Source organism: Melospiza georgiana, chromosome 3 (genome assembly GCF_028018845.1).
Source record: "Melospiza georgiana isolate bMelGeo1 chromosome 3, bMelGeo1.pri, whole genome shotgun sequence".
Lineage (NCBI taxonomy): Eukaryota > Metazoa > Chordata > Aves > Passeriformes > Passerellidae > Melospiza > Melospiza georgiana.
In genome coordinates, this window is record NC_080432.1 from 45,683,243 (window position 1) to 46,713,156 (window position 1,029,914).

The 1,029,914-nt window shown below is 40.1% G+C and overlaps 10 protein-coding genes across 19 annotated transcripts in view; 6 read left to right on the top strand and 4 right to left on the bottom strand.

The window, feature by feature from the left end:
* Positions 1 to 1,306: 1,306 nt before the first annotated feature.
* Positions 1,307 to 8,755, top strand: ZBTB18 (zinc finger and BTB domain containing 18). 5 transcript variants are annotated; one of them, XM_058020950.1, is made up of 3 exons: positions 1,310 to 1,408; positions 2,726 to 2,809; positions 4,918 to 8,755. In XM_058020950.1, exons 2-3 carry the CDS (start codon positions 2,797 to 2,799, stop codon positions 6,498 to 6,500), a joined length of 1,596 nt encoding a protein of 531 aa, XP_057876933.1. In that variant the 5' UTR covers positions 1,310 to 1,408; positions 2,726 to 2,796; the 3' UTR covers positions 6,501 to 8,755. The 5 variants fall into 5 exon arrangements, with proteins under 5 accessions (XP_057876934.1, XP_057876933.1, XP_057876935.1 ...); XM_058020951.1 differs by lacking the exon at positions 2,726 to 2,809 and having other exon boundaries at positions 1,307 to 1,408; XM_058020952.1 differs by lacking the exons at positions 1,310 to 1,408; positions 2,726 to 2,809 and adding an exon at positions 2,082 to 2,227.
* Positions 8,756 to 119,246: 110,491 nt separating this feature from the next.
* Positions 119,247 to 156,263, bottom strand: ADSS2 (adenylosuccinate synthase 2). Its single transcript, XM_058020632.1, has 13 exons — positions 156,060 to 156,263; positions 141,400 to 141,502; positions 139,022 to 139,090; positions 138,228 to 138,278; positions 135,900 to 135,966; positions 132,804 to 132,911; positions 132,445 to 132,526; positions 130,634 to 130,760; positions 127,745 to 127,899; positions 127,170 to 127,294; positions 126,102 to 126,199; positions 121,370 to 121,519; positions 119,247 to 120,556 (listed from the first exon to the last, which is right to left on the bottom strand). The coding sequence occupies exons 1-13, from the start codon at positions 156,219 to 156,221 to the stop codon at positions 120,504 to 120,506; spliced, it is 1,350 nt and encodes a 449-aa protein (XP_057876615.1). The 5' UTR covers positions 156,222 to 156,263; the 3' UTR covers positions 119,247 to 120,503.
* A 21,830-nt stretch (positions 156,264 to 178,093) lies between these two features.
* Positions 178,094 to 192,741, top strand: DESI2 (desumoylating isopeptidase 2). The gene is made up of 5 exons (XM_058020982.1): positions 178,094 to 178,148; positions 184,641 to 184,713; positions 186,571 to 186,664; positions 187,151 to 187,292; positions 189,129 to 192,741. The coding sequence occupies exons 1-5, from the start codon at positions 178,110 to 178,112 to the stop codon at positions 189,360 to 189,362; spliced, it is 582 nt and encodes a 193-aa protein (XP_057876965.1). The 5' UTR covers positions 178,094 to 178,109; the 3' UTR covers positions 189,363 to 192,741.
* Positions 192,742 to 210,010: 17,269 nt separating this feature from the next.
* On the top strand, positions 210,011 to 213,107 carry LOC131081360 (cytochrome c oxidase assembly protein COX20, mitochondrial). 2 transcript variants are annotated; one of them, XM_058020408.1, is made up of 4 exons: positions 210,011 to 210,086; positions 211,592 to 211,706; positions 211,848 to 211,911; positions 212,364 to 213,107. In XM_058020408.1, exons 1-4 carry the CDS (start codon positions 210,054 to 210,056, stop codon positions 212,503 to 212,505), a joined length of 354 nt encoding a protein of 117 aa, XP_057876391.1. In that variant the 5' UTR covers positions 210,011 to 210,053; the 3' UTR covers positions 212,506 to 213,107. The 2 variants fall into 2 exon arrangements, with proteins under 2 accessions (XP_057876391.1, XP_057876390.1); XM_058020407.1 differs by lacking the exon at positions 210,011 to 210,086 and adding an exon at positions 210,950 to 211,300.
* A 9,706-nt stretch (positions 213,108 to 222,813) lies between these two features.
* HNRNPU (heterogeneous nuclear ribonucleoprotein U) lies at positions 222,814 to 237,404 on the bottom strand. Its single transcript, XM_058019545.1, has 14 exons — positions 236,476 to 237,404; positions 235,527 to 235,638; positions 235,331 to 235,404; positions 232,891 to 233,030; positions 231,219 to 231,318; positions 230,040 to 230,152; positions 229,375 to 229,638; positions 228,996 to 229,115; positions 228,260 to 228,388; positions 227,723 to 227,891; positions 226,949 to 227,188; positions 226,495 to 226,697; positions 225,374 to 225,445; positions 222,814 to 224,953 (listed from the first exon to the last, which is right to left on the bottom strand). Exons 1-14 carry the CDS (start codon positions 237,203 to 237,205, stop codon positions 224,900 to 224,902), a joined length of 2,520 nt encoding a protein of 839 aa, XP_057875528.1. The 5' UTR covers positions 237,206 to 237,404; the 3' UTR covers positions 222,814 to 224,899.
* A 19,545-nt stretch (positions 237,405 to 256,949) lies between these two features.
* On the top strand, positions 256,950 to 285,590 carry EFCAB2 (EF-hand calcium binding domain 2). The gene is made up of 7 exons (XM_058020561.1): positions 256,950 to 257,094; positions 274,914 to 274,998; positions 278,361 to 278,433; positions 282,455 to 282,534; positions 284,123 to 284,165; positions 284,272 to 284,338; positions 285,332 to 285,590. The coding sequence occupies exons 1-7, from the start codon at positions 257,067 to 257,069 to the stop codon at positions 285,439 to 285,441; spliced, it is 486 nt and encodes a 161-aa protein (XP_057876544.1). The 5' UTR covers positions 256,950 to 257,066; the 3' UTR covers positions 285,442 to 285,590.
* Positions 285,591 to 324,316: 38,726 nt separating this feature from the next.
* Positions 324,317 to 577,881, top strand: KIF26B (kinesin family member 26B). Its single transcript, XM_058019915.1, has 14 exons — positions 324,317 to 324,385; positions 391,364 to 391,897; positions 416,399 to 416,565; positions 475,592 to 475,775; positions 515,120 to 515,326; positions 516,882 to 516,975; positions 519,033 to 519,295; positions 521,934 to 522,117; positions 525,866 to 526,025; positions 553,642 to 553,804; positions 554,929 to 558,361; positions 571,389 to 571,591; positions 572,589 to 572,739; positions 574,208 to 577,881. The coding sequence occupies exons 1-14, from the start codon at positions 324,317 to 324,319 to the stop codon at positions 574,354 to 574,356; spliced, it is 5,961 nt and encodes a 1,986-aa protein (XP_057875898.1). The 3' UTR covers positions 574,357 to 577,881.
* A 14,433-nt stretch (positions 577,882 to 592,314) lies between these two features.
* Positions 592,315 to 973,365, bottom strand: SMYD3 (SET and MYND domain containing 3). Of its 4 annotated transcripts, none has more exons than XM_058020608.1 (12): positions 973,196 to 973,365; positions 929,750 to 929,813; positions 922,793 to 922,900; positions 921,639 to 921,696; positions 917,206 to 917,342; positions 669,776 to 669,843; positions 667,221 to 667,323; positions 660,603 to 660,713; positions 640,927 to 641,014; positions 637,434 to 637,608; positions 598,676 to 598,784; positions 592,315 to 593,016 (listed from the first exon to the last, which is right to left on the bottom strand). In XM_058020608.1, the coding sequence occupies exons 1-12, from the start codon at positions 973,357 to 973,359 to the stop codon at positions 592,915 to 592,917; spliced, it is 1,287 nt and encodes a 428-aa protein (XP_057876591.1). In that variant the 5' UTR covers positions 973,360 to 973,365; the 3' UTR covers positions 592,315 to 592,914. The 4 variants fall into 4 exon arrangements, with proteins under 4 accessions (XP_057876591.1, XP_057876592.1, XP_057876594.1 ...); XM_058020609.1 differs by lacking the exon at positions 973,196 to 973,365 and adding an exon at positions 935,503 to 935,572; XM_058020610.1 differs by lacking the exon at positions 598,676 to 598,784 and having other exon boundaries at positions 592,902 to 593,016.
* Positions 973,366 to 979,080: 5,715 nt separating this feature from the next.
* Positions 979,081 to 989,668, bottom strand: TFB2M (transcription factor B2, mitochondrial). Its single transcript, XM_058021386.1, has 8 exons — positions 989,371 to 989,668; positions 988,488 to 988,576; positions 987,406 to 987,559; positions 986,822 to 986,970; positions 985,134 to 985,223; positions 982,851 to 982,913; positions 981,497 to 981,648; positions 979,081 to 980,188 (listed from the first exon to the last, which is right to left on the bottom strand). Exons 1-8 carry the CDS (start codon positions 989,666 to 989,668, stop codon positions 980,002 to 980,004), a joined length of 1,182 nt encoding a protein of 393 aa, XP_057877369.1. The 3' UTR covers positions 979,081 to 980,001.
* A 174-nt stretch (positions 989,669 to 989,842) lies between these two features.
* Positions 989,843 to 1,029,914, top strand: part of CNST (consortin, connexin sorting protein) — a 46,911-nt gene continuing 6,839 nt past the window's right edge. Inside the window, exons 1-11 of one of the 2 annotated variants that reach the window (XM_058021273.1) lie at positions 989,843 to 989,917; positions 991,596 to 991,692; positions 993,961 to 993,982; positions 1,003,581 to 1,004,018; positions 1,010,524 to 1,010,729; positions 1,013,612 to 1,013,642; positions 1,016,134 to 1,016,220; positions 1,016,675 to 1,016,789; positions 1,019,213 to 1,019,234; positions 1,019,407 to 1,019,503; positions 1,024,456 to 1,025,318. In XM_058021273.1, coding sequence (XP_057877256.1) covers positions 991,690 to 991,692; positions 993,961 to 993,982; positions 1,003,581 to 1,004,018; positions 1,010,524 to 1,010,729; positions 1,013,612 to 1,013,642; positions 1,016,134 to 1,016,220; positions 1,016,675 to 1,016,789; positions 1,019,213 to 1,019,234; positions 1,019,407 to 1,019,503; positions 1,024,456 to 1,025,318 — 1,884 coding nt within the window. In that variant the 5' untranslated portion in view covers positions 989,843 to 989,917; positions 991,596 to 991,689. The remainder of the gene's footprint in view (positions 989,918 to 991,595; positions 991,693 to 993,960; positions 993,983 to 1,003,580; positions 1,004,019 to 1,010,523; positions 1,010,730 to 1,013,611; positions 1,013,643 to 1,016,133; positions 1,016,221 to 1,016,674; positions 1,016,790 to 1,019,212; positions 1,019,235 to 1,019,406; positions 1,019,504 to 1,024,455; positions 1,025,319 to 1,029,914) is intronic. The other variant, XM_058021274.1, reaches the window with a different exon arrangement.

Consider the following 1,029,914-nt stretch of genomic DNA (forward strand, 5'->3'; position numbering starts at 1 on the left):
AGAGAGAAGGCAAAGCACCTGCACTCTTGCTGTGAATTCACAGCTGGCTGGTGCCAATCAAGGAGAGAGGCTAGGACACAAACCACAGAATTGCAAACATAAATATTTATTCTTGCATCTAAAGTGCCCCAGCCAAACTGGGCACACCCCTGAGATTTTGCTTAAGGAGTTTTACACAATGGTATGATATGAATCACCTAATTACCCACTGGTGCTTATTTCTAATTATCCAATCATAAATGTGGCAGGGCAAAGCTACTCTATTTTTGTACATCTCGCAGCAGCACCCATTAGCATCCTTGTGATTTATGCTAATCCAGATGTTCCTGCATTCAACTTCTGCAAAGTTACTGAGCATCAGCAACTTGAGTTTCTCTTAGATACGGATCCCTTGGTAAATTTTGGCAAAAAGTTTCCTTATCTTAGCCGACTGCGTGTTCTTAGTAGGAGTAGATGATGCCTCTTGGGTCTTGAGGTAACACTGCAATACGGACCATGTATACCTAGCACACATACATAACCATCCACAATACACCAGCAACGCTCCTGCCCTGATGGCTGCATGGTCTCAGCACTTTATGGCACTCCGCCCGGCCCCGAGGCAGCCCAGCAGCGCCCAGCCGGCCGGCCGGGGCTGCGGGAGCACTCGAGGGTCCGGTGGCAGTGGAGGAAGCGGAAGCACAGGAGAACCCCCCGGGAGCACTCAGGAAGCGGGAGCGCACCGGGCACAGGACGCGGCTCCGCTCCCGCCCGGGCCGCCCGCACCTGCCGCCGTCCCGCCATGCACCGCGCCGCCGCCGCCCCGCCCCGCCGGCCCCGCCCCGCGCCGCTCGCCCCGCCCCGGGCCCGCGCGGGCCCGCCCCCTTCCGCCTCGGCTCCCCGCCGGGTCACGCCCCCCGTGCCCGTCCGCGCGCCGCGATTGGCGGCGCCGCCGGCCTTCCCGGGCCGCCCCGCTCCAATCGGCGGCGGCCGCGGCCCGTCAGTCAGCGGCGGGGCGCCGCGGCGGTTGGCGGCGGCGGCGGCGCGGGCGGGCCGCGCTGTCAGTCAGGGAGCGGAGTCCGAAGTGGGGAGCGGGGAGGGAGGGGGCGAACATCTGTCTGCCGCAGCCGGGCCCGGCTGTGCCGCCGCCGCCGCCGCGCGAGCGCCCCGCGCCCCCGCCCGCCCCCGGCCCCCGCCCGCCCCCGCGCCCCGCCGGTGCCATGGGGAGCCGCTGAGCGCGGGGCCCGCTTCGCTCCGCCGGCTGCCCCGCTCGCTCCTCAGCCGCCGGCAGGGGGGAGCCCGGGGGGGGCGGCGGCCAGCGGGCGCGGGGGGCGGGCGGGGGGCGAGGCGCGATCCCGGAGCGGCAAGTGAGCGAAGAGGAGCCGGCGGGCGGCGGCGGGAGCGCGGGGACTTCGGGCCGCCGCGCAGTGTGAGTCCCGCTGCCCCCATCCCCACACACCCGCCGCGCCGGGGCCGGGGCCGCTGCGGCCCCGCGGGGCGGGCGGAGTTGGCGGCGGGTCCGGCCGGGGGTGGGCGGAGGGGCGGGGGCAGCGCTCCCCGGGCGGTGGGACCGGCCGCCCCGGCGACGCTCCCGGTTACTTTTCTTTTGTTGCCGCCGTGACCCGGGGGCGGCTTTTCCTGCGCGCCGGGCAGCTGCTTCCTTCCCCGCGGGGCGGCTGCCGGCGCGCCCGGCCACGGCCCGGCCGCGGGCGGAGGCGGCGTTGCCCGCGGGACCAGGGCCCCGGACGGGAGTGTCGGGCCGGGGGGGGACACACACGGCCCCGGCCAAAAGTTGCCGCCGCCCGGCGGGGCTGGCGGGGCCGGGCCCGCCGGGAACTTGCTGCGTGCCGCCGCCGCCTCCCCGCCCGTCCCGTCCCGTCCCGGGGGGCGGCGGGCTGTCCCCGCCCGGCGGCGGGCAGGTGACCCGCCCCGCCGGGTGCACGCGTGAGTGTCACCGGGGGGCCCGGCGCGGCTCGGGGCTCCCGCTCGGGCGGGGGGGCCGCTCGGAGCCCGCGGGGCCGGGGACCCGCGTCCTGGCGCCGCCGCGGTCACAGAGCCGGGCAGCCCCGGCCCCGGGGGAAGCGCCGTGCGGGAGCCGAGCCGAGCGCTCGCAGCAGTGCCCCGGCCAGGGGAGCCGCTCGGCGGCTCGAAAGGAGCCGGAGTTGGTGCTCGGTGTCACTTGCGCTGCCTTAAACGCTGGAACTGAAAGGACCGGCGGCGGAGCGGGGAGCAGTGAGGTGGTAAATAGGTCCGGTTAATTTCTGCTTTTAAATGAACCCCTGGGCTCAGTAAAACCCCGAGCCGGTGTGGCTTTCTGGGGTAACCCCGTGGCTGGGGTACTCTGTCAGCACGTAAAGCGGACCTCCAAGTTAAGGCAGAAGTGTTGCTATGCTGCACATACAGTAAAGCCCCATATGTTTAGGATTTTCTTTTTTTTTTTCCTCCCTGTTAGAAAGTTTGAAAAAAAGAGACTTTGAAGTATTTTGTTTATACTAACAGAAGAGAAAAGTTCTCCTAAGAAAAAGCTGGTGGCAGGAGTGTAGAGGAGTAGCATATGGCATTAAAAGGAGCACAGCTGGAGGTAGCATTTCCATCTGAACATGATGTCAGAGCAGCTGACAGCCTGCCATCCCTCAGCCTTTTATTCTAACACACAGACAGGGAGTTAGTGTGTGCAGATCTGTGTGTGGAGAAGGTATCTCATTCCTCTCTAACATCATCTCCACTTTGCATCTGTCTCTCCTAGTCTGCTTTTTTTCCACCGATCTAACAGACCTGGAGCCAGCAAGACTCAGAGGAAAGGACTTAATCAGGTTTATGTGTACTAAAGGTAGGAGTAGCAATAGATTAGATACAGCATATTTCTGTTTTGGTGTGTTGTTTATTGAATTTTAGAAAAAAAAATCACATTACTTTTCTAACCAAGTTTAGAGGTAATATATGAAATTGAGTATTAAATAGATAAGTGGACTTAGTCAAAAGGCTTGGACTACAGTTGGAGAGTATCAGTTCTTGGGCACATTGTTAGCATTAACTTTAATGCATATTGTGGGAATGTCTTGGTTTGGAGGAAGGAGAGAGCAAGTTCATCCTGAATTTCTGAGACCAAAACTGCAATGGATTTAGTGGCAAGCCTAAAGAGAGTTTTGCTTTATGTTCTTGTCTTGCATCTTTTAAATTACTTTACAGGGGTTTTAATGAAATATACAAGAGTGTGTGTTTTTACAAAAGGACCTTCCTGACTAAAACGTGTTTGTAGGGAAGTCTTTCGTTACATGGTTAAATATCCAGTAGCTCAGAAATGTAGTAGCATACAGCTGTAGTGCTTCTGAAAGATAGAAATCAGTTATGTGTTTAAAAACTTTTGTACCCGGGAGAATGGCTTGACTGGTTTCCTCTTTTCTTCCTTGCATGTAGCATTTGAAATCTTTTATTTAGCGTAACAATAATTATTTGAAGGAGTTTTTGTATTTGCGACTAATTTAGAACTTGTAGATTTGAGCTGCCTGAATTGGCCAGACAGCTGTAATCGCACTCCTCTATTCTTAATCTCTTTATCTGGGCAGCAGCTGCCATATGGCCACAGTCAGCTGGATCAGATGTTTATAAGCTTCCTTCTTCGTCCCTCTCTGTCCTTTCAGCCTCCTAATTTGATCACAGCTACCTTGTGAGCTGCCCTCCAATCTTTATTTTTAGCCCTCTTAAGGATTAGGATTGATGTTGGCTGTGGGGCACTTAAAGTGATTGTATTGTAAATCTTCATGCTTTACTCTAGCAATGGTATTTTACAGAATATAGTAGGGGTTGTGTTGTAAGTTTTAGTACATCTTGCTTTGCAAGGGATGAGGATTTTTCAATAATATCTGCCAGCCTGGAGAGTCACGATCTGCTCAGATGGTTTGGGAGACCATTGCTATCAATCACAGAAGAATAGATTAACATAGGTTTTTAAAAGATTTTACTTTCAATTTGATTTTTGGCTTCTTTACTTCTTTTTTAAGTTTATTTTGTCTTTATCATCAAGGAAGGCAAATAAAAATCACTTGGGTAAGAACAGTACTTGGGATACTCTTTCTAAACGTGGACACATGCTCACGTTGAATGGTTGAATGACTTTTTTTTTTTTTTAAAGCTTAGTACTGCAAACTCTGCCTGGTGTGGGAGGGGAGGGAAATTTCTGTCCTTCTGCACTGGGGAAGTGGTGCTCGTTGGCGTTTTGGTTGTTAGCTTTCTTTTGTATATTCTGCATGTTGGCAAAAAATGTTCATGTTCTATTGTACAGTGTGGAAAAGGTTTAAAACCTTAAAAAAACTGTACTTACTACAAGAAGAAAGCCACATGAACTAAATTTGTAAAAATGTCCGTTTTTGCTGTTGATATAAATTGATACACATAAATATTTTTTGTCTTTTATGAATGTTAGACTTAGGGTATTTAATATTTCTTCATGTGACAACCTCTCCTCTTACTACAATTTGACTTTAAAAAGAACATAGATGGTCTGGTACGTTTTTTCTGCTGCTTCTGTGATCTCTCAAACTTAATGTTTAAAAAAAATTTTTTTTTTTTTTTTTTTTTTTTTTGGACGGAGGGGGGTTTGCCCTCCTAGGGACTCAATCTGGAGGAAGTTCTCTAAAAAAAAAAAAAAAACCAAATTGTTGAACAGATTTTATGAAGAGCAGTGATACTTCGAAAAAAATTGCAGATGTACCTATGCGCTGACTAGACCGGCTTATTTATCAGAGAAAGGAAATCATAACTGTAGTGGTCAGTCGGGGAAAGAGTTGCCATCGTACATTTGTGTTAAATAAATTTGCGTGGTGTCAGTACCAGAATTTCGGCAATACAAACACCGGGTTTTTAGAGTGGAATTACTTGGATTTATAAGTTCTGTGATTCTGACCTACATTTAATTTTTAAAAATTTTGTTGCTTATAGGTTATGAAGACAGTATGGAGTTTCCTGACCACAGTAGACATTTGCTACAGTGTCTGAGTGAGCAGAGACATCAGGGTTTTCTTTGTGATTGCACTGTTCTGGTAGGAGATGCCCAGTTCCGAGCGCACAGAGCTGTACTGGCTTCATGCAGCATGTATTTCCACCTCTTTTACAAGGACCAGCTGGACAAAAGGGACATTGTTCATCTGAACAGCGACATTGTTACAGCCCCAGCTTTCGCTCTCCTGCTTGAATTCATGTACGAAGGAAAGCTCCAGTTCAAAGACTTGCCCATTGAAGACGTGCTAGCAGCTGCCAGTTATCTCCACATGTATGACATTGTCAAAGTCTGCAAAAAGAAGCTGAAAGAGAAAGCAACCACGGAGGCAGACAGTACAAAAAAGGAGGAAGACGCCTCAAGTTGTTCAGACAAAGTGGAGAGCCTCTCCGACGGCAGCAGCCACATGCCAGGAGACTTGCCCAGCGATGAAGATGACGGAGAAGATGAAAAATTGAACATCCTGCCTAGCAAAAGGGACTTGGCGGCTGAGCCTGGGAACATGTGGATGAGATTGCCCTCAGACTCAGCAGGCATTCCCCAGACTGGCGGAGAGGCAGAGACGCACACAGCAGCAGCTGGAAAAACAGTAGCCAGCCCCTGCAGCTCAACAGAGTCTTTGTCCCAGAGGTCTGTCACCTCCGTGAGGGATTCAGCAGATGTTGACTGCGTGCTGGACCTGTCTGTCAAGTCCAGCCTTTCAGGAGTTGAAAATTTGAACAGTTCTTATTTCTCTTCGCAGGACATGCTTAGAAACAGCCTGGTTCAGGTGAAGGTGGAAAAAGAGGCTTCCTGTGATGAGAGTGATGTTGGCACTAATGACTATGATATGGAACATAGCACTGTGAAAGAAAGTGTGAGCACTAATAACAGGGTACAGTACGAGCCGGCCCACCTGGCTCCGATGAGGGAAGATTCGGTCTTGAGGGAGCTAGATAGAGAGGACAAGGCAAGCGATGACGAAATGATAACTCCAGAGAATGAGAGAGTCCAGGTGGAAGGAAACATGGACAGCAGCTTGCTCCCTTACGTGTCAAACATACTTAGCCCTGCTGGCCAAATTTTCATGTGTCCTCTCTGCAACAAGGTCTTTCCTAGCCCCCACATCCTGCAAATTCATTTAAGCACGCACTTTCGAGAGCAGGACGGGATCCGCAGCAAGCCTGCTACCGATGTCAATGTCCCGACCTGCTCGTTGTGTGGTAAGACTTTTTCTTGCATGTACACCTTGAAACGTCATGAGAGGACTCATTCAGGTGAAAAGCCCTACACTTGCACCCAGTGTGGGAAGAGCTTCCAGTACTCCCACAACCTGAGCCGCCACGCAGTGGTTCACACGCGGGAGAAGCCTCATGCTTGTAAGTGGTGTGAACGCAGGTTCACACAGTCCGGAGACCTTTACAGACACATTCGGAAGTTTCACTGTGAGTTGGTGAACTCATTGTCTGTCAAAAGCGAAGCACTGAGCTTACCTACTGTCAGAGACTGGACCTTAGAAGATAGCTCACAAGAACTTTGGAAATAAAATTTTTATATATATAAATAATATATATATAAATCTATATAGTTGTGGTACAGTCTAAAAGCAATCTTGTTTCCTTGAACTGAAAGTTTGGCTATTAGCTTGTTTTTGCACTTTAAGGCAGCATGAATATTTCACTAATTTAGCACTCCAGTAAAAATGAATTGTAGAGGTAATCCGACAAAGTAACTAATTGCGGAGCGTATTTTCCCCCCTTTTCGGAATAGAAGCCAGCGGATGCTTTACTTCTAAGGAATCTCCAATTCAAAAAATTTGGACGTGGCTTTATTCTCCCCAAAACACTGCGTTCTTTTAAACTCTTGATCTTTTTCCCCTCTTTAAAATCTGAATGTAGAAATCCTCTCCCAATTTTGTCAGTTCCTTTACATTTCTATAATTGCATGAGTCCTTTCTAGCTGTTGGAAACCTGAATGCTTTTAGACCCAAATGGAAAATTTCTGAAATGCTGGATTATCTATTTTTAAACAAGCGGTTGACTTAAAACTTATTATGGCAACTTCTGGATTTCTGACAGTTCCCACTGGAAAAAAAAAAAAACCACAAAAAAAACCAACACAAAAACATAAAACAAAAACCCTGAGAGTACACTGGGATCACTGGGACTCTGTCTTACGTGAAGGTTTGCTTGGGATGAAAAAGGATATTGCAGCTTCAGCAGTGATGAACTGTGTGTTTAAAAAATGTGAATTACTGTTATTGTATACTGTAATTGATTACATGGGCCGGGGGGAGGTATCAAAGAACTTGGCAGGTTGTGTTGATGCTCTTAGTTGAGTCTTGAAAAGTAAATATTAACGCTACAGAAATGCATGATTTTCAGTATATTTTTGTCTTTGTTTGCATTGTATAACTTTAACGAGTGAGTTGAAAATTATTTAATTTCCTTAGGAAAAAAACCTGACACCGTTGAAAATGCCAGTGTTATAAAGACGAGAAATGCACTGTTTTTATTTTATCTAATTTAAATTTACTTTCCCACTGTCTTTAAGTTGAGAAGAACTTAAGCTACGAGTTGCCGATTTAGCTACGTTAACAAGGAGAAAAAAATTGAATGTTTACAACCAGGCTTCGAGATTTGCATGTGCGGTGTGCATTTACTAACCCCAGACCCCTTCTAATTGCACAGACCCCACGCCAGCTCCAACTGAGGTGCGTCCATTTCCCCAGATGAGCATTTGTAGGATTCCTGCTGCACCACTCCACCACAATAGGTCGTTCTTTTTTTTTTCCCCCCCGCTGAAAAGAGGCTGTGGACTGAAAAAAAAAGCAGAAAAAGCCCCGGGCTGAAAGGCCTGGGCAGGCCTGAGTGACAGGGGGGGCCGGGGGGGCCGGGGAAGGACTATGCGTATCCAAGCAGCAGAGACTGCAGCCTGACGTGTGGTTTTAATGACCAACACGCAGGTCAAAAGCATTTTGCACAGTGTTTGTTTTCCTGTCTTGCACTTACAAATAAGGTCTATGGGAGTAGCATGGAAAACGTTTGCTGTTTTTTCCTTTTTTTTTTTCCTTTTTTTTTTTCTCTGCTTTTGTTTAAAATTTGATCGCCTTAACTACTGTAAACATAGCCTATTTTTGTGCTTAAGATACTGAATGGAAAACTCCATTGTGTATTGCTGGACTGTTTTGGAAATATTTGGTCAAATGTGTGTTAATTTGGCTGTAATGGCATTTAAAACAAAAAAAAAGCTGTGAAAATGGCCTTGGAGCGTTATCTTTAGTTACTTGAATAGTTTCTAGGTTTAAAACTACATTCTTTTCTTAAGTTAGAAAAGACAATCAGTGTCTGAGGAAAATGGACTTTCTCTTGGATTTTTTTGTGGTCCTCGTGAGTGATTGCTTTTTTCCTTTCCTTAGTTTCACATTCTTCTTTTGTTCTAAAACTTAGACTGACATCTAGCTTTGACAATCATAGTATGTTTTATTTTCCTGAGGAGGGAATAACTTATAATGCTGTTTAGTTTTGTACTATTGGTGTGTTGGTGAATTTTTAAACTGTGTGCTAACTGCAATAAATTATATGAACTGAGAAATCAATTCCCTTGTCTTTTTTCCCTCTTTTAAATTATAGTTATGGAGTATTTTTTATATTGTGTAACTTTATTACTTTTGTACAGACTTCTATTGCTAACTGTGTATGGAATATGTTTTCAGTATGCTTTTGGGCACTTTGTTGCTACCATGCATATTTACATCTCACTTAACATTTAAAAAAATTAAATGCTTGTGTTTTGAAAGCATTTCTCTGTGTGCAGCTCTTGATCATTCTGTAGAGGTATTTTTTAATAATTATTATTTTTTACTTCCCCAAAGACTTTTGCAGAAGCAATCTATTGAATTCCAGAAATTTTGCTGCCATGCAAATATCTGTGCAGGCACACAATTCCCTTTGTAGGCTTAATTTCACTCCGAGGAGCTCTCTTGGGCTCACTCTCTTGATGTATCAGTCTCTATGAGAACAGTAGAGCAGAAGGCAACAACTTAATCTGAAGCATTGGCCGGGTGCTGACTGGCTGTCAGTGCTACAGTAGGCAGTCAAAATGTCCAAACTACTGGTAACGCATCAAAGCTGTCTGGACGACAGAGGAAAATTGAAATAATCCTAAATCTTTCAGGTATTTCTCTTACAGACTAAATGTTTCTCTAAAAATAAAAAAGTATAAGCTTAGCTAAACCTTTGGAAAAGACCCGGTTTAGATGCTTGTTGCAGGATATACCCAGAATTCTTGTTTTAAGCTGCTCTATCCTAGGAACGAGCCCAGCGCTGTGGAGCCCAATGGGAATACAAAAGTGGAGCTAAAATAGAAGGCTGGAACAGAGACAGCAGGGCCAATTTGATGGGGGGAAAAATACCTTAATTTAAACATTTCATTACACTTCTCATCTGCCTAGGTACAACTCAAGTTGTGCAGTGACCAAGTGAATCTCGGTGCCTAAACAATTCTGCTTATCTTCCTACATCGGCGGTAATTTGCACGTAGCCAAAATGATCTTTTTCACTGTTTTATTCTTTATAACAATTTACAGCCACCCTTTGCTGTGTTTGCCGTGTGGTTTTTTTTGTGTTATTAAGAAATATTTTGAAAATATTTTCTTCTGTCAATTAGCTCATAGCAGCATCTCTGTTTTCTAGCAGCAGACCTTTTCTGTAGGCTTTCAGAAGGTAGAATATTATGTGTAGTTAAGATGGGTTTAAGTATTGTCAAGACTGAAAGACTGCTAATATTGCAGTGCTGAAATCTGTGCAGCTGATGAGCTTTGGCTGTGGCTCCAGGCAGATTCACCATTTGTTCTCCAACATTAAGATTTTCAAGGATTGTAGATTCCCAAATAAAACTAGACTTGGAAGGAGTCTTTCTTCGGAAGGGAATGGAAAACCTAACTTAGGTGTTAGCGACAAAATAATTGAAAATATTTTTTATACTTTGGTTTATCTAGAGATGGGTTGTACGTGTGTAGCACACACTTGTGGCCGTCCAAGTGTTTCTTCAATGAAAAGATGAAACGTACTGCCGTGTGTTACTTCGCGCCACAGCGTTTAATGTACTGACTTACCTAAACAGCTGTAGCATTTTTCTTTCCCCTTCTTTTTTTTTAATACAGTCCCTAGGTCATGAAGCATGAATAAGCATTTTATTTGGCTTGAGGATATTGTGGTTACAAAATCCTCACCGTTCGTGTTGCCATGATGGTTTGAAAGCAAGGCGCGGGAATGGGAGCTACGCTCTAAACTTCACGGGTTCAGACAACTTTCTCTGACCATTGATAGTCATCACTTTTTAACTGTGAGTACTTCTAGACTGACTCACAGGGAAAATGCTAAGTATATAATTTGGCTATTTTTTTTTAAATCACTGCCAATAACAGCTTAATATTCTTTTAGTTATGAGTGTTTGCTCCAAACTGAAGCTTAGGGGTTTGGTGGGACAGAGACTTGAACCAGGCAGAGCAGAGCAGACCATCTACTTACTGAGATCTGTTTGTATTAGGTGCAATTTGAAAAACTTGGTAGGAGTTTAAAACAAAACTTTCTGGCCAAGAAAGGGAAGGGCTCCTCATTGTTTTTCCTGCTCTCCTGCCTTAGGGTAAAAATGAGCGCCAAACAATCGCATGTACTTCTGTTGACCCTAAATGAAGCCAGTATACTCCCTCAAAACTTGCATTGCCTTGTTGGAAGCCTCAGCAAAATTTTAAAATTAATTTACAAAGCTACAGATTCCCTTTTGCCCCGTGCTGGCTCACCTGCTTGGGCAGGGCACTGCTGTTCTCTCTCCCTGCGACAGCGTAACTCTGCTTTCCTTCTACAGATAATAGAGCAAGTGATTTGGCAATGGACTGAGTGCCTCCCACCTCCCACCTCCCCCGGCTGAATCTGCAATAATCAATTGCTCTAACTTTTTTATTGATTCCTAATAAGCATAAAAAACTTCAAAAAATACATTTTTCTAGCATACTCAAAAATGAAACTCTGAGCCCACTGTTTTATGATCAGTGAAGCTGCAGCAATTTGTAGCTGAGGCAAACTTGGAAGGGGAGAAAATTTCTACCTGCTCCTGCTCCCTCCTCTCACTTTGAAGCAATCCAAATTCCTTCAGAATGAAGGTAAAATATGTTTCAGTCCTGCAAAAAATAGCCTAAATTTAGAAAACTGGTGATAAAATGTCATATAATTCCCTGTAGCCAGATTCTCAAATTTATACATTATTAACACTCTTTGTCCATGTGATTTCCAAACTGAAATATATCCAGAGTATGGGCTTTTATTAAAGATATCTAACCAAAGCATTAAGGTTTTCTTACTGGCACAGTAAATGTGAATTTTAACAGATTTTTTTTATATTTTTAAAGGGAGGAAAAAACAATGCATAAATCTTTTGGGCTCTTCAAAAATATTCTACTTCAGGAGTCCTGTGAAAATTTTGTACCTCTTCATTCAGATTTTGATCGTGTCATTAAATGTAGTGATTTTGGTAGTAAGGAATATTTTCTAGATGGTAAGAGAGGAGTCGATCCTTTATTTGTATGAGTGTTTTTGAACTGAAGATGGAAAGGTTCCCTTTTGTTAGCAAATGTGGACAAACAGAAGAGTCCTGCTCCTTGAAATCTACAGTCAGCAGCTCCTGCTAGCATGATAAAATCCAGCTAAACCTGTAAATGGGTCTTACCAAAGAGAAATGGTCCTTTTTGGAAAGATTATCCATTTTGTTCTTGTAGGCTAAAAAGGAAGGGTTACTTTCAATCATTTGCAAAGTGAAATGCTCTTGGTGCAAATAATCGGCAGCTTACGCGGCGCTGCCGGAGCAGGAGAGGGGTGAGCCTTCTGCACAGCCAGGCAGCGGGAAAGCCAAAGGTGCTACAGGCTGAACTCTGGCAGGCATGGCAAATGCTGCAGAGGTTTCCAGTAACAGAAATGTTTGGGAAAAAAAAAAAAACCAAAAGCAAATATATTTCTTGTTTTCAAAAATAATCAATGTTTGAGCTGGAGTATTTCTCTTACATTGACCTTCTTGGGTTAGTCAATTTTTCTCGCCAACTGAACTCGTTTAAGTTGTCTGCTTATTATCCTCATGTTCATTTTGCTTTAATTCAGTTTCTTGCTTTCAGTCTTGTTTTCCTTAGAACACAGTTGTTCCACTAATACACCGGCCTCTTCATGCATAATGGACACAGTTTTCATTCTTGATAACTCCTTAACATCAACCATTTGTGGCAGGGGGACACAAGTCCTCAGTCCTGTGTAAAACTGTCCCTCACTGGGACAAACTTCATGCCTCTCCTGTACCGCAGCTGTTACCGGGGGGCCAAATTTTCTTTTCTTTTTGAGACATTACAGCCTGGGTTTAGCAAGGTTTTGCTTGGGGCTGCAAAGGAGAAGGAAGGTATGCAGTATAGCCTCGGAACTGAAAGTAATGTGTGATTGGGTACTTCAGGGACTGCAGGAAACAAGTAAATGTTTGAATGCAAAATACAGCTGGTGAATATTTTTTAGGACATTTTAATGTGCACTGTTCTTAAACTCACTGTTGTGCTTTAAAATGCATACTGGATATGAACATATGTGTGTGCATGTGAGGAAGTAGTTAAAAATATCTTGCTAATTTTTATCTAGGTGTGCATCAAAATCATAGCCTGAGTAATTCCTTAAAGATCTTTAGAAGTGTTTAGTGTTCATACGTAGCAGCCAACACAACGGGGTCTTGTGCAACCTTGCTTGTGATTCCTGCAGTTATCAGTGCTAATCTGAGCACCAAGAAGGATTTTTTTATGCCACATCCAGAACATGCCAGATAGGGATTTAGACAGCACATCCCCAGCCATAACAACCCAGTGCATGAAACCCAGCTTTAAATTAGTAAAATATTTAAAGAGCAAGTTAGATGCACATCATGACTTCCGAAAGGATTTAGCTGGTAAAGCAATATGTTACTGCCTCAGTACTACAGGAGTTATATTAAAAGGCTTAACTGTCTCAAAACAGCTCCACGGCATGGTATACACTGTATCTGGATGTAAATCTAGATAGGGATTTAAATATTTCTTTCACAACCTTCCCAAAATACAGTTTTGTTAAGTCTTATTTATATCTATTAAGAAAATAAAAGCTAGTCTCGATGCTTTTATGTGCTTTTGTCAAATAGTCTTCAATTTTAGCATTAAAGCTCCTTTTTTTAAACTTTTGGATGTGTTCCCAATATACATTTTACAAAGGTTTTTTTTGCCATTTTAAAAATGTACTTTATCTATAAATAAAACTCCTTGAAACTGATAGAGGTTTATCATACAAGATATGATTTATTTTCAACTACATTTGCCATGTATTCACACTTAGTGAGGATTCATGTTGAGATAATTTTGGAAATTCATACCAAGATAGAAAAATATAGTTAAAGTCTTAATGAAACATATTCTGTCTTCATAGGCTATAGCTACCAGGTCTTAATTTTCTGTAGCTTGTTCTCTCTTTTTTAAAGTAGTTTGACTGGCACCATATATCCAAAATATGATTTCTGTTCATAGATGATTTTCAGGATTAAAAACACGACAGCTTGAAAACACTATAAATACCAGTATTTCGTTATTTTCAAATGACTGAGTGACTTTTAAGAAAAATCTGTGGTTTAACAAGCTGAGACTAACTAGGCAATTCTTAATTTGTGGAGAAATGAAGAGTTGTTCATCTCTGTATTAATTATGAGGATATTATTTAATGAACACAGGAACACTGGGCTCCCTGTTGACAGAGAGACCAACATACCTCTGTAAGTGTTGGATAACTCATTGCAACTTACTTCCAAGGTTTTCTCAAGACTGCTACTAAATACTTAAAAGGAAAGGCTCCTGAAGCACAAGATGAACCTGAAGTTGTGTTTTGCCCAATTTACTGTGATAAACATAAATTATTTTACTTTTCGTTAATGATTGGAAAAGTCTCGCAAAAACAAAACTTAAAAAAAAAGTGAGGAAACAAATGGTATATAGCAGTATTTCACTCGGCAAATTTGTTATTCTTAGGCTAAATTTGGATCAAGAAACCCATGCATTTTAAAATCTTAGTGAAGAAACCTTTCATGTCCGTAGCCAGTAGTTAAAAATGAGACTAGATCAAGCTTTTTTCTTTTTCTTTATTTTTTTTCCTTAAGACTGCTAATTTTAATGTGCTCCCTTATTCCCTCTAATCTATAACATGAAGTTTGCAGCGTGAAAGCAAAGGTGGGATTCCTGCTGAGCAGAGGAAGCGCAGCAGAGCCGTGCTCACCTTGCAGCCTGAGGCTGTGGTGTCGGGGTGAGGGCATGAGGCAGACACTGGGGTCGTTTGTGGAGCCAAGCCAGACCATTCCCTGCTCCCACCAGCAGGATGGCCAGGGGTCAGCAGCTTGTGGCAAATGGCACCTTCATCCCAAACACCAGCAGGTTTGTGGGCACGCTTCTGCCAGAGGGATCGAAAATGCCTGAAGCGTTGCTTCTGGGAAGACGCTGGATAACGTGGATTCAAACAAGGCATTAAAGCAACTGTGCTCACGCTTTCTCAGCAGAGAATGGAGATGGCAGCGCTCCCTGCCTGCCCTGGGCCTGTGGATGTGCAATTCTCAGAAGTACTTGAGGGTATAATCTGATTTTAAAGGGTTGTACTCTGAACTGGGAATGCTGCTGGATGGTCTGGAGCTGGATACCTGGGTGCGGTACTGCAATGCTATTTAAAAAGAAGTGTGACAGATGTGAGGGTCTGGTCTCCCAACCCTTCTTCATGGAATGTGAGCCTGAGGGTGAGCGGAGGTGTTAAGATTTGGGACCTACCTGACTGTGAGCTACATATGAGTCACCTTCAAGACAGTGAGTAGATGACTAGCACTCGTCCTAATGTTAGCCTTCTATTTTAGGTTGGTGCTCTTCAGATTCAGGGCTCCCCCACATGAAAGCACGACCATTTAGTGTTTTAGGATTTTTTTTATCAAGAGCCTTTGATAGGTCCTACAGTTGTTCATAGCTGAGCCAGATCCTTTCAGCCCCAAACTGCCTGCATTAATGGCAGGCAAAATTTCACTTTTGGAAATACCCAGCTACTTTGGGTAGCTATTGTTACTTCCAGAACAGGGTAGGAAAATGTCTGGGGCAGGAAAAAATTATTTACAAAAACATCCGTTTACCATGTATTGCTAAAATTTAATATTGATGCTCACCTTTTGAAACAACCTCATCTCCTTTCATTTAGAAGAAGGAGGATGAGCCTGTGCTTTGGACTGTGGTGAGAAGAGAGGCAACATCTGTAAAGAATGGCTTTTTCTTTTTTTTTATAAGAGGGATAAGCACATTGTTAAAAGAATGAAGGAAATTACAGAAAAATGAGGTTTAAGGGAAAGCACATGTTGAAAGACAGAGCACATTAATCAGGCTATGGGAATGGGAGGTATAAAGACTGTTTTCTACACCACTTTGATTCTTATTAAGGACAAAAGCATTATGAGGGTTTTTTTCCTTTTTTTCTTATTCTGGCTCTTAGGAAGGAAGCAATATACCACGGCAAGGTTGGGAGCCTCACTCCTGGTGCAGTCCTGGAGGATAAAACATTTTTAATTCATCTCAAAGGCTTCTTCCTTTTTTTTTTTAACTTTGAACAAAGAAAGGCAAATCTCCTCCTCATAACTTTACAGATGTCAGAATCATGGTTTTGAAGCCCACACTTGAAGTCTCATTGTTGGGGCAGTGCAAGACCCCATCCCTGGAGCAGAGATCCCTGGCTTTCTCATGCTCTCCTACTGAATGAGGCATTGGGAGTGGGAAGTCTGTGGCCAGTGTTGCTTGGTAAAATGATGTGGCTAATTCAAAGCCACTGAACATATTGAAGAAGGATGAAAAGGAAAAAAAAAGAGAGAATGAAAGTCATCAGTGAAAGTCATGTTTTTCCTGAGGCTGGATGCAAGGTTTGATATTTCAGAGTGTTTTCATCACATCTTCTGTGCTACCTCTCCAGCCCCTTTGTGCACCATGTTTGATGCCTGATGTTAGGCTTGGCTCGGCGCCTTTCTGCTGTCGGCGGATCCGATTTGAACGCATTCTCCCAGAGTTATTTGTTGCTAAGAGAAAACAATTTTCAAGTCCTCTGGAGAACACCGGAGGAGTATGGTTAAATAGAAGTTCATCCCTGGGTTCTGGGCAGAAATTAAGTTAATTATGGAAGTGTTTGTTCCATCACAGATCCTTCTGAGGTACTTGCTGGTCTTCAGTGGGCGCTTGCTGCAACCCCTGTTTTCTGTCTACGCTATTTATTTAGAAAAATAAGGAAGGGCTGATGACTTCAGCTGTAGGATTTTTCCAGGTTATGTGCATACTCCTGCAACTGCTCCATTTCCTTTCCACCTCCCCAGCCTCATTTTCCCTGGGAGACCGTTTTGCCATCCCGGGCACATGCCGCGAAGGAGGCTTTCTCCCGTTGTGCCGTGTGGAAGCGGGCTGTGAATTTCGGCAGTCGGCAGCGTGGCTGTGAGCGCGCAGCCTGGTGCCTGTCAAGCATCTTGTTAGCACAGCATCCACAAGAAAACTACTCTGAGAAATACAGCTGGGGGGGTGGAAATCACTGCAAAATGCCCCCCCCCCCCCCCATTTTTAAGCACAGCTCTTGTGCACGACTGGTGGGGGGTGGTGAGGAGAAGGAGGGAACAGGGAGGGGAGTTTGCTCCTAAAATTGGGGTTTGCTTTCCATTGCAGTCCCTAGGAAAGTGCTGCTGCCTGAGCTTGCAGCAGCCACACAGGGCAGCGAGGTCAGCAATGACAGGCAGCTGGCAGGTTCATGGCTCTGTTGCTCTCCTCATGGGGAAGGAGAGGAATGCACTCCTGGCCCCATGGTGGGGCAGCAATGCTGGGAGGTCCCTTCATCACCCCCTCCCCAGCCTTTTGGTGAAGTGTGAGGATGCTGTGGCACCAGTGCAGGGTGGCCTGACCCCTCAGTGCAGCTGGGCTTTGCCATATCACACTGCACAGTGCGTTTCTCCAGGCCGTGTGCTGCTCCTGGATGAGAGCTCCCCATCCACAGCCAGCTCCAAACGACAGGTCCTACCCTACACTTTGGTCAGAGTGAGGGACACAGTGGCCTTCATCTTTTTGTTTACTTGGTTTTTGGGTCATACTCTAATATTTTGGAAACTCTTGCCTGATGATGGTCTCGGAGCTATTCCAGTCTCCAGCCGTCCATCCTCCAGGGGCCTCGGCTTGGGCACATTTGCAAGCCAACCAATGCCACAAAAACATCCGAGTGAGATCTATTTTTTCCTTCTCCTTTGTTGCTTAATGGATGACTCAACTTTCTTTTGTGACTGGATAGCTTTAATTTATAGTTTTTAGGCGAGCGATCATTCCTCTCATTATTTTGGGTTAAATATTCTTATTTGTTGATTATTTAATAGTTTGTTTGGATAAAGATGGAAAAAAAAAAAAGCAGCTTGGTGCCATAGACTGAGTCCAAAAGAAATTAACTGCTCTGCTGCACATATTGGAGCAGGGAGTTTGCGGAGAATGCAGCCCCGCTAATGGACTGGCAAACTGATAAAGGCTTTAAAGATTCCATATAACCCCACGCTGCCTCGTTTTATTAATTAACTCTCCTTGCTTTGTAGCGAGGTTGTCCTGGCTATGGAATAAATGAGTGAAAGGAATGGCCAGTATACATTAAACATCATTTTACGCTTAGCCTTGTGGAGAATTAGGGTTCGCGAGGGGTTTGGGGCGGGTTTTTTTGCTTTCCAAATATCCTTCCTCTGCTGGGGTTTTTCTCTGGGTTGTAGCGATGAATAAGGTGAGGGATTGCACCTGTGGCCTCTCGCTGGCACCGCACAATGATGGCAGAGGTGTGGCCTGGGGTCAGTGGGACGTCCGGGCTCCCACGCCCGGGGGTCTGCACAGCACCCACGGGCAGAGGGAACAGAGGGGCTGGGGTGCCAGGAGGTGCCTGCAGTTGTGCTCCTGACGGGAGGACAAGGAGCCACAACAACCGAGGCGCCGCTCGCAGCAGCGGTGAGCGATCGCTCGCGAACGCCGATTGACTTCCCAGCTCTGCGTCCTGGGGAACAGGCGCTGTTTTGATGGACTGCTTTATTTAATCACTGTTTATCTGCAGAACGGCTCCGCTAAGGCATTAAATATTTCCGTTAAATAAAGGTCATTGTGATTTAAGTTTTTTAATGACTCACTAAATATTAAAGCTGGTTTTTCTTCTGCTGCATTAATTTTCTAATATTCCCTCTGTGTGTTTTCTTTTACAGGACATTCAGATTATTGTAAAGCCTGTTAGCCAAAAAGGGGCAATAGATGAGACCAAAATTATTTATTTATTTATTCATTTAAACCACTGTGATTCATGGGACAAAGTTCATTGATGCATCACATCATCCACTCTCTCTCTGGACCAACGCTGGGGTTTTTTGTGTGGTTTTTTTGTGGTGTGTTTTTTTTTTTTTTTTTCTAAAACATTACTTCTTGGCAAACTAGATATGCAAATGCCAGAATACACTAAAACCACATTTAATTGGACCCACTTGCCAACTTCTTGAACACAGCTTGGATTATTTCACTGGAGGCTGCTTCTGTTAAAAGATGGGGGAGGAGGAAGTGGCATATTGACAGGGCTTCAGATAATTTTTTTTCCACTAGAAGTACAACGATGCCATGAACCAAGTTTGGAAGTATTTTACTATGTTTAATAATTATTATTATTAAAGGATATTGTAAACATATGCATTAAAGTGGAATGTAATGGGAATACAATCGTCATTGATTTAGCTTTGGATTAATTTTCAACTTTTTTTTTTGAGGGGTAGCTGACTCCTGCAGTAACTGGAACCCATGCAGTGCTGTGAAATGCTGGTTTAGAGAGAGGACATGTATCCTTCTCCCTTGCTAAATGAGCTGATTAACAATATTCATTCCTTTAGAAGATCTGTGAAATTTTCATCTCTCACTAGCAACCAATTAAATATAAACCATCTAACAGGATTAAAATGACAAGGTTTACAGAGTTCCCAGCAATTTCAAGTGTACATATGGATGCATATGTTATACTTAGGTATTTCAAAGAGAAACAGAAACCTTAATAAATTCCTGCCCCAATAACACCGATTCTCTGACAGCTGATAGCAGGGGGTTACCGTCTCTTTCCAGAGCCCTTTTTGAGCGCTGAGGGACACTTGCAAATGTGGGTGAGTTTTGGGGCACCAAAGAGCCGATTTGCTGGTGGCGGTGGCCGCCGGGAGCCTGGGCAGGGGCAGGCACAAACGCTGTCGGGGGCTGTGCCGTGTATTGCCCCGCGGAGACGGGAGCAGCCCCGGGGCGCTGCGGGCACCCTGCTCGCCGCGATTTGATGGGTGCCCTTTCGGCCCCGGCAACAATTCCGCCCGGTGCAGCCGGGCATGAAAGACGCTTTGTCTCCACCTTTCTCCGTACAGGAAGAAAAGCCTCGGCGCAGGCAGGCGGCTGCCCTGCCTCCCGCGGCGGCTGGGCAGGGATGCTGCCAGCCTCCCTTGCGCCGAGCTCCTCACGGGGACCGCAAAGCTCCCCGCTTTCCCAGCCCGTGACCCACGGCAGGAGCCGCGGCTGCTCCCCTCCGGCGGGGTGCCCTGTCCCACCGGGATGGGACATGTGGCCAGGCCCTGGCACCGCACCAGGGGCTGAATGAGCAGGCGGAGCGGGAGGCGAAGCAAACAAACAAATATTTCTTGGTGTGTGCAAGTTGTCGGAGATGTTGGTTTTCAGTGTCAGCCTCAGCTTTTTCTGCAACCGCCTCCCAGTCGAGGGTTTTGCACTTCTTTTTATTCCCATTTGTGATTTGGGGCAGCAGATTGGATGTGACGGGGTGAGGTGAGGACAGGAGCAGAGCGGTCCTCGCAGCACAGCACAGGCAGCCGTCGGGGGGGACCCACACCTGCCCCCATCTCCGTTAGCAAGCACTACCTCTCCAAGCAAGGCTCACTCCTGAGGCTAAAACGTGGTTTTACTGTCTACGAGGGCTTGAGGAAAAAAAAAATGAATCTCACATAATAGTGGCATTGCAATTAGGGAAGAGGCGTCACTTTAGATAATGAACATCTTTTTAAGGTACTTATGCAATCTGAAAAATCATAGCTGGGCTGCTTGTTCTTTAATCTTGCCATCTACCCAAAGCAAATTTGCAAAAGAGGGGGTTTATTGTCATTAGAGGAATTCTTTCAGCTATCAGAGGAGAGAACAATTTCTTTGTCATTAGCAAAATCCCTGGCTTTCTTTCAGCACATAAACAGTTTACACGATGCAGTTCTAAAATGTGCTTGTCTGTAAGCCTTCGCAGGAGCCTGAATTGTGAACATTTCGGCGTTTGGATGTAAAATCTGGGATCTCAATTTAGCCTTCTGTAAATGCAAGGATGAAGGGCAAAGCACAGATCTGGGCATGAATTTTTAAATTAAGGGTATTCAGTTTCACAGTTTTAGGATGGCACCTATATGCAGTCGACAACCAAGATGTCTGAGCAGCTCACAGTCTGGAGTTTATTCTTAAATAGTCTGTGAGGCCTGGATTGCCTATTGTCCCCCGTCCATAAGGTTCGGAGATGCATTGGCCCAGGCTACGCCAGCAAAACTTCTCTGTGCAAACCTGGCAAGCCACAGCAGTAGGAAAGGTTTGAAATAGTTTGCGTCCCTTGTCACAGTACCTCTGCTGATCGCAGCCTAATGGGGGCTGCATTTAGAGGGATATAACACTCCTGCCTTGGGTTAGATCACTACACTCGGGAAGCAGGGTGCTTTTTAAGGATGTCCGAGAAAAAGCCGCTGCCTGCTGCAGTGGGCTGTGACTGTGTTTGGGGGGTGGAACTGCGCTGGCGAGCCCTCGCTGGGGCACTCAGAGCCAAAGAGATCAAGTGATCATTCCAAGCCTTGTGGGAAGCCGGTGCCAGGAAAGAGATTGCAGCACAGTCCCTTGCGTTGCCTCTCGGTGTCCCAAGCACTGAACCGTCCTGTCTCTAGTCCTAGCTCTGTTGAAAAACAGTAAAGGGATGGTGCTGAACCAGAGCTTTGTGTTAGAGCTCAATGATCAGCCCCCCAGGAAAGGGATCAAAACCTTTCAATACCATACAAATCTGTTGTCTGAGCATGAAGATGAACCTAAGCCCATGACTGTGGCAAGCTGAAGCCAGTAAAAGTGAAAGCAACTTATTTCAGTTAATAGAGAATTCTTTTCTCTAAAAGAGCAACTATGTTTCTATGATGGAGGTGAAGAACTGCTGTGTGGGGAAGACTGAAATAATTTATATGAGTAGGATGTTGGGCCAAGGCAAGCAAATAAATCCATACATGTACGAAATGTAAAAAGAGCCAACAGGTAGAGGGTACCAAGGATGGAATGATCCATGGCACATTTTACATCAAAGCAGCATGGAAGTCAAGGTGGGTTGCACTGTAGAGTAGCTGGAAGACTAGCACATAGAAAAACTCCTAGGTTTGGATAGTTTTGGTCATATACAGATCTGAACACTGGGGTCACAGGGAACCAACAGAGGGTGATGAATGTGCAGGGACCTCAGGGCAGAGAAGGAACAACCCCTCACAGTTGATGTTACAAGCAAAGGTAGTTAGATGTAACATTTTGCAATGAATTGCAGGATGAAAAAGATGGGAGTGGCCTGTGAGTCAGTGCCCTCTACAACTCCAACACCCTGAATGAGATGGGGAAACAGTATCGTGAGCAGGAATGTGTCACTGAAATACCGCAGTGGCCCCAGTGCGATCAGTGTCTGACCATGGCACTGCATTATGTGTGCACGCAGGCAAAGCTACACTCAGAGCAGTCCAACTTGCTCACCTGTGTGCAACTCTGAAATGCATCAGGTTCAGCAAGAGCTGATTTTCAGCTGAGGATGTGACAGATGTGTTGTTTCCGGCCCAGATGTGCTGACCTGCAGGGAATCCCAGCTGGGGCAGAGCCTGAGCCCACAGCAGGACCCAGGCCACAGCTCTCCTCCCTGCAGGAACCTGTACTGCAGAGTATGCTGGCTCTGCAGCACCCATCGCTCTACAGTGCTGCTTGATGATTAAGCTGCTGTGACCAGCCAAGGAGGGGAGCCTGATGTGCTACCACAGTGTCAGAGATCACAGGAGGGTTGAAGTTGGAAGGGGCCTCTGGAATTCAGCTGGTCCAACCCCCTGCTCAAGCAGGGCTCCCTAGAGCAGTCTGTGCAGAACCAGATCCAGATGGCTTTGAGTATCTCCAGTTGCAAGCACCAAGCCGGCCAGATGCCATTTTGTATGGTCAGTTTTCCAGAGAGCCGAGTTTGTGCATGGGACCAGAAATGCCTTGCCTGCAGCTACACTGGAGTTAGTGGACCCAGCAGCAGCAGGGACACACAGCTGCCAACCTCAGCATCTCCCACACCACCCAGAGAGGGGCCAGCAAGAGCTCTTCTAACACCACAAGGCAACTACTTTGCACTGCAGAAGTGTGAGGTCTGTGAGGCTGAAGCATCTTTGGAAACATTTGAAGGCAAAGCAGCTCTAGAATATGAAGGTGGTATTTTGCAAGGGCAGTGGCCAGTTTGCCTGCTTTTAAGTGAGTTGTGATCAAGGGAAATGGCAAGACATTTCCAAGCTGCAAACACATCAGTGTTTATCTTCCTTTTAAAGAACTAAACAAAGTTACTGGTTTTAATAAACTTGAGTTTGAATCAAATGAGAAAGCTTGAGGTCAAATCTTACTTGAAAGCAATCCTAGCAATCTCTGATTAAGAGGTGGTCAGATAAAATTTGATAAGTCAAAATCTGATCCAGATTTTTTTTAAAATGCAGGCATATTTCAAAGACTGGGTCATTACAGAATGTGAGATTTCTGTGAATCAGCATGTTACATGGTCTGATGTATTGAGACTCAAACAAATGTTAGACATATGGAAAGACCTCTATATATAATGAAGGATGTAAAAAGCAGAATGACTGTTTAATTTAGAAATAGGATAAGGAAGAGGGCACATTAGAGGTATATAAGACAGTGAATAGCACAGCAGAGATAAGCCAGTGCTTCTGTCCACTCTCTGTGAGTCTGTAATTTCTACTCACTGACACATAAGCACTAGAAAATTTTTACCAAACACAGGTAGTATACCACTGTGCCACAAGGTCCCTATTCTTGGAAGAGCATATAAAGGTTACAGAATCTAGAAAAAATATGTATTTATATAGATAATAAGCTATAAATCATGCTTTAGTAAGTAAGCCAACTAAAGCTTGGGAAAAAATGTCCCCTGTGAGCCACATATTTCCCAAAAATGCCCCAAATGGAATTCTTGTACCTTGCTCTCAAGGACCCGTGGCTGCCAGCACAAGCAGCAGGTGAGACAGGTCATTGATCTGCCCTGTTATCTGAAAAAGTACTACTTTTTTTTTTTCAGCAGTAACTGCATCCCAGATGTCCCTCTGCACTTGGAAAGAGCCACTCTAAATGTGGCCCAAGAGAACTGGATAAGTGAATCCCAGGCCCCAGCAAACACTAAGTAATCAGTGGCTGGAATAACCCTCCTGCCCTGGAGGTCGCATTTGGTGTGGCTCGAGAAGGGAGCGGGGGCAGCCCGTGCCAAGCGTAGGCTGGCACTCAGATCAGTGGCCACTTGACTGCGCTTCCCATGTCTGGTTTGGCTGGGGACCCGAGTGACTGTGGCACGGTGGCAGTGGCTGAGGGGCCGGGCAGGAGGGGTGCAGCTCACCCACAAGCTATGCATTTCTGCGCGGTTTGGTCAATGTAACAGTAATTCTTTGCATCCTTCACCAGGCTGGTAGGGAATAGCACTCTCACTCACAACCGAGAATGCAATCAGCCTCCTCCTTTCTGGATGGGAGCCGTGTTGGGAGCCACCTCGCTCCATGAGACTGCTTTTCTGGGAGAAAAAGCAATGTGGCAAGAAATGTACATGCCCAGACCAAATGGCAGAAAACTTATGGTAAAGCCCCTGCATATAATCTATATTCTAATTAATACTCTGCATCATCTAATCAACAGAAATCTTCTGGCACACACGGTCCAGTTTGCAAACTATTCAGCAGAGAGGCTTTTCTAGCCTCTCCATAGATCAGAGTAATTAAGCAAAGCTGCTGGAGGGGCTTCCCCCCGTAGCTTCTTGAACACTGGGAAGGGGGAATGGCACTGAAAAAACCCAGGCAACCTCTGGCAACCTCCCTCAGCCCTGGAAGGCTCCCTGGAACAGAAAGAGGAAAAAAATTGCCTTCCTTTGCTGCTGCTGTTGAGCTGGTCTCGCTCCCGTTGTCGTGGTGCCAGTGCCGAAAGCCCATCCTGCCTCCCTCGCACGGAGCGTACTGTCCGTCCTAGAGCAGATGCAAAGGCGGCACTGGGACCGCTCAACTTCAGAGCCTCTCCAGCAGCCTCCCAAGTAGAAGAGCACAGCTCTCCTCACAATATGCTGTGGGGGAGGAGGAAGGAAGGACTTTGGCCCTGTTTGCTTGTGCTAATTGATGGCTTCTGTTGCAGCTATTCACACTTTTAAAAGATGGTAACAAGTCTACTGATTTAAAAGCAAAGGATAAAAACCCAACAGCCTCAGCAGTGCGTTGGGTGCAGACAAAGCTGCGTTGAAGAGCACTCAGCAGAGGCGCAGCAAGGGGCTGGGCAGAAGAAATGACCCACCTGCAAACGCTGAGCTCTGCGCAGATGCGCAACATTCCTAAAATACTCCACTTGCTGGGATATACTGGGACACTCTCCTCTGCAGCAGTGGGCTTGCAAGTCAGGACTCAGCCATGGCAGTGGCCTGCTCTGTGGTCAACCTCTGTGTGCCTCACCTTGTTCAGCTGTGGTGGCTTCTGCTTTCTTTATAAGACATGTTCTGTGCCTCTGACTTTAGTGCTCTCCAAGTGAGAAACCTCTTTCCTCATGTAGCCCCTGTCTGTGTACCAGGTCTCCTGTGCTGGTGCAGCCAGGTGCCCTGGAGCTGTTTGGAGAAGGGCTCTGCACCCTGGCTCTCCCACCCTCTTCCTTGCAGGCAGACATTGTCTTCTCCTGCTGGGAGAGCACTGTACCTTGCTTAGCAGTTTACATGGTAAATCTATATTGCAAGTTGGAGGTGTGATCACAACATGCCTGGGTGAAACCCTGCTTGCTTTAATTTAGCGAGTTGAGATATTAATTTCAGAGGAAGAGGCAGCAGTATGCACTTTGGAGTCTATGGTCTGGGTGGGCTTGCAGAGCCTGTGGTGTTTCAGCTTCCCTGGCATCGGTACCCAGGCAGCTAGACGGAGCGAGCTGGGATGTGTGAATAAGCAGCACAGCAAGAGACAACTGCGCTGAGCAGAGGGAGCTGGGCTCCAGCCACACGCCAGGGACGCCACGGGCTCAGCGGGGTGAAGCCTGGGCATTTAACAAAGCCCTGCTGCCTTCTACCTGCCTTCCTGGGGACCCACTCGATGCACCTCCCTACCCAGCAACTCAATAATTCTGCCTTAAGGAAGGCAGACCCGGTTAAATTCACAGGGAATTTATCTCTGCCAGAGAGACCCCTGGCAGCCGCCGAGGTGAGTCAGCTGCTGCTGGCTGCTCGTCGGGTGCCTGTGGAGCGGCCGCGGAGCGCAGCGGGGGGAGCTGTGTCCTCCCACCCTGCTTCCCTCCCTGCAGCCCTCAGCCGCATCTGCACACTGGCCTTTGCTTATTCCTGCAGCCCTCCACATACTCCTTGTGATTCACATCTGGGTGCATTCAGCCTGGTAATTTCTTATTCTGAGAAGGTCACCCGAAATATGTGTTTAACAGAAGTGCTCTCTATTTTTGACATAGAGAGACCTCATAAAAAGTCAGAGGACTAATGCAAAATAATAAACGAGATATTTAGTCATAGGTCTCCATCACATTCGCATTATAAACAGTTCAGAAATTATTTCCACTTGTGAGACAAGATTTAATTGTAAATCATGGGAAATTGTGAGATATGTATTGTCTGGAGCAGGGTGATAAACATTTCTCGGTCTGAAGGGAGAAAATAAAGCAAAATGTGTGTCACAGTCTGTGTGGACCCTGAGCACATTGAAACCAAGGTGCATGTCACCCAGGCAGCAGCTGCTGTTCTCTAGAGCAGGACCACCAGCTTTCTGCTGAAGGCTCTTTCATTTTAGCTACACTGAGGAATACCTTTCTGCTGTGATTTTGTGGTACCCAAGGCTTTGTTACTGCTTTCTTCCCATGAAGCTGCTTTTATTCCAACTTAAGCTGTTCCTTAAGCAGCACGAAACCAGCTCACAACTTAAATGGCAAATGCACGGCAGCAACTTTCCTAGCTGCAGAAGGTGATATAGACAAATCTGTTGCTGATACCAGCAAGTACTGAGCTGAGCCCCTGCTTCTCATTTGGAGTGCATTGCCATGCCTCCTCTGACATGTTTCTTCATAGCACTGAAAAAGAAGCACTTGGAGAAACAGCTTTTCTACTTGGAGAAAGCTTTGACTCCAGGGTTGTAACTCAAGTGCTGTAGTAGGTAATCAGCAGAAATCAAAGCACTTACAGTTTTTTCCAATGTAGAAAGAGGAAAAATCAATTTATTTTAAGTAGTGGAAGCTGATTTTTCAGTTGGTTAACCTGTTGGAAGAAAACTGTGTGGGGTGAACACTTGGATCTCTCATTTATTTGTGGGTTTCAACCATTCAGTCGAGTCGGTAGTGCTGGTGGAGCAGCCGCTGGTCCTCATGTGTGTGCCTGTGGACTGCCCACCCTGAGCCTGAGCCACCGTCCTTCAGCAAACAGTGCTGTGTCTGCGCCTCCTCTTCTGGCTGTGTGATTGCCAGAGACAGGGAACAGTCTGCTTCAGTTGGTGCCCTGCTTACCCAGGGAGTAAAACAAGGAGGAAACAGCAACAGCTTTGAGAGGGGGGCAGCCCCAGCCTGGGAGCAAAGCAGCTCTCCTGGTGCTGAAAACAAATAGAATGTGGAGAGGAGAAAGGAGCTGCTGGGTTGTACCTAGCCAGGGAGGCTCGAGTACCCGCCTGGTTGAAAGCTTGAAAGTTGATAAGAAATGGACACTTCTCGGACCTTTCACCCTGCTTCTCCAGGGTAGTTTGCTGGTCTCCACACACGAGTTCATGCTGCACTTTTCTTACAAGTTCATGTATATAATACTACACAACTGAAATACTGTATTGAAACCTAAAGCAATTTTATCCTTAATGTTTCCAATACAATACAGCTGGTTTCCAGCATTAGGGGAATTTTAAGACTAAAGTGGAGTGGGTCTAACCTTACCATGTCCACCTGAACACCCAAGTAGTAATGCTACAGAACTGTATCCCCCTTCACCACCCTCCTGCATCTCCTCTCCTGGGCTTACCCAGCTCCAGAAAACATTGCCTTGTGATGCACATAATTTTTTCACTAACTGGAAATAGGAATCTTGCTCTATCCATTAGTTAGTGTATATGCAGTTTGTATATATAATATTTATATTTTTCCCCAAAGTTGTGAAATATATAAAATATAATTCCTCTAGCTGAGAGCTCATCATTCCCATGACAAGGTGCAATCAATAAATTATGCACCACTTGTGGTTATTCTGCATGTCAACTCATATTTCCATGTCGCTGTCCTGACTGTTACTGAGTGTTTGTGTTGTTGTACCTTTCCACCTCCTCAGTGTTGATTTAGGAGTTATTATTCTGGGCTCATAGTAACTGCAAGAAAATCAAGTTCCAAATGTTTCTGCCAAAAGAAGGAAATGAAATGAGCAAGTCAACAGAAAATTCCACTTGTCAAACACCATTTGCTTACGACTACGGCTTTGTTAAGGGAACTTGCATTCGGACAAGTTACCCGAAGGAAACAATTCGCCTTTGCGGTGGGATAACCCTCGTGCCCGGCAAGGACTCCTGGTCGCGACAGCTGTGGTCCTCAAATGAGCGAACAGGAAAAAAAACCAAAGCCACTTCTGACACTTACAAATTATATCTCCTGAATAATGCATGACTCATCCAGATTGGCTACAGGAGGGGGGTACGGGGGGGATGCTTTTTCAATGGACAACCAGACGGATGAGGATTGTATTATAAGAAGAGTTTGACATACCAAGAAGGGAAAAAAAAAAAAAAAAAGCATAAAAAAGCCCAAGTACTCACACACACTTTGAGATTGACTGTCAAATCATTTCACATCTGTACCTAAAGCAAACAGACATAATGCTAACAGCTTGCTGGAGCTCAGAAATGCCACCCACTAATCAGTCCACCTGTGGAATTCTCAGTCCATCTTGCAAGTCGTGTACCCGATTGCCAAGACGCCTGACAAGAAAATGTATATTAAAATGTTGAGTAAGACTAGAAATACAATGTGGTGTAGTATAAACAGAATGCACTTACTGGGCAGGAAAACAGAGATGCCTTCTAATTCCTCTCGCCATGACCCGGTGCCGCTTGTTCCTGCCTTTGCCGGCACTGGATGGCAGAGACTGCTTGCTGCCCGAAAGGCACATTCACCTCCTGTGCATGATTGTGTCTCCCCCTGCTTTTGTGCAAAAATAATAAATAAATAACAAAATAACAACTCGCTCTGCAAAGCTCTCTATCCATCTTAATTACTTTTTTATTTTTTTGGTGCATGGATATCATTAACAATGCTTAAATATAGGCGTTGGCAAGATAATTCTCAGCAGAAAAATTAGTGAGAAATAATCTCTCCTGCATGATGAATGCACCCTTTGGGGTAAAACAATGAGGTAATTCAAAGGAATGGTTTGTTGAGACGGTGCGTTGCGGGAGCACAATTCTTCCGGGCTAAATTACATTGAGGATTACAGCACCGGATTGCCAGTCGCTGTTTAATGTGCTGGCAAAATGATCATTTTGCTCTTTTCATCTCCAAAAGGAATATAAAGGAATAAAAGGAGAAAGTTTACTGGGATTGTAAGAAAAGGCAAGAAGGGATGGGGAATGCCCCAGGGAGGATAATTATTCTGTGCAAGGCACCATCAGAGGGTTACAGGGTTTGTGGTGTAGCGGGAGGCGGCGTGGCACAATTAGATGCTTTAGCTTCTCTTTTCTACACGTCCTGAGCTTTTCCATTTGCACGGTAGCCGTTTTCTCTCTCTGAGTACAAAATGCTATTTTAACATCTGTTCTTTTAAGGCTATTTGCTCTGGGAAGGCAGTGTGTTTTGCCATAAATTTAGGTCATTAATTTGTATCTGTTCTTTGTTTATTTAAGAAACAGGACAAAAGGGCAGCTGCTGAAACATTTGGCTGTGCCGAGGGGTAGTGGGCTCGGCATGCTGGAGTTGTGTGCACGACCAGCTTGAGTTTGCATCCGCAGCTAGAGGACAGATCTTTATGGGAAACCTTTGCCAAGGCGTGTGGTGCTCCCCTCTCCAGCACAGCTCTGCCTTCCTCATTACCTGCCTGTGGAGGGGCTGCCATGCACAGGGACGGGGTGGTGGGGACACGAATGGGGGCCACATGCTGATGGCAAAGCAAAAACTAGAGAGTCATATGGGTACTCTGGTCTTGCTGTTGCTTCTGGGAGAGGTTTATAAAGGAATTGTTTTTCACTGTGCTGAGTCAGAAGTCTGCAACTGGCTACCAAAGGTAATGGGCTACGAGCAAGTCTGACCTATATAATTAGACATTTATAAACAGAAGCACAATAATACCCAGCAAATTGATTGTTCACAGCATTTAATGCTCTTAAATTGCTCATTAAGTGCAGAATGATTTCAGGGGTATTATTGATATTATGAAGCAATAAGAGAGGGTTTATTTAGTCTTGTAAGCCCAATGGACTGAAAGAAATTGAATGTGTTTGAAAAAGCCTTTTTTGCTTGTAACATATTCTAATACGTTTAATCAGATCAAACAGAAAAAATCACTCAGGCATCTTGAAGCATCTTTTGTTTCCACCTTCCCATTTGATATAGATAAATGGGTGTACCTCAGAGAGCCTGGCATTACCATCTAGGCAGGAGAAGCCCAAGTTTCCAGTTAGAGCCAAGAGCTGAACAAGTGCTGGTGAGCACACTGGCTGGCACACAGTGCCTGCAGCCCAGCTGCAATCCAACTCTCTGCTGCTCTGTGGGCATGAGGTTTCCCTTCTCCCCTGAGCCCATGGAAACCAGAGGAGATCTGTGTCAGGTAAGTCACTGCCATGTGTCACTGAGTAAGTTGTTTAGATCTGGTCTGGCTTCTGCTGAGGACAACAGTCTCATGGCAGCAGCATCAGACCCAGTTTGCAGAACTGGCCCCCAAACACAGACTCACTATATCCTTCTCTGACACTGATCTTTAGAGAAGAAAATTAAAGGCGGTACTGATGGTTCAAAGTACATCTCATTGCCATTTGTGTTTGGCAAAGAATTTCTCTGATCTTCACTGGGTCTTTATATGCCATAAATCTTAAAGTGCTCCAGGTGCCCAGACACACATGGCAGCTCTCAAGGGTAGATTTTTAAACCAATTTAGGCTTTTTACTTCCTTAATCAGTGGGAAGGAGCACCTAAATGTCTTTATAAACCTGGCTCTGAATCAGGCAATACTGAGGAGCGTACTATTCAGCAAAATCTCAGCGTAACTATTATAAAGGGGATGAAACCAAAGTGTTTTACAAATATATTTGGAGTTAATACAGCATTTGTTGCAGATCCACCACCTTAAATACTGGGAATGAGCACTATTAAAACCTTTATCTTGCCACAGTTTTGACTCTAGTACCTCTAGTATCGAGGTCCTTCTGATTGCCACCAGATTTGAGGTGAAGTTCATTCCTCTTTTCTGTCCCCCCTGACCCCACTACCACCCAGCCCTTGGAACATTTTTTCCCCACTTACCCATAAGGCAGGCCCCTTTAGCTGCTCCTTATTTCCAAAGCCCCAGCCATGTTCATCCCAGATGTGGACATGGCTCAAGACAGGTGGGCTGGGAGCCAGAAGGAAGCAGGGCTGACTGGGAGAAGGAGCCTGGAAAGCAAGAATGGGCAGCAGTGAATAAAAAGTGGTGGAGAACTGGGGTTAACAGGAGGCAATGGGGTTAGCAGCCCAGGTTGAAGCCCCTAGAAGCAAACACCTGACAGTGGAACAGGGTCAAGGGCTATAGTGGTCAGGCTCAGGGGAACTGAGACTTTACTTTGGTCCTCAGCAGACCTTGAGGTCCACCACAGACCTGAGTGTGCACCTCTGCTCTGCCCCAGCCTCCCCAAATGCGAGGGAAGTGAAGCTGGGCTGCTGTGAGCAGTAGATCATCCAGCACAGAAACCCGTAGCAATGCTTGCTTTACAATGTGATGAAGAAACAGTTAAAATTAAATTCCTCCAAGAGCATTTTTGGTGTGAAAGAGGAAGGAGTAAGGAGATGGGGGGGTCTGCCAGGGTTTCATGTTCTACAGCAAAGGCAGCCCATATGGGTAGTGGAGAGATTTTCCTTTATTGCTGTTTCCCAGACACTGCTGGCAAAGAATGTTTAAACTTATGTCTTAAAATTGGACTCCTTGGTGGACCACTGAGCAGATCAGTATAAAAGCTGGGGTGGGAGGGGATGCCACCTCTGCAGCCCTGGGATTTTGGAGGGCTTCTTGATATATGTGTGCTCCAGAACTGGCCCATCTACGTGGGACAGTTCCTTTTTACCTCTCCAGGTGATTTGATAAAAGAGAGCAAGAGGCAAAACAAATCAGAAAAAGAAGAGTAAATGAACAGTTCAGGGAATCAAGTTAAAATTGTCCAACCTTTGTGAAATAGGGACCTTCAGGAACATGCAATGTTTTGTGAAAGATGTGGATGATCGTCGACATATGTTTTAAATTTAATTTTCACTGAAAAATATTATCTGCCTGTTTCAAATAATACAACATATTGTGAGTGTAAACTATTTCATCTCTGTAACTCAAAGGCTAAAGCCTACAGCTCTTGCTCATTCCTTACTCAAATAACACTCCTACTTACTTATGGATAAAGAAGAGATTAAGAAAGGAATTAAATGCTGCATGGGTGAGAAGCAGGCCCAGATCTGGGAAATTAATGGTGTGTACTATGGGAGGTTAGGCTTGTTTTTTAAAGAATGGACTACTCTGTTTGAAAAATGTCAGAACTTTGTGGTTTTTGCTTGCTTCAGGTAGGGTGAAAACTAGCAGCTGGAATGGGAAGATGAAATGTTGGACCAAAATGGCTAATTCTCCATTCAAAAGCAACAGGTGGCTTGCTGAAGGTGACAGAGGCAGTTCCTCTGCTAGCTGGGAACTCATTTACTGGTTATTACATCCAAGAAAGCAATGTGCTTTGCACATGTAACATCCCTGCACTTTAACATCCCCATCTGTAACAGGAGAGCAGCTAAGCACAATACTCAACTTGCTGAAGCATTTTGGAGTCTTCAAATGAAAGCGTTGCATAGATACATCAGCATGTGTGTGTCTGTGTGTGCAGCAAAATATACACACATATATGTGCAAATACACAGATGAGGGGGATCTTTAAATTACATGTATTGAATATTTATATTAATATTTATACTTACATTTAATACAATTGTATTTATACTCAATTCCAGTTTCACTCATGTCACCTCCGTATAAATGCTCCTTTCAACCTATGTGTCACCATTTTTTCTAGATCATTTTAAAGGACTAAAATGTCTGAGTAGATTATTCATTTCATGCAAAAGTCATCTCTTTGAGTACAAAACTTAAAAATGTCTAGTTGAAAAATGTTTAAAGGAAGGAGAATTTTAATAGCAATAAGGACTAATTTCACTAAATTCTGTGTTGTTTTGATTACAGAAAAGGTACACTTTCAAACAGTATCATGTCCTTTGTTTTCTCTGCTAACACTTTGAACTTCCTTGCAGTAGCATCAGGAGATTATTCTGTAGGAGATATTTCATGTTTTCTTACTATTTTAAACCAATTTGATTGTATTTGAAGAAGTGTCCCCTACTCTATTTACATATGCAGCTGTCTCTGAAACATGAGTGAATTTGGCTAGCTGCTTTGGGAATAGGTCATGCTCCTACATAATTTTTTTTCTTCAAACTTGTGTATTTTTCATCAACGACACTTCACAACAGGGAAGAACGGGTGTCAGGTTTCAGTCTCATATGTTCTGTAATTTTACATTCTGTGGCAATGCCCACGGTGCTGGAATAATTTGAAACAGAACTACAATCTTTCCAAGTTTTGTAGAATAAATGTTTAGAATTGGTGAGAGTTTTGAAATGCAAATGTCAATTTTTTTTTTCAAACAGTATGTGATTAATTCTTACAGTACTAACAATGCTTGCCTATGCATGGAATCAGTGATGGGAATGGAGATAAGATAACTGCAGGTAAAAGAAATGTGGGTACAATTTTGGACAGTGAACCTGTAGTGCTCATTACTTAAAGGTTGAGACCCAGCCCCTGAGGAAGTGATGCCAAATTTGGCAATTAAAAAACATTCCCATACCCCTGAGCTCCCTGGAAAAATGCTCCCCAGGGCTGTTGCCATAAACCTAGCTCTGCCTAACCTCCATGAAGTAACTCCTGCAGACAGGGAGCTCACAGAAACCAGCCTGGAAAGAGCCTTCCCAAGAGGACACCCAAGGACAACCTCAACATTAAATTGCCAGTCATGTGGGGTCATTGGCACCAGAACCACTGTGGTTCCATCTTCAGTCAGGGCTGTGGAAGGACAGGGAGGCACAGGCAAGGTGAAGTCTTCTCTTATCAAGAACTTTGACTCATCCCATTGCACTTACAGTCTTGATCCACATGAAGAGTAGAGAGGCCAACAGGCTGCTCCCCTTCCTCAATTAGAGGGGCTACTTGTACCTGCAAGCTGCTCCAATCCTCTGGCAGCAATGGAATGGGCCAAGAGCATCCAGCACTGATGTCTTTCCTACCTGGTAATCTTGATGAGAATCACCTCATAGGTGGGGAGCTTGATAGCCCTGGCCCTACCTGCAAGAGCTGGGTTTCACTCCCCTGCACCACCTGGCTTTGCTTACCAAGACTCCAGGAAAAGGAGGAGCCTCCTGGCTCCAGCTGCCGTGTGGGTGGCCGGGGAATCAAGCTGTGCGTTAAGGACAGGTGATGCACAGGCTGCACACAGTAGAAAGACAGGAGATAAAACAGGAAGGGCAATAAGACTTCCTGGACATGAAGCATTGGAGTGGAGTCCCTGCTGTCCATGTGCTGTGACAGGTTCAACCACAAGACTGGGAGGGCCCAGTTCTAACACAGATGATGTCCAGAAAGTCCAGAGGATCACAAGAGGCTTGAAACACCTCTTTAGCTGGAATGCTGCCAGATCAGTCTTTATAGGGAACAAGGAGCCATGGACATGGCTTTCATGTCAGAACTCCTTTTAACTTTCCTTCCTTCTCCTGCTTCCTTCAACTGCAACAGAAGAAAGTGTCTCCCACTGTTGTTCAAATAATCCCACCATGGTTTTGGTAGCAGCTGCCACTCCAAAGAGCCCCCTGTTATATCTTATTGAGAGGAGTACTCAGCCTCCAAAAGCCATTAGCTCACACCATGTAAGCATCCTGAGTGCTTGTGCTCTCTGGAGACACTGCTGGGACACTTTTCTCTCCTGAGTGACTGCAGGCAGGAGGCTATTGCACAGAAAGAATGAGGAACGTACCAGTTCCTCCGCTGTCCCAAATCTTCCCATTCCTGTCCTCTTTCCCATCCCTCACATTTGGTGATCGTGCTTAAAACAGGGAAGTAAGTATGAAACTTGCCCCTGGCCCTCCCATTTGGGTTTGTCAGTTCAAAAAATGTGAGGGTGGGCATCAGAAATATATGGATTTCCACCAAATTTCTCAGATTTCAGAATCTGTTTTAATGCTAATTCTATTTTAGCCTGAGAGCTTCTCCATTTAATACTTACAATGGCTGTAAAAACAAAAAAGGGCTGTGTGGCAGGCAGAAATGTGACCTTTTAGGCTTTCTCCCATAATGTTTGAATAAAAATATTCAATCATATCTATGCAGACTGCAAGCCTGTGATGGGTCTTGGTGGGTCTGCTCCAAGTAGTGACTCCCAGAGGCCACAGCTGGAGTCCCTTCTTTGTAACTGAGCTGCTACACAGCAGTAAGCTTGGCTCTACCTTGGAGATGATGCGAGCTAACACAGCTTTCAAACACAGAGATCATCATCTGTAAATATAGCATTTCTCATCTAACGACATCAAAATCCCTTTTTTTTTCTTGTAAAGGATGTTCAGTGTAAGAATCAAGAGAGATACATTAAAGATAAGATGGTATTATTATCTACAAACATTAGTTTAAAAGAATAATCTTGTAAATTGCTAGCAGTTTACTTTATTGAAATCCACTGCAAATGTATCCCAAACCATGCTATCTATATGCAGAAGATTATAAATTGGGTTTTTTTCATATTTAAGTTGTAAACGGTAAATTTTGCATTTTAAAGTCCTTCAATGTGTTATTTGGAGATTTATCTTGATGATTTTCTTGATACTTGCAAGGAGTAAAGAATCTGTCTCTGCTTATAAAGAGAAAACAGCTCATGTGACATGAAGCTTTGTCAAATGCATGAAAAAGCTGCCTGGATTAATTACTCTACTTTTGCTAACACTGAATGCAAAATTAGTGATTTCAACTGTTTCTTTAAAATACAAAGAGGGTGAAAAAAAAAGGTTCAAATATAATACTGCTGTAAGTCTATATCTACATGACTACAGTGTCATAGAACAGGATTTAACTGAAAAAAGGAGGAGTTCTAAGTATAACTACAGACATTGAAATGTCTTCAATAAAGACATTGCAGCAGTATAGGTTATTTCAAACGATAATATAAGTGCAGGATAATTTAAATTAATATAAAAGATCCTTTGGGGGTTGTATTTTTTAATTGCAATTACACAATGAATATTCGATACCCATATTTGGTATATAATGAGGATTAAAGCTATATTCCCCAAACAGAGGTTTAATAACAATGTAAACTACTGAGAACTTCATTAGAGTGGCTAAGGCATTAGAAATTAGATTTAAAGGTGGCCGAGGGGAAAATCAGAAACTTCAAATACCTCTCGTAATATAAATTGCAATATCTAATACAGAACATGAAGAATTGATGTGAGCCTCGATCAAAGTGCTAAAAAGCTGCCTTTGAAACCAAGGCATCCCCGAATGAAAGCCCGCTAGCTGAGACCGTGCCCTCAGCCCGAGGATCAGCGCGAACGCCCAGCCCCGGCGGGAGCCCCGCACGGGATCCATCCCGCCGGCCCCGGCCGGGCTCCGCCGCAGCTCGGAGCGGCTCCGGGCGGCGCTGCCAAGGCCGGGGATTGCACCGCAGACCTTCTCAGCGTAAGCCCCCACGGCTTTCGCTAAAGAGCAAGTCTCCTGGGCTGGGAACAGGAGCAGACTCCCACTTTGCAGCGCAGCCGTAGAGCACGGTGTGCGATGCTCACTGACCTGTGGGTATATTATGTAGAGCATTTGCATTTGCTCCTTCTCCCCGAGTCAGCTGTGAGCCAAATACCTGCCCTGCCAACAGCAATGCCACTGGCCCAGAGCAGAAAGCTCAGCCACTGCTGCTCCCTCTCTGGGAGGGTCCTATGTACATTGTACTGTGCCGAGGAACCACACACTCTCTGAGGTGGCAAAGCACAATCCATCCTCTGCCTCATCCCATTTTACAGAGGCAGGTGCAATGTCTAAGGCACTGGTGCAGAGCTGAAGAGCTGTGAAGTCCTAGACTTTTTCCCTATGGTTTCAGTCATTCAAAATGAAGGGCCATCATTTTCAGAAAAGGACCTTCACAAAAGTCAGTTATTGGACTCTAGACAGGTATTAGAAAACACAAAATAATTAACAACACCCTTAAGGTTCAGTCGCCTTCCCAAACTCAGGCTACACGTTTTCATAAATATGCCTGCCTGCCAGCATCCAGTGTCAGGTGCCTTCCTCTGCCTGTCTCAGGTCAAACAGAGCAGCTCACCTCCTACCAACCAGAAAAGTCTTCCCCACCACACACTGGGGACTCCTGTGCATCACAGTGAGGCCATGGGGCACACATTCCCACCTGCCGGAATCCCGTCCTGAAGCAGGAGATCCTCCTCCAGGTATTTCATGGTGGGATCAGTCTTACAGTAAATAATTATTCCCAGATGCAAATGCATCCAAGGTGTCTCACAGATTGCTCCCCTCTGCTCTGGCAAAGGCTTTGAGGCAGCTCACATCCCTCCAACACATTTTCTACCACATAAATAAGTCTAAGTACACGCCTGTCTTTTCATGAGCAGACAGTGTTATTTCCAGCTGCAGCAGTCTGCGTCACTTGACTAAAAAGCTAAATATACTTATCTATACATCTATATGTATAAATGTGTGCACGCATGTGAGTATATACATGTGCTATATATGGATACATGCAGATCTACATGTATGCAATTGTGTGTGTTCATGCATATATTTATTTGTCTGCCTTGTTTATTTGTCTGCCTTCACCTGTATGCTGGCCAGGACAGGTGGTCCAGAGCACGCATCCTGCCCTACCCTAGCAAATGGCATCATCTGGGCCCTGCCTGTCATGTGTCACATCCAGGAATGAATTATATACCTGCAAAGTGCAAAGCAGCGCCTTCTCTCAGCTCCAGTTGCTTTTGTTTTTACTTCTTTATTAATCATCTTCCGCTTATATGTGGGAGAAGATTCTGATGATGAATATGTGTTAAATAATTTGCAAGCATTCATTTTTTTGTCCTGGTTTTCCGATGTACCAAACTGGCATAAATATTGGCAAAATTTCCTTTAATCCTCCAAGGGATCCATGCCTTGCTCTCCATCCTGAGTCCTAATCTCTCTAATATGTTGTTGGGTCAGTTATCCAAGATGGAGTGCGCATACCCTTTCCTGATTAATTTTCTTTCTCTTTCCTTTTTGCCAACATTGCCTTTGATGGGAGAATTGCCCCCTCCCTCTCCACTCATCAGACAAATCTGTGTCCCACCCTAGACAGAGGGGAGAATGGATGGTGTAGCTAGAATTTTTAGACATGAAGTTGTACCTTTGCGGATCTCTAATTCACCCTTCCAAGTCTCTTAATTGCCAACAGAGGTCTTTTTTCCTTCTCATAATGTACAAAATGATCTGCCCTTTTATGATTGCCTTGAGAATATCCCACAAAGCTGACGGTGAGGGAGCAGATGCCTCATTCAATTCCAAATAGAAGGAAATCTGTTGTCTCAAATAATCCCTAAATTCAGACACTTTCAGCCAGCTATTATCAAGAGACCACATTTTAAGAGCAGATGTGTTATTAAGGCTGAGAAATGTTATGAGTACTTCGTGATCTGACAAATGAATTCAGGCTATCCAGCATTCCAACATTTGATCTTTTAATAATTCAAAAAATGAAATGGAAACTGCTGAGCTGGGGGGGCGGGGGGGTGGGCAGGGGGGGCAGTCCCTTCCAGAAGACGCTGACCTGCAATTTTAGGGTTCACATTTTCCAGAGAACATTGCCAGTGGATATTTGGGGTGCCTGATGCCTACACCAACACATAATATCTTTCTTGTGATGGCTTGACCTCTGCCTTATGAGTCAATCTTGTGTGTTTGCCCCCCAGATTTGCTCTGCACACCCATCCAATCAAAGGGTTCATTTGGATACAGCAGCATTTAGAGGCTACTAAACAGGCGAGTCTGGTTCTCATCTCACTTCAGCGTGTGTGACTGTGCTGCCTGCTATAGCACTTCTGCTTCCCACATGTGTGAGAGAGCTTAGACATGGGGCCAGGGTCGTGCCCAAAGGGCGTGAACAGTCCATAAAAGTTTCCCTTGCCAACCTAACAGCTAACTTGCATTTCACCAGGCGGCACATAAAAATTGCTGAGACCGTCTTTAAGGAGTGTCTGGAGAAAGTGCTCATTTTCTCTCCTCATGTCGAGTTCCTCCCTCCAGCTGATGTTTGAGCTGGTGTCCTCAGGGGCACACGAAGCCTGGCTGCCTACATGGGCAGCAGGCAAGGAGTGAGCAGCACTGCAGTCCCGTGCAACGGGGAAGCCCACAAGCAAGTGTGTGCAAGAAGGGCAGGGAGGCAGAGGGTAGGAGGTGCCAGGGCAGTGCTGTCTAGACAGCAACCAAATGAGCAGTCTGGGTCTGTGGAGAAGCGTGCGTGGCTGTTTACCTGGCTGCAGTACTTCAGCTCATTCGTCGCTGGCACTGCCCCCAGAACAGCTTGCTGTGGGTTACTTGGCTCCAGGCTGGCACCAGGAATGTTTTGTCCTACTCACAGACACAAAAGTGAGGAAGTCTCTCCCTCACCACTTAGTTGCTGGGTTTGGTAGCATTGACTTCACAGGTTCCCCTTCCCCTTCTGAGTCATTTGAGCTTTCAGTACTCTATAGCTGCTATCTGGGGAGAAAAGCAAGCTGTGACAGACATACTGAGCCTTTTCAGCACCCACAAACTCTCTGCTCCTCTTTGTGCAGCTCCAAGATGATGAAAAAGTTTGCTGATTTTGGAACTTTCCCCAACTCCGCTGGGGTCCCTGTATAGAGGACGGCAAGTACATATCACCATTGTCAGTGTGCAGACAAAAAAACCATGGATCTGAGAAGGTGAGTGGTTTCTCCAAGAAAGAAGTACCAGAGTTGGAAATCAGAGACGCTCTTACATCACCCGGGTTGCACTGCCGCTCAACAAAATCACAAAATATGCAGAGGTCTTTCTGCTCACATGTCTTGGGCTACGCACTCTGCTAGATGTTTGCAGTGGGGAATCCTCAAGAGAGGAGGGCACACAAATACCTCAAAAAAAAAAGAAAAAAAAGAAAGAAAATTCATCTCACAACTGCATTGCCAGGGACCATCCCTTGATCAGGAAGGGTGCAGATAAAACTTTCAATAATGCCTAAGTGACACGGGTGCTCAGGGTGCTCAGACTAAAAACTCTTTTGTACACTTCTGGGATTCCTGCTCAGCATTCCCACAGAAAAGCTTTCAGATTTTCTTCAATTCCCCCTTTGGCATTTTCTATGAACTTTGACACTTGCAGATTTGAAGACTGAGAAAGGGACTGAAGGCGACAAATGAGGCAGAGGTGGAATGATCTTGGGAAACCTTTAGGAATGTCTTGCAGCACCCACATCTCTAGTAGACTGGATTTACCAGCAGCGAGAACATGCTGCATTAGTGCAGGAATCAAAGCCAAATGCTGCCCAGACATGCCATCTGCAAAAAATAATGATACCCTCCTCCACACCATTCTGGGATTTTCACTTCAGTTTGGTCACTCTGAGCTTTTCTGATCAATAGAGAAAGCCTTCTGCCTCTAAGCAGGTTTGTTCAAAAAGCATATTTTGACATCTTTTACTTCTGAGCTGGAAAAGAGGCAGTCTGCATAGAAACCTAGTTTTCTTCACTCAGATGTACCACATTTTAAATTCAGAAACAAAGAGATGCACATGGATAAGTGAAAGCACATCTTGCAGAGATCATCCAAGAGCTCCTGCATTTTTCAGACTACCACCAGAAGCACAACTTGCCGACCACCTCATCTGAAGGAGGAAATGAGAAATTATAAGGGTCACCAAGCACTCCATGTATCTCCACTGCTGCAGTTATTTAACGAGATGTTTATGGCAGTGACGACCCCAGGAGAAGGGACGTGCTCCGCCGTGGGCTCCACACGCTACACTGCCTGTGCACTGAGGTGGCTCGGCCACCACGGAGAGGACGAGTTAGCAAACCCCCCCAAACAGAGACTGTTTCCCAACAGCCAGGACTGGGGTGTTATCCTCATGTTTGTAATTCTTTTTCACAGGAAGATTGCAATGTGTGGGGTTTTTTTTCCTTTCTTTTTAAATGCACATTTAGTCTGAGCAGTAATGCAGGAGATCTGAGGTGCTAATATATGATGTGAGGAAGGACTGAAGTCTCCTGGGGGGTGGGGGGGGCGGTCTTTTTGGCAATGACTTGCCTCAGTGAGGGATTTGAATGAGGAATGCTACGTGCACCAAATATCACTTACAGGACACATGCACACAAAGGTGAAATCTTGGTTGGTGCACAGAGGGAGCTTCCCCTCTTCACAGTGCTCCACTCATGACCCCTTTTCCCCATCCTTGGGATGCTTGTCCCATCCTGGTTTCTCCATTTCTCTCTTCTCAGCAGCCACTCAATGCTTCCCCAGCAAATTCTTCTGCAGGTCGGAACTGCTGGTACACGTGGTGCTGCAGGGACAGGACTGGCACACATCCAGGTCATATCTCAAACAGACAGGATTTAATACGTGCACGAGGCTGGATTTGTGGGTGGGGGTTAGAAAAGCTACGATTTCCAAACTGGATTCCTTACTCCTCAGGACAAGCAATGATGCCAGGTTTTCTGCTGCAGACGTAGCCGTCATGCCGTTGGCACAAGCAGCCCCACCAGGTTGTACCAGTTCTAAATCAGTTACTAAAATAAATAGCAGTACTAGTTAAATTAGTTATTTCTGGTCAGAAAATGAAGACGAATTAGCAAAACCAAATCAAATACAGAAAAAAAAAAAAACATCCTGACATTTTAAATTAGGACTTTTTTTTCAAGTCAAGATTTGAAATGGAAAGTAAAGGTTTTAAAAAAGCAAGCGGTAGACATTTTTAAAAATGGATGAGCCTACACACACTAACTTTCCCCCTATATTCTACTATAATAAAAGACATCTCTGTGATCAAAGCTGATTCCATCAAGGGTGTTACGATAGGTGTCCTTGTAGCCTGCACACACGCTCTTCACAGTATGAAAGCCCAAAATCTTTTAAATTGCTTTGGAAGTTTACAGATGCTAGACTGCTTGGTCAGTACTTATTTAAAGGTTAAAACCAGGGCAATGCTTTGGTTGCAAGGTAGCATACTTGACAGACAAGTTGCTTTTGGTTGCCCAGATGTTTCTGGACAGACATGAGGAAGGAAAATGTGGAAAAGACACCTCTAGTCAGTAGGCTAGATTTCCTGCTTAACATGTTTTGTAGTATCACAGAATCACCATATGGGTGAGGTTGAAAGGACCTCTGGAGATCACCTTGTCCAATCCCCCTTTTCCAGCAGGATCATCTAGAGCTAGTTTCCCTGGACCATGTCCAGTTGGTTTTTGAGTATCTCCAAGGATGAAGATTCTACCACCTCTCTGGGGAACCTATGCCAGTGCTCAGCCAACTGCACAGTAAAGTGTTTCCTGATGTTCAGACAAAACCTCCTGTGTTCCAGTTTGTGCCCATTGCTCATGGTCTTGTAACTAGACACCACTGGAAATAGCCTGGCTCCATCTTCTTTACATCCTCCCATGACATATTTGTATATATCGATAAGAACTTCCTCTGGGCCTTCTCTTCTCTGGACTGAACTGTCACAGCTTTTCAGCCTTTTCTCCAGACCCTTAATCATCCTTATGGCCCTTGGCTACATCATCTTTGGTAACTCCATCTTTCTATTGCACTGGGGAGCACGGACCTGGACACACAACTCCAGCTGTGGTCTCACCAGCGCTGAGGAGAGGAAGGATCATTTCCCCCAGCCTCAGGGCAATTCTCCTCCCAGTGCAGCCCAGGATATTGCCATCCATCTCTGCCACAGGCACCTGCTACTGTTGAACTGGGAATCCATCAGGTGCCCCAGGTTCTTTCCTGCAAAGCTGCTGTCCAGCCAGTGGTCCGTGTTTGAAGCACATGGAATTTTAGCAACTCTAGGAGGCAGTTTGCTGTGCTTAGAAGGGTTTTCTCAGTCACAATGTGCTGTGACACCTTGACTAGGCAATGTCCTCAGCAGTAGATGTGCAGGGTATGCTGCTCTCTGTAGTGATACATAGGGACTCTGCCATCAGTAGTGGTCAGAATTAAGGTTCCCAGAGCTCTAAGACCAGATCTTTCAAGTATATTTTGAAATATCTTGAAAACTTTGTCTTAGTTTAGAATTTCCAAACTGAATATGAAATAGACTCAACATAGGAGACTATTTTTTTCCTTGTAGTACATATCTGCATTTACAGCCTAAGTGTGTTAATTAAGCTTTTGAAATACAATTTTTTAGGGATTCCTTTCGCTACATTTTCTTCAAAATGGTCTTGGGTAAATCTTGCTTGTGAAGGGAGATCATCTTTATTCTAAGCAAAAAAATAAGGGGGAAAAAGTCTGTTCTGCGAAAAGCTTATGTGCTCTGCAGGAGTTTATTTGTGGCAGTAACAATCACAGAAGGAGTTCTGGGTGATAAATATGTCCAAGCCTTCAGTGGCAGATCTTTATCAGTGCTGTAATGCTACACAGTAATAACGCTCTATTGTCAAAGCATCTGGATTTTCCCATGGGCGGTGTTTCTTCATCTGTGAACTCCAAATTACACAAACCCTGTGGCCACTTGTTTCAATATGCAATAAAATTTGGTGACTTTAAGGCATACTTAAGGTATACACCTCCCTGAAATTTAAAATTTCAATGTCACTACAGTACCAACCAAAAGTCAGAGTGCTAAGGCCACTATAAATAAGAACACTTCTAATTCTTAGGGCAAGAAAAACTTAGATAAGTATCAGGGGAAAAAAATCTTTACTTTTTAAACCTGACTGCTGTCAGGAAGACAGGTCTTTTCAACACATTTTTTAAAAATAAAGCAAAATACCTATCAAAAGAGCAAATCTATATATTCATAAACCTATGATTATTAAGGCCAGTCATTTAAGGTTAGATTATGCTAGGATGATAGAAATTGCCCTTTTTTCCAGCAATATAAGTACATTGTTATCTACAGAGACTTTACCAGCTCCTCATAATAATGTCCCATCTCTACAAGTACACTTATTCCTTAAAAACAATCAGTTGTAAATTTGAATATAACCAAATGCTGTAGGGAAACATTTTATCTATGCATATTTCCCAGGATTGCTTCCTTCCCTTTTTCTCTTTATTCCTGGTGATGGAAGACTTGGTGTAAAACCACACCAGGCAGCAGGACCTTTCTGCACTTTACCACAGACTCTGTATTGCACTGGCTTTGCACCTTTTTTGTGTGAAGAGAAGAACTTGCCTTCACAGCTTTGCATGCAGAAAGGCCTGTCTACAGCAAATCAAGTTACAATTTTGAGCCACATTCTGCTTTCCATGTTTGCATAAAACTCCCACTGACATGAATAAGAGTGCTGTGTATATCATGCTGTGTAATAAATAGCATTCAAAACAGAACCTATGCAAAGCTTTCTCACTGTTTTGGGCTACCAATTTATCCTTGTATTTACAGAATATTGATGTAAGCAGATGCCCAAACTGCCTGTCATTTTTAAAATATGCAGAGATGACTGGTGCAGTGGCTACTGACTACAAAAGCAGCACAAAGTTTCTGGGGCTGCAGTCTTGCTGGTCTCTCTCCTCTGCTCCCCCAGGACCTGGCAGAAGATGCCCTGGCCCTGACTCAGCCCCATGCACACACACACTCTCACGCATTTGGCAAATGATGCACAACTGAGCTCACCCTTGCCTTCCCTGGCACATCAATGTCCTCACAGCTCTGTTGTCTCTAAATTGGGGACGGGGGAGGAAAACGAAGCGCAACTCCTGTTCTACCCAGTTTTATGTGGAGGGGTTTAATACAGCCCTATCTGCCTATTGAAAGGAGCAGATCCTTGCTGCTCCCTCAGGCTGTGAACCCAAAGCAGAGCAGCAGTTTCCACAGTGATCAGACACAACAGAGCAGTTCTCTCTTCCCACAACATGTAGACCTCTGACTCTTCCATATTTGTAGCATCAGAGGGATGACTTTCCTTTCTCCCATCTACAAAGTTCTCTCAAAGTTTCTAGGTCTTAATAAGGCAATTGATGAATAGCATCAACACAGCATAAATCAAATGCTAAATATTTATGTGTCATATGAATCTCAGGAAGTGCTATCATCTTTTGTCTATCTGTTTTAGAGCTTCAGCATGCTCATTACTTGTGCTAAGGGGGACAGAGAGAAAATTAGTAACTAAGCTGGCTACAACAGCAACCTTCCTCATGAAGGTCTAATATGCTTAATGAGAGAGGCAAGCAGGGCACACAGATTTATGTATGGAGATTGTCATCAGTAAGCACTGTGCCTCGAAATGGAGGGATGCCTCTGCTAGGTATTATACCCAGTTTTCTGAATTTCTGTGAATATTATCCTTTGATTAAAGTTCTCCCCAACCAGTTTTGGCCTGGGGCATGAGTTCATGCCAGCTGCCACTCTCCCCTCCTGGAGGCCAGCACAACGTCCAGTGCACTGCTGGCACCTTCCTGTGCATTGTCCTCCACGGGGGATGCCGGCCCTGCCCATTCTTGCCCTGCTGGGGAGGGGCAGGGCAGGACTGCTCTTCCCAGTTGTGCTGCACCCCCAGAACAGAAAAACAGACAAACCCTATTCAGCCTGGCAGCAGGCAGCACTGACTAGTGTCCTCCAACACTTGACTTGTTCCCAGCCAGCAAAATAGAATAGCTTTGTGCCTGCAGTCCATGTGTGTGTGTGTTTGTGTGCACTTGCATGCCTGGGTGCATGCAAATAAGCTTTCCAAAAGCACCCTGTCCTCTCCGAGTGTGCTTTGGAGGTGTGCCACTCCACAAATATTGGAAAAGCCCTGTGGAGCTATTTATTTTATTTTTGAGCATTGCTAATATATGATGACATCGTTTCCACACTTTGCAATTTTCCACAGATGACTTCTACATTATTTCATGTTGCTTATAAAACCATTTAATAATGGATTTAGTAAGTTCCATTAATAAACGGAACTCAGAGGTCTTGTGAAGGGAAATAAGAGCTTCTGCTGTCTTGGGGAAACCAGAGGAGACAACTCCTAAAAGACATCTGAATCCACACTTTGTACTGAGGAAACAAGGTCACTGACACAAGAGCAAAAAAACTGCAGCTGGTAAATCAGAAATTAAAATTCAGTTCTCTGAAAAAGAAAAAGGCAGAAAAAGAAAAGGCAGAAAAAGGCACTTTCAAGTAAATGAAGTTTTGGCTAAACAATATCTGCAGCAAGGCACCAAGCAATAACATAGTGTATCATGAAAGGAAAGATACTGCCACAGAGTTGTAATGCTGTCATTGGTGATACTTCAAATTTTAGCAACTGGACACCTACATTGAGTGATAACGGGCCCTCAGTTGTCTGCACAAAACTGGTTCCCATAGAACTTTTTCATATTCAAATGTTTACAATTTTAGCCGGTGTGGATGCGGCAAATAATTTTTGAGCCAAAGAGACATACCCATGCACTTCCATGAAAATAAGTCACTTTTTGTGTGTTTACTCAGAACAGGATGAAAAATATTTAGTGATTTTCTACACCTCACTTATTGATTGCACAGCTAAGAAATCTGACATTTGTGAGGTGTGTTTGGGGAATAAAGACCAGCAAACTCCCAGTCCTATTTTTTGTTTTGTAATTTTGATTTTTGTTTTTGAAAGCAAAAGCACAGTTTCTAATTTTTTTTTTTTTTTTGCATATTTTAATGTGAAGTGTTGACCTTAAAAGATCTTTTAGGATGCATGAAAATCTGCTTTAACTTGTAAACAACAGGGGAAGACAGAAGCATACTAAAAATTAAAGAGGGGATAATAATGATTGCAAGTGGTTTTGGCCTGCTTTTTATTATAAAAACTGCTCACATCTTTGCATGACAAAATCATGGGTTTGGCATCTTACAGCTGTGCCAAACATTAATGATTTGAAGTTAAATTTGCCATACTGTTCAGGTTGATTGATTTATTTTTTTGGGAAAATTTCTGATCCGTCGGCTCTGGCTTTTCCAAGAACAAGGTTTGGGAAAATATGTTGTTTTGCCCAAATTTAAATGTTCTGGCAACTTTTTCTTGGAACCATTGCATCATTCCCATGCTTTGAAGCAGGGCTTGAAATCTGGCAGGGGTTTGGCCTTGACTTCAGGATATGCCTTGTATCACATTTCTGAAAAATCCACCTAATTTGGCCAACACATGCTTTTGAGAGAAAACCAAAAATCTCACTTCATAGCTGCTCAGCAGATACTCTCTAAATGTCAAACAGATAAAGACCCCAAGAATGCCACTGTCATGGTGCATGTTCCATCTCACCATTATCTCCAAGAGACAACAGAGGCTGAACATGTGCTTCTCCATGAAATAGCAGAGCATGTCTGAGGCCAGTGGTACAGGAGCAGAAGCCAGTTTTCTCCTCTAATAACTCTTCTAGGCTGAGTTAGAGCCAGCACTGAGAAGAGGGGCCATATCTGTAATGTACAGAACTTTATCCCTATAACAGCTTAAACTGGTGGACTAGCAAATATGTCCAACTTCTTGTAGGTGGATGGGTATTCATCAGGTTACCACTCGACTGGCTTCCAGAGGGGTGGGCAGAGGCTCTGCCAAGGTCTATGATGCAGTTAACTGAGGAACTGGGACTGTAAAGACAAAACCTTGAGCACTTTCTGCTCAGTTAACTTATTGCCTCAGTGACACTCCTAGTAGGTTTTGTTTAAGTAGGAGGCTTCAAATGCAGAGAAGAAAGCAACTGGAATGAAGATGGCAAAAGGGATGGAAAAACTGAAACAAGGGATCTGTTGACCTAGAGAGCCGGGAGAGCAAGAACAACTAGGGTTGGGATTAGCTGCACAAGTAGGCTGGGAACAGGAGCCAGGGGCAGGAAGAGAGCGAGCACTGGAGACAAACTGCGGACAGACAACGGGATCACCTGTGTTGCTGAGGCACAGGGAAGGCTGGATCTTAGGAAATGATGAGACTAGTGGAAGTGGAGAACACAGCCAGGGAAGGAAGATAAATTTGGTGAAGTGATTACAGAGGATGGTCTGGGAACAAGAACTAAAAGTGCCAAAGTGGAGCTGGATAGGAGCACCAGAACTAGACAGAATGCTCAGGAATGCTTAACTAGGCCTGTTGGCCAGTAGGAGAAAAAAGGTGTAGACCACAAAACACAGAGCAAGCTGTCAGGGAGAGACTGGATCTAGTGAGGTAAGGAGCTAAATAAACTTAAAGCCTAGAAGGCACAAATAGGGAGCAGAGAGGCTGGAGCATAAATCATTTCGAGGGCAGGAGCCCAAACAGGCCAAAGCATGAAGAGGAATGTGCAGACCAACCAACAAGCAGCAAAGGGCACTTCTTAGTGACTTTCTCACAACATCTGAAAAGAATTGTATTGTTATGGAGGATCCCAATGGATTCCATTTTGGAAGACTGTGTTCTCAGGAGAACACTGTCAACAAGGCTTTCTTGATATGAGAGACATGGTAGCCAGCATGAGGGAATTCCAGTTTGGATTTCCTTATGGTGTGTGCAGATTGATGGACAGGAAGTTGGCGGTTCCTTAGGGACGTTTTTCATTACCTGAATGCACTCACTACACTAGAGACAGTATCTCCAGTAGTACATGTACTTGACATTTGAGAAGGGCTAATACCTCAGGGTGATAAGAAACGTGAGGAAAGCTAGGAGTAAAAATTTGCAAAGACACCAAGAAGGGTGTGTAAGAATACAGAGGTCATTATATGGTCAAGTGGTCAAGCTTTCACAATTAAGAAAAAGAAGGCAGATTTGCCTGACAACTCACTCTGTTTGCAAGGCAGAGAGGAGTCACAGCTTGGGGGGGAAATGGAAGGGCAAGAGAGACCAAACAAGCAGCAGTATAACCTAACAAACTTAAAAAAAAAACAAAGTAGATTCAAAGAGCTGGAGAAACAGCAGACAGAGTTCAGGAGCATTTTATTTAATATAGTGGAAGCAAAAGAAATTTGCATCAGTCTGTTATTGGGGAAGAGAGGGAGATGCCAACCTTGTTAATAATGCAGAAACAATGAGTATTTTCATTCTACTTGGGAAAGAGTACAGCAACATATCAGCACCAAATGAAGATATGAAAGGTCTTTTCAATGTACAAATAACTGAAGGGTATACTAAATGACTCCTGAAGAGATCAATATTTTAAAATCAGCTGTTCTGGAAACTAGCATGCAAGAGTTGTAAAAAAATTGCTGAGAGAATCTCTTTGTCACTACTATTTTTGGCAAATATTTGTATACGAAGGAAATCCCAGAAAGCTCCAGAACATCCTACATTATATAAGGCAAATCTTTGAAAGCAAATTTTCCACAGTGAATAGATGATAAAAGTGCCTACTGCAGCCTTTTGTGTAGAAGTACCAAGCTTTCACATGCAGGTGGGAGCCTGCGTGTGAAGCACAGAAAGCCCAGGAACCCCACAGGGGTCACCCTGAAGAACTGGAACCTTCTAATGCCCCTGTATAATCCACCATCTATACATGGGACAAATTCCACCTTCTCGTCTCCAAAAGGTTGTTGAAATGTTATTGAAAGTTATTGAAATGAAGCCCACTGTTGCAGAATGAGCTACCTGATGGGGATGAGCTATTTGTCGGGTGCAGGGAAAACTCGGGGCTCAATATGAGTCATCAGCAAGTTCTGTTTATTGAAGAGAGCATCAGACATTTAATACAGCAAGTAATAAGCTCAGGAATATTTTGTAATTTACGCTGTCTATTAGCCACACCACAACATCAGCTCTTCCCCATTCCTCAAGAGTTACATCTCTCTTTTCTCATGTCTCCTTCACTACCTGTTATCATACTACAGCTAGGCCCAAGGACAAGCTATCTTGCAAGTGCAAGACTTAGAACTAGCCACAGCCTTGTGCTTTTCCAATTCTCTAGTCAGCTAAAATCCCAACAGCCCACTGACACAACACTGGTAAGTACACTAGAATCACAGAATGGTCTGGGTTGGAAAGGACCTTAAAGATCCTCAGTTCCAAGTGTCCAGGGACACCTTCCACTGCACCACGCTGCTCAAAGCCCTGTCCAACCTGGCCATTAACACTTCCAGGGTGGGGCATCCACAACCTCTTGGGGCAATTTGTTTCAGTGCCTCATCACCCTCAGAGTAAAGATTTTCTTCCTATTATCTGATTTAAACTTACTCTCCTTCAGTTCAAAGCCATTCTCCTCTGTCCTATCACTACATGCCCTGGTAAAATGTTCCTCTCCAACTTTCTTGTAGGTATTGGAAGGATGTTATTAGGTCTGCCAGACCTGCTCTTCTCCAGGCTGAGCAGACCCAGCTCTCTCAGCCTGTCTTCATAGGACAGCAGAGCCTTCAGGAAAGTGAATTGCTGCATCTCACTGGGGTCTGAGCAGTGTTCAGTGAACAAGGCATAGAGTCATGTACTGAGCACAGACCCAATATAAATAGCTGTTTGTTAATTGAGCACCGCCTGCTCCATGAGCTGGATGAGGCAGGGGTTCTGTGGGACAAACGGTGCTGGATCATGCTCATGTAATTGAAGACTGCTGCAACATGTGTAAGTACAGAGGGGCCAAACTGCACCTCCACAAGCCAGCTTGGTAGTGGCTTTTTCTAGTTTCTCGGTGTTGATTTTGTCACCCTAGTAATGATCTTTTGCTGTGGTTTTTATAATGTCATTACATAGTCTTTGGTAAAGGACTGAAGCTGATGTGGCATTGTGGCTCTCAGTGGAACTGCTTTTAATTGCTTCTGAGACATTACTGGAATGAAGAAAGACAGGGTGCTAGCAGGAGTAGACAAAAGGAATTGCAAGACCTCTAATACTCCAGAACACATTCAGTGAGAAGTGGGAAGGAAAAAAAAGAAAGAAGAAATGCCAAATGCAATGCTTGCATGTAAATGCAAACAAACCCTTTTTTGTCTCCCTAAGATCCCAAACTTTGGGGAATTTTGCCTTTTGATCACAGTTCTAGCTTTGTGACTCAAGCACCATTCTCCAGATCTGCAGTGTATCTTCCCATTTATCTCTAACTAAGACAATTTCTGAGTCCTATATGAGTCATAAGTGTGTTTTATATAGAAACCAAAGAAGGTTCTTCCAGTCTCTCAGTAAGATATGCCGTGCTGCCAGGGAAGCACTTTTGGTTGTTCTGACGAGCAATTGTGACTGCTCTGAATTGCCAGAAATACTGTCTGAAGAGCAAAAGGATCATTTGCCATCTAAATCCAAAAGGGTTTATAATGCAATCTTTGTGTTGCCCGAATGTGTTGATCCCACCTTGCAATCACTGATATTAGGCTTTGCAAACTGGCCAGATCCCAGCGGGTATAATTTTCAGGCTGGCTAACTCGCAGGGTTCGAGTGATGCCACTCAGGGGCTCAGAGCCAGCGGAGCAGAGGGGGGGGCATGCAACACACGGGAAGGGGTCTGAGTCAGGGCTCCTGAGAGCAAGGAGACCTGCCTCCTCTCACCTTCCTGCTTCTGGAAACCACTCCTCGCAAGCCGGGTCCGCTCACTGACAGCCACCTACCCTGCAGTTAGGTCCTGTCCTTTCTCAGCTGAGACAGGAGGGACAGGTGGCCCATGCCGGAAGCAGTGGCTGCGGCACAGGAGCAAGGGGGGGTTCCTGGTCCAGAGCCCAGAGCTGCCATGTGACAAACAGGAGGCCAGGTATTAACAGGTGGGTGAGAAGACAGGGGCTGGCTGCCTGCTCAGGGAAGCGGCCGTTTTAAAACCAAGGCAGCAAGGATCACAGGGAGAGCATGCACGGTGGGGAGGGCATATTTTGAAGAGGAGGAGGAAGGAGCTGTTTTGGAATTGGGTGTAAAGCCATTTGTTTGGAGGAATGCCAGGGTAACAGTAGGTGCCCAGAACAAACGCGCGCAGCCATCCCAGCACTCAGAGCCTGCATGCTCGTCCTTCGCAGTACCTAAGTAGGTCAGCCCGTTTCTTCAACCTTTCCTCTTCCCTTTCTCACTTGCTCTCTTTGTGGGAGGTGGTGGTGGCGGTAGCAGAGGGGCTACACCCGTTTTCACTGATTTCCAACACTGTCTACGTGTGAACAAGAGAAGCGGAGAGAAGCTAAAGCTGCTTTCTTATTAACAGCTGGTGACAGTCCCTTTACACAGTGCGTGTCGCATTTCTTAGCCGAGGTAGAAAGGAATGAAAGAGGAAGACAGTTATTTAAAGTTTAACATTACAGATGAATTGCAAGGATATTCTGAGGCTCACAGTCCCCCTCAGCAATCCTGCGAGCCCTAAGGCTGGCCCCGCCACACCTTTGCAAGTGCCTATTTTAAGCAAGTGTGCTCATCGGGTTCGGGAGGACAAGTGCTCCAAGTAATTCTGGGATGCAGGTTTCGCACCACAGGATGCCAGCGGGATCCAGTGAAGGTTATGGACTGTCTAGCCTGAACTCCATCTGTGCCCTGAAGTTTCCTCTTGGCTGGGCACCGCTGAAGGACCAGAAGCAGCCAGTAGGAAGCAGTAGGCACAGGGGCTCTTGGGGAATTTAAGCCATCTGAACGTGGCACTCAGTTTTTTAAGACAGCGTTTTTTTAAGCGCTGTGAACATATTGCACCCAATTATAATTGCATTATGTACTCTGTGCCGTGCTATGAGTGCATGCCTCCTCCTAGCTATGGAGGGGCAAATCTGACATACATACAACAAGTGCCCTGTTTTCTCCTATGTAGCTTCTCCCAGCGTGTGTATCACGATAGTATTTGCATGCCTCCCAGTAGGGCACTGAACTGTGTGGCTAACATCTGCCACGTGTTGTTTGTTCTGTCCTCCTCTCCCAAGGAAGGAGGTGAGTGTAGTGGAGCATCTTGTTTTTGCAGCACATTTGTCTGGCTTTTGCTTTCCCTGCATGCAGAGCTATGTACTTGCGTTAGTAGAAGTAAAGACACAGAAATGTGTCCCACAATTGAAAAATGCCTTTATTTCAGTAAGGGGAATTATGGCTAATTAAATCAAATTAAAAAGGGAAGGCAGACTTGATTTTCCTTATTCTCAGCATAGTCTGTTTGACAAATGGGTCTTAACCACAGATGACAGTATTAGCTTCAGCCTTTCAGACAAGAAAATCTTGGCTGCTATTCCCTCTGCCCATTTATCTATGATAAATTTAAAGACACATGTTCCCCCTTCCTGGACAAACACTTTTCAGCTGTTGGGGGGTTTTTTACTCTAACAGTAAAATCTCTTTACAGATGTCTTTTTCAGCTTCTTTGAAACGGGCAGCCTTCGATGTGATACCCCCCTGTGGATCTTGCCACACAGTAACACTGGCTCTGGACACAGCTCTATTCCATGGCACTTTGGGTGTGCACCTGGCTTAGTGGCAGGGGCACTTCTGAAGCCTAGGAGCCTGGTTTATATGTACTTCTATCTCTAGGGCTTTATTTTAAGTATTTTCACCTTTCCGTTATGCTGGAGTTTATTAATAATCCTTACCCAAGCAAATAATTAGTATTAGTCAAACAACTAATTCTAGGGGGCACTGAAACATAGGACAGACTGACTTTTTGAAAAGAGAGGGAAAATCTGTATTTTGCTAGAAACTGAAATACCGTCTTCAGCCCAGAGCTAAAGTCCTACATACTGTGTTGTGTGTATTCATGTTGCTGTTAACACTAAGCTGATTTACACATTTTCCTTGTGTACTTTAAGATTACCTTATTTTGAAGTGTCAGAGTACTAATTTCTTTCCTTTAAGTTCTTATAAAATGTTCAGTTTCTTATAATCCTTGCCACTGCCTTCCAGGGCGCTCTGTCTCATCCTGCACTTGCTAGCTTGGTGGTACGACAAAAGCAAATGCAGGTTCACGAAAGCATTACAGGAAGCAAATAGTGCCTTTAACCCTGGAGCTGTGCCAGCCCAGTAGTATCAAAGTTGAGCCTTCCCTGACCTCTGTTCCCGGGCTGTGAGGCGGTCAGGAGCCAGGCTGCAGTGACGGGCCTGGACTCGGAGTGCCTGGGGCACGGCTGCTGGCCGGGCCGTGCCACCTCCCGGGCACCCAGCATGGCATGTCGTGTTTCTCTGCATCCAGCGCCCATGAAAAGACTGAGTCCTGGGCTTTGCATGAACGTAAGGATGCCGTTTCCTCCCTGTGGCTGATATTTGAACGATAAAGTGATTTTCAGAGGAGGCAAAAGGAGTAACAGTGAATACACTGAGCACCAGGGCAGGGCAGTAGGAAGCTCACCCTGCAGTTTACCGGGGCTGGCAGAGGAGCGGGCGCTGAGGCCGCCCCGGGCACACTGCAGGGTGCGACACGGCCTCCTGCACCAGCCCTGTGCCTCTGGGCACCGCTCCGGGCACAGCTGGGCACGGCCCCGGCCCAAACACTGCCCAGGCTTTAGCTGGCTGCCCAGCCCAGCTCTGGCCGAGGGCAGGAACCAGCACCGCGTTCGGAAGGGCTGGATGGCGCCCGCTCCTCGCCGCCTCCCCCACAAACAGTTGTTTGTCTTAACTTGAGATTTTTTTTTTTTCCCTGGGGCTGCCACAGATTTTCCACCTCCGGGGCCAACCAACGGCCAGGGAGGGCGGCTCATTAGTGGCCATGAGGGCGGCCGTCCCTGCCCGTGCCAGGCCTGGCTGCTGAGGGAGGCGGGCGGCAGCTTCGCGTAAAATGCCAAACAACCGTCCTTGTTTTCCTTGGTTGCCAGGGTAGGAGTTGACATTGTCCCCAGCGGAGCACAAGGACTCCCCGTGACATGGCGGGGACAATGGGAAGGTATGTTTTCTTGACCCGCTGCAGGAAATCCTGTGCGTCTTGCCGGGGAACGCAGCATTTTCCTGCCCCGTCCGTGGCCGGGCTGTGGCGCCGGGGCTGCGCAGCCTGCTCCAACCTGCCGGGCTCGCAGCCTCTCCCGCACCCAGCAGGGCGGCCCAGCGCCCGGAGCCGGCTGGGCAGGACAGACCCTCCCTCTGGGGCTCCAAACAGCCTGAGCTTCGCGGCTCCTACCTGCGGCCGTCCCTAGGGGCCATGCTGTGCCTCCCGGCTGGAGCAGAGCCCACCGATCCCAGTCGGCAGCCCTGCTGCTGTTGATTAACTGATTTGGGTTGTTGTTTTTTCTTTAAAGAAACAATTCAGAAAGTGACGCATTACTTCTGCCTGTGGACAGAGGGAACAGCTGAAACGTGGGAGACCAGACTACAGCTGTGTGACTACAGCTTTGTTTTTTTTTTTTTTGCCTTTTTTTTTTTTTCTTTTTTCTTCTTTTAAGCGGCACATATTTTAGTGAATAAAAACTACTGATTCCCTCTGCTGGTGTTTTGGACCTTATTTACTTCCCAAGGTGGTGCTGGTAGTCACCAGACTGTGTGTGAAAGGAAGAGTGAGACAACGGGAGAAGCCATAACCTCTTCACTACTGGGGGGTGTTTAAACCACAGCAGTCACCTGCTTGGCTTGGCTTGGCTCCCTTGTCCCACTCCACTCCTGCATCCTTGTGTTCTCCTTTCCTTTCCTCTCAGTCATCACTTAGGGTCCTGTCCTGCAAAGCAGCCTGACTGCCACAGATGATTGCATCCATCGGGGGGATGGGGACATTTATAGGAAGTAAATATTCACATGGATAAATTAGCCTCAGAAGGGCTTCTGCAGCCCTTTGAAAAACCCTCCCACTCCAAGACCCATCAAATGTTTAGGGAATATGTGTGAAACAGGAAAAAAATAGAACAAAACATTTTTTTTCTATACTGTGACATGCACAGAGGCAATGCCATTAAGACTGAGTGACATCCATCACACAAACTGATTAGTCAAAACTTCAAATAACCCATTTGGTAGCAGGTACAGGGTAGCATTTTCACATGGTTCTCTTTTTTTCCCAAATTCCTTGCCAGGCAGCTATGAACAGGGGCATGCCCAAAAACCTGGTGTAACCTGTGTGCAAAACTGATGCGGTGAGAAGACTTCATTTGTTAAGAGAATTCACCTGCAAAAGCTAGTGGGACTGGCTGGAAGTCTCCCTCTACCTTTTCCTTTTTTTTTTTTTTTTTTCCCTTTGGAAGAGATGTGGGAAGAGCAACATCTCCTGGAGACATTTGTTCTGGAATCATGTGATTGCTTGCACTTCCAAAATAACCTCCATTACAGAAATGCCTGCAATGGGTACATGCAGTTGGAGCAAGAGGGACACCTCCTTGCCGACACGCTGTCTCCCGGCAGCAGTGCAACCTGGCAGCTACCACAAACATAATCTTACCATTAATCCATGGATCAGGGACACACACAGGCACAGGCTGCTCAAGATTGAGAGTGCATGTTAGCAGGACCTCGTGTAAACAGCTCCACAGAAATGATGTGCAATGTGCCAGTGGAACATGGGAACAAGGGGAGCTTTAATCATGCCTCAGGTGGGGCTGGCTTCTGGTCCCAGGGTCAGAGGACAAGGAAATCTGTGCTGCCTTTCTGGACATCAAGCTTTAAACCAAGCAGTGAGAGAGAACACAGGAGCTAGGACTTTCTCAAGCATTTCTACTGATGTGGTGTACCAGAGAACAGCTTTTGACATACCAGTGTCTAATCATCTACTTCTCCAGCTGTCCTGCCTACTAACTCTGCATCCATCCCTGTGCCCAGAAGATGAAGCACCTCTGGGAGGAGGTGTTTGCACAAGGATCATACACATACATTAGGGAAGAGTTGGAAATGCTGAGAGGTTTTATGTGGCTTTTTGTCCCCCATCTGGTGGTTCTTCCCTTCTCTGCACCTCCTCACTTGCTCTCATTCCTCATCTGTGCTTTGTCTCCCTCCTCACTGTGTGCCTTTGTTCATAACTCCCTGCCCTTGCCCTCTCATTCTCAGCTTTTCTGCCTACTTCTGTAGTCCTGTAGCCTCTTCCTATTGGAAAATGAATATAAAACTGCAATCTCGACAGGAAAAGAAAGCAAACAGTTGCAATAAGCAACTCTTCTTCTTGGGAGCAGTCTGACCAGTGAGTCATTCTCAGGGCTTTTTGAAATGACAACAGGCTTCTCCTGCTTTTGCTTTTGCTGTTGCTGCCGTTGTGTTCCTCACAGCAATGCTTACCAGCCAGTGGAGAATGGGGCCCCCTTATGCTTGGTGCTGCATAAATCATTTTCTTTAGCCTGGGGGAAAAAGAAAAAAAACCCAAAAACCTAAAGAAGATGAATGCATGATTCAAGGATTTACTGCTCAGATTGCTTTGGGGGTCTTTTATTCCTCAACCTTTCCTGTGTTTCTCTCCCAGGCTGCCTCTCCTGCTGGCTTAGCCCTTAACCTCATCCCATCACTCTCTCTTATGTCTGGCTGCCCCCATCTGATTTACCTTCCACTTCACTTTGTCCCCTCCTTTGTCCATGTGCATGCTTCTCCTGCTGTCACTTACTCTCTCTCCCTTGTGGCCAGATCCCCTGATTGCCTTCTCCATTCTGCAGTACTGGGTAGCTTTTCATCACCTTGCTGGTGGAATCAAGAGATGCAAAATATTCAGTGTGAGGTAGACACTGAATGGTTAAAACTTGGCAAAGTTATAGAAAACTGAAAACAGGCTCTCATAGCAGAAAGTGTCAGGTACCACCAGCTCCAGCTAAATTAAATTCTGTCCCTGTAGTGTATATGCACAGAGACATTTATATTCATATTTTTAACAGCCTTCTAAACTCTGCAGTTCACTGACAAACCCTTCATGAAGCTATCATTCCTTTTTTAACACCTGAACTTTAAAATGTCACATATAGCATTTAAAAGGACAGGCAAATAACCAAGGAAACATCCTAGCATGCATTTTGCTTTCCCTCCTTCTGGTTGATCTAAAGTCCATGGAAATCAATGGCAGTCTCTCCATCTAGTTCAGCAGAGTTCGCAGTCAGCAGGTTGTTTCCTCCCAAAATTTCAGACCAAAAAGACCCCACACAAATGTGGGGTTTTTGAGTTTCCTTTTACTCATGTATCTGGCAAGACTGATGTGCTGTCAAATGATCTTTTCAGTGCTAAATATACACCATTAACTACTAATAAAAAAACCCCAGGCTTTAAACATTCAGCTCCTTTTGGCATCTGTACAGAGCATTCCACTTGATCTCACAAGATGTATGGTTTGCACTAGGATTGCAGTCACAGTTTTCTTGTTAAAGCTGTCAACCGTTCCAGTGTCTATCTTTACAATGCAATTCAAACCTTAGTTAGGAAAATAGGCAGTTCTGCTTGAACTATGATATTAAGATCCTTTAGCAGTCCTTTTCTCTATCTATTTGCAGGATACAGCTCCTGTTAAAACTAGGTTGCAGTGTGAAAACAAGGGAGGCAAGAGGCTGATCCCTTCTGTTTGAGACACTCCTCTCAGTGGCAGAGATTCTGTGGACATTTAATGCTTCCTTAAACATGCTATTTTTTGGTAAAAAACCCATTTTGTTAGAACCACTTAAAAGGCAAAACTTCACTGTCTCATCTTGTTAAAGTTACAGAGGTAACTCCAGGACAGAACAATGCCTTTTGACTTTAGGAGAATTTCTCCTAAAATCAGTAGAGAAATTCTCTTGAACTTTAGATGATTTGCCATAGGATTGCATTGGTATCAAGCTGGACTCATTAGCAGATATTTTTTAGTGACATGGGAGAGGTGGAATTGAGCTGATAGTTGTTTTCTTGTGAAAACTGATCATCTTCTAAAGGTGAATGCCCAGAGCATTTCTGACAATCTAGTAAAAACCGTCAGCCAATATTGCATGAAGGAACTTAAATGTAATGACATACAGCAAAGAGAGAACACAGGTATGGGATAAACATATGTCTTCTAATGCTTAGGCTCCATGGGGAGCCCCCTTATCTGCTTCCATAAGGCGCCTTATTGTGCTTAAGTAATGGGTATTAGAAGCCAAGCAGTATGTTACATCTCCTCCACATGATACATTCCCATACTGCCTAGATACATATGAATCCTGCATGTCACATGTCATTACATTTTCTGAGACTGTATCTCCATCCATGCTAAAAATACACAGAGAAAGAGAGAGAGAACTTCAGTGTAAGCAACAGATACTTCTGCACAGACCCTTGGCAATTCCAAAGACCGAGACATTTACACATGTGTTTATTATTCATCATTGTTTGAGGAAGAGCTTTTGTGAAGACAACCAGCCCTAGGGGTTTTCATAGCAAGTCCCTGCAAGGGGCTGACACCCATCCTTTTCCAAGCTGGATACACTCAAGTGAAGCCCCCTTCACCTGCCTTTTCATCTACATGGTAGCCTGATTTTTTTTCTGAAGTGCTTAGTTACAGAGCCATTCCCATAAAAATAACTCCAGAGCTATCCATAAATACTCTCACTCAGAAATTCCAAGCAGTGAACAAATCTGTGAAACTCGTGACCTGCTGATGCTCTGCTCCTCTGCTAGCGACATACAGGGACCGCAGAGCCCTGAGCCTGCTGTGGAGATGAGCCACCTTCCAGCAGCCTCTGCACTGCCACCTCTCACCTCTCCTGTCACACAGAGAGGGTCCCCAGTGCTCAGCCACCCACCAGCAGCGTGCGGTGGCCTCCAGGAGCCCGCGTTGTGATAAGGATGTGAGGCAGACCTCTTGGACCAGACTCCGCTCCCCTCCCCCCAAAACCCAGGAAAATCATTAGTGGCCTAAAACCTCGCTCTAGCGGCTTCATTCCTGGCACTCTGGAGCTGGATTTGGTCTCCATATGAGAGACAGGGGAGGAGCAGTGGTCCCCTGGTGACATGTGTCAGGCAGGAACATGGCACATGCTCGGAGTACCCCCAGTGTCCCGGGCTTTTGCACTTGTGCGTGAACAGCCGAATGGGCAGACCCCTCCTGCTCGGCTGCAGCAGATGGAGTGGTGAGGCAGGCTGCGTGTCTGCAGGGCTGGGCAGCAGAGCTGTGCTCTCGAGCTCCAACTAATGAAGCTGATTTGATGAGCTGATTATTCTTGTGTATTAGTGCATCGCTGACATGGTGCTCCATGCTGTACCAGACACAGAAGGAAGGGTACAACATGGGCCCCCTACCAAGCTTTCCACCTAGGCAAATGGAGCAGCCGATCCAGAAAGACAGGGTTCTGGATGACGAGGAGGAGATGGAGCCCCTCTTTGTAACAGAGCACTGCAGCTCTCTGAGCTGGAATGTAGCAGCATTCCTAATTTAGATACTCCGGTTGAATTTTAAGTGGAAGTGAACAAAACATTTGAAAAGCTGTCCCTGTTCTCTCAGCAGGGAGATTTCGAGAATTTTCTGGGTTTGGAGGAGAAATACTGGCACAAAAGCTGCCAGTTTTCCCAGGTAGAGATGTGGTTCCTGGTAGCAAGCACAGGCTTTCTAGATGTGATAAATGTAAACAAAGAGGGGTTGGTTATCAGTAGGTGATTCATGATGGGAGGGATAATGATGAATAGGTGTTATGACAACAACTGCTCTGCAGCTGTAGCTCTCTCTTCTGCCACAAACTGCCAAAAACTCACCAGCTTTCTCCTGGGACCTTCTAATGGCAGTAAACAAGGCTTGACAGTGTCCAACACAGAGGGTACGTGACTGTTGACCTCCTCATGGCAGAGGAAAATTGGCTAAACAATATTAGGTCTCTGGGTTTTTGCAGACAGCAAAACATCTCCCAGAAAACATTCTTCCTTGTTTACATAAGCCATTAATTATGTTAATAATGTTTCTACCTGTGCAGTTTCTCTAATTTTAGCCCAATATTCCTTCCTCAAAATGCAAAAAAAAAATACCCTCTGGGAACACAAGGATGGCTTTTTATGTATTTTTGTTCATTTCTACTCCAAAATGAACAAGAACAAGCCCCAGCAGATTTTTTTTTTTTTCAGGCAGAGTGGCAGTTCTGCTCTTGCTGAATCATCTGTGACAATGATTAGGCAAGAACACAAGAATAAACATTTCTTGGCAGCCAGGCATCAATCTCCCCTACAAAGTACGAAACCCGCCATTTAAAAATCAGAGGCAGAATTTGAAAAATGCCGCTCTAGGTGACTTGGTTTGTGTTTGGCACAGTGAATAAGCTGGGCTGGACTTGGGGAAGCTCAACACAGTCCAGAGGAGGGACCAGCTATACACTTGTGACCAGGTGCTTCAACAGAGCAATTGTGTAGTCTCCACCACGGTATCTGAACACAGACAGAATAAACAGGAGAGATTTGCTACAGAGTCCAGTGTGAGGCTGAGTGCATACAGAGGTCTGCTGGAAAGCAAAACTGACATAATGGTAGTGTTACTTGTAGTATTTATGGTTTTGTATATATTTGAATATCTTTTCCAGATTCCTTTGCTTCAAGTGCTTTATTCATGTGAGTCCATGCTTCACCCAATCTGGGAAGTTTCTGCCTGTCAGGTCCCCATCTCTGTCATTCCTCATTACAACAGTCACCTATGAGAATAGGTAGAGAAACAAAAGGCCAGATGCACAGCTGCACAGATGAGTGAAGCACACTGCAACAAAGGAGAGCAACTCTCTTTGGACATAACTAACATGTGTGAACTTGCTTGACTGTTTGTAATCCCATTTCTTGTTGCCTGTTCTCACAGCTATGCTGAATTTAAAACATAGTGCTGTCCAACTAACTGTCCTCTTTGTCATAAGGCCTATTTAATCTCTGTGTTGAGGCATTAAGAATGGGGATTCAGGGAGAAGGGATGAAAAGGAAGGAGTGAGGGTTATGGCAGAGAACTTCAAGCTGACTTCCTTTCTCAGTTCCACCAGAAATGTTCCTGCTCAATGTTGGATATGCCACTTCACCAACATGTGCCTCAGTTGGGAAATCTGTCAAATTATGAAACCTGACAGCCCACACTACCAGGTCTTGGTGAGTGTCTTGATGCATATTTGAGAGTTTCTGAGATCCCACTTAGGCTAGCACCATAGACAAGCTTTTAACCAACCAGGCTGAAAAGGAAGCAGAGGCTGTGAGGTCTGGAAACATCAGTCTGAGGATTCATGCCTGGCAAAGAGTGCCAGTGCTACTGCCAAGCCTATCCTGCTGAACTCTCTGTAAGGTGACCCTTGTTTCTACACAACAGCAAACGTCCCATGAGGTGTGAAAGATGACTGCTATTTACCCGCACCAGATTTCCACTGCAAAGTACTCACAAACTAAAATTTTAGAGAAGTCATGTGATAATACAAGGAGTGAATTCAAGGGAAAATTCCAGTTTCCTGTACTATTCTCAATCACTCTAGCAGACATTGTAGATCCAGTGGCTTTATAGCTGGATAGTTATGTTGCACTGAAAGGCTGAGTTTCCTACCCAGCATCTATAAACTAGAATTTCATTCATGGCAGAGAATCACTGGGCACTACCTTCCTACCTTGTGCATTGGAAAGCTGAGATAACAATGAGGTGCCCAGACAGAAGATAAATATGCTGACCAGGAACCCCTCTGCTCCATAAATAGATGGGATTGGATTGGGCATGCAGTCAGTCTTTATAACTCCATGGTGGCCTTTCTGGCTATCTTACTTCTAGAAGCAGAAGTCTGGATTACACAGACAGTCCTCTGGCTCAAGAGCTCTGCTGCCAGTCCTGAGCTTTGGCCCAGCACAGGACCTGTGCAGACGAGTCACAGAGTCAGAGCACACCCCTCCTGCAGAGCCAGGGTCACCACCTGCCTATGATATGATCCAGGAGCTCTTGGCCCACTCAGCTCCTACTATGTATTTTGTGATTCCATCTTGTGGAGATTTTGATAGGAAGCTTTCTGAGCCAGGGAAGTTGGCTGTCTGCTCCATATCTGTGCTTTTGTGACAGTGATGGACCCCACTTTTCAAGCTGTACAGAAAGTGATAGATAGCTCCAGGAAACTCTCTTATCTGAGGCTTACTGAACTGTCTTATGAAATTTCTGCCCTCCAGTCCATCTGTCCATTGCCTTCGTGGGTTACCTAAGGTGTGTCTCAGGGAGGTGTCTCAGGCCTCCTCCCAAAGCTTTGGTAAGATAAAAGCAGACCTGAATATGCAATGCTCCCCACAATGGTTAATAAGCTGGGGATGCTGTGCCTTGTCTTCTTGCACCTCCAGTTATGTATTTCTGTATGCTGTGGATCACTCTTCCCCTCCTTCCTCTCTATCTCCTTTTCTTTTTATCCCTTCCTTGAGGGATGAATGCATAACTCCCCATTTTTAGGGGTTATACAACACAGAGAACAACACCCACACACACAGTGTTCTCCATTCCATGCTGGAGACCTCTCACTGCTCCTATAGTCCCTTAACTCTGACCATCCAGAGGCACCCACAGCTTGTTCTGAGTCAGCTTCCTCTACCATCATGCGCATGCAAATTAAACATTTTTTTCTGCACAGCCCATCGAGAATAACATGAGTGCTTATTTTCTGAGCCATGCTATAGCTGTCTTCTTGGTAAAGCACAGACAGTTAAAAAACCCAATCATGCTCACTTTAAATGACTACTGAAGGAATGCCTAATGGATAAATTGGGCATATCTTGGCTGTGAAGATGTCGCCTTTCAACAACATCCCATAATGAACGCTTTGGGAGTGATGACCTGATATGGTGGTAATGTGAACAGCTTCTCTCAGTTACACATTTTATGACAGGATCTGAAGAGTGACGGATTAAGAATATATTAGGTATCAAATGCTTTTTGGATGAGTTTCTTAATACAATAAAATTTGAAGGCAAGCTGGTAGAGTGCTGTGTAATCTACAGCTATTTATGAAACAGTGAACAAACCTAAAAGGCTGCATTTCTTGAATGCGATTTGGTATTTTTCTAGCAGAGTTACAAAACAGAAAAGATTTGCATTTGGATCATTGTTTTGAAGACTTGTTGCTTACCTAAATCTTGAGCCAAACAGTTTCTGGCATGGAAGTTGGGTGGGAGAAAATTCTCCTGCACCCTGTTTGCACCCCCTGTGCCCTGCGCTGGAGATGAGGTGTTGGTGAGAGTTGCCAAGAAAATGAGTGGCAGCATTTGGGGATAGAGAGGCAGAAACCTACGCCAGGACACCTGGGAGGTGCTCTGATCCAGCACATGCACCTCCCTGGCAGGGTGAACAAACATATCAGGAACAGACTCATGCCTTGTCTTTCCCTTGTCTTCTTCATTCCTCCAAAACCCAAGTTTTGTCTTATGTGCACAACCAAGCCCTAGAAAAGTTTGCTCTGATACCCTAATTCTGAATGTTGTTTTTTTCTCTAGGAAAGGAGGGCAAACACAATACAGCATGAAGGAGACTACAGCGTAAGTGGGGTAGAAGCTTGGGTAAGGAAGATTAATGCTGGAGAGCTGTCTAGGAAGGGGCCTGCATAAATCCTCAGAAAATTAAGCATATGCAAGGAGTAGCAGACAGTGACTATGGGAAAACCTGTCAGAACAAAGTAGCAGCCTTCCACTCTCTCCTACCTACAGACACAGCCAAACGCACAAGAATGGGGTTGGGGGTTGTTCATAAATAGTCTGGCTGCTGTTTGTCAGAGGCAACAGTTGAAATGTCTGTGCACAATTGCTACTTTAGCATGTGCTAAAAATGACAATGGCGTCCAGTGGCAATGGCCCCGCTGAGAACTGTCGTTCCAAGTCACAGTCATAAAACTACTGGTGGGTGGTCTTCATCTCCGTTTGTCCTCATTATCATTTCATTGTGTTTCTGTGGCCCACTGCACCATGGCACTCCCTGCATTTTAAAGCATTTCATTGACGGGGCAGTTTGACATTCATATTTATATGTCCTTGTTGTATTGCAGTGGTTTCTTCTATTCTTGGGGTCCAAGCCTTTTGTGAAATGGTGCGAGGAAGATGTGTATTCAAATCTTGGACCAATGAATTGGGTATTGTCAGGAAATAACAGAATATATTGAGGATTTAAACATCCTGGACCTTATCCTGCTTCTGAGGACCTAACAGAAAGGTTTTTCTTGCCAGGGACTGAAAGCAGGGTTGTGGAAGAGGTCAGATGGGCGGCACATACCTGGTTTGGGGTTCAAGAGCAAACTCCCTGGGTCACAATGTTAACAGGAGGCAGTCTGCCCTCCCTTCTCCTCTGCCAGAAGTGCAGAACAAAGCTCCTATTGACTCCAAAATCAGAAAGTCCAAACCCTAATAATATCTCTTTTATTTCCTAATTCTTGTTTAATATGCAAGACAAAAGCTAAGCAAAGCCTATATGCAGTTCTGTGACTGGGCAAAGCTTGAGCTGTAAAAGCAAAATGCTTGCCAAACCTGTGAAAAACAAAAACAAGAGACAGCTTACACAGTAGAAAAGGGGGAAAGAAAACAACAAAAAAACCCAAACAAACTAGTGAAACCTTAAGATTTACTTCAATTGTTTTACTTGTGCTCTTGGCTGGTGGCTCCTCTGCTTCAGGAACCGGGGCCAGAGCAGAGAATTTGTCCCCTGCCTCCCTCCCTCCCTTCCTCAGGCAGGATGGCCAGGGGCACAGCAGCGCCCTGACACATGCTGGGCTGCCTTGCCCTAGCTGGAGGGCAGAGTAAAGTGGGCAGGCGTAGAAGGCACGCAGGGCTTCTGCCATTTTGCAGGGCCAGTGTGTACATGGCTGTGCAGCACATACCCTCTTCTGCATACATCGGGCTGCACTACACAGCTCTCCCCACTTTCCAAGCTCTGCTTGTTCCAGGCACATAAAGGAGCAGCTGCTGCTCATGTGTGCATCTGTTGCTGCCCAGTGAGGAGTTGAGGATATTTCCTGTCAAATGGCAAGAGCCTTAAGTTTGCAGGTGAAATGCTATGGAAGGGAAATAATTAAGATAGGCTAAAAATGTAAGGAGGGCATTAAATGTTCTATAGATGTCTTCAAAGCATGGCAAAGCATGGCTTGCAAGCCAAACTAAAGAAAGAATAAAAAACCTGACATGGGTTTTCTGCAAATCTTCCCAAACAAAAAACTGTCTGTGGACAAGAAATCAAGGGGATAGACCAATTTTCTCCAGAAGTTCCTCTTCCTGGAATGTATTTTTTATACCTGGCCACTTTCTCACACCATTAGCAAGAATGCCAGAATGTTAGAGGAGTCCTCTTGGCCCTGCAGGATCACAATTTCCTGTGTTAGCTAGAGAATAGGAACATGCAAGAAAGAAGTGTGCAGGCATCTCACGTTGCTCTTCCAACATGGCTCAGTTCTGATCTGCAAGCTTTCAAAGCAGGATTCATCCCCTGTGCTCATTCAGCCCTTGGCCTCAGCTACTGGTGCCAAAAATGAAAGCAATGAGAGCCAAGTGGGATGACAGCTTTTGTACTGTGCTCTTTGGCCCACTAGAAACTGGACAGTGAGACAGCAATAAAGATGCCTTGCTCAAATGCTGTTCCTGGATCCACAGCAAGCCACCAGCAGCAATAACTGAATCCTCTACTTGTTTGCTTATATAGCAAAGAGCTGAGATGGGAAAGGTGGCTGTGGACACCCATCTCTGAGGAGCATCTCTAATATGCTCTAAACTCAGGGCAGGACGTGCCTGCCAGACCCTCCTCTGTGAGACAGAGGCCATGCCCAGCAGAGCTAGCAATAGTAATACTATTGTTGAAATATTATTCGCCATGGTTGTAGAACTTTTGTTGGTGGATGATTGATGGACAAGCTGGAACTGCATTGAGCATATTCATTAAGTTTTTGGTATATTTTTACTTTTGGCTGTCAATGGTTTAGACTCATGAGTTTCATGCTGTGCCTTATTTATGAGCTGTTTGGGTTGACAGTCTCCTATTTGCTACTCACCCCTCACTGAGCTGATCACCTAAAACACTCAGTACCTTGTCTCTGGGTAGGTGAAACTTGTCAAAGAGAACAGTAAACAAGGAAATACCACAAACTCATAAACATTTGTGGGTTTTATGTCAATAAGAACATTACAAAGAGCAACCAACCACTCTGACAATAGTCAACGCTCGCTTCCTTAAGGAAACAACCAGAAAACACAGCAAGAAATAAGAATTCAAATAGCATTTAAACAAATATTCACCAGTCCTGTTTTTCAGCACTTAACCTGCTCTGTTATTTGGACATTCTGTCTTTGGTCGTGTTGGAGTCTTTCTTGGAGATAATATTAGCTTGTATTTTTAATGCTTGTGGGTGATTTCCTTAAGAATTCTATTACTACTCATGCAGAAGAGGGGAGAGGTTCCCATTAAGGAGACTAACTGATTATTTGGTTATTATTTGATCTGTAATTTATGCTTTTAACAGCCTAAAACAGAAATTAACTTTACACAAGGGCAAGACCTACATGTCAGAATGAGACCTGACATTTGAAACTTATTAAGCACTTTAATTTAAAAGGCAAGTTATTTCATCAAATGCAGGTAGCTTCCTCCCATATTTGGAACTGCACAGATGCTTAAGCCTTTCACCAGACTGGGAGTATCACTCATTTTAAAGGTGAATTGCTTCCCTTCCTCAAATAACCTGCAAAAGAGAATCTGTAACAATTTTGTTGTGATTTAACTTTTTTACATTCTGCCTTGATCCATTTAAGAAAGGCTGCAAGAACATAAGACTGTTACAAAGGATTGTGAAAAGATGAATCCTGGAAGAGACTTCACAAGAAAGACTGCTGTAAATCATGTGCAGAGACTGTCTGTAGACTGCAGAGTAACATGGAAAGGCAACAATCCTTCTTCCTAAGTACAGAAAAGACAGGTTTAAAAATGGAAGCAAGGGAGACCAGAAACACTGCTGCTTTGAATCTTATGTTACGTTTAGCTGGATTTCGTGTAACACTATGTGTCACTGACATGACTCCTTCAGCATATATTCATAGGCATAAAATTTTGTGCACTGGTACTTTACATTGAGAATAGCAAAGAGAAAAATAGGAATACCCTTTTGAAAAAGTGTTGCTGGTTTTTTTACTTTAATTTTCTTTTGTCATTATCAGTACTGGAACTTCTGCCTGTGGATCCTGTTGTAATTAGGAGAGGTTTTGCTGTGCATTGTCCCCAGTGCCTGGCTGGCTGCTCAGAGCTTGCTTAGAAGCACTCAGCAGGGAAACAGGGTCATGTTGGGAATCAGCACAGACAGCTGTGACCCAGCATTGCCCAGTATCTGGCATCACTGAAAGGGCCCCGTTGTATGCGGGGAAATGCTCTGTTCCCCAGGCACTGTCACCTGTATCACCGTATGCACACTCTGATAGGGTGCCAACAAGCTCCCCTGCTCCCTCCAACCCCGTCCCACCCACTTCTCTGGGATACTGGTCCCTGCATAACCCCTCGCTCCATGGAATTGTGGCTTGCTGAGAGAATCAAGCTGCCCCAAATGCACTCATCCCAGGATGACTGAAAGCAGCAGGACCAGCTCTGCATGAGGAGGTACAGGCACTGAAGTCCGGGGTCCAGGAAGGTTCCTTCCAAAATGCTAAGAGTCACATCATGTTTTGAAGGCTTAATTTGGTAATTGGGCATACCCCCCTGGCCATCTGTGCTGAGCAGGATCTGCACTCCCTGGCTGGGCAGAGGCACTTGGCTCCCCCCTGACAACAGCCTTACACCTCCGATTAGGGAGCACAGCCTCCCCACACCCTGCTATCCCCCCATACTCTCCAGGGGAGGCAGCTCTTGCCAAGAGGGTGTTTGGGTGCGCAAATCCAGTCCAAAGGGTGGCCAGACGGGGTCACGGCAGGAGCTGATAGCAAATACAGGAGGCAGAAACATCACTTTCCTGCTGCACCCTCCCAGGCTTTGGGGATCTGTGGGTCAGCGAGGCAGGAGGGCTGTGTTCACAGCCAAAGCTCCCTCAGCATCCACCAAGTCTGATTTCAAGGCTTTTCTTTCAGGCCTAGCTACTGTTCTTGTACGTGGCTCCAAAACAGCATTGAACCTCAGCACCCAGAGACAACAAGAAGTTTGGTTTTTTTCCATACAGGGTTTTTTTGTCCATACAGAGGTTTTTGGACATATGCTTGATGTAAGACTGTTGTGTCTTCAAAATTATCCCTCTGGAAAGAAGGGGAAGTGAGTGTGGGAATGCCTAGATGGTCTGAAAAAACGTTCAGTGTTGTTTTGATACAAGTGGCCGCATTGCATTTCATTCTGGGAGGAATATTCATGGCTAAGCTCTAAGCCTCTGATTTATAATGGAAATACTGATAGATCCAGATCCATTTGCAGATGCTATTATAATGTTTCATCCTGGGGAGGGGAGGGGGAAGGGAAACGGCCTCCTTCCCTTTTCATTTTAAATATTGGTACACTCTGATATTGGTTTCATGAAGCATTTGGATGGGTCCTTATTCACAAATGAATAAAAATGAGTAAAGTCCTCAGAATCAAAGGTAAGCCAAAACTGGCACCCATAAGCACAAGGCAACCCAGAGAGCCCATCTGCAGCCAAACCATGCAGCAGACCCAGACACAGCTTAAAGGCTGGCAACAAGACCGCCTGCAGAATCTGCCAAGGAACCAGATGCTGTTGCTTCCCAAGCTTGGCATGAGGGTTCCTGATTGCCATCCAACAAAGAGGAAAAAGAGGAATGATATAATGTGGTGGGATAAAACACATCCCACCTCAACCTCTTTTATTGCTCATTGAAAAAAAATTGTGGAAGATACTACTGGAAATGTATCATTGTTTTCAGAAATACATACATTAGCCACAACAATGGCCTTGCCAAATGGGAAAAGTAGGAGCTATTTAAATGTATGTGCCATTTAAAAAAAAAATTAAATCTTCATATGCTGTTTTGGGTATGGATGTCTTTGTGTCTTTTGTTAACTGTTACAGTGATAACCACTAAAATGAATACAAGTGTGGCAAAAAGCTTCCAGTTTTTTACAGTAATATTCCAAAATCCCCTGTCTCGGCACAGCTGTCTAGATCAGATAGACCACAATGATGGCTACTGAATGTAAAGAAGCCAGGATTGTAAAACAAGGTGCAGAGAAATAATAAAGGAAACTGTAAATAAAGATATGTGCTGAGAAAGACATTATGAAAGAAAAGATATATCAAGGCACCAAAGTGATAAGGGCTCTGCTTTTTCTTTAGTTGCATAAGTCTGTTGATGTAACTTGATTCCATTGGCATCACACCTGAGGAAAAACTGGAGATTTGGCCCAGGCAATATAAAAAGAAGTCATGAGTTGTGTGCCTGTGCACCTGAGGACATATAGACCCATGAGGGCAAAAATTCCAGTGGAGAGGAGGAAACAAAATAAATAAGAAAATATATGTAAAAAATTATACTGAAGGCAGGTAAAGAAATAGGAAGCAGTATAAAAGTGATGTAAAAGAAGAAATAAAAAATACTCATAGTTACCTGAACAATAACAGCTGTTATCATTACTCTTATCATGATCATCAAATCATATTTTGGAAAATAGCAGGTGCTTCCACAAATTATGTTTCAGGGCATCTCAAACATATTTACAAATTCAAGTCATTTTTGCCAGAGACTTTCAGCTGAAAGAAATGCATCAGAACATGTTAGACAAACTAGTCCCGTAATTTTCATTGTTAGCTGGTTTAGCATAGTCAAAAGATTCAGGCACCTGTTAAAAAAATAGGAGGCTTCCTACAAAATCAAGGACAAGGGATCCCCTTTTGTTCAATAGCACAGTGGTTAGAGCTGTCACTGAGGACAAGGAGATTCAGTTTCAATGAAACCTGTAGGGTTTCACATTTCCCACATCAGGGTGTTGTCTGAGCAGGGCTGTGATGTGGCTTCGCATCTTTTCTGGGCATGGGAAAATATTGGATATTAAACATGAGTCCTCCACGTTAACAAAACTGTTCTGGCTGCTGTGATACTGGCTCGCTTCTCTCCCATTCTGTCTTCCCATCTTTTACATCCCTTACTATTAATTAATATTTTTATTGAAATCCTTTTATTGTAATTGTTTTAGCTTAGGAAGATGTGTCATTTTCTTTACCTCATTCATATCACTTTTATATTTTTTTTTTAATTCTTGTCTGTTTTGGTTCAGTCTAACTAATTTTAATTCTTTATCAAATCCAATTATTCATACTTTCAAAAAACACATTCAATAAAAACATTCAACAGATGCACAAACCTTCTTACACATTTTCAACAGGTTAAGTTAAAAACATGGTGAAATATGAGGTATGGAAATATGATTATTGTAAACAAAGAATTCAAGATAGTGAGAAATATATCGTAAAGTGTTACATACTAAACGATATAAGGTTATTCTTGGTGCATCTAAGTTCCAAATACATATTTATATTTACAGAGCATTATATGTGCTAAATTTATTTTATGTGTAGAATCCCAGCTGTTACAAATTTCACTGCCATCCATGTTTATACACTGGGAACTGAAGAAATGTGCTACCATGACAAGGTGCAGCTCAAATGGTTTCTCTCACCTTTGCACACCACTGGGAGATGTTTCCTTTTCTGGAGCGAGATAAATATTTAAGACTAGTAATAAGGAAGGCTTTGGTTTGAAAAGCTGCTGTGTGTTTTTATACCTGTGTATGTGGCCTAAAAACTCTTATGACACATTTGCTTCATGCTGAGTACAACTCTTTTCTTAGAGGACAGCACTGCCTACTGAAGCAGTGTCATAATCGTGGTATGATATTATAGAATGAATTACAGCATTACAGAAAACACAGGCACTAATGAGTACTGAAGACTGTAAGCAGCATTGCCCGAGATTTTCTATTCTAAAATCTTCCTTTGTTATATTCTGACTTGGCTGAACATTCACCATTTGAGGTAAAATTTTCCATGATGCTTGGCTGTCTCAGGCTGATAATTACAGCTCTTGTTTTGCTAAGTTTTACAAAAAAAAAAAAAAAAAAAAAAAAAAAAAAAAAAAAAAAAAAACCAACCAAACAAAAAAAAGCTCCTTTCTTAAATAGTGCCCTGTTCTCCTGTGAAATGAGTTCTTACATTAATTGACTGGCTTACGAATTCTTTGATGGAAGAAACAGGAAAAAATATCAGTTCTCTGAGATTTGATACCAGCATGGTGTGTCAGCCTTGAAGAAGCAATCAGGTTGCTCTTGTCCCGCAGAGATGGAGTGCCGAAGTCCCGAAATCCTGTGCACAGACCTCGCTCTGGGCTGGTGTCCCCAGCTCCCACTCCCTCACCTTTGGTTCCCCGGGGCCCTGCTGCTGCCTGCAACACCTGCCCTTCCAACCTGGAGAGCGGGAGTCAGCCCCCAGGCTTTCAGCACTACACTGAAACCATAGGGAACCATCTTCCTCTGGGTGCTACCGTCGAACGCGGCCTTCAGGACGAGCTCCCCTGCGCTCCTCCATCTGCCCGGACCGCGGCACGGACCTGTCGTGCCCGGGGCTCAGGGGACAACACCGTGCCTGGGGCTCAGGGAACAGCACCGTGCCCGGGACTCAGGGAACAACACCGTGCCTGGGGCTCAGGGGACAGCACCGTGCCCGGGACTCAGGGGACAACACCGTGCCCGAGACTCAGGGAACAGCACCGTGCCCGGGGCTCAGGGAACAACACCGTGCCCGGGGCTCAGGGGACAGCACCGTGCCCGGGGCTCAGGGGACAACACCGTGCCCGGGGCTCAGGGAACAACACCGTGCCCGAGCCTCAGGGAACACACCGTGCCCGGCTCCCGCGGCCGGGGGAAGTTGCGGGGCGGTGGTGCCGGCTGTGGAGCCGGTCCCCAGCCCTGCGTGAGGCAGTCTGCTGCTCGGGCACAGCGAGCGTGCCGGGTGCCGGCTCTGGTCCCTCCGCCGAGGCCTTCTTGGCCGTGGGGGTGTCTCCAGCCGGTGGAGCACCTGGAGAGCTGGCGGCCGGCGGCAGCAGCTGTGGCAGAGCGGGGCTGCCGAGCCAGCAGGCCGCGCAGCGAGCGGCGGGGGGCACCCGGGGGGCCCCGGCCCCGCGAGCAGAGGGGAGAGCAGGCTCCGAGTTATTAACAGCTTCCCTGGAAGCCGAGCCGGGGCCGCGGCCAGGGCAGGCAGCCAGCCAGCCCAGCATCCCGGGAGGCTTCCTCGGCTGTCTTCGCCCACCTCTTTTGCTCCATCCAGTGGTGACGAGCCATCTTGGAGCCTCCAGGCTTTGAGAGTGAAGCCGAGGGCCACAGGGTGCCCTGCCTGTGGGGGCTGCCTGAGTTTCCTGCAGCCCCCACAGCAGATGCCCCAGCTCTTGCCCGGGTACCTGAGAGCCGAGAGCGCACACAGCCCCACTGTGCAGCCGTCAGCCCCTCCAGAAACGGGGGGCTTGGAGCTCCAGCACCTCTCTGACTGCAGGACAGCATCGCTGCCTTACAGCCCCGGCTTTTTGTCTGACCAGCTGCCTGACCAAGCGCTCCCTGGGGTGACGAGCCGGTTTCTTTGTCGCTTCTGGGGTGAGAAGAGCGACAGGAGCCGAGGGCAGGAGGGGCCCCTTCAGTTCAGTCTGAGCCCAGCGGGGAGTGTTGGCTGCTGGAGTGATCCCAGGCCCCAGGTTTCCAGCTGTGTCCAAGGTGAAAGCAGCCTGCAGGGCCCCTCTGCTACAGCCAGAGCAGCTTGTCAGGTGCTTAAGGTGCTCATCACTAAGGGCAGCATTTGGCCTCCCGTCATCTGTTTGGAATTTTCTTTTCTTTTTTTTTTTTTTTTTTTCCTTCTTCTCTTCCTTTTTTTTTTTTTTTTTTTTTTGTTCCTTTGACATTCATGTCTATTTTACCAACCTGCAAACCTGTATTCTCACAGTAATCTACATGTTGCCTGAAAGAAATGCACATTGTCTCAGAGCAGGAACCCAGCAGTGAAGAGTAAGAACCTTCATCATCCCCCCTCCTCATTCTGTCCTCTGTTACCCAGGGGCGTTTTGATGCCACAGGATAAAAATAAATAAAAGCAAGTACTTCCACTTCCTCGGAGCAGAGCTGATATGGCAGTAGCTCACTGGATGAGAGCAGCTCAGACCTGAAACGCTTTCTTCTCTGTTGGGATCACAGCTTGAGCGTAGGCTTGTTGTGTCGGAATGGGCCTACTGTACCCAAACATCTGAGCTTTCTCCAGCTCCTAGAGGAACATTTTATACTCATTATACATGCAGCAGAATTTCAAAATATGTCCCTGGGACCAGAATGCAGGAGGAGGACATTAAAGGTTAGGAGGTAGTAGGGGAAAAGCAAAAGGAGTGAGTAATTTGGAGTTGTCTGATAACCCTTGGAGCCTTAGCCAGATTTAACCACATCGAGATGTTGTGAAAAGGGGAGATGCGTTACTTGACATATTGCTAACAAAGAGAGGGTTTCATTGCTTTAGGTAGCTTCTAGAAGTAAAAAGCAAAGGATCAGCTCCACATCCCAGGTTTCAAAATGTTATGATCTAAGCACAGGATTCATCACTGCCACCACTAAGAGATCATACATCCTGAAGTGTCATGAGCCATCCATGATTTGTGTCATTGCAGAGGATGATAAATCACTGCTAAAGACATAACAAGCAGCATCATCACTGCAACACAATACATCATGATGCATCAAGATCTTTGCTAGAATATTATTTACAGTTAGCAAGGGCTTGGAATGGCAAAGCAGAAGCTGATATTAATCTTCCCTGCATTGTGCCTTTGTGCACACTAAGGGCCCTCCCTGCCCTGGGAAAAATGGGATCTGTAACACTTGCTGATGCAATAGCCACTGATTGCATACAATGGGGTTGAGAGGGATTTTATATATAATCGTGTGTAAATATATATTTATGGAGAAAAGGAGCAACAGCAAGAGTAAGCTATGTCCATTCTTCAAAGCTTATGCTGTTCAGAACCCATTTGTAAATGCAGACGTGTTAAGGTCTCTGTTCCTTGCAATAACCTTGGGGAGAGAATTTAGTCATAAAGCTTGAGCAGACAAGCGACTTACTTGTTTTCAAAAAGCTCTAAAGGTCTGGAAAAGTCTTAGGAGTTCTTCCAGCTCTCACCCTATTCAGCACATGCAAAGACTTAAACAAATTAAGCTTTACTCCCCAAACTACTTTGGGAATCCCTTTAAGGGAGGTGCTAAAACACTGCTGGCACAATTAATGTTTGGGGGGGGTTTGCCTTAAAAATAAAATTATTCAAAAATCTCATATCCCCCAAAGACCCCACAAACCCCTCCAAACCCAGACAATTCAAACTTGTGAAAACTACTGCCAGCTATTTTTATAGGAGACTCTCTGGAAACAGACTCTCACTCTGTCAATCCAGTCAAGTGTTTCTGAGGCACTGAGGACTGTGAGTTATTTCTCTTTCTTATGCAGGACATTGCTGATTTAGGTCACATCAACAGTACTAACAGTTCCATTTAAAGAAATGCTGAGATGGATAGAAAGTTGGGCTTTAAAAAAAAATAATACTTCCTGCTTGAAGGAAATCTGCATTTCTGCTGTTGATGACCCATTAGACAACAACAAAAAATCTGTAGTGCTTTACAATAGTCTGCCCAACTCCAGCTTTACTCTGTCAGTGGAGGAATATTATCCCTCTTCTGCCACCCTAAAGACAAAAGACACAAGTAAAGTGCCTTTCAGTTTTATATCAGTTACTCATCCTGTGTTTGCTTCATGATGTGAAGCTGAACCCTCCCACAGACTTAATTGAGTTAAATCATTGCCAGAACCTTTTAGGCTCCCTCTTGCACACACTTCAATGTGTGCATCTCTGATGAGGCATGTGAGCAGAGACATGCTCCCAGGACATCTGGGCAGCAAGCCACCTACCTGTGGGCTCCAAATATTTCCATGAACTATATTTCACTTGAACATCTCTTTCCTGTTTAGACAATCATCAAAGTTGGGGAGGGGAATAAGGAGGAGCCATGAGCAATTTACTGGAATATATGCAGGCATTCCCCAGATTTCCCATCCTCCTCCTTAATTGGATATTATCCCTCATTAATGATTCTGTGAGAGCCTGTAGAGTACTAATTGTCTGCAGTTCCTCTCTCTGTCCCTCCCCTCTCTCCTCACAGAAATTAGTCTTTTGTTCAAGCTCATGAAGTTTAATTTCTTTTCCTCTCACTGAAATGGGGAGAACATCCAACCTTTGTTCCACCAGAGCCTTCAGAACCCGGTGTCACCTCCCTGGGATGTTGTCTCAGGGTAAGGGGAAAACCCAAAACCTCCTCCTGCTCCATTGTGAGTCTCCAAAGCCCAGCTATGGCAATGCCCTCACTGCAGCCCAGCCCAGCTGTGACCCGTTGCCACCTTGCGCACCCACCATGTTCCTGTTTCGCATCTTGGGCAGGCTGAAACCCAGAGGGAGAGTCAGAAGTTATCTAAGCCTTTCAAAAAAAAGCAAGGGCTGGGTGAACATTTGCAGCATGTCACCTCCATTTATCTTTTGAGGGCCTTGTGTTCTTTCAAAGTGAAACAGCTAATCCCAGAAGAAAAAACAAACAAACAAACAAAACTTAAGTGCCTATTAATCAAGGATTGATGTGAAAAACAAATGGTTTTGAATGGCTGAATTATTTTGCATTAGTGGCTGCCTCGGTAAGATTTTGGCTGGTTTTTGGCATTTTTCTGACTGGTATCCTGGTAGGATATTTTAGGTCCATATATCTAAAGGATGAAACCCAGTAAGCCTTCCCCTGGCACTAACAAATCCCCTGACATGATTTTGGGTGTGATAGCCTGTTTTGACTTACAGTCTACTTGGTGAGGGCCAGGGAGCGTTCCTGCCATTGTCCCCCTGGTTGCTCTGGAGATGCTGGTCCCTCAGGTTCGTCCTTGTTAGTCTGCAACGCTGCCGGGAGCCGTGGGGCTGTGACCCCAGAGCCTGGCAGAGCCCTGCCAGCTCCGGCCATTCCCGCAGCCCTGTCCCGGCATTGCAGGCATTCAGGGAAATGGGTGTCCTTTCTCTTAGACCTGATCTGGGATTTCTGCCATGCCTGTGAAGCACAGCCCTCCTGTCCCAGTTGCTTTTGTGACAGGAATACTGAAGCCAAAGCCTGGGCTGTGTAGGGACGCAGGGTGGTGGCACTTCTGCTGGTGTTTTCAGCAGAGTTAAAGTGGCACTGCCTGCTTTCTGCTATCCTGGGCACCTGCTAGCAGGAATCACAGGTACATGATTACATGTACCTGTGCTTACATTTTCCTCTCCTGTAACTCTCCTGCTGCTACAGCCAAACTTGCTGCTGCCGGCAGCCAGCACAGAGCGATACAGACCTTGGCAATACGCAGGGAACATGACTCTGTCTTTTAACCACTGCTACATAGGGAAGCCTCCCTTTCCAACAAGCATCAGATGACTTGAAGGCAATTCATCAGGAAGACCTTCTATAACAGGAAATCACATCTTGAAAAAACAGCAAACCTTTTAAAAAAAACAAAACCACATAATTGTTTGCTGCCTTTCTGCTCACAAAACCAAACAGGTGAAGGCGATGGTAAGCTGTTTGTCCCAGGAGCTACAGGCTCTCCAGACACTAAGTCAGCCTGAAGTGGTTCAGTGTCCAGGTCATCCCAGGACACTGACAAGGTGAAGGCAAATGATTTGGCTCCCATCCAGAGGCCTCATGTTTCAGGCTGGTCTGTCTGTCAGGGAGGTCCTGCCAGTGCCTCATGGCTATCCATCCGTTCCACCTCAGCCAAGGTCAGCCCTGCCCAGGCTGCAGGCACACCTGCCACTTGGTCCCTGGTTTCCAGCCCCAGCACGGCTCCTGCCCCAGCTGCCAGGTCTGTGCTCCATGCCCAGTGCTGAACAGGTCTCATGAGTCTTCCTCCTTTCCTTCCAGCCCCTGGCCACAGGGTAACGCCACAACCAGAGCACTTGCAGCTGCTTGGGCTTCATCCCATGCTTCCTGGGATCTGTCTGCTCCCCAAACTCTCATTCTTAGGGCAGCAACATCTAGGCTGACCATTCTGCTTTTGCCTGATTCAGATATGGAGAGAGTTTATTTTTCTGAAGATGACAGGCAGAATGGCAGACCTTCCTTTCACACATACCAGCACTGCCTCAGTTCCAGCGGTTTGGGACACCTGGAGCAGGAGCATTAGTGTTCCTCACTCTCATCCTGAGAAATATAGGACAACAGAGACTACACGGTGGTTAGAAACTCTGCTATAAGGTCTGACCCATTTTTGTCCTCCAAAAGCAATCTGACATCTGCTCTCAGTATTTCTGTGTGCCATTTCAGAAATATCTTTGGAAGAGCACTGCTAATTCATGCCCTGTCTACTTTCAAATAGTATTATTTCAGATTCTAGTTTATATATGCTTGGGGATGGATCTTTATATAAACTAAAACTTCCACTGGATATTATCTTGGGCATAAATTCAGTAGGAAAATGGACTTGCACCTGGCACTTAAGTCTCAGCTCAGTCCATCTGTCCTGCAGATCCTGCTGCAGCTAAGTAGGAAAAAATCTTAGTTGTTCTGTGCTGAGGCAGTTTTTTTGGAGGCAGTGAGGAGAAAGGGCTTGGAAAAATGTCTCCCATTGCTCCTCAACCAGTGTAGGTAGCAGGCAAGCCAGACCTGTGGGCTTGGTGGGGCAAGGGAAGAGAAGCAATGGAGATGCCAAACATTGCTTCAGTGTCAAGACCTGGAACTGATGAACAGAAATCCCTGTGGTTAACCACCAAGGGAGCCTCTTCAGCAGTGCACAGTCAAGAGGCAGAGGGCTTGACTGCATGTATCAGGGGCTTTCATGGCCTGGAAGAAGATAACAAAATCCTTGTAGATCCCTGTGCCATCATGAGGTCTGGGAGGCCTGATGGCTCTCAGAGGCCACTGCTAAAACTCTTCTCTTGTTTCTGAGTGAGAAGTTTTTGTTCTGCAGATATTATCTGCCAATAAATATTCCTCTAATTGGAGAGCCATCAAAAATGCTGGCTCTGCTTATTTTAGAGTCCATGTTTGACCTTTACTACTGTGAAATACTTCTACTGATATTCCACCAGAGGCTATAAAACATCTGGCCTGACTGTGCACCAAATAGCTGGAATTTTCTAGCCATTTCAGTCGGTGGCATTGACCCCAAGCAACAATTTATCTGTACCATTTATGAGTCCCCTGGAAGCCGTGGGGACTGAGATGCTGGGGGAAGCTTGATCCATGGAGCAAACCCAGTCCACGCCTGGGAGAATGGAGAAACTTGATTTTGAAGGAAGAACTCCAGTATTACATAGCATAATGCAGCAGCCTTCAAGGCAGGTCAGTGAGATTGAAGGATGTCTGCCCTTGCACACACCCTCCCCGCACCGGGTCCCTGCTGGGTGGCAAAGCAACGGGAAAAGGCAGGAAGGAAGTAGATGGCCAGGCAGGGTGACAGCAGTTCCCCCTCCGAGGCTGGGTGTCATGGCCACTGTGGCTGTGCCCCTGCCCCTCCAAACCTGGCAGGGGCCCTGAGCAGTACAGAAGGGAGCCAGGTGCAGGGGTTATTCGCTCAGACAAACAAAAGCCGTGACTCTGGGCAGGCCTGGGAGCAGCAGCGAGGGGAAGACACCTGCATGTCAGCAGGTGGGCTCAGCTGCTGCAGTGCTGTGCTTGCTGCAGCTGCAAAAGGCACATCACTGCCTTGGCTCAGAGTACCCCCAAAACAGGCAATCAGCAGATGGTGCTTTGCCCTACACCCTTGTTATCTGACTCTGGCCCTTCCCCTGTCTCTTCTCCACAGACCATGGGGCTACTGGCTGGTGAGGCTGGAGCAGACTGGCCATCATTTCGATGTAATTTTCTTGGAGAGCAAACAGCACTTGACCTCGTTCCTCTCTTGGTGGGCTGCCAGGAAGGTCAGCTGCCCAGCGACATTTTTGGTGGTGGCAACCATAGCGGTGAGGCATTGCAGTATCTTCAAACTCACATCTAATTCCCTGAGTATTCTGCTATAGATGAATAGACAAAAGACCTCCTGGGCAGACAGGGGGGCCCTGCTCCACCAGAGTTTGGATTTTTCACTGTCAGCCAAGCAGAGGATCCAAACTCCAACAATGAGCTCCCTGCTCCAGACGAAAAGCATTTATAACCTCTCCAAGCCAGGCTCTGGCAGGGCAATACAAACTGTGAGCTCCACAAGCTAATGACCTTGAAAGTATCCATTTATCTTGGCCTTTCCCCCCAGCTTGAGATGCCACAGAAAATGTGAGGCTTGCTTTCTTCTTTCCTTTATTTTTTTCTTTTCCTTTTTGAGCAAGAGGAATGAATATTCAGGGAATGCAGGCAATATGGAAATTGCTCAGTCTCACCTCTCTGGCTGGAGCTCAGCACTGAGACCACAGTGGAAATCAAGACTGAGGGGCAGTTGGTCCTCCTGCCCTAGAGGGGTAATTGGTGACAAAGGGACATCACTGCTTTGCCTCCATTACCTGATTGCACTGCACTGTCTCTTCCTTCATTAATCTTCATCAATAAACAATATTTACAACCAACAAAACCCAATCCTTTGAGCCCATTGTTCTTATTCACTAAAGGCATCTCATAACTTGGTGTGATGTGGCGGCCTGAACTGCATTAAAATCCAGACAACAGGTTAGAAACATCCCTGGAACAAATGGAGCTGGTGCACTGTAAACGTTATTTCCTCAGGGAGAGCAGTGACTCCCTGGAGTGTTTTACTTTTCAAAGTCGGTGTCTGTTTTCTATGCATTGCCACTGTATGGAAGCCACTGCCTGCCACAGCAGGGTGCTCCCTTTTTTATGGGATATACAACTTGGGTGTAAAATAATCCCACATCATTTCCTTTGGTGTTCGGTACAGACAGCTTAAAGTGAAAAGGGAAGTCACGCAAAGCAGCTGACAGCGGGCACAGGCAGAAGCTGCTACTAGGAAACATCCTTCTACTTACAGGGGAAAAAAATATTTGCCAAGATATTTTCTGATTGCTGAATGTTTTAATCCTCTTACAGATGTCGTGGGATACAACCACTTTATTTGCAGATATCCTGCAGCAGATCTGGCTGTTGCTCTGCAGCACCTGCAGGCTGGGGCCTGCCTCTCCTCACCTTTGTTCTCAGCCAGCAGAGCTGTCTGCTGGGACGAACATTTGGGCTCCAGAGAGAATCTGCTGGCTGCTGCCTTTGAAGCAAGCTCGTGTTTCCTTTTTAGGCATACATGTAATGTACATCTTTACTTACTGGGCACACTGCGATGCAATCCAGCCTCAGGAATTCTTGGCTTCCCTCTGGATTTTGATGACTTTATAAAAGGTGGTGTTGCACTGAGGAGGTCCATGGTAGTCATCTCCTGACTCACTGCCAGCAGGATGTCTTAAAGAATAGAAGTTTTATTCCAATAGACACACACCCAGAGCTGCCTGCCCAGTGCCATCACTGGACACGTGGGTGGAGGACCCAAGACTCAGTGGGACCCTGCATTGCAGGTAAAGGCTTCCCATGGCTCCATGGGCCTGATATGTGTTTTTTTGGCAGGCCAGTTGGTTAAGCCAACTCCTTGTACTTTGTCTGTCCCACCTCAAGTCCCTGGCTCTCCAGGTGCTGAGCAAACAACCTGGATCAATGGATAAGGCTCAGTTCAGCCAGATACTTCAGCATCAGCTTTAAGCAAGCAGTTAAAAGTTTGACAGTATTTAGGGAAGTACTTCAGAGGACTGGCACAACCAGATCATATTTAGCTTGAATACAACTATCAGAGTCAGGCTGCTTTAAAAGTACCTTTATGGTATGCAGGTTTCTTTAAACTTTAACTATTTCTTTAAAAATAAAAATCACATCACAGTAAAAGAAATGCCAAAGCCTTTTTGAAGCTCCTTAACACAGTGAATAAGAAATCAAGAGTTGATTTACATAACAGAGATATACATACGTATGTCTATGGGAGTGTACATTTGCATGAAAAGCATTTGCAGAGAATTCTAAAAATAGAAGACATTTCAGAGGTTTGTAGGCAAGCAAATCTTTTATGTTTTATTGCTTCCTTCCAATTAATAGTTGGAACAAACACCTACAAACACCTCTTTCTAATTCCTCCACTGAAGGAGCAACCAGGAACTCCCACTGCTAGCAAAATGAAGGTCAGTAAAGGAGAGATGCCTTTGTCTCTAGTCTTGCAGTTCTCCTAAAATGAAATTCACCCCTTAATTTTGAGGGCAATTTTCCTCCAAGGAAGGTAGGAAAATGATAATAGTTCCCTGTGAAACACTCGCTATTTTAAGATGAAAATGTTTGGACCTTTGAGGTATCCAGGCAGAAATGGGAGGAGGTTGGAAACCAACTCTTGTGAACTGTGTGCTCCAAATACTTGAAACGATGCTTAACCTCAAGCTTAGGCATAGCCTTACTGACTCAGGTGGAGTGGCTCTCCTGCTTCACGCTAAGCGTATGTTTAACTGCTCCTCTGGGTCAGGGCCCCAATTAGCACACCGAGATCTAATTTTATTCTCAGTTACAGCTGCATAAGACTATATTAAGCAAACCACTTTATACCAGTTAAAAAAATTAGATTAAGCTTTGGCTCAGGGTAGAAAGGGAGAGCATGACACAGAAAAAGGTATCTTCTTGGATGTTACTGTCTCTGTTATGTCCATAACCTGATAGCTCTTTGTCCTGTTAAAACACCTCTGCTCCAATCTTGTCTCTCTCAGACCAGTCTAAGTGCTTCCGCAAAACAGCCTCTCAGCAGAAAGTGTTTGCAAGCCAGTAAGAAAACACCGTGACCACGGATCCCCCAATTGCTAAAACAAAGCTTGTTAGTCAAAATCTACACAAATCCATTGGTAAAATGCTTGTCCTGTGCTTGTGTCCATGAGTAACCCCATTGGTGTCACTGTAATCTCTATTTCTTCATACGTCCCTTCTCCATCAAGCCCTTTAGATCTTGATCCCACTGCTTCAGACACTAGGTCATGATACTCAGAAGTGAAGCCCATTGACTTCAGTTTAGCTTGTGTTCTCACAGTCCCTGTTTAGCAAAGCACCCCTTTTCGATGAGCTACACTAAATTATCCAGAATTACACTAAATTATCCACTTATAGATAAATACATGCTTTGGTGTTTTCCTGAACAAAATGAACTTAAACATGAAATCAAGCTTATGACTGACAATCTTTCCCACCCAAGGTGAAAGCTCTTTGGAAAATCAGCCTTTAAATTTTGGGTACCCCAGTACAGGCAGCTGCCTTCTGCATGGCATCTTCCAAGTACCTCACACACTGCTGGATCTGCAAACATCAGCCAGTGATAAAGTATTTCATTTGCCTCTCATTTGCACCTGTAAAAGTCATGGGTAAATCCAGGAGAGACTGTTAAGGGGAAGTGAGATGCTGGCCAGTTCAGTGCTCCCAGCTTTCCTGCTTACTGGGAGCTGCAGCAGGACTGGGAGATCCCCTCAGCACAGCAAGGCCACCAGGTTTGGCCAAGGGCCCCAGAAGGCTCAGGGTTGGCTTGGCCACACATACCAGGAGCTGGTGCGTGTGATGCAGTGTCTAACAGGCCCCGGTGACTCCCACTGTGGCTGAGAGATGATGAATGCCCAAGTTAAAGCTGACATGTGGTTTACCCCAATCTGTAGCAGAAGCCACTCTGATTTTTAAAAATGTAATTTTGTCTTCATACAAGGAAAGTAGGGAAAAGCAGCATGAAGAGAGGCACCCTTTAGGATGAACAAAGCAGAGTTCCTGTTTGGAGCACTAGCAGGAGCCCAGCATTGCTCAGGCCTGACACTGGGGTCAGTCCTGTCTGGCTGTCCCTGCCAGGGAAGGACAAGGAGCTTTAAATTTTATTAAATATGGTGAATTTCTTTTTTCTCTTAATGGCTTACCTTTTCTTTTTTTAAATTTTTGCAACTGGCATTTGTGGTTGTGCTATGCAATATAAGCCAGAGGGTTTGTAGAATTACTGGTAGGACAGCGTTGATGTGGCAAGCCAAAAGTTTGAAGAAAAATTCATGCATGCAGGCTCCTAAATATGGATCTACATGGTTATTTTCAGCCAGAGTCTTGCACATCCATAGTTCTGGGTTAGAAAACATAAGCCCCAGGTGAAGTGCATTTGGAGGATCTCTGCCATCTGATGTGAATGAAGACCCCTGTCACAAAGTCATCTGTATGACCTACTTGCTTCTCGCCGCTAAGGAATTGTCCAGGACTCATGTAACAACTTCAAACTCAGGCACATTCCTCGAGCTGTGTGAGGAAGCTTGCACATTGCCTGACCACATTATATCTGCCTCTAGGCAGTGTTATCACTCCTTCCCTTCCATATGCTTAAGCAGAATTTTTACAAAAATAAATGAAATACATATGTACATTATGCAAAGAGTGTTCTTGAGCCGTGCTATATTTGGTTTTGCATGATACGTATCCAGCGTGTAGACCATTGGCACTCGTTTTTTAACTGTTAGAGATAAGCAGAGTCACAGTAAGCTATATAAGAGTGTAAAATATGCAGGGCCTGATTCTCCGGCTCGTGGAGGCCCCTTTACATCACGCTGGCACTGCACTGGAGTCTAAAAGCAAATGCACATGTGACTGGAATCCACTTTCAGGCCCTTTTATACTGCCAAGAGAGCTTAAAGTTGCCTGAATTCAAATGAGACTCAGATGCCTGTAGTACAAGCCAGTAGCCATCATTAAAATCTTCATTAATGCTGCCTCCCCTCTGCCCCCCAGCAGTAGGGTGAGCAGCAGCAGTCGACCCTGGGCATGAGGCAGTGCTGAAATATTGGGGAACACTATCCCTGTCACTATCCCTGGGGGTACAGGGGTGTTCCTATGACCAGACACAGGGAGATGGATGCAGTGGGTGCCACCACAGCCAGGGAGACGCAGGGACAGAAGAACAGGGTATGCGTGGGCAGCTGAACAGGGAGGTGTATGTGCGGCGGAGCACCCCACTTTTCCCCGATGGCTCCATGTCCAAACTGGGATCCATATCTCCCGAGTGTCCCTTTCCACGGCTGGTTTTCCTCCCGACAAAGAGCTGACACAGAACAAGCTGCATGTACAAGTGCAGGTACACCCGCCCTTAGTTTTAATCATTCAGCGCCAGCCAAAGTGGGAGGGACAGGAAGGCTCTGCCACCTTCCCGCTCTCCCTATGGCAGCCGCCTCCACCTCGGCCCAGGTTGGATCCAGCCACCCACCGTGCAGACTCTGGCTCCGGGCGCCTCGCCCCAGGGCCCAGACAGCCGCTTCTGCATCCAGGAGGGAAACCAGAGCTGCTGGCTCGTGACTGGCGCACAGATCACCAGTTCATGACTCTCTCCCGTGAAAAAAAAAAAAAAAAAAGTTGGTTTGCATTTAAAGTGTTAGGGGAAAGGATTTTTTTTCTTTCTTTCTTTTTTTTTTTTTTTCCTTTTCCAATCCCCAAAGTCACATGGCCAGACTATTTTAAACATTCCTGGCTATTCCCCCATGCACCAGCTCCCTTGGCTGGCACTGGGGTATTCTCGAAGCTCGGGTAGGAGAGTAAACTCTGCATGTATAATTTATCCATTGTAAAGGATGCAAAATCTACTGGGAACAGGAGGGGATAAGAAAGAGCGAAGACACTTGTGGATGCCAAGAATTCCAAGTGCCAGACCTTGCTAGCGCTCTTCCAAAATGGAGGGTCCTACACGGCTCCCGTTTAGCTAGAGCTGAGCCTAGCCTTGCCTGCTGTGTTGAGATTTGGCAGGCTGCAGCTCGCCATTGTTGCGAGCTCTCATCCAGGCGGCGGTGCCAAGCCTTCCCTCCGGCTGCAGCCCTTGCAGCGCGCACTAATCCCCCAGTATCTGCCTCTCCCAGATCCAGCAGGGACACCCCTCAGAGCTGGGGAGGGAGAGGGGAGAGTCCTCTCTGCAGAGAACCCTTTCCCAGCAAGTTTCATGAAGAAGCCCTATTTATTAACCCCAACAAATTGCCACTATCAACATAGCAGTGACATTACAAATAAGCAGGAAATCCACTTGTCCCTGGCTCCAGAGCTGGGCAGCTCAGTGCTCACTCTCTTACCAGGGAAAGCAAGGATGGCACAGTGAAGCCTAACTTCTCATGCCATCTTTAGTTTGCAGTTTCTCCCCTAATAGCCTGCCTACATGGTGAGAGCTCATAAGAGACACAGGTGTGCCCAGCCATCCCGTGGACAGTGTCAAAGTGGATGCAGCCAGTGAGGGTGTCATCCCAGCATTCCCAACAAGAGCACGTTAGAAGCTCTGCACTACCAGGTGGCCCCATGGCACTTGGACCCCTCTCCCCTTCATCACCTGCACCAGGCTCAAGCACAAGAAGCATCTGTCCCTTCCCTTTGGCAGAAGCACTCAGGGCCCATGAAAGCTCTCATTCAGGGCAGGAGTGAGGGAGGCCACAGCCCCCAGGCACCCACAGAGGGAGCAGCCTGCAGCCCTGCAGGCCACAGCTGAGGCCAGCCCTCCCTGGGGCTCAGCCTTCATAGCCATGGGGGCTCCAATACCATGGTTGTGCAATTGCTGTAATTGTGTAGGTTTTCATTTTTAACCCCATTCTACACTGGCATTGAACTGCATTTAGCAAAGTGTGAATTTTGTAAATGCAGTAACTAAGTTCTAGATGCTGTCCCTGCACCTTGGCTGCCATCCCAAGGAAATTCCTGAGGGAAGGGATGCAACAACCCCCCACTGCATCCCAAACTCATTCAAGAGCAAAACAGGTACAAGGCACTGGGCCCTCCTGCCGAGCCCTCTGCTTATTCCTGCAGAGTGGTCTGAGCCCTGTGCTTTGTGCAAGGACAACAGGGTCTGGCCTATGGAGTGGGAAAGCATGGGCTTTCTGGCACCCCAGCCAGGGAGGCAAAGGGCCTGCCATGGGTGCCACAGTGCTGTGGTAGCTCCAACCCTGCATGGGGACAACCCACATCTGGGCTACATCACAGCAGCTTCAGGAGCTGGGGAGGAGCCCCCACAGAAGTGACCCCATAGAAGCCCTTGACCCTGAGCAAGATGGAAACAGCCCATCAGAGGGAAGGACTCCCTGTGCAAAAGAGGTATTATCTCAGAGCAGGCTGTACCCACCTGCATGCACAGATGTTTAAAATTTTAAGATCAGGTGCTGCTGATCTGACCACAGGGGCTGGAGCTGGCTTGAGGCACATCCAAGGCATTGATGGCTTCCCTGCTGGAGGGGCAGGAGATCAGTTCAGCCTCCCTGTCCTAGCATGGGTAAAATCTGCCTTTTCCATCTGATGTGATCCTCACCTCCCCTCAGCAAAGCATCTGGTTTTTTCTAGCACCATCACCACGATTCCCCAGCTACATGTGAAATGGTGGCTTTGGCCACATCCATGCTCCATGGGCCTGCCTGTTAGCGTGGGTCCCAATGTTTTAGACAGTCCATGGGTGTCACAGGTGGAGTGGGAGCTTCAGACAAAGCTTAATTAAAGAAGCCCTGCTGCTGAATCACAAGGGGCCAAGAGGACCTCCTTGCTTTCTAAACTCCCTCTCAGAGAGAGGAGCCTAGGGACAGCTAGGTCTGATTTTAGCCTCAGACTGTCAATAGTTTATAACTTTGCCCCACAACTTTTAATGGTGGCAAATCAGATGTATTTATAAAAGATGAGTCATTGATTAAGACAAATGAACAGTTCAAAGATCTTAATTAGAGTTACTTACCACACAGCATAAAAGCTAGGCAACTGTGGTGTAACATAAACGGTATAGTGCAATTAAAGCAATTATATTAAATCTAGCAAGAAAAACATTAAGTTGAGGTTGATGTATCTCACCACACTTCTCTTTGTGGAGTACTTCTTCCTCTTTCTCTCAATCCCTGAGAAGGAACCACGAAGAGGTGTCCCAAAACCCATGGGAGAAACTCTACACTTCCCACTTCAAGAAAAGGATGTGGAAGAATCTAACTTGTATGAAAGTAGACTGGACTTGTATAGCCTAAAGAAGCTGGCTGCCAGTCATAGGCCTCCAGGTCAGTTTAGCAGCTTATCTGTGAAATCTCACTTCAAAGGGGCAGATGTGTGTTTGAAGCTGGTAAGCCAGGCTGGCCTTTTAGCATATTCAGCACCAAAAATACCACTATGGCACCACGGTAGCTCCCCATAGAGAGCTTGCATTGCCTTTTCTACTGACCAGATTCCAGGCCAAGCAGATCAGCTTTTTCAGGGCAAAGCATCCTGCTAAAATGGGAAGCTGTGCTGCAATGAAGCCATGTGCACCCCTTTACCCCTGCACACGTGGCCCAAGATTCACCTCAATGCCTGCCAAGGTGCTGGTGCAGCGTGCTGACTTTCACCCTGTCCCCAGACAGAGCAGAGAGAGCTCCCTTCCATGGGGTGCCAAAGACAGCGGGGGAACCCCTGCCCCAAACACCCCTGCAGGGCCTCCCTCCAGCCTTGCTGCTCTTACCGTGGCGCTGGGAAAGCCTTCCCACATGTTTCTGCCCAGTCACTTCAATGATCTCAGCTTAATGTCCTCAGGTTGCACTTACTGTGGGAATCAGTATTCCTGGACTACCCATGTCTGTCCTGTGCTTTCTGGGGAGGCCAGTCAAGGCAAGAAAATGATGCTTTATTGTCTTATTTCACTTTGATAATCAGCAGTAAATCTATGAACTAAACAGAACAGCACCTCTGAGGCTAAACTCTGTAGTAACTTGCCTTAGTCCAGCTTCCAGTGGGACAGAAAGGAAGGCTTAGCAATTAAAAAGAACTTGCTTCATAAAGAAAAACAAACAAAAGCAATTTGAATGAGTCACACAGCCCTTTTGAAGTAAGGCAGTCTGCATCCTTCAGGAAGGGCAAAGCACTATCACTACGTAGCCTGGCAGAACCCTTAATTGCAGGCTATCAGGTACCAAACATCTCCAAACTTTCTGAAGTGCAGGAGGTGGTGTGATGGGAATGGATAACACATGAACAGCACAGGCTGGGCAGAGTGATGGACAGACAATGTGTAAGTGCTTGGCTCAGAATCTTCCTGTGTATCCAGGCTGAAAGGCTGGATCCTTTATCCATCATCCAGTATGCAGGATGAGGATGTCAAGAGAGCATGGCTATCCTGCAGAAGTTGCAGGGGGTTCACAGATAAAGCAAGTTAATTTAATCTAATGGTTAGAAGCCAACTAACTAAACTTAAAATTTCCCTTAGAATTTCCATTAATGGCTTATGAGAAATCAAAAATCTTCAACAGCCTCTTTAAAAAGAGAAGGAGTAACCAAGAAAATTACAAATTAGATCAAAGAAAATTACAAATTAGACCAGTCCAGAAAAATATGCCTTTGCTTGCTGAGTCAGTGGAAACCAATTGAGCATCGTCTTGAGCAGAAAACAGATAATAATCATCTTGAGAGATTCCCCCAGATGTTGGTTAAAGTTGAGTCTGTAGCAGGAGCTATTGAAATCTCTGTTGTAACTGTTTATTGTAAAAGTTGCACTTCAGAAAAAACCCCTGCACTCTGAGTCCCATGAATACAATGACTCATGGTAAAAACAGCTCTCAAAGGGCAGCCTCTAAATGATGTCCAGCTCCAGGTTGGTGAGGGCAGCCTCACCATCTTTGGGGTCAGCTGGCCTGGGGAAATCTGTCCCATTGTGGAAGCTCTGGTGGGTCCTGTCCAGGCAAGAGTCAGAGGGGAGCAGGATGGACAGCCCTCCAAAGCACAGACCCTCTGCTGTCACCAGGAACCCCCTCCAGCAGGACTCTGCAAGCCTGGCCTGACAAAACACACGAAGCAGGATGGGGAGTGCACGTTTGTGGAAGGCCATCGCAGTGATCAGGCCTGGAGACTGTGTGATCACAGCAGCAGCTGCCAGGGAGGTCTTTGGCCAAAGCCTTCATCACCCTGTGGAACTCTGCAGCACCCTGGAGCCCTGCAGAGATGGAGCCAACATGGAGCTGGAAAATCAGACATCCTCATCATGGTCATCTTCTTGGGATGCAAATATCGCGTATGTTCATTCCCAAATGCACAAAAGAGAATATTTACTGGTTGCAAAGCCCTTTTTGTACAATGTTTGACTGACAGTTTATAATTCCTGTTGAATGATACAGTGTTATTCAGATTGCCTGAGCTACTAATATGCTTTTAAAACCCCCACATTAATTGTCTTTAACTATAACTTTGTATCATTTTGATCCATTATTTTTTATTTTACCAATTCTGTGCTGTTCCTTCCCTCTTGACAACATTCATTGCAACTCACTTCCCATTCTTCTGCTGATGTATGTAAGTCCATGTAACACAAACACCGACATTCCCAGACACATCATGATCAGTGTGGGAGTGATTAAAGTGGGAAGGAAACCATGCAACCCATCTCTCCTGTTGGCCATTCCTGAAGATCACTCATGCTGACATCCAGTGTCCAGGGAAGACTCCACAGCATCTTGCTCCTTATTAGTTGGTCCCCATCTTCACTTATGTGTGTGTGCAGACATTCATATGTAGGCACACTTCACACATAACCCTCACAAACATATTTCTTTAGAAATATGTACACATAACTTCAGTTTTGTTCCTTTTTAATTGGGTTGGGCATAACCTCTCAATCCTTTGAGCTTAGGGATTTGCACATTTAAGAAAATATCTTTCAGCAACAACAATTAACATATTTCTTGTTTTCTCTGCCAGGCTATTCAGCCCATAATCTCTATCAATGTAAGCACCAAATGTCCCTAATTAGTACTGGGTTTTAACTTTTCTTTTTGCACCAAAAAAAATGAGGTCACGATCATCTGGTACCTAACCAACTGCCAGCTTTTATTTCCATTATTCATTTCTCCATCTCTCAGGATGGCATCCAGTGCAGGACTCCTCTGGGAGCAGCAGGGCCACCTCATCTGACTTAGGAGATGGTCTCTTCCAGTGTCCAGACCGCCCATCTCCACCACAGGCATTCCAGGAGAGGACCTGCAGAGGCTTCCCTGCCCTCAGTCATGCTCAGCCGTGGCCACACCAGCTCAGCAGTGTCTGTGGGGCTGCCAGCACTCACCTGCTCTGCAAGGCAGCAGCCACCATGTCCAGCCCTTGGACTCTCCATGCCCTCCCTGGCAGAGCAACCTGGCCCTGAGGATCCTGGTGGGAAAGGTTTGCTGCCTTGCACCAACTCCCCCAGCAAGGCTGCTCTAAGTGAGGAGTGTGACTCCTCTCCGCTTTAATCCCTCGGCCACAAATATCTGGGGGCTGCTGGGCAGCTGGCAGGCACTGGACTGACACCTGGGTGCCAGATCTGTCCAGCTGTGCCCATGACACACCATCCATCTGCAGCACTTCTCACTGCTGCTGCCAGTTTCTTTCCCTGGGGCCAGCTGGGAGGGGAGACGGGGTCGGTGGGAGGGAGGGAGCAACAGTGAATATTTATAACAGTGCTTTGCATCCAAATTGATTTCCTCCTGTTGTCTCTTTGCACGGGGCAGGACTCACAGCTACTGTGACCCAAGGGTGCCGAGCCCAATGGGGCCAGGTGGTGCTGGCTGCTCGCTCCAGGGCCTGGGGCTGTGTCGTGGAACATTCCTGGTGGCTCCTTCCAGGTCAGCAAGGGTTTCCCATACAGATAATATGGATGAGATCCCTGATGCAGCTACCCAACACTTTGCATGGCTCAGGCACTCCAGGGATTTACCATGTGTTTTGTTTTCCCTGCCTTGCCCTGCTTTATTCCCAGGACAGTCAATGCCAGCAGCAAAACTTCCCCTGACTTTGCAAGGGACAGCTGTAGGCTCAGGGCTGTGGATGGGCAGCATGAGAGAAGTAGAGGATTGCTCTGAATTAATTTTGGAGTCTCACATTCACTGGAAACTGAGACCTACGTGATTTTTCCTCATCTTCAAAGACTCACAGGAAATGAAACAGTGCTCGAGCAGTGGTGTGCTCTTAGACATTTGATGGAAAAGATTTTTGTGACTGTATTGAGGATCTCTGACCCACCACCTGGCATGCACAAGGACTCTCTCTTGGCATGTCCCTCCCAGGGTGGTCACTCTCTGAATGTGCACCTCTCACTTGGGCACAGGCCCAGGCAACTACAAAGGGCCTAGCAGAGAAAGAGGATACTGCAGGAAAGTGCAAGATGTGGATAACTTGGTGCGAGCCAGGCAAGCAGTCACAGCGTGTACTGGCAGTGTCACCATGGCCTTGCTTAACCCCTCTCGGAGCCAGGCTGGATGGCAATTAAAGGGATGCTGGGTGCCAGTGAAGCTGGTGATGTTGCTGCTGATCTGCATCAGTTCAGTGGAAGATTTAACAAAGAAAACACCCTCACTGCATTTGCTGCAGCAGAGGGGTTCACCCCTCCCTGCCACGACCCCCCATCCCATCGCACACCCCACACTGGGGCACAGCCTAGCGTTTGAAGGCACAAGGTCCCTGAAATGGACAGGTGGGAGCAGCCAGAGCAGCACTTAAGAACCGGCTTCTCCCCTGACTGGAATCCTCAAGTCTCCAAGGCTTGTCCACAAACTCATCCACCACCCAAAAATTCTGCATCCTGCTCCTGCTTTTGCTTTGCAATCGAAAGGCAGGAAAATTTCTCCTCCTACCACCCCTGCCCTGAATGGAAAAGTTCCTTCCCCCATGTTCACTGCTGCACTTCCCAAATGTCTTTTGCTTTCTTGCTTTTCTTTAAATACTTGCCCCAGTTGTCTCGTGTGGGTCAGACATGAACTCACTGGTTCCTACGTCATCGTGTTCCCAGCTCAGCACATCCTTCTCCTCATTGTCATGCAGAGCATAATTTTCACCTGTATTGAAAATTCAATATTGGGAGCTTTTAATTCCAAAGATTTTGATTTTTCAATAAAAAAGTGAAAATGAATCTCGGCAGGATTGCAGCAGAAACGTTGCAAATGAGCTGGTCACGTCAGGCAGAGAGGGAAGAAAAACAAGGAGAAAGAGAAGGACAGAGTGAAGGAGAGGAATACACAGAGACTGCCCTTGCAGAAAAGAGCTTAAATAATTCAGGTGAAAAATATGACCAGCAGCAGTGATGAAAGTTTTTGGGCTGCTATACACAATCCAATGGAATACAGTGCTGCTTGTGCTGCTTGCTGCCCTGTGAGTTGGCTGGACCATATCCCATGGCCTCAGCATCCCTGATCGCCCTCCTTCCTTCACTGCTTGTGTGCCAACAGCTCAGTTTAGGCCTCTCTTGTATCAGGGCCCCTCAGATTTTGCAGTCATTCTATAGCATGTCTGTAAGTCTTTGTCAATATTATCCTTATTAAATAGGATGGGACTTTTCTAACAGGGTTAATTGGATTGGTTAAAACAACAGAAAAGTGGTATTTAAAAAAAATTCTAATAACCAAAGTTAAATATGGGCCTTCTCCCCCTATTATTTCTAATAAAATAACTTATATTAAGTATTATTATATTTCTTTTTGGTCTTTATAGCTGGATGAAAGGGAAGGTGTTAGTCCTTTGTTAGCCATGAATATATTTTTTCTGCTACTTCTAGTGCATTGCTGGAGACTTGTCTCCTACCCAGATGAAAATCTGAAGTCTCATCTTTATGTGGACAAGCAGAAATCAGCTTGCACACAGCAAGGGTAAAACACAGCTTCCCATCTTTTGCCTCACCCTTTTGCAGATGGATCCCTGATCCTGAGAGCTCTGCACAGCCCCATCCCTTCCCCCAGACACCCACCCACCCCTCCATGTCTCCCTCCATTCATGCTTCCATCCCTCACTCCCCACTGCCTCTCCAGAGTCACCTGGGCAGCGACTCCTGTGGGTGCCTCCCCCGGGCTCACATCCAAACTCTCTCTCTGCTGCTTGCAGATTCCTTCTGCATAACATCTCTGAGATATGGCCTTCCTTACCCATCTGTACAGCTAAAACTCTTGTCAAGACTCTCAGCATTTCACATCTCAATTACTGTAAAATCCTTCTCCTTGCTTGGCAAATGCAGCCTCATCCAGCGCTTCCTACTCCATCTCCCTGCCCAGCCACTACCATACCCGCCAACCACAGCTTAAAATCATTTATGCTCAAAAGGATCGCACACAAACACCTCCTGCAAGTTATTTTTCTTGCTGGCGATCACAAAACAACAGTGATGGCACATGCTCCCATCTGGATGCAATTTTACAGGTGCAGCCCTTGATGTTGGGAATGGTGAGCAGGAGCTGGCTCACACTTGTCGCGTCACACCGAGATCAAATAAAGCACCTGGGGCCAAACTCGGCCGTGAAGGATCCCTGCCTCCAGTTCCTGCTGGGAATGCTGTGAGGGCGCTGGCTGGGGCTCAGAAAGGCCCCATCCCACAGTGGCACGTGCCATCCCCAGCACTGACCCGTCCCCAGCCCTACACCCCCTGATGCCCTTTGCCAAGTGGGATTTGCTTCCCATGGATCAGCCCTTTCCCGTGCCTTGTGTTTCATACTTGCAAACCCTTTTGCTCTTGCTCTGTAGATTCTTATGTTTTCCTCCCTCATCCTCTCTTCCCTGAGCTGCTTTTCTTCTTCCTTCTCCTCCTGCTGCTTCTCTCTTCCCCTCCAGCTCCCCTCCACCTTGTGAGGAAGCCTGGAGCTGGCTCCCACATTTCACTCCTGTTTATTTTCACATCTGTGTGTCTTTTACTTGGTGTTCTCTATTATGAAGATGACAGCAAACTGAGAGCTTAAACAAATTTGGCTTTAGGTGCTTTAATGAAAAATTAACAGGTTTAATACTGGCTTCACCATCAAAAGAAGAACATTAATGTTTAATATTTAAACAATGCATCCTCACAATAATTCCATCACATTTCACATAGAGAACCCACAGTAAAGCCTGGGGTAAAGCAATAAAAATCCAAAACTGTAACACTTTTTACTATTTTAACCATATCTTTCACAGTTTATACGATACTCCTTTACAAAGAGAACAAAATCATTTTTTAATGACAACTCCCCCTGTCCTCTGCCATTGCAAAAGGTAAGAATATTAGATTTCAGATCACAGTCCTGGCTCCTTAAGCCTTTTTAAGACCAAGGATATGAAAATCTTATGCAAATGAGTTGCCCTTTAAATGTATCTTTAGGAAAAAAAAATGCAACAACACCTCACTGAAGAATGATTGAGTTGACATTTCCTCTACAGCACACGCTGTCCAGGTAGAGGTCTCAAAGAAAATCTTCAATTTATAAAGAGTGGCTCCAGCACCCAGAAATTTGTGACATCTCCCCAGAAGACTGTACTAAAGGGATTTCTTGCCTTAAAACTGAGCTCTGCCTTTTGCAGTGGTCAGAGCATCACCCCACGTGTGTCTGAAGTTGCCACAGCCAGGAGCACCTTTCCTGGAAAGGGCAAATCCATCGGGAGTGCCGGTACTTTGGGGCAGATGTTGATGGTGACACCTGGCCTCAGGAGGAGCTGTGGGTTTGCTCTCTCTCCATTTTCCCTTCAGCTGAGGGAAAGACTTCTGTGTGCTCATTATTTATGAATAACCTTTTGACTGCACAGGGATCTCTCCCTAATAAAGCATAAACAACTTGAGAAGAAAAAAACACCTCACAAAGGAGGAAACATCAATTACCTTGTATTGCCTGGACAGGCTTCAAGATACACCCTTTCCACGTAAAATGAGAATGATTTCTTAAACTGAGAGTATTTAATTGGAGAAAAGATTCTCACTTTAGTAAATCTTCATCTATAAAAAAGCATGATCCAGCTGCATAGGAAGAAAACAAATCACGTGCACTGTAATACAGAGGGAAAAATCTTCAATGCTTCCAGATGCATATTACAGGAAAATAATTAAATAGCAGCCCTGGTAGGAGACATCATGTTTGAAGTAGATAAAGAAGAAAGCTCTGTTGACGTGAACCCAGAAATAAAGCAGAGGAGGAAAGCACTTAAATATAAAAAGTAATTAAAGAAGTTACGTGTCTGCCTTGATCGTGCTTCCAGAAAGTTTCGGGGTCATCTGTCCATGCAGTTTTCCTGCTTCCAAATCTAAATTCTGTAGCATAACAACTATTAGACAGGAAGAGTTGGACAGTGAAACAGGATGCAGACAAGGCTTCTGAAGCCAAGACAAGAAACATCTCCTGACAATGCTGATTAAAATGTCTCAGTGCACTTTACCCGGCACACAGAAGAAGGTAAATGCATCATTAGAAAAAACACTGGAATGTGACTTGCTCATACACACTGCTGGGAGATCCCTGCTTGCACAAAACCCCTGCTATCCCATTCACCACGAGGCCATGTGTTAGGATGTTTTGATTCCCAGGTAAAAGATGTTAAGATCAAGAGTGTTCTTCTAAAAGCTGCCATGTCAAGACAGTCATAGAGTATGTGTGCTGAAGGTTAATGTTGTTTTTAGTGATCCGTTTTCCTGGAGCAGCTTGGAGAACTGTTTGTATGAAGCCTAATAGCTTCCAGGTGTCACCCCCCAAAGTCCTGATGTCCCAACACAGCCAGAGTCTTCTTGCTGATGGCGCCCACACACCCTCGGTCTGGGAGGCTGCAAGCAGTCAACACAGAGCCAACCCCTTCCACTCCTGTGATCTGCAGCATTACCCAGCTGCCTTTTTGGTTCTGCAGCTTTCTGCGATACCCTCCCGTTTTCCACAACCTGGGAGCGCTTCTTCCTGCTCGTCTCCCTGCAAACTGTGCCCTGCACTCCCAGCAGAGCGGGTTTCCCTCCCCCAGCAGGCTGATGGGCTCTGGCTGGGGGCCATTTTGGCGGGGTGGGAGGAAGCACCCTGCTCAGATCGCAATCAAGTGGAGAACATGCCGTCCTGTAATTATGCAGTTGTGCATGGCACAGCGCAGAGGGTCCTGCAATTCAGACTGCAGCTGCAATTCAAATCACAAGTAAAATGAGTGAATTTTTCAAGGGGAAACAGTGACACACAAGCCCTGGCTGCACGATGCCTAATTCCACTTTCCTTGGCTGCAGTTTATTCCCGCAGCAATTGCTGCCCCATCTGTGAGGTCTTCGGCAGGAGGAAGACCTCATGTTGAGGACCTCAGAAGGGCAATGTGGGGACACACTGACATGCTCAAGAAACTTGCCTCTGTGCTGAATGGCAGTTTTGTAACAGGCTCAGATTCTCGACGGTCTGTGTCGCATTCTGCAGCAGTGTTACATGTGCAAGATAAAGCCTTTTAACTCAGCTTTCTCACTTGTTTCCAGAAATTTTCACTTGTGGCAAGTACTATGAGAGGGAGATGCTGCTTCCCTGCAGGGGCAGGTGATACCTGCTAGTTTAGGACGGTTTCCATTAGCATACGAGGCCAGGAAAATGTCAAACTAGGAAGGAGAAGAGAAATGGCCTCAGATGCACTCGCTGCACTACTCTGGTAGGAAAAGCATTTACTTCATTCAGTTGCTTGTCACAGCTTTTTTGTGCTGGAGCCATACACAACCATGCATTTAGAGCCAATTTTTGCACGCTCTTGCAGGCCCTTCACCTTGGGGACAGGAACCTGGACTTGCTGTTGGTGCACAGCGCAAATAAACAGGGTTTTATCCAAGAACTTCTTACTGTTTTGTAAGTTTGCAAAGAGCTTCACATGAAAGCCTACATTGTTTTGAAGTGCTAGACATTTTCCTGCTCTAAAGTTTCTAACAGGGAACTTCTGCTTGGTTTTGGATTCAGGTCTTGTCGGTTCCTTGGCTGCCAAAATGACTTTTGTGAGGCAGATAAAACTTGGAATAGATCTGGTTCAACCTTTGCAGCCAGCTCCTACGCCTATGAAGTTTCTGAAACAAAACCCAGAGTCTTTGCGGGAAGGAAAAAAAAAAATCCACCTCCAGCACTTTCGATTGTGGTTCAGTTCTCAGTCGGGTTTTATAGTTTGGTCTCGTCGCAGCCCTAAAATCGCTCAGCGAAGCCCCCTTTTGATCTGGCCACGGCTTTAATTCTTTTTCCCTTGGGAGCTGCGAGCCCCTGGCAGCGCGGGCAGGGCGTGCGCGGCGCTAACAAAGGCCGAGCGCGGCCGGGCCCTTCGGGAGCCGGGGCAGCCCCGCGTCCCGGGACCGCCGCCGCCGTTCTGTGCCCGCTCGGCACGGCGCGCCGGCGGAACCACCGGCACGACACGGTGGGAAACAACAAGAAATAAAAATACGAAGGCTCGCTAATGCCCGGGGTGCTGACTTGCTTTGGGAGCCCCGTTCACCCCCGCTCCCTCCGCCCGGTGCCCGCTGCCCCGCTCCGGCGGAGGCTCCGAGCGGAGCGCTGGGCGCGGCGGCAGCGGGCGCTGCCCGGGGCCGGGGGAGCGGAGCCTCTGCCCCGGGGGCGGCGGGGAAGGGGAAGGCGGCGGCGGGGCCCCGGGGCTGCCGTGCCTCGGCCCCCGCCCGCTCCCGCCCGCCGCGGTCCCGCCGCCGCCGCCGCAACCGTGAGCGGCGAGGGACCCCTGGCGGCCGCGCCCGCTCCGCCCGCCCGCGCCGCGACCCCCGCCCGGCCCCGAGAGCGGGGAGAGCCCTCCCGTCCCTGGGATGGGCTGCGGGGACCCCCCTCGAGTTGGTCCCTGGCCTCGGACGGGAAAGGACAAATAAAGCAAACAATAGGTGTGGCCGGGTTCCCGTGTCAGCCCCCCGGGGATGTCCCGGCAGCACCCAGAGCTCCAGAGGGGTCTGGCACAGCAATCGGGAGCCCAGGGGTTCTCTTATTTTCTCCCAGAGCCCCCCTCGGGCAAGGGCAGCCCGCACCCAGCTCTTTCCCGGGGTGCGGAGGGCGCAGGGATGCCCGAGCTTGTGTCGGACCGTGCTTTTCTCTGCAGGGGCAGCCGGAGAGTTGGTGTTTGGGCAGCTACTGTTACTTTGCAAAACTTTATAACATTCAGCTCGTGTCCAAAAAACTACAAAACATACTTTTGTATGTGTATGTACAAATAAATATATATTATAGATAAATATTATACATAAATATAAAACATACTTTTGTATAGGGGCAGCTTTGGAGGCCTCTTGGCTTTTTCCCTCTGCAGTTCAATATCATTTCATGTGCTCATGGGCTTCCCTGGCCCCTTTGCCTGCCCCTGCCGCTGCTCCCTGCTGCATCCCCCTCCCTGCCTCATCCCATGCCCGCAGGGCTATGTGCAAAGCAGCAGAAGAGCAAAACCTGATGGGTTTCCCTCAAGGAAAACCCAAAAGTGGCCTTAAAGAGCAGAAAGAGTAAAGTGTAAAGAGTATAACTCTGCACACAAACTGCAGAGGTGATGTTGTGGGGACCATCCCATTCCCTCTCTCTGGCACATTCATCACCCCACCATGCAGGCACAAGCACCTCACTTTTCCAAAAACCCAGCCACAGCCAGCCTTGGCGTGATACCACTGATACTGAACTGATACTGAACTGATACCACCTCCCACAGAGCCTTCAGCAGCAAGCAGCCACCACTTGTCAGGAATGGTCAAGGCACTGCATTTCTTCGCTCTAGAAATGAGAAGACGGAGGGAGGACAAGGTAATGAAGAAAGACAGAGGCAGTTTTTCATGCTGGCTGGGAGCAGAGAGGGAAGTGGCACTCACAGACATCTGCAAGGGAGGGTGTCACCCAGAGAGGTGCTGCTTCTTGGTTCAGCAAGCAGCCATTTGCTGTGCTCACCCTTTTTCTGGGAAAGGGCTTTTAAACGAGACCTGGGGGGCAAATGTGCAGGTGCTCTCTGTGGAGGTTTTCCTGCCTTGCACAAGCAGTGTTTGGGCACCCACACATCCATGGATGGCTCCTGAACAAGCAAGCAAGGGGGTTTGGTGGTTGTCTTGAGGGACCTCAAGGTGTGTGCATCTTGAGATTTGGGGACCTGAGGAAAGCAGCAGCCTGGCAAGAGTCCCCAGCTGGTTCCACAAAACATCCAGCAGAGCTGCAGAACCAGCAGCAAATGCCAGAGCTGGTGCACAGGCAGATGTTCAGCATCCTGAGCCTCTGGGCTCTGCCACTCAGTGTCTCTGCCCCTTCCACTCTCCCATAGTCCAGACCCAGCCCCTGTTCCCTTTGCCCAAACTCTCTTTGCCCAAAATGATTGCCTCCTGAGCTCAGCCCACAGGCAGGCAATGTTTGCCCTCCAAGGAAGTTGTGCCCAAGCAGGCGTTGAGTGCACTGTGAAATCACCACACCTATTTCTGGGTGTTTATGAGCTCTTGTACCTCTTTTGTCCTTCCTCTGCTGAAACAGCCAGCACTACAATAAAGCTATTTCTGATTCCTGATCTGTGTCTCCTCTTGTTTGAGTCTACCAGGACTCAGATGCTGATGTACAAACACATAACAATGTTGTATTCCTTTTTTATGTGAAAGAGAACTGGGAAAATCACCTACAATACAAAGAGGGATCTGGTTTTCCACCATACAAGGTAATGTCTGCCTTGCCCTGCTTTTTTTCTTGGAAGCCTGAATGGATGACAGAGGAGCTTGTCAGATTGAGACAGAAGAGGAAAAAATCAGGTGAAAATTGATTTGCAGGCAAGTTCCTTAATCATATTTTTGTACTTTTCATTGTGCCTCAAGCTTTTGTTTATATCTGCATATTCTCATATATTTGGGAGATGCTAGAGATACATGGCAGTCCTGTTGATGCATCACTTAAGGACCACAGTGACAAGTGCCATGCTCTCTGAGGTGCCCAGTGAGCTTTCCAAGACAATAATCAATGTTCCTGGGAAATGAACCTCAAAAGGAAAACAAATGTTGTGACTGGGACACTGTTTTAAAATTTATCCAGAAAAATAAAAAATGCTTTGCCCTCATAACCATATATCATGAGCAATGAAGCAAAGGTGTCCCTTTATTTTTTTTCCACAAGAAAGCTGCCTCTAAAACAGGCAAAGAAGAAACTGAAAGACCCAAGTATGGAGGAGGAGAAGCAGAATTGTGCATGCCAATGCCATTGCACACCAATCAATCTTCCCACAGTTATACAGAACGATGCAGACACACACACACACACGTGGCTGCCTCTGTGCCAAGTGCATCCTGAGTTATGCACAGCCCTTGTGTCCTCCCTGCTGTGGAAGCTGTGCTGGTCCCAGTGTGCTCATGGCCTGAAAAGCATCATCCTAAACACAAGGCAGCAAGACACCTCCTGGGGCTGACGCTTGCTGGAGGCTCTCTGAGGACAGGGACCTGTCAGCCACCCTGAGGCAATGCCCACCAGCTCCTGCAGGGTGGCCCCTCAGGATCAGCAGGGGACAAGCAGAGAGACCACGAGCAGGGACAGACCTGTGGTGGAGCCTATGGACCATTCCCAAATCAGCAGTGCCAAAAACTGCCGGTCTGGGAGGATAGGCTCAGGCAAGGAGATGAGTGCAGGAATCCAGGAGAGGAGGAGATGGCTGAGGGTACCGCAGACCAGAGAATGCAACCAAGACATGATCTCCACACCAACACATGACCCAGAAAGTTTGCATGGGAGACTGGGTGAATTAGCAGAAAAAAAAATAAGTCACTGAAGGGCCAACCCGTGCAAAGTTACCAAGCGTGGCTCCATCCCTGAGCTGCCAAGCAGTGGGCACAGGGGAAGCATTGCAAGGTAGGTGCTTGGCACCTGTCTCCTGGTATTGGGGGGACAGCATGGAGAGCTGCATGGACCACTCTGCTCCAGCACAGCCTGCTCTGCCTGGGCAGCACAGCACCTCAGCATGGTCAGGGAGGAGCAGGGAAATGCCATCCCTGGAGATGAACAGAGGCAGCCTGCCGGGAGACAGCAGTGGGTGAGGCTCAGCCTGCGTCGTGAGGGAGTGCTGGGCTCCTTGTTAGCTCCACGTTTTCCTCTCCTCTCCCTGCTGGTGTGAGAAAACGCACGCTGCATTTGTCCGGCTGCCAGGAATATGGCAGCTCAAGCACCATCTTGTTAGCTTTGCTGTGTGTCTTTTCCCACAGCATTGCTTTAAATAATGAAGGGAGTCATGATCCACCAGCTGGATTAGACGTTATGAACTTATCTGGCTCAAATCCAATGGTGATATATTTGGCCTCATTATTTTATGCACAAATGCCACAAAACAGCGCAAGATTTTTTTTCCTAAATACTCTTTTTCTTTTAGCACTGACATTTTTCTTATTTGCATTAAGATTTGCAATGAACAGCCTGTGCCAGACCAAATTTATCAGATACTTCTGCTTATATGGATGGTTTGTTCCAGGAAATCAGGGTTGCAATTGTGTGCCCTGACCTCAGGGATAGGTCAGCGAGTACTCCCAGGATGGAGAACATCTCACTTTCAGGGACCTGCTGTGGGGTCTAACTGGTGACTGCATCATGGTGCCATGGCCAGGGACATCAGTTCAGGAAAACTGAAAACGAGGTCCTCATGTGCTGGGGCTTTTAGCAAGTACCTGAGCTGTAGAGGGAAGATAAAAACATTCAGCCTTCTTTATAAAGTACTCAGAGGCTTACAAGACATTTATTAAATGTAGGTCTAGATGGAAGAGGTGGGCAGTGCTGTTGCATGAACAACACCCATGCTGCTCCCCAGCACAGGGACCCAGCAATGCCCATGCAGGGTGACAGATGCACTGGGGCAGGGAAGCAGACACACAAGACTTTCTGTCCCCTGCTGTGGGATCAGCCCCATGTCACTGGGAGACAGGGAAGGTTCTGCAAGGGAGGACAACTGACTGCCTGCAAAAGCCAGAGGTACAAGAAGATCAGAGGTCAGAGATGGATGAGAAATGCTTTCAGCACACAAAGATGAGAGGGCAGAAGCCTTCATTGTGGATGCTTTGAGCTTGTAACAATACAGATCCTACAGAGTCTGGCCCTACCTGAGAAGCATGAAATTGCTCCAGACCAGGGTCTTGATATTCTAGCAAAGTAAAATAAAAAATTCACAAAGAGATACCTTTGCTATTCTAGCAAAGTAAAATAAAAAATTCACAAAGAGATGCCAGACACCTGGGATCTAAATGCCCATCAGCTTCAAAATGATGATTTCTTAGTGATAAAAGTTCAAGAAACGAGGGTGTTGTGTGGGATGCTTTACCTAGCCATCCTGGCAAGATCACGCTGTGTTACAATTCAATTCAGCCTTCAGGCAATGCTCTCCCGCTCTGCTTCCAGAACCAGTCAATGTCTGCTCTGAGTATTTCATCTGACAATCCAGAGAAAACAGGAGATTAGAGAAGCAGAAACCTACAGCATTTGGGGGGGGGGGGGGGAAGAGTCTTTTTTCCCCCCTTTTGTTTTGTGTTTCATATAGTATTAGTCCTGTGTGTACCATTGTGTTGAGTGTGCTGTTTGAAGTAGCTTCTCAGAAGTTAAGACCAAGTTGGTGAGAATCTGGAAAAATCATGAACACAATGAACCTGAAAAGCAAAATCAGGCTCTCCCTATTTTGTTGTTTCATTAAACAGAGAAAGGGAAGAGAGTGCTCCATGTATTCAGCCATTCAAGTGCCACGTACTCAGATACCGTCTGGGTGAGCCGAAGCATCGCTCTGCAAATATTGACAGTCTCTTCATTTAAGCAAGAGCTCTCAGAGTCTAATTTTAAGTGCTCGTTTTGTCTGTTCCTTGATAAAAGTCAGGCAATTAGGGGAAGAACAAGCCTGAGTGTGCTATCTCTTCCAGCCATTTCCACCCTGTACCACGAAGCACCTACTCATGACAGGGCTGCATCATTGCTGCTGTCAGAACCAAGCCTCCTCCCCCAGCAGCTCAGCTCCTACATGGATGTTTTAGTCTCTCATATTAATCAAATTATTTGAGGTGAAACCTAGAAGTGCATTAATTTATTTTTTTGGCTAATCTTTTGGTCTTTAGCATACATTTAGGACATTTTACAACCTCATTAAAATGCCTGCAGAACTAAAGATTTCTTCTCAAGGTGGTAAGCGCTGTTCCCAGGCACTTCACAAACCAGAATGACACATTTGGATCTTCTGAATTCACTGTGGAAAAATTCCCAGCTCTGGGACAACATGAAGAAATTGGTTGATTCCCTACAGTTTAATAACACTATTGGAAAACTCAGGGCAGGAAGGAGATAATACCTCTTTCTTGCAATGTAGTCAGGCGGTGGGATTTAGGAAGCTGGAGTGTATTTCCACCTGCACACACACACACACACACACACACACCCTGAATGTGCTCAGGATGTGGTTGTTAGTCCTGTAAAAAACACCACTGGATGTTTAGTGGCCACAGGTGGCCGGGATTCTGACTCCACATCATTTGCAGACAGTTCAATAAAAGAAAGGCCAGTGAGCTTTCTCTGCTGGGACAGTCCCTAATCCCAGGGCTCCTGACGTAAATCACAGGCCATCTGTGCATTAAGATGGCCCTCTCTCTTTCCCTGGGTTACAGAAATGAGATACAATAATTAGATCCTTTGAGCTGAAAGGACACAGGGCCGTGCCTGCTCCTTGATGCAGTGATATGAGGCGACAGGCAGAGGTTTCAGCAGCATTTTAAACCCACCAGATAATCAATACAGAGGCTGAGGAGCAACGGTGGGGTTTGCAGCTAAACAGACAAGGTGTCGCATCACGTTTGACCTATTTCACAGCATAAGCATCACTTCTGCCCCAGTTGTCTTTGAAAAGATATCAGAGGATACTGCTACCACTGCAGAATTAGAGGTAAACATCAGAGTCATCCAACAAGGTGTTAAATGGGCTCCCTCGAGGGTTAAATTACCATCCCCAGTGCAGTGTCTTTGTAACATTTCTTTAACACTGAAAACAAAAACAGTCCAGTGGTTCAGTGGTTCAGGACACACTGTCAGCACGTTTCTGCTTTCACATACCCACTGCTCCACCCAGTTACTATCAAGAGTATTTAGGTCCGTCCCAGGCAGCCTCATCCCTACGGAAGGATGGGGCATCATCTCCCATTCCCACCCTCCTGCAGTCACTACCGGCTGACTATTGCCAAATCCAGGCCCCTGCCAAGCTGCCAGACTGGAGCAGGCAGGCCCAGCAATGTAGCAGTGCAGTCATCCCAGTTCATCTTGTAAAATGAATCCTTGCTACTGCAAGAACAAAGCTGTGCTGATCAGCAGGAATTTGTGTGCCGGGGTCCTGCCCCAAAGAGGGGCCTTGGCTCACAAGCCTCCTGTCCCAGCACCTATGGAAGGTCAGTCCCAAATGCCATCACATGCCACAAGGAAGAAGTTGCTAGGTCTGGAGACTCCAGCCATTATCCTGCAAGTGTTGTGCTGGAGGTATTAGGCCACTAGGCCAGTAAAGGTGTAGGCAGTGAGGAACTGGTCCAGGTTCCTCATATATGGGGGAGAAGGTAAAAGCAGCCATAGGGGCATTTTTCCAGGTTGCCCCACTACCTGAATGGCTGACACTAAAACTGTCCCCCATGTTTCAATGTACAGAAATACACAGATGATAGATGGATCTTGTTCCCAATGAGGGCACAGATCTGCCTTGGGTGAAATCCAAAAGCATGCTAGAGAAGGACCATCCCTGACACAGCACAAAGTGCTTTTCACCACTGGGACTCCATGCACCAAGTAATTTCTTCCTTAGCAAGCTGATCTTACTCTGTGCTTCCAGGACCTCTTGCTGCAGGGCAAAGTCAAGGCCTGCACCAGGATATTTAGAAACAAAGGCAGCAATTTGTATCACTCCTTTAATGAACAAAGCCTTCGTGCTAGATTGAAACACAAATTACGTGGATCCTCATCAGGCATTTAATGAACTCTTCTCCCAGTGCTACTGGCCAGGAAACAAGATATTTTGGACATTTTGGGTACATGCTGTTTCACCTCTGTGTTTGATTCATAGCCAGTGGGACTGGAAGTGCCTGGAGAGGATTTTCTCTGAGCCCCTCACACATTTCCAGCCCCACTTCAGGTTTGCACACCTTTCCACCTGCTCTCCCATGCTGACTGGGCACTGCCATTCAGTGCAGTTCGGGACATGTCCTCATGGCCGCTAAACTCCATCCTGTCAATGTCAAAGTACACAGACGTGTTTCAGTCCCTGGTTGGAGAAACTGATGGGAATTTCAGATTCAGTTTGAAACTAGTTACAAACAAATGCTGCTGGGCAGATGAAATTCTGCAGGTTGGATCTGCAGCTTCATGTCCTGCTTCTGGGTTACCTTGTGTCTAATATGCTCCCTTTGGCAATTTCTCCATTCTGTGCTGCAGAAGGCAGATATCTGCTGCTTCAGTGCTTGTAAATCTCCTGTCCTTCATGGCACCTGCTAATGCTGCCTCTGAGGTCCTGCAGGTCTGGGTTTCTGTTTTCTTCTCAGGTACCCATTTGGACAAAGGAACTGAACTGCAGGGACTGAACATCTTTGAGAACATCGCCTTCCTCAAACTGGGCAGAAAGTTTGGGATTCCTCTGGAGGGAGCTAACAGGATTATTGTCTTGGCCTTGTTTCCACACGAAACAAGGTTAAATAAAAGCCCTGCAGATACAAATTTATGGAAGCCTCTTTCAGCCTTAGAAGAATCCTTTGCCTGCCATCCCAAATACAGCCAGCTGGTGCTCTCACCCTTCCTCTCCTCCTCACAGGACTGTGCCAGACACCAAGACTATGACCTGTGTCTCTCAGCACTAAAATAGCCTCAATGTTTAGACTTCCTTCCCAGCCACTGTGTGTCCCAGGGGACCATCATCTTATTTACAGTAACAGACTAGTTCGACCTGGTTTTCAAGTTTCTTCCAGTTCCTGGGTCCTTTCCCCTTGCTGCCACAGCCAGAAAGCCAGACAGGGTGCTCTGGGATGGGAGCTGACTTCTTACACCCTTCCTTTGCTCCTGCTTCTGCCTCACTGATGGAGCTACTATCCCAGCATCTTTCCATTCTGGGCTAAGGGCAGCATATGTCTGGATTGCATATCTGCATCAAAGATCCAAGCTGTATCTTCAGGAATAGCCAAGGAAAGAGCACTCCTGCTCCAGCCCGGGTGCTGCTTCTCCTCCCTGGTGCCAGAGTGTGTGATCTGAACGAGGCACCCACCTCACACCTCCCGAGGAGAGCTCTGCACCAAAGTCACGCTCGAGCACGAGAGCTGAGAGCCACACAGCGCTGCTCCTCTTCCTCTCTGGGAGGCTCAGAGCCAGGCTGGCACCCTCCTTCGCCCTCCCTGCAATAGTGGGGGAGCCAGAGCATCTCCAGGTGTGCCTGGGGGACTGTCCCACTGCAGAGCTCTGGCACGTTCTGCCTGAGTGAGCCTCGGAGAGCAGTTTTCCCAGAGCCACTGTTTATGTTAAACCACTTTGTTATCTTCCAGAGGGAAATTATTTTTTTTTTCCCAGATGAAGAACATTAATGCCATTAAAATAATAAGAGATTTGGAGCATCCCTCTGTTTATAGAGTGACATGCCACAGTGACAGGCACAATATAAATTGCTAAACACTGAGATAACCAAACACTTAGGCTGATGAAAAAACCCCAGCATTTTTCCCATTCCAAATTCTTTAGAGTAATCTGATTTGACCTCCAGCACAATGCATACCTTAATGATGCCTGAATAATGACTAGGCAAGGAATTAACTCCCACAGTGGGTTAATGCACTCACTTTCACCCAGAAGACTTAGGCTCAAATCCCAAATAAGTCAAATGGATTTGGTGATCTCATTCCAGCTCCTCACAGTCCTTTGTTCACACTCTGTGGTTTGATAGAGCCAGCAGCCCCTGCCTGCCTCCTGCAGAGAGGGACCAGCCTTTGGGGAGCAGAGATGGTGTGGGATGGGGCAGGTGCAGCAGCAAAAACCAGCAAGTCCCTCTGATCCAGGGATCTCAGCTACTGAGACAACAGGGACAGGGGTAGGGAGGGCTTTCACAGATGCACAGTGTTGCCACTTCCTGGGTGTGGGACATGCACTGTTGACAAACACCTTGATGCTAAAAAAAAGATTTTTAACTGCGTGACTGGTGCTCAAATATGAAGAGCCTAAGTGTGACCAAGCACAGGTTTGTCTCTCCAGGTTTACACATGGGAGAGTGAACATAATTCACTTAGCCTCTGGCAGGCTCGAGGGAAGCCTTCAGTAGGTGCCTGTGCTGACAGTTTTTATGCATCTAATGAAGGTGGTAGTGTTAGCAGGGTGGGATGAAACCATGCACCTATCAAATAGGGAACATAGAGAAAAGATTTTTCTGGTGTCTGGTTTTCTGCATTACTTTTGTGATCATTGCTAAGGTCACTTGGATGACAATGGAACCTTTGGGTGCCATTTCCAAATCCTGCTACCAAAAGCCAGACTGCTGGCACCCATACTGGAGCCCACAAAATACATCAGTGAAAGCTGAAGTTGTCCACAGCTGTGAAAATTACATCACTCCTGCCTGGGCACTCCACCTTTGTTAAAAAAAAAAAAAAATTGAAAGGCTGCTTTGTTTTCTCCTATTTTTTTTTAACTTCTCCTGCCAAGGCTGTACCCAAATCACAACCACAGACAAGTCCCAAGGAAGTAATTGAGTGAGAATATCCTTTTACCTTTCCAAAGGTGGGCAGCAAAACATGAAGGTTGATGAAACAAAAGTGGCGTATCCATGCAAATGTAACTGGTATTAAAAACACCATGTGTGTGCTCCATCCCATAGAAGACAGAAAGAGAAACATTAGTAGGTTTTCATGAAGTCTGATTCAGCATGGAAATCTAAAATGACTGAGGGCTTTTTAAGAGATTAACATGGACAAGTTTTAACAAGTTTAATTGTGTTTTTCTCCAAGTGCCATTGACTGCAACGCAGAGGCTCCCAGAGCGATGTGAAGAGAGTTTGTGACAGCTGAGTAGCACCAGCCAGTGAAATCCTGGTTACACCAGCAGCAGCCATGGAGGTTGTGCCTTCATTTAAACAGTGACAGGATGTCATCCCGTGTTTTCAAATTCTTGATGCGTGTATTAATAATCCAGTCTCTGTGATGATGGCCATTACTGAAACACTAAGGAAAGAGTCTAGGTTTCAGTTAGGAAAGCAGAGGGATGTTGCTAGCACCAGGCAGGATGTCCTTCCTGTGCTGACTTGACAGCACACAGAGAGAGGCTGTGTTTCACATGTGGAATATACAGGACAAATCAATGCAGCTGAGTTATGAAGCCCCAGTGATGTCTGCCAACTTGAGCAGGCGCAGCCCTCAGCCTTTGTCACATCAATCTGTTTATTAGCAGTGGCAGAGGGGGTGTGCAAGGAAGGCTCTTTTCAAGCTCCAGCTCAGCAATTAATGCTTCGGGGCTTAGCTCAGTATTTGTGAGCCATACCTGAGGCACAGATGCTCTGTGCTGACAGGAGTAAACTGAGGCATGGAGGGATACCATGGCCTCTCCTCCTGATGCCCAGGAGCAGTCACATCTGGGGAGCAGAGCTGGGAAGCAATCCCAGTAGGGCACCACCCTCTTCCGACCTCCTGAGCACCTGTGGCTCTTTCCTGGGAAGTGCAGGGAAATCCATGCTGCATCTCCACATATGGAAAACCACATCCAAAACCACATCCACTGTGTCGCAGCTCCCCACCCTAAGCCAGCACAGCCAGTCACCAAGCTCTGGTTACAGGCAGGAAGCAGGAGCCGGCAACCACTGAGGTGGGCTGGGAAGGTGGCAAAACCCAAGTAGTTTGTGAGACCCAAGTGAGCCCACAAACACCCTGACCTTCTGGGTACCTCAGCAGGGAGAACTCTGCCACACTGGGAAGTCCAGAGCAGCTCCCAGGAACTGACCCACGTATGCCACGGGAGGCTGCAGAGTAAAGGATGCAGAGGCCTTTAAAACACCTCAGACCTGCGGGAGCTGGATGGGGTCAGCCTGGCTGAGCAGCCGGAGGGGACAGAGGGGACACAGGCTGGCAGAGGGGCTCGGGCCGGCCCACAGCGATGAAGCCAGGAAGGTGCGCGGCGAGAGAGACCAAGAGAAACTCACCCAGCACAGGCAGCGGGGGCTGCTGCTCCCACAGGGGCCGGGAGTCAGGAGAGGCTCTTCAAAGCCTTCCTCAAAGCCTTCCCGAGGGTTTGCGGCGCCGGGCCCAGCCCTGCAGCTCGAGGTGCAAGCCTGGGTTTGCGGCAGGGTTGCCTGGAGCTCTCTGCCTCCCGAGGGATTTCCAGAGGCCTCCAGCGCCAGGCGGGCTGGCAGCCGGGGAACCTCGGCCTTCGCCCGTGCCCCGGGACAGGCACCGCGGCCCCGGGAGCCGCGCACGCCGCTCTGTTTGCGCTCCCGCTGTTTACACACACGAATTTAAAGCATCTCCCCCGGTTTCTCCGCAAATTGCTGCATTCAGATGAAGTGGCAGCTGCTGTAATTAAGACACAGTTAATTACATATCCCCTTAATTGCAATGATAGGATTTTGTCAATTTGGTAAATAAGAATTGTTAGGTTTCTTCCGGCAGGCGCAGGCTCGGCGGGGCTCAGATGCGGCTCCCTTTGTCCGCCGGCCCCGGTGCCAGCGGGGCCCAGCTCTGCCGGGGCTGCAGCCGCCCCCGAACTGCCCCTGCATGGGGCAGCGGGGAGGGAAATGCTGGGCCTGACATCCAGGGCAAGCGCCGTGCTGGGAAGCTTCAGGGGCAGGGCGGCTAAGTTGGCAGGATGGGCAAATTTTCTCAATTCTTTCTTTTTCTTTATTTAAGAAAGAACAAGATAATGGAAATGAGTTGGATTCCGGGAATCTCCCTCTCACCTCCTGCTGGGCACAGACCACGGCTGTCACAACCTTCTAAATTCCAGCTCTGCCCCCAAGAGTGACTACAAAAAACCCCTCTGCCTATTTCTTTATTTACTGTGTCTATTTTCCTTCCTTACTGACTGTGCTGAATTTGTGAATTGCTCTCCTAACTCACCAAGTCCAGGGCCAGCTCGAGCACATGCTCTCTGTCCCTGGCAGTTTCTGGCTGTCACATCCTGTGCAGCCCCACAGCTGGCACGCTGCTCTTGCAGGGACAAGACAAGACAGGATTACCACGTTGGTATGATTTTGTCTGAAAGGAGATATCAGGAGGACAGAAGGATTGCTAAATGCCAGGGCTGAATCTGCCCATCATCACCTGTTTCTGGATGAGAGCTGAACTGGGCTCCCGCAGGAATGGCCAGAGCCCGGAGCCAGTGTGAAGAGAGCCCTTTCCTTCCTGCTCTGGAGGCTGCTTGGTGCCCATGAGATGTATGTCCCTTTTGGAATTTCTGTTTAGTGATTCAGTACACAGAGCTGTCATCCATATTAATTAATGAAGTGTGGTTGACTGAACAAGTATGTTCAGAGTGCTTGCACACAAAAAGGAAAAAATAATCTAACTACAGCCAATTATCTAAAATCATCCTAGACTTAGTAGTTAGCTATGATTGGCTAGAAATTAATGAAAATATTGTTTATTTGCCTCCCAATTCTTCATCCAACAGGCAAGCCCAACCTTCCCCCTCATGGGAAGCAGCAAGCACCACCTTTAGATGAGCAAAGCAAACTGGTTTGGCACAAGGCTCAGCAGCCACAAAGCAAAGATTGGGATATTTTTTTGACAGCATTGGCAAAGCTGTTGGTATCAGCTCAAATGGTGACATATTCAGACTTGTAGGATGTTTTCATAAGCCAACAAAGGAATGTGGTTAGATGAAACTGCTTTGGAGTAGGTGCAGAGTTGGTCAGGGGACAAACAAACAAATCATACCTAGAAAGTGATTCACCTTCGGACAAGAAATTCATGGGTCCTGTTTTCATACAATTCACATTTTTTGTCAGTGAAGTCAGCAATGGTAAAAAGAGTGTCCTTAGTAAATGTGCAGGTGATGCAAAGCTGAAAGGAGCTAAAAGTACATTAGAAAACAGGGTAAGAGTTCCAAATGATTTTAACAAATCAGAGAAATGGTCTGAGAAAAATAAGCCTCAATGCACTAGGGCTGTGGGCAAGTTTCTATGTGTAAGCAAAAAAAAAAATCAATAAAGCAAATGCAAAATGGACTAGAATATGAATCAGCAAAGCTATGACATTGAAAAGCTGGAAAACATCATACCACAATCCATAATTAGATTTCCTGATACAAGATACTTGATGTCATCCATACCTTACACTCACATGCAAACATCACTGAACACACTGTGACCATTTTCAGATCCCAACTCCCCAGGGACAGAAAAAAATAAACCAAACATGCTGCCTTGGACATCTCTAAAAGTGACCTCCAAGCACAGCCTCAGAGAATTGATTAGGCTGAGGAAAAAACTGGGACATAGCAAATACTCAAAAGAGTCCTGCAGGGAAAAAAAGGCAATAACCTGTTCTCCCTATCCATAGCAAACAGCCCAGAGAACAGCAAAGCCTAAACTTGCTGAGGAGAGATCTAAATGGCTGGTAGGAGAAACCCTCCAAGGGTGAAACACTGGAGAAGATTAACACAGAGGCCTATGAGGTCTCAGGGTAAGAGGTTAGGTCTCTCACTAAAGGCAGAAATCCTCCTCCTATCCCAGAACCTCATGGTCACTTCTGGCTCCAGGACTCTCTGTCTCAGAAGAAAGCAAAGCTCTTCCTTCTTCCCTGCCCCATCTTGTGTTTCCTAAGGTCTCCTTATTCCAGTGCTGAGATGTAGGTCGTAGCTCGTATGACAGAAGGGTGCATAAAAAAATCCAGACTCAAATTACACCTATGCTTCTAATTCCAGAAAGGTTAAAGAAAGCTTTACTTTCTGTCTACAGCTAGTAAGATGTCCTGCAGAGTATGTCCAGTAAGACATCAGAAAAATATTTACCCTTTAAGACCCAACCCTAGGCTCTCTCCCATGTCAGATCTTTTTTTATTTTCTCACCCTTTGACTTTCTCTAAACTTCACCAGTTAGGAGATGTTCCTACACTCAGATCTATGAGTAACTTGAGGAGAATGCAACCTGAGGACCAGCAGGTTCAACAGTCTAATTTAGCAAAGTGCAGCAGCACTCAGGATGGTGGCTCAGGTGTGCAGGGGCACAAGTTTCCAAGTGGTTTGCTGACAGATCCTCTCCCCTGTCCAGCTCTTAGTCCCCCAAGACACCACTCCATTTTGTTGTGAATACAGTCAAGTGCAGCATTGTAGTAACCTGGCTCAAACAGCACCCCAAAATGCACTCACAAGGCTGACACCTGTGAGGCTGCTCCCCCTGCCCCTTGAAAAGCAGTAAGGAAAAGAGGAGCTATCACAAAGCCAGGCCTAGTCAGGCAGAGGGTCTCGCTCCCACCAGCTCAGCAAGGCAAAGGGAATCCAAGCTGACAGCACCCGTGCTTGTACCTGCAAGATTTGCCTTTCCTGATCTTCATTCTGTTATTTATCTAAGCCTGTAACCTCATTGCATGGACCAGGAAAGGTAAGCTCACCTTACTTGGTAAGCTGCAGCCCTAGTCTTTGCCCAGTGTGTAAGTAGAAATACCACCTACTGAAAAAACTTTACTGGTATGGCCTTCCCTGGTTCTCAAAAGCAGTAGAGACTTCATCCTGGAAAAAGAATTCCTATTCAGCATGTTAAGTTCTTTAAAGTTCAAAACCAAGATTGGGCTATTTTTTAGTGGTTTACTGTTATTAAGCACAGCAAACAGATTACAGATGGTCCTGTAATTTTAATTGTGTGGCTCTGGCATTTGGACCTACTGCTTGCCCTTGAGTGCACATGCTCCCTGCAGGTCCCTACACGAAGTATTTATCCTCTGCCTAAGGTTCCTCTCCTCCAGTGGGGCTGTCTGTTAACATTGGAGCCACTCTGGCTCACAGCATGATGAGGATTTTTAATACAGCCGGTTTGAAAAGCTCCTGAGACTTGTAACTAAAGTTCTATGTGCAAAGTTACAAGAGAAACATGTATCCCAAGCATTCTAATGGCAAATTTTAAAACTATTTCTGGATGTATATCCAGGGTGGAAGATAAATTCTGAGCCCTTGAATTGCACACCAGGAGACAGGCAAGCAACCCAAAGTTTGGAAGAAACCTTGTAGATTCTATAGTAGACACAGTCACTACTGGCATCCTCTCAGGTAGCTGGGCTGGCAACCTGAATACATGACTCCAGCTGGAGGAAGGAAGATGCAACCTCCCCCTCTTCCCAAAGATGAGGGATGAGGAATGCTTCCCGCTGAAGCCACGCCAGGGTAAAACTGGAGAAGAATCACCCCCGGGGACGAGCTGGGGAGAGGAGAGGAATCTCTGTTGGTGCTGCTGACTATGATGAGGACAACAGTTGTGCAGAACTGGCTGACAGGGATATGGAAATGTTGGTAAATATAACAGTGATTCTCAACAGCTCATATTGTGTGTGAGTGTTGGAGTTGTCACTTTTGTATGTTGTATAGCTACATTTTCCAAGATTGACTGAAATTATCTAAAGCATGAAAATACATTCTTTTGTAGATTGGATTGGATAAGGAGTTTTTACATCGTGCTCTGCAACTAAGTGGAAGATGCAGTGGTCTTAGTTTCAGAAAAAAAAAATGAACTGTGGATATGTTCAAGGAGTTTCTAAGATGGTTGTGTCATGATATTATTCAAAACAATACTCCTACTTAAGATCTCTGGTGAGAACCGATTTTAACATCAAACTCCTGGAGCTGCAATATTAATTCACACTCCAGTGAAGTAGTTGCCATGGAATAGCCAAAACATAATTCACTGACTTTGACGGGCAACAAAACACAGAAAACATCTACTTTGTTTTCCAAATACTGGTGAGTCAGTGTTTTACACACAGCAGCCAAATTTCACTCCTCAGGAGGTAGAATAAATTATTACTTAATTGTGACAAACAAGCAGACCATATCAGACCATGATATAATGAATCAGTCTGTGAAGAAATTCTGCCTTGAGTCACAGAACAGCACATTTTTGTCCTGAAATAAAACACTCCTTAAGTAAGTCAACTGGTTCCTGCAGTAGTTTCTACTCTAAGACCTGCCACTAATACCGTGCAACTCATTCTAGAAATTCCCATAGCTCTGCAAAATTTCTCCTTTTGTAGAATTTCTACTATTACATGCAAACACTGCTTTTCTTCCTGGGGGATTCCTAATAGGCATGCTATCCCACAGTGAATTTTACCATCAAAATGGAGATTATAACAATCAAGCCACATAAGCAAATTATTTTAGACTCAGCAGCAGCTCCCGAACAAAAGCACAAACAAACAAAACACCCAAATATTTTACACCAATGCTTGTCTTCCTCTCATTCTATCTATTTTTCTTATCCAAAAATAACATAGAAGTGAACAAGAAAAAGCCAGGTGAGTTAAGAAATAACTGATGAAAAAAGGGAGAAATTAATAATAATATTAATAACACGGGAGGGTAACTACAGATTTTTCAATCAGGACATCTGTTTTCAAAACATAACACAAACTTATTACATTTGGCATGTTACGCTCTGCAAAAGCTAAGGGAGTTTAGCAGATTCTGCCCCAATCTTGCCACCAGCCTCCTAAACCACAGAGCACACAGTATGTGCACAGGTCAGGCTGTCAGTTAGTTGCATAAAAAAATCCACTGAAGATTCTTAGTAGTTCAGAGCAGTACTTTTTTGAGAGGAAAAAAAAAAAAGTCTGCCCAGCTTTTATTTCTTATATGAAAAAAATGCATTCATCTGCATAAACTCACATTTTTTTCCACAGAGGCAAGATTTTGCCTTGTTATCAATGTCATCCCCTTATTAATTTTTAAATTCTGTACTGGGACAAAAATACTTCTTTTCCATGACTGTTATAAAAAAAAAAATCACCTTTCACCACAGCTTGGGTGGACTTCTTGCTCTCTAGTCGGCTGCTTGTACCTTCACTTCACTATCCTCTATTTGCTTGTTTCATCAGCTCAGCTGTTCATCCTGGAAAGGATGTCTGGTTTCTGTCACGGGCAGCTAGGATGGCTCCACAAGTCACATGCATCCAGAGGAGCTCCAGGGTAAGTTTGTGCATCAAAGTAAACCCATGAGACCCATGGAATAAGCCTTCCCCCTTTTATGCTTATTGTGGTCAATGTTGCAACAACTTCTAGGTTGTTTTTTTTTTTATTACTTTGATCTACAAAAGGAACAGGAGAACCCAGGCAGAGGAAGCCAAAGCTACATTCAAAAGTTTTTGGCTGTACCAGGAGTGCTGAATGGCCTGAATTTATCATATATTTGAGAATCCAGAATGGAAATTGCTGTAAAAAAATCTGGATTTTTCTTCTCCCCTATGAAAATTTGTTGTATTGCACATTGACTTCTAATTGTTAGATGAGAAAAAAAAAGTAAAATGTTGTAGGCCATTTATATTGGCTAGCCAAGGCTTTGAAAATTCTTTTGATGCTGAACTGATAATCCAGTCAGTTGCTTGACTGCAGAGGCACAACCCTTATCGGGGTAATTACAAGTCAGATGGAGCCAATTGAACAATACTGAATTATTAAGGTCTTACTGTACATTCTCAGGCTGTTAATATCTATTAGATTACAGCTGCATTATACTGAGTGCTCATTTCAGCAGGAGATTAGAAAGTACATTTATAATTCTGGCTACCCTTTGGGTGGATCATGGTATTTACATACCATATGTCAGCATGAGATTACAGAATGATTTATGCTTTTTCCCAGACCTTTTGGTAAACTGCAACTGGCTTTGTAGTAAACAACAAGGCTGAAACGCCCTTCCATCCTGACTCTGACAACTCAGCTCTCAGGAAAAGACCACCAGTGATTGGTACAATCACGCTTCATTCAAAGCAACAATTCACTCGCTCTTTTCTCAACACAACAGAGTGATCCATGCTGGTTTTCCTGTCAGAGCGACACAGATGAACTAGGGAGGTGTGCTTCACTATTAACAAGCTAGTCCTAAGTTGCATGCAGGGAAAAAAAAAGTGAATAGCCATTTCATGTTTTGGAAAAAAGAGCCAACTACCAACACTGAGGTACCCTAGTTCCTTCTGTAACAACCAGACAATAATTGTCAACCAGGGAACAAGATAAAGAAAACCATCTGTACTTGGGCAATTGTTATCCAAGAATAGTTACTCACACTATTGATAATTTCAGCAGTATTCATCAAAACAGCTAAAAAGTACCTGGATGCATGCACAAATAGATTAATCAGTGAAAAAATCTAGTGGAGTATAAGAAAATTGCTTTGATATTGTTGACTAGTGGTTCCAAAGTGGCAGGGAAGGACGCTGGGATTTAACACAGTGTTTTCTGTCGGAAGCTGAATAGAAGATATTTGAATGTGTACATTGCAAGGTATTTTAAAAATGTCAAATGAGTTGTTACACTCTGATCAACAAAAAATGGTGTAAAATTTTAAGTCAATAATCCATCATATGTATGTACACAGGCATGCATGGCAGTCTATACCTTACCTTAACAGTATGTAAAGTTGCCAAACACCAAAAGTAAGTGTGTTGATTACTGTACCACCAGTTTTTTTTAAGTTTCACTGTTTCAGAGACTACTAACAATATGGGCAGGAGAAAAAACTCACCTGATTGCATTGTCTTTCCTTCCCAGCTATTTTGCCCTTTACTTTTTCTAAACCAGTCACACCTTTGATTATGTTTCAGTAAGAGAGCTGGCTGTGACAGCAAAAGGAACTATAATCTTTTATCAGAAAGCAGATTTCCAGGGTGATGGTAGACAAAAGCACCATGACATCAACATCACATCTGCCCCTTCATCTGAAGCTTTTGTCCATTAGCTGCATGTCAAAACCCAATTACATGTGGAACGCAAATGGAAAGGCGAAGCAGCAGAAGTATCCCTCACTTTCCCTTAGTTAGTAAAGGAGGCTCACTAATCTGTAGGGACATAAGGGCTATTAATGCTGCAGTACAGCACAAGCCTGGGAGATTGAGCCTCATAAATATTTCAGGGGCGGCAAGAACAGAGTGAGATCAAAATACCTTGTCTGTCATCAGCCTTGTCTGGTCTAACAGGTATCTGTGCCTCCTGTAAACATCCCATTAGCAGGAGGGGACACTTGGAGGAGAATCAATTTCAACTACTATCCTATGCTGCCATCCCCTCCCCTTACATGGCAGCAAATGAAGAGCCTTCAGAGAGAAAGCACAGAGAAAGAGCCCCAGAAATAGATGCTTGTCAAAGTACGAAGGTTTTTCTTTTTACCACAGCTTACTACTAGCCTGTGACAGACAACAAAAAGCTTTTTACCAATGAGTGGGGCAATTCCTTTGAGAATTACTTCAATTCCTTTCTTGACTAATGAAATAGTGGGGAGGCAGAACACAGAATTTTATCTAGAGCTAAAAACCTATATATGTCTTCAAAGCCATTTACCTTTGCCCCTACTGGACAGAGAGCTGAAGGTAAAGTATTAGGCTGCTGTTCTCTTCTTCCTTCTTGTGAACATGAATTTTGAAAAAAAATCCCTGTAACTTACAGGGATTTTGTATTACAGGGAACATTTGTTCCCACCACACTCAGGTTGTGATAACATCCCATCTATTTCTCCACCTGTACAACTGAAATAAGGGGGAGAAAAGGTAGCACTGGAGGAGGGGAAAATTTGGTAGGGTATAACCATTCTTTGACACAAGGAAAGTGTGCACCAGTCTAAGAATTCAACCAGAAAAACTTAGGCAAAACTAGCATGGAGGGACAACATAAAATACTTTACAGATGCCAAGTTTAACCACCTGAAACTGAGAAATTCTGTGTTCCAGGTCATGGGAATAAATAGACACCAATAGATCCTAGACCAAATAAATCCTGGACCAGTACTGGTAGGAGAATGTTCACAGCTTTCCAGGCCTGCCCTTGAATGGAAGGCTCAAAGAAAAATCTCAGCTGAATTTAAAAGACTGCAAAAGAATAAAAATCAGTATTGCACCCAAGGCAATTCCATTTTGTTTCTTTCAAAATACTGCACAAATACTTTGCATCATTTTTGACTACTGCTGTATTGCTCAGAAATACTGCTGCATCTGGGAATATGAATTCCTCCACTGAAAAACAATGGTAGTTTGTACAGTGGGGTTACAACAGTGAAAAAAACTGAAACCTTGAAGGTCTCTGCTTGGCATAAGTGAAACACAGCTCCATTGATGTGTCTTATTTATTCACTGACTGAAGCAGGAAACATGCCTTCATTTATTTTTTTATTCACTTCTTGAACCAGCTAGGCCCACAGTCTTTGGCTGGTAGCTTCACTGACAGCACAAATCACCTTGGTGCCTCCTACAGCTATAAGGGAACAAGAATACTTAGTAATTATTACCTATTGTTCACATTGCAACATCAATTCCCTCTATTGCCTAGAAAAGAGTAACTTTTTTTCCTTCTAAATAAACACTGGAATTTACGTTTCACAGTTCTAGCCCTCCTTCTCTCCCTCTGGGAACTAGGAAAACATTTTCAATTCAAGATGTCCTTTAGCTAGGAAGGGATGGTATGGCTCTCTCCTCGACTGCAAGGCTGACAGCAAAACTAGAGCTTCATCTTCTCAAGGAAAAAAAAAGATTAAAAGCAAGATCAGCTTGCTTTTTAATGCTGATGAGAATGATCTTTACATGCAATGCTGATAACAAAGGTTTCTCACTGTATTTGCCAATTTTACAGCATTCTGTGATATCCACCTCTTTCCTCACATTATGCGAGTAAAATACAGACCTCAGTAACTGCTCTGTCACATGCAAGAAATTAAATAGAAAATGCCCCTTAAAAATCAGTAGTTTTATCCTTCAAACCTCCTGTCTCTCCTCTTACTACAAGCAATTTTATATTGTGTCAATTTAGAATATAAAAATTCTGCTAACCACCTCAGCAGCAGCACAGTCCAACAAATTATTCCATTTCAGGTAACATGTGGTAACTCAAGACAAACAAAAAGGCCTCGTATTTTTTATTTTGCATTAGAATTTCCTTATATTCAGTCACATATTCTTATATGCAGCCAAAATCTACTAAACTAAATCTAAAACTGCTGCCCCACCCTGATACAAACTTGGGTTTAGGAAACAAAGTAAGTTTTATTTGAAGTGAAAAAGAAGCACATGAAAACCACAGCACAGTGTGTAAAAACAGAGTCATTCTCAGTAATCTGCAAAGGGAAAATATATTACTGGGTTGTTGCAAAAAGAAATCAGATTCTTTGGAATAGATAATAATGGTTATAAATTTAAATATTTCTGGAACATTTCCACATTTCCCATCCAAAATATGTCAGATGTCTTGAGGTGAACACTTGTTATTTACCCCACACCCAAAGCAAATACATGGAATACATTAAATGTTATTTCTACAGCAACTTCAACTTATAAATACAGAAGTGTCTGCACTTTGGCAATCCTCCAGAGAAAGATCTTCAATTGACTCTGAAGAAAAGAATTTAAAAGGGCATCAAAATGTTAGACTTCTCACAAAATATAAATATAACCCCATATAATTAGGAGAAGAGTTTAAGATACGCGCCTTGGAAGCGGAGAAGCACAGAGTTTAAAATGCCAGGAAAAGAAAGAGTAACATTATAAAACATTTAACTCAAAATCAGAACGGTTCTTTAATAATTGCAAATGAACTTTTTTACAATATCAGTTTTCTGACTTTCTGGGCACACTTCCTGGTAAACACTTGAGTATCCTCTGTGAGTTACAAAGAGCAAGTTTCCTGTGTTATACAGCTAAAAAAACCTGGACATTCATAACAACTTGGCATCACATCTTCTTTTAAAAAAGAGATCACACAATAATTTAGACAGCATTTATAGCATTATAAAATCAGACTCCCCCTCTTTAATCACTCACAAGACCAGTCATTAAGAATACAACAGCTTTAGGAATACAAATAATGAGGATGTAAAACTATTTGTGCAAAACTGCATTATTTTTACTGTCTAAAATTTCAGGGAAGTAACACCGCCAAAAGCAGAGAGAGGATAACAAAGACAAACAGTCGTGAAAGCAATGCTACCTTAGACTTTCAAACAGGAATTACATTATGAAGTAAATAGTAGGTAAAGAAAAAAAATCTGATGGCACCTTGAACAACAATGAGAAGTGTCCTGGTAATTGCAGTTGAACAGGAATTGATACAGGTTCGTGTTAAGAGTCTCTTTCAGGAGTAGCAATTGATCTGGGGGTATCAACTCTAGCATTTCTTCCCATGCAAAAATCTATCTTTCCAACATCTTTGCTTTGCGGGCTACTAATGCATTTAAGAATGAGCAGTCTTTTGAGGAGTGTGCTTTCTTCCATGCATCTGAAATCTTTAAAACAGCTGGATCATTGATTCCCTGGATTTCCCTACTCCAATCCATTTAACTGCAGGAGAGAAAAAGCAAACTTCTGTTGTAAGTAATACAAAGCAAGAGTGTATCTTAAGATACAAACTCATCTTCTTAAGCACCACATTTTGAAGAAAAACACAGCATATACTATTCACACACTAAGAAATGATAACTTTGTCTGTTGTTCTCAAAGAATACACTGACAACTTCAAAAAGCAGGTATTCTTGAAACTGTCATAATAAATTAATCACTTTCACAGATTATAAGATAAAGGATAGTTACAAACTATCAGATAAGTAAAAATTTGCATATCTCCTAACTCCCAGCTTTGGATGAAACCACAGGATCACCTTTATTAGGGAGCATGGAGAAATTTATCAGTTCAGGAACATATATATACACTCTCATATATTATTGAATTCTCAATATATACTCTCATACATACTCATATATATTTATACATATATAAATACACTTTCATATATAATTCATCATACTAATTAATAACCCATAGTGCCACTGACTTTATGATCATAGCAAAACTGAACCCCAATTATAATCAGTCTAAAAGACACTTGAGCAAGTTATGAAAAAAAAACTTAACTGAACAACAACTATAGTGTAACCCAGAGAAGGAACGTATATTAAAGCTTCTGAAAATTGTGAGTTCAACAACTAAATAAAAAGTAGTAATACCATAATCACCAGTGGCACCAGGTACATCACAATAAGCAGTAAGAACCTAGTTTTCAGTATTTTGAGTCTTCATTAATACAAAATACCAAACAGGTTTCATGGAGCACGAATAACGCAGACAAGAAGAAGAAGAAAATCTGTTCTACTCACCAGGAACACCCAACTCCGTTTCTATAAAACGAACGTAGTTTTGTGCATTCACAGGCAGATCATCAAACGTCCTGGCATTTGATATGTCTGTAACCCATCCTGGGAGTGTCTTATACTGAACCTCTACTTTGTTTAAGACTTCGTGGCTGGCTGAGAAGCAAACAAAAACAAAAAATTTATGTCCATGGATATTCTCCACCATGAGACACTAATGAGGTGTTACCTCTTACACAAAGAGGTTTGCTCATAAGGTAATAATACAAGCACTGCAGCCACTAAAGTGTTGGGGGTTTTGTTAATATAAGCATAAGGGGAAAAAAGTCCAGTAAATATCAGGACTCAAGACTTTAAGGAATTCCAGTGCTCAGTCACATGCATATATTTTGCTGAAACCACAATATTTTCAGTTCAGAAAACAACTTTTCAGGGAAATAATTCCCCAAAATGTTCTTTTTTTTCCTGAACAAATACTGAGAACCAGATCCCTCTTCATAAGGGAATTGTGAAACCAGCTTGTAAGTATCAAGCAGCTAAAACATATTTTAAAATGGCATAGGAGTGTACCTTTTACTAAACACAGTCGTAAGATGTAGTTAAGAATTAACAGACCTCGGATACCCACAGACCCTTTGCCCCATACCTGCAATGAATTTATCAACCAGTGTGGAGTCCCACAGAATGTATGAACAGTAACTGTTCCCACTACTTCTCAGAAGAGAAGCACTATTTTGTCCTTCATTTAGTAACTTGCTGCAATGTTGTCCTTTAACTATGAATCCTGTGATGATTTTTAGTTCTGAAAAACATGCTAAGCATACTGTTCTGGAACTAAATCACTCCAGTAATTATCTGAACATTAAGTCTTGGAATGACACAGGACAGCAAAACAAAGGGCTTAAGTCTGAAAATGATAAAAATATATTGATTTAAAAATGGGAGGAGTCAGGCATTCCTTCTTGCCTTCTGGAGGATGAGGGCATAGTAATTAATTTATGTAGGCTCTGTGTCTCAGTTCAAGTCACTCCTGCCAGGACAGCTAGTCAGCCTAGGAAAGGGTTTGAGGTGCAAGAGGTACAGTGGAGGTGCAAATACAAAACCACACACTAATCCCCTCCAGCATGTGTGCAGCCAACAAACTCAAGCTCAGCACATTGAATGATTTGTCCTGATGCAGACAACAGTTTAACAGCAGCAGTGCTGTAAGGACAGCCTTAATGGACTAGGCATTTTGAGAAAGGCTGAAAGAAGACTGCTCTGCTGTCTTTAAAATCTATAATGGCAGAGAATTGTGCAAAGTTTTGGACACAGGTGTTCCCAGGTTAAAGGAATCCTGAACCAATACTCATGGCAATGAGAACAGACAGGCACATTAAGGATGTCTGGTAGCAGAAGCCAAGGATAAGCACTTTACTGTCAGAAGTAACAACTGAGGTGTTGTCTGCTGTGCAGGTATCTGTACAACAGAACAGAGGCACTCAAAGTGCACAACCACAAAGTGATCTCCAGGCAGTGCAGATAGTTCCAGCCTCCCTCTTTCTGAAGAGGCAGAGTGAATGAACACCTCATCTTGGATGTCCACAGGCCTTTGAAGCCTCTTTGCTGAGGTCAGAGGGAGACAGCTGAAAGCATTTGGTATTGAACAGTCTAATATTGACTACAATCTTCCATTAGCCTGTATTCCTTACCTCCCCCTAAGAGAGAAGAAAAAGAAGGAATGCATCACTTGATGTTTCAAATCATACTTTAATTTTGTCCCAGCAGGTGTGATCAAGATGATGTGTGGTAAAGACAAGCCACAAACTGAGCTCAGTGTAGTACCAGATCTAGTCACCATCTAGATTTCTCTCAGCTTTTCACTGAGCTTTCCCCTCAGTGGGTTTTAGGGTTTCCAGAATATTCCTTAACTGCTTAACTATACAATAGACAGAGTAAATACAATGATATCATAATTTGAAGAGTGCTGTGTGATGCTACTTCCAACTCAGAAAAAATATCTCGGATTTGGGACCTTGGAACCTTTGTAAGAGAAAGATCCTCCAGCAATTTCCAGAAACTGAACATCAAAACAGTCATGTAGATCAGACCAAAGGTATATCCAGAATAGTGTGCCAGCTCTTTAACCTACAGCAAATGGCCAGGGAAAATTGTAAGAGAAAAAAAAAAAAAAAAAAAAAAGAGCAAGCATGAAAGTAAAGCTTGTTTAAAGTAATCTCCCAATTTTCCTAAGCATCTGTGTTTTCAAACCTCCTAAGCTAGAAGTTATGTCCCTCTGTCCTGAAATCAATCTGATGTCTGAACTCGGACAGGAGGCATTAGAGAACCAGACAATAGCTCTCACATTCTTTTTTAACTGACTGGCTCAAAGCTAGAAGGAAGTTCTGTCTTCCATAAACTCCTACCACTGGCCAGCAAAAGACTACAGCCTCAGTAACACCAACTGAAGGCAGCCATAAATTCACAAGATATTTTAGGTTCCTGCTTAAGAGGCAATTATGAAATGCACAAAGCTAAGCTAAAAAACTCTGAGTGAGACTCGTATGATTCTCCAATCCAGGTGGAAAAAGGAACAAAATATGAAACATGGCATGCTTTTCCTGAGATGGTGGGTACTGTGTGTGATTCTAATTTAGAGACAGACATTTCACAAGAAGGGTAAATCATGAACATCTCCAAGACAGTGGGAGGGTAGGAAGGGGAGAGAGAAAGAAAAAGTCTGCCAGTGAGAGCTTCCCAGACTAGTTTTCTTCTAAATTAAATTTCAATGTCAGTGGCACGTTTGAAAAAAAAAAAAATATACAAGCACACAGCATGCAGAAATGCAGACATCAGAAACAGTCTAATGGTCTGCAAAACACAAAGTGGGAATAAAGTTACCTTTTGTTTTTTATGCCAGGGGCAGGGGTTAACTGCAGCATGTGTGCTGAAAATGCTGCCAAATGTTGAGGAGTATAGCAAAGAGAAGTGTGGAACACAGAGGCACTGTGAGAGACAGCATCTTCCCGCTTACCAGAAGCTCAGCTCAAACTCCTTCCTGACGCTTTAAGGAAGACAGCATGTCAACAGCTTCTACTGAAGTTCTACCAGAATTCTTAATTGTTCATACAGTAAAGAAAAATACAGGCATGAGAGCCACATTGTGCTCCTATGACCAAAGGTCAGCTGTTACCTAGGGGTATACAGGGAACAAAGTCTGCTCCCTCAAGAGTTGTATGTAAAAAGATTCTGGCCCTGAGACATACAATGAATGAAAAAAACCCCACAAATTACTGACATCTTAGTACTGTACAACATGGCCACCTGCTTATGTCATCTTTAAGGATGGACTGCCAGAAAAGATTTTCTTGGCTTGAGCACGACATCATATAACAGGCTACAGCAAAAGCATTTACTGAGTAGTTCCCAATTCAAACATGCAACCTCCATTATGTTCAAAGGCCATTTCAGGTAAACACAAATGTCCCTAATGTTTTGATATGAGTATCAATCAGGTAATATCTGAGTCTTAAAAGGGGAAAAGCATTCCCTGGTTTAATGCAAGACGAGTACTACATTTCCTGAATCGAAGTCATTCAGCATGCATTCAGACTGGAAGTGGCACTTTTGCTTGAAGATTCTGGACAGCAAATCAGTTAGAAAACTCCCACAAGCACACGGAGAAACAAAAGAATTTTTTTAATTCCTAATGAATTACTCTTAACAGATATGTGCTCTTTTCAAGGACTAGTGGCACATCATCATTTATTCCTTTACACATAATTACATCTTTGTACTACATAAATCCTGCTGTGCCTTGTATCCAATTATTATAGTTTATCTCCTCACCCACAAGAAGTTCTCTGATGATGATATCACATGAAAAATTGTAACCTGTGACCAGCCTCTAATGCTCAAGTACCAATTAGAATGAAAACAGAATGCACATTATGAAAATCAAAAAGCCCAATCTTTAGTACTGTTTTATGTTCTTCCTTTTTTTCTGCAGTATGCCTAACTATCACAAACTGAACCTGACACATTATCTACAAAAACACTGGCTTGTGATATTTGAATATTTTAAAATGTAGGTACACTCTTTAAGTAAAAACAATCACTGTCCTCCTCAGGAACTACAGCTTCTATTATGCTACACTAATGTACATTGGTCATGCATTAGAAAATACTCTTGCTTTTACCTAAACTAGTTGTCAGTTTCTTGCCCCACCCCTTGTCCCTCTTTTACACTGTGTAGCTTTTGTAGGTTTTTGGCTGTTCCATGAATCATTTAAAGGGAAGTGAACTGTTAGAAAGAAAGAAACTGTTAGAAGGAAAGAAAAACTTGGCTTTTCAACGGAACTTTTCTCTTATGGGGGTCATTGCATGCTTAAATGAAGAGCTGGCCTGCTAACAATGGGAATCAATACAGTAGTGGAACAAGATAACAGTTTAGAGTATGAAACAAGCTTCCAATTTAGTTTGAAGGTGATGCAGGCTGTATAAAATAAAAAGGACAAGTAGTAACATATACAGCTGTTTGAATCTTTCTAGTAGACAAAATTCAGTATTTGGTACAGGTATCTTTTAGGGGCAGGTACTGGTATGGTAAAAGATATGTCTGGTGCATCTGGAAGACATTAATAGCTTGATGCTGAAGTAAGATATTGCTCTTGTAAGTTTTACAAGTAAAGCCAAATGCATTCAAAAGTTCCACATTACATTTCACCAAAATCTAAAATTTTTAAATAAGCAGTCTTACCAGGAAAATGAGGTATGCTTTCACCATCTAGTTTGTATGCAACACCAACTTTGATTTCTGGAAATACATCCAAGATGTCCAATTTGGTAAGTGCCAATCTATAAAGAAACATTACTCTGGTTAAACAAGTTCAAAAACCCTTGAATCTTATCACATTGTTAAAAAAATCAAACAAAATTGACTCCTGCAACTACTTTTATTTCTTTAAGAAAATATCTCATATGGGACTAATCTGTTAGCTGGTCTGACTTAAAAAAGCCACCCCAAACCAAAAACAAACAATCTCTGAAACAAGACAATGGCAACAAAAAAGGATAAACACAGTTTTTCTTGCATCCTTCAATCTAGTACTACATGAAGATGCCCAAAAAAATCAAAGAACAAGCCTTCTCCAATTGAATGAATTTGTCTATGGCTTTAAGTGTTATAATTTTAATTGGTGAGGGTGCTGCCAAGATACCAAACCATCTAAGGTACAGCCATTTAAGATGACCATTTCATTGCATAACGCCTGTTGGTATCTGCTCCTGTCCTCTCCAAATGTTCCTGTCCTACAGCGAAGACAAAAAAATAATCTAACACTGTCTCTACAAATACCTGGCTACAACTTATTTAAAATAAAACCCACAAAGAACAAGAAAAACAGAAGTATTTAAATAAAATATGTATTTACACTATTTGATCTGCTAGAAATTCTATACCAGTTTGTTTCAGGCACCCATCTTTCATTTTGATTAACATCCCAAAGATATATCTGTGTTTTTAATACTTACACATACCACTAGAGATACTGATGGTTTCCCATCTATGTTATTTTGAAGACAAACTAACAGAAGAAATCTCCATAAAGAAAGGACAGAAAAATCTACATCTATAAAAATATCAAATGTAAAAATACTTCATGATAGGAAAAACAAGGAACAGCTAATTTATCAAAATATCAAAACTATCAACACAGCAATATTAACAGTGCAAATGTTACTAACTGGTATATGCACAGTTTACAGTAATCTACAGCATTTCATGATTTTCTGTCAAGCTGCCAGCAAAGCTCAGCAAACAACTCACGCAGTAAATCCATTAATCATATAGACGTATCGGAGTGAGACAAGGTCCAGCCAGCCACATCTTCTCTTCCTACCAGTGGTAACACCAAACTCTTTGCCTCTCTGTTGCAGCAATTCTCCAATTTCCTAACAAAGAGTAAGACGCATCAGCATGTGGGTTTCTTTGAGTTACAACATATGATGCAGATCTTTACTTAACATTTTACAATACACAAATTACAATTTACATTGTAAATTACCTTTAAAGTCATTCCCCCAGGTTTTTCACAATGCTGTCCACTTGGATGAAGACAGCAATAGAAATTGTTCTTTCTAATTCAAGAGAACAATTTTTAGGCAAACTTTGCAAAATTTGTTCCTGCTCTAACCTTCTATTCCACAGCAATATCTAAGAAAGTTGCAATCACGTTTGGCAGTCCTGTAAGCTCAGTCTAGAATCAGAAGATTGAGACATGCAAACACATTGTCACTTACATATCAGCACTTAACCATTGCTAACACTGACTTAATAAAATTCAGACAAGACACACCAAGTTATTTCACCCAGCAGGTCACACCTGAGGCCGCAATACTCACATTATCCTGTTCTGTAGGAAAGGCACCAATTCCAACCCTGGTTGTGTAGGCTTTCACCACTCCGTACACTTCCCCAACGTTCTGCGGCGGCATGCCCAGTCCTGTGCACACACCTCCAACTGTGCAGTTTGATGAAGTCACAAAAGGATATGTGCCTATTAAAAACCAAAACATTTGGTTTAGGAAATTATTAAAACACTGGGTTTAAGCCATTTTTTCAAAAAAGTCTAACCTAGCGAGAGACAGTACTTGCACTGCACTTACCTAGATTTTACAACACTCAAAATCATAACACACAACAAAGGTATGTTACAGTCAAGAACACATTAAGTAAGCTCTTAGTTTTGTAAGTATATTGTCTGATCCACCTTCATTTGAAAAGGTAGAAATCTTACTACTTCAACTGGTAAAAATGTACTACATAATTCTGAATGATGGTACAGGTAAAAAACTGGAGTAAGACACCAGAAAAACATGCCTTGCTTTCTTACACTAAATAAAATCACTAATTGAACAATGCAAAAATTTGAAGGGAGATTCTTAAGAAAACAGTATTAAAAGGTTAGAGAATGGAGATTTACTATTTTTAATTTTTAGAGGAAAAATAAAATGCAAACTCTACAAACCAATCAGCACACTATAAGGATAAGAAATTGCAATGAAATGCAGAGTTCTGGAAAGAACAACTTTATTTGCATAATCAAATGAAAAAAGATCATTAAAAAAAGAAGACAAATGGAATACAGACTAGTAGTACAGGTCTGTCTCTAGTTAGATATTCAGCTGTCATTGGACTGCAAAGAAGAGACCTGACTATCTCAAAATCCTTAGGTTTATACCTTTTTTTGTTAAGTATGGCAAATGAAACTGACCATGCCAGTCCCCAGCTGAATTGTGAACAAATACTTCAGCCTCACTATAACTGCACATAAGCAAGATGCTTCTACCTGTTGTGTCAGACTTTTTTGTATGTCTTTTCATATGAATCAGCAATAGGTAAGAGAGGAACAACCAAGACAAAAGGAACTAAAAGCGATACAGTTCTTTCAGCAATATAGACATCTGTACAAAGTCAAAAATCCTTCAGACTGATCAGTGAGATTTCACAGATTAGCTTCAGGTATCTCAAACCACTCCAGAGACAGACCCAGGCTTACAGGTGATACGTAAAAGCAGTTTTCAAGCATTAACCAGTTTTTAATCTTAGAACACAGTAGTAAAACTTTTCTTAGTACTGACAGGTGAATATAGCCAGTGGATGTCAAAACCAGAGTCAATAAACAGTTGTTACTCGCTTTCACCTCCCAGTCGGATATATTTACATTGCTTTGCCATTACTCTGTGCTTAAAAACACAGAAGACCACACATCCCCAAACCTGCCCCCCCATTCCCAGAAAATGCATACATAAGCTTCATTACAGGCTGCAGGAAAGTGGGATGGATTGCAAGCCTGGAGATTTACTATCCTCACAGCCAACAGACACACATTCACAAAACTCACTTCAATATTAAGATTTCTATGCAACAAAGCACAGACAACAGCCTCATTCAGAATGATTAATAATCAAACTGGCAGTGCCAAACCTTTTGACTAGGGCTTGTCTAGTGTTAACACAAGTGCCCAATCCACTGATGGTATCTACCTATGGAGAGCAGATTTTCTCGTGTGTTTGAGTCTCACAGCAGAGGCAGGAAAAAAATCAAACTAATTTGAACAACTCTGTATGTATTATAGATATACCTGATGTGTTAAAGACTGCCTGCACCTTCTATTTACATGAAATCCAAAATACTCATCATTTACAAGAAAACAACCCCCTTCATAGACTTTTTTGCAAATATCTCAGTTTTACATCAAAGATTTCCCTGTGAAAAGTATATCTGAAGACTTCTTTCCTCTTTTTTTGTCTTGTTAAAAAGAATGTGTCTTCCAATATTCAATTATGAGAGTTTGGTGCTTCCACTTACAGAGAGTAACCTAAGACACATCTTACTCTTAAAATAAGAGGCTTTCAGACTGAGTATGTTTGAAAATGCCCAATACCACAACTCATATTGGTTGAAAGCTGAGTGCATGCCAGTTTCATAATTGTTTTACAGCAGTCCTTATAGGCTTCCATTTCAGGTGTTAGCATCTTCCTAACAATAAAAATGATGCTGTTACAAGGCCAGCGAGACTGAAGAAAAATGTGACAAAATGCAGGAGCCAATCACACAGGCTCACAGAGTGGCAGATTATCTGTTGTTACAACGTAATAACCAAACAATCCTCCCATTAAAAAAGCTGCTTCTACTACCTAGAATCTTCTAATTTATTAGCAAACTTACAGAGTTTTAAGAAAAACTGCATAATTTTTAATATCAAATAGATTGGGGTAATCTTTTCAGTCTTTCCTCATTAGCAATCCAGATTACCAACACTTTTCCCAGCAATGTGAAACAATGGAAAACTGAGTGTTATCTAAAGACCGTCTTCAAAAAGCAAGCTGATTTTTCAAAAGTCAAGAAGTATTTTGCATATATGCTTTGCCTCTCAAAGCTCTCCATTTTTATTCTCAAGTGATTTCCACAGATGTAAAAAACAGTGAGCGATTTCATTTACAACTTAGAGATGCTGAAGCAATAGCTACACTCTAAGAGGAGCTACTTGATCTTTAATGCCATTCAAATTATTACTCTTGGGAGAATCTACAGCTTTTTGAAATCATTTAATTAACAACCCATTCACCCACCCCTGCATTATTTCCTAGTCATAGAGAGTGCTGTTCTTCCAAAACAAAAACAACTTCTGCCATGAGAACAGCTTATCACAGAAGAGTTTATATTTAATGTTCCTTTTTTACAATGCAAGTGTATATCAACATGTGTCTCAAAAAGACCATACCTACCAAAATCTATGTCCAGCAGTGCTGCATTTGCACCTTCAACTAAGATCTTCTTTGGTGGTCCATGTAAAGCCTCATACATGAAATAAACACCATCCCTTACCATTGGTTTTACTTTTTCCATGTAGCCCTGAATAACACAAAAGACTATTGTATAGTATAATTTCATTATGATAAAGGCAGCCAGAGTAGAATTGCTATTGTTCCCTCATAAAAATACTCATACTCCTTTTGAAGAAGAAAAGCAAACAAAGAAATGTTACATATGCCACAATGTGAACAAAGGGAGGAAGAATGTGAAATTCAGATTTACACAACAGATATGTACACTCTCCCTAAGATGAAGGAAAAAAAGGGGGAAGGATGAAGAGGAAAGAAAAATCCAAACTTCTGAAAGCTTTAGAAACACTCAAAGCATGAGTATTATCACTGTATTATATTCGGTCTTTCATTTCCAAGTGTTCAAAATGTCTCCCCCAAAACCTGCATGTAGGGAGTTCAGTTTCTGGCCATCTGCAGCTAACAAATGCACACACAACTGTGAGCTATAATTTTTAAGTAGAAGTGAAGTTTTTTATTGGAATTCAGCATCAAATGCCTGAATGCCATTGAGTAGCTGGATGCAAGAAGCCAATAATGTTCAGATTATCACTTGGTACACAGCCTTTCTCCATGAGAACACACAGAAGTTCTCAATTTAACAATTTACTCCATGCGAAATGTAACACTTTGCCTTTCAGAGTGGAATCAAGTGCATCAGCATAAGACAAGTAATTTTCTTCAAGCTACAAATGTGTGGTGTTTCCACCTTAACAAGGAGTTTCAGAGAGTCCATAATCCTGAATTGCTTTAAGTAAACTATACAGCATTATGCAGTAATCAACTGTAACTGGTTTCTAGACCTACAAACTAATCAAAATACAACAACATACGTACAACTGGCTTTACTTAAAGTAAAACAAACAGAAGTGCTAAGAACTCCCATATATTCTACTATAGAGCTGTAAAAATTAAAGGTAGAGAAAGGATGATTTCTTTGGCCTGATTTTCTTAAAGAACTATCATGTAATTGTGTGTGCCCTCCCTGTTCCCCACACACCTCAGTGGCTTTAAACAGTGTCATATTTGGTTGACATTTTAAGGGTTAAAAAAAATCTCACACAGGTTTCTACAAGAAGCATGAATAAAAAGGTTGGGTAGAACAGTAAGACACCTCACAAGATTTTCACATAACTTGGATGCTGTGCAAATAAAACCTAATGCCAGAGAGGAAACTCTCAACTGTCTCAACCTCAGGGAAAAGATCAAATCAGAATTCATTATTAACCATAAGACTAGTTCGCTGGCAATCAGGCTTCATTAGCTCTGCTGCTATTAATTTCCATTTTTCTATGTTGCTAGACAGTATTTAGTTTTACGAGTTATTACTCAGAAAAACTATTTACTTCAATTCTTAACTTTCTGAGACAAGGGCTTAACATTCTGCTTTACAATGAAACATACTTCCCCCAACTACAATCCTGGTTTTTCTCCTAGACTGTATGCTTGAGTAGAAGTAAGTCAAGAAGAAATAACCCCATACAACCCTTTTTCTTAAAATTCAAGTATCTCCCTTGAAAATAAGTTTTGAAACATAAAACAGGGCCAAGAGTGTCCTTAAGGATAGCAGCAGACTCTGCAGCACTGATACACATGGTTTCCCATGACACAGCCTAACTCCTCACACAAGCACAAGCATCAGTCACACCAAGGGATACACATATCAGTAACTGCACACAGTGATTAGATAACCAGAAAGACAGAAGCAGGCTTACCTTCAGCTTTTCCAATTCCCCTTCAATATCTATTTTTAAGGTAGGATATATTGCTTTGTACTGATTGGCTAACACTTTGAACCTGAAAGGCAAAAATGCTTGACTGAGATTTGTTTGTTTTCTTCCCACCAACCCTTGATTTTTACCGGTTACGTATCTGCAGTTATTTGGTAATTTAACCATTTCAAACAGTGAATTATTATAATAATCACGATTGTATAATTTAATACAATTATACATAATTTTTTATTTTAAAAGAAGTTTTAACTAAGAAAATTAACAGGAACCAGACATAATTGCTTACACAGGGTACTATCCAGAAACTGAAAACTACACTTACAACTGTGTACAGTAATTACCTCTCAGAAAAGTCATCAAAATCAGAAACAAGATCGCACATTCTGAGTCCACTTCGAGCTGCCTTTGAAGAATATACTGGACCAATTCCTTTTTTGGTAGTTCCCAGACTTTGAAAAGATAATAATAAAGAGTTATTGATATAAAGGTGTTTTTTCTCTAAAGCTATTCCATCCTTAGCATAAAAAGAAATGCCATTAATTGTGAGCATGTAACCTTGTTTCAAGCATTTAAAACAAAAGATATTTTTAGGATGCAATCTAGTGTCAGAATATCACTGCTTAAACAAGCAAATATGTTCATCTTCTACATACTTCTGTTTTTAAACCAATAGGTTTTTGTACTTTAGTGAATGCTTACATATTTATTTTTACACAATTTTAAAATTTATACTCAAGGAACCAAATGTCAAGAAAACATCCTTCAGTATTATGAACCGAAACTAAATATCTTCCTAAAACACTGTCCTGAAAACCTAAAGAAAGTCCTCCCTAAAGCAACAGCACAAAGAGTATGGATTTTATGTTTGTGTATAAGAAATATTTCATTTCATTCTAAATACCTCAGCTGGAGCCAGGAAAACAGAAGACACTGCCAAACATCCAAAAGTGACCAAGACACTCAAAATGCTCTCTATGTTGAGTTCAGACATGGGTTTTCCACTGTAGCTGATTCTGAAAAACTGAATTCTTTTTCTTACCCTTACCTGCCCACTCTCCCTGAAAAGCCTTTTCCAGCTTAAGTCCTGATGATATAATATAAAACTTGCTTGCACTGACTTGACTGTGAGAGAAGTACAGCTACTTCAGTCATGTTAAGTAGCTATCAAAATGGAGCCAAACTGTACTCATCACAGGCAGATCATCAAATACCTTCCCCATCATGCTCAATACATCAAGTAACTTTTTAAGGAGAAGTGAACAGGTCTGCAAAATTTTCAGAAGTGTGCTACATGTTGTTAAGCTTAATTGTGCACTTAGTTTTAAAGGGTTTAGGCTCTTACCCCCCTCAATCAGATACAGACTCTTCTTCAGTTATAAATTTTGCATATGCAGAGTGTCCCATAGTTCTTCAAACTGCCTTGAAGGCACCATACCATAACTCAGTTCAAGAGGGCCTCCAGGTAAAGTAGGAGGCACAGGTCATATCAAAACTTTATGTTATTGAGTATCACTTGATTTGTGAGTGAACAGAAATACAGTTCATACTAGTATATAACTCCGTAGCAGTTTGGATTAGATTCAAAAATACCTTGGAACAAAATTTGAATTCTTCCAATTAGACTCAATACCAAGTAATCTCAGGGAGTGATGTTTACCTCCAGTCCAGGAAAAAAAAAACAACATTATAATGAACTTTGCACCACACTGTATCCTTTAACCAGACCAGGACACTGTGGCATAAACAACAGACTCTAGCCTCCAGCATCCACCCCAATTCACACTCTTCACAGAGAAGGGTTGGTTTCCATTTATTTTGTTTCATTAAGACATACCAATCAATAAAAAAAATTGTCAGAAGACTGTCCTTACAGAAGCTACAACCACTGTATAAGCAGAATCCACTGTATTAGATTTTTAGACTAGATTGTATTAGGCTTTTCTATAACCTTTCTGCAAGGGAAGCTACATGATGAGCCTTACTGGTGAAGGTTTCTGAGCTACATTTGACCAGGCAAAAGCATTCAATTAAAAGAAAAAATAAACTTACCGTTTAGAATGGTAATTTTAATGGTAATAGTTCAAAGTCTTAGGCACAAAAGAATTTTAACACCAACCATGGCATGTAGTCAATCTGCAGTAAGACATGCTATTTCATAAATTCCTTGCCTCCAACAAACAAGAAACCATCTTTTGATAATCTATGACAGCCTGTTCTTAGCCAGCCTGTAGTACTACTCTCCCCATTACAGTTATTTAGCCTTAAAATTTAGGAGGAAATAGGGTAATTTTAACAAGCTTGAAAACTGTAAGTTCTAGATCAAGAACTCCACAGAAAGAAGAAATTCAGCATTTTCAAGAGTGATTTTAGTTATTTTGCTTTGAACATAAATATTTTCCTGAGTTTTTTAAAAGCAAATTATTTGGGTTTTCCCTAACAATCTTGTACCAATAGAGTGGTGCCTTCTCTCAAAGTAACTGATTTGAATGACAGTATTTTTAACTGTAAATATTGTCATATAGCAATTTTAGCTTATGCTCCATAAATATTGAAGAACAGCTGATACACAGTGATAATAGCTAATAATGGCTCATTAAAATAAGAATATTCTTCCATATTTATCTATATGTTCTGTTCGCTTTTTAAATCCTAAACCAGCAGGTAACAAGAGAGCTGGTACAGCTCAGACAAGTGTGAAAACGACTCCTTGTAAAAATCACTGACAAATTATCCCTCTATGGCAACCTCTGTGAAGATACACCCAAATCAGACACTCTCTTCAAGCTTATTATCATGGATCAAACATTTTTCAGATGAGTATGTCTCAATTACTTTTCATCCATGTAATCTCTCTTTTTGGAAGGTCTTCTAAGTTTACTGTTATCTGAGAAGCCCATAGCACTACAGTGCTTCCCAGCTTTAGACAGGTCACTGTTAATTCTGCCAGCTTTTTCCCCAGCCCCAAGAACTAGTGAGCTACTAGGAAAGCACAAGTTAAAAATAGCAAGATAGTTTCTAAAAGTTTTGAAAGCTTCAGAAAGTGAGTAGCATTCTGTAGAAGACAATGTCAACATCTACATGCACCTCTGACTTTCAGTTATTTGGAGATGTCAAAGGGGTTCTTCAATATTCATAAAGAGAAATATATTTATACAGAAACAAATACCTCCAGTAAACAAAACACTGGAAGCAGAAACTAGCAAATCAACAACTAGAAACCTTTTCATAAGGCAGACTATAAAGACAGACCCCTTTAATTAAGTATGTAATCTTTCACTGGAAGATAAAAGTGTAAGAAATAATCCCTGCATAGTCCACATTCAAGAGTCACATGGATATTTTTTTTTTTAACCCACTGACCAAGCAAAACAGAGATTCAATGAATTAAGTCCTGTTTGTACAAAGTCATCCATGTTTGACAAAATAAAACTACCTACTTCTTTCCTGCTTGTTCTTGCCTCTGTTGTTCTTGGATGCCATCAGCAGCTTGGTGAAAATCAAACACTAAGAAAATAAAATAACTTAAGTTGAAAATTTGTGTGAAACAAATTATAACAGCAATGATTTCTTCAGACCAACTCTGTTTACCAATGTGGAAAATAAATATACACCCTTAAGAAAGACAAATAAAACTAGAGGAGTTTTTTCTTCCCTTTCACATTTTTCACAGGAAAGAGTTCTAAGTTTTTTCAGAGACTTTTTAAAAAGTGTTTATTTTGTAGCATATTTGCAAAGTGAGTATGCATGTCCCACAGAATAACTAAGCCATTTTGGCTTTGTAGTGGCCCCAAAGAATGTATGGATAAATGAAGAAAAAATGTAGTTAGAAAAAAATCCTGGAAATAGAATACAGTAAAAAAAAAAGGTCATACTGCTAAAATTCAGGTGAGACCTGAAAGTTAACATTCTCACCTATTTTACATATTTCTTAAACAATTTCAGGCAACATCAATTAAAACACATTTGAAAATAGAAAAGCCCCTACCAATGTCTGCTATGTCAACAGAAGTCAACTTCATAAGCCCCAATTGTTTTTAAGCATTATATTGTTATTAATTATAAAGATTATGCAGAGTATCCCTTGTATCAATACTCTGTCTACCATAAAAGAAAGAAAAAACCAAAACAGAACAACAAAACTCAAAAGACACACAAACGTCCACGCCCCCACTCCCCCACATCCCAAAAATCTTACAAGACTCATGTCAAATACAAAGATTGGTGGGCTGGTGCACAGCTTATAGGCTAGCAGAATTAATTCAACTGGTTTTCTTAAGCACTATTTCCTGAAAGTTAAAAACACTGCACAGGAAAGAGCCATGTAATAAGTATGTTAATCTCTCCAGAACAAAGAGTGATTTTCCTGTTTGCCTTACCAATTTGGCTTCGTGTTTATTTCCAGGCATTCCACATTTTAAAGAATTACATCATGGCCAGCAGTGTGAACCTACCTTTAGCTGATCTGTTGTTAGAGACTATTCATATATCAATACTCATTTTAGAGAAGACATTTTTATCATGGTAAAAGACTTTCAAATTGTCATCAAAACTTTCTAAATAGAGGCATTATGAAAGCTCATTTCTGTGAGGAGGTTGAATGATTATGAGTGACAGCGACTGTCCTTTTTACTCACAATCTGTTTAATTATGAAAAATTCACAGCACTACCATTGCAATATAATCACCACAGAACAGTTTTTCTAGTAATTGAGCAATTTCCAAATAATTCACCTAGAGAATTACCAGAAAAGATACTGGTAACTTAAAAACAATTACTCAACTATTTCAATCTCATTAGTTACTCCAAACTAAAAACATATTTACTCTGAAATAAATGTCAATAAGTTCATTGACATTTATTTCAGAGTATTATATAACTCACTAAGCTATTCCAGATTGGTGTAAAAAACAAAACAAGCAAAACCAAAGAAAGCGAAACCAAAAGCAAAACTGTTTTTCCACTGTGTTACAAGCTTTTATAAAACTAAGTCCTAAACAGTTTGCATCTTCAGAAAATTACACCAGAGGCAGCAGTAATGTTATAATATCTAAAGAGCTAATCTAAAGGATGAATTTATGCCATAAAGATGTAGTAGGAGTGGTACAGGAAGAGTTTCTGAAGCTCTGTGTTGGTGGATTGGACTCAATATAATTTCACTTCAGGCTCTGAACTGCAGTGCTGTCTCAAGCATAGGCTAGATTCAGTGCAGAATAATGAGCTCCTCTCAAGGAGGGCAGCCATTCTCTTCATCCCTAGAGAGTCCTTCCCACAAAACCTCCTCTAGGAAGCAAGTGGCAAGGAGAGGGGTAGGGAGATCATGAGCTTCAAGTCACACGGGGTCACCTCTTTTCCCAGCAGAACCGTTACTGTGAGCAGCATCACTTTTACACCAAAAGGGGAATGAATCCTGAGTCAAGTCACTCTCAATGCTTTCTGACTGCTCTGTGCTTCTCATCTGACTTGGAAAGTGAACCTCTTTCCTGCCTAGGTGATGCTTATGGAATAGGATTAAAAATAAAAAAATCACTAGGACATAAACCTGAGAGGACTCTGAGTGAATTTTTTTTCTAGGACCTTCAATAAATCAAAGCAACCCAGGGAGACCTAATCCAAAGAAAAGTACCTATATAAGGAGATGGCTAAAAATTATCACACTTTTACTGCCACAAAAAGTCCATAAAAAGCAAAAATGCACAAAAACAAAAATCAAACAAAAAACCCACAAAAAAACTCCACCAAAAACAAACCACAAACAGGAACTTACCAATATGAGCCCTGTCAGAAATTATTAGTCTCTTTTCCCAGCCTTCTAGTCCTTTAAAGGCAAAATGAAATAGTTTAAATTATGTTTTGTATAGCATTTTTGTCTTCTGATGTATAAAGTATAAATACTTTTCATGCTTAGACCTCAGTCAATCTATTTTAAGACTGAGCAATCACATTACAGAGAAAAAAGAAGTAATTTCAGTAATTAAAACTTGGCATCAACCTATTAAGCTGAGAAAATCAGACTTATTCTGAAGAAGAATTCAAGCTACTAGCTCTTCAATTTTAGCAAACAATTAGTAGCTCTTTTGGTTCTGAATAATCTAGACCATTGTTTTTTTCCCATTTCTAGGAGCCTGCTGCCAAGCATAGCTACAGACATAACATGAAGTATCCAAAAACCGAGTTCTGAATCAAGAAGTGATTACCAGAGCACCTCTTTACATTAACATGGTCATAGCGTACACCAATATTCTAAGAGGTAAAATGACTTGGAACAGGTTAACACGCTTAAAAAGTCATTTCACTTCTTAAATTCATTTTTTAAAGCAAAGAAAAATGTCTGCAGACAATTCTGATTTAGATTATATTCTGAAACTGTACAGAGATTCCTTTTATCTGCCTTCCCATGAGGGCTCTGGCACTTACAGCAAGACTACTGTCAGAAAGCAACAGTTAAAAGGAGTTGTGGAAAAATACATTGTATGTAACCTATACAGAGGTATCCTCCATCTAAATAATTTGAGTAGTGTGCCACAAACTATTTTAAAAGTGCTATCTTCAAATTCTCACCTTTTCCTTTCTTTAAGTTTTTTTCAGCTTCTTCAAAGAGTCCTGGCAAATGAATTACAACACCATTTCCTGAAGAAAATCATTATATAAAATTTAATTAATTATGTTGAGCAAGGGAAAAAACATTTCAAACAGTTCAAAGACACTTCATATATTGTGTGCAAAGTATTTTAAGTTCTTTAACACACTGCAATTTTGATTCTTAGGAATTTGTCTAAGCCAGATTTGTTCCTAAAGCATGCCTTTCTACCTACATGCATTGAATCTTCCTAATAAATGCAACTTTCAATTTAGACCAGTACAAACAGGAACAGAATTGTAGAACAGTCTGAAATCCAACTTCCTCTTTCTCATGTCTAAAATTAACTTCCCTCTTTGTACTTCACTTTAATAAACTTACTGCTTTCTGAAAGCTTGGTACATTATAAACACTAGTATCCTTGCAGGCACTTTTTTGGTGTAAACAGACACAAAATATTTTGTACAAAGAGGTGGGACTGTTAAGAGACCAGCAAAAACAACAGAGGAAAAAGCCCTATCAAAAGCAAGCTCACCTTCCTACAGCTGTCACACTGCTCAGAAAAAGACTGCTAGTTGATACAATTAACCAGCATCACTGAGTGCCTAAGAAGGAGCATTCTCACAGCAAAACTGAACCATCTTAAGGTCATACCAAACTCAGTACATTCAAAGCCACCAGTAGAACATCTAGCTGAAGAAGGGATCTGCCATCCAAAACTATTTGCATATCACCTAATTTCACACAGATAAAAGCATTCTACACTAAGTATTTTAAGATTTTTTCACTATTACCTTCATGATGTAGTCCTAAACAATAGGAATACTCTACTTTAATACTCAATCACTTTGCCCTTACCCTTTCTTAAAAGAATCTAGAAAAAGCTTCAGAACAGGCAAGACCAAAAGACAGAAGATAGAGGCAAGAGGATTTGTAAAAGGTTCTGTCCCAACTACTATATTGTTAAAGGATGGGGGCCTTCCTATTCAACCAAGTCTGCCCAAGAACACAAGGCAAATGGGCATCCTTTTTTTACTGTTTTCAAGTGATAACCTTAAGAAACACAGTACAGTAACATCAAAAGAGAACAGAAGTAGTATCATCTGCCTCAGCCCTCAAAACTAGGAACAGTTAACATCCCAAACTTCCCATCATCAACAGGAATCTATTTCCATGCCCACTGGCTCCATTTCTGTAGAAGTATTAGGCAGGACAAGTTGATCCATAACTATCCCATTATCAAGTCACAATGTAACAGCTGAAAAGGGGCAATTAACCACCAAATCCCATGAAGTACAGATTTACTGCTGACAGAGTATACAGTCACTACCAGCTGGACTGTTTATGAATCAAGTAACTCGTGACAGAGGCTCTTCAGCTGCTCTTTAGCAAACTGTCAGTGACCACTTGCTCTTGGCATAGATACCAAACTGAAAGGCAAGACTGCAAAGCAATGAGATGCAGGAAGAAGTGACAGGAAAGGCAAGGCAACAGAATCCTGACCGGGGTATCAAAGGAGCAACATGGAAGTGTTGCTAAGTCATTGCCTTTAGTGACCAGAGACCCAACCTGTTTGGTGAAACAGCACTCAAGCACAAACATAGTATAATGGTGTGTACATATGTTTTATGTTTACCTTCATTTTTAGAAGGAAATTCTATGGGCTACACCACATTATTAAGTAGGTTGGCCATCCAAGCAACGCAAAGAAAAAAACACCAACCATGTAGGATTGGAAACAGGATTCCAAGGGAGAGTGGTACGGGGGTAAAAGTAGTTTTTCAGGGACAACAGACTAGATAGCCTAATCCCCTCTTCACAAAGCAAACAGATCACAGGTCCTGGTATCACCTAGTACTGCCAGTGCCCTAAACCTTCCCATGTACTCTCCTAAAAGGACTTCTTGGAAAGAACTCAAGAGTGTGGAAGTCTTTTGGAGTTAAGCATTCATTTCACAATCCAACGGAAAAGGGAGGGAAGAACTATGGTTCAAAAAGTAAATGGTAAGTACTTAACAGGGCTAAAGATCAAATAAGAGTGGGGTATTCTGAGAATAAGAGATATAAATGGTAGAAAAAATAAAAGAGAATGGGAAAATGAAGATACACTGGGCAGCTAGCTGCTAACATTGGTAGGATAGAAAAGAACAAAGGTGAACTATCCAAGACAAAAAAAATTCTGTTATCCCAACTTCACAAATGAGTAAGGGCAGTATCAAGAAGACAGTCAACAATCTAGGCCTATGAAAAACTGAAGAAAAAGACTCTTGATACTGTATGTTCTCAGATATATTTTGTTATTTTAATGTGTCACAAGTCTGTAACTACAGTCCTGTCTGTTTTTTAGATGTCCCACTTACCAATGAAGGCAGTGACTTTTGGATTGATGATCCCACTTGGCAGAAGATGAAAGTCATATTCCACAGCATCCACAACAACTGTATGCCCTGCATTGTTGCCTCCCTGAGTGGGGGGGGAGAGGGAGAAAAAAAGTGTTAACAGATTTTGACACTAAAGACAAATTAACACACAGTATAGAGATCAAGTAAATTGGTTACACAGTTTTCATTTCTGTTACTGACAAAAGAGCATTCAGAGACTTCCCAGGAAATCAGCCAAACTTGTTCTGTCAAACTGGACAATTTCAACATCAGTATTTTCTGCCATATAGACTTTGGACAGTGTTTTGGTTCATCAAAGGTACAAAATTGTGGAATGAGATTAAAATATTTCTAAAATCATCATATATAAATATTCTAGAACATGCAAACATTTCTAAAAGCCATCATCAATTTTATTAGTTTTCTGGCACAGTTATGGAAAGTAAAGTATTAAGAGTGGAATTGCAACCTTAGCAAAGTAAAAAAAAAAAACCAAATCCCCAGTTAAACTGGGAGTATAAAACCATACAGCTATTGGGATAGATAAGTGTCATCACAGGCTTGCTGTTCTGAATTTTGGGTTCAGACCTTTGAGTGCTTTTCTATGAATAGTAACCAGTGAAACTACCTAGTTCATTCTATTGCTTCCTGATAAGAGAAGTTATGTAAGAGTACAAGTCATTTATGTTAAATGCATGTTATGTTAAACATGCTTTTAAGGGGTGAATCTAAAAACAAGTGAAACAACTGCGTTTTCCTAAGTTACCAGAAACCCTTTACATCAAACTAACACTTTAAATGTTTCTAGCACTTTTCATTACAACAAAGAGAGCATTAAGAGATCCATTAAACTCTGAAATCCATCTAAAATACTAAAAGAAGCTTGTGACCAAATCTTAAAGACGGTCAAGAAAGGCTTATGAAACTAAAAAGATTACAAAACAGTTACCAAATATCCCCAGTTCTTGTTTGCTGTACTTTTGAAAATAAGCTTATATTCTCTTGTGACCCAGTCATTTGTGCAAGACAAGGTTACATACAAAACGGTTCTGTTTGTCATAACCACAGGAACATCCTTTAAAGGCTCCTCACACCCGAAGTTAAACAAACTGCTGCTTCACAGAAAGAAAACCTTAAACAAAGTCTTTTATGCCGACACACCTCTCAGCACAAGACAAACTGAAGAAAAGTATTATATGAAAATAAACTATAAACATTATTAATCCATGGAATTATAAATCTGAAACATTTCAGAAGATTGTATCACAAATGGACTTTTCTAAGCAAGGGACTCAACAGCTACTCACTACTTCTGTAACATTCATGAAGCATGAATCCAATACATAAAGCTGTATCTGACAATACAAATAAAGAGTAGTTGTAGATATCAAACATTTGTGCCAGTACACAGACACACATGCCACAGGAACAAGCCTAATCTCATTGAAGTTAGCAATGAAAATTTTGTAATTTTAGCATTATTTATTTGAGGACTTGTGACCACTTCACCTCCCCTGAAAAGAGAGAAAACTCAAAAACCTTCACCCAACAAAGGAAATATCTGAGTTTAATACAAGTTTAAATTTTAAAATAACATACTGCAGAATTTTTCCACGAACTGAACATTACCTTGAAGTAGCTGTAAAGATTTTTGGATGCAGATTTTCTTTGCAAGTGATCTGACTCAATCAGACAATGATAAATTTTCAATTCACAACAAATGAAACATATTGAACCGAGACATAAAGCAGGCTTTTCAAATTTACTCTTTTAAAAAAGTAATAAATGCTCAGGAATAAACTTCATGCTTGCATTCTTTCTACTCAACAGCTTTAAGGAAGGTTATTTAGCAGTCTATCACTCCACAATTGTGTCTCTGATTTAAAAGGATGTTAACTACATTAGCAGATAGATAATTTATAATTATTTTTGAAATGAAATGCTGATACTCCTGAGCTACTGCAAGTTACTCCAAAAGTAGACAATATTTTAAGAACTATTAAGTTATATACTTATATAAAATGCACTAGGTATTTTTTGCAATAAAAGACATTAGTTTTCTACTTAATATTTGAGAAGCTAAGCAAACCAGCACAGTTATGCACTAAAGTATGATTTATAGTCAAGTACTTGTGCTGAAAGTGGCAGTTACCTTCTTCCATATCAGATTCCTTCAAATTATTCATTTCTATCAGATTCACTGCTAGTATCAGTCTAGACTTTAACATGAGCACGGAGGCGCTTTAAATGGAAATTCAATAGACAGGTCTAAGAACAACACTGAAGTACTGAGGTATTAGTAATTTACAAATTGGAAGACAAGTCCAAAGTCTCCCACAGCAGCATAAATAAACTGGACTAACTCATAAATAACACTAGTATTAGTGAATGACTGTTCTCTACTAGCTGGACAAGTTAATTTCATGTTTTGCTTCTCAAATTATTTTAAAAAAATATAAAGGTTCTCTTATGTCATGAATATCAAAAAAAAAAAAAAAAAAAAAAAAAAAAAAAAAAAAAAAGAAAGAAAACCTGGCCACTCTAGAAATCAGATCATGATCAACAATAAATACAATAAATTCTTAGTGTCCTAAAGTCTGCCAAGTTACTGGTGCCATTCAGACATGGCAACCTAAAGTTCAGCAGTCACATGTGCCTGAACAAGGTGTACAGCACACAGCCTCTGACTCTGCTGGTCACAAGAGTGGAACTGCTGACTTCAGGCAGTGACAAGATTTCATCTTTGCACTGCTGAGTGACGCCAGGGGTGCTGGTTCCATGCTTACTGAAAAATACCCCATGGCTGACAGAATAAAAATGGCATTTTACTTTCTAAACCTTGACTGTTCATGCAACAGAGCTCATGCTTCACCTAGAAGCAAACTACCGGTATTTATTTTATTTCTGCATGTTTACTGTGAGCAGCTCCACTTTAAGGAATTTTGCCAGAGTAGAGACTAAAGTAGAAAACGTGTCACAATTCATTATCTTAAGCATATGAATACTTCAAGGTTTTCAAAAGAGTATTTTCAGATTAGACTCAAATTTGACTCTCCGAAATTACTGACTATAATATTATGATGCCCACAATGTAAAAAGATGCAATCCCAAAAGTGTTATTGATGGAAGCTGTGTGCTAGAATATTAAGTCAGTCCCCAAACTGCTCTTGATGTCATTTTGTCAAAATTAGTCATTTTGAAAAGTATTTTTAATTTCAAACCCTATTTTAAGAGAGCATTAAAGTAACAGCATGTCATGAATTCAATTTTCAAAATTCTTCTGCTTATTTACAGGTAAGCTCTACCCTAACTGCAGAAGTGCAAGCATGTGGTTACACAATATGAGTTGTAATATTTTAAAATAATGGTTTACACTGTACACTTTACAGTGAACTTGCAGTGAAGTGTACACATGTTGTGTGCTCAGACATTGCTCAACACAGGTTTGGTAAACAATTCTAATTACAGAAATCTGAACTCAGCGTTCTAGTGGTGGTGAGGTGAAGGGGAGGGTTGTTTTTAGGTTATGGGGTTTGAATTTGTTTTGGGTTGTTTTTTCCCTTCTCCAGATATTGATGTTAATGCAGGCAATTACTGCCTCTGAGCATAATTTAAGCTTTAAACTGATGAAGTCACTCCTGGCTTCTGTGCTTTCCATCTGGATTTCTCACTCCTCCTCCCTCTTCCAACTAAACCAAATGGGATAAGCTAGGTCATTCAAACTAACACTCCCTCTGATTCACATGTTTAAACATTAATAATGGAGAACTAACTGTGGAAATTATTTTCACTACTAGTTAAACAAAGTCCATGTTCAAATGATATTCAATACCTTACATAAAGCTTTTGCCAAAGGGAAATTAAGATATACAAGTCATTTCAGTCAAAATATACAGTCATTAAGGCTGGCAATACTCCCTAGCTAACTAAATAAAAAATCAGTTTACCACATCTCAGTAATCTTCTAAGTACCCAAACAGGACTTCTCTCCCATACATGTGAAAACAAACACGTGTGTGCCAACACAGGCAGTGGACAAATGTGCAGCAGGACCTCAGGATGCTCTTGCTCAGTCTGGAATACACCACACACACGTAGCACTGGCTTCCTTTGCCTTTCTCCCTACACAATATTTCCTTTGGCTGAGCCAACAAGTGTGCCATGGCCAAGATACTCAGCCCTGAGGGCAAGGCAACTCTGGATTTGCCTACAAACAGATCGAGTGCACAAAAGGACTGATGGGGCTGAAAGATCACTTCTCATACATGAAAGAGGTAAGACCCCAGCAGCACTCTGAACAAAGAACTCCTTCACTGGCATGCTTTCTTCCCATTCTGCAGAACAGCAGCAGAGGAAGCCTTTTTCATCACAGAAAAATGTGTATATACGAACAGAACAAAGAACATAAAACCAATTCTACAATTCTCTGGCAACAAAACAGCAACCCAAAACAAAGAGCAGTAAGAACCAGCAACAACCAGTAACACCATGCTCCTGTCAAGGGGCTCACTCAGGACTAAACCTGGAGTCCCAGGCATACTTCTCTTACATAACAGTGCCATTTACTTCGACATCTCTATCAAGACATAGCATTGCAGTCTAAGCAAACTTTAAGGTTTCTAAAATTGGATTTTCAGAAGTCAGCAACCTTCTTAGCACTAAATTAAGCTAAAAGCATTTGGTTTGTTTGTCTTCCTTCCTTCCATTATTTTTTCTCCTTGTACTTGGAACAGTTCTCTCTCTGCTCCCAAATGATTTTCAGCGACCAAAGAATCAGCACTTTCAGCAGCCCACAGCTTTATCAAATTACAATGTAAAATCCAGCTCAAAAGGGTGCCAGTTGGATTGGAATGAAAACATTTCCTTCCATTTATTGGGAGACACAGCATGAAAACCATCATGAATAACAAGCATGAACCTTTGCTGGGTGTCCCAACATGACATGAGCTGCTGAAGCGGGTTCAGAGGAGGGCCATGAAGAAGATGAGGGCTGGAGCATTTCTTCTGTGAAAACAGGTTGAGAGAGCTGGAATTGTTCAGCCTGGCAAAGAGAAGGCTCTGGTGCAACTTTACTGCAGCCTTCCAGTACCCAAGGGACCTATAAGAGGTTTGGAGAGGGACTTTTTACAAGAGTTTGCAGTGACAGGAAAAGGGGGAATGGCTTTTAACAGAGAGAAGGCAGGCTGAGATTAGTATATTAGGAAGAAATTCTTTACTCTGGGGGTGGTGAGACACTGCAACAGGTTGTCCAGAGAAGTGGTGGATACCCCATCCCTCCCTTAGAGTGCCTAAAGCAGGGCTGGATGGTGCTGTGAGCAACTCAGTCTAATGAAAGGTGTTCCCACCCATAGCAGAAGGGGGCTGGAGCTAAGGGATATTCGAAGCACCTTCCAACTAAAACCATTCCACAATTCTGTGATTTCAGTATGAGGATTTAGTCTAAGGACTTAGTTTGATGGATGAACAATTTACAATCCTATTAAGAGATAGTAGCTTTTTTCCTTCTTGCATAATCTTGACACTATTAAATTACAGGATTATTTTAAAGTATTTCAAGGGCAATAGGGAAAGTAAGATCAGGTACGTGATCATTACTTAATCTGTAATATTTAAACAAAACCTGTGTAGGATAACTGAACATATAAACTCTTACAAGGCATTATTCCAGTTTTACTATTGCAGTATGCTTAAATGACTTTCTTGAAAAAGCATATGATCCCTGACCCGTAGCTAGTAATTTTGAAATATCCAAGTTATTCAACATGTAGAAGAGCTACATTTACAGGAGACAGAAAGGTGCCCACTAATACACAAATTATCACACTACTACTGTTAAGACTGATAGCGATCCTTGTAACAAAGCCTCATACCTACCATCTACAAACATAGTTCCATAAAATATTCCCTACAAAACACTATTTTTTAATACTTTACACTGGCAAGCTGTGCAGACACATTTTCTTAAAGTAAACAAAAAAAAAAACCCACAGTTTTTTTCTTTACTACAGCTTGTTAAGGATTAATTAGTCCAAAAATCCTTCTCAGTGTAAGCACCACACCCAAGAATCTGCATATTCAATTCAGATAGGTTGGTCAGTACTAGACACAAAACAAGATACCATTCTAAAACATACCTATCCTGGCAAACAGGAACAGAATCAGTGACATGCACACAGAGGGGTCATAAGATAGCAAAGGCAGCTGCAAGCATTGCTCTTCTGGGAGCTGTTTGATAAACATTCTTTGAAAACACCCTTTTCACAAGTGTGTTGAGCACCTGAAAATACTAATTTGAAAGGAGAAAAGTCATTATCTGCTAGCTGACATTTTACTAGAAACAAGCTTGAAACATCAATAAATCAAACAAGTGACTTCTGCTAGCCAAAAGCCCCTATCAAAGCACCAGAAAGCAACACTCACCACAAACACTGCACTTGTGCACCTGACACAAACACAGCAGTTACACAACCCTGTGCCCTTGCCCAGACAGCATCACTGGAAAAACCACTGAAGACTAATGAACAGTATCAGAGGACACACTTTAAACACACTGATTGAACAGTGCTTCTAATAGGACATCTATGGTAATTTTAAGGGTAATCAGTTCAGCACTTCATCTGGCTATGCAAAATTACTTACTTTCTTTTGCTTTCTATAGCTTTTAAATACCATAATTGCCAACATTTTGAGTAAAGAACAGAACAAAACTAGTAAAAATATTAATGCAAGCACCTGACTGCAATTTTACAATTTTTTCCTTATAGCTCTGAAGACTGAAAAAATTTTTAGACGTATAACTACTACAGAGTCATACTTTGGACCCACACTGGTAAACTCCTAAGGATGAGCAACTTTAAGGATAAGTCGTCTCACTTTGAACCTTCCCAAAGCTCTTTAGATTGCTACATTCTGTCCATGCATAATAGCTTTCTAATCACATATACAGCAAGCATGGAGAAGCGGCATTGATAATAATACTTAACAGCAATTTTTTTCCAGAATTGCCTTGCTGTACAAGTGAAAAGCCCCCAAGGAAGGTTCATAATATTAAGCTGATTCACTGGACAAATAAGAACCAGGCTTTTTACTGGAGTTCTGTAGGAGTCTTGATAATTTAATAAAGTTAATTTGACAAAATAGTAATGACCTATGCTGGTCTTCAGAAAGGTGAACTGATGACTATTTAATCAATACTTTTGCAACATAATCTCAACTCCCAGGATTAAAGAGAGATGCTCTTTTTAAACCAAAAGATTATTTTTTAATGAATTAAAATAGCACAAGGAAATTTATCATCTAAGACTTCAAGTTTCCAGTGCATAACCAGCCATTACCAAAACTCAGTTTATCGAAGTGGATGTTACAAGCTCTGGTATATTTTATGTGGAATGCCTGTTAACTTCGGAGCTCATGTGAAGCTGAATGAAGCCAACAACTCGGGAAACATGGAATCTCACTTCCCAAAAAGACTGAAAATTATACAAAGCCCTACTCAAATGCTTACAGAAGCATCCTCCTGAACCAGAACACTTTTTCTCTGGTGAGTTTGATCAGAGAAGTTCCTTGCTCCTCAGTTTTGGCCAATCTCACTGGTTTGCTAAAAATGCATGCAAGGGACATCACTGCTTGTCCTTCCAGTTTAAGGGATAAGAATTTGCAGTTCTTCCATCATCTTCCTGGCACAGGGAACTCTTTCAGTGAATGATGGATATACTTAGTATATCCATCATTCACTGAAAGACAGTCCCTTTCAGTTTTAAATTCATTCTAGCTTAAAACTTTGGAGGTTTCCCTTCCTTTTTTTTTTGTTTGCAAAAAAAGTGACAACAATCTAATAGGAAACAAACATGAATGGATCAATTTAGATATTCAGCAAAACCAAAAAGGAAAGCAGAATTTTTGTACATAAGCTGAAAGCAAAAAATATGTCTCCTCATTATAAGCAGAAAAAAAACCCAGCAAAGCTTTTCTTGTTCTGGAAAACCTTTGTGTAGAGCACAAAGAGCAAGAATGAATGTGTGCCATGTGTGGTACCCAAATATTACATGTGCACATATGTAAATAGAAGATGCAAGTAAGAAATCACTGCAAGAACACAAACATAGTGCATGTAAAATTACGACAGAGGAACAACAGCATATCTTTCTCCATTTTAGACCTATGTATGTTGAAAATAGGTTTTTTTTTTCCCAGAGCCCATGTCTGTTAGTCAAGAGCAGACCAGATGTTAGCATAAACACCAGCACAGTTAAATCCCTTCTGAACACATAAAAACAGTTCAACTCCCCCTGCCTACAGCAGTCCCACCATAGCTGCTAAGACTGGTCTGCATTACTACAACTTTACTTAGCAGTGGAGGTGCTTAGGAGAAAAAAGACTGGAGGAAAGCAGATTGAAATTGCAATTAACAGCATATTGTGAAATGGCTCTCTAAACTGGTACTAAATACAAGAGTATTCAGAGCAGCTTTGAAATACTGACATGTGCATTTAAGAGAACCATCTACCCAAAAAGTCTATGATGACAATCACTGCCTTTTCTTACGACATGATCATGCCAAGTTGTCTATCTCAAAAATATGATGCCTCAGGGAAGAGCAAAGAAGTCTTTCAAGTTATTTCCTCTAGAATAAAAATTAGTTGTCTACTTTAAAGAGATGTTATCTCATGCAATGTTAAGGAAGAAGCCATACACTCCTTTCAACTCCCTCCATCAGATGTGTGTGTGCATAATTTTTTCTACAGTTTACTTTTATTGCTACCACATTCCAGCATTCATTTTTAGCTCAGGGCAACCACTGTTGTTTCTGAGCTAGCTATCCAAGTGACTGCCAAGTTGGGCAAGAAGCAAGTCAATGTTGCTTTGGCATCATATGCTTGTAAACATTTTCATTTAACTCTTAGATGAAAAGTAAAAAAATATACCAAGAAAGCTGGATACTACCATCACGTACAAGAAACATGTGAAAGGCTGCTTCTTGCTACAATCAGATTCTGGGAATGCTGAGCACACCTTTCAAAAATTCATCAGTCTAATGAGACACATCTGAACCCCATGATGCATCCCCAAGTAGGCACAGCTTTGCAACTGCTACGCTACTCACTTCTCATTTCAAGACATATTGTCAAAAATTTATTTTGACCTTAAGAATGCAAACCATCCCCCTTTAAAAATGCATAAACAATTTCAAAAGCCACAAGGTTTGGATATTAATTCATTTTCTCATATTCTCATCTATTTTGTGATTAGTTTCTCTCTCTCTCTCTCCATCCCCACTGAATAAACAGCTAACAAACCCTAGTGCATAACCTACCACTGAATCTCAGTATAAGCAGCAGCCAGCAGTTAGCCATTTTCTTCGTTTACAAATCCATTCATGTTTGCAAGATCTAAACCTAGTTCAAGGAGCCATCACATTACACACTTTATAAAGGTTTCCCAAACTTTGGCTAGACTTCAGAAATTTCTGAATGTGTAGTACAAGCGTTGTTGCGTTAAGAATGTAGTTTGAGGCAGAATGTAACAAAATAAGAACACTGTGTTTTACACATTCACCTGTTTTCTCCTAACAAATAAAACATTACCTTTTCTAAAGTCCATTAATCTTCTGGAACTCCATCCACTTCTCTATACTGACAGAATTAGCTCTGAGGACTACTACAGAAAGGAGTTATTCAGAAAGACTCTTTAGAGATGGTTCTGACTTTGTTTTACCCGACCTGCAAAATTTTATTGTGTGGCAATGCCTATATATGCCAGGCAGGAAACAGGAGTTATTATTGAAATCCAGAATAAAGACCAATCTATCTCTAAGAGATAAGAGATCAAGTGAGGCAGGCAGATAAGGAACAAGAAAAACATTCAAAGCACAGATATGTCCAGCACTGCATTGCTTCAATGCACAAAACCCCACCAACGTGTGCTACAGTCACAACAATATTCAAGAAAGGACATGAAAAACAAAAAGTTACTTTGGGAATACTTACAGAAACACGTTCCAAATGCATGAAGTAGCACAGTAGAAATAAAAAAATGCATTTGAAATCTTAATGAACTGCAGCAGAGTATTGCACCTCAGTCACCAAACACATACATTAAGCTTCTGTAGCAACAGGTAACAGTAAGATGGAAAGTGCACTAAGAAATCAGTAGATCAAGATATAATTTGCTCTTTAGTGCTTTTAAGGCCTTCTTTGTTAATAGTGCAAACTTTATGAGCTGGAAAAATCACATTTAAACTGTTCTTCTGTTTAAAATAACGTAGACATTGTGTGATTGTTTACAGTAATGAGAGATCACCAGCCGGTGATGCTTTAAAGCAGATCTGTACGCACAGGGCTCACTGATGGGGGATGCCAAAGACAGAACTTCAGTGACTCTTTCCTCACCAGAGCACACCACTGGCACGCTGCCAACCACCACAGGGTCCAGCAGTGCACCCAGCACCAAAAGAAAGTTCTACCTAGGCATCACTGCTGAACACCTGAGCAGCTAAAAAATGAGCACCAACAACTATACCTATTGATTCTGGTATTCCTAATTCTGCATGCCTTGCATAGGCTCTAGAGTCAAATATTTTTCAAATGAGAATATTCAGAAAAAAACAGTGGGCTTGGCAAATGGAAGATTTTTTTTTTTATTCCCATTTTTTTTTTTAAAAAGTAGCCATATAAAGATTAGTGAAGGTATCAGGCAGCATTAGTGTGAGGACTTCAGTCGGCAGCTGATCGATGGAAACCATTATCAACCGCTTATCAGCTGATTGATGGTGACTGCTTAATCCCAAGGATCTGGGCACTGAAAACTCCTCTAGATGTTGCACTACAGTTGCCACATCATCAAGCCATTAGCAGTGGCACTGCTGCACACACTGCTGTTGGCCAGAAGAGGAAAAGGGACTATGAAGCCTCCACACACTGCAATTCCCTTGCATTAGCAGCTCAGGAGTCGAATCCCACAGCAGGCACATCACACTGAAACCAGACGAGAAGATCTGGCAAGAAGCTGCAATTCTGCTTCAAAGTTGCAACAACTGTAGGACAGAACTAAAGAAGCAACAAAATGGGATTCTTTAGCATGAGGAATATGGGATAAAAAATAAGTGAAAGCTTAGAAATCTTCTTTCTGTGAATTAATTCTCTGACTAAATCAACCACCTCCAACAGTAAGAAAAGGAAGTGACCAAAACTTCCTGATGAAATGAGTGAAAGAGAACAGAATCATTGCAAATATTACATTTTTTGCTGTATGGTAACCACTGGTAGACTGGGTGGAGGAGTGCTGTTAATATAAGATATTCACAGCATCTTTTAGTACTGCATTTGTTTTGAAGAAAATATTATCTAAAATAACTTGCTTGCATTAATTTCCCATTTCCATCACTTCCACTAACAAATGAAGCTCTGATAATTCATTCTTTAACTTGACTGCACTCTGTAACGGTAGGAAGTCCTTAATCAGAACAAGAAATGTTTTCCTTTAACTTTACATTATCTGTGGAATTTACAAAACACAATGTAACCTAAAAATTGTCAGGTTTGCTGGCATCAAGGCTAACTGCTTACTAAGAGAAAATTATATCAATCAAATCATACGAAACCAAAGTTTTTCTGGCAATTAATCCTGAATCCCAAATCAACTCTTGCTCTATTTTACTGTCTGAACTATGATTTATGGGATAGCATGTGGACAGACTTTGTTCTTTAACACACTGAAGAAAAGATACAGGTTTCAGTGCAAAGTCTCATCAATATATTTGTTTTATCAACAGAACCATTTTACCAGAAATCCCCAAGAGGTAAATCAAGAACAATGAACAATTCTGATTTTACAGTGAAAGAACAACGACACACTTGACCTGTCATACAGACACATTTGTATTAATTGTACATGAACTCTGAGCAGTATCTTCACAAAACTATCATAGTTGCTACTGCAGTTTCAACTACATGCTTGCAGCCCCTGGACATATCTTAATTTTAGCTTAACTTCTTCTAACAGTTGTTTTTGAAACCATAATAAATTAAATTGTTAAATTCTGAAGCTGTCCTCTGAAAATACCATTCTCTTCCCATGAGCACAAGACTGCTTTTCACAACCTCTAAACCTACGATAAAATACTCTAGAGGGTGCTATTTAGAAGTAGAGTCATAATGCAACTCATTTCCTGACATACTCATTCAGCTAACTGCTGAATGAAACCCAAGTAAGCACCTGGTCCCAAATGCCACAGTTGGTCGATCAAACTGGAGTCATCGGCACACACGCTGCTTAGGAGACAAGAAGGCCACAGACTTCAGAGCACAACTTCTCACAGTGCCTCTACAGGCACTGTAAAACTGAGTGATAAGTCACTCTCACTTCTGGGACAGGACCATGTTCATGCTCTGCAGCTGCCCAGAACAAAGACCAGCGAGAAGAACCCTGGAGTGTCTCACTGCAAGTACCACACGAGTTTCCAAGACATCTCAGACCTGCTACATCAACTTTCCCAGGCTCCAACACTTGTAACTAATAAATTTTCCACAAGAGCACTCTGGAAATATTTGACGTCATCCACAGGCATTCTAGCAACTCTGTGGCATGATGAACAGAAGGAACCATCCTGGAATAAGTAAGAGTATAACGGTGAAATAAGGATCAGAAGCTCCAATTACAGAAAGCTGATATTAGCAAGCACCAGACCAGGGTGTGACTCTCTTTCTTGCTGGACTGGTACCATTACAAAGAGCAAAGGGTCAGACTGATTTACCAGCACTAACAAAAAGTTCACAAATATGCTTGTATACATAGAAAGAATACTCAATAATAATTAATTATTTTATTTTATCAGTGCCACTGAAGGAGAATATTCCTATTTTCTCCTCTCATTCTGAGAAATCATTCCTCGTGCTTACCCTGTTCTGGACCTCTCTTCTCACCAAGGTCCTTCGAACCAATAAAACCCAGTTTTATTTACTAGAACAGTAGAAAGCAAATCCAACAAATAGTTTCCTGCCACTCTGATGAATTAAATCAACTTAGGTGTTCAATTGCCAGAGCTAGTGCGTGGGTGGAGACTCGAGGGGCACAGCCATTTACAGGGAGGGAAGAAAGGAGGAAGAAAAACTTCCTTCGTCAGGAGCAACGAGCTGTTAAAAATGGCAGAAGTTCATGGCTTGCGATATGGCCACGAAATTCTAGCTTGAGATAACATCAGAATTTTTCCCTTTTCTTCATCCTTTACCCAGCTGAGTCAAAGCAAGTAACAAGCACATGAAAACATGTGCTCCCAGAAATTCACTGTTTGCCTCTCTTGTCTCTCCTCCAAAACTCAGTATTAAACACACACATTCACCTAGGCGCCCTTCAAGTTTCAAGAACAAAGTCGTAAAGGACGAAATGAGTCAGTCTGTTCTATGACCCACAAAGCCACGCAGTCATACCACAGCACCATCAGATTTTATTATTAAAAAAAAAAAAAGAAAATACCAAACCAAAAAACAGAGAAGTGGAAAAAATAATTCATTTGTGAAAACAGCCATTTAAGAATATCTTTGTTTACTTCAAAATTTAATTCCCTGAAGTTCAAGGTATTGACTTGTCAGCTTTGCAACTGACTTGTTTTTGAAAACACCAGTTTATGTGCACTTCTCATTGGACAACAACAGTTCAGCGTTTGGACTCTTTGGGGAATGGTACACACTTCCAAAATATGTTTATTTAAGAGCAAATTTGATTTGCGCAGTCAACAAAAGCACACAGATAACAACACTTACGTGAAACCTGCACATACTACAGGCATTTTATGCTGCTGTATCTCTCAATTTTAAGAAAAAACCGTGCGCAGCTTCAGTTCACTGTGCTGTGCTCTCCAGAATTACTATACTAGAGATGCTAAGAAAAACACCTGAGATCTGTGTTGTTTTAAATCAGGCATTAAGAGCATTTTGCTTGCAGGCTAGAGACGTTTTTGGGGTTTGGGGTTTTTTTTTGCTTTTTTGGCTGGAATAAGGCCTCCGTAGAGAGGGAAAAAAATCCATAAATATCTAAGTAGGTAAATGTGGGATCCCATTGACACAACACCGATCTCGGAGCGAGGGCAGGCGAATCATTTTCCAGCCAGTTTTAGCTGAGGACGCCCGAGTAGTGGCGGACTACGCGAATCCCCCACGTGCATCCTACAACTCGCGGGCGGTTTCGCGCCGCTGCCGCTGGGCCCGGGAGGGCTCCGGGCGGGATCCCGGCCCCGCGGCGATGCTGCCGGAGCCGCCGAGCGCGGCCCCTTCCCGGCGCCCCCCGGACACAAAGAGTGGGAGGCCTGAGGGGGAGGGAGGACGCGACCCCAGGCGCATTCCTGCTGCCGGGGGCCACCTCCGGGCGGCGAGGAGGGCGCCTTCCTCTTCCTCCTCTTCCCCCGGCGCCGGGACAAAGGAGGCGCGGGAGGGCTGCGGAGCCCGGCACGGGGCTCCCGCCAGGGAAGGCTCCGCTGCCCCGCAGCCCCCGCCGCCCCCGGCCCTGCCGTCCCCGGGCGCTCGGGGTACAACCGGCGCGGTTGGAAGCGCCCGGCGGGGCCGGTAGCGGGGCCGCCCGCCTCAAGGTGACACTCGCGGCCTCCCCCGCGCTCCGGCCGCCTCCCCCCTCCTCCTCCTCCTCCTTACCTGGCACCTGCAGACGATGTCGGCGTCCTGAGCTAGCAGATCCACCACCTTGCCTTTACCCTCGTCGCCCCACTGGGCGCCCAGCACGACGGTGACCCTGTTGCCGGGGCGGCGGGCGGCGCACTCGCCGTTGGGGATGCCGGGGCCGCCGTGCTCCGCCATGGCTCGCGCTGCCCGCTCCGGCGCCGCTCCAGGCACATGCGGCAGCGCGCGGCAGCCGCTCCGTTTCCCCCGCCTCCGCCTCCTCCTTCCCCTCCCCGCCAGGCGGGCGGGCGGTGCCGCCGCTGGCGCGTCCAGGTGCCGCCGCCTATCGGCCTGACCTGCCCAGCCAGTCCCCGCCAGCCCGACCCCTGCCCTCAGCCGGAGCTCGCCGCTCGTTCGCGTGGAAAACCGAAGCGGCCACCGCCGTTCCCGGCCTCTCTTTTCCCTGCGCTCCCCCACTACGCCTCCCAGTTCCGACTACGTTACCCAGCGCGCCGCGCGGCCCCCCCACGCGAGGCGCGGCGGGGAGCCGGGCGCGGAGCATGCTGGGGCGCGTAGTCCCCGCGGCCGCACCTGCGGCAGGACGGCGCCTCGGCGGTTGCCCCAGGCGGCCCCGCGGCGGCGGGAGGCCGAGGCACGGGGCGGGCCGGCCATGGCGGGGCCGGGATGGCGCCTGTGCCCGGCGGCCGTGGGGAGAGGGCGCCAGGGCGGCGATGGCGTGCCCGTGGCGCAGAGGTGGCTGCGGCTCCCTCTCCCTCTGGGTTGCAGCTGCCGCGGTAGCTGCGGCTCCTGCCGCGGGTGTCAGAGCTGCACGCGTGTGTGCAGTGTGTCGCAGCACTGCCTGCGCGCTTGGGCTCGCTGCATCAATGATCGCAGGGCTATAAATTAAAGTTTGGGGAACGAAGGCTCAATATTAGAGGCCATTGTCTCCAGAGACACCGGAACATAGCCCCAGGCTTATTCATGAGGAAATAAAACAATAATGGAAAAAACCATAGCAGAGAAACGCCTTCACCATGCACACTCAGAAGTGGAACTGATGTCTCAGTGGCTGTTTTCCTTCCTTCCTCCTTCATAGAACCAACAACCCCGAGGGAAGATTTTTTTTTCCCTTTTTTTTTTTTCCCTCTAAAGTGGCTATTAGAAAGGCATAAAAATGGGAACGATGTAATAATTATTGCCAAGACAGTTACTCAAAGACCTGAGTCACTGAGCAGTCACAGCAGCTGTCTGGGAGGCTGTAGTCTTTGATTTTAGTTGCTTCTCAGCTCTTTCAGATTTATTCCAGCCAAGAAGTTGAGGATCTATAAAGGCCACTGGAGAAAAGTTTAACTGTGTCTTGTAAAGCTAGAGAGGTATGTAGCACATAATTAAATACAATATTGACAGAGAGCCTTTTTTTTTTTTTGTCTGGAAATACATAAATCCCGAATGTCAGTGCTAACAGATGCTATGACAAAGTAGTCAATTTGGAATGAAGACACTGAGCAACTGCAAATGATGGGAGGTAATTGTGTGTATACAATTCAAGGAGCATAATTCCTTAAAGAAACCTTATAGCCCATATTTTGTCTCCTTTTGCTAATATATATATATATATATATATGTATGTATGTATATATATATATATATATATATATATATATGTATATATACACAGTCATGACTTCTGTATCCCTGCACAGAGCTTGTGGGAAGTCACTAAAAGGCATATAGAGCTGCTGAAGTGATTTTTCTCCAGTCTTCTTGACACAATGGCAAACTTTGCTCTAGTACAGTCACTTCTGAGGCCAGAGATCATCTCATGACTCTTCAAGCATTGGTAAAGATTGTTTCAGGATATGATTTTCCAGTATAGCTGAATCATATGAACACCTCATTGTTGCCAAAGCAAATATTACCTTGGATCTCAAAATATATTTGAGTTCATAGTGTCCTAGTAATGGGATGTAAGTGTAATGTCACTTTCCAAAGACTCTCAGACACAGGAATCTGTTGTTCTGCTATTTGTATTTGCAGGAGAGCTCTGAGATTATGTTTTGGTATGGTTTGTTGTTAGGGAGGAAAATGATAGACACTTCACTTCTGGAAAACCTGTAAATATTTAATAAAGATCAATTTAATCAATAGTGGCTGGTACTGCAAGGTTTAGAATTTTTATGTAATACATGGTATTTTGTGGGTATTATCATCTGTGCCCTCTTCTTTGCAAACTAAATGGAGGCTTTCATTCCAATACTAAAAGATACTAAATATTCCTTATTGGCATGATTCACTAACTGTATTTATAGTTCTAAAACCTGGTAACTTTTGACCAAAGCACAAACACAACTGGTGTGTAATGCCCTTTATCAAAAACAGGCACTGCATTTGTTGTGGCTCATCTGGTATAAGCAAGAAAACCAGCAACAGTATGAAATGCTACTGTGCTGGGTTTTTCCTCAAACACACATGGACTGTATTTGCTTTTTGCCTGCCTTGGTCAAGCTGAGCCTGCTCTGGGAGAGGTCAGGTGGGTATTTAGAGGTGTCACCAAACAGCAAGAGTTTATGTTAAAGGAGTGAAGGAATGTGACTGCCTTTTTTAGCATGAGCAAGATGGTATGTGGGATTGCCTTTGTAAAACTGAAGCCATGGGAAAAGTGTACTCTGGTAAAGCTGGGGTTGTATCAACTTCTGAATTGTTTACAGTGTTATTGACTGGATACAATGAACTGAGGCAGTTACATTTATCACAAATTTCACACTCTTTTGGGTACATTCAGGCTTTTCATCTGACTCCATCTCCTGCCTCCCAATAAATGCAAGAGACTCAGAAATTTTTGATAAACACTAAACAGAAGCAGTGTGAGATCTCCATTTCATTCAGATGTTTTAATGATATATGTGAAATTGTTACATCCCTGTATTTTCATTTATACTAATGAAGTATCCCACATATTCTGATTATGCATTTATAAAATGACATACCAAGTAGTTTAGAGGAGAATTTGGGTAAGAACTCCAGTAGTTCAGAAAATCAAGAGTGTACATGAATGAAGGGTAAGTGCTGTAACAAGGAAGAAGGCCAGCTGGACTTTTGGCTCATGGGTCAGAGTGTGCTACTTCTTTCTCCTTAATGATACTTCTTAATTGTGTTGAAGGACTCCTGAGTGATGTTAATACTTTTCTGATATGGTTTCTCCTACTGTAAGCAATTTCTGACTCTCAGGAAAGATACAGATGGAAGAAATGACCCTTGGCAATGAAAACATCAGTGCACATGGCCTATGGTAGGAGTTTTCTGTTAAAATTGGTTCTGCCTGTGACAATGATATAATACACAGATATTTTACAGGGAGGTCTTATCTACATTAAAACAGTGGTTGCAGAAAAGTATTCTGTGGGCCATGTGGGCCATGGTTAGCTAATCTGCATGTGTCATACACAACAGTGTTAAAGAATAAAATTTTGAAATTTTCCACTAATCTCATTAAAGCATCCAGTAAAAGATAAGTTAGTTTTACTTCCTGATTATTTACAGCATCTTGAGAGCATTTTCTTATTGTAAGTTGATGTTAAGATGTACAGTGGCTCACAAAAAATATTAGGTGTTGAAAACGTCAAAGTCAAAAAAAGCCTAAGAATCACTGTGCCAGAGAGAGTTGGCATCTGTAGTATTTCAGGCTCTTCAGGATGCTGTCAGGTCAGCTTAGGAGGAGAAGAAATCATTACACAGTCAGGACATACATAATTTTATTTGAACAGTGTGCTAATGTAATTGATCCCTGCTTGTTGCCTGTTATTACTATTTTAAAATTAGTTTTTCCATTTAAAATTTCCCTTAATTGTTTTTGTTGCATTCATTAATCTTTTTTCCTCATGATAAAAATGAGATAAAAAACATTACAAAGTCCTGCTTTTGTATGTTATCACAAATTATATATTTGGATGCACTAGCAAGTGTTCCTGTGTCTGTTTTTTTTTTAGAATAGTTCCCTTATCTTAGTCATTGCAAAAGTGTCAGCTCAAGGGAGGGGAACACGGTAGCCCGAGTTTACACAGGCTTAATCTGTTTGAGAACAGCACCCTGAGTTCACAATCTCTTGAAAGTGCAGCTAGGGCTGTGGGTAAGAGCTACTGCATCAACAGAAATTCAGTTTGGTTGTTAAATGCAGGTTAGAATAAAGTTTTGTCTTTGTTAACCTGAAGCCCATATACCCAAGACTTGAAAACCCTGAATTTCTTCTGCTACTAATCCTATCTGATGTTTTGGGCCGTGATAGTATGAGACTAAGCAGGGGAATAGGGCAAAGTGTGACCTTAGAGGCAGGTGATGAAGATGTGTCACCCATTCAGCATTCTCAGAGAGCTGGGGCTGGGAAATGTGCCCTGCCAGCTGCCTTCACTCAGGGACTTGTTTGTGGAGCTGTTGAGGCACAGTCATCTTGTAGGTCCCCAAAGTGTCACTGATACTGCACAGTAGCCAGGTTGTCTCACATACATGTAAGAAAAACTTGAGCCAAAAGCTTTATGAATATTTTACATGCTTTTATGCTCAAGTTTCTCTCTTTTTTTTTTTCTTTTTCTCTCTTTTTATTTTTTACATTTGGTCCAGTGTGCTTATAAATAATGCTATAATCCTTCAGTCTCAGAGGTGTAGATTATCTGTCATTGGACTGCTGAACTGTAGATGAATTCTCAGTTTAAAAGAAATGTGAGTTTTTTCTTAGAGGATCCTGAAATCTTAAGTTTTCAAGGTTTAATATAAATGCATTCTTAGTTGTCCTTAGCTCATGCTAATGAGGGTCAAACATTTGTGTGTTATTTTTTAAATAATTTTATTTCACCAAAACCAACTATTTGGTTGAATTGTCCATTTGATGGGACTTACAGAGTAAAACAAAAATAAAGTCTGTGTAAATAAATTTGTGATCTGATCATTGCATACTTGTGATACTTTGGATGCAGGTGTCTCTCACAGCGCCATAGTCTGTAGTGAAATGGAGCTCCAGAATTGGATGTGCTGTTTACAAAATAACCCATCTTTATTGCTAAAAGATTGTGGTGGAAAACTGCCAAGTAAGAACAGAGTTTCATTAGTGCAGAGATGGTTTGATGAATCAATGAATCTAAGATTTCTGATAGCCTTGTCTATTTTATATCCATATTAAATATTTTACATGCATCCCTTTAGCATCCAGCTACTCTGTTTGCTTTACAGACCTAGTGGCATCCCATACTTTCTCTGGGGACAAAAGGCAGCTGGTTCTCATGTGCAGCTGCAAAACCCCTCAGGTTTTGCAATGACCACTGAGTGGTTTTGTACCTCTTTCTGTATTCTGCAGTATGATTAAAGCTTAAAAAGAATGTTACCAAATTTTAATCTTACATTAAATAGTAAGATAAAAAATGGTAAGATAAAAAACCATCATGCAGACATTATTAAGTAACAATGAATACAAAATATGTAAGGAACATCTCTTAATTTAATATTTTCTCTTACCAGATGAGATTGCTGAAACTTAACTAATGAACATCAAAACTAATTGATGCCTGTTTGTGTTCACTAACTCTCTCTGAGTTTCCAAGCATGCCCATGTGTTTGTAAATAGTCTCAGGGAACACAACTGGACTATCCATGAATCAAAGCTTTTTCTACAAGTAATGATATAGATGTATATATTGATACAAGCAGATGTATATATTGTTACAAGCAAACCATAACGTAATAGGACTAGGAAGAACAGTGTATCAAAGCAAAATGTACTCCTGATCATTCTAATTTTTTCCTGTGGTAAGTGATGGCAGCTTCACAAACAGAAAGTTTAAGTATTTTTCTGTGTAAATATTTTTATAAACATGTAATAGTATCATTTTCTGTAGAAAATAACACATAGAATTTAATTATCTGATGTAAATAAAATAAAAATCTATCCATTTGGAATCTATGATTTTCAGATAATGTATATCTATATTCAGGTCAAATTGAGAACTCCTTTGTTTGCATTTTGAATTAAAATCCATTAAAAATTCTGTACTTCAAATATGTCTAAAAATGAAGGATATTAACATGTGAATTCAGATGTAGCACTGAACAAATCCACAGCTACCCATTGCCTGAGGTAAATCAGCATTTCAAGACAGAATTGCAGAAGGCAGCTCATAAGCAATAGATTACAAAGAGGAGACAAACTTGAGAGAATAAAGTTGCAGCTAAAAAACATCTGCTCAAAGTAGGAATTAAAAATAACTGAAGAGAGGATGCCACTGGTGTGGAGGGAGAGAGAATGATCTTGAGCTAGAGAAGCCAGGAAAAATGAGCAGTGAAACATAAAAGCACGTATTGTAGCATAGCAGGACCTGACAGGAGCCCTGGCAGTTATCAGTCTAGGAAGCCCTACCAGAGTTATGATCACCTTGTACTTGGAAGCATTAGGAAAAAGGAAAGGAAAAGTCTAATGGTTGTGAGACTACTGAAAAAAGCTCTGTAGACTTTCTAAATAGACCCATTAGCTTTTAGGTGAAAACAGGAACTTGTAGTCTGCTCCTATCATCCATGGGGTTTGCTAGTATCTGGCTTGCTTTGTTTAGTGAGGAGGAAAACATCTGTAATGCTAGTCAGGAGTATTTTAATTGAATTTGCTTACAAAATATGTATACAAAGTCCTGTTTCTCTAAACATAATAGAAATAAATAGCAGTACATTTATTTCTCAAGAGTTTTGAACCCTTGTGATAATTCCTGTGAATCTAAAGCATGATGTGCTTGCCCTCAAAGCCATGCAACTGCTGTTTATTTGTACAGTAGGATAGTAAGGTTTTTACTTGGATTTTTTTTCTGTCAACTCTAGGGTAATCTTTCATGCATTTGCTTATTCTTTCACTGTTTGATTAGTGTTAATATTTTCTGAGAATGTCTTCCTAAATTTCCCAGATACTACTGTAGAAATGAACACTTAATTGCTCTTTTAAATTTTGTTTTGCTGGAAGGAATCCACTGAGCATAGTTACCAAACTTTAACAAAATATGATTGACAAGAAGCCAAAACCAACCTTAATAGAAGCAATCTCTCATCCTAGAAGAAACAAAGATCAACTTCTTCTTCTTCCACTTCAGAAAAAGTAATTAAAATTACTTATGTGTTTGCTTGATAACTACAAATTTCGTTTTGTAGTCATAGAGTTTTTTTCAGCAAATTTGAAGATAATCTGTAGTTACAGGGTCACAGAATCCTTAGGGCTGGAAGGGACCTCTTGAGATCATCCATTCCAACCCTCCTGTCAAGTCAAGGTCACCAAGAGCAGGAACTTATCCAGGTGGGCTTTAAATGTTTCCAGAGAGGGAGACCCCACAACCTTCCTGAGCAGCCTGTTCCAATGCTCTGCTACCTTCAATGGAAAGAAGTTGTTCCTCATGTTGAGGTGGAACTTGTTGTGTTTTATTTTATGGCTCCTCCTGTCGCTGGGCACCACAGAGAAGAGTCTGGCATCATCCTCTTGGCACCCTCATTTGAGAGGTTCAAATGCATTAATGAGATCCCCTCTGAATCTTCTCCAGACTAAACAGGCCCAGCTCCTGCAGTCTCTCCTCACAGGAGATGCTCCAGACTCCTCATCCTCTTTGTGGCATCCACTGGACCCTCTCCAATATCTCCTTTTGTTTCTTGTGCTGAGGAGCCCAGAACTGGACACAGTATTCCAGAGGTGGCCTCACCAGGGCTGAATCATCTCCCTCAACCTGCTGGCCACTCTTCCTGATGCTTCCCAAAACACCATTGGCCCTCCTGGCCACAAGGGCACTGCTGGCTCATGGACAGCTTGTCATCCACAGGAACCCCAGGTCCTTCTCCACAGAGCTCTCTCCAGTAGGTCAGTCCCCAGTCTGTGCTGGCACTGGGGGTTCCTCCCCACCTGCAGGAGGGTTTGCCCTTGCTGTGCCCCTTGTGCTGCTCTCTGCCCAATTCTCCAGCCCATCCAGGTCTCACGGAATGGCAGCAGAGCCTTCAGGTGATCCATGACACTCCCCCAGTTCAGTGCCATCAGCAAACTGGCTGAGGGGGCCTCTATGCCACTGATAAACAAGCTGGATAAGAATGGGCCCACCAGTATTGATCCCTGGGGAATGCCAGAGACTCCACACCTCCAGCTGGATTCTACTCTGCTGATCACCCCTGAGCTCTGCCACGGTTGTCTAGCATTGTACTGGAGGGGTGATTAAAACATGCTTCCACATTTTAAACTCTGATTATTGTCTACAACCTCTTTTTTCCACTTTAACTGATGGATGAATTCTTGATCTCTTTTGAAGGCAGTGGATGATGTACCATTGACTTAATCAGATTAAACATTTTTTTAATGTAAATTCAATTTTATTTATTTAAATTAAATCTTAATTTCACATTTTGATTTCATGCAAACCTAATTCTATTGTATTTCTGATGTCCAAGATACAACAGTTTTCCCTGCCTTTCCCTCACCCTTGGACTTTGTTCATTCCAGCTGCAGTAAGGCTGCAGAAAACTTTGAGGCTCTAATTTTAATACAAGCAGCACTTTGCTCCATCATGTTACAGGATGTGTCTCCTCTGTTTGAGAAGTGAGTCTTTTCCTCATCCAGGACACAACACATGGTCTCCATTGTGCACTCTGATGCAACAGATAAACTTCCTTGAAAACTGATCTTTTTAATCTGATAACTTTAAATAAAGCAACATTTTCAGAAGTCATGTTTTCTTTAAATAGTACACATTTTTGGTAAGAGAGAAGCTATGTTAGAAAAAAACCTATGAAAAATGCCTAGAGTGTGTTTAAAAATTAGAAACATCAGCAAATAAGGGTCCCTCTTTAAGTATTAGAATATTTATGCAGTGAAAACAACCAAATCCAGTATGTTAAGAACATTATTTTAGACACTGTATATACATCTCATACAAGCAGACTGATTTAAATTGTGTAAAATACTCAACAGCAATCTTTTTAATGATAATTTAAAGTAATACAAAATTTACTATTTTTGTAGAACTGATCCACTCTCCATCAGTGAAAGCAAGGTAAATTTGAATTTGAATATATTCTTTGGCCTTATATCTTAATTTAGCTTTTCCATTTTTTTCCTCATTTTTATGGAAAACAATTTTGACACAAATTCAGGCTGATTATGGCAGACTTTGGCAGACCAACCCATTATTAATGCCTTTGAATTTCTGTACTTGTTTGAAATTTTTAAAATGTGTGTGGCATACAATGACTCTGATTAAACATTCTATTGGTACAGTAAATTAATATCATCTTATTTATAAAATTCCTTATTTCATGGCATCTGCCAAATTCAATATAAAGAGTTGATAACATACATTATTTCTTACCTCAACCCCTCTTTAAGAACTTGTGATCATGTGGGAAAATATGAAAGCCTTCAATAGTAAAAAAAAAAGTGTCCTTGCTAACAAATTGAATTCATAAGTAGTTTGCAGTCTGCTAAATTTATTGAACTTCACAGCTGTGGAGGCAAGCTTATATTCTTCCTGTGCAACTTCTCCTACTCAGCCACCTCTGAGCAAGCAGCTGTATGATTACTCAGCTTGCCCTATTCTAAGGATGGATTGCAAGACTCGGCATTTTGATTTGAGCAGATGAATAGGAAACTGCAGGATGCAAACTGTAGGATGTAAACTTGCAGCATGTCAGCTGTTTTATAAAAACTGCCTCTGTGCACATCCCTACTGCTAGACTTCGTGGGGAAGGTGGTGAGTCCGTCCCACTGAATGTTTATTCCTCTTGCATATACCATGGGATGGAAATACCAGGTGTTAGTCTTCATGACTGACACAGAAGTATGTCAGCAATGTGCCAGTCATGAAAACATATGTGATACACAGGGAAATAACAGCTCTGTAACATTGCCTTGACAAATTCAGCAGTGAGTAACTCCTCTTCCTTTGCTGCAGCAGAACAGGCTGTATATACCTGCACAGCACACAAGAACATGGAGAGACTGAGAAAGGGCTCCTGATAGAAGTGTGATGTCATGAGAGGACAAAAAACTCTTCTGCCTGAAGTTTTATCCTTTTCCCCTTTATTTCTGAGACAGGGGGTGCTGCTTCCCTCACAGAATCCCCAGAATGGGGCAGGTTGAAAGGAACCACAGTGGGTCATCTGGTCCAAGCTCTCTACTCAAGCAGGATCATCCTAGACCACAGGATTGCATCAGAGACTTCACAACCTCTCTGGACAATCTGTTCCAGTGCTCAGTCACCCACACAGTAAAGAAGCTCTTCCTCATGCTCAGGTGGAACTTGCTGTGCATCAGTTTCTGCCATTCTCCTGTCCCATTGCTCGGCACCACTGAGCAGAGCCTGGCTCCATCCTCTTAGCACCCCTCCTTCAGACACACAGACATCAATGATGTCCCCTCTCAGGGCCTCTTCTCCAGGCTGAACAGGCCCAGCCCCCTCAGCCTTTCCTCATTAGAGATGCCCCAGTCCTTACTCATCTCTCTTGTCCTGAGGAGCCCAGAACTGGACACAGTATTCCGAGTGCACCTCACCAGGGCTGGGCAGAGGGGCAGGATCAGCTCCCTTGACCTGCTGGCACTGCCCTCCTAATGCACCCCAGGATTCCATTGGCCTTCCTGGCCACAAGGGCTCACTGCTGGCTCATGGACACTTTGTTGTCCACCAGGATCCCCAGGTCCTTCTCCACAGAGCTGCTCCTCAGCACGTTGGCCCCCAGCCTGTGCTGGTGCCTGGGGTTATTCCTCCCCAGGTGCAGGACCCTGCATTTGCCCTTGCTGAATTTCAGACATTTCCCCTCTGCCCATCTCTCCAGCCTGTCCAGGTCCTTCTCAAGGGCTGTGCAGCCCTCTGGGGTATCAGCCACTCCTCCCAGCTTTGTGTTGCCAGTGAACCTGCTGAGGAGGCATCTGCTCCTTCATCCAAGTCCCTGATGAACTTGTGAAACAATACTGGGCTCAGTACTGAACCTTGGGGACACCACTGGTGACAGGCTTCCAACTAGATCCGGTGCCACTGATTACAGCCCTCTGGGATCTGCTCTTCAGCCAGGTCTCAATGCACCTCACTGTCCACCTTCCCAGTTCACAATTCCTGACTTTGTGAGGATATTCTGAGAGATCTTGTTGAAGGCCTCACTAAAAGGCAATCAGGTTAGTCAAACATGATCTGCCTCTAGTGAATCCATGCTGACTACTCCTGATCACCTTCTTGTCATCCATGTGAATAGAGATGACCTCCAAAATGAGGGCCTCCACGACCTTTCCAGGGATTGAGTTGATTGTTGTTGCCTGTGCAAATCAAAAAAGAAACAGAGTAAGAGATTAGCTACAGCACTTGCCTTATTTAAGTTAATATTGTTACATTATCTTGTGTGCTGTCACATGAAGAAATGCTATTGTGGTGATAAATTAATATCATGTTAAAAAACTATCAATGTGTCTCTCTTTTACTTATTACAAGTTATTTTTGTGGCTGTATGATCCTGAAAGTGCAGATCCTTCCAAATAGATCTCACTGCAATTATTCCATCACAAGCTGAAATTATGCTACTTAGAAAAAATTAAATGCATACCATGTGACAATTTACCACTTGAAAATGAAAATGTCTTATTGAAATATTCTGCTTGTATACATCTTTATTTATTTGCATTAACTGTGCTAGGAAAAATAAATTTGCAGGGGTTTCTTTCCTGACAATAGTGCAGGACTAACACAGGTATAATAAGAAAGGTGAAGCCTGTTATCTATTTCATAGAGACAAAATAATCAGTAAGTTTTAGTGATTCAGTGAATTTTCAGGTTTTGTGAAAACTTTATTCAGAAATTTTAACTGGCAGTAACATGACAGTCAAACCAAAGACTCATCTCAGAGTTCCTCATACACCTGGTTTGGCAAACTGTCAGAGAAAGGTTTAGGCGAAAGCACTGTGGAAGTCATGATATGTCAACAACAGGAATGCCAATTTACTTGTTTAATTTAGACATAAAATGTGACTACCTATTGTACAAGCTATTCTCTTCAGATTGATATCTGAACTGAATGGAGATTCATTTAAGAGATTATCTCACATGGATTAGTTGTAGGGATTAATATGTCTAATAAATTTTGTTAGGAATGGGTTTCTGACCTAAACAATTAGTGGAAAGTAATTAGTATTTAGCACACTATCTGGCACAAGATATGCATCCACGGCATCATAATTCATTTTGGTTTTTTCTTTTTTCTTAGGTTGCCATCATTATATCTTTTCTGTTTTGTTTAACATTTTTTAGTATCTTCAAAATTAAAATGAAAGAGAAAAAAAAGATAGCAATATTACTTGTATTGTGAAGATGTTTCTGCTGTTAGCAAACTAGATGTTAGGAAACTGCTTTTGTTTTCTGTCTGCTGCTATGGAAAGAATGTAGTGAAAACTGAGTGTTGTATATTCTGAAATTATTAGACTGAGTAAATATCATTTTAATGATATGCCATTGTTTGAAAATTTATTTTATAATACCATTTTCTAAGAATTTCAAAAACAAAATGATGTAATAAACAGCCTTATCCTAGGTGGACTAAAATGTAATTAATAATAAACTTTATTCTACTTAAACAGTGTTCTCAGAGACTGTGCAAACTTTTTTGGAATTTGAGACAGGTATCTATTGTTCATACCTATTTGAAAAACAGAAGTATTATTCTCAGAAGCAACCAAAATTAGGATACAGTATAATTTTGGTTTGTTTTTATTTGTTGAGCGCTACTTAAAATTGTTACACTTGCAACTCTACAAGCAGCCAATGATGAGTAGGACCCTGATGAAAGAAAGCTCTTGATGAAATGCCCATGTCTGGGTCTCTTTATTATACTTTGAGATAGCTTTGTGCTTAAATAATATTTTATTCAATTCAATAATTCAAAATTCAATAATTCAAAATCAATAATTTTTCTTTTTCTTTGAAGACAGGTTAAAGACAGTAGATGATGAGCTGTCATCTGCACATACAGCTGTCCTTTGTTTCATTCACCACAGTACCTAAACTTAAGTAAGCCTTTCTGTCAGTCCTAAAAAACTCACTGCATGTAATTGTTCTACTTTCTTTGAATAGAAGCTAATGGAGTAAGAAAAAAGCAAGATCAAACATTCACAGTTTTTACTTGATTAAGAGTTTATAAGAAAATAGAACAAAGCAGTAACGAACAGCAATGGGAACATACAAGGACTTACATGTAGCAAAAGTACTTGACAAAAGTTTTATGATCTGTAAAATTTTATACATCACAGGCCTTCCTAATCCAAAACTAATCCAAATCTATCAAATCTAATTTTTTCATGGGGTAGTGAGGATGATTCTGAATGTGTATTTTACAAGGGGCTCTCAACTGCAAATGTTTCCTGAAGCATATTCGCCATCTGACCCTTACCAGTTTTGTACACTCTCTTAATGCCAATTATAAAATATCCACGTCTATTTCTGTGGTTTTACCTTCTTTTTATTAACGATTTTACTCTCAGCATGTAATTATTGATATTTATTATACTGCAAGAAACGGGTATGATCTTTACTAGGATAAACAGCGCCGTTTATGTAGGTTTGGTTTCCCCTCCCTCGGCTGCCATCTCTTGTACCTTTCTATTTTATCACTAGATGGCAACATAGCACAACTCCAGATCAAAAGTCACGATAACCAGAAATGGGCTTTTCCTATCCCGTTTTTCACAGCAGGGCATCAATAATTCATCTCCCCCCTTGAAATGGGAACTTAGGCATTCTGGCAATTTCAGTAAATTGCTCCTTAACAGTGTGAGTTCTAGCATTACTTACTAACTGCTACTTTCCTTATGCAACTGAACTGCAGAATAATTAGGTCAGAGAAAATAAAACTGCTTTATTTAGAGTCTTTTTTCTCCTACCAAATCTATTGGAAGGAGGAGAATCCATTGATTCATCTGAATTATCTCACAAATATTTGGTTATTCTGTGGAAACACCTTAAATTGAAGCCAGTGGCACATATGTTCACATCTAGAAGAGCAGAATTTGCATAATTTTTGACTTTGCAAATATTTCATTTATTGAGATAAGTCTGCAAGTTAATATATGGCAGAAACACCTGAAGTAAGTTTGGGGTGAAGCAACTTGAATCCATTAATCATATGCAAGAGATGCCTTACCATTCCTCTTGAGAGCACTGAGCCCATAGATTAATTCAAGTTTTAGTCAGACTGGACAGGAAGATTATCACTAGATAAGGCATGAAAACTGGAATTTCAAGCTCAGTTCCTCTGGAGATACATTTTCCAGTGAAATGAGAGAAAAAGAGACAAGACCAATCTTAACTGAGCTACCAAGTGTTTCTGCTTTTGGAACCTTAAACAGACTCAGACTCAGTTTTGCTTAGTATTTATGTTAGTAACAGTTAGTTTTAGGCTTCTTAAGTCTTCTCTGAAACTCAGCTTCTCAGGAAACTCAAAATAGTTTGTTAGAGTAAGAATAGGTTCTGTCCTGCATCATGTTTATTCCTGAAGCCATAATTAGAAAGCTTAATACTGAGCTGAATTGTTTGACTTTTGAGTTTTTGTTAGCCCTGCTGCATTCTGATGTATTGAAACAGAATTGCTTGGGCCTTGATATTTGAACAAGCCATCTGCTTCAGAGATGATGGTATTTTGTAGCCAGATCCATTATTATCCCATGTATTTAATGAGTCGTATTCTGCCAACTGAAATTAAGGAAGCAATATTGGAAGGCTGTTAATTAACTTTCATTATCCACATTCTCTTTTTCTTTGGAATGTTTTCAAGGAAACCTCATAGGTTTCAAACTCACTCCAGACTTGATGTATTTGAGCTAGCAGAGCCATGTTCATATCCATATAGATCCAAATAAAGTGGCAGTATGCTTTGTACCTGTAACTGGGGGGATGGCACAAACCACTGATCTCTATAAGGAACCCATCAATGAATGCTTTAGTAGAATTCCTTAATAATGTAGAAAATACATCCAGCATGGCCAAGTGAAGCATATAAGGATACAGAATTACATAATGTGATTTGTTACTTTCATAGGATTCTCTAAGTTAGTTGTTTAGCAAGCATACTGACATTTTCTGCTTGCAGTGCATTAGGGATGCATGGGTAACTGTCAGTGTGATACACACACAGACAATGTGTAAGAAACTAAGAACTTTTCTTCTAAAGATTTAGAAACTCCTGTTTTCAAGTTTGCTAGCCCACATGATTTATAATAAGCCTATTCTTACACAGAGGTTGTCTCTTGTAAGTCCCATTTTCTTTTACTGCTTATCAACACAACTCTTGCAGAACTCTTGCATCACCTGCCTGGTGTATGCCTCAACATGGTTTGCTATTAGTTCTCCCTAAGATGCCTCCTTCTACACACTGCTAGTAGCTTGGAGGAGGCTGTGGGAAAGGCAGGGAGAAAGTGTCCTCAGTAATAGTGATAGCTGTATTATTCCATGGTGTTACAATCTTATTCAGCCAAGTCCCTCAGTCAGGTTTAGTTTTCAGACAGCACTGGAATATGGATATGCATGGTTTGGTAAGCTTAGCAGTTAAAGTCCAGGTGCAGGCAAATTTTGTTACTTTTCTCCTTGATTTTATTTCTTCATCTGTCTTATGGAATTATAACATAATTTGAAAATAGTTGTGTACCACTGAATGTGCAGTTCTTCCACGAATGTGACAGTAATCATGTAGCTGAATGTTTTTCAGTCAGTTCAATTAACTCAGGTTTCCAACTTTGCAGCTTCTTTGTTTATGTGCTGTTTGCTCAATTTCCAGATTATGAACACTCAATGGACCTGCAGTATCTGACGAAATGACAGCAAAAATGCATGGAAAGCAAACAGTACTTCAAGATTGTTTTATTGTAGATATTTCTTATATCATTCTAAGGTCCAAAAAATTATTCCCTAGCCATGAAAATTGTATCTCCCTCTGTTCCCCACAAAACAGTCTTTCCATTAAGCCATCTCTATGCTTCCCAACAACAGGGGTTTTTTAAATGTTGGAACTTCCTTATATAAAGGATGGATTCAGAACTTACACAGAAATAAAAGTACATTGTCAGGTGCTTTAACCCAAGGCCTAAATAAGAATGTAACTGATGTGACTTAACAGATAATTGAATCAAATTTTTAAGAAATGGTACTTGAGAAGTGAGAAGCTAAGGAGTAAAACACAAGCTTCCTGAAAGTGAAATAACTGGAATATGCTCATGATTCTGGTGTTGATCTGTCTATCCAGTGCAGGTAGGTTATCTAGCTCTCATTTGACATTAAAGATGTGGATGGTGTTCATTAAATGTCTGGATGAATCTATTTTAGATCTACTTTCCATTGATGTAATGCTGGTTTTGGAATTAAAAATGACCAGACAGCAACCAGTTTATTTAAAGAACATTTTGACATAAGGTCAGCACACTGTCTCTGGTTCTCATGCATGAGCTCATGCAGCCATATGAAATCATTTTTAGGGTCACAGCTTAAATTTGTAAATGCATTTCAGTGAAGCTCTTCCAATTATATTAGCTGAAAATGTATCCCAAACCATCTTGATTTCTTAACGTACATCCTTGATACAAACTTTAAGATATGTTACTATTTACCTAACAAATGTGTCATTTCTCCTACAGAGTGGAAAACAAGTACTTGGCAGCATGGACACCTTCTTGGATATAATGAAACATTTAACAAAATAGGAGATACAGCAAACTGAATGAAGTTCTCGAATTTCCAAAATGCTGCTTCTTTATCTAGAGAGCTTGTTACCTATGACTCAGTCCCATCTAAATTTATGTTATTGCTGATCTACAGTGGCTGCAGCTCCTCCATTTTTCTTTTTTTTTTTCCAGTTTATAATGAAAACAAATAATTTTGGGGGTTAAAAAATTTTAACTTGCCCGTGCCTTGCAGATCTGTTATGAGGATGACATGCATAAATGCAACATCTTTTGGGCTGCTGTGGGATGATGCATTTACTACACTTACAAAGCAGCACTCCTAATGCATATTGCCAAGTATTTGGATCAAAATCTTCTCTATCAGGAATTCTTCATGGGATCACTATTCTCACCAGATTACTCTCAGTTAAGTAAATAATATTTTAGAGTAGTTGTTTTTTGTTTTTTTTTTTAATTAAGTGGCAAAGTAATAGAAATTCCAGGTAGGAGATCACTGAAGAACATTTGATCTTTTAAAATGACAGCAGCAGAAATTTATATTAAATTTATAAAATAACAGAGCATTTTATTGCCCTGTTAAGACTGAAAATTTTTATTTTTAGATTAACAGATATACCATGAAAAGAGTTAGCAAACTAGAGCTATTTATTCTTCAGATATGGTAAGCCTGCATCCATATTATATGGATATCATATCCATATGATTCTAATAAGAAAATCCTGGTCTTCAGCCTTAGCACTTGTTACAAGAAGATAATTAGATTATTTCTGTCCTATTCTGTTTGACTAGAAGTTAAATGGCATAATAACTTTGATTTTTGCCAAGAGAAGGTGACTAAAATAGCATGATAACTTTTCAGTACACCAAAAAGAGACTATTTTGCAGTTTTCTGTCATTGTAAGGCACTGGCTTTTGGATTACTATCACAGCATCAGACCAAAGATACATGGAATTCCTAAGTGCAACACAACTCTTACTAAGAAAAGTCCTTTTATTCATTATTCTAGCCTAAGGAAACCTCCTAAGTCTTTTCCCACCAGAAAAGACTTAGGAACTACTTCCCAGAGGTAGTTGCTCCTCTTTACTTGGCTATTATAGGAAAATCAGCAGATGCCATTCCCTCAACAGGCAATGGTATGGGGTTTTTTTGGCTACTTGAGTCACCTGGTAACTGTACAAAAGACCAATCTCAGTCCATCTCTATGAAGTTCAGTGGACCACTTCTGGACATCACCACAGCCATGTCCACAGCCATGTCCCACAAAATTGTTCATGAAACTTGACAGATCTTACTCTACAATTTTGAGCTGCTGTGCTATTCAAAAACCTTTCAGACAGTGCAGGACCATATGGAAAAAATCTCTCAGACAAAACTAGCCAGTTCCAAGGCCACAATAACTATCCATTGGAACAAGGCTTGCAAGATGAAGCTATCAGGCTTACTGGGCACTCATTCTTATCTACTGATCCATTTCATGTGACACAGAGGTGGATCCCAGCAAGGCAGCCTGCTGATGGCTGTGCATGGAGCAGCAGCTGAGGACTGCAGACAAAGAACAAGAAGTAGTCAGGCAGAGTGGGGCAGAACTGCCAGCCCAACCAGTGCACACTGCAGGCAGCCAGACCAAGGGTATTGCCAAGAGTATTTTCATAAAAGGACTTGATAAATATTTCTGCTAATAACCTCTAGGTACCATAAAATGGCATACTGACAGTGCCATGAGAGGATGTCAAGGCACTGAAGTAATTTTCTTGTTGATCATTTTTAAACAGAAGTCAGGGCTCACAGAAGACTCCACCTGACTCTACCATTTCCATGTTGATTCAGCAAGAACCATGAGAAAGAAACCCATTAATCAATCTTCCAGTATTCTTTGTTAGGAGGGTTTCTGCCACAAGGCAACTGCAGCTTCCCTGGCTGACCCACAAAAGTCTTGTGTTACTACCCCTGGCATAGGCAAGAGAATTCTCTGTCCAAATGGGAAGACAAGCTGAGCCTTTGACCTTTTTTTCTTGTTAGACTGTAGGATGTTTAAAATAGAAGTGCACTTTAATATACTGTAGCTATAAACAGATCTGCATGACTCAAAATCAGGTCCAGCAACATACCTTACATGAGATAATGACTGAGCTCAAATGCAAAATCAAATTATTCAGGAGATGGAAGCAGGGCAAGCTAACAAGGGTATGTAGGGACAGAACTGGGAAAATCCAAGCTTGGTTGGAATTGAAACTACCAAGGAACATGAAGGGTAACAGAGGATGGGTTTGTGGGTTCATCAATAGCATAAGGAAGAAAATGGAAAAGGTGAACCGACTGCTAGGTCAGGCTGGAGATCTACTAACTAAGGGATAAAGAGAAGACTCAAATACTTTGTGCCTCCTTCCTTCCCTCAGTCTTCATTGATACATTCTGTTTTCAGTTTTTCCAGGTCTCCATTAACATTAAATTTTGTGGAGTTACTACTTACAGTATCAGTGGATCCAAAAGGGACTCCTTAGGTAAGCTGGACAGGCACAATTCACAGGATGAGACAGGATACCTTTGTGACTGCTGAGATCCCTGGCAGATGCCACTGCAAGGCCACTCTTCATTGTCCTTGAACAGCTGTGATGATCAAGGGGGGAAAGGCAATCAATAACAGATGATTTTAAATGCTCATGTATTCTTTGTGCCAGATTTCTACATTTTTATAATCTTTTAAGAAAATTTCCAGAAATTGCACCTCTCTGTGAATCTAAGGCACCTTGGGTTTCTCTAACTTCTCATTTATGGCTGAAAATTGGTGCTTTGCTAATCTTGACTATTTCTACACCTTTGAAAATTAAATAGAAAATAGCATTTGCCATAAAGACAAAGAAACTAGACTGCTCTTTGAGTGTATTGCTCCAATACAAGAATAGAAACATGTCACTGCATAAAGTAAATGCAGCAAAGATTGATGAACAATGAATTTGGTTTGTGTTCTTCTCTGAGATTTTCTGTATTTCAATTAAGGGCTCAAGCACCTTGTTTTTCAGTTTTACAGTGCAGAAGTCCCTGGGTTCACACACTGTGCTTCTTTTGTGGTGACAGTGCTCACAACTAATCTCTGCCCCTCAACCAAACAGCCAGACTGATCTCTGTGAGCATCCTGGAGTGTCCCCATACCATACTTTCACACTCTCCCAAATACTCCCATAAATGCAAACCCCTGCAACACACACCATACACGGCACAACTTTCTGCAGTATTCACTCATGCTTAACATTGCTTCTCACAACTACCAAATCAGTCTTTTGGCTTAAAAGAAGGATTTTCTTGCCTTTTGCAGATAACTGGAGGAAAAGATAAGCTGCATCACTGAGGAAGTCAGAGCTGTGATACTGTCTTATTCCTCTATCTATAAAGTCTAGTATTTAAATGGCAAAATTCAATTTTTAAGTCAAATAAATTACACTTGGGATTTACTCTTCACAGAAAATGAAATTTCTCTCTCCTGTCATTACAGGCTAGAAGTTATGCTTTCCTCTCCTTCTGCTTCACAATGCATCTTATAGACAGAAACCGAACAAGAGACAATGAAGACTAAGTGATTTGTTACAAGTCATTTGTTACAACTCTTTTTCTTCCAGTTAAGGCATACTGTTAGTTGGAAATGGAGCCTCTGCCTTTTCAGGTGAGGTTTTTGACCTCTGCAGATTTAAGAAACAATATTTTCCTCGGTATTCCTCAACATGGAAGCAACTATTTCCCACAAAAGTTTTCAGTTTAATAACCACAAGTTTCCTAGCTTTTAGCCAAAGGAGCAAAGAACATTACCCAATGGACATATGGATCTGTCCACATATTTTACTGGCAAAGTAAGGCATTACTTCCAACCTCAGGGTCACACACAGGTCCCTCAGGTGCCTGAATTATGTATTCTGACAATCAGGAGCCAGATGTGTTTTAAGTTTTTGCTACAGTACTCGCTTCCTCTAACCAAAGCTCACTCCTGAAACCAGGAATTGCTTTTTTAACTGCCCGCATCACCTATGCTGAGGTACTCGAGGGACAAAGCTGTTCTGCACACAAAATGGAGCTCAGCAACCAACTGGAATTTTAGCTAAGAGGGGCTAAACATCTAAATGTCTGCAGCCAGAAATTATAGTAGAATTCAGGATACCCCTGGGGTGGGAACATTCTCCCTCCTGCAGCACCTTTGTCCCACAGGCACATCCACAGCCTGCTGTGAGCAGCATCTTTTTTTAAACTGCTATGAAGGGCCATTGCTTGTTTTTATAAAATTGAGTCTGCTGGAAGAGAGAATTCAATTTTTTTTCTCCTGCTTCTCTCCAGCTTTTAACAAAAGGCTTTTCATTTTGCTGTCGCTTGACAAGACTGTAGAGGGAAGCGTACATGGCCAGGTTACTCTTGGAAGGTGAGCGCTGCCTTAGGAGCGGCCCTGCCTTCAGCAGCACCCACATGTGGGTTATCCGCAGGTCCGCACGGCTCGCACGTCCTTTCTGCCGAGCCACTTCAAATTCCCCTTCTTCCCTGAACTCAGACGTGAAATGGCGGTGCCGGGGGATGCTGTGAACCATCACACGGACAGGGAACTAACTAACAGTTGTGCGGCCACCACACGGACCGGGAACTAACTAATTCTCCTCTGGGAACCAACCACTTCAGGCGCACGAGTGGCAGGCACGGGACGGGGCAGGGCAGGCGGGCACAGCCGGGCAGCCGCGCCGGGTCGGGTCCCCGGAGGCCCGAGGGAGCCACAGCAGCGCTCTGCGGCCACCCGGAACAATTCCCCAGGACGGGAGGCGGCTGGGACGCGGCAGGACGAGCCGGCATGGCCCGGGCAGGGCCCCGCGCTCGGAGCGAGGCCGGGGGGCGGCGCCGGGCACGCCGGGAGCCGCATTCCCGCCCGCGTTCCCGCGCGGCGCGCCGGGAGCTGTAGTCGCGGCCGTGCCGCTCGGCTCGGGCGCTGGGGGCGGGCTGGAGCGGCTCCATTTTACGCCCGTCGGCGGGGCTGCCCGGCCGTCCCGCGGCCCGGCCTGGCGCCAGGCAGGGCGCGGCCCGCCCCGGCGCTTCTCCCTTCCCTCTTCCTCCCTTCACTCCTCCCCGCCCGCCACCGGCACCGCCGCCGCCACCGGGGTGGGGCCCGCGGCCGCTGCCCCCCGCGCCGCCCGGCCCCCGCTGCCGGCCGCGGGCTGAGCGCGTCTCCCGGGGGCGCGGCCCCGTCCCTCCGCGGCGGCGGCTCCATGGTGCCCGCCGCCCCCCGCCGCCCCGCAGCAACAGGCAGGACGAGGAGGAAGCGGCCGCCGGGGGTCCGCACCGCCCCGCCGCCGGCCTGAGCGGCGCCGCCGCCGCAGCGGGAGCGACCGAGCGGGCGGGGGGCGCCCGCGGGCCGCCGGCGATGGCGAACCAGCTGGTGATCCTGAACGTCTACGACATGGTGAGCCACCGGCACGGCTCTGGGCGGGGGTCTCGGGCCCTCCCGGCAGGGCGGCGGCGGGGAGTGGCCTGCCCTGCGGGGGCCAGCGCGGCTGCGAAACTTTGCCTGCCCTTGCCGTGGCCGTCCCCGCGGGAGCTGGAGCCGGGGGCGGCGGAGCGGGAGAAAGAACGAGCCCGGGCAGGGGAGGGGAGGGCGGGGGCGGTGATTTGGGAGGTCTGACGGATTCCTACAGCCCCTCTGCGACCTGCGACAAAAGTTTGCCGGGTCGGGTCTTCCAGTGACAGGTGGATCCGCTCCCTGTCGCGGGGGAAACTTTCCCTGCCGTGAGCGTCCCTGTGCTGTGCTGCTCCCTCCGCTACTGCCCCGAAGCTCAGCAGCAGGGAGGCCCTGCCTTTCTGCTCACGAAAACCAGTTTTCCAAGAGGATGGTAGTTCAGGATAACCTCTGTCGCTGTAAGGATAAGAGCTTTTTAGCCCAGTGTCAGTAAGGTGATTTTTTTGCTAGACCTTAATTTTGAATAGTTTTGTTGTGGCTGCGACCTGGTAGAAATAAGGGAGTCGCTCCAGCTTGATTTGCAGCCGTATGAGCTCACCTTCCCTCCCTCCTGGATAATCTTTATGTGGCACCTACAGCAGCTGTGGTATTGTCTTATGTTCAGCTGGAAGCTGCTCAAATGCCATGGTAACAAATGAGGTGTAAGTACCTGCATGGAACAGTAGGCTTGGATAAGTAATAAGAAAATATTATCCATTAATGCGTTTCAATCGCTGGAAATTAGAACGAGTGGCAGTATTTCTGTGACCAAGTTTTAAGTCTGCTGATAGAGGGACGGTAAGATGGAGAACTAGCTTCAGGTGACAGTGGTTGTGTTGCTTAGCTTATTTTGGATGGGCTTTTCTACCACCACCACCATTTTAAAGTGAACCTTCGCTGTTTTGAAGGGGTGAAGGTGTATAGTGTAGTGCCAGTGACTGCTGGAAGTGAGAAAATACAGCTTGTTTTGCTTGGGAACAGTCACATTCAAATCCTAAAATGTTTAATAGCAATCAGTAGGGATCTATCTGGCTTGAAATCAAATATATTTACAATATCATAGCAACTAGCCTGATTTTTGTCATTATTTTCTTTCACTCTAATACTTACCTCAGAAATCAATGTCCCTTTTTGGGGGATTTTTTGCCCATACCTGTGTTTTAGCTCTCTCTCTAGTGAATATAGCCTGTTACCTTGACTTTGGTTTCCTTCATTATAGACAGGGAGGGGAGACTGGAGACAGGAACAATCTGTTCACTGTGATTTTTCTCAGAGATGGTAGGAAAAAAGTGAGGGTCTTTGCTCACCTGGTTGAGCTCATATGTGATGCTAGTATGAGAAAAAGTCACAGTGTGCCTTATTTACACTAGACCTGAGGAGGGAAGGCTGCCCTGTCACATGCATATATATGACTTCTCTGGACTACAGTGCAAATATATATATTGGGGAGTATCTTTTAGCATAAAAAGATGGTTTTACATATATTAACTATAAATATTTGTACAGAGAAAGAAGTAGGACTTCAGCTTCGTGACTCTTACATAAGAATATCTTTGAAGTCAAGGCTTGACGCACTTCTGACTCACCAAAATGGAAGACCCACTGCTCTCATGAAGACTTGCTTAATTGTGCTGAGTGAGCCCAGTTCAGAGGCAGGCTGTGAAACCTTAACAGAGTGGACTGACTCCTGTGTAAATGCCTGCCATGGCCTCTAAGAAACTCCGTTCTCCCTCTGATGGTAGTACTGGTGGGGTGTGACTTCAGCATGCTGTCTCTTTTTCTCTTGTGATAGTCCACTCCTTCATTCCCATCATCCTTTCTTTTTCCTCCAGAGCTGAATTGCTGTGATCAGTTTTACTCCAGCCATCCTAGGAAGGCTGGCAGTTGACATGAGGGAAGTGAGGAAAAAAAGCAACAGGAAGGGTGTGCTCCTAAAAGCTCGTGTCATATTTTTCCTAAGGACATGTTGGGGGGCTGTTGGTTATCCTGTTGTTATTACTGGGATTCTGCCTCCATCGAGAATTCACAGAGTCTCTGAAGCCACCATCCATGGAAGGAACTTGCTCTCCAGAAGAAGCAGCCAAGCACATTTATTTGCAGGTGCTTGATTACATGTAGGGGTGACTTTAATGGTTGAAGCTGCACATCACCACAGATTATACATAAGGAGATTATACATACCACTAAGGAGAATATTTCTGTTTCCCTTTTCAGTCCTGTTTGTTGTTTTGTAGCAATATCTACTTTATTTGACCATTAGAGAAGCAGTTTTCCTTCAAACTGGTGAGAAAAACACAGGTTTGTGTGATGTCTGGAAAATACCACAGTATCAAACTGCTCTGCTAAACCACATCTCGGTCCATTTGAAACTTGTTTGGGACCAAAGCCTCACTTCCATGTTGCATAGCAGTTTTTACTGCTTGTACAACAGCCTGCTGAAGTCAATGGTACTGCTTTATTTGGGGACACTGGGAGTGGGTGGAAGAAGGGAGGAGTCCTCTGTAATAGCAGTTTTGAAGTTCTGTTTATTCACCAAACCATGCCAGCTGTGTACTTGAGACATTAGCAGGTTTGCTGTCTGCTTCTGACATTCCATATCACTTGGAAATGAGTTTGGGGCTGTTCTGTAGTTAAGGTTTGGGACTGGGTTTTTTTGTTTCTCTTTTGGAACAAAAGACCATTGTTATTCACCTGGTTGACAGAACCAATGTTACTGTAATGAGCAAACAGCTTTATTTTAACCTGAACACAAACTGTGGCTTCATTTCCCAGGCAGCTGCTTAGGTATGCAGGGGAGTGCTAAGTGACCTTGCTGCTGTTGGAACTCCTTACAGGAGTGAGTGGTTGCTTTTGGAGGGTATACCCTTCCAATGTCCTTAGTGCTTGAAAAAGCAAAAATCTTCGATACAACCAGAGTGTGAGGGGGATGTGTGTGTTGTAGAAGAAAGTCAACTTTCAAGGACTGGTAACTTTATGGAGGGAGAGAAGCTTAAGGGCGTATTTACGTGGTACAGTTCATGCCTTTGAACATCTTCTATGATCATTAAAAGGGTAGGGTGAAGGCTTTGATATATTGTGTTTTGAGAACTGGAGTACTTTATAGCTTCATTTTAACTAACTGCTATTTTTAGGAGTCTAGTTTTTTTGTGCCCAAGTAGTATCCTATTTCTTCCCTTGTCAAATAAGGCAATAACAAGCTAAAGTATTAATGTAAATGAAAACTCTGAAGGTATTTTGAAGCACTGGGATTAGTGTTTTTCTTTCATTGCAGTGACATGACTTTATTGTGCGCATAGAAAAATACTTCTCTAATATTTCCTTATGATAGATTAAACTTGAAATCCTGTTTTAGGAGACTGACATTTTGCAAAATATTGAGGATATGGGATTGCACCATACTACTATGGCAAAATCCATATCAAGACTAAAGGGAATCCAGTTTGTGTAATGGAAACAAGGATGTAGCATGTGGGATCAGTTTGGGCATGTTACTGATCCAGTGAGCTATAAGATGTAATTTAATTTACAGTCCTTATTTTGTAAGTTGTATATAATCTTTTCAGCTGCTGCCAAATTCAGCACTCTTTGTTGCATTTGTCCTGCATTTCTTCCTTCAGTGAGATAAGGCATTTTGTTCAGTGAGTAAATGGGACCAACCTTCCAATAGCTCATCCAGATTAAGTAATAATTAGATATAATTACTTTCCTAGGGGGAAAGTAATTCTGCCTCATTGAAATTCTTTTTTCTTCAATTAACCTATTCTGTTCTTACTGGAAGTATGAAGCAAAGTGCCAGCTTCCTTCAGGCACTTCTTCCAAAGCTGCTAACTTTGATTTTATCTGCCACCAGTGCTCGCTTTGTGCAGTGTAGCAAGCCCTGAGTGTTGAGGTGGCACCAGTAGGGAGGAGTGTGTGCTTGGATAGGGGCAGGCTGTGCTCAGTACCCTGTTGGATCAGCTTTCCATCCCCTTCATCCGCATCTCTGCGGATCAGTGACAAGGCTTGGTGACTCACTTTCTCTCTCCCCTATACTTTGTTTGGTTTCATGGAGTTGTGGCTGGGGAGTACTGTGAATACTTTTTCTCCTTGTTTATTTCTGTGAAATAACCAGCTAGGCTTTATTCTGTCCCACTGCATGTGGGGTATCTTGTGTAAGTTTTGTTCTGTTTTCAGAAAGCAGCCATAACCTTGCTTGGCATTCACAGATCCAATGGGTACATGATAGGTAGGTTGTTTGGAATTCAGCAGCCAGGTTCTGAGTTTTCTGGCCACAAAGTGCCCAGGAGAGGGACAGACTTAGAGCACCAGAGACCCTGTCTAGCTCAGTTCTAGATAAGGTTCATTTGGATACACCTTCCCATTAGGCCAACGTGCTTTATTCCAGTGATGACAAACTGTACCTTGACTGTGCCTACGGTTTTGACTATAAATATAAACCTGAAACTATTTTGAAATGGTGAGCTGGTAAACCGTGGGATAGGAAGGGCCTCAGAACCAGAACACATTTATGTTACAGTAGCTCTTCTGTTTTCATGGGGACTTTGATTTCACCTTGTAGGCAGAATCCTTTTTTTATGCTCACAAGCCCACTAAGATGAGTAGTCTTCGCATCCTTCTCCTTTCTTTCCCTCTTTGTATTCTCCCTGATATATGTCTTCCTATACAGAGTAAATTAATGCAGTGTATTTCTGGATGTAGCTTGTTCATAGAGACTTGCTCTCTGCTCTTTTCTGGGGGATGGAAGGAAAGAGCTGCTAAGCCCTTTAAATAGACTAAGGTGATGATTTAGTGTAGTCATCCATACCCCACTAGCTAACATAGCACTACACTGACAAAGCCAGAAATTAAAGCCAATGATAAAGTTTAATCTTAAGCAAAATTTATCCTTTGATCACAGTTGAGCTTTAAGTAAACATAAGGTGCAAAACCTGCCTTCTCTTAATTCATATTGACAAAATTTCCCACAGCTGGTTTGTCTGTTTGTAACTATTGGCAAGGTGTGCTCTTTTTGCCATTTAGCTTGTTTTCGTTTTTATTAATAGCCTGTCAACCTGAGGTTTAGTGTATCATTTTTATTGGGAGACAAAAAGCCTACACGCTGTAATGTTTGCAGTGGTGCTGTAAATTACACACTGACTCCAGCCAGCACATCTTCAAGTGTGACACCTGCAACCTTTTATGTTTTTATCACTGGTTGTGCTGCACAGTGGCTTTGCATCAGAAAACACTGATTATGTCAACAGGTTGTGTGAAGAAGATGGCTTGATGCTTTCTGCCTGCTTGCTAAACCAGTATTAATTTACTGGGGGTACTGCCTCAGCCTGAATCCTGCTGCCAGTTGACTTTTTGAAGTCTGCTTTGTAAAAGCTCACAGAGAAGCTCTGGGAAGAAAAAAATCCTGTTACTGGAGTAACTGACAAAATAGTGGTTTCCTTGTATTTTCCTGAGGATTTTCTTGCTAGCCAATTTCAGTTTTAAGGACAACTGAGGCTGTTTTTTTTAAAGCTTTGTTTCAGGTTCCTTCTCAAATTGTGTGTCACTTGAAATCTTTTAATGCTTGGAGACTGATACTTTGAGAGTGGTGATGCAGACAGGGGAAGAGTACTTTGAGGTTTTCCTTTATCAGAGTTCTGCATCTTTGAGGTCTTCAGGGTAACAGTTAGCTTCTGATAGACACTTGCTGCTGCTGCACTTTCATAAAAGAAAAGGGAAAGCATTAAGAGAAGTTTCCTTTCTTTACTATTTTTTCCATTTTCTAAAAAAAATTCACTTCTGATTCCTTTTGAAATGCATCTGTTTTCTGTTGGGTACAATACAAGTGATATATTGGTGTCAGACCTTTGCAAAGGACTTAAACCTCATGTTTAGAATCCCATGCATCAGCAGCCTGGAGAGAGCTTTGTCTCATGCATGGTGACCTCTAATTGAGTGTTCAAAGACAAAATATAAGAAGGTAATTTCGGTTCATCTCTGAGTATGTCTTGTGCTCATCTGTTCAAAAGCAGGTGTGGTCATTGCTATTTATGACAGTTGGTGTGTGTATCTCACAATCCCACATTCTGATGGACCTTGAAGAAAAAATGTGCTCCTTAAAATTACAGCAATTGATTCCAGAATGTGTTCCACCTAATGGCAAACTTAGCAGCCTGCAGCTTGTTGACAAATAGGAGGTTGATCTGGATTTCTCCCAGGTTCAGACTCCTTGGCTGACAAACTTTGACAGCACTAAAAAACTGGAATAGAACCTAATGGAATTAATTCACTACGTGCAGTTTGGGAATTTTAGGGACATTCTGTTCCTGTAAAATGGATTGTTTACACTTTGTGATAAGGTTTAATACTTTGTGATAGGGTTTAATGCTTTTGATGTGGGGGGACACATGTCTGCTCTGAAAAGATAAATCTGTACTGCAAACTAACTTAAGTTTTGCGTTTGGTTTTTTTCTTCTTTTCTTTTAGTATTGGATGAATGAATATACTTCTTCCCTTGGAATTGGAGTGTTTCATTCAGGTATAGAGGTGTATGGCCGAGGTATGTACAAGAAAAGCATAACTTACTTTTTCCTTCAGTAATACTGTTATTTAAAAAGCATTTTTCAGATAGTGAGGGGAGCCTAGCTCCTGAAACTTGTTCATCTCTTTTCTTATCTATTCTGCCTCTGGAAAAAAACCTTGGACATGAATAACCTGGTAGCCACTGTGCATTCTTTTGTATAAAGCTATACAACTTCTTCAGGCATAGAAATCTTTATTTTAGGTTTGGAAATACTTAAAGAAACCTATATAAAACAAATGTGTGCTTTGTATAAAGGATGGTTGAATCCATTCCTCAGTTTTCTGTCAGCACTTACTGCAAGGAGTTAATTTTTAACTACAGGAACAATAATCTGTTGCAGAGAGACACCTAAAAGTGCATGATGGTCAGGCAAAGGTCTATTCCATTTTAGTAGGTTGGTTTGTTTTAGAGACCATTTCTTTCAAAGGCATCGCATTCGTGCTCCTTGTGATAAATAACAGCAATGCTTTTCAGTTTTGCTAAATAGGTTGTGCTTGGGTGCTGCAGCCTCCTGGTCTGTTCAGGCCACTTTGAACCTGCATTGCAGCCAGAAGGTGTTTGTGCACACCATAGCATGGGCTCAGCTCTGAGGTGTTTCTGCCCAAAGCATAATGACACTCCGAGGTGATGGTGCTGCTGAAAGTAGTCCAGTTAAAGAAGGAAAATCTACTGCTGTGGTGGGTTGTTTTTGGAATATGTTGGGGGGTGAGGGGAAGGAGCAAAAGGCAGGGTATGGACTCCAAAGACCACACTGCCCAAAGTTATCTTAAACTATGTTTCAGCTACTGTAGTGGTCACATTGTATCTGATTTTGCAAGTGTTACCAGAGCAACAAATTGACAAAATACAATGCTTATTGTTAAAACTTTTTTGGGGATTTTTTTTTAATCTGACCCAGAAAGACCTGACTCTTAATAGTGCTGTGCCTGAAACCCAGTTTTTGAGCTGTGCCAAATACATGTGCCTCCCTTCCTGTTGGGATTATAGCAGCTTTCTCATACAGCAGATCATGCCCCTGCTAGAACAATGACTTGCATTTTTCCAGGCACATCAAACCTTTTATTCATTAACCTGTTGTAAAAAAGATTATCCACAAAACTGAGTGCTAGACATGGGTGATGTGTTATGGGTTTTGAGGAAAGGAAGTGTGAAGTCATGCTTAAAGCTTTTTATTACACTCTGGCTGTGGCGTGCTCTGTTATCTTACAGACACAGATGGAAGCTGCAGCACACCATGATGCTTTCATGTAGTGTGAGTGCTTAAGCCAGCAGGTGCTATGTGCTTGAGATGCATGCACTGGTTTACTTTCTTGCTCTAGTAGAGAACTTGTGAACCTGTAAAGAATTGAACTCTTGCAAATCAAGAAATTTAAAGAACCTATTAGGCCCCTACGCACTGCCACACTGAGGACTGTGGTGTATGCTGAATAGAAATGGCATCAGACCTCTGAGGATGCAGTACTTTGAATCCCCAAAGTACTATCCACTTTCATAGACATATGTAAGTGGAATTCTAAAGACAAGTATGTATAAAGATGTACAATTTAACTTGTAAATGCTCACTTATACAATGAGAACAGTATGTACTTTCTGCAAAGTTATTCAAGTTAAACCTGTGCACTGATGTAGGAAATTTCCTGTTAGTTTTTACTTAGGCTGAGTAGTAACTGACAAAAGTATTAATTTCCAGTTCATTTAATTTGCTCCCCATGTAAATAACATGTCTGGTTGCTAGCTTTAGATCCTTGTGAAGTCACCTTCCAGTCAGTAATCTCTGCTGTTTTTTACTGTCATCAGATGCTGCTTTTGTTAAATCTGAGCTTTCTCTTTCAGAATTTGCCTATGGTGGTCATCCATACCCTTTTTCTGGAATATTTGAGATTTCACCAGGAAATGCTTCTGAGCTAGGAGAAACATTTAAATTTAAGTAAGAAAGATTACCTATTTTCCTGCTCTTTGAAAAAGCATATGAAAAAGACAATTTGTTGCATTTATTTTTGAGGATAGATGTATTGAATTGTAAAGGATTTCTAGCTTTCTGAGAAATTCATGTGTTTGCATAGAAATGAAAAACAGAGGTGATGAGACAATGAAGTGTCTACAGCAAAGATTTTTTTTTAGCATACCATTAACTTCCTGAAATGCATACAAATTTTGTGGACTTGTAGCTAACTTTTATTGCTTACACAGCATAAGCAATGCAGTAACTTTTTCATAATCAGCAAGAAAACATCATCTCTCATGATAAAGATGAAAGTGGTGCCATAAAATGGAATAGAAAGAACCTTCATTATTCTTGGAGAACAGAAAGATCTTGCTACCCACAGTGGAGTGACTTTTGAGCAATGTGTGAACAGTATCCCACATGTATCTTGGGAGCCAAATCACCTTCTACTCTCTGTTTCTCTTCTAGAGAGGCTGTGGTTCTAGGCAGTACTGACTTTATGGAAGATGATATAGAAAAAATAGTAGAAGAGCTTGGAAAGGAATTCAAAGGAAATGCTTATCACCTAATGCACAAAAACTGCAATCACTTTTCTTCAGCTTTATCTGAGGTAAACAAACTTAAAGGTCTATAGAAAGGTGTTTCACAGGTGGTTACAGAGCATCATATCCTTCCAGTCCTTTGGAACGTTTGGCTTCATTTCTCACTTCCTATCTCTGTTGCCTTGGGCAAATATCATAATTTTTCAGGTTGCATTTGTGCTTATGTCCAAAGCACCAGATTTTGCTGCTAAATATTATTGTTGTACATAGTTTGTGTTAGAGCACAGGTGCATTCCTAAAGAGATACCTAGTAAATAAAGTATTAAGAAGATTTAGAAATAATTTTAGTTGTTTCAGGGATTGCTACTGAAGATAGAACTACTTGTTATTTTTCTCACATTATTTGTATTTCCCCACAGAATCATCACACTGTAAATAATTTACAAAGTTATGACCTAGTGTTAAAGAATAGCAAAGGCATTAAAGTTCCCCAGATAATGTTAATCTTCTGCTTGAGAGGCTTTTGTCAAGTTATTGCTCTGCCAGCACCTGTGATCTGGTCATCTAGATCCTTGATGGTCATGCAGAGTATCTGACCGAGGAGTGGAACAGGCTTTGCTTTTTCCCCTTCGGATTTGTTGTGTAACACGATCAGTTTGCCAATATGATTGAATGCCTGATCATTCACATGTGTATCCACACATGGGAAAGGGCCAGGAACAAGTAACCCAGGTCAAAGAGGGGAATGGAAACTTTGATTTTCATTGATAGTTGGCAATCTCTGCTTGACAAAATTTATTCCAGTGTTTCATTGAAACACTCCAAAACAAGGATGGCTGATTTTCCCATGTGAAGTTTCACAGAATTTATTTGGGTTTTTTTTCCAAAATAGTTAATGCATACTTGCTGTATAGCCTGTGTTTTATGTAGACTGATCTTCCAGTGGTAGTGGAAAATTTTATAGAGATTATGATTCATGTGCAATGCTGGTACAAGTAAGTAGGGTGAGACACTGACAAAGCTGCAGTTGGTGTGAAATCTGGCCTATATGGCCAGGGTTTTGCCATACTCTTCAGCTGTATGGTCATATTGTTTCTGTTTTAGGTCTTGTCCTATTTAGTGTTCAAATTGGCTATAAAAGTGGGTATAATTGCAAGTTAAATGCTGCTCAGTTACAGCAGAGTAGTGCCCATCTTCTCCAGATTTGCACTGTGATACCAGAAATTAATATGGAGGTGGTTAAATAAAGTAACTCACTCCTTGAATAGTGACAACAAAATTATTTAATGATTGATGTGAGGTAAAAATAAGTACTTAATGCAACTTTATACATTTTTGAGGAGTTGAACCCAGCTGTGCATTGTATAGTTGCAGTGAACCAAAGTGTGTGCTTGGCCTGCGTTGTAGGATAGTGATGTCTTGTGGAAGTTGTCAGAAGCCATCACAGTAAGGAGCCTCAGCTGTGTGTGTAACTCTATACAGTTACAGTACTGACACTGGCCACTTGATTTCAGGGTGCTTTTTTGTAACATTGGGGTTTCTCCTGCAGTTTCTGTTTCTGAGGAATTAGCACTGAATAGAAACCATAGCTTAACTAATTTCTGTGCCTTTTAGAAAAGTTATTTTAAAAGAGTGAGGTGCTTAGGCTTTTCAGGACTTCTAAGAAAATCATAGAACCAACCACGTGTCCAACTTTCACAATGGAATATAGGTGTCTCTTTGGGACTTAAAATGCTGCATTTATGGATGGAAAAGGTCATAGTGCAGCTAACTTGGGTGCTTCTTGACTGGCATTTGTAAACTGCAAGGCTGCTGCAGCTTTTGCTTCTTATTTACAGTACTGCAGTTTTGTTACTGCTGAATCCAGAAAACAAATTAACCCTTTGTTTTTCCTTCCCCCATAGATTCTCTGTGGAAAAGAGATTCCACGATGGGTGAATCGCCTTGCCTACTTCAGCTCTTGTATTCCCTTCCTCCAGAGCTGCCTGCCAAAGGAGTGGCTGACTCCTGCAGCCCTCCAGTCCAGTGTTAGCCAGGAGCTACACGATGAGCTGGAGGAAGCTGAGGATGCAGCAGCATCAGCTTCCTTGGCAAGCTCAGCATCTGGGTCTAGAACTGGACGCCACACCAAATTATAAGTCCTCCTCCAAAGTAGCAAATACTTCCGAAATACTTTTGAAATACTTCAGTTTGATCTCTGCAGCAATTGACTTCCTGACAGAACATGAGAGCCAACTCTAGAACATTGTTTTTATATGCAAAAATAAAGCTCTCATCAACCCCTGTTTCAGCTCAGGATTATTGACGTAGTGAAAGGAATTGCTGGGAGAAAAGGGAAGGATTTTGTGTGAAGCCACCCTTTTCATTTTCACGTGTTTGGTAGACCTGAGTTAACATCTTGCATAAAGCAGAACTTAAATTATTTGTTTACAGTATTGTGTACTGCTGTTTACAAGTCCTGTAAGGACTCCTGCTACCATGGAAGAAGAAAGAATTTGGGTTTGATTTAACTGTTGGTATAAATCAAAAGCAGTGGTATGATGCCCTGGATGAACTTTCCCCTTTGTTTTCAAGATTTAAGGCAGGAGAACACTAAATTGAGGAATGCCAGAAACTGCTGAATACTATATATGTGAACAGGGTACTGTGCTCTTAAAGTGGCTGATGTAAACAGGTAGATTCCAGGATGTAGGGAGACTGGTTTGGTCTAAAATCTGTTCCTAGAAGTATGACCTCTACATTAATGAAACTGTGGATTTTTGCACATATGAAGGGAAATTTCTATCTCATTGCAATGCACATCAATCCATTTATTTTTTTTTTTTCAGTTCAGCCATTTAGTTTTCATCCTGTCTTGTGTCTTTACTTGCAGTTTACTTCAGGATTTAAACGTGTCAATATCATCTGCTAGAAGCATCAACAAATTTTTCACTTCTTTGCTTTACTTGATTTCAAACTTATATATACAAGTTAGTACTTGTATTCCTTTTGTATTTGTTTCTTTCATATAGTTTGGAATCGTGTAAAACAAGCCATTTGTGGTTGGGGAATGGCCTTTGCTTCCTGCTGCTGATTTTGCTTCATTTGAGTTTGTAAACATTAATGTCCCTCTTTTTTTGAGCTATAAATTACTGCCCAGTTGTGCATATCCGCACAAATGATAGAGAAATCCTAATTTATTTTCCCACAGTCTCTATCTGTGGCATTAACTTTCTTATCAGATGTAATGAAGAAAAACCTGAAAATTGCTTATGCACCTGCGTGTTTACACAGCAGAACCCACTAATCTGCACACATAATTATATCTGAAGGTAAGAGATATTATTTTCTAAAATACAGAAGTATGTTTGCTGGTAGATTATAATTAGAGCTAAATTATAATTAGTGATCAGAATATATAATGGAATGCCTTATTCTTGTTCACTTACCAAGAGAATTAATTGTTCTTCCAATCATTAGTGTAAATTAGTGAGGTTCTATTGTGCACATAAGGCTACAGTAGCACAAACATGAGAGAGGTGAGCTTGAGTATTTTGTAAGACTTGCTGCCTTAAACTAACAAAAAACATACCATCCCTAAACAGGATCAGCTCACAAAGAAGTGTGCATTACTCAAAATACGGATGATTCTTACGAGCTTTATTTACAGTCTTTTGCTGGGTTTAGTTTTTCTGTTGAATGAAATACTGACTCTGCAGTTTCTGCTGTTTAAAAGCAAAAAAAAGTCCTCTTGGAAGGCAAAATGCTTCATGTTATGAATGCTCCTGTCTGTGGGTAGTGGTGCCATTGAATCCTATGGAAAGGTGCAGTAGCTGTATCATAGTAAGAATTCTTATGGTTGCCAGCTCCAACTTGTGTTAGAAACAAGTGGAAGTTTTCCTGCTGCCACCTGGGTTGAATCCTTCATCAGACAGACTTTAGCTTTTCACTTATCTTCTGTGATGCAGTGTAGTACAGAGAGAGATATGCTCAGTTCTGGGGGGGAAAATCAAGTGAGACTCTTTCTGGAAAGAGCGAGATAATAGTAAATGTCTCCATAACTGTATTTTGGTGCGTGTTTTAATAATCTCTTCTATCAAGTGGGAAATGCTTAAGGCTGGTGAGTCTGCCACTAACTTCATTCTCTGTTTGATCTCCAGAAGCTGGATATACTGACCCTCCCTGTTGAGTGCTTTCCACTCTGAATTTGAGTTCTCCCTTCCTTCTTTTCCCTGTAGTGAAAATGAATATGGTGGTCTCCAGTCAACTCTCAAGCATTACAGAACTGGATCTCGCACTACTCACAGCTCAGACAACAGGCTGCAGACAGGTTGTTTTGTCTCTGCTGTGCAGCTGTGGTAGTAATGTGACTAAGTCTCTTGGCCAGGGCAGGTCCTTTATTTCAGCTCAGGGTTGAGGCCACTGATCTAGCAACGTACTGTAGCTTTTCCTAGGCTTTAGGAAAAATAAATAGAATGAATTTTCATTGCTACCTTTTATGTACCAAAATCAGCTTTTTAGGCTTCTGATACATCCAGAGCGCTAGGTCACAAATCTCTACACCTTCATTAACACACACAATTACAGCATGTACAATGCAAGAACATGACAGATCACAGCACAGTTTTTATTTAGAAGTAAAACTAAGACTATTTTTTATAAAGCAGACTGGAAAGTTTGTAACAAAAACATTCATTTTATTGTTAGCTGTACAGATGAAAATACTGTCTTACGCTCCATAACAACTTTTTTCTGTTTGTTTTGAAACCATCCATTTGTAAATTCCGTAAGGAAACTGACACCTGAACCCTGAAGGTTGTTAGGTATTGAATCAAAGCAAGCAGTACTGTAATTCCAACCGTGTGCTGTCAGCTCAGCCTCTGCTGGATGCCTGCAAGTCACCCTGCCAGTGGTTACTCCCATTTGTTAGCAATAGAGCAAGTTACCTTTCACCAGCATTACTGCCAAGCAGGGATTACTTTAGCCTACTAATGACCACACTGTGCTAGGACTAGAACACTTCAGAATGCTGTGAGAAAGCTGGACACCTGTGGAATCTTTTCCATCAAAACGGGTAGAAAAATATCACCACTTCAGGGTTCTGCTCTGTCTACTTTCTCATTCTTGTTTAATTTTCTGTGAGATAGTACTTTTGATATGTATTACGTTGTTTATCTCAGTCATTTTATTTAAATGCCATTTTCTGTTCAGCAAGCCAAAAAAATCCAATGTACTGTCAGTGTGCACCAGTAACTTCGGAGTGGCTTGGTAAAAAAAAAAAACATAGTTGCATTACTTCTAAAATTTGCAATGCAATTCTGATCACTATTGATAGATGATAATTTTCACTGTTGGAAGTTGGTTACAAGCTGAATATTCACTGATGCATTTTTTGTAAACTTGTATTCAAGTTTACTACATAGTATTTGTATAAAATTCAAAGAATTTTGACTTTTGTTACCTGTACATGGCAACAAGTTGTCTAGCATCTTAAACTTAAATCCATCAGTTTATTAAAAATACTTTTATAAAAAAAAAGTTGGCTCTGTGTGTTACTCCCCTTGTACCTACAGCTTGTTTTGGCAGTGCCACCCAAGTTGATGTTTGGTTCTGAGTGATGGTTTTGAAGGACAGTGAGACTACCCAAGGGTTTCCTGTAGTTAAGCTTTAGGCTGACATGGGCATCAGGCACTGCAGTTTGGTTTGTGTGAGGCATCTGCCCCAAACATCCCCAGCTCTGGCACAGAGTTGCAGCAGCCCTTGAGGACATGCTTTGCCAGCACTGAAAGGTGTTGGCACTGGAATTTGCAAAGTCAGATGAGTCCATGTGTTTAAGAGCAGAGAGACTTCTCTGGAAGTTGAGGACACTGATGTGGGAGTGCTGTCCTGTGGCTGTCCAAGCCGGTTCTGTCCCTGCCCATCTCTCCCACAGCTGGGAAGGGGATGTGTTTTGCCATGTTGTGCATGCTGAGCAGGACGTGTCTGTGTGCACTGCTAATGAACATTGGCTAGGGCATGACCTGTCCAGACACAGATATGTTCCCTTTTCTGTGTTTCCCTAATCACCAGCAAACCTGCAAGAGAGTTTGAGCAACTTGCAGCCTACTGAAAGGAAACTTGACAATAGTTCATCAGTTAAAACAAATGTGAGTTCCAGAGGAGCTCACTTCTGGCATCCAATGGCCAGGAGTGCCCGTCAGCTTCTATGAAGCTGATCAGTACACAGGAGTCTTACTGCATTGTTTGCTAGTGGGTGAGTGGCTGCATTCAGTGGAGCCGCTCTTGAAGGAAAGATAAATGTTCCAAATGAAATTTTATTTTCTGAAAGTCTTCGGCCATGCAGAAGTATATGACAGATTTGTCATGAGAACAGCTTTGCCACAGGCAGAGGTTTTTTATGGCTATAGCAGCTTAGTCCTGTCAACCAGCAGAATAAATGCATTCTTTCTCAGTGCTTCATACATTGCAATGGAAATGGCTATTGGACAGTTCCTGACTTTCTCTGGAATCCTGTGCTTTCATCTAAATAAGGTCATAAAAAACCTTCAAACTTGTCAAGTAACAACTTGTCAGGGAAGCCATGACAGTTCTTTGGAAAAGTAGCTGTGCTCCACTGGCAGCTCTCATTCCTGCTGGGCTAGAGTAGGGATCCTGTATTTTTCACATGATTTGGTCCATTAAAATTAGCATATAATGGACTAAACCAGAATCTAGCCATAAAGAAATTCAAGATCTTTCACTGATGCTTTGGGCATGACAGAGGCTGTGTCTGGGTCTCCATAGAAAAGGACATTGCTCATACTAGAGTGGCTCTCCACCCCATCCATCTCTGAGCAGCAGCCTGGGACACATAGAACTAAGGGACCACCACTCCTTCTGCATGTTATAGATGGGTGGTCAGCAGTTCTCCTGGTCTTTTGAAAGTTGTTGGTCCTGGAATCCTCAAAGCAGCAAGCCTGCTGCACCTGCTGGTTACCTGCTGTGCTGCTTGCAGACCATGTGTTTGTGGGGAAAGAGAGAAATCACTGTTAATGTCTCCTGAATGAAGCAAAGGTGAAGGAGGGGCTTCATGTGTGCCTGAAGGAGCTGTTCTTCATGGGCTTTAACTCATGGTTTCTTTTTAGGGAGCTGTTTTTACTTCTCTATCCTATTTACACAGCCTGAAACAAGGCACCTAGATACAGAACTTCAGGAAGCTGGGGCTCACGACAGCTTGGGAGGAGAGATAGGAAGGGGTACAAGCCATTGTGGATGAGAGCAGCCTTTCCCACATCCATGATGCCAGCCCTGTCTGCTGCCCCAGGCAGCTGTGGGACAGAAGTGTGGGGATTTTCAAATGCACCCCTTGTGGGGTTCTGCTCTGGTCCCAGTGTGACTGATGTGGGTCCTCCTTTACAGGGACACAAATGATGTGAATCAGACACCTCCTGGCCAAACAGGACACAGACAGGTTTTGATCAGGATCCAGAGAAACCAAACTCCCTCACCAGGAAGGGATGGGGGCAGAGGAGACCCTCTGTTCCCAGTGAGTGCCTGAGTGATGTGGCAAATGCTCCCTCGTTTCCCAAGTTGGAATGGTCATTACTGTTAGCTCAAGCAGAGCCAAGGCTTTCCTCCCAGAATAAGTAGAAAGCCCTATTAAACCCACCTAATGACAACACAAATCATGTTGAACAGAAAATGTCTTGTGCTCCCTACTCAGGCTGCAGAGGCTTGTGGGTTTTGTCCTGGTTTTCCCATTCCTAATTTGCCTGTGGGAAACGCTGCCTTCCCCCAGCCCTCCCAGTGCCAGCACACAATAGCTGCTTGTTTTTTTGCCTGGAAGGAATTGCTGAGCCTTTAAATAGCTGGGATTTGGTTTATTTTTCTTCTGTACTTCAGCTCATTCATTACTCAGTTATAGCATCCTAAAAGTGAAGATTTCCAAAAGCATTGGCATTTACCTCCTTTGTTTTGTTTTGGGGTTTTTTACCACAAAAAAGATGCTCTACATCTTGAATTTCATGCACCAGCCCGATGTTAGTGTCACTAACTAATCTTGCAGCAAAGTGTCAGCTTCCAACAAATTAATTCACATGCCATTAAACAAACATGAACTGAGCAGTGAGGACTAGCTAGAGCTGATGGCAGCGTAGCTGGCTCAAATGCAACTGTAAAGGTCAATTATTTCTTATGTCAGAGAGACTTGGAAAGTTTAGTAGAAGCCCTGTGGAGGCTGTGCAGGCTTGCTCTTCCCTCCAGCACTCTGGAGTCGAGGGCAGAGAAACACCTCAGGAAGTGCCCAGCTTTTGTGGATGCTCTCATCTCTGCAATTACCTTCTTTAAGCTGCTTTGCCCTTCCAGGAGCCTCGTGGCTTCTGTGCATTTTAAGGGGTTTAAAGGAAGGAGAGACTCCATGGCCTAGAGCGCTGCCTCTGCCTGGGGCTCCCTGCACAAACGCTCCCCCAGTGAAATGCCACACCATGGCATGCACACCCAGGATTGCCATGCTCTGCCCATGCCTCTGGAGAGCAGGGATGAGCATGGCATGGGAACCTGCAATGCATCCTTCAGGCAGGCAGGCAGGCAGCCCCCAGCACCTCTCCAGCTGGCACTGAGCTTCAAAGGTGTATTGACTGGTGCTAATATTGCTGTGATTATTGCTGCTAATATTGCTGCCTCCAAATGAGACAAAAGAAAAAAAAAGGCTTTTTTACTAAATAAGCAGATATGTCATTATTTATTGATAATAAACTAATACTGCAGAATTAAACTAAGTGTAAAATGGAATTTGTTCACAGCTTGACTACACATCTTCCTGGTCCTGGCCTGTGGCATAACCTATCTGTGCAGCACTTCCAGAGCAGTCAGCTCCTGAGAATCAACTTTTTCTCCCTCAGTCTGTCCCTTGCAGATGTTCAGCTTCCTAATTGGTCTCTGAGGATTTGCTTTTTACCTGCAAACCAGGTAATCCTATTGGTCATAACACTCTTCCCTGACTGTGTCATGAGCTGATCTACAGTTCTTCCTTATCATCTGGGGAGGTTTACTGAGACTGCAGTTTGAAGAAATGCAACCAAAAGCTGCAGCTGAGCCCGGGTCAGACAAGTGCTCTCTCTCTCTGCCCAAACACACAGACAAAACTGCCAGTTCTTGAAGACTGTGCCATAGGTTTGTGTCTTCTCAAGGAGCACCACAGGGAAGAGGACCTTCACCTGGAGAGCAGATATTTCTGGTAGTAGTTAGGAAGAATTCCAAGAACATTTGTAAATTTAAGGCAATGCATATAGGGCTTTATTATAAATATGCATCTTCAACAAGTTGACCTCTAGTAGTATTCTGGCAGCAGTGGAATAAGGGAACAAAGTATGTGAAATAAGTGGGTTGGGGGGTCAAAAAGAAAGAGACACATGCACATTCAAAGAAAGAGACACATGCACAAGTCCTTCCATCACTCCTGAGGCCTGGTAGGATGATACAGAGGTGAGAAGGGGGGTGAAATCATCTACAGACCCTTCCTCCCCCTGCCCTTCTCCCCTGGGTGCAGGAGAAGCTGCCCTGAGAGGCAGGATGGGGTGGGATGAGGAGGATGTGCACTGCACAGGAGAGACACTGCACTCAGGCTGCTGCCAGTGAATGAGCTGAAGCCTCTGAGTCTGGGCGTGTCCATCTCACAGCAATGAGCAAAGGATGTGCATGTGCAGGCTGAGGGAAGCCCATCCACAGGGGCCAGGGAAGGACAATCAGGTCAGCTGTCTTCTTTCCTATGCATGCTGCCAGTCGTTTCTTGGTTTCCATGGAAACTGGCTGCTGCAGAAATGATGTTATGAAAATGACTTCTAAGATTTAAAGCTAACAGATTTGCTTTGCTCTAACAGGAGCAGAGAGACTCATCGCTGTGTTGCCCTGCCTGTGGTGTGAAAGCGGTTTTGGAGAAGTTGCAGGTACCCCAGGACAGCCTGCACCACCTGCCCTGTGCCACTGACAGCCTGTGCAGCCCCAAACCCCAGCCAGGAGAGGAGGAGGAGATGGAGGAGGAAGGAGCAGAAACTTCAGATCCCCTTAGCTCCTTACTGGTGGGTACAGCTCACACCAACACAAGAGGCAGCGCTGTTACCATATCTGGGGGCAGAAATTTATTGTTTGCCCTGCAAAGTCCAGGCCGGCATCGAGCCAGCAGATGCACCAGATCTGATCCATGTGTGGAGCATGTGGTGAGACATCCAAGAGGCTGCAAGGAGACTGTGCTGCAGCACCTTGAGTGCAAATAGTAAAGGCAGCAATGGTGGCTTAGAGACAAGTGCAGCACTGTGAGGCTGCCTGTCCCTCTTACCCAGATGCTGAGCAGGGCACTCTTTATTCAGGGTTTGCTTTCATACACTGAGTGGTCAAACATCAGACTTGTTGGACAGGCCTACTCTTACATAAGTTGCTCTCAGAAATACATGTATTATTTAATAAACCAAGGTCATGGCTCGCTGAGAAGCTCTGTAGCAACAAAGCGAGCCAGTCTTTGATGGAATAATTGGCACAAAAGCATGCAGAACTTAAAAAACTTAACTCTCCCTCCATATTATTAATTACTCAATTGAGTTTCATTTGGAAGGAGTCCATGAAAGTATAAAGAGGTATTTAATCTAACAAGAGAAACTCCACAGCCCAGGTGAGGCAGTGTGGTGGAGGCCTGTGGTCGATGATCAGCACCGGTGGTGTGAAGCTCAGCTGTGCCCACCACAGCAGTGACTCACATCTCCCTTGGAAGGAGGCAGGATAGATGTCTACAGCCTTGTGCCTGTTCAGCTTAGTGCAGTGCTTGCACCTGCAGGTAATACCTTCAGCAGAAAACAGCCTTGAATAATGATCAGGCAATCACAAAGGATATTTGGAAGCAGATGCCAGTAGGGTGGAATTAATTTCTAGCATGAATTTTGATGTTTCTAGAAGTTGATCCAACATTTTACAAAAATGTTGTCAATAACACAGAAATGCTGAAGGCAGCCAAATCAGACATCAAACTTTTTTTTTTTAAGTCCTACAAATGACAGTTGATCATAGCACCAAAAAACAAGTGTTTGTAGTTGAAAAGTTCATTGGTGCAGTGAGAGCTACACAATCCTGGTATCTTCCTGTGAATATTTTTCTTCATCTCTGCTGCAAAATCCACTCAAAATGACTACACCAGGTTACCCATGACCCAATTTATGGGGAGGCTCACTCAGCAAGGCTCCACAAAACTTGAGGATATAAAACTGGAAATCCTGGGAGCAATGCATATTCTGTTGTGGAGTGTTTCATCTCCTTATGCAATGTTAAAGTGCATCTACACAGGCCTGAGGAGTATAAACACTAATTACTGAAGTCATAAAGAACTTTACAGTACAACTAACAAGCAATTAGATACCTCTTAATTTAGAGGCAGAACTTGATGGTCTGTAATCCTTCAAAGGAGCAACAATGCTGCACAGAAGACAGATTGGTGTTTTATAGGAGAAGTGTGCAGCTCACGAATGCCAGTAACTGCAGTGTCAAAGACACACAGCATGAACAGACACATGATTTGCCAAAGATCTGCTTTTACTTATAAGTTTAGCTGATCAATAAAGTGCTTAAAAGAACATAGTGTCGCTCCATGGAAGAGGACAGCAAAAGAATAATGCATATATAATATATATATATATGGTAGAGATTAAATGTACAGAGAGGGGAGCTCTGCTTGGGCTCGCTGGACTCAAGCTGCTGGACAGGCAGGGCATGATTCAGTTACCTACACACTGGCATTGGCTGCCTCTTGATTTAGTACATAAGGTGCTTTCCCACCTGATTTAAATCTGTCATGGGGGTAACAAAACACTCATACCTGAAAGGAGCTTGTTTGGCATGGATGGAGTTTTCAGGATTGAGTAAGCTTGCCATCATGTAGCCTTTCCCAGGTTTGCTTCAGAACCTTCCTCCCAGCTCATGTCAGAAAAGGCTCAGATGTTCCTTGGAGCCTTGCCAGAGAGGGTAGAGGCTGATGTGAGGGAATCAGCTTTCCAGCCTAGTGCCTTTCTTCCTGGATGAGCAATTTGTCTCAAAGCACTCCACCTCCTCTGAACACCTCTCACCCAGGCGGGCAGCATTCCCTGACAGAACAGCTCAGTCGTTTTCTGATGAGTTTGCAAAGTGCTTGGCTTTGTGCTCCAGCTGGTCCAGCCATGGCTTAGCACTCAGGAGTTCTAGGAAAAGCACAGAGCCATGGTGCTGCCTAAGTGGTTGGGGCCAGAACAGAGCCAGGAGATGGGTCCCACAGGTCCCACAAAGCAACCAGAGGAGCCAGGTTCTGTATCTGACTCAGGCTAAGCTTGGTCAGAAGATAAGGAGATGTTCAGAAGACAAGGCAAGAGCCTGGACAGAAGAGAGGAATTCAAGGAACCTGTAGAAGAAAGACTGTATGCCTTGTAGGAACCCAGTGAGTAAAGGATAGATTTGTTTTCAAAATCTTTATTCTATCTTACAGTGTTATTTAGAGAGTTGTGTTGTCAGTGTTAACTCCTTTTCTGTTCTAACAAAACAGCCTTGGACAGCAGTGTGATAAAAGGTGGAGAACAGCAGCACACAGTCAGTTCAGCTCAGCACCCTGGGTGACTCACCCAGCCCAGCAGAGACAGCAACCCTGCCAGCTCAGGGATGCCAGTCCATCCCTCCCTCTGCTCTCAAAGCCTCAGGCTGCCCCTGAGACAGCCAAACTCTCCAATCAGGGGATGAGTGCTCACATCTGACTCCCAGATTGTTCAACTGGTCCCTTTTTATTCAGCAAACACATCAACTTTCAAATCAGTCTAGAATTTGCCTGACCCACAGTTGTGACAGCAGTGGAGTAAGTTTCAAAGTTGGTTCCCAGTGTCCCTTTCCCACAGCAGCACACAAAGTTTGGGAAAATCACCCAACAGCCCTGTGCAAATTGTTATCTAAGAATCTGACAAATGCAATTTGATCACACAGTGATAAGTGAACTCTATCTCAGATCACAACAGAGGGGCCTTTTGATAGTGTCACTGAATATTTCCTCTGTAGCTTTGTCTTGCAAACCAAGGAGTTCCTTCAGCTCCCTGCTGCTGTCCTGCCGCTGCTGTGCCCCAGCACTGAGACTCAGCATCCTCAGCACCAGGAGGAGAAACCAGGGCTGGCAGATACACACCCAGAACTGCTGCAGGTGAGTCCAGCAAATGCCATATATGAAATCTGTGTATCCTGATCAGTGCTAAAACAGCACAGGTTTTGGGTTGGTTTTTTTAACTGTCTCATGCATTTGGTTTCTCTGTCTGAGGGCAATATGTATGTGAGAACTTCACTTCCAGTAACTAGCAGAATTTTTCCCCAGATGGAAGTTCCTCGGTCAGTAACTGGGGCAGAGCCAGAAAGGTATTAACCATGCAGGAGCAGGAGGAAGTTTCCTTGCTGAGAAGGTTCCTTCAAACCCTTCAGCACAGAAGCCACCAGCTTCATCTCTGACCTCTCTAACCTTTATCAAATTTTCCATCTGTGGCTGTTGCCTACAGAGCCATTTTCAAGATTCTCTACGACTTGTTTTTTCCCCAAGAATTATACTAACAAACTTAATAAATCTGAAATTATCAGTAGGCTTAAAGACTTTGGGAGGTTAGTGTTTTGCTAAAATATCAGTGAATACGTGTTAAAGGGGATTCTGGAAACTTTTCAGAAACTTAGCTGGTTTAATTATGAAGAAATTACATTTAACCAACACTTACATAAATCTGCAGACTTTGGACTACTTGTATCTGACAGAGCTTTACAAATAAGCTACAATCAATTCACATGACATTTTTTGTAACTACAGTTTGAAATTGTCTAAGAATATGAAATTAACTGAAAAAGCAGCCTTTTGTGCATAATGCTAAAAAAAATTATCACTTTCCTCAGCTGAAGTCTGCATGATTTTGTCAATTATCTGTCTTAGCTCTGGATGTGAAATCAGTCACTTAAAAGCCCTGTGACAGGTGACAGATTGTTCTTAGCAGACACACCTCTGGTTACTAAGGAGCTGATGGTTTCTGAGGCTTAAATAAAAACAAGAGCTCAAATTCTGCTTCTCTGAATGCACAGCAGCTCTGCTTTTCTTATTTTTTTTTTTTTTTTTTTTTTTTGAGAAAGACCTAATAAATGAAATGGTGAGGGTTTGGGGATCATTCCTTGATTTAACTTAAAAATAAGAGCATAATGCCTGAGATTCTTCTTAGTGATTGGCCTTTTGCCACAACTTGTCTGAGCAGATAATTATGTCAGTTATAGATAAGATTTTAAAGAGATCTCTAACATGTTTAAAATCTGAGACTTGCTTGTAGTTAAGTTGGGGAAAAAATCCAGAACTTTGTACAACATCAGTTTTTTAGTATTCGTGATGAGCATTTGAGAAAGATGGGGAATTTAAGACAAACTGCTGTATTGCAATGATCATCTTGAGTGATGTGTTTAAAGGCAAACAAATGTAAAAAGGAAACCATAAAGTAGGGGAATGCACTTACTGCTCCCAAGCACAAGACTGAGATGAGAATCAGGAGGAAGCAACACCATTATTCAGAGTTATACTGCCAGAAGCCCATGTTAGTGCTCTGAAGGATCATTCATCACAATAAATTCACCTTTCTCTTCCTCACCTGAGAAGTGGCCCCTTCCTGAAGCACAGGATTCGGTGATGGTTGTTGAATATTCTGCCAACAGAGACTTTCCCAGGACTGGAAGAACAACTCACCAGCCACCTCTGGCTGCTGTTAGCCTAATTTAGCTTGAGCAGACAAGAAAAACCAATCTATCAGACATCAATTATCTAAGAATTTTAAACAGTTTGTGAGGCAATTAAGCACGTGTTTAGCTTCTGCTCTTGTTCCTGCAGAGGTACTGAGAAGGCACAAGTCAGACATGCTGGGAAAATAGAACTATCAGCAGGGGAAAATGTATGGGAAAATAAACCCAGCAGTATAAGGGAAAAACCCCTTGTGCGTAATTCAGTGGCTCCTGAACAGATGCCTGTGCTCAGGAGGTCTGAAGCTCAGTTTAGGGAGGAGGTATTTGTGTCACTGGTGAGGGCACAGCCCCAGGCCCTACCCTAGGGAGACTCTGGAAGGCTTCCCCAGCAGCACCGCCTGGCACATGGAGGGGAATGGCAACAGCTGAGAGCAGAGAGTGCACACACACCCCAGATCCCATGTCCATCTGGGAGCAATTTCCCCAGCAACTCAAAGAGCTCCAGTTGTCCCACTGCTTCCCAAAACCTCAGAGCTCAGCTTCTGCACTGCACATGCTGTCCCCTCTCCCACCAAATTCTGATGGCTGCCTTGCATCAGGTGCTCTCTAGAGTCAATAACTTCAGCCCAGCACCCGATGCTTTAGGCAGGAAACCAGGATCCTCCACAATCAAAACGTGACAGAAGGCTGTAGCCCTCGGTAGCCAGCCACCAACAGACTGACTCAGCCTTCAGCCAGGTCACAGTGAGGCATCAGGAAAAGAGCAAAATATTGGATCTGAAAACACCAAGCAACAAGATATGAGGTATTTTTAATCTCTGCTGTTTCCCAGAAAGCAGCAGAAACCACACCAGGTAGAGAAATATTTATATGCTAAATTAACACTCTCAGTGTGCAAGACATGAAGTCATTCCTGTCACGAACAAGAAAAACCTTGAATCCTTGCCAGGGAATCTGGACACCACAGCAGGACACCTAAGGTGCCTGAAAATCTGGAACAACTGTTTGGAAATAATACATTGTGTTTGACTTTGAACTCTCAAATCTCATCCTTGCAGACTGCCTGTTTCTTGTGAGATCCTTCTGAACCCACGTGCAATTTTTTTCCTTTACCCCTTGCCAAAGGTGTGTTATTTTGTGTGGGAGATCCTGCCCTAGCAGACTGAAACCAGCCTTTGTAGCATGATGAAACAACACACTGACTTCTCTGAATTCTCCATGTATTTTGGATGGCAGCTGCCTCAGGAATATACTGTAACTTCCAGTGGAACAAAACACCTTACATGTTGCAGGGTGCTAGCAGAGAGTCATGTCACCAGACAGTGTGGGGTGGGGATAAGCCAGTGAAATACACTTTAAACTTGATTACAAAACTAAAATAAAACTCACAAACTCCTTGCCCTCCCTAACTGCTAAAGAGCAAAAACAAAAGGGAAAAAATCTCAACAAGATATAACAAGATCTACCTGATACATCATAATTTTTTGAAATTGATACATGGCATGGCTTCTGAACATCCTCTCCAGTTGTCTGGTTTGAGTGTCTACTTTGAGATGCTCTGCTCCTTGAATGTGACTCCTCTCTCCCTGTACACTGCTAATTACACATCCACTTGAACAGCAGACTGCATGCAAAACACATCACCAAAGAGGCTCCTGGCACACCATCTCTTTCCTCTCATAGCCTTCAGTGATGTCACTGTCTATGTTGTATCACTTTCCCTTCTCTGGGCTTTAGTCTAATCTTGGCAGAAATGCAAGAGCACCAGTGAGTCATGCAAAAATTTAATTTATCTAGTATTGGATATATAGGGAAAAATGTAAGGACAGAAGAAGCACACCATGATAACTCCTCAGAATACCCTTACAGCTTCCAGTGACTTGTGCTGAGGGAATTCTTATGTCTGAGAGGGTGCCTGAGCATTTAATAAACTTCAATATATTTTTCCCCCTATGAATTTTCAAATTTTGTTGTGCTATTTAAACAGCTTATTTCTAAATAAATTTCATACTTGTGCAACTCTTTCCAGTTTGTTATGAATTCTCAGAAACCACGTCCCAAAAGGAACAATTACCATACAAATACCTTATTAGCTCTAGTCTTCAGTTTTCCCTCAGGAATTAATAAAGATTAAGCCTGACACATTGACATGACAGACGTGGAACACGAGGCACAGAGTTCATAATAACCACCCTCCACTCTCTTCATGATGGAAACCTCAGGGCAGCCACTGTGTTTTGAAAAATGAAGATGTGAAATGGAAGGGGAAGTTTTGAAGTAAGGTTAGATGAACGCCTTAGCAATGTAACAGGGCCAAAGGAAGGCAGCTCTGAGGCAAGAAAGGAGTCCCTTCCACAGTCTTGTGCCTATGACCCTGTGGTTACGAGGTCACCACTCAAATTTGTGTCAGAAGCAGTTTATATCTCCCAATATCTTCAGTTTCAAAAAAAAAAAAAAAAAAAAAACAAACCCAGCAAGTTCTACAACTTACCGAATTGCAGGTTAAGAAAAAAAGACCAAACATGCAGAAATAAATAGTATCATCATCTGCTTGAAGTGGATTACAGTGACATACAAGAAAACTTAAGTGTCTGTTAGTATTTACCAGTAATACATTAAAGACATGCTTTATAGATGAAGTAATTTACATTATATGAAAAAAAAAAGATTATTTAAGGAAAACTGCTCTATTTTTAGTCAGAAGCATCCTTTAGTCCAATTTATACTAGTGAGTCAGGAAATTTTAAATCTAGCTCTACATCTAACAGTATAGCTGCAATTATAACCCTTATGTTTTATATAAGCTGCCTTTTTAATATAAAACCCTCTTCTTTTTTGAATCAAGTGCCTAAATAACATAAAGACATTAAAAGATCTGGCAGAAAAAAATAAAGCTATTAGAAGCCTGCCCTTATTTCCTAGGCTTTCAGAGGAGTACACTGAATTAAAATCTCTTATGTGTTGCAGACGAAAAGATCATTTGTACCAGCAGGTAGGAATAAGTTAGGCAAAGTCAACCTCCAGAAACAATCAGCAAAGCTAACCCAGAATAAAACTGTCATGCAGTTGAAAGTTAATTTGCATTAACATTAATGCTTAGGGGGAAAAAAGGGTTTTTTAAAAATTCAATGGCACGAACGTGGTTGCTGACTGCCTTGGCAACAAGCAGCCTGCACACATTCCTCGTGCCTGCCCTGAGCCCACAAGGGTTACTCTGACATAACCTACAGCACAGTATCTCTGCAGCCATCATAATAACAATTTACCCCCAAAAACCATCATAGCATCCCAGAATCATAGGGTACCTTGGGTTGGAAGGATTACTAAAGATCATGTAATCCAACCCCCTTGCAATGAGCAGGAGCATTTTCAATTAGATCAGGTTGCTCAGAGCCCCATCCAGTCTGACCTTGAATGTTTTCAGGGATGGGGCATCCACCACCTCTCTGGGCAACTTGTTCCTGTGCCTCACCACTCTCATAGGGCATAATTTCTTCCTAATATCCAATCTAAATCTACCCTCATTCAGTCTAAAGTCATCACTCCTTGTCCTATCACAACAGGTCCTGCCAGAAGGTTCCCTCCCAGCTCTTTGGCAGGCTCCCTTTAGGTACTGGAAGGCTGCTATAAGATATGCCCAGAGCCTCCTCTTCTTCAGGCAGAAAACCCCATCTCCCACAGGGTGTCTCCACAGAGGTGCTCCACCCTTCTGAGTATCTTTGTGGGTCTCCTTTAGGCTCACTCCAACAGATCCATGCTTCTCCTGTGCTGAGGACCCCAGAGCTGGATGCAGCACTGCAGCTAGGGTGTCTGTCACAAGACCAGAGTAGATTAGAATTCAACCTACTGGCCACTCTTCTTTTGATACTCCAGGATGCAGTTGGCTTTCTGGGCTGCAAGTGCAGCTCAGAAATACGTAACCCCAGAACACATTATTCCTACACACTTGCATTCAGTAACATAATGTTCTTCTCTGGAAGGACAAATACACTCAAGGCAACTGAGGACATGAGTGGAATAATCATCCTCTTCATGACTTGTGGCAATTCTAAGTACCTCTTGATTTCATGGCTTACAAAATGGCACATGGTTACCACAAGCAAATGCTTCACTGCTATTTAAGTAGCTTCAGGATGACCGTGAAGACAAAGCACTGCTGGACATCTCCAGAATTTGCCTTAAGGCGTGATTCAGCTACTAGCCCAGGAACCCAATGGCCTGCTACCTTCCAAACATCTTCAACAGAGCAACTTCTTGAGGCCCTTGATATAAATCAGCACTGCTCTCAAAAAAGCAGCCTCATCCCGGCCAGGAAGCAGCTTTTGTGTAAGGCTAACTTTCAGCTGCATCAGGTGGCACAGCTGGTGACAGAGAGAAGGTAGGATTGCACAGCAAAGAGGAGGAAGGCCTGGGCCACCTCTGGTGTCAGAGAGCAGTTTAAGCTGGTATCTATGGATATGAACAGGCAGAAGAGCCTCTGCTTGCCAGTAACAACTTATGTTATGGACAGACCAGCAGAGCCTTTGCAAACACCCAGGGCAGAGCATGCAGCCCTTGGGAGATGCTGAATTCACCAGGAGGTTTAGTTATCTGTCCATGGTGGCCATCAGCCTAAAGGGGTTGTCACCCTCTAATAAATGTATTTCTATTTCTTAGGACAGGCTGTCACAGCTTTTGCAGGCAGTTGCTTTTCGACAAACCTACATAAACACCCCACAGTATAGGAACAACTTACATGGCCAAGAGGTGCTAAAGGTAGGAAATTCCACACTTGTATGATGGTTCCCTCCTCCTTCTAGGGAATACAGCCCAAAATTGTGTCTGAAGTGACACGTATGTAGGAATCAGACCCCTCAGTGAAGTCTTCTGATGAAGGAATAAGCACTGGAGAAGTCAGTGAGCCAGGTTCCTGTCTGCACTGTTGTGACGTGAGCACTGCCTGTCTGCTGCTTCATGTCCTGTACACAGTGGCCTCTTCCCTGCTCCTGGACTGACAAGAGTTTGCCTGGTCTAACCTTTAAACGCAGAGGTGAAGGGTGAGAGAACAAAGATGCTGTCAAAGACCAATCCAAACCATTGACCAGCTGTCAATTTCAGGTTGGAGAGGCATACAGCTAAGGATGCTACACTTTATTGATCAGTGCTAATAAAAGTAAGAACTGCATAAATATAGGAAAAGTTCAAACAGCTGAGAGCAAGTGGCAATCAGCACACCACGATGGATAGAACTGACCATGCACAGGCAGGTCTGCCAAGGGTCTCCAGCTCCAGTCAATGTCATTAAGGAAACAAGAACGTTTAGATGTCTCAGTTGTGTCCTTTAGGGTCAGAAATTCAAGGCAGCAGTTCCAAAGTTGCACATACAAGATGCCTGGCTTCCAGAAACAGCACAGTGTCCCTGCTAATGGAGAGAGGCATGCACACAGGGGCTTTTGCTGTACCACCTTCCCTGTATGCATACTGGCAGAACACAGTGGGAGATGCTCTGGGATGTGCCTCTGCTGGGCCAGGTGAACCAAGGGTTTAAATAAAAGTCGGTCCAGCTCTTGCAGCAAGTCACACTGGCAAGGCAGTGGGCATATTGCAGCAGCTCTCACATTCCCTGTGTGATCATCCTTACAAAGCACCACATGCCCACAGAGCCTCAACCTCCTGGATCAACTTACAGGCTAAAACCTGCATTTCAGTGAGCCAGAAGGAGCCAGCCTCATTTTTATTTGAGCCCAGGATGTGAAAAAGAAGACCCTAGTCCCAGAGCCTTCAGAGCACACGAGGGTAAAAGCAGCAGAAGTACGAGGCCCACACTTCAAGAACCCTGCCCCCCTCAAGTGCTGCAGGACATCACCCCGTGCCCTCTGCACACCCTGGCATCCCTAAGGGACACGAGGGAAAGACGGGTGCATGCTTCAGGCCATCCCAAGTGTCCCTCTTCCTTAAGCTAAGCAGGCTCCAGCTCCAGCATCTTCACTCACCTGAAGCACTGACAAGCAGCCCTGTGTACTTCTAACCCACAAAGTGTAACAGTGATTCATTTTGGGGCAGCTACTGAAGGACAAGAAGCAGAGCTGTGAGGTGCAGCAGTAAAGCAGAGTAAGGACCAAGGACCAAGGAGAGGGAGAAAAAAACCACACAATGGTATTGTTTATTGCAGTGCAATTTGTGTGATCTGGGTATTTGGGAAAAGGATAAATGACACATAGGGAAAACCATGTACTTCTCCTTAGCCTATTCTTGACTATCAGACAGAAGAGGTTCTATTTGTGTAGTTTGCTCTCCACCATCTTAATTCTTTCAAAGCAAAAAAGATCCATCCATTCTTTTCCTTCAAAATAGGAGCTGCTGCAGGCCAGGCCACCTCATTTCATTAGCAGTAAAAGCAGTGTCTCTTTTTTCACCACTGTGCCCTTCTTAATCTCAGACATGTCAGCATTCTCTTGGGATTTCTTGCTACATTCCTCAGTATTTGTCACTGCTTAATTTTTAAACCAACAAAAATAAAACTGGACATTACAAACTTTTCCAAGGACAGATGGTGTCAGTAATTTGGTTTTCACACCATCTAGCAAATGTCCTATGTTTGCATCTCTACATACATAATGTACATTAATTTAAAAAAGGCCAAACTACTCACAATGTGAGGGATTTCTACTGATCTTTCTCAAATGGATAGCAAATGTTGAATCAGTGTTCCATGAATTCAGAGCTCTGCCTGCAAGGTCTGCTTAGATGACAAAACAATGATGGATTGGGACTTGGGTAAGGATTGAGATTTGCTTCTAATCTCAATTTAAAAGAGCTCATGAAAATGTGCAGCAGCACTTTTCAGCTGGTGAAACATGAAAATTGGTTGTGTGAAAGTACTTTGTTTCCAAAATCCCACAAACACAGGAAAGACAAAAAGTAGTAAGAGAAAATCCACATGAACATAAATTTCAGTGCGTGAAAAAGACCATTTTATTCAGCACAGGATTAAAAAAAATGAAACACATAATAATATAATAATATTTAACAAGGTCTGAAGATATCTCACGCCTCATAAGTCAGGACACACTATTTTTTAGATCAAAGAGCAGTATTGCACATCTCTCATCCTTGTTATACTTCATTGCTAAGATAAAAAAGGTTCTAAATTGAATCTGCCCTGTAATTCGCTACTTAGAGCCATGTCTTCTTGCAGCAAAATATATCTTTACAGTATCCTGGAGAGCTGTACCTCTGTCCTAAGTCACCTAGCACTATTTACCTTTTCTCATCCTTACGGCAGGTACAGTAACACACTTAAGGGGTGATTCCCAGCATGTCCAAGTGATTTAGCTCAGGCTTATCCCGCCAAATCAGGCTGAACCCGCTGCGGTTGTGTCCGACGCCGCTCCGCACGGCCTCCTCACAGGAGGCCATTTTCCAGAGCACTTCGGAATCAATTCCTCCTCCATCTCCTAATTCTCGCTGCCACCCGGGGAATTTCGCCCATGTATACAAATCACCTTTTCCTCGGCCCTTTCCAGCACCCTGGCAGGCTCCCCCTGGCAATCAGCTCTCGGGATACAGATCCCCGCATCCACCAGGCTGGCCACGGTGCGCCAAGGATCCCGTAACCTCCTTCTCCCACTAGGCGCTACCCACTGAGCGCCTTTGCACCTCCCAGCCCCGTCCTTTCTCTTTTAGCTTTGAACAGCTGAGCTCAGCCCGACCGCGGCAGGGCCCCTATGGCGTCCGGTATGCCGGAGCGTGGCTCGGCCGCGTGTTCCCGCCGGGATCCGTGCGGATTCCCGAGATCCGTACGGATTCCCGGCGCCGCCCTCAGCCCCGTCCGGCCCGGGCGCGCGCCCGCGGCGGGGAGGGGGCGGGCGGCGCGAGGCGGGGGCGGGGCGGGGCGAGGGCCGGAGCCCCGCCCCCCGGCCGCGTGCCCGCGCGCGCGCCCCCCGCGCCGTGACCCATTTCGCCGAACAAAGGATTCGCGCTGGAATCTCGCTCGGCGCCGGGACCTAAAATGGCGGCGGCGCGCCCGCCCCCGCCCCTTCCGCGGGCGCCATAGAGACGGGGCGGGCGGAGCGGCCTCCCCTCGGCGCCGCTCTGTACGCGGGCGCAGCCCCGGCTCGCTGGTGCGGGCGGGACGGCGCTGCCGCGGCATGGCGGGCGAGGGCGACTCTGAGCCGGAGAAGGTAATGGAGGGCGGGGAGGCGGCGAGGGGCCAGGAGGGGAATGAGGATGATCACAAGGAGGAGGAGGAGGATGAGGAGGAGCTGGCCGCCGCAGCCCCGCGCTGGGGACACGGGAGGTCATTGCAGAGCAGCAGCGACCGTGCCCCCACCGCCCCGCCCCGCTGTTGCAGCGCCCGAGGAAATAGCTGGGGAACAATGCACGGAAACGCGCGGCACGGCTGGGGCTCTGCCGGGCCACGGGGCGGGCGGCGTTTGGGTGTGCGCTGGGTCCTCCGGGTCCCGGCGGGACTTTCTCGTGGCGGTGGGGCCGGAGGGTCCGTGAGGCCGCTGGTCTGCAGTGGTCAGAGACATAACAAATGATGCCCAGCCTGGCAGCAGGTGAGACGCTATTTTAAAAGGATGCATCACGCTGCATGGATGTATCACGGATACCTTCTTAGCCAACAACAGCGACATATCAAGTGACTTCGTCCATGAGAGCCCTTGAAATTACTCATTAGGAGGTGCGACCAACATAGACCACATCCTTTCTGTCTCGCCTGTACGCAGGGACAGCTGATGGCTGTCCCGAGGGAACATGGATAAAACTAACGCTGGGGATTTCCGTGCCTGCCATCCCCATTACCACAGTGACACAATGACTTCTCCCACAGAGTTGTCAGCTCTCCAGAAGCAGTTGAGCATTGTAGTACTCCATCTTCAAAATCTATTTTGACCAAGTGGAATACCTTCACAACAAAATAAAGCAATCACTTTTGATGAATTTTGCTACAATTGCACACATGATTCTTCATGCTCTAATGGTTTAAGCACAATAGACTGAAATGTGTTTTTACACCATCCCTGAGCACAATAGACTGAAATGTGTTTTTACACCATCCCTGACCAAAGGATTGGCAGCAGAAAAATGTTCAGGGGTTACTGAGGGGCAGCCACCTTGACCCTGACCCATGTGCCCAGCCCCTGCCTAGACATAGGGTTAAGTCATAAATTAGTTAGGTTTATAAATATGTTTATTCAGTACTAGGTTCTCTATTACATGCTCATTCTCCAGTAAGTTAACTTTTTCCAAGCACATTTGCTCGCTTCAGGTACTAAACTTACATGTCATGACTAACTGCATATTTGATTGTAGCCTTCCTTCTTTGTTGCAATGTAACAAAAATCCTGGATTCTTAAGAGTCTTCTCTCTTCTTTTTGGGGGGAATGTAAAGGTAAGAAATTAAGTAGCTAATTTGTAATATTCAGTGAAAAGGATGGATCAACAGTTTTGTGCAAAACTATATTATATAAATTAATAGTTAACTCTTCCAAAAACATCCCTGATGTATCTGTACCTGTTCACTTTTGGTCATATATAACCCTAGACACAGTAAGTTCTCAACTAGTTATGCTTGACTATTAAGATAACAAGTCAGTTTTACAGTTGAGTTGGCATCATAGACTTCTACAGAAGTGATTTTTTAAATTTATGGGTTTTTTTGTTTGTTTGTTTTGTCTTACAGTCCTTTAAACTCTTTGGATTTCTCGATGTTAAAAATATCCCATGTGCGCGAGAATCAGTGCTCTATGGCTCCTTGGGGGCTTTAGTTATGGGTCTTGGACATTTTTTAGCAACTAGTAAGTACTTACTCCTTTTGGGTTTTATATATTTATTTGCAAGAAAAAGATCTTCTATTTGTTGTTAGGTGTTATTAATAATGGGAAGTCATACAAGTTGTTTTCTCTAACTTTTCATAAGATTTTTTGTTTTTCTTTCAGGTAGAGTTAAAAGATCTTGTGATGTTGCAGTTGGTAGCTATATTTGCACAATGTTAGGATACTGGTATGTAAAATTCTTCTTCAATTTTGATAGGCCTATGTTGACTGAATGGTACAACATGATCCCTGTGTTTCAGTTTTCAGAAACAGTGTTTCATGGTGGTTTTGAAACCACATTTAAAAAACTGCCTAGCAAAGCATCCTCTTCCTTGTCCCCAAAATACTTATCTTCTTTAAAGGAAAACATTTCACTGTGTTTGAATGTTTATGTTTATATATATTTAAAATACTTCCTATTGTTTCTTGAATTCTAAGCTATCAATTCCCCCACTTATTTCCATTTTTCTTAATTATTTTTTCCTTTTCATACCCCATTCTTGTCCTAATTCCAAAGGCAGCATGCTTAATTTTACTAGCAATGTGGTTGCAACTTTTCAGCTGCCTGAATGACTCTGGTTTGATCCTTCCACTCATATAAAGCAGGGAATTGTGTTTCCTTTTCATCCCCTCCCCTAGGTTTTACTGCAGGTACAACTTGGCCCAGCAAAGGATCCGGCAAAGAATGCTTAAAGATGGAATGAAAAACAGGATTTTATTTGAAGGCAGTTATCTTGATCCAGAAAAGAAACAAAGTGGCAGTGAAAGAAGCGATTCATAGGTTGCTCCGGAAGGGTTGTGGTTTAATACATCTTTGGGAAAAGGTGGTCCAGAAAAAAGTCAGTCTACACTGTAAGCCTGTGAGGTGTCTAGAACTGGTAAATCATGGTTTTTCCAGCAAATCTGAGCAGGAAATTCATAGTGAATCTGTTAAGTCGGTACAAGCCTTGCTTTGTTTCATGTATGTATGTGTGTGACTGCAGACATTTGCAGTGACGTCCTGTCAAACATCTGGGAGCTGCTGTGTTCTCTTCAGCGTCTCAGAGGATGCAGGACAGTGATTTGGGACTGCTTTAACTTCCACAATAAACAGAGCCTGGTTTGTTTTAGCAAAGTTGTAATTACATCTCATTCAAATACAGGAAAACATTTCCATCACCTGTTGAGCCTTTGGTGCTATTATTAACAGTGCTGTTTGTGAAACAGGAGTGTTTGAACAGGAGGAGAAGGCTTTGCTTGTGCGAAGTGGGTGATAGTCAGCAGCCTTTGTAAGATTTCAGCTGCAGGATAACCAGATAACTTACATACATTGTGGAGCTGAAGGATTTCCATCTTTGTTCTGTTTGAAACCAGGAATGAAATCACACTTCAGAGCAGTCTAAACTTTGTAATTAAATAATTTTTTTACTTCATTAAAAATCTCACGACTTAAGACACTTCTCTACTGTTTGTGGAATCATAATGTACATTATTTGTAAGTAGCAATGCTTGTTTTTTCTTTCATTTTTTTCTTTAAAGGCATGTTCTACAGTGATTTTTCAGTTAAAAGAAATATCAGTACATAATGTCAAGGAAACCATCTCATTTGGAAATACAGTGTTAGGTCTAATAGCATATTGGTAAAAAGATGAGTGATGACATCACTTGCTTGCTTCTGCCTGCACGAGTGACACAATGTGTTTATTTTTACATATAATGATTTATGGTCTATTATGCTGTAAGCACTTTCTGGTCTAAAGGCATGTCACCAAGCAAAAACAGTCCTTTTCCCCCAGCCTCTGCTTAGTCTGAGAGAGTTTGTGATCTGTTGTTAACTCACACTGGTGCAGGGAGGTTTGAAAATCCAGATGCAAACAGCAGTATTGCTCCCCTTATTTATTTGGAAATATACTTTAGAGCACTAAGCAAACATGCTATTTACACTGAGAAAATTAAACTTTTACCCTCTGTGGATTAGCTTCTTATAAGAAGAAAACAAACCTATATACTCTAATTCCTTTATGCCCCTCTATTCCTCATGTTTGTTCTGAGAGAAACAAAGATAAATTTTATTGAGGTCATTGCCTTCAATATTTTATATAAAAAGTCTTTAGAAGAATTAATGCAATGAAACACTTTCTGTCCTCACTGCAAATGCCAAACTGAGAAGTTAATTGGTAGCTAACTCAGAAGAGAAAAATGTTTCCCCTGGTTCTGTGCTGGCTGGGGGGCCAAGGGGCTGTGGGAGGCTTCTCCTTGGGGTGGAAGCTGCTGCTTCCTAAAGCCCCTGGAGCAGCAGTGGGAAACTGAGCGAGCCATGAAGCTGGTCTTAACCAGCTCCTGTTTTAGTACGTGGCTGAGTTCTCTCCTGTCTGACCTAAGAAAAGAAAGTGCAGCCTAAGCAGGGGGTCTTTTGGCTGCGAGGTCATAGGTCAGCTGGGGGTTTGGGCAACAAAAGCACAGGGATGAAAATTTACTCTTTGGCAAAGAGCAGCTGTAGAGAGAAGTGAAGAGTGTTTTGTGCTAATGGAAAGAAGTTAGCATGTGCATAATGGCATCCTTCAAAACACACACACATACTGTGACTGGTGAGAAAGTTAAAGCAGCATTATGATACTGTGTAAGTAAAAAAAATCTGGGGAAAGTTGCAGCATTAAAACCTGTCTGGTGTTAATTGGTGTCATATAATTTACTGTATTTAAGGATATTAGCCCAATAGCAGCTTAACCACAGTTTCAGCAATAACTCTGAAATGCTAGATGTATCTGCATTGCATAGATAACTCATCTAATACTTTTGCTTCACTGTGCAGAGTGTCAAATGAGCGTGCCAGATGTTCACAGAAAAACTGGGGAAGATGCAATGTGCAGGCAGCCTGGCCAGCACACTGGAGCTTCAGTGTTTACTAAAACTAGAGGTGGAATTAACTGAAAGTCAAGGCCTTTTCCCAATAGGGCAGGGCAGGGATATAAGACAAGGAAGCAGTGAGCAGGACTCTGTTGGTGTGAAAGGGGGGCTGCAACAGCAGAGGGGAGAATGCTCATGGTCAAACATGCAGGGGAAAGTCTGGCATAATTCCTCGAAGTGCTGGCTGCAGCTGCTTCCGTGCCAGCTATGGAGAGTGAATTGAAAGTGACTGATGGGTTAGCCCAATTAAAGAGCGAGAGACAGGATAAAACAAAAAAATCTCAAAGCTGTTGGTTGTCATAAATTAGGATACATTGACAAGAAAACAAAAATTTCTGTTATTTAAGTAATTCTGACGTTTAAAAACAACAACATAACTATATTTTTTAAATTAGTGAGTTGTATCCCTATTTATCTGTTACTGCTAATTTCATAAATCCTAAGTCATTGGTGGAAATGTTTAGCACACCTCTGTATTTTATTATCAGACTTGAAATGTAAAACAATTGCAGCTAATGACAGATATGATAGTGTTTGCTTTGCTTTGCCTAAAGAAAAACTTAGCAGACAGTTACTAGGATGGAAAAGAAAAAAATAATTTCTAAGATGTTTGGTTTTCAGCCCCCTCAGAATAAACCATAAAAAGGGGGAGAATGAAGTATAGCAACTTGAAACCCTAAGTTGTTAAAACCCTGTTTATTTCACCGACAGTTATGTTACTTGGTCACTGAGCAGTGACTGACAAGCAGTGTTTATCCCTGAAGTTAGGGAAATCCTTCCTTAAAGCAACCTAAACCACCAGCGAAACAGGGAGCTGGGTTTATGGCCCCATTGCTCCTCCAGAGCTTTCTGTTCCTGTTCCCCGCAGTAGCGGAACTCTGGGAAAAGGCGTTTGCAGCCTCCTCCAGCAGGAGCGCACGCCTGGCACTGCAGCAGCGGCCACTTGTGCAAGGTGTGTCCTCCGGGTCCTTCGGGAAGGGCAGGCACTGTGGGAGGCACCTGGAGATCCAAGGTTCATTGCCAGCCCCATTCCCAGAGCTGTGTGTGATCAGGTGCCGTGGGTGCCTCTCGCAGGTGCAAATGTCCTTCAGCCACTGGCAGATGCAACAGGCTCAAAACCCAGGAACTTTTCTGAAGGTGACAGCACAGGCAATTACAGCTGCCATCCCAAACTTGTCCCTTTACCCCTTAACCCAAGCAGAGATTTTAGGGAGATGTTGGCCCTCTCTGCATTTTGCCGGCTTCCAGACTCTGTGTGTGTCACCGCCCACCCCACGTCCTTGAGTGCTGCAAAGTAAAGGTCATCTCTTGTCACTGAGCCTGGCTTTTGGTAGGGGTTTTTTATTTGGGTTTGGAGGAAGTACCTTTGTGTTTTCTGGTATAAGCAATCCAGGTAACAATGAAGTACTGTGTGAATTCAGCTCTAATGAGCTCCCAAGCAAAATATTTTCTCCAGCTTAGTAGACTAATTCCCATACTTCTCTTGTTCCTATCCAGACATTTAGCTCAAAAGCTCAGTGGTTACCAATGAAAGTTGTTTGCTTCCTCTGTTTAACTCTTGAAACAAATACATTGTTCTTGCCTTGGAAAACTCATCAAAACAAACTTTTACAGTATATTCAGATGCTCAAGAAGATGATTTTTGATTGTTCTTTTTCCCATAAGTGAAGAAGTAAGAACTAATTCCATATCAGAAGTGGAACTGAGTTTTAGTCAATGTTTAGACTGAAGGCCTTGGAACAGATAACTTTATTACATTTAAAATGAAAGTATTACATTAAGCACGTACAGCTGCTAAACCTTCAAAGGGTGGTGGAGGAGGAGGGTAATGAGAGGTAGAACCTTGGATGACAGTTTGAGGAATACTCAGACTTTTGTTCATGGCTAACAGCACCCTGACTAAGGATAGGTCCCCTCTTTTTCACACACTCCTTTGGTTTTTTCCTGCTTGAGTTCATAGTTTGCCTGAGAGCCATCCAGCAGGGGGTCGGTCTGCCTGTTCCTGCAGGAATAGGTCACGGCATCCTTATGTCTGCTTGTTTTCAAGATTAAGAGCAGTTTGTTCTGAGGCTATTTTAATCCTGCCAGCTTCTGTCATCTGTCATGGGCAAGAGTGCGTCAAAACCCTCAACTCTCCTGAACATGCCAGGGGCCCTCTGGCAGTACCTAAAATGTACCATGGATTATTCTCTTTGGACTGGCCAGAAATACCCAGATTGTATAGAGTGCTGATCCAGTGAACAGAAACAAAGATTTCCCCTTTTCCTGCTCTGGAGAGAAGAAAGCACATGCTTTGCATATTTTTTAAACTCCTTGTTTATTTTGTCAAATGCTGTAACAAAGAGCAGCAGGTGTGCTCTCAGCCAATGTGAGTTTTCTCCCTAGACAACAGATCCTCATCTCTCCTATTGATAGCAAATGGCTTGTGATAACTCTGGTGCTCACAGTCAGCTTTTATCCATGACACATCTTGGCCTTCAGTCCTGCATATACATGCATGGCAGGCCTTTGGAGTTCACTTACAAGCTTTACAGCTCTGGCTGACATTCATGCTTTCTGTCATCCAGGTCAAGAGTTCTTACCACCTTTACCTTTGCCAGGTGGCCACAGTGAGAGATCTTTCTCCACCATGTCATTGCTGTGACACTGCACAGATGCTGTGGAAACAGGATGGGAGATGCAGCCCACCTGCCATTCCTCTTTGTTGTGTTACTTAAGCAATTAAAGGGAAGCTAATACCCCTCCCTTTCAGGAAACGTTCAGGCTCTGGCTGAGATAGTGGCAATATCTCTGAAGATGAAAAGCCATTAACAGGTTTATTACTGGACTGATACATTTCCACAAATGCCTGTTGCAGGAGTCCTTCACAGAGCAAATACAGAGCAAAAAAAAAAAAAAAAAAAAATTGTAACAGCCTGTTCCCCAAAACACAGGGAAAAGTACCCTGTTCAGACCCCCCCAAAGAAATCTGGAGCTACCAGTGATTGTTACATGCCGTGCTGATAAAGCTTTCATCCAATATTTAAAGCCCTTGAGGGCTGTCCTGAGGCAGCACTGGGAGGCCATGACAGAACTTGTTTGACTCGGTTTCTTAGCTCTGATAGTATCCCAGTGTCACATTCTTCTTCGTGAGACCTAAACCTCACAAGGTCCCCCTGAAGCAGAACCACAGAGGGCTTCTTACACCCACTAACAAGAACAGCAGCCCTCTCCTTCCCAAAAGCCAGTCAGCATTAATTTCTACTCAGAAATTTCTCTGTCACCATTCATCCTTCTGCTGGGGACACCATCCCTCAGTCTGTACATCTCTGTCACCCAATGGGAGCCTTATCTAAGAGCACCTAAGTGGGTCACAGAGCGGCCCCCGAGCAGACGGCCGGGCAGCCGCTCCCTCGGAGCACCGCTGGTCCCAGCAGAGCCAGGGATGCCCCCGCACATGGCTCTGCGCACACACACGTGCAGCCACACGCCTCGGGAGGGCTCTGAGATGCCACAAACCACAGCTCGCTGTGAAGTCACACACTCCTGGTATGGCACCAAACCGGAAAAAATTCAGAGGGGTTTAGGTAATGATACAGCAGCAGCACGGTCCCTCTACTGACGGCCTCCTGTGGGATCCATGCTAATTGGAACACAGCCACCATCCCAGGAGGAGCCCATGCACTCCCTCCCTTCCCCCACCAGCCCTTCAGTTGCTTCCAGCACTGTAATCTTCCCTGGATTGTTCTGGAACTACAGAAGGATACTTGGACTTGGTAAATAATGGACCTTTCAAGGCAGTAAGTACCTATAAAAACAAGATCATTCCTGAAAACTTTCCTTCATTGTCTGCTGAGAATCTGCTGAAAGAAACGGTTGGAGTCTCTCATTTCGCTTCCGCGGGTGTTTCCTTAGAGGAAAAAAAATGAAAAGGGGCTGGCCGGCTGCCAGGCTGTGGAGGCACATAAATATCCTGGGGCTGTGCCAACGCAGCCGCCGAAGCAGCAGCAGCAGCAGCAGCCGCCGCCCCCCCCCCCCCCCCCCCCCCCCTCCTCCTCCTCCTCCTCCTCCTCCTCCTCCTCCTCCTCCCAGGAATGTCCGGGAGCCGCTGATTGTCAGGAAGTGTCTCCCGGCCTCCACCAGCTTCTCCACCGCCGAGCGGACTGTGGAGTTTCCTCAGTGCCGAGCGGGGCTGGGCTGGGCGTGCAGCCCTGCGGACTGGAGCACTGGATCCCAGTGATTGCTCCCCCCTCCTTTCCTTCGGAGGAAGCAGCTCCTCTTGCAGCCACTTACGGGAAGCAGGCAGTCATCTCGAGCTTTGGCAGCTGGTGATGCTCGGTGGGCTCTGCTCCGCACAGGAGATTCTTCTCCTTGTAACAACGGGGCAGGCAAGTTCATGCAAAAGGTGTGATTGATGGAATATCCTAGGTCTGGGATCCAAATGCCCAGATGGTGACATTTAAATGTTGTGTTCACTGATACTTAAGTATTGAAGCAATTCTTAGTGAACTGAACTATAGCAGCTGCTTTCTGCAAGGTCTCTCAGACTAAATAGGGCAAACACACAAGACATTTAATTTGCACAAGTAATTTACAACTAATGTTTCTTTTTGAGGTGCTTGTCTCACTATTTAACAATAGATTAGATTTTATTATTGTTGTTTTTTTATAGGGCAGCTGCTTGCCTGTTGGGGTGTCCACTAGAAGCTGGGAAGCAGTTAGCTGAATCACAGCCCTGCTGAACAGGATGGGACTTAGAGTGGCTGCCAAGTTGAATGTGGGCCAGGAGAGTGCTCTCTCTGCACATAAGTCAGCCTGCAGTCTGGGCTCCATCACAAAATATGTGGTCAGTGAACGCAGAGGCGCACTTATCCACCAGCACTGACACTGCTGAGCAGTGCACCTAATATTGCTGCCCAGCTTTGGGCTTCTTGCTCAACAAGGATGTCAAAAAAATGTGGAGACTCCAGTGATGGGCTCCTAAGATGTCCATGGAGCTCAAGGCCTGCCCTCTGGAAAGACAGTGGAAGGAGCTGGATTTAGTCTGTGGGGTGAACTAATAAGAGCCAAGTATTACCTGCAGGACAGTTACAAAGATGGAGCCAAACATCTCCTGGTAGCTGCAGGGATGGGGCAGGGGCAATGGCCAAAACTCCAGCCTGGAGTCTCCAGGCCAGGCAGGAGGACAGGCCTGGTTTGCTCTGAGGGCAGTGCATGGGGCAGCCCAGAGACGCCAGGTAATTTCAACCCTTTGCAGGTTTTCAGGCATCTCTAGACAAAGCCCCAGCTGACCTGAGCACAGATGCCAGTCCTGTCACAAGTGGGAGGATGGACTCCATGTCCAGAAGCAAATCTCTGTGATTCTGCAGCCTACAGAGACACAGAAAATCTGCAAAACCCAAGGCAGGAAAAGCCCAGTGCCATGCAGAGGACAGCCTTTTTGAAGAGCATCCCTTTTTGCCTTCAGGAATTGTTCTCTCCAATGCAGTGCTCCAAGGCTGGGTGGGAGGCCCCACAGCACTGCAGGTGCTGTGGCAGCAGCAGGGAGCACTTAGCAGAGAAGACAAAGTGTGCAGCGTGTGGAGGTGCCAGGCTTTGGGTACACAGCCCTGCTGTTCACAACCTGCACGTGATGCTGCATGTGGACTCACCTCTGGTAGCTCAACTTTCCTCACTCTTGTTTCTCAGCAAACCCCAAATGTGAGCAAACCCCAAGTGTCACTTCTTTCAGGAAAAGATATTACAAGTAAATACCTCCTTCAAGACTTACTCATTCTTTCCCCCATCTCTATGTCTTACCCACAGTTCTAGGACCAAAAGTACTCTGTAGATCAAAGATTGTCTACTAAACCAGAAGAGATAACAAAAACTTGTTCTAAAGTAACACTTGCATGTCAAGTCACCCACAAGTAATTATATTTCTAGGTTTTTTACACTTGCCTTTGTTTTTTGCTATTGATGTTGACAACATGTTAAACATTGAGCATCTCTTTTAAGCTACAGCTAAGTTTACATAGCAACCAACATAGCTGAATCCTCCTGCCACTCCCAGTACTGGCAGAAAGACAAACTAAGGCAAGAGTAACATCCAAAATAATGAATTGCTGGCCAAGTCCTGATTTCAGCCAGTTCCCTGTAAGGGCTGGCTCTGGAGAGGCCTTCTGTGCTGGAGGAGATGGCTAGTGCCTAGCAAAGCAGAAAAGCTGCGCAAAACTAACCACTGCTCTGTCATTGTTCAAAGAGAAGGCCTCCTCCCCTCTCCACCTGCATGGGGGCTTTGCCTGGGATGAGGATGTGCATGAGAGAGGCGCTGCTCTAACTTCACCACGGCCACGCTGTTACACATCTGAGTTACAAAGCTGCTCCTCTGGGTTTCACTTGCTCCTCAGCAGCTTTTCCTGACACCCTGGAGCTTTCCCCATCCACAGTGCTTTGGGCCAACTTGTCTCCAGCTGTACTTACTCCTCCCTTGCTAGTTCACAAATACAGTGTGTGCACGCTTCTCTGCTTGGGAAAGCCCAGCCCCTGGCAGCTAACATCTGCAGAAGTGTCAAAGTATTTCATGTCTCTGCAGCTCAGTTTGATTTCTTGTGGCTTTGCCTGAGGTTGCCCTGTTAGAAAGCACTGGCCTAGTTTTTCAAAAGGTCATGGACAAAGAAACTTCCTAATCTTAAAATATGACTTAATCACCTATTTCTATTAAAAGCAGTGCTTGGAGTGTTGCAAGGAAAAAGAAAATAGTGGCTTACATCATGAGTAAGAATTTTTCTTTCAATGCAAGTGGCTTGGACTGCAAGGACGTAGCCAGAAGACTGATTTAATTCATTCCACTATCACAAAAAGTGGGCACAGCGTCTAAAACTCTCCTCGCTGCTGGGCTGTCCTGCGGTAGGCACTGAAAGGAGCTCCCGTGCAGGTGCCACTCACACCGAGCACCGCACACAGGCGGCAGCACTGCCGGCTCCTCCCGGCGCAGCAGGGGAAGCAGCCCAGCGGCTGGAAAGGCCGGCTCCCGACAGCAGCGCGGGTGTGGGGACAGGGATCCCAAAAGCCACCCCAGAACCAAAGCCTGGCCCTGATGTCCCGCAGCTGTTTACAAAGTCCTCTCACGCAGGACACCGCCCTCGCCAAGAGCGTGGCGTGTCGGGGAAGCACCTCCAGGTACACAGCGTGTATCTTAGCGACTGTAACCAGCAGAGGCAGCAATACAGCCGGAGTTTGTTTGGTTGTTAAGCGGGCGCTTCCTCCCGGGACACGCAGCGCGGCCCTGCCTTGAGCCTGCAGCCCGGCCGCACGGCCCCCGCTGAAGGATGGCTGGGTGAGGTGGCAGCGGCTGCATCCCACAGGGCTGCAGGAGCCCCACCGGCACTGCTGCCAACAGCTGCACAGGCACCACGGGCCATGGTCCCGCTGGCAGAGCTAAGCTCGAAGCTATCCACGTTTGTACTCTTGCAAGGGAAAAACCCCATCTCAGGTAGAAAAAGCCAAAGCCAGTTTGCACTCCAAAAGGAAAAGCACCCCAAAACATGAACCCAAACCTCAGTGTTGCAGGCCACTGTCTGTGCCACCGCCACCAGCAGCACGGGCCGCTCTAATCCAAGTACTCTGCTGCATGTAAACAAACCCTTGTAAGCTGCAAGGAATCGCTGAATGTGACAGATGGCTCAGCCCTCTCCTTTTGGCCATGTACTGCCGTGCCCTCCTTACCCTTCTATAGCCACCAGCTAAGTTTCATATCGTCCCTTCTAAATGCAAACTGTGGGTATTTTAGTGTTAGTGACTCTTTAGGCAACTGCTTCTCTTTAAAAGCCATTTTCACATGGCAAAATAAATCCCTTCTCTAGGAATAGACAGAGCTACGTTGAGAGTGAGTGTGTGGGCGGACCCAGGCTGCATACACGGCTCCACTCAACTGTGACAAATCACGAGCAGGATGTACGTGGACTTTTCCACCCCCTCTCTGAGCTACACGTGTCCCAGGTAGAGCATGTGCTGAAGCTTTTCTGCATTCTGTTCCTCAGATAGTGCTGAACTAACCAAAACAGCTTTTGTTGGGGAGGAGTATTTTTAATAGAAACAGGATACTCCTTTTTGAGTGTGAGAGTTGAAGCATCTCACGTGTGGCTGTTTTGTTGGGGTTTTTTTTAAACACCATACAGCAAAGAAACTGAAAACAAAACATCCCAGACTTTTGAATTGAAATACAGGCTTTACAACCACATAGTAAGTGTAGGCTCTTATATTTTAGTTTAAGACTATATCATTTTATAGAGTACCAAAATAAGCAAAGGATCAGCACTCCATACAAAGTGTTAGTTCTTGTGAGGAGGGTAGAAGGGAAATGGATTTTAATTACACTAAACTTTCTTTTGCAAGTCTAAAGAAAACTCCATTTCAGCAAAACATGTTTGGGTTTCAATTCCCCAAATTTCATTAAATAATGTTTCTTTTAAGACAATTTACATTTTTCTCATTCAAAGTAAAGGGATGATTTAAAGCACTATTAACAAGGAGGTGGTGCTGTTAATGTTTAATGTCAATATGCAATGGCATCTGCTATAAAGGCTAGAAGAGCAACACAAGCTTATCTTTACTTCTGAAGACTACTAGAAATTGACTAACACTGGAGAAAGGTTTCAAGCACAGCACACGAGCTCTAGGCTGCTGCCAGGAAGCCTCTGCTTGTCCATACACTGCCACGGGGACTGCCAGCACCCTCCAGGGCCCTGATGGCAGCAGTGCCACGTGCTCTCACGTGTACCCCGTGTCCCTCTCACAATGGGTACATCTCTTCCCTGTCTTACGGCATTAGAACGCAAGTTAGCAGCTAACATTGCCACTACAATTTTACAGAAGCATAAAGCTGAACAAAATAACAGTTAAAACAAACTGAAGCTCTGTTAAACTCCATGACAATCCTTCCTCCCGTCCTACTCCCTGTCCAAATCCTCCTCCTGCTCCTTCCCTAATGGCTATTTTACAATAAAGAGGTTAAGTGGATTTACATGATGCAAGCGCAACTCAAAGACTTTTGCCCTATACACATAACCATGTTAAACTGTGAATTATACATGTGATAGATCTCTAACAGAGCAACCACCAGTTTTTTAAAGAAACACAAGTATTTCAGCATGTACAGTAATGAGTTTAAAACTGTCCAACATTGTTGCTTTCATACATTCTCTTCCTCTTTATAGCATTAACGGGATTTTAGACCTTGATGGCGACAATCCCAAACAAGAGTAAAATGAATTTATTTTATTGCAAACAAACGTCTAGAGTTAAACTTCTCCACCCACTTTCTTTAAAGAGAAAAGGAATCAGCAGGCTAAGGAGATACACCCATTTGAGAATTGACATGATTAAAAATTAAGATATAAAATGGGTGACTCACAGTTTCATTAGCTTACAAAATGGTGGAGGTAACTACTACAAGCACACTAGGTATACAGTATTTTGTGGGGAAAGAGTTATACAGACACACAGCTAACTTCATATAGATCCCATTAGACAACTGGATTTACAACAAGTTTTGTTTAATAAGAAATGGGCAAAGCCAGCTTCTTTTCAGAATCAAAATGCAGAACAAATGGAAAAAAAATTATGGTGTTGTACCTTCACAAGTTTGAGCCTCCACAAATAAAGCAACCGAGTTTTACAACTTTAAGAGCTTCTACATACACTCCACCATCACTATTTAGCCCCAGGTTTCCTCTTTGCCCCCAACATCTTATTGAGTTCCAAATGTTACAAAAAAGTCCTAGTTATTGCCAGAAACTTTTGCCTCCCCCTCCTCCCCTCCCCACCCAAGAGCTTCATAGAGAGGATGGAGTGTAATAGGGAGCTTTACATAATCTCATGGTATTGAGGGCTACTAAGATGCCTCCATACTAATCTGGTTGCTAACATTTCTATCATATTGTGACATGACTCACGACTGTTTCTTAGAAATTGGGGGATGGGGAAAAAGGAGAAAATTCTTTAATAAAAAGACACCAGGTACAAAGCAACGTTTTACTTTTGTTGTGGTAAAAAAAAAGTCACATTTTACAGATAAAATGTAGAACCCTGAAATACTGACACATTCTCTTTTCGTGCACAATGCTGAGGTTCTCTTACGAATCACTTTAAAACTGCAATTAAAAATGTACAAAAAAAGAAAAGAAAAAATCAACCCACAAAGCTTCTAAAAAAGGAACCCGCAGGCACTTCCTCTTGTGGAATGTTTAAAAAGTTAGCCTACTAAAGAAAACAGTCGACTTCTTGTGAAGGTTTTGGAGAAATATGTATCAGTTCATTTATTTGGGTATTCAATAATATCCTTGGTGATAATGCTGACTCCATGGCTTCTGACCCCAGAATTGCTGCAACAGATTAATAAATAGTTAGCTTTAACCTGCAATCACATAATGGTTAAGTTTCTTACTTTGGGGGGGAAAAAAGCATTTAGCAAATGTCTAGTTCCCCTGGAACTTGAGAAGATTAAAGTCCTCTCCAACAGCAGCAAGCTCCTGAACAACTGAAGGCAGTTAAAAGTTCACTTCACAGCAGTAATGTGAAGCCAAGTACTACATACCATTAAGAACATTAAGCCACAGCTGGTATTTGATATATCAAGACCATCAAGGCAGATTAAGTTTTGCACAGGAAGCTATTTATAGTGATATTACCTAGCATTAGAAGATTTTGCTATCCACTTTTGACTATGCATCTCTTTATTTTAGTCAGCATTTTACAACATTCAAGTTAACAATCAGTAAAAAGGTAAAGTTGGGACTACTTACACCCTGCTGCCACTGGTTGTAGCCCTGAGATTGGTTTTTGTAGCCACGATTATTTCCCCTTCCTCTGAAGTTCTGCAAGAGGAGAAGAGTTTTTAACTACTTTGTCTAGATGCATTTTTAGCAGTGTCCTAATACTGATCTTTATTACCACCAAAACATCGCACACCATATAGAAGTACCAGCCCCAGGTTAATAGAAAAACACACCACCAAAAACACTAGAATACCAAAAGCCTCCTTTCCTCCCCTCTAAGCAACTGCTTTTTAAGCACAGGGGCAAGAACCTTAGAATTAATAAACCAGCTCCAACTGTTGTTGCCTGGTCTGGAAAGCTGGCTAATCCAGTTTTGACTCACCCTATTTCCAGCTGCTAAATGCACCAGGACAACTAAAAATACAAGAGCTTGTCTATTTTTAGTTAGGAAAGGCTGTAGTTGCTACAAGGATATGTTATCTGATCAGACAAAAGGATATGGGTCACACAACTGAAAATAGACAAGCTAGCCCACAAAACTTCAACAGAACTTAAGGTACAACAAAGGGACACTGATACAAGTAGATAAAATTTTGCTTTTCCCCTGTTTGTCAGTATTAGGCAAACCTGAGCCATGTTTACTGGCTTGGGCTCCATCTGCTGGCTCTTCAGTAATCCCAATTTTGTTTTTCCAGTAATTCCACAGATATTCCATCAGGTAAGAGCTAGCTAGTGTGTCTTTATTAGTCACGTTTGACACCAGACACCAAAACAAAGACTCTGTGTGCAGAGCTATTTTCAGAAAGTTCTCTATGTGTTTGATTAAGATACACTATGACCCTCAGGCCAAACAACAGTTGGGGAAGGGGAAGAAACACACAAAAAACCAGAGACCAGCCTTCACACACATGTGGTAAAAATCTTCAATTGTAACAGGACAGAGGTACAGCCCTAACATGAGCCCTGTGCATCAGCAGTTGTTACACAACACTCAGAGCCCTGGGCACATGCATTAAACTAGAAAGGCCTTGCAGCATGCCATCAGTGTAGCACCACAACCAAGTCTGTGACTCCTCACAGGCACCAGAGCTGTCAACAACACCCGAAGTACTGCAGTTCAACTAGTCAGTCCCCCCTCAAAGCATCACCTGGTTGTAGTTTCCCCTGTTGGGCATTCCACCTCTGTTATAGTTTCCTCTGTTTGAGTAGCCACCTCTGCTTGGAAAGACAGGGCCGCGAGGATAGGGGTAGCCAATTGCTCCGCTGCTGCCACCGCCACCGCCGCCACCTCCACCGCCGCGCTGAGGCATGTTGCCTCCCCTCCTGTTGTATCCACCACGATTGCCAGGGACTGCAAGGGAGAGAGTTACTTCAATCAAGTAATTGCTAGGTCTTACAGATTTCCTACACCAAGATGAACAGTGCAATCCAAGGTCTGAAAAGCTTCTCATTTAGGATGGACCATTAACTTTGTACTAAAATGTTAAACTTAATGAAATTGAGATCAAGGCTCCCTCTACATAATAACTGCAATGCAAGTACTACAACCTTTTCCCCAGCAGCAGCAACCTCCAGAAGTCACAGATTTATTTCCAGGCTCACCTCCTCCTCTGAAGTTGCCCCTCATGTTGAATCCTCCACGTCCTCTCTGACCCCTATTAAACTGATTTTTATTGCTCTTCTTGTTCTTCTTTGAGCCAGTGTTCTGCTTCTTTTCTGGCGGAAGAGCTTTCTTACTTTCTTCTTTATACTGTTCCAAAAGCTTCTGAGCTTCTTCTTTTTGCAACTCTACATAGATTATTTCATCAAAACATTCTGCTACCTCTGGCAGTGTGAAGTTCCCTATAATTGCAAAAACACTGAGTATTCAGCATCTACATTCAGATAGAAGCAAAGCCGCAATTAAACCACCTATCCCCTATTCTTCCTCCCACCCGCTGCATCCCCCCAGCATAGGGACAAAATTACATAATCTGAGCATTTAGGAAATATAACAGTGACAAAGGAAATAAACAGGTCTTCATGGAGTTGCCAGTACTGTTCCAAACCTCGAAAACATTCTGCCTATCTTTTTTTTTTCTTTTATAAGCCTCCACTCAGAACACCAGTTTCTGCCAAATATATCACGTATATAGGGCACTTTATGCCAAGACAGCTTTGTGCATCTGCATGAAGCGTATCACCGTAACTGAGTAGTGTTAAGGACTGCAGCAGAGGGAACACAATATAGTGTTATCCTACCAAGTTACAATAGTCTTCCAGTTTTGTATAAGTACAACTGTTTAAGATAAAGTGGTTTTTTAGACTTCACGTTTACTTAATCCGTTAAACAGATACTCAGCATCCTAAAACACAGTATAGGATTATGTTCCATGCCTTTCATTTTGAGAACTGCATGCTCTGGAAGATCTTTTCCCTCCACCTCTGCCTTCTTTTGTGTTCTTTGCTTGTAGTCTTCATCTTTTGGGCAAACAACAACTGCTTTGCGCTGGAAGCCTGCAAACAGGCACATTTTTCTCCTCTGCGCAGCTGCAGACACATTTGTCTGAAAAAAATGCAGTAACTTACTACACGTAGCTGTCATTGTAAGAGTTAAGGAAGTCAACTTATGGTGTATAGACTTCACCTCTACAAGAGCTTGCAATGAAGTTTACAAATAACTGGACATAAAGATGCTGCATAATGCAAAGTTACGAGCTCGTATCAATGTGTTACAACACTTCCTCCCACATCCCATAAATCTAGAGAAGTTCAGACAAGCATTTGTAGTAATATCTCAACTTTGTGGCCCCTGAATGAGTAGTAAGTCAGTAACTGAAACAACTGCTATTACAATATAACTTTAATCCCAATTAATTACTACAAAACAGCCTATAGAAAATTTCCTTAACCGTTTTTCACTGAAGCTTCTACCTGATCCAAAATGAAATTCCGCTTCTTGCGAGCTGCGATCTCAATGAACTTTCCAAGACACTGTGGAGCTCTCTGCAGCAGTGTGTTAAGTTTTCCAGTGTCTGCCATCTGCCGCTTAAAACCTGCAACCTATGGAGAATTTCCCAGAGTTAGTCAGTGTAGTCCTGATACATACGGCTGACATTCTTTGCTAAATGCTTTCCACACACTTCAAGGGTTGTTCAATTTAAGGCCACAGCTGCTGCAAATTCATCACTGAAATTCTCAACTCTCCACAGAACATAAGAGATTTGTAAACAAAGACTCCACAAGAATCGGTACTGTTCAGTTCAAGGTATACTCCTCACAATACTAATTCCAGCTCTGAGAACAGTGATATATAGAGAAGTAGAAATACATTCAGTAGTCAACAACAGCTGACTATTTCTTACATTTGACCACAAAAAAGCTTCTGAATCCAGCCATGTGTGAATTCCCATCTCAGCAAGGTAATAAAATCTTTACCCAGAACCATTAGGTTGGGAAAGACCTTTGAGATCACCGAGTCCAACTAACACCACTCTTGTCAACCAGACCATGCACTAAGTGCCAAAGCCAGTCTTTTCTTCAATACCAATGCTCACTACCTAACTAATAGCCAGCTTCTTTGATACCAAAGAACCCTATGGCAGCCAAAGACCCTGCATTTACAGCAAGTTTTCAATATATCAAGAAATAAAAATGTCTTATCACTTACCATCATTTTGTCCATAATAGTATTTGTCCCAAGAATATTGTATTTTCCAGGATTTGCTGCTGCATGTTTGGTAACCCATGTAGTCTTGCCAGCTCCGGGCAAGCCAATCATCATCACCACCTATGACAAAATGTTCTGTATTTGAGATACTAGTTCAAAGATTTTCTTTAATATACAACTTAGCCCAGAAAGCCCAATGCATGCTGAGGGGAGATGAGTGGGTTGTGGGGGTGGGGAAGGTAGTGGTAGTGAATAGGTCACAAGACACTAAGTATTAAAGCAAACAAAAATGTCAGAGTGAGATGGAGCAGTCTCCTGAACTCTAACCATTTCCATCCATGTGCTTTAACAACTTTTGAGATCATCAGAAGAAACTTACTTCACAATCCTTCTTTTGCTCAGGTCCCTTTGGTCCTCGGACCCTATCCTCCAGGGGGACCTTCTGGATGAAGGTGTACTCCTCAGGGACTGGGAAGTAGGGTTCCTCCTTCTGACCAAAGTTAAACTCAACCGCACAGTTATGGCAGAGAACATGTGGAAAGAGTGGTCGCCCATCAAGAACTTCCTTGCTTATTTTGAATGCAACACCAAGCTCTTGTCCGTTCTTGGAATATGAGAGCTCTACTTCATCACCATCAAAATTCTGTTTTTCAGACAAAGCATTATTTTGGATAAAATTAGCTCACTTTATACAGTTAATTAATCACTTCACTCTACTGGCTATGTTCACTCAACTTCTGTAACACTGTTGTTTCATAAAGGAACTAAAACCAATTTTCTCTTCTAATGAGTCATTATCAATGATAATTTTGTTCAAGATCTGATTTTTTGTTAAAAGGCCTTAAAAGACATTTGTCCACAAATATGAAATTATGTTGCCAGCAGTCACTGTTAGTAATAGCTGCCGTTTCTACTGCCTGCCTATGTTAAACAACTTGTCTTGCTCCCATGATTTTATGTATTTGCTTTACTGCTTCTAACATCAAAGCAGTCTAAAAATTCAAGGATGTTTCCCCTCAAAAGAAAATATAAGTGAAAACTTACAGCAAAACATGCAATCACATCATTTTCATCAAACTTCTCACCAAAGTCTTCAGTCTCACAATTGCATGTCTTTATTCCTTTTAGAGAATAACCGTAAGAAAATTCTTCTTCACCTGAAGGAACAATTTAAACTAATTACAAAAAGGCTTTTCCTTTTAGACATAAATCACCTTACAACTACTCAAATAAGCTGCTGTTCAGAGTATTTTTATTAATGCCAAAACATCTATGACACCCCCCAATAGCTATACAAGCTCATTCTTCTATTCAATACTTTCACTTGAGATAGAACAGCAGCATTTCCTCATCCCTGTTCAAAAGCTTTACGCTGCTGGTTCCAGATTTATGCTCTCAATAAAAGCTGAACTGTCAGATAGAGACACGAACAAGTATTTTAAACTGTGAAGACCTGATTACGCACTGGTATACTTGCTGTAACGTAGTCAGAAAGGCTTTCTGAAGTTAGTCTCCAGGAGCACTTACCCCTCCCATTTTAAAGGGAGTTTAGCAGTCAGCCTATGCAACAGCTGAGGATGAAGCTGCAAGGAACAAGCTAACAGGAAGTGTCAAACACAAGGACTCAGGTGTGACTTAAGTAGAAAGCTGTTGCTGAGGTCAGAACACACCAACTCACCAATATTTCCCCCAAATATGTGTTTCAGCAACAAGTTATAAATATTATTATCATCATCATTTTTCATATATAATGAAGTTGTACTTCTTTCTTTCCAGCTATTTTCAGAAATAAGGATTTTCCCACCAAGCAAGAAAAAAGATAATGCAATTACCATGGGTTAAATTTTATACCATGCACTACCATTTAGAAGTGGAGGGAAGGGCAACTCCCCTTTTCTACTTTTGACACTACATGAAAAAGACAAATTTTTTATCTTGTCAAGTACTTAACAATATTCTCCATAACCCATACATAATCATTGGAAGAATTAATTCTTAAATTATGGTCCTAACCCTTACATGCCTGAATATTTAATGACTTTATTTGGTCCTAGTAATGAACTTTCTCATACCACATTCAGAGAATGACTCCAATTAAGATCACTTTTCACAACATACAGATTACAGTCACTAAGCTTGTTCCCCCTGCTTCAGGAAAAAACAATTTAAACTTCAGCCACATAAACACAAAAGCAATTAAACATTTAAGTATTTAAGTCTTACCAAGCAACATTCCACTTGTGTTCAGTGACCAGCCAACTCGCACTTCATGTATGTCAATGTCCTTTGTATACAGGTGTTTAACAGGAATCTTTTCTGTAACCTATTTTTAAATTATTCAGTAAAAGGTAAGCAGTATTTATTATACACTAACAAGATGGAAGAACAAAAGGTAACATTTTGAACCTTTACACTTTGGTTAAATCTCTGCAAAGTTTAAGTGATCACCTTCAGCAAAAACAAAACATGACCAAGAATATCAAACTGCAGGTAGTGACTAAACAGTTCTACCTCCTGACTTAGCAATGAAGATACCATAAATCTTCATCACTTTGTCACAGCAGTCCCTTGTCAGTGGTCAAAAGCCTTAAGTCCTATTGACATTGTATTAAAATCACAATCACTACAAATATTTATTAAAAAAACAGAGTTGCCATGAAGCTGGGACTAACACTATATTACTTAGCTAAGAAAATTTGCATTGTATTAAAAAACCTGCTTCTTAGAGGGAAAGTATTACACTATCCCTTTTCTCTGTGAGCAGACTTCCTGGGCAAGCTGCCAGCTTCCAAACAACATAACCAGATTTAAAAAAAAAGGCAACAAACAAAAACACCCCAGAAACCCCAGCAAACCACCTAAATGCACTGTAATGTACATGCAGCCAGCTGTTTTTTAACTGTCTTTAGAAACTTTACTAAAAGTAAAATGGAAAGCCCATCAGTATCCTATCAATCTCTGGAACTATTCCAGTCAGGTGACTGAGCTGAAACTCGTTTGAAAGCAAACAGGACAATAAACAGCGAATAAACTTCACTTCACTGGCCTTCCAAAGTTACAGGTATCAACAGACACAGAAATCACTGCATGCAAAAGGTAGCATAATGGGATCACTACCCAATTCTCATGGTAACAGCTACATTTGAGAGCACTACGGAAGAGAACAGATTAATATACACAGGCCCATCATATGCAAAGAAGCCTTTAACATTGCTAAGTCAAAAAGGAAGAAGAAAAATAAATTCAAGCCTTGTGGTTTTGCTCCTCTTCCATTAACAAGCTGGAGAAATCAGTTTATTAGAAGGCTGATTGTTCTTTGCCTTTCTTACTCTTCAGGAGAACTCTTGTTCTCAAAATTCAACTAAGTGCTAAATACTCACATTCAATGCATCATGTCAGAGTTAATGATGTTGAAAGGGACCTCTAGAGGTCATCCAGCACAAATCCATGCCTAGAGCAGATCAAACTAAAAGACTAAGCAGAACCAGAAAGGACCGTCTGGATAATTAATATTTCTTAAAAAAAATAAGTCAAGCTTTCAGTAATTTTCAGAAAGCACAAGCAAACTTCTGAGTAGAGAGTATAAAAATACTTCCAGTGTTGATGCATGAGATGACAAATAGAATTAATGACTAAAATATAAGACCAAAAGTCTCATATTCAGAACAAATGTAGTGTTTTGTGGGTTGTTTTAAAATTTCTGGTTTTTGTTTGTTTGTTAAATCAAAGTTATTATAAAAGAGAAAACAGTTTTGCAAACTGAGCCATCTTCTTTTAAGAGAAGGCCGTTCAAGAGTCCTGTTCACATCAGTTTGTTTCAACCAAGTCCAAAAATTGTGATAAGTATAAATATTACATTCAAGTATGCACAAGTCTCCTATAAACATTAACTCACCTTCATCTCAAAGCAGACTTTGCCTTTAGAAACTCCATAGGAGGCTCTCCCTCCAGCCCAAAGGAAAGCAAAGCTTTCCATGGTCAGAGAGGAAGCACTAAACCGGTCTCTTGAGATTTTAAAATGCAGGTCACAGTTATCTGTTAACATAAAAATTATTCTGTTTACTCTGATTACAAAATTAAGCACAGGTGTCCAATTTTATGCATTAAAGATAATGCCAGCTTTTAAGAGTGATTTTAAAGACAAACTGTCAGCAAGTACACAGGATCTTTCAGAGAAGCAACATGCCTAGATGGAACTGCAGACTGAAGATCAGCCAGAATCTTAGGAAAAGCTAGCTAACCCATCTTCACTTCTGTCACACAAATTCCCTCTATTTTTTCCATCTGCATCTGTTTGAACCCTCTGTCAGTTACCTCTCTCCACCACACCGAGCCATCGGCACTGTGCTCTCCAGTACCCTCTAGAGAGCAGACTCTGAAGCAGTCTCACTGCTCAAGCCCAAGAGCTGCTAAGAAGTAAATGTGGACACTAATGTTTTTATCTAAGTACTGAATGTAGTCTTTGGTTAATACAGTCAATTAGCAAGTCAAATTAGATTATGTCTATTAAAATAACGGCAGTTAAGTCAGATGCAGATATGCTAAGTACACAGAGTGTGCTAAGAGAACCTACTTCAGCCCAGAAACACGACCTACACGCTGAATTCACCTATCACCCCAAGAACCTAAGCAGAACCTTGGTTTTACAAGCATCTTCAGAGCTGCACACCATGAAATTGCAAATGAATCTCCCAGTAGGTTTCAGAAAAACAATGCCAAATGGTAACAAGAGGTGCAGCATGCAACACTTGAATTCCCCAGAGCAAGGAATCCACAGAAGCAGCTCCAAACCTACCTGATGGTTACAAGAAAGGAGCAAAATGAGCAAAACAGTTCTGGTATAAAATCTGCAGGATGCCAGAATACACTAAAATGCAGCCTGCTCTGTACTACTGGCAACTCTTCTGCACAAGATTTTGTTTTGTTTGCATACAGCCATCCCCAAATTCAAATATATTATTAGTGATCCAAGTGTCTTCTCATTAGCACTGCTAACTCTTATTTGTTGAAAAACAGATAAAATCATAGAGAAGAAACCCACCTTTGCAGGCTACCTTTAGAATGGGAGATGAGAAACAGAATTTGAAGTTACAGCTTCTTTGTAAGACACAGGCAATAAAAGGCACTTAAGAGTGGCTAAACCTCTTACATGTCTGGATCACTATCCAGAAGACAGTGCCAATTCATTACACAATTCAGCCTTACAGCTTTGTTTAAATCTTATCTCTAGAGAGTCTGCCAACACTTTAAATCAGAACTTGTCCAGTAACAAGATTTTCCGCTAGAAAATGCTATTATTACTAGAAACAGTAATAATGAAAAGCAGTTATTTACTCAGCTATTGGAAAAATCCAAAGCTCCCACAGGAGTGGCTACTCACCAGGTTAGCAGCTAGAAACTTGAGACTTAGTTAGCAAAATGTCAGGGATGGCATATCCAGTAATTTACGTGACTGTAAACTAATACCTCCTTCCATTTCAAACCATTTCTTGTGGAATAAAACCACCTGAAACTTCTAACAAATATACCAGACAATGCCAAAAGTTAAGCTTTCCTTCTATGGCACTGTAAGAATCCAACAAGTTCAAGCATTACTTCAAGTTTTCTAATATTGTGCTGAGTCCTTATACTTACCCCCAAGAATACATATGTTAACTCTGCCATAATGGAATGTTACAGTAATAATGATGTTTATAATCTGCCTCAAAAAAAACCCCCGTTTGCAGACACTTCTCAACTTCTATGCTCTGCTGACCAAGTCTCTTAGCCATCCCACTTGCACAAACCACCACCCAAAGCCCACACACCCACAGGTTACATGAATGGGTCATTTCTGAGGAGGCATTATTAGATTTTGTTAAATTTATTAAAAGATAGAAAGAGCACTCCACTAAATAGGGGTAGTTATGCAGGAAGCTCCCTTCCCCAAGTGTATTTTGTAAGCACTTATGCTGCTGTCTCTCAGAGCTTTCTGGGCAGTAGTGCTGGACAGCTGTCCCATCGAGCTGTCTGCAGGGTGTTCTATGTGCACTCTACACTTACCCACCTAAGCTTCCACACCAGATTAGGGTTTTGGTTAAGATTTCTTCACAGAACTGTCTATCACTACAGAATTCATAGGAAAAACAAGCTTATTACTGCTAACATACTCATAGCCTTCTGTTATTTTGTTTGCTAAAAATGGATGGAAATACAGTATTTTTCTTGGTTTTTTTTAAAGTTACCTGTAATGAAAATCAACAAATGTTATCCTCCCTGTCTCAGAAAGTGTGGCATTAAGATTAGAAGCCTTAACACCACACCTTTCCAGAGCAAAGGAAAGTGTGTTTACTCACAAGTATCAAGACAAACCACTGTGTCGTCAAAATGTTCATCTTCTTCTTCAACAGGTGGTTGAGGGGACTTGGCCCTGAAAAAACAAAACCAAACAAAACATAATAAGGCTACATGTATTTTCACGAAGTTAAAACAACACTTCTGTACTCTATTCCCCCTCATCACAAAATGCTGCCCAGCACCAATTCTGTTTACCTGCTATACTTGTTTTCCTCAATGTATTCAAAGTATCCTCGGCCATGGTCTTCACGTGGTCTCTTTACTCCCCTCTTCTTCTCACCAGGCTTTTGCTCCGTTTTACCATCTCCTGTAACAGAAGCAATGAATAATTTACATTACTGTAAGTTTTATTTTAATTGGAAATAAAATCGGTATAATGGTTTCGACTTTGCAAACTGCAGCAAGCTACAGCATGAGATAAGCGGTAACATCTTAGAAAGGAATTTTACTATGTTATTAAGGTAAAGCCCAGTATGTTGAATTTTCACGGGAGACTCAAAACTAGTCGCCAATCAGAAATGATTTAGCAAACGGAAGTCGCCAATACACCACGCAGCAGCCAATACGGCCCTCAATGTTATGAGCCCCACTTAAACCATCACAAAAAAAAAACAAAAAAGAAAAGAAAAAAAGAAAAAACTAAAACGATAAAAAAACCCTCCTGACCCGCCGCGCCTCCAAACCCGCAACACCATCACCACCCGCCCACCACGGAGGCAGCGGGACATAGCCAGCCGCTCGCAAGGGCACCGTGCGATGCGCACGACTGCGCCTCCTCCCGGCGGGCCGCGGGCGGGAGCCCCAGGGAAGGGATTCCTCCTCCTGCTCCCGCCTCCATTGTACCGCCAGGCCTTCCCAGCGCCATCCCGTGCGGCGGCGGCCCAGCCCGGAAGTGACGTCAGGCGCGCCCCGCGCGCACAATGCACAGCGCGCCCCAGCGGCCCCTCGGCCGCCCCTCCTCCCGCGCCCCTCCCCCTCCCCCCCGCCGGGCCAGCACGAGGCGCGGGGCCGCCAACGTCCTCCCGCGCGCGCCCCGGAAACCACCCCCACCCCCCCGCCCCCCCCGGCCGGGCAACCCCCGTCATGGCGGGGGGGCCGGGATTAATGGGCCCCCACCCCGGTTCCCGCCGCCACGCTCACTCACCCCCGGCGCCCTGCGCCCCGGGGCGGCCGCCTCCGCCGCCGCCTTCCGCTTTCTTCTGCTGCTGCTGCTGCTGCTTGGCGGGGCCCGCTGGGCCAGAAGCAGCGGCGGGCCCCGAGGCGCCCCCGGCGCTCTTGCCGGGAGCCTCCTTGGCGGCAGCGGCGCTGCGCGGCGGGAGGAGCGGAGGGGGCTGCTGCGGCTGCTGGGGCTGCGGCGGCTGCTGGTCACCGTGGCCGTTGGCGTCTCCGGCCGCGGCCTCCTCCTCGTCGGCCAATTCGTCCTCCCCCTCTTGGAAACCCTGGTCGTCGCCGTTCTCATCATCCTCCTCCTCCTCTTCCTCCTCCTCGCCGCCCGCCTCCTCCTCCATGGGGCCGCCCCCGGCCCGCTCGCCGTTCTCCTCGCCCAGCTCCATGGCGTCGCCATCGGCGGCCTCCAGCCCTTCCTCGTCGTCGTCCTCCATGGCGGAGGCCGCGGCCTGGCCGGGGCCTCCCCCCTGGCGGAGCTGCGCGGCGCCCCCGCCGCTCTCGGCCGCCTCCCCCTCCACGCTGCCGTTGCCGGGCTCGGCCGCGCCGCTGGCGGGGCCGCCCCCGCCGGCCTCCTCCTGGTCTAGCGCGGCCTGGAGCCGCTCCATGAGCTCAGCCTTGAGGCCCTTGTCGGAGAGGCGCCGCTTCTTCAGCTCCTCCTTCAGCTCCGACACCTTCAGCTTCTTCACGTTCACGGGCGAGCAGCTCATGGCGGCGGCGGCGGCACTGGCGGCTCGGTCCCTGGGCGGCGCGCGGGCGGCGGCGAGCAGGGACAGACGGGCGGCTCTGGCTGTGCGTGCGGTGTGTCAGTGCCCCGGCGGGCGGTGGGTGCGGGCGGGAGGCGCGGGGGGTTCGTGCGGCTGCGGGAGCTGCGGAGCCGGACCCGCCTGGCGCCAAATCCTTTCACCGCGAGCTCGCGAGGGAGACGCGCCTCGCGGGGCCGCGCACGCACCGGCGCCGCGCGCGCGCCGCCCCGCCCCCGCGCACGTAGGCCCTCCCGCGCTACCGTAACGCCCGCATTACCGTAAATACCCGCCCGAGCGCAGCGCTCCCCGCCGCCCCTGGCCCGCCGGCTTCCTCGGCGGCGGCCAAGCGGCCGATAGATACAGCGCTCCGGCACAATGAGCCCGCTGCCAGCCACCCCCGTGCCAGCTCCCGCCCGTCTGAGGCCACAGCCCCACCGACATGCCCCCCCTCCACCAGGGACGCGCATTCCTGCCACAGCCTCGCAGCACCCTGTCCTCATCCCCCTGGCTCCTCTGCGCCCACGTCGGGCCTGGCCCCGCACGGTTTGTTGCGTATGGGCTTAGAAAAGGGGCCTTGCTGCTCGGAGCGGGTCCCTGGCACAGCCCTGCTAACGCGGTTATGTAAGGGCAGGAGCGGGAGCGGGGCTGCCCCGTTCCGCAGCACCGGGAGGCAGGCACGGGGCTGAGCCTCAGCCGCAGCCGGCGATAACAAAGGTTCTCCAGAGCACGGACTCCTAATCTGGAGCTCGGCACGGGGCTAATCCCCTCACCGAAACTGCGCAGCTTTCCCTCTTCTTCCCCCTGCCTCTCCCTTCTGTACATGGGGCTGTCCCCAGCCACACGAGTTGCACAGGCATCGAATTTTGGATTTCTCCAATTCGGTCAAAAGTAAGGTGAAAACAGAGTGGAGAGGATTTCACGTGAGCAGAAAGGCAGCACAGATCTACAAGTTGGCTTCCTTAGGGAGCCCAGATAAAGAGCTAATTTTCAATTGCAGGAAAAGAAATGCAAGTCAAACCACCAGAGGATCAGTATGGAGCGCAACAGAAGGGAAGGTGGGTTTGCCACGAAGTTGCCTTGTGTTGGTACAGATTGTGTGGCCTCCTGAACCAGAACAAATTACATTTACCTGCCCCAGAGGAAGGGGAGAGAGACAAGAAAGTCATTCTGTTCTAAGTGTGCAAGGAAAAGTCTCTTTCACACATGTGCACGCACACTGCTACGTCCTCAGGCAGGCTACATCTACTTGGAGAAAACTCGACTTGGTTGGCAAGGTTAGCTGAACCCAGCACCACACAACAGCTTGTTGGAACCAATTCAGGAAGAGATGCAATATGTACAGATGAGAAAAAAGTTGCCAGAACCTTTCCCTTACTTTAAGGTCAAGCTAGAAAATTTTATTTCAGTCCAGTAAGTCAGAGTCACCTCAACAGCAGAAGAAAAGGGTAAGAGTACATCAACGCAAAGGAGAGGTCGGTGTGTGATTAAGCTGTACCACTTCAAATCATTGCCTTCATCCATTTCTTCATCAAAGAACAATCTTAGCTACTCTGCTGAGGGACTCCTGACATACACTGTTCTGCCAAAGTGACAACAAAATTAAGCTAGTTAATATTGCAAGATTACTGACTGAAACTTACAGATAATTCTGCATTCATTTAGATAGCATTTGCCTATCCAACCCTCATGGTTTTGGGGGGTTTTTTGTTTGTTTTTTGGGGTTTTTTTGGTGTGTAAACAAATTTAAACAGAAAATATATCAGTAACTCTGTATTATCTGAACCTCAGTCAGAGCCCTGTGTTTAGACCATGATCTTGCACAGGGTTTTTTACATGTTGAGTCATATTTCTGGAAGAGTTTAATCAACCCCAATGTCTGATAATCTACTTCTGCAAACTTTATGGATTGATAGATTCTTTTAGGCCATCTTTGTATCCCTAAGCCTTGCCTTAAACGAGCACATCTGCACATATTGACAGTGCCTCTGTGCTAGAACACACCCTCATTCAGAATCGCCTGAGAGCTGCATTCCTCACATGTAATGCCATTCCTAAAGGATGTCATGTCTCCCCACTTCAGTAACATGCTCATACTGCTTTGTACTCCTGTTACCATGGAGAAACAAAACAGCTAACAGCTTTGAGGCTCATGGAGAGATTCCTTACCCTAAAGGATCCAAGCCTGTATATAAAGGCACAAGTAGATGAAGTAAAAAACATTTCCCTTCCCCTCTCTCCCTTGAAATTTAGCACTATTAAATTGAGGCTTTTAAAGTTACTACAGCTGTCTATTTATTAAACCACTTAGAAGGATGAACTTATTATTTTTATAGGAGATTAACTCATACCATCACAATAAAGGTAATGCTTACTATCTAACCACACACATAATTACACTACCAAACAGGTGTAGCAAGACTTCTCAGACTACAGTTATGTTACCTGTTATTACAGAAGTGAGAAATCCCAGTTAATTTCCAGATGTCAGGTGATTCAATTGTAAATAATAAATAAATAGTTGTAAATAATCATAAAGCTAAGTAAATAAAACACACACATGACTGAAATAGATGTGTAACTTTAATGACTGCTGCTCAGTGTTAAAAAAGTTCTTTTTTATATGTAAGTTAAATACATATTTATTGCATATCTGTCCCTGGGAAAAGTCTCTCTTAAGATACTCCCCTGTCCTCTTTGAGTCCTTTTAAGAGTGCCTTTCCCTTATTCATACTTTGAAGGACAAAAATGGGTTAAGGATGTATGCTCTCCTCTTTGCCATACCCTCTCTTAGTTCAGATACTGAGTAAATCCTTCAACTCTGCTTTTCTTAGAACATGCAGATAGATAGATGCCAGCCATATACCAAATGAGTGTTTGGTAATGCAACCTCCTGAAACAGGATAACACTAAAGTAAAGCACTTTAAGCTTTAATGTGCAAAGGTGCTACTTGTATGATGATGGCCATATGAAAAACAAAACATGATTGCTAGTAGTCACAATACTCTATTAAAATTGCCTTTTTTGGTCTCAAAATATATTGAAACATAATCTTCCTTTCTATTTAAATGAGAATTGACATGCCCCCATATATAAAAGATACAATCCTATGCACTTTTTATCAGTCATATAGCATTTTTCTCCTACCTGTGTTACTTCCTAAGCTAAAACCAGTCTTCCCTCTCAAAAGTAATTTCGAAGTCCTCTGGAACTTGGCCCTTCAGCAGATCAGTTTCTGGTTTCCCTCATTTTTGTTTGTTCTCCCTTAGACTTCAATTAGTTGCTCTGCTCACTATAATGTTCTTTCCATTATTCACCCTTAGTTCTTCCAAATCTCTCTCCTCTTTCTGTTTACCAAGAGCAGTGACAAAGAGGTAACAAAAGGAAGAGGAAGCTTTTAGGAGGGCATTGAACAATCACAAGAGTCCAATCCCACCTGGGCTTTGAAACTTTCCACACATCTTCAGTGTTGCAGGAGAACACAGGCATTTGTGTTTTCCTGTTCTGCTCTCTTAGAGCCTTGTCTGCCCTATTCTGGCTCCTTTTGTTGTGCTTTACCCTACATCTGACCATCAAAGTATGTTCCTGGTGTCTTCTTCCTTAATCCATCTGCCCTCAATTAATATTGCCTCCAGATTCCCACATTCAACACACCATTACTTTAAAAGAGAATATCATTATTGAAATACTCTGCTGCCTTTTATGCTAGCAGGCAGTGTGTGGAGCGAGTCTTTTTCTTTCTCCCTTTTCATCACTGCTCATGAAATACTCATTAATCATTACTAGACTCAATGAGAGATTTTCAGGCATTTTTAAAATGCTGCTTTGTCCCAAGTGAGGTTGCACAACTAACAGGCAGTTCTGATGATTTCTTAGCCCCTATTTATCCATCTATCTATCTATCTATCTATCTATCTATCTATCTATCTATCTATCTATCTATCTATCTATCTCCATAGGTGGGTCTATCTTAGGATCTGTCTGCTAGGAGGCCAGGAGTTTGTTTTGGAGTAATAGCACTGTGCTCCTCATTCCCTGACACGCACTACTGCTCACCATCACAGTCAGGATGCTGAACTAGACTGACCTTGCCTTGTACTATCTATAATCTCTCCATGGTATTTTAATATCAAGGGAGTTCAGTCTCAGAAATGAGGTGGTCATATGCCAAAATAAAGCCTATTAATTCCATAGGAACCAGATTAGTTAGGTCTGACAGCATCGTCAGGACCTAAGGGGTAGTTAGTGTCTAATTACAAGTAGATCTGTCAAGGTTCAAGGGACTAAATTCAGGTTTCTGGCACTGGTTTGGTTAGCCAGTTCTCCTCAGAAGCATCTTTGTTTTATTACATTTTCTGCCAGCTTTAGGCCTGTAGGTGACTGTCACTTCAGAGTTGGTAAACAAGTAATTTTTAAGAGACTTATGCTCTTTTGCTTTTCCTCTGTGCTGGATGATGTAGCTGAGTAATCCCACCAAGCAGAAGGAAGCACTGGAAAGCTACACTGGGACATCACATGTCAGCCATGACCTGTGTTTGTCACCCTCACTACCCCATACCAAAAAGAATACCCCTTTTCCCATTTCCAAGGAGTAATGTGCTTAACAAAAAGAAATCCAAAACCCAAGCCCATGAGTTTCTGAGAAAGAGTTTCTTGGTTCAGAGCATTCAATGACTCACAGTTTCTAAGCCCGGCCTTGGGAAAAAAGGCTGCATTCTCCAACATTAAAACAGGATTCATTTTGGCTTTATTCAGAGCCATACAGAAGTTTATTCACTATACATGTCTCAAGTCCTATATGTGAACTAATTCATAAGAAGATACTTAGCTCCACAAATCAGACATCTGCAGTTCCTGGAGATTTTTTTGGTAACTTGCCACATATACACATTCACTAGAGTGGAGCTGTGAACTCTGGAAATTTAGATAGACTAAACCCCTCTGCACAGCAGTCAGTCTGTGGAAGAGGAGATAGCATTGTAAATCAGCTTCCAAAAATATGGTTCTCCTGTGAGAAAACAATGTGGAAGAACCATTTCAAGGGAGTATCAATTAATCTCTCTAAGGGTCTATTACAACAATCATAAGTAGGTTTTAAGGTTGACTGTCAGTTTCTGTGTACATTGCTGCTCACATATGAAGACACAAATGGTCAAGATATGTAACTAAACCCAATCATGGAGACAGGACAATTCACAACTGGCAGCCACAGACCAGCTCTTGCTTAATGCAACTTTTCTGTTCAACCTGACTTTGAAAATACAGCCCCCACTGATGTCCAGATAACCACCTTCTGGGGCTGGTTTTCTCTCCTGGTACTTAACGCTCTTTGTAGTACACACAATACATGCCTATCGTAATTTTACACTTAAAGGATTTTACTCTTTAAGCTTCTTCAATACATCTTTCTCCTTTCCCTCATAAACATCATATGATGCTCTTGCCAAAAAAGAAAAGTCACCACACACTTTTTGTGGCACACTTTTTGTGTGCTAGCTCTTAGACCATCTCCTCTGTCTACTCAGTACACAAAAAGTGGCTTCTACAGATTGGGAAGGCCATGCTAAAAAATCCATATAAACCTAGAATTTTAAAGAATATTTTATGGCAACTAAAGGTACTACCATGGCATGCCTTAAATCTGTGATAGGTAAAGCTGACTAAGTGAACTATTTTTAAATATTCATTAATACATGTTAGAATGCTTTCAAGATGGCCTCTTCTGTGTGACACACAGCTGGAGCCCAGATAGATAGACCCCGAGCAGCTTTCCCTGTTTAGGCACTACCCTGGCAATCCTACAAAGCAGCTGTTACAAAATCCTGAGGTCTGCTAAGCAGACTCCAAAGCACCAAAAAGTATCTTGGAGAGTACAGAACTGCCTTTCCTCACAGTCTTGGTTGCAGATCTCTTGGCTTTTACCTTTGGAAGCAGTATCCAAGTCCAGCTGCTTTTCTTTTAGCCCCAAATGAAGCCAGCTCAAAAATGAAAAGGAAAACTTAACTTTAAGATTGAACTCTATATAATTTTTAAAAGGAGGATAAAGAAATTAGGTCAGAGGTTTGGTCAGTTGATTCATTTTAGGAAACTGCATTAGTTGAGTTAACTTCACCGTAGAATGCTCTCTGGAAAGAAAGCCATTTTGTCATAAACTGCTCTTTAACCCACTCTGCTGGAGCAAATCTGCTCAGCCTTTTTTTTTTTTTTTTTTTTTTCAGGCTGAGGGAAACCAGCATAATTTCATATAAAAGACTTAGCAACAGAAACTCTTCTGACAACACACTAAAGCAACTGCTAGCAAATGACTACAGGTAATTTCCTAGGAAAGCATAAAAAACCTCAGTGAGTCTCCTACAAACTCTCTGAGAACAATTATTTGACAATAAACAGCAGAAGTAAAGCACTGACATGTAACCTTGCTGTTCCACATCCATAGGCTAAGAATATTTCTGGGAGTGCACCCTGGCCAGAAGGCAGGCAGCCCTTCCAGCATGTCTTGTGAATCACAACCAGGTATCCCATCAGGTCACGCTGTTCTGAAGGAACAGTGCCAGTAAAGTCAGGAAGGAGGAGGGTAAAAAATTTTCTAAGGGCTTTCTGCTGTAAAGTAGCTAATCCAAGAGTTAACAAGCTCCTAAACTATCCAACTAAGATTTTCTGATAGGAACATAAAGCTATCCTTTCAAATAACATCAGGCCAATGTGTTTTGAGCAGCATCCTTAATTGTCAGTATTTGCAGTCCAAGGCTTTCTCTCCTATAGCGTTCCCTGTGTCCCCAGACCATGTGACTGCTGAGTTCATTACGGGGTCAGGGCCTCAATTAGATTCTGGATTTTATGACTTCTTTTTCATACAAAAGAAAATAGAACTGCCTGGCAGTTCCTCTATGAGAAAAGGCATCTGCACATTTCTCCTGCTTCACATACTAGCAAAATAAGAGATCCTCAACAGCAAAAGTTAAGAAAGTAAGAAGCAAGGTGAACACAGCATGCCTGTCTTAACAAATAACTGTTTCAACAATCCTATTATCATAGGCAGGGCAGTGTTTCTGAAATAAGATCTGTGTGACAACAGTATGCTTGTCTATCATTTACATACTTGAAAAATTTACAACCAAAAGTATCATTATAAAGGAGTGAAAACAGACATGCACTTCAAGCACAAATCTCACACCTTCAAAACAGAGAAGAGGCAGATTGTCCACAATATCCAGAAAGATTTTTTTATCACCAGTAAGTTCCACATGGGAAAGTCTCAGATACTCTAGTTTAAAAACAACAACAACAACAATAACAAAATAACCACAAAACACTTGAAAAATAAGCAATTACATGAAGAAAAGCTCTTATAACTGATCAGAATTAAAGGAAATTAATGCAGAGCATTCAGATGGCAAATCTTTAAATTAATGCTTAAACCCAGCTTCTTTTCCTTTATCCTCTCTTTCTTCTCTGAAGCTGGTCTCATCACAAAAGCCAACATTTTTTTAAAACTCCATAGTAACTAACTCTATCCATCCCTGTTCAAGTTCTTAGGCTTAACAAGATGAGTTTCTACCTAATGCCATGGTTTTGCAAACAGCAATAAATCAGAAGAAAGTTTTAAGTCCATTGTATATTTGAAGCACGCTTATTATGAGGAAATATTTCTGGTAATATTTCCTTTTGTTCTTTTGTACTTCTCAATTGCTGATTTATAGCTTTCCCTATATTCTTCATCCATTTGTATGTATCTCAAATGCTTTCATGTACTTGAAATACTTTATCATAATGATGCAGAACTTTGCTGGAACATTGAGAAATCTGGCTTGAACCTGACCTGTGCTGGCAGCGGATTGCAGCTTGCAGCAGCCCACATGAAATGAGCTGAAAATCTGCTTGCAAGTGAACGAGGGCTGCTTTGGAGAACTCTACCCCAAATAACCCCCAAACTGGCAGCCTGGGAAGGAAGTGAATGAACATGGGTGCTGAGTCACTTTTCACTTTCTTTGCTGTGAACAGGTAACAAATCCAAAGAAACCCATTTGGATACTCAGCAGAAAAATTTGTGAAAATACCCGTCCTTCTCTGATGCCTTCCTCCTCCTCTCCCCAGCACGCAAACTGTTACTGGTGTGATGGGGGACCACAGTGGAGGCTTGCACTTTCAGACCCAGGGACAGAGCACTTCCCTTTGCAAGGCAGCCAAATGAAGCCCTGCAGGAGCCAAGAGCTGGGATGCATTCATCACCCACAGCCAGCAGCGCTTGGGGCCCATCTGCTCGGGAATAGGCACCTGGAGACCCAAGGTACCTCTGAGCCAAGGAACAAGTCTGCAGCCTGACAGGAGAAGGGGAAGAATTTGGTTGGGATGTGTACCATGGCTTTCCTGGGAGTCTGTGGCTTTCAGAGGGCAGGAGGGCAGAGAGTGAGGTGCAGGAGCTGGAGCAGCCCCCCCTATATGGGCTGCAGGAGGAGGGGGCTGGTGCAGCAGCAAGGAGCCTGCCTGCACACACACACACGGGCGGGCTTCAGCTGCCTCATGCTGACAGGGTTTATTCTTGGGTAGTATCCAGAAGAAGTTTGAATAAAGCAAAGTTTAAAAAAAACATTTAATAAATACCAGTGGTAAACACTGTGCTCTTCTAGAATGTGTTCTGGATTTGAAGCATTTTTGTTGAAAATTGAAATTTACTTTCCTTCTTTGGTCAAGTTTATTAAACTAACTTATTACTTTTCCCTTCTGAAATTACTTAAGAGATTCTGTTAATTCTAGAGAAGATGAAAACTGAGAAAACTCCTTAGAAGTAAGAAAAGAAAATTTAGGAAACAGTGTTCCAATTAGCAGTAAGGTTGCTTATTGCAGGGTACCAGGATCTCTTAAAACTCTTATCAGCCTCTTTTTCAAAATTAAAAAGTTTAAAGCTGGGTAACAGTATGTTGGCTTTTCCCCTTCTACCCTTTAGGTCTTTTTGGAACCACATTTGTAAGGATGAAGAAGTATTTTCTTTCAGTGCTTTTAACAGCCTGACTTGGAAATTGCATTTCATTCCTGTCTTCTTTTTTTTTCTCCCAGTCTTTACTGTGGCTGCATCTGCTGAAACTGGGGGTGTAAGAGAGGGAGAAGTGTGATTTACACTGGTGGAGCTTACTGCTGAACTCACTGGTGTTGTGTGAGGTAAAGCTAAGCATATATATTTGCCTTATGATTGGGATGGAGTATGAGTATGTGCCTCAAGACTGGGATTTTTCCATTAGCCATTCAGGTCTGCTGATATTTTGTATCAGTAGATCATCCTATATTCAAGTTTTGTTTTTTGGCTTGGATTTTTGTTTTGATCCCACCTCCCCCCTCGAACTTAAAGCTTCTTTATACATTACTGTGCCACATACAATTTTTCTACCTATCTATATGGAGTTTTTAGGTTTCATTCTAATTCTTCCAACAGTAATACCTCACAGATCTTTTTCTTCCCAGTGCATATTTCCATCAGTTTTTCTCAGCACATAGCACGTATGCTCTCTCCAGCTTCCAGAAATTAGCACTTTTATTCTTGATTTCCAAGTGACAATATAAGTGATTAATTCCGTGCAATTATTTGTGATCACAAAGTTGACTAAAAAAAGGGCTCTTACAAGCTAGATTGGTCTGTGAAACTTTATGCTTAATATAAACCCAACTCTTATCTGCTGCAATTCACCAGGCTATTGAAAGATGTGGGGAGGATGGAGAAAAGGATTTGGTAATGATTCTCTTCAAAACAAAAGATATCCTTCCAACCACTGAACTGCTGCTAATGGCACTGGCCCCTTCAAAACCAGCCACGCCTTATGCAGATAAGATGCCAGGCCAGGAGCTTTGTGTGATCTGTGATTGTGGAGATCCCCCCACCTCCAACTCCTTTCAGACTCTGATATTACTGAAGATTGCTCTTACTGAGAAAAAGACTTGGGTATTTATTTCTTTGGAAGTCTCAAATCAGACATTCTCCTCTGTGTTTCTCATTTCTCAAATCTATAGGGAAGCCAATAGCTCTAGGCTGATAACTTTATGCATTTATATTCTATGTCAATGAATATAGGTTGGAAAGTGATAAAAACAGAGATCTGAAAATCAGCTTCTTGCTTCTACTACCGAATGCAAGTAATTCACAAAGACTAAAAACCTCTTTTAGTCCTTTCTGGGATTGTGATGTATTTACTGAGGAGCTCTTCAGTCACTCTGGGAATGGGACTCCTGAAAATATACTAAAAAATTGGCTGCTAGAGTTGTTTAGGAGAACAAGAGGTTCTCAGACTTCTGAAATTTTAGATTAGAAGGATCATGTGTATCTCCATGGCTACCAGATCAGCTCATGAGCATCCTGGCAGATTTCTGGTAGCCATTTTGGAAGGTCTCATAGATAAACTGCTTAATGAAAATACTACTGTGGCCATGCAGGCTTGCTGGGGAGACTAAGAGAGGCTGGACCAAATGACCCCATCTGTGGTCCCTTCCAGCCTGTAAATATTTGACCAGGAGTTAGAAGGGAGAACATGTTACTGCACCCCTTGTTATTTGATCCTGCTAGACTTGCTGGTGTCAGGGCCAGAGATCAACAGTGTGGTCAGTTTAGTGTCTTGGGATCTGGTGATCCTGGGTCAGACTATAGTTCTGTGAAACCTCAACTTCTAGCATGCAGGTATTTCACCATGGGAGGAGGAAGAGTGGTGGTGCCACTGAAAGGAAAGCTTCAAGTATTGTGTCTGCTTTAGGTGTTTAAAGAGGCACACAGGACACAAAAGGAGAACCTCTTCAGAATTCTCCGCACTTGGGTACACCATCTGTACCTTCAACGCATCTTGGGTGCTCCACACTGCACATAAAAGACAAACTACTTGCAAAGGGGATGGAGAGAGAGAAACAGTATCTTAAAGGTATCCTAAAATACCCAACACTGATATTCAGTTTACAAGCAACAGAAATAGGATACAACACTTTTCAGGTGGGGCATCCTGAGCTCTTGGAGGCTGGTTCTTAATCTGGTGAACAACTACACATGAACATTCACTTACATGTCTTGGTCTTGGACAAATGGAAGTTGAAAAACTTATCCAGGCTCCCAGTTGATGTCTGGTAACAGAGAACCCACACTTATCAATTTCAATGGCAGATTGGCTCTAGTTTAGCTGCAGTGGTTTAAGATTTTACTGTCCCAGCAGATGCACTGTTTTGAGAAGTGACAAAATGGGATGTGTGATCACTCCCTGGGTCACAGCTATGTTTATCAATTTAAATTATTAAATATGCTGTGCTGTGTTGAACAGCCAAGGTGAGAGGAAGGGGGATGGAAGGAGACATACCAGGACATCCACACCCACTGTTAACGAGTTCTTCCATTACAGAGTGAGAGATGTGAGCTGGTAGTGGAAGGTAAGGTCACTAAGAGACATTATTGCCTCAAACCACTGCAGCAAGGTTTGGTCTTCAGGTTTCCAGAATTTGTGATTTAGTTAAAAAATGGACTCTGTCTGGTTGAGTTAATCTGAACTGAAAATAACTCCAGCTTTCAAGGTGTCACTGATATATACAGCAATGCCAATAAATACTGTTGTATCATGCAAGTATATATAAAACCAGATAAAAACTGTGCTCTGTTTTAATATATATTTCAATAAGCAATTAGAAAAAAGTCATTATCTTGCACTGCAAGTGGCACCACTTTTAGGTTTATTTTCATAGCCATCCTGCTCCTGAGGGCAAACCATGGTGCTAATGAAATAGAACTGGGAAGAATTTACCTATCTAGGGTTTACAGATCCAGAGTTTCAGATGGATTATTAAACTTGTATTTTCACTTTGGAAAGTTCAGTTAGCAGGTATGTATTTATGAAATAGTCCCTTTTTACTATCCTGTGTAGTCTTAGACATAACTTCCTTAAGTGAGGAGGTCATTGATCACAGCTTTCCTATGCTTTAAATCTTTATATGTTGGAATAATCTTACTCACTGACCTGTGTGTGATCAGAGTGCCTGACAAGCAACTGTCTCATCAGCAGCCACGGCTTAAGCAGTTGTTGCTCCCTGCATTACACTGTGCATGTCTTTAGGTGGCTATTCAGCAAATGAGAACTCATCTCACACAGTAATAACCCCTTAGTACTTTGTGGCCAAATTTGTATTTCCTGAGTTATTTTCCAGGTTGTTTGTCATTTCCCTGGTGTGGTTCATTGCACGGTTTCATAAATTCTTAAGTGATATAGCTCTGAATGTCCAAACCAAAGACAATTTAAATGGCTTTATCCGGATGCTTAAGTGCCTCTTCCTGTTAAGTTTCCTTTATTTGCAGCTATCTGCGGTGTCTGTTAGAATCAGTTTAGCACTTAGCACGTTGCAGTTTTCTCTGCTCCTTAGGGCTCTGCATGTGATAACTGCTTGTCTTTTAGTCCCCCAAGGCTAATGTCCTTACCATGTATTCCTTTGCAAACACTGCTTCCACCTTGCTGCTCCCACCTAGCCATTTCACTCCAACAATCCAAATGAGGTAACATAATAAAGCTATAGTTATTTGGAAATGATGACCAATGCACTCTGTTGAAGGGCTGCAGTTTCTTTTCAGAGCCGAAAAAGGGATTATATGTCCAAAACCACTGTGTTGTTGTTTTGGGATTTTTTTATCCTCTCAGCTCTGTCAGCTAGTCTAATAAATGATGATGTTTCTTTTTCCAAGCCCTGCTTTTGCTTCCTTGGTGCACCTTTATGTGAATAGAGCATGACTGGAAGATAGTTCAGCAGCCATCTGAGTTGGGAGAAGGCAAAGCCAGTGACAGAACACAGGCCCCTTCTTGGAGATTGCACTGAAAGTGTCAGGCTGCTCCTCAGTGGCAGGTCTGTGTTTGCTCTGCCCCTGACAGTTGTTCTTACACTCTTTTCTGCCACACTGGCCCAGCTCACAACCTGGTAACCACAACCACAAAACAAAAGTATTCTCTAGCTGAATCAGTTTTCTCCTCAGATCCTTTCATGGCTGTTCCTTGGGTCATGGTAGAGAAGGTGATACAAAAGGAGGTGCTGTCTCTGCTTCTCCTGACACAGTGACACAAAACTCACCAATCTCAAGCATTTGTTATTGCTCTTAGTTTGAGTTACTGTGTCTAAATGGTGCAGTAGACAAACACTACCTATTTCTAGATTTATGCCACATCTAAATAGTTGCACTGGCAAAATTTACAAGTGGAGGAGTGGTTTTGATAGCTTATTTTCTCAGCTCCCTAGAATGAAGAATATAGCAAAATGTCAACTCTTTCTGGTAAAACTGGCTGAACTTCAGCTTTTGACAGTCTAACAGGCTATTGTGGTATGAATATTTTACATTTATAGCCAACATGCAAAGTCTCTGAGCACAGATTAGATTTTCATTAATACAGCTATATATCTTCTTGCCACAGTGCATCAAAGTTCCCTATCCCTCATGAGGGAATCAAATAGGAGTTCAATTTCTTTCTTATTCTGAAGGTATAGAAAATATTTCTGGGATGTGTCTTAGTCCTGTTTCTTTTTCCCACTCTTAAAATAACAAAGTATTTTAAAGTATTTTATTTCAAAGCAACTTTCATTTTACAATAGTAAGTCTGTATTGGAAGTCTACAAAACATACTCTGTGCAGTATCTCTAGTTAGATCAGAGTTAACTGTTTAAATATGGAAATACATTTGATATCTGCAAAGTTAAAGCTTATATTTAAGTAATAAATGAAATTCATGAACCTGGAAAAAAAGCTAGCCATACAATTAGTCTTTTGAATAAAATACCACTGAGATGAATGAGAATTAAGATGGTGCTTATGCTATAACACTAGGCTTAATCCTGTGCCCTTTGTCTTAGTGGAGATGAATAAATTGTGAATTAAGATCAGTCCCCCAGACCTTAACTTTATTCCCACTGAAATTCTGAAGTTAACCTGAGCAGGTAGTGGGGTCAGACTTGTAAAGTAAAATCCTGAACATGGTAACGGGTCTTGTTATGGAAGATGATTTTCTCCCTTACTATCCGACTGAAAATTTAAAAGGATAGTGTTACATCAGTTATCCAAACATAATCTTCACAAGCAGATGGTCTAAATTTTTTTTTAATAAATGAAGATTTGCATTCTGAAGAAAGTAGAATGATCAGAAGTGCTTAGATTTTCTATACCCAGGTTCATTTTGTTTTTGATTATTACTAACTTAGTGAATACAGCAACATTTTCATGCCCAAATAATCTTGACAGGTGATAGAAAAGGAAGTAGTTGTGCTACTCATGAGCTAGGAAGATTTTTCTAAGTATTAAAAAGTACTATATCATGCCTCAACTGATTAAGGGTCCTATATGATCATTCAGATGTATAACCTATAGTTCCTTCTCTCATCCCAAGGTTAATTACTTCTGTGTCATGGTTGACATCTTTGTAAAATGCACTTTGGGCTTATTTATCTCTGCCATGGCCTTTATACTCTTAAATTGCATGTTACGATAACGCAAACAACAAAGTAAGAGCTATTTTTTAAAGGTTAGCTCCACAATATTGGTAACATGAATATAATTCCATTATTCAAGAGTCCCATTCAATTACAATTGTTGAAATGTCAGTTTGAAACCTTGAATTTGTTTTCCTCACAAATCTCTATTTTTAAATAGCTTCTAGATAACCACATTATGAGGGCGGCTCCCTTAAATATTAAATAATTATCAAATAATCTTTTGCTTTTTCTAAAATGAACCTTCTGGGACATGTCAAAACCTGTCTCTTTGAGTATCCTTTCTTCTAATGAGGTCTAAAGCATTCTCAGTGGAGAACCACACAAATGACTATCTTAAATACTGTCTCTGAGCCTCCTACAAATGGTTGGTGATTCAAAGATCTCCTGAGGTAGGGATGTTATAAAGTAATTCCGTGTCTTCAGTACCACTCACAGGTTTTTCTTCTTTTCTTTGTAAGTGTGAAAAGTCAATGATTTGATAGTATGCTATTGGGGATTTTTTTTGGCATGGTATTAAAACATGGAAAGAACTTTCTCAACAGAACAGAGAAGAAAAGAATGGAGTTTTAACAGCATTGATGTTCCCAACGTCATTGCTTTTTCTTCTTGTGAGAGCAATTCCACTGGAATTTTTTAGTACTCCAGAAATCCCTCATTTCCCAATTTCAGTCTGCTGGCTGACACATTCTAGGCTCCAGAGGATGGTCTTGGAGATGGAATGTCTTCTTCTGAGGAAGCAGACTCTCTTTGCCCTTTTTCAAGGGGCTCTTGAGCTTGGCTCAGCTTTCAGTGGTGAGCCCCTGCTGCCTGTGGAGCACGGGGAGAAGTACTCATGGCAACCCATGTTGCTAGGCAGATGGATGATTGTGTTTTGTTCCTGCTGCCGTGTTCTTGGGGATCCTGGCTTCACTTCCAGATATAATTAATGGTAATAAAGTCTGAAGGTTAAAATATATGGATCTCTAGGGCCATTTCTGTGCCTGGGTGGGATGGGGAGAAGTATCCTGGAACTTACACATAAAAGAAAGAGCTTTTTTCTGGTGCAGCTCTTTAGGCATAGTCCCAGAGGCTGAGCACTGCCAGCAGCTCCTTGACATTGAGGAATATTGCTGCAGTAAAGAAATGCTTCCTTTTCCCTAGCAATTCATTTTTAATGTATGTTCAGTTACTTTTCCTCAAATGCAGCTTTGTTGAAGCTGGACAGGAGGAGCTAAAGATCCATAAGATAGTAGCTGTACGCGAGCAGTAAGAGATATTTGCCAGGACAGTTCCAAAGCCATCCCATGGACTGAGAAGGGTTTGAGATGCTGCTATCATCATCAGCCTTCAAACTTGATTTTCCCCCTTTCTTCCTTCAGTCTTTTACTTATGGACTCAGACAGCCACTGAGCTTTTTCCATCCAAAAGAACATCTCACCCTTCCTCCCTTCCCCTCTACTTCTTTCTCTCTTCTAATTGCAGGGTCCAACTTCTTGGATGTGCTGATTGAGATGCTGTTTTGAGTTTCTTAATAGGGCCGAACACTATTCACTTTTTGATGGATTGTATTTTCCCTACCTCTGTGACTCATATTTGCTCTCAGTGAATGGCAGAGCCAGCACAAGGTGGAAGGAAGATATGCAGCCAGCAGGAGGGAAGGGAGGAAGGAGAAGACTTGGATCTTCTCCTTTCAGCACTGATGAACTCCATATGTGTGAAGGAATCATATGCTGACATTTTATTTAAGAGGTCATATTTTGGGCTTCTAGGTTTATTATTTATATTTAAAAATTAAGCCAATTTATGCACTTTTATGTATAATTTATGTACTTTTTGCTGTTTTGTAGGTGAGAACAGGAAGAATTATTTTTTTTAAAGAAAGCAAAATTATTACAGGTAAGGTTAATCCAAATATACTAGCAGCCTGGAAGAGGTCAGTGGTAGAGGAAATAATGGAGGGCATGCCTGTATGTCTGTCTCTGCCTACTCTGTTAGGCTTCTCTTCATCTACTCCAAGCACAGGATCAAAGCCTGCAGTTACAAAGAGAACAAGCCAGAGGAGAAGCTGTCTTCCCCTCCTACACATGAAGGAAAGAGGTAGCTGCTCTCAAGTGCAATTTACCTAAATTCTGTAGGGAAAGATACAGCATAGGCAAGGAACGACAGAGTCTTTTTCTCATTTTTATCTGGTTACTGTGTAACATTTGGTGAACAGCTAATATTTAGATAATACTCTGTTTTGAAGAGTCTGTTTCTGAGTCATTGAAATCAGCTGCTGATCCCAGAGGAAGAGTGGAATGAAGGTACACTTGGGTCATTCATGTCACAATGGTAAAAAAGGGTACAGTGACATGGAAACACCTGCTAAACAGCACAGCTGTACCCATTTCCCTGCAGAGGAGCTATAGCTAAGAGCCCTGTCACAAAATCATAGTTATCCACCTTCTTTCTCTGTGAAGGACAAATGAATAGGCTTCTTTGTGCCTTCAATTATATGGTCCCCAAGGACCCACAGAGGGAGTCCTATAGTGAAAGTCTTTGGCAAATGTTTGGAGCAAAGATGTGTTGAGATGCTTGCAGTCCTGAAGCCATGGGGGGACATAGCTTTGTAGGATGTTATTAAACCTCCTTGAACTTCTCTCTCTTACATCACTTCTCCCAGTTTAGACCTGTTTTTATTGCTGAATAACATTTCTGAACATATGCATGGAAAATATGCAAAATGTGTGATAGGACCCTGATAACTGAGAGGAATATATGTGATGAAATTAGGAGTGGAGGTAAGGGAACCTTATGTCTATGAGACTTCAGTGGATTCACGCTTTATATCAATGATGCTGGATTCTTTTATAATTTTCCTGAGATATCTTCTGACATTTTTAAAATGAAAAATCACAATTTTAAAAGGGTATGTTCTCTTCAGAGGAGCTCAGTAAAGATCTTGCATGCAGCAGCTGATATTTCAAGCTGTTGAATTAGTAGTTCTGGGTTTCCTTTTGTACTTGTCTGTGCCAAAATGTGATTAGTTGTTTCAGCCCACTCATACCCTTGGTTTGAGGTATCTGTGCATTAAGTTAAAAGGGAAACAGCTATATGGTTGAGGTCCATATATCAGGTATTTGATCTGCATTATAATTGTTAATATTTTTTTCCCCACACAGATTTTTCAAGATACATTGCCAGGAAATTTTAAAGCAGTGAGTTGTCATTTTGAAATGCTTTCTCTTTCAGTATTTTGTTCTGCTCCTGGAGACAGGCAAGACACCAAAGCCTGATGTGTTAGGAATTGGGAGAATAAGGATACTTGGCTGCATGCTGCTGGAAGCAAAAGGAAACTCTAGGCTAGAGTGGACAATGCAAATGAAGCACTTTGATTTACAGTAATTGTCCCGAGTGGAATCTCAACAGCACAGGCAGGACAGTGCAAAATGCTGTTTGCTGAAATTTGTATGAGCTCTGAGTCAGTGAAGATTCTGTAGCTAGGCTAAAGTTATCAAACTTGTTAAGTTTGATACGAACATCCAGGATTTGAGCAAGGCCTTTATATACTCACAACCACACTTTCCCCAAGGAGCTGTTCCAGCAGCTCACGAGGGCCAGAGCCAGCAGCTACCACAGCATGTAGATGTTGTGGTGTAAATGACATCTCATAGCTGTGGTACACTTCACAATTTCCCCTTCCTTCATCAGCATCAGCACACTGCTTTTTTTACCATCTCTCTTGGAGGACACAAAGATTAGTGCCTGTCAATGAGGAAAGCCAAGTGCAAGTCCTGGAGAAATTGCTGGGAAGATGTTAGAGGAGGATGCCCAAGTGGAGTTATTGTCTTACCACGTCACAGTTGCAGTGACTCACTTCCTTTCAAAATCTACTATGAACATGCAATAATCTCAATAAATATGCACAATATGCAATACTTGTATTTATTTTAAAACTAAGAGTTGTTAATATTTTGGGCATGGATTTGTCATGAAAACCCAAGTAACTAGAACAGGATTTTATTAAGGTTTTTTTAGGAATATGTAGTAAATACTTTGAATTAGTGTAGCATTTGTAGAAGAGTTATAAGTGTCCTATGATGTATGATGTGGAAAATTATATAAGAAATCTAATGCTGGGCACAGTATTTAAAAACATTAAATTCTACATTTGGGGTAGGGGAGAGAAGAGGTAAGAGAGGTGCATCCTTGCCAAAACAATGTATTTTGCACTTTTCTCCAGCTTCAAACACGTGACTGACCCACCACCATAGACCTCAAATCAGGAAAGACAGGTTTTCTATGTGGAGGGGTTAAGGGAATAAGAAATAGGACCCCTGTAAGACTGAAAGATAAAGGTTTTTTCTTCTGCTGCTGCATCCTCTAAATTCATCTGTCATGCTATTCTCACCAAAATTTCTGTTAGCAATTTGAGAGGAAACAAATCTGTACTCCTGTAGTCAAACATGCAGTTTGAAATATTTAGTTACTTTAATAAACTGCTCAAATCAGTAGATAACCTTTCAGATGGATCAGCTTTGTTAGAGAGCATAATCAGCTGTTTTCCCAACAGAGTAAAGACGTATTCTCTTGGGTATCTGTTATACCTTCTTTACTCTGAACCATGTTCAATAAAAAATGCAAAAATAAGTGGCTGAAAGGCAAATAGCAAATTTTAAAATGTTCTAAAAAAGTGACGTTTTTAGGGCCATAAGCAAAGAAGCTCTGTTTGTGCTCCATGTGTTTTTTAAATTTCAGGCTTTGCTTCCATGAATACTGAGAACATCATTAACTGTTTGAGAGATGGAATTGAGTGTGTGAGGAGTCATCCACGCGGGCTTTGCAAAACTGAACATCTGACAAACAGGCACCTGCTGCAGTGAGGACAAGGTTTTAGCTCTAGGAATTTCATAAATATTTATTTTCTAGGAATATATGGTTGCATCTTGCCAGAATATTAATATTTGTATTTTTTTCTACTTTCACAGTTGTTTTAGAGTCAGAAGACCCAGGCATCGCAAGCCTGTCTGCTAAAACTCACAGCTAAATTTAAACCGCACAGTTTTGTTTAATATCACTAAGACAGAATATTTTAGCTCTTCTGGCGTGATGGCATTTAGAATAAAATGTTCTTTCACTTTCTAAAGCTCACACACATGTAAATCTCTGCAATTGCTGGGGAAAGCTGCATTTTGAAGAGACACGGAGTCCTTTGCAGACGCAGGTTGAAGGGGTTCACTCCACGGCTGCCTGGAAGGGCGGAGGGGCGCAGTGGGGCCGTACCAGGGGCTCCGACACCCCGAGCCCGGCGGGGAGCGCCCGACCCCCGGCGCTGTGAGGACAGGGCCCGACAGGCCCGCGTCGCCATGGCGACAGCGCGGCGCTGCGGCCATGGCGGAGAGGGAGGAGAAGGGCGAGGGTAAGGCCGGGGCCGGGGCTCCCCTCAGCTCTGGCGCGGTGTGCGGACGGGCCGGGGGCCGGGCCGGGGGCCGGGCGCCACCGAGTGAGGCCCGCCCGCCTCAGGCCTCGGGCGGCGGGAGGGGCGGCGGCGGCGCGGGCAGCCTTGGCCGGGGCTGGTGCCGGGGCAGAGACGCACGGACACGCACCGGGGGACACAGACGCACATATATACATACTGAAGTGCATACATACATACATACATACATACACACATACATACATACATACATACATATACAGACACACACACACCACACACACGCGTTTGTGTGTGTGCGTGTGCGTGTGTGTGTGTGTATTGCAGCCTTTGACATCCTCCCGAGGGGAAGACGCTGGTATCGTTCCTCTGGTGCCCAGTGACAAGACCCGAGGGAAAGGCCTGAAGCTGTGCCAGGGAAGGTTTCGGTCATGTATCAGGAGCAGGTTCTTCGCCCAGAGGGTGGTTGGGCACTGGAACAGCTCCCCAGGGAAGGGGTCACAGCACAGCCTGGCAGAGCTCAGGAAGTGTTGGGACAGTGCTCTCAGGCCCTTGGCGTGATCCTGTGCAGGGCCGGGAGTTGGACTCAGTGATCCTTGTCATCCCTTCCTGCTCAGCTTGTTCTGTGGTTTTAGATATGTACGGGCACAAAGCTGTTCGTGCACATTGTGCATGGATGTGTGTATATGAAATATACACGCGTGCATATTTACACAAACAGAAATACACCCACGGACTGCCCATCCCCTTCACGGCAGCCACACCGCTGCCTCTCCGGCAGGGCAGGGGCTGCTCTGCAGCACTCCCTGCCACAGCGGGTGCCACCAGCCTCCTGTTGGTGCTGGCAGCCATACGGTGGTGCTGCCAGCACACAGGGTATGCCCAGGCTGGATGGTGACAAGGCTGACCCCCCCTGTCATGGCATGGGGTGGCTACCAGGGCAGCTGTTGTTGGCTCATTGTGGCCCCTCGCAGTCGTTTCTGGATGCATTGGGCTCTCTCTGCCAGAAAATAAGTAATCTGTGCTCCTGATAGCACCATGGCTTATTTTTAGAGGCCACTGTGCTCTACTTTATGGAGTGTTGCCAGAAATTCTATTTTATAGGCTAGAGGTAATTCCTTCTTCAAGGATATCTCAGTATCATTTCAAGGAAAACATATTTTCTGTAAAGGCCACAATATTGTGACTTCTGAAATCCATCCTTTCTGTAACTAAACTTGTGTGTGTTGCAATAGTTTGCAAAGTCTCAACACTGTAGTTGAGACAATATAATCAATGGATTATTTAATATTTTCTAGGAAACAATGTCTGCTGCAGAAAAGTCTTGTCTAAGTGGTTGCTGTGGATGGTGCTAAATGACTAATTTCATTTTTGTAGAAGTATTTCTAGCTGCACTTTGCAACATAGATATCTTGAAGAAACTAAACAGTAAGATGTAGCTTCCTTGAGGATTGCTCTTAAAGTGTTTTTTTTTTTAAATATTGGTTTTAATTTTTGTTTAGTCTTGTGAAAGCCTATGTTTTGCATCTTTCTAGTGGTGCAAATGAAGCTGAGGCACAGTAGCAGAGGTGGACAGAAATGATAGGATAATAGCCTAGAAGTCTGCCAAACCATCTGAGATGAGGGAAGTAGTATTGGGAAGCCTGGTTCCATATATTTTGGGTACCCATATGAATAATATTGAGATTTTGTGCTGTTTTGACAAGCCACAGCCAGAAACTCTTGGAGAAGGAAGGTCATGGGTTTTTGATTGCTTGATTAAAGACTTTTAAGGCCTTTCTTTTTGTAGTTTCAAAATGAGAATACTTTTAGAGAAGTTTAATTATTGTATTACTAAAGACAGACTCTCAGTTTTTTTATGCTTCATGGTTTTTAACATCCTATAAAACACTATTCCCAGTAGAGTTTTAGATGTCATCTTCTAGAGGAGAATTGTAGTGTCATCCTAAACGACCTTGATCCATAAACTCCATCTCTGGCCTGACCAGTGGATCATGGGAAGTGACATGCTGGACTTTAGTTTCTTATCTGTAGGATGAGGACGATAACTCGTGTCACTGGGACAGTAGCTTCTGTCCCTCAGGAGAATCCCAGCCTGCTATTAGGCAAACCAGTTGTTTATTGCCTTATAAAGGTGCCTCATTACTGAAAACATGGCTGAGGACAGCTAACACTCAGTGTCTCATTAACAGAGGCAATCCCTTAGGATTAAGTCATTTAGACCACTTCAGAGTTGCTATTAGCCTTCCTGCTGATAGCAGTTAGAGGGTTAATTAGGATTCCCTGATTCTGGATTCACACATCCATTGTTCTTCCCTCCAGCAAGTACTCCACATCTATGCAAGCTGCAGGTTTCACTTTATTATGTTTCAAAGTAATACCATTAGTTGTATTGTCAAATAATTAGTCCTTAGGGTATTCCTCTTGGTGCTTTGCAGAACTGTAATTCCACCAGCTTTCCTGGAAAGGTTTCCCTTAGGCCCTGTTATTTCCAAGTTCAGTCTTCTTCGAAGTTGAAATGCCTGCTTAAATGTTTTACAGATATACATGATGTACACAAGGAAAAACAGTGGGAGGCCAAATCCTGCTACCTCTTGTACGTGTTACTCACATGAGTATTCCCTCCAGCTTATGCAAATGTTGCAAATAGAATCTTGTATGTGCATAAGTGTTAATGGGACCATGCCCATACTGTATGTAGCTACATGTTTTATGTCTGAATTTATATCCCTACGTTTGTGCTTTCAACAATGTTTAATGTTTTTTCTTCACACCCATCTGATTACTCTAGAATATTTGTTTAATCTTTCACTTTTGTACATTTGTCTCTGTCTTCCCTCCTATAATTTGGTTTCTTTCCCCATTTCTGCTGCTTAATTCAATCTGTCTGTTCTTCCATTTGCTCTCAGATACTGTCTTTGTAATTTGACATAACATGTCAGATTTTCTAAGTTTTAATACCTCTGATCTCAGTACTGATGTTGCTAGAACCTGAAAGCAAAATGTCAGGCTGGTAGTGCCTCAAGTACAACTAGACTGAAGACAAATTATTCTCCATCTGGGATTTAAGAAATCACATGAAAGTACATAAAGGAGAAAACGCTTCAGTGTTCCTGTATCATTATGGAAATGTTATGTAATTGATCAGTATTAGAGTTTTTCAAAGACCACATTCTTTGTGCCAGATAGGGCATATTTAAAATGCCATTAATAAGTCATGAATTTTAATCCAAAGGGAAGTATATTGAGTAGTATCTGAGCTGCTACTTCACCCACTTACACCTGTATGGAACCAAATGCCTGGTTGTGGATAAGAGGTGTCCCCAGACAGTTGTTTGCCTCTGCTGTGAAGACCTATGGAGAGTAACAGTTCTGCAAGGATGTTTTTCTCTGATAAATGATTAGTAGTTGTTCTAGGTAGCAATTTGTAATCAGGCCTCACAAAACCTCTCCGTGCCACGGATGAAGACACACCGTCATGTGGATCTTGGGAAAGAGTTTTCACTCCTGTTTTAGTATGTAAATACAGTAACAGTGTGTTCAGTCATACATACATGTCTGCTCTTTGCCTGGCCCAGTGTGCTGCCTGGCATACTGGTGAAATCAGAGATACTGGAGGTGACATTTGGGGAGAACTAGTTATGCATTTAACCACTCCCCTCTTTCAAAGCAGCAGTTACACCTGTATGCCCTGCCCTGCTGAATCTCCTCGTGCCTGGAAGGAGGATCTAAACCTTCCTGTCCACATCACCTCACCTGGCTTTGCCTGCCTTTTGTATTGCTGGAGATACTGAAAATGTGCTATCACTGCTCATTCTGTTTTAATGCTTTGAGTCAAAGCTGAGAGAGCCTTGTAGCTGCTGTGAGCACTGTAGGCAGTCATGACCATTAATTCTGCTTGGAGCACTCTTAATTAACATGAAAGTTTCAAACCCAACACAGAAAAGCACTTAAGCTGTGCACGACTTAGGGGAATCCCACTGAAAGGGATGATGCACATGATGCTGAAGCATGTGAGTTCTTTAAGAACATCTAATACTGAGGATTTTAAAATGTATTTTTGAGAGTTTCACAAATGAGCACCAGCATTTCAAAGGTACAAAAGCTCTGAATTAAACACAATAAACCTTCAGGCTAAAGTAGTCCATCAGAAAAAATATCTCTAGTTTAAAAAGTGGCTGTGTTTAATTTATGAGAAAAAATACAAAATTAGTATGAGCTGTTAAAAATAACTAGCTTTCATAGGGCTCAAGCAAGAAGTATTTCAGCTTTAGAAGAAAATCTGAATATATAAGATTACTTAGGAAATCAGTGTGCAGTTTTATCACAGTGGAATTTATAGATGAACACTTTGAATATTTTTATATTCTCTTGTTGACATTGCTGTAAGAAATTACATGAGAAGAAAAGTTTATAGTCTTTATTAGACTGTAATGCACCTTGACATGCACCCTGACATCAATCTGATTCATGTTTTACTATTTGTACTTATTTGAGAATGAAACAAAAAAGAAACTATGTCAATCTCCCTTGACAAACACAGGTTGTAGATCTGAACGTGTTGGGTATACTCCCACAGCAGAAATTGATCTCAAATGGATGTAGAATAGGTAATTGCAGATTGACAGGTTTCTTGTTTCCATGGTGCATAAAATGGCAGAAATTTTTTAGTTTGGTTCTACTTCTAGCTGATTTAGTGCATAAAAAATTGGATGGTGTGCAAAGAAAGGCTTTAAACTTTTTTGTCTTTTTAACAATGCCAACCAGTGAGCTTGAGAACTCCCACAAATTATCTTTCCAACAATAGTTAACATGTTATTAAGAATTTCCATGTCTACATACTAATTACTCTGAGATCTGAGGGGTTGGGAGGTTTTTTTCAGCTTAGCAGTACCTGTATTTTGCGTGAACAGATAATGCTTTGTTGCTATTGGCAGTAAAATGTGTTGGGCAAAAGATTGTGGAAGGAAAATGGTTTTTTGGATAACAGAAATGTGACATGACCCTGTTGTCAGAGCCAGTGTTTAGCCCCCAGCTGGGAGGTGGCCATGCAGACAGGGGTGTTGGTAAAAGCTCTTGGCACAGGGAGGGGCTGGAGGTCCCACACCAACCTCAGGACTGTGTGCTACCTGATGGGTAAAAATACCTAAGGCCATTTTTATAAATGGCCTTGAATTGTCAATGCCCAACTTTAAGAAAATACAGACTCCCAACTTTTTGGAAATGTATAGTCTTTGCTGTTCAGTGTTGCTGTTCAATGCTGTTCAAAGTGTGGGTAGGATGTGACAGACTTATGAATGTGACATTGGAAGGGATATTCTTGAACCCAGCCTAGGGCTGTACAGAGGCATAACCTTCAAAAGCTCTCCAAGTACTGTCTTAAAAATGGTAAGGATCATTGTGTCACTGGTGTAAGCTCACAGGAGGTTCTGGTTCTGGATGGTCAGGAAAATTAGAAATGAGTTCTGAAGTTCATTTTTGAACGGCTTGTGCACTTCTTTTCCAAGTTTGCTAACTTTTTCCTTTAGCTTAGCCTGCCTGAAATGATGAATGCCAGAAGTGTCTTATTCCCTATTGATGTTAAATGTATATGTCAGTTGTCAGCTGAAATGCTGTTCAAATTCAGAATATTACTCTTAGGTAAACAGAAAGAAAATTGGAGGTTTGTATTCATTCATGGTATGTAAAGGAAGTGATTTAGCACTGTAAGCGATACTTTCAAGGCAGTGCCTTAAAAGCCGAGCAGCTGCAGCAGCAAACCCCTGTACTTCCTGCCATTTTGTTTCACTCTAACAGTCTTCCTTTGCTTGGGCAAAGACAGAGTACTGCAGATAGAATTGCAACCAGTCTAGAAACTAATTTTTTAAACTCATTTAAGACACCAAATTGAAGGGTTTCTGAGATATTACATAATAACAGCCTGTATTAAGTCATACTTAAACCCCTCATTCTACCATTATGTTGCAGATTCAAAAGAAGAACATTTACATACTGCTCTGTTCTAGTGCAATACTGTAGTACTGCCGTTAAACTTCATAATGTCTGATATTTAAAATAAATTACTTCTCAGATCCAGTTGATTCTGGTGCCTGGTTCTGGACCACTTGAGCAATCAGTGTACAGAGGCAGTTCAGGAGTAATATTCAATTTACGAGGTATTTGCTGCTGCCACACATACAATCAAGCGTGCATTGTCAGTGACAGGCGACAGGGTTCCCTGTTGGGACTGTCCCACAGGGACATCCTTGGCAGAGTGAGCTGCTTTAGTGGGTCCCACAGCAGCGTGTGCATCGCCACATTTTGGTGGAACTTGGTCTGGTGCATATGTGGGTGTCAGAATTGTTCTGTGCAGCTCTGCCATCTGCTTGTGGGGCCAGCACTGTGGAGAGTGCAGGAGAAATGGAGACAGATGACAGATGCCTTCTGTGACTGCACAGCACAGCAGCAGACCTGTGCTCTGCCAGTGTCACAGCCTGTGGAAGCTGCCCTTTTTCAGCTGCAGCTGCAGATACAGCAAGACTCAGCATCACCAGGAGAGCTATATATCCTCACAGGGTAGGTTGCTGTTGGGGATGAAAGAGGATGTAAGTATGGGCTAGACATAGCTCTTTCATTGCATCCCAGGTGTGCCTGAGATGAGGGATATAGAACAAATTGCAATGAGATTACTGTTTTTGCCAGCTCTGAGCTGCCACAAGAGTGCTGGCTGGTGCAACTGCCAGAGTTGCGATTTCAGGGATGTGTGAGACATTCCTAATGGAGATTTATGCTGAATTTATCTCTGCCTTGTGAAAAGGGACACTGCATGCAGCTGGTATTGACTTTAAAAAAGTATCACTGTTATTCTTTGCAGGCTAACTAATGTCAAGTACTGACATTTCTTTCACTTCACTGAAGGAAGGAGAACATCATGAAGTATAAGATAATCACTGCATATTACCCATGAATCACAGGTGTGCAGAAAGCAATCCAGATCTCTGCATAGAATGGACTTCCTTGCTTTCTTTGGATGATTCTCCAGTCATCACATCACATCATCTGCTTCACATCTGTTCAAGAGAAGATCTTTTGTATTAAAAGGATTTCCCCCATCATTCTGCAAGTTAGTGTGACAAAGCATGTTGTTTCACTGCCCTCAGTGTTGGCTGCATGCAATAGCAACTGTTTGGCAACTTGTCTGTGGACACCGGGGAGCAGGAGAGCTTTGCAGTTAGAGCTGGACCTGTGCAAATGACCCCACGTTTTGTCAAGTCAGACTTTGCCCCTAGCTGACTAGCTGCAAAATGAGGCTGTGCTTTGCTGGCTGAAATTCTGGTCATAATTGAGACCAATTAGGTCCAATTTGAATACGTGGTTCTTTTTAAGAGTCCTTATTGTTTGCTGCTTCCAAAGTAATAATCTGCAACAGTTGTGGGGCCTGTGAAACAAGTACTGTGGCTATGTCTGACTGCTTGGGAAGAGAAGACAGGCAGGGCCAGGTCCTGAGAGCTGCAGTGGAACATTTCATGCTATGCCTCTATTGTTGCTTTAAAAATGTTACAGCTACTTCTGGCATAAAATGTTTGACAGCTTATCAAATGAAAATATGTGTCTCTGTAATCCATGAGTCACCAGCTTTTTCTGTCCTGTAATACCACTGTAACTTTCCCATTCAAAGGTCTTAAGGCCTATGTCATCAAACTTTCTTCCAAAAAGTGCAAAAAGGCTAAATGGGCTTGAGGAAAAAAGAATCTGTTTCAACATTTGACCAAATACTAGGGTGAAAAAAGAAGAAACTGGCTTTTCTGCAAGGTCTCTGCAACAACAAATGCAGAAAGTGTGGGCAAGCAGGCTTGTGTGAAATCTGGGAAGAGAGAAATCCCCAGGGCAAGGGTAGGTGCTGCTGTATTATGAAAGATGCTCAGGAGGGCTGCCAAGTGCTTCTGCTGTAAGTAATGATGACTCCAGATTCATTCAAGCTCTAAGAGATTATCCCTAATTTTTATTTGAGGTTTGAGCTTACACAGAGCAGCCACTACACACATTCCTTCTATTTGCCAGTGTTATGTATTCTCCAGAGGGTATAGACAATAAGATGTATGTTACAATTCACAGCATGACCCTGCACTATTTACAATGGGAGTGAGGCGACAGTGGGTCAGGACACAAGGAATAAGGTGCTTAAGAAGATCAGGTCAGAGCATTAGCTCTCACTGTTGAGTATTTCAGAGCTCAGAAAGATTTTGTACTCATGGTGATAAAAGTCTTTAAGCTGTAGCTACAGGGAAAGGTGCAAGACTGAGCTATGAAGTGACACAGCAAGTGTTTGTCACTGGGCACGAGCTGTGGTACCCCCAGCAAGGGACCGTGGGGCATGGCAGGAGGACCTCAGGTCTGCAGCACCATGGAGCAGGAGCAGAGCAACAGTAAATTGCAGTAAATTGGAGCTGGAGAAGGGCTGGGTATTTGCTTGTGCGCTTCCTTGCTGCTTAAAGGAGGTAATCACAATAATCTCCCTGCCCAGTGCCATCCTGGCTGGTCAAAACAGAGAGCAGAAAACCTTCCTCTGCAGCTGCATATGTGGGAATCCAACTTGCATTGCATTTTCTGGTGGAAAGGTTTCTGGCCACTATCACCAGCAAGGTAGTAGATGATGACCTCCACTGGAACATTTTCCTTGTAGATGTAAAAGGAATACTCTAGAATGGCTTAAAAATTACTCATTAGAAAATGTGTCAAAATGTTTTGCAGTTTTAACTGCCAATGGGCCAACTTTTCTGATTTTTTTTTCCCTGGACATGCTGGTAGGTCCAGAACACTTAATCAGCAGGAGAATCTGGAGCTGTAGCCAAGTTCTGGCCCCAGCCTACAAATTTTCAAGACCTGGGCTAGCCCAACTCAGCTAGGTGCTGCTATGGGCCACTGCCTGGGCTTGTGGCAGCTAAGGAATCCCCACCAAAGTCTGTCTCATCTGAATTGCTTTGACCTGGAACATGATGCACGCTGCATCCCAAATGCATGGTCATACCAATGAGCCAGCCACTGCACCTCCATTTCTCCTCTTTGGCAGATGGGGATCAAATCACAAATTCATTCTGTGAAGTGCAAGTAGGGATGCCTTCTATATCATCCTACCAAACAAACATAACCAAAACCAAACCAAACCAAACCAAACCAAATCAAACAACCCTTAACAAAGAATACCCACCTGGAAAAGAAAAGAAAAGAAAAGAAAAGAAAAGAAAAGAAAAGAAAAGAAAAGAAAAGAAAAGAAAAGAAAAGAAAAGAAAAGAAAAGAAAAGAAAAGAAAAGAAAAGAGAAAAGAAAAGAAATCACTCATTCATCAAACCTCAGTGCTTCAGGTTTGAGAAGACTGAACTCCATCACAGTACAGGCAGGTAGTATTCCTTGATCATGTCCCAGGATTGCAGGCTTCTCTGCTGATGCTTCTGAAGAATGATGGCTCAGTATCTATAGATACATATGCAGATATAGCATATCTACACAGAAACACCAGGGCATATTTTGTACAGTGAAACACCAGGACGTATTTTGCTGAGCTTTTCCTGGGATACATGAATTGGTGCATGGATTGATACATACCTGTGGTGTATCACTCAGACTAGCTGCCTACAGGGGAATGATTTTTCCCAGTATTGTAGTTCCCAGGACTGTGTAGATTGAGCTTGCCCTCACCAACGAGGTGCTCAGGAACTCTTTGAGCAGCAGGAAGAAAGGATTTTCTTCCCATTGCCTGTAGGACAGGCACATGAAGAGAGCCAGAGATACAGAAAATTATGTTTTTTTGGTCCTCTCCAATATACAGACAATTTTGTTTTGGAGCAAGCATCTCTTGAGGAATTTGCAGAGCTAGCAAGGGTATCCCTCATATTTTGCCCTTTTCTATTCTCATAGGCAAACGCATTACCTGTAGAAAGCCCAGGCAGTGGTTGTAGTACCACTGGGGCTTCATGCTGACATACTTTGCCATCTGCATCTCCTGGTTTCAAGAAACACAGAATTGAGAAATGCAGACTGAGGACAGAGGAAACAAACAGGATCCTGGTCAGGACGTGGGAGTCAAGTTTAATGGAGCAGCTGTTGAAGGTGTTATATCATAATGACTCAGGGCAGACAGGTATCAATGATCAAGGGCTGAGGATGCAAAGTGATCTCTGTGAACTGCAATGGGCCCAGTCTGCCCAGCACAGACCAGGGAAAATAATGGCATCTTGCAGGAGCAGCCAGAAGTGACATCATTAAAGTGGACTTGATAACTAACAGGAACGTGTACCATGAGGGAGGGAAATGTTTTTCCTGCTGATGAACAGTCATGTCTGATTCAGAAGGGAGAGCAGTAACAGGATTGTCCATGACTCCAGCACCTTTGGGGAGAGATAACTGGGACAAGAACTTTGTCAATGGTGGATATTCCCTTTCCAATCAGTGACATTTTAGTATGATCTGTGTTCAGGGGTAGTGTGAACTATGAGTTTAAACACCTTTAGAAATTCTAGGTGATGGAAGATGCTGACTATGGCTTCTTTCCGTGCTTGATGTGACATTCTTCATGTCGTCTTTTGTTCTATATTACAGTGTCAAGTAGTTTAAGAATTTTTTGAGCAAGTAGAAGCTTGACTGCTTATCAAGGCAGCAATAGTTTCTACACTTTGTTTCTCAGCAGTTGAATGAGTTGTTAATTGCCCCATTAATTTTGTTCGTTTTGGTTCCCACTTGTATTGAAACATCTGAATCTGTGGTAGATTAGAATGCTGTGGCATTTAAAATGCTATCTAATGAACAGTGAAAACCCAGGGTAATATACAGAATATCTTTGTTTCATTAGGTAAAAAAGTTACTGACTAGCAACTTGTAACTTCAGTAGTGGCTGCCAGCTGACTAACACAAACTAGATATATTTTACAAATTGATGGATTATTACATTTTTAAATGTCAAGTTTGAAATGCGCAGCTGCTTTATAATGCTTTAATGAATTTGTATACTTCTAAAGGAAGTAAAGATATTTCCATTGAACTTGATCTGAACTCTTATTTTTTTTTTTTGCTATCAGAATTCTATAAAATAATTTCATTTTTGTAGCCAAAACTGCAGTCAAATAGTGCTTTCTTTTTACATCACTATTTTGCCCACGTTACAATTATCTTATGCAAAGGAAAAATTATCTTATGAAAGGAAAAATTGTGTTTAATGTTTTCTCTCAGAATATGAAGTAGCTTTTGCAGTTAACTTTTTCCACAGCCTTCATCAAACTGACAGCCTGTATTTTAATATCAGACATCAAATAATTTACCTGATTTTTTTGAAAGTCTATTTGCTGTTGGAGGTTTTTTTTATTGTAGTTCACACTAGTTGCCATGGGGCTGTGCAAAGATCATTCTGACTGCTCCATTCTGAAGGCTCTGTTCTATCAATTTTTAAATGTAGTCCCTTTATTGTTTTTCTCTGTTAGTTTTCCATAAGGCAGTTACTGTGGTGGAAACAAGCAGGTAACTTCAGCTCTCACTTGTTCTGCCATTAGGGGAAGAGGTGTGACAACAGTGTGAGGTGATGCTCTCCATCCAAGGTTGCTCGCATTCACAATGATGGGTGTGGGATTTTGGTTTTGTTGATTCACGCTGGTGATGGTCTTTGCTTCTCATCTGCCTACCTCATGGTGTGTGCTGTGACAAACATAAGCAATGGGGAGAAATGACCTGGCTAGTTCTCAACAGTTTTGAAAAACATGAAAGAAAAAGCTTTTGCTGTTCTTGAGGTTTCATTTCTGCTCCTTTGCATTTTTAGGAATGCTTCAAAGTGACCTCCGTGTAAACCAGTTAAGCCTTTTTTTTTTTTTTTTTTCACACAGACTAAAATTCAGATTGCCTGAGTATAATCTGTGATAACATGGGATGCTTCTTGTGTAGGAGAAAAGGAATTTCCCTGTCTTGAGTCTGCAGGCCATAGCTTGCATCCCTAAGCTGGAGTAGGTGATACAGGCAGTGAAGACACCAGCTTGGTCAATTCTTGGGAACTGATGTTTATGAAATTTCACAAAGCTGTGTATATTATCTCTTCACATAATCTGAATGTCTAAACTCAGGTGACACATTTCCCATTGGTGTCATCAATACTTTGCATCAATCTGTTTTCTTTAGATTGCCATTCAGGAATTGGTTTACCCTTTCTTTGGAGGAATCAAGCTCCATAAACAAACCTCTTGTTTTTCCTCAAAATCTTCTTAATTTGTCTTACTAGAATGCAGACTCTTCAATGATAATATTTCTTAATTATATATCACAAGACACAATGAAACAACATTGTGTATTCTGCAAGCTTGCAGCTTAATCCTATTGTTCCTTTCTTTTCTGATACCTAATATATTAAAATCATACATGCTACTGCAGGTACAGAGTAGAGAAGACAATATTTCTCTTACCTTGGTATTTTTAGAGCATGGCATACAATTGCTGGTTCAGCATATTAGGCTGACTGTACATTTAGCTTCCTCTGAGAAGGAATTGAGAAGGTCAGTAGGAAAAAACTTAATGCATGCCTTTTCCTTTCACAGACCAGAAGGATCTTGCCAATAAGTCAGATTCAAGTGGCCTTAGGATGGTTTTCTCCATGGTCCTGCTCCTCAGTGATTTCCTTAAAATAGGATTAGTTAAATGCTGTAAGGTTTTCTTCTTTGGGGTGGGTCAAGATTTCTGAGTTATTTTTATGTCAGCCAAGCTCCCCACACTTCCCATGAATTCAACCCAAATGTTTGTGGCAGAATGATGGTATTATCAATAATAATTCATGTTATGAGACCACTGGCTTTCCCTTTTTATTCTGGAGACACAATGCCTTGATAAAACTGACGAGCTTATTTGAGAGTGTTTGAGAATTCACCTGTACAGGTGATGTTGAGTATTGTGACAGCTTTTGAGTATCTTGACCGAGGTGATGGTCCAGTTAGAACTTGGTTAAAAGCCTGATTAGATCTCATAAGAGCTCATTGATAACCTCCCAGAGTTTGCATTGTGAAGTCTCTTAAGTCTCTTGCTGTTTTTATTCTTTATATTTGAGCAAACAGACATGGTACCTTTCTTCTCATTAGAACTACTGTTAGTTTTGGATGTGTTTGTTTGTTTGTTTTTGGTTTTGTTCCCACCATCCCTCCCTCCCCCCCTGCCCCCCACCCCCACCCTCCCCCCAATTCTTATGCCCCTATTTCCGTTTGTGGTTTTGGGAAGGATTCTGGGAGAGGTCATGTGAAACAGTGTCTGCAAACATCAAAGGCAAATCTGTTTTGGTTTTTAGTTCCTCTCTTCATCCTAAAAGCATGCTGAGAGTGGTCATAGGAGTCTTATGGAAGTGTTGGAGTAAAGAGAGTGGTTAAAAACAATAAGTTGTATCTGTGAGCAGAAATAGAATGCTGACAGAAGTTGAGTGCTGATTACAGTGGATTTAAAGGTGCGCATTTTTTTCATGTGGCTACCTGCACAATCACATCCTCTCCATTACCTTCTTCAAATGTTCCTTTTTCTTCATGGGCAGTCTTTGTATCTCTTTCTCAGTTCAGCTGACAGGACCAAGGTTGCTGTCTACTTTTTTGGTTGAAATAATGGCTAGTGGAAAAGAGAAGGAATGGTGCTGGGGTATAAAGCCACTGATAAGATTCTGTACTTTCAGCTGATAAGCCCTAGTTACTGAATGGGGAAATCTACCAAAGAGCTGTCGATAACAGCACTTTAAATAGCACTGGAATAACAACATGTAAATGACTCTGAAACTGTCACTGAGTTGGGGTTGCCTGGTTGTGTCCCTTGTCCCTTCAGACTGACAAGTTCCACAAGGCAGGCCCACATGAGACAGGGTTCCTGTTGGCAGAGACCTCAGGGGTTTCCTCACACCTGCCTGTAGCCACAGCATAGTACAATGGAAAGAGGATGGAGTAATTAATAATTGATAAGATAGCCACATGCATATGTGAGCTTAAATATAAAATTGACAATATTTATTAAAACACACCTAAATTAATGTTTGTAAAGACTAATGTTGCAGGTGTGTGTAGTAACATGAAGTAATAAAATCAAGTCCACCAGTACTTCTACAAATCAAGCCTTAATTTTACTCTTCTAAGTAACATAAAAAGAGTTTAAAAGTATTTCATAGTGTAAATAGTTCATCAGGATGCATTGGGACTATGCAACAGACACATGCTGCTCCTCAGCATTTTAGTAGGTGTTTAATGCTGGACTATCTCTTATGATAGCTCATTTTTTCTCTTTAGTGAAAGAAAGGGTTGGCTTTCTGAACCATCAAAGCAACTGGCCTCTAGGAAGGAAAGAAAGCAAGCTAATACATTAAGTGAATGGTAGAATCTAGCAAATTGTATCAACTAGAAATCCCTTTTTAAAATTCTCATTACTCAAGAGTCTGGCAGAGCCCGATCTAGCTAAGTGGTTTCTGTTTCCTACAAAGGCTGAAAGTGTGGTTTTGGAGAAGAAATGTCACAACTGAAGCAGGTATTCTGCTTAAGAGCTGGCTTCAAATGGGCTTCAGAGTGCTGGGGAACAGTCTGGACAAGCTGAAGAGGGACAGTTCATTCTGCAAGAACCATCAGAACTGACTTGGGAGTCCCAGCTCTCTGTCAGTCTTACTTAACTGGCAGTATCGAGAGGTTTATCTAGTTCACACTAAACAAAATGGGAAAGCAGCAAAGGATGGTATACGAAAGAAAACTTGATAGTGAATGCATTTTCAGTTAATGTATCTGAGAAATAGATTTTAAGACATTTTTTCTTCTTATTGCATATGTGGTAGGAAAATAAATTAGGATGGGACAACCTTGATAAGTATCTCAAGCATTTTAAGAGCATAAAAATGGAAATAATACATCATACCTGCAGGATTTCTTTGAGGGAATAAATAGATGTAGCCATTGGAATCCTTTTTGGCATGCTATATTTCAATGTTTCTTTATTTAAGCCATTACAGGAAGTGAGATAATTCCATCATTGACACTGCATATTGTTTTTCTAGTTAGTAGAATAAGTGAGTGAAATCTTTTTCTGTCAGAATGTAGGCATTTCTGTTCTGAAAAACTGCTAGAACATTGTCCATGAAACTTTCATTGATTTATCCATGGTGGAGAGTCTCCTTGTACAGAACGATTTCAGTACATTAAAGCACCACATCCAGTGAGTTAACTGTGTGTCTGATCTCTTGATGCCCCTCTTGAATAAATAATTTCAAAACTTTACCCATTTCTTGTCCTAGAGCTGGAATCTGTGTACTTTTCCCTCACAAAGAGAGGTTTAGAGTGAATTGTAGAATTTTTCAGATAAACAGCTTTACCAGCCTGAATTATGTTGAACATCTTTGGCTTTCATTCCTGGAGGGAAGACAACAAATTTAGCCAATAGCTTATTACATGTTTACTCATCTCACAGAGCGTCTTTGAGAGGACAACAGTATCTTCCAGGGATATGGCTCTTAGTCACAACTTCCTCTCAGTTCTTGGAAGAGATGTAGGTTATCTGGTACCTAGGTTAAATCGTGTTCATCTCATTTCAGGACTTTTCTTTATCAGGCCTCTTGAGAAGGTAAGATTAAAGTGTACTGTCTTCATGGAAAAGAGCTTGCAAAGGCTGGATGCCTACAGAGTACCCGCACTTAAAATCTCTCCCTGCCTTCTCTTGGCTAATTTTTATTTCTATGGAAGCCTCATACATCATGCCAAGAATATACAGCTATAAATATTCCTTCAATGTTTCTCTATTGCAAGTTGTAGTGTACAATTGAAGTGCCTGATGTCAAGAACTAAATTCGAGTCTACATGGGAGACATGATGCAAGACTCTTTGAAATAACCAGTGAACAAAACCCCATCAAATTTAGTACTTTGAGAGGCTTTAAGGACTTTTCCACAAGGAATCAGGTCCACTTAGATTTAACTATGGGGTTTGGTTTTTTTTTTTAGTAATTAAATGTGGATTTTACTGGCACATAGGCAGAGAAGAAGTAGGCATTATTGTCAGGCTGTGAAAAGTTTGTCCTGTGCCTGGGGACTGCACGGGGCTCCTCATCCTCAGTGAGCTCCAGTCTCCAATCCATCACACACATACCTGCCCATGCTTCCACCAGGGGCATAATGTCAGGGAGAGGAATATGGGATATGTTCCTAATTGTCTTCTCTTTGTGTATCCTCTGGGGACTTCAGTACCAAGTACAGATGGAAAGCAGCAGGCAGCTGTAGCTCTATGAGGGGATGCACCTCTCTTCTATTTGCAGAAGAGGTTCCTTTTATCTGGGTCAATCCACTGCTGTATTGAAGTGCTTGTAGCCTGCAATGGGCTGACCTTGGCCAGCTGCCAGGCACCCTGTGCAGCCTCTCTCTGCCCTCCTCAACTGCACAGGAGGAAAAAACACAATGAAAAAACTCATGGGTCAAGATAAAGAGAGGGAGATCACAAAGCCAGTGTATCATTCAGCTATGTTCAATTCTGATACCCTTTGTCAGCAAAATGATATTTCTGTCATGAGGGCAAGAAAGCAAATGAAAAAATGAATGCACACTACAGACCCAGGGGTTCCCAAACTATTGGCATTGTCGAAAACTAGGTATGAATTGTTATGCCCGTAGAAAACAGATCTGGTGGCTTAATGTTGGCCTGAGCTGCTCAACAGCACTTAACACCACATCAGCTAAAGAAGGAAATGTATTTTCTACTAGAGGAGAGCTTTGTTTTACTTATTCTATTGAAAATACGGAAGACAAGTATGAAAATGAGAAACCAAGTGTCCCTCATACCAATCTCAATTTGGCTGTCATTCAGGTTTTCCCTCTGGAATATCTGTGGAGGCTTGGGGGCTAGCTTAAGAAATGCTGCCTTCTGGGAGCTGGTTTGCAAAACAGAGTTTGGGGATGTATTTAGCCACAGGGACCAAGAAGTCAACTTCATGTCACTTTGCTTCCTATATTCTGTCATTTGGAGTCAAACTAATAAATGGACTACAGGTTCACTATTTTTTTACCCTGGCTTTCTTGCCAGGGAGATTTCCTTTTGAGATAGACCCATTCTCCTCCTTATATTTTTTTCTTCAGACTTATTTCCTGGTTCTTAGCTTGCCCCAAGAATGCAATTTCTGGCTTATGTGAGATATATCTGTGATAACTTGTGGTTCTGCTTTCCGCATTCTTTGAGATAGAGATATAAAAAGCAAATGCAGCAAATTACTCCTTCTCCTTTGCTGAGATTGTCCTCCCTTTCCAAACTCTTGCTATGAATTATTTACCATGAGCCATATTCACTATGCACAGACCTTATACATCTTATCTCCTTATCCCTGGTTCTCAGCTTTTCATACATTATGACTGATTGAGCAGACATGAGAGCACTTATGTTTTCCTGGATGCAGGAGCCTGGATGAAGTGACTCAGCCCAATCTCAGGGCAAGCATCGGCCAATGTTTGCTTTGCTCCTTCCTCTGGCCCAGTGGCAGCCAGGAAGGGCTCAGGCTTGTGGTCCAGAGTGAGCTGTGGCACACTCTGGGCAGGGTGCACACCTGAGCTGTGTGTTCCTGCAGCTGAGGCAAACCATTGCCTGCAGACTTGATGTAGCTGCAGAGCCATAGCAAGGCAATATTACTAATATAAATGACAGTTCCTGCATTTAGAGTGGAGGTTTTTCATAACTTCTGCTTTTTCAAAGTACCTTTCCTGTCTGCTCTTTATCAGTTTTGGTGTTTCTGCTGTCATAAGTCTCAAAATGGAAATATATTAGTTGTAACAGCTCAGTGAATCATTCTTTTTCTTATGTTTCTTTTTGCAGATGCCCTAGTAGCTGAAATTGAGAAAAAGATTACAGAAACTTTTGAGGTGTTTGACCGTGAATCCAATAAAACTGTGGATGTCAGGTTTGTACATATATTCACAAATATATTACAGAGTCTCAATAGAGATAAACAGCTCCTAAACTGGCATCTGCTTTACCAGAAAATGTAATAGAAACAGTTCTTTTGGCCCTGTTTGGACAAGTATGTTTGTCGTGGGTGGATGGATGCCTAAAAATTCCTGGATGTTTTTAATTCTGATATTTTTAAAGTTTGAATATTTGACAGCGCTACTTGAACTTAATTTTAATATAAACACTCATACTTGTATAACTTTTGTTATAAAATGCATAAACCACATGTTTATGTCTCAGGGAGCAGGTTCTGAGGTTATAAGCTGTTGTCATGAAAGTTTACTGGAGTAGTTTTTCATATTTACAATTATTATTTTCAAAAGAATATACTTTTAATTATAAATCAGTTATTGAGTATAAATGCTACAATGGAGCATTTCTCAGTGGGAACTGGTGAAATTGTTGTCATTAGACATTCTGTTTGAAGACAAATTGAGAAACATGTTTAAATGTTCCAAACAGCTTTTCTACATTACAGAGAGGAAAGGGAAGTGCAAAATATTTATGTGATGCTTGTAGCAATGCATGCTTACTAATGACTCTAACTTTAAGAAATTGCAGGTGTTTCATAGAAGTAATGGTTTTTCAGCTGTACCCGATGGGGAGAATATCAGGATGTCTCCACCCTCAGTAGAGTTGCTGTTCCCTTGTGTGTAGGGCTCTGTAGGGAGAGTGGTCTCTTAAATCTCCTGGTCGGTGCCCAGGGAGGAGCCTGCTGCCCGGGGCTGTCCCGGTGCCCCCTGGTGCCTGCTCCTGGCTGGGCTGTAGGATTGCCCTGGCTGCCCAGCCCGGGGCAGAGCTCCCATCAGTTCCACCCCCAGCCCTCCCTGCACCATGGCATGCTCACTGCTTGTTTGTTTGCCAGGTACATCTGCAGTCTTGGCTAAACAGCTCTAGAACTTTCTCCACTTCTCACTCCGTTATACATGGATATACAGCTTGGGAGCATGTTACAACAATTAAATTATACAAGTAGACTCTTAAAAATGTATTCATTCAGACAGGGGACACCCAAAAGTCTATTGAAAGTAATAAATGCACAATTTTGCATTAATTTTTTGTAGTACAGATACAGACAATGAACAAAAACTTATTGTCTAATAATTTCCAGGTTCATATTGCAGGGCTGTATCACAAATGGGATTATTAATGGCTGATTATCTTGTATCAGAAGGTGGCAGCACAGCACAATTCTTAACCACAATTGTAGCTGTATCAGTATTAATGCCTGAAATATCAGATATCCATGAAGAATGAAAAATTATACTGGTTTGACAGGCCAACATTGGTATTCCATGACTCCTAGTACAAATTAGTAGAAATTAGGCATGAGGAAGATGGTATTTTTTCATGCATATTTCATGTCCCTCAGTCAAGGACTTTTGTGATATTGCAAATCTTGTCATTGAAAGTGTTATATGCAAAGTGAAAACCATGACCCAAAATTTTCATTGCATATGTGTTACAAAACTTGTATGATCATAACCTTGATTTTAATGATAATTTTTGTATTCTAGTAACTGCACAGCAGAAACTGCAGCTGCTGAACTAAGTGAGAGGAAGGGACTTGGAACAAAATAGTTTCCTATCAGGTCCTTTAAACTCCATGTTATTACCAAATGGGTCCTGAGTTTTTTTAGCAGAAGCACTTCAAGCAGCATCCTCGTGCTGGCATGCAGGCAGAGTGCCAGACTGAGCATCCAGCAGTGCCAGATTTTGCAGACTCTTCTAGGGTCTGACTTACCTCAGTCACATCACAGTTCTGCTGGGTGTGAGTGAAGTGAGGCAGGAGGATGATGGCAGCATTCCCATCCCTGGCAGTCTGTGAGAGCAGAAATAGTGTGGGACAACAAGGAAGCAGGATTTGTGTTGAATGTGGCCCTGGTGGAGGCAGGGAATAGTTACAAGTAGCTGGAAAATATGAGGGAGTGCCGGAGTGAGAACAACAAATGCAATATTATACATACTAGAAGTAGGATGCATGGACAAGGATTATGTCTAAGTGAGTGACCTCCCTGAGGCCATTGGCCATTCACACCCACAGGGGCAGGGGCATTTGAGTAGTTGGTTTCATTTCAGAACACATGGATGTGTGGGATTGGGTTTTGCTCTGTAGCTAGTTTTGTGCAGCCAGCCTTTTTATCTCTTTTGTCTGTTGTAGTGCTTCTCACATGTTGTCAGTCAGAATGGGAACGCCTTGGGACCTGTCTGAGGAGGTCATAGATTATACAAATAATTTTGCATATGCTTGGTGTGCTGCATTCAGGACCTTACTGTTGTGAGAAGATTTTACAAAGATCATTCCTCCTTTGATCATTGCAAAAATCTGATTTTTGCATAAATTGGAAAAATTTACCACTGATCAAGAGGAAAGAACCACAGAGGTTTGGATCATGGGAACCACCAGTACTGTGAATAGATATTCAAATGTGCTTATATTTCTGTGTTGTTGAATTGAATTGTAAATCATAAACTATATTAATGCTTCTGTTATTTTGTTTTTAATCATACCATAATTAAAGCTTTATTACAGCCTTACAATAAATTTGTTTCTAGTCTGTAACATTGTTCATCTCAGACTTTTTTTCATCTTTGAGGCATTGCTAGTTTGGTCAGAATTTCATTTAGAGCCTCAGAACAGCTGCACCAGGTTCAGCAGTAAATGCAAGCTGTGAATATATTTACAGCATAAACAGAGTGGTGATAAGCCACTTTGTTGCGCTGTTTGACTCTCTGAGAGCACAGCGTGGACATAGCAGGGCTGCCTTCTTCCTCACCTTTTGTAATTGTTCTTTAATGCAGTTAGAATTTCTAGCTTTATAGCATTTAATGGAAGTATGTGTTTTGTTTGTTACTTTGCATTTCAGTAGATTTCCAAGTGATTTGTTAACTACATCTATATAGACTTTACTGAAAATAAGCATTACAGTTAGAGAGCAGCAATGGAAAAGTAACTTGCACCCAGTACAGTGCAACACAATAGTAAAGATTTTTTTTGGGAAATTGAAAGAACAATTTCAAGAAGCTTCAGAATATTTTATGTCTGAAAAAGTAGACATTGCTTATTGAGACATCATCTTAAAATTCCACATAGATTTTCTTGTGTGCTTTTATGTGCACACTCCTGTATACAATCTCTGAATTGGTATCTGTATTGTCAACAGTCTTGTGTTGCAGACTTATTAACAAAGATGTTTTTTCTCTTTCTTTCTTTCTTTCTTTCTTTCTTTCTTTCTTTCTTTCTTTCTTTCTTTCTTTCTTTCTTTCTTTCTTTCTTTCTTTCTTTCTTTCTTTCTTTCTCTTCTCCTTCAGGGAGATTGGTTGCATTGTCAGAGCACTGGGTTGCTTCCCAACTGAGGCAGAAGTACAGAAACTGCTTGAACAGGTAAATGTTCTGATCTGTTGTATTTTTTTCAGTCTTCAACTCACATAAGTTTGGCCCTTCTGCCTTGCTGAATGGGAAACCTAAACTCTTTTCCAAGATGTTGGAAGTGTCATGGAAATGTTTCCAGCAGATGGACAGTCTTGTAGGTTGCCCTGAAGCAAATCTTTAGGCTGATGAGGTAACAATGTTGATGGGTTAAAATGAGGAGTCTTGGACTCTTTTTTATCCAAAGGGGGACTGTGACACTGTGCCAAGGTGGAGGGACATTTACAGAAAATGGAGAAAAAACTGACTGATGAAAAAAAATGTCCTAAACCTCAGTCAGATATCCAAACTCTAATAATCTCACTCTTCTGGACACGCCATGGAAACACGTTGCAGGGTTAGGTAGTAAAAATGAGTTCTTGAGCAGGTGTTAAAATTATACATCACATTCCAAAAACACCCAGAGGGAAAGCCTGCCGCTTTTTGATCGAGGTCCTGTTATTGCTATCTTATAGCCAGACCTTTCAACATTCTGTCCTTCATGAGGTCTTTCTCAGCCTTGAGATTTCTGAGTTATAGGTGAGAATCTTTTCTTACTTGATTGCTTAAGCTTGTAAATCAGGCTTCAGGACATAAAACATCACAAGACCTAGTGGTCCTCTCATTCTCCCAGTAATAGGCAGTGGTAAGGTAAAGAAATTAAATACATTTCTCCACAGTCTTTTCCTACACTAATTTTTTGTCTCCTTACATCATGCTTGTAATAGTACAATGGTGTGCTGGTGCCTTGGCATGGTGTGATTAATAAATGGGACAAAGAAGTGGGAAAATACTTCACATTCTTTTTGCAAATGGGCATGCTGCTTTAAGGAGAGGACAGCGCTGAAGCTGAGAGGTGGGGCAAGGATTTTTCTCCTTTTCATGTGTAGGTCAGGATACTGGGAATTTATGTCTCCTACTGTTTTCTTCCTGCTCCAACAAAAATTTGGATAGTTGCAGTAGTAGTCTCCCCTCACTAGGCTTGTCTGGCCTCTTGTAGATCTGAATTTAGTGTGAGAAGTCTTGCACTAAGTCTTGTGAAAATGATGCAACTGCTTCAGTTGAGGAAGTGCAGAGAACCATTAGAAGAGAAAGCTGTTTTAACATGATTCTGCAATCTGTCTGCTCTGGTTCTGTACTCTCAGAACCAGAATGTCCCAGCTCCCCCTGACAAACAAGATAAAGTGGAAATTATGGTGCTTAATATAGATGATATTTTTATTGTCCCACAGTGACTTTTCTTAACAGCAAATGAACAGTGCAACTCCACACTGAAGATACAGATTTGAGAAATGGTGATGCTTTGACAACCCCGTTCAAGTCCAGGGTAACCAGGAGACTTTAAGGCTTGCCTCATCCTCTGGAGGAGATTTGGCTTACTTTTTCCCCCCCCAATTTTCAATATTACTCAAAAAATGTGAGATAAGTAATACATAAAAAGTACAGGGCAATGTAGCCATGATGTAGAAGATTCTTGAGATACAACAGTGTAACATGTATGAAAATGCTGATTGTAAGAATATTCAAGCACAAATACTGCAAGAAGAAAGAATACATTCAGAGTGATGGTTAACCTATAAGAACACTGCACTGGAAAATAAATAGTGAATAATGTTTCATGGGGCCTGTAAATGAAACTTCGGCATAGGTTTAGTACCAGAAGAATGCTGTCTTCTTGTGGAACCCTTCATATATTATGATAATCACAAACATAATTTATGTAAGATGCCACTATAATTGGCCATTTTATCTTAGTCTAGATAAGGTAAAAATTGTGTCTGTTAGCCAGTTTGTAACCAAGCCATTTCCCCAGTATTGTTGCCCATTGTGAACTGATTCATTTCTGTTTCTCACTGCTTTTGTCTCTGTCATCTCATCTTCCTATTAGCCTTGTTGCTAAACTAGCACATGCTCCCATCACATTATTCATATCTGCAAAACCAATATTCATATAATTATGTTATCTCTATAAATTATCATATAATGTTTCTTATATTGCCTTATACTCAATTCTGTACTTAATATCATATCTCTAGGCCTGCTCACAAAGACAAGATTAAATGCTAAATCTAGAGATAGTGGAAACTTACCTAAGGGTTACTACAATGCTTGGAGTTCAGTGCAGTGCTCTGCCTGGTAATTCTGGAAGATGTTTTTGTTTCTTTGTGTTTCAAGTACCTCAATGTTATGGCTGGGAGAAGAGATATACAAAACATTACAGGTGCTACAGTACAGTTGATATGGGAGCTGTGGATGTGCCCAAAGGAAAGAAATCAAGTGGAACTCAGAGAGTCTGAAATGCTGTTACTGTGAAAAGAGGAGGAAATACGGAAAAAGAAAACCATCAATGAGCAATGAGGTGTAGAAAAGGAGTGAGCATGAGGAAGAGTAAGAAGTGTTAGAAATAGGATTAATTTTAACTGTTCAAGATGCTACTAGATCTGTAGAGACTCTGAGATGGAAGCTGTTTGTTCCACATCAGAGGAAGCTGAGGTTGCTGATTACCTCCCAGGACAAGGTTTTGCCAGGTATTTTGTTAAATCTTTTCAATCAAGCAAGCAGCAAAACAAGTGATTCTGTGATGGTAAAAGTTTCCATTTGGTTTGGAATGAAGCATGCAATATCTTAATTTTCTTGCTGAAGATCCTTTCTGCTAGGCTCACCAAATAGAAGGGATAATGTGTTTTTTCAAGTCAGTTTCCACTCTAAAGCAGCAAGACGTGATGGCTGTCTTCTCTTAGCACCCAACCCCCTTCCCGAACACTGGAAAAGAGCATGCAGCAGCAGTTGCAGCTTTCCTTTTAAGCAACTGGATGTATCAGGAACTGCCCCAGCTCTGACCCAGCTCCCAGGAGGAAGATTCCTTACTAAGTTTTTCCTGGCTCAGTTAGAAGATTTCAAATCAGTGCCTGTTTGAGTTTTCTTTCAATCTCAGCTGTGTCTCAGGGGGCCTAGCAAGGTGTTGCTGCTGTCATGTAAGACCTCAAGGCATGCATCCAGTTTCAACACAGACAGGAATAGGCTAGCTCAATTAACAGGGCTCCTTTTGGGAGCAAAACTTAAAATTTTCAGGGAAGGGGTGCACTCCAATGACAGAGAGTGGTTTTTACCATGTTGCTTATCTCCTGTGGAAGTATAGGAATGCAGTGAGAATGCTGCTAGAAGTCCCCAGTGGTTTGGAACTAATTTGTTTGCTTTTTTGGGTAGCATTTTATGGGCTGCCTTATGGCTGTTTTGGTCCTGACTCTGTTTGCCTGCCTCTCTGGTCCTTCCCCTCACAACTCTCTTTAACTTTCTTTCATGAAACATGAAAGCAACAAATTCCATCATTGAGGTGCACTTGACTGGAGCTATATCCAAGCTAGCCAATTAAATATGCCCAGAAACATCCTTGGGTGTTGAAGCCAGCAGGCACAGAGCAGCTCATGCCCACCCTGGTAAATGCTTCATGCAGAAGGGCTGCACCAAGCATCCTGCTGGGGAAAAGTCCTTGAGGTCCAAGCCAGGATCTGCTGGGGGAAATGTTGGGTGGCACAGTTCAAAATCATGCCAAGGGAACGTGCTCATGGTTTGCTGTAATGAGTGTTCATGTTACTCTGCTTGGGAATGCTCCAGATCCTGATAGACTTTACTAGTATGGCTTCAGCCTGAATGTTTAAACCTCTGCTGAGTTATTGTGGCAGATAAGATCAGTTCCTCGGTGTCTGGTTCCTTTGCATGAATGGTTTTGAAGCACAAGAGGGCAATATTGAGTTGCTGCAAATGTCTAATAGCAGATCTGTATTTCCCTGGGATATTAGCTCTTCCTTGAATCTCTTTCTATTTGATCACAAGCCTTTCACTCAGATGTTATGGTGCCATATGATATTAAAGACCTGATTTAAATATTCAAAGTCTTATGCTGTAATTTTAATGCAAGGATCACCCCAATATTCTGTTTTTTGGGTTAGTTTGCTAATGAGTCATATATCCTGCCACACTTAAGTTTTATTTTTAGATAGAAGTAGAAGAACCGGGTGGATTTGTTCATCTGGAACATTTTCTTCCAGTGATGACAAAAGTTCTACTTGACAAAAGGTAATGGAAAGTGAATTTTATGTGTCTGTAGTTTATTCCAGATTGACAGGGTTGATTCTGAAAAGCATATCTACAGAAATTTTATGTAACTGGAAGGAGTGTATATCTTCATTGTCATTTAAACTCATTTTACATTAGCTATATAGATTTTGTTTCAAAATTAGTTCATCTACATTAAATTATGTTGTACTGATGATATAAATAATACCAGCTTATAATCATAATTGTGACAGTATGTAGCTTTTGTATTACTAATTGGAATCAGAATTGCTATTCAACACACTTTGTGTATCTCAGAAATATTTTGTATGCAAATTAAGGTCATAACTATTGCTTTCTCTGAACATATGAGTTACAGTTACTGAGAAGGTACAGCTGAATGTATACAATTAGCACTCTAAAAGACTGCTGACTTAAAAGTGGTCACAAAGGTGCATAGAAGTCTTTGCACATACATAGGTACTTGTGCTACTTCGACATTTTGCACTAAAGCAAGATCATTTACAAGGAATTTATCATTCATTTTAAACATGGTCATCAAGGCTTTTGAGAAACTCTGTCTTGTCCAATCCTGAGAAGTTATTTTGCACACAGAGGGCCTTTGGTAGGAGGGTGTTCTACACATGAAGTAGCTGTGGCTCTGCACTGGTGTTCACCCTTTCACAAAATGATGCCTTGCTGCTCTGTGCTCTCCTCCTCCTCCTCTACACTCCCTTCATGCAAACTCAAACACACACACACACACACACACACACACACACACACACACACACACACCCTGCACTCTTTCCCCAGGCTAGTGCAGGCTTGTCAAGACCCACTTCATCACTTCATCTTTTGGGGCACTCTGTCCATAGTTCACTTAAGCAAGGGTACATGAGATTTGGATCATAAAATCCAAGGTTTCTTCTTAGCACATTTGATTTTTAGATAGTGAAAGACTGAGGCGGGTCTGGACAAAACAGTCAAGCAGCTGGAACCTCCCTGGATTCAGCTGCTTCTCTTTAGTATTCTGGGAGTTTGGTGGGAGCCTGCTGGGACATGGAAAGTCTCCATTGCTGCACTGAGCTTGCTTTTCTGCTCTGAAATCAAGCATGCATATGCATGCACAAACGTGCTCAGTTCTCCCCTCTCTCTGAAATTGTTAGTGACAGACCTTTTATAGCTACCAGCCTCCTTTGCTCATCATCAGCTCATTAGGCTGCCCAAGTCCCACTAGGTGATCTGTTGCCTAGCTACCAGCCTACCTGGACAAAACTTTGTTTTCTTGGTTTGTCCATTTCTGTTCAGTGCATTGGCTTTGTAGAATGATTCATCTGTTGCTGATTCCTACTAACCCACCAAGCCAGCCCAGACATGCAGAAGACATTCATCTGGCTTCTGAGCACAAGGAAATTAAACAGTAGTACAACAAAAGATGTAAGAATTAAATATATGGACAGTCCCAAAAGGTCAGGCTGCAGTTAAATGTTTGGTATACAAAACTTAGTAAATTCTCATGAATATAAGCCTTCCTTTCCCTTAGTACTCATATTTAGTTTTTTCAGAACACTGGCAAACAGTAACTTTTCTGATTCTGTGGTTTCAGATTCCAACCTATTCCAGAAGATGTTATTCTACATGCATTTGAGGTCTGTATATCTGTAAATATTCAAGTACCTAATTGCTGGTAGAAGAAGTTGCTGCTTTTTGATACAATAAGCTTAAAACTACAAGATTTATTCTTTTTCTTTAAAGGCTTTGGATGAGAATAAGTGTGGATATATTACCAAAGACGACCTGGTCAAACATTTGACTCAAGGAGGTAACATGACTTGTGTAATATCAGTATTTAAGTAAAAAACATTACATATATATATGGCACCTTCAGGTCCTTACCCAGCAGGCCAAAACCTGCAGGAGTAGATACATTGTCTTCAAACAGTGCTGTGGCTGTGATGAGTGGCTGCAGACTAGGACATTTCACTGGTCAGTGATGCAGGGAAAGAGCATTTATCTGCCTGCTTGCAGACATTATAAAATAGAGATTTTTATTCGTATTCTTATTTGTAATTCAGTCATGTCTGGATATTTTGTGATTCTGTGCACACCTCTGTGCTCACTAAGTATGTGACTCTTTTGCTGTCCTGTAAAATTGCAGCTTAGATTTCCGGATGTTTCAGTGGTTTCAGTGCTCATTCATTCTTACGTTATCTTGATCTTACTTCTAGAGCCGCATGCAAACAAAGAGATTCAAAGACAAGATTTAAGTTGTACATTCTGTAATCCTCAATATCTCCTGAAGAGCCTGCTTTTCTTGTGTGGCTGACTCATGCCCACCTGCCTCATGTTCAAAAGGGTGTGCAGGTTTTGTGCAAGACCTAGCATCAGATGGTAACCTGGTTCTCTGAGGGATGAAGTAGGCCATCAACAGCTTTGAAGAGAAAAACCAGAATTCTTTCATGATTTGAATACAAGTGCAAGGATAGCCAAATGAGAGATAATAATTCTAATGTACACAGGAGAAAAATTGACAAAAATAGTTGTTTCAAAATCCATGGCAGAGAGGAACAGGCTGTTTTGGTGTCTGTGAACTAGAAGATCAGATAGATCCAGATCCTCTGTCTCCTTCCTTTTAGACTGGCTCACTTGGTGTGTAGGACTTATTTTGGCAAAAGGGAAGGAATAAGATACCTAGTTTTGTTCCTTTTCTCCTCTGTGTGAGAATCAAAAGGAGATCCTTTCAAGTGAAAGGCAGTGAAATTTGCCTTGAAAGGACACTTACCAAGATAAAATGTTATTCTGTGCTGTCTTTCAGGTGAGCCCTTTACTCAGGAGGAAATGGAGGACATGCTTGCTGTTGCTTTAGATCCAGAAACAGACATCCTTCACTACAGAGATTACCGTGTAAAGCTGGTAGTAGATTAAACCAAGACCTTCCCTTTCAATGGCTGAGATGCCTTTTGGTAACAGCACCATGGCTTGACAGATAGTTGAAATTTGTATTTTAAAGTATAACAAACCTCAGCTTGTGACTTGGTGCTTATAATTAAAATGAAATCTGTGTAGTTACGTTTCCTTGGGTTCTGTGTGTGTGTATATACATATAAAAATATATTCACACCTGGAAAAAGAGCTCTTGACAGAAATACTGTGTAAGCTCTGGACAAGAAATAATGGAATTTTGTTGGAAAATAGCAGGAAAAATAATGAAATAACTTTATGATTGCTAAAATCAAGAAATAACTTTATGATTGCTTTTGAAAAACTAAGAGAAAATGAGACCCATGAAAATGTAATAAACTGGTAAGTGAATGTGTTAAGGTGACTAATACTAGTAAGATGAAGCTTTTATATTTAACTGTAGTCCTTTTTTGTGTTTAACTAATAAGGAACCAGGTAGGTTACACCTTTTGAAATAATATAATAGATCAAATAAATTTTCTGTAATTTTTAGTGTTTTTCAAGTACTTGTGTTTTGTTTACCATAAGCAATTGAACTGGACCAATTAGTTCCAGTTTATATTACTAATCCATTGACATGGTATTTTGCTTTCATTTTAAATGTACAGGGAACACTCCAACCATTTCCATAGTCAACCTAATCCTTGAGAACATTTTGGTTACTATAGGCAAACCAGTAACCAGTTTGAAAGTCAGTAATTTCAACTTTCGTAACCAGTTTAAAAGTCAGTAATTTCAACTCTTTAAAACTTAAGATCACAGAATGAGAATTTGATTTTCATAAACTGATGAAGCACCATTTTTTGAAAGATATTAGTGTAGAATGGATATCCCAGTTTTACTTGCTAGCAGACCACCACAAACCTCACAGCTCTTCTTATTTCTACTTTGATAATTCTCTGTTACTGTACTGCTGTTCTTTAACTTGAGTTGAAGTTCTTTCCTTTTGAGTTCTTGTTGTACATAATCTTCTGACACATGACCAGCAGCTGATGAGGTCTCAGCTTGTAGGAGATTCTGTGTTTTGCTCCTCAAGAGTAGCATCTTGTAGTTTGTACTCCACCCCATTTTTGTTTTACTACTCTCTATCAAGTTTGCTTTCCTCCTGTACTATGTTCTACCTCTCCTTTGTTCCATCTGCATAATCCAGCTCTGTGTCATCCACAGCCTTCATCAGCTGATGAAATCCAGGGAAGACTGACACAGAGGGGCACTGAGTGCCTTGCTCCCTGACATGCCTTTCTAGTGGCAGCGCTGAGAACAGATCCTAGGACCCCTCCTCATATCAGGTCTTTTGTCCTACCCATTTGTTTCCTTTGGGCTGGAAGCTCAGACAAACTGTTTTCATGCACAGCTAAAAGTGACCAGCTGTGCTGCACAAAGAAGAGATTAGCATGATATAAATGGGGTGATGGAAGCAGTCTGAAAGAGACCACTTTTTGATTCACTTTTTACTTCTCTAACCCAAATTGTCTTTCACTGATACTTGCTTAAACAGCAAGACAATGAAGAATTAATGCAGGTAGACAACAATTGCGTAGTTCTAAGCTGCATCTGGGAAACATTGTTGCACTGCTCCTAAGACTCAGCAATGCACTCTGGTTAACACATTTACTGTATGTTCCAACTTCATTGCCAGTAAGAAGGAAAAACAAAGGCTATCATTAGTGTTACACTGGAGGAAGATACAAGTTTTTGAAGATTAACACAAGATCAACAAAAGCCTATTAAGAAAATACATTTTTATTAGTCTTCTTCAGTCTCTCTTTCAAACCTGAAATTATTTTCTCTAGATGAATCTTTCTTCCAGTTGATGTGGAAGTGTGTTATACTGGATTTCTGACGCAGGTGGTGTGAGTACAAGTTTCATTCATATGAAGTCTTGGAGTCCTTGTCAGTGTTATCTTGGATATCAGCAGGAAGATGCTTATTTCAGGATACCATTTCATAGCTCCCAGTGCTCCAGAGAGAGCACAATTTGTTTCTAGTGGTGTTTCCCCAGAGGCTGCCTCAGCTGTTGCTGTGTCAAATCAGGATGCCCGCATACAACACTGTTACCTTTCATAGTGCAGATAAGAGATTAACGTGCATTCTTTTATAATATATATAATTTTTTATTTTGCAGTCCTCAAATGCAAGGAAAGAGGGTATTCTGGCAATAAAAAAGTGGGATTGTGAATGTGTCCAAATTTATTGTACAGCAGATCTTCCAGTTCCATTTTCTTATACTCATCCTCAAGAAAGATATGTGCAAACAGGACAGACAAAAGCAAGATGCAGTCTTCTCTTTGGGCATAAGTAAGCAAATTTTATTGCCCAGAGAGTTTCCAAACTAGGGGTGAAAGAATTGTCAAGAACCAATCTCAGACTCTGTAGGATGCTAAAACCTGAGTGCACTCTGCCAGCTGGGCTCAAGCAGAGTGATCTGACAGGCTCGTGCAGCAGCTGCCCCGTGGGTCACCCCAGAGGAGGCTGAGCAGGGGCCACACAAGGCTGTTCCCTTGCTGTGCCCTTCATGACTTGCCAGCCCATGGCCACCCGTTTCCCCATGGTGGTGACTGAGTGCCTTGCTTCTCTGTGCTCCCTGGGGATGAGCAGGGACCCCTACCCTAGGGAAAGGGAGAGGAGACTGAGGGAACCATTTTGGTGAAAATAAAACCCCTCTTTGTTTCTAAATTTGAAGGGAAAATTTGTTACTTTGTCCTCTCCTTTGAGGTGAACAAATTGAACTGCTGAGTGGTCTTGAGCTGTCTCTTATCACATGCCTCTCCCTGCTGGCTGTTTTGCCTCTTCCCTCAAGATCAGGAACCAAGGTAAGGGACTGGAACAAAACCAGAAATCTCCAGGGAGGAACCAGTGTAGCACCTGGATTTCACACAGGGACATAGAGCCACGGCATTGAAGAAACTGGGCAAGTCAGAGGGTTTTTTTTACCTAACTGAAGGAAGGAGAGGGAAGGGAACTCATTATCCAGATGTAAAAAAGAAAACAAAATTAAGAGAAGAAATCAAAGAAGCAAACACTAGAAACCATCTACGTGTACAACTGAATCAGCAGGCTGTTTACATCACTGCTGTGAGTTGTAGGCTGGACAAGGCTTTACTTGTTTAAAATTTTAAGTAGGTTCAGCTGTGCCAGGGCATATCTGGTGTATAGTGGAGACCTCAGTCTTATTGATACTGTGGAGGAATTCTTCTAGCTGCTGAGCTTGTGCTTGGGAGTACAGTTGCTCTTACTCCAGGTAATACATTGCTTTTTGTATTTCCTTCATCATCTTTGAAGTTGCTTCTCCAAAACACTCTTCTGTCTGTTAGTGATAGTCCCATATGTATTCACACCTGAAGACTTCAGTGTTTTTCCACTGCAATGCATACCAACATGATATTTACAGCTACTTAAGACTCTCCACTGGCTGTGGGCAGAAACAGAGGTTGCAGGACTTCCTCCACCAAAATGCTAATGGGCCAGCATCAGAGCTGGGACTCCAGGGAAAGAACTGGGCTGTTCATCTGTGCACCTCCATCCATAATATCACACAGGTAAGAGGCTGTAAAATGTTCAGGCTCCTAGCTCTGTTTAGGAAATAAGAATTTGCTACCTTTTTCTCTTGTTTCAGTTGGTCTTTTCTCTTGGTTCTCTTACATGTAATTTTGTTAATACAGTTATGTGATATCTTATGAAGACTGAAAATTCAAGAGAGTTTTGCACTGCCCCACACTCCTGATGCACTGCTGCACTCTCTGACAGCTGCCTGTATCAGGGTGGGATTTATCACTTGTTACCACTGAAATCAGCATGGGCAAAGCCTTCATCACGGGCAACAGGAAGAGCCTGGGCCTTCAGTTTCGTGGGGGAAAGTGGCTGGGGATGCTGGAGTTCAGCCAAGGCTGGGATGGGCATGGGAAGTCAGGATGTTTTAGGTCCAGTAATACACTTACAATTGTGTGAAAGAGGGAGAGTAGTCTTGACAATGACAGGAGGTTGGCAGACAGGTTTCATTTTGGACTTTGTGAGAGGTGTTGGAAGGTCACACAGTCTCTTGCTACCTGACCTTTCCATGTACCAAGTCAGAGGAATTATAAAGAATAGGAGACAGAGAGTATCAGTCTTGCCTACTTGTGTTGCCAACTTTTTGTATCACTAATTCTGATGTTTGCATGGTGTTTTGTACTATGATGGTCTGATTGAAATCAGTGCCTGCAGACCTCCCTGTAACATAATTAAGAAAGTTCTCAGTCTTCGAGTCTTTTGTTCCAGACTGTATGTTCATCTCAACTTCTAAACAGGTCAGTCCACATCAAGTATGTTTGTTTTTTATTGCACGCAACTCTATTCCATGGTATCTCATGCCGTGATAGGTTTGACTATAAAACTGACTATTAAAACATCTGCTCTTATTGTTGGAGGGTGTTTTTGGCAGGTCAGTACTAGGCATGGGGACTATGCTGATTTAAAAGCTAAAGAAAGATGTAGGTTGAAGGAAAGCAGATTCTCTCATTTAACCTATTTTGAATCCCTGGGGCTACTGTTTGGCTTAGTGTAGTTCTGAAAGCCAAGAAAATGTTACTCACTATGCTCGAAAGATTGATCACAGCATTTGTGTCCTGAGGCCCAAATCCTAAAGCTCTTATTCAGAGAGAACTCCCATTGACTTCAAAGGGAATCCTGTCTACAGAAAAGCTTCAGAAATAGTGATGTGCTGGCTCACAAGGCACTATAAAAACTTTTTAGTCTCTTTAAAGAAGACTTATCTGTCAAAGATCCAACAGAGGTGTCCAACCAGCTGCAAGTCATGTCATTGAAATGACCAAAACTGTAAAACCGTGGGTGTAAGTAGTTAATTCTTGTCTACAGTAATGCAAGCAAGAGTTAGCAAGAGTCAGCAGTCAGAACTTTTCCATATTGTTCAGAGCACAAAAAGTGAAACTAGGCATGCTTCTGCATGGAGATGTAAAATTATCTTTTCCTGCTATTATCCTGGAGACATTGCAGCCTTAAAAACACACACATGTTGCTTCTGTGTTTTCATATACTAAACCAATTCCTTTTATTCTGGGCACTATTTTTCTGGAAGCCTTTTAGAAGAGGCTTCCTTGTTGCAAATATCTGCCTAAATGGTAGCATAAAAAATAGTTCAAAATAAAATGTTTCAAATGGAGGAAAGCCCTTGAATATTTGCTGTCAACAGCAGTCTCTTTCTTGCCAAGATAGCAGCATCCCCCAGTGCAGAACAGGTCCTAAGATTTGCCTTATGGTGTGCAGCCATGTCTGCCCCTGGACACCACCCTAGTGATTAAAATAATCAGAGAGGAGTTCTAAGGGTTTCTAGAGGTTTGGTTTTGAGCTGATAATGCAAGAATTTAAAGCTCACTGAGGTCTTCCACATCGATGAGTTATTCAAGTTTTATGCACTGCAATAGATTTTACAAATAAGGCTATATTTTGGTCTATTTGGAAACTGGTAGCAAAGACTGAAATTTCAATCCATAGCAACACAGCCAAGAAAAACTCAGTAGTGCAGCTTTAAGGACTTTGTTTCAACTTTGTTGGAACACCTATTTGCATGGTGAAGTTGCACTCAATATTGCAGGGACAAAACTAAACACACCCCACTATAGCCAGTTTTCATGTGGTCTTAAGCCTTGAGAAGCAATGCCATTCTTCAGAGCTCCCACAAACACAGAGGTGCACTGAAATTCAGCTCAGATTTAATGGAAAACTCAGAATCTGTCTCTAGTTCTTTGTGCTTTGTCCAAGTTGCAGAGATAGATTGTTTTGCTAAATATGATGGTTTACTGTCATTGAGATAATGAGGGGAGAACTTTCTGAGAAGTTGTATAACTAGGAGTGGGAAGAAGACCACTCTAAATACAGAGCCCTTGACTCAATCCATTCAAGACAAAAAGAAGGCAAGAAAGGAGGCAATAAGGAGAGGAAGGAGAGGAAGGAAGGAGAGGAAGGAGAGGAAGGAAGGAGAGGAAGGAAAGGAAGGAGAGGAAGGAAGGAAAGGAAGGAAAGGAAGGAAAGGAAGGAAAGGAAGGAAAGGAAGGAAAGGAAGGAAAGGAAGGAAAGGAAGGAAAGGAAGGAAAGGAAGGAAAGGAAGGAAAGGAAGGAAGGAAGGAAGGAAGGAAGGAAGGAAGGAAGGAAGGAAGGAAGGAAGGAAGGAAGGAAGGAAGGAAGGAAGGAAGGAAGGAAGGAAGGAAGGATACAAGAGCTCTCCCAGAGCCACAATTTGTTGATTTTCAGGAAATGTTATAAGACATGTCTGTTTGCTCAGGATAGCTATTATTCAGTGTACAGAGACTGGCTTAAGCCCCAGATTTAGCTGTTTGGATGCAGTTTGTTTCCATTGCTTGTCTCATCGGGAGGCATGATGCAATGCTGCTCTCATTGACCTTTTCATTACAGTAGCGCTCCGAGGCTCAAATGGGGAAAACCCCCAACAGTTTAGTCTAAGAGCATCTAGCACAAAAAGCAGGGGACACACAGAGTAAAGCCAGTTACTCTTTTCACAGCTATTTAATTACAGCTTTTTTACTATTTATATTAAAAAGCCATGAGTTTTCTCTGTTGCTCTTTTGCCAAGACGGGTTTCTTTTGATGTCACACCAGAATACATATCCTGGAAACATCTGTAAAAATGCACTGGAAACAGAGGTAAAAGAAACTGCTGAGAGAATGTATGCATTGGCTTTACTGCACCAATGTGAAGAAAGTGGTTTGTCCTTTCCCCTCATTTCCTATTGGCAGCGTGCATTGGGATTTCAGGAAAATGTTCTCACAAAACTCTTGTGGCTCTGATGGGGTAGAACTGAGTAGCCACAAAGAAAAGTGGCATGTTGAAATGTTTTGTTTGCATTTTATAATGTAAAAGACTGAAACTTCTTTTTCCATCTTTCAAACCACAAAGGGATGCAATATCTTTTGGCAAAGTAGTACAACATGAGATGCACTTGTTGGTGATATCTCTGATTTCCTCTTCAAAAATGTACCACCTCTCCAGCATAACTAGTGGATTAGTTGGAGTAGGGGATCTGCCACCAGAACTTAGTCTTCAAAACAGCTAAATGAACACTGGAGACAGTAGCAGATACTGCAGAGCTTACACCCCCCCTCTCCCCCCCAGACCAAGAGATAAATCTCTTTGTTTCTAATTGCCAAGGGTACATTCTTCTAGCAGAGATGATGTAGCAGTACCCAGTGAGAGGAAGAGTTCCAGTGACAACAGGGAATAATGATAACCCTTTCTTTTGGATGCGATGGCAGTATTTTAACAAGGGAATCCTCCAAGCTCCATAAACTGTCTGTGTAGCATCCTAATTTCAGACCCTGGACACTTGATGCTGAGGAGAAAGGACCATTTAAATTCTGACGAATTTTTATACACACAGACATTGTCCCTAGCTGTGGAAGAACACATTCCCTATGTAAGCCATGCTAGCTGGCCTGCTGTTGCCAGAAACTGTTGCTCCCATACGAGCCAATGTCAGCTGGAAGCTAAAAAATGAAGAAAAAGTCTGTTCTGTTTTCTCAGGATAACACAGAAGTTGAACTTCATTGCTCACACCTTGCCTGTTCTCAGAGGGGAAGCAAAGGCTTTACAGAGATCCAGATACAAGGGGAAATGCTGAACAGCAAAGTGCAGACATTTGGGACATAAAGTTAGAAACAGTGACCTACAGGTAGATGTGCTGAATCCTTACACCTTTTACATGCAATGTTCACCCCTGAGATAGATAATGTCAATCAAGTCCTGTGCTATTATATGCTTACAGAAAGGTGAGTGCAGGAAAAACATTTGAATTTAGAGAAAAAAAATACACAAATCAAGATGGGAAATAAAGCCCAATTTGGTGATGAGGGCTTGCTAGAATAAGTTCCTACAAAACAAGAAGCAGCAACACCTGCATTCAGAGAGTCAGAGTGAAAGAGTGGCTGCTTGGGCTAATATGAAATCTTCAGGAGCTCAATAACCATGGAAACCTCAGTGAAAGGAATGCATCTTCAATAAAATTCAGAAAGGAGAAGAAGAAATGGTAATTGGAGAACTGTCAGAGGCAAAAATACATGTACTTCCTTCCCCAGAGATGCTTGTAATACAAACAGGTTTTATTTTTAAACAAAAAATATTCTTACTGGCATCTATAGGAAACTATTTGGTGCAAAGGCTTTGTAATATCTTTTATACAGTTGTCACATATCTGCATTTATGAGGGCCTTGGTTTTAGAAACTTTTGGACAAATTAACTCTCAGTTTTCACTTATAAGTAATAAGAAATAATCTGTCTTCCTCACTTCTCTCAATAGCTTCAAAACCAATAAAAGCCATCTAAAATAAGTAGCTCTGGAAGACTACAGCATGCCTTTCTAACTTGTATTTGATATGTGTTGTACTGTCCCTTATTAGGAGCCAAGTTTGTATTAGTGCTGTTCAAATACAACTCTTATTTCTGTACTCAGTGAGGTCTGTGAGGGACATTGTCAGAAACTACAGGTAAATAATGGTAGGGAAAAGACCAGCTCTCTGCATCAGTTAATGAATAAAGCTCAGGGAGCAACAGAAGAAACAATGCATTCACCACTGCTAAAATTTAACTCTGTAACTTACCTTTCAATAAAAATTCATAACAAGGACAATAAAAATGGCAACAGAGGAACATTCTTCCCCTTTCTCTATTGTCATTACCTTCTGTTTGTTCAGCACTCATGTGTATCCAGCTGAGACCAGTATGTTCACTTTCCTTTTGTTATGATCTTAACCAGATATAAACTGTAAAGTAGAACTCTGCACTAAATTTTTGCTTTGTTGATGAAATCTTAAAACCTTACAATATTTGTTAAAGAACAACAGATAAGATTCTGTTTGCCAAGCATTTTTCAGGTAGTAGCTAGATTAAATAAATTTGTTCAGAAGTGGCTGTCTTCAGTCCCTGCTGATCAGTAAGTATTCCTCTGAACAGCTATTCCCCACCTAGGGAGGAAACCTTGCCCTGTCCCATTACTGCCCCAAATCAAAGAAGTTACATTAATGACAAGTCTGGTTGCTGAGAATCTGAGAATCACAACCTTCTTGTTTAGGGTTGTAAAAATAAACTCAACTCTCCACATTCATTGCTGCATTACTGCAATGGTGTTACCAATGAAAACATTAATCTCCCACAACACTCCATAAAGGTCCAGCTTTACCATCCACTAAGTGTTCATCTTACAGAGATGGTAAAAATTTCATCATCTTTGCCCTTCACACTGAGGGTATTTACTTTGTACAGATGTACAGAGATGCCTCTGGAGATGTCAGGAAGGGGTCCCAAAATTCCCATCTTCCAGGTCTTTGTCAAAGGGGCTCATAGTTAATGAGATAATAGCAAGCTCTGTGCCTTCTGTGTTCACATCATAGACTCTATTTTCACACAAATCTTTAGTCAACTGGTTATGTCCCCATAGGGTGGGGTCCCTGCAGGTTGAGAAGAAATCAGTGTCTTTGAAAGGTGTGTATAGCTAAGCTATGTGTGCTGAGTCTGGTTTGTACAATTAAGTATTTTCTGGCTCATTAATACCTGTACTGTTGAATGCAGACTAGGGCTGTTGCTAAAGGGACCTGTATATTTTGGAATAGAGGACAAGTGCCTATAGCATTTCAGTTGTTGTATGTCTAGCCAACATCAATGTGAAAAGTGTAAATTGCAGCAGCCACAAGGTCTAATCTAATGGGTTTTTGTAAAGTATGTGCCTCACTCAAACAGTTTACTGAAGGCAGCCCCAGGGAACATAGTTAACGTACACAGTTTCATGGTCCTGTGTAGATCTCTCATTGCTCTAAAACCTGCAGCCTGGAGGATTTTCTTTGAGTTCTCTTTGCCTGTCTTGATTCTTGGAATGTTCCAGACACGTGCCCCTAGGGAACCAACAGTGCCAAACTGCTTTCTCATCCTCTACCTGTCCTCACACCGATGCATCAGAAGAACATCAGTATTTCCTACATTGGAAGTCTGAGTAATGAGCTGTGCCTTATTCAACAGCACTTGGATGGATCAAAAGTTCACATGCAAGAGCATACTTTGGCTGCCATCCTCCTCCTCCTGGAGGGAATGCCTCATTCTGCAGGGACTCTAGTGGTGTCAATTGCATACTTTGGATACCTGCTTCTTACAGAACTCTGTAGATTGGCCACACACTGCTACATTCACAGATTATAAATGGTTTCCATTTTTGCAGAACAGGCATTCAATTACTCATTAATTTGGGCTCCATGACCCACTTTCCTGCATGGCCAATCTGGTCTGTGGTTAAAGGAAGCTGTTCCCTTGCAAGCAGAGCTTATTAGGACAAATTCTTCATATTTATTCCCCTTACTGACATCTTCAAGATGGTGAAGAGAAATTGAGCCTGAGAGGCCAGAGAGGTAGAGTGGGACCTTCCTTACAACAGATGTGATATCAAAGTGCACCAGCAAAAAAGTCCTATTAATGCCCCATCCTGGCATCTGCCGTGTGGCAGGTATTGTGAATAAGAGAATGAAGACCCTGTTTAAATTTAAGGACCTACTTGGAGAAGCCATACAGAAGAATTTTAGGACAAGTCTTGTGCTCCATGGAAGAAAAAGTTCTTGTGGTTGTGATGTATGGAAATTATCCTCATTTATTAAGACAAGAGCTGTAAGGTTTTTGTGTTTTAAGGATTGCTGTTATCAGTATCCCATGTGACTAAATCTTGGAAAGCAGTAATGGGTATGCAGGATGTTTGGTTTAGTTAGCAAACTAACTTAATTTATGTAATCCACTAAAAAAAATACCTCCTTGGCCTGTTTGCTCAAGGGACTGTGAATGTGAGCCCATTATTCAAGACTGAGGATCATTACTGTTAACACTTATGACATGTGTGAAATAAGTGTCTATAATGATTTCTTGCTTCACTTCTTAAAGTTTTAATAGCTCCTTAGTAAGTCTGAATACAGCTCTAATGCCTAATTAACCCTGGCTTTATGTCACTAGTATGCTATAAACAAAAAGAGCAACAAGTGTCAAGGCAGGTAGGCAGCCTTTATAGTAAACAGTTCAGCTTAGGAGGAGATGTGCATGTTTTTCTTTAAACACAGAAAATGGTAAACACAAAGCCACCCCAAACCCCACACCCAGCCACCCACTCACCCTTTGCCAGACTCCTGAATGTTGTCAGGACCTTGCCCTGAAGAAGCATACAAGATTGCAGCCTTCATTTTATTGCTATTTGCATGGCAATTACTAATCCTGAAGCTGCCATATGGCACTGGCTGCCCATTCTTTTTCCAGAAGGACTTGAATTATGGGCAGCAATTTTGTCTGCCTAGTTTCTCAGAGACTCATGCAACAAAGATTCTGCAACTCATGTGGACCCTCATTGATTAGTTAGCATCTGAGCACCTTCCAAAACACTTCCTTAAAAGATTCTAACCTTCCTTTTGAACTCCATGAAAATTTGCAGCAGTCAAGCATGTGGAAGAATGTGAGCAACTAGACAAGGCTGACATGCAGAAAAAGAGGTAAGTCAGTCATCTACACTTTTTAGAAAAATATGTTTGCTTTCCAGGTAAGTCTGAGAACCACCTTCATGAGACATCAACCTTTACAAGTGAAATCGAGGGTGACTGACAGGATAGGCTCTATCTCCACACAGGTTCTCCAAGTGCTGTGCAGCATCTAATAGGAGAATTTCAACAATTCTACAATTTCTAACAATTTGTTAGAAATTTGACAATACTCTTACTGGTCCCTCTGGAGCTTTCTCTGTACTTTTTAGCAACAAAAATGTTTTCTCTGTGATAAATACATCAGCTTGAAGCCCAAATAAAATGAAGATTCTTCAAATGATACAACCTTACACAAACTCCTCTCTAGCAAGTGATCCTTACATCAACTATCATCACTACCCTGAGGTAGAATGCAGCTTTTCCTAGGGAAAAATATCAGAGTCAATACACTGCTTTTTCTGTTTTAAGTAGACTTAGCATACTACAGAAACACTCCAATTCTCTTGAGATCTTCCACTCAATGGTACTGGTTCATTTATTTATTTGTACATAGATACAGAAGAACACATGTCCCAGGATTGCAGTATCTCTTCCACCTAGAAAAGATATGATCCTGGCACAGACTAAATGTAAATAACATGGGAGCAAACACCAGCCTCTCACTGCCAACAAGAACACAGATAACACAAAATCACCAATCCCAGGCTGCCTCCCCAGCTGCACTCTGTTCCCATTAGTGATCAATGAAGCCCTGGCTTCTCCCAGCAGTATGGAATGGCTCCTGAATGCATTCACAAACACAGAGATTTGCCACTTGCAGGGCAGAGATTCCAGCTCTTTTGGGCCAAAGGCATGCTTCAGTTTGTAGTCTCATTAGAGAAGGAACTGTGTGAACATATTGGCACTCAAGGCTTCTCAGTAAACATCAAAATTATCAACAAGTGCCTTCACTTAGCAATGTTTATCCCAGAATATTGGTTCATACTTTCAAATAGCACCAGCCTCAGCTGTCACTGCAGCCCACCACATTTTTCTATCACATACCTGACTGCTTCTCAAAACTCCTTGGTCATGGAATGTCGTTGTGGGTCTCCTACAGCACCAGCCACTTCCAGGCCCTCACCCAGCCCGTGCTAGGACATTTGGAACAAATGCATTACTGTAAATTGATGTTGCTGCATTATTACAGATCAAGCATCATGCAGTGGATATAGTGGTGAGGCTAGCAGTGGTTAAAATGCTCAATAATGCTTATTGCATTGGTGATCATTTCTTTAATATGGACAAGACTGAACAACCAAATTAAAATGTAGGTGATTATAAACACTCTTGAACCTTATCTATGCATAGAGACATCCTGATGGGTCTGGAAAAAGGCAGTGAGGAGCTGTGCAGGCAGGCAAAGAGGTTTTTTTCTTTTTTATTTTCCTTTTCATTACAATTTTGTATTATTGGTTTTTTTCCCAATTTTTAAACTGTTCTTATCTAAACGCGTGAGTTGTCTCACTTTTACCTTTCCAGCTCTCTTTCCCATCCTGTTGAGGGGGAATGAGTGAGTGGCTGTGGGGTGGTGGATTGTTGGCTGGAGTTAAACCATGACAGGCTGTTAGATTAAATTGGCTTTTTGAAACTGATGGAGCTTTACGTCTGAACCTACAGCTGGTGCTCTCCTGTTCAACTTGCACATGCTCACATGGGTACAAACTGAATGGGTGTAGCCAGTAAAAAGAGATTTAAATTCAAACAAACAACCATTAACGAGGTCATGCTGATTTCATTAAGGGAATCTGAACTTCCATTTATGTTAAACTGGTGAAACTTTCATGAGCAGAAAAGGTCTATCTAAAGAAGACAAGACCTAGTTCTGCTGGATTTGGTAACATGGGGTAATGCATTCCACTCTGCCAAAGCTTTCCAGCAGTAGGAAGAAATATCCATCAGTTTCTGCCAGTCCACCTCAGAAGCTGTGTTTGTTTGCTATCTGCGTAGGCATGGGATTGTTTTCCCTCTGTCATGGTGTCTGACAGAATAGTTATGGATCAGAAAAAAGCCACATTGCACAGCTGCCCCGTGCTGGTGTTGCTTCCAGGGAGCACAGCTTGGGACCACAGACAGAGAAGTCCATAAAGCTGTGAGTATTCCTGCCTGGAATCTGGGCAGGAATGCTTTACTCCAGCCTGCCTGGGCACACAGACAGGCTGTTGGAGTCAGCTCCAGCACACTGATGTCTGTATTCAGTGACAAATCTGCTCTTTTGTTTAAACCTGAAAGAAGTTCCTGTACACAGCAAACTGTGTTCACCTGGAGCACTGAATTCAAGGCTCCATGAACTCTGATGAACAGGGATGCTTTACTCATCACCTGCTCTCCACAGCTGTGCTGCCAAGTCTGAACATCCCTTGATGGGCAGACACAGAAACTGAAGTGATCTGGGTCCAGTCATGAATCCTCCTGGATTTCCCCACTGGGTTACTCCTGCAGTCAGAGCAGGAGAGCAGAATGCACTGGAGAAAAACTCATTGCATAGACAGGGAAGGGCAAACAGAGCAGCTCTGTACCTTTCTTAGCCCCTGATCTGCCGCTACAGGATATGTAAGGTCTAGCCATGGCTCTGCCTCCCCAGATGCACATGAGCTGATGAAGAGAGGGATACAGGGACCAAATTGTGTCCTTCAAGGCAGGTAATGAAGAGTTTTGAGGGAAATGGCAGGCAGATAAGCCAGTCATCAGCCCTCTGCAGTTGCTTCATAAAGAATATAATCAGTGTGGAATGATCTACTGCAAAGAGAAAAATGGAACAATAAAATTTTTGGAAATCTGCAAGCTAGAGGGCTCACTTTTAATCCTAAACTGTGGATAAAAGGAGTGTATGAAATGTTTGAAGAGGAGCTGAAAAAGAGTTTCAGATGAAACCGATGCTCTGAGATCTGGAGTGCCTCCTGTTATAAAAATCTCAGGAACATACTGCGGTGAGACCTCTGATGCAGCTTATCAGGAATGTAATTCTCTGTTGCTTGAGCACTGAGTTGAATTAGTTCACCTCACATGAGCTGAGGGGCAGGAAAGAAATTCCTGCTGCCTTCTATGTCATCTTTCATTTAAGGCATTTACACATACAAGACTATGATAGACTTGTGCCTGTGATGCCAGCTCTGTAGCTGATCTGCACTGCTATAAATTACTCCTGCAACAAGAAAGGATGCAGCATAAAAATGTGATGATATAAATGCTCTGCTGCTTGTTTCTCAGGGCTGCTTGATCACTTTGCTGTGCTGTGGCTGCTTACTCCCTTCCACACCATCTGCCCTGTGTCCTGGCTCCTAGGGTGAAGCAGGCACACACGCTGGTTTGGCACTTGTACCCTCCTTTGCCTGCTTTCTTATTTTGGCACGTGCTGGCCTATATTCCTCCTATTAATGCTGTTATTTGCTAATACCATTAATATTGCCTTCTCCCCTTTTCTGGCAAAGATATTTACTGAAAGCAATTCTTTTGGAAGACAAGTTTTTCCTTGGTAGCTAGAAGGGTTTTTGAAGAACATTTAAAAGAAATATTTCGCCCTTTAATATCTTCACCTATGTCTCTGTGCTCAGTGAGAATTGCTAGCAGTGTTCCAGAGCCAATTCCTGGCAATTCAAGAGTCAAGCAAGGTTTCTAGACAAGAAGCAGCCTGTATCTTTCTTCATTATAGACTCTGACTGGCTATTGTTACTCCAATGATTTTTTGCTCTGTTGCTGTTCTATGTAATATCTGCATTGCTGGGGCTTGGTGCTTTGCAATTTATAGATACTCCCAATTTTTCAGGCATGTCTTTAGTTCTGGAGTTGCAATGAATACTTATTGTGCCTGAGAAACAGAAAATGGAATTCTGTCAAATTTCAGTATTTGAATTTATGAACTTAACCAAAATTGGCTGCATGCCTGTCATTGCAATGCATCCCACTGCATAAAATGATTGCAAACTTCTCCATGCAACCCTGCTCCATATGTGCATGACACTGTAGCCTTTATTACTTATGAAAAACACATCAATATTTTATTAATAAGTAGACATTGATTTTTACTGAGAACATAAAGATTTATGGAAGAAGGCAGAGTTGTGTGGCAGAAACTATGACAGCAGTTTCTAAAAAAATCTATGGAATATTTTACATTTGAAATACAGAAAAAATATTCCATTCAAAGTGAATTCAAATAGACAGTCCTTTGTGGAAAATAGATTTCTCCTGGTATCAAGCACAGGTGAATTTTAAAGACAGCTGGTTTGAAACAGAATGAGACTCTGTCTGAATTTGAACACAAGTGGCTTCCTTTTATTTTATGGAGATATTCAAGGAGGCTTTCAGTGGAGTAAGGAGAGTAGAGGCCAACATCTGTGCAATGACCCTGAGACAAAAGGACTATACCAAGCAAACAGGGAGGTGTAGCCCTGTCAGGAGCACAGGAAGACCCTGCTGTTGTTTGCTGTAGGAAAAGGTTACCCAAAGTGGACTGATTTGGGGCTGCTGGTAACAGCAGGAAGCAGAAGCTGTAATAAGGACAACCTGGAGGGTTCCCTGTCTATGCTACACCACCTGGAACTAGGGATTCTAGCAGTGACTGGGAAGTACTTATTTTCCAGTGTCACTCTACTTTTACCCTGACACACAAGGCAAATCTTGGGACTGATTTAGAAATTGTGGGATAGCAAACACCCCAGCAGAGAGCTCATACTGAGGAAATGCCCAGCCTTCATTCTCCAAGACATCATGCTCAACAATTGTCAAGAGCAAGTAGGGAAACATCCTACAGACACATTGTATATTCCAGATACTATGGAAGAAGAACAAATTTGGTCCATCCAGCTGATTTCCTCCTGTACTGCATGTATTCATAAAGCTGGCAGAATACTCAGACTGTGGTGATGTGTGCTTTGCTCACTTGGGGGCTATACAAAAGGATAAAGGGACTTAATGTGTTTGAAGCACTTTGCTTTTTACTGAAAAGGTCCTATAGTTTGGCAAGGGGAAGAGAGCAAGAACTGGAATGATTTTAGAGATGAAATATGTCAAACTGAGAAAGTTCTGGTGATTTTATTCGTAGCTCTTAATAATTAGCTGTTTCTATCTTTACAATTAATTCTTTGTCAGCATTACTACAAATGCCTTCAATTTCCTCACTGTCCCCCAATGGACTCCAGCTCATTAATATGCAGCTTTAAGCAAGTATCAGAGCTGTCATGCATTTCAAATCTCCCCTAGGAAGCTTTTTATAATTGTGAGTAAGACCTGATACTGAGACTTATTAGTACCAAACCTGGAAACAAAGCTTCTGTGCAGGCAGCGATGACTCTTCAAGTTACAGTTGCTGTCACCTTTTTTATCCTGAAATTTTTAAAAAACGTGAATACCTCAAAGCACTTCTTTGATGCAGCCAACATTTCCAGCTCTTATAAACTGCTGTTTGTGGATAGAACTGGGCTTGTGCCAGCATCTCAGATTTGAGTGATGAAGCTGAACTTTGAGGTCAGATTTAATTGCACTCACACTGAGAAATACTCAGAAGAAATCTACTGAAGGCAGCAGAGAAATAGTACACCATGGCAAACACACTGCAGTATGGTAGAGAAACTGGAAGGTTTTATACTTGCTAAAAGACAGGTCATAACAGTCCACAGATGTGTCATACCTAGATTGAGATCAAAATCCAGCCACAATGCTTTGAGACCAGCTTTAGCTTGAACCTCTGACACTTAAACCTGCATCCAAGGGCTTTGGCTCTTGCCCATTTACTCATAAATGTCAGAACAGCCCCATGTTTTCATCACTGTCTCAAATTAAGAACAACAATCAGTCTAACTTCTGAACTGCTAGCACAAATGATTTACCAGGACTAAGGTTAAGGCAGATTACCGTGACTACTGGCTACAATGACAGAAGAAATGCATAAACTCGAGAGCTGTGGAGCTGCCTGCCATTGGCATGTTGGTGATCCTGCTAATCATCTTTCATTAGTGACATATGGAGCGTAAGGTTTTTGTAAGAGGAAACCAAACCAACTTCCACATTAGAGAGCCCAAAGAGAGTGAGAGAAAGCCATCCCTCAATGCTTCTCAGAGAGAAAATTGTTAGCCTAGAGAAAGGGTTCTTAGCAGAGCTTCTTGCTGGAGCGATACTATTGTGTCCCATATTTGGTTCAGCATGAAATAACAAGAATGGGAAAGATTTTAGCAGCAAAATATCTCAAACTAGAAAATTTGGAATATCTCTCATCTTCCAAAATTTTTCACAATTCAATAAAGTCTTTCATGAAAACCAGTGTCAGTAAATACTGACACCTCTCAGGAAGGAGAGTTGACGCAACAGCAACAGAGCTATTGACCAACAAAGTTACAAACCTGCAAGCTGTGAGAGGTGCTCTCTAAATGCACCTTCTTAACATTTCCCACAAACGTGAGACACGAAGAAATGCAAATTTGCTACTGAGACTCGTCAGGCTAAAAACTCAATTTCACCATGTTCTGAGGTCCTCATTTCCTGGCTGGAGGTGTTGTGCCTTCTCACCAGACACGACCTTACTTCTCCACCTCAAACCAAACTCAGCCATGAGCTACGGACCGACAAAGCCATCCTCCTCAAGATCCCGCCATGTGGAAGGCATCCCTTTCTGTCCTGCTGGGCCACTCCATCTGCTCCAGCATCCCTTCACCCGGTAGGTGTGAGTGTGAGCTACCGGAGCCGTGAGTGTGAGCCCATCTCGTTTGGGGCGATGTCGGAGCCCTCACCCAGCCGGGCTCTAAGAGTCCTGGGAGGAGTTTTTCCTGAGGAGAGGCGCAGCGCTTTGCCGCCGTGCCCGGAGGAGCCGCAGGCAGGGGTTCCCCGGAGGAGCCGCAGGCGGGGGTTCCCCGGAGCAGGGGCAGTGCCCGGTCCCGGTTCCGGTGCTCCCGCCGCTCCCTCCCGCGCGCTGCCGGCAGAGGGCGCGCGCCGCCCGCCGACGCCGCCTCAGCCCCGCGCCCGCCCCGGGCCGGGGGCTCCCAGCTCAGCGGGCGGCGCCGGTCCGAGCCCGGGTCCTGCCGCCGGGGCCGGGAGCAGCGCGGGCACTCAGCCCGCCTCGCCTCCCGCCGGACGGTGCCGCCCCCCGAGCTCCCCCCGCCCGCTGCCGGGGGCTGCGGAGCCGCCCCTGCCCCGCCAGCCGCTGCCGCCCCGGCCCTGGGTCCGTGCGGGGGCTGGCAGAGCTCGGCGTCCCGGTCCGGCCGGGCCCGGCGCGCCCCTGCCCGCGGCTGCTGCGCCCGGGACCACGGTCCCCGGCAGCGGACGTGGTTAGGGCAGTCAGAGCTCCGGAATTCAGGGTCTGCCGAAAAACGAAGGAAGTCTGCCAGCTCGGCCCCGGGACTGAGGCCGGAGAACGAGCAGTTCTACAGCGCAGTGTGGGCACTGTCCCCGGTGAGCACCGCGGGCCAGGGGAGGCTGTGCATCTCTGTGCCGCCGCGGGCTCGCACGGCGTTTCCCTGCCTCACCTTGTCATCCCTCTCACGTCTGCCTACGGAACAAACCACGGGATCTCCGCATGCGGATTTATGTGAAACCCATTCACATGCAACAGCAGCTGGGGTGCACCTCCTTTGTTTGCCCGTTCGTTCCGCTTTTTGGGGTCACCTATGTAAATGCACAAGGAACTAACCATGCAGCCTGGCTACCTTGGATGGCATCACTTGTGTCAGCTTTAGATTAAAGCTTTCCTAAACACATCACGAATGGCCGTTCCTCTCTCAGAGTGACAGCATAGCGAAGTGAAAACACAGCAGAGCATTTTACACATCTTTACTACTGGTAGAGTATCTGTAAAGACCTGCAAGCACTGGGAGATTCCTTGCTCAGCGATTCAGCAGGCTGGTTTTGTTTCCTCATGGCTGCTGTGGCCCAGGTACACTAGGGATGCTGGAAGGATGCATTTATATGGAAGTAACAATAGGAGGTTGGAAAGGTGGATGCAAGTCCCCTGTGTGTTCTGCCCTCTCAGTTGCATCAACCTATCCATGTTATGATCCTGTCAGGGGATCTGGCATTTAGCTTTTTATTGCCTCCATTTCTGAGAAAATTACCAACTCGTTTTGAGGGGGAAGATTTATTAGAGATGATTTTTCTATCTACAGGATTTGAAATAAAAAGGGATATGTAACAGATACACATGATCAGCAAATGGAAATCGTAATTAGAAAGGAAAGATTAACAGGGACACAAGTCTGTAGAATTTCATTGTTAAGAGATCAATTTATTATGCCCTTGACTGCAAGTTAAATTAATACACGTAATACTACAACATGGAAAAGAAATGCCAGTGTCTGTCATAAATACAGTTTGCTCTTCTTTCCTAGTTATTCAGGGAGGATTGGGAGCACTTGTGAAATCACGTTCATTAAAGCCTGAATAGAGGCAACTAACCAATAACTGCGGTGGAAGCAACAAGGTTCTCCCCCCTCCGCGCACCCACCCGCCCTTTTCAAGAACGGGGGGAAATCACAGACGTCAATCAAGAAATACTGCAAAATAAAATGGACCCTCCCGGCAGCCGAGGCATCGCGCAGAGCAGCGGCGAGGCTCTGGCACTCTGCTGGCAGCCTCGGGCGCCGCCAGCCCTGCAGCTCCGCCGCTGACCGGGGAGCGCACGGGGCTCCGCAGCCCGGCTCTTTCCTTCCCTCCCTTCCCAAACTGTCAGGCACAAATGGGCAGGAGGATATTGGCTGCAAGGGGCGCGGAGGCTCCTCCCAGAGCCTGGATCCCGATATTTTTGGAGGATTTCTTCTAACTCAGTTACAAACCTTGGAAAAGGGAGCAAGTTGCCGCTGTAGCGGAGGCAGAAAGCGCCTCTGCTTGAGGGGAGCGCGGCTCTCGCTCCTTCTTTCGCCTTCCCGAGGCTACCTTGGATGCTTCACCTCACTTGCGGATGAGAGCTGTGCTGCCTATCGGGGGGGACCGCTCCTGATTTGGATGTTGCTGTTTTTGTGAAAACAAGGGTTGTAAGGGAATGAAAGGGGAGACAATGAAGAAAAACCGACCGGGAGAGAACCCCAGCCCCAAGCGTTTTCCCGAGAACTGACGGGTGTTCTGGGGCTGAGCGATCCCGTCGGAGGCGGCCGAGGGAGCAAGCCTGCCCGCTCCGCGGGGGACTTCCCGGGACCGGCTATTCCCTTCGGATGCGGACTGGGAAACCTGTAGGAAATTCTCCCGCCGCCCAGAGAAGCCACCATGAATTCGGTGGCTGGAAATAAGGAGAGGATTGCGGTCACGGCGCGGAGCAGAAAATATGGGGTAAGTTGTCGGCGCCGGGGCGGCTCGGAGCGGGGGTCGCCACAGCGATGGGGCTCATTCCCTCCCTCCCTCCCGGCGGCTGCGGGCGATCGTGCCCCGGCCCCGCGCAACTTCCGCGGTGTGGTGGGGCGGGCGCGGCGCGGGGGCCACCGCGGGCGCGGAGCGTCCGAGCGAAACTTGCCGGGCCTCCCTGGCTGACCCGCTGCTCCTTCTCCCGCTCCAGGTGACCGAGCCCTGCTCCCCCACCAAGCCCGCCGCCCCCTTCTCCCCCGAGAGCTGGTACCGGAAGGCGTACGAGGAGTCCCGGGCGGGCGGGCGCCCGGCGCCGGAGGGAGCTGGCTCTGCCCTGGGCTCCTCCGGCACGCCGTCCCCCGGCTCCGGCACCTCCTCGCCGGGCTCCTTCACCGGCTCGCCGGGACCCGCCTCGCCCGGCATCGGCACCAGCTCCCCCGGCTCCCTGGGCGGCTCGCCGGGCTTCGGCACCGGCTCGCCGGGCTCCGGCAGCGGCGGCGGCTCCTCGCCGGGCTCGGACCGCGGCGTCTGGTGCGAGCACTGCAGCGCCCGCCTGGCGGAGCTGAAGAGGCAGGCGCTGAAGCTCCTCATCCCCGGGCCCGTCAGCAGCAAGGTGAGCGCGGCGCCGCGGGAGGCGGGGGACCCTGCGCCGGGTCTGTCCGCCACCTGGGCTCCCCTCTGCCCGTGTCACCGCCGAGCGCTTTGCCGTTTATTTGTGTTCTCCCCGTTCTTGGTCTTGTTCCCTTTTTCCATCCCCTCCTTCTGCTTCATGTGGAGCAGCGTGCCTCTGTCTCCGGAGGGCTGCCTGCCTTCAGGAGCATCTGTGATAGTCCCTCCAGCGTGCTTCTTTTTTCCTGTCTTTCATTGTATTGACAGTGATTCTGTGCTACTTCCTGAGCGCTGCTGCCTTTTTTTTTTTTTTTTTTTTTTTTTTTTTTTTTTTTTTTGGGTGGTGGGGGAAAGTAAGGCTGGGAATATTACATCGGAGTTACTGGTCCCTTGCCCTCTTGCTGTCTTTGATTTCTACAGTATGGATTTACAAATCGTCCCTAAACTTGGCAGCCAACTCAGTAGTGAGGTGTGTACGTATGGTCTGACGCCAGTGGATTCTGCTTCCATTGAGGGAGAAACCCTTCTGTAGCTCCGGGTTCACATGAGACACTGAAGTGCTGTGTGAGCCCAAAGGTCACTCAGTGAGGCTGTGGCAGACCATGGCATTGAACCCAGTTCTCCCAGGTGTCTCTAGGCAGAAGGATAACTTGGTGATGCTTCTCTTATAGGAAGCACCAGATTTTTTTTCTATTCCCAGTAACACTTGAAAATACTTGAAGCTGCTGGACTCTGAACGTTAGGTTGAATAATCCTGTGCTGAAAGAGGATGTAAGCATTGCTGACATTTTGTCTCACGTTTTAAGAGCTGACTCATCCTGAATACAGTTGGAAACCTGCTTTCTGCCTCTCTTGGGGTGTTTGGTACCTCCAAAAGCATACTCTGAAATTCCTTGGTTTTGTTTTGTTTGGCATTGGTTTTTTATTTTTCCTTTTTGTTGTGTATATGAGATTAAGGCTAACAGCTCTAAACGAGTGACCAGCAGCCCTTGGCTGACCTCATGCTACTAAAATAGTAAGCACTGGGTTCCTCCATAGCAACCCTGTGAGCGTTGTATTGTGAATGGTTCTGCAGCTCCTGGAATGTAGTACAATGCAATTTTGTTTGCCTTGTTGGGTCCAGGTACTATCAAATGATAATATTTACTCTTCCACTTCAAAGAGTTTTCATTAGTGGTTACAATAAAGAGGTATCATGGAAAAGAGCCGACTGCTGGGAGAGGGTCCCTGGTATTGCTGTTGTGTTGTACTCTCCATGATTTATTTATGTGCTCTTTGAGAGGGAGTTGGTGCTCTCATGAACAAAAGACTCGAGGGCTGGTTGTTACCTTGTCTCAAGAGCTGACTTTACTGAATTATTCATGAACAGGGAAAGGTGGATCCACCAAAATTAATAGTAAATTTAACCATTAATACATGGTTGATTCACTTTAAAGTGGCCCTGTACCAAAATCTTGTCAAATTTCAGGCTGTGAGATTTGACAGTAATTACCAGCTGTGGGTATAGGTGGGAAATTACTGATACAGGTATGGGAGCCATCAGAATAACTGAGATTGGGGGTGGAGGGGAGGATGAAATTAACATCAAGGCATGGTGTTAAATAGAAATTGACTGATTTTAGTAACATAAATGTTTCAGAGGGTTCCTTTACTGCAATAGTGATTGACATTCACCATCCTAGCCTTCCTGAGAGGTTACCATTGTGTTTCTACAGCTATTTGTTCTGCTGTTCACTTAGTTTAACTGATGGTGTTGTACAGGCCAGTCTTGAGGTCTTTCAGCCCCCTTACCTATGTTCTTTTTTGCTTCTTATGCCTCCTTTCCAAGCCTTCCACTTCTCTAGGAGTGCCACTGACAAAAGTGCTGTCCAATCTGTGCATTTAGGAGCAAGGAAGGAGGCACAAGTAAGGTGGCCTCCATGGGCTTGGGTGACCCTCTGCCCTATTTGCTGGGCTCGATAGTACTTGCAGGCTCAGTCTTGCTGAGCTGTGAGCTGGCACACAGCTCCTTTCTGTGGTGGGTGCTGCTGGCTGTGACTGTTTGCAGAAGCATCTCTTTCTCTCGTCCTTTCTGGCTTGTGACTGCTAAGAACTTTCTGGGCTTGTGACTTTTGCCTTCAGCAGGTGCTGTCCGGCAGAGTGGGCTGGATGATGTGGGACACAAACATCATGGCTGATGCCATTGACTTCTTTGGATTGGGTACATTGTAGTGGTCTTAAAAGTTTGTTTTTCCTGGTGTAATGGGGTAGCCTTATCAGTGTCTGTTTTAAGGGGTAGCCTTATCAGTGTCTGCTTTAAGAAGAGCAAGGTGCTGGCATGGGCTCTGCTGGTTCAGTCAGGGCCTGTGGGCTGCCTCTGTGTGCCACAGTAACACTCTGGGAGTCCCTTCTGACGGTGAGGTGTACAGGGTTTCTCAAAAACGTGGAAACCTGCTTGTATCTGGGGAAAACTGGCTTTAGTTTGGATTGAGACTGAAGTCTAACCACACTGTGTTAATGTAGCTGGCATTTTTTCAGGGTCCCGTGAGGTCTGCTCTTGGTTGCTGCTATGGAAATAGGGGCTTTTTGAGTGTGGAATGGATCCTGCCACTTGAATTAAGTGGAAGAAGGAGCAGATCATATTCCTGATTCTGGGTATTCCCTCTGAACTTGCAAAGCATCCTACAACTCAAGACTCTGGTGCCCATAGGACACAGCTAATTGGTGATATTCCTTTATTAGGACTATTAAATGAGGCATTTAAAATGTCTGTCATCTTTTAGTCAAGCAGATCTGACATTTTCTGTTGTTGCTGTTGAAGACAGCCTGGTATTATGAATTCTGTGGTATTATTAGTACAGTCTGTAGCACCTGTTTCCCATTTATGCTGTATTTAGAAATGCTCATCATCTGGGATAGTGTGTGTTGCAGAACAAGCAGAATATGAGAGTATCTGTGTTTTAATGTGTATCTATTAGCAGATATTGGAATCTGCAGTAATCTATCCAAATGTGAACCTACATTGGTATTTCTGACAGTGTGCAGTCATGTAAAGGTTTGTATATATCTGTCAAGTGTAATAGTGTGCTTAATTGCTTCATAAACAGACCTGGCTCTGTGCATGAAGCTATGTACTGAAGCTTTTCATTTGATTGAGAAAAAGCCACACTTAAGCTAGAGCAAACTGCTTCTGACTAGGCCATTGTTAATGCTGAGGTGTTTAGCTTTCCATTCTAAATAGAAACATTCTCTCCTAATACATCAACAGGATGGAAACTTTGTGGGTTTGTTTTTGTGAGGCACAAAGGTGAAAAATATATAATTATAGTCACATTAATTTATTTTAGCCATTTAAAATGCTAGGTTCCCTGCCAATAGCAAAAAGAATAGTGCTAAAAGCTTATTGTTTCTTTTTCCTCCTCTTGTGGTACAGATGTGACTTAATGATGTTCAGCAATTACATGCATAGAAGGGGTTATATTTTATGTGAATAAAATCTTATTGTAACCCCCAAGCGAAGCAGGCCTGTGGGAATTGACTAGCACAGGTGTTTGATATAGTTACCACTGCAGTTTGTGACTGAGGGCATCTTGGAGCTTTTGGTGCCTGTTGTTTGTGGGGTTTATGTTGCATGATGATAAAGATTATCTCCAATTACTAATACAGGCTGGTTTTATTTTTTATACTGAGCTTTTTCTTAGGCTATATTTTTAGAAGAGCATCAAACCAAGTTCTAGCATAGAAATTTATGTCATCATACTCCCAAATTTATCAAAATTTCTGTGAAATAAGTTTGCTTTGAATTCAAGCCTGTGATATCACCTGTCTTCAATGATCACCTCACAGGCATCTAACAGTTGAAGAGTTGCTATATTGATGTGTAACAAATTACAATGTGCGCTAATAATCCATGGAATGCTAATAAGAATGCTTACAAGGACAGTTATAAGTTTCTTAGTATGTGGTTCCAACAATCCTGAATACAGCCCTGAAACCGAGCTAATTTGAGTGTATAGACATGAATTGCTGCCTGGGCATATTGTGGTTGGGTCAGGAAGTAAGGGTCTACTATAAATGGTAAGGATATATAAATGGATGGTACTGATGTTAGGTGGGGTTTTTTTAGGATATTGTGGTCTTCCCCTTACCTAAAAAGTCTGTGCTTCTGAGAATAAGAATTGGGTAAATTCTGAGCAATCTTTTACAACCCTCTGAGCACAAGAGGGAAGGGAAGAACTGGCATTCAGGGTACAGTTTTGTTTTGATTTTTTTTTTTTAGCCCGTTTACTGACAGGATCAGATTTTTTTTGCTTACATATTGTTGAATTAGTCTTCTCATTCAGTGGTCAAAGACTTGACTTGTAATTATTAATAATGAAGAAAGCCCTGAAGCTGATAGAATGAAAAATGCGTTTCTGTTAGCTGGTAGCTACTTTAGAAACATTCCCAGTAGAGACAGGACAGTAATAAACTCTTCCTCAAAGCTTAGCAAGTGGCAGAATAATGGAATTTCATTTCTGTCCAGACCTTTAATTTGTGAACAAGCACGGCCAGGCCAGTCTGTATAGTGACTTAATTCACTGTGCAAAAAAATCTCAGGCACCTAATCATTTCATCCCAACTCATTGTAATGCAGATAGGATTATTGCATTAGAAATGTGATTTTAAATGGCCCGAGGCCGTAATTTGTCAGCATTTGGGAGGATTAACTCCATTAAAGTTTAGGCAACAACAACCATTCTTTTGTGTTGCATCACAGGTCACAATACCAAACATTTAGCATAACTCATCTGTGAATCTTCTTACAATTGTATGCTTCCTGGCAAGTTGGGAAGCTGAGCTACTTCACTTGCACTGGAATTACAGCTGCTTGCAGAGGTCTAGAGGAGGCAAATGGATATGCCTTTGCTGCTGATGAATTTGTGTAAGCCCTTTTCCAGGAGCAGCTGGAAGTCGTGCTGCTGCAATCCGCAGTGTCAACATGTGAAATAACATAACTATTTCTTTTGAGCTTGCAAATGTCTTTGAGGTAAGGGTGAAGATGCTGTGTGGTAAAGACTGCTCTTTAGGAAGCTGTCAAAGCCATTAGCTCTGCAGCTTTCTCTATGGGATGAAAAAGGCTTGTCATTACTAAGTGCATTGGAAATTAGAAACTGGCCTATGGTTATATTTCATGAATTGAAACTATAGTGTTTCCTATCAGAAGAGAAAACACTTTTAGACCACAGAGCTCTTGAGGGTGAAGAGGGAAGTATTGATGAAGTAAATCTCTAGGGAGGAGAATTTTTTCTTTATTTGTACAAAGACTTGGCTGTGCATCTGAAAACATTGGGTTCAGAAATACAGAGTCAATGCTGAGTCTTTATTGGCCTCTTCATGCTGGGTGATAAAATGTCTTCAAGGTATTTTTATGCATGCTATGAAGATACAAGGTGATTTTGGACTGATGTCCAAAATCACCTTGTATCTTCAGATAGTCTTACATTTCCTTAGAAGTAAATGTTGTGCCATCCACAGAAATCTTGCATAATAAGTGTAGGACTTTGTACAGTTTTGGAAGGGGAAAAGGAACAAAGATTGTCCATCTGAGTTCCCCAGACAGTGTTTGAAAAAATGTCACACATTACCAGCGTGGGCCATGGGCATGCAATGGGAGTCACGCCGGCATCAGCAGATTATTAGAACATTGCAGGGCTGAAAGACACGGTGGTTTTGCCACATCAGCAGCACATAGCCTTTGACACTGTGTAATTGGGGTGATTCCAAGCACTGAACCTGCAGCACCACAATAAACTTGACTGTCATGCTCTACATAATGATGTAGTCAGAACTGCAGCATTCTGTGACATGAGGTCTGTGTGTCAAAAGCACGAGAGATGTTCTAAGTTAAATTGCTAGATTACATCTTACTAGTGTCATCTGTGGCTTGAGAGGCATTGATGTTGTTAAAATGGAGGAAAACAGGCATACACCTTCCCCTCCTGCCCCTGAATAAATAATCCCTAGCCCACAGTGTCTGTTGTTGAAGCTGCAGTTCAAGAAATATCCCAATTGCAGAAAAGAAGATTGTGTGTTTAATTTGATAAGCAAGCTGTAATTTGTAACAATCCCCTGATAAACAAAGTAGTATCCTAAGAGCTGAAAGTTTAGAAGAGCCCAATAACTTGTGCTGCCCATTTTTATTTTCAATTACCTTCTTTGAGATCTTCCTACATTAAACCAGGTTTGGTTTTGTTCTTTTTTCTTTTTCATAACTATGAGCCTAGTGAAGCTGTTAAGAATTGTTTGCTCTCTGGCTTTGAAATCTGAGATATATAACCAGACTTGGTACAGACCAGATTTTTTTGTACAGTTATAATATCTTGTATAATCTACAACCAGGATATGAATCTGCTAATGCTTCTTTTCCCTCCCCTCTCCTGCTCAGAAAATTTTACGGTGTAGCTTAATATTTTGTTGAGTGTTTGAAGCTTCTTTAAGTAAAATTAGATCAACACAAGACACTTCATAGAGCAGGGGAGACTTGACTGGACTGTTTTGAGCTTGTCACAAAGGCTGAAACACTCTGCAAGACACACCAGAATCTGAGAATTCTTTCCCTACTATAACATGACTGTTTCTTCAGTCTGGATCTGAACCATGTCAGTCTAGTGACTTGCATTAAATTGACCTTAGGGAGGGCATTTGGACTTCAGGAAAAGCAGTAGGATTTAATTTAGGCTACAGTTCCATGTATGATATGGCTCTAACCAGGGAATACTTGTGTGCCTTCAAAGCAGCAGGCATGCTGCTCTGGCAGAGCAGGTCTAAGACATCCTGGCCCCTTGTGGGCTTCCCATGAGCCTTTCCTTTGTCCTCTCCATATGAAGGTCATAAGTTAGCATCACTGCAGGTCTCCTGTGTGAATACACGGTGATTGCTCCCTGCCTTAGTTCTTATAAAAATGATAGATAGTTCAAACACATTCAATAATGCCTCCTTCTAAACTCAGATCCTTTTGATCAAGGAGTGACTGGATGTGCTATTACAACAGCAGCTGCAAGGAGCCAGTGATCTCTGAGAAAGCTACTGATGAGAGCAGCACAATGCATCCAACTGTAGCCTCCATTTTAGCTGGAGTACAGAATTCAGGGATTACTTTACAAAAGAGACAGTCAAAGAAAATATGGTACCAGCTATACAAAAGAACCAGTTTTAAGGAATTGGTGTGTTCAATTGCAGCTTGGATTTATGGCTATGTTGTCAGAATTCAATTTATTTTACTTAAAATAATACTGCATAGTAAGGCTCTTAAAAACTACTTACGGCATTGGTATACTTCTTAAAAATTATTTGTCTTCAACTATGTTTATTTTTATTGTCTGTCATGGTTTAACCCCAGGCAGTTGCTTGCTGTCTCCCACACCAGCAGGATTGGGGAGAGAATGGGAAGGGTAAAAGCTGGAGAACTCATGGATTGAGATAAAGAGAGTTTAATAGGGAAAGCAAAAGCCAGGCACACAAGCAAAACAGAGCAAGGAATTAATTCCCCACTTCCTGTGGGCAGCCATCTCCAGGAGAGCAGGGCCCCATCACACCTAAGGGTGACTGAGGAAGACAAACACCATCACTCCACTTGTCTTCAGCACAAAATGCTGTCCAAAACACACCCCTGCACCAGCCACTGGGAAGAAAATTAACTCTACCCCAGTTGAAACCAGCACATTGTCATAAGGGTCTTCTGTTCAATCTGTATTATTAAATCACTCAGTATGTGGTTGTACTTGTATTTTTTATATAAGACATTTTCTGTTTTCTGGGAGAAAGGAGAAAAGACTAATTGGAAGAAACTTCAGACTGGTTTCCTCTTTACAGCTTTCGTCTGAAACTCTATTTGGTGGTAGTGTTTGTGGGTTTAAAAATAATAAATTGCCAGGGAAATTCTGCTCAGGAGACCTGAGCAAACCAATGGGATATTAAGCTGGATTTGGTTTGCAATTCACCATGAAAACAAAAGCCTTTCTTCAGAAGGAACTGGACACTTCTAGATAAAGCATTTGTTAGTATAAAATTTTTGTGTTGTGTGTTTTAATTTGCTATACCTTCCTATTAAACAAAGAAGGGCTGAGGCTTCTCACTTTATTGCTGTCCAAATAAGAGAAATTGACTTACAGGCCACATGATATCTGCTTTGTTAGTGTTTGGTCAATGCTCTTATTCAATAGATTTGGTGATTTAGGAAAAAAGCATCAAATGTCTTTGAAAATTACTTTATTCTAGTAAAAAGTATTCCAAACCCAACTGAGTGTGCATCTGGAAAACACTTTAAATTTCTTGCTGGTGGAATGTGTCAAAGGAACTGTGTATGCTGAATGTAGGATATCTGTACCCAGTGCAATATGACTGATGTAAAACATCCATCTAGCTCTAGGAAAGGTAGCTTCCTCTTCTGTAGGAAAATTTTAAATTGGGAACATAGTCTGTGTTTTGGCTTCCAAATTACCTTCAAGTGGAACTTGCTTTATATGCATTTGTTCCTTATAAATGTGTTTTGACCTGTGGATTTCTTATGATCTATTAATAGCAAGCCTCTGCTCTATTTCCCTATGCTCCCTAAATCATATATAGCTTGACATGATCATTTACTTGCACCTGAGTATTCACAACAGCTTCTCTATTCCATGGATTTGCACTGGAACAAAATTCTACTCACATGAATGTTTGGGGAAAAGCAAATGAAAGGAGACTTTGATATCTACCACAGTAAATATTTTCTTTTCCTGAAGAAAAAGTGAAATTTCACAGTGGTTTGGGGGTTTCAACTTTGTTCAGAACTGTCTGAGGAGACTGCCTCAGGATGGAGTTAATTTCCCCCAAGCTGTTCATGCTTCATTCCCTCTTTCTCTACCACCCTCAAAACTGACTGAAGATGAATGAAGATTCAGGAATACAAACCCTCAGTTTCTGTGGGCCTCTGTGTTGTCCTAGTGGGAATTTCCCATTCCTTTTATCACAGGTGTACTTGAAGATATGAGGGAGAGTCCTGCAGTGCTGAAGAGGGTGGTTGCTTGGAGCTCATTATTAAAACCAGGGCAGAACTGGCCTCAGCATCTTTCTGTCCTGGCTCCTGTAAGTCATCTGGGCAAACTCCCACCTTACCAAAGCCAATCTTAGACTTTATTATGCTGAAGTTATTCAGGAGAGCAGACTTCTGTCTGCTAATTGATTGTCTGGATGATTGCATGCTACTCTTTCAGTTGTAAAGTTTTATTTTCCTGTGCCTCCTGGCTAAATGAACCTCTGACCTGTTAAGTGCCAAATGCTGAAAGAATTACTCCTTTACTCCATCCACCTGATGGACTCCAGCAGAAAGCCTAGTGGGCAATAAGGCAGCCTTGGCTTTAAGCAGGTGCTGAACAGTGAGGATAGAAGTCATTACTCTTCATTTCTCTATTAGTTTCACTGCTCATCTAATAGTGATGGGCAAAGAAAAACATTAATATCCTATCCAGCCGCCAAATGCACCAAAGGGGGAGTGTGGCTCGTGTGTTTTCCTCTTTCCTAATGGTACCATTAAAATTTAACTAGTCCTCTAAATCATGTTAGTATTCCCAGGGTTAATATGCTGAGATTGCTGGCAGCATTCCCACAGGAAGAGTTAACAGTGGCTGAGGCTGTGTGGCTGGCATTTGTTGCTCAGAGGGAGGTGTTGGGACTGGAGAAGCCCTGGCACCAGAAAGGCACAATCAAGTCTTTGGCGACAGGGGCATTTACAATACACAAACATATTCTTTGCTATTTACCTCTCCCTTTCCACTCCCTCCTTGCTTTTCTCTCCTCATTAGCCCTAAAGCTGTCAGTTCATCTCATCTGCTGCTGGATTTCTAATGGAAATTCTTGACAATAAGCCTGCATAAGCCTGCATATGTGTGAACCTAGCAGGAAGGCATATTGTGTGTGCTGTATGATTTAAGAGATTGTTAGACCATAGATGGCTTTTACTGGAGGTCGAGGAGGCTAACCAAGTGGGAGATGCAATTAAAATGGTATTTGTTAGAAAGGAAGAGCTAGCTGTCTGGGCAGACTGAACATGGGGAAATGATGGGTAGCTGGAAGGCCATTAATGATGGCTTTGTAAGCAGCTCTGCAGCATGGGTGGTAAGCCTAAATCCAGAGCTGTACTTTTAGTATGGCTAATAAGACTTCCTTTTTATTTTTTTCCCTGTGTGTCAAATCCATTTCTGAATAGTGGATTTCACAAAAATTCTCTGGATTTTGGGTTAGATTTAGAGGTAGGTGAAAGAAGTTATGGTGGGTAAGAGAAGAAACTGGCTTGTGGGAGCCTTCTCCATCACCTTGAAAACAAAGCAAGATTTTACAGAGTTCATCTTTGTAAAGTCATGGATTTTATGACTTTGCTCTGGCAAAGAGGCTGTTTGAGAGATAAGAGATGGGGCAGGCACCTCATAGAAGTGCTTTTTTAAATGAACATTTGGGATCTGCTTCTTGTAAGCTCTTGACGAGAGCTTAATTGTTACAGGTATTTGATTACATCTCTCCTGTTATTTGTATTTTTCCCCCACTGTTGAACTGTTCAATGTTTGGCTTCACAATAATTGTTAACAATTTTCAAAGTTGCAAGGAGTGGGATAGGCCCTTAAGGCAGGTTGCCCAATACATTTTGGTGTCCTAAAAGACATGAGCAGCTGTGAGTATAGAAGGGGCTCAAGGAGAAATATGAGAGGAAGAATACAAGGTGTGGAGATGGAAATGAAGTTGGTCCAGGCAGCAAAGCAACGGTGCTTGCATGGGACAGGTGGCATGCTGGGGAAGCAAGGAGGAATGGGTAAAAAAAACAGTGGTCTGTTAAAGCCTGAACTCACTTTAAAGTGTCTTGCAGAAATAATGCATATGGAGGTTGTGTTCTGTTTTTCCTTAAAAAGCTATTGCTAATATTTATTGTCTCTCAGTTTTTCTCTTTCTTAAAATAGAAACTAGCAAGCAGCTAGAAGAGTAGAAAGCATTAACTCAAGGTTGTCTTTGGTTTAATGCACTTTGGTATTTTTCATTATGAAAGTTATTTTTTATCCAAAGGCTAAGGCGCTGGTGTATCCTGTGATCTAAAGATGTGAGTGGCTTTTCTTTCTTACATCTAATTGATTTGTTTCTCTTTTCACCAGTCACAAGGACATCTATGTTCCATAATGTCAATTTGAGGCTTGGTATGAAATAGGAATTCAGTTCATTGCACTAGCAATTTTACCCAGCATAACAAATAAATGATGTATGTTTTACTGCATCAGCAATAGGAATGAATTCAGTCTCGCTTTTCTTTTCCCTGTGCCTGCCTCTGAAGTGAAAAATGTTTGATTTCCAGATTAATTTGAATTCTTATCGTGTTAAGCCTACTAATTCTGTAGTATTATTGTACTGGACACTCTAAGGCATGATATTAAGTAGCAGTACTTGTTAATACTTTAAAAGCAGACTAGAATAGGCTTGAGGTGTGAGAGGACAGCAGAAGGTGAGGGGGGTATACATGAAGGCTGAATGCACTGGCACTGATGAAGCACTTTAGAGATTGAAGTGCTTTAAATTGCCATCCTTCTTTGTCAGTCCTAGTTACTTGGTTCTTCCTAGCCTGGTCTGCTACTGTCTTGCCTGTTTAATATTCCACTTAAGTATAACAAGAGATGAAACATCCAAGATGCCTGTATCCTCCAGGAGTCAGCACCACTGATGGGAATACTTGTGTTAGCTGTTTATAAGCAATGAGCTAAACAGGGCTATAAAGAGGAGAGGGAGCAGGAGGGAAACTGTTGTGACTCCTCTTAATTTGCTGTTCTTTTTATCAGCCAAGGAAATAAATTTCGTAGCTTTGCTACTCCAAACCCATGTGCTCTGGGTAATACAAATCGTTTCAATAAGCACACACTGTTAAGGCCTAGATAAGGGTTATTTCTGTGCCTGAAATATCAAGGACTAGAGTGTGCTGTGTGGAAAGCTGGTGTGGAATCAGGCTGCTGAGGAAGCTGTGTGTAGTAATGCACATGGGTGACACTGATAAATGGCTCCTCTAAGCAGGCATCTGCAGCAAATTGTCACGTTGAGACTTCCCAGCATACCCTAGACCTCTGCATGAATGAAATCTCTGTTGTGCCATTATTTACCCACCTCCATACGAAATGAGAGGATAGGATTCATTGCTTCAGTGCAGCTTTCATATGAGTTTTCTCTCTTTATGTACGTATGTGCTTATATATTTCTTTTCCTGCACTTTCTGCAGCAATGGCTGCAGAATTCCTGGTGTTCTCTCACTGTGATTAGACAGCTTTCTGAAATTGATAAAATGGCTTTCAGGGTAAAGGATGGGTCTTCTACATCTAAAAACCCAAAATGAAATGTGTTTTATTTATTCTGGTTTTTGACTAGACACGTGTATAATTAAAGGTAAATGATAAGCATGGTTTGGTGTTTGTTGATGTATTTTGTTTGTGGCTGTTTTAGTAGAGGTTGCGGTGGCTGGAAAAGGAAACAGCTTGGATTGTTTTCCTTTTTTGATGGGTCATAATTACTGTCTTCAAAAGGCAGTGAGATAGTTTTCAAATCTATTTTGCACTGAAGGAAAGCCTCATTTTTACCTTGTTTCCAGTTATCACTGGACATCACTGATTCATGACAAGAATCAGACTTGCATTTTGCCTTTCTTCAACACACTTGTTTTTTAATTTTTTCTGTCTTTGAGGTGATTTTCTAGGGTAACTTATCATGGAAACGGGTAATTTAAGCTTTGGTGGAAGGTCTCTTGAGATCAGGGTAGAATTTCTGAAAAACTAGAAAAAAAGACAATTTTTTTGTAGCTAGCATATATTCCCAGCACATAAAGATCCTGATAAGTTCCTCCCTCTTCTTTATTCCGGCCAATATGTCAAGCTTCAGGGCTCTAAGCTGCTGTGAATTTACCTGCAAGGATATAAAATGATAACCTCTGATGCAGCAGCAGCTGTGTCAGGCCTGAAGGACTAAGCACTTACCCAAAACTTAGCTACTGGATTACACTAACAAGCACCTTAGCCAAAGTTTCCTTCACGGTGAGGTGCAGAAATCTGGCAGGGAGTTTGGGTGCAGCTGAGGTGAGGATGGATGTCCTGTCCCACCACCCTGCTGTGGTGTTGATGGCTGTCTCCTGCTATCTGCTCCACCCTGCTGCTGGAGCTCTCTTGAATTGTTGCTTCATTATTGGAGCCCTTAGCTTCTTGCTGTTTTAGCCTTTGCCCTCGGGCTGTTTCTGTATGTCTTGCTGGCTTTCAGTAAAAATGTTGAATATTTGCTGGTGATGTGGAATGGGACTTTGCCCAGCTAATTTTCCATAGGTAAAGGCCTTTTTTAATCATTTGGTGAAAGAGGACAGATGTTCTTAGAGGTAGTTAGGGGATTTGTAACATGAAGATGCTCACAGAAGTCACAGAATTTCACACAACTACGAGTATTCACACCAACCATTACCAAAGAAAGTATATAGATCTCATCTGAGTGAAATGTTTGCCACTTCTGTTTGTACAGCTGAGAAGAGTTACAGAGCAATGTGGTGAAATTATTAGTTGCATAAAATGATGTCCGGTGTTCTTACCTGCTGATGTGACTAATAGACTTTTCCCTTTTTTGCTCATGTTGGTCATCCCATTCTCCAGCAGTTCTATTTGCTTTTCTGGACTTGTGGTATGCATTTCAAAGCTGTCAGCCTTAAAGGAATTGGAATATGGCAGTTGAATATATTGTAACTAATTACCCAGGTATAAGAAAAATTTATTTGGGAAGACCTTGACTTCTGATTCTTTGTCTGGTACCAGAAATTGGCTGCTAGTTTAACAACAACAACAACAAAGTTGCTAATGGGGTTAGGTGTGTTTTGTGTGATTCTTTTTCAAGAGTGTGTTTATTAATTCTTTCTTCCTACCTTGGACAGTTCATGTCTATGAATAATTTAATTGTCCTTGGCTGTTTGCTGGTGTGAATGGCATTAGGCATTTTGTATTCAGGTAGTGTTTGTTAATGTTTCTTTTGTATTCTGCCTGCCTCTCTGCCTTTCCAGAGATCAAATGGATGATGCAAGACTTGACAGCATATAAATGCTATTAAACTGCATCGGGAAGAACAGAAAAGGAGGCCTTTGTCATTTAATTAGTTAGAACATTAATTGGAATAGATTCTTCAGTGTTTTTCTTTTCAGTGGAGAAGTAAATGTTTGCATAAGTGTTTTTCTACTTTTTGTCAAGTTTGTCATGAGAACATGGATAGAATTTGCAAGTAGCAATTTGTATTGGTTTACATATCTCAAATGTGTTCCATCTCTTGTTTTCTTTCCCTAGACATTCTTTTATACTGTCATTAGTCACAAGTTTTAAACTGCAAAAATATTAGGCTTTGGGTTTTAATTCTCTGTCTTCATTGAGGATTGTATTGCTTTAACTGGTGTTGTCATGATACTCATTAAGCAAAAAAAAAGACATCTATACATTTTTTTTTTCCCGTCCTTTCTGATCCAAACATAAGCATCTTTATGACGTAATTATTAGATGCTGTTAGTAACCCCCATGCGCCTTGGGCTGAGACCCTGAGAATAGTAGGCAAAAAGCACACTCTGAAATACTGTTGTCTGTGGTTTTGCCAGGTGACTGGGAAACCAGGTTAATGCTTTATTGCAATTCTATGCAGTGATCTCACTGTCTCTTTCTGACAGTTTCATCTCTCAGAAAAAAAAACCATGCTAAGAAAAGAAATAAAAATATTTTCTATCACGGGTTATTTGTTTAATGACTTCTTTCCTCTGGCTGTTATGTTAATAGTAACTTTTTAGGGTAATACATTCCAACAGTCTTTAATCATGGATGATAAACTTCAGTATGTTGCTGCTCTAACAGCCTTCACTTTTGTAGCTGTTTTTCACAAGTTTTCCAGAGTTCCTTAAAACTGTCTTCATGCATTTCTTGTGGTGCCTACCAGAGTCCACTATGTGTTGCTGGGCTTTATAAAAATGTTGCATATCCCTTTAGGCAGCAGAGGGTCTTTTAAGGTGCTTCTGATGGTGGCTGCCTTGAATGCAGAGGAATAACATCCCCAAAGCCTTCCCCAGTGTTGGCTAGCACGTATGTGCTGGCTCTGCTTGGCCTTTAAAGTCCTGCCCCGCAGCTGTGGCTGGTGGGTGAGCTGGGTGTCAGTGCTGCAGTGTCCCCTGGGAGGGGTTTGGAGACACCGTGCTCGGTGTGGGCAGTGCTGATGTGCTGCCTCTTTGTCTGTGGAACGGCTTGTTAGGCTGCCTTTAATTTGAACCATCTGTGGCAACCTGCGTGCTCTGTTAGAATACTGTTTTATGTCAGACCTCCAGTGGCATGCTCTGAGAGAGCTGGAGACCAGCATGGGAATTAAGGGAGAAAATCCACGGGGAACACATTGCAGTGCACGTACAACTAACTGGAAAATAATTATGCTCATTGTTAACTCTACATCCCGCACCAGACCCCGTCAGTGTTTTTATTCTGTCAGCTGTAGTGACTCTGAAATGGCAGGGTGTAAAACAAGGGCGAAATGCATCTGTAGTTGTTCCAGTGTTTTAAAGGCCACCCTTCTATTGGGTAAAGCAGTATCGACCTTGGTGCTTCCCTTTCTCATTGTCCCTTGAAGGATCCATTCAGGCATTTTGTTACAGCACCCAAAACATAGAGTTGCTAATTGGCTTGCAGCTCTGTCCCTTCTTTACATACTGCTGTTTCTCTTCCTGTAACCAGGAAACATACTGTATACCTCTTCCCTTTTAAAAACTTCTATGCTTTTTTAACCTCTCTACCCCATTTTCTGTTCCCTTTTGATAATTTTATTTTCCCTAACTAATGGCTCACCTGGACAGGATTGCTGCTGGCTCTGTGATTATAGCAATTAACTCTAACCCTAAGGAAATGGCTTGCTGTGTTGCCTGGCAGCCAGGGTCTGCAGGAGCTGGTAAAAAAGAACAGATCACACTTCACTTTACTTTCATTTTAATCTCATTATTGATTTTTCAAGGAAAGCAGCTTACTGTGAAGTATCTTGTCTGTTTTCAGGTTGGCTAAGTTACTCCAAAATCTCTTGACTTGACTAGTTTTTCAGAGTTGCTGTGAATTTCTTACAACTTATAGCAAACCAGGGTGGGTTGATTGTTCTGTGAACAGGGCTACTTAACAGTGCTAAAGGAATTGAGAACTACTGTGGGCAGTACTGTCATAACAGTATTTTCTTCTGCATGTTAGACTTGCTTCTGCAGTGGTGTTTGGCAGAGCCTTAGTGTTGGCCTTCACTTGGTGGTATAGAGTAATGAAAATCCAGTTTTAAGTGAAGTTAGGGCCTTGGGAATACAGTGTTGTCTTTAGCAAGCTTGCTCACACATGAGTAACTAACACCAGATGTGTAAGCAAGGGCTTTGAATGTTGGAATTGAGCAGTGTGTGTGTAGGTATCTGAAAGCAGGCCTCACTCTGTGCACCAGGTGCTATCAAAGAGCACCTCTCAACTAACATCAGAGGCAATAATGTGAACAAGCTGTCTGAACTGGGGTGGCATGGCACAATTAAATCTTTGTAGGGCTAACCTCAGCCTGCTGAATTGGCTGCATGAGAGGTAGATCTGCCTACAAACAAACGCAGGGCTAATAAACCCACAACTTGTTTTTGTACCTCCACAGCCCCTATAATCATTCTTTTGCCCAGATGGAAAATTCAAACCAAGCTCACAGTTACTTAGTCCAGCCTCCACTTCAAAGCAGGGTGGACTTCCATGTTAATTCAACTTGTTCTGGGGCTCATGCAGTGAAATTATGAACATCTACAAGGCCAGATATTGTACAGCCTCTTGCACCCCTGATGCCCTTGCTTTTGCAATCCTGTGCACATGTGCACATTCTTGCCCTGTCTCATGCCAGCATTTACTTTTCTCATCCCTTGGTGACCTTTTTAAGGAGCTAACATGGCAAAATTAAATGCTTCCCTAAACTCATGGTACTGGCAAAAAGGGAGCTGAATGTATTGAATATTGCTTAATAAATCAGACCTTGTTTCACTTACAATCTCTTTGAGTCTGGAGGTATTTGTGTTTTTTAGAGCCAAATTTACACCCAGCTTACTGATCAAGACATGAACTGCCCATCTTATATCACTATGCATAAGCACTATGATTCTATTTAGAGCCACTGGCAAGCAATTTTTTTTTCCTTTTCCCCCACTGTATATGAGTGCACAATGAAAAAAATGCTTGTGTAACTAGAGGGGAAAACCTCAGCCTTTTCACAAACTGCAGTCTTAATTATTACACTTCTGTTAGCATTCCTCGTGGTATTTTCTTGGGTTACTATTTTTTTTTAAGGTGATAGAAAGACAATCAATTTAAATGACAATGCCTACCCTCAGAATTGGTGTGAAGGCAGTGAATTTGTACGGCAATGCAAGTAGATGGACAAGTGCAGTATGGACAGCAGCAGTTTAAATGTAGTGTTTCGTGCTCTACTGATGTATGGTTGTGGGTGACCATTTGCAGTGACAAACGGTGGATTATCTATCATCTAATCAAAGAAAGGCTAAAAGAAGGAAAAAGGTGCTTGAAATCCATAAATGGGTCTTACAGACACATCTGAGCTCCCTCTGCACTGGCTGAAAAGTTGGAGTTTAACCCTGCTGAGACCAAGGTGTTTGTGCTGGGCTGTACTGGTGTCCTTACCAGGCAGTCCAACACAGCAAGCTTCTTTCCTGCAGCTGTACAACATGCACATCTGCATGTTGTACATGTCTTTACCCTGATCTGCTTTTCCTGTGGCTAAACAGCCTCTGCCTGCCTTTGGGAGGGAGTGTGACAGCAGGTGCATGGGGCTTGTCCAGGTTCTCTGTTTCTGGTCAGCCCAGGCAGTGAGACATTTAGCTCCTCTAGAGCATGTCCCTATGCTGTTCAGGGCTTCAAGCCTGTGCTGTTGATTGTCTTTCTCATAATTCAGCTGTGGTGGGAAAAAGAACTAAGTGCAAGTCTCTTGGCTGTCACTACCAGTCATACTTTGGGGTTTAGTACAATACAAAGGTGCTTTTCCCCGTTAGAGGTATTTAATCAAGTTGGAGGAATCCTAGGAATAGAGTAAACATTGATTGAATTCCTTTGCACTTCCCTTTTGTTAGCATTTCTGTCCTACACACCCAGTAACTGTCTCAGCTTCCTGTCTTTTAAATTTTTTTTTTTTTCAAATTAGAGCTATTTTTAAAACTTACAAAAAGACCCAAAGTTTCTTGGAATAACTCTCCTGGTAAAAATAAAACCATACCTCTGATTGTCAAATTTTAAAGAGATAATTGGACTAACCTGGCTGCCAGACACTGAGCAAGTATCCTTTTAACTTCAAATGATTCTGAACTTGGTCTACCCTGATCTATTTCAAGGCACAAATACCAAAGCTCACTTACTGCAATTGTCTCTTGGGCCAAAAGAGTAACTAGGGAGTGGCAAGGTAGAAATGAGCCCTGACAGTGGCTTTCCCTCTCTGAGTGGGTATTGGTTCTCCCACCACTGCAGAAACACACATGTGAAGGAATATGGATGCTAGGTACCCACTTTTTACCCGGGCAAATCCTCTAGAGGCTGGTTGCCTGCATTTGCTGCCCAAATTGACTGGTGGTGTGTTGTGATTCCACAAGTGGCTAATGTCTTGCACTGAGACCTGGCAAGCATGGAGAAAGAAATGGCCAGAGAAGAAGGAGAAAAATCCACCCCACGTTTTAATTCATTGCTGTCAGTTTCTAATGTCTTTTGAGCTGCTTCCTTGTAGCAATGGAAATCATATTTAATAGGAACCTTTCCATGTTCAGACAGTTTAATTATTCAAAATGTATTAAGACTTTTAAAATATCAGGACAACTTCTAGTAATAAATACATTAGTTCAGTTTTCAAAGTGCACCCAGATAATTCACAAGTATTAATGAATTATCTTGCAGGCTTTTGTCTGCCCTGGGGGATACATGACTAGAGATCAAAGGCATGGAGGAGTGAAATGACTTGCCACAGTCACAGAGAGTGTGATAGTGTGATTCCCAGGACCTGTGTTTTAATGGCAAAAAGCAATGTGTCACAGTGAATAGTTCCTAAACTTCTGCATGGAAGATGAAAATCTTTTTACAGTAGCATAGAAAAAAATCTGATGGCCTTGAACAAACTATGTTACCTACAAGTTATTTTTGCCTTTGTTTGCCCTGACTCCTTTGTGACTACTAAGAATGTAAATTCTCATTGGGAAAAACCTCACTTGTACAGTGCATGGCATGAGGGATCTTCATGCTTTTTAGTTATTGCTTTTAGCTGTTGCCTCTAAATGCTACCAGAATGTGAAACATAAAATAAATGTAGAAAGATATTTTGTGTAATGTTATTTCAAGTTTTACTTTTCTTAATGTATTTTTTGCATTGCTGTTTAGCACTGTGGGTGTCTATAGTGCTTTAGACTGCCATAAAGCCTTATATTCTACATACTTGCACAGAATATTACTTTCTCTGGTCTAGTTGCTGCTGTTATAAAAAGTAAATGCTCAAACAGTGCTCTATTTCACCCTCTCTCACTTACCCACCTCTTATTCTGAATTATGAAAGAGCCAGGTAGATGTGAATTAGCTACTCTTGCTCTGTGGTGCGGGGTTTTGTGTTTTTTGTTTTTGTTTTTTTTTGTTTTGTTTTGATACACTGCATATAAATGTGCTGACAAATTTAAATTACCTCAACAGTAATTTACTGTTGGACCAGGATCCACTCTACTCTAGTGTATCCTGTAAAGAAAGAAGAACGTGTTAATGTCACAAACACTTCCTCTCTTTAAGGGCTCTGTAGTTTTAAGCAGCGTGGTTGCCTGTGTAATGCTTGCTGACACTCACAATTTTGTCTTCTAATTGTAGCAGGGGAAAATACAACCCCTGTCAGAGTCAGTGGTGGGTCAGCAGAGAACAAAGGCAGCAATCAATCCATGGCCTAATTAAAGGCAATGGTGCCAGGAAATTATAGGGAATTCAACATCCTGACACTCAAACATCCCTAATTGGACTGGTGTTCTTTATAAACTGCCCTGTGCCCCGCTCCATATTGCCCCAGCTATGATATCTCACTCTGTGCTGTTTTGCTTTGCTCTGGAGTTCAAGGCAGAGCTGGATAGAGGATTGATTAGCAGCGATTGCTGTCAGTTTATGCTCTTTCACTTCACTCTTTTTGGTGAAGGTTCAGTTTCTGAGTGATGGTTGTAAGCCAGTCAACATCCTACCATAGTTGTTAAGCTCACAAAAAGGGATGAGGTAGCTCAGAGAGGAATATTACAAGACTGCTGCTGTTCTCAGGCTCTTTAAATGAGAGGGCTAATAGGGGAAATTGTACTTTTGGATGTAGGAGGTGACTTTGGTTCATTAATGATTTCATTTGAAGTGTTGTAGTTTCTACTTGATGAGATTAAAGTCCCTCTCAAGAACTTGAGACCAGAAGAGCAGTTCAAATGGCCAATATTTGTGACCAAGGAACAAAATTGCTTTCTGCATCCATCTATGCATTTCATACATCTGATGAAGTGCAGCAGTTGCTGCAGGAATCTGAGGAAAAATCTTACAAAGCCTTTATGAGTTTTCCATACATGTAAAGCCAATAGATACATGTTGACATGAGTTGTGCAGTACGTTCTAGTTAAGTAATTTTAAACTAAAGTTAAAAAGCAGATGCTCCTGCAGAGCATCTTACATGCAGAAAAGAAATCCCAATGGAATCTTCAGTAGCTTTGCAGAGAAATATGTTTTGAGCACCAGACTAATTGTACTTCTGCAGAAATTTCTTCTCCAACACTTGTCTATTGGACTCTTCTGTACAACAGTGAGAAATAGTTAATTCTTTCCTTCACCTTGAGAAAAACTTGCTTGGGAATGTAGTGGAATTTAAGTCTGGAAAAAATAATCAAGATCTAGTGCTTTTTTCTGGTCATGAAGATCTACAGCTGGGACAGGGAGAAGATTGTGGGTGGTAAATTACAGCATGTCAGGGTTGCTATACAGTTGATAGTACTATGCTATATAGTTGATTTAATTCTGAATTTTTGCAGTTCTATCACTCCTGCACATCCCTCCTCAGCTGTATAATAATATGTCTTAGTACAAGATGGTCAACAGTAATTCCATAAACTTCAGTGGAATGTTGCACGTATAACATTGTTGTGATACAATTATTGAGAGATACCTTTGCCTGCATTAAGGTGCAAACAAGACCAAATGTTGAAGCCAATAGTAAAGATTTTATTTAACAGTGAATGTGGGGTAGAGAGAAACAAATATGGGGTGGGTGGGGAGAGGGAGAGGTGTCAATCAAGTGGAAGATGGTCGGCACCTGAGGATCCAGTGGCATCCTGTTGCTTCTCTTTCATCCTAGACCTCTTGGTGGTGGAGAGCCTGAGGTTGTGCAAAGTTTTTTGCTATTAATACATTTTAACAGAGGAATTTAATGCTCATTGGCTACACAGTTCTGTAATGCTAACTGGTCCACATGTTCAGCTTTTCTCTTCTTTTGGGTTGCTGGGTTTCTAGGGTCAGTGGGAGTGAGTTGATGGTTGTGATCTCCCCCTGACAGAATTACATTTTACGCAGTCAGAGCTGATTCAGCACAGTTGCTGAGTTGGCTTTCCTTGTGGCCCATAAATTCTGCATTTTTTCTGTCCATTATCAGTCATACATTCTTCTCCCCCAGCTTTGTTAGCCTCCCCTTAGGTCTGAGATAACACCTAGACAATAGTACTACCTTTAATCCCAAGTTCCTGCTGTGGGGCCTTATCTTACAGTCCAAGTTCCCTTCTGTGCTTATCTCATGGCAAAGTCCTTCTGTGGCCTTAACAGTGTTTGAGATGGGCAGCTGCACTCTCTGGGTCCCCATCCTCATGCCAGCATATTTCTGAAGGGCTGGGCTGCAGGTTAGGCTGTGGCACTGCTGTGCCCCTGGCAGGGCTGAGCCAGGAGCCTTCCCCTGGGCCAGCTGCCCGTCAGTCAGTGGAACATGTGCTTGTTCAGATTGCTCAGGAATGTGAATGCTGTGTTGGTTCCCTGGGATGGTTCCCTAGAAATGAAATGATTTGCGATATTTTTGTTTTCAGAGAAATTGCAGGAATTATAACCACATGTGTCTAGCTGCTCATTGAGCTACTTAAGTGAGCTAGCCCTGTAACTCTTATTTCCTGAGTGTTTTTTATCTGGGAGTTGGATGCCACTGGGTAAGAGATATTCTTCATTGTGAAGTGGAAAGACCATTATAAAACAGTGTTTAAAATACAGATAAATGCAAGCTACACTATTTGTGTTAGTAGTGTGGGTTTTTTTCACTCCAGGGCTCTGTAAAATTTCAGGAAAAATTTAACTTTATACATAGATGAAATAGATCTGAGGTAACTAGATAGTCTGTGGACACAAAAGAGGCCAGTCTCAGGTTTTTTTCCCCATGTCCACAGTAACTGACTGCAGAATAAAGTCTTCAGATGAAAAGGCATTGAAGGAAGCACTGAGTAACTTTTTTTCCTGTTTTCTGGTGAAAACTGGTGCTGATGACACTTCTAAACACCTTTAAATTATTCAAGTCTAAAAGCAACAAAGCAGTTTTTTTCTATACCAACAAATTTGAGTGGAGTTGTTTTCTAGGACCTAATCACAATAATGAAAGTTGATCCAAGTTTGAACTTCAAACCATTTGAAGAATAACTAATAAACATAACTAATGAGTGGGCTCTGTGTGTGTGTATTAGAAACAGAGTTTCTTTGTATGCTACTTAAAAAACTTGGAAATGTCTCAGCTGCCTGTTATAGGAGGTGTGGAAAACTCTCCACAGACTTGCCTGTCTCCTAAGCAGCCCAGCCTCCTGCAAATTATACACCTTGCAGGGAAGCGTTATTAATTCCAGTGGAATGGCCTGTGGCACTGAGCAAACCTGTTTATAATCCTTCAGCACTCTGATATTGCCTATACTGCTAACAGGAAGGATCCAGAGGCATGTAGAGGGCGAGAAATGGATCCACATTTCAGTGTGAGTAGTACTTTGAAAAAAGAATAGCAACTGTTCCTTGTTAAATATCTGCAGTTTAACTCTGTCTAGTGGAAGAGGAGTTTTATAATTTTTTGAAAATTAAAAAAAATAAACCCAAAAACTAATAATATATCTTCCCAACCAGCCAGTTGCCAAAGATGGGGGCAATTTTTTTTTAATCTACATGGTTTTCTGATAAACTAAGTCCTTCAGATCCATGAACCTCCTCTCAAAAAAAAAACAAAAAAAAAACAAAAAAAAGAACACCCAACAACAACAAAAAAACAACACCAAAAACAAACAAACAAACAAAAAAACCCACAAAAAACCCCCAAATTTAATGTGGGGAGGGAAGCCAAGATCAAACCATAATGAAATCATAATGTTGTATCCCAAGCTGTCAAAGGCTGGTATGTCATTATTTATCTTCTTAGGCTGATGAGTTTATTACTGTTTTTGTGTGCTGTAACAGATTGCCATGTACTGGGACCTAATAGATGCATATTATATATGTGTGTATCTATATTTTGTGTATTATGTATACATATAGCATATATATGTTATTTAGCAGCAGATCTAGCTGAGTAGCAAGTTTCTTTGAGCAGAAGGACCTGCTAAATTCTGAGCTCTTTCTAGTTGGCAGGTCAATAACACAGCTCTGCTTCTATCTGGCAAGATAAGTTTTCCCCAGCCTCATTCTGTTTTCCTTCTGTGCAGTGTGTAGGAGATGGGTTTGAATCACGAGACTGGCTGATGTATTGTATAGAATGTACCCCAAGATACAAACCTGTGTAAATTCTCCTAAACTTGGTGCAGAGTTGTGGTGGAGTAAAACAGGATGAGCAGGTTTTTGGGTAGACTTCAGAGGATTTGTCAACCTCAAATGGAGAATTTCCTCTAGCTTTTGAGCTGATAGAGTACTTTAGTTGCAACTGAGTTTTTTTGGTGCAGTAGTTCGAAGGCATCCAGATGACAGCTAGTCCTTGTTATTACTTGTAATCTTTATATGTTAATTAAGTCAGAAAGCCTTCTGATGAAGTGATGATTTTTCATCATCAATCTGCATATGAGTCACTGCACAATATTTGTTTGATACCTGCTATTGTTTTATGGCATTAGCAAGATTAATTCTTTCAAAGAGTCCCGCTGCTTTCTGCTGTTGCCAAGTCACCAGTTGCAGTTCAAATTGCACTTTGACTGTTCATATGAAAGTTGGGGTTGTAACTGAGTCTTCTGAGGGCTGGTGGCTGTTTACCCCCATTTTAGCCCTGAGTGGAAGTGGGCAAATGAGAAATTTTCAGTGGCAGAGTGTGTCAAGTATGGACCAAGGACTTTTCATGACAGTGCTTGACCTTGTGCCAGATGTACATGTTGGAATGATATTCAGACAGGGTTATTAACTTATGCCTACCTTCTTCTGAAATATTCTTTTTGAATTGGCATCACTGACAAAATTGGTATGTTCTTTCTCATGTGTATTCAGATTTCCACTGCCTGCCTCCTAACCTGTAGACATCCCTGAGCTTTTAACAACTCATCTGATTACAACGATGCTTTTCCTTTCAGTTGTTTTTGCCATTAAAAATCAGTATTTGCTGACACCTACACAACATTTAAAGCTGAAATTCATTGGTGTGAGCCATGAACACTTGATGTCTGTCAGATGCAGCAGGGCATTAATTACAGGAAAATGACAGACTCCTTAACAATGTTGTTGTATTTTGAAGGGTGAACTTAATGTTATCTAGTGTCTTACATGAGATTGTCCTGTTCATAATAGGGCAGGTTAGGGGAAGAAAAAATACAGCTCATTGAAATTGCTTATGAAAGTTTGTACACAGTGTCATGTTCTTGCTTGCTTCATTAGTATTGGTTGAGTTCTCTCCTGCTCTTTTTTACCTTTTCATGCCTCTTGGGCAGACTTCATCATGTTGGCTGTTGTATTTCATTATTTGCATCTTATGCTGAACTCTATCTGTGGGAAACAGAGTCCTGTAATGGTGTGCACTATGTACACAAAAGAAAGGACTGCTCCCTGCTCTGTGATGATAGCAGAGACACTTTAAACTAAGCAGACTGTCTGAGGGAGTTGCTCTGAGTATGTGTTCTCTTGCTTGTGACATGGGAGGGCTGTTTAATGATGTTACACTACCAATTATTCACCCAGGCAGTTTTGTCTTCTGAAAGATTTCTAACACTTCTAAATGCTGTGTAGCCCAGAAGAGGGGCTGCCAAGCTTAGAATTCAATGTCTCTGTATGTTTCCAGAGTGTGCAGGAAAACCTGTAGAAGATTTTAGGACTGAGGCAATGGGATGGAAATGAGTTTCACAGAATTCCCATGGAACTTTCTACAAATTCCAATGCCTGAGTTCCATTGCAAGTACCACAAGTAAAGAACCTATTCTAGAAGAGCCACAGGAAACTTAAGCTGGTGTAAGTTTTCAACAGAAATCTTCAGGTGAAAGTTGTAAAATTTTAATGTGTTGTGGTTAAACCGTATTATCACTCTCACTTATCACCACAATTGTAATAGCATAAATGGATTTGATGATTAAGTTAACATGAATGTTTTGACATGGTAATAAAAAATTAATTCAAAGCTGTAAACTGTAAATACAGCTGCTTCTTCTGTTTTTATTGTAGAAGCAAATGAGGGATAAAATGTTGTTATATGCATAAAAACTTCCCCAGGTCTCTGAACTTTCAATGAGTAAAGCATTGGACAGAAAGTAGAGATGTTTGAAGAAACATTTTCTTCTTTTTCTTTTCCTCCAGGCAGCAGTTTTCATGACTATAGGGAAGTTTTACCCTGCAAGGGTTATTTAACACCTGGATCATTATACCACTCTAACTTCTAGGATGTTTCTACCCAAAGGCAAGAGGAGGTAACTTTGGTAAATGGCATATAATTCTAGGTCTTGCATCTTTCACCCTACCCTGTGCTTAGTGCTTTCTTCTGTAGACACAGGTGGAGACAAGCTGTTGACTGAGAAATAAAACATCATGAAATGCTCTTACAGGTTATTACCTTGCTTTCAGATTAGCTAAAACTGTCAAAACAATCAAACTCTTCTGCTTGTGTGGTGACGGCCCATTTCTGGGGATCGTTTTTCATGGTCATTGTGTGTGGCTATAGCTCTGATCCTGCAAACAATTGAACTGGCAGGGTAATTCTGTGCCAGTGTGTCCGTGAAGGTTGGTAATGGGTTCCTGGGTGTAGGTAAGGATTCTTTTGCTGTCAGTGCAAGTGCCAACCTGGCCTGCTGGCAAGCACTTCTACCTGGCCTTCTTCCTTCCTTGCTGTGGTGCCTGAACGTGCACAGTCAGCATGGTGTGCTTCTCTTGTAGCATTGCACAGTTTTTGCCAGTTTTGCTGGCTGTGGGCTAGCTCTAACGTGTGGGTTTTCCAATAAGCACCAGGAGGCTGATCTGTGTTCAGGTATGTGTGTCAGCTTGGTGCCCTGTGTTCAGGGGCAGCACAGTGCCCTGGCATCTGTGTCATTGTTATGTCAGGAAGGAGCGTGGTGTATGTTACTCCTGTGATGCCAATGCACAAGCCCCCTCTCCTCCTTCTCACTTTGTGTGAACCAGAGCAGGGCACTTCAGCTAATTCTGTAGTCTGTGGCCATAGGAGCATGACTCTCTTCAGTCTTTTAAAATTCTTGGTAGGATGGCTGCGTGAGGAAATCCTTGATTTGTGAATAAGAACACTTTGTTGAGACTTGGGCACAGTTTGGTCCTTAATTCTCTGTGGTCACTTGGGCTAGAGCAAAATGAGTGTAAAAGGGTGGAAATGATTATTCTATATTTTGTTTGACACAGCCTAATCCTAGTGAAAATGTGATGTGCAAGGCAGCAGGGAGCACAAGGTGCTCTCAACTTGAGTAGATTGTCACCAGTGGTGTCATGTGATCACATCAGATTTTAATATTCAGATTTTCTGTTGTTTTCTTTCAAATGTCGTAAAATTGAGTCTTGTTCTTATGGTAGGTTTGTTTTTTTTTCTTTTCACCCCCTGAAGTCAGTGCTGAGCTGACCTTAACACCTAGTCTACTGCTCAAGTAGTGTGGAGAAATTCTGAATTCAGAGTAAGTTCTGTTTGGTTGAGGATATCAGCATTTAGTCCAGTGGCTATGGGTACAAAAGAAATACTTTGGCGAGGTCATGTGAGCTGGGGATGAGTTGCCTTTGCTTTTTTAAAGGTTATTTCACGTGCAATGCTTCATCTGTGTGTAAAACAGCATTAAGTGCTTTACTGCTGTTATGGTGTGAGCAGTAATAGAAGGGAATTACAGGAAGGGGTAAAAGGGAGTGTTTTGACTTGACTTGCTGTGAATCCCTAATCAGGTGTTGAGTGAGTGACTAAATATTAACACCTTTCAGGACACTGAGCACTTCTAAATTCTGCCTTAAATTCCTGTAGGGGTACTTGGCATGGAGAAGGCAGAAGCAATTTGTTATCAGGGTAGGCACGCATTTGAAAAGGGTTTGTTGATTGGAGAGGCAGTGCCTAATCAGGTGCAATGATGAGCTAAATTTCTAGTTCAAATGCAGCTGTATGTGGGTAAAACTGAACAAATGGTGTTTTCTGGATTTCAAATTGCAGGTGTAGCCCGCTTTCAATTTTCCCTTACCAGTAGAACTGCTACCCAGCAAGCCCCTCACTGGTGGGCTGATCCTAGCTGGAAGCCCCTCAGGAGGATGGTGATGAGAATTGAAGGGCAAAAGCAAGGAGGAAATGCTTGGGGGATGAGATAATGACAGTTTAAAAAGGAAAAAAAAATTAGATAAAGGATCTCCCCTCACTTCCACACTGAAAAGCAAGCCATACAAAATGTTGTAGTGGGTTCTTTTTGGGTAATGTTTTATATTCGAGGGTTCTTGTGGGAACAGACTGCAGATGCATGATTTATACAGAAAGTAAAGGTGGAAAGTGTATTGCCCATCACTTTATCTCCCCTTTAAATACTACGTTATGACTTAACCTTTTCTTTTTCCTTATTTTAAGTCTTGTAATTCAAGCAGCTCCCATCACGTTTCTAACCCTGCTGTTGGATGGCAACTGAAGAAATAGGTACAGCCAGGTATCTTCATCTGTCTATCTACTCAGGTAGCACAACTTGTGGAAAAAATAAGGCATGTGGACCTTATATTTCTGAACCTCTATATTTGGTGGCAGAATTTTATTTTTATAGCCAAAACAATGTGAACAAGCAGAAGTAAAGGAACAAGGCCAAAGTCCACACTAAGTTAGATTAGTTATCTGAAGGTGCTGAAAGCTTCTGTTTTGGATGAAGTTCTAGATCCACTCTCACTTTAGTCCTGACTTTGAAAAAATCTGAATAACAAAATTATAATTTCCATTCTTCCTCATGACAGAGCTAGCTGCAATTACACAGAAAATACTGAGAGTGCCTGTGGGCTTTCTCAGCATGCAAAATAATCCTGAACTGTGGCCTGCCTTTAAAAACATCAAATGCTATTACTGGAGAGCCTGTATTCTTCAGAATGAGCAAGAGGGCGTAGGAAAGGAAGAAAAGGGTCAAATTGCCTACGGCAAGTCGTGTGCTTTAAGTACTGATGGACTGGCAGGTTGTCAAAACACAGACGGATGTGTCTGTAATGTATGAACAACACGACATCAGAATGAATGAGTGGTGCTCTGCTTTCCAGCCTCCTTCCACCCCTGTCGAGTCATTAGCTGCATTGCATAATTTGTGTGTGTGAAACATTTTATAAAGTCACTGTGGTGCTTGTCAAGGTACCTGTCATTATCCCCCATGCAAGGCAGTTATTCTGTCTGCTCCTACTTTGGTGTGTCCCTCTTCCCTAGGGAGGTATAGCATGGCTGACTTGGATTTCAGTGCCTAAAGCTGTCCAAAATTGCCCCTTCTGAAAGGCATTGATTGACTTTTGGTGGGAGTATTTTTTTGTTAAATTTTTTTTATCTTCAACTTTTCTCAGTTCTCTTATAAAAGTGCTGTATACTTTTGCTTAAAAACATGTATATTTTATGCTTTTGGTAGTCTGAAGAAACCCTGTTGAATGTGTTGGGCTCTTAAAAAGTACTTTAATTCATAAAAACAAATTTTCATCACTGTTAAAATTTATAAGACCAGATTTTTATCTCAGAAAATTAGCAAGGAGGAAGTGGAAGAAGACTCCCTACATTCTTTTATGCATCAAGTTGTATCTGTGAGGAGGGAATGGGTGGCAAAAGCTGGGAAGTTTCACTGCTGATGAAAGCAGGAAATTCACACAGGAGGTGAATTTTCTGGTAATGTTTGCTGAGTGTTCTAGGACCTTGCTTACAGTTGTATTGTAAAGAATAAAAGATACAGCGAGACACGCAGACACAGAAATTGTAGGCAAATTTGGCTCCCAAATACATATCCCCCAAACTTTTCAGGCTTAGTTACCTCCATCTTTCCACTCTGGCAAGTTGCAGGTAGCCTACAGATGTCACAGGGACTTGAGAATAGCTCCTGTCAGTGATGTGGGCAAGCCCCTCTGTGTCCCATGTGTATGCAGGTGATGGTGAAGTAGCCAGCTGCTCTGATTTGGGTTTATGCTTATTTCTATTGTTGTTTCTATTTTTGCCTAAGTGGGCATAAGTCACTGCAAAAAAAAAAAAAAAAGGACTGGAATTCTGCTCCAACTGAGGAGATTGTGACATTGCAGTGTATTAAAATCAGAATTAACTGGGCTGTCACTAACTTTGTGCCTCTGATGTGTGCCAGTAACAGACAAGGACGAGGTAGGATGTGAAGGTGTGTGTAAGGTCAAGGGGAAGGATAAGCTGTGGGAATCTTCAGGGAGGATGAAGGGACTGGTGGAATTATGATGCGGGTGTCCTGGAAGCTTGAAGCATAGAAGTAGGATGTGTGGGAGAGACACTGGGTATGGATGTGGGGTATGGGGACAGGAAGAGGGGACATCCAGATGCTGTAGGGTGTTTTCAGCTACAGGTTCTGTGTTGGCCTCTGCCCAGACTGCTGTCCCCCAGACTGGGCTCTGGCTCTGTTTCCTGCAGGTAAAAGCAGACAAGCACAGCTTGTGGCATGGCCTCCGTGGTAATCAAGGAAATGGTAATTGTCTCTTGGGTGAGTAGCTGGGCAAGGCTGCAGGAGAGCTGTTTGTTGCTTATGTCCCTCCAAAAATGCCAGTACAGGGATGGAGTGGGGTGGGACTGCTTGTGCTGCTGCAGAACCAGTGTCTCACTTGTCTTCTGCAGAGCAGGTTCTTGAGGTAATTCACAAATGTGTGACATGGTTAATATTATAAATAACATCAGAAGATTAATCTTGAGAGTGAAAATTCAGCTACAAAAAACATCTCAATTCAAAACAAGGCCTGAAAGATGCGTGTCTAGAGCAACTAGAATTAGTTTAGGGAAGTGACCCATTGCTGTTTGAAAATGCTGTTCTTGGTCTCTTAAGGACATTTATTGGTCTTCACTAGCACACACCCTTCTCTGAAGTAGTATTTTCTTTTTCGAGTGTGTGACACTTCTGTGTTGGTGTGGTAGAGCTCCAGATCTCCCCTGCAGACAGAATGGTTTTCTTGGCAATCTGCAGTGCAATTATACGTTGAAGCGTGCAGTGAGAGACTACTTTTGGCCAGTGATAAAATTACAATGATTGCACATAATTGCCGAAAACAATTTTGAATTTTATTAATGAGATACTGCAAACAACATCTTGTAGCCTATTGTCTCAGTTAACAGCCAATTCGTAAGAGTTAAGTGTTGTGTAATTTACATTTATTTCCCCTATTTGTATTGCAATGACACTTGCTGTCCATAATTACCCATCCTCCAGATACAAGTTGTTGCTTTTCAGTTGCTGTTTCCCTAAAAAAAAGTGGAAATAAACACACAATTTAGAGTTGTATTGATTAGTCTCATCCAGGGTATAAGTAGGGTTTTTATTATGCATCTGTTTCTCTACATTTTGGGAAGGCTAGCTGCAGGCACCAAGAATAATTCTAATAAAAATTAAAATGCTAAGGCTGGTCACAGGGAAGGGGTTTATTTACCCGGCAAGTGGGAAGTTGTAGGAATCTTTCTGGTCCAGATTCAGCAAAGATTTTCATCTGTAACTTTCTATATCCTGCTTTCATTAGGACTATATAAAGAAAAATGAATAATGAATGTGCAGTAAAAAAAAGGAGGAAACAAAGCTTAGCAGAAAGAAATTCAAAATTGTCATGTCAATTTATGGTGTGGTTTGGCTCTGCTCCTGGGAGGAACAAGCAAGTAGGAGTGACAGGTACAATGAGCAAAGTCAAGGGCATGTAAATTCCACCCATCTGGTGAGAAATAAAATATATCCTTGTGTCTCCTGCATATAATGAACAACTTCTCCCCAGACTTTGATGTTACTGTTTACTTTCAGGGTCAGGTGATTCTTCACATGTCCTGATTTTGGGTAGTAGGGCTCATCTGCACTCCCCCCCCTCTTTCTTCCCTTCTCTCTTCCTTGCAGTGAAGTTATGCATGTACTGTCTTTGGTGAGCTTGGTCCAAATTACTATGAGAGTTCCTCACAGGTACTGAAATCAGCTCACCTGAGTCAATTCCTACCAGCTGGCTCTGTTCTGGGAAGGAAATGGGATCTGAGGTTTCTTGAGGTCCCTTTCAGTCTGAGGGATGCTGTGATTCTGTTCTGTGATTAATGCAGGCTTTACCCCCATGTTCCAGCCATGCTGACTCCAATCTGAGGAACAGGAATTACTGTGCTAGGTTATATGAAATGCTTATCTTCTTTTGTAGCATTCCTTTAGCAAGTTTGTTTTAGGTTGAAGCTCTAGTAGTCATCTGGGATCAAAACATTAGGAAAAGCAGTTCTCCAACAGAGCAACAGAGGAGGCTTTTATGTGCATCATTTCTTCCCATAAGTATTTTCAAATATTATAGGTTTGAGAAAATTAAAGTCTACTGCAGGAAAATGAGTTGAAAATGAACAATTCAACTCTTTCTTGCTTTGTTCATCAACGCTCTGTGTTTTGGGATAGAGGAAATGCTGAGGTAAACATAGGGTTTGGGGCTGACTTTCTCCCCAGCTGTGACAGGTTTTATAGAAATGCTTGTGATTGAGTGATTCCTAGTTTGGGTTGGTCTCCCTTCCATCAGTTCTGCCATACCTGGGGAGGTATTACTGCCAGTTCCCTTCAGGTGGTGTTAAGTGTTGTAGAATGTTTGGTCCCACTGCAGGAGACAAAGAAGAGGTGTTTCAATTAAACAATTAGTTATTCTATTGTGAATTCTAATGCTAACAAATGCCTACCTAGGGCTAGTGGAACTCCATCCACAGACTTGATATTGCCCTCTATGGTGAAGGAGCATGCAGGAAACTTCTGACAAGGATCTATCTTGATGCCTGAGTCTTCTTCAGATTTTTGTCTCTTGGTAACTAAAATTGTGTATATTTGTACAAAACATACATGTCTAAATATTACCATAAGGAGTAGTATATGAAGTAATTCAACTCTTTGCTTAATCAAATAAATGATTATATTAAAAGATATTTTTTCAGAGGAAATGCTCTGAAATTCATCTTCTTTTTTCTCACTTCCTTCCATGATGCACAAATAGTCACTGTGCAGCTCTTGTGAACAGCACAGTCTAGTTGACAACTGAATTTCTTGCTTATTTGATGAATTACAGGAATGTTTCCACAGATGCTACCTGGTGCAATTAAGAAGGGAAGGTATACTTTTCTCCCCCCTTTCTTTGCACTCTTCATTTGCTGCTGCTAGCTTTGCCTTTGTGCTGACTTGCTCAGGAGGAGCAGAAATATGGGATTCAGAAATGCACTGCTCAGAGTAAATGTTCAGTGTAGTTGTTGCATCTCTGAAGCTGATGGTAGAAGATTGGTTGTAAATTTTTTTTTTGCTTGTGAATGTATGTGAATAAATTTGTTGATGATTTTCTCATTAGGGAGGTCTCCCAATGGTGAGTTTAACAGCTCTTGTCCCTTACCTTCTTCTTTAAACAGGATCTCAAGAGCAAATAGATCTTAAATGAGAAAAAATGTTGGTCTGAACTGGTAGAAAGAATGGAGTGAAGCACAAAAAGCTTGCAAGTCTGATTATATGGATTAGTTAATCAAACACTGAACTTACTCATTTAATCATGGTTTTCTTCATCTTTTTCAGGAGGCTGCAGTAACCATAAAAATGAAGGATTTCTTTCAACTTTGCAGGTAGCAACCCTGGAAATACTTCAGCTGGTTCAGTCAGTTCTGAAGAAACAATGGTATTAAAGAGACCTGTAATCAAACAGGCCTGTAAATAGTAATCACTGGGTAAGAAATTATGGTCTCTTTCAGACACAGGGAATATCTAATTAATCCCTGAAGCTGTGGGTGGGCTAGAACCTGCTGTGATGTCTGGAAAATGGCATATTAGGTGTACATGGGCAAGAGAGCAGGGGGATTAATCCTTTATTAAAAATAAAAGCAAACCCCATAAAATTCAGAAGACCCTCCCCCCCAACAAAATACAAACCATAGTATTTTCTTTTCTCCCCAAGTTCACTGTATTATTCATATTCAGTTTCCTTTTGCAGAGGTCTGTCTTGATCAGTTTTTGAGAAGAGAATGAGAGCCAGATGCTGACATTCAGAGGATGGAATATCTGTCCATCAAGCAAGCCGTGGATTGTTTTTATTTGTAGCCATTAAAGGCTATTCATAGTAAGGATGCAGTTGTTGTACATGCTCTTGTGCACAAGGCGCCTCTGTGCTGTGATGCACTCACCTTAGTGTGAAGTGGGTTGAAGCTTTTCAAATTAGTTTTGACTCCTAAACAGAGATGTGTCTACTTGCCTTAAATGCCCTACTCTCACCCCCCTCCCCTCTTCTCAATTTTTCCCCCCAAAAATTTTAATTCTGAGTATTCTCAGGAGGTCTGTGGGGCCAGAATGGCTTGTCACATAGAAGTTAACTGTTTTTACACATAACTGATGTGTAAAACATAAGTCTATATGTTATAGAAAAGTTAATTTTTCTGTTTCCAAGCATAACATTTAGTCATAGTGTGTAATGTCTTGCCAAACTTGAAAAGTATTTCACTATTAAAGGTAAGAACATCTTATTTGTAAGACAGTTTCATCTGTGCATGTGGTTGGATGTGGACACAAGATGAATTACAAACAAGGGAGAATTACGTTCCATTTGGGTAGTTGTGTACTGCTCATTCTGTGGTACATGGGTTACTTTTTTTGTGTCTCTGGGTAGCATTTAAATCGGTTCCTCAGGGCCTCAGATTTGTAAATTAAGCCAGTCTGTGATGGTATTAGTTTGTAGTGAAGTAGGAAGGTAAATAAGGACATTGGGACTCAGGGGAATAAATTCTCCTTAGTCTTTGTACTGTCTCACACATACACTTCTTACAAATAAGATTTTCTGCCAGATAATCCTGCTGTACAATTTTGTTTGGGGGAAAAATTGATGGCTTTTTTACTGGTATTAGTGTGCTGATTGTACAGCCTTTAACTGTTGAAATACTAAAAAATTAAAAGTTTAAAAAGTTTGGCACTGAGGAGGAGATAGAGCATCTGCAGGCCATGGATGACATACTAGATGTCTTATCACTCATCCTGCAACTCCCTCATTTCTTGGGACCAGCCTGTTTTTGGAATGGCACATATTGATGGGGCCTCTATCCTGGGCTGGTTTTTGTTTTCAAATGCTCTATCTGAACAATATACAGGAGTTAAATTTCCAAAAGCTTGTGTCACACTTTTTTACTATATAGTCAATGCTTTTTTCATTATTTCATAAACTGTTGAGGTTTTGTGTGTGGTTTTGCTCAGTCTGGAGGTTCTGTGAAGGCTCGGGGTTACTACCACGAGGTAATGTGTCCCTTTTCTAAAATCTTCAATCACAAGTCTTTCAAGAGTCTAAATCTGTAGAGTGGAGTTGATAGTAAATTCATTCTCCCTTTCCTTATTGAAGCAGTGCTAACTGTTTTTCTGATGAGGTTATATGCAGAGTACATTTTTCCTGCCTGTTCCTCTGATTTGCTGCCCCAAGGGAGTCATGGGACCTTGGAAAAGGGATTTGATTACATGAGTGGAGGAGAGCCTGACCTTCAGATGGTTCACCCTCCACAACTGAGGGTGGGGAGATAAGACTTTGAGCATATACTTGAGGGGAGAAAGATGTGCAGATCTTGCTTAGGGAGGCAAAACTCTTATGCTTAATTATGTTTTATCTGAAGGAAGCTTGATGGTTTTGTCCCTGCTGTTTGATTCAGGAGCAGTAACTGATGTGGAGGACAGAGTAATAGGAAAGAAATCCTCATAAAAGCTTTGTACAAGCTGACATTTCATTTTGGGATTTTTTTTCTGGCAGCAGCTGGCATGCTAGCTTGCCATCCTGAGCTGTGGGTGTTACAACAACCATCTTCTTTCCAAAACTCCTCCTTTTATTCTACCTCATCTCCTCTAGCCAGTGATGTGTTTTGTGAGGTACAGGGGTGTTCACATTTGCTAATGACTGAGAAGTGAGACATTTCTGGGGTGCTAGGTGTTATCTAGACATAGATGATGCTTGAAATGAAATTTTGGGATGTTAAATCCAAGTGGTCATTAATCTCTGGGCAGTAATCCTCTTTGCCTCAGGTCACTATTGCTCATGTGAAAATGAGCACATGAAACATGGTTTTGCAGTGTGCTTTAATGTGCCCTTCAGAGGTGTTTTGATGCCAATTTAAACCACATCATGACACTTAATATCTAGGTGTCTCTGGAGACTTGAAACCCTCATGGTTTCAAAAATATGATGGAACTATTTATGTCTGAGTACTTCTGTTCTGCCTCATAGCAGCTCTCTCTCAACATATGTTTGGGCCTAGGCTGTCAATCTAGTTGTCAATACAAGGATCAGCTATTATTAACTTTGTGAAACTATGTAGTCAAGCTTTTATAATAAACTGTGACTCAGAACTTAAATCAGGTTATTGTTGCTGTTGCCTGGCAGAATGATTTCCCAGCCTGAGCCTATCAAACATTGTGCTTCTCAGACAGCAGCTTGAAGAACAACATCAAAACAGCAGGATGAGAGTGATAGAAAGTGTTGGTCTCTTTCTTCTTGAAGTGCTGCAAGACTACTGCTCAAACACTTGTAACTCTTCTTGAATCCGAGGGCTTTCTTTTTCCATTTACTGGATCAATCACTTTTCGTTGGTGAAATAATGAAATGTCTTTATTTGGAAGCAGAGAAATGGTGTTGCATGTTAGCTGTGGCCTTTAAGGTGCTTGTACTTTTCCTGGACTGATAAGTTCCACTAAATCTGCAAGTGAGGACAGTCTTTCTTTCATGCTATCATGTAGTACTGGACTGTGAGGAAAACCTTATTGTGCCATGCTTCATGCTTTCCTAGCTTGATAATGAGTTACCAAGAACTATTGATCAAAAACATGTTGTTTTTTTTTTTTTTTTTCATCCAGCTGTGTACTTCTTTAGCTGTAATTTGATATAAACCATACTTCAGTAGTCCACAAATGAAATATGTGGTATAACTCAATTATATTCAGGCAGTTAAGTTGTACATCTAATCTTTTTCTGCCATAATTTAAGTCATGTATTGGTTTAACAAAACCTTTCTGTTGACTGTTGTTATTCCCTACATGCTTTGGAGTTAAGCTTTCTTTCACTTCAGCGTTGCTATGGGTATCAAAGCTATACTGACCATCCCTTTTAATCTCTCCCTTTCTACTGCTAGTAATTCAGTTTGTCCTTTTGGAACTCTATCTATGAAATGCTACAAGGATAGATTTAAAATAATTCCATGAATGTATGAATTCTTAAAAATGACTTTATTATTTCAGTATTTTTTACACCACGCCAGCCTAAATATATAGTCTGTACCTACTTAAATTAATTGCTCTTTTTTTCTTTTTTCCCCCCCTATCTTAAAATCCTAGTTCTTAATTCTTATTAAAAATAGTGCAAAGCTCAAGGTAAAGACAATTGTCCGAGCTGTGCCATCAGGTATTTCTTCACATTCTCTTTTGGTTACTAGAAGACTTTCCTACAGTAATGGATTTGTCTATTCTCTATCTTTCTACTTCTATTTATTAATCTAACTTCCTTATTGTAACTTTTTATTTCCCTTGGTAGTTGTGACTCATGCTGTGCCTGGGCCTTAGCCTTTCTGACTTTTGCATCTCTCCTGCTTGTATGTGTCTCTTTATATTCACTCCTAATAGTGTTTCTTTGTACCGCTCCTGTTTGACTTCTACAGTCCTGAAAGGGCTCTTGATGAAGCCTTACTGAGCTGCTGTTATATATCTTGACTTTCATCCCCAGAAGAACATTTTGCTGTTGGATCTTTTAATGCTATTCTCCTATAGAAAAGAGCAGCTTTTCATTTTTCCCTGAGTTACTTCCTATGGGATCACAAACTCGCTCACCACGTCCTCCCCTCCCCATTCACACTCATTGTTGCAGAATCACTTCAATCTAAAATGCCTTTTATGCTTAGTCTGGCAACTAGGGGCATTTGTTGCAAAGGGGGTTACAAATGTGATCACTAATTTTGATATAATTGACAAACTAGGGTGACTAGAGTCTGAAGGAAACTTGAGACCAGAAGGGTTTATGTTACTCAAAATCAGATTAAATATCTAGAAATAGAGAAACTCTCATGCATCAGGGACAAATGAACCCCTAAATGAATTGGTGTAGAAGAGATGGATGGACTATTACTGTGATCAGATACAGCTATTTCTGTGCTTGGCTGATAACCGGAGAGGTGGCAGATTGGTGTATAGTCTGTCAGAAAGAGGGAAGAAAATTTCGTCTTCCACTGTGTGTCAACATGTGTGTAATTTGGGGATAAGGATTAAATAATCATAATAAACATCAGTGTTACAACTGGCCTTGATAGGGAATTATGTATTTATGTGAGCTGTGTATGGGATCAGATTCAGTATCTCTGAGGCTGGTGTCCATGGAGAGGAATTTATTCAAGGTTTGGGGAATTATTTTAAATCTACTCTTGTAACATTTCATATTGCTTATAAATGTAATACATCCACAGCAAATACATGTGTGTGGGGACAGATAACTGAAGATGCAGTAATTTTCATTTTCCAGTTGTTCTACCTTTGCCAGCAGGATTGGCTTCATGCTTATTGTCCATTGTATGACACTGTAGGTACCTGTAGACACTTGAGTAGAGAGAAACTAAGATTACTCAGTTGTTCCCATGTCTGTGTTTGTTAACTGTATGGCAAATAGGGATGGAAGCTTCAGCCATAAGGTTGCTCTGAAGTTCATTATTTTATCAAACTTTCTAATGCCAAGAAAAAGCACCAACTGTCTTTCAGCTGCTTATTGGTTTGTGTTTCTGTGGTGATTTCTTTGTTTTTTCTTTTGACTGTTTAAATCATATTGCCAAATTGCCTTTTCTGTATGTGGGTTTTCTGTGACTTGGTATAAAGTACATCACAGACTTTGGAAACTAGGGAATCATGTTCCAGAGAACCATTGTTTGTTTATTTTGGGATTTCTGTTTGATTTCATTATCAAAGCAAAATGCTTTCTGTGTGCTAAGCATGTTGCTGTGGATGTGAAGGGTGCTATGTGTTTCAAGCATGATCTAGTGTGAAGCAGACAGACCACCCATTTTCAAAACGTTCCAGAGAACAAAAGATATTCATACTGACAGATCACATGTTCTGTCATTGTAACACCAAACTATTAAGTAAAACCGTCCCTCAAGGCAAAACATTTCATTTATTATGCTTTGAATGGGTGTCTTGTTTATTAAGATGTACTAAGTAGCTAAATCCAGATTGTACTGCAGGCAAGCAAAATTGATTTATCACGGCTCTTTGTTATTGGGCGCTTTATATTTAGTGTAATTGTATTTAGTTTTAGACTAAGGACAATATGTTGAAATATCAGTCCTGCTCCAGAATATGCAGTTTGTTGTTTTGAAACTTCCTCTCTCCAGAAGTTGTGGTGATGACTGACAGCGCATGCTTGCAGGAGTGAGCAAGATGCATGAGCAGCATGTGCACACTTGTCTTTACTGGAGCTCTTATATTGAGTAGGGAAAAAACTTGAGGTTCTTAGGCACTGGATCTTCTTTTGAGGAATGAAAATAGGTGTGGTCATGCTGAATTCTGCTGATGTAGTCTCAGTAAGGGTCATCTGGTCAACATGGACTGTCATTGGAAGACATGACATGAGGTTTCTTGGTCTGACATTTGTTTCTTTAAATTGTCAGAAGAGATGGAGGGGGAGGCGGAGAAGGAGTAAACTAGAGAAGACAAAGAAAGGAGTTCTGTAAGGCATGGAAGTGTTTGAGAAATGATGTGCTTGTGAGTTATTGTGGAGGTGGGAGGCAAAAATGTTCTCCGTGTCAGCATTTATATCTATACACAGGATCTTGATCTGGCAGAAGGGGCTAAAGCTCAGGGAAACAGCGGGCACACCAGAATTAGTGGTAACAGTTAAGAATCAAAAGAAAGTAAAATCCCAGCTCCAGATGGTCTAACCTTGTGCAGTGCTACTCAGTCATCTTGTGGGGACACATGGTGCTGATTAAGCTTAAAACTGCAAATAATGGTATAAATTGACTGTCTGGTTGTAGGCTGTTTATGATCCTTAGTTTAGCAAGATTTTGTTACCTCATCTGAAAAACATCAACTCGGACAATCATGTCTAAGGCTTTTGGGAAAGGCTTTAAGGAAAGCCAGTGGTAACATTGCTAACAGTATCTCCTCCCCACTCCCAGATGCCTCCAATCTTCCCATTCTCTCTTTTTCTTGAGAGAGGAGAATTACTTACTGTTACATGTACTGTAGCTCTTGGCGTGCTGGAACTACTCGTGGGTTTTCATTCCATCTGTGGACTTGGTTTCTGTCCTCTAGATTCTTTGAATTTGTTTTGGGCATGGCTTTGTGATGAGCTATGCCACTGAGATTTAGTAGTAAAACCTTCTCTGACAGGCTGTTAAGCTGAGAAAGCTGCAGTGATGCTGAGCCTCATTTCCTCCATCTGTGAAAAACTAAAAAAAATGGTGGAATGAAATATTACCTGTCTTGTTTCACAGGAATTGCAAGCAGCCCAAGGAAGCTGTGATCTTTAGATGAGCACTTGAGCAAGTATGTAGCACACCTGCCTCTGGCTTTAACCGATTTGTCTAAACTGTGATACAACTGATGATGATGGTTTATGTCCCTTCGTCCTAGAATAGGAACTAGGATTTTCTATGGAGGGATTATACTTATAAGTCCCTGTTTTCTGACAGCTAGTACAGCCACCTTAAAGATTGTTGTAGGACCTTTCTGGGACTTGAGCCGAAGTTCACACTGTAGCTGTGCTGTGTTGGAGTTTGGGAATGCTGACTGGGATGTGCAGGGTGGGTGCCTTGCTGTGCAATCCCCCATGACACCTGAATCATCTGACTGACCAGGAATATGTCTACAGCAACTGTGTGGAAATCAGGAACACACTCATTAGAGAATACTAGCAGGCTATAGCTTCGCTCTTCATTCAAGATATTTCTCTGTAGCACATGTGTGTTTTATCTTTCTCATTTATTCCTTTTGGGAGGGAGGGAGAGGGGGAGAGCAATAAGCTACAGAGTCTTCTGAATCCAATTTATTTTTTCTCCTCCCCTTTTGAAAGTCTTATTTCCTCACTCAGTGCAGACACAGCCGTGTGGTCTAACTACAAAATAGATTGTAGTCAATTCTGCCATCTGCTGATGATATCTTCTGGCTGCTTGCCAGCATGCTTGTAATATGTAGCTAAATCCAAATTAGCTGAGGACATCAGTAGGATTCGGCCCATGCTATTGGTAAAGAGAGGCAAAATGTGGCCTGGCTTTTGATAAAACAATTATTTTTGTATTACTAGAATTATTCTTCATGTTCTAAATCAGCATTCACAGGCAAGAACTGAGTTTCTGTTTACAGCTTTGTTAACTATGTCATATTAATCTCTTAATTACTACTGATTGCAAAAAGTGGTAGCTAGCCAGTGTCTTGAATTTGAATGTTGTCAGTCGCTGGGAATATGGGATTTCACATGTTGTTGGGGAAGTTAAACCTTGCCTGTGTTTGTATTGGGACATAACAAGCTTCCTTCTACTGTAATGTAGAAACAGATAAAATTGCAGTGATGTATTAATTGTCTGCAGATGGTTTGGTAAGGGGGTTTCCAGCAATAGGGTATCTCACAGTGTTTGTGGTTTTGTGGGAAAAACTGGAAGGACAGAGTGGAACTGTACCCAGCTGTTGATTTGTGTTTGCATTCCTAGTACTTGCCTTGCCCTGGGTCCCCAGTGCCTTTTTGAATGTGTCCCAGACCCAAAGGCTCCCTCTTGGGCCGATCTCTTCCTAACCACTGAAACACAGAGGCAACAAAAATGAGAGCAAGCTTACAATGAGCTTGTAGCAGATAAGTTACAGAACATATAAAGATACAATACTGAAACAGTCTCTGAAGATATTCCTCCTTTATTTGCTTTAATATTAACTTTTCCTATGAAAGAAACTGTTACTGTGACAGGCAGGGTGAAGATGCTCTGAAATCAGCTATGTGATGTTGGTCCTCAATTTTTGGGACAGGCTGGTCACTGGAGGAAGGGGAAGGTGACTTCTGGTATATTGTACATCAGATTGAATTTGAAGTGTTTTGCATCTTCCTTGACATAATACAGTTAGTTGATTAGAGCAGAAGTTCCAGCTGGGCTGTGTTTCTGGTGTAATATTTTTTACATGGTACTTCTAATGCTGTGTTTTACCTCCTTTTTAGTGGCTGAATATGAAACAGTTAGCAAAGAAATGATCACTGAAATTTTAAAATCCTATGCATGCTGGGCAAATAGAGTGTGAGAAGGATTTCAAATAAATGGGGAGTATGTGATATTTTAATAATAAACTGTACCCAAAGAACATGCTTGTTAAGGAATCTGTCCATGAGAGCTGCTGAGGAAGTGATATCTTTTAGTCTTGAAATCCCATGTTTTGTCTGTCTGGCTGTCATGTTATTCTTTAAAGTATTGCTGATAACACCTGTCTTGGGACAGGTGAAGCAAAAACCAGAGATATTCCTTGTTGCTTTTCCTTTCTTTTTTTACACACTGCAGTCTCCAAGCAGAACATCTGGAAACTCAGTGACATACCTTTTGTATGGGGAAAAGTGGGAGCTTTTCTTTCCTCTGGGCTCCTCTGCAAGTTGTATTGTGGCTTGGCCTCCATTCCTACCAGGCATGCTATAGGTAAAGGTACCAAAGATTTGCGTAAATGCAGAAGGAAGGCTGTAGAAAGATCTGAGTCGGCCTCAGAAAATAACAAAATAATTTTGAAATTTTAGCTTTCAATCCTGCATGTACTTTAGTACCTACTTTGTTTTATGCACCATGACTAAGTGTACAAAAAGCAATGGGACTCCAAAGACCCTGATGCAGAGCAGAGGAGATGTTACACAGCTTCAATTTACAGTATGATTTTGGTCTGTTAGATGGCATTTACTTTGCAAACAGGCTTTCCATTTTGCATCACACTATGGTTTTTAACTGAAAGTCAGAGAATACCTGGTAGTTGAAGTACAAAGAAGGGCAAGTGTTTTTCACCAACTGTGGTTTTCTAAATACACTTTGTGCCTGCTGCTTTCTAGTTCTAGATACTCCCCCTGTTTCCCTTTCTTGACTGGAGTAGCAGGAAGTTATCCATTTTTTAACAACATTTCATATTCTCAGTCAAAAAGGCCGGCTGTAAGTTGTGATGAGGGAATGGGTATGAAGAGGTTCTTGGGCTCTGCAGTCACACAAGCTCTGGCTTGGATTGTTGCCAGCCACTGGGGGTTACAGTGCTGTGGGAGGGGAAAAGGGGTAGGTATAGAGATTTATTTAGGAGTTAATTCAAGTGGCTTGTAAGCTTTTGAATGGTGAGCAATCAGCCCAGTAGGGGAGCTCTTCCACTGTGTCTCGTGATGTGTGCTTGCTATTAAGTGTTTATAACAGAATGAAAGCATGTTGTGTTAAAACACCGGGTACTTAACAAGCAGCATGCCCCTTGGCTAATCCAGCAGACATCCTGTGTTTGGCTGGAGAAGTAGAAGAGGTCAGCATGGCCTTTCTTTTTTTAAATTATATTGTTTAAATTCTTGTTGACCTCCATCTTATGAAATAACTGAAAAGTCAAATCCACAAATTCAGCAGCTTTTCTTAAAACCTTAAGTGGTTTACTGGCACAGACGTTGAGGGAGAGGGCATCAGTGTCTCCTTGCTAAGGCAGTGTGCACAGGTTCTTGCCTGAGCAAGTGTTTAGAAGGAATAGATTACAATACACAAAAGGGATCAAGTGCACTGCCAGCAGGCTTGCAGATGATACCCAGCTGAGTGGTGTGGCTGACACTCCTGAAGGATGGAATGCCATCCAGAGGGATCTGGACGAGCTTGCCAAGTGGGCCCATGGGAATTTTGTGTGGTTTAACAGGACCAAGTGCAAGGTGCTGCCCCTGGGTCAAGGGAACTCCTGGTGTCAGCAGAGGCTGGGGGATGAACAGACAGAGAGAGCAGCCCTGGGGAGAAGGACTTGGGGTGCTGGGGGGTGAGAGGCTGGACACGACCCAGCACTCACAGGCCAGAAACCCAATTGTATCCTGAGCTGCATCAGAGAGGGACCAGCAGGGCAAGGAAGGGGATTCTGCCCCTCTGCTCCGCTCTGCTCTGGTGAGACCCCACCTGCTTCCAGATTATGCTTCCATATTTGCTTCCAGATTTGTATGCAGCTCTCCAACTGTCTCCAGCTGGGAGCATTGGGATTTTTCAGTCTAGAAAAGAGAAGGCTTAGGGGTCACCCCATTATGGGCTTCTAGTACCTGAAGGGCATCTACAAGAAAAATGGGAAGAGAGTCTTACTTAAAAGGGCAGATAGTAGCAGGACAAGGGGTATGGCTTTCAACTGGCAGTAAGTTAAATTAGACATTGGAGAAAAATAAAAATCTCTTTTTCAGGGGGTAGTAAGGCACTGCAGGTTGCCCAGGGAAGTTGTGGATGCCTCATCCTTGGAGTTGTTCAAAGCCAGGTTGGATGGGGCACTGAGCAAGCTGGTGTAGTAGAAGGTGTCCCTGTCCATGCAGGAGGATTGGAAAAGGATGATCTTTAAGGCCCCTTACAACCCAACCATTCTATGGTTCTATGATTTTTTTTTAAAGTGACTTTTAAGTAATTGGGATTTGTGCCTTTAATTTATTTCTGGTTTTAAGCACAAATTTTTTTTTGTCTTACTCTCTTCTCTGTCTGTACTCTTCATTTGTGTTGGGAATATTGAGTTTATGAGCTATCTTATCAAAGCCAAGCTTGAAATGTATGATCTAGGCTGGCAAGAGGATGCATTAACTGAAGGTATTAAATCTTAGCCAAAGATGTTTTATCTACAATTTTAATTGTATGGTTGTGTAAACTGAATGTAAATAAAATACTTATAAAATTGTCTGACCTAAACCATAATCTCTTCTTGGCTTTTGTCTGTGGCTGTCAGGATAGGTGGTGGATATGTTGGGGATGCTGGAGAGTTGTAATGTGCTTTATGATGCATTTTAGTGTCAAAGTGAGTGCATTGAATGCTGTGTGATTGTACATCCCCGAGGATGGTTGCTATGTGAGTTTAGAAAGACAGAGTAACAGGAGGAGTTCTCCACCTAAGAACTTAAAAGGTTCTTAGATGTGATTAAAGAGGTGGAAAATAGTGTGTGTATTTTTTCTGGTTTGTTTATTTTGTCTGGCTAAATCTTGTGAACTCCTTCCTGCTTATAAGCAAACTGTAAAAAGCAAAGAATAGTGGTGAACTCATCATGCATCTCCTGTGCTCAGATGGGGAGTCTAAAAATATTTTTCTAGGCTTTCCATCAGTTGGCTGTAGGCACAAAGCAATTCTTTAGATTTAACACTGGTGTTTAAGGACTGTGGAGAGGAAAGGGGCAGCATTCCTGGGGAAAAGGGAAGATGTGTTTCTGCAGAGGAGTGGCCCCAGTGCAAGCTGGTCTTACAGCTGCCAGAGGAGTGCATTGTGAGGAAGGAAATAGAGCCTGGTGTCCCCTGATTCAAGATGGCAATTTTCAGTTTTGCTGTGGAAACTGGATGGCAAGTGCTGAAAATGTGCAAGGCCTGCCCAGAGGGGCACCCTGATTTCTAAGACCATGACTGCACCAGAATCTGTTGTCTGGTGTGGGTAAGAACTGCATTTTTCCCAAATCTTTGGAAAGCACTATTTTGCTTCAGTGAATATCTGTGAAATCTGCTTTTGTTTAGATGCGATATATAAGAGAATAGTTTTCTTTTTCAGCCCTTCATTTTTTTCCTGATGCAACAAATGCTTTGTGCTTCTACTAAATGCCAATAGATAACAGACGGGTGTCAAGCCTTCCACCAGTTCCTGTACAATGTGAAGGTGTGTTCAAGGCTGCCACAGCAAGGTACCAACCATACAGTAAAATTCTTAACAACCTTCCAGTGTTTTTAAAAGAAGTATCTGTTTCCATCATATTGAATTGAATGTTTCATAAAATTAAATAAAAAGAATAAACCCAATCCAAACAATAGTTACCAAGCTCAGTCTACCTTTTTTAATCTGTGGTAGTCAAATACCTTCTAAAAGTAATTGGTACCAGTTGTGTCTTGACACTCTTTAGCCTCTGGAGAGGTTATTATTAAAAATATTTTCAGTAGATATGGCAGCAGCTGTTAAAGTTTGTTTTCCTTACAGGTAAATGAATTTTTAGCTGCAAGAAAGTCAGTCCAGCATTTCTGAGCCAGAAGAATCTTGAGTGTTAATAGCAAGAATTGTGAAATAGACCGCCAATCTCTGAAATAATTCCAGATCATGCCAAACATATTGAACATTGTATGTAAACAACAATATTTTTATTGGAGCTGGATCAAAGCTCTCTTTTCTTCTGTTTTAAATAGCTAAAGAACAAACAGGTTAGTGACTAAGGATTAACATTGATTTTAGTAATTCCAGGTCTGCTTGATTGGCAGCAGGCTTCTTTCTAGGCTTCACTTTTTTTCATGCTGGGCTAGCAAACTGCAGGATGTATAGGTTCTGCAACTGAGTTTTCAAAGTGGCAAGAGAAGTGTTCAGCAAATGTGGTTCTGGACATCCACTTGCAGGTAAATATACTTTAAAATAAGCTAACAGACCTCAAACCTTACAGCTGATCTTTTGCTGTACTGAATAATTGGTTCATTTTTTCTCTGTTGGTTCCTTGCTGATCCAAGATATTTTAATACTTAGTGATTTATTTTGTTTAGCAATCTTTACTAGAAAGCTTTTCTGACAGTGTTTTTTTAGAACTAGAAATAAACGAGGAATAATTAGCAATTCATTCACAATTTACATGGTGAAGAGCTTGAATAGATGCTAGTAGAGGCCTTGCATGGTCTGTACTGACTGGCATGTATGGCTTTCCTGTAATCTACGTTCTGCTATAGAACAAATGGCAATGGCACACCCTTGGGTCCAGGAAACCAGTGGAGAGTGTTTTCCTGTGTGAGTGGAGACCCCATGGCTGACACTGCCAGCAGGAGGCCTTCCCACGTTTGTTAGCTGTCCTCTCTCAGGTATCTGCAGGGCAGATGTGCAGTGCAGCCTCCACATGCTGAGGCTCAGGATGAGCCTGTTGGTAGAACAGATGCTGTGAAAGTCACACAATGGCTATGGCACTCCTAACATACACACAGAGAATATTCTGAATTGGTATATGTAGGGGGATAGAATATAAGGAAATAAAGACAGTGTAGAAGGTAATCTTACACCTAAGGAGTTGCAGCTGAGCCGATTATTGAAGATTGGGAACAGGCTTGACTTTACCAGGCCACAGTTGTGACCGGTGAGAAGAAGATTGCTACAAAAGAGTGGGGTGGCTGGGTGAGAAGGGACTGGAGTCAGTTGGCTGCTTTGTGAAGAAGAAAGAGTCAGTGCTCTGAGGAGGTGCCCATGAGAAACACCAAGAAGGTATGAAACTTTTGCAATAAGGAGACAACAGTATGGAACCTCTGCAATAAGTTACAACAGGTATGGATAGCACCATGCAGAGTCAGGATCAAAACTGGAACTAAATGCTGGTGTAATGTGTCACACCTGCAGTGGCCCCTCACATAAAAATAAGTTGTGCCTCAAATTCTGTTTAGTAAGGAATGGAAATAGCACATGCAGTAGGTTAAACTACACACAGTATCTTCATAGTAAAGTTCATTCCACGTTAAATATTTGATTTATCTGGACTTCTTAATTACCTAACTCATTGAGAGGTTGTTCTCCCAGCAGCACCACAGCACCAATTCACATATCGGGTGGTTTTTTTTTCTTCCTCTCTCCAACCTCCCCTGTCAGCTTTTCCTTTTTTAGGGAAAACCAAATGCCAAACAAATTAGCACAAACCACAGCTGGGTTTAGCCCTTTTTTCTGAAGCAAATCTGGCATGCCTTCTACCTTTCAGAAGCTTACAGGTTCCGCAGAAGTCTAGGTTATAGATTTATTTTCTTGTCAGCAATGTATACAGTGTATTGTGAACTATTTGTAGTATATCTAGATCTAAATTATCAGTTGTCTGTTGATAAAACAGGAAAAGATTTAGCTCCTCCTGTGTTAGGAACATTGGTATTGACTACTAAGCATGAATATTATTTTGATGTGATGATTTTATTAAAAAAAAAAACAAACAACAAAACAAACAAAACCCCAAACCAAACAGAAACCTCCAAAACAATACCCCAAACAAAAAAACCAACTGATCTTTATTCCTAAGTCATCCACTGTTACTAGATGTAGCACTGGGGAGCATCAGGAACTAGTTACTATCCCAGAATGCCTATTGGCATTTGAAAAAGCAAATCACTCTGGAGCAGTTATGTGTCTATTCCCTTTTTCTAGAGTAAATGAAGTGGTTTGGCTTTCATTATTAGATACAGGAAAAGGTCTTAATTGCAGTGATAGAGCTGGTTTTTAATGCATTTTCTTCCACCACTAAAGAATAGGAATGCTGTCAATTTTAAGTACTCTATACTTGGAACTTGGCCTGAAGATAAGTTTGACTTCCTGAAGGGAAGTGTTGGGATCTGAGATCCGATTCACTGAGCATCCATAAAATGAGTCTGTGTGGTTTAAATGTACTCACAGTTGTTCAGGGATATCTGTTAGATGGTGGCAGTGCCTTGTATGGAAAAGATCAAGCTAATTAAAAAAAAAAATGTGACTCATGGCAGTTCATAAGATACTCATATTTGCTTGGGAGAATTGCTGTTTGTAACCTCTTGAAGAGGAGTGTTGAGAATAAAGTAGAAGAAAATACAAAGGTCTGGGGTTTTGCCTGAGTTGAACCTGTGAGTTTTAGGTATATATTTTTTTAAATCAGCGAGCACTCTGACTGTATTGTCTTTACAGACAATTCAAATACCCTGCATGGAGCTTTCTGCTTCAAAATGAAGTACAGTTTTGTTCTTGTCAGTACCAACTGTTCTCAACATAACTACAGGCATGTGAGAAACAGAATAATAAAAAGCTGATTTGAAGTCAGTTATTTGAAATTATGTTGTTTTCCTTCTATGAGGTTCAAGAGTTCAGAACATTCTTGAGAAAAGTGTAACAGGCAAGAGATGTTGTACATAAGTGTGTTAAGAAATAGTAAACATGGAAAAAGTTGCTTAACTAGTATTTTCAGGGTTTCTTTTGCAGTTTTCTAATCATAGCTGGAAATGTTTATCAAGATTTGATTTCAGTCATTCCTGCTTTATTGGCTCAAAGCCTTTGACCCTACTTAGTATTTGTGTTTTCCTGTCCAAGGATGGTCCACAAATGACCATTTATTGCAGGCCTCCCAGCTTGTGTGTGTCTCCAGGTTGCTTTGACCCCTCCTTCCAAGCTCTGAATCCCTCTTTTGTGTGTACCAGACAAGTTCCAGTTTGAGTTTTTACTTGAATCTTTCTTTACTTTTCATTCAATATTCATGTGGGCAGCTTGACTGGGCATCAAAACTGATTTGTGGGAGTGGAAATACATTGAGCTGATGGGGATATGTCTGAACTGCCTTGGTTGGGATAGCAAGCTGGGGAGAGGGGATTGGTACCATGAGTCAAAATAATTCTCAGCAGAAGGTGCCTGTAGATGGGCTCTGTGTGTATGGTAGGAAAACTACTTAAACCTCAGTAAAGGATTCTACTGAGTTGCTATTTATAATGGCTTTGGTAGATTTAACCTTGAAATTTCGTGTCTGAGAATGTACAGCTAATTTGTAGGATTGAGAGAGACTTCGATGACCCCTATCTTAACTCAGCTGTCAGAAAGACAGATTAACCCCCTTCCAAGATCTTTCTTATCATTCATCACTTCTGTTTCAGTCTGAGAGCTCAACTACTCACTTTCAGTTGCCTACAAACACGCTGCTTGTGTATGATAAGGAGGCATTTGTTAAATCATTTTGGGAAATGAAAGCTTGGAGAGGTAAGCTAATTTTGGCAGCCTTTTGGTTAGTTTTCTTCCCTTATTCCCAAAATTACAAGTAATTTACAATATGCTGCCTTACTTCAAAAGTTACAGTAGTTCTTAGCATGGATGAAATATATGTCAAACTACATTGAATGTACTCTTTGGATATTGCATGCCCAATACATATTCCTTCAGAAACAAAGTTAATAATAGATCTAGGAGTTATTTCTACTCCTAGATCTATTATTAACTTTGTTTCTGAAGGATCAACAGCTAGTTAAATGTTGTGCACTGGTCACTACAGGCAGTGAAGTTGGCTGTAGGTTAGTTATTTGCATCTGAAGTAAGGAAAAATAATTTATTGTATGTAACTTTTCGTATTTCCTCTGTTTCTTCCTTGTTGGGAAAAGCTTGCATTCAAAAATAGTTCTTATTTTGGGGCTGAGTACTTCTTGGGCTTCACAAGGAACAGAAGTGGGTGGAGGTGGGTGTTTTGTTTTGTTGCTTTGATATTTTGGGAGTTTTTTTGAACGTTGACATTTTTAGTACTTTTTAGTACTGCAAAAATGCACTTTTTCAGACTAATTTCTAGCAGCATATTAGAGGCTAGTTTAGATCTCCCTGATACCGTGCACTGCTTCTTTGTACATTTTAAGTGTGTGTTAGGCACAGTTAAGGCACAGTTGAACACTTCTTGCTTCTCTGGTAAGGAGGCAAGCTGGGAGTTGCTTTGTTCTTCACTGTAGTATAAGGTTGATTCTGAGCTAACAGAGAGGGAAGCTGGAAGCTTGTGTAGAGTTTACCACATTTAAACCAGTGTAGGAAGAAAACAAATTCTTAGAAACTAATACCTGAGTATATTTGTTTCAAAGTTGAGTAGTGAGAGTATGGTTCGTGCAAATTACTTGCTATGATTATGTGTTGCTCTTTTGATGCATTGGAATAGAAGCTCAGAAAGACAGTTTTTAAGAAGAGTGAGGTTATTCAAGTTTAAAAGGAAAAATTCTGTCAAGAAAAATGACTCTAAGAGCAGTTCAAGGAAAAAAAAACAAAACATGAAGGATGAAATATTGCAGAATTATAATGCTGTAATTTTTAACCTATGGCACAAACTGCATTTCAATCACTGTGCATAAATTTTAGTCCAGCAGTCTGCATATCATTTATGTAGGCAGCTTTTCAGTCACCCGAGTCAATTTCATTATCATGGGATAACATTCTCTGTTCATTCCATTCACTTCCAAATATTCCATTTTAAGTTCCACTTAGCCTTACAGGTAAACTGCAAACTGTATGTGTCATGATATCTCCTGCATGCTTCATGCTTTACTGATTTCTGTGGATCTGCTTGCACAGATAAACACTTGGCTGCTTGGGGGCTGCTGTAGGGAAATGCAGAGCATTTGGTGTTTTGGGTTCAGACCTCAGCCTTCCTCTGATGGACTTACTGGGACGTGAGGTTTTGAAGTCAGTATTCATTCTGGGCATAGCTTAAAAAAGAAAAAGAGGGAATTCCTGCCTTTAAGTTTGAGAATATTTTAGAAAAAAAACTCTGAATCTTTCTATTTTAAAACGGGCATGATGTGTTCTAAGACACTATTGGCACAGTAAAGATGCAAAACTACTGTGTTGAAAGATCAACAGGCAAACATGTCTGTGAAAATTGACAATCTACAGAACTTGCATGGGACAAAACTTCTTCCCTGACTTTGTTATTGAAGGTCATAGCTTGTTGTTCAACCACTTTTGTGCAGTGTCCTCCCTTGTAACATGAATGAGAGAATAAATAATGTCAAGAGCTGTTGAACTGATGACTTATTTCCTTCTCCATAGTTCCAAGCAGTTGCTTTTGGTTTTTTTTTTAATTTTTCATTGTTTCCCTTCTTTAGTATTTGAATACATGAGGTTGTTCTGTTTATTAGCTCTTGAATCTGGAAAATATCCCATGTCATAGAGGCCCCAGCTTGTACCTGACACAAGTTTAAGAAGAAAGGAGAAATATTTTGGGCTATTATTGATGGAGACTTATCTCAGGAAACTGTTACTGGAAGCACTTTTAAAGTAGAAAAAAATCTTTCCACAACTTGATTGTTATAATGTCAAGTACAAGAGTTGCCAAGCCTTCAAAAAATCAAGAGGCTGACATGGTAAATACCAACTTCCATAATGTGACACTTTAATTTTACAGTGTACCTTGAAAATGTTTATCAGTGTCTGTGTGAGGAGGAGTAGTGGGATGGGTTGAGAATTTCTGGAAGTTTGGTACATTGTCTCTAAAATAACCTTTACCACCTCCTGGTAGTGCCACCATGTTGACCTCACACAAGCGCTAACAAATGCTGTTCTTGAGATCCTGCTGCCCTCTCAGAGCTTGCTGAGGTCTGGGGAAGGATGAGTAGCAGCTGGTGGCTTCTCTGGCAAATGACAGGGCAGAAGGGAATAATTTCCAGGTAATCTTCCCTGTTCTTTCCCCCCATACCTGCTCTGCTGGACAGAAAAGAGGAATTTTCTCCCCTTCTGCAAGAAGAGAAGAATGCACTTCCCAAAGCTTTGACAAACGGTCAGGTACCACCAGATCAAAGTTTCTCTACTGTCTTGTGTTTAATGTACTGTATTTTGGGGTGGTTTTTTGAGAGTGAAGTGAACAATGTGAGTGCTTGAATGAATAAAATAGCTTTAAAGCTCCTAGGACAACTTTGCCAAAGAAGTGTGACAGCAGGTGGAAACACTGATGTGTTTTGCAGTTACAGTAGAGACTGTTCCTTGTCAGTGGCTTGCTCTGGTTTCATGATTAGGAGGCTATTAAGTGATTGTATAGTGCTTTTTAAGGATTATCAGATCTTTGGTTTAACTTCCATTAGAAACCAAACTGAAACATACCCCCCAAAAACCCCCCAAAATAAACCCCAAAAAAACGCCACATCTACAAGTAATATTTTTGTTTCACAAAGAAACAATTCTGTTCTATAATTAAAATGGTTTAATTTAACTGCTACTTTAAAAAAATTTATTGTGGCTTTTTTTTCCCTCCCTCTCCTAGTTAAGAGCAAAGTAATGAATGTAGCCAAGACAGTTTGACTAGGTTTGCTGGAGCAGTGAGATGATTCATTAATGAATTGGTGAGCTAGAGAGTCAGAATACTATGAATTTGGTTTTGCCTCTTCCTCACTGGAGATGATGGTTAACCCAGTCTTAAAAGCACAGATCTAGGAGAGAAATGGTGTTTGTGTGAGTGTGGACACTTTGTTCTGTCTTGCTTGTGGAAGTCTCTGCATGCCCTCCCATATTGGGCTGCCCCCCATATTGCCCCATGTCTTCTTTAGTGCCTGAGCAAACCTGGTGCTTTAGAGCATCTCAAGATAATCAGGCATCAGTCTGCTCAGTGATTCCAGCCCACAAACACAATTTAAAGGATCAAGAGAAATCAAAATGGACACATTTCCCTTGAAATATAAATTCTGAGTCTGAATTTCCCATCAATGTGTGAGCATTGGTGTGCACACATGTAGGTACTGTGTGTGTGTCTTTGTGTTGTATGTGTGTTCACAAAATTATCAAATGGATAAGAACAACAATAATAATATATATATTTTGGGGTCTGAGCAGAATTACCCACAAATGGAAGATCTGGGGATTTTTTTCCCATTTGTTTGCCATTAGTGGGTATTTTCAAGAAAATACTGTGATCTAATGAAAACCTAGCAGTTGGTTTTTCATATGCATGAAACATAATCCACTCAAGCTATTCCCTATTCACCTCATCCAACTCAGTTCCCTCCTTCCATTTAGGAAATTCAGCATTCTCTAAAGCCCAGATAGGGGTTATCAATCATGTTCAATATTAGGTTACTTGCAGAAGAGAGTCATTACCTTTAATGTGTAATAACTGTGCCATGAAGATAATACAATAAAATCCAAGAAATGTAATTTACAAAGGCTTCCTGCTCAAGCTTAAAAAAAAAATGTTATAATCCCATCCTTAGGGTCACAGAAAATCTTGTTTATTTTATTCCTTCTACTTTGTTTGTGTCTTTTGGGGCTTCTTGCAGAGTCATGCGTCATCTGCCTAGGATGGTTCTCGGTATGGGTCTGCTGCATTCAGCCATTTCTATAGAAACACCCAAGAATATTGGTGGTGGTGGTGTACAGCTGCTGTGCAGCACAGAGAGCAACCAACCATTGTGTTGGATTGTCACTGTAATGGTCCTGCTGAAAAATCCTACCATTTGATGGGTTACAGGGAGTAGGACTATGCTGTACTTTTGACATAGGTGTGGATGGTGCCCAAATGGAGGCTCTGGAAACTTGGATTTTTTTTTTTTTTTTTTTTTTTTTGTGGTCAAATGTGCCCCCAGGGAAGCAAATGGTTGTTTTTTGGAGTGGCTTCAGTGGGAGGAAGGGTCAGGGTGTGGAGCTGCTGTTGCTGCTTTGTACCTTTTCCTTGGGCTTTGTTCTCCAGCACTGGCACACAACTGTGCCTGGCAGTCCCTCTGAAGGGAGCCAAGGTAGTGTCAGCTTTAGAAGGCACGAAAGTTATGAGGAAATAAATAGGACAGAGGACTTATGTCTTGGGAACAGCAGTGTAACCGGGGTATTTCAAGCAGCCTTTTGTGAGAGATTCCCTGCTCTGTCTGTATTTCTTGTAACCATTTAATGCAGTGGTTCAATTATTTATTAATTTTTAAAAAAATCTGTCAAGAGCACTGCAGTTTTAGACTTGAACAGTGTTTCTCCACTCCTAGAGATGATGTGGCTGGTAGATGAGGGGATAATTCCCTTTTTTTTCCCTCAGCACCTTGTAATAAAATTCTGACTCAGTTGCCAGAATTCCTTCTTCATTCACTTGATTGGTAAATGTTTACCATTTCAAAATATTTGGTGAACTGTTCATTTTAATTTTATTTTACTATTTTTTCCTCTATCGGGTACCTTCCCACAAGGCTAAGCGGTTTTCTACTTACTTTTACTTTTTATACTTACTATAATTCAAATTTCAGCAACTAACAATTTTTGCTAGTTTGATAAACTCAGGTTTCACTATTGGAGTTTTCAAGAGGGAGAGGGCTTCCATGAACTATTCTCTCTAGAGTTAAACCTGGTAGCATCCATTGTTTGTCTTTGCTGTGATATACTTTGCTGTTAAACTTTTAATGGGGTTCTTACTATTTTCTGTTGGAATATGCTTCCTCCTACTGTTGTCTCCATCTTGGAGAGCAAAGCAGCCTTGATGGGTAAAGATGGCCTTTGGATTTACTTGTCACTTCTTTTAGGTGCATATTTCTAAGTAAGGAAGAACCATGCAAAGTAAGGAAATTAGTCAACTTAAATCATGTCCCTTTTGATCTATAAAATTATCACTAAGCAGTTGGAGTTTACAGTACTGGTTCTCAGTTGTACTAGCAGAGGTAGTGACCAATGTTTGAGAGGGAAATTGAAACAAGAGCTAGAGGACTGCTGGGAAAATATCATTGAGGATTTTACCCCAGGGGAGGACGCTAGAAAGCATGGACGGCTATCCAAGCTCCTGAGCTACTCCTACCTGGAGGCTTTGGCGAGGTGGTGTGGTACCAAGGGGTCTGAGGTAGGTCTTGCTGGGCAGGAGTAGACTGTTAGCAAAGCTTCTAACAGAGTTTTTCCACTTCAGCTCACTTAATACTCAACTCAGAAATGTGATGTTTCAGTAGGCAATATTAGCAGTTCAGCTTCTTTAACAGTCTGACTTCAGTAGAGTGGTATGAGTTTATAGTTTCACTAGATAGTTCTATATGTAAATAGTTTGAAAAAAACCTGAAGGAATTTGGATTTTCTCTCAATTGGAAACAGCTCTTTTCACCAAAGCTCTGAAAAAAATAGCTATCAATTAAAAATAGAGGCAGCTGAATATACAGAAAGCTTTCCTCTTCCTTGTATTTCTTTCCACATATGCAATCAAAACTCAAAATTTCCATTGACTTAACTTGCTCTTAACAATTCTCATGATATTGATGTTTCTTTGTCTCTGGACACTGAAATAATCCAGTAAATGTGCTCTCTGCTTAAGTGCAACTTTAATTTGAAAATCGCATCCATAGCAGTTCTCGGAAATCCTATTTGGAATTACTAAGCATGATTGCTCATGCTGGAAGTGCTTTAAAAATTCAGTCCAGTCAGATACCAGAAACTATTTCAAGTGACTTTTCTAGCCAATCTTTGTTACACAGCATGGGTTAGAATTAGCCTCTGCACATCAAATATAGTCAACATGCTAATTATTCTGTGGAGCAGGAATCTTAACCAAACACTATGGAATAAATTCTAAAAGAGAATCATAGTTGATATATACTAAAGGAATGTGAAGTAGATTTGTCAGATTATATCTGTTGTGAATTGGTGTCTTGGCTTGAATTAATAGGAGAAAAGTATCTAGAGACTATTTTCTGGATCAAACATGTTGATGCAATGTCATATTTGATCTATTAAATACTGTTTTCTTAATACTGCACCTATTGCTAGTCAGCACTTGTTAGATGTTTTCTTACTTTTGTAGCCTTAAAAATTTCTGTGAAACTCCAAGGGTCAAACTTTGTTTCTCCCTATAATAAGATGTTGCACAAGTGAGAGAGTAAATCTTCATGTATGCCTGTGGTTGGCTATCAGATTTTGCTTAACTGGAAACCACATCTGAGTAATAAGCAGTTGCCTTTGGAAAGATGTCAGCATGTTGTGAATCCTGACCCCATACTGGAGGAGTGTGTGCGTATGGACAAATCAAGGGAACTATTTTGCAGTAAATTAAACAGGGTTTTGACTAAGGCTGCATTTCCTTTAAAGTTCTTACAAATTTTTTCTCAAATGCTTGGCTATATTCACTGCTCTTACTTCTCACAAAACCAAGGCATCATGGCCTTGGTCACACATCTCTTCAGTTTGTTCTGGGCATTGCCAGCATGCAGGTGGAGAAGATGCCTTCCAGCATATCCTGCAGCTGTTTGGACTTTGATTTGAAAGATAAACACCTTAAAAGCTGTCAACCATCTGAGGGAACTCACCTTTTTAGATTAAGTCTCTGCTGAACTGGTTGGAGATCCCAGTGGCTGGTACTCGGGCACTCAGCATTCCCATTTGCTTGAATGGGAAGCAAAAATCTGTCAGTGAGGCTTCAAGCTGGTTAGAGGTGGTGTGTAAAAGTCTAATTTGAGAGTAAATCATGCAGCCAATTATGCAACTTTCTGCACTGTGATTTCTGGCTCATAGCATCTTTCTGTGGAGGTTTTCTGTGAGCTGTGGGTTCTCCAGGAGTACTGAATGGAATCACAGCAAATTTATAGTAACACTGCCGTTTAGGAGTGATATCTCTCACTTCAGTACTCTTCTTTTGAGAGCGTTAAGCTCTAAAGTGAGAGACGCTGTTGGAATACTCTTAAAGTGTAGTGGCAACTGGTGATCTTTTCTCTATTGACACCAATTTTAACTCTGATTATAGTAAGGGCTAGAAAACAAGGTTGATGTTCCCAGTTTAGATCTTAAATCATTAATAAGAAGAATGATTTAAAATGTGCTTTGCTAAAGAATGCCAGTCTGGAGACTTACCATTTTATGTGTTGTTGGAGAATTTGCCCACTTTTATGTGAGAAGTTGTTTTCAGTGTTTTCAGGTTTTAATATAGAAATGACTTGTAACAAAAATATTTTTATGGAAAACCTTGTAAATAACTTTGCTTCAAGGGATGTCTCATTTTCTTCAGGTTGCTGCCTTTCACTATAAGAGTGCATAGCCGTGGATAGTGTGCCTTTATTTTTTGTGGGATTTCACTCATTGTGTATAAACCCACGTAACAAAACCAAGATTGGTGTAAAACTGTATAGCCCTTGTGTCCATCTATTTGTCTGTGGGGTTGTGTAGTTTCCCCTGAAATGAAAGGGACTGTAAAGTGTGTGCTCTACTCTTCTAACTTGGCAGCAGGGTGTCAGGCAGGAGAGCCTGTGAAACTGGGGAATAAATTTTTTCTCTGAAGGGAGGGGAGATCTAGGGCTCCGACTTCTTTGTTCTTTTAATGGCAGCCTGCTTTTGTTTTGCTTTAAGAAAATGATTCTGTGGTCTGTTTACTGTGGCCAGAATCTCAAGCAGGGAGAGATGGTAAAACCATCTGGTCTGGTGCTCCAAAACACAGTTTGTTTGGGTTTGTGATTAAAAAAAATCTGAAAATATGCTTACTTAAAGAGAATACCTTTTTCTTTGGACTCCTAATGGAACTGCAATGGCTTGAGCAAAGCTAATTTATTTCCATAATTTAACCTTGTGTCTGTCCCTTATGGTTTCTTTTAGCTTTGGTTTGTTGAGATAGTTTTGCACAATGATAGTTAAAATCTGAACTGGGAATAGAGGCATCAGTAGTGTCAGGAGATGTAGGCACAATGTAACTTATCATTTCTTTGACTACCTTAGACTGAACTGGTCACTTGATTTTTATGTTTGCTAGGTTTAAATTTGACAGTGGTTTCTGAGCTGTGGCTCGCAGCATACTGGTTAGTAGTTAGAGGGGAGCAGTAGGGTTCTGTGGCAATGACTGTCTCCAGCTGTCACTCACACTAGGAGAAAGGCACACATGTGATGCCCTTGCCTGGTGTAAATCTGAGGTTCCCATCATCTCTGGACTATCACAAAACAATGGCTTGGAGAGATGTACACTTTGTGCAATAGAAGGTAGCAGGGACTGTGTCTTCAAGTTCCTTCCAGTAGCCATGCACTGTCCTGTGAAAGCCTGTTGGAAACCTTGTACTGCTGCATTTTGCGTTTCTTAAAAAAATGATAATAAAAAAAATCCTGTGAGTTTCATCACAAGATTTATTTGTGCTGTTAACTGCTGTGATGAAGGTGATCCCTGAAGTCTTCAGCACAAGCTTGGTAACAGATGACTTTGTCAGAGCTGTATATTGGATCTGTTACAAGCAGATGATATATGACTTGGTCAGATGATGTTTATCTTGGATTTCTGTTCTCTAGTAGTGGAAATTTTGTTGCACAGTCCTTCACGTGATTATTTAATAGACAGATACACCAGAAGTATGTGAAACACATGCACTAGTGTGCAACAAACAGTAAAGGTCAAAATGTCTCAAATTTAGAATCAAGATTTTAATTTAAATCTCTTGATGAAGGAGTTCTTAACTGTCAGACAGGAAAATGCTTGCCGTGTATTTTAAGCTGTTTTTTGTAAAGCCCCACAATTCCTTTTAGGCTGATTGATCCATTTCTTCTGAAAAACAGGACATGGACTGATCCTGGGCTCCTTGCTTTCTGTTTCCCAGTAGTGTTGTTTTGCTCTGGACTTGGAAGGGGCACTGTTTTGGTTCTTAGTTACTTATAAAAATATAACGAAACAAGAATAAAATACTAATTTCATATTCAACTTGAAAAATTTTAGTTTTCTTTGTTTGTGTGGCTAGCCCAAGGGAAAACAGCAGGACAATGTTTGTGAGCCAGGCAAACTGGATTTGTTCTTTGAATTTGTGAAATAAATACTTAGGTATTGAAGAAAACCAGTTACAGTACCTAACCTGCTTATGGATTCACCAGGTTTTTTTTTGTACTTGATGAAGCAAAGCTTGGAGAAACAGATGGGAAATATCTTGGGAACTGGAATGAATATAGCTTTTGGTAGAAACCAAAATGTGATCTGATTTAGTAGCCTTTCTTTTTTATTATTTTAATTCTCAGTATTGCATTCAGGGAACAAAGTAAGTCTTCCTGTGGGTTATTCGTCACCTGTAATTTTCCATAAGTGTTTCTCAAAGTCTCCTGGAGTAACTGTATTTGTTTCACATATCAAAGGAAGTGAGATCAAATCCTGTTATGGTGTTCTTTTCCATCAAGTTAACTGAGTTTTCTCATTTTGGAATTAACTTATGGGGGGATGGGTAAAAAAAGAGTAATATCCTATCAGCAGTTTCTTGAATCTTGCGTATTCAAAATTGCATCTTGCAAAGACGAAACAAGAAAAACCTTAGAGAAGGTGAGACATGAGAGACTTCCCACAAATGTTATTTGAGTGTAAATGTGCTCCATGTGAACATTACAGTTAGTGGACTCAGGCAAAGAACCTTGCCTGTGCAGTAATGTGTAGTTCCTGACTTTAGTCCTCAAGCTGTCCATTATGGAAGAATTTCTAATATTTCTGTAGCCATTGGAGGGAAAACTGGCAATGCACAACCCCTCTGACCCATGACTACCTGGGAACTGCTGATTTCCTTTCCCCCTTCCCCATATAGTCAGAAATATGAAGTGATTTTTAGTTTGAATGAACTTTTTGTGGGATAGGGCCATTGTCAGAGGAAACTTGATGTGGTAAGTGCTTGCACAGCCTCCAGGAAAGTGTTTTCCTGGAGCCTGAGGTGGAACATGTGGAAAAATAGATTCTTGAGAAAAAAAAAGTGTTGTCAGAGTATTTGGTTGAGTGTATTTGTAACTCATAGGTTCAAATCTGCCTGAGTGAGGCAGAGCTGTCATCACAGGACTCAGGAGAAAGTTTGCCATTTTAGAACCATTTTGTATGAAGAGATTAAACTTCTCCCTGGGCAATTGAGTATATTGCTTGGTGGTTGAGACAGTGGTATTCTGCATAAGAGTTTGATGGTAGGAAACAGCCTATGCCTTACACAAACATCCAGAGTTTTGTGTGGTGAGGACACAGAAGATAGAAGCAAAATACTGAATTTCATAAGCATTTATAACAAGAATTAAAGTATTCTGACTCTTAAAATCTGGAGAGATAGTCTCATTCCATCTGATTAGCAGTGGCACAAAGACATTCTCTACAACAGCACACCAGATTTTGGTGTCTGAAATGCTAAATGCTGTAGTTTGGCAATGCATTTTCTGTGGAGCCCACTGCTCAGTAAATGGGGTTGCGAGTTCTGCTCCTCTGCATTTGTCCTCCAAACATTTGGGACAGGCTTTTTTGGTGGGTGCCTTATAGTTCCTGATTGCAGGATCTCTCTGCAGGAAGTTGTGGGAGAAGAGCTTTCAAGAAGGGTGACATCAGCAGATAAGTAAGGTGATTATTTCACTGTTAATCAAACTCTTTGGTTATTGGCGGCAGTGTGAATTTATCACTGACTTGGAATTGCTGTGTCCTCTTGGAAGTCCCATTTTTGGAAAGCACAGCAGCCTAGATTTGGCTCTGGCTCTGGTTACTCTTGTACTATTCTTGTGGTTATGAGAGAAGTCAAAGGGCTGGCACAGAACATGTAAAGCAGAAATGCAGATGCAGAATGGTGGTGGCAGGGTTGAAATTGCAGCTTCAATGTGGGAGTCTTGTTGAGTTTTCTCAGTGATTTGACAGCTGCCTGTTGCTGAAAAACTGGGGCAAGGCCCCCTGCCTCTGGAGGCTGAGGCATTTCTGCAGGTGGCTGGGCTGTGTTCTGCATGTGGTACCGAACAGATTCCATGTGCTGTCTCTCAGTGCTGCTTGTAGAGTACCTACTTGCCTCAAAGTTGCCTCTGTTTCTAAAAGTGAAAGTCTTTTGCTGATTAAATTTATGGGAAGAAACCTCAGAAACTAGCTTTTAGTTAGAAAAACCAAAAACCAACATCCTTTTACAGCTCATCTTTTTGTTTCACAGACGTGTTTTTGTACCCAGTTTTTTCCTGCAGTTGACAGACTATCAGTAGCTGCCAGATGCTAATGAAATTGTAAGGGATGGAGATGCTGGAATGGCATCCCTTTGGTACAACTAGTGTATTCCAGGGGCAGCCATAAATGCAATCTATCAGAAGCAGGGAGCCATTTCACTCTAGCACAGATGGCTAAATGCAGCTGGAAGAGAGGAGGGGAGAGGATAAACCCCACCTGAGGGCTGACTGGGGACTTGTGAGCATTGCAGCCTTGCAGCTGGGATATAGGATAGGGCAACTTCAGAGATGTGACCTGTCACAGATAATGCACCTGGGTGGGATTTACAGCTCTGTATTTGTCTGCCCTGGTATATGATGTTCAGTGTTCTCTGGCAAGGTGCCTGGTTGAAAGTATTTTTATTAGTTAATTTTAACCTTTTGTATTTAAGTGTGTGGGACAGTGTATCAAGTACTCAAGTAGCAGAGCTACCACTATGGCCAAAATCACCTAAATTGTTAAGCTAAGATCTTGAGGGTCCATTTGATGTCTGCTGAACTCCATCCTCTGGAGTGTGGTGGTATTTTTTGTTTTTTTCTTTCCCCTTTTTTTTTTTTTTTGGTTTTTGTGTTTTTTTTTTTTTTTTTTTTTTTTTTTTGGGTTTTTTTTTTTTTTTTTTTTTTGTTTTTTTCCTGTTGGGTTGATGAACTCTGTTGGAGAAGGGTCCAGGGCTGCAGGTATCATGATGCTCAATAATAGAAGCTCTGCAAGTAAGAATGGGGGGGGCTATGTGACCTTGGGTGCTGAGCTGGCAGTAAAAGCGTCCCTTAGGAAAGTGTTGCAGGTTGGTTCTTCCTGACTTGTGGTACCTCTTCTTTTCCCTTCTCAGCACCATTTAGGTTGCCGTGGTGCTATATTTAAAGAAATGGGGGAGATAACATTTGTAACTTCTGACTTTTTAAATTGTGCTCTCTGTTCATAAAGACCTGAAGATGAGTGCAATCTTTATTCCTAGTGTTGTTATGGGTTACCCTTCTACTCCTTAATTCCTGCTCTGACAGTATGGCAAAGATGATAGGCTTGGGTTGTAACATGTCTAAAAGTGTGGTGATCGTATCCCTGCAGCTAAATATGCCATTGCATATAGACAATTTCAGTTTTAATTCCTTCTCATCAGATATTCAGTGGTGACCCAATATTCAATAGCGTATGTGGGTGTTTTCCCTCCCAGTATACAGGATTCCCATGTTTTTTCCCATCTGAGTATTACCTAGACCGACTGTTTCTAAAATCAGTTTCTGTACTTTGTCCAGGATGTAGGCAGCACTGGGTTGTAGGCTGTGTATAAAGATGCTTATGAAATGTGGTTTTTTTTCCCCCCCTCTTTCAAAATGTATTCTACTCTGAAGCTGAATTGTTGAAGAGCTGCAAATAATCTGAGAAATTACACCTGAACTGTAGAAACAAAATGTGTAAGAGATGTAGGCCAAACTTCAGTTGTACAGCATGTGCCCAGGGGACCAAGGAGGCTGGTGGCATCCTGGTCTGTATCAGCAAAGGTGTGGCCAGCAGGACCAGGGCAGGGATTGTCCCCCTGTACTGGTGAGGCCACACCTCGAGTGCTGTGTCCAGTTCTGGGCCCTCCCTGCAGGAAGGACATTGAGGTGCTGGAGAGGGTCCAGAGAAGGGCAGTGGAGCTGATGAAGGGTCTGGAGCACAAGTCCTGTGAAGAGCAGTTGAGGATGTTTAGCCTGGAGAAATGGAGCTTCATGAGAGATCTCGTCAGCCTTTACGACTGCTGGAAAGGAAATTGGCAGTGATCTCTCTTTCCTAGTAAGAATTGACAGTACAGGAAGAAATAACCTCAATCTGTGCCAGTGGAGGTCTAGGCAGGATATTAGGAAAAGCTCATTCACAGTATTGGTTGACAGGTACTGGAACAGGCTCCTCAGGGAAGTAGTTGAGTTGGTGCCCCTGGAGCTGTTTAAAAGATGTGTAATAATGGTGCCGAAGGATGTGGTTCACTGGTGGACTTGGCAGTGCTGGGTTAATGGTTGGACTCCGTGGTCTTAAAGGTGTTTTCCAACCTAAATGATTCTGTGATTCTAAACTCTCTGCTAATCTGTATCAGCACTGTGGAAACACATTTTTGAGGGTCATTAGTGAATTTCAGATCAGAAATTCACAAGTCTTTCTTCTTTTTGTTGGTAGGTGCTGAAGTCCCAACAATTCTAAGGACCCATTCTATGAATGATGCTAAAGCCAGAGCAGTTTTATTTTACTGGAGAACCTTGATAAATTGTTAATCTGCTGCTCCTGAGAGCAGGAGTGAAAGAGATCCATTCAGGAAGATATATTGCTTTCAAGGATAAGCCCAAAGAAAATCAATCTCCAGCTAGCAGATAAGGCCACTTCCATGTTGGTTGGAACTGTCTTTATTGCAGAAGTTTTAGCCACACTGGTCTGGAAATTGCTGTAAATTTTCAATTTTACAGTAATTGTTTTGTTTGTTTTTATATACATTACTGTTGTTTGTGTTACTGTTTTTTGATTATTGTGAGGGTTTTTGTTCTCTGTGTGTATTCTTTGCATTTTCTTCTTTTATGCTCTTATATAACATCTGTATTGCTTGGTATTGTGCTTTCACATCCCAATGAGCCATCATCACTTCATAAAGCAGATTTGTGTGAGAGTATTGCTCATTTCAGAATTCAGAAATCTATATCTAATTTTAACATATTTATGGTTTTTGCTGTATTTCTTTCATAAATTAAATGGCTTTAGTGTGAATTAGGAAAATACAAAGAACGAACATTCAATTCCCTGATTGTTCAGTATTAGCAGAATAATCTTGAAAACATCATCCTAACCTAGCTGAAGACAATTGATACCTTTTACAGGATTTGGAATGTATGGATTTGGTTACTGACTCTGCAGAGGCTCTCAGTTTAACCTGGTTGTGTTCTCTGGATGCTTCTTGGGCACAAATACACCTGCCATAGCAGTGACAGATTCATCCTCTCATTAGAGTGATGTTGCTTTTTTCCTGTACCTGTCATTGCTTAGACCAGAGGGGCAGGAATGCCTGACTGTGCTTTAGTTACCAATATTTACCAAAGGGGAGCCCAAGGTTGATATTCAATCTGTGGGCTAATGGAGAAAAAAAATTACAAGTGTGGTGTTCTTCTGTCATCTCAGGGGTGCTGCTACACTTCTGTTATTCATGCTGGTTATTCCAAAACACTTTTAAAGGCATGTTTTTTGGAATAGCCTTCTGGTCATTTATGAGCTGCATGAGGCCAGTCCTAAATCACCCCATTACCCTTTGTTCTTTTGAGTAGTAAGTGGAATTATTCTTTAGTGCCTGAGCTGATTTAAAGGATGAGAGCTAGCAGAAATCAGATTTCTTTTGTACTAAGGTGAGAGTAAATTGCCTGTTTGTGATTTGTATTTGACTGTACTGTATAATTCTTCAGAACATAAACATGTGCTTTATGTGGTGATCCTAAGAGCCCCTTTATCTTGGTGATGTTTTTCAAAGTGAAGAAATGGTCTGAAAATTGTAAGGTAAGAGTCCAAACTCAAAGAAAGTGACATGATCTGTGGAGTTTATCTGGTTGTAGGCTGATTCATAAAGTTTAATCCATGCTCCTTTTCAAACTGCCTGTGGAAGTGAGAAGTGTAGTTCTTCTTTTATGTTGTATTATTTTGTGACATTTTCTCACAATTTGTGAATACTTTTCTTTTCCTTGTATTACCTGTGAACCTTCCCTCTGCGTAGATACTCTCTGGAGTGTTTATATGGAGTGTCCATACTTCTGGAAGAACGCAAGCAAAGCTGCTCAAAGCAAAATCTTTGCCCTTGTGTTTAGGGAATTTCAGGATGTTTGTACTAGGAATCCATGTAAATAAATCACCAGCAACAATTTTGCTTTTTCAGTGGAGAAAATGACTTGGATTGTATTTCAGTATTTTAGCCTTGCTAAACTACATGCAGTATAATGCTTAGTCAAACCACTTGATGTATTTAGGGTATTTTTATAGCCAGTGAAGGAAGGCACAGTCCTCAAAAGGTGACTTTACCAACTCAGACACTCTTAAAGGTGACCTGTTTTCCTCCTTTAACTGTAATGTGTACTTAGGCTCAAATGATGTCAGAGTATCCCATCTTTTTGTATGGCCTTATGATGCTGTCCAAATTCTGTTCAGATATGAGTTGAATTGAAATCTTTTGCATCATATTCTCTTTTCATGCCTTTGGGTATATTGCTGTGTCAGTGAGGAACTGTTAATACTCTTGGTTTTGTCTTTTTGAAGTATGTGTAATTGTCAGCTTTTCAGAATAGGTTGAAGTTGTGGTACAGAACTATGAAAGTCACAAAAAATTCAACTGCACTTGTAACTGTGTCTCAAAGTCTGCCAAGTGTGTGGACTCCTGTAGTTTAAATATCTGGTTCTCTGATTCCACATGGATTCCCAAGGCAAAAAGTGTGCTTGCACCAGCCAAAACCAGTTCCAGGTATTTGTCTTTTAGTAGCACTAATAAAATCTTATCTCTGAAGTAGCTGTACTTGTCATTGAGAGATCCCTAAATGAGGGATCCTGACCTTATCAGAGATTCCAGGTCAGGGAGGCTATGTTTTCTATGCTGAACTTTTTATGTGATGAATGAGCCTTTCCTTGGTCAATCAAGTTTCACTTTGCTGACTGTTTTGATTTTCTTTTCCATTTGTTTCAACTGCCTGCATAAATTCCATTTGCACTGGCTTCTCATCAGGTTGAGTTTTTGGTCTTGGGCTAACAGCCTGCTTTGTAAGATCTGCTAAATCTTATGTTGGATGGAGAAAAGTGGATGTCTCATCAGCTCACTAAAGGAGTCTTGGTAGGGGGGAAAAAGAATTAATATACTCCTGGTAGGGAAATTAATATACTCTTGGTAGGGAAAAAGAATTAATATACTCCTTCCACTCACACTAGTGCTAGTTGATCTGCCACCTGGGCAGATCTGGCTTTCAAGTGGGGTGTAACTGCTTCTAGTTTTGTGTTTGGTATCATCTCCCTCTGTTTCCTGTTGGCTGGGCTTTGGTCACTTGTCAAACACGGTGATGATCTGTATGGTAACAGACAGGAGAAGGACTTGCAGTGTACCCTTGCTTATCTGTGGGTTTGTCAGGTCAAAGCAGAGAACAAATTTATTTTTTCTTAATTATGAGTGCCAATCCAGTAGAGGAAGTAGCAGAATTTGAATGGTATCTGTTAGCTAGTCTGTTCTGCATGGAACGTAGCCTGGGGGGCATAAATCTGTACCTTGAGTTTTTGTGTATACCTTAAAGATTTAAATTAGGCTTAAAAGGTGAAATGGCTATGTGTGATGAAATGTGCAATGCACAGAGCCTTCTGTCTGATGCATTTCTGCTACTGCTCAAGCCTAGCTCCTTGGCAATGCAACCTGCTCTCCCCTCTGTGCAATGACTCCCAGTGAAACAGTGCCAAGCTTGGAGTGCTCGGTGAGTGGGCTTAGCATAACTGAACTATTAATTAAAATTCTGGAGTAGAAACTGAATATCCGAGGCTAGTCAGAGTGAAACTACAAAAGTGCATATTTTTGATTGAAATATAGCCCTTGTGCACCTAGCTTGATGGAGAGTCTCAGTGGAATTCATTGCAAATCTCCCTGTAGCCTGTTTCACATACAAAGTGATTTCTTTGATTTGGTTTTCTGTAGCTGAATATATTGTGATTTGTGTGGTCGACGACTGTTGGTCTAAGCACCTGGCATGTCAAAAGAAGTGTTCATACTCTATTTTATTTGCTTCTCCATCTGGAGAGAAGATGAAAACTAACAGTTTAATTTTAGAGCTGAAAGATGATTGCATACTGTAGTGGTGAGTGGAGTAGAATTCAGGCAGAGCAAAATGTCCAAATATCCACTTTCATAATGTCTGCTCACAAGTGTTTGTGTTTCACTTCAGTCAACACCCTCCATCTAATAATGTTTCTCCACCATACCTAAAAATATCTGTTAAATCTTCTTTACATGCACAGCTAAGCTGGCAGGATGTTGGTTAGTAAAAGTTAAAATCTTGAGCAGTAGCTCTTTCAAAGTTAGACCTTTCCAAATTATGCTTCAGTTGAGAGGTGATCTTCAAAGTAGCTAATGAATAAGTGGATACTGAAGAAAAAAACCAACTAACTCAATGGAATTAATTTGCTCAGCTATTTGGTCAAAGGTTGCTTATGGAAGGAAAACATGGTCAAAGACAATGTTCCAGAAACTTGCTTTTCTGTTTGCTCCTTTTAAAAGGGGAAAATAAAATGCTCCAATAACCCAATTTTTCTTTATTTAAGCTTCTGTAATTTTAAATGAGAACACTATTTTCACAGTTTTTCAGAGGCAGTGGAAAAGGGAGTTAATTCTCCGCACGCAGTGATCTTCTAGCATTTCCTTAATGGTAACTGCTGTGTGCTCTGTTTGCTGATAGTTGTTTGAAGTGCCACATACAAAGAAATCCTATGTTTTATGGAAGGACTTCTTTTTAATTAAAAAAAGACTGCAAAGAAAGTAAAGTTGTTGCATATCTCTGCAGTACTTACAGTAGAGCGAGGAGTAAAGGAAAACTTTGGGACTGTGTGTGGAGGGAAAATGGAAAGATGCAGTCCTGAAATTCAGTACTAATGGAATTAGTGTGAGCAAGACCAGGCCCTGGGTGTTTTAAAGGATATACAGCACTTTAAAGAACTAAAGACCTGCTCTTGTTTTCTGACTGCAGTAAATGTTGTTTATCATTAGAGGCAAAAAATTGGACTGCTTCTTGATCTTGCAAGATTTAGTTTCTTTTGGTTAGTATTTTACATTAAAAAATCTAATGTGTTTCAAATTAGGGTAATTTGAGGTTTTGGATAGGAGCTCTCTAATAAACATAATCAAGAAAAGATGTTCTATGGAGTAAGTTACATGATATCTGGGTTTGTAACTGTGTTTTACTTCCCCATCTGCCCCACCCAACCAATACCAGAAGAGTTTACATTTATTTTTAGCTTTACAGGGTTTCTATTTTATTTTTTCTACTCACATATCACAGTGGCATCTTGACTTCTGAAAAGATTCAGGCAGCTGGAAACCCTGGGTGGCTCAAAGGGGCAGGAGAGGGTTGGGGAGATGGCAGGGAAGGGAGAGGGGTCAGTTCAGCACCCACAGCTCTTCATCTGCATGGTGCCTCTGTGCTCTCCAAGGGCAGAATTGAGAGGGTGGTACTGCAAACATCTGAAAACTGAATCTTGTACTGGCATCAAAGCTCAGTGCTCCAAGTCAGGGAGCTCCTCAGCTGTGAGCAGGGTGTTGTGGGTCTGCAGCATACACCATGTTTGTTGGCCAAGCCTTTGTACAGCTCTGTGGTAGCTGTGACACACATTTCCCTCACATGGGATTTTTCTGCACATAGGAGTGCTGTGATACCAGTTAAAATTGTCATCTGGGCTGTTTCTTATACTATTTACTTCTGTTTTTAGGCTTGTTTTAAAATTAAATGAACTTTGTAGAAGGCAAAGGGACAAAATTTCTGTAAGTTACTGCAGACTCATAAAGCCATTATGGCTCAAATAAGTCCCTTTACAGCCTTGTTTGGCTACATGAAGCAATGGGTTGCACACTACTAACTTTTCCCTAAAAAATTCTTTTGTTTTAGACATTGCTGATAGTGACTTAGGCAACCTGTTTCATGGATTTATCTCGTGAGTGATGTACTAAAGCTGCAAATGAAATGTGACACAGGAATCACTTTCCTGAGACGAAACCTAAAGACATTTAATGCATTGCATCAAGAATAGGCTTAAGACTTAAGGCAGTGTCCCAAATCTGTCAGCAGGACCATAGTTGCTTCCCACCCAGGCAGAGCATATCCCAAGGCTGCAGGGCACTTTCTGCACGTTTGCTCCTGCTTTGCAGTGTGCCACAATGTATTTGACAGTAGATTTGATCATTCAAGTTCTGAGCCCAGTTTGTACATGTACAGTAGGTGATTTCTGCTCTGTCACTGTCAAGGAAGCCTGAGGATTCCCTCATCTAAGGAAGTAAGGGAGAAGGACTTTGAAAAGTGGTTGCTGTGATGTGTCATGTCTGTACAAAGATGGGGAATTTCTAGAAGTCATGTCCCAGACAGTGACTTGAACATCTGTTCTGCCAGGTACTGTAGCCCACTCAGATCTGAATTGCTCCAAAATAAATGAGGAAAAATGTCAGGGGCTTCCATCTGAACATCAGGAAATACTTTCACCATGCTGGTGACGAAACACTGACTCCAGTCAGTGCCCAAAGAGGTTGTGGAGCCCATTGGAGATGTTCAAAAGCTGTTTGGACCAGACCTGGTCCTTGCCAGTCTGTTTTAGGTGGTTCTACTTGAGCAGGGAGATCACCTCCAGGGGTCCCTTCCAAACTCAGCTGTTCTGTGATGCTGTTTCTTTGCTTCTCTTACTGAAGAGTCTACAGGTACTCTTGGATCAGCCAGAACTGGGGCCCTGGGCAAGTGATATGATATGAAGTGCATGGTTTTGCAATTTCTGTTTGGGACTGATTTTGCAAGAAGGGGTCAGAATTATTTATTCATTGTGTTGTGGATTGTGTCTTGAAGTTGAAAATGCTTTTAAATGTCACTGAGAGAAATAACTTGGGCTGTCTTCAAACCTTTGAGATTTCTTTTTGTATTGCCCTCTGAGAGCTGACTTTATATGCTATTAAATAGCAAAGGCACTTTTCTGTGTAGATTTTTTAAAAACACCAACGTGGGCATGAGGAAACTAGCCACAACAAAGTTCAGGACAGAGGCATTTGAGTGCTTATTTGTGTGGAGGAGGGCTGCAAACACCTTATGTGTCTGATATGTCTGGCATTGCTGCCAAGTATAAGTGTGAAACCAATTTTGTACAAAGCCTGGCTGGGAACAGGGGCAGAAGGTTGGGTGGGGAATGAGAGGTTCACATCTGTTGTGGAAGATGGAGTAGAATGTTCTAGCTGCGCAGGTATAATTCTCCCTGGAAATAAAATGAACTTAACAAGTGGTGTATTCAATGTTCATTTTTTAAAAAAGCCATAAAAACTCTGAATGTATACATACACGTGTCAGATTTCATTAGTTATATTTGCACTGGATACCAACTGATGTCTCTGTAATCCTTCCCTTTTCCGTGTCCCTTAAGTTTTGCATAATAAATTCAGAAAATGCTACAGAAGTGGATGCCAGAAAAGGTCTCTGGTGAAATTTTGTGAGCATGCCAGAAAACATTCTGTGGATGGTAACTTGGGAGAGTAAGTTAAATTATAATACTAAATTCAGGGTTTAGTTGAGAACATGAAAAGCATTTAAAATTAGGGGAGGGAGGGGGAGATGAACTTCCCAGTAACTCCAGACTGCCAGTCCCTTTGGTAATCAATGGTCCTCAATGGGGCCTCTGTAAACATTAATAAAACAAAAAGATCCCAGTCTTGTAGTATCACATCTGGAAAACCCTAGAAGACCTTATATGTAGCTTGTGTAGTGTCGATGATAAATAAGTTCAGAGAGATATTGTGAGCTGGAACCACAGTTCTGGTTATTAATATCAAACTGTACAAATGGCTGCAAAGATGGCTAAAATGTTTGTAATAAAAAATGTCTAAAAATTTGATTGTGCAATGCAACTATATATCCACCTGCAGAATTGAAGTATGGGTCACAAAACACCTACTCCACTGTACGATGTACTAGGTGGAGCCACTGCATGCTTCCAAAGTGGTCTGTTGGCATGTAGGGATCAGGTCCTTGTATGCAGCTTCCAGCTTGCAAATGCAGTTTGTTCTTTCTATGGGACACAGCTCGTGTTCCTGCTAGCTTGAGTACTGCAGTCTTCTAGGGCTCTTCTGCCTGTGTTACTTGCTCATAAGAAAAAGTAAATACAAGCTAAGAGTGAATTATTGCAGGGCAGTCTCTAACTTTTGCTCAGGTCCTGAGTAGAAGGGCTGACAACGGACAATCTGTTTAATTTTTGTATTTAAATTTTGTATTTTGTATTTAAATTACTTGGTGGCTGCTTTTTTTCTCTTTTTCTCTTCCCATCTGCTGCAGTTAGCTGGATTTTGGGGCCACAAGAGATGGCTGCTCAGCAGCACACCTCCTGCAAGAACCATAGAGATTGTGTCTTATCTTGCCGTGCATGAAGGTGGACAATGCAGTTTCTGAGGAGATGGAGATTTTAAACTCCAGAAGGCTTCTGTGCTGAGTGATGTGGCCTAAAAGGTGCAGCTCTGTGGAGAGAATGGCCCTGCTGCCTTGGCAGTCTGGGAGGATCTAATGAGCCTGGCAGAATAGCTCTGGAGCTTAGAACTGCAGTAAACAACCTCATGCTTGGCAGCTTTTCTTTGCAAGGTTGTTTGCTTCCCTGCTGGATGTCGCTGCTCAAGAGTCCCTGCTGCTCCTCATGGTTTATCTAAGGGCTGTAGGCACCAAGGTCTGGGGTGCAGACACTGCTGTGGGACCTGGCTGCAAATTCTTCACATGGCTTTGGGAATCTGGCCTAAAACCACAGTGACAACCTCTAATCACTGCTGACCTGCTCAGGCTCCTTCAGCCCCCTCTCAATCTTATCTCCATCTCAGTCCAGCTCTTCTGCTCCAGCACTAGGAATAGAAATAGTGGGATTTGATGCTAATTCAAATTATGCTCCTTAGCTAATTCATTATGCTCCTTAGCTTGTGCCTCATCTCCTTCAGAGAAGAATAATCTCTGATGGGAACTGTCTGGGTCTGCCTGGATCAGGAGGAGTGAAGTTCTCTATGAGAGATAAATAGAGACTAGTAGTAAAATGAGAACCAAGCTCTGGAAATGAAAATAAGGTAATGCAGTGGTAGGAGAGTTTTCTCAAAATCGTTTTCTTTCTGTAGCTTTCATCTATTCAGACAAAAATAAATTTAAGCCAGTAAAATAACTCCTTGTTTCCCCCTTCCCTGCACTGTTTTCCTTGAAGCATCTTTCTCAGATGATGTTAACACTATTGCCTTTGTTTGTTTAGTTGTTTTTTTAATCCAAATCCAGATGTCAGTTTGTCAATAAAAAAACAAAAATCAGATTTTTTTTCCAGGCTGCATGAATTATTCATGTATGTAGATTTTAAAATGTGTTTACTTAATCAGTGGTTGCTGCAATTCATAGAAAGTACTTTAAGAGGCTATTGGGTTACTCTGCTGATTGTAAATGATTTTTATTTAAGAAGATATATCTAGATTTTCTTTAATTGGGTTTTATTTCTGAATCTAAGACATGAATCAGTAGTGTGGAAACCTGGAGCTTGATTTAGAGAGTTACTCTGTAGATTAATTTGGGAGGTGCCCTTGGGGAGAGAGGAGAGCAGTGTCATAGTGGCAATGATTGTTTCTAGAACTATTAGCTTTGTTCATTCAGATATAATTCCCATTTCCCTATTGATTTTGCTGTGACTGGGTGCACAAGAAGTCCTGTATTAGTCTGAAGTCATGATCACTGTCTTTTAATCTTTACAAAAGTTGGAAATCCATACTGCTCCTCACTGGTTATAGAGCTTTTTATCTGAAACTGTAACTTGAGGTACATTGTATTTTTGTTTAAGGCTGGCTAATGTTACCAGCCTCAACTGGAAGTTTTTTCCCTCTCCTATTTTGTTTTTGTGTGTGGCTCGCTTGGGGACTGTTTGGAAAAAGATTTGTAATCTTAGCCTTCATCAGACCACACAAGTCAAGAGGCTGATCCCCTCTTGGGCTTGTCAGCAGTCAGCTTAATCAGGACAGAGCGTGAGCTGTGGTGGGAATGGGTTGGACATGTTTGCAGCCCACACTTGTAGATCAGTGTCATGGGGGGCCAGCAACACTGAGCTGTTTGGCAGTGAGGGCTCATTATGTGCCTGTCCCCTGTGGTCCCTCAGCAAGGGCTTGAGGCTTCTGTTCCCAGTGAATGGATGTGGGGAGGGGAGTGCTTGGCCTCCTTCAGCTGTGAATGCTTTCATTGAGACCTTGGTGAGAACTCTTTCCAGCTGAGTCCTGTTGCATCCTTCACCATTTGAATTTCTTGTGACTTTGTGAGAGTGCAGAGGATGGGGGATACAGGCTGTGGCAGCCTGGGGTTTCACAGTGTGAGTAAATTTGAACAAACCCAATAGTTCTGCACTGAAACAATGCCTTCTTTTTGAGTTTGTGTTGTTCTTTTTTTAACAGGTGACAACAACAGGAGGTTATTAGCTGTACTCTAAAGCTCTCCTAATCTGTCTGTAAAGATATATATTGAAATAGAGCACTTAACAGCCTGGAGAAGCACACTGGTAAATGTTGCTTGCTTCTGGCTGTGAGAGTTCAGAAACAGCAGTGGACTCAGGGGGCTGTCTGTGGCCCACAGGATCATATTTTACCCTATACCTACTTAGGTTGGCTTCAGATTCATAAAGGCTTCTTCTATACCCACCTCGCCAGAAGCCTGGCAGCCAAGATGGGCTCATCAGCCTCTGGACCCAAGCTGGTACCTTCCCTCAGGGCAGCCTTATATCACTCAGCTGTGTCAGCTTGGGTCAGTGCTAGTGCAATAGGTGCCTTCTGGATCACTTGGCACAGAAGCAGCCAAATGCAGGTTCTGCAAAAGCCCTAGTGAGTGGAGTTGGAGCTCTCTTCTTGTCATGTAAAGCCACACTCAGCAGCCCTACAGGTCCCATCCTGACCACAGCTTCTTGTCTTCCCCACACATCTTCCTGCACTCACCAGCCCCTCAAAGCCAGACTCTATCACCTCCTCTTGGCACAAAATGCCAAAACCCGTGCAATTCCTGCCTCAGCAGATGCAGGCAGAGTCTGCTGAACTGGAGCTGAAACATATGCTGAAGTATGAGTTTATAGTTTGGGTAGAAAGTCACACACTGACATAGTGTAATGAAATTTAGCAGGTATGTTTGCAGCAGACTTAAGAAAAACAGGCTGTGTGTCATAACACACTTTCTGCCATGTGTGTTGGCATGGCTGAACAGTGCAGCTACCCCAGGGCTGGAGAAAAGAGCTTTGCCTGGAGAAAAGGTGTCCTGGGCACGGCAGTTTGTCCCCATGCTGTTTGTAAGGGAGTCGTGACAGAGCTACTCAGTTTGCCCTGAGAGTAGCTCAGAGTTCTGTTACTTTTAGGAGTTTCTTCAGGATTTTTGGTTTTTTCTCTTTCTTCCCCTTGGCATATTACAAATATTTATACTGTGCTAATAAAATATAAGCTGATCTTGCAACTGGAGTGGAAATCTGAAAACAACTTAGCTCATGAAATTATTCCCAGCTGAAAAGCTGAGGTGTGCTCCTGCCTCTTGCCCTGTATCCTAAGTGGAATAAATATTCTTTCATGGCTGCTCTAATGCTTTTAGACTTGGCTGCATGGAAGTTAGTGGCACATAATGCCCTCAGAGGTAGATTTTAACTTTTCTGGTGCATTTCTGTTCATTTTCATATGTCTGTAATATTTCCTGCAAGCATAAAAATGGTATAAATATATCTAAACTGATGTATATGAGAAATCTGTAGAATATGATAAGATCAGAATTGATAAAAGAAGTGTACATGCATTTACAAATTTCACTTCCAAAGAGAAGGTTTTCATGTTACACCTCATTTTAGGTGTTCCAGGGATCACAGACAGTAGTTATAAGTGATTTCATGTGCACAAAAGAAATTAAGCAAAACCATAATTAGAGAATTTGATAACTAGATCATTAACAAGGTCTTAATATAACTGTGGTAGTGGAACAACTATAAACACAAGTCCATATCTGGTTACTGTTTGGTATTACATCAAAGCTGAGGAGCTTTCACAAGCAAACATAACTCACACTGAGGTATGTAAAACTGTTAGAATTAAATTTCACTGGGTTGCACTGGGATTTTTCTTTTCTCAGTTCACAGTATCAATAAAAACAAACTCAAGTGCTAATAAAAAATAAAAACAATATTATGCACACCCAAAGTGGTGTTGTGGTGTTGATTAACCTGAGCTGGGATTCATGTGCAGAGTGAGGTGGTGTCACAGCAGAGGGGCAGGAGAAGGGTTGGAGGGTACCTGGAGGGTTTGGGAGCTGTGCACCTGATAAGCCTGGTGAGCCCGAGGCTGGACTCCAAAAGGCTGTGCACGCCAGGAAGGGAGCATGGCCATTGTATTGCTGGCAGGAAAGGAACAAGAATGGTGGTGCCTTTCCCTCTCTGAGGTGAAAAGGGGATTTCCAACTGGCTGAGTCACTGGAACGTAGTTTGTTCTAGGGCATTATGAGAGTTTGCAGAGTCCTGATGCAGAAGGAAGCAGAACAGCTCTTCTGTGGGTGAATGGCTTGGGGTGAGAAGGAGGTGATAATCATACCAGGCCAAATGTTGCTGAAGGGGAAAGATTTGGCAGTGAGACTGTGAGAGCCTGCATGGCTAGACAGCTGGGGACTGTCAGTACCTGGTATGTGGCCACTAGTTAGAGCAGCAGCCCACTGCAGGCCTGGTATGTGTCAGACAGGTGGTATCAAACCTCAGTGTTGCTTACAGGATGCTCTCGTGCAACTTCTGTCCATCCAAAATACATAGCAAAATAGCATAAAGTCCTTTGGGAAAGCAGGATGGCATAGAACTCATTGATAGGAAAGTTGTGATCTTCCTTCTAGGTCAGCAATTGTTTATCCCATCAACAGACTTTCAAATTGCTTGTGTCAGGAATTACGAGAAAAAAATTCTTTCAAAGGTCATTGCCTCGATTTCTTCTCTCGCCCTCCTTTGTCCCCTTCCAGTCTCACCAGCAGCTTCAAGTGGGTATTTGGTCTTTTTCTTCTGTAGTCTAAAGGATTGTACAGTTCTCAGCATCTCAAGATCTCTTAACCTCCAGCTTTCTCTAGGCCTAGTTGCTTGATCCTAGGTGCATTCCCATGAAGGAACTAACTTCTAAAGAAGGCATGTAACAGCTCTGTGAGTACTGAGTTGCATGTTTAGTTCAGTTGAGATAAAAAGCTGATGGAAGTCTCCAGTCAACAATATTAGTGTGAGATGTGACTGCCACTGAGTGGTAGGAGCAGGTTTGTGTGCAGCTTGGAATGCTCTGCATGTATAAGGGTTTGAGAACCAGTTCAGAGAAGGGGCTCATTCCTATTTCCAAATTACATATTCTTAGCAGTGTTATCTATCTAATGCGAAGCTGAAACAGAAGAGCCAAATGTCAGTTTTTCATGTGCTTCTGACTGTGAATGTGCATGGGAGAGGTTTCATCATTATTGTGAACTTGTCTTTGTGATCTCCTTTCCCTTGGTCAGGAAAAATATTTGTTTTCTTGTTTCCTAGGTGGCATGCAGATAAACTCCATCTGATTTGAATAAAGTGGGCAGAAATTTACTTCTACTTGCTAAGATTAAGATTTCATGGGTTGTTTGGTGTTTTCATGATCAAGGACATGAATGAAGATCAGTTTAAAAGTGTGAATTTCAAATGGCCCTGTTAAACTGCGACTCTTCAGGTTTTAACTATCCATGACTAGTTCTGTACTAAGACTTGCAATGCTCTAATTCTAATCACTCCATATCTTTGACATTCCCAACTCCTCTCCAGTCAAGCTGAGATGGGCAGAAATTTGATAGCAGCAGAGAAGAAAGTGGAAAAGGGAACCTGAAAGAGTGTTGCTTGAGGAAAGCATATTCAAGATGAATGAAAGGTAGCTTTGCTGCATCTCATTGGAACCTCAGTGTGAAGTGGACAAAATGGCAATATTCTTTCCAGAAGTCAAGTGACTTAAACAGAAGAGCACAATAGCCCAAATTTAAAAGGAAATTCAAAGGCAAAGTTCTTTACCCCCACCAACAACTGTATCAATCTATGGACTTTTTTCCTTATTTCTATTATTTCTTCCCTTCCAAAACAGTGGTCTTGCATGCAATTTAAAAATAATAATGCTCCTCAGGGAGGAGAGAAAAGCATAAGAGTGAACTGCATAAATGGTTTAAAAAAGCAGGATACAAAAATTAGCTGAAGAGGATCAAAAGGTTTTGGTTCTCTGATGCCTCTCAATTGTAGATGTGCTGAAGCTGAATAGATTTGTTTACAAAATTTTACATATTGAATAGTTCTTTTGAGATTGCTAAATCATTGAATAAACCCCACAATAATCTTTCTAATGATTGTTTGCTTAAAATAAAAGATTTTCATGTTTGAAAAGAAGTTACAAGTGGCTTTAGCTTGCCACAAACCTCTTTTAAATCAGGGGTACAGTAAGCATACAGGTGTCACAAATACTCTCCTGACCTTCTCATTTAGTTATCCCACTTCAGGCATGACAGCTTTTCCAGAAGTCAGTGGTTACTGTGTCAATAGTGGCTCAGTGCTGTCATTTGTTAAATATCTCTAATGCTTTCCTCTCAGGAAAGGCACGCCAAACTTTGGAAATTTGGGTGTGTGTCAGAACAAGAATTACTACTGTAGTCTGGTTACTCAAAAAGGTTCAAGTGATGTGGTGATTAGATGCTCATCAAGGCTTCTAATAATAGAGAGTTTTGATAGGATCAAAAAAACCCTAATGTTATTCCAGTATTTTAGCATGTCTGGCCCATGTAATCATAGGTCAGTCATGCTTTATGCTTATCCCAGATGAGCTTGAAAGGGTGGGTAAAAGGATATCAACCACACAGAACAATGTTTTTTTGAATGGCATCGGAGCGATTTTATAAAGGTATAAAAAAGGTATAATATCTGCCACTGTAGTAAGGAGTGAGAGTAACATTTGGTTAGTAAGGCTAACAGTTTGTAAGCTCATGAAAGCATCTAGTCCTGACAATAGCTGGGTCAAATTTGTGGCTGGACCTCAGCTGTGTGAAGAGGTAACAATAGCCACTGATTTCTGAGAGGTGACTGGAAACCTGAGCAAAAATGCTTCTGAAATACATCTGGGCCCCATGCACAATACTAAATTGCTTATAACAATGATGCACAAAAGTACCAGGAGATCAAGGTGAACAATCAGTTGAACACAAGCTCATAGTGTGCTCTGGTGGCTAAGAAAGCAAATGCAATCTTTCCATATCCAATGCAAAGAAGGGAGACTAGAGCTGCTGCTTTTTCTAGCATAAGGGTTGAGGTTTCTGCAATTCTGAGTTTGTTTCTATTCTTTGTTCTATCAAAAGGGTGCTGACAAATACTGCCCTTTTAGCAACAGCTGAGTTTGCCACATAACTGTGGAAGAATCTTCTCTCCAGGAGACCCTATTATGGTGTGGCAAGAGATGTAGCAGAGCTCTAGACAACTGCATAGCAGAGCTCTTTGGTCAAGACTTGGATTTGTACCACTGAATGTGTATTTAGATTTTCCTGCTGCTGTTTCATCTCTTCTTCCCAACCCAATTAAAAATCTGGCTGCTGCCTGGCTTTTGAATGCTAACACAAACACCTGTGTGCCAGATGTGTACAGCTGTAAGTCCGTCAGTGCTGATCCATCAGCAGAGCCATGAGCCAGTCCATGGAGCAATTAGAAAACTCTTTTTTTCTTCTCTTTTTTCTGTCCCATTTTTAATCCTCCTATTTTCCCAGGGTTTTCTGTCTTCTGTTTCCTGCTGCTGTGAGTTTGTAAGGTGAGCCCTGCTCAGACTTTCTGTCTCTTTCAGATAAGAAAACTGCCTAAACCAAATGAACACATTTTTCTGGCTGCAGAGTGGCTGGTTAGTACTGACAAGTGTTAAATTATAGGAGTCCAAATGTCAGTTGTATGTGCCAGCTCAAGAAAAACACCTTGAAATGTTGTGAGGGTTACACCAGACAGGATTAAGACTTCATTTTTGAATTCCCCCTCTTTCTGAAAAGAACTGGTCTCCCAGATGTGTTTTGGAGATACTGACTGTAGGACAGGGTGTACTCTCATTGCCTTTTTGAAACGAAAGGCTCAAGTCAGCAGCAGAATGTTCAAGTTTGACAGACAAGAATGGCAGTAGTTAAAGAGGTGAGGCATAATAATGCTGCTGAGGTTTTACTGCAGTTGGTAAGAGAGTGCTTTTACAAGGGCTTTCTGGAAACAGGCTAATGTAAAAAGGCTTTTTCTTATTCTGCTATGCTTTCCTCATGACTACTCTCTCTACTGTCCTCAACATGGAGCAACAGTGGAGAGTGTTGCTGCTAGGGGAAGGAGAGAGTTTCAGGAGGAAGAGAGTGAAATGTTCTTTTCTAGCAGAGGAGCTGGTTTCATTTGCTCAGCTGGGAGTGATAGTGGATGGCTTATTTGAAGGTGCCATGCTGGGTGTGAGGGGGGACTTCTGTGGCAGGGAGGGTAGGGAGTGTGGTCTTGCCCAGAGAAGGTGTCAGTTGTTGTGTACAGAGCAAAGGATAAGGGAGGCCACCTTACTGCCCCCTTGGTCCGACCCATGTGCAACCTTGGCTTTTACTTACCAGACAACCACTTGTGCTAGCGGAGATCCCACCAACTGAAATAATTCAGATTATTCAATCTTTACTGAATGAAACAAACTGATTTTTATCCAAGAGCTCCCAGCTCAGTTTGATGGTGCAGTGCTGCTAATTTAGAGTCATAGTGTTTATCCTGTCATGCTTATTTGAAGGAAACCTCCCACTGACTTCAGTATATTTGGACTTACTTTTGCTTTAACAGAAATTGTGCCATTGTAATCATGAGGAGCTGTTTTTTCAACTGTTTGGGCTCTGGAGTGCTGCAAACAGGCAATCTCTCAAATGTAGCCTAGAAGATGGTAGGATATGTTTAAGTTAGGATGCAAAGTCACTTGGACAATAGCCTAAGTGCCTATGAAAAATAAATTATAAGTATAATCACTTTATTGAGCTGGAAAGTACACCCTCAAGAGAGAAAGGAGAATGCGGAAGATTTTTTCTTTTTTTTTTTTTTTTTATTTTCTCCTCCCTCCTCCTTTTTTCCTAAATAGAGAACAACTGTTGACTAACAGCATTGTGTTTAGAGCAGAGATGTTTGCACAGTCATGGAATTATATGAGGGGTTTTAATCAGGATAAAACTTCCCTTCTATGGAGCTTTCTCAATAAGTCCTTCTACACCTGGCCTGTGGAGTGGGAGAATCTGGAAAACTCCTTCCTGGGATGAACTTTGATCATTGCTTTTCTCTACCTCTCCCCTTACCTTGTGTGATGGATTACACACCAGCAGTCATTTCTGCATGGACCCCTCCAGAAACAAAAGAACTCCCTGAGTCTTCTGTGAGCATCTTTAAGCAGAAGCTGGCCTCTGTGATTTAGTTAGTATTGACTTCTTTGTCTTTCTGTGAAGAGCAATGAGTAATATTGGTGTTGAAGAACACAATTTGTTCAAGAAGGTCTTGAGATCCATTGTATATTTGATTTTTCTCTGAGGTAAAAATGTAAGGCTACCACGCCTGACTTGCATAGGCTGTCATTGACCAAATAAAATACAGTTATGTATGAAATCTTAGTGAGTGTAACCTATATTAGTATCTGCTTGCTATGTGCTTGCAGAAGAGTAGGATGTGTGTGAGGTGTTTGTATATAAATCTATGATCAACTAGTTTCTTTTTAACATGTAAAAGTGCAGGTTGTTCATTTTATTTCTTGTCTGTCTCTGTGTCCACCAGCTGAGCTTGTCCTGCTTTCATTGTGTCTCTTGTGAGCTTTGTGTAAATGTATGTGTGAAGCAGAGGGTGCTTCATGCTGGAAGTGGTTGTTTGCTTTCTCTCTTGAGGAAGATGGGCTCTAAGCTGGGTGGCAGGAAGGAAAGGATTTATTCTCTTTGTCATCTGCTTTCCTAGATGGAGTTAAAACACTGTGAACACTATACAGCAAGGTGCAGATTCATGAAGGGGTATGAAGGATGTGGAAGAATCTTCTGCATTACCTTGTCATACAATAATCATGCAGTTCCTTTTCCCCTGTGAAGTCAGGACTGCATTTACCCTGGTTGAGCTGTCTGTGTCCTTCAGTGTTTCTTAACTAGTGCCCATTCTCTGTATATGTTTTCACTGGGTAAAACAAGAATTCCTCAGTTCACCTATGATAGGTCTCTGACACACAAAATTTCCTTCCAGCTTCTTTCTTTCCCATGTGGGTTTTTAGTTCAGGAGCAAAGACGAGAGATTAGTCACTATCTTGGTGTTTACTTGACCTTGAGGGCTCAAAGGTAATGTGAAAAGGCTTCTTGCATAATAGCTCAGTGTGCACTCTCTTTAGTTTGCTTCTTGCCTCGTGCATTTATGCAATGCTCTGTGTTGTGGCTGATCTTCTGAAGCTTTCAGGCCTCTTACATGCCTCCATTTGTTTATTATAGGAATAGGAGTTTACAGTAATGCTGTTTATACTAAAGTTGGGTGAACCCAACATTGCAGCCAGAAGAGAAACCATCATGAACCTTTGCCCTGAACTCAAAGCAAACTCTCTTGTGATTTTTAAAGTTCTGTTTCAGTTTTCAGTGTCACTATGCTTTGTTCCATCAGGACTGGAAATGAGTGCCAAAATATAAATGGTGTTTTCAGTGTCAACCTCAGATTTCACGAGCAAATCTGCTCCTGTGCCAGGGAGTGTGGAGTTTCTTAGACCTCACATGTTTCACTGGAGACTGTAACCTTTTTCAGCTCCTGCTGCTCTGTGCAGCTGGTTCAAAGTGCTTATCCAGTGAGGGTTGCCCATCACTTTTGTATGGGAGCAGATATTGAACTGATAAGGATTCCTGGGGGAATGTGTGCAGATGAAATACTGAAACAGCAAGTGTAGTGTGTCTGCTCTCTGAGCAAGGGTATAGGGGTTGTTCAGCTGTGGCCTCTTCCCTGCTAGATATTTTGTAAGACTGTCAGCCACTTCTGTGAAATTATAGTAGAGCTGCCTAGTGCAGAATAAGGAAGTAAACTCTCTAGACTCTATCAGTTTTGTTTTGAGAACAAACTGTGACTAATGTCCTTCTGGAAGCTGAGTTTATCCAAATTCATTTGCTGTCCCATAGACTTTTCTGTTTCATATCCCGGATTTGGATCCAGTACTGAGCTATCCATCTAGTAGGTTGTGATAGATTAGTAGGGCTAATCTTGGGAGTAATCAATTCAGGTTGTGCCTGTTTCTTCTTTCTGCTCCTGAGGAGGAACAGTCTGCCTTCTTCTCTCCCTCCCTCTCTCCCTGTGTTTATTGTTGTATCACAGAACGATCTGATGTTTGTTTTAACACTGAGATGAAGCTGAATTCACTGCTGTCCAGCACTCTTTAAAGTTGGTGTGCTACTTGAATATTTATATCATGATGACATTTGCTTATGTTAGAGAAGGCTTTATTTCCTTGGAATATTTATCACAGTATCCAGAAATTTCCATGTTCCAACTGCTGCTGGATCTGAATGTTGTATTTAATTACCTGGGTCCAAGCCCAGTTGCTTTGGGGAAGTTAGCTTTCAAAGAACAGCAACCACCTCTGTGGCACTTGCTAACTGAAGGAAGAGCTGGCAAGGATTTTTCCTGCACTGATGTGGAGCAGCCTGAAAAGAGGACTCATACCTCACTTCAGCTGTATAGGCAGCTTTGTCTAGCTCATTATGGGGAAAATAGAGAATTATTTCCTGGCACACCTGGCATCATGGAGTGGATGCCTATATCTGATGTGATCTGTTGACCTAGTTATGGTCTGGAATGGAAAATGTGATTTGACATGTTTTGCATCCTGTTTTTTCCCCCTGATTTCCACTGGTCCCTTTCCTGAAGGTTAATGGGGAAGGGTTGGTGCAGAATCCAGTTCCTGCCTTCCTGACACGCGTTGATGCTCTGACCCTCTTTGTGTGTGGAATAGAAATGACCAGCTTGAGGCTTGATCAGACCTCAGCCTCCTGTTGTTTCCCATCAGCTTATATGACTCTCCTGGGCTTCTGTGGCTGGAACTGCTCTTTTGCTGCTGTGCATAAGGAGGCTCTGTGATTTATGAATCAATTAATCACTGCATGCTGAGGAGCTGTTCACGGTAGTTAAACAGTGAAAATAAAATGCTTGAGTCTATAATAAAGATGGATCATAATGAATATGACCCTCTACCAATGAATTCTCTCCCTCCTTATATTATACCCCCTATCCACTTTCTCAGCACAGCCAAACTATCAAGACATGAAATTTGTCTATCTCAATGCATGGGGTTCATCAAATTACTTAATTACTTGATAAGAGTGCTGACTATTGGTGGATTTTTTTTTCCTCACACAGACATGCACTCTCCGATTTTACTGCTAAAGCTGTTAAAGCCACAAAGATGAAGAGAAAAAGATTCTGATACTCTTGATTTAAAAACTTTTTGACTACTCATAAAAAAATCCACCAGTAAGTCTCTAAAAATTAGGGAGGGGCAGGTGAAGTCTGTCCTGCCTGATCTGTAAAACCACAGGAATGTGGTGTGAAAATTCCAAGAAATATTTCCATCAAATAACTGTCACTTTTTGCTCTGTGCACACATCATTGCTGTTTCTAAAACTGTGTGATACTGTAAGAACCAGGCCAATTTGGTGACAAGCCTGCTTTAAGATTGCTGTTTGGCTTCACTATTTGCACTTCAGTGATGGCACTCAGATCAGGGTGCATGTTGCCCTGTGCGCAGCACCACTGATGTTCAAATATCTACCCATGAGGTAAGGCTATGAGACAAGAGGCTTTAAACCTGGTTATGTGGTTTTGCATCAGAACTATGCTTTCAGACAAAAAAATAATTCTTTACAGATTATTAACTCTATACATGTTGTATTTTTAAAAGAAAATCTTTACTTTGATGTTATCAGCAGATACCCAAAATAGTGCTAGAATTTTCGTTAACATAGAGGTTTTTTTTTCTTTGGCTGGAAAGGGTGTTCTTGGTAAATGATTTGATCAGCTATCTATCTGTTTTGAATTCTGGAAAGGATTTTTGAGAGAGTGGTGGTACTTCTTTTTTTCCTGCTGTCTTTGAAGTGTTAAATTTTTGTTGCAAAGTATTTCCTGGGTATTCTGAATAGCAAAAGCTGAGGTTGATGAGTAGATGGATTTGTGAACCTTGCAACAAGTCCACTGGCTATAGTGGAGTTGCTCTTAATCTCACCTATGTAACTAAGAGCAGATTTCATTCAAGCCAGAAATTAGGTGCAGTGGTGTGAAGCAGGTTAATTCCTTTTCTCTGCCATGCATTGAAGCTTGCAGTGGATTTATATTTGCCACTTATCAGTAAAAGAATTTTTCCTTTCCAACACAATCCAGTTTCTCAATTTTGTTCAGCTCTGCTGCTGGCATATGTTGACTATATCTAATGGCCTTTGTTTGCATTCTAAGCTTATCTCATAAATTTGCTTTTGAAATGCAGTTATAATGTTTCACTGTGGTGACTGTGGTTAAACATTTCTCTCCTGTCCCCCCTTACCCTCCTCTGTTTGATTTTTAGGACCCAGGTTTCTCTTCGGTGATTCACGAGAAGCTCCAGGTTCCCAATACCATTCGGAAGGCGTGGAACGAGAAGGACAACAGATGTGATGTTTGTGCCACACACCTGAACCAGCTGAAGCAAGAGGCCATTCAGATGGTGCTGACTTTGGAGCAAGCTGCCAACTCAGAACACTACGATGCCTCGCCAGGCTCTCCCCCACCTCTGTCCAACGTGCCCACGCTGGTGAGCCCCCGGCACATGGGCAGCCTGCAGCCCAGGGACTGGGCCTACGTGCCTGCTTCTTACGCTCCATCCAACTACACAGGCTTTGTTGCCAACAAACACGGTGGAAAACCCAACAGTCTAGGAATTGGAAACGGGGTGGAGAAAAAAAATGGCTCTCCTGGACACCAAGCCAAGGTCAGCTTTCAAATGGCCACCAGCCCCAGCAATGGTAATGTTCTCAACTCGGTGGCCATCCAGGCCCACCAGTACCTTGATGGCACCTGGTCTTTGTCAAGAACGAATGGAGTCACTCTCTACCCCTACCAAGTAAGTCTTTTCAAGTAACAAAACATACTTGTTTCGTTCCACTGAGCTGGCAGGGGCATACTAACGCTGTTTGCTCCTGTGGGGGTAGGAGTTGAGCCACCTGTGTAAGTGAGCTCTAGGACAGGGAGTGCTGTAAATCACTGTCTCCCTGACAGGGGATTGAGCTGGGGGAGACACAGATCAAAAACAGTATTAATGAGAATACCTTCTATGAATTCAGCTTTTACTGACAGCAGAACCGAGCTCTTGTTTTTAATGGCAGAGACCTAATCATACAGTATTTTCAATTATTTGCTCACACAGTCCTCACTCACTTTCACTCAAGATACTCGAGCAACAGCTGAGAGCCAGCCACACTTGGTTACTCCCAAGAGGAAAATGACACTAGTGCACCAGTGATTTCTGAGCTGGTATTCAGGAAGGATCCGGATGATCTTTTATTCCATCCTCTGTGTGTGTGATCATTTGGGTACGTGGAGCAGACACTAACTTCTCTGACATGTTTTAAGTTGCCTACATTCTTGATGCCAGCAAGTTCAATGGGTCCAGTCATCTCCAGATTCTAGCAGTGCTGGGAGGTTTTCGTGTACTTTTCAGCATGTTCTTTTCTTCCTCTTTGTCTGTTTTCTAGTACACCACACCTGTAAGTGGCCGTAGAACCCATCCACACCAGAGGGCACAGAAGAAGGTTTTTGGTGTGACAGGAGGCGGGCTTCCTGACACACCTCACTGCAGCTGGTGGGATTTTCAGAGTACCCAAGCACTTGCAGATTGTGACATACGCCTGTTCTTCACACAAAATGTCTCACAAACGTTCTCACAAATGTCCCAGTTAGCTTCCTTAGGCACGTAAATAACTTTAGAGGTTGGTCTTTCTACTAAATTATGAACATATTGCAAGATAGAACCCTAAATTAATATTTAACTTCTATTAGTATAACTAACTGATATTATAGCCAGAAAAAAAGCTATGTTTTCATAAGCATTAAGATATTGTCATGTACCAAAGCAAACTGGGTAAAACCAGAAATGAAGTACAGTTATTTTATCTGGAAAATATGTGACTTTATGCTTTTGTGGATTTATGCTCTGCTTAACCTGAATAATTTTTGGGTAGGTCAGTATGTGATCATAGTTTTGATCTAAGAAAAAAAATGTGATCTATGCTTCAGCTAAGGAAAAAAAAAACCTAACCAAAGAATGCAGCTTAACAAATCTGAATAACCGTTATTTGTATTGGAAAATTAGTTCCCTTTTACTGAATTCACAATCTTTTAGGTTCATGTTCTGTGAAATTGTGGGGTTTGTTTACCTTTTATAATGTTTGAATTTCCTTGATGATTAATTTTATCTTAAAAATATTAACTAAGACAAATCTAATATTCACAATTGTCTAGACTGATTCTGTAGTTTGGGTCCAGTTAAATTCAGAACTCTTCCCTACCCTTGATTTTCAATAACCTTGAACTAGAAAAGATTACCTGCTCTCAAGACACCTCTCAGCCAAAAAAACCCCAAAGCCAACACAAAACCCAACCAAAAGCCCCAGCTAACAACAAAATAAACAAAAAAATTTGTTTATTACCAAAAAAAAAAAAAAAAAAATCCCAAAGAAGCCTAGCAAGGCTGGTCTGTGTTAGAATATGTTGATTGTGAGTTTCATAATTTCCTTTAAGATTCTATTCTCAAATGTTAAAATTCTCACTGTACTCAAGTTGCCACATTTAATTCTCCAGCTGAGAAATAATAATGATAGCTTTTTCCCTTAAGCACGCTAAACGGATGTTAATGTTTATTTACATAGTATCCGTGTTAAGAGTGGGAATTAGTTGCGTAAGAAAAAAAAACTTTGGAAAGTAATTTGTTTGTAATTCAAATATTAGTAAGATGCAAGATTTTTTCTGCTTTTGTGTGCAGTAACCAATTTTACTTGCTACATCATTTCAAAACATTTTAGATCTCTGTTCCACATAAATACATTTTTGTTATGCACTTATAGTTGCAAAACTCTGCTGGGGAAGGGGATGAGGAAGATGAATCTCTTATCTCATCTTAATTAGAACCCTTCTTGATTTGGAGGTGAATTTAAAAAAAAAGTGGTGCTAGCCTACTTACTTGTGAATGTCTATATATTAATTAAGTTTTCTTGTCTCCCCTTAAGAATAGTGATTAGAAAAACTTCATTGTGCGTTAGCTGAGAGGAGTAGAAAATAATTTCTTGGGATAAAAAGCCTTGCACTTCACACAGAGAAGAGCAGTACCCTTCCACATCATAATCTTGTTAAACAGATGTCCAGGGAGAAGTCAGTCTCATGGCTCTAGACTTAATGGCACCTGTGGTAGACATGTCCCATTGTAAATCAGATTTTGTTAGACAGTCTAGATAACTTGAAAGAAATGCTTGAGTACCTTGAAAACAGATTGTGATGTCTTCCTTAAAGTATAATAAAAAAAAAAGAGAAAACATTAGTTTGAAAGTGATGTTCTGTGGCTCAGAATTGACTCACTGCAATTTTAAGTACCAAAAAGTATTCCTACAGTTTTAAGTTGCAGGATGTTACTCCCTTTTTAGTGTCTTCTCTACCAGCCTGCCTAAAATTAAAACCTTGATATGGCAGTTAATTACTATTTTTGTTTTAATTTCAGTAGAAAAACAATAAAAATAAATGAATATAAAAGGGAGTGTCGTGATATTGTAAAGCTGAACTGCTGCAGTAGTTTAGCACAAATCTTAAATGCCACTATTCAATTAATTTTGCAGAAAGAGCACTTTCCAATGAGGAGTAAGTAAAACAAATCGGAATTTATGCATACAGCTTTAGTAATGTATTATATGTTTAAAATCTGAAAAAAAAATTTGGAAGTATACCAGATTTAACTGGCCATGCATGTCAGATCTAAAAATTTCTAGTAATTTCATGGATGTATTATTGGAACTAGTGAATGGAGTCTCCTAACATCAGAGGAATAGCTGCTAAGAATTTTTTAGGCAAAACTGATCCTACCTGGAGACTGGGAGATGGTGTAGATAACCCAATCAGTCTCCAATGTCCCTGCTTTATATGATTCCATATTTATGCACTCCCTGAAACAGAAACAAAAGTCTGGTTCTAAAGATCTGTGATGTCCCCTGGGCCTGATTCAAAGGAGGCTGAATCAAATTTTGATGGTAGGTACTTTTGCAAAACAGGGAATCGGAGGCAAGGAAATGGAATTGATTGGTCTTAAACAAAGAGTGTGGTCCATTACAACCCTTCTGTGGAAACAGGAATGCTGAAATGGTCAGGGTAAAACTGACCTCTTTCTGTTTAATAAATGTAGAAAAACATCAGCCAAAATTTGGCAGAATTTGATTCAGTCTGAAAATAGTTCTCTTTCTGTGCTGGTCAGCAGGTAGTGTTTCTTTGTATGTCTCATGGATCAGACTCTTTTGACCCTTGTAATGAGTTCTGTGGATCTCCCCACCATTCAGAGGGATTTCAGTCCTTCCCTGCTCAGAGAAAACTCTTTTAAATTGTTGAGGTTGTACCTGAGAAGGGCTGTAATTATTTGTGCAGCTGCTGGTGTGAATTACAGGATACCACAGTGTTAAGTATACTTTTGTTAGTTACCAGTGATTACTGAACACTTCCAAAGAGAAAAAAACCCTCTGGGCCTGGGGTGCTAATGTAGGAATGAAAAGTCCAAATTCCTTAATGAAATTATTGCTTCTTGTCATTTTCATAGAGAATGCAATATTAATTTTAATGCATAACACTTTGATTACTTTATTATCACAAGCTGATAAAATAGCTAAAACAAAAACACCACATTAAAGAATAAGATTTGAGTCTTTAGGAGTTCAGACCGATTCAGGGTTTGCTTTCAAAGGGAAAGGAGTTGATAATAGTGACTAGATTAAGCTGATTGCACTTTTTTCTAGAGTTAAAGTCCTCCAATTTTTACTAAAATGTTAAACTACCTGCTTGGCTCTCATGTTGGTGTGCCTTTAAACCAACAGCATGGTATTAGCTTCATCATGTTGGTAGCCCCAGAGCATAAAACAGTAGGCATTTCCTTGTCTTCTAGTTACCCTCCTGGATCTGCACATGAATCTTTCGTATCTTCAAGCAGATAATTTCAAAAGGCAAACAAAAGGAAATTTAGCACAGTGTGTTTGGTAGATTTGAGTGACAGGAAGGTCAGAATGAGATGAAGAACTGGAGAAAGTCAACAGTTCCAGGAACAATTCAGGCTATAAAGGGGAACAATGGGTAACAGAAAATGTGGAGGCTGAAGTGAGTGAGCACCTCCTGCTCCTGACCTGGAGACTGTGAATTTTCCTTTTCGTAAGCAACAAAACAGTGCATGTGAGGATTTGAGTAGGGGCATTGTGAACAGAACATATTCACAGAAAAAGTGTTCCTTTCTCCCCTGCACTTTAAAAGACTCTTTTGACCAAAAGTTTGGAAAATTAGATCTTAAACTACTGAGAGCCTCTTGGCTCCAGGCATAATGATCTCAAACCTATTCAAAATTATAAAAGGCTTTGTTTGTGTACAATTGATGAAAGCCTACAATATGTGCTTTCTGTTACCTCTTTATGTATAACGTGTGTTTAGAAGAGCAGTTCTCTGAGAATGTACCAGCTTGTTCTGCAGCATTGCTGTGATGAATGATTTGTTTGGAGTTTACTTAGGTCATGGCTGCCATATAACACATCAATTCATTCAGGCCCAGGCTTTTAAAAAGAAACTGGTAATGACTGGATTTGGGTGCAAGAAGGAGAACCAATGCCTGTGCGGGAGGTATTGCCATCCAGGATTTTGATTCCAAATTTTTTCCAAGCCTTTGCTGTATAATTTATTTATCTTCTGTTTGCTGCTGCTTCTATTCCTTCTTAGTGTTCACCAGAATGAAGATAAAATGTTAATGATTGCTAAATTGGTGCCAGGGTAATTCAAGTAGCTTCTGAAGGATATAATGTAAGGTACAGAAATCAAGTTACTTGTTCCATTTGCTGACTAACAGGTGTCTTCTGTAATTATTTCATGCTTCCTAGAGCCAGACCTATTTTACCAAAGCATCTTAGCAACAACAAAAAACCAGATTTGTATACTGACCTTTCTAGTATTGTGTTCTTCCGCAACCACACACAATTCACTGAGATACCAAATGCAGGAGGTATTTTGCCTTTGTGCAGTTAGGCTTTGGTACAGAATTTCTAGGATGGCTTATGTTTCAAAAGCAGTTCAGTCACCATGTGTATGAGATCCATGTTTGACTATGATGGCTCCCTGAATGTAGTAAAATTGTTCCTATTACTGTGAGCTCCTGAATGATGATGCTGAGCAGATGTGTGCAAATTTTGCACTGATTTTTTTTTCATTCTGTGACCTAGACTCTTAACAAAGTGACTCCATACTCAGACTATATACTGAAAGTGCAAGAATTTTATTTACAAAGATTGTTTGACTGGACTAAGAAACAGGTTGTCAAACAAATTCATTGGCACTGAAATTATATCCTTACTTGATTATCTCCGTTGCCCTCTTCCCCCATGCATTAGTTGTTATCTCTGAAGTAGCTTTCCTCTGGCTAAAAGCCTTTTTAAACCAAGTCACCAATAATTAGATATGACCCCACTAAAGTCAGTGTATGTCATCAGTTGACATTTTGCCATGATTGTTTGATCATCCAATTTGTATATTACTGGAGTTGGCTATTTGTATTTCATTCCTCCTGTCTACCCCTTCAACTAACAGCCCAGTTGTATACTGCTTTTCTAATATCATCAAGGGGGGAAACTGGAGTCTATGTGAACTGTAGGTGAGTTTTATTTTTTTGCATTACTCTGGCATGATTTGATCTCTTATGGCATTTTTATGCATGGCTTAATGACCTTAGAATCATTACTTTTCCCCTTCATGATGCTGTGGTGACCAAGGGAAGAAAGAGGTAAAGGGTATCCCATGGACTGAAAAGAGCTAAATAGGCTTATCCTGTGAATATGAAAACCCCGTGACTCAATTGTGATGTGAGGAAGAAATCTGGACTATTATAGGAGCAAGTTAATCCTGCAAATTAGCAAAAGCCAGAAGATCACAATTAGTGAGGATTTGTAGTCTTGGTTTCCTTCCCTGCTTGTAGCTTAAGGATTTTGTCCATGTGAGACTAGTTTCATTTCTTAAATAATAGCTGTGCTGATTGCTTGCATTAATTGAAAAAAATAGAAACTGAGAGGAGGTGTTTCAGCAGTGAGAAAACTGATGTAGAGATGGGATAGAGAAGGGCGAAGACAAACTGATACATTGAGGCAAAATTGTCCTTTTATTTCCTATGATGTAAACAAGGTGGCACAGAACTAGAGAGAAAAATGGTCAGCTCCTGCTTTATTTCATAGTTTGAGAACATAGAGAACATAGAGAGCTACTACAGCCAATTTGGAAGTAAAGGGAAATACACTTTTAATGCAATGTACAGTTTTTTGGAACTTATTAGAAAAAGTATTGAGGCCAAAAGCTTACGAAAATTCATAAAAGGATTATGGGCAATAAAAAGTTCCCTATTTTATGATATTAGGATTAAAAAAGTCAGATATAAATTGCTATACATAATAAGGTATTTGATATCTTAGGATCTGTGGAGAAGGCTTAAGTTTATACAATAGTAGGTAAGGACTAGAATTTCTGAATCTGTCACTGAATTTTGCTGGCACAGACATTACTGGGTTCTCTGGGAGAAGAATACTCAGTGCTTAGATGACCTCTTTGTTCCTCTCTTCTGAAAGTGGGTGAGAGGTGCTGTGTTTTGGAGAGAGGCCTGTGATAAACAGATCAGTGAAAAGTGCTTTTCCAAAGGTTTCCACAACATTTCCAGAGTTCCATGTAAGTGTTGTACATTTCAGAATGATTTTAACTTTTTTTTTCTTTTTTTTTTTTAATTCCTTACCAAAGTGTGTGAAGATTCTAAAAGTTCTCTTGGGTTGAATCATTCATCTGAGAAGCATTTTGGTCTTTACTTTCACATAAAGATTCAGTCCTGTGGGTGATACTCCTGTATTTTGTTAATTTTTCAGCATCTGTTGCAAAGAGAGGAAAAAGAAATGTACTAAACCAAAGGCAACTCATTCTAATTGAGATCAGAACGACATGACAAAGGAATTGGAAAGCAATTTTTAGGAGCTTCCCTTTAAATTCCAATGGGATATCACTCAAAAAAGCCACAAATCAATGTACTGTCTCATTGACTAAGATGTTTGCTTCTCACATTGCTTTACACAAATAGGACATAGAATTAAGATTAGATTTAGAAACACCATATTTTTGTGCCTTTTGTAGAATTCTGTTCTTTGAATTCTTAGAAAAGTATTTGAGACTTTAAACATGGAGAAGTATATTACTATGCACAAAATAATCTTTGATACAATTCTGTGCTTGTGGGAAGTAAGGGAAGTATGGCTGGAGACTCATGTAACTCTGAAATGTGATTCCACAGAGCTATCATGTAAAACCATTGTTTTCTTTTCTCTAAAGTGCTTCTGAAATGGCATCAGAGAGGGGCAGCAACTTCTCTGTTGGGCCAGTTCTCTGTAATTCAGTAGATTTGAGTTAAAGTGGTTGGTTCTCCACTTACATTCCAAGGCACTGAGAACTTGAGAGGTGGGTGTTGTCATATAGAATACATTTGGGACCAGACCCTCTTCTGTCTCACTCCAGGATAATGGCTTTGCAGCTGACATGGCTACATTGGTGTAATACAGATAAGACTGAGAGCAACATCAGCCCTGTAAGATCTGATCAGCCAGATTGTGACAACAGCTGTGGTGATGGGAGCAAATGTGGCATCTTGCACTCAGAGGGGCCTCCACTTCCCCTCTGGGTTGGTGAATGGGGAAGCTTTTTTCTCCATGCTCTTCTTGTGTCACCCTGCTCTGAAAAGCCTGCTGGAACTGCTTGTGACAAATGAGTGCAGAAACCTGATTGTCCAGATTCTTTTGAACTTTGAATGTGTCAAGATGTGTTTTATGAAGTAAAAGGAAGAATTGCATCTGTACAAGGGTGAGAAAAAGCCCCTCTCAGTTAAGGAAAACATCTTTTAAGAAATGAAACTGCACTTCACCTTTCACTTCCACATAACCTCTCAAGCAGAATTCAGAGCTGCTCCAAAGGCTAAGGGAATGGTAATGAGCTTTCATCTTCCAAGAAGTTGTTTGGTAGTCATTGTGGCTAATGTTGCTAGCAAACCTCAGCAGAAGGATCTGTAGCTCCTCCTTGCATGAGAGGACTGAAGTTACCATCACATCTGTCATTCAGGGGTCTGAGGACTTGAGTTCTGTACACCAGGAAAGTCTCAGGTGTGACTGGTAGATGTGAATGTCAGGTGACAGTTGTGCAACCAGTGCAAGGTCACAGCTGTGTGTGTTGGTGTGCAAATGAAATGTTTCTATTGTGAGAGCTCTTTGAACCAAATACATGCATCTGTCCAGCTTTACTTCAAATTGATGCTTTTTTAACTTGGGGAAGTGGCATGTGTAAGTGTATATTAAATATATGCATAAATTTAAGTAAAGGCTAGTGGGAAGGGCAGAAAAATAATTAAAAGTGGAAGCTCTGCTTGATGAAATCCCTTCTGCTTCCCTGACTTTGCTGTGGCTGCATGCTCAGTGTCACTGGATAATTATAAAACACCTGTAATGTGAATCCTGACAGTTCTTTACATCAAGACTATTAATAAAAGCACAGTTTAGGCCTGGTTTAAAAAAAAAAACAACAACACTTTTTTTAAGCATATAGTGATATACTCTTTCCTGTAAAAGATAGATGACAGATATGGTTTGTTATTGCTTTTTGTCCTGACAGGTTTCAGGCTGCTGGAGCTAGGCAATGTAGCTGGATTTAAACACAAATCATAAGCACAGTCATCTCTTTGTTTTATTCTTGTATATTTTCTCTGTTATTGCAGTGCCACGTAGAAAATGGAAAATTAATTCAAGTGCTATTAAAGAAATTATAGAGAGCGCATCACAAGAAAATGTAATGAGATACTATCAGTGCTTAATTGATCAGTCTCTGTGATCCCTGAAGACTTTGTGTGAAGTTTGTTGCCAGCGTGCAGGAGGTAGAAAAGGATGTGACATGATTTGTAATTGTGTGATTCCAATACATCATGGCAGTGATCAGAGACAGGACTGACAGGAAAATGCACTCAGGAAGCTTTGTCTGCATTTGGACCAGTTTCTACAGAAGTAATTTTGAAGAGTCTTGCAATGCTGGGTAGGTTTAACTGAGGCTTAGTTTGCACGCTTGTTGAGATTTCTAATGTTTTTGCTTTGAACTAATGTAAACCAAAAATATTATTGTTTGTCCTGTCCAGTAAATAATATAACAAGACACTATTCAAATGACTTAAGAGAACAATGCAGCAAAAGGTTCCTGGCCACCCCGCTTCTTTGATAAATTACAAGAGCAACACTTATATATATATATTTTTTTTTTTTAACTTTTAGATGTAAATGCTGAATGAGAGATCAAGTTGTTTTCATGCAGCTAAATGCTTTGGAGGGAAAAATCTAGTTCTCATGTTACTGGCTTTTCATTGTTTTTCATCCTTAGTCAGTTGTCACAAGGGTCTTTGCCTCTGTAATCCTAAATGCTGGGATATGCCATTTGCAGCCAGGATTTAGTAGTGATGCTTATGATCTCCTGACTGTTGTCTTGCACTTCAGAACCTTTGTAAAGCTCCTTTTAAACATTGCCACAGCCCAGCTTATCGAGATTTATTCCTATTTATGTAAAAGTAGATGAAATGCAGACACCTGACGTGCTTTAGTGCAAGGTTTCTGGAAAGGGGCTTGAGAGAGGGGTGTTATGTATGTGCAGATTATGAGATTTTTCCAATCTCAGCGATGTGGATTTCTCTGCTTCCTTTTCTCTTCACTGCTCAACCACCTTAATCATATATTAGGAATATTTGGTACTTCTCCCTGCCATCTCAGTGCTTTGTCTCTGAACCAGGGACAGTTGGCACCGGTGCAACGGGCCATTACTTCTGTGGCCTCTAGGCATTTTATGATTCAGTGAATATGAATAATAAAGCACCTTATTCCTCCTCTGTCCTCCAGGGAAGGTGATTTCAAGTGTGGCAGTGGAGGATTATTATGGCTTGATTTCCTTTTGAGCATGAGAGAGGGGGAAGGCACCTCTAAGTTGAAAACACATAACAGAAATACTGGAAAACAACTGTTTTATTCCTCAGTATCCCCTTCTACCTGCTGGAAAATTTTATATGATTAATGATTGATAAAAAAGTTCTTTGGTAGTGCTATTGCTGCTAGTATTCTTTTGCCCAATTTGAATACATTGAGTATAAATATTTCTTCATAATTTCTTGAAGAATCTTTAGATGCTACCAGAGAAAGCCAAAGGACCTATCAGTAGCCACAACTCTACTACACCAAGAGTTTGTGCTTAGGCCACTAGAGAATTTCCTCCCAAGATTTTTTCAATGTTGCATGGACATGGAGTGGGAAAAAGTGAAATTTTACTAGGAAACATGTAATGTAAACCCAGTTGAATTGGTAACTATAATATTTTGCAGACTTTTAAGTCCATATCTCTAAAAGGATAAATAATACTTGGAGGGAAGAAACAAATTTTATTGTGCTATGCTAGGTGTGTTAAGAAGTGGATGTACAGAAAGATTGAAGGCTATGCCTTAGGTGGCTGCTATGCAGCCTGTGAAGAGATGAGAGAATAACCTTTTCTGCTGTTACACTCAGGACAAAAAGGGCCATCTTGTCATTTTGTGTGTTGAGGGTAGTTTTTTCTGTGCCTGCCTGAAAGAATCAATATCAGAGTGGATTATGAAACAGAAATCATAAGGGCTCAGAACAATTTGAAAAAACATTGGTAACAGAAGGGACTGACTAAAAAGATCTTGCTAGTTGATTGTTTTTTTATCTTCAAATACAGCTTGAGCTGGAATTTTTATCAACTGTGCAGAGTTCATACACTCTGCCTTTTACAACAAGCTGCTACTGTGCTTTCTGAGAAGAAAAGAAACTTGCAAATAAGGACTTTGCTTTAGTGGGATTCACTTGAAAGCACGCCCTTGGGAAAGAAAAAGGCTGTAGAAGTTCTAAATTGACCTCTGAAGTTTTTAGCTTTTAGTATCTTTGAAACATATTTTTTCAAAAAGCTCCTGAGTCCAGGATATATCTTTCTTGTTTACTCTGCCTTGAGTTCTGACTTTATAAAAGTAATTCCAGGAAATATTAAAATCTTTTAATTCTCCTACAGTAGTTTGTTTTTTCCTAGGGAACCTTACAGTAATGCTTTTCTGCTGGAAAATGGAAAAAATGAGTTTGAAAAAGTAATATTTTTTTTGGTTGGGAGTTTTATAATCAGCTCTTCATGGTGGATAAGACTGAATCCTTTGTGAATGAACCCCATTGTTCATAGGGGACACTGCAGTGAGCGTCAGGAAGCATTAGCTCCAGAGGGCTTGGTTGTTATCCCACATATGTGGTACTGCTCTACCTTTTGGAGCTGGTTCATGCCCATCTTGTTTTCCATCTGTCCTAGAGTAACTGTCTGTGCAGGATGCCTTCTGAGGGGCCTATAGTAAACCTGGTGAAGAGACAGTGGGACCTTTTACTCCAGTTAAACAGATTACAGCACTATCCTTGCACTGACCTGTGGTCAGTGATCCTTCTTTTGACAAGTTACTATGGAGCAGCAAATCAGTCCATGATAATCTATTAAAAAAAAAGTAATTAAAATAGAATAAAGAGTTCCTTTCAAAAATTAATTTAAAAGTAGCTTCTGAAAATTTTACATTGCAAACTCACTAAATAAAATTGAGGGGAAACATTCAAAACAGTTCATGTGCAAAAAAAAATTCTCAGTGCAATAAGCCAAAATTAAAGCTGAAGATGACAATGAGATATATATTACAGTTCAGAATAGTTTACTAGAGTTCAGGCATCATTTCAGATGGTATGCTAGTTTGTTGCTATTATATTTGAATTTCATTAAATACATTTAATTAAATCTGTTGTAAATCTGTTTTATCCCCAAGGGGCCAGTTTGTATAATCCTTCTGTTTGCTTACAAAAATATCAACCAATTGTTCCTGCACTAATTTTAATCCTGTTTATTTTTAAACAATAGTGAAGTACAGTTTGTCTGTTTCGTTTCTTGTGCAAAGTCCTTGGGGCAATGAATTTTTGTTGTTGTTTGTGTCCTATGTAGAAGAAAGTTTGTATTCATTGTCAGACTGTTTAAAAAAAAGATAAAAAGAAGAAAAAGAAGTATGACTGTGCCATTTGAAGTTAGTTTAGGCTGACTTTAAAGAGAAAGAAATGAATGTAGTTGTAAGACTTGATAGTATACTTTCAGATAGTAATAAAATGAGCAAATTCTACTAGTAAAAATTAGGAAATAATAAGCCCACAAGGATGCAAATATTTAAATAATGACAAGAGTCTTAGACAATGTGCAAAGCACAAATCTATCTGACATTAGTGTAGTTCAAAGACAGGCCATAATTTATAACAAAAGCTGGAAGAGCATGCTGTGGTTAGGTACAGTGAACAAGTTTTGCTGTGAAAGTATAAACACAGTGTAGCTATGAGTAAAGAATTGGTAGTATTTACTGTGTGTGCTGCATTCCAGAGTTAAATGCATTGGGCAGCAAGATGCACAAGACCTTGCATATGACTGTCTTGTATTTCTCTTTTGCAGCAGTTTTCCTAGAGAGCAAATCATACACAGTCATTAAAGCTGTGTGGAGTCTACCCTTGGTTTGATCTGTGTTCTGTTTTAGAGGAAAATAATTCCTGATGAATCAGGCTGTTATTTTTCCACTCAAAATTGCCATGATAGGTTATACTGATGGAATTTGAAAGAATATCATCTCTTGAGGAGTGATTGCTATTTGTTAGTGCTGCATAGTGCTGAATGGATATTCAGTTGTTCTCTCTCCTGCATTTTCAGAAACAGCTGTAGAGCACACCCAGAACAAAGCCCATGTCCCTTCCTCTCTCTAATTAATTTTTCAGAATGGTGCAATTTTGAGAATATGCATGTCTGTAGTCTATATCTTCCAAATTGATCACTGATTTTTTAAAATCCCATCTGAGAATAGTAAAGGAGTAAAGGAGTTATGTCTCAGCATTTTCTAAAAAAGAGTAATTTAAAATCAGTGATGAGAGCCAAATATTGTTCTTCATCTGACCTTATTCAGCTGGTCAGTGGAGATGGGGATTGGTATTAATTACCCAGTCCGCAAGTGAATGTGCTCAAAATTAAAGCAGAGAATGGACAGTTAGCATGTTTAAAGTTCTTAGTGTACAAGGGCCCCAAGGGGACACGTGGGAATGTCATCTTTGTACTGTAAAGCTGTCATAGTGAAGATGGATTATGATGGTTCCTGCAAAGCAAAATGCAAATTGCATATACTGGGGACAGATCATTGTGTGCACTTGAATTAAATGCTAGGTCAGCTTTGGATAATGTAGTAGGGAGTTAGAACCTGGAAAATGGTGCTTAGCTTGGATCCCTTCAAGGCTTGCAAATCTAAGCTGAAACAAACAATTTGAATGGAAAGCATGGCAGAAGTTGCAGCAAATGAGAAGAGACAAAAAACACAATTAGCTTGGAAAATAGGAGTAGTATAGGAGCATATGTAAAAAGCTGAGCTGGTGCTGTGTGTGAAAGATCCATCCCATTCCAAGTGAAGTACCATACCAAGTGTGTGTGCTGATGGTCACAATTTGATCCATTTATGCCACTGAAAGGGAACCAGAACAGAGAAGCTCACTTACTAATGATTTACAGTGTGCACCAACTAAATTTTTATCTGATTAAGCCCAGTTGAGGATGTGCTTCTCTTTTTTTTTTTTTTTTTTTCTTCCATTAGCTGAGAGAGCAATAAATCTGGAGCAAAGAGAAGACAGCATAGCATAACTGAGCACCTTGTCAGCCTCTGGAATTCACCCCAGGAAGTGGCCTCCAAGTCAAATACTTACAGTTGGGTGATTTTTATGGCTGCTAATAACAGCTGTAGCTATGCAAACTAAGGTAATAGGGCAACCAAATGTACGGCTTAAGGCATTGACCTTCAGAGCAGGAAGCAACTGTTTATGTCCAGTTCCTGGTCTCATTGGAAGGCTCTTCTGGAACCTTTTGCATTCTTTTCATGTATTCCTGTAAAAGTTATAATTGTTGCTGTAATAAATTACTTTAAAAGTGTTAGGAGGATTTTTTTACTATTAATATGAAAGAAAGATGTGTTCATGTATTGTGACAGATTAGAAAGACCAACCTTGTTAAATTTATAGAGGTCATTCCTGCTGATGTGTAACTTCTGCAGAACAGTCAGGGTTTTTTTCTTTAGCAAAAAAAGCTGAAGACTCCTCTGGAAATGAGACACTTTCATGGCTGCTCCCATGAGCACTGGTAACTCAATATCAGCTGTTGTCCCATCTTCACATTGGTACAATGAAGGAAGGAGAATCTTCAAGGGACTGTTCACAGTAGGGGGACAGAAAAGAGCAATTTGGATTGTTGTGGTATCTGCCAGCACTAATATAATTAAATCTATGTCAGCAGTTTATATAAAAGCTGATAGTCATGTTTTATTTCTGATGGGGAAGCTGCTGGAATGGTACTAGTTTCCAAATAAAAACTTTCTAGATCCCTGGGTGTCAAACCCATGCCCCTTTCCATGAGCAGGCAGGTAAGAGACCCACCAGGTGTGTACTGATCTTAGCCCCCAAAAAAGGGGGGGCTAAGATCTTGCTCACCTAGAGGTGATTATGTGTGTGGACTGAATCTGCATTATGCCACATGCTTATGCAGTAATCATTGCAGGAATCTCTAAGCCTGTCAGATGATTTTCCCATACTCTAAATGAACTCTCTCCTTGTATTTTTTGTGGTAGAATTTAACCATATGTCTTTGCTTAAACAAAGACTAATGATTCCACCTATGTGTGGATAAACAAATTGTGGTTTTTATTCCTTATTCTCTTGCTAGCTACAGAAAGAGGTTCCTTTCTGGGTCAATAATGCCATTTAAGTTAAGCCCACATGCTGTCACACTCTGGTAGCTTCTAGAGCTGTTCTTGTCAACTGACAAGTGAAAGGTCAGTGTCTCACAGATTGTTGTTTGTGATAAGGAAACAGCTACAGTAAGATTTGAACTTCTTAGGATGTCTTGACATTGCTGGCAGTTGGTAACTGATCAGAGACATGAAAGCTTGTTTTCATAACAAATGCATTACTCCTGCATGCAGTGCAATAGAGCCTCAGAAATGCAGTCACTTCATTTTATTGCTGCCCCACGTGTGCAGACAGGAGTCAGACACACTCCTCTTTCGATTGCTGCACCAGTTATTTTAGCACAATTAGCCTGGCTGCTGAGGACTCAAAAGGTGGCTGATGCAACAAGGGATTACAGTGAGAGTGCTGAATCTGGATGTATGAAAGCAGCTTTGACTGAGTCACACAAAAGAAAGGCATTTTCTCCTGTAAAATGTTACTAATCTGATAGAGAATAAGACATAGTGCAAAAAGATAAGATTAATTTCCAGCTGCACACCTTTATAATGCAGCAAGATATACAGGTAGCTAAGAGAATTAACAACTTCATAAAAGTAGATTTAGAAAAAAGAAACTAAAAGCTATAGGCAGCCTCAGCTTTCCAACAGATTGATATGTTATTGCCATCTTCTTGACGAGAAAGGAAGCAGTTTTATTGTGTTGCTGCACAGTGCCTTTTTTTGCATTGCTAAAATGCTTAGAGACACAAAATTGAGAACAGAACCTGTCTTTGCTAGCTGATGTTCCTATTTTTCATTTTCAGAGTTGGTATGGGAATGTGCCAGCTAGGAAACCTTACATTGCTGTTCTGTCAGCAGAGGCTTGGCTGGTGGAACTTTGTGAATGAGAGGCGTAGGTGGGCCTGGCTGATGGTGCTTTACTTGAAAAGGATGCTCACAGCCCTACAGGAGTCTGCCTGTGGCAAGTCGGCTTCGCTGAGGGCCTCTGAGGCAAGGAGAGCCTGCATATTTATACCCCAGAATGGCTGTCCAGCCTCGGATAGCTTTTTCATAAAGTAGCTTCCTTGGAGAGGAATAGAAAAGGCTGGCATAGTCCTGAAGGGACATGAGAAAACTCTGAGGGTGTTGAAAAAGGCAGTTCTGATAGCTGTTGTGGTTTTGTAACAAGGTAGAGGCCTTACCTTTCAGAAAACAGTATGATAATTAATAAGCAGCTTATAAATAAAATTTGCATGCTGTGTCACTCTGACTAAAGGAGCACTGCAGACTTTAATCTACTTCTGTACAGGGATTGAGTTCATTGGAGGTAGATATTTGCCGTCCTGAATTCAAGGTGTGTTACCTTGTCATGAAAGGAAGTCTGGTTTGGCAAGCAGGACATCCCCTCACAGACCCATGCTGGCTGTGACCAATGACTGTGTTGTCCTTCAGGTATTTTGCAATAACTCCTACTATGATCTTCCTCATGACTTTACCAGGCACTGAAGTGAGACTGACGGACTTGTAGTCACCAGGGTCATTCCTTTTACCCTTCCTGAAAATTGGGAGAGTGTTTTGAAGCTTTTAGTCAATCAGGACCTCCCTGATTTCCAAGACTGTTCAGCAATCATCTCATGATGACTTCAGCCATCCACTTGAATAGTACTCTTGGATAAATCCCACCAGGCCTCTTAGAGGGATCCAACTGGAAAAAAACCCTGTTTTGTAAGGCAGAACTCTTAAGTGTGAGAATTTGGGGAAAATGTCTTATGGAAAAGGAATCCACCATTATTTGGATGCCTGATCAGTCTCTAAGTAGCTGATCTTGAGACATTCAGCAATTCAGGGCAAAATGTTTCCATTTAATGAGCTCTTGAGTGTGACATGGAACTAAATATAACTTAGCAGCTTTAATGGGAAGATGTGCCCATGCCTGCAAAAATTTGGATTTCATCTGTGCTGAAGAGTGCACTGGATCTGTGTTAATAATAGTGATAATGATGATAGTCATCATCATCATTATTATCTGCTTTCTAGAGGGACATGGGAGGTGGCTGCAATAGTCAAAAGTCATCTTTCTTTTGGACAGCAGGAAGCTGGAGGTTGCAATTAAACTCTACATGCTGTCATGGTAACTAATTTATGTTTAAATAAAAGTAGTTTAGACTAAATAATGACTCTGATTAAATACAAAGCATAATCAGCATTCTTACTATGCCAGTGATTCTCCCTTGGAAAAACCTCACTCTTTCTAAGTTGCCTTGTTTAATGTTTACCCACAATCTATGCTGTTACAGTAGCCCTTTCTGCTAGATCAGTATATCAGACTTTGTGTGCAACTTTGTGTAAAGTAGGAGCAAAGTGTGTGCAAAGATACTCTCTAGAGTTTCAGTGCTCACAATTAACAGTGCCTTGCCTTTGGTAAGCAGCTTCATGATGTCTAGTCGAAGAAAGAGTTTGAATACAGCTTGACATTATGTGTGTCCTTTGTCAGCCTCTTTCTCATAGAACACATTCTTTTGACAAGGAAAGGGCTATCAGGATCTGCTGTCTTGCTCTTGTTCAAACAGTCTGTATCAGTAGTTGCAGTGATCTCTGGTTATAGAGCTGCTCAGTATTTTACTGAGAAAGGTCATAATCAAATGGCACAATGCTGTAGGATTATGCCAGTGCCCTTAGCTACAGGAGCTTGCTTACTGATTCAAAATGTTTTTTTTTTCTAAAGGTGAACTTTGTCCTGAATAATTCTTTAAATGTGTCTTCTGTTGTAGTGAGTGATTTGTGAGAGATGCAGAGTATGTCCTTGGTACTCTGTGATGTATTAAAAGATGAATGACTTTGGAAATCACCACCACTTTCAAGTTGCTCTGATTGAATGGTGTAATTGTTCCTTTTTGCCCTGTGAAGGATGTGTTAATAATTTGATAGTTATGTGGGCAGCACAAGATTTCTCTTTTTCTCTACCCCTCTGCCCTTAAAATCCAACTTCAGTTTAATGGTAGTTCAATAAACACTCTACCAGCTTTAACTCAAAACATTTAAAGCTGTATTTAACAAGGGTATTTAAAACTGACCCATTATTATTTATCTTTCCTGTTTTTACATGCTAACGTCTCCCCACAACACGGTAAAATTATGAAAATGAAATCCAATAAATGTCAAATTATCCACATTTGTCTTTCTTTTTTATACTGAGTACAATGAATCCTAGCTGTTATCTTGTCCTTTGAATGCTACCAAACATAAATTTATGCTGCACTTTTTTTCTTACTGCACAGAACTTAATGCAGAATTTCCATGTTAGGCAAAAAGGATGAAGTCATTATTACCAGAAGGGCTCAGAGAAAATTGCTAACTTGTGGGAAGACGGCCTAGTACTTACTGATAAATTCCCTTGGTGAGAAATGCCTTTTGCAGGTGAGGTAGGATTCCAATATTTTCTTCATTAACGTCCCTTCTGAAGAGACTCAAGAAGTGTCAGCTCCTGCTCCATTTCTTTTCTGATGCTGCTTCCTATAGGCAAGTTACTGTAATTCCACTGACAGTTTTAGTGGCTGGGAAGCTGGTGGCTGACAGAAAACTTCAGGTTTTTAATCTCATTCTGCAATCTGCTGTACCAGCACATCAGACAGTGAACTCTTATGCACTAAAGGATGCAGAGAGATTATTTCAGTTTTCAAAATTAATTTGTAAATAAAATTCTTGCCTCAATGTTTAAGAATTAGTAGATCAAGCCCAGGAAAAACAGGGCTGCTCAGTTCTTGGGAAAGATTTGGTTTTTCATGCATGTGTCAGAAGAAGGATCCCGTGCAGGATGTACTGTGAGTTGCACCTCCTGCTGCTTGTTTCATCACTCCCATACATCAGAAACCAACCTCCTGGAGCCAAATGGAAAGAATATCATGTTATGACTGAGAAGAAACTGATGACCAAAAGGATTTGATTGGAAGGTAAAAATATTAATATTGTAGAACAGCCAGAGTACATGATTATGCTCAATGGAAAACTTGGTATTAAGTTGTTAAGCTTGTGTTATAAACAGGTTTATATTAATTTATGGTGTTTTTGGTATGCAGAGCTTTGAGAGATGTATCCTTTAGTGCTTCCCTCAACTCATCCTTAAAAGACAAGTCTTTCAGAAGAACTTTTTTCTGGTTTAATGTAGACATTTATTGTCTAAAATAACCCAGGAAGTCATTTAGTCAGTATTTATTTGGCAGAAAATTCAGTGCTGCTCTGAATAAAGAGTAGATTGCCAAAAAAGTCATTCATGAGTGTATGAAAGAGAGCTTTCTACCTTCAGTTTCTTCTTGCTGGGGAGCTTCTCTCCTGAGGTTAGGAATTCTGCACACTGAGAATTGCTTTATAGTGAATTTGAACACAGATTTATATTTTGAATTTATCTTCAGATATGGATATATTTCACACATTTCTGTGCATCCACTTCATTGGTCATTTACTGATGTTAGCTAGATTGTGGGGATGTTCCCGAATGCTTCACTACCTCCAGAGCAATGGATATTTCACATCTTTCAAAAATGCTAACTTTCATTTGTAAGGTATGCATAGGTAATTTCAGTTGGGAGTCCTCAGTTAGGAGTTTTAGAAACATTAATGAGCTTGGCTATAAAATGCCCTTATGTAAATATAATTAACCTCATACTGCACAATGACAAATCTTGTGCACAGAGAGACTCTGTAATTGGAACAGGAAGAGAATCTATCCCAGCTGACACCTGTGGTTTAACTGCAGAGCCATCTTTTTCCTATGAAGTACAGAATTTAAATCATGATTTATCTCCAGCTCTTGCTGTGTAGTGTCAGAAAGCAGAGAAAGAGGAGGTTAATGGTTGCCTTGCATTTATGAGACAGAAGAAAAAAATGGAGCCTTGGGAGGGATATCTGTCTTGTTCCATGTGCACTTAAAAGGTTTTTATTGAGGCATGAAAGGTTGCGTTGTTTCATGCTTTGTCTTTTTGTTGCTTATCCAGGCAGTGATGTACTGCCAAAAATTCTATAAAGGAATTTCTCAAAATATATCCTATTAACTGATCTTAAACCTCATGTATATACTATGTGGGTACTCACAAAAAAGAAAGAGAATTAAGTAATCAAGTCTTTTCCCCCTTAAGTACAGAAACAGCATCTACTAAGAGAGATGGTGACGGTAAAGGGGCAGATTTCCATGAACTGTGCTTGCCAGGCATATGTTAGTGTGGAAAAAGAAAAAGATTTAAAAAAAATCACCTGAGTTTTTTAATGCTCAAAGAGTAATTTTCAATTATGTTCTTTGAACTGGAATGAGGAAAAAAATTCTCCAAGAGCTTTGAAAATGTCTATTCTATGAGCATTTTTTCCTTAAATGCATGATATATCCTGGGTTATTTACTCAAGTTTGCATATGTGTGAACTTAGAAAGCACGGCCAGAAGAGAAAGAGCTAATTTGGTACTGTGACTGGAGCACAGAGTAAATGAGATGGTAAGGCTACCTTCAAATATCACTCTTCAGTTTGGCTTAATAGCTTGAATGATCTCCACACTCTTAATCTGTGAGACAAAAGAAAGAAACTGATAACTGACTTGAACTCAGTAGTTTTTGGATATGTGAATGTTCTGGGCTCCTTTCTACCCCCTGCTTTACGTATATGTATTGGATTCTGGGAACAAATGAAGATTTAACAGTCAAATATTGTGGGCACATATCTTGGTGTCTGGTGAGGTATCCAGCTTACAGATTGACCCACACGTACGAATTTGTGCAGTTGAAACAACACTCTGGAAAGGTTTATAAAAGGTTCACAGCCTGGCACAGAATTTGGCATGGCACCTCCTTTCCCTTTGTTTCCATTGGCTGTATGACCAAAGGGGTGTAAGGAAAAGAGAGCAACAGAGTGGCTTGAACTTGTGCAGACAAAACCTGTTAGAGGTTATGAGTGTTGCAGTATCACAAGATACTTCTGTGGCTCTTTTCCACAAAGTAGTGTTGCAGCCTTCTCAGATTAAGAATTAGAGAATGAAATTCAGGTTAATATTTCAGTTTTTGATGCTTCTAGAGACATTTCACTATTGAAAAAATCCCTCAATAGTAGAAAGTAAAAATTGCTAAAAGTGGAGAGAATTTCTAGTTTAGGAGATCCCGAACTATGACTAGGCCAGTTCTTATTTTATATTGGTTTTTCTGTGTCTTAGGTATGTTCCCATTTTGGTATCCCTGTAATATGGTCTTGACTAAGAAGTGTCCCTGCTGAGGAAAGGAGTAAATCAATGGAGCACAAGGATAGACATTATGTATATTTGGAATTTAGCTCTGAGCGAGTTCCTGCTAAGAAGCAGATTTTTTTTTGCCTAGGAAGTTTGCCAGCATCTGCAAGGAAACCAGGCGGTGTTGCTGGACCCTGAGGATCAAGGAGGTCCTTAACAAGCCCCGCACTGTTTTATGAGTGTCCATCCAGGGTGTCTGTAGGAGGGCACTCAGAGATGCTGCTTTTTGCAGGTGATATGTCAATGTGAACAATTTTTTGTTCACGTTGTTTTCTGCAGCAAAGCAAGTGGTGTGATTGAGCAGGAAGGAGAGCTGCTGCCTGTCCAGCAGGCACTGGTGGTCAGCACCAGAGAGATGTTTCAGAACCTGCAGTTTGAGCAGCTGACCATCCCTGGAGTTCTTGGACTGTTGTGTAGGACACATGATAAAACAGCATTTATATTATATTATTTATATTACTGAAAACCCTACAATTAGGGAACAACCCCAATCTGCATCTGCCCATAGTATCTGTAATTACAAAAGTAAGTATTATTTTTCTCACTTCTCTCTGTTCTATTTTTGGTACTGCACAAATACAGAATTTGTGAATATATTTGATTATTTCCACCTTCCTAATTTCCTTTGTAGTTTACAATAAGAAAATATAATCTAGACAACAGGCTTTATAAAATCTTCATCCCTATTTATTAAAAAGCATTAACATTTTATTTGCTGACTAATATATACTTTTCTTTGAGTGCATAAGTGAGGGGCAGTGGTTTATATCTTTCTAAAGGAATGTCATGTCTGTTTGTTAAGTGATTATTTTGGAGTGCTTGTGTTTAAGAACTACTTAGCCAAAAAACTCAGAAACCAAGCATCTAGACAATTTCTGGGAAGCTTGAGAGTGATACTTTCAAGCAGTGTGCACAGTCAGTTTGAGGCATTCTTTTCTTCTGAAGCTCATGTTAGACTTGTGGATGTGGACAAGGATCACCAGAAAGTCTTGACAATTGCAGAAACCATGTCACCAATGTGACATGGCTTTCATGTTGTTCTATACACCAAGACACACAAATACTTTCCTGTTTTGCAGTTGTCTGAAATGCCTCTCTCAAGCCTCACCATCTCACAAATTCAGGGGATGTGTTAATGCCAATAGAAATGTATTGCACTGGCTGTGGAAATTCTTATTTGGAGCTGCAAATCTTTATTTGGCAGTAGATGGGGAGATTATGATTGCAGCTGAGATAATTCAACTCACCAATTTTCTGCTTTCTGTTTGCCATGGGAGTAGCAGCTCCCAGTGACACTGCCAGCAATGGTAATTAATTAATGATGCACCATCCTGATGACATATATTTGCATTGGATGAGCTAAGACGAGGCTAGGTTTGTATCTGTACTCTTCTCTGAGGGGAGAGTTGTCTCTTTAGCAGTTGTCTGCTTAGTAGCTCCCATGGAAGGTGAGGAACTTGGTTTCAGGATAATTAAAGGGGACAGAGCAGAATCTTGTGTTAGTTCATTGCAAAGATAAATAGCTGGGTTATCAAGTATTATGTGATATTCAAGGAAATATTGTTTAGTGAATTCAAGTGTGCTGAGTGCTCCAGCTGGATATACATAGGGTAGCAGGGCACTGAAGAACTGTCTGCCTTCACCCTGGAAATGCAAGGAGCTATTCTGGCAGGCAGCCTAAATTCCTGCATTCTGCCAGTAGTATGAGATGATTTAAGTCCAGGTCTTCATTTATAGCCTTCTGAGAGCACTGCTCATTCTTTGTAGTGAATCCTGTAAACTGGAATGGCTCAGCATGGGATTAACATGATGGGGGCACTTTCAGCAATCTTCTGGTTCCTCATAAAAATAGACATGCTAGTTTAACATTCCTGTTCTTGAAGTATTATGGTTCATTGGTCTAAAAGTATGTAAAATAAGGATAAACACTCTGATTATTTTAGCTATAGCAAAATGGATAACAATTTTCTGTGAGAGAAACAGAGACTGCATGATAGTTGATCTAAAAAATGTTGCCATATCATGTCTTCTTTCCCTCACAAATAAAAATCAGTTCTTCAGCTTTGCTTTTAATTACTGAAATGTTTAACAGGTGAAATAATGCAAGCCTAAGTGGAAAAAGAACTTCAGGATGATTTCAAATATTTTTTGATGTACCTCACAAAGATGTTTTGTTGTTTTTGTGGTGTCAAGTAGAGGTATGAAATTGAACAGGTGAGGGACTACCTCTTGGAAACTTTTTGCAGGGGGAAGGAAGCTATGCCATGGATAGCAATAACCTGAGAGGGTTCTTTTTAGGCATGCATTGCAGTTTTGTGACGTGCATTGGTGAACAGAAGCTATTTGTTCTGGAAATGAGGGAAAGAGGAAATGGAATTTGTTAGGAATTGCATGAAGTATGGGAGATGACATTACAGCATTGTGAATTTGTGCAGAAGAAGTCAAGAAATTCAATTCAAACTATTGAGAAGTTGCCTCAGTAGAGCTTACCCAGCTTTCTCTGAAGTCAAAGATCTTTCAGTCGATTTGAGGAGAGCTGGGTCAAGTCTGATAGAACTCTGATTCTTTTCAGACAATAAAAGGCTGAGATGAGACTTCCTAATAAGAAAAAAATGTTAGATGGACTATCAGAAGAATGAAATCACATGATGCTTAAAACCTTTTAAAAAAGGCAATGAAAGTGAGTATTAAGGATCCAAATTATGCAGAGAGGTGATAAATTGCCTAAGATCCTGAGGGACTCTCTCCTATGTTGTTGAGTTTGCTGGAGAAAGGTCAATAAAAACGTTTAATACACTAGAGAGGTGTTCTTCTACAATATTGTCCTTTTAATTCCTCCCCCCTCCCCCTCCTCTGAAGTAAAATATACATATTTTGCACAAATCTAATCTTTCTTTTATCTTGAGGTAAGGCCAAGCAAGGATTATGATTTACTCTTTCTTTTCTGTATGGATGGAAAACCATATACATCATTGACATTTTTAGTGGTGGGATAAATTTATCCCGTTTGTTCCAATGCAGACATGGTTAGAGCAAAGCTGAGGTACTGTAGATTAGTGTGAAAGCAGCAATAAACTTGTTCACAGAGCAGCAAAGAGGCAGTGAATGAGGTGCCTCTCTCTTACTCCATCTGCAATCCAGAGGCATTGCTGGATTTGGAGAGGTCAGCCAGTGAGCTTCAGCTGGTGACACTTCTGCTATTTTTCTGTCTTCAGATATCTCAGCTTATGACAGAGGGTGGTCGAGAGGGCCTGACTGAAGCAGCCCTGAACCGCTACAATGCAGACAAGCCCTCCCTGTACAACTTCCCTGCTTCCCAGAGCACATCTGTTGCCAGTGAAGTATCCACAGGCACCTCGGTGGCAGCATCGTTTTTTGCCAGGTAAGAGAGATTTCTCTGATTTTCCTTTGCTAGACACATAATTTCTTTTAAAGGAGACAACTCCATAGTGAAGAAGGATATCAAAACATGGGTGTAGATATAGATCTATCACAAACTTGCAGGAATTACCATGAAAATGTTTAATCCAACTATATGCATTTGTTTGTAAAATGGGATGACACTTCTACCCTCTTCTGTAAAATATCTCTTCAGTGCTTGATTTGGGTTAAAATGTGATTGTGCTCCTGGAATAGCACTTGACTTTGTGACATGTTTAGAGGGGTGTATCCCTGAATGAGAAGGGCCCATCCAAGTAATTTCCTGAAACAAGCAATTAACTATAGAGCTAGCTGGAGGTGGCTAGTTCAGTTTGGTGGCAATATTCAGACTTCTTTTTGAATTTTACTTCCATCTAGGGAAATTATTAAGGTTTCACTTTCAGACTGAAAAGTTAAGGTTTCTGATTTTAGCTTCAGTTCCAGCTGTTCCACTAAACTGACCTGAGAGTCTAAATTCAGCCTTGGAACATGCTTTATGTTGAATATTCAGACATCAATAAAAGAAATCGATGACATAAGGTTTAATTAAAAAAACCCTTATGACTGTCTTAATTAATTTGTTAGTAAAATGTCTTGTGAAATGGGCATATCAGCTAATAAGTGAAATATCAATTATCACTAACAAAAATGGGTTTTTTGGTACAGAAATGTGCTCTTTACAGAACAGATTCTTTTTAGCCCAGTTGAACCTTTATGTAACAAAAGACATTGAAATAATCCTTGTATTTTAATGCTTTTTATTAATTAGAAGATTAACTTGGGAAGAGTAACAAAATAACAGGAGAATATGCCATTATTATAGCACTTCCAGTCCAATCCAGCGAGAGATCTTGATTTCAAAACATGGAGTGAACTTTGAGCTAGCGCCTCAAGCACTTTCCGATCAACTTCCTTCCCTTTAGAGAGCCAAACTGTTAGTAATTCCACATGCTTCTATTTTATTTTAAAGGTAAATGGAAAACTTATAAACTTGTTGGAGTCCATAAATTTGGAAAAAAAAATTTCCTCTTCTATTTTTCCTCATCAACATGGGGGCTGCATGCATTTGATTAGTGTCATACTGCAAGTGAGTCATGTAAAAGGATTAAGCATAGCATTTTAGAAGATCCAGTTGTTTGAGGCAACTCTTCCATTTTTTCTTTGCAGATGAGATGCTGCAATAGCAAATGTAAATGATGACAGTGGTCTTGGTTTGCTGCCCTTTTCTGTTTAACTGCAGGCAATTTAAATTAAAATTGCTGAATGTACACGCATGGTAATATCTAGCTGGAGTGCAGATTGGGATTAGCCCATATTTTAGCATGAATTGATTTATGAAGATGACTTAACTCATTTGTTCTTCATTGTTTCATTGTTTATGCTGAGAGAATTCATTTGCTCTTAATATACTCTGCTGAAATGTAGGAAACTAATTAAATTTACTCAAAATCCCTAGTGTAAATCATAGCATTTTAAGTAGAGCTCGGTTAGCTTCTAGCTGATGTTGTGAATTCTTGGGTGTGCTTGGTCCAGCAGAGATCTCATGTTTAGACTGTTTATTTTTAAACTGTACTTAGCAAGACAAAAGTGCCTGGTTTAGTTTGGGATATTGCACAATTAGATTAATATCACTTATGTAAGTCAGTTTTGTTCTGGATTTCAAATTACATCATATGCTGGCAATTAAGCAGCAAATTCAAGTCAGTTGTTCACTGCTTGACCTTTTAACAAGAAAATTGCCAAGTTGTTTTCCAAACCCAAATCACTAATTTTTGTTTTGCATCTTGTGTGTCAATTTGCATTTCTGTCAAGTTGTGGTAAGAAGGGTAGGGACCTACTTGTATGTGTATTCATAAAATGTGAAGTGGAAGGCAGTGGTTGTCTAACTGATTAAGATGGTGCACTCTTTACAATGTGAAACAGTCCTTTGTACCAGAACTATGAATTCTAAGCTTTTGTTTCTTATGGTTGTCAGTGGCACATGGAGTAGTGACTACCAGCTATATATGCTTTTTTTGAATGTGTGTCACAAACCATGTTTTCACAGTGAATAAGTAAGAAATTATTACAAAACCAGAGAAATTTGCCAATGTGAAGCTTAAGTTCAGAGGTGAAGAGTAGAACCTATTCTTTTGAAACTTGAATAATGACCCACAGTATTTCACTCTAACTTCCCTAACAAGCAAAGCAAACCTCAGATGAAGCTCAGATATAAGTCATCCATCATCAGGGAAAAAACCCAATTAACTAAAATACTGTAGTGCGGAGGAAATGTCAAGGCATCCATGGAACTTTTGGTTGTAATTACTTCAGAAATATCAGGCATGGATTACTGGGAGCTCATAACTTTTCTGTTCTCAGGCACTACTAGTTCAACAGTGACAGCCACTTGACTGGCCGATAGCTGGCATTTAGCCATGGAAAAGTATCCTGAGGCCACAGTGACTCTCAGTGTCTTTAAAAACCAGGAGACTTGTCAGATGTCTCAATAATTGACTGTTAGGTTTCATGATCTATAGCTGACAGATTTCCAAAACAGCTAAGAGGGCTGCAACTTCTGTGAATTGTCATTTGTTGGGATATTGCTGCAAGGGAACTTATGACACATCAGGATTCCCATGGGACAGTATGTGAATGCTTTAAAGGAACAGACATTGAAAACTGTCCAAAGTGTGCAGCTGGTAGGCTTATGAATATTAGATGATACAGGTATGAATAATGAATTTCTAATGGTGATTCAGACACACAAACTGAATTCAATCAATTGTGCCTTTAGTGACAAGCACTAAATTTGCCTTTTTGTTTAGGACTATCACTCATTTTTGTCTCAGATATGCTTCAATCATGCTAATTTAGCAATATTCTTGCTTCTAACCAGTACACATTCATGATGAGAATAATTCATTTAGTGAATGTGAAATAATGTTAAGATTCTTTACTCTTTACTTTAAATGATAATGAATCATTTAAAGTGCATTTTAGAAATTTTTTGCATGACTTAACTTCTGCCTCCAGTTTGGGGCTTTGTCCTTAGATGCACAGAATTTTTGGGCCATTGCAGCCTAAGGTGTGATGGCCTCTTGCCTTGTGTCCTCCCAGCAGGATGTAGGACTGTGCCACCCCAGCTAAGGGATTAGGAGATTCCTTGCTGATACTGCCAAAGAACTGAGGGAAGGGCCTTCTGTCACTTGTTTCCCTGGTGTCTCTGTGAAGCTTTATCAGGCCAAGGGGCATAGTAATTTTATTCCTATCTATGCTGATTTCTACATGGAGAAAACTTCTGTGACTCTGACTCCAGCTTTGACTCACTACTCTGTAAATGAACCTGCCTTTCTGAATAAAAACTCTCTCTTCTTACTGGGCTGTAGAGTTTCAGTAGTCTCTCTGAGGTGATAGCAAGATGCAGGAACCAGAAGTGAAAACTGGACCAGAGCCTTTATGTTGTCCATGGCAATACATTAAAGTTTTTGGGATCTTGGTGCTCTTCCTTGTTTTCCCCATCACAGTAAACTTGGTTTATTGGAGGGAAAGAACTTTTCATCCGAACAAAGGAGAGACATAAAAGCCCATTTCACTTGAGATGTAAAAAAAGGTTAAAAAACTTGACAAGGAGGAGATATTTTTGAATGCTAGTCTTTAAAGTTGTTTCCTATTGCTAGTCAGGAAGTGTAAGTGTATTTGGAACGAAAGCCTGCCTCAGTCTGAAATCAGATATAGTCAAATTTGGATTAATTGAGCCTAATGGGAATATAGATAATCTTGAAAGTTGCCTGTTCTAGGGATCATTTTCCATGACTTTTTGCAACTAAACACTAAAGAGGGCCACACAATGCTACTGTTGTAGATGGTGCAAGACATGTTTTTCAAACAGAATGTCCAATTTTTTTAGAGCTCTTACATTAAGACAAAATAAGAATGGAAAAACTTAGTTGCATGTATAATGCATATACAGCTACTAAGTGTGGGATAAGCTCAATTTACAGTTATCTTAATTCTTGGAAAAACTGCTGGTGACCCTTTCCCACTCATTCCCCATCCCTCTGTGGTATGGCAGCAAGGGGGGAGGACGTGAGGCCGTGCACTGTGGTCAAAGGGTACAGTGAATGTTGTGTTCAAAATGCTGCTGCATATGCCATGTTTTCCTTCCATTCCAGAGAATCCTTTTTGAATATTTTAAAAAATTCTCTTGCATGAACTACAAAGCTGATATGAAGACAGTATTTGTGGGGCCCTCTTGTTAAAGCTGCTGTGCTGTTTTGATTACTTAGCACTCCAGAAACCCTGGAATCTCATACCTCCCTGGTTTTTTTGCATAACTGTGGAAAACTTCATTTAATCACACAGCTTTTGATGTTTGCTGTTTTTCCTTATAATTAGTCTATACAATCTTTGTGTATATGTCTGTTTTAAAGCTCAAAGGAATCTGGAAAAACAAGGGCTTTCCCTTAAAGACTACTGTGTATTGCAGGCACACCACTTTAACATCTTGAGTTTTTGGAGGTCTGTGGCAAGTTTACAAAAATAAATTTTTCCTGGCATTGCAATGGAGAATTTGTCACATCATGCACAGGAAAAACAGGTAAGAAAAAGAGGCAGCAGCTAGTAGAGAAGGAAATGGATTGAAGAAGATATTCTTGCTGCACAGAGCCCAGCTTTGGCATGGGAAGATCCACAGGAGAAACACTGTGTTTGTGACTGTAACGGGTGTAGCTGAAGCTGCCCCTGGCAGATGTGAGAGCCAGGTCAGCAATCTGCTGATGATACTCCTGTGACAGGTGCAGGGTCATGTCAGGCTGTGCAGGCTCATCCAGGGCTTGGGAGCTGCAGAGGCCTCAGGGACCTCTCAGGAAAGAGCCTGTGGACATTGTCAGACAGTGAAAGCTGCCTGTCTGTGCCTTTCTAAAGAATGTTTTGGTCTGAGCAGCAGGTAACTCATAGGATGGTGTTTCTTCATGCTGAAGAGTGGTGGACCCAGTTGCTCTTTCAAGCCATGCAGTGGTTCCTAGTTTGGGTACTGCTTGGGAAGTTCTTGATATTGGATAGTTGTCACCTCAACATCCCTAAGAGAAAATTATTTTCTGAGACTTGGGTGAAAACATATTTTGGTTTCATAGCTGTCTAAGCTATGCAGATCTAACAGGATTTTCTTTCATTAGCTGAACAAATTAAATTTAACAGTTAAATTGTGGTCAGATTCTTGGACATTTTGAAAAACTATATATTAATATAACTCTAATCAGAATTTCTGACTCTTTTCCTTCATCCTTATCATATGCTGCATAAGAAACACATAAAAGAATGTTAAGATAAAAGATCCACAGACTATCTTTCAGGAGGAATGCTGGCAGCAAGTTTGGAAACATCTGTAAATCATTTCACAAATATTTCTACCTTCAAAGCCTGTCTTGGGCTAGCTCGTGGGGGAAATTTTAATCACAATGATCTCAGTCTTCCTGAAAGACCATGAAACGTTTAAAATTGGCACCTAGGTTTGAGTGCACAACTTCAGCGGCTGATTTTTCATACTTGCTCAACATTCCTCAGTAATGCAAGAGATCTATGTTCATAGTCCCTGCTTTTCTGAGAGCCCTGACTAACAGGCTGTTTCTGCTTTCTGTTATTGGTGTTATTTTGTGTATATAAATTAAATACTAGTCAAAAGGGAATTGTGACTCTCATGAAGCGAAAGAAATCTGGCAGCTGAGGCATAAGGAATATTCTATGTTCAGTGTAAACAAAATGAAAATATCTTGGTGAGAAAGACTATGTGAGTTACATGCAAGAGTAGTCAGTGTGTAGTAGTGGAGGCAGTGATCTGATATACAATGAAAAAATTAAGACTTCAGTGCCACATCTGGAAGAGGGAAAACAAAGGTATTTCAATTATCTCTAATTTTGCATGGTAGTTGTATCTTGGGTCCCAAACAATCTCTAGTGACTTTTTTTTTCTTCAAAGCTGACACATTTCCCATGACACTTTTGCTTAAATCAGTTAATGCCATTTGATTAAAAAAACTCCCAAATGCCTAACAGCAAGATTCCAGAGTAGGTTCATTTCTAACAAGAATTGTGTGGGGTACATGTCTGAAATAATGTGTCTGAATCTTTGCATATCGCATGCTGCCATTATTTAAACAAAAGTTTAAGAAAATGTACACATTCTTTAGGCCTAGGTTGGAAATCTGGTTGAGATATGTTTAAGTTGCCACTGGGCTGTGAACAAAAGTAATTTAAATCTTTATGCCGATTGCATCCAGTATATGTTGGTTGCAGATTGTTAGCTTGCATTCACATCTTAAAATACAGATAATAGACCTTGATTTTTAAGGTGGGTTTGGGGAGGGACCCATGGAGCTATAAAAAGAAATAAGCTAAAACTACCCTGGATTATTGTAGAATACTATACTTACAGGAGTGTGCCATCTGCTTAGCCTCAAAGCTGTAATTGATGAAAAGGATGTAAATCTTCCTCATGTTCTTGGTATCAAAGTAATCCACCTAAGGTAAACCACTCTGTATGTTTAAAGGTAGCAAATGTAGTTTTCTGGTCTAAGCATATTTTAAAAATGTATCTATTTAGAAGAATCTAAAGGAAAAGATTACTATCCAGGAACAAATTATTGACCTATATGTTTTTATTGAAATATGCTACACCTGCTTCTGTGTGCTGCATGAGTCGAGTGTTTTCTGACCTGCACTTGCCCCACATATGGTTTGTTTTGTATTGATGGCAATGGTAATCACTAAATAATGCTGTTATTGAAGTAGTCATCAAGATTTGCGGCTTCTTGTGTAACTAGCCTTTCACAGTTGTGAGAAAATTTGCCCCTTTCCTCCCTTTTTCTATGTAAAGTTTTGAGATATAGTGTTTCTCTGTAATGCAATGAATGCTGGCTCTGTAAAGCAAAGGACACATTCTGTGGAATTTTTTCTGTTTAAAAGATTATCTTAAAATGGATGTCTTGTCTCCTAAGTATAATTCATTATATTATTTTTTCCTGGTATATATTGCCTAAAACCCAGAATCCCAGATTTTTTCTGATTCCTGTAGGAATCAATGGTGTTTAGTTATAACCTTTTGTTTCTGTAAGCATATATTTTAATTTTTACTTAGATACACAAATTTGACCTTGTGTCTGGAATTCTTTTGCCTTATTAATTTTTATATAATCAGTTGTGTTCAATTTTTAAATTAAAAATTGCATCTTTGAATACAATGCATTTATGTATACTTTTCCCTCCTTTTTTTCTGACTGCTTATTTTCTCAAGTACAAATCCATGAAAATGCATTAACCTAGTAAGCAAACCCCTTCTGTCTCTCTGAGATCCTAGTCAACAGCTGATTATATTACAGTGAAAAGGGCCAGTAATGCAAACACTTACTTAATCTATTTCATGCAGTGTAAATGCTTTGTAGGAGCTCTAAGTGTTAGGTGGCCTCCATCAAGGCAGAAGGAGGTAACCAAGACACTTCCTGTCTTTCTTCAGTAATTAGCAATGGCCTTTGTCCCATGTTCTGAGATGTTCCCTTAGCTTAAGGTTTGCCTTGTCTATTTGTACCCCACTGATTGCTGCTATTACAGATAAGAGGCTTTAGACCTGTAAATGACTGTGCTGGCCCACTCTTGCTGCAGCTCTCATGTCTTAGATGCCATGTACCAATAAATGCTTTGCACACAGGGAAGAGAATGGGATAATCTGGCACTGAGGTCCTGATTATTTAGTGGTTTGTTGAAGAAGGAGGTAATTTTTCATGGATTTGTGTTCCTAATCCTTCTAGGTAATTTCAAGCATTAACTACAAAAGTACCTAGGTGTATGGAAGTTGAATTCCTGCTGCTCTCCTTACACCTTGCTAAAACAGAGGTAACTTCTTTTCCATTTTTTGTCACTTCTTGTGATTTCCTGCTGATTTCAACAGATTGAAAAAACGGGGGGCTAATTAAGCATAGATTTTGTCTTTTAATTTCTAACAGGGCTTCTTGAGTGCCAGAATGCTTGCTACTTGAACATCCATTCCCTGCATTGATTTAGAAAAACTTAAAAGGAACTAAGGCTATTTTCTTCTTCAAGATTGCCTTTCCCTGAAACCTGACATGTACATTGAGAAAAACTGCTAGCAGCCTATGCAGTAATCCCTCAGCACCTGTTACCAAAGACTCCTGGTGTTCAATCTTGCTTTTTACTCTTAGGACAGTGGAAAAGAAAATGGTCAGCATTAATCTTTTGACTTCTAGTATAGTTGTGACTGCCAACCATAGTATAGGAAACCTCATGTTGATTTACTGTTTTGCATATTTCTTGCTTCCCTTAAACCTTGACATAAGAGTTCTGATTTACAGTGTCTCTATCTTGATTTGTGGGGTGAGAAAGATGAATTGATGTAGTTACACTGTCTATAGTGGAAAATTATATGCACCACCAGTTGTTTTTTTTCTCTCTGTTTTTAAAAGCATCAAAATAACCTTTGCTCAAAGAGATCATAAATCCATAGTAATGAGGCTTTTTCCTAAACATCTGGAGGGGCAAACTCCTATTCTGATAATTTCTTTCCTGTTACAAGTACTCTTTTAGTGCTGCCCCAGCAGCCTTGAATTTCAGCTGTGCTTTACCTTGTCTGTAGCATTCTCCATCACATGTTCAGTCAGTGTTTTCTGAACCTTGAGAGCAATCTGTTCAACTGCTGAATGACTGGCTTTTCCTTAAAATTACCAAGGAATACAGGCCATTTTAGTTTTCCTTGCTTCTGGAATAAAAACCCAATAAGAGAATGTGCTGAAATGTTGAAGTATCTGTTTATTGCCACATAATCTAAAATTAGGTAGACAGCTGCCAGTTGTCTGGCATTCATCCCTGTGATGTGCTTATAAAATATAAGACCACAGTGCACCTGTATACCTGGTTAGGTGGCTCACAGCAAACAGAGATTTAGAACCTCTTTGCTCAGCTGTAAATTGAACATGATGCCCATATCATAGCTGCTGTCCATTGGCATATTTCGGTCAAATTCTTGGTCTCTTCTGAGGGACGTAAATTCAGGAATACATGAATGCGTTGCATGCAGGACAGGGACTCCAGAGCTTTCTGCCACAAGTCTTGATTTGATAGTACTGGTTGCCTTTCAGGAGACAGACCTGTTAAAGAATAAAACAAGACATGAATGTACACATTCATAATTAAATACAGGAACATTGCAACTAACAGTCACAATTTTCCCTGTAAATGCATTTCTTGAGATTTTGTGAGTTTGGAGCTTTAGAGATTTTTGTATGATTGGGGGATTCTAGAGGCCTTTCCTTCAAGTGTATTTTCTGTTGTTTAATAAAGACTTTTCAATGATATCTTCAATCAAAGTGTTTACAGGGTCTGTCTCTTCAGCTGTCTACTTTCAGGAAATCAGTAGAGACCTAATTTCTTTAATATCTCTGTTCTTCTGCACAAAATTGGGCAGTGGATTCAAATCTCCTCTTATGGTATAGTCAGAGATTTATGTAGGTTGTATATTAGGACATTTTTAAAAAAATAACCAGGCTAAAGAACCACTGCTGCTAACTAGTGATGTGATCTAGTGATTTGGTTTTATCAGCCCAACAGTCATGAGAGGAATGAACCAAGATTGTTCCTCTGTTTTGAGAATTACAGCAAGAATCTCTTTGAATCTAAGAAAGAATGCTGAGTAAGTTAAAGCTGTGGAAATCTAGGCAAAGACAGAAAATACAAAATTAGCAGAAATTACAGCTGGTTTTTTTTTTTCTGAATACCTCTTTGTACATCCTTTCCTACAGCAGCATCAGCCTTGTATTAAGACACAACTACTTTAATGAGCTATAATGTGTTGAGGAAATACCTGAGTTGTTGTGCTAGGTGAGAGATGCTTGAGTTATGTCCAACTACCTATTTCTAAAATCTGCAAGATAGCAATGTTCAGAGATTCCCAAGGGCCTCATGGCCTCTAGTTCAGATCACTTAATTAGCCTTAGACTTTCTGTTTGAAACTTGCTTATTCTGATTTATTTTGGTTCTCTCAATAGAGTTTGTGCTCCATTTCTATCAGCCTGAACTATTTGCTGTCATGAGTGAGATGCAAACTTTCAGAAGAAGAAAAAAAAATAATTCTTGAATCTCTGAGTTATGAGTCTTTAGATTATGTAGGGTAGACTTGCATAATGAAAGCTGAAAAAAGTATTCCTATGATTCCACAAGTTAAAGAGAAACTTTTTACATTACGGAAGTAATGAAACAATGTTGAGGGCTGATAGAAATAAGAATGCATGTATCTTTTCCATCAAGCAAGTAATGGTGATGGGACCAGAAGGAAGGAAAAATAAACTCTGAAGAGGAAATAGAAGTATTTCCCTAAATCATGAAATTCTGAGAACACCAGAGAGGTAACATGCCACTATTTAAGTCAATACTACCTTTATAACCTATTCAAGAGTTTTGTGGATCTGTCTAGGTCCCCATAAAACATACTGGACATTATGTTGATGCAGGGCAAAGAGGAAAAATTCCTATGATGGGATACAGCAAGAAAAATATATTGCCAATGAGTTCAGGAACATGGATAACACATATTGGTAATACTGGCTTGAAATGTTACTCCTGAGGTGATTGCATGTTCAGTTAATAAAGTACAACTGATCTAATACCATCTGGATATATCTCACTGAGCTGTTTGGTTTAACACCTTGTGAATTCTTGATTAATACAATACAGCAATATGAAACAAACTGGGAATGCATTAAATAGATGAAACTAGATGAAATTCTGTATCATGTTAAATGACTCTGCTCCTGCTGAGTCATTTAACATGAGCTGAGCACAAAATGGAAAAACATTGATAAACCTTTCAAGTGGTGTTGGGAAGATGGCTAGTAACAGTGGTCTGTGCCAGCCACAGGGATCAAATGTAATGTCATAAAACCAGCAATAAAGAATGTTAACCATACTGATGGAAAAGGGACCACTGGACTGAGAAGTGGTTATTGGAAAAAGATCTGTGTCATGATTTTAGTTGCATCTGAGCTTACAGTGGGGCACTGTGGCCAGGAGGGCTAATGCAACTCTCAAATATCTAAGAAGAACATATGAAGAGATGCTGTGAAGAATTAGCTCTGCATCAGAAGTAGATATGGCCACAGATAGAATACTCTGTTTAATTCTGCTGTCCACAGTCAAGAAAGATGTTGAAAAAATGGAGGAGGCTCTGTCTGGGGAGAGGCCCTCAGATGATTAACAGTTTAAAAACCAAGCCTTCAAACAGCTTGACTTTAGTTTATCAAACAGATTTACAGAGAGATGTGTTGACAGTGTGCAGGGAACCTCTGCAGGGAACAGAAACGTGATACTGAAGAACTTGAGTCTAGCAGACAAAAGCATGTCAGGATGTAATGGCAGGAAGTTGGATCCAGACAAATTCTGAATGGTAATGAAATATGCATGTTTAGGAAGTACATTTAGTAAAGGGCAATGACCTGCTGAAGTGAACAAGGGTAGCAAACAACAAATAGTTTTCTTTTGGAGTCCGTTTTTAAAACTGGAATTGATATTTGAAAAAAAAAAAAAAACAAAGCTGAAGGTAACCACACTTTGTGTGGGCTCTAAGAGTTTCATATAGGGAAGATCCATTGCTTTTGCTATGTTGGAAGTTGCATTAGAGAGTCGTAATTGTTGCACTTAACAATCTGGGAAGACATACTCACTAGTGTGTGAAGGTGCAGCAACAAGGAAAAGTATTTCTTCTGCTCTTTAGACAGCAACACTGTAAGAAAGCATGAGAAAAATTTGTCATGAAGAAAGGAGTAAATTATTTTTCTTAATTTGTATAGGAATTATTTAAAAGTATTTTAATTTTGTTTTTTATATATGAACTTCAGAGGGCTTTTCTTGCTTGTTTCTGTTAAACTGCCATTATCTGATTTTCATTTTTGTGCTTTTATGCAACAAGATGTGGAAATCTTTGTTTTTTCGTAGCTTCTCTGGGCACACATCTGCTGCAGTGGTGCATTGTTTTCCGTTCCTTTGAAATTCTATCCGTTTCTTGTCTGTTACAGAAAGCACCTCAGTGTATATATCATTAAGGGAAAAAAAAAGAAAAAGCCTTCTTAAAGTTATAAAGGTTTTGCTTCTTCCTTTTCCTCTTGGATTGAGTATGTCAGTCAAAAAAGGCGATGGTTGTTTCACTCCTGACACAAGTATATGCGTAAAAATCATGAGAGTGGGAAAAGAGCATCCTAATATTTTGACATATAAATGAAGAGTAGAGTTTAGCAGCGAAAGCTGAAATAAAAGCATATTGTATCTGAAGGCAAATGCTTCAGGGTGAATGTCTATGCTTGAAAATTACTGAATTGAAAAAAAAAAAGGCAAACAAAAAAACCCTACAAAAACAAATCCCAGCTGTTCCTCTTGATGGCTCATAAAATCTGAATAAAGTTCTTCAAGAGCTTTTTTTATAGGAGGATAGTACTTTTTGTATGCATAGTTATGGTAGCATCTGGTTCCCATCTTTGGGAATTCAGAGACTCCACAGGCACCAACACGCTGTCTGCTGCAGAGAAGCTCTACAACACAGATAAATGCTGCAGACAAGTGTGCAGTGTGTAATGTGATGTAATTGTCTGCAAGCTGGAGAGATGTTGGGGAAGAGGCAAAACCTGAATCAGTAAATTTTGATTGACATAAGACCTAGGAGCAGCCCTGGCATAAAATTTCCTTTGTTGACCTGTGAAGAGTGGACTGATAAGCTGGCAACACCTGAGTCAATAAGATTATTCAGTCAAAGAAGGTAAGCTAGGCATACCTAAGGTTAGAAGAGCTGGAGAGTTTTCACAGAGGCTGTGTCCTTCACAGAGGATTCAAACAGGAGGATCAGTAAACTAATTGTCCACAAAGATGAGCAGGAAATACAAAGGGCCTTTTATGAATAATCTTACTGAATTTAGTATCAATGAGAAAGGAAATCAGCATTTGTCTCAGGTATTTCTGGCTCGTCACGTTTGTCCTTCTAAAGCTGCCTTCTTTCTAAAAACAAAACCTGTTAGTAGTAATCACACTATTCACATTATGTGAAATTGTCAGATTAAGTAATTAAATAAGAGTTTATTACACATTGTTGACATCTAGTATCACAGAAAGCAAAATCTTCAGGTTATCTTGAACATGGGCACAGACACAGCACTGAGTTCTTTATTTATATTGTGCTCAGCATATTGCTTTCACTTAATGAATAGTAGGAATGTGAATATAGAGAGAACATGTAACAATTTTACTTCTCTTATGGCTGGTGATGGACTCAGCCTCAAGGAGAGTCAAACCCAGTATGCCTTTGAGTACAACTTGTGCTTGAATTAAGCTTAACTCCGTGATGGGACGCAGATTATACACACACACACACACACACACACACACACACACACACACACATACATGGAAAAAGTGGTAACATATGTATGTTGTGCCACAGGTAACCACACTATATTGTATGGATGTGCTGGAGCTGTATAGTGACCAAGAGATTTGTGCATTCATCAGGAAACTGAAGAACTGGGTTCTTGGCATCCCTGAACCTGAAAAGAGTGAAAAATGTCTGCGCTTGCAACTCAAAAGAATGTCTTTAAAAACTAATCGGGGTGGATTTCTCTCGTATTAACAATAATATCAGGTGAGAATGCTTCACTGGGGAGGGAGGAGTGCAGGATCCACAGGGCCACTGGCAGTGAGTGGGAGGAAACGAGCCCTTCCTTAGATGTGGAGAGCAGGGTTCAGCAGGTGCTGTAGCTTCAATTCTCTTCCTCCAGCAGCCACATCTAAAAGCAAAGAGAGGTGCTGGCCCTAATTGGTGACTTTGTGACTAAACCCAGAAAGAAATTTGTGGCTGTGACTCCGTTTTCCACACAGGTGCCTAGTTTTGAGCTACAAAAGAGCTGTGGTCTAGGAAAAAGACATAGTTTCAGAAATGTCTGTCTTCAATGCTCCGTGTGGGTCAGTTTATATGTTTGCAGCAGAGAAAGCTGGGGTGGCATTAAGCCAAGTGCCTTAATCTTCTCTCTGTATAGAAATCAGGTACCTAACTGTATCGGGACGAGACTACACCTAACTGAGGTTTTAACTTCCCCATTAATGGAGTTGCTAAGAAATTGCCATGCATAAGGATGGCAACTTCACCTAGGCTGAAGTTTACACCTGGATATGAAGAGTATGTACAGACTGAAAGTTTTAGTTTTAGCTTGCCCTAAAAATAACAAGTACCTTTTTAACAAAAACAATGTATTCCTAAAAAAAAGAATTCAGGATTGCTGAAGAGGTCAGGTTTCCAAGAGCAGTGAGATGAGAATAATTCAGAACCATTTTCAAAAACTATTGAAGTGCTTATGACTTAAGTTACAGTGACTACCACTGGCATCCAGACACCCGCAGACAAAAGTAACCTCTGAAATGGTACCTGTGAAGCAATCACAGCTTTTTCAATACTTTCAGAAGACAGCTCTTATAGACATGTTCTGACTCAGATTTATCTCTGGTTTTACCATAAAGCACTATTCCTGTATTTTGGAAATTATGTTTATATTTAATTCCAAACAAATCACTACTCTTAAACCCCAAACACATTATACATTATGTTAGCTCCAAGGGACAAAATCCTAAATGAAAACAGATCCTTTTCTTTTTCCTCATGCCAGCTCTTTGTTTAGCAGTATGGCAATTGCACATACATATTCCAGATGTTCATGGAAACAAAATTCCACTTTAATTTACAGCAGAATCTGGTTTTATCTCTTGCTGGCTTTATATTTGTCAAACAAACAAATGTTTAAAGCCTTATACGAAAATATCTATAGCAGTATTTTGCATGCTTCTTAGAAGGTTTGTAAAATCGCAGAAAAATTCTGATTGGAAGACATACCTGGAGGTCATCTTGTCCTCCCTGCTCAGAGCGGGTCCAATTTACATCAGGTTGCTCAGGGCTGTGTTTCATGGAGCTTTCTGTCTCTGGATGGACTTTCTAATATTCTGAGGCCAGGTTCCAGTGGTTGGCTCTGCTTGTGGAGGAAAAAGGTGCTCTTTATGTATAATTTGGTTTTCCCATGTTGCAATTTGTGTCTTTTGGCTCCCATTCTCTCCTTTTGCACCTCCAAGAGGGATTCTGGCCCTATCTTCTCTAAATCCTCTCCTCAGCTGTAGACAACACCAAGAGCTCCCCTTCACCTACTCAAGACTGAGTAAATCCTGTTGTTGTGACATCTCTTCCCATGTTGCATGCTCCAGCTCCTCACCATCCTGGATGTTCATCTTAGTAAACAGATCATTGTCTTGTTGGAGAGAATATCATAGAGGTGTGCCTTCAGCAAGGTACGGTTCTAGATATGTCAACTGCTTATATGGGAGCTCTGGCTGCTTTGCAGTTTAGCTTGTGCTGAGACTGGACCTTAAAATCATGCTCCAAATCTGAATTTTGAAATTTGGATTTTAATCTCTGACCCTGGCTTTATTTTCCATTGCTTTTACCTGAGCAATACATAGTTAGGAGAGACTGAATTTATTAAATATTTGGTAAAATGATGTGTGATTTCAGATGTAGCAATTTCTATAACTAGTGTTTTATTTGCTCTTTTAGCAGTGGATATGGGCAATACTGTGGAACACCCATGGCAGATCACTCATATTTGCTTTGCAAAGTCCTTGGCTCGAAGTCAAACAGCCCTGACAGCTGAGCCTCTGTTTCACATGCTCAGGAAGTATTAAATATTGGTGTTTCTTGGAAAAAGCCATCATTGCAGATTGAGCAGATTTGGGCACCACATGACAGTGTGTGTAGGCTGCAGAAGGATTTTTCCCTGGAGAGCTTTTCCAAGCAGGCTGCTGCTGTGGGCTGTGGGGGATGAAGGTTCGGACGATGCCAGGTCTTGTCAGGTGCTGCCAGGGGTGGGTGGCCAGGGCCAGTCCCAGAGCCCAGCAGGAGCAGCCCTGGGCCCATCCCTGGGCTCAGGCTGAGGCCAGGCAGGGCTGTGGGCTCGGCTCAGCGGGACCCACGGCAGGGCAGGGCTGTGGGAGCTGGAATTGCCATGGGTGTGGGGCTGGGAAGGGCTGCAGAACTCCAGTGCAGGCCGTGCAAAGGCTTCTCCCCTGTGAGCTGCCTCATGGGGCCTCGGCGCTGGCGGAGCTAAAGTTTAGCAAAGCCTAGGATTAGGATTAGAAGGTGTAAGCCTAGGGCTGCACCTGTCATGGGGCTGCAAAAGCGTGGAGCAGTCTGTGCAAAGATTTCTCCCTTGGTGATTTGTAGAGAAGTTTGGCTGAGGATCATGTTAATACAGGGGATGAGAGGAATTTCTGCATTGCCTGCAAAACTTGCTGTACTGTAAGCATCTACTAGGTTCTCCAAGCAATCTTGTGTCCTAGCTCCTGGGAAACACACTGGTACATAGGCCTGTGTGAACTGTAATTTTTTGCTGGATTGCTCAGTTTGTTCAGCACTCATTATTTTTATGCTGGAACTAGTATATTTTAAAATTGTTTTGACTCCTACTGTGGAGGGTCATCAGAGATGAATACAGGAGTGACACTCATCTCCCTGGATCTTATCATATTGACAACTAACTAACACTCCTTTGTTTTTCTTACTACTTCAGCTACTAGTGAAAGAAGGAATAGAAAAGAGAAATTCAGCCCAGGCACAATTCATTTTGCGTACAAACCACAGAAAAACAGCAGCAAGTGCTAAGTATATTTTTTGAGTTGAGCGCTAACTGTTTATGCGTCTGTTTGTAAACAGAATTTCCCTCACACTCATGTATTTGAAGACACATAGATGGTACTGGAACATGCAAAAACATATTTGCCTATAAATTATCTTCAGGATTTCCTCCTAAGTATGGGTACAGAATAGGAGTTTAACTTGCCTGATCAGTCTCTCTTGACTAGTTGGATCTGCTGAATTTTAGTCAACATCTGCCATGGTAAGCACAGGAAAGAAAGTAAGTTCAGAGGGGTACAGCGCTCACAGAATTTCCCTGTTCAGTCTCAGTTCTCTTCTTCCTCACTTCCTCAGGACAAATCGTGTTTGTGCTAACCTTTGCCTTGATGCAGGACATCTGCATCTCCCTCATATGCTGTGAGGCTTTACACTCTTGTTTTCCATCTTCTCCCCACCCTCTTCTGCAAGGAGCTCTCTGCTCTGCCAAGTGGGTCGGAGTTGCTGTGTCAGGACTGGACGGGGAGCTTAAAGGCAGATGGTGTTTGGTTTTGACCTGCAGCTTCTACAATTGAGTTCTTTACTGTGTTTTTCAAACTCCTCTACTATTTTGAAAGCACACTGTTGCTCATGGTGATCCAGTTATGCACTTGGCAAAACAGCAGCATATCAAAATTAATAAAGATTAATTAATAAAGAATTAAAAGAAGGCAATGTAATTAATGCCAATCAGCATGAACCTGTGGAAAATAACACTTGTCAAAATGACTTGTAATCTCATCAAAAAGAAATACCAAGTAGAGTTGATTAAATATAATTGCATTGATGAGAAATTGGTAGTTGATGACTTAAGTCTACTGGGTGTGTAAAGACAAGCAAAGGCTAGGGAATAAAGAAAGGCTGAGAGTTGAAATAAGGTCTTTACTCTGAAGACAGTTAACCATTACAGATTGAAGAGTGCTAAAAGCTAATTAATGGTGATTTCTATAAACATGCAATGCAGATCTGTAGCCTGTTATATAAGAGAGCAACTCTGGCGACCATTGCCCAAAAAAAAGAGAAAAAACCTACATAGCTATATATTTGCTTGCTGCCACTTTTTATTTGCATGATATAGTACCTTAATGCACCATTTAAATCTGTGGGAAGACATTGGTCTGAGTATGCCATGGTGTTCAAGCTTTGTCCCTTTGAGAACAGGTACAAGAGGTGTTTTGCCTTAGTTTAAACTTGAGTAAAACTGAGCTGGGAGAATCATGGATGTTCCTTTAGGACACAATTCCTTCCTTTCTATGCCCTTATTCTAAGATTTAGAATAAGGGCATAGGGTTCATAAGGGCATTCTAGGGTTCAAATTTTAGGGTTTGTAATTTCCTTCTGAATAGTTTCCTACATCATGTTTTAGTATCCCTTAATCATCTCAGTTGCACCAAAGGAAAAAGCTTTTGAAATTATCCCTTTCTTCCACCTTCTTATCCAGTCCTTGCCTACCTAGTGTGGTGCAAAAGGGTCAGTTCTGATGAATTGTTTTTTTAAACTTAAATCCCTTTCTCAACAGCAATAGTGTCCTGAACAGAATCTTGTCTTTGCATTAATGTGAAGCCAGTTAGAAGACCTGCCAAGAACAAACAGGATAATTGGTCTGCACAAATTGCAGACTGTCTTTGCTAGGCAAGAGGAATCTGAAACACAAGCTGTAATGTTTAAATATACCTAGTGATAAGCTTGCTTTGTTGTTTTGTTCTGTGTGATTGCCTTCTACTAAAGGCTTCTGAGCAAAAGGAATAAGCAAGGTATGCTCTTGGCTGTGCTTTCAGTCTTTTGGCAAGCTCAGCCCCTCAGTGCCACACCACTCAGCATGGCGGGTGTTAGTGTTTTCTTTCCCCCCACTGTGTTAATATGTATGCCTTCTACTTATCTGTAATATGAGCAACCTCATTCAAAAGTTCAGAGAGAAAAGATATTTGCCTGTCAAACATTTTGTCAGTTTTTGAAGCTAGAAATAATGCAAAGCCTTTCTTTATTTCTGGTTTTAATAAATCTGGCAGACTGAAGTCTCTCAGAAGTACTAAGCCTACCTTTAACAAGGCTCTTTTGCCCCTCTCACATTTCCACATGTTGTCCCCCACTTTGTCTCCCTCTGGTTCATACCTGCATTATCCAGTTGTCATGGATTATTTGTGACAATACATGGATAAATATTGGAGAGTGATCCACTTCCTGCTGACAATATAAGTGCTTAATATGATGGAGGCTGGGTCAGGTTTTTTGTAAGGCGTCTGATAACTGTTGGGTGATATTTATCACTGTTGAAGTGGCATCAACAGATACTGCACTTCTTTGGGAAAGATAACCTTAGCTCATGTCTTCATCTTTCTGGACTAAGTTTATTTGTGGAGAAAGAAGGCTTTAACTCTACAGAAACTTTTAAAAAGAGCACTCTGTGAGGCATAGTTGATAATTAACTTGATGCCAGACAAGGTAGTTTAGATAATAAAATAAGAAGAACTCATACTCATTAACTCTATATTCCTATTAAAATGAAATTTATTTTCTCCCTCTCTTTTTCTTTTTGGCATTTGGATTATAAATTCTACGCAATGTCATGGACCACTGGACAGTCATCTGAGTGCAGCTTGCTCTGAATAAATGATGCTGAACAGCATTAGGCAAGTGTTGTTCCTTTACAGAGATAATTTTTAATTTAAATTTTGTTTGAAATAAAAACCAGGAAAGGAACTAATTAAAATTATTAACAGGTATTTCAGTTGGCATAATCTGTCAGTTAGAAAGAGGAAAAAAATCTATCCGCCACAGAATGTTCTGGCACCATTTGTACTGAAAGCCTTTGTGCTATGATCTTGATTGACAACTGAAGGGGGAAGGAGTTACTTAATCAGTAGTATCAAATCAATACTTTTTGCACAATGGCATTCTGAATAGCATTAGGGAAGCTCTTTTCTCTGTTAAATAAATGTTAGCTCGGTGTTTTCTTAATGCGTGGTTTCCATCACATAAATTTAATGCTGTTGACACACTTCTCTTTGCTGTTCTGCTCCTCCTAAGTGTCCCTGAACCAGTGGCCATGGAAACTTACCTGCTGCACATTCGGGTACCTCCAGCACTGCCTTCCTAGGGCTGCTTGCTAATGAGCATCATTTGCTGCTTCATTTGTACAAGGTCATTCTTAATTTCCTTCTGGCTTCAATGCCAGCTCAGCATTGAGGAATCTCAGCATTAACATCCCTTGGGTGTTTTTTTTCTTTTGGTCTAGGAGAAAAAAATGGAATAAATACATATTTAAATATAAATAGTACTTTGTTTAGCATTTAGCTGATGTGACATCTTGCCAGTTTGTTATTTATTTATTCATCCTGTAATTATTGAAATATGAAATTTTACCAATTTGTGTCTCTGCACTACATGTCCGGGTCCTTCCTCTATACATTCTAGTTCTGCAGACAAGATTTTAAAAATACTATGGATTTATTGCTGTCTTTTTGTCTGTGGGCTGCTGTATGGTGCACAGCATTATTTGCATATGATTATATAGTTCTGCCCTCGTTGTTAATACATTAATTGTGTGTCATTGTTCTGCTGACTGAAATTCAGCCCAGGCTGAATTTCAGTCAGCAGAGCCCTATGTGGCTTCAGCTCTTTCTGAGGGCTGACTGGGCAGCCCTGTCTGTAGCAGCCTGCCTTTCACAGAGCCTCTCCTGCAGTGAAGGGACTGACTGAGCAGCAAGAAACCATGGCCAGAATTGCTGGATAGTTGAACCTGGTTTGCATTTCAGAAATGTGCTGTCTTGGAATTAAGACTGAAAATACTAAGTCCCATTTTAAGGCCCATTAGCATTATGGAACCTATAAAGCCACATGACAGAGAGGGTTTTTTGGCCCAAACATGCCAGTTTTTTTTCCCTCAGGAAACATAGAGCTGTGTGCACTCCTGTTGCACAAAAGCAGGGGGCACAAGGCTGCTCACCTACCCCAGAGCTCCCTTTGGCACTGAAAAATGAGTCACAAATGACACAGTTTTCTTTCAGCTTCAGCAGTGTAGGTTAGCAATGGGAGAATAATAATCTTCTGAATTTGAAAGCAGAGGTAATTTGCTCATGGTAAGTGGAGGATAGTTAAAAAGTTGCCTCTTTTACCAGCATTTCAGAGTGAAAACTGCTGGAGAGTTCCTTTGCATATCATTCCATCTGGATGATATGCAAAGGAATTAAATGGTGCTTACAACGCCTTGCTAACTTGCCCATTTGTTGTATAGGATATTTGTTTGAAGATTATTTACTGGGCTTCCTTCTCCAGTCATTTCAGTGCCAACTCAAAAATTACTTGTGGAGCAATTTAAGGGGAGTAAGAAACTGCTTTAGGAAATTCAGTTCCTAAACAATATTGCAAGTAGTTGAGTGAGACTTGCTGAATCATCTAGTTGTGACAGGATCATGGAACTAATTAGTAATTCTGTCACAAATGACACAACAGCTGGAGAAAGCAACACTGAGAAACTGGTTTTGGGTTAAATATTTCTTATCTCTAAACCTGAAGTTTTATGAGGTGATCAGGCTCAGTTGTCACTGCTTTGTGAGAAGTAGAAGTGATGTTTCTGAAGCAAAGAGAAAGGCAAATGAAGGGTAATATTAATACTTGTTTTCATTGGATCTGAAGGGAAAACTGCAATTATACCTTAAACCCCCAAAATTTTCAATTTAATTAATGGCAGAAACAGATTAATGCCTCTTGGCATGTCCCATGGTGGTGTGTATGCTGTGTGCATTCATTGTAATGTTCAGTCAGGGATGTTGCAATTTACAGCTAAACAAACTGTGTACAAGAGAGTGAGACTTGACTAGTTTGTGAAGTTACTGCAGAAAAGGGCCCAATGCCCTTGACAAAGAGAAGGTTTTGCATTTCAATGTATGCATAATGTCTGTTAAAAAAAGAAAACAAAACAAACAACCTATGAAAAACACATCATATTTGTAAGGATGGACAGTGTCTGGAATGGAATGTCTTAAGTATAATCTGAGTTTTAAAGAATAGGCATGAAATGGAAAAACACTCTAATGTGCTGCTACTTTTATCCTGTTTTCTGTCCATAGATGGTGATGGAATACTTCCACAATGTGCCAGTGCTGGCACACCACCCCATTCCAATCACCATCAAAATAATCAAAAGAAACACTTGACTCCTTGCCAAGTAATGTTTGGAAAAAATCTTCTTTCTATCCAGAGGGTGTCTAAAGATTTGTTTTAAATGCCTATAGGAAACCCACAAATATATGAAAGGCCAGGCCATAAATACTAAAAGCTGTGGGGTTTTTTCAGAGTAATGAGTCTTTCAAAGACAGAAAGCAATTGCAGAACAGTGGGTTGTAAGTACAAAGTACCATGTTTGTTTCTCTTTGTAATGGTTGCTGTCTTAGCACTGAGCCATGTTAGCAGAAAGTTGGTCAAGCACAAAGCCAGTGATAGAGAAGAGGAGGGAGTGCAATGCTAGAGTTAGGGGAAGGAAAAAAAAAGCTTAAAATCTGCAGGGGGAGGTGCTGAGGGCAATTTCTGTCATGAAATGCCCAGTGTCAGGTCAATTGCTATGGGTTAATTTTGCAAGGAAGGCTCCTTGGCTTGAGGCCCAGCTACTGCTGCCAGTCATAGCCACACCTTGGTTGCATTGGACATTGGAGAAGCATCTTCTCTCTGGGAACATGGGTTCACTGTGATCCAGAAGTAGCCATTAAGGATATTACTCATTCACTCAAAGACACATAGTAAGAAGGGAGATAAAACATTGAAAGGTCTCTAACTGTTCTTCCTGAGATCTTCTCCTTTCCTTGCAAATCTTTTGAAGTTAGCTGCTTATCCTCCTACTCATAAGACACAGTCCAAGCTGCTGCACTTGTTCACATAATGATATTAGGATCTTGCTTAGGCACCTACTGCCATTTGTTTCTAGCTCTCTCTGTAGATCAAAGTCTTTCATAGATTGACTTCCACTGCATCCTACATTCTGGATTTTCTGAAGGAAGGGACCTGCATCTGAGAAGACTGGCATTTCTTCAGTAGGTAGCTCTTTTTTTCCCCTTGTTTTATGAAAGAGCCTGATGTTCTTTCTAAAAGTACCTTATCTTTGGTGTTTTCTTCTCTGGCTTCTTGCACCTTATTCCTTTCCTTCCCCTGATTTAGTTATGTAGGGTCAGATTAGTTGCTGTCTTGATCTACCTCTAGTGTAAAGCTGATATGCATAAAAAGAACAGTGATCTGTCACCCTTCTTCTTTGCAGGACAACTATGGAGAGATTCCTGTATTAGTGCACTCTGTACAAATGAAAAACTGACTTTAAAGACTGAACAATAACTCAAGAAATCTTAATGTAGTTTTAAAAAATAAATGAAATATGCTGTATTACATATTTAGTACCTCTCTCAGTGACAGCTGTCAGCTTAAGGCAATTGAACAGTGACAACAAATCATTCTATCAGCCTGCTGCAAGGTGGTGCCATTAGATCTTTGTTGCTGGAATTGTACATGAGCTAAAGCACTTGAATTTCTATGTGAGCTCATGCCTTTAGTTCCCATTGAACAGTCAGGGACATGTATGCACTGCCTTTGTGTCTGTCATATCTTGTGGCTCTCAAATGTTGCACTGGAGAATCAGTATTCGTGGTGTTCCCACTCTTGATGTAGCATAAGCATATTTCAAAGGTAGAGGAATTAAATTATTTTACTTTTATTGTACCTGTTTTGTGACTGAGACTCTGCATGCATCAAGCACTACGTATTTCACATACCTCAGTCTACTGAAGCATGGACTTTAAATCAAGCACTTGTTGGAGTTTGTAGTTGGACTTTAAAATGTTGAACGTGTGCCTCAGTGATTTTTGGACCTGGATCTTTCAATATGAAAAGTGTTTACTTCGGGTAGGGAGAGGACCACCAAGTAAAAAAGTGCATCAAGCAATGGATTCACAAATACTCTTTTTTGTTTTGGTAAGCTTTTTTCAAGGCCACCCAAAACCAGGTGAAAAACAGCAGGTAGAAGGTGCATATCTTTGAAATTATGTCAAGCCATTCTGCCATTTCATGTTTGTTTAAGATATGTGAAGAGCTAATTTGGCTTTGTAGACTATTTTAATTAGATTGAGTATAATCTGTGCTCCCAGCATTCACAGAAATGCCAGCATGAACTCTCTAGATAGTGATTAAGCCAGGTTAAGCGAATTTCTTGTATGCTTTCCTCCCCATTAGAGCAAATTTTACTGCTGAGTAAAGGGGAAATATGCAGACAATGTAGAACCATGACTTTAACATTTGAAAATTAGAGAAAGAAGTAAATATGGAGGCTAAATTGCAAAGTACATCATAGAACAAAATAACTTGATGAGCTGACTCAAACTTTTGCATCGCTCACCTGTTCCCAGTCAGGACTGCAGACTGTCCTGGATGTACACAACCACAAGATAAATTGGATATCTACCAAAGCCTAGGCCCATAAGCTTGTTTGGCTTATTGTCATGGACTCTACAGTGGCACCACAGTAGGCAGCAAGAGGGATACAGTGGTAAAAGGATGCTTAATTCTTGTGGAATGAGGAAACATTTGTGAAGCTTTTCTAGGAAAAAAAAAAAACAAAAACAGGCTGATAAAACCAATACCATCTTGGGTATTTACTGACATTATGAACTTTCATGCCATTGTGTTTTTTCTTTGGTGTGTGTCATGGTCTGCTGCTGTCCCAGTAGGGGTATTTAACAAGTCCTAGAAAAAGAGACCTGTGTTTGTGGAAGCTGCTGTGCACGTTTGGTAGAATGTTAGGATGGAGAGGCAGAACAATCTTGTCGACACACAGCATTAGGCAAAAACAAAGTGAAGATAAATATATTTTTTCTTTTTGAAACAGTATGAATCTTTTTACTGGCAAGCTCAGCTGTAAATGCCTTTCCTTTTACTTCCAGGATGTCTGCTTTTGACCATGAAGGCTTCAGAACAATCTTTGTAGTACACTGTAAGACACAGTGTCTGCAAAGTCAGGGCTAAGAAATTGGTAATCCTCCGTGAATTGCAGTCCTACTGTGTTTGTGGTTAGCACAGCACCCTTGCTTTACATTTTTTTCCTTTGTAATATATGCTCCACTGGATTTTGAAAAAATGTTGCAAAAGCTTTGAAGATGGATAACACAATTTCTTTTCCACAACACCAGGAGCCTGCATTGTGGATGCAAGAGGCAGTGAAGTATTCCAGCAGGATGCATGTTTAGTGGATAAATGGACAGGAGATCTGTTCAAGTGTATTTCTAAGACTTGTCCAGAAGAAGGAGCTTGATAATGCCGTAGTTCTGAGACTGTATCAATAGCCTACAGGGCCCTCTACTTCTGGTTGTTTGTAGTGGTTGTTTCACTCAGAAACCTCATAATAGGACAATTGTTCTGGATAAGACTATGAGGAAGTGCTGCCACACAGGTTTTATGGTACTCAGCCTTGAGTGTTGAGCAGGGAGCCTGTGTGGGCTAGGCCAGAAACTCACAGGGAGGTTGCTGAAGGTCGGGTTGGTGGTTTCAATCACCAGAACCAAAACTGTCAGATGCAATTTCTTCCAATTACAAAGCTATATAGCAATTTTAGTCACAATTTATTTAAAATATAACTTAAAGACTGCAGTTTGATTTGTAAAGTCAGAAACTGAAATGAAAATGTTTGATCATTTTGTCAAATTACATGAACACATCAATTATTAATGTACATGGAATAGAGATGTAGACATAGAAAAATATACTTGTACACTAACTGAATTATTCCCTTCTGAGTTCTTTTTGGTGGGAAATTCTACAAGATGGAATGAAGTCTTGGAGTGGAAATCAAAGAATCAAAGAAATATCACCCTGTATGATTTGGTATAATGGCACTAAGGGAGCCTGAAGGTGTCTCAATTTATCATTTGCAAGACAAGCACCTTGCATTTGAAATGAAGCAGGAAAGCCTTCAGAAATGTTCTTTCAACAGCTCAATTTCAGCATTTTAAATTTTCATAGTGTACTTTAATTCCTTTAAAAATCCTTTTGTTGCATTGACTCTCAGCTGGTCAAACCTGTTTTTCCAGCTAAAAAATGAAACTGAAAATCCCCTTCCCTGTTCTCTTCAACTTTCTACCTAATAAAAACCACTGACCAAAAATTTTCATTCTTCCTTAGGAGCTTTCTCTGATTGAAACCCATAGAATAAGGGTCAGCATGAATACCTCTATATTCTTGCCTACTCAGTATTTTCTTATGCTAGTATACCTCATATCTCATTGTGCCCTCCCTTTCATTGATACTTTTCCATCCATAACATTTTAAATTCTTCATTCATTTAGTTTGTACTTCATCATTTCCTATCAGCTGCTAAAGTGGAGAGAGTGAGCCTTCAATCACAATCACAAGATTGGCTTTTCCCCCTGCTTCCCTCCTGACTTCACCAATGCTGCTCTTTATAAAAAACCAACTAAAATATGAAGCTTAAATGAGTTATTTTTCTGCAAACCTGCCACTGCTCTTGTGCACATTCTCATCTTAGATTGCTCCAGGGGAGATCTGGGGTATTTGTTTCATTCATTAAAAAGTCGTGAAAAATTTGATGGAGGGCTGTCTCCTATTCATAACTTTCTTAAAGTAGCTCATGGGATTTATTAGGGTAATGCCTCTCTGCTATAGAATTCAGTTACTTGCATAAATATTTTTTGAACTCTCCTATGACCCATATGATGTTTAGAATAATTTTTGTACAGTTTGTTTAATTTCTTTCAAACTTTATTGGTTTTACCCTTATTATATTTGATGGGAATTTCCCATGAGAAGAGGAAAAACCCAATGAAGTATGACTTGAAAAAATGCCCTCTTAGTTGTATACATTCTTTGTAGAAGAGATATAGAACTGTGTCCTTAATTGGTAACATAATAAACTGATGTATGTGCATGCATTCTCTTAGGACTTAGACTGTATTTGGGAAAAAAATGTAAAATTACAAATATTTTTCAAAATATAAAAAGTTTACTAAAAGATTGAGTAAAACCTTTTTCTTTAAAAACAAACATTCATTATTGTAACATTGAGATATCTACACCATTTTTCTCTGCTTTCTCTATTTTCTGAAATTCACATTTGCATGGTATTAAATATGCCATAGTATAAATAATATGTATTTTGTAAAATAAAACTTTAAATCAGAGTAAATGAAACACGAAACAACAATACAGACCATAGCACTGTATTATTGGTATGACTTACTCTTTTCTATACATTTCAACAATAATAGAAATGTAGAGAGTGCCTTTTCCAAAAGTGGTGAATTTTGTTTTCTGTTGCACTTTCTCCTAAAATTCTAAAAGTACAGCAACAATGTCCTATTGAGCTTGAAGCTATTACTAGCTTCTAAAATTTAATTAGTGCTTTGGATTGTGGACGGGAGCACAAAAGAAAAGTTTGTCATATGGTCCCTCCATCCCTTGATACAAATTTACTCTGTCTCCTGTACTGGTGGTTTTTATTGCACATCTGTTGTACATTCAAGTAATGTATGACCAAGCTATGGGTCTGGAGCTGTAAATACAGTGTTTTCTGTTAAAACATTTTTCATATATTTGTCCATTCCAGACAGAGGTATCTACAATGCCATAGTGCTTTTCATTGATCCAGGGTATGATAGTATTTTAGAAAGCACCAATATACAAATATAATTTGTTTGGCTTTGCTTTCATTTTAGGAGACCTAATCTAGGGTAGTTGTAACTTCCTTTGTGACTTGGCCATTGTGCAAAGCCAGCAATTGGACTGTGCATGTGAGCTGAAGAAGAGGTTTGAACTGTAAGAGCGACTTTCCCATATCAGGTTTAGAATTTGCAAGTCAAACCACAGTATCAATTCCTGTGATTCAAGATTCCTTAAAGTTTTCAGGGCATTCAACAATTTTAAGACCTTATAGAACATACCTAGTAGAGGAAAACACATAAACTTCTCCTGTCTATTTGTGTTTTCTGATTATGTCAAGACTCCAAACTTTGTGCTTCTCAACATAATTACGCTACACATAGGTGGTGTTTTCATGTTATTTACAGTCCCTTCAAGTAATAAAGTTTGACTTCATGGCCAATTAATTTGGAAGGGAAATGAGGGAATTTACAGAACACTTAACATCATAAAACTTTATGAAATCTATAGGTAGAGGAGAATATTTCGATTGAAGAACATAGAAGATACTAATGCAGTAAAAAAAGGGCAGTTTTGCACACATCCTGTGTGGAGCAGCCAGGCACAGAAAGATCAGCAGTTCAACTTGCACACCTTCTCTAATGGAAAAGGTGGCTTTTGAACAAAGAGAAATGCCATGACTGCAGGACTACCAATGTTTTAACATGGGTCAAATGGGAGACTGAAATGAAAGTATGCCTGTATCTCTGCTGGTTGAAGTTCTTTTGTCTTGGTCTCTTTCCACAGGGCTTTGTTTCTGCCCCCTGCATGCTAACCCTCAGTACTGCAGTACTACCAAGGATGTGTGCCATATTGCACTGCTTGCATTTTCAATCTCATTATTCTTGCATGATCGGAGAAGCCAGAAATTGAGTTGGAAACCTCAAGGGCCTCTGAAGTGAAAAGTCAGGCAGAGATGCTAAGGTTAACACTATTAGCTCTGTCTGCTTAATTTAAAGTTCAGTAGAAGATTATCTTTTACTTCAGCAGTGTCAAAACCTTCATTAGAAATGAAACTATTGGTGATGAACGTGTGGCAAACCGTCTGTGAACCTTACCTAAGGCCTGTTTATCTGGGGCAACCACTGAGAGAGTAAGAGAGAATTGCTTTGGCTGGCATTATGATGCATGAATGAATTTGAGTTGGTACTTCTGTGGAGCTGTTGAAATGAGGCTGTGAGGAGGTGGGCGTAAAGGGAAGGAAATGGTTTTAGAGAAATTACGCTTTTCAGTTGCTGACATTTCCTTTTTCCTAAAAACAAAGAATTTAAGCACGGGACAAAAGCAACAGGACTCTAATGCGGAAACAAGTGTCCCGATGCAAACTTTGGGATCAAAGTCAGTCATATTCTGTGACTCTAGATGAGTTTATGAGATTTTTCTCAATACAGGGATGCTATCTCTCTTTGGAGCCTGTGTTTTAAAAGCCAGCTCCCCAGCCCCCCAGTACCATATTTATAGCTGGCAGCTAGCAAGCTTCATCTTACCTGTTCAGGTATTTTATGGTCTTAAAAACAATCAAACAAGAAAACACTCCCAAAACCAGCTAACCAAAAACCAACAACATCCAAACCAGCCTGAACATTAATGGTGAGAATGAAGGAAAGCAATCTGTTGGGGCTTGACCTGATGGACCCTTCCAAGCCTTGGTGAGCGTGTCGTCCCACTGTGCATGCAGATGCTTGCAGACAGGCTGGCTCTGTCAGCTCTGATAGCCACAGCATTTGCTTTTCCAGCCTCAGCTGCTGATTTAGTCCAGTGCTTTTTCATCAGATAACTTATTTAAATAATGCTAACAGACAGGTGGGGAGCAGTCAGTAAGAAAGATCTAGTGGCTTAGATGGGCAAAGGGAGATTTTACTTAGAATCATTAACCACTGAATTCGTAGGAGGTGTAACTGCCAGACAATTTTCATCATGATTTTTCAGTGTCTCTTCTATCTGTGGTAGATCTCTGGTATGTATTAGCAACAGCAGGAGATCCCCATTTTCCCTTAGCACAGACTGTGCTAGTGAAGAAATTCTGAACAACAGGAAATGCTTTTTCAAAATAGTGAGTGGCAAGGGTTGAGTATGTGATTTGAATTTCAATTCTGCTCCTAATGCTAACACTGCTACTAGCTTAACAGTAGCATTTCAATATAGAAGTATATAGAGAAGAAATGGGGTTTCTTCTTCTGAATAGAGCAGTGGAGTTGGATGAAAGGCCTGTGGAAGTTTTCTGTGATTAGCTGTGTAATTGTTTTAGACACTGGGAGAAGTAATGGCCTCACTTATTGTCATTGCTGCTTGTTCTTAAAAATCAGTCTTTCACCCAAAAATGTGAATTATCCTTGGAGTTTCAGAGATCTAGACTTACTATTTTTTCTCCACTAACTGATATGAGCAAGAAAACATACTAGATTAATGAAGCCCTTCTCTGTATGCTTGTGTTCCTGGAGAAGGTTTGCCTACAAGCGTAGCAAGAATATTAACTGAAGCTTTGTAACTTGCAGAGACATTGTTTGTTCCTTAGCTTGTACCAGTGTGAAGCAGTCTGAGGAGATGACAACACACAAAGCAGTCAAATACCTGCATCCAAAAGCTTTATCACGTCTTGCTGCTGCCTAGATTGCGGCGATGCCCATTCTTCTTTGCACGTACCTGTGACTTGGTGGAGCGTCTCCTCTCATGTAAATGAACATTTTTCTATCCCAAGATCAGCCTGTAGATTTCACCCATCATTTCACAGTGCTGACATGTGTCTTGCTCATGTAATGAATGTGCATCAGGCCACGTGACAGGAAGGTACAAAAGAGCCCTTGGTGGGGAAGAGTGGACAGGAGTTGGCTGATGATGCCAGAACAATTGATCTTCTGCCCCTGGCTGAAGGCCCTGCAAGAAAACAAGGGTGGTAGGAAATCATCTACAGGCGGATGAAGTATCTTGACAACTTGGTCCTTGCCTGTAGTCTATAGAAATGGTACCTGCTGATACCCCAGAGATCATTCTTTGCTTAGGCTTTTTGAAGTTTCTGGATTGGTGGCAGTGGTGTGATGTTGATAGTGCTGATGATGAATAAACATTATTTTCTGCTGACCATCTAATACTGTCAAAGGTGAGCTCAACAGAAGTAATGTGAATGCATCTGATCTACTACCTGTTAACATATTGAATGCCTTGTGCATGTTGGCAGTGCTTTCGGTGTTACTGCCAGCAGCTTCATTATTGCCAACTGACTTTGTTTTAGAGCCCTCAGAAAAATACCAGGAGTACCTTGTGGCTCGTGTCATCCTCAAACTGCATCACAGCAGAGACAGGCTCCTGCCCAGCTCTGGGACAGTGCTGAATTAGAAAAGCTAAGTTGTTACATTATGAAGCATCTGTGAGCTCACGAAGGTGCAAAAAGATGCTGTAGCCCCAAGTGACAGAGTGGGTAATTGCTTCATGCTTTATAAGCATGGTGATTGAATGCCTAGGATGTTAGCTTTGCTGGCATACCACTTCCTTTATGTGTTTGTTTAATTATTAATTTTTTTTTGTTGCTGTATAATGTGCACGCAGCTGGGACTACTAGCCATTTTCCAGAAGTCTTAGCTGTGAAAGGAAACCCTTTAATGAAATTTGAAATTAAATTTTTCCCTTTCCATTGGCAAGTGTTTCAGGTTTTTCCATTTAATTAAAAAAGATGCCATGTGTAGAAAGGGAAACACTCTCCATACAAATGTGTTCAGTCTGTTTTGTTGTGGACCATATATAGAAGACTCAATGTTTTTTTGGACACAGATAATTTCTTTTTATAGTTATGAGGTTTTTATGAATAAAATATCTTAGGCAAATACTTGAGTATGTTTAAATAAGTGTATAGTGCATTTTATGGTTCAAGCCCACTAAAATTCAGTTTATGGTCATCTTTTGTTTTGCAGCAGACACTTGTGCTTGTTGGTAATGTCATCTTTGATTTGGTTTACATGCATATTAAAAAGCTACCTGGTAACATATGTGTCCCATCAATGCTCTAAGTAGATGCACAAAGCTTAAAAATGAGGCTTAGTGTTGTCAGCCTTAGAAGACTGGAAGGGACTTCTGCAGTGAATGAATTTCTTTTCTCTAATGTATTTAAACAACACACAGTATCTCAACAGAAGTGTGGGCTCATGGTGATACTTGCTGAGTGAGTTTATGTGCCTTCTGTTATGCAAGAGGTCAGAAAGAGGGGTAGGATGATGCTTTTGACTTTAATACAAAAAACTAGCCTCTTCAGAAGATTACTGAACTCTTCCCTTCTATTTTGCAGAATTTCACAAATTAGGCTTGTATTATTGCATCCCACTGTTTTCATACAAGCTTTAAAAAGACAGATTCAAGCACAGACTGTGCTTTGAAAAGAGTGTTTGTGTGCTTTTTATACATTTGGCAGTTGCCATGGTTAGTTAGTGTCAGCACAACACAGTTTACAATCTAATGAGCTATTTTTGAGGAAATTCATTAGCTACAGAGCACGAGTTTGTGCATATGAGCTTGTGCACATGCACGTGCACAGGCATATCCCAGCACACAGCCATTCACTCTGGTTACATGACCCAAACATCCAGTTTAGTGGCCCATCCTTCAGTGAACCAGCCTGTTACCTTGTGCATACCTGTTCTGGAGGGAATAACATTGTTTGCTGGTTTTGGAAACTATCTTACAGTAGGAGAGAGGTAGTATGTAGCTTCTACCTGCATTTGACATAATTCTGTGTTATAGTTGTTTCCCCATTAAACAAGATAAGAAGGGAAAGAAACAACCTGAAAAACCTGGAGAGTGCAGTACTGAGGGGAGATAACTGAGTGAAATCATTCACAAGTTGGATGGCTTTGTGCTAGAGCTACTAATCAAATGCTGACTTCTGCGGAGCAAAGAGGGAGGCCAGGGTTATTTGCTCTGCCGGAGTATCCATCTGTTCTGCTCTTCATTGTAGGTAAGACTGTTTCCCAGAACCTACAGATATAAGAAGCATTTCCTGAGTGGCTCATGTGTCAACTTGAGTCTGGCTTGTTAGCTCCAGGTGTCCTCCTGTGGCTGCTTCCAGCAGCAGCTGATAGCTGAGCTGTGGTTCAAGGCCACGTGTGGGTGATGGCAATGAGTTCACTGGAGCGCCAGGGCTTGTAACTTAGGCAGGCCTGGATTCAGGGCAGAAAGTCTCTATATCAGTGCTGCTGTTGATTTGTCATGGTTAAATTTTCCTGAAATACTTGGAGGATTGACTGAATTTACAGAATGGTGACTAAGCAGTAGAAGGTTTGGACTTAGAAAGCTTGTTTTGTTGCCTGAGGCTAAAGGAATTAGTCTATTAAATGTGGAGAAGAGGTAGATTTGAAATTGAGCCACTGGAAGGAGAGATGTGATCTTGTGCTTTAAAGCAAGTGTAGTACATAAAAGATTTCCCAATGGACTTTTTTGTAGCATACCTTTATTTCCAGAGCAACTGTGAACAGGACTTGTCTGAAAAGCAATGCACATAGATGTCTCTGATGAAAATTTAAACATTTTATTGCTGTTTAAAATTGATATTAGATAGTATATTTTGTAAAGTTTTTTTTACAGAAGTAGTAACATTTCCTACCTCCTCCTTAAAAAAAAGAAAGCAAAACACCCCAAAACCCCCAAACTTATAAAAAGAAAGATTTTCAACAACAAAAAAAATTGATGCTGGAAACCAGTTGGAATTTTGCCTCATCAGAATATTGATTTTTTTTCCTTAATCTTTTATGTGAGCTAAATTCTCAACCTGGTCTAGGCATTACTGATGGTAGAAAGCTGTGTGTGCTTTTCATGAAGGAAAAAATTCTGGTAGAAGTTCCCAAATACTTACATTTCTTTAAAGTAAAATTTTGTATTAGAAATTTCCCACAAGAATTCTTTTGACCAATCATGCTTACAAAGACATTAAAAGAAAAAAGGTCCTCCTAGGAAGAATTTCCTTGGCATTCCATGAAATGGAATTCCCAGGAAACTGAAGGCATTGTACCAAATAGTGCCCAATTTCTGTGAAGGGGTAAAGAGCCCTATTTTAAGTCTCTCTCAAACACTTGAAGAGAGCTTGTAGATGTTAAATCCTTGATACATTAGTTATTCCTGGCACACCCAGGCTGTTCTGGAGAACGTGTCCTTGGTGAGTGCTGGGGATCCTACCAGTATTGTTTCAAGGGTACAGATTGATCTGAAATGAAATTTCAAGGCATTTCTCCATAAGGATGTTATGGATTGTTCCACTGTATTGGCTAATTTGAGTCTAGTGGTGTAACTGGAATTCTGGACACATAAATTAGTGTCACCTTCAGAAAGAACCAGAGCTAAGTGACATATTTTATTGAGTATTCCTTTTAGATCTAATGTAATTTCAGATATTTGTAAGATTAAAACAGAGGCCTAACATGATAGATTGTGTAAGTGGCTAGATTGGGTGCTTGAGAACAATTAATATTGAGGAAAGTGTTTCTTGTTATTATTTTGGTCTGAGGGAGGAAAGGTCCTCTCAGATTTATGCTTAAAGATACCCCAGAATAGTGGTATTACTGTTTCACCAATCATTTAAACAAAAATCAAGCAGTATTTTAAAATTTTAAAAATTAAGAGTAATACAAGGACGTAAATAAATGTTGTGGTTTTTTTTCCACCCTTTCTTTTCTTATCATAGCTTGCTGTCTGTGAGCTCTCCATGTCCACTGGAGTAGATCCCCATGTAGTTAAGTAACAGAAGCTGTCAATTCTGCTTCGGATTTCATCTTAAATTAACCAAACAGATAATTATTTTATGAAAAATACATAAAAGAGAAGTGAGCCAGCAGATTATGATGTGCATCCCTCCAACCAGTTTCCCTAGTTCCTTTTCCACATTACATGGGTTTGTGCTGTACATCAGGCAGAATACAAGAAGAGAGAGGGGGGACCTGGGAGCAGGGCATGCAAAGGTGACTGAGAGCCAAGGACAGGGAAGTGAGTTTTGAATTTTCTTTGCGTGGTTTCTATCAAGCAGAATTCTGCTTAGTGCCCTGGCATGCTCCTGGCAGCTCCCAGCATTCTGCTCATTCTCATCACAAGTTGGTTTCTGCCGTTACAAATGCAAGAGGAAAAGTGAAGCTACTAATTGAATGTAAAGGGTTTGTGACTTGGCCAACAGCTTACTCCAGGGCTGCTCTCTGTCTACTTGCAGGCCATAAGCAGGAATGAGTTTTCTGTTTACAAACAGTGCATTTGGCTGTGCTGAGGCTCCCCATTTAGGGAAAAAAAAAAAAAAAGGCAAGCAACTGAAAAATGTAGTGTCATGATGTATTTGAAACATTCAATGGTATGTAATCCATCAAGGCAACTGAGGTTTTACCACAGTAGGTTATGCTGCAGTCTGAACTCACTGTGCTTCCTTGGCAGGCATATTGTCAATGGAAAAGATGCAGAGCTGTTTTTAATCTTTAAAGCAGCAATTGTTTTCTTCTTGTTAGATTTACTGTCTTGAAGCTCTGAAGAGTGCAGGTAATATTTTCAAAGTTAGAACAGTTCTTGTTGTTTTTTTACTTTGTTTATAAATTCCAAAAGATTGTCAGGGTCTTGCTCAAATGAAGGATAAGTGCACCACAGTCAGCTGTGGTTGGAAAACTTGAATATGTTACAGAAGATTGAAACTTTATGAGGCAGGTTTTCAGAATACAAAATAAATAAATAGGTTCTATCTGTCAAAACTGTTATTCGTGTAAAGAACTGACTGGAATATGAAGACATACTCTTGTGCTTAAGAATAACATTATTGCAGATTTTATTTGACTTTGAGTGGTTTTACACTTCGGCTGTCTACAAAGAATGACTTTGATGATGCAGATAATTGCAAATGGATTTTTTTGCAAACTTTTGGCAAATCTCTTCATTCACTGTGAGTGCATTTTGCTGCTGAAAGGCTTTTCCATGTGCAAAAGGAGTTCATGATGAAGGATTTCTGTGTGAAGGGGTTTCTGCAGAGGGGCTGCTCTGGTTTCCTGTTTTGGGAAAGTTCCGCAGAGAAAGTGTTTTCTGGCTATGGATGCAGTATTAATTATAACTTCAGCAGATAAATTGCTCTGGATCAGGCAGATAATGGCAGCTCTGGTGGGCAGCAGGGTGCTCAATGATGAATTACATTTTGACACTCTTTCAGTGCTCCTTCATGATTTCACTCTCAGTGAGTTGCTTCTGTTTCCCTCTATTGTGATTTATCATTCACATCACTACACATCTCACCCTTACTCTGTTGTTTTGTTTGTCTCCTTGCCTCTTGCATGTCCCCAGTGTGGGAGGCTCTGTGTCACTGCCATCCCAGATGCTACTGTGTTCCCCTCACCCTGCATTCCCTCTGAATACTCCCTGATCCCCATTCTAACATTGGCAGTCCAAACCTCAGAGGGACTGGACCAGACTGTGGAAAAGCATCCACAGCTAGTTCTGATGTTTGGAAAAGTTCCTTGGTTAGTTGTCAGTGGAAGTGGGAGTGGAAGAACTAGGATAAAAATCAGTGATTAGGTATGTTCCTATTCCTGCTGGGTGTGCTTATGAGTAAATATTTGGTTGTCTAATGAAAATTAAATATTTTACTTCTTGAGATGTGGACATACATTTGATTAAGGAGCCAATATGAAATAGTTTTTAGTCAGAAAATAAAAACAGGCTTTTTGGAAGACATGTTTTGGAAAAATGAAAAATTCTTTTTTATTTATCAAGGGCAGATACTTAGAGCTGCTTCTAAATCTGAAAATGTAGAGAAAACCTGCAGGTGCAACTAAGAACAGAAGTTACAGCCTTGTGATTTTCTGCAGGTCTCTGGAGGGGGCTTTATCAGTAGTAAGTAATTTGTATGTGTTGTGGTTTAGCCCCAGCCAGCAGCCAAGCCCCAGGCACCTGCTCACTCTGTCCCCCACCAGTGGGGGAGAAATGGGAGAGGTAAAAATGAGAAAACTAGCGAGATAAAGAAAACTAGAGATAAAGACAGTTTAGTAGGAAAAGCAAAAACTGTGCACGCAAGCAAAGCAAAACCAAGGAATTAATTCAGCACTTCCCATGGGCAGGCAGGTGTTCAGCAGAGCAGGGCCCCATCACAGATAACACTGACTTGGGAAGACAAACAGCATCACTCCAAACATCCTCCCCCTCCCTCCCCACTTTATATACTGAATGAGATGCCATATGGTCTGGGATATTCCTTTGGTCAGTTTGGGTCACCTGTCCCAGCTCTGTCCCCTCCCAGCCTCCTCATCAGTGTGGCTGTAGGACAAGCAGTAAAGGCCTTGGCTCTGTGTAAGCCCTGCTGAGCAGTAACAAAACCAGCTCTGTATTATCAGCCTTGTGTTCAGTTCAGCCCAAATCCAAAACACAGCCCTGTAATATCCACTGGGAAGAAAATGAAATCTACCCCAGCTGAAAACCAGCACAGTAATGAAGGATATTTTTACTAAACCAGCTACTGTAATTCTTGATCTATAAGGAAGCTGAACTCCTACCAGCATCAGCTTAAAATGTGAACCTAATAAAGATGCTCTGAATGTCTTTTAGAACAGTTTCTCTCTCTCCACAGACTATATAGAGGCTAGAGGTACTGTTTGGACAGGTTCATGTGATTCAGCACCTAATTGTTTTCTATGGACTTCCCCTCACTGGAGTTTACATAAATGTGAATTTCTGTGAGATGGGAAGACAAAAGAAAGTAACTGATTCAGCATTGGGCTAATTATTTGTTGCTGCTGTCAGAACTACCTTTCTAGAAGGAACCTAACTGTGACTTTTGCTCTTGGGCTTCTTTCTGGGTTAGAGCATGTCTGTGCTGCCTGCCTGAGGGGTGCTCAAGGGCCCTCCTCTAGCTACGCACAAAGTCCTTTCCCAAACAGCCCTTTTATCCTTTGAAACTCTGACAGTAGAGTGAATTGTGTAGGGCCAGTGAATTCACTAATAGATCAACCCACTGGGAAGCTAGAGTCAGTCTAGTCATACAGTATATCTGCTGTTTAAATGAAAGGCATCCTGGAAAGAAACTGGTATCATTTTTAATGAAAAACTCCTAAATAATGTTCTCCATAGACTGTAGTAAGAATAGTTGCCTCAAAACAGTGTTTCCACTGATTGTTACTACATTACTCATTGGAAGATTGCTTTCTTTTCCTATAATCCTTTCAGAATGTAAATGAATTTAAATTATTATAATTGTTTGCCTTAGATCCTTCCAGTTAAAAAAGAAGAAAGATGGAATAGAGGTATTGTTTTGCAAGTGACAGATATCTTGCACTGCCTTAGGTTGCATTTCTGTTTGTTTTCCTAATTTCCTATGAATACAGTTTATTTTTTTTTTTTTCACTTCTTTTATTTTCCATGGGGATTGTCAGCAGAAAATTTTAATCTAATTATTCAGGGATCATGTTCATGTCATGGAATGCCTTTCTTGCCACAAAGGCTTGTATAGGCTCCCCATGGTACTTCTGGCTGGCATCTTCCTAGCCCTGGAGTTTTGCGATTTGCATCCTGGTTATGTTGTGGAGCAGAAAGGCTAAAGCAGCCTCTTTCACTGAAAGGTCTTCAAGATCCATAGGTGTTGGCTTTTAAGTGGCTTGGCTGGTGGATGTGAGATGCTGTCCATACCCACACACAGTGCAAAATGTCTCAGGTCTGCTATGGAGCACGTCTGAGGAGCCCCATGGTGGTCACACTGTTACAGCTCTGCCCTGACTCACCAGATGTTGCTGTGGTCATGCTGCTGCATCACCACTGTGCTCGTGTGAAGCAAAAACAACTTCAGCTAAAGAAGCGAAGAACACATCCCTGCAGCATGCAGAGCCAAAGTAGGATCAAAAGGTCAAGAGTTTCTGCAAGACAGGATGTATGCTGGCATGTCATCGAGTGGCAGAGTTGGTGAGTTAAGCAGCAGTTGTTGCAGCACAGAAATAACTTCTGGATCAAGTTCATGCTTGTTTATTCCCCTGTCCTCTTAAAATTGAGCAGCTTGTAGCTTCTGAGGAAATGCAAGAAATTCTGTGGGAGCCAGGCGTAAACAGATCTTCTGACTTCTAGTACAGAGCTGTGTGGTTCATTTGGATCTGGTTCAATCCATACATCATCAGCTTGGCCAGTCACGTGGGGCACAGTGTGCTCCTGGCCAAGACCAGATGCACACTATTGGGAAATATTGTCATGCAAGTCCTCATCGGAGTTGGAATGGCATTTCTTCAGCAGTCTGGATTTAGTGCTGAGTTTAGTACCTCAGTACCAAAGTTTGCCATTATAGTACTTCAGCTGCAGAGAACGTGTTAAGCTGTAAACAGCATCAAACTAGATTTCTTCCTGTTTCTTAATATCTAGCCATCTTTATTTAATAATAGACTTCATGGTAGATTTTCAGCAAACAAATTGACCACAGTTTTGATAGGAGCAATGGGAAAAAAAGCTCTAAACTTTGGACAGTACAGAAATGTTAATTTTGGAAAAAGACAATTTGTTTTTATTAAAAACAAAGCCCAGAATCTTTTTTGAAAGGACTTTGCAATTTAGCCAACTTCAATAGAATAATTGCTGGATAAATCTGTTCTATATTACAGTTTGCCATATCATACTTAAAGACAACTCCAGTCAAATTGGATGTAAACTTTGTAGACATGGAAGGTAGGATCTAAAAAAGCCCAACGGGATTTTTTTAGAGGCAGACACTACTACAGGAAAGAGAAAATGTGACTTGAATCTGAAGGGAAGTCAGAGGTTAGTGATAGTTGAGCAGAGGCTCAGGATATGTCACTGACATTTGAACTTCGTAATATAAATGATCCAGACAGTCAGGTTCCTGCCACAGAGAGAATGTTATGCCAGCCAATGTTATTTTGTTGATCTTTTGACCCATTATTTAAATAGTGATGAGAACATTTAGAATGTCATTGGAAAACAGAACTCTGCAGTGATGTAATCAAATCTCCTCTGAGCTTTATCACCTTTCTGACATTTTTTGAAGTCATAGCACCTGGTAAAAGATATGTTGACCTGTCAGTTAAATTTGGATCTAGTAAATATATCTTTAGGTAGTGTTTCATCATTTCATCCTAGTCAGAGATTGTTATTTTAGTAGCTATGAACACCCGTGCACAAGATACAGTTCCTATACTCAGCCAAAGCTGCTCTCTAAGAGTGGGAGTTGTTTTTCTGATAAATGTTTTCTATTAGCCACAAGGGCTGCTCAGCAGATGAGTATTTATGTCACCATCTTTCATCTTGTCACGCTTGTAGTTTGCCTTCTCTTGCTGCTTATGTTGCAGAGGTCTCTGACTGAGCTGCATTTATGTAGGTGTGTGCTAAGGCTGTGGGAGAAATGGGGCAAATGCACCTTTGCCCTCAAAGGCAAAGCAAAGAGGTCAGTTCACATTCCCTGCCTCCTCTTTACCTCTCCAAAACATCCCATTCCCAATGGGTGGAGAAAGGGATAAGAATTTGTTCTTACTCTCTCAATGTATGCTGTAGCCATTGAGAAGGATTAATTCTGTGGGAGGTGAGATGTACCCTATACATATTTGCTGTACCTGCTGCCCAGTCCTTGCCTCTATACCTGTCTTTTGTGTCAGTGTGATTCAGTGTCATCTCCTTAGCATTTCAGAGCCTTTAGTGGTGTAGGCCAAAGCCACTGATCCCAGCAGTGAACTCACATTATTTTGGTGAGGCAGTGCCTCACTGAATACTCAGGATCAGTGTTTTAGTTAAATACCAGCCAATTATTAAGGGCATTAGTTGCATCAGGGTGCTGCTGATATTTTCTAAAAGTTAGGGTTTTTTTTGCAGCCAAAACTTACTGAAAAGCACCCATGGTGACAAAATCATTGAAATTCTAAAAATAATTAGGGCAGTAGTGAGAAATAATTGTACCTACGTTGTTATTGGAACTAAACTATGCAGCACTGAAAATACCATTCTTGGAAAGAAAATTCATTCCTAAATATCAGTCTCTGAATTCTCAAACATATTTGCGTGAGCACAATATGTTGTTAATAGTATTTAAGGCAGATTTTAGGTATTTAGATGCTTAACCTCCAGTAGCTTTAGATCCTACTGAAACGATGCAAAAAAACCTTTCAGAACTGGGCCTTTTTATTACTGCAACAGTGAACATTGTACTAAACCTTGAGAGAGCAATGAATTTTAAAGAAAAAATGTATTTAAGAGAAGTGAACACAGTTTGAGATGGAGGCGAAAGCCAACTCTTAATCCTGTTTGTGGGCTTTGCTCCAGCTGGGCTAGCTGTGTGTGTAAGGGAAGCCAGATTTGGCATTGGGAAGCAATAACACTAAAGAAGACATAGGGATGGAGAGATGCAGTATGCAAGAGCTAAACTGTATTCTGCATTTCTGGGAACACTGGGATGAAGAGAGCAGAATTCCTCTCTACAGTGTTATGATGCAGGAGCATGGGGAATAGTGGCTACAGTGTTGTGAGAGAGACTGGGAAACCAGGGAGTTCAGGGGAGGGGATTAAGAATAATTAACGAGTCCTAATAAAAGGACTAAATGAGTATAGTTTGGCTAAGTGGTGACTAATATGGCCTAAGGGATAGAACAGCCCACAAACATCTGAGGGATGGAACTCCTGCAAAGAGAGAGAAGAATTATTTAGCATAAAGGATGAGTTGTAGCTATAAGTAAATGGAGGAAATCAGACAAAGAAGAACCTAATCTCAATATTGGGAACAATTTCCTGAATAAGAGTTCAGTTATTACCCCCTGGAAAAATCATCCTCAAGAATTGTGGGAGTCTGACTTTTCCCTGTGTTAAACACTTGGCTGTAAAAATACCACACACAACTGAAGCAATCTTAATCTTAGTGTGAGGGAATAGAAAAGGTCTAGGTGTCCACCACCCCTGTGCTCTCTGAAGGAATAACACATCTGGGGACCTGTTTTTCTTCCCTGATGTTTGGGCATTTTTTTCTCTGAGGAATCAGTTTAAATTCCAAAGTATATTGGCAGATATACCTCAATAGGTGCAGCTGCCCTTGTGACATGGGAGGATGTCCCTGGCTGCCTGGGAGCAGCTGTGCCAGGGAAGACAGCTTTTATTTATTTTATTTGAATTTAAAAAAACCTAGTAGGAGCTTTCTGAACCACCAGCACCTTGGACACCTTATAGTATATATGCTGATACATTTATTTTTATTGTTGGTTAGGTCTTCACAATTTTGCTTTGAACAGAACCTCTTCTGTTGGGGCTGCACTGAAACACTGTTTTTACCTGGAAAAGAAGGGAGCCTCAGGGAAACTGTAAACAGCATGGAGTCCTTGAGACAGTTCTGCCTGTCTAAGGCCCAGCTGTGTCTGAGGAGCATGTGGCTTCCCCCTGTCCCTTAGTGACATATTCCTGACACTGCTTTCACTCACGTCCCCTTTGTGCTTGTGCTGCCTCTGGCAGTGCCTTTCTTTGGAGCAGACTGCAGTGTGCTTGCTGTGTGTGCTGTACAAACGTGGCACTACTGGGAGCTTCCACAAATGCCATTACTGGAGCTTCTTCCAGCTGTAGGGACATGGTGCAGTGTTGCTTGGGGTGTCTCTGCTTCCAGGAGGGCATGCTCCACTTGTTCTGACATTCTGCCTCTTGTGCAAACATTTATACTGAGGCCACCTGAGTTTATAATGGTTTAACATCTGAATTTTATGCAGGTGTAAACAAGTAATGAGTTTGCAAGATAATGAAAAATCAGGCCTGAGGTCCTCAGGAGCAGGCTCCATTGTTATTTGAATAAGTAGACATGCAACAGTGATTCTAAAATCTCAGGAGAGTTTTTGCAAACATGCTTAAATCAAACTGCAGTTAGAGAAATTAAATTGAAAGCCATGTTATGACAACAGCTGGAAGGAAGATCAAAGAAAGGGCCATGGTGGCACAGAAAAAGAGAGTGGCCTAGAGAATCACTCGTCTTCATGCTTCTGGCTACATCTTGATTTCATGCTGCAGTTTACTGACCTCCTTTCCCTTTCCTTCTGGGTGTTGTGCCAATGTAACTTTTTGTGGGTCAATGTTGTAAATTGGATCACTGGTAGGCTAAAAAGGCAGCCCTTCAGGGGTGTGCTTGCTCTCCCAACATGACAAACCATGGCCAGCAGGGCAGCAGAGAGAACTATGGTTCATCTTGGCTGCTACATGTGAGCCTTGGCTTTTGAACTGAAGTAACTGGACATGCCTTTCCCATCAGCTGTTCCAACAGCCAAGGTTTGCATCTATACAAGAAAGATATATGCTATGTAAATGATTATTGCTATGTAAACAATATTTAACTAATTGCATTACAGAGGTAAAAATTATATTCTGTGCATGTATGTGTAAAGAAATGGGTAAAGGCTTAACCTCTTCAGCCCTCTGCAGGGGAATTCTTGGGTTACTGGTTAAATGGAGTCCCAGCAGGTGTTTGCATCTCTCTCTGCCTCTCCCAGTTACACACACGCTGCATGTTTTGCTCTTTCATAGGCACTCCTGCACATTGGATAGCACATAAAGAAACAGATGCAGCTTCTTTCAGAAAGCTGCAGGGGGAAGTTTGTAATGTGTTATTCAAAACCTCCTATAAATGAGAAAAATATTGCTAGAGCAGATACCTTGTGTGGTGGGAAGTTACTGTGAAATTCAGTCGAGACCCCTCCTCGGATGAAGGCTCTTAGGCAGTAATGATGTTTGCCCAGGGAATTATAACTCCACCATTCCTTCTGGCTTTGTACCATCTCTGTGGATTTGGGGAACTTCATGCCCTCACCTACCTACTGCTGTACTTCTGTGAGGGACACTGCAGCTCTACCTAGGAACATCTGAGCAAAATATTTTGTTATCAGACAGAAAGAAAAGTTTCTGATTTTCTAACCATAGTGTAGTAATGATAACTATGGAATGCAAGGCAATATAATTAATAGGATTATAGTTATTTGGATGGAGAACTGGAGGAGTTTATTACCTTTGCTTCTTTTATAAGTTCAATATGCCCATTTAAAAAGTATAATCAAAACAATATGTTTCCTTGGTTTAGATATTAGTCACTATGAAAAGTTCCTAACACTGAACTATACAGATGCTTTTTCACGAGGGTGAGTTTAATATTACATGCACGAGATGTGCCTAAATGGGTCTTTCTCTTTTTGAGTCAGCCTACCAAGAACTAAATGGATAAAAACTGGTAAAGCATTACATCAACACATAGTAATATTCAGTTATTGCAAGTTTCAATATAATTTATATTTTTATTAGCTGACCTAACTTTCATCCTTTCATCTTTTCTTCTGCTATTTTAGCAGTCTTTTGTGGATTAGGAAGCTTTTAGTTTTGTATCTAATGGGGATAAAGAGTGGTGCAAATTTCAAACTGTCCATGAACCAGCTGCTGTGAAATCATACAGAAGTATTTGGAGCAAAACTAACTTAGATTTGCTGAAAATTTGCCCCAGATGTGTTATGCACAGTTACATCTTATTGCTTAAATTATGTTTTCTTTCCTTGAGGTTTGCAAAGTTTCTCTGTGGCATTGCCTTTTTGGATATGGGCTATTTCTGATCTGTACACCTGCACAGCCCTGGGAGAAGCAGATGGTGATTGGCTGGAGTAAAGCTCCATAAACCTGGATGGTGTCCATACAATTCCTCCTTTAATTCTTATCCTGCTAGTAGAGTAATGCTATATGAATCACTGTTTTTTTGCTTGGAATCAGAAATGAAACTATCAAAATTCTGGTCTGAATTAGACACAGCATTCTTTTCAACCAGTGACAATTTCATTTCTTTTTCCATCTATGCTAAAGCTTAAAAAAATATGCATATATGGTTTTAAGATACAGAAATGTTTCACGGGTCTTAAAGTTCTAGTACATCCTTTCATCCTAAACACCATCTGTGACCAAAGCTATTAGCCAAATTCTAACCCCTTAACTAGAAACCTGAGAAACTGAGGATTCCATCCTGCCCTGTGTTATGTGGCTGTTCTTTTAGAGAGAAAAGGTAGAGAAGGCGTGTTAGCTCTTGGCGGCAGTAGCTCTGGGTGCCACAGTAGCACCTGCAGGCTGGGCTGGGGTAGTGGCTGAGGAGCTAGCTGGTGTACCACAACCCTGAGGGACCCTTCTGGTGTCCCTGCTAAGTTGTACATGGACAGCTGATGTACCACAACCCCGAGGGACCCTTCTGGTGTCCCTGCTAAGTTGTACATGGACAGCTGATGCTTCACTCCGTAGCTTTCGGACAGAAAAGCTCTCCTTTGCCAAGCAGCCACCTGTCCCTTGCCTCCTTGAGAGTGTGTCTTCCTGCCCTGAAGAATTCAGCCCAGTGTTCGTGGTTAGTGCCTGTAAATACCACACACTGATCATCACCCTCTTGTCTGAGCTTGCCATTAGCAAAAGAATAAGAAAAGATCTATTTTCCCCTTAGCTTTGGAATGATTTAGATATTATGTAGGCTTAATCTCCATGGCACTTTCTTCCTCTAATTCAACCTGCAAGGATTTATATAACCAACATTATTACAGACTAATTAAAACTAACAATCTTCAAATGGTCTCACATACTTCTTTATACTTCCTTTGCTTGTGGCAGTGTGACAGACGGTGTTCAAGAATCCAGAATAACTGCGCTTGTTTCCTGTTATATAAGATGCCTCCTTAAAATAGACTGCTGAGAGACTTTTTGAGTTGGTGTGGTTTTTTTTTCTTCCCCCCAACCAGCTTCACAATATCACTGTGCTGTCAATGTGACTGCCTGTGTGCTTCTGCTATAATCTTATTTAGTCTTGGTAGAAAATAACTTGAAAACAAGCTTGGTTTTTGTCATTCCCTGCTTTCCTGTGGCATCAGATGGAGAAGGGGAAATGGCATGGTCACATGCCCTATATTTATTCTCCTTTAATTACTAAATGCCTTGCTCCTGGAAGTTCTCATATTGAGTTTATCTGCAGCAAAGGCAGCCAGCCTCTCTCTGCTTGTGAGCCAGTTTTACTCCCAGCCAGGTGTTCAAGGGCAGATGCAATTCAGTCATGCTTGAAAAAATTCTGTATCTTGCTTGGTAAGTAATGATAGTGTAATCATGTCTTGCCCTCCTAACACACATTGTGGCAACCCCAGTTTGGCTGGCTGCCCCTCCAGCCAACTTTCCTTGGGAGCCCCCTAAGAATCATATTGATGAGCTCCACACATGAGCTGGCTGCCTTGTATTCTAACTTTAGGGCTTTCTGTTGTCTCCTTCTTCAAGGGAATTAATATTTTGTGCTTCTTTTTCTTTCAGCAGCAATACAGGGAATGCATCATAGCATTGGGTTCAGTCCTCAGACAGGAATTACTTTTATAATTCGGAAAATGCCTGTTCCTGAAATTTGTCCAGCCCCTTAAGGTCCCATTAGTCTCAGTAGGAGCTAAAGGCATGCATCACATACCCCAAGAGATGCCTGGGTCCTTGCAAAATTGAACTTGCAGAGGAAATTTATTATGCATTCAGAAACAAGTGACCTAAGATTGGCCTCAGTGAGCTTTGGAGCACGATTGTATCTCCAGAGAGTCGTTGAAACTGCCCCTTACATTATTGATTTGAATTTAATGTGATCAGAGTGTGTCTCTTTGCAGTGTTAGATGTGTGAAATATAACCATGCAAAAAGGTCCCACAGATTCTCTGTTTCTCCTGGTACTAACTGTATCACATAGTCCATGGGGCTTCCTTCCATATCTTTGTTTTCAGAGACAGGTATCTAGAACAGAAAAGAAATCCAAAGGGGAGTATAAATTCTCTCTATCTGGGGTAATGGAATAGCAAATAAAAATCTAAGTTGGTGCAGTGGGCAGGAGCTAACCATAAAATAAAGACTGTAACAGCACCCCTGAGTGGGCATTGAACTGTTGGTGACGAGCTGAATGCTTTTCATCTGCCTGCTGTGCTTCTGATAGCACCTGTTTAAATGGATGGATGCAACCAGACAAAGAGAAAAACAGGTAACATAACAGATGGAAAATAGCTACAAGAGAACATAATAAAATGAAGGAAGTCAGTGATATTGATGACCAAAAGGGACTCAATGGCCAGTGGCTTTGTCTGGTGCAGGGTTGTGCTGTCCCAGCTCAGATGTGAAGCAGTGTGACGATTTTTGCTCATGCAAAAACAAGGCCCCAAGTGGGTTCCCTGTCCTGTGCTCCACAGGGCTTTTCTTCTTTGGTTTTTGCATGCAGGACTGGTGTGGGGGCTGATCTGTGCAGGGAAAGTGAACTTGGCTGTCTTGCATGTCTATGTTCATATATATACAAAGCAACAATTTTTGTTATGGGGAATATTTCTTCTTGCCAAAATAACTGTATCAGTAGAGTTGCTTTTGAGTAAATGCAAATTTATCATTTATCTTTGTATTTCCTTATTCCCCATGCTGTTTAGGAATAAACTGACCAGAATAAATACTTTCACACTAAGAAGGCCATTTGCTGTAACCATACTGTTGAAATTACAGTGGGATAACTTGTGTTTACACAGTGGTAAAAAAAAATGTGCATTTATGTGGCTTGTGTGTCTGTATCAGCCTTGCAGTGCTTTTGCATTGTAGGCACATATGCCTATGGCTTTCCCACTGAAGCATCGTATCAGGGAACAGAATAAAGTTTATATTTAGAAATCTATTATGTCTTGTGGTATAAAAAGGTTGTGTTATCAGCTACTTCAAGCTAAAGTACTTTAAACCTCTCTTGCTCCCTCCCCAATATTTGCCAGTCTTCTGAGTTGTAATATTCATTCTTGAATGACTGCTTGAATGAGGCTACTTCAGTGATGCCCACAGTTTATGGTGCTATTGCAAGTGGGTAAAACAGAAGATTTACTAAAAATAACCTAATTTTGGAGAGCATGACCTCTTGTGTGGCTATTTACAAAACTGTGCAGAGCCCCACTCTTTACTGTGAGTCTAATGGGTCCTGTTACAGACAAAGGACTGGGGTTAAACTCTGTGGCTTAGTGAGAGGGTACGGGGGAGAGATTTTTGGTTGTGAGAAATCAAAATGCTACAATACATTGGTATCTGCAAAAAGCCTTTTAGAGAGGGCTATTGCAAGCTGCATTTACTGGGTACTAGGTCACAAAAGAATCAGGGTGGGAGCATGAAGGAACGGTCTGCTTCAGGCTCAGAGAGTGCTGCACAGGTTTGTTATGAGCCCAGGAGGCCTAAACTGATAAAGCTAGGCAGCTTGGATAAGTCCCAAAGGGATCAATATCTTTCAGATTGAATTAAATTTTCATTTTGTTCTGAAGCTTCAACAGGAATATGTTTCACTGTGAAGGAGCTGGAGAATTCTGTAATTCAAAGAGGCAACCCCAGACATGCCAGATCAGTTGGTCAGCTTAATTTTAACTGCACTACCCAGTCAATAAGGCTTCCATCCTCTCTTGTTTAAATCAGCTAAAAGCATTTCAACTGAGAGCAGAATCTTGTGATGTTGGAAACAAAATTCTGAGTTTTATTTTCTGGCCAGTTTAGGTTATTTAAATTGCCCAATATGCCAAATGTGTGAGTGTGAGCAAATTTCCAGAATGGAAAATAATGACTTTTCTTTCTGCAAACGCAGGGTGAGGGAGCATTTGGCCTGCTTGTGCCTTGCTGCAGGTGGTTGTAGGGCAAAAAGAAGCAGATTAATCTCTCTGTTATCATCTGTTCTGGAAAGCAAAGTATATTCATTTTTTTCTGTATGTAGGAAGCGCTCTCTTCTTCTCCTGTCCTCTGTCTGGAATAAAGAAATACAGTGAGAAATACAGTTCGTATCTTATTCTTCGAGGGGCCCATGTACATTTTAAGAGTCAAAAGATTTTTCTGGGTAGTGTTACCCCTTGTATTTGTATTATCTACAATGGACCCAGGAGACTGAAGGACTGCACCACTTGTATTTGTATTATCTACCATGAACCCAGGAGACTGAGAGACTGCAGTCCCTTTGGTGTCATGGAAGCACAGACAAGATCCGTGCTAATTTCTCTGATATTCCTCCCCCCTGCATCCCTCACTCTCAGCTGAATTTCAGCAATATTGAACAGGAGTTACTGGCACTTGATTCAGGTGGAACAGAGCTGCAAATAATGGTGCTATCAACAATTCACAAAAAAAGATTAAGATCCAAGTAAAATCAAACAGCAATTGCGTTTCCCGGCCTTTTTATATGCGACCGGATGAGTTTAGAGAAACATTTTTGCATAAAAATGTTGAGCTGTTTTAAATAGCTTATTTTTCCACTTCTAGGGGTATTTTCAAAAATTTGCTTTTGCTGCGAAACCAATTTGTTCAGTGTACCAGTTTGTCCAACTATCTGAGAAGTGCCCTCAGAAATGAAAATTAATTGGCTTTCACTGAAATTTGAACAGGTAATAAGCAGAAAAGTGCACATTAAAGGCTTTACAAGTCATAAATTCTGCTTTTCTTTTTTTTCTGATGGTGCCTGTGCCACACATCTGCACAGTTCAATTCTTCCTGGCAATGCCTTACTACTCTGTGTGGTGTATTTAATTTAATGATTTTTTTTTGAATTTCACTTTACTGGAAATAAAAAAAAAAAAAAAAGAACAAAAGGTTTGTTTTAAAAATACCAGCAATTGCCAAGACTAATAGCGTTTTCCAGTTTCATAATTTTTCATAATCATTCTGCAGCATGATTAAAGTAGGTTAAATATTAAGGTCAGCTCCCAAAGGAGGTGGGGTCCAAGCCAGCAGAATGCTGAGCATTCCTGCAAGAGGCTGGGCACATGGGACTTCCCTGCAAGTGGTAGAATATGAGGACATTTAGTGTTGTGTAGAATTACTGCCTGAGTCTTCAGTTGGTAAAGAGAGAAAGTCTTATCACAAAACATTGAAGGTGATGTGGGTCAAACTTGTGTCATTTTTTTTTTCGCAGCAGGAAATGTGGATTTCATTCAAGCTTAATTCATCAGCTTCTGCTGATTAGCTAATGTGCTGCCAGAAAATCAAGAAGTTTTTGAATCTGTTTTGGTTACAGCCTTGCAAAAAAATAGCAGCTTTTACCTTTTTCAGTTTGGAATTGTAGTTTGACATTTGTCCATTTATATTTAGATTATATTCTAAAAATAAAATATTTATTTCTGAATTTCATAAATTTCTGAGACTGATGCCAAGTGATTCTCTTGACAATTTTCAGAGAAAGTATATTCTAAAAGAAAAAATACATATTTGCATTCACTTTTCTTTCATAACATCATTGGATCATGGAGTCTGGAGGGCACCTCAGGATGTTTCTACCAACTTCTGCCCAAAGCAGGCTCAGCTGTGAGGTCAGACACATTGCCCAAGCCTTTACGTATTTGGGTCTTAACTTCCCCAAGCACAAAAGCTTCACAGTCTTGCTTGGCTGCCCTCAGGATGGAAAAGCTTTTCCTTATACCATATCCAAACTCCTCTGACTTCAACATATGCCCACCAGCTCTTGTTCTCCTTCCATACCTTGGTATGGAGCACAAGTCCATCATCTAGGTACCCTCCTTGGAGATTCTGATGGGGATGCTGTTAGGCTCCTCTGAAACCACTGGAACGATTTGTGTCAATGTGCCGAGAAAATCTAGATTAATTTATTATTTCCTACCATTCAGGAATTTCTTTGTACTTCAGCCTAACTCTAGGAAGGTGGAATCATAATTTTTTTTCTTTTGTGTTGTCTACTTTGCTTATAAGCTGTTGGGACTGGACTGATTTTAGTGTGCTGAGAGGAAGACCTCAGACTTGGACCGTAGCATGTTATTTATAGTAACTGTTGTGGTCTCCAGTAGCTGAAAACCACTTGAATTATCACCATCTCATGGTGGGGGCTTAAATAAGTACAAGGCAAAACTAACAGGAACTCTTAGAGGAAATATTTTTTACTACGACAGGAGATGGCTTGTCAGAGCTGGGCTTAAGTGCATTGAGTTTCAATGCATCTGTGTTGTCAGAATAGTTTACCATTTGTATGCTGGTGTTATTTTAAATGTGCTGACCTCAAAAATATTGATGAGGCAAAACGCCCTGTAATACATACCTGCCTTTTAACCTTTTTATGGTTCTGCCAACCGGAAAGTTAAACAATGACAAAATGGACTGTGAATCTGTGTGCTGGCTGCTTTTTCTCCTGGTGTTATGAGAGGTTTTTGCTGAATGGGACAGATATGAAACAGAATAGCTTTCTGCACAGTATGTGGTCAGGCTTTAGCATTCAATGTAATAGAATAACTGTAATCGTATAAGCTCCATAAAACTTACAGCAGAAGGATTTTCTTTATGTGATTTTGAGGACTGTTATTAAATGGCCAGTGGTTTGTGGGCCCCACATTGCAAAGTTTCTGTTAGTTGTGTTTTTGAGCTGCCATGACTGCTCATGAGGAGAGCCAGCTAGGGGCTGACTAACCAGGAATCCAGTCCAATGGTTTGGCATTTCTTGTGTTAGCTTCAACGTAGGGAAAATCTGCCAGCTATTACTTTGGGAGCTTTCATGAGAAGGCAGCGTATCTGTACATCTATACCTTTGATATTTTACAGTTAACAGCTGTAAGGTCTGTGCATATTTCTTGTTGTACACAATAACACTACAAGGATAAAACAGTGCACGTCTCCTTCCTTAGTACTTGGTGGCAATGCTGGCACCTTGCAAAATAAATTATCAGTATAAATAGACAATACTTCTTAGCACTCAAAGGCTGAGCTGGATGGAGCCTGTTTCTGACCCTTCCTTGGAAGACAGTAGAGCCCTTGCCCTCACCTCTGTGTGACTGAAATAAAGGCTACTCTGGTCTCAAAATGGGTTGTCAAGTAACCATGGTGGTAAGTGATAAAGATATTTGAATTAATTTGAGCTATAATAAATATATCTGGTTTTGTAAACTAGTGCTAAATATCTTACTTTATTTTATCCAAGTATAATGAGTCCATTTGCTTCATGCCTTAAGCATGCAGTGACACATATCTAATTGATCCTCAGAGCTTTCCAGGAAAAGGATAATGTGAGCACTGCATTTAACTACCATTTTTTTAATAAAACCTTTTTTCATTGGGAGAAATAAGCTAGATTAATAGTAGAAACAACCGTTACCCACTCTTAAAAAAATGACTAGTTATTTCTCTTTGTTGTTTGATTGCTGAGCATTTTGTCATATGGCTGGGTTCTTCTGCTGGTTACCAAAATCATTCTTTTTTCTGTAAAAATGAAGGCTGTTTATGTGTGTTTGCAGTCAATAGCACAGCAAAAGAGGTGAATCTGGTCATTTTTATCATGTATGTGATCACTACCTTGGTTTGTAATGCCTGAAATTTAGGAACCAGACTAAAGAGATAAGAGAATGAGGTGAGAAAGAAACCAAAGTAATTAGAAATTATCTTTCTCTAAATGTATCAAGATATTGAGTCAAGACATAGTTTTCTTGATAGGTACTCTTGAAGGACAAGGGCTTGAGCTCTTGTAGAAATTCCAAATGTGAAGGTTCATGTGAGTTGCTACGCTCTTTGCCAACATTACCTTTCTGCATGAATGCTAATGAATGGTCCTGTTGCCAAAGGCAGAAACACATCTGTCACCAAACCAGAGTTTTCCAGGAACCTGTGGGTTAGATAAAAAGATCTCTGCTGGAATAAGTGCTACCTGGTAAACAGAATGCTGTGAATCAAACAGGAATGACATGAAAAGGGGTTTGTTTCAGATCTTGTCGTATCCTTCTCTGAAATGGGGAGTTTCCCCTCAAATAACAGCTGTGCAGGATATGTGTCCTCTGTCCCACAGTAGAGTTGTGTAGAACTTTGAGTTTCTCATTAAGGTATTGGCCTGCAAGCATATTCCTCATCTTTGTTTTGGTGCAATCCTGGAGCAACTCTGTTACCAGTGAATTTACTCAGCTTTGAAACTGATATAAGAACATGTCTGTGCTGTTAATTTCACCGTTTGCCTGTGTGCCTCAGCTTTTATAAGACCTATCCTGAGCAAAGTTTGAAGTCCTATTTTGACTCTTTTAGAATTAAATAAGTTTAAAATAATGAGTTTCTTGGCAGTTACAGTACAGTTCCTGGGGAGAGTGCAGTCACTAAGGCACTGTGGCCAAAGTATCTGAACTGCCACCCAAGATGTGAAAGATTACAGCCTGGGACAGCTTTATTGTTGCTATGAAATTGAATGCATGCATAAAATAAAGAGAACAATAAGGGGCAAGTGTTTACTGGGCATTAGAGACATGTTTATTATACCTTCTACAGAATAAGCAGAAAGCTCAAATTATCTCCAGATTTTAAAGGCATTGTAAAATAATTAAACACAAATACAAAGATTCTTACTGGAACTACAAATCCTGAAAATGTTCCTCTGAGGATTTTTATTTCATTCCTCACATATCTTACTAGGCTGCAACACCACAGCCCTGGGTTTGGCCACCCTGAGAATTAAAGTGAAATAAAGTTGTTCTGATTCTTGTTTATAGCTTGTAGCTTCCTGTTGGAAGGCAGGGAAGGAGGGCTAAGAAGGGACGTGGCAAGCCAGCTGCAAGATTTATCACTCTGTCTTTTTGCTCTCACTCTGGGTGAGAAAAGCTGTTCCATGCAGAGATGTGAGGAGAAGCTCCTGGAGGCTGTTCCTGCTTCTTGAACAAGCTTCCCAGGTGGTACCCCAGCATGGCAGCAGACGGTGGAGGGGTGGCAGAGCAAGCTGTTAGCTTGTGGGCTAAACATCCTCTAAAGCATCTTTCAGCTCCTTCCTTTGGGAGGTGCAGGGTAAGGCAGGGCACAGAGGAAGCCACGGCTCACGGCCAATTCATTGCCCTCCAGATAGAAACACGAGATTTATATGAAACCACATTTCATACCACATGCCTCAGATTTTAAGGCTAGGAAAGACCTTGCCATAGTAATTCAGGCATATTAGCCATGTCAAATAAGTATGATTTAAAGCACCCTTGGCACAAGCCCATTTAGGAGGTTAAAGCAGTAGCAGCCAAGCCAAAATAAATGTGAGGAAAGAAGCAAGAGAGGGGAAGGAAGTATGCAGACAGGGATGTGAACATCCCATTTAGTGCACTCTGTCCAGTTTGTATGGGCAGCATATAGGTGATATAATTCAGTAATGAAAGATCCTGGATGAAATACTGTTTAGTGACCCTGTGTGGCTGAAAATCAAGACTGACTTTTCTCACAGAAAAGGAATCTGCATGGTTTTAAGTTTTCTGAATCCCATTGGTTTTCACCTTTCAGCTACATGAGGACTTTTATATGATATGATGTGATATTTAATATAAACATATTTACCCAAAGCAGAAAACACACTTGGAAACCATGTTGGCAAACATTTGAGTTGGAAGTAATCAAAACTAATGGCAGGATTCCAGGATATCTTTGTTTGACATTCTATCAGTGTTGTGGTTTAACCCCAGCCAGCAGCCAAGCCCCAAGCAGCCACTTGTTCTCTCCCCCACCAGTGGGACTGGGAAGAGAATGGGAAGGGTAAAAGTGAAAAGATTTTTCTTGATCTTTGAAATAAAGACAGTTTAATAGGGAAATCAAAAGCCACACACACAGGCAAACCAAAACAAGTAGTTGATTCAGTGGTTCCCTTGGGCAGGCAGGTGTTCAGCCATCTCCAGGAGAGCAGGGCCCCATCACACGTAATGGTCATTTGGGAAGACAAACACCAGCGTTCTGAACATTCCACCCCTTCCTCCTTCTTCCCCCCACTTTATATCCTGAGCATGATGCCATATGGTCTGGGATATCCCTTTGGTCATTTGGGGTCACCTGTCCCGGCTGTTCCCCCTGCCAGCCTCCCATGCACCCCCAGCCTCCTCATCAGTGTGGCTGAAGGACAAGCAGCAAAGGCCTTGGCTCTGTGCAAGCCCTGCTCAGCAATAACAAAAACATCTCTAAGTTATCTTCACTGTGTTCAGTACAAACCCAAAACACAGCCCCACACCAGCCACTGGGAAGAAATTTAACTCTACCCCAGCTGAAGCCAGCACAGGCAGGCAACTGAAATACTACACAGATTACATTTTACTTTGTAGGTGACAGTCAAAACTTCTGCTTTCTTCTACAGGAGGAATTACGTCTTGGGTTAAAAAAAAAGGAAAAAAAAGATAATATCAATAAACAGTTGTTTTGAGGGTGTGGCTGGTTAAAGGTGTCTTTCACTTATAGGGGCTCAACCTGAGACCATAGCATACGAATGTTACAGGTCTATTTTATAACTGGTGATATAGATGCACAAATATGCTTAGGGAGTTTGCTCAAAGACTGATTTCCAAACAAAACTTCCATCTCTTTTTCAACATACAGTAAGATACGTCAGGCAATGCACTTTTGGGTAAGTAAAAGTAGTGTTTTAATTGCTAGGGAAGGTCATTAACCTGCTTGGGGCTTGACAAATCAAGTCTCAAATCAAGGTTCTGGTAAACCATCCCTTGCATAGATAAAGTTCATACCTTACTCCTTGAATGGTGTACCCAGCCAAAAATATTTTTATTATAAAATGGAATATATATCTCCAAATAAGGAAGAAAAATAGATTTTTAGTTCAAATTAGAGTTGTAAATATTTACAATAAATTAATACATGGCTGTTTAACATCCACAGCTTGTGAGTAATTTCCTCTGTGGAAAATAGGATATGGAAATGAAATTTCACTCCCTATTTTGACAGAGAAATTGATAAGCCAGCTCAGTAGCCTCTATGATGGAATTTTGTTTCCAAGGGTAATAAGTACTGGATGCATTTTAGTGTAGTATGAACATAGTTTAGTAAGGAATAATTATACAGAGATACACACCTAAGGAAATCTTTTCAGTTATCATTGATGATGGAGTGTCTCAGTCAGTGTTACTTATCAATGATCTTTGCTGGCACAAGTGTGAACAATATTTTATGTATCCACCTAATGTTCGACCTCCTTCTGAATCTAATGAACATAGTGGGCCTACTGACCTCTACTTTGACACTCCTAAAATTTTAACTTGGATTGAATGATGTGTTGCTGAAAAAAAATCTCTTTAATCAAGCTAAACAAGCATCCCTTGAATTTTATTAGCATTAATTTAGAAGCCTGGGTTTGAAAATCCCAGCCTGCTTGTAAAGTTATAAGGGTAAAAAAAAAAATCACCATTTCTGCATAGGTGGGGTATGAAAACAATTCTGACTGCCCAAAGATATACATAATTAAAGTTTTATTTTAAAAAACAAAAAGCAGAGAATATCCTTTCTAGAAATTATCTCAGTCTTTGCTATGGATCAGGTGGACTTTCAAAGCAGTTCCCCTTTCCTGCCAGGGCAATGTGTTAGTTTTATTTGGATTGAACTTTAATCGGCTTTCTAATGTCCCCCCTGCAATTTCAACTCTTGATCTTGTGATTATTTCCTCTGCCAGAAATCTTGTAAGCCTTCAAAAACTCTCCAGCTGCTTGTTTGCATCAGGACTCTCAGGAAAGAAATAGTCCAAATTATCTGAAGGCGTTAATCCAAAGTATATTAGCTAAACTGGATTAAATATGCATTCATTTGGAAGGTAATTCAGTAAAATGACATTAAAGACAGTTCTGCTGTGAATGAGTATGCTCACACAGTGGTCTAATGCAGTTTAAATTATGCCCTTCGAAAATTGAATTTGGATCAAGTTCCTTGTGTGTCTCTGTGGACACAATCCCTACCACAGCCACACCACACACAGTGGGAAAGTGGTTTGCAAGGCACTGGAGCCCCCTGCACACCCCTGCATATTCCACAGCTGATATCACTTGGCTCAAGGGGGAGCTAATACAACCTGGAGCATGATCAGCTTATTGTCAGTGCATAAAGCCATGCTGCCATCACTGCCATCACCATTGCCGCAGCGCTGTGCAGAGTCTCAAGTGGAAATCAGAGCCCTATTATACCAGATATTAAATGAAAGAAATAAAATAGCTGGCTGCTGTACAAAGAGCAGAGCCTAAAGAGCTGCTGGTGGAGCTGTGCAGGCTGTGAGCTGCTCTGCCCTCCGGTCTCCCAGGTCCAGCCTGGTGCTTTCCCTGAGGAGCCTGGTGATCCAGAGAGTCTGCATGAGAGAGCCAGGCCTCTGGCTTGCCTGGAAAGGTAAAATACATGATTTTCTGACCTCCTGTGCTAGATCACAGGGCCAAATCAGTATTAGCTGGTATGACCAGCTGTGTTTGGAGCAATGCTAGCCACTCAGGCTGAAGGATTTTGCTCACTCAAATGTACTCACAAGAAAGCCACGCTTTACGTATTTGTGTCATATTGCAGCCTACATGTGGTTATACTATCCCTCTCTTCCCAATTAAATGCTCTGGGAATTACCTGATGCTTACTGCCTTTTTCATCCCCTTCAAAATTCCATCCAGTCTGATAGGGCTTGTAAATGATTCTCTTGCCTGACATGCATTGATTTCTTCTACTGGGGAAAAATGGAGAAGAAGAAAACATGAACTTCTGAGAAATAGTTCATTGTTTTTCATACCTTTTGCCAGTCACAGGCCAAAATATAAGGAAAATGCAGGTTATTCCTTTCTGCATGGAAAAAAATGTGTGCAATCTCAAATGTTATAACTGTCAAACTATTATATATAATTCCAAGATTTTGAAAAGGCCAGGTACCTCCAACAATGTGCTTTCTTTAAGAAACTGTTGGCTGTGTGCTTGGTTGGGTCAAGAAGTGGTTTGTATTACACTGTCAGCTTTGTAAAAAGAACAGCAAATTCTGGAGGAGCATTTAGTGGCAAGAGGATAATGGCTCTGTCAGTCAGTTCAGGAAACAGCTTTTAGGAAATACATTTACACCGGGGCATGAGTCAGAGAGGCCAGATAGATGACCATGGTGGATGGAGCCACTTCCTGTGTTTCAGACTTGCCTAATGAGCTTTTACACAGGGGTAAAGCTTTCAGTATATGTTTGACCAACACTTATATTTTCAGTTGTTGAACATAGAGTACAAGATTTCTCTCAAAATAATTTTATAGTGAAACTAAGATGTACAGAAGATCTTGATTCAGCATGGACAACTTCATAAAAGTGTTAGTGATGGACAGAGTGGTAGCTGACATTATTGAATCCTCTCAAACCATGGAAATTTTGCAAGGAAAGGGAACAATGATTTTGACCAACACATTTTGAGTATTTTTTCTATGGAAAAGAAAGTGCATGCTTACATGAGAGGGACAGGTTATGAACTGCAGTCTTTAGGTCAGAGTAAAGACAAAGGACAAGGAGGTGGTACAGAAGCTTCTGAGTTCTAATTCTGTGTCAGGTTAGTTAAAATCTCCTAGTGTTTTTCTTTTATTGGAAATGAATTTATCGGAAGTGCTTTGCACTTGTCATGGGCTAAAAGAATACACCCTGATGGTGCACACAGTGTACCTGCTGCCATATGGCAATGTCAGACCAAGCAGTAATTTGTCCATGTGTCTGAGACACCTGATACAAACAGGTTACTTGCATATTGAAATGTATGCATATGCACATGTGTGTGTATATTCAGTCCTTCTTCCCTGACTCCTTTGGGTAAAATGATGTCATTACTTTTTTAAGTTTTGAGTTGGATAATATAAACTGATACCAGTACAGCTAAAGCTTCTTAAAACTTAGGATTTAAAATTATTGGTCTTGAGTGTCACACTTCAGCCAAGCAAGGGCAGCCACTGTCATCAGATTGCTTTATACATATATTAAGTCCCAATTTGTCTGCCAAAGCAAACAAAATTGTTCTATGCATCTGTCCTTTGAGTTGGTACTCCTGCTGACCTGCTCTGTTTAAAGTGTTCTGTTTTGCAAAAGGGAAACCATGGGACAGCATGATTAATATTGATGTTATCCCTGGGCAGTGCAGGATGCAAAAGTCTTGGAACAAACCAGCTGTTACAAAGATTTGAATATTGCATTATCTCTCAAAATAAAACACTTTGCAAAACAAAAGTACTGAATGTTTCTGTTTTGGAAAAGTGTAGCTTTTTCATCAAACGCTATACAAAATTCAGCATTCTTATCTGAGAATTCTGTACTAATAAAAAGAGTCTTCACTCCTTCCCTTGCTTAGTGGTTAATGCAGCTGGAGTTTGTGTGATTGTCTCTAGCTCATCACAGACAGCAGTATTTTCACTGGTCAGCATTTGTTCAGCTTTTAGACTGGCTTAAGTTTTAAGAGGTGATAAAAGTTTTGAACAGCTGGTGCAAGGCTTCTTACACCTCAGCAGAGTCACCTGAGCATTTATCACCAATTAACTCCAAGGACAAGTATTTATTTTCTAATCAGTGACCTATGCATGAGACACAATTCTGTGTGAATCTTTCATAATTTTAAGACAGAAATTGCTGTTTGGTTTGGATTTGGAGCTGTCTTGCAGGCTGAATTGTTTCAGCAGATCAAATAGTGAAAGAGGCCTGATTGTGACCCTGCTTAATGAAAACTCTAAATTTGGAGCAACTTTGTGGTCGATGACATTAAAGTAGCACTAAGGAATGAAGAACAAGAATTATAAAACTCTCTGGATCAATGAGGTCAAAACTGAAAGCCTACATAAATAGTAACCTGATAAATATTTCTATTTGTTCTTGTTGGTGAGTTTGAGGTTATTTCAGCTTACTATTTTTGTTTCTCCCACAGAGCTGCTCAGAAATTGAACCTGTCTTCCAAAAAGAAGAAGCACAGGCCTTCTGCATCATCTGTTCCTGAATCTCCTCTCTTCTCTACCTGCTTCAGCAGTATCCTTCAGACTTCCCCACCCCCTGCACCACCATGTTTGTTGAGGGCAGTCAGCAAAGTGAAAGACACTCCTGGTTTGGGCAAGGTAGGCCTTGCAAATATCACTAAAATACTGATTTTCTTTGGGAGAAGATTTTATCCTTGTGCAAAACATCAAGGGAATTGGAAAACCATGACCTTTCTCAGTTGGTTTTCCTGTATCTGGTCCCTAAACATGTGTAAAAAGGCCTAAAAACTTGAGTTAACTAATGCACGTGAATTTCTAATAATGTTGAGTTAACACAGAGACATAGCTGTGCAGCAGTTACACACTTCAAAGGCCAGCTACATTAATCCACCTACACTGGGACCACAGTGCTACTAGGTGGAGTTAATGTCCATCCTGCCAGGAAGTCGTATTCCGGGTTTTGGGAGTAGTTGTCTCTGTGGCTGTGTATAAACTGCATAGTGATTGCTTGCTGTGTTATATTTTGTGGTCCTGATCCCTTTGCTTTCCAGACTGGTGTCTTGCCTGAACACACTGTAATTTGCTTCTGGCTTATGTCTGCTGGCTTTCTTCCAGCACATTTACCTGAACAAAACTATGCTTTAATGATAAATTGCTCCTTTTTTCTTCTGTCATGTTATTTCCTCCCATTCTGCATAATCATTCCCTCCTAAAATGCTGTTTAGGTGCACACTTATGTTGAGGTGATGGAGGAGGTGGGTAAATAGTTTGCTGTTGCTTTGTAGTTTCTCTGAGTGGCCCTTCCCTTTTTCCCTGTTACAAGTGGAGAGCCTGGCATATTACATCTGGGAATATGAGCATGCACTTGCTGAGAGAAGCAGTTTGCTTTAATCAAGGTGTTTTTTTATGCAAGCATCTGTGTGTGTGGCTTTTCCATATTCCTTGAATACTAAGCAGCGACAATTAATTTGGTGAAAGTTTTTGTTTAGAAGAGAAATTGTAATGTATGACCTAGGACTGCTGAGCATAGGGTGGGCCTCAGAACTTTCACTGCTGATTTTGGATACTCGCTTTCCTATATTGTGCAGTTCCAGGGTTTCCTTTCAAAGGACAATGGTATTACTTTCATGGTTGGTTTAGTGCCTGTTTGAAAAGAGATTCCCTACACATGGGGCTCCCTTCCTTTTCTCTGGCCTGGTAAGTGGGAAGAAATGTAGAAATCTGTCATGATCTTATAAAACTTGAATAGGGATATGTGTTCTGACTTCAGTGTGCGAAAGAGGAGTAAACTTGAACTTGTTCATTGTTATAAGAAGTTGCTACAGAATAGATTAACAATAGAAGCCATCCTCTCAGGAAGTAAAATTCCATTGAGGAATAATCAAGGGTGTGTTCTTGGAAACAGGGGCCCATCTCCCATCTTGGACTGCATCAGCACTTTTCCTGATCATTATTTTCACGTGTCCCAAGGAAAGGATCTACACACTGAGACACAAACATAGCTCTGTCTAAACATTCCAAGCTGGTTTGAGCCTTTCTTGTTCCTCTCACTACTGGTTTCCAGTGGAAGGGGCTTGGGAAGCAGTTTTGCAATATTTCCAAAATGACCTGTGATTTGCTTCTGCAAAACCATATACAAGAACAGGCTCCAGGCTTTCCGGCTATGTAAGTAAAACTGAAATTTTGCAGCTCACATGATGAAGGAGGAATTTATTTCCATTTCAGACTTACTGTTCCAAACTATTAGAGTATATAAATAGCTAAGAGGTTTTAACACATTGACACACATGCTTCTTCAAAGCAGTAAATCAAATTAGGCTATTTCATATAATCATACTAGAGAAATTAAATTTTTCTGCATTTCCATTAGCAAAAATATGTCTAACCTGCAGTTTCTGGAAGCCAGTTTCATTTTTCACCTTTTTGGTTTCTTTTAGGAGTCACCTTATAATTATGACCTGAAGCTTGTATACTTTCATCAGTTTCCCATCAGTTTGCCGCTGTGGCACAGTTTTCATTTTAATATGTCAGATATAGGTGCAAGGCACAATAAGTAAATTACTTCAGGATAACAGAGTAATTTATCTGTCAGACTGGGAAAACTTTAGATGAGGTAATGGAATTTCCAGCTTATTTGCTCTTAATTTTCCTTGTTTATGTGTTCTGTTTAGTTAGATTGGGATGTATTTTGATGAGAATATGTTAAAATCAGTTACTTTTCTCTGTATTTTTTCTCATATAGTGTTTTCTGTAAGGGTATAAATTTATAAAATGTGAACCCATGAGGAAGAAGTGGATTCAGGGAAGCAAAATGTTGTTTTCAATAATTTAGGGTTTTTCCTGGTTTGTATTTAAATAGAATTTTATGAGCAATCTCAGTGTGATAAAACTCTATTTCACTTTGGGTTTGAGTGGGCTGGGCAATTTCTAATGTGACAATTTGTTACTGGAAATTCTGGTTCACCAGAATTGGAGGGATGGCCATTGCCAGGGATTGTGGATTCCTGAAACTCCAGGGGACAGCTGCACTCAGGCTGCCTGGAAGGGAGGCTCACTGTGAGCCCTGGCACACACGCTGGGTGTTACTGGCTTGGTGTCAGCTTGGGATCTGTCAGTTTTCCAGGGGACGTGGGTATCCAAGACGTGAAGGATAGGAAGTTGGGTACATCAAAGCTTAGACTCTCAGGGTAAGTTTAATTTCACAGTTTTCTAAAACGAAATTGCAAGCAAACAGTTGCTATTTTTTATTTTTGCTTCTACTAGAAATTTCAAAGATTCTACTTCTCATTGCAAGATTAATGACAATGATTTATTTAGAATTATAGAATTTATCTTTCGTGTTTAGGCATATAATTTTTTTTAAAGTTAAAAGAGGAAGACCTGCCCATCACCAATATATTTAAAAATTAGTAAGCAGGTCATTTAGGATGGATATGGGTACAACCCCATACTGAAGCATCTAAACTGATGAAAAGGTATATATTCAGTATAAAAAAAAGTATATATTCAGGTTGCATGCTTCATGCCTTTTCTTACAAAATGCCTTGCAAAGCAAAACTGTACCAGCCTGGACTTTGAAAGAAGTATTATTTGAAAACTGAAGTTCAGCTTCACAGAAGCAGGAAGATGATATTAATAATGGAATGGTAGGACTGCATAATCAGCCTTTTACTTTGATGTTAGATACACCACTGAGCCTAGCAGAAGTACCACACTGTCAAAGAAACAAGTAAAACATCAGATTCTTTGTTGCACTCATTTCCAAATAGCTCTTCCTGATGCCAAATACAAAGGTGTGACCCTATTGTAGCTATATTAACAGGAGTGCTTTTATGGATCCTAATTTATCTGTGTACTTTGGATTTAGATTTGCTGGTAGAGGGAGATGATCCTGAGTGGTTGTGTGGTATCCCCACAGTCCATTCTTGAGAGTTTTCCTTTGAGCTGAGTGCTGAAAGGAAATAAACTGCAACAGCTTGAGCATAATTTCTTCTCTCTCTGCTGTCTTTGGATCCTCATACTCTGAGTAACAGATTGCTTTTACTGAATTTATCCAGAGAGTGCTACTGTTCTGGATGGCTGCACTGAAGTTTCACCAAATCTCAGTTTTCTGAAAGATATTCCTTAAATCTGTTGCGTCCTTCCTAACAAGAAGCCAATAACAGAACAAAAAGGTGTTCTGTGCAGAAATAACAAATTATTCCATGCCTGCACTAAGAAGTAACTGTACTGTAAGGCCATTCTAGTAAGGTTTGCTTAGATTTGCTCCCCAGTCTGCTTCCCTCCATCCTCCCTTTACACCTCCTCTTCCATTTTCTGTCAAACAGAATCAAAAGTAAACCAACGCTTTTGATGAAAATCTGAAATGTGCTTTCTGTGAAAGATGCTGTTTTGCTGAATCCCACATTTGACGTGAAAAACAGCTGGAATGAAAAATTTTCTGCCAGCCTGAATAAATAGGTTGTTTTCAGGTGACAAGAGGTTAGGATAAATGGATGTGGTCTCTCTGCTTTCTTTCATTTATTATTTTTCTGTGTGTAGTCTTATAAACCTCTGTCAGTGAGATATTTGTTGTGTTTGGGCAGAGATTAGTTTACTTTTCCTTATGTATATATATATTTGTTGTTGGGGTTTTTTTTGGTGTAGATTTTTGTTATTTGGTACTTCTTAATCCCAAAATAAAATAGCAATGCCTGGGCACCAAAATCATTCCTCTGCACAAGGTTTCTACCTGGGAGAAGCAAGTCACCACTGAACTTTCTTTTGAGTAGTCTTTTTAACCTATTAAAAGAACAACTGTGATTTGTGATTCTGTTTACTTTTTATTTTTCTGGAGCAGCAGCACTCTTGTTTGCAGGGCCTAGACCTGTTTTGCTAAATTATGTGTAAATTCAGATTAAAAAAACCTTGTTTTTGTCCAGAGCAGTTAAGATCTCACTGTAGGAAAGAGGAGCAGACAGAGAGATGGGAAGCAAAAACAATGAGGTATTATTGGTCAGCTTGGTAGTGATATCCTCAGCCCATCAGCAGTGTAATATTAGATACCTGTTCTCAAACTGGTGTAGAAGAGGAGATTATTAAAGAGCAAATAATTGATTATGCTGCAGGTGCTCCCAAGGGGCCCTTTCCAAGTGTGTGGGATGGGGTAGGAAGCAGAGCAGAGAGGGGGTTTGAGAGTCTGGTGAGTGAATGAGAGATGTGGTAGCTGGTAACTCATCAAGCACAGGGCTGAGCATGGAGTGAGGCTGGGAGGGGCCCTCAATGGGAACCAAGACCCAGCCAAATAACAGGAGTGGCAGCAGGATGCTGGCAGTGTGATAGAGACTCCTGAGTCATACACCTTTCTCCCAAGGATCTCTGTCATGTAATAAAGACAATTCAGTTAAAAGTAATTTTTCAGTGCCTGGCTGAAGAATCCAATCTTTCGTCACAACACAGTGTTTGATTGAATAAGCCCAAAATATGCTATTTACTTTATACAAGTCTGAAGCTTACCTTTTTCTCACATTGATTTACATAAAACTGTATGAAACATTTTGTCTGACCTGAAAGTGTGTCTACCAAACCAACGCAGTATTTGTCAAAAGTAACAGTGAAGAAAGCTCTAATGCACTAGCAGTTCAGGTTTGTGAGTAGATTCACAACTGTGTTTTGGCTGGGACAGAAGCATATGCCAATGCTTTGGGCTCACAAGCTGCCAGTATTTCAGCTGTCCAATGCCTTAAAATAGTTTTTGTTTATTTTACTTTTCACTAAATCAGGCAACAATTATTGCACTGTCTTTGGCATGCTTTAATCTGAGCTATATAACACTGCAATAAGGATGTTAATAATGAGTAACTTTTATATTGGCTATGGCCTCTATAAATCATAGTGTGAATAGTTCTTGTCAAAAGATGCTTTCAAAAGCCATGTCAACTCCTTGTATTGGTGCAGGGAAGTAAAGAGATGTTCTTACACTTTTGTGGTTTGCAAAGTTGATTTGAAGGAAACAAAATTGATTCACATCTTGTTTAAGTCCAAAAGGTACAGGAAACCTCCCTTTCTACTATCAGAGTTTTCATTTTAACATGTTGGTTGATGGATGTCAGGACTTTTTTTGTCTACATTACAGTTTTGTCTACATTTTTGTCATACATTGAGAGGGAGTTTATGAAAACCTGTGCTATGTTCAGCAAAAAACCCCATCCCAACTTCCAAAATATGTTCTGTATTTCACTTCCCTGCCAGCCACCTTTAAGGTATTGCCAGAAAGAATGAGAAGTTCTCTTTCCTTTGTGAAGCAGAGATCCTTCCTTTGTAAATCTTCATCCTTCAGGTGTATAGGGGCAAAAGTTAACAGATAGATGACAAAAGTGATTTTAAACCCTCTATCAGAGGAAACAATTTCTGAGATGAAAGCTGTTTTTTTTCCCCCAAAGTTACCATGGCTACTGAAAGGTGAGAGGATGACCCCTTGAGGCATTTAAAGGAGACATATGTGTTCATCTTTGTTGTCAACATGATTGTTGTACAAATTAGTTAGTTCCACTTGGAATGAGATCCAGGTGGCCTTTTGCCCTCCAGTCAGACTTGCTCAGAACTCTGTTTCACCTTACGAAATGTACTGGTTGGACCTGGTGGAAGCTTTTGTGCACTTTCTCTACATTCCTGCTAGATGGGATTTTCTAGGAAGAGTTTTAAGATCAAGCTGCTTTAAGTAAAAGGTGAAATTATTAGACTCTGGAAAAATTGCTGTTAACAAAAATCTCTTACCTTTGCCAATCATGTTTTTTATGAACACTGCATGTGCCTTTCTCTAAAGTAAAGCTTATTCTGGATTTGGAAGTACCAACCCAGGCGTGCCAGAAGCCTGTCAGATTGCATTTTGGTTGACTTGGAGGTTTAAAGTGCATTTAAACATGTATTTTAAATAAATTTATATGCAGTCATGTTTCCCATGATTTAAAGGACCACTGTAACTGCTGTTTCTTTGCTTTGTGACGCTTCTAGAAGTTGCTACTTCAAGGGAACTGGGAGCGTTGGAAGTTCTCCACTAATGTAGGCACTTATCTTTCTCTTAATTCCTTTGTCTCTGCTGATTTTCCATTAAAAAAAGCCATCTTTCAAACTATCAGACATCTTTCTGGTGGGGAGGGTGGTGTGAAAACTGCAGCAGAGAAAATGAGGTTTTCTAGAGAGTAACTTAGTCCTTAAGTGAAACTCTGCTTTGGGAGAAAAAGATCTCTTTCTCTATATGTCACAGAGAAAAACTTGTATCCTAATCTGAGTACCAGCTATTGGTGATGGCACATATGGACAAGAGACTGTTGCTCATTAACTTCCTTTTTTTTTCCCCTCAAAAAATACTGAAATTTCTGTCCCTATGATGGCATCTTCCTAGATGTATTCAGAAATTGTACTGATGAGCTTGTGAGCACAAGAGGTGGCTGGAGGAGATTTCCAAGTGGAATTGGACTGGACAGAAAAAATATGAAACCTCAAGTCACTTTGATGACATTTTTTATTTATGTGTTAGAAAAATCAATCTTTTCTGTATTTCTTTTATAGTACATTTCACCTGGGAAAAGAGCTCCAAAGTCTAGTTTTGTATTGTTTACCTTGGCCTGTTTTCATGAATTTTTCTGTAAACATTGCTGAACAAAAGGAAAATTAGCTTTCTGAAAATGCTTCAGGCTGGTGGTACTAGGTTTTATATATTTCTAAGTAATTTTATTTATCCAGCACCTTCTTCATTATCATTTGTTTTTATGCCCAGCAATCTGTAAGATTTATGACAGTTGACTGCTTTCTTGCTTCGAGTCACTTAGTGGCAGGAATGGCCATGATTTGTGGGCTCCTACTTGGCTATGGGCCTTATACACAAGGCTCATATTGGTCAATTAGTGTTGATAACCTAATGAAGCCACAGAAACCTTTACTCTTGCTCATCTTGTAAGTACAGTTTCAACATATTCTCATATTATTGAAATAGTATGACAATACAGTGGCCATGTATTTTAGTCTCTTAAACTTTGAAGGACATGCAATTTGAATGAAAATAACTGTATTTTTCTAGGATATAAACCCACTGTTTTTAATTCTGGTCTTCAAGTTTTTCTGAGATACTGTATTTTTATTTACTTTGCTTTTTAATTTAGATGGTACTGCTGGTTGATATTTTAGAGCACTTTGATGGTTTTGGTTAATAACTTCAATTTCTTTTTTAAGGTTTTTACTAGTACTTCCCAAAATTGCCCCTTCTTCCCTGCCCTCTCCTCTGCATCTCACCTCATTAAATTGATTTTTAAATTCATGATGGAGAGATTAATATAAATTAGAAAAGTCGAGATGACAGAAACTGAGAATTTCATGAGTATTTCTCATGATCAATGCTGGAGAAGGAGTTTAAATAGTGGATAGTTTGCTAAATGCAGGACCGTGGTAAGTTTTCTGAGATGTCAGGCAAGTAACAGGCACTGTACTTTGAGTAGTCAGCTGTAGACCTTATTACAATTCTTTTTTCTTCAAAATTCCATAAAGCTCTTCTCCTCCCAGCCTTTTCCTTTTGTGTTTGACTCCTCTCAGCACGTGTCGGAGAGCAGTGGTGCGGGCGGGATGGTGACACTGCAGGAGGCTCTGCTGTAACATCATGGGCTAATGATCTGTCTGAGCCTCTTGGTTCAACTGCAAGGTCGTTCTGATTTTTATTTTCTAAGGGTCTGGGCCTTACCTCATTTCTCTGGTACAACATTGACTTCAATAGATAACTAGCTCTCAGCTGAGTAAGAGCCAACGTGAACTGCATTTTAATACAGAGAATACCATTAAAATGTATCTCCTCTTATTCTTGGTCTCCCCATTTTTTACCTTTTCCTTTAGGATTCAAATAAATTTTTGGAAATATCTCTCTATTGCCATTTATCCATTTTTTGTGCTGTTATGAGGAACATGTATCTCCATGTTTCAAGTCATTGTATTCCTATGTTTTCCTTTATGCATTATTGCCACCTTAGGATGTAATTCATGTTGCTAGGTGATCACTACTCTTCTGATCAGCTTAGGTGGTCACTGCCCTTCTGAAACAGGCTATTCAAATGTATTCCTGTCATGGAGAAATGGACAGAATTGGGCTGACTTGCCTACCAGATGTACCTCTTTTTTTCAGTTGATCACAGAGGCAATCTAGACAGCTGTCTTAGAATGAGATATCTATGTTTTGGCTAGCCCAAGCAGAGGTGAAATTAACCTCTCCCTACGTAGGAACAGAAGCTCTTGTGTTCTGCTTGGAACCTTTAATAGAAAACCAGATGCTGTGAGATACAAATAACAAGGTGCTTGCAGAAAGTTCTAGGTATTTTCACCTGTTCTGAGATGGAAGTCTGCATCCTCTGCTTTTCACTGTACAGCACCCAGCTCTGGCTGAGCAGATCTGCATGCAACTGAGCAGGTTGAATAAAGCAGACAGACCTTTGTGAAAAAGGACCAAGCAGACTTTTCCACATTTGGCCTTAGGCAAATCAAAGCAAATGCAGCTGCTCTTTATGGAGTAAAGAACTGGAGATGTTCAGTTGTACTTCTGTCAGGGTGACTCTGTAAAGATGATCATAATGTGCTCACCTGTTAGATTGGAGCCTCTGGTCCTTGATGGCCAGATTTTCATTGCTGTCATGTGTCCTATAAATTGCTTCCAGCGGAAACTCATTACTGGAAATGTAGGCAGGCTGTCTTGGGGTTTGGAAACATTTCATTAGTGGATCTGGATTCCTGATAACCACATGCCATTTTGTTTTCCAAATGTAAATAGACTTTTTTTTCTGTATTGTTCCCAAAGTGATTAGCAGTTAAATTATCTTTCATTGGATGGTGAGATATGAAATACCAGGTATGAAAAGTAATACTTCAACAAAACAGTTCCTGTTTTTCATTAAGAAAGAATCTTTCTATATAGTAAAGGGAAAAAAAAGTTTGATGAAATCATTGACCTTTTTGATATGACAAATCAGGAGGTATACACATACATTTTTAATGCCTATGAGGCTCAAAACCTCTCCTGTAGCACTCAGAAGTGAGAAATGGAGTAGGTGCACCTGCGATGGGTGTGGGTGGACAGGTGTTTCTGTAATTCTCACTATACATGAGGTGTGTATATTTGCATCTATAAATACGCATATATATGTGTATGTGTATTCACTTCCTCTTCCTCAGCAGTGCAGTGGAAATATAGAGGAAAAAGCTACATATGGACTTGTGGAGCAAGTTATCTGAAAAAAATTCTAAGGCTAACTGCCTATAGACTTGCTTTTTTTATAAAGGAGCATATTTTTTTAAAGATGACTCAAATTCCATTAAGATATTGCCATTAAACTCACAGATTTTAATCCAGAGTAATATTCTTTTTCTTGCTTAGTTCAATCTTCCAATACAATACATTATCTTTTTTTTCTCCTATGTGGTGATTAAAAATGCTTGTAGAAATAGTAGCATTTTACATAAAATTTTCTAGGTGTGTGTGAGGGTCTGTTGTGTTTCTGTAGATTCCAACAGCTTTCCCCCCTATTAATTGCTGCTGGATTTTTCCACAGATCTGTTCAATTTACAATGCTTACACTAAAGGAGAGACAGAAAAAGATGTGTTGGCAAAAAGGGATGTGTATTAAAATGTCAGGAGGAAAGCTGTACAATAACATTTACAGCATCACATGCACCATTACAGAAACATAGATGTGGGAAACCCTAAAAACTGTTGATCCTTTCTCCCCTGCCCCCTTTTCCCCCAAGAAAACATATGACACATATACTTCAAACCATATGGTGTGAGAGTAGTTATCTTTGCTTTAATGTCTTGCCCCTTCTTTACAACATTTGGTATTACTGGAGTTTCCTCCAAATACAAATCTTGATTTGCAATAGCAATCGATTCTTGACTAGCTTGGCTGCAGCACCTGAGCCCAGATTCTGGAAGCAGCATGACTAGACAAGCTGCCCTCCCTTCCCTACCCACTCCTACTGAGATACCTGAAATATTGCCCATGGTCAGCCCTGAGGAGCTGTGGTGAGGTTGTGCTGGCACGAGCTCCAACAGAGGCACCTGGGGCACGTCTCTCCTGGCCCCCAGAAGGAGAAGGCATCGCCCTGACTGATAACAGCGTGCGCACATGTGGGGAGCACAGGGAGGCCCAGGCTGCTCTGGGGAAATGGAATAACAACTACTCAGGGGAGGAAACAGAATCCCCAAGGGCCTCCTCGTCTGTGAGCAGAGGGAATCATGAATCTCCTCAGAGTGGAAGGAGTTATTAGTCATAAAGACTATTATGCTGTGCGAGGCATTGCTGAAACAGAACACCACCAGGCTATTTCCTATCTTATCAGGGTATATTAATAATGCAGTAGTAATAACAGAAGTACAAATTAAAAATAACTGGATGGGCAGATAAGCAGAGTTCTTGAGATTAAGGGTATTGGGATTTGCTTCAAACAGTTAATTGCAGAGTAGGACATAGAGGGAAATTTGCCTTTATTATTTTCTTATTCTTCATTTCATCTCTGAGACCATTATTTCTGGGGCTTTACATAGACACTAATAGGCAGAATATTTCCTCAAGAATTCAGACTGTTCTTTTTTTATCTCCAAAGGAATGAAGCACCTTTTGCTAATGCATCTAATACAGTGGGGATTAATAATGCTGAATAAGAAGAGTATTCTGGTTATTAGCCTTCCTCTACAAAAATCTCTTATCATTTTCTCCTCTCACTCCCATACCACTGTATAAAGGCAGACAAGACACTACAATTGTCAGATATTCAGGCTTTGGGACAAATGGATGCAATTGTTCCCCAGAGGTTTGTGATCTCCTTCTGGTTTGCAGTGGCATGAAATCCCTAGAGTCCCTGAATTTCTTGAGATGTAATAGTTGATTGGGCAAAGAGAAATGTAAGTATCTGGTTCTCTGGCACTGGATGATTGTGCTACCCCAAAGTCATGTTTTGCACTACCTATATCTGTCAGTCACTGGCCTGTCAGGGCTCTATCAGATTTTGAGGCCTCTGCATGATTCTTTCCCACAGAATTAAAATAATGACTCAAAACCATACTTTGGTCCATTGCTGGGTACCAAAATGTGCCTTATGTAGGGCATAGACTGCTGTCACTGATTCCAAGTCCTATTTGCTAAGCAATTGTCAGGACACTAAATCCTGCTCTCAGTGAAATAGTACTGAAGCTAGTGCCATGCAGAGTCCTTTCACACAGCTGCATCTGAGCAACACTGGCCCACTGAGAGATAAACCTATCAAGGGAGGACCATTTGATTGAACACCCAATACATTGGGAGCAGCAGCTTAGCAAAGAACTGCACCCTCACTGAACAATTATTTTTGCCTCCTCTTATTGTTGAGCTTATTCCGGTGAAATAGAAGACTGTTCATCAAATTCTATGTCCCCCTTGGAAATCTTTAACACTACACTACGAAGTAAACATATCTGTTACTTAGTCCAGGATTAAATGACCTACCAAGAAGGATAAAGCAGAAGTGTTGTGAGGTAACAGCTGCACTGAAAACATGAGTCTGCTGGATGATTAAAGAACAATGAATAAATGAATTATAATTTTATCATTTGTATGGATCATGACCGGCTGAATAAGATGTTTGGAAGGGAGTGTGTGCCCTTGGGCTGGAAGACCACCACTGAGGAATAATGTGGCAACTTGGAAAAGCAGTCTGTGTGTGAGTGGGCATGGGTGCATTAAATCTTATTTGCCACATTGTTGGATCTGCCCATGCAACCTTATAAAAGAGCTAATCAAGGAAATAAAGTTGGTGTGGCATCCAATACTTGTGCTTTCTCAGTCGCCACAAATGGTGCCTTGTGTGGGGACTGCCTGGAATCTGACCCTCTAATGTGATGGTGAAGCTAAGTGTCCACAGCCTTCAATCAGAAGGCCAACCACCCCTGTTGAACAGGGGAGTTGTGGGGTCAGAGCAGGGATATGGGCCAGTCTGCCTCACAAGAACATAAGCTTTACCTATTTTGCAATGGCTTTTGCATGCTTCTTGCTCTAAACTTTTGGATGCTAAAATTATTCAGCTGGTCGTGATCTGCACAAAAGATACAATTATAATTAATTTAGTAATTTTTCTTTAATTATCCAGCAGACCTATGCTTCCAGTCCAGCTGCTCCCACACTTGCTCTTGACACCTTAATCCTTGCAGTACTGCTGCCCGTCCATGCCCCTTGATCATCTCCTTGGAGGAGTGTTTGCATCTTCCTCCTTACTGGCTGAGGAAAATGCACACAGCCTTGCACTGCAACATGCTTACTTGTTTTGATATAAACTATTCTAGTCCTGTTTTGTAATGGCTATTTAAAACTCCAGCTGATAAAAAACTCTAACTGTGAACAGTTAAGAACTTGTAATTTATTTTATTTTGATACTTTCTGGAGACTTGGCCTTTCATACTTCATAATGAGCTGTGTTTTAGTAAATTGTGGAAATGCAACAAATAACTAAGATATTAATCAGAAGATGAATTGAGTATTTGTCATGTAAATGTTACCTTCTGAAGTGAATTTCTTCAGAACTAGATATCAATACAGATTTTTGAATAAAAGGCAAAAGGATGTAAAGGTAAGGTCAACTGCTTTGAGAAACTCTATGAACGAAATTCAGCTATGACTCTTACAAGCAGAAGGCAAATACTGTTTCATGAATATGGCTTTTCTGCTGCTGGGATTTCAAGAATGGAAGTATAAATTACACCTTGTTTTTGTCTTGCTCTGCGAGCTTAGGAAAATTGCAGATGTACTACCCTTGTTTCCACCCAAAACCACCACTCATGAGCGCAACAAGTGTGGTGACTGGAGTTTGAGGATTATTTAGGACATCAGTTGCCGCACAGTGGGCAAAAGTCTCTCTGGCAACTGCTTGTTACTGTGTGGGAATATACAGGATTCTGTTCTTTCCCTTCTCAGAGGGAAGGGAAAGAACAGAATTCTTTCTATGCTGGAGAAATCAAAGTTTGAAAGAGGCCATGGGAGCCTGTTTCATTTTAATGTTTCTTATTGTATCCCAAAATGGAAGCCGAATGGAGAGATAGTTTATTAAAATAATATTTTTAACACCTGATGTTTTTAAAATTCAGACAGATAGAGATTCAGAGCTGTAGAGGGAAGGCTGTTGGTGGTCTCCCAATGAATAGAAAAATAGATCAGGAAAACCAGTATGTGAGTTAGCAGTCTTGCTAGAGAGCCCAAGATTAAACAGGCACTCACAATAAACAGTTCTTTTGCCCCTTGAAATGGCCCTAGTCAAATACAGCTGAAGTATGTTAATAGATAAAATGATCTGAGTATGGTTGATGCTGTACCTGCTCTGTTTAGAGAACAGAATTGTCAACATGGCAACTTCCTAGTTTTAAAGTAATTTCATTAAAAAAACGCAACAAACTTAAAAACACCCAAATAAATCTTCATTTATGCACATTGGGCAGGCTGAGCCAGCAGTCATACCTGCAATTCACATTCCAGCCTGTGCATGCAAGAATCAAACAAAAACACCTCTGTCATGCAGTGATGCCTCTTAACTTGCACAAACCAAATAGCTGCCAGAGACCACATCGCTTCCAAGAGTGTGCAGGACGAGGTGGAAGGTTGAGGAGGATTGTAGGCTGGCAAGAAGAGCTTCATGCTAAGTGAGATGTTAATTTGCATTTGATGCTATTGAGCTTGAAAATAAGGGCTGTTGTAACCCCATAATATAAAAATGCTTTTGCTTGTGCTTCTTTCCTCCCATAAGGAAGCCAATTTGTCTCTGTGTTACTGATCTTAGAGATAAGACAGATAAGGAGAAGTGAATCTTCCTGTCAATTCAGACTGAAAAAATCCCCAGCTTTACTCCTACTTCCATCTTGACATGCCTTTGTCATCATGGTTCAGATCTGGTCCCTTTGAAGAATTTCTTTTGAGCAGATGTTAAAGTGTCAGAAAAGAATGAAGGAAGACAAGTAAGAATGAACTGGAAATTCTTAGACCTTGCCTGACTGAGAGCTTTGCCTTCACAGAAAATACACAACGTGGTAGATAAATCATTTTTGCTGATGAAGCAACAACTTTTTTGTTGCTGTGAAAATTGCTGTATTTTGTCAGTTATACTCATCTGACCCTTATACTTGTGGATCTGTAGGAGTGTTACTTGTAATTCCTGGGTTTTCTTTCCTTTGGATTGCCACTACAAGCAGTTGGACAATGCTAAAAGAATTTAACTGATAATGGGAAGGTAGTGTAATTTCATGTAAATCAGATACAGAATGCAGTTCAGAGATTAAAGCAGTGTATTGTGATTAGGAAGAGTTCCTTGGAAATAATTCTTCCTTTTCTTTGGCCATGTGAGTTTTTTCCTCTGTATTTCCTAGACTGGATGATGATGTGTAGAGGGCAGATAGGCTAAACAAAGGAGACGATTGGGGCAGTATCAAAAATGTAAATGTAAATGGAAGTGCACAGGGACCAGTGTGCTGTGCTCATCTTCTTTCTTTTGTTGTAGTTTTTAGCTACTTCATATCCCAAATACACAATTTTAAATGTTTTTTTTTGTTTGTTTGTTTTTTTTTGTTTTTTTTTTTTTTTTGTTTGTTTTTTTTTTTTTATTTTTTTTATTTTGTTTGGTCACAAAGAGGTTACAAGGATGCTTCTGATGTATCTACATTGATTCTGCTTTAAGCCTCTGAATATTGTTCTCACAGGATGTTCATTGCTCTATGCTTCTGCCAGACAAAGAGAAATAATTTCCAACTGAAAGATTAGGTGCTTCTAAGGACTAGTCTTTTAGAATTGTGTCTGCAGTCAGAAAGACTAATTGTCCAGATGATAGACATGCATGGTTGACTTTCCTCTTTATGCAGCCTAGATTGAGACACGATGAGCCAGAGCATGCTGCTGGCCTTTGCAATGGATAATTTTGTTAGAACAATGTCCTTCGGGAAAGGCTTTTATATGGCAAGGATGACAAGTGTGGCAAATTGCTTACAACCCCAGACCTAGAGGCTTCTCTTTCTGAAAGCTGCCAGCCCACAGTACAGCAGCGCTACTGCTAGCAGTGCTTCCAGCAGAAGCTAGAATTCGATATCTGTTTATGCTGTTGTAAAAATTGTCACTTTCTTTTCCCTAAAATCTTTGTATATTTTCTCAGAATACTTGTTTTCACAGGTCCAACAGGTTTGTGAGGCCCAGAGTACATGAAACCGGAGCAGGATCAAATATGGATTACTTATCCTTACACCAATAACAAGAGAAGTGATCACTTCTTGATGGAGTGAAATAGGTTATTATCTTCTTTCCATTCCATTTCTGCTACACAAATGTTGTCTGCAGCTTCCTGCCTTATAGTTTTTTGCTTTTTATGTTTTCTATTTCTTCTGTTAACTGACATCAGCTGCCAAATTCTATCCCATTGCATTTCTTACACACTTCACAGTAGCTGCACCAGAATTTCTTGAGGTGTGCTGGTTTTCTGATCTATGTATCTTCTGAGGTGTTTGACAGTGAAAGGCTCTTGTTCTAATTGCTTACAGTCTCATGAGCAGAAATAGTCTCTGCAGTGAAATGAAGAGGCAGGGCATCATTACCACAATGGGGAGAGATCTGAAAGGATTTATAGTCTAATTTTAGTTCATTAATGACTTTGATACTTAACTCTTCCAGCCTGCCCTTTTCACTAACTGTCTCTGGTTTTCTGGACTGCAATACCAATCTCACACTGCAGAATTCAGCCCCTCACTGCAGCTTGCCCCTCATTGCCTTATGCTTTTGTTTCCAAAATATGACCTATCCATGCTGTTTTACTTACTCCCACATTTTCATCCTCCAGCATTCATCTCAGGGCTGCCTTCCCTGTTGGCTCCTATTTTTGGAATCTGACTTTTCCTTTTACAACAGTCTGTGTCTTCACTCCCATGAGCTTCCCCCAGCAGTCCTACCAACCATACTCTAATAAAAGTGCAGGAAGATGCCTGAAACACAGGTGGAGACAGGACTGAGTAGATCAGGGGAAAGTTCTGTGAGGTCATCTCTGCTGATCTGCTGATCTAGTTGTGTCTTGTGCCTGCTGCATCATGTCTTAATTTTTTTATAGAAGGAAGTAGAACTTAGTTTCACTCCGGTTATGTGAAGAGGCATACAGAAGAACTGTAATTGGTGCAGATGCCATTACTGCAGTATCAAATGTCTCTATTAGATGATATTTGAGATGCTGCTTGCCAGAAACAGCATCTTAACAGAATTACCATAGACAGAACCTTCCCATTTTCCTCCCTCCTGCTCAGATAATGCTGCTGTTCACAGTGTGGGCTAGGATAGTGCTACCAGCTCCCCATTACCCTCCCTTCCTGACCTTTCTCTGATGCCTTCTAACGTGAGGATATGCTACTATTTCTCCCATAATGCTTTTTATTTCTTCTGATGCCATGAGCTTTATTGTACCTTTAGGAAGTATTTGTATGTTATGAATTATATTTTACTCCCAGGCTGGTTTCCCTTTTCGTAAACAAGTCTTACAAAAATCTCTGCATTGGGCAGTTACATATAAATTTGATCCTTTTGTTTTCTTCAGAGGGAGGATAAGGTAAATGATGGATTACATTAATAAAAAAATGTATATTGCTGCATGTAAACCGGTCCCTTATGGTAGAGTATACCTCTCTTCTGTCTGTAACAAGAATGTGTTGAACAAGGCATTCATTCAGAAAAGGGGAAAAATACCACCTAGCCTGAAAGCTCAAGTACAGAATTGGTACAAACTAAGGGTTAGCGAAACATACAAGCACTCCTTTGTCTAAAAAGTGTTCCAAGGAGAAAAGGCCAGAAACAACCCACCTGGAATGTGGAAACTTTGGGACCATAAATGAAGAGCCCATTTCTCATTTTAACAAAGAGTGTGGCTAGAGGTGTGCTTATTATTTTTTAGTATACTTGCCCAGAAAACCACTTAAAAGGCGAATAGGCTGTTCTGGCTTATGCATACAGTGGGACATGACAGAGTTCTCATGCTTTCCTGTTAAACATGACTGTAGGTGTTGTGCCAGGATGCATCCTAGTAATCCTAGAGCAATCCCAGGAAAATCCTGGCTCTTCTAGCCCATTGCTCCACCCAAGAGAACTGTTGTCATGTGAAATTCAAGTACTCCTGAAATTACTTACCATGTCTGTTACATCATGTTCCTATTTGCAAGTCTCTGGAGGTTATCAGCACCATTAATTAACGTGTCATGGATATTCTAGAAGTTAATATCACAAATCAAAGTATATTTATACTGCTGCTTTAGAAGTCAGAGAGCTAGAAATGTGTACATATTGAAACAAGAAAATCCTCATAATTTAGGGGAAAAAATAACACTGGATTTTCTGTCATTAAACTGACATTTACTGCTGTAAATAATAGTGACTGCTAAAATCTCTTGGCTTCCCCAGTGTACATATCAACCAAACATGGATTAACTAGTTTCCTCTGATGTGGTTTACACTAATCCAATATCCTCTGATAACAGGAGAAGGCCTTTAATTGGAACGTTTTGGTTTCTCTGCTGTGTATGCTGTGGCTTCTCAAAAAGCACTCTTTAGCTTTGGTCAAGTAAAAATCTTTAAAAATCGGTTACTTGAATGATGCCTGGAATCATCTGTGCAGGGCTTTTGCTGGGACCCTGGGGTTGGATGCATGTGCCTCAGAATTAACTTGAATAGTACCAGAAACAAGATGTACAGATTGTTCCTTCCCTTTCTTTAGACTGAGAAGTCTGCAGATGGGTAGAACTGCCCCATATTCTGTCCCCCATGTGCTTCATTTCACATGGGAATGACATGGGGGAGAGTGGGGGCTCTAGGCAACTCCTGACCTTCTTTATGTTTTAGCACTACCTTCCCTTCCTGGTTGCAAGAGCTCCAGGATTCCTCTCATGAGCTTTCCATGGTCCTGCCAGCTGTTGCTTTTGCCTGAGAGTTTTTGGAGTGGGGCATGCTCCTGCAGCATTTCCTTTGGTCTTGGCATGCCTTTATCACAGTGATCCCATCTGGGTCTGTTCAGTGGGAATACAGATTTCCCTGGTATGCTGCTCTACCTTGGGAGCCCCTTTTATTGTAGGCACTGTGAGAATATGGAATTCAGTAGCTCAGTGACTTTGTTGTGCTGCTGCAGAGAAATACAATTGCTCTCTGAGGCTGACAGGCAGACAGCAGACATCTGAGTTGAATGGTTTCATTTTCATGTTTTAGCAGAACTCAAGATGAAAGTTATTAAAGGTGACAGTACTAGAAACCAGGTTCTTTGGCAATATCTGCGCTTTCACCTTCTCTAGATGTCATTATGTTCTTCAACCTGTTAGCTGTTTACTCTTTGTTACTGTCACATTTGCTGCTTCTGTCCCTTTTGGTCTTCAGATTTATAGCAAAATTATAAGGGGTTGGAGGGAAAGACATGGGGAGACAAAAAAAGAGGCTGATCAGGAGAAGCAGTAGTAAGTTACTTTGTTAGGATACAGGTGGGCTGGTGACTGAATAGCTTAGATGAAGATTTTGTGTAACCAAGCAGAAAAATTTCCATCAACATGAATGCCTGAAACGCCTCTGAGTTCTTGCTGAGAGTGGGGAAATACTTAGTGTCTCAGTCCTAATATATTCTCAAGAACCTCAGAAAGTAAGTATTACTTAACTTTTGTTTGAGATTTTTCGGATTTTCTGTGTGTGAGATTATCTGAGCCCTTAAAAGGTTGATGTTCCCAGCAAACCAGCTTTTCTTCTATTTAGGAATTCTGTAGACTTTCCGCACGTTGTGGGAATCACGTGTTGGTGAGGGAGCTCCTCAGCAGGGCTGCAGTGCCAGAGACAGGACAGTCACAGCTTAGTGGGGTTTAAGATTTAAGCAAGGTTGTCCAGTCTTCTATGATGCGCATAGGACTGACTGTGGCTGCACCTCATCTAAGTTCCCCTCCGGCCAAAAGTGCAGCTCCCAGCTTTCAAAGCCGGGTGACGCATCCTCCTCGCTTTCCGTCCTGCTGGCTGATGCTCTGCCTGGCTGTGCCTGGAGTGCTGGGCCAGGGAGGAGGAGCAGTGGTGCACCTGGAGCAGTCCATGTTTCCCGGGCTGGCTCTGGGCTCCTGCAGCCCCGAGTGGATGTGCAGTGTCCCACGCACACAGCGCGCTGTTACGTGACTCGGCACACGGAGTGTCATCTACCAGAACAGGGAAAGGATGAATCTAACCTGACATCTGCTTTTGATTCCCTCAGCAGACATTTTACACCCTCAAGAGGTGCTTCATACCCATGTGGGTTTTCTCTTGACTACCGAAATACACACTCAGAGTCCTTGACCACATAAACCAGTCCTCTACATCATTGTGAAATTGCCTTTGCTGCAGAGAAGTAATGATTTAAGCAGATGGGAGTCATAGGAGGAAGAGTGAGAAGAGAAAAGGAAGTTGCATCTCTGTCTTAATGAATATTATTAAAGACTATCCCAGGCAGAAAAATATTTATTTGATACATAGTAGTTTTGCAGTGTAAACAATCATTTCAGGTGAACTCACGCTAAAAAATGACGTCTCAATTTTTTAATTTTCTTTTTTTTTTACTTTTCTTTTTAAAATACATTTGGAACATTTTCAGAAGGCTGTATATAAAAGTATGGAAACTCACAGCTTGGGGGAGAGAACATTGATTTTATAATTTTCTATAGAAACATACATGCTCAGACAGAAGCCAAGTCACTGAAACAGTCTGTGACAAATGGATCTGATCCAGAAAAGTCTATATAATTAGATTAGCCTTTGGCCTGGCAAACACTTCATAAAGTCCTGTTAATACAATGTGAGAGAGCTAGTAAAATAAAGAGGAATTTATCATGGGCTGAAATGGGAAAAAAACCAAAGCAACCCTATTCCTTTTTAATTTCATGGCAGTGAATCCACTGGATAAATATGCTTATTGGTTAGTCACAATAAGGGTGTTAAACTATGAATGCTCAATTAACAATCTCCATATTTTTTAGAGCAGTATTTTAAAAATCTTTACAGCTCTCAGATGAGAGATATCTCCCTTCCATCATGCACTGAAAAAATGCTTGTTAGTGGCAGTTGTTTTTATCTTTCCCAGCAGTTTGTTCAGTGTTGTTCATCTGCTTTTCTAGTCTGATTTAGAAAATAAGATAACATATAGGACTAGGTTATGATCCTGTGACATGAGAAAAACAGAGTCTGGGCCGTGGCATAAGACATGGGTAAGAGGGCAGAAGCTTTGGCAGAGCACAGCAAGGACCCACTTCTCTTCCTGTTCCTCTGAAGGCAAAAGGAATTTTATCACTGGCCTCAGTGGCAGCCTTATTGGGTTTTTGAAGGCTTTTGAAAAAAATCCCCCTTCATTTCGGATTACTGTTCTCTGTGGTGTCACTGCAAAAGTATGCATCTTCTGTCGGTGCAAAAGGTAGCTCCACATGGTACTTTTTCCCCCTACAAATTAATATTATAGCACTTCTTTTGTCACCATGTGGCTGTGAAGAAAGTACAGCATGGGTTTGTTATGAATGCAGACAAAAGACACAGTAGGTTAATGCAATAGTTTACCTCTAGACATCTGGGTTCACACCCTTGCTCAGACCTTGTGGAAAATTGAGTCTGTAGTCCCAGAAGACTCCTTAGCACACCTCATTCACAGTATTCACAGTACTCCTGTGGGTTTTGGCAGGTTTCCATCTCTGTCCAGAAAAGACTTAGGACTGGAATAGCATTAGAGCTTTTCCAGGTGAGAAATGAAGAGTGCTGATAGAGAGCTGCAAGAAAATTGCTCAGGCTCTGCTTGTGGTAAATGAATAGAAATACCACCGATACCTTGCAGCATTTTTTGTGCTTGGTTGGGCACTTACACAGTGCCATTTGTTCCAGACAAATAGAGTTCAGCACCTTTTTGCCTTCCCTGTGGAGGTGGGTTGATCATGTCCAGTTGCAGAGGGGAGTGGCAGAGCAGCTTTGGTGGGCACCTGGCATCCAGCCTAGGTCAGGGCAGCACACCTCTATGCTTGAATGACACTGCCAGGAAGGTGAGATCCTGCAAGTCCTGGGATTACTTAACACTCACTCTTTCAGTAATTTAAAGAGTAATTTTGCAATTTGGTTATGAATAAAATTACTGAGTTGAGTAATGCATTACTTAAAAATATCCATAGGATTCATCAGGCGAGAGTCATATTTAACCCAATTATGTCTTGGATTTATTGATTGTCAGATGCTGAGGGCAGAGAGATTAACTTTTCTTTGCAAGATACTTGAGCTTCTTGCAAAGTAATAATGGTATGTACCTAATGAGTTGTATGTAAATGTAAAATGAAGTGGAGGGAATCCTTGAAGGCACTGAGCACAGATTCAGCTGCAAGGACATCAGGTAGATCCGCACAAACTCGTGTACATGCCTGTCTGGAACAGGCAAAAATTAGTCCAGTGGTCTGTACAGTCCAGTCTCCTGATGCCTCTATCAAAAGCCATTCCTGACGGAGTAAAGGACATCTTGAACTCAGTTGTGTGAAGCAGCATTGGCTGGGAAAAGCAGAGGCAGGATTCTTTACTAATGGTTGTGGACAATTACGTGACACGGTGTGGTGGGAGGTTTGGTTATTTGTGCAGTAGTGAGTATTGCATATTGAAGGAAAAAGCTTTGTATTAACATTCTTAGAGTTACTTCCCCTGCTTGAGAATTCCAAGGGAACATGGGATGTTAGAAATAGAAAAACCACTTTCATTTTGGTTTAGAAAGCCTGTATAGTTCTCTTCTACTTTTTTATTCTTATGCAGAAACTATTTGCAAAGGGTTAATGATTTCTACGTGTTTTTCTAGGTTTATATCTGGAAAGCATTCCTACTTTTTCCTTGGAAAATGTAGATTTAGAGCAGTATGCCATCTACATCCACAGGAACTTCAACATTTTCTGCACAAAAATGTGTTGACTTTTAGGCTGGATTTTGGGTATCTTTTTTAGAAACAAAACTTTTTTTCATGTTAACTTAATTATGTTTTTTAATGAGAAAATGTACTGTATTTGTGTAGACTTTTCCCCAAATATTCATTTTTAGAGAGAATAATGAAGTGTAGATTAACTCTGCAAAATGTATGTTCCACTAGTTCAAAAAGATAATATAATTGTGTGATTTGAACTCTTTATAGATATCAATTTGCTCAGTCTTACTTTCCTTACTTTCCAGTTTTATGGAGTCTAGTGTACATATTTAAAAACTAGTTCATTTTATTGTTCAGCTTGTATTTTCTTAACTCTTTCAGCATTTAAGTGTTTAATACATATCCAGTAAGTAGGCCTGGTTCTACTAAAGCAACAACTTAGTTTTTAATGTAATTTTTTTTGTTTGTATGCCTATATTTCAAGATAGCTGCTTCCTGTCAGGTTATGCTAGTTGCCAATATTCATCTGCTTGGGTTATTTAAAACTGATGGTTGAAAGTGGAACTAGTGATTGAGCTAAAAAATAGTTGAATTTTTTTCCAGTCCATTGTTACTTGGTTTGTTTATTGTTTTGGTTTTATTTCCACCCACAAAAATTGTGTTTACACTAATCTACAGGTATGGAGTATTTGAATTTCATATTTATTTTTTGTTTATGTAATGTATCATATAAACTATATTTTCAAAGTATTTTTTAAAGTCAGAGAGGAAAACACATTTTTCCAACAAAGAATTTTTAAATGAATCCAAAATAATTTCAGTATATCTTGGAAAAGATTTTATATTTTTTTGTATTCTTTATTTCTATTCAAATACAACAAAATTTTTGTCCTGAAAAGTAGAAAATCTGAGGTTTGAGTTTTTAAAGAAGTAATTGAAAATTGTCAAGTTAAAATGTAAATTATTTTCTGTAACCAAAAGAGCTTCAATTGTATATTTCAACAAGATACAGTTTTTCAGTTTGGGTAGGTTTGAGAGTTCTTCTGTTACCCAGGAAAAAAGAAGGCATTTTGCAAAATATGTTGCCTGATTTGAGTTTGGCATTTTAACTTGAGGGAAGTAGAAGCTAGGTTGTAGATGTTCAGCAGGACAGGCTTTGAGTTCATCCCTGGCTGTTGAGGGAGGGGGACAATGTTTCCATGTCCTTTGTGGGTGTTTGCAGCACTGAGTGACACAAGTGGGTGACTTGGCCCAGCTATGGTCTGTAGGACCGCTGGATCCAGAATGGCTTCTTTGCCTTCAGAATCTACAATTTCTTAAATGGACTGAGGTTTGTTTCAGTCCTCAGAAGTATTTAAAGGTGATTGAAATTTTTGGCTTCAAGTGGATTTTTCTTTGAGGCTCATGTTAATACAGCAATCAAGATAGAATCTGCCAGGTATTAGAAATTTCTCTCCTGTCTTAGCCCTATAGAAAACCACAGCTTACTGAATCAGCAAATAAATTACCTCTTTCTAAAGGAAATCACGGGGGAGCCAAGGCAGCTGATTCACACAGAGCAGAGTCCTTGTAACATATTCAGGCATTGGTGTACCTTGTTAATGGTAGAAACTTTTCTGCCAGGTGAGATAGTAGGAGGAATTCTGAGTTGTTCTTATCTGGAATTCACTGTTGATTAAAGGCATTTTCTTCCTCATGCCTTTGTCCATCTGGTTCCTTGCAATGTTTTGGAATACATTTCAGAGGATGCTGCAGCCTGTGGATGTTCATGCAGCAAGAGACGTAGTAAATTAGGCTTACTCTGCATGTCAGTGAACTATACAGAAAAGATTTGAACCATAGACCACAACAGTTTGGGAAGAGTTATTATAATGTGTCAAGTCAGTAATTCACATTTTAGAAAAGCCCACAGATAAAATTTACAGTTTGGATTCATTTTACAATCTATGAGCCCATTAATCAGGGCTATATAAGGTCTCTTAATGCAGTTCTATATGATCTGTATGTTTATGTTTTGACATGATGAATTGTAACATTGTAATTAAAATAATATTAAGAGGTTTACTGAATCCCGCAGTATCCCAGGACATCCTGAGGTAGCCACTCCATTGGAAATGTGCCTTTTTTTCTCTTATTGCACACAGAATGGGGTAAGTCCTGGACCACCTTGACAGAGACTACAGTTTTTGAAACATCTATACAAATTGGTAGAAATTAATGACAGAATGCATTTCCTTTGCATTACATGCCATACATTACATACATTTTCTTTTCATATGCCACATAACCCTTACCAAAACTTGTATTGGATATTTGCTAATGTGCATTCACCTGCAGTCAGGTAATTTAAAAGAATTTAACAGAATTCAGTGCAGCATTTAACAATGAAATACAGGAAGAGCAGTGGTGCAGACAAAGTAGTGTGTGAACCATGACATATTACCAATTCTTAGTTTTATCTTATGGAATAATTGGAATCGAAATCTAGATGTCAATATACCCAAAGTTGAGATGCACACTGTCCAAAGATCTATATCCCAATTTTTCATTTGTGTAGCAAAAATACTATGTAAGAATGAAAGATCCTTGACTGTTGGAAGAAACTTGGCTGTTGAATAGGTAAGCACAGGGCTGCATGGTTTGCAGCACTGACAGATGAATGTTGCTGTAAGGGAAGTCCTTAAAAAAAGGAAGGACTAAAGTACAGCTTTAGTAATGGACATGAGGTGATAAAGGCAGCTTTAGACATGCAATTAAAAACCCAAGTTGTTAATTTTTCACCTTAATAGTTGTCATAATGCCTCTTACTATACCTCAAGCTTCCCAACTCTACAGATTTGAGCTCCATTCTGTCTAACTGTGGTACTGTCAATTCCAGGAACTATTTGGAAGGTTTTATGTACTGAAATGAATGAGGAAAACCACAAATTTTTCAACCAAAGTTGATCCAAGTGAGGACTTTGGCGCCACCAGTGAAAATCTAAATATTGTTGTGGTTGGCATGAATCTGATTTGGATTCTGGCACAGCTCTGGCCACACTGGCTTTCTGTGCTTCTCACATTTCATACTGATGTATATGATCAGTCTGGCTCAAGTCATTTCAAGGCATACCCTTTTCAGGTTTAGTGGTATAAAACCATCCTTCACCAGACAGATAGGCAGTAGATCTCTCTCCTTCCCTAACACACAGTGCTGATTTAGGATCACGTTAGATGTGAAGTTTGAATATTTCATCAAATTTCCTTCTGTGCTTCACATTAAAAATGGCTCTGTAAGTGTAATTTGTTGTAGTACCTTCGCCCTTTTATCATTCTGATATATTTTACTTCACTTATTTGTTCTGCCTATGCTCTAATCTATTGTGGGAAGATGCTTTTTATTAAAAAAAATAAATTCATCTTCCCACCCCCCCCTTATTCCCCTTCATTAATCTCTCTATTTTGTGATGAGTGATAAAACCTTACAAGCATCAAAGAACGTTTCTTTCCTGATGCTAAGCTGCAGTAGTGACAAGCATGGAGGATGAATTATCTGAACATGAAAGATCCCTTTGTTGCTCAAGAAAAGGCTGGTTGCTTCAATCATTTGTGAAACCTGTGCACCGACTGCTGCTTTTATAGCCATTGTCTGGCATGCTGTGCCACCAGTGACAAATAGCAGTGTCACCACAGAAATTGTCATAGGTGGAAAAGCACTTTTTAAAGAGATGGATTTAGAAGCAGGATAATTGGTGTGATAGCTAGCATTATCTCCAGTAGTATCAACAGAGCTGCAGGCTTTCTGCAGGAATCCTTGCCCACCGAAGGCACCAAGGCAACCAAAGTAGAAACCTTCAAATTTTAGAGGAGATGAAGCAGCCAGCTCTGTCAGCCAGCTCTGTCACCCAGAGAGAGAGATGGAGCTATAGAATTGTGACCTGCCCACCCTCATCAAGGTTCTCCACTTGTTCTTATCCACCACTTTCTGCCTGCATCAGACAACAGAATCAAATGGCCAATGTAGCTCAATCTAGCTCAAAGTGAAGCCTTCTCAAGCAGGTCCTAGCTGATCAAGTGGCTGATCTTTAGAAAGTAAGGTTACAAAACCATTGCAGTCCCCATTCTGCTGCATCCCAGGTACAATGAAAGGAGCCTTGCTTGGATATGTACAGTCCAGGATGAGATGATTCTTAGCTATTTAAATAAGATACCTTGAAAACTGATCACACTGTACTCAGAATCTGACAACTTTGGTATTTAAAGTTTTTAAGCCATGTATGACTTCATTAAACCTCTATTTTCATAATCTTGCTCATTGTTTGTGAATTGTGATTGTAGCCCCTAACTATTGCTACTCTATATACTTCTGGATGAGAATTTTCAGCAAAGGAGCTGGAGTTACCTTGTGCTTCCTTGTTAGACTGTTTATTAAGAAATGTAAAAGCTTTCCAAACCAGTAAAGACTACTTGTTCCTTTGATACATGCTGCACCTAGATATCAGGAAGAGATAAAATGGTTACTGTTGTCTTTGTTTGTAATGTTTGCCTGATTATCTTGTTAATCTGAGATTTTGAAACTCAAATACAAATGTGTTTTTGCATTTGTATTAAGTAGCTCAGCCTGTCTAGAATTACAGTGAGGATTGTTTTAAAGGTACACCTGGAAACCAAGTTAAAATAATCCTGTGTAACTAGCAACTTAGGGACAAAGTGCTATTGTGGCAAAGTTTTACTTAAACAAAACTCTGGTAAAGACTGTTGCATTCATACTCAATAAGTCCTTATTTTGTGGAAAAACCCAGTTATACTCAGTACAAAAAACATATTTTCAGGATCAACAATGTATGTTTTTATAATTCTTGTGGACAGCAGCTGCAGGCTATCAGCCTGGACCCTTGATAAATGATTTTGACATTTCCTGCAGACACTCCTCATGAAAAAGGCCTTTTTATTTTTTCTCAAATGTTGAATTCTGCATTATTGATCAGGTGCCATTCATTAAAGGCTGCTACTTGCTAGAAGAATTACACAGTTCCTAAGTTACAGCAGAATGAATTATTCTGCTGACAAATAGCAGTATTAAAGGAATGTTAAGGTTGCGTGGTTTAAGCACTCAGAAGTCAGAAAATGGCAGTTGAGGTTGAAGAGGATAGAAATTTTGCCCAAATTAAGATTGCAGAATTACAGCTGGGAGCATGTAGAAAGCCTGCTAACAGGCACTGGATATTAATTTTAGGGCAGGTGGTTGGTTACTGATCTATTCACAAATACTGCTGCTATTTATTGCAACATTTAATAAAGCAGCAAACATAGGATGAAATCATGTGGTAGGGGTCACAAGGCAGATGGCTCTTTGCTGGCTGTTTTTTGTTGCTATAGAGTTGCATTTATCAAGGAGGAGGGTCAGTGGCAATGTTAGGCTGTTATACTGTAGCTGAGGGTAACAGAAGTTAGTGGCTTTCTGTGACATGAGACAAGTTCCATTTGTCAAAGTACTGTTTGCATTTCGTTCCCATCAGGGGCTACCATTCAGTTTTCTTTCCATTGTTTTTCTTTGTCAGCTTCTCTGATTTGGTGTAATTTTTGCTCCGTTATGTTTATGTTTAGTACAAAATAAAAAACCACAGGAAAGCAGTACACTCATATAATGAGTAGCCTCCTCATTGCCTGCATACCTGGATTTCCTCCCATGGGAGCACAGGATGCAGTGGAGATGGGCTGTGCTGTACCTGGAGTCAGACACATGCCCAGGAGTCAGCATCACAGAGTCATAACAGAGATCCTCAGAACCAGCACTATATGTGTCTGGGTTTTCCCAAATACGTAAGAGCATCCTTGTACCACCATAGGCTGTGTTTGCTTTTAGGAACAAATTTGCTCAGATATATGACTTCCTTGGATTTTGTTTCCTTAAGGGGTAAGTGTCAGGCTGTAGTGCTTTCTAGAGGCTACTGAAAATCCCAACACAACGTTCACTACTGGTCAGAAAACAATAGAATGTTAGGACTGGGGAAAGCATTAAAAAGCCCAAAGTCTGAGAAGCACAAGCAAGCAGAGCCTCAGCAACTGGTTCTGGAAGAGCTGGGAGAGGCAACTTTGTGTCTTGCATGTACCCAGGGTAGAGTTCTGTGGGGCAGCTCTCACCCCGCCTCCAAAAGGAGTGACAACATCCCCCAAGTGGCACTATAAACACACCCAACCCCAGAAGTGTTCCCAGGGGGCTGCAGATTTAATTCGGACTAGAAGTTGACTCATTGGAGCCTGTGGCTCTCTCCTGATAGTATGTGCTCCTCCCAGTGTGAGTCTTGATAGGATGTGAGAGGCAGGTGAGCCATACAGGTATTGGCAAAGCACAGTTTGGGAGGGAGCAGAGGGATGGCAGTGCACCCACCACAGTGGGAGGCCTATGGGCCAGAATGTGGGATCACTGTTGGAGATGGAATATTATGGAGTTATATCCACCTTCAGATGCATCTTGTACGACCTTGTCTTCTATTCTCTTGTTCCAGGTACAATAGATAATTCTATTTGTTTCCAGGCAATGCAGAATCAAGCCCCCCTCAAAAAAGTCTGTTGCACAGATTTCTCTTAAGTCTCAAAAAAAAAAAAAAGCACTTTTAATTTGAGATAATGTATAGCATAACAAATGGATCTCATTAATTCTGAGTGGATGCTAGGGCTCTGAAGTTATTGTGCCTCCCTGTACCACTGCCAAAGATATAAGCATGAGGGTAGCATTAAATAGGATACAACATGAAAAAAAAAGTAAATGTAGTATTATGTTTATGCCCTTGTAAACATTATAGCCTACAGTTGTGGGATAAGAAAGGGAAAACCAGAGTTCAGGTAGTCTGTTTAGGTAAAGCACAGTTTTTCTGGGATCTTAGATGATTTATTTACTCTTAGGCTTTATTTCTGCCATTGAAAATTAAGAATAATTGTAAATATATGTCTTGATCCTGTCAGAAGACTGCAAAGCCCTGAGGGATCTTCATTGAAATGTTCACTGGCAATATAGATCATATCATCGCTTGAACTCATGTCTTATATTTTCCTTTTTTCCAAATTTAATTTTATTGCTGGTTTTTCCTAACTAAGGTCAAATTCTCATCTCATATGCTTCCAGGTAAATGAGGAATTATTGCTGAATTCAATGACACTGTGATGTATTACATTCCTCACTAAAGCATCTAGCTCTGCGCCTTGAAGTTTCTACTGATTATTTCATGCAACATATAGTGCTGGAGGCTGCTTCTATTCCCTCTGGAGACTGGATTTCTCCTCTGAATACCCAAGCACTTATTAGATATCTCACCTATATTGCCTAATATGATGATTGTACCCCCTTCCATTTATATAGACTCTCTTTTACAATGCAGCCCTGTGCTTTCTTTGGGATTTTTTTCCTCACCATGATTCCCCAAATTTCTAGTTAGAACTATCCCTTTTATTTACTGTCTGTCATTACCAGTTGCCACTCCAAAGTTTTACACATCTTTTTTTCCACACTTATATGCATTAAGCTGCAATTTTTCACTTCTGGCTTGGTTTAAATAATGTAAATCCTTCTTGTCTGATTGTATTGCCGCTTGTTATTTATGGTGCCATGGCGTACACTTTTATGTGCGGACTGGGGAATCTGCTTTTGTATGCAGTCATGGAGATCATCTTTATAAATAATGGAAAAGCTTACAATTGTGATTATACATCTCTTTGCAATACCTGTATATCCCTTGTTTCTCTAACACTGAAAAGACATCTCAAAGACATGTGAAAAGGAAACTTTGTCTTTTATCTGCATTCTTTCCATAGAAATTCTTGTTTCCTTAGACAAAAAAAAAAAAAAAGAGAGCCTTGTTCATCTTGGAATTCCTCATCTCCTGAGAATATATAATGTGAAGCCCTCCGTGCTGCACTTTCTTTAATTAGTGGTAAGATGACCTGCTGCTTGTACTTACCAAGCTGCATCCTGTGCACCTCTTCCACAGCTTCCCCACAGCTTCCAGGGAAACTGGAGCTTTAAGAAAGAATATAGCAGACATAATTATCAAGGCACGGGCTTGAGATATTGCTACTGTTGATACTGCTTCTGCTTTCCATCAACACCAGTCCTTGTGACAGCCAAGACAATTCAGTAATGTTTTGCTGGAAGGGCAGGTTTCTAAGAGGAAGCTGAAATAAGGAAAGCAAAGTTCTCTTCAGTCTTTGTGCACAGCAGCAGGATAAGAGCACGGCCTATGAGAAAGAGCCAAGTGAGTCACCATTGCTGTCTCCTCCTCCCCAGGGGGCTGATGGCAGCCTCATGCAGGCAGCAGGAGTGACAGCAGCCTTGCCATCAATCACCAGAGCAGAGAAGTTCCTTTAGAGAGCCTGCCTTGCTGATGCTGCAAATGTGTTTAATGGGTTTGGCTGATCTGTCTGTAGGATCTGTACATATCCAGCCAGGTTGGGATAGAACAGAGCGACATATGGCACATCACATGCTTGGAAGGCCACTCCTGCACAGACTGAGTTTCTTGTATTTAACTTAGACAATGCTAAACATGGCTAAGCTGTGCAAGGATCTGTGACTGGGACAATTCTGTGGCATAACGATGGCAAGCAGCTCAGCCCCACACAGCCTCTTGCTCCCTCTCTCCCAGTGAGATGTGCAAGGGAATCAGAAGGGTAAAAGGGAAAGCTTGTGTGTTGAAATACAGACAGTTTATTAGAAAGAGCAAAAGCTTCAGGCACAGGCAGAGCAAAATAAGGAATTAATCCGCTGCTTCCCATTGGTGGGCAGTGCTCAGCCATCTCCCGGAAAGCAGGGCTTCCTCATGTGTAATGGCCGTAACTGATCATCTCCCTCTTTCTCCTGCTTCCCCCAGATTTATATGCTGAGCTGCCATGCTGTGGGGGATATCCTTTCAGGTACTTGGGGTCATCCCTCCCAACTGTGTCCCCTTCCTGCTTCTTGTGCACCCACAGGCTACTTGGTGGCAGGGTGACATGAGATGATGTAAGGCCTTGACTCTGTATAAGCTCTGCTCAGCAGTACCTATAATGTCCCTGTGCCATCAACACCGTTCCCATCATAAATCCAGAACAGACCCATACCCCAGTAACAGGGAAGGAACTAAACCTGGTGCAGACTATAAAATGAATTAAACAGGAATAGGAAACATTCCTGGGCACTGGCACTCAATCCTTGTAGTTCTGCATTGTTAACAAGGTCCCTGCCATGGAGTTGGGCACTTGTCTCTCCCAAACAATTCCAGGCATGGTTCTTAAATTAGCATGGGCAAGGGAGCATCTTGCAGACTGTTGGGTATGGCCATACCATAGCAGAGGGCAAGAATTACAGGGAATTCCAGTTCTCCATTTTGTGCCAGGTAGAAGTTTTTATCTTGTTTAATTTACTACATAGATACTGTGTGACTAAAGACTATTTGGAAAAAATTGTAATAACTAGGAAGAAAGGAAGGGGGAAACACTCTAAAAATCACTGAAGGGAAATATGTGCTTGATTTTGAAGGAAAAGATGAGATCTTGAAAATCATGGCAGTGAACTGTACTTGTCCTGTGCACAGAAAAATAAATTCTCATCAGAGTAGGGGAAGCAGAGTAAATTTTTGCAGTAGTGTGTGGGAGCCAGTAGGCAGTGGGTGCATGCTTACCTACCTGCAGATCCACTGTTTCAGGGAAGGCAAGATTTGCCAGCTGATCTCATGTTGTTCATGCTGGGATTGTTGAAGGCTGTTTTGGCTTGTTCAGTTCTTATGAAAATGCCACTCTCAGTGATGTTTAAAGAGTTGGTCACATCATAAATACAGGTATATGGAGAATGTCAGAAGCTGGGAAAAATCCTCCTCCTGCCTAGTTATGTAGTTCTGAAACACAGACTTACCTTAAAGAGATCCTAAGGAAGCAAAAGGAAAGCCAGGAACCCAGTCAGCATGTGGGGAGCCTTAAGAAAAGACTGTTTACCATGATGGGATGATCCTCATGTCTTCTTTGGGGTTTTTTTTTTTGAGGGAGGGGCTTGGTTTTTTTTGTGGGGGCGGGGGAGTTGGGTTTGGTTTGGTTTTGGGGTGTTATTTTGGTTGGTATTTTTTTGGGGTTTTTTTTGGGGGGGTTGGTTCTTTTTTTTAATTAATTTTTTTCAAGTAGAAGAAAGTTGCAGTGCTCTCTGTTAATTTAGAATCTAGTAAATGCTGAAGTAGAAATGTTAGAGCTGAATGGTTGGTCTGATGCAAATGCTGGTTTCAGACAGTGTTGGTGCTCAGCATTGCCTTTCAACTGTACTAAACCCTAGTGTCAAAGTCACAGCTACTGCTGCCATGAACAGTACAGGAAACCACTGAGCTGTGCCCTGTGACCTGAGCATATTTCACACCAGATTTTACTGAATTTATTATTAAAGTTGCATTGTCCAACTGAAAAAGTGTGCAATCATGATAAGTGCAAATTTTTTGAATAACACAATTGGTGTTTGGGTACAGTGTGCAGCCACTACTTCCCATTATTGCTAGAAGTCCAGATTAGTTCCACTGTTGTACAGGATGGCATTTATGCACCAGTAAAGTTTTAGCAACTACCCAATATAGAAACAGAGGAACTGTTGTAACAAAAGAGGAGACCTGCATGCTTCAATGCTGTTGCTTTTTCAGTTATTTTCACTGCTTTTCCAAAGCATCAGTATCATTACAGCCATTTCCACCAACAGCAAGAGTGAGCAGGTCTATGTATTTTCTAATTTGTGCTGAAGCCTAGGAGTGTTACCTTTGTGAAAACAGAAAGCAAGGACAACAAGGCCTATTTGCACATGCTTCCTGACCAGGTTACACTGGCATAATTCTGAGTTTATTTGTTTGTGTTTTTTTCTAAATGTAGTCATATTTCCATTAAAGCAATGTCCACTCATACAATGCTGCATTTGTTGCATTCTGGGTCAGTCTGATTATATTGACCTTCTAGATTTCAGGTTAGCATGATCAACTTATTGTCTCATAATCTGTAAGAAAAGTCCTTTAGCACACTTAACAGGTGGTCTCATATTGTCTGAGCACAGTAGAAAGGTTTCAAACTTTGTATTCCTCATGCAAAAGCATGTATGTGCACAAGCGTAGGGATGGCCTAGATTTTCTTGTGCTGTAGTACTTTGCAGCTGGCTACAGCAAAAATGCATGTCTCACACCATTATTTACAACTGCAACAGTGAGAAATTACAAACCCCACTCTTCATTAACCTCCAATAAGGCTATTCCTGCAGCCCGTGATTGCCATTACATTGATGGAGTGCTGAAACAGCTCAATAGTCCTGGCTGGCCTGTCTCTCGTGTGACTGCACTGCAGCTCCTGCCTCCCACCACTACCCAGAACACATCCAGCAGAAGCTGCTCAAATGATTGATGAGAAAAGCAGCTCATAAAGGCAAGCACAGTGCCTGAAGCAACAGCTGTCTAGCCCCGTCCCTGCAGTAATTAGATAATGAACCCCAAATGAAATCTTACAGGCAAGAGTAGAAGGAAGTTATAACATCCCCAGTGTGGATCTCATTGCAGTACGTGTTTGTAGCTGTTGGTGTGTGATACAGATTGGACACAGCTTTGCCTCTCCCACCTGCCCTGCTCATTTTGCTGCTGGTCCTGCAGACAGACCCCTGTGGGCACAGGAGACATGGCAGTGTCAGTGCCTGGACTCTGCTTTCTTTTTTTTTATTTCTTTGGCACCAGTTCTGCTTTGCAGAGTGTGCTGAACCTTTGTCCTTCTCCACGGAGTATGAGCATAACAAAAGGTCTGCAACAGGTCACAAATTGAGTTTATCTGGGGAAAATCCTGCAATTGCAAATTCCTTCTTCAAGAAATAGTAGGTGTGTTTATAGGGATGCATCAGATAAAACAGCAGAAAGAAAAATGGTTCAGGCAACTGAAAATTTCATAGAGTTGATTAAAAGTTTTATGCTTATTTTTACAGTACAGTAGCATAGTGATAATACAGCATTTCCCCTAAGCTTTCTCTTGATCTTAGAAGTAAGCTACTGAATGGTACCCCATGAAGGAACCCATCATGCCAATAATTGCTGTTTAGAGAGAAATTTATGAAAAAAAAATATTCAGAAAATGTATATGCTTTAAAAAATTATGCATATAATTGAAATACATGCATGTATGTGTGAAATAATTACATAGACAAATACACAAAAAAACACACCCAAAGCTGTTGAGGAAGCCTGAACAGTAGAGCTCTGATTCTTTTTTTAGATGTGGCATTTCACATCTGGAGTAATATTGTGGAGTTCAATGACTGTAGAACTCATCTAAGAACAAGTCATGTCTATGAAGGCAGGAACTGAAATGCAGAGAAGTAAACGGGGGTGCTGTTGGATTAAATAGTTGTCTAGTGAAATAATGTAAACTCATAAGAGAAAACACATTAAAAAATGATGCCAGCATGAGCAGACCTGAGAAGAGAAGTTATATCCTGTAAAAGGCACAGTAGTGATGGAGAATAAGTGACCTTTTCTTTTATTCTGTCTCTCCACTGCTAGGCTAGAGTAATTCTTGCTGAGTTCAGCCAGATTTGCATGGGTGTAGCATTAGATCAAAATTAGGCCCAGGTGGTTTGTTTTACCAAGAGCACATGTCTCAGGAGATTGCTTTCATGTTTCCCCATAGGAACAGTCAGAGGTGCATCTAAGGCTGGGCACTGCCAAGACCTGATGGCTGGAATTCAAACGAGAGTTTCTGGCAGACTGAGTGCTCCCATTAATTGCAAGTGGTGTCTCTGAGATGCTTCAATTACAAGAGATTAGTGGGAAACTGTAGCAGTGGACTGAAGGAGTAGTGACAGAAGTAGTGACAGAAGGAAGTGAAGCAGAAAACCTTTATTCTTTTTAAAGAGAAGTTCAATTTATGCTTTATTTAAATATAAATTGCAAGCATAAAGTATTAGCGTTCTTAAACTTCACTTTTCAGCTGGTTTCAAATTAACCGTACCGTATTTCTGAGTTCCCCAGAGCAGCACCATGATCTTCAGCCTGTCTGTTCCTTAAATTGACCTGAAGTTTTAAAGTCCAGTAAGTTCCTGTGCTGTTCCCATAGCTGGCTGAGTTACATTTGCACATCCTTGTGCTGCCTCTCCTGTGGTGTGGATTTTAAGGGGCCAGCACAGACTCTGAGCCTCCCCTGCTAATACCCCAGCTATAAATTGCATGAAGGACTGTGAAACAGCAGAGTGGGAAGCTGTGATCTCCCATCATTTCTACTGCTGTTAGTTGATTTACTCTTGTACTACTGTTGGGAAATGCTTTGCCTGAATTCTTGGATTTAGGTTACAGGCATAATAATGTTTCATAATGGGGCGTGGAAAAAATGGCTATTGCCAGATCTTTGAGGCCAGGCAGTGGCTGAATCTCTCAGTGGGCCTGGCAGTGAAATAAGTTGTGATTCTGCCTCCTCTACAGGTGGACAGGTGGACAGACTGCCCCAAAAGCTCAGTCATTCTGCATTTGGACACAGCCATCAGGATGGGTCCTAGGTCCCCAGTCTCAGGCTGATTCCCAGACCATAAGCTTGCCTGTCTTCTCAGAAGATATATGTGGCTCAGATGTTTTAAAATCTGTTTTGGTCTGCCTAGTTCATTGTGCCACTGTTACATATGTACTTCTGAATGTGTTTCTCAGGACAGAAGTTTGCCTGTGTTTTGCCTGCCCATTGGGTTTTTGTTAGAGTCATAGCTCCCAAGGAATATAGGGGACATACAGTCTGCACAGATGGGATCTAATTGTTTTCTCAATTAATGTAATGTAAATCAAGAGTAATTTGAGAGGATTGCACTAGTGTGAAACTGGCCTGGAAGATATTTAAGTGCCTACAAATTTCCAGATGAGTTCAAATAATCTATTGTTACTACTTTCATTCTGTGTCCATGACACTCACGTGCCTATTTTTATGTTGACATGTATTATTGCTGGACACTGTCACACAGATTTGTGTGTGTGTGCTATGGAATTTGGGCCAGGCACTGTGCTTCCCAGAAAGAGCATTTTTATTATGCTTGGAGCAAAAAGAATAACTTTAGGCAGCCTACAATGTAGGCACCTACATCTCAGGTAAACTTTTAGGATGCCTGTGGTGTTATAGAGAAAGCAAGAGGTATTTGTGGAATTCATCTGTTATAAAACAGAACATGCAAATTTAGTGCTAGAAATGTCTGTTCCTCTCTATTGCCTGCAAAAGGGGTCAGACAACTGACTCAGATGGGGACAACTCCTGTAGGTTGATCTAAACGGAGGTGAGCAGAACTACCTTTGATGCAGTGTCCCAAGGCACACAGACATCTTCATGATGAGTAAAAAGTGGTCCAGCTAAGAGGATATTCACATACAATAATTATAATATTCCTCTACCCTAAAGCATATGAACGTGATCTTTTCCTACCTAAACTATTCTAGGATTCTGTGTAGGCATGGCACTTAGGGACATGGCTTAGTGGTAGACTTGGCAGTTATATGTTAACAGTTGAACTCAAGATCTTACAGGGTTTTTATCCAAACCATGGGATTCTGTGATTCTGTGAACCATTAGGTCTCAAAACAAAATCCCTAATGCACAGAAGTACAAAGGTTTATGGAAATAGCAGTATTTTTCATGAGAAATGGCTATATTTGGCAGTATTGAGGAGAATATATGCTGTTTGACAGTTCCTGGGGCTTCTGAGTTGAGCACTTTTTTTTTTTTTTTTTAATAGAGGTTCATTCCAGTTATTTGATGGTAGTAAATTTTTAGGATTTCAGTTAAACTGGTATTTTACTTGTGGGAAAGAGGAAACTGATGCCTTGAGTTCTATCACTATAGCTGTTGGAAGTTAGGAGGATTTGCAGTATTCCTTCAGTAAGAAGTGGCAGGTATTAATCTGATTTTGTGTGAACAGGTTTAAATCTGGACCCATGCGAATGATTTTATATCATAACAAAGCCAGTGTAACTTCTGTTAACACTGCAAGCCCATACAGCTTGAGGCCAGAAAGAATTCTTAGACTGCCTGTATATGAAAGATTGTTAAATTTCACACACTGTCCATTCTCCAAAACCCCAAAAAACTTAGCCCAGAGTATTCTGTTAGTTCTCCTTTGCACACAAAGATCAAGGAGCTGGAGGACATGGTTTCACAGCAGCCAAAAATACACATAAACTAATGGGGAAAGAGCTTTCTAAAGCATGCAAGTATTTTATTTAAAGTAGTTGAACAACAGCATTTGTTTCCCAGCAGATCAGTCTGATACTCGTGATATTGGCATCTACTTAAAAATGTGGGACACAGTAAAAGAAAGCCAAAGGCATATGAAGTTGAAAATAGGAAAACAGCACAGGATTGATACTGCCCTTTGTTTTCTTGCTCCCCATGGATTTGTAATTGTGCTCCCTTCCCTCCCTGCTAACTTGACCAGTGCTTCCCTTTCGATCTTCCAGGAGACCTAGGGGTGGAATAAACAGACCTTGCCCAGTTCATGTGGACTGACTGACTGGGTGTGTTGGCTGCTGTTGTCCTCATCAGAAAGCAGCTCTGCTTAGGGTTGGGTCCAGAAGAATGCCTTTGGCAAGACATTAGACGTGGCTTTTTACAGTTAGAGGTTAAGTTTCATAAGCAGCTCAGCTGAGCAAGAGGACACATTCCTACCCAAGTGGTACTTTTCCTTTTTCCCTCGGATATTTGTGTAAAACTGAAATAGTGTAAGCAGATTTGTGACCATTTCACCATTTAATGTCAACTTGTTTTGCTGGGTTAAAATACTGGAGTCAAATTACCCATTTGAGTCACTGTCATACAGAGAAGATGTCACAGCAATACTGAATAATACTAGTTAATCTCTGGTCTCATTCTGTTGTCTTCAAAGGAGTTGTGTCAAAAATGAATTTTCCCAGATTTTACTTCTCAAAGCAGCCGATTTATTTGCATGCAGGATGAGCTTGGGCCAGCATGAGATGACACCTGCATACAAAGGGCACGAGTCTCAGTGAGACCAACAGGAACTGCAGCCCAGCTTCAGGGGTTACAACCTCCTCCCGGAACGCATCTGCCATTCCAGCAGCAGATGTGCTCCCACCCTATGCTGACATAACCCTTTGTGGTCACTTGCATGCTAAACGTGGGTGGGTTTGATAGAAGTGACATATGATTAAGGAGCATTAACCTAAAAGTTCTGTCTAGTTGGCGTGAATGCCAATCTGCTCTAGGAGAAGGTTGTGCAGGTTTGACTAGAAGTGGCAGACAGGTGGTGTCTGCCCTCTAAAGTCTGGAGCTCATGTGTCTGCTAGTCGTGAATTTCTGGGGGAAAACCAAAGCTGGATTGATTGTCATCAGTTTTACTAACAAAATTGCTTACCAACTCAGCTAAGGATACAGAAAAACCTCATTAAATCTATGAAGATTTATTTTTGTCTCAGGAATAACATCTTATTATGTAGCTATTTAATGAGTTGTGAGCTAACATGTTTTAACAAATCTTTTATCGCTTATTACATTCTCTCCCTTGATGGTAATTTCAAAATCTGACCATTAAAATGGGACTCTTTTCACAACTCTTTGATGACAGCACTCAGAACTGTGCATTTCATCTTTGCTTTGGATTAGAATTGTAAAGGTGTAAATTATAGATCTGCCTTTTATGGACTTTTATTGGTCAGGCTGTTTCGTACAAACCACAGCAGTTCTGAAAGCTTAGGAGTCTAGAGTACCTTTCAGCTTTCCTAATTGGGCCACCAGGGTACAGTTAATTTTCAATTTATATTGAGAGTAAGGCAAGGTGCTCTAATACTTCCTCATTGTACTTGAGTAGTACTGACACTAAAACATCATGATGTGCATTGTAATTCTCAATACACAAGTTGCTTGTTGAAATAGATTGAGAGTTCTGGCTTCATTCACTTTGTAGTTTAGGATAAATTCTGCCTAATACTACCTGCATATTCACTGTGCTCCACTGAGACACTAGCTACAAAAAGCAAATATGGTTTGGTCAAGAGTAGCTGGAAAATTCATTCAACATACCAGTTGTAGAGCAACCAATGAAACTAATGAAACGTGCTCATCTTTTGTGTGTTTGCTGGCAGGTCAAAGTCATGGTGCGCATTTCTTCCACGCTTGCCAGAGACACGTCTGAGTCCAGCTCTTTCCTAAAAGTTGACCCCCGCAAGAAGCAGATCACGCTGTATGACCCGCTGGCCTGCGGAGGTCAGAATGCTTTCCAGAAAAGGGGCAGCCAGGTTCCACCCAAGATGTTTGCTTTTGATGCAGTTTTCCCTCAGGATGCATCACAGGTAGGCCCTGTATGATCAGAAGAGTTATCTAAGCAGAGGTGAGCACCAGAGCCAACTGATTTCTGCTGCAGCAGTAGAACTTTCAGTGGACTTCTACCAGGGCTGAATTTGGTCTGCCATGGCCATCAATAATGAATTCAGTTTATTAAATTTTTGCTGAATAATGGTGTGCTTTCTTTATTCTTTACTGTAAATAATTTCTCCTAAAATTATACTTTCAATAATAGTGCTAAATGGTGCCTAATAGGAAAAATCCTCAATATCAACAAGTTACTGTATATTCTAAAATATTATTATTGGGTGTTTACAGGGATGTGATCAGAACTACAGTTCTCTAATGCAATCCTCTATTAACTAAGGGATTGAGGATTATTTTTACAGCATTCTACTGTACAGTTTGCAATAAGATGATGGGGACTTTAATCCACAGGTCTTTATTAATAAGTATATATTCAGGTTTCTTATCTTTATTAGACTTTGGTTTGATGAACTATGTTACCTAAATGTCATGAAGACAGTAAAAGAGTAAAGTAACATTGCAAAGTATAATTAGAAAACAGTCCTGTAAGACTGGCTCTGTATTCATAAACCAAAAAGATCTAGGACACAGTGCCATCTAAATTATTGTCACATAATTGTGTCATTAGGTCGGTGCCTCACCTAGTCCTGGTCCAAGCAGCTAGCACCTTGCAGACTAATGCCTCAATGCAGTTCAAGGGGCTGGCCTGTGAACAGTCCCTTTCTTGGCCCATTTTATTTTCTGTTGTAGAGATAGTCTAGAAGTAGCCATGACACAGGGTGGATTTACTTGATGTGTTGTCAAATGCAAAGTGCTTCCCATGGAGGCCTAAACTGTGAATTCTGATTGAGTTTCATTCACTGTTGTTAAGCAGTTGCTGCAGGAGCACTGTCAACCATTCAGCCTGCTTGAACCTTAAATCCAAGAATGCCTGGGGTAAATTTCTGTGTTGTACTCCTTAAAATACTGCTACAGTCTTCAGAATGGAGTCTAGTACTGTAAAAAGCTGAGAAGACTCATAATAATGTTGGGTCTCTTAGCTAATTCCAAAGAGCTGTTTGTTCCCTTTGCATTCCTTACTCACATGCTTGTGGAATTAAACTCAGTCCATAACTGGGCAAATAACTGAGCATGCAAAAATTCCTCAGTGTTGTTTTTTAATCAAAACTTTATTTTAAAATCCCTTAAATAGGCAGTTTTAACAAACCAACTGCACCCCCTTACAATATGTGAAATTTTTTTAATGCCACAAAGGATGTTTATGCATCAGTGAATGAAACTTACTTGATACAGAACAAAAATCCTGCTTCATGTGCTTATACAATTAATGTCATTCCCATCAACAGCACAGGTCACATGAATGAGACAAGCCAGGTTAGATTTTTTGTTACTTCAACATGATATCTGGAGCAGGGAAGACATTAACGCACCTTTCCGGTGAAAATAATTATTTTCCTCATTATTGTTAATGCTTCAGGTTTTTTTCTTTCCTGTATTTTTAATCTTTTTTTTTTTTTTTCCCAATACCTGTGACAGGCCGAAGTATGTGCTGGGACTGTGGCTGAGGTGATCCAGTCTGTGGTCAATGGGGCAGATGGCTGCGTGTTCTGCTTTGGCCATGCCAAGCTTGGTTGGTATTGCTAAATTTCCCTACTCAAGGAGCAAAATGAATATTTTTAATACAGGATTGCTAATCTGTTAGGTTAAGGAAAACAAACTTATTTGTCTGTGCATATTAATTGTATTTGAAAGTACCTGTGCATGATCTCGTGCTACATCTTCACCTCTTGCTTACACATTTATTCACTTTTCTTATTGTGTAAATTTGGACAGCGTGTTCTTTGAAACAGAAGTTACCTTTGAATTATTGCTTCGTTTCAGCCCTTAAATATTATAGCAATTTTGTCTTTCATTGTCTTCAGTTGTTAATGAATGGTCCAACAGTGATCTACAGTTTTCCAAATGTGCCTGGTGTTGGTTTGCCCAAATGCCACTTGTATCAAGCTGTGCACTATGAGTATTCACTCAAGTACTTGATGTTTATGATGGCTCTCTTATGGAGTGTGACTGGGCACTCAGTTTGATTTATACTCTATTCCCTGATTAGACAGTTCACTCATTACTGACCTCTTCCTGCTGTGTCTCAAACAAGTCTTATTCTAATGGGTGATGAATGTTACTGGTGGATAAAAACTCACACTTTGGACGTGCTTCAATATCATTTTTCAGGGATTCATGGAAGGATGATAAAAAGGACAATCATCATCATCATTAACACACTATTATTTTGAAATACCTGGATTTTGAGAGTAATCATATGTTTTGTTCATGTTTATCTAATTGTATTTTGGAAGTACTCTCTCTTGAATGAAAAGGGGTTTAATGCATGTGAGCAATGATTTCCATTCTTTATTGTATCAAACAACCACAGATGTACAAATATAACTTAAAAGGATAATTCAGTTTTGCTAGTGGTAAAGAAGATCAAGCTGTATCAGGCCATGATTATCCCAAATGATAGCCAACAAAACCTGGAGAGCTCTGAATGCTGCAATGCAGCCAAGTCTGGTACAATGAATGGAGCAGGTTGGTGTTCCAGTTACACCAGAAGGCCCCTCTGGACCAGGCAGGAATGACACTAGGATGAGCTCTTAGATGTGACCTGCCAAACACAACATTGCAAATGAGATGGAAAAGGAAGCCACCAGAGAACAGGCTACATATCCTTTAGAGAGATATCCCAGCTAGGCTTTTGCTGAAGCACGAGTTGGGTCTCTGCAGTTGCTTTGTTAACTGCACCACCACCATTCCAAAAGCCATGAACTTACCCAGACCTTGACAGAGACACATGCATAGAAGTATTTTTTTCACTGCTCTTTTTGCACATAGATTCAACATAAGAAATGAAACAAGGTAAAGAAGCCACAGGTACTTGCCTGAAAGGATGTATACCTTTATCATTTGGCTTATAAATTTAGGAGTTTTAGAAAACTCATCTAAAGGCATTATAAGTAGTGACACCTAAAGCAGTTTAAGACAGTACTCTGTGTCTGTTCTTAATCAACAAACTTTTACAGCAAAGAAAAGGCAGAGCTATAATTGCAGAGTTAAAACCATTGGGGATGGTTTTGGCCCAGAGGAAATATTAATTGTAGTGAACCCATTTCTGCAGCAAGTGATCACATATACCTGGTTGGTTTTGGGGATTTTTTTCTGAATTAAGTTGAATCTGTGTGATTCTGGGATTAGGTTTATATCAATCTCAACTCCAGCATTTGAAATACAGTCTAGTGCTTTGAAGTAAAATGGTATTGAAAGAATACCACACTTAGATTATTCAAAGTAGAGTTCTTTAGAGACCATGGCACTCCTGCTTTGCTCAATTCCCTCCATGATTCAACCACATCAGATGCTGCAGCATTGCAAGGTGGGGGCCTGCAGCACCCTGCTTGGGAATGGGAAATGTCAGGGGAATGCACCAGGTAGTGATTTTTGAAAGAAGCTCAAGATTTCATCTGCATTTTCCATGTCCTTTTGTCTACCCTGCCTATATTTTCCGATTTCTGACTGTTCTTGTTGTAGTGAAGTTGTTTTCATGAATGCTGTGCAGGATAACCTCTCTTGGCAAAAGGCTGTCAAGGTCCTGGGAATGATGTTATATTTTCTTCATCCCCCCATTCCTGACAGGGAAGTCATACACCATGATTGGGAAGGATGATTCCATGCAGAACCTTGGAATAATTCCTTGTGCCATCTCGTGGCTATTCAAGTTGATTAATGAACGCAAAGAGAAGACAGGAGCGCGCTTCTCGGTCCGGATATCTGCAGTGGAAGTGTGGGGGAAAGAAGAAAATCTGAGGGACCTGTTGTCAGAAGTGGCTACAGGCAGCCTGCAAGATGGCCAGTCCCCAGGTGTCTACCTTTGTGAAGATCCCATTTGTGGCATGCAGGTGAATCCAAGATCAATTTTACACTGAAACAAGTAAACATGACTTTTTTGGTTTCTTCTGGATCTATAGAGATGGTTCAAATTCAAGAGCTACCCAGAGAATAGAGTTTATAGACTTGAAAGTGTTTACTTTAAAACATGCAAGAACTTTCTGACCTGCAGCTGCAGGGCCATCTGCTCTCTTGGCCTAAATATTTGTACCTCTGGTATAAGTGATATAGAGCAAGGGCTTGTGTTTGCAATAAAATGTGAAAACATTCAGAGCAAACAAAAATTCACCCCATTCTTTAAAAAAAGAAAAAAGAAAAAAAAGTGTGATCCCTCTTTTGCAAAACAACAAACTAAAATATTTATTGCATAAATTGCTGTAGGCCATTAATATGGCTGTTTATTTCTTTTAAAACGACATTATTTATAGCATTTGCATTAGCAGTGTTGTAGGGAACATTAATTGCAACTTATTAACTGCTGCCAAGAAGTAAATTCCTGAACTGGGCAAGTCAATAAAAACTCAAACTCTTCTCCGATTTGGAGTTTTAGCAGGAATGAGTAACTGGCTCATCTATTTTCTAGGTAACTATGAGAAAATGAGAAATTCTTAGCAGCCCTATTTTTTCCCTTTCCTTTGGGTTGAGGGGAAAAGGGACCTATTCTTTCATTTTGCTTTTTGAGTGGGAGTAAATCTGCTTTTTGTATGAGGATATGAAGAGGGAGGAGAAGAAAGTGATGGAGCTTGAAAATATTCTTTCATCCTGAAAGGCAAAGGCTGCTTTTGTTGAGAGCCCTGCTTATTCCAGGATGGGGAATAGAGGGAGAAGGGAACAGACCTACAGGGTCTATCCACCTCCAAGCATCTAGAGATCATGACTGATATCCACACAAGTCATGAACTGTGAGATTTTAAACAGCAAGCAATAAATTTTGTGTCTTATCTCTTTGTGGTTTAAGCTTTTTAGGCATACTTAGGTCATATTTTCCATTCTTTTGCATTCTACCTAAGGACTTGGTAAAAAGTTGTGTTTTGATTTGAAATAACAATTAGGGTTCTCATTTTCATTTAACTCCTGACTTCAGCATTTCATGAAACACTCACTGTATCACTAGAGATCTTACCCTCTGGTGTCCTGTAACTGATGCAGTCTGGTAAATCTGAGAGACTTGAGTCTGCACAGTTCCCATTGGGGTGATGGATGGTTCAGTTAAGAATTTGCACACTGCACGTGTTACATAACTGTGTCACGACCAGCATCTCCTTAGCATTTAATTCCTTACTAAGGTGTTTTTGCACAATAACAATAATAAAAATATTCCATTATGGTAGCTTATTTTCACATAGATACAGACAGTACAGCTACATATACAAAATTAATTATTTTGGATTAGTGAAAAAGAGGTAGCTCCATGATACATGTATATATATCTGAAGTGTGAAGGACTGAATTAAATTACAAGGAAAGAAGCCTTTTCATGTGTGCTTACAAGACATTCTGGAGTCATGTGCTGTACACCTAAATTCTCCATTTCCTCAGCTGAAGGGAGGATATTATATTATATTATAGCCATGCAGATATGCAGAATCAGCACTGTGTATAGCAAATGAGTGATCACCATATGTCATACTGTCTGTCACTGGACCTTTCCAAGTATGCACATTTTCTTGTTGCTTACATTAGTGAGATCAGCCCACAGACTGGCCTGCCTTCTGCTGACCTTGTTAACTCCTTCCTGTCTCCCTCCCTCTTTCCTGAGAGAGCTTAGCCTTCAGTGTGTCACCGAATCCTATGCACAGCCTCAGCTTTATCCCTCCTCAGACTGGATAATGTTTGTAAAGAGAAAACAGAATTACTGTCTTTTGGAGAACTTAACTGTCAGCTATATTATATGGCAGGGGAACAAACCCCATGAACAGGGAGCTCCTTGCTGTTTTTATGCCAGACAAGACAAATCTATCCTATGGGCTGTGGGCCAGTTCTGTGTACTGCCAAAACTAATGCCATCAGATTGCAGTCTCGTGTCCCATGCACAGACAAACTAGTCATAGGTGACATGAAACATGCAGGCATTCTTAATATTAGGAGGAGTTAATAATATCTGCCCTCATATGTTGTCTGTCACTTAGAAGAGTTGAGAGCAGGCTGGTGACAGGGTCTGAGGTCCAGCAAATATGAGTGTTTGTACATTACCTGCCTTCTTCTATTTAATGGATTGCCCTGGCTTATGAGCAGGTGCATAATAAACTTGTGGTATGAAGGGGCAAGGAAAAGGCTTCTCTTCTGGGCTGCTCCTCATATGGCATGGGGCAGAACACAAGCTTCAGTCCTGTTATTTTTGAGATTTATCTGTGGACTGCTTCCTTGTAACACTTTCTGAAGGTGTTAGAACATATAGCCCTACCGCTGCTGCTGAGTTTGGGATTGACATGTCTTCTGCAATTTTTTTTCCCACTTCTAGCCATGAGGGCACCTGGAGGGCATTCTAGTGCCACTGCCAGTGTCAGGAGGGTCTCATTGGGCATCTCCTCATTTGTGGTCCCAGTAGAAGGCAGTGTATCCACACCACATGTTGATTGCAGGAAGTTGTCGGGCGGTGTTTACCTGTGCGGGAGTTTCTCAGCCGTTTCTCCCTGGTGTTGACTGCAGCTTCAGAACCAGAGCGAGCTGCGTGCCCCCACGGCAGAGAAGGCCGCCTTCTTCCTGGACGCCGCCATCGCCTCCCGGCGCAGCAGCCAGCGGGACTGCGACGAGGAGGATCACCGCAACTCCCACATGCTCTTCACGCTGCACATCTACCAGTACCGCATGGAGAAGAGCGGCAAGGGCGGAAGTAAGCTGTCCTCTTGCTCCTCTGGGAAGTGGGCCTTCAAAGAATGTTCTTTAGTGGTGAAAATCAGCTGAGTTCTCCATTCAGTGTGGGGTGGGGCCATTTATACAAGCAGGCTGAACAGTTCCTGGTGAAGACCCACAAAAGACCATTAAAAGTCACTGGGGATTATTACTGCCACTTGTCAGTTTAGTTGCCCTTGTGGAGACACTGGCAGTTCTCAGCCCTGTGAGGGCCTCTGTATCTTAAAAAAAAAAAAAAAAGTGCTTTTTAAATTGGCCTTTATTATTATCTTTACAGATAGTGTTGTGGTCATGGATTAAAATATTGTGGTGACTGGAATTCCTTGCCACCCTTATGTTAACTGTTCCTCTTTGGCACCTAAATAGGGCAGTGTGTGTGGAAGCTGATGCTGGCAATCCATAAACTGGGAAGCTGATGTTGACAACCCATAAACTATACCCTTTCTTGGAGATACATGATATTTTAGTTGCTGGCCCAACTATATGTGCACAAAGGACTCTCATGGTTCTTTGTAAAGGGTCTGGATTTTTCCAATAGGCTTGTTTCCTCTCTTTGTCATGTATGCTTTCACTGGGTTGTGTCTTTACTTCCATATCCCAGAAAAAGGTGATTCCATGTCTAAATTTGTTTCTGTAATTTTCTGTTTTCTCACACCATTTATATTTTTATTATATTTGTCTTCTGTTTCAAGTCTCCCAAACTGTTTATGACTTAAGATATACAGAGAGTGGGTTTTGTTAGTAAATTCCAATGATAAAAGATTTGTATAATGTAGGAAGAACGCCCACTGAAAAAGAAAACTCTGACATTGAAAATATTTTTTTCAAATAATCATTTCTTTACAGGGAGAAATGTTTGAAAGAGACCAGAGAAATCTCCTTCTTTAAACTCATGGGCTTAAGCAATTCTTCAGAAACAGCATATGTTTCAGCTCCTGGCTCTGCACAGGCTATTGGTAATAAGGAATAGATTGCAAGGTGATGTGTAGTGAGTGTTCAGCACTGCAGTATTAACACCTAATGTTTAAATGAAGAAAATTTGCACTGAGTGTACTTACAGGAGAGAAAAACCAAAAAGTTCCTCTAAATGGAAATGCAGCTTGCATGTATTTAGGTAATAACCCCTGTGGAATTGGCAGTCAGAAATCTCAATTAACTAAAGATTTATTAATTAACCACCCTGCGGTGGAAAGGAAGACAGTGAATACTCAAACAGACTGGTTTATATGAATAAGATGGCTGATTTTGAGAGAATAATTATTGCAATTATTTAATGCTCCATATTTTTTACTACACGAAAGTACGTGCACACACAGTCCTTTTTTTCTACTTTCAAATGCCATTAATAAAAGGGAAAATATTATTGTCTTATGGTTATAATTTCAGAAAAAGAAGGCACGATCCTGTTGGATTAGAATACGGCATGCTTTGCCCACTGCCTCTAGTTATATCTTTGTCTCGTGGCCAGACCATCCTCCTGTCTTCAAGTTCCCATATCTGAGTGGCCTTACAAGCTAGGCAGGGTCAGATCCCACTGATAATTGAATGAGGGGGAATTCCAGCTGCTCAGAAAGGGCGCCTAGTGATTATCACTGTCTCCTGCTGTAATGAAGGACTTGTCAGAAAAAACCCATGAAGGTAGTAGAGATATATAGATTCCAGTAACAGGATTAAAAAAGGACAGGAAGAAAGGGGGGAAAAAAAGAAACCCACCTTCTAAAGGATAAGAGATTAAAGGGCTGGCTAACGTGTGATTTTGGTAAAAAATGACTGTTAGAATAAGGCGTTGATACTGTACTTACCTCCTTGTTAGATTCATTACCAATATTGTCATGAAACAGGCTTAGCACCATTGAAATAAATGACATTGTGGCAGAACTGGATCACTTTCATTTTTCAGCTGTCAGCTCTGCAAAGTCTCTGTGACCATAGGAAAAAACCCCAAGTGTTAGGATGTTCCACTTCTTTTCTTTATGGTAGCCAGGCACATTAGTGAACAACTTCCCTGACAAATAGCTTCATTTTGAGATTAATCAAGTGGATCTACAATCTCAAAAATATTACTTCAACATGTAAATTAAATAATAAAGAAACAAACAGTAAGTGATCTTATTCTAGATTTCCTCAAGTTATATAATAGGAATATATGTTGAAACAATGTGTTTTTGAAAGGTAGTGATTTCTTGAATTTTCTTTTGTTTCCCCGACATCTGGTAATCTTAGCAACAGAAATATTTATCATATGTGATCCAGTAAAGTCACCTACAGTCATTTACAGTAGCAACTAAATGCATTTCTTTGTTTTTCTAAATAAATGATTGTGAGACACTCAAGTAAGGAATTCCAGCCTTCTAAGAATAGCGGTGTTAGAGGACTCAGGGACTCTTTAAGGAATTTAAAGACTCTTAGAGGGGAGACAAAGGTCCTCCATGATCAGTTCAGAGGTACAGGTGCTTTACTTGGTTTTCTGCAGTCAGTGCAGGAGCTCATAGTGTCTGAGGATACTTTCTGGTGACAGGAATACATAGAAATCCAGTGTTACATAACACCTGATAGAGCTGAAGAACTAAGAGGACTTTAAAGCAGCAGATGTAACTGTATTTTAACAATTGTTGACAGAGATACTGGATACGTTTTGGAATATTATTCACAAATCCCAAAGGAGGTCTTCTGTCTTTGTTCATCTTCTCTCTTTTTTCTTACCAAATGTACAAGCTGAGATCCTGTGTCAAAATGGCTGTGAATTAACTTGCATAGAGCTAAACTAAGATGTGATTTGTCCTGCTGTTGGAGGTGTGTTTGTGTCCTCCTATATTGGTATTACCTCTCTCTTACAACATAGTGATTCTGTTCTGTTCTATACCTATTGAGTTAAGATCCTAGAAATAAATCTGCCTTTTTCTACAGACTGCTTCTAGACTAACTCTTGAGAACAGGGAGGAGTGGTCCAAAAATAGTCAGCTAGGAAATTGTTCTGAGACAGTAGAGAGCTACAAGGACTTCTGTGAAGTCTACTTAGTTCCCAACCTGGACTCATAAGGAAGCACAGATTTTTAAAGAGAGCAAATGTCTGTTAATCTTGATGTTTCAATGCTAGCATCTTTTCACTCTGGAAGTATTGTGCTGATGCAGAGTGAACAAGATAAAACTATAAAGATCTATTGCCGGTTTTACAGACACTGTTCTGAGAACAGAGGTGCTGTCTCACAATCCACCTCTGGTGTCTTGGCAAACTTCTTGGCTGAAATGCTACTGTGAAAGTATATAGACTTGAGGAAAAGTTGAACATCCCACTGATGCCACAGTGTCTTCTTAAGATACAGTATTCAGGATGGAAAAATAAGAGAAGTATCCTTGCTTACTAAGCAGGAATTCCCAGCCTGTAGTTTTCCAGACAGAGAAAGAGTAGTGACAGTGACAGAAACAGAGCCAACTCAGGCTAATAGAGCTATATTTTAAAAAATATAGTCACATTTGTGACTCTCACAGAGTTAAGCTTGCAGGAGTGAGTACTCAGCAATTTTTAAGCAGGTTCAGATTAGACAGCAATGTACAGCAATAAACGCTGACAGCGCGTTAGCAGGATGTCTACAGCCGTGTCTGCTAAGGGGAATTAGGGAAGGCTCCTGGGTTGTTTCCCCGTCACAAGTCACTGTGAGACTTTTGCTTTCCTGGGAAGCTGCTTTTGGAGGCCCACACTAACTGTCTGCTCTCTTTGTTTGTGGCAGTGTCTGGAGGTCGCAGCCGCTTGCACCTTATTGACCTGGGCAGCTGTGTGAAAGTGCTCAGCAAGAACCGCGAGGGGAGCTCCGGCCTCTGCCTCTCCTTGCCCGCGCTGGGCAATGTCATCCTCGCCCTTGTCAATGGCAGCAAACACATCCCATACAAGTAAGTGCTGCTCTGGGTTCTGCCTAGTGAGGGGATGCTTGAAAGCAGTTTGTCTGTCTGTGCCTGAGGCAGATTTGGGTAAGGAGGAAAACACTCTGCTGGGGTCAGTGCAGCCCTCTTGAGCCGTGGCAAAAGCTGCCCGAGGTTCAGTGACACCTTATCTGACCTTACACCTGAGAGCTACACACTGTGTTTGACAAATAGGTTTCAAAGGAAGAAGCCTGCTGAAATAGGACCCAGGTGGCTGAAAGATCTTAAGGTTTGAAGTTCAATACATTAGGGTTTTGTTTTCTGTGGCTGTTCAAAGATTTTTTTTAATGTTTCAAAGCATGTGAGAATGTTTCATATTTGTTCCAAGGAGAGGAACATTGCTGCCATAATGCAGCACTTTAGAGAAAATTATCTTGCTGTCCACTGTATGTAATTTGCTTTATTGGAAATATATGTCACAATGAGCATGAAAGTTTGTCATTAGATTCCTTCTGTGACCTAAGGTTACTTTGCAGGGGGTTTTTGCATGGTTTGAATCTAAATGTCAGCTTTTCATATGCAAAAAAGAAGTAGGCCCTATTTGCCACAGTAAACCAGTGACCATTGCTACTGCAGGTGCCTTCTGGGAAACAAGAGGAATTGCTCACCTAGTGGGTATTCCTTGTGTTCACTTCTTGTCATCACTTTCTCTCCCTATGTGTCATGTGTGCAGGTCTGAGAGGAAGCTCAGATTAATTTCTCAGCCCAGGGAGTCATACTGCCTTCCTATTGAGAAGGTTCTGATTTTGTGGGCAGTATTGCTTTTCCCTAGCCTAGATCATAGGGAGTAGCAACTAGCATCATGGGAATGGCTTACAGCAGCACCTTGTAATCAAACTGCCAATGAATGTCACCATTCGTGAAGGACAGGTGTATGACATCAGGAGTTAGGAACAACAGGATGACACAGAGAATGAGCCAAGTAATCCACAGAACAATATTTCAGTCCATGCCTTTTACCCTTTTTAGCATTTAAAAAGCTGAAAACTTGATTATTTACACATGTTCATTCAGGATTGCTTCTTTGTTTTTGTCTTCATTTTGGCAAGTGAAAATGAATTGATATTGGTTATAATCTGTTTCTCTTCCAACTTTTAGTTTCAAAAAATGTTTTGTACTCTGGACTTAAAGCATGCTTTCTGGAAATACTGAATTCTGCACTTCACAAAGTGTAACTCAGGCATTGCTTATCAGAAACCTGTCATTCTTCCTGTTGGATTTTATGGATTGAAGAGAAGGTCACTGGTAGGAATACAAAAGATAATGTTAGTAATGCTCACTATGCTAGAACTAAATATACAAGGAATAGTTACCAACATCAATTGTCTTTCCTGGCAATGACTGACCAGGAGAAGAGCTTTACCAAACACTTCTTCTAATTGCTGTGTGTTCAATCTCTTTTTGCTGTGACTCCCAGCTGTTGTGCTTCTGAGCCTACACAGCCAGAGATGTCAGCATATTTTCTCATCAATGTCTGTACTGCTGAAAGAAGATCAAAGCTCTCTTCAGGCCACAATCCCCTCTTTAGTTCTCTCCTAATAAGAATTCTTCCTATAAGCAGATATTATAGAGTGTAGAGAAGTGGTTGGTCATCTGTAAATCAGAGTCAATGTCATGTTTGTAAGAGGACTTTTAAAATATAATTTGAAAAATATACTCGCATATTTTGGAGCAAACCTTTTCTTCCTCTTGCTGGGAGGAATCCAGAAAACATTTTTTTTCCCACGTGTGGTCTATTCTTGAGCAATGGAAATAAGAGTTTTGGTGGCTGGATGAGCACTCTTAGCTCAGTGATCCAGCAGTACAGCTGTGTCCTGCTCCTCAGTGGAGATGAGAGGAAGGAGAATCTGGATGTGCACGTGCTGCATTGCAGAAGAGGCTCAGTACCCCACAGAAAGAGATGGTATGTGTTCACTGGCACCTCGTGTTTAGAGCAGTGACTAGCCTCTGTAACTGGGCTAATTCCCCTTTCTCTAGGGGGTGTTCTCATTCACTGCTAAGTATAAAATGATATTTTTGTTAACTGCCTTTTTGAGTGGGACCAAAGGAAAACAATGGAAGGGGTTTTTTTATGTGACAGCTCTGCACATTGTGTGTGGTCTCAGTAAATTTCCACAGAGCAGCAGACAAAATGGAGCATCTTTTCAGTATCTGAGCTATTGAACAGCCATTAAGTATTTTATGGCAGCCTGTCAGTAGCCATTGCATGGCTTCCTGGGGACTTGGGAACTTGCAATGCATAGTTTTTCTCTGATGGCAAAAATTTGGTTCTCTAAACTTTGAGAGGCTGCAGGCTCTTAAATTCACTTAAGTTTTGAAGTATCCAGCTTTATCTCCACAGGCAGTAGTTGTAGGGAAAATCTTGTTCAGATTCATAGCTGGAGTAAGCAGATGCCACTGCATTGCCTTCAGTGGTCTCTGTGTTTGTGCCAGGGATGAATTTGCCTCTCCACCTGCAGTCTCTATGAGAAAAACACATGCTGTTTTCCAGCACATGTTGCTTTTCTTTAATTTTTACCCACAAGGCTAAGCCTTGGAAACCATTCAGTTGGAATCTCTCTCCCTTGGGAAGAGCCCCCATACGCTCCCATTTTGGGAATAGTTACAAACATTTATACTAGCTTTAGCAGGAACTTGTGTTTTGAAATTGTAAGAAAGTAATGTAGAAATTCTCAGACATCAAACAGTATAGTGTGATATGGTTTGGGGGCTCTTGTATTCAAGTCAAATTTCACATGGGTCTGAATTTGGGACAAGAATCCCTGCACTGGGCAAATACAAATACATTCACTACATAATGAATGACCAGACCATGATTTCTGGGAGTTTGTATATTTCATATATGTACTTTTAATCTCTCAGTGTCACTATTATTGTCACTATTTCCAGACCTATTTTGAACCTTAGTAAGAACATTGTTCTGATTGTATAATTCTTCCAGCTCAGTGTCATATATAAAAATGAAATTTTTATTTGACTTAAATACATTGCCATTTTATGTCACCAGTTTCTTTTGCCCTTGAGGTATGAAGAAATCCTTGAGAAGATTGGGCAAGAATTATTTTCTCCATGGGAATGTCAAATGTCTTAAAAAAATTGGAAAGGGGGACTTGGAAGCTCAAGGAAGAGCAAGGGAGTCAGTGACCAAATATGGTTGGGCTTAGATCTGCTACAGAAGGGTTTTGCTAAGATGCAGTAATTGTTAGTGCCATTTCATGTTTTTAAGAGTATTTCAGTTTTATGTCTGTGCTGTATTATCTGCCTCTGATTTCCAAGATGAATGTGTTTTAAACCCTCAAATGAACACCCATTTGCACAAACTCCAGATACTCGTTTATATAGCTCACTATTCAAAAATTACTCCAGTTGCTAGGCAACATGGGTGGTGATAATTCATGGTAATGCTGTTTTGGAAATAATCATTTTTATGCATTTTAATGACTGTGAGAATGTAAGGAAACTGTTTATAAAAGTGCAAGGCTGTATGAATTTCTCTTCCAGAAATTGTTGCTTGTTTTATTTAATAGGCTTCTCTCTTAATGTGCTATCCCAATGTGCTACTGTTTCTAGAGGCATCCTGTATTTTCAGCTACATGCTTTGCTTATCCAAGGAGGGAGTCTTGTCTGTAAAATAGATGAGTGTGAGTTAAAAGCAAGAATTTTATTCGTGGCAGTTCTGTATTTCTGTCATATGGTTGCATTTCCTCCCATGCCCTAATGCTGGTATTGCTTTATTTGATCCTATGTGCAGAAAATAAAATTATATTAAGTGACTGGTGCAAGGTTGCACAAGAGGCTTCATGGCAGAGCCACTGTGTTTTAAGATCTAATCTGCTGTTTAAAGCATGGGTTAATCCATTCTTTCTTTATGCATGACCTTTGGAAAATAATTTATTCAGGTGTTTATTTCTTTATTCACATTTATAAAACTGAAAAAAATCAAATAGGATTTTTAAAGGGTATTCAGAGTTAGCAAAAAGCACTCTATACTTTTCCACTATTGCTAGGACTGTTACCCTGTTTTCCCCTTTCTTTATAGTTAATGACTCACATAAATAGTCCCAATGTCATATAGAATGTGAGAGTTATTTGGATCAAATGTAGAATTGCTTTTGAGTAAAGAGGAAAATGAAAGTGTTGGATTATAGTATTATGGTATACTAGTTTAAAGAATGAGCTGTATATCAGATGTTTTCTTTGAATTGTTAGTTAATTATTGAAAAAAATGAAAATGGGGTTTGGATGGATCCAGTACCTTAGTTTCTCTTCTTAGTTAGATGGGTGTATCTATCTGCAGTTGTTTGATCTTTGTAAAAATCTGGGTGTCAGAAGAACTGAAATGCCAGGTATCTTTTGTTTATATGCATTTTTAGCATGAGTTATATTATTTTTCTCAAAAAAGATGTTAGGATTTTCAGGAGGATATTAGGATTTTCTTGGGCAATAATTATCATTAGTACTGGAGATTTTACCCTTATCTGTGAGCTTGTACAAAGTCCTAGCTTTGTTGGATTCACTCAACCATGTCTGCTTACTAGGTCTAAGAACTTAATGACACATTTGAACTATATGTCAAATAAGCAATCTATTTAATGGTTACTTCATCAGCATCTGAAACTAGAATTTTTTTTTTCTTTTTTTGTTTTTCATTAAGAAGCTTGAATCACTTTTACTTTCCACTGCTTCATCTATATCTTCTATTCCTTAACTTTTGCACCTCCTCAATGAGAATATGGTACAAAGATCACAGCCTCAGAAAAAATATCTGGTGTGCTCTTCAGAATCTCTGATCTTTCTGAATTAATATAATATTGAATATAATAGAAGTGGATGAAAATCCGTTTTGCTGTTTTACTTGAAGAGCTGTGAGAGCAGAAGAAGGGAGGGGAGAAATGAGGGCATGAGACATCTGAAACAGAATCACAGGGCTGGGAAATGGTCTAAAATGAACGGGAAAGCTCCAAGAGACCCTGAAATTCTGTGTAAAGGAGACAACAATCCACAGAGAGGAACTGGGAAGCAAACAAGGAAGAAGAAATGAGCCTATTCAAAAAGAGAAATAAGCCTAAGAAATACTCCTGAATGATCCAATTGTAGGAGAGTGTAGTAGAGTGGTCAATGGACATTTTGTTGATCGTGAAATAGTTCCTAATTAACTATCAAAAACATGGTCTGCTCAGGAAGAAAAGAATTTTTCCTTGATGTTTACAGCCAGGATTATGTGGACTAGAACCTTGGCTAACAGACACTGAAGCCACTGGAGCAGTGCTACCTTGTACCAGTGGTGGACCTGGCCTTAGGCATGTGCCCTTTGTCACTGGGCAGGTGCAATGCAGTTCACTGCAAGAGCAATGAAACTCTGTCAGCATGCAGATAATGAGGCCAGCATGCATACAAGGAGCATATGACAATTATGTTCATCTTTGAGGCTTTTCTGTATCTGACAGTTTACTAGGTTACATTTCTGGGAAATTCCTTCTTTATTCCAGGGAACTATATAAAAAAGGTGGAATTAGGGATGCATAGTTTGTGAATGTAGGAAAACTTCCTGCATTTTGTTAGAATTTAATCAGCAGCTCAGGAACATGCAGATGATGGGTCTGCATGCTTCAGCAATTGCTGTTGTAGTGTTCAGCAACAATGCCCTTTATTGTAGGATAGTTTGTACAGTTGATGGTGCAGATTTGAGCTCTATCCGCACACATCTTACAGCACTGTGTTTCATCATCAAATTAATGAGAGAGAGTAAAGAGATAAAATCCTCAAAAGAAGAGCTGCAGTGGAGCTGCCTATCCCCAGCTTTGGGTGTTCAACTCAGTCCTGCCAGTCTGGCGATGTGACAGGAGTTGGAGCAGCGGTGTCTGTGAATGTCTGTCATGGGTGTAAGTGGCTGTGTTGCATTCACTGAGCTTGAGCTCCTGTTGCACCAGTTTTACAACAGACCTCAGCTGACAAACTCCATTCTGCACAAGCACTCAAGTGAGAAGAATCAGGCCTCATTAAGTATCTCTTTGAATGCTCTTTGAACCACTCAGCAAATTAGTACTGTATGGGTACTGTAAGCAGCAAATAATGATGGACTGCAAAAGAAATGAGAAGGGAAGTGCTGTGGTTTATACTCAGACTTAACAGCAATTACTAATTGCATTTAAATAGCCATTCCAATGAGCAGCAGATAGCTGCATCACAGAAGGACACTACTTTGGTCCCAGGCCAGCACAGACGTGGCTGGTAATGAACAAGCAATCCAGTAGCGTGCAGTTATTCCTGAAATATAGCTTGAGTGGAACCCAAATAGGCCATTGTGGTAATTTCATACAAAAATTAATCTGTACTTAATTCATTAAAATGTCATTTTGAACCTTTAGTCAGGGTATCCAGCAGTTTATTCTCACCTGTTCCACCATTGGTTCAGGCTCAATTGAACATTAATACATTTTCTTTCATGGAAATGTGGTGATAATTCATTTCATGTATAATTGAACAATTTTTAAATAGTCATATCCTTGGAATAACTACCTCTTGTACAATGCAGCAAATTATCAAAAAGCATGTCATAATTTTTATTAGACTTATTTCACATTTTTGGTTATCTCCACTTTCATGAATAGTTGCATATGGATATGATGTGCTAAATTAAATTTCATTTCCACATTGATCCTTCTTTGCTTGTATAAAGAAGGTCTGAGTCTGTGACTCAGACCAAAAAGACATCCCACTGCAGCAGACCAAAGAAAATAGCTTTTCGGTTTATCTGCCAGTATATAGCTGCTTGTTTGGAGCTGTGCATCTCATTGCTAAGAGAAGGTTACAGACTGCAGAGAACTTAAAAGAGAAGCAAGAAGAATTATGAATGGTTTGAAATGAAAGGGTTACTCACCTGGAAGAACACTGTGACAGAAATAAAGCTTCACAGCTTGTAGGGAAAAGGAGGCCTTTGAGAGAAGAGATGACAACTGCTCTGTACTTTTTCAAGGACGTGAATACACACAGGAGAAGAGAATTGTGTCTGGCGAGACAAAGTGGCAAAATGATTTCTTATTTTAAAGTAGTGATGTGGAGGAATATAAACTTTAAAGTATGCTAACAGGGATTCCTATTAGTGGAATAACTACTCAAGAGCTGAAGTGAACACTTAGTAGAATCATTTAAAACCAAAATAAACTTGTAACTAACAAATATCCATTAACAGTTGCATAATAAACTGTTTAAGATAGATTAAGGGCTTGGCTTATGGAATTTCAATGCAGAGTTCTGGGTCCAAATCTTTGACAATTTTCAATATCTGTACTTCCTTTTGATAATTTATCTTTGTCCTTGATTGTCAAGTGTCTGTGGATGGCAGGTAGTTATATAAATAAACAATTAAATATGTTCTAGTATATCTAACAGAATCAAATCTGCTTTTAGGAGCCTGAAAACCAGGGGTTGGATGGATTGTTACACTTTCATGATGTCAAAGAAATACAGAAAGTCTCAGTGGTGTGTTTCTCGAGACCCTGCCCTAGCAGTCCATTCCTGTGCCAGATGATTTCAATGAGTTAACAACTTTTCTCCCTTCATCATTTAGTTACACATTTTTTTAAGGTCTCTTTCTCTTCAAATTGCAAAATCAAGTTCTCTCAGTGCTTGATCCAAAACTCTATGTAAATCAATGGAAATCTTTTTATTGGGATTTGGCTTAAACCCACAGATTAGGAAACATGCTTACATTTAATTAGATGAGATAATCCTCAAATCCTTGCTAAGGGATATTTCATGTTCTGTATTTGATGATTAGCAGCTTATTTGTTGAAAGAGGCAGTAGGTGGTTAAGTGTTACCTAATGTTGAGTTTATTTGGAGTTGCAAGGGACATAATTGATGGAATTGGTGAAGGTGAAAACTGCAAAAGTACAATCATCTATTGATTCTTTGCAAATGGGTCTGTGACTATGAATTTGAAGCTAAAGAAGTTTATGCAGAAACTTGCCACACAAATGGGGACTTGAGACTACTGAAGTGGCACAAGCAGGACTATTTTTTTTTCTCTTCAGTGTATATAAATGGTATTTGTGAGTTTAACTGAAGAATGGACATAACCCTTGCTTACATTTTCTGGGCAAAGAGTTGAACATTTTTTCCTCAAACTCCTTCTTTTCTTGGACTCTATTTAGACTCCTCTCAAAGGAGTGACAGGCCCTAGAAGCTTTTAAGAGAATTGTGGGGTTGTAAGTGGAGGGTACTTCAGCCAGTCTGCCTTATTGCTTCAAGAGTATTTGAATGACATTACAACTGCAGGATGTTTTTTTACTGAAGTTTTTGTTTTCATAACACATTTGAGAGTAAAACAATGGAGATAATCCTCTTGAGCTCTTCAGATACAAGATTCTACTGGATGATCAAAGTTTTTGGCTGGTGGTTGCCTCCAGCTCTATACACAATGAACAGATGTGGGTTTTTAAAAATATGCATTGACTTTTTAGATTTAAGCAGGCTGGTTAGAACTATCTTCTGAAATATAAAAATTACCTATCTCATGCTGCAGGATGAACTTGTTTTATTATTTTAGTTTTTAAAATATACTTTTGTAAGTGCCATCCAGGTGATATGGTTTCTAGCAATATCTGACAAGACTCAGTAAAATTAATATCAGACAGCAGATTTAACTGTTTTATCTGCATTGTCTTTTAGCTTTGTTTTGCCTTATCATCCCATCAGAAAAAACTGTCCTACCTGCTGCATGTAAAATTACTACAATTTAAAATTATTTTTCAATGGGTTATTTTTGAGAGATGGTGGAATTTACCAAATTTTTCTCTCCCCATTCCTTAGTTCATGCTCTTGGTCAGAAACAAAACCTCAACCTCTTCGAAAATCAATGAAAAAATGCATGTCCACACTGTCAGAAATATCAGCCCTTGTGGCTCCCTTTGGTGCAGGTGGTTCCAGAGAGCAGCAGTGGTGGCTGTTTTGGTGCTGTTGCAAACATGGCTCAGCTCAAACACAGCAGAGAATGAAGGAGGAGGGGGGCCCTTACAAGGTTAAAGTTGTTGAAGGCACCTCATCATCTCTGTGCAGGTGGGACCTGAATCTCCTTGGAGCAGTCTTTTAAGGATTGAACACAATTTTCATGTCTGCCTCCAGCTATAAATAGAGTGGCAGAATCTTTTGTGCTCCTAGACTGTGCTCCTTCTCTCCCTTGTAAACAACAGTTCTCACAGGCTCTGAGTGAAGTGTTTTTGAGTTACCTGCCTGTGCAGGAGGATGGGAATTAGATGCAGTATCCATATCTGCTGCACAGCTGACATGTCAGCATAACAAACAAAAATATTTTCAAAGGTATGGTGTTGGAGAAATAACTGCATTTTTCAGAGAGAGAGTGTTCTAGGAGCTCTGTGTTCTCAGTCAGATCGTGCCAACATGCACCTCTTGGATCTTGAACATCTCTCTCACATGTGGACATTGCTGGTGTGATGGAGGGCAGTTCTCATGCCACAGGCAACTGAGAGCGACTGCTGTAGTTGTGATAATTTGCATTGATGTATAAACTATGAGTGGGAGGAGGGGATGATGGAGGATCAAACCTGAATAAAATTTGACTCTGAAAATGCATATGAAAGAGAACCTGTTGGCACCCTAAAACACTCCTCTGGTGAGATTTGTAGAATAGTCCTGGTTTTTTCAGCTAATGTTGAGGCTGCTTACTATGGAGTGGGTTTTACAGAAAAAGTGAGGGTGTGCTGTGGTAAGTTTTAGAGTCTTTGCATCATAGAGAATACAAAATAAGACTGTTAAGCTGGTATCAGATTTTCTGTTCTCTTGTTAGGTGACTGCTGCCATTTTGGATGGCTATGTGCTGTGCAGTGGCATTATAATCAGTGGCTTTTATTGGTTTTGTGCTACTTGTGATTGCAGTCTGTTGGAGCTGAAAGCAGGACACATTCCTTTGCCTGGAATAAGTTATGTGTGTGTCAGATGTAAAAACCAAGTGTTTTACAAGTGGTGAAGTCCTGTGTGTCCATTTGCAGGTGCCATGTCTGTTCTCCTCACACCCATCTCAGTGCAGGAAACCTCATGGCCATGAGGATGTTGTTTGCAGGAAGTCTCTGGCTGCTGTGAATCTGAAAGTTCATGTTCCCAGGGACTGGCACCTTCTTCCCAGCAGGGCCAGGCATAGTCCAGGCAGGGCCATAATGCTTCTGAGGCACTGTAGCAGAAATCACCTGGTCTCTGATGGTATCACAGCTACTTATGTTGGTGTAGTCTGAAAATTGGAATGGCTTTTTTCATCCTCCCAAGAAAATTCATAGTTCCCCTGAAAAGGCTATTATATCACACCCATGCAAAAGAGAGTATAAAAAGATTTTTAATCCATTGGCCAGGTTCCATCCATCAACAGTGTTTCTCTCTGGAGTAATACCTGATTCTTTTGAGCAATCTGAGCATCACACTAATAGCTGTTCTGATACCTAATCATTGGGAAAACTGCTATTCCTAAGCATGTTCCTCCCATGGAAGACCAGAGAACAATGGGTAACAGAAGAGAGTAAAAAAACCCCACCAGATCTTTTCAAAAGGCAACATTTAGATATGGGCTATGAATAAAGAATGTTGCAGGCTGTAGATGAAATTATAGTAAGCTAATTTAAGTAACAGTGTGGGTATGTGAGAGTCATTTTGGCCAGCAATTACTTATCTATTTTATGCATTAAACAGCTGTGTTATCTCTCTATTGGAACTAAACTTAATTTCAGAACAAACATAACTTTCTTAATAATTTTATGTTCATATTGATATGGATATGTATTACCAGTGTACTCATATAGATATGTGTTACCAGTGTATTGTTGCACCTTAATTCATATCTCAGAAATAAAAAAATACCAAATGTTTTCTACTAATATCTAATCTGTAATGCATATTAGCTAATGAATTCTGTAGTCTCTGTGCACTATCCATTACTTGTCCACTAACTGAGGCTTAATATAAGCTAATTTTTAAGACTCCATAATTTGAAAGTACTTCTTCATTTCGTCAGAAGCCAACTAAAAAATGTTACTAATGATTATGGTTATAAATACAAAGAGATTTATCTAAAAAAGAGTTAATTATTCTATGATGACATTGTAAGTTATATGCTGCTCAAATTATCTTTCACTGCATTTTGCAGTGCCTGAATTTGTCAGTAAATTCTCCTTGGTTAACCTCATAGTATGCAATAGGTCTGTCTGTACAGTGCTTTTTCCTTTTGGCTCCTTTATTATACTGAAGGAACATCTCCTAACCCTGTGGTCTGATTATGCTCACGTTGAAACATTTCTGGCGCTTAAATTTGAAAACCTTTGCATATTTATGTACAAAATATTCCTTTGGGAGATTTAAAAATGTGGGCAGAGTGGCAGATCTTCACTCCTCTTACTGTGCAGGTTCCAAGAAGGGCAGTCATAAGGGATTTTTGCTGCTTCCTCAACAGGAAGAAAAAAATCTCTACTGCCATATTTAGGAAAAAAGTCCAGTTTTTTGGCATATTAAAGACTTATTGTCTTGAGGTCAGGGCTGGATGAGTGTTGAGAACATGCTCAGCTAATGTGTTCTGCCATTATCCAAGTTTTGAATTGCCCAAGTAAAGACCAGCAGTGGATGTGTTTGAGTGGTTGTTTTAAATACATAACTGGGGGGTTTTTAGGCATGAATGTGTGATTGTGTCTATTTTTGACTCATTCAGCATTGGAACCAGTGAACATAGGAAACAATGTTGGTATTGCTGGGTGAATATCACAGTCTTCAGAAAAGAAACTCCAGCCCAGTGAGAAGGCAGGAGATGAGATAGCCCCTAAATGTGATCATGTTCTGCTTTTCAAATATTTCTGTCATTGCTCTCAAATTTTTATATTAGTTATTAAATATAGGACTTTTATATCCCATGATGCACCTAATTTACACGAGTTACCAGAGTATGGATTGGACACCTTTTCATACCTGATCCTCCTTATGTCTTTCCATCTATAATGTTAGCAAGTGCTAGCATTATGAAACATAGTGTTCTTTTCCTTCTGCATCTCCAGTGTATCTCAGAAATAACTTTGATTTATCATAGAGTTCTGGCAAATAACTGTGAAGCAGTCACTGTTGCAGTATCTTCAGTTTCTCAAATACTTTCATAATCTCAAGCAGGTGGGGGAGGAGGAGGCAGGAATAATTGTAAGCTGCATTTCTGATTCTGGGACATTCCAGGGGCCCAGCCCACCATGTTAAATCTTTCAGAGGCTTAGCTGGCAGCAGGCCTGCCTGACATCTCCTCAAGGCACCGTGCACAATGCTGCGACCCCGTCTCTGACAGGTCCCTGCTCCTAGCAGCAGTCACATCCTTGGCAAGCCCCTGATGCAGGAGAGCCACAGGAAATATTGTCCTTACTGCTGTCTCATTGACTGTACTCCTAAACCTCCTCTCATACTATATATGATATTGTGGGGGAGGTCAAGATGTGTGAAGCTTTCACACTTTTCCTGGTTTCCTTTGTATTTGCCAGGTCTGGAATGGAATGATATGTTCTGCTGTCCTAATTGATTAAATGGCATCTATCATAACATAAAGAGATCAAACAGAATTATTTTTTCTCCCGTGTTACCATTTAGAGCTCTCAATTCTTCATGGATCATTAGCATATAATTTTCAGATGAGCTGGCCAGTAGGTCCCTAAATAAAAATTAGTAGGAAAGATTAGCTAGGAAAGCTAGACTGGTAATGAGCTCTTGCACTACAGTAATGTGATAGGTTTATAGTTCATATCTAGCCCTAATCAGTGCTAAGTGCGAGTTGTCAGCACTTGATAGCTAATTGGTGTTTCTTGGAATTACAGTGCAACAAAATCACTGAAATGAAAATAAAGCTTTTCCTTAGCTATGACAAGTTAGGGTTAATTATAAATGTTTGGGTCAAATACACCTCTTAGCTACAGTATATGCAAATCAGCTGCACTGAGGGAAGGGTCATGGGCTGTCAAAACTTCTCTGGTCCCTTTTGGGTAATTATTATTTTTTTAAAATTGGTACAGTAGTGGCTTTGAAAACAGAAAAAGCCATTTAAGCCCTTTGCTACATATTTAATATGTCATACAACACACAAAAAACCCTTAAACCTGAACTACTGAAGAATATTAACAATACAATGACAACTTGAACTCTCATAGCACTCCTTTTCTTAATGATTTTGTTTACTCTGTGCTCATTTTAGGACTGCTGTCCTCCCACAGAATTAATTGGATATAAAGTCATAACATGCATCTTAAAAATTATAAGGGAGGAATAATCTAAGCCACTTGATAGGCAAGACTTAAAAGCCTGGCTAACTTGACATGTGTGATCTGAGATTTTTTCATTGCACAGCTATAAATAGGTGGCTCTAATCACTCTCATAGTGCTAATATGGGAAATGTCCCGTCTGTCGTCAGGAGCTGGTGCTGGGAATGACTGCTATGCACAATGTTGTACTTCCAAATTGTGAGCCCAGACAAACTCTGAGAGCAGAACTTTCTCTGACATGGTTGCTGTGAGAGAATTTCAGCTATCTATTGAGAGGCTAAAGCATACATGGTCAGACAATCTCATTGCTAGTCATCCAAATGCATTTTTAAATTGGCTGTTAAATTGACCATTTCCAATCAGATTTAATGCAGGCACAGGCCTTCAGATGTGAGGTCTGAGCAAGACTCTTGAGACTGAGAGAGGGGTGGGGCAGAAGCAGGCTGGCCCATGAAGCTGTGATGACATTGCTCTGTTTCATGCTGGTTTGCCAGCCAGCTGAGCCAAATGCCAGCCAGCATCCACAAACAGCAAGGAGAGAGGACAGAGCTGCAGCTGAAGGTGAGTTAGGTGGGATGTGGCAAGGTGGGGTTGAGGGGACAGCCAAAGTATGGAAAATGGAGTAACACAGGACACAAACTCTGTGAAATCAGCCTTCAGTTCTTCCTCTGTTCATGGAACAACTTGTTCATTTATCCAGATCCTCAACATTTGAAATGCAATTTCATGAATGTATTTGCCTACTGAATAAAACTCATACAGTCAGCAGACAAACTTCTCTGTAAGTTATTTGCTCGTCAGTGTGTGGAGGAGGAGGAAGGGGGAAAGTAGAGCAAAGAGAGGATTTCAAATGAATTCCCTGCTAAATCATCTGAATTAAATGGTCAATTTTTGTTAGTGCAATAGCTGCAAAAGTTAATACTGAGATGTTAAGAAAGTCTTGCTCCAATAATAATTTGGTATTATCACTCAGACATGAGAGGGGCAAAAGAAGAAACTCTGAGTTGAAACTCACTTTAAAGTAAATCCAGACAACAAATACTGCCTTTTCAGATGGTGAACCTTGAAATATCTTGACTGTTCCCAAGAGCAGGAAATCTGGAACAGATGTCCATGCATTTGAATTCAACCCCCCTTTCAAGATGGGGATACAATTGGATACAACCTTCTGGATACAGCTCTCGCCCTCTGTTCTATGCAGGTGTGGTATCTCATGTCTGGGTGAGAGAAATTTAATCTGTCTAGGTCTGAGTAAATGCCTGGATTGGTGTCCCCTGAGAATCTACTAGTTAAGCTGAAGAAGACAAGGAGCAGTAAGATGCATCAAGTAGTGAAGACTGCAGAGACAACAATAGCCAGCATGGAAGTGGGAGCTATCAGCCTGGAGGGAAGGCTACTAGGGAAGTTCTTCAAGGACCAGTTTTAGGAGAGGTTTTATTTGGTGTTATCATCAGCAGCCTTGGCACAGCAGAGCAGGAGCTAATCATAGTGACTGCTTACACAAAGCTGATCTGCCATGTACAAAGGCAGATCAGAACCTCAGATGGGAACAGCTGTGGGACCTCAGGGGCTGCAGTAATACAAATGGCACTGATGCCAGGGATTGCCCTGATGGACTGCTGATAATTTCTGATGCAATCTGGGAGCTCATCAGCTAGAAAGGGGATGGGGGTGTGTGCTGATTTAGGCATGTTGGCTGATGATCACAGGTGTCCACAGCTAAATTAACTGTGACAAGGTAATGAAATCTGAGGAGATATTAGGAATGACAGAAGAAAAATAGTAATAGTTATGCAAGGGGCTAGCAGTTCCTCTCCTGGGTGCAGTGCTGGTCTCCCATATAGATGAAGGATGAATTGAGACTGAAGCAAGTACAAGAAAGTCTGGCAAGGGGAGTTTTTCACTTGAGAGAAAATGAAATTAATTTGTCTTGCATACCCAAATAGAGTAAACGGATAGAGAGCATGTGTATGTACATGTGGCCAGGAGCATTTCCATCCCTGGAGAGGGAGAGCAATGGAAACCAAAGAGCATGAGCAAGTAGAAAAGAAGTTGGCATGCTACTACTAAATGGAAATGTGTGGGAGCAGTGTTAGAAAGCCATAATATTTTTAAGAATGGGTTTTCTAAATGCTTAAGGAGGATTATATTGGTCTCTCTACTGGGTAGGGGCAGGAGCTAATAATTCAGTCACTTCATCACCTGTGCTTTGATGCTATCCCATGGGACTTAGGCTCACAGGATCAAGCAATGCATTTCTTTCCTCCTTCTCGCTCTACAGCAGTTGTCCACGTGCTGTCTTTACCAGAATGACTGTCTTTCCTCTTGGCCTCTCTGTGTCTCCAGATGTATTGGCCAGGGTTGGTTGGGTTGATTGAATGCTGAGGAACTCTTTGCTGGTCCTTGGGAGGTCACAGCAGGTGTGCAGACGGGATGCAGGAAGGAGGCTGCAGAGTCAGGCTGTAAACCTTTAGAAGCCAGTTCTAAGAATGTAAGAATGGCTGTACTGATTCAGGCCACATGTCCTTATAGCATCCTGTCTGGCTAAATTCAACAGCAGATGCCAAGGATGGAGTGTAAGGCTAAAATAAGTACTTTGCCAAAAAGTACTCAAGCCTCAACTATTTTCAGCTGTGGGAATTCCTCGGTATCAGCAGCGGCTTTGGAAACAGAAGTGGGACCTTCCAGGCACATTGTAAATGATTCCAGTCTGAGGCTTTTTAAAGACAGTTAATGTTTGAAAGGATCTTTTTATGAAAAAACTGGTTCAGCTTACCTCTGAAATTGTTTTCGTGCTTCTTGGATTTTGAACAGCTAGCTTTAAGAGAGCTCTTTTTTGTGATTTAAAACTAAATACATACAAACTTCAGTATCGTATATTGCTTTCTGCCGCTCACAACTCTGTTCTATCAGCCTTGTGGAGAGACAGCTGTTAACATGGAAATATGCAAATTTATAGTTGTTTTTCTGAGCAGAATAGGTATAATGGGCTCTAAAGCATGTCCTGGTCACCTCAGGTAAAGCCGCAAGCTATTGTAGTAACATTTGTTACTACAAAGGTGACAATTTCTAACCATCAAGTTTAAAAGAGTTCCTTTCCTTTACTGTGGCAGGCTATGAGAAGATCTCAAAGTGCCAGATATACAGGAGCCAATTGAGAATCTTGTCTAATCAATGTTACTATAGTGGGCAAAATAAATAGAAGGATGCATTTAAAGGGGGAGTGAAACTTCAGATAACATGAAAAATGCATGTGCATCATTTAAAAATTTTAAATTGATGCATGGATGAAGATAAATGTATTGAAGCAGCCTATCTCCATTTGGGTTAAATAGCAAATATATATATTAAAAATATTTATATACCAATTTTGCTACTTATAGCACATAGAACTTGCATAGCCTGGAGTCCCTCAGGTTTTATTTAGGCTCCTCTGTGAATGAAGTATGATGGAGTGTGAGAGATATAAAAGAATCAAACGTTTAGTTTCCTTATGCCTATGTTTATAGATGACAGAATTCCCACTGCCTTGCACCAGCTGCTAGATTGGGTCCCGTGCTGCCAAAACTGTCATCATCAACCTGCCTGTGGTTCCACAGTTTAATTTCAATGCCATGTATTTGACGTCAGAAGGGACTGGGTTTATCTTTGTTTCATGTATCCTGTCACTAAATCTATAAAAACCCAGTTCAGATGCTGATGAAGCTTATGGGAGCTTTTCTGGAGACTTCAGTGACAGCTGGGTTTGGACCACAGTGCCAGTGGATTTCAGTTAATAAAATCCTAATTTCTGGGGCTGGTTTGTGGACCAAACCAAAATGCAGGCACAGGCAGGAAATTTTTCATCAATGATCTTTGTTTGCCATGCAAGTCACCATCATCACTGCTATTGCTCAGCCTGTCTCATCACATCTCTCAATCAGCCAGTTGTGAGAATAGCTCAGCCCATCTGTGGAAGAAAGTTCTGGCTGCCTGATAGCCATTCATTTTTATGTGAAAGGAGTTCTTGGTGTCTCTCCACTTCCTCACAAGGTCACCCCACTGTATTGACTGATGGCAGCACAAATATAGAGGCCAAGGATTTGCAGGCCAGAGAATGCTCTGTTCATTACATTCTGCAAGCATCATTGCACGTGTCTAAGAAACTTATTTTGGCCCTTGAGTAGTAAAGTAAATTGAGACCTTGAGGTGCAATTGGCTTTCAGTCCTAGGTTTTTAAAGAAATAGGTGTAATGGACAAAGTCACCTTTCTTACTCTTCTCTAAAGCAAATGGACATATAAAGTTAGATAGCTAAGTGCATGCTTACCCCTCTTACTTATCCTGATTTTTGGAAAGAGAATTATGCATGTTGTCTAGGATCTTTACATAGTCCCTGTACATGTCAATACATTATTCCTAAATGGAAGTCATGGGTTTTTAATTTGTAGTTAGTTTGGAGTTGAACAACTGAGGCCAGTGGGTGTCTGCTGGAAATGGGAGATGACACAAAAAATTCCTCCTTTTAGGAACTTGCTTCACCTGCTTAATTCCCATCCTAATTAGCAGATTGCTTGGCTGCTGTAAAGTTCATCTTCCTTGACAATGGACAGGGATTGCTTCTTTTATCAGGTTTTAGCAGTTTCACGCATCTCTGCGAAGCAATTTGGAGCTGTATGTAAAAAGGAAATCTAAAAGGTATTACACTGATTACCAGAAAAGGAAGCATGACAGGGGGCTTCTGACTGTATATTTTACTTTAATGCTGATGGTTTCATGTTTTCACTGCTTTACTTTGGGTTTTGGCAGTTTTAATCAGGAACCAGTATCATGTAAGTGCATATTTTTTTTGCTGTTGATCTAAATGAACAGTTTTGTGAGCACCAGCATCAAGAACATAATGTTTCTAACAACTTGTCTCTCAGTCTGGCATCCAAAAAGGTGTAAATACTGGCCAAAAATATTCCTGTGTTTGGGAATTTCTCTCATCTATGTGCTTTCTCTGGTGTGTTCAAGAATGGAATTGAAAGCATTTGTCTCATTCTGTGGGAGCACAAATAAGATTTCTCTCCATCCACCCAGCTGCTAATCCTTCCAGCATTTACAGAGACTTACTGTCTTCAAACTTTGCATATTATTTTCTCAAACCTTCTTCGAATTTGCCAAAAGCCTGGAAGTTTATTGCTGAATGTGATAAGGCAGCCTTGTGTGCAGGTGCAGAGGCAGTATGAACTCTTGAGCCTAACTTTCTTTAGGGAATACATCTAATGAGGGGTATAGATAGATTGTTTAATTTCCATATCATTAATGACAACCAAAGTCTGCCTTTTTTCCTTTTTTTCCCCCCCCTTTCCACATGGGAGGATGTGCACTTTCACTGCCCTCTGCTATAATGCTGTGGCCTGAAGGCTCTAGGAGGTTGACATATAAAATGTTACTTATCAGAATGTGAAGTGTTTTGTGGAGTGACCTTCCCAGTTTCCTGGAGATGTTATCTGTTTACACAAGGAGCAGTGCCAAGTGGAGTGGTTTCTAAAACTGAACGGCAGTCAATTTATTTTCAGGTACCACTCCATTTGGGATTGCAATTAGAATAACTAGAGCTGCTCTCCAGCACAGGAAACTGGGAAGGTCATGCTGCCAAATTGTTGGCATCTTGATGAAGGAGCGTAAACTACTGCTGTCGCTACTGCAGATCAAATGAGCCTAAGCAGAATGAAGTAATTATGAAATCCTCCCAAAAGATCATGAATATTCATGTATCAATTACAAACATTTGAAGTTCATTTGCGTTTGAGGAAATAACCCTGGTATTCCCCCCTGGGTCCATCTGAAGTCTCGCACCCCTCGCAGCGAGGGGCAGGCCGCTGTCTCCCCGGCTGGGGCTCGCAGGGTGCGGCAGCTCTGCCCGGGCTGAGGGGCAGCCAGCTGTCCCCTCGCTGTCCCCTCGCTGTCCCCTTGCTGTCCCCTCGCTGTCCCTGCTCCCAGTTGTCACAGGGTAGGGCCGAGATGGTTCCCGAGCTGCCTGGCGTGAGGGTAAGGCAGGAGTTAGGCTGCTTGTTGGCACCGAGAGGAAGCTGAGGCAGCCTCTGCCCTGCTCCTGCTCATATCAGCCACCCAGAGGGGCTGGTGTGAAGGTGCTTTGCAGAATGTGTCCCCAGCAGATGGTCAGGGAATGTTTCTGCACGTTTTTTCTTGCTGTGTGTTTCCCCCTGTGACTGCCCTAGAGGCACAGGCACTGTTCAGCTGCATTCCAGCCCTTCCATTCCCAGCACTCCTGCTGCACTGTCAGGGCACAGGCAGGCTCCTAAGCTGCTCCAGTTGCTATTCCACAGCAGCTATGTTGTCCTCTCATATAAAACAACCATACCATACAGATGAACTGAGCCAAACTTGTGGTTGCCATAATACTTCCAAGTAAGGGAGCCAAGGAAGGAGGGACATGGGGAGAGAAAGGACATTTTCCTTCCCTTTATTAGCATAGCTTGGTAGAAGTTGGCCTAGCCAAGTGCAGAGTCCCTAAATTATTTAAATCTGGGTCATTATTGGTTTTAAGTGCAGGATTTTTTTTCTCCTGTAAATCACAGTTTACTTATTGAGCATGTTTCCTGAACAAGTGGCACTGCTGATTTTGGGGAATCTGTCTTTAGCTCTAACATAGAGTTGCTGAGCCTAATTAGCTCCCTGGATTAATTGAGTTTGTGTTTTTCAGCTAGAATTTATGACGAGCTGGCATTGTAATGAAACAGACCACTAGGATCCTTTTCCTTTTGCTTATCTCTGAGCATTGTTTGGATGTTTTTAATGGCTACTTGTGAATGGTGTTTGTTTCTGTGCTGAGATTCGAAGTACAGAGGGGAGAGGGATAATTTTTTTCCATTTTCAGTGTAGTTTTCTCTCTGAAATAATAACTGGCCCTCAGCAGAACTCTGCTCCTAACCACCTCCTTTCTCCCACCCCATAACTTGCACCTTACTGTGACTTTAAGCTACATCTGGATCTCTGAGCTCTCATTAGAGTAACACAATGAACTGTAAGTAAGGATGTATGTGTTCTGTTTGGTATTGCCAAAGTGCAAAGTACACCTGAACGAAACTACATAAAATTCACAGGGCTGGGGAAAAGACTGAGAGGAACTTTTTTCTCTTATTCGTTGAATGAATCTTGTGTGACTTCTGCTTCACTGCTGGCACAAGGCAGAAATGAGAAGATGGAGAAAATGGTTTTGTGTGTCTTCAGAGCTAGTATGGTGGTGCCCAGCTTAGAGCTGGGCTGGCACTGTCAGAAACCATGCACACTTTAATATGTAAAGGTAAAAGTGGAGTTGTTTGACAGCAAGAGCTTTATTGGGAGACAGTTCTATTGTGAGATCAGTCAGCAAGACCTTAAAAAAATTAGGAACTTTTTTGTCATTCATGAATAACATAAAATAACTTGTCAGTTTTGCAGACTGTTAAAGCTTCATCAGCTTTGGAGCAACTTTTGTATAAAAATTAGTGCTCTTGACTGAGCCCCTTTTATGGTGAGAGGGGTAGTTCCCTGACTCGTGGGAGAGGAAGCCAACTTCCATCTTGCTACAGTCTCCCTTCAGGTGGTTGTAGAGAACAGTGGGATCTTCCCTCATCCTCCCTTCCTCCAGACTGCCACAGCCGCTCCTCATTTGTGCTCCAGACCCTTCTCCAGCTCCATTGCCCTTCTCTGGACATGCTCAAGCAGCTCAATGTCTTTCTTGCAGTGAGGAGCCCAAAACTGAACTCATTTGAGGTGCAGCCTCATCGATGGGTTTCTGTTCTTCTGTCATTGGTGTGCTTTTCTGCCTTTGGTAAAAAAATAAACAAAAGATGCTCTTTTGTGTATCTGCCGCATGCTCATGTGTTGCCATTTTTCTCTTAAAAGATAACAATTGTAGAGGGAATCCTCCTACATTTTATATGAATTTTGTACAATTTGAGTCCTGTACTTGGCTGCAGCAACACTTTTCTCCTGCTCTTGACTTCTCAGCTGCTGTAGTGTCACATCCCCTCCAGATGTGGCAGTTTCCTGGTACTGAACCTGAGCACAGTGTCCCCTCAGTGTAGTCCTTTCAGCTCTCCCTTCCCCTCTGCCAAGAGCACAGGGTTCTGTGTTGTGCTAGTGCACCTCATACAAGATAACTAACTGCAGTGGCAATGGAAATTTCCACTATGCTTCATTTTCCCTTTAAGGCTCGTCAGTTTCCACCTGGAGCAAGTTCATTGTCTCCCCAGTGCCTCATTTCACCAGGTGAAGAATTCCCCAGGTTAAAGGTCCAACACTTTACCCATCTTTCTTCAACTGCCTCGTTTTGTTCTGCTAACAAAGCCAGGCTCACATGGCTGAACCTCCAAGGGCTTTATCTCCCCACCTGGACTCATTTTGCCTGTGCCTACACACATTGCTCCCATTTCCTTTCTCTCTCTCTCAAAATTATTAACAGAAAGGAAAGACATAGCTAAGCAAACTATACTGGTTCATAGTGAACTCAGCTGTTACACACCTGTAACATCCGCTGTTGGGCTTGTGCTTTTTGAGCTATAAACTGTCCTTTGTAGAGATTATTCCCATGTAGTAGGAGCCAAAACCCCATATAGTTTTTATGTGGCTCCTTTGTAATGTAAACATTTATTGCTGTGAATAAAGCAGTGCATCAGCTCAAAGGAGCAGAGTTAAGACATTATGATCAAAAATGACTGTCATAGTTACTGAGATTTTTTTTCCTTTGACATACCTCTATAAATAATTAGATTACAAGACACCTGAGGGCATACATCATCTGATGCTGTAACCATAACACCTGGAGGCAGTCGACAACTTTCTCCTTTTGGCCAAGTGCCTAGGAAGACACTAAGGTATATGATTAATAGAGAGCACAAACATGCTGTCTTACACTTGCTAAAGCTTAGCTGTACTATTGTATAGTCTCCCTTGTGGAATGTTATTATTCCTATTTCTGATGGTGCTGCTGTTGTCATTGAATAGCCAAAATCTGCATAGTAGTGGGGTGACAGGAAGGGGAAAACAAAGAAAGTGTTTGTTATTAAGGTGGGGGGGTGGGGAGGGGGCAGATGCAGGAAAGAAAACAAAATGTATAATACAATTGGGTAAATAATTCCACAGAAAAATCATTATTCCAACACTTCAGCTGGATCTTCCTCTCCAGTATTGCCTCCTTTTTGTGAAACAATTCTGTGTTTGTGTCTCCCATACACAGAATAAAATGCTGGGCAAGAAAAATTCCTGTGAATTTCCTGAGCACAATATTTATTCTTATTGCTTCATTTTCTATTCATGAATTCTATTTTGCAGCCCTACACAAAGGCAATTACCGTTTGCCTCTTTTCTATGTGGCTCGCTTTGAACACACAGATCTTCTTAAAGCTGGAGGACCTGGCAGAGAAAGATCCAGGAAGGCACTGACCATTCTCTGCCCCTCACCTGACAGCATGATACAGCAGCCATGCCAAATGATGGCCATGTTTTGGGATTTCTCTGCTGGGTGTCACTGAACAGCTGTGGGGGGAGCTTGAGTTGGGACAGAGGCCTTGGAGGTCAGACAGAGAGAGTGGAAGATGTTAATGGGAGGAAGAGGGGGAGAAAAGAGGAATTTAATATTGGAAGAGTGTCTAGCAGTGATGCTGGAGAATGGCAAAGTCTGGTGTAGCTTCTTAGACCACTGCAGGATGAAACGGAGCTCTGCCAGGCTGTTTTGGGGAGGAACTGGGTATGGGAACAAGAACAAGCAAAAAGGTTAAATGAGGAAAGCCCAGGATAGACTCTGATAGAAGATTGTAGGATTGTAGGTCTGATCAGAGAAGAGCATGTCAAAAAGGCTATGAACACACGAGAGCACAGCTTTTCTACAGTGCACGAAAGGAGTGTGTTACTCCCAAATCTTAGTGTTTTTCTACAGGTAGCAAATGTTAGAAAACCCCCTGGTAAATTGTAAGTCATATTCTCCTTCTCTACTGCTTGTCCAAACAAAAGGTGTCAGCCAGCTGCTGCTGCCAGCTAGTTTAGAAACTGAGGCTTTTTTATACACAGGAATGTTCCAAGCTTGCAGATGTCTCATTGAAGTGTAACCACAAATCTACATGAAATTACATCAAATACATATAATAAGTGCATTTAGAGCCTAAAATCAATTGCTATAGAGTCAGGAAATGTCAAAATTAACGGGCTATGTATATTGTGTTGTCCTTTCACGGCTCTCCCTCCATCCCAAAATATCATCTTTTTTCAAGGCAGATAAAGGACCTGCTTTAGACATGAATCAGGACTGTATGGTGATGTGGTCATTGTCACTAAACATGGAGAATGGGATGGAGGAGTGTGGAAGAGAAAGGAGATATTATAAAAGGACCGATACTACCTTCAGATTAGTTCTGACAATGTGTTCCTAAAACTTTTAGATGGGCTGCTAATTGTATGTTCCTGTTTTTGGGGTATCCTGATTTGAGAACCAGCTGCCCCATTTGCTGTGGGAGATAAGGTCCAAGTTAGCTATACTTTGAACATGAAGACTGTATAATGATCAAGATCTGTGCTTCACACCAAACACCTATACTTAATGAAGTCTTCAATGTTTCAGGTATTATCAGAGGAATATATGCCTCACCTCAGGGGCATTCATCAGGTACTGCATTGATGAGCTCCACAGGGAAAAGAAAAAGTTATAAAGAGACTTTGAAGGAATCGGTCATTCAGTATTCAGAGCAGAGTTTTTATAGTTCTAACAGTAAATAAGGCATAAATCCATGCATTGCAAGGCAAGGATTAAAAGAAAGATTAAATAACTTATGGTTCAGTGAGCACTGTTTATTCTGTGCAGGGTTTGAGGCAGGGCTCTAGTGGAAAAATAACATCCAGTCACAAAATTAAAGACTGACTAAATGTACATGGGCAACTGGGATTTATGCAGTGTCTAAGGACACGTATCATGATATTACATGCTTCATTCTTCAGTTCAAGATTCTGTGTTGTTTGAAGTTGAGTATAATTAATCATTCATGAGGAAGGGAAATACAGATGTGTATAAGAGGAGCATGAATCTTTCTTTTTCACTGAAAGGAAGATGTACATCTGAATAAACCAAGGCTTTCTGCCTAGTAGTCTGCACCTCTGTACTGTACCTGCTGACATTGTAGAGACACCTGAGTTTAGTCTCCTGCACACAGGGCTCTTGCCTCTGGACTTTGCCAGGGGTACCACTTTGCATACTTTATTTTTGGTTTTTACCTATGTGGGATATATATGAATAATATTTAGTAGCTTTTCTTCTGTAGCCATGATTGCCTAGAAGCTAGGCAAGAAAAAGTTTACAAGTAAAGGTAATGTATTTTATTAGAACAAGTGATGTAGTTAGAAAAAAATGAGGTGACTTTGAAGTACTGAAAAGACTGTAGAATTGACTTACTGATATACAGGCTTTGGAGTCTGAAATGGGGTATCCTGACCCCACCTTCAATTTTGTATGTGTTTTATGTCCCCATAATCATGATGGTTTAGGGTAAATTTCCTAAACTATAAAAACATTAGTGGATGGGATAGAAGAACATTTAAAATGAAGACAGGTATATAAAGTGGAGTCATTTTTCTGCTCTGACCTATAATTTTTATTACTTTTGGAGCAGAATAGAAATAGACCATTAGCATTCCTGAAGTTCTCTTATTTTCCATGAAGACATTGATGCATTTCACTCTGCTGCCATGAGAAATCTTCTGCTAGCCAGCCTCTGCTTAACACAGTGAGCAACATACACCTGGGAGCAGCAGACTCTGTAACTTTCTTCAAAATTTCCTGTGTCTTAGTTTAGATTGCAGAGCCAGAGGATCAACAAAGGTCTTGCTTCTCAAAGCCTTTCCAATGCAGAAGTGCAGACCTCTTTGTAAAACTTCTGCTTTCACAGGAAATTTTGCATTTTCAGATAAAAGCTCACAAATGACCTAATGAAATAATTCATAGCTATTCATTTTTTTTCGGGCAGAATACCATGCCCGCACTCATGAGAACAAAGCATCTACTTTGTGTCTCACACTGGCTGCCAAGCAGATTTCAGTGAGACATCCAGAATGTTTTACCAATGTTTTAATTGAAGAGGATAGAGTGAGTTAAAAATTAGGCCACACATTTTTGTGTCTTACATTCTCTTCTATTTTCTTTCTTTCTTTCCTTTGGAAGTTACTAGGTGAGAGTTATTGTGAGAGGTCAGTGAACCCTGAACAGCTGAACTTGTCTTATGACAATATCCAGATTTGACAAAAATCTTTGTTTAGTAACTTTCTCCCTCTGTATGTTATTTTTCAGTACAGTACAGTAGTGATGTGAGGTCGGTTATTTTTCTGGGTACAAGGTGAATTTGAGAGTCAAGATGTAGCCTGTGCTGAATGAACAAACTGAAATTAGAAATCAGTGCTAGCTGGGCTTTTTACTGCTAGGTTCATGCTTTAATCCTTAACAAATCTACCCTTTAGTTCCCATCCATGTCAGAGGATGAATTATAAATAGATATTTCTTCGGTATTGTTATTCTTCATGCAAATGGGTATTTCAGTACAAGGCAGATGGCACAGATTATTTTATATTCCTAATGCATGTATCTCTAGGAGAGCCACACCTCAGTGCTGATGCTGGCTGCATGGATTATGCATTCTCAGGAGACCAACATGTTTGTAATATACTCTTCTGCACTTTCCCCTGTCGTCTCATGTTTTGTTATTATAGAAGCACTGGCAAATGGAAGGCTTGTTATTGATTTCTGTGGAGATGTTAATAATTTCTGTGTTACTCTGCATTGGAGTGACAGTAACTGATGTACAAAATTTGACGTCTTAATTATTCCGTGATGGAAAAGAGGGACACGAACCTGAGACACAGCAACCTATTACCTCTGGATCTGTGGATTCAAAGCAGCCTTAGGTTACAAGTGAAATGAGTGAGGCTGTCTCAGTATAGTCTTTATGGATGTTTGTTTGCTTCTCAAAGACACTAGATGTGTCTTCAATGTGTCTGGAGCAGATGGAAGCAGAAATCCTGAAATAAAAAAAAAAGTTTTATTTTCAGTATTTCTAGTCAAGCTGAAATTGCAAGTTTTAGAAGCCTCAGGAGATGAGAACCCTCCAGAGCTATTGCATCAAAATATGCACCTCAAATGTTGTTATTTATTCAATCAAAAAGAGAGGTCCAAGGGTTTTGGTGTTTGCCCATCGGTCCCCAAAGTAGGCATAGCTTCAGTTCCCAGCAGCTGCAGCTTTATGCAGTGTTCCTGTGAGCTGGAAATCTCAAGTGAGAAAACAAGGACACACATGCACCACAGGTCATTTGCAGATATTTAACAGTGAGCCCCAAAAATCTGATCCGTAGCCACTGACCATCATTACAACAGCGAATGCAGTTCCTTTAGTGATAGGTAAATATCAGGCTGTTGCTGTCTTTGTTTCCAGCTGTATGTAGTCATCATCCATAACCTTTAGCATAGGGAGACACTCTTCAAGACAATGCCATTTCCCAAATAACCATCCAGCTGACTTTACACCTCGGAGCTAAAGGTCTCTTTAAAAATTATATATTGTGTGTTTCTGACTACAGGATTAGATGACCACCTCAAAAGTATTATATATGCACCATTATTCTGTTAAAATTCATATTCTCAGTCTAGTCACACACAGCCCCACAATAAGGCATCAGCATTTCAAAAGCTATCTGAGGCTGAACAATAGAGTAAATGGCAAGAACAGAAAATTTGATTTCTGCCTCAGTGAAAGAAAAGATCTAATAGGAAAGAACAATTGTGTGAAGTCTGAAGGCTTGATTGGTTTGTATTTTACCAGCATCATCCAAAATTGACTTCAGTGGCTTAACTGTTACTAATATTGAGTTACCCAATGCCCTATAAGGCAACAAAAAAATTTTGTTCTGTAATCTTATCCAGTACCCTCTTGTCCTCCAGAGCTGAGCCAGGGTTTGTCTGGGCACTGTGCACTTCAGAAGAGCAGCAGTTTGATGTTTGCTGCTGTGGCTCCTTAACAGCCTCCAGCGCTGGTCTGCATCTCTCTGTTGGCAATGGTGGCAATGGAGAAGGACTGAGCTGAAAAGGAGTCAGAAAAGGGAAAGTGGGAAAAGAAGTTTGAATTGTAGTCCAGGATCTTTCAGCATGCTCAGCTGCACAACGTAGTGCAGACCTGAGGGAAAAAAGTAATTAGGATTCTATTAAAAAGAGGAGAAAATATCTTGCCAAGACCCAAGTTACATCATGATGGCCAAAGCGAAACCTTGCTGGCTAATGTAGCCTTAATTCACTTTATTTTGCAGAGACAGCAAGCTGACCATGTTGCTCCGAGAGTCCTTGGGGAACATGAATTGCCGCACCACGATGATCGCTCACATTTCAGCCGCCGCGGGCAACTACGCGGAGACGCTCTCCACCATCCAGATCGCCTCAAGGGTCCTCAGGATGAAGAAAAAGAAAACTAAGGTAAGACCATGTGTAACTCCCTTCTAATAATGATGGAGGAAGGAGGAAGAAGAGTCCTTAACTGGGTAAAGCAGCGTGTAACCAAATCAGTAATCAGTTCCAAAGTGTATGGGATGTATGTACCCAGTCCTAGGCAAGTGTCAGAGTGCAATATTAGAGAGGTAAATGCTTCAGCTTCAGAGACATAGGAGTAAGTTTGGACACATCTGTTGTAGCAGGTTTGTAAGCTGACCTTGTTTAATAATATAACTGTCAGAGAGCATTTATTTTCCTTTATACTCTTAGTGCTAAATGAAATAATAAGGAGTAAAACTGCTGTAGAGTTAAAGAAAATTTGGATTAATTAAGAATTAGGTTCTCAATGCTTCTCAGAGGGAGCAGAAGCAAAATAAAGGGCAGAACTACTGTGTCCAAGGCCAACATTGACCAACTTTTTATTCCTATTGCTTCTAAATATGGGTGAAAGATTTTCCAAGTAGAGTGAAGATGGACTATATCCATTTTCACGTTAGAGAGTTCTGGTTGCTTCCGTGCAACTTATGATGTGAATTGGGCAGAATGAATGAATGTTATGCATTTCATTTTAATTGGCAGATTGACAAACCTTTTTTTGCCAATTGATTGAAGAGAGACAAATGAAGGGTTCAGTCCACACACCATCAGAACACTGTGTCTCCAGAGACCTCTGAGTGCACATTATACAATTCCACACACTGGTAGTATGGGATCATATGTAATCAGTTTTCTTGTTCTTCTTCAAATACACAAATGTACATGCACGCACAAAATCAGCAAAGCCTTTGCCAAATACCTGATTTCTTTGGCCAGGCTCAGTTAAGGGAGGTATCTTAATCCATATTTTTAGTACATTTTTTTTAAGTCTTGTGATTTTGACTGGGACTCAGAGCTGGGACCTTGGGTTCTCCATTGAACATAGCTATGGTTTTGCTCCAGGGCTGTGGATAAGCAGCTTCAGAGCTTTGTACCTTAGTTTAGAGATCTCCCAGTTCATATGTGACCATGATTTTTTTTGTGTATGCAGTTTGTGCAAGGAGAAGCTTGCAATGCTGAAATGTCATAGACACTCTCTCTCTCTCTCTCTCTCTCTCTCTCTCATGTTGCAGTACACATCAAGTTCTTCTGGAGGAGAGAGCTCTTGTGAGGAGGGACGGATGCGGAGGCCAACCCAGCTGAGACCTTTCCATTCTAGAAACACTGTGGACCCAGACTTCCCTATTTTGCATTTATCAAGTGATCCTGATTATTCATCCAGCAGTGAGCAGTCGTGTGACACGGTGATTTACGTTGGCCCCAATGGCACTGCCCTCTCTGACAAGGAACTGACAGATAACGAGGGTCCCCCTGACTTTGTTCCCATAGTTCCTGCTCTGCAAAAGACCAAAAATGAGGGCAGGTTGGAGGAAGTTAGTGAATCAGGGCCCAGCGCATCTGAAAGAGACTGCCTGAAGTGCAACACCTTTGCAGAGCTCCAGGAGAGACTGGATTGCATTGATGGCAGTGAAGAGACTGACAAATTTCCCTTTGAAGAGATGCCTGCTCAATTTAGTTCAGACCAGATGTCTAAGTGTGCTGTCTCAAGCCAGCTGGCAGAGCTTAGCCACTTACCAGAGTCAGATAAGGAAGATACGATGCCAGAATGTCAGCATCCTGATAGAGAAGCCAAGGAAAATACAAACACAACACCCAGCAAAACTAGAAGAAATCACTCCCCTGTTCCTTCTGGAGCTCTTACCAATCTTTCAACTCCTTCTTCTCCCAGGAGTGTAACGGGCAGCTCTAGTAAAGAGCTTAACTCTTGTCAGTTAGCACACAGCACCAGCTTGCAGAGCAGCAGAGAAGGGCTCAACACCTCTGGATTTGTGGAAGGCAAACCTCGGCCAATGGGTTCCCCCCGGCTTGGCATTGCAAGCCTCTCAAAGACATCTGAGTATAAGCCACCAACTTCTCCTTCCCAGAGGTGCAAGGTCTACACACAGAAAGGAGTCCTGCCCAGCTCCACTCCCCCACCAGCTCCCCTGAGTAAGGATGCCACCATGACATCTACTGAATCTTTATTACAGCCAGAAATCCGGACCCCACCTGTAGGTATGAGCCCTCAGATTATGAAAAAGTCAGTGTCGTCCAACAATGGGGATTTTGAAGAGACCGTTCTCAATGAAGATGGGCAACAAAGCATTTCTCCAGAATCCAAGAAAGAGATTCTGAGCACAACCATGGTGACTGTGCAGCAGCCATTGGAGCTGAACGGAGAGGATGAGCTTGTGTTCACCCTTGTGGAAGAGCTGACCATTAGTGGTGTCCTTGACAATGGGCGCCCAACCAGTATCATCAGTTTTAACAGTGACTGCTCCGTGCAGGCTTTGGCCTCTGGCTCTAGGCCAGTCAGTATTATCAGCAGTATCTCTGAAGATCTTGAGTGTTACTCCAGTGCAGCTCCTGTGTCTGAAGTCAGCATCACACAGTTCCTTCCACTTCCAAAGCTGAGTCTGGATGACAAACCCCAAGACGATGGCAGCAGGCGCTCATCCATCAGCTCGTGGCTGAGCGAAATGAGCACGGGCAGTGACGGTGAACAGTCGTGCCACAGCTTCATAGCCCAGGCGTGCTATGGGCACGGGGAAGCTATGGCAGAGCCCCCTGTCTCTGAGTTTGCAAGCACCATACAAAGTGCCAGCATGATTTGTGTAAGTGACAAACAGAAGTCAGTGACTGACAACATGCTTATAATGTCAGAAATGGGGGAGGAAGCTTTCGGCAAAGTGCCACCCATCAAAGGCTGTAAAATATCAGCTCTAGGCAAAACTACTGTCACAATCAAAAACACAGCAAGTCTCAGCAGCTGTGAGGGCTACATCCCAATGAAGACGAACATTACCGTGTATCCATGTATTGCTGTTAATTCCTTCAAAGCTCAAGACACTGATGATGCTGTACCAGCTGTGACAGCAGACCCAAAGGCTGTTCATCCCCATGATGGGAAAGAATCCATTGCTAAAAAGGTTATAAAATTTGAAGACCCTTGGTTGAAGAGAGAAGAAGATGTTAAAAAGGACAGCTCTGGGAGCAGTGATGGGCCAAGGCCTGATACAGTCATGGTTTCAGCCAAGCCTGAGCACAGCACAAAACAGTCCTCCATGGACAGGTTTAGCACTAGCAGTGGGGACACCTCTACTTCCCCAGGATCTGACAGTCTAAAAAGGGTTGTGGATGGATGTGAGGTGGCAGCATCCAGCTCTGCAACCCAAAGCCCTGTTCATTCCAGTGATGGCTTGAAGAATTGTAGCCTCCCTCGAGGGCTCCCAAAGGCAAGCAAGGTGGAGGAATCTGATAGTCATCTCCATCCCACTTTTACTGACAGCAGTGGAGTCAATTCTCCTGCCCTTCCCCAGTTTTCTAGGGCTAGTCTTGACAAGAAAATGGCCTCTCCCAAACACTGCATACTCACTCGTCCCAAAGGGACCCCTCCTCTACCACCTGTGAGAAAGTCAAGCTTGGATCAGAAGAATAGAGCCAGCCCCCAGCACAGTGCAGCCAACAGCACCACGAGCAGTCCCTCCAGCCAGCCTGTGTCCTTCCTGGCCAGCTTCCCCGAGGAGCAGAATGCCAAACTAAAAGGCCCTGGCATAGACAGCAGCATCAACAACAGCAGCAGCAAGCTCTTCAGTGCCAAACTGGAGCAGCTTGCCAGCAGGACCAACTCCCTAGGGAGGTCCACAGGAAGCCACTATGAGTGTTTGTCGCTGGAAAGAGCAGAAAGTCTGTCCTCTGTGAGCTCCAAAATGAGCCCTGGCAGAGACACCACCATGCCTAGGGCTGGAAGGAGCCTCAGCCGCAGTGCCATGTCCTCACCCACCAACTCGGGCCTCTCCCAGTCGGCAGGTGCTTCCCCAAAAGCCAGCCAGTCCAAGATCTCTGCTGTCAGCAAGCTCCTGCTGGCAAGTCCCAAGGCCCGCAGCCTCTCTGCCTCTGCCACCAAAACACTCAGCTTCTCCACCAAGTCTCTGCCTCAGTCCATGGGGCAGAGCTCCAGTTTGCCCCCAAGTGGGAAGAACATGTCCTGGTCAATGCAGTCCCTCAGCAGAAGCCGGGGCTCCAGCCTTGCTTCCAAATTGCCCCTTCGAGCTGTCAATGGGCGGATTTCAGAGCTGCTCCAAGGGAGCACCAGTGCCAGAGGCGTTCAGCTGCCGGGAAGCCTGGAGACAGAGGAGCGTGGGGGCCTTCCTGGAGATGAGAAGCCAGCTGTTCACATGCTGCCTTCCCCCTACAGCAAGATCACCCCTCCTCGGAAGCCGCACCGCTGCAGCAGTGGCCACGGCAGCGACAACAGCAGCGTCCTGAGCGGGGAGCTGCCCCCTGCCATGGGGAAAACAGCCCTCTTCTACCACAGTGGGGGCAGCAGTGGCTACGAGAGCATGATGAGGGACAGCGAGGCGACGGGCAGCGCCTCCTCAGCACAGGACTCCATGAGCGAGAACAGCAGCTCTGCCAGCGGCAGGTGCCGCAGCCTCAAAACCCCAAAGAAACGACTGAATGCAGGTAAGCGTGTGGTGGTGGGAAAGAGGGACACAGACCAAAGCAGATTAGTACTCAGGGGTAGGCTGGCCCTAAGGGTGAGCTAGTTAAATACCAGTTCCACCTCTTAGCTGAGAAGCAAGGGCATGGTAAGCATCCAAGGCTCTGCCTTTTTTCCTTTTGGTACATTCACTAATCCTGTGTGGTTGTATTGCCTTTGCTGTGGAGTCTTTTACTGACCTCTTTCACTTCGGTTTGCTTCCAATGAACAAAAACTTAGTTTTGCTAGTGACAGCCACATTCAATACAAATATATTTCTGATTTGATTCCAGAAAGGTGCCTTAAATGCATGTTTCACCAGCCCAAGACCAGAGTCTTGCTGAATGGCTGTATCTCTTGTGAGCCTGCTTCTGCTCCTTGTGTGCCCAAAGGTCCATCTGAAACCATTGTTGAGTTCCTTCTCCCCACATAGGAGATGGAGCAAAAATGTGTCCATGCCCCTTGAAAGATGTTATCCTGTACCTGAGACTCTTGCCTTTTGAGTTGTGGCTTCTTTTCCCAGAAATTTATTGATAATAAATAATAGTTAATATTAAGAACAATATATGGGAATTACTGCACTGAAGCACTTTCAAATCTGGAACTTTTTTGTGATCATGGAATGGATTGGGAAGACTTCATCTTTGTTCAGACATAATCCCCAGTAGCTTCACACTACATCAGGACTTTTAAATTAGATAGCAAGAGCTTCCTGTGCAGGTACCTCTTTCCACGAGAGCAAGTTTCATAAAGTTGCAGAACAGGGATGGGGACCATTCATGAGCTGGTCAGTTCACATTTTTCCTGGGTACTGTTTTCCCAACTTGTAGTGCAAGTCCTGACTAATCTACTTCTGAAAAAAATTCAGGTTGACATCGGACCTGGTGGCACAGGTATGTGGAATATCAGTAGCTACTTATTCTACAGTAGCTGGGTCTTTCTAAATTGTGTTTTTCTCATAGTGTTCCTAATTCACCAGCCATTCCACTTGCTATGATACTCACCTCTGGAATTCATTTCCAGTGAACAGAGTAATGCATAACTCTCCCTTTCTTTATGCTCTTGACTGTGGTAGCAGAAAGAACATGTGCAGCACAGATGTAAATGCAATAGATTCTGCTATTAAAATGCATCCATAAATGCAGGGCTGATTCAGAACCTGTACCTGTACCTGTTCAGAAGATGCATCTGAAAGTGATCATTCTGCATAATGCAAGCCCAGACCAAATGACTGAATATTATTTCTGAAAGTAACTTTGCATCTTCTTGGAAAATCTCTTTTCCTAGCCTTTCACTTAAATGGTAATAAATTGATTTTCCTCTTTCTGAAGAGCTCTGCCTCTAAAAACCCCTTTCAAATATGAACTGTTTAATGATAACTTGTAAGGAGGAGAAGGATGATTTCTATCTTGTGAAAAAGGAAAACAAAGCTGTCCACAGAGATGGCATTTGTGGTTGTAAACTGACAACTTGATTGTGTCTTGTGGAGAAGCTGCCAATCTAATATGGACTTTTTCCACAGGTCATTTAGATGGAAAAGTTTATCAATTTCTGGGAAAAAAAAACCAGGCAGCTGTGCAGATGAGGGAACAGATTAGATCCCAGAGAATTTTCCCCTTAGTCCCCCAAGGGACATATTTTACAAAAAACTCTGAGAAAGCTTCAGGCACAACCTCTGGATTCCTTAGACTCCAGAGTTCATCCCCAAACTGAATCACTAGGGGATCAATATTTTTTTACTCTGATGCTCACAAAACTGCTATTGTTTCGTTTCACTTCTCTCTGCTTTGATAGCACATTGGAGGCTGGACAAGGCTGGAAATACGAGTGACAAAAGCATTGTCTTTGTGGTGTTCTAATTACAGACAAGCTTCATGTGTGTGCGTTGTATTTTATATCAGGGTTGCATTTTGGCTCACAGCTTTGGCTTTTGATAACCCCTGTGCAGGACTAAACATTGCGTCAGTAGTCATGAAAAGGGAGTTGTGAAGGAGAGATCTGTTTGAGACTGAGGGTTAAGATTATTTCTGTAGCAGTCTGGAGGACACACCAGGAAAGAAGAGGCCTTGAGCCTACCTGGTAGAACATTGACACTGGTTTGTCATACAGCGCAGGTATACAAAATTATCAAGTGATGAGGTAAGTATGAACCTTTGATTAGCAGGGAACATGAGGAGTCCTAGCTTTGCTGCTTTTTTACTGCTGTGTGACCTGTCTTTTTCCCCAAATACACCTTTTTTTGGCTGGCCAAGAAATTAATCTCTCTATTCTAATTGCTGGTGTGAGGTGGTTCCTCTCTCCTTAGTCAGCAACATTGCAATTATCTGCCTAATGATGGACATGAATCTCTGGGGTGGAGGGTTTTCAGTGAAGGGCCTGTCTGTGTCCTTGGAAATTGCCTGCCCCAGTGGACTCAGCATAGCCTGGCACATTGACCTCCCTTAAAGTAATTTACAATGCTTCTCTCTTAATTCAGCATGTCACCTGATGTGGAGAGATTCTCAGTGTATCATCTCTGATAGTTTACTTTTGAAAGTGATTCCCTATGTCAGCAAGTAATTCCTGTATTGTTTGGTATGACTTGTTTATAAGTGCAACCAGGGGTTTTATGGAAATTAAAAACTCAATTTTTACCACCATGCCTATTTCTAGCGGAAAACCACTGCCCAGAAATTAATCAGGCTTCGCATTCATATAACCCAGCTCCTGTTTGCATTTGGTCTGGCAGCAGTGAAATCATAATTCTATTTTGATGTGTTTGATAATAGTATAATTTTTCACATGTCAGCAGATTTATTATGGCATAAAACCAGGATTATTACTTCAATGCAGGAGAACGTGAAGGAGGAGTTAAGGTATAAGGGAGAATAGAGCTGTTTGCAAATGTATTTTTATTGCATAATGGAAAAATGAGAAGTTTTGTAGTCTTTCATCATCTGTAGCATCTCCTTTCTTAGAGTGTGAGTGTTATCTCTTAAGGAACACTTTTTAATGAAAAACTAGCACACAAAGGTTCTGAGATCCTAAAAGACAGATATTATTTTAATACAAAGTGTCAAGAGCATTGGACCTTTCCTGATTTGCGGTCACAGATCCACTGTGCTGTAATGGATATGGCACTATAGATATGCTCATTTCAGGTCAGGCAACCTTGTCCACTTTATTTATGATTATTATTAACAGAAATGCTGGCTGTCAGACACGATCAACATGAATCAGCCCAAGGCCCCTGTAAAAGGAGCTATAAAGAGTCTTTAAGAGAATCACCAGAAGATCTCACAATTACTTTTGAAGTTCTGACACATTGGAGAGACATCATTTTTCCTTGAGATTAAGATCTTGTCTTTCAGTGCTCTTAAGTGCATTATTTGTATGTGTAGATGCTTCTGCCCTGAATGTCATACATGAAGCATCAGACCTACCCTGACAGCTTTTGAAGGATAAAGCTAGTTCATATCCTTCACTGTTAGCCTTAGGTTAATTTTTGGGCTCTGCCTGGGTACCTGTACAGTTCACAGACAGTGCAGTACAAAATTGTATGTGTATAAAATTAGAAGAAAATAATAATAAAAATAATTCCTTTTGCATTCTGGTACCTATTGAAAAATCATGTGCTTGCCTCATAAGGCACATAAGACTTTCCCCTGCTAACCTATGCATTTAATAAATATTCCCATTTTTCCAATATCCAACATTGGTTCTGTAACATCATGTCAGCATACATTGGCCCAAAGTGACTGTTTGTGGCAGAAACAAAGCTCTTTAGCCCTGATCTGTGGTTGTACATTTCAAAGCTTTGTATTGTTTCTCTTTAATCCACACTGTGGTGTAAATATTACTCCAGACCCCATTTTAAGATGGAGAAATGAAGGTAGAGAGTGTTACTGAGTTGCCTGATGCCCTCAGCCTACTGAGAGCCAGATCCAGGGTTGAATTACAGGCACCCTTGACTCCTAACCTCAACCACAACTGATTTTGCCATACATCCTCCTCTGCCCTTGCTGAGCAATGGAAAACAGAGTTCCACTTGCTATTTTCATTTTCTGGCAGGCCCTTCTTCCTTCTTTGCCTGAAATCATCTGTACAACTATGTTGTACTTTGATTTTTGTGTTCACTACCTTAGCCCTTCCCTGTAAGAAACAATTGGCATCTCAGCCATATTTCTTTCTCTGGCTCCAGCTTCCTCTCTCTTGGGTAAGCAGTGCTGTCTTGAGCACACTGACGTGTTAGGGCATAGTTTGTACAGTTATAAGTTGCAGCACTTATTTATTATTTTTAACTCCCCAGAAATTCCAAGTGTGGTGGCCCAGTGCCTCCCCATGGAAAGGCAGTGATAAGGGTGCTTTCATGGTACATAGTCCTGTATGTGCTCAGGAAGTGCATTCTGGTTGAACTTTAGTTTTACCAAAGCTCTATTTGTATCCCAGGGGTGCAACAGATATGAGAGGGAGGCAGCCAGGGCAGCAAATTAGGGCTTGCAAGATCTGTGCTGTATTCTCTGGTGTGCTGCTGGTTCGCTGTATCACCTTGGGCAACTCGTGTAATTTCTGAGTTCTCTTGTTACCAGCTCATAAAAGTAGATAATGCCGATAGAAAAAAAAAAATGTAATAGCAAGATCCTTGGATCAAAAGTGTTATCTACCTCCCTTTTGCTCTTCTGGTTTGATTTTTAGCATCTTTTACTGAGTTTGGATGTATGTGGGCATTGCTTTAAAATAATTCTCAATGCCAAACATGACTGGATGATTTCAAAGATGGAGCCTTGGTGTTAATTCTGGACCTCACCCACTATGAGATAGTAGCAAAGGAAGAGTCCAGGCTCTAATAAGTTTTACCCAGTAAAGCCAACTCCTGTTTGCATTTTCATGTTATGTGCATAACTGTGTTTTTTCCAGAGTTTTCTGCCCTCTCCTACATATATTTACAGGTTCCTGTTCCTTACAGTGTTTCAGTAGTCTCTGTAAGGAAACCTCCTTCCCTGAGAGGAACAGAACAGGAGAGGTTCTGAGATCATTCATCATAAACAACGCATTTTATGGAGATGACACTGGTCTTCCTGGAGCAGTTTTCTTTCCTGTTCCCTCTGAGATAGGGTTGGATACCTGAGAAAGTCCCCATCCCATGTAGCATTGAGTTAGACCTACAGGCTTCAGTCTGTCACTTCTGCAGCCCTCTGTTGAGATAGGACAGACTTCTGCCAAGGAGTGTATCCCTTTGATTCCTCTAGTTTTGAGGCTTTTTGGAGCTGAGTCTGAGCTTGGAGCTTTGCTGGTGCTGAGGCTTCTGCCAGCAGCAGGGTGAAACACTGAGGGCAGTGATCTGTGGCCCAAGCAGGGCTGGGGCAGCAGCAGGTGAGCAGCAGCCATGGGGTGCTGGTGGGGACCCCTGCCTCTCAGCTGGTGTGCACAGGCCCTCTCCTGGGACTGGGGCATGAGAAAAAGATGTGAGACAGAAGAAGGCAGCTCAAAGACACCAGACTTTGGGCATAAAGTCCTTCTCAGTAAAGCACTTCCCAGTTGGGTCAGTCAGGGCCACTGGTACTTAATATTTTCCTGAATGTTAAGTATCAGTGAACATCAGAGAACAAAAATCTAAGAGATATTATTGAAAGCCAGGCCAAGTAGAAACAAGACTGGAGGAAAATTAAGGTTTCCAAAGGTCGGATTCCTGAAGTTTAAAGCTATGGCCTGAGCTGGAGCTGCATATCTCAGAATCTGGAGACCCTTGCTTTTGTCAGTCCAGGATAGGAGTTGGGTGTGTGTATGTGTTTGGGCACATGCCTTTCATCTTCTTTGCATGGGGAACTGTCTGACTACAGATAATTAAAGATTCCTGCTGTAGCATTTGATGACATTCATAGTAAAGTTTCATGACTCCTTGCAGCTCTTTCTTGGTACTAACTTTCAACACCAAAGAACCGCAAATTGCTACATGACTTTAAACACTTTAATAAAAAGACAGACTGTTAAGGCATGACTAATTATCTGCAATTGGCCTCCTTTTTCCTCATGCTCATGTGCTCTGGGTTTCACTGATGGGATGATTTTAAAAATGGAGATTTAGAGGTTCCTGGAAAACCCTGAAAACTCTATGTTTGAACATATTTACTCTCTGGAAGCACTTAGCTCCTTCTGTGAAAGTAGCAGAAAAAGCCAGAGGCTGAATCTACGGACTGTAAATTATGAAAGTCTGTCTCCTACCAATATTGCAAAGCATCACATTTTGAAACATGGCCAAAATGATAATGACGATACAAAACACCAACAAAGAGAGTCTGAGCTTTTCTTGTTGAATCCAAGTGAAAAGGAATTTGGTTCATGTTTAGACTGCCTAAGGCACAGTGTGGGGAGCTGCAAATTGCCCTTTGTATCAGAAAGCTGTAGGGCACCTCCAGCATTTCTACTTTAACTTGCTTACAAGTGATGGTAGCTAATTGATATCCCGTACTGTACTTTTACCATGACAAAGGATGTTTAGAATTATATGAGTAAATGCTGTTTGCATGCAGGTGACCACTTCATGCATGTGACTTGCTGACTGGACAACCCTGGGGCGGCTAGAGGGAGGGGAAATGCAGGCTTCAGCTCCAATTTTTTTTTTTTTTGTTCATTAAAACAACAGCATTGATTTTCCCAGGTCAAAGCCAGGCCATTTCATGCAGCAAATCTGTGTTGAAAGGGATCAGAGTAATCATTTTTTACACGCTTGACTACTGCATGCCAGCACTGAGCTTTCAGCCACATGAACATAGGAATGATTTAATAGAGGAAGTGGCAGCAGGCTGTTGTGCACGGTGAAGGCTCCATGCAACATGCATGACTGACTTGCACACCATTAGGCTGGGTGTAAATAAAACCTGCTCCTGACACTGCCACAGAATTGGCTCACTGGAATGCCTCCACCACTGTCCTGGTGGGAGCTAATGTTCTGGCTTTAGAGCCCTTCCCCCTCCAGCCTCTGCCTTTGCTGTCCAAGTGACTGGAGCAGCTCTTCAATGCAGTACCATCGTAATAATAACCAGCTTCTTAAATAATGCCACAATGCTGACAAATGCCTGTTAAACCAAAATCCAGCCTGAAGAGAGAGAAATGTTTAGAAGAGACTCTGGTTGGGTTTTTTTTGCTAGGAATTGTGGGTGATGTGCATCTTCCCTGGAGCATCTCCCAGATTACTTGTCAACCTGCCACGCCGCAGGAGGGCTGCTTTCTGATCTGGTTTCAGCAGTGCTCATTCACCAGCTCTAAACTGCCCTGAAAAACTCCTTTAAAAATAAGACAGTAATTCAGAAAGCAAGGTTAAGAAATGAACTGGATAGATAGAAATGAACTGTGTTGATAGAAAATAATTAAGTTGGATGTACATGAGCGTATTCCTTATACCAGTACAGAAACAACATATCTAGTATAGGTGTGGATGGAATATTATAAACAAGCATTGCTTTCTTCCAGTAAGTAGGAAGCAAGTGATTTCTTGCCTCAAGTGTCCTCGTACTTCTTATTGATTCACAACAGTGGGCTTGCATATCAGTCAATACAGAATGTGGCCTGAATTATTTTACAGTGAGATGGACATAGACAATTTTCTTCTGAATGATGGATCCTCTCAGTGTATCCTATTCCAGGTATTTGGATGTAACATGGTCCTTTCTGTGCAATCTGTGTAATCTGAGTTGTGAGGATGAGTGATTGCTGTTCGGATTTTCTGGCAATATAGACCTTGGTACTTTGGTGTTTGGAGTACTGACCTCAACATGGGAACCCTAAATACTATTGGCGAAATCCCCACATCATCAGAGGGGCATTCCACTTGAAAACACTGGCAATGACTTCCCCTTCAGGAGGGGTGCTGTACACTGTATGAAAATCCATGGAGTGAATAGCTGTGTGCTCTACACTGGCAATAAAATGAGCTAGGAGGAAGGAGGTCAAAGGAAAGGGGAGGAGTTGGTTCAGTCATGGACAATTGACCATAAGTACAGATCCCACTAGGAAATAAGAATAAGAGGCAAAGTCAGCACCACATTTTAGACTCAAACAGAGCAGGATCCCTGTTGTCAGACAGTGAGGAGCAGCAGAGGAAATAGGATAGATAATCTCTGCTAGTAAGAGAAGTTTGATGCTACAACTGACAGCGGTGCTATTGCTGTTGGAGCCAGAGAAGGAATAGCTTAGGGGTACTGCTCGAATTAGCCAGATCTGGTTCTTATAATTTCCTTGGACTGTCTGGTGAGAAACACCAAAATGCTGAGCAACAGGCTCTGTACAGAAAGGCAATTTTGCATCTCATAACATTAAATGCTGTGGGAAATAGCTTTGGCTCCACATCCTGCCTTGGAGCACACAATATAAACTTCTGAAATGTTGTTGTATCAAGTTACAGTTTCATTTTCTGTTTGAAACACCTTGACATTTCTAGGACGGCAGTTGTTTTGCATCCCATTTGGATGTATTCTGCTTTGAAGAGATATGCATCACCCTGTTTTTCATTAAGATTTTGTACTTGAAGTTTTTGCCTTTACCTTTTTCACAGAAAAGATGCTCAATCTGGAATGTGTGCTTGGAAAAAACCTAAGGGGAACACTCCAAAATATACAGAACTTAAGCAAAACCAGACTTTTTTAGAGCTTTTGCCCTGGTCAAAACATACTTTTATGAGCACACATCCTTTTGCAGTTTGGCAATTTTGCTGGTTAAGGTCAGTGTGCCTTTTTATCCTCAAAGTTACCCTCACATACCTTGGTCTGTATTTTTCATACCTTAAGGCTCCCCTGGGCTTGCTTTTGCTGAAATATGTTGTAGCTTCAGTGCCACACTTCAGTCAGATCTACTTTCACACTGCATGCCCTCATTGCTGTGCTACTCTCTTTATATTAAACTTAACCTGGTAAAACCTTACCCTATAGCTTAAGGTAGAGCAATAGATCTGTTGCAAAAGTAAATCTTATATCCTGTGTATTTTCATGGCTATTTCACAGTCTGGTTATTCATACTCAAACTAGGTTCAAGAGGGGTTATTCTAAAAGTGGGTAAATTCAAACTAAGTGAAAAACATATCCTTCAGGGCATTTAGCAAATGACATTTTGCTTTTGCATACTTCATGGTCATGAATGAACGTGAAGTTATTTTACCCTGGGTCCATCTTACTGTGTTTCTTTCAAATTGATTTTTGGTATAAATTTCTTTTTTGAATGGAGGAATGAATTGTGTTTACATGGTGGGAGGGTCAGCCAGTTTGCCAAGGTGTAGAGGTGGGGCAGAGGAGGCGCAGAGGTGGGAGGGTGCTGAGATCTGCTCCTGGATCTGTTGAGCTCCCTGGATTCCCACTTTCTTCATAAGCCATACATAGGGAATAGAGGAGTAGTGTGCTCTAATTCCCACAAAGCATATTAATTATTATAGAGTCAAAATTTATGAGATCCTAACTCTGTCAAGTGCACCAAATAAATTTGGGACTTCAGATGGATATTTGCTATATGAATGGAAAACAACATTAATTTTAAAAATTTAATTGTTGTGTATTGTTAGGTTTGAGGAAGCTGTCAGTGCTTTGTGATATTCACCCCAAAGCTCTGCTTAGGCTGTATCTCCTTACTGATCCCAATTAACATAAAATAAGATAAAAACCAGAGACTAAATGGAGAGGTCAGTGTCAGGAACCTCCTGTCAAATGGCACCATTATTTTCTGTACCTGGGCTAATAAGCAGCCTATTAATCAGTGCATGTTTAGAGCAAACTAGATCCACTTTTACCTTACTGGAAAGAGGAAGAAGATATTTCATTTTAATTTCTCCTCAGAGCACTCTAGGCCTCAGATAAATCATCGTGAGTCAGCATTCAAGGTGCAGATAAACAGACATCTCTCTTTTTCTTTCTTCTGTGTCTCACACAGCTGTACCCTCTGGAAGCCCCGTGCAGGTCACCTGTGTCCCAGGGGAGCCCTTGGCAGAGGGTGGCAAGGAGGCTGTGTAGGCAGCTCTGCCCTGCTGCATTGCCCCCGTGCACCATGAGCTGCAGCCTGTCCTGTTGTCATAGCTCCCAGGCAGCCCAGACACGAGCTCTGGCTAGAAAAACACAATGAGTTAATGTCTCCTGCCACTGCTGCACTCTCAGCTGCCCCTCTCCCAAGGGCCAAGGGCTGTTAATGGAAGCCTCGGGTTGGAGCCCTCCTTCTACACCGCAGGCTTCTGCTTCCCATTGAGCCAAATGGATATGAAAGGGAACAAAATGCAAAAAAATTTACTATCATTCCTCTACTTCATACCCCAGCAATCTGTTTTGCTTTGCTCAAAGTAGAACCCTTATGCTGTTCTTGTGGCAAGGTGCATTGGAGCCATCCACCTGCATTTCTAGAGAGTCTTGGACTTGGACTTTGGCTGGAGACAGAGTTTTTTCCAGTGGAGTGGTTTAAAAGTGCTTCATTACACAAGAAGGTGGTTTTTACAGCCACAGTGGGGAAAAGAGGAAGAAAATCAAACATCACGGAAAAAGGCACTGAGTTGTAATCCAGCCATGCATGGAGATCTGGTCAGAAGGAATTTCCAATCTGCTCAGTTGCTTCCTTGAAATGCTAGAGCTAGTCTAAAGGTATGCCAGGAAAGGAGATGTGACCATTACTGTGGGGCAGAAAGAAAAAATAATTAACAGCACTAAAGAAAAAATAATTAACAGCACTGGGTGCATTAAACAGAAGGTCAGATCTGATGCTTATTGATATCGCTGGCTCTAAAAGCTGTCAAACAGCAAAGAGATTGTATTTACACTCAGACAAAATTTGACAGACTGCTTCTGTAAGACACCATGGACAAAAGCCTCAAATGTATTAAAAAACTTATTTAATGCCCGAATCCTTTTGATCTTGAGTGACACTAGGATGATACTCATTGCCCTTCCCATCTAAGCAAGTGGAGGACTTGTTTCCCAGGAGGAGCTGAGCCTATTTCAGGATCTCTCCCTACATGAAATAAAATTGAATAGCCCACAATGTGCTCTCACCTCCCTTCAAGTATGCAGCTGTTCCCAGCATTTGGTTACCTTTCCCTACACTGCTGATAGGAGTCACCCTTAGAATCACAGTTTGTTGGGGTCTTCTGTCTGTCTTCTTGTTGTCAGTTTTTGACTATTGTAATGGGTCAAGTCTTGCTTTTCCTTTTATCAAGATCTGTCTCTTCTCTTGATCAGGCAGTTTAATCTAGAGATTAACTGAAATGCATTCAAGGTAAGGGAATGCTGACATTGTCTTCCAGTGACTGGTACAGAGAACTAAAATAACTCCTGCTTGCTGGTATTTGTAAGGCTTCATTTGTTCTGGCAGGAGTTTTTTTGCTGGGCTGCAGTTTAAGCAATAAACACAGCTATGATAAGTGCCATAGGATGGCAATCTCAGGTTGTTTGGTATAGAGGGGCCTTGTAGAGCTCCCTGTCTACCCAGAACTCTGTCAATCAGCTCTGGCTGTGCTCTCTTTTTCCTGCATTGGGTTATCTCAGATGTATCCAAATAATATCTCTGTAGACTAGGCTTTCCAATGAACCATTCTCATCCATTTTAAAGCTAGAATTTACAGGTTAATTACTTGTCTCTAACACAGACCTACTGGTTTCTAGCACAGATTATTGTACTCAGAAGTCATAGGATAAGATGTGAATAGTTCTCAAAGTCAGCACAGAAGCAGACTCCCATGAATGAAACTAGGCAATACTTTCTTACTTGAAAATCCAAAAATTAGGCAATCAGTAGATGTTTTGGGGTGCTTTTATTGAAGCACCAAGTTGACTGACATGTTGAAACTATTAACATTCATGTCTCAATAAATGCAATGTGGGAAATTCCTATAAATGATTTTATCTTATTTTTAAAATAAAATCTGCATGATCATTCATCATCTCTTCCCTGCTGGCTGGCATCACTTATATAGTTGCAGCCAAGAAAGCCAGTTAATAGTTTCACTCAAACTTGCTGGCTCCAGCTTTTGTTTTTGGCTTCTCCCATCCTTTTTATTCCTGCTGTGTCTTAGGGAAGACCCTGTGTCAGCTACAAAACTTTTAGAGTTGTTTTTTATTTTTTCCCAACCAAGCCATTGCTTTGATTTTACTAAACTAAGCAAGAAAATGCAACTTGTTAATTTTTTTGTTGTTGTTGGGGTATTTTTCTGTTTTTGTTTTTTCTCCAAACAAACCATACCAGGGACATACATTTTTTTCCTCCTTGCTCTACTGTAGGCCGTGACTTGGCATGTTATGTGGCAGGCACTTTGCAGAGGCTGGCTAGTGCTTGTCCTTTGACTGTAAGGTTCAGTAGCAGTAAAGAACTAGGAAAGTTAGGCTGGACCAGTTCCATCCTGCTGGCTTGGGTCCTTCATTGGCTTGCCTGTATGTGCTGAGACCTAATCAATGGGGAGCAGACACAGGCTCTGCCAGCTTCAGGGGATGTGTGCCCTCTGAGTGCCAGATCCTGGAGTCAGGCACCGAGGAGCACTGAGGTGTCGGCGATGGAGAGAGATGGGGAGACTGACTGGGTGATCAGAATCCAATTTTATTGTGGGATACAAACACTTATATACTATTTCAGGGAGACTAGTAATGTGTACTACAATGATTAGGTTAAAATCACATACACAAACTTATGCATATAACAACATCTCTTGCTTGCAGCGTTTAATAGGATTTTCTTTTCTGGTAAACCTGTTTGATTTAATCTTCTTGCAATCTAGGTCTAATTTTCAAAGTTCCATTTGCTTTTGCCAAGGCATCCTGTGATCAAATCTCTCTGTGTTAACCAGGTCCAAAGTCGATCATCTGTCTCGTGTCCCCCAGCATTCCAACACTGAGAGTATCACTCATGGTGGGTGGGCACTGCACATTGCAGCTCCAGCTCCCGTGGCCTCCCTGGGTTCTCCCTCTATTTTCTTCTGTGTCTGAGAAGGCCAGACATACATCACTTGTAGACTTCTCTGCAAAGGCGAGGAGAAGCAGTAGCTGTGCTAACATGCAGCGGCACTTTCTCCATTGGCAGGTTCCCAGAGGAGGAGGCTCATTCCGGCTCTATCCCTTGACACTGCCTCCCCAGCAAGGAAGCCAGCCAGCAGCCCCGGGGTGCGCTGGGTGGATGGGCCGCTGCGGAGCGGGCAGAGGGGGCTGGGGGAGCCCTTTGAGATCAAAGTCTATGAGATAGATGACGTGGAGAGGCTCCAGCGACGGCGAGGTGGGGACAGCAAGGTGAGTGCCATCCGTGCAATCTCCTGGTGGGCCTAAATTGCAAAGGTCAGCACTTAAAACATACGATTGGGAGGAATATCTGAGGTTGAGTATTTTAGAGTAACGATGGATTATAGACTTCATTATTGTTTTAAGGCATTTTTCCTACCTAACCTCTGACACTTGTTGAAGGTGTTTGTGATGTTTGGAGAAACTTGTTGGAGCGAGGTTTCCACTGGACTTCACCCACAGCAGATTTGTTTACAGAGGAGATTGTGAAATAGTGTTGAGATCTTCACACAGGCTTGGATGAGGATAGTTCTGTTATTGGAATTGTTTCCACACTAGTGAGGGTAGCACAGTCCTCAGATGGTTTCATTTGCTGCACGTCTTTGTGGCTGCCACCCCTCAGAAGTCATGTGAGGCCAGGCTGGCTGTCTCCAGCACTGTACCTCATGCTGTTACTGTGCTCCAGAGCTTTACAGAAAATATGTCTTCTTTATTAATGACTATGAATTGCTAGAGCTTTTCATAACATACTCCCTTTGTTTAAGGATGTTTCAAATTTGATATTGCTACCAGTTCTCTTATTTTTAAATATGACTAATGCATTACTTATGTACCAAGCACAGGGGTGTATTTAGGCTTTCAATACAGTAAGCAATGGATTTTCTACTCCCAAGAGCTTAGATTTTCTTAGCCAAACTCTGGTGAAAAAAAAGAAATGTTTTCCTACAGTTAATCTAATTTCAAGATGCTGCCTGGTATTAATTATTATGGTTTATTATTAACTACCATTACAAAGTCTCCAAAGCTCACTGATGGAAAACATGAAAACCAAACAAAAGCAATAAAAATAAAGCAGATGATGGATGATTTCATGCAGTGATTCATAAGCTTCCAGAATAAACAGCTCATTGTCAGTATTATTGATTGGAAGATCATTTCACTGAATGGACCTAGGCATTTCTTCTCCTCCTCACATATTCTTTCCCTGCTTCTTTTTCCTGGCTGGCAGGAGGTGATATGTTTCAATGCCAAGCTGAAAATCCTGGAGCATCGCCAGCAGAGAATCGCTGAGGTCAAGGCCAAGTATGAGTGGTTAATGAGAGAACTGGAGGTGACCAAACAGTACCTGATGCTGGATCCTAATAAGTGGCTCAGTGAATGTAAGAGCATTGTTTTATTTCCTGAACTTATAGGTTTCCTTTGGTTTATTTAACAGGGGGGATGGAAGGAAGCAGAAATGTCTGGTAAGAGTGAGATGTAAGCTACTGTTTGTAAACTAAAATGAACCAACACAGGACCTTAGGGCAAGCTTTAGATTGACTGTCTTTCTAGAACCAGTTTCTATAACTCTTATTAAATGTTAACAGTAGAACTGAACAATCCTTTTTGCCTGAGAGCTGAAGGTTGAAATGGTACAGTATTCTAGTGGAGGATGTTGCCATTGGTAGATTAACGTTCACGCGTTTCAGTCCACAGCTCCTGAAAATGAGATTTTTTCTTTTGGCCTCAGATCACTCAAACATATGAGCAATATTATAAATCTGCTCTTCTACCACAAAATAACACTGTGGAGCAAACTTGTCCCTTGGCAGCAGTGGGCTTACATGAAATGAAATGAAATTTGGCCCATTTTTTATAACTATGGATGTGTAAAGTTCAGAGAGCTTAAAGGGCATTCACAGTCAAATGAAGAAGGACCTCATCACCTCTGAAGAAAAAACCATAAAGAGTACTGCAGTACTTATACAACAGTTTTTAGTATTAGCAAGCAGATAAGTTCATAACAAAAAGTTCTAGAAAAAAACCACAATGTGCAAAAGTTTATTTAGGATAATTGCAAGTGGCAAAAGGAGGCTGGCTGGTGTATTTCCTTACAACATCCTAACCCTTCCTTTAACAGCTGCTTTGACACCAGATTGATCCATTCTGCAAAACAACCACAGTATAGGTTTCAAGAACACTATAAACAAAGAGAGTTAAAAGGACAGTTTTAAAGAGAGAGAGAATTTGCTATGCGCCGCTGTCCCCTTACTGTGTGATGCCTTTGTTTCTAATTCCAATGTGGTAAGTGCAGAAAGCCTGGAGGGTTGCAGAGACATCAGGAACGAGATATGATGGGCAGTGCTGGCTCAGACAATGACACTTGGCTTCCATGGAAGCTGCTGGGCACTTGTGTTGGAGGGATTGATGTGTGTGCCTTCCCTTGCCTTGCTGGGAATCACATGGAATAGGGAGAGGTGTGAGGAACAAGGACCCTAGAGGTTTGTTATAAATGCAAGTTCTCTTGCTGGTCAGCAGAATGTGTGAGAAAGTACATTCAACATATTAGTATTCAATATATGCTGGAGGATGATGGAGCATGGCAAAGGCATCTGCAGTTCTGGTGAGGATGGCAGAGCAGATTGATCCAGAAAGCATCCAATGCAACTTAAGAGTATTTTTCACCATGGGCAAGCTGCTGTGTCATTTTAATAGTCATTAAACCAAAAAGGCAACTTTCAAAGACAATGGCAAGCCAGAGGTGATGTTGTACTGATGAGTTTGAAGACTTGAATTAGCTCTGACTCTCCCACCAGTCATCACTAAGTATGGTCTACTTTTCCTATCTGTGTGTTTTCTTTCTCACAGTTGATCTGGAGCAGGTATTTGAGCTGGATTCTCTGGAATACCTGGAGGCCCTGGAATGTGTGACTGAGCGTTTGGAAAACCGTGTCAACTTCTGCAAGGCCCATCTCATGATGATCACCTGTTTTGACATCACCTCCAGACGCAGATAAAGGATGAACCTCAAGAGAATTTCAATGCACATCTCTGCCATCCTCCTTTTCCCTTCCAAACAGCATCCCAAAGACAAAAGAATGAGGATGAAGGTTGGAGTCAAGTCTCAGCTGTGTGTATGAGAGATTTGCTATACTATACAGAGGAGTAGTATTAAAAAAACAAACAGAACAAGCATGGAAAATGGAGATAGAAGGTTGTTGATACTCTTAGCCTAAAAGAGCACTTTGTGGAACCTTTTAAGGACATGTCTGTAAATAAGAACTGCTGGCAGAAGACACTTCTTTCCCTGCATTAGCTGAGGAAGGAGGAAAGGTGGTTGTGGGACTTCCATTGAGAGGTTCATTAAAAGAAAACCTATCCAGAAAAACTGTTCAAGTGCCTTGCAAATCTTTGTTATCCAAACATTTATGTTCATACTTTATTGTGTACAGATGGTGCTAGTCAAGAAAAGAAAAAGGAAAAAAAAAAACAAATACACTTTTGAAATGTATTTACAGCTTGTTTTTCTCTTGGTGTTTTCTCCTATTTCAGACTTGCTGTTTCTAAGTAACTTGTGTTTGTAGAGATATTTCCTAATCAGTACAACATATGAATAAATGTTAACTGTCTTTTCTTGTTACCAGAGTAAGGCCACTCAAAGAGAAATTCAGCTTTCCCAGATGACACAAACATATTTCTAGCAGAGAATAAGGTTTGTTTAAATGCTGTTCTGTACTCTCTTATATGCTGGAGAACACCATCATTTTCCCAGCCTGTTTTGCAGTGTATGAGAGAAGTGACATTACTGTGAAGTAAATATCTTTTCAATTTGATCCAACCCCCATAACTTGTTTTCTTGTTCATATATGTTTTGCTTTGTACTGGCTGGAGTTATGAATGAGGAGGTACTTTTATCCTAACCCCTTTTCCTAGTGCTAGTAACTTGCTGGAAAATTGTCCTCTAGGCTAAAGGTTCCCATGTTTATCAGTCCAAAAATGAGTGATTTGTTCTTTCTTGAGACTATGACTGATGACATTTAGCTTCACCTCTTTACAATCTATACCACTGCAAGACATCTGATCCCTGGCCCAGTGTGTCCACACTCACAGATGTACCTGAGGAGTGCAGGCTCTGCTCAGCTCAGCACATCTGGAAATAAAGCAAATGAGTAGATACAGCACTTCAAGCATGTTGGCTGTGGCATCTTTACTAATCCTCAGTACCTGAAGCCATGGCAAAATTCGCATTGACATCAAAAGGACAAGGGTCAGCACCTCCCTATACATCCAGTTATTTTACTAGTTGGCCTCTTTATCTACAAAACAGTTTGTGGGAAGTAACATCCTTTGTATTTCATAAGCAAATGTGCAAAACTGGATTTTAATTACACATGAGCATGAAGAATAATTTTGTGGAATTAGGTTTCTTATTCCTCTATACTGAAATAAGCACATTCAGAAAATTTCCTCTCTCACATACATTTGTGCTACCCTTCTATTTCTTATGAGGAAATAAGACTATCATTTAAATATACTCAAAATGCATCAATTAACTGCTTACCTAAGTGCAACTCTTCTTTCCCTGCACCATTGTATCAATTCCATCTTACAATACCCCAATGGTAAAATAATACTAGTTGATTTTCTAGTGGTTAGGTGAACAGAAAGGTTTTTAAAAAAAGTAGAAGTAACATTTGTATAGTTTTATTTTCTTTTAGTGCTCTACAACCTGTAATAACAACTTTTACTCATTCTATTGCCTTTGTCACTGGATTTTGTAGAAAATTCTATTTACAATCTATAGGATTACTTGGAAAGGAAAAAGGTCCTGGATGAAAGTCACTTTATAGTCTGTTCCGCAGCAATTTCCTATCACGAAAGTTATATTCTAAGAAAGTATTAAAGACATATCCGTTTCTCTCAGAAAAAAACCCCAACCAACTCTGAAAATCCCCCCAAACAATGCAATTTATCTGGCTTTCTTCTCTTTATAGCAATTTTGATAGCAGTTACTGTGTATTGGTTCTTTGGAGGCCATCTCTTCTCTGCAGGGCCCCACAGACTGAGTACAGCCGCAGAGATCCAAGGAAATCATCCCTGCACAGTCTATGAGTTACACAGGAGTGGTGATGTTTCCATAAACCAAGTGGACATATTTCAGAGCAACTGTAAAATACCTATTGCATGTAATATTCCTCACCCACAGTAACTCAATTATTCATTGATGCTCAATTTGGTACTTCTGCAGCTTAGGAAGAATTGCAAAAACATTTGTACCTAGCCATTGTTTTAAAGAGTAAGAGCATATGTTCACCCTGTTAATCACAATGGACAAAAATTGATCCCTGAAACCAAATTGATTGATAGTGCCAGGGATGAATTTAGCATACTAAAAAATATGTACTAATTGAGCAGAATTGCAGTACTTACAAATATTTTATTTCTGTGGACCTAATTAGAGTGTCCATCAACTCCCATAATATACTAGTATTCATGTTCTAAAATCCATATGCATTCTTGACTTTCTGTCATTTCATTTCAGAATTTGCCACTATGTTTTAAAGAATTGTGATGGCTTAATACAAAAGAAAGGATGCAAAAATTTGTGGAGATTTGACATGATAAAACATTATCGTCTTGAAAACAGATTTTTACTTCAAAATTGATATTACTATAACTCAAGTATTTGGAAAACACATTAAGAATTCAGGACTTTATTATGAAATTATCTCAGTTTGCAGTAGCCAGCATTTTAGAGAAGATGCATATACTTCTGCAAGTCATCCAGGAGGCCCCATTCTTTAAGGCATTGCCAGCATAGTGCTGTTTTTATGCTGATTTTTTAAAAGGCATGATGTAGCTTGAAATACACAAGAGCAACACGAATGTAATGCCTAATCATTTTCACATTCAGAAATCAATCTTATTTCCCTGGGACAGCTTCAGCAGGAAACAGCAGTGTTAATGTAATTAGGTTTGAAGGTTAATTCTTTGTTTGCATGTGTCACAGGAGATCGCCGCTCTTCATTGTCAGGCTGAGAAAACTGTGGAACACCAGCACTGCTCCACATCCCCTCCAGCACCTGGGGGCGCTTCCTGGGAACTGCTGCTCTTGCCATATGGGAACCTTATCCATACAAGGGACAGGAGTTGCTCTAGAGCCATAAATTCAAGTGTAACCATAGGCTGGAGACTTTGCTGTGCTTAGGGTGATTCAGACATCTTTCTTGTCTGTGTTAGCTCTCCCAGCAGGGAGAAGCTGCTCTGGCTCTGGGAGCTGGGTCAATTTGTACTCTGAATGGTGTGGGAGAGCCGTAATTCCTGGTACATTTGTCACACATCTGTTCTTTTGCCATGCATGCCTTGCATTTGCCTCAAAACAATTCCTTGTCAAGTCATTCAGATCTAAGTAATCCAAAGCATTACTTTACAGAAGGACAAAGAAGGAAACTAATAGTTCCCTTTCTTAGGTTTTCTTCTCATCTCACCTCCTCTGACAAAACCAAGGCACAATTGCATAAGGAATCAAAAGAGTTATTACAAAGTAAACCCAGTTTGCTGTTAGTTATATAGTAGAAGATCATGCTACTCTTGTGTATTTAACATCTTCTCATTTTGTGTAAAGGCCACACAGGGCTTTTGCTGAACATCTGTCTTCGATCCAGTCTAAGAAGACCCACTGCCATAAATCCTAGCTTCTGAAACTTGCAGGTCCATGAAATAGTAGCTGGCACAAAGCAATGGCATGATCCTCTGACATGATTCTTAGTGAGAGATGCATAGAATGTACAAAAAGGGATCAAAGAAACACACTGGCATTTTTTTCTTTTATCTCTAAATGTGGCAATTATAGAGGCTGAAAGCTGGGAGTGATGCTGGGAATAATACATACCAAATCCCTTGTTTGCTCACAGAAAAGTCTGTCTTGAAGTGTGGGGTTTATGTCTTCACTTTTTTCATTTATCTCAATAATATGGCTGGTCTTAAAATAGGGACGTGTGGCATGGAATTCAAATGTGATGATAGCTGAAAAATACAGACTCTTTTACAAAAATCACCTTTTACAAATGTTTGTGATTTTGCTGTATCATTTTTAATGAGCTAAAAATCATCGTAGAAGCAAAAGCTGTACATGCACTGACAAATAGACATACACACAGCCTGAGATGGCCCCCCTGCACATTGCTGAGGGGAAGGGGCAGAGCTGCTCACAGGTGGCAACATCACCACTCCCCTTCCCTCCTCCAAGGAGTTCCTGTCTACAAAACCTTTCCCCTTGCACTCACCTGGGTGAAGTTAACTTATGCCACACTATAGGCAAAGCTTATGCTTGAAACTCTTTCAAGGGCTTCTTTTAAATGTTCTTTCTTACCCAGGTTCTTCTGTAGCCAAATTGCTGCAGTTCCCAATTAGAACCTGTTAAAACCTGTAAAAGTATTCCAGATGAACTATTCTATATGTCAGAGTTTCATGAAATTTCAGCAAGATATTTCATAATCTCAGCTGTTTAACACACAATTTCTGCATGTGCTTGAGGCATACAGCATAGTTACATCAACTAAGAGCCTGGACTCTTGGTGGTCTGTGAAGCTTCCTGTCTAGTCCTAACAGAGTTAAAATTGTAAATTGAAGCTTCTGCATTGCAGAAGCAAATTCAGTTCTCCTAAGCCAGAGGCTGAGCGACTCTGATACCAGTTCATATGATGGGAAGGATGGTTGCACAGCATCAGGGATGCACCAGCTCACTGCAGAGATCATTAAATACCAACAGGAGTGGATGATGACCGTGGAGAGAGGCATTTCTTCTCAAATCCATGGATGGTGGCATACCTCACTTAATCCTGATATCCTCATGGTCTGTGTTTTGTAACTCCCAAGGCTTTTGCATTGGCAACACACAGCAGTTTTTGAAGACACAAGGCTGGCTGCTGTTAGCTATCCTAAGATTTGTAAGAGGTTTCCAAATAACCACAGCAAACAAAACTGTGAATGATTTGTCAATGCAAAGTTAATAATCTCTCTCTGTCTCTTGCATTTATTGTGCGCTCATCCCAGGGTTATCTGAACTTCCATACCTGTTCCTGGAAATAATAAACCATTTTATTATTGTCTTTATCTTTTCTTCTTTTCCTTCTCAAGCAACCTTTCAAAACAAACACAAAAAAAAATTCTCTTGGAAATGTAGCACCCTTTTGCCACCAAATTCACGAACAGCAGTTTCTCATAAGTGAGCAGTGCTCACTTATGCAAACTTTTGAAGCTCACAAAGGGCATGAAGATTCTGCAAAGAATGGAGGTGCTGAAAGTAGCTGAAAAAGTAGCAATCAGTAGCATTCAGTAGCATTCAACTATAGTATTTCAAACAAACTACCTTCAAACACTCCTGGACAGGAAATAAAACACAACCCAAACCATCTTACTTTGAGTGGTCCTACTTAAGTATTGAGCAAACGTTATAATAATGGTAATAACTTGGTGCTTGAGGCAGTTTCAGCTATATTACATATTCTCTATATACTATAGATATGGATGTATTCACCCTCTTTATTGTATATGTATGTGTGTGAGTATTTACATGTAGCACACATACATATATTTTTATGTATGCATAGATACTAACTTTTCTACATTTTACTTCTTTCCCACCCATAGCTGAAACTGCTGGTTACTAACATCCACATCCACATCATATTCTATGTATGAAGGATATAATTTATTTGTAAACTCAGGATGTTCTTGTTTTATAGAGTTGCTTGTATTTTATAATTTATTTACACATCATGGTTGGAAATGCTTATCTAAGTGCTATGCATTGAAGTGTATGTTTGCTAAATCCATTTCACTCTGTCCATGGCTATGTTCTTTCTCATTATAACAGTCGTATAAAATAGGGCTAAGGAGGAGAGAAACTGATAGATGTAGAACTTATTCTGGTCCCATCATTGGGCAATTCCAGGAGAGGATGTATCAGTAGTAAATATATATATATATATATTTTATCAACTAAATTTTATGGGGAAAAAAGGAGAAAGAACAGCATGAGGACAAATTCAAAATGTGGAAAGTCACAGCCATTTCCAAGTTTGTCAACAAATGCATTGAACCTTTTGCCATTAAAATTGTAAAGTTTATTGTTTGCTGGCTAAAAAATATCCCTTTTGTGGTATTTGAGGTGTGAAACATTGTCAAAAATATGATGTCTGGAAAAAATCAAACTATAGTGGCATTAAATGTTTACTTTTATCTTACCAATATATCTGCCTCCTCCTCCTGACTCTTTCACTTTAGATAAGAGCATTTCATGGCATTTCATACTGGAGAATGCTTTTGACCCACAAGAGGATGTGGTATCGTAACAGTGAAAGTGAGCAAGAGAGCAAGATCAAGGCTGAAAATAAAATTACCAAAGGGGTTCTATCAAGCAAGTGTTACTGAGAAGCAAATTCACCAGAAAAGAGTATGGAATTGCAGGGTTTGGTACCAGTGACAAAAATACTACAAGCAAGCAGAGCAGCATTAACTTGCCTGCTGCTGTCCAGAAACACAAAGAAAACACAATCCCAGACCTGAAATGGTCTGGCTTTTGCATAAGCTGGTTGTGCATATACACAGGGATTGCTCTTTTGCATCTGTGAGCAGGGGAAAAATCTGAGACCAAACAAATATAAAAGACGTATTCATAGGTGTAATTTCTTATCATCTTTAGCAATTGTGTCACATTTCCCCTGGCCAGCATGCAGGTAAGTAACACATGGGAGTGATAAAAAGAGTTTGTGTCCATTACTCAAGACATTTTTCTCTCTCAGAGAGGCAGTGGTGGCAGGCTTAGCAGGCCCCTGAGCTGCTGCAGTGGTGTGCACAATATCTGCTTGCCTTCACTCATGTTTGTGGCATTCCCTGTTGATAATTAAGACAGCACTTTGCTTGCAGAACAAAATGTGAATGAGCTCTCTGGGAAAATGCCCACCAACACCTGGATAAGCCCTGATAAGGATTCTGAGCTCTTCCCATCAGAAGAAAACCACAGATCTTATTTCCTATGGGAAAGATTTTAAAAAACCCCAAATCAGTCAAAATATCTTTTACATCATCTGCTGGCAGAGATTTTCTCATATTCCTTTCTTTAGGAGGGACATGCCAGGGTGTTAGGCATTAAATATTTGGTTATCAGTTTGATGAAAATTTAATAAAGTCCTTTCTTCTATTTTATTATTATACAGCAGAGTGGCAGATCTAGCAGTCACAGTTGCAGAGAATGCAGTTGTTTATGGTGACCTCTTTTAAAGGAAAAACATTGAGATGGATACAGTGGCAAAAGCTGGCAAAGATGGTGGGGAGGAGACAGTCTCCTCCTTTCCCCTCTTAGAGCAGCAAGCCCTGTGCTACCTTAGCTGCTGCCCCAGGCCAGTGAATTTGCATGCTGTGCCTCTCCACAGTATCTGTAAATGAAGATAAACAGCCATTTATTTTGTCTGTGGGCTGTTCAGAATAGCTCTGATTTGCTCTAAAGAGCTAAAAGGCTTATTGCCTACTTTGGAGGTGATTTATCTTCATTGCTGTTATCATGCAGCCGCATCAGTATTGAGGAGCCCAGAGTGCCTTACAGAGACAAGAACAGAAAAATGGGTTAGTGCAAGTCCTAGACTTTGTCTAAGACAGAACTGATGGTGAGGAGCTCTAGATGAGCTGCAAACAGAATCAATTCACTCTTGGTCAAATCTGGAGCCCTACAGACCCCAATGCCACACGCTTCTGATTTGAGGCAACACAGCAAGACATTCATGGAATGGAAAAAGGAGCTCAAGCCTGGCAAAAGTCTGGTGTCCTTATGAGGCCTGCCTGAAACTGTTGATACGTCTTGTAAAGTAATGCCCTAGCAATTACCATGTTTTGTCTTTAAAACCACTAACTTGCCAGACTAAAAATCAGGTTTAGGGTGGAAACCTGACCAACCCCATCTCCTTATGGAGCCCCAAATAAGCTCTCTAGCTATTGGAAAACCAGGAGGTCAGGTTGCTGCTAAAGCATGTTCCTCTCCCACATCCATCTGCAAACCAGGCTCCCGGGAGCTCACCCTCATTTTGGCTGACAGTATCTGCCTGGGAGACACTGAAGGGGGATGAAGGCTAGAAAATTCAGTTCCCAGTCTTTGAGATGAACACAAAGTGAATATTTAGTTGCTCTGGAAAAGGCCATCTGTGGATTTTACGGTTTATGATAGTTAGTAGTCTTGACAGTTGCCGATCTGGCAGTTTTGGAGGCTGACATCTGCTATTTAACCACTGAGCAAAGCTTTGCTGGCTGTGACCACACAAATGCTTTACATTGCTCAAAGACCACTTTCATAATCTCCAGGAACAAGAAGGTAGCTTGGAGGTCCTGTCCACTCTCAGGAACTATCCTGGCAAGTGCTGACTTGGGAAAAGTTTCTAGATGGCCAAACCCCAGTCCATCTCAATGGGTGCTTGTTGGGGGAAAAGACCTGCATTCATTTGCATATATGTTTATATGTGTCTCTTCTGTGGACCCTTATAGCACAGGTTTGGCACCTATGCTTTCTGTCAGATTGTGAGTTTCATACCAACGAAATGACAGCCAAACATATTCAGCTGTGTGTGTCTGGCACATATCCATATTTCCATTTCTATTTCCTAGGAACCCAAGTGCTGCCAGACACGTCAGGATTATGTGCAGGACTTGAGGCTTGCTGTGGAGAGGAAGTCACATCTCCAGCGATGAGGGACCTTCATCACTCACTTTAAAAGGAGCAGGGACTGTCCTTGTCCCTTTCTCATCCTTTCTCATCTTCATTCCCTGAATGACAGAACACCAGGGAGGTGGGAGAAAGCCCTGTCATTTTCCTAGATTTCGTTTGTCAAAAGCTGAATTGCTCATTGTAGTTACAAGATAGAAGGAAGAACATAGAATATAGAAGGAAGAGGAGCACAAAGCCACCTTGCTCGCTGGGCTGTGCTCCGCAGACTCCTCCACACTGGCACCCTTGGATGCTCTGTGCCACCCAGCCCAGCCCCTTGCAGGCTGCCCCTGGGAGCTGGATTGAAAAGGGCTCCTGGTGGCACTGAGGGAGCCGCAGTGCTCCCTCTCAGCCTGCCTTCCAGTGCCCATCCATGCAGAGGGGCTCAGCTCACTCCCTGTGTGTGCTTTAGCTGGATGCCCAGGGACACTACTGTGGAGAGTCATGGCAGCTGCCTGGTTTTATTTAAGAGCAAGCTGCCTGCTGCTAAACCATATTTGAAGGAAACCTCACAGTACCCAGAAAGGGGCACTGAGAGAGCCAAGCAAGACACTGTGAACAGCATTTTCTCCTAATTTCTGAGGACAACGGAAGGCATGGCAATTACTGGAATGATGAGCAAGATAAGAGCTGGCTCCTGGCCCTGCTGCTTGTGACTCCTGCAGCCCTGGGAGCTGGTGTAGCTCAGCCTGCCCTGAGTTTCCAGAGGCTCAAAAAAACATTTCTGAAGGTTATATGTAAAGCCATGAAGATGCTGTGAAATCCACATAAAAGCTTCTGGACAGCTCCTGAGAGAGGGAATTTTGGACTTTGCACCCATTGAGCCCTTCTTTCTGCAGTCAAGGCCAAAACAATGGGAGTACCCTTTCCAGCTTGCTTGACAATCAATTGTGGTGGCATGAAGTGTCCACAGAGCAGGTCAGTCACAAACAGTATGTGCGCACCAAATAAACCCATAGCCTAGCAAGAGGGCTTTGTACCTGCAATCTGTGATGGGGTTGCAGTTCATGTGAGAGCACCAGGGCACTGAAATACTTCCATGGTGAAAAAATTATTCTGGGACTGATATCTCCACCCAGTAAAATCACCTAGACTCCTGTGACTCATTTTATGGAATATTTATTTATTGCTCCTCTGAACAATTCCTTGCTTGCTTTTATGTCATTGCTAATAGCTTGCTTTCCCAAGTTTTCCACATATTTGCAACACACAATGGCTCAAGATGAAAGTTTCCCAGTAGATTACTGTAGTCATCAGTCAAGGCATGGGAGCCTTCCAGGAGGTTGCTGCAAAGCTGTATGTAGTTTCTTATTAAGGTGCTTTTAAGGCTGTTCTGAACTGGCTATTTTCACCACTCTACATCACACAGACACCAGGACAGTGATGCTGCCTGTGCACAGCCCCTTGACACGTCCTAGAGCAATGATAGCTCCTCACTTGTCCCTGCAAAGGCACAGGATGTGCAATGGCACCAGCTGGCCAGAGGCCTGCTCAGAGGCACTGTTTCATTTTGGGATTCATTTTGTTGTCTCACTGGAAGCAAAAACCACTGTGGCTGGGAGAGAAAATGAAACAATTCAGTGCCATGTAATATATATGCCCTATAATGTAATAGTTAGGTTGAAGCCAGCTATGAAGATTTAGGATGTTATTTCCCCTCCTCAAACAGGGACTTTGAGTAAAACTGACCCTCATACTAAGACATTTTGACCTCTTCATAAGCTTACACCATAAAGTGTGGAGGCTGTTATACTGCCTTATCTTGTTGGGATTGTAAACCTTTGAGCTCTAAATTCTATAACCCTAGAAATTCTTCCCTAGGCAGGATGGAATAGAACTTTCTATTTATTTTTTTTTAATGCACTGTGAGGTAACTTGTAGTTAAACCTGTGTTTCAGGTGGGAAAGCTGTAAACTAAGGAATCCTACACCTGGCCCCATCCTGGAAGTTCTTCTTGGCTGCAGGACCATGCTGGCTGGCCAGGAGCTGGGCCGCTCGCTGTGAGAAAATTCATACAGTGCCTGAGGTGTATGGCAGGGTGGAGTGAAGACTGGCACAGAGACACTGGTGCCACCACACCTGGCTTCCTCTGCCTGGGACCATCTGCTGGCCTGAGGCACCTCAGGGTTTCACCATTTTGGTCTAGTAAACTGCTCAGGCTTTTTCCTGGGAGTTGCAGATGGCAGTAGCAGAGGGCATTCAAGTCTAATCGTAATGAGATTGTCTTTCCCTGGCTGCCTTTTGCAAACCCCCTGCATGGGTATCCCCAGGTGGCAAAGCCCTGCTCCACAAAGGGATGGTGGCAGCTGAGCCCAAAGCCCTGGCAGGGCAGGGCCAGAGCAGGCCCAGCTCGGCTGGTACCAGAGAGCAGCAGGCACAAACAGCTGCCATGACCCAAAGCCAACATAGGTGTTGAAGACTTGTCCCGCTTTACTGTTCTCTGATATTTGCCAAAAGTGAAGCAGAAAGCTAACATTTCCATGCCCCTTCAGAAATGATTATGTTGTGGATGGTATTATCTAGAGAGGTTTTTGCTCTCTGTTCCCTCCCTCCTCCCCCTGCAACAGGAGTTGGACACTTGATGGCTTTTTACAAAGGGAAAACCTCCACAGCTTCAAGAGCAAAGGCCCCTGATGAGAGGCTGTATCTGTGACAGAACAGGACACAAAGTGGGCAGGAACGTGCTGGTTTCTCTGCAGTCAGGAGCAGGGAATAGGGAAGCTCCTTGAGGCTCACGAGGTGCGAGGTGGACGGCCTCAAACAGCACCCCAAGCCCCCTTGTCCTGTACAGAGGAATATGCAATAAACTCTGAAGTTGGCTTTGGCACATTGTTGCATTCCCCCACCTCCAGAGGAATGCTGTTGCTTAAGGCATCGCATCAGGCAGGAATAAAATCCCTGCCTTTGCCTCCCTCAGCTCCTCATTTGGCCTGAGCTGGGATACCTGCCCAGCTCAGCGCCGGCCTGACAGGCCTCGGTCAGGAGGAACAACCCCGGGGTTAAAGCCTGTCGGGGCCATGAGCTCGACTTGGGCAAGTCTGTAGGGCTGCAGAGTGCCAAACCTGGGTCCACTCTGCTGCTCTGCAGAGCAACCAAGCACACCAGCCTTTCCCCAGTTCCAAACCTGGGTCCACTCTGCTGCTCTGCAGAGCAACCAAGCACACCAGCCTTTCCCCAGTTCACAGACAGGAAAAACCCTTTGCTCCTACCATCCAATAACCATCATTTCATGTCACGTAGTAGCAGATTTCAGAGGGCTCTTTCACAGCTGAAGAAATGTTGGTCTGTGGAGGAGCTTCTCCACTATCTTGGAAGGACATGTTTTGCCAAGGCTTTGGATTTTAATGGTAAAACAGTTTTGTGGCCTGGGTGTATCAGTCACCTTATATGGATTGCATAAGCTGCTTTGGGGCCGCAGTGAAATGAATTTGGACAATGCCCATCTGAAGGATTTTTATTGATTTTCCCATTTGTCAGCTGTAAATAAGGCAGCATCCTTGCCTGGTTGCTGGCAGGCTGCCCCTTCCCAGACTTCGGATCAGAATTCCTCTGGTCTTCGCAGAAAACACCAAATCAGATTTTTGTTTATTGTTCACAAATTATGTAACAGTCCCCACAGAAAACATTTGGTAATGATAAGTAGTCTTTGTATATCCTCGTTACTCTGACCTTTAAAAATACTGTTATTTACTGGTGCATTCAGCCACAGATGTTCAGAAATTAACATTCCCAAGTCATGATAAGAATTTTCCTCAATCATCATTTCTGTTAGCATGATGGGGAACATCACTCTGCAGTAATTGTATTCTGATCACAGTCTTATCCATGGCACAAGCTGAGTACACAATGTTAATGACATTAGTGAGAACAGAACTGCAGGCATTACCAGTACCTCACAGAAGACTCTCCACAGAACTCAACATGACTTTCACAAGGAGACTGAAGCACAGCAAGGGGGAATGGGAAAAGCAGAAGCCACCTCCTAGCAGTGATACTCCCAGGCACATGGTGTGACTCCTGGGGATGGTGCTGTGCAGGGCCAGGAGCTGTACTCAATGATCCTTGAGGGTCCCTTCCAGCTCAGCTTATTCTGTGCTTCTGGGATCTTTGCTGCTCCAGTTCCCAGACCACCAGCTGTCCCTCATCTGAATGGCTGCCACTATAGGTATGGAGAGCAATTCCTCCCCACAGCAGTGTGATGCCTGAAATTCCATCCAAAGACTACAACAGCCTTTCCATTCCTCCCTGTGGGCACCTGCAGTGTGCTGCTGCTGGTGGGAGGGACAGCAGCTCCAGGGCTTCGTAACACATCACCTGGGTGTCCCCAAGAGACAGAACAGGGAGGATCTGAGAGAGACCTCTTCTCTACCTGTTTTATCATGGGATTCTCAGCTCCACAAGGAGAGGCAGGAACAGGAAGACAGCACAAGAAATACTTCATTAAAAGGAGCTTCATTAAGAGTAAATAGGCAAGAACTGCTCATAGCAGTTCACAGGGCCTGGGGGAGGGGAAGAGTGGTGCTCTGCTAATTTTCTCATCAGACACCCTTCTCTATTACTGTCTCCTGGTTCTTGCTCTGAAAGTCAAGTGGAATTGTCAAGAGGGATCACCTGTGATTTAAAGTGCAGTTTTCCTGCAAGACATATGTAAATTTGCCACCTTCCTACTCAGACCCTCTGGGAGTGGGAATCAGAGCTGCTGAATTGGAGGGGCGGAGGAAGAAATCACTGCTCTTTCCTCAGCTTGTCAGCCCCACTAGGCCAGCCCTTAACTGAAACAGAGATGTGAGAGAAGGCTCCTTAGCTGGTACCTTAGGGAGCAGGTGATGGGACCAGCAAATGGTGCCTGCTCCACCCCAAGAGATGGAAGGGAATTTAAGGCATAGAAGAGGCTGTGTGATTATTCTCTACCTCCTGTCTTGGGGGAAAGGAAATTAGAAGAAATTGTGATCTGTCCTAATTTAGTCATCTTTAGAGTTAAAATGAACTCGGGCAGGATGCTTCAGCTCTGCCCTCCTGCCATAAGCCCCATCAGAATTTGGTTAACAAGGAGCTGGAGCATCTGAGACTGCTGAAAAGCTTGTGTGTATGCATTTCTGTGTGTGCCTGTCTCAGTGGCTATATAGAGATATGTTTAAAAGAAGGTTAATTGGTCTCCTGGGAACTATAAAGAACCTGTTAGGTTCCTCGGTGTGAGCAGTGACTGTATGAAGCCTAATTACTAAGCCTGAGTTATTCTTTCATATAGGGGGAGGGAATCTCTAAGGTTCTTATTAAAACCTACAAAAACTCTAAAGAATGATGGAGTTAGAATTGATTTGTCCATGTTGATCAGAAGTGCAGAGCAAATAAAAACATTGAGTTTTCCCCAGGAAATATTCACAGAGATGACACAGGCCTGGCTTACACATCACTGCTGTGGGGATAAACATAAACCATTGTGCTAAATGGCAAGAATTGCAGACCACAGACTTTCAGGTAAGGTGCACTCCTTTTGCTCAGGGCAGGGAAAAATCACACTTTGATGTTCTTGTAGGGCGCCCTTTATAAAAAAAGCCATAACAAATCTATTTTCAGGCTAATTAAATTTGTAAAAAAGGAAAGGAGTTTTGTTTGGAAAAATGTACATTGAAAGGAAAGAGAAAATAGTAATCTGAATAAGAATAAAAGAGAAAAGGAAAAGAGGAACTCTAACACGGCTAAGGTCTGAAATAAAGAAAAGCACTTGCTTTGGACTTTTTGACTATTCTTTAGATGTTGTTGAAGCTCTATGGGTGGAAACAAAGCTTTGGAGGAGGTACAGCATAGACAGGAGCAGCTCACTGCTCTGTGCCCATGCTTGGCACTCAGTACTGGAGGAACTCTCACAGAGTAATACCTGTAGCTACAATGACAATGACAGTGATGCCATTCCCACCTGTGCCACCCACAGCCAGCCATGACAGGGCTGTAACACAGACACTGCCATGTTGCTACAGCTCTGACAAACTGGACAATACACCTACACCAAACTGAACATATTCATGTGAGGCAGAGTTATTGAAAGAGTCATAGCCAGTTTCTTCTTTTCTTTTCTCCTTTTCTCTTCTCCTTTTCTCCTTTTCTCCTTTTCTCCTTTTCTCCTTTTTTCCCTTCCCTTCCCTTCCCTTCCCTTCCCTTCCCTTCCCTTCCCTTCCCTTCCCTTCCCTTCCCTTCCCTTCCCTTCCCTTCCCTTCCCTTCCCTTCCCTTCCCTTCCCTTCCCTTCCCTTCCCTTCCCTTCCCTTCCCTTCCCTTCCCTTCCCTTCCCTTCCCTTCCCTTCCCTTCCCTTCCCTTCCCTTCCCTTCCCTTCCCTTCCCTTCCCTTCCCTTCCCTTCTTTTCATTATTTCCCAAGGATCAACAATAAGGAAACTCAAGTATGGATGCCTAACCCTGCCTGATTTGCCCAAGGTCAGACACAATTTCTGGTGCAGCAGAGAAGCCACGCCAGAACTCCATGTCCATAATTGTAAGACCTTCCTCCTTCTTCTTGTCTTATGGGAGGTTTAATTCTGTTTCGGATAAAAAATCCTCACAATTGGCACAACCTCTGTGAAAAATGGAACTCTGTTCATTAAGAGCTTTGCAGTGGCCAGGGACTACTTGAAATACACTGTGTGGGGAAATAGCCTCTGTATTTCATAAACATGCTGTGTAAAAAAATAACAAGTCTAAGAAAGGCTCATTTCAAAACATAGCTATCAGGGAAGAGGGTTACAATGAGAAGCATAAAAAAGGCTCAGTTTTTTTTCAGGGGCAGTTTTCTTGGCATAAACCCATGCATGACAGACTTCACACACAGGTTGATAGACTCAAAGAGGTCAAAGCTCTAAAAACCTGGTTTACTGCATTTTCCCTCATTGCTTTTTTTTACTTTCTACTACCTCTACTATGCACTGGATAATAGTCTGTTTGCCAAGGTCTTGGAGAGTTTTTACTTCCAACTTCAGGTCAACACCCTTGAGGGGCATGGATACAGAGAATTATGCCGTGCTTAAAGAGTTTAGGGAGCATTTATTTTTGTTTAAGACAAATGTTCTGTTCAACTGTAATCAGTTATTCTTAGCGAAGCTGTATCATTCCCCATGTTTTTTTCCTTGCGTTCTGCTACTGCTTTTCTTCCAAACACATAGTGTGATTCTGCTCCCTCTGAGTGCAATCTAACATTGTTTTTCCTGGACTAATTTAAGGGAGAGTGACAAAACACAAGTAACTCAAAATGCATTCCTAAAACTTGAGGTGAACTCAAGTAACCACTGCTTTCCAAAAGAAAAGCCTCCAACCTGTGGGAAGCAAGCAGCAAACCTGCCAGCATTACAGATAATGTTGCAGTCTGCCTCTTTCTGACTTTAGCATCTTTATCTTACCGCTAATACCAGCACCTGAAAAATTTGACAGATATTATTCATGAAAACTGAAAGATGATGTCTGTGCAAAGATAACATTACTTGATTTGAAATGAGTGCTTATCTAATGTTGCCTCCTCCCTGGCACCCTTGCCTGCTGCTGCACTTTCAAAGGATGCATTCAGGTAAATCCCTCCACAATCACAGACCAGCATTCTCTGCAGAAAATAGACTGGAGCAGGACCACCAGGAGAAAAAATCTGCCCACAACAACTTCCCCTGCAGCACTGCTGGTGGTGTTAGTGCATGGGAATCTCCAAGGGGAATTGCTCAGTAAATGACTGAAAACAACCAGAAAATGTGACTCTTGCCTTGACCAAGCTGAAAGAAGTTTTGCATCAACAGTAATTAATGTAAAGCATGGGTTATGCCCCCACACTGAGGATCCTGGTGCCCATTCAGTTTCCTGCATTGAGCATTGGGATGTGGGTGGATTTCCAACAGCTGAGGCACTCCACAGCCAGCAGCACGCTCCTTCTCCGTTCCCCACCAGGCTGTCACTGAACTGTTCCCTTTGCACCTTTTCTCTAAGTGTCTCCTCAGAGAAGACTGGAGAGAAGGCCCCAGCACAGGTAGAGGTTTCAGCTTGCTGTAAAGTAGCTGTTCTCACATGGCAGCAGGCAACTCTGCCTTTCCCCCAGCTCCTACCTTGGATGTTGAGGTGTCCTTGCAGCAGAAGCCCCAGCAAACAGTGCAGCAGTTCATACCTGCAGATGTGTCTGCATGCCTGAGGGCTTCTGGGCTGTCTCCCAGGATTTGCTGCACAAACTAATGCATCCCCTGACCTCAGATCCCCTCCATTTGCAAATCTTAGTACCAGATATGTAAACACGAGATAACACAAGCATGATCTTTACACAAAAATCATGTAAATTCCAATGTGCATGTGCCCATTTAAAACTAGAAAATAGGCTTTGAAGACTGGTTGTCCATCAGTACTTTGTCAGAACTCCCAATAAGGGCAAAGGTCTGACCTTTTCCCCCAGACAATTTCCTTTTTGTAATAGCAGGAAGACCCAACCAAGCAGTGAATTTCTGTGGGGATTACTGCACTTCTTGGGTGGCTGATAGGAGCTGGCCTCTGGCAGGAAGCCATGCTATGTACTCCAGAAATGCAGTGCATTTCAGAGGTTATTGCCTGCACATTACTGCCGGGCAAGTGAACGCTCCAAACGCTGGAACAAATTCAAACGTCTTGAAAGGAGATATCTTCCTCAGCCCTGGCATTCGTGTGCCATGGCTGTAAATTACGCCCAGAGTGTTCATTTTCTTTTTAAATGTGTTCTCATCTTGTAATAATTAATGGTGTCAGGTTACTGGTGTGAAAAAAGCCTGACTTTACAACAAAGATGGATTAATGAAGTAACAGTCATGGCTGGAGTAGCAGCAATAAATTGTTAGAGGAGTGACACACCTGAAGCAATACTTTCAAAGGCCTTAAATTATTTAAGTTTCAATATCCCTCATAAATATTAGCTTTTGTTAATATTTGTTTCTGTGTTAAAAATGGAAGTAAACAGCTCTGGCAAGAACAAGTCTCTTGCTGATGAGCATGGGGAAATAGTGTGCCTGTGCTCTCCAAGACATCCTTGTCTTCCCCAGGGATGACAATGTTCATCTGTAGGTCTCTGGGCTTCTCTAACTGGGGATATGACATTCAAACCCCACAGACTCAGAAAGGTCTAGAAGCCATAACACTGAGCTCACAGGTCCAAATATCTGTTTTTAAAACTGTTATGAAGTGAGAAACTCTTGAAGATGGCAAAATGGAGAAAAAGCAGAGTAAGCAATTTCCACCTATGATAAAATTTTTTATTTAATCCATTTTAGTTTTCAATATTATAAGGTATGAAATGGAAGAAGAAGACAGACGAAGCCCTGCAGATCTATTGGGAGGGAAGAAAATCCCATATAAAACATTGGGAAACTTATTTGATGTCAAGGAGCACTAGATCAGGCTTTTGGAAACCATACCAAAGGGCAAGGCAAAGCGAAAAAGTATATTTGGGTAATTTATAATGTGTCTGACAAGAGATTCCTAATCACCGGCATAAACTGATATAAAAAATTGACTGCTGATATCAATGAAATTAGATCACTTTGTAACTGATGAACACTCTGTATGCATTTCCCAATACTTACAATCAAATAATTATGTATTGTTAGTTATTGTCAATAAGACTGATGATTGATGACAAAAAAATCCTCTGAAAATTACAGGAATTCTGCCAAACACCAACTCAATTCAGACCATACAGCAAAACTAAGACTAAACCTTTTTGTAAAGCAAATAGGACCTAAAGAAAAGACACTAAAACCATTGAGAAGCTTCACAATTAAATAAAAAACATGATCTTTGTCCTTGAATACTTTGTTTTCCAGACTAGAGATTATCGTCATTGTATTCTCATCATGGCCTCACACTCTTCCTTTATCTCCATCAAGGCTTTCATCAGGCTGTGATCTGTCCCATGGGTCACCTTCATAATATTATAGGCCTTTAGGAAAGAACAGAAAGAGACATATTAGTCATTGTACAGACCATGCAAAGGGGCTGGACCCTGGAGCAGGGTGGGATGCAACAACTGGTCCTCAAATGGCTGGCACCTGGGGGCTTGAATGCATGGAATTGCTGAAATAGGAGTGAAGCATTCTAAAGTGCATGGTCCCATCCTAAAGTGATTTGTCCCTGACAAAGAAGGAGCATTGACACGTTATTCCTAGGTGTTCAAACCCACAAATATGTTGCACAACTGAGTGTATGGAATAGCAGAGAGAGAGAGCTCATTTTCCACTGAGACCTGAAGGCCGTATCAAGATTGGTCAACTACAACACTCAAGGTTTTGATACATTATTTAAAAGATGACAGTGAAGTTCATGATGTTAGGAGCCTGAAAGTACCGTAAAACTAGAAATGGATTAATGCTTAACCCATGGAATAAAGTACCTTAACTCTTTCAGTAGTAACTATACATAGCATCAAACAAATGAGGACATTTATAGTTTCACTGTCAAAAGGCATGCAGGGGAATGGGTCTGTGCTGCTTTTGCCAGGGACTGTTTTCTCTGTGTGTTTGTCATCTACTGCTGGGCTAATTTATGCTTGCTGATGTTGCCTGTAGTGTTGCTGATTTCCTGCCACACACATGTCTGCAATGCTCTTTGCCCAGCTCCTGTTTAGATCATAATTTTTCATATGGCATTTCTGCTTCTTCCTTCTATTAAATTCCTCCTGCAAGGAGGGAAGTCCTAGATGGAAGCTGATTCAGCACTTCTGAAGATAGAACAAGGGAGCCAGTAGTGTACTGGCAGGAGAAAAGATCAGAGATTTTTCATCATCCTAAACCAAATAATTGCAAAAAACTAAATGCAGCCTATGTTTCAAAGGGTTCCTTGTCCAGTAGATTACAAAATTCAGCTAAATTGGCTTTGAATTGCAACATTTCTTCTTGGAGAAGAAATGTTGAGGAGGAGGCCTAATTTAAATTGGATAGACAAAAGTAAATATATATTTTTGTGGAAGGAAGGAATGAATGAAACCCTACTTCCAAATTATGAAGACTGGCAGGCATATGAAAATTCCAGCACAGTTTATTTTTGCGTCAAATTTGTTAATTCTTAAAAGAGGGAGGCAGCACAAGATTGAAAAAACAAGCTGAAATATCAGTCAAAACAAGACATAGTGAGCAAGGAATTCTAAAAAGAGTCAAATATATTTTAAGCTACCACAGCGCCCTACCACTAAATGATAAAATTTACACAGCTAAAAAGAAAGCTGGAAAAACATTTTCATTGCTTTTAGAAATGGCAAAGAAATGTGAAACAAAATCAGGAATATGAAAATTTTTAACATGCAGCTGAACCCAGACTAACTAGAAGGGGAGAAGATCACCCTAGAGCAAAGTGGCTGGGTGAATTGGCCCTGGATCCTGACATATTGGTGCACAGTGCTGGCACGACCTGTCCCAGAAAGCTGATGGATTTATTGTGAATGATGCATGCTAAGAGCTGTGCATCTGGATACGTCTGAGTGACAGTCCTGGGGCAGCTGACCTGGATCTTCAGCCCCACTACAGGATAGAGGTCAGGCTCATAGTGATGGACTTGGACCCTGACATCCTGAGATGCACAGTCAGAGATGTCTGTATAGATATACCTCCATTAAAAACCAATAATCCTTAACATCAAACCTAATCTTGAGTTAATACTACCATTGCTGCCTTTCTCCCACCTCCAACATTTTATTTCCACTTCTTTTCTTTCATAAGTATGGCAGACAAAAGCACTCAGTCTTTATACGTTTGTTTCCTTGGAGGAAATAATTTTTATGCAATGCACCATCTCACACACTGCTATACAAGTCAGAACTAGCTGCATCAAAGTTAGAGCAGCAATGACTTGAGTAATCCCTAAATTCAACTGGTATTAGGCTATGTAGCTGTTTTGGCAAAGGTCAGTGCGAAACTGGGGATAATTTCAGCTCCAGTGCAATGAATTGTTTTACTGGACAGAAGCAGGAACATGTGGGTGGGTTCTCTGTCCACTCCTCTGCTCCCAATCCTACAGCTCACCAGCAGAGCTGAGGCTGAGCAGATCTGTGTGCTCTGTGTGGTCTGTGTCTCCCAGCTAAAATAGCAAATGTAATTTTGAAAATCTGCAATGGCAACACAGGCCACGGTGTCATCAGCTACGCCCTGAAGAATATAAACCCCATTGGAGCAGAGGAAGGGCTGCTGCTCCCTGAGTGTAAAGGAGGAGCAGTGCAGGTGTTTGTGCCTGATTTGCCGGGGGATGGGACAGGATCCCCATGGCCATGGCTGTGGGGAACCGTGGGCAGGTGCAGGATGGCACAGATCTGTCACAGGGAAAGCAGGAAGCAAATGGCCATGTGCCAGAGTGGCAGGAAGTGAAGACTAGTATTTCAGAGGGAATATCTGTGCTTTTCCATCTTTCTTGATTGAAGAGTACAGGTTGTTAAAGCAGGCACAGGAATACTATTAATGGCAGCTGGTAAACAACTCAGTGTTTGAAGCAAATGCCTAGAGAAGGGATTTCTTCAGTGTTCCTGTGAGACCTGGGAAGGATTTTACCCCAGTTCCTGTGCTTTTTGCCTCCACAACAGGGAATTCTATAAGAAGGGAAGTCATACAGTACCTGTTGTAGATGTTCATGAGACAAGACAGCCATACCCATCAGCTCATGGGGTACAAAAGTACTCCCATGTCCATGCCATGACAGGCGCTTCAAATTGTTTTTCAGACTGGGCTCCAGTTCCTGTGTTTTGCTGACAAAAGCTTTCCAGATCTATATCTCAATCTGCCCTCTACTAGATCTTTCATATATATGTATATAAATTTAAAAATAATATGTTGGTTGTAAAATACTACCTTCAGTTTTCATTCCAGAGGAGTATTGCCTCTCTGTAAAACTTCTGTTTCAAAATCTAGCAAATAAGGTTCTGCAGGGCCTAATATAAGTTTAGGGGGTGATTTCTTTCTAATGGCCAACTTAAAGCCCTCAACATTATTTAAGCCTTCTTCAGGGTTGCAGGGCAGAGAGCTAAACCCATAGGGCCCTAAGAGCAAGGTGGTTAGGAGAGTGATTCATTTTTTTGTGGCACAGAGAGCGGCAGTGAGGGCTGGGCTGCAGAGCCAAGCCCTGATTTTAAAAGAGCATGTATCTGCTGCAGAGGCTGTCAATCCCCAGCAGCTCTGAGGTTGTGCCTGATTAAACAGGATTTATATGTGAGGTGAATTCCACTCAGATCCCAATTCCTCTGCACCTTCCATATCCTTCTTCCTAATGCCACAGTGAAATTAGTCTGACGAGGGTTCCAACAGGGCGCTGCTATTCAGTGTCAGAGTGTATTAAGAAGAGCAATGAAGCAGAGAAGGTAATCGAGTTTCTGCTCTGAGCATGTGGCATGCTCTGCTGACACATCTAATCACAAAGGGGCAAATTGTGTTCTCATATAACTCTAGGACATTATCTGAGTAATATTAGGAATCACATCCTTTAGTCACAACAAACTGGGAATTATATCTTCCTCTAATTTGTTCCGGTGTAGAAAGCAAGGAAGTGAATCAGTGGCAGAGTTCATCTGAAGAAGTTACACGGAGAAACAGGATGGCAAGAAGTTCTTCCTCCTCTCAGCTGTGCTCCCAGGGAGTGGGAGTTCAGTCTGTCCTTCTCCCACACTTGGGTGAAAATGGGGAGGCTGAATAGGGAATGGGCAAAGCCATGACAGGATTCTACACCTCACCTGTAAAGCACTCACTGTGTCCTTGTGGACCACCAATGGAGCCTCCATTACAGGCTCACTGAAGTAGGACACAGAAGGACAAGCAGCACCTTAATGTCCCTTTGCAGAGAAAGAGGAGGTCACAGCCTAGAAAAGGTTTCTGTGTAAGGCATTGCTCAGTTTCCAAGGAATCACAGTGTAGCAATCTGGCTTGCAATGGGCAGCTTCTTCACCAAAAACATATAAATCCCCATTGCAATGTCCACCTTCACTGACCAGCAGCATTCATTTGTCTCTAGGGGAATTTGCTCCAGTTTAATCTAATGCAGTATCACATTAGAAATGCAATTAGAACAATGCCTGTTGATGTAATTGTGGCAGTGTCAATCCAAGCAGAAGCTCCTCTGACTGGAGCCTCATTCCACTGCTAAAAGGGAAAGTCTGAATGTTTGGAAATGATAAATATATTGGGGGAAAGAACAGAGGGATTACCTGGCATATGACAGATATATGACATACTTCTGAATAATACATAAAATAGAATTGATTACTCTTCTGCCTGCTTTATAATGATCAGAATTGTCTATAATTCAAGTAAAATATATCAAGTGAAGATTTAAGTTATACCAAGACTTAGCAAGAGTGGCATCATATTAAATACTAATTTATTACTTCAACAAATGAAAATTATTCAGCTTGCATCATTAATCACTGAAGAGATATGGGGGTTGAAGAAAAGGTAAGTACTAAATACTAACACCTAGAGAGTCATGAACTGATGTTATCTTTATAGGGGACCTGGGCAGGAGGGGAACAGCACCCCTCCCTCATCTGCAGTGGAGACACCCATCCCCTTCTGTCCCAAGCAGCTGCCACACCGCACTTCATACAGCATGGACATGAACTGAAGGGAATGTAAAGCCAAATTCTTCACTTCTTTCCAACACTGGTGCCAGAGCTGGACCTGCTCCTGCCCAGCAGACACAGGCAAGCAGCTGGGCCAGGTGGGGTTTGGCAGCACCCAGCAAAGGCAACCAGGAGCTGGGTCAGGAGCTGGAGGGGAGCCAAGAGCCAGCACAGGGAGCCACAGGGAGCATGTAGTGTCTTCAGGGCAAGCTGATCACAGGACAATCAATAACATAAGAGAACAAGACCTTTCTGAGGGAAATTGGAGGCAGCACATCTTCCAGGGGGAGCAAAGCACCCCAGCAGTGATTGAGGGCTTGAGATGGGAGGCAAGATTCTACATCCTGAGGACATGTTGCACATGGAAAGGGATTATTTAATATACTTAAGATGATACTAACAGCAATATAACAGCAGGACAAATAAGAGCCTGAGGTACAAGGAAATGAATATAAAAGTCAGCTCAGGTACAAGAGGGATGGCTTACAGCTGAAATGTAACTAACAAAGCACAGCTGCAAAACCAGATCAAAGATGATTAACAACAAGAAATACAAGGGATCAAGGGACATGCCTGTTGATTTCAGTGTGGCTCACAATTTAAAGACAAAGTTTTCCAGCCTGAAATCACAGAACCTGATAGGGAATAAGGAGGGTAGAAACTGCAGCTCTCCTCCTGCTCCTGTCCTTTCAGTGCTCTCAGAATCACTTTGCTATGGGAATAAGGAATATATGAAGCACTGAGATAATTTATCTCTTCAGAACTAAAAGTGATTTTTCATCCAGGCACCTCTGAGCTATCAAACTGTAATTAGCTGTGACTGATGCTGGGGAATGTCAGTGCCTGAAATGCTGTGCTGAGCAACAGTGACCCATCACCACACCATCTGCAGCCTGGGGAAACACCACTGCTGGAAGAAGTGGTGAGGAGCATCTAAAGGCACGAGGGGGAATCACACAGCAGGGAAGCAAGGGAGCGGGATAGAGAAAAAATATTTCACCATCCTGACCTGTTTCAAGGTTTCCAGTGCCTGAGGAACCATGCCTTGACTGTACTGCAGTTTGCCCACTCGCATCAGCTGGACAGCCCTCAGTGGATGGAAGCCAGGATAATACAGTCTGTAGAGGAAAAAGGAGGAAAATGTGTCACTGTCAGCTCTCACCTTCACAGTCACTGCCTCTGCAGAGAGCCATTAGGGTGGGACTGCAAAGTCATTGTGAATGTTAATAAGGTACTCAGAGAAAATTAGCTGCAATACTGAGAAGCATGTAATACTGAGGGGAATTAGCAAATTATTACTCTCCATCCCAGAGGAATCCCTTTAACATGATCCCATTAGAAAGTGACGGGAGTGGGATTATTTAATTTGTTACTGTTGGATAATACAATAGCATTTACTGTAGTTAGTGTTGCAAACAGAGGTCCTTGACAATCTCAGGTCTCTGGAGAGGCATAATTTTAAGAGGAAGCTTCATCAGGGAATCCAGTCCTAGACTGTCCAAGACGAAGGAGTGGGACTGCAGTGAAAGCAGGTATGTAACATCATGACCACTGCTTCTGAGGGTTTGTATGCTGCTCCCTGTTGCATAAAAAGAACTGTTTCTGCACATTCAAGGAAACATCTCAGACTTGGCTTGTTCATCTACACAAAGTCTCTGCTAGTATGAGGATATCTTCCTGTTCTTAATTAATTTCAAAGAAACAGAAGTTCTGTTAAAAAAAACCAGAATGATGCTCTCTTTTTTCTAGGAAGTAGATGGAGAGTGGTGTCATCATTAATTGCTCTCAGGGTGCTCTTGAAATGTTCATGGCAGCTGCTCCACATTTTTAAATTCCACTGATCCTCGGCTCATCATGCGTGGATTGCATCCCAGCCCTGTTCTGGATGAGCAGATCATTATATCTTGAAGAAGCAACTTGGGAGCTGAAGAAAGCCATGGATGCAACTTGCCTGGAACTGGCCATCAGGAACCATGAAGTGAAGGGACACACTTGGAAGTTAAGTTACTTACAAAAGACCTTATCTATTTTTTGACTAACTATACCAGAATCATGGAATAGTTAGGGTTGGAAGAGACCAAGAGTTAGGGTTGGAGATCATCTGGTCCAACTCTCCCACCAAGGCAGGGTTACCTAGAGCAGGTAACAAAGGAACTCATCCAGGTAGGTTTTGAATGTCTCCAGATGGAGAATCCATTCCATGGGTGGCCTGTTCCAGTGCTCTGCCAACTTCAATGGAAAGAAGTTCTTCCTCATGTTTTAGTTTATGGTCGGTGCTCCTCATCCTGTCGCTGGGCACCACTGAAAAGAGTCTGGCACCATCCCCTTGGCACCCTCCTTTGAGAGGTTCAAATGCAGTAATGAGATCCCCTCTGAATCTTCTCCAGACTGAACAGGCCCAGCTCCTGCAGCCTCCCCTCACAGGAGATGCTCCAGACTCCTCATCCTCTTTGTGGCATCCACTGGACCCTCTCCAATATCTCCTTGTCTTTCTTGTGCTGAGGAGCCCAGAACTGGACACAGCATTCCAGAGGTGACCTCACCAGGGCTGAATCATCTCCCTTAACCTGCTGGCCACTCTTTCTGATGCTCCCCAGGACACCATTGGCCCTCCTGGCCACAAGGGCACTGCTGGCTCATGGACAGCTTGTCATCCACAGGAACCCCAGGTCCTTCTCCACAGAGCTCTCTCCAGTAGGTCAGTCCCCAGTCTGTGCTGGCACTGGGGGTTTTCCTCCCCATGTGCAGGACCCTGCACTTGCCCTTGTGGAACCTCACCAGGTTTCTCTCTGGCCCATTCTCCAGCCTATTGAGATCCTGCTGAGTGGCAGCAAGCCTTCAGGTGATCCATGACACTCCCCCAGTTCAGTGTCATCAGCAAACTGGCTGAGGGGGCCTCTATGCCACTGATAAGCAAGTTGGATAAGAATGGCCCAGTATTGATCCCTGGGGAATGCCAGTGACTGCAGACTATGCAAATGAAAGAATAAAAGCCTTAAGCACAGCTCACCAGAGACAAACATCCTACTTGATCAAAGAGCATTTCTTTTCCTCAAGTACACCAGCAGTTGTGCTTGAGCAGTGTCTAAAAATACAAAATGAGTCACAACTTCAGGAAGAATTGCCAATAAGCTTTCCAAAATCTACTTTTTGAAGAAAATATTTTTTTGGGTTTATGCCAAATCTGTGATCATCAGAGTTCAGGATAACTATTAATGAATGATACCACTGCAGTCAGGAAGACACTTAAATTTGCATAAATATGATTAAATGCATGCTAAGACATTAAATGATGTAAATTGGTACAATGTACAGAAATCTTCTGATAAGTCTGCATGTAAATTAATAAGTTATCTTTCTCTGTTATATTTCCCTAATAAAAATGCAAACACAATTAAATACAAGTAATTTTTTAAATGTCAGCATATCTGGCTGTCCTTATAAATCTCTAATTAGGATGTGTAAACATAATGAAAAATGTTTTCATACCCAAATTCCCCTATTCCACTGATCCCACGCAGTTTCAGTGAAGACATACAGAAATACATGGAAAGCATGCCTGGCAGGATCTCAGCAGCAATAGCTTTTGATCTGCCAAAGCCTCTCATGAAACAGCAGAAGCCAATTCCTCAATGAGAATAATCCATCCTGAATTGCCACAAGCACCTCCTGCTCAGCCCCCTTGTGGGTTGCAGTTCAAAAAGGCTGAAAAGCCAGCAGACAAGAGAGAAGAAAAATGATAGCACTTATCTCAGTCCACTGACCACTCAGGAACTTCAAGGGTCTGGTTAAAAAAACACTTGGAAATTATCAGCAGGTTTATTTTTAGAATTTGTTTCTGGTTATTATATCAACATGGTGCTATCTGATACTAGTGAAATAGGGAGAAAATGCAGAGATTTTGGTGTGAATTGATGAAGAATAATAGAAATTCCAGCACTAACATGGACACAAATGGAAATAATGAACACATGAACACCTTCATAAAATTGAAAAGAAAATGTATGTGTGATTACACCCTTCTTCTCTCCTCTGTGACTGCTGCAAAGGAAGGAGTGAAAATGGTATTTCCTCTCCTCTGTGCCACCCAAAGGCCAGGATGTCTGGGGAAGGATCATGGCCACAGGAGAAGGTGGACAGGGAGACAAAGATTTTTGCATGAGATGATAACCCATCTCTGTAGGCCCCATTAGACTGTTTCTGCTGGGTCCTGACAGCTCTGATTCATCTGCCACTGTTCTTTCACAGCTGCTTCTCATCTTTGTCATTCCACACCTTTATCCTTCATCCTATTAACCATCTTTTTAATCTTCCTTTCCTCATCCTTCTGAATAACTAGCCCCATTCTGATACCACCACAAAGAAGAAATGTGGGTCCTGCCTCACCTGCAGCCAGATGAGGGGTGGCAGCTCAAGCAGGAAACTCCAGGCTGTGCTTTAGCTCACCAGTGTGGTGCCTGCTGAACTTCACACAACACAATGTGGGTCCATCAGAATTCAGAATATGCCCTTCCATGCAAATGTGTTTCTTTCTACAGATCATGCATTCACCTCCAGTCACTAAAGGTCTAGGATTGTGGTATGTGCAATGCCAGGGAAAACAGGCAGCAATTCAGCAATGTCAGGTACCCGGCCCAAACCACCAGCCATAAACTAAAGTAAGTGAAAACTTAAGATGAGGACAGAGAAGAAGTAAAATGTGTGAAATGAGGAGCCCTGTGCTCATAAATATTTACAAAGCTGTTTTACTGAGCTGATTTATGCTCTCATCTTATGCATGTACATAGTTCCATTTTGCAAGTCTTAAAACTGGCATTTGGAACAACTGTTTATTTTCATATTCTGGAATAAATCTATTAAACTCTGGAACACTGTTTATGGAAGGACATCCATTGAGTGAGTTTACTAGAGAAATCTAGGCAGCTTGCAGCTCTTCTGGGAGATGTGCAAGGGCTAAGATGCTGTTGGCTTCTTCAAGATATTCCTAGGATTCAGTATTATGAAACACTGGCATGACAGAAAGAACGAAGCCATTTCAGGCACTTGTGGGCCAACTTATTATCCCCGTGCATTGCTCTGAACAAAAGCAAGTGGATATATTTAAGAATAAGGAAGATATTTACCAGCCAAGGAACTGATACCTAAAGACTGTCAACAAGAGACCAAGATAACTATAGAGAAATACATGCTGTAAAACACGTTGCAGCTTGGGAAGAGCAGGATTTCAATCTGAAAAGGATTTTATGAGATTTATGAGGGCCTGAGGGACAAGAAGGGAAACAGTAACATACTGAAAGCTGAAGTAAGTAAGAATAGTTCTGTGGAGTGATGCTTCCTTGCCCTTGGCACTGGTCAATGCCCAGTAGATCACTTGCAAGGAGAGATTAAACAAAATACAACTAACAAATAAAGCTGCGCTGTAAACAAGACAGCTGGAGGAGGCTGAGAAGGAGCTGTACATTTTGCATCACATCCTCTGCTTTTATGAGGCAGCACAGCTTTGTTCCCATCTATGCCCAACAGCATCCATGCTGGCCTGTTCCTGCAGCCTGCCCTCCTGCCTGTCAGCTGGCCCCCCCAGCATGGTGTCACCTGCAAACCCCACAGAAGTATTTTCTGTTGCCTCCTCCAGGTCATTGGTGTTAAACAGGACAAGTCCCAGGACAGACTCTGTGGCACCCCTGCTGTTAGTGGCATCAAGCAGGGGACAGACAGCCCCCAAGGCAGGACTGTACCTGTCTAGCTCTCTGCTCACCTGGGCCACAACACCCCGACCTGCATGCTGGCTCCCTGACCGTGTCAGCCTAGCAAAGCCAGCAGGGAGCACCCTGGCCAGCTCTCGGTGCCTGTTCTGCAGGTACCCGTCCTGTCTGATGGAATTGCAGGGGGCACACGCTCTCAGGTAATCCCTGGCTCAATCCTTATCTTTATGAAGTGCCTGCCACACTTCATAAAGAAGGCACCACCTAGCTAACTATTCAGAACCACAAATGAAAGCTATTTCCCAGTATTCAAGTAGCTTGCATCAGTGCTTCACTGTTCCAAGCAGCAGCAGTTCCTGCATTTCATTCCCAAATGAAAAGGATACCAATTTTCACTCAGCAAATAAATGGCCTATACTATGTAAAACAGTAGCTGTTTCTAAGGAAATCCACTGCTCCTCTTGGTAATTCAGCCTCAAGGTTTGCCTTGATTAACCCCCAGAGCAGTCACTATTCATATACTTTATAAAGAAAAGTATTTTTTTCTTCATTCTGTGTATTAGCTCTGAATCTCTTGTGTTTCATGTAAGGAACAGTGTAAAAGCCACAACCCTTGACAAAATTTAGCCAATTCCTTCTATTTCTTAATAATGTAGTTCCATTAATTCCACTCAACTGATCTCAAATTACAAGGTAAGCAGTCAGAGCTTTTGTGGTCCCTTGTGAATTAAAGCCTAGTATTAAAAAAAAGGAGAGACTATACAAAATCACTGCCTTTTCTGATGACTCATATGTTAAAATAGATGTCTCTACCATTCCTTGCAGATCAGTCTGTGTGGCTAACATTTATACTGCTGTCTTCAACCTGATGTAATTAGAAGCAGGAGGATTTATAAAACCTGAAATAAAGGTTAGAAATGGAAATTTTATGTCTCTTTACTGAGATGACATGTAAAAGGTGAGGCTATACATAACTGTAAATTTGTTCTCAGAAGCTTTCAGTGCAAGTAAGTATGACACCACAAAAGACATAAAGCAGTTCCAGGAGCCCCAACCACACAGAAGGGATAAAGAGGCTCCAGGGCTTTAGCAATGGTGGTAAGAAAAATATAAAGAGGAGAGTATCAGCCTCACAACAGAAATGTACACCACAAATACAGCACCCAGTAAGTTCAACCTTCTCTTCTTTCTCTGACTTGTTCTTGATTTCTGAAGTCCTCATTATTTGACTACATTCATTAAAGCTGCTCACTGAACTGAAGCCTAGGAATTGGTTTTATGTTGTCCAGTTACTTGATTTTTTCTTTAGTTAGTGATGTGAAACTGGTCAACTAATTCACATATTATTTCTATTCTTTGGCTGGGTTCTACACACATGAACAATAGTAAATATTTTTAGGAAAAAATTAGGGACAAATGTTTATTTCTGCTGAAAAGTACGAAATAGTCAAAGAAATCACATGCATCAGGAACACAAGACAGGTAAACCGACTACACTCATTTAGGAGTTTACATATCTTCAAGTCAAAGTCTGATCTGCATGGAATTTCACTTAGCAATTCCTGCTCCAGACCCAGCAATTTGAGGCTAAAGTAGTGCTTAAGAAGAAATGCTCTATTTATAGAAAGTAATCTTAAGCAGCTTTATACATAATGTGGTCAATTTTTTATTTTTTAATGAGCACAAGACCTGTGCAAGAGTCTTGCCTGGAGGATTATTTTTGGAGAAAGTGGGAATGTGTCATTGATAATGGACTAGGTGACTGTTTTGAATGTTGACTATTCAAAACAGTCTGGTCGGAACTTTGGAATTTTTAAGACCAATATATCTGTATTAACCTGGGTAAAATATTTAGTTCCCTGTGAAAGCCTTCAAAAAATATTGGCCTGGCTTTCATGTTAATATTAAATTTTTAAATTAGAATAATAATAATGTTAACCTGTTATTCTTTCTGTTTTTTCTTTCTCTTTCCCCCTCTCTTTTTTTTCTTAACAACTTCCTGTCTATCATGGATGACCAGGTAAGTTTAAATCAGTTCATTACTTCTCAACTCCCATTATAACTTCTGCAGTCATGCTGTTTTTTGAATAGAAGGCTAAATCCTTTACCTGTGGCAGACCTGATATACTCCAGCTGCCCTGGAATGTTTTTTGTCCATTTTATCTCCCTATCACGGTGTCTCGTGGAGACGATCAAAGCATCAGTGAACAGTTTAATTCTGGCATCAGACTTTACTATTTTTTCCTGGATTTGACCTCTCTCACTTGGATTTTGGGATCAGCTCCTCAGCACTAGCAGGGAGGTTTTCCTGGAAGAAACCACTAGTGCACATCCTTAAAGCATTATAAAAATGCTTTGCCAGCAATGGGAAAGCATTATTAGAAGAAATTTTATGCAGGGAGGTCTCTTACAAACTAAAGCAGGAGAAATTGCTTTCTTTGATTACTATGCAAAACTACTAATTATCCCTAAGAGACTTCTTCTGGTCTAACCAAATAACACCAGAAAATGGTCATCATTTTCTGAGCCAGCTGGGGTGATTATCAGTACAGATGTGCAGACCTAACACCTCTGATCAGAGCTCATTTTGAATACTTCATACTCTTATAAATATATCCTGGATGTATATTTTTGCAGCCTAATTTAAAGGTGCTTTCTCTCTCTTTGGATTGTTTTGTATTGGCAAAACTCTTGGTTATCCCCTAAGTATTGAGATTTTCACCAATGCCCACAACTCATGTATGAACCTCATCCTACTAAGCAGCAAAGTGCACGGCATGACAGTCTTTGTTCTGCACAGATAAGATATGGAGGCCCAGGCAAATGAAATAGTTTGTCCAATGCTGCAAGATAAAATCTCTGGGAATGTTAAACCCATGTTTCACTGTAGCTCTAGGATGGCTTTTGGTTCATGCAGAGTCTGGGTCTTGTGTTTGGGCTGTCTTGCCTACCTGTCTGGCTCTAACAATCCAAATGGGAGTAAACATAATTTTAGAGGCTAAACAGGCTTGCTGTATTTTGTAAATAAAATGTAAAGACAGTACCCATAGTTAAGAAACTTTTATGCCAGACTGACAACTTATTTTTCTGTTTCTGTTATCTATTCTGTTGTCACTCAAGGAATGTCCTATTATTTCTGTGGAACAACTGCCTCTGGAAACTCTTCAGGATTTAGATCTATGAAATAATGCTTCAAAATATTTTTCATCACATCTGCATCCCATATTGTTCCATTACTATTTGTTTCAGTAATTTAACTGATGTGATCACATAAGCAATCATACTTCTTAATTGACTGAATTCTCAAGAAATGTTAGCTATCCATCTCAGAAATTATTTCTCTCTAGCTGCTGATCATTCTGCCATAATCCTTATGATGATAATTTATGTCACATTAAAATGAATATTGTTCCAGATGTTGTCTCTGCCAAGATTTGAATGATAACTCCAATAAAATGAAAAAATGGGATAAACTGCAATTTTCATCTTGGTTCTTGATCGAACTCATCCACTTAAAAAGCTAACTCTCTCAGTTTGAACTGTCCACTTCAATGTTCTTTCCTCCTCTGATATTATGAGATGTTAAGGAAAGAAAGGGTGCCCAATCTGGAATGGAAACAGGAAAAGATTTTATAATATTGTCTCTTTGTCCTGGCTGAGCTTCAAAACATCTTTTAGCTGTTAGGGTTTCTTTTTTTTGTCCTAAATTCACCACCTCTGCAGATAAAGATGGCAGTGTGGGCTGTCACTGCAGATAGGAACACACTGTCTCTGCCTTGCATAACCGGGAGAGTAAGAGATTAAGATCAACAGTTTAGTTCAAGGATTTATAAAATTATTTTAAAAGCCATACAGATTGCATTGGGAGAATGCCAGAAAACACAAGAAGGGTAAGAAATGCAGCAAAGGAACAAAAGGAAAGCTTATTAAAGAGAACATGCATGGGAAGAGAAGGAAGAAACCGAAGGGAAATGTACACTAGAGACACTGTAATTTGTGAAAAAGATCTTGGCATCATCTTCTCCTCCAGCAATGAACCTCTGACCAGCTGTTGATGGTATGAAACATGACTCACTTTCCCTATCTCTACATGCAGCTGAGAATACAAGATTGCAGGTACAAAACCAAGTTTAGACTTTGGTCTTAATCAGAGACCTACAGGTTTGCATGGTCTCTCTTCTTCATCCACAGAGAGTGACAGGAAAATGTAAAGCACTGATGGATCTCTGTGTAAGTCACTTATTACCTGCCTCTAATTGATTCCCTCTGCTATGACACGAGTCCCCCAGTATGTGAGCCACCCACATCTAAATACTACTGGTATCAGCAAAGCTTGGAGAAGTCAGTGAGTATGTATGGGTGTTCACAAGCTGCAGAAGGAAGGATGGAACTGGTGGCACGGACATCTTCAGTGCAAAATGTCTTCTCTGTACTCACCAGTATCTCAGATCACCTCAGAAGTCTGCTGTAATACAAAAGTGATAACAGGTTCATTTTTGACCACATGTGCCTTACAGGGTCACCTCTCTTTTCCTTTTTTTTTTCCCTTTCTCCCACCATGTTGTCACCTTTCAATATTTGTCAGGTCTGTGCTTTACCAGCTGCCATTTCAGTTTGTCTATAGTGTTGGATACAACTCTTGTTGTAAAAAATAATAGCAACAACAGCAACTGAATTAGCATTTGCAAAATCTAGTGACATTCTCATGCATAACTTGTTACCAGCATGTCTGAACAAGAACTCTATTACCTGACGTCAGATATCTCATTTAGACAACTAGCCTTACTCCTCCTCGTGTCTCAGCTGTTCCATCTGTAAAATGACAATACTAATCTCTTTATTCAGTAGACTAATATGAGGGCTAAATACTATCATGTTTGTGAAGAACTTCGAGTCTTCTATAGGAAGATTCTGTAGGAGTTCAAAATATTAGCAATAGCTCTGAAAATAATGACAAATCCTTGGTAGGCTACAGAGTTAAAATGTGACAGCCAAACAAGACCATCTGTCCGTGCTGGAGAACACGTAACTTCCATCCAGTTGCTCAGCTGGCTACAAAATTTCTTGCATGACCCAAAAGGCATGTAAATTGCTCCAGAGCTTCCTAGGAAATAAAACAATCAGGAAGAAATGGGAGGGGGGAAATAGCATTCTTTACAGAAAAAATAGGAGACCAGCTATGAACTTTATGAATAGCAATCATGAGCAATAATCTCTCCCAGGCTCCAAAGTGCTGCCTGAAATGCTAGCTGAATGTAAAGGAGAGATTTTTTTTTCAGGTAACACACCACAGTGCCTTTTCACAGCATGGAAAACAGTGTGCAATACTTCAAATGGCCAAGGCATGCTTGAACTCTGTTTGTAATTGAAAGTAGCATGTTCACTGAGCAAGCATTTTTCAAGGAAAGACAGGGTTGTGGTACACCTTGATTAATGCGTATGTGTGCACCCTGGCAGTACAGGCACGAGGTAAAAATTTTTAAAGGGAAGATCTCAAGACACAATTTCGTAATTATATGCTGTTGTTCCAAAAGATTGTAAGGATTTTCAAAATTGTACCTAGCTATAGTTATGTGGCCCAGCCACTCAGGGCTTGTTTAGACACATATGAGAGCATGAAAGATACTCTCCAATAGGCCCTTTCTATCAAATTTCCTCAGCATGAGGTTTTGGATTGAATTTCTAGATTAGGTCATTAGAGGTCCACATCTTGACATGATGAGGTATATTTCTATAGGCAAGATAGTGATGAATAATTCATTTAAGCTGAAGTGCAATGCATTCAGGACCTACTGAATACATCTCTTGTATTAAAACAGAAACAAAGTCTTCCCAGACTGAAAATAAAGGGCAAAATACACAGGAGCCCACTTCCTAAAGAATTAGCTATTTTTTCTGCTACTTAGTGCCAACTACATAAAAATACATAATGGATCTGTTGCAGGGATGTTTTCTCCAATCATGAGAGCTCCAGCCCTTTGTAAGGAGAGCCATGGAAGGGTGGGCACCTCTCTGGGCCAGAACACAAGTGCAGTGGCTGAACATGTCACTGAAGCTTATGGCCTTGAGCCCACCAGACGGACAAAGCCAAACGAAACCAAACCCCAAGCAAACAAACAAACAAAACAAAAAACATCAACCAACCACAAAACCTGCTCTAGAAGCTGCAGAGGAAATCCTTTGGAGTTACTTGACAGAGACTTGATTGTGGTGGAGCACACCTTGGACAAGAATCCTCTGACACAAGCTGGCAAATGTTTACCCTGCACCCCACTCACTGAGGGCAGTACAGGCACAAAAGAGGAGCCACAACTGCACAATCATGCCTAAAGCACATGAGTAAATGGCTTGTAACAGTCTAAAATTACGAAACAGTGAGCAACCACATTCTCTCTCAGCTGATTGTATGGAGGTAATTACCACACTGATTTATGGATGAGTGGGGATGGAGGAGGGGAAATGAGGAAAAAAGAAAAAAAAAAAACATATGTGGACTCTGTCAAGTACTATTTTTTTTCTATCAAATGTTATTTGGTTCCTGCTGAGCTAAAGAAAGACTCTGTAACTCTTGGCTTACAGTTCCCAGTAGTGGACCTCTGTGCCATGAGACCAGGTTCACAGTTCTAGCTCAAACACTAGCCAGCACATGGGGGAGAGCTCCAGCAAGCTGCTGTGCAAGTGCAGCAGAGCAGTCAGGGTAATCAATCTGTGGGTCTTGGACCACTATTTCATCCCATGTCCCAGGTTATACCCCTTTGTTGGCTAAAGCTCTCTGGCATAATATTTACTTTTGGTTTCCTGTTACATATACCAGCTGTGTTAGAGGCAGAACTTCAGTCTGTCTCACAACTCATTATTTCAAACAGTAAGAAGAAATTCCCTTTTCTCCTTCTTCCCAGATATTTCTCTTCTCTGCTTTCCTCTTCTAGTTTTTGCATCTTTCTTTCATACTTTCTCTATCCTTACCTTTATATTTTCTTCTTTCAGTATTCTCTATCCTAACAAGCTGCCTTTTTTCCCCTCTAACCAACTCTTATTACATTTTTATTCACGATTTTAATATTCTTTCACTCCAGGGTCCCCTCTACCTACCTATAACCAAAGTGCTAAGCCCTGTGTAGGCTGACTGCTTGTTTGGATGCACAATATCCATTTTAGAAGGAACTGCTAGACCACTAACAGCTGTTTCAAAGTAAACTCCCTTTATGCACTGCAAATGACATGTTAAGACATGCAATGGTGTACTGTGCATAAAGCCTCAGGAAAGCACCCATTGATCTATGATATGTCCATTAATCTCTGCAGCCTAAAGGGCATCTTTCTAAATTCGTACAGGAGCCAGGCATGAGAAGAAATCTGTCAATACCCTTTTGTGAGGCACAGGGAAAACCACATACTGAGTCTTTGCTATTAAATGTGAATCCATAGAATGAGGCAGTCATCAAATTCTAAAATGGCATTTACTTGCCTCAAGCAAAAATAAAATGTCATGGCTCCTTCTGATTTTGCAAAGTACCACAATTTGATTGTCAATTTGTGATTTGTCTGAAATATGGCTTAGATATCTCTTGGCTTTCATGGCATTTGTTCTGAGGATTTTTGTATCCCTTCCAGTTTCTATTTCATGCTGGACCGGATGTATCCTAATAGAGTACAGAAAAAGGCCTCTGCTAGGTGACAGCTTCTCTCCCAGAAAAATGGAGATCTTTCCTGGAATTGTCCTGAAAATGCACATCATGGCAATGCAAGCTTTTGTAATAATAAGGATTTCATGCTGCCCCTCGGATCTGTATTTTCTTTCTTTCTCTGCTCATGCTGGTACATCAAGTAATGTTCTTGGTCCACTTACTCCCATTTTCATGAAAGACACATCTTTAAAAGGCTCTACTAATTTCTTACTGGCTTTCAGCAGAATTTTTTTGCTCCAAAAAAATTATATACCTTATCAGAGTCCTTGATATTTAGTTATTTACATTGTCCCTTATGAGGGACAGCTGATGAGAGTTGTACCTTCTATAAAAAGTTCTTCCAAGTTTTTATAAGTTACTATAAAGTACAAATAATGCTAATAATGAGTTTTGCAAAATACATACCTTTTGCCAGTGCTGGTTTGAGGCACAATACAGTAGTTGCTATAAAACTGCAGAGTATTAACTTCTTTGTGACATTTGTTTATGCATAGAGATGAGCCAAGAGGGAAATTTTGCTGTGCATGGATGTACACTGACAGCATGAATACTACTGTGTAGCAAAAGTATTTCCATCATGACATAAGTAGATTTAAAATGAGTGCATGCAGATATGCAGATTGCCTAAAAGATGAGCCCAGACAGATTAAATATACCCATGCCACAATTTTTTTTGATTCCTACATGATAGAATGCAGCTCAAGTAATTTCATACAGTAAATCATACAATATTATATAGCACACAAGACATAATAGTTCAAGCCAATTTCATGTGGAGAAATACTTACATCAGAAAACAATCACTGAACGAGGCTATCTTCCCCTCAACAGAGAAGCCATAAATTGAGAGATTACTGGGTTAGAGAGTGCAGGAATGCCTTGCTCTGTCTCCATGCCAGAGCACATACACTCACCTCTTCTGTTCCTCTCTACCTTAGAGAGATTCAACAACTTAAATAGGTTAAAGACAATTCATACATACTTTGGAGCAAGAGCGCTTGACTGAAGCTCAGATTTATACTTGCTAGTGTGCATGAGACTATCAGACTTGATTAGAAATTGTAACTGCCATATGAAACTGTTCTCAAATTACAACTTCAAATTTTCAGCACTTACAATATGGGGGCAAGCAGACTTATTTTCAGGAGGAGTTTGGAAATAACTGCAATTCTTGGAAAACATAATTCTTCGGCATAATACCAGAGACAGCTTGTCTACCTATAGACATTCAAGGTTAATTTGAATTCATTAACAGTGTGAATTTAAAATTAATCACTTAATAATCACTTCAGCCATGTTGTAGCTTCTGTCACTGAAAACTAACACAGAGTTATTTCATATTTAGGTTGATTCATTTCCAAAGCAAACTGGGCCAGACTGCAGTAAATTGAGAAAAACACATGTATTTGAAAAGATTAATTAAAGCACTCTAAAATCTATTTGGGTTATTTACCCTTGAAACACAAGCTTTGGTCAAACAAAAATTGTATGCCTCAAAACCAAAAACCCTTCACTCTTGTGATCATTGGCTCAAAATATATGTAAAGATAAAATCCTATGATGAATATAATGTAATTGTCCTCTCTTTAGAACAAAATTTGATGGTTTTTATGTGACTTGTTCCAAACAAACAGGAGGTAGCTAGGAAACTGGCTAATCTTGAAGGGAAAAAATATTCTATAAAATGCTAGACAAAATGGGACAAGAGTCAAACTAGACACAAGACTATATTTTGCATTATTAGGTTAATAATGCAACCCAATTCATTGTGCTACATTTTGATCCAAAATTGATGGTACAATAACTATAAATTATGAAGTATTAGTTAGAAATGGCATATTGTGCTTAATGTACTAGCAACTACTAACCCACCAGCAAGCACATAATCAGTTGCTATAGTAATTCTAATCTCCACCTATGCCTCAAGAATTGTTAAGGGATGTGACAAATTCTGTCCTTTACAAAATGTGTACTTTCCCATAATCGTGTTTAGTGGATTTTCTGCAGAATCCCCATGTGCATACTGCGCAGATCACACAGTGCCTTATCAGATTCAAATAACTGATTTGAATTTTTATTGAGCACTGATCTTTCCAATATACATTTAATTTGTGTTTACATCTAATTTATACATATCGTGATCTCAAATATTCCACTATGCTTGTTTTTAAACAAAAGGCAACATGAAAGCAGTTTACTAGGGAAATGAAATCTGATCAAAAACAATAAAAGGAAAGTACAATAGTTAATTATTTCAAGCCTTAAAACTGGAAGCAATTCTCCCATGTGTATAAGGGCCAGTACAGGTCCTGTACATCAATTAGGCCCACTTAAAGCACATTTTAAAGGCTTAGAGAGGATTTATATGGTGCATAAGCCTGGGGCTGTCTGCATGTGAATTTCATCCCCTCTGAATATACCTGTCAAGATAGCTGAAATCTGAACATTAAGGAGATTGTTAGTAAATCAAAATCTAAATTTGCAGACATTGTTACCTCAATTGTATTTGTCTCTTCCCTTTCTCACAGCAAAACAAAGTGGTTACAAGCACAAAGCAAGTGCAAGAAACAGCGGCCACAGTACTAAATTTTCCCATTTAAGCTGCCCTAAAGAGGAAGATGGATGGTACTCTGAAGAAAAAGATTATTTCTCTGTCTTGATCTTCTAAAGGAAGAGCTTTTAGCTGTAGTCCGTAAAATTCATTTCTACATCAGGAAATGCAGGAAACAACAAATACTGCACTAGGCTCACAAGATCCACAAGCCTTCAATTACTCATTTTGTTCACACAAATATAAGACTTAAGATGCATGATTAAATTTCATTATATGTGGAATTGGTATTAATCCCTGATGAGCAATTATTTAAGATTCATGGATTCTTAGTAATGACATATTTCTCCATTCCTTTACATTTCTGCATTAGTGATCATTTCTAAGGAAGGCAGAATCCTGAAATCTGGAATCTCTGCTTACCTCCAGAATTTTAGCATTTTTATTTAAGACATGAAACATTTTGACAAGTATTCAGCCACTTAGATCCATGCTAAATTATTACATAGAGGAAAAACTACTGGAATAATTGTGTTCATAATTCCTGGAGAAAAGTCAGATACTTCCTGGGTGAAATTTGCTCTGAAAGCCTACAGAATTCAGGCTTTGCATTCTGTTGGAATTTCTCCTTTAAGATCATATCTGATCTATCAATACCAGAATTGAGAAACCTTTTTATTTTTTTCCAACTTAATTTATCTCCGTCTCTCCTGATTTTTCACTGCATGTCAGATTGCCAAAATATCACCATTGCCTCATTTAAAACTCTTGAGAAACAACATATTCTGCATTACCTGAAGAAAGAGGAATTTTTACCTTTTCCCACCCTTTAATTATGTGCCCAAATCCTTTCCAGAGTTTCCTGCAGCTGATTCTAAAGAGTTAACAAATAATCATATTAATAACTACAGTTGAACGTGACTTCAGAAAACTCTTACATGACAGCAAGTGTAGGATTTATCCCAAGAGTGTATTCATGCTGACAGCTCACAGAAATCTAACTTTAGATGCCAGGACAGGAAGCTTTATCTTCCCAGTTTCCCAGTATATGCAGTGCACAGTCAAGGACTCCTTGAGAAGGAAATTCAGAACATCCAACTCCCCCTACTGAATATTCCTCAGCATTAATAATTCAAGATTAATTTATGATCTCAGTTTTTTGTCATGTTGCCTCAGACTCCTAACTGTGGCATAAATTGTGTCACACTTTGATTCTTCAAATTGAAATGAGAATATAGAATGACTGATTTTGCTTTTCATTTACTAATCTTTGATAAATATGGAAAGCTTCAGCACGGTGCATTTCTACAGGGGCAACACACTTCCAAAGAGAAAAACCTCTTACACTATAAACCTCCTCAATAAATATGCTGGATGTGCAAACTTCATCAATGATCACATTTACTACATGCTGTAGCAATAAATGTCTAGAGACTAAAAGCACAATTCTCAAAGGGCCACAGTTTCTAATTTCTTTGGAAAGCAAACACAACCTACCATGAAAAATGTAATGGTACTTTAATGATCAATCAGCTGAATACCATTAGATATGTTTGCCTTCATTTTTTAATACCTTCTGCCATTTCCAGCAAATTGTGGAAAAAAATAATGGATGCCTTGAGTATTCCCCATGTCTATTTCCACCAAAGAAAAAAAAAAATAGAAAAACCCTCAAAATGAAGATTCAGATTCTTTTGGATCAGTCATAATCCAGGAGGAACACTAGCAATAATGAATATGGATACACAAACGCAGCTGCAGCATTCACATCAATAGCAAAGTAATGCAAAAATTTGCCCCTTTGGTAGAGTTCTGCTACATTAAAGTGCTAAAAAGCTCTTGGCTGTCTGACTCAAGGTTGCATCTTCGTTTTATAAGGTCAGTGCTCTAGCATTTGAAAAATATTTTGTATTTTGCAATATTTACCTCATTTCCTTCTCCAGAGATGTTGTAATCATTCAGGAATAGCAAAGCATATTGCATACATAAGAAAAACCCTGATGAATAAAAACATTTCAGCATTTTGAAGAATTTCATTAAACTGGTATAGAGCTAATAAAAATATTAAGCTGCCTACAGTGCATTTTAGGCTGGGTTTTATACCACACCCCACATACATACAGTGTCCTCTGAACAGCAGAAAATTTTACATTATATTGGCAAAGTCTCTGTAATTCTTAAATCTTCTCATAACTGAAAACCAACCTACATTCAAAAAGAATTTCTGTTTAGTGTTATGGGGAGAAGGGCAAACCAGACCAAATGTCTTCATTTGGGTCTCAATGGCTTTTGTTCATGCTGACCTCCAGCACAGAAGAGCTTCCTAAATATCAAAGTGTGGCTGAATTATTTAATTTAATATATTGTTATATTTAGTACATAGCACTGAGGATATAGTAAGAGTAGGAAGTGTATGATAGTGAGAAATTTTTTTTGTCTACCAATGCTCCTAGAAAGAGGATGGAACAAAAATGTATTTGCAAAGCTCTGTGCTCCTTACTGTGATAACACATTTGACAACAGGACACATGAATTAGCAGAAATTAACATTACAAATGTAAATATACCTCAGAGAATGAGGACATTTTATCTTTGGTAAATGTGCATTAGGCATAGCAATGTGGACAACGTTATTATTATTATTATTATTATTATTATTATTATTATTATTATTATTATTATTATTATTATTATTATTATTATTGTTGTTGTTGTTGTTGTTGTTGTTGTTGTTGCTGCTGCTGTTATTAATATTGATATTAATATTATTAATATTATTAAATAGTGATACAAATGATCAGAAGAACCCAATGCTACTCACTGTGAGAAATCCTTACTGCTGCTTTGCTAGAAAGATACATTTCACAATAAAAGATTTGGCCTCTAAAGATACAGTACCGTCAAAACTGAAATATCAAAATGCTCTCACTTGGCTGTCACATCAGGAGTTAATATTATACTGAAAGTCTAAATGAGGCAGAACCAGGTATTTTGATTAGTACATTTCAGACCAAGATCTTGAAAGGATCCTTTCAGAGGAAATGATCTTGAATTTTTTTTCTCTATATGCCTTTTTCTATACTCAAGTATGCAGCACTTTAAACATCCTGTTTTGATGAAGAGCAGTAGGAAGCCCAGGAAAATAGCACACGCTTACTATGGATAAAGCCCCATTTTAAAATAGGGTTATCCAAATTGATAATGCATAGATAAGGAATATTCACTGGAAATAAGTAATTCTGAGTGACATCTTGCATATATATGTTTAAAGCCTTCCAGTCTGTCTTGCAACTATTATCATGATAAAAGAGTACAAAATAAAAGAAATCTATTATGATTTTTTTTTCTGACAACTGTGAAATGTAAGTTTTTTAATATTGGAATAATATTTTTTAAAACAAGCAGCTGGAAAGCCTTGATGTTTCAGTGGCATCTTAAAGTCTGACTAGAAGGTTTCAGAGGTTAATATTAGTCATTGCTTTCTTACTGCTGTGCTCCTTTGCTCCCTCAGGTTTTCCATGGACAGCATGAATTTGCATAGGCAATACAGCATTGAAGGAAGAAGCTACAACATGGAAAGCTGAAAAACTGTTACATGGAAAGTCAGAATCATTTGCTGCTGTTTCTTAGAGAATTCACATTGGAAAATAATATTCTTCTAGAGCATTTGCTTTATTTCCACTGTCCAGGATGACTAATCACAAGAGCACTGGTATTAAACCAGTTAGCAGAGCTGAAACCCAGCAGAATGTGTCAAAAGTAGATGAATTTAACCTTGCAGTATTCAAGGAATGGAAACTATACCCTGGGGCACATTAGAGAAATACATGGATAGTAATTATCTAAAAGGAGATAACCAATGTGGATTTAGAAAGGCAAGAGCCTCCCTAACTAATCTACTTGACCTTTATCATGAGGCTAAAGACAAGGCTGATAATAGGCTCTGCAAATAAAAGAGTGCATTTGTATTTTCAGGAGGTCATGTGGGCATCCACAACAAACAGATGAAAGGGGTGAAAAGAAAATAGCTCTATAAAAAACCTCTGAAAACTCATAAGAAGGCACGTACTGCAAGGAAATGCATTTAACCCTCCACTGACCACACAACTGCAAGAGCAACTCAAGAGCAGCACTGGGACAGCATTTGTTGCACCACCCACGTGGTGAGTTTGCCCAGTAAAGTAAAAGGTAGCCAGAGACTGTAGTTCTATGGCAGCTGCTGGTCCTTTTCAATGTAAGTGAAATAGAAAGTTTTTTAGAATCCAGGAATTTTAGTGTAGGTAAAAAATTGACTTGACAGACTAAGGAGCCATAGTACGAAAATACCTTTCTACACTCAGCTATTTTTAAAATTGTTTTTCTTGTTCTTTTTTTCAAGACAGCAGATACACCTAGGGAAGGTAATGCTGTGATGGGTAACAAAGGTAAAACTGCTCTCAGAAAAAATAGATCTTTGTTGAAACAGCTCTTCCAGTTCATGACAGTCTGTAGATGCTTTGTGTAGAGAATGCTTGGGCCACAGTGAAAGCCTGCCTTCTGTCAACCATTTTCAAACTCCATGGAAATTAATGAAATTTGGAGGATGCCCCCACAGTTTTATGTCCCTCTAACCAGGTGCCAAGGTGCTCATCTCTCCATTTGAAATAGAGCTGCCAAGCTCTAGTGAGCTGATTATTTTTCTCTTGCCTGCCCTGCCTGGGCATGGGACATAGTTTGCCTCTCCATGCTTGGAAGATAAAAAAGATCCTCTGATACCTTGGTTGGAGGAATGACTGTTTATGGAGGGTGGACTTTGTGTGTCAGGGGCAACCTTTTCACTGGACAAAGGAAAAGTTCTAGGATCTTCATCCTTTTCCCACAGGAGTGACTGGAAGGAGGACTGGTTTTCTATTTCCTGTGGGAAAAGGAGAGGCCATCAGTGATGACACATATTTGTACTCTGAAGCTGCTGAGGAAATGGGGGATAAAGGAGAAGAAATTACAGAAATACACCTCCCATTCACTCAACTACACACTCCTTAACTCATTGTTCACCAAGGGACAGAGAGAGGAGGCAAGGAAATGAAGACAAATAGTTCTGAGTTAAAGAAACAGTGAGGAGTATAAAAAGAATTTGGGAGAGAAAAGAACATGATCCAAAACATGTCTGTGTCTGAGTAAGGTACCAATACAAAAAGAAAAGCATGAACTCAGGGATTCTAGAAGACCCATACTGCCTCTAACACCAAACATTCACAGATCTTTAAACCACAGAACAAAAATGCAACACAATCTTTGCTGGAACATTTGCTATGTCCCCATGCCTTGTTTACTGAGCAGACAGTGGCTGTTGTCAGGTCTCCTCGATGGGGTCGTGAATTCACTTGAACACGTCCATTTCTGTCTTCTTGGGCAGACAGGCTAAGAAAATATACCTGAGTCAGCAATCTTGCATGTCAGCATGTGCAACCACTGAATCAACTTCCTCACCTCTAACACCAGGTTTTTCACCCTCAACAGAAGATTTATTTACTGTCCTGTTCTCACCCAGAAGTTAGCTAAGGGATTTTGACCATCTGGATTGCTACTTTAATCTCTGTTGATGGTGGTACCACTGGATCAAGCACAAACACACTGCATTACACTTTTTCCTTTCTTTTCTCTGTTTCAGAATGAATGGCTTAGGTGGAGTATTTTGGGTACCTCTGGGAAGTCAGGAACCACTCAGAAAGTGTGAAGTAACAGGGTTAAGAACACAGAGGAGAGATAAACAAGATCTGTAAACTAGACCATACAGCAAGTTAGACCATATGGTTAAAAAAAAATAATCTACGTATAGTAAAAAAGAACCCTCTGCAAATATTTTAAGCATTTGATCATATAAACAGCATCTGGAAATGTATGTGTTGCTTCTTTTTTTTTTTTTCCTCAATTCAGAAGAGTGCTAGAAGCAGCACAAAATATCCTGTACTTTGCAATGAAGTAGAACATACTTGTCTGCATTTTAACTGAATTTATCAGGTCCTTGATTTTGTTTCACAGTCAATGACAACTTGAATTCTACTATAATAAATATTCATAGCATGCATATTACAGTTGTATGTGTGAATTAGTAAAGTTAAAGCTTGGTTTTTATAATTAAAGGCATTAGCAAGGATTCCAAGATGACTTTGTGCTTGTGGAGAAACTTGCGAAAGACTTATCTCCATTTTTAAACTCCTGCATTTGACTGGAAGTGTCTCAATGCTCAGCTAGTATGGTAGAAAAGCATTTTTACCTGAGGGATAAAAACTGAGCTCTGAGTTTTAAAGGCTCACAATACAGTCACATAGTAAAATATTCTAAAATATTCTAAAATATACTCATTTAAAGAACTCTGCTAAAAAGAAATCCGAGAAAGCTGCACATATGCTTATGGCTGTTCTGAAGGCAAAGGAGGAAGTAATTTTGGGAAATAAATTTCTTGTTATTCATTCCTTTCTCAGCTCTGTTAATAATTTGCTCTGTTCAAGCCCAATTTTAATAACATTGATGGAGGCCAGTGACCTCCAGCTGAGTTGAATCATGGTGTGGGGGAGTGGCACATTCAGCTCCTGAAAAATCATTACTGGAAATTACAAAATGCAAGATGGTGGTTTATCCTAATATAGCAATTCCCTATATTGGTCCCTTGAGGATTGCTTTGGGTTATGCAAGGGTCTCCCCTTGATTGAAATATCTCAATTTTAAATGTTGGGAAAGCACCCAAAGGTGAGAATTATCTAGAGCAAGACACCATTTGGGATGTGGAAGTGGTGATAGTATTTGTGGGCAAACACAGGCAGGCTGCTGCTGCTTGTCATTTGTAGCTTGTCTTGTCTTCTAAGAGAAAATGGATGGCATTTGGAAAAGAAAATGCATGCCTGTGCTGGGAAGGTGTCCTGAGATGGGCAGGAACGTGGGCAAATAGGAAGACAGTGTTTAGTGTTATGTGAGACCAAGGCCATATGGAAAAGAAAGTAACTTAGAGATTTGGCAGGTGCCAAAATTGCCTTTGAAAGAAGAAATTGATGCTCCACTGCAGTCAATAGACTAACTAGCTAAAGCTACCTGATCAGTGCTAGGGCACCCAACAAACTGAGATCTTCAGTTGTCATTGCTCAGTCACACTAACAGGGTTTCCCTTCTGCAGCTCAAGCTGCCCTTCATTCCTAGCAGGAATGCTTCCTACACATATCCATAAAACTGGTTTGTTAGATTTCAACAAATCCCTCATTAGAACTCCTCCTTGTCACAGTTCCTGGATAATGCCTCGATCATGTAGGAGTTGGTGACCTGTCACCCATGCACACAGACTCAGACTGTCAGGCTGGAAAGAACTGATGTCCTGGTCACACTCTGTCTTACTGGAAGCCCATCCTTCCCTGACCTGCTGGCTTTATCTTCTGTGACAGCCAAGGGAAAAAAAAAAATCCCTTTTTCAGCCTGATTACAAAATTTATAGGGCCATCATCTGTCTGCCTGCTCTTCTCTAGTAATTTCTGAATCCATTGGTTAATTTTAGTTAAATTTGGCAGTGAAGTAGAAATTTCAAAGATGTTCTGGTAATCTAAACCACCAAGATAACAGAAGATAAAGATACCAGCAGTACATTCCCCAAGGTAAAGAACACAGTGTGAGCTTTGCCCTGAGATAGATATGATGGAATGCACGCAGGAGAAATGCTATAAATTCTCTGCTCCTGAAACTCTGGTTTCTGCACTATAAATTTCATTATGCCCATCTAAAATTCTAAAGAGTTCCAGTAAATTCTCTGATGGGTAACAGGTACTGCATGAACACTGCACTATAGCTATCATTCAGTGAGCCAACATAAAACTCAGTCAGAGGCAAAAACCTAATGGAAAAATAGCTCCCTCAGCTCTGGAGGCCAGTGAACAACTCAGTGGCTGAGCACTGGCATGGTGGTATTTTTTTCCTTTGGAGCTAACATGCCAGGAGCTTTTTACAGGCAGAACCTACCCTGGTGTTGATCACAGCTATCATGAAGTACCTGTGCATTAAAAAGCAGTGAAAGGCTACAAGGAGCATACTGAACTGGTCTCTGAAGTCCTGTGATTTGAGGACACCACAAAATGTAAATTTCCAATATGCTCATTGCACATGTCTTCAGCCAACTCTTCTGTATCCTTCTACATTTATGGACAGCACTTCAGGAAAATCTGTGGCTTACAAAAGGCAAACATTTACATGTAAAGAAGAAAAACAGATCTCCTGAGAGACTGTTGTTAGCAAGCTGTCTTCAGGAGGAGAATTAACCAGACAACATTCTTTAAAGCATACCTATTAATTTTTTTTTTCTGAAATAAGGTAGTATTCTTATTAGACACAGAAGGTTGGATATATCCTACATAAGTATCATTTGACTCTGGTCTGGTATGATTTGTAGCAGCAGAAACTTAAAGGTCAATGATAGCTTGGACAAAGGGCAAGCAGAGATTGGCACTGGGGATGAAACAGGGCAACATGCAGTGACACAAGGCAGACAATGTACACAACTGGAGATATTTTCAGATATTTTCACACTAGAGAAGGAGCAATGGTGGCAGCTGTTTAAAACAAAGCAGTACAGAAATCAGGGCTTGCTCCTTCAGACTGTAATGAGCCATCCACAACACTTCCACAAACAACACAATAACATATTACACATCAGTCAGAGGCTGGATTTATTCTTACTAAGGACATACTGGCCTCATTTTTCTAATACTCCAAGTTAAATAGTATAATTACCTCTGGTCCCCCTGATCCACCAACCTCTGTCTGCTTTAAAAAAATATTTCTAAATAAAGTTACTGTATTGAAGTCACTGAAACCCAAGAGCTGTGACAGAATAAAGAAGAAGGTGGCAGTCATGCAAGTATCCATCTTCACATCAATGGATACACAATCTTAGGATGCTTCTGGCCCAATATAATCCCCATGTTAAAAAAAAAAGGTTTCTGGGAAATGTTAAGTACGCAAATAGCAGCTTATTAAGGACTATCATAGTTTGTGACAAACTCTTACACTGCTCAGTATGCTTTTCAAATGAAAAGTATTATAGTTGGACAGCTTCAAATTTTTTAATTATAAATTAAATTTTTATTTCCCCGAACTCATTCGGTATATTTTATCTCTGATGTTAAGTTACAGGTTCATGACTAAAAATAAAAAAAAGCTTAAAATGTCGGGTTCTTTTTTTTTTTTTTAATTATCCAAAATCTTTTTGCTTAGCATAAGAAGGTGCATTATACAGTGAAGAGTGTTATAGTGATGGCTCACAAAAATTTCTCTGCTTTCTAAGTTACTGTTTTTCTGGGTTACATTATAAAATATTACATTATAAAATATTTATAAAAATAAAATATTTTTATCTCCATCAGGCTGTGAAAAGCAGGTATCTTCAACTATTGAGAATAAAGTAAAAATGCAAAATGTGGCTACGCTAAAATTAAAGAGCAGATTCATTGAACCCAGGGAGAAATAGAAACATCTGTCCACATATTGTAACAAAAACTCCTGCAGTGATCAAAAGCTGTAAGTGTAGCTCACTTACAGAGAAGTTAGATAATTTAAAAATTATGCATGTGAAAGGAGTCAGGTCTTGAATTTATGCAAGTGACCATTCCCATAGAGATGGGAGGAACAGTAGCATACTACAGGAACCACACACATGAGATTCCTGAATAGGAGGACAAGTGCATGGGCATGTGACTGACTGCACTTCCAGGCATGTAAGAGAGGAAGTCCTGTTGCAGCATTGCTCCTGAATAACCAATTATCCAGAGATAAATTCTTCCAGCTGACTTTTTCCAGGGATCTTTTTTGTTAGATGTGACAGACACAGAGAAGAGAAGCAACAGCCATTCTACCAGGGGTGGGGAGAACAAAGGAGAGGTCAGAAGATGAAGTTTCCTACCTGGCATGTGAGAGTGGCAGCTCTGAAAATACTGGGGACATTTCCCTATGACTCATCCATAAGCCATCTACAGCTGACTGATCTAGAACCAGCACAAGAGATGAAACTCAAGCCTTAAGGAAGCCAAGAGAACATTGCCAATAACTACAATAATGCCAAGTATTCCCCCTGATGGCCTTGAACTTTTCCCAAAAACACGGCCAAAGATTGTGTTGACTTTGATATATAAAAGAATGCAGACTCAACAAAACTTCTCAACCTCGTCCAGGCAGTGTACTAAGAACTGCTGTGCATGCAATGACTTTTTCTTCCTCATAATGGAAGAACTGCTGTGTATGCAATGTCTTTTTCTTCCACATGATCTTCAAGTAACACTGAAACAGCAGACATAATTTAAGATTTTCTTTGGTTTTAAATTTTTACCCATTTTTACCATAGTATTTTTTTCTGTGTACATTAAAAAGAAGACAAAACTAATTAAAACATACCAAATCCACAATTCCATAGCACAAAAAGCAGGCAGGAAAACAAATGTTTTCACTGATACTGTGTAAATTCTGTTAATCTAAAGCATTCATTGAGAGCACTATGTGTGGTAAATGCAGATGTTGAGTTCTGATGGCATAATTTCTAAGAGAAATATGGGCCTCAGAATAAAGAAATATACTGGCTGCTATTTATGGCTCTTTCATGTCCTTTGTACTTTCTCCCTTTCCTCAATAAGGGTGACAGGGGTTTGCTTCTGCCTATAGCTGTGCCTCTGAGGAGAGCAGCAGAATCACAGCTTTCAACTAGTTGCAGGAGCACCTAAATTTACCAAACTCCTTGTGATTTGTGGTTGTTTTATACTAAGATAGGTGTGGAGCTTTTTCCCCTGCACCAGGACATTAAAAACTGCTTTTTGCTATGCGGATATTTTGGTGTCTACTAATACATTCAAACATGAGCTTAAACAGCTTCTCTCTTTATAGGCACTCTATATGTGGCCTCTTATATTCTCCTTGTAGGAACCTCATCCACTTGACATCTGTGTCTTTATGTAAGTTGCTAGGTAGCACTAACAAGCAAAGGTACACACACAGATAACACAATCAGAGAAGCCTCACTGGCACTGACATGTCTTTAATTTCTAACTGGTTGCTGAAAGACCAAGCTCTTACTGGGACAATGTATGACAATCTCTCTTTTATGGCATGTCCCTGGACCTTGCCATTCTGCTTTCCAGTGCTCTGGGTTGAAAGAATATTCCTGACACAATATTGCTGTGGGAACAACTGAAGGTTTGGGTCTGTGTTTTTCTGTGCAGCTATACACATTTTGCCATATTTTGTATAGTCAAGATTCCCTTAGGAAGAGGTATGACATTTACTGAGCCTTTCAAAATCATGCTAAGGATGTGTCCTACCAACACCACATGCAAAATAGTTTAATAGAATATTATATGTACCCTGAAGAACATATAAAATGTAGTTTTAAAGTTAACTGAAGACTGCAGCACACACAATTCACAAGAGTAGAATTATATTTCCAGAGATACATTTTTAATATTATTTCTTATTCTGTTCACCCCAGGCAATCAGCTGAAACAAGATCTGTGCTACAGGTACAGAAATTCTGCACTACACAGAAGGCAAGATGGCAGAAATCCACACACTCTTTTTAATTTCGGCAGACGCATTGATATGCTTGCCTTCAAAAAATGAAAATCTAGCCTTTCTTTTGGTTCACTTATTAAACTGATTTAGTTCAGTACAAAACAATTAGATACATGTCAATGTAGGCTGTCTGAAAATTCCATGCCAAGGGTCAATTTCATCCAAATCCTGAAACAGAAAAACCAAACTGTTGCTGCTGCAGTAGCACACAGCAGTGTCCTTAAAGTAGTGGTGAAGCATTGCACAAATATAAGAGTCATCCAGATCTTGACATAGGATTTATTATTTTTCAGGTAAGCAGGTGAAAGAGGCCAGAAAGTCATCTCTAAGGATGCAACTGTCTTCCTTACATATATACCCTAATGAAATTCAACTTGCAACCATAGTCTACAGAGTTTTACAGTGTGCTTCAACAGATCTGCAGGATACTTAACATTTAATTTAAAAATGTTACAGATTTTTATGTAATTTCCATACAACAGTAGCTCATTTTTATAGATGTTATTGATTTGTACCAGAATTTTAACACATACCAGCTACTGACTTAATTTTCCATTTAACTGAAATGAGACTCAAGCATTGTATTCTTTATGCTGTATTCTTTATGTTGTTGTAGAACCTTAATTTTTTTTTTCAGTTCCTTAGGATATTTCCTTGATTATATGCTAATTTTTACTAATCTCATTATTTTAGGAGAAAAGCATGCCTTTTAAACAGAAGTCCCTTCATTATGAGTTTCTGTGCACTTATTAATGTTGGATTCTCCACATGTAGCTACCAGCACCTTACTGAAAATTCAAACACATGTGGCCTGTGTTTATTTGGCTTAAAACAAGTAAGCATCAAGCAAATCTGATAGAAGCTGCACATTTTCACAAATCAATCCATTTTACAGGTTCCATCTGCTCTTAAGTGCTTCCCAGAGAACAAACACTGTGTCACTATACCACATATTTCCATTGCACTATCCCAAACACACTTAAGCTGCTGACAGATTAATGCTTAGTTCACTTGTGGCATACATTCTTGGGTTCTTACACATGTTCTTATAAGGAAATGGAACTCACTAAGCACTTAATCACAAGCTGGGGTAGTGCTATGGCCTGGAATACAACACACTAACTCTGTTTCAGGAACAGGCAAAGGTATCTCTATTTAAGCCATCGCTGTCACTACCACTGCCCAAGGCCCAGGAAATCAAATTACCTTTGTCAACCTCAGTTAAACAAAAGTAAGCAGAAATTTGGCAAAGGGTAGCCCTGACAGCCAGGGATGAGCCACCTGAGGAGCATGCAGGAAGGGCCAAAGGAACGTGCTGTTTACTGGAACACAACTTGCCTGGCTTAAGGTGTGCGGGTATTTGCTTGAATCCATTAGGAAGAAATCTTGGTAAAAGAACTGCAAAGAAAGGAACTAATATATAAAAACAGTATTAACTGAAAAACTGAAGTAAAATACAACACAACTTTCTAAAGATACCCAGTTAATTGTGGATTTACCTGGTTAGGAAGCCGTGACAGCAAGAGGAACATATCTGAGTATATGCAAACATGAACATATGCAATGAATGTTTGCATTTGTGCTTGGGAGAAAGGTGAAGTTTCATGGAAAAGCCTTTGCATCCTTACTTGATGTAAACCAAGTTCTATCAGTTCACAGCAGTCAAGAACTTCATCTTGTTTGATGATTAAATACAGACACAAAAAAGAAGGGATAGCTTTTTGGGGTGAAGAGCAGGAAAACTGTAAGCAATTTTTTTCTGCATTCTATCTGGTAAATGTTTATCCAGTTCTGACCACTGAAATAGATTTCATAGAAGAAGGCTCAGTAATTCACTCCCTAGGCAGACTAATCCCTCACTATGTACACCACACTGTTATCACCAACAGTGAAATTTAGAATCATCCAGGTTGGAAAAGACCTCTAAGATCATTGAGTCCAGCTGTTAACCCAGCACTCTGGAATTCACCAATACACCATATCCACAAGTGTCACATCCATGCAGCTTTTGAATTCTGCACAAGAGATGATGATTCCACTACTTCCCTGGGCAGCCTATTCCAATGCCTGACCACCCTTTCAGTCAAGAAATGTTTCCCAATATCCAGTCTAAGTCTCCCCTGTTTCACCTTGCGCCCGGTTCCTCTCATCCTGCCATATGTTACCTGGGAGAAGAAACTGGCTGCCAGTGAAGTGCTTTCTCCAGTGAATTGTATGTTGCTGAGCGCTGTGGTGAGATTGGGATCCACAACCCAGCCCTGATTTCCATGAAGATGTGTCCTTTCAATTTATGAGAGACTTTTGTCACTCTTCTCTTTTTTGGCTCAGCAGGGTCTGAGTGCAACTTGCTGTGAGTTCTTTTAGTGTCACTTAGATGCAGTCAATGCTCTACCCTGGGGTTTTCAGATGCAAAGATCAAGAACAGTGACAGTCCTCACCACTGCAAACAAGATGGGAAAAGTCCTGTTCCACAGCAATATCTGGAGTTGGTTGTTCTTTGATGTGTTAAACATAATTAAACACATCACAGTTTAACCACTGGACTTTCTTGCTCTCCTCAAGGTATCAGAAGTCAGGAGTGCTTCCCCGGGACAGTGCTGCTTTCAGAGCAAGGCAGGGGGTTGAAAGCATGTGGAATTTAATAAAATTAACAATTTTAGTTAAGTCAATATACTTTTGTGTCACAGATTAATGTTGATCTCTCTCACATGCAAAAGACCTTGCAACCCACACTTCCCATCCCCTCCACCTCTGTTTTTTTTTCTTTACTGGCACAAGCAACCCAACACAATTTAATAGCATCTCTTAATAAACATCCAGCATTGGAAGAGCTGGCTTGAACTGCAAACTTAGACAATACCCAGATGAACTGCATCCAGACAGGTAGCAACTGATAAAGCTTGAGTATGCTTTCAGGATTTTATCTTACTGTAAGCATGCAAACCTGTTTTTCATCTCAAAATTCTGAGATGTTGAATTGGCAGAGGTAATATTACCCAACTTGGTTAGGCATTTTGAAATCCCTTGAAAAATAAGAGACCTTATGCTGGCACGGTACTGAGACAGATATCTAAGATAACTTATCTTTAGCAATAGCCATGAGACCATGTAACTAATTAGTAGGGCATTCCCCTGGTCATAATTTACTCTGTGATTTTTTGGTAAGATTTGAGAAGTTGTGTTGCATTTCAGAAGACACAATGTCTGTGTTTCAGAACATCTCAAACTACAACATGCAGCAATTTTCCATTCTTCTTAGGCAAGGTCTCCAGCCATATTTACACAAACATTTTTACAACATGTAGTTTATGCCAGAGTCTAAAACAAAGTACTTCACAAAATGCTTTGGTAAATCTTGCAAATTAGCCCTATGCTGAGAAAATTAATCTCCTAAATATTTTTTCCTTTTTATGACTCTATATACGGTGACTTTTGTTTCACAGCAAAGTAGGATCTAATTCCATTTTTCAAAGTCTGCCAAGCACACTATTGCATGAAAATATTTTCTTTTCTCTTTTCTATTTCATCAACAGTGATTCAAGTAGAAAGAGCTGGTTCAGGACACTTCCACTTGTTGGCTGTCACTTTTGCCAGTTTTTGGAAGGTTTCTGAAAGGCTGGCCAGCCTTAAAAGAACAATGTATCCTTGGTGTGCATCATTCATCATACCTGAATTAAGATGTAAATGAATTCATGATGTCACTACAATGAAAACACTTTGATTCCAGAACTTTATCTTCACTTCTGGCAGCCCATCAGCTGTAGCCTCCAAGAGCACATTGCATGGCTAGTGAAAGCTGATTTTCCTCTTAGGAGAGTATTTGCAACTTAGGAGAGTGTGGCAAGTAGCCATTTTCTTTGCCCTCTCCCTTTTTGATATTTTGTGATGATAGGAAAGAGTTAAAAGAAAGACCTTTTCACCCAAATTTTGATATTTCCAGGCTTCTTGTCATCATTCTTTGGTTGCTTATATCATAGACCCATGCTCTTCCTTTGCTGGACATGAGTGCATTGCATTCCTAGAAGATGACTTTATTTTGGTTTTAAAATATGTATTTTTTATTATTAATCAGTGGGCTTGCACTATTTTCTGAGGGTGATTCTTTCCTCTTTGATATGTTTGTCTTGCTCTCACATTCATCAGTTTTCATGGCCCTTTGGGCAGACACTTTCTGTTTCTGTGAAACTTTTTCCTTAGCAGCACTATAGCCTGCCTGTATTTTAGCCTTCCAGCATTTGTAATCAGTTACCACCTTTATTCTGCTCTCTACCCAAAATCATTTGCTTTTGGTTTCTTTCTTCCTAATTTCATCTTCAAAGTCACATAAATAAAGCTGATTCAGGCTTCTGTGTCTTGCCTGATGATAAAATGACAAACTGAACCCTAGAAAAGGAGTTCCAGTATACTCAGGGGAAGAGGAGAGAAGCAGCACTGAATTACCTCCTTAACCATGGAACTGGTTTATCTGAAGGTGAGAAGCATCTCAGAGCTGGATACCAACACACAAGTAGTTGGGATTCTGCCCTAAAGCAGATAGAATTTCTAATAGAAAACCAGAGTGGAAACGAAGCACCTTTTGTGGCAGCCAAGGGAATACATGCAAAAGGGTTTTACAGTTGATCAGAAGGTCAATACAACATCAACTTTTTCACTTGAAATTGCATAATCCAATATTCGAAAGATTAGGCATTGACTAAATTTCTGAAGGCCATAAACTGCTGTATTTATGAGGTAGCACAAGTAGTGTTTCCATAGTAGTTGGTATCCTCAGCATTTCCCTGTGGCACAATTCTACTGCTAATTACATAAGGCAGAGTGCTTGCTTAATGTGGCTGTGTTGGTTCTCATACCAGGATTAGATAATTTAGAATTAGGTTTGATACCTCCAAGGTTCTTTGTATAGAAGGACTGGATTTTCTAGTTTTATGGGGTTAAGGAAAATTGATTAACAGACCTTGACCTGGTCAAGTGAAATACAGTTCATAGGGATTTGGTATAGTGGTCAGGAGTGAACCTGTTAACAAAGGTAACTTTATGCACCCAAAAATAAGGATATTCCTGGTTTTCAGGTACATCCAAATAAAACATTCCTAATTACATCTTTCACAACATTTTAGCCCTTTTACTCAAATACAGGTAAATTCAAGATCTGGTGAGCTTGCAGGCTACCATCTCATCACTAATTGTGTGGTCTCTAGGATTTGCTCACTGCAGTAACCTACATTTTTCTCCCATCTGCATGCTCTTCTTTTTTTCTTCCTTTCCCATCAATATGAGTCTGTGAAATTTCAGATTTACTCAGCATCACCTATTTTACTACAGAACCTCTGTGATCTTCATTCTTTACATTCCCTGCTGCATGGATCATCTCACTAGGAACTTAGTAATTCATTGTCATGGTTCATGTTTGACAATACCTCCTTCGATTTTCAGGCTCAGCACACCCCTCTTCAAAGCACCATCTTTCCATCTCTCACTCTCCCTGGCCATTCACATTGATTCACCCTTTAAACAAACTATGTTCTTCAATTTCTTTGCTCTCCTTATCCACTGCTCCTTTCCTCTTCTCTTCCTCATGACTATGGTTTTCCTTTTCACAAACTCTTCTGGTTTTTCAATGGGGAAAAATACTGCCTTTTCATCTTTTTTAGCCTTTATCTCTATTATCTCTCTTTCCTTGCTTAAATACCACAATTTTATTTTTTCACTACTGTTCGCATCTGTACCACAAGGAACTCTTAATTGATTTCCACCTTGGAAGTATTGCCAAGTCTCCTCTCTCTGCTTCCTCAACTCAAATTGACAAATTATTCTAACAAAGAAAAGGGTATTTTATGACTAAAATCAGACTTCTCCTAAATCTCCCCTCAGAGAATGCATTGTTCCTTACAGCTTCTCTGCTCCTGTTTCCTTCATGCCCTCTCATTTTTTCTCTTTCATCAGAGATAGAATTGTAATTTATCTGTCTTTTTAAGTGATTCTCCTCCTTTTTTTCTCCCTTTCACCATGATTTCTACCTCTAAAGTAGCTTTTGCAAAGCAATGTTCAGTTACTGTCAAAGGAATCTAAAATGCCATAGATGTTTCATATGTCTCTATTTTTTAACTGTTAATTGCTCCCTTGAAATCACTTCCCAACTTCATTTAAGTTTTGGTTCTAACCAAATCTTTGCTTAGAATCTGTATGCCATCAATTCCACCCTTTTCTTCTTTGCAAAATCCATACAGACACTGTGAATTCCCCAAAATTGTTCTCAAAATTGTTTCAATAGAATAACTATGTTGCTTTTTTTTTTTTCACAGCACACAAATCTAGTGTGTAATAGCAAGCAGACTAATGAAAAGAGCTCAGGTAATGGCTGCATAAGTCCTTACTTTGTAAATTGCAAGCATGCACATATAAAAAACCAAGAAAGGATCCCCTGATTATAAGACAAAAATACCAGCAATTAGTGCTTAAGTAAAAAAGAAAAGCAAAAAACCAAAAAATACCAAAAGTAAACTGAATTTTTTGGCCCTGGTAGGCAGACAGACTGGGACCAAAATCCTTATTCAAGATAAAGCATGAACCACTCTGAATGGTCTAGCATCTTAATCTGAAAGTGACCCTACAGTAAAAAAAACCCAAAAACCCAAAAGAAATCCCTGCAGATGAAGTTATCATTGCAAAGAACACAGAACTTTCAAGATCTGTGAAATCTAAGAACACCTGGAAATGCTATGTGAGAAATGCAGAAATCAACACTTGCAGTTGTGTCAGAGAAATATGCAACTCTGGGAAACTTAGTGATTTAGTTCACTAACATCTCTAGGAGATCACTATCTGTAAAATTCAAATTCAAATAGCTCTTACTACGAATGAAAGATGAAACTAGAAACTAAACCTGAAACTAGAAGACAGTAAGCATCAGTATACAAATATAGAGCTACTGGACATACACTGATCCAAAAATCTTGCAGCAATGTAGTTATTTAAGGATATCTTAGCCTAAAAAATGTGGTATACACTGAACAAGGCACTGCAAATTAAGACTGCTGTTGCTGAGCTTCTACTCATGTGTGATAGAGTCTATTGGACAAACCAGTGACATCAAAATTACACCAAAAACACAGCTGGCATGACTGGAGAGAATAGTAAGAATTTTTTCCCATATGCACAATATGTGAAAACAAAGAAAGGTGGAAGGGGGAGCACTTATGGAAGTGTGAGTTTATGGAAGTCATTGAGGATCATGCAGGTCAGTATCACTTTGGGGGACAATTCAGGGTTGTTATGGAAACATACAAGAAAAACAAAACTAGGGAAGAACCAAAGAATTGAAGGTGATGATGCTCGGCAGACATACACAGCAAGCAACCAGCAAAACAGAAAATCCAATTCCTACATGGGAAAGGGATTGATCAGGTCATCGGTAACTTAGGCACCAGACTTCAGGTGTAAAACCTCTCTTTTTCATTTTTTGGAGAAGGTTATTGGGAGTGGAGGGCAGGAAGTCGGGAGAAATGGAAGACAGAAGTGGGCTGCTGAAGTGTTTGAATGGATTCCTAAACATATCAGCCCAGTGACAAGCATTTTCCCTGTGTATGGACAAAATAGGTACACGGAAGCCAGAAATGGTGTAAATATTGCTACAAATATCTGTCTTTTGGAAGAATTACCTATAATTAACCAGAGACAATACACTCTCTTATTTATACTGGGTTTTCATCTTCTTTTGACACATTTTGCCCTAAACATTAAATGCCATAGGCATTTTCTAAAACCCCCAGCAATGTGAATAAGGAAGATTTAGTTCTTTCTGTTCTTTGTTTCATTATTTCTTTAAATTGCTTTCTCCACCTTGACATTTTTCTCTCCCTCTCGGGTGATCCCAGAGGTAAGATTTATGTTTACAACTGATGGTTTATGATTAAGACATTGAACTTTGGTCACGGAATTAGTGCTGTCTCTAGGTTCAGCCCCGCTCGAAGCCCCGGGGGACCTTCCATAACCAGGGTGCCGACCGGACCAGGGCTGTAACCCTTGAGCAGGAGCATCCCCCAGTGGCCTTGCTCATCACTGCAGTGCAGTTTTAGAGATATTTTTCGGTTCTCTAGCTTTCAATGTAAATACAAATTCAATTCAAGTGCCTCAGAACTAGCCAGTACACAGAAGTCTGTTGAGCTCACTAAAGAACCAAAGATATTTGATAAAAAAGAATGATTTCCAGTCATTGCATATATCACATGTGTATTGCAAAACACATAGCTGTAAAAAAAGGATTTTTTTTTTCTAAATGCATTCAAAAAGGGGGGGGAAATCAGACTAAAAGAAAGTCAGACTCTTTATTGGAAATCCCTCTTGAAGAAGAGAAAATAGGTTTAGAGTTTGTTCCCATAATATTAAGTCCTATAGCTTCTTTTGGCCTTTTTACAAGATCATGATTCAAGAAAAGGATACTATAGCAACCATCCATTTTTAATCTGCCTTTTGATTGAAGTTCACATACTTGGAAAATATAGACCATCATATATATTGAATTAGAATTTTAAATCAAAAATTCCTGGCTGGTATTTCATTAACCCAATGAAAATTCAACCATGTTCCCAGAAAAAGACAAGAACACATCAGTCATTGCTCTTAAACCCAGCCCTTTGCAGAACAATCCAAAACTGCACTCCCTGGGATTGCTTTCCCTGTTCCCTAAATGAACTCAGTCACTGACAAAAGGGGAAGTAATGGGATACTACAAAATATTACTGGAAGGGACGGAGAATAGGAGGAGGTAGAAGGGCAGACAAATGATGCACAGATAACACAAATATGTGGTGCTTACACCCACCCAGCTCCCTCCACTGCAGGAGCAGAACAGGCACATTGCACAAGCCCTGCATTTGTGCTGACTCAGTGGAGGGGCTGCAGGGGGAAGGACGTGCAAGGCTGCTGGGTGAGGAGCCAGAGCAGCACTTCTGCACAGCACCTCTGCAGGGCATGAAAAGCAGGGATTTTCTCTTGTTATATTGCAGCCCTCCAGTCACTTCTAATGCTGCAGCACTGGAGATGAAGGGTTTTCAATTAAAACAACCCATCTGAAAACCAGTGGGATTTCTACATTCGCTTGAAATTCAGCAGGGGATTATAAGCAGCGCAGAGCAGAAATCGATGAACATTTTTGTTGTCTCTGTATCAGAATCTCACCAACCTGATGTGCCATGAGCCCAAAGAGGTGACATGGTGTTATCCAGCAGGTAAGCCCAGCAGGCCTGTGGTGTCACATAGTTACTTCTTTTCCTCCTCTTACCCTTGTCACAATAGCTGAGGACATCTAGCTGAGTTTTATAACGGATGCATTTTTCCACTCTCTGGCAGCAGTGTAAAGCACTGAATACTTGAGACAAGGGGAAAATATACCCCAAACCTAATCCCCAGAACATATGTGCCTTGTCAGTAATTTAAGGGCTAAATGCTGGGTCCTTCCTCTGAGGTAACCTAAGGGAAATCTGTCTTTCTCAGTATCTCTGAATCTGATCCTTCACGAGCAGCAGTCAGAGCAGAGTGTGAATGTGCTAACTGAGACATGACAAACCCGTGTAACACCTCTTGCTGATACTCTGTTATTCTGTGGTTAAGGCTCAGGAGGATTTTTGAAAGGAAGTTTATTTTTGCAAGCTGCTGAGTGCTGACTATGACATGGGGCAGCTTTCACTTAGGCAAATGTCTTAGCTTTGGTTAAGGCTCTTGGACAGACAGGCTATTAATGTGTCATTTTCTAGGAAAGCCATGTAGATACACTTGGCTTAGGCTATTCAGTGAAAGTACATGTTGTAGGTTTTAACAAAAAATGGGTGGCTACAGTTCAGCACAAAAGGAGAAGGCAGCTTTTCGTCTTGGCAGACACTACCTCTTCCTTTCTGTTTGCTAAACCATATCAGGGGTCCTGAACAATGCTCCTTATGGGTTTAATTGCTACCTAAAACATTGGGCTGGGTATCCAGCATGACAAATCAGTTTTATGTAGTACAGATCTATCTCTGCCACTTACATGAAGTGGATGATTCTGAAAAAGTCAGCAAGCATCATAATGAAAACATACATTATGATACAATGTGTCACACAGCACTGAAAATTAATCCTGCTGCTAAAGGAATGGAAAATGCACAATAAACACATTACCTGAAATTAAAACTGGTTCTGACCAAGTCTCCAGAGCCTTTAAAGTTGTAACAATGATTTCCTATTTATATGGACTGAGTGAATTCTCAGGTGATTCCCTGTGGAGATCGTATGAATACTTTTTCCAGAGCTGAGGAAAGGAAAATAGGTAGCTATAATGGAACTGCAGGAGCAGCCAAGCAGTAGATTGATTCAACAGGAGAAATTCAATGTATCCCAAAGGATTTCCTAGGATTTGCTCTCCTGCTGCTTAGGGCACAATTTGTTGTAATGAGAAACTGAGGATTTTGTTTCAGGTGTGTCAAAGCTTGTAGTGATGACTTGAAGGTAAAAAGAAGAAGAAACAACTGAAAATCTCTCTTAAATAATGCTTTTGGGTGAGGAGAGAATAACAAAAAGCTCTCCAAGGTGCAAAAAAGGTCAAATATCTCATGTAAATAATTATTACCTTAAGAGATGCTAATTGGATGCACAGTCAAATCCTTCATCTCCAAACTGCTGCATGAAACAGCTTGAAAACGATGGTACACTTCAGCAAGCAAAACAGAGAAAGCTTTATTAAATTATCTGCTAAGACTGCACTTGGTCTCACTGTAATCTCTGCTCTCAGAAACGTCTGCCGAAAATAAATGCTCAGTTTTCAGTTGTGAAGAACTGAATTAATATAAAAAAACCAACCCAGAACAACTGAGGTTTGGTTTTTATATTTAATAGGGGAACATTTAAACATGCAGAATACTCTGTTCATCTGAAGTGTGTCACAAGGTAGAACACTGGCAGGAAGCATGTACTGCTGCAGTACTACACAAGCCCTGTGTAAAAGGTTAAGTGGGACATGCACAACGTGAATTTCACCCTTAAGAAACATGAAAATTTTCGGGCACTCATGTCCTCCTCTGTGAAAATGAATAGTCATTATGAACACAGAGCTACTCCACAGTTGTGATGCACCACAGCCTATGCAGGTTCATCAATGATCACTTTTTAGGGAAAGCTCTGAAACACTATGCTCCTCAAGTGAAGCCCAGAGTTTTATTCAGAAACAGGCTGCCATATGGGATTTCCTCAGGCAAAATGCTGAATGCTGATGGCATATCCATTTGATTAAGGGAAATATGTAACATCTGAAATGTTCATATTCACAGCAGAGCATATTGCTCAGCTCTAGCACACCCCTCACGCTCCTCAGCATCACACAGTGTATTGAAACATCACGTGGTGCACCAGCAGAGAGGAAATGGATGCTGTAAAAAATACCTTCCTGAGGATGAACATTCATGTGTGAATGACATTGTACCTGGACACTCAGCACAGGCTTACATTTAGTTACAAACAATGCAACTATTCAGAACCCAAAGATGTGAGCTTTCTAAAGCTTTTAGCACACTGACCAAAGCAGAAGCACCTGCCCTTTCTGTACTAGATAACCAAAGCTGCATTACAACTCCAGGCTCCAATCAATTTCAAGCCTTATCACATTATGTAGGAGCTCCTAAACTATCCTTATCAACAAAAGACCATTAGCCTCAGAAACTCTCCCAGCACATAGCACAGGAACAAGTACTGATCAGGAGAGAAGAAAAGCAAGTACTTCACCACCTTGATCTCTCCCCAGAATAAAGACCAGGAGCTTTTTCAATTTCAATTTCCAGTTGAAATTTCACTTTTCAAGAATTTTTTTTATTCTTTCTATAAAATCTATGTATAGAGTAGACAGAGAATACACATTATTTCAACAAGCCACCTGCCCCTCACTTTTGCCCTGTCTCAGCATAAAACACTGATATCCTCATGTCAATGGAGCCTGAAACAGAAAGTCAGTTTCTGATCAGGGATGGGGCAGCATCTGAACACGTGAAAAAACAAGGAGATAATAATAAGTTATTATTACTATAGTTCCTGTTATCCTTTTATTTGCTTTCAGCCTGATTGTGAAAGCAGAATGAGCATCCTGCCTCATTCACCAACCTGGAAAGCAATGCAAGATACCCACAAGAAATAAAAACAGTAAGAAATATCAAGATGAAGCACAGTCTTCACTTTCAATGAGACAGCCAGCTCTCCCCTGTCTTTGGAACCAGCTGAACCAATTGCATCCCTTACCTGTACGGTTCCAGAGTCCTGCTGCCATAATACAATGCTTCTTCCCAGGATTCAAGGTTAATACAGGCATCCATGGCACAGTCAAGCATTTTCAGCTGGTAGATATTTGTATCTGGGAGATGACCCTTGTGGCTCCTCAAGAGATTCTGGCACCTTGCCAGGATATGCTTCCACTCTGTTATTGGCCTTAGTTAAAGAAATTTATTTAATCAGACAAAAATACAACTTCTAAATGCTGTTTAGCAAGGAGTAAGAGCCTCTAAGCATTAAAATAGAAAAGTTGTCATCATTCCAGACTCTGCTACAATTCTTGAAAACATACTTTAATGCTGAAGTGGCAGCTTAGGTAACTGTGCTTTGTTTACATGTAGCAAAACAATTTCTATAGAAGGCAGTATTTTAGCAATAAATGGTAAAAGAAAGATGAAAATTGCAAGGATGTTTTAACACATTACAAAAATTCAAATAACTTTTATTTAGGTACTGAAACATTATTTACTTAAGATACTCCATTTCTTAAAGCCAAGGGCAAGAGTCCATGGAAATGTCTTTTAAAAAGTCCCAGCAGCTAAAAGAAGAATTTAAAATAATAATATATATATATATATATAATGACTCACTCTTTTATGCTTCACATTTATTTTTTTAGAATTCTCATGAAATTAGAACCTTTTCTTGAAATGAATTAATTTTCTCCTTGAAACATTCATAAAGAGCACTGTGATTTTTCTTTTCATGTACAGCTGCACGTTTCATGCATGAGAAAGAAAAGTATCACAGTTTTGATGTCTGACTGTAGTTCAGGACTAATGATCTTGGCAGTAAAGGAGATTTTCACCTCCAATGCTACAAGATTTTTTGTGAGATTTGAATACCAACCTCCTCCTTTTGTGAGAAAAGATAACCTTGCACTCACTTGATTTGGATAGTCCTAGCACAAATCACTTTTTCCATTACATTCTACATGATTTGACTTCTCTGAGGACTGGTTTCTTTTCTCTCTGACCACGCCTAATCTGAACTCCAAAACCTGCAATTTTCAAATGAGTATTACCACCTGTGATTGTACCCATGGGAGTCCCAGAATGCAAGCAGTCTTAGCACCAAAAAGATACTACTCACACAAGTAAGAAGAAATTAAATAAAGAAAAAATTAGACTTACAGCAAGAGAAGTGATAACATTGATTGTATTATAGCCCTTTCCACACAATCAGCTCAAGGAAGTCCAGCGGTTATCTTCACAAATCATTGCAAGTACTATTCACACTAATCCAGCAATGAATTTAAAGTGTACAATGACAAACCTGTGATGAAGTAATTAGTCCATGTTGAACATGGGAATATTTACATACTTAAATTTAAGAATGTGACCACCATGGGCCAGGATTTATAGCATGGTTGTTACAAGGCTAAACTAATTATTTGTGAATTGCTCTCATGCCCTTGGATTGAAAGAGCCATATAAGGGAAGGAATGTGTTATTATAAAATTGCACCTTAACCTTTATATCTTTGGCAAACATCCATGTATTCTTTACAACTGATTAAGGACAAAAACCAGAAGAATGAGGGATGTTATTTCCACTTGATACAATTTTTGTAGAAAGTACAAGCCACTGACATTCTTGAAAGATTACCATTTTAGCTGATGCACAGTATGTCTGCTTCTACTTTTCATTATTCTGCTTTGTGCATTCACCAGCCTCTGATAGTAGATGTGCTATACAACAAAACCTCTTGGACCAAATTTTCAGGTAAGTAAAATTGCAAGCTAGAAAATCTGCCCTCAGCTGCAACAGTACCAAAGAGCTGCATGTCCTGCACCAGCCCAGGAGGAGAGGAGGACTGCCCCAAGCAGCTCTAACTAGGAGTTTAGCATTTCAGCACCCCATCAGTTACCGTCAGTAGGTCAGAGTGTGGGAGTCACCAACTTTCCCAACTGTAGAACGTGTTGGTTTAATTAAAAATTAATTAAATTTTTTTATTAATTTAATAATTAATTTTAAAAATTATATTTGCAGGAGCTAATAACTATGTGCCTCAGTCTGCCAGGAAGGTTTGCTACTCATTATTGGCAAGTGGACAAAAGTCAAGTTCCCTATTCAATACTGCACTCGCCACTGCATGCCAGCTCACACTGCTGTTGTGGTGCAGTGGAAGGAAAGAGGACAAATTTCAAATAGTCATGACTGGCAACAGAAGTTGAACAGACAACAAGAATAGATTTTTCCAGCCAGTCCTGATGCCTTTTATTACCACGTGTTTGATTAATTTTTAACTATCAGTTAAATCAGTAATCTTAATTAAAGACACTCACAAAACACATTAATGCAATCTCTCCTGCAATTTAATACAGAAACATTAAAAAGGACCAGTATTCTGACTGCATAGTTTAAGTATAAGAACTGTTGCACCTTTGGGTTATATATCTATAATTCAACATGCAGGTTGAAAGGTGGGCCCTGAAGAACTATTTCAGTTCTGTTTCAATCCAGTGACTACAGAGGAACTTAAAACAAACTAGAAACTATATGAGATTAAAACAAGGTGGATGATTGTTTTCCCTTTCCTAAAACTATTAATCTCTCTGGATTAGAAAGAAGCAAACTCAGTGTAATGCATTGGGTTTTTTGTTACTGTATAAATTGTGATCACTTGTTTCCAGCCTGGAATATCACTATGCAAACTTGTTTTTCATGCTGCCAAAAAGGAGTACTGGAAGATTAAATTCTTTCTAGTTTGAGAGAAAGCCCACGTTTCTGAAAGTGGTAAGGCATCTTGCCACAGCAGGCTGAATTCCCAGTCAGGGAAATTCCACTGAATAGACCAAGATAAGAAAGAGATTAAAAACCCCATAGTATTCTAGTAAAAATCTCCACCACTCTTCTGCTCATCTTTTCTTGGTTGCTGCTGTTCACTACTTTCTTTAATTGGATGGAATATCTACATGACAGCCATTAGACTCCAGTTCTGTTTATTAGTGCAAGATCATTTCATTCAATTTGCTTAATTGCCAATTATTATTATATATTATTATATCTTACTATAATGATGCTATAATGTCTGCTGTGAACCTGTCTGTGATTATTTCCTTGTTATTGTCATTGCTGTGCAAAGAATGAGAACCTGTAAACATTCACGGGAGAGTAAAGGAACAAAGAATTTAACTTTGCCCAAACTGAGCTTTCATTTAGAAGTGGATTTATATGAAATGGTGGGCTGTGATAGCAGAAATCCAAATCAGAGCCAAAATAACCCTTCATGTCCTTGGTAGCTACCATCCCTGAAATGAAGCAGTTCCATTCCAAGTAATGAGAGACTCCATTATTAATAAAATTAAGAATTTTACACATTTTAAACATCAAATTAATTAAAAAACATTACAATAAAAAGAATGTAAATGTTAGGAATCTAATCTCAAGAGATGAACTGCATACTAATGGGATCTTCCCACTACTGAATGACAGACTATAGCCTGTCACTGAAAGGATACCTTCTTTTGATTTTGGATATCTCACTTCATTTACAGCATCTTTGACTTCTTTCCAGGCATGCTCTTCACCAGCCAGTTTCTCAGCATCCTGGAAAATAGAAACAAATGCATATAATGAGAAAAACAGTAAAATGACAATACGCAGTAATGATGAAAAAACAGGGTTAAAGGATTTAACTGTTAAAAGCTACTTGTAGAAACTGTATTGCTGTTTTCTATAAACACAAAACCCCCATTTCATCTGGAATTCATACTCAGCCTGTTTTGCAAGCAAATGAGATGATATAGAGAAAAATGAATGCAAACTTGGAAACATTAAATACTCCAATCAGATATTAAATTTGCAACAAGAACTATGATCAACCAGAAGAAAAGAATTAATAGCCTGTTTTTACTATCAAAATGCATTGAGAGATCAAATTCTTCCAAAGACCTGCTACCTAAGACTTCCCTTAAGCAGACTGTAGAAAGGATTTAGCAAGTAATTTTGCTTAACCACATGGTGATTACAGAGACAAACAGTGGGAGTTTAGTGTCATCCATTACAGTTATAAACATGAGGTTCCAGGAGAAGTGTACAATTCAGAAAAAATCTGAACTACCATTTAAATCATTACTATTTCTTCCCTACTCCATTGGATTCTACAAACAGCTACATTTTCCTATCACTTTCTCATAAAGAAAAAAAAAAGATTAATGGCCACAGCAGTAAAGAGAAAGTTTCCCATTTCAGCTCTCTAGCAGTGACTAACTGAACCTTAGGCAAACCACTTGGAACAAATGCATTAAAGCATTTACAGACACAGTTAAGCATTGTGTGGGATTTCCAAAAGCATCTAGTTCTTCCATTTCCATTGCTACAGAACTAAAATATCTTTAAAACTCAGGCCTGTAATACACTGCAGTTCATTACTGCTCCCTCCTTATAAAACACCCTGCTACTTTGAATAAGAGGGTTTTTAAAGTGCAAAGTCTTGCAGGAATATTTTAAATTCAGTTCTAAAAAGATCAGTCTTCAGCAGGGGTAGAGGGCTGCAGAGGAACAGTGAAAGTGTGTTAAAATCTTACCAAGCACTTTGTAACAAAGAGATGCTCACCAGGAATCACAGAAGCACCTCCACTGAAAAGCCCATCATCTGTAATTGCTTAGAATCGCATAATTTTCTTATTCCACTGCTCCCCATTTGCCATAAATTCAGAAAAAATTTACAGTGAAAATCAGCACTCAGTTTCACATTCAATTTGCAGTTTTGTCTTTCCATCTGCTTCATGAAACAGCAGACCTCTGTGAATTCCAGGGATGATTAAATCAAGATTTAATCAAGATTGTTCTCAGCTGCCCTACCTTCCTGTAGGGCCTTACAAGGGAGGCAGCCTGACCCCACTGCATTCTGAACATAAACTTCCCTTACAATCAGTTATCTGAATGAAATGATCACCTGGAAATAATTTTGTGCAGAGCTGAATTTGCCACCAGAAGGGATAAGGCGAATGTTAGGACAAACCTGCTCATACCACAGAAATTTTATCAACACAGTGAGTGAACCTGCCCAGCCCTCTTCCAGCTTTGCAGCAGGTGGACACAATCTCCTACTGCCAATGTAACCTCTACTGATTTTTGTGGGACCACATGTAGTTCTGAACACAGCTGGTTAACCTGAAACAATCTCTTTAAAATGCCTTCATGGGTCAGGTGCTGCTCATCGACTGATCTAAAAAATAAATTCAGACTATAAGATACTAATAATGACATCTGTGAAATCTTCCATTTAAGGAGGTACTAAACCAGAAAAAGTGTTTTAAATTCTCTTTTCTCACTAGCCCAAGTATCATTCAGAGTGTTTCTCTAACATGTTGTAAGCCTAGCAACTAAAATCTCAGAAGCATGGGAATTGAGAGAGATTTGTAAGTGAAAAAAGGAAAACAACTATGCAGCAAGGCCAAAGACTTAGGCTCAATTTGCACATAGCAAGACTGATGGATGAATGACTAAAGTGTTCACTCAGAGGAGATTAATCTTTCTCTAGTGCAGCTTTTTGAGTTCCTGTTGTCTTCTGGCATTTAATTAGCAGCATAAAGCAGGGTAAGGTTGGGGGTTCCAGCCTTCACTCTAGTGCATAGAGTTAAGTAAACACTGGCTTCATATCCAGGTAGAGAATAGAGACAGTCTGCTGGACCAATAATCCCCAGCCCTCTTTGGATTCATGGTCTTTATCCTTTTTGTATGAGAGTTTAGGATGGAGGGATCTGGGCAGGATGCCTGGCTCTGGGAAGGATTTAAGTCACAGGTTTCAATGAGATGTTTTCTGTGTTCTTAAGATGAGGCATTTTAGGGATTGGCTGACATAAGAACAAAGATATGACTAGCTTGGCATTTTACACTTCTACTGGTCTTCGTCAGATTTCCACACATGAAAGAAGTCCTGTCCTTTCCTAAATGCTCTAGTTCAAGCTATGGAGGCTGTTTCCAAACAGGCAGCCAAGCAGGGGCTGCAACAACAAGGAGAGGCTGTCACGGGGAACACTGCCTTCCAGCCTAATAAGCTTTCTCCAGGTAAGTTGTTTCTCTACCTTGGAAACATCTTCAAAGTCATGTCCATGCAATATGATTAAGCCAGTTACAAACACAAAGCTGCCTTGGAGTTGGAATTATGAAAATAATTGACATGATTAAAAGTTATACTGATTTTTTAAATTCAATCTAAGAGCGTGGTCATAACAGCTATGAGAGATACAGCTTTCTGTGGAGTAACATCCTTTCAAACACATCTTCTGAGAACAAGTTCCCAGTCAAATCTCCAGGAGTGCAGAGCTGCCAACAATAAAGATGGACTTTTTTTCATTTATAGAAAAGAACACCAGCTGAAGAAAAAAGAGGCCTTCGAAAAAGAAGGAAGAGCTGGCAATTTTTGCCTAATTATTTTCCTAATTTCTAACTCTGACACTAAACACAAGAGTTTGTTTCTCAGAAAAACAAAATATTTTTCTCTCGGTCCAAAAAATAATTAGACCAGATAATCTAGTCACAAAGCATTAACAAAAAGGAGAGAAACAAGAAAACTGGAGAGTATCTGATGAGGACTGCAATCTGTTTGAAGACTGGCCTAATATAAAATGATCTGCAGTTCTATCTTTAAGTGATAGGAAGTTTTATTATAAAAGCATCATCTCCTGAAACAAGTACAGACATCAGACACCACAGAAATAAGCATTTGAAAGTAATCACCTCTTTCATTCTCCAGTATTTCTATCTAAAAATTACTTCTCTCTCTATCTTTTCTGCTATTTGAGTCCTGAAGACATTCCATCCTTAATGGAACTGTCCTTAGAAAGGAGTGTAATCTACAAAGTACAGATAAATGCCTCTCTTGCCTTCCTGCTCCTTCACAGCACTCCTCTTCCCCCAGTTACTCATCTGGTTCTCATACTTCCTGGAAGTGCTCCCTGCATATTAATATCAGGCACTACTGCTGTCACACACAGTGTTAGCAATCACTGTTCTTTGTGATCACAGCATTAAAAATCCTGATTGCTGAAAGATTCCCACATGGACAGCATGTCCTCTGAGAGAAGATATTTCTCTTACCAAAACAAGCACATGCTAACCAGCAAGCACCATTGCCCTCTCCCCAAAAGTGCTCCCGCAGCTCCCCCACTGATTGTTGTTATGCACTGCACCTCCAAAACCCTCCTGACCACCACAAAGATTTATTAAGGACTAGTTCTCCTTTCACATTTAGGTTACAGTATAGTTATGAGACATGGATTTTTGGTCCTCTATACAAAGTTCATCTTTCTCCTTGTCATAGGTGGGGGTAGAGAAACAAGCCCCACATTGCCCACAGAGAGGAAACCATGAAGCACTCCTCACCCACCCCTTCAGGGAAGGGGGAAGTGGCAACTGGAAAATCCAAATGGTAAATAACCCCTATATCTCTTTTTGTCCTTCCCAGCATTCCTCCTATTTGAAGTATGTCCAATGGCATCTTCATTATGTGCCTGTTTTCAGAATTCAGCTATCCAGTCCCACATAGGCAGAAATAAGCAAAGCTTTGTAGGAGGCATTGGACTCCCAGGCTGCTCTGAGACAAGTGAAAAAGAAGGACTAAAGTTTTCCCTGACCAGTGTCTGCTCTTCTAAATATACAAATGGATTAAAAGAGTGCAATGCAACCAGCAAATGTCAGTTTTACAAAGGATAAAAACATATAAAGCATAGTTCAAACAGAAATTTGGAGTCTAACAAGAAATATGATTGGATATGATATTTTTGCAAGACTGAAAAATCACAGTAAATAATAATAATTTTTTCTGAACACAAAATCTATTACTACTACTACTACTACTACTACTACTACTACTAATAATAATAATAATAATAATCCTGCATGACAGCAGCAGATAACCCTGTTCTCTCTTTTTGGTGGAAGCTTATTTTTTAAGTTTTCTGAACTGTAATACTTTAACACCTTAAAAGCTGTAGATACCTCAAATACCTAACCATTTCATAGAAATTTTTGTCCATCACATATGATTTCCTTAATTCTTAATTCGAATTCATTTTTAATAATTCCTAATTTAAAAATTTAAGCAACTACAGATTTGCATCTGAACAGAACAGAGGAGCTCATACACATTTAAATTAGGGAATGACATTTTAGAACAGATCTCTGATACATTGTACTCTGAAAGCACAAATAATGATTTTCTATTTCTGCTTCTATTTTAAAGTGCAGGAGCTACTGCATGTTTGTTTCCAGTAAACTCAGTAACTCGTTGTTTTATGCCAGACAGCAAAAAAGCATTAAATGAGTAAAGACACTGCACATCTTCTGAAGTTTCCCTTTCAGGAAGATGAAGAAAAGTCAGTGAGAAAATGTGATACACAAGCTGTGATATTGCAGCTATACTAAATTTCTGCCATGAGTTCTTCAGAGCAAAAAGGGCATGAGGGCCTGCCAGGCAATCACAGGTGCAGGCAGCTACAGACACAGCAAAAGGAAAACACACTTGAGCGCTTCCTCAAAACAGCTGAGGTCATCTCCTATGAAACATTTTATGGATCAAGTTTAAACCCAGAATCAGACTTCTCATCTCTTAGATTCTGAGGGCTGTGGTTTATAAAAGCCTGCAGTTTCAGCTGAGGATTCACTCACCGTCAGTCTTGTCAATGTACTTCATTAAGAATAACAAGTATGTGGAAATTATTAGTGCACACAGCACTGATAATTTCACATGTTGCGATTCAAGATTTACAAGGGATTTCTGAAGTTCTCAAAGCTCCCTTGCCCTGCTCCATGAAAAATAATGCCAGGTTCACAAACACCAGTTTATCTATCCTCTACAACCCACATAAGGTTGTCCTTGCCAGAAGCCTTGTGTTTTCTGTCACATGGCTGGGACACGGGGCAGTTCCAAAGGTACTCTATTTGCAAACATAAACAATACTGTGTTCCCTGTAAGGCTCTTAGGAGGGGATGGGCTTCAACTTCTGAACAAATTGAATTTGTACTTTTTATTTTTGAATTCTCAGAGTAAAACAAGACACATTAGAGCTGGATGCTATATTGAATCTGTGCAGTTCATTGCTCAGTATTAGGCAGGATGCATTCCCTCACACAATCAATACCAGCTCTTCATGGATTACTGCCTCTGGTGTCTGGAAGTGCATAAGAACTGCACAGGTTAGTAACACTATTCATCATATAGATATCGGAAAATGTAGCAGTTCTTCACACCATTCATGTTTAAGTGCTCTACTTAGGCATTGAGACCAAGATGAAGGTCTTCCTACACCCTGCATACAAGTAATGCAAAAAGACAAACACCTTCACAGGGCAGTATGAATAACCTTCCCTTAACATTATCCAACTTAGTTACAACATTACTATATTTACACAGAAATTTAAAAGTGACATCAAAAACAACTGTGAGAAATTTATTAAAATGAGATGCTTTCAATAAAGAAAAAGTTAAGATCAGCAAGTCTATTTTAAGAAGTCAGTTTAATTTAATACAATTAAATGGGACTAAGATAAGTCCATCTTAGATTTAGTTAAGCCAAACTATAAGGCAGGAGAAGCAATCAGACAAACAATTCTCAACCTCTACCGCTGCAAGTTCAATATCTGCCAGGTTCACAATTCTGCACAGCAGAAAATAGTAATCCCATTTCTGTCAGAGTCATACTCCATTCTCCTTTATTGCAATCCCATTTCAGCTATTAATTTAAGACACACACATTTTTAAACAGCCTTTTCAAAGATCACTGCATCTGTATTTTGTATGATACACAGGCAACCTCATAAATGTGAAGAAAATTTTATAGTGAAGAAAATGGACATTGTTCTTCCTACTGACTCCCTTGCTATATAGATTCAAGGGTCACATCAGCTTTCCTTGCCAGAGGAAAACACAATTTTTTCCATTTCTTTTGTGGGTGTTCAGACACCCATACTGAGATTCATTTGCTCAAATGTAGATATTTGGGCAACCCTTCTCTATGATAAAGAAAAACTCTCTGGGTGCAACTTGCATTATCTTAAAGCAGGCTTCTAAAATATGTCAGATGAATGACAGTCAAAGTGTGTTCATTCTTCTCCATTTTATCCATAAAGAAAGTCTAGAGCAACTAGCCCAGATGATGACATTTATCCCGTAGCTGTCTGAGATGTGGTGAAACAAATCATAGCTGTAGATCCCCCTTTCAGATGTAGAACACCCTTGCAGTGGTGGTGCATTATATTTCAATAGGTCCAATTTAACAGCAATTCCAGTTACTCTCTATTATTTATCTGTTCTCAGAAATGTTTATTATTCTCTCAGTCTTTGTCATCCATTAATTTTACTGGCAATGTTTTTGCAATTACTTTCATTTCATTCATGAAAATGCTGTGTACTCTACAAACAGAGTTATTATGAATACACTTTGGAATTATTTCATAAGCATTATATATAACTGATTATTATGGTGATTTAATATTTAAGTGTGTTGTCAGAACAACCTTTAGAGTGTATATATATTTAGAGTGTGCATATAAAAAAATTCCTGTAGTAAGAGAAAATACACAGCTCAAAGTACTTATTAGTCTCAAACATCAGAGCCCAATGGAACTTCTTTAAACCCAATAATGCTCCCAGATCAAGTGTTATTATTAGAGCTTTTCTGTTTTACATCTACTCTTTGTGATAAAAATCTCTACAAATAACATTCCAGGCAGCATTTTCTCTCTTAAAAAGCAGTATAAAAGGATGCTAGGCTACTTAGCAAGAAAGCATGATAGTATCTAAAGACAGTCTGTCAAAATATAACAAATACACAGGGCTAAGCAGCTAAACTACATTATAGCATCTTGCCACCTGGAGACTCCTCAAATGAAAGGCACATGCATTTAATGCATTCTGAAGTCATTTCAGTCAAGTGTAAGTTATTCTGGTTGGTGCCCAAAACATTAACCATATTTATTTTTAAACTAGGTCCCTTACATACTACTACTCTTTTTGGAGTCATACTTGCCCATCTTTGTGTCCCACACAGCTCAGGCCCTGGGGATGACTGACACTTTGCAGACCCAAGACCTCAGTGCCTACCCCCAGTCAGGATGATGAGCAACAGGACCGAGTTTTGTGTCTGTAGCAGCACTGCCTTTAGAAATCTCCCTATGCCAGGAGCTTAGGGCTGACTGCACAATTCCCATCCAAGCAGAAATAAAAATTGATTAGACAGTGGGAAGAGCAATAAATAGAAGTTCACTATTTATCAACTCATAAAAACCAGAAGTGAGGAAAAGCAAAGGAAATTACTTACAGCTTAGCAGGAGTGAGAGAGGGCCTTATGCCAGATCACCCAAAAATTCTTGTCACGTTTGTAATTCCATTGTCATTTCCAGCATCAGTACAAAAACAAATCCTGTGTTAGTTCATCTACCTGAGCAAGGATACTGTTCAGCCTAATCCCTAGCAACAGTGAGACTGGTATTTCACAGACTGTCTCAGACATTACACATTTGTTAAGGCAATCTCTAGGTCTCTCAGCACACAAACTGACAGCTATAAGGCAAATCTTCTTTATTCCTTAATTCTGCAACCTGTGGAGATATGGAGTGCCACTGAGTGCATTTAGCGGCTCAGAAGAGATTTGTAGGTCCAAAATCCTCAGAATTTTCAGTTATTCACGAGGAATAATCCAATCCACATTCATCAGCTCACTGAAATATGTACTTAAGTTTAAAAGCATATATAAATCCCATTGAAGTTAATATCTATGCAAATGACTAAACACTTCACTAAGTAGAAGTGTAGTTACTTGTGAAGTTCAATATATGCTTCAGTGATCTGAAGAACTTGTGCCCATTGAATTATTGGTTCTCACTGAAGATATACTGACATTAATTTAGATACTAGTTTTGAACTAATATCAAAACAATTTAATATCTTAATGCATGAGATACCACATGATAAAATTGTAGCTATAGTAATTCTGTTTTTTTAATGTATACTACAATGTAAAAAGATACTATTTACTTCAGCATGTGCTTTCTGAATGAATGGGTGTGAAATACAGGAGGCTGATGGTTTAGAAATAAACATGCAACATGATTAAGATAATACATAAATTAATCCACTCTACACCTTAAAACATTTGCTGGATCTCAAAATTCCTAGAGTGCTGATAAAAACTAGTTGCCTAACTCACTAGTGTGCTTCTTGAATATTTAGCATCTGTACTCAAATCCACACTCTCCAGTCTCCAGGTTTTTTAAGGTCATGAATAAAGGAGGTTGAATTAATATTTTAAAACTGCAGCTCCCTGAGTGAGTACAATACCTGGAGTTTCCTGCTCTAGACTTTTGACAAAATATTTGACTTTTGACTAGATTAATCTTAGTTTAATATAATCAAAGAAGAAGTTTGCAAATACTTAAAAAAGATTATGTAGAGTGTTTTAGTCATTTCAAGAAATTCTTACGAGAATTATTATTGAGTGTCCTCTAACAAACACCAATTTAAACAGTGAAGGCTCTTCCAGGGTTTAAGGGAAGTGATCAGCACTCCACAAGGCAAACAAGCGCTTGAAACAGTTTCCAATATCTTTCTGTTGTTCTGATTCGATAATAGGAACGTTTTAGTCATTTTCACAAAAAATACAAAAGAAAGTGAAAGAGACATTCTCTAAAACGTCATAATGCCATGGAAACTATTATAAGACCCTTGAATATTTCTCAGGGCCTTTATTTACTGTTTGGATAGCTCCCATGCAGGTGGCTCCTGTTGACTGCCAGTTTTAGAAGTATTTAAACACCTCAGCATTTAATGGTGATGGGTCAAGGTGACTCAAAGCAAGGAGAAGTAGCCTACATCACACCACCTGTACTGAAAATTGGACATCTTACCTCAAAGCAACTGTTCCTGGGACCTGATGCAACAAATTACTTTGGTGTTACATAATCTACACTGGATTTCCAGTTTTCAAAAACAGTCCACAGTACCAGACATCTATTTCTTTATGTCCTGATAAGTACTCTCCTCTAAGTACTTCACTCATTGCTTGAAAACAGACAAAATGTCCTAAAATATTTCTCCCAGTCAGATAGATGAGTGCTGCCCTTCCAAAAAGCTACCTCAACACTTTCTTTGTAACATTTCTTTGGCAGGTCAGGGTTTGTGGCAGGGAGAAGCAACTCATTTCATATGGACCCCCACCCTCATTAACCAAATGCAGAGTAGTAGCCACAGAACCTCAGTGTCTTTCTCCACTATACAAAACGTCTAGAGATTGAAGCTACTGTATTATTAGATAGTAGCTGGAATCACATCTAAAGCACTCAAAGCTCGGAAGGATTTCTTTTGTGCATGGGAATGACGCAAGCTTTACATAAAGCTGTAAACTTGAAATACTTTGAGAATAAAAATTTTGTTGTCTAGATGTTGTTAAAGGAAGTGCAGGAGCCTTAGTTTATATCCAACACTAAGACAAAGATTCATACATAATCAATATGATGCAGCCAGATATTTTTCTTAATGACGGTGTTCAGATAAGTCTTGGGCAGAATTGTGATACATTGTTTTACTACAGTCCCCAGTTCAAACCACTGCTAATGGTATAATAAACATCTTCCACAGAATACACTGAGCAATCTCATGGAAAACAGCAGGACATACTGCAGCAGGTCAAAAAAATTACCCAGTCCTCTGTAACTCTTGTGGCTGGAGTACATAGAGCCTTCTAAAGCCTGCTGGCTTCTACACACACAAGAGTTTCTCTCCATGTCTCAGAATAGAGCTCACAAATACAAAATTTATAACTACAGCTTAGTTATTGCATTGTTGTGACATGAATTAAATTATGGCAAGAAGCTGATATGGCACATTGCTTATCATAGCAATTTTTCAAGCCAAAGCATTTAGTCTGCAGTTTTACAGTCTCAAAAGTTATAGGCTTCCTTGTTATTCAAATGAGCTCATTCTTGCTTTAATACACCTCAGAGAATATTAGTTAAGGACTGGAAATGATTTAGGCACTGAAGAGGATGATTCTGTCTTTCTCAACCTATGGTGCTTTCTACGAATTCAGCCAGAATCTCAATTTTGAATTATTACACTGTCAAAAAGCAATTAGAATGAACTCATGATACCTGATGACCTTGCCACACAGTTCTAAATCAGTCAATCAATATTTGAAAAATAAAATTTGGCTTGCAAATAGTGTTTAAAAGCTTAGAGGCAGCTGGCAGGAAAGCCATCTCACTTAATTTAAATAAGCCTAGAGTGAAAGATGCATTTTCACAATGTGGCATGGGAAATAGCAATGTGAGTCTTTCTAATAAGTTCCATACTGAGATATACAAAAGAATAACTCATCTTTTTTAATTTTACTCAGATAATGGGCATTTCAGCATCTAATTTATGAAGGGAGATATGAAATAGTGCTTCACATTACCTAACAAAGGTCACAAAACAAATAGCAGCAAAAGAAAACAACCCCCACCATGTACTGGATGTGGAACACATTGTTCATGAAATAGGAAAATCTTTTAAACTGTCCTTGCACGTTCCATGCATGTACCTTTGCACACACATACGCATACAATACTGCTTTTCCAGCCAGACCTGTGTTTGTCCAGTGCAGGTACATGTCCACTTCATCACAAAAAGCAATCACAGTGAAAGGGTTCACAGAATGTGCTGTTCTTCCAAGAGAGGGAATGGTTTATTCACAGATTTAATGATGGGTAGATTACCAGATAAAAACCAGGACCACTGGATTAAACTTTTCCCAGACTTTTTAAAGCTATTATTGACCCATTTAAGGTAAAACCATGGTCATACTTACAGGCTCAATGTGCACAAACCTGCTTAACACAACCAGCCATTATTCCTCTCCTCTGATTGGAATTTTCAGCAAACTAGGACAACAGGCACTACAATGAATCTAATCTTTACCAAGCATTTGCACCTCCTGTATTTGCAGTATTTATTTCCAGTGATTTCTGGGCATTGTATGGACAGTAAGTGATCTCAGACAAAAATACACTGTAAGAAAGGAAAGGTTTATCAGGACAATTTTTTTTTTTTTTGGCTAAGAAAAATGAAACAAAACACAAATTGCTGAGCATCATAAAGTATATAGTATACAATGAGGATGGCATTAAGAACCAGAAATGTGGAGTATGCAGAAAGCATATTCAGAATCTGAAGAGAAAGACATAGTGCACTGATATGAAGGAGAATCATAGGAACCTTAGTTTAAACATTTATTCAGAATGAAAATGGTTCCCATGGAGTAGTAGTGGGTGATGTCTTCAGAGCAATGTCTTCAACAAGGAATGAGTTAAAGATGACAAAAAACTTTAGTTGAAATTACTTAAAGATGGCATATTGCAAAAAAATTCACTGAGATAATAAAATTGTGTCCTATTTTAAGTAACTCTCAAATTTGCTGATAAACAGTAGACTACTTTTCCACCTCTTTTTCCCTCCATGTTGGTGTGATTTCAGATTGTTTGCTGACTTTAATGTTGCTATTATTTATAAAACTGGCAGTATCTGAATCACAGCTACATTGTTTTTCAGGGGTTTTAGTTCTGCACAGAGTAAAGAGAATATTAGTCCCAAAAGCTGAGAGTCTAAGAACAGACAAAACAATAAAATGGAGAGATCAAAATATACAGCATGCCCACAAAGGCTGACTTTATGGTCAGCCCATATAATTTTGCTGTCCTAGTTTGAGTTTTCAAAGGTAAATGATAAATTGCTTTACTGTCAGAAAGGATTTTGCTTATGTCCAGAGAACCAATGAAAAAAAGGTATTTCCAATCACTTTCTTCTATTTTTTCTTTAAAATTTGTAGCTCATTAAAATATACACTTAGAAAGAAAAAGATCCAAGCTCCTATTTTTACTTGATTTGGAACAGGAATCTAGAAGAAAGATACAGTGCCCATCCTGGACTCACCTGAATCTCACCCATCACCTGATGGTGAGATCAGACAGACTTGTAGGGTTCTCTTACCACATAGGGTCTGCTCTAACAGCTAGGAAAAAATGTCATTCTGGCTCTGATGTAGATATTATTTTGTCCAAAGTGGATGACCTTCAACCAGACAGATTTTTGTATCCAGAAAATCGAAACTCATTCAGTCCAGAAATCTGCAGTTTAAAGTTGCAACATCTTTTTTGTTTTCTTAATGACTTAAGGGATCTGAATTGAAACCTATCATATTTCAATGAAATTACCTAATTAATGGCATTTTAAAATATCCAACACGCTGCAAAACAGAAAAAAAGTGACTGATAAACAGATCAAGAAAAAACATCAAAAATCAAGATTATTCCCTAGGGTACTACTGTTATTAGAAACCACCTTGACAGGCTGAAACACACAAGATTTTATAGGAGCTCCAGCAAAAGAGAATTCAGATATTCAAGTTCAGAAAATGCAATGACTGGCTTCTATATGTATTTAGGAAAAAAAAGTCTTTCCAAAATCATTGCAGGAAAAAGTGTTTGGGAAGTGATTTTTCTGATCTAGCCTTATATTTAAATTACTGCTAATTCTCTCTGAATATTCTATGTTTATTTTAGATTGCTAATCCAGAGTGAGACTTTTCTTATTTCTGCTTGTCGTTCAGCAGAGACCAAATAGTGACTGCTATAGGAATGACAGCATCTGAAAAAAAGAAATCCTACCAGTAATAGCTAGTTCTAACATTCCCAAGGAAGCTGGACATCCAGAAAGGATGGATCCAGAAGAAGCCAGGCACTTAAATGTAGCTGCAACAGTCTAAAAGTTGATAAGAATGCCCTCTCTTCCTTCCTTTGGTAAAAAAAAAAAAAGTGTTTCTCCTTACAACATCTGCCAGAAGATTTAAGTTTCCTATTAGATGGCTGGATCTGAAAGGAATGAGATTCTGCTCCACTGAGATGAGCAGAGAGCCAGACTCCCAGGAGGGTGCCACACTCCCAGTTTCTATGTTTGCTTTAAATATGAACTCTATGGACCAAACTGATACAGGTTGCCCTATCAAGGATCTCCTGAACAGGCAGAGTTTACATACATCTTTCAACTCATGTCTATTTATAAGAACAGCCAGATCTTTTCCATGACCTTGACAACCCAAGTGAGCTCCAGCTGGATGTTGCCAAGTGGTGACCAGAGCACACTGAGGCAGGCCCAAAGCAACTGTCATGGAAAAATGATCACAGTGCATTTGCCACTGTCTTTGGAACTGCACTTTAGGGGAAAAAAATTACAATGTTGAAAGATGGAAGGGGCCTCAGACATCATGTAAGAAATGCTGAGAAGCTGAAGACATGATGCCTTTGTTAATGAACAAGAGATCCCAGAAATTAGAAGTGGCTGCCTTGTTTTTTACTGTTATTTTTGGCACTAGAAAAATAAAAGCCCTCTGTCCCTGGCTGTTTGGAAATCCATCCCAAGAGAGTAAGATCCTCTGAAAGAAACAGAAGAGTGTTAGTCTGACTGCTGGATTTCAGGAATGAATCCAGAGTTTATGTCACTACCAAATGCCTTGCCAGAGGGAAGAAATAGCCAGCCACCTATGGAGAGAAACAGCATTGTGTCTCAGCAGGCTCCAATTACCGCCACTGACTTTTGTAGGTACTGGTGATATTGACATTGGGCTGGAAGAGTAGGTGGGTGAAACGTGACTGATCTCTGGCAGTTTCAAAGGCAAGTCTAGTGGAAAAACAGTAAAAAAGATGAGGAATGAAAAAATTCTACAATTAACTATTGCAAACTCTGTATTTTGATAAGAAATTAATTAAACCAGGATTTTATTGGAACAAAATCCTGACAATTTTTTAACACATTGTTTGGTATTTTTTAGAATCATGACTAGAGAAACAGATGCTCCTAGTTTTGTCTTCGCTTTGATCAAAGGGTTTTATGTTCAGCTAGCTGTATAAAAATACAATGTTTTCAACAATCCTTGCTTCCCAGGCTTCACCTTTTGAATTAATTTGGAGGTCTCATCTTTCATACTGTACTTGGGAAACTTAGTGAGAATGTAAACATCTAAAAATAAATAAGTAATAGGAAAACTGGGACACAAACTTATGGCACTTCATAATTCAGCAATTTCAAAAGGCACTTCTTAACATATAATTTTGTGTTTCCTGTGTCCTAAATATATGATCCCTGAGGGAGGGGTGACATTTTTGTATAGTGATTTTGCATGAAGCTTTTACATCCTAATTAAAAACAACAGTCAATAATAATACTCTTCATCTAACAATGTCTCTGCAATTTAAGCACATATTCTTCAAAGGTATTGCTGAGAACAAACATTAAGATCAAAGGTGAAAATGTTGTAAAATGTATCTTTGGTCATATTCAAGTCTCTTTCAGGAAATCTGGTGAGGCAAATCAACCACAGACATGCTGCAGCAACTAATTAAATCAATTTACTTACATTTGATGAAGTTCTAAACTATAGTTGTTCTCTCTACTACAAAAATAATGTCAAAACTTCAGGTTCAGGAACTTATTTTGGGAGGGTGTGGGTTTATAACAGAGCTGGTGGATTTATGTAATAACAGGTAAAGAATTGCAAGTGGTGTTTTTATGTAGAGGTTGATAGCTTGGTTGCTGTTCAGATGACCTTATTTTGAGAGCCCTTTAGTTGGAAACTGGACTTGTGATGTTCTCTACCAAAATTTGAGCTGCAATATAAGTAAGTACTTTTTTCAAGGGAAAAGAAATGATTAAAGGAATAACATGCTTACTGGCATTATGTTATTAACTTTGGCAACTCTCAAACACTGACCAAATATAAAAATGATTCAGAGTCAAGTCCATTGCTTTTGACCTTGTAATAAATAAAAGCTTTCCAAAAACCAAGCTAGACTAAAATATTAAATCCCGGCTCCACAAGAGAAACCCGACTCATAACAAAACCATTCTATAAGCACAAATGTCCCTGAAATCCTTGGCTGAAGATGTACAACGTGAACAATTCTCTGGCTCATGACTGTGGAAAAAACTGTTCTTCATTTAAATGTTTGTCATCAATGTAAACCCATCTTTAATTATAATTAATGGAAGGGGCTTTTATGTGCTGGAACAGTAATATGTTGCCAAGACTTCAGCTTGGCACACATTCCTGAATTACAGTGGAGATTGATCTTAAAATGGAACAAAGAATAATGTGTAAATCTGTCAAAGATACAATGAACTGAAGACAATACAGTAGCTATAACTTAAAGTATTGACAGACAGGATGCATTCTATGAGTGACTTTTAGGAAGATATGGTTTTCCCCCATCTTTTAGTTCCTGATTTGTTTTTTCTAACTTTGGACAAAAGTCTTGTTTAGATTTGTAGTTAGTGCCATTTAATTACTCAGGAATTGAACCATCAAGATGTTCACCTCAATCTTATCTTAACCAGCTTACAGTGCTGTGTTTCTACTTGCCAGGCTGCTTGTCCAGATGCTGCTAAGAGACACTGGCCAGCATTATAGTACATCCTTACAATTAAAATGCAGCTCACATTGAGGCTCAGGCACAAAAATTATTTAAGATTCCCAGCTCAGCTATTGCCACTGTTTGCTTCTATGTTTTCTCATCCTTGATAGCTGCTATGCACCAAGATTATTCCGTGGCTGTGCTCACAGCTGGAGAGAAAGATAAAGAACTACTACTGCATAGAAAAGATTCACTGTGGAGTCCTTTCACCAGCAGTGACCAGTGAGGAACTGCTCACTTTGCTTATTTTCCCTCTCATTTTGCATGCAGTGCCATTGTGACTGCTCAGCCATGGAATCCTTCCCTTGAACTGGTGAGTGCCAGTGTGTATCAGTTGATGCTAAACTTCTGTAACTTTGGCTTCAGCAAGGGTCCCTGTGGCTGGGCTGCAGCCTCTTTCATGGTATTGAAAATGTAGCCTTTGCCTATCTCTAATATCTGAGATATTAGAGTTTCAAATCCTGACATCTAGGCAGTGTTGTAACTGCACTCTGGTTATCCATGTCAGCTAGCACAGAAATGTAACCGTGTCAGTCTTCATTTTGAGTTTATATATATTTCATGGAGCAGCATAATTTTTCTCATCAAATTTTATCTGTCTAAAGAGTGGACAATTTACTTCAAGGCATTCCTTTAACCTCTTTTATCCATTCCAATTTTCATGGATTTCTACTGAAGACAGTATGAATGAGCTGCTTGTCTTTGCTCTTGGTATAAGGGAGGCAGAAAGCACACAATCCCCAAACCCTTCTGCTTCAAGGAACTATTCTGATTTTTAAAAATCCATTATATAAAGCTACAATACCTTAGAAAATACAGCACCTTTCTTCATTATCCTTTGGGCACCAGCATACTCAACAGAAGTATAAATTAGAGATAAATTATCTTCTCACTGCATTTTTAGAGACTGAACAAACCAGAGCTTCACAGAACATTCACAAAAATGAGCCCCAATACAGTCTGATCTGTTTTCTAGTCAAAAACCTGTTGAGCTTCACTTGAAATGGTGGCTTCCTACCAATTATGAAAAATAAGGGTTGGATCTTAGAAAACACAAAAGTTGGTCTTGATTAAAACAAATTTCCCAAGGTCACTAGCAGTCAGTAGCTGACTTGAGAACAGAAACTTGATACCATCTTCCTTCTTCACTCAGGTATTTAACACTAAATGAACAAGCCTTTAAAAAATACAGCAGGAAAAATAAATTTCATTGATAATTATCTTTGCAAATGTTTTTACAAATATGAATAAATAAAGATGCATGTAACTAAGCACATAATAAACATAAGGTTTATGGGCTCTTCATATAAACTTGTAACATATATTTCCCAGGGGATTTGCAGGATCACTTTTAAAACATTAAAAAAGATGTAGAATAAAAGCTACAGTGCACATTACTTGACTTAAAACTTTACTATAAATTGATGTGTGCATCTTGAGAGCTTTCACTAGTCCCTAGTATGTGTTTAGCAGCCGACAAGAACACTCAGCAAGACAGCAGTAACACAAGCTCTAAGTGTTTGTGTGTCTATAAATGTGATTTCAAAAAGGGTTCTAGCTTTTTGGATGAGATGACTGAAACTGAAAAAAATCCCCAATACACATGAAATTACTTGAATGGATAAAGCATTTCTGGAATTTGCATTTTTACCTATAAGAAAGATACATGAGATGAACTGCTGTTGACCAAACTATCTTTTTTTCTGCAAAGCAATGCTGCAATATGGGAATTTACTTTTAGCTGACTATAGTGGTTCACAATATTGACTCTGCCACTCTTGATGATCCCAAGTTACAGCTGTTGCCTATTCTATTCACAAAGATTTTGCTTTTTAAAAATTTTTTAAGATGACTTGGAAATTTGTCTCAGTATTAGGGGTATTTCAGCAGGGAGATTTTGAATGATTTTATCAATTTTAAGCATCTAAATCTAAACCCAGAATTTCCAAAAATATTATCTCCTGCTGTACCTGCAATGTTACATGACTCTCAGCTAGCAGTGACAAAGATAAATGGAAGAACAAAACCCAAACAAGCTAGTCACGTAGAGATTTTACAAATTCAGTTGTCACAGAGAAATTAATACTATGAGGACTGCTGCAGATAACATTTAATGATCCTAAACTGAAGCTGAGGATAAAGATGTCCTCTTCATAGACATTAACAGACCAAGCTGCCATGATGCTTCTAGACCTTCACAGACATCTTAACATGGTAACAATCAACAAGCAGAGAATTCCAGAATGCAGTCACAAAGAGCCTTCCAAACATTTCACAGTATCATTCCCAGGGAAATTTTGTGAAAGGGCAAAACAAAGATCTATAGACTATGAACACAAATGAAAATAATATTTTTTAAAAAATCATTAATAATTTTAACCTATGTATGAGAGTATTGCTTTCATTAATATATGCTCATATAATTTCACTACAGTGTTTTTTTGATGTTATATGTTGATTCTTACAATTACATATACACCAGTCTGGAGATATTTCCTAAAACTTTCCACATGCTGAATGTTCTTTACACCACTCGCCTACCCTTTCACAAACTGTTAAGTGATCCTTGAAGACTCTTTAGCCTGCTTATTTTTCTTAATCATCATTGCATCTGTGAGGGTGCCATTTACCTAAAACTAATCAAAGATTTCATGGCACTTGAGTGACCATCTTTAAAAGAAAGATAAAAAGACATCTTCACTTCACTGCCTCTGAGTAGAATTGCAGCAGCTTTTATCAGACACAGAATGCCAACACAGACAGGAAGTAATTTAGCATTATGTCATAAGCCTGAAATTTTCTGTGTTTTCTTTTTTGAACTGCCTACTGATGAATCAAAGCATATGTTCTAGTTTAAACTTTGGGGGTTTCTTTTTCTGTTTTCTGGTTTTTTTTCTGCACTGCTATTATTTCATGAATCATATTATGCTCTTTGGAATTACATTTTCATCAATACCTTTTTACTACTTCTAATCTTACAGGAACACATTTAGCTATGGCAGGTGACTCACTCCAAACAAGCATTTGTGAAAATAAGAGCAACTGTACATATAACAAAAGAGACTAAGTGCTTAAAAACTGCTATTAAGCCAGCCTCATTTTGCCTATTCCATTTAATCTCTCATCAGCCTCTGAGACAAATTTAGTGTGCCAAGGTTGTATTAATATGAAGCAAACAAGAATATAATCAAATGAGGCTAGGCTGAACCCCAGTAAGAGATCATATTGAACAAAAGTTTATCTACTACAACCACTGACCTGCTACTCCAAGGACTTGTGATGTAAGTGAGCATAAAAACTACAAAGTCACCCAAGGATGCTCACTGTTCTCTCTAACAACTGCTGAACAAGCTTGGTAGTTCTTGAAAATTACTGATGCAGGTGTTTGGCAAAATTAATTCAACATTATTTTGAGGATAATCACAACCTTCCTGTAGTATCAGACAAGTGGCTTCAGTTGAAGTTCCAAGATTGCTCTTTTGAATAGAAAAATGCCAACACTTTCTGCTTTTCTGTCATTCAGAGCTGTCTTTCACAGCAACAAAAACCGCAAGGAGGGCAGAGGCATTTTCTCCCCTCTTCGGCCATTCAATTAGTAGCCAAAGATAAGTATTACTACAAGGAAGGAAAGCTGCTGACAGGCCTTAGAAAATTCTGTTTCACTGGCAAGGAATTTCTTTTCCCAGCCTACCTTCTCTGGGTTCTGGCAGAGTGGACAATCACATTCGAAGCAATACTGGCGCATCAGCTGCTTCTGGCGCTCCCTGGTAGGCACCAGTGATTCAACATAGCTGATGGTGAGCTGTACATAAAAAAAAAAAAAAGAGTTGGTATATTTTACAAAAAATCCATATTCTGTGTATGTATTAGCGGAGGCAACATTTTTTTGGATACAAAATTTTTCCCAGCATAAAATAAAATGCTAACAGATTATTTTCCAGAAGAAACTGACTACTTTTACAGAAGGTAAAAAGTAGTCAATTTCTTTTTCTTTCACTTTTTCACATTTCAAGATCAATATTGTTTGAAATTATTAATTCCACCCAAAATTATCACTATTTCAACTTTTAATCCTTATTTGTAGGAAAAAAAATAGAAAGGAGAGTGAGAAAAGACAGCAAAGAAGCTATGCATAAAGCATCTGAATCCCTTGTGCATGAAATCTCATTTTCTGTCTAGCTCCAGAGTTTAAGAGTGTATTTACCACTAGTGTTACACAATATCCAACTATCTCCAAATTTTTTTCCTCAGGTAAGCCCCTACTTTCTTGCAAATATATGTTTGAGCCTGGGGAGAATTCCTCTTATGCCATACCCATTTTCAGTGTCTCTGTGATGTTTCCCTTGTGACCAAGGAAGCACAAGAGCATTGCAGTCTAAGTTGTTGAAACTACTGACAAGAAGATTTATTAAAATGATAAAAGAAAATTTGTGCCTAAATTTGTGCCATTTTTCAACTTCTTACACTGTACAGAGTGAATTCCAATGAGCTACAGAGAAGTCTGTAGTTTGTTCACTTTGATGCCTGCCAGAAAGAATTTTACAGGACTAACCATTTGTAGAGTTCTTGAAATGTTTAAAGTGCTTCACAGGCACAAACTAATGATAAGGAAAAGGATATAACAAAAAAACCAGCTCAGTTCAGACCAGTATACAGTCAGATGCTATTCAGTTATTACACTATACGCCCAACACACTTTGAAACACTCCAGAGGGGTCAGAGCTGAAAAAAAATCAGGTCACATTATTTCATCCTGAGCCTAGACACTTCAACTAATTGGGAGAATTTTCACATGGTTTTCAGTTAAATCATGAGAGTCCATTCAAAGAAATTACAGGAAAACCTGACCAATTTTAGTAATGACCATGAAATCCATTGTCAGAACCTGCATTTTTGCAAATTAGTGAGCTTTCTAATTGAATGAGCAATTACCAAGCAACTAAAACAATGCCTGCATTTTTTTTCATTTATTATTACAGTGTAATTTCATTACATATTGAAGGAGAACTGTGTTAAAAGAAGTCTACTGAGATGGCAAAGTCAAGCATTTAAAATAAATATGGCCTCATAATTGAAGATTAATAGTATAATTAATGAGAGAGACAAATTAAAATTCCACAATTAATCAAAAGTTAGCAAGTGTGAGAACTTGGTTAGGTTCAGAATTCTAGATAATGTTGTTCTGCCCCAGCTTGTGGATATCTGAGCCAAGAGAGGATTAGTTTCACCACTACTGGCTTACAGCAAAACAGTCTGCAATAATATTTTACATGGGAGCCTTAGGCTTCCCTCTGATCTTTCTGCAGGGAATGGATGGAACTTGTGCTGCTTATTTATTTTCCATCCTTTTCTTCCAAGCTTTGTATCTTCTGCCCCCTTATCTCCAATGTCCCTCTTATTCTTTCTCTTCTGTTCTCTACCCCTCAACATGAATATCATTTTCCTGTCTAATTCTCAACACTTGATTACCTAAACCTGTTTTCTAGCCATAAATTCTAGCTCCTTGCATAGCCACTTTTGGTACAATGGGATGATTTCTTCCTTGTACCAGTCTCAGGTCTGTCCTTTAGCCTTAGCCTTATCCTTCACCTTTCCCTACTGTGTTCACTTGCTTTCCCAAGTTAGCAGTCCTTGTTGCCCTACTCTGATTTCTCATCTTCAGTGACCCCAACAACTTCTTTCCACAGCTGGTCCTAATCTGCATCCCCCTTGGTGTGGTAAGAAAGATCTGTCTCCCTTCCTTCCCACAAAGCATTTTCCATCCAAGCTGCAGTCCTAACCTCATCCTTCAGACATCCAAAACCCAATTTCCCTCTCCCATCAAAAGCCTCCCAAATCTTCATGTCTCCTTGCAACTCGCAAGTGTTTTCTGTCAAAATCATTTCACACACTGGCTGTTCCCTGTCTCTTGTCGTCTGAATAAACATCTCTGGTTTTGACTCATGTCCTGCTGGGCTTTATGTTCAGGTGGCATCCAACAGTAAAAAGGATTCAACCAAGTTCAGATACAGTGCAAGACAGTAGGAATCTTCTGACAAAAAAATAATGTGATATTAGTGTACTCTTTGTCAAAATATTTAAGACAATGGTTTAAACCCTGTCATTAGTAATGAAACCATCATTAGGCAGAGTTTAGTTACAATACTGTGAAATAAACACAGAGCCAACACTAAATATACCTTACCTATCCAGCCTACAGGCTTCATCCCTTTCTCTCTTTATATCTTTGGTTTCCATCCCCCCACCCTCAGCTTTTTTCATTTATGTTGCAGAAACCTTGGGGTAGGAAGAAGTTTAAAAACAGACATTTCTTTTTCAGAGGTTGCCAAACAGTTGTGGATATGAACAGTCACGTACCAACATGCTCTGGATTAAAACATATGACTGGGCAGAAAGAGGAAAAGAGGCTCCATCACATTTATCTCTCCTTTTAGCATTTTAACAACTTAGGGTCTCTCCTGCCCAAGTTCAAATTCCCAGCCCTGCCAGGAGAAATCCATTAGGGAAAAAAATGTTTGTAGCTGGCAGAGTGAGTGGCAAAATGTAATTAGAATATTTAGAAACATGATCAACCTAAAAGTGACTGAGCCTATACTAATAATATAATTGTTTAAAACCAAAATTTCTGTATTCAAGTCTCTCTTCTGTCCTTGGTTTAATTTTGGATCACTTCATTAGATGCAAGGCTCATTTAACTTGTACATATTTGGGAAATGTGCCCATTTATCAAAGGTTGTCTTAATGGTATTTGCATGTGGGATGTATGCTACTAATTAAAACATTACTTCAACTGACCAAAGCTTGCCTCTTTATTGCATCGTTTATAAAGAATGTAATAAATCTTTTCCCCCCAAACTGGAGAATATATATAAAAAACATTTATGAAGGCAAGGAATTATTTAAAAGCCATGTGACTTATTGACTCTTAAGACCCTTTCCTTAGAAATACAGCACTGTCTGAGCACAGAAATTCTTTAATCATGGATATGGTGGTTAGTTTCTCATGTTCGTCATCTGCCAACTGAGGTAGACACAATTTTCCATTACTGCCACGATGCAGTGGACTTAATTTATGTAGGGTTTAGTTGTTGTTGTTGGGGTTTTGGTTTTGTTTTGGTTTTTGTTTTTTTTTTTTTTTTGTAACAGAACATAAGCAGCAAAATTTCTTGACGGAAAATTCTGTAAAAATTTAAAATCAAGTATTTCAATGCTAGCGGCAGGGGAAAAAAAAGGAAAAGGAATCTTCTTGGTTTTGCAATCATGGCTCTCAGAATCTTAGGGAGGGTTGTGTACAGAAATCTGTTCCTGAGACAGAGTTACACAAGTGCTTAAGAGTCTGCACTCTTTCTGCTTTGGCACATAAGATCAAAAGGTTTTCTGCAGTGGTACAAAACCAGCAAAACTCCTAACTCAAGGAAAAATTTTTTTCTACAAACTTAAATGGGAAAAAATGTAATGTGTCAAGCATACAAAGATACAAAACTTCTCACAGAATTACAGTAACAAAAACACTATATAACTTGGTTGAAATCTATCATGAAAATAGATTTATTTGCTTATCATCTGAAATTATTATTTGTTTTCAGTATTTAAAAAAATGTTGCTCTGTAAGGTACAGCCAGTTATATGATATTATGAAGAAAGATACAAATTTGCTCTAACTGAACTCTGAAGCTGGTGAGAAGCAAAGAACCCATTTGGGAGCAGAACGGCACCTCAGCTAATCCATTCTGTCTCCCAGCAAGAGTAATTGATTTGAAGCCATAAAACTTCTGATTGGAGAGGAGGGGAAATCATCTCATGTCTGCCTGCAAAACACCAGGTAGACTCAGCAACTAACAAAAAGTCAATTGAAATTATAGCACACATCTTGATGCTGTTTGAAGTGGTTACTTAAGGGTCGGGAAATGATGAAGACCTCTTAAGAGTAGGCTGCTTGTCTTTTTGACAAAACTAGCTGATAGGCTACTTTCCCAGTAAAGGAGCCCTCATGATCTCTAGACAAATAATTTTTGCTTTTTAATAATCCTTCCCCATATCTCATCTTTCTCCGCAACTTTTAAATTTCATTGTTGCAAAGAGCTGCAAGTAAAGAAAATCTTTGTATGCTGTCAAATTAACATCATCTAAAGCTACAAAAACTGTAATTGTCAACATTACAGAGAAGTTGTGGAGGCTCCATCCTTTGTAGAGTTCAAGGCTGGGTTGGATGGAGGTCTGAGCAGCCTGGTCTAGTGAAAGTGTCTCTGCCCACAGCAAGGGACCAGATGATCTCTGAGATCCCTTCCAAATCTAAACATTCTGCAATTCTGTAATTATCTTGAAGAGCAAAAAGGTGTTATAATTACTTCTGAGGTTCTGGAAGCAAAGTTCAGAATGCTGAGATGACCACAATGGCCAGAAATCTCAGCTCCCCATGTCTCTGCTTTCCCTGCAACTTTAGGTGGTCAACAACTCCTTGGCATGAGTAAACTGCTGCAGTGTGCTCTGACAGAAAGTGCTACAAATGTGCAAAAATATGTTCCTGTAAGGATGGAATAGTCCTCTTCTACTAATCTGAGCTTGACTTGCTACTCAGCTCCTTATTTCTGATAAATCTAAGTGCTTAATTTCTATTAATTATTTTATCATGGATCTCATTCTGTATGCATCTAGTGTAAGTTTGAGCAGGATAAGAGAAAATTTCTAGTGATCATAATTTTTTTGTTGCTTCATGACGAAATAATGTTCATGTTACTATCTCAGAGCACCCAATTTATTAAGGAAACCCAATCAGTTTCCTCCCTGACATGTATCTTCATTAGCTCAGTAATATAAGTTAAAACTCAGCTCACAACAGATGATACAGTTTCATGTACAGATGTTTGTAAATTCAATACCTGGCTATTACTAAAACTGAGCTCACCCTGCTCCAGGCAAGCAAGAAGGCAGTGTGGAAAGTTGCATCAAAGTCATCATGCAGAACACAAAATGAAAAGAGGCAGAAGTTGTGTATAAGGAAAAGTAAATCGGTACTGACTTGCACATACCCTCACAAAAATTTTATTTCCCTTCCACTTCCCATAACAGATCTAACCTAATACTGACTTTGTAGCTTTACTTTGTCTCTTAAGCCTTAAACACATTTTTTTCCTGGTAATTCATTAAAATCTACTGTATTTTTAAATAAGCAACCCATCTTAGTGAACCGGGAAGCCAAGAGGAAAGTTACGGCTAAAGGATAATATAGGAGGAAGGTGTCTATAACAACACTTAAACAAGAATGCTGAACTGAAAAATGTCTATAATTGATAGCTCCACAAACATGTATTGCATCCTGAAAGAATTCTCTCGGCAAAAAGGTAAGCATGCAAAAACATTTTTGTTGCTTCTTAACAATGTTTCACTGAAAAAAATATTCTACCACTTACTTATTTTGGTTATTAATTTGAAAATAAGCATAAAAATTTTTTCAATCATTTACTTACTGTGATGCCCTACTATCGTTGAGAAAGAATACATTAAAAAAGAAAAAACTTCATGGGCACATACTAGGCGTGTCTAAATCAAAATAAGTATAGAGTTTTAAGAACAGGTGTGAATCATATTTACATAAGGTTATGATTTTGAAATGACCAACAGCTATGACTGTGTAGGTCATTGATGCATCTGAAATTACATATATGCACACTTTTCAGGTCTTACTGAATTAAGCAAATTCAGTACTGCATTGCTACAAAACTTTTTTTTTTTTTTTTATTTCTAGCCACAAATGCTTATTTTCAAATTAATACAAGTGCTATTGTAAAAAAAAGTAGAGATTACTTTAGATCAAATCACAAATCTCTTGAAAAGGATATTTTGAAGTCTTTCCTATTGAAAGAATTTCCTAGTAAAATGGACAAGCAAACAAACCTTGTTTTGCTGCTTTCACTGTCAATGAAAAGTTTACTACAACTGCATGGTTGCCGCCTGACAAATGTTATTATTGCAATGACTTAAGGAACACTGCATTCCACTCAGAAATACTGTAAGTGTTCCCATCAGGGTAAAGACACTCAAATACAAACAAAATGAAGTGCCTAGAGGAGGAAAGGAGGAACAGGAATTTATCAAGATTGCTAGTGATTTATGAGAAGTAATGATTACGGGGCCCAGGCAGTGTGAAGAGATGATTCTATTTATCATTTTCCTCCTGATAGCTATGTGCTAGAAAGTGGCATCAATATATCATCAAAATATTAAGCTGGTGGCCCAGCAGTCTGGAATTTATTTAGGGAGATGTCATTGTTGCAGGTGTCTGTGATGGAAGGGAGGACAAGTTAATTACCTCTTCACCAATCTGGATCTCTCGGACAGAGTGAAGTAAAAGCTGGTATCCTTCAAAAACGATCACGCAGTTTGGGTCACAGCTGTGGTTCAGTAAAGACATGCTGTGAGGGGTGAAAGAAAGAAAAAAAACTTAGCAGAGGAGTCTCCATTGCCATTTCCCTTTAATCATTTGAAAGTAGCTAACATGATTACATCTGAAGTATTAAGCAATTGAGTCATGAAACAAATAAATTCCCTGTTAAATCAGCTGCTCCTGGTTAGGGGAGGAAAATGAATGCTTAGAAGATTTATATTCCTTAGTAATAGGAGCCATGTCGGGATCTCTTCAAATGTTTCTGCCTTTTGTGTATTCAGGGCAGGAGGAAGGCAATGGCCCCCTGATTCAGGGGACTGGGCAAGAGGGAACAAGGTGACCTTGTTACCTTGACACTAACCTTGTTACCTTGACAGTCCCTCCCTTGGCAAGAGGGACTGAGTTCTCTTTCTGCTGCTTCTGCTCAGTTTCAGTGCACTAACCTTATTGATTACTTGACTGTCACTGCAAGCACAGCTCAAAGGGGCCAGCAATCAACTTGTATTTCCTATCAGGAGAAAATGGAGTATACTATGCCCCAAAGCCAAAGAAGTTGGTGTTTAGAGTTGAAAGAAGAAACATGGCCATTGTCTCTATTTTAATGCATATTTTGGCCCAGCCTCTGTTCTTGTGGCATGTGACAGCTGGGGCAGCACAGCTCCTTAGGGAGCTGCTGGCACCCTCAAGAGACACAAGCACTGCACAAGCACACCCTTCCCACTGTCTGAAGGACCCTGCTAACAACATCTCCTATACACCTCTGAATCACGAGTTTCCTTAGCTGAGAAACAACTGACTCTACCAGGCAAATATTTTTGGTGTAGCAAAAATGGGGTTGATGGTTTTTTCCCTATGGGAATGACCCATTGAAAGAACAATTCTGGCATTATCAGGCTGGAAGAAGAATTTTTGGCTTGTCCAGCTCCTAGCTGCATTTATATTCTGTCCTTGTTCCTTGATTCAGCTACTCAAAATCCCAGCTGATTGATGGTGGTAAAATAGAGGATGTTGCCAAGGGTCAGAGCCCTGCACCAAACCATGTTTATTTAGTTTTTTGATTCTTACAGGAGGTATCAACAGGGGTCTGACTCTTTTGGTATCCCTTCTGGCCTTATAAAATATCTGTGGTTAATCTCCTCAAGAATCCTCTGAGAGAGTATCCATTACACTTATTGTGAGATCACTGGGCACACTCTCAAAGCTGCTCACAATGTGATGCACAGCAGGACCACAGGGTTTTACCTTTTCCAAAATATTTTGTGATGCTGAAGCTATCAAGCCATACAACAATATACAACCTCTTAATAAGGCTTAATAAAGAACTTTTAATTAAATCTCGTCTCATGGAGACACTAGTGGATTTGATGACAATTTCCTCTAGAAGCATATGAATTCATCTGGGAGGACATTTGGCCGGGACTTGTAAACCACAGACTTAAAGTTCTCAATTTTTCCAGCTGTTTTGCTAAAACAAAATTCAAACTGCTCTGAAGTGACCTGGGAAAGAGTCTCTGGCATCCCTTGCCAGTGCATCATCATTGAACATAGATAGATACTTTCTTCACAGTTAAGGGCTTATTTCAACCAAAAGCAAGCATTTCCCTAATAATAATGCTCAAAAATAATATTTTATTTTTCTCAATTATTGTTTTTATTCCATTGTGAAATCAAATTACTGTTTTGCACTTTTCATGACAGTAATTCCCATGTCCTCCTAACTACCTTTCCCCCATCTTTACTTCAAGGCAGACCTCAAGATATTAAGTGTCCTTATTTAAATCTTGCATATGACATTAGAAGGAAAAGAAACAGCAGTGATAGGCCAACTGAGGTACTGACAAACATAATTCAACCATGCATTAACAAAAAAATTAGATGGTACAACATACTTTTAAACTACATACTAATTTTCCATATTTATGATTACAGGTTACTAATTCTACAAAGATAAAATCTTCATTGGTACATACTTCTTTCCTAACACAAATAAGAAACAATAATAAGAAATTGAAATAGTAACATCTATCTCTTAAGGGACTCATCTTTTCACCTTACTGGTTTCTTTGTTATGGTAATTTACTTATAAATATATCAATCTTTTTCTTTTAGTTACTAATTCTGAAGGCTCTCAGCTGCAAAATATCTGTATTCTAAAGCATCACTGAACAGGTTTCCCTCACTAGTCCCAGTTGCACATTCCTGATGTCAGCATTTATTCTCACTTAGAAAAGACTACCACCTCCATAAAAATAAAATACAAAGATGCATACCATTTAAACTGTTTTAATGCTGTAATAAGGACTATTAAGAATGCTTTCAACCAGATTGTATTTTTTTACTCTGCTTTAATTTATTTCCATTTCCCAGTTTCTCATTTAGACATGTTACCTGGTGCTTTGATGGTCCTTACAGGTACCTTGGAAAAAAGGGGAAAAAATTGACACAGATTTTGCCTGTGAATGAAACAGTGTCCACAGTACCTGGGATAGAGGCCAACACCAACATCCTGCATCTCTCCATTACTGATGGTGAAACTGTTACAGGTCACCTGTAAAAACAAGGGAAAAAAATCCAGGATTACCAGAATCATTTGGAAACCCCACACTCAAGTGAAAAAAAAACCCCTTCCAAAATAAAATGAAGGGGCAAATGGTAATTAGATGGGAAACATTGAAGCCCAACACTAGCGCTCTTTCATTTTACAGCAATCACATCTGGGACACACTCTCCTGTAAAACTGCTGTCAATTAAAAGCAGAAATCTTAGTATCCTGAAAAAAAATGTGGGGTTAAACACATGCAGGGGCCCCGTTTCCTGAAGTAGAAGGAAGAGAAGAATAAAAAAAGCCATTCTACATAGAGTCTGAGAAGCTCAGCCCAGGAACAACCCAGCAGAGGATAGTGACTGCTGGTGGAAAGAGTGGCTGTTCTCCATGCAGGAACTCTGCTGATGCCAGGCTCTCACAGCACCTTTTAATGAGTAGCAGTAGAACCCATGGAATATATATGTGGGACTGTTTAGAAGAAAATAGCAGCCTCAGTTTTGGCAACCTGATATGGGCACAAATAAATGCAAAATCTTTCACATTATGGGTATTTGGGTTTGCATGTAGAAGATCTGATGACAAAGCATGTTCAAATTGCCGTCCAAGGGAAATACAACCTTTTCTTTAATTTCAAATATTCCTATTGTAAATGTATTCTTCCTTCATATAATCATACAATATTAAAGTGGTTTTAGAAAATAAGGGGGAAAAATGGAAGATTCCTGTAAGCAGATTTAGTCCTACCCCAAACTATCAGACTGAGCCTTTTTGGTGTTCAAGATATATCAACACTTAGTAAATGATTAACAAGTACAACTTTCATGTGCTTAAATGAAAGAAAAAAAAAATCAAACAGAATTCAATTGTGAATGTATTTTTCAAGTATTTGATTTTTGGGGAAGAGCTGGTTTTGGTGTTTTCTTACATTAATTTCTTAGATATGTTGATAGTTATTATTGATGTATTAATATCTTCTTTAGAAAAATACTGCATGATACTGCATATACAAGAAAAGTCCAAGGTCTCTTCTGCATAGCATTGGATTATTAATGTCATTAATTCTCATTAGAACAGAAAATGAGTTAAGAGTAGGGTTTGGCAGACATGGAAATGAGATTTGAAAGTTGCAGTTTTATTCACAGAGTAATTGTCCAGAACAATAAATGCACACCTATGTTTTAAAGAGGTATGTTGAACAATTTAATAGTATAAATTATCCTATAAACTGACAAATTATTATTTATGATACCATTAACCATAAGGTGAAAATGAAATCCTCTTTCAAAATTTCTCATAAATTATGACAGCAACATTAATTTAAATAAATGTACACACAGTAGGGCATGTGTTTTTGTAAACCATTAAACAATACTTTGATTAGTCTATTATTTATGTAACCCTTTCAAATGTTCCCTATCAATTATCAAAATCATACATCTTAGTTATTTCTTTCCTGCTGACATTGGGTATAAAGTGTCAGACAACCTCTGAGCAAAGATTAGTCCATTTCAGGTGGCAATTATCCTGGTTCTAAAAATATTGACCTGATTTTGGTATTTATTGAAAAAATAATGCCTTCCAGGTAAAATAGAAAGAAAGCCAGTTTTTGTGAGCCTTAGCTCTCTCTAACAGATCATAAAGTAGCAGAGGTCAAGCATGTCCTAGAAACAAATGAACTCCTCTTTCTTGCAAATCTCTTATCATTACCATAACATATTTATATTAATAACATTGAATTTTGATCACCATAGGGTTATAGAGACTGTTTCATCATTTTCTATTAAAGTTATATATTATATTATGTGAAAAGATTTACACACAGAAGTCACAATATTTTTACCTCTTCCTTTTTGAAACATGAATCAGTTTTTTATACCAGGATACCTTCAAAGAAAACTTTGAGATGAATGAATAAGCTGAGATTCAGATATGGAGAGCTATTTTTAATAGTAGTTCACTGTGAGGCACTTTTTAACCTCTCAGATATTTTCACAATACACAGATGCATCTCAATATCCATTAAGGCAGTGAAATGCCATCTAGTTTCTAATTATTTACAGTTTCAAATATAATACTGGGAATCCAAAGTATACAGGGCCAAATCTAAAAAGGCATTTAATACACAAACATGGGTTTAAGTGCTCCCATGAGTTCTGAGCTGTATGATTCAGTGCACAATCCTGCCAGAGGCAGAGGATCTGTCAGGTTCTATGAGGTTTGTTTAACCTCTGAGAAGACAATCTTTCCCCCCTTTTAAGCTCAGGAATGGAAAAAACCAACTGCAATACACAAATAATGTGTACTGCAGAGAGCAACCCCGGTCATGGCTGCTTCTGTGCTCAGCAAGTGGAGAGAGAGGAACTGAGATTAGGGTGGAGAGAGGAGGAGGATGTCACCATTTACAGTGTGAGAAATTCTGGTGTAATGGCAATCCTCCATAGACAGCTAGCAGCCCACAATGATATCAAATATGAAATATTCATAGGCTGTTGCTATATGGTTGGCTTTCTGTTCTCTTTTAGATTTGTTACAAAGTTTCTAAAAAATCTACCGAATCACTTCTACATTTCTATTTATACAAACTTTTAGGATGCTTTAAGTCTGACTTAAAGATCCGTTCTATCAAGGGGAGTTACGAGATTTCAAAACGAGAATTGGTTGTAGATCACAACTTCCAAGGAACAAAATGAAGACAGCATTTTTTTTTAGACAACACCCAAAGAAAAGTCAGTTTTTCTAGCTTCCCAAAATTCACAGATGTAGCTCAAATAACAGCCAAATCTGGAGTATCCAACATTTCTGCAGGAGAGCATGAGTAAGCTGCTTGTTCCTGAGGCAATTGTTTACAGATCAAAGCCTACTGGGACTGGAAGTTAACTAACTCTGTTTCTAGGGGAAAAAAACCCAACACATAAACCCAAGGCAAAACAAACACTTTCTCATGCATCACAGCATTTCTTTCAAGTTTCATAGTTATTTTGTGCTCTTTTTTTTTCTGCCTTAACTGACTCTATTCCTTATACTACAACAAGGTACTGATTCTATGTGATTAAAAATAAGAAAAATAAACAAATCTCAGCAACTGATTGCTTCAATGAGTGTTTTCCAAACAATGGTATGGTCCTTGTTGTTTTAAATACTGCAGTATTAATTATCTCAGTAATTTAATTTGTGTTTGTCCCTTCTGAATCCTTTAAAAATTCCTTTCTATCCAGCTACAAAGCACTAAGACAGCATATCCAAATACAAAACCAGAATCAAGTACTCACAAAGTTTGTTATACCCACAAATAAAAAAATTGCCATGTATTTCTGAACTTCAAAGCGCAAAGACAAATTACTTGCTATTTCTACAGTTTCTGAAAAAACACTTCTCTCAGCATGAGAACCTAGGCAAAATTCTCAGGGGAGAGTCACAAACTTTTCAAGCCTCTAAAATACAAAATGTTGAAATATTCTAGAGTGATCAAGGTGAATCATCATAGCTTGTTTGGCCACAGAGCTCTAGTCTATAAACTCAACAGTTTACAGAATCACTTCTGAGTGTTTGAGTTGCCTCCATGGCAATAAATCCTGCAAGTTTATTTAAAAGGAGGTGCTATTTGAAACAACCAACAATATTATATAAACTGACTGAATTAAATGATTTGTTCTTTTGAGGCTACACATATTTTAAAGTACCCTGTACCCAGAAAGGTAACACAAGTAGAAGACATAATCTCTCCTAGACTGGTAAACACATAATGAGTAAACCAATTTTACTGACTGGCCAATACTCTCAGGCACACCTTAACACCAAACAGAAATTATTGCAACCTTACATTACATTTGATTTTCTCTCTGAGTGACTACTGAAAACTCTGTAAATCTACCCTGTAAAGAGGCCACTGTTCTCAAGATGTCTAAAGCTACTGTCTGAGAAATCTCTGTCAGTGCCAGACTCACAATCAAGAGGACAGCCATGATTTATTTTGGTGTTTGCATTTGACAGAGCACAGAGGCTTCAGTTTTGCAACATAATGAGTTGCATTTGCTCTCAGTTAAGACCTCATTCCTACAGCTTTATACTGAGGATTTGCCTTTGGGTTAAATAAAGCAGAGTTAGACTTGATGGCAGGACATTCCAGCTTTGGAATTTCAGACACTCAGACAATGAAACACATCAATAAGGGTGTAAGGGAAAGAAAACAAAGCATTATTGGCTAACACTTGCTGCACTGATCAAATTACAAACACCAGGGCTAATAATCAATCATTTTGTCTCCACGTGCTCCTGTTACTGCAACACAGTGAGGCAGCCTTTATAACACACATCAGAAACCCTCCCAAGGACTTCCAAAGGGTATATTGCACTGATGGGGTCAATAGAGTTTCCAGCTCTGATATTCAATGACTCCAGCCATCTCTGTAAATGGTGTGTCACAGCTGGTGTACTCTAATCCAACACCAGGAAGAAAGTCATAATGAACCCTTTTCCCCTAATTTATTAACCCAATGTAATGTAAATTAAAAATAGATATTTAAAAAGTCCTTTCATGGATTATTAAGTTTCTCATTCACACTGAAGCTGCCTGGGTATCACTGGTCATGGCCAACTATTTAACAAAAGATACTGCAATGTGTTCTCACGTTAATAGACTTCTCAAGAAACTCAAACATTTCTCCAGGAGGAAGGGGTGAGCAGTAAATGCTAGGTGAGGGGCACATTCCCTTGAATGACCAAGGCAGACCCCAGAGACCTTCTAGAGCCACGACATCCCACTACAGTTCTGCACTGATAGCTGGAAGATGAACAGATAACAGGCACAGATGGTTGGTAGATCTCAAATCTGCTAATGACTTCATTTGGCACACAGAGCCCTAGAGCAACAGTGCTAAACTGTAATGCACAGTATGCCACAGCAGTGACAGGCCTGTCAAGCCCCTGTTTTAAGTGTACAACACTCAAGTGCTTGTGCCTACAGTCCAGGACAACCAGGCTTTCTACTCAGACAGAGCTTCTCGCTCTGAAATGGCAGTTCTGTCCATGGTGGGAAGGCATTTGCTACCTGAACACCGCCCTGAAAGGAGCCCTGTAATGAGGCACATTTGAAAACTAGACCTTTGTGCCTCACATATACATGCTTACAGGTTTTTGCCATATCAGGAACTTAGAATCCAATTTTATGTTGCATTCAACTCAGACACACTTACTGGCTTCCATGATGGCCACAGAAACAAAATGAGATGAAAGAGATATCAGAAAGAAGAAAATAGGTGTAGAGGGAAAAAAAAGCTTCTTCAGTGTTTTGACAGAATCACAGAAAAGCTGTGATTCTGTCAAAACCCGCAGGGATCATTGGCTCCAACTCCTGCCCAAGAATCACACCATGGGACCAAGAGTATTGTCCAAAGGCTTCCAGACAGAAATCAAAACATATTAGGGAAAGTTTTCTTATTTAGATTTTCAGACTAAGTAAAGGGCACAAGTAGTTAACTGTTTATGATATTTGCTCAGAAGCCAAAGTATGCTGCAAAACCATGAAATTCGAAAAGTTTGTTTCACACATTGACTGAATTCACAAGTGTTTAATTTTACTTCAAAGACTTCCTATTAATCTCCTGTGCCAAAGCATCAACATTTTGGCTGAATTAAAGACTACCATTACCTCAGAGCTAGTTACACCAAAGACTCGCATTTCCAATTCCTTTCTTAGTTCTTCATCTTAGCCTTTGGACATCTTTCTTCACATCAACTAATATTCAGGCCTTTTTTTGCTATCCTAGCACATGAAGTTTTCTGATGAGTGTGCAGAAGACAGGTATCCCTTGCAGATAGGCTGTCACCACCTACAAGACAGGAGACCAGAAATTTGCCCTGACATTAACAGATAATTTAGTGCAAGTGTGCTTCAGGCATCCCTTTATAGTACTCAGCTAAGTGGTGCAATTTTGATTGAAATGGAATGAAAATAGGTCATGGTAAATTACCTCCTCTCCCCTTAATCCCACACATACTTCTCCAATCTTTCAAATAAAAATATTTAGTTATGCAGCTAAATATATTTGATTACTAAGAATTTCAAAGCCATCATTACTAGGACAAATATTATGTTTGCTATGAGCACCTTTTTCTTTTTATATGCATGTGCAACATATAGTTAAAAACCTGACATTGAAAAGGTAAGCCTGAAATATGCAAAATTATTGCACTCAGTGTAAAACAAAATATCTTGAATTTTTGCAGGACTCCCATTAAAGTTTTGTGCAACCTGTCTCAGGCTTTTCACAAATTTTCCTCTGACAACAGTCAGCAAGTCCCATGGTCCCCTTGGTGAAATTTTAGCTTTTACCCAGCTCTGTAAATGTTATTATTATTCCTGCTTTTTGGAACAGAACTGAATGCATCTATTTCGGGAGCAGAATGGGAGAGTGGGAGCTGTGAAGCCACTAATGGATCATATTACAGTATGCTTGCAGCATTTGGCATTATTAATTGGAGTGGAGTAGGAGCATGACATCCTTCTCTTCATCCTCATTTTCCTACTGGTAACTCCACTCCTGTGAAATGGGGAAGAGTTATTAACTTGATTTCAACAGCCACTGCACGCCCACTTATTGAAAACACACTGCTTGTTTATGAATGGGATCAAACTTCATGGGCATCCAGGAGTCATTAACTGACATTGTGTTTGTCTTGCCTATTCTGTTACAGAGATGTTTAAATTCTTTGTAATGGTATATTTAAGAAAAAAAAGAAGTTAGACTTACTATGAATTATTAGGGTGAGATTCAGCTACAGATGCTTGTATGGAAATTACATAGGCAAAATCAAAACCTTGATGAATTACTCTTACATAACTTCAGCTAATAATGTGGGTGGAACAAAGTACTATGTGCCACCTCTTTCCATTACCAAGGTGATTTTCTAAGACAAAACTATTAGACAGTTCAAGATAGGTCAGAGAAATTCTAACCTAAACATTTCAGTGTTTGATGATGTCTTATCACAGAGGCAATATACTTGCTATTCCTTTTGCAAGTGCTTGCTGAGCTGGACCTTCAAGTGTATTTAACTTTTGAAGTTCATCAACCATAAGTCTTTGGATTTGGTCTATTTGGCTTAGTTTGCCCCTTCCCTTCCCTTCCCTTCCCTTCCCTTCCCTTCCCTTCCCTTCCCTTCCCTTCCCTTCCCTTCCCTTCCCTTCCCTTCCCTTCCCTTCCCTTCCCTTCCCTTCCCTTCCCTTCCCTTCCCTTCCCTTCCCTTCCCTTCCCTTCCCTTCCCTTCCCTTCCCTTCCCTTCCCTTCCCTTCCCTTCCCTTCCCTTCCCTTATGGTGTCACAATATCTTTTCTGCTGAGGGGAGGGGATAGGGAATGAGAGGGACTATAAAAATCTGGAGAAAACTTTTTTCATGCCACTGCTTTAAAATTGTTTTCACTGGGAAATTTCTGAAAGCACAAAAGCTGAGAATGTTTGAAAGAAATTTCAAAAAGAGTAGAAAAAAAGGAAACATCTCTTCCAAAATGTAATGGCCTGAAATGAGTACTTTTAAATCTAAAAACTTAAACAAATGTAAATAAATGTCTTGATTTTGAAGTTTCTTCTGAAACTGGCAACAAAACCCATTTGACTTGATTAATTTAGAAACATGGAAACCAATTTTTATGAAAAAACACTTTTTCTCAAAATTTATTTTTAGATGCAGCATGTGGTTTTTGAACCAGCACTAGTCTCACTTTGCTAATTGACTTACAATCTAAACCAGAGATGACTGGGGAGTTTTAGGACTGAACCTAAGACTTTTTTGGTGAAAAGAAATACATGGCAACTTGATATGGAAGCATACAACACTGACAACCTAACTGTGTCCATGATCACTGACAAGCCAGGCTAGACCAAACCTTCTCTGTTTTGCATTAACCAAACAAAATTTCAGGCTCTTATAATGTTTGTGCATTGAGGCCCAAAAGAAAATGGATACCACTGCCAGTTCCTTTCATTTTTCTTACACTTCTTCTCTGTAGATAAATTACTATTGTTTTTCTTTTGACATACAGTTTTATCAAAAGGAATAACTATTGTTCTTTCTATCATATCAATGAAGCAAAAAAAAAAAAGGTTTTAAGTTACTTGGATTTGTTTATTTTCCAACCTATTCCTATAATTCAAACTGGGTGACATTATTAGTTCTACAAATCAGTGCATCAGACATGCCCTTTTCTAAATTCATCACCTTTAGAGTTATAACCCCCTTTCTTCCCATTAAAGACATTAGGAAATCAGTAAGACAATAGGAATCACGTACTGTTCTTCCAGATGGTTGGCAGTCAAAAATCTTCTGAGAGCAGGTAATTTAAGTTATGTGTAAAACCATGATTTGGCAAATACATGTGCTGTTTGTAAAGTGCCAACAAAGAATATCCTAAATAAACTGTTCTCCTTCGAAAGTTTTTGAACATTTGGTTAGCATATGCCTGCAGAATGCATTTTTTCCCACTCTTAGACCTTCCTTCCACAGGCAGTGTATGAAGAGTGCTGCCAGATACAATGCCTGATGCTACTGTGCCATAGCAGGTGATGGGTCAGAGGCAGGCTAGACCTGCCCAGGAACAGTGAGAAGGAGTGGAGTACCAGCTGGTATTCATCCAATATATCAATTCCAGGAGGCGATTAGAACTTTAACAGGAAAAAATAAAACTGCGAAACAAAATCTCACTCTCTATTCAATTCTGAAACACTGGAATACCTAGCTGATTGCCTTAATAAGAGGTCTTTTGAGAGAAAAGATTGGTGGCCTATTGAAGGCACTGAAGAGATTGTTTAATCCAGACCACAGCTGAAGATCTCTTCCTGACTGAAAGGAAAACTGTGCTCTACACATGTGCACTGGCACTGAAGGGTGAATATGCCCACACCAGAAAATAGAAGGTTATGTAAGCCAGAATACATAAGATAAACTCAATGTAAGTACAAAGTAGAACAGTATTTAAATTAAATATGTGATGTGATGCATAGAACAAATTAAAGCTAAAGCAGTAAATTTAAGGCCCTTATAACTGAAGCACTCAGTATTCAATGGGTTCTTGGATTTCTACAGAATGTGTGCATTCTTAATATCTCTGATCTACTCCCCAAGGATTTACGGCCAGCATTTATTTTATATCTCTATTTTGGGGCCATTTTTTTCAAACAATGCAATGATCAGGAAACAGTTTATATAATTCAGTTTTTGGAATTTCGTAACACTGGACATCTCTCAACACAGCACATACATGTCCAGTTACAGTGAGGTACAGCTTTTGTGCTGATGCTGCTCATTTTCTCATTCCCCCAGTTCTAGTCCAACATTCTTGGACAACCTTATTTGATGACAAACTGTAGTCAGTGAATGATGTCAGTGAAAGAAGATTTGCTAGCATTTTATGCTATATTTGACATAAGGTAAATGTAAAAAAACTCAATTCTGCTCTGTGGTCCTGGTCTCCTTTGGACCATGGGGTGCATGTGGCACCCAGGACCTAAATCAGAACATTGCAGAGCTGCATTTCTCAGGCCAGGTCATGGGATTTTGCTTGAAAGGCTCTGGATGCTACAACCTGCTCCAGTCAGAAATGACTGAATAGTTGGTACAAAGTTACAGGAATCCCCTTCTGCATTTTGCCTGGACTCTTTTTACTTTTGAAGGTGTTAGCAGAAATCAACTGCTATTTATGCCAAGAGAAGGAGCCATGCACATATATTGGGTGGTTACATGGGAACAAGGCTTTCAGAACCCACAATGCCTGAACTCCACAAACCAACACCCAGAAACACCACTCCATCCATGAGGATTTCTTAGCAGAAGGCCATTACCTCAACAAAACAATAAATTCCCAACATACTATTCTACCTAAAACTGAATAGAATGCATTTTCCTTTGAAACTGTTTTTCTTTACTGTACCAGATTAGATGTAGCAATTATGTGATTTTCTGCATTGTTAATATACACTATTTCTATTTAAGAAAAAAACACACAATACTTAGAGGCAGCATTAAGCACCACCTCCATTTGAGCAAGAGCCACAGAGAAAATGTAACAATTTAGTCTAAATTAAGCTCAAACAGAGAGCTCTGAGTCAAAAAACATCTAGCAATAAGTTAATAAAAGCGCTGTAAACCAGCTAGATATAAAGTAGCACAGCTAGAATCATAGCTTGCAGAAAAAGTCACAAAAAAGCTGAACTTCTATGTATTCTTTCTACTTAATGAACTCTCTCAGGGTATACAGACTGTAAATTGGTGAGAAAATAGTAAAATAATTGCATTATTTGATCTTTCACTTGTAATGGGGAAAAAAAAAGTATTTAATTTTAAAAAGTCTCTACCAGATATGTTGGAAATAAAAGAAGGTTATACAAACACTACATTGAGCCACAGTTCAAATGCTTGTGGGTAGCTAACTAAAGTTCACAGACCTGTATGTAATTGCTGTCTACAGGAAATACTTGTGTTAGCAAAAGAATTTTCTCCCTGCTCCTTCACCTTTGCCCTTGCACAAACTCAGCAGCAAAGAAAGCTCCTAAGAGCATTTCTGTGATGAAAAGCTCTTGTAGGGGCTTTCTCCACCCCTACAAGATGAACCAAATCTTACCGTCAGGAACAGAATCTTTCAACTTCTCAGAAACATGCTTTTAGCAACTATTAATTGATAAAGGATATATTTTTATACAAATAAGCTTGAAACAAAATAATCTACTCCCTGTTCATATATCTTTGTCTAAACTTCACATGGTTGTTTTGGGGTTCTTTTAAGATTGCAACAAGAGTAAGAGCACAAAATTTACACTTATTTTAATGTAAATTGGCAGTGACTTCAGGGGCACGAGACGAGTTCAACAAAACAGCAATCAGGTAGGAAGAAAGTTCATAAATTGAACTTGAAATAAAATTTCTCTGAGCACTGAAATAGGGTGATCTAATTCCAAGTGGTCAAAAGTCTGTAAAATTCAGACAAAACAAATCACTGACAGTCTGCAAACTTTGATTTGCTTAATTCCTAACATAAGCTCTTGACTACAAATGTGCCATGTTAACATTAAATAATAAAACAAAAATCCATTTTTTTTAAACCAAGACAATGTCTGTGATATCATTAGATAGCCTGAACTGGGAAGTTGAGCAAACATTTTTTAAAAATAACATTTTAATTTTTTTTCCCCCTAGCTTGAGATACCTTGAAAGGCACAGAAACTTTACATTTATCAAAATTGGTTGTGTTTTCCCAGGACTCAAATATATGTATCAAAATGATATATTGCCATTTACAAAGTGCCATTTACTGCCATAACAATACATTTTTCCATGGGAAAGTGACACTTTTGGGTATGTACAAGTATCAAAGTTTCTTTACAGGAAGAGTTGCATCATCTCACTTATACATGCAAGACCAGGCAAGTAATTACCAGTGTGTAGCCTGGAAAGCTGATGCTTTCATTCAATTTTCCTTATGTTACAATTTTAAGTCAATAGTCTTCATAACCTAGATTCAGGATATCAGAAACTTTAAGAACATGACCTCTGCATTTCAAACTCCCAACATGCACTCTATTCACTGAGAAAATTACAATGGCCTTGTGTTATACATTCCAAGGGAGAAAGATGGCTGAGGGGGCTCTGATGGATTTACAAAACTAACAAAATATTCACCAAAAACCCCTTTGAATCACAACACTATGCTAGTGTTTCATGCTATTTTTTTCTGATATTCAGATTCACTCTTGGAAAATCCTTATGTACAGTTTTCATCCTCTTTACTTTGAGCTTTTTTCTCCCTTTTGTGCACATCTGATCTTTACATGTACCCAAAACAAGAAAACAGTGATTTCAGCGAATAATGAGGACCCTCTGGCATTGCTATTACACTTGACAAAAAGCAGGGTGACAGCAAAGAACATAATCATTTTTGGTCACAACAAAACTTGTGCATCCTAGCAAATTCCTTGCCCCACATCCGAATGAAAACTCCAAATTTACACCACAAAGCTCTCTTGTAATCATCACAAACTAAAGAAAGTGCAAAATTGGATCAGAAATATGAACCACAAGGCAGAAGGTTATTCAAATCTACTGTTGCATTTCTTCTGCCGTTTATGATACTGACTCCCCTCCTTATGTTCATACTGCTTTTTACACAAACATCATGCCAAAAACCTACATGTCAAAATACATTCTTCTGTGATGAATTAAGACCTTGAAAACTGAGTATCATAATCATTTGGTTATGATTATTTAACAATACATTCTCCTTACATTTATAACTTGTCTCTCGTCTGATTTGGCTGCATATTTTACCTTTAAATTGTTATACTTTCATGACTAGAACAAGGTAAAACTACAAAGTAATTCCAAAACCCAAGAGATTTCGCTCTAAGGAATCTTTCATGAGACAATAGGATTTTAAAACAAAAAATTACAAAATCATATTAGGTAAGTTTTCATTGTTAGCTTTTCTTATGAGAGCCATATGAGAACAAACAAAGTACAGTCATTCCTTTTTCCACCAATGTGGAAATAATTCTCTTGTTTACATGTTATGACAGGAAAGAGCAATTCATTCCATCAATTCCTGTTTAAGTTACAGTTAAAATGGACTTTTAAATTATTTTACATGCTTTGTTACATTTGGCCATTCATCTAAAATATAAATCAGCTGTGTGAAATTGTAAAATTGTAACCTTTAGGTCTTTTAACATGAATCTAAAATATCAAGCTTTCATATACCAAATATTTCCCTGGTTTTGGTTCGGTTTTGTCTTTTGTGGTTTTTGTGGTTTTTTTTTTTTTTTTTTTTTTTTGCTTTTAACCCTAAAAAAATTGCAAACCATTTTGAAAGTTTGAATCATGATCTAGCCTTTATAGCCAGTGTTTCCAGACTGAGTCCAGCTGGTTTTCAATGGAGAGTCAGTAATATGCCCTCCTTGGTAAAGTAGAAACAGGTGCCCCTCTCCATTGGCAAAGCTCTGACATGAATGAAGCACTTAAGCTTCACTGTTGTTACCTCTTTGACATTTTATTCTCACTGTGATAGCACCACATGGAAGTATCTTTTGAGCTATTACAGCTATTACTACTTGATGGATCATCTAAGTCTGTTGTTCAGATTGTGTAAGATATTGAAACCAAATATGTGAAAATTTTCCCTTAGGATGAAATTTAGATTTTTAAATCTGTTTCTTCAAACTACATCTCCAAACCTCGAGTTACATGTCCATGACTTTTAACAAAGAAGATAACAAGCAGGAAAAGAAAATGCAAAAAACACTATAAAATGACTGAATTTATAAAGAGAAATAAAACAGAACCCCAAACTACGTGAGATGAGGTATTCAAAACCAAGATCAAACAGATAACTTGTTTTGTAATTAGCACTTATTAATTAACTTATTAGTTTTTGTGTAGAGTATGAAAGAGAGAATCTGGCAAAATACCAGTCTTAGCTCCCTCAGTATTTCTAAGCAGCAGTCAATCTCAGACACAGTCCTTAGCTGTAAGAGCCTGCTGGTCTGATCTCGAAGGTGTCAGCGTGACAATCAGTGGCCAGCAGCAGCTTTTGCCTCTGCACAAAAATGCAGGGCTGAACTCAACCCTTTGCAGCTGAAGCTTCACCTGCCCGTGCATCTCAAGGTCCCTGGCTCCAAGCCACACTCACTAATTCACAAAATCTGTCTCATTAACTAAGGAGTTAATATCAGTGGGACAGCTGGGGCTATGTAAACCATACACCTTGCCTTGGAAAGGGGGCTGAAGAAATACTGGAGTTCATCCACTCAGCACCTGTCTCATGGATATTGCACTGCCAATTGTCTTATTGCAGAATCAACTGAACAAACCAGTACTGACACCTTGACCACATAATTATTCTCTTCTGCTGATTTACAAGTAAAAACGTTCAGATTGTCACCTAACTTTGTACAAACTATTCATTCATTTGATGATGGAGAAATAAATGCTCCATGCTTTGCTCTTGTTTTAGAAAGAGGACCTGCTCATGCAAGCACTTGCAGAGAAGTTTTGTTTTCAGCTGAGCTTTCCCAATAACCTCTAATGGGGGGCTCACAGGTAGGTTACTGCTGCCATTTCTCACCTGCCTCAGTGAGTCACCCTGCAACCCAAGCCCTGTGAAAGGCTCACCCATTCACTTGAATATTGCTATTCCAGTCAAAGCTAATTGTGTTATATGGCTTACTGTGTCTTAGTCCCTTCAGTGGGACTACTGTCAGGAAGAAAATGTGAACTTCAAATTTATTTTTTATTGAATACACATATGATTTTCATGCAGAATCTGGCCATTGGGAGGATTCTCAAGGCGGAGGACCCAGCACCATTCCCAGTATCTACTGCATGAGATGGGATGAAGACAGATACAATTGTGCAGGGTGACTTTTTGACATGCTTATTATAATAATTATTATTATAATTTTATATAATATAAAATTATAATTATTTTTACATGCTTATTAATAAATATGTCACTGAGTACTACTTGGCAATACTTAAGGAAATGAATGCAGAAGTCTCTTACCAGTGGAAACATGTTAGAGTGGGAAATCAAACGAAGAACACTTGGTCTTGATAACTAAAAAATTATCTGTTCCACAATACTTCCCTTAGACTGGATAACAACAGCAAAGGTCAAGAAAGCTGAGCAGGCTCTAGAGAGCTGCATCACTACCAGTATGTGGGAAGATAGAAGCAGGGATGTTTTAATCAAAACAAAAAATAATTCTATCCCAAGACATATAAAATGGCAATTGCAAAATAAATCTCGCTGATATTTACTTATTCACACTTTTCTCTGCAGATCTGTGTGCATGACTATGAGCATACTCTCATGCCACTTCATGTGTTTGTCTAAAAAAAGAGATGTTATTTAACAATATGGTCTTTGGCAGAAGTTAGCCGTAAAGCCACACATTTTGCAAACCAAGTACCCATAGTAACTAACAGCACAATAACTGAGCTTAGATATTTTCAATTTCAAAATAATTCACAAATAAAAATGCTACATATTTAAATCAATAAACATCTGAGCCTCTCATTCCCTTCATTTCAACAAGCAAATAATTTTCAAGGGATCATTTACCCTCCAAGTGCAGCTTTTTTCTTTACTTTTGGAATCCCTGATAGCAGGTTGAAAATCTGTCAAAATTAATTTAAAATCAGCTCAAACCTTTCATTCTTGCTGTTGCTATTTTTGACCTCCATGAGCCAACCATGAACTTCATAGTAAAAATTCACACTCAAATATTAAATTGTGACAGTTCCTAAGTCTGCAGACATGTATGCTGACTTAAAAATTAAGGCTTTTAGCTTATTGTAGTTTATTACATTCCGTTGCAAAGTAGATGCTAATGTAAATCACAATCCCAAAGACAAGATGGAAGATGTCCTGCCCTAATACATTAGCAATTAATGGAACAATGAATCTCAGAAAATATTGCTTCTTTATTTTTTATCCCACATAGAAATTGTCACCCAGACCACCATGATGAGACTTTTTATTTTGAGAATAAAATTTTCATTTTTTCTCCTGGTATCATCTCATTATAGGAATAACCATTTTTGTCATTTTTCTTGCCTCAAATTTGGGAAGTAAAATAACAGGGCATTTCATCAGTAGGGAGAAATGAAAAACGTAATGCTTTTGGATATCCTTTCCTCACTACAGCTTCTCATAAAGCTTCATTCCTGCTTCTCACTTTGGCAATTCAGTTCTGTGACTACAGGTTGAAACCACATTTCAGAAGGCCTGAAATACTATTTTTTGTCTATATATGTATAGCTTTATATTTCTATTCGCTCAAGGATATCAAGCAACATGTAGACATTAATTAGTTAAGCATTACAACACCTCTGTGAAGAATGGAAATGCAGAACTGAATAATAAAGATGTTGAATGTAACACCAAGGACACAAAGCACCTCAGCAGCAGTCTGGCATACAAAGGAATTTTCTTGAAGTCGTTGACTGTATCCAAAAGGTTTACAGTTAGAAAGAAAAAAACCCTTAATGTCATTTGGAAAATAACAGAAGCATAAAATCTAGAACTGAAATAGGATTCCTGGTTTTACACTTCCCTGTGGCACATGTTGATGGTGCAGTGCTGTAGTACAGCTGCAGGCACAGCGCTGCTCATGTTATGCCAGTTAAGGGCCATGTATTATTTCATGTCTTCTGTCCTGGCTGCATGATGCTGTGAAATTGGAGAGCAGCTCCAATTTCACTGCTCTGGTACATTTTCAGCCTGCACTTGCCTTTCTCCACTGATTCAGATTACTGCATGACCATTACACAGCAAATTCATCAAACAGAAAACACAAAAGGGGGCAACACAAAGAGGAAGGGAAAAAAAAATCTCCTCAGCAGCCAAAACCCATAAAGCTGCAGAGTGCTTTTAAAACCTCAACCACAAGCCAGAAAGGGAGACCCCTGAATTACCTGGGACGAGAGCAGCCAAACAGCACAAGACAATGAGCTACTGCAGAGGGTCCAGAGGAGGCCACAAAGATGATGAGGAGCCTGGACCAGCTGAAGGAGCGGGGCCTGTTTAGTCTAGAGAAGAAATATCTGAGAGGGGATCTCATTAATGCATATAAATATCTCAAAGGAGGGTGCCAGGTGGATGGTGCCAGCCTCTGTCTTCAGTGGTGCCCAGTGAGAGAATGAAGAGCAATGTTAACTAAAAGACAAGAAGTTTCACCTCAACATGAGGAAGGACTTCTTTACACTGAGGGTGGCATATCACTGGAACAAGATGTTCAGGGAGGGCCTGGAATCTCCCACTCTGGAGACATTCAAAACTCACCCAGATGTATTCCTGTACGACCTCCTCTCGGTGACACTGCCTTGGTTGGAGTGGATGACCTCCAGAGGTCCCTACTCTGTGAATCTGTGATGTGCCAGAGCACAGAGAGGCTGCACAGCCCACCTGGCCCCCTTGCTGCATGGCCTTCACCATCCATGTACTGCAGCCTGCCTTGGTGGGGTGATGCTGCCTCTCAACACCCACAGCACAGACAGTGAGGGAGTGGCTGCTGTGGGGAAGGAACAGCTTTCCTGGGCCCCAGCAGGCAGGGGAGCAAGTGGGGGCTGCAATGTCTATGGCCTCAAATGTGTGTGACTGCTCCTGGCTAGCAGGGCATCCAGAAAATACACCCAGCACTAAAGATGTCAGGCTCCAAATTCAACACTCAACCCAGCACAGCTGGTGTGCTTGCCTGTGTGCCCTGTTAGCATTCACACTTCCCAAATATTTCTGACTTGGGGTCTAAGAAGGTCTGAGTTGGTTCCTGTCCCCTAGTGAGCCGAGAAAGTCACTTGTGCCCCAGAGGGGCTCCCCAGAAGGGCCCTTGGTCACCAGGAAGCCCTGAGGCTGTCAGAGCACAAAGGTGACAGAGCTTCTTGTCACTGCCCAGCAGCCACCAGTGGGCCCTGCCCTGTCCCTGCCCTGAGTCCCCACGCTGACTGTGCACAGGGCCAATTTACACCAGTTGCTTTCTTCAGTGAACAAGGTCATGGCAAAATACTGCTTTGAAAAGATTACAGTACTTAACACATAATCACAACAGAAACATAATTATTCGCCTGACAGCAAATACTTTCTGTTCCTCCTCCCCACCGTCCATGACAGATGAAGACTCCTAACAAAAAAAACTACAGAAAGCAGCTTTAGTGGAAAGCTAGTAAGTAAACAGATGCCTTTAAAACAGGTGTGACAAGAAAACCAGATTCTGGAAGAATTTAAATTATTTTCTTTCAATGAAAGATGAAAATGTGAAAAGATTTAAAAGGCTGTCTTGCCCCTTCCTCTTCTTTCATGAGGAAATAGCCCTCAGTAGCCAAACGTTTACTATACACAAGAAAAATAATTTGTCATCAATAGTGTATTTTCCAAAATTATACTCTTGGCTGTATATTGAAAGCATGTGCAGTTTCTGGCTCCAATACAAGTTATCTATAATGAATTTTAGGAAAGAAAAAAAGTGGGTTTTTTTCCTGAGAGAAGCAAAACACATATAAATGGCACATATAAATGTGAGTAGGAAAATAATACATGTGGGCAATTATGTATGTATCTAGAAAAACATTCACTGCTATTCATTTTCAGTGGACAAATACTATGAACTATTTTTCTTGGAGTCATTGAAAGTACACAATGAAATCTGTGCTATTTTCTACTTTGGGAGGAACAGGTTGGCATGAATGGCAACTTGTTTCCTTCTGTTTTCAAAGAAGACCCCAACTAGAGAGTCTTAATTCAAATCCACATGGAACTTTTTAAAAACTGTGTGAAAAATTATGATTTAAGATCATACATCCAAGTTTACATCATATCTCAAAAAGAATTTAAACAAATTTCTGGTTCGCTGGAGCCTTCATAGATGCTTCTACAGGTATACATGCCGCATATAGCCTTCTGTGAATAATGCCTAAAGCACAAGGCTTCTTCAGGAAAAAAAAGCAAATCTGGTCACTCAAATCATAGTCTTTCTGGAAATACCAGTTTTCCCTTCTAGAGTAAGTCCATAAACCTCAATAACAACACCAAGTAACAGAAAAATGCAAACTCTTAAATGATTCATGCTGCTTTCAAGAACTTTTCTTCAGTTTTCCTGCAAGACAGTTGAAAGCAATTCTGTAGATGGCATGAATACAAGAGTGCAAAAACATTTAGGTTAGCAGACCAGACAGTTTATTCTCAAGCAAGTAAGATTTTAACCAAAGTGTAGTGGTGTTAGATAGGACAAGGTACCTGAGCTATATTTTACCCAGACAATATCTGTTCTGGAGGTTATAATCAAAAGCAGCTGGGGCTCAGCCAAGTGAGAGGAGAAGATCCCTCACAGGAACAATAAGGATAATTTGTAAACTAGATTTAACTGATGGTCTGTCAGTAAATGTCGTCTTGCAAAATCTTGAGTGTTTTATTGAAATGCCAATCTTGTACAATTCAAGCACATTTAACTTAAGCAATAACCTTTATGAGATTTGGGAGTTTTCTCAATTATTTTCCTGGCATTTCCTATTTGTAAGACTTTTTTTTAATGAAGTCTCATTCTAAATTGGCATGAGTCAGGCACTTGGAGCTCAGCCAGCCACAGCACTCTAAAACACACCCAACAACAAAAATACAGACATTATTCTAAAATTACAATAAATTTTTCTAACAGTAATGCTAAACAGTCTGCATATCCTACTATTGAGCTATTTGATTTCTCAAATCAAGAAACAACTAGAAGATGCCTGTGCTAATGTGACCATTCTCATAACAATTAGGACCATCCAACTTCTGAAACGCAATAGGTGCTTTTAATACTGGACCAGTTCCTCAGCTGTGCATATCAGCATGGTTCAAGCAGATTTTACATGGTACTGATATAATTTATAGTGATGAACGATCCATCAGACAGTGACAAAAATGTAATATAATTAGGGAGGAAGTTGGTTGCTTTCTTTGTAATGTTAAATATTCTCCCTAGGCCAAACTAATTTACTGAATTCTTTTTGTCTGAGATTCACTCTCATTTCTTTTTAACACGTATGTCTGTTAAGGTTAGAATGAATTAAACATTATCACAAGAAAGAAAATGGCAATAAGTACATTAATTGTACTGACAGCAGTTTCATTGATAGCACTCTTTCTTACTGTACAGCAGTATATTTGACAAAATGTGGATTGTCTGCTCTGAGAACATGAAAATATAAAACCAACCAACTCTTATGTGGAAAAATCAGCAAATTGATCAAATAAAAATGTAGAAGTTTTATCACAGAAGTCCTTGACCTCCAAGACAGCTTTTCAAGTCAGTTAACTTCCCTTCTTGAAGTAGAACAATTTTCTTATGCTTATCTCAGACTGTGTGGGTGGATGAATGAAATCAAGCGTCTGTGAATCTCTCACAAAGATACCAAGTCTCTGTTCTCAGGCTCTAACAGCATTTCTTGTTTTTTTAAACCAACATGCCTGATGAATGATACAATTTTCACCATCATTCTATATATTCAAAAGAATGTGCATAATTATTTTCTAAATATATGCCTGATACAATCCCTGTCTAGGTTTTTAAGCTGTCTAGCTCGAAGCCTGCTTTGGCAGCACTCATAGCAGGATCTGAGCAACTTTCCGACTATCAGTCTGCACTCTGTACTCTGGAAGCCTGTCTTGTCCCAAAAGCTCCCCCAACAGCACATATCTGTTTATTGTGTCATTCTGAAAATCTCCTTCTTCTGAAGATAATTGTGGCTATGAAGAACTTCACTGACGGCCACAAAAACACTGTGCTTGTGCCAGTACTGTGTAAGACTAGACTGAATAAAGGAATCCCAAGTGATCATTCTGTTTCATGCCTTGTCCTTCCTTCAAAAATGTGCCAAAATTATATCTAGATAGAGGTGTTTAGAAGGGAATGGCAACACTTAATCGACTTCCAAGAAAAGTCCACGTTAGTTACTGAATATGAAGATGTCAACATCTAACACTACTTACTTCAGTAAACCCCAAACTCAAAGGCAGTAGAGAGGACACAGAGGCCACGCTGTACCCAAGGACAGAGTGTTCATTTCTCATGCCAGAGCAACCATTCTGCCTGGTGGGCTGCCATGCACCTGCACTGAAACAGAATCTAAAACCAGCAGCAGCCTCCAGTGCTGCACACACATCCCTGAACAAAATGCATTTTCTGAAACATCCAACTTATCCTTGTATTGTATATCCAGATAAATACAATCTGGATATCCTTGTATATCCAGAGAAATAAGCTTTAGATACCTTGTGAGCAATTTCAGACTTCCTAGTGAAAAAAAAATCTAAGTATTTAAAATAATAGATTGTAAGGTACAGTCAGACAGTCAGGCACTGCATAGTGACTTAAATTAGCATTAAATTAGTTAGAGTTTACTTGTCATGAAAGACGGGCTTGCAACAATCTGTTGCTGCATCTCAGCTCAAGGACTGTAACTTCTAGACATGCCAACTTAATAATTTACAACTATCTTCTCACAATTCTAATTTACATGACATTGCTTCAGCAAATAGATTAGGCAGGTTGCAAATGACCTGCAGGGATATCATTGTATTAGTTAAAATTGTAACAATGCAAATTAGGACAGTCCCCTGGCTATACACTCAGTCAAAAATCATTATTCTAGTGGTGCCCAATGTAGAATACATAACACACTAATAGGATTTTCAGAAACTGTGGCACATCAGTAAAAATATAGCAGCTACTGCCTTCCTGGATTTTTTATTTCCAGTGCCACATAAAAAGGTAAACCAAAATGTAGCAAGTATAGGAAGACAGTGATAAAGACAGTGAATGAGAAAAAAAGGGTATTATTTGCCTGCGATGCTCATCAATTCCTGCAGAAAAATAACTGAGAACATAAGCACAAATTTTCCAGCCTTTGACTTGCAACATACTTCCTCTGTGGGTTTGGTCAAATCACTTACCCTGTGTGTGATCCAGAGCTCTGTATTAAATAGAAATTGTTTTATCCAACTCTACAGTTCTGTATCCCAGTTTTCTTTGTTTTCTCCCTGTCCTGTGAGGCTTACAATACCATTTCATAAGAATATGAAGCAACAACAACAAAAAGCTCAGGCCCTTTGTTCTTGTTTCCTACAACTTGCCCTAATGTCACACCCTGTTTTTAAGTGAATAAGCCCAGAGTCAAGCTACAGCCAAACCCCTTGGAATGTAAAATCTGTTCATGTGACATAAACCCAAACAAGCTAAACATTACTGTTTCAAACATATCTGAACTGTTAACCAGAATTCACTGACTTTGATTAGACTCATATCATCTGTCTCATATGGTTGACAGACAGATGCCAATTTCTCAAAAACTGTTGTGTAAGCATGTGCTTCTACAGGAAAAAGATATCCAGAGGTCTTGATTCAACTATTTTGGATAATTCCAGCTTCTGCTTTTTTTGTTTGTAAAAAACATGACCTGTAATGTCGCTTTACCAACTGTGATTTCAAATTTTTCCAGGAAAGAAAAAAGCAAGTTTTTTTAAATGTAGCTTTACAAGGCAGCAGCATCTTGTGTGACAGATAAAATTACTACAGTTAAGCTTACTGTAAATGTAGTACTTCTCAGTGAATGATTGTTTTAATTTAATTATACTTTCATCCAAGAGGAAAAGAGAAAGTATAACAAATACTAAGTGGTTGAAGAAACTCTTGGTTCATGGGAAGAAAAGTTTTCTTGAAAGAGGCCCTAAATACTTGTTGTAATTTTACTTGCTCAAAACCAACTGAATTGAGGAATTACTTTGCCCTTAATAATATCACATAAATGTAATCATGAAACTTTGTCATTGCTGAGCAAACACATCTAAATTTTTCTTTTTACTGCAGGTGGTAATGAGTGGGTAAGAAGCGATGAATATTCTTTCAAGGAATTGCTTATTCATGTGTCTCAAACATCCCACTTACGGAGATGAAAATTCTCTCTTTAAAGACCATTTTGTCCTTGGTCTTATACACAGGCTGAAAGGAGTCACCAAAAAATGTCACTTTGCTCATCAGCAAAGGATAAGGCAGAACCTCTTGGCTGTCTGGCAAACTGTGATGCAGAAAAACAACACCAATTCCCCAATTTCAGCATTACAAGAGTGGAGAAACAGATTCCCCATGTCCAGCATGTTAGCACAAGTTATAAGCCACAAGCATCTGACACAGACCTCATGACACTCAGTGGAAAAACCCTCACTGACTTCAAAGTGTTTTGACCCAGTGTTTTACTACACAAACCTGAGAGCAGATGATTTGCAGAAAATAAAAAACTAGAACATATTTTCACAATATTATTTTGACGGTCCTTTGGCATAATAACATCTGCCCTATTTTCTCTTCCATTCCTAAGGAATTTTACTCCAACTTTTATTTATAATTATTATATTTAAATAGCAACCACTTTTGTGAAAAAAAAAAAAAGATATTATAATTGGTGCAATATTTGCTCTGGTACTAAAAAGCTGCTACTGCTGATAGAACATTAATATATACACCAAAATTGGGAACAAAGAATTCTGGGTTAAAATCATCTTCACAAGTACTCTAGGACAGTAGTAAAATTTCCTGCAGAACTAAGCAAAAAAAAAAAAGTATTCTATTGTCTGCATACTCATTATTGCCATCCTTATTGTAGACTGTTTTCTGCTAGTCCAGTAAGGCATTCAAAAGCATTTTCCCAAAAAACAGTAGTAGGATGATCACAAGTGTTTCCAAGATAACTGTCTATGCTTTGATATCTTTGATATGAATGATATGCAGCTACATAGGCACCAATAGTGCCTAATTTTTCATAATCAAAAATCAAGACTAGTCACAGCCAACCCTTCTGATCCCTGAGGACCAGCTGGAATGCAAATCTCTACACTTGTAATGCAACGGGCCCACCTCTGCCACCACTCCCTACTCACCACAGTATCAGCTACTGAAAAGAGCATAACCACACATCCTGCCTTTGCTCTCCACTAAAGTTTCAAGCTGAGTGTCAGAGGGTGCTACCTGTTCGGCATCACAGGAAAACACTAGTTTTAGAAATGTTCATGACTGATGAAGTTCACACTTATCTGTCTATATTACAGTATTAATTCCAGGTTTTAAACATCTTTTAATTGACTGGACATGACAAGATAGTCACCAAGGAAAGACAAGAAAACTCAATCAATAAAGAAAAGTTTAACATTTGCAAACTGGAGATGAAATTATGCTCATCTTCTGAATGATGCTGCAAAGTTTTCTTAGTCTTACACTATTTACTTGCCATCTGAGTTTTAAGTGATCAGCTGCTGTGCTAGAACTTCCCAGCCTCATCCCCATCCTAGGAATAACCCTTCCAGCTAGCGGACTGCCTTTGACCAGTCACCTCAGCTGGGTGGCAGTGACACAAAATGCCCTTGCTATTCCTGTTCTTACTCAGATCAGACATTTCCTTTTGTAAAGAACAGATACACAAAGACTAAACTGCATTTTTTGGTGGCATGGATACAGTGAGAGATATAATGTGAGGGACAGGCATTCAGCTGTGGCATCACCTTGACAGGAAATTCTAAGTGCTGCAGCCAGTTAAAATGAAGAATATACTTATTTATTGAATGATTATTAAATCAGTCTATCTGACAAAAGCACCTGTTCTGGGAAAAAAACCCTGTCTATGTCTCATTCAACTCTGTTAGAAGAATAAAGGATGAGAACTGCATGATACCACGTGCAAATATTTATCCTAAAGCATTAGGCACTGACATTTAACTCCATGGTGCTTTTCCTGGTGTTCTGGTTTCCTGAAAGTGTTCCCTAGTTTAAGGGCACAGTTTAAGGACACAGAACTGCCAATTGGCCATATCCTTGCTGAGGAATCAGGTCAGAGGGACCAGAGCCCACAGAAACTGATGCTCCATTAACCCATGCAGTAACCACTGTGCTGTGTGTTCACCCACCCAGTACTCACTCCCCACCAGTGCCTCAGCAGCATGAGGAAGAGAAGAGGAAGACAAAAAGCAAGAAAATGTTTGTTTAGATAGACACTTTAATAACCAATCCTCACCCCTACCCCGCTCCAGGGGTTTATTTTGTTGATAAAGATGTTATACAGCATGGAATATCCCTTTGGTGATTTCGGTCAGATGTCCCAGTTGCGTTCCCGACTCCCCAGTCTATTCAGTAGGAGAGGGCAGAGTGTGAAAATGAGATAGCCTTGGGGCTGTTCCAGTGCTGTTTAGCAACACCCAAAACATGGGTGTGTTTCCTACACTATTTTAGTCACAATTCCAAGACACAGTGCTATTGGGGCTGCTATAAAGAAAGCGAGCTCCACCTTGCCAAACCAAGTACAGTCCAGTATATCTGTAACTATTCTGCATGTTGACAAACTAAAAAGAGTCACTGTCCTCTATGTTCCCTAGTGCTCACTGCTCTTGTATCATAGCTAAACTTTACAAACCTGACAGTTCCATTGCTCTCCCAAGTAATTTCTGACTGCTCAGTAAAGCAAGGACACAACCATTGTTATTTTTTCTTCCCATAAAAGATGCAATTCACACCTACACTGCCTAGATGATAGTTTAGAGATGGAATTTCAAGTGAAGGTTGAAACAATTAAAAATCATAGTGCTAAGAAATTCTAAGCACATAAAGAACAGAATGTTTAAAGCAATTGGTCACAATCTCTTTTGCCAAAAATCTCAGCCTTTGGGGAAAAGATGCAGAAGGATCTCCTGAGTGGATAATAAAGTTAGCAGAGGTAGTTCTGGAAAAGTTATGAGGAACATGGATAAATTCTCCGGTATTTGCACTCTTAAATCCAGAGCATGTACAATTCTAAAAAATGTTTTAATTTAGTCTTAAATCATCGGCCATAAAGAAAGAAATTGCAATGTTGCAGTCTGTGTCTCACAAAAAGAAAGTCTGGATTATCACCCTAAAATTTTCAGAATGAGAAAAAAACCCAAGTTAAACTCTTTCCCATCTTTGATTATTGTCTCAAACCTCCATACTTCAGCTTAAACCTTTCAGTGTGCTTCTTCATGTCACTGTCCAGCCCACTCCACTGCAATCTCTCCTCACCAGAGATCTGCCCTTTCTAATAAGCTCTGCCTGGAAAGTCTGTCTGGGTTAAACTCTGCCTAACATTGATCAAAGCTCCTTTCTTTATTTGCTTTACCTTTGTCACATACAATGTCTCAAGTAACCAATATTAAAAAGTGCACATTTGACATAAGAAGGTATGTCCTTTATACTTAGAAAGATAAATAACAGAAAAGGTTTGTATGATAAAAGTATCTTAAAGTATCTTGATACATTAAGTATCTTTAAGATCTTGAGGGATTGATGTCAGAGGAAATAACAGGTAAACTTTTGATCTTTTTTCCAATTATATCAGATGGTCTAACAAAAGTCTACCCCAGTCTATAAGCCTCATTCTTTCTTTTGCCATTCATGGCTACAACACAGTTCCTAAACCCAGGATCTCTCCTAGCACTTGTCCTCATTTTGGCCAGGACCTTAATGTAATTCAATGCCAGCTCACATCATTGCCAGGGCTCGGGGAAAGGACTCTGCCTTCCAAGAGGAAAGGCATTCCTTCCAGCAGGAGAAAGTCATGGACAAAACAGTCCAGTACTGCTTTATTTTACATGTAAATGGTTTCTTTGTCTTTTACATTTTCTTCTTAATATCATTACTGTTACTGTTCATTTTTTCATTTCATATCTGTTAAATTATTTTTATTTCAACCCGCAATCTTTGCCTTTTTTGCTTTCACTTGGACGGGGACTGAGTGGTGAGGAGGTTTTAATGGAGCAGTAAATTGGAGAATACCATTCCTAAGCCATGACAGCACTGTATGGAAGCCACAGCTGAACACTGCAGAGACAGTTTTGTGTTCTCCCACTGATATTGATAAATACAACTCACACTGAGTTGTAGAAGTAGCATGAGCTAAATTCTGTCTGTTCTTCAGTACATACATCAATCTTTTATTCACCTTTCTATGGTCTTTGCAATAGCATTACATAGCGGAAAGGCACTTCACATTTTTAATGTATTTCTGAAAATTTTATGCAAGCAGTTTTTATCAACTTACATAATTAGAGATCAAATTTGCTTTGAGAAGAATTCAGCCTTTCTGAGATGTAATTTAGTTTTCTGATTTGGCAGCTTATACATACAGAGTATAGAGACTTTATTAGGACCTCTCCAAAATCTTGATGTATCATTTAAAAATTATAAAACCATCTACCATTCATATGTAATCTTTCATCCAAAAGTATTTTAAAATTCACTACAGAAGGTATTTCACATTGCTTGATACTGTAACTTGTTAAATAAGAAGGTTTTGAGCCCCACATCAACTAATGTTGCAGATGCTCCTTTATCATGAAGAGCTGTCACACTGCACATCTGGCCTGGCCACATGGACACACTGCTCTCAAGGGAAAAGAAAGCATTACCCTAATTCTTGTTCCTTCCTTTCATCTCTCTGTTATGCTCTTACCTGCAGACTCATAGTGGGTTACATCACAACCCTTCTCTTCCTCATGAAAAGCAATATGAGCCAAATTATGCCTTTAACAAGCTGTATTCTCACACTCCACTACTTAGTGCTCTTTACAAAATGATTAATTTCATTTTCTATATATAGTTAATTTCTATGTCTTTTCATCTGATATATTTGGACTTTCTATCTTGGAAATACTATTCAGGTATGGCAGTACCATGAAACACAGAAAACAGGAAGGCCATTTAGGAAGTCACTTTCAGTACTAAGTTACTCTTGGCATTATTAATATGTGATACAGAATTCATACTCCAAGCTCCCAGTGAACTAGAATTGATGAGCCTGGTAACACACACATTTACAACGAGTACTTCTCATGCAGGGTCTGATTTGTAGAGCTGGGTAGCAATTGTGGAGATGCTGTAAACAGGAAAGAGTCAGCCAAGCTAGAAGGAATGTGCTAATTAAAGGATACAAGTGAAATGCAAGTTAAAAGCAGCCAGATAAGGAGAAGGGGAAATCCTGTCCGCAAACAAGAAGGAAGGAAGGAGAGAGAACATACCCCTTGCTAGATTTGCATATCATGTCCCAGGGCCCAGCCGCAGCTAGCAGGGGAGGGAAACACTGATCCTTCACATCTCTATTTAGTGCAGCTCCCCAGGCAGCTTTTCTACTGAAAAAGATCTAGGAAGGAAGTTAAAAAGAAGGATGACAAAAGGAACAAAAGAGAAGGCGCTGGAGTGGAGCTCAGAGCAGAAGCTGCTCCCAGGGAAGGGCGGTATCCCAGCAGCTCACTGCAGATACAAGCCAAGGACAGCCAAAGTCATTCCAGTCAAAACTAACACACGGGGACTAAGGAAGAGGGCAAGCTCAGAAGCTGAGTAGTGGCATCACTGTATTCCTGATGGGTTAAGTATTTAGGCAAGGCAATATGTGTAAGAGAAGCTAATGCCTTTCATCAGAGCAACAGATTACAGTTTGGAGAGGGTGGAATAAAAGACAAGTTTTGGCTATACAAGCCCTTCTTCAAGAGAGTTGCTGAGGTGTGACACTCAGGAGCTGTGTGTGAGTCAGGACAGTGCCCTCAGCTCTGGAACTTGGGTGAGAAGTCCTGAAAAAGACCCAGGTTTAAACCAGAGGTATGCCTGTGGTTATGGAAAGAAGGCAAAACTTCATGTGCTTTCCATGAGCTTCCAGGCCTGGAAAGATTGCCTCTACCCATTGTAATATCCACAGATGTAAGAAAGGGTGCAGAATTCAATGGAATAGTCCGAAGTCTCCTGAAGTTCATAGTGAACCTGCTGACTTAGGGGACTTTGCATCAGGTCCTGAAATCAGATGTCATGTGGGAAGCCACAAACAAATCCATGAAGCAAAATGGATGGACACTGCAGTTCATATCTGAAATAACTCTAATGATTTCCATGGTTTTAACTTGCAAATGTTCCTTGATATTCAGCTAGCTGGCCTTTCTCAAACCCAGTCTGCCAACAGTGGAAAAGAAACCAAAGGAGGAAGCACTTAAAATAATTAATAATCATTATGGGCTGGGTTTAGTTTAACAAGTATTATCTGGGGTCTTGGAATATTTCTCTGAGGTTTACTGGAAATTTATGAACCATGGGAAAAATACTACTGATAATGGAAGGAACAGGCAACAGCAGAGTGTTTTAAAACTGCAGAACCTTAAGGAGTTGCTGGGTTTGATTTATTTCAAAAATATAAATCAGAGTTTTTTCCTGATTTTGTCCTCTGAAACTCTGAAGCATGAGCAGAAAAACAGAAAAAAAATATATATAAACAAACAATTCTTTTGACTTCTTAGAGCTCTGTAAAAATCTAAATTCTGAAGGTCTTAAAAGCCAGTTCTTCAGCAAAGGAAGTAAACAAATTAAACCACCATTCTTCTATTCCCCTCTGGTATCAATATTGTTAAATAGTGTCCAAATAACATAAAAGAGAAAACATTCAACTGTTGAGGATCAGAAGGGTTTTTTCAGTTTCAGTTTAATTAGCTTAAAGCTAAGAATATGTCCCACAATCTAATACCAAGTTCTCAGTCCATCTTTTCACATTTTATGCCATTAATTATTTCTGTTATGCCGGTGGGGAAAAAAAAAAGATACAGGCCCTAATCAGTGCTCCCAAGTGTTTGTTAATGAACTCTGAGGGGACCAAATAGTCATAATTGTCTTTCAGAACTGGAAACCTTTCTTGAAAATAGGTTCTTTGTCTGCATATCATCTCTTTATATAGCTTAATGTTGCTTTTATCACTTTATTGCTTTTGTTACTTTTTCATGTGGGAAATGTTTTGATTAGATAGAATATACCCTCAGAGATTCATCCTTATCTTTCACAATAGCTATCTCTGCATTTACAGCAATAATTCAATCTCCATAATCCCAAATTTGTAGAATTTTCTCTTTATTTTATCATAGCACTTATCATCCTCCAACACACACAGACAGCTTAGCAATTATAATGACTGTATTATTACCATTTAACAGCGAGTTATAATGTTTGTGGTTAAGACAGGAAACTGGGCCAAAATCTAAATTTCAATAAAAGAATGCATCATTGTGGCAACACTAACAAGATGCTTTAGTGAATCTGTAGTATTCATCTGTACCGGTGACTACCATGGTATTTCTGGGCCAAGATTGTGATTGAAATCTTTCCCAAGAACGCTCTAAGCAAGCAAGGAGGCAGATTGTTTCTAACAGACATAATTTCCCAGCACATCTGCAAAGCCATTGGATTGCACTCACACAGGTGCTTCTAGGCAAGTCAAAGTTATTCCAACAACTATCACTCCATTCAGTTCAAATACCAGCCCAAGCAGCTGAACTGTGATGCTGGCCAGCTGTCTGTGTGCAGGTGAGCTGGTACAGACTATACTGGGGTGTGTGCTGTGACAGCCATGCTGCTGGAGCCACTTGGGCAAGTCTATAGGTGCAGAGCACATCCAGCTAAGTGCTGAGACAGCTTTATGTTACACATGTGCAGGGTGGGTGAAGGGTGCTGACTCAGCCCCCTGAGATGACAGGAAGGGGCAGGTAGGACTCCCCAAAAGAACACAGATGTGATCAGGTACAATGTTTATGTTGCTCTTTCCCCAAAGGAAATACCTGCCTAGCCTACATTGTGGCTGTTGGTCGGATCCCAACACCTGTGCAGACCTGCCTGTCACATAAAAGCATTCCTTTGCTTGCATACTAGTTCCCAAATGACAAATTATGCTCATTTTTTTGCCAGACTGGGTGTGAATGAGTTGCAGTGCTTTGACTTTCCACCAACACAGCGCTCTGCTGAGAACACTGCAAAAAGCAGCCATCACACTGAATTCAGTCCCATCTGTATATTATGTGGTGTTTTTACAAAAACAATAGTTCTCTGTAAATTCACTGAAAAATGATGCAGAATAGACCTAGGTCTAAATCTGGAGCAGAGTAACTGAACTCTCATAGAGGAAATGAATTTCAGAGGAAGATCCAAAATATTTCAGGGAGGGGATAAACAGCTTGGTTTCTTCCTGTCAAATTCTAATGCCAAATTGTAATCACTAACCTGCTCCTCAGCATAATCTAGAAAATATATAGTTTACCATGCAGTTCTTAAGCTTTCAATTTATATTTAAACAAAAAGCAAATGCGCACATACTTAAAAATCTGGATTGGTATCTTGAGATGAAATTGTGGCTCCATTTAATTCAGTGGAAAATTTGTCATTGACTTATGTACTTAATAATGTCAGCAGGCACTTTTTCACATAAAAGACTAAACTTTCAGAATAAGCATGAAGAGACTGGCTTTGAAATGAAATTCAAGATTTATTATTACTTTTGTTCCTCTCGTTCCAAAAGAGAGGAGAAATCAATATGGGTTAATACAATGTTTATATTTCTGTCACCCTGTTTTAAATCTAAAGTGAAAGGTGTTGTTTTAACATTGCAAATGCTTCTTTCCTCCATAGAGCTATAGATCAAGGTTTTACATAAGAAAAGCATAACTCTATAGGGAAGCTGAAAAATATTTAAAGCATTTTTTCATCCTCTTTGAACACATGGAGTTCATTGCGTAGATTTATTACTATTAACTCACAGTGTGTGCACTCACACATTTTTTATTTTTGTGTCCCATTCTTTCTTATTGTATCTGTGTCAGCCACCTCCCTTTTCTTCACATCAAATCCCTACTTAGCCAACACTAAGTGCATCAGTCCAAAGCCAGGGCGATGGTGAGGGCAGCAGGAAACACTGTTTGTGAGGTGCAACTGGCTTTCACAGTCAATGAGATCTTTTTGTGCTGGAAAACATCCTTTGTTGAGAAGGGATGTTTCTCAGGAGTGGCCAGAGTAATGAGACCTTGGAAAAGAGGCAGGCATGACCTTCTTTTGCCTGCACACAACATTCCCTGAATAAACCCTTGAGATTCCCCACCTGATCTAGGAAGAATGAAGACTGAATTGAGACTAATCCTGAGGAGCTCATTGAAAAACAAGTGAAAGTGACAACAGTTCCTTTTCTCCTTCCTTTTGGTTTTAGTTCTTTCTCTAAGTTTTTTTGTTTGCTTATGTTTTTTGTGCAAATGCAGGAGAATTATGCATTGCTTAAATAATACTAGGTTATATGACAGTAACAAGGCAATATGACCAGAGAGGATTTTTAATCACATAAATCAGGAGTATTATTCAACTTAAAAAAAAAAAAAAAGGTACAATTTTACATTTAAATATAGCAATCCTAAAATAAATATACACCACAGTTTTAATTAAATTATGGAATAAGTAATATATAAACCAAAATAGAAGACTAGGTTTGTGCTTCTAGGGACAGCTATGCAGAACTACGGCATTACATTTTATTTTAATTTTCTATTTTAAAAATTCGTTTACTTTAAAAAAAAATAATTAATTTCATTTTAACATATGTATCCCCTGGAGCCACTGGGATTATATTACTGGTATTTACCACCAATATATATAGCAAACAATACAGGTATGTGCCTAATCTTCCTTTTCCTAATGTCTGCTTTCACCCAGCTTGTCTGCTGGTATAGAGCATGTGCACAGCTCCACTGTTTCAGTAAAGCAAGGCTGATTTATACCAGCTGGGGATTTAGCCTTTCTTGTTTCCATGAATCCAAACAGTATCTCACAGAGCTGTACAAATCTCTTATACAAGTGCGTAACAGAAAATGTAGAAAGCTCTAAGATGGCTGAACATTTCCTCAGAGTCTGAGACTTCCTTCCTGTTCATTACATTGTAAGAGAGAAATAACTCTCTGATGACTTGATCACTTCAAAAAGAAAAGAATTCTGTACTGATGTCTGCTAATCATGCCAAATTGAAGACGAAAATTTATTTTACTATCCTCTGAAAACTGAAAATGATTAATAATTCCTTGCCCAAGGCCTGAGAATCAATTCTGGAACAAACACTCCCTGTTTTAGCCCGGAAAATCACCTTACCCATTTGATTTACACATCACTGTCTAGTGAAGAACTAGTATGTGTTTCCCTACATTACATCCATGATTTGTGCCACCATTTGTTAAGACATAAATCATTGAGCTTTATGCTTCAGATAATGGTATGTCATGGCTCCAGGTCATCTGTATGACCACAAAAATGAGTATGAAAAACTGTCAGTATTTAACAAACTTATATAAAATCAATAACTTGCAAAGAAAGATTAGGCATTGCATGGACATGCAGGTGTAAAAAGTCCTGATGAGACAATACTTCAGGCATGCTGCCAATTATTATTAAAACATCATCCCTGAAATGGATTTTTTTCTTGTAAGAGAACAATAGAGTGTTTCCAAAAATGAAATAAAGCACACAGTGCTGCCATAATTGGGCAGAAGGGAGAAAATATTAAATTCTCCTATTTTTTCCATTAAATAAAGAAAAATTTCTCATAAAAGGGTACTTTACAAGATGGAGTAAATCATACCATCTTCAAACACTGACTTTTGCAGAGGCCTCAGATATGACAGGTGGATATTTTTGCCCCTTGAAGTGTGATTTATAAGAAATGCTGTGTTTGGCAGGCTGTTATAACATGTCACAGTGCTATTAAATGCAAGTCAGGAGTTCTTTATAATTCATTAGCATTCTTTCTTGATTGGAAACTACACAGCCACCTGCCCCTGCTGTTATTCAAAAGTAAAGACAAGGTAGTCATTCAGAAAGTAGTGGACTGACAAGCATTTGGCGGGGGCGAATACCAGTATATCAAAAGGCAAGTACAGAACAAGAGCAATGAAACTGCACATGATTTACTGGTCAAACTACTCATGTAAACTGCTGGGACTTATGCAAACCTTATTTCTGCATCAGATAACAGGGACTCATATCAGTATCAGGCAAATTCCTTGTTTCTGAGACACTGGGTTATACAGCAATCATGCACAAAGTTGTTGCCACACCAGTTGTTATAATGTTCACACAAATGACATTAATACAAGAGCTACCAGAGAAAAATCTTCAGCATTAAAAGGAAATCACTATCTAGTGTAACATATAATTTGTACATTCTACAATTCTCATCAGTGAATGCAGTATCAGCTTCCAAGGATTCACCTGCATTTTTCATCCTCAATTCAGTCAAAAAATACAAGCAGTCTGACTTTACTAATAATGCATCTTACTTGTGCCAAAAATTAATTTCTAACACCAAGAAATAAAGAAACAAAAGAGTCCTTTTTTACAAACATGTCCATAAAGTTGATTAATATAGTCACTTATTTTTCTCCTGTTGTAGTTCATGCTGTAGGCAGGCTGAAGGAAGCACTTCCCCTTTTGATTTCTTTACTTTGAAAATTATATACCTAAATGTGAAATGGAGATTCTCTACATAGCTGATGTCTGTTTAGGAGTGACATTTTTCATAGACAACAGCCAAAAGACTATCATTGTGGTCATTGACATTTTACATACCCAGATCCAAAGACAGACAGACTGTGATAGTCAGATTAGACCATCTGCTATGCCCTATTCTTTAGATATCCAAAAAGAATATGTATGCCCCAAAGTGCAGCTGCTTAAGCTGCAATACACTTTTCTTCAAGTAATGTAAAACTTTAAAGAAATCCAGAACCACCATATATTTTGAGTACACTCAGTTCCTAGCCCATAAGAGAGACCTGGTTTTCACTGAGCTACTTACATGCTTACCATGTGAGGCTTTTAAAAGTTGGATTTGTTGATAGAAATCCAGTCATAACAATGAGAAAAGTGAAGTACTGCAAAGCTGAATGTAAATTATGCCACATGTGTGGCAGGCCAGTTTTTCCACATGGAATTTGCACATGCAGTTGTAAAAAGTGTGAAAGAGCATTGTGCTCTGGAGTTCTTCAATTTTGAAAATCAGTAACTAAATTCTCAAAATCCATACACATTCTTTTATGCCTTAAAATGATTATACACCAAGTTCACAGCAATAGTTCTTTTCTTCCTGAAAAAAAAAGAGCCCAGGAAGAATACAATTTCTAGCTGAAACTTGAACTGTGAATCACATCTATAATATCTATCAAAAATTCATGTGAAAATCATTTCTCCATTGCTTACATAACACTCTTATACTGTACTTACTTGTATGCATTTAACATATGAACACATACCTTTAACAGATCAATTTATTAATCACAATTTCAAAGTTTACAGTTGTTTTTCAATCTCTTATAGAGGGTTGGTAAAAAAGAGACTGAAAATAATCCTACATGAGGAAAGCAAAAAGGAAATACCACTGAAGTGGACCTCCTGTTATTACAGAGGAGAGCAGATAAGCTGTATAGCTAGGATTGCAATTTTCTAGACTGCAAAAGCCCAGCATTATCACTGTGTACACTCTTTCACCTTGGACCTATACACCGTGCACAACTCTTTCAGTTTTCAAGAAACTATTTAATGCTCTTCATCTGGAGGTTCATACTGGACTGCAGGAAGCATTTTTTAACTAAATGAGAGGGTGGTCAAACACTGTAACAGGCTTCCTAGAGGTGGTTTATGCCTCAAGCATATCAGGATTTAAGAAGCATTTGAACAATGCCCTTAACTACAAGCTTTGTCTTGGTTGGTCCTTGGTCAGGCAGGTGGACTAGCTTTTCATTGCATTCCAACTGAAATAATCTATTCTATCCTATCTTATTCTATCATACCTCCTCTAACAAGTAGTAGGAAAGCAGGGGATCCAGATTAGATCTAGCTCTTTTTAAAATTAACTTGTGCTAAAATTTTAGGGGATCACAGCTGAGGAAATTCTGTCAATATCACACCAAAATCTTCGAGCTTCACAGAATGAAGCCTAGTAGAGTGGAAGTCCTCTTAAAGAAACTATTTACAAATAACAAACACTTTTGAATGAAAGTTTCAGTGTTGTCTCTTTCATCAGCAGTTACACAAATCACATCCTGCTCTACCACAAATATTGATTTATATTAATCACAAAACCTTCATGACTTGCAGGCATGAGAGAAAATCAATACAGTAATGTTCTTGTTGGTTTTCTGCTAGCCAGCATATCTGTGTGACAGAAGAGGGCACACAATGAAGCCCTGTGGTAAGTCTGTAGGTAAACAGATGAGAAATGTGAGAGCAAAAATGCTGATAGTCAATGGAAAGTAAATCCTTTAACAGCCCTAACACAAATATGCTTTGAATGCTGATTTTATTCTTTCATCTCAGAAGCCTATATTTAGCATTCAGTATGAGAGAACAACTCTAGGAACAGCATTTCCACTAGGTATTTGGTACATCTCAGGCTTATTATTCAGATGTTACTGACAGATCTCCTCTCATACTCTCCATACATAAAGATTGCCACAGTGAAGCTTACTTATTCAATACTAACAGTGCATTTCATTCACACACATTTCCCTGTGAAACAAACACTGCTGTGTCACTTCATGTCCCACGTAACAATGTGCTCTTTAAAATAATACCTCCATGATCTCAAACACACCTGTGTCAGGAAAGCCAGCACATGGATGAATTAGTACTTATGTGTCACTGGAACTGATATAACCAGATCTGTAGCCTGAAAACCAAAGCACAGATGCCAGGTGAATCACATAGCTAATAGAGCAAGATTAAAGGAAGTAAAATACATTCATCTGTGCTGAGTGAGGTATTGGCTCCTTAGACTGCTCTGTCTCCTGAAATGCACAAGGCCAGTGGAGCCAACAGAGATATTCCTGTTTATGTTTGCAATGAAATTTTCATGTAGAATTCTTTCTACTGAATTGTAGTTTTCTGCTCTCCAGTTTAACCTAGTTCTGCTTAAAAAATAGTAATATTATTTCACATAATTCTGTAATGGAGTGCAAAATAAAGATTAAAAAGTCACTGAATTCACTCTCTTAGAATGTCTCAAAATTCCTTTTGCATATAAGAAATTTTGGGGAAAGTAAGTTTTCATTTTGTATTGTACCAGGGAGGAAAAACTAGATGCCACAATCTTAATTTCAGTTCTACATGTAAGGAAATGAACTATAAGATCAGTAGTTTGCAGCTGCAGCAAATGAAAGCAGAATCTAATTCTTACTAACAGAAGACAACATAAGGAAAGTATGAGTATTCATTAGCAGCACTTCAACAGATTAGCCAAAATTAGCCATCATAATATGGCTAATTTTTTTTTAAAAAGCTGTCCTGGTTTGAGAGGAAGTGAGTTTTTATCTTCTGATATTAATGAATTTCAGCCATAACAACCATATTTAATTGATAAGGCTGTCAGTTTGTCTTTAAACCCAATTTACAAGAGGAACCAAAATTATGATCACAAAATTATTACCTATTTAAATCTTTAAATATAATTTCTATAACCTACTCCAAAAATTACCTCTTTGCAGTTGTGCATTCGTCTCAGGATAAAATGCTGAGATTTGCAAGGAAATGAAGAGATACTATTTTCTAGCTCTCTCTACAAACCTAGGAAATAACAGTTATATTGTATTAGCCCTGTCTTAATGAAGCTGGAGGGACTGTCCAGAGCATATAAATAAAATATAAATATAAAATATTATAAAAACTTGGAGGTGTTACTCTTGACGGTTGACTGATCTTCTTCCTACTCAGGTCTGGTTTTCTCCAGTAAAGTTACTGTCTGGTAGCAGGTGAATAACAACCAACAAGAAACTGATAGACATAGTGTAATGGATTACTGTGTGCTCTCTTTCATTTCATTTTAACTCATAAATTTCTACTAATTTCTGCTACTTGGAGGTTGAATTATCTAAAATGGTTTTGTAATTTAAACAATTGATAAAAGTCCTAAAGTAGCAACGATAATATGGGCTTTAGAGGGGGAGAACAAAGCAACAAGAAGGACATTGGAAATTTACCAAATAATTTTACTCTACAAATTCAAAGAAGATCAGTATGCATTTTATGGAATTCAGTAAGTGGCAAAATTTATCTGTAACTGTTATTTCTCCTTCTTGGCATACAGAACCCCTATATCATGTGAGAAATCACTGGAAAATATTTTACTCTCAAACCAAGACCAGAGTAACATCATGCAGCCTCAGCAAAAATTACGAGATTTTTATAAATCAAAACGCTTTACAGAACAAAATGTTCTGAATTTGTTCATTGCTTCTGTTCTGAAAATTTCACTATTTTTTTCCTGGTACCTTCAGTAAAGACAAAAGTACTTTGAAACTAAAGCCTCAAAATATTTCACGCAAGCATTATATATTTCCCTGAGTCCCCATGTCATGTTACTTTTCAATACAGTCTAGTTCAGTACAAAACTTGCAATCCTCAAGCACTGGAGAATGGTGAGAGCTGTAGCTCCAGTGGCCGTCACTCCACCTTCTCCATCACCTACAAAGTTTGTGGTCAGACTCCCAGCCTTTTGCCAAGTTCAGGAATATCTCTGTGCACCAAGAGATTTGGGGAGCAGGCAGTACAGGAGAAGTGAAGGATGAGGGAAGAACACACCTGTGCACACAGCTCCTATGAGGCAGCAGGGCATAGCACACCTGCCACACAGAACTCAAAGTCACCTGAAATGAGACGTTGCCATTCAGCAAACAGCTTTCATTTCATTTGATTCAAACCAAAGACAGTAGGTTTCCTTAGAATTCCATGGCAAAATATTGTATCTGAAAGCACTGCGAGGGAGCTGAGGTTATTGGGCTTTTAAACCAGAAGAGACATGAAACCAGCCTTTCCAGCATGCTGCAACTCACAGAATTCATCAGTCATGTGTTTCCTACCAAGCAGGGCCAATACTTCAAGAACTTCAGAACACAGCAGCAATACTTCTTCACAGCTAGATTCTATGCCTATGTAATTATATCCAGTTCTTCTGCAGTTAATAAAGGGGCAGAAATTTACAGCAAGGGTTAGCATGACAATCTCAGCCACCTTCAACCTTGGTATTAAATACAGAATATCTCCATTTATCTCATTTGTTCCTGTCATAAACATCTTTAGAAGAATTCTACCTATTGCACAAAAAATTTATTTCCTTGAATTACTACATCATGCATCACGGTAATTTCAACACTTATTTCCTTTCAACAATTCAGATAATTATGTTTAAGAACTTAGAACAAGCTTACATAAAGTCACTTTACTCCATTTATTATGTGACAGTTGCTGTATTACTCATGAGTAACCAGAGCCTGTCACATTGCAAAGTTTCATGAATAATATGTCATATATTATGCATGCATGTATAGTTCAGCATCGTCAAATATAACCAAACAATTAATAAAACAAATGAGGAATGCATAATTGAGGTGCTAAATCTGAGAACTCAGAACTGAAATTACTAGCAGAGGATTAGTCATCTGCCAGGAAAATATCCATTGTAAAGCAATCTGAGTGCACTCAACCAATCTACAGTTTTTTTAAAAATTAAGTATTGCTATTAGAAACTGATTATACTTTTTAACAGCAATAAATCCCCATGAAATTAGTTATTGTTTACCATAGTTGTAGCATTAACCTTTTGAAGCAAATTTAGCAAATTGCTATCTAATGCTAATGGCCAATTTTGAAAGGGATTACTCCTTAATTATATCATATACAGTAGTAGTCATAAGAAATGATCATTTTGATGCCAACTGCACCTTAACAGAAACAATCTGAATTGGAATAAACTACATTAATCCAGAGTCAGTAGCTCATATAATTAGAAGGAGTATGAGGACTACTTCGATGTGTTATTTTTGTATGACCAAGGAAAAGTACAAAAACACCTTTGCATTACATTATAATTATTATGCCCTTTTAAAAGAGCTGCTAAAGCATGGCCAGCTGCTTCCAAGGACCTGTCTACTGTCAGACTTACACAGTGTGCTTCCTCAATTGTCTACTTCATGTGACCTAACTAGCAGGACATAAGGAAGCATGGGACAGCACTATTTTCAAGACACACATTAATTATTTAGGAGACCTTGAATTACTGAGCTTTTACAAAGAGCCACTAGATTCTTTTTTTACAAAACCAACAGCAGCAAAGCAAATAAAGTCTTCAAAACCTGTCTATTCTACATAATACATCACGAGCCACTGTAGTTATAGTGTTAAATGCTAATTTCAAAATCTGATCAATATACACAAGATTGTTTAATTAGATTGGTGTTGGTTTTATCTGTGGTTGAAATCGAATAAAATAAAAAAGATCTAAACAATTCCAGTCTCTTATTCCAATGGAGCTTCTGGACTTGTTTTGGATCACAGCTTGGGCAGAACTCCTGTGGGCAGAGGAAGTGCCTTTTAGGATTTGTGGTGATGAAACCCTAGCAAAGACTTCTTACAAGAAGAAGGGAATCTCTAGCACCTCCAAACATTAACGGAGGTGCAAGACAAATTCTCTAGCACGTCCACAATGGAAGTGCAAGAGAAAAGGGAGAAGGTTGTAGGCCGCTGCCACACCAACTCCAGCAACCAAGGCTGTCTTCTCAAGTTCAAATAAATTAAGCAGTCTCCAACATTTTCTGTGCATTCTAACCCATTCAATTAGGTCAGGACAATGAGCACAGGATGTCCATTTTTATGCTTGTAGCAGTAGAGTCTCCAGAGTGGGGTAGATATCAGATCTTCCAAGCAGAAAATGGCCTGTTTAGAAAAATGCAGTGATGTCCTACAGCAAGTGCAACTCACTGTGGCCATTTCTACCCACTGTTTTGTGACACTGGCCAGTGGCTGCCACATCACTGCCAGCACAGTGGCTTCCATCTCTCCTCCTTTAGTATGGCTGAAGACCAGGTTTTAGAGTAGGATACGAGCTCACTCTCTCTTCTGCAGATAACCAGGTTCTCCCTAAAGAACAAGATCCAATATGGAGGCACAAGAGGTATTTACTCCAAACTTGATTTCGGGCTCATTTAAGATTGATCTGCAGTGAAAATGACAGAGGACTTGTCATATATAAATTTGCTAAAATAAAGAAAAGAAATGGCACAGAAAATCTCATGTAATCCCCTGGCTAATCAAAACTGCTAAAGGGCTTAAATACTTAAAGTATTACAACTGCAACTTGAAAATCATCTTTGTTCATGTTTCTTGCTTACTTTTTGTGCATGGCTGAGTAAAATCTCAAACCAGAGGGATAACTACTCCCAAACACGCAGGCATTTGGATCCAGATCTGAACTTTGTGGTTGGCCTTGCCTCCCTACTGGCTGAAGCCCAAACCTCCATTACCAAGCACCCCAAACTGTGACACTGCTGAGAACACGTGTGGGAAACTTTGCTCTTACGCACACACAACTCCACAGTTGTCATCGCTTCCCTCTCCACAGCCTTGGCTGCAAATTTGAATGAAGCCCAGTGGTGCCACAGTCCTTTCCTCCCCCTCTTTATAGTCATCATTTTGTCCCCACTTTGAAATGTATTTTCATACAATGCCAACTGAAAGCTCTCAAAGCTGGAATGCTTGCTGTCACTTAGACTATGCAAGGGAGAAAAGTTTTATTGGAAACATTCCTTCCCTTTCTTTTAATTTTTGCTGCTCCCACGCTGTTGCTGGCAGCTTTAGATCCATATCAGAAGAAAAGCATGTAAAATGCATGCAGTTAGGCAGTGGTCCTGTAAGGCACTTCATGTACACAAATATCTACAGCTGTGCACTGCTTCTGATCTGTAGGAGACTACATATGGGCACTGAGATCAGCACACATCAAATTCCTGTTATTAAATGCATGTGTCTTTAAAGCAGTGAGTCTTAATTCCTGCTAAGAGAGTCCAATAATAATAAGAAAAATAAATTATATTCACCCCCAGCAGAAGGGAAATTACATTCTCATTCTCTCTGTTCAGATCATACCAGCCCAGAAATGCAAGAACATAAAAGACTAATAAGGCTTCTAGAGAGATGTCTTAAAAAACCTGAAGTACAATTAGCATTCAAATCATATTTACATTTTTTTCCTCTCTATTGCCAGATGTCTTTTATGGCTTCACACTCTTGGTAGGCAGCAAGAACTATCAGATAAAAGCCAAAATGGTGTATTCAGATTCCTACCTAATGTACATTTTAACAATAAAGATGGGAAGCTGGAAACAAATAAACAGGCAAGATATTAATCTCCAAGCACATTTACATTGAGTTTAACTGTCTTACTGAAAACAGTCCTTATAAACCAAGGAGCACAGAGCATAATAAAGGAGAAGCTAAGTGATAATTAAGGAGTTGCTATATGCAACTGAGACTAGCTGGCACAAAAGTCCACTTTGGCTTCATTGCCTGAAATCATATGCTGTAAATGAAGTAAAAACAAGAAGATTTATTGGAAAGCCAATGAATAGCAACACTTTCTTGCAATTATTATTTTCCTTATATTTGAATTGAGATATAACTACATACTGACCTTTGAAACGCATGCCTAAAAAGTACAGCATTTTTGACATGAGTTTAGGAAATGTAATGTAAGACAAGAGACTTAGGAAGGCGTACAATAATAATTCACAGGAAATACTGCAGTTCTGTCATGTAATTTTACTACCAACATAAATTCAAACGGGTATATATTTCAGCTGGCTCCTGGAGAGCTACCCATCAGTACAAATTCCCACAGAATGAAGCAGCTGTACACCTCAAAATGTATTGACTTTAGCAGAACCATATCTTGCAGCCTTGCTCATGCAGAAATTCCTCCCAATGCCTTGAGAAATGTTACTGGTACAAATAAATTAAGAGACAACAGAAAAGCTGGAATATGGAGGAAAAGGCCTTTCTTTTTCTACTTACCCAGGTTACTGATAAATCTTTATACAGGTTTGTGTTTCTGCCCTGATTTTATTTTCAGATTCACAGTATATGTGCACATCTACATTCCACCATTGATCCATGGTTGTGCATGAGCTGTTCAGGACATTTCTCCAGCCTGAGCACAACCCCTAGAGGAGCCACTTGTACTGATGAACACAGCAACTCACAAAAGACCCACAGCTACCCTGTACAAGGAATATTTCATTATATTATATCATTATATGATTGGAATAGGTTGGTGATTTCTACCCTAGCTGATCCTTGTGCTTCTGGTGAATATATAGATCCAACAGGACACACACTTAGGCTCAAGTTTACATATTTCTAGTTTTACTTACAGAAGGACAGAATCTTGACTATAACATTTAGCAGGGAAATAAAAGAATTTCTGCTTTTAATTAGGGTAATTAAAGAAATACTAATTAGCATCCTTAATTCTACATATATAATAGAAGTAGCCTAGGCAACAGTTAGTTTGAAAAGGCTGGAGATATTTTGGGGTTACTTTTGCTTTATTTCCCAGCGTAGTATAATCTTAAATTGCAGATATAGGTATCTGACATTACAGTATGCCAAGCAAAACACTTCAGACCTTCATTTATTTTTTCTACCCAGCAGATGGCCACCAAGCTTTTGCACTGAGGTGTATAAGAGCTGCTCTAATTACCTTTCTATTTGGAGTGAGGTAGGCTTGGTATCTTTTGGTTACTTTCCTTCATTGTGAGTCTACCACTGCAATTTCTATTTTCTTGTCCTTGTTGTGAAATGCTGAGTCTTGGTTGTGTTTGTTTCAAAAATACTGCAATGCTCCTATGAAATTGATGAAACTTTCAGTCAATAATATAGCAAAAAGGGCTCCTCTCAAGGCAGTCCCTAACCAGTTCACAGGTAATATAAGTGCCTTTCTTAAAGCTGATGTCAGGAATATTTTGTCCCTTGAAGTGAGGCAGGGACAAGCTCCAAACTCACATTGATCATCCCCTCTCCAAAACACCGCATTTCAATTGCTACATCCCTCTGGTGTGCAACTGATAGGCCTGGGCAATTCATCTCTGCTTTCCTGCATTCCCAATCTGCTGTGCCCAGCTTTTCTTACACTGAAAACCAACTCTTGTTTGCAACTGGCCATGTAAAATATGACTTAAAAAAACATACCAGTAACAGGGAAGATGGTAATATGAAAATACTAAATTCAGGCTGTTGCTGACTTTGGTAATACATGTTTGATGAGCAAGCTGGAATTCCCAAGTTGAGGAAGCAGTAATTGGCACAGCGGCTGGCTCAAACACACATCCATCCCTGTGAACAGGATGGTCCTGTATCTGTTAAGAGGTGGTAATAGACTGCATCCTTCATCCTTCTAACATCTAAAGCCATATTGTGAAGGCAACACACATGCAGCTTGTGACAAACCTGCAAATCCCCAAAGTTCTCTTGGTGGCAAGAGCCCTGCTCACATCAAAGGAGCATTTACTCTCCTTAAATGCAGAAATGAGATGATGACTCACCAAGTATTGGCAAAGGTCTCTGCAGGCAATAAGAGAGTGGTGAGTGGAACAGAGATTTAGTGGATGTCTTGACAAGGCCACAATGAACAATGTGGAACTGATTTTATTTGGCACATATGCCCAAATTTTCTATTACCAGGTGTTAGCAGCTGTCTGTCAAGGAATACAAATATGACATAATACTTACAACCTCTTGAACTGCTCCTCTGCCTTCTCATAAAGCATGCATACTTGGATTTTACCTCCAGTTTAATAATTAGTGATGCTAAAGTACTTTACCTTACAGCAGTAAAAAACTGAGGAATTATGAATTCAATATGAATGAATTCAAGTGGCCAAATTAAGGATTTGGTTTCAGTTCAATTTTTTGGAATGTCTTAATCTTACTGAATTTACAGTTCTACCCCATCTTTCCTAAGAGTTTTTTAATCAATGCAGTAAGTAAACTAAAGAAATTCTGAGTTTGGAGGTCTGGAGATTTTCCCTACACAGTAAAGATCAGATTGTGATCACATAGATCTTTTACTATGAATTTTCCAATCTTTAGACAAGGACTAGGGAAAAAGGATATAAAAGTTATATAAGAAAGAAAAGAAACAAAAATATAAAGCAAAGGATTAAGTCTTCTTAATTCTGATTATTTTCTAATGTACCTTTGTATACAAAATTTATCATAATACACCTTTTTCCTTGCTTTTGGTGAAAAATACATTAAAATAATTAAGCCTGCCTTGTCTGAGAGAGCTCATACATATTAAAAAAATCTATGGGTCACTGAAAATGGAGTTTTATAATCGAGTGCATTAGTTGTACATTCATACAATATGTATTAAAATAAGAGGAAGCAAAACTTGCTACAAACAAATTTCATCATTTCATACTGTGGTGCATCTGTATAAAACAGCAGCTGGAGCAACTCTGCAGGCTTTATAACCTTCTATTAGTAGTTCTCAACACCAAATTACCACTGTTGTACATGCACAAACAGAAACTGCCGTGCCATTATCAGACAGGCAAGTGGATGTGTTATTTTCTCCCTTTTCTCCTATCCCTAGCTAATGTCTCATCATAACAGCCTCGTCAGCTATCACTGATAATCTGCTCTACCTCTTGTCTTCATTTCAAACACAACCTCAAAAATGGCTACAAGTAATAACCAGCCTGGCTGTGAGCTGAAGGCAGGCAGGGAGCAGGGGAAAGCTCTGTGTGCAAATGGCTGACCTTCAAAACAGCCGTTTGCAAAACATGTGTGCTGCCACAAAACAATATTAAGTAACCTTTCCAGAGCTGCCACTCTCAGATTCACACTGAGGCAAATCAATATTGCCCTGCAGCACCAGAGAGGCATTTCCACACGCTCTTGAAGGCTCCTGGTTTAATGTCATTCAGCCTCATATCACTAGCTTCAAAATAGCCCAGCAAACCCAAAAGAGGGAGCAAGAAAGCAAAAGCCAGCCCAAAGTGCTTCCCCCAGCAGATGACCCCACTGGAACCCCCTCCTGCAAAGACTCTCCAAGACAGAAGCACTTTGAGGGCAGCCAGCCAGGCCATAGGAAATGAAGCTGACAAGGTCAGTGAATTTGCTACTTCTATGAAAGTCAGCTTTCCCTCCACTCAGCCTGTCTGTAGCTTAGTAGGGAAGAAGTTTTATTTTATAAATAATGGTCTGTGCCCATGAGACATCGTGGGGCTCGCCATAAGTGCCCTTGCTGAGGGATTGTTTTCCTAATATATATCTGAATATTAGACTGCAGGGTCCCACACTCCCTTAAATTGCAGAAAACACTCAGCAGTGTTATCCAGAGGCCTGGGCACCCAGCACAGCTTCAGCTGGAGCCCTGCTCCATTCACCCACAATGGGCTAATGACTGCAGCTCGGAGCACGAGGCACACACAATAGAGGCTGAAGACAACTTTTCCCTCCACATCACTCATTTGCTCTCCCTGGTGTTGCTCAGGCCTTGCAGCTCCCCAGCTCACAGCAGGAACTTCAATCCACTGTGTTATGACAGGCACACTCAGGCAGCTAAGGCAGCTCCTCTAATGCACTGGCAGTATAATTTATAAACTCCTTCCAGCATTTCAAAAATTAAAAAATAAGCTTATTTGCCATGCATCTGATATACTTCCTCCATACAAAAAAGTCCATGTGGAAGCATAAATTTTTAATGTTCCTTTTTCCATTACTGATTCCCTCCATACTTAGTGCTTATACTTTGTGAAGCACAGGATGATCTGTTGTTCATTTAAGAGCTTAAAATCCATACCAGTTTCTCGTAACTAAAGCCAACACACTGCTTTACTCAAGCGAGATCTACTGCACAAAACACAATTACCCATCAATTGCCTACACATCAATGGGACAGCACATGATTAGACAACAGTGGGGAATCCTAATGATCCCCTGTGAGAATTAGGGGAGTGCAAGCCTCTCATTTTCTGCTCCACGATGTGTAGATGAAAAGTGCACTGGAAAGAATACAGAATGAACGGCAGTAATTCTGTGTGCATCCTCACTTCATTTCCATGGGAATGTGGAAATAAAACAAGACCATGATGATCATATGGAAGATGAAATAAAACACTGACCAGAGCGTCTTACTCAAGAGCACAATGACTTGTGCAATCTTTATCCCTGATGTTTTCAAGGTGGCTGTTAGACACACACACTCAATCTCCAAGAGTGTGGAGATTCATCAATATCCACAGGTAGCTGTCAGATACACTGCTGCAGCTCTAGGGACATTTCACCCGATTCTGAGTGGAGGATTACTCCTCTGACAGGGCAGCCAAAATATTACAGCCCTCCCAGGGCCACGCATAGTGCAACAGCACACTGAAAGGATGCTGACTGACTTTTACTTCTGTTCATTCCATTCTCCATCACATGGGTAAGGGAGAATTCAAACCATGTATATGGGTTTATTTAATCTTCTGAAGAAGAAAATAATTTTTAAATGAGCTATAAACCATGATTTCACACTCTTTTCATTTCAGCCCAGGACATATCAGCATCCCAAGAGAGATTTGAATGTTACCAAAGTCTATCAAATTAACAGAAATACATTGAAAAAAAGAGTTATGCTATGTCAGTGCAGCAATCATGGTGCTAAGAGATGACAAAGCATGGCTAAGCTTAAAGTAAAATTCCATTTTTGCATGTTCAGAAAAATAAATGCAATTTCTGTCGCTTGATTTTTGTCCTTGCTTGATTTTTAGGACATATTTTAAAGGGTTTCTGTGGCTTTTTCTTTTGTGGCTCTTTCACAATCAATACTTTACAAGGTTAGACACAAAAGCTCCTCAACAAAGCTGATCAAATTTCTTCAGAGTTTTTGGAAATTCAGTGATGTATACATCACAATACAAATCCAGGAATTATACAGGGAAATTAGGGCACAAGTGTCCAGCACATGCAACTTTAGCAGAAACCTCCTGTCTTCCTTACCTTCCTGCAAAAACCTACTGTCTTTCAGTATCTGGATGTTTTACTGTTTTAGGTCTCTTGAGTCACACACTAAAAAACCAATGTTTCCTTTGTTCCCTGGGCAGCCAATTTTGTGGAGCACATGCCAACATTATCAATGAGATTTTCCATCCTAGATTAACCTTTTAGTTCCCCTTGTACACTACCAAGTGACTAATGTTATCCATATGGTATTTTCAAACATTACTTATTTTGCCAGTCTCAGTAAACCTAGTTTGGTTTCCTTTCTTGGCAAGAGATGTACATTGAACGGGGCTCTCAGGGAGCAAGAGCTCTCTAAACTGTAGCTCAGTTTTCTCTTGTTAACTTTATCCTCTCCCAAAGCTTTCCTATCTCACTGCTCAATTGCTATGCGATTAGTAACCTCCCTTCTTTCTTCAGTTTTTTCATCAGTACAGTTCAGTAAATATCAGTATGTCTTTAAGACTCTTTGAAAGAATTAAATGGTTGATGTAGGCTGAAACTTATTTATTGTCATGTTGGGAGATGATACTCCTTCAACACAGAAGGAGTGGCAGTGAGGCACTTTCTACAGTGCTCTAAGCTAAGTCAGCAAAGGACTGGGGGAGAAAAGATGGGGCCATTTCTGTCTTTCCAGCATGCACAAACACCTACAGCTTTGGCAAGCATCTGAGACCTGCAGGTCTGGCTCAAACCCATCTTTCCTTCCATTGCTCTGATTCTGTGGTGAAATATCTCAGGTAAGCAGAAGAATCTGACAGCACATCTATTTTTCTATTATTTGTACTCACCAGTGTAGTACTTGAGCAGCTAATGATAACAAGCAGTGCACCAAAACCAGCGTGCTTTGGCAAGCATCACTTAGGACACTTCTTTTGCAAGCTGCACACATATAAAGTGTGGAAGTAATAAAGCCTTCGGATCACAGACATTGAAATTACCCATATACTGGGACAATTGAAAAGATGAAATACAAAGGCTGCTATGGCATATTTTGGACAACCTTCTCACTCCTAAAGTGCCCGTGACTATGTGATGTTGTTTGCTCCCTGTCTCAAGTCATTCCCTGTACATTCAATTAGCAAAAATAATTGCTTCATCACAAACTGAATAAAAATGCCAAGACCCATTTAGAGACAACAGCAATCATTAAACAAAACCCATTTGCAGGAGAGTTGAAGGCATTTCAAATACGCATATGAGATTTAAAAATAGAAGAACACTTCAGAGTGTTCAAACTGCAGACAAAATCCTGTTTAATTTCAAAGGTGGCAGGGTTACTAATGCACCAGCTACTTCAAAGATGACAAAATAAATTGCTTTTTATAAAACACTGGAAGTTCCATCCAAAATTATGGGAAATACATAAGATTTGCCAAATATGAAATGAAATGTGCACAGGTTGTTCAAAAGATGCCTTAATTTGCATGAGTGAGCACTACAAAAGTCATAACTTATCATCACAGTTAGGCTCAACTTTGGAAATTGCTGTTCAGTCATGAACCTCAAATAGTCAAGGCCATCTCTCCATTTTATTCCATAATGCTGGAAAAATAAAGTGTTGTTTATATAGCTGGAAGGTTTTTCTCTATTATAAAACACAACAGGAGAGTAATTTATTTAATAGAATTATTTAGCATGAGCATGACCATAGATAAATAGCAATCCACTGAAGAATTTAAGGCCTCCCCTGAAATATTTTTACAATCCTCTCAAAAATCAATGAACTTTTGACTCAAGACTGGGTTTCGTTTTCAACAACTATTTTTCCTGAATCTGTTAGCAAGCTCTTCTTACCTTTGCACTGAATGCAATTAAAACCCCAATACCATGCACACAGGAAGGGATATGCCTGGTTACTGGGATCCTCATTCTCAGGCTGGGCTGGCAAGAGCTGTTCATCCACATTGAATTTAACTGCCTCCATACAGCAACTCAGTGAATTTGCCAAATTAAATATTGACAGCCATGCTTTGTTTATGTTTAAAAGCTTCCCTTGCATTTAGGAGCTCACATAAGCACAACACAGCATGGATAACACTGGCTGAGTCCCTAGGCTTCTCAGGTGTGCCATGCTGTGTCCTTTGGGTCATTTTGTCTCAATGACAAAACGGTCACCTGGAGAGATTCCAACCCACCAGTTTTTATGAAATTATAGTTTACTCTACAGATCAGGTGATCTTTAAAGATGCCTTCAGAAGATGAGCATAAGGAAATATATAATGAAAGCATTCAAGTTTATCAACAATAACTGGAGAACTGCACAGGTGTTTGCAAATAGTGACTGGGTAAATAAATTCAGGCTCAGGATAGGTACACGCTGTGTGACAAGGGAATAGTTCCCTGCCAAGTCTGAATTTTTTCCAGGATATACACATCTCCATCTGATCTAGGGTGCCAAAGCAAGAACTCAAGCTCCACAACTGCTTTGAAATTGAGAGGAATTGCTACCAGGACATTCAGAGATAGTGTAAACCATGTAAAAGAATGATACTTAATCATTAGTATTTACTATATGATGGCTACTGATCCAGTTATTGAGTGTGTTTTACAGGGACTTGACGTATTCCTGAAAAAAAACCCCAATATTGAAAAACAAGTGGAACTTTTAAAGTTTTTTTTCTATCACTTTCACATGTGTGTGTGTATATATAGAAATATACATATATAAATAAGGTACAATACTTAAATCAGTGTCTCCAGCTTCTATCAAACAAAACAAATGTCAAAGTAGTAATACCATACTTTTCCTTTTAATAAAACAAGAGGATATTATCACCTTTCAGGAGTGGGAATGCCTTATCATGTTCCCCCCTTCACTCCAAATTCATTGAACAGTAAATATTTCAAAGGGCTCAAGCTTGTTCATTCACTTTTTTTCCCCAGCTTTGTTAAGCTCCTTTGAAGCATCTGTCCACAAAGGATCAGATATTGAGTTTTCTAATCCTGTTTCAACTTCTCAGCAAGACTTCTGAGTTCTGTTAAAGATTAGGCAACATTTTTCAGTGCTGAGGCCTTCTAGGCATCTGAACAAGGAATGAGACCCCAAACACACTAAACAAAGCTGACATTGCTGTTGGCCATGAAACTCCTTAAAGAAGATAATTTCCATTAATGAGAAAATGAAAAAAAAAAAAAACAACATGATTTAAACCAGCCCTTATCATGACATCTGAATCACAAAACATATGTACATAAGAAACTTCTACAACAAATAAATAGGAAACAACTGGGATTTTAGAAATTGTGATATATATGAAAAATGTTCAAAGTATATTGTGGGATGGAAAGCCAAATGTTCCTGTGTATTCCTTCCTTGAAATGCTGTTATCTTTAGCAAAGTTTGTAAACCACTCACTCTCTCATATAAAGTATGGGGTGTGAATCCTACCACAACAGTCTTGCAGACAAGCATTTTCTGTAAATATGTACTGTTCTGGGAAATTGCAAGTACATGTGGACAGGTGTATACGTATATGTGTGTATATTTGTGTGTATATGTATGTGTGTGTGTGTGCCTGGGCACATTTGTGAGAGCAAGACCACAGTGTTATGAACCTCCACATCTCACAAGTGCAGTGTTTCAAATTTCAGCGGGGTTGACAGTGCTTTTTAGTTAAATTATTCCTTATCCATTTCTGTGAAATATTTGTTGACACACAGGATAGAGATTTTGTTTTATGAAATTTAGAATGAATCTTGGGCAGATGTTTGGGTTATTAATGCCATGCAAATATAGCAGATTTCTTCTCTAAACATATTCCCCCTCACCCCTCCTACAGATAAGGGATTTTACAGGGGAACTGCCGGCTCTGGCTGCTGAGTTCATACCCACACGAAGGCTCCTGTGCAGAGGGTGTCAGGATGGGACTGCACCAGTAAAGGTGAGTTCCAAGGTACAAGACATTCTGCTGACCTTTACCTGCTCCTTTGAGACGTGGTGCCATATGGAACTCAGGCAGGGTGAGTGCTGGCACCACGGGAGTTTCTATCCTAGCAGTAAATGCAGAGGGCAAGCTGCCAGCCACCTTCCCTTCATGCAGTCAGAAAAGGGCAGAGAGGGACCCATTGCTCAGCTAAGGAGTTCAGAGATCAGATCAAACCCTCCAACAGGGGACCTGTAACAGGGGAAAAGGTTGAGAATGTACACACTAGCGGCACATTTCAAAGTCAGACACAAGTGAGTGTCCTTGTGATATCCAAGTGAGTATGTATGCCCTTCTCCTCTGCATGTGTGCATGAGCACTCTGTGGAAAGCTTCAGCTTGGACCCCATGACCTAAACACAGGGGAGGCACAGGAGTGTCCAAAGTTGTGATGTGAACAAAACCGAAGCACAGCCCCTGCCAAGCACAGCCCCTTGCTCTAAAACACCAACAGTGACACAGCACAACTCTAACTGGTGCTCCAGGCAGCTGCCCATGGAGAGCAACGAGAAGACGTTGAGTTTGCCTGTCTGGCCTTTAGGGAAATGGGGAATCCCACTCTGAGATTTGAGAATGTTCCTTTACCTTGTAAGAATTCCACTGTGATGAGGTTGTTTTTTATTTTTTTCTGTTTAAATTCCTTTTCTTTTTGGTTTTTCTTGTTGTTGTTTGGTTTTTTGTTTTGTTTTGGGGGGTTGTTTTTTGAGAACAGGAGGAGCCTGTTTAACATTTCTGTAGTAGATACACAAAGGTAAGTAGACCTCTAAAAGGTTGTGTTCTACCAACACAGAAAACCAGAAACTGTCAGCAGTTCTTGTGCTGACAGGGTTGTCCTGAAGATCCATTTCATCTGGTTTTAGAGCCCAGTTGATGAGAGCACAACTTTTTGTTATTGTCTTATTTCCTAGTTCTCATTGCTTGTTTGCAATGAGAAGTAGGAAATAAGACAACAAAAAGGGACTGAAAAAAAATGAAACATCAGAAGTTTCAGAGATGAGTAGGCGGTTTTGCAGTATTCACCATCTGAGTTTAAAACACAAGGAGACCAAAGCTAGAGTTACAGATCAAAGAGACAAGAAAACCTCTAATTGGGGATTTTTTTCATCAAAGTCACACACACACATGGAATTAACATGAGTAATTAATAATCCAGGCTAAGATTAGTCAACCAGATTCTGGACATACATCCCAAAGAGCTGTTCAGTTTTGCTTTAGAGCCACTAGAGATAAATTTGCGCTTTTTGTAGATCATGAGTCATCTTTTTTGAAGATGCTGTCTGGTTTAGATTTGATGAATTTCATTCTATTTTACTTTTTAACCTCTGACTGCAAAAAGAGCACAACTAACTTGCTTTGATGTAGGTATCTATCTTTAAAAAATCTGACATTTCACAGGATTGATTCCTGTGAGGCATCCCATTCTGGTGAGCAGAAGTTTACTCTAAATATCAACATATATGACAGCTTTAGCTGTTTCATGGAGGCTCAGCTCATCCTAGTCTTTGGTAGACGTTAATGAAATGTCTTCTAACCCAGAAAAGCCCAGATCTGGAAAAAAAAAGCTCTATAACAGTTATGTAACAATGCATTTGACTTTAGTCCTTGAAAAATAAGGATGATTAAAGTTATAAAAATGTGATGATCTTCTCGTAGCCTTTTTTTCTCTAACAGGGTTTGGGTATTGTGGCACAGTTTAGCTTTATAGAGGCAGATCCACCACATCTTTGAGAAATCCATCGTACATACACAGTGCTTTGAGATGATAGAATTTAAGATAAGGTTTCAGATAAGGTGGAAGATATGCCATGAAACACTGCCCAAACAGCATTGACTAAATTCTGTATGTAAGAAAGATTTACTATCCCTAGAAGAGAACACCTTTTGGCTGGATGATGTTCCCGACTCTGCCTCACACTCTGGAGGAGCTCAGTTCTGAAACTGTTAATTCCTCATCTATACAACATGCTGCCTTTTCCCAGTTGAAGCTAAGAGAAGAGAAGAGAAGCAATTCTAGCTGAATCAATTTGAAGAGCAACAACATATTCCAAAAGATTAGGACAGTATGAGAGAGAGTTTGAGACCCTTGTTGAAAGAACAACTATTATCAAGATACACAATATACTGAAAATAAAAGATTTCTTCCAAATTCCAAGTTGACAGAGAAAAGCACAAGATTCCAAAATGCAGAGAGATTAGACAAGTATTTAAAAGAAATTCAAATAACATCTCAAGTGAGCTTGGGTACATACAGTGCCCAGCACCTGAAGGTGGTCTAGCACTTGATGTATTATAAACCTTCCTTTTCCAGTACTAAATACCAGGGTTTGGGAGACTTCAACTTTAGTAGTGCATCTTATTGCATTACTGTGGGGAGAGGAAGGAGACATGAGGAACAAGGGAGGGACCAGCAGGGGAATTCCACACCCACAGTTCATTGGAAAAAAATACTGTAAGAGAAGGCCCTACGCAATTTGCTTGGCAGATAGCAGCAGCTGGCTTTCTTTACTAATGTTGCATCTGATTTAGAATTTAAAGAGGTTGAAGATTTTTCAGAACTATTCTTTTATTCTGCTGAATGTTTTGAAACACAAAAAGAGGAACTGTTTCAAGTATTTATTCACTGTCCACTCAATTTTTTAGAAAAGGAAGATCTAAAAGCGTATCTGGCAGCCTGTTTCTGTGCAGGAACACTGAAGTAGTTGTCATCTGGCATAAGCAAGCCAAATAATGCTGAGTCCCTTCCACTTTTTATTCCTGAAAAGGATTAAATTCAGAGATTAACCATAATGTCTTTCAACCACAGGCTCACATACTCATGAATAACAACAAGAAAACCTAAATCAGTACTTAACATGTAATTTTATGCTGCATCTTCAAAAGCAGCATGTTAGTAACTATAATAGTCCAGAGACAGGAGTCATTCAATAAGCTGATTCTGATATAAGGCATACAAAGTTTTGGAGGGTTTTAATAGGGTTTTTCTATTATTTAGGTTTGGGAAAATAAGCTCAGTCTACTTTTAGGTTGTTATTTTGAAAGATAATTAAGATTGCAAACAATTTCAATATTTTTCATAATAAACCACAGACTGCAAAGTTACATTTAGAAAAATATTTCAAATATTTGCAATAGCAAGAAGAAATTCAACATAATTTTAAAATAAGGTATTAAACAAAGACAATTTAGCTATAGTGCTGGACCTGTAGATGTGTGCTGGAACCCTACTTTTGCTCTGATTAGCATGAAAAAAAACTGATGAAGACTGTGAGCACCAGGAACAGGCTTTGACTGGATGATGAAGTACAGCAGAAGAGAAAATGAGCCTTGGTATGGTCTTGTTTTTTCAGTGGTCAGGAGCCAGACCCACTCTCTGTGCATCCATCACTGTAACCCAATTCTTTCCTGCTATGTCCTGGAAAACTTCTGCAATGTACAAGTCACTTTACATCCCAAAGAGGCTTCCCGCTGGCTGCAACAACTCGGTTTGGGAAAATGGGCACAGTTTCAGGTCATGATTCATTTTTCAACCTTTTCTTGCACCTGTGGCATGGAACTAATAAGCAGCTTGCAAGCCTTATGATTGTCAGTAGCCCTCACATAACCTGACTTCTAACAGTGACAGCAGGAGCCACAGCAATGGGTACTCAGCAGCCTCATATAATAAGCAGAACTGTCTAAAAGTCTAAGAAATACAGAATTAAGGGAATATTTTAGCCATTATTGAAGAAGCCAAATACTAGAAGTATGAAACTCTTAGGAAAACAGCATAATTTTTCACATTCTAGCTTCCTTTATGTGCTCCTTATTGAAAAAAATTATTGAAGGTTTGCAACATTTTTCCCTAAAATTCAGAATAATAAATAAAGAATAAAACTAGTGCTAAATATGCAGTTAAATTTTTACTCATATATCCTATGTGAAAATATCATATGTGTATATCTGCAAATATTCTAGAAAATCCAACATGCATTTGAATCTTTAAGGTCTTATTTACCAAAGACAAATTCTGAATTCATCATTTCAGGTGCTGGCATGTGAAAACAGAACTGTTCTAAACACACAGAGTATTGTTAAATATTTCTTTCTCAATCTTTTCTTTTTGTTCTTTCTCAAGCAAGTAAGAGAGGTTGGAGAAATCAACACTGTTTTTCATGAATTCATTTTTAGCACTATCAAGATTTTAGTTTCAACTTTTAATTGGTCTATTATGCTTATGGAAACAGTATCATTTTGTTTTTACATTATGTAAATGATAATACAAAATTCAGAAATAAATGCTCTCAATAGAAGAAAAAAATAAAATACACACATTCCTATTAAAATTCTGATTCTGAAGAATCTGCATATCCCAATGTAATGTGTGCTGATGGGAAGAAACACAGACCTGATTTTGAATGGGAACTGTTGGAAGTAGGGCATGGGCAATATAAATGCTTTCAAATCATTCATCCAATTACATTTACATAAATCAAAGTGAGATAAAGGAAAACTAGAAATTTTGCAGATATTCACACAGATCATAAAAGGAATAAATGCATGTATTCCTTTCATAGTGCACTGGACATGGTTGAAAAATGTCAGTGATCTGATTAGCAAGAACTTGCACATAGTCACCAAAATAATTCAAACAGTATGTCTTGGCTTTAAACACTTATATAGTTGCATAATTTCAGAAAATTTTACTGCAATAATGCTTTTTATATGCAGCTGTCTCTGACAGAACCTAATATATATATTGAGGGGATGTACATTTGAGAAAATTACTGTGGGCTGAACTGAAATGTTAGCACCTCAGCTGAAGTACTGTGTCTGCCTTAAGTTTTGAATTGTCCACAGTGAAGCAATCAGGTTATTTTAAAGCTTTTCTATAATTAGATCCCAAGTTCTTAATTTTGTTTTGAGCTGACATCAAGTTTCTTGTCATAAACACCAAACTTTCTATTAGAAATAGGAATCAGAGTGGCTGAAATATGGTAATGGACTGAGCACTGAACCTATGTTTTAAAACCTGGATTAACTTCCTATCATTCTTGCATTACCTTCAGCAAGCTTTTTCACCTCCCTGCACCTCACTGTGGTTTTTTCCCAGATGCTTTTGCTGTTACCATTATATATTCGAGGCAGAGACCATTTCACATAATGTGTTTGGGCACTTCTACAGGGTGACACTACTCCAAATTCAAGCCTTTAGATGCTACTGTAGCATTAATCAGAATGTAAAAGTAAAGGCTAAAGATGTTTTCTGAATGTCACTGTTTCCATCCTGAAGTGTGTTGTACTGTGACTAGTACTATCCAATAAATCATTGTTGAAAAAGACTAAATGTTGTTAATCCCTAATCAAAATATTTTTCCAATTTATTAACATGAAATTTACACAGGAAGCAATTTTAAATGCTTACTAAATATTTACTTGCTTACTTACCATGATCTTATGAACCATTATGAAAAATTAATGGTGTGAGCTGAACTGATATTTAATAAAGTTTTAAAGCATTTCTGTTTTCTTTAAGCTTTTTTCTAAAAATGACTTCATCAGCATCTCAGTGACTTTTTTGAGGGAAGGAGGGAGAGAACTGCATTTGCTTACCTAAACCTAAATCTGATAATACAGTTATCCCTTCTGAATCAGGTGTCTTGGCATAATATTTTAGACCAGAGAGACAGCCCTTTCTCAAACAAGAAACATTCTCCTCAAAGTGAGAACTGAAATCTGTGTCTCTCATCTCATTTCCTGTCTTTCTGGTTTTTAATCAAAATATATGCAGTCATTGCATAAAATGGGTATTCAGTCACATAAATATTGTGCAACTGGTAGAATATAGATGTTTAGCAGTAGAAGAGAAGCATGACAGAGGTTAAATCCCATTCCTTATAAGAGCCAATGGATCACATTCAGAGGATATTCAAGGCATCTCACATAAATACTATGAACAACATACAGCCCCCTATATGCTCCCCAGCAGTACAAACTGGCTATCCTGTTATGTAAATATCTAACTATTCTCCAAAGTGTTGAATGCTCGTATAATTTCACCAGAAACACAAGCACAAAGCTCAGGGTGCAGCTGAAACAGCATTAGAGTGCTCTGAATGTGCCTCACTACGTCTTAAGGACACCAAATTGCAAACATCCTCCTATGAATAGATACACCCACACTCAAAGAGGAATAAAAATATTTCCCTCTTTTGATTAAATGCAATTCTGATATTTGTATCATACAAACTCCAAAGCACTTTTCAATGTGAACACTCCTAATTAATACTGAGTAATTGCAACTCCCAAACTGACAACAGTTAATATTTATTTCTTTAACCAATCTAAATAATTTATCTCAAGTCAGTTTTAATGTTCCAGTTACCCTGCCTCTTTGAGGATAGGAAAGACATGTGATTCTCATGAGGCAGACACAGTTTTACCCATTGTAGGAGACAGCCCTGTATAAGGACTCCCAGGGAAGACTGGCAGTGCTCTTTCAACATGTCTTGCTTTCACTAGATCTCAAATTGTACTTGTGGTGGGTCGGCATTGGCTGTACACCTGGTGCCCACCTCTCTAACATTTCCCTCCTTATCTGGGCAGGGCAGAGAAAATACAATGAAAGGCTTGTGAATTGAGATAGGGACAGGGAGAGATCACTGACCAGCTACTGTCATGGGCAAAACAGGTGAGACATAGGGAAATTAGTTTGATTTATTACACATCACCTCAGACTAGGGACAACAAGAAATGGAGCTATTCTTGTACCTCTTTCTGGTTGAAGTTGCACAGATTTTTATCCCCTGCTTCTTGACTCAGTTATCCCAGAGGCCCTACCACTGTCACTGACGGCCTTGGCCAGTGGTGGCTTCATCTTGGTGCTGGCTGGCACTGACTTTGTTGCACATGGGAGAAACTTCTGGCAATTTCTCATAGAAGCCAGCCTTGTAGCCCACCTGCTACCACAACCTGGCCACACAAACCAAATACTCCAGTTTATGTATTATATTACAGGAGCTAACACAAATTTTGTTACTGCACAGGTATCAAACTGTTCTTTCCCATTGTGATGCACCAGCTTCACACAAGCAACAGTCTGAGAACATGGTGTTCCCATTTTTCCAAAAGCTTCTCAACAGGACTGGGCATTTTTAACAACAGAGTGCCTCTAGGGAATATCCTGGGAATATACCTCAGAAAGGTATGCCATCTTGCATAACAGAAGTCGTTCTTTACGTGAAAGAATGTTACAACATCATATCAAGTAAAAGATCAGAACTTCAGTTTCTTTACAGAAAAATGAAAGATAGTGAGTCAGTTGCTCTGTCATTTTCCTACAATGATCCAGGGTAATTGAAAATTTGCACAAGAAGAAAATATAGATAGATATAAATATTTCTTCTGCATGGAGCCACCCACTCAAATGATTAGAAAAAAACAAACATCACCAGCAGTAGTTGTGTAAATAAAGTGTAATAGGTTTTTTTTTTTTCTACTTGCAATTACAACATTACCTGAGACAACTTTTTGTATTTAATGTGCCCTTAGAACCCAGCACTCTAGCTCAAGTTATTTCCTAAAAACTCTCTCATAATCCACAAGGCCATACAAGGTCAGAAATTTCAGCTATTGAACCACTGCCATCTGAAACTAGTTTTCCCATCATAAACATCTTCAGTTATCAGATTGCTTTTTCCACATTTTCACCCAATAAATGAAAATTACATGCATCTCTATTTTAATGAGGAAAAAAATACAAATTGAAGGTCTCATGTCAGAAATCCAGTGGTTCAAATAAGACTTTTTTCCTTCCATCTCCCTACTCTTAATGCTTATTGCTCTTTTCCCCTGTGTTCATTAAACTGTCCTGTCTACGGTAATATGGATCAAAGTCCACTCACAATTATAAGACCCTAATGCAAAATGATCTATAAAGAACTTCATAATGCTGCTTAATTTGCCCATCTTTAGGGCAAGTTGCCCAAGATGCAGAGATACCATTCACATATCAGCTTTCCTAATGACTGGAACTCAGTTCTTAGATTAGTCCATCAGAAAGAATACTCATCAAGGCTGATTTAATCAGGTGTGTCTAAACAGTCTCCAGTCAATGGAGAGAAAAACATTCACCAGTGAAGCCTAATCTGACTGCTGAGTCCCTGTGTGGAGGACAAACACCCTCTCCTTGACTGAGAATAGATGGAGCTGATGGAGATATCCTTACTGAGCTAATGTCAACATTCACAAAGTGCTCCTGCAGGTTTATCTGCTCTCTTTCATTTTCCTTTTTTCAGGCTTTACCATCAGAGGACAAATCTGCTGCCAAAACTCAGACCCCAGAGGACTTAAGGAATCCTTAAACAGTCTCCATACCTCCAGAGTGTATACATTTAGCCATTCTGAAATTCAGATGCATGGAAACGTCACATTCTGTACATCAAAATCTCACTGCAGCGGAGAGGCCTAGGAGATCAAAATCAAACTACAACTAAAAGCTTAGATATAAACACAGAATTTACAAAGTAAACTAAAATCTGGGAAAAAATTACATGCACATTTTTTGTTGTGCAGGCGACACACACAACTTTATGGGATATTAACAGAGGTCCATGCTGTTAGACATTATGTGTATGTATGCCAGTAAAATTAAGGTGTGCATGCGGTATTGACCATATTCACCCATGCAAGTGCACTCAAAAACACATTCAGTGACATGAAAACAGTGTCATTGCATATGTATTTATGACTTTAAGTGGATTCCTGCATTTTATAAATTTCTGAAGCAAGTGAAGAGTTGAGAAAGGAAGCTGATGCTGTGATGTTCATCCTGGGCATCTGTACTGTGGCACAGGAAGAGGCAGGGCCTTGACAACAAGCAGCCTTGACCACACAGTCTTTCTGATTGTGCAGGGAGCAGGCACAGGGAACATATCAAAAATACAGGCAAGATGTGTAAAGGAGAAAGAAATCACAAAGAATGGACACCAACATCTATGCAATAAAAGATTACTCTCTAGGCTTTGTTACTTCCTTGGTTTGGCCACTTGACCAGCCTGAGATGAGAACAGAGCACATCTCCTCATTCAGCTCCTGAAGACAGAACCAGGGACTCAGTCAAGCAAGACTTGCAAGTTAAGGCCTGTAAGCACCAAGGGAAAGGACTTTTGATCACTCTAAATCCTGAGTGAAGCACCACCTTTCCACATTTTTCATTAATATTTCCACGAATATTTCTTTCCACAGCCATAATTGTCAACTGAACTAGATTTTCCTATGGCACATGGAGAGGGAATTCCCCACAATAAGGAAGATTACATAAAATTCATTTTCCTTATTTGAATATATATAACATCTAATTTCCTGATTGCCATATGTCATACAACTATGTTCAGAAACACCAAAATAGGAAAACATACCTGTAATAAACTGTTCTTTTCAAAACATACCACCAGCTAGAGCATGGTATTAAAGTTAATTTTAACATAATCTGAAACAGGATAAGAATAAGGAGCACATTTCCCATGTTACGTATATTTTCAAGTTTAAGATATTCAGAACTAAAATGCTTACATTTTCTAAAGTTAAAAGCAACATGCATGGCACATTATATTCTACCAACACTGATCATCAATCAAACATTCAGGCTTTTCCTGGACATACAGAGCTTTCACTGCAATGATTCAGGCAGAGTTAAATATAGATTTTTACCTTGAACCAAAGAAAGGACTTAATAGTTGGTAGTGAAGGCTTACTTTCAAATTCTTCTTTTAACTCATTCCTCATCTTCATTCACATTTTCTCTGAACTTAAGGAATGAATGTAGGCTATTCAGTTTAAGGAAAACTGGATGGATAAATCAACAGCATCGCACATTTTGCATCAGACCAAATATTGATCCATGAATAGTTATTTCTGAAGATTAGTAGAAATGGAAAACTTCTATGTGTTCTTTTTTTGTAATTCTATTCCTATACAAATTGAAGTTTCATTTATGATTTTTATGGTTTTGCCTACACTTTCAAAAAATATTCAGGAGAACCACACAAAAATTACCATGTCTTTAGGAATTTTAAAGTATAAATCTGCACTTTTAAACTACAGTTAACCATTTCAATACTTTCAAATAAAATAGTAAGCTATTTTATGATTTATATTTAACTTGTTTTTCAAAGAAATGAAAATAAAAAATTCAAAAAATTGGGAATCACAATTGCACCAAAATTTAAGGATCTGAGCTCCCAAGAAAACCCAGATTCAGATAAAAATTTCATCATTAATGCCCATTCCTGATTTCAAGGCGAATTGAAAGCAACAGAAAACTTCCTTACAGGATTCTTTATTACATTGTGTTTTCTGTTGGGCTTTTTGAGAACTCAGTAAAATTATTAATTTTCAGCTCAGATAGACAAGGCACTATCTACCTTAGCTGGAAGGTATTTTATTTGTATCTTATTTAAACATTTTCAAAAGGATATAACACAGGGTTTAGTTTCTGCCCTGGTAACTTTTTTCAGCTGCTTTATATGAAGTTTTGAAGTTTGCTGCTAATAACTAGATAGCATGTAAAGCACTAAGGAGCATCAAAAAGTGGTTCTGGGATAAATATGTTTCACTGCCAACACAGGAACTGAGTGTTTCTGCAAATCTAAGGCAGAGTTTGGTTTTCTTTAGCAACTGATGCTTTGTCAATGCTTTTAAACATGAACAGTTTCCATAATGCATTCAGCATATTAAATTACCAGTTTAGCTTTCAAGCAGAGTATACTGTCACAAGTCTGTTCTACCTCCCATATGTTCCAAACTTTAAAGATTTTCCAAATATCTGGTTTGGTCCCAGTGCTGTTCTATTGACAACAGGCCCCAACAAAATTTGTAAGGTAATGAAATTACAGGATGTGTGACTTTGATCTGTTCTCTTCAGTGCACCACACAAACCAGACCCTGAAAAGCACATCTGAAGATAAACAGCTCATAGTGTTGAAGCACTGTGCATTTTCAGCATTTCCTGTGCTGAAACTCAGCCTTGAGTGGGCTAGGTAGATAAATGAGCACCATGAAAAGCACAGACAGATCTGCTTGTGAGATGCTTAACACTGCCTGTGGGATAAACATTCATGCGAGTCAAGACTCCACTGAGGATATATAAATTAAATATATCATTTGGAAAAACAATAAACAAAGATGTTGCACAAACTTAGAGCTGATCTGAGTAAGTGCAGATCAAGCTGAGTAAAATCTTATGAAGTTACAGAACCTCCTGACACTGCAGCAGTGTCTGCAGACACCTGATTGCACCAGATGTGTCCCAGTTTCCATGCCACATACATTATGCTGCATGTTGTACACTGAACTGAATGAAAACTTAGATGAAGGCACAGGCCAATGCTGATTTCTGCTGAAGTGATGAGCAGTGACAGTCTGCCTGGGTGAAAAATGCTGGAGAACCACCTCCCTTCCAGAAAACTGGCTGCAGGGAAGTGATGAAGCCCTAAAGCACAGGTACACCCATCCAAAGAGAGGCAGTTGGGTCATTCAAAGGACCTGCAAGAAACAGGGACAGCTACTTGTCTTCCCTCAAGCTGACTGGTAGTGAGAGGGAACAACATTCCCTCCCAACATCTGCACCCTTCACATCAGCCTCAGTAGCATTTTCTAGTCTTTCTCAAGCAAGGCAAGCACTGACCTGTGTACAAGCAAGGTGAGTATCTTCTCCCTACAGAAAGTTTTAATTATCTTAACCTGAACAGTTATGTTGGAAGGATCCACATTAAACAATCTGTTTAGTTTATCTAAGGTGTGATAAGGAGGCATTTAGTGAACAGTCTCAGTGTTGTAGACAGTTTCCTCAGACAAACTCACAACACTTCGCATCAGTGGAAGCTGAAGGTAAGCAAATTCAGGCTAGAAATTTAATCACTGCAACACCACACTGAAATGCAGAGGCTTTACCATTGCCCGACACCTTGAAATCAAAGCTAGCTAACTGTTAAGGATGTGCTATAACTCAGACACATATTCATGGGCCTGACTTAGCAACTATTGTTGTGGTCTGTTTGCAACACTATAAAGGTTATCACAGAAGATCTTGGCTCTACCTCTGGCCACACTTAAATCTATGGTGCTATTCACTTTACTTTCACTTTGTAAAAAAGGTAGAAAAGGTAAAATGAATCAGCCTGGATGTGAACTCAAGTCACCAGCCTAAACACATAAGGAGGACTAAAAAGATAGAAACTCCATTTTAAGAGATTTTGCTGGGACAATTTTAAATCCACTTTACAATGTGAGTGGTTTGTTATGTTCAGTTGGTTTTTTTGAGAGGAAAATGGTTGTGTCCTTTTGGATGGCTCCGTTCACAAGATATGCATAAAAAGCAAAGAGATCTTCCTCCTCAAAAACAAGCAATATAGACTAATAAACAGATTAAATTGATGGAAACTACAGATAAATTAGATTAAAAAATAATTACAATAAATTTCCCATAGACTTGAGGAACGTGGAAATAGTTACCTGGCTCCAGGTGGAAACAATTTCTAATTCCTTTCTGCAACTATTTCTGGCATAGTTCAATTATAATCTAGGGTGAAATTAAGGCCTATTTTAAAGTGATAGGGCATGGCAAAGATATATTGGAAAATACTTCAAACAGGCTTTCTAGCTGGATTCATTTGAAAATTCTCTTTGCTCAGTTTTATATTGAGATCATGGCAACAGTAAAAGCAAGAACAGCATAAGAGCATTTGTAGAAGGAAAGGAGTGCCATGAGAGAGCCCTTGAGTGCTCTCTGTGCCAGCTTTCCTCTTCCAAACTGAAAAATAAAATTTTGGTGCTTTCATGTTCTCCTAATATAACTTTTCTTGTCCAGAGCATTTGCTGATAGCAATCTTCCAAACTCTTTATTCTCTCTAACAGTTTTTCTGGCAATTGCTTCCTGAAGCCATCCTACTTAAACAAATAAAATACAGACATCTTCTCAGGACTAGCAATACTGGATACACAGACACATGACACTGTAAGTAAAGATAGACAGGAAAAACATTGCAAGCAATCCATCAAGCAAAGCATTCAACAAAACCACAAGAATAGAGCCATGAGAAATGTTACTGTGCTGGTTTTGGCTGGACTACAGTTGGTTTTCTTCACAGTGGCTCGTATGGGGCTGTGTTTTGGATTTGTGCTGAACATGGTGATGATAATATAGAGATGCTTTGTTATTGTTTAGCAGGGCTTACACAGAGCCAAGGCCTTTGGTGCTTTTCCTACAGTCCCACTGGTGAGGAGGCTGAGGATGCATGGGAGGTTAGTAGGAGACAGCTGGGACAGGTGACCCAAACTGACCAAAGGGATATCCCAGACCAAATGACACCATGCTCAGGATAAAAAGAGGTGGGGTGGGGGGGATGAAGAAAAGGAACATCTCAGTGATTCCATCAGTCCTCCCAAGTCAATGTTATCTGTGATGGGGCCCTGCTCTCCTGGAGATGGCTGAACACCTGCCTGCCCATCAGAAGCGGTGAATTAATTCCTTGTTTTGCTTTGCTCATGTGTGTGACTTTTCCCTTCTCTATTAAACTGTTTCTATCTTGACCCATGAATTTTCTCATTTTTACCCTTCCTGTTCTCTCTCCACTCCCACTGGTGGGGGAGAGAGTGAGTGGCTGCCTGGGGCTTGGCTGCAGGCTGGGGTTAAACCATGACAGTGGCTCAGTGAAAGCTTCAGGAATGGACATGTGAAGAGAAGGAACTACTCTTCCTTCAAGTACTCTCCTGTACTCTAAACATTTACAGCCACAGCTCTTCTTAAGCCAAGCATGCTTTCACTCATTTACTAATTCTGCAGGGAACACTGCCAGGGATTTGCGTGATGTTTCAATACGCACAATGGCCTGTGGCAAGGATTTCCACTGATTAACAACACATGACGTAGAGAACTGGCTGTTCCATTTTGCTTTGCATTTATCACCCACAAATTTAGCATGAATCCTTTACCAACATTCAATAGCTGTAACACTCTTAGGAAGAATCAACACTAATGAAATCTAATGTCCTACTCTGTCCTCAACTAGTTTTGGCTGAATTAGACAAGTAATAGCAAAACAATCCAAATCACTCATCCAAAACGCTTCCTGCAGGATCCCTGAGAAATCATCCCCTTGCCTAGGGCTTCCCACCTTCCTCTAGAACAGGTATCATGAGCTCCACCAGCCACAGGTAGCCCATGAGGACCCAGACAGGACATTTCTGTCACCTATCAAGGAAGTGGCACCCTTCCTGCGATAATCACAATCTCTTTCTCAGAGACAAATCCAGTGAATGAGTGTTAGTAATAGCTTGCCTTGCTCTAATAAAACAGTCACACCATAAGTACATGAAAGAATGATGGCCTCCTTTATTGCCACATGAACCAGAAAGACAAAATCTGTACCCACTGACAGACCCTGCTTTTGCCAAGTTTGAATGCTGTGCTGTTATTGAACTTTGGTCCTTGCAAAGTAAACAGATAGACAATTCTGTTTACACATATCTTTTACTGGGTTAGGGAAAATTAGAAAGAGATGGTTGCAATACTAAGTGTACCTGTAAAAAAACCCACTCTGTTCTAAGGGTCTGGTTCAGAGCTATCTGAAATTGAGAGGAGCTTTCTCCAGGGGTCTGAAGGGGCAGCACAACATGCTGTGAGCTCTTGGTGACAGTGTCCAAAGCATGCAGCCATGGGTGAACAGCCTGGTGCCCCCCTTAGCACACAGAGCACGCACCCTCCTGGGTGATGTGTCCCGTACACTTGCACTAATGGCAGGCAGGAAGAAAAGGAATATACATCCACACCTCAGGTGTCTGAGTGGGTTGTGTTCCTCAGGAGGGAGTGTGCTGATGGTTGAGCAAGTGTAAACCACAGACAGGACTTGTCACCCTTCACAGAAATCAGCATCCCTGCAGGTGTGCAGCTGGAAAACAATTTTGCAAATACAGTGAAAAGAAAGCACAGGAGTGGCTCCCCAACTTCAGAGCAACACTGACAAACTTCCACAGCTACTTAGCCCAAAATAGACTTAAGTAACTGCCCTGGTAGTATTTCAGCAAAAGACTCCATAAGCTTTTTTAATGATTCCACTAATTAAAGTAATTTTGGCAGTCTTCCTCCAGTCCCCATTAAACTCAACTCCTCATTTTTCTGTCAGCAAAGAAGTGAGGCAGACCTTAATAAAAGAAAAATGTTCACAAAGTGCTACATTTTCTTCAGTCAGAAAGCAAAAGCACAGATAAGGTATGAGTCCCACTAAATCAAGACCTACAATTAAAGAAACTGTTGTCTGCAGTCCATAGCCAATTTGTGTTTACATGGCAATTTTATCCAGCTTGTCACTTCATCAGCTTTCAGAACGCATATTTCAGAGAATTCATTGCATAGTTACATTAAGCTGTCTCCTCAATTATTTCCCTTAGATAGTATTAATAGGTCAGATTATAAAGATCCCATTTGTTTTTTTCTGGGTAATGACTAAGTTCTTTATGTAACCTAATATATTCATGTTTAAAAACATTTTGATTGCATCTAGAAAGATTTCAGAAATTAATTTGAAAACAATTCTTTGAGTTCCATGCCGCCTTTATGATTTTGCAAGAATTTACAATTAATTTAAATTAGCATTTAGACTTAAAATGTAATGTATCATAATCCAATCTCAATCTCTTAGAAATAATTAAAATTATTGAAGAAGACAAGCTACTATTATTTTCACTTCATCTAGAAGGGTTTTTTTCAGTTCATTAATAGTATAGATACATATGCTGTCCATTCAAAGATGGGAAAATTGATGAAAAGTAATTAACAGCACAAATTAAGTTTTGCCATCACTCTGAAATTAAATAACTATCACTAGATGCTAATGAGCTGGCAATTATAAGGAAACACTGTCTAAAAAGGGCATTCAGGGAAAAAAGTACCAAGTTCTTTTAAGCACAATCGTCAATTTTTATGTGCCGCATGCCTCATGCTCCCCTAGACAAGATCTCTGCGCAAGCGCACAGTGGATGTTCCTCTCCTCCTCAGCAGAACATAAAGAAGGGCCAAAGAGCATGTGCAATGTCAGTCTCATTTCTAAGTCAAATTCAGCCAGCTATGAGCATAATTCTCAATATAAAGTAGTGATGATGCACTACTTTATTCATAGTCTGGGTTCTGTTTCTTCTTCCTCTCACAGATATGACCTACACGTCAGGCTGAATTCTGGGTATCTTCTCCATATGCTACATTATGCAAACCATTGCATTTTCTTTGAGCTTCCTGACATACCTTAACATCTACAGCAAAAAAAAAAAAAAAGGTGCTCCCTCCCTCTTCCCCCCACCCACCTCAAAATAAAAAGGCAGGCTGTCAGGAGCAGTGGCTCTCATTATTTCTACACATGATCTAAGGGACAGCAGCCAACATGGCAGGGGGATGTTCTGTGCTCACCCTACAAGGAAGGGAACAAAAGCAAGACACTGCTTCGAAGAGTTTTCAGACCTTTCTAATCCTTAAAGGAACTGCAAGATTCAACCATATAAAAAAACAAAACAAAAAGCAGCCAATTTCAGGGGAAGGGGTACGAACTGATGTGCCATGCCTTTTGGCTGCATTTCCCACAGCTGCTTTGCAGTACATACGGATGAACTACGAAAATATACGGACAGTTTGTTCAGTAATTTACTTAAATAAAATAGATAATTGGTATATGCTAAGAGCAAAGAAAACCCTTGCTCTATTTCTGAGCCACTTCCTTCCCCCTATAATCCCATATTCCCAAGACTCTGAGGGTAGAAATGCAGCCAGTGCAGCTGCCAGGACACAGCTGAGGGGTAATGGTATCTGCTGAACTTCAAGAGCAAAAGGCAAGAGCAAACACAGGCAACACAGTCTCAAAATCTCCTACTGACAGGAGGCAAAAAGCCACATTTCCTACAGGCTCCTTCCTTGTTTATGTCTAGGAGGTTGTCTGAGACTAAAGGCTACTACCTTCCCTGTCACTTTTAGAATGTTATGTGTCTTCCTCTTCTTCCACTCATGTATTTTTTTTTAATTTTCAATAAATTACATATGTTGGTAATAGAAAACACAAGCTACACAATGTGGATTCCTAAATCTTTGGAATTAATTAGTACTTTACTGATGGGCCATTTAAGAAAAATGGACTTTTATTACTATGACTAATCAGAGCAATGCTGTTTACAGCAAGGGTATATTGTGGATGCCTCAAAACTGCTTTTGCAATATAGAAGAAAAATTGACAGCAAAAGGCACATACTGGCTTGCATCCATGCTGTTCCAGGTTGGTTATATTTACACTGCTCTGTAGAAAGCAGGCCCCAGTGGATATGTGGAAAATATGTCAATATATCTGTGTTCAGCAGCCAGAGTTTCCTCTAAAAGAGAACAAGCTGGTTTTGTGCCAAGAGGAGGCCAGAAGACAACTGACATTGGACAATCACAGAGCTGGGGCCACGGTGCAAAACAGAGATTGAGCCAAAATGAGAGCATAAACATATCCACAAAATGTGTGTCACACACTCACTCGTGTAAATCACTTCAGGAGACTTTGGAAGGACATCAATAACATCAAAAATAATTTGTAACCTAATCATTGTGTGGGCATTTAGCACTCCAGCGCACAGTACCCACGGTCATGGTAAGGGAATTAGTAAGATATGAAGCTTTTCCATCTGCTTTCATTTTACTTACTTTCTACAACAGCAATATTTGGTGCACACTGTCCTCTGTCCACATGCACATACAGTTGTAGAGAAGAAAACCAACAGAAATCACTAAGGCAACAATATACAGCAGGAATATGAACGGCATCAGTTAGGCAAAGCTGTTACTTCTTTTTTGGTTGCTTTTAAATCAGCAGCATTTCACTGTGCCTCTTTTTAATTAATATTTTTCCACAACAGGTTTTATTTGTTGTGATTTAAATGATTTAATTCTTTACAATATTTAAGATATTTTATACAACGCAAATGTCTCTCCGAGTCCCTGCTCTTTGTTTAAATTCAGAGAATTTAAGAATCAGTCTAGCAATTAACAAGACTGCATTCACGAAGTAAACCAGCAAGAATCCTGCTCTCACTGGACCACTATTTAAACTGATGTTTATTTTGGCACTGGTAGTTATGGTATGTCTCTGTTAACATAACTGCGATCAATAAATGGACAACAAAGTTCTCTTGCAGGAGCCATCCATCTGCTACTTGCTGTTAAGGTATTGATTTGTATTCTGTATGTGTAGCCACACTACTACACGCTTTACATAATACAAGGATGCAATTACTGAAGCTAGGAGCTAAACCTTCATTTGTCTCATAGGTGGGGCAAATAAAAATAATGGACTAGTGACATTCATACACAAGCAATATTATTGCTTCCATCTGTCCATTTTGATGCCAAGGACAATATATCCACATAAAATATACCTCGCAGTATCTTGAGAACAAAAGGTTTCAGAAGTTATGGTATTGTAATAACTCCCCTTTCAGAAAGTTGATTAGACAATCTTAGTAGGAAGTTCAGAGTTTCAACAACAACAAAAAATCCTCTGCCTCATTTAATGAGATCGTTTAATGAAGACCGCTCAATTACAGTTTCATGAAGACTTCCTCAGGTCCCTTTAATTGCTCTTTCCCTTTCTAATTAACCTCTTGAATGCCAATCCAGCTTTCTTTCTGGCATGCCCATTCCTGTGCCTTTTAAGTGTGATCCAGTTGCTCCCAGCAATGGCAGGAGGTATGGCACCCACCCTCCATGGGATCCCTGCAAGGAGCGCCCTGCAGGTGGGACAGCCTCCCCTCTGCCCTGCCACCACACACTGCCTTGCCAACCACTGTGTGCTTTGCCCTCTGGCCTCAGCAGACTTTTGTGACTCAACTATTGAATGGAAAGAGTAACAATTCATCATATTAATGAGTGTATTTAGAAATCAGTTAGTAACAGGAAGATTCACCAAAGATTATGCACTTTTTTCTCTTTACGACAATGAACTGAAAGCCCTTTCTGATTGACTGAATGCTGATCACTTCTGCAGCCTCTTACCATTACAAAAGACGACTTTTATTCCAAGATGACTCTTATTCCAAGCTGCCTTTCAGAGATTTTGGCCAATATTTCTGAGGAAATAGTGCAAACTATTCCACAGCGGGGAGACAAGATGTATTGTAAAAAGAAGCCAAAGATTTTATGGTAGTCAGAATAAAACTAGTAATGCTAAAAGAAAAGTCAGCAAATCTAGATAATTTACAGAGTAACAAGAATAAAGCATTTGTTAATATTTGTTTTCTTCTTTCCAAGATAAACTACTAGAAGTTTAAACTACTACTCCCCAACACTGTCTTTTTTTTGCAAAACAACAAAGAAATATTGCAGCAGACATGAAAATTATATGCAGTATATCTGTTCCTTTAGTCCCCACTTGAGGTAGGGCAAATATTGCACAGACACAAGGAAATAATTTAGTAAAGGAAACTTGTCTCATAACAGATAGTGACTAAAACATTTGCACTATAGAAAGCAAATTGCCCTAAGGAATCCTCTATTAAACTACATAAAATCAAGGAGAGGAATAAAGACTGAAAATTCAGAAATGTCTGCATAAGCAGAGGAGAGAAGCAGTCTGGAAGATGTAAACAATCCTGCTGCAAGTTTAGCTCTTCACGTGCCTTCTCTGTTTCTTGTCAAGTGCTCCCATAGCAGGAAGATCTCTGCACTCATAAACACACCCCTGGCCCTAGCTTATCTTCTTGTCATTCAGACTTCCTTGAACTGAGAGTTAAATTTCTCTAGAAGAAAGTTTACAGGCCAGTATATCTCCCTCACATTATCTACCATTTGTGAGAAGCTATTTTTTGTAAGAGCATATTACAAAACCAAAGAAAGTAAAAAGGATGATTGAAAAGCACATTAATTTCCTGAAATCTCATTTAAAACTCAATGTCTTTTAAACAAGATTTGAAAAGGGTGAAGTCTTAGCTGTAAGTTAACCAGAAACAAGCATCAGCCCCATATATCGGTCAGTCCTGGGAAGAACAGCTTTCTCAAATATTGCTTTTGGCCCACCAGAGTTTTACTGCATTTAGAGTATTATTGCCATAATTAATTAATAAACCAGTTTCATGACACAGCACTCTAACTGCTTATTTTATGTTCTTGTTTACCTCTTAGATGCACATTTCTCATATGGGAAGCCTCACTGAGCCCCTCCTCACCAAGCAAGTTTGTTTTCAAAATCAGCCTCTATCAAATAATGTTCTAGCACCTCTCCTCTTATGCCTAATTGAAGATGTCAACAGTGTCTGTGTCCAATGTCTACCCCATAATCAATCTTTCTGTAAATAAATAACCATCAGACCACACCCCTGGCAGTCAGTAACTCTTCCAAGCATGGCTGTCAGTGGATGTGGCACTGGCTGCACTGACAGGAGGCACACCACAGACACAGTGGACTGCAACTAATGGTGGTTTATTTTACACCCCCAGGTATTTGGATGGTTGGAGAGACAGAGCCAAAAACAGTGCCTACGAGCAGTGCAGAGGCTACAGGGAACTGGGAATACAACAAAAGGATAAATGCAACTGTACAAACATAGTACTTGCTTGAATGTATCTGCATCCCTCAGACTTTACCATTTAAAGGGAGAGTGTTTCACAAAAACTTGCTGCTCCTAAGACTAAGAGGATCTGCATATCAAAGATCTTCGGCGCTCTCAGTCATATGATCAGCTTTTTCCAAATGAATTAAAATTCTCCAGGACATATAGGTCAGGATAAGCTGTGAAGAAACCCACTCCCTCTCCTCCCAACTTTTATTTTCTAGGCCATGCTGAATGCTAGAGAAAAATACAATCAATTTAAATGCCCAGAAATGGCTCCCAAGTCTCTAAGCTAGACTTCACAGAAACAACTTTCACTTTATTCCCTCAAAATAGAAGCTAACAGCACATGGGCATTTTGTAATATAGGGAATAATGATACAGACTCAAAAATGGACTGACTGCACAGAACCCACATGAACAACTTACAGCTGCTAGCAGGAAGCAGGTATACTGTATTGGCATAAAAAAAAATTAACTTATAATATCTTTAGCATAATGCATAGAATATCCCTTTGTTTCTGCTATAAAATGGTTTCATTTAAATCCAGACCAACTACTTATGTGACCAAGTCCATCTTTCCCATGACTCCTAGCATTTCAAACAGTTCCTGATTTGCTTCTTTAAATATCTTTGTTTAAAGCTTTATTAATTTCAAAGAATCATGTATATATATAAATAACTGATGTCTGTGACATATATTTACACCTGAGTGATGAATCAAGTTCCCTTTAGGAAGAGAGGGCTTAGGTATATCATAACCCTTTATTGTAACAGGCTATTATTCTAATGCTTTCAAATGCTCTGAGATCCTCAATAATAGATGCAACTCCCAGCAGTTTTGCTGTTTTCTTCGACCACCATTTAAGGATCCTATATAAAAATATAATTTATTTTTCTGACACAGAAATAAACAGGCTGATCTCAGTACATTGAAATATCATCTCTATTTAGTGCTGTGACCAAGAAGTCATGGCTACCTTTTAGGAAACCTAGTATGTCATGGCTATGTTTTTGGAAACCTATTGTCTCTTGAGTGAGACACAGACCATGATAATTTTAAACACCCAAAAGAAATATGGGGGTTTGAGCCTATTTTTAAAGCACAGAAGTTATCTATATATTGACACTTACATTAATGAGTACAAACCCAAATATTTTCAGAGACTTCAAAGAAAGCTTCTGCTTTATTTGTTTCGTGCAAAGTTAAGATGGAAAAATATGTGCTTTTTTCATGCACAGTTAGGATAGAAAAATCTTAATCTTGTGCAAAGTTTGGCACTGAATGTGTTTAGCTTCACATAAATAAAGCACTGTATTTTAAGTGTGCAGCTTCATAGCTCAGCCAGATTGCTTTGTTCTTAGTGACACTGGAGAACAACGGATAAGATGTCACACTGTACCAAAACTTTCAGGTTTCAGTTTTAAGGCAGTGCTCTGCCAACTTCTAAACTACACTAGAACAATCCATGTAGATAGTTGAAGAAGGAAATAAGGAAAACTGGAATGAAATTGGGCAAGTAGCATACAGAATTAAAAATGGTCATGCCAAACCATTAGGGTAATCAACTACTGGTACCTCCTCTGTACTCCAGAGGTAGACTGGAGTGAATGCTCATCCATATATTACATTTCTCAGTCATGAATTTGGGTAGAGGACATATTAAAAATTAAGAAAGTTTCAGGAAAGCCTTAAAAAGCATCCTTTAAGATTTTATACAAACTCCTCCAGTACAAACCCAGATGTCTTTCTGTCCTGGACAGATGCCTGCTGTCCTGATGTAAAAAACTCATGCAAGCCCCACCAGAAAGCCTGGGAGCTTGGTCACAGTGTCATTCTAAAATAGAAGGAAGTCTGAAAGCTACTTGTCTCCATTTTTTTCCTCCAATCCTAAAATGTCAGCAGAATTTAAGAAGGATTCCTCTTAAAAAAGGAAGACTTGCTTCTTTTCAGACTCTTATGGAAATAGCATTGCAAAACACATTTATCATCCAACCACAAACAACAAGTTCAAAGTTAAATAACCACAGTACGTGGCACGATTTACACTTGCAAAGCCTTCAAGTCCTTCCAGACCATCAGCATTGCAGGAAGGATCCTAATCTGTAATTTCAGAAACTAATCTGAAGTATTTCACAGCCATTTGGGCCCAATCCAAGTTACTTTAGTGTGAATTTCTACTTAGCCTGGTGGCCCTTGGCGGTGGGACAGCAGCTTCCCCAGGGCACCCAGGGAGCTGTGCCCTCGGCAGAAAAGGCACCACAGCAAAAAACACCAGCTCCAGCAACTCCCTGCTGCCCTTAGGTCTCTCCCAAAATCACAGAAAAGGGAATTTACATTTTGTCCAGCTCCCATTTCCAGAGAGATCAGCAATCTCATATACCACAACTTTGGCAGGACTGGGATGCATCAAACCTATAGCACTCCCTCAAAAGTTGCTCTTAAGAAACTGAATTGTTTGAAGAGACCTGACTGCAATGGAAGCATTTTGTTTAGATTTTTCCCCAAATAAATCAAAATATTTCAGCAAAAGCAGATGAGTTCCCATGTGATAATTTGATTTTAATGGAATTTCCTTTTTCATTGTAGATATACTGGCATAGAATGTTGCAAACAAATTTCACAATGACTGGAAGTGTAAAAGCTGCCTGGATAATTCACTTGTATATTCTTATTTTAAGAAACAATACTGAGAAATGGGAACCCAAGTCTAAAAATTAACAATGTAAGAAAAAACAAAAATATTTTTCAATAATACAAATACGAGGTAGTGAATACATACAACTAAAAGGAATAGGAACTGCTACCTCAGCAACACATGTTGCATATGGGAGAGAGGGCTCGGGCTAAGCTTGGTTCCAAAATTCTGGTCTATCATGAGCCTACATAAGAGACAAAAGTAAGATATCAATATGCAACATCATTTCTCCTAACTCAACCACAAGAAACAGAGAAATGAGGTGGCAGCCCTGACTGTGATTTTGCCAGGATTTATCCAAAGGCCTCTTGGAGACATTGAGAGTTTCCCTGGTTCTAAATAAAAAATAAAATAAAATAAAATAAAATAAAATAAAATAAAATAAAATAAAATAAAATAAAATAAAATAAAATAAAATAAAATAAAATAAAATAAAATAAAATAAAATAAAATAAAATAAAATAAAATAAAATAAAATAATCAGCAACAACAACAAAACAAACAAACAAAAAACACCCAAAAAACCCCAAATAAGAAGTGGCATGGGTAACATCAACTCAAGACACAGTAATTTTCAAGCCTGCCACAGAGGCACAGATATTGCAAAGCTAATATGTTAGCACCTTGGGCATCTTCTGGCATACCTTGTTTTTCACTCATGTTTTCTCTGAAGTAAATTCTATTTAATCTTTTCATAGAAATAACAGGAATTGAAAGCATAACGTTTATTTGTAAGTACTTTTGATAGCACTAAATTCCAGAAGCTTTTCTCAGGGCCATGGCTTTTCCTTGAGGCACCTCTTGGCAGAAGGGAAGGCAAATGCCAAGCATACCTGCAGGCTCCTCATGCAGGGTGCTGGCAGGAATTCTGCTGCCAACCCAGCTGGCGACAACAGCTCCCAAGACTGGGCGCACCTTCCTCTGCAATACTTGCTTGCAATTTTGTTCCCCTGCCAACTTGTTAAAAACCATCCAGAGCTAATCAAACTTTTTTGTTGGTTTTTGGCTGCTTCCTTATCAAAACTTTACAAAACTTTAATTTCAGCCTCCTGAGCCCTGCAGCTGTAAATTAATTGAATAAAATTTACAAACATTATGCGCTGATAAAGCACTTCCAAGACTTTTCCCTATTCAGTTGACTTAGCTGCTTGGCATGACAGTTTTGCTTGACATGAGTTCAGAGCCTCTGGAAACCTTCCTAATCCCACTCTTCAGGCCTTGTGCCTATTCATGGAACCATGTTAACCCAACTCCAGAAAATTAATAAATCTCAAATGGTTTTAAGCCCTCAGAAACATCCCTTGGTACACACTCCACCTTGTTTATATTGCAAGCATCTTGTTGCACAGAGTAACTCTTACTTGAAAGACCTAAGAAGAAACCAGTCTAGTCCCCAAAGTTATTAACATTTAATAAAATATCTCATTTAAGATTATTGTTGGTTGAAGCATAATTGCATTTACTACAGTCATTCTGACATCATCTGTTTATGTTTCAGTGCAATATTTCTTTATCAGTGTTCAAATGAAATATTTTCAATGGAATCACTGGATGATTTTTTTATACTAATGAAGAAAAAATCTCTTTTTTCCATATAGCAATCCATAAAAACCCTCATCCTCATTTCAGCTAAGATTTTTGATTAAACCACAAAACACAACTTTTTTGAGACACACCATGCTGGTAGCAAATTAAAATGATTTCTTACATTCTCTGCCAAAGTAGGAGTAAAAACTATGTATATTGTATGAAATATTTGGCTGCATGGTAAAGGAGTTTTCTTATATTTTTATCTGTTTAGTTTTTTGAAAAGAACTTTTAGGCAATAATCTGTAGGGACTGCAATAGCCTTTCCACTTGAAATGAAAATGAAAGTCCAAGCAACATCTTCGAGTCACACTTAGAGTTCACAAGTGAAGCACGTGGAAGTAAAAATCCAGGCTGTAAATAAGTTGTTACATCAAGGCATGAATTAAAATGAGTCTATATTGACCTAAATTATATGTGTAAATAGTTTGATGAAGTTTTCATGGGGATTAATTAATCCTAACAACTTTATCTCACCCCAAGATTATTTCATTTCTATTTTTGTGGGGAATTAACTACAAAAAACACGATGCTAAAGTGACACCAAAACCCAGAACTACTGCTCTTTAAAGTAGTCAAAAGTCTGTGAAAAGTATTGGGTGCTTAAGGAAGAGAGGACCAGCTGTTCCCCAAACTGATATACTGGGAGCAAGTTTCATAGGACCTTCATGCATTCAACAATGTGAATGTGATTCAAAACAAAGTCCATAACATAAATAAAATATTGGAATCTATCCAGCCATGTAAGAGATGGAGAGAATACAAAATGTTGCTCATGTTTTGGCAGACTAATCATTTTAACAGAATCAGATCATCATTTGCATCAAACCCCTAAATCTACAGATGTGATGATGTCATGAAATTCCAAGAAATTGTGGAAATATATTTTAGAAATCAGATCAGAGCTATTGAATGACACAAAGAAACATGAAAGAACAATGTTTTTTAGCTCATCTTACTCATAATTCAGTCAAGCACTACAACTAGCTAATATTTCATGGTCAGTATTTAGGCAATAAAACCAAAATAAATTGAGGCCAAAAGAAAAAGAGTTTTCAAAGGCATCCTTTCAGCGCCCTTTTCCCACATCAGGAAAACAGAATTTAGGCACATTACTGCCATTTATGCCTTGAAAAGCTGCCACATGAATCAGCTATGCCTTTAAGACCAAGTATTTGAAATGCCTTAGACTAATCTTAGGACAGAAAAACAATTAATTCTGATATACACTTTGAGCAATTGTTACAATAATACCCTTAGTGGGACTGACCACATGAGACACACAGTGTCACTGAACAAGGGACACCGGTGCCAAGGAGAAATATTGCACCAGCATTACTCAGCTGGCCCCTGGAAAAATAAAGCAAGCCTCAGCAAAAAAGGAGAAAAGAACAAGAAAAAATAATTGAAAATAAGGGAATTTTAAAAATCCAGTATTATGTCAACTTGATGTACAAACCCCAACTTTTTAGCTGCTCCTTCTAGTTAGAAAAATATTAATAATGTACCTAGTATTTAATTTTTACAGTTCTAATCTTTATCTATCATGACACAGTCAAGTAGTTAAATCCATCTTAGCCAACATATATGTCATTAAGGAAGGCAAAATACAAGCTTCTTCCTGTTGACAGTCATAGGGGAAAATGTTAGGTAATCCCAGAAGTTTAGCCTTTATTTAATAATATTGCAACTTCTAGAAGTATAACTTTGAGAGGATGAAGGCATTTTATACCAAGACTCTCAGTATTGTAGGCTTGACAGTGATGGAAGCCAGGGCAGTCTAAGTAATGATAAATCCTAAAACCTGATATGAACTGTATCTGCAGCACAGTAAGGAGTCACAAGCAGTATAACAGGTTTTTAAAAGCTAATGTTTTTGAGCTGGTGTTTTGCTTTGAACCAATCATTTAACAAGGGTTCTGCTCCATTGCATACCATCTCAGCATCATTTGAAGTGCAATCTTTTTCATTCTCTCTTTCATTCATCTCTTTCATCACCCAGGCACCCAATCTTAATTCTTCACACCAATGTTTCAATATCAAGAAGGCAGGCAAGTTCATTTGAGAGTTGAACTGAAGAGCAGGAGCTCTGTTGCCACTTCCATGTGAGTACTGGGGAAAATACTGAGGCAGCCTATGTATTTTATGTATCATCTTCTTACAAGTCACTTGACTTGTACTCAAAAATCCTGCCAAACCAATCTCTTACATCTACTGTCATGGTCTGTATGCCATGTTACATTAGCTGGTTGGCAGGTTATGTTGCTCATTTATCCAGATGTTTAGGAATTAAAGGATGAATCTCTTTCTGCTTTTCTATAAGTGATACTGATAAGCTCTAAACATGCTGGAAGAAAGGAGCTCCAAACCAGATAAATTATCTGGTTGCTTCAGTACACAAATAAATAGCAGAAAGAACGGCAAGCCTAAAGCCATAAAGGCTGTGAGAGACACAGAAAACCTCTGTTAAGTACAGTTAACAGCTAATATATAGTCATGTATGGGGTTTTTTAAATGGAGACTTTTAAAAAATATAGTTATGATCCTATGTAATTAACATGAAACTCAGGACAACACTAAAGCTCACAAAATAGACTGATTTTTGAAATAAACAAGAGATATTCCCCTTCCTCAGAATAAATTTACTTTTAAGAAACGTGATTTTAAAGTTGAATAGTAGAACTTATAAGGCACATGGTTTTGCCCACTATGAAAAATCTCAGGCCATAATAATTGTATTTTTTCAATTCATGTTCTTTTCTAAGTTTTCTCAGGTTTTTTATCATCATTGTTTGTTATAGACAACATATGATTTCCCCTTTGCAAAAGAGTGACAATTTCAAGGACTCTGCCATAGGTATCAAGCTTTTCTGGCAGAGAAGATCTGATTTTTATTTTCTCCTTGTTTCTTTCTATTCACAACATGTGCACAAACTGAAATAACATAATGAGGATGCTGCAAACAGTTGCCAAACCACGCAAGGACAATTCCAACAGCAGCCCAGCCGAAATCACTTTGTCCAGGCAGGTGGTCAGAAACTACTCTTTCAGCTTGTGATATTTCATTCCAACTCAGCAAAGTGCCTTCCTGCACCATTTGCACTGCCTTCACCTGACCCTGCATCAGAGATATGTCCCAGTAGGAACACTAACTCAAAACAGCAAGCACTTTCCTTTTTCCCTGCTCCAGTTTTGCTCCCTTTTTCTGAGGACAGAATGTATAAAATGTATAATGTAGTGCTAAAACAGCACATCTAAAAAAATATTTCCGAAGATAATGATGCAGTCCTAAAGCTGAGCCCTCACTCTTCAAGTACAGTCTTAAATGTGATAAGCCAGATGAGCTAGAAAGGTAATTACCCTGTGTTGCTCTGAGGGAAGAATAAGAGGAGCTGGCGAGCCAGGAGCACGTGTAGACACAGGGATTCTGCTAGAAAATGAGCAGTGATGGCTGCATAACTCATGGGTGAGAGTCTGAAAGCTTTTCAGATGATCAGAAAGTGAGCACTGCACTGATAAGAGTGCAAAATTTCATCTAATGATGGATAGTTTCTCTCTAAATTATTTGGAGGCCAATGCACCAAAATGGCTATATTTAAATGGATGCTTTTGGAAGCATTTCCCAGGTGAAATAGAGACTTAAAGCATTTAAGTCAGCATTTTAGAGAGTCAGCATTTAAGTATGAAAGAGGTAAAATTACACTAAACCCGAAGACCAGGTTAAAAAATGAAAAAGAAAGAAAATAAATTAGGATGAGCTATTTTTTAGCTGTCTTAAGAGAGGAACATACAAAAGAGAAGACAGACAAAGATACTTAAAGCAGCACTGTAAGGGCTGAACACTTCCAGTCATGCAACTCAATCTGTTGCTCTGACCTTCAGAGGGTGAGCATCAATTATAGCATCAATAAAAAATATTAGCTTCCCCTCTGCACCATTACAAATTATGCTGCATGTACCTAATATGTGTTTAGTCACCATCTTTTGGCCATCCAAGCATCACAAAGAGATCTGGCCTTCAAAGAGTGAAAAAAATAACATGCACTTCAGATTTTAAAATGACTTATCAGTGAAATAAAGACAGAGATAGTTTCAAATAACTAAGGCAAAAATGAGATTTGTCTTTGCAATAACGAGGGAGCAAGGTGACAGACTGCCTATATCCATCCCAAAGCATCTTCATCCATTCCACAATGGACTATTTATGAAGCTAATATCATCAACAGTGTCTTCTATTCACTTAAAAATCAAGTAAGAAAGACAACATGATATTAGATAACTGCAAATACTGCCCGAGGGCTTGTGCATGTAAGGATCAAGGTCTTTTGCAATTCTGCTGACAGATTATCACCCATTTAATTATTGAGGTCTGTACAAATTATGGAAAGACATGCAGATGTAATTAGGAGGGCCAGTCTTTTAATGAACTAACAAGAAGTGCTATAGGTAGTTAGACAATCATTGCTACCAGCAACACTAGAAGCTTTCTCATCAAAAAGTTAGTTTCCCAAGACAATTTTTTCAGATGAAAAATGCATGTAGAAACCTAATACAAGTTAAATTATGATTTCCGCTCATTCTGAACTCTGCTTTTATGCCAGAAAAATAGTAAGCAGTGCTGTGCTTCATCAGTCCCTTGGATGTGGAGGTAGCATAGAGTCCTGGCTTCACACCTACATACAGGAACAGGAATTAACTCTATGTTATGTACTATGAATTAACTCAAACGACCTGGCAAAAACACACTAGGGTCCACAAAAAAAGGAAAAGCCCACATGTGACAGGACAACTGTCCACTTTCCAAAGTTCCAGCTGTAGTCAAACAGATGGGAACTTACTTTTCACACATCCCAAGAATGAACTGGAGTATTCACCACATTAAATCTTGCTAAAGCAGGTAAAATTAAATTAATCAGACTGCAGAGGTACCATCTCAATTCTTTAAGACTTTATTCACTCACACAAGGCTGCACACTTGTGTTAACATCAGAGTCTTAGAAAGGATGCCCCAATCCCTACCCTGGGTTTTTGCGTAACAAAAAAGTCTGGGAGAAAACCGAGAGCAAGGGTTTAATGGCAGCTGTGTGATTGAAACTAAACTGTTTCCATCAGACAAAAACAGCAGTTAAAAAACCCCAGGAGTCAGGGAGTGTGTTACAGGCTGTATAATGACACTAGTTTCCCAGGACTCTTTCAATAATCTTTTTTTTTTTTTTTAAGAAAAAGGTGTTGCAGTCATCAGATCATTCTGCAACAATGTAACTGAAGGAAACCCAACATTGTCTCAGCACATTAATAGGTTAAAAAATACAAAGCTGATTGGTATTTCCAAAACATACGTGACATAACTAGAATTTCACTGTTGAAGGAATTAGATAGGAAATGTTAATATCTGAGGCTATTGATTTGTTACCTGTACATTCACCTAGGTCATGAAAGGACTAAAGGCCTGATGCTGTTAGGATCCAGCACACGGCAGAACAAAAGGTTAGTTGAACTTAGACTTATTTCCTTTTAGAGGAACTTAGTTTAGACTTCTAACTTCTGAAAAAGAAACCCCAAACCCAAGTATGTTATTGATTTAACAACTTAGAGTTTTCAGGAAAATCTTAATTGGAACCAAAATTTGATCCTTAAACAAAACAAAAGAGAGAAAAGACAGCTCTTAGAATAGTTAACAGAAAAACTCTGAAGTATCCTTTTACTAGTAATGTTATATATACATTTCACCAAGTACTTGCAGGAGATGACAGGTATAAAAACTATACTTTAAACCTACATCAATTCCAACAGAATTTGAAATTCCTAAGCTGCTAAAGCAAGTAATTTTATTTGCTAGTAATCAATAAATTAACTGTAGCTTAACAAAGGCTGCCTTAAGTAATCACAAGTACTAACATGACATTATTTGCAATAAAAATCCTGCATTACTGTGAACTTACAAACCTCTCTAAAACCAAATGTGCAAATCCCAGCATTACAAATGTTAATGGCAAAAGGTCTATTGAATTTAACAGCATCAAGGTTTGACTCAGTACTTTTCTAGATCCAAAAATACTAAATATAATATAAATTCTGAGACTTTGAAAGGACTCTAAAACCAACTTAAATATAGTAAAAGGAAAGCTTCAGTGACAAATTCAAATTAGTCTGTCTTAGAAAAACTAAATAGAAAGAAAGAAAGAGCATATCTTTGGCTTTTTCACATAATTAAAACCTATAAATTAAAAACTGAATTGAAAATGAGAGCAGAAAATAAAGGCAATGATTAAATATTCACTGCATGCCAAGAGCAGCCCCTTAAATAAAGCTTTCATAGAGCAGCTGAGCTGATATCCTCTACTAAATTATGTTGTTGTTATTCATAAGTGGTTTTGACAAGAGTCAAATAGATGCAATAAAATAAAGTAGCATCATCATATTTAAAAATAATAAAAAATAACTTGGTAATTAATACAGCTCCACAGAAACAAAAAACAATGGTGGGGGAAAATCCTAGTATAGCTGTGAAGACATTTGAAACCACCATGTGCTGAACTTGCCACACCGATACATAGCTCCAATAACCACACCCACGTACTGAGTTATCCTTGCACAGCAGCCACCAGCTGATAGCTGGGGAAAGGAAGGTGAATGAAATGTGAGCAGGGAGAGTCCCAGTCTGAGCCTGGGGCAATGTAACTGCCACAGAGAACCCAATCACCTTATTACCAATTATATATTCTACATATATATATTCTACACCAAACTCCCTGTAAGCTGTGCTGCTTGCACCAAAGACATGGGTTAGCCTAAACTGAAAGATGAGCTGCCTTTCCACCAGGGACCTTCACACTACAATGAGGACATGGAAAAATTGCCTACATGCTGTAAGCACAATGACAGATTTGCAGCTTCTGAGTCAACCCTAAGCCCCATGAAGTATTCCCTTGAACTATCCCATTACTGAGTAGTAACTGATGTCCAGAAAATACATTAGATGCCTCTAATCAGCTGATACAATCATTATGTCTATTCTACTAATGGTGCTTCAGATCGAACCCTCATAGCACCTCAAAAAGATAAGGAAAGAAATGGGAGGTTGCTGCCAGGGAACACAGGATTAATTCAGAGCAGCTTGAACATACACAGCAACATTGGGCACCTCTCACATAAGGAAAAAGAGGAGATTCAACCTGGATATATCCTTTGGAAGAAAAACCAGAAGAATTTCCCAGTAAATAAGATTTTAACATATAGAGGGGAAAAAATTATTCACTTCTCCATAGTAATTACAGTAATATACATATATCCCTAGCTAGTATTCTATATAATTTTTCTGAAAAAATCACTTTCAAGAGTGAAATAAAAGTACTGGGAATCTTTTTGATAAAGAAATATAAAAATACTATATTTATAGAGAGAATTTACTATATTATTACTAGTATTATTTAATACTAATTTTTAATTTAATACTACTATTATATACAGAATCAAACAGAAAGATCTTTTCCAGTTAGATAAAGAAGCCATTGAATGGCTGTTATCAAGAGGATTGCTTTTTATTGTTCATTTTCAGGCAGTGAAATCTGTGGCTAATGTGGCTGCCCCACAACAGATGCTAATACTCTAGAGATGCTTTTTGATGTTGTGGTTTCCAGCACTGCATTGCAATACTGAGGTAAAAGCAGGACACTGCCAGGCAAACACACTTAGCTGCATAGCCCCTATAAACTATCCAGTGCAGGCACACATTGAGGACATTTACTTTTGAGGTTAATAAAACTTGTTTTACAGTACACCATAGTCAGTAAAGGAAATGACTACCAATGACATTAGAAGTGGACTGACTTTTGCACTTAGTAATACTTTTTACAGTTTAAGTCATGACCTAAAGCCCTAAGATTTTAACATACCATCTAGGGCCTTTTTAACAGTCTTTATAATCAGTCCTGTGGGAGCAGGAAAGATGCAAATTGTAAAGGGCACATAGAATTGGGCACATGAATTCATAAATGTGTATTACCCAATTTCGCATCCTTCAGTTTCTCAAGATTGAAATAAACCAAGAGCTGGATTCAGAATCAAAACCAGTGTACCTGTATAATATTAGGAAGTCTAATATCTGCCCCTCAATATCCCTTTACCTAGTCAGAGCCAAAAGGAGGTTGGGAAGTATGAAGCACAGAGGTTGTGGAAATAAGAAGAAGCACAAAAGTGCTTCAGTAATGCCACAGATAAGGTAGGGCAAGCTTTGGATTGAAAAGTGGTATATACACATGAGGGAACAAAACAGCAGGGCAATTTTTTTTCCATGTTTCAAATCCATTAGGCTGCTATCATGTCCCCTGGTAACAAGTTTTGAATCTCTAGGTCATTAAACCCTACCTCACAGGTCAGACTCACAGTGCCCATGGAGGCAGAGCTGCCCCCCGGCTGGTTTCATCTCTCCTGCCAAAGGGGCTAATCTGGGTCTCAGTACCCAAAAACCAACACAGTGATGCAGCAGGTAGTGACCTTAGACCTCACACTACATCTGGGTTACCAGGGGGAAGCAGAGCTTGTGCTCCCTGTGCACATGCAGGCTTGGCCTTGGTGGAGCTGGCCGATGCTGCAGCTGCCACCATTATTTCACAGCTTTGTGACAAAAAGCACTGGACGTGACAAGGATCACTATTGTGGCTGTGACAAGAATCCCTGCAGCTGTGACAAAGACACCATGGTGTCCTGCTGCTGGGATGCTGGCAGAATCCACAGTGAAGCTCAGTGACACTTGCTCTGTAATCCCTTTGACACACGATTTTTCCCAGAAGGAGTTTTTGTAGCAAATATAGAAGGCTCAGAGGATCAGGGATTTCCCTTTGAGGTCCAGCAGCTAAAACCTCTAAGCTGGCTTACAACCCCACCATGCTTAGACTGCCAAAGTAAAAATATTAATTAGGTCAAAGTTATCCTGGTGGAAGGACAGTAAGATTCATTTTTGATTTCTGGAAGACTTGTTTCCATGAGGTCAAGATGGCTCCAGGGCAATTGCCATTGACCGAGTTCACTAGCAGATTTTCTGATGCTCCACCTGGATCCCAACAAATCTATGCAGCCTGATGGCATTCATCCAAAAGATGGGATTTATCTCAAAGAGCTAGTTGATATAATCACAAAACCTCTCTTGATGATTTTTGAGTAGTCTTGGGAATCCAGAGTGGTCCAGCTGACTGAAAGCTGGCAAACATTGTCCTGACTGATCTCATCTCTGTGGTGCCCAGTGACAGGACTGAGAGAATGGCCTGAAGTTGTGCCAGGGAGGTTTAGGGTGGATATCAGGAAAAGTTTCTTCACCCAGAGGGTGGCTGGAACAGCTCCCCAGGGAAGGGGTCGCAGCACAGCCTGACAGAGCTCAAGAAGTGTTTGAACAATGCTCTCGGGTACATGGTGTGACTCTGGGGGTGTCCTGTGCAGGGCCAGGAGTTGGACTTGTGTGATCTTTGTGGGTTCCTTACAACTTGGGACATTCTATGATTCTGTGTGATTTATCAAAAATAAATGGTTCACTCTAAGTATTTTTAATGAAGCATCAAGTTGGTCTCTTTTTAAGGCCAAGGTGTTGCCCCAACATAAAGCTAAACTAGTCCCTGATATTTTGTGGAGACTCTATACAGAGATCACAGATCCGCTTTTTACTTAAAAAACATGACTTCCGTTATATGCATCTATTTTCAGAGGCTTACCACAAGTAGTTAGTGATTTCAAATACTACTATTTGGAACACAAGAGAGCAATACCCAAAAGAAGTTTGTTTGGTTTGCGTTTTTTTTTTTTTGCTCCTAGGGAATCAACAAACTCTTAGCTGAATGGAGTATTCCTGCGTTGAATTAGAAGTGCATAAAGCAAAACAGAAATTACCAAACCAAATAATAACATGACATAACTGTGTATGGTTTCAATTTTAGGATACCAAGGTAACTAGCAAATTCACAAAGCAAGCCCTTTCAGCAGGCTAAAATAAGAAGAAACTGCTGTGACACTGCTGTGTCACAAAGCTGTGAGTACAAAAGCAGCCCACCATGGCCTGCCAGCAAGCAGCCAGCAGCCTGTGCGCTCTCTTCATGCTCAGGAATACCCTTTAGCCATCTACACGTGCCAAGAGAAGCCACCTGTATTTTCCCCCTGGCACTCAAGGCAACAGCTGTGACAACAAACTTTCAGGTGAAGGAGGGCTGACTTCTACTTCTTGTTCATGCCAAGGTTATCAGAGCAAATATCTTCCCGGCATTACCGCTCCTTCTGCTTGCTGCCCTTCTCTTCATTTCAAGTTTTGCTGTCAAGAGCCTGTTATTATCAGAGCCCACTTCCCTCTTGTTATTGTTTTCCTCAATGGATTTATGCAGCTCTAAGGAGCTGCAGGCAAAGGTATCACTGCAAGAAATTGTTAAACTCAATGCTGCTTTCTTGAACAAATAACACTCCAGTCTATTTCCTTCTTAAAAGCAAGGTGGGAGCTTACACCTTCTGTTAAAAAAATCCACAACAATCTACAATGTAAACTAACACAGTTCTGTTGATTTTGGGAGCCAGGCAAGGCACAGTGTGTCCTTTGGGTTTCACGAGTTTGCCATGTGAATGAAGGATAATTCCTGCCATCTCATTCAACTTGTGGTTGTCCACCATAATAAAATTGTCACTTTGGGCTTTTCTTTAAAAAAACATACCAAGAAAATTAATAAAATACTGGATGGCAACCGCACTGACTATTCAAATTATGTAGGTATAAATTATAATTCAATTTCTAACATGGTTCTGTTGGACTAGCCATGAATTTGTACTTTTGTGAGGCAACCTGAATAGTCATCTTCTTCATGTTCCTTAGTATTATTCTAGGGCTTTGTACATGGTCTCCATTATTGTGCCTTGATCCATTGGCAGCAAACAAGTTCTTACACAGTATGCTCTATTTCTTGGAGAGTCTTTTAAAAATGCTTTCCTTGCTTAGTCTGCATTCATGTTAATTTGCATATCAAACACATGAAGTAATCTAGAGAAATTTAAGGGGGAAATGAACCAGATTTGTTCATTCTTCTGATGAGGTTAAAGGAAGACCATGATCTTTAAATGAAATAGAAGTGGACTCACACCACAAAATCTACCTCTGCATAGAAGCTTTTCTTCATGGAAGTTAAGTTTTTCTGGACTGAGACAATAACTGAGTCAAATTATGTCCTTCCCACAAGACTAAAAGCTGCCTTAAATGTCCAGGTGGACCCAGTGATCAGCAGGGAGAGTGAACATGAGACTGTCAATGGGCTCCATTCCATAAAACCTTTCAGAAAGCCTCAAAAGTCTTCCTCTGAATTTCTGCAGATCTTCCTTCTTGTTCCATTTACATGCTTCTAACGTTCAGCAACCATTTTTTCACTTACAAAGCACCAGTTCTTAACTTATAAAAAATAACACTTTATTTCAAAACAATTGCAGCATCCATCATCTAGCTCATAAACTGAGAACTGGAGCCACTTGGTCATTTAGTTAATGGGTTCAAATAATGAGAGTTAAACAACAAAAAAACTCACCACAAGAAACCCCCCAAATATATTAGATTAAAGTAACTTTTCATGTTTTGCTGGAGTTCTTTTCCCTGAATTAAATTAAAATTTGCAACTATAGAGAGTCTGGTTTGGGGCTAGCATTCAAGATATACGGTATCTAAAAAAAATAAAAAATTAAGATGCATTCCTTTTTCCCAGTACTAAATTCCTTCTAGACCACATTTTTATCACAGTTCAGAAATTCAGTCAATGTCCTTTATTTGCACTACAACTGTCAAATAGGAGCTGAAGTTATAGAAACTTTCACAAATATGTGAAACTATTTAAGGTGTCTAATAAAGATTTTGGAATACCAACTATGATGATTTCTCCACACAGATTCAGAGTCTAATCTGAAAATACTTTCTTAACACACATTACACTGCTTTGTCACAAATAAAACACTTCTTGTTCAAAAGCACAATAAATTGTATCTAAAACTATAGATAGAGTGGTAGAGGGTTCATGTCACTCAGTAAGATAAAGAGAACAGAGAAAGGTATACTCAGAAGGAAAAAAAAAATATTACAAAATTTCATATATCAACCTAAATATATTTACATCATCTCTGCATAAGGATAAAATACATAAACTTCAGCTTCATTATTGAGTCTTTCCTTCCTTTTAGAAGAGTAGGAAAATAATGTGACATATCATGGAGGGTTTTTTCCTAAAAGCATTGCTAAGTATCTTAGGAAGCTATAAAAATAAAAATAACAGGATGGATTTTATCAGTAGGCTTTGGTAGACTGACCTGCACTCAGATAGGAAGTCAACAGACTCAGCAAACTTTCAGGCAGCTCTGAGCTAGGCAGAGTGGTTGACAGGATAAGTGCCAGAGCCTTAGCCTAGGAGACTTCAATAAGTTCGGGGGCTAACCAACAGAAATGTCGCGACCTTCAATAGCAAAAACCACAGGGTTTGCAACCAGAGTGGAACAACCCCACACACTGACTGAAAGCTCACCAGCAGCAGCCCTTGGGAACATGCCTGTGGTGTTACAGTGGACAGCATGCTGCAGAAGTGAGCCCTCACTGTGCACAGAACAAATTACATGCTGACCTGCATCCGGAGGAGTGTGCCTGCACTAAGGGAAGCTGCTGCTGAGTCAGCCTGGGGAGACCCTCAGATGGGGATGCAGATAAAATTGGAAAGCTCCAACCAAGGTGCCTAACACACATACCCTGCGCAGAGAAGCTGAAGGAGCTGGGCCTGATAATTTTGGTGAAGGAGAATCACAGAGGTATTTAATAATATCTGCTTACAATTATTTGAAGGGCAGTTCTTTGGACACCACCACCAAACACCTCTTGGTAGGGTCAGACACCATAACAAGGAAAACAACCACACAAGTTTCAGAGGTTAAAGTTGGACAGCTGGAAAAGTATTTTCGCTAGCAGCACTGGAATATCTTGTCAAACAGGTTGAGACATTCTGTCCTTGGAAAGGTTCATCCAGACAAAGCAATGGCTGATCTGGTTCTTTGTTGCAACAGTCCTCTTCCAAATGGTAGAACCTTGGATTATTGGAGGACTAGAACTAGTTATCCCTTGAAGGGCCTTGAAGCTGGAATTTCTATAATTGCCCAAAAGAATAGTTATAAGCTATCCCTTCATTCATTCTCAATCTGTTTTACTGGTCATGTATTGTAAGTGTTGATCCTTTTTTCCCACTAGATATTTCAACATGATACATCTATTCACACAACATCTCAGTGCTTCTTTACACTATTACAAAAAGCTGGTTTTAAACATGACCACATGTGCATCTGCCTAATATGGAGATCATTCACAAGACCTATGTCACAATGTTAATTCTTTTATTTATTGTTTAATGAAGTAGTGTTTCTATCACTGCACAAAGATTTTGATTTTATAAAAGAACTATATTGTTATACATCCACTGGCATCACAAAACTGGACATTAAGCAGAAGTGAAGGAGACTTGAAAGAGTGCTTAAAATGCACCAGCCAGAACGCATCACCTCCTAAAATAATGTCATAATCCTCATTGTAATCTCTGTACTTGCTTAGAATGTACTGATGAATTTGCACCAAAGGGTTGTATACAAAAGGAGCATATCATCTGGGAAACAAGAGGTCACTCTGTTCAATTAAATTCAAATGTTTTAATTAATGTCAAAGTTTCTTTCTTAGAAGGCAGCTTCTTTAAATTTCTACCCAGGTAATGGTGTGTCAAACTAGACACAAATGGCACCCTTCATCTCTGAAATAGAGCACATGTGCCAGTTACAGGCAATTTTTGAATGGCTTTGTAAAGATGAAAGGGAGAAGCCTGGGGAAAAGCAGCAGAAAGCCCATCACTGAGTAACCTGAATGACTTCCTGAAATCCTCAGGGACTCAGGGCTAGGAGGAGGCTGGGGAATGGACTCTCACCCCACACTGCTGAGCCACTGACCACCAGCTCTCCCCTGCTGGTGCTCACTCCCCAGCCCTGATGGGGCCCAGCCTTCCCCTTTCCTCACCACAAAACTCCTCATGCATTCCTCTGGAGGCAGGAATCACTGCTGCCTTCTCAGTCCATTTCTGATTAACAACCTGGCTTCCTTTGCAAATTAGTGCAAGGTATTGCCTAAAGAAGCTGCCTTTGGCACCCCGGCCGTCACAAATCATGGGGCTAGCAGGCCTCTTCCAGAGGGCCAAGCCTGCTAGCAGCTAGTACCACCTGGGAAAGGGAAGAGATCCTCCTTTAAGCTGTCCAGGAAAGAAAGTCTGTATCTGTTCAGTGGCTCACTAAGCATCCTAACTTTGAAGATAAAAATAACAAATGCAGAAATCAACTGGCACTTATTTAGAAATCGCTGCAGTATGGGAAATGAAGAAAAGCAGCAACAGCTACAAAAACCCCACCCCACAGAGGAAAGCTGAAAGGCTGAGGATGTCCTTGGATGCTTTCCAATAACAGGCAGGCACACTTCATGCTGCTATAGCTACATAAAGGTGCTTGCTTGCAAATTCAGCAAGTGTGATGCCATCAATAAACTGTTTTAAATAAGAAGCTTTGATTCAAATAGTTTGCTCTCATCTTTAGTTCAGAGGTTAGTGAAAGCAAAAAGTGTCTTACAGCAGCAAAGAGAATGCCTCTTCAGCAGATCATATCTTACACAAACACATATCCTTAAATAATTTTCAATACTTCTTTTCCATTTTGAACTCTTAGCATGATGCAGCCCAAATAATTTGAGATTAGAATAAACATCTGTTTTCACATGCAACACGGACTATTATTAGTATTTTTATATATTATAAGCATAATGGTAAATTTAAATTAATTTATTAAATTAAATTAAATAACCTATCTAAAATTATTAAAGAGAAATATTCAAAAATCATTTAACAGTTGTCTATTTAAATAGTTGAAATATTGCTCAAGGTCAGCATGATTCACAGCACTTTAAATGCCCAGAACAGCTCTCACTAATTTCTAGGCCCCCAACACTTGAGTTCAGATGCATCACAGAGCATGTGCTGGCTCCTTGGTGCTTGTGCCAATGGAGACCCTTCATAAGAGAAACTTGATTCTGGGGCAAAATGCTGCCAGTGCAGAACAGAGGAGAATGGAGAGGTTCTCTCCACAGCACCCGAGACAGCCCCTGTGGCTTGGGCAGGGGACAGAAACACATTAAGGCATTTGTTTTCCAAAACATACATATTTTTGTTCATTGAAGTAGAGATGGAAGATTTGTTAGGAGCACAGAGGGAGCAGGTTAGACCAAAGCATGACTCATTTCCTAGCTGATGCAGGCATAACTCATCCTACAAGTATGGAACTACTTCTACCAAACAGGTAGAGAGGTGAGACAGTAATCCTATAAATGTCACCCCAAACTGTCAGCTCAGAAATAGAGAGTGAAAACATGTACATGAACAAGTCTTTTCCATAGATCCAGTCCCCAGAAGCAGCAGACTGCTCCATGATATATTTTGTTCTCATGTACAGTGTTATAAAACTGCTGTTCACATTACTGCAGCAGTTTCCGCCATTCTTATTACCACCACACGAATCAAAATCCATTTGGAGGCTTATGGGGAAATGCTGAGGCTCATGCAAACAATCAAGACCAAGCATTACTATAAATGCCAACAATATATAAACACAAATATAGTTTGGAAAAGAAATAATTGAATTAAGAGTGCTATCTGGCCAGAGAAAGTTGATTAAAGGCAATGGAGATAGAGAAAGTGAGATTACATCTAATTAGCTCACAAAAAAAAAAAAAAGCAACTCCTCCAATTCTAAGGCTGATTAATTAATTAAAATTAGAAAAATATTTGCTACGTAAATGTAAACCACTATATTTAAATTAAGAGAAGCTCATCTTTAGAATTAATTCTAGAATTAGAATAAGATTAAATTTAGAACTAGCTCACCTATATAAGGTTTAATAGACATCTTTGGGAAAAGACCATAGATCATTAAGTATAGAAAAATACCTGACACAGCATACGCCACAGGTCTTTCCATTTCTTTTGTCCATCATACATATTGTACACTTAATATGAAGTAATACTCTGGCTTATCATGGGGTTCATTTCATACAGATCCTGTATTTTTGAAGGAATGAGAAAATGTCTTAGAATCTCTAAGAAAATCCTTAGAAAATTGACCTTTAAAAAAAATTTAAAAAGAGAAGACAATGAAATTTCTAAAAGAAGTTTGCCTTCCAAAATCAATTTTTTTCCTTTTCCAAAAGAAACATGAGCAATGGAGTAAGTTAAAATGAGGAATTTATCTCAAACATGTTAAAATCTAAAGCACTATGTCAAACTACAGCATCTTGGGGGGATAATTTTACATAGGAAGCAAACAATATACACACATTTTCCAGGCATCCCAAGGTACTTCAAAGAGATCAGATGAAGGAATCAGGGTCAGCTGTCAGGAAAAAGTCCAGAACCAGCAACTCCCAAGATCCAAGCCAGAGCTGGATTCCCCAGCTGAATTATACACATTTATGCATATCTGGAAATTAAGGCAAGTTCACTGCTCAAATATACTGAATTCATGTCTCTGGAAAGCCAGAACCAGAGAATGAGTTTGGGCAAGGAATAGCTCAACATTCCCTTGAAATTAATTACTGAATTCAGTTACTTTGCAGAATCTACTGGCAGATGTTGGTAATGTTTCAGAATTAAAAAGTAACAATTATAAATAAAATAATTCAGAAAAGACTAGTAGATGAGATTTGCAGACCCTGATACCACAAACACAGTATGAAATATAACTGCTGGAAATAATGTTACAAATATAACAGTTGATAGAAATAATTGGAAAACTCCAACTTCTTCTTAGTGTAGAGTCATAAAGAATGTCTCCATCCTATCATGTCAAGACCAGTCAGTGTCATTTTCCACAGGCCAGAATAGCCGCTTCAGTAGGGACAGAAAAACATTATTCAAGGAGATCTTTTCAGTTTCAAAAGCAGAGTTGCTACAATTATACCTTCCCATTTTCTTAAAAGTTTCCTATCTTTTCTTAACATTTTACTAAAAATTCTCTTTACCATATTTTTTTTTCTTGGCCAACACACATCTGAGACATTATTTCAAAGACATTTCTGTAAAAGATATCATGGCAAGTGTAATAAAAAGGAGAAAATAGGTCTATTTTAGATCTAACAGAACAATAACTTTCACTTTTTCCAAAAGCTCATGACAATCTATTCCTTGAGGGGTTTTTAGTCAAGTCTAAAGAACACAATTTATAAGGAATCTTCTCAGTGACTGTCAATTTAACAGAAACTCTACACACAGAGACCCCTCCTGTGAAGTCTGGACTCCACAGGCTGAGTGTTGGCTGTTTTTTTTCCAAATTCTTGTTTGAAAATAAAACTTATCTTCACCCCTTTAATTCTTGATCTTTAGATACACAAAAAGATGTCTAGAATTTTAGATACACAAAAAGAACTGCGAATATTCAATTTAAAGAGTCATGTTCTTATTTATAAATAGACTGAAAGGTCAGGCACATGTACACAGATAAAAAAGGAGCATCTATGTGTATTTATATATATATGTGTGTATATATATGTGCATACACATATAGCTATGTACACATATATATATGTATATGCATATATTGTGTGGCAATTATCTGCACACAAACACACAATGGATATTCAATGCAAGTATGAAACTTTAAATGCACAAATTGTTTCTTAGTACTCATCCTCCCATCAATTAATATAAATGACAATAATAAATATAAATTAATAATAAATTAATGCTGAGTACTTGAAATATTTGGTACATACAGTGACAGTCTCTAGGATTAACACCAAATTTGACCAGAGGATAATAGTCATAAGAACTCTCAACAGCCGTAGCCTCTTTCTGTCATTTTTAACATCCAAAGGGTAAAGAAAACCTAATCTGAGCCAGGGTTTCTTTATGCATGCCACAGATAGTCATCTCTGGCATCAGCAGAGTAAGTCCAGGCTTCACATTGATTTTCTTTTTTCCTGATGTATACAGTGAAATTGAAGACCTATGCATTTCTGCTAAATGAGGTTCTGCCCTAGCTAATAGCAAACTATGACAATGGTCTGCAAAGAATTGGGTAAAGGAAAGCAGTCTTTAAAAAAAAATTCACCAGCAGCAGCTGTAAATTCATAACTGTCAATAAAATTGCTGAGGTTTTTATATGCACATTAACAGCATGCCTCAGTGTAAAATGGGATTCTTAATTCTTTTCACAGAGCATTAAATCATATTTAGGGTTAGAGAGAATCCTCAGGCAGCTACTGGCAGGTGCCCTCCCTTTCAAAACCTCTCTGCTCCCTATGTTTGTACTTTGTTGACTTCAACAACAATCTAATTGCAAAAAAAATCTTCTTGAAGTAAAATCTAAAACAACAGGGTGCAACTACACAACTTATCTTGCTCTTCATTGACTCCAAGAACAATTCCAGGAGCCTAATGTATTTTCTTGTCATGCCACTGAGATACATTCCAAAAGGAATGGGAGTCACAAGCAGAAGATGGTGCAGGATGGGGCTTCAGGTTCCTTCAGCTGCATGAGAAAATGTTTTATACTTTCTCCATGCTTCATGGGGGAGCACCCGACATGCTGGGAGGATGTGATGATTAACTGGTAACATGATTCCCCAACAGTCTGCAAGGACTCACTCAGGAAAACCATGGTACCTCCAGTGGTGTCTGTTATCAAAATGGTTCTCAGTTCCCATATCCCACTGGACACCAAAGGCACCTTCTTACTCTTGCTTATGTTTAATCTTGTCCTTCAAAAGGAACATGGAATGTACTAGACAAAATCTGTCCCTCTGATATCTTGTTCCCTAAGGGATTAATAAACCTAAGTGACAATCAGAGCACCTCCAACCACTTGTCCACCCATCTTTATCTTAACTTCAATGCCAGTGCAAACTAGTTAAGGCAGGAAGGCAGCACAGGAGCTGTAAGTATTTAATCCATGACTGTTGCTAAAAAAAAAATTGTTTAAGTCAAACAACTCTGTCATTAGGACAATATATCACTTGCATTTATTTTATATTATTATTAATTATTTCTTTTTAACTGTGGTACTTCCTTTAGGTAGGAATTTGACTGTGACTTGCAGTGTCTTTATCAGAGCTCTGTGCCTGTGCTCAGTGGCACTCTGTCCATCTGCTGCCCTGTTACGTGTTTGCCAGCCCTGTGCCCATCCCTCTGCTCCCAGGGCTCACATGAGCATTTCCACCCAGAGCAAGGGGCTTTCTGGGGTGCTCAACTTGCACTCTCCTCTACTCAACTCAGTGTGCTGGCACAGCACATGAGGGGTGAAGCAGCCAGCATTCAGCTTCCCAACCTTCTCCAGAGGAAATGACATCCTGAGTGACCTGTTATTATTGAATTGAATTTTAATGAAATGCTACTGCTGCACACCACTATGCAAAGAACATATGTGGCTGCAAGTGATTAATTACAGTCTTGAAAAACCTAATAAGAGATTCTCATGTTTAAAATACTTTATGGCAACTATTAATTTTTTCACTCTAATTATCAGAATAGCAATGGAGTAATGCACCTTTCACCTCAAATTTGCTTATTTTTTATTTCCTTTATCCTTCAGGTTTTTCTATGCTATTTATTGGTTCTGTGCAACAACCAATCTTATGGATATAAACAACCTATTTATAGATATAAAATACATCAAGGATTAAATCAAACAAAGAAAAATTCATCAGAAATAAGTATTTTTTTCACAGAAATGTCTGCCTTAGGAAATTCACACTATATTGTTTTCACATTTGCAAAGAGAATGAATTTTATTATTGTGACTCTCTCAGGGGTCTGTCTTCAGATGCTGAAAATACTAAGCAGAAATACATCACCTTTAAGAAGAGATGAGCATCTACTGATAAGCACTGAAAATCAGTAGTAGTGTGCAAACCCAAAGTAATGGCAATTCAGACTTATGTACAGTAACTTCAGGGATCACATTCTCATTCCATCCAAAATAGAAATATGATTTTTCACCACGCTGGCCTGTTTGACAAGTATGAACATCCCTATGTTTTAAAGAGGAATCTACACAAAAAACAGACGAACCAGTATTTGGGAAATGTCTTTGCTTCTCTGTGGTGGACTGCAAGACACTCTGAAACCAGTTATTGACCCAAAACCACTGTCCAGCTGCAGAATTCCAGTACCAGGTCCTAACTGCTGAAGGAATATTGTTCACACTGATACGAAGCTTCATACTGATCAAATGTAACAAAACCTCATTTAATCTTTCACTAATTTTAATGCACTGAAAAAGACTCATAGGACTTGCTTCTTGCTGTTATCTTAGAACAAACAGAATTGTTGTGTGAAGAAATTAAGAAAGCACCCACACACTGAGATGACCTTTCTGAATACTTCTTTATGGACAGTCTGAATGTTATTTTTCAAGGCCAAACTATTCTTAAACCTTTATTTTATACAGCTGAAAACTGGCCAAAGCCAGAAGAGAAAAAAGAAACCCTGAGGATACTAATCCATGCTCCCCTAAATTTATACCTTTTCCGCATGAAAGAAAACCAACCGCACCCTATAAGTACCTATGATTAATATCTATATTACAAAGCAAAACCAATTTCAGGAAAAAGTAAAAAGCAGCTCTTTCAGGCATTCTTGCAATGATTTTGCATTTTGCAGCAGGTCCGTGTACCTCTGTCACGACACCTGGACGGCTGTGCGCGCACCGCAGAGCCACAGGCACCGGCCTGGCTTGCTAATGTGCACTGAGGCTGCTGCTGCTTGCGAGAGGACAGCCAGCTCAAGAACAATTATTTTGTCTTCCACCACTCCTGTTGCTGGTAGCTGCAGCCAGAGCACTTAAAATGTGATCAATTTGCTGCCATCTACGAGCGTCAGGGTAGAACAAGACAAGCACAGACACCTACGGTAAACGCGCTCGCCTTTGCAAGCCTGATGGGAGGATGAAAGCCTCGTTTTTTGGGAAAATGAACATGATGAGCTCTGCTGGTTTGTCCCTTGAAACACAACTCACACGGGAAATAGTGCGTCCTCAGAAATGAGCAGCATAATGATGCTTTATTGCTTGAGAAAGCCACATATCCCAAGAGAATTTGTGTCATCATAAACCAGGAGTAAGGCTGAAGGAGCTGACTTTAGGCTCTAATAAAAGAGGTGGGAAAGAAATGAGAAAACACCGTGACAAAAGATGCTTTTGTTACTTGTTGAGATCAATCTGAATCAAAATGCATTCACAGATATAATTTCTTGTACAATTGAAAAAGCTGCCAGTAGGAATAGCATGATTTTACTTTCCAATGCCACTATAATTCTTATTCCTATCAAAGGAGGCTGAAAAAATTGCCAAGTTATTTCATTAGGAAATACAGCTAATTTACAGGCAGGGTAATTTTCCCCCTACAAAATTGTATAATGAGCTTTAAACTCACTAAATAAAGGGTCTCTTCTCAGAGTGATTATGCTTAATTTACACAGGAATTAGTAGTGACTGGACCTCCTTTCAGAATTGCTTAAATAGAGCTGCATTACCAAAAAAAAAAAAAAATTACAGCCTTAAAAAAATATCCTAAGTCGATAGAGTAAAAAATTACTTTTTCAAGCAGCAGTGCCTGCATACACTGTGTTTATAAATATCTTTTACAGGATAAGCACATAACTTTTAAATTGGGTATCAGAATCCAGAAAATCTCTAACGCTGATTTTATATTAAATTATTCACTTAGGCATTATGCTGATAGAATGTATAGAAAAGCCTAAAATAACAGATGGACAGCAATACAAGGGAGCAATCAATACTTTAATTTACAAAAGTTGCTGTCACTGTATGCAATGTTAACTATTTATTACTATTTGTTGATACTACTGTTACTATTATTATTATTTTATGGTGGGTTTTTACTAGTTAGTCTGTCCAAAGAATGAGCCCTTTGGTTTATAGACAATTCTTACCAAATGTAGTCCAGTTTTTACATAGTTAAATAGTAGCCAGAAAACCCTAGCATCTCCAAAATTCAGGTATTTTTGTTTATTTACATAGAAACTAGGCATTAGAAACCTTAGAGGAGGTAGTTAATGGTATCACTAAGGTAGCAGATATCACAGACAAATATTGTTTGTCCCTGACAAATTATAAAAGGTAATTAAAATTCCTGTTACCTAAAGCAGTTGACCCTGAGGCTGTAGAAGTGGAAGAAACACTTATGGAAGTTTCAGTTAAAAATTTCACCTCCCCTACTTCCTTCATAATGTAGGAAGTCCTTACCATCTTTTCACTCTCCCATAGAAGTGAATTCATAATATTTAAGGTCTGGAAGGGGCCATTAAATCACATAGCCCGTCCTCCTTTATCATGGCATGCATTTCATGAGAGGTCTACAGATCACTCAGAACCAGTGACATCTGTGGAGCTGGTCAAGTAAATCTAAGCCAAGATATTAGGAGTAGGCAACACAGAGCAAGAGTGTAAGACTGCGCTATCCCAGCAACAAAGACAGCTAATGGGGAGTGAAAAGAAAGTAATCTAAAAAAAAAAAAAAAAAAAAAAAAAAAAAAAGAAAGAAAGAAAAGAAAAAGAAAAAGCTGTAATAACTGGGATGAAACCCATGCTCAGGAACCTGGCACAACCATTGTGACTGCCCCTGATGCGAGCGGGCCGAGGCGCGTTTGTGGCGCATCATTGCCATCTGCTGCGCCGGGCCGAGAGCGCAGTGAGCGCCAGCCCCGGGACAGCCAGAGGGACTGCCCACACATCCTGCAAAGCTGCCTTCTCTATGTCCTTGCTTCACTTTCACCCTTCTCACACCCACCCTGACGAGGCTGGACCTCCCTCCAAGTCTGGAAGGTGAGCGGTCCGAAGGTGTGAAAGTGGATCTGCTTGCATACTATGGCACAACCCAGCACCAAATTTCCATGAGCACAGCCTGAGCATGAGCTCTGCCCCAGTACCATGAGCTGCAGCCCGAGGCCTCCCTGGCAAGGGGTACACACGGGACCTATCTCCCAGCAGCTATGACAGAAGGAAACCCCTGGATCAAGTTCCTCATGCAAACTTACAAATGCTTTATGGAGATGTTTTGTGCCTGGAAGTAATTTGCACGCTTTGGAACCAAATGACAAGACCAAAGAATTTGGGAGTGACAATGTCAGGTTTGTCTGACAGAGGAGTCTCTACTTACAGAAATCCACCCCATGTACATGGGTGAAACATCTGCTTCTGAAAGTGACTGCATACCCGTATGATGTATGCAAAAGGAGCATATGCCTCTTGAATACAAATGTAGTAAAGCACCTGTGAAAATGCTTTTTAAATCATAACCGGCATTTACTGAACTGACACAAACCACTTAAAATAATTTAGATAATAAGCACTATCAAAGAACACAAAATGAAATTACTAATACCCACAGAATAATGAGGGACAACTTGCTGGCAGTATTGACACTCAACAAAATTTGGCCACCACAGTAGCTCACATAAACCATTAGCTCACATAAAGCATTCAACCCACATACCTAGATTATATATGAATTTTGCATGACTGCACATAGCTTTTGGTAGCAACTGGATATAACCTTGGGCACTTCTGGCAGAAGGACAAGTCCACCCCCAGTTTTCTCCCTTCCCATCCCAGATCAAGGTACTGTTCAGGCTGAGGAGGGAGCTCCCAGAGGCTGGGTGAGCATCCCCATCCTGTACCACATAGCCACAAACTGGTGTTTGTGGGTTTATGTATACTGCTCAAACTGAGCACTGCTCTGATACTTCAGGGAGACTGGGAATTGCTGCTCAATCTGTCTGGGTCAGATGAGTGTCTTCAAACAAGTAATTTCTTGCCACCCCTCCAGCATCTCACTCCCTATCCCCCATAGAAATAGGGTAATAACAGCAACCTTCTTTGTGTAGCAGCTTGAGATTGTTATTTATAAGAGGAAACTATTACTGCTGAAATTAGGTCTTTACAAACTTCACCACATATGTGAATAACCGTGGTCCAGGAGCAATTTTCCAATCCATCTTCAGTGTTACTAATTTTAAAATAAAAACTTTGTTGGATTCCATTATCGACTGTGAATGTTTTTTTCCAGGGCAGAGATCTCTGCTTCTTTACCCTTGTCTTTTCCATTCAGTTTTTCTCTCTCATCCACCACAGCTCCCCTAACAGTGCCACACTGGTTTATACTTGTGGCAACAGCCACTTCATGACCTCTCACCTCAGCCTGCATCACCACTGAACTTCATTCAGCAACTTCATCAGCTCAGTCATTGTGCTGTTACTCAGACACGCTCAGCTGGTACATGGAGAGGTGCTGAAGCTTTGCACAGTGCCTGGAACAGAATATTGCTAAAACTCACAGAAACCTCCATTCTCCAAAGCAAACATAAGGCTGACACAGCAACAATACCCCAACACAACCAGCTGCTCTGATTTTTCTGAGGATTGACCAGTAAGAAGAGGAGGGAAGGTTTATTTCCCATTGACCCTAAAGAGTCATTTTTGATTTGGACTCATTCTTCAGGGTGTGTGGAAAAGGCACAGCACATCAGTACACAGCCCTCCAGAGCAAGCATCACCCTGCAACTGAAGGAAGAGATTCTTGCACCTCTAACATTAAAGCAAGATCCTGTCTCTTGTTTTTGGGTAGAATCAAGAACTGGTTTTACAGATGAAGAAATGCTAAATATTCATAAATGCATTTAAAAACTGGGCAGAAGAATCCCTCCCATGATTCTCAGCTTTGACACTCCTCACATACTAACACTTTCTGACCTGCAGAATGACACACATTTCTGTGGTATTTTACCAGTAGTAAGCACTGCATAGTAAAATGTTTTGCAGGAACAGTGTGAGTATAAATTACAAATGTGGACACAGTGTCTTTGTCCAAATGGAGATGGTTAAATTCATGAGGCAGTAAGCATCCAAAAGGCTCACAGGAGCACTGGCTATACTGGATGTATATTGGCAGGTATCATAGACACACAGGAACTGATCTATACACCAAAATTTAGTGCTGAGGATCTGTCATCCCCACTGTATGTATTTCAGATTTTTCTGTTTCTCTCCTTAAACTTCAGACCAGCTCTGCTTTGATGCCTTGTCCTGAAGCTCACTTGTACCTAGTGTATGTTCAAGACTCCCTGAGCACATCCTCTAGTTTAGTCTCATAAACAAAAAGCATCGGTTTCCTGTTCATGTTCTGCTATTCAACCAAAACCAACCAAAGGGGACTGACTGGGAAATTTGCTTCAGAGGAACAACCCAAGCTGAATTAAAACATGAATATAGATGTCCTTGTTGAGACACTTCTTTTTTGTGGTCCATTAAGTTTTGACAAATGACCATATCTCAGTAATAACCACATGGAAGCTCATCACAGGAATAGGATTTGAATTTTTGCTGTAGACAATGACATTAGACAATGACAGAATCCCCCCAAGGACTTTAAGCATATATACAGTGAATTGTTTCCATCCAAAACCAGCTACATTATTTTCAGACTGAGCTTAATCACAGCTTACCATCTCAGCAGGCACACTTCCACTGAAACTGGCTTATTACCCTCTTTACAAAATCCTGTGATTTTTATTGCCGAAAAATATGCCAAATTTCCATATTAGTCACTCACTGAATAAAGGGCATGGGACCCTGGGCATGGACAGCATACCAGGGACATCAGCATCCCTGCTCACAGCCAGATTGCCCTGCTCAGCTGAAGGACGAGATCCTGCTCTTGCCCACATTTCGGATGAACTGGATGTAGAGGAGAAGACCCACATATAGCAACCCCCTCACTCTAAGTGGGGCATAAACATCACTTAAGTTGTTTCTATTTCGTAGCTTTTCAGCTTCCAAGTCAAGTTAGAAAAATGGCTGTTGCTCTTCAAAGTATTGCATAGAAGAAAAGAAAAGCTTAGAAAAAAATTGTGACAGGGAACAGAAATTCCTCCACAAGCAACTATTGTGAATTTGCGCCAAAAAACCCCATTTTGATCATTACTAAGATTTATCAGCACCTGATTGCTCAGGGACATTATCTTGGCAGGGTCAACCCAGACTGCAGGCAAGCACCCAACATCATCAAAGCCACCACAGAAGTCAGTGTTAATTTGCAACGCTGTGGAAAGGGCCTGCAGACAGGAAAAAGGATGAAAATCACAAAAAAGGAGGACATCCTCTCTTAAACCCAGATGTGGTCTCTCTGATCTTCCTCCTGAGGCACACTGAAAAAACAGAGCCGTGAAATTGCCACCTGTGCTGTTCTATAAACACTCCTTCACCCTGGAAACTGGGAAATTCAAACAATATCAGATTTAGACCCTTTCACTCTCAAGAAACCAATCAACCTCTTTTTTGCTTGATGCAAGTTTTAACATTTAAAAAGTTTAAAAGGTGTTTGTTTTAAAGGATGTTAAAGAAATAGTAGGAAACAACCAAAACAGTATTAATTGTTACCTTTACACAGCTAGTGAACCGCAAAACCTTCAGTCAATTCCTTCCTTTTTTTTTGTAAGTCAAACATTCAGCTTGTTATCCTCAGACACAAAATAAAGATTTTACATTTTTGAGTGGAAGAAATTAGTGCCTTGTCTTTTTGCTATGAGAAACATCTATCTTGCTATCATTTATTTTCCAAAGCTTTTAGAAAGCCTAGTGAAACTGGGAGCATATATTTCACATTTTCATGTTACATGTTCCAATAAGGCACTTAGCATAAAATATTTAGAAGCCCCACAAGACACAAATGTATCACGGTAACTCATTGAGAACTGACAGTCTCACATACACCTCTCAGACAGCCACTGTTCTTATTCTTTCCTTCACTGATGGAATTACAGTAAGGAAAGAGTTACAAAATGGGGAATGTGACAGGTGCAGGTTAAGATGGAGTCAAACTCAGATGAATTGATATTTTATTATTATTTTAATAAATACGTAATCTAGCTGCTTTACTTAGATAGATGCATTGGTTCCAGTGTAATTATTTCTATTGCCCATGGTTTTTGATGCTCTATGAGAGTAAATCCCTATCATCTAAAGCCAACAGAAGAGCTAATCTTGACTGCCTGTAAAAGGGAAGTACTGTGCAACTGCTGAGACAAAGGGAAAAGTAGCATTATTTCTAGTGATGCTTGGGATATTACAAAACTTTTACAATGCTGAGGATATTCTTACAAACTTTTCTAAGGCCTATTTTCTGACCAGATTTTTTGATGTTATTTCAAAATTAAGAGTACAAGAGCGAAAGAGGAACCAAAGGAAAAAACAGCAAAGAAACAGTGCCTGAAATGTTATGGTGAAACATTAAATGATCATGGCTGCAGCTTGTTGCCAGTGGAAATGAGGACAGACTTCCCTTTCCAGTACTGTCAGAAAGCTTGTCTGGGCAAGATGCCCAACAGTGCCCAGCCCAAATCACAGCCAACAGATTAATATAAGATGATCTTTCTGTTAAGGCTCTTTTTAGTAAACAGGCTCATCCAGAATAGGAGGTTAAAAAAAAATAAAATTAAGAGCACAAATTTTCACCAGCTCTTTGAAGAAATAATTTATTTTCAACTGCTTCAGCATAGCAGCTCCCAAGTAAAAGCAAATAAAAAACTACGTCTAGAAATATTGCCAGAAACTACATAGGTGTACTCACTAGTCACTTTTCTAGGAAGTTTCATGCATGTAAGGCATTGCCTTTGAGACCATTTGCCACAATAAAATGAAACACAGCTGAAGATACAAGAAATTTCTCATATAAAAGAAAATTTTAAAACATTAATTTTATCTCAGTCTAAATAGCCAGTCTGTGGGAAAATTGCACAAAATGCATTTGACAGTTCAAGAACATAGGATATTATTTGGAAGAGATGCATCATATTTTTTGGACAGTCTTGTGATACGTTTCAGTCCTCACTTTACCCAAAGACTCATTGTTCTTTCAGCATGAGCAGCATTTGTGATATACTCCATTTCTGCTGGAAGGTGAAAAATATGCTAGGAGATATGTACAATCTTAGGAGAACCTATTGAAAGTTATGTAAAAAGTATATTAAAAAACTCCACAATACAGAGAGTCAATTAGGGCTAGGGAGTTTTTTTGTACTTCTGCTGTTCAGAGGTTATTTTTCATCAAAAAAAAAAAAACCAACAAAAAAACCCAACTGCTGGTAGTTGGAATTGGGATATTCAAATCCTACTCAGCAGGTCCTTTCAGATTTTCAGAATTCCAGGCCTAACATGAGGCACCAGAGCTAGGAAATCACCTTTTGAAATCCTTTCCTGAAGTGGAACCATGAGCTGAGTCTGCCAGGAAGAACTATAAAAGTCACTCCTCACTTCTGAGCAGACAGAATAAATGAAAACACAAATGAGATGCATCTATCCATCCTTCCTATTTATATATACCAGGCCTGTAACCCACCTGCAAAAAATTAAATTTATGGAAACATAACAATGTAACCAACTTAGCATGCCGTAGATAAAATTGGGATGCAAGATGATAATAGTGATAATAGTGTTTCAAAGGGCAGAAGAAATTCAGAGTTGACCTCTGCAAAGAATATGTAACTCCATGTTCAGTATTGGGTCTTGACAATTTTAGTGTCATATATTTTATTTCTCTGTTTACACGTGACTTCACATCTACTGCAGTTTTTGTATGTGCATGTACAAACATGCATTAAAGAAATCTCAGGGAAAAAAGTGATAGTTGATGTAGAGCAATAATTCTCTGGCAGAACAGTGTATAAAAGATGACAGAAAGCAGGCAGCACAAGTAAACTTCTGGAGAAGATGCCATGGGAAAATGAGAAAGCATAGTCAAAGAAGATCAGGTAATTAAGGCACAGGTATAACAAACACAACTGAACTACTAGATTTTAAAATAAATGCAGACTAGATCATAAACTTACAGGTGTTGCCAATGTACAGTAAAGTTGAAAGAAAAATCCTCCATGACTAAGGATGAGTGAGTTGTATATCAGTTAAAGAGAACAATCTGAACTCAAAATAAAATTGTCCCGAGACAAAAAAAGGTACCTGTGAAGGGAAGAAAGGAACAAATGTTAATGAACAAAAAAAACCAACCAAACAAACAAAAAAACAAACAAAAAGAAAAAAAAAAAAAAACAAACAAAAAGAAGCCCCACCAAATAAGAATTCTATGGAGTTGAGCAGTAACGAGAAAAATGTTCTACAAAGTTAAAACTACAGGGAGTAAAACACAATCACTTTCTAAGAGGATCACATGCTCAAACAGCATCAGTGTCAAGTGCTGGGAGTCATCAGTCTTGCCACAAGAAAAAACGTGCCATGTACACTTATTAAATTCCCAACACTGCAGTGCAAAGCTGTAACACCTTTCACAGTATATTAGCAGCATAACAACTGCCTCTAGAGAGGCTGGGAAGTTAAAAAAGCTAAATTAACATTTTGAAGTTTGCTTGGGTAGCAACTGAGTATCATATTAAGACTTTCAATTAATGGGAGCAGTGATGTATACTAGAAAGAACAGATTTATTTTATAACAACTGCGCACCACAGAGGATGGCAAGCCCTGTCAGAGCCCTGATAGTGGCCCAGGATATATCTTTTCACCATATGCTTCTAATAGGGTCTCTTCACCACTCTTGGCTTAGACTATATGATCTCCAGAAGTCCCTTTAACCACTCTGTGATCATTTCCCCATTGAAGGGGAAGAAAGATGCCATATTTTAGAAAGCACACTGAGAACTATTAATTATACTAGATAGATAATAACTCAGTGCTAATAATATTTTCATTAGTCAAAGACTGGATAAGCAGAGGAGTTTAGTTATCCTGCAGTAAAATAGTTATAGGGACACCAATGTTTACACACAGCATTTTGTGAGATTTCTATTCAGTTAAAACAACTTCTAAGATTACTACAACTGAAAGGAGTTGAGAATAAAAAAGAAACCCTCATTTGTTTATTGTGTTTAAAGTAAATATTGTTTGCTTAACTTCCTTGAAATATTGCCTTGAGTATTTATATTTATTTCTTCCTGCAACAGATGAATAACACTTTGAGGAGAAAAATGTAAACCCAATGACATCTGCAAACATTCTGACTAGCATCTGAAACAAATGTTATTGTATGACTAACCCCCTACTTTGTTTATTCCCTTTAAAGAAAAAAAACAGGAATTCAATTTTAGTTTTTCTAATTACAAAATAAACTTACCATAAATTGTTGACTGTTGGATGCTTGTGCTACTTACCTGCAAAATAAGTCAAACAAACAGAGAGTTACTTCAAGCACAATAAACACATAGAAGAGCAGATATAATTTAGGTGACCTGCTGATCATCCCTTTTTTGAATAGCAGAGTTAGATGAAATAATGGAGGGAATCTAAGGATCCAGGAAAAAAAATAATTTAGAACTTCAGCTGGACTATTGAGTACATAGGAGGAAAGCTCAGTCCCAGCAAAAGCATTTTATGACTTGAACATCACTGTCCCCAAGGTGAAGGGAAAAGCACCAAAACTAAAACTTGCTTGCTCTGACTCTCAGAATTGCTTCTGTCCCACCTAAGATTAGCATCTGGAACATGGGACACAGGCTCTTTATGGGGTTCTGTCTCCAGCATATTTGTTTTCCAGACCAACTTCACAGGAACCATTAACCAATGTCGTTTATCTCACACAGAATTTCACAACTTAAATGAATTTATGAGCAAACTCCACAAAGGCCAGTACACGCTCACTGAGAGTTGAGTAAGAACAGGCCTGTTACTGCATCTGGCATTGCTGTGTCTTGGCCTCATTTTTCTTTCAAAAAAATTTTCTTCTTCTGAAAGATATAAACATCTATTAAACCATAAGCATCTGTTACTATCTCTGTCAAAGGTTACAAAATAGCAAGGTTGAAAGTTATCAATATCAGTCTCTTTAATCAAACAATGATAGAACTATTGGTTAGAAAGAGCCTTGGGACATCATCTACTCCAACTTCCTTTATTGTTAGTGCATAAAATTAGATCAATTCCTGATTTTAGGGTTCTTTGAAATAGAAATTTCAAGCATGAAGGTCAATATGGGAACAACCCATGTTTCATTGATAAAATGTTTTGATTAAACAGTTTTCGGTATGTATTACTGTCAGATACTGTATAATTTATAGCAAAACACTATTATTGTAGTACTTGGAGATACGAAGGTTTGAAGTTAATAGAGTTAACAGCTTGCTCATTGAAACCCCAATTTTGCAGGAAATTGTCTGAATACTCTTTGGTATGCAGCATCTTGACATTATTATACCAAATACATGTTATTTATCCCTTAAATCATAAAATGTATACAAATATGACAATTTTTAAAGTACATAATCCATACCATATCAAATTGATCCTTTTACTACATATACATGATGTCCAAATTCTAAATTCATATTGGAGTCCTGGCAGTTTCCATAACAAAGAAGTCTGACAAGTTCATTTAAAAGTATCATCTATTATAATCCACCACGACAATGATGTCTTTTGCTTTGACAATTTAAAATAAAATACAAATTTGAACAATAAACCTTGCCAAAACCCAAATATTTATTTTGGGGAAAAAAAAATCAGGGATGAAAGCAGAAGAAACAGTGGAGCCTTAAAAGTGGCTCTCTAGAAATTCTCTCTCATAATTTTTTCACTGATCATACCATAACCTTTGTTAAATTTATCTCAGCTCAAAATTTGAAACAAGTCTTGCGCACAGTCAAAATGAATTCAAAAAGGTTTCATAGGTATATTCTTCTTTTAAGCCAAGTTTGTTAATCAACCATGCTAGAGAGTATAGAAAAACAACCTTTAGATTCCCGACTATCAGGAACAGTTACTTTTCATATCTTGAATTCCCCATGTGATGTAAGGATATTAATATAATATACTATTCACAACATTATGACATGCTATAATTATCTCCATGGATGCCAGAAACAATTCTGACCATTGTGATACACTGGGTACTATCCAAAAGAAACAAACCCAGTAAAGATTTTAAAATATGTGGGTGCAAGTGCACTATACTTTGATCACACTGACAAAACTTGAAGAAAGCCAAGGGCAGCTGGGTCTGGGAAAGGATGATGCCAATTTAAACTTTAAGATTGACAGCTCTGTTTAGGTTAAGGAAAGCTGAGTGGATGTTATTCACCAAGGGAAAATCACAGTGGAGGAAGAGATGATGTAGGAGTAATATATTAAAAATAAATATGGAACTTGAGGGCATGTTTAATGTAAAGCAAGCCAAATGCTTTGCTAAAAAATGTGGCCTTCGTGGTCTTTTGAAACTATTACCATAATTTTTTCCTCCCCTTGAGCTAAGTTCCTAGGCAGACATTAAAATATTTGTAAATGGTAATTAGTATTCAGAAACACATTTTAGCATGAGAAATAGAAATGTGCCCCAAGGAGCTCAGCCTTCCTGTCCTGAGACAAGTCTGTCCCCAACACCAAACCTGAGCAAACAGCTTCCCAAGGCCTCATGCTGGCATGGCTCCAGTGCCACAGAGTGACACCAGTGCCCAATCCTGCATGAGTGAGCCCTGGGAAAGCCCAAGGAAAGCGACAGCAAGTGACAGTGAGGGCTCTGGGTGGCACAGACACACAGGTCTGCCACCCCAGTGATAGGGAGCAATAAGCACTGCTTGAGTCTTCAAGAATCTGGAAAAATCTGAACTTGCAAACCAGTTGGAGGGAAGGAAAAGTGGCTAAGAAAAACTTCTCCAACTAAAGTCAGCTCTGGGAGCAAATGTAATGTCCCAGGAGATCCAGCTCCAGTGTTTGCACAAGTCTGTTCTCACATGCTGCTTGCAATAATAATTCTCACTCAGGGTGCACTGCTTTAAGGAAGAACCAAGACCCTCCAAATTTTACACATCTTCCCCAACAAAAAGCTGACTGCATCTTCTGCAGCTGATTTCTGAAGCTGACTGTTTCTGCATCTGCTCCTACTCAGGACAAGCAATTATGTACATGTGGTTTGGCTCTGCAACCTTGCCAGACCTGCATTTTCATAGCACTTCATGCCCCATTCTTCACTCCTGCACATTGGACAAGTCCTGCTTCAAGCTGGCCACAGAAACAAGGCCAGGATTTGGCCTCAAGAATTTCCCATTCCAAAAATTCCACTGATGTAACAGTTGCTGCCTTCATATGACGACAGTAAAATTGCACCCACAGTGCAATCTGATGCCATGCCCCTGAGGATCACTTAAAACCACTGGCTTGAATCCTACCATGCACATTTTTTTCTCCAGGAAGGAGAAATATAATACTCTCAATGATTTATAAAAAGCTGTTGAAAAGCCTTTACCAACCTCAGGAAAAGTTGGTTTTACTGGGTTTGGAAGGAAGGGGAAAACAACACAAAAACTGTAGGTGTTCTTGGTTTGCTCTTTGAAGCCATTAATTGTAATCCTAATAGAAATCTGCAATATTTGGGCTTTACCAAAAATTTCTTATTAAAACTAACACTCTCCTTTGAGCCCAGAAGAGATCCCATGAGCTGGTTTCTTCCACCTATGCTTAGATAAAAGGATTTTTTTTTTTTAGACAACAAATAAAAATACTTTAATATTAAATTCTGTTTTAGTATATATTTCTGCAATGCATATGTTATTTCTCTGATAGGACTGTATTTCTGCTTCCCAAACATACCCTGCCCACCCCACAATATATGTGCTATAATGTATCTGCTTGGCCAAATCTAAGTTTAATACACATTAAAAAAATCTATTGCCTAAAAGGTTTTATTCACTTCCTAAAAATAGTGCTCCACCTTTCAAAGGCATTTAAGGTGTAACTTCAAAGACATTACACATTGACCTAATCAAAAGCATGTTGAACCCAAAATTTGGATCAAGTTTTTGGTGCTAAAAGAAAGCACTTTTAAACATATTTCTTTGAACTCAAAGATATTTAATTCTGTTCTGGAACTATATCTTAAAAAATAATTTTTCAGAAATAATAATCACAAAATCATGAATTAAATAGTTTCTAAAAAAGAAATTTTAACGAACTTGTATTCACAAAGTTAGTGTTCTGGTATGAATCAGAACATTATTTCTTATCAAAGAACATTATTCACATAATTTTCTTCATCCATAAAATGTGAACAGCAACTGTTATTCAACTATTGGTAATGGGTAAAAAAAAGCTGATATAAAACCAACAACTTTTGGAATCAGTATTATTAAAAATAAAAAATTGTTTTAAAATTAAATGTAGATCTTGGTGTAGTCTCTTTATACTCCAATACTTACCATAACAATGCACTTCATTTATTTTCTAAAAACCCCAATATTTCTTGAAGCTATGGGGAAAATTCTTATTCAAACAACCATTCCATACTCTTGGAATTCTTACTCAAACAATCATTAAGTTTTGCTGGGCCAAGGACTGTAGATTTTGTAGATTCAAAAACCTGGACAGGGAAATTTCTTCTGCCAATAGATCTTTATGTAATACATTGATTTCTCTTACAGATCTGACTTAATCTGGGTAAGTTCTCAGGTGGGTTGCAAGAATTATTACTGAATATACAAATTCAGTTTATTTAAATAATCTGCATCTCTCCCTATAAACAAGTTATTTCCCTCATGTTGAAAAGGTGTCAGGATGAAAGCTAGTACATGAAAGCTGCAGCATGGTTGATCACCTTGCTTTCAGGTTTTCCCAGTATGGTGATGGAAAAGCTCCAGATTTTATTTTCAAAAACACTCCTTTCTCCAAACATCAAACACTCATTCATGTTACCAGCACAAAAACTACTTAAAACAGCCACAATAATAGCTGTGATCGTACATGCAATTATGCATTACGAGAAATTGATGGAAGTTTTGTTCCAGAAGCTGGCAAATTTCCATGGATTTATTGAATCTGTGCTTTGGATAAAGGCATTCATCCTAACAAATAATCTCAGAAGCTCAGTGGTCAGCAGGCTGGAAAGTCTGGGCTTGTGCTAAAAGGTGACATTTGAAATGCAGTAAATACACCATTCTTTTTAGCTTTGGACATTAAAAAACTCCCAGTGACACAAAATACAGTAATGCTGAGCTTTTCTAGGCAAAACCTCATCTAAACCAAGATAGTGGGGGTTCATACAACTTAGCCTGCAGTTCCATGAATTCAGTGTAAATACTCCTATGGATCAGTCTAGTTCAAAGACTTTTTTGGTCTAAAAACTTAGAGATGTTGCAGTCACTGCCCATGACTGACCTTGATGCAAACATCAGCTGATTTTCTGGCAGATATCCCCTTTTTGAGCTGCATATGCCTTTCCAAACCATTGCTCATTCTATCTCTCATCAGCATGGCTATTTTCTGCTCTCTCTTTTTGAATTTTAAATACTGGAATAGAAACTATTCTATTGATAACTTCCTTAATACTTTCCTCTTAATTATCTTTTAATATGTGAATTCTTTTCCTTATTTTGAACTCAAATGTCATTCCTTGCCTATCTTACTCTTACAATATCAAACAGTATTGATATTATACTATCAATACTGTTTATTGATATTTCTGCGTTCTGCCTAAGCCCTCTCACTGTTACACATACATTTAACACTAAGAAATATCTGTTCCATCAATTCTCTTAGATTACTATATTCCATTTATGGTCACTAAATACGTAATAGTCTTAAAGTTAAATATAAACTATAGAAATGCAGCAACTATGGAGAATTTCAACTCATGACTTCATAATCACAAGTACTAGAACCAGCTTTTAGATGGAATTTGCTTTAATTTAGTTTGCCAACAGGCTATCCAAAACAAAACTCTTAAGTGGATTAAAAAGCACTAGCTAAGCTTTCAATTACATAATTTGGCTTAAATTGCTTCTAAGGGCATAAAATAATGCCAAACAAATCATACAATTGAAAAATAATCAGCTACTATTCTAAGGAAATTACTGTTTTTGTTTAGCCATGGAAAAACACTCGGAGCTGGAATGCCAGGGACACACTGAATACACATCTTTCTCTCTCCTTCACAAATATCTCTCTTATGGGCTGAGATATTTTTGTCTTGGACTTTCTCTGCAGAAATGCACACACAAAGATGATGCCCAGCCAACTGAAACATCAGCAAAGTCCTTGGTCCAGTGTGGGCTCCCTGTGACCCTTCCATGATATGTCAAGCCTTTCCACATGCATGCAAGGTGCAGGCACTGGGGAGCACCTGGGATTTGCCAAGCCAATTGCAGACATGCTGTTACTCCTGTCCATGTGCCCAGGAAATAACAGGGAACGACAGGAGCAACCAAAATGCTGCCAGATGTACTGAAATGCCAGGGAAATTACTCCTGAGCACAGGGTCTACCCTGAAAAACACAAATGGTATATTGAGCAAAAGGCTGCCCCTCCAGGCCCCCATGTCAAAGTCAGTTTGGTTTTGTTTCTGTTTCACGTATTTTTACAACTGCTCTTTCTGAAGGCTGCTCCAAGGCCTCACCATATTCTTGTTTAAAACACTTTCCTAATTAACAGTCTTCATCTATTCCTTCCCATTATACCTATTAGTGGTAATGAAGTTACAGAGAGCAGTACAATGCCTTTCAAAGTCTTCATTTGACTTCTCTGAGCAACCAAACTCGTTTACTCCTCCATATTCTCCATAATTAATCATTTTCATAGCCCACAGTTCCTGCTCCACTTCAATTTCATCCATAGCAGGAGTTGGGCTACATTTAAAAACCATCTCTGGAAACTCCTGAGCCAATAACTTTCAAGAATGCATTTGCCTTTTTTGTCAGCATGTCAGTAGTGGCTGGTGGCGGTGGTTGATGGTATGGCTTAGCAGAACACAGCTGGTCAGTCATTTCCAGACTGGTGGAAATCTCTGGGAATGGTGGCTCACACTCCATAAGCAGTTCTTGTTATCTGTCCCCAGGCACTGCAGTTCTGTTGATCAAGTGTTTTTAAGACAAGGTGGTCAAATATTGAAATAGCTTGCCCAGAGGAGTTGCAGATCTCCCTCCTTGGAGGTGGTCAAGATGTGAGTGGGCACAGCCCTGACACAGAAACCTGATCTAATCAGATCTGCTCTGAACTGTACTAGATGACCTCCTGGAGGTCTTTTCCAACCTAAGTTATTCTAAAGCCTTTTTATTCTACTGACTTGACCAGCCAGTTTCTTAAGACTGTTGAACAGTTATTACAGATAAGGTACTACTCATTTCACCTACTTTGCAAGATTTAAGCTAGTGCCACAATTTAATTTTATCCTCATTTGTCCTAACTGCAACAATAAAGATATTGTTTTCATTTGCTGCAGGCTTTTTGTCCATTTCTTAAAGCTCTGTTTTGAAAGTAGATTTGGAGACTTTCTTTACCCTTCTTCCCCAGAAAAACAATAATAACTTAGGTTTTTCTCTAGGTTTTGTACCTCTGACCTATGGAGCTCTAGACCCTACATTCAGTTTTTGAACTCACTGCTGCAGCTATCAATATAAATGAGACTCATTAAAGTTGATGCTCTCAGAGTTAGAAGATAAAACAAATTATAGACCTACTTTAGTTCATTCAATCAATATATTTTAAAAGCATTACAAGGAGTCTTTTCACAGACGTCTTTTTGGCATGCCTAAGTCAAGCCCAACAGAGCACAATCCTCTGCTGCTACAGGGGCCATTAAGTAAAGAAATGTCATATATCCTGAAATAACTGGGTTCAACCATCATTCTCCAGTATAAAATTAACAGCTAATACAGCATGGCTGTTGTGCATCTCACTGCCTGGCTGTAAGTCAGAGTCATATTCAAAGAATATAAAAATCACAATTCATTTTGCAGTATTTATGATGCAATGTATGCACACAGGTGTTTGCTGAGCAAAGATGAATGATGAGACTAAAAACCAGATATCTGCACTGAGCAACATGAATAATTCAACTCCTGTTTGCTCCTCAAGAAGCACAGAGGATAGGCACCTTTAAGAAGCACCTGCAAATACTTATCTGTATCAGCTGTCAGGTGCATGTCAACAACCTGCAGGAGAGAGTCTTGAATTATTTCTGCTCAATTAATCACATTTTAGCCAGCATGGAACTCTGTAGTCCACTAACAGCACAACACCCTTGACACCCACACACACCTTTCACCCTAACCCTTCAGGCCAAGGAGCTAACCATTCCTGGAGGCACAAGAGCCTGGTCTTGTATGGAGTCAATAAACCCTCTGGTGTCACAGGATGTGGCGAGTCTGGCTACAAAGGTAAGTTCCTGCTCACAGGTGGGTATCATACAGAGATGCCACCAATAAAGATCACTTCAGCGGGTAGTCAGTGCTCGGGGAGTTAGCACCAGCTGCTAGGAGCCTGCTGTCTTCTCTTCTCAGCTCTCTCCAAGTACATTTTCAACAACTGGGAGAGCTGGCTCTCATGTCATGCTTTCTGCTGCAATCCTAAACTATCCAGAGCCCTTCAGTTCTTCACTTGACTTCATTCTATTCTGCTAGTTTACTTGCTCTGGCTCGCTCAAGTCCTGAGAGTGCACACTTCATATCTCAAATAGAGGTCTTTGAGATCATGCTGCCAAAATAGATGCACATACATATAGCTTGAAGCAAAAGGGTATCTAACACTCTAAAATTAAAAAAAATAAAATAAAGGATAAGGCAGGCAGTGCTTCCTTGCTGACAAATGTGTAAGACAATGTAGCAGACACACTTTAGAAATGCAGGTGGGCTTTTATCCCTGGCAGTGCAATGAGAGAGGTAATTCCAGATGTGGGGAAAACAACATCCCTCAAAAAGGGATTCGCAATGATATAGCACAGAGGAAGCCTGGAGCAAACTGGCACCATCTAGAAAGCTGGAAGAGAGCCAAACAAATTATGGCCCAGGCTCTTTGGAGCCCTGTTCTCCCCTTCAGTGGGAACTGCACAGGAAAAGGATGATTGTGAGAGGGCAGATGACGGGTACAGCCTTCACTGCACATGGAAAGGAGTGTAAATTACAATCCCTTGTGCATACAGAGGCAAAGCAAGGTTCACAGTGCCTTATTATAGTAAGCCACATTATGAAAATGACTGTTTACATTGGTTCATTAATGTTTATACGGGGCTGTGAACATGCAAAACGGTAAGTATCAGCACAGGCATCAGCATGGTATCTCAACTTTGACAAGTTCATGAGTGCTGTAACAAAAGAAAATACACTTTACTCATAACAATTATTGCCCGTGAAACATGGTGTTTAGCATATTGTCTCTCTACATCATTTCTGACCACACAGAAAATGGTATCATTAGTGTGTAATGTTATACTGAGTAATTTATTCTTGCAAATGATAAAATGTGTGCAATCATTAATAAATTATCAAATTCAACCCATTAACTCACACATTTGGCACTGCAAGTCTGTGTAAGCTCTGTGTTGTTAAAACACCTTTAGTCACATTTAGTACAATGCCTTATGTTGTACTGTCTGGTGAAAGAAAGGTTACTTCTCAGCTTTCTATTTTTTCTTTATCTTTTAATTCTTTTGTAACTCTAGCAGACCTCAAATCAACATGAGGTTTTGGGATTAAGTGCTAAGATCTATTGCCTGAGTTGAGTACCTCAGCATCTCGGAAAGTCGGTTTTGTTAGGATGCCAGCTGCAGCAGTAAACACTATTAACAGAAGAAATATCTGTTCTCTCTGCTGGGTAAAAGAGTGAAAGCAAGAGGGACTGCAAATGAATCTCTTCCCCAACCTCTGTGCCCTTGCAGGGCAGGCTCTTTCCTCCAGACAGGCTTTCAGCTGAGCAACACCTGCTCATTTGCTGGGTCAAAGCAAATTCTCCAAGGCCTTTCTTGGTGCCCTTTCATGTATCTCTGCCATCCCCACAGGTTGTCTGTGTGTCTCTGCCTCTCCTGGCTGCAGAGGCAGAACTCAGCATGTGAACTTGTCAGCTCTGCTCCAGCAGCCTCTCCTCCACGGGCTTTGGGAAAGAGCAGCCTGCCCTGTGCCCCACAGGCATCTGCTTTTGGGGTCACAGGGGCCAGGGCAGGCTTGCCCTCCCCTTAGCTACAGCCTGTTAGAGGAGCATGTGGCAGGAAGGGAACTGCTACACTTCAAGCAGGTTAATAATGAAAAGCCCCTTGAAGACTGGGGTTGAGGCCAATCTCACTTAATACTAGTATTAATGACTGGAACAAAATCCTAAAAATGAACAAATAAATTCCCTGAGACCTGAATGTCTGGAGGGAGGATTGGGGTTCACATAGCAGGGGCTGGATTATCTGGAAGGGTAATAGAAATGGGATGAAACTGAATAGGCGTGTGCAAGGTCAGAAGCTTTGGGACTAATAACAAGACTTTCTGCTATAAACTGTGAGGTTGTCAGATGGAGGAACTATGTAGGGACAAGTATATTTGTAGAATATGGGATGTCTGCAAATCATCAGCCATGAAAAGAGTAAACACATCAGGTGATGTATATTCAGAAGAGTAAAGGAAGATTAATTTTCCTTGTAAATGCCCCTTTGAGAGCTCCTCCTTTGAAATACTGTGGACAATGCCAACCATGTTGGAAAGAGTCCTTCCAACCAGAACAGCCCCAGAAATGGGCTTCAAAACCAGCAAGATAATGTTCTGATGCAGCAGGACTGAATAACCTGACTTCTTACTCTAGCAAGACCAGGACAGGATAGCATTCCTGTCTGCTCATTTGCCAGGCAAAATAAACAGTCCAAATGAATATTAAGCTAAAACCACACAGGTGTAGATTTTAAAAGACAGATTTTAAAAGAAGATAAGAAAAGATGAGTCTAGCAGAGAGTTTTGGAAGTGCCTTATCTTAGGTGGGGTTTGAAAAGTTCATAGAAAAGTGAAGGTCAGAGGATAAATGATGAAACAGGACCTCATTTATAGTAGAAAAAATATTTCCTATGTGATATATTTTTGCACCAGATTGTTTTCCAAAGCGATCCTCTGTGTTTTTCTGCAGCACACCTTCACAAAAATTGTTTACCATTTTTTAGCATTGCTGAGTAGCGGCAGCAATATTTTTTCCCTCCATTTCTTGCAAAAATGCCAGAAGCTTTTTTACTTTTCACACTAATGCTGTAACACTGCATCTCTCAAACATCTGAAGGCACATCTAACATCTTCTCCCTGCTGTAGAACCTCTTAGCAACAAGTAAAATGTCTAAAATGTGAAGTACAAGGGAATGGGAAGTAAAGTGTCCCCATTCTGCCTTGCTCCAGCTGCCTCCCCTCAGCTGACTGTTATTATTTTTGTCATTTCTAAAAGAGTATGATGCATTCCTTCAAACCTGTGCTGTCACACTTCCCCAGCCTACAATGAGCCACCTGTAAGAAATACATCATCTGCACTGCTTCCTCCACCCAAATGCCATTGCACATCTATCCGTTCCCATTAAACAGGACCACGTGTAGAGCAGCCTTGTCCTTAGCCTTGCACCTCAGTAACTGCCCACGGGTTATCCTCAGAGAGAAAAAGCACACAAAATAAAATCAGGCTGCCAGAGAGACAAAACTCTGTGAAAGAAAAAAATCTGCAACAAGGAGGCCTGAAAAGGTTGAATAAATAAGGCAGCAGAAGTATTTTGAGGAATGAGTTAAAGGAATCAAAGAAAAAGTGGAATAGAAGAGTTTTCCTGATCTCAAATTCTAAAAGCACCAGAGACACAGCTTCTCAGAGCTCTCCCTGTGCCTGAGAGTGTTTCAAGAAGCCAGAAACATCTCATCAATGGTGCTAAAAAAGTGGAAGTGAATTCTGTGCTTTCCTTGACTAGACCCACACACTACAGAAACAGCTGCTGGAGAAGGACAGCCAACAGCTCAGAGCCCCAGCTTGGACAGTTAGCTGAAAGAGCAGAGAAGTAATTCAATTGAATGAGCACAAAAGGAAGGCCTTCCCTCAGAGGGATGTATCCATGTAATCCCCTGATAATAAACAGCAAAGACATTTCTTGAGAGATCTGTTTGCTGTTGAAAATATTAATTTCATCAAATTAGGTTTGGTAAACATTTAATCAGAAAAAAAAAAAATGAACATTTTTGTCAATTTGAACAATATTGAATTTGAAATATTTCTATGCACCTAAAGCAGAATATTACAAAATGCTAATTTTTCCATAGAACAGTTCAGCTCTCCTGGGGAATGGAAATCACAATTTCCAGTCAGCTTTCTAAGGTGCCACTGAAAAAATTAGGCTTTGGATTGTCCCCCTGCTTTAAGTTTGCTTTAAGTGGCCTCACAGTATTTTTGTCTTTCACTGGGGAAAAAAAAAGAGCATTTATTATGTAAGTAATAGCAGCACTGACCTCTTCTGTTGCACCTTTTCAGGCCAGCTTTATTTTTTAGGCTGGAGATAAATGGTCCCTTCTTAAAAGTTAGGTGCCAACTGCTAAGCCATGAATTTAAATAAACAAAAAGACATTTACAGACCACAACCCAGAAGCATGATCAGTTCCTCCTGACACTATATCTATTAGCTAGGCTTTGCTTTTCCAACAGCCTCAGACTCAAGCCCAGTGCTCAAAGCTGCATCTAGTTTGGAAGTCAAACAAGCAAAAGTTTGGTTTCCCTGGCTCCTTCTGTTAAAGTGCCAGAGAAATCAAAGGCCTTCTAATGGTCTTTTTCACTTGCTCTAGGAGAACCACTTAAAAATTCCAAAGGCCTTGAAAATTTCAATATAAACGAGCTCCAAAAAAAGCTCGAGAGAAACAATTTTCTCACTTTCCAAGTTAGAATCAGTCTTTCACCATCACTGCACATTAGAAAACTGCAATTGTTGCCAACATGAAAACTACACTTAGATCACAACCTGAATTAATGAGCTTGCTTTTCACCTTTATCTCCCCCTTCTTCAATGCTTTCCTCCCCCCCTCAAATAAATAAGCCATGTTCCTAATAAAGTGCTTGAAAGGAAGGCTGGGAAATTTAATAATAAAAAGCTTTTTGAAATTAAGTTTCTGTCACTGCTTTAAAAAAAAAAAAAAAGAAATTGTTATTGCTTGGTCCTTTGCTTTTCCCCAAAGCAAATTTCAGTCCTTTGAGGACCGCACAAATATAAAGCAGGTAATTTACAAACCTTTCATTTGACAATTTGCCTGGTCCAAATAATCAAATATAATAGGAATTGCCAACTGAGTATTTAAAGATTCTAGTATAGGAAAAGAAACTGCACACTGCAGAAAAAGAAAGTTTCTGTCTAAACTATCAAACACTAGACTTTCAGTGGGGCACAAATTGTTGAGCATGTTAATGTTCATGGGAAGTAGAAGGGAGCATTAAGAAGTGACAATCCCATGAGAGTTGCTAGAGTTCTTATCACATAATAAATTTCCTAATCTCAGTTCTTTTGCATTTGCTGCACTGAAGATGACAAAGATTCCATGTTTTCCTTATTTAAGTCCAAAACCAGAAATGAGAAAATATTTAGTGAAGCAAATCCAGAGTTTTAATCTGCTCATGTCTCATTAAAAGAAGTTATCAACATACTCCTGACAATTTAGGAAACTAAAAACTGGCAACTGAATTGGTAAAAACTTAATCAAGAAAACAAATGCAAAGCTATTTCTCTAATTTGGCATCAGCTATAATGTTTTCAGGCTCTTTGTTACATAGCTCTCAAAGAGCAGTGTATAAAAATTGGGCTCCACTGAATTTTCTAGGAATTTTCCTGTTGCATTGGGTTAGGACTGTGCCATAATGCAATACATAATTCTGTAGAATCATTTAGCAAAGGACCTACAGGATCTGATATTGACATAGATATCATGGTCACCCTCCTAGTGAAATAAAAGTCAGCCAAGAAATTGAATTTGGAGTTTCAGGCTGAAAATCTGTTAGATCCTGTGCAAGTTTGAGTTTACATAGATTAAAATTTTGAAACCTATGTAAATGACACCTTGACATTTACAGGCAGGGAGCTCATCAAACTATTAATTTTTCAATGAAAAGAGTTGAGAAGAGGCATACATGCAGCAGAAGCAGGCAGCTGGCTCTGACAATCATTTTGTGATTAGTACATGGCCTATCCAACAACAGCAAAGCATTCTGATGGATCAAAGCTACAATTTCTATGCCATTTTTCATGCTCAGAAAATTCTACTGGAAATTGTGTTTTAAAGTGGCCAGAATTTTACAAATGCTATGAATAATTTCTAAACAGCTTCTTCCAAGTTTAGAAGAAGAAATGATGGATGAACAGTTATTCTTCAATTGCTACTTTAAATAAAATTAAAGATTGAGACTATATAAGAGACTTTGAAACTTTGACCCTATGAAATATAAGAAGTTACATATGTCAGAATTTAAGATTTAAATTCAATCACCATTTCAGCTGTAACTACCAGATCACTTATTTGATGTAAATCATTAATGTAAAGCAATACCTGTTTTATTATTTTACCTTGACTCTAAAACATCTAATCACTTTTTACACACAGAGTTTAGCAACTAAATTTGTGTACCAAACTAGTGTTACTGAAGCATTTCATATAATCTTGATTCTATCTTGATTTATCTCTCACGTACAGATTTGTGGAAAATATACATAAAAGATTTTATCTCTGGAACTGTCTCCAATAGTAAAAGTAAAAGAAGAAATCTATGAAGGCTTACAGAAACCTCTTTTTTGCCCACAGGAAATGTCAAGATCTCCTGAATAACTACCAAGAATAAGATTTTTTGCCATGGGATTTCTGATTCAGCTACAAATAAGTTGCTATGATGTGGCTGGGCTACTCTCTGTGCTTTGAGATCTACAGGAGGCTTAGAATCAAAACCCCATCACCACATTAAGCATTTTAAGGGTAGAATTTTTAAAAATTATCATCTTCTGCCTTACAAGAGCAATGTTAAAGTGTTTCCATGCCACCACTGCTGGCATATTTACAGCTGTGTTGGGGCTGGAGGAATCCAAGCCTCACTTGCTCCCACAAATGCCTCTTCCAGCTAGATCTGTTGGCACAGCTCTTGGCTGTCTCCTGTCTTGCAAGCAGTGTAAAGCACTTGCAAAATCTTGTGTCTTTTAAACTGCACAGGAGACAGTGGCTTAGCTTCATTAAAGCAGGTCCCTCTGGTAAATGGTCAGGTTATGCCCTTAAAAGGTTGAATTATGCCACATAATCAAATTAGGTTTTGCTGTGGATAGGCACAACTAAAGCTGCTTGGTTTTTTCCTTATGAATAGGAATTGTATATTTATACCAAGAGCAAAAAGAGCTCAGTAAAAACTGACTAAGTGGGTATAATCCTTGGATGAATTAGAAAAGCCAGAATCCATAAGCAATTCTAAGAAGTATTCCCAAGTGCAGAATCTCATCCTGAATGGTGCTACTTTTCAGAGGTGAAACGGGAGCAGAGAGAGATTATCCCTCTACATCTTGCTTATGCCTTATGCCTGGTGTAAAATAAAGCGGGGTTTTCTTGAAAAAAAAAAAAAAATCAACAAACAAACTAAACCATGTAACTTATGGATTCCCTATAGAGCTGAGCCAACTGTGCTGGGAGAAGAGATGCTCTGCTCCTGAAAAGGAAATATTCATGGCTTTGAGCACCAAGGGGAACAAAGCTTCTATGTACCCTTCCAGAGGAACAATTAGCAGGGACCTTCAGCTTTACACAGCTGCAAATGTCAGAAAATGGCCTTCTCTAGTTTTAGAGTGCATTCAGAAGTAATCAAATAAAAATACACCATACAGTAGATTCCACATTTCTGAAGCTTCTGATATTCTTTATAGGAGTGACAAGAAGGGTTTGGGTGAGAAGAGCCATATCTGGCCTTTCATTAACAACAGGCTGCATTTCACTTGAGAAGACATGCCACTCTGCCACACATCACCTGCTTTGACAACACCACAGAGGTCTGGGAGAAGTGGGGCTCACTCTTTCAGCATCATTGGAAGGATCCTCAACAGACATCAAGCAAGGACACACACTGAGGGCATGGAAAAGCCACCAGGATTTGACCCTGATGTCCCCAAAGGGGGTGTGCAGCACAGAGTGGGCTGTGCATCCCAGTGCCAGGGAGGACAGCAGCCTCCTGGCTCTCTGTGTGTCCCAGTGTCACTGCACAGAGGTGGCTCAGCACAGCTCAGCACCCCTCCACTGCTGCACCATTCCTTTCAGTGCTCCTGTCCTCCAGGATTACTCTGAAACTGCAGACCTCAGACTAACCTGGAAAGGTAAATCCTCTGGAGAGTGAGTGCAAATAGGATTACCTGTGACTCCCACTTCTCACCCAGCTGCACCACCATGGCTTCTCTGACCTCTGCAGCAGAACAGAAATCACACAGCAGAACATCAAAGGATTTTGGGGGGTTATTTTACTTTTTCCTCCCAGGAGAAAGGAAGTCAGAGTAAGAAACACCACTTGTTAATATTTTTATTCTGACTGTACAATTCCCTCTCTCTTCTGGCTTGTGACATTTCACTGCTACTGCTGACTGAGGTCTGCCACACTTCCCCACGGAGGGAGCAGCACATATGAGCCAGCCTGGCAAAGACTGCCCTCCCCTGGGACACTCACACCCCTCACTCAGCTCAAGAGGGCTCTCCTCTGCAGCACCAGTTTTCACCCTCATCCCCATCCTGCAGCAGGAGCAGTGCAGTGCCATCCTTTAATCTATGGTGCAATAAAAATAAGCGCTGCTCACGCTGCTGCAAAGTCCCCAGACAGCTCTGCCTGGGAGCTTTTGTACCACACTGACTGATTGGAGTTTTCATTGCCTCCCTGGCCCCTCAGACACCAGCACCTCAGAGCATTACCCTTCTGCTCTTTCAAGCAATAACAGTGAATTTCTGGGTAAGCAGAAATGTAATACTTCAGGGTGAAAAAGATTTTTAAACAGAAAGTTACTTCACCTGACTGAAATTGATGGGATAGCCTTTTGTCTATTCCTTTAATCTACAGGGAAGATCACTTCCTACAGTCCTTTAAGAGAGACCTATAGCAACCAACAGAGAACAGCTGAAATTAAACACTCCTAATGCCACTTTCGTTCTGCATTTCAGACTTCAGAAAACTTTGGGTTGGCCAGTTCAAGAAACAGACCCGAATCCAAAGTCCAAGCCCAGAGTAAAGGTGCAGAAAACCTCGGAGCTCAGTATTCCAGACATCCTAAAACTTCCTAATTGTGATACTATTGATGACACATAAGCCTCAGAAAATGGGATCTCTTCATTCAATGCAGTCCTACAGCAATTGAAGATTCACTCATCTTCATTTCAGTCAATGTTTCTTTTAAATCTTTTTGCCTGCCTATAAAGTGGGGCTGCTGTTTCAGAACTGCATCAGCCTTGTACAATAACCAGCACTAAATATTCCTGTCCATAGAGTTTGTTTATTATTACTCTGAATCTCCTGATAATTTTTGCATTACTCTATATGGCTACATATTTGCCTTTAGGTATCTCCTTGATTCCTATTGTAGATCCTGTAGGACCTTTCTAGACTTACCTGTAAATAATTCTTGTAGACAAAACAAAATAACAACAACAAAGAAGCAAAAGTAGAAGTGAAATATTTTCTGCTAATAGCTTAGGCAATAGGTTAAACTCATTCCTCCCAGGGGATGGGAGATTCCCCTCTGATTAGATTTCAGAGGAGTAGGAAGCAGACAATTAGATAATGAGACAACATCTCCCACTCTGGAAAGACTGTTTGCAGTATTTCAAATATTTTTTTAAACATAATTAAATGATAAACAGATTTGCTTTTTAGTTTTTAAAACACTCTAATTAACTTTTAAGTGCAACTGGATTTCATTCATTCCAGGGCTTAGAAAACATTTCTTTTATACGTCTTAATACATCAATGATAAGCAAAATTTCTCTTTTATTAGGGATGTTTTATATTTATATATAAATATAAATAATTAAGATAAATTCATATTTATCTTAAACTCTTCCCTCCCTTCCAATGACTAAATTTTCTTTATGTGAACACCTATATTGTGGAGCACCTACATAACTTATTTTTTTTGCCAAGCATAAATACGACCAATAACCTTGTTTTTGTAAAGATTGCTACAAATATCTTGAATTTGTTGAAAACTGAAGCTAAAGTCATAATGTGTATTCCTCTTAATTCCCATAGAAGCTGTGAAAATTTTGATTCTTTAGTTCAGCTGACCTAGCAAAAACCCCACTAAAACAAACAAAGAAACAAAAAAAAAACCACCCACTTTTTTAAAATTATTGTTTCTTCTCTGTGCATATAACCCAAAATAGCATTTTTGTAAGACAGAGGCAGCTGGCAGCAGAGTTGCCTGTCTCTGTTTTGCAGGTATTTGTAGTTGCCAGGTTCTTGGAAGAGTCCCCAGACTTGTCTCACAGCAAGTCAGGTTGTGTACCCAGCTGGCATCAAGCCACAGCCACTATGGCAAACTGCAAGAGACTCTGAAGAAGGAACAGCTTTTCACAGAAAGCCAAAAAATAAAAAATAATAAAAAAAAAAAAAGGAAGTTTAAGGTATTCAAAATGAAAACCTCTGCAAGAAGATCTTTTTGTACCTCTGGATTTCAGCCAGTTTGGGATCATCTGTCCCTTCAGTGTAAGTGTTCCCAGCATGCAGCTGGGAAAGCTGTCTAATCCAATCCTCCTGATCAAATTAAGAGAGTTTATAGTATGTCTTTGAGCTCAGAACTGATCTTAGACAAATGACATTTTATTAAGAACTTCTTTGGGACACTCACAGAAAACTTCACAGAACCCTGAACAAGTGAAGGTAGCTTTGAAGTAATGCACTTTTCTGGGAACAGCTACAACACATCTTATATTCTCCTAAAGAGTTTTTACTGTGCTAAAACACAGGAATTTTTACTGAACTCCTAAAGAGTTTTTACTGTGCTAGCACACAGTGCTGATGGACAAAGCAAAAAACAGAATACAAATTCTCATCCTCATACTTGGCCATAGTTTGAGCTACAGGTGCTGATGCTCACTCAAAACAGAGGGGAAGGTTACTTCTAAGGAAGAGACTTCAAAAACTATGCAACTGGTCTTAGAAATTTTCGCTATTCTGCAACATAAAAACCAGAATTACAAATCAGCTTTGCCATTCATACTCTGGGTTGTTTTCATAGGCTGTCAAACTGTCTCTGTACCTTTACTTACTGATTCACTTGTCACTTGTCTTTAAAGAAAACAGCTTTAAAATCTTGATTTAATAGGAGTTGTTAAAGGAAACATAGAACAACACGTTATGAAAATGCCTTATAAAACATCTGCTACAAATCTTCATTTTATTGCTTAAGGGATGGCAGCAGGTGTCCCATGCCCCGAAGCTGGTGAAAAATCTCTTCTATCCTGCAAAGCACATCAGCAGTGTCAAACTCTGAACATGAGCATGGCTCATCAGTTATTTAGTCAATCTAAAAGCCTCAAACTGAGAATGAGAGTGAAGATCAGAAGCATGGCAAAGATTTTTCACTCACTTGAGAAAATTATTTGGACTGCAAGAATCTCAAAGATAGATCATGATTTTGGTGCCTAATAACTGCTCTAATGTTAAAATGCTAGTTAGGAATGTTTGTTAGCTGGTTTTGGTTGAGTTCCACTTGTCTTTTTTACTGATCCTTTCTCATCTGCCATAAGGTTAGGGTGACATTAGGACATAATTAATATGACACACTGCTCTATTCCTACCTTAGGGATGCTGCAGAGTGAATATTTTGGGATTCTGAAAGAATCAGCTATAACTCAGAGTGATAGAATTCCTGTGGGAGTCCACTTCAGTTTGTTCTTTGTAGGTATTTCACCCCCACCCCATCAGCATTCATCTGCAGATATCAGATTTTTTACTACAGGTATTAATAGCAAGTTTCAATTTCCCTGACCTTCTTTCCAGCTAGCATAATTTCAGTGTAATTCTTCAAATCCTCCCTATATTGATGGCCATTTTGGATTCCATGGGGCAAGGATAATGTCTTCTAACTAAGCAGACCTGTTCCATAAATCTCCCTTTTTAGACCAGTCTGAAACTGTGCTGCACATCCACCTGACCATTTCCTTCTTTCCCGTCTTCTCCCCTTTCACACTCTAAAAAGTCCAAACTGTGCTATGAGAACTAATTTTTATAACTGAATTTTTAAGCCATTTTTAAAACTAAAGCCAGACTGTCCAGTGTGCTCCACAGAACTTTTTTCTGCAAACACTTCTTCTGTTCCCTCATCCAAGCTACAAACATGGGTCTAAAAAAGATTGTAGGTGTTTTCTTTATTTTTTATCAACTAATATTGATGATTAAACTGCACATCATGTTCTCTCTATCACAGGCAATGTTTTAGCTGCTCTATTGTTTCCTGGTCTTGCTTTTTCAGAACTCCATGCCCCTGTGTTACTCCACAGGTGACTGCAGTTTCACGAGTTTTGCACATAAAGGCAATCACAGGCAGGGTGCCTAAAACAGAACTACATTGCAACACTCCCACACAGCCAGGGAAAAAGGCCAGATGCATCTCTAATTTCCAATCTGCAAATGAAGCATCCTGTTTAATTTTGTGCTATTACATTCTTTTCACTATACCACATATCTTTAAACTTTATGGGATCCTAACAACATTCTGGCTCCAGCAGGATTAAAGGATTGCTAAATGCTGCTGTACTACTACCTTGCCCAGGCTGAAATGAACATTCAAATTTTTCAAGTTTTCTAACTGATCACACTCAGGAAAAATACAATCATAGCTACCAAAATATCTAAAATTATAAAAATTAGTTATTTTTTAGTCCAGACTGCTTGACATTTACAAAATTAGCCTGATTTAAAAGGAATGAAAAAATTACCTTGAGGGTATCTAAGCTCACAGGGTTATTAGCCTGAGGCTCAGTGAAGAATGGTAATGAATTCATTAATTCCTAACATGGCACAATAGTTAAGGTGAAGAACACAGTCTCAAAATCCTCTGCACCCCATTTCTATTCAAACTATTTATTGCCTTTTAGCTGCCTAACTTCCCAGCCTGCAACACACTGCCTGCTCCAGAACCCAAAGGGGGCTTGGGGAAATTCAGCTTCACCTTCAAAGCCAGGACATGGTAGGACTGCCCCACTGCAGGGCTTCTCAGCTTTGTTGCATGTCTGTGCCTGCACTTGTGATGCAGGAGCAGGATCTGATTTGCCTGCTTCACAAAAAGTTCTGGTGAAGCAGCAGATGCAGCAACATCATGCTTAAGGAATTCAAAAAAGAGAAAATCCAATTTTTGCCATTTTCTGTGATAAAGGAAGAAAGTGAAGAAAGCTATTTTTCTAGCAGTAACAAAGCCAAGATTCCTAGTCTTTTGGCTACTGATTCTTATGAGTTCACATGGACATTTTCAGGCTGAAATCATAAAGGTCAAAAATTTATATCAAGTAAGAAACATAAATAGTTTGCTGCACTTCCCTAAGAGTGGGCAGGAGATGACTCTTAGCTCTGTATTTTATTACTACTGCAACCAGATCAGCCACACACATTTCTACCACAGCCCTTGAGAACGTGTCCCACGTGGCTTTCCCAAGGCATGGGTCCAGGAAACTGGGCACTAAATATCTGAGAGCTCTCAATAAGCACCAAAGTGGCAAAAATGACACTTCAGTGCAGCTGACTGACACCTGTAGCCCCAGAGACAGAGAGAAATTGATGAAAACACCAGAATGGCGAACAGGGCACAAAGAAAACATTTTATTTGGCCAGTCTCTGTGGAAGGAGAAAAAAATAAACTGATAAATGAAAAGATCATCACTTGATGACAAGTTACCCCTTGGCCCTGAACCAGTCCAAAAGCTAGGCTAGCTTTATTGCATGATCACAGAAATCATCAGTCAGATTGGAAAAGATTGCTTGCTATTTTGGCAAAGTGCTTAAAATGGTTCAGATCATGTTTTCTTCCTGACATTCATTAATGCTCTGTCTGTCTCAAAAACTAAATAAGCAAATAAGGTAACAAATAAGGTATATAAATATAAGCAAATATGGTCATGATCCTCAGAGAGACTTCACAGAACTGATGGTACCCTCTCCCTCATCAAAACACAAGATTTTAACTGCTGTAATAAAATATTCACTGTGACAGTAGTGACCCCATGACATTCCCTGGGTTATATTGACTATAAACAACGCCTTAAATTCTATTTCAATATAATGCTAGAGCAAGACTGAATTGTGAATTTTTTAAAATAAAATGGAATAAAATAAGAAAATCCTGCAACAAATCTGCTTGCTGCCTGTACCGAGTCAGATCTGCTCTTTGAAGAGCAAAGCAAATGTTTTCCTTCTATCAGCAAAGCTAAACCAGCTCTCTTAACCCATGGATGAAGTTTTTCTGCCACTTTTCAGAACAACTTTTAAAGAAAGTGCTGGCTGAGTCCACTTGCTGGACTTTAGGTGTCACACCAGAAGAGCCATTCTGCTTGCCATGAGCTGGCAGGGTGGAAGAGAAATGGCAGAGGGACACCCACATCCAAGAGCCACCTCCCCTTCCCTGTTGGACACACAGCTGGCTCCACTTGTGGCTGTGCATGTTGCAAGAGTTATGGGCTTTAAGCTGGGCTGGAGTTCAGCAGCCATGTGTGCCAAATTTTGCTCTGGATAAGTCATAAATCAATTCTGGCAAGCACGGATATCAAGATTTTCTTTTAAAATTTTGGCTGGCCCTCAAAGAAACAAGCAGCTTAGAATGCCAGGAGCTCCTATGTGTGACTGATACATATTTTAAAGCAGTTCTACATTGCAAAAATTCCTTACAGAAACCTTTAGTTCTAAGGTATTTCAAATATTAGGCTAATAGTAAACCTTAAAAAGCAGAACGCTATCTGCTAGTTTAAATAATTCTTACAAATTACAAGACTGTATTAGGTACGCCTGCCACAAAATTAATGGATCCAGAGTAGCACTTATACTCTAAATTTAAAAATTCCTTAATTACCCACAGATTTTCAGTACATTGGACAGTATGTGTTAGAAAAAGAAACTGAGTTCAGACAAAACTTTCTATCACAGCCTTTGATTAAAAAAAAAAAAGAAAAAAAACAATTAAGTAAAGAGATTGACAGTGAAATATAACACACTGCAATTGTTCATCTTATGATCAGACACTACCTCACAGGAACATACTCATTTAAGAGAGCATTGCTTTTTCAGTTGCCAAGAATATGCACACACAAAAGGAAACACTGACTGCTTCAATGAATTTAATGGTTCATCTCTAATCTCAGAAGGAGACAATCTTCAAGAGCATCTACCATGGTCATTGCCACACTGTAAGAACACTAATTAGAGAGGAGTCTGGCTGAACTCTAAATCTGTATTTTCTTCATTTGGATGTTTGAGCATGATCCCAGTTACAACTTTGCTCGTTTGCCATGATAATTGAAATTTGAATGATAAAAGCTATAGTTTCTCTTCTGCAGAAAGCTTTCCCACACTCTCACTCACCGGCAGTTCAGAGCTACCATGTGACTTCCATTGACATGTCAAATCAAAATGACAAAATTAGCTTACTGTTATCTTTTTCTAGATGAGGACTATGCTCCCCATAAGAGTATGTGATGCCAATTACACGAGTCCCATGTCTACAAGATTTTCTGAATGAATTACCACTGATTAAGGTGTGAGGTAGCATGCAAACTGCCAGAGGCATCTGAAAAGCTCTGTTGTCAGTTGATGCATAATTTCCTTCAGTATTCAAAACAAAAGTAAGATCAGGTGGGCAGCAAAGATGCTCTCTTCACATGCAGAAATGTTTTATTACATGTCTCCTCCCTACCATATTACTGCTTCCTAAAGTAGTTCATAACTCATTTTCCACAAAGCTGTGTGCAATCTGATCGCCCAAATATATCGAAAGGTCCCCCTACCCTACCACTTTCCTCCCCCTACACTTCCTGAGCAACCATCTTTCAAAGGGAGACTATCACAACACCTTGCCTGTACTCTCTTTTCAGCTAAAAATCTCTGTTTACGATTTCTCAGAAATCAGTGCCAGTGCTCCATCTCAGGTTCCTGACCTGTCAGCACTGCATGGGCAGTCCAAACCCACACAACTCCCACGCTGTGCAGCTGCAAGGCTGTGTGCAGCACGTCCGTGCAGGCAGAGCGAGAGGAGCTGAGGCAGATCAATGCCGGTTTTCGATACTTTGGAAACAAATGACAATATTCTACAAGCTGTTGTGATAATATGAGCAAATGACAGGCACATATAACAAGCTCACAGTTGGGGACTGGATTTTCTATTAGCCACTTGAAATGTTCTCCAGTTGAAACTGAAGAGAAACTCTGCTAGGGAGAAAATAATATAAGTTGCAAGAGTATCTCCAGCAAATGATAGATTTTGTTATGTATTCCTATATATAGCAAGCAGAGCACGTTGCCATGCCACACAAGCAATGTCTCCTGATGTGCATTTTTGGAATAGTGTTAATATCATGACTGCAAAACTAAGGCTGTTGCTGTCAGGAGCTACAGCAGAAAAGCACTGGACAGTGTCTCATCTGAAGGCACCACGACATTTTGTTGCCCAAGGAAGGGGTTAGTAGGGCATTCAAAAGCACAAGTTCAATTTCTGTATTGATAAAAAAATAAGATTAATTGTACGTTGGGACGACTGTACTTACTATGCGTGTATAAAATACAACAAAAGTGTGCATGGATAAAATACATCAAAACCAGCTCAGTAATTAATCTTCCAAATTAGATTACAGAGATAAACTCTCTTTAGATTTTCCTCATCAATATATATGAGAGCTGTAAAATCTTTTTGTAGCAGAAATTCAGGTTACTAAATCCTCAAAAAAACCCCAAACCTGTCCTTGCTGTCTGTGTTTCCTACTAGGCTAGCTTTTGGCCATGGGCAGACTCAAAATACAGTAGAGAGGTTTCATTTCTAAAAATCCCATTGCTACACAAACATCTTTTTCAAATGTATCAGCATGTTTTAATATCCAATAATTCCACCTAATTACTTGCAGAGCCCTGGCAGAGGTTCTGAGAGGGCAGCTGCATCCCTCATGCCCAGGGGTGATGCAGGACACACCAAAGAGAGAACACCCACCTGCACATCCCACAGCTTCATCATTCAAATCGTGGCACTAATGAATGGAGTATGAGAACCCAAGCAGACCTGAAAAGGCCCAAGAAAGCTCACTATCACAATTAGCATTTCTTTAAAAGACAGGTCTTTCCAGCAGTATCCTCACGGACAAGAGACTTCCAATAGACAGCTATGATAATGTATTTTCCCAAGAATTAATATCCCTGCTTTCTCAATGCATGAACATGGCAGCCACTACCAAATGCTTTCAGTACTGAAATTTCAAGTCAGTGCTTCAGGCAATCTTTAATAATTTTTGGTGTATTTAAAACATTGCATGAGTGTCCCCATCTGTTTCATTATGAGAAACAGGGTATAAAGAGTACAATAGCATGTTGCAATAGCTCCTTCAACTGATAAAGAAGTGTGGGTTTTAGACAGTTGTATGCATTTTGCTTTGTCTTTTATATCTAAATGTGGTTTTCTCATAGTATGTATCATCCTAAGACAAAGCATTTTGTGTGACCTAATGAGATCAGTGGACAGCAAATTCCAGTACACTAAGAATTATTAAAGAAAAAACATTTCTTGAATCTGACTTCTCCTTTAGCACAAGGAATTCTGATTTTCCCTGATTACACAAATGTTTTTCTCCTGAATTTCCATTCTAGCATGGCAGCAGCCAGCAGCTACTCTCCTGTCTGCAATATGTTGGTTTGAATGCAGCCTCTGGTGAAATACACACATGAAATCTGACGCAAATAGAATCTTGAGATATAAGGAGTCATAAAGGAGATTTGATGAGCTTTAACGGCAGCCAAACGATACACAAGGAACATTCCCTGCAATAACATGTACCTCGTATGGATCCTATTTGCTTCCCCATGATAAAGTGGCAACTTAAGCTGCGAAAATTACTGCCATCCATCTCACCCCATGCATTCACATGCTTGGGAAGCCTAAGTGAATATGCAACTACGTGTTTTGCAAACAAAACATTCCTGCTAAGTTGGAAAACGGAGTAACGCATTTCACAGGAAATGATCAGGCAATGCATGAAGGCCTGGCACAAGTACAGCCCATCAAAGCCCATCAACCCTGCTTCACACTGAACTCTTCTGCTCTGTAGGCCAGATTCAGATCCACACTACAAAGGTCCAACAACTCTGAAGTCAAAAGGGCAGAATTTATCCCGTAACTCAAAATTTTCTTTGTTATATGCTACAAAGGCACGTCCTTTTGTTATTTTTCTGTGCACTGACAGTATTTGTTCTGTCCTCCCACAGGATCTCACCGATGTCACAGTGTGTTTATATGAAGCTTGATGTGTGAGGACCACATGGGCATATGCCCTATAATGCAGATTTATAAGTGTGTGTATATATATGTTAATTGATCTAGAATAAACTCCAGGCCTCCAGCAGCAGTACATATCCATGAGGAAATTGTATGTTCTGCAAAACAGTGCTTGTGACTTCTAAAAAACTGTTCTGTTAAGTTTTCTTTTTTATTTCAGGATATTTCTTTTAAACACTTCCTTGAAATATGAGACATATTTGCATTACCTATGTCACTTTTCCTTTTCTCTACATTACCAGTTCTTTATACACTTCTATCACTTTTCTATTTGCATGATATCTCTTTAAATATGATAGTTACTTCTTTCACTCATTTGGTTTTGTTTTTTTTTTATCTCTAGTATGATCATCAAACTTTCATTTTCTGCCTCTGGTCCCTTTCTTTATCTACTTTGCCACAGAGAGATCATAATCCAACATTATTAATTATTTGACAGTGATATTGAAGAATATATTGCTTCTTATGTAATAGGAAAATCTAATTATTTTAATAAAGATGTTATTGAATCCATCAGGTGAAACCTTGGTCTGATCTTTTAAGACATTAAGTAGAACTCTTCCAGTTGCAATCTCTGTGACTGATGGTAACATGGCCGTGTAACATGGTACTGCAAATCTACAAGCAGGAACAGATTCCAAAATTTTGCCCTAAGAGCCAAACACTACAGTCTCTGCATATCTTTTTGTGAAGCAGAATGAGTTACTGAGATATCATATACATGAATATATCCAGAGGTCCGGGGAGTGGCAGGAACATTTTCATCTGTCAAATGGGATAGATATTCAAAGCTGGTTTTGCCCTGAACAAGTGACAACATATTTACAAAATTAAATAAAAGAACTTCCACTCTTGTGTTTGTGGGGTTCCCAGACGAAGGAAGAAATTATTAATCTGACTCCATGTTCTTAGAAGGCTAATTCATTATTCATACTATATTATATTAAAGAATACTAAACCAAGTTATACTAAAGAATACAGAAAGGATTCTTACAGAAGGCTAAAAAGATAATAATGAAAACTCATGACTCCTTCCAGAGCCCCAACACAGCTGGACCGTGATTGGTCATTAAGTCAAAACAATTTACATGAAACCAATGAAACAACCACCTGTTGGTAAACAATGCCCAAACACATTCCAAAGTAGCAAAACAGAGGAGAAGCAAATCAGATAATTATTCTTTTCTTTTTTCTCTGAGGCTTCTCAGCTTCCCAGGAGCAAAATCTTGGGCAACGGGGTTTTTCAGAAAATATGACGGTGACACTTCGACCAAGACACAATTTCTCATTCTAATGGCCTGCCTGTGCTACAATTGCTTTCAAAATGAAAGATACACAGCACAACACCTACTTTTATACTCGTCTCCATGCATTCTTCTCTTGTTTTAGAGGAACAATCTCTATGGATGTTTTCACCTAAGTTGCTCAAACACTAACCATGTGGGAAAGCTTATTATTCCCATTTTACAAACGAGAAGACTGTGGAACTAACATTTTGTGTGATCCCACAACTCAAGAAAACCGTGACTTGTTTGCCTCTCATGCAAGCACTGCCCAGAGCCTGCCTGCAGTGCATGACCTGCACCTGGCCAGCTCAGGGACCCTGGGACAGCATCCACTCTGCAGATTGTACTGGGAAGGCTGGCACATAGAAATCCTGAAACTAAGCACAGACCCATAAATATTTTTAGTAAATGAAAGAAGAACCTGTTTAACCAATAGACACACTGCACAAGGAAGTAGCAAAGGCCAGTCCCGTTTAGTATCTTTATCAAATTATATAGATGAGGGAATTGAGTGCACCCTCAGTAATTCTGCAGATGACTAAGCTGGGGGAAATGTTGATCTCCTGGAGAGCAGGAGGACTCTGCAGAAGGACCAATGGGCCAAGGACAGTGGTGTGATGTTCAATAAGGCAAAGTGACAGGTTCTGCGCTAGGACCACAACAGTGCCAAGCAGTGCCACAGTCTGGGGGAAGAGTGGCTGGAAAGCTACCCAGAAGAAGAGGACCTGAGGGTGCTGGTCAAAAGTGGCTGGACATGAGCCAGTGGCTGCCCATGGGCCAAGGAGGCTGGTGGCATCCTGGCCTGTATCAGCAGTGGTGTAGCCAGCAGGACCAGGGCAGGGATTGTCCCCCTGTACAAGGTCTCACCTTGAATCCAGTGCTCAGTTCTGGGCCTCTCACTGCAAGAAGGACATTGAGGTGCTGGAGCGTGTCCAGAGGAGGGAAATGGAGCTGGTGAAGGAAATAAGTCATTTGAGGAGCAGCTGAGGGAGCTGGGGTTGTTTAGCCTGAAGAAAAAGGCTCTCTTACAACTTACTGAAAGGGACCTGTAGCCAAGTGGGGACTGGTTTCTTGCCCTAGGGAACAAGTGATAGGACAAGAGGACAATGCCTCAAGCCATGCCAGGTCCAGGCTGGAAATCAGAATTTTTTCTCTGAAAGGGTAGATAAGCATTGCAATGGGCTTCCTGAGGAGGTAGTGGAGCCACCATCCCTGGCAGTGTTCAAGAAACAACTTGACGTGGAATTTCACAGAAATATAGTCTATGCTGAGTTGGAAGGAATCCACAAGAATCATCCAGTCCACCTCAGCCCTGTGCAGGACACCTCAAGGATTACACCATGTGCCTTGGAGCATTGTCCAAATACTTCTTAAACTCTGTCAGGCTGGTGTTGTGACCACTCCCAGGGGAGTCTGTTCCAGTACCCAACCACCCTCTGGGTGAAGAACGTTTTTCTAATATCCAGCATAAACCTCCCTGACACAGTTTCAGGCCATACACCTTCCTCTTTTGCCTTATTTCTAAGAGAATATTCCTGTTCAGCCAAGCCTCGTTTGCTTGACTTCAGACATTTGGGAATTGTGTGTTCCTGCTCCCTTAAAGAGATGATGTTTGAAAACTGATCAGCACTGATGGACAGAACATACAAAAAAATTTCCCAGGCATCATTACTCACTAATTCCTTGAGCATCCTGGAATCTGCTCTCATGTCCAGAGTACAGGTTTTGCTGTCATTTTTCCTCCTGTCAACAGGGATTTTAAGCTCAGTTGCTTCATGGTTTCTGTGGCCAAGACAGTCACCAATCTCCACTTCCCTCATGAGATTCACTCTGTTGTGCTACAGTTTAGTTGATATGGTGGTGGTCAATCAAAATTAGACTCTATTATCTTGGACACCTTTTCCAACCTTAATGATTCTGTCATTCTAACAGAGAATGAATGGCAGGTAAGGAATGACCCACTTCACATCTAAACACTCTTTTGGTGGAATTCCCAGAGAAGGGAGAAAGCATGGGGAAACCATGGAGAGATGTTAAGTCAAGAGCTCAAAGTGCCAGCACAGCCAAGACCTGAAGCAGTTCATGTAGCCACCTTTGAAAGTATCAGGGACTGGGCATAGCACCAAAATTGAAAATCAAATAATGCAATGAAAGAAAAATTATTTACTACTTTTTCTTCTTCTGTGGATGTAGAGACACAAAAAGCAAAGAAATCTACATTAGAAATAAGGCTAATTAATTTGTGAGAAGGGAGGGAAAAAAAACCCAACAAAACAAAGCAAAAATAGAATCAGACTTCATTACCCTGACAGCTTTTACATTGATGTACGTAGGAAAAACTTGGCAGACAGAGCTACTACGGTTTCCTCAGGATCGCAGAGGGACCTGGCAAACCAGCAGGAATATCACCAGGACAGGTTGTCCCTGACAGTTAGCAGGCATAGTGATTCAGCACAGACTGTCAATTAAAATCTTTATATCACATTTTCTATCATCATAGCAGCAGGCCAGAATTGATATCCAACATTTAAGAATGAAAAAATGGTTTTAATTATTCTGAATTAACAGAGAGATACTGTTTATAAAAGATTTATTAAAAGCCTTCAAACAGAAAAACGGGGGAGAAAAAGGGATGGAAAAAGGACTGTTCAACTTTAACTTGCTCAGTGCTTTTTCTGGATTTGGAAATATATATCACATAATATCATATGAAAATATTTCAGTGAACTGTTCTTGTGTGCTGATACTACATCTAAGACATTTAGGGAGCTGTTTGGTGTAAATAATTAGCAGTGCTAGTTCCCTTTGAGGAGCAGTGTCCTCAGATACTGGATGGGCGGAGACTTTGAACTTTACATTCATCATCCCCAGCTAAGACCTCAAAGCCTGCTGCCCAGTTCCCCACAGGTACAGAAGCACAAGGGATTACTTCAGGACCCAATGGCTGAGAAAATAAAAAGGTTGTTCCTAAAAAGTCCCCTGAAAAGGGTGTCTCCCAAAGGCAGCAATGCCAGCAAGATCAGGCTCAGCAAGCACACACAAGCCTCCCAAGGCCAAAGCAACAAAGTGCCACCATTCCTGGTCTCTGTATGTGGGCAGGAGTGACCCTGAGCAGACAAAGGGAACAGAGAAAGGCATTTTTTCCCCCAGGTATGACAGGGAACTTTCAGAAACAGCTTTGGATAATTAAGGGTACGCTGTGACTCCTGACTCCTCATTGGACTCAAGAAGGGTATACTACCTGCAAGGAATGAGAGAGAAGAGGATGCAAGTGGAGAAGATAAAATCATTGTCAAAATTGTCTCCTGGGTCCTACATATCCCCCCAGGTGCATGTAGAAGCATTGCAGGGTACAGAAGCTATAAGCTTTCTGAAGCTAGGAAATGAATGGTGTTTAACATTTACATTTGGTCAGTGGAGGAGAGAAACAGAAGACTGACTGCCAGCACACATTGGGCTTGTTTAAATTGCTTTTCACCAGCACTATCAGCTGAACAGGTCTGTGCCAAGACACCAGCAAAAGCTATTAGTATAATAGCATGTTTATGCACTTCAGAATGGTACTGGAAGGTACTGGAATAGGGATTAACATCAATATGGAGATATCCAGAAAAAAGGAAGGACAAAAAATAGGTAGATGGATTCAGAAGAATGAGTGGAAATACAAAGTTCAGGAGGAAGCAGTTTTTTAGTGCACAACTGCACAGATTAGCAAGTTAGATGGTACCCAAACAAAATATCCCGGACTGAAATTAACAATCAGTAAAAATATCCCAGCAGAAAGATGGAGATTCATGGAAACATAACACATTATCGTAAGCAATTATTAAGTTAATTTTTAAGGATATCAAAAAGTATATTTATATACTTCATAAACTTTATAATAGGAAGAACTGAAGAATCTGTTCAGAAATTAGCACAGTGACATATGAATAATGTTTGTGGAGTTTAAGGACCTTCTCTAAGTAGTCCAGAAAAAAAGAACCTCAAAACCAGCCATTCTCCAATTAAAAAAAAACATAACTTCTGAAAATTTTACCTTCTGGTTTGTTTTTTTTTTAATCAACTAATGGAACAATACCAAGAAATTAGTTGAGATTTCCCATGCAGACCAGACTGAATTAAAGCTGCAACAAAACTCCAGACCAAATGAGATGAACTACTCAAAATTTCATTTTTGCAAGGCTAACACCTCTCTAGTGGTAAGTTTAAGGCTCTGGAGAGAAAACACTACAAAGCCATCCAACATACTGCACAAGACATGAAACAGAATCTTTGACAGAAGTGTTATATAGAAGCAGGAAGAAGTATGAGTGGAGACTGTTAGACAATAACCAGCTTAACCCGTGATGAAATAATGTACTGCACCAAGGTATGGGTGATCAGTTACAGGAGATAAATCAATCTAGCACATTTCTACACACACCTCATTATACAAGTACTTTCTAGAAAACTCACAAAACGAAATACACTGTAAAAAAACCCAAATAGAGCCCCAGCTGACATGCAAAAAGAGGAAGCAGATAAAGTCTTAAACCTTTAAAATATATTTCTGAGTATTTCCAGTCTATTCAGAATTTAATTCTGCTTTAAAACAGACCTTTAACATTCAGGTCTTTGTTAGCACATATGTCATTTAGTATGTGTCAGCACCTTTGGTACGTAAAAGTCACTGTGCATTTTGTTTTACCACCTATTTCACAGTTCTTTGTTCCTTGCACCACAAATAGAACTGTGTTTTATGAAAACTCTCTAGACACATACTGCACTTTTTGCAATCTATTTTCTACAAAGAATTGCTCTCAAACTGGGTAGCACTCTCTCTTGACCATGTAATAAATAAAAGAATGTTGGGACACACTCAGTAGTTATTTATGCCCAATACCTTTTTTTTTTTTTCCAGTCTGGTAAGTAAATCATTCTTCACCTGAAAGTACATAGAGGCAATTATATTGGTTCCTGCTGAAAGCAGAAAAACAGCACAGAAAATAATAAATAGCAGAAAGAGGGTATTTAAATAGGCACTCAAAGTATGCTATTTACATTAAAGCAGGGAAATGTGATCCCATTTTTAGCAGAAACTACAGAATGGTAGCACTGTGGTCTGCCCAAAGACTTAGGATCTTACATTCACTGAACAATACAATAAAATATGACATTTTGGCCAAAAAAAAAAATTTCAACCATACAGTGAAACAAACTGATGGCAGTCAGGAAAATATCAGAAACTGAATCTCAACAGTTGCAGGAGTTTTTCAAAGAAAAACAGGCTGATTAAAGCCTAAACAGAGAGATGACCAAACAATGTCTTTCTTCATTAAAGTGGCATCATTTCATATAAATTCTACTGACCACAGTACATTATTCAATAGAAGAATTCCAGTTTTAGTACATCATAAATGATTTCTGAATTAGTATTTTAACGAGGTACCTTAGAGCTGGCCTCTGCAATCAATGGGAAAATCAGATTTGCACAATGAAAATACAATATTTTCTTTTCCCTGATCTCCAAACTGATCCTAAATACTGACCCTAAATACTGACCCTTATATGATGTGTAATGGAAAGGAAGCTGTGCTATTACAGGAATTTGAAAGATACCAAGAGAAGGTGGGGTGCTTTTGGGATTTATTAGATGTTGCCACTGTAATGCCCTTTCTTTGAAAAACTAGCACATAGCACCATTCCCTGCTGACTCTAAAGCACAGTGAATGTGAGCACAGCTCACAATTATGGCAAACTTTGAAACCTGTCAGTCAAGGAACAGAGCTGCTAATGCCACACAAAACAGTAGATTTACACCTGGGAACTGAGGCTATAAATAAGAAATACATTTTCTTTGCTCTCATTTATAACAATAGTGGGAGAATTAACTACAGGGGATTCTTAGCATATTTACAAGACACTACAGGAGGCTTTTAGCATATTTACAAGCAACAGTGGCATAATTTTACATGCAGAAGTTTAAATACTCTAAAGTCTGCTCTGTCTTTAGTTTCTGTGATTTAAAGCATCTGTATCCACCTTAAGTTTAAACAGCTCCATGCCCTACTAACTTGTCATGCTCAATGAGATTTTGATATGAATTCCCTAAAATCAGCAGGGCATTTCAGTTTGGAGTCTCTTTTTATTTTATTTTATGCTGCATTTTAAAAGGTGAAAGAAAAAAGCTTTTCTAGTGCTTCAAAATAACAACAATCTTTATTTTTAGACTTTCTTTTGTTTGCAAAAATAAAATGTGCTGACACTAAAGATGTGTGCAGTAGCTCCAGACATGAGACCTGTTAAGCTGCTGGATTCTACTTCTTTTACAGAGCAATAATAAGAAATCAATACATTTTCTATTCTGATCCTTGGTCTTGAGAAAAGATACCTGGAGGGGGACAGAATGAACAAGACATGTCAGGAATGTTCTGGGTCTGCTACATACTTGGTTGGGTGCAAATACCAAACTGGGCCTGGCCCAACCAGAAATCTGTTTCCATTCTCCAGTCCTGGGGGAGCCAGGGACATGGGCTCATTGGACACAGCCATGCTCTGTGGCATCTGTTTTGCAGCCAAAGAGAGGTGGAGCTGTGGGGTGCTCTGATGGCAAGACTAGCTGAAACTGTTCTTTGATCACACTCATCTCACATTTTTTAATTTGAAATATAAAACCTAGATTCTGTAAATACCAATGACATCACTCCTAAGTTTTCAGTTTCAAGGGTTTGTGTTAATGTGATGTCCCTGATCTAAGGAGCACCATGTGTGAGCACAATGATCTTTGAGACAGACTGAAGGACCAAGGCTGATGGTTTTCCCCACAGGAACAGCACCTACAGGAGGCACAGCAGTCAGCAGCATATGCTCCCTGCCATGTTGCAGCCTACAGTCCCTAACAACATCGATCTGTGACACGTGACTACAGCCTGTGGATAAAAATCAGCTTCATTCTGCCTCTTTCACTGTATTTTAACACATTTATTTGCAGCAAGACTTGCACAAGCCTAAAAGGAAAGATAAGAGAGAAGACAGATGCATCTTCACCTGAATTTAAGAATGCAGCTGAGGGATTTTATATAGAAATGTCCCCTAGAGTTCTCCTGGACAGGTACTCATGTCCCAGCTGTAACTTAGCCCACCCACAATCAGCTTCAATTAAAAAAGAAAAAGCCAGAATTACCAATTGCTTGAATTTGACACTAATTAACACCAACCAAAACAAAATTTTGTAATATATTTTTGGTAGATATTATTATTTTAATACTTCATAATGCATTTACATTTTTAATAAAATTCTGGACACATATCTATAAAATTTCCCTCAATTTTTTTCATTAATTCTAATAAAAATTCATTATATATTTATGCAATTCCAGGAAACTTACCAGTTATTATGATTGGAACTGAACTGCAATATGTAATACTCACAAGATACATTCATCCAGGAATAATGAATGCAAAAACGTCAAAAGAAAACTGAAATTTTCCACATGCAAGTTTCTTTTGTAAAAGCAATGCTTTAACCTCTCAGATGAAGTGAGACACCAGAGAAGATAAAATCTGGAAGTAGCTTTGCTATTTTTAGCATAATTATAGCTCACCCCTGAAGGAAGGTGATGAAAAAGAAAGGAGAGTTTCAGAGGTTAGAAACACAGGAGCTAAAGATAGACCCATTTTCTGATTTTCATTTTCCACTTAATTCTAAATACACCAATTTCATTAAATTAAGGCAGAATCAAGTCATGGCACCACATAGTGTAGATTATCTGTTTCGATCTTAGGCTATATATAGGAAGGAGGGGTTTAGTACTTAATGTTACGGCACCAAACTTGGGTTTCCTGACACCATAAAGTCAGCAAAATGAGGCAGGTATCTAACACAGATGTTCTGATTTCTCTGTGGAAATCCCAATTAAAGAGCCTGAGCTAACTGGGACTGAGATTACAGGGCATGTGGGACTCCTGGTCCAACACATGGTTTCATTCACACCCCCACCGAAAGTAACTGTCATTGTAAAATAGGATTTTGCTCTAAAAATGAAGATGATAGCTTATATTTTTTCTGTGTCTGATACCATTCCTTGCACCATGGTGGGAGCTGCATTCCTCCAGTTATTTCCTTGTCACTGCTCCACTTTCCCCTCCTTCTACTAAGTATATGACTGCGTGCAGATCCACAAACCCCATAACTCAGAGCTCATGAAAACTGATCCCTTGCAGTGCCTGAACTGCCATCATAAATAATTTGGATTTAGACCCTGTTGCAAAGTAACAAGACTGCCAAATATTAAGCTAGCAAATAATTAGCTGAGTATAAAAATAGTCACTTTTCAACTTCATAAATTGTGACTGGTAGAAACTGAGTTGAAGTCCACCTCTAGTCAAAGATACACTCCACTGCTATAAACACAACTGCTCAATACAGCTCGAAATGTGCTGGTTTAAGATCCCTGAGTATATAAATTCTGTTATCTGGATTATTTACTACTGTAGGATGTGTCACTTTGGTACTATTCATATTACTTGCCTTTACTGTGTGTATATTTCGTATTCAATGAAACCCCATATTTATGAAATGATTAAGTGATACAGGATCTCTAAGGCCCCTTTCACAGTAAAATACTTTGATAGCATATGGTCTGACATATAATTTTTTTACTCTATGATTTATTTATATGCTGTAAACTAAAAATATTTAGAAAGTTATCTGCTAGATTTGAATAATGGCCTATAAGAATCTGGCATTATTGCTATTTTATTCAGGAAACTACTATTATATAGCCTTGTCTCAGATATGTTGCTCCATTTCTATGGCTTTACCATTTTGTATTACTACATCTAGAGCACTTGAGGGATTCATTCAGGTCTATTTCACTTCATTATTTTAATTTTTTAAAGTGTATAAAGCAGCTTGACTCACCTCCCATTTTCATTGGCATTTTTACAGCACAAAATTTGATGCCTACTCTATCAATCTTCACACAGATAGGCAATTTTTACTCACAATTTGTGCTGCCTTTGAAAAGGTGGCACAAGATTTACTTGCACATATAGGGAATGCCAGCCTGAGCCTCAAGAGAGAATTTCCTAACTTCAAAAATGTTATGGTTTCAGGAAAACTACCTATGGAACACCATACATAACCATGGGATGCATAGTGCCCCTCAGTTCATCCCCCTGGAAAACAGAGGAGCCAGCAGAGGTGATGTGGTGAATTTTCAGACACAGCAGCACAGTGGAAATCAGCCCAAACCGAAGCTGTTTCCTTGAAGTCTCCAGGAAGGCATTTTTCAGTATATGCTGTGGCATGGGATGCAGTGCATTTGCTTGCAGTGTGATCTCAAGAATCATGTTGGCAACAAGTAAAACTTGAGCTACATTGATATTCTAATACACTGCAAAATGACTTCTGAAAGTCATTTTCTGAGGGGTTTTTTATGACTGTTGAAAGCTAACAGCAAACTTCTAGGACATAAAAAATACTTTCTTAACTTGTTGCAAATGCCTATTGATACCTTGCCACAAAGAATGCTGCCTTTTAAGATTAATTTTAACGCATTCAAATTATATTCAAATTTCTGTAGGAGAGAGTACTGAATTCTACTAACAGTTTTCCTGTCCTGAGGGAATATGTCCGGAATCTTCTTCATTTCACATCAGAAAAACCATAAAAATTAGAAAAATAGAAGACAATAGACTGAATACGTAATAGTGGCATAGCACATATGCATTATTTACAAGGGAAAAGAATTAAGTATTTGAAAATTTGAAACCAGCCCCTGTATTAAAGAAAGGGATATTTGAAATAGGATTACATGACTCCAATACTAATCTTTTAGGCATTTTGAATTCAAATTCTATTCAGTAAGAAACACTGTAGATCACTGTACATTTATGAACAATAGCCAAAAACATCTTTTCAATTTTTTAATAGAGTTGGAATAGGGGGAAAATTAACTTAAATTAACAGGATTGAAGAAGCAAATAAAGGCTTGCAGAATCAAATTCTTTTGTTTCTAAAACCGGATTAGAAAAATACGTAACAAAAAATTACCACAAAATGACAAATATCTTGTGAAAGAGACCATTCCTGGTTTATGAGATTTGAACCTGTCTCATTGGTCTTTGAGCAGACACTCTCAAAACCACATATACTCTCAGTGGAAGGGAGAGAATTAGTTTCCACACAGGGAGTTTGACCCACAGTGCAATTGCAGCACAAGAACGTTGTTTCAGTCACTCAAAATGTTTGAGGAACTCTGTGTCTTACAGAAGCCACAGAGCAGAATGGATATTTGGCATCTCAGGATAAGGCTAAACCTTTGCTTTAGTAAACTGCTAAAAATGAGCCCACATAAAGAAACCCCTATGACCACCTATTCTTGCAAGCCAAATGTAAGACCACATATTTGGTTCACAGAATCAAATATTTAAAACAGGCAATGTCCATTGGATGTGTAATGTACATGGTTTATCTCCTCAAAAGGATATAGTGTAGCACAAGCATTGTAGAAGACGGAGTAGAAGGAGACAGAATCAGCAAATAGACCAAACCAGGATGTTCTTCTGCGATGTCTGAAGCCAGACCTGTCCTGCCTGGCACAGAAAACAGCTACTCATGATGTGGTTTCACAGGCTGAAGAATCTTCCAGATTCTAAGAAATTCAAGTATACATCTACATCTAATTTTCTTGTAAAATAAAACAATAATAAACTAAATTCTCCAGTGCTGCCCATCATTACTGCCCTGCAGTATGAAGTTAACAGTGCTCTATTACAACCCTAAACACTCACCATGCACATGTGTATCTATAGAGTTATTTACTCTTGCTGAGGCTTTGTGACCTCTAAGAAGCATTTGTTCTACTGCCCAAAGGCAGCCAATGTGCTTTGTCTGCACTTATTCTACCTGAAGCCCAGCACTCCTGAGCCTACAGCACTACTGCAAGGCCTGCAACTTACCAACCCATCCCACACAGGACGTCTCAGAAAACTGCCAGCTGGAGATTTTCTGGCAAATCTACAGAGACCGTTATTTTAACATAGCAATACACATCTCATAAAATAATAAAATCATTAGGTTGGAAAAGAATATGCCCCTGTCATGACTTCCTGTTATTTATTATTTCTGTTATTTTCCTGCCTTCATTTTAGATTTTACTCCAGCTGCTCTTTCTGAACCCATTTTCTTTGAACTGGACATTTTGGTGCATATTTCATTTGCTTCAGGCGGCAGTGGAGTCAGGAACAGTGGGATTTTTGCTGTTTAGGACAAAGATGTACCCACTTCCAGAGTGGTACTACTTTTTGCTTTCTCTTTCTCCCTTTTTCTTTTCCTTGATTTCGTTTCTCTTCAGTCTTTCTTGTATTTGGTAATATTTTTCTTCTACTGCACATGTTGAAAGAAATCAGAAACAAACAGCCAGTAGCAGATTTCTGAAGCCCCCTTTTCCCAGTGTCACCTAGCCTGAATTAATTGTAGACATCTTGACCACTTTCCATCTCCAAACAGATTTCTGCTTTCTAGTTATTTCCATATTCTCTGTATCGTTTCCTTCTTTTCTGTCAATTCTTTTTCTTTCTCTCATCATTGCCTCCTGACAGCACCTCATTCCATTCAATTCAATACCTCATTCAGCATATTAGCAACAAAAGACATAAACAAGTAGCGTTTCCCTCTCAAAAAACACGTCACTGTTAACGTGCATTTTCATGGTCAATTTAGAGACACTGTATGAGCAAGGATTACTGACCTTTCTCACATGCAACTTGTTAATGAAAATGATCTGTGTAGAGAAACCTTTTCTGGGGTATCAAGACCATTTATGATGATATATGTACAGTGCATTATTGTTATTTAATTCACACTTCTAGATTTTAAGCTTAATGCAGAATGGCTGTGTTTTCAGAGTGGGCATTATTTATACAGAATACCTCACACTGCTTTGCAGAACCTGAAAACCTAGATTAATTGTCATCAGAAATCCCGCTTAGTATGAAACAATAGTTGCTGTTCTGGAGGAACAAAAAGTTAATCCTCAGGTTTTCAGCACACGTTTTTGGTATAAGAGCATCTTCATCAGTGGCCCATCTTCTTTTCCTAGGCTTGTCCTGAAAACCCTAGATTCTTTAACCAGCATAGGACCAATGTGAGAAATAATTAAGCTTGCTTCCTCAGCTTCATATCACTTCCCCAGAAACTCCAACTGATGTCAGCAGTACAAGCTTTAAAGGCACCTGAGTAGACTGCTGGCAGTTTCATGAGAGAGAAAAAAAGATTATAAGCGAACACTTCTCAGCCAGACCTACCTTGTCTGACTCTGCTTCATATCAAAGCTAAAAAATGTACAAAAACCCTGTCACCATTTCAGCTAATCAAATTCTGCGGTTGCTGGCATGTGTGTGCACACACTGACCTCTACAATGTCATGACTTTCAGGTTGCTCATTGATTTCCAGGAATCAAAAATGCGATGCAAATAAGGAATTGCCAGTCAATTAGCTCTTATCACGAGCTCACAGTCTGCAGCAATGGGATGGCACACAGTTCTGCATAACAATTGGAAACAAGCCTTTTCTAGCCAGGTAAATGTCCTCAAAGGCAAGACAAGTCCCCTTTCACAAAAAGAGATGTAGTCAGCAACCTGATTAAAGCCTTTGCACATGATACAGGACTGATTTTAACATTTGTCAGCAATTTCAGATGGTACGAGCCGTCCCTTCCCACTTATCCCACACATGTGATACCAATGTATCCACGGTTTCAGACTGCACACAGAAGGAAAGCTCTTTCTTTCCTCCTTGTTACTCTTCAATTCCATCACTGCCAGCTAACTGTAATGAATCTATTTGGAGTTTCTTTAAAATGCCTATCATTTACCATATGTTCATTTAATTTTTAAGAAACAGCTATATAGTGCAAGTTGCAATTTTTTGCCTACCAATATATGTCATTAAAATGAATATTCATGTGGCATCACCTACCAGAGTCATTAAAAGGCTTGTAAACACAGCCCACCAGTGCCTCTGGCACCTCGTCAATGATGAACTTTAACTCTCTGTCTGCAAGTGCTAATCTCAGTATAAAATAGAAAAATAAAATATTGGCATAAATTATCAAAGTTTATCAGTTTCATTAGCAAATTGGGATTTTTATAGTAACCATCATGCACTTACCTTTATTAAAAGTCATTGAAAAGTTACCCTTGACTGGTCCAAACAAATACAAAACCATTTAAAATACATTGTAATTTTTGTGGCTAGATTTCATGAAATCGCCATTATCCAAAAGGAATTCTTTTTATCAGTTACAGAAATCTTACCATTTATTATCTTAAATCACAGAAACCTAAAATGGTTTGTGATGGAAGGGACTTTAAAGATCATCTAATTCCAAGCACCCTGACATGGGCAGGGACATCTCCCACTGGACCACGTTGCTCAAAGCCCCATCCAGCCTGGCCTTGAACACTCCTAGGGATGGGACATTTACAGCTTCTCTGGGAAACCTGTTGCAGCGCCTCACCATCCTCACAGCAGAGGATATCCTAATATCTAACCTAAATCTACTCTCCGCCAGAGTAAAGCCACTCTCCCTTGTCCTGTCACTACGTGCCCTTAGAAAAGTTCCTGTCTCCCTTTAGGTACTGGAAGTCTGCAATGAGATCTTCCCAAGGCCGCTCTTCCCCAGGCTGAACAATCCCATTTCCCTTTGCCTTTCTGCACAGAAATGCTCCATCCCTCTAATCATCTTCATGGCCTCCTCTGGTCTTGCCCCCACAGTCCAAGTCCTTCCTGTGCTGGCACCCCAGAGCTGGGTGCAGGGTTCCAGGTGGGCTCTCACCAGAGGGGCAGAATCCCCTCCCTCCCTGCTGCTCACGCTGCTTTGATGCAGCCCAGGCCACGTTTGGCTCTCTGGGCTGGGAGTGCCCATGGCTGGGCCATGTGCAGCCTCTCACCCCCCAGCACCCCCAGCTCCTTCTCAGTAGGGCTGCTCTCAACCTGTTCTGGTGAGGTACTGCAGAACATTTGTGTGACATAAAGGCTCTGTTGCCTTTTCTCTTGTGGAAGTTCCTCAGTGCAAAGGCCAGTCAAACACCAGTTTGTGTGTGGGAAAAGTGAGGACCAACAGCTCCTTAGGAGCTGGGTGATCACGAGTGTTCTGCCCTGGCTTGTCCTTGCACAATCAGAGTGCAGGGTAACACACCCTAAGAGCATGTGAATGAAAAGGTGCTGCCATTCCACACCCACAACATTTGGGGTAAGCCTCATCCCACCTGACCCTGAATGTGTCCAGGGCATCCACCAGCTCCCTGGACGATCTTGGCATTTGACTAAACAATACAGAGAGTATGCATACCCTTAAAAACATGGAGTTTACCTCCTTTTTTTTTTTTCCATATTTGCCAGATTCCTTTCAGCCTATGTATAAGAGTTCACTCTGGGAGGTCATTGCTCCTGAAAAGGTCCAGGCTTTCTCTGAGGGCTCACACTTTAAAGGAGCAACCAAGAGAAGCCCAGCTATCTCACTACTCCCTGGCCAGAATTTTCCCATCCTCTGCAAACACTGCCAGGAAGCAAATTCTTGTTTCATTTTATTTTAGGCAACAAAATAATTCCTTCCAAGCAGTCAGGTTTTTCAAAATATGAGTTCTTGTTGATACTCAGTTATTTGGGAATGCAGCCTTAGTGTAACACTTGTGTGAAATCCAAGGACCTTTGAAAATCCGGCCCTCATGCAAGCCAGTGCCAGATATACAACATGCTGTATAACAGATATACATGTGCTGAACATTCAGCACCTAAACACCCTGGGCATGCAATCTTCCAAAAGGCTGGCAGTAACCACCCAAGCAAGTCATTTATCAGAATAAACATGGGATCTTACTCAAAGCAGGCAACTAGGAACTGCTCTGAATTTCCAGCAGTTTACTCTACACCATGTCAGTGCAAATGTGTTTACTTTTTGTTTCGGTCCTTGTATCAATGGACAACTAAACAGATGGTACATGAACAGTATGCAAAACATTTAATAATGCCAGGAAAGGTACAGTCATACCAGCTGTTCTGGCCTGCTGACCTTGCTGTAGTTTAGATAACATTGAAAGAAAGATGCATGCCATTTTATTCTCTTTTTTCCCCTCCTGAGTCCTCTTTTGGTGTCACCTCTACAAAAGAAAAGCTAAAACTAGGAAATTAGACTTAGATGCTTCTTTAAATGCAAGAAGAATTCTACACATGCTACCTTGCCCACTTTGTACTAAAGACAGAAAAATAATGCAACCTGTAAAAGTGCTGCCTCCACAGCCTCATATCCTTCCCAGGTCTATGGCCAAATATCTGTATAGCACATTAATTATGACCAGAATTTGGTTACAGGTGATTATGAAAGCTGAAAGTAAAAAACAATTAGCAAAAATACTCCTCAAATGAATTATGGGTGCTGGAGTGATAGGAGAAGAGGATACCTACCTAACCTTCCTTATGTGTCACCTTTAAAGCAAAAGAACTGCAGCTCCTGAGCAAGGATTGATAAGATAAGGTGCTTTGTCACCTGCAAGCATTTCTTACTGGACAAAAAGGAGCAGATGGAGTCCTTGGGCTAGTTTTTCTAGCCAAACTCCATGTTGTAGATGATGATATAGAAAAATAGGGAATTTAGAAATACTCCTGCACCAACACAAGGCTCTTGATTTTGTTCTTGCCCCAAGCAAATACATTTTTACTAATATCTGAGCTTCTAGAAAGTAAAACAAAGTAAAAGTTAGAAACAACAAAGCTTCATCAGCATTAACAGATCAAAAACCACTACAAAATTACAAAATAAGCCAAAACTAAGAATTAAACTAATCCAATATTTGGGAGAAGTTATTTTAATCTACATTTCTTATGCACATTTCAGGACATTTTCCTACTTCAGCATGCTCACTTTAGCATGCTCAGCTCACTCCTGCTTCACTGCAAGGGTTGAACCACTTCCATTTTGGATTGTTGGCTACCTTCACAGACCCTGGTTTTATGGTTTGCAAAGATAAAAACATAAATGCCTCACAGAAACCCTGATCTTAATATTTGAGCATTTCAAGTTAGTTGGGGGACCTTTGCATGAGGACACACCACACCACAAGGGATATTTAGCAAAGTGGGCTCAGTAAATATAGGAAAAAAACCTTGTTAGGCCACCTGGCCATTACAAGATAATGTTTCCCCAATATTTGACCTTTTTTTTAAGAATGAACAAAGGTACTTCTAACATCCCCCTTAGCTCAGCTTCTCCCTCAGTGAGCCAATAAGCCTTCATTAAGCTATCTGAATTACTTTTTAAATTAAGAGAGCAGCATACATTTCTGCAAACAAGAACAATAAGAGGTTTTTGGCAATGATCCTGCTCGCTAATTATAATATTCTACATTTATGCACTGCCTTTCATCTCCCAGGGTTCCAGAGTTCCTCACTAAACAGTGGGCTCTGCTCACAATTGTTTCCTCCCCATCACATTACTTTTGCTCACAGGACGTGCGAAGTCTCACCGACTTCACAGGTGTTTGCCTCACACACAGAGACAAAAATACCACTGTTGACACTATATTCAATAAATTTCATTAGCATAAAAAGCATAAGAATAATGCATCAGGTCAAGGAAACTGTCTCATCCAATGAAATCTGGTCAAAAAAGGAAAATGTTACAACCAGGCAAACCTACAGTACCTTAAAAGCAATGGCAGCAACTGAGATACATCTCCTAAACTCCTCCTGAGAGCACTGATGTTCCTGGTGTTTACAGTTTCACATTAAAATCCCTGCCACAGGTAAAGACACTCACACTGCATAGTTAATCACAGCCACCTCTGGCCATTAGTCAAAACCAAAGGCCACACTCCAGTATTCCTCATGGTTGTGGCCCTCCTCTCCCGACTAGCTGATCACACAAAGTGAACCACTATCACCATGCTGTCACTGAAGGACAAAACCAGCTCTCCCAACCAGGAACCCATGGATAGCCTATGTCTGGGCACCACCTGTTGACAAAACAGCAGTAACATGTCAGCTCAACTACATTAACTGAAGTAAAACCACTCCCAACAAAAACATCTCTAGCTGAGAAAGCCCCCACAACATAGCCGTGCAGACTGAACAAAATCCCCTGCAGCTCTTCATTTCTGACCAACAAAAGCTGGGAAGATGGAGCAACTCCCACAGTCAAGGTCTTGGCAGAAAAACAGTGCCTGTCCTCCCACACATCCCCCCACCATAATCACAGCTGGGCTCAGCATGGGGCCATTTTCTCCCAGGCTTTTTTCTATTAAATGGAAAGGATTGTGATTTTGTTTTGTTCTAACAACTGTGAAGTGGTTTTTTTTACCCCTGTAAAGCACTGCCATGCCTAAGACCCTCAGACCTTCTGTGAGTGCAGAGCTGTGCAATCCATCTTGGAAACCTGTGATTTTGTGCATTGTGCTGGTTGAGTTGTGAGCCGGGCTGTAATGGGAGCTCTCATCAACCCATTAATTCATAACAAGCCACTCCACTAAAGTCACTGTTTGTCCGCTTAGGATAGAAGGAAAGCAGAATGCCAGCAGTGCTTCAGCTCCTTTTAGACATTTGGTAAGTGGATGTGTACATAACCACATGCTGGAAAGGAAAAGGCAATGGGGATGCAGCACTCTGCAGGAGGTGGTTCTGGCACCAGCCATGGCCACTCAGGTCACAGGTCCAGCAGCACAAGCACTTGCTCCTCACACATCTCTTACAGGAACATCAGGAGTTTGGATCCCATCAGTCACACTGGTTTTAACCCCAGACAAACTTCAAAGTTTTCTTGATTTACACATATAGGAGGTCAAAATAAGCCCCCCACCATCTTCAGCTTACTGTAAACAAAAAGAGTTCTTGCAAGTCTGACTGGCCCAAAAATCAAAGTCCCTGAGCCTTTACAGGGAGGCAACAAGTCTGAAACCTTCACAGAATTTATTTTCTTTTTCAAATAATTACCAGTTGGACTTATGTTTCTCATTTAGTAACTTTCTTTCCATGTAATTACAATATTCGAAGAAACGTGGTAAAAAGTGTGAGAAGACAGAGCAATTTTAATTTCTTCAAGTAAAAAGTATGAAACAATTACAGAAGGAAGACTCACACTCTGATGAGAGACACCTCTCATCCAGTGCTCAGTGAGCTAACCAGGAGGGAATAAAATTTGCATAATGTTAAATTAGCAGCATAAATATATGCTAATCATACCCAGCTGCAAGCATCTCGCTTTATCTCATGTGCTTAGAAAAATGAAGTGATATAAAAAATTAAAGATAAGCTTGTATTGCAAAACTTTAAGGCAAATCCAAAGTTCCTTGAACTTGAAGCTTGTTCTTAGCTTGGGATCTTTAGAAGATTTCAGGCAGAGCAGTCCCTAGAGTCTCTTTGTATTTAACTTTCCCCACACGCCCTCACTGCCAGCCTATCTCTGCAAAGACCTGCTGACCTACTGTTCTCAATACACCATTTTCATCTTGCAGACTTTGCATCAGCTTTCATTAAGTTCCAGATCAAGCAGAAGTGGATTGGAAATTATTTACAGTTTAAGTTGCCACCATCAGGAGTTAAGCAAAGCATCTAACATGACTGGAGATGACAAGTCTCACTGTAATTAAAAAAAAAAAAAAATCAAAATAAGGGGTTTCTAAATTAATTTCCCCAAAAGGCAGGGTTACTCATGACTACAGCTTGGGTTATAGCAAGTCTATATACTATGGGAATATAGAAACATACAAACTGCTGACCAGAACACATGCTTTCAGGTTAGCTTCTACACAGGTGTTTAGAATATACTTTTAAGTGCAGGCAAACAGAATTTTTTCATTAATTTCTGGTATTTTGTTGAAGGAAAAAAAAAAAAGAGAGCTATAAATCTCTGCACTAGCAAATCCAGATGATTTGCAGATGCATATACCACTCCAGACTCCGCATGAAGAAAGCAAATCAAACACAAATAAAAGCAGAAGTTTATATTCAGGCTTTAAACCAAAAGACTATTACTTAAGTAAGGGATTTAGCAAAATCTAAGATACAATTTTATAGCCTGGTGATGGTAAGAAGTGTGGTAATGACTTTAAGGAAATGCTCTAGGGTCTTCTATGTCAAAATAAATGCAGACTCAATGCAAAATATTTGCAAATGAGAGAAGTGAGATCTTTGCATATTTCATGAACGTATTTGAAAGTACATAATAAATTTCATTTTAAGAAGAAGAAGCTTTTTTGGTATGGTTACTGCATGTGTATGCATTGTCTGTTGATACAAAACCAAAACAGATTAGGAAAATCAATACTCAATTCCTTTCCTAGATTTTTATCCACTGTAGTACACAAAAGCAATTTAGGTCCTGGCTGCACTGGATCCTTACTTCAGCATTTATTAGATGAGTATATTTGTCATTCCTTCTGACAAACAGTAGATAACAGGTGGCAAATCAAGACAGTTTTATATTTAGTACATTTTTAAATGTAAGCAAAACAGAAAACTGTTAAAAAAATATACTTTGTTTCTGACTCTAAGAGAGGCAAGAATGAGAAAAAGCATCAGCCATTTTTAACCATGACCACAACCACTTGTATTCCAGGAGTCCAGGGGCTTTCTAAAATGTTGCCACTAGACAATAGTTCTTATAATGTTGCCACTAGAGGAAGAAAAGCTGGAGTCAGGATTAGCTGACTGTTTGACACATCTGAATAAACACTGTGTGTTCAAGACCACACTGTATGAAAAGCATCATTCTCTCACAGTGACATTGACTGGTCTGCAGACTAAAGCTATAGGAACAAGAAAAAAACCCAGAGTTTTATGTTGGTCTACAGAAGAGAAATGAAAGTTAGTTTTAACCACAAAGTACATCAAAATATTCTGGCAACCTCACAGGATGAGACAGTTTGGGCACTGAAATTTGGCTGCAGTCAAATATACCATCTAATTTTAAAATGATAAATTATATTGCAAATATCTGACCAGGATTTAGGTCAACTAAGAGTATTTCTTTCCTAACAAGGATTTTTAAAATTTTGTTCATTTTAATCTGTGTTTCCTTTCTATCTTTTGAACAATGTCGACTGCACCAATTGTCCATGTTATATCCAAATAACCAACATTCGCCTTTTGACTGTATCAAGGACTCTGATTTTTCATCATGTCCTGCATGGATGTTTTCCTGTCCTCCTCTGTTTTCAGTATTTAGTAGGATGTGTATGAAATTCATATATATTACTCTCTGTTTTTCAGAATCTCCTGAAACTGCAGCGCAGTGAAAAGAAAATGAGTCACAGCTCCAGGAGCAGGAACCCCACTGAAGAGTAAGGGCAAAGACACAAATTGCCTGGTACTGGAAATAAATAGCAAGTTGAAACACAGAACTAGATGGACTGCAGCACCTGCCTGGTGTGTTTTCATACACTGATTCAGATGACAACCAACAAAAAGGAGGGCCATGGACCAGAATCAGTGAAACGTTAAAACCAGAAGGAAGTTATATAGGAGATGCTTTGTAGTCACAAATTCATGAGCCAGGAAAACAAGAAATGAATGAAAGCAATTTGAAAATGTCCACAGATCTTTTAAAAACAAAATATCGCAGACTGAGGAGATTTTGCATTATGAATAAGGCTAATGAAAGTAAGCTGACAGTAACAAAAGTAATGATTTCAACAACTTTCATTCAGTGAAGCAAAAAAATAATAATTTCGGGGACAGAGATATATGTACCCACTCCTGTCACAGAAAATAGTACATTAGCAGAGCAGCTAATGTCCAAAACTTACGTATCACCTTCTTTTATTCCTAAACCACAGCCACACTCCCTCTGCTGTGTATTAAACTGGATTATTGCAATTGCTGCCTCAGCACTTCTTCACTTCTCTCCTGAATCCCAGAATATAAAGTGTGCTGCTTATTGGACAAAAGACAGGCCTGGTTTAGCAAAATTATTCAGCTTCTATCTCCACATCCATAACAAGTAGATCATCTGCTCAAAACACAAGAAAAAAGTTAAAATACCATTATTTCTAGAATATTTGTGGTACTTTAAAGACATCTATGCTCTAAAAACTAAATTGAGACCTCCAATATATTTCATACAAGTCCTCCAACAGTTGTCAAGTGGTAATGACTCTTACAGACCAGGAAAGATTAGCTTTTGTCTTTTTAATATAATACCTAATTCCCAACTGGAACAAAGTACTGAAAATGGTCTATTTCTGCAGAATTCCTTTCCTTTTCTCATGGTTGAAGCCATCTGTACCTTTCAACACACTTGAAGCACTACATAAGGATTCTTTAAGAAATTACTGAAAGTTGTTTCAAAATGACCTGATCACAATCCACATGTGTAATACTCATTATTATTAATGTAAAGTACATGAATAGAGGGAGACTATACAGCCTGAGAAGAAGCATTGCACTGCTCCATGAAACTGAAGAGTTACTGCCATTCACACCAAGCAACTGAAGCACAAAGATTCTTTTTTGCACCAGACCAAAACTATATCAAAGTGTGCTCCACAGCTGATCATTTTCTTGATGGCACTACACCTGTTCATTTCATGAGGTTTTAATAGTTGGGATGAGAGAAACTGAGCTTTAAAACAACCTCTCAGAAATAATGGAGTTATTCCCTTAAATTTCATGACTGAAATATATTCAAAGGCAACTTAAAGATCGCTCATAAATATAAATGTGTATTTTTTATTATTTTTTTAAAAATACACATTAATTTCTCCAACCTCAGAGGCTCTCTCATCTTTTTTCTGGGGAGCAAAAAGAAAATTCACATCATGCAAAAGGAATATAATTCAATTCACTAGCATTGTTTGTGATTAGTACAACACTTAAACCCCACTTGATGAACTGATTAACTGGTAAAAAACAAAAACAGGTATTATTCTACACAAACTACAAGAATACTTGTAAGGGTTAAACAGTGAGGTCAAGATTGCTGTGAACACAAATATATTGCAAGTCCTGTTTCATAAATATTTGTGTATTTATGTTTATAAAACATCTGCACTGTTAGTTCTGAGGAAAGCATCATTATGACTTGATGGGCAGGCTAATAATCAGCATTCCTTCACCCTTATGTGAGTCCTTATAAAATTACATTTTTTTGTCAAAGCTGAAGCTGTACAAAAACCTCATCCCTTCTTAGAACATGCATTTAACTTCTGAGCATATAAATGGCATTATTGTGTAAACTTATTCAAAGGTCAAATCCTTTCCTCTGGAGCTTGATAAGTGTTAAAAATACCTATCACAACACAAAATTTCTACTTCAAAATATCTGAATTCCAAGGAAAAGCCATTTTGTTTAGTTTACCTGTTCTAAAAAATAGGCAAACAGACAAAAAAAATTGCTAACATTATAATAAACATCATGAAACTCAAATAATAATTCTGGGAGTGTATGTTTTGCCTGTCTACTGGACTTCAGTCCTAAGAAGTCCCCCATTCTTTCACCATGCAGCAGCCCAGACCTGTTTATAGGGCTGTCCACCATAGCTCACCATACAGCTTGTCTGCATGGTACTGAAACCATTTATCACCTCAGGGACCCTCAGCTACATTACATATAAATACTGAAATGACAGAAAGATGGGAACAAAGGTTGCCATGCACTGATTAATTAGAAAATGGAACTGGAATAGCTGTGGCTAAAACTCTTTGGGGACTTCTTCCTGCCTCCAGTTCTCCCCCAGCACTCAGTGCCCTGTTCCCTCCCAGGCTGAGGAAACAGGCACTCCTCAGAATAACCAAGGGTGCCCTGCCTGTGTCGCTCCAGGGCCACCACAGCTTTCCTACAAGCAGCCACATGATGTGGAACAGACCATAAGCCCAAATCATCTGACCCAGATTCGTTTCTTCTGAAGAGATCGTTACTTCTTTTAAGCCAAAGGAATCCTCCTGTCTCCAAACTCTCCTTCCACAAAAGAAAAGGCAGATCCTCCCTTCAATATCCAGGGTTTAAAAACAAAAAGCCAGCTCACAACCTGGGAAACTAAAAAGGTAAACTGAACGCTATCACAGATATTACGTTTTACTCAGTATCAACTGCAGTATTTTAACCTCATATTCTCTAAATCACAGTTTAATTACTTGTAGTTTAAAAATCGGATGGGATGATGAACCCTTTCCATCTTTTCTTTGCCTCACTCACGTGGCCATGCCAAAAGCCATCAAAACATATGGCACACAACAGAGTAGCAAGAATCTTATTTTCACCACTCCCAATGGCAAAGATCTTCTGAAACAAGTGTTTTTGCACACATTTGGCCTTCTAAGTCTGAGGTCTTCTGGAAGGAAATCACCACACTTTAACACCCTGAACATGAATTTTCAATTGACATCCAAACAGACTGCTCTCTCACTCTTTGTCTGGAATAAAATACACTTGATTTTGAATTGTAAAAGTAAATAACATAAGTAAGCACATTCTGGGAGTTAAGTGTAAATGACAAAAACATATGTTACACCAGTGTTTATACAGAAGCATAGATCCCATTTCTTGAAATACTCTGGTTATTGTCTTTCTAAGCACTCCTACAATGCCCTGAACACTAATGATGCTTCCTGTAAAAGAAATACCACAAGATCATCCTGCATAGGTGGCTGGAGTGTATTACTCTGAGGACAAACACATCATGAGAATTCTACACAGACCACTGAGAGTGCGACTGAGAAGACCTGGGATCTTCTTTTAGCCCTATTACTGTCTAACATACAGTTACAGCAGCTTTTCATAGGGAAGTCTAACATTTCTGTGTCCCATTTCCACACATGCAGAATGGGAATAAGGACTTTGTTTTTTTAACAAATCATTTTGTGATCAACAGGTGAAAACACGCTGTTTTGTCCAATCTGTCAAGCTTTCTCCATGCAATCTCATTTGTATTACTCATGCATGAAGGATGCAAGGGAAAGATACTTCAGCTCCACAGTGCTAAAATTGTTCTCCTTTGCCATTCCCTGCTGCTGCTGTAACATATTTTGCGGCCAGCCTCCAGTACGGCTGGCGTTAAACAAACAGGAATGGTACCTACATCTGCTCACAGAAGGGTTGCCTAGCAACTGCAATCAAAGGCTGCTTCACCCTCACCAATCTACTGTAAATTAATAGAATTTTCTCTACAATATTCTAACACTTTTAGTGGCTATATAAATGGTTTATTATTATTGTTATTATTTTTATTTTGTACCTAATGTGTTTCATTTCATTATCTGATTCAGGCAAAAAAACAGAGCAGCTTAGAAAACGTCAGATTATGAAGCACGAAAAGGTTCAGAGACTTGTTTGATGTAGAAATATTCTTTGACAGCTCATTGCATTTATTTACTATACCCTTTTCTTCTGCCATTTCAGAATCTATTTCAGCTGCCCCATGGGAGCATGAAGCCATTAGCCTGAATTATCATTCTGAGTACAAATTTCACAAGGTAACACCAAATCATGAAGGTTTTGATTCCTGTAGTCCTGATTCCTGAGATGCTTTGCCTTTGGAGAGGCTACAGGTCTGCTATTTGTTTGCATATTAACAGCATTGATTTTCAGTACACCTGACATTACAGTGTTCATTTATCATATGTGTAATAGCTGAATACCAGAACATGTGCTGCAGTGTGCACGTCAACACACAGAAAAGAAATTAGTATCTGAGATATTAAACAGGCTATGCAAGCAAGGAACCAAATCAATCAAACATAGAGCAAAGAAAGCTGGTAGAGCCTATTCATCAGGTTTTAGCAAGTTTCATTTCCAACCATGCTGAAATAGGAGTAGAATTTTGATTTAAAAGGCTTTTACTGAAGACAATGAAGCAAAAAAGCAGGGACTTATTGGTGAACATTAAAGGTCTCCTACTCTCCTCATCACAAAGTAGCTATCTTTGCTAGCAGGAAGGATCAAAGAGGCTGGTAGAACCCAGATGTGCCCATTTACCCCCTTTCTTCCACTATGTCAAGGTAAACTTTCACCAGGTCTGCATGTGAGCCTGCCAATGTCCTGGTCCACAGCCAGCCCTCAAAATGTCCTCCCTTTGATGCAGCTGCCCTTTGCTCTCCATCTCCCTCTCCACACACATTGTCCATGTGTATTTAAATGGTATAAAATTATTTAAATTCCTGCATCTGTCTCCCCACACCTTTCCATGTATTAATTGTTAAAGGGGAAATGGCTTTGCTATTTGCTAGATGTAAGAATTTACCAGCAGCCAGTGGAGCAGGTTGTTATGCAAACACCCTGATGGAACAAAACCAAGCATGAAGCAGCAATAGAGAGAAGACCATACTTGTCCTCAAGCAGCAATCTCCTATAAGAGTCCAGGCAAAGCCAGGAAACAACAAAATGAGCAAGATTTAATTTCTTTTGTCCATAACTATAATAAAGGTGAGGAATTTGAAAGTGCTTTGCTTAGAAGATTTTCTTTCTCCCCATTTCTTCTCCCTCATATCAGTGCCTTATGCTCCATGCCATCCAACATCAAAAGCAACTCTAAAATCAACTCCTTAATTTTTCTGCTGTGCTTGTCTCTGATTAAAGGGTGAACTTTAATGTAAACAGCATTTCATCCAAGGCCAGGAATTCACACAAAATGGTAGCATGCAAGGTGGACTTTTGATACTTCCAGAAACTACTGGAGGCTCGAGCAATATATGTAGTGACCACAATTTAGCACCATCTGTGCTTGTATCAGTTTTCATAATCTTAAAAGATGCACTGTATCTGCATGGCTCCCTCAGCAGAAGAACTGCAGCCTATCCTGTCAGAATAGCAGCTAAAAATTCAGAAGTCCAATGCAAGGATGCTTAATAATTGCATAACTGTCTTGCAAATTCACTTTGAAATAATACCTAAACTCTTTAGAGATAGGGGCTTGTTTATTTGTGTAACAACACGTTTGTGTAACGACACATTGTATTTTCAATCCAGGAAAAGTAACTTTGGTAACTTTGACATAACTCAGCTTAAAAATACATTTCTTCACACTTGATTTACGCAGCCTGGAGAATCCTAAAGTTGGGATTGTCTAGAATGTAAACAGCTCCATAATCTCAATCCTTCTTCTAGATACCTAATACAGATCTACCCCACCTTTATGAATGGAGAATAGGGGTCCAAATGTGAAAGCACCACTGACTCACAAACTGGTGCTGATACTCCCTGCTCTGTTTCCAATTCCTTTTGCAATAATTTCTGATTCTGCTTGTGAAGTTTTGATGTGTTGCCCTCTCTTGTCCATCATTTAAGATTCCTCTACACTGAATTGGATCAAACATTGATCACCACAGTGTGCAAGCTCTTTCCTGTACCACGTCTGAGTGTGTTGTGCTGCTTGCACTCATACTGCACTTCACTGATGCCCTCTCTTCTCCAGCTCAGCTAACCAATACATCTTTTCTGTTTTATCTTTCAATCAATGGATCATTCTCTTACTTCATGGGAATTTAATATCTTTGAGGGCCTTTAATGAGAGACTTCCCCTACATACACTTGCAGAGACCATCAGGGAATTACACTGATTTCTGAAGCATATCTTCTCTTTACAACTGCTGTGTTGGCAATCTCCATATGGCCTTTAAATTCACATAAATTAGGGCCACATGCCCATAATTTTCAATCTTTACAACAGCTCCTATTCAATTCCTCTAAAATACTGCTTTGTGATTTACCTTGGAGCTATTTTTTTTAATTTCATTTTATTATTTTTTTATCAAGGAAGTCATTAGCCTCTTGAAGTCACAAGGCAAAAAGTGGCTTTAAACAGCTGGTGGCAAACTAAATTGTTTGGCTACTTCTTCATGGTCCAGGTAGTAATGTCCTGTTAATTTTTCTTATTGGATTCACACCTTCACCTATCAGCTGTTCAAACTGAAGCTGATCCTTCCTGTAAAGGAGAATTAGTTGAACCTAGTACCTTCTAGAAGGTTGCTAAAAATAATAAAGAAAATTCTGCACAGAACAGCTAAATTTATCTTATTTATGTAGATCTTTTTACAAAAACATACATACATAAAGACGAGTTTCATAAAACCACAGAACTGGTGGAGAGACTTTTACTGAGATAAAAACTAATAAATTAATTATGGCAAAGGCACAAGCTAGCATTATTATCTTTAAAAGGTGCTTTTCATTCTTTGAGCTCATATAAAAGACTATCAGAAACACTTTCTGATGTTGAACAAAACAGAATTCTACAAGTAGTTTTCTATCGGTGATATTTTTGCCCAATGTCTGGGAGGAATGATGAGGAGGACTCCATCTTATCAGAAGGCTAACTAATTACTTTTTTATACTATATTAAATTATATTACATTACATCTAAACAGAACCTGCCAAGCACTCAACTCCACTCCAATAGCACAGCATCTCGTGACTGTCAGCCAACAGTCCCAACACACACCTGGATTCCATTGGTCAGTGAGTCAAAACACTCACACCAGACTCCAAATACCAATTCTCTTCAAGTAAACAATCTTCCACAATGCATTCCACTTGTGAACAAACACAGGCACAGCAAATGTTTCTCCTTTCTCTGAGGTTCAGAGAATATGAATCCCAGAAATTTCTTGGGAAGTTGTGCCTTGCTTTTCTCTGTGAAGAGAAACGTGGTGACAGTTTCCCCCTCCAAAAAAGCCAGCAAATATTAACTTGTCTCTGTAACCAGCCCTACCAGAGTCTATCTCCTTCCCTGAGGCAGGAGTGTGACATGGAGTAAGTCCTTCAGGGACAAAGGAAGGAGTGACCAGGCACCCAGGCTTCCTCTAGGAGCAGGTGCTGGGCTTTATTCCACTGAAAGAGCCACTGGGATGGTCAGAGAGACCCAAATGTGAGACTGGGATAGGCCAGGGGCAAACTGCTACACGTGCACAGCAAAAGAAAATGGGACAAAGTCGCACTAAGGAGGGTGCCTTGGTGGCAGCACGGCTTCTGAAGGCTTTTACTGCTCTGCTAACACTTGATAGCACCTTGCGGCTTGTACTGACTCAGAGCTGCATCAGAGACCAAACCCAGCCTTCCCTGTGCAAGAAACACATTCACAGACCTGTGTCTGTTTAATGAGTATTAGTTTGTTCATTAAGCTGACAGGTCAATTTCCTCTTCAATCTACATTATATTATTACATGTTCCTTTTGTTGGTTTCTGGGGAAAAAAAGCAGCAGCAGCCCTTATTTAAAAACAAACAAAAAACCCCTCACTACAAGATTGACACAAAAGAAACTTGTTTCTCATCAGTAATTGCTTCCCCCTGGGCTTGACAATGTTTACAAATGAAAGCTTTTCCTTCATATATGGCTTGACCGATCATGAATTATAGCTGGTGCTACTGATCCACACTCCTCCCTGCACACAATGCTTGCTATCTCAATTTTGTACTGTAATTAACTATTTTCTGACGGCACATTATTTATTATTTGCCACCTTCATTTCTCCTGGTGTTTATACATCTCCACATATTAGCAGGCAATTCAAAAACTGTTATTAACAATATAAATATCCTAAGAGCTTGTTTGATGTGAGTGAGACATGGGGTTGGACTGCTTAACTGCAAGGAATAAGGGGTGAGGGTTTTTTGTTGGTGCTTATTTTTTAATTTGTGCATCTTCTACCACCTTGCAGTCTTTGCTCACAAAGATCTTAGGCAGTCAAGGATGAAATATAGAAAAATAATGACTAAAATTTATAACTAATCTCATTTGACCATTACAGAGCTACCTAATAGTGAAGCAAAGAAAAAAGAGAAGAATAGGTATAACTTTGTTATTTTTTTATTAATTTTTTACTCTTGAAAATAAAAATCAAAATAGGCCACATCTGTCCTCCCAAGACCAGCTTCAAAGATAAGTAGGACCTGTTGCACTAGAAGGAAAATCAAGATCAAACAAAAGAGCAATGCCATTTTTCAGGTATTCAAACCTAACTGCCCATATGATTCTTCAAAACTCAGGGTTGGGTTTTTTTCCTTACTCCACCATATTCTCATTTATACTTCCCCCTGTTCTCATTCTCATTTATACCAAGGGATAAAGGAATTCACTCACAGACTCAACTCACTGTGCTTCAGAGCTGGTAATTAAAAATCTTTCAATTACAATACTAGCTTGCTACACTTGCCAACCTTTAGCCAGTCAGCTTCCCATTCTGCATATTTCCCACAATCTCCTGCAGGCCAGAGTTTCCACCCCCATCTCCTTTCCCTCTTCCCCCAAAGAACCCTGGGGGCAAGAGGGGCTGCCTGCACCTTTGTGAGGTCAGGAGCCAAGGACCAGGCAAGCCTCTAGCCCTTCTGAGGCAGGAAGGACACCAGAGCTCAGAGCCTTGGGGAGAGTGGGAAAATACAGAAGGAATGGGTGAGAGACATTGGAACAGGAAGAGCAGGAAGAGCTGAAATGGGATCCATTTTGTTCAGAGTTTTGCTCACAATATCACTGATGAATATAAACATCTGCTAAAAGGAAATAGTGTACGACCGGGATGTTTTTTACAGAGAAGATGATTCCAAAGGTCTCCATGTGCTGCACGGTGCTCACAGCCCTGGGACAGCAGGGGCTGACTGGGAGAGCTCCCAGTCCCCACAAGCTCTTGGCAAGGCACAGACCAAGCCTCAAGCTAAGTTCTGAGATGGCTTCAGGTATGCATGAGGGGACAAAACAGCAGCTGTTCTTCATCAAAATTATTTGCTGACATAACAAGCCAAGCTTAAAATGACAGCAGAGGCTACCCACGCAAAACACCTGTAACCATAAATAAGTATTTTCTTTTATTATAAACAATGCAACTTGAAATTATGTGCACAATGTAGTAATGAAATTGCATGCCACATAACTATTAGTTATTAGTGCACATTAACAGTCACGTTTGCTTGCTAAAGCTTTTGTTATCCAAAAAGTCAGAGATTTTTCCATTTTGCTAACCCATGAGAAAAAGGAATTGCCTTGGCAACAGTAACTTACTTGGGGTTGAAGTGCATCCAAAAGTCAGGATCTGCAAACCTCTCATTTCTCACTTACTGTTAATTTAAACCTAATCTTTTTTTTTAAAGACTTGATTCAGGCCCTCTGATACATGCTGGACTAGAAATATATTGAAAATTGAGATTTTGCAAAGAATATTTTATAGACATCCCATATCACAGCAAATTTCATCAACTTCTTTTAGAATGCATAAATTAAAATATGCATTTTGAGTCCAACATTTAAATCAAAGTAGTTCATGTAGTGCAATGTAGTTAAGACACTAATTAGCTTCTCTGACAAATGGTGAATTTTCAGCAATTCTAGGTATTGAAAATATTTTCATTTATTCTCTACTCTTACTACTTTATTTTTCAGACATAAAGCTATGTATATTTATGTCTATTTTTCCCCCTTAACAGAAGAAATAAATTAACAGCATCAGGAAAATGGGATTTTACAATGAGTTAGCATTTATCACACCAAACCACTAAGACGCCTTGCTCAGCTGGAACAGGGCACATTCCCAGATGGTGTATTGGATTATAATTTCACAAAATTAGTTTACTCTCTCAACAGTTTCTCTTGCAATTTCCTCTGAAAAGTCATCTAAATACTTCCACAGTCTCTATTGCTACTCCCTGTGGAGTCTCCCAAATCTTTTCTGTATGGCGTTATTTTATTTTGCTATCGTGGAATATTATACGTAGGAATTATGCTACTGAGATTCTCCTATGACATTCTTTTTATTCTTTCATTACAATATTTAAGTTCTTTACAAGGTGGCTTTTTAAATTTTTTTTTATCCAATTCCTTTCACACAGTTCACATTCACTGTACCTGATATAGTTAATAATTAACTATAGTAAATAATTATAGTTAATAGTTAATAATTAAACTATGACTTGACATGTCCATGAAGGACAATGAAAAGTAACAATTTATCTGTGTTGGCTTCTAGGTGACAGGAGAGCTGCACAAACCCTAGAAAGACAGCAGCATTTCTGCTGTGTGGTAGGAGCAACTTGTTGGCCTAGAGCCTGGGGCCAGCAGGTGACCCTGGACTTGCTGGATATTGGCGCTGAGTGCCAGCCCCGGGAGCCGCCTCTCCTGCTGCAGAGATGGGAGATGGTGGCACATCCACTTGGCTTTCACAGCACACACTGCCCAAACCATCTGGTGTGCTGGGGGCTGAAGAGGAGACAACAGCAATGAGGCCAGAGATGGTTTGTGTTTACCTGCAGTCCCTTGAGGAACCTGACACCAACTGGGTTAATGACCTATTAGGAATGGAGGCACCAATTTAACCTTCCTGAAACAGAAATTTCTCCTTAGAGACATCACCTGCAACCGTCTCCACCTGAAGGTCATGAGGCAGAGAAAAACAGGCTGATGTGGACTATTTTAGAGATGAAACAGAACATTTTCCTCACCTAATCTGGGCTCACCCAACCTTAATTCTATTATTCTATATTAAGTATATCAAGAAAAGAAACAGATTTACAGCTAAATTAGTAGGTTACATTGCTCAGATCATAACCCAATCTTAAAAATGGGTTTTATTCAACCTTAGGGCTTGTCAGTGGCATTATATAAGCCAACAACCATGGACTGACATTATTCTCCCTTTGTTCTCAAATGAAGATTTCTCACTGATTTTGTTTGTTCAAGGGGAAGGAGGCTCATGTCTAATTTTTGGTAGTGAGACATTACAGCTCTCATTAATTTAACATCCTCTGTTAAACTGGAATGTGGCTTAGTTTGCTGAAATATTTGCATATTCCAGAAGTTCAAAAATTCATTGTTTGCTGGGCACATGCATTCAATGTACCACAAATAGCAGTGGAACAAGCTCACACAATTAACACAGCAGTTACATTATTGCAGTGACACCTTTGCAGACCTCCAAAAGGAGCCCATTTTTTGTGGTCTGTGTAGATGCTGAAACAAAACACAATTTCTGATAAGCATCACTCTTGTTCCCAAAGATAAGTAATGAAACCCAGCCATAAACTCTCAAAGCCATTCTACTAAGTGAGTGCAAGCAAATTTGATATCAAGCTAAGCCTCTTATTTGGTTATAATCACTGTGTGGATGCATATTCCAGCCACACAGGGCATGTGCAAGTTGCTCAGTCAAACATCATTTCTGGTAATGACAGAACATCTCATGCATAAGACATAAAAGTTTGTTTGGCCTTTACACTCCACCTTGTGCAAAGTCTCAAACAGTCCAACATGCACAATGTATCAAAGAAAAAAAAATTTAGGTGTCTACAACCTTAACAAACATGAACCAGTAACCAACCATTACTGTTCCACTGTAATCTCTGCTGTCTACAACCTCACTTCCCGAACATGGATATGAGAAAATAAGGTCTATAATTATATAATTTTATATATATATAATTAATTATATATAATTATAATCTAATTTATATATATAAATTATATATCATTATAATCTACCATTAATTATACATATATATAATTAATACACATATTCACTATGTGCTACTCCTACAAAATCCTGCACACAGTGAAGCTATTTAAGCTGTCATTGGAACTGACACACTGATCAAAGCACCTGTAAAGCAACCATATTTTGAAGTGGAGCTGTGCTTTTTCCTTCTACCTTACTGGAGCTCTGGTGACTAATCTGTAAAACTATTCATGCATTTCTCCATCATTTACTCTTTTCAACAACTTACTCTCTTTACTTAATGCAACAGGTTAATCTTCACAAAAAGTGTACTGAAGAAAATAATTAAAAACTGTTTCAAAATTCACAAATTTGGTGTTTAACAAAAATATGCAAACCCATAAATCAGTAAATGGATACGTGTACTTTTTAGTTAATGAGTGTAGTTCTTTGGGATTTTTTATTTTTCTCATGTATTTTATGTTTTCTGGATGACAGATTTTACTAGCAATGGTTCAACCCATGAAGGGTGCATATTGGAGCTAGCATGCATAAATGCATTTATACTCCTGTACATATAAGATCCATATATACATATATGCCTATTTACACACACATATATGCACACATTGCTATGCACACAAATAACCTTTCAGAGACCCAAACGCACTAGAGCAGTTAAACAAAGCACGAGAGGAAACAGGGTGTACATGAATTGGTAGATCTGAAGATCAGCCACTGGCCTGGCAAAGAAATACTTTTTCTCTGGCAGTTTGTGAACATATGCTCTTAGATGTGAGTCATATGTCAGACTACATCACACACATATATAAAATAACACATCATTTACAAATTACAGACATTTCACATCTAAGCATTTCTAGAACATGACCGAACCCAAACCTTTAGTACTACATGAAAGTTCATTGCAATTTAACAGAGCAGAAGATGCCTTTCCCAAGATACCATTCCAAATTATCTTGGGTTATTTTTTAAATGGACAGAAAAATATTGCTCATGTTTCAAATTAATTTCCTGTCAAGACCAAGAAGTGAGAAGAGCAAACAGGCTGTGGTTATTTAGTCATCTCAGATGCCTAAAGACATGGCTTTTCCCCAGCACCTGCCACTCTAGAGATGGGTAGCTGTGCTGGTTTTGGATGGGATAGAATTAATTTATTTCAGAGTAACTGGTAAGGGGCTGTGTTTTGGATGTGAGCTGAAGACAGCGTTGAAAGAACAGGGATGTTTTAGTTAATATGGGCTAAGGACTTTTCTGCTTCTCAACCCACCCCACCAGTAAGTGGGCTGGGGGTGCACAAGAAGTGGGGAGATGACACAGCTGATCCAAGGGATATTCCATACCACACAGCTCATACTCACTATATATATATATATATATATATATATTTACTTATTTACTTATATATATAAAGCTAGGGGAAGAAGAGAGGACGTTCAGAGTGATGGCGTTTGTCCTCCAAAGTCACTGAACACCTGCCTGCCCATGGAAGCAGTGAATGTATTCCTTATTTGGCTTTGCTTTTGTGCACAGTTTCTGCTTTCTCTATTAAACTTTTCTTCATCACAACCCATGAGTTTTCTCACTTTTTCTTTTCCAATTCTCTCCTTGATCCCAGTGGTGGGGGAGTGAGTGCCTGCCTCTGGCTTGGCTGCTGGCTGGGGCTAAACCATGAAAGCAGAAGAGCCAATTGGGAAGATACATTTTTCAAACACAGAGGAAACAAGAGTATTCTATTTTGACATAACTGGAGTTTCCTGTGCAGCTAAAGATCTTTCAAATGCCTCAAAGTACTTCATAACCCGGAGGAAGGACTTAGAGCTGGGGCTTCAAAGACCAAACCGTACATCCCTGCCGTGCTTGATTCAGGGACATACAACCAATCACATCTGGCCTTGCTTCTCTGTCTTTACCCATCCCAGTTTCTCCAGTTGTAGGCCCAACCTCACACCCTGAAGAAACATTAGGTTTTAATATAGGTTTGGGGATGGAATTGTTAGTGGTAAGGAGTTTTGGTATCTGAAGAGAAAAATTCCTACTCAGTCTATAAATTTCAGGCCCAGGAGGATGCCACATGCAGCACAGACCACCCTACCAAAGATGACTTTTCAGTTCACCCTGAATGGACTAGAGCAAACAGGTAACATTCAGACACACAGCTGCAGAAGAAATCCATATCAGCATTCTGATGTTCATCAAAGTAATGAATTACAAGAGTTGAGGGTTCAGAGAAAGAAATTTCCTGGTATTATCTTCCTTTAATCATTGAACATTGAACAGCAGTTTATCAGAAAGCTGATTCTCACAAACTTTGTCTACCCACAGAGAGCAAGAACACTTTTTCTCTCCCTATTTCTCTCAAATAGTACTTTTTCTTTTCCCCTACAGCTCTTCCCAACCCCCCATCCGCCATCTCAATACACACAAATTTTGTATTCCTCCCTGTACATTTCTTTCTAATAGGAAATATTTGATTACATCTTCTTTCATGTTCAGAGGTTCTTGAAATTCCACTTGGATTTTTTTTGCCTCTTTATTCTTGAAGTTGCCATTTCTGTGAATCATTAATTCAGAGGTGCATGAACAATCTTACTTGATAGACTGTATATTATGTTACCTCTCACTTTCCTCTGTTATCATACATGTTGTCAAATCAGACCTCAAATTATGTCACAGCTACCCTTTCTGAATGGTTAATTTTTCACTGAGAGTTACACAGATGGGCAATTATTTTAAGGCTTGAATACCTGCCAACAATTGTAATAGCATGAAGCTGATCTCCAAAGCCCACACAACCACAGAGAAAAACAAAAAACAGAAGACAATTCTGAATGTAAACTATACCAATTTTTATGGGTGGCAAAGTTTAAAGAAAAATTTTCCACACCATTAAAAAAGCTTTCCATCACTACAAGCATCTACTTCTGTATATACAAACATCCAAAACTGCATATTTTAAATCCCAAAGAATAACTAGAGAGAACAAAATCAACTACTAGAATAACAATGTTTCATTTATTTGAATATTTTTAAAAAGTACAACTATTCAGGGAAGAAGCATCCTTTAAGCTCCATGTATTTATCTATAAAAATGAATAAAATATAAGCACGACTCTAGGAAAAGAAATGTTACCTAGAGAAGTGGGAGGTGGGTCACTTTTCATGTCTTCTAGCCTGACAGCAGAATGGCCAGTGACTAATACATCCTATTTTAACTGTTATTTATCCACTGAAACTGGGACAAGAAATATATAGAGTCCCTCAAATAAGCTTCAGGAAAACTGTCCCTGCATTGTGGCTGTCTCCAGCTGCTGGCATACACTGATTCAGCATCCTGACACTGCTACTGCTGCTGTTGTCCCACCTACACAATAGCCCATGGCACAACTGAGATCAAAAGAAATCACCAAATGTACTTCTACATTCACCATGAACAATAACACACACATAACAGTACACAGAAAAGAATTTATCTAAGTATACAAAGTCATACAGCACCCAGCCAAGTCTGGCACTCACCTGGAACACCTGCCGCCTTCTTTTATCTCCTCCTAAACGCCCTCCAAAATTTTTATCAATTTTCCAAAACTCTGAAACAAACCACCAGAGGCTCTCAAAAATGTACATTGAGAATTAGGACTTCTTGTTTTCAACAGGGTGAAACAAAACAGTGATAATAAGGATTAAACAAGACAGCCACCTAAAGCAGACTCTCAACAGACAGAATTGCTATGAAACAGCCCATGTTTCAAGGTATACAGGGAGAAATCTTCGATATCCTGAAGAGATATCATTTACAGAGAGACATGAATATTTGGTTCCAAATCTATAAATAATTAAAGAAGTTAAAAACTAAATACATGAACCAGTCTTGTCTGAAAAGAAAATTCAGAAACTGTTGCAAGCACTTCCTCAATGATATCGACCTTCTTAAGCATGGTACAGACTTCTCTCAACAGAGAACAATGGAACATGTGATGTTTCATAAGCAGACTCAGAAAAGGCTGGGTGCAGAACCACAGATTTCTAGGAGAGCTCTCATTTTACCAGGACTCTGTTCAGTACTTTAGTAGACAATACTAGCAAGTGCCATCTCCATGCAATATAAATCATTAGAATAAAAGAGAGAGAGAGAGTTCAGGCAAACTGTAAGAACAAACCCTGCTATCATTTGGGTATTTCCCTGATTTTATATTTTTTTTCCATTAGAGGTTTTTACATACATGATTCTCTTTCATTTTCTCCCTTTCTTTTCTACAAATGTAGAGAATTTTCATGTTTGTAGAATGTCTGTTACAGAATTTTGAGGAAATCCTGACATTTATTTCAGGTTCACGAAATTGTGTGTTGGACAGATGGACAGGCACAAATGGACACGTGACCAGGCCTTGAGAGCAATCCCTCTTGGCAGGAGTATCCCACTCCCACTAACCAATTACAGTCCATGAGTAAATAAGGATTGAGAAAGTGAAGGGAACACACCAGGACACGCTAGTCATTTATGATTAGCAAGGCCAATGATACACTCCAGTGCTGAGTTTTAAAATTTCACTCCAATAAATTAATTATGCTGTTGAAACAGAGCTGACTTCACAAACCACATACAGTTCTGATTCCAGAGCACGCAATAATTAAAGTTATAGTCAGTAGCTGCTGCAGAGATTTTCTATTTTCAAGAGTAGCGAAGTTAATTAACTTTTGGCTCTCCACAAGAATTAAAAAAAAGAAGTTGCCTTCTAGACTGTGATGATTTGTTCAGAACTGGTTTACTAAAGCAGCTTATCTATTTACCATTACATGGAATACCACATGCATGTTCAATTCTTCATAGAGGAAGGACTGACTGTTCCTCTAGCTCATGGCTACTTCACCCAAAACATTCTCCAGATCTGACTGGAGGTATTAATGGTGTAATCCATCGGCCAAAGGGAGGGAATACTGCACATCTCACAGAACCACAGGCTCAGGGAATGACTTTACAAAGCAGATAACAAAATAAGCAGTAGTTAGCATAGAGACAGGAAGCATGAGAAAAAGCAGTGTACTACAGGGGAAATCAGGCACATGATGAACTAAAAAATTTCATCAGGAATTAATATGAACTCTTCTATTGCTCATTCAAATCAATGCTCTCTGAGCAGAAAACCTACATGATTGGGCTGGCCTTGCAACTAGGTGACTGCTAATTACTACCTGGACTGCGAAAGATGCTCCACTGTTTTAATACTTGAAAGAGAACTGGGTTGGCAACCTCTGTATAATTAGTTTCCTAACAAGAGAAAGGATTTCAGATGTAGGATGCTTGTAGGAGGAGGGAGAGAGGAGAGCTCCATATTTATAAATATATTTTTGTTCATTCTTTTCACTCTGATGACCTCCCGTTTGTTTTCCCTGCACTGTAAGGGATGAGTTATCATTAATGGCATAATGCACATTATTAGCACATTCATTAGTGCTGTTTTTCTTATGTCAACCTATCCTATCTTGTTGACTTTCACATTTCTATCAGAGAGACTCACTATATTTAAATACATATATAAATTGCCCTACAGCATTCCTTCTAAAGAAAACTGCTACTACAGCTGACCAAAAAAGCTATAATTAAAACAATTTTCAATGACAGTATTTCTTTGAAGGAACTGTATTTTTGCAAGTATTAACTAATTTAAAATAACACCCGGAGTGTTTTTTCTTAAATCAAAATATTTTATTTCACAGCAACATCTGTTGTAAAACATATTTTACTTCATTCACTCATGAGTGTTCCCCATATTCATTCATACCACTACTTACAGTAGATTTCCACCGATAGCCCAGAATGGCAGGATACCACGGTCACTTGATTTAGTATTACAATTGAACCAAGGATGTCATTAACTACTAATACTGCCTTGCCACTAATAATCCAAAAATTGAGCAGAAGTCAAAATTATTTGGTGCAGAAGAAAAAATAATATTTTCTTAATTTAAATTTTACATATTATTTTATCTCCATCTTACAGTAGGCTTTGGAAATATTTCAGTTTTGTAAACATGAGCTCAATGTAAAGTCCTTCCTCCCTCTCCTCTCCTGCTTCAGCTTCTGTTATCCACCAGAGCCAAACCCTCCATGTCCCCACAAGGAGCTTTTCCCATCTCACACAGGTCTGGGGGTAGAAAACCCCTGTAGAAAACCCAAAACACCAGGCCCACAGCAACTCTCTCTCTCAAGACAAGGACATTAGAGAATTATCATCTGCTTCTATGGCACAGATGCACAAGGCAAGTGGGGAAGTAACTTCAGTCCTTCCATCTTGGGATTCTCCAACACAACAGCAAAATTATTTTACCACATAGTTTCAGTGACTAATAGCAGGCAACCATGAAAGCCTTCTAGGACAGCCTGCTGGAGAGGGAAGAATAAGCTATGATAATATTTCATTGGAAAATTTTTGAATCTCTGGTCTACTGGACATTTTGGTGTTATTCAAACCTCAGAAATCTTCTGCGGCTTCACAATCTCTAATTCCAGGAGTCTTTACACTACTAGCACTGAAGAAAAATGAATATTAATAAAAGAAAATACAAAAGAAAAAAAGAAAAAATCCACTGAAAATAAATCAAATAAGAAGAAAAAAAATCTCATTTCATTCAGAGATATTTCAGTACTGTTATTATTGCCATGCAGCCTGAAACATCTAAAATAATCACAGGACAACAAAACCTGAAAGACAAGGTGAAGAACTGCTTGCTTACCAACATTTTGCTGCCCCTATTTTACCTCCCTTGGTGGCAAGAAGCCTTTAGCCTACTGTGCTGAGATTTGAGTGGAAAAATTTTTCTGCCCAACCCCAGCATCTGTAAAATCAAAGAGAATTTTAGAACTGGGTTCTATATCTGTACTGATTGTCAGTGGTCTTAGACACAGATAAAAGATAATTCTAAACTCTTTGGTCTGAGAAAGCTACCATTGGAGCATTTTTTCATATGGAGAGTTTATGAGACTTTACATTAAGTCTTGGCAAGTTTTTCTCATATAACTTTATGCAAGCTCATCCATCACATGAAAGTTTTGAATTAATGACACTACAACATTTATAAAGGAGATAAAATCCATTTCATTTTCCATCTTTCCTGACAAAAGTTCTTTTCTAATTTCAAAGTCCTTCATTCACTGATCAGAGACTTCATTGCCATTAGCTAGTATGTAAGTGCAGACAGATCAGAGACACAGGTATCTCAACATTTACCATTACTGTCTGAAGTTCTCACCAATGCAAATTCCTTCTCCAGGCCAGTTAGCACCGAAAAAAAAGAAGTCATACTCACCTGCAATAATGAATGAAAGAGCAAATGCATAAAGACACTGGAAAGCTAAAGTGCATATATTGAAAGAATAGCATTTCTTTTCATTTCTAGGAGCATAACACTTCCTCCTAACACTGTCTAAAAGGGGAGGGGTTTAGGCTACTTTTGTTTTATATGAAAAATATTCCATGAAAATGTGATCCTGTAATCTAAAATTCTAATTTATATGGCACAAGGCTTTATATGCCTGTCTACATTTAAAGCCATGTTCATTTAATAGCCAGTCAGCCCACTCCACCTTTAGCTATCTCTAGAGGGCAAAATGGATTCCCATTAGTAATGCTCAGTCTTGGAGAAAGCTCTGACCTGTGCACACAGTTTATCAAGGTCTTTTTCTCTGCAACAGCTACAGATGGGAGCAATCCTCAAGAGACTTGCCCCTGCTGTTTTCTTCTGATGAAGCAACCTTTTGCATCTCCTCTGGTTTTTATTAACCAAAATATAGCTCTCACCAACAATCAGAGGAAAGAGACATCTAACTTTCCTTTTAGTGTTTGAGTTTTTACCTCAAGGCTAGATATGAGGATTGAATCCATTAAGGTTTAATGGTGAAACTGGCAACACCGTGTATTACATCTTTGTAAAAGTGAAATACAAGAAAAAAGAGCTGAGAAAATTCTTGGCATCAGTGGAAGAGTAGGCTCTTTACACAGAGGCCCTAAAAAATCTTTAAAATATAATCTTAACCGTAAAGACATACCCATGAAATAATACACACATTCCACATCACCACCATCACCACTTACTCACATGAAGGCTGAAGTTTCATACACAGCTCTGATCCAATGTCAGCCCAACATAACATTGATGGTGCTACTCTGATTATATTTTTATTATTTAAATTAAGGGGGCAAATTTTGCCTTAAAGAAGTACTAGATATGATGCCATTTCTGTAATACCTATGGTTTCTTTGTGGCATGTTTTTTCTTCCTTTTTTATCTCCTTAAAAGCACAGCAAACATTCCTTCTCATAGGGTAGAATTTGGAAAAGTTCCTTTTTATAGGCATAGAACTGTGTCCTATAAATACTGTTTCTATTACATCTACATGATCTAAGATAATGGCTGTAATAGAAAAGACAATGAAAAATAATGAATGAGCTCATTTGAAATACAGGAGGCTTTGTCATACTGGTAATAGCCAAAGGATGCCATAAAATAAAATAATCTCTTAAAAATGCCAGTACACAAAAGCAGTCAATAGACATAATGATAAGAACTTGCTAATCAATAGTGATAAGTCAGTGTGACTTAGCTGACAGATATTTCTTCAACAACAGTTTTTCTAATGACTCACTAGCATAAACATATCAGGCCAATGCTTTAATAAGAAATCCCTTCAGTAGATCACAGGGCAGCAGGATGAAGACAGCACCATACCACCCCCTTACCAATCACCCCAATCTGCTCTACATTTTGCAGAACAAGGCTTCCCCAGGGACACTGCTGACTACCAAAGCCTTATTTTTGTACCAAGGGGAAGGACATAAGGAGTATCAACACTCCTTGTCAAAAGCAACTGAATGCTGCAGCACTGGGACATGCTTTCAAAGAATGCAGAAAAACATCAGCTACTGGGTAAAAGCAACTTCTCAGTAACCACAGCTTTGATGTCTCTAATGAAGAGGTCAAGAATAAATAAGGAAAACGTATCTCCTAGACATTTGCTTCAATTGAATTGAACTGAAATGGCACACATTGCTGTTGACCATTTTTTCAAGGATGTTCATATACTTTCACAGCAGAAACCTTATCTGTGTGTGGGCAGACATAAGCAATAAAAAAAACTTTTTTAGACATAACAGGCTGAAAGACTAAATCTTACCTTTGACCAATGTAGTTGTTCCTTACTCCTATTCATTTCCACATGGTCTGTAGGGGGTCCTAGCGTCATCACTGTGGCCAGGCCACATGTCTCTTTGGGCTCACCTTGGTTTCTCCTGTTCTCTCTCCACTCACATACATGCTCTTTGGCCACCAAGGTGCTCTCTGGCCTACTCATCCCTCTCTATATCCTTGAAATTTTGCTTCCCAGTTTGCCAAGGATAGCAAGGTCCACTGCCTATTTTTTAAATTTCCAAATCTGCACTTTCCTGTTCACATCAAGGAGCAGCATTTCACCTTCCAGGGATTTGCTATTGTTGTGTAACACTGCACTCCCTGAATGATGGGATGGGCCACAAGGATCTACAGCTGTTCTCCTTCTCCCAGGTTCACCTCAAATAATATTTTTATTTCCTTTTTTTTTTTTTCTCTTCTTTAAAGTGAATTCTAAGCTTCCAACCTAAAAAAAAAAAAAAAAAAACATTTTTAAAGGCCATTCCCTTTAAAGTCTCCAATTAAACTCAAGACCTTGGGACCAACTGCAGGCAGGGATTTCAGCTTGTTGTTGCTGATTTAAGATACTTATTTCTGTCATAAAACCAGGCAAGTTTTTGTGAAATAACTTCACTGCAAAAACATAACTTCATAACTTCCCTGCAAAAACAGAGAATACTTGTGATTTTTCAGACACCTAATAAGTTAGGAAGGCATTTACTGGGGTGTTAATTTTTAAAAAGTTAATCAGTCATCTATTTACAACCTGAATATTTGGAACAAACAAGGACACAGGTTGTAGACGTAGAAAGCACCACCTATTCTCCAAAATAGTGGCCATGGTCAACCCTCCTGGCATGGCCAAGTACTGATAGACTGTCTGTCTGTGCAATGCAGCCACGAAGAAGACATTTCTTTCACAAGTTTATGAGCCACATCAGCATCTCTGCCTTCAGTGGGCAAGAAATGCTTATCAAATTTATCTTTCCCTCCTAAAGCAACAGCACAAAGTAAGCACATGAAGCCCTTTCAAATAAAATCAACTCCATAAAAGTGCACCTGCCTCTCTGGAAAAGTTGAAAGAACAAATCACATTAGTGAGGGTATCAGTTGCCTGAAGCAAGATTACTTAGCAAAACTGAGAGCTATGTGAGATGCATTGGGCATCTTAAACGACCCTGGGGACCAGCAGCCATGGCACAGACACAGCACCTGACAGAAGCCAGCACCTGGAGCTCAGGTGGGGCACTCAGCACTCTCTCAAAGTCTTGGAGGTTTGAGGAAGATGGAGGTTTAGGCTCACACTGCAGCATCGGGCCCCTAAGCTGTTACTCCAAGTTTTCAAATGCTGCAATAAGAAGAAATTAGGAACCTCTGAAGTAAAATAAGGACTCTGAATAAGGCTGCCATCCTTCACCTCCTACACAGCAGGAGGGCACTGTTAGAAATGGATCTTGATACCGATGAGCCTCTGTACTCTGCATCTGGCTGATCTGGGATTTCAGATTTGTCTGATGTTTTAATGGCTTTAACACTGTAGCAATACTTCAGATACTGACTTCACTGTGTAATCTTAACAGAACTTGTGAACCATGGAAATATGGACCCTAACACCACCAGAAGTTATTTTCTATTTTGTAACAACCAAATGTTATTGCCACATCCCCACAGATGTCTCATAAACGTAGACACTGAGGAACAGAGACCATGACACGATATTAACCTGGACTCTCCATCCCTGCATGTATGTGCGTGTTGGGTGATGTAGAGGAAAGTAGGGGAATTCTTCAGATGCACTATAAATTACACTTGAGTAACAAGGCAAGGAAGAAAGTAAATTCTGCCAAAACTTAAACAGATGTGTAAAGATAACATTTAAAATATTCTAGTGGTATTATCTTCACATTTTAAGACATGAAGATATTTCACATTTTAATGCTCCCCCAGTTAACTGAGCAGATGACTCCTTTATCTCACACTTGACAATTGAAAGTGCTTCATGAATGACAATTTTGAGAAAAAACATGAATTATATCTGAAACACAGTATGCCCCAAATCCAAAAAATATCAGCTGACTTTTCACTGCTGGCAATTATATGTTTTTAAGAGAGTACTAAAATCAGTTCCTATAATTCCTTAATGTAAGGGGGAAAGCAAAATCAATCAAGAAGTGTTTATCCTTCTGCTCTGCTTGTGGGGGTGAGGGGGAATATTACACAATGGTGTTGACTGGCTTGTAGTCAATTCAATAGAACTTTACTATGGCAACAGTTGCATCACTTCATATCATGCAGTCTCAGATGAAAAAATTAAACCAGCACCTCCTCCTTTTATTCCTGCAGTTTGATCATCTTGGAGGTGGACTTAAAAAGAGCTACTTCCCAGATTTCCACATCACTGAGCCTGTGCTTATAAGATTTCTAACTGATTGAGCAGATTTTTCTTATTTACAATTAATATAGTAAAAGCATTTTTCTCTGAAAGCTCCTTTGTGCTACATGGTACATCCAGTACTTAGGGGGTTAATTCATGAAATGGATCACTGGGTTGAAAATAGAAATCACTGTTAAAAAAATGTGGTACCAGGAGAATTAGGCACAACATAATATTGTAACCACTGAGAATTCTCAACAGTAAAATAAAGCCTTATACTCCCAGCATTTTCATTAGTTTTCCAGTAGTGCTGGACGCAGTGTGAATTACAATGAGCAAGAAAGCAGTGGTTGCTCTCTTTAAAGAACATGCACTGTATAAGGGGAAGTCATTTCTTCAGATCATACTGTGCTGGTTATTGGTTTGTATTTGCTGGTATGCATTTTAGCACATAGAAATTATATCTCTCTCCATTGCAGGGGCTTCTGCATATAGCCTGAAAAACAATACGTGTATAGAAGCTCTCAAAATTAATTTCATTGTAAGGTAAATATTTGTTTAGAAGTATAAACTGTGATATAAATCTGTAGAAAGATCATTCTGCACCAAATTTTTTCATTGAAAGGATGTTTTTTCAGTCTGGACAGGATGTGCTGTGTTTTTGTTAAAACTGCAGAAGATAACGTGAAGATGACTAAAAGCCAAAACAGGACAAAAATTGAGGTTAATATAAGGTTCTACTGCAGAATGTTGTTTTGTTAGTAGTTAGGTATTTACCAGAAGAAAAAAGAAAAAGAAAAAAAAAGGAAAAAAAACCCAACCAAAACAAACAACCAAAAAAAGCCTTAGGAATAAACTCATTTGGGCAAATAGAGTGTGTATTTTATGTGGTTTAATCCTGATCCAGTCCAAACCAGTACAGTATTAAAATACCACCAATTACCTTGGAAAAGAGCCAAACAAGCTTATGTGTACAGAACAACTAATTTCTCCGAAACTACTACTTACATCACTCTTTAAGAATTAAGCATATGATCTGTATTTAAGGAAAGATTTGAACTGATTCAGGCCTTAGCTTGAACCATCCAAATACTTATTTTGGGAATCTGGAAGTAGGGGTCAAAAAAAAAAAAAACAAAAAAAAAAAAAAAAAAAAAAAACCCAGAGAAGATGTGCTCTCTGACCATTTGCTAAGCATAGATCTCTGTTTTCAACTGTTTCAACTATATGATATTATCTAGAAGGCCAAGCTCAGATCAACCTGCACAACCAATGCAAAACGCAGAGCTTCTTATTCTTAAGAACCCAACCAGCCTAGATAAAATTGTACAGAGCCTGCAATATGCTCTATATCCCAACATGCTCCTCCCCTGGGAGGACTCTGGTATGAATTCAGTGACAAGCCACATGCAGTAGTTTGTAGCACGTAACCTTTCTCAGAAGCCTAACTTCATTCTAGTCCCTACATGGCAGAAAGACTGCAAAGTGCTGAAAAGCAACTGCTTACAATTACCCACCCTACACAAGATGTATATTTCACATCTTTTACACACGGTGAGTTTCAATGTCCTTCACAGAAACATTGAAGACTGATAGAGAGAACCTCTGCCCCTGCTCAGAGTTGCCTACAGCAGGCTGCCCAGGACCATGACCCATCAGGACTTGAGCATCACCACAGATGGAGATTTTACAAAATATTTTCCAGTATCTGATCCCCCAGAGAAAAAGCTTTTTCTTTTGTCCAGATGAAACTTTGTGGGGTTTTTATTTCTGCCCACTGCCTCTCGTACCATCAATGAGCACTCCTCCACCATCCGCATTCTCTCCAATTAGGCATTTATACATAGTGATAAAATTGTCCCTGAGCCTTCCTGTCTCCAGGCTCAACATCATCAGCACAGTCAGCACAAGATTTTTTGGATTGTCATGTTCAAATTTTAACATTATGTCCCATGTTGTCTCACTATCCATCTTCTTTTGATGTGGCACTGCCTTTTCCTCAGGAAAAGTGAGGTGGCTTTTTGTTTGCTTTTTAAGGAATGGATTTTAAAAATTGTACTTTTTTTCACTACTTAAAGGGAAAGACTTGTCTTTAAACAACTATGCCAATAACAGAAGACTAAATCATGCAATTAATAAGTACTAAAGCTTTTTTCCATAACAAAAAATCTGCTATTGTTCTCTTGAGGATTCTGTCTTCTTTTATCCCCCAAAATGCAAAGAGCAAGCTGTTTACAAAGTCATTAAGATTAAATATTTACTGAGGAAAAGTAAATAAAATTCAACAACTAATAATCAGATTTGGTGGTGTTTTCTGTTTTAGAGCATGTACCTTTATATGCCAAAATTTTGTTGGACTTCAGTGGCAATGAAATGTTGGGAATACAATGTAGGGCATTTGCTGTATTTTCTGAGAGATAACCAAAGTCATGCAGCCCCTTTAAACAAGGGACAAGCAAGGATGGGTGAGGCAGGGAATGGGCACCATATGATCTATTACCTGACACCATTTACTCCCCTTATAGGACAGCAAAGGAGAAGACCACCAGTTAAATCAATGGTGGCTTCACATCATGACATAAAAATTATCACACCACCTATAAAGATTCACCACATGATGAAATAAAGATCTGAGGCAGCTCAATCACTGGGTATACTACAAAAGATCTTTATTTCATGAGGAAGATTCATATGAATGAAGCAATTGCTCCAATGCAGTGTGTCTGGGCTGAACGAGGAGGACATGACCCATCCGTGAGGTTTGTCACACTTGCCAGATGCTGGAAAGCCCAAGGCACTCCCTGCTCAGCTGACAGTAAAAAGCCTGGCTTCTGGGGCCCTGGATGCATTCACTGGCATCTCTGGTGCTAAAGGCAGTCCACACCCCAAGTTCTCCCTGCACTGGGCACCTCCTATCACTGTTGAGGAAGCTCAGGCAAATATCATAACTGTGAGACCTTCATCTTCTTGCCAAAATCAGTAGTGATGGTTTTATGACACTTCTGAATAAGGATACAGCAACAGGGAGAGACTTAAAACCTTTGTTTTCCTAACAGATCTGGATAAAATCAGCCAGAAACAACAAAATAAGGACAGAGGAAGTAGCCACAGCTGATACGCTAATAAAAATTCTCTTTCAGAATACAGATATCCAGCAAACAAAAGAAAGCAAGCCTGAAGAACTAGAAGAACTAGCAACCCACTGTATTTTAACTTCATTACACTTCACACCTCAGAAAAACAATTTTAAGACCTTGCCCTAAAACTCTCTCCATGGAAGTAAGACTGAGTGCCACAGAAGTGTCTGAGTGCCACAGAACTCCAGGAAACAGGCTAAGAAAGCATCGCTTCTTCCCTGGAACACCTGAAGTCTGCAGAGTACAAACACAACAGTGTCACACCTGTCATGTTTCAAATGCATGTTTACATGTTTTAGGGGATAAGTTCAAGGATGAAGGGGCAGCAGAGACAACTTGTGATTAATTGGCTGCAATCCTTATTCCCTGTCCCCTGTGCTGCTGCAGGGCAGGGGGGGAAGGTAGAGAACATGAGGAGTGAAATTGAGCCTGAGAAGAAGGGACAGGTGGGGGTAAGAAGTCCTTAAGAACTGGTTTTCTTTTTAATTACCCTTCTCTGGTTTAATTGGTAATAAACTAATTTCCCCACGTGGTGTCTCTTTTGCCAGTCACAATAATAACTGAGTGATCCTCCCTGCCCTTATCTCAACCCATGAGCCTTGTGTTATATTTTCTCTCCCCTGACAGATGAGGAGAGGAGTCACAGACCAGTTTTGGTGGGCACCTGCTGACTAGCCAAGCCCAAAATCACAGTAACACAAGTACCAGTTGTGCAGTGTGTTCTCAACAGCAACACCTCCACACACCAAGGCAGTTCACAACATTATTTGTGATCATTAATAATCAGGAGCCAGGATCTCTATCTTTGTCCCACCTGAAAGTCCAATCAAATCACCATTTGCAAATCAAACTCAAGCCCACTCTTAAGTAGCAATAAACCTATGAATTGACTTTTTTGTGTTATCATTTCCTAATACAGAAAAAAAAGTAATAAGCAAAAATAAAATGTTTCATTTAGTGAAACAACTCAAGAAGGTTGGTTCAGTCAATTACAAAAGATGCAACGTTCATTTACTCCATTTAACACAGAAAACGTCTAATTTCCAAATAAAAAATATTGCCTAGGACTTCAGGTGTTTTTCAACAAATATTAGAAATACAAAAAGTGCATATTAGGGTAATCTGTTAAGAGTACTTATGTTTTTCCAGGTGTTTAGTGTGATTGGAGTACTACATATTTGCATAACTTTGGGATTTTCTAGACATTAAAAGAGAAGAAAACAGAAAGAGAAGACTGATTTATCAAGTGGTTTTTCAAGAAGGAAGAGTAATTTTCCTTTGCAAGCCATCAGTACAGTTCACCTTGTAAATAATTTTCTGTTCAAGATAACAAAATCATATTTTACTGGTGGGTTTAACATACACAGCACAGTCCCTCCTCTATTATGTTCCACCACCAGAGGACTCATTAAGAATTACCAATTAATATAACAGCTACACTAGCAGGCACAATAATGAAAGGACATTTACACCTTAAAAGTTTGCTTTCTTTCCTCTATTTTTAGCCATTTTCAGGGAGGTGTGGACAACATATTTGTATACAGTTTATGGATGTTTCTACCACAAGGTTTCTCATAAAGACAAATTGTGATCACCTTCCAATGGCACCTCACGAAATCTCCTGAGTCCTTATTTATTTATATGAAATCCATCACTGAGAAGTCTGGGAGCACAAACAGATTAAATACACTCCCTGTGTGCACCAAGGCTGCTGTTGTTGACATTGCCCACGAATGAAACTCTAGATTGTATTTTTTTTCATCCCTTCAAGCCAGAGCACAGCAGGGAAAGTGTGAACTGAGATTTCCTTCCTGAGACCACACCACGCTATTTACTGAGCATCCATCACAGACCAACTGACGGATGCTTAAGCTGTGGAGAACACAGCAAAGCTTCAAACCTTTCATTTTCTTAACACCTTGAAACACAGAGCTGGAAAGACAGAAAACCTCCAAAAAAGTGCTTGGAAAAGAAAATTTTAGCTAAAAAACAGTTTACTGTTTGTAAACTGCAAATATACAGCTGGGTTTTTTCCCAAATATAAACATCTGCTTTCCCCTGTAATGTCCTTGGTATGGGTGCCCTCTACCAAAGCACTGGTAAATTGATGCATTTCTTTTCAGTGGTCTGAGGTTCAACAGTGCAGTTTCAATGCTGTGACTCAAACAGACCAGCCCAGGAGATCGTGAATCCATGGAGAAAAAAAAGAAGAAAAGATGACTTTCCATGGAATTCTTCTGCACAGAGTATAAATTAGCATACTGATAAAGCAGTTGGGTCAGAGATTCCTCTCCATCCTATTTTTCTGTTACAGGGAAATTCAAGGATATGTTGTGCCAGGTATGATAAATTGTTTTCTGTGGGCATTTAGTTTTCACAGATAAACACTAAAAAACTTATCCCTTTCAATTACCTGGCAAGAAATTGCCTAATAATTAGGTAGCTTGATTTATATTTAACAGCCTGAGGGATTTAGGGCTTCCACGTTCTCTAAAACTATCACACCTGTGCCCTTTTAGCATTACATACTAGCCTAGTGTTCTCATTAGAGTCTGGAGATTAATATTAATGAGACAGATTCTCACTGGAGGCACACTAACTTACATGACTTTAATTTAAATTTTTGAGTGCAACTTATTGTGAGAATTTACCTTTATTACTATTATTTTTTAAGAGCTTTCAGATTCTTTCTCATCTCAAATAATGTCAGAAATAATTCAACCTTGATTAAAGCCAGGAAAATAGTAATCAGAATTTATAGTAAAAGGAGATTTGTGAGTCTGTAATTCTATTCTCTTTGACAACAGATGAGTTGTTTTTGACTCAAGTAGACAAGCCTTGAGTAAGTGATTTGTAAATACAGGGGCTGAGGAAGCATACTACTTATGATTATCAGAATTCCTAATTCAGGCAGTCTTGTAAGAGGATTGCGATTACACAGTAAAAAATCATTTTTCCTGTTATCTACAGCAAGAAGATGGAATCTAGCTTTGGAGAATGGGTTTTCTGACTGACTCATAAGGAAGGAATTATGATGCAATTCAAGATTTAAAATTTCAGTCACCTTTCAGGATTCCTCCAGGAGCTCAGTGTAACAGGAAAATTTGCTCTGCTGAGAAGAAGAATCCACTGTGGAATAACAGTGTATTAATGACATATGTACAGTAATGCTTTGATTGCTGAATCCAAACAGGCAGATCAAACACACAGGGACATTTGGATGCTGCCTTTGTAGCAAAATTGAGGTGTTCATTTTTGAGGGCTGGGGTGGGCTTTTAGTCACAGGATATGCAAAAGTAGACTTGCACAATCCTATCAAATCTTCTCCAACTTACTATCAAATTTTCTAGTCTATTTTAGTTTTATTGGACAACAGAAGAGTGGTTTGGAAGAGATCACATTTTAGCAAGTTACAAGAAAATTAGAGGCTGGGTGAAACAAGGGGAATATAAAATTTGTCCCTCTGAGGGAACATCAGCACACTGCTCCAGTGCTCTGGCTGGACACAGGACACGTTACCTCTTAGGAGATTTGGAAGACACACAGAATATAGTAATTGAAACAAAAAGCAGTTCAGGACCTAAACTTCAAAAAAAAAAAAAATACTGTTTTTTTTTTAAACTTTCAAGCCTTTTTTTTCAGATGAAAGCTGAGCTTCTAGACAACACAGCAAAATTTATGAGACCGCTTAATTCTGCAGCTGTGCACTGATGCTTCTGAAATACAGCAGTTCACTGGCCTTGTGAAAGTTGTTCTAAAATGCATTATTCTCAAAGCCAATGTATCACAGGGTGATGCCAGCCTAAAACAGTTGCCATTTTCCAGATCCTTCACATGATCTAATATTTAGGGAAAAAAAACCCCAAAAACAAAAAACCCAAGCCCCCAAAAACAAAACAAAAAAACCCACAAAACCAAACAAAAGACCCTACAAAACAACAAAAAAAAAAATTAACCAACAAAACCCCCACAAACAAAAAAACACCCTCAGAAAATTGCCTCAGCACGTTCTGAGAATGCTTCTTGTTCTATGTAAATAGAAACTTCACTAAATTAACTCCCTAACATAAGACTTCTAGATTTTGGGAAGACCTCAGCTAAATATAATTTGCATTTTTTATTTACTCATTAATAACGACCCAAACTCAATTATTTCCTCCTGCATAGGTTTCTATGTTTTGAAAAAAAAGTAGGATATGTCAAATATATTTAAAAGCCTACAGCAATTTTGCAAAGAGCTTCATTATTGGCCAAAGGTGACAGGATTCAGCAGCCCTGCTCTGAATGCAGGTTACTGCATGACCAATGTATCTACACAGGATTGATTTGCATTATGCCCCAGTGGAATCACAAAGAAAAATTAGCTGTTCCACATTACAAATTATCTTGTTTTCAGCTACAGCAGGTAATAGCATTTCAAGGTGCACTTACAGCATACGAGAGGAGGGAGGAAAAAAAATTAGGTTTAGTCTGTATGCTTCACAATCTCATTTGTTCTCTGGATTCCATGATAGCATTTGTAAATAATTCAGATTTGCTCTCTTATTTTGCAAAATAATAAAACTACTTAAGATCTAAGAAACAATTGAATTTTAAAGTTTTGTTTACTATATATTTTACAGCATGCACCAGACAGAGGAGCAGCTAGGGCAGGCTTCCCTTGAGGGATGCATGGAAGTGCCAGGGAGCGGTACAGCAGGCTGACCTGCTGCCTGCAGCAAGGGGATTTGAAGGAGAGCCTTCCAAAGAGCCACCCACAGCTGCCCCAGAGTCTGTGCCTCCCTGGGACACACCCCGGTCCAAGGGTGGAAGCACCATATGCTCCCTTCTAGAATCTGCCTCTATCCCATGAACAGCAACCTGTAGCTGTCAACAAAGGCTAAATTAATTTAATCCCTTTAAGCTTCTTCCCTTGTAAACAACTATTAGTTGTTGTAAATCACTTTTATTATCTGCTATTAATAGCATCTTTCTGTCTGCTTTGCTTCAGACCATTTGAGTTTGAAATCCTGTTCCAGGGAAGAGACCAAAGAGGGAGGAACAAATATCCCAGTGCATCCCTTTCTATGCATTCATCACACTCCTTGGTCTTGTAAGGCAAATCAAGGCAAAATCTTCCCCAAACTGGTGTCCTTTGATCCCATATCGATTGTACTGAACATTCATATTCCAGCCATAATTCTTCATTACCTGTAACCCTTTTCTACATAAATATTCTTAGATAGGATTTATGCATACACTTGTAAGCACTTATTCCTGGTTCATTATAAAAGTGGAAAATTAACTATAATCCTCATAGCATCATTGATACTTTTGTTTCTTAATATGATTTCTGGCAGTTGGACATTCAGACCTCATTTATCTCAGAATATACAGCAGCCTGGAGGTATTTTGGGTCTGAGAACTAGGAAAAACAATGTAAAAAACATTTGCAAAGTTTTTTTTTTCTACTAGAAAAAAAAAAAACATATAAATTGTTCCCAGACATTTTATTTTAGGATAGGCAGAGAATGGACTGAGAGCACTCCTGAAGAAAAAGACCTGGGAATACTGATTGACAAGAGCTTAACATGGCAATGCACAATGGCAGCCCAGAAAGCAACAGCAACCTGGGCTGCATCCGAAGCAGAGTGGCCAGAAGGGCAAGGGAGGGGATTCTGCCCCTCTGCTCTGGTGAGACCCCACCTGGAGTCATGCCTCCAGATTTGGGGTCCCCAACACAAGCAGGACATGGACCTGTTGGGGTGAGTCCAGAGGAGGGACACTGAGATGTCAGAGGGCTGAAGCACCTCTCCTATGAAGAAAGGCTGAGGGAACTGGGGTTGTTCAGCCTGAAGAAGAGAAGGCTCCAGGAAGACCTTATAGCACCTTCCAGTACCTAAAGACAGGGGGCCTAAAGGTGGAAAGCTGGAGAGGAGCTTCTTGCATGGGCATGTAGTGATAGAACAAGGAGTCATGGCTTTACAGAGAAAGAGTGTTGGTTTAGATTAAATATTAGGAAGAAATTCTTCACTATGAGAAATGTGAGACAGTGGAACAGGTTTCCCAGGGAAGTTGTGGATTCCCCATCCCATGAAGTGGTCAAGGCCAGGTTAGATGGAACTTTGAGCAACCTGGTCTAGTTGTCCCTGACCATAGCAGAGGGTTAGAGCTAGATAATCTTTAAGATCCCTTTCACTCTCATTTAAAATTTGATTGTAGTGCCTCTGAAACTTGAAGGGTAAAAAAACAGAGCTGGTATTCAAGCATAAATGAAGGGTTTAGTCTTCCCATTAATGGCATGCATTTGCATAATCAGGGAGATTAATCCTAAACTCAATCTTATTTTGTCTAACCAACTCTCAGCTATAGTTCTTCAAACAAAACAAAAACCCCCACCAAAAAAAAAAAAAAAGCAATATTGTTTTGGTACTCCAATAAGTAAACTATAAAGTGAATCCTCCACTCAGGTTTGTTACACCCAAATTCCCTCAACACTCTCTCTTTAAAGACAAGGGTCAGATTGCTATCCTTTTCTCTTGCCCATGTGTCACATGCCATGACTAAATGCTAGACTTGTCCAAATTCACTAAACCAAGCACTGCTGAAGGCTTTTCTCTCTCTACCCTCACACCCAGAAGGCACAGCTACAAGGGCTAAAGGAGCACAGCACCAACACAGCTCAGCTCACACAGGGGCAGCTAGAACTAGAAAAGCATGGTGCAGTTGTGTGGGATGGGATAACAAGGATAACAAGGACAGTCAGCATTGTGGGATGAGATTTTACAGGATATGAAGGACAGAAAACATGAGAGAAACAGAACTGTACAAGCAGAAAAACAATTATTAAAACCCTAAAGAAAGAACAAAAAATTCTCAGAAGCCTAAAAACAGAGAATGAGAAGGGAAAGAACGCACGGCCTTCAATATTTTAATGTTGCATTTGCATGTGAAAAGGGAAGTGAGACAGCACAAAAATATGAGACATGATGATGCAGAGCAAAAGAACAATGGACGAGAGGGAGAAGCACAGTAGCAGTCAGAAAAACCCAAAAGCAACAGATTATAATGGTCACAGGTAGCAAGATTTAGAAATTCCCTCCTTAAAGAAAATACTGAGCCACCAAAACCTCTCTGCTTAGTGTGCTGAAAGCAGTTTGGCAGTAATGTGGTTTAAACCTACCAGTTCATAAAAATACACAAGAACCTTCCTGAACCTGAATTTAATTCTTAAAGATGTGTGTGTGTCAATAGAAGCAGGCTTGGATAAATCTCCCAAATGTTTGTGGCATGCCTGGTAGCATTAAAAGTGAGAGGCAGATTGAGCAGTTTCCTTCCTAAAACCAGAGAATAAAAACCTCTTTGTCCCAGATTTCTAAAACCCTGTAGCAGCTCCCTGGTCCTGCAGAGCTCCAAGCGGCAGCAGGAAGCCAGGAAATGCAAGTTTCTGTAAGTATGGACCTAGCACCCCCACAAAAAACAACTCAATTAGAAAAGCTACAGAAACCCAGGAGCTGACATCTTCAAGCAGAGGAACTGGCAGTGTGGCAAACATTCTGTGGCACCAGCAAGCAGCAGCAGCGAGTGTTTGTCCTCCAACACCTTGGACACTACACTTCTGATTAGAAAAAAGTTGTCAACTGTTAAAACCAAAATATACATATTTCATCCTAAAATCTTGATACTGGGTATATTCATGTTCAGAGCTGTAGAAAAGTGGTTCTCTGTAACTACCTTAAAATAAATCTTTTTTATCTTTTTTTTTTTAATTTGCCTTTCCTCCACTGCTTTTTCTTATGGAAAGAAGTAGTTGCTTAATACAGAAAATATAAATCAGTCTTTTCATTCCAAGATTCTGGCAGTTGGGTAGGAATGAAGGCACCCAATGTCTGAAACAGGAAAGGAATCTGAAGGACTGACTAGCTATAAATCAGGTAAAGGAACCCAGGGTGGGCTGCAGTTTTGCTCTGGCATTTCACACTTAGCAGACAGCACATTTATGTGCAGAGAATGAACTTCCTTATTGTGGCTGGACTGGTCCATCCCACCTCTGCTTCTGCTGTGGATGGGGCCAGGGGTTAATACTGCACTAGGACAGTGCAGCATTTAGCATGATTTCTGCCACACTGAGACAAATACTTTTAGAATACCTTCTAGTCATTAAACAGACCATAAAGCAGCATGCTTTACCGTTTCTGGCTTAGGGTTACCGTGCACATTTCAATAATAAGTTAAGCTACATGCAAAAGCCAAATTTAAAAATCAAATCTCAGCAGTGTTAACTAATATAAGAAACTACAACTGTTAAAAGCTCAGGGAATTGTACTGCTGGAAAGTCAGACTTATGGTTACAATTATTATATTTTAAATACATATATATGTATTTAAAATATAACAGACTCTGACTGGAAGTGAGGCTCTAAGGAGACAAACAGAATAAAAAATATTTATATCATTGGTAAAAAAGTCATTGTAATCTAATCTAAATTCAACAAAAACTTACTTTCTCACAGAACGTTTTTTATTGCATAAGATCCATTGGAAATTAAATTGAAGATATTTAGATGCTTTCTATTTTCCTTGTTTTTACAATTTAATATTTTTTGCAATTGACTCCGAAATTCCTCATTTTGTAATTTCTAATTATAATTCTCACAGAGCAACTGCACTAGCACCATTTTTTGTTCTTGGTATTTACCCTTCACTTCAATGACAAAGTGAATTTTTTTTCTAGGAGACTTGAAAGATTTTTTTTCTTTAAATAAACAATCCACACAAATAAAATATCTTCTTTTTAACTTAAAACTTAAATAAAACTAGGATTTTTTTAACAGGCAAGGAAGTACTCAGGTTCCTTTTTTAGACTCGTCCATATCTGTAAGTTTAAATCATATTAAACATAGCTATATTATTTAGCACTGATGTTTGTCTGAAGCCATCAATTAACATTAATCTTGTTCAGCTACTCTACAGAGGATCCATCCTTCATTTCAATTTAACTTTGTAAAGGAGTAGAGTTCAAGCTTGCAATAAAATTACACAAGATAGTATCTCTTTGCCATAAATATAGTGAGGGCTAGAAACACAAACCACAACAGCTGATGAATGTCTCTTGATGTTAAGCTTGCTTCCCTCCTGACTGGTATTGCCCAGCCATAAGTGAGGATGATGGTAACAGAGCTTTATTAAAACACACAGGAACTCACAAATGCACAGCAACAGTTGCAGCATAACAGCATGACTCTATCTGAATGGAAACAGCAGTCCAGGAATATAAAAGAGGAAATAAAGGGTTGCTGAAATGTTTGCAATGGCAGCCTCCCTCAGGATTACAGATTACAGACCTGGCTGCTCAGCAGGGCTGCACAGTCCCACCATTCTAGAGGCCTGGGCTTCCTGATGTGACCTTAGAGCAGGCCCAGCTTTCAGCACTGTGGTGAGGACAAGTTATCCTCTGATGCTGTTCTATCTTTTCCAATTTATCTAGGATGATGGTATGACATTTGGTGTTACTGAATAAATAAGATTTTCTATTATACAAGCATAATATCTTTAAGCAAGTTCTTCAACTACAAAACACCAAAATGTTTCTATATAAAGACTTGAATTTGTTTATGAACAGCTGTCCCTGAATCTGCACAACTGTACAGCAGTCCAGAAGGAAAAAAATCTTTCCTAAAACAAATAAATAGAAGTGAATAACAAAATCATCTACATAGAAAGACTGAAATATACTGATATGGTTAAATTGTCTTTTTCAAGCCAAGAGGGTCCCCATCAATCAACTCAAGATGACACTCTTCTATCATGGTGCTCATATCCATGTCACTACACTTTTTACCACATAAAAGACAAAGCTTCTTAGATCACAGAATAACTAGAGTTGGGAGGAACCTCTGGATATCATCCGTCCAACCTCCCTGCCAAGGTGGCATTGTCTAGAGCGGGTTACACATGTCCACGTGAATTTTAAATGCCTCCAGACAGGGAGATTCCACAACATCACTGGGCAGCCTGTTCCAGTGCTCTTCCACCCTCAGTGTAAAGTTAGTCCTCATGTTGAGTGAAACTTCTTGATTTGTAGTTTATGGCCATTGCTCCTTGTTCTCTCATTGAGCACCACCAACAAGAGATGTTATAAAATACTGCGTCAGACCTTGCCAATTTTAGTAGGATCCATACACTACTGCAGCAGCAATCAAATTTCAAGTCTGTCAAAGAGATGACTAAAATTTCAAATGTCATTCTTATACATTAGCAATGCTATTTTGTCAACGGCCTAGGACAAATAACCAGGGAGAGAGATCTTGTTATAGCACAGCAAAGAATAAACAGGCGCACAAGGCATTCGTGAATATAATCTGCCATAAAACATGGAATGTCTCATTTTGATTGCTCACACTGCTTGCTCTAAACAACAGCAGTCTCACAAGAATTGCTCACCTCCTCTAAACCCTATAGCCTAAACCCAGATATCCTGGTGAAGAATACAAGACCTTAACAGAGTGCTATGAGTGTATGAAAAATTGGACATTGAATGGAAAGAAGAAAGTTAAATACTGTTTCTGACTTAACTGCTTGTATTTCATGCAGAGACACAACATCATTGACCAGGACATCAATGGATTTTTGCTGCTGTTGCACAGTGACAGAGAACCCCATTAAGCTGCAATGCTGGGAGTCTCTGCTTCTCAAGAAAATTATCTTTTCAGGTCTAAGACTTCTCAACACATTCTGAAGCTAAACGTGACCCCCATGTCTCCTCTACATATCTTGTATTCTTAATAAGCATCTAAAAGCAGAGAAATTACCATGTGCAAGAGCTCTTGAATGAACTGAGAACAGCAAGTCAGAAGTCAACAGCCCATCAGAAAAAGAAGAAGGGCCTGCATTCAAAACTTGGATGGAGTCTTTACTTCTCTCTAAATCAGTCCTTCACAGCTCCTACCTACTGATAGCAGATGCAATTTCCCATCTCCAAGGTGGCTGTGAGCCTACAGCCACAGCCCTCCAGGCCAGCCAGCCCCACAGTGCTCCTAAAGTCAGTCTTGGGGGACTTTTCCAAATGGGACTTTCTTGTGGCTCTTTCCCAAATGAGCCACATCATACAGCGACATTAATAACAAACAAACAACTAAATAAATAGATTATACATCTAATCCAAGTGTTCCTTTCATACTTGAAAGCAAATATTTCCCTTCATTTCAAAGTCAGCCATTTCTGGTATAACCCCACCAGAAGCAAAACCCCAAACCTATGATCCTTCAACTCATTTCCTACTCTGAATAAGCAGCAGCAGCCAGAAAGAATACCATATACAAGAACACCCAAATGGAGTTGTAACCCCAAGATACGCTTAGAAACCGCAGTAAGGAGATTTATTAAGAACTACAACAACCTCCAAAGCCAAGCTGGCTTCTGCAGGCAGAGCTTACCACATGCTTTGGGAAGCGTGCTGCTCAACATCAAACCTGCAGACCTTTTAGTTAGCTAATGTGGTTTCTTGGAACAGCTATTCTCTTAAGTCTAATCAAACACCACCATAGAGGGAGTTGATAAATGTGGGGAGTGTTTATCTTTTAGCTGTCAGTCACACTTGTTACCTCTCCTGGAAACTGCTCTGTGTCTCACAGCGGGCTCTGTATTATGTGTGTGGCTGGTGTGCAGCCTGGACTTCAGGCCCGGTCCAGTACAATAACAACTGGCTTTAGAGCACCTAGCTTTGCACAAAAACCACACTGTAGCTATGGGAAATCTATCACCACCCAGGGAATATGAAAGTAAGCAACATTGATCCTTAGTCAACTTAGTGCTCAACTCTTGAATGAGCAACATCCATCAGGAAGCTCTTATTGACAACAAAGCAGACAGTCACCATGCCCAAAACCACCTCAGAATTTGTCCTAGAGATCTCACAGCAACATGATTTTCTGGGGTTTGCCAGATACTAAAGCTCAGCAGAATATTTTATGGCATTCTGAGATACTCATAGCTTTGATAATCCTGGTACTGCATATTCAGGCTATTGTTACAGCAAAATATATCATAAATTACAAGATGTCTAATTTATTGGTGACTATCATTTACTAGTCACTGTGGCTTTTAACAGTGCATTTGGTTAGGTGTAAAAAGCATTGCTTATCACTATGCTCTATCATAAACTAACTCCTTTTCCAACCAAACCCAGGTATGGACAGAAGAAAAAAGGAGCAGACAATTCTCTGTTGACAAAACCATTGTACTACTGAGCTACAATCAGCACAGCATCTTGGAATATAAGTGATCTGTGGCATCAAATGAAAATGGATCAAATGCATCAAAGCAACAAACGCATTTATAACACATGAAAAGTGAAAAATTAAACTAATGGTGAAAAATATGAAACCAGTTTTTCAAAGCAGTTTCAGAGAGCAGCTATGAAACTAAAACCTCCAGTTTCAACATCTATACTATGCAAAATGATAGCAATAAGAAAAAAATAACAAAGAGAACAGAATTTATATAGAAAGAGATTAATATGATGAGACTATATAGTTCTCTTAGAAGAAATTACACCTCACAAATCTACCAGACTTCAAGGAAATCAGTTAACCTATGGACTGGATGACTGTAATTTAGCTTTCAGCCTACCTGAATTTCCAAGACTTTTACAAAACTCTTCAACAAAACCCTTCCCTTCAAGAAGCCGAGACTTCATGAAGTAAGAGGAAAAACCCTATTTCAAATTATTAAGAACTTAAAAGATAGAAAATTACTGTAGAAATGGTTCCTTTTCAGTATGGGGAAAGGCCCTATGGAGTCTTGCATGCATCTGTGCTTAAAACCACACTGTGCAAATGGAGGTGAGCTCACAAAGTCTAATGACAATATAAAATTTGTCAGAATAATTAAGCCCTACACTGATCACAAAGTCCTGTGAAAATTTTATAATGAGCAACTGAAAAATAAACTAGCAGATGACATTCAACTTAGAGCAACACATTTATAACAAATAACTTCAACCACACAAACACCATACAGTGCTTTAGAGGAAAGGGACCCGGGTGTCCTGGTTGATGGCAAGTTGACTGTGAGACAAGTGTGCCCTGGCATCTGTGTCCTGGGGTGCATCGGGCACAGCATTGCCATCTGGTGAAGAGAGGGGATTGTCCTGCTCTGCTCTGGGGTGGCCTCACCTCAAGTGGTGTAGGGGAAGTTTTGGGTACCACAATACAAGAAAGACATTAAACAATTAGAGAATATCCAAAGCAGGGCAACAAAGATGGTGTAGAGCCTTGAGGGGAAGCCATATGAGGAGTGGCTGAGGTTACTTGGTCTATTCAGCTTGGAGGAGAGTGAGGGCAGACTTCATCACAGTTGACAATTTTCTCGTGAGGGGAAGCAGAGATACAGGTACAGAGCTCTTTGTTCCTGTGACCAGTGATAGGAGTCAAGGAAACAGCATGAAGCTGAGTTAGGAGAGGTTTAGGTTGGATATCAGGAAAAGGTTTTTCACCCACAGGGGGGTTTGGAACTGGAGCAGGCTCCCAAGAAGCATTTGGACAATGCACTCAGGTGCATGGTGTGACCCCTGGGGTGTCCTGTGTAGGGCAAGAAGTTTGACTCATTGATCCTTGTGCACCCTGTCCAACTCAGCATATTCTATTCTACTCTATACTTGACAACAACAGAATTTTGACAATAAATTAAACTGCAGACAAAGTATAACCACATTACAGACTGCATTTCTGTAGGATGCTGTAGAAAACAAAAATGGAAACTAATTTTTTTAACTGGAAAAAAGTAAATTTAGACCTCAAATCCAGATTCAACTCTTCGTGGAAAGACTTAAACTACAGCATATTGCATCTTGGAAAGCTACCTTAGAAGGAAGGCAATTTTCTATTTGTACTTAAGTATTTATCTCTAGTCACTATCAGACAAATGAATGAGCTAGGTGGATTTTGGCTTGACCTAGCACAGCTGGTGTTTTTTTCTGATTGCCCTATCCTTGTCCGGGTGAATCCCACCCTGCTGACATCCTACTTCAGGGCAGAGAAAGAGAGAGCTTATCAGCTTTCTTGTCTTGACCTCTGCTCTTTCATCTCACTAGTGGTTTCCAAAAGGACGCAGGAAAATCCCTCTGTAAATCGCAGAGATGAACCCCAAGGAAGATGAATAAATCCCCACAGTATCCTCTGACCTGTTTCATGTATCTCTAAGCTGCTGCTCTCAGTTTACTTTATAATACAGCTGCCATCACTACTGACATTAACTACCACCTTTGCTGACATTTGCAGACAGGACCCACAACTCATGGCCACAAATGGCAGTCTCCACGAACAAGCTCAGGAAATCGTGGTCATCTCCCTCCAAACATCGAGAGCTCAGAGTCACAAGTGTGCTGGATGTTGGAGGATTGATTCTCTCAAGGAAAGCAGCACCTCTCTCATGCCATTCTTGTGTATCAGTGTGGTTTAAAAATTTTCAAACAGTTAAATCATTGGATACTAACTCCTCTTTGAAATCGGTAAAGAAGCTGTAATGTGACAGGACACTTGAGAATTAGTCCAGTCCCATGTGTTATCAATAAAACACATAGATAGCATTTCCATTGCAGAGCTGAGACACAAAACAAAGTTTAAAAAATGTCAAAGAAAGGCTACAAAACACAAAGAAGAAGAAATTCCACATATTTGCCTGCATTTTCTATAATTTATGAACAAGGAAAGTAGTTGTTTCACAATAGCATCTACTGAAGAACAAGCAAGGGACAAAGTGACAGGAGCAGATGCAAGAGCAGAAAAGCTCTTTGCAACATCTTATGGCAGGCTCTGTCTAGATACATGCCCAAGCTCTTTGCCTCTTGTTTCTAACCAAGTTTACCTCCTTGCCACTCTGCCCAATGCTGTCATTCTCCTGAGTAAACAAATGTGCATTCCAAGCATAACCACCTTTTAAGGTATACTTCAGATTACAATTTATCACTTACACTGACACAAACTTTTCAAAAACTTTAATCTCACATAAAGAACAGAAACCAACTTTTTTTAAAAGTCATTTTGTATTTTTATAGTACTCATGTAAGATTTACATAATAACTTCCAAAAACTCTACAGGGCATGGTGGTATCAAGGGAAGCCAAGTGTTTGTATCTCCCTCTAGAAGGTGGCTGTCTTTCTATATCACAACATGACTCACAGCAGTCAGTAGGATGGCAAAGAAAAAACAAGACATCAGGGAAAGCATCAGGATTACCAAAAGGCTTAGGATGATGTTGCCTTTAACATTATCAGTAAAAACTACATCATTAAATTAAACTGGAGTTGGAGAAGTGCTACACTTGTTCTTTAGAAAAAGGGTCTGAAGTGATGTACCAATGAAGCTTCAATCAGTCACATGAAAAAGCAATTATGTGATAACTACCCTGAAATAGCTACCATACCATCAACAATATCATATTAAAAATAAGCAAAATTCATAAACAATATCATTTAAAAATACTAAATCAATTTGATGCTTAAATCAATTTTTTTTTAATATTGAAAATCATTTCTCTCTTTGGAGCAAATGGCTAATAATTTCATCTTCTGTGTATCTTAGCATTAATCCTCTAATTTATAACTGATTATAAAATGCATGGACTAAAGCAGTATGTCAAATACAATAAATGTTTTAAAATGCATTCCGTTAGTAATCCATCATTTCATCTTGATATAGCAAATAAATCTGCTTACAGAAAGAGTTTCTATTCTCTCCCATCAAAGCTATATAATCTTCAAACAAAGACATTCACTAAATTGAGGATCTGCATTTTAATAAATTTTATCAACCTAAGAAGCTATGAAAATTAAAAACAAAAACAAACAGGGGAACTTCATAATACTGAGGACAAACGATAGTTAAAATATGAGTTAGTAACATATGAGTTGACCTTTGGAAATATAAGTAAGTGATTCCTTTTCCTCTTCACAGGTTATATGCCAGTTTTCATCTCTGGAAACTGCAGCAGAGATTAAATCTATAAAAGAACCTAATTAATGACACAAACAGCAGCAATATTTTTTGCAGCTGTCACTTAAAAGAAAAATTACTGGATGTGGATACATGCCTTCAATCTAAAAGGTTAATGGGGCACTGCACATTTATAGCATTGAGCTGTGCTTTGATTCACTGCAAATACACCTGTGCATTTGTGCTTATCTGCTTTTTCATTGGAAGTAAACTGATCTATGATTTGCAAACAGTGTTTTCTGGGTTCACTAAATAGTAGAACATGCAAATGAAACTATAACATGGCTATTAATTCTTCTCAGAAAATTCAGAAAAGTACTCCACTTTCAGACAGTTTTGCTTGGAGATCCTTTTCTTAGTCTGTGTGTTTTCAACTACCAAAAATATCAACAACAAAGCAGAATCTTTTTCTGCTTTTTCACAGTTCTTCTCTCCCTGCAGCTTATTCATCATCAAAATTCACAACTGTAGATTGGGGTATCACTGTTAATTGCTTCAGAGACCATGAAATGTCAAAAAGTAGGTGATTTGAATTAATGCAGGAAATTAAGCATGGGAAACAGCAATTCCTCAAGTCCAAATTCATTAACTGACATTGTTTAAAGCAATTATCTTTCTTCTGTTTTCTAAGTTTCAAAAATTATTATGCAACATATGGGGGAATGACAGTCATGAGGCTAATTTTTTTCCATTTTATTTACCTACTTCAAACTCTAGTTGAGAAGGATAAAGGTGGTAGCTTTATTATCTTTCATATTTTTTAGATCACACAACTTTCACCACTGAAACTAGCCAACAGATTTGGTGCACAGTGAATTCTGGTATTTTGTCAATTTTGATTTGGTTGGCTGTAGATAGAGGCACAGAACACAGCTCACACCACACACACTTTATATTTATTAATAACCTAGAACAGGGGAAAAAAGTGGAAATGGATAAAATAAAAATGGAAGTAATACTGGAAGACAAAAGTTATTACAATGTGCAGGACCAGAGAATACAATAAGGCACTTCAGAGCATACTAAATGAGCTACTAAAGCAAAAGCACAATATAGTCTGTGTCGATGAATGCAAAATAAGTGAGAAAAATCCAAATTAGCAAAACTCAGCTCATCAGCAGTTGTAGTTAAAGAACAACACAGATGAATAAGGAATAGTACGGCAATGCATGTGGATTAAAATATGAAGGATATCACTGAATTATTGGATTAAAGAGGAGAGTGAAGAAAATCCTATTAAATCGTATGTATGAAAAACAAATTGTGACTCTTACCTTTGGAAAGAAAACCTAAAAGTGTATGACATTGTGAATAGTCTAGAAACCAGTCATGGACTGCTCATATTTTAAGAATTAAAAAATTGAAGAGAACACTCAGAAGACAGTCCATTCAAAATTGATAAATCAAACACCCTTCTCAAGTTATGTGTTCAAAATTGACTTCCACCAAAAAGTAAGTGAAAAAAATCTTTACACATTTCAAGGCAGGAATAGATACTCTGGCATTTGTCAGTAATACCATCACAATTTCAAATAAATTTCTAGGAGACATGTTAATCTTCCTCAAATCAATTGCTTGTGAAAATAAGTCCAAACATCTGCCTATTAAGCCCTTAGCTATTCATCTAACAATGTGTTGTTTACCTAGAGTTCATTACCTTTGAAATTTGGTGACTGCTGTAGATGGTTGCTATATCTAAATTAATTGCTATGATTCAGACACCCATTTCCATGCTTCCTGCAGGACCTCCAACAGTTTAGATGCAAAAGCAAAGGAAGAGATGCCAAAAAATCCAATTTCCTCCCTTTAGCAGAAGTAACAGTTTCTTCAAATTGCTTTCATAAATTTCAGAACAGCCAGATATTTTGTCTGTTTCATTCTTTCAAGGCACAAACACTTTCTAAAATGTTTATTAGAGATGGCATTACAAAGATAAGTGATCAGAGAAGAAGTTGAAAGGGCACCAGTTCATTCTGGAAGAAACAGTCTGCACGCCCTCACCACTACAGAGTTTAGGAACAGGAGCTCATTAACAGTATTTTTCCTTGAAGTGCTGGAGTATGTTTATGGACAGCTACCGTGGAGCAGCTAACAACACCTGCTTTGTTCACGTGTCTAATCCTTACACTCTCACAGCTTGAAACAACTCGCTGAGGTTTGACGTTCATTGTTGGTTGAGGTTTTATTCTTTTCCTTCCTTTGTAAGATGAAACTCAATTTGATATTCCAACTTCAAAAACATCACGAGAAAATGAAGATAGTTTCACTACTTGACACACCTCTCCAGTGAATTAAACTTCAATAGAAGAGTTTAATCCAGGCTACTGTACAACATCAGCATCCAAATGCACCAGTTTGAAATTAGTATTAAAATTATTTGTTAAGCTGAAGGAAAACTAACTTGATCTGAATAAAAGCAGAACAATGATTTAGCCCATGTTAACCTTAAACAAGTTTAGATGTGTTCAAGTAAGATTTTTCACTAATTTACCTAAACCAATTTTTAGCTAAATTGAACAAATTCGGATTTTTTTTTCTTTTTTTAAAATAAAATCACTAGAGAAGGAAAAGATGGCACCTTCAGATTTTTCAGAATGACAATGATGATCTTAAGTTAATAGTTCTGAGAGAATTCAAAAGGAAAAGAAATTCAATATTCTCTAGTGCTTATACTTGGGAAACCTACAAACAGGCAAAAAGCAGAGAGAGAGAAGAATGAACTAAAAAGCTTCCAGTTTACTGGATCAATAATGCCTTAGTCTGTTTTCTTATTAACCAGCATACAGGTCATTCTTTCTAACAATCCCTTTGATCTTTCTCTGGTCTGCAAATGCTGCTGCATAGAGAATACCAGATTACATTATTATTATTATTATTATTATTATTATTATTATTATTATTATTATTATTATTATTATTATTATATTGGTTATATTTATGTTCATTTTTATGAACATAAAATATTCTCACATATTCATATAGCTGAGTAAAGAATGGAACAAGGAAGTGGATTTCTCCTATTCATTTAATCTAATATTAGAAATAACAAATTTATATTATCAGCATAGTGAACGAATTTATATAATCAGTGTAGTGACACTGGCCTAAGATAGATTTGACTTTGCTTTGTTTCTCCCTGTAGGAAAAATGGGCAAATGCTGAAAAACATAAGGTCATTCAAATTATTGCTAGCAAGAAAACAGTGTCCTATTGATTTTCTTCTGAAGACCTCCTCTAATGCAATTTAGAATATTCCTCCAGCACAAAGAAATGTCATCCTTTCCCATAATGTCTACACTTTTTCACCACTGCACGTTTTACATACACAGAAAAACTGAAAACACTTTGTTCTTGCCTTAGAAATAGAACTACTATAAAACTAAATGTTCAACAACATTAAGGGCCAAATGAGAAGCTAAAGCTAAAAAGAACACAGCTTCTTATTAATGAAGTATTTCTTCTTACTAATTTAGCAGGGAGGGAAATAAATATACTCATAAGGCAAAAAGCTATTCAAATCACACATTGCTACAAAAGCTTTTTCTTTCAATAAGGACAATAAACCCCAAAGATTGTATTGTTGTCAGCATCTCTTTTGTACCTGCTGCACCAGGTAGTTTTGGAAACTATTATTTCTGTCTCACTTCTACTACACTTCTGGATGATACAGCTGGCATGTAGAAAGCCTAGATAGTAAACTTTATTTCATTTTAAAAGAGGCAAATTTAAATCACTAGTTTATATATCATCTTAAACTGGAGAGGAAAGCCAAGTCTAATCATTTGACTTCTATATATTTTACTGAGGTGGCTTAAGGAGCATCAGAAGTCATAATAAAAGATGATACAGATAGATAGATATGGTTCTGCAGAGCAAGGGACAAAACATAGCTGCTTAAACTGTTAGGTCAAAAAATATCCTAAATATAGTGTCAAAAATGCATGTTGAATGTCACCCCATGTGCCTCAGAGCATTGTCCAAACACTTCTTGAGCTCTGTCAGGCTGGTGCTGTGACCACTTCCCAGGGGAGCTGCTCCAGTGCCCAACCACCCTCTGGGTGAAGAACCTTCTCCTGATATCCAACCTAAACCTCTCCTGATACAACTTCAGGCCATTCCCTTGGGTCCTGTCACTGGTCACAACAGATGAAATCTGTTTCTGTCCCTTTTCTTTCTTGACTCAAATCACAGCTGAAAACCTCAGGACCTCACTAAATTCCTGGCTCCTTTTGAGAACATACCTGCTCTGAAAGGAAAAATGAACTGCTCACTGGAATTTATGTCAATGGAGTTAATCAAAATTACTTATGAATGCTGAAGATCATATAAGTTGCTTTGTTTTAGAGAAGATGAACTCAAAAGTCAGGATGATTACTTAACAAAACCAGCTGATCACAGAGTAGAACAGCTGCTGAAAATCCCATCTGAAACCCACTGTTTTTAAGCATCTATCTTCATTGTTTCTAGATGCTCTCCTACCCAATGTGTCTTCTAATCTTTCTGTTGAGCAGGGACTGCTAAAGTTTACTTCATGGGAGAAGCTATGGACATAATTGAATGTTAATATTCAACACCATTGATCTACCCACATGCACAGGGTCGTTTCTCATAGGACATATTTTGTCCTATTTTTGTATGAAGGACCATTTGACAATATTAAGCATTGAGATTGAAAATACCTTCATCATTTTGGCCTACTAGTTTTCCTTTAGTCCATTTCATTCAATGTTTTCATCAACATATAGCTCCCTCACATTTTTGAGGGAAGCTCACAGTACATAATTTCAACAAGAAATTATTGAAAGACAAACATTCTCTAGGTACTAAGAATCTACCAACACTAGATCAATGCTTTCTCAGCTCCCTATTAAGATGAATTCCCTGGCTTCTGGCCAAAATATAACTGATAAAGATTGAGAAATGAAACTTTATTAGCCACAAAACTCACACATTGTTATTGCTGCCTTGTAGGTCCACTGATTTAGACAAGAACAGACCAGCCTCTGCCCCAGTCATCAGAAGATACTGAAATCAGTCACCTGAAATAAGCCATCCTTCCATTGCAAAGCTGTCAGGATGTGCAATGGTTGTTGGGGACATGGGGCTTTTGTGGTTTTAATATTGCAAAATACTGTATTCTGTTTTCTTCTGAAACACTTCTTTTACCCATCAGTATAAATCCGAGGACGTTACCACTGTCCTTGGAACCTTCACATGGAAATGTTTCCTTGCCAAGGTTTGCACAGAAACACCAAAATCCAGAGAATCCTCTGACCATCAGAGTCCTTTGCAGGTGTCTGGTTTCTCAGACCACCATCTTTATTGGAGTTGATTTCAAAACAGAAGAAATTGCCACATACCACCTCTTGTCCTGTGGGGCATTTATGCCCTTATATATAGGCTTGTATATATTTTGAAGCAATATTTCCACTTAGAGACATAGCAGTTTCTTGTTCTTTGTTACTGTATTTCATTAGCCTCAAAGTATGCAATTATCTAGTGATTGCATCTGAAAAACCTAATGATCATAGCAAATTACTTCCATATCATGGAGAGTTTTGCCAATATTATCCTCTTGAGCCATTTTCCACATCTTGCAGGCACCACACTATAATCCTGACACACGTTCTGCAAGGATAAAAGCTCTGCATAGAGTACTGTTTGGGGCATCTTAGGTTTTGTACTAATTGTACTAATACAAGACATTGAAGGTAATAGCAGGGTTTGGAGCAGGAATTAAATAATCTTCACAATTTTGGTGCTCCTTCCCATTTCCTCTTTCCTCTCTGAAGAAAACATAGCAGTCCTCCTCTAATACTCTAGCACACAATACTGGGAGACCCAGGCCCATCATGGGTCCATGAATAGAACTACAAGAGACATTTGTTCAGAAAACTTATTGCAGGAGCTTTTCAAAACAAAGACATACTAGTTCAACACTCTCACAACATTCTCTAAGTAAAGAGAATCTAAATACCCTTCATGGAAAGAAGCCCTTACTTATTCAAAACAAGACTAGCAGTCAAGAAAAGAAAGGGACTGTCCTTTGTGGAGGGCAAAATGGAGAGCCACAGATAGTTCTGAGCAATCAATCCTGTTTCTAAGAACCGAAGCAAAGATGGAGATACAGTATGTGAGGACACACCTTGAAAGGCTGGTTCCCAGCATATTTGCGTGCAACAGCATAACTGAGGAAGGAAATTATAAAATACTGTGGAAGAGGAGAAGTCAACTCAATTTCTTGTGTTCAAGGCTTCAACTGACCATAAAGAAAAATTACTTAAAACCTGTGTCCAAGACTCAGATTCATCTCAGAGGAACAAGACTGCTATGAAAATTTTTTTTGTTTTCTGTCTGGGGGGAAAAAAACACAGGTGGCAATGCAGACAGGTAAACACATGGAATCACATAAAAGTGGCAAAGAACTTTGAATTGTGGCAGCTCAAAAGGGGCAGCTGAGAAAGAGAGCTCCCAGCTACTTTTGGACTATGATTTATCACCACACTGCTCTCTAATTGAGGAAGGAAAATGGCACTCACCACTTGTAACATTCTGTAAGGATTACCAATCTTGCAACAAGCAGTTTTTCACAAATTAGCCAAAGCTAACTGTGTAATGGAAAGCCAGTCAAGAGGTGCATAATTGACAATATAGGTTTTAAAAAAGACTACAGTTTGTTCCCAAATGTTCAAAATTAATTCATTCCTCGCTGTATCAAACTTCACACGAGATCATTTAAAAGAATATTATATTCTAATGGGAAAATGTTTCCTTTTGAAATACTTATAAGAACAGTGAATAAAACTGTATTCTAACTCATGACCTCTCTCAAGAGAAAACATGGCCAGGTCACTAAGACCTTTGAGAAACATAAACATGGACAGAACTACTTAAGGTTTGTACCTGAAGTCCCAAAGTTTGGGGAGTCTTTAACCAGCTTTAGATGCCAAAGTCAAAATTACCAAAGAAAACCTCTGAGAAATCATGACAAATAGAAACACAAGATAGGTCCTTGCCCTGAATTCTGAATTTCCATATAAACTAATTAGATGTATTTTAGTAATCCATAAAGTCATACCCTCTTCAGTTACATAATATGCAGAATGTTCTAGAGTGGAATTAGAAGAACAGAAAACAGCAGGAGGAATATACAATTTTCAAAGAAAAGGAGATTAAATCAAGACAAATTAAAAACTGTTATATTTGCTGCTGCTGGTACAAACAGTCATAAAATTTTCCAATACCACAGTGTTATTCCAGTCTTTCAATCTTGAAATATGTTATTTCAGTCTTGATTGGGCACCGTTTGAATAAAAACCCCTGCTTTTGAATGTTCTCAATCTTAGATTTCTTCTTACAGTTTACATTTATGTTTTAGTTAAAAAATATCTCCTTGTAACTCTAGCCTCAGGTACCTCATTATGTTGCATCAATTACATCATTAAAATTAGTATTTGACTTAATTTGAACTCCTCTTGTGAAAGAGTGATCAAACACAAACTGATAATTTCTACAGGTGACACTATTGAACTAACAAAAAAGTTAAACCTTTCTAAAAGATACATCCTGCCATTTACTTTTTCTTGGAATGCAACAATCTAAAAAGTATGCACCCAGGTGCTTTTACAAATGCAACATACATCAAAGTGGCAAAGACTGCAAACAGAAGACAAAGCCAAATAAATGCAGAAAAAAAACAACTGCACAAAAAATCTAAAGCTCACAGTAACTCTCTGTATCAGACACTTTTTATTGGTTTTCCCTATTTTATTCTCCTCTTGCTCTCTATTTTGTATGTTAGACATGTTAACCTTAATGAATAACTATGGCCACAGGTGATCTCAGGCAAACACTAGAAATTCAGTGGTTCTAAAGAAGTCAATACAGGTTTCTTTATGGAAGGAAGGAAGGAAGGTGGGAGGGATGTGAAGGTTCAGGTGATGCGTAAGCTCAATGCATACACCAGTACTCCTGTATTTGAAGAACTTGACCTGAAGACTCATGTACCTACCTAAGGTTCAAATTTTTCAGTTTAAACATGAGACATCACAGAAATCAGTAATTTTTTCATATCCTATTGTTTCTATCCTTTTTTTTTTTGTAATGAAGATACACTTTTTTTGCAAAGTGTCAAATACACCGTTCACATAATCTTTAAAGGACAAAATACTGAAAATATTGTGGGAAATCAGCAAAACTCCAGAAAAGATTATTCATTCAATGAATAACCTTTTAAAGTCCTTTTAAAAAAGGACTCAAATCCAAATCCAGTAGGAATAGCAAAAATTGTTTCAGTCACTCTCTTCCAAGTTATATGCACAGTTTATTTGTTGTCTGATTATACAAGCTTCACATTTGTTCTAGCTCCTCAAGTGTACCGTACTGCCATTTCCATTGGTGCTAAACTGACCCCTGCTGGCACGATTTGTAGTTGTTGAAAACACCTGGGTATTTTAAAATATTTATAAAGATGAAAACAGTTTTTTAACGGTACCCAAAAGTATGCTAATACATTTCCTTGTACAAATCTTTGTAACACAAGGAACTGAAAAAATTAGTTTATGAAATTACCCAGAAAGAAGCCATGAGAGTGGGGGAGGAAAGATGAAAGCAGACATGTAAGTTTATGTGGCTATTCAGCATGTCTTTGCATGAGATAACATTTTCTCCCCAATCTTAAAACCATAAACTCTTTCAAATAAAACTATGCCACAACAAAAATACTCAAAAATATTAATATAGTCACACATTTCTGAAGTTGCATTAATTGAGGGTTAAGATACTTGACTTTTTGGGGGGTTTAGTATAATGTTAACAGCAAGTGTTAAAACTGATGGTTTTTCTTGGAGATCTTTTTCTCTCTATTAGGTTATGTTTTGCCAGAGAATGCAAATATGACGATGCTCTGGAGTAACAAACTCCCCCCTCCCCATGGGTCCCATGACTGAATTTCCTCAGAAATATAAATTTGAAGGGAAAGTTTATTTTTTTGGGCTCAGCCCAAGCTTCAGCATCTCACGCAAATAAAACTATTCATCAGGAGAAAGGTCATGCAAAAGCTGAAAAAGCACTGTCACATTTTCCTAAAGGTCTTGAAAGTGCTTCTGTTGTACGATCTGATTGCACTTCTCCCCCATTTCGAATTCTGCCACATTTCCTTTATTGCTATTCCCTGTCTGGTAAACAGCAGCCTATGGGATGCACAGAAAAGGGAGTCACAGCTCATACAAGGTCTCAAAAATATATGTGTATATAGGTTGGTCCTTTTTTTAAATAAATGAAAATAAATGGCATCTAATTCTTTCTATATATCCATAATCAACATCGCCACCATGATGAAACAAACATGACAATGTGTTTGTGCTTCATATGCTTCATTTTGGCACTGAAAATTCTTCATACAAACTGAATCCACAAACAGCAGAACCCACAAAGTCTGGTCTCCTTGGTTTTCATTCACATTTCTCTGTGCTTCAATTCTCTTGTGTCTATTACTATATTGTGGTGGCCATTTCCTTAGTGGAGACATAAGGAGTCTCTTGCCTTCTCACCTACATATCATATTCCCTGAGAAAGCCAAGCCAAAATCAAATGCGACTTGGAAATAAAGATCATAAAGAAGGAAAAAGGAAGTTACAGAAGAGATGAGCTAGAAAGTAATGTGGTTTATTTTGGAGAGTTTTTTTAGCAGAGAATAAGTAGAAAGTGGCCTGATAGCAAAAAGCTACTGAAAACATTACATTAACTGCATTGGGAAAATAGGGTCCAAGTCCACCCTACTTTTATAGTACCTGTTTTTTCTTGATCCTTTCAAAAAGAACTCAATCATTTCCCTCAATAGTTCAGTCCTTTCAATTGCAGCTGTAGCATGCAAAGCTATATATGCTTGGAAAGAAAATACTGAAAACAGCAAGATGGAGGATGAAGTTTAATTTAATAGACAAGGCCAACTAAAATTCTCCAAAGACATTTTTGGGAAAACTAGAAATAGGAAAAGTTTTATCCCACCAGGCTCAGAGTACATTATTCTAGCCACATGTGCACACATCTCCCCATGTTCTTCACATGTTTGAGGGTCACATACACATGTGTGCAAAATATAATTATTAAAAACTTCAAGAATGCATCTGAAATACCTGGAGAGTTTGGATTGATTTAGTGTCATTTGTAAGCATGCACATAGTTTAGATACAGCAAGATCAGCAGCCCTGATAAGCAACAATTGCCCAAGAATTTCTAACAGTCCCAGACAGTGCCTACAAAATATGATCACAACACTGTAATTTTTTTTAAACTCCTCATACTTTTTCTGTTATCTTTAGGTAATGATGTGGGTTTAGATATTTTGAAATATTACCTGTTTTTATTTAGCATTTAAAGATATTAAGACTGATATGAATTATTACTTATATGTGAATTATTACTTATACAAGGAAATTATATTATTAAATTACTAGGATGATCTAAACAGCTTACCTTAAATGAGGATTTTTTTAATTTTTCCTTTTTAATATGGATTGAAATGCTGTCAAGGATGTGTATTAGTCTACACACAGGGAAAAAAATCTATGATTTTGAGTCAGAAGAGAAGCATTCTAAAAAGTGACAAAAATATTACTTCAGGTATGGAATTGAAGTGCTCCCTATGTCAACAGAGCATATCTCTCCCCACAGTTGGCAATGATTATGTACATCTATTCCATTCCTTCCTGCTGAACTGAAATCAAAACAAAGCTTCAAATACAACTATTTAAAGAAAAGGGGAGGAAAAAATCCCTAATCATTTTTCCTGCCTACATACCTATTCCCATCCATCACTTTGCAAGTTGCTCCAGACAAAATTTGCCATTTGTTTGCTAAGTGTGCAGAAGTACTGAGAACATCAAAGCGGTTCAGATTTACACTCTGTTTTGATGAAGGGACACAACCCAAGAACTGCCCCTTGACTAGACTGGGCTGTCTGAAGAAATTCTTCTAGGGATTATATAAAGAAGCCCATGCCTTTCATGCATATGCTAGGGGGTTGTTCTCTCCAATATCATAATCCAAACTAATGGAGAAGAGTGACAAAACCTATGACCTTTTTAAATTGTATAACACAAACTTGCTGCTGTCACTTACCAGCTGCAAATTTCTTCCGGCCATGTGTCAACCTCATTTCAACAAGGCAAATATAATATATTTCTAGGCATTCAAGTGGAACTGTATGTAGTATGCTACAAGAAAACGAGTTAAGAACACTCTAAAGTAAACTACTGCAGCTGAAGGAAAAAAAAAAGACAGAAGTGGAGAAAATGCATAATGCAAAACACACTGAAAAAAAAATTCTCCCAGACCAATACTCAATTCCAGATTAAAATCTTGTACTAGCAAAAAATTAAAGACAGACTAACCCAACAAGTAAGAGATAAGTCAGCAAGAATTCCAGCATGTATTATTGATAGAATCAACATACTCAGCAAACAAATTTCTGCTGCAGTTTTTGCATCAAAGTAATATGTGCAAAGTAGTGAAGAAGTCAATAATAGCAAATTAAACAAGAATATTTTAAAGACACAAAAATTATCTCAAATAATTCAACAATAAACACAGTGTAATATATTTCATCTCTGCTTTGTCATCTTGCATCTTCTATTAATCATTCACAAATTTTAAAAAGTTAAAGACTAAATACATACATAAGAACATAGGCCCAAATAAAACAGTACTGACCTGAATTAAATAAGCACATTAATTCTGCTTATCACAAGGAAATGCTATTTCTGCTGGTTAGCTGAGAAGGCAAGTCCTCTCCCCTATTCACTCAGTTGCATCTGAGCTTAAGCACCTTGCTGGAATAGATCAGCCTTATTCCTCAGAAGGATGAGCTGTTTTGAAAGCACACACAAGCTTAGGTTGCCCACATTCTGAAGCCAGGGCTGCCTTAGCACTGAGCTTACCAAGCCCAGCCAGGGAACAGCTCAGGTTCACTTCCATGCTAACAGTGCTGGCCTCAGAGCCTCCCAGGTCACTCCTGACAGCTGTACAGCAGCACATTCAAAGCTGCCTGCAGAACACTGTACCAAAATGCTCAGTCTTTTCTTCAGAAAGGGTAATTTTGCTTAGGGTATCAAGGAAACTTTAGTCGAATAAGGTTATTTTAAATAAAGACAAAGCAAGTAGAGCACTCTTCAGTGTACATTTAGAAGAGCACTACTTGCAAACCATGTATCTTGAATACAGTTTCTTAATAAACAATGCCTCTGTCTCTGCTACTGAATATATACAAAATACAGTGGTCATACAGAATTAGTAACTGAAATTCAATGTTTTTCTTCTGTAAATGGTATTTACTTGTTCACAGCAGTGGTAAAAGCCTAATTTGTGACTTGCATTTAGCCAGAAGTACTAGACCACACATTTGGAGGCCACTAGAAGTGTAGGAGGCCCACTTTATCTGGTTCTCTTTATGATTTGGGTCCTGCTTATTTATATGTGGACTTCAGCTCAGTTTCAGATAAGGTAATTTCCTAAATTTAGATGAATAAATAATGATTCTTCAAAAATTGCAGCAGTCTTTACAGATGATAAGAAAGGTAGATGAATGCTGAGAAACTTGGGAGAATACTACCACATTAAAAACATGTGACTGTTTTGCTGACAGAGTTGATAAGAGCTGTTAAAATAGCTTAGTCGGCACAAATGTCCATATGCCTGGACCACTGAGTACAGCCATAATATGCACATACAGCATGGGTAATCTACCTTACTGCAAACTGAGCAGACAAAAACATTTTTGACAAGAAAAAATCCACCACACTCTGAAAAAGTCAACACAGCTACTCAACCGAATAAGGTATCTGGATTTGGGGGTTTTACAGATGCCAACTGATTCTGTTTCAAAAAGTCCTTTTCATCTTTCTCAGAATTACAGTTTCCAGAGTTGATCTGGCATGATGACTGCCACATCTCCTTTCAATACCCATGATTATGTCTTCAGCAGACCAAATCTAATGAGAGAATCATGTTTTGGGTGGTGTTCCTCTTGTTCTCTTTCTAATGGAAAAGGTTGATACATTAATTCATAATTTCTGTCTGTAGTTTGTTTGGCTTTCAGGAGTACATCAGTTTATTAGTCACGGGACTATCAGCAGAAAGAATGCAAATTTGAGGGCAGACTTTCAAAATATTCAGGCAACTGGCACATGTAAATAGCTAACATAGAATTTTAAACTGCACGTAATGGATAAATAAGTGCTTTCTTGGAGTTCAAACCCATATATTAATAAGATGACTAAATTTTAAGAAATCAGTAGGTTTTCTTTTCTTTTTGTTTTGCATAATAGGAAAAGAACAGTTTAGTAATGGATAAAGGAAAAGGTTCTCAACAACTTTAGATCTGAGGCTCTTGAAGTTATTAGCTGTTCTCAGAGGCTCATTATTTTCTCATATCAGTCATCTGTTTAGCTAACATTTTCAAAGCAGATTGTCAGATTTACGTTTTTCTCTTTTCTCTCTTAAAGATCAGGACATTGGAAGGGGAGAGTAAAATATTTAGGCAATAATATCTCAAAAAATTTGGGGGCTGACAGAAATATTTTCTTTTGCCCACAAGGGAAAAGAAATCTTGTAATTATTTTTTCGGGTTACTGTAACACTTCTACGCCTTAAAGCAATAATAAAATTTGTTAGATGTGTCTAAAAATTATTCACAAGAAACAAAATTTATAAGATTTGTAAGAAATACCAGAATAAAAGATTTCAGTACCAATTTGTTAGAGCTGAACCATCTTCTAGTTTTGCTCCTAATACACATTAGTCTCTCAACTCCTACATGCAACTGAAATGGTATTTGTCACTTTGGGAGTAACTGGCTTTTCATGTCACCTTCCAACCTTTCTTAATTTACTTATCTTGCAGTTTTTGAAAACATAGAAATATGTTGATACATTTGTGCAAAGAAGTTACTGGAATTGTTTCAGTGAATCCATACTGATCAGGACCATTGTTAAGATAACACTGAAAATGCACAAGAGATCCCATGTTTCAATTTATAATGCTACTACATCTCATTGCTGAAAGACAGGCAGATCCAATCAGAAATTCTAAGTGCTCTATACCAGCAAGAAAATGGACTAAAGGAAACTCGATCTCTTGTTAAAAATCACAAACCTTGTAGATGTAAATGTAATTCAAATCCTTCCCTGTTGCAATGGCTTTTCCAAGAATGGAAATACATGAAAGACATCCTCAGCATAACTACTGATTAAAGATATGATGCAGAAACTGTAGTAAGGACAAACTTATCTCTATTATGTTGCCAAAATTTTTTACCTCCTATAAATATACTCTGCAATTTAATTGTAACAAGAATGTTGTTAACCCTCTTTTTTTATCTGAGGGTTTTTTACTGCCACAGGCTTTTAGTGTTAACAAGAAAATACCTATATGCTTGCAAAGGGAAATAAGACAAAATATCACCAAAGAGCCCAATAAAGCAGCTGGCATATATAAACCTCAGACACTGTCATTCTGAGAACACTGACAGCATTTAAATATACAGCAGCAGACCCTGGGGTCATGATACTCACTCCACCTGTAAAATTAAAAGATTTTGACCTTGACACCAAGGTGGGATAAAGCCACTAGCCCCAGACAGTTGGATTCCCTGGGCAGCAAAGATAAATTGTGAAAGAATCAAGAGGCGTGCCAAACAGGGAAAGGAGGAAAGGACACAAGGGATCTGAATTCATAGAGGCAGAACAAAGTTGAAGCTTAAAGAAAGCACAGAGATTTTAAAAATGGCCCTCCTAATGTCTTTTACAAGCAAAGTTAAATTTTGCACTGAAAAATGTACTTCTCAGCTTAAGCTTTTCTCAGCTTTCAAATAGATTTTTTAAAGATTTGAAATTGTGTTTCTAAATGCATCAAGGCATTGAGCTTTTACAGCTCAAACCATGCTGATTGAATACACACTACATAACAAGTAAATTGAGTAAGTGTTTTGGAGAAGGATGGCCTAACAGAAATGTACTAAGCAATCCTACCATTTCCATGTGAAACCAGCAAAAAACATCTCTCCTATATTTACCACCTCTCTTATTGGAACTACATCATATATCACCTCAGCTCTTGACACCTCCCAGTTTTCTCACTTCGTTTAGTATCTTTTCTTATTCCCTGTCTTTTATTTCCTAACACCCTCAATCATAACATGGGTAGCTCCTCTTACTACCCATTTTTTGCACTCTATGCTCTGCTTTTTATTTTCTCTCCTTAGCCCACTTGTTAGCTTGTGTTTCCCCTAAAACAGTCACCTACATTTTAAATTGTCTCCTTTCTAGCTGGGAAGCAATTTTTTCAAATACTTACTCAATTCTTCTCTCTTTGTCTGGCTCTCTGTTACTGGTCTTCACTTCAGAGTGCTCTCCTCCTGCTCTGCTGCCTGACCTTTAAAAAATTAATTCTTGCAGCAGAACACTAAATGTACTTGAAATATTGTAGCTCATACAGCCTGTTCAAAGATCAGTCAGGGCTGCAGCACCTCAGTCAATGTGACACCTGCAATCTACCTTTGTACTGAAATTGCTTTGCTCTGCAAAATTCCCAGTTCCATTTTACGGCACAACCTAGTCACTCTTTATTTTCTTACAAACTCTTTCCTGACATAGAAGTGTGTATACTATCCTTGTGGCATGTTGAATACACACTCATTTTCAATTCCCAATATATGGGGTGAGAACGAAGAAAAAGTGTGAAAAGGGAGTGAGGAAGGTCGGCTAAAGTCCACTGCAGTCAGGTTCCAAATATCAGGAGAGCAAAAGGCAATTTAAAACTTAAAACTAATTTTTTTTTGCACTTCTTTCCCAAGTTCTAATTAGTTCACTTTTAATCCTGTGCCATAATAGTTTACACTTTGGTTTGGAAAAATATACAGGGGATCATCTAGTTCTGTGCCACTGTGGACTCCTCTGAATGAGAAGAAATTAGTTACGTTGGTGCCACTAATCTGTATTTCCTCTGTGTGAAAATAGTTGTAAAATCCAGAGCTATCAGAAGAGGCCATGCTCCTACTTCTCTTAAGAGCAAGGCAAAACACAGCTCCTGAGTGCTTGCTCTTCCCTACACCTGAGGGAGCTCCTCCTCCTCCCTTAGTTAGTGAAGAAAGGAGCAATTAAGTGGAATGTAACCAGGAGCATGCAGGAGCAAATGTCAGCTGAACCTACAGAGGAAAAAGAAGCAGCACTGTCATCACCAAGCAGCCCTTCTTTAGCTACACACTTTCTTTCACTTGGAAGGAAATCATTATGCTTCTTGTTCTGCTGGGTTCTATCCATCTTCCTCTTTATGACATGTTTTATACACAGGATTATGCAAGTGTACATGTCAATTTTTATAAACCCAATGGTCTGCCTTAGCTATTCAGGCTTTGCAACCTCTTGCATACACTTTCAACATTGGTCAAAATAGAAGAACAATGAACTGACTTAACTACACTAAAGCTTAATGTCTTGTGAATTGTTACATGGTGTAAATAGCAGTTGAGGAGCCTGCAATAGCTCTGGTTACTGTAATCCCAGGGAGTATCCATGATTTTCAATACTAGATTATATCTTGACACAGAATAGAAGTTTTAAATGCAAAAACTCAGAACAACTAGTCAGGAAATTCTGAAAAGAGGGAATGCAGAAGAGAAACACATGTTTATGTTGACCTAAGAATCTTAGAATAATTTCTTAGAGTTAGAAGAGTGCATGACACAATGTGGGGGAAGACAAGAGGCCACCCAGTTCCAGCAGTTCAGGAACCTAAAGGAACTTCTCCCTTCCTCTAGTACATTCACCCCACACCAGGAAATCAGGCATAACATTTATGACTTGCCAAAAGGCTAATGTTACTGCAGAGTCACACTAACAAGTTAAAGATGTTGTGCTAGAAAAACTCAGGAATCCAGACTTTCTTACAGTCCTGGTAAATTACTCTGAGGAGTCTTGATAACTATCAATTTCCATTTCGGTTAGTTGCAAGAAATTTGATGCTTTTCCAAGGAATCAGAGTGCAGTGCTAAAATTTGGAAAAAAAAAAAAAACAAACTACTTTACAGCATTCACTATAGCAAAGTACATAGATGCCATCTCTAAAAAGTTACAGACTACAAAACACGTGTGCACAATCCCGCTTTTGCTAATAATTATTTCAGTACTCCTACATCTCAAAAATTCAGGAAGTAAAATGCATTACATCTTGGGATGACCATATATTGAAATAAACCATCAATGTCTCAGACTGCTGGTCCAGTAACTTTAGGATAGATAGATAAATTGATGTCATTCTAGCAAGACAGAGGTGATGAACAGCAGCTTCATAACAGATGACCCTTTGCTATCAGACCAATTACAAGAAATGCTGAACCAGTAGGACAATAGGAGCTAAGGTGTTCCAGCCATGAACAAAAGAAAAACCCTTCTCTCTTCTCAGCTGGAGAAGTGAAGCCCAGGCTCATTAGCTGTTGATAAAATGAAGATTCGTCAAGTAAAAGATTCATCATAGGCAACTGTTTCTGTTAAAATTAAGTGCATTATATTGTTCAGCTGTTTCTCAGAAAATGGAAGGCAGTATCATAATGCAAGCATTATTTTGTTAAATTCTTAATGTATCATTTTGTTCTAAAATGCATGCTTAATACCTTAGCTTTTCTGGCCACTGAACAGCACCGTATACAAGTACAATGGCATGTAGCAGTCTACTACAGGAAAAATCCTACAGACAGAACTTATCAGAACAAGTCAGTGTGGAAAAAAGCTGGTTTAATCACAATCTTTTCTACAAGAGGCAAAGGTTTGCATTGCCTATTTTATGTTTGCCAGCAAAGTGACATTTAATATTTCACTAATTCTTCCTCCATCAGATAAGTTTCTTGGCAGAAAAAAAGTGATACTTTCTCATCTTTAAATGTCAAAAATACATTTACTTTTTGGCTTGAAAACACTGCAGATACATAAAATCCAACCATAGAGGGTAACACAATCTCTCTAGGATTAATTATGCTTTTAATTAAATTAAAAGATTCCTCCTTACATGACCTCCATATCTGTCCCATATGCACATTATCTCTTCTCAGGCTTGTCTCAGAGGCAACAGACTCCCCATTACAGAGCTAGATCATTTTGCCTTTTGTTGCATTTGCCAGGAGGCTGTTTGGAAATTAATTCTTGTCCTTATTTATGAAACATAACTTCAGAACATTTGTTTGTATGACAAATATTCTATGAATTTGAATTTTTACTGCAACAGTTATTGAAGAAGAAATGGATTAGACTTTTTGTCTTGTACCCTATTTTTGAAGACAAGTACAATCTGCCTTATAATTAAATTTCATGTGCCCAAACCAAACCACTGTATCTGAATACTAAATACTCTAGATATCTAATTTAAAACATACACAAACATCTGCATAGGTATTTTACGCATAAACTTTTTGAGAGGCTAAATATTCCTGGGAGGTACCAGCAAGCCAAGCAGGTTTATATTGGGAGGAAAATGAAACCGAAAATAAAACAAAAATAAAAAAGCAGGCATCCAGTGGATACAAAAGAACAGGCAAACTGCAGTGGCATGCAGCACTGCATACACAGCAGGTTAAAAGAAAAAAGTATTGTTCATTAGTCTTCTTCTGCAGTAGAGGCTGAATAAAATAAACAAACCCTCAAAACTGAATTAGGTACGGTCTGATTAAAAAACGCAAAGCACATGGTGGAATAAAAAAGCTGTAAACAATGTAATGGGGTCCTTACATGAAAGCAGGTTTGTAATACAATTCTAGATAAAATCCCTTTCCCTTTTCCTTTCTGAACAGTCACAGCAGCAGCATTAGTTTCTTACAAGGCTGTCACAAAACATGAAGGACTGGAAATCAAGCCACTGCACAATGATGAAACAGAAGATAGATTCCTGACAAGTAGCAATCCTTCAGACCTTACCAGAGTTTGTTAAAAGAAAACAAATGGGAATAGGTCGACTCTTTCCCCCGTGCACCTGAGCACAGCCTCATTCACATTTAGTTTTGGCTTGACACACTTAAATTTTATTACAGGTGACTGGACTGGGGGAAGTGGCATTCATCTCTCATGGAAACCTAAAAAGCACATTATATCAGCACTCTGCAGAGGTCAGCAAGGCACTGGCTCATGATAAATTAAACACTGGGGAGTGTACTAACAGCTCCTCTGGGCTGGCCATCACCTCACTTTCTGGAGGGTACCCAAACTCATAGAAAATCTGCAGTCCAGCACAGGCTTCCATGTGCAATGAGCAATAGTTGGTACAGCTCTTGGTACAGCTTCTCCCACAGACAGCAGTGAAGAGGCATGCAATATGATCCTTTAAATTAATTTTCAAGATTGGGAACTTACTGTTAAAAAATAAGCTTGATACCAGGATGGATGAAAGTCCTCACCAGTTTTTAACTTATCTACGCAATTTCTGTTGGTAATAGGAGTATCAGAGTAATACTAAGGTCAAGCAAATTATTAATGAAGTTTTGTTAGGGTCAGAAGGATGATCCAGAGCACTACAGGCCCATCAGCCTAACCTCAGGGAAGGTTATGGAGAAGATCATCCTGAGTGTCATTACACAAGCAGGACAACCAGGCAATCAAGCCCAGCCAATGTGGATTTATAAATGGAAGGTCCTTTTTGGCCAACATGATCTCCTTCTGTAAAAAAATCTGACTTAGCGTTTAAAAGTCTCTTCCAACCTTGATGATTTCTGATTATTGTAGAAGGCTTGGTCCAAATATCTTTAAATATACTCCTTAGCAGAAAAATATCTGTACAGTCATGTGTAATTAGAAAGAAAAAAAACCCACAAAGCAGAAAACCCTGATAAAAGAAGCCCAACCCTCTCCAGACAAGCCCCACCATTGAGGTAACTGCATTTACAGTTTTGGGCACTAATAAGCCCATGTGCTCCTCAAGAATAACTAACAAATAATACAAATAGAACATACAGTTATCACAAAATGATGCCCTAGAGACAACATATGGAAAAGTAATGAGTTTAAGAGATTGATTCTGAAAAGCAAAAGATAAAATACATTTCTTGTACATAAGATTTCTTAACTTCAAAATTAATTTTAAGATGGAATATAAAGTACCACTTCCTGGAAAGAAAAATCTTGGTAATATATTCAGCATTCCTCATTTCAAATTCTTGTTCAGGAATTTCAACAACCCTCTTCATCCAAGCTGTCAAAGCCCAACAGCTTCCTCTGCAATGGCTATTCCTGTCCAAAGAAGTGATGCATGTTTTAATCTAATGGGCTGAACAGTTGCCTAACAGAGTGGCATTTTCTCCTTACACCATTAATTACCTCTGCATTTTGACTAAAATGGGGCAAAGTCCCACTGGTGTATTTTTCTAATGTGTCTATCACTCTAGCGTGAAGATGCCACCTGCATACTGGAAATCAACATGACTGAACAAAGGCAGAACATCTCCTCCCTCCCCATCATTGATTTGTTCTACTCTATGGGAGAGAGCATCTAATCAGGCATTTTCCAGGAACGGCAATCACTATTCTGCAATTCTTTAACTGGAAGGGCTCATCAGTCAGACAAGAGGCTGTGATGTTCCAGGAAACAATGGAACTTCAGTCACTCTTGAGCTCAATGCTCAAGGATTCCCCTACTTACCCTCCTGGTACTGGAGGTGTCCAGGCTAGATCCTGCCCATATTTACCATGTGTATCACACAGAGAGGCAGCAAGGAAGATAAGAACTGTGATTCACATCAAGAAATGTGATTTCACCCTGCTACACATTTTTATTTGAGGAATACTGCCATAAATCAGATCTTTTCATGGACCAGTGCAAACTGCTGTAACAGACTCTCTTACATGAACTGTTTTCAAAGCTAAGAGAAAGTCAGAAAGTTCTTGAATAAAAATTTATTTTTCAGTCCAAAGGCCATTTCAATACTGAAGTGCCATCTGTTCCTGCTGTATCAAACTTTTTTTTAATCATTGCATATTTTAAAATTAATGTTATCATGGGAAAACAACAAATACATGAATAACAGTTGAAAATACAAATTTAAAATGCTGAGATAATTTTTCAAAAATAATTGTAAGATGCTGTTTTATAGAAAAATGTAAACTGCTTTTAAATTTGATTGAAAAAATGTTGTTGGTTCAGGATTTTTAAAATTCAGATATGTGACTGTTTCTAAACTTAAGGGACAAAACTGAGATTCCCACTGTGCTTGAGATGATCCCAGACTGCAGTAGCAAGCCATGGAAAGGACACACAATCATTACTCTAGCAGAACTTCAAATAAATACAAACACAGAAGTAAGGAAAGAAGCCATAATGCTTTTTTAGTCCAGGAAAAAGTGGGAAGAACCCACTCTACGACTTCTTACAGCCACCGGGATATCTGATAGCAGTAACTGCAACCCAAAAGAACAAGATAGTTTGGCAACCAGAGAAAGATGCTTTAAACATGGGGCAGAGGGGAAGAACAACATACCTCTTATTGCTCACCCAAGTGATTTTCAATCACAGTGGAAAATTCTGCCAGTTGTCAAAAATAGAGCTTGTCTTTGGAAAAAATCTCTGACTTCAGTACACAATAGTGTGATTTGGAAAGCAACAAAAACCTAGGAAATTATGAGTTAAACACTGCTTGTGTATTAACAGTAGTTAATTCTCCTTCTCCATAAGGCTTCCAGAAGCTCCCTGATTAACTGTCATCACCATACAAATTTAATTTGATTCTGATCTAATTTGGTAAACAATTAAAATACTTTCTTGAAAGTCATTCTAACCTTATCAGAATACAGGGGTAATGTATACTACACTAGAAGATTTCTTAAAGCGAAGAAAATCTAAAACTATTTTCAAAACAATGCTTCCCAGTCAAATCTGAAGCTTTTTTTCTTTTGGTATCAAAAGAACAGCCCTTATTTACTTTACAATATTTCAGGCTACAGCAAAGTTTCCCATTCCAGCTGAAAGAACAGCAAGTAAACACAGCATTTTTTTAATGTAAGGGAGGTACAAAAAGAATAGTACCAGAAAAAGTAAACATACTAAGGGGATGGTTTTATTTTTTATTTGTTTCTTCTTTTCTAGCATCTCCCACAGAGCAAGTTATCCCAATATCCTTTTTCATAAACTGCAACAGTTTCTCATCACTTACCTGTGAATACACTTCTTAACCTCTTTATTTACAGATCTTCCCTCAAATCTACCTGATAAGGAAACAACAACTCAAAAACACTACAGAAAGGGGGAAATCAATGCCTGAAGTGTAATGCATGCACTTACTCCCATATACTTCTGCAGCTATAGTTTGCTGCTCACCCAAGTTTTATTTCCAGGGCAGGTATCACTATTTTTAAAATTACCTCTGTCTGCTAAGACAGAAATGACCTGGTCTCACTTCTAATATGCTCATGAAATTTCACCCAGAAGCAGCATTCAACCACAGCAGAGCCAAATTACTGAAGTTCTCATTACTTTCTGTCTGGTGCAGAGTCATGGTTGATATATGAGTCCGTCACTCTCAGCATTGATTTGCAGAGCTCTCTGAATGTCTCTGAGCAGTTCAGTTGCCTTAAAACATTTTTTGCCCTCTCTCTACCATACATCATAAGTCAAATTGTCAAATCTTATTCCTATTTCTGTGCTACATTAAAAATATTCAGCAGATAAATCATTATGCTTTAGTTATGCATCTTCTTGCCTTTAAAAAGAAAAAAACAACCCAAATCAAGGCAACTAAAGGAAGACCAGAGAAACAGCTGATGCAGCAATATGAGCTTCTCATGACTGCCATAATGGCAAATGTTAAAGAAAAATATTGCAGACATATTTTGCTGAAGTGTATTGGTTAAGCAAAGACTTTCTTGAGACCCATTGTAGGCACTGCTCACGTAAGCAGTCTGGGGGTGAAGGTCAATGAATCTTTCCCTAAACACTCCATGCTCTCTAGCTCTCCTCTCTGAGTAGGCTTACACAGAGTAATTGCATCATCTGCAGGTAAAACACACACAAAAAATAAGCCTCCTATTTAAGATCCAGCATATTTTTAAAAACTGCTTTGCTGTGTATATTCATTAAGACAACATATTAAATCATAAAATCAGTTTTTACAAAAGTATAGCATGGAAATTCACATAAATAATTAATGACTTAGTAAAAGTTCCTTCTAACAGAAACTGCATTAGTTTAATTCTACACAAAACAAGTTAAGATGAATATTCTTCATGGGAGGTAAGGAAACTGCCCCCTCAGCATGTTTACCCAACTTGTGTGTGCCTGCACTACATCTTCAGTAGGTAATCAAATACAAGCATGCCTGTCAAAGGCCAGATGTGTTCAGCTGACAAACTGCTCTACTCAAGCAGGAAGGTAGCCAGCATTTTCATTTTCTTTTACCTACATCATATTGAAATAAAATCTGAAGAAAAAAAAAATCAGAACAAACTATCAACATAGATGTTGGCTAGCACTCATTACTAAAGCTGGCATATGATGGTGCTCTAACAACAAAGGCCCTAGGCAAACACACAAACCACAGGATCTCCACATGTATTGCTTATAATCATTACCACACATCACTTAGCTTAAAAAGGAAAAACTTTTTTCCTTACAATTTTTGGTTACTGACTAAAAGGAGGATGGGGAAGAGAAAAAGAAACTCACCAATAATTCTTGGCACCTGATGAGAAAAACTAGCCTAAATAATATTTACTATTAATTTTAGTATGTCTAAATCTAAATTTAATTTCTTGTTATAAGTGGAAGTATCTCCAGTTCAAGTCCTCCCTAAAGCACATTCTGGATAGGACCAAAAAGTCTTGCTTAAACAACCTTCTACTTCATTCTACACTCTTCTACCTTCTACAACCTTCAACCTTCTGTCTTTCCTTAAATTTCTCCATATATAGTCCATGCAATAAAGCACAAGAAAGCTTAACATTTTTCCCTCATTTTCAAATAATTCCCTTGGCTTTCTCCAGCAAAAAAGCAACTCAAACACTAGTTACTCTACAGCAAGTATCAGTTTTTTCATACCACTTCAGCATTGCTGATAAGTATGCTTCATTTAAAGGAATCTGAGGTAGTAAGAATGAATTCTCAACAACTGGGCCACTATACTTCATTCAGAAATATCATTATGGTCAATAAGACTTTTACCAAGAGACATTTAGAATCAGATCTTGAAATACTTTGCTTTTTGTAATACAGGATTCCTGACAAATTTATTTGAAAATCAAAAGGAATGCTTTATTATATCAAAGGCAAATGTGAGAGATCAGTTAATTTACAGTTAATTTACTCACAAATTACTTTTAGCAGAAAGCACTGAAAAACAAAGATGCTAAAAGCAAACACAACAGGAATTCTGAACCACCAATTCCAGCTATGCCTGGACTTATGATGCCACCTTCAAGCCTACTATTTTATTTATTACTTTCACAGACCTGAAGACTTCTAAATTCTGTAACCTGCTTTTCCATCTCACACAGATGAGACTCCCTTTCTCTGGGATTGGCTTTACCTGGTTCAGATCCTGACTCATCCCTTCTCATTCTGGTCAGTTGAGTGCTAATGCTGGCAAGGAAGAAGCAACAATGTGATTAATGGAGGCAAGAAAGGGAAATCAACAGTTGACTTACACAGTCATGGACTTGTGCATTCAGATACAGTTTGCCCCTACAGCTTTATGATCAGAAGAGGTGAATGCCTCCAAGCTCAGCCCTCTAGCCCAGTCCTGGCTGTGTCCCATCTCCCCCCTTTACTCTCTTTAGGCTCTTGCAGCCCTGCAAGTGGAGGATGAGACAATTCCACTGGCTGACACAGCAAAACACACACACACGCACACTACCATTTGGAGAATTAGGTTTCTCTACCAGCAATGTTTCACAGCTAGCTCAGTTTGGTGTAGCACCAACACTCTTCTACTCATTTCCATTTCTGGCATTGGTACCTGGGGTCCAGGCACATAAAATTCGCCAGTTAACACCTTCCCTGTCATCAGCCTGGCCTTACTAAATCTACGATTCAAAAATTCACAGTGTAATAAGAATTCGGACACAAATATACTGTTCTGCTAATTTATGGTCAGGTACACAACCTCAACAGCCAGGCCAGCAGCCAGGCCAGATGTTTGTTTACACAGCTCAAACACAGTACAGGGCAACAGTCCAATATGTTTAACAAACTTTCAGCACTTCATGGCTATACAGTCACCTATTAAAAAAAGACTTAAAACCAAAGTCGAAGTGACAGCTACAATGGTGGTTTGAGTACAGGCTCATATGGAAATGTAGAGTGATAATTAATCCCTTGTGAGCAAAAGCTGGCTTAGTCCTATAACAAGATAATTGAAAACTGTCAATTCTGCTCTGATATTATTTTTTGATAGTGATCTAGTGTTTAATTATAATCATTTGGTAGCTGACTGGCATTTTCATAATATCTGCCTTCACCTGAAACCTCTTGACATACTTTTCTTATGTGAAAGCATTAGAAATCTAATTGGAAAATTTGCTTTTAAACTGAATTTCACTTCATTGTTTGAGATTTAAAAATAAGATTGTGTGGACTATAAAATGCTGTCTCTGCTATATCAAAAGCATTGATCTTGTTTGCTAGAAACACACAAATCAATACAGCAAGTATAGATTGTAATAGACTAGAAATATAGAAGTATACATTTGATTCATGAGAGGAAATAAGCAAATTCAGATAGCTCAGGGATTACTTTTTTGATGATAGGAATAATTTTAATGGTAGGGAGAACACATTGTTTCAATTGTTTACCAAGGACTGACTTCAACAGACTATTTTTCCTAAAGAAATGTCACTTTTCTGTTGTTTTTACACAACAGGCTGTATTTTCATGCTTCAGAATACCATACTTCAGCAACAACACATTTTTCTGAAGCACCAACAAGAAAAGGAATGAGAATATGGGAAAATAAATAATTAGAAATAAAATAAAATCTGTAAAGAAGCTGGCATGGGTCTGGAGCTTCTTATGGAGAAAGGAATAAAAATGCTAAAAGGTAAGGAAGACTGAAGCAACAGCCTGGGAGAAAGGGTGTTGACCTGTTGTTCTCTTTAAGGAGTCAAATGCAGATATGGTCTCTGTCCAAAAGGAGGAGGTAGTAAAGACAAGGGAGTTATTCCAGCAGTTTAAGTGAGTTTTGAATAGTTTGGAAAATGTATAGAGCATTCAGTTTCTCCTTTTTTAACCATAAAAGCTCACTCATCCTGATCACAAATATAATTTCCTTTAAGAAACCTGTAAAGTATTCAAATACAGCACCAGTGTGGCATCTACTTCAAAATTTCCTTTTCTTTCTTCAGCTGTTCAAATACACCCCCCAAGGAATGCAGAAAGTTACAGAACCAACTTATTTCATGGAGGTAACAAAAACTCAAGCTATTATAATTTTAACTCTTTTCTTGACATCCATCATATACTGCTTCTCAATTATACCATATTTTTTTATGCCTTCTCAAACGCATTTACATTGACTCATATGCTAAAAAAATAATCAGTTTATTAAGTGATGTTGACTGATGGTACACACAAGTACTAAAAGACAGTCCTGTATTTTTATTTATCACTATAAACATCCGATATTTGATACAATAAGTGACCTGTGGTTAAATACATCTTGCCTTTCTTCATAAAGAAATATACACAGAGGAATAAATTAATAAAATGGAAAGTATTTAATCAGGAAATGTCTCATGAGCATTACAAACATTTCTGGGAGAAAGGTATTTTGGTGGTTTCTTATCTATCTTTGGGTATGCTTTTTTTTTGTGGTCACATTTGTACCATGTTCTGATTTCTTAGTGGAGATGGAAGTTGTTTATACTACAGCAAAAATTCCCAATGGTAAAATATCCTCTTCTAGAAAAGTTAAGAAAGTTAAGAAATGTCATTTTATCACTGTGTTCACACTATTTCCTTTTGTCTATTCCTTCCCATTTGGAAGTATTTAAGGAGGGAGGTAGATATACTAAGTATTCCCAGAGTATTTGGACACAAACTGTGCCTCCTTTACAGGCAGTACCTTTGCACATGTACAGGGGTTAGGATAAGGTTATGGAGTCACTACATCATATGTTTTATATAAAGCTGTTGTATAGGACTTGTCTCAAAATAATAAAAAAAAAACTAAGTAGCATTCCTATGTGACAAGATCTACTAAGCAAAATGTTATGGTTTAGACAAGTTGTAAATCCCTAACTGTAAGGATTATACTTCCAACAGCTACAATATTATAATTTGATTTGACTTTTTTATGAAATAGCTTCATGTTTCATTAAGGAAGTTCACAAGTTCATTTTAAGTGACTACAAATAGCAAACTGTTAGTTCCTCACTTAGCAGTGTTGAAACTAGTAGTCAAAAAATAGGAAATAGCTGGAATTGCTCTTCCATAAAATGTCTTCCATAAAATGTCTGGGTCTACAATGAATTCCAGCCAGCACTCTACTCCACCTTGGTCTAAAGGAATGGTATCTCACAGTAGTAAGGCTAGCTCAGTATTTCCCATTTTCAGCATCAAGTTTCATCTCTATAATCAAGCAGTGCATAAAAAAATCATTAGTAAGCATGTGATAACCCCATAGAACTTTGTCATAATTCAAAACTTGAAATACTTGGCCAAATCTCACAGCAACTGGTTGTAGTATAAATTGGCATATTAAGCATTTTTGTCCTCCAGCTCTTTTTTTTTGTGATTTCTGACCACGTTTTAAGAATTCACAATTCTTCACATCCTATCTCCTAAAACATAATTTTTTAGAGCACTCTTTCACCAGAAAATCTGAGGCAGGGAGAGGTTGCCTTCTCTAGTTAAAGGGGGGGAAAGGCTAAATTCCATAATATGTCACAAAAAATTCACAAAACATACATTTTACATTCATAATACATACACTTACACTCATAATACAAACCAAACGAGTCATGTCTTACGGAGATCTGACAATCTTAAGGAAGAATACCAATATGGGAGAATTTGTAATCACTGATTCAGAAGAAGCTGAATTGATTGCATCCATACAGCACACCTACACCTTAAAATAAAAATTAAATAATGGAAACCATAAAAGAAAAAAGTGTTGATATATAAACAGTTTCCAGCAGAGGGTCAATGTACTTGCTCTTGGAAATTCCCATAATATAGTTACAGAAAATTGCAGCCCTTATCCCCATGAGGACAGTGCAAGACTTTTTGGCCACTCTTCAGTCCAATAAAAAGACATAACTGGTATGTTTGAAAGGAATTTTGGTCAGGCACAGTTTAATTACACTGACATCATATAATCCTTTGTTCTATCAGACTGACTTGTGGAAGAACTGAGGGTTGCAATCATTTCCTCAGTCTTGAAGCCCATGAATCAGCCATCCATCTTGCACTGGAGCTGCTGACCCCTGCCTGAATGCAGCCGGGAGCTGGACCAGATGCAGATGGCTGCGGCTGCTGAGGCAAAGCCGAGCTAACACCAGAAAATTGTGCAAATCAATCAGAACAGTAGGGGATTACTTCAGTACTTTGGCTTGCCAGTACTAACAAAACTAAAGTAATAAGAGCATGGAGTCTTGCTCTGAGGCAGAGCAATCAAGACACAGAGCCATGGCTTCTATGAAGGCAAACCTAGTAGGAGCAGTGGCCAGGTGAAATCAAAGCGGAGAATATTGGCTCTGTTACTGAGCTGGTGAAATGGATTTTTAACAGGACAGAAGGAAACTTCCCCTTCTTGGAGTAAATACATGGTTGGTCTTTTACAAAAACTCAGAAGTAAATTTTAAAGAGAAATCACCAAGAAAAGCCCAAGTTTCAATGAAGCAGTGGAAGTGTGCACAACTGTTCTGGGGAAGAAATAAACTGCATTTCTTTTCATACATGATGACACCTCAGGGTCTCATTAATTCTTGAGAAGCTCCTATTCAAATGGAGAGTCATAAGTAAGCACTACTTTATTGTCTCTTCTCTTCCTATAAAGAAATATGTAAGAAAAGACACTTCCAGTTATGCTCATTGCTATGTTTACCAAAGGCTGTCACATCAGGACCACATTACTGTAACATAATCCAGCCAGACCACACAAGGCCAGCTAAAAGCTGAAGGCAGTGCAGAAAACAGCTGCTTGTTTAACTTTGCTAAATGCTGAGAAAATAACACAGCTTGCCTGTAGATTGGCCTCTAGCTATATATTGTTTTTCAGATGGCAGTTACTGTTTAAAGTTCTACACAGGGCACCATTTGTTTACCAGCAAACATCCAGCTAACACTCCAATAATCTCTGAAGAAAAAGCATAAATTATCAGGTGTTTTCTATGAAAAATCCTTGATTCCAGGGCTCACTCCTCAGCAGAAGGCAAAGCCTGCCAACTTCAACAGACCAAGCTTGCAGTTTTTCTGCTCACATGGAGAATACTGGCTGCAGGACTTAATTATGAAAATTATTTAAGCATCATTGGGTGAGCAGGTCAAGATTTTCCTTGGGATGTGACATGAAGATGAAGCTTACTTTTCAAAAGGTGTCCACAATTTTTGCCTGTTAGATTTTAAAGAGAACAATCTCATATATTCCTCATTGAAGTTTCCTTCTCATTTCTAAGAAACGTTTCCATTCTATCAGGTCAAAAATCTACTTTTTAAAATCACCTGCATAAAATGACTGCAAAGATACAGATTTATGATAACACAAAGATTTTTCTTGGACAATTTCATTATCAGGAAGAATACCAAAAGATTACTTATCTCCAAATATGACCTCAGCATTAATTTTGTCAGTAAGCCACAAAAAAATGAGCATACTGTATTTTTTGAACTTGCTGTATCTCCCTCTGTCAGTCTTGAGTCCACTGAGAAATTCTGCATATTTACTTCTTTCTGTGAGGCCAAGATCTGCAAGTTTTAAATAAGTTTTTGTATAATTATTGAATATCCATTTATCAATCCATTTGGTGACTTCCTAATACAAAAGGCTTATATTTGCACAAACCCAAGACTTGCTACCACAATAACTGGAGAATAAGTTACTTTAAGATTTTGAAGCATTTTAGCTGTTTTCACTTACTGGAAGAGAACATTTGACTTAATTCCAAATAAAACATTGAAGAGATAACATTCTTATCTAGTCATGTAAGTCAGTAACAAACTAGTCTTATCTGAAGGGATACGATGAAATTGTGCATGGGGGAAAAATCTTATTATTAAAATGTTTCATCAATGCAAAACCAATGTCTAGATCAAGACCATGCATAATATTTCTATGACTACAAACCCCACAGAAATATTTGTTTCCAATCCCCACTGTATGAGACCACCACCTCCTACTCTTCCTCCAGGAATACATGCCATGATGGAGTGAAAGTTGAAAACACACACCCCACCTTTGCTTGTCATCAGTAGCCACTCCTTTCACCAGTACCTAAACTAAATCTTTAATCCTAGAGAACAATTTTAGGAGTGTGCCCCAGCTACTTCTGCTGTGACATTTTGGTAAAGAATTATCAAGAGAACACAACATTCCCAAATCTTTCTGAAGAATCTATTAAGTTAAAACTTCAGTTTCAGAGTGAGCAGCATACAGCTTCTGACCTCTGTTTTTTTATAGAGAAAAGTAACAAAAGCATTATCAAACTCAAAGTCACATGAAAAATCATCCAAGCATAATGAAAACAATTCTAGTAAGACACATTACTGGTAATCTGTTGGATGGAGGGAGAAAAATACTGTCTGCCATACTAGCTTTTCAAACAGAAGACAATGTTTTCCATACACTGATTAGTTTAAATAATTCCTTTTGTTTTCTTCAACTTTTAAATAAATGAAAATAGCTCAGCTCTCTTTCATCACAGAAATAGAATAATGAAGGTTTTAGTCCTGACTCTTAGAAATCCCCAGAATTTTGTCACTCTACACTGATAAACAATTTCTCTTACACCAAGAATAATACAATGGTTTTGGCCAAGTGAAGATGCAATACACAGGGTAACAATATAGTGGAATAAATATTGTCTGGATTGAAATAAAAAGTTCGTGTTCATCCCAGCGTCTTAGCAAACAGCTGTAGTTCAGCCTAGTCTTTTGTTAGTGCTTGGGCAAATGAATGAAGTCATCACTGCCAACAAAGACTCTCACTTAAGTATTGCATGGCACAAGGTCAAGAATCTACTCCTGTGAGTCAGACATGAAAAAAGCATGTAAAGGTAATATTCTCATTTTCAATGAATGCTGTGAGGACTGTAAAAGTCTTCAAGGCTTTTAGTTAGCTGTGATATATCTTTTTCTTCATTTGCACGACCAAAAAGATAAAACTTGGTTTAATAGCAATATTACCTTTCTCCACCAAACATGCAAATTCATCAATAAAACCCTATAAATAGTTTATCAAGGATCTATTTTCATTAAGGTCATATAGTCACAGAAATATTTAGGCTGAAAAAGACACTGAAAATCAAGTCCAACCATAAACCTAGCACTGCCAGGTCTAAGTGCCACACTTGCACATAGTCTAAACACCTCCTGGGGTGGGGACTCCAGCACCAGGCAGTCTGCTCTAATGCTCCACAATTCTTTCCACAAAAAGAACATTCTTAATATACAACCTAACCCTTCCTTCACATGAGGCTGTTTCCTCTTCTCCTACCACTTCTTTCTTGGAAGAGACTGACATGCCACTCAGATCCCCTGTGCCACCTTTTCTACAGACTAAATCAGTTAACACTCATTTGGTAAGATTTGATTTTCACCCATATATTGTATTTATTGAGAATATTTTTTATTTGACAGTGACCTCATCATCAGGATAAAGTGGAAAATAACTGATGCATGCTGAACCTTTTATTGTAATTATTGATTGATCATCTTTATAATGAGAAAAAGATACTGTGGCATTAAAATAGAGCAAATATTAAAAATAACTAAAAAAAACCCGAACAAACAAACTCCCACAACACATTTTTTATACTAAATACACCAAAAAAGAACAGCAAAAATATAGACTGGTGCTAGGTATTATTCACTTGCTTATAAATATAACTGCTAAAATTTTAACCAACAGCTCTATATTCTCATCTAAAGACCTGTTTTATGTAGCAGGCATGTACATTATTTCTGTGAAAGGACAAAAATAATTTATTTGTTTCCCACATAAAAAATCAAATGCAGATCATTTCCACCTATTGACCACAAAATCCACATTATTAATCATTATTGCCTCCTTGCTAGCAGCCATTATAGTTTGTTTCAGGAATGTATAGAGCTGCATTTCCCAATGCTCTCCACTGCAATCAGCACAGCTATCTGAATTTACACCAGTTAAAAGATTTTACATGGTACAGAGAGAGCAAAGAAACACACAAAAATGAGCAGTGTGCATTATAAGGTTTAAGATTCACAGTGATTGCTACAATTCCATGTATCATTTAATATCCACCCTGTTTAATACCATTATCTATTTATAAGATTTCTATGCATTTGAAACACATAAGATTTAATTTTCCTGTGTTAGGGAGTTTTAATTCTTAGCTTTATGAATGTGAGTTGACACGGGAATTCCAGCACCAGGCTCACGGATCATCAGTTTACTTTTGATAAACAGGATTAACAAATCATCATTTAAGGACAGCTATTCCAGGTCTAAACAAATGTGGATGTGCAAGCACAATAACGTTTCTGACCAGCCCACACCAGAGTCTTTGTGAAAATGGGTAGTAAATACACAGAGAGAGAGGGATCTTTCCACCCATATACCCATCCCAGTACCCACCAACCTCTGCTTTAGGAATTTCCTGAGCCAAAGGCTGCATTCATTTTAAAACTGACAGTGACTTGTTTTTCAAATCAGCGGACCAGCAGCCACACTAGTCTAAGACATGACAAATCCGATGTTACCTTCTCCCCTCAGGCCTCAACTTTTGATCTCTGACTTCTTACAGCTAACACTACTACAGCAACACAGCATTAGAAACACAGGATGAAACAGCTCCTGCAGTTCCACCCAACTTACCAGAGACTGATGAAGTAGAAATATCATGTCAGAGCAGCCAGATGGTACCACTGATGAGGGAGAATATTCCAAAGTCCAAGGTAACAGCTGTCAAGGCAAACCTGCCAACTCAAAACTTGTCTGTAGCTACCCAGCCTCTTGGATCCAATGCATATGGACCAAAAATAAATAAAAATCACAAAATGAAAACCTTTACTTGTCCTTTTCTGCTCCTTCTCTCTCCCTCCCCCCACTCCTCTCCAGCTTTTCCTGTATCTTCTTATCTACAACAGGGAAAGTGAGGATCACAGCTCAGCTGCAAGAATAAATTGCCATTTATTCTGTACCAAGCCAATCCAAAATATTTTTAAATCAGTAAAAATGTCCTATAGCATCATAGAACATAGATCAGATTCTCATAAATCTCTTTGTCTGCTTAATATAGCAACAAAACCAGTGAAAAATCTCAAAATTTAAAACACTAGGTGTTTTAATACTTTTTTAAAAGGCTTCATTAAAGCCATTTGCCACAAGATCCAAAGCTTGTTTACTGTGAAATGCTACATAAAATGCAACTGGAACAGTGGCCCTTTTTTCATTGATCTGATATCTCCCAACCTGAAGTTAACTGGGAGAATAGGAAAAGGCCACCCAACCCCTTATTTCTGCTTTTTTTGAGTCTTTCCTCTAATCTGGTGAAGCAGTTTCTTGGTTTTCTACTCCCACCTTAAGAACAGGTACTGTTTTCTGTATTTAAACAGAAAGGAAAAAATGGGTTGAGTCAAACATACAAGAGCTTATTTTTTCAGGTTCAGGGTTCAGGAAATGTCAATCTTTTAAATTATAACAGTATTTTTTTAAAAAGCCAATCATTACATTAATTTGATTAGATCACAATACACTGACCTAGTTCAGCTTAATTTATTTGATGGTAGCAGGCTGTTAGACAAACCAGAGCTTTGATGTGAACTAGTTCTACCCTTTTCAAACTGTTTAGTAAGAGAACAGGAACAAACAGAGACTTTGTTAACAAAGGCCGTTTCTGAAGACTACATTTAAACACCAGTCATGTTATTCTAAACAGGCCAAATTGGCCTGCAAAATCTCGATATAGCCCCTTTTTAATAGAGACAAATGAGTTTGAAAACCAATCTATCAAAATGGATTGTGTTTAGTCAAAAACAAAAATAAACACTATCAACAACAACAACATCCCTTTAAAGAAAGCCAAAAAGTCTGGCAGCTTTTAATTCATGCACAGTAACTTACTGCATCTGACTTTCCCAGGGCAATCCCAACCCTGCAATTACCCAGCAGTCACAACTAGTTTTCCGAACAAAGCTGAGCCTACACAGAAATACCAGTTATAATAAAGATGCATTGAGATTATTCTTCCCCATGTTTTCTAATGCTTAAAAAGGAAATTTCAGGTAAATGCAAAAAGAAATAAAAACTCAAGCAATTCCATCCCAGATCATGTCACACATGATCAGCATTTCCTGTTTTCTAGTTCAGCTTCCACCAAAGGCAATTACACTTTTTCAATTATAAAAAAAAAAGAGTCCCATTAAATCTCACATCACATCTGCAACATACTATTAAAGGGCAGAAATAACTCCACTGCAACCATAAAATTCATGAATGATTTTGCTGAAAATTTCTTCATCATGTCATGTGTGAATATAACTACTGTCTTCAGAAAAGCAGCAGGGTGATAGCAAATCATGCTTAAAATAAATTGATTCTTTCTTATATTCTTGTTTTATCTCCATGCACTGGTTTCTTGACCCACATAGAGTAGCATTATCCAAAATGTAGACAGCAGTTACAAATAACACTAATATTGTTTACTTTGTGGATTTTCTGTTAATCCAGTGACACTGCAAGAAGAGAACATAAACACTGCAGTGAAATGTCTTCTTTATTTTATTTTGCATCATATTAAAAAAAAGGTGTTTAAATGACCTTTGGATTGCCTCTTCTGCTCTCTTCAAATCTCTCTAGCCTGTAGGAGATGCCCCTGCATCCTGACATGTTCTGCTAGCAACAATGCTCTCCTGCAGCCAGAGATTTCCACAGGATGCACTTCTGCAAGTATGGCACTACCAGGCCTATTCCGACAGACCAATGAGAAAGTCATCCAGATCCAAAGAGAAAGACAGACCTTTCCTAAAAGCACAGCAATATTAAAGCTGTTCATGAAGTTTAAAACATCACAATGGCTCTTCTTTTCTGTGAAGAAGATGGTGCATTTCAGTTAGGGAAAAAACCCAACACTGATTTGAAGTCCTTAGGAATTCCTCTGTAATAAATGCACCAATCAAAGAATCTCAGTATTGTTATCCTAGCCTTGGCTCTGCATGTGTGGAAGACACAACTGCTGGAAAATTATCATAATTACTTCAAGAGACTTAATTATTTATTTCACAGTCACTGACTTATTAATTTGCTTGGAAATAAGTAAAAAATAAAGATTCTTATTTGTATTTAAATCTAACAATCTTTTTCAGTTCAGGCACTGACAGTTCCTCATAACTGAGGGAGTTTCAGAAGTTCCCAAAAGCACTCATTTATTAAAACAATTTTATTCAAAGTATTTTGGTGCAATCCAAAAGCTTGGATTATTTAGGTTAGACAGGCTGCTGGCAACAGATGTTGAAGCTTAAACTCCTAGACATCAAACAAGGAATTTGTCTCACATTGGAAGATATAAAAGGTAATTCCTCCTTGTAACTCACCAACTACTGTAGGAATACATCTGAAGTAAGTTTTCCTGGGTGAGGTCCATTAATACAAATAAATGCACAATCAAATGCTGTTTAAAGGGTATCTTCTAAATCACATGATAGTGGTGAATGGATGAACCATAGCTCAACATTTTTAATTTACAGAGTACTTTCTATGCCTTATGCTTTTGCATATAAGCCTTCAGACAATTATTCAGTCATAGAACCACAAAGCCCTCAAAAACGGAAATGTGCCAGAATTAATTTGGGGAATGTTTCAGCCTCAAATGAAGCAGCAAATGAGTACATTTTCATCTGTTCCTTTTCCTTTCTCAAAAGAAGCTATCAATGATGGCTTCCCTGGCAACAAGGCACAAACACACAACATCACTGGTTCGAGCAGCTAATCAAGGACAGATGTCTCAAGAGAGCATCAAAGCAGCCTTCTGCATTTCCAAGCATGTCTTACTTTTCCACAAATAAAAATATCCCTATAGCTAGAAAATCCAGCTGAATTCTCAAAGTAAAGACATGATTTTTTATTTCCAGTGCATCTTTCTATACTTTAATTACAGGTTCCCTGCCAGTTTAAATAAAGGAGCAGAAACATTTGCCAGAGCCATATGGAAGCATCAAAGAGCAAGAATGTTTTCTTGGGAAATACTTCTAAAGTGGTTTTCATCCTAACTTCCAAAGTACTCCAGCATTCCTTTACGATGCTGAGTGCCTTAACTTATAATAAACACATCAATAATATTTTCAAACTGATTTCAGAGTATTCTGGCATAAAGTCAAGCTTCATTAAAGGTCTTCTCTAGGGTTTCAAAGATCATAGACTCTCATGTCCCCTTCTGTAGAACCTACACACACAGAAGTCTTGTATGATCTATAAGACTTCAGTGCCATTTTCCCCAGAAAATGCATCTACATCAATAAAACCCCAGGCAATCCTGATTTCAGTTACCTTTCTTTTCCATAGCAACATATGTCTATTACGTATGTGAAACAGCTTATTGAACAGATTATTGAAAACTTTTTACAGCATATGACTACAGTGCAACATTAATTAGTAACACTTTAATAATAGCAGTGCTAATTAATTCTTCCTAACCTATGGCAAAACAGCATGTGCAATGCTGTAGTGTTATCATTCCATGGTGTACTTTTCACACTGAACATACATTGTGCTGATCATAATTCCAACATAACATCTCCCAGAACACAGAAGAGCTAAGATGGATATGTGGAGGCAGATTGATTTACCAAGACAGAATGACATGTGAGCGGATGCAGGCAGCTTCTGGCAACAAATCAGTGTGGGAAAAATTCAAGGTTTTTTTCCCTGATTGCTCTTAAGAAGCAATGAGTACATTGACATCTTGTCCCAAATTCCATTAAATTAATGATGGGACTCTCAGTCTACTCAAATCTCAACACACAAGGCTAAACACAAGGTCACAGGGTCAGAATGGACACCCAAGTCAAACAGCATATATATAAACACATGATCCACACACAGATCTGCAATCTGGACCACAAAAGTAGACCACCATCACTATGTAAAATTATCTTTCAGCCTTAAAAATCTTTCAGGCATTTGGGATATAAAATCTCTTGATTTTCTTTCACATTGACCCAGTCATAAAATCAGTGCTAGTGAAAGCAAAGCAAAATTAACTATTTTAAAAAAGCTAGTTGATTTTCAAAAAGACCAAGTGAACACTGGAGGATCCCATCGCCAGATCTGTTACCATATCCTTTTTCCTAAGAACTCAGCTTTACTTGGAACAATAAATCAAAGTCACTTTGCCTCACTATTCTAAATTCCACAATTGATCATTACCTGTATTTAATCAACATCATTTGCTGTCATGAGTTAGAGGAGTCACCTGCCCTCCTTCTTGAAGGTACTCCAAATTCTATGTGCAATTTTGATTCTAAAAAGTGACACTCAGAACTTTTCATTTGCTAGTAGTAGCACCATAACAAGTAAGCAAATTTTGTTGGTCTAAAAGAGTTCTTTCTGCCATAAAGAACAAAGACAACTAACAGCTGCCTGCTGAAATGGCAGATGTACAAGAGCTACCCATTGGAAAGATGAGACACCAGGAGAAAACTTGCCAAGCTGCAAAAAGACACCTTAATTCATAATGCTACATTTAAAAAATCATTTCATGAGACCCAATGAGATTTCTAATCACTAAGAATATTAATTATAGAATTATCATTAGACAATCAAGCATTCCCTACTTAATCCTAGCTCAAGTTAATATCAATTGCCATTGAATGATAGTATGTAACATACTCCTACCTTCACATCTTGGAAAGCTGACTGAGAACTTTGGAGTAAAACAGTTCAGGAGAAGGCAGCAGATAAAAACAAATTACTGCTATTATGTGCTTGTTTGATTCAACAAGCTGCATGCAACCAGCTTCATCTTATTTCTGCCTATGCACAATTCTTCCCCTTCTCCACAGCAATGCAAAAATGGAGTCCAGAGAAATCTCCTCAAACTGCACACTGAAAACAGAGCTCCAGTCAAAGGGGTATCAGGGTGATTAAAACCATATAGTGACATATATTCACAGCTTCCCACTTCCTTGATGTGTACAGGCTAATGCCAGCAAAATAATTAATATAGAATATGATGAACTACAAAAATTAGTAGGAATTCACCAGCCTCTCATCACCTCCACTTCTCTTTTACGCACACTCACTTAAGTTTCTAGAAATACCTGTATGCTTGTTCCCAAAAACCACCAAGAGATGCTCTGACAAAAAACAATGCTGCTCAAATGTTTTCTCAGACTTAACTGGAAAACACCACATTCCCTTATAAGCAGGCTTGTTTTTCTCTTTCTGTGCCTTTCTTATGAGTCTTCACATTCCTCTCACTCATCTCATCTAGAAATTGAATGAATAGAAAATTAAATTAGCAAATCTAATTTCTTGTGAATCTACCACAATTAGATGGTAGTAAAAAGAGTTACTAGAAGCCATACAATTTTGGATCTACTAAACTGGGCTGCTCAGTTTGCTTCTATCATGGACAGGGTTGCCAGCATAAATTTTATTTATTCTGTTGTCTGTAGCGCAATTCCTTGATTTGAAGATAAAAATTTCAAAGAATACCGTGCTTGCAAAGTTGATGTGTATATACTTACACTTCTCCCAAACAATAGGTTACTTGGTGGTCGAAAACCTCTTACTGCTGTGGATACTCCAGCTCTTTCAGTTTGCTTTTCTAGCAGATCTCTACCAATGGATCACAGTTTCTTCCAGAACACAAAGCTACCAGACACATCTCTATTTATTTTGCAGTGTTTTTCTGTATTTACACAATCTGTGTGGTTATGGGAATTTATCATCTCTCTGGACTTGTACCCAGGTACAGATTCACTTTTAGCCCAAGAGAATGCACTACGATTTATTATCTAGTGATACCACCAGCAACATCCATTGTGAGACATCAGAACTCTACCTAAATTCAGCTGCTTCCAAGAAGATGAAAGCTTGCAATAAGAACCATTAATGTTGTACAACATCCTGCTGTTACTGAGTACTTTTTGTTTACACATGCCTATATTCTCTAATTTTTGCGATGACAAGATATTACAGACAGTTCACTAATATATAGGAAGCACATCCATTAACATAATCATTAAGTGAACTAGTTTTTTTGCTAGCTGTGTAAAGTTAAAGTTAACCAGGAAAAGGCATTTTTCAAAACTACAGTTAACACAATTAACCCAAATAGCTTCTGTTTTTTGTACCTTGGGGTTCACTCATGCTGAAGATGAGAGTACAAATCTTGCTGTGATTCCCAGCAGCCACTGTTAATTCATTTCAAGTATATTGTTTTAATAGGAGATGGTTAAATGCACTTATTCCTGATTTAAGTATCAGGTACAAGGATGGTAAGACAACAAGCTGAATTCTCTTCTTGGTCATTCCTGCCATCACAGCTCTGGAGTCAGCCTAGGTACATCATTCAGGCAATTGGACAAATTTTGGTCCTCAGTAAGCTGATAGAATGGGGGCAAACGGATGAAGTACTGCACTAAACTTTATTACTGGAGCTTTTCAGAACTATGGCTTTCCAATCAAATGAACTGGAACTCACATTAGAAATTACCATCTGACTGTCTGATATGTCTAAAAAGATAGTTTAATGCAAAAAAAAAAAAAAAGCTATGAAATGAGAAAAAATGATGTTGTATAAGTAGGGCAGCAAATTATGTTGGACTCATATCTGCCATTGGTCCAAATCCACTAGGCAAATTCCAATACTATCATCATATTCTCACAAGCTGCTTCTTCACTAGTATATATATTTATTATAAAACTTCAGACTGTACTTCACTTTTTAATAGGCAAAAAATAGTCAATATATGCACCATTAATTATAAAACCTAGGTTCAGATTTATGCCATTTCAATTATCAGGCTGATGGATATTGTCTCAGGTTAAAAGAAACCCCAAAAATATAAAAATACAAAAAGAAGTTGGAAGTTTAAAAGTAAAGCTAGCAATTCTATGTTATTGCAACAACTTTTCACTATCAGCCAGATCATGGAATTTTATTCATACTCATGAAGTATAAAAGCAAACATGATTCTTTCAGAAGATTAGACAGCACAAATGTGCACCAATCAAGCTGCTGTTCAAATGCTGCTTTTTAATTTGAGAATGAGCTTAAAGGCTGAAATTACTACAAAATGAAAAACATGTCAGCATTACTTAGTCTACATTATTTCTGCATAGCAGAAAACACTGATGTCACAGACAACATGTGCGCCCTTCTTTACTATCTTCCCAGACTAAAGACCCAAACAAGCCAAGCAATTTTCACCCACAAGACTGAATGGATGTTGACAAAGCAGTAGGTTAGCACTTCACCATTTCTATCTTGACTAGGAGTTCACCACATCCTATCTATTTACATGATGAAACTCTGACTTCAATGACTTTGTGATGCATAAAAATGTCCTTCAAAGAGTGGGCATCCAATCCACTTTCCTCTGAAAGTTGAATGGAAACTTGGCCTTGATGGTAATAGAAGAAGAAAGAAGATGAATTTTGTATGTGTGAGTACAGGCAAAGCACAAGGTTTGTTGACAGACTGAAGAATATTCTTGTGGAATGTGAGATGGAAAAAAGCTTTAATCCTGCAGATTTCTATTTTAAACTAGAAAAATACTGCCAGATTTCCAAAAGTGATTGTAAAAACTTTAATAACAGCCCACAATTTCTTTAAATTCAGAAGGGAGATAAGCTCAAATCCATTATCTGCAGTATCTATGACATTAGGGACACATTTCAATGAACACATTTAAAATTTTAAAAATCCCATATATTTTCAAAGTATCTGTAAGAAGAAATACAATTTATTGGTGATTACAGACATGAAAAAAGTCTAGTCAACATTTATACAATCAGGAGAAAAGGCGGAGGAAAAAAATTAAATCACTAAGGCAAATTAGATTATTTCCTAAAGGGAATATTCCTTGATCTGCCTCTGCCAGTCAATCTACATCTAACTTATCTGGGGACAGCATGGTAACTTCCAGTGTCAGTGTGTAAGGAAAGGCAAGCAAGAAAGGTAAGACAAACCATCCTGGCAGAGTTCTTGCACCTTGCTTGCACAATCTACTGCCAGCCACTATCACAGAACATCCATAAGCACAGTCATGTACTGTCATGAAACTATTTGAGACAGCCTTTGTCAGCTCCAGGTTGCTGTGGCACAAGCTAAGTGATCTCAGGCCAGCCAAGCATGCTACAACCACGTTGTGACAGCTGCTCACCCATACTAAAATACAGGATCAATTCAATCATGGCATTGAGCCAGTACCATGGTCTAATTGTTTCTTTCTCCATCTTATGTCTACAACAAGCTTAGGAGTAGTTTCAATGAAATAGAACAAGACACCCCACAATTACTGTTAAAGCAAAAAGATATACTCATATATTGGGGAATAGGGAGAGAACACACTTTTCAGGACTGATTTCCATGTAGGTAGATATCATTTAATTGACACCCACTGAAATGTCTACATGAGATAGAACTTGTTGCGCCCTCAATTGATACTTCAACCATAACAGCTATTTGTCTCTACAGCATACCTTAGAGAGATATTATCCTAATTTTCAGAGAGACTCTGAAGCAGCTCAGAATATAGAAAGTCAACAATAGCACCACAAATACATGGTTCCCCATCCTGTATTCCAAGAGCATTTTTCTGTATTTTTCAACTGATTATCAATCTACCATGATGTCATTCTGGAAGAAAAATAGTTTTGTGCCTCTTCATCTACTAAACATGTTGAAAAAGTCTTAGAGCTGATTAATAATCCTTCCACACAAATTCCTAGCTCTGCCACAGCCAAAACAAACAAACAAAAAATGTTTTAAGCAACCCCACTGCAGGTCATCCTAAAGATAAGGATAGACCGCTTTGCTGCCAAAAACATCATAAACAGGTATCAGGCTTATTCTCCTCAATTAGAGGCTTTTAAAATTGCTGGTAGAGGATGTAAATGGTTTTCATTTACTATTCAGATCTTTATTAAACATCTCCATGACCTTGTTTCATGCTGGCTTTTCCTAAACATAAAGGTACTTCACCCCACACATGTACAAATGGAGTACATTTTTTTGCATGTACTCCAATTGCTACAGCCACTAAAGCTTTTTATCATTACTGCTTCCAGTTCACTTCCATAAGGGTGTCAGAAAACAGACAACAGACTGATGTATATCACTTGTCAGAGACCACTGGCTTTTTTAAAAGTGTGTTTTGTGGATATGCTCTGAGCATAATTAGGCAAATTAATGGTAATTAACATCCTGGCCACCTGGGTCCTTTTCAGTTCTACACTAAAATATAAAATCTAAAAAAAATTAGAAAATTAAATAAATAAATAAATGGATGTTTAAAAACCAAACTGTTGCAAAATAGCCTACACTACCCTGCCATTTTTATCTCTAAACTGTTTTCTGCCATCTTATTACTTTCAACTTAGCCCAACAGAAGAAGCATCAAGTGAACATGAAGCATACAACTTTCCTTTCAACACCCCCCCCCCAATGCTGGCTAGCTCCAGTCAGCAACTTTCTATCAGTTTATGCTTTTCAATTTGTGCTGAATTAACTTCCTTAAAAATTAATCTTTCTGCTTCCCTTTAGTCTTCAAGAAAAAAGCCTGCTTTCCTATGACACAAAACCAAATTATTACAAATTCTACCCAACCACTCTGTGTAATATATTCTCACTTTAAAACTCTTCTACCTCATTTTCTACACCTGGTACTTGTTATACAATTTGTAAAACAGATGGTACATACAACTTAATGAGGGGACCCCAATTATACCATAAGTTCAATTTGAAATACTGAAGTCTTACAGTTTTACTTTCACTGTAACAAGCTTTGTTAGCAAAAGCTTACATTTTAATTGTGATCATGTACTTCAATTTAAAATCTGATAGAATGGTTGAAGCCTTGTTTCATGGTCTGGTATAATATACCTTTGCTCTTCAAGGTAACTACTGTGACTGAAAATTAAGATAATTGCCATGGAAGATTATCTCCCAAAATTATAACTCAACGAGGAAATAAAATCACTAAACCTGAAAAATCACCTTAGACAAAAATAACTTCGTGTAGGGACTCAACTTTCATTTGGCCAAATAAAAAGAGAGGAGTCTTATCAGACTGTTTATCACCCTTATTCTAGAGTATTGCTGCAATATTTATTCCTATTTGGTAAAAACATTTACTAATTTTTCTATAATCTCTATTTACACTATTGCTGCTAAAGCCAATGCACGGTGGTTGCCACTTTCTCTGCAATCTTAATTTCAAGCAACAACATTGAGCTAAAACAAACACAATGAGAAATACAATGCAAATCCTAGCAGCAGTATAGTACTATTTCTGCAAAATTTAAAAGATACAGCTTAAGATGTAGGCTCTTAAAAACAACTGTGCATATTCCAGTTGTCTTTACACTTGCTCATTGTTCCATTGTAGAAACAAGCAGCAGACTGTGACTGCTACACTGTGTGGTAGGACAGATGTGGTTTGGTTCTGACTGCCCTACAGAACTCTTATGAAAAGGCAGCTATAGGAACACCTTCTATTAGCCTTAGTTTTCTTACAGATACTGGTCTGGCACACAAACTATAGAGAATTGTTGCTAAATCTTATTCAAGTTCTTCTTGAGGCTTATTGGAAGCACTACACAAGTGAAAAAAGCATTACTGCCATTTAACAGACATGTTGAAATCATAGACCAATTTAAATTTAAAACGAGGTCACCATCAGATTTTCTACATACTCCTATGCTTTCAAGAGCAGCAGAATTGAAGCAAAACTAGTGCTTAGTTTTCTCATAATACATTTAGCTTTTGCCATTTCCTTTGAGTTTGTATGCTGCAGAGGCTGATGTTAGCTTATTCCCCTCTTGCTAGATATGACAGCAACTCAGAATCAACAACACATGTTAGGCAAGTGATCATTCATGTTTTCTCAGTACAACTATGAACAACTATGAGAATGACTTCTGTTATGTTCCTGTGGAGTACACTGGAAAGAGAGTACACAAAATTTCTCCTGGAACTATTTTGGCAGTAACTAACACAGTATTTCTAATGATTGCAAGTCAGTTCTTCACAGTTGTGTGAAGTTTTCAATAGCTTAAAACCACAAACACAGACAAATGCAGAGTCCATACTCTCACCAAACAAAACCTTATCAACTAAATCAATAGCACTATAGGTAAAAAGATAATCAAAAATCTTATGCAGTAGACTTAATGATGGCAATAGTCAGAGATAAAGGTTCCAATATAGTTTGATGAGCAGGAACATATTCTTACAACTCTAAAACAAAAAGAAGAGTAAAAAGATTAACAAACACAAATGCATGTTGAGCACCTAAACTAACCGATTTTGTTTCAGGTATTCCTGTAAATTATAAGATTTTGGCATTTATAATAAAAAGAACTATCAAAATTAAAAGGTTTTTGCAAAATAGTTTCCTGGGCCATGACTAAAAATAAATTTGTCAGTACTGGTCTTCAATTTACCATGAAACAGGGAAGCAAAGTACATTAGCTTTGAATTACACAAAGAACAACAATGGATTAATCATTGCACTTGCTTTTTTCCTGCCTCCAGGAATAAAACTTCAGAGCCTCCCAATCACAGGGAAACTGAACAAGTGCATCCAGAGTTAATTAGATTAGCAAGTCTAGCATCAGAAAACAGCTTTCACCTCTATGTCTTTAACAACTCTTAACCTGCTCATAACTTTATCCTAATAATTCTTTTGATTTTCTTGATACAAATCAATTTTAATTTCGCCAATTCCAGGAATTAAGTTAACCAGTGAATCCTAAGTAAGAGTAACCTACTGAAAGCATTACTTAAGAATATCTTGACCAGATGTATCTTGTATTCCAAGGTCTTCCCAGAGAACCCTGAGCCTCTAAGATCTGAGGGAGCAATGTGAAGATGAAACACACTTTATCAGTCACATCATTAACTACGTCCTTCAACTTGCCCATAAAACAACACACAAATAAATTATCATAATTTAGTATTCAGGCTTTACAAAGGCCAAATGACACTGCTCAACTCCTGGCCCTTTTCTGCCTATGCAGATTCATGCCAAAACCCTTTTAGTAAGTTTTTTTTTTTAATGGTAGTAATACCTCTGATGTTGAAAAGAAATTCTTTCAAAGCATTGAGTGGAACAAAAAATTAGAAGAACAAGTGAAAATATCTAAATTTTGAGAGGATAAATAAACAAAGGATTTTAAAGAGACTAGGACACTGCCTCTTGAGAGATACACCTCTGCACTTTATAGAGCCTCCTTACTACTACTTAAGTTTAAAACAAAACCAACTACACCAACAGCCTAAACAGACAATTGGCCTTCTGGTTAAAACTTTTTGTGGGCACAGAGACTGGACTACAGCATCAAACTTGCATTCTTCTTTACTCTTATGTCAATATCACAGACCTCAAAAAAGTGAGATGAAAATAAGTTAATCTGACATATAAAAATTGCGCACATGTTTATAATACATACAGATACTTTTTTTTGGACTATACTAGACTTACAGCTCTACAGGCACTCAGACCTATTTTTACTCTTTGACCTGTGTCAATTCTAAACTGACCTGAAAAGGAAAGAGTAGAACAGCACCTGAGAAGATAGTGGCGAGCAGCACATCCACCACCTGCATTAAAAGAACTACTCACCTCCTACATATACAGGTGCGTGACCGCTCCAGTGAACTAAAAGAATGCAGCACACCTACTTTCAAGATGTCAAGATTGGAACTGCAGGAAAGATTGAAAATTTCAGAAAGCTAAAAATTCTTTGTCTAGTTCCTATCATCGCAGATGTGGTTAAAATACTGTCCAGAAATGAAATTGTGCACAACAAAAGAGTTAGGGAGACTGCTATTTCAGGGTACCATCTCTGGTCTATGTGTTGGCTTTTTCCCAACTTGGAAATGAAACCCAAGATAATTTTAGTAAGAAGGCAATATTAAAGAGGATCTTTAATGGAGGCCTCCAGGGGCAGTCATGGAAAGATGTCCACAAAAACCCATCCCCATAGAGATGAATACATATTTACAGTATTTAGGAAAGTAGCATAATTGATAGAAAGCACCAATTAGGAGGACAAGTGGTGATTCAATTTCCCCTCCAGACCAAGCCCCTTCTCTGGAGTCCCCGCTCAGCACTAGTTGTGCTTTGTCTATGAGAATGCATCTTGAGTTGTTCTTGGCTTTGGTTCCCAGGAAGAACCAATCACTGGGACCTTGTACTTCCCAGGGCTTGGAGATCTGGAATTTTCTGCTTAGGGAAAGGCCATGGAAAATTACAGGGAAAATTAGCCACCAATACAATAGGCTACAGAGCTACAAACATATGTGTGGAAAATGCAGAGAATGTATAAAAGGTAAAAAAAGGCAAAACCCAAAATGGCATCATACGGGGTTCCCTAAAATCTTAAATCCAGCATCCTTTCCCAAAAATGTTTACAAACAGTTTCATCAAAACATCCTCTAGAAAACGTCTTTCCAATAAAATTCTGGTTTAAGTTTATTAAACTGCCCTAGAAGTCTGCTTGCAGCAGTTCATTCACTGTCACTGGATTTTATCTTACTGCTAGTTAAGGCAGAGGTGGCCTATACTTTATTATTATTATAAATGCGAGGACCTGAAATTAGGAGATCTTTAAAATGGCTATTATACTAGATACACATCAGAATCTCTTTTATTTCTCATTAATTGGAAAATAAATCTTCAAACTGTTTCAAAATGCACAAAAAGGGAATTCTGACACAGTATGAGTAGTTGCACTTCTAGGTAAAACACTAAGCCTATATTTGGTCTAAAAGAAGTCATGATTCCTGTCAGTAGAGTCACTCACAAGTTTATGATATGTACAGAGTTTATTCAATGTCTTAAAGAGGTTCACATTGTTCTGTCTGCTAGTATTAAAAGAACCATAAATGTATACAAAAATTTAATTCTTTATCCTGCATCCATTAAATGTCTCAAAGGACTCCAGGCCACCTCCTCACACATGTAAGTAAAAGCTGAAGAATAAAAAGCAAGGACTGATTTTATCTCAAGGTTATGGAAACATCATTAAACCATAAAACCATGCTGTCAAAAATTTATCTTGACATTAGAAAATGTCTCAGTGGAGTTAAAGCCTTACCACATAATTAGCTGCAGATAATTCTGTTTAATACTGAGGATCAGAATTTTAAAACAGTCACAACCTTGATAAATGGCACGTTAAATAAACTGAAGCTTGCAAAAAGTGATCAGATAACAAAAATGAGAAAATTCAACTCCAGCTAAAAGGACAGTCGGTACAAAACCAAATTGTCTAGTAAGGACAGGGCAACGCTGTCAGAAAGGTAGGTGCATAACCCTTCTGAAACACCTCCCCATCCAGTACAGCTGGTATTTTCCACAGATCTCATGCAAACTAAAGATACATTGGGGTGAAATTCTGCCCCCATGGAAAGAAACGGCAAAATTTCCTTTGATTTGCAGTGGGAAGTTTCTACAATTGCGCACTCGGGAGGATTCTCTGCCTATTAAGCATCACAAGCAAGCGAACAAAACTGTAATTAATTTTCACAAAGAGAAGAGCAGTGGACAGCATAGAAGGAGGACTGTTTAAAAGAGCTTCCGAGAAGCTCTTTTGACCTAAATCAGGTTGGAGATTTTCCAAGAACTATCTGGAATATAGTCACCTCACCACAGGATAATTTTTCTCTTTTTCTCTTTTGTCTGGCAGTCTGTTTATTTTCCTTCTTGAGAATCCAGCATCAAACAGAATAAAAAATGACCTTTGACTGGATCTTTTTGTGGCATGCAATGAAAGAACTGATCCAAAAAAGTTCAATGCTCGAATAAGCACCTACTGAACTTGAAAGGAATGTTGGAAGTGATTGGGAAAACAAGATTACATCTTGAAGTTATGTATCTGTAGTATTTCTTTATTCTATTGACCACAGAGGGAAGTCATCACAGCTGGCCTTCTTTGGAGTTATACTACAGAGACTGCAAAAGTCATATCAGAGACTTTACAGTTCCCAAGTCCTACATTTTACCTGCTGAGAATAAGCATCCCTACTCAGCTTTAAAAAAAAAAAAATTGCATGGACATGTAATCTTCCAAAGAACATTCCATGGGAATGGCAGAAAACATCAGCTGCTACCTGCCTAGGGATGGGGAAATACCAAATTAATATTTTAATACACTATCACACTCATAACAAACTTATCTGACAATCAAATTGGGAAAGCTGTAAAATGCCACATGGAAAAATTAGAGTGTGACAACAAGGTCTTACAAAAAGCTTGACAGTTGTGCTTGACTCAACTCTGAATAAGATTCTAATTTTACTCATGCAAAGCACATGGCTGTTGACTGCTCTTTTCACCCAACCACTCACCTGTCCAGTCAGATTCTCCTATCCCTTCTGCCAGTTCTATTTAGTATTAATGATATCAAGTATGTGTACACAGGACAGGTCTATGTCATTTGCTTTCCATTTTCCCAGAGCAGACTATCACACAGACTAAGCAAAACCAGCAAAAGAAGGAAATGAGCCCTAGTTTAATGGACAAAATAAACCACCCCAAAACAAAAACAACTTAGAACTCAGCACTTCGCACTACATTCAGTACAGTGGGGAAAAATTCACAGTCAACATATAAAAAATATCTTTGTGACACCAAAGCTACAGTAGGGCAAATGTTGTCATTAACAGGAGCACTCCCAGTTCTCCAGTTAACAAAACAGGGAGCTGGGAAGTCTTGGCTTTCACTCTGCCCTTGATGGCCACTTACACCTCCTTGGTAATACAAGGGAGGGGAGAGGAGGGGCACATATGTGCACATGCTTGTGCATGTGTGCACATAAAAAAATTAAAAACCTTCTGCACGTTCTTCACCACTGTTCCAATGTGTTTAGTACTCATCACACTGTTTCTGTAATGCCACATGGCCATTCCCCATCTTAAGCTTATTATTATGTAGCAGGCAAAAACATTTAGAAAAAACTTCTTACAAGCTGCAACTCAGTTCAAACTGAGTAGGCAGTGATCATCTTCTGATAATCAGTTTTCTCTTCAGTTGCACAAATTCTCTACACCAGATAACACAATGTACATGTTTCATGTGAAATGCATCTGACAAAGCCCAGGCCAAACCAGCATGCCAATGCAAGACAATAAAACAGCTTGAGTGGAGATGAGGTAGTACTTAAAGGGTTTTATCTATGCAGCCTTTGGACTGGGTCTATTTCAGACTATGTGATTTTTCAGGGTAAAATTGCAACTTTGCATCACAGCAGTCTAACCAGCAATTTAAAAAATCCAGAAAAACAACACAGTTGATTAAATTGCTCCTACTCTTGCCCGCAGGAAAAAGTTTTTTTAACTGTGCAAACAGACTTTTTTTAAATGTTAAAAAAATAATTTATACCATTTTTATTTTATTTCTGCCAAAGAGGCTCTTTCTTTTAATTACAGCAGAAAAAAAAATTATATTTTGGCTTACTTCATAAGAATACACTTACAAAAACAACCAAAATGTAAATAAGATAAATCTTATGACAGAATTTATCAATCAATTAGAAATCAAAAAAATTAAACGGAGTTAAAACTATGAGTACTCTTCACATAAAATATTTCTGAGCATTGTTTGAATTTAGCTTCCTGAATTGAAAGTAAAAAAACATCTACACCAAAAGACAACAATATTTACTTAGTAGCACAATAGGCATTTTACATACTGTGGAATCTAATTTTAAATACTTTATATGTCACCTTTCAGAATAAATAATGCACAAGGCTTCTAGAAAAAGCAGCTTGTAGGATACAACACTATCACAAAAACTATACTTCTAGATGACCAAGTCGGATGGGAGGATATCTGCAAACATATTTCACTTTGCAGAAAAAATTTAGGCTGAAGAGTGATGTTATATATTCTTCATTACTGTGAAAAAACTACTCAGGTTGATTGACTGAATTATATTTGAACTTCCTTGGTGTTTTTCTCACCCAACAACTTTAACATGATAATTTTAAAAAAGGAAAAGAAAAAAAAATATCTTCTGGCTACTGCTTTAATTTTGAAGTGCTGCAATTAAAGTTATACTTCTGCTTAAATATTGACTGAATTAAAAAAAAATAGTTTGAATCCACTTTGTCATGTATCACACTGTGAATGTATCTACTGAACTCCCACTCAGAAATAAATTGTGAACACGAGGAAAAGATAATTTATGAGTTGTCAAGTAACCAGATTTTAACACTTACTTTTGTGAAGATCTGAAAAAAGTCAATTGCAGGTGGCAGTTGAGACTCATCCTGGATCTCAGTTTTCAAATACAGTTGCAAAGTCTGCGCAAGGTGCCTGAGGCCATCTTTCATTTCTTCACTTAACCGTTCAGTGTCTTATTGGGGAAGGGGAAAAAAAAGTAGACCATGTCATGAACAGAACATTTCACCAACATTTTGAAAACATCCAATGGCAGCCATACAGTCTAGACATTTCCAGTCCAGGAATTAATCATGACAGAGGGCAATTTTGACAGAGGGCAGACATTTCTCATTTTTTGTGACAGTTACCTATCAACACACAGTAGAGTTTATCAGGTTGCTACTGCCAAATCATATGAGTGAAACAGCAAGTTAAAGATCAAAAGCCAATGGATAAAGCAGATGTGTACGCAGATGTAAGACATTACATACAAAAATTAGGCATCTGGGTTTGTAACATTAACCACATTAGAATATGCTTGGAACTTTATGCAGCAGTACATACTTTTATACTGCATTCTCCACAGATGCATCAGAAACACTTTATGCCAGCAGATGAAACAGAAAAGTATTTATGAACAAAAGGAGTTTCATAGAGTGCAACTGGTAAACAATGAATATGAAAGAATAGTAAGTAAATATCACTTTATTATAAAGCACCTCTATTCATGTTTTTCAGATAGAAATCCTCAAGCAGAAAGAATCACAGTGCCTCATTTTCTAATTAAGTGATTTTGCATGCATCAGATCTCTGATAACAAAGAAAGTGAAACTGCTGCTGCCATAGCAAGTTCACTGCCTACCTGCTTCACACTTTCTTTTTCCTACCAGTTAGTACAAAATGGAGAATGTGAAGCAGAACATATTCAAACACCAGTCTATAAAAAAGGCAGAGATTTATCATGCACTATGAATCAATTTTATCTCTGCATAATGGTGAATTGTTATTTTTTTATAAACATTTATAGATATTTATAGCATCTCACAGCACTACCCAAGTGCAATTAACAGTGTGGATGTGTCCAGGTGATTTTGTAAGCATGAACAAATGTAAATGCTAGAAATCTAGACATGTATTTCACAATGTACAGAAAATCTCTGGTATAGAAAAATATGGTATCTATGAGGACTGTGCCTTCAAGAGAAGCAGCAAACTTTTAGATGACTGAAACAATCAAGTTTAAAAAATATAGAAGAAAACTTATAAACACACGCTTGCATTTCCTATTTAATATTCCTTTGAAAACAAAAATGTTTTTTACTTCAAATGCAATTATTCAAGACAACATGTGATTTACCTTAAACTATGTATAATACATTACAAAATGTATTATAAGAGAGGAAGGCATGGTTTGTTTCACTATTGGCAAGTGTAACAACCCTAGACTAAAGAAGAGAAATCATATAAGGAGCAGGTTACAAATGGACGCTGTAGCTTAGGACAGATGTGAACATGAATACCAAAACCAACTGGAACTTCAGGGACAACTGATAGAGATGGAAGCAGAATGCAATTATCCACACTGGAATCTGTCCAGGACATCAGAGCTAATGATCCAGAAAAAAAACCCCATGGGAATCTTAATGGAAAATGATCAAGACCTGGTTTTCTAAGCACATTAAAAAAAGGCCAAAAGCAAAATGAAATTAAATCTGTGTCTCTTTTCAAATTTTGTATTTTTTTTTTTTTAATTGTTTAAGAAACCTAGTGTGGGAGACAAAATGCAACAAAAGTCTATGAAAAAATTTCTAAATAAGGCATGGGGATTTAGTTATGTAACTCTGATTCTTACACAAGTAAAGTAGCAAAATATCTGCCCCATAATACAGCACACAAACTATTTTCTGAATACTGAGTCTTGGTAAGTAAAAACAAAGATGATTTCTGAATTGCTGTAACATAGAGAGATCTCAGAGAACTAAGCAAGGAAGAAATTGTCTTAAGATAAATGAGAACTAGCAAAAGTAACAATGCTCAGAGAGACCCCTCCTACTTAATCTGAGTTTCAGGACATATAGAGGAATTTCAAGGAACTATGGAGATTGGAAAAGAACTTCATAAAGGGCTGGATGCCTCCACATGCTTTGTGGTTTTTCATGTATTATATGTTTTAGCAGATAATTACTTTAAAAGTGTTTAAACTTCATACACTTCTATTCAGTTTATATGCCTATCACACTAAAAATCAACCAACAGTATAAAGTAATGTTGAAAAGTAATAAAGAAAATGAGACAGCATATGCCAATAATAATTTTCAAAAATAAAATATTTTGGAATTACAAGTGGAGAGGAAAAACCCAAAAAAAAAAAAAGATTAAAATACTATCAATGAGAATTCTGTCACATTTCTAATTAGTGTTGAAACATTATCTTCTATTACAAAGATGCTTCCTGAAAATGTTTTTGTTTCAGATTACAGCCTGTATTCCTAGTTCATGCGATTCTGTTCAGAGAAATCTTTTCTCCTACATACATAGACCTCTAATGTAAATGCATTTCTGATTCTCCTATAGATTCCATTAAGTACCCAAAGAAACAAAAGCTTTATCAACACCATTCATAAATTGTGCAGCAAACAGGGAACTTGTTAATAAAGAACAGGAGCTTTTGGAGCATACAGAGGCAGCAAAAAAACATCATAGCTACTACAAATTCTCACACCAACCCAAAACACTTGTGGATTTTTTTCTCCAAAACCACAAAGACCATCTATTCACTCTAACAAGGAAGCCAGGAAAACAACACAAGTAAAGAGTCAGCCAAAACCTTTACATAAGATTATGCATAGGCCATTTGTACTGTAACCTGAAGTACCAAGTTCAGCTAATGAGTCAATGTCCTAAACACTTGGTGCTGTGGGGTTAAGAAGATTCCACAGGAATTGTTACTAAGACTCAGAGTAAGAACAGATGGAACACTACATGTGGATCTCTCATTTGTCTTCTCCTAAACTAACTGGCTATGTACCAGTTATTTCTGTATCAGTGAGAGGACAGTCATCCCATCTGTATCACAGGCCATATCATCATTTCCTTCAGAATGAGAATTTTAGCAGAAGCTTCTGGCCACTCTACAGACTTTTGTACCATTTACCCATTGCAGCTCAGGCCTGTTCAACACAAAGCTTCTCTCCAGACAACTTAACACACTATTCCCCCTGTCTCCAGCCAAGTCCAGGAAAGCTGAGATCATCTCCTGAAGGGCACTGAGAAACCAGTTTGTATGGAACAATCAGTTACAAAACAATCTTTGCCCACATTAGAGACAACTGCTGTACAAGTGATCAATATTTCATTTTTAAATGGAGATTCTTCCAGTCCAGTTCCTCCTGCACCACTCTGCAATCAGCCATTGGTATAATGAAGACACTTTCCTTGGATCCCAGCAGTGTAATGAAGCATAAAAGTCCATAGTCTACATAATTTTAACTTAATTTGAAGCATCTGTTTTCCGTAAACCTTTGTTACATGAATTGAGAACATCCATTGCAGAAAATCACTATGTTTTAAATAACTGAAATTTATCCATTTTAATTTGCTGCTTTGTTAAAGTCTTTTGCCTTTGCAGTTCGAGAGAAGGCAGCAGAATGTCAGAGTGTTCAGAAGTAAAATTAATACTATGTGTTGCATTATTTTTTGAGTTTATACGGGTACTATACCAATTGATTAAGCTGGTTTGTAGCCAAAACTCTAGATGATACTTAAAAACATTGAGGTAATCAAAATATTCACATTACTCTCCACAAAATCCCTCTAAACAAGATACAAAAATGAACCAAGGATGTATTTCTTCCTTTCTAAGTCTTTAAGATGCCACAAAATATGGAAAAAATGTTGCCTATTTCAACATTTGCTCTGCTGAGAGCATCTTTTTCTACCCAAGCAGCTGAAACTTGTGAAGCCACAAAAGAAATAACTGCATCATTTCATCTTTTTTCTCTATTGAAAGGTTATGTAGAAGAAAAACATACATACATCCCTTTTAAATTTAACATTCTTTCCTGTTCCTGGAGGTCATTTCAAAGCTTTATGCAATAGCACATAAGTATTAAAAGAGTAAAACCTAAGTGTAAAAGTATATGTACTATTGTCTATGGATGTAGAAATATTGACATTGTATGCAGTAAGGCAGACATTGGCTAAATAAAAAAATGAGCAGGCGAGATATTCATTGTAAAATGCAAAAATAAAAATACTAAAGCAAAAAAAAACCAGGAAGATTTTGCTTCAAGACAACAGGCGTGTTTTCCCTTTTATCTTTGAAATAACTGTGCTTTCCCACAGAGCAAACATTCAGAAGACTTTTTGTCTTAGATTCTGTTACTCCACAGAGCAAACATTCAGAAGGCAAGCTGCAAGAAAATCAGATGGCCCTTTCATAAAGCAGACCTAGGCAGTATTTCCCAAAGTCTGGCTGGCAATTACTTACTTGACTGAAGATCGGAAAAAGAGTAGAGTTTCTCAGAAGGGCAAACTGATTGTCTGAGCTGTAGAGGAAAAACAGATAATTAACACTCACATAGCATGTTTTATCCTGCAAATACTCTACAAGACTGATTATTCCATGTGATAAACATGTAAGATAACCAGGTAAGGCCAACAGCATCAACATAAATCCAGGATTTTGTATAAACTATCCTAAAAAATTAAATTTCTTTGTTGTTATTAGACTTCCTACTCATTTTGATTTTTTTTAACACTTTGGCAGCTTACCTTTAGTAACTTACTTTAGCCCTTTAGAGCATAATTGAAATGAGATTATGAGTTTGTAGTTTCGGAGTTCATGTGACTCTAATTAATGCACGGTATTGCTAGGTACATATTTGCCCTTTAAAGCTATCATGCACAAACTCTTCACAATAATGTATAAAATAAGTGTGAAATCATATTTTATCACCTCAGACCACAACAAAGGCCTGCACTTTTATCCAACACACACAGCATCATAGCAGGTTCAGCAAAAAAATGAGCAAATCCCTTTTGATTTACAATCCCACACATTTATAAGCTGCTTAAACTATCAGAAAATTTAGTCCATAAAAGTAATCAAACCATGGGAATGTCAAACACCCAGGACTTCCAAGAGAATTTAGAAAAACATTAAAAAAGGTAATTGAGATTAAGAGAATCCAGCATGGAAAGCATGCCATTGTGCCCTCTAAAGAAAGGGCTAGCTACCAGTGCTTCTGCCCTAACCATTCATTCAAACAACACTTTATGAGGCTTCCATTAGGTTAACAGAAAATCACCAATAACTTCAGTAGTATTGAAGGGAAAACAGTGCCTCCCTATGTTTTGCTTCCAGGCAGAAATAAGCTGAGAATGCTACCGCATAGGCATAGGAAAAGAAAGTCAATAAACATGTCCCTTAAGCTTAGTTATGTCTGTTTTGGAATCTCTTGATCCTTTCAGCATTTCTACAAACGAATCAGTAAACTTGTAATGCAATCTGCAGTCTAATTTTTTTTCCAGCACTCCCAGTCACTTCAGCTTTGTAGTTCATAATTGCATTAAAAATGTAGAGTGAGAAAGTATTTACCAGAATGTACTGCGCTGAATCAATTCTAAAAGAACATGACTTACTAGTTTAAAAACAATCCTTCCAGCAAGTCTGACAGAGTCTGGAGGAAAATTGGGCTCGATGCTCTTAAGACATTTGCATTCCTGCTTGTGGTCCAGCCAAGCTTCTTTCTATCAGGATATTTTTTAAAGGAAGAAAAAGAAAATCAGGTGCATTTTATTTTACATAAACTGTATCCTACTTTTTTCATATGTACACACATATTTTACAAATATATAGTTATCTATGGTTATATATGCACACAGACACGCTCAAAACAATATACACTAAATCTCCTTTGTTGTGGCACGAAGCAGCTACAGTATGTAGTTGCTTACTTGACAAGACTGGAGAGAGCTAGAAAGGATGCTATGTAACATACACAAAACTCTAGGCACATGTTCACTCAGCAATCAGGACTGCAGAGGCCTTCATAGTCCATTCACTGCACTAAATGCCGCTGCTCTAATGCAATGGTCAAGTTTTCATTGCTGCAAAAACTGTCCCCAAATCCTCTTAGCTAATGAGAGATATCAACGCCCACAGCTAGGAGGACTGGTAGTGATATTTTTCACAGTTCAGACCAGAAGTGGTCACTGATACCAAAACAGAAGACAGAACCAACAATATTTTAGTTACATTTATTACCCAAACCTGAAATTTTGTTTCACAAGCCACTTTGATTAGAATAGCAGAGACAGACTAACACTTCCATAGCAGGGAAGTAAGCATGATAAGATGAAGGAAACATTGAAATATGTTTCTTTTTTCTCTACCATTCATTGTTGCCCCAAGATTAGCGCAGAAAAGTAGCAAGAATGAGTCTTCAGCTAAAGAAATATTTTGAAAGAAAATTTCTGATCACTTTTTTTCCCCTTTCTTCTGTCTCCACAAGCAGAAAATTCTGCTTAGAATATACAAAAAGTCTAACATACTACATATTTACACATTTTATTTGCATATTCACAACTAATGTTTGAAGCCAGACAGCTGTTTCAAAAAGCTTTAATAGCAAATTAGAAGAATATGACACCATGAAAATTTGCTACAATGACAAGTACTCAGAACCACGGGCTTCTGAAGGTGACATTTTCTCACAAATATGCAGTAAAAGAGCAAAAACATGAACCCAGAAAACCAGCTCCTGTTAGGTGAGTGCCACAGAGAAAATGATTGTCTAATGTTAAGCACATGTTCAGCAATTTAAAAAAAGATAAAATGGCAGAGCTATGTGTAAGGGCACATCAGACCTGGAGATGCTGACATGAGAGTTATAAAGATTCCAAAGGCACTCACACAATTTTTTCCTAAGCTGCATAAGTGAGGGAATTGTTTCAGGTAACTAGGCTTCAACACCATTAGCATTTATTATATTTAATTCAGGATTTTTTCCCCTGTGGCTTATGTGTAATAAATAAATGGAACTTTTTATTTTCTTCAGATACATGAGAGATTTGTGATTTCATTTCTTTTACCCATAACTCTACAAGGAGAAAAAAATGACACCAAGAAGGCATTAATCCAAATACAGTTAGTGTCACATGCTGTCTGGCAAATAAAAGTTAAGTATTTAGTGCTGAATAGAATTATCCTTGTCTAGAAAAAACAAAGTCATCCTTGTAAATGTCCAGACATCGTTCGGTGTAATATAATTATATTGGCATTTTTATCCAACTTAAACTAAAAATGTCCCCAGGAGTAAGCCTTTACTGTCAAATTTTTTCCTCTACATAAATGCTGCAGAGAATTTTAAACATGCTAGAGGTGACATCAAAATGATTAATAACTTACCCAACCAATATAGCTCTAATGAGATGAAATATTCTGGACCACATAGCATCACATGCCATGTTTCTTTGAGAGCATTCCCACATGGTAAGAATAGTTTAAACAAATGCCTTTAGTGAAAAAGCACTTTGGCCAAAACTGATGCTAAAAAGGAATCATTCTGATTCCTCTGCAGAAGGAGCTAGAATAGAACAGGGATTGCCAGTCACTTATTCCCAAATGGAAAGGGAGAGAGAGGAAAGTTCCAAATGCATTAAATATAATGAAATTAAACAATATTTTTTCTTTCTATCCATACAACATGGATACAAATCACAGGACAATATGAAAACAAAGATTTGTGACCCTGGAGAGACCTAATTTAAATGTCAGTCTCTAAAAATATTTATTGGTTGGACTTATGTTAGATCGCATTTCCTGGTGGAAGGGTTTTCTTTATTCTGTGTATCCTGGCTTTCAGTCAAGGTTTTATATTCTACATCCAGCATGAGTATAAACACTGTAGTGCAGAGACATGGCCACCTGTATGACCCTTCTCCTCCATGCCATGGAAGGTCTTCCAATTTTGCAATAACTCCTTTTTCTCCTGTTAGAAATGAACACTAATAGAAGAAAGGCAAGTGAACAGTACAGGGCAATACAAAACCCTGCTGCTCAAGGTTCCACTACAGTTAGAAACTTGGAAAGAATATCTTTCTGTTTATCTCCTCCCAAAGTATTGTCTCTCCTTCAATCTCAATTCATACCAAGTGCAAATCCTCAGGCTTCACCCAGGGGAAAATGGTCAGCATCCACATAGCTACAGAGATGGTGCAGCAGAGCGCTCTTCACGGGTGGCAGATTGAGAGTCTGCCCGCTGAACCAGCAGCAGAACAACTCCAACTCCTCCCTGCACAAGCCAGGATCACCTCCTGCTGCCTCAGGTCATGGGCAAAGACCCCTCACAAATGCCTGCAATGTCTTGCATATTTTCAGCTGAGCAATTTTGCCAATGCACATCCAATTCTTTCACAGACATATGGTATCGCTGTCTCCCTTTGGAGCCTGAATCTACAAAAGTTCCTAAAGCAATGTTGATGGAACAAAGGTTTCCCTTGTCTTCCATGCAAGATCACAAAAAAAGAATGCTTCCTGCAGATTAATCCGCTAACAAAAAGCTGTAAAAGGCTAGAGCTTATTAACAAAAAAAAAAGATATTTTTCCATTGGAAGGTTTTGATCTGTTAAAAGCAAATAATCTGTAATTTCCCAAGGACTGTTTGAATTTTCACATTATGTCTTTTTTAAATATGATATTTCACTTTTATTATGTTATTTCAATAATGTTTGATAATATCACATTCTGAATTCTGCCTGAAATTACTCTTCCACTTTTCAGGGATTATCATCAGTATCATTCATCTCCAATCTATGGGATACACCACATTAATAATCATTTCCAGGGGTGATCACAACAGTGATTATGAGGAGCAGCAGATGTGATAACCCTGCCTTTGGAGAGACACCCAGCCAACATAACATTGGTAGAAGGAAGGCAGCCCATGAAATTATCCATCAACCAGTGGAAAACAGACTGCAAAAGGAAAATGTCAAATAGGGCCAGAAATCAATTAGGTCTGAGTGAAAAAAAAAATTAAAAGCAAAAAATCTATATGTACTTGATCCTGAAGTCAGAATTCAGTTGCAAAAGGTCAGCCCAAAGGATCTCTTGTGATAAATTCCAGTTTCGCACTTTTAATATATTTTAAATTAAATTAAAACAGCTTGCTTCAACTGGCCTGAAAAGGAAAAATAATGGGAATTTTTTTAATTTGGAACAACTCACTCATGATCTTTAAAACAGACACTATGGAGATTTTTTTAAAAATGGGTATTCTGATTTGTTTATAGATTTTTTTTCAGGACTACTGGCTCTGCATACATATTCCCTTAAAAGATAACTATTATCACTGCAAGTTACAAAAAAAGAGAGGTATTTCCAAAGACTCTTTCATCTCCTTAAGGTTAGTCTGAAGATACTTTTTTGTACTACTTGACATTTTAAAGCAAATGAAGATTTTTACAAGATATTTGCAGCTTACAAAAAACTGCTCCTTTTGTTTTTTTATATCTTTTGGTTTTATTTATATCTGAAATATAAATCCACTGTAGTATTTACATTGAAGTTTCTTTCACAAAATCCACCATTATTATAGACCCATACACCTATCGAATTAAACTTTTTAAATTCAGATTTTTTTTTGTAATAATTCTGTTTTCATACAATGTATAAATTACAAAACTCCAGAAAAATTACAGTTGTTAAGCCTAAGTGTTTTGAGTTGCAGCATCACACATTCAAAAATAATTAAATCATTCTGCAACTAAGTGTGAACTGCAAATTCAACTGCATAATTTGCACTTCAAAGTTATCTGTATTTATAATACTAAAATAGTCCTGTTTTGCCAATATTCACTTTTTTAATGTGCAAAATGCAGTTTCATCAATACCCTGCTGTTCATTTGTTGACCAATTAGTTCAATTAGAAGGGCACATATTAACGAATTGCACTTAAGCTACAGAGGCTAAGTAGGGCACAAAGCATTTGGTTTAGCTTTCCTAACAGCTGCTATAAAACCAGAGCAGCACAATGGTTTAGCTGAAGTCTTATTAGAACAAAAATGAATCAAAAGACAGTTCTCAAGAACAAAGGAACCTGGCTGGTCTCAGTTTTATCTGTATCACCTGCTTCAAGCCATCAATCCAAATAAATCTACTGCTTTGACTACAAAATAACTTCTTTTTTCCTGTTATTCTCTATCGCTACCTAATATCACAGGATATTACATACATTAATTCAATGTTAATTGATTTATATAAACAGTTCAAAAAATTATGTAACTGCCAATACAGAGTGTGTTAAGTGCAGATTACTTAAAGCAGCAGTAGCCTGTCTCACTGAAATCCTTACCTACAGCTATGGATGGCTCCAAGCATGCAAACTCCAGAGCTGGAAGCACAAAGCAAAGACACTCAAGATGGCTTCAGGCTATCCCTTATGAATCCTTTAAGAATATTCAGACAGTTGTGCTTCTCAAAGAGGAAGCTCCAGTTCCTTCCTCCATTGCCTCTACACCTGATTTGAACAAGTTATTGCATTACACTTTGCACATTGCATGACATTTTGCAGTCAGATTGCTATTCAGTGCCCACAGTCTCATTTCATATTAGAGACCTGCCAACAGAAGCTTTACCAATGACTCTCTTAGAAGATGTTTTACCTGGCAAATACTTTGGTCTTTTATAGTCTTAATGGCCATGTTTTCCTTATGATCTCTCATAATAAATCTACCTGTGGCATTATTATTGATGCTACAGTAAGCACCTAATGTACATTGCACACATTTGCCATACGATGAATCAAAATGACACTTCTTCCTCTTTTCCCACCCCATATGTTTTAATCCCTAAAAGGAGAGATTTGTGGGATCTTGAGAACACTACAGATTATATTAAAGCAGAATTGTTTACAGAAGCACATGAAACGTGACAAGATCAGCCCTGAGGTGAAAGACTTGGGGGTGCTGGTTGACAAGAAGCTCGATGTGACCCAGTGATGGGCACTCACAGCCTAGAGAGCCAAATGTGTCCTGGGCTGCATCCAAAGCAGGGAAAAAAAGGATTCTGCCCCTCTGCTCCACTCTGGTGAGACCCCACCCAGACTCCTGCTCCAGCTCTGGGGACCCCAGCACAAGAAAAACATGGAGCAAGTCCAGAGGAGGGCTACAAAGATGACCAGAGAGCTGGACCACCTCTCTCACTGAGACAGACTGACAGACCTTGCAGCAGCCCTCCAGTGCCTGAATGGGGGGGCCTACTAAAGACCTGGAGAGGGACTGCTTACAAGGGCATGTAGTGATAGGACAAAAGGAGATGGCTTCAAACTGAGAGTATACTTAGCTTAGACATCAGGAAGAACTTCTTTACTGTGAGGGTAGCGAGGCACTGGAACAGGTTGTCCAAAGAAGCTGTGGATGCTCCATCCCTGGAAGTGTTTGATGCCAGGTTGGATGACATGCTTTGAGCAATGCTTTGAGCAACCTGATCTAGTGAAAGATGTCTGCCCAAGTAACTAGATGATCTCTAAGGTCCCTTCCAACACTAACCATTTGATGATGCTTTAATTCCATGATCGTTGGAATGTCAAAGACTTAGCTGAAAATTTTATAGAGTATTACTGCTAGTCCACTTTGACCATTAACTTTTTTTCTTCATTTTTCTCTATTTAGGAAAAGGAAAAAAAATTACACACACACCCCCACCTAAAAAGCCAACCACTACCAACCCTCACCCTACCACCAAAAAAAAAAATCACAGTGCAAAACTAAGAGGAACCATTTAAAACTTCAAGTGCCCTACGAGGCAATCCTCTATATCAAGTCAAACATAAAAGTTGAGGTTTTAGGCCTTTGAGAACTTTTCACCTTTGAGAAATATTTCCTAGGATAGGATCCCAGGTTACCTCAGGGTGAATGGATCTATAGAGAGCTCTAGTTGCAAAGCAGGGTCAGCTCTGGGGTCAGACCGAGCTCAGAGCTTTATCCAGTAGGGTCTCCAAACCTTCAAACACAGAGATCACACAAATACCCTGGCCAGCCTGCCCCATCTCTTGGCTGTCAAGAGCTTTTCCTTGTATCGCATGCAAACCTCTGGTCTTTCAACTAAAGCCTGTTGTCCCTTGTCGTCCTGCCATGCACTACTTTTCTCCTTGAAAAACTCCTCAGAGATGCAGTTTTCCTTAAAGCCTTCTCTTCTCAACAGATTCTTGACCCTTATTTCCTCTTAAAAAAATTGGAATATACAATTTACCATTATAAAAAGTACTCCTGAAACACAAATTGTTTTACTGCAAAATTGAATCAGAGCTTCCAATCTACAGACAAGCTTAGGAATTATTCCTCCCCCTCTCACCAAGTACAGTCAAACACCACACATTTCAACTTATTTTTGTCTTTTGTACTTACCAGAATCTCACATTTGTAGCTTTAAAAATACTCAAATAAAACAAGCCAGCATTTTTAACCACTCTGTCCAAAACTACAAATAAATTACAGTGTGAAGGTATGACAACATGCAAAACTTATGGAGACTGTAAAAGAAGTCTTCAAATGCCTATTTTCTTAAACCCTTTATAGCTGTTATTTTTATCTTACCTGACAAGTTCTACCACAGTATTTAGCAACCTTGCACTGAGAGCATCTGTGCAGATTTTCATTCCTGTTTATAAAGGAAAAAAAAAAGAAAAAGGGTTATAAATACAGATCAAGTTTTGTATTTATCCTTCTTACCTAACTAGCAGTTTCCAAATTTTCCAAGTCACAAAAAATATCTTTAAAACAAGAAAATGCACTGTAATGCAAGAAGAAATTGTACATAGTTATATTCAGAGCTACAGTCACAACCCTTTACTTGTGTCACTCCGCATCCCTGAGGCCATTTTGGACTAACAGGAAAATTATCAAATGGGCTTTTGTCATGTAGTTGTAACTCTGAGGAGTTTGATTTTGTAGATATCATCATAATTAGAGCTGTGCAACACAGCTAGCTAATCTATTTACTATCTGAGCCTTGTCTTAAGCAAGCATCACTATCTGTCTTAAACAAGACCTTGCTGTGAACCTGCAGCTGTGACATCAAATTTTATCTTTATAACACAGTCCAATGTTGACATGTCAGCAGAAATTTCTATTCTAAGAAAACACGTCTGATCGGTGGACAATGAAAACAAAATAAAAATTCATGGGGGAAGTATAAAAATCCAATGAAAACTAGAAGGAGAACTACCAGACCTATACATTACAATCTAAAGGTTAAAAGCACCTCCTGACTGTAGCAGTGTTTTCTGATACTATCTTAATTTATGTATATGACTTAAGAAAATATCACTGAAGTTCTGTACATTTTTAGACAGTAAGTAAGCATTTAATGTGAAAGCACACAGAGAGCAAATCTTGTACCTCAAACGTGTAAGTAAAGATATTTACTTTGGGTGAGTAGAAATGAGAAATTTTGAGGCTTCCCTTCCCCTTCATTTTCCCATAGAAGATACTGAACATGATGCATTATTCTGGTAACACTGCAAAGTGCTCACTTTCATTTCTCAACATGCAAGGCTGCTCATGTGAGTTATAGTCATTAACTAGGCTGGGAAAACTCTATGGGTTTTTGTTGCTATTAAAACCAAAGGTGGGCAATTTACATTACAGACACAACAATTATCTGGGCTCTGTGGACAGCACAACCATTACTACTTCCCCTCAGACTTCCTCCTGGCTGCCCCTCTGATCTCAGTGAAGAAGCACAGATACCTCACTCAGTGCCACTATTCCCTTGTGAGCTGCACAGGGCTGAACACAGCTCATTTACACCCAACAAATTATCATCAGGAGTAATTCCTCAGTAGCCCCTTCCCCATCCTTCTACAAGGCAAGGAAAGAGGGCTCAGTCATGCCACTGTCCCCTTCTAAAAGTAATTTTAGTAATGGTATCTTTAGGTTGCTATAGTGTTTTACATTTAGCTGCCTCAAATTTTATTATATAGATTAATCCAGCTTTCCAATTTAATTGGGAAATAACTGCCTATAACAGCCCATTTCAAACTGAAGGGGCAAGTTTAAGTGATCAGATTAAGGACTTTACTTTGCAAGATTCCTGGTGTCTGCACATCAGCACCAGATGTGCACTTTTTACTTGCACTCCCACCTGATGCAATGAAAAGATGTAATTTGCTGTCTCTGCTGTCACCAAAAGAAAACTCCTCTGCTGCGGTCAGCCATCCAGAGACTGTACACCACAGAGTCAGATTCCCAGACCAACTGCTTTACAACGTGACCTTCTTTCACTTACACCACTCAGTTGCTCCCAAATCTTAATTTCTCTGGGTGACTTCAAAAAGGTAGAACACTATCTATCCAAAGGCCACATGCAAACCAGACAGAATCAGCATGCCCACAAACTTCAATGTAGAACTTCTGGATAAAGAATGTACCCCACTTATTTCAGCTATGATGCCAAAACTGAAGAGTAGGAGCACACCAGAAATGCCATGGAGCATCCATCCTCTAGCAAAACCCAACCTCCTCTTTCCCTCAGGTCCCATAAGTGAGAAAGGTATTTTGCTGATATATCAAAGTCTTACTGTGTTTGAATTATTAAAAGTAAGAGCTGGTGCATTACCTTAGGACTCTTATAAGCATTTGGGGAGTTTAGACTGCTGCATTGGTCAAATATTAAGAAGAGCATTATGAACAGTTCATTATAATAAAGTAAAAATATTTTCATTTGTATTGCATAAAAAACCCTATTTTGTCACACAATATTTTGTAGATATCCATACTAACTACCAGGAGAAAAGTAATTTATAAACATTTCAGATATAAGTAGATATTTTCCAACAGCATTCTTTATCTTCCTCCCTGAAAAGCCAGCCCTTGAGACAGAAAAAACTAGCAACTGTTGGATTTCTATAAACAGAATCTAAAATCTTGTACATGTACAATAGGTGTTTGATTTTAAGGTGCAATGCCTGAGGATGATTCAGAGTTAGAAACAAGTGTGAAATCATCATTTTGCCAGCTGGGGAGAGCTGTTTCATCTTCAAGGTTGAGCAATGACACAAGCTTAACCACATTCTCGTAGAGGAGGATATATTTCTCAATTTAGATTAGAAGCTCAAGCAAAAACACTTTGCAGGCAGATTTTGTTCGTTCTACATGTTATTCACCAAAATACAATAAGGAGTTCAGAGTTGAAAAGGGAGCATGTGCAATTTTAGCCCCAAACACACTGAAGTACCACATAGTCCCAGCAGCAACAGGTAAGATGCAATTTCCAAAGCAGAATAATTAAAACTTTCTGGATGCTGAATTTAAATGAATCAATACCCACAACAACCCATAAGAGAAGTCCTTCCTACAGTTTTCACATTCTTCCATCAGAAGGCTAGATGCAATAACCTTATTACACTGCAAGGATACCTGGCCTTGGTATATCTCTTGGGAATTTCCCAAGAGATGCCAGGATTTACTGGAATCATTAGTGTGTCAAGTCACTAACACATATTCCATCTTTCTTTTGTAACACAACTAGCAGATGTGTTGCCACAAAGCATCAAATTCCCTCAGCAACCTCAGAAGATTCAACACCTTACATTAATATTTCCTTTGTTACCCTTGTCCCCAAGGGTTAAGAATGCTGCAGTAACAAACACATAACACAAAAATCTAAGCACCACTCCAAACTGGAATTTTTGTCAAACTGACACTTCAGTCAGATTATTTGAATTAGGCAACTCCCTTCTGGTGCCATTTAATGAATGAATTATCCATTCATCTTTGAGATTTCTTTGAATGACAAGTAGATGTAGAATGCCTGTCAGAGAGCTGAATGGTAAAGCTGCTAATGAAAACACTGCTTTCCCTTCCAATCCTTCTTTCCCTTCCTGGACCAAAAAAAATTTCCTTTGTATTTTTAACATCTCTGGATCATGCTACATGGCATACTAAATGTAAAACAGCATGATCTAAAGCTCTAACTGTTAAATCCTTTATAGTTAGATTCACGTATACATATATAGAGGATTTATGTATTTTAGAACATTTTAAGAAGTAATGCAATTTCCCTGGTATATTTCTGTCCTTCTCAATATTTTATTGATGTCATAGGCTTTATTAAAGGAATTTTAAAGTCACTGTCAGATATTCCCATGCATTTCTTATTACCTGTAAACTTCACCTGGAGATAGTATCAGGTCTCCTAAAAGGTACCTACTGCATCTCACCGAATGTGACTAATTTAATGGATGAGAAAATGCACAAAATTTGATATAATGGATTCGGTTATACTTCAATCTCTAAAAAATTTTCTGCTGCAACAAAAAGGAAAGATGCAGCAACCAAAAATAAATTACTAATTTTCCAACACAGTATAAACAAGATTTTGCAAATGACCAAAACCCCTTATGAATCAACAAGCAAAAGTGAGCATCTTGCCCTGTACTAAAACAAACAACTAAAATGAAAAACAACAAGAAAAACCAAAACTCAAAGTAAGCAGTAGTTGTCAGTTGACCTCTAACATAATATTATGGTCAGGTTAATAATCTTTCCTGTAAGGAATTTGGTTATTGCTAAATCTTATCATCATTATGGTCTACAAACACTGTCCGTAGAATTAGCTCTTCCAATGTGTACTGAGAAGGCAAAAGAGCAACACCAAATGCAGAGGTGGCTAGAACAATTTCCAGGAGGTTGATATGGACAGGAAACAAAAGAAAACTTACAAGAAAGGGGAAAAACAAGTAAGACAGCTCAACTGGAATTGCCTGAGTAGGCACATCCTCCTTAGAACTTTTTTTCCCCTTTTTTTAACACATGATTAAAATCTTAAGAAGTTGAAGAGGTTAACAAAGGTTTGCCTGGACTAAGAGGTCCTATCAGAGCCACACCTGCACTCATGTAACTTAAAAAATATGTGCATTTCTAAAAACATCACATAATATTTTCTGCATGCCAGGAAATGGCCTAATAAATTTCAAATACCACAACAAAGTCAACCAAATACAATTAGACTACTTAATTTATAATGGCAATGCATCTACACTTCTCCACTGATTGCAGGCACTTGACTTTCAGCCCTACTCACAGATAAGTGTCAGATATAACAGAACTGATTACCAGACTGCATTCAACATGCCTTTCCACATAGTTTATTCGCACTTCTGCCACATCTTGCAGGAAAACAGGACTATCTCACACAAATCCCCTCCTGCATTTTTGTTATTGATATTGTTTTTCAGTTAATAATCCTGCCCTGTATACATGAATGAAAAGAGCAGCTCTTTCCAGTGTGTCAAGCTGAACTAATTTCCTGAACAAATTCTCAGACCTTTGCAATTCAGTCAAGCCTGTCAAGTGCATAAAGTCTACTTGGATTTTCTCAAGTATGTGCATTTCAGACCTGTCACAAAGTGAAAGCAATCAATACCTACAGTAAGCAAAGAAGTAATTCATCATTTTAACTAATATGCTTCTGTCTTCTAATAATAAAAATAAAGTTGTGAAGAGCCAACAGCCATCTTACATTTGGTAGATTTGAGAGCACAGTGGTTATGTTAAATGTAATTACAGCTTTCTCTCCACACCTCTCTCCCAATAATGAGGTGTAGCAACACAGTTGGTCCCCAGCTGCTACTGCACTGCTGGCTCACACAGGCACCAGGCACTCAGGGGAAGGTGGCTCTGGGGACAAGGGTGAACAGAGGGCCAGGCAGCACAACTCAGGGCAAATGTTGTGATGTCTGCAACATTCCAAATCCAAGCCCTGGGCAAGCAACAACTCTGCAGCCAGTGAGTTGTGCCCACAGCAGGGGCACAGCTGGGGTTCCAAGCTCCTGGGTGCTGACTTGGCTCAGCCTGGCAGGCTCATGGCTCTCCCTTGCCAGGACCCCAGACCTGCTCTGCAGTCTCAGATGAGCTGGCAGAGGAGAAGATGCTTTCCACAAGCCCCATGGGCCATAGCCTCTGAAATAAGGCTGCCAGGCTTTTCTGCCCTAAGGTTATGCTGTACACTGCTCTCAGGTCCCACACTGGATCTGGGCAAACATGAGTACACCAGGTAAGAAGCCTCTGAATTCTCTGCTCCTAAAAGTAGTGAAAAAATCTCCCATATTCTCCACATGCACACTTCATTGCATTAGGTACACAATTTTATATTTTTTTTTTAACCTAAGAGCAGCATTGGGAAATAGCATTCTGGGAGGTAGAATTAAAGATAGCCACTGCAGCTAGCCTGTGATGGCTATCAGTGATCAGAGATCAGAGTCATTATTCAAGCGAGAACTAAGACCTTTTATATAAGGAAAACACACCTACTTTACTTCCAAATAAAATTATAATCTATTTCATACCTGAACCCTCTACAGAAGTGGTATCGCATTGTCCAGGTAAAAGAGAACACATGAACAACCAACCTGTTGATGAAAGGTTAGTTAAGACAATTTGCACTCTAAAGGACACTACTTACTAGCAGAAACAAAAATTTGACACTCAGAATGACTAGCCATAACTTAAATCTTGGTTTCTGAAGTCTTACTTGTAACCCTGAATGCCCACTTGCTGTTATTTTCTGTAATTCTTGTTATACCCAGACATCCATGTAACACCCTGAAACATTTGTGCATATATTCTACAAGGAAAAATCAGAATTCAGTGGATGAGGAGAAAGATGATCCTTCTGCTTAGAATAGGTGTCAGTTCTGTTCAAAACTTACAAATATTTTTTTATATATGTACTGTCTGTATTCGGTTTTAAAATTCACACTCCACAGATGTATGGGTCACACAACTTTAAGAGCTTCTGGATCTTTTTTTTTTTTTGGTTTGGTGTAGTAGGTATATCTCCCATCATTCTTTTCTGCATCTTACTTTTTCTTCTGAAGAATACCTGGTCTGCAAACTGAAAAACATATTCTAAACAAAATTTGTAAAGGTCTAGTCACTTCTTCATTGCAGTATAACCCTTCCTGACAATCTTCATTGGAATTTTAGGGTTTTTTTTCTTTTGGAGGTTGCAGGAGCCAAAGTCAAGGCTGGGGAAAAGAAAAAAAGAAAAAAATTCCAAGTACTAGATTTCATTTCCTTCTGTATAGAAACTGGTCCTTGTGTTCACCCAGTGATTGAAGTATCGCCAAATTTAGATAAGAGAGCGTTGATTTTTCAAAACCTCTTTGCACCATTTTGAAAGAGAATGGTGAGACATTCCTTGCTGAAATTGAAAAGTTATCTAGAGCCACAAAGATGTCACTCCCATGGTTAAACTGAAAAAAACAAACAAAAAAATCACATGCATTTTTTTAAGAGAAAGACACAAAAAGATAGCACTTATTATATTACTTTATACAACCTAGAACAGAATTATACCCTTCTCCACTAAGTTGGTAAATGGTGAAATGCTTCAGATGTGCTTTCCAATAAATTTAGTGAAGGAACTTATAAAAAGAAATATCAAAACATATGGCTCTCAAATTGGCATGAAATTTAATCTTAACTTTGAATTCTACTTTTCCATTCAACATTTACCTCTCATGCTACATGAAAACACCAAAAAATCTCTCAACTAAAAACAAAAATATTTACATTAGAAGCAATTTCAGTAGTACAAGACCCTAAAACTCGTTCAGAAGTGCTCAGCATATCCCAAAACGAGGAGTTTTTTGTCCTAGAAGACAAGCCTGGCTTTAGAATATATTTACATTTATAGAAGTGTACACACAGTATATGTACAAACACACACACTTTCTCAACATTCACGATGAATAAAACAAACTGATTTCACAACTGAAATCAGTGGCTGTGTGAAAACACTGTCATTATTCCCCCGCAAAACTCACAGCTGTCCCCCACTGAGAGCACTGAAACAGCATCACAGCAGAAGGTGGCTCCAAGAACTCCTACAAACTGTCTGTGGCACCTCCTTGCCCTGCAAAGCTGCTTTCTCACAAATCAAGGCCATCTCCAGGGCTTCCCTGCAGTGGGCACGCCAACATGCCTCCCTCCAGCAATTTCAGGCTTAAACAGATTATTTTCAGTCACACACTACATTCATTCCACCTTGGGATTTCAATCAAAGAAGAAAGCCAAACACTGTGCAAGACTAAGATTATATTTCAAAATATGAAAAGGTCATATCTATAACTTAGTAACCTGGGAAAAAAGCTACATGCAATTTTTAAATGCTCATTTATGGAACATGTGGTTAAAATCCAATGAAGCTAAGTATAATAAAACATCCCATCTTTCACTTCTCCCTATAAAAATGATTAATTTTGTCATTAATCTGATGTATATCTAAGTAGTTTTTTCTTCAACCCATAGGTCAATGTTCCACCAAAACAAAGCTGTTACTCTAAAATATCATACTGATGTAAACATTTACATCCTGCTAGTATTGCCTCTGGGATCATATGCATGTATCATTTTCAATGAAATACAAACCCCTCTGACCCTCTCAGAGAAGAATATCTTCATGAGCTTTTTTCTTTTCTTTAGCTCCTTTCCTTTCTTGACCACATATATATTTTTCGCATAAAAATTCTTTAGAGATCCTGCAATGCCTATTCGCTTGCTTTTCTTTTTCCAAATGTGAATATTTATGCCCAAAAGATCTTTCATTCCCTATGGAACATATTTTGAAAGTGACAAACGAAAAAGTAAAATATTTCAGGCAAAAATCTTTGACAGACATAGTAACACAGATAGGCTGAAAATAAATACCAGTGCTTTTTGCCCTGTAGATTTAGAATTGGGAAAGGATATACATCAAGTGAACTCTTCATTTTCAATCTGCTTAGCCCTTGTGGTCAGATCACATCCAAGTTAAGATTCAAATAGAGGTGACTGGAACAGAATAGTCAGTTCTGCTTACTTATAAGCTGAAGAGCCTGCAAAGGTAGAAAATGTGAGTAAAATGCAGGAAAAATGTGCTTCTATCAAATAGAAGAAAGAGCAGAGAAACAGCTTGCTTGCTTCCAGCTCAGATGCAATCTGATATTGTGAGGTTTCACAAGACATCTGAAGTGGTCTTGTCATGAACTCAAAAAATCCCAATGAAGACTTTTGCCTTAGAAGAACATGAAAATGTTCCTGACATCTGTAATTCTGCTTCCCACTTCAATCCATCCCTCTAGTGCAGGATGGTTTTCTGCTGTACCTGTTTCTCTTGGGATGCACTTTAAATGCACATAAGTTTCCCTCAGACAAAGGCACTTCTCATATTGAGTCCATCCTCACCTCCTAGAAATGCAGACTATTCCTGAGAGTACCACTGTTTATCTCAAAACCTATTCTACTCAACTGTGAGACACTGGGAAAACCTGAAAAAAGATCACTTTTAGCAAATCAATAAACACCTGTACTAAATTTACAAATAGCTGCCTAACCAGTTCTCTTGCAGTTCAGTTGGATCCACAGCCCTTTAAATTACCATTAACTGACACATTCCATGATATTTTTTCCTCAAATCTTCTGTATTTTATCCCTGTCATTTCACTATCTCCAGCAGGCATTTTGGTTTGCTTGTCACTGTTCATATTTTTCCTCTAATTTACTCTATTTCAACACCTTTCCCATTTCAGAACATCTTTCTCCTTTTATAGATGACAAAGGCATTGTTTTTTCATCTCCAAGAAGTCTTATTTTTTCCCCACAAGCCTCAAATCCTTTCTCACTTTATACTCCTTACAGCAATTTTCAGATCGCATCAGAGTGGCCCTTCCAAGCATTGATCTGAAAACATTTTACAAAGCTTCTTTCTATCAAGTGCTGAAATAAAATCTCTTATGTCACATCTCTCGTTTATTTCTCCAACAGATTCTGGATGTCAATACAGAAGGTATGTCTCCCCTTCTGTGTCCCTCATTTATGTGCCACTGAAAGGTAGATTCTATAGGTCCTTCATTAATGCTTAATTCTGGAAATGTTCACCAGTAAGAATGAAGGTATTTCATGTTAGCATAGGAACAGCAATGCTACATAGAAATTATTCAGAAAATGCAGAACATATATATACATATATATACACATACATACATGTATATATATTTACTATTGACTCCTATAAGTAGTTAAAACCAAATTTTTATTTTCACAGACCTGCATTGCACCATTACCAATGGAAAGCAAGACCTTCAACCAGGACTGTCCATATAGTAGCTGAAACTTAAAGTTAAGCTTTACAACTAAAATGCCCTAAAGTCCATTTATAATGCCATATCACCTGGAAGAAATCTTACTGTTAAAAAACATACTCATTAAACTTTTCACATCTCAAAGCATAAAGTCCATAAAGACTCACTGGAGCCTCATCTGGTTCTCAAAGGTCTTTGTAAGGGTCTCCTGTTCCTTAGTTAACGTGTTTGTACTGAGACTCCTGCAGAAGTCCCCAGACTCAGCTGAGCCACTGCAGGTTCAGTGTTTACAGCAAAGCCCTGGCAGCGCCCAGGGCTGCCCAAAAGGCCCCTGACAGAGCAGAGGCCAAGCCACCCAACCTAGCAGGGCACCACCACCCAACAGCAGGGAGCAAATGAGGTACCTGAGCTAATTAGCAATCCCAGCACTATGTGTGCAGTGGGGACACAAGTGGTTTTCAAGGCCTCTGCCAATCATGCCACTGTAACAGGCAGGGAAATACCAAGGCTAAATTGTGTGGTGATATTTGTTCATCTCTTGTTTGCTTCCTCTCCTGCTTCACTCTTGTCAATGACCCTATAGAGGCAGGACATGATGCTGAACCTGTTTCATGCCCAATACTCTGAATTTAAGAGAATCAGAGACATGATGAAACTGGTCAAGATGCTGAGACTACTGATTTGAGAAAGCCTCTCCAAGGCTGGAGCCTTCCCCAGTCCAAAATAAACAACCAGGGAAGTCATAAATCAGTTCCACATCATCTAATACTTACTCTCTGTACTCTGGTGACATCCGATGGCTAAAAGCATAATAGATGTTTCTCCAGTTTCAGAGAGCAGTTATCCACTTTTCCCTTCTTTTTTTTTTCAGTAGAGAAACAAAAACATAGTCAAAAGAAATGCCTCTAGCTATAGTGACACCCATGTATTTTGAGGAAAAAAAAGGAATTATAATTTAACAGCTGTGAGCCCTAGTGTTAATTTGCCCAAGTCTAATTCTCACCTACTCTAGAGAAACTTTCAGTAACCAAAACCTATACATTCTTCAAAGTTTTAAAGTTTGCCCATTTCCAGCAAAAAGGTCTTTTTAAAGAATCCAGCCCAATTCCAAAATGTATTTTGGAGCCCCTTGCCATCACTAGCTTTAGCACAATTTTTCCTGCTGAAGAATTGACAGTTTGACCAGGAAGGCATCAAACCCCAGGAGTAATCCTGAAAATTTCCATCTCACTAACTGATGTGTTTCAAGATATGTAAATGCTCAGGCGTACCTGCAAATGGCAGCTCTCTCTCACAAACCGGTTCTGAAATAAGTATTGCTAAATTTCTAACTACAGTCAATACCTTCACAAAAGAGACCTATTCAAACTAGGAAACGTCAAAATCATTTAGTGTCTCCCAGAAACTATTTTACACAGATAAAGCACAGATAATATTTGCAAATAAGTTTTCATAAATCCTTGTGGAGCTGTAGAAATGAAGATAAAACTTGAACTACTTTTGTTTCATCTTAACTTTTTATTAAAAATTCCCATGTATTTTTCAGTGAAAGTGTCTCCATTTCTAGCTCATTTTATTAGGCAACAGAATAATGATGTTGCATCAACATGAGAAACAACCAAGTGATTTTAAAAATCTGAAGCTATTATTTTAATATTTTAATTTTAAAAAACTATTTCTTAATTAAGTCACAGCAATTTCAACATGTAGCATGCTTCCCCACACTTAGTTACCAGTTCTCATGTTTCTCTTAGAACATTCCATAGCAAATGTTAAAAGAAGAGGAGCTGCCAAGCCATAATATCTGTCATAAGCTAAGAGATTGCAGTTTACTTTCCTGCTGATTTGTTCCAATGACAATACATCAGAACACACTTTTCTATTTCAAAAATTGCCACTGGTATTGAAGAAGCTTCAAATGGGCATAGACACAGCAAGGAGGTTTAAACTAATAAGGAAAATCACAAATTGATATGGATTGGCCATGGATTTTGCACAATTACCTAGTTAAAATTGGGGTTTATGTTCCAGAAGGTACTACTTTTACATCATTATAAGTCGTCAGTTAAATTTCATTTTCTCCATGGCCAAGAAATATGAGCCTTTAATCATTATACCGTAGCTTTAGCAATGGGTCATGAGTGAAATCAGATTATTTGTTTCAGTTCAACAACCATGGAATGAGACTCTGCAGAGCACAGTACAGGAAAATGAGAAATATGTTATTCCTTATTTGCAAAGGAAGAAAGTGAAGGTTTATTGTGCTAGGCAATTGCTGGGAGAGAGCTGGGGATTTTGTTAATGTATGTCAGTGCTGATATGGCTTATAGGTATGAGTAAAAGTTAAATAATCACAAGCAATGCTCTGCTTTGCAGAATAAAATAAATGCCTGCAGTATATGTTGGAGAAAAATGAGCCTCTGGTAATTTCTAAAGTCAACCATGCCTCAAATCAATGAGCTGAAAAAGCTTGCGGGAAGAAATGATCCACTGCAACCACACTGTTTTATAAAAATCTCACGTTCATCAAGATTGCAAAATATAAAGTTTAAGTGCATGCATATACAAGAATATGTTCTTATCCATACATATACTACCTCTATTGGCATTTTATTCCTACTGTGACTTTTCATTCCATATCTGTTATTTCCTCCTGCATCTCCTGAAAGTGTTGCACTCTAACTCATCACCTTTTCTGAACATCCACCACCACTCCTGCAGTAACACAGTGAAACTCTCAAGAGGTTCCTCACACCTTGGGCACCCACCTCCTTCAACAGCGGCGCCAGCCAGTGCACACAAGTGACTTGTGCACATTGGAAAGGCTGGTGCAGTATCAGAGGGATCCACATAAACCCTACATCCAGCTTACTGTACTGCTTGAATTCTGGTCTCCAGTCAAACTTTACATCCAAATTGCTTACTTTGTCATTATAAATGGAGGGAGAGCCAGAGGTTCTCCTGTGCATGCTTCACTCAAACACACTGCAGCATGCCAACAGCTTTAAGTAGCTTATGTTGAGTCCCCACTCTTGTTACATGACTGCAACAACTACCTAAGGTAAAACTGATTTGAGTTTCTTCTGAAAGCATGAGCTGTACAAAGCAAAGTTGCACATAAGAGATGCAGAGAAAATGTTCCTCCACAGGACATGTGCAAGACCAAGTGACTTGCAGACTGAGGCAAAACACCCAACCTCTGTCACCCTGGTTCCTCAGGCTGTGCAGGAAATAACTGCCCAAGAAGGTCACTTCTTAATGTCTGACCAAAAAAGCCAAGTCAAACTGTCAGCATAAACAGGAGGAGATGCAGGTGTAGTTTGGGGATTAGGGATTTTTGGTTTGCTTCATTTTAATCAAGACACTGGCTGTTAATAACTGTATTTCTCAGCTAGCAAGTGGATTAATGACTCTGATTAATTGCATACAGATTATTTAAACAGGTTAAAGAATCCAAATTACACCTACAGTTTTAGCTGAACATAAGAATTCCACATAAAATTACTTGACTTCTTTTGGTGGAGTTCTCAAAACCTGAATACACCATCTGAAAAAGAGATCAGTTGGGTTCATGAAGAAGTAGCAAAGGGAACACAGTTCAGTCAAACAAAAAAACAAGTCCCACTACTAAAATATTTGCCTGAGGAATGCATTTGTGAGTGCTGCATGTATATGCAGTACTCTGCTAATACAATATAAAAATTATAAAAACATTCCAATACAGGAAGGATAAAACTCATGACAAATAGGTAAGGAATACCTTTAAGCCAGTATGATGCAGTTCCTGTTACCATGGCAAAATTCACCTTTGAGGACAATGATATTTCTTCACAGCAACAAAACTCCATTCAGTCAAGGAACCACTGAGATTTCAAGTCCAAAACCTAGCCAAGAGATGATCCACACTGATTTGGGTTATTTGATTTAAAAGTAAACTGTATTTTGAAAAGGGCACGTAGTGCATGATCTACTGGTATGATGGCTTTTACATTGAACAGGTTATGTTTAAATATATGTGTGTTCAGGGCAGTCAATTAGAGAAATTACATATTTTAATTAAGCTGTGTTCTTACCTCAAAATAATTCTTGTTTTCTTCCATAAAGCACATTGAATTTTCAGTCTGCTGTTATACAGATATTTCTCCCTTACTCAGCAGGGCTGAGTTGTGGCATCCCCTCTGCTGTACACCAGTGTTTTTGAAGTCAGGCTAAGTGCATGCTGGTTACATGCAATTAACAAAATGTGTTAGCTTCACATCAGCAACCCCTGAATTTTGTAGAACTTCTTCACAACAGAAACATTCACAAAACTGAAAAGCTTTCCTTTATGCTATTACATATAAACATATATATATGCCAGGTGTCTCCCAACTTTAAATTGGGAGCATATTATGGAAGACATTGGCACAGAATCATTTATTGAATCAGGGCCACAATTTTCTACTTCGTACAATGCTACTTTTTCACCTAATTTGATAAAAAGATCCCATCATGATACTAGGTCTTTGCACTGTTGAAGATGAGCCCTTCTTCAAGAGATAAAAAAAAATCCCTAAGGCTTTGACCACTGTCTTCATTTAAAAACAAACAAACAAAAAATTCCACAAGTTCAGCTTTTTGCCAAAAAAAAAAAAAAAAAAAAGGCAAAAACCAAGCATGATGAGGCAAGGACTGGTGGAACTGATGGATGAATCACACACACCACCATCTTACAGTATTCTTCTTTATTCCTCATCGTAAACTATGGGTTAGGTGAGCAGCAGCAGTCTCCCAATAACAAGACACAGCAGAAATTCCTTAACCTACCTGACTGGAAAGGGGAACTGCCAGGTTCATATTTGTAATGATTTTTAAGAAACTTGGGTGGAAATCTGGATTGGAGCATATTTGGTATTAATTGTTCTTGTAAGGCTCATGAACCTTGAAAAGGTCTGTGAACATTTTAAGCTAAGATGTGAAGTGAGTTTCCAAGACTAATTTGTGCTGGCAATGTCCAAGGCAGAATTGCAAACAGATGCTCTAGGTCTGCCTAGAAAACTAAGGGATTAGGGGATAAAAGTCTTCTGAAAGATTAAAGATATTGCCAAAATAAATAAATATGTGATCATCTGCTAAAACTAAATATATATAAGCACATAACCCCAAACCAAAGTATAAATCCTATGAAAGTATCAGACATATTAATACAAACCAGGCAGTGCCAAAACAGTTGTTTTAGGACACCAGAAGAACATTGTACAACTCTTTCTTTTGAAATTATTACACACTTAGTAGTGCTACCACATACCAAAAAAACCCAAAAACACATTTGGGGAAAAAAAAAAAAAGTCATTGAGATCTAGACTCTGTTAGCTAAGGATAAAAACAGATTATCAATTTATTAACACTTGTACATGGCCTTAGAAGGTGCTTTTATTTTCACAGGAACATTGACTTTGAAAAGAAAATTATATTTTATTTTAAGTACAGATATTTTAGAATGCTGGCAAGAAAAATGAAATCCTAAATTAAGTCTATCATTATATTTAATTTCTGTAGTATTAAAATAACATATTCAAGATATCCTAAATTAATTGCAAACAGAGAAACTGGCAGAATAAAGCATCCTACCATCCCATCATCCCTATAATGTTTAACAGGAATTCTTATAAAAACATTTTAAAAAATCTGTTTATGACCATTTTTGTAGTGAATTCATGTCATGCATTTTGGAAAAGGAATTACTTGTTCTAGGATCTCTCCTACTCCTAAAATTTTCTCATTCAGTGTAATTACCAAAAAATACAACAACACTCCAAATTATGACTTGAAGAAACCAATTAATTTCCCAAATACTTATTGGTTTTAAACTGTTCAAGCACATTTTCTAAGATAAGAAAAATTTTGTTTATGAAACCATACTTAGCGTGTATACATCAAAAAAATTTACAAATTAGCATTTTCTAGTGGAAAATGTGTTTGCTGGATGAGTGGAGAGCTGCAGATAAAAATACTGGAAAAAGGCAACGAGGTAAATGAAAGGAGGACATCTACCTACTCTGGGAATGAGAACTAGTGCTTTCTCCAATGTTGATTTCCAAGTCCAAAAGCCCTGACCTTTACAGCAGAATGCCATGACCTTGCTCAGCAATGGACTTGCATTGTACCACTGAAGGCTTTGACAAAGTTTTCACCTACTACACCACTGCTGGATGAATGCAGTAGTAGAAAAACAAGTCACTCAACTGGGTCAGTCTCTTCCAGCAGATTGCTCTCCTCGGACCAGTGAAAAAGGAAATTAGCATTGACACCAGAAACACAACCTCTAGGTTTCAGGTCAGACCTGAAACAGACTGACTGTGCAATGCAAAAAAAACCCCAGTTTCTGATGATGTTAGCTGGGGAAATTGGGGTAACTACGAGCTGCAGCCCTTGTGCTATGACCCAGCTGAAACCAGCAGTCAAGCCAGCATGTGAAAAGCTTCAGGCACCCGCAGCACCCTCCAGTCAGTCACTGTGCAGCACAGACACACATTGAGTCACATTTTGTAACAAAAACAACCCAAAACCTGACCTTGGGAAAAAAAGTCTTTTGCAAAAACTTTAGCACTAACAGAAAGCTGTTTAAGTGATCGCTATTCATAAGTATACCACCCACATAATGATTGGAAGGAATTAGTCCATTCTCCAAATGCAACACTGACTGACATATTTGTCAACAAACACCAAAGCTATAGGCATGTCTGCTTTGGGGATTAGGGAAACAAAGGGAAGAGGAAATAGCAAGTATAGATTGCACCAACCTAAGAAGAGATTTCTAAAGATTTTCAATTCAAATCAAGTTTTGTGGGGACCATTCTCTGGACCCCTCATAACTCCAAGGAGAAAGCAGCATGCAGCTGTGGAGAGATGCTAACACCACAACTCAGCACAGAAATCACAGAACCATAAAACCAGTTAAGTTTTGTGAAATTTTTAAGTCATCATGTCCCACCTCCTTCCCAAAGCTGGGCTGACTTTCAGAGGCTGATCAGGTGCAGTACAATCTGTTCAGCTTAAATCTAAGTGCCAATGAAAATTCCACAATCAACTCCACTGATCTTGCTATACATCTACATATTCATCTCTCAGAAATGAGTACAAACCATTTATTTGTACTGGTGAGTAGCTACCGATATGAGTTGAGTCACCAATTCCTCTTGGTGACATTCAGCAGACACTGACACTCAAATTGCCAGCCTGGGATCCAAGAGCAAGTATAGAGAATCAAGAGTGAGTAGAGAGGGACAGAGCAGATCCCTCTTTGTGAGAGCTGATGGAAGAGATCATTATTCAGCATCAGTAAGCATAGGTCATACATACACCACCTGAAAATCCAGCTCTTTCAAATTGTCTGAAGGCTCTAAAGGAACACTATCAAGTATACTTGACACTTTTTAACAGTCTCTTTCCATACCACAGAAGAAAGACAAAACCCACAAACAAAATATAAACCACAAAAAAAAAAAAAACGGAGGGGAAAAAACCCTCCCACACAAACTACCACCAAAAAAATCAAAATAATAAGAAGAGATTCCTTTATATATCGACACATTTAAGAAGATTGTTGTTGGCGACAAATGGTTAGAAAAAGTAGTAACTAAAATTAAAACTAAACCTCATTTTAAAAAATAAAAATCCATGCACATATTTAATAAAAATAAATAAATGGCAGGAAATTCATAATTTTTTGGCAATTTCTGTAACCAGGAAGCTTACTATATTTAAGATAAAACCTCAAAGTGCTTGCAATTACCTATTCATTCAATAACTACACAAATACTGTTAAAAAATAAAGCAGTTGACTGGTGAAACAATTTAGCAAATGCATCTGAAAGAGGATGGAACATCCATATACAATAACATTGGGAGCTTGTGACAGAGATTCCACCATTCATCATACCAAAAAAGGAAAGGAAATGTTATACAGGTTAATAGATTGGGAATATCCATAATTGACTTTGATATTCCACTACACACAACACATTCCAGTAATCACTTAGCTGCTGGAAAATTTGTATGAATCAATGTTTTTTCCATGCTCAAGATACAAAACTATGAAGACAGACTATAATTATACAAATCTCTACTACAACACATAATTTTAAGACAGTATCTGTTTAGAGTAACAAGAAGGGGACAAATATATCCTCAACTATAGATACTCAAGTGTCAGTGATGGCTTAAATACAAGATGCAACCTGAAAACCTACATTCTCACATTGCAGATTATCTTTTCTGATACAATATTTGCAATTATGAAAGACAGCTTTCTCCAAATCCCCCTCTGTCCCTCACTTCATGGGGGCTGAGGGGGAATTCTTAATTTTCTCCTCTGTGGCATGAACTTGCAGGTTTAACTGAACTCTAAATGAACAGGTATCAATTAATTTCACTTCATTGTTTTAGTTCTATGCAACTGATTATTTTCTACAATGCAGGAAGAGGCAATGGGTCACTGTCTTAAATTCTTGAGAACTTTAAAGTACTGTGACATCAGTTTCAATTCTGAAACATTACAGCAGAAATTTAACTTTTATTTTGTTTGGAAAGCAACAAAACAGAGAATGAAATAGGAAACAAGGTAAAAGCATCAAGCAAATGCAAGGAATAAGGAGGCAGACAAGAAAACCATCCAACCTTAAGAGATCCAAGCTCAAAAGAACCCAGGGCAGCAATTTACAGGAAGAGCACAGTTGTTGATCACCCACCCTGGCAGCAGGCCAGCATTTGCAGAGACAGGAACGTGGCCAGGCTCAGAGCAACACCACCTTCAGCCTCTGCATTTCCACCACTGTCCAGTGAGCAAATACCACAAGAAATGCACACAACAGCACAGGTGGACACATGCACCCTGCTTGCCTCTCCCTCTTCCACAGGGGCAATTTGGAGCACTCCAAATTTCTCTTGCAACCAGTCATTGCTGCCACAAAAGCCTCTTATGTGCTGGAGGCTTCAGTGAGCTCAAACACCAACAGTATCACCAAGCCCTGTCAGTGGCACTGGGATTACACATTAGTAGGCTTGACTAAATTTAGTGCTGCACAGGGAGCTGCTCTAAAGAAAGACAAATGTAGCTAACCTGCAAAGGTTTGATACTTAATGGAAGACCAACTCTAGAATAAACACAAGTCAGAACAGCAAGGCAGACTCTCAGACAGGCTTTGTAGCCATTTCATCTCAGCTCCATTTGTATGTTACCCCATGATGTACTTCAATAAAATTTGGCAAGAAAATCTTTCAGCAAAATAACAGTTGAGCAGTGTTTGCATGCCCCACAGGAGTCACACAAGGACTGATGCTCTCACTAATGTATATAAATGGCTGCCTGAAGCTTGCACAGATGCTCTACTGTGCATCTGCACAGAGTATGTGGTCATTTTGAAAAGCCTTTTCCCAATCTGTTGTGGAATACCTGCATCTAGCTTCCTGACTTGGGGAATAAGCTTCACCATCAAATGGCTTAATGATAATTGCCCATCTTCAATCTGTTACGAACGTAATGCATGATACTCCTGCTTCACTTTGAGGAACAGTTGCACATAAAGCAGAACTCACAGTAGCATTTAGGTAGATGATAAACATAGCAATTTCATACACTTTGCAGTCTGCACTTTAGTTCCTCTACACAAGTCATGCAGTTTTTAAAAACTGATAAATTTTCCCCTCCAACACAGCTCCAACCATACTGCCTGTGAGCACTAATTACAGACTAATCAATGGTAGCCCATACTCCTTCCTAAATGGTTTACAAAGAATGAATAATAAAATTCTATTGCAAATGGAAACAGGTTACCTTATTAGCATAGATTCTGGGTCTGCATCCAACCATTTACTATCAATGACAACAAGAATTACTCCACAGTAAAATTTCCTTGCTCTCTCTCAAGCAGAAGAGAAAACTGGGTATTTACTGCTTATGCATGGAGGTTTGAAGCAAGAGTTCTCAAAGATAACCTTAATCTAGCAGCAAGATGATTACCAAGAAAAAAATAAATAAAGGCAATGAATTTAAGATCACGAGGACAGAGAATTGTTGCACATATCACTGCTATTTCCACATTCCATTTGCATCCAATGATTTACAATGACTCAGGAGCCAAAAATGTCCCCTATAACAGACAAAGCTGCAATAATAGAGAAGAATTAATTTCACACACTGGTACACTACACCTTCTCTAATTTTTCAGATACTCTGTCACTCTTACCTTAAAATTTGGGGGAAAAAAAATCATGTCTTCAAAAACCCTAGTATATTATGGTGGTTTCACTTTGATGTTCTTTTTTTTAAAGTACCGTTTTCTTCAAATGTATATGTAGATTTGGATTTCACAGAAGCTGATGATCAGTCAACAGCTGCAGGTGATAAAGCCCATACTTCTGTCAGAAGAAAAAATGTTGATAACTTGACTATTTTGTAGAAGACAGGAATGATTTGCAATTAAACTGAGTTTTGAATGCATCTAAATTAAGAACTCAGCTGCTGTGTAAGAACTGTATCACAATAATTACATTCCAGCTCCAAAAAGAAGGAAAATGATTATTTGAACATATATCCAGATGTGGATCTGACTAAAGTTACTTTGTTTCACTGAATACTTTTTAATATTCAATATTGTAACATATGTGCATACTGAAAGCTCTCAAATATTTACCATCTAACCACACTTGGCCAGAAATACTTTATATATGTAAAAGCTATAAACCAATTTAAAAAGCAATCTGTTAAAGTTTCCATTTAAAATGGTGCACAACTTCTGATTTTCCTGCCTGTTTCCCTATCTGGACATGAGACAGACAATACAATACTGGTTCAAAACACAAACACTGAATGAGATGACACATTATTACACCACTTGTAAATTTAGAGTGAACAAGTTCAACAAGATTTATACTGTACAGAACTAAAGCTATCTATCTGTAATATGGTATTTTTGCCATAAGGATTATTACTCTAGTAATGTACTCACCACAAAAGTAGTACAATTAGTAAACATTACTGCAGGCATAAATAGCTAAGGCAATGCCCCCCAAAAAATTTGCCAATTATTTTTAACCATTTTTAAAAATACAAGAGATATTAAGGGATATACCTGTTAATTATAACCTGAATTTCTTTTTTCCTCTATTTAACAAAAATGAGTCAGTCATAGGTAATTTTTGTTCAAAAACAAACACACACACACACCCACCAATATGTACAGTAAGTTTATTCATTCTCATTTTTCTAGGGGCCATGTGGCACCAGCCCAACTAACCAATTAAAACAAAGATTTAAAATGGGACTTGGCAAACCCATAATTTTTGAGTTTTATAAAGCAGTGATGATATCAAGAAAAAACACATTGAGTATGAGTTAAACCCAAGAAGGCAAAAGTAAAATCTCTGATAATTGATACCTAAGCACAGCTTTGAGAGAATTACCTGTGAACTTAAAATCACCTTGAAGCTTATAAATGTCTTGTAAGATTGTTTGTACTATCAAACCTATCTAATAAGGGCAAAGAGCATGGTGACCACTGTCAAACTAATTGTTCAATCAAGAATCAGTAAGTAAAAGGCATTAGCTCTGTTATGCTCCATTGCATACAGTTACATCTTTGATAACAGCCCCGTGGGAGTTTATGGATCCTACATGACCCCTGTCGAAACTCAATTGACTTCTTCCCTGCAAATTCTATTAGAATTGGTCCCTGCATCACTGCCCACAATAATCAAGAGCACAGAGACTGATTCATGTATAATCATTTTGTTTTAGTCAGTAGAATATAAACTAGATGAGGTTACAAGATAGCTGTTTAAAAAAGTCAACTGCATCCCATTTTGTATGACAATTTTTTTTAAATTATATTTTAAATCTTTACTTTCAAAACTGGAAAAGCTTCAGGAACAAAGGGGGGGGGGGAAATGAAAAATAATTTTGTCTAAATATTGGTCTTTCCAAAAGTACCATAATTCACCAAAAAGAAATCATAACTTATACAGCATGCAAATGTAACTGCTCTAAAGTTTACTTACAGCAAGAAGCGTTAGTCTTACAGATTTCAAAAGTTCCTAGTAGGAGCAAAATTGAACAATTTCTTGAGAAAGCATATGCTATTTATTAGCAAGTTTAAATATCCATGTTAACTCTTTTTAATAGACTTGGAAATCTCAAGCAGGAGCTCATAATCTTTCATTTTCCTAAAGTTACTGACTTTCCTCTGCTGTAAATATTTAGCACTGCTCAACTCCTCATCTCAGCTTATATTTTTAATACATTAAAACTGACCAATAGTCTAAAATCTTCATAACATGGAACACTGGTACAACAAAGGTACTAACAAAACTTTATGTATTTCTTTTTCAGTATTTTAATTTTACTCCTGATTTTCTACAGTTTAAATTATCCTACAAAGAAGGATCCAAGTAACCTTATGTATAGAAGTTGCTCTAATAATTTTGAAAGTCCTAAGAAAATCGTTTAAAAATAATTATCAAATTATGAGAAGTACATACTTACAGAAGAAAAGCAGATAAATTTAATTAGCCAAATACCATACTCTAATACACAGGACAATGAAAGCAAGAAACACATCAGCTATCAGTTTCATGAAAATCAGAAAATGAACATAACCATAGTAAAATTTCAGGACGTTATGATGAAGGTTATAGAAGTTAGGAAGGGACCATTCTCAGGAATGTTTACACATATGGAAAACAGAAGAGCAACGTAACACAAAATGCAAGAGATAAGCAGACTACACCACCACCAACAGCATTTAACCACCACTAGTTTAAATGCACTTTGGAAGCAATTTGAAGCCATGCAAAGATAGAGTACTTTAAACACTTGAACTAGATACCAACATAGAAACTCCAGAAGAGTTAAGCAGCCAATGAAGAAAGTGAAGGATTTGAACAGTTCCAACCACAGGAATTATGTACCTCCAATGCAGCGATTAGAAAACCTGCAAATACAGCAGAACTGAAACTGAGAACAGAGCCTTGCATAGGCTGACTTCACCATCCTGACAGAAGAACCCCTCTGCTGGTTTGTTTTAAATGGATAAATCCTTCCATTAAATATATTAGCTACATTGTCATTTTAACCAGAGAGCAACCAATATCTCCCTGATTACAGGAAAATCCACACAGCTCATTAACCATGTAACTACTTTTATTGCCATAATCCTGACCACTAGAAATCAAGATGCATCTCTCAATCAGACTTGTTTCACTGTGGTTTCATGAATCCAGAATATGTCTATCTAAATCAAATTGATCTAAAATTTGGACTAAAGACAGGAGAAGTTTAATTCAGATGAATACATACTGGTTGCCAGAAAGCCACATATTCACAGCAAGTTTTTCTTTAAGAACAAATCTTACAGTTTTGTAGCCAAACTGTGCAGTACCTGTCTGACCATGAGCCTACGCCTCCAAAGAATTCAACATTTTGTCTTTCTCCAGTGGTGTGCAGGTGGTTAAATGCCAAAAAATATCTTGCACGTGACCAGATCAGCTGGAAACCACTCAGTTACATACATAGAAAGTGCTCTTCTTGAGATACTTTTTTGCACAACAAACTCCTCTACCCTTGCTCTCTGTCAAGAAAGGTGATCTGTGCACGCTCTCACATCTCGCCCCTCCATCCCATCCAACTGCAGCACACACGGTCCATTACACTGTTGGCCAGCGTGCTGCGCTGTGCCACCCCACTCAAAATAAAGCACACACATCCCTCAGGCAAACTTCTCTGCTTAATGCTCCATCTCAGATACTTCAAACTCTTTTTCTAACAGCCCTGCAAAACCCTGAGCAGAGGGGCTTAGCCCACCCTGAGCCTGATGGAATCCACCTTAACTTGATGTCATTGTATTTCCTTCTATAAACTTCGTTAACAAAACAAGCCATATTCCAACAAGAAAAATACCTAGGGAAAGAAACCTTTCCAAGTCTAAATAAAAGCATGAAGGCCCTAAGTAAGGAAGTATTTATTAAAGCCCCCACACTGGCATGAATTTCAATTCATGTAAGGTACAGTTACTGAGACCAATTGGGAGTAAGATCAAAACAGTAACAGAAACTTGGGTATTTGCATATCTTCAAATTCTTTTAAGTATCATCAATACATCATTCTTTTAAAAGTACCTGCAACAGATATCTGCCATAAATTAAAAACTACAAAAAGTAAAACTGTGATTCTTATTTTAAATTTGCCTCATAGAGAATATTTATTAATTGCACTTGTAAAACATATTGCTAACAAGCCTCTGCCACACAAAGTATTTAATATCCATGCAAAATTTACTACTTTCATCAAAGAAAAACTAAAATACACCTCCTAAAAATACACTAAAGCCATATGACAAAAACTACACATTGTTTGCATATGACAAACATTACAATCTTTAAAAGAATATATAAATACTTCAGACTGACTATGAATCTTGGAATTTTATGCATTTACTTGGAAGGGCTAACACAGTCATAGCAGCAGTTGTGGGATGCCTAGAAAATCTGTCAAAATTTCTCATTTATAGTCACTATTGCACTTTCCATACTCTAAAGACTGATTACAAGTTTAAGTCTGGTTTTTAAGGAAAAAAAGTCCTGCTTCAGTGGAAGAATGACCACATCAAAGACAGTCATTATGTTCTCACAAAGACAGCTTTCTTAATGAAAGGAATTAAGAAGAATACTTAATCTGAATAAATTTATTGCCCAAGACTAAATGTATTACCCAGGATTAATGTAGTTAACTTGAAACAGAATTACCTTTTTTTCTTTTCCTACTATTATAAGTACACTCTTGAAAATGTCTTTATTTTGTAATTGCAGATGACCTTTCACAGTCTCAAGTCTGTTTTTTAAAGGCAGTACTGTATTTGAAATATCAGTTGCACAACAAAAGAAATTCTAATATTTGGATACAAAGTTTTCTCTGGCAAACTGAAGCTGCCCTTTCTAAACCAGGAACTCCTTGTGGGATTCCAAACCTTGTCAGCCACCACACAGTGCTGTAAGGGCCACCAATACCCAAGCTGGTGATTAGCACCATAGAGGCTGCATCACTGTGTGAACACCTGACAAATAACTGGGCATCCGAGGGATGAAAACCCTACAATTTAGCAGTTAGAAGCAAAGTTCCTAATAGCAACAAAAGAGTAATTAGGGCTTTAAAAGAAATGCTATTCTTAGCATAGAACACTATTTCGGTCAGTCTACACTAGTTGAAATCTGAGTTTTATTCTAGCAAAACTACTAAACCATTTTGTGTTTTGGAACCAAACTAATCCAGTTTTCAGGCTCAAGATCCATAACTTAGGTATAGAGCTAAAGTTTATTTCTACCAGTTGCTTTCATCAGTTTCCAAAACATTCTGAATTTTGAACAAGTATGAAAATGCATTAATATATTGTACATATTTGAAAGTTACTGGTTTTGCTCAGAAGTAGACTTCTAACAAACACCGAACTCAAAGGTAACAGAGTTTGAAACTCAACCTTTACTTTTTATTGTATCTCACATAAACCCCATACCAAAGAGTAGCTGGAAACCATAGTCCAGATACTTCTCACTGCTTTGTGTCCTGCTGAGCACCCAAAAGCCAGGTGAAGTGCCATACTGCTGGCACCCAGCGAACACCACAGCCTCACTGCCGACCTTATTAAGGCAATACCCTGCTGGTTTCTCCTGAGGAAGCCCTTATTCATTCATTACAGTTACACAAGCAACAAAGAGTTCACTGCTCAGAGGGTTTTGAAGAAACCAAAATTGGCTCCTCCAATGGGACCATTCCCATCATTCAGATCAGTAGACACACTGCATGTGATGGACTATGAATACAGATGACTTGTAGCTATTAACACATCTTGGAGAGCTCCCCGTAATCTTTGAATAAATTTGCATGTATTGTCATTGATTTGGATTGGTCTGTAGGAAAGGACAACCATAGCATCAGCTTAGATAGCAATTCTAGTATCTAAAATCAGACATGCATTAACTACCAAAAAATTCATAAATGACTCTTGGGAAAATGGGATCCATGCAACATCAGAAACAGCTGAGGAAGTTGTAAAATAAAGACAATTTAACAAACAGACCCAGGACAATTTGCATGTGATGAAGCCCAGATCCAACATCTAAAGGAAGTAAACTCCAATGTTCATGTATTAATTAAGAAGAAATAAATCATGGTTTGCTCTGTTTCTTTTTTAGTACTACCAAGACAAGGTTTCTGGATAAGAGAGGAAAGCTTGAGGCTTTTAACCACATTGCACTGGATGGGAATGGGCAATAAAAAGAGTGAGCCATCAATCTTACCCTGCCCTTGGGCCACCATTGCTGCCAGGCTGCAAAGCCCAAGCCATGATGCATATACCCAGTTCTTCAGCTCCACTTAGTTCCAATAAACAGGGTTTCTGAGACCTCCTGCAACCATTTCCTGTGTGTCATTCCTGCACAATCTACAGCAACACATTTTTCCCAGTGTTAGTCTTGAAGGCCAGCTGAAATTTCCTATTGTTTCTGGATACTCCAGCCAGGCTGCAGAGGGGAAGGTTTGGTATGCAGAGTCTACCTCTACTTCATCAATAGCTCTAATTCACAAACGTTTCTGGATGCAATTACAGGCAACTGGAAATCAGTACAGTGAGCCAAGACAGATGCAGTGTTCACACTGTTCTGAAAGACAAGCAGCAGAATAAGATTTCCCTTGTCAATCCTGAAATAATACAGCATAGTGGAATGGCACAGGGTTGAAGGGTACATTGCAGTTCCGCTACTTCCAATAAAGATATTAGTGGGGTAGGGAGAGAGGTCTGTGCATCTTTGGGGCACACCTTTAAATGACACAGGAAATAGAAGGATGCTTAGTACAGAAGGAGGTAATAATGTATTCTGCATTTTTGGTTCTATTTCATGTTAGGTTTTGGGATTTTTTTTTTTTTTAAATAGCATGTAATCTGGGGTGCCACTAGGCATGATGTAAGAGAGCTCATTATGACAGCTCCAGAAGAGGTAATATTCTTTTGCTTACTAAAATTGGTCTGTTCTCTCAATAATCAAAACACAGGTTCATCTATCCTCTGCAGAGGCAACAGCAGTCTCATTTGGCTCCCCTCGGCTTTCAGTTTTTGAGCTTACTCTTCTGTGGACTCCTGCACCCCACAAACCTTTCCTTAAGATGCCAGGCACATTCTCTTTTAAAAACATATCTCATTTTGCTCACAAATGTGATTGCTCTTGCATTATTTTAACCTAGGTTCCCCTACACTTCCAGAATGTTGCCAATTACAGATGAAAAACACGTCCCCCCCTTTATAATTTACTAGTTAGCAACAGATGTCCTTCACCAGAATTGTTACCTTTTTTAATCATTTGTTTTTTTCACAGAGTAGGATGCTACTTGTTACCACAGAACAGCTGAAGAACACATGATGTTATTTCATGATGCAAACTAGTCTAAGGAAAATAGTTCTGAATTGCAAAGTTAAAACTAAATAAAAGTTCTGTCCTTCTCTATGGCATATTAATTTTTTTTTTTAAGAATATATGACAACCTTGAAAAAAGAACATCTTTTAACTACAACTGGTGCTGAATTGACTCTGGCAGAAGGTAAGACAGAACTCCTGCAACATTCAACTCCGTTAAAATCCATACACATATAAGAGATCTGTGAGCAGAAAGAAAAACAGCTGGTGAAGTCTTTTTGTATCAAATCAATCTTTCCTCACACCAGTAAGTCACATGATCACATAACTGTTCCACTCTACTCTGTAAGCTTTAAATTAATTCTGAGCCCCCAAAACCATTTCACAGAAAATTCTATAATCACTAAAATGATCACATAGAGACAAATGATGGGAAACATACTCAGTTATTCATAGCAACTACAGCTGATATATGACATTTTGTACACAGCCTGTTACAACTGAACATGAAAGACTGTAATACCACCTAATTTTTGCTTAATAAAATCCACAATTTTTATTTATTTCATATAGCAACAGAATATGTAGATTTTATATCCTATCTCATATATCCCAAAGCAGGAGGGGTTTCAAGTAGAATCTGCACAGTTTTTTCAGAGCATAACCAATTCTTCATAATTCCAGTTCTTTGAAGTCATTTTGTTTCTCGTTCAAATTCATCTCTTAGCTGGCAGAGTATTCAACAAATGCATCAATCATCAATAGCCAGACCAAAGAAATAATTATTTTTCAGCTAGGTACAGAGCTTTAGATGATAGTATCTACAGTAGTTTTAAACACTTCAGCATAAGAGATTCCTGGTTTAAGACCCCAACAACTGAGCATCTGCTAGTCACAAAGAGACTCATAGTCATTGTTCACATTCTGCTAAACAGTTCCAAATAAAACAGATCTATAATTGGAAAATAATTTTTCATTTCAATGTTGACCATGCTTCCTCATTCACCAGACAGATAACCATTGAGGATTGAGAGTACATCTCCATGTGGGGGAGAACCTGCAGATTAAAGCCAGTGTTTCTGAATACAAGGAACTGACCTCATCTTATCTGATCAATGTGATTGGAACCCTTCTTATCTTTCTGTTTTGAAAGTTCTTCTCCTTTCCCAGGGGGTTGGGTTTTTTGAGTAATTCTGCACAATGTCAGCCATGCAGTGTCACAGGATGGGATCAACCATGAGGAAGGAACAAAGATACTTTAGGACAACTGCTATCAATAGTTGCTTTGCTACTATGAGTAGTAACATAGACAATTTATCAAAATCTTCACTTGCTGTTAGAAATGAAAAAAAAAATGGGCACATCAAAAAACATAAATCATCTCTTCTCAGCATTAGGATATTTAATATGCCAACATTCAGAGAAATAGTCTAATACATTTTGATAGCAAAAGGGATCCACATTTTTGTATCAAAAACGTTATACAGAACAGTTTACAAAAGCAGAAGGGAAAAAACCCTAACAAAGAAATCTTCCTGTACATAAATCAGGCTTTAAAATTCAAATTCTAAGCAAAATCCAAATCCACAGTCCAAGTTTTAATCGGCAGTAACTTTAGCAAATTAATTATTTAAAGATCCTACAGTTCTGAAAAATGCTGGAGGCTTACATTTAGGTCTTCTGCAAATAAGAGAAGAATTTAAGAGGGAAAAGAAAAATGTTGAAGGGGTTAAATAAAAAAAAGCAACTCCAAAATATACAGAGATCTAAAGGATTTCCTTTTCTTGTGCCAGGCATGTGAAATGCACATTTCACTACTACTGTAACAGATGTTCCAAGTTCTCATGTATTCTTGAAGTATAATTTTCCAATTCATTGCAGCATCTTATAGAAATGAAATGGCAAAAGTAAGCATTCATTTCCTGAAACTAGAGTTCAAATACTGATTAGGTCAGAAATGAAGTGAAACAGCTCAGTCCTACAAGATAACCCACCTCCTGTACCTTATGTCAATGTCCATCCCTTCAGCAGGAGCGGACACACCTAAACACCTCCTAAGGTCAGAGCTTGTGTTCACTGAGAATAGAAAGTTACAAATCTAATTCTTGCTGAGAAATCTGATTTCAACTGCAAAAATATCTTAAAAATATAGCATAATTTCAAATTTCAGATTAGCCGAAGCACGTGGAAGGCATCAACCAAAATTAGTGTTGAAGAACACCAGCTCCTATTCTATTGGAGACACACAAGAGTACTTTGGCTATCTAGAAAACAAAACCAAAGTATCATGAAGCTACAGTTAAATTTTGGTGAATTTCTCTTGCTTTTCTAGCTGCTGGCCATTTTGCAAGTGGGTGATTTCTCCTTTTTTTAAATTTTAAACTTATCTCCACAGAGAAATTCAACATCTGTCAAGAAAGATGGAGTTGCCGAAGTCTTACAGCCTAACTAAACACTATTTCTGTGTCTGGCACCAATTTTTTTAATGATCATCTTTTCAGTGAAACTGAGCATGCAATTAAAAAACCTAATCACACTACTAAGACTTTTTAGACAAATTAGCTTTTTTAGTGTTAAGTATTTAAAGTGAGTTTAGGAACAATATTAGTCAAATGCAACTTAAAATTGTCAATTAGGTTTTAAAAAAGCAAAACAGAATAGTGCTTTTGCACAACAAAGAAAAGCAATATAATTCTGGATATTTGTTGGTTTAGGCTTAAGGTTTTTTCCTACAATTAAGGTTATTGTAAATTAGGCTTTCTCTAGGCATATTTTAAAGTCCAAAACATATCTATTCACTTCTTCAAACTATATTAATCCTCTTGAATGTTCATTCCCTGGGCTGCTGCTACCTGTGTTCACCAGAAACAGCTTCTCTGCACAACATCCTGGAAAAATTCTTCATCTTATTGTGATACAACTTTGTTTACAAAACAAACCAGGACACATTTGCCCTCCCTTTGGAAACATTTTGGCTGTGGAGGCTCCAAAAAAAAAAAAACAAGGCACAGAGGGCCTTGGTCATTGGTGAAACCCCAACAGCTGAATTCAAGTGGTGAAAGGAAAGCACAGCTCCTGAAGACAGGGCCAGGCTCTGCTTGGAGCAGGTAATGCAAAAGCAACGTGGAGCACCCAAACCCCACACCCAGCAGCACCATCACACACGACCTAAATAGCACTTGGGGGGTTTAAAGCAAAGCACAGGGGCAGCAGCTGCACTGACATCCCCCAGCATAACTCAGCAGTTTGGCCTTTCAGCGCGAGGAGAAGGGACATTTGCTTCCAAGTCACTGCTGAAACAGGCCAAGGAACAAGACTGAGTAATGGCAAAACATCCCTCCTCACGGACAGTTCTATAGGAACTACAGCCACATCAACACACAGAGTTTATGCTGTGCACATCTCAGGGTCGGTTTTCTGTCAATGAGGCTTTGTCAACACAATTATGCAAAAGATGAAAAACCAGTACAAAGCAAGAAGAGAGTCCAAATGTTTTTAATGTTTTTCCAGTAACTGCCATGACATCTTTAAAATAGAAACAGATGTAACTTGTATTTGAGGGGTTCCCCCAAAAGCCTGATATTGAAGCCAACACTGTACAAAGCTTTGTGGTAAATTTCATTAAATAACAGGTCAATTTGATGGCCTACCACCACCATATTACCTTGCACAGAGTGCCAGCAGAAACTGCACTGCTTTAGTAGAAATTTCCTCAAACGCACACCATATTTGCTAAATATAACCTCAGTAACTTTAAAATAAAAATCAAGAAGAAGAAATGAATGTATTTTTAAAATTAATTTAATCTAAAATTTGTTGGAAAATAACTTCACCAAATTAAAACCTAAATTTTTTAAGACTGTTCAAACATAATTTCTTATTTATTTCCACTATGAGGTGGGTTTAGGAGAACATAATTCTCCTAATTAAAAGTAATTCAGATTTTTTTTTTATTGCTTAAGAATGATACATATGCATAAAAAGGAAACACACCCAAACAAAAAAAAAAGCACTTTTGGAAATTACCAATTCTAGGAGTCATAAAAGCTGAACAAAATTTAAACATTTTTTCTGTCTTTATTCTAACAGAAGATAACTGCAGGGGTCAGTCCACAGAGCTTTTATTCTTCCTTATTGTGAGCTCACATGCCCAACAGCAGTAAAGAGGAGATACACATGTCAAGGACAGATTTTATTTCATAGGTACAAGCCTAGGAAAAACTGGAGGTCATTAATTTTCACCAGTAAGAATGAATACTAAGGACTCACCACGAGGTAAGGACAAAACACCTGTTTTACTACAAGTTTGTGGTAAAATTGGAGGCATTTCAAAGCTGAGAGAACTTTTGCTTGCAGAATGGGGCATGATGGCAGGGGAGGAGAAGGTTTCTGCTGTGTAGTCCTGGGAGAATGCACAGCCTGGAATGACATTCTTAAACCTACAACCACTGATTAAACATTGTCTTAAGGCAAAAATTCTAAACAATGCGCTTAAGCATGCATTACAGTTTGTAGCTAAGTTATTATCTGCAATAAACTGATAACCATTCATTAACTTCTGAGCATAGGAGACAACTAGCAAGTTATTTCATGCCTCAAAGAATTTACAACAAAAGGGAGGCAAACACACAGTGCAGGTGACTTTGTACTGGGAAAATAAAATGAATATTTAAAAATGCCATTACCTTCAAGCTGTAGAATGGATTGACATGGAGATGTTCCAACAAATGCATTTATAAAATTGATTCTGAATCCTTATGTGTTATAAGCAGAAAAGCAAGTATAGTTTTTCAATTAATATCAAACAGCTATTAGTAAAGTACTTTCTAGTGGAAATTAATTTTAATATTAAGGCCTATATGAACAAGTACCAAATACATGCTTCACAAGTAACCCTAACTACAAGGGTCATAAAATAGTATGGGTACAGACAGATACAGCCTGCAAGACTCCATGGGGGGAGGTTAAAAAGAAGATATGAACATTAAAAATTAATAAGTCTACAGCGCAGTGGTTCTGAACACACATATTCCCAAAGTCACAACTTCCAAGGCAATCTCTAAGGACAAGATCTTTGGCTCCACAGTAATTTCTAATGCACTTGGGCGTTCTGTAAATTATTTCATCTGCCTCAAAGCAGATTAGGGGAAGGAAAGCTGCAGCAGTGACCAGAGCCCTGTGTCAGCTCCCCACAAAAAAAGCCAAACATCGCTGCATTCTGTGCACACCAAACACTGACATTGCTGAGAGCTACTTGTTCAAAGACAAAATATGTCCTTTAATAATTCAACTCCCCCTGAGACTCAAGACAAGATAAGAGGCTAACACCAACTTTGAAACAGGATATTCAGAACTGCAGGTAACATCCATGTTCATTGGTACAGACCGCGATACACCTGATGTGCTTTTCTACCAACCACCCCGATGGCAGGATGAAAACAGCCCCAGGCTCTCCAGCCACATGCCTTGCACTGAGGCTTTCATCTCACAGCCCTCCTGACCAAATAAAAGACAACTTTCTACTGCCTAGCTCTAAATCCAGCTGCCTCCACACCAGTTTGCCAAGTTCATAGAGATCTTTTCAATTTTAAAAAAAAAATTGTCTATTCAAACCATTTTTACCCTCTCCATAAGATGTTTTTCAACTTTTGGAAATTGAAATCTTGTACAGAAATTATCAACCTCTTCCCAGTCCTGTATTTTCTTTGTCATTTAAAAAAATGTTCCCATGAGTCACACACAGAGTTATAGCCATGTAACTTTCCAGGGAAAACTAGGACTTCAGATCTCACCTTTCCAAATCTGAGATTTTTACACAAAAATCAGAAAGCATTTTTCATAGGTTTTCATGCCATAAAGAGATTGTTAACTTCAGCTTCCATCTGCTAATTTTTTTCTTTGTTGTGGTAATTGATTTATACTAGAATATCATTCATAGCAGACAACTACTTTAAAAAACTGTTGTGTTCTTCCCTTTTGATCAGTTTTCCCCAGAAATAGTTAATATCTCTTCTGCTATGAGCAGCTCTCCAGGTTATGTCTCCTGAGTCCATTTCAAGTAAACAATTTCTCACACTGACATTTTCTTTAGTCTGTTGTAATTCACATTCCACTGGCCTCTGCAGTTCCATCTATGGTATCAGTTAAGCAGCATTTTTTTTTCCCACACAAAAACTTTCTTTTTGCCAAGGACAAGCAAGTTTCACAGCTTTTGAAACTGAAAGGAATAATCATAATATCCAGCAAATTTCATGGGCCATAAAGTTTTGCATGGCAAAGCTTTCGGCTCTGGCACAATTAGGATGTATTTTACCAATTTTAAAAAGCCATGTTAATTCCAAGTATACTCATAAATCTGTTGGTGTTGGACTGTTTCCTAGTGGTACTATTAAATTTATAGCAGATATGCTTTCAGCTGCCTATAATCACTTTTAAGACTCTTCAAGTGGGTTAAGGCCAAATATTGCCCTTAAGGTGATATAGAAACATACAATTTAAATAATTTTTTTTGACACCCTATCTTCTAAATACATGGGTGACTGCAATAAACCTCAAACCTCTCTCAAACAGGTAATCTAGGAAAGACCTTAAATTTAACCAACAAAAGAAAGTCTCTAATCCTCCAATTCTGTATCTGAACTGCAAGGTTATCCTTCATATGTTGTGCTCCTCATACATGCATTAATATATACACATCAGCTGACAGTATCTTTAGTTTTATACATGAGCAAGACATTTAACAAAAGAGGTGAGCGCAGCCATTCTTTGATTTTATTGACTCCTCCTCTCCTAAGCTGTGTCCAATGTCCATGTAGAAGAAAGGAGAAAAATGACAACCAGTCCTTGCAAGTGGGTTGTGACAAGTAATGTGACATGTATTATTGCAAAGGGAATTTCTAAAAATGCAGTGAACAGCATCAGAGAATGATAAATGCTTCCTGAAATACCAAAAAAAAAAAAAAAAAAAAAACAAAAAAAAAAAAAAAAAACAACCAAACACCACCAAAATAAAATCTTGAAAACTCCAGTAGCTTCCTAATCAATGAAAAATTAGTTGAATATATAATTTGGCACACACACATACCAAATTCCACACATTCACTTATTTTTTATCCTAAATTCTATAAGGGGCATTAACTCAGCACTAATGACTCCAACCTGTGTCATATTTTATATACATGTAACAGGATTCTCCTGTCAATACACTTTCCAATAGAAACATGAACCCAGTAAAACAGCCCCATGCCGAATTTTCACAAAGTTTTCAGATGGGTCTTATTATTTTGCATAAAACACTCAGCAAGTTTGTACCCCTTACAGAATTTCATTTAAAACTGAATTTAAGTAGTTTTGACATATCAGAACACAGAATAAAGCAGTAATCACATAAAACAGTCAGTGCAATTCAATCAAAATTACTGCCGAAGCAGCAAAGGGTATTAATTGGCAGCAAAACCCACATATAAGAAGCACACAGACTGACTACATGTCTAATAAAATACTAGATATCCACTGGAAGTGGCAAGATTAACTTCTTTCAGCACTGGGTTGCTAACTAAGAGCCTCTATAACTTTTCTGCTATTTTTATACCTGTCACTCTTTTTTTAGTGCTCATCAGCACAATTAATCTACTTTCTTAGCCACAGAAAAGGACATTCTATAGTAAGAGATACTTACCTAAGTATGATGTGCTTATTTTGTGGAAGAAAACCAAAATTAAAACAAACAAACAGAAGAGCCAAAATAATACTGTAAAGGCTCTTACTGGTGATAAAATACACTTCATTGCTGTATCTGTTTTACACCTGATACTATACATATCTTGTGTGGATTGCTGCACAGCCTCTTTCTCCTGGGGCAAAGGCTTCAGATAAATCAATCATCACATACTGAGTTTCATACAGTGTTTCAAGAAATTGTTTCTATGGCTATTCCACCTGTTGTGCAGGAATATCAACTACTATGACTGTTTTAATATGACAGGTGGATAAAATCCATAAATAGCTGAATAGCCAGTCTCATTTGCTAAACCAACATAGATGCTTATGACTATAAATCTCTGAAGTGGTTTTCTCTCCCACTTCATTTTTTGTTTTAAATCTTTCAATCTGTTTTTGCTTTTTCAGAAATCTGGACTAAGATACTTTCAACAGCTGGAGGACTTGGAGTCAATATACCACAGAAATCAAAGCCAGCTACACAAAGTACAAACCCACAGCAACATTCACTCAATTCTTAAAATATGTGTATCCAGAGTTTGAGCAAAAAAAATCTTAACTTTTTTCCAAATGAAATTAAAGTGTAGTGTACTAGCCTGGCATAAACTTTCTCATCCCATCCAATATTCAATAAAGATTTCAAACACAATGATCTGCAAGGTGGAATTTATTTCTCACACACAAGGTACATAGAAATGGAGGAGATAAAATTTATGAGACATACTTTTATACACAGCAAGTCTTCCTTGGTATGCCACTTATCTCAGAAGGAGTAGCAGGCTCTACTTCTGTGATGGAAAACAGCCATCAACCCACAAAAAGAAAAGGGTCATAGTTTATCTTATCAGGGAGGAGTAGTTAACACAACAGGGAATGAAAGGGAAAATAAAAACAAACAAACACCACAAAAACACAAACAAACAAGAAAGCCTCCACCAAGATAGCACTCCAGTTTGAACCTTTATGTTAAAGTGAGCTGCTTTCAAGCTCTTGACCAATAAATAAAAAGAAGTTTCTGCTCAAGAAGCACAAAATACACTGAATAAGTATTTTACCCTGAGAAACACAGTTTATTTCACACTCAGTATTTCCTGAGACAAATCCCTCCTCCCTGAGGACCATTCTTCACTAAACATCTCAACTTCTTTCTCCCTATTCTATCATGCTCCTTCCCACTACCAAGAATGTCATCACCAAAGAGGTTGTCTTTTCAGGTCACCAGTGCACACTCCAAGCAGTTCAATTAGACATTTGAATTACATTGTATATATGAGCCATATTTGGGTGAATTGTAAGAAGAGGTTTACAGTTTGTAAGACTGATTTTACTTCCTCTTTTTATTTAGTGATGATCTTTTACTCCTTTTCTGCACTTCTACATCTTCTGTGATTCTGAGATCATAACCACTCCTAATCACACCCTCATAAGTAGTGATCAACACACTTGGCTTTTTTGCTTCAAATGCTTAAACCGGATGACACAGGCAGCACACAAACACTACATGAACAGCCAGGGCAAGCCTGCCCTGAGTGAAGCCAAAATTATGTTTCCTACCTTATAAGAAATAGACGGACTGACTACATGATTGAAACATGCCTTGGTAAAGAAATGAGGGTGGGGTATCACGGTCCAGGACTAGGCTGGATTACAAGGCAGAAAATGTTGCCCTCAACACTAACAAGCCAGTCAATCCTGCACATCTGAAAGCCCTACTTCTCCTAAAGACATCCATAAGAGCTCAGAAATGCTTCTAACCGTCCTTCTTGGAGTTTCATCTTTAGCTACAGCAGACTAAAGGCCAGCTACTATCAGACTGCACAGCCCTGACCATCAGACCTTGACCCCTGTTCAATGGTCGCCTCAGCTCTATTTCCCCAGCAATAAGCTGATTCAAGGGCACTAACACTTTTCTACTTTGGTAGAGTACGTTTTCTGCCAGTTCATTTCTCTGCACCAGTTTATCATAGGCCATATGAGCAGCAAAGTGCCAGATGAGAAGCAGAAGGGGCAAGCAGGAAGGAGAGCAAGGACTCAGGGGAGCCTTTCCAGCAGCTCCTAGCCAGCACATCAGGTAAGTTGTCAAGCAGATCCATAACCCACTTCAAAACATGAACAGCTGGGGCGGAGAGACATGCAGAAAATTCTATCAGCCTCACCCATCTAATTTAGGAAAACTCAAAACAGATGTTGCAACTGGTTCTGAAGACAAGATTCTTCAAGGGAAAACAGCATCATTCCATACAGGCAAAAGCACAGAGTAGCTTTTGAGGACACTTAGAGGAAGCAACCACTAACAATTCATGAATTCCAATACTTATGTGCAAGATATCAGTAACAGTTCTTAAAGAATTTAAACAATAAATTCCTAATGCAGTACAAAACTTTGAGCAATTTTCACATAATTAAAAACTTTGGGAAATATCTGGAACTAATTGTGTTGTTACATTACCTAGAGATTACCATATTTTAATCACTCATGTTTTTCCCTTCTAGTGCTGATTATAATTTTGTACTTGCACAATTAGAGTTCAACCTAAGGAAATGCATACTAAAGACAATCCAATCCACAAACTTATTTTCATCATTTTATCAATAACCACAAGCAAAGAGTATTTATGCATAGCATATTAATATTTTACAACTTTAATATTAGGGACTGCACCATGCAGAACAGAAATACAGTATCAGGTGTGCATTGCAGATACACAGCAAAACCTAAATTGAGTAAAATCCACAAGAATGCTACAACTTAAGTGGTCAGTCACAGCTTGACAGGACAACAATTTTGATACCATACTTTTCAAATTAAAGAGCAGTATAAGCAGGAAAATTATATACATAAAATCCCAACACAGTAATAGCTTTAGGGCCCTTTAAAGCATGTCTAAAATTTTCATTTTCCATGAATGACAGGTATGGCAATAAAAACTCTTGACCTGGGAGAATTTATTTTTAACAATGCCTCTCCCTTTTCTGTTTCTCCTGTTATTATCAGGAGCAGAGCCAGGTTGGCAGCAGCAGACATGAACAACAGTCTCAAGACCACAAGGCAGGGGAGGAAGGGAAGGAGATTAGCAGTGACCCATATATTACCTAAAGCAACCCCAGAGTATCCAAAGCAGTGAAGAGGCACCAATTGAAGGCCAAAATACTATGCAATGAAAGGAAGGGTTTACAGCTAACAGGACCTGAATTACATTCTCAAAACAAGCCTCCAGGATAAATAAACAGTTGGTCAAATGCACCTACCAAGGGATATTGCTAACAGTAACACACCAAACTCCTGACACACTAAAAGGAGCGCTGTGAGGGAAGTAAACCAAACCAACAGGCAGGCCAGGACAACAACTTAGGAATGCTATCCTGAATGCCAGAGCTTCCATCTTTCCCCTACTTCAACCTGACTCCAAACAGAAGGAATGGGAGATGGACATAATTTCTGCTCCAGACCTTCTCTGGACAGGACACTGAAGGAAAGCACAGTCCATGTCTCCACTCTCTCTCACAGAAGACTTTCTGGCAGCACGGGACAGCAGCCTGAAAGCCACTTCTATGGCTCCAGCTGGCATGAGGGCAGAACAAAAAACATTTCTATACTGCTCTTCATAAAGTTGCTTCAACAATACAGGACTAAGTTGAGATGGGGAAGGGAGAGTCTCTTCTAAGGAAAATGCTGCCTTTTTTCAGACAGCCATCCAGCTACAGAGAGAAATGTTACTGGTGGTGGTGTTCAATTTCTCAGGTCTTGGGAAACATTCTCACAAATGCACACAGTGCCTGAAATTATGATACTTTGTATAGCTTCTGTCTCACATATAATTTGTTTCACGTGCTTTGCTCTTAGTTCACGCTTCAGGTATTTCAAGAGTCAGTGTTGCAATTTCACCCCTAACTGTCAGGGTGCTCCGTCAAATTATAGCATATTATTCCCATGATTATCCTATCCTGGAAGCACAAAAACATAATTGCTCCTAATACTTACAATGTGATTAATAATATTTTTTATATTCCTCTACTCCATAAGAAGTTATGCATCTTGAAAACTACTGGAACTCTGTCTAGAATTTTGACTGGCACTGAAGAGACATCAAATACATCATATATCTCACATTTTTAAAAACCTTATTGACTTGGCACCAAGCCATGCTGACCAACTTTATTCATTTATATAATAAGTCTAAGAATTATATTCTTACATATCTTTAAGGAATTTTAAAACATTGTTCCATTCTATAAACAACCATGGAAATACAATATTCTACAGGAAGGAAAAATCCAAAACATCTTTTTATACAAGCAAACTATAAAACATCGACATTTGGATATTGTTTTATATTTAAAGAACTATAATACTTAACTATCTTCATTTAATGACAACTGATAAAAAGTTAAAAGTCAAAGAATGCATCATCAAGTATTCATTTTCCACACTCTAGAATCCCTGTAGAACAAAATATATGTATACGAGAACACCTAGAGCAACAAAACAGGGTGTTTTCAAGAAGTTAGCCTAAATTTAAATCTATTTCTGTATTAACCAGCAACAGAAGTAATTTTCAGATATAAATACAGAGGCAATGTAGCTTTTACAGCCTTGTGCATTACTCAAAGTCGCACATATGCTAAACATCACACAAAAAAGAGCATCCATCAGCTTGCACCTAATCACCCAGCAAAGCTGGAAGCAGCAGAACTCAGGGGCTGTGCTGAAAGAGACTCCCTGTTTGGGGCCTAAGGAAGCATCTTAGCTATTGGTGAATGACAGAACCTTCATGGAGAAACTCCCATTGCTGGAAAGCCAAAATAATGAGCTCCTCTCCCCTCTTGATCTCCCTGCTGCAGTGTGAAAGGGGTACACTTGAACAGCTAACAACCAGCTCTCCTCAGGCAGAACCACACAACTCTAAGCCACACAGGATCACAAAATCACAACCATCCCCCGGTCACTCTCTGAGTCAAATCCTGCTTCTCTCCACTTAAAAAATTCTATACCGTGGTTAAAACTTAACAGTATTTTTGTACCTTCGGGCTGCCAATAACTTTGACACTCCACATTCTAACAATAGTATGCCAACTTTCATGGAGATGAAATAACTCAATGTTGTCATAGAAGCAGTGATTGTATTAGTAGAAATAATAATAACAAAGCAGCCAAATTAAGAGTGTGTCAATGCTGAAGACAAGGACTGAACGTAAAGGTGTTTCCATTTGGCTTTTTTTAAATCAGGTGAAATCAAGGAAGGAGCAGACAATTTCTGTCCTGTGTTTAGTGTACTGTAATCACCCAACTATTCAGCTTGGTTATATTTCCCATACTGCAACAATGTTTGCAGTCTCATCTAGCTTATCACCACTCCTAACTTTTTTTTTTCCCTTTTTAAATACGTTTAAAAAACTTACAGTCATTCAAAAACACATTCATACTTCCCCTTAACCCACTTCCAGAGTCTGAACCTCTGACCTTACCCAAACAAGAAACACTAATGCCTTTTATTTCATAGTCTATACATAATGTTATTCATTACTTATTTTCATATATTCATTTCCCTAAAAGGTATAAATGTTAAAGCACTTTGAAATAGGGTGGTGCTCTCTTTCCCTACTTTTTCTGAGGCTCAGATTCTATAAAGTTTGCTTGCTTGCTCCTAAGTATCAACTAAGACTTAAATATTCTTGCAGTGGATTCTTCTAACTACAAGGCATCATAGAAATGTTTTGTGAAAAGCAAACAAACACCAAAGATATCACTGACTTTCACTTAATTTTGATACCCCATCTATAAAAAGCTGGGTATATCTTCAATTCAAAATCTGAGAGTCAAACCAACATTAAAGAGGTATTAAAGCATGGAAGAACCCATAAAGAAATTTTTTTTTCCTCTTACTAATTAGAAGTTATTTTCTGTTGCATTCCCAAGGAAATTGTTGGAAAAAGATGCTGGCCATTCAAATTTTGTCACGCTACAAATACTCTTCCAAAAGATGTACCATCACGCAAAACATCATGTTTTTCTCACACTGATTCCATAGAAATACACACTGCCACCACTCTATCAAAACTTGTATTTCAGAGCAAATCTTTATTATGTATCCTATTTCAGGGCAGGTTTTTTTATCATTTCTAACAGAATACCATTCAAACAGCTACACTATCGTATTAAACCATCTACAGCAGAGCATTTCAGCCCAGCCTTGTATAAAGAAAACCAACATGAACCTCTTCATTAGAAAACACAAGGTTCCATTTGAAATAAGAAATCACAAAAGGGGAGACAGTGACAAAAATCTGCCATCTGCACTACATACGACAGACCTAAAAACAATGACTGAAAAATTTATTGTCACTATAAAAACAGTACTAACAGCCCAGTAAAATGAGGAAGGGCTCAATCTTTCTACTATTAGATGCATTAAGTATATATATATATATGTATACGTGCATGTGTGTATATATATGTATGTTCTTGGATATAAATACTTCAGCACTTTAAATCCACAATAATATCCTCTTTAATTGAGGCAAGACTAAGCAGAACTACTGCACTATCTGTGCTTTCCTTTCTAAAACAGAGCAGCAAACTGCCCCCAACAGCCAACCTTACCCTGCTTTGGTACATCAGACCCTTGCTGTAGGACCCTGGCCCAGGTCACACAGTAAGTCAGCACTGCCACAAGCCTGTGACCCCAAATCCTGGCAAGACCACGCCGCCTCTCAGCAGGCAGTCGAGAAGGAAAATACTCGGCACTCCACTACCCATCTTCTAGTTCACCCAGCGCTTCTCATACAGCCTAAAACTGCATCAAACAATAATCACTACTACAAGCAGAGACAAAAGTACAGAATTACACATCTGTGTAAAGCCTCAAACATTAATTGCATCTATAAAAGGATTGCTAAAACACTAAATAAACGTCAAGAACTAGACTTTTTTTCAATTTGTGTTCCTGTACTGCCACCTAAAGATCAGAGTGAAAAACAGGAACAGTAGTGGACAACATGACTTATCTGTATTCCTGGAAGAGAACAGTAAGGTTTTTCTGATATCTCACTTTGAAAAAAGACCACACCAGATTCAACCAGATCAAAACCAGATTGATCAAACACTTCTATTTCACATCACAGTTCAGCAGTACTTTACCAATTGCCTAATTTCTATACATTTAGAAAAAAAAATCTCTGTATTTATGTATAGATATCCTTTAATTAGACAAATATCAGCTTGGACAGTCTTGATCTATAAACTCCCTCTAGCCACAGCATATTTTGCAAATGAAGACAGAGTGGTGGAAATATATTTTTCATTTCCTTATTTACTTTTTTTAATTTAACTGCTATCACTAATATAGGAAAAAAAAAAACAACAAAATCACAAATTAATAGCCCCTTATGATACAAGCTGGTAATACCATTACTTCTCCCAACAAAACATGCCCTTGTTACACACCTACATTCCAACACCTCAGATTCACTTTTATTCCACCTGTTGCTGCACTCAGCCTGTCCTCTGAAGTCTGCAGCCTCTCACAACTCCAAGCAGAAAATGTTCAATCACCACCCCGAAGGGCTCTGATGTCACAAGTCAGACTTCACCAACATAATAGCTAAAAATCTTTTGAGCTTGGTGTTTTGGGGCTTTTTTTTTAACAGGTTTTTGTTGAGTTTTTGGTTTGGTTGGGGTTTTGTTTGTTTTTTTTTTCAATATGCTGAAGATGCAAGATACAAGCATCACCTGGAGTAGACTGTCAATTTTTTCTTTGATTAAGTGAGACCCATATTCTCATGCCTGTAAGGGACATGAAGCCAATCACCTGGACTGTTTCTAAAAACAAAACTTCAAATATTTTCAAAATAACCCTCTTCCCCGGGTCAAAAAAAAAAAAAAAAAAAAAAAAAAAAGCGAATGAAAGCAAAGACCTAAAAAAGAAAAGTTAGCAGTATCGGATTTTACCGTCTCTCCTCCTCATGTCTTGGCAAGCAATTACACAGGGGTTTGGTTCATGTAGCAGTATATTTCAGGTACTAATACACAGATATTCCTTTAACAGCTCTGCCACAACCCAGCTTGCTGGGAAACCGCTCCAGTTTAAAATTCTCTTTTGTTCGTTTCCTTCTAAACAAACACAGAAAGTTACCATGTGTTTGTCAGTTTCCACTTGCAGGGGCACAAGTGAGGAAGGCAGCCATTTATTTACGGCACGTCTCCAAGCCACGCGCCCTTTATCGGCACACGCCAGCCCCGGGGACACGGAGCTCAGGGGGGCCGGGGTCCCCTCAGCTCTGCGGGCCCAGCTCCCCTCGGCCCCGAGCGGAGCCCGGACCCTGCCGGCACCGCCGGCCCGCGGGAACAGAGCATGGAGCGGCGGCACCGCACCGACAGCCCGGGAAACCTCCCCAGAATAGCAGCGCCCGGGAGGAGGCGATATCCTCAAAAAAGCCGCTTTAAAAAAAAAAAAAAAAAAAAACCTAGTTCAAAATAGCGGCAAGCCCCGCACCTCAGCCCTGGCAGCACATAGCCGCGGGACTCGGCAGAGGCGGCTCCTCGCTCTGGAGCACGCACCCCTTCCTTCCCGCCCCGCCAAGCAAAGCCGGATCCTCTCTGGAGCACACACCCCTTCCCTCCCCATCCCGCCCCGCCAGGCACAGCCGGCTGTTCTGCGGGCGCGCACTCCCGGCCCGCAGGCACAGCACAGCACAGCACAGCGCGGCCCCGCCCCGGCGGAAGGGGCGGCGCTGGCTGCGAGCGGCGCGTTCCCGCCGGTACCTGCGCAGGCAGCGCTCGCACACGCTGCCCAGCTGCTGCTTGCTGAGCACGTAGGCGAAGGGCACGTCGCGGTAGAGCAGCTCTCCGGGCCGCACGCTCCGGCGGGAGCGGAGGCCGCTGCCCTTGCCCGGGCTGTGGAACCGCTCCAGCGCCGCCGGCTCCATCCTGCCGCGCGCGCCGCCACCGGAGAGGAGAGCGCGGCCGCCCCGCCCGCCGGCACGTGACCGGGCGCGGCCGCCGCCATCTTAAATCAGGGCAAGGGCGGCCCCGCGGCGGGCAGGAGCCGGGATTGCGGGACACCCGGTTCTGGACCACACAGCCGCACCGATAGGCGCAGGGCAGCCCTTTGCCTGAAGGGGCAGCTAATAATGCATAACACAGAATGCAGGGTGGGTCAGGCTGGAAGGGACTACAGTGCGTCATCTGGCGGAACCTCCCTGCTCGAGCAGTTCCATCCCAGAGCGCCTTGCGCAGTAATGCGTCCAGAGGGATCTTGTGTATTTCCAATCACGGGGACTCCGCAGCCTCTCTGGACTGTCTGCTCCACTGCTCAGTCACCTGCACATGAAGTTTTTCTTCATGTTCGGGTGGAACTTCTGTGCATCAGTTTCTGCCCCCTGCTTCCTGTCCTATTGCTTGGCACCACTGAGCACAACCCAGCTCCATCCTCCAGGCACCCTCACTTTAGATATTTACACCCAAAATATTAAACAGTTTGGTTTACAAAGAAAGGGATATGATAATGATTCAGTCAAAAGACATCCCCAAAAAGGACATTATATTTGTGAGCTGGCATCTGGATGTATTTCTGGATCTTACTGTGATGTGAATACAGACTGGGCCAGTAGCTGCACCTGTGCTCTGGTGTTTCTCACTGAGAATGCACCCCATGCACCAGATTACTTTTTGTCAGAACCATGAGTTAGAGAGACCAGATAAATGACAACAGAAAAAGCAAAACTTGCAGAATTAAATAAGAATATTAATTTGAAATGCTGGTGCACAAAGCCTGGTGAATTAATTTGAAATGCTGGTGCACAAATGCTGGTGAAATAAGTGCTTTCTGTATGAGTCTGCATAACTTTCATACATTTACGAGATTACAGTCATGATGCAGGCTAAATGTGCTAAACTGCAGATCGACTTCGTCTGGTTTTCCTTACCATGCCTGTAGAGGGAGGTAGGGCTTGTGTTTTGGAAAGGAGTCTTCATTCGTGCTGTCAAAACACAGACATAGACCAAATAGTTCTGCCAAGCAGCTATGCTAAAACCACTCTGTTTTGGACTCAGTAACTATTATTTCAGTCTGCTATTGTTTTCATCCAAGTTGCAACAAGGTAAAGAGGAATGGCAACATGCATATCTAAAACACTGCTATTAGGAAGAACCAAGGTACCTAAACCCAGAGGATTCTCACAAAAAGTCTATCTTTGACATATGCTTAATGCTGCAATGATGTAATTCATTACCAAAAGAACTGACAGCAATCTAGCTGCTAGTGAAATCATTATGCATGTTACTATGCTTATCTTTAGCTCTTCTAGCAAATTTTTGAAATATGTTAAATTACAGTGATATTGTGAGTTTTTCTAGAATTAACCTTAGCAGTTATTAAAGTATTAGGCAATTAGGTCTATATTTGTCCTGTACATCTTCACCTGTTAAATGTTCTGCAGTTTCCTGTCTATGCTGTTGTAATTCCTAAGCACGCATCACCCAAAACCTGTACCAAAAATAAGCCCAGTAATAAGAGAAGTTAACATCTGCCTCTATTAGTGGATAAATTTAAGAATGGTCAAACAAAAAGCATGAACCTAAAGGCCTACCCATGAACTGCAAAAAGTGCACTCACGGAAGAGCTAATATAAATATACAATACCAGATGTAATTTTCATTATTTTCTCTTTTTTTCTTGGCAGGTTTTCTCACTTATATGTCCAGTAACACAAAAAAACCTCGCAAAGTACAAAAAACACATCTGAGGGAATGCCAGTCTTCTGTCTCACTGACACAAACAAAATGAAAATCACAACCTTGAAGAGCCCAGCTACTCTAGGAAAATCTGAAGTACAGATACCTGAAGAAAGGGACTTCCATCAGCTTGGCATAAGCTGTACAGGAAATAAGCCACAGAAACTTGAAAACAGCTTTTAGTTGACATTGCATTTCAAGTGATATGAAAACATAATTGCAGTAATAGAGATTTTCTGTGTAGATAAGCTTTCAAACACAGCATTGAACATCTTAATGCAGTGTTGGATATTTGGACTTCTGTATGAAGGGCCTGAAGAACTGATTCTGGATATCTATGTCTATAGGTTAGTGACAAATCTGCCTAGGAGGGCCATTCAACAATCTTTGAGCAATGGTGATCAATGGAATGCCCAACTTGGATGTTTTTGGACTCATCAGTCTGAATTTTCTCGAAAGCATAATGATAGTAGGGCTGTATATCCAGTAAGTGCTTATTTAGCCCAAGAATATATTTAGTTGAATTTAATCCCTGTTATCAACATGGTATTTTTGTATGACCAAGTCATACACGGACCTAAACAGGTCAGACTTCTCAGCAGCTGTCTGAAGTGCATGACACATTCTGGACGGAAGAAGCTGTCAAGGAGTGTAATGAGGGCAGTTTTGAAGGAAATATCACTTAATTGATGCTGCTGAATTAGTCATACATTCTTACTTCCAGGACACACCAGCATGGAGCTTCAGCTCTTCTATTTCAGGACGGCATGTTTTACAACATGAATTTAGAGGAACAGCTGCAGTAATGAAATAATTCAAATTCTGCTCCCTGCTCATAAGTGTGCAATAGCCATTCCAAACAACACAGCACAAAATGGATTTTTTTTTTTCTGGGAGCAAAATATGCCTCAAAACACAAAATGTTAAATTTTGGATTGTACAAAACCTGTGTCACTAACAGCATAGAATAGCTATCAATTAATTAGTTGAAAGCTTGTAAGGACAGACAAATCTTTTATGAACATGTATCTCTTGAAGAGGTCTCTTCACTTTCAGTGTTGGTGTGCTGGTGAAAAATTGATTCTAGATTGTTTAATTAAAAATCACTGCAGAAGTGTTTTAAACACAAATTCTTAATAAATTTCACGTAGATTTCATCTGTTGATTTTTTTCACTGGGAAATTTACCAAACCATTCTACTTTATTTGTATCTTCCCTGCCCCAAACATGTCAATTTCCTTCAAATGACAGAGGCAAGATCAGGAAGTTCAAAGCTGTTTGTTTATTTGGAGTCGTATCAATAAGATCAACCACATCAGTGCCTAAAGACTTACATTATGAGTAATCGGCTGTTTCATTTGGTGTATCATAACTACTCCTGATTTCCCTTGGGCTTCCTGTATGTTGTGTTCTGTTTCCTGGGGACAGTCAGCGTGCCTATTTTTAGCAGTGACAAGTTAAACAGCCCACACAAGGAAAGATGCAATAGCTGTTAAACAAGGATATAATGTGAGCAAATAAGCATCTCCCACTGACTTGTCCTTTCCGGAAAAGTTACTTGTTATTTCCTTTTTCTCAACATCTACAGAAGAAAGGTATGGCTTTGCTAATTAATGTCTTACAAAGCTCAGGTCAGAGTTTTCAATCTGCAGCCCCACAGATTGTGTTCAGTCTGACAAAACAATTAATTCAACATGCATCTCAGGAAGCCTCAGTTTCTTCCTATCACATTTGCACATCCTAAACTATACCACACAATCTATTTCTCAAGTTTTATGCTGATATTTCCATCAACATTATCATTAGCCTGCAAAGCTAAGCTATAATTATTAAAATGTGCAATGCTGAACAGGTTTACAGCCAGTACAGACACATTCCACCTTAACAACCCCTTATCACAGCATCTACTGGATTAATTACTGCAAGGTCACAAACACTTCTTCTAGATCAAAAGTGAACTGACTATGGAGTTCAACTTAACTGACCTATTTCCAAGTGCAAAATTTCTCATTAACTGGACCAAGTTGGTTTCTGTCTCTATTTGTGTTTGTTATGATTTGAATATAGGTAAGTAGGAAGAGCTTAGGCAATTGCTAGCACAGTCATAATTTTCTTTCCCAGACAGATGGCACAAGTGATGAGGGCCACTAGAAAAGACTTGGCATCTCTAAAGTTACAATCAATATATCAGCTATGATATATTGATTGTAACTTTAATAGGGAATGCCAAACACCATTTTTTGGGCAGCTCCTCAAAAAAATTGGAAGAATGAGAACAACACTTAAAGTGTTCTACTAGATAGTGCATCACATGTGGTTCATCTTTCAGAGGTTCATGTATTCAATCAGTCTTGAAGGAAAAAAAAAAAACAAAACCCAGTTATGCAAAGGAAACGAATACAAATAGCACAACATTGGTTAAAAATTGTTGTCATCTGATTGCAGGGGTTCCATACTGTTGTCTCCTTATCACAAAAGTTTCATACCTTCTTAGTATTTTCTCTTGAGCTACTCCTCCAAGCACTGCTTTTCTTCTTCACAAAGCAGCCACTAACTCCAGTCCCTTCTCACCCAGCCACCCCACTCTTTTGTAGCTCTCTTCTTCTCACTGGTCACAGCTGTGGCCTGCTAAAGTCAGGCTTGTTCCTAATCTTTGATAATTGGCCCAGCTGCAGCTCCTTAGGGGTTAGATTACTTTGTACACTATCTTTATTTTCTAATATTCTATCCCCCTACAAAAAATGGTAACAGAAATGTATGACAAAGCTTTATGAGCAGTTTAAATTTTGAAAGTGAAGTGAAAGTTCAACGTTATCCTACAAAAGCTAAAATCCTGCAACCATAGGAATTACTGAGTGGAAAGCATAAATTAATCAAATATACAGACTTATTTAATTTTCACTCCCTGTGTATTTATTCATATACAATAGTCATTTTCACATTTTCAATTTTTTCCATTAATACTAAAATCACTTTTATAATGGCAGGCATTTCTCTCTCCATTTCACATTTGTGATCAGGGCTAAACATTCCTTACACTTAGCCTTAATGGTGCATTTCTGTGGAGTAGTAAATCTCATTTCAAGTCCCCAGTTATGCGATATTCCTTCCACTTACAGACTCCTGCTGTTAGTCTCTGCATTGGATCATTAAGTGCTGCTTTGCAACAGCATCAAAATAAAACAAATTTCTTTTTCTCAGTTCACGTTTGAAATGTTATCAGCGCACAGTTGAAGAAATTTATTTAGACAGTGGTGGTCTTGTATAGAATACTCGTATAGAATACTTCTGGTATGCTGGAGGTGTAAGACATCTTGCTGCAACAAGAGCAAGGTGTTTTGATTCAAGGTGGGGAGGGGGAATCAGCCCAAGAGACACAGCAGTCTTGTAGACCAGTAGGTAAGACAGTTACCATCTGATGAGCCTGGAAAAGGTGGAATTGCTTCTGTAAATGCAAGGTTGCCATTCACTGACAATTAACAATGACATCTTGAAATAGTCAGAGATGTAAGCAGAAAGGAAGCCTCAAATCTTGACAACCTGCACCAGAACACCAGCAAGGCTCTGAGACAGACTGCAAATTAAGCCTCAGCCTTTCCAGGAGTTTCATCATAGTACTACAAAAGCTCAGCAGCAGCTTCAAGAGGAAGCTGCAGCCTAGCTAGCAGAGTGAACTGAGGCTCTCAAAGTCACTTTGTCATCTGCAGCCACATGAATGCTTATCACATCTATACCTCACACTAACCTTAATAAATACAATTCCCTTTGCATTGTTTGGGGCATTATTGTTACCCACAGCCTGAAAATAGCTCAACCTTCACCAAGATGGCATTTTATAAACTAGTGCTTTGCTAAAGAAGTGTATTTTTTGCCACAGCTCTTTCCAGGGAGTACAATATACAACACAGAACCAGTACCACCTCTCAGCTTTGTTAACAACAACAGAACAGTTCCAAGGCAAGACAGAGAAATTGGTTGCCTTACAGAGTACTATAGCTAAAACCAGAATTTTAATAGCATATGGTTTTGAATAATTTTTTGGTACATGTATTACACATTAAAAATATTGGCAAAGGTTTCAAATCAAAGGATTTTATTTTTTTAAAAATCATTTATACTGAATATTCTGATGACATTCAGACCTAAATAATCCCCATACACATGTAGGTGTTTGTGTATTGTATTACAAACGTGTTGCCCCTCGTATTTTCAAAAGAAATAACTGTTACAACTTTTCCTCAGGGAGATCACAATCTTTATTTTAAGCAACTCCCAGTTAATATTTTATCACCCTGTCATTACCTTGTCTTCTATTAACATACCACTATTCATTTATTAGCATTTATTGACTTGAGGCTGCAAATTCAGAAAAGCAGACAATGTTGCAGGCTCAGTGGCTGTAAAAACCTTTGTATTCTGTGAATCTGTCAAAAGGGCATCCAAATCATTAAGCACTAAAATAAAAACCAAACAAATAATAATTTGGTCAGGTAATTTTTTTCAAACGTTGTAAATACACAGCAACAGTGTAACAAAACATTGCATTTAAGTGGTACATCCAAAAGTAGCACGAGCTAATAAGCTCCTGCAAAAGTTGCAAAGCTTGTCCATTGCAGATAGGATTGTGTGCAAAGCTTGTCCATTCCAGACAGGATTGTGAAAGATAACTGTGAATTCATTACTTTCATCCTAAGTAGAAGGGCTCTTGTTAATTGCTAAATTTTTCCTGTTTGGACAGGAAGTCATCTAGCTAACAGTATCTCCGATTTTATTTAAATCACTTTTTCTCAAAGTAATCTTCCAGAAGCAAAAGTGATCTTCCAAAAGCTTTAGATTTATAAGTTCATGGTCCTTGTACTTGTCAAGACTTCATCATGGAAGAAGGTCTCAGCAAACAAATCAGAGTTTTGCAAAGCCTCGAAAAGACGCTTATAGTCTTCTGGATACAAGTTATACATTGAAGCATTTTTGGGAATTTCTAGTGCTTTCAGTAATCTGTCACTATTGTCCAAGCTCCAGGAACTGAAACAAACAAACAAAATCATAATGGAGCATTTCTTTCCGTGAAAAATTAAAAGCAAGAAACATTATCTGAAGGCCCACTTGACTCTTTCATAGCCTCTAGAAGAAGCTAACCTCTTCTTGCAACACACTTTCAATCCATGCTGCAAACAGGAAGAAACCTCTGCTATTAAAACACATCAATAGCAAATAAAGCTCCCAGCACACACAGACAATACCAGATCACACAAACCTCCTCATTACAGGATGGGCGCTCTCTCCCCCTCATCCACCCTAAATTCCTAAGTCAGTAACAGGCATTACAGCCTAAAAAGGGTGCTTCAGTGCTGGAGAAATTAAAGCCAAGGATGACTCAGTATAGCATGAACCAGTGACTTACACCTCCCAGGTATTTTCTTCTACACCTAAACAGATGTATCCACGTTCCCTCCCATCTACATCTTTGCTATGAAAGCTATACTTTTATAAATGTGCACATACATTAACCATTTCTCAGACAGGAAAGAAGTGTATAAATACACAGAAGATGCATATTAGAAGCCTTCAACTTCCTGGCTGAAGGATCAAGTGGAGATGAGGTATATCACTGAGCTTTAAGAAAGAAATCCATTAAGGCTCTTTCCACTTGTCCTTCTAAGACAGTTACTGGAATTTAGTAGCTTATTTTTTCCCCCTTTCTGGAAATTAACTTCCATAACCTACTATCAGCAAATGAGAAGTATATTCATTATTTTCATCAGCAAGAAGTCAATGCTTTCCAGACTGTGAATACCTTCCATTTCTGGGAAACAGAAACCTACTGATCATAAAGAAACATGAATAGCTTGCATAATTGGTAAAGTCTAAAACCTAATTTTTTAATTAGGTAACAGCCATTTGAGGACATCCCCATTCCACCTTCTGTAACCTTCAGCTGTTTTCATTAGTGTAACTTTGATGTCTGTTGTAAGCTGAATCTCTTTCAGCTTTTAATTTCTGTACCTGCAAAACTCTTGGTGGCTTTATCATTGTATCTGTAAAGTAAGTGAAAACCTCTTACAGATACATGACCTCAGCTCCAGTGGAGGTACAGGAATTACTGCACATATATATTCTAAATACTTTCCAACCTTCCTGACAGGAACAGTATACTGTATAGCAGGTTGCATAATAAAATCTTCTATTCTATGTGTTGATAATTAAAATTTAATTAATGAGTTTTTTTTATAAGGTAGTATTTCATCTGCAAATAAACACTGCTTTGGGAAATATTTTAATATTTTCATATATTTCTTTGAAGTATAAAAATTGTAATTCTTTCTTACTTACATTAATCTATCAGTAAGTTTAGACTTAGGTTTAGCAAAGGACTGTTTCACCATGAAAATAAAGGTAGATGCATTTGAGGGCTTCAAGCCTCCTGTAAATAGATTTTGCTGAGGAGTCAGTCGTACCAAACAGAAATGGTCATTTGGCAGCCGCTGCAAGAAAAACAGAGCAGGTCACTGAAAAAATCACTTTTTTAGACAGTATCTATCTTAAGCCAAGAGTTTCATCTTTGCCACCAGTAAGATTTCTTATTAAAAGTCTTAACAAGATGATTTCATCAGAAGATGAGGCTTCACTTCCCTGTGCCTCAAAGAGAAAAGGAAGTAGAAAACAAAGAAACATACTATCACTTGGGGTTAATTTCTGTATTTTTAAACTGGACTTTCTTAGTTGAAATGAACAATACAGGCTTGATGTGATTTTGCAAACTATTGTATTCCCATACTATGCAAGGTATCAGACCTGCCTTTTATATATAAAGACGGAATTATCAGAGTGTACACTAAGACACTATTGCAACATGAGGATTTCACAAAACTGGGACAAAGTGGAGTCTACAAGGGAAATAAATGTACTTCTGTATTGGCAGCAATGGATATATTAGATCTGACACCTGTACTTCTGAAGTTGTCCTGGTACATCTTGGATAGCTCACCTAATGGGCCTCTCCACATGGCCATTCAGCAACACAACTAAGCATATAAGGCACATCCAGTCACTTATATATTACAGAAGTATTGCAAACTATACTCAATACAGCACCACAGCAGTTTTCTGGGGAGTGTAAAATTCAAAAATATTAAGTAAATATGCTTTTATATTAGCAGAATTAAATAGGAATATTCCTTTATTATACAAAGGAACATCATTACTTTTCCAAAGGAGAGAAGTAAATAACTTTACACAAGGTATTTTTGCACTTCTCACATTTAAGTTTGGAGACTGGTGTTTTTCTACAATTAACTTGCACATGAAATCTATAATAGACATATTTTAACCCAAACCAGCAGCATACTGATTGTGTTATTGACTGTGGTAACACCTGTTTTGTTCAAGCAGGTAGATGTGACCATCAGTAACTATTTCTGAAAAATACTTTACCTATTCATATTTCTTTATGCTGTTTACTCACCATATTTTTTCCATCTCAGACAATAAAGATACTAGTTTATTTCAGTTTCCAAGAAAATAGCAATTCTTCACTCCACTTTTGGTGGAGTCCAAAATTTATGGACTATGCTGCCCTAAATTTTAATTAGAACAATTCTTAAAAAATGCATCTGTAAATGCTGCTATGAAGTTATTTTAACCTTTCATTAAAACTAGTTTAGAAAAGCATATACAACAATCTTACCCCAGCTTTTGGTACGGCCAGTCCCCCATTTTTCAAACTGGTTGCAAATGAAGACCAAGGTTCCTATGGGAGGAAGCAAATGTATTATGTACTATGGAATTAAAGTGTTTTGTTAGACTGGAATAGACTATTTCAGTTGGAAGGTACCTACAGTGATTATCTACTCCAATTGTCTGAGCAATTCAAGGCTGGCCAAGCTAAAGCATTTTATAAAGGGCATTGTCCACATGTTCTCTTAAATGCTGACAGGCTTGGGGCAGCTCTAGGAAGCCTGTTATGGTGTTTGACCACCCTCTCCCTAAAGGAGGACATCTAATGCCAAGTCTAAATCTCCTCTGGCACAGCTTTGAACCATTTCCATGTATCCTGTCAGTGGATACCAGGGAGAAGAGCTCAGCACCTCCCTCCCCCCTTCCCCTCCTCAGGAAGCTGTGGAGAGCAGTGAGGTCACTCCTCAGCCTCCTTTGCTCCAAACAAGACAAGCCCAAAGGCCTCAGTTGCTCCTCATGGGACATTCTTTCTGGTCCTTTCACTGGTTTTGTTGCTGTCCTCTGGATGCACTCAAGGACTTTCACATCCTTCTTAAATTGTGGGGCCCAGAACTGCCCAGGTGTTTAAGGTGAGGCTGCACCAACGCTGAACTCAGTGGAAATTCAGCTTTCTTGCCCAGCTGATGGTGCTGTTTGAGGCACCCCAGGGTGCAGTTTGCCCTCCTGGCTGCCAGGGCACACCCTGCTGGCTCACACTGAGCTGCTGCCAGCAGCAGCCCCAGATGAGCAGTGGCCAGCCAGGTGTAGCCCAAATCAGCCCTGTGAGCTCTGTCCTTCAGCCAGTTCTCCACCCAGTGCACCCTGAACCTGCTCATCCCACAGCTGGACAGCTTTTCCAGAAAGATGCTGTGAGGGGCAGTGTCAAAAGCCTTCCTAGAATCCAGAAAAATTGCATCCACCATTTTCCCTTCGTCCACTGGGCAGGTGACCTTATCATAGGAGGGTGTCGAAAGGGTTAAACAAGACTTTCCTTTGTTAACTGTGCCTGATGAGTGCATTATTCTTCAAATGCCTTTCAGCAGTACCCAGCAGACTCTGGTACTCCAGAATGGTTGCAGGTGCTGAGGTTTGACAAACAAGTCTGTAGTTCATTGGGTCTTCCCTCACATTGTTCTTTGTAGGAGGATGTGGAATAACACTGGCCTGCTTCAGTCAGCAGGGACCTCCCCAGACTGCCAAGACCTTTGGTACCTGATCAAGAGAGGTCCTGCCATAGCTGCACGAGCTCCTCAGCACTCTGGGGTGAATTCCATCAGGCCCCAAGGACCTGAGAACATTCAGCTGATACAGCTGGTCCCTTACAGTTTCAGCCTCCACAAATGGAAAGTCACAGTTCCCACACTCATGGTCCTTTTGCTCAGGGGGCCAGGCAGCCCAAGGCTTGCCAGTATTATTAAAGACTGACAAAAAAAGAGACATCAAATGCCTCCACTTCTACCTTATCCCTGTTAGTCAGGTGACCTTCAAAAAGTACTATTCTTCAACTTCTTAATATTTACCTTCATGTTTATCTTACAGTATAAGGTATTTGGAAGACAATGGGCATGAAACCTTATTTTAGATTAGCAAAACATTTAAACTAGGACAGTAGGTTCCTAGAAAAATGGAGCACGAAGATAAATCTGAGAAGCATAAACTAACTGAAAGTTGATGGCCATGTGTGCATGGGGAACTGGGAGGACAACATAAAAAATACTTTTAAAACTCAAACACAGCATGTTTCACAAGGTAAAAAGGCACTGACTAGTAGGAGAAGCAGGTTTGCTAGGAACATTAAGGCACCAAGACTCAAACAAATTTCAACTGAACACAGCTTAGGAAGTCAAAAGCATAAATGATGGCAAAATTCGGAGGATATAACAAAGACCAGACTATGACAAATTAGAAAAACATAATTCTAGTTTCACACAACCATTAGCAAAATGGAAAAGGTTTATCTGGTGTGTAAACATCTTTTTTTATCTACTAGAATCTGAGAATAAATGTTTTTTAATACAATGGCTTGCAGTGAAAACACTGACATCATAGTGAATGACAGTGTTGCTTAATTGAAAGAGTTTTACACAAAACATGACTGGTTTAGCTTTTTACAAAAGTTTTCAACAGTTCTCCAACGGATTTAAACATCAAATTAGGTTCCAATTAGTTTGCAATGGTACACCACTATAAGCCCTTTTGTAAATGCATGTCCATACGTAGCTTTAGGCCTTATCAGCTGGTACAAAACTCTTACCTTATGCAGTAGTTCAATTTCATACCCTAGTTGTGCAAGTACAGTAAGTGCTTGATAAATCTTTGACTTCCCAGGCTTTGCTGTTAATACCTAAAAAATGGCAAAGAACAAGCATTTTTATTGCAAGAACCAAGACTGTGTCTTATCTAAGTGAAATCCACATATATATATAAAACAGTAAGAAATTCAGTTGAGTCTAAAATTCCAAGGTGAAGTTACATTAGGCCTCTATCATGTGCTTTGTGCTATTTTAATTTATCATGTCAGGGCACAGGGCTAGAAGATGGAATATTTGAAGTATTTCTTCATAGCAGTTATTTTGATAACTGAGCTATGTATGACTCTCCAGCATATACTTTCTGGTTCCTTTTAAGGCAGAAAAGTTTCACACAGAAGAGAAGTAAGGATAAGATGCCATATAAAAACTGTAACTTTGGCAGAGTTATCAGTTTGCACTGATAAGATAATATTCCCAAGAAGACACACAAAGCAGAGTAAGTGAAACATCAGGTGACCACACTGAACATTAAGCAACTTGCAGAGTCATCATTCTGATTAACGTCACAAATCAAACAAGTCTTAGGGCAAGGAAAAAAGAAAACCTTGGGATTATTCTCAAAAAGGGCAAGGAAAGAAAGAAATTGTAGCAGGGAGATTTAACTTTGTGTAATAGATTTACACAGCCTTGTCATATGATGAAAAGCAAAAACAACAAAAAGAAGTAAACAATGTCTAGTTAAAGAAGGTTCCAATAGCTTTTACTACACACCTCTTATGTAACACAGTTCACATTATAACCAGAAAAGTTAATTAAAAAAAAAAAAAAAAAAGAAACAAGGACTACCTTAAATGAATAGGCTGCCCTGTATTTAGTAAAACATCTGACCATTAAAACATACCATACAAGTGGGTATTTCAGTGGTGTCCAAACTGTCATTTCACAGAAGAATATACTTAAGACATTTAATTTTTTTTCAGTGGGGTGTTAGATACAACACTGGTTGTGGAAGGACAAGGGCCTGGAAGTCCTTGTCTATTTCAAGTAATTAAAGGTTTATGACTCTGTAGAAACCTTCCAAATTCATGAGGGGGGGGGGGGGAGAAAAAGATGTCGTCCTTGAAGTATAAATACAGTTCTAGGGCCTTTGCACAGCATTAATTAGGAATATACAATCCAGAAAAGGCTCTACACCTTAGTTGACAGAGCATTAATAAAAAGGAGTGTAAATCATTATATATTGCCTCTATTACTTTCAGTACTGCATACAAAACAAGTCAAGAGGACAAGTGCTTCTCACTGTATTGGTATTTAGTGACTTCACTTGTGTTTTTGTGTTTTGAATTCAGTCTTCGTTAACTACTGCCTGCAACTAGTAAACGAACTTTTTGCGAAAGCATGGCACAGAATTTAATCACCTCACAATTTACAATGGAAAGCAGCTAGTCTGCTGCTGTATATACTTCTCAAGGACCAGTCTTCACAGTTTTAAGATCTGCAGTTAAATGACAACAGAATGTTTCTTAATAGTGCTATCACAGCATAAAGCAAACAAGGAGGAGACTGACAATAATTAAAAATTCTGGTAGAAAAGAAATTCACCAGCAAAAACGTTCAGTACACAATATAAATGGGTTTCTGTTCTGTGAAGCACCACACCTTCATTACCTGTAACATTCCTTGTACATACCGTATACTCTTTTTCACTTATGAAGAGGTTGAGTTCCACTCTCCCATATCTGTATATGGAACTGCATTCATACATGGCAAAAAGAAGTCTCCAAAGTCTGTTTCTTTCCAACTGTTGTGGCACGATTCCAAAAACTTTCAAAGGAACATCTGTTTCCCACAATAGCAAAACTATCTTTAAAATTTTGCAGTATGTATTGGACAATCTCATTAATTCTAATGTCTAAACTACAAAAAACTAAGAGAAGAAAGTCTAAGAGAAGAAAGTCTGTGAGTTCATGTTGTTCAAGAATGAATACAGTTCAAGCCTTAGTCAAAGCTAAGCCCAATTTGCATTAGACAAAAACTTTAAATGACAAGAAAATACCTAATTATCTGATATTGACATGGGGTGGGGGAGGGAGGGGTGATTCTGAAGCTATCATGAGTCTTAAGCAAAGCTGAAATGTAGAAAACAACATTTATAATCCAGAATGTGTATTAAAGAGAACATATATTTCAAGCAAATCCTAAAGTTTTTGCCAAACTGCCTATGCACCCCCTCAAACACACTTGTTTGTAACATGTGGGATCATAAACATATACCTGCCCTCCAAGGAACTGCTGCTACACCCAGGGTTTCAAAAAGTTTTTCAGAAGACACAGCAGGTGGTTTCAAAGCTCCCTTCGCCATAGGATCCATTCGGAAGAAGTCACCATAAATCACCTTTAACCGCCCATCCAGGCTACTCTCTAGGGACTGAATAAAAATAACTTTAGTTGAAGAAATATGGATACGGTAACTGGTCTTCTTGCAAAACACCCAACCCAAGCAAAAAATGCATTCAAGAACTACCTAAAATTGTTACCCAGTCAACAAGAGTCAAACCTCAGAGCTGCTTCTTACAGATGACAAAAAGAACAGCTTCTTTCTTTCAACTGATAAAAATAATTGCCCCCTTCACTGGGAAAGGCATCTGGACATCTTTTGTGCTGTTCAACTTGAGCTTTGAAGCACATTCTTAAATTTGTAAGATGTGTTGCAATGTTTTTAAAAAAATCACACAAACTATTAAATGAAGGAAACCACTCCTTTTAACAATTTGAAACCTGAATTCTTCATATCTGTGGAGAGGATACCTTTTATATACATTTTAAATCAGGTGAGAGTCATGGGTTCCAAACCAGCACCGTACTGCAAACCTTCTAGAGCAACTTCTGCAGCTCTGTGTCTGACCCCCTCTGAATCCATGCAGAGCCCAGGTGAGCAGCAGAGGACAACACGTGTCAATTGTAGGAAAACAGATTAAATAAAACTGTGAGGTAATCAGAATAACTAAGTATATTTTTACAGACTTTTTACAGCTTCATACAGAAGTCTTGCTTAAACACAAACATCTACAATGACTCCAATCAATTTCAAATTTATGCATGAAATTTCATTTATGCATAGAAAGACTATGTATGAACTTGAATTCCTACATGCACAAAATGCCAAATTAAAAACATTCTGCAGTTGTGATGTACAACGCCAAACTATATACTGTTTGTTATTAGGCATTTTGTCAGATGTTGCAAGTAACAACCACTGTCCAATTCCTTTTTGTTCCAACAATTACACAACAACTTAAGCTCTCATTTTCCCTTTAATTTTATTTTAGAAACATGCAATTGAATCAAAAGTATACCTGTAAGTCTGTAAGAAAATCTGAGTTACTTTCCAGAACTACCACTCTAAAACCTGCATCAAGCAGAGATTGAGTCAAAATCCCAGGACCTGAGGTAGGAAAATAAAGAAAAAATATTAAAAAAAATCAGGATAGTGTTTTTGTTTCTAAGTGATTACCTTTAGTGATTTTCCCAAGGCAACACTTGGGACATATCACCTTCAACAGGAGATAGCTTTTGTTTGTTAAACACACCTCAAAACAAGAGTTAGAGAAATTATTTACAGGCAGCCTGCTCGATATTTCTATTACACTGAGCACAGTGTTACAATTAGATGTTATAACTGGAGATAACGTCTCGAATATTTCAATTAATTTTTCTTCTGCCAACTGAAATATACTGTGAAACCTTACTCATATTATCTTTAAAAACATTCTGCAGAAATATATCAAAAAAAAAAAAACCAAACCATTAGGTAACTGCAGAAGATCTGCCATAGCCCATAATCCTGGATGTGCTTTTACTAATAAAATTCGCCTACAAGACCACAGCATTACCTGACAGAAAATGCCATCTCTGGTCACTCTACAGCCCGGTTTTAACACGAGTGCCTCAGGCCTCCAGACTGCACCCTCACTCATCCCCCAAGCCCTGCATAAAGGCACCCCCAGGCACACCCCGGGGCCCGCACCCACATGTCCCGGGAAGGTGCCGGCCGCGGGTCCGGGACATTGCCCGCCCGGGATTCCGCCCGGGACGTCCCGGACCGCAGCTGCCACCCCGCCCGAGATCCCGGGACAGCACGGCCCCAGCCGGTTCCCGCGGCGGGGCCGGGCTGGCGGCAGAGCCGGTGCCGAGGGCGGCAGCTCGCACTGACCCCCCAAGGTCACTGGGGCAGCTCACCGGGCGCGAACTCGAGCAGCAGGGGCTGGGGGCCGGGGCTGGCTCCGCCCTGCAGGCAGCGCCGCACGGTGCGCGCCAGCTGCGGGCAGGCGATGAAGCGGCGGACCACGAGGCTGCTCCGCTGCTCCTTACGCACCGGCCGCTTCTCCTTCGCCGGCTCCGCTACCCGCAGGGACGGGTAGTGCCGCCCTGCCGTCACCCAGCACGGCGGCAGCCCGCAGAGCAGCGGCCGCAGCAGCCCCGCTGCCAGGAGGCGGCCGCAGCCCGCGGCGCCCAGCGGGGCCCGGCCCGCCAGCATCGCCGCGCCGCCCGCGCCGCGCTCCCCGCTCCGGGTGCGTGATCGCCGCGGCAACCGGGGCGTCACTTCCTCCTGTGCCCGGCCTTCCAGCGCGCTTCCGCTCCGCCGGCGGAGCGCTCCCCGCCCGCCGCCCGCCCTCTCTATGGTGCCCGCCCCGCACCGCCGGCAGCCTGCGGCAGCACCAGCCCCCGCGCCTCCTCGCCATGCCGGCTGGCGGGTCCCGGCCGCCCGAGCCGCCGCGGAGCTGAGGTGAGCTGACAGCGGCTTCTCCGCAGGGGGAGGAGGAAGGGAAGATGCGATGCTTCCCCGGTGCCGCGCACCGCCGCCGCCTTCTGCTTGTGTCGGCCGCCGCCGGGCGCTCCGGGGCGGGCTGGGGCCGCCGGGCGGGCGGCGGGAAGGAGCCGGTGCCGGGCGGGCCGGGCCGGGGCGGGCAGGCGGCGGTGCCGCGGCTCCCGGGCCCGGCGCGGTGCCCCCCGAGCGGAGCTGGGCAGGGCTGGGCTCGGGAGCGGGTCGGGCCGGCGGCAGCGCTGTGCCGGGCGCCCGTGCAGCGATGTGTGCGCTCCGTGTGTCGGTGGAGTCCCAGGAGCTACGTATTTAGTTTGAGGTTTGCCTGGGTGTTTCGCGGGAGTCTTTGATCTCCGCGTCTGCAGCTAAATAGTCACTTCGGGACTCGGTTGTTTGTGTCGCCCTGCCGCTCTCAGCAGGTGCAGGATCCTGCTCCGGCCGATCTCCGGCATCGCTCCTTGCCGGCTTCCCTCTGCTCCATACCTTGTTGCAATTACCCTGTCATTTTCGATAGCAGTGACGTTGTCCTTTCGGCAACGTCCCCGATGCCTGAACGAGAAATAACTTTAGGATCATCTTCAAGACGTTGTCAAGTTTTGCCAAACTAGAGTTCATCCTTCAGGGATGCTGTGCCAAAACCTGTCAGTGGCAGGAGAGTGGCCGCAGTGTGATGGGGGAAGGGAGAGAGAATCCTTCCGAACGTGTTTCCCTGCTCCCTGTCTCGTTTGTGCAGAAGGCAGGAGAGATCTGGCAATCACAGCGTACACCTGGTCTTCAAATTAATGGCTCAGAAGCAGACTTTCTGTATGATTTCCTGCAAATTGGTTAATTTCATGTGTCTTGTTTCTCTGCGTTTGAATTGAGAAATTGACACTTCCCTACTTACTAAACAAAGTCGTTTTGTTTGGTATATCACTCAAAAACAGAAATTGGGATAGAAAATTGTGCCTTTGTTGTTGTGTTTTGGGGGGACCTACACGTGGCATGAAGAAGGGCTGGGCTGAGTCTAGAGAAATGCCTTAGCAAATGCAGCAGTCCTTCAACTCTGCAATTTATTTTTAAATACTTAGCTTTTTTATACTGAGTGCTGTAATAGTTTTCCCTGTGCCTTAAGGGAAATGGACAGATTGTTCTGCTGGATGATGGGATAGACCTCAATCCATTTTTAAACTGGACTTTATGTTTTAATAGCTTTTTCCCTCTCTTACTAATTAGTCTGATAATTCAGTAATTTGTAGGACTTTTAGAACATCAATCAGAACTTGGTTTTCTTAGAGCAAGTGTCTAGTAATGTCCTAATTCAGCATTCCTTGTCAAAATTTATTGACAGCTATGGCCACAGAAAAGTTAGCTATAGTTTTAAGCTCAATTAATGAATTTTGGAAGTTTTTGTTGTCAGTTGGAGGACTCAGGAGTGTTAGGGCCATCTTTGAATGGGCTGTTCAGAGCAACTGAGATTATTCAAAGGAGTGTTTGCTAATAAAAGCCAAATGACAAAATGCCCTGACAAGTCTTCACACACTACAAATTATACACTTTTCTTCACGACTTTATTTATTTTAGCTTAGTGCTTGCCTGGATGAACCACATGTCTCTGTGGGCTAAACTCATGGTTTGATTTTTTTTTTTTTCCCCCTGCTAGAACTGCTAGATATATGCTGAATCTTTCATGCATAAAGGACTACCTCTTTATGACCTGCTCATTATCTTTGACAAACTGATGAAACCATAGCAAAATGGTAAGTTTTTAACTTTTTAAAAATTTATTTCGAAATTACAATGTAGAAAATTGTTTAATATATTGAAGTGTATCACAGGGAGTCTTGAACAGTTATTTTTACATTATTGTTGATTGAGATGCATGTTTTCTACTTTAATCCAGCTATCACCACATGCAAATGTTTGAATTTACAGTCTTACCTCATACAGCCTTATGCCTTTGTAATTTATTTGCATTGTTGAGTGCTCTGGAATTGTTTCCTTCTAATTATTGTTTCCTGAAATAAATCAGAGGGAATCAAGAGGGTTACCTGTTCTATTGGATTCCAGTCTATGCTTGAACCAAAAGAGCTCATTAGTTGTATAGGTCAAAAGGATAATAAAAACATTTGATTTTTATTTCAATGGTTCTAAATACCTTTTGCATTTACCTTTATTTGGCTCAATTAAAGCTTATTTTTCAAGTTAATATTATAGCATTAGTCTTTTAGTATTATTTTGCTATGTTGCAACCACCTAGCCTTAGGAAATATTGTCAATTGTTTCTAAGTAAGGGTGAAAATTGCAGAAGTACCTGGATCTTGATCTCAATTTTTCAAACTCTTATGCCCTTGCTTCATTTTAAGTACAAATTTGGCAGAATTTCTGTCTTCCACAAAAAGAACCTGATGAGTATGTCAACGGAAATTTGCATGATGGTATTTTTTCCTTGTCCTCCTAGTGGATACTTAGTGTCTTCTAAGGACTCAGAATACAGATTAAGTTTGAAAGGTTTACATGTTACCGAATACCACCTCTAATGTGACTTTTAGGAAAAGCTTTCAACAGAAATGAAAGAGGCTCTTACAATAGAGCTGAAAGAATCACTTAAACCTATTTGCTTCAGTAATGTGAAAATAAAATAATCTGCTACATGCTTGAGTTGACAGAAATGTCTCTGCTTTGCTGAGATGCAGGATGCTGCAGAATTCATTTATTTTGTTAAGCATACTTGAATAATTTTGTTGTAATGCTTGGTTGGTGACCAAGGAAAGTAGTAGAAGGAGTGGTGAGAGATTTTTTCAAAAATGCGGTAAGCACTGCACATTCAGGAAAAGAGTCTCTAGGAAGAATTACTTCTTAAAAACCTATCAGAGAGTAGCCTCATTCTTTTGTCATATTTTCTTGCCATTGCTGTCCCCTGCTCCAAGCCCATATATGCAAAAGGAAATCTCCCAAGAACGGAAGTAGCATTTAATCCAATGCCACAATCTGGTTTGAGATCCAGTGAGTTTGCAGCCTGTGGGTTTTGTTGGACATCTTCCTTTGAAGTGAAATCTGCCTTTATAAGGAGGTCAGGCAGTTTTGTATTTAGAGCTGTTACGGTCTATAAACCTTAACTTGCTGCTTTCCTACGTGTCCTCTGTTGACAATTAAAAATGGCTTGACATTTGGATGGGGGACAGTGGCTAGGGAGTGGGGGCAGTTTTGCAATTTGGCCAAGCTATTAGTAGAAAGGGAAATTAGAATCCAAGGTTCCTTGGACGCTCGCCTGCTCCATGTGACAATGTAGATTCCAGCCCAGCACTGAAAACCTGATTAATAGAAAGTTGCTGTCCATTAAAAGTCTGTTAGATCAATTGCACAGATCACTGGAGAGTGGCTGCCTAGGTACCAATTAAGTGAAAAACTATCAAGTCAGTTCTCCTTTGAGATAGTTTCTAAGCACTAGGTGTGAAGTCATGTATGCTAGAATAAGGTTATCTGAATAAAAAAGTTAAACCACTCCTTTGCTATTTTTCTTATGTAATACCATGCTGTTTAATAGGAAAGCTTTCTCATACCAGGTGCAGATTGACTTTGCAGCCTTACAAACACTGCAGCAAAGTTCACAGCTGACAAAAGAACCATTCAGAACAAAAGTAAACATTTTTGAAATTATCTGGTGCCTTGAAATCTGTCCCTGTTGATGCTAACAACAGTGTCCATGTTTTATTTCCCTTCTAATGAACACTAAGCAATATTTTTGACATTTTTAGCGGAGGGGTGAAGGGTTTTGTAGTGTGAAGATGGTTGCGTAAGCTGTGTATTATAAGGCGTTTTGGCAGGGTTACAAATTTCTCACTCTGTACTTTGTCTGTGTGTACAGAGAATCTCAGTCCCTAGGGCTATCAATCTGGCATCTTTCATCAGCACTAAATTTACTGCAAATATTTTTTGTGTGCATGCAAAAAAGAAAAGCTCTATTAAACCTTTGTGGGGAGGAGCGAAAACACTCAATAGATGCTTTTTCTGTTTTTTTCTCTCAGAATTTCTCTTCGTTGAATTCTGGTGAGCATGTTCTGCTGACTTAAATTCACTCAGTATGTGTTTGTGTGTCTATCTCATCCTAAGTCTTTATCCAGAAGGCTTTTGAAATGTTGCCTTGCTCGAGAGCCTGTCGCACCAAAGATTTTGTTACTTGTCTTTTTCTTATTAATCTACTTACAATAAAACTGTGGTGTCTTTGAAACTGTCTGGCTAACTGATAAGGAAAGTGAAATGCTGCTAGTGCCAGAGATTCCGGTAGACAAATTTTGCTGTGTTGTGTGCTTGCTTTTTAGGAACAGAGCTGCTTAGCATGAGTGTGAAGTTTTTTCCACTGCTGTTCCATTACGCTGCTCCACCTGTCCCAAGTGAATTGCTAATGTGTGGCCTTAGAATGTGAGCTTTAGCACTGCTTTTCTCTGTCCATGCCAATGATTTTCTTGGGTTTTTTGTTTGGAACATTAATGTTACACTGGAAGGCAAGTTCAGATAGATTAATTCAGAATATCTTTAAAAAAAGAAAGAACCTAAAAATAATCGTGGTATTTATTTTATTTTCGTAAAATGAGCATGTTAGGAAGACTTTTAAGTTCACTTGATGAATATGTTACTGAAGTATTATGGAAATTCATAATGTACATTTTGGAGGTTCTTTCTTAATGGTTATAACTTGGAATTTTGTGTGCTTTTAACCTCTGAGTGAGGGCGTGATATCTTATCATTTCAGACCAGCATTTCATCTGGACCTGGATTACAGTTCAGGTGTTGTTCATTTTGTTTTTACAGTTCTACAATTGACCCAGTTTGGCAAAATAAACAAATCTGGTTGCATCTTGTCCTGAAATTACACATTTGTCAGTTGTTCAGTAATATTTTGGCATTTTCACCGACTCACGTCTTTATTTTATAAAGTGATGTACACCATGCAGAGCTTACACATTTGATCCTAGGAGGATTGCATCTTAGCAAGAGTTGGTATATAAAATTACTCTTTATCCAATGTTGTTTTGCGAGCTGCTTAGTTTCTTACCTGGGTTTCTCTTTTTATCCTGGAAGACTGTTGAAGTCTGCTATGTTAACACTGAAATACAACGTCATTAACACATGGAGAAATAATAGTCATTCAGTTTCTCTATGGGCTGTTACAGTTCTTCTGTCGTGGAATCATTGAAACAATCTCACTTTGAGTTTTAAGTGAAATTAGTTTTTACAACTTTACAGTACTGAGTTTTTGTTAATGTTTGTGATAGTGGAGATTTTCTAATGGAAAGCTCTTTTTTAAATAGAAATTACTTGAAGTGACCTTGATCATAGTTTTTTTTAAAGCTGATCTGAAACAAATTAGATCTCTGTTTACAGGCTCAGGTATTACAAGCATTCAAATTCTGCAAGGAGAAACTGGTAACTGTGTTCTTCAGAAAACCTCCCTAAGATCTATTAGTCGAAAGTATGTGTAAATTGTTGGAGACAGCTCATATAGCGAATATCTGTTTACACAATTAGAGCTGAAATGAATTTACCATAATAACTTCCTGTTGAAAGGGGGAGAGTTGAGACAGCACTCAAGGCTAAATTCACCACTGGGGTTAAGTAGTTGCAACTTCATTAACTTCAGTCCAGTTACACCAGTGATTAATTTTTTGGGAGCTCTGATTTGCTTAACATAGGTCTCTTACAGCTCATACATGATTAAGTTCTTGCTCGTGCATTTAAGGGCCAAAAGAAGAAAGAAGAAAAAAGACCAGATTAAATGTATTGTACCTCGTTACAGTCCTTGTATGAAATATTTATTTCATAATCTCTCATTGTATTAATCTTTGCTACATCCCTGTGAAGTAAATCAGTACTTTGTGGTTAAGAAGTGCAATAGAGATGATGTAACAGTGTGATGACTTCATGGAGGAGGTTCAGAGCACAGAAGGGATTTGATCTCATTCATTTGTATCTGATACTGAATAATGTAGAAACTAGACCATCCTTCCTTTTGGAAATATAAGGCAAATAGATGCAAGATTTTAGTAGAGCTGCTGAGTATTCTGATTTTCTAATGATGACAATTATTAAAGCTCTAACAATTAGCTCTATTCTTAATTAACCTTCTGGTTGGACCTGAAGGCTTGATAACAGAGGAACTGCAAGTATATAATACTTATGGACAAGAATTGTTTCATAACTTTTATGGACAGCTTTCCATTCTACTTGTGGTTGCTTCTGGACTTGATATGATTTAGGATCTTACTGAATATTTTTTAGTACTAACTTTCTGTGTGTTGATGAGGGCTATAAAACTTGCTTGTCCCTCATTAATATAAAAAATTATGGACTTCAGTCTTACTATGAAATGTAATTCTCAGAAAGTCTTGAACATTCTTCTTTCTTCAGTTGGGCAACTTTTAGATAATTGCCTCATTCTTCTTTGGATTTCAAGGGATCTTTTCTGTTATTTCTGCTTTTTCATATATGTTGAAAATTGTTACCTGAGATCATGAGAGATTTTATATCATATGTTTTTTAGCAACCTCTTATGAGATGGTAGGATCCAACAGCTTTCTCAGGTACTTGGAATGTAAAGATTTGGATAAGAGTGAGTTGAGCTGGTTAATTCTCATAAATATAGTCTGTGGATTTGCAGGACTTTTTTTTTTCTTTTATTTTTCCTGTAAGGAAAAAGTACCTATCCTAGAAAAAATGCATAAATTTGTCTAGTAGGAAGCTTTTCATTTTTGTTATGCTTTCTAATCAAACTTGTGCACATGTTCTGAAGTGTAACAAAAATCGGAGAGTTCTTCAATTAGAAAGAAAATTTGAAAATCAAAAAAGGCAAATTACTACTTTTCAGAAGACTTAAAAGGAGGTTCATGCATCCCAAGGCAAGACCAGTTACTCATAGGTTATTCCTGAACAACATTTGTCTAGACTGTTTATAAAAGAGCTGCAATGATGAGAGTTCTCCATTCTCCTAAAGCAGTCTGGTCTACTGCCTTTTCTACCATATCTCTACCCAAGACATGTTCGGGTGTTTTGCTGCAGACAAGAAAAAAAACCTGAACACATCGAATGGTTGGTTACTTTTTGTTCTTGTAGCATTCAGTCAAATTTGTTCTAGTGGAGCTTGAAACCCAAAACTTTTTAGACACTTTGGGGACTCATCATTGTGTATTTTGAGTGCTGACAAAGAGGCTGTTGGTGTGAAATTTTTGAGACAACTGTCATATGTTCTACTAAAAGCTACTATTTGGTTCCACACAAACCTCTTGCATTTGGCTACGTGAGTGAAACATATTTTTAAAGTAATGTTAAATGTGGAATAGTAGATTATGGCTGGCAGTATGTTTATCGTTGTTTATTGAAACTGTGAATAAGCAGTATGACTAGGAAGCTTAGAAGTTGAAAATAGCATGTGAAACTTCCTCTTTAAACCTCACTATTCCTGCTGTTTATAGATGTGAGGATTGTTGTGCCTTTAAATGCCACTGCCACTTGAGAAATGTCACTTCAGTGTCAGAAAGTACAAAACCACCAAAGTGCTCATGCTGAGACGTTTTTGTAAATTCAATGAAATTAGATAAACCACCCTGGTATCTGAATACTTCTTGAAGGAAAGCAGACTTAATGCATTTGAAAGAACAGACCTGTTAATCTGTGTATCTGACACAGAAGAAGAAAGCGCATAGAAAGATATTTTTACCCCTCGTATGTTTTTTTTTCCCAAGCCAAGCAGGGCAAACTGAGCAGGAGGACATTAATGAGATTCTCTCATGTGAGGCTGCCCAGTAAAAGGGTTGTACATCAGTCTGTCGTTTGAAGTGATAAACTTCCAGTGAGTCCATGGTATAAGACAGCACAACAGCATGGGGTGTGTTTTTCTGCAGAGGTGTCAGGTTGGATAATGGAAGCATACATATGAATATCTTTTTTTCCCTTCCTTTAGAAACAGCAGCGTTCCAACTATTATATTTCACATAAAACACAATGCAGAGCAGAATTCTGTTAGCTGGAATTGGTCTGGCTTTGTTAGATGATCACAGGAACATGAATTGCCTATCACCTTTGTCTGCTGCTATTTCTTTCTGTTGCAAATTCTGTGCTGGTCAAGCACATCTTCAGCAACTTGTACTTTTCTTGTTGTGGTGAGGCAAGGGCACTCTGGTGATAACATTCCAGGTGTATCTTGGCTTCCACGTGAAGAAGCAAACAGTTGTAGAGAAGTTGCATTTGCACTTCTCTAAAGAACATATGTGCTCTTTGTTTACTAGCTCCTGTAACAGCGTAGTAGACATCATCCTTTTTCTTACAAGCTAATGAACTCGTAATGCTATGTTGTATGTCGTTTTTACATAGTGTCATGTAGATAGTGGGTCATTAGAGTTTCCCCCACCCATCACTGAATCTTCATTTTGGTATTAAATATAAATGTTCACAGAATGGGATTAACCTTTTTCTTTCTATGTAGATGTTAATGGGCAGTAAGAATAATTTCTAGTGTATGTTTTGATTGTGTATGGTCATGATAGTTTTCACATTGGTTTTTATTAATTCATAGAAGATTATTTATCAATATGAAAAGAGATACATCACAAGATAATACTTAAATGATAGTCTCTTTCCACCAGCTATCAGAAAGATCAACAGATTAATTCTTAAGAAATATCTGGATTACGTTTAGCTATTCTTTAAATTTTAGTGTTTCTGCAGTTTTCCTCTTTTTGTTCTAATGGTAGAAGCACCCACTCTGTAAACATAATGATTTTTTAAAACTATTTGTTTCATTTTCATGGAATCAATTTTGTTTGAGCTTTTTTTTTTGTCTAGGACTTGTAAAGCTGCTTGTATTTAAGTAAAAAAGTGTGTGTATGAAGATACTAAAACCCCTGCAACAATAAAGAAAACCAAATTCCTTGAATACTAGTTAGTGCCTATTTTTTACCCGTCCTTAAACCGGAGACTTGCTGGATTTCTCCTTTAAAATGATGGGGATTCCACAACATCTCTAGACAGTCTGTTTGGTTGTTTACACAGAGACCTTTTTTAGACTGAATTGCTATTGCCAGATGAAGTGCTGACCCTTCCTTTCTAAAACTTTTCTCTTGCTGGGATCCAGGTTCTCTTGTGTACATCTTGTTCTGTGTATATGGTGCACAGTAAACCCCCCCATGATTGTAATTGAATAGTGCCTGGTAGACCATAATGATTTCTCCTGTGCATGTAACACTTGCTGTATTATATCTCAGGAGAAAAAGAAAGCTTGGACTCATGGTCAGTTTTCTGTCTGGTATCTCTTTGAGATGCTTTTCATCATAACAGAATGACTAGTTAATCCCTATTTCAGATAGATTTGCTTATTTATTTCAAAAGTTTGGGGATATTCTGTTTGTGTTAGTGAATTTTATGTTATTCCTTTTGGAGCACTTATTGCTACAATCAATTTTTAATTAAATCCTCAAAAGCACTTATAACTGCTTCTAACTGCAGACTATACTGCTGTTGTCATTTATCATCAAAGTCAATGAAAATATTGCATAGAAGCAAACTGGAAACCAATCTGAAATGCTCATTCATTCTGAATAGAGCAGTGTTGGTGATATAGTAGGGAAGCTGATTTTCAAAGAATTAAAATATTAAATCTCTTTAATTAATACAGAAAAATAAATGGCATGAGAAAGAGAAAATAGTGACTTCGGCAGAAGAGCTATATGAAGCCAATCAAATGGAATAAAAATCCAGTTTGATGTAGACTTTTCAAATGTTAGAAGAAACAGCGTTGTGATCTGGATTGTTCTCTAAGATACATCCAAGATCAGTAAATGAAATACTACACTCAATGTTCAGTAAACATTCACAGAGCCCACCAGCTGTTTAGGATAAAGGAGCTGTTAGCATGAAAGGTTAAGGGACCTGGTGGTGTTTGTGATTTTGTTTTGGTTTTAATGCCCTCTTCAAATTTTAACCATGACAAGTCAGGAGTGATCCCACTTCCTACTACCTTTTATTTTTCTCCCCCAAACAGCTATATTTAAGGTTATGTTTCCATAGTAAGGATAGATGGAAAAAAGCGAGCAACTGAAAACGTTGTCAAAATTATATTAAGTAGTATGAAATACATGAAAGGGAACACTGATGAGCATGGGCCTTGTAAAACTGAAGCAATTTTTCTAATGTATATACTGTTTGTACTAAAGGAAACAAACATACAAGTAATTTCTTCAATACAGACTTTTAGCCACTTGACAAATATTTTCCATTTTATTTGTGCTATAATCACCATGATTACATGTGCCAATTGTATGAATCTGTGTAGCAACTGAAGCACTTTTATTCATCAAATAACAAATAACAAACACCTTTAACAAAGGTCAGCACAGTTCTACTTAGCATTAGCTTTTATTTCAATTTTGGGCAACCAGTGAAGGGAGGAAAAATGGGCCTATGAAGAAACAAACATTTTTTATTAACATGTTGTTTGTGTTTACAATTCATTTCAGTGGCAAAACAGTAAATACAGGAACAGCATGTTAATGGTCTTTTAAATGTAGTTTAAATCACAAGGGACTTTAATTTTTATTTCTAAATAAGTGTTTCTACTTTTGTTTTTAGACAGAGCTAAATTTCATTCTCACAGGATTTAGATTCACTTTGATACCTGCCTAGTGCCTTGGTAAACTCAAAAGGAATTGCAAATAGCAGCATTGAAAATCAAGAAGGTAAAAAATTTCAACTGGGAAATACTTTTAAAAGATCAAGGGCAGGGGTGTTCTAAATTCCTTGAACTAGCTCTTTTTGGGTTTTCATTCTCTAAGGAGTCCTAAGGGTTGTAGAAAGGAATAGATTTTCAGGGCTACTTTTATTTGGAGAAATACTGAGTTTCAAGCAATAACCAAGAAATGTTGTGCTTTCCAGCTTCTCAGCTACAGAGGGACTATCGCTTCAGCCAAATGGTCAGAGGAAGTGAGTTAACGTTTTCCATCAGAATGTCAGCTTCCTCTACAGCAAATATCACTTGTCAAAAGCATATTTTTTCATTTTTCGCAATCAAATAGGAAACACTTTGTTCAAATGCATTTGTATTTCTCTTTCTCTTTGCTGGCTGTTGAAAGGATTAATGGTTTTCTACGGATAGAGGCAAGGCAGTGGTGGTAGGACATTCTGATTTTTTGATTATTGCTGTTAAAATGAATTCCTCATTGGGTTTGGGCAATTTACTTCAACCTCTTTTGATGCATCATTTGATCTATGAGCTGGAGAAAGCAGCAGTAGTTATTATTTCATGTGGCAGAAAGACAAAAATGTGAACCTTTCAAAGATAATACTGTTTGGGATTATTTTTTTAGTGCTTTAGAACAGGTATCAATAAATCAGCATAACTGTAGTATGGGTGTCTAATAATATCTCGTTCTGATTCTTTCTGCCCTGATTAAAATTCTGTCCTCCTCTTAACCTGAAATTTTTTGTTTAATTCTCTTTGAGAGAAAATTGCTTGATTAAGGAGCATCCTTCTAGTGAACAGATGCATTTTCCAGATAAGTCCTCGGTATCTTCTTAGAGTTCCTTTTGTCTTTCTGGTGCTCAAGGAAAATCAATTATCACCTAATGTGGCTGCCAAAGTAAAATGCAACTTTCATCTCTATGTACAATTCGTAATTCTTCTAGACTAGGATAGAATATTTCCATGGGAATGGACCCACTTTTATCACCTTGTCCAACTGCCTGAGCAGCTTAGGGCTGACCGAAAGTTCAAGTGTGTTGCAAAGAGCATTGTCCAAATGCCTCTTAGATGCTGGGTGCCCACCTCTCTAGGAAGCCTGTTCCAGTGTTTGACCACACCCTTAGTAAAGAAATGCTTCCTGATGTCCAGCCTGACTTTCCCTGGTGCTGCTTATGTTTTAGGGTAGGCAGTCCTTTTTGTTAGACTGGTATGGCTGGAAGTGGTTAGCCAGTTCTTCAGGTTGGAGGCAGAGATGGAATTGTCCTGGGTGGTGCTGGCTTTTGCTTTTGTATTGCCCAGCTGCTGGCGGCTTGTTGCTCTCTCTGTGCTTCTCTGGAACTCCTCACCATCTATTTAACCAGGCCTGTACTCTGTGTGCTTGTTTGTGAGCATGTTGTTGGAGACAGTGTCAAAAGCCAGTCACAGTAAATCACATCCATTATTCCACCTTCTTCTGCCAAGCAAGTCAGTGTTTTGTAGAAGCACAACTTACCCATCATAAATCCATGCTGACTGCACTTGATGACCACCTTATCCTTCAGATGTTTGAAAATACTTTCTGGGCTAACTTGCTGTAATATCTTCCAAGGATTGAGGTGAGGTAGAGCAGCCTGTAGCTCCCTAAATCCTTCTTCTTGTGCCTAAGATAGCAGTGTTGTTTTCTTTTTCTTTTCTTTTCTTTTTTTTTTTTTTCCCCCACGGTCCTTTTAGCAGCAATGAAGTTTATGAAGGAATAATGTGGGGAAAATCACTTTATTAATCTTTGTCAGAAATATGTTTCTATGTTTGAAGGAAAGCTTACTTATTCTTTGGATTTTTTTTCCATTTTTCTGCAACTTAATTCTTCTATCAAGTAAAATGAAAGAGTATCTTGCAAATTTACCAAGTGTGTATTTCATGTACTCAACTTGTGTATACCGTGAGTTAAGAAAGCCTGGTGAAAACAGGTATCCTAGAATGTAATTTCATTTAAAGCAAAGTATAGGAAGCTGCTGTAGGAGGCTTACCTGAGCTCTTCTGTTGTAGAAGAGTGCTTGCTGGTTCTTGGCTTCACTATTCAAAACGTGAGCTAAATCTAGTGAGATGTACATAATGGAGCTGTAATTCGGGTGTATGGTTGCTAAATTAAAGAGCAGTATTGCCGTGCTGCTAAAGGCTAAAGATAGGAACTGATACAACAATGCTCCTGTAACATGTAGGTCTTCTGCGAAGTTACTCTTTTTTTGTTCCCCGTGAATGTGTCTAATTGCAGGATTGATTGGAGTTGCACCTTCACAAAAAGGGAAAATTGACTCCTGCTGAGAGTAGGTGGGGGTTTTGGTTTTTTATCAACAAACCATCTGCTTCTGTGTATACTGAACACATGTTGAATGTTTTCTTGAAAATAATGTGACAATTGAGGCAATAAACAAGTCCTACTTCCATCTAATTCTGATAACACACTCAATCCATCTGCAAGTTTGATCTGATACCATCACTGACAGAATTAAAAGTCGTTCTACTTTTAATCCTCCCTGGTTTATTTTTATTTCAGGCAAACTATGATCTTACATGACAAGAATGCTTTTGTTTTAGCCATGGATTTAAAGGCGGGGGGAGGGGGACGTGAGGTGGCTTCTGTTTATCTTTTTGTTTTTCTCATTACCTCAGCTGTAACAACAGGAGCACTGTTGTAAAGATCAGCTGTGTTTTTGCTCAGGTAACTAGAACAGTTATAATTGGATAAAAATACAACTTTATAGGGTTTTTTTGTATGTAAATATCCCCTATGCTAAGACTTTGAGTCAGTGAATGAAAGAAATTCCCCTTATTTTTAAGCTGTATCACTCTGCTAATGTGAGTCTTTATTGTCTGGCACTGGCTGACATTATTTATCTGTTATACTATACCTATTGTAAATGATTATATTTTATATTTTAGGTGTAAAAATATCTAGGGGGAGATTAAGTGGTTCAAGAAGTAACGCTCTAATGGATGACAGAGACTTTCCACCAAATGATCTGCAAATAGACTCAAAGGACAGTCTTCCTGCTAACTACAGGGTGGAAAGTTTGGCATCTCATTTGATTCCTTCAGCTGATGAAAATGAAAATCAACTTGACAGTGATGGGAATGAAGTTCTGACCAGTAGTAGCATTGCTATGGGACGACAGGATAAAGGTGAACAGGATAACATCAATAATAATGAGAATATGGACAGTGGAGACTGGATCCCAAGCTGCAAGGAAAGTGAGACTGAGAGAAGATCTGTAAATGTCCATATGGACCCTCAGCTGGAGGAAAAGCCTGTCACAGAAAAACAGCCAGGTGGGAAAAGAAGTCCAAGAAGCAAAAGAAGCTCCAATAAAAAATCTAAAGGTACTTCATTTAATATTCTTTTGTTCTGTTTATTTCAGAAGTAACACTGTAGTTTAAATTTGTGAGCTAATAAGAAATTAGGTGTTGTACTAATTATTTTTAGCATTTCATCAAAGGTTTGGTGGGTTTTGGTTTGTTTTACCTTTTTTTTCCCCAGAACTCCTACTAGTCTTCAATCAGATTCAACTCTCCGTGTTTTCACCTTCTGTATTTTAAACAGTGGCTGTGTAGCAAATGTGACACACCAAGTAAACAGGAGTAGAGGGAGGTACACAGTGTCAGTATGGAAACTGGGCTGGTGTCCAAATCAGAATGGACAGAAATTCTGGCATTACGGTTTTGCTCCTTTGAACATCATGGTTGAGTGCAACATTTTGGTGTCCTGATCCCATGTCAACATTTGAAATCTGGCTAGGAGAACCAAATAGTTTGATCTTTCCCTACTGTTGTAAAATTTACATACATTTTTCAAAGCTTACCAGATAGGCCTAGGTTGTGTGTTTTGGGTAGCAAACTGTTTAAAAATGTGTTCCTACCAATTTTTGATTTTTCTTTAGATATTTTGGATGTGAATTGGATAAGGCAAATGTAATGTTTATTGCATGTTCTTGTTTGAAATTCTTCTTCCCTTTTTGAAGGAGTGGGATTTAGTGTAACAGAATGTGTTATGTTAGGTTTTTGCCATACATTCTAAAGCTTATGTGTCATAGTGCTGTATATATTAATTAAAATCAGTATGTTTCATCCACAGGTTTCTTTGAAAGAACAGCTGATTCATGTATGCTTTTTTCTATGCATTTTAAATGAAATAATTTTCAAATATCATTTTTCTCCTAAATGGCAAGTATTTTGTGACCTAATTGGAAAACTGGTTTTAAGGGATTATAGACAAGGTAAAGACAGGAAAGGAAAGAAGCCTTGCATTCCATATCTTGTACAGATAGGCAAAATCTGAAAAGAAAAATTATATTTTTTAGTAGAGAAAAGAGCATTCTGAAATCTGTTATTACAGGGAGAGTGATTTCTCAATAACTTTCTCCAGCTCTTATTACGTAGGTTTATTTCAACTGTAGATTTAAGTTTTATTAACAGAATAAAATAATTAAAATAAGATTGGCAGAAGTAATGGAGAACCAGTCATCTGTATGGTGGGAATAACAAAAACCAAGTTGATGAAAAGTTATACATTCATGTTGACATAGGTATCTGAAGCACAGTAAGAGGAAGAAAAGGAAAAAACTCACCTAAACACTAGAAGTTAAACTTGGCTCAAATTCTTTCTCCATTACTTTGTATTCCTGTTGAATGAACTCATGCAGAAATACTGGAAAATTAGCTGTCCACAGTAGATTGAAGCTTTAAGACAAAATTTAGAATCCTGAAAATATAGAGGATTTCATGGATAAACCTGGCAATGTAGAAAACCATACAAGAGAATATCCTGTCTGAAAAACTCTTTGTTGAATTCTTAGGAATAAACTCTTGTTACTTTATTAGTAAAGAACCCTGATTGTTAGAGAGGAAGTTTAATTCAAAATTAAACTTCCTCAAAATTAAGTTCAAAATATGAAATTAAATTATATCTCCCATTGTTTATGGCCTAATATACATTTAGTAATTTTTTCGATACTCTCACGTGATGTTTCTTCTGTTTTCACAAAATGCAGTTGACTGTGTCAATTTCTTGATGTTGCAAGTGTCTTTATTTTAGTGGCAATTTTCCATTTAATTTCCAGCACCAGCTATTTTAAATGATCCCTGAATATCTCATTACACCCTCTACATAAAGGTCCAAACTAGCTTTCTCCTCCTTATACCAACTCAGAGTTAAAGGAGAGAATAATCAAATAGATGGGAAGATTCCTGAGTGGGTGACAGTGGGAGCACCACACAAGCAAGCTGGAATATCAAACTAAATACTCTCATGGCATGTATTGTTGCAATTTTTATAAAATATATTTTCAACTGTTGAGAAATCGTGGATGAGGTACTTTGACTCATAACGAAGGAAGAGATTTATGAATATTTTTCTCTATAGGCACACTTGCTATGATTGCTGCTGCCATTCTAAAAAAGATGACATTTGACTTCAAAAGCACGTTGTTCGTATTCCTCTTCTTGCTAGTGACTAAAACTAAAGCAATTTATGTAGAAAATTACATTTTAGTCATCTTTGTCTACTTGTGACTTGCCTCAGCAGGATATTGGTGATCATTAAAGAAGCCAGTCTATTTCTCTCAACATGTTTATACTTTAAAAGAAAGAACAGGTACTCGTACTTGCAATGTGTCTGAAACCCTCTAAATAGTTGTTTGTGAAGAATAAAGAGTCATAAGTTGGATTATTATCTGTTTGTATATGCTTGGGATCTGCTGAAGCTAAAATTATCCTAACTTCTCCTCTCAGTAGACTGGAATGCAAGTTTAGCAGTCACTGTACCTGGCTGAAGATCCTTCTGGTTCAATATTCTCCCCCTGACAGGGGACAACAGGGCATTTGTAGGTGAGGGTACAAGGACAAGGTGAACGTGCAGTGATTTGTTTGCATGTTCTGCTCCCCATCTGCAGCAATCTCACACTTCCCCCAGGTGGAAATTGACAGACTGTAATACTTTAGAGTGAATTTATCACCTGACTTACAGTTGCTTTTTGCATCCATGTCAGTGTCCTGGAGTAGCAGTTCCAGGATTTAATCTATTTATTGTTTGAAGAAGCACCTCCTTTTAGCCCTCTTGATGCTGTAGGAAACTGAGAGGGGATGGACAAGTCTATAGCCCCAGATCCCAATTTTTCTTGTATTCTTTTTGCATTCTCATCATAATTTTGAATGTACTATGATTATATCTGGTTAGGGAGGACTGGTGACCAAAGAATACATGTACATTTTAACTGAAGTATTTAAACTTTGGTGATTATTCATAATGTTATTCCTTGTAAAGAGTTGTACTAACTTTAGTGTGGTAGAGATAGTGATTCATCAAGTTTAATCTGTTCCGATACATTTTTGTAAAAATGGACTTCAGATTATCCATATTTTCTGAAAATAAGTTCATCTTTTTTCAAAAGGTCAGTCCTGGCATAACTTAATATTGTCAAATCATTATATGATTCCTTAACATGGTAACCTGCACTCAGTCTTTTTTCCCCAAGTTAAATTCTGCAACATATGCTTTTTCTGTAAATTATTCCACTTATTTTTTATAGCAGCTTGAACGTGGAGGAAGGAAGGAAGTGTTTGGGATGGAATTGGTGTTGAGGGAAATAAACTATATTAATATAAGATAGTCAAATTACATGATAATTCGAGTAATGTTATTTAATTTAGGATTGTATACCAAACCAAACTAAACAAGATTTTGACCTTGCTCACTTGAAGTTGTATCTTTACCAAAATTTTATCTCAAAATCTCTGCTCTTAAAAATGAATAGTTTTTAAATACTTGCTGGTCTTTTTTTCTTTTTTCTTCAGTAGTTCTTGAATGAATCAGTCTGAAATAGCTTTCTGTATTGGGTACCAAAGAATGTTTAAAAAAAGAAATTGCCATATGTTTTCTGTACTAGAAACTTCTGTTACTGGTGACTTAAGATAGTGCTACTGAATATGAAAATTCAATTTATATAAAAAATCAGAAGGCAACATCCGTAATGTTATTTTGATAGCAAATCACTCATACTTGCACCTTGGATTCATCCTCAGGTGGGTAGCAAAGAGCATCTTAATTTCATATACACTCAGTACTGAAAAAGAGAAAAACCTGAGGCATACTGAAAAATGAGGGGTTTTATTCAGAAAGTGTGTCAGCATTTCATCTCTTCTAGGCAAATATGGGGCTGCTTCTGTGAGCTGTTGGGGAAATTGAGAGAAAGTTTGCTTCTCTCCATGTCTTAGGAAACATTGGCACACCCAACTGGGCGTAGAAGGGGTCATTGAAACATTTGTGAGTCTGGCAGAGCAAAAACTTGAACCTGGCTCTTTGCCACTGACCTGCTGAGTGCTCTGGCCACTGACTGATGTCTTCTGTGCTTTTTTGCACACATTCTCATAAAGGATTTGGTTCCGTTCTGGGGTGGAGTAAATATCAGTGCTTTATAAAGTGAAAAAAATTAATCCTTCCTTATTAAAAAAACAGAAATACATGTAAGATACCTGATCTATCTGCTTTGGACAGTAAGATTGATTGATTCCTGGAAAAAGTAGAGTGCTGTTTTCAAGCATGGGGGAAAAATAAATAGTGATCCTAGCCCATCACATCTTTATGGTGAAATAGCATTACTAAGTGTTACAACAAAAATTCTTTGTTGTAGTGCTACTAAGGCACAGATATTGTCTTGTGTTGAAAATCAAACAAGTTAGAATTAACCCACATAACTGTGAAGCCTCACTTTCAAAATCAGGGAAGAAATTTTAGGGCAAGATTTGAGTGACAGCTCAACCATATGTACAAATAATAATGCAGTTTATGAACTGTGTTAGCAACGGTATCATGAAAACAATAAAATTAAGGTTTTTCATGAGAGTTGCTGTTGAGCATGTTGCAGTCAATGTTCATGTTCTGATATGACAGGTGATCATTAACTGCTAGTAAAGTGCAGCTTGAAGTTTGGTTTCTTTGTTTTTCTGAGAGAAAAGCTTTGCCAGAACACGAGGACCCTCTTTTCTGGTTTCATGATAATGTGCTAAACAGGAAGCTGTATTTTTAAAGACAGCCTTAATTCCATCTCTAGAAGTGTTTCCTGGCTTGTATCTTGCATCCAGTTGTGTCTCTTGTTGCTTTTGGCCCACAGGAAACCCAAATAAATACCGGAAGAACAGACATGTGCATTCATTTTGAAAAAGCAGTGTTAAGTTACACCCATATTTTTTCTGGCAGTAAGCCCTGTGAAAATAACCACCCACAGAGATTATTAGTAGTCCTCACTTGGATAGTTTACTAAATAAAGAGTTTAAATAATCAAAAATAAAATGGTGAAGCATTCCATGGACAAGCTAGTGCCTTTCTTAGGTCCTAAATCTTAAACCTGAATCATTGTTATTGGGTTTCAGAGGCAATGAAAGCAAAGGGGTCTGAAACAGATTGCCCAAGCTGAGGACACAAAGATACTTGAAATAATAGCCTCAGCTGTCCATCTTTCAAAGGATAACTTGATTTCAGAAAATGTTGATTGGGGAACATTACTCATCATAATTTGAGTTTATCAAAAGTTTATTGTGCACATTTCTATGGCCAAATTCTCTAAATTGTTTTAAACAATTGTAGCAATCTTTTAAAGGATAGTCTTATGCAAGTGTGTGAAATTCAATGTTTTATGGAGAATTAAAAAGGAGTTTATTAACTGTTGGAATGAGCTGTAGTCTTCTGATTGCTCCTAAGACTGTGTTTTATAGGAAGCTGTAATTTATTGCTCTCTGATCTTTGTGAGACACTGATCCAGTCAGTTATATGGGTAGTTGATTTCTCTCACTGCTGCTGTCACTACTACTACTCTACACTTCTTTGTTAATCTCATTTAACATTTTCTCATAACTATCATCTTCATGATCAAAATACATAAGTTTTGCATTTGTAACAATAAAATGTAGGATTTGCATCCAGAAAGTGGTTTTTTTTCCTGTGATATTCTTGTACTGTTATGCTTTACATTATTTTTCATATGTCCACCTGAATGCCTAATTTTTTTTGACTTCTATAAAGCTGGAGACAGGCAACAGTTAGCTGCCTGGAAATGTACCATGGAGAACCTGGTTTTCTGTCTAGCAAGAAGTTCTGGGATCTAAATTCAGTTTATACTTCCTTGTGTCATTGTTGCCAACACAGATCAGCACCACTGCCTCTTTCCCTGGACACTCAAAGGACTATCCAGCTCTGTAGGGGGTTCTTCCTTCTCACTCAGCAGGAAAATCCCCTTAGACATCTCTCTCCTATAACAGAATCCCACACTGGCATCACCTGCTTCTTTCTATCCTTTAAAGATCCTGCAGTCACTGTGAGGAGCCACTCTTTCACCATATAAAATACAGGAATCAATTTGATTGTCCTTCCTCCCTTGACTGTCCATCCCCAGGACACCTCCTTGTCTGAGGTCCTTGGCAGGAGCCAAAGAGACAAACTGAAAACCTCAGTCGTGCTGCCCTCACCTACCTGCTATTTGCCCTTTTTGAGCAAAACTGCATTCTAAGCACTTCTAGGTCATCCTGGTCTCTTATTAGTAACTCTGTATAACACTTTCTAAGTGTTTTGATTATTTTTTTCCCATAAGTGAAAGGAGAGTCCCATTTAGGAGTGTACAAATGTATCTGATCTATGTTACTGTGTTGTGTGGGGTAGGTGAGCTGACAGTGAGCCAGACCTGTCACAATTGATTTTTGCAAGGCCAGCATTTAGTTTATCAGCAATGTTGTTTAACATACTAGGTTTTTATTCATAACATTCATAGTGAAATTTCCTAAAAAAGCAACTTGATGTATTTTTTTTGAATCCTAAACTAAGTACTTGTCTTTTTTTAAGGCATTTCTACAGTGGGAGCCACAACGATCCAGGAGGAAAATACTCTGAATGCAGATACAGATTTTGTGCAGGCTGAAAGTGCTGTTGAAGCAAAGGAAAACTTTCATCCAAAAGACCAAAAGCAAACATTGCAGTCTCTTTTCTCTTTGCTCCGTGAAGAGGTTGAGCAGATGGATTCAAAGATACTGCCCCTGTGTCTCCATCAGGTACTTTCTGATTTTGGGGTGCTGCACCCAATTTTACTTTTATTTGAGACCTTTTTTCATTAGGAAAAATATGCATAAATGCAATTTATACCAATACTCATATCTAGACAGGATACTTTGATGCATAACAGATGGTCAAGGCAAATATCTCTTCTAAGATCTTCTAATATTTCTTAAATTATAAATTGCCTTGTTAGTATATTCTGTAGTTAAAGGAAACTCCTAAGGATGGGTTTCTAAATCCCCAAATGGTGAAGTTAGTTTGGCAGAAAGATTTAGCATAATCACTTTTTAATCTACCTTGAATAAGGTTTATAACACACTGGAATAGTTACAGGACAGCAGCTACCTAAATAAAATTTTAAGTCTGGAATTGTTTTTACTGCTGTAGACATCTTTCTAGCATGAATTTTAAGCATGAATATTAAGATTCAAGATTTTCTTGGTGTATACCTTTATATTAGCACAGTTGCCACACCTGCAAGACCAAAGGGAAAACTGTGGTTTGAAAAGCAATCTTTCTTACAAAGTGGCCAGTGTGTTGGGTTTTTTTTTTTCTGTAGGTTATAATGCAGAACAAATACTTGGATAGAACTTGATGCAGTATTAATGTACAGTTGTTGTTTAGTTTTGTCAGACTAAGAGCAGGCTAGAAGACCTTTTGCTTGGCTGTGATGTCTGATATGGGCCATATTATACCTGTCTGATTTGACTTAGCTGCATTGTCTTTATTTTGGAAGACATTTTGAATTTCTAAACTGCAATGACATTCCTGCATTCTTCTTCTTTTATACAAAAAAGCAATTATATGGGAGAAAGACGTTTCTCTTTATGATTGCACACTATAGATAATCTACATTTGACATAGAATTTTAAATTATTTTTCCTCATCCGTGCTTGAGCGAAGATACTTGATACTGTTCCTTAACTTATGGGAAGCTTTGCTTTAGGATTAACAATTTGCTTTTAGCCTCATCAAATTTGGTGATTTTTCATGAGTCAGTACAAAAGTCATTTTTGGAAAACAAGGTAGGGCAAAAACTTAAAATGCTTTACAAACATCAGGGGAATCAATTGCACAAAAATCTGTTGCTTTTTAGATGAGGAAGCCAAACCCTAAGGGCAAGAACCTTTTGAAAGTCATACAGGATCTGTGACAGAACTGAGAACAAAATCTGCATATTCAGATTGAAATATGTATTCAAACACTATCTCTTTTTTCCTAAAAATTCTCAAGCATTTTGAATGGAGTGTTTGAAAGAAAGCTGAAGGAACTCACAAGGCTCCTAACCTGTTTTTTTAATAGAGGATGGGAGGGGGGAAGATCTTAAGTTTAGCATTCCTGTAAAGTGAGTCTGTTGAGAAATTTTTCCCTTTCTAGTGAATTAACCTGTCATCTTCAGACTTTTTTTTTTCCAGATTTCTAATACAGCCTGACAGTAACATTAAACCAAGTCTATCAAATACTCTGCTATGACATTATTTTTTTATTCTCTATGACAAAATTAATTGTAAAATTAAGAGCTGTGTCAGGTGTCCATGGTGTTTGTGTTGAATATTTAAAGACTATTGGATAATAGCGATTGTTCTAAGAGTCACCTTCTGATTAAAATAGGATGTAATTTTTTTTCCTGTGTTGAATGGGATTAATTTGATTTGTTTAGGACTTTTTAAAGAATCTAAGTGGTATTTTTATATAAAACATGGGTAGAGCTTTTACAGCACCAAAAGTTCTTAGGAAGCTATTGTGGACAGCAGACAAAATATGCAGATAAAGAACATTAGAAGTCACTGACCCATTCTCTTTTGAAGGTACTGGACTCAGAATGGTCTAGTGGTTAGCAGTAAGGCTGAGAGTCAGGAAATACAATTTGTAATCCTCTTCAAGCTGCTGTCTTTCTTGAGCTATCATCTTCAGACTTCTACAAAAATGCTTATTTAAGCCCTCCATATCATGACTACTTAAATTGATATGTCCCAAAGATCTTGAGAATTTTTGAGCACTCCCACAGAAGTCATTGGGGAGTCATCTGTGAGGTGCCTCAATCTGCATGTCCTGGTATCAGCATCCTGCAGTCCTGGAGCCTTTTGCAAGCTCTGCCCTTGCCTCACCATGCATGGCACATAGGAAGGCTGCCAAAATTTGCTGTCCCCAAGGACTGATTAGTTGCTGCTTATAAAGGTCACTGCTAGTGTAGAGCTCTGTGGAATACTTCTGAGGTTATATTTTTTGTATTTCATCACATTTACAAACAAAGATGTCAGTATTCCTCAAATTTTTAGGAAAGCCTGCACAGTTTTGTAACAAGCACAAATAAGTTATTGTTGCAATTCTCAAATATTTTTTGTTTACAGGAAGACAAAAGACTCTTCTCATCAGTCAGGAAACCTCTATCTGTGTTTTAAAACATTGCAATGTAATACTCAGGAGAGCACAGCAATGATCTTAATTTGATCAAACATAAGGAAACATTGGTCAGGCACAGAATTCAAACTTTTGAACTGGTATCAGTAAAAATAGTACTTCTATTGTAGGTAATTTTAAAGCTTTCTATTAAGATAAGTAAAAATGTTTCTGAAATAATTTTTATGGTTGCAGGAACATGAAACCCTACTAAGGTTTTTTGGTTTTGTGGAATTCTGTAAATTACACAAAATCAAATCTTAATATTTGATTGAGAGGACTTAGTATTTCTGTGATCTTTGATACTCTTTTAAAACCTTTTTCCTAGAATAGGAATATATGTATTTTGTCAGAACATTCATATATTACCCAAACTAACAGGAGCCTGCAAGCCAGATGTTTAAATTTATGATAAAAAGTTTATATTACATCCTTGCCACTGTCATGAGAATTACAGATTTTTTTTTCACTTTTGCAGATAGCTGAGACCTATTTTCAAGAGGAAGAATGTATCCTTTTACTTGCAGAAATCGTTGCACAGTATTAAAATAATGTGATATGATAAAACATAAAAGTCCAATGCTTTGTTGTTAACTCACATCTTGTGGGTCAGGGTTAGAAAGAAGTGAACAACCATAATTCACCAATGAGTGAATACACAATATGCTAGCAAATCCTCCTTAATCAACTGGGATGTGAGTTAAGGGATAAATTCACTTCCAACAGCTGATGCAATCATTAGTAGCTGGACATGAGCAAGGAAGTAAGAGAACATTTTCAAATAATTTTTGTTTTTATAAGATTACTTCTATTCTAAATATTAGTAACTGGGAAAATGTCCATTTTAGAGATAGGGTATGTATTATATCAAATAGTGTACTTACAGTAATGATAAAATTGTCACAAGAGTTGATTAGAATGTGTCTAGATTGGAATAAAAATAGCAAACACCTGGAGCTGAGATCAGCAACCTGCAAACAATAGCAAAATGGTGTTTGACAAATGCTAATCAGTCAAAATAATACCAAAGTAGTTTGAAAAACAGTTGTAGGAAAATATGGGTACTTTCTTCTGGGAACAGTTTAATAGTCCAGTTTATTTTGATTTGTTCCTAGATAATGCAAGTAAGTTTGGTCAAAAATTGTAATAGTTGAACTGCTGATAATTATTCTGATACATTTCAGTAATTGTGTGATAGAGTAATAATATTAAACCTCAAAGTTAAGTCAGAATTTTATGAATGGTGGACTGGGATTTCCTCTTTGCTTCAAAGGGAAAGCGATCAGATTATAAAAAGAAGATGCGGTGATAAGCCCTTAAGGCATATGGGATTCACTAAGATGCATAATCTATTACAGAATTTTTGCATACAGATTATTTCTTTTTTGTGTGATTTGTACAAACAAAATGCAGCAATAGGCAATTGTTTAGCAGGCTAAGTAACAAGGCATAATAAACCTAGATAAATTATGTTAGCCTGTAGATAAAACCAGAGAGCTAACTGTTGCAATGTTATAAAAGCAACATATAAAATAAAATACCCATCACAGTTTTAGAGGACTGTATTTTTGTTTTGTTTCTCCTAATTCAAAAGTGTCCATTAGAAAATGTGAATTCCACAGTGCAAATGAAAGGCATGGAAAAATTCTGTAGTAAATTATGATGCAGGAGGGATACAGTAAATTTAAAATATAAATGGCATGGTAGAAACAGTTCCTCTTTTGTTGGAGTTGCTTTAATTGAAAGGCATTCTATTTAAAGCTGATCAAAGGAAATATTTTTTAATGCAATGTACACCTGATGTGTGGAATTCAACACCACTATATAATACATATTTATGAAGGATATCTCCACTGTACCTCCAGCCATCAGTTTCCTGAGGTTAATAAAGAACTTACTTGATCATGTTGCACTGTATTAATTATCCATGACATTTTAATTCATCCAGTGTGGAATCTCATATTAAAAATAATTCAGGGTTTGTTGCTGTGATCCTCTAAGGCTCTCTCTGTGATCTGTAATTCTGTTTCTAATAACAGATTTCCTGAAGACAGGAAATATTCTTTCCATTAATATGGTTGTTCATAAGCCATGCTATTGCATGAGGCTAACCAGAATAACTACTGGTTGTGTTTTTGTAATAATTACTCCAGTGTTTTAATTAGCATGAATAATGGAAAGTGGGTTTTCTGTATTGCTAAGAACCTCATTCACTTCTATCCTCATTGTATTGTAGAATTGCATTTCAAATAGCTGGTAAAACAGCTTCAAGCACCACAACTAACAACTCAGGCTTAGTGGAGCTAGATTATCCTGACTATTGTAAAATATGTGACTTCACATATTTTATACCTTTGTGGATATATTGATAACCCTAAGCATGGGGAATAGGTTCTTCGTATAGAAGAAAAATGAGCAGAATCTTCAGGAAAACCAAAGGTAAACTCAGCAGTCCAACAGTGTAGTATAATGGTTGAAAAGGGGGGCAGGTATTTTTCAAAAGTTGAAGTTGGATCACTGTGTTAATACTGTCTCCAGCTGGTCAGCAGAAAGGAGTCATATTTTCAGTTAGTCATGGTTTTTGGCATGTATTTGTATTTCTTGCGAGATACGTGCTGGTATTTGTGTCATTGTTTTGCTTTTCATTTCCCAGAGATTTCTTTTTTTTGGTAAAGTTATCAGCATAGTAACATTTCAGTAATTTCTTTTCAAGAAAAATCTTCTGTTGTGCTTCAGGCAAATGAGAAGAAGTAACTGCTGAAAAGAATAGGATTTTAATTTTTGAATGTTTCTCAACTTATTTTACTTCTTGCCTGCTGTTTTCATGTCTGCTTTTTTTTCTTCCTTGCACAGAAATCAGGATGCTAGCCATTATTCATTTTGATTCACTTATTTCAAATTACAAGTGTGTAATTACTTCCCTTTCAAACATGATGCCAATTATGAGTAAGTCATACCATGTCCACATATGTGTGCATTTGCCTTTAACCTCCCATTCAGATGAGAAGGCCATGAAGTTCATTCAGCTTGAACGACTTTATCATGAGCAGCTGCTTGCAAATCTTTCTTCCATACAGGAACAGTGGGGTGAGTACCAGATAAACTAATATAGAAGAAGAAAGACTTTAGTTTGTATTTCTAAATAATACATTTCCGGGATAAAAAAGTTGCCTAGCAAAAGCAGCATTTATGTAAGAATTTCTCTGAGCTTGTTACAAGAAGAGTATTCACGCTTCAGAATTTTTTGAACACATTTAATTATAAATGTGGCAATTGTTTGTAATTCTTTATTCTGTTAATCAAGATTTTGATCCACAGTTATTTCAACCCTCATTTTTGGGTTAGGATTGGTGAGTGTGATGTGATGAAAATAAAGTGTCTTCTGAAAGAATAGGATGGTGTTCTACATAGTCTGAAACGAGACTGTAGAACATCCATGGAAAAGTTGTCAATATTTCTCCATTAATTAGTTTCACCTGTTTGTTTTATGTTAAGCTACTTTTATATTATCTTGAGTAAAAATTATTTTGATTTAATGTAGAAAGAAAATGGAAAACAGCAGTTCCCAGTCCAGTTACAACACTGAGGAATTCAGATAAAGAGCTGAGTGGCCAAGAACTGGAGAAGCTTACTAGAGTTTGCTCTTCACATCAACAGTAAGTATAAGAAAGTATTACTCCTCAAACTAATATGTTATTGCAGGTGTTGTCTCCTTGCCATTATGGGTGTTCTAAAATAATCAGTGTAAAAATAAAAGTTGCATCACTGACTTGAATTTGGTTATAAAATGGTGGTTCCTCCTGATACGTAACTAATATTTTTACCACCAGTTTTCACATTGTTTTAATTTAGTTTGAGGAATGCCTGAAGACTAAATCTGAACTTGTTTTAGCAAATCAGCAGTTTTCCAGAACTGGAGTTTTGATTTTACTATTTCAACCAAAGGAAAAACTGAATAGTGTTAATTTAGGAAGAGAGAGACTGTAGAACTAATAATGGTATTCATGTTTAATACCTATTGGTTTAATCATTGTTTCAAAATGCACGTGTACAGCATCTCCCACTTCGGCCCCCATGCCTACCTTATAGGATTTCATTCCCAAGTTTCCACATTTTAGGACAATTCCTTAATGCTTAAAGTAGTTCTTGTCACCTTCTATTAATGTTATATTGGTTGCATTTACATGAAGCAGTGATTCTGTACTTTCGTAGCATGACAGTGTTCTGAACAGTGAAATCTCAGTTGGTAGCTGCTTTGCCTGATCCATCAGCCTCCTGAATCAGTGTATCACAGTACAACAAGCTTGTGCCCAGGGTGCTTTTCTGGGCAGTAACACATATGGAATTGTACCCATCAGGTAGGAGGAGGAGATCTGTTCCTTTATGGATGAATGTCCTACTGTCCAGACATTGATTTTAATGCACAGATGGAAAAAATCATACAAGCTGCCACTGATAAATGATCAGCCAACAGCAGTAAGGAAACCAACTACATTCAAAGGCTGTGACAGGCGAGGTGCTCTCAATGAGAGGGGGAGAGAGAACTTTCTCTAGTACTTTTGCATTGGCTTAGTCAATCTGGATATAACAAAAGCCAAAATGCTCCTGTTGCTCATAAGAGTATTGATTTGGTTATCAATTTTTTTTCTTCTGGGTGATGGTACCAAAGCTTGAAAACACCCTGGCTGATTGCCAGAATCCATGCAGGGATTTTTCAGGTGTACTCTGAACGCCTTTGGGAGGGAGGCCCTGGGAAGGCATCCCTGCATCCCCACAGGAAGAGGGGCAGGGTGGCACTGGAGCTGCAGGTTTGCAGCCACAGTGCTGCTGCTGCTGAGAGGCTGCACTGAGCTTTCATCACCTGCACACGACCTGGGAGCCCACAGAGGGGCTGAGACTCAGGTCTGCTGCGATTTATGTGCTGCAATGAGCAGCACCTCCCTGGTGTCACCTGGGTTGTCACCTCGTTGAGAATAACTCTGCTTTCTCCTTCATTTCAGTTTTGAAATGTCATTCCCTGTTCTGAGAAAGCCTGCAGTTTGATAAAAATCATTGTGTTCATTTGCCATGATCAGTGCTCTGGATGTAATACTATTATTCTTTCAAACTCTCAAGGCAAAAGCCTATTTGCTTTTATTGTTTCATATAGAGGTTTTTTCCTAAGCTTTAAACTCATTTTACTTTTTAATTGAAATAACACTTTAATTTTTAATGAATAGCGTGCAGATCTTGGAAAATGTGAGCATTCTGCTTTTTTAATTGAAACTAATGTAAATTTTTCTCATACTCAAGTTTTACAGCTACATACTGGACATGTTTGCTCTTTAAAGCTAGTTTTGAGTGTCCTTTATTTGAATTTTAAATGGTACAATTTAAAAGGCAATGTAACTTTGTGAAGTTTTTGTTACAGAATAGGAACATCAGTACTCTTCCCTTGTCTCTCCAAATTTTTTTCAGTAGCTTTAAATAAAATGCTCCACATTTTAGCTTCATTGCTGTATGAAAGACTGCAGGACAGATTGTGTGTGATAAATCACATTGTGCATGAATCTGTATCCAGCTGGCAGAGTCCACACTGACTGTGAGCAGCGTTGATTCACCTGTGAATCTCAATGGAGTCAGTGGGAGCTGCTGTACCTTACACAACCCAGAAAATGTCCCAGTCTGTGGAGAGGGAAATAGGTTTTTGGGGAGGGCATTTCATTCTTCCATCTCTTTTGTAGTGATCCCTATTTTAAATAGTAGTAGACATCAAGTTCTTATATGATTTTTAAAGTTGGTAGAGTTTATTCTGAGCATAACCTTTTACAGGAATGTACATTGCTTGATATGTTGCAGTAAATTTCCTCTGACTGCTTTCTCAGTTAGGTGGAACAATTTTAGGGCTAATTGGTCTTCTGATTATATTCATGCAAGTACAGATCTGAAAGTATGCTAGCAGGCTGACACTTTCAGTGGAGGAAATGTTCTGTGCTAATTTTAGAGCAGAGCAAAGGTTTCTAAGACTTCACTTATATTTATCATGAAGAATGTTGCTACTAGGTTATTTAATTTATTCTTTTTTTCTTTATTGCTGCAGGCCACAGGCATCCAAAAGTAAGGTAAGCATCTGTTTATTGAATTCTGCTGTGTCAAAAATTGCTAAGAAATATATTTTAAATATTAGATAAAATCTTTCAAGTTGAGAAGCTTTTTGAAGTTTGAATGTCTCAAAAAGCCACAGCATTCCTGTTTAATTCCAAAAATTACAGGTAATACTATCATATTTTACAGCTAGTAGCTGCAGAAAATACATGGGAAAGCAGTTGTTTACCTCAGATAATGGAATCCAGAACTTTAAAGGAAAGAGAAGCTACTGCTTTTAAATCAGGTATGTGTGTATGAATGTACATGTGCATACATTTGTTTTAAATATTACACTGTAATGGTATATTCCTATAAATATAATTACGCTATTTCATTTGAAGCTGCAGCATTTGTTGGATCTCAACAGAGGCACAAATGGATGATTTTTTTTTTTCTCAGCACAATGGATAAATAATACAATTTTAATTAGTCATTGATATTCATAATTGTAAAGTAATTCTAGCCTCCATCAAAAAAAAGTCTTAAATGTGCATGCATTTCTGGTAGCTTATGTAAGCGGCAAAATTGTATAAAACTAGAGATAAGATGCATAATTTGTATCTATACAAATATATACTAGATAATCAACCTGATAACAGACATTCTGAGGTGTGGCAATGGAGTGTAGTTAACAATATTAGTAACTATTGTAAGTTACATGCAGTGTACTGATTTGGAGATGCATTTTTCTGAAGCAACACAGAAAATGATGAAACCTTTGGGGGGTCTTGAAGAGAAAAATATTCAGTTAATTGTTTTCAGTACATACTTTTATGTCATTTTCAGCCTCATTTTCCTTTTTTTGCCTTGGGGCAGTAGCTGTTTTGTTTGAATCTTTGGGTTCTTATGAAACATTTACAAATTAATGAATTGTTAAAATGGAGACAGAGTGAGAGAGAATATTAGTAGACAACCAGACTGTGCTTTATCTCTCTCTCTCTGAGCAAAAAGTTTCTGTAATTTTGCCATATTCCAGTTGCCAAAATTGGCTTAAGCTCAGTACCTTCCCTCAAAACCAGCTAGAATTCTTCAGAAGATGAGAACTGGCCTAAGTGATCCTAAGAGGTCCCTTTCAACCTAAACTGTCCTACAAGTGTGTATCAGCCAGGATGTCCAGGAGAATCAGAAATTAATGAAGATACAGAGTCACAGTTCCCCACATGTGTGGATCCTCCTTATCTCCATGCTCTCTTACCATGACCCCTATACTGCCTTTTCTCCACTTCTGTTTTGTAACCCAGCTAAACATAAAGCATTAGAATGATGAAACAAACATGTTCTACAGCTCAGAAAGTAGATCAAAAGAACACAGGTGCTTTTTATTTTTGGATGGTTGGAAATTCCCATGGAAAAAAAAAAACCAGTCAATTACAATTTTTCCTCTGATTTTATTCCAAGTGGAAACAACCTTTCTGGAGAGCAGAATTTCTGAACATTTGAATGTTCTGAATTCAGGAGCATTTGTTTCAATGTTGAAACACTCTAGTACAACATCTTAACGTAATGTTGTAATGGATATTTTCATGCCTTTCTCTTAATGTAAACCTTGTCAAAATATCATCCAAATCTTTGGGTTCCTGTGGAATGTTGGTAAATTGATAAAGCTATGTCATCCAATAAAAAGCAATTCTGCTGAGAAATTTTCAGCAGTACTAAGTACTTCCAACACAAAGATAGGAATATTTCCACCCTATCTCAAGATTCAGTGATTGAAATTTGCAAAAGATGCTTTTCACAAGATTGGTGCTTTCTTGAGGAAGCAATGAATTCTCTCCCTGGTGAGTGTGAGCAGCTGCTGAGGCAGCATGTGGGCATTGGCTGCTGCTGCCCTTCAGTGTCAGTGCATCACTAGCCTGGGGATGAATGGGTTTGGTTACAGACAGAAGGATTTGGGTAGGGAAGGCAGCAGTGTGAACCAGTACAGAAATTTGACAATGGTGATTCATAGTCTGAAATATTGTTCATGTAACAAGCTGTGCCTGAGTGATCCAGCTCAGGACTGGAAGCAATATGACCACTTGGGACTGGTTCTTGATTTTGCCTGAACCCCAGCAGAATCCTTTATTATAGTAAACATACAGTTCCTAATATTTAACCTTTTCAGCAGTAGCCCAAATGCATGGGCCTTCTCACTGAAAACTTAGAATGCTTGACTTCTGCATTTTAGGTGGTTTTTTCTTCACCAAAAAAAGGAAAAATGAAATGAAAAATGAGAACTAAACATGTCAAGTTTTACTTTTCTTATACATTTATCCATCAAACCACAGGAAGAACTGCTTATCTCATTTAGCTGCTTGCAGTAGAAGTCTGGCTTACAGTAAGACAGGAAAAGGAAACTGTCATATGTTTTGAGAACTAGCCTTCATATGGATCCATATATAATAAGAATTTATGTAGCAATTATCAGTAAGAATATATAAAATGCATTGTAGCAATATCTGTATTGTATTGTAGTGATTGTTGCATTGCACTATAGTAGCATCTTTGAAGTAAAACCAAACTTGCCTGGTAATCTGAAGCAAAAATTACTCCACTGATCTGCTGAGGTATATGGGAACATAGTTTGAGCCTCTGTAGGGAGTTGATCCTAAGAATTCACAATTCCTCTCTCCTGAGGCTACAGCGAGTGACACAAAGCTTTACAAGAAGTCCTCCAGTTAGGATTCCTGGGGCAGTACCTAATTAGATTTCTGCCCTCTGAGCAAGGGGTGTGAATGGTCTGTTCTATTACATTTTACTGTCTGGCAGATTTTCATTCTGAATCTCCCAACAGTGAGAATTTGGCCCTTAATACTGTGTGTGTATATTAAAAGATGTGATTTTATACATCCTTTTCCCATGAATTTCTTCAGCTTCTGACTGAAAGCAGAGATTTAATAGCTTTTAGTGTTAACTAAAGATAAATTAATGTGTTTCATGAAAACCTTCCTAATGAAATACTGAATTTAACAAAACCCTTAGCATAAGTTTGCAGTGTGTACATATAGTTTAGACTCATTTCCAGGATGGGGAGGAAGTCTTTATACCCTGTTTTCTTTCAGGTTCTATGGGATTTGCTTTTAATTGGGAAGAAGGACAAAGATGGAGAAGTGAATTCTCCATTGGTAGATTACTGCAGATCATACTAGGCTGTCCTGCATTTACAGGACAAAGTGGTGCCTACAGGTTCCTGTTATGAGCAAACCAAGGTTGATTGTAATACAACTCTGTCAGAGGAAAGAGAAACCATTTTTAAATTACCATAGGTGCTTTTGTTGCTAAAAATTTTCTGTAGACGCTTTGGTGTACCTCTGTCAGTCATGCAAAAATTACTGCCCCTGGTGGGTATGTCTTCAGTTAATTTAGTGTTGGCAAAGGCATCTTTTCTAATTAAGTCTTCCAAGTGTTTGTCTTAACTTGCCCTCAGTCTGTAGTGGGCGTGGGTTGCCTGAAGTAGTTGTAAATATTGAACACTGCTGAAAACTTGATGTGAATGATCATTGCATCCCAGTTCTTGTACATCTGTGGTTAGATAGCAGTGCTGGGATCATTTATTACTTCCTTAGGAACAGTGCCCTGAGCTCAAGGGACACCTTTCACCGTAAAGAATCTGATTTAATTTCCAATTCCATTTAATCTTTGTTGCAGTTGGGGCTGCCAGCAAAGATGCCTGTTGTAATGTGGATGTATCAACTAGGAAAAATTGACAGATGGTAACAAAATCTTGTACCAATAATCCAGGCTGTGTTTGAACTCATGACCTGTATGTGAAGGGCTCAGTATCCCATTACTAATCCCTTGAGCTATCTACTCATCTGTGTCTAATTTTTAAAAAGTCCCTGTCTCACACCTATTCTTTCAGTGTTTTATAGAAGTTGGGTTGCTTGTACTCTTTCTTTCAGTTAATGTCATTCTGATGTTTTTTCCACATTTTGATTTGCTTGGATATTCTCTTTTTCAATTTTCAAGTCTGTCTTTTCTGTGCTGCCTTGCATTTCATTATCCATTAAAAGGGGTAGAGTTTGGAATTTAATAAAATAGTTCAGTACAATGAATTAATGCAAACCTTTAATGAAATGTGACTATTTTGTGTAACAAGTTCAGGAAATTGCTCACATTTTAAGAGAGATTTTAACAGGTGAGGAAAGAATAAAATTGGCATGGAGAACTCAGTTAAGAAGGGCATTGTTTGATATCTTTATTAATCTGTTCATAAAACCTTTCTGCTCTTTACTATGACCAAAAAATGCAAATAAGTGTTCTCTAAAGTTATTAATTTGTTGATTGAGGGTATTGCTGTCCTACTATAACATAATCTTAACATAGTTTTTATTAACGTATGGAATAAAAGGCAGTTTCTGTCCTAGCTAGCTTACTTTGATATTTTAATTGTTAACAGTCCCTTCCTCTCTTTTTAAGCCTAAAAACAGAGGTTTGGCTTTCTTGTAATGATGAACACCTAATAGTTTCATAGGTAATTTGATCTAAGCATCTACTCCTTCATCAGCAGATCATGCCAAGAGTAGGTGAATTCACAAGCTATGTAGAACTCTTTGTGTGTCTCTGAAATTTCAGATAAGAAAAAATAATTTTCATATGTATTGTAAGTATCAATACAGAAATAAGTTGTATCAAATTGCATTTTTAATGTGCCAGCAAAGTGATCCAAAAAGCAGCATCTTTTAATGCTGTCCATTTATGGGAAATGTAATTTCTATTTAGTTTAGTGTTAACCAAAGGAGCTATTGATCTGCAAATTTAAAATTTATTAAATTAGTGTAATTGCAACTTCTTTAAAGGAAATGCAGACATCTCTCTAGGTGATAGATACACTAGCATCAAGGTACAGTTTTCTGTAATTAAATGCATTTGTCTGAACTCCAGGCCTCCATGAGATGACTCATGTAAAATATCCATTAGAGGAAAAGTGACTGCTCAGAAAGATTACGTATTGGGAGTAGCTTTTTGCAGAAGGACACTGAATCATGTGCTTCACCTGCAAGAATGTGTGCAAATACATTTTTTTTTCCTGAACCAGGAGTCAGAGACTACTAACAAAAGTTATCCAGACTGGAGCATAAAATACCTGCCCTTTATGGGAGAGCATTTTGAAGCATTAGGTTACAATGTTATCAAATCACAGTATACTCTTTCCCCCCTGGGCTGATGCTTTGAATCATTTAAAAACTCTGGAACTGTTTTTCCTATTGCACTTAGGTACTGAAACTTGTCCTGGCATTGCACCAAAGAAAGAAGATAAACAGCTGAGCACTGTTTGCCCAGGTGAAAACAAAACTGAGGGACAGACAGAGGCAGCAAGTGTCCGGGTAGCTGCAGGAAAGGACCACATGGAGGAGCAGCTCTGCAGTGCTGAATCCACGCTGGAGCCACACACCCAGTCCTCGGGGACAGGGGGCAGGCCTTCCTCGGGCTGTTTGTCATCTGGGGATGCTGGTAGAGATAACAGCCTGCAGCTGAGGGAAAGACAGCTCTCCAAGGATGCAGTGGAAATAGAAGGGGCTGGGGAGCCTGGAGTGAAACTCCCTCTTGAGCCAATGGTAGATGCTTTGGCTTTAACAGATGATGGTTATATGCCTGCTGATTTGGTTCCTTCTGATAAGGATGTGCCAGCTGATAGAAGTCTGCTCAGATCAAAACATGCTGCTGGCTCTTCAGAAATTCCTAGTGGCCAGCTTGGAAATAGTGATTTAAAGCAGCAACAGATACAGCCTGATGATGATGATGATGATGAACAGTCTTCATGGGACAGAACTGCCTCAGGTGAATGCTCTGGGTGTAATGAAGGGTCTGAGCATGAGAGTGCTGCCCATTCACGGGTGTGCAAGGAAATAGGACAGCAGGAGAAGGTCCATAATGAACAAGAAGATTTATTTCTGAGATTTTTGAATGGAAACATAATAGACACTGAAGAATCTGCAGACTTTGCAAACCAAGAGGACTTTGACGCTGTTCCAGATATTTCACCCGAACGAGCATCTTATCACTCCCTGGAAGCTCTATCTCTAGATGACAGCTTTTCTTCTCTTGATGAACTTACAAGAAGGATAGAGATTACTGAGGTAAATATTGTAAATCCTCTAAAGTCTTTCATGTTTATCTCAGTTAAAATATTTTAGATATTGCCAGCTTCAAAATGTGTTAAATATTCCTTTATGTATCGCTTTTTCGAATCTGAAATCTATACATATTTAGTTGTTCTGAGTTACTCAGAAAAAAGTTTTGTTTTGCCTCTCTGTCTCCTTTTTGACCAGCAGTGCACTGTTTCAGAAATAAGATTGATCTTATCAGTGTGATACCAGGGGGAGTTTAATTTTTCAATGCCTATGATGTACCATCATTCATTTCTATGCACAGAACAAAGTTTGCTTTTTTGTGCTTATTCCATAGAGGTGAGAACTACATGTATATAAATTCTGTATATGAATGAATGGGTTTCTGATTTTGTCAAGTTAGGCAGATTTGTTGTTCAACCCAAGCTAAGAAAGAGCTTCTAACCCTGAACCCACCTGATAGGCCTGTAACAAGGGTGAGTGCTTCATAAGCTAAATTGCTCTTCTGAAAATAGAGAAGATTTATTGCTTTGGGACTTTTTTGGAGAGTGTAATGGCAACATCTTTGCTTTATTTCTTTTCTGGTTTTGCTGCATTTGCATCCTTAAGAGCTTTTTTTTTTTAAATTAAAAAAAAGTGTATTGTAAAATGATGTTATTTCAGATGCTGGAGGGGGAAGGCTTGTATGAAGGTATCTTCTTAGTTCATTTCTATTTTTAAGAGCTTTAACAATAGAATATCCCCTTGGCAATAAAGTTATAGTACTTCTCTATAGATCAAGCTAATGCACAGAGACCAAGAACCCTCACAATTGCTCAAGGACAGTGGCCAAGCAGAGAACTAAATACTGGAGATCAATGCTGATGTCATTACATGTTTGGTAAAGTCTCCAGAGCTGAAAAGAGAGCATTTTGATTTTTCTCCCCACCTAAAGAGTTTCTTGCATCCTTTCCAAGATCATGCCTCTTGTCCTTTTGTGGGCTCTCAGGAATTATGCCACATGCCAGGACTGACAGCCGTGTGCACAAAGCTGTACACAAACAGATGTGGAAACCCACATGCATGTTAATACATGTATCCCAAATGTTCATGAGTCCATTGGCTTGTCTTCACTTAGAGGGTGTTTTGAAAAAGAGCATTTTGTTGACAGTCTGTGCTTAGTGTATAATACGTGTATAACAAAAGAGTAATTTAAGTATCACCCCTCAGCATTAAATTTCTCTTGAGCCCACTGGAAGTGCTGCATTTTAGCAGAGGAGTACTGTTCTTTTTCACATAGATATAGCCTAAATTAATCCAATAGCATCTATTTTTAAATAGCTATGTTTGTGCCATTTGTGTTTCAGAGGATGGGGCAGGAAGCAGCATATTGATACTGTTAGAAAAATTATGCTTGTATTGATTGTCCCTGTGACTGATGATGATGCTTTACAGGGCATCCAATTTCAATTCCAGTTTGCTCTCCTGCTGCTGGGACTGCCAGTACTCTGATGGCAGAGTTGAGTCTCTGCAGAGGAGAAAGTACCTTTTTCCATAGTACTTTTTCTGGCCAAGTAAGGCATCCTGTTGGCTGCATTGGTGAGAGTCCCCTTGGATCATTCTTAGCAAGAGGCCCGAGTCTGTGTGAGGCAGGGGCTTAAATGGAAGAAGGGCAGAAGGATTAATGTCAGTAGCAATTAAAATTTGTCATATGCAGCATCTGGGGTTGTTTTGCAGTACTTAGGATTTCTAGGTGCCACAGGGTGAGGTAAGGACAGCACACCAGCTTCTATTGTTTCATTATACACTTATAGGATGCTTTTCCAGTTAATCTTACCACCCATCAGTAGCCTAGAGGTTGTTTTTCAGAAGTGATGAGCACCCACAGCTTTCTTGGAAGACACATTTGAAAGAGTTTGGCACCCCTGAGAAAGCAGCATTGTTAACTTGTGTTCATTGATTGTGTTTCAGTGCCAAAATGAGATTGCACTGAAGTTTTGACGAGCAGATGGAATCTTTGTACCCAGCTGTAACACTTCTTCCTTTCTTGTCCTCTTGAAGGCTTTGAAATTGCATTGTTCAGGCCATGGCAACCTAAGAAGATAATAGTGTTTTCATACAGTGGTTGTTAATGAGTATCTAGAAAATGCAGTGGTAGCCACATGAATGAAATTAAATGCATCACATGAAATGTACCAATGTGGCAGTAAAAGAGGAAAAAATAATCAATTTGACTGTGATAAAACTTGTCATGAAGTAAGTGCTTCCAAAACTGCCACAAACAAATTAGAATGGAAGGTGGAAGTAAAGGTAATTTTGAAATAGAAAAAACCCATATGGGAAGATAAAATTTCATTAATTTTCTTCAACTGAAATGTAATAATAATTTATTGAAGATGGAGAAAGGTAAATATTGTGTAGGTGTTTCCAGTGAGGAGGTTTTGCTTGGGTCCATCCAATCATCTCATGCAGTTTTCTAACTTAGATACTTTGTCACTTGCTTTTAGTTTATCATTTACAACATCTAATTACAAGAGTGAAAATTCACCAAAATCTGACTCTGGATTTGAATAGTTGCAAAACTGAAGTAGTAGTTTTCATACTGTACAGGCCCGTTTACTGAGTATTTCTTCACTAGTACAAACCATGTACAACAAATTATGGAAATGATGCAAATGATGGAAAACCACAGGCATTTTATAGAAAAAAGATTCGTACAGCTAACAAAGAACTTTGAAGCACAGTCAGAAGCTGGCAACAACAGATATTAGAAATATATGGCTCTTCTTAAATATCTTTGCTATCATTTCTTTGAGAATGAAATGACACACCAGTGGCAAAACAAATTGTAACCTCAATAAAGTTGCATTTTGGTATATAAAATAAAAGGTTGTACCATAAACTTTCTATGTGAGAGACAGTTAGGGAAGTGAGTAAAATCTTAAATTTTTTCCTTATTGGAAATTATAATTGGGTAATTCTTTTTAGAAAGCAAAGCTAGTGAGACTGTCTAGCAGAACAGAAAGCTTTTGGATGGCAGTTTGTATACCAAGAAATGAAGTCTCCACTAGGTTTGGAGGCAGTGTTTTGGATCCTCTGTTCTCTTGTATGGCTTGGGCTCTGTGGCTTTGAGTTGTAAGGGCTGTGCTCCCAGGTGAAGTGCTTACATGGTGTCAGGTATTTGTTGCTGTATAAAGGAGCTCAGGTACGTGCAGGGCGAGTGTCTCAGCAGGAAATACACTTACCCTCAGTAGCTGGGTGTGAATCCTGAACCTGCTAAGTCAGCTCTCCTTCAAACTCAAATTACTTATCTAAGGTATTTTACTAGCAAAGGGATTTGTCTGCTGGTTTTACTGTATCACAGGGCAATCTGAGTTTTGTCATTTTGGGGATTACTGCTTTAAAAAAATCTGGTACTGCCTGTAATAAAGCTGCAGTCCTTTGCCACGTAACTGAATGCCCACAGAAGAATACACAAACCACCTTGAGTAGTTTTCTGCATTCAGACCAAACTGCTTCATACAATGAGCTTTTCTTCCTAGTTTCTAGTTTGTAGTGCCTCCATTTTGGGGTTTGTATTTATGTCCATATACTTGAATTACAAGGCCTTATTTTCTTAGTTTTTTCCAGTATGTCTATAAGTATATACACATCATATTTGTTGAAAATAAGCACAGTGTAAGAAGCTTTTTATTTTATTACCAAATTCTGTTTTAAACAGAGGGGAGACAGGCAGTTTAATTAGTTTATTTTTTCTAATTTTGCAACCTGGTTATTAAAATTTATCTGAAAAGTGTGAAACTTTTGATTGAAGCAAATTCACTTTCTATTAATGGTAGGGAAAAGAGAAAAACTTTATTTAACAGAGTTTCAATTAACCAACAGTCATTGCTGCTTTCCTTTTTGCCTGTTGGTGAAAATGCCACCACATACTTACATGCCACTTTCAGTTCCTGTACAGTGACTGTAAGAACTCCTGTCAAAAGATTTTGTGAAGGCCAGCAGAGCTGCATAAACGCAGTTACATAGATATTCCAAGACCATCTTCTGTTAATTATCCAGCTTAGAATTAAGAAAATATCTGATGTTTCAATGGGGTCCTTTACGCAGCTCTTTCATGTAGGAGCTGTTTGCAGGGCAGTCTGGTGCATTTTTCTGCCTGTGGTTCAAGTCAAGTTTCTGCTTGACTTGTGGTCAACTGTATTAACCACAGTTCCCTCATTAACTTCCAATTTAAATAGTATATTCTGCCTTTTTTAATTCTTCCTGCCTCCTAAAGAGTGGAATGTAGAACTTCGTCTTGGGTGGCAGCTAAGTCCTTCTCCTTGGATGTTCAGTTAGTGGGAGATGGATCTAATATAATCATTTTGTGTATTGTAGACAAAGACAAAAAACTTTAAGTGTATAACTCATAAAATTCAAAGGCAGATGAAGTATAGTCATGCTATGGAGCTGAGTCCAGGGAGGTTTAGGGTGGGTATCAGGAAAAGGTTCTTCACCCAGAGGGTGGTTGGGCACTGGAACAGCTCCCCAGGGAAGGGGTCACAGCACAGCCGACAGAGCTCAAGAAGTGTTTGAAAAATGCTCGTGGGTACGTGGTGTGACTCTTGGGGTGCTCTGTGCAGG

Coding starts and splice junctions, on each gene's coding strand:
- DESI2 (XM_058020982.1), top strand. CDS start 178,110: ATGGCGAACCAGCTGGTGATCCTGAACGTCTACGACATG. Junction 178,149..184,640: donor TCCTGAACGTCTACGACATG/GTGAGCCACCGG, acceptor CTTTTCTTTTAG/TATTGGATGAATGAATATAC. Junction 184,714..186,570: donor TATAGAGGTGTATGGCCGAG/GTATGTACAAGA, acceptor TTTCTCTTTCAG/AATTTGCCTATGGTGGTCAT.
- EFCAB2 (XM_058020561.1), top strand. CDS start 257,067: ATGGCGGAGAGGGAGGAGAAGGGCGAGG. Junction 257,095..274,913: donor GAGGGAGGAGAAGGGCGAGG/GTAAGGCCGGGG, acceptor TTCTTTTTGCAG/ATGCCCTAGTAGCTGAAATT. Junction 284,339..285,331: donor CAAACATTTGACTCAAGGAG/GTAACATGACTT, acceptor GCTGTCTTTCAG/GTGAGCCCTTTACTCAGGAG.
- TFB2M (XM_058021386.1), bottom strand. CDS start 989,668: ATGCTGGCGGGCCGGGCCCCGCTGGGCGCCGCGGGCTGCGGCCGCCTC. Junction 988,577..989,370: donor GCTGCTCGAGTTCGCGCCCG/GTGAGCTGCCCC, acceptor TTCCTACCTCAG/GTCCTGGGATTTTGACTCAA. Junction 985,224..986,821: donor TAAGTGAAAAAGAGTATACG/GTATGTACAAGG, acceptor GCCATTTTTTAG/GTATTAACAGCAAAGCCTGG.
- ADSS2 (XM_058020632.1), bottom strand. CDS start 156,221: ATGGCGGAGCACGGCGGCCCCGGCATCCCCAACGGCGAGTGCGCCGCC. Junction 132,912..135,899: donor CAAGAACAAGCAGGAAAGAA/GTAGGTAGTTTT, acceptor ATCTTTTCAAAG/TCTGGGAACTACCAAAAAAG. Junction 132,527..132,803: donor TTTGATGACTTTTCTGAGAG/GTAATTACTGTA, acceptor TTTGCCTTTCAG/GTTCAAAGTGTTAGCCAATC.
- KIF26B (XM_058019915.1), top strand. CDS start 324,317: ATGCAAGTAGATGGACAAGTGCAGTATGGACAGCAGCAGTTTAAATGT. Junction 475,776..515,119: donor ACACTCCTGGTTTGGGCAAG/GTAGGCCTTGCA, acceptor GTTTGCTGGCAG/GTCAAAGTCATGGTGCGCAT. Junction 519,296..521,933: donor ATCCCATTTGTGGCATGCAG/GTGAATCCAAGA, acceptor TGTTGACTGCAG/CTTCAGAACCAGAGCGAGCT.
- LOC131081360 (XM_058020407.1), top strand. CDS start 211,196: ATGACTAACTGCATATTTGATTGTAGCCTTCCTTCTTTGTTGCAATGT. Junction 211,301..211,591: donor TTTTTGGGGGGAATGTAAAG/GTAAGAAATTAA, acceptor TTTGTCTTACAG/TCCTTTAAACTCTTTGGATT. Junction 211,707..211,847: donor TGGACATTTTTTAGCAACTA/GTAAGTACTTAC, acceptor TTTTTCTTTCAG/GTAGAGTTAAAAGATCTTGT.
- SMYD3 (XM_058020608.1), bottom strand. CDS start 973,359: ATGGAGCCGGCGGCGCTGGAGCGGTTCCACAGCCCGGGCAAGGGCAGC. Junction 669,844..917,205: donor TTTTTCAGATCTTCACAAAA/GTAAGTGTTAAA, acceptor TTGTTTTTACAG/GTGACCTGTAACAGTTTCAC. Junction 667,324..669,775: donor GGTGTTGGCCTCTATCCCAG/GTACTGTGGACA, acceptor CACCCCTCACAG/CATGTCTTTACTGAACCACA.
- HNRNPU (XM_058019545.1), bottom strand. CDS start 237,205: ATGAGCTGCTCGCCCGTGAACGTGAAGAAGCTGAAGGTGTCGGAGCTG. Junction 231,319..232,890: donor AAGTCTGCTTTGAGATGAAG/GTGAGTTAATGT, acceptor ATTTAAAAATAG/GTTACAGAAAAGATTCCTGT. Junction 227,892..228,259: donor GGAATTTCATTTTGGATCAG/GTAGAAGCTTCA, acceptor CATTTTTTTCAG/ACAAATGTGTCTGCAGCTGC.